This window comes from Asterias amurensis, chromosome 9, assembly GCF_032118995.1.
Source record: "Asterias amurensis chromosome 9, ASM3211899v1".
Classification (NCBI taxonomy): domain Eukaryota; kingdom Metazoa; phylum Echinodermata; class Asteroidea; order Forcipulatida; family Asteriidae; genus Asterias; species Asterias amurensis.
The window spans coordinates 4,785,468-5,903,043 of NC_092656.1; the positions used below are offsets into that span (position 1 = coordinate 4,785,468).

General features: G+C 38.4%; 48 protein-coding genes and 2 pseudogenes across 86 annotated transcripts; 28 read left to right on the plus strand and 22 right to left on the minus strand.

Annotated features, from left to right (window-relative positions):
* Positions 1-652: 652 nt before the first annotated feature.
* On the minus strand, positions 653-1,474 carry LOC139941787 (ryncolin-1-like). Its single transcript, XM_071938407.1, has one exon. It carries the CDS (start codon positions 1,472-1,474, stop codon positions 653-655), a length of 822 nt encoding a protein of 273 aa, XP_071794508.1.
* A 2,891-nt stretch (positions 1,475-4,365) lies between these two features.
* On the plus strand, positions 4,366-5,184 carry LOC139941789 (ficolin-2 pseudogene; annotated as a pseudogene).
* A 13,460-nt stretch (positions 5,185-18,644) lies between these two features.
* LOC139941790 (ryncolin-1-like) lies at positions 18,645-19,466 on the plus strand. The gene has a single exon (XM_071938411.1). The coding sequence runs from the start codon at positions 18,645-18,647 to the stop codon at positions 19,464-19,466; it is 822 nt and encodes a 273-aa protein (XP_071794512.1).
* A 7,022-nt stretch (positions 19,467-26,488) lies between these two features.
* On the plus strand, positions 26,489-27,358 carry LOC139941791 (ryncolin-1-like). The gene has a single exon (XM_071938412.1). It carries the CDS (start codon positions 26,489-26,491, stop codon positions 27,356-27,358), a length of 870 nt encoding a protein of 289 aa, XP_071794513.1.
* An 8,301-nt stretch (positions 27,359-35,659) lies between these two features.
* LOC139941792 (ficolin-2-like) lies at positions 35,660-36,646 on the plus strand. Its single transcript, XM_071938413.1, has one exon. The coding sequence runs from the start codon at positions 35,660-35,662 to the stop codon at positions 36,644-36,646; it is 987 nt and encodes a 328-aa protein (XP_071794514.1).
* A 5,823-nt stretch (positions 36,647-42,469) lies between these two features.
* Positions 42,470-44,325, plus strand: LOC139941793 (ryncolin-1-like). The gene is made up of 2 exons (XM_071938414.1): positions 42,470-42,478; positions 43,552-44,325. The coding sequence occupies exons 1-2, from the start codon at positions 42,470-42,472 to the stop codon at positions 44,323-44,325; spliced, it is 783 nt and encodes a 260-aa protein (XP_071794515.1).
* Positions 44,326-53,961: 9,636 nt separating this feature from the next.
* LOC139941351 (transient receptor potential cation channel subfamily M member 3-like) lies at positions 53,962-86,116 on the plus strand. 2 transcript variants are annotated; one of them, XM_071937804.1, is made up of 23 exons: positions 53,962-54,150; positions 57,455-57,534; positions 58,442-58,613; positions 59,101-59,314; positions 62,043-62,167; positions 62,573-62,744; positions 64,223-64,391; positions 65,359-65,482; positions 66,423-66,593; positions 70,505-70,639; positions 71,012-71,062; positions 72,152-72,280; positions 74,876-75,144; positions 75,963-76,191; positions 76,869-77,063; positions 77,785-77,943; positions 78,466-78,594; positions 79,595-79,843; positions 80,055-80,229; positions 80,769-80,895; positions 83,067-83,260; positions 83,656-83,788; positions 84,369-86,116. In XM_071937804.1, exons 1-23 carry the CDS (start codon positions 54,148-54,150, stop codon positions 85,588-85,590), a joined length of 4,626 nt encoding a protein of 1,541 aa, XP_071793905.1. In that variant the 5' UTR covers positions 53,962-54,147; the 3' UTR covers positions 85,591-86,116. The 2 variants fall into 2 exon arrangements, with proteins under 2 accessions (XP_071793905.1, XP_071793906.1); XM_071937805.1 differs by having other exon boundaries at positions 76,869-77,057.
* Positions 86,117-98,718: 12,602 nt separating this feature from the next.
* On the minus strand, positions 98,719-104,954 carry LOC139941741 (regulator of G-protein signaling 9-binding protein-like). The gene is made up of 7 exons (XM_071938356.1): positions 104,798-104,954; positions 103,868-104,053; positions 102,600-102,766; positions 101,906-102,036; positions 101,101-101,236; positions 100,597-100,744; positions 98,719-99,830 (listed from the first exon to the last, which is right to left on the minus strand). The coding sequence occupies exons 2-7, from the start codon at positions 103,991-103,993 to the stop codon at positions 99,708-99,710; spliced, it is 831 nt and encodes a 276-aa protein (XP_071794457.1). The 5' UTR covers positions 103,994-104,053; positions 104,798-104,954; the 3' UTR covers positions 98,719-99,707.
* A 1,174-nt stretch (positions 104,955-106,128) lies between these two features.
* LOC139941603 (ubiquilin-1-like) lies at positions 106,129-122,785 on the plus strand. Of its 2 annotated transcripts, none has more exons than XM_071938177.1 (13): positions 106,129-106,266; positions 107,305-107,407; positions 109,298-109,347; positions 110,289-110,504; positions 111,374-111,499; positions 112,235-112,363; positions 112,992-113,124; positions 113,794-113,931; positions 114,581-114,726; positions 115,865-115,948; positions 116,361-116,476; positions 117,076-117,376; positions 117,739-122,785. In XM_071938177.1, the coding sequence occupies exons 1-13, from the start codon at positions 106,159-106,161 to the stop codon at positions 117,877-117,879; spliced, it is 1,791 nt and encodes a 596-aa protein (XP_071794278.1). In that variant the 5' UTR covers positions 106,129-106,158; the 3' UTR covers positions 117,880-122,785. The 2 variants fall into 2 exon arrangements, with proteins under 2 accessions (XP_071794278.1, XP_071794279.1); XM_071938178.1 differs by having other exon boundaries at positions 117,742-122,785.
* A 679-nt stretch (positions 122,786-123,464) lies between these two features.
* On the plus strand, positions 123,465-149,420 carry LOC139942025 (anoctamin-8-like). 2 transcript variants are annotated; one of them, XM_071938692.1, is made up of 17 exons: positions 123,465-123,656; positions 129,920-130,329; positions 133,155-133,398; positions 134,064-134,202; positions 134,923-135,019; positions 135,409-135,525; positions 136,670-136,797; positions 137,820-137,981; positions 138,886-139,079; positions 139,812-139,962; positions 140,251-140,325; positions 140,667-140,883; positions 141,551-141,651; positions 142,194-142,385; positions 143,002-143,133; positions 143,937-144,047; positions 144,558-149,420. In XM_071938692.1, exons 2-17 carry the CDS (start codon positions 130,308-130,310, stop codon positions 144,924-144,926), a joined length of 2,451 nt encoding a protein of 816 aa, XP_071794793.1. In that variant the 5' UTR covers positions 123,465-123,656; positions 129,920-130,307; the 3' UTR covers positions 144,927-149,420. The 2 variants fall into 2 exon arrangements, with proteins under 2 accessions (XP_071794793.1, XP_071794794.1); XM_071938693.1 differs by lacking the exon at positions 129,920-130,329.
* Positions 149,421-153,594: 4,174 nt separating this feature from the next.
* LOC139941876 (glycine receptor subunit alpha-4-like) lies at positions 153,595-167,651 on the minus strand. Its single transcript, XM_071938515.1, has 10 exons — positions 167,457-167,651; positions 163,367-163,494; positions 161,420-161,490; positions 160,134-160,351; positions 159,625-159,707; positions 157,480-157,617; positions 156,692-156,921; positions 154,854-154,985; positions 154,236-154,508; positions 153,595-153,933 (listed from the first exon to the last, which is right to left on the minus strand). Exons 1-10 carry the CDS (start codon positions 167,507-167,509, stop codon positions 153,697-153,699), a joined length of 1,563 nt encoding a protein of 520 aa, XP_071794616.1. The 5' UTR covers positions 167,510-167,651; the 3' UTR covers positions 153,595-153,696.
* Positions 167,652-187,493: 19,842 nt separating this feature from the next.
* Positions 187,494-196,048, minus strand: LOC139941794 (metabotropic glutamate receptor 4-like). Its single transcript, XM_071938415.1, has 2 exons — positions 194,030-196,048; positions 187,494-188,060 (listed from the first exon to the last, which is right to left on the minus strand). Exons 1-2 carry the CDS (start codon positions 196,046-196,048, stop codon positions 187,494-187,496), a joined length of 2,586 nt encoding a protein of 861 aa, XP_071794516.1.
* Positions 196,049-201,185: 5,137 nt separating this feature from the next.
* LOC139941341 (large ribosomal subunit protein uL22-like) lies at positions 201,186-205,639 on the plus strand. Its single transcript, XM_071937783.1, has 6 exons — positions 201,186-201,262; positions 201,562-201,602; positions 202,163-202,297; positions 203,284-203,382; positions 204,173-204,269; positions 205,371-205,639. Exons 1-6 carry the CDS (start codon positions 201,223-201,225, stop codon positions 205,511-205,513), a joined length of 555 nt encoding a protein of 184 aa, XP_071793884.1. The 5' UTR covers positions 201,186-201,222; the 3' UTR covers positions 205,514-205,639.
* Positions 205,640-205,790: 151 nt separating this feature from the next.
* On the plus strand, positions 205,791-215,677 carry LOC139941340 (tRNA-uridine aminocarboxypropyltransferase 2-like). The gene is made up of 5 exons (XM_071937782.1): positions 205,791-207,394; positions 209,363-209,548; positions 210,073-210,271; positions 211,215-211,343; positions 211,996-215,677. The coding sequence occupies exons 1-5, from the start codon at positions 207,162-207,164 to the stop codon at positions 212,125-212,127; spliced, it is 879 nt and encodes a 292-aa protein (XP_071793883.1). The 5' UTR covers positions 205,791-207,161; the 3' UTR covers positions 212,128-215,677.
* A 1,818-nt stretch (positions 215,678-217,495) lies between these two features.
* Positions 217,496-238,049, plus strand: LOC139941342 (uncharacterized). Its single transcript, XM_071937785.1, has 12 exons — positions 217,496-217,955; positions 226,030-226,081; positions 227,335-227,472; positions 227,905-228,447; positions 228,826-229,083; positions 229,402-229,479; positions 232,815-233,513; positions 234,429-234,521; positions 235,222-235,263; positions 235,720-235,791; positions 236,220-236,366; positions 236,980-238,049. Exons 1-12 carry the CDS (start codon positions 217,500-217,502, stop codon positions 237,600-237,602), a joined length of 3,201 nt encoding a protein of 1,066 aa, XP_071793886.1. The 5' UTR covers positions 217,496-217,499; the 3' UTR covers positions 237,603-238,049.
* A 4,198-nt stretch (positions 238,050-242,247) lies between these two features.
* On the plus strand, positions 242,248-265,072 carry LOC139941544 (uncharacterized). Its single transcript, XM_071938095.1, has 2 exons — positions 242,248-243,401; positions 260,144-265,072. Exons 1-2 carry the CDS (start codon positions 243,015-243,017, stop codon positions 260,252-260,254), a joined length of 498 nt encoding a protein of 165 aa, XP_071794196.1. The 5' UTR covers positions 242,248-243,014; the 3' UTR covers positions 260,255-265,072.
* Positions 265,073-268,006: 2,934 nt separating this feature from the next.
* LOC139941514 (uncharacterized) lies at positions 268,007-278,886 on the plus strand. The gene is made up of 10 exons (XM_071938049.1): positions 268,007-268,090; positions 268,844-269,193; positions 269,981-270,141; positions 270,413-270,605; positions 271,395-271,673; positions 273,148-273,378; positions 274,312-274,743; positions 275,496-275,638; positions 276,311-276,497; positions 277,368-278,886. Exons 2-10 carry the CDS (start codon positions 268,848-268,850, stop codon positions 277,880-277,882), a joined length of 2,487 nt encoding a protein of 828 aa, XP_071794150.1. The 5' UTR covers positions 268,007-268,090; positions 268,844-268,847; the 3' UTR covers positions 277,883-278,886.
* A 57-nt stretch (positions 278,887-278,943) lies between these two features.
* Positions 278,944-284,368, plus strand: LOC139941795 (uncharacterized; annotated as a pseudogene).
* Positions 284,369-284,640: 272 nt separating this feature from the next.
* On the minus strand, positions 284,641-290,704 carry LOC139941515 (N6-Methyl-AMP deaminase-like). The gene is made up of 9 exons (XM_071938050.1): positions 290,581-290,704; positions 290,003-290,157; positions 289,282-289,430; positions 288,658-288,739; positions 287,818-287,944; positions 287,257-287,337; positions 286,742-286,877; positions 286,228-286,328; positions 284,641-285,087 (listed from the first exon to the last, which is right to left on the minus strand). Exons 1-9 carry the CDS (start codon positions 290,617-290,619, stop codon positions 284,893-284,895), a joined length of 1,065 nt encoding a protein of 354 aa, XP_071794151.1. The 5' UTR covers positions 290,620-290,704; the 3' UTR covers positions 284,641-284,892.
* Positions 290,705-291,548: 844 nt separating this feature from the next.
* On the minus strand, positions 291,549-297,205 carry LOC139942125 (DET1 homolog). 2 transcript variants are annotated; one of them, XM_071938844.1, is made up of 3 exons: positions 297,138-297,205; positions 294,912-296,505; positions 291,549-294,521 (listed from the first exon to the last, which is right to left on the minus strand). In XM_071938844.1, the coding sequence occupies exons 2-3, from the start codon at positions 296,456-296,458 to the stop codon at positions 294,329-294,331; spliced, it is 1,740 nt and encodes a 579-aa protein (XP_071794945.1). In that variant the 5' UTR covers positions 296,459-296,505; positions 297,138-297,205; the 3' UTR covers positions 291,549-294,328. The 2 variants fall into 2 exon arrangements, with proteins under 2 accessions (XP_071794945.1, XP_071794946.1); XM_071938845.1 differs by having other exon boundaries at positions 297,003-297,192.
* Positions 297,206-297,480: 275 nt separating this feature from the next.
* On the plus strand, positions 297,481-392,496 carry LOC139941477 (heterogeneous nuclear ribonucleoprotein K-like). The gene is made up of 15 exons (XM_071937998.1): positions 297,481-297,567; positions 315,525-315,563; positions 350,702-350,907; positions 372,171-372,280; positions 379,574-379,630; positions 380,730-380,773; positions 383,131-383,203; positions 383,529-383,618; positions 385,351-385,479; positions 385,926-386,341; positions 386,804-386,855; positions 387,213-387,243; positions 387,715-387,773; positions 389,258-389,427; positions 390,912-392,496. The coding sequence occupies exons 3-15, from the start codon at positions 350,865-350,867 to the stop codon at positions 390,940-390,942; spliced, it is 1,305 nt and encodes a 434-aa protein (XP_071794099.1). The 5' UTR covers positions 297,481-297,567; positions 315,525-315,563; positions 350,702-350,864; the 3' UTR covers positions 390,943-392,496.
* On the minus strand, positions 391,646-397,949 carry LOC139941479 (alpha-methylacyl-CoA racemase-like). 5 transcript variants are annotated; one of them, XM_071937999.1, is made up of 6 exons: positions 397,843-397,949; positions 396,952-397,218; positions 396,222-396,365; positions 395,842-396,002; positions 393,598-393,784; positions 391,646-393,297 (listed from the first exon to the last, which is right to left on the minus strand). In XM_071937999.1, exons 2-6 carry the CDS (start codon positions 397,193-397,195, stop codon positions 392,888-392,890), a joined length of 1,146 nt encoding a protein of 381 aa, XP_071794100.1. In that variant the 5' UTR covers positions 397,196-397,218; positions 397,843-397,949; the 3' UTR covers positions 391,646-392,887. The 5 variants fall into 5 exon arrangements, with proteins under 5 accessions (XP_071794100.1, XP_071794103.1, XP_071794102.1 ...); XM_071938002.1 differs by having other exon boundaries at positions 397,836-397,943; XM_071938001.1 differs by having other exon boundaries at positions 397,770-397,913.
* A 171-nt stretch (positions 397,950-398,120) lies between these two features.
* Positions 398,121-405,958, plus strand: LOC139941527 (mortality factor 4-like protein 1). Its single transcript, XM_071938067.1, has 11 exons — positions 398,121-398,182; positions 399,880-399,926; positions 400,142-400,209; positions 401,052-401,141; positions 402,129-402,262; positions 402,628-402,713; positions 403,529-403,630; positions 403,831-403,922; positions 404,080-404,182; positions 404,344-404,413; positions 404,704-405,958. Exons 1-11 carry the CDS (start codon positions 398,152-398,154, stop codon positions 404,871-404,873), a joined length of 993 nt encoding a protein of 330 aa, XP_071794168.1. The 5' UTR covers positions 398,121-398,151; the 3' UTR covers positions 404,874-405,958.
* Positions 405,959-406,090: 132 nt separating this feature from the next.
* LOC139941703 (snRNA-activating protein complex subunit 3-like) lies at positions 406,091-415,432 on the minus strand. Its single transcript, XM_071938311.1, has 9 exons — positions 415,289-415,432; positions 414,185-414,442; positions 413,667-413,774; positions 412,946-413,006; positions 412,122-412,223; positions 409,562-409,806; positions 408,633-408,785; positions 407,300-407,407; positions 406,091-406,927 (listed from the first exon to the last, which is right to left on the minus strand). Exons 2-9 carry the CDS (start codon positions 414,403-414,405, stop codon positions 406,780-406,782), a joined length of 1,146 nt encoding a protein of 381 aa, XP_071794412.1. The 5' UTR covers positions 414,406-414,442; positions 415,289-415,432; the 3' UTR covers positions 406,091-406,779.
* A 368-nt stretch (positions 415,433-415,800) lies between these two features.
* LOC139941847 (spatacsin-like) lies at positions 415,801-451,216 on the plus strand. Of its 2 annotated transcripts, none has more exons than XM_071938475.1 (43): positions 415,801-416,004; positions 417,113-417,303; positions 417,868-418,086; positions 418,511-419,312; positions 419,803-419,923; positions 421,206-421,356; positions 421,631-422,029; positions 422,612-422,703; positions 423,190-423,375; positions 424,116-424,187; positions 424,700-424,836; positions 425,531-425,742; positions 426,401-426,629; positions 427,142-427,339; positions 427,731-427,828; positions 428,171-428,316; positions 429,101-429,265; positions 429,954-430,023; positions 430,599-430,764; positions 431,685-431,905; positions 433,115-433,220; positions 434,089-434,444; positions 434,947-435,042; positions 436,043-436,185; positions 436,313-436,513; positions 437,314-437,421; positions 438,284-438,488; positions 439,259-439,473; positions 439,587-439,724; positions 440,552-440,722; positions 441,101-441,268; positions 441,905-442,202; positions 442,668-442,816; positions 443,077-443,214; positions 443,573-443,639; positions 444,097-444,282; positions 444,779-444,921; positions 445,846-445,950; positions 446,849-447,017; positions 447,355-447,431; positions 448,141-448,290; positions 449,030-449,184; positions 449,817-451,216. In XM_071938475.1, the coding sequence occupies exons 1-43, from the start codon at positions 415,802-415,804 to the stop codon at positions 449,989-449,991; spliced, it is 7,797 nt and encodes a 2,598-aa protein (XP_071794576.1). In that variant the 5' UTR covers position 415,801; the 3' UTR covers positions 449,992-451,216. The 2 variants fall into 2 exon arrangements, with proteins under 2 accessions (XP_071794576.1, XP_071794578.1); XM_071938477.1 differs by having other exon boundaries at positions 441,101-441,229.
* A 1,246-nt stretch (positions 451,217-452,462) lies between these two features.
* On the plus strand, positions 452,463-518,195 carry LOC139941766 (unconventional myosin-IXb-like). 2 transcript variants are annotated; one of them, XM_071938379.1, is made up of 33 exons: positions 452,463-452,786; positions 456,518-457,378; positions 473,972-474,066; positions 482,288-482,450; positions 484,100-484,200; positions 484,898-485,114; positions 487,279-487,395; positions 489,853-489,987; positions 491,296-491,417; positions 492,285-492,432; positions 493,395-493,584; positions 494,054-494,132; positions 496,324-496,536; positions 498,572-498,614; positions 499,471-499,578; positions 500,240-500,431; positions 501,267-501,389; positions 502,056-502,205; positions 502,844-503,031; positions 503,592-503,831; positions 504,917-505,096; positions 505,825-506,080; positions 506,858-507,337; positions 507,680-507,796; positions 508,430-508,600; positions 509,120-509,276; positions 509,742-509,881; positions 510,300-510,420; positions 511,195-511,429; positions 511,719-511,850; positions 512,632-512,752; positions 516,400-516,599; positions 517,313-518,195. In XM_071938379.1, the coding sequence occupies exons 2-33, from the start codon at positions 456,539-456,541 to the stop codon at positions 517,692-517,694; spliced, it is 6,156 nt and encodes a 2,051-aa protein (XP_071794480.1). In that variant the 5' UTR covers positions 452,463-452,786; positions 456,518-456,538; the 3' UTR covers positions 517,695-518,195. The 2 variants fall into 2 exon arrangements, with proteins under 2 accessions (XP_071794480.1, XP_071794481.1); XM_071938380.1 differs by lacking the exon at positions 496,324-496,536.
* A 2,355-nt stretch (positions 518,196-520,550) lies between these two features.
* Positions 520,551-536,980, minus strand: LOC139941656 (small RNA 2'-O-methyltransferase-like). Its single transcript, XM_071938251.1, has 8 exons — positions 536,741-536,980; positions 535,750-535,831; positions 534,973-535,085; positions 533,859-533,993; positions 532,915-533,097; positions 531,971-532,142; positions 530,944-531,209; positions 520,551-523,648 (listed from the first exon to the last, which is right to left on the minus strand). Exons 1-8 carry the CDS (start codon positions 536,809-536,811, stop codon positions 523,447-523,449), a joined length of 1,224 nt encoding a protein of 407 aa, XP_071794352.1. The 5' UTR covers positions 536,812-536,980; the 3' UTR covers positions 520,551-523,446.
* A 272-nt stretch (positions 536,981-537,252) lies between these two features.
* On the minus strand, positions 537,253-570,098 carry LOC139942297 (uncharacterized). Its single transcript, XM_071939112.1, has 26 exons — positions 569,968-570,098; positions 565,476-566,447; positions 564,421-564,910; positions 563,939-564,117; positions 563,198-563,320; positions 562,541-562,728; positions 562,267-562,442; positions 558,696-559,021; positions 557,948-558,220; positions 557,388-557,589; positions 556,658-557,164; positions 556,047-556,224; positions 555,592-555,727; positions 553,303-553,425; positions 552,303-552,432; positions 551,557-551,669; positions 550,828-550,987; positions 550,064-550,294; positions 549,593-549,808; positions 548,671-548,861; positions 546,686-546,887; positions 546,118-546,272; positions 543,544-545,425; positions 543,005-543,148; positions 542,144-542,398; positions 537,253-541,652 (listed from the first exon to the last, which is right to left on the minus strand). Exons 2-26 carry the CDS (start codon positions 566,397-566,399, stop codon positions 540,814-540,816), a joined length of 8,343 nt encoding a protein of 2,780 aa, XP_071795213.1. The 5' UTR covers positions 566,400-566,447; positions 569,968-570,098; the 3' UTR covers positions 537,253-540,813.
* An 8-nt stretch (positions 570,099-570,106) lies between these two features.
* On the minus strand, positions 570,107-573,052 carry LOC139942299 (small RNA 2'-O-methyltransferase-like). The gene is made up of 4 exons (XM_071939114.1): positions 572,882-573,052; positions 571,465-571,647; positions 570,697-570,867; positions 570,107-570,242 (listed from the first exon to the last, which is right to left on the minus strand). Exons 1-4 carry the CDS (start codon positions 572,941-572,943, stop codon positions 570,206-570,208), a joined length of 453 nt encoding a protein of 150 aa, XP_071795215.1. The 5' UTR covers positions 572,944-573,052; the 3' UTR covers positions 570,107-570,205.
* Positions 573,053-573,374: 322 nt separating this feature from the next.
* Positions 573,375-602,505, minus strand: LOC139942296 (uncharacterized). 3 transcript variants are annotated; one of them, XM_071939111.1, is made up of 27 exons: positions 602,375-602,451; positions 601,949-602,077; positions 596,677-599,545; positions 595,743-596,232; positions 595,342-595,520; positions 594,972-595,094; positions 594,383-594,570; positions 594,106-594,281; positions 593,181-593,500; positions 592,224-592,499; positions 591,643-591,892; positions 590,927-591,433; positions 590,023-590,200; positions 589,683-589,818; positions 589,121-589,240; positions 587,842-587,971; positions 587,159-587,271; positions 586,430-586,589; positions 585,591-585,821; positions 584,957-585,172; positions 584,403-584,593; positions 583,243-583,444; positions 582,248-582,408; positions 579,659-581,540; positions 579,083-579,226; positions 578,027-578,281; positions 573,375-577,534 (listed from the first exon to the last, which is right to left on the minus strand). In XM_071939111.1, the coding sequence occupies exons 3-27, from the start codon at positions 599,491-599,493 to the stop codon at positions 576,699-576,701; spliced, it is 10,281 nt and encodes a 3,426-aa protein (XP_071795212.1). In that variant the 5' UTR covers positions 599,494-599,545; positions 601,949-602,077; positions 602,375-602,451; the 3' UTR covers positions 573,375-576,698. The 3 variants fall into 3 exon arrangements, with proteins under 3 accessions (XP_071795212.1, XP_071795210.1, XP_071795211.1); XM_071939109.1 differs by having other exon boundaries at positions 591,643-591,895; XM_071939110.1 differs by lacking the exon at positions 601,949-602,077 and having other exon boundaries at positions 591,643-591,895; positions 602,375-602,505.
* Positions 602,506-610,482: 7,977 nt separating this feature from the next.
* Positions 610,483-663,007, minus strand: LOC139942298 (tumor necrosis factor alpha-induced protein 8-like protein 1). The gene is made up of 2 exons (XM_071939113.1): positions 662,423-663,007; positions 610,483-616,007 (listed from the first exon to the last, which is right to left on the minus strand). Coding segments are annotated over exons 1-2 (573 nt in total). The 5' UTR covers positions 662,424-663,007; the 3' UTR covers positions 610,483-615,435.
* A 624-nt stretch (positions 663,008-663,631) lies between these two features.
* Positions 663,632-672,606, minus strand: LOC139942302 (sorbitol dehydrogenase-like). 2 transcript variants are annotated; one of them, XM_071939120.1, is made up of 9 exons: positions 672,564-672,606; positions 668,827-668,860; positions 668,430-668,594; positions 667,477-667,636; positions 666,802-666,920; positions 666,081-666,146; positions 665,577-665,752; positions 665,043-665,164; positions 663,632-664,429 (listed from the first exon to the last, which is right to left on the minus strand). In XM_071939120.1, the coding sequence occupies exons 1-9, from the start codon at positions 672,564-672,566 to the stop codon at positions 664,273-664,275; spliced, it is 1,002 nt and encodes a 333-aa protein (XP_071795221.1). In that variant the 5' UTR covers positions 672,567-672,606; the 3' UTR covers positions 663,632-664,272. The 2 variants fall into 2 exon arrangements, with proteins under 2 accessions (XP_071795221.1, XP_071795220.1); XM_071939119.1 differs by lacking the exon at positions 672,564-672,606 and adding an exon at positions 669,321-669,481.
* LOC139942303 (sorbitol dehydrogenase-like) lies at positions 670,508-676,737 on the plus strand. The gene is made up of 9 exons (XM_071939121.1): positions 670,508-670,661; positions 670,812-670,845; positions 671,986-672,150; positions 672,613-672,772; positions 673,109-673,227; positions 673,367-673,432; positions 673,864-674,039; positions 674,865-674,986; positions 675,496-676,737. The coding sequence occupies exons 1-9, from the start codon at positions 670,605-670,607 to the stop codon at positions 675,650-675,652; spliced, it is 1,056 nt and encodes a 351-aa protein (XP_071795222.1). The 5' UTR covers positions 670,508-670,604; the 3' UTR covers positions 675,653-676,737.
* A 4,066-nt stretch (positions 676,738-680,803) lies between these two features.
* On the plus strand, positions 680,804-687,356 carry LOC139942301 (sorbitol dehydrogenase-like). Its single transcript, XM_071939118.1, has 9 exons — positions 680,804-681,082; positions 681,232-681,265; positions 682,079-682,243; positions 682,785-682,944; positions 683,474-683,592; positions 683,742-683,807; positions 684,389-684,564; positions 685,185-685,306; positions 685,883-687,356. Exons 1-9 carry the CDS (start codon positions 681,026-681,028, stop codon positions 686,037-686,039), a joined length of 1,056 nt encoding a protein of 351 aa, XP_071795219.1. The 5' UTR covers positions 680,804-681,025; the 3' UTR covers positions 686,040-687,356.
* Positions 687,357-688,235: 879 nt separating this feature from the next.
* LOC139942300 (3-hydroxy-3-methylglutaryl-coenzyme A reductase-like) lies at positions 688,236-719,327 on the minus strand. 2 transcript variants are annotated; one of them, XM_071939116.1, is made up of 20 exons: positions 719,194-719,327; positions 704,485-704,659; positions 703,619-703,730; positions 701,454-701,541; positions 701,102-701,186; positions 699,377-699,482; positions 698,124-698,230; positions 697,626-697,748; positions 697,164-697,312; positions 696,452-696,618; positions 695,640-695,878; positions 695,157-695,348; positions 694,660-694,818; positions 694,107-694,192; positions 693,651-693,828; positions 692,745-692,915; positions 692,475-692,615; positions 691,897-692,055; positions 691,515-691,669; positions 688,236-691,144 (listed from the first exon to the last, which is right to left on the minus strand). In XM_071939116.1, exons 2-20 carry the CDS (start codon positions 704,644-704,646, stop codon positions 691,003-691,005), a joined length of 2,721 nt encoding a protein of 906 aa, XP_071795217.1. In that variant the 5' UTR covers positions 704,647-704,659; positions 719,194-719,327; the 3' UTR covers positions 688,236-691,002. The 2 variants fall into 2 exon arrangements, with proteins under 2 accessions (XP_071795217.1, XP_071795216.1); XM_071939115.1 differs by lacking the exon at positions 719,194-719,327 and adding an exon at positions 709,548-709,693.
* Positions 719,328-721,872: 2,545 nt separating this feature from the next.
* On the minus strand, positions 721,873-740,819 carry LOC139942129 (nucleolar protein 6-like). The gene is made up of 24 exons (XM_071938849.1): positions 740,681-740,819; positions 739,344-739,509; positions 738,321-738,437; positions 737,519-737,701; positions 736,812-736,980; positions 736,086-736,217; positions 735,297-735,457; positions 734,916-735,036; positions 734,101-734,264; positions 733,424-733,539; positions 732,653-732,833; positions 732,373-732,495; positions 731,459-731,607; positions 730,553-730,829; positions 729,825-729,942; positions 729,356-729,510; positions 728,452-728,615; positions 728,128-728,280; positions 727,377-727,474; positions 726,946-727,070; positions 726,614-726,703; positions 726,004-726,204; positions 725,353-725,454; positions 721,873-724,961 (listed from the first exon to the last, which is right to left on the minus strand). The coding sequence occupies exons 2-24, from the start codon at positions 739,497-739,499 to the stop codon at positions 724,800-724,802; spliced, it is 3,417 nt and encodes a 1,138-aa protein (XP_071794950.1). The 5' UTR covers positions 739,500-739,509; positions 740,681-740,819; the 3' UTR covers positions 721,873-724,799.
* A 407-nt stretch (positions 740,820-741,226) lies between these two features.
* Positions 741,227-808,204, minus strand: LOC139941367 (C-myc promoter-binding protein-like). 3 transcript variants are annotated; one of them, XM_071937826.1, is made up of 30 exons: positions 807,966-808,204; positions 784,204-784,391; positions 780,556-780,692; positions 779,134-779,332; positions 778,263-778,392; positions 774,512-774,681; positions 773,654-773,892; positions 769,186-769,252; positions 765,164-765,364; positions 763,230-763,405; positions 761,299-761,341; positions 760,633-760,773; positions 760,192-760,333; positions 759,569-759,714; positions 759,328-759,446; positions 757,573-757,782; positions 756,907-757,051; positions 756,160-756,288; positions 755,415-755,688; positions 754,274-754,507; positions 752,736-752,945; positions 750,845-752,041; positions 750,405-750,579; positions 749,676-749,929; positions 749,044-749,260; positions 748,504-748,777; positions 748,014-748,097; positions 747,098-747,267; positions 746,124-746,296; positions 741,227-745,638 (listed from the first exon to the last, which is right to left on the minus strand). In XM_071937826.1, the coding sequence occupies exons 2-30, from the start codon at positions 784,366-784,368 to the stop codon at positions 745,493-745,495; spliced, it is 5,967 nt and encodes a 1,988-aa protein (XP_071793927.1). In that variant the 5' UTR covers positions 784,369-784,391; positions 807,966-808,204; the 3' UTR covers positions 741,227-745,492. The 3 variants fall into 3 exon arrangements, with proteins under 3 accessions (XP_071793927.1, XP_071793926.1, XP_071793928.1); XM_071937825.1 differs by having other exon boundaries at positions 750,755-752,041; XM_071937827.1 differs by lacking the exon at positions 754,274-754,507 and having other exon boundaries at positions 750,755-752,041.
* Positions 808,205-809,060: 856 nt separating this feature from the next.
* Positions 809,061-823,036, plus strand: LOC139941584 (small ribosomal subunit protein uS19-like). Its single transcript, XM_071938152.1, has 4 exons — positions 809,061-809,159; positions 810,636-810,730; positions 822,140-822,374; positions 822,772-823,036. Exons 1-4 carry the CDS (start codon positions 809,157-809,159, stop codon positions 822,883-822,885), a joined length of 447 nt encoding a protein of 148 aa, XP_071794253.1. The 5' UTR covers positions 809,061-809,156; the 3' UTR covers positions 822,886-823,036.
* Positions 811,790-822,131, plus strand: LOC139941583 (E3 SUMO-protein ligase ZBED1-like). 2 transcript variants are annotated; one of them, XM_071938150.1, is made up of 8 exons: positions 811,790-812,819; positions 813,532-813,828; positions 814,149-814,520; positions 814,824-815,201; positions 815,530-815,892; positions 816,583-816,948; positions 817,322-817,684; positions 818,208-822,131. In XM_071938150.1, exons 1-8 carry the CDS (start codon positions 812,568-812,570, stop codon positions 819,774-819,776), a joined length of 3,960 nt encoding a protein of 1,319 aa, XP_071794251.1. In that variant the 5' UTR covers positions 811,790-812,567; the 3' UTR covers positions 819,777-822,131. The 2 variants fall into 2 exon arrangements, with proteins under 2 accessions (XP_071794251.1, XP_071794252.1); XM_071938151.1 differs by lacking the exon at positions 811,790-812,819 and having other exon boundaries at positions 813,714-813,828; positions 814,153-814,520.
* A 1,225-nt stretch (positions 823,037-824,261) lies between the features above and the next one.
* LOC139942153 (NADH-quinone oxidoreductase subunit B-like) lies at positions 824,262-829,922 on the minus strand. The gene is made up of 6 exons (XM_071938884.1): positions 829,886-829,922; positions 829,199-829,355; positions 828,270-828,384; positions 827,656-827,882; positions 826,795-826,883; positions 824,262-825,647 (listed from the first exon to the last, which is right to left on the minus strand). The coding sequence occupies exons 1-6, from the start codon at positions 829,896-829,898 to the stop codon at positions 825,550-825,552; spliced, it is 699 nt and encodes a 232-aa protein (XP_071794985.1). The 5' UTR covers positions 829,899-829,922; the 3' UTR covers positions 824,262-825,549.
* Positions 829,923-832,862: 2,940 nt separating this feature from the next.
* LOC139941918 (zinc metalloproteinase-disintegrin-like atrase-A) lies at positions 832,863-842,849 on the minus strand. Its single transcript, XM_071938562.1, has 10 exons — positions 842,780-842,849; positions 842,574-842,637; positions 841,782-842,071; positions 840,635-840,782; positions 840,195-840,349; positions 839,009-839,098; positions 838,663-838,784; positions 835,422-835,550; positions 834,337-834,471; positions 832,863-833,953 (listed from the first exon to the last, which is right to left on the minus strand). Exons 1-10 carry the CDS (start codon positions 842,834-842,836, stop codon positions 833,926-833,928), a joined length of 1,218 nt encoding a protein of 405 aa, XP_071794663.1. The 5' UTR covers positions 842,837-842,849; the 3' UTR covers positions 832,863-833,925.
* Positions 842,850-847,271: 4,422 nt separating this feature from the next.
* On the minus strand, positions 847,272-863,521 carry LOC139941870 (zinc metalloproteinase/disintegrin-like). Of its 2 annotated transcripts, none has more exons than XM_071938508.1 (10): positions 863,499-863,521; positions 856,880-856,943; positions 855,630-855,919; positions 854,365-854,512; positions 853,928-854,082; positions 853,208-853,297; positions 852,493-852,614; positions 851,139-851,270; positions 849,944-850,078; positions 847,272-847,954 (listed from the first exon to the last, which is right to left on the minus strand). In XM_071938508.1, exons 1-10 carry the CDS (start codon positions 863,502-863,504, stop codon positions 847,927-847,929), a joined length of 1,170 nt encoding a protein of 389 aa, XP_071794609.1. In that variant the 5' UTR covers positions 863,505-863,521; the 3' UTR covers positions 847,272-847,926. The 2 variants fall into 2 exon arrangements, with proteins under 2 accessions (XP_071794609.1, XP_071794608.1); XM_071938507.1 differs by lacking the exon at positions 863,499-863,521 and adding an exon at positions 857,096-857,169.
* Positions 863,522-865,309: 1,788 nt separating this feature from the next.
* LOC139941643 (arrestin domain-containing protein 3-like) lies at positions 865,310-881,837 on the plus strand. The gene is made up of 7 exons (XM_071938230.1): positions 865,310-865,672; positions 866,558-866,680; positions 867,060-867,295; positions 869,056-869,238; positions 870,190-870,375; positions 871,016-871,151; positions 873,890-881,837. The coding sequence occupies exons 1-7, from the start codon at positions 865,552-865,554 to the stop codon at positions 874,282-874,284; spliced, it is 1,380 nt and encodes a 459-aa protein (XP_071794331.1). The 5' UTR covers positions 865,310-865,551; the 3' UTR covers positions 874,285-881,837.
* Positions 881,838-882,765: 928 nt separating this feature from the next.
* Positions 882,766-899,842, plus strand: LOC139942009 (arrestin domain-containing protein 3-like). Of its 2 annotated transcripts, none has more exons than XM_071938668.1 (8): positions 882,766-882,858; positions 883,261-883,417; positions 885,622-885,744; positions 888,971-889,206; positions 890,192-890,374; positions 890,690-890,875; positions 891,058-891,190; positions 892,540-899,842. In XM_071938668.1, exons 2-8 carry the CDS (start codon positions 883,297-883,299, stop codon positions 892,845-892,847), a joined length of 1,290 nt encoding a protein of 429 aa, XP_071794769.1. In that variant the 5' UTR covers positions 882,766-882,858; positions 883,261-883,296; the 3' UTR covers positions 892,848-899,842. The 2 variants fall into 2 exon arrangements, with proteins under 2 accessions (XP_071794769.1, XP_071794770.1); XM_071938669.1 differs by having other exon boundaries at positions 882,830-882,858; positions 883,264-883,417.
* A 3,365-nt stretch (positions 899,843-903,207) lies between these two features.
* Positions 903,208-907,732, plus strand: LOC139942010 (uncharacterized). The gene has a single exon (XM_071938670.1). It carries the CDS (start codon positions 903,679-903,681, stop codon positions 905,683-905,685), a length of 2,007 nt encoding a protein of 668 aa, XP_071794771.1. The 5' UTR covers positions 903,208-903,678; the 3' UTR covers positions 905,686-907,732.
* Positions 907,733-910,603: 2,871 nt separating this feature from the next.
* LOC139942011 (myocyte-specific enhancer factor 2C-like) lies at positions 910,604-1,002,663 on the plus strand. Of its 4 annotated transcripts, XM_071938672.1 has the most exons (12): positions 910,604-910,690; positions 929,867-929,928; positions 952,681-952,751; positions 974,029-974,209; positions 977,635-977,838; positions 993,845-993,991; positions 994,399-994,771; positions 996,322-996,399; positions 998,556-998,725; positions 999,340-999,460; positions 1,000,721-1,000,874; positions 1,001,962-1,002,663. In XM_071938672.1, exons 4-12 carry the CDS (start codon positions 974,156-974,158, stop codon positions 1,002,215-1,002,217), a joined length of 1,557 nt encoding a protein of 518 aa, XP_071794773.1. In that variant the 5' UTR covers positions 910,604-910,690; positions 929,867-929,928; positions 952,681-952,751; positions 974,029-974,155; the 3' UTR covers positions 1,002,218-1,002,663. The 4 variants fall into 4 exon arrangements, with proteins under 4 accessions (XP_071794773.1, XP_071794776.1, XP_071794775.1 ...); XM_071938675.1 differs by lacking the exon at positions 996,322-996,399; XM_071938674.1 differs by lacking the exons at positions 910,604-910,690; positions 929,867-929,928; positions 952,681-952,751 and adding an exon at positions 961,549-961,979.
* Positions 1,002,664-1,011,536: 8,873 nt separating this feature from the next.
* Positions 1,011,537-1,053,318, plus strand: LOC139942181 (signal-transducing adaptor protein 1-like). Of its 16 annotated transcripts, none has more exons than XM_071938934.1 (18): positions 1,011,537-1,011,725; positions 1,014,692-1,014,891; positions 1,019,719-1,019,808; positions 1,027,832-1,027,936; positions 1,028,773-1,028,829; positions 1,028,950-1,029,174; positions 1,030,444-1,030,548; positions 1,031,178-1,031,357; positions 1,032,113-1,032,245; positions 1,033,046-1,033,117; positions 1,033,568-1,033,638; positions 1,034,385-1,034,433; positions 1,035,203-1,035,307; positions 1,039,100-1,039,171; positions 1,041,817-1,041,885; positions 1,043,202-1,043,345; positions 1,044,212-1,044,556; positions 1,048,264-1,053,318. In XM_071938934.1, the coding sequence occupies exons 2-18, from the start codon at positions 1,014,799-1,014,801 to the stop codon at positions 1,048,329-1,048,331; spliced, it is 1,983 nt and encodes a 660-aa protein (XP_071795035.1). In that variant the 5' UTR covers positions 1,011,537-1,011,725; positions 1,014,692-1,014,798; the 3' UTR covers positions 1,048,332-1,053,318. The 16 variants fall into 16 exon arrangements, with proteins under 16 accessions (XP_071795035.1, XP_071795034.1, XP_071795036.1 ...); XM_071938933.1 differs by having other exon boundaries at positions 1,014,695-1,014,891; XM_071938935.1 differs by having other exon boundaries at positions 1,014,695-1,014,891; positions 1,043,205-1,043,345.
* Positions 1,052,664-1,076,002, minus strand: LOC139942180 (ubiquitin-like modifier-activating enzyme 6). 2 transcript variants are annotated; one of them, XM_071938931.1, is made up of 27 exons: positions 1,075,912-1,076,002; positions 1,074,942-1,075,052; positions 1,074,251-1,074,345; positions 1,073,538-1,073,566; positions 1,073,321-1,073,415; positions 1,072,415-1,072,607; positions 1,071,388-1,071,510; positions 1,070,580-1,070,703; positions 1,070,062-1,070,171; positions 1,069,603-1,069,736; positions 1,068,809-1,069,022; positions 1,068,495-1,068,562; positions 1,067,556-1,067,712; positions 1,066,777-1,066,854; positions 1,066,561-1,066,639; positions 1,065,832-1,065,937; positions 1,064,756-1,064,951; positions 1,064,558-1,064,638; positions 1,063,955-1,064,083; positions 1,063,313-1,063,364; positions 1,062,858-1,062,921; positions 1,062,244-1,062,385; positions 1,061,788-1,061,917; positions 1,060,876-1,061,069; positions 1,060,199-1,060,414; positions 1,059,802-1,059,896; positions 1,052,664-1,059,006 (listed from the first exon to the last, which is right to left on the minus strand). In XM_071938931.1, the coding sequence occupies exons 2-27, from the start codon at positions 1,074,977-1,074,979 to the stop codon at positions 1,058,877-1,058,879; spliced, it is 3,072 nt and encodes a 1,023-aa protein (XP_071795032.1). In that variant the 5' UTR covers positions 1,074,980-1,075,052; positions 1,075,912-1,076,002; the 3' UTR covers positions 1,052,664-1,058,876. The 2 variants fall into 2 exon arrangements, with proteins under 2 accessions (XP_071795032.1, XP_071795033.1); XM_071938932.1 differs by having other exon boundaries at positions 1,074,942-1,075,047; positions 1,075,912-1,075,991.
* Positions 1,076,003-1,076,366: 364 nt separating this feature from the next.
* Positions 1,076,367-1,087,570, plus strand: LOC139941419 (uncharacterized). Its single transcript, XM_071937899.1, has 13 exons — positions 1,076,367-1,076,473; positions 1,077,027-1,077,076; positions 1,077,252-1,077,351; positions 1,078,381-1,078,469; positions 1,079,103-1,079,217; positions 1,079,866-1,080,000; positions 1,080,461-1,080,691; positions 1,081,370-1,081,459; positions 1,081,956-1,082,021; positions 1,082,656-1,082,744; positions 1,083,235-1,083,293; positions 1,084,043-1,084,134; positions 1,084,406-1,087,570. The coding sequence occupies exons 1-13, from the start codon at positions 1,076,423-1,076,425 to the stop codon at positions 1,085,252-1,085,254; spliced, it is 2,016 nt and encodes a 671-aa protein (XP_071794000.1). The 5' UTR covers positions 1,076,367-1,076,422; the 3' UTR covers positions 1,085,255-1,087,570.
* Positions 1,085,292-1,115,999, minus strand: LOC139941420 (dual specificity mitogen-activated protein kinase kinase 1-like). The gene is made up of 11 exons (XM_071937900.1): positions 1,115,602-1,115,999; positions 1,114,512-1,114,749; positions 1,113,449-1,113,595; positions 1,106,756-1,106,839; positions 1,106,455-1,106,506; positions 1,093,992-1,094,116; positions 1,093,235-1,093,430; positions 1,092,912-1,092,973; positions 1,092,409-1,092,470; positions 1,091,453-1,091,498; positions 1,085,292-1,090,914 (listed from the first exon to the last, which is right to left on the minus strand). The coding sequence occupies exons 1-11, from the start codon at positions 1,115,676-1,115,678 to the stop codon at positions 1,090,795-1,090,797; spliced, it is 1,209 nt and encodes a 402-aa protein (XP_071794001.1). The 5' UTR covers positions 1,115,679-1,115,999; the 3' UTR covers positions 1,085,292-1,090,794.
* Between the last annotated feature and the right edge of the window lie 1,577 nt (positions 1,116,000-1,117,576).

Here is a 1,117,576-nt window from a genome sequence, read left to right on the forward strand (position 1 = left end):
TCATGCAAAATCAATAGGCCCCCTCCCGCCTATAACGCAGACAATTCTGAAGCTGTACTATCAACACAAGAATTTAGTGCATCAACTTATAATGCAACATCTGTATGCATTGTTGATAGTCTGAGGGGGGGGGGGGGTCATTTCATTGTACATTATACCATATATTTTTTATATGTGTCTGGATACCAGCCAATGGTGTGGTACCAGCTAACAAACAACTTTGTGGATTTTTGTCCACAGGTCTGTTGCTGCTAATACGCCTCTCTTAATATTTATGCATGAGGTACGTCACAATGCTAACTCAAAACGAGGCGATGGGCGCAGCCACTGCAAGTGATGGGGAACGTGCGCCCATAGCCTCTTTTTGGGTAAGATTTATGACGTCATGCTAAGAGAGGCGTATAGAATCGACTCCTTGCAATGACAGAGTCGCTGCATTTGTTGTTACAAGATTGTCTACGATTCACGTTTCCGATCCCAAGAAGTATTTCCCGCACTATTCACAGTTAAGATTTTACTGATGAATGAGTCCTACCTTAAATATATGGTTCCACTTGGTAGAGCCATCCACAGAAGCGATATCAACATCTGAGAGCGCTTAAGGATTCAAACCAAAACAGTTGTTGTTATTCAAGTTACATAGTCACAGTCTTTAGTTCATTTCTCGTATCTTCATGCTGCATTTCTTCAGTGAATAGTAGTCTCCTTTCCAGGTTTCCCATTGCAGGCCTTGGTTGTGCTCAACATTTTGATTATTGTAGTACTGACCGTTGAGGTTTGATTTCTGGCAACCGTAGTACCACCAGGCACCTACGCTCACCTGTGCACAGTGTCTGCTGCTACTATCATCATTGTCGTTGTCCTTGGTTGAAAAGGGTTCCCCGAAGTGTTTATAAAAGGAATCGCCCGCTATTGCTTCACTGATTGATTTGTACGCGGCGTTTAGGGTATACTTGTCACCAGTTATTTTAAAGTCAGAATAATCGACCCAAACAGCTTCCCCTTCCCAATCTTCAATGTTGATCCTGAGCTCCCATGTTCCTTGGGGAGAGGCTTCGGTCAGAGCGCGCAGGTTATCATTCCCCAGCCAGAACTCACCCTTCAGGTCTCCAAACCCTCTCCGATAGTCGGCCCAATTAAGATAGAAATCAACGCTTCCGTCCTGCCGCCTCTGAAACACGATCCAGCCTCCGTCGTTTCCCTCCATGTCGCAGTAGACCTCTAAGCCCTCAGTCAGACTAGTAGGAAAGATGGTGTAGACACCACTGGAAAGAGTGAATCCAGCAGCTTGCAGAAGTTCCTTACAAGAAGCAAACTCTGATATTAAGAGAGTTGTGTCTCTGTCTTCGTCATAGTAGAAGCTTCGTTGGTTGTAAGTGAAGCTTCCAGGGAACTGGGTCTTTGTAGCAGAATTCAACTCACACCGTTTCTCGCTGTCAAAGTAGTTGATAGAGACACAGCGAGGATCTATCATACAGTCTCTCACACATGTTACAGATGACACGGCCTTTGTGCTCTTGAGAACGAAACCTTGCAGAGCCCAGTTTTTTGCACCCCAAAAATCAGATCTCGCTGGAAAGGAGCAAGAATGTCGGCTCAATACCCCCAGAGTTGAGAAAGCAAGACAAACTAAACTTGCACAGAATGGGAAGAAAGTTTTGCTCTCCATGTTGCCTTATTGCTCCCATTACCCGATTCAAGTTGTGTTTGCGCCAGTTGAATATTTAACGTGAGTCGATCAAAGAAAGAGCTATTTAAACTGCTCAATAACCTACCCCAAAACTTGCGATTTTAAGGGAACAAAAAACTTCATTGCTTCACCTGATCGCACTTCAGTGAATACGCCTCGAAATAAACGATAAAGATCCAGACTGACAAATATTTACCAACAAACCCCAGCCAATCAGTTAGGGACATGAAATATGGGGTGCATTTTATTCATACGAATAATAACATACCAATCACTCGTTGAAAAATATGGACAGTTCCATTTTACTCGGTTTTGCCTCGTAATGGAACAGTCCAGACTTAAACCCGTGATCTTTCGCCTGGTGTACATATATTCACAAAAATTGTGTACTAATTTTCAAGTAATTGGTCAAAATATAAGTTAGTTTACGGTCAAGGCCGCGTATAACGTTAACTTTTATGATAAATTGTTTTCCCTGCAATTTAAACCACCCTGACTGCATAATTTGTGAACCGCTTTTCGTGGAACGTGGCTATTTTAGGCCAATCAAACACGTTTATTTGTTTGCCGATCCTTGAAATATAAATGGGACGCCGTTTGTGACTTAATTACAAAACTCTTACAATACAGAACAAAAAAGATGTAGAGAGAACGAAATAAATATACAAAGAACGAAGCAAGTAATTATGTGAAGCACGAAAGTAGAACTTAACATAGAACGAAAACAAAAAAACTATACTGTCAAAACCAAAACAACATATGAACAGAAAAAATATACAGAACAAAACGAAAATGTAAAGAACTCGCCACCTACGACGATTCAGGGCAAGGGCGCAATACTGAAAGAACGAAAAGCAAAACATTATAAGAACTAAAACTAAAATATTTATTTAGAACGAAGCGCCGCTTACGTCGACAAAGGGCCAGCACTCTAGACTTGAAATCTGGGCCCAGTTTCATATCAGCTTACCGCCTAAAGTTATTCGCTTGCGATCACCATTCTAGTATCATTCGAGTACGTACGGACACAAGCCAAATTGCACTGCTGTTCTGTGACGTAAGCACAGTTCCCCCTACTTCCGCAAACTCCGACTCTTTCGATAAAGCAGAGTCATGAAAATGAGCCCTCCGACTGTATAAACCACGACGGGGGTTTGCTGCGGCCTCGTTGTAACCTCGTTGATACCTCGAAAAGCCATGCTTCGACCCCACGGTATCAAGTACTGTTATGCTGTTTAGACACTTTCCTACTGTTATGTACCGTGTGGTATAGTATTATATTATGCAGTTCGTGAATTCAGAGCGGGCCGGTGCTTGCGTAAAGAGCCTTGGACAAAGCTATACGTGGACACAGCTTGCAGCAGACGACCGAAAGAAAGCTTTCCATATCTGTGTTTTGATTGGTCGTCCGAGGTGACCTCAGACCAATCAAAACAAACCCTGGTACGGTAGCTTTATAGTCACTGCATTTATCCAATGATACCATTGTATCCAATGGAGTCACTGGATCTGATTAGCAGGTACATGTCTAATACGGATAAAGACGGGGGCCCAGTCTACATCAAGATACGAGAAGTTTTGATGGTGGCGTGGCCCCTGGTCGTCGAAAGCGACGCTTCATGTTCGTTATAGTGTTGTTTCGTTCTGTATTAAAATAATTCGTAATTACGTCACAAACGTCACCCCGTTTGTAGTTCAAGGAGCGGTAAAAATAAACGTGCTTGATTGGCTTAATATAGCCACGTCCCACGAGAAGGTTCACAAATTATGCAGTCAGTGTGGTTTAATTCGCAGGGAAAACAAGTAATCACAAAAAATTTAACGCTATACGCGACCCTGACCGCAAAGATAAATTATATTTTGATAAATCTTAAGAAATTGGTTGTTACAAATTTTGGATGAATATGGGTACAATATACCAGGGCCCAATTTCATGGAGCTGCTTAACAGATAGGCAGGATACCAGTCACAGATTGTAAACGTGACATGGTTGTTTGGTTGGTAACCATATTCTGGTAAGCATATTTTTGTTGTGCTTAAGCAGTGCATGAAGTTGGGTCAAGCTGGCCGAACTATTATTACGGGGTTCAATCTGGGCTGTTCCATTTCACGAGCCGAAGCCGTGTTAATGGAACTGTCCATATTCCAACAAGTGATCGGTAAGATATTATTATGAAGAAAATGCATCCCCCAAAATATTTAATATCCAAAGGTATATATACGTACTACATGTCCCTAACTGATTGGCTGAGGTTTGCTGGTATAATATTTGTCAGTCTGGATCTTTATCGTTTAGTTACAAAGTGTATTCACTGAGTGCGATCATGTGAAGCAGTGAGGCTATATATTCCCCTTAAAATCGCAAGTTTTTTGGTCAGTTGAAGAGCAGTTTGCAAAATCTATTTATTTGATTGACTCACTTTGAATATTCAACTGGCCCAAACACAACTTGAATTGGGTATTGGGAGCACTAAGGCAACATGGAGAGCAAAGCTTTCTTCTCATTCTGTGCAAGTTTAGTTTTTCTTGCTTTCTCAACTCTGGAAGTTTTGTGCCAGAATTCTTGCCCCTTTCTACCAACAAGTGATTTTTGGGGTGCAAAAAATTGGGCTCTGCAAGGTTTCGTTTTCAACAGCACAAAGGCCGTGTCATCTGTGACATGTGTTAGAGATTGTATGATAGATCCTCGCTGTGTCTCTATCAACTATGTTGACATCGAGAAACGGTGCGAGTTGAATTCCGCTACAAAGACCCAGTTCCCTGGAAGCTTCACTTACAACCAAGGAAGCTTTTACTTTGACGAAGACAGAGGCACAAATCTGTTATCAGAGTTTGCTTCTTGTAAGGAGCTTCTGCACGCTAATGGAGGCAATATTTCCAGCGGTGTCTACACTATCTTTCCTAGCAGTCTGAGTGAGGGCTTGGAAGTCTACTGCGACATGGAGGGAAACGACGGAGGCTGGATCGTGTTTCAGAGGCGGCAGGACGGAAGCGTGGATTTCTATCTTAATTGGGCCGACTATCAGAGAGGGTTTGGAGACCTGAAGGGCGAGTTCTGGCTGGGGAATGATAACCTGCGCGCTCTGACCGAAGCCTCTCCCCAAGGAACATGGGAGCTCATGATCAACATGGAAGATTGGGAAGGGGAAGCTGTTTGGGTCGTATATTCTGACTTCAAAATAACAGGTGAAAAGTTTACCCTGAACGCCGCGTACAAATCAAACAGTGAAACAGCAGTTGGCGACTCCCTTGATGTACACATTGGGAAAACCTTTTCAACCAAGGACCGTGACAATGATATTAGTGAAAGCACTAACTGTGCACTGGAATGCGTTGGCGCCTGGTGGTACGGAGCGTGCCATACATCAAACCTCAACGGTGAGTACTACAATAATCCAACTGTTGAGCACAACCAAGGCCTGCAATGGGAAACATGGAAAGGAGATAACTATTCACTGAAGAATTGCAGCATGAAGATACGAGAAATAAAATAAGACAATGCGATTATGTATCGTGAATAACACTACACAATCTTTGTTGGTTTAAATCCTGGCGCGCTCTCAGATGTTGATATCGCTTTGTGTGGATGGCTCTGCCCAACTGAATCCCTACATAAAGGCAGTGGACACTATAATTGGTAATTACTCAAAATAGTTATTAGCATAAACCTTACTTGGTAATGAGTAATCGGGAAAATATTGTCAGAAACGGCTCCCTCTGAAGTGACGTAGTTTCTGGGAAAGAATTAATTTTTCACGAATTTGATTTCGAGACCTCAAGTTTAGAATTTGAGGTCTCGAAATGAAGCATCTGAAAGCACACTCTTACGTGTAACAAGGGTGTTTTTTCTTTCATTATTATCTCGCAACTTCGAAGTCCAATTGAGCTCAAATTTTAACAGGTTTGTTATTTTATGCATAGGTTGAGATACACCAAGTGAGAAGACTTGTCTTTGACAATTACCAATAGTGTCCAGTGTCTTTTGAAGGTAGGACTCCTTCGTCAGTAGAAATGACACGCCTATAGGAAACTTACTAAAAATACTGCAAATTATTTTATGTCAAGTTACTGCACATACGAGCGCGATCCACAGGGCCCAATTTCAAGGCTCTGCTTATACCGTAAGTAAAGAATCGGCGCTTACGGAAGCAGGAAAGTATGCGCTTACGTCATGCATATTTAACAGCTTAACATTTTTGAGTGTGTTTGCTTGGGTGTGTGCTTTTAATTGGCATTCTTCGCTACACATAAAATTCGGCGCGTGCATCGAAAGCGGCGAATGGAAACGCAGAATTCGGCGGTAAGCAGAGCCATGAAGATGGTCCAAATTTCATGGAGCTGCTTAAACGGCCGAATTTGTGCTAAAGATTTCCATTTCATAGCGCTGCTAACCACAATGACACGACGAAAAGGCATGCTAACCTTCCGGTGCTTATATACTGCATGGAAAATGAAAGATGTCATAATGCAAATCCATGGTGAACGGTCTTGCTAACATGCGTTAACACCGTTTTTCTGTCACAATAAGCACTAAAATTTGAAGGTTAGGGGACCTACAATAACGGATACAATACCTAGATCGTTTCCGACATTTCAGAAACAACCCCGAGTGTGCAGATTTCGTTTTATTTTTTTCTGTGATATATGGACTTACATACATGACGTCATTGGCCACCATCTTTCAGCGAGATGGGTGAGCGACTAGATTTGACCAGAACCGTGACGTAGCTCTCGAATGGTGAGTCGATCATGCTCCAGAGCATGGATCGATGTCAAACTCCCTTTGCCCTATTGTTTCTGGTTAGTCTATACTCAGTCTAATCAAGTCTAATCGCCACCCGAACTTGCTGATGAAAAACACTGGGTGCGTGCGATTAGCTTCCGAATTCCCTGTGTCGACCTCGCGGTGCTCATTCGGGTGAACCCCTGACAAGAGCTCTATCGAACGATCACTCACCCTCTCGTGGTCATGCACCTCGGGCCAGCCCCAAGTGACCCGTTCCACAAGCAGGGCACGTGGGACTGTACCGGGTGAGCCCGGAATGACATACAAGCTATTCGAACGTACCGGGTATAGCAGATCGGGGTCGACCATCATAAACATGCAACTCTTAGCCAATGAAAGCCTCTCACGCGAAAACACGTTTCAACACCAATGGCGGCCAATGCATGGGGTCTTTTAGTTCCATAGGTTGTGTAACTCTTAAGGTTCAAGGTTTAAAGTTCATTTATTTCCACAGTATCAAAAGGTAAAATGTATAATAGATTATATTTATAAAATTTCCCCCTTGCACAACGATATTGTTTAATGAACCTTATCACAGCGTGTCACATGTAGAGAAAAAGGCGCGTGGTTCCCTCATTTCGCCAACCAGTGGTTTTGTGTGCACGCGCAATGTGCAGTTAGCGTAAATAATTGATTTTTTTTCTTCTTAGCCTCCTTTGAGTTCAAGTTTCCATTGGCAACCATATGCGGTCCGTGGTTAATATACTATTTTTACCTCAAGTTTTATCGAGCGGGTTGTGGTCGCCATTACTTGTGGTTTATTCTTCTGTACAAGGAGTCTGTTTGCTGGGTGGAACCTCTATGTTTTTCAGTTGTGTAAAACATTTTTTTTAAAGAATTCATGCAGTAAGGTCTCATCAGCAATGATTTACTTGGCCAGTTCCCAAAATGAGTTAAGGGGACATTAGGGAATTGGTTTTGCCAACAAAACAGTTGCTGAAAGTGTAAGCACCATACACATAAACTGACAAACCTGAAGAAGTTTGAGAACGATCGGCCATCTGGGTCACGAGATAGTGAAAAACCGATTACACATTTTGCATGACATTGATGCAAAAACAAAAATTAATAAAACGCTCCCTGAGCGATGAACTCCAAATGCGAATTTAGAAAATTTATTTCGCATCAAATATGACATTTCAGACAGATATAATTCAAGGGATGTTTTCTACCATCATCATATACCGTGTAAGTTTTATGTAAATCTGTGATCGTCACGAATGTTTCTTCTTACCAATTCTGTAACGTTCCTAAATGCCTATCCGTAAAGCGCTTATGTACAGTGCGTTTAAGGTATACGTGACTTTTTATTCTAAAGTTGGGTTTTATTGTGCGCAATTTTGGGGAGAAAAAGTCGGTCAAATTTATTTGCGTCAAGGGATGGTTATATCATTGTATGTCCTTTTTTGAAAGGAGATTATTTCAAAAGGCTTGTGAAATCATCACGGCCCAATTTTATAGAGCTGCTTAATCACAAAAGGTACTAAGCACAACCAAATTATCAGAGAAAGGTGCAGCGAAAGTATACTATTTCAAATGTAAAATCCATGACTGGTATCCTGCGTGGTTTTGCTTCAGTAGAAAGTTAATGTTTACCATAATTTGGTCCATGAAATTGGACACTGGCTACAGTTTCAAAGCATTTACGAGGGTGCATTGCTTTCATCCTAAAAATAATCAAAAATCAAATTTGAATCACATAATAATATGTGACTTTTTTCATATTGGGCATTGATGATGCCGCCATTTATTGTCGTGTTCCCTTGCTGTTAAAGGATATGGATTCCCATGATACCAAATACAGTCCGCTTTCTAGCCTCGATCACACTTCAACACAGAGAGAACTATAATTTGAAAGATACAGACTCGATTTTGTTTGTGGAAACCAGGATCAAACAAAAACTCCGCACCCACCCCAACCCCTGGTGAATTATGCAACAACAAATTTGAAAGATACAGACTCGATTTTATTTGTGGAAACCAGGATCAAACAAAATCTCCGCACCCACCCCAACCCCTGGTGAAACACATTAATGCACATCGCAGCTGCATTCAAAATTCACCGGTTTTGTTTTTCGTTAGAGTAGCATTTTCTTTAGCAAAATTGATTGAAAATTAGCAACTGTATTTAGTTATTACACATTTTGGATGCATAATATTGAGTAGGTGTACAATAAACCAGAATTTATCCACGGGGTGAAATCTGGACTGTCCCATTTCACAAGACGAAACCGGAAAAAATGGAACTGCCCTTAAAATAAAATGCATCCCATATTCATTTTAGAAGGTATGCACTACGTTTTACATGTCCCTAACTGATTGGCTGAGGTTTGTTGGTATAGGCCTACATGTATATTTTTCTGTTTCGATCTTTGTCGTGTAGTTCGAGGCTATAGGCGTAATATACTTAGGTGCGTTCATCACGCAGTGAAGCCTTTTCCCCATTAGTGTTTCGCAAGCTTTTTGTTGGTTGTTGAGCAGTTTGCAAAAGCTATTTCTTTGATTGGCTTAATTTGATGCAAAACTGGGGGCAGACCCAGAAAAAAAAAGAAGAAAAAAAAGAGTAATAAACAACACGACATGAAGAGCAAATCCGTTTTCCCATTATGTGCAAGTTTAGTTTTCCTTGCTTTCTCAACTGTGGAAGTTTTGAGCCTGAATTCTTGCTCCTTTCTAGCGACAACTGATTTTGTTGTTGCAAAACGATGGGTTCTGCAAGGTTTCGTTTTCAACAGCACAAAGGCCGTGTCATCTGTGACATGTGTGAGAGATTGTATGATAGATCCTCGTTGTGTCTCTATCAACTACTTTGACAGCGAGAAACGGTGTGAGTTGAATTCCGCTACAAAGACCCAGTTCCCTGGAAGCTTCACTTACAACCAAAGAAGCTTCTACTATGACGAAGACAGAGACACAACTCTCTTATCAGAGTTTGCTTCTTGTAAGGAGCTTCTGCAAGCTGCTGGAGGCAATATTTCTAGTGGTGTCTACACCATCTTTCCTAGCAATCTGACTGAGGGCTTAGAAGTCTACTGCGACATGGAGGGAAACGACGGAGGCTGGATCGTGTTTCAGAGGCGGCAGGACGGAAGCGTGGATTTCTATCTTAATTGGGCTGACTATCAGAGAGGGTTTGGAGACCTGAAGGGCGAGTTCTGGCTGGGGAATGATAACCTGCGCGCTCTGACCGAAGCCTCTCCCCAAGGAACATGGGAGCTCAGGATCAAAATTGAAGATTGGGATGGGGAAGCTGTTTGGGTCGTATATTCTGACTTCAAAATAACAGATGAAAAGTATATCCTGAACGCCGCGTTCAAATCGATCAGTGGAACAAAAGTGGGTAATTCCCTTGATGAACACGTTGGGAAACCCTTTTCAACCAAGGACAGCGACAATGATGTTAGTAGCAGCCGACACTGTGCACAGGAGAGCGTAGGTGCCTGGTGGTACGACGCGTGCCATACATCAAACCTCAACGGTAAGTACTACAATAATCCAACTGTTGAGCACAACCAAGGCTTGCAATGGGAAACCTGGAAAGGAAATTATTATTCACTAAAGAAATGCAGCATGAAGATACGACCAATTTACTAAGACTGCTGTCGCGATAACAACAAAATTATAACTGTTGGTTTGAATCCTTGAGCGATCTCAGATGTTGATATCGCTTCTGTGGACTGGCCCCCTCTGCCCATCCCAACTGAAGGCCTATCTAAGGTAGGACTCCTTCATCAGTAAAATGGTATGTGTAAATAATGCGGGAAATACTTCAGGGGAACTTGAATCGTATGAACAATCTTTAATTTTTTAAACCTTTAATCAAAACAAATATAATCACAACATAGTTTTGCATAATATACGACATGTTGTATATTATTTCAATTAAACTTTTCTTGTAAAAGTCTAGTGTTAAAGAGGCTGTGTCGTCGTGGTGAAAGCTGGCTTGTGGTTGCACATATAGTGCGCGCGCGTATACAGTATAGTTCATATTGACCCCATGTCAATACACCACCCCCCCCCCCCTCTTCATAGTGCTTTTTGATAGTGTGACGTCATTGCAAGGAATCATTCTATTAGCAGCAACAGACCTGTGGAGAAAAATGATTCCACAGAGTTTTTGTTGGTTTAATAGCTGGTACTACCACATCATTCATTGGCTTGTATCCAGACTCACATAAAACATCCAGTATCGTGTATGTACAATGAAACAAAACACACACATATCATCCACAATGCGTATGGGTGTTGCATTATTCATATTGTTTATGCATTTAATTATTGTGTTGTAAGTAAAGTTCGGAATTTTCTGCGTATTAGGCGGCCATTATAGGACCTGTTGATTTTTAAAGGAACACGTTGCCTTGGATCGGACGAGTTGGTCTATAAAAAAAGCGTTTGAAACCGTTTGTTATGAAATGTATATGGTTGGAAAGATGTTTTAAAAGTAGAATATAATGATCCACACAAGTATCACTCAAAACTGCAAGGTTTTCATTTTACGTCGCGAATTTACACGGTCGACCATTTATGGGAGTCAACTTTTTGACTCCCATAAATGGCCGACCGTGTTAGTCGACGAGGTAAAACGAAAACCACGCAATTTTGAGGCATATTTGTGTAGATCATTGTATTCTACTTTTACAACATCTTTCTAACCATATCAATTTGATAACAAACGGTTACAAACGCTTTTCAAAGACCAACTCGACCGATCCAAGGCAACGTGTTCCTTTAATAGCATGAGGTTTCATTGCGTTCGTCCTCGTTATTTTCTTATAGAAAACAATCATCCAAAGAAAGTTATTGTAGACAGTTTTTCTTTGTTAACCAATGACCAGAAAAGTTCACGACACCCCTATGGCAAAAGTGGATCATCCTCCAATTGTTATTGCTCATTGCGCCATTTTGGACTGAAGCTCTTGAGTCTAGTTACCATTAGCAACCAGATGCGTGGTTTGGTCATAATATCATTGAGCAAAGTGAAATTGGATTTTCTCTATACAAAAAGTTATTGCGCATTTTTTTTAGAATGAGAGTTTAAAAAAGAGGTTTCACACAATTTATGAAATCATCATCCACAGCTATGTGCCTCAAGGTACACAGGTTAGGCCCACTGGTTACATTGCAATAAGGATCCTTTTTGGGTTCCTTTGTTTCAGTACCAAGAAAAAAACAAAAATGTTCAATAATAAGTTCTTGGATGAGCATACGAATTTCAAAACACAATGACTTTACGTACTTGGGAATGAGGTATTAGTATCAATACTACTGTGAATAAATTATGTTTAGCCTTAGGACTCTTTGTGAAGTTGGTGTGATTTTAGCATTATACCTTAATGGTACCAAAGTTTAGAATTTAGTTTTGTCCTCGATTATTTCGAAATTTAGGACAAATATTATTCTTCATATTTTGTGGTGTGTTTTTTGTGGGTTTTGTGTTGGCCGGTTTTTGTTGGTTGTTTTGCTTTAAAAAAAAAAAAAAAAAAAAGTATAAAAATGAAAAGGAAAAACAAATAAAATAATATTATAATACTGTTATTAGGCCTACTTATAATGTAAATGTTCCCAGCCATGTGTAAGTGAGTTTACCAAGTCAATTAATTGCGAAAAACAGGTAATAGTCGAGTAAATTTCTATTATAGTCTTTCTTTAAAACAATCACTTGGTAATTAATTTATAAATTAGTTTGGAATAGTCTTAATTTACATGCAAATATTACGACATGTGGGGGCTTGAAATAGTCGCTTTCCTCCCCGCCCCGCCCCTATCGCGGCGGTGCAAGGTTTTCACGTTGCAATTTTGGCCCTTTTCGAATTAACGGCTTCGGCTTTTGATTCGGCTTCAGGCTTCTTTCTCTCGTCTAAAGCCCTGAGCACGCACGCGAAGCACACGCAATAATTGTCAATTCAACCGCGGGGCCAAGCTAGCCAGAGCCGAATATGGAGCCGAAGCCGCGGTTTCGAACCTTATTTGAAATTATCCGATTCCCCCAGCTCGTTACGACGCAACAAAAATCTATGCGTGGAACCAGACTATACTTAATACACTCGCGGTTAATTCCCCCATATAACACGCACTGCGCGTATAGCTCTATGGCTCTTGGCGTTGTCCAATGCTGTTCCTGCTTTATAATATTACGGAGGAACATCCAATGATTAAATATAACACATCATGCAAAAATTGTGGCAAAGCGGTTTGTTGGAATTTTGTGCCACTTTTTATGACGACAGACTTTTGTTTGATTATTTGCCCTTAATGGTTTTGATTTTTTCAATAACTGATGTGTATGTAATTTTGATCAGCCTTTTTTGTAATGTGTTTGCTTCGTAATGAAGATTATATATTTTGCGTTCTTGTGATGTGTGGCAAAAAATATCTGCTAAGTGCAGGTAAATCTTGGTTTTTTTATTAAAAAGGAAAGAAACAAATATATTCAAAATGGGGAAAAAATCGAGTTGTAGGCCTATACTGTTTTAAAGTGACGCGTTTTTTATGTAAATTCATTACAGATATCACAATTATTGATTTGATGGTGACATTATTGTTAAATTACTTTGAATGTTCCCAGCCATGTGTAGGCCTAAGTGAGTTTACTAAGACTTTTACGAACAACAGATAATACGAGAAAAACTTTCCAAAGAAAGTCTTTCTTTAAAAACAATCACTTGGTAATTAATTTATAGATACGTTTGAAGTAACGTTGGTTTACATCGAAATATCACGACATTATAGGGGCTGGAAATAATAAAGAGGGCTGCCAAGAATAATATCTGCTTAGCGCAGAATAAACCAGATAAATTTTGCTTTTACAAACATGCTACCGACTAAAATGCCGCGTGATACCAATTAGCATATGTAAGATTTCTCGCTAATTTGAAGTATACATAGTATAAATAGCATGGAATTCCGTTGACTGCAACTCTAGAGTAATTTTGGTCCAAGTTGTTCGGTAGTAAATTGTTTACTGCTTATTTATTTAGATGTTACAGTCGCACGGTATAGTCAAATACACAGGATTGGAAAGCTTACTTATTGTGATGTACATACTAGAACCATTTTTGTGAACAAGGTATCTCCATCTGAATTGAAGTTAACTATTCATGAGACTGTTTCTAAAACCTTACAAAACCAACAGCTGGTTCACTGTAAAAACTCCAGGTTCAGAGTGTTTTTAAACCAGTATCTAGGTCAGCCAGTGTGGCCATTGCCTGTGACCCGGAAGTTTTTAGTATTGTATACGGTGGCGTCATTTTTATTCTCATGTTAATTATTGCTAAAATCACATGTAAAACTCGTTTTGTGTTTTGATGATGTAATCACCATTGTGAAAATGTGGTAAACGTGCTCAGGCACAACCCTTGACGTTACATGATAAACAACAGATACATATCTATGGGGGACATTTTCCGCATATTTTTCTTTTATCTCTTGACCAAAAATTAATACTTTTGATTGAAACTTAATTAATATGAATTACTATAACAATACATTATGCTTTCAGTTGTTCATAATTGATACCAAGGTTTGTGGCTCCGCACATTATAAATGTTAAAATTAAATTATGTACTTTTGTTGCATTTAGGCCTAATCCAAAATGGCGGCTATGTTGCTAAGGAAGTCCTATACTTCAACGCATAATGGCTTAGCGATCCAACCGTAGCCGAAGCCGTCGCCGCAAGTTTGGACTCGGCCCTCAATTCGTATCTTAGATAAAAATGCATTGATGTTGAACATGTAAACGAGCTGGTAGTATAATAATGATGTGTGAACGTGTATACTCGGTAGTGTTCTTTTTAAACTAAAAGATAAGAAAACTGTCCTCGCAGCACAAAGTCTGAATTACAACAATTTTACTTTAATTTACAAAAAGAAAAGAAAAAAAAAGGTGGAATATTAAAGCCACTCCCCTAAATTAAAAATTTTGCACATTGAGATTTAATTAATTTGACTCAAATATGGTGTGGCAATAAAACACAAATCAGACAAGAATGGAAAATGTTATAATCAAGAAAAACAAGCCCAATAACAATCTGAACAACAATGGGATAACAGCGCTCCATTGTGTGCCCTGATAGGAGAAAACAAAACAAAAGTTCGATAACCACCTCGGTTTGTAATTGTTCAAGTGTATTATAACGTGGTTTAGAGTTGCTGACAGTGTTTAGGAAGTTTGTTTATAATTGCAATTGGATTAACAATGTTTTAAACCTCGCACTTTTAAAAGAAAAAAAACAGCACTCCATGGTATTACAGATGTGTAGAAAAGTAAAGTTCATAAATGTTTAAAATTCGAAATCAATAAAAACTTATTCCGTCTCTCTAAAAACTCAGGGTCAGATATCCGGGTCAAAAGTAGTGACCCTTTCTGGGTCAGTATGACCGGAGTATGTGTCAAAATTATCAAATCTTTCAAACTGACGCAGAATTCGAGTCCACTTTTTTAAAACCAGTTTCCGGGGTCAGCGAATGGGCCATGCCCTGTGACCCGGACTTCCGGTTAATTCTGACCTGGGAGTTTTTATTAAGTTTTAAATTCCACTGGTTTTACAGTGACGACGTGATTTTGCTCTCATGTAAATTTATTGCTAAAATCACATGTAGTTTTCGTTTATTGTTTTGATGATGTAATCACAATACACAATGTGAAAAGGTAGTTGACATGCTCAGGCACAACCCGTCATGTTACATTATGAACAACAGATAAATAAGTAGCAAAAGGAGTAAATTTGTCACAATTTGTGTATTTTTTAACGAAAAAGGAACGCTTTTGAATTATACTGAATCTTTGAAACACCATGTTATTACACTATGGTTTTAGTTGTTCATAATTAATATCAAGGCTTGTGGCTCCGCACATTATGCATGTAAACAGTGGGTTGTAATTCTGTACTTTATAGAATTTGCATTAGGCTTTATGTATAAACTGGCGGCTACAGCTTTACCTACGAATTTTGCTAAGGATATTGTTAAGGATATCCTTCACTTCAACGCATAATGGCTTGGCGAACCAGCCGTAGCCGTAAGTCGTAGCCGAAGCCGAAGCCGTATCCGCAAGTTAGGACACGGGCTCAATGGGTTTTATTAGATAATACATACGCTGTTGAACAACAAAGCTTGTATAAGTAAACATTTTGGTGTGGCACGTACTGTGTTATTTTAAAGTTGAAAAAATTGGTTGCCCTGATACACCAAAAATTGTACAAACAACAACAACAACAACAGCAGCAACAACAACAACAACAACAACAACAACAAACATTAAAGCCATTGGACCCTTTCGGTACAGAAAAAAAAAAAGTTCACAGATTTACAAATAATTTACAGGGTTTACAGAAGGTATTGGTGAAAGACTTCTCTTGAAATATTAGTCCATGAAATGCTTTACTTTTTGAGAAAACGGTGAAACAATATAAATTCTCGTTAACGAGAATTACGGATTTGTTATAAACACATGTTACGACACGGCGAAACGCGCGAAAACAGGAGTAGGTTTTCCCGTTATTTTTTCCCGGCTCCGATGTCCGATTGAGCCTAAATTTCCACAGGATTGTTATTTTATATATAAGTTGTGATACACGAAGTGTGGGACTTGGACAATACTGTTTACCGAAAGTGTATAATGGCTTTAACAACAAACATCAACATAAAAAACAACAACAATAACACTAACAACAACAACAACAACAACAACAACAACATTGACAACAACAGCAGCAACAACAATAACACCAACAACATAAAAACAACAACAACAACATCAACAACAACAACAACAACGACAGCAACAACATCAGCAGCAACAACAGCAATACCAACAACAGCAACCAACAACAACAACAGCAAATAATTAAAAAAGAGGAAAACAAAACCAGGAAAACTCAACAGTTTCGTGACCGTCTGGATCACACTTTGCGACTCACTTTGTTCTAGGAGTTTTGCTTTCTTTTATTTGGCAAACAACTTAATCACAAGTTAATTTGTGTTGGTTTAATCCTGCAAGTTTTTAAAACAAACATGATACTGTTGAATACGGAAAATCACCAAATAAATAGCAAATTGCTTACAGTATGAATAATTTACATGTGCGGTTAATTTATATCGAAAATCGTAACCTTTGACATGATCATTTCGTTTCAAAAACATAAATTTCCTTGGAATTATTAAAAAATAAATGAGTCAATTGATCAGGAAACCTAAACATCTGTGTATCCTTTGTTTTCTTTATTCCACAAGACTGCATATAATATAGCATAATGCCCATTCTGACTGTGTGCCAAATTCCACGCCGGTAAGTTTATCGCACGATTCCCTCATCCCTTTCTGTTCCACTACTGGACCCAATTTCATGGAGCTGCTTATAAAAGCACTACAGGAAGCTAAGCACAACGTAATTATGCTTACCAGAATTTGGTTACAGCAGCCAAACAGCCATGTCACGTGTACAATCTGTGACTGGTATCCAACTCATATCTGCTAAGCAGAAATTTGTTATTTCGTGCTGAAGCAGCAGGGCTTAATTTCATTAAGCTAATGAGCAGAAAAAAACGCTTCGCAGCCCCCAAAAGTATTGGGGTACCAGTTGCAACAATGTAAAAATGTTGGCTGGTAACCAGTTTATGCTAAGCAACAATGATGTTGTGCTTAGCACGTTTATATGCTTACAGGCTTTATGAAATTGGGCCCCGGTCGTTTCCAATCAGACAGCTCACAGCCGCTTCCGCATTTGTGGCTGTGACTCTGGCTAAATCACCACGTTATGCGTTGAGTATAGGCTGACCTTAGCAACAGCCACATCCGCCATTGAGTCAGGGCTTTTACTTTTGAAACGTTTGATTTTATTCAAACTGGGGTTCAAATAAAGCAGCGTCATAATGTGCGCAGAGTGATGATGAGCCGAAGCCTGATTCCTGGTTGATGAGGCCATAAGTTCGAAAAGACAATAATCTCGTTTTATAGACGTTGGCGGCAGTATTTGGTGTTTAAAGACACTGGACAGTGGACACTATTGTCAAAGACCAGTCTACTCACTCGGTGTATCTCAACATTATTATGCATAAAATATCAAACCTGTGAAATTTTGAGCTCAATTGGTCGTCGAAGTTGCGAGATAATAATAAAAGACAAAAATACCCTTGTCACACGAAGTTATGTGCTTTCAGATGCTTGATTTTGAGACCTCAAAATCTAACTCTGAGGTATCGAAATCAAATTCGTGGAAAATTACTTCTTTCTCGAAAACTACGTTACTTTTCAGAGGGAGCCGTTTCTCACAATGTTTTATACTATCAACAGCTCCCCATTACTCGTTACCAAATAATTTTGTGTGCCAACAATTATTTTGAGTAATTATCAATAGTGTCCACTGCCTTTAACAGAGATACATTTACTAGCTTTCACTCCACGTAGGCCTATAGGCCTACTTGACTCGTTGTCATGGGGGTTCGAATCCAATCATGACCTGAGTGTTCTTGTACACTGGTACTCTAGTGATTCTAATGGGAACAAACCTGCAGCAGCAGTGATGGGTCTTGTGACTGTTGACGTGCGTTCAGGTTGGTTTGCAATGAATAAAATTAATGGGCCATTTACTGGGGGAAATAATCATCAAGTGCACCGAGCGTAAAATGGGTTGATTACCAAAGCGCCATAAAACGATACCAAGTGAAAGTAGTTTTATTAGGAAAAAAGCTGTCATGGGATTTACACAATGGCAACTTAATTACAATAATCTCAAAGCCCATGCTTACAAAGGGTCAGTAGCTCGACAGGTTTAATTGGCCGAGTTTAATTGGTTTCTATTTGAATCAGCTTTTGGGTTTTGGCTTTTGGGTTTTTGCAGTTCCATCATCATGACACTTCGTTTCCACACGACAGTGGCTGGTTTAAGCGGTTTACAACACATCTGTCTTTTACCCCGACTAAATGCGCAAAAATCTTACATCCAAACACGATTGGAATTCGAAGCAAAGCGAGATGGAGAGCAAATCTGCTTTCTCATTCTGCGCAAGTTTAGTTTGTATTGCTTTCTCAACTCTAGAAGTTTTGAGCCAAACTTCTTGCTCCTTTCAACCAACAACTGAATTTGTTGGTGCAAAATATTGGGCTCTGCAAGGTTTCGTTCTCAACAGCACAAAGGCCGTGTCATCTGTGACATGTGTGAGAGACTGTATGATAGATCCTCGCTGTGTCTCTATCAACTACTTTGACAGCGAGAAACGGTGTGAGTTGAATTCCGCTACAAAGACCCAGTTTCCTGGAAGCTTCACTTACAACCAACGAAGCTTCTACTATGACAAAGACAGAGGCACAACTCTCTTAAGCTCAGAGTTTGCTTCTTGTAAGGAGCTTCTGCAAGCTGCTGGAGGCAATATTTCCAGCGGTGTCTACACCATCTTTCCTAGCAATCTGACTGAGGGCTTGGAAGTCTACTGCGACATGGAGGGAAACGATGGAGGCTGGATCGTGTTTCAGAGGCGGCAGGACGGAAGCGTTGATTTCTATCTTAATTGGGCTGACTATCAGAGAAGGTTTGGAGACCTGAAGGGCGAGTTCTGGCTGGGGAATGATAACCTGCGCGCTCTGACCGAAGCCTCTCCCCAAGGAACATGGGAGCTCAGGATCAATATGGAAGATTGGGAAGGGGAAGCTGTTTGGGTCGATTATTCTGACTTCAAAATAACAGGTGAAAAGTATACCCTGAACGCCAAGTACGACAAAACCAGCAAAACAATAGTGGGTGATTCCCTGGAGGAACATATTGGGAAACCCTTTACAACAGAAGACCGTGACAATGATAATAATGGAGACCGAAACTGCGCTGAAAGGACCGTAGGTGCCTGGTGGTACGACCACTGCCATACATCAAACCTCAACGGTGAGTACTACAATAATCCAACTGTTAAGCACAACCAAGGCTTGCAGTGGGAAACCTGGAAAGGAAATAACTATTCACTGAAGAAATGCAGCATGAAGATACGAGAAATAAACTAAGACCATGCGATAATGTATCGTGAACAACAACAAAATCGCAACCCTGCGATGGTTTGAATCCTTGAGGCGCTCTCAGATGTTGATCGCTTCTGTGGATGGCTCTGCCCAACTGAAACCCTATTTGAGGTAGGACCCCTTCACTAGTTATATAAAGCTGACAAGCCTAGGACACGCCTTTATACTGCTAATTACTTTATATCTAGTATTCTCGGTATATTTGAATAGTGTGGGAAATACGTCAGGAGAACCTGAGCTGAGTCATGTAAACAATATTTTATTCTATACATCAAATAAATAAAAATAATATAAAACAGGCCCTAAGAAATTTTTTTGAAACCTTTTACCTTTAACTGAAAACAAATGCTTTGAACCTTTTAAAGCATTACACACCGGGACAAAAGATATTTTACAAAACTAAACAGCTACTGCGTCACGCACACTCAACACGGATCGAAAATGAACCAACAACCGAAATTATTGTTGTAGTAAGGCTTTGATTGGCTCTCATAATATACGCGCAAAATTTGAAACACCATGAGTTTTCACAAATTTCTTTACGCTGATTTCGATCGTAGATACAATTTTCTATATCTATGATTGTGATACGGAGTAAAGGCGCACGCGTACAGTAAGCATTCATAATTCAATTATAGCTTTGATTATGCCAGCACTGTTTAAACGTTTGGGTCAGACGTCTAATTTAGTTCAGTTGTAATCTCACTGTAACTAAAAACGTTTATTTAAGTATAGTGGAAGTCAACACTTTTGATCTTGACTTTGTGTTACGGTCAGTTATTATTTTATTTATTTACTTTTGTTTGTTATTAAAGGAACACGTTGCCTTGGATCGGACGAGTTGGTCTATGAAAAGCGTTTGAAACCGTTTGTTATGAAATGCATAAATGGTTAGAAAGATGTTTTAAAAGTAGAATATAATGATCCACACAAGTATCACTCAAAATTGCACAAATCGGCCTCGAAATTGCGAGGTTTTCACTTAACGTCGCGATTTAACACGGTCGGCCATTTATGGGAGTCAAAAACTTTGACTCCCATAAACTAATGGCCGACTTGACTCCCATAAATGGCTGACCGTGTCTGTCAACGAGGTAAAACGAAAACCACGCAATTTCGAGGCTGATTTATTTAGATCATTGTATTCTACTTTTACAATAACTTTCTAACCATATCAATCTTATAACAAACGGTTACAGGACGCTTTTCAAAGACCAACTTGACCGATCCAAGGCAACGTGTTCCTTTAATGTTATTTATTTATTTATGGAGGTAGGTCGCGCGTGTTGAGATACAGATCTCAGACCAGTTGTAGTTTAAGCTTTAATGAGGGACTTCTGGCTCGAACTTGACCCCCAAAGTAATGTTAAAATCTCAAAGTTCAATGAAAATCATCATGACGCAATTTAAAAGCCTCAAATTCAATAATGTATGTACCCTAAACTGTACAACCCTTTATTGCAAGTACCCTTTATCGTCGTAACTTAATATCTTTAAAAACAGTTATGTGACCCCTTGTATATAGATACAGTATAATATTCTTTATCTATTTATTATGGGTCCATCATTTATAATTATTTCCTCTATATCTACAGGGTCTATTGATTTATATTGATTCCCCTCATGCGCACTTTCCCAAGGAGAGCGCGTGCATGTCATGCGCAGTAACTGGGTAAGACTTCACGTGCCTGCTTTGATCATGACGTCACAGACCCTCTAATTAGTGATTGCAAAATCCGTTCATATAAATGGCATTGTAAATTTCAGATTAATTTGTCCTCACGAGGCTTCAAGGATTACCCTTGAAGCCTCTGCCATCCATGGTCGAAACGTTTACAGGCCGTTTACCATTCTTCGCATTCATACCACACACGCTACGGCAAAGCAGTTTCATACAGCTCTGTCTTTTTCGTCTAAACACGCAAAGCCCAAAAACTGTTCAATTCTGGGTGTGTTCGCTGAGGCGTTTTCACGTGAAGCCATTGTTCTTATTAATTTAGGCCGCAATTTACTTTGATTTTGATTGTTGCACAGCTGTTTCTTTCATTGCTTCATTTGAACACACAACTGGCCGAAGTATAACTTAAATTCGGAATTGGTATAGCGAGGCGAGATGGACAGCAAATCTGTTTTCTCATTCTGTGTAAGTCTAGTATTTATTGCTTACGCCAGCAACCTGAAAGTTTTTAGCCAGACTACTTGCTTCTTTCAACCAACAAGTGAATTTGTTGGTGCAAAATATTGGGTTCTGCAAGGTTTCGTTCTCAACAGCACAAAGGCCGTGTCATCTGTGACATGTGTGAGAGACTGTATGATAGATCCTCGCTGTGTCTCTATCAACTACTTTGACAGCGAGAAACGGTGTGAGTTGAATTCCGCTACAAAGACCCAGTTCCCTGGAAGCTTCACTTACAACCAAGGAAGCTTCTACTATGACGAAGACAGAGGCACGAGTCTCTTAATATCAGAGTTTGCTTCTTGTAAGGAGCTTCTGCAAGCTGCTGGAGGCAATATTTCCAGCGGTGTCTACACCATCTTTCCTAGCAATCTGACTGCGGGCTTAGAAGTCTACTGCGACATGGAGGGAAACGACGGAGGCTGGATCGTGTTTCAGAGGCGGCAGGACGGAAGCGTGGATTTCTATCTTAATTGGGCTGACTATCAGAGAGGGTTTGGAGACCTGAAGGGTGAGTTCTGGCTGGGGAATGATAACCTGCGCGCTCTGACCGAAGCCTCTCCCCAAGGAACATGGGAGCTCAGGATCAAAATTGAAGATTGGGAAGGGGAAGCTGTTTGGGTCGATTATTCTGACTTCAAAATAACAGGTGATAAGTATACTTTGAACGCCGCGTACAAATCAATCAGTGAAACAAAAGTTGGCGACTCCCTTGATGTACACATTGGGAAACCCTTTTCAACCAAGGACCGTGACAATGATATTATTGAAAGCACTAACTGTGCACTGAAATACGTTGGCGCCTGGTGGTACGGAGCGTGCCATACATCAAACCTCAACGGTGAGTACTACATTAATCCAACTGTTGAGCACAACCAAGGCCTGCAATGGGAAACATGGAAAGGAGATAACTATTCACTGAAGAATTGCAGCATGAAGATACGAGAAATAAACTAAGACCATGCGATTATGTATCGTGAGAAACACTACACAATCTTTGTTGGTTTAAATCCTGGCGCACTCTCAGATGTTGATATCGCTTCTGTGGATGGCTCTGCCAACTGAATCCCTACATAAAGGCAGTGGACACTATAATCGGTAATTACTCAAAATAATTATTAGCATAAAACCTTACTTGGTAATGAGTAATCGGGAAAATATTGTCAGAAACGGCTCCCTCTGAAGTGACGTAGTTTTCGAGAAAGAATTAATTTTTCACGAATTTGATTTCGAGACCTCAAGTTTAGAATTTGAGGTCTCGAAATGAAGCATCTGAAAGCACACTCTTACGTGTAACAAGGGTGTTTTTCTTTCATTATTATCTCGCAACTTCGATGTCCAATTGAGCTCAAATTTTAACAGGTTTGTTATTTTATGCATAGGTTGAGATACAGTTGAGAAGACTTGTCTTTGACAATTACCAATAGTGTCCAGTGTCTTTTGAAGGTAGGACTCCTTCGTCAGTAGAAATGACACGCCTATAGGAAACTTACTAAAAATACTGCAAATTATTTTATGTCAAGTTACTGCACACAAGAGCGCGATCCACATGGCCCAATTTCAAGGCTCTGCTTATACCCTAAGCAAAGAATCGGCGCTTACGGAAACAGGAAAGTATGCGCTTACGTCATGCATTATTTAACAGCTTAACATTTTTGAGTGTGTTTGCTTGGGTGTGTGCGTACTCCACTTTTATTCGGCATTCTTCGCTACACATAAAATTCGGCGCGTGCATCGAAAGCGGCGAATGGAAACGCAGAATTCGGCGGTAAGCAGAGCCATGAAGATGGTCCAAATTTCATGGAGCTGCTTAAACGGCCGAATTTGTGCTAAAGATTTCCATTTCATAGCGCTGCTAACCACAATGACACGACGAAAAGGCATGCTAACTTTCCGGTGCTTATATACTGCATGGAAAATGAAAGATGTCATAATGCAAATCCATGGTGAACGGTCTTGCTAACATGCGTTAACACCGTTTTTCTGTCACAATAAGCACTAAAATTTGAAGGTTAGGGGACCTACAATAACGGATACAATACCTAGATCGTTTCCGAAATTTCAGAAACAACCCCGAGTGTGCAGATTTCGTTTTATTTTTTTCTGTGATATATGGACTTACATACATGACGTCATTGGCCACCATCTTTCAGCGAGATGGGTGAGCGACTAGATTTGACCAGAACCGTGACGTAGCTCTCGAATGGTGAGTCGATCATGCTCCAGAGCATGGATCGATGTCAAACTCCCTTTGCCCTATTGTTTCTGGTTAGTCTATACTCAGTCTAATCAAGTCTAATCGCCACCCGAACTTGCTGATGAAAAACACTGGGTGCGTGCGATTAGCTTCCGAATTCCCTGTGTCGACCTCGCGGTGCTCGTTCGGGTGAACCCCTGACAAGAGCTCTATCGAACGATCACTCACCCTCTCGTGGTCATGCACCTCGGGCCAGCCCCAAGTGACCCGTTCCACAAGCAGGGCACGTGGGACTGTACCGGGTGAGCCCGGAATGACATACAAGCTATTCGAACGTACCGGGTATAGCAGATCGGGGTCGACCATCATAAACATGCAACTCTCAGCCAATGAAAGCCTCTCACGCGAAAACACGTTTCAACACCAATGGCGGCCAATGCATGGGGTCTTTTAGTTCCATAGGTTGTGTAACTCTTAAGGTTCAAGGTTTAAAGTTAATTTATTTCCACAGTATCAAAAGGTAAAATGTATAATAGATTATATTTATAAAATTTCCCCCTTGCACAACGATATTGTTTAATGAACCTTATCACAGCGTGTCACATGTAGAGAAAAAGGCGCGTGGTTCCCTCATTTCGCCAACCAGTGGTTTTGTGTGCACGCGCAATGTGCAGTTAGCGTAAATAATTGATTTTTTTTCTTCTTAGCCTCCTTTGAGTTCAAGTTTCCATTGGCAACCATATGCGGTCCGTGGTTAATATACTATTTTTACCTCAAGTTTTATCGAGCGGGTTGTGGTCGCCAGTACTTGTGGTTTATTCTTCTGTACAAGGAGTCTGTTTGCTGGGTGGAACCTCTATGTTTTTCAGTTGTGTAAAACATTTTTATTAAAGAATTCATGCAGTAAGGTCTCATCAGCAATGATTTACTTAGCCAGTTCCCAAAATGAGTTAAGGGGACATTAGGGAATTGGTTTTGCCAACAAAACAGTTGCTGAAAGTGTAAGCACCATACACATAAACTGACAAACCTGAAGAAGTTTGAGAACGATCGGCCATCTGGGTCACGAGATAGTGAAAAACTGATTACACGTTTTGCATGACATTGATGCAAAAACAAAAATTAATAAAACGCTCCCTGAGCGTTGAACTCCAAATGCGAATTTAGAAAATTTATTTCGCATCAAATAATATGACATTTCAGACAGAAATAATTCAAGGGATGTTTTCTACCATCATCATCATTATACCGTGTAAGTTTTATGTAAATCTGTGATCGTCACGAATGTTTCTTCTTACCAATTCTGTAACGTTCCTAAATGCCTACCCGTAAAGCGCTTATGTACAGTGCGTTTAAGATATACATGACTTTTTATTCTAAAGTTGGGTTTTATTGTGCGCAATATTGGGGAGAAAAAGTCGGTCAAATTTATTTGCGTCAAGGGATGGTTATATCATTTTATGTCCTTTTTTGAAAGGAGATTATTTCAAAAGGCTTGTGAAATCATCACGGCCCAATTTCATAGAGCTGCTTAATCACAAAAGGTACTAAGCACAACCAAATTATCAGAGAAAGGTGCAGCGAAAGTATACTATTTCAAATGTAAAATGCATGACTGGTATCCTGCGTGGTTTTGCTTCAGTAGAAAGTTAATGTTTACCATAATTTTGTCCATGAAATTGGACACTTGCTACAGTTCAAAGCACTACCGAGGGTGCATTGCTTTCATTCCTTAAAAAAAAATTGAATCACATAATAATATGTGACTTTTTTCATATTGGGCATTGATGATGCCGCCATTTATTGTCGTGTTCCCTTGCTGTTAAAGGATATGGATTCCCATGATACCAAATACAGTCCGCTTTCTAGCCTCGATCACACTTCAACACAGAGAGAACTATAATTTGAAAGATACAGACTCGATTTTGTTTGTGGAAACCAGGATCAAACAAAAACTCCGCACCCACCCCAACCCCTGGTGAATTATGCAACAACAAATTTGAAAGATACAGACTCGATTTTGTTTGTGGAAACCAGGATCAAACAAAATCTCCGCACCCACCCCAACCCCTGGTGAAACACATTAATGCACATCGCAGCTACATTCAAAATTCACCGGTTTTGTTTTTCGTTAGAGTAGCATTTTCTTTAGCAAAATTGATTGAAAATTAGCAACTGTATTTAGTTATTACACATTTTGGATGCATAATATTGAGTAGGTGTACAATAAACCAGAATTTATCCACGGGGTGAAATCTGGACTGTCCCATTTCACAAGACGAAACCGGAAAAAATGGAACTGCCCTTAAAATAAAATGCATCCCATATTCATTTTAGAAGGTATGCACTACGTTTTATATGTCCCTAACTGATTGGCTGAGGTTTGTTGGTATAGGCCAACATGTATATTTTTCTGTTTCGATCTTTGTCATGTAGTTCGAGGCTATAGGCGTAATATACTTAGGTGCGTTCATCATGCAGTGAAGCCTTTTCCCCATTAGTGTATCGCAAGCTTTTTGTTGGTTGTTGAGCAGTTTGCAAAAGCTATTTCTTTGATTGGCTTAATTTGATGCACAACTGGGGGGAGACCCAGAAAAAAAGAAGAAGAAAAAAAAGAGTAATAAACAACACGACATGAAGAGCAAATCCGTTTTCCCATTATGTGCAAGTTTAGTTTTCCTTGCTTTCTCAACTGTGGAAGTTTTGAGCCTGAATTCTTGCTCCTTTCTAGCGACAACTGATTTTGTTGTTGCAAAACGATGGGTTCTGCAAGGTTACGTTTTCAACAGCACAAAGGCCGTGTCATCTGTGACATGTGTGAGAGACTGTATGATAGATCCTCGCTGTGTCTCCATCAACTACTTTGACAGCGAGAAACGGTGTGAGTTGAATTCCGCTACAAAGACCCAGTTCCCTGGAAGCTTCACTTACAACCAACGAAGCTTCTACTGTGACGAAGACAGAGGCACAACTCTCTTAAGATCAGAGTTCGCTTGTTGTAAGGAGCTTCTGCAAGCTGCTGGAGGCAATATTTCCAGCGGTGTCTACACCATCTTTCCTAGCAGTCTGAGTGAGGGCTTGGAAGTCTACTGCGACATGGAGGGAAACGACGGAGGCTGGATCGTGTTTCAGAGGCGGCAGGACGGAAGCGTGGATTTCTATCTTAATTGGGCCGACTATCAGAGAGGGTTTGGAGACCTGAAGGGCGAGTTCTGGCTGGGGAATGATAACCTGCGCGCTCTGACCGAAGCCTCTCCCCAAGGAACATGGGAGCTCATGATCAAAATTGAAGATTGGGAAGGGGAAGCTGTTTGGGTCGTATATTCTGACTTCAAAATAACAGGTGAAAAGTATACTTTGCACGCTGCGTACAAATCAATCAGTGAAGCAATAGTTGGTGATTCCCTTCGTAGACATACTGGGAAACCCTTTACAACAAAGGACCGTGACAATGATAATAAGGATGACCTTAACTGTGCACAGAAGAACAAAGGTGCCTGGTGATACGACACGTGTCATGATTCAAACCTCAACGGTTACTACTACGATAACCAGCGTGTTGATTTTAACCAAGGCCTGCAATGGGTAACCTGGAAAGGAAATAACTTTTCACTGAAGAAATGCAGCATGAAGATACGAGAAATAAACTAAGACTGTGACTATGTATCTTGAATAACAATAAAATCAAACTGTTTTGGTTTGAATCCTTGAGCGCTCTCAGATGTTGATATCGCTTCTGTGGATGGCTCTGCCCAGTGAAACCCTATTCAAGGTAGGATTCCTTCATATGTAAAAATCGTATCTGTGAATAGTGCGGGAAATACTTCAAGCGAACGTGAATCATGTGAACTATATTTTATGTAATATCAAAAATAAAAATAACTTGCTGACCTTTAAATCAAAACAAATCCAACGAATCTGTTAAGACCAACCACACAAGTTTTACAGAGTTTAATTGACATAATAATAAATTTGAGCGTATATAACGTTATAAGCTTTTGTTGTCACGCTAAAAGCTGGCTTGTGGTTGCACAAATGCGCGTGTATACAGTATAGAGTTCACAACATACCCCCTTCATAATGCTTTTTGAGAGTGTGACGTCATTGTAAGGAGTCTGTTTCATTACCTGTGGAGAAAAATTGTTCCAAAAAGAGCCAGTTCGATCAACGACCATAGTGAACCATAGTTCGAATTACTCTGATCGAACCCGCGTTAGTCAACGATAGTTGGACCAGTCTAGTCGACTATTCGCGACCATCCACTCGAGGCTGGTCGAGGTTGGTCGCATCGTTGGTTACCAATAGCAATTTGTCATATCACAGTGTGCTGCAGACAGAGAGGTCCAGTTATTCTTAAATTGATATCTGAAAAGAAGTGAGTATGGACTTTTTATGTGTTCACGGCATGAAGCTCTGGTTCACGGCGATCTTTTTCACAAACGGTCGCTATAGAAAACGACTAGAGTCGTTCGCACTTTTATTTCAGCGCGAATGCGCTTCGTACGTCACGAACTAACCTGGGCCCAATTTCATGGCTCTGCTTACCGTAAGCATAAAATCGGCGCTTACGAAAGCAGGGAATTTTGTGCTTACGGCAAGCGTATTTTACGGGTTAGCGGCGAATTTTGACTTCTGCGCGTGCGTACTCCGCGTTACTAGGCATTCTAAGCTTACACGGCTAGCACAGAAATTCGGCGAGATCACCCACAATGCGTATGGGTGTTGCATTATTAGTTGATGCATTTAATTATTGTGTTGTAAGTACAGTTCAGAATTGTCTGCGTTTTAGGCAGCCTTAGGGCTTATTGATTTTTAATAGCATGAGGTTTCATTGCGTTCGTCCTCGTTATTTTCTTATAGAAAACAATCATCCAAAGAAAGTTATTGTAGACAGTTTTTCTTTGTTAACCAATGACCAGAATAGTTCACCACACCCCTATGGCAAAAATGGATCATCCTCCAATTGTTATTGCTCATTGCGCCATTTTGGACTGAAGCTCTTGAGTCTAGTTACCATTAGCAACCAGATGCGTGGTTTGGTCATAATATCATTGAGCAAAGTGAAATTGGATTTTCTCTATACAAATGTTATTGCGCATTTATTTTTAGAATGAGAGTTTAAAAAAGAGGTTTCACACAATTTATGAAATCATCATCCACAGCTATGTGCCTCAAGGTACACAGGTTAGGCCCACTGGTTACATTGCAATAAGGATCCTTTTTGGGTTCCTTTGTTTCATTACCAAGAAAAAACCCAAAAATGTTCAATAATAAGTTTTGGATGAGCATACGAATTTCAAAACACAATGACTTTACGTACTTGGGAATGAGGTATTTGTATCAATACTACTGTGAATAAATTATGTTTAGCCTTAGGGCTCTTTGTGAAGTTGTTGTGATTTTAGCATTATACCTTTATGGTACCAAAGTTTTGAATTTAGTTTTGTCCTCGATCATTTCGAAATTTAGAACAAATATTTGTATTCATACTTTGTGGTGTGTTTTTTGTGGGTTTTGTGTTGGCCGGGTTTTGTTGGTTGTTTTGCTTTAAAAAAGAAAAGAAAAGAAAAAAAAGTATAACAATGAAAAGGAAAAAAAATATATATATATTATAATACTGTCATAATGATTATGTCATTAGGCCTACTTATAATGTAAATGTTCCCAGCCATGTGTAAGTGAGTTTACCAAGTCAATTAATTGCGACAAACAGATAATAGTAGAGTAAATTTCTATTATAGTCTTTCTTTAAAACAATCACTTGGTAATTAATTTATAAATTAGTTTGAAATAGTGTTGATTTACATGCAAATATCACGACATTTGGGGGCTTGAAATAGTCGCTTTCCTCCCCGCCCCTATCGCGGCGGTGCAAGGTTTTCACGTTGCAATTTTGGCCCTTTTCGAATCAACGGCTTTGGTCTTGGATTCGGCTTCAGGCTTCTTTCTCTCGTCTAAAGCCCTGAGCACGCACGCAAAGCACACGCAATAATTGTCATTTCAACCGCGGGGCCAAGCTAGCCAGAGCCGAATCTGGAGCCGAAGCCGCGGTTTCGAACCTTATTTGAAATGATCCGATTCCCATCTCGTTACTACAAAGACGCAACGAAAATCTATGCGTGGAACCAGACTATACTTAATACACTCGCGGTCAATTCCCCCATCAACACACACTGCGCGTATAGCTCTATGGCTCTTGACGTTGTCCACTGCTGTTCCTGCGTTATAATATTACGGAGGAACATCCAATGATTAAATACAACACATCTTGAAAAATAGCGGAAAGCGGTTTGTTGGAATTTTGTGTCACTTTTTATGACGACAGACTTTTGTTTGATTATTTGCCCTTAATGGTTTTGATTTTTTCAACAACTGATGTGTATGTAATTTTGATCAGCCTTGTTTGTAATGTGTTTGCTTTGTAATGAAGATTATATATTTTGCGTTCTTGTGATGTGTGGCAATTTTAAGGAGAGGTGCCTAGAAAAATATCTGCTAAGTGCAGGTAAATCTTGGTTTTTTTATTAAAAAGGAAAGAAAAAAATATATATTAAAAATTGGGGAAAAAATCGAGTTGTATGCCTACTGTTGTAGAGTGACGCGTTTTTTATGTAAATTCATTACAGATATCACAATTATTGATTTGATGGTGACATTATTGTTAAATTACATTAAATGTTCCCAGCCATGTGTAGGCCTAAGTGAGTTTACTAAGGTTTTTACGAACAACAGATAATACGAGACAAACTTTCTAAAGTTTCTCTTTAAAAACATTCACTTGGTAATAATTAATGTTTAAATAAGTTTGAAGTAACGTTGGTTTACATCAAAATATCACGACATTATAGGGGCCGGAAATAGTATTTTTTGAGGGCTGCCAAGAATAATATCTGCTCAGCGCAGAATAAATGCTACTGGCTAAAATGCCGCGTGATACCTATTAGCATAATGTCAGATTTCTCGCTAATTTGAAGTATACTTGGCATGGATTTCCGTTGACTGCAACTCTAGAGTAATTTTGGCCCAAGTTGTTCGGTAGTAAATTGTTTACTGCTTATTGATTTAGATGTTACATTCGCACGGTATAGTCAAATACACAGGATTGGAAAGCTTTCTTATTGTGATGTACATACTAGAACCATTTTTGTGAACAAGATATCTCCCTCTGAATTGAAGTTAACTATTCATGAGACTGTTTCTAAAACCTTACAAAACCAACAGCTGGTTCACTCTAAAAACTCCCTGTTCAGAGTGTTGATTTACAACAATTTTGCATTTCATTTACAACACAAAAATTGTTGTAACAAAATAGGTGGAATGGTAAAAAGTTACTCCCCTAAATTTAAAAATGTTGCACATTGAAATTAAATTTATTTGACTTAAATTTGGTTTGGCAATAAAAAATCATCAGACAAGAATGGAAAATTGTATAATCAAGAAAACCAAGCGAAAGACCAATAATAAAACAATCTGAACAACAATGAGATTAAAGCAGACCATTGTCATTGTGTGCCCTGATAGGAGAAAACATAAGTTCGAAAACGACTCGGTTTGTAATTGTTTAACTTTATTATAACGTGGTTTGGAGTTGCTGACAGTGTTTAGGAAGTTTGTTTATAGTTTTAATTGGATTAACAATGTTTTAAACCTCGCACTTTTAAAAGAAAAAAACAACACTCCATGGTATTACAGATGTGTAGAAAAGTAAAGTTCATAAATGTTTAAAATTCGAAATCAATAAAAACTTATTCCGTCTCTCTAAAAACTCAGGGTCAGATATCCGGGTCAAAAGTAGTGACCCTTTCTAGGTCAGTATGACCGGAGTATGTGTCAAAATTATCAAATCTTTCAAACTGACGCAGAATTCGAGTCCACTTTTTTTAAACCAGTTTCCGGGGTCAGCGAATGGGCCATGCCCTGTGACCCGGACTTCCGGTTAATTCTGACCTGGGAGTTTTTATTAAGTTATAAATTCCACTGGTTTTACAGTGACGACGTGATTTTGTTCTCATGTAAATTTATTGCTAAAATCACATGTAGTTTTCGTTTATTGTTTTGATGATGTAATCACAATACACAATGTGAAAAGGTAGTTGACATGCTCAAGCACAACCCGTCATGTTACATTATGAACAACAGATACATAATTAGCAAAAGGAGTAAATTTGTCACAATTTGTGTATTTTTTAACGAAAAAGGAACGCTTTTGATTTAAACTGAATCTTTGAAACACCATGTTATTACACTATGGTTTTAGTTGTTCATAATTAACATCAAGGCTTGTGGCTCCGCACATTATGCATGTAAACAGTGGGTTGTAATTCTGTACTTTATAGAATTTGCATTAGGCTTTATTGTATAAACTGGCGGCTACAGCTTTAGCTACGACTTTACTTATGGTATTGTTATTGATAACCTTCACTTTAACGCATAATGGCTTGGCGAACCAGCCGTAGCCGTAAGTCGTAGCCGAAGCCGTATCCGCAAGTTAAAACACGGGCTCAATGTGTTTTATTAGATAATACATACGCTGTTGAACAACAAAGCTTGTATAAGTAAATATTTTGGTGTGGCGCGTACTGTGTTATTTTAAAGTTGAAAAAATTGGTTGCCCTGATACACCAAAAATTGTACAAACAACAACAGCAGCAACAACAACAACAACAACAACAACAACAACAACAACAACAACAACAAACATTAACAACAAACGTCAACATCAAAAACAACAACAATAACACTAACAACAACAACAACAACAACATCAAAAACATCAACAACAGCAACAACAACAACGTCAGCAGCAACAACAACAATACCAACAACAGCAACCAACAACAACAGCAGCAAATAATTAAAAAAGAGGAAAACAAAACCAGGAATACTCAACAGTTTCGTGACCGTCTGGATCACACTTTGCGACTCACTTTGTTCTAGGAGTTTTGCTTTCTTTTATTTGGCAAACAACTTAATCACAAATGTATTTGTGTTGGTTTAATCCTGCAAATTTTAAAAACAAACACAATACTGTTGAATACGGAAAATCACTAAATAAATAGCAAATTGCTTACAGTATGAATAATTTACATGTGCGGTTAATTTATATCGAAAATCGTAACCTTTGACATGATCATTTCGTTTCAAAAACATAAATTTCCTTGAAATTATTAAAAAATAAATGAGTCAGTTGATCAGGAAACCTAAACATCTGTGTATCCTTTGTTTTCTTTATTCCACAAGACTGCATATATAGCAAAATGCCCATTCTGACTGTGTGCCAAATTCCACGCCTGTAAGTTTATCGCACGATTCCCTCATCCCTTTCTGTTCCACTACTGGACCCAATTTCATGGAGCTGCTTATAAAAGCACAACAGGAAGCTAAGCACAACGTAATTATGCTTACCAGAATTTGGTTACAGCAGCCAAACAGCCATGTCACGTGTACAATCTGTGACTGGTATCCAACTTTATCTGCTAAGCAGAAATTTGTTATTTCGTGCTGAAGCAGCAGGGTTTAATTTCATAAAGCTAATGAGCAGAAAAAACGCTTAGCATTTCTTCGCAGCCCCCAAAATTATTGGGGCACCAGTTGCAACAATGTAAAAATGTTGGCTGGTAACCAGTTTATGCTAAGCAACAATGATGTTGTGCTAAGCACGTTTATATGCTTACAGGCTTTATGAAATTGGGCCCCGGTCGTTTCCAATCAGACAGCTCACAGCCGCTTCCGCATTTGTGGCTGTGACTCTGGCTAAATCACCACGTTATGCGTTGAGTATAGGCTGACCTTAGCAACAGCCACATCCGCCATTGAGTCAGGGCTTTTACTTTTGAAACGTTTGATTTTATTCAAACTGGGGTTCAAATAAAGCAGCTTCATAATGTGCGCAGAGTGATGATGAGCCGATGCCTGAATCCTGGTTGATAAGGCCATTAGTTCGAAAAGACAATAATCTCGTTTTATAGACGTTGGCGGCAGTATTTGGTGTTTAAAGACACAGGACAGTGGACACTATTGTCAAAGACCAGTCTACTCACTTGGTGTATCTCAACATTATTATGCATAAAATATCAAACCTGTGAAAATTTGAGCTCAATTGGTCGTCAAAGTTGCGAGATAATAATTAAAGAAAAAAATACTCTTGTCACACGAAGTAATGTGCTTTCAGATGCTTGATTTTGAGACCTCAAAATCTAACTCTGAGGTCTCGAAATCAAATTCGTGGAAAATTACTTCTTTTTCGAAAACTACGTTACTTAAGAGGGAGCCGTTTCTCACAATGTTTATACTATCAACAGCTCTCCATTACTCGTTACCAAATAATTTTTTATGCCAACAATTATTTTGAGTAATTATCAACAGTGTCCACTGCCTTTAACAGAGATACATTTACTAGCTTTCACTTCACGTAGGCCTATACTTGACTCGTTGCCATAGGGTGGGGGTATGATCCAATCATGACCTGAGTGTTCTTGTACACTGGTACTCTAGTGCTTCTAATGGGAACAAACCTGCAGCAGCAGAGATAGACTTGATTCAAGTCACATTCTCGTGTGAGAGGTCCCTAGCTATTACCTCAACTTACTATGAAACAACCCCGTAACAGTACAGTGCGCGCTCGCCGTCAAAATGTGGTCCCAAGAATGGGACTTGCGAAGTCGTTTCTTACTCTGCACGTTGTTGTTGGAAAATCTCCCCAAATGGGGAGATGTACAAAACCAATGGGAGCGTGGAAGCGCTGCCCTGCCGGTAAAATATTCATTATACTCTGTGACATCACAGTAGTAGACGTTGTAGTAAGCATAGATATAGAATAGAATAATTCTTTATCTATGGTTGTAAGGCACGCGTCTATACGCGGCACGCACGTGGGGCGGGTAAACTCATTAGCAGGCAAGGGGTGTCGGTGTCATAAGTCATTTTATTGCACTTCCCAAAATTCAAATTAATTTGCAAACAATACCGACCCCAATGTATGTTACAACGTATTACTTAAATTCAAATGAACATTTAGTGCCTTCTTTTTTATAATTAATTAGTTATTAAAAAATGTATTTCAATCATCAACTAAGTACTTAACCAACAAGTGACAAATGAACTAGTCTTCTTTTTGGGTGCGTTTGATTGGTCAAAACGTACACATAACAATGATACATATTCATAAGTGAATACATTTACATACCAGGCGACTGCGACATCGTCAAGTCCCTGTCCCGCATGCGGAACAGGTTTTGGAATGCAGAGCATCACAGAACAGTAGTTTTCTGGGGATGGCACGGGATTAGGACTTGAGTCAAGTCTACAGCAGAGATGGGTCTTGTGACTACTGACTTAGCTTGGTGCGTTCAGGTTGGTTTGCAATGAATGAAATAAATGGGCCATTTACTGGGGGAAATAATCATCATGTGCACCGAGCGTAAAATGGGTTGATTACCAACGCGCCATAAAACGATACCAAGTGAAATTAGTTTTTTATAAGGAACAAAGCTGTCGTGGGATTTTAACAATGGCAACTTAATTACAATAATCTCAAAGCCAATGCCTAAAAAAGAGTCTGTAGTTCGACAGGTTTAATTGGCCGAGTTTAATTGGTTTCTAATTTTATCAGCTTTGGGTTTTTTTGCAGCTTCATCACAAAGCTTAGAAGCCTGCGTGCCGTGGACGAAACGTGTCGGTAATTTTAACCGCTCTTCGTATTCACACGTTAGTGGATGGTATAATAAGCAGTTTACAACTTACATCTCCCTATAATACGCAAAGGAACTTAAATCCAAACACTATTTGAATTGGAAGAAAGACGAGATGGATAGCAAAGCTTTGTTCTCATTCTGTGTAGTGTTTATTACTTTATCCAATCAGAATTTTTGCTCCTTTCAACCAACAACTGATTTTTTTGGTGCAAAATATCGGGCTCTGCAAGGTTTTGTTCTCAGCAGCACAAAGGCCGTGTCATCTGTGACATGTGTGAGAGACTGTATGATAGATCCTCGTTGTGTCTCTATCAACTACTTTGACAGCGAGAAACGGTGTGAGTTGAATTCTGCTACAAAGACCCAGTTCCCTGGAAGCTTCACTTACAACCAACGAAGCTTCTACTATGACGAAGACAGAGGCACAACTCTCTTACCAGAGTTTGCTTCTTGTAAGGAGCTTCTGCATGCTGCTGGAGGCAATATTTCCAGCGGTGTCTACACCATCTTTCCTAGCAATCTGACTGAGGGCTTAGAAGTCTACTGCGACATGGAGGGAAACGACGGAGGCTGGATCGTGTTTCAGAGGCGGCAGGACGGAAGCGTGGATTTCTATCTTAATTGGGCTGACTATCAGAGAGGGTTTGGAGACCTGAAGGGCGAGTTCTGGCTTGGGAATGATAACCTGCGCGCTCTGACCGAAGCCTCTCCCCAAGGAACATGGGAGCTCAGGATCAATATGGAAGATTGGGATGGGGAAGCTGTTTGGGTCGATTATTCTGACTTCAAAATAACAGGTGATAAGTATACCCTGAACGCCGCGTACAAATCAACAGGTAAAACAGATATTGGTGATTCCCTTGATGAACACATTGGACAACCCTATACAACAAAGGATTGCAACAATGGGGGCAGTATGAACTGTGCACAGCAGACCGTATGCGCCTGGTGGTATGAAATGTGCCATACATCAAACCTCACCGGTGAGTACTACAATAATCCAACTGTTGAGCACAACCAAGGCCTGCAATGGGAAACATGGAAAGGAGATAACTATTCACTGAAGAATTGCAGCATGAAGATACGAGAAATAAACTAAGACTATATACAAATGTATCGTGAATAACACTACAAAACATGTGTTGGTTTGAATTCTGGCGCGCTCTCAGGTATATCGCTTCACCCTACTTTAAAGGCAGTGTACACTTTGTTAGTTACTCAAAATAATTATTAGCATAAAACCTTACTTGGTAATGAGTAATGGGGAGAGGTTGATAGTATAAAACATTGTGAGAAAGTTCTACAATAATCAAGATGTCCATAGCAACCAAGGCCTGCAATGGGAATTCTGGAAAGGAAATTACTATTCACTGAAGAAATGCAGCATGAAGATACGAGAAATGAACTAAATACTGTGACTATGTATCTTGAATAACAACAAAATCACAACTGTATTGGTGTGAATCCTTGAGCGCTCTCAGATGTTGATATCGCTTCTGTGGATGGCTCTGCCCAGTGGAACCCTATTCAAGGTAGGATTCCTTCATATGTAAAAATCGTATCTGTGAATAGTGCGGGAAATACTTCAAGGGCACGTGAATCGTGTGAACTATATTTTATGTAATATCAAAAATAAAAATAACTTGCTGACCTTTAAAGCCATTGGACACTTTCGGTAAACAGTATTGCCAAAGGCCCACACTTCGTGTATCACAACTTATAAACAAAAATAACAAACCTGTGAAAATTTAGGCTCAATCGGTCATCGGAGTCGGAATAAAATAACGGGGAAAACCCACCCTTGTTTCCGCACGTTTCGCCGTTTCGTGACATGTGTTTAAAATAAATATGTAATTCTCGACAACGAGAATTGATAATTGTTTTAAAGTCACCTGGAAATAGATTTTTTTTTCTTTCAAACATAAGAGTATATGCTTACGAACAATAAAACAATTTTTTTTAGTAATTGTTTGTCACGATTTATATGTTTAAATATATATAAAGTTGTTTGGGGGCTGACTCCGCCTACCCCTTTTGTGACGTCAATCGAGGCAGACTTTGCCTGCAATGCGTATAGTAAACACACGTGCAAAGAACATGTACGTCCAAGTCGTGAGTTGGTACATTTCAAAAAGTGTTTTTCTGCATTCAGCAGCAATACACCTGGTCGGCATTGCCGGAAAAAAACATTTTTTATTTTTTTTTGAAACGTACAAACTCACGACTTGGTCCGTACATGTACTTTGCAATTGTGTTTACTCTACGCATTACAGGCAAAGTCTGCCTCAATTGACGTCACGAACAGCGCCCTCTCGGGTCGGGGTCTACTCTTAAATTTGTAAATAACATAAGAACTGATTTTTTAAAACCTTAGTTAACTGTTTATTCACATTCCACCCATCAAAACACATCTATTAGTGACAAAAGCTTTATTTTGAAAAAATACCACTTCCAGGTGACTTTAAAAAGTGCTCTAAAAAAAAAAAACGGCATAGTTTGTTAATGGCTGGCATCCATGCTAGATGTATGGATCATTGGCTCGGGAAGACGATTAGGGTGGATGCCCAGGCTGATTTTGAATTTTAAGGACATTTTGGGGTCAAAAAGTCAAAAAAAGGTCAAAAATCAATATTTTCAAAATTTGTGTCAAATTTAATCACATTTGATAGATCTATCCATAAAATGTATTTTTAACATTATGTTGATACTACAAATCTATGTAATTAACGTATTAACTTTGACCTTGTACACAAATGTATAGCAAAACGAAGTGTAAAAGTGTGATTATCTTGAAAAGGGTACATTGTGAGTACACCAATTGTTTTTGCACTCCCCATCCTCATTGGTGCATATATTAGTTTCAAACAACTTTTTTTTGGAAAGGCAAATACACCCAGGCAGTTTTTGAGAAAAAAAATTCAAATACCACCTTCACATGGGGTCTTAACGACTCATTTTAAGGTCAAAATTTCAAATAAGGCAAACATTTTGCATTTTTGAAATTTTCACAAAGTTTGACCCCAAGTGATAGATCTATCCATAAAATGTATTTATAAGTTAATGGGAATATGACAAACGTATGTAATTAACGTATAAACTTTGACCTTGTACACAAACGTATAGCAAAGCAAAACGTAAAAGCGTGACTATCTTGAAAAGTGTACATTTTGAGTATACCAGCATTTTTTGCACTCCCCATCTCAATGGTGCATATATATGTTTCAAACAAATTTTTTTTGAAAGGTGAATATACTCAGGCAGTTTTTGAAAAAAAAAATTCACATACCACCTTCATGTAAGGTCATATAGAGGTCAAAAAGAGCCAAAAATGTCAAAAAAATTTGTTTTTTTTATCTTTTCGCCAAATTTTACCCCAGGCGGCAGATCTATCAAAAAAATATAGTTTTATCATCAAATTCACATGCCAAGTCTGTGAAATTATGAGTTAATCCTTTGTTTTGTACACAAACGTATAGAAAAATTTAATCTTAACCATTTAGCCACTGGACCGCCCAGCCGCCTATCGATATACTGTATGTGGTAGGAGGAAACCTTGCTAGCTTGTGTTTGTAGAAAAAAAGGAACGTCAAAAGAATCCTCGATAGTCATTATTAAGCTAATGAAGCTAATGATGATGACATAATTTAGCTCTTACCCCAACAAAACACTCATTAGTAAACACAAAGGAAACTGTATTTATTCATCATTCATGATAATATTGTCGAAAACTCACGCCTTCGCATTTAATCAGTATAATAATTGAGTCAGATAAAAGCCTTGAAAAGCTATTGTGTCCATTTTATCCTTACAAACGAATATTCGCCATAAAAATTACCGTAGCCGTTTAACGAGAGACATTTATTGTTCTCATGCGAACTTGTACTTTTATACAAATATCAAGGTTCCAATTGTGCATAAAAGGTAAGCTGTGGCTATCTTTTAAAATTTGAACTACGATTCCAGTAATTAACTGCAAGAATCTTGAAATAGAAGTTTTCAGCAAACTCGGGCGGTGCAGGGACTACAGGGTTAAATTGCAATTTTCTCAAAAAGTGCGTATCTTGAGCATTATACAGTGTTTTGCACTTCCTATCCCAGCAATGCATATAATTGTTTGAAAACTTATTTTTGAAAGGTCAATATACCAAGGCATTAAAAAAAATCGTGTCAAACTTTCTTATGTGGTAAAATGAAACAAAAGGTACTTTCCATGTGTTGGCAATCCTTCAGAAAGTTGAAGTAGACGTAGTCCTTCCCTTGAAAAAAATTCAAATCTCAAACTTTGGACTTGCCCGTTTAACTTCATTTCTTCCTGCTGTGTATAGTGGCCGGGCAACTGTGATGATGGTATGTTTCTGACCTGTGTTATGTCCACAAAGTGATTGATCAAAGTGATGGGAGGGTCATTGCTGTCTGCTACTGCCTGAAGAGTAGTGAGAATTCTTTCATCAACGAAACTTGACATAAAAGTATGTCAAGCTGTAGTGGTTTTGGTGTGCCTGGTTACATGTAGCTCTGGAGTTAGTTTTGAATAATGACACTCCAGATAAGAAAGTATACAATGTATCACTGCACGATACCCCATACCCCCATCGTAGCTACAATGTATAGGCCTAACTAGGATAAAACAACATTTTACTGCAAAAAGAATGTTCAACTTTGTTGAGTATTTAACTGCGTACATGTACTTGGAAAGATTGGGAGTAAAAATAACTTTGATATCAGACATGCTGTTGTTGAGCACGTCAAACTATCAACTACTATATCAAACTAATTGCATGAATCAGCATACGCATTTCTTGTTCCAATTTACCAATGCGGAAGGTGTAAAATGAATTTTTTAAACTAAAAACTGCCTTGGTATATTTACCTTTCAAAAAAGGTTTGTTAAGACTGTTATTATGCAGTGCTGGGATCTATAGGGTGTGCAAACAAACATTTTGGTATGCTCAGGATATGAACTTTAAGAGAAAATCGCCCCTTAAGATTTAATTTTCCTACAAGTTTGTGTACAAAACAAAATATTAACCCTTAATTTCACAGACTTGGAGTGTCACTATGATGATGAAAATAAGTTTGAAGGATAGATCTGCCGCCTAGGGTAAAATTTGGCGAAAAAATAAAATAAAATAAAATAAAATTTTGACATTTTTGGCAGTTTTTGACCTCAATATGACCTTACATGAAGGTGGTATTTGAATTTCTTTTTTCAAAAACTGCCTGGGCACATTTACCTTTCCAAAAAAAGTTGTTTGAAACATATATATGCACCATTGAGATGGGGAGTGCAAAAAATGCTGGTATACTCAAAATGTACACTTTTCCAGATAATCACACTTTTACGTTATGCTTTGCTATGCGTTTGTGTACAAGGTCAAAGTTTATTCGTTAATTACATACGTTTGTCATATCAACATTAACTTATAAATACATTTTATGGATAGATCTATCACTTGGGGTCAAACTTTGTGAAAATTTCAAAAATGCAATTTTGTTGCCTTACTTGAAATTTTGACCTTAAAATTAGTCGTTAAGACCCCACATGATATGAAGGTGGTATTTGAATCGTTTTTTTTCTCAAAAACTGCCTGGGTATATTTACCTTTCAAAAAAAGTTGTTTGAAACCAATATATGCACCAATGAGGATGGGAAGTGCAGAAACAATTGGTGTACTCAAAATGTACCCTTTTCAAGATAATTACACTTTTACACTCCGTTTTGCTATACATTTGTGTACATGGTCAAAGTTTATACGTTAATTACATAGGTTTGTAGTATCAACATAAAGTTAAAAATACATTTTATGGATAGATCTATCAAATGTGATTAAATTTGACACAAATTTTGAAAATACTTATTTTTGACCTTTTTTGACCTTTTGACCCCAAAATGGCCTTAAAATTCAAAATCAAGCTGGGCATCCACCCTAATCGTCTTCCCGAGCCCATGGTTCATACATCTAGCATGGATGCCAGCCATTAACAAACTATGCCGTCCAAAGTGTAATTTCACACCTTGGCTGGCCTACTATAAAGTAGAACACAATGATCCACACACATTTGCCTCGAAATTGCGTGGTTTTCTTTTTACCTTGCGAACTAACACGGTCGGTCATTTATGGGTGTCAAAAATTTGACTCCCATAAATGGCCGACCATGTTTGTCGACGAGGTAAAAGAAAACCACGCAATTTCGAGTGATACCTGTGTGGATCATTATATTCCACTTTTAAAATATCTTTCTAATCATATGCATTTTATAACAAACGAATACAAACGCTTTTCAAAGACCAACTCTACCGATCCAAGGCAACGTGTTCCTTTAATCAGTAAACACGTTCGAAAACTAATGTTGAATTCTGAGTTTTGTTCATTTCTGAAATATTCGTTTATTTCAGAGTTGTTTGATTATTTAAAGTCAGTGGACACTATTGGTTATTGTCAAAGACTACTCTTCATAGTTGGTTTATCTCAACATATGCATAAAATAACAAACTTGTGAAAGTTTGAGCTCAGTTGGTCGTCGAAGTTGCGAGATAAAAATGACAGAAAAACACCCTTGTCACACGCAGTTTGTGCTTTAATATGCTTGATTTCGAGACCTCAAATTCTAAATCTGAGGTCTCGAAATCAAATTTGTGGAAAATTACTTCTTTCTCGAAAACTACATTACTTCAGAGGGAGCCGTTTCTCGCAATGTTTTATACTACAAACCTCTCCCCATTACTAGTAATCATGTAAGGTTTTATGATAATAATTATTTTGAGTAATTACCAATAGTGTCCACTGCCTTTAAGAGTTTCTCGTTTAATTAAAAAAAAAAAACTTTGTTGTACGGCGCGCGCAGTGTGTTCCTCACTCATGGTGCTTTCCATTACCACTAAAGTGCCGTCGAATATGATTTAAAAAAAAACCACTATACCATGTTAGACGTAATAATATACATTGTTAACCTTTTCAAAGATTTCCGTTCATGAAACATATACTTACTAAAAGTAGGGGTCACTTTCGCTTTAGTCGAGTCCTGTCCGAATCCGAAGCCTCTTCGGTCCGAGTCCGAGTCCGAGTCCGCAAAAAAATGGAGGGGAGACCGGGCTCGAGTCCCTCCGGGTGCTTTACTATATTCAAGCAACCCCATCCAAAATGTTGGGGGGCTGCAGCACCCACAGCACCCCCCCCCCCCCCCCCCTCTCTCTCTCTCTCCCTCTCGCGGGCCTGCAAGGGTAACCTGTCTTTAGCAATTGATTGCAAATTCGCAATTTTATTTTTATTTTTTAATTAATACTTAGATGATGAATAGTTTTATAAAATAAACCAGAATATAGTCACGGGTTAAATCTGGACTGTTCCATTTCAAGAGGCGAAGCCGGGGAAAATGGAACTGCCCATATTTCAACGAGTGCATAAACATTATGCATAAGAGCTATAGATTTATATATCTCTTTGGCATTATGACATTATGATACATCGTTTGAATAAAATGCATCCCATATTAATTTTAAAACAGGAGGTATTACATGTCCCTCACTGATTGGCTAAAGGGTTTGTTGGTATATATATATTTCTTTTAGCTTTTGAAACTGAATCGTTTAGTTCGAGGTGTATTCACTGATATGTATTCATATGAAGCCATTTCGACATAAAATCGGAAGCTTTTTGGTTGGTTGATGAGCACTGAGTTTGAACAGCTCTTTCTTTGATTGACTCACTTTGAATACACAACTGGTCCAAACACAACTTGAATTGGATATTGCGAGTAATAAGGCGACATGGAGAGTAAATCTTGCTTCTCATTCTGTGCAAGTTTAGTTGTTCTAGCTTTCTCAACTTTAGAAGTTTTGAGCCAGAATTCTTGCTCCTTTCTACCAACAACTGATTTTTGGGGTGCACAATTTTGGGCTCTGCATGGTTTCGTTCTCAACAGCACAAAGGCCGTGTCATCTGTGACATGTGTGAGAGACTGTATGATAGATCCTCGCTGTGTCTCTATCAACTACTTTGACAGCGAGAAACCCAGTTCCCTGGAAGCTTCACTTACAACCAAGGAAGCTTTTACTTTGACGAAGACAGAGACACAACTCTCTTACCAGAGTTTGCTTCTTGTAAGGAACTTCTGCAAGCTGCTGGAGGCAATATTTCCAGCGGTGTCTACATCATCTTTCCTAGCAATCTGAGTGAGGGCTTAGAAGTCTACTGCGACATGGAGGGAAACGACGGAGGCTGGATCGTGTTTCAGAGGCGGCAGGACGGAAGCGTGGATTTCTATCTTAATTGGACCGACTATCAGACAGGGTTTGGAGACCTGAAGGGCGAGTTCTGGCTGGGGAATGATAACCTGCGCGCTCTGACCGAAGCCTCTCCCCAAGGAACATGGGAGCTCATGATCAATATGGAAGATTGGGAAGGGGAAGCTGTTTGGGTCGATTATTCTGACTTCAAAATAACAGGTGAAAAGTATATCCTGAACGCCGCGTACAAATCAATCAGTGAAACAAAAGTTGGCGACTCCCTTGATGTACACATTGGGAAACACTTTACAACAAAGGACCGTGACAATGATTATTATTATTATTATTATTATTATTATTATGGAGACAGAAACTGTGCACAGGAGAGCGTAGGCGCCTGGTGGTACGACGCGTGCCACAAGTCAAACCTCAACGGCCACTACTACAATAATCCAACTGTTGAGCACAACCAAGGCCTGCAATGGGAAACCTGGAAAGGAAATAACTATTCACTGAAGAAATGCAGCATGAAGATACGAGAAATTGACTAAAATAACGGCGGTTATGTTTGATCGTATAATAACAACAAAATCGCAACTGTGTTGGTTTGAATCCTTACGCGCTCTCAGATGTTGATATCGCATCTGTGGATGGCTCTGCCCAGTGGAACCCTATTCAAGGTAGGATTCCTTCATCAGTAAAATGGTATCTGTGAATAGTGCGGGAAAAACTTCAGGGAGACCGTAGGTGCCTGGTGGTACGACCACTGCCATACATCAAACCTCAACGGTAAGTACTACAATAATCCAACTGTTGAGCACAACCAAGGCTTGCAATGGGAAACCTGGAAAGGAGATAACTATTCACTGAAGAAATGCAGCATGATGATACGAGAAATAAACTAAGACTGCGATTATGTATCGTGAACAACAACAAAATCGCAACCCTGCGATGGTTTGAATCCTTGAGGCGCTCTCAGATGTTGATATCGCTTCTGTGGATGGGTCTGCCCAACTGAAACAATATTTAAGGTAGGACTCCTTCATTGGTAAAAAATCGTAGATCTGAATAGTGTGGGAATACTTCAAGGGAACGTGGGTTGTTGCTCACAAAAACAATTGTTTTTACGGAGTTTTACAAGTGAAATATTATGTAAATATATACAACATATTAAGCTTTTCTTGTAAAAGTTTAAAGTTAAAGGGGCTGCGCCGTCATGATAAAAGCAGGCTTTGGGTTGCACGCTAATACAATATTCAGAGTTCGTACCCCTTCATAATGTTTTTGAGAGTGTGACGTCATTGCAAGGATTCTATTCCATTAGCAACCACAAACCTGTGGAGAAAAATTATTCCACAATATTTTTTTGTTGCTTAGCTGGTATCTTTAGCTTTAGCTGGTATCCAGACTCACATAAAACATCTAGTATCGTGTACAATGAAACAAAACACACATCACCCACAATGCGTATGGGTGTTGCATTATTAGTTGATGCATTTAATTATAGTGTTGTAAGTACAGTTCAGAATTGTCTGCGTTTAAAGGCAGTGGACACTATTGGTAAATTGTCAAAGACTAGCCTTCACAGTTGGTGTATCTCAACATAAGCATAAAATAACAAACCTGTGAAAATTTGAGCTCAATCGGTCATCGAACTTGCGAGATAATAATGAAAGAAAAAACACCCTTTTCACACGAAGTTGTGTGCGTTTAGATGGTTGATTTCGAGACCTCAAGTTCTAAATCTGAGGTCTCGAAATCAAATTCGTGGAAAATTACGTCTTTCTCTAAAACTATGGCACTTCAGAGGGAGCTGTTTCTCACAATGTTTTATACCATCAACCTCTCCCCATTACTCGTCACCAAGTAAGGTTTTAAGCCAATAATTATTTTGAGTAATTACCAATAGTGTCCACTGCCTTTAAGGCGGCCATAGGGCTTATCGATTTTTAATAGCATGAGGTTTCATTGCGTTCGTCCTCGTTATTTTCTTATAGAAAACAATCATCCAAAGAAAGTTATTGTAGACAGTTTTTCTTTGTTAACCAATGACCAGAATAGTTCACGACACCCCTATGGCAAAAGTGGATCATCCTCCAATTGTTATTGCTCATTGCGCCATTTTGGACTGAAGCTCTTGAGTCTAGTTACCATTAGCAACCAGATGCGTGGTTTGGTCATAATATCATTGAGCAGAGTGAAATTGGATTTTCTCTATGCAAAATGTTATTGCGCATTTTTTTAGAATGAGAGTTTAATTAAGAGGTTTCACACAATTTATGAAATCATCATCCACAGCTATGTGTCTCAAGGTACACAGGTTAGGCCCACTGGTTACACTGCAATAAGGATCCTTTTAGGGTGCCTTTGTTTCATTACCAAGAAAAAAACAAAAATGTTCAATAATAAGTTTTGGATGAGCATACGAATTTCAAAACACAATGACTTTACGTACTCGGGAATGAGGTATTTGTATCAGTACTACTGTGAATAAATTATGTTTAGCCTTAGGACTCTTTGTGAAGTTGTTGTGATTTTAGCATTATACCTTAATGGTACCAAAGTTTAGAATTTAGTTTTGTTCTCGATCATTTCTAAATTTAGAACAAATATTAATCTTCATACTTTATGGTGTGTTTTTTGTGGGTTTTGTGTTGGCCGGGTTTTGTTGATTGTTTTGCTTTAAAAAAAAAATAATAATAATAACAAATAAAAAAAGTATAAAAATGAAGAAAAAAACTAAAATAATAATATTATAAAACTACAATTGATTTGATAATGTCATTAGGCCTACTTATAATGTAAATGTTCCCAGCCATGTGTAAGTGAGTTTACCAAGGCAATTAATTGCGAACAACAGATAATAGTCGAGTAAATTTCTATTATAGTCTTTTTTTAAAGCAATCACTTGGTAATTAATTTATAAATTAGTTTGAAATAGTGTTGATTTACATGCAAATATTACGACATGTGGGGGCTTGAATTAGTCGCTTTCCTCCCCGCCCCCGCCCCCTCGCAGCGGTGCAAGGTTTCCACGTTGCAATTTTGGCCCTTTTCGAATCAACGGCTTCAGCTTTGGATTCGGCTTCAGGCTTCTTTATCTCGTCTAAAGCCCTGAGCACGCACGCAAAGCACACGCAATAATTGTAAATTCAACCGCGGGGCCAAGCTAGCCAGAGCCGAATCTAGAGCCGAAGCCGCGGTTTCGAACCTTATTTGAAATTATCCGATTCCCAGCTCGTTACTACAAAGACGCAACAAAAATCTATGCGTGGAACCAGACTATACTTAATACACTCGCGGTTAATTCCCCCATCAACACACACTGCGCGTATAGCTCCATGGCTCTTGACGTTGTCCAATGCTGTTCCTGCGTTATAATATTACGGAGCAACATCCAATGATTAAATATAACACATCATGCAAAAATTGCGGCAAAGCGGTTTGTTGGAATTTTGTGCCACTTTTTATGACGACTGACTTTTGTTTGATTATTTGCCCTTAATGGTTTTGATTTTTTCAATAACTGATGTGTATGTAATTTTGCTCAGCCTTTTTTGTTATGGGTTTGCTTTGTAATAAAGATTATATATTTTGCGTTCTTGTGATGTGTGGCAATTTCAAAGAGAGGTGCCTAGAAAAATATCTGCTAAGTGCAGGTGAATCTTGGTGTTTTTTTATTAAAAAGGAAAGAAAAAAATATATATAGGTTTTCTCGGCCAATTTCGGAAAAAGAGCAGCCAATTTAACCATCAAGCTATTCTATTTCGCGCGAAATCGATTGCTACTGAAAAGGGTCATTCGATTTCGTTTTATGATTAGTCAAATGTAATGTTGCGTCATTCGATTTAACTTCAATTTAACAATTCATCAAAGCAGCATTCAAATTCGCAGTCGCTTCTTGAGGCGTGTGTGTCTCGAAAAAGAATGACGATACACTAAATTGAACATAGTGCTAAAGGAATTTGACTCGACTCAAAACGAAACTGAATGGCCGAATTCTGAATTTGAAACGCAGTAACAACTAGAGAGGCAAAACAGCTTTAAATCGAACGCATGAATGAAATTGGCTGCTCATTTGCCGAATTTGACCGAGAAAACCTATGTTAAAAATGGGGGGAAAATCGAGTTGTAGGCCTACTGTTTTAAAGTGACGCGTTTTTTATGTAAATTCATTACAGATATCACAATTATTGATTTGATGGTGACATTATTGTTAAATTACAAATGTTCCCAGCCATGTGTAGGCCTAAGGCTTTTACGAACAACAGATAATACGAGACAAACTTTCTAAAGTCTTTCTTTAAAAACAATCACTTGGTAATTAATTTATAAATAAGTTTGAAGTAACGTTGGTTTACATCCAAATATCACGACATTATAGGGGCTTGAAATAGTCTTTTTTGTAAAGAGGGCTGCCAAGAATAATATCTGCTTAGCGCAGAATAAACCAGCACGAACATGCTACCGACTAAAATGCCGCGTGATGCCAATTGGCATTATGTAAGATTTCTCGCTAATTTGAAGCATACACGGCAAGGATTTCCGTTGACTGCAACTCTAGTAATTTTTGCCCAAGTTGTTCGGTAGTAAACTGTTTACTGCTTATTGATTTAGATGTTACAGTCTCACGGTATAGTCAAATACACATGATTGGGAAGCTTACTTATTGTGAAGTACATACTAGAACCTTTTTTGTGAACAAGATATCTCCCACTGAATTGAAGTTAACTATTCATGAGACTGTTTCTAAAACCTTACAAAACCAACAGCTGGATAGCCAGTGCGGCCATTGCCTGTGACCCGAACTTCCTGTCAATTCTGACCCGGAAGTTTTTAGTATTGTACGGTGACGTCATTTTTATTGCTAAAATCACATGTAATACTCGTTTTGTGTTTTTGATGATGTAATCACCATTGTGAAAATGTAGTAAACGTGCTCAGGCACAACCCTTGACGTTACATTATGAACAACAGATAAATATTTATGGAGGACATTTTCCGCATATTTTTCTATTATCTCTTTAAAAAAAAAAAAAAACTTTTGATTGAAAATGAATTAATATGAATTACTATAACAATACAATATGCTTTCAGTTGTGCATAATTGATATCAAGGCTTGTGGCTCTGCACATTATGAATGTTAAAGTTAAATTATGTACTTTTGTTGCATTTAGGCCTAATCCAAAATGGCGGCTATGTTGCTTAGGAAGTCCTTTTACTTCAACGCATAATGGTTTTACCGTAGCCGTCGCCGCAAGTTTGGACTCAGCCCTCAATTCGTGTCTTAGATAAAAATGCATTGATGTTGAACATGTAAACGAGCTGGTAGTATAAATATGATGTGTGAACGTGCTCGGTAGTGTTATTTTTAAACTAAAAACAACAAACTGAAAGATAGATAGATACAAATGGTTTATAAAAAACTGTCCTCGCAGCACAAAGGCTGATTTACAACAATTTTGCATTTCATTTACAACACAAAAATTGTTGTAACAAAATAGGTGAAATAGTAAAAAGTTACTCCCCTAAACTTAAAAATGTTGCACATTGAAATTAAAATTAATTTGACTTAAATTTGGTTTGCCAATAAAAAATCATCAGACAAGAATGGAAAATTGTATAGTCGATAAAACCAAGCGAAAGACCAATAATAAAACAATCTGAACAACAATGAGATTAAAGCAGACCATTGTCATTGTGTGCCCTGATAGGAGAAAACATAAGTTCGAAAACGACTCGGTGACCCTGACTTCCGGTCATTGACTTGGGAGTTTTTAGTAAGTTATAAATTCCACTGGTTTTACAGTGACGACGTGATTTTATTCTCATGTAAATTTATTGCTAAAATCACATGTAGTATTCGTTTATTGTTTTGATGTTGTTATCACCATTGTAAAATAATGAAGTAAACATGCACAGGCACAACCCATCATGTTACATTATGAACAATAGCCAAATGATTAGCCAAAAGAGTACAATTTGTCACAATTAATTTGTGTAATTTTTAACAAAATATGAACGCTTTTGAATTTACTGACTCAATTTGAAACATTTTGTTATGGTTTCAGTTGTTCTTAATGGATATCAAGGTTTGTGGCTCTGCACATTATGAATGTTAAAGTAATTAATCAAAATAGTGGGTTATAATTATAATACTTGATATAATTTACATTAGGCTTTATTGTAACTGGCGGCTACAGCTATAGCTACGACTTTCCCTAAGGATATTGTTAAGGATATCCTTTACTTCAATTACGCAGAATGGATTGGCGACCCAGCCGTAGCCGTAAGTGTAGCCAAAAACGTATCCGCAAGTTAAAACACGGGCTCCATGTGTTTTATTATATAATACATACGCTGTTGAACAACTGTGTGCACGTACTGTGTTATTTTAAAGTTGAAAAAATTGGTTGCCCTGATTCACCAAAAATTGTACAAACAACGGCAGCAGCAGCAGCAGCAGCAACAGCAACAGCAACAACAACAACAATAACAACAACAGCAACAACAACAGCAGCAACAACAACAACAACAACAACAACAGCAACAACAACAACAACAACAACAACAACAACAACAACAACAACAACAACAGCAACAGCAACAACAACAACAACAACAACAACAACAACAACAACAACAACAACAACAACAACAACAACAACAACAACAGAACATAACAACAAAAACGCCAAATGAATAGCAAATTGCTTACAGTATAAATAATTTACATGTACAGGCCTACGGTTATTTATATCGAAAATCGTAAAATTTTGACATGATCATTCGTTTCAAAAACATAAATTTCCTTGGATTTATTAAAACAATAAATGAGTCAGTTGATCAGGAAACCGAAACATCTGTGTATCCTTTGTTTTCTTTATTCCTCTCAAGACTGACATAATTGTTAAATGGCATAATGCCATTCTTATATATGTGTGCCAAATTCCACGCCTGTAATTTTATCTATCAAAACGCATGATTTCCCTTACCCTTTCTGTTCCACTAATGGACCCAATTTATTGGAGCTGCTTAAACACAAAAAGGAAGCTAAGCACAACGAAATTATGCTTTATTTTACATCCATGTCACGTGCACAATCTGTGACTGGTATTCTACTCATTCTGCTAAGCAGAAATCTGTTAAGTGATATTTTGTGCTGAAACAGCTCTATGCAGGTCCCGATTTCATGAAGCTATTATGCAGAAAATACCGCTTAGCAAATTTCTCTTTGCTGGTTTGTCAATATTGGTACTAATTACCTTTCAATTCGCCTTTTTGCATCTGTCTTTAGATTTTTTTTTAAGGAGCCATTTTTTGTCTTAGTGAATCTCGAGGCTGGATGTATTTTTTCCCAACCACAGCATTATTTGTTCGTTAAATGTTTGTGCTATTCCGAAAACGGCAAGGGGGTATGGGTACGTATTTGAAGTCATGGTTAGCAAGTAGAAATATCGGACGTGTAATCGGTTTTTTTTTTGCAAACTACTTAACCGCCATGACTTCAACTACGTTCCCAAAATACCCCCTTGCGAGATTTCTGTAGGGAATTACAAGTAAAATAGTGGAAACATAAAATATAACATACATCCAGCCCCGGGGCCGCAAAGCACAAAATGGTTCCCTAAACTAAAGAATTTAAAGGCAGATCAACGACGTTTTACTATTGGAACTTTGAACTTCAGTTCAATTGCTGCCAAACTATTGCACATGTACAATATGGCTTCACCAACTACACGACCAAAAAGGCTGCACCAACTACACGTTAAATAATTGAAATTTTTGAACGTGTAATTGCCATATTTGAACGTGTAGTTGGTGCAGTCATTTTTTAACGAGTAGTTGGTGGGGCCATTATTAAACCTGTAGTTGGGGAAGCCGTTATTGAAAGACTTCGCTTCCACACTTGCACGCTCCCTCTTTAATAAATTTGCCCCCCCCCCCTAAAACTTACTGTCTGGATGCTGGTGGTGATAGGTATGAAACACCGTCTGATGAGGCCATACGCCTCTCTTAAAGGCAGTGTACACTATTGGTAATTGTCAAAAACTAGCCTTCACAGTTGGTGTTTCCCAACATATGCATAAAATAACAAACCTGTGAAAAATTGAGCTCAATCGGTCATCGAACTTGTGAGATAAGAACGAAAGAAAAAACACCCTTGTCACACAAAGTTGTGTGCGTTTAGATGGTTGATTTCGAGACCTCAAGTTCTAAACTTGAGGTCTTGAAATCAAATTCGTGGAAAATTACTTCTTTCTCGAAAACTATGGCACTTCAGAGGGAGCCGTTTCTCACAATGTTTTATACCATCAACCTCTCCCCATTACTCGTCACCAAGTAAGGTTTTATGCCAATAGTTATTTTGAGTAATTACCAATAGTGTCCACTGCCTTTAATATTTATGCATGAGGTACGTCACAAAACGAGGCGATGGGCGCAGCCACTGCAAGTGATGGGGAACGTGCGCCCATAGCCTCATTTTGGGTAAGATTTATGACGTCATGCATAAGAATTGAGAGAGGCGTATTGGTTTCGAACCCGAGACGTTGGTGGCAGTGTTACAATTTAGTGTGCCCTGTGGAGCGCTTGACCGGTGCCAGAGAGAGTTATAGGGCGGGGGTGGGGGGGGGGGCTAAGGATGTATTCCTTCAAAATGATGGTGGTATAAGAAACATCAATGCCGGTGTGGCGGTTTCAGTCTTCCGCCGTGTTCAGTTTTCCGGGTGACGTAGCCAGACATTTCAGTACGTTGTTCGAACGGTTTTAGCTTTCCGGCGTGTTCAGTTTTCCGGGTGATGTAGTCAGACAAAAATACCGCCGCGAGCACCCTGGCGTGTTTGTAGTTCTCTCAGTGACCCCAAATTGTTTCTATTACGATTCTTTTCTGTTAAGTCACATATTCTTTTGCCCCATCTTTACACGTATTCGATCATGCGTACAACTTTAAAGTCACCTGGAAATAGATTTTTTTTTTCTTTCAAACATAAGAGTATATGCTTACGAACAATAAAACAATTTTTTAGAAATTGTTTGTCACGATTTATATGTTTAAAAAATATATAAATTTGTTTGGGGGGGCTGACTCCGCCTACCCCTTTTGTGACGTCAATCGAGGCAGACTTTGCCTGCAATGCGTATAGTAAACACACGTGCAAAGTACATGTATGTCCAAGTCGTGAGTTGGTACATTTCAAAAAGTGTTTTTCTGCATTCAGCAGCAATACACCTGGCCGGCATTGCCGGAAAAAAAAACAATTTTTTTTGGAAACGTACAAACTCACGATTTGGTCCGTACATGTACTTTTCAATTGTGTTTACTCTACACATTACAGGCAAAGTCTGCCTCGATTGACGTCACGAACAGCGCCCTCTCGGGTCGGGGTCTACTCTTAAATTTGTAAATAACATAAGAACTGATTTTTTAAAACCTTAGCTAACTGTTTATTCACATTCCACTCATCAAAACGTATATATTAGTGACAATGGCTTTATTTTGAAAAAATACCACTTCCAGGTGACTTTAAGCTGGTCACACTCTGCTTGTATAAACAAAAAACAATTAAAAAAAACATAAATTCTCTTATACGATCCATGCGTTTGCCGCTCGTTGTACTCGACTCGTGGACGCCGCCATGACAGCTACGGGAGGGTATATAACGGATGACTCAATACGGCACTAAAAATGGACTACTTTCGCTTGCTGTGCGCAGGCATCGCATGACGTAATGTTACCGTATTTGGTCATTCGGAAAACTGAACACGGCGGAAAGTTGAAACCGCCACACCTGGTCATACCATGGAGGAAGAAATATGCATCAAGTGTGTCCTCTAAACCTTGGAGCAAATGACAAAAGTTTAAAATTATATTATATTTTAATTTTTTTAATTAAAGCCATCTTCTTGGCAGCCACCAAAGTGAAAATACAGATAAATGCAGTATATGTTGTAGAGGGGTTGGGTGTGTGTGGGGGGGGGGGGGGGGTGGGGGTCAGTGAAGTAATATTTGCAGGTACTTTCCTTGACAATCTGCAAGACTTTCAGTCTAATGAAAAACACCAAGCCCGTTTTTGGTGAGAAAAATAATGGAGCGCGGACAACAACAACATTGACACGTTCACGACAAGAGAGGGCGCTCTTCATCAGTATCTCTCTCTCTACGTACTCTCGTCACCATCTCGTGTGTGTCTTGTGCTAAAAATACCGGTAGTTCACAGTCGCAGTCTCAAAAGAGTTGATTTTGGTGACAAAATTCCTTTACACAGGACGAACTGTGTAGTGTGGCTGTATAAGAAAAATCATTCCGGATGGCAGATTCTTTTGGTGGTATTGCAGTTGATGTTGTTCCCGGATAATTTGTGGATTCATCATGGTAAGTTTCACGGTTTTGTAACTTCGGTGAAAAAAGTCATGAAATTCTGATCGTGGTCAAATCAATGATCAAACAAAGTGTAGCCTAAATATAATAAAATTAATAGTAATAATACTTAATAGTTATTCAATGTAATAATAATATTGTAATGAATAATATTTAACTTTAGATTAAGACAGTTCTTACTAAAATTATAGTATCATATTTCTATCTTGATCTGGGTATAGGAAGTGGATATTAAGTATTCTCAATGCTCTAATTAGGCAGTTTCATCAAGTTGATTTCGCGTGTACCAAAACACACACACACACAGCCCCGAAAAAAAAGAACGAAATATATTAAATCATAACTCACATTTTGTATAACTCACAACTATGAGACTGTACAGCAGGCAGGAGCATTCTCTCCTCGTGCTTACATTTCAAAAAATTTTGAAATCGGATGAATAGTTTCGGAGATATTGTAAAAAATAGAGAGCAACGACAGAAACCGGATGCTTGGCCTCGCGTGCAGCGCCCATTCGTTTGTGCATGACGTCACCTTTGAACCCCGTGGACAACGGATTTCGGAAATCTTTGGAAAGCGCCGAAGAAGCCCAAAGACGTTTTTTTGCTATGAGGGAGCACATGTTTACACAAAATGAGATAACGATTACACCATCGTGTAGCCGATAAAATTCCGCACATGGTACATCTAGTCGCATAGCTTTTACCATGAAAACCTATTTTGTCGGCGTTTTCCGTTTTTTGAATCGAGATTTCTTCCAGAGATAATTATCAAAATTGAATGCGACTTTGTCAGTGCTAATTCCCATTCTTTTAAGATTAACTTGTGAAAATTTGATGTAATTTGATTATGTATTCTTCTACCTCCGAGAGGTTTTGTTCAAAAATTTCTTGCAAAGTTGTCCTAAATACGCACGAATGTACATGTACGTCCCACAGTCTGCAAACCTCCCCATTGGTAGAGGGCGCTCGTCATAAAGTGCGCCCTCTTTTGCCATAGGCTGTGTGTTAAACTTGGCCGTGGCCGATATGAACAAAAACATAACAATTGAACTTGAACACAGGTACGTTTTTTGCACGATCCACGCTCATTAAAAACGGTATATCTCTGCAACCAAACATCCGATTTCAAAATTTTAAATTGATTTTTACTCCTTATAATACTACACCTTAACAGACCACATCTTGTCAGAGAAAAAATCACCTGCATTTAATTTCGCTGAAACTGCCTACTCTAATCTAAGTAAGAGTCAAATGTAAACTAAATGAGAAGAAAAGTAGATGAAAACAATTCCATAAGGTTTATCGCGAATAGCAAAATATCAAGAGAGGACGCTGTTGAAGCCACACAAAGGTATAGGGTCATTCCGTGTCAAATCACCCAAAAAAAAGGCAATTTTAAACCCTACCCTCTTCAAATTTGCTCATATTTGGTTTATAGGGTAATCGTGGCTCAACAAGCTCAAATTTTAAATTTCAGCTCCATCCAATAAACGGTTTTCGCGCTACGGCATGCTCTTTCTTGTTGATTTCGGTCAAAATGCGCCTGACCTCTGACATTCAACTGACCATAAATCGGTAACCTTTGGGTCAAATTGGTTAAAATTGGTGTCTTTGGAAAGGAAATTGTGTAAGCTTTCTAAATATGTCTTTATTTCTTTTGTTGAAACATGTTTAGGTATGATAACCTTTTGACCTCTACTTTGACCTTGAATTTGACCTTGTGGATCATGTGACCCGGCAACGAACTTCGGTGAAAATTTACCCTTATATGTTTTCTCCACAATATCAAAAATTTAGAGATATAATATTTTTGGCTTGCTTTCAAGCTCCACTCAAAGTTGTCCTACTTCACTTTTCCTGTGCAATGTACATGTACATTTGATACCATGTCCATATGTATGTATGTCATGATTTTGCTTGGGGACCATAGCCGTGCTTGATATACATGCGTATGAACAGGTATGTATATGTACATGTACTTTGCATAGGAATAGGCAAGTAGGGCAATTTTGAGTGAAGCCTGAAGGCAAGTCAAAACTATTGTATTTCTAATTTTTCTATATTGTGGAGAAAATGTATAAGGGTAAATTTTCACCGAAGTTCGTTGTCGGGTCACATGATCCACAAGGTCAAATCCAAGGTCAAAGTAGAGGTCAAAAGGTTATCATACCTAAACATGTTCCTACAAAAAAGAAGAAGACATATTTGGAAAGCTTACACAATTTCCTTTCCAAAGATACCAATTTCAACCAATTTGACCCAAAGGTTACCGATTTATGGTCGTTTTAATGTCAGAGGTCAGGCGCATTTTGACCTAAATCAACAAGAAAGAGCATGCCGTAGAGCAAAAACCGTTTATCTGATGGAGCTGAAATTTGAAATTTGAGCTTGTTGAGCCACGATTACCCCATAAACCAAATTTGAGCAAATTTGAAGAAGGTAGGGTTTAACCCATTGGGTGATTTGACACGGAATGACCCTATAGGCCTCGCGTGCGCGAGTTGTAGAAACTGCGTAGAAATCGCCCCATATTCCTTCCCACAATGCATTGGGTTTCTGAATCGCGATAAACCTTATTTTCAGTTAAATTAGACTTTATCTATATTGGAGGAAAAACCCCAGAGAATAGACCAATTCATTAAGCTCCGCCCCTGTACGCATTTACCAGTCACAACCCATTGCACAACCAAAATTTAGGATTGGAACCGGTGTCCGAAAGCCTGGTGGAAGGCGAGACGAGACACCACTACACCATCTTGACCACCCTTTATTTAGTATCGTTATATTTTAGATTACTACAAGTACAATATTTTCCTCATGCTTAGAATTATTCATTAACCCAAACAAATAAATGCAGGGACAGTAAAAAGTAGGAGCATGGAGGTAGAACGGTAAGAGTAGGACAATCAAATCATCTGGGTTTTTTTTACCTTTTTAACAATTTCCGCATCTGGCCACCATTTTTTAATGGATTCATTTTATGTTTGGACTTTTTCCGGGGGGTTAGCTGAAATACTTATTATTTTTGACCTTAATTAAAAGGAAAATTCAAGCATACACTTAATTTCTCAAAAGAACTACTCATGTAAACATGAAATGTAGCAAGCAGCATTGTCATGATTTCGGCACTTAAAGATAATGATTCTGGACAGGTTGGTATAGGATAAAATTTGACCTTAATAAAGGGATATAAAGTGTTGGCCAGATCATGATGCAAAACTTTAGACGTCTATTTTTTTTTCAGGTATTAAAATAGCTCACTGCATTCATGGACCTTTTCTCCACTTTCTTTGTAGGCCCACAAAGCGTGGATCGAAAAGAACATCAAGAAAAAGGAGTGTGCCAAATTTATAAGTGATCCGAGGGACTTGCAGAGGTAATCATATATTTAAAGATGCTATGTCAGATTTTTGGCCGATTTGACCCAACAATTTTGATTTAAAAATCACTAGGTATTTTGATGGGGGTCGAGAAAGTTACAAGCTTTCATTTGAGCCATTGCTCGAAAAAGACTTTTTGAAAAGATAACTTCAACATTAAAAATGCTTCTGTAGGATCATACTCCAAGACTCAGAAACTCTGTACACGCCAGGTAATTGTCAAAGGCCAGTATTCACAGTTGTTGTATCCCAACAATATGCATAAAATAACAAACCTGTGAAAATTTGGGCTCAATTGGTCTTCAAATTTGCAAGAGAATGAAAGAAAAAACACCCGTGTTGCATTAACTCGTGTGCTTTCAGATGCATAATAAAAGGCTTCAGCTGAAGTCTTTAACTATTTGAATGAGAAATTACCTCTTTCTCAAAATCTACTTCAGAGGGAGCCGTTTCTCACAATGTTTGATACTATCAACAGCCCTCCATTGCGCGTTACCAAGTAAGTTTTTATGCTAACAATAGTGTCCAGTGCCTTTATAAACCAGAGAAGTATGTGGAAAGAAGAAGACAACACGTGATTAAGGAAGGGTCGATATGGTCGTGACACTTGTGTCCCTGAGCAAGACACTTAGCTACGATTGCTTCTCTCCACCCAGAGGTAAATGGGTGCCTGTGAGGGCAGAGTTGGTTCTTGTAGTTGATAGCTTTGTGCGCGACATATTTGGTGGCACAGGCTGTACATTGTATACTCCCCAGGAAGCTTAAGGAATGATTTAAGGCCCAGTGACCAGGGGTAATAATGTTGAAGCGCCATAAGCGTCACTGCATGCTGGACCTGATTGGTACATAAGAAGCCACTATTATTATTATTATGCGGTTTTTGGGTGTTTTTTTTTTGTGAAGGTGCGGTTGTGGTGGTAAGGTAGTCCAGCATTCTCAGCTGACTCAGACGTCCCATGTGAGATCCTCATCAATAAGTAGGGTCTGGGATAGCAACAAGCACACACAGCAGCTACCAACCGATGCTTATGGCATTGTGGAATTCCAAGGGGCAGGCCATGGCAACAAGGCAAATGTAAGCAACTTGAAACATAATCTGTAAACAAATTTGTGTTAAAAAAAATATTTGGTTTGTTATTGTTGATCTAGTCATTATTAAGGGTTTGCATACATTATGTGCGACACAAAACACAAACAGCCACAGAGTTACATGGTTTAAAGATAATGATATTAATACATGTAGAAAGCTTCCCTTTAAATATTGCTTGCTGAGGGGCTGTAGTTTATAGAGAAATTAATAAAACAAATTTCACAAAACCTAATTTTTTTCACAGTGAGACAAAACATTTGTTATCATGTACAACGGGTTTACCCGACCCTCTTGAAACAATTGCTCTGTGATTTTTCACCTTTTTTTTCTCAAAACTTGATGAGTAATGAAGCTGTAACTTCTACAGGTATTAAATTGCATACATCTTTATACACTCTAATGTGAACCAATTAATGTTTTACCGTTAACCTTTGACCTGTCTTGTTTCTGTCTCCCCAATCCAACTCTGTAGTACATCCGACTGAGTGACACCACGGAGCCAGACACCATTCTGCAGCTCCTTCAGGGGTGTTGGAACCTAGATCTTCCCAACCTTGTCATCTCCATTCGAGGCGGGCTTCAGAATTTCCAGCTCCAGCCCAAACTTAAACGGGTTCTGTGCAAAGGTCTGAACAAGGCAGCGAGAACAACAGGTGCATGGATCCTGACTGGGGGTACAAACACTGGTAAGGACGTTGAGCTCATCTACTAGATAATATGCACTGGAGAACACGTCTGGTAACTTATAGAAAGGTTTGCGGTAACACCATGTTATGACTATCTCTAATGAGTTGGGGTGGTTCTGAAAAGAACCGTTGGTTTCAACTCGTCGTTTCGATCAGTATGCTCTGATCGTCTGTCATGCACCCGTCTGGTAATTGTTAAAGACCAGTATTCTCACTTGGTGTATCCCAACATACAGAGTGCATAAAATAACAAACCTGTGAAAATTTGGGCTCAATTGGTCATTGAATTTGATATAGAATAATGAAAGAAACACCTTTGTTGCATTACCTTAAGTGCTTTCAAATGCATAATAAAAGGCTTTAGCTAAAGTCTTTTATTATTTGAGTGAGAAATTACATCTTTCTCAAAAACTACGCTACTTCAGAGAGAGCCATTTCTCACAATGGTTTATACTATCAACAGCTCTCCATTGCTTGTTACCAAGTAAAATTTTATACTAACCATTATTTTTTAGTAATTACCAAAAGTGTCCAGTGCCTGAAAAGGTTTTTATGCAAGATGGTTGCAGATTTCTTTAGGGCCTTGTCAAACAAGGCAACTTTAATAGGCAACTTGAAGGTAACCAACTGCAGTGCATACTACTGGACCACTTTTAAGTAGCACATGAGTGTTACAATCCCCAAGAAAAAAATGTGAACATTCAAACCTGGATCCTCTTCTTGGAGTTTCTTCTTGGAGCCTGCAACTAGTCAATGTAAACTGCCCTGTGTGACGTAAAATCAAATGTATATTTTATAAAAGACTTGTTTAACAAAGCAAAAGACTTGTTTAACAAAGCAAAGCTTAAAGGTCAATCCACCAAGCCACTGGGCTTGAAGACAATACACCAAGCCGCATGGCTTGAAGACAATCCACCCAGCCACATGACTTGAAGTCAATCCACCAAAACACAAGACTTGAAGACAGTCCATCAAGCCACACGGCTTGAAAACAATCTGCCAAGCAGCATGGCTTAGAGACAATCCACCAAGCCACACAAGGCTTAAAGACAATCCACCAAGCAGCATGGCTTGAAGACAATCCACAAAGCCACAAGGCTTGAACATAATCCACCAAAACACAAGGCTTGAAGACGATCCACCAAGCCACATGGCTTGTAGTCAACCCACCAAGCCACTCGGCTTCCAAGCCACATGGCTTAAAGACCATTCACCAAGCCACATGGCTTGAAGACAATCCACCAAGCCAATTTACCTAGCAACATGGCTTGAAGACAATCCACCACGCCACATGGCTTGAAGTCAATCCATCGAGCCACAGAGCTTGAGCACAATCCACCAATCCACAAGGCTTGAAGACAATCCACCTAAACACAAAGCTTGAAGACAATCCACCAAGCCCAACTGACCAAGCCACAAGGAGTGAAGACAATCCACCTAGCCATATGGCAGGAAGTGAATCTACTAAGCCCCATGGCTTGAGCACAATCCACCAAGCCACAAGGCTTGAGCACAATCCACCAAGCCACATAGCTTGAAGACAATCCACCTAAACACAAGGCTTAAAGACAATTCGCCAAGCCAAAAGGAGTGAAGACAATCCACCTAGCCATATGGCTTAAAGTCATTCCTTTAAAACACATGGCTTGAAGTCAATCCACCAAGCCACATGGCTTGAAGTCAATCCACCTGGCCACATGGCTTGAAGTCAATCCACTAAAACACATGGCTTAAAGTCAATCCACCTAGCCACATGGCTTGAAGTCAATCCACCAAGCCACATGGCTTGAAGTCAATCCACCTAGCCACATGGCTTGAAGTCAATCCACTAAAACACATGGCTTAAAGTCAATCCACCTAGCCACATGGCTTGAAGTCAATCCACCAAGCCACATGGCTTGAAGTCAATCCACCAAAACACATGGCTTGAAGTCAATCCACCAAGCCACAACAGCTTGAAGACAATCCAGCAAGCCTTGTGGCTGTGTCTTCAAGCTATGCTGCTTAGTGGATTGTCCTCAAGCCATATGGCTTGGTGGATTGTCTTAGTGGATTGTCTTCAAGCCATGTGGCTTGGTGAATGATCTTTAAGCCATGTGGTTTGGTGAATTGTCTTCAAGCTGTTGTGGCTTTGTGGGTTGTCTTCAAGCCTTGTATCTTGGTGGATTGTCTTCAAGCCATGTGGCTTGGTGAATGGTCTTTAAGCCATGTGGCTTGGTGAATTGTCTTCAAGCCATGTGGCTTGATGGATTGTCTTCAAGCCACAAGGCTTTGTGGATTGACTTCAAGCCATGTGGCTTGGTGGATTGTCTTCAAGCCTTGTGGTTTGATGGATTGTCTTCAAGCCTTGGGGCTTGATGGATTGACTTCAAGCCTTGTGGCTTGATGGATTCTCTTCAAGCCATGTGGCTTGGTGGATTGTCTTCAAGCCATGTGGCTTGGTGGATTGACTTCAAGCCACAAGGCTTTGTGGATTGACTTCAAGCCTTGGGGCTTGATGGATTGTCTTCAAGCCATGTGGCTTGGTTGATTGACTTCAAGCCAAATGGCTAGGTGGATTGACTTCACTTCTTGTGGCTTGGAGGATTGTCTTTAAGACATGTGGCTTGGTGGATTGTTTTAAAGCCATGTGCCTCTGTGGATTGTCTTCAATTGTTGCTGAATTGTCACTAAGCAATGTTGCTCCATGTAATTTCTTCTAAATCAAGAACCAATGCTCTTTTTATAGGTGTGACATTACATGTCGGAGATGCTCTCAACAATCACTCGGTTAAGATGCGAGGTCGAATCGTCACCATCGGCATTGCACCCTGGGGTGTCCTCAACAACAAAGAAAGCCTCATCGGCAAAGATGTGAGTCTGTTAAAAGTTGTTTGCATTTAGGCCAAAAAAATTTTTTAAACTTGTTTAGCGTCCCGCCCGCTTCTTTTTTAGAGGCGTCCTCGGTTTTTTTCCTTTTTTTTTTTTAAACAGAATTATTATTATTTTTTAAATAGCCCAGCCGATTGTTTTGAAGAATGAGTCAGGAGGTGATAAAGCCACTAGAACTTGGTTCCGGTGCACTAGATCAATCGGCCAGGACAGGCCACTACCGACAGCAATAATCTATCTAGTTATTTAATAATCTATCCGTCTCATTTGTTGTCAACCTGGTCTTCTTCTTTTTCCTCTTCTTTGTCACCACTCCGTTCACGCCTGGAGTTTTCCCTCCACAGTCTATTATCTATTATTCGTGGACTTATTTTCTACATGTTTCAGACCACCCAACCTTACCACTCGGTGTCCTGTCCCATCTCGAAAGGCTTCAAGTTGAACAGTCACCATACGCATTTCTTATTGGTCGATAACGGCACGGTCAACCAGTATGGGTGTGAGCTGATCCTCAGACGGAGACTAGAAAAATACATTTCTCAACATGGACACGTAAATCGTAAGTTATTTTTTATTTTATTTTTTTAATTACTTTTTGTCTTTGGCTTCTATTTTCTCCACAAATGTCCCTTGTATAAGTCTGTCTCATTCACCACTTAATTACTCTTTCTCACTCTCTCTACATGTGATTTTGGCTTTTGTGTGTCGCCCTCTTGTGGTTAAACCAGTCCCTTCCCTCACCTTCCTTTCACAAGTTTGTTATTTTGTGCATACGTTGAGATACACCAAAAAGACTGGTCTTTGACAAGTACCAAAATTGTCTTAATAGGGTCATTCCGTGTCAAATCACCCAATGGGTTAAACCCTACCGTCTTCAAATTTGCTCAAATTTTTTTTATGGGGTAATAATGGCTCAACAAGCTCAAATTTCAATTTTCAGCTCTATCCGATAAACGGTTTTCGTGCTACAACATGCTCTTTCTCGTTGATTTCGGTCAAAATGTGCCTGACCTCTGACATTCAAATGACCATAAATCGGTAATCTTTGGGTCAAATTGGTTGAAATTGGTGTCTTTGAAAAGGAAATTGTGTAAGCTTTCCAAATCTGCCATTACTTTTTTTGTAGGAACATGTTTAGGTATGATAACCTTTTGACCTCTACTTTGACCTTGAATTTGACCTTGTGGATCACGTGATCTGGAGATGAACTTCGGTGAAAATTTACCCCCATATGTTTTCTCCACAATATCAAAAAATTAGAGTTATAATATTTTTGGCTTGCCTTCAAGCTCCATTCAAAGTTGCCCTACTGGCCTATTCCTACGCAAAGTACATGTACATAACATACATGTCAATACGTATGTATATCAAGTGAGACTAGTGAACCTCTAGCAACATCATGGTATACATATGTATGTACATGTACTTTGAATAGGAATAGGCAAGTAGGGCAACTTTGAGCGGAGCCAGAAAGCAAGCCAAAATTATTACATATCTCTAATTTTTTTATATTGTTGAGAAAACATATGGGAGTAAATTTTCACCGAAGTTCATCTCCAGATCATGTGATCCACAAGGTCAAATCCAAGGTCGAAGTAAAGGTCTAAGGGTTACTAAACCTAAACATGTTCCTACAAAAAAAGTAATGGCAGATTTGGAAAGCTTATGCAATTTCCTTTCAAAAGACACCAATTTCAACAAATTTGACGCAATGGTTACCCATTTATGGTTGTTTGAATGTCAGAGGTCAGGCGCATTTTGACCGAAATCAACGCGAAAGTGCATGCCGTAGCACGAAAACCGTTAATCGGATAGAGCTGAAAATTGAAATTTGAGCTTGTTGAGCCATTATTACCCCATAAAAATTTGAGCAAATTTAAAGAGGGTAGGGTTTAAAATTGTCTTTTTTTTTGGGTGATTTGACACGGAATGACCCAATAACAACATTGAATAATCCACAAGTAAAGTTGGTATATTAGTATTCTTAGTGGACAGACAAGGACCCTAACTCAAACCTTACTTTCCCCCCTTTTATAGATCGTAGGGTACCGCTTGTGAGTGTCGTCATCGAAGGTGGAGCCTCCACAATCCGCAACATCTTGAATAATGTGACCAGCCGACCTCCAATCCCCGTTGTGGTCTTTGATGGCACAGGAAGAGCGGCCGATATTATTGCGTTCACTCACAAATATGCCTCAGAAGAAGGGTATGTACTTCATTTTTTCCGCCCATCCCCCTCCCCCTAAACGGCATCTGTCAAAGTTTGTTCAAAAGGAAAAAGTTTTGAAAGGTTTGAAAAGTCTGAAAAATCAGACAATGGTGGAACCTACTTTAAAGGTACTAGCTATTGGATTTTTTTTGTATGAATTAAGTTATCCAGGTCATGTGATTATTTTGGGGAAAAGTTTCTGGGAATACTACAAGGCTTTAAATCAGCCACAACAGTCTTTAGTCTTGAGATTTATTACCATTACCAGGGGCCAATTTCATAGAAATTCATAAAATGCTTGCACGAAAACAGCTCGCTTATTTTACACATGTTGCTGGCCAAAATGTTATGCCATATACATTGATTGTGACTGGTAATTAGCTGTTGTTCACTTAGCATAACAATTGAGTGGAGCCTTGGCCGGTAATCTGATTTTACTAAGCAAGGATTTTTTTAATTGGGCTTTTTAAGATTTAGAAGTTGTGCCCGATTGATTGGTAAATGGGGTTGTTCAAAATTAGCATTTTCATCCCAAGTGTTAATTTTGTCCCAAGTTAACCATTTGTTTTGCATAATTGACATTTTATTCACAACAAATTGATGGTGTTATTTTTTTCATGAATTCCGCTAACAATCAATTTAAAAAGATTTGGTTTCATAGAGTTGTTTTCTTGTTTTCGATACATGTGAGGCTTTCATGGTCTTTTGTGATTGAGAATCTAACACCCGCTTCAGACAGGTGCAACAGAGTCGCACCGAACCATTTTCTGAATTAAGTGCATTAAAAGTTGACGTCTGAAACAGTTAGGAGCAACTACACGTGCTAGAAGTCGAATGCTTGACTGTTACAGTTGTTCAGAACCACCCTAGAGTTCCTTGCTTTCAGGCGTTGATCCTATCATGAATCGAACCTAACGTAAATATTCGCCTGTCTGAAACCAAAATAATACCATCTGGTCCACAGTAAGATGGATCCGTCGCTGAGGGAGCAACTTCTTGAGACCATGAAGCACACCTTCCATCTGCGCCAGGAGCAAGTGGAGAAACTCTTTATTGAACTCATGCTGTGCATGAAGAAGAAAGAACTGGTATGTACGTCATTGAAGCTTGGTATTGTCTCTAGTCAGAACTAGGCGAGCAGTCTGTGTTGTGATTCCCATTTGTTTAAAAACAATTATGTTAGAACAAGGAAACATTTACTGGAGGGGGACTTGAAAGTAAGACCTCCAGAACAACAAACCAGCGCTCTACCAACTGAGCTATCTAGCCCTATGTCGGCAGTCTCCCTGTTAGTCAATGTCTAATTAACCTTAGCTGCCGTTGGACCTCATTGTGGTGTATTACTTGATGAACGAATTGATGAAAAAAAAAACGCCAAACACATTGTCCAACACTTGACCCTTATTGCATTGCCCTGGATGGAACATAGGTCATAGATTCCATGCACTTAAATGCATGTAAAAGAACCCAGCGCAATTATTGCTTCGAGGTTTGCTTCTGGGTTTTCTGGTATGGTTGCTATGTATGGGTTTTGTGATGTGAAAAAACCTTGGCATACCTATTAAAGCCATGGGACACTTTCGGTAAACAGTAATGTCCAAGGCCCACACTTCGTGTATCACAACTTCTATATAAAATAACAAACCTGTGAAAATTTAGGCTCAATTGGTCATCGGAGTCAGGAGAAAATAATGGGAAAACCCACCCTTTTTTCCGCACTTTTCGCCGTGTCATGACATGTGTTTAAAATAAATCCGTAATTCTTGATACCAAGAAGTGATATTGTTTTTAATGTTTTCTCAAAAAGTAAAGCATTTCATGGAATAATATTTCAAGAGAAGTCTTTCACCATTACCTTCTGTAAACCCTGTAAGTTATTTGTAAATCTGTGACCTTTTAAATTTTTGTTCTGTACCGAAAGTGTCCAATGGCTTTAATGAGCCCTTTGAGTAAATAACAAATGTAGTACGATACTAACACATAACCATTGTTTGGTTCTTTGACTTAATTGTCAACACATTTCTACAGATAACATTGTTTTGTTTGAGTGAGGACGATATTGACATCGATGTGGCCATCTTGACTGCTCTACTGAAGGCTCAAAAACGTTCTTACATTGATCAGCTCAGTCTGTGTCTTGCATGGAACAGAGCGGACATCGCCAAGTCCCTCATCTTTGTGCATGGACGAGACTGGCCGGTGAGTAACTCATAAACTGTACTACTATCTGGGCCCAATTTTAGAAAGGTGTTTAAAGGCACCGGACACTTTTGGTAATTGCTCTAAATAATTGTTAGCATAAAAACTTACTTGGTATTAAGCAAAGGAGAGCTGTTGATAGAAAACATTGTGAGAAATGGCTCCCTCTGAAGTAACAGAGTTTTTTGCGAAAGATATAATTTCTCACTCAAATATTAAAAGACTTCAGGCCTGAAGCCTTTTTAGGCATCTGAAAGCACACAAATTTGTGCAACAAGCGTGTTTTTCTTTCATTATTCTCTTGCAACTTCGATGACCAATTGAGTCAAATTTTTTCAAGATTTGTTATTTTATGCATATATGTTGGGATACATCAAGTGAGAATACTGGTCTTCGACAATTACCAATAGTGTCCAGTCTCTTTAAAAGTAGGGTCCTTGATTGGTAACTACTCCTAAAATTAATGACTAATGTTCACTTCCTGTGTAGTTGAATCATTCCAAACGGTTGGTCATTTTACTAATGTTGTGATTATTGTTATTTATCTATTGTCACTGTTGATTGAGCAATGAACCAGTCGGGCGTGACCGGTGGCTAGGCAGCATCCTGTGGCCTGGCCATGCGGCAGTCCAATGTCCACTAGTCCTCTGCGTAGTTGCCTATATATTTTAGCTCTCCAGTAACGATAGGTCCAATGGGACTCAGCCTTAGATTTAAGTAAGAACCAATATTATCGACCTCACAACACTAAAAACTGTATGATGATTCACATAGTGAAGGTTTTTCCCTGTCATTTCTGGCAAACAAGCAGCCAATTTAAATGTCATGTTATTCTATTTCGCAGTTAATTTGAAGCTCCTCAAAATAGTCATTAAATTTCACATAATTGAATTGAACTGAAGTAAAATGGTTTACTTATCAAAAATGTCAGCACAGCCAGAGGCCGAAAGGGTGTATGTACTTTTTGCAGGACAAAAAACATAATGTCCATAGATTTACACTAAATTTACACAGTTTGAAGATAATGATAGTAGAAAGCTTCCCTGAAAATATTACGTGCTGAAGTGCTGTAGTTTGGGGAAATGAGTAAAACAATGTCATGAAAATAATTTTCGTCTCATGAGACGAAAATTATTTTAGGCATTTACAAACGTATCTTTAAGAGATTGTTTTACTCATTTCTCAAAAACTTCAGCACCTCAGTAAGTAATATTTGAAGGGAAGCTTTCCACTATCATTATCTTCAAACCCTGTAAGTTTAATGTAAATCTATGGAATCTAATGTAATGTAAATCTATGGAATCTATTTTTACAGAAAACAAATACTTACATTAAGAAAATATAAAATTTACAATTAAATTACAATTAATGGATGATATTTAATGGACATATAAGATTGAAAGAATGTTTAAGCAATTGTTGTGCGATTACAAAAATACAACGATCCAATTAAACAATCCACGAACAGCATTCAAACAGCATTCAAAATTGCAGCAGCTTTCCACAGAAATCTCTGGTTGCGACTACTCTGCTAAAATTGAATGCCAGTTTCACATATTTAAAACTTAGTTTAATATCATGCTCCAAATAATGGCACGCGTCAACGTGAAAAATTGAAAGACAGTTTTAAAGGATTTGGGCTCTTTTTGTAACAAAAAACACAATGTCCACAGATTTACATTAAACTTACACCGTTTGAAGATAATGATGGTAGAAAGCGTACCTTAAAATATAAGTTGCTGAGATGCTGTAGTTTTTGAGAAATGAGTAAAACAATGTAATGAAAATATGTTTTTACATGCTAAAATAATTTTTGTCTCATGATCACTGAGACGTAAATCATTTTCATGATAATGTAAATCTGTGGACATTGTGTTTTTTGTCCTAGAAAAAGTACATGGACCCTTTAAGAGGCAAAATTGCTTTAATTCGGAAGTGATGATATGTTGTATTTTTTTCACGATAAATTTTGCTATTTATTTTAATTGTATAGTTACCAGTTTTTATTAAATATTGCTTTTCGTACAGAAATGTTTCTTCATATTTATGTGTACCCAAACCAAGGCTATTATTTTATCTGAAATGTTCTATAGTTAAAATTCCTTGTGCAAATCTGGAACAAAATCAGTTTATTTTTAAGCTCCGCCACAGTATTAAAAATCCTTTAAAAAAACAACTAACAGGATATATTTCCATTATGGATCAACCCAGGAGGAAATGTACGAAGGGGAAAAGAAAGAAAGTCGATAATGAATAATTTTCCTACCTCCGTAGTGACTTTACCCACCTGGTCTCCTCCAGGAATTCCAAGCTTATTGAATGTTTCTTCTAGCGTATTGATCCATCGCGGAGAGTGGGATTGAAGTTTATTCCGGGCTGACTCGAGTGTTGTGATTGCGCTGCACCGAGGCCACTTTCTGTGCGATGTTGCATAAAAAAAAAAAGGGAGAAAATTTGCTCTGTATTTGAATTCACTTCTTGTAGGTGATGTTTGGTCTACCCCTAGCCCAACTCACATTGCAACCACTTGTCCAAGCATTTTAATAAATACAAAATAGTCCTTGAACTCTAAAGTACGCGGCAATCATGTCTTGCACAGTAAAAAAAAATTGTGTGTGTGTGCTGTGTAAAATTCTTCTAATGAAAACATGTGTTGAACCCTAAATGTATCCTGCGATGTCATGCACAATGTTATTTAGAATTTGTGTACCGTCAGAAATTCTGCAAATGCAATTATTTCGCTCCACTTACTACTGGCTATGTCTGTCCCAGATTTTTGCTTTCTACCCCCCCCCCCCCTTTTTTTTTTAAAGTATGTTTTTACAGATCAATGTAAATTGTAAAATAATAAATTGTCACCCCCGAACAAAGATATAGACAAAATAGGGACACCGCCAATATAGGGCTACATGTAGATAGCTCAGTTGGTAGAGCGCCGGCACGTTAATCCGGAGGTCGTTGGTTCGAATCCCACTCTAGTCAATTCTTTGTTCAACCCCCAAAAATCAATAAGAAATTGTATTAGGGTTTTTTGGCACAGCATGGTTAAGGTATCAATGTATTTTCAGTCTGCGGTAAAACCATGTGTTACTTTGCTAATTAGATTTGTTAAAACCCCATCTTGATTCAAAGGTTTGGAAAGTAGAAACATTTAGAAATGCGACAGAAAAAAAAACTAAGAATAGTCGGGGATTAAAATCTAGTTGTTTATTGAAAATACACTGCCACATGTTAGATGAAAATGCTGAATGAAAACAAGTGTTGAGCAAGTGTCCAATGCTAATTTTAGCCCCTTTTTAATGTTATTTATTAGGAAGTTGACAAGATAAAATAAATTAAGAAATACAAAATTTACAACACCATCATTTTCTTAAACTTCACCCCCGTTGGCCTGTTTTGGCTTGTTTCTCCATACTGATATTTCCGACAAACGACTCATTAAGCTGGATTGAATCACATAATTTATCTGCACTTTGCATTGTGTATGGAAAAAATCTGGTTTTTTTTCTTGTGTTTACACTTTAAAGGATTTGGGTACCTTTTCAAAATGTCCATAGATTTACATTAAACTTACAGGGTTTGAAGATAATGATAGTGGAAAGCTTCCCTTCAAATATTTCTTACTGAGGTGCTGTAGTTTTTGAGATATGAGTAAAACAGTGTCATGAAAATATGTTTGTAAATGCTTAAAATAATTTTTGTCTCATGAGACAAAAATTATTTTCATGACATTGTTTTTACTCATTTCCCCAAAACTAAAGCACCTCAGCATGTAATATTTCCAGGGAAGCTTTCTACTATCATTATCTTCAAACTGTGTAAGGACACTGTGTTTTTTGTCCTACAAAAGTAACATACACCCTTTAACCGTTTATATCGTAAAATAAAATGTGTAACTTTTGTGCTGACAGGAAAACGTGCTTGAGAATATCATGATGGAAGCTCTGATCCAAGACAAGGTCGGCTTTGTGAAATTACTGAAAGATAATGGCGTCAACATGCACCATTTCCTCACCATCGCTAGACTAGAAGAGCTGTATAACACGGTGAGTCATGACTGTTGAGCAAGATGATTTGTTACCAGAATTGCTTCTCTTCACCCAGAGGTATAAATGGGTACCTGCGAGGGTAGAGGTTGGTATTGTGTTTGAAAAAGCTACTGGAGTGTTATGGTAGCTGGGGTGTGGGTTCGACTCCCAGTCATGACTGTTGTATCTTTGAGCAAGATGATTGGTTACTATAATTGCTTCTCTTCACCCAGGGGTATAAATGGGTACTTGCGAGTGTAGAAGTTGGTATTGTGTTTGAAAAAGCCACTGGAGTGACATGGTAGCTGGAGTGTGGGTTCGACTCACATATGTCTCTCATAAAGAAAGAAATAATAATAATATTTCATTTTTGTTGTTTGTCATTTTCAGAGGCCAGGTCCGACAACCCTTTTACATCAACTTATCCGGGATATTAAACAGGTGAGTACACAGATTGACAGATATAGTTTATTTGTTTGCATCCTCAAAAAATTACAGACATGTTGCTTTTATTGTCAGAAAATACATGCAAATGTTAAAACTATGTAGACAAGATTACATTTAAAGATTTAATTGATATTCTTCCTACTCTAGTCTGATTTCTGATTTTTGGCCCACAGAAAATTCAGAAAATTTGTTATTAGATAACCTTAAAAGTCTATTTAAGCCTAAACCATAATTATGTTTATGAAGTTCCGCTGTTGTGCTAAAACAAAATTGTCCAACTTGCTTTTCAAGGGCCAAATTACAAGTACTAAGGATTAATCTTAGTACTTAGGACGAGTCCCAACCCTGCACTGTAGCATGCAGACCTTAAGATTAATCCTAAGTTAAGACGAGTTACCTGTCCTAACTCTTTGTGAAATCGACGGCTGTTTCTATAGAAACACAACCATTCGACAACAACAAAAACTCAGCAGAAACAGCAACTTCAAAATAACAATTAAAAATATAAATGTATATCAATATAAACCATATTGCCACCCCCGAAGAAAGACATTGAAAAAATAGGGACACCGCCAATATAGGGCTAGACAGCTCAGTTGGTAGATCGCCGGCCCATTAATCCTGAGGTCGTTGGTTCGAATCCCACTCTAGTCAATTCTTTGTTCAACCCCAAAAATCAAGCCCCAAAAAATATATATAATGTGAAGTAAGCAAGTGTTGATAAAAATTACTGACATTAATAACGCCTCTCAGGTTCAAATTTTGGAGGATTAAAACTGATCTCTTTTACATAACCACAACACTTCGAAGTGAAATGTTTCTCAAAATGTTTTGTTTTACCAAAAGCTGATTTAGGCTTCAAACCAAACGTTTTTATTAATAATTTATTTGATTTAAATTACCGTTCTCTCCAGGACCAGCCCTTCAAGGGCGCATAGCAGTAAAAATGCCATTTGAAAATTACGCAGAAAAAGTTTAAGAAAAAGTACACCAGAAAAAGAAATAAGTGTACAAAGAGATCACAGCCTTCTTGACAACAAAGGTGCATGAACACCATAATATACTTTCCCTTTACAATAACAGGTGCAATACATTCAGAGATACACGTTATATGACGTTGGATTAGCAATGGAGAGTCTGATGGGAGGGACGTACCAGTCGTCCTTCAAAGATCGCAGATTCAAGGCCCTTTATCAGAACACCATCAGAAGGGTAATTAGTATTATTTTTATTAGTATTTAAAGGCAGTGGACACTATTGGTAATTACTCAAACAATTATTATCATAAAACTAATTGGGAGAGGTTGATAGTATAAAACATTGTGATAAATAGCTCCCTCTGAAGTGACATAGTTTTTGAGAAAGAAGTAATTTTCCATATATTTGATTTCAAGACTTTAGATTTAGAATTTGAGGTCTCGAAATCAAGCGTCTGAAAGGGTGTTTTTTTATTTCATACATTTCTCACAACACCAATGACCAATGAGCTCAAATTTTCACAGGTTTGTTATCTTATGCATATTGTTGAGATACACCAAGTGAGAAGACTGGTCTTTGACAATTACCAATAGTGTCCACAGCCTTTTATAGATGTTTAATTGCATCAGGGATAAAGAATATTCAATTTTGGTTTGACCCATATACACCGATGTGTGTTAGCACTGTATACTCAGTACTTTCCCGAGTCCTGTGAAGAAAATCACAGGCATATTACTCAGGTGAGATTCGAGCCCATGACCTTTTCAGTTCTAGAGCAGTGTCTTACCAACTAGACCACCGAGTTTGCCCGGTAGCTAGAGACAGTTTGAATCCTATATTTTAGCATGGGGTAGCGCAATGATTTAATAGATGGAAATTTGCATAAGGGATAAATTATATTATATTAAAGCCATTGGACACTTTCGGAACTGAAAAAAAATTAAAAGTACACAGGTTTACAAATAACTTACTGGGTTTACAGAAGGTAATGTTGAAAAACTTCTCTTGAAATAGTATTCCATGAAATGGTTTTCTTTTTGAGAAAACATTAAAACAATATCAATTCGCGATATCAACGGCGAAATGTGCCGAAACAAGAATGGGTTTCCCGTTGTTTTCTCCCGACTTTGATGACCAATTGAGCCTAAATTTTCACAGGTTTGTCATTTTATATGTAGGTTGTGAAACACAAAGTGTGGGCCTTGGACAATACTGTTTACCGAAAGTGTCGAATGGCTTTAATCATTTTTTCACAAAACTCGGGGAAGTACTGAGTATACAGTGCTAACACATCGGTGTTAGGGTAAAACAAAAATTAATATTATTAAGTATTATTGTTCTGATTATTGGCTCATCGTCGTCTTTGAAGAAATTACCAAAAGTAGATGTTTCTGTGGGCTTTCATTCCATTAACCCTGTGCCTGAGGTCAAAACTCTTGGTGTAACATTTGACAAACAAATGGATATGCAATCTCACATCAAGTCTGTCTCCTGTATTGCCACGTATCACTTGTACAATATTAGTAAGATTAAGAGGTTTATAGGTCGTCGTAGTACAGAGCAAATAATTCATATGTTAGTCACATCCCGGATTGATTATTGCAATGCTATCCTAGCTGGTCTCCCTGCCATCCACTCTTGACCCTTTACAGAGAGTTCAGAACTCTGCTGCGAGGCTACTTACTTGTACCAAAAAGTACGAGCATATCACCCCAGTTCTAATGCAGTTACACTGGCTTCCTGTCAGGTATCGGATTATGGTGTGTTTGTTAATTTTTAAATGCTTAAATGGTCTTTGCCCTTTGTATCTGTATGATCTTGTTGCTACTAGACCTGTTGTTAGATCTACTCGTTCTGCTAGTGATGTTACTCTGTTGATCCGCCCCAGAGCGAAGCTGGTTTCTGCAGGTGATAGGATGTTCTCTGTAATTGGCCCTGAACTGTGGAACCAGCTTCCTAAGCAACTTAGGGAAGCCAGTAATGTTGATAAATTCAAGGCTGGCCTTAAGACAAATCTTTTTAAGCATGCTTTTTTAAACAACTAAGTACAAGTACATGTACATATATTTTTGTATTCTCTGTAGCAATTCCAGTTTTTTAACTAGGGTTTATTCTCTGTGTTTTTTAATCATTGATTGTTGTGTACAAATTCTGCATTTATTACATGTTAACTGTATTATTTCTAATGGGTGTTTTAATTGTATGGATTTTAATATGTTTTCTTTTAATTGTTCAGCGCCCAGGAGCATGTTTACATGGATAGGCGCTATATAAATTTCCATTATTATTTATTATTATTATTAAGAATTATTTGTAAAGGGTAGCCCCATTAGTGTGAAAACACTCTTCTCCCTTGGGGCCCAAGGAAAAAAAGGCAATACAAAAGAAAATGGAGAAGAAAAAATATTAAAGAACAAACCCCATATAAAGCAACCACTTCTGAACAAAAGCAGAGAAATCAAAGCAAAAAAATAAAAAATAACAGCAATAACTATTCAATGACATGGTAAATGCCAGTTCATAGAAGTGAAAGAAATGAAGGTGGGTTCATTACACAATATTTCAGGCAAACCATTCCACAAAAGAAGATTGAAGAAGACTACCTTTAAGCTCGTCAAATACCTACAAATTATATTCAAGAGGGATCCTTTGTCCACTTATGAGCACTTATGTCCCTGCAGAAAGGATAATCTTTTTCCATAAGCGAAGTATTTCGAAAGGAAGAGTGTCAAGATTTATAATACTATCAAAAGCTGTTGTACTTCTCACCAGAGTTATTAAATGTATACAGAACCTTTTAGATGTCAATTTTCCATCTATCCTATCTAGGGAATCTCCTTCAACTTCATCACAGATAATATACAGAATGCCGACAACATCGACAAATTCACCGAGACCTTCAACTACCCCTTTAACGAGCTGTTTGTCTGGGCAGTGTTAATGGGTCGTCACAAGATGGCGCTGTTCATGTGGCGGCAAGACGAGGAGGCGATGGCTAAAGCGTTGGTAGCGTGTAAGTTATACAAGGAGCTCGCCAAGACGTCTGACATCATCAATATGGAGATGGAGATCGGGGATAAACTACGCAAATACTCAGAGTAAGTTGGTAAACTACACTTGGGGAAACTGACTGGGATAAATTTCATTTGATTTTTTGGGTGATCAAAATAATTCCATGCAGGAAAACTAATCTGTAGCTGGAATACGCAATCTGTGCAATGTATCCGACACAATGTTTCTCAGATTCAGATTTAGGGGTATAAAAAGTAATATCTTTTACCACATTTCTTCAAAGTGAAATGATTCTCAAAATGACTTATATCAACAATGGCTGTTGTACTTTCAACCAGGAGGCTTTATTGCCATAAATTTCACAAGTGATTACCAAACATCCCTTTCAGGACGCTATAAATAAAAGATGTTTATTATTATTTGTGCTTAAAGCCATTGGACCCTTTCGGTTCAGAAAAAAAAATAAAAGTTCATAGATTTACAAATAACTTACAGGGTTTACAGAAGGCAATGGTGAAAGACTTCTCTTGAAATATTATTCCATGAAATGCTTTACTTTTCGAGAAAACATTAAAACAATTATCAATTCTTGTCGAGAATTACGGATTTATTTTAAACACATGTCATGACACGGCGAAACATGAGGAAACAAGTGTGGGTTTTCCCCATTATTTTCTCCCGACTCCGATTACCGATTGAGCCTAAATTTTCACAGGTTTGTTATATTTTATATAAGTTATGATACAGGAAGTGTGGGCCTTTGGACAATACTGTTTACCGAAAGTGTCCAACGGTTTTAAAGGATCTGGCAGGATTTTGTATAGATGGTGTTTTTTGTTTTAAAACAAGTTTTGCCTCCCCCTAAAGTAGACTCCTCTTCTCTCTTTCTCGTCCACCCCACCAGGGAGTTCCAGCGACTGTCGGTAGATCTCCTAGACCGCTGTTACCATGAGGATGATGACATCACTATACAGCTGATCACCATACAGCTAGACAACTGGAGTAAACACACGTCGTTGAGTCTGGCCAGAGCGGGTCACCACCGAGAGTTTCTGGCCCATCCATGCTGCCAGAGATTACTGAGTGATTTGTGGCTCGGTGGTATGATCACCACAAAATACATTAATCTCAGGGTGAGTTGACTTTTTCATATTTGTCTTATTCTTTTTTTATCAAATAATAAACATTGCCCCAATTTCATAGAGCTGCTCATTCATTAAAAGTAGCTAAGCATAACTAAATACGCTTAACAGAATGAGGTTACCAGCCAAACTAACATGTCACAAATACAAATTGTGACTAGTATCCTGCTCAATTTCGCTTAGCAGAAAAAATTGTTAAGCAATATCTTCTACTTGAAGGCTCACAAAGGAAACTAACTGGGTAAATTGTTTAAATGATTTGGAGTTGAACAAAGAAACAACCTCCGGACAACGTGCCGCATTCTATGTTGGCTGTCTCCCTTTTTTGTCAATTATCTTTGTTCATCATCAAAGGTTTTGTCTTTGTACCACAAATTTCAAATCTCTTCTCCAAATTATCTTATGTTACATGTTTTATGTACAATGCATGGAGGGACTCATTAGACACTGTTACTTGTGTGCTGGTCTGTAGAGGACTGCTTTATTAATCACTGATCATCTTCCAGGAGGCAAGCTTCCTGGGTGGACATTCCATTGTCTCATATTACATCTTACACAACTATGTCTACAACAGGTGTCTTATGACACAGCTTGTTACATTACAGGTTTGAAAGTCTTTAATATTTCTATTAATGTGGATTTATGTAATCTTTGTTACCAACCTGCAGGTGATCCTAGCGCTGCTCTGCCCTCTGGCCATCTTCTGTGTAGTCGGCTTCAAGACCAAGGAGGAGTTGCAGCTCATGCCCCAGACACTGGAGGAGCACATGCACAACCTGGCGGACCCGGACTCAGAAGGTGATATCAAAGGATCTCAAGACTCATTCCGTCACCTACACGAAGATGAGGAGGAAATGGTAGGGGTGAGCAAAGAGATTTTTTTTGGATGTCATGGCTGAGAGTTTTGTGAGCGTTGGCTGGAAGAAGACGGGCGGCCATCACTGCAAAAACTGGTTATCATCGAACACATTATATGCTATCTGTGTCTCAAATTATAGTGCCGCTTAAGCACAGAATTATATTCAATTTATATGTTGAGTCACAAAAAGTGCGGGTACTGGTCTTTCACAGTTAACAATTTTGGCTGGGTGCTTGAAGGCCTTGTCCCAAAATCATAGAGCTGATTAAGCACAAAAAGTAGCTAAGCAAAAAAAGGTTAACAGCCAAACCAACATGTCACTAGTACAATTTGTGACTAGTATCCTGCTCATTTTTGCTTAGCAGAACATTGCTGAGCAACATTTTCTGCTTAAAAACAGCTCTGTGAAATTGGGCCCTAGGCGCTGGGCCATTTATTGTATTCCTTTAACCATCTCAAACTGGGGAACAAGTATACAGGCAAGTACGTAGCGCACTAAGCTAAATCAATCACAAGAACCATCACTGCCCTCACAGGTGCCCATTTACCCCTTGGTGAAGAGAAGCAATTAAACTGTATTGCTCAAGCACACAAGTGTCATGACCGTGATTCAAACCCACACTCCTATAAGTTGGCCACCAGCTCTTGACTCTGATATTCTAGACCGCTCGCCCATGACACAGCACGACCATTACAGTGTTCTTTTCTGATAACTCTCCTTTCAGATGCAATCCATTGACGGAAAAACCATGCGACCCATCAAGGATGATTCACCCATTGTGATTCCTGACCCCACCATCATACCACGTAAAAAGCAACTCTCGCCGGGCAAGAAGTTGTACGAGTTCTACAGAGCACCAATGACAAAGTTTTGGGCTCATACAGTAAGTACCAGATTTTTCTTTTCTCTTTTTTTCTTCATGTAATGTACATACTTTTAAGTGATGTTTGAAGCTTTGCATGGTGTGATAAATAAGCTAGATACATCCATGTTTAACATCTCTGTTGGAGGAGTGTTGGCTCTTAAAAGAGCTGTTGTGGTCAAACATTATGCTCTGCTCGAATTCAAGAGGGAATAAAAGATGAGCAGAGTATACTGTGTGAATTGTCGATACCGCATCGGCTCTTTTCATAGCCAACACTCCTCAAAAAGAGTTTTTGCACATGGTTGTAACCGCAAGTTTACTGGTTATAATTAAGTCTTCTTTTCACCTCTATTGAATTGTTTGCAGTACTCTCTGCTAATTACCGGACTTGAACTGACCTCATCTCTGAATTTTGCAATGAATTTTTGTAGTCAAATGGAAAAATGCCCTCACCTAGGTAACCTAAGAGGGTGCTATTTTTTGTTAAATTGCCCGTATTTATTGTACATTAACATTGTTCTTGAATCTTTGATCTTTCAGATATTTTTCTTTGGTTTTATGGTGCTGTATAACTACCTTGTACTGGTTAAGTTACCTGTGGTCCCACCGGTTTATGAGTTAGTTGTCATCGCTTACATCGTCACCTCAGGCATGGAACACGTCAGAGAGGTAACTTTGAACAATCGAAAAAACAACCACAGGAATTAGCTGTTGTTATTTAGTTTTTGATGAACACTCTGCCAGCACTCTAACCCTAACCCTATCTCTAGCACTAACTATTCACAATGTTTCCGTAAGAAAACAAAATAGTAATATTAGTGTAAAATTTAAAGCTTTTTATGGTAAGACACTAGTAAATAAGACAGTGAGGTCCACAGTTCACAAGCCATGGGGTTTCCTAATAGTACAAGCTGTACAAAGAAGAAACAATAGGCATTATTTATACCATGCCATTTATACCATGCCACTATTGCAATTGCCAATCTCCTTCATTCTTATTTAAATTTTATGCTGGTTTAATGTTTTGTATATTTCCCTTCAATTTATGTAATCTTGATGTTTTTTACCTTGTCAATTCAATTGTAATTTAGCCTTTGGCTACAAATATTTGAATAAAACACCTTGAATTGAAATGAAAAAAAAGAATAAAAATGCACCTGATGCTAGTTGGTAAAGTGTGGTTCTTTGTGGCAGTCTGTGGTACCACTGCTAGCTGTACGAAACAGAAGAAGCACACACATGCAGCAATTGCTAGCCAAGAAGGTAACAGTTGTCTCAACTCTAGCAGAGTCGTTCTCAAAGGCTAAATGTTGTGTTGTCATTTAGCTCGTGAGAAAAAAAACTCTGCCAGTAGACCACAAACAATTTTTCCTTTCAAATTATATCGTTGCGGTACCCGCTGCCAAAACATAGCATTCAAACTGCCTCTAGCTACCGGGCAATCTCGGTAGTCTAGTTGGTAGGACACTGCTCTAGAATTGCAAGGGTCGTGGGTTCGAATCCCACCCGAGTAATAGGCTTGGTAACATACATCCGTGTATGGGTAAAAACCAAAATTAATATTTCAAACTGACCCAGTCACTTCCCCTTGTGGTTAATTACTTGATATTTAAAGCTTTGCATGGTAAGCTTCCATCAGACATAACAGTTTAATTTTTCTCAATGTCAGATCCTTGCCTCGGAACCAATCAAGCTTTCCCTGAAGCTGCGAGTCTTCTATTCCTCCTACTGGCACCTCCACGAAGCCCTGGCCATCCTCTTCTTCCTCATCGGGATGGGCTTTAGGTTTGCCTCGTACACTAAGTCAGCCGGGCGGGTCATCTACTGTGTCGTCATCGTCATGTGGTATCTCAAAGTGCTGGAGATATTGAGTGTTAACATCTACCTCGGACCGTTTGTCAACATGATCGGGAAAATGGTGAGCTTCCTTTTTTTGTTTTGCGTTGTCCCAAAAAAATGGGTTTGGGTACTTTTTGTAGAACACAAAACTCATTGTCCACAGATTTCAATTATACTTACACGGTTTGAAGATAATGGTTGTAGAATGTATGCAGTACACTGTGTATGGGTTAAACGTAAATAATACTCTTGAAATATCTGAAATATCTTCTTGAATACCTGCTGTCCAGATGAGAGACATGTGTTACTTCATCATCCTCCTGATCATATTCCTGATGGGGTTTGGCGTTCTCAGGCAATCCGTTCTTCATCCTAATGAGGACTTCTCCTGGATACTACTCAGGGAGGTCTTCAAGGAGCCATACTTCATGATCTACGGAGAGGTCTACGCTGGGAAGATCAACCGTAAGTCTTCCAATACATGTTTTCAAATACTTCTACTATAGCTTGTTGCGCATAGTTAGGTTTTGGATACTTAGGACATTCGAGACTGCTCTTTGGTGGAGGTTACGCTTTAAACGTGTTTGGTAGAGCTTTTTAGCAGACTTGAGTTATACTTGGTAGAGTTAACTTGCCAGCCAAGCTGACTTGGTGCATATTGCAGGTGTCCAGTTATAGACTCATTCTTCAGGAACCCTAAACAAGAGCCCAATTTCATAAATCTGTTAAGCAGAAAATGGTGCTTGGCAAATTTTTCTTTTAAGCTGTAAGTAGCCGGGAACTAGCCAAGGACAATATATTTCATATGAAATTTTGGCTGGTAACAAGTTTCTGCTTAGCAAGATTTTTCTGTGCTAAGCAATTTTTGTATGCTTAATAGCTTCATGAAATAACCTCTGGCTCTTTTTGTCAGAGCCACCACTTTTTCTTAAAACACTATATGTACAACCTAGCATGTTGAGTACAAATGGCATTAGTTTATATTAATCTGTTGTGTTTTACAGCGGAGTGCGGGGATGGCGATGGCATGACGCCATGCGTGCCGGGTCATTGGACCGTACCTGTTGCCATGGCGATATATCTAGTGGTATCCATTATTCTCCTCGTTAGTCTCCTCATAGCAGTATTCAAGTAAGTTAAAACACTCTCTTGCTCTCTATGTGTCGCATTTAAAACATCAATGTGCAATAGTTCTCTACTTCCAGCCCCACAGATTTGCATTTAAAAGAGGACATCCAGGTTGGCTCAGTGGTTTCTGTCCCTGCCTTTCACCTCATTCTCAGCCTATGGACGCCGGTTTGCATTGTGGATTGGGGTTTTAAGTCCCTACCTGACTGCGTGGGTTTTCCCTAAAGGGCGTTTCCTCCTACATCTGAAACTGAAATGTCTTCTTTGCCTTCTTCACAACAACTTAAGTTGGTTCGAGTGTTTCCATTGGGATGTTTTGCGGCCGACTATATATTTCATATTCAGCGGTGTATAATATTTTTCTCGTCCTCTTTCAGTTGGATTATTCATTTTATGTTTGTCAGTTTTATTTTTTTTTTGCTGTCATTTCTTCTGTTTTGTATTTGTCAGGCATTTTAAAACAAGCCTTTCTGGCACATGTTAAATGCCCCCATATTGGTTTTGTTTCTTGTCCGTTTCGGTTTTGTCATCTTATTTTCGGTTTTATTTTTCTTGACCTGTTCTTGACTGTTTTTGACTTACATTATTGTACTTAATTTGTTTATTATTCTCTTTTTGTTCACCAAATGGAAATATATGTTGATTGAATTGAATTTATGTGTAATTTCTAACCCCATTTCTTGCTTCAAAAGTAGTTTTTAGGACAGAAGGATATTTTTTTTAACCTCGAGTTTGGGGCAACTGAAAGAGAAGGCCGTGGAATGTCGTCATGGCTTATTAGCGGTCCAGTGCACATGTTTTAACAAAGAATATACAGAGCTTTCTCTGTTGCAGCTCCTAAATTATGGAACACTCTCCGCTCCCAAAATTCAAAATGCTTCTTCCTCACAAACATTTGAAGACTCAATTATTCAAATCTATGTAGTAAACCCATTCTGGAGCTTGTCAATTTATATTCTTTGTTTAACTTTCTCATGTTTAATTCTGTTGTTATTGCATATTTTTTGTCAATTTGTAAATCTCTGTATTTTGGTGCTGTTGCCCTGGTTTTACTACTACTACTTCTTATAATAATACTAATTAGAATAATAATAATAATAATATCAAAGTCTTAAATAGCGCATGTATCTACCAAACAAGGTACTCAAGGCACTGAGTATACACAAACTTTCCGAAAGATAGGTTATTGCAGTGATGAATTCTGACACCCAATTATGTAGCACCTTATAAGGGTTATTATAACACCCCTTGCAAGTAATCTGCCTGCTCATTTGTTTAGAGCGCGTCACGTGACATGTCTTAGTTTTGCTAGACGGCGGCCGTGTGATAGTGCGTCGGTTTGCCATGCGCTAGTCTGAAGACTAGCACACGGCGCCGTGCGCTAGTCCGACAGACTAGCACACGGCGTGCAGTACCCAGACGTCCGTTGCGTGTACGAGGATGATAAATTAATAGTCTGTAACCATTTCGGCTGCACGACACTACATGCAACACAGTAAGTAAAAGTGTTTGCAATCTGTATTCGCGTCATCCGTGGATTGTAGCATTCAGGTCTGTAACCTAATAATAATAGTACAGTATTTAGAAATGTTTGGGGTGTTATAAAACAAATATTGACTGCTTTTACTCGTGCAATGGTTAAAAACTATGACTCCCTCGGTGATTCCCGGAGCGTTCTAATTTCCCTCGGCTTCGCCTCGGGAAAATAGAACGCTCCGGGGATCACCTCGGGAGTCATAGTTTTAACCATAGCACTCGAAGCAGTCAATATTTGTATACTGTAGTCATCAAGGACACCAGCACCAAAGCACTTAGAAACCAGGCCACAACACCCTGTGCATTGTTATAGTGCCTCTTAATGGTTTACCAATTTTGTATTTCTATTTTTTGTCATCTTTGTTTTAATTTACCTATGTACCCCTGTACTGCGGTGGGCAGATTTATGTATTTTTTTCTGTTACAATACTTTAACCTTTTTATGCAACATAGTTCAGCTTTGTGCTGCCACTTGGTTTTTTAATTCAAAAATTAATGAATGAAAAAAATACTATTAAGCGAGGTATATATATATATATATATATAAATGTTATTTAGTAAACCACTGGTAAATTTTAAACGATGTGTTTTATAACTTGATATTTGACATTTGAAAACTGCTCTTTTTCCACACCTAGCAATACCTTCAACGCTGTTAATTCCATCGCACGTCAGCTGTGGCAGTTCCAGCGCTACAACGTAACGATGAACTATGAACAGAAGCCATTTCTAGCTCCACCAATCATCATCTTCAACCACATGTACCAGCTCATTACTTTTGTATTGTGCCGGTGCAAGAGACCTGGGACCAGTAGCAATGATCAGGGACTCAGTAAGTTGAATAAAATTAATCATAATAGTAATAATAATAGTAATACATGTATTAATAATGATCAGCGAGGATCCTCAGAAAGACCATGTATGTCTAAGGCAACATGGGACGTAGCCTGACTTGAGGAGTTGCGTTGCCTGGGTTTTTACTATTAAGGGTTTTCCTCCCACATCAAAAACTGATATTTTTTCGCACTTCTCTACACAGATATAAGGCCGACAGGTTACAGGGCTAGTCACTTTCGAGGGTCCCTTTGTTTTTCAGAACAAACAAGATTTAAACAAAGTTATTAAAGAAAAAAGATACCCAAACATAGCTCAAATTGATCATATTGGAATCATTAAACAGCTTTGAAGTAACTTCCTAAACAACTTGTGTTTTCTTATTTTTTTAAGAACTTTTCCTTCCCCCGGAGGATGTGCAAAAATTGAGAGATTTTGAGGAGGCGTGTTTGGAATTGTACTTCCGAGAAACAAACGACAAAGCACAATCATCAAATGATGAGAGGCTGAAGGTAGTTTCTCAAAGGTAAAGCTTTTATTTTTAATTTTTTCATTGTAGATTATTAGTTATGACATCATTGTCGATGCCTTAGCTAGTTTTTTTAAAGTTTTTTAAAATAATAAATAATAATAAAGAACATTTAATAGAGCGTCGGTATCCGCCTAAAGAAGGCGCTCATGGCGCTTGAGGAGAGAAAGAAAAATAAGGATGAGGATTGTGTGAGTATGCTTGTTTGAACAGGTGAAATTACACAGGAAACTGACAGGGTAAATTTTAAATGATTTGGGATTGAACAAAGAAAAATTTACTAGAGCTGGATTAGAACTAGCGACCTGTGGACTAACGTGCCGGCGCTCTACCAACTGTGCTATGTTGGCTGTCTCCCTATTTTGTCTGTATATCGTTGTTCGGGATGCCTGTCAGAAGTCATACAACTGTTAACTGCTGTGTAGCCAGGGATAACACCCAAGTTTACAGTACAAACTTGGAAGTGGCAGCCAACTGAGCTATCTAGCTCAACAACCCCCCCCCCCCACCCCCCAAAAATTGTTCATTTTTTAAATGAATAAATACTACTTCATTTACCCGTCTGTCATTTCTGCAGAATGGAAGACAATTCACTCCGTCTTGAGGAGATTGTAGAGAAGGAAAACCACACCAAGTTGAGTTTAAGAGCCTTCGATCGTCGCCTGAAGCACGTCGAAGAGATGTCCTTCCACACAAGCAGGGCAATCCAAAACATCCAGCAGATGTTGAGCCTTGTCCTGACACAGATGGTGGGTAGTGACACGGAGAGCAGCCCCGAGGCCACCCCAAAGGGGCCTACGACTCAACGGGTCAGACACCTAGCGTTTATTCAGGACAGGGAAGAGACCGCAAAAATCCCCCTTGAAGCGGGATTGACGCCGGATGAGCAGAACAAACCTCTGCCGACGTTCCACACCAGTCAGAAATTCGATCGCTTCAGGTCCTTTTCATTGGATCGGACTGCAGGGGCTGAGGAGAAAAGTTCAATATTGAAAAGGTCTGGGTCGGTTGCTGAACAGAGTTTCGCGAAGACTCAGGTTGAGCGATTGAAACGACCCGCAGTGCTTGAGCAGCTGCAAGGCAACGGCGGCAAAGAAGCGCAGCTTCTAAGTGCCAAGTCTAAGAAATCAACAGACCCTAAAGCGGAGGGCCTGGCTAAGTCGAAGAGCCCCAAGAAATCTAGACTAAGTACATTTGAGCGATATGCCTCAATGGTTGAGCAACAGTCCCCCGTCAGATCGGATGCAGAGCCTATGCCCATCAAGAGACAGGTTGGATTTGAACCATTGCATGACTCAGATAGCAATCTCTCCACGTACAGCTTCACAAGTATGAAGAACTCCCACCGTGACTCCATGCCCCGATCCACCCCGTACATGAGCGCGCCTGTCTACTCCACCATCACCGACCACATCGAGGTTTCCAACTCGCAGCTCATTAATCGCTGGTCACACCTCGCCAGCGTTGGATACCTCAACCTAGACGACAATATCACCAGTTTTGACGGCGAAGTTCCGATGTCTCCGCTGGTGTTAGCTCAAGGAGCGAACCGTGTGTCCCCGATCTCGGAAGCGTCGAGCCACGGGGGTCTCCAGCAGGCTGAGCGTCATTGCTTTGAGATGATGGAAGATGTGATGGGATATGAGACGGAGACACAGTATATCATGGAGGACAATGAGGACATCGATGCGGAGGATGGGGACGCTGGCGGAGGAATTGAATTTACTGTCCAGAGTGAAGGTGAAGTGAATATCCTGACCAACAGAATCGGAAACTCCATAGCAGAAACAGCATTTTAAACATTCATATGCGGATGATAGATCAGCTGGGGCCAATCTCAAAATTTCTTTCAAAACGGGGAGAATCTTACTTGGAACAAATTTTCAAGTGAACAATTTATAAGCAATGTACATGTCTATTACAGGATTTAATGGCTGGTAACTTGTAACTGCTATGCAAGGCTCATCCAGCGGAGAGATAAAATTCATATATAGGGGGCACAAGGGGGTACAGTTTTTTCTAAGAGGGCTCTTATTCTTTGTGTATAAAGGTCTCGGGAGTTTACTAACTTTAAGAAGCATATCATCACTAGTCTGTCTTCCCTAGAAGGTTGCATTGTGATGGTATCTTTATTTTATTTCCTGAGTTGGGGTTGGTTTAAAGACATTGACAATTAAAGATTTTTGTTCTAAAAATCTTGGTTGTTTAGGAATTTATAAAAAGTAGGTATGCCATAATGATTACCAGGCTTTATCTTCTGATCTGCTTTTGTATTCGATTGGCAACTTTTCAGCGGAGCAGCTTAAGATTTTAGGAGCGGGGGGGGGGGGGGGGGGGGGGGTATGTCATGTGGTGAGGAAACTCACGAACCCCACATCATTCACAAAAGCTATAATGGTCTTTACTATGTTCAACTTGCAAGTATATTCTTGTATGAATTAATGCTGCTTTATATCGGAGATGTCAGGGCAGATATTCATAGTCCTGTCAACTGCACAAATGTTTTGGTTGTACTTTTTGAAAGTTTTGCCCAGTCAAGTATTAATTTTAAGTACAACTGTTTGGGTTGGAATATGCCTCTACAGTGTCGGCAAATGAATTTGTTCAATTTTTCTTATTTTTATTTTATTTTTTGCTCTATGTAATCCGGCACTGTACCATTTCTGGGGAACATATAAAAATTGACCTTAAGTTTGGAATACACAATATTTTCCTCTTAACATAAATATTTAATAATACTTAACATAAAACACCACTGCAGCTTCAGTAGTATGGTATTTTAGCCACACTATTCTTTCTGTCAAGCTTGAAGCAATACACAGTCACTTGCTCTTTATTTTATACATCTATTTTAAAATAACACTTGTGGAAATTTAGAGAGTTTATTCACCGACAACATTTGATAAACAATCGCCCTGTGTGTGTTAAACTCCTGTGTGACGTAAATTATTTTATAATGAAAATCCTCAAACTACGGACAAATCAGTGTCCGATTTTGGTGTTATGACAGCACCAAGAAGTCTTCCCAAGATTTTGTCCAATCAATTTTTGGTCTGGAAACTTTTCTGTAAAAATCCTCTTCAAAGAATCGAGCAATTTTATCAGACAATTGTGTCGAGGAGACTGGATCTCCCAAACATTTTGAATTGTACATGATGAAAAAAAATTACCTTTTTTTTTCTTGTAGACATTTGATGGAAAATAACCAGGGTTCTTAATTGGCACTTACTAATCGGGTGTGAACGTGATGCATGGAAGTGACTTCCAGTTGTTTTAGCTCTTAATACAGAGAAAAACAATGTTTAAATTTAACTTGTGATGCCTTCCACTGGTTAAGATTAGGCAGAAAAAGAACTTCTTAAAAAGTTTTTTTAAATTGACAAGCATGCAGGTAAAACATTTGTTTTGCTTGTTTGGAAAGATTCAAGAATACCACGATGCCAACACCAAAGTTCACAAAGTTGGGCTGCTTTCAGAAATTGTCAGATTTTGAGATTGGGAATGTGCCCTTTGTCTTGCTCTGTCAAAAGTAACAGCCATTGATCTTGTGTTTTTGACTTTGATTTGTAAAGCATTACATATAATGTGTGTGATACAATCTATATAGTAGATCAAACGGGTAATACACTTATGTGGCATCGTACTCATAATATTGTAGATGTTAAATTTGTGTCGGGGATAAACAATATTAATTTTGGTTTGACCCATATACACCAATGTGTGTAGCACTGTATACTCAATACTTTCCCCCGAGTCCTGTGAAGAAAAACAATTGTTTGCAGTACCCACTGCTAAAAAACATGGGATTCGAACTGCCTGTAGCTACCGGGCAAGTTGGTATTTTTATTATTATGACATTGCTGTAGAATTGCAAAGGTTGTGGGTTCGAATCCCACCTGAGTAATATGCCTGTGATTTTCTTCACGGGACTTGGGAAAGTACTGAGTATACAGTGCTACACACATCGGTGTATATGTGTAAAACCAAAATTAATATTCATAACATTGTACTTGTGAAACAGAAGTGAAATCAGGCTTCTTCCCTGAGTGTGAGATATGTCATAAATCTTATTTTTCGCTTCCTGAAGATATGCTTGTAAAATGTGAGGTTGCCATCATAGTGAAGAGAGAAATCCCTTAGAATTACCAAAGGATGTAGAGAGTCTGTAAATCTTGATAAAATGTAACAGCAATCAGGAGTTTCATGACTGTAAAGTAGCATGGGTAGGAACTAAGTGGGCTTCTGCTGTGGTGCATTATGTGTATGTTTTCTTGTATAGACTAGTGCAGAATGTACTGTTATTATTAAGTAAACATCTTAAGAGCCGATATAACTGACTTTGTAAAAGTTAATAGTAAGGGGTACTTTTTACAATTCTTGCTTTTCTTGGCATGATCTTCAATATCAATGTTGAACTTTTCAAATAATTTAATTTGTTTGTAACAATTGTACATATCCATCTTTCTTTTCGGTTAATAATGAGCAATTCCCTGCACAGCTATGTGGAGAATTTTCTTTTGTCCAATGCCGCTTTTTTCTACTCACTGAAGAAATGTTGCCAACAATATTTTGCCAATAAGTGGGAACGAGCATGCTGGTTGTAAGTTGGCTTTAGTATTATAGCGTGGTTAATGTCAAAGTCTTCATTTAAATCCGCTGGAAGGTGTGTGAGGAAATAAAATTATATATTTATTCAAAGTGTAAATATAACATTTGTGGGTTTTAATTTTATGGATGTAATTCTCACACAAATGGACGAACATTCCGTATTCATAAGTTTTACATTTTCAAATCTTCATCTTTAGTTTTTCACCCCCTTTTCACTCGTGTATACCTCAAGTTCAAAGTTAAAATTATTTTCAACCTATATGTGTTATGTTGGGGCCATTTAGAAATTTGTATTTTAATATTTATAGTATCTATAAGTTTTATTCTAATAGTGCACATGAGAAAGCGTGGACAGAAACTCTAACATTGAGTGGAATATTATTTACACATTTATTTGGGTCTTTGCTGAAAGGCTCTTAAAGGACCTGGGTACTTTTTGTAACACAAAACACAATGTCCACAGTTTACATTAAACTTACACAGTTTGAAGATAAATGATGCTGTAGTTTTTGAGAAACGAGTAAAACAGTGTGTTTACTCTTTTCTCAAAAACTACAGCACATCAGCAAGCAATAGCATAGGGAAGCCTTCTAATATCATTATCTTCAAACTGTGTAAGTTTAATCTTAATCTGTGGACATTGTGTTTTGTGTCCTACAAAAGTATCCAGACCCTTTAATGTTAACTCAGTAGTCGGTGGCATTTAGCTGGTAAGCAGAAAGTATTATATATTTCTCTGCTAACAAATACTGGAACCAGTCAATGTGGTACGGTATTTTGAGTAGTTTTCAAGGCATCTAATTGTATCTGTTTGGTTTAAGTTATGGCATTAGCAATATTTTTGTACATGTGGCATTTATAACATCATTCAAGTATAACTTTATGATGGTTGATGCTTTCTTATTATTTTTACTTTCAATTTTGAATTCAGGAGGATGATTACTTGAACTTCAAGTAGTACCGTAAACTAAACAGTTATCTTTCTTTGTAGTTATTTTCATTTTGTGAATATTTTCCATGGAGATTTATAATACCTTTAGAAGTGGCTACAGCTGGATCAACGACAGCCCATAGCAACAGCCGCAGCCGCCAATTCACACACAGCTTGTCTGTCCTTTCCCCCATCTCTTGTATAAAAAGTTAGCATGCAATTATTGCCAAATGTTCTTGTTATTTGCTTTTAAAAGGATTGAATGAAATTGCCAAATTTATATCGCCTTCCGATTTAAATGGCTGGAAGTCAGTATGTATGTGTACATTGTTTATTGTGAATTGTATTGGTGAGACAATGCTGAGTTTAGTGAGTTACTGGGTGCATGCGTTGACCGACTTTGTAGTTAGTAATACCTGTTCTGTTATTGGAACCAGTGTACTTCATTATGTAGGTAGTGTGAGAACGATTCTCTTGAGATGATGTTTGAGTGAAACTAAGAAGAAATGGATCTTGAAATATATCTGTGCAATAAGGTACAAATGGTTAAAAATACTACAATGTTATCTATAGTTTAAACGGAGTTTAAAAGTTAGTTAAGATTCATTTGTTACAGAATATTGTAGAAGAAATGTTGCCAACAATATTTTGCCAATAAGTTGGAACAAGCATGCTGGTCGTGTATGGGCTTCAGTATTATAGCGTGGTTAATGTCAAAGTCTTCATTTAAATCCGCTGGAATGTGTGTGAGGAAATAAAATTATATATTTATTCAAAGTGTAAATATAACATTTGTGGGTTTTAATTTTATGGATGTAATTCTCACACAAATGGACGAACATTCCGTATTCATAAGTTTTACATTTTCAAATCTTCATCTTTAGTTTTTCACCCCCTTTTCACTCTTGTATACCTCAAGTTCAAAGTTATAATTATTTTCAACCTATATGTGTTATGTTGGGGCCATTTAGAAATTTTTATTTTAATATTTATAGTATCTATAAGTTTTATTCTAATAGTGCACATGAGAAAGCGTGGACAGAAACTTAGCATTGAGTGGAATATTATTTACACATTTATTTGGGTCTTTGCTGAAAGGCTCTTAAAGGACCTGGGTACTTTTTGTAACACAAAACACAATGTCCACAGTTTACATTAAACTTACACAGTTTGAAGATAAATGATGCTGTAGTTTTTGAGAAACGAGTAAAACAATGTGTTTACTCTTTTTTCTCAAAAACTATAGCCTTGCTCAAGGCAGTCGCATTATTCACTCCGAATTTTGTGAATATTTTCCATGGAGATTTATAATACCTTTAGAAGTGGCTACGGCTGGATCAACGACAGCTCATAGCAACAGCCGCAGCCGCCAATTCACACACAGCTTGTCTGTCCTTACCCCCATCTCTTGTATAAAAAGTTAGCATGCAATTATTGCCAAGTATTCTTGTTATTTGTTTTTAAAGTGATTGAATGAAATTGCCAAATTTATATCGCCTTCCGGTTTAAATGGCTGGAAGTCAGTATGTATGTGTACATTGTTTATTGTGAATTGTATTGGTGAGACAATGCTGAGTTTAGTGAGTTACTGGGTGCATGCGTTGACCGACTTTGTAGTTAGTAATACCTGTTCTGTTATTGGAACCAGTGTACTTCATTATGTAGGTAGTGTGAGAACGATTCTCTTGAGATGATGTTAGAGTGAAACTAAGAAGAAATGGATCTTAAAATATGTCTGTGCAATAAGGTACAAATGGTTAAAAATACTACAATGTTATCTATAGTTTAAACAGAGTTTAAAAGTTAGTTTAGATTCATTTGCTACAAGATATTGTATAAGCGCAGCTCGTAGTGTTTGATCATTCTTTTAACGAACAAGAAACAATGGTCCCATATTAAGCGATTTGTGATTGTGAGTTGGATTTGAATAAAGTTTTGTACAATGACTTTCTTGGTCATAATCTGAGTTCCTCAGACTACAGATCGGACAGTTACTTTGTCAAATGGTTTGTAAGCTTTTGTATAGCAAAATCCATAGAGCAAACCCTGGTACCATTGTGCCGTCTGCATTCATTCAGAATTATGTATGGGTGTTTGTCATCTCTTATGTAAAAATGCAAAAGCTTGCCCCACTGTCTCTCTGTATGTAGTCTGAGAAATTTGAATTCTAGTGGTTATTTATGATCAATCACATCATTGTACAAAACAATATCAAATCTACGCAGCATTTGGCTTATTTGGAGACCCTGTTGATTTGTCCAATTAGGAAACCTTTACCCGGATAGGAATTGTGAATATCAACTGTCTCGCATGAAGGAAACTCTGTGTCTAGGTCACACTGTCTAGTTCTGTGTCCAATTAGGAAACCTTTACCCGAATAGGAACTGTGGGCTAAGTTCTACAGGAAACTTTTCAAAAGTTTGTTTCTAGTACACAGTTAATTTTTACCACATGTTAGCGGCCATAGTTTTACTATATGTTCTCTCAATTAAACTATCAATTATGCTATTAAAATTGCCTGATTCTACAATGGTTATGTAATAACAGTGTGTGTCTTGAATGGAAGTGTGAGTTTGTGTACAAGTGCATTAAGGCCAGTTTGTGCTTGTGATAAGCCGTCGTGCCAGTAGCACCAGTTGTTGTGTTCACCGTTGGCCTAGTATGCTAGACCACACACATTGGGACTTTCTTTATAATTAGAATTCATAAGTTATAATAATAATAATATGAGTAAAGGGTTCTTATATCGCACACATCATAGATAGACCAGGAGCTTTGATTAGAGAAGCAATAATGGTTTAGGTGACTTTCAAAGGACAATGTCCAGGGCTCAGTTTCATAAAGTATGTTAACGAACACGTTGCCTTGGATCGTTCGAGTTGGTCTATAAAAAGCCTTTAAAACCATTTGTTATGAAATCGATATGGTTAGAAAGATGTTTCACAAATATGCCTCAACCTTTTACTTTGCTAACTAATTCAGTTGGCCATTCTATAGAGTAAAGAACTTGACTCCACAAAACGGCGTGCTGTGTTACTTCACGGCGTATAAGGAAAACCATGCAGTTTCAAGGCATATTTAGATGGATCATTATATTTAAATTTTAGATTATTTTTCTAACCATATGTATTTTATGACAAAACGATTTTAAACCCTTTTCATAGACCATGCTTTGAAGCAGAATTTGGTGCCCCACTTTCTTTCTTTTTTGCTTTGTAATGAAATTTTCCAAGCAGTATTTTCTGCTTTAAAGGCAGTGTACACTATTGGTAATTGTCAAAGACTAGCCTTCACAGTTGGTGTATCTCAACATATGCATTAAATAACAAACCTGTGAAAATTTGAGCTCAATCAGTCATCGAAGTTGCGAGATAATAATAATGAAAAAAAAATAACCCTTCTCACACGAAGTTGTGTGTGTGTTTAGATGGTTGATTTCGAGACCTCAAGTTCTAAACTTGAGGTCTCAAAATTAAATTCGTGGAAAATTACTTCTTTCTCAAAAACTATGGCACTTCAGAGGGAGCTGTTTCTCACAATGTTTCATACTATCAACCTCTCCCCATTACTTGTAATCAAGAAAGGTTTTATGCTAATAATTATTTTCAGAAATTACCAATAGTGTCCACTGCCTTTAAGCAGCTTTATAAAATTTGGCTCTGTATAACTCAGTGGGAAAATTGTTGTGCTTTCTATGGACTGAAAAAAAAAATACATAAAAGCAAAAATATATTTTATAAACGAGATATCAGGGTTGAGAAAAAACTCCTAATGATTGTTCCTTAAGCATTAAAGACACTGGACACTATTTGTTATTGTCAAAGACCAGTCTTCTCACTCGGTGTATCTCGAACATATGTATAAAATAACAAACTTGTGAAAATTTGAGCTCAATTGGTTGTCACAGTTGCAATATAATAATGAAAGAAAAAACACCCTTGTCACAGAAAGTTGTTTGTTTTCAGATGTTTGATTTCGAGACCTCGAAATCTAAATCTGAGGTTTCAAAATCAAATTCGTGGAAAATTACTTCTTTCTTGAAAACTACATTACTTCAGAGGGAGCCATTTCTCACAATGTTTTATACTATCAACCTCTCCCCGTTACTCGGTTACCAAGTAAGGTTTTATGCTATATATTTATTTTGAGTAATTACCAATAGTGTCCACTGCCATTAAGACATCTGCTGATGAGCTTTATGAAATTGGGCTAAGGTAATCAGAAACTTAAGTCCAATGCACTGGATGGACAACTCAGCTAAAATAAGTAAAACACTGTTTAGTACATTACTACGATAGAATGCAGATATCTTTAAGACATTTCTATAAACTATTTCCGGTCGCACCAAAATGGATATTTTCCACCTGAAATACTATGGATAGTAGTATTAGTACCACAACGAAAAGTATTGATAAATGTCAATGAAAAATGCTGTTAGAATTGCGAAAGGAATTAACAGTTTGCATTTTTCCACCAGAAACTTGACTGATTGCAACATGTGTGTGCTATACATGCATTGCTGTGCTAGACATGTATTATAATGTATTCAACATATGTATTGATATTGGTTGTAATGAAATATTTTATAGTGTGTTGCTTAACAACCACTCAACGAAATACTTTCAACAAAGTATGTAAATAGAGTAATTTTTAGAGTTGTTACTTTTGTTAATAATGGTACGTATTGCATGATCCAGTTGTAAAGAAATTGCCAAAATAATGTCTCGGTGAGTTATTAGGTTTAATTTTGCTATCAGGGTCTTTGTCATCCAAACTACCTCGATTGGGATATTCTTCTTCCCTGATTGTAATTTTGTTCTTCCAATGAAGAAATGTCCCCATTCACCGCAAACATTATGTATGTGACAACCAAAGTAGCCCTACCCTAAATTGGAACCTTCTTCTCTCCACTGAGAATATCAATGTCCCGAAACACTTATGGATAGACCTTATGCTTTGACGTCATCCATGCATCTGCCATCAAAGAGGTAAAAGGGTGATGAAACAATCGAAACGCACAGATTTCTACGTGTGACGCACGGTATTGACCAATGAACTACCTCATCTCTTGGTGAGGGCGCCCTACCGAAATGACATCATGTGCATAAGGTCTATTCTTGACTAGATTCTTCAAGAATGTCCACTAAAACCTCAATAAAGATGTTAATTTTACCCATTCCAATATATGGATAACAATTTTGTATGGATGTTTTCATCCATATGTTATTGGAATTGGTAAACGTCTACCCTGATTCAACAATCTGCTCACAATGAGAATATCAATGGTCCTCAATCGGGGGTTTATGGGTGACAATGACACTGATTTTAATTACTTACAAATCTCACCGTCAATAATCAGGTAGTAGTGTATAAACAGATTATAAAGCGGTAAATTTGTATTTGTATGCAATCATCAGAAGACTGCACGCTTCGCTTATAAATAAAATTTTATTGAGATGACTATTATATACCCTGTGGCGTTGTGGACATTTTTCTTCTTCAGATCTATATTTTCTTCAATCCTGATTGTCTGATATCTTTGACAAATTAACAGGTAACCATTTGATTTACATATTTGGTAGCTACTTTCTTTTTTTGTGAAGGATTTTCATTTTAGATACTGAGCGAACAATTCATCATCAACAAGTACTTATTGTTAGTTAAAGTGAGTTATTGCTGGTACCTGACATCAACCATGTACATGTACAAACAAGTTGCATATTTTCTTTCTTTTTTTCTGCCAATGCTCTGAATGAATAAACCTGTTGTTTGTGTCAGGATTTTAAAATTTGTAGTTGGTGCATTTTTTTTGACACCAAAGACACGTCTGAAAATAGGCCTATAAAGGGAAGCTTTCTACTATCATTCTCTTCAAACTGTTTGAGTTGATCCAAATCTGTGTAAGTTGACAGATTGATAACTAAGAGCAGTTTATTTTTTAAATATGTGTGATCAAAATATTGTCGTGTCAAAAAACATCTTACATGTATGTCACATGAAAATGCTCCGTGGAAAAATGTGGCATCTCTGTGTATACTTGTTTAGTGTCCACATACGTTTTTTTGACAAATTACAAACTCGCGCACATTAGAAATTATATTTTAGGAGAAACAACCTTTTTAATTTTAGAGTGATGGTATGTTTAATTTAGGAATCAAAAACTACAAGTCCTGCTCGTGCACCAATAAGTCTACATTTTTTTTATATATTAAATAAATAAATAATCTACTAAATACAAATATCACAGGCACATAGGTTTTTTTAAATATCACATAGCATTGACAGTACTGGAATGAGAACGGAGTTTAAACTAATGGCAATAATTTGTTATAACTGCAACCGAGTTTTGTAATTGATTAAAATACTTGCCCCCCCCAAAAAAAAAAAATGCTGTGAAAATGATTTGTTCGACTCATTAAAGGGAAGGTACACGTTTGGTAGTTACTCAAACAAATATTAACTTAAAAACTGACTTGGTAACAAGCATTGGAGAGCTGTTGATAGTATAAGACATTGTGGGAAACGACTCCCTCTGAAGTAACGTAGTTTTTGAGAAAGAGGTAATTTCTCACTAAAATAATAAATGACTTCTAGCTAGAAGTCTTTTATTCCTATATGAAAGCACACAAATTCGTCCAACAAGGGTAGTTTTTCTTTCATCATTTTCTCGCAGCTTCGATGACCGGTTTAGCCCAAATTTTCACAGGCTTGTTATTTTATGCTTATGATGGGATACACTAAGTGAGAAGACTGGTCTTTGACAATTACCAAACGTGTCCCTTCCCTTTTTAAACTTTGTTCACTGTGTAGTCTTGGTTCAAGACTCTCCTGGATTTGTAACAAGAGAGCGCGCTATCACCCCCAACGCGCTATCAACCACGAACCGCTATCACAGGAGAACCACTATCACAGGAGAGTCTTGGCACATTCGTTAAATCTCCCCCCAAAAAAAAGGGGCGGGCTCTGCGGGAAACCTACGCACGCGCATTATGTTTCCCCCCGATTTTGGGGGGAGATTTAACGAATGTGCCAAGACTCTCCTGTGATAGCGATTTGATTCTCGGGTGATAGCAGTTCGTGGTTGATAGCGCGTTGGCGGTGATAGTGCGCCCTGTTGTGACAAATCCAGGAGAGTCTTGAACCAAGACTATTCACTGTGTTGCATCGTGGTTGCATAGAGCAGCAAGTGCTGTCATTATTGTCTCCATCAGCACAACAAACTTGTCTTGATTCAAGTAATCCATTCACCTCAACAACTCTTGTTTCCATGCAAAGTAAATAGGCCCTCTATTGACAGCTCGAAACACAACCAACACCGTCGGAAGGCAAGCTTTGACGACATGGTGGAACATATTATTTGGTTTTTCGCTTCTGAAGAAAAGCTTAAAAATTCTGTTTAAAATGCTGAGACTGTTTTTCAAATCAGGTTTTTCTAAAAACCACTTCTTGAATAAAAGTTATTTTACCCACACAGTTGTTACCCGCAAGCTAATTTCTTACTGCTGTGGTTTCGATTTTTTTTTCCAAGTTTAGTTGACAGTTTAGGCTGATTCATTATGGGTTATTGCTAATAGTTTAAATTCCTTCAAAAAACGTAATTTGTATAAACTAACAATTTATAGACATACCAAGGTATTTCCCACTGGATTTACCAGTCAAATATGCTGCCCTTAAGTGTTTCTGTAGTCTCATACTGTATGTATGTGGTACAGCATTGTTTTAGGCAAGGCGAACCTTTCAAGTAAAAACTTCCATCAAAACGGGTTCTCAAATTTCTGAGAAATTATACAGAAATTCCCTTTTTCATAAATAAATAGATTGATAAATTGAGTTGCTTTATTTCAATGTGAATCATATACGTCTCCATAAAAAAAACGTTGGCTTCTGATTATAACTGGCATTACATTATAAATGGAATTTCCTTTTTCATAAATAAACAGACTGATAAATTGAGTTGCTTAAAGGCAGTAGACACTACTGGTAATTGTCAAAGAATAGCCTTCACAGTTGGTGTATCTCAACATATGCATAAAATAACACACCTCTGAAAATTTGAGCTCAATCGGTCATCAAACTTGCGAGATAATAATGAAAGAAAAAAACACCCTTGTTTCACGAAGTTGTGTGCGTTTAGATGGTTGATTTCGAGACCTCAAGTTCTAAATCTGAGGTCTCAAAATCAAATTCATGAAAAATTACTTCTTTCTCGAAAACTATGGCACTTCAGAGAGAGCCGTTTCTCACAATGTTTTATACCATCAACCTCTCCCCATTACTCGTCACAAAGAGATGTTTTATGCTAATAAATATTTTGAGAAATTACCAATAGTGTCCATTGACTTTGATTTCAATGTGAATTATATCGTCTCCATAAAATAAACTTTGGCTTCTAATTTAAACTGGCACCTCTGAACATAGATACTGACAAAATAGGGATGGACCACGGACATTTAAAGCAAGATAGCTAAATTGGTACAGCACCGGCACATTCATCCGGAGGTCACAGGTTCAAATCCCACTCTAGTAATTTTTGTTTTGTTTAAAACCCTAAATTCCTCAAAAGAAGTGGTACAGCATTGTTTCAAATGAAGACATCTCAATCAAAACCTCAAGGCTCAGTTTCTAAACCTCACCAGTGAAATATTTGTGCCAACTTCTGTGGAAAATTTGCTTTTTGATGAAAAAAGGCTTTTAAATCTTGTCTTTTAGGAGAATAATATACATTGTGTGTACACTAATTCTTAATTTTCATCCAGCTGATGAAACACTATTCAAATTATCGATAAAATTGTTTTAGGTCGGTAGGTTTATGAACTGTCAGTGGTTACAAGAAACATAAATATTTTTATATCAGGCCTTGCTACCAATGCTAAGAAGTAACTATTGCAATTTCTTTCATATTTTTGATCAAGGTGTTTCATTAACACTTAAAAGTACTATATACTTTACTCTAAATCATGTAATTTTCTCAGTAACCCCAAATAGCACTCAGTAAAAGAAGGTCAGTACCCAGATCTCAGACGTGTCAAATGTCTTGAATCTACGCCCGTCTTAAAGGAACACGTTGCCTTGGATCGATCGAGTTGGTCTTTGAAAAGCGTTTGTAACCGTTTTTTATAAAATGCATCTGGGTAGAAAGATGTTGTAAAAGTAGAATACAATGATCCACACAAACATGCCTCGAAATTGCGTGGTTTTCCTTTTAACTTGTCGACTAACACGTTGGCCATTTATGGGGGTCAAAATTTTGACTCCCATAAATGGCCGACCATGTTAGTTCGCACAGTAGAAGGAAAACCACGCAATTTCGAGGCAAACTTGTGTGGATCATTGTATTCTACTTTTAAAATATCTTTCCAACCATATGCATTTTATAAAAAAACGGTTACAAACGCTTTTGTTTTGACCAACTCGTCCAATCCAAGGCAACGTGTTCCTTTAAGTCCAAGCTTTATGTCTTTGCGTGTACTTACTGTACTACTGGTTACTCCTATTACGGCAGACTGTACAGTCTGCCGCGCAATGATGCCTGGAGAATGTTTGTCTGAAATCTGGGTATCCTGAGCAAAAGTGACGTATAGATGGATTGCACATGACGTCATCGACTGCCATCTTTGATGAAACGTGCACGCGTAAAAGGCCACATTGGCTGAGAGTTGTACACAGCGCATACATTGCGTGCCCTTTTCCATTGTTTATCGTCAAAATATGGCGGTCGATGATGCTTTGTGCAATCCATCTATTAGTGCAAAGTGCTATTTGAAACAAACAAACAACCCTTTCTAGAGTTGCATTGGCACTTGAAGATGCTAAATTGAATACTTAAAACAAAAATATACTATCCTATACTTGTTAAATAAATTTTACTACAATTTTACATTTAGTAAAATGTCATGATGATTAGCTTTTCACATGTGACCATTAAATGTATTGCACGTAGTCAAGAAATCTATACAATATTTAACAATTGTGTGACAAGATCAAGTACTGATGTATTCCTTTATGTAATTCCACAAACTTGGCCAAGCAGGTTTTTTTTAAATTAATGATAACCATTGCCTACAAAGATGGCTGGCTTTACACTGCAGCCATTTTCACACTGTATCCCTGTTGAATACAGTCCTGGAGAGGCCCTTGGATTTTTATTCCCCGAGTGTAACCCGGGGAATAGTAATGTGAAAAGGGCTTAAGTGGCTTTTAGTGAGAACTATTGTATAAAATGCACTTACAATATTCCATAGTGATCAAAACACAAAGTTGAGAGCCCAAAAGGCTTGCATTATGTAAAAAGACTGAAAATTAAAACACTTTTTTTAAGTGTTTATACTTGCCTTCTAGTTGACGGTGAAAAACCAACAATGGCTCAAGAAAATAATTTTAAGGCTTGTCAAACTTGACAAGGCAGACCACCAGAACGATGGTGAAGGCAACCAGGGAAAGGAGAGCGACGGATACCAGGCAGACGCACTTCCGTCTCTGCTGTGGGTCGTACGTCGTCTCCTGTAAGTCGAGTAATGATAAAGAAATAGTACATCCCTTAAAAACTAAACGTCAAGTAGTAAATCACAAGGAAAATTGACTGAGTAGATTTATTTTTTTTTGTGGGGGGGGGGGTGTTGAACAAAGAACACTTAACTGGCGCAAGACTTAAACTTAAACCGTTGTAATTGAATCAATGTTTTCGAAAATTTCTATTGAATAAAGAAACATTTTCTGAATTTTATTCTCAGCTTGGTATTCTTCAGTTTTCTTCTCAAGAGGTTCAAAGGGTATTGGTTAAAAACATGCAAAGTTTCAAATCACACTTGACTTGGTAAGTTGAGATTTATCATCCAAATTAAATCTCACCTATCGGTTGTTGTTGTTGGATTTTTTTTTTTGAGGTATCGTCCAACTCACACGGCCGGTCGGCCACTACAAGGTGAGGATTACACTTTACTGATTTGGGCTGTTCACAAGGGGCAAGTTGCCACCTTCTCCAGGGGCAGTGAAACAGGGCTATCCCCTTCGCAGTCCGTAAGGACATAGGCATGGTCATCCACTACGAGCCCGGTTGGTGGAGCAGATCGCACTACCTTCCCAACACTTAATCATGAACAAGCAGATACACATCTCAAAACATATCTATTTCGGAAACCATAGCCTTAAAACTTTTGGTTGTCTTCTGCATAAGCAGAAATCTTGTTTTTTTGCGCCAGGAGTGTCACCATTGACAGACATGGTGCACTAGAAATGTTCAATATTGTTATTTTCATTATGAACTTACAGTGCCATTAGATGAAGCAATATCACTCAATGATGTCTGTGACTTCTCGTAGTCCAGCTTGTAGTCTAATAAAGGCTCGATCATCCAGGGCTTGATGTCTACACGACGATGCATCTCAGAGATCAGGTTGCGCAGCTGCAAGATGTCTCTAGAAATGCAACCAAACTCACTTTTTGATAAACATTGTCACAGAAACTTAGCTCACCCCATATACATTTTGGGGTTTTGTACACCCCTCGGCGGAGGGTGCCATTTTCCCCCTTGGTGCACATGAACCCCGTCGCAATGTGCAACAATTGCATAATGTACCATCGCAAGCAGACTACAGGCTGCTCCAAGGCCGGGTTCACACGCGCTGCGTTTCCACTGCGAACGCAGTGGGCGGAGCCAAAGCCAGAGATGGAGCCCAAGCCAAGGTTTAAGAAAGGCCCCTAGTCACACAAAAAACTTACAGAAATACCAAAATTCTGATAAAACTCAAACCAGCCAATGATTTCCTCTTACCTCTCGAGGTGTCGTAAGTCCTCTCTCTCCAACACCATTCTATCCACAGAGGGTATATCAAGATTCTCTACATTGACTGGGATGTTATCCAGCCCAATGGGTTCCATTACACCAGTGTTGATCAGAATATGGGGACCTGCAAAAGGAACATTGAAAGAAAAAGATTTCTTAAGATTTACACCACAACATTTTGCTTCTATCAGTGAAGTTTTTTATGAGAGATCGCCTAACATCACATCGTCAAGGTGGACTACACTTATTTTATTTAGGCTGTCGACCCAAATCAATTGTAGCCAGAGGCACGTTGGCACCTACTCCTGGGGGCTGAAGCGTGGTCACCCCCTTCACAGTCATTAAGGATCTAAGCATGGGTTTCATCCACAGAATACAGAATACAGAGCAGAATACACTACCTTCCCAATTTGTAACGAAGCACTTATGGTTAAACGCCTTGCTCTAAGGGCACAAGTGTCATGACCAGGATTTAAACCCTCAATCAACTGCTGACACCAGAGCTTTGGTTTGGTAAACCAGAACACTCAGCCATGACACGCCACAAATGTGTACAGCAACAAGGGTTAAAAACAAAAAGACCCAATGGTTACAAAGACCAACAACCAATGTTCAAGATATTATTAAAAAAACTGCATACATGTATTCTTCATTGTCGTCATTTAATTGGAAACACTTTTGAACTCATTCTCCACAGAATTACTTCAAATTGTCACGATCGAGATTCAAACCCACGACTGTCGGAATATGAGTTTGGTGCTCAGCTGCGACACACTATAAATGCACTATATACCTGCATGAATTGGAAATGCCTTCTCCAGCTCCAAGGCCTTCCGCATGTGACTTTCAAAAAGCTCTGCACAGGATAGAAACATATTCCACAGTCTCTCGTAGTCCCCACGCTCCGACTTGAAATCAAAATCTCTGCAATTGAAAAGATCGAGTGAAACAGACGTCCATGTTAACGAGACTGAGAAACACTGCAGGAGATTTTAATCAAAATTACTCTAGAAATTACATTTAAATCTACTATCACAATCTGCTTCATCATTACATTCACACTGACAATTCATCTGGGAGATTTTGTCACAGGCATCCACAACCCAGTCTGTACCTTCCAATGGTATCAGAGGGGCCACTTATGGAAGTGAACAGCTAGCTAATAAGATACTTTCCATGTTCCCTGCATTATTTGGAGCTGTCAGGTTGGCATGTAGCGGTATTTTTCTACACCTTCCACCTATAGGGCCCCGTTTCGAATCCCATCGGTGGCACTATGTGGATTGGGTTTTCAGTCCCTACCTGACTGCATAAGTTTTCACTGAACAACTCTCTGGAGTTTTTCCCCCACATTTGAAACTGAAATTTCCTTCATTGTCTTATCTCCAAGAGGTTCTTGGCTAGTACAGTAATTAGGCTAGCTTTTGTAAGAGTCCTTGGCTTCACAGCCAGAATTAATAAATGAAATGAAATTTAAGCTAACTCACGCCTTGAGGTGTGGGATGAGTGTTTGCTTGCTGCGTCTTGCCAACTCGCCGGCTTTGTGTCTGGTCTTCTTTAGTTCATCGCGAAGGTACTCCGAGTCGCTCGAGCCACCGAGGGCTAAGACTAAGTCATGGTATCGAGCCGTCTCTGTGTTGAACTCCTTGACAAGCTGGTATATAAAGCATACACAACAGGAGTTGTTAGGAGGTATTTGTAATGGCAGTTATATGCCATTATCAACAACACAGAAACCATGTCTTATAGTAGTAAAACATCCAATGAAATTTGTCGCAATACTGCACGGCCAAACCAAATCTATTTTGTTGCAGTAAAAGGTTTGATCATCACCTTAAAGGTATGGTCATAGATTGGCTTTTGTCAACATAATGCTCATTTATAGGTTGAATTTCCAATATATATACAATGAAGATACAACAAAATTCACCTTTGAACGTTTCAGCTGAATACAGTAGAAGAAACTGAAATAAAATGCCACTCAGTATTTTTATCAACTAAGAATGTCAAAAATCCATTGCACTTTAAGCGAGGGGTTATTTAAGGGTATCAACAACAACCAGGGATCATCATCCAAAACTGACCTTAAGGTAAGTTTTGGAGATTCAAATTTCTCAACATATATCTTTTTTTATTTCTAATTAACGGGGGGCACTTCAGACAAAATAATTTCACAGGCTGCTTACTACCATTACAATCTTCATAAAAAGTAAGTTTTTGGATAGAAATCGCACAATTTTTTGATGCTCATAACCAAAATATGACCCTACGGCCGAGTCCGAAATGGCGACTTCGGCTCCAGCTACGGCTAGATTGTGCGCCTCTGCCTATTCTTCAAGACAAAACCCTGCTGAGAAGTCGTCTTCGTTTGATTTGCCATGCTCTTCAGAGATCTGAGGTGCCTCTTGCTACCTTTTTAAATCCACAAAACCAGCCATCTGAACCCTTTCGACAGGGTTGAATCCTCCGCTGCACCTACATATCACAGCTTATAGACGACCTCAACGCCATCGGCCAACAACACGATCAAGCTGTTCAAGCTGCCCTGGATAGGCCTGGATGGCACAGACGAATTTCTAACATTGGACAAACCCGTGGTCACAACGTCTGGAGCCGAGTTCGGCCCGAGTAGCATCAACTATATATATATTCAACACTGTAAACATGGTAAAAGGCAATGATCTAACTGTAGCTGTAGCTGAAGTCGCCAATTCGGACACGGCCTACCTTCAACTAAAAAACCTAAAACACTCACATTTTGACACTCATCTGTTCCACACAGCTCTATGTCTTCATCGTTGTTCTCTGTGTGCATAGTTGACTGCACTGGTGTACTGCTATGACGGCGTATAACAGTGTCCTCAATGTGTGCATGGACCATTCTGATGAGGACTTCTGAATGTAATCTGAATGGCAGTAAATGTGGACTGAAGGACTGTAGCTGTTGTGTAGAAAGTAATGAGCTAAAATATTATATTTTGTAATCTGTATTGATAAGGGAAATGGTGGTCAGATGGTCAGATACAGCACTTGTATTGTAACCCACAATACCGCTTCATCACACTCTAACACAGCAGGAGCCTATTGTAGTTTTACACACGTTTTAATTTTTCGAAAGTGTCGACCAATGTCATTGGTCGACACTTTCAAAAAATTAAAACGGGATGTTGGATCAACTTTTTTATTCACTTTTTTGGAGCTTTTTGAATAATTTTCCGTATGGCGCCACCACTTTTTCACTAATTTTTACAAAAAGGGATATCTCAATCATTGATTGAGGTTAATTAGATACTATATAATTATTTTATATCGAATGAAAAAGTGGTGGCGCCATACGGAAACTTTTCCACCTTTTTGGCAAGATATTCACTTCCTGCTGCCAGCCAGTGCCAGTACCACGTTCCCACCAACAACCAAACAAACATACAAATAGCAACATTCCACATTTTATTTCAAACCATTTCATTGTCAAATTTTACAAAAACATTTTGTAGTCATGTCATCACAACACCCATTAACAATACATACATACAAGTACAATCAAAACAACTACACAGTGCACAATACATGCCATTGCCAGAACCACAAAACAGTCAACACACCACACCACACACAAACCATCCGAGCACTCATCATCTCTCATTCATCATGATGGAATAAACGCAATGCTTTTTCATATTTTTACCTTTTCTCAGCGGCTGAAAATCATCTCACATGACCCTTAACTGCTTAACTTTCACATGGATTTTTGTGATCGTTGAATAAGTCTACACATCCATCGTTGTAAAATATTACATGCACATGATTATTCAATATTCACAGTGAGTGAAAATATTGTGTAGATGTTGTGTACATGTTGCTGTAACAGTAATGCCATGCACATGCGCGTTGTGTGGTGTGACTGCTAGTCTTGGTGCCATAGCCATCCGTTGTTACTACTCAACAGTGAAAAGGAGGGCGCTATTACAGAACACCGTTCGCCGTAGCGCGTTTGGGTAATCTTCGTTCGTGAGAGAGGGGCGTGTCTCAGTCTAAACTAGGAGTTGCGGTGCAGCAAGAACTCAGGTGTCCATTTGCAATAATTGTTACTGTGTAAAACCATGGAGGTAGAATTAGGTTAGCATGGAGGGATGGTAACCCCCCCCCAAAAAAAAAAAATAAATAAATAAATAAATAAATAAGTAAAAAATACTTGGTGGAAAAAAATAGTAGTCAAACTTTTAACTGTCCAGCGGGCCGGGCAGTTTTCACAAAAATAACTGATTATTTGTCTCAATTTGTATTCTCTACTCATCTGATATTTTTTTTTTATGTAAAAATAAATAAAACGGCGAGAAACCAGAGACCAGAAAGAAGAGGTCCGGTGGTCGAGAAAGAGGTTGTGAGATTTGTTTAGTTGGAAAATCCTGATGGGAGCACACTATTGCCTGGATTTCAGTCTTGCTATGAGAGGCGGCCCCATTTTTCATCTTCAGTGATTTTTATCTATATTGAAATTCTTGAAAATACACTTGAAGTTGAAGCCGTCAAGTGATGTTCTCTGCCAAACAAAAAGAGCTGCATGCACAGAAACATCTAAAGCCAGCACAACATAAATATCATTTACTCTCCCAAGCTTAACCCGACCGAAATAATGTCACATGTACCATTCGTGAGCGTGACTGTTGCTCTAGCTCTATGGGTTTAACGTGACTATCTTGCTTATTTCTGCTGTTCATTGTGTACAGTTAGTGTAAGGAGGGGGGATCGAATTACTCGCCCACCCCCCCCCCCCCCCCTCCCCCCCAAACAAAAAACACTCTTGTAAGTTATATTGGCTTCTCCCCGTTTTTATCTTCAGTTTGCATACTCCTCAAAATGTGTAGTTTGTGATCATAACTGATTCTAACTTGATAAGTTTTACTTTCTCCATGGTTTTACCATGGCGCAATAACTCCATTAATGGTTTTACCAAAGAAAAATCTGCCGCAACTTTTACGATGTAAAATGAATATTACCCAGAGTGCAGTGCGCTTTGTACAATGATGTCAGCATGCAACGTTCAAGATGGCGGAAGAAATAGCCATTGAAAGTACAAACCTGATAAATATTATTGTGAAAACAGCTAAAGATAAAGAGACAATCTCCGTGGAAGCAACAGCCACGATAAAAGAGGTAATAATTAACACTATGTGCTTTTTTAAAGAATAAATTATGTTCATGAAAGTATGTTATTTTACTGGAAAGTTTACCGTTGACACAAATTTTGCCTCTGTTGCCCAAATTACGGACAGTTCAGTAAAGTTACGCAAATTCATTTTATGTTTGCTTACTGCGTTATGATCAGTTGTGTAGCACATTTGTGTATGCATGCAATTTTAGTGACAAACAATCAAATCACATATTGCCAGTCATGCCTGTCTACCTCTGTCTGTCTAGTCTGTTGTTGTGGCCCGGTTGGATGTCAGCAGCCAGGGTGCCTGGTTTTTTGCACAGTCATTCATGATCACCAGGCCTGATAACTTTAAATTAAAAGCTGACAGTTAACTAAGCCAACAACCGATGATGCTGGATAACAACTGATGACACAACATGGTTGTAATGTGATGAAAAAACCTCGTTTTTAAAGATAAATAAAGCCCTAAAATATATGTAAACAGAGTTATAAATATCCAATTTATTTTTCAATCTGTTGAAAAGAGGACAATGTAATGTGCGAAAACTATTTTTTACCTGGAAGTTTTAAAAATCCTAATTTGTCTTTGGTTCGTAATTTTGACAACCAAATGCCATGAGTAACTATTTAAAGTGTTGTTTTTTTGTTATCAACGTGAATCCAATGCAGTAATATGTAAAGAGGGGCACATAACCTGTAGCTTCAAGCCTCAATCACCAAAGTAAAACCAAAGTAAAGTAAAGCTTTAAAGTAACTGGAAAAAAATGGTACTGCCCAGGAGATAAGTTCCAACAAGTCAATAGACAACATGACAGACATACAACCAAAAATCTTTTCTTATAGTATGTTATTCACTACTTTACTTAAAACCGATTTTAATCGGTCATTATTCAGGAAGAAAAAGCAATAGTGAAATTCAGCACATTTTATTTGTAGAAAGTTGTTAACTTGTTTTTGAACAACTTGAGAACTTTAGCTTGGAAGTTGGAGTTTAACAATATATAATATACATGTATTGTCTTTCTTTTTTACAAAAGTTTAAGGAGGAGATCTCAAAGAAGTTCAAGTCACCACCGGAGCAACTCTGCTGTATATTTGCCGGGAAAATTCTTAAAGATGGCGACACCTTAGAAACACACTGTAAGAAGATTTTCTCTCAGTCATCTTTTTTGTTCTTTTCATTGCACTTTTATTAAGATGGGGATAGCGTAATCAGTATTAATACAACTGGTGACCATGAGTTCCCTGTGTGCACAGTTATCAAACAGTAAAAAGCAAACATAGTAAAATACAGAGCAATAAAGACTAGTATAAATAGGGGAAAAAAGGCTCAGTGAACCTTCATCAAGGTGATGCTATGTTGTGTTTAATCAATTCAGCAGGCCTAGGATTCTTTGTGAGGTGATCTTAAAGTAACACGTTGCCTTGGATCGGACGAGTTGGTCTATAAAAAAAGCGTTTTGTATTCGTTTGTTACAAAATGCATATGGTTGGAAAGATGTTTTAAAAGTGTAATACAATGATCCACACAAATTTGCCTCAAAATTGCGTGGTTTTCCATTTACTTTGCGAACTAACATGGTCGGCCATTTATGGGAGGCTGACTCCCATAAATGGCCGACCGTGTTAGTCGACGAGGTAAAAGGAAAACCGTGCAATTTCGAGGCATGTTTGTGTGGATCATTGTATTCTACTTTTACAACATCTTTCTACCCATATGCATTTTATAACAAACGGTTACAAACACTTTTCAAAGACCAACTCGACCGATATAAGGCAACGTGTTCCTTTTAGTGTAAAAACTAGCAACCTTTTAATGTACCTTCTTTGAGAAAGTATTCACATATGTTAATTAGCACACTATCTCATGCCTACATTATGTACATTGACAGAGTAATAATATTACATGTAGCTGTATAAGTTTGTAAAGACCTATACGTGCAAGTTGTACCAGCATAAAATTTTTACACTGCAATTAGACAAGTAAAGCTAGTATACATGTACATGTACATACATTGTACGTACTTTACTGTATGACTTGCAGTAAACGATTTATCTTGTATCTAGCATCCAGCAAAATGCTACGTAAAATTGCTTCTCAAAGAAGTTGCTTCTCAAAAATCAGCATTTGCATCTCAGTGCATTCATTAGCATACAGTGTGTACAAACAAACGTGCAGTCTACATGTAAATGTTTCGCTGTCCGCAATTGCTGGCAGAAATAATTTCCTGGACTTGAGGATCTAAGGAAAATTTAAGGGAATTCCAAACCCAAATGGTTTTAAATAGCAGTCAGGTAGTGGTTACCGTTTTTTTTTTTTTAGGTATTCTTCTTTTTAAGATGTACATTGGGCAACGTTTTGAAGTGAATCATCTCCATTTAAAAAAAAAAAAATGTGTTACTCAAAATTATTATCATCATAAAACCTTAATTGGTGACGAGTAATGGAGAGAGGTTGATGGTATAAAACATTGTGAGAAACCGCTCCCTCTGAAGTGACATAGTTTTCGAGAAAGAAGTAATTTTCCACGAATTTGATTTCGAGACCTCAAGTTTAGAATTTGAGGTCTCGAAATCAAGCATCTGAAAGCATAAAACTACGTGTGACAATGGTGTTTTTTCTTTCATTATTATCTCGCAACTTTGATGACCGATTAAGCTCAAATTTTCACATGTTTGTTATTTTATGCATATGTTGAGATACACCAAGTGAGAAGACTGGTCTTTGACCAGTGTCTTTAAGCTTATTGTACATCAAAACTAGAATTCCAAGCCAATTATAATGGTTGGTTTTCATCGGCCATGTAGCATTTATTTGAGGTACTGTACTCTTTGGCAATTTAATGTTTAGATGTAATAATTCTAAACTTTATTTCATATAATCGGGGCAACATATAGTACCATCCAAGTGAATTATCTCCATTTTTAAAATCTACAGTACATGTTGTAGAATAAATCTAGCCTTCAGGGCAATGTTTAGTTGATGTGTATAATATTTAGAATGTTTACGATTGTTTGATACTTTTTCAGCAATTAAGGATGGGTTGACTGTGCATCTTGTGATACGGTCTGCAAACAAGGTACGTTGCTAAATTTCCTGTGTTTCCAAATTCTTCAATACAATCTCAATAGATTTCTTTCTTCAAGCGTTTTAGAATTGTTTTTTTAGCTTGCACTAATTAAATTTGCATATTCAGGGAGAATGCAATAAATGGAAGTGACAACAACCTCCTGGCAAAATTTTGTTTTTGAATGTAGCTTTCTTAATACAAATTAATGAGATTAATAAATCTTATAAAGTGCCAACTCACGCAAGTGTGTAAACACCTGGGGCCAATTTCATAGAGCTGCTTATATAAAAAATTTGCTTAAGCACGAAAATAGCACGCTTATTTTACACATGTTACTGGCCAAAAATGTCATGTCATATACATTGCTTATGACTAGTATTTAGCTGTTGTTTACTTAGCATAACAATTGAGTGGAGTCTTGGCCGGTAATCTGATTTTACTAAGCAATGTCTATGAAATTGGGCCCTGCAATCAGGGACCCTCCTTTAGCAATCGTGGACCCCATTGTATTCATTTGTGATAGCAACCGTGGACCCATTGTCCCTTTTGCTATAGGTCCCTGGTTTGAATTTGGATACAAACCCCATGCCACTCGAGGTTTTTCACTGTATAAAATTAACAAACAACCCCACCTACAAATCAAACTACACAAAAAAAGGAATCTGGAAAGAAAAGTCTTCTGCACTTTCCGTTCTCAAAATTTAAATAATAGAAGCAATTCAGTTAAAATTCCAGCCCTTAAATTTTGATCTTGAAGGGGCACAGCAATTTTCCTCTGGTAAGGGACACATCAATGAGGGAAAAGGTAAATTTGTATTGGAAGGGTACTACAGCAAAAGCACAGAGCACCATGGCAATTGCTGTGGGTACCGTAAAGCACATGGCACCAAGGCGGGTGATGTGGGTTATTTCAAGGCCTGAAATTCCTTCTTCTTTTTTTGGGGGGCCAGGCACAGGAGCAAGCGGCCAGTGCAGGTACTGCACTCCCACCATCAACAGCCACCAGTACACCTTCAAGCAATGAGCCCACTAGTGGCTCTAACCCAGCTCCCCCAGGTGGCCAGAGTAACCCCTTCCTGTCTGGGCTAGGTGGGTTGAGCGGTCTCAACAATCTTGGGTTTGGCTCGGCTAACTTCATGGAGACTCAGCAACAGATGCAGCAGCAGGTACGAAACTATTTACAATATGTTTCTGGGGCTGATTTCACAAAGATCTAAGATTGATCATAACTGCAAATCAATCGTAGTTGCTATGGAAATGGTGATGTCACAATACGAATTACTATGGTGATACTGAAAAATTGTCGTGCGATGAATTTATTGTATGTGAAATCGGCCCCAGGGTTCCATTTCACAAACCGTCTAGATTGACCTTAAGATTTCCTGACATCTCCCCCGCATCAACTAGCATATCGGGCTAATATTGCTGAATTGCATGCTGATACGCGCACATTTTGGCCGATACACAAAAAAAAAACATTACTTTTTTTCAATTTACCCCCTTCCCCCCCCCCCCCAAAAAAAAAATACAACTTTTTTTTTTAGGAAGTCGAACCTGAAAATATCTTTTTGAAATCTGTTTCTTTCTCCTGAAGACAAAAAGACAACTTATTACATCTGCGGTTCTTTTCAGAACCACAACAACTCAAAGTTATTTCATATTCAGGGTGTTACCGCACTCCTTACAAGATAGGAACAAGATCTTCTTAAACATTGACTCCGGGAAATATGGGATCTGAAAAATAGTATCTATATGTACTTCAAATTGTGAAAGTTTTTTGCCAACCTCAAAACTCCAATAGAAACGACGGACTCTCATCAACTCTTTCGGGGAAAAAGTTGATGGACCCTTTTGCTATCAAAATAACAATTGATTGTCTTTGGAACAGGCATTCCAACCTTATTTAAGTCCAGACATTTTGATGTGGAATTACATACGGAGAGGAGGATTTTAGAGGATTGAGGTCACCTGTAGGCAAAAATGCATATGGAGTAAAAAATTATAATTGAAATCGTTGATTTTGTTATTAATGCAGCTACTGAGCAACCCTGAAATGATGCAACAAGTACTGAACAATCCCCTGATCCAGAACCTAATGCAGAACCCCGAACTGATGAGACAGATGATAATGGGAAATCCAGAGATGCAGAATCTCATTGAGGTAGGGTACCAGACTGTTCTGAATTAGCGGCTGCGGCTGTTGCTAAGGCTGTTTCTAAAGTGAGCCTATGCTTCAATGCATGGTTATAAAGACGCAGTCGTAGCCGCCATAATGTACTTGGCTGCTATGCATACAGGCAAGGTGTCTTTTAAGAATCATTACTGTACACAGTTATTTACCATTCATACCACAGTAGTAAATGGTTTTGAACGATGTATCAACTTATTTTGAAAAAGGTACCAAAAGTGGGAGGGTTACAAACTTCATTTAAACAACAGTTACTCTTAAAGGGTTTTGCTACCTTTTGCAGGTAAATTTGTTGGCAATGTTATGATCCCTACTCACTGTGAATGAAGATGGTAGGAGTTTCAGCTTCATAAGTCGTCTTTTTTTTTGAAAAAAAAGGGAAAATCACGTAACGTTATACATGCTTAAAAATTTGTTCTGAAATTGTTTTACTGGTTCTAAAAATTACAACACCTTAGCAATAAAATTTTTTTTGAAGCTTTCTACCATAAAAATCTTAAAACTGTGTAAGTTTAGTGTAAATGTGTGGAGGTTTGTATTTTGTGTCGTAAAAAAAGTACCCGAACCCTTTAAGTGTGTGCAACAAGTACATGTAACTGTTGACATATTCTGAAGACTGACCTAACAGTTTTTTTTTGTCTTCAGAAAGACTCTGCTAGGGTCGAAACGTCAAGCCATTAACTTTTGTTTGCATTGTCTCCTATACAGCGCAACCCAGAGATCAGTCATGTGTTGAATAATCCAGACTTATTGAGACAGACAATGGACATGGCAAGGAATCCAGCCATGATGCAAGAGATGATGCGCACACAGGACAGAGCACTCAGTAACCTAGAGGTAGGCATACTTAATTTTCTCCCTAAGATTTCTAAAAAATGGGGGGGGGGGGCATTTTGGACCCAAATTTGGGATGTTTGGACAAAGCATGCTGAGTTGAAATGACAGGAGGTCTTCAAAACGTTTTCTACTTGGTGTTTATCTTGTGTGGTTTTGTTAATTACTGTGCAATCTGGAGCATTCTAAATGGTTTTATCTTTGTTGTAAAAAATTAAGTATAAGAAGTTGTGCCTATCAACCGTAATGTGAGATGGCACAATGTCTGTTGCTTATCACTGCTCCAAGCATACCGATCTTATCCAAGTCAAAACACCTTGGTGTTGAGTTACTATAGACTGCAGGCCTGGAATTTCATCTTTAAACATGGTGAAAGGTCGTGGCCATTCTCATTTTGCAAAGGGCATTTTCATTGGGAAAACCTGAAAGTCAATGGGGAACTTTTGAAGGGCACCAAGGCCAAGATCAGGGGCAACGGCCATTGGGCAGTGTGTAATTCCAGGCCTGAGTGTGGAGGATAGTGGAGAAATGTAGAAGATCTCTAAGTACCAAAGATACTAGGAGATAGTTAAAGGGAACTATATGTACCTTCTGTGTAATTATGCATAATTTGTTTTCTTGCCCATAATAGAGTATTCCTGGCGGTTACAATGCCCTAAGGCGTATGTACACTGATATACAAGAGCCCATGTTGAATGCAGCTCAAGAGCAACTCGGTGGAAATCCCTTCGCTGCTTTATTCAACAATCCTGACAATTCAACAGGTAAGCCTCAATAGATCAAAATATAGGAGTCGTTATCCACTGGTTCTATTCAGAACCAACACTACCCAAAAGAGATATTCACATGGTGTTACTGCAAACCTCTCTTTTAGTAAAAGGCAAAAAGGCCTTCTAAATGAGCACTTGTGTTACAGGCGAGTTTGAATTTAAAAAACTAAATCATATCTAGCTTAAAATAGCCCAAATGTACACAGAAAACTAGTACCCGCCAAGATGCAATGTTTTTGCATGGAGCGTTTTCGTGCCAGATTTACTGATATTGCCTTACATGGGGACCAGGTATACGACTTTTATCAGATTCCAACAGTTTGGTTGTTGAGTTAATGAATGGTTTTGTGCACTAGTAGACATCTCATGTTTAGGTTCAGGCACATCGTAGAATTCAGGAGGCAAACAGTTTTAGGGTTGATTTTTTGGGGGCTGGCTGCTAACAACTAACTGAGTGAAATTTGGGTACATGACACAAGAACTATGTTTTAAATTTCACTGTGTAAAATTTAACCTTGTTTGTGACCTAGATGCCCCCTTTTAACCATGCCAAAAAATATGAGAGCATCACACACACCATGATCTCAAACTGTGAACATCTGTTCTAGATCAGTCAGTCTAGAAGTTCTAATGTTTTATCATTACTCTCTTTTCACACCTCAGGCCAGCAGGGGCGTGAGAACACACAACCCCTCCCCAATCCCTGGGCGCCCGCCTCCTCAAGACCTGCCGGAACCCCAACCACAGGGTCCACCACAACCCCAACCTCAACAGGTACCACTCCAGGTGTATCAAATCCAGGTATGTATATATTGTATAGCACTGTCCGACGTCGTAGCTTTGTTTGTGTTATTTAAGAACCTGGAATATCCTGAAAAAGCACCAAATCCCATTTTCCTCCCTAAAAATCGGACACTCTCGATCATATATGGTCAATGTTGCTTGCTGCCAAAAGATGCCCTTAGTCTGCAACTGGAGCTTATTTTAGTCCCATTCTTGGCAATTGACCTTATGCACATGACGTCATTTCATTAGGGCGCCCTCACCTAGAGGTCAAACGGATGTTGTTCATTGGCCAATCCTGTGCGCTGCGCGTACAAATCTGTGCGTTTTGATTGTTTCGTCACTGTTTTACCTCTAAGATGGCAGCTGGATTACGTCATTGCAAAAGGTCTATTCAGCTTCTCCGCTGTGAGTAAGATGCTAACTTCCCAAATGATTACCAATACTTTGAGGTTTACCATTAGCATGGTATTTGTAAATTGAACTGATACGTAAAGTGGTTTCAGTGCAGCGACGTAACTTCCCCAATAACTAGCCAGCCAGAAAACTCTGACTGGTCCACAGGTGTTTTAATTGCCATTTGGCCAGAGGACTACGGTTCCCAACGTAAACATAACTGTTAGAATCACACCTTAAAAATAAATATTTGTTCATTCTGTCTCTCCAGCCAACGGTATTTTCAACACACCCGGCATGCAAAGCATGATGCAGCAGGTGTCCAGCAACCCGCAGTTAGTGCAGAACATGCTTCAGGCACCTTACATGCAATCCATGTTGCAATCTATGGCTCGCAATCCAGAAATGGCAGAACAGGTGGGTAATAATACTTATTCATAAATACCTAAGACAGTTTATCCATTCTGATTGGTCGAGAAGGCATCACGAGGGGTTGTTTGAATGGATGATATAACACCAGTAAAAAGTGTTGAAACATGGGCGTGACACGCGAGCTTGCACCTGTGCATATAAGACAGTTTCTTCATTCCTATTGGTCGAGAGCAACAGCCGGGACAGTTGTGCCACATCATTCGATACGCGCGACGCGCACAGCATCTCCTTATAATGAGTTGTTTACCAGCAGGGCCTTACCATTTCATAGCTGGAGGGTGTTGTGTAAAAAAGAAATCATTGAACAATTAAAAATTTTGCATTTATTTTACTTTTTGACCTAAAAGTGTTTATGTTTTTTGACCGGAAAGGTATTTATGAGTGGGAACCAAAGTGTGTTGAATCGGTTTTCAACTAGTGGTTTAAACCTGCCAAGGCCTGGTTCTTGATAATTTACCTCGACTTCGTCTCGGTAAAATTATCAAGAACCAAGCCTCGGCGGGTTTAAACCACTAGTTGAAAACCTCTTCACCACACATTGATTCCCTTAATAATAATCAGGTTTTAAACTTCGCTCTTGAAGGGGCTCAGCCTTTTTCTCTCTGGTAAGGGGTACTTCTATAAGGAAAAAAGGGAAGTTGGCATTGGAGCTTTGCAGAGCAAAAGCACAGGGCACCACGGCAATTGCTGTTGGTGCTGTGAGTTGTTTCGTGGCCTGTATAATAATGGAAATTTATCAGAAAGACACTCCTGGTACATGACAGGATTGTCCCTTTGGATATTGATTTGGTTCGCTTTTGGGCAATCCCTAGGTTTCTGTTTGCTTTTTCTGTTTGGTTTGTTATGTCTCTCATTGTTTTCCTAATGTTTTTAAATCCTACATTTTCTGTTATTGTTGCTGTATGTTTTTGATGTTTTTAAGCCTGAAAGAATAAATATTTAAAAAAAATTAATAAATAAATAAAGCCAAGCCAAGCTGGAGAGAGTGTCTAGTAGTCTGAGGTTCAATGGAAGAGCATTCCAAAGAGATGTTCCATATGAAAAATCATCTTTCAAAACATTTTTTAAGCACAAAAATAATTGAACACACCAACTAAACAAAAAAACTCTTTGTTGTGAACAGGCCTTGAGAGCAAGTCCGATGTATGCTGGAAATCCTGAGTTACTGCGACAGATGACCACAATGCTACCGAATTTCCTTCAACAGGTATTTCTTTCAACCTTTAAATAAAATTAAAATCTAAAATCTAAAATAACAACTTCAGGAACTTGTTTCATAGCACTGCTAACTGCAGAGTTCTGTGCTAGCAGCCCGCAGAATCTTTCTTTTTGCAAGATGTTGTAAGTGCAGAGTTCTGTGGTAAGCAGTGCCAAGAAGTAAGACCCTGGGTAAGCATGATATTTTTGTGCTAAGCTACTATAAAATTGGGCCCAGGTGTCACATTTTGAGTCTGATACCGCTGTTAGTTTCCACACTGAGTTTTCACACGATTATAGCAACCATACGTGTTCTTCTCTTATATTAAAACATATGGCAGTGTGGCTATTTTTGTTGTGGTAAATTGTGGTGTATATCAGAACATGTTAATCAATATGGGTTTTTTATTTGTGTGTTATAGATGGAGAATCCTGAGGTGCGCAATGTAATGACCAATCCAAGGGCCATTCAAGCCATCATGCAGATACAACAAGGCATGCAGGAACTGCAGTCTGTGGCACCAGGCATTGTACCAGGGTAGGTCTGTCTCTAAATTAGTGGCTGTGGCTACCTCTACAGCTCTGGCTGTGGCTGCGGCTGTTGCTAAGGGTTTTACTTAGGGCGTCCCATAGATGCTGTAATCATGTGACAACCGAGCTGCAGCAGAAGCCATAACCACTACCTCTGAAAAAATAGTTTCACTATTCGTCTTTTCAAACTTTTTTGTCTTAGGGAAAATAGAATTTGTATCGCTTACCTGGTTATGAAAAAAAATAGCAGTAAAATGTGTGGGTGTATTTATTTGTTTTTAGATTTAGTTACGATCTTGTTGCAGCAGTGACATAATTATTTATTGAAGAACATGCTAAGAGCGTCTTTTTAGGCAAGTTTGTGTGCATTTTGTCAGCAAAAAATAGTGGAATAATTCATGTTTTGAGGTATGATGGACACAATACTATGACACTATTAGGTTTGGGTGAATTTGTCTGTATACACCCAAACCAAGCAGTGCACTCCTATTGTGGCCACCATACCTCAAAAAAGGCTAATAGAGACAACTTTATGGAGTTATTTTTGCTCATATCTGTTGTAGTTATTTGAAGAGATACTTAATTTTTGTTTTTCACCCTGTACAGACTGAGTGGTGGACTCGGCGCTGGCGGTGTAGGTGCACCTGGCGCAACCACCCCCACGCCCCAAGGAACCACACCCACCGCAGCTCCGACAGACTCAACGAGTAGCACCACTACTACAACGGCTACGGCCAGCACCACGCCCCCTAGCACCACACCCAGCACCACCTCATCGACGACTACTACCCCATCCCAAGGCCCAATGGGAGCACTGGACAGTAACCAGTGGAGTCAGATCATGACGCAGATGCTGGCTAATTTAGGAGGTGGTGGAACCACGCCACAGGGATCCATGGCAGCGCAGGTGAGGACAGAGTTTGATGATTTGCTAGGTTTGAAATCTAAAAGATTACTCTTCGTACTATGTATTGGACACTAGAGGATGGGAACATGTCCTTTCACCTCTGTGGACCCCGGCTCGAATCCCACCTCAGACCAGAGCTTTACATGTGGATTGGGTTTATAAATAAATAAATAAATAAATAAATAAACAGAAATCTGTGTTGGGCAGCACAATGTATTTTGCTCAGAGTGCTAGGCGAAATTTTCTAGTTCTTGGCAGGCCCGCCCGGCACTACCCACCATTGCTACAACACTGTACACACGGATACCGCAAATCAAATATACACCTTAAGTTTACTGTGTCTTTATTCTGTTCCTATGCAGCAGCCTCCAGAGGTACGTTTCCGCCTACAGCTTGAGCAGCTTTCCAACATGGGCTTCGTCGACAGGGCTCGGAATATACAAGCGCTGATTTCAACTGGTGGAGATGTTAATGCAGCCATTGAACGTCTACTGGGATCCTGATTGATAGCATATAGTGTATTAAAGCCAGTGGTCAAAGCCAGGTGACTTTGGCCTTTGACCTTGGTATTGACCTTAACCTGGAGTGACCTTCAAGAGAAGTCGGAGCAAGATCTTGATGTAAGCAAGTTCAGGGCTTGACTAAAGTTCTTTCAAATATATAAACACAAAGGTGATTACACTTGTATTACACTTGTATTACACTTGTATTACACTTGTATTACACTTGTATTACACTTGTATTACACTTGTATTACACTTGTATTACACTTGTATTACACTTGTATTACACTTGTATTTGACTTGTATTACACTTGTATTACACTTGTATTACACTTGTATTACACTTGTACTACACTTGTATTACATGACCAAGAAATCATTTACTGGATAATTTGTATTGATTGACGATGTTGAGGTATGTTACTAAACAAATTAGCACTTCCACTAAGCAATTTGAGAAAGTAGTTATACTAATTCTCGCTTATCGGTCTGTGCGGTCAGAGTCATGCGATAAGAATTATCCCTGAGGTCATAAAGGTCAATTCTGGATAAAGGTCAATACCAAAGGTCAAATGATTGTAACATAATATAAGTGAACGCCTTGTTGGCTTGCATTTTCAAAAAACAATTACCTGCAAGTGTGTGGGATCACTTGTTTTATGGGGCAATAGATCTTATCTTTAAAAATTCTATAATAAATCATTCTTACCGAGGAAAACGGAAAATGTGGAAAGTATGTATACATGCACCAAACGTCACCAATGGACAGTGAGCTCATTGCAGCCATCTTGGTCATACTCCTGATAGCCTCTGATTACAAATACATGGAAGTCTCTTAAGGGACCAGGCGTTTTTTTCCTGAAGTAGTGGCTATGGCTACAACTGTTGCTAATGGTGTTGCTATAGGACATGTTATACATGAAAATGCGAAGATCACGACGTAGCCAGAGCCATGGCCGCCATTTCGGACACAGCCTTGCATTGAAGTGTATATGAGAAATACAAGATGGTCGCACTGTGGTCAAGATCTATTGTGTGTCGTGATAAAACCTCGCTCAAATTATTACCTTTTTGAAAGCGTATTGTAAAGCTTCATGTACATGTGTAAGAGAGTGCTAATACAAAAAGTTTAAAATGTTAATGTATGTATCTATTGAAACATGTATTAAGTTATGCCTTGCATAGTTAATTAAGTTCACACGTATGCAAGTGCATCCGTGACACCAATCCGTAGTTTGTACAACGTACACCATACTCGTGAATCACACATTGGCAAGTTTTGGGTTGATTGTGTAAAGTAGGGGAAAATTACGAGATCGGTATTATTTAATTTTAAGTACGTTTTACATAACGCTCTTCAAAAATATATTTCAACTGTTAATCAAAATGGGTTTCTGTAACTTGTATTAGTGTAGGTTTTAGTGTATTAGGGTAGAGTAGTTGTAAACTGTAACCACTTCACATAATACGGACTGAATACAAGTTTTTATTTTCAATGGTTGATCATGAAATGGTTTATATACAAATGGATCTTCCCCCTTTGTAATTTGACAGCAATATTCTGTCCTTATGGCCCACAGAATTAGGCAATTTATAGGGTCCTGTGAATTTGGGCTATGGGCCCAATTTCATAAAGCCTGTAAGCACAAAAACCTGCTAAGCAAAGAAAAGTATTGCTGAACAGAAACAGGTTACCAGCCAAAATTACATTAAGTTTACATTGTTGTGACTGGTGCCCTACTCAATTTTTGCTTAGCAGAGAAATTTGTCAAGCAGTATTTTCTGCTAAACAGCTATATGAAATTGGGCTCTGATCAAGGGGTATCGATATAGGCAGCAATTGATACAGAAGCAATTACTGTCATACAGTCACAAGTCTTAAAGTGGCTGTGTCGTCATGATCAAAGTAAGCCTGTGGCTGTAAGAGAGAAAGAGAGCACCCTCGTGCAGTCTCTGGGTAAAAGTTCATAATCCCATGTTGAGCCTGCTTTGATCACGATGACAAAGCCCCTTTATGATAAAGGGGCATGGCATTTTTCACGGGTAAAGAGCATTTGATAAGAGTCCTAAAACTTTGAATTTGATGAAAGTTATTCTGTAAAAATACTTCAAGGTGAGTTGAAAGCTTTACGCTTCAAAATCACTTGACTTTAAATAAGTGTTAACCATTGGTTATTACCAGATATGACATAACAAATTATTGTATCTTTAAGAAAGAATAGATGATTATCAATTGATCTAATAACAAACTTGAGACATGATTCTTTCAATGGGATTTCGTGGCTGAGTGGTCTAGGGTGGTGGACTAAAGTCCTCTAACTTACAGACATGGGTTCAAATCCTGGCCTGGTCACTTGTCTCCCTTGAGCAAGGCTCTCTATCATAATTTCTTCGCTCCACCCACTAGTACAAATGGGTATAAACCAGATATGAACATCGCCCTGATGAGCCATATTGGCTTGGGACAGACTTTACTTTACTTACACAGGCTCAGTTTATGTCCTATCTGATGTTATGTACTCTTTCCCTAGTTTTATGTGATTTTGCTAGTTTTACCGTCTGTTGTTCGCACTAAGTTGTTATTGTGATGCAATGCAATGAACATTATTGGTCTGATGGTCTACAAGTGCAAATTTTTGTAATCATTGTTTTTTTCTGGGGCGAGGAAGGGGGTTGAAATTAAAATAATCTTAAGAACTTATCAAAAATTGCATAGTCGTCTGCGTTGTATTTTATAAATTCTCTGCTCATATAATCATAATGTGTTATACTTCTCTCTGCTTAGTCGTACCTGGGTTTGTGTTTTTTCTGGAAACTTGCACAAAAACGCTTGATTGTGTTTGCTTTTCAGCACCAAAAAATAAATGGATACCTGCGAAGGCTGAGATAGTCTATGCGCATGATAAGTAGCAACTTGTTGGCCCATTGGTTGCTAGTGCTGCAAACTTAGACCTCAAGAGTGGGCCCAATCAACAGGGATATTATTCTGTAGTGCAAGGTGGTTTGATTGTATAAAAAAAAACAATAAATTGCCCATGATAAACTTGTAAGAAATGCTCTTATTACAATGCCGTTTCTAAATGCCCTGCAATGCATTCTCAGATTTTAAAATCTTAAAATTTTAAAATCTTAATCAGTCATTTGATTTCAATCATGACTTTGAAATTCAAAATCATAATTGGATACTCGCAGCCTACTGTTGTGTGAGATACTCCAAGTCGAGCATGAAAATAGTTCATATATGAAGTATATAGATTGGTATAAGCTACTACCAAAACTTGTGAAAAACATGTTGTCTTTGCTCTTGTACAATTTGGGTAACTGCAACAATTGCTCTTATGTAGCCTTAATATTTCCTTTTGCCCTCTTATGATTGTGTAGGCTCTAATACAACTTAGTGAACTCCAAATCAAACGGATTGATTTTACCTTTCTTTTTTCTGTAAAATATGGCTGACAAAAACACAATATGCATCGTCATAAATCAAACCGTGTTTTACCTTGTGGCATAGAATACTTGGTGATCAGTCTATCAAGCTGAGATGGGGAGAATAATGTTAATATCCAAACGTTTGTTGTGTGACTTCACTTAGATATAATGTAAAAACAAATAAATGGTAACAATAAAAAAGCAAGAAGTAGTGTACTTGTCATTTTTCTAAAATATCAATGCTTTTAAAAATATTGAATCTTACATGAGTTTTCACTAAATGTTTGCTGATTTGTCATTTCATGTTTACTGATTTGTTAGAACTTTGTCATTCTACCATGTTCCCTTTATGCACGACTGACATAGATTGTCTTAATACTTAAAAGGCCCAGACTATTATCAATCCATTTTGTTTCCATCCCCTATTCAAAACAAAGCATCTAAACCAAAACCTGAGTTGCATGGTGCCATTTGAGTAAGCAAATGTTCTGTGATAGCAATACTCATTTTCTGCACTTGTGTATTGTTGCATCAAAATATCTGCTTACTAAAATGGCGTACAGTGCATGCTTCACATTTCTGCCGAAGTGGTACGTCTTGGGCCTGTGGCGCTATTATACAATTTCTTTTTCCAAAGTGAGACTAACTGTAGCCTGTCACCCTTTGCATATAACATCACAGGCCCCAAAACAGCGCCCTCGTTGAGGTCAATGAATACCATTGGCTGAAACTTTTGCTTATAATAGCTCATACATTTGGCACCTCTCTATTGTTTGACCCAAGCGGTGGCAGCCATTGCAAGGTGTATTTTGCTTCTGCCTATGGAAACACAGAATGTAGTGGTAGCACTTAAAAGCTAACTAATTACAAAAAAAACAGCATGAGCTTACTTACCTAGCAACAACTACGATGTCATAGCTGTTGCTACGAAACCTCATCAGAAGTTGTTGCTACGAAACCTCATCAGTAGTTGTTGCTACGAAACCTCATGCAGTTTTTTTATGGTAGTTAGTCAGTCAGTCTACCTTCCTTGTTTTTTACGAATCAGACAAATGCAGCTATTTTTGCTCTTTGAAAACATGACAACTGGAAAGGATATTTCTTCCTGAACCAAATGAAGTTTAATCTTGTGCGATACAATCTTTCTCCAGGATTAGGATTAATTTAAGTTTGTTATAACAAGGGTGCTGTGTCACTGGAAGTCAGGAAGGCAAATATATCACCACTTATTAATTAATAGTCTCTCATAGTTTCTTGGTTTTAAAAGTTGATTTGTGAGGCACAAATTGTGAGGCACAAACTAAAAAGTAAACAAGACAAATGAAACTTAAAAGTTTGAGACTATCGCAAACTTTCCATTAGGTCTGCAGCCTGCGATGCACACAGTTGTTGGTAATACCTAGAGAATATGAATGTTTTCGCACTTTATTTAAACTAAATTGTAAAATGGTAATAAAAATGTGTTCAGTGCTCACTACATAGGTCAACTTGAATTTATTTAAATAAAATGGCTGTCATAAACAAAAATACATACAGGTATTATTTTTGTAGAGATTTGGTGTGTTTTATTTGAATAGAGTTCTATTTATCACACAAAAAAGGGAGTTATGATTTGTTCCGTTTTGTAAAGTGTATTTTTTTATTGTGTAGTTTTATGTTCAAAGTAAAGACACTTTACCAGAGAATAAAGTATTATTTGAAGGCACATTCCTCTGGTGATAAAAAAGTAGATTTGGTGTGAACAGTTGGTGAAGGATACAAAAGAATGGGATTTATCACGAACCATGCAGGGAGGAAAACATTGAACCATTTTACCCCCCCCCCCCGCCCCTTCCCCAGCCCCATCCCACCCCTTCCCCAGCCCCACCCCAACACCTATTTAAAAATAATAAAAAATAAAAAGATTTAACTCTATAAAAAAAAGGGCACTGTGTAAAATAAATTTTGGTGTTTAACAGAATACAATTGCAATTTCTGTGTGCAAAACAAAAATTGTACACGGTAGTTGGTGATCGTACCTGGGCCCTTTAACTTTTTTTAAGTGATCATGCCTACCCATTATCTATAATTTTATGCGCAATGTGCGCACAGTAGAGACGCACGCGAAAAGCCAAGGGCCTCGTACGTAGAGTGACCTTTAACACCATGATGGCCATACGGTTTTAGAGAAATGACACTTTGTCAACATTCCCGTTTTTCCATGATATTTCAGTATTTTAGTGCGACCTGCAATGTCTATGTGAGGGGTGTTTTAAGCACCATGTCGAGAACATAGTGGGGGCATGGTGAGCCAGAAAATTTGAGTTTTGACCTCGAAAAGGGACTAGAAATGAAAGAAGGAATACTCGGTAAGTAGAAATTCCGTTACTTTCTGATTCTGAAGACAACTCGACTTGTTATGTACAGCGCCTGCCACCGCTGCGGCCTGACATTTCAAGGTGCTGTGCACACAATTTCAAGTGGACCTTTTATGAAAAATACTTTTGTACCTTTAATTTGACAATACTACAAGTAATGTAGGACAGGTTTTTTTTCGGTTTAGAATAGCAGCTCAGCTGTCCCCAAATTTTATTTTGAAATTTTTTAAAGTAAACAATATCATAAAATATGGCCCCATATTATTATTGTTTATTTAACAACATGATGATTATATTTTTATAAATAATAGTATTAATAATTTAATAATAATAATATTAAAATTTTATACCAATTTGCCATTGCTTGTATTATTCACATGATATTCACTACCTTGCTTTCAGAAATTGTTACACATAAATAAAAAAGCTTCTCTTTTGTTTTGTTTCTTGACCTTGTATTTTTCAATGAGGGTTATCGCGATTCAGAACCAATGCATTATGTGGGTAGGCAGATGGGGCATTTGCTTCTGCGGTGTATATTGTCATGCGCGCGATTTGCCTATATCTTTGTGATGGTTGGTTCAACAGCGTCCTCTCTTGATATTTTGCTATTTGCGATAAACTTTATGGCCTAAAATTGCATTAAGCAACAATGTTGATTCATCTCCGGATGATGACATCCGGATTTAAGATGTAATTTTTCCAATATACTTCATCTTGCGATTAACTTAGGTTGGTGACATCCTTAAATAAATGTTGGATGGCGTCTTCCTACACGACATCATGGCCTAGCTGTTACGCAGGTTCAATTTCATAGAGTCCTATACACCTGTGCATGTCATTGCGATAATGTCAATCCTCCTCTTGACGGCCGGCATTAGGTAGGGAGGAGGGTTACCCAATCACAACTAAGAGTCCTACTGCTCAATACTTTTCTATTACATGTATAGCAAAACTTAGCAGGAAACCAGTCAAATGCAGAATGGTGTTTTGGCTGATTACCTTATAAATTCTATTTTTTCTGCTTTAAAAAACAAATCTATGAAAATGCGCCCTAGTCTTTCCATGGTCAAAATTACCAACAGACTACAAGGTATTCTGATGGACTTGTGCTCTTTGCAAAATGAACAGTATAGACCGGCAGCCCAGAGCACTTTGGTTAAAGGAACGAGGTACCAATATTTGAGTACAGGAACATTTAGTGGATAACCTGACATAGTCAGATATGGATGTCTGCCGGGGACCCCCCGCTGCGTGTGGCGCATGGACCCCCAACAAAGAGGCAAAATAATGGGCTGGATCAAACATTCTAGGTACCACATGAAACCAAGTGGAAATGGTCATTACCATGATACTAAGTAAAAAATATCAACCGCCAGACAAATTTTCTGCTGCATTAGGCCTGCCAGACACCCCCTCCCCCAAATATTTAGTGCACAAACCTATGGGTTGAAATTAACCAGTTGTCAAATTAGCTCAGATTTACATGAAACTTTGTCTAACTGTTCCACTATGGCTAAAATGAACACAAACCAAAAATTAAATCCATACTCCGTACCGTTTCCGAGATACAGCCTCTTAAAATATGCTAAATCTCCCCCTTTTGGAGCTCCGCCCCCGGCCGACACCGCGCGTCGTGGTGGTATTCTTTCAAACGTTTCAAGTTGAAATAAAGTTGAAATGAACAATTTACAATATTCTTAGTACAAGTATCACATGCCAGACAAAAAATTGCTGCATTGGGCCGGCACGCCAGACACCCCACCCCCTGGGTTTAAGAATATTGTTATTGGTCATTTCAACTTGGTTTCAGGTGGTTCTTTTGAAACCCGGGGGAGGGGAGGTGTCTGCCGAGCCCAATGCAGCAAAACCTTTGTTTGACGGTTGATACATGTATTAAGAATATTGTTAATATTGGTCATTTCAACTTGGTTTAATGTGGTTCCTCTGATGTTTAACCCGGGGGAGGGGAGGTGTCTGCCGGGCCCAATGCAGCAAAACTTTTGTCTGGCAGATGATACTTGTACTAAGAATATTGTAAATTGTTCATTTCAACTTGATTTCAGGGGGTTCCTCTGTTGTTTAACCCGGGAGAGGGGATGTGTCTGCCGGGCCTCAACTTTCGTCTGGCAGTTGAAGAATAGTGTTGTTGGTCATTTCAACTTGGTTCCAGGTGGTTCCTCTGTGTTTAACCCCGGGGCCATGGGGGGGGGGGGGAACTGGTGTCTGCCGGGCCCAATGCAGCAAAACTTGTGTCTATCTAGCGGCTGATCTGGTATAAAGGATAGTGTATTATAAGCATTTTGGCCATTTCAACTTGGTTTTAGGTCTTTCATACGAAGTTTAACCCCGGGGTTGGGGAGGTGTCTGCCGGGCCCAATGCAGCAAAACTTTTGTCTGGCGGTTGGTACTGGTATTACGAATAGTGTTATTGGTCATTTCAACTTGGTTTCAGGTGGTTCCTCTGATGTTTAACCCGAGAGGGAGGGGAGGTGTCTGTCGGGCCCAATGCAGCAAAATTTTTTTTTGGCAGTTGATACTGGTATTAAGAATAGTGTTATTGGTCATTTCAACTTGGTTTCAGGTGGTTCCTTTGATGTTTAACCCGGGGAGGGATGGTGTCTGTCAGGCCGCGCCCAATGAAGCAAATTCATATATGAATGATATTGTCTTGTGTTAAGAATAGTGCATTAGGCCTATTGGTAATTTCAACTTGGTTTTAGGTCGTTCCTCCGATGTTTAACCCCGGGGTGGGGGTGTCTGGCAGGCACAGTGCAGCCAAATTATGAATCAAGGGCCACATCTGAAATAGCATACACCTTTCAGCCAAACAGCTGGGGTCGTTATTAAATTACGGGCTCTTGGAATTGTTTGAAAGAATACCACCACGACGCGCGGTGTCGGCCGGGGGCGGAGCTCCAAAAGGGGGAGATTTAGCATATTTTAAGAGGCTGTATCTCGGAATCGGTACGGAGTATGGATTTAATTTTTGGTTTGTGTTCATTTTAGCCATAGTGGAACAGTTAGACAAAGTTTCATGTAAATCTGAGCTAATTTGACAACTGGTTAATTTCAACCCATAGGTTTGTGCACTAAATATTTGGGGGAGGGGGTGTCTGGCAGGCCTAATGCAGCAGAAAATTTGTCTGGCGGTTGATATTTTTTACTTAGTATCATGGTAATGACCATTTCCACTTGGTTTCATGTGGTACCTAGAATGTTTGATCCAGCCCATTATTTTGCCTCTTTGTTGGGGGTCCATGCGCCACACGCAGCGGGGGGTCCCCGGCAGACATCCATATCTGACTATGTCAGGTTATCCACTAAATGTTCCTGTACTCAAATATTGGTACCTTGTTCCTTTAACCAAAGTGCTCTGGGCTGCCGGTCTAGTAGGCCTATAGAATTGCCCTTTCGAAGGGAATTACAGGTCTGTTACATGCAAAAAAAGCCTAGTGACTTAGAATATTAATGACATGCATGTATTGTAAATCATGATTGTTTCTGTCCTGCAGGGTCGCATTAAAGGTACTTGTAAAGCCAGGTTCATACTTCCTGCGAATGCGAATGCGAAAAGAATGTTGACGTCCCAAATTCGCAGTCGACTAACTCGCAGCAGTTCAACTCCACTCAACTCGCTTGTGAATATCAGTCCGAAAGGAGGGTTGAAATGTCAAATTCGCTTTGCATTCGCATTCGCAGGAAGTATTAACCGGGCTTAAGGGTTAGATTAGTAAAGACCCCAAATTTGTTTTGTAATTTTATTTCTATCCAAAAGCAAACTTGTTTGGCATATTGTACCCTGCCAAATTATTTTGTGGAAATAATTATCCCTGTTGATAGAAATAAACACATTTCAATTGAAGAAATGATTCATACCAAACAAAATCATTATTTCTGAGAATCAGTGTCCATTCTCAAATGCTGCAGTCAGAGATGCGATTGTTACCTTACTGTCCCCTTGCAAAGTGTGAATGGGCTCAACATTCATGCGAAAATACATGGCAATTTTGTTTTTCAGCAATTAGACCCTGTTTTCATTATGTTGGCCTATTCAACTAAAACTAACTACAGTTTTATTGTACATTGATAGGCCAACACCTTTCTTTATTGAGTTGCCCATTATTATGGTTTTTTTTTTATTATAAGCATTATGTTATAAAAATCAAACAATGACTTAATCTGTAAGCCATCATGCAGAATAAAATCACACCTGTGAGTCTGTATTTTTTTCAATGCTATTGATTTTCCTCCTAGTTTTATTCCAACAGCCACATTTAAAATCCTGCATGAAATGAAAATGTAGGTCCCTGGATAAAAAAAAATTAAAATTTTCAGGGCAATGCAATGTTGCAATTAACAGCCACATTTAAAATCCTGCATGAAATGAAAATGTAGGTCCCTGGATAAAAAAAAATTAAAATTTTCAGGGCAATGCAATGTTGCAATTTCCACTGGCGACAGCAGTACTTGATCTTTGTTGAGTATTTTCTGCGAGGAATTTGCTGGTAGGATTTAAGTAAATGTACAAGGGCTCTATATGGTTTAGGCATAACTAATTTGCCTTTATTTTATTGCTTGTCTACTGTGGTCTGACATACAATAAAACTGTCAGATGCTGCTGTAGAACAGGTGTTTCATTCCCTTCATGTTGTGTTGCAGAGCACTATTGATACTGTAAGTTACATAGTATTTTAGTATCTCTATCTGAATCATTCAACTAACAAAACAACTAGCTGGAACACTGAAAGACCATGGTAAGCTTTTCGTGGCAGTTTGGCAGTTGCTTGCAGGGATAAGAAATTTCAAACTTTTGTTTGAATTCAGACTCTTTTATATCTGTCTGAGAAAAATGAAAAGCTTCTCCATAATTTATGGGAAAAAAAGCAAATGTTTTTCGCTATCACTTACATGTAGGATACTGTTCCTAAAAGCTTGTTAGAAATCTACCAGAGGTTATGAAAAGACGGAAAAGTCATCACTGTTGATCTGCTCAAACTTCGATCAGAGTGTCAGACCTTTTTGTCCGCAATGACGTAGCCTTGCAGTACCTTCTGAAACATCATTAATTTTACATTGTATTTCTTATGTAAGGTATAACAGGTCCTAGCAGGCCTCAATTAACCCAAGGCATTCCAAATATTTGCCATGGTGCCCTGTGCTTTTGTTGTGGTGCCATTTGAAAAGTTCCAATACAAATTTAACCTTTTGCTCATAGTGGAAGTGCCCCGTTCTAGAGGAAAACAGCAGTGCTCATTCAAGTGCTTGTTCAAGGCCTGTACTATATGTCTCTTTTTTAACTCCATTAGAAGCCTGTTTCCAGCAAAAAATGTACACTTAGGGCCTAACAAGTTTTGTACACTGTTTCAACAAATCACGCCACTTTTTAAATTTTATTTCAAGACCGTACAATATATTGAGTAAACTTTCAATGGTAATTGTCATTTGTTGTAAAAGTTCAGTGTATAAAACTATTCCCTGAGATTTTTTTGCCTAAAAAATTGTCACTCCTAAAACTTGATTCCTTAAGTTATGTGTACGGTTCAACAATTTAGTAATGCCTACTCCAATGCACTGACCATAAATATTTATAAGGTGTTAGTTGAAAACTGCTGTTGATTTTATTGTCAAGTTTCAAAACAGTTAACAATCGATGTCTCTCTTTTTTTGCTAATTTAATTTGTGTTTTTGTTCTTTTTCTCTTTTTCTTTCCCTCCTCATGTCACTGTGATTCTGATTATTCAATTCTAATCTATGCTACCCCTCTTTGCACTCTCTCCATCTTTCTCTCTCACACATCTTTCTCCAACTTTTCCTCTCTTAAATTACACCCAAATCCCTGTTCACTATTTTTACCATTTCTTGCGTTTTTCTCCCATCTCATGGTATTTTCAAACCCTATTTATTTAACCTCTTTCATATTAACATTTTGTTTTGTTGATTTACTTTCATAACATTCCACCCAATTTGTGTCAATACCGTTCTGTGTACATCTCACATTTCATCATGTTATTGTGTGTGCACTTCATGATCGTCACGCCTCATTTAAAAAATGGTTAAGTTCATTGTACACCGCCATTATGTATTATTTACATCTTTCTGGGCGTCTATTACCGTGGGACTTCATTGCTTTACCCTGGTCATCTCAAATAAACATTGGCACATTGCTTCTCTCTCAAACCCCCCTCTGAAAACCTCATCAATTCCCCGCCCCCCTCATCATCACCTTGACCCCTGACCTCTTCTATATATAGGTTGCTGATGAGTACGGCCTTAATTGCCCGGTCATTGTACAACGATCCCGTCAGCACTGACGTCATCGACTCATTGTCAAGACTCGCGACACGAGCCGATATTATTCATACCACTCGCGAGTGACGTGTCCGTGTTTGTGTGTGTGTGTTTGCCTACCAGACTGACACCAGACTTTCCTTCTTGTGCTTGGCTGCCCACCGCTGTTTCACCAGACAGTATTGTGTATACTGCTGTTTCAAGTTCGTTGCTCTCTAATGTGTTGGCACAGTTAGTTTCTGCATGAAATAGTTACTGACAATCGGTAGTGTCACCAAGCATCTATACAATTCTGGCCTTGTGGCTGCAAGCAGAGAATATTTTAATGAAGCATTGTTGTTGGTAACCAGCATGGAGGCCAGAGTTGAACAGGGTACTGTCATTTATTATTTCAACACTGAGTACACACTTTGACATTGCATGTTATTACAACACTTAACTCACATACCGTACATTACTAATGCATGTTTGTACAAACTTTAAGTAGGTGGGAGTGACTGATTACATATTTACATATCACTTCATGCAAAGCTATTAATAAGCACTACTAATGTTTACATTTATCATTAAACGTGAATAATATTGTCAGTAGGAAATTGAGCTCTTTAATTAAAACCTTTCAAAACTGCAGTATACAAAAATATGCAACCAGCAATCTCCCATAACAGTGGTCTGAAGGCCACCTGCCGGTTCAAATACATGAGGTCCAGTAAAAATTGTTATTTATTTATTTGATGGTTTTCTCGTGGGTTTTTTTTTGGGGGGGGGGGACACACAAAACTGCAGGGCTTGTAGTTCACAATTTTTACTGGACCAGAAAATTCTTATTAAAGGGAAGGTACACGTTTGGTAATTACTCAAAACAAATATTAACTTAAAAACTGAGTTGGTAACAAGCATTGGAGAGCTGTTGATAGTATAAAACATTGTGAGAAACGGCTCCCTCTGAAGTAGCATAGATTTTGAGAAAGAGGTAATTTCTCACTTAAATAATAAAAGACTTTTACCCAGAAGTCTTTTATTCCTATCTGAAAGCACACAAATTCATCCAACAAGGGCGTTTTTTCTCTCATCATTTTCTCGCAACTTCGATTACCAATTTAGCTCAAATTTTCACAGGCTTGTTATTTTATGCTTATGTTGGGATATACCAAGTTAGAAGATTGGTCTTTGACAATTACCAAACGTGTACCTTTCCTTTAAAAGACTAGAATCAAAATGAGAAAAAGAAAACACTATCCAAACTCTGCGTTTATCATCACCATTCTCCGCTTAGCTTTTTTTTATTTATTTATTTTTTTTTTACTTCACTTCAGTCTAATACATCATTTATTGAAATTGCATGTGCACAATAAAAGTGCAAAGCCATACAAGTGCAAGAAAAAACAAAACAGACAGACCTTGAGCGTCATAGATACGCATTAGAATCTGAATGTCACTGTGGCATGCCCTTGATCTTTACCAAAGAGAAACTGCCTGTAAGAAGGAGATCATAATTAAAGTAATTACTTTGATGGCGAGTCTGTGACGCACAACACAATAATTTGGTCAAACAATTCCACTTTAAATTTTGTAATTTATTTTATCTGACAGCTCATTTGATGAGAAGACAACAATTTGCCCAGAATTTGTTTTTTTACGATATCGATAGTTGTTAGGAAGCTACATTGTATCTCCAAGGTCCCCCCTTGGGTGGATAGCTTCAAAGGCACTGGACACCTTTAGCAATTTTCAAAGAGTCTTTGAAGACCAGTAGTCTCACTTGGTGTATCCAAACATAGTTGCATAAAATAACAAACCTGTGAACATTTTGACTCAATTGGTCTTCAAAGTTGCAAGAGAGTAATGAACTAAAAAACACCCTTGATGCACAAATTTGTGTGCTTTCAGATGCATAATAAAAGGCTTCAGGCCTGGAGTCTTTTATTATTTGAGTGAGAAATTACCTTTTTCTCAAAAACTACATTACTTCAGAGGGAATGGTTTCTCACAAATGTTGTATACTATCTATAGCTCTCCATTGCTCGTTACCAAGTAAGTTTTTATGCTCACAATTGTTTTGAGTAATTACCAATCGTGTCCAGTCCCTTTAAGTCAAGTCAATCTATCTTGCCCTCCATTTGATTTTAAATGGACAAGAAAATTTCACTTCCGAAAAAAGAGAGCATCTTTTTTTTGCTCTGAAAAAACACATAATATGTGGGTTTTTTTAGAGCCAACACTTCTCTCAAAAGAGATTTAAGGCCGAGTCACACTGCAGCAATAACGAAAAACGGTAAAGGTCACGACGCAAACAGAATGCATTCTATTGGTTGAATTGCTCCACGCAGAATTCGCACATGCTCATTTAACCAATAGAATGCGTTCTCGTTGCCTCGTGATCGTTATGGTTTTCGCTATCGCTGCAGTGTGACTGGGCCTTTACAGCTCGCTTTACCCCAAACTTAACCAATCATAGTGTCTTCCTATCATCCACACCAAGCATAGCTTCAAACAGCTCTCATGATTAGTCAAATGAAGTGGATTTGATGTTGCATTATGATATTCTTCTAATCGTAAAATTGTTCATTAATAATCTAGTCATTGACTTATTATCATCAGCAATCAACTCAATAAATTTCCCACACAAATATTTTATAACAAAATTACAAATAAATCATTGAGATAAACACATGCTTCCCATCAAATGCACATATACACAAATTTCTATTGTACTTTTTTCAAACATTTTGAACTCTTGGGCCCGACTTAACAGAATCACAAGTTTGATTTGCTTTCTTACAGGGCTAGCTTCAGGCATTTTCTGTACTAAATTTATATGTATCGGTAGTAAAGCACAAGTTTTATTACACAACAGCAATGTTATCTGGGCCCAACTTTATAGAGCTGCTTAAACAGAAAGTAGTGCTTACACAATTTCTGCTAAGCAAAAACAAGCAGGATACCAGTCACATATTGTACATGTGCAAGCTGTTTGGGCTGGTAACCTTATTCTGGTAAGCATTGTTTTTTCGCGCTTTCTTAGTTACATTTTGTGCTTTTAAAAAGCAGCTCTATGAAATTGGGACCAGTTTGCAATGATTCTAAATACACAATGGGCACATTTTGACAATTGACTGTGTGCAAGGGTTCTTTCAGCCAAAATGAACATGGTTTTTTACCACTATCGCCCCTTTTTCTACCTCCTAACACCAACAGCTAAGATCTTTGGGAAGAAATTTGCCCGCACCAACAAGTTCATCCACACTAACAAGCTATGGATGCAGACGATCCCAACGCGAGACTGCGACGTCCTGATGACCTTCCCAGCCAAGACGGACGATGACACCCTCATGTGGCTGCTTTCTCGATTCCGAGCGAGGACTCCACAGCTTGGGGTTCATGTGAGGCACCATGGACACACGGGGGTGTATGGGTTCTACTTGACTGCCACGTATTCACAGTAAGCCATACTTCAAAGCCCAATTTCCTAAAGCCCACAAGCATGGAAACTTGCTTAGCGCAACAAACTTGCTTAGCACAAAAAAATGTTTGCTTAGCGAAAATAGCTTACCAGCCAGAATATCATACAGTTACCATAGCTGTGTCTGGTGCCCTGGTCATTTCTTTGTCAAGCAATTTGCTAAGCAAAATGTTCGGCTTGGCATCTTTAAGAAATTGGGCCGTGGTGGCAGCAGATGTACAGTACCAGACTTTTTCAAATCCTAACATCAGGATCCAATCGAACTGTTTTTCTATTACAGGAAAAATAAAATGAGGACCTTCACTTTTTAACACCAAAAATATTAGAAGATAATGACATTTATGCACCTCCAAAACAAGGGCAGCACTCGACAAGCTTCATCCTGCGTAATGCCTTTTTTTTTTATCAATATAAACCACAAGGGAAACTGACTGGCACCCCCGAACAAAGATATTGACAAAATAGGGACACTGCCAATATAGGGCTAGATAGCTCAGTTGGTAGAGCGCCGGCACGTTAATCCGGAGGTCGTTGGTTCGAATCCCACTCTAGTCAATTCTTTGTTCAACCCCAAAAAGCCTCTTTTTTTTAATTCACTACTTGTGTTTATCTGACAACCTGTACCATCTTCTATTTGTTTCAAGTTTACTGAAAGGAGGGGAAGAGCTTGGACTAAGAAAACCTTTGAAGGAGGAGTATGGAGGAGGGCTGAAGGAGTTCACATGCGCTGAAGAGAGCATCTTTGAAGGTGTCGACAATGAGAAAGAATTCTTCTCCTCACAGGTATGGTGTAAATTACTACAGATGGTGTCCAGAGTGGCTTGATTTCACAAGAGATTGAGCTCTTAAAGCCATTGGACCCTTTCGGTCCAGAAAAAAAATAAAAGTTCACAGATTTACAAATAACTTACAGGGTTTACAGAAGGCAATGGTGAAAGACTTCCCTTGAAATATTATTCCATGAAATGCTTTACTTTTTGAGAAAACAGCAAAACAATATAAATTCTCGTTACCGAGAATTACGGATTTATTCTAAACACATGTCATGACAGGGCGAAACGCGCGTTGTTTTGTCCCGACTCCGATGACCGATTGAGCCTAAATTTTCACAGGTTTGTTTATTTGATATCGAAGTTGTGATACACAAAGTGTGGGCCTTGGACAACACTGTTTACTGAAAGGGTCCAATGGCTTTAAAATAGCTAAGCAAGGTGTGATGACACAATACAAATTACAATGGCAATTTATCTGGCAATCTCTGTGGTCTTACAGGTTTGTTATGTTATGCATACTGTACGTTGAGGTACACCAAGTGAGAATACTGGTCTTTGACAAATTACCAAAATGATCTAGTGCTTGTATCATAAAAGGCACCATTCCATCACCTACCTGCCGTACACCTGTTATAACTGGTGCTGAAAACTAATAATTGTTGTTGGGTACTATCAAAATTAGTTTGCAAGTAAATGATATTTGTGTCACTTTGTGTGTGTAATATTTCAGCAACGCCAGGCCATCGTGAATCACATGCTGTTGAATCTGCGAGCTGTGAACGGGGACAAGATTGGGAAGGTCATATTCCATGAAGGACAGGCTATCGGTGAGTCTTGTTGGAAGTTATGAAAATTGTTTGAAGTTATTAACTTTGTTGGAAGTTATGGACATTTCTTAATGTTTTTACTATTTATTGCTATTTAATTATTGTAAATTACGTCCAATTTGGCTTGTGGGCCACGAAATGTGATTCTAATGAAATGTTATGAAATGAAATAGCTAGTGATGGAGTAAGTTTTATATGGTTTAATCAGTTAAATTCTTTTTTTATTATTTTTTATTATTATGTAAGAAAGAGTGCATACAATTGGTTGTACATAGGTCTAACACTGATAAACTCTACAGAACTCCAGCAGGTTCTTATGTTAACTAATCTGTTTCATGTGATTTAAGGATTATCTTATCATGAAAAGCTTATTTCTGTTTGTCTTCCAGTTCCTAAGCTGCTTTCCAGGGGGATTGTCTCTCAAGTTCTACCATTGCATAATAGTGATACCCTGAAGAGTCTAAAATCTACTTGGGTCCAAGCGTTTTTTCGTAATCAGCCACTAGGTAATCATATCTCTAATGTATAAATTTGGTTTGCGGTAACACCATATCATTAAGTCTGTTGAAACTTGAATGAAAGATAGGATCATTGATAGGTAACTACCCCAAAAATTATTTACTCGGTCTTTGTCAGGCCTGGAATTTCATCTCTGAAAGGGCAAGGTCATTTTTATTTTGCAAAGGGCACTTCAATTGGACAATCTTTAAGTCAATAGGAAACATCTGAAGGGACACCAAGGCCAAGATCAGAGGCATCGGAGGCTATGGTCTCTACGGCTGTGTGTAATTCCAGGCCTGTTTTGTTTATTAGCCATTGGACCCTTTCGGTTCAGAACAAAAAATAAAAAGTCACAGATTTACAAACAACTTACAGGGTTTACAGAAGGCAATGGTGAAAGACTTCTCTTGAAATATTAGTCCATGAAATGCTTTACTTTTTGAGAAAACAGCAAAACAATATTCTCGTTAAAGAGAATTACGGATTTATTTTTAACACATGTCATGACACGGCAAAACGCGCGGAAACAAGGGTGGGGTTTTTCGTTGTTTTCTCCCGACTCCGATGACCGATTGAGCCTAAATTTTCACAGGTTTGTTATTTGATATAGAAGTTGTGGTACACAAAGTGTGGGCCTTGGACAACACTGTTTACCGAAAGGGTCCAATGGCTTTAATAGGGCTTTGTAGAATATATCACATGAAAGACATGTCTTATCTGTTTTCATACATCGAGTTTGGATTAGCAAGATCAAAACAGATTGTTTAACTCATTTCTCAAAAACTATAACGTTTCAGGCACAAATATGTACATGATGTAGCAGAAGTTCCCTCCATGACTGTCTATCTTCATACCACATGTATGTTACTTGTAAACCAGAGAACTTTATTTTTTGAACCTACATGTATAGCCAATGTTGTGCACACCTAAAGCCCAGATCATACTTCTTATGGATGCGAAGCTAACTATGACGTCACATGGGTGTTTTCACAGTGAATATTTTGCAGGGATTGAACACAGTTCAACTGTTGCAAAATATTTGTTGCGAATTTGTGATGTAAAAATTTGTTTGCCATTCGCAGGAAGTATGAATTGGGCTTTAGTCATGGTGTTACACCTTAAGTATTAATATTGTTTGTTTACTTGTAGATGATATCTGTGAGTATTTTGGAGTGAAGATTGCAATGTACTTTGCCTGGTTGGGACAATACACCAAGGCACTCTTCTTCCCTGCTCTCTTGGGTGCCATTCTGACATTCTACACTACTAGTGATCAGGTAATTCACTTTAATATCACATCTTCTCATATCTCCCCAAACCTACAATATGTACACTGGCTACCCTTAAATGCCTTGCAGAACACCTAATAATGCTGGATTGCTGAGGTTGGCACACGTTTTTGCGCATAAAAACACAGCCCAATTTTTATGGCTCTGCTTACCGCTGAAAAATGTCTGGTTATGTGGAGTATGCACACACACAAGCAAAAATGCTTGGTCAGTGAAAAATGCTTGGTCAGCGCAGAATTGCCTGCTTCCGTAAGCGCTTATTCTTTGCTTACTTTAAGCAGTGCCATGAAATTCGGCCCTGCTGGCATTAAATGATCTGCCACCTTTTGCCTGAGTGAGGGGCTGTTTTTTGGCTGAACTCACCTAGCCACTTATGGTGATGGGGCCTTTTTTGTCAAAGTTGTTTGACAACCACAACTCTGCTGGACTAAATGGGAGCTGCACACATACAAAAATAGGGAGATCAATTTTCTCTCACCTTGTTCCATTTTGGAAGCCAAAACCTACACCAAGGAATTGACTCCCCACATAGTGGAAAGAGTAGACACAAGTACTCGCATCATCGGAGTGGCACACTGTAGCGTGTCATGGCTGAGTGGTTAAGAGCATCAAATTCAAGTTCTGGTGCTAAGTCACCGGAGTGTGGGTTCAAATCACGATCGTGACACTTGTGTCTTTGAGCAAGATACTTCACTATAATTGCTTCCCTCGACCCAGGGGTATACATGGGTACCTATGAGGGTAGAGGCTGATATTGTGAATGAAAAAGCCTTTGGAGCGATATAAACTGTTGCCCAGGTTGTATACTCCCAAGGGAGCTGAGAAATATTAAAATGGATGTTATTGGCCCTATGACCAGGGCACTAATGTAAAGCGCACTGATATGGTTATTGTGAAATGCACTATATAAGAGTTTTATTATTACTTTATTTTTTTTATTATTTTTTTATAAATAAAAACGGTGAATAATGCTTTCTCTTTATTCTTCCATAACATCTCTCTGCATCTAGGCAAGTGAAGATTTCAACTTTGTGATCTTCACGATATTCAACATCATCTGGGCAACGTTGTACCTTGAATCATGGAAGAGGAGAGGGGCGGAGCTAGCTTATCATTGGGGGACGATAGACTCCAAGCATGAGCTCATTGAGGATCCAAGACCACTCTATACAGTAAGTCAACTATTGCTCTATACTCAGTAGTTGATTAACAATATAATTTTTTTTTTTTTTTTTTGTTTTTTTTTTTGGGGGGGGGGGTTTACCCATACACCGATGTGTGTTAGCACTGTATACTCGGTACTTTCCCGAGTCCTGTGAAAAAATATCACAGGCATGTTACTCCGTTGGGATGCGAACCCACGACCCTTGCAATTCTAGAGCAGTGTCTTACCAACTAGACTACCGAGGTTGCCCGGCAGCTAGAGGCAGTTCGAATCCTATGTTTTGGCAGCGTGTACCGCTAGTTGATTAACCACTTAATTTTTACAGAATTTTTTGCCCCAATGAAACCGTCAGGAGGTCATTGGCTACTCTATACAGTAGGTCAGCTCTAGCTTTGTGCTCAGTAGGTGATAAACCACTCATTGTCAAGGTGTCTGAAATATTTCTGTGCTTACCCGCAGGGATTAAGTTTGGGATTTCTTCTTTCAGAATGTTTTTGACGCAATGAAACCATGACTGAGACAACAAACACAATGGTGATAGGCTTTCAATCTCTTGTAATCCCAGTGTGTCCAACAAAAGGACGAAGGTCTGGGATTGTTGACGAAGGTTCCTTGGAGAAAAGGGAAAATATGTGCAGAGACTCCCAGTACCCTTTGTACCTATTTGTTTTGGAAATAGGAACCTCAATTAATTCTTTTTTTCTTCAATAATTCCCATCCAGGGTGACCATCAAGATCAGTCCAGTCTCAGGCTATAACATGGAACCACACTACCCGGCATGAGAAGCAATTATAGTTACACATCTTGCTGAAGGACACAAGTGTCATGACCGAGTTTCAAACCCAACTCTGATGACTATAACCACCCGAACTTGAATGAATACTAATATTTTTCAATAATTTCCATCCAGGGTGATCCTCAGATAAGTCCAGTCTCAGGCTGTATGGAACCCCACTACCCAGCGTGGAAGCGGAACCTATTCCGTTACTTTGTGACCCTTCCCATCATCCTCCTGTGCCTCATCGTGACCTTTGGCATCATGCTTTCCATCTTTGAACTCCAGGAATTCATCAATGGTCAGATAGAGAAGGAAAGATTTACCGGGTACATTTTATTTTTTTATTTTATTTTACCTACCAGGCAAGGGTGAACAACTCCTACAGCAAACAATGGCAAATGCTAAACATTCAAAAATACTCAAAAAATATTTAGAAGTCTCTCAGCCTCTTGAAAGTTAAATCAGATACATTGTCATACAACTAAACTTCAGATTTCTTCTCATTTGCTGTAGGTCAGCATTTTGGCATTTTTGCTAATTACCCTAGAAGAATCACTCCCAAAACCTCATGCACAGCGCTTGTTATCATAGGGGAACTCGTGTCCAGTATGTCCTGTTCCAGAACAGTTTGGTTTGCAATGTGTTATGAAAAACAAATTACAGAGTTGGGCTAAATCTAAAATACAAACTTAAAAACACGCAAAACACAAAGTATTTGCTGTCAGTGACCGTCACTCATGCTTCTCCTATTCCTAAGTTGTTGACATTACCTGGTGGAGAGCACCCTCTCTTGGTGATTGGCAGATAGTCTAAAGTTTCCCATTTCATAAAGCTTTTAGCAGAAATTGCTGCTAGCAATTTTCTCACATTGTGACATTTTGGCTGGTAACCAGTGTATGATAAGCCTGATTTTGCTGTGCTGAGCAAGTTATTTGCTTACCGGCTTAATGAAATTGACATTCATACATGTATCCCCTTTTGGTAGCTTTACCGAGGTCCCCTGTCAGGATGATCATCTAAGCAAACAAAACAAACAAATTTGTTTTCCCTTGATGCAGTTGGGTAGGTGTCCTCCCCAAGATTCTCCTGGCTTTAGTTATCAACGTCTTGGAAGAGATCTATAAGAAGATTGCTCACTGGCTGAACGACAAAGAAAACTACAGGCTACAAGCCACATACGAGAATCATCTCATTATCAAACTAGTTGTGGTATGTACATTGATTTTTTCAGGACAGTGGCTCAAGTTTTAAAGATATGCCTTGAGTTGCCAAGTGTGTCTTTTTTAATAGACTATTAAATTTGTACAACATTGCAAAACCGTTGGATCGGAATTTTGCGAAACCGTCGTATTGTTAGTGCTAAATTTTGATTCGCTTTTGCACTTGGATGACAAATCATCCTTGCATAATTACTGTTACTGGTGAACGTATTTGCTTTCCCTTGTCTTTCACTTTGCTCTACATTTTGAATTTTTGTTTTAATATCTTTTCTTCCAGGTGCAGTTTATCAATAATTTCCTGGCCTTATTCTACATTGCATTTTATCTAAAAGACATGAAGAGGCTTAAACAGGTAAATCTGTTTGTTTTTTTCATTTTAAGAGTGATTTTTTGACAAGCATGAACTAGTAAACACCAGTATCTAATTTTATAAAGCAGAAATGAGTACGGGACCAGTCACAAACAATACATATTACATGATATTTTACATCGAGATTTGAACCAACGACCTCAGGATTAGCGTGCCAGCGCTCTACCAACTGCGCTATCTGACCCTATTTTTGCCATCTCCCTATTTATACTCTAGCTGCTGTGGCTATGGCTTGATCGCCACATTAACATGAGCTGCCAACTTGGATATGGCTTGCAAAAAAGTCAAGTTATATATGATTTGTTTTATTTTTATTTGTTTAGACGCTTGCAACAACCATTATAACCAAACAGTTGATCGGTAATCTGAAGGAGTCCATCTTGCCTTATGTCTTGGAGAAACTGAAGGTGTATCAGATGACTTACAAGCTTGTGGAGGAGACTGTGAACATGGATGACGGCACGGAGGAGGTAGCCAAGGTGGTGAAGGCTGAACCCGCAGAGGAAGAAGAACCAGTATCGGAAATGGATGACAATCCAGGTGGGAAGGCTGCTAAAAACTTGCTTAAACTTTGACAGTAGTTCAAGGCAGTTTGAAACTGTGTTGTAAATCAATCTTTATTGAACAAATCAATTTATACAAAATATCAATAGACAAAGGATAAAGAAAGCACACTTAAGCCAAGGTCATTGATCATGGTATATACTTAAAAACTGTTGTTTTATTGTTACATGTGACTGTACATATAAATATATTAAAAATATAACATTTAGACAAAATTAGCAAAACAACAACTAAAACAAAAACACTATTTATTTAAAATGTTAATAAAATAAGGGACCGGACTGTTTTTAAAACGAGATGTAAAGAAGGATTTCTACAGATTAAAATTGTCAAAGATGGAGCACATGAAAAGCCCCCAGGCAGCCGGATGAACAGCGCCCTCTGTTGTTCTTTGTGAAGACCAGTTGATGAGGAGAGCCCCTAGCTTTGATTCGTTTCAGCAAACTTCGGGCTCCAGCTGGTTCTCTCTCTCTCTCTCTCTCCTTCCTCTGCATTTTAATTGCTCTTCTTGTTTTTTATAATGTTTTTGCCAATGTGCATGATTGTACTTTTTATCTGCCCGAGAAATAACCTCCTCCTTTGTGTAGCCATCTCTCATTTTGGGTATTACTGAAGTTTTTCTTTATAATTGATTGATCCACAGATGCATCCCCTGAGCAAAGGGAGTTATACCACAGTAAGGAGTCAAATGAAAAGTTCACTCTTACTCAGGCAGAGGTAGAAAGCTCCATGAAGACCTATGAGGTGAGCATTGTCTTTGATAAAGTCGAGTGGGTGTGGCTCCATTTAAGAAGTGTATGCTTAGCTTGAGGGCCATGGCAACATGCAGTCGTTTCATCAGATAACTAAGGGTGTACTGGTGTACCTACCATCTCTATGACTCATGAAGGGGAACTTTGCCATTTGGGTTTTCAGTCCCTACCCGACTGCTTGGGGTTTTCACCAGAATACATCCCTGGGGTTTTCCTCCCACATCTAAAACTGAAACTTCCTTCCCTGTCGTTCTCTCCACTGGGTTCTTGGCTGGTATAGTGATTAAAGTTCACTTTTCTGACACCCCTTGAACAAATGAAATGCCCATCAGAACAAATGAAATGAAAAACAACAAAAAATATTCCGGAGAAGTGGCGTTTGAAGCTTTGCATAGAATGAGTAGTGGAGAATAAATGTGCAGGTATAACCATTTGTAAATCTCTTTTGAGTAGTGCTGGTTCTGAAAAGGTGGTTGAAAACTCAATGTTTCGATCATTATTCCCTGATCGTCTTCACTTCAATTCTTATTTCAGGACACATTTGAGGACTACCTTGAGATGTTTATCCAATTTGGTTACGTCATCCTCTTCTCATCGGCATTCCCCCTGGCCGCCGTCTGTGCCCTGGTCAACAATGTCGTTGAGATACGCAGCGATGCCTTCAAGTTATGCTCCAGTATGCAGAGACCGTTCAGCCAAAGGGTGGAGAACATTGGCACATGGCAGGTTTGTTTACGTTCCTTTTTTGTTGCCATGTCGTGGCCGAATGGTCAAGCACACTTGACTTAAGCCCTGGTGTTTCTGATCAGCAGAGTGTGGGTTTGAGTCACTGTCTTGACCTTAATTATGTTGCCCAGTTGAGTATGTCTCTACCCATTATTACAAAGCATTAGCTTGATGATTACTGTGCAACGGAGCATGAGTGAGTGCCTTTATAGTCAAAAGGTAAACAAAAGACCTCCTATTTGTTCAAACAAATAAATATTTGATTCGCTTGGACCATTCATTAAACTTTTGCAACTCTCTGGGCAGCATGCTACTCCAAGGCCTGTCAAGGGAATATTCCAACACAATAGCGTATTAGCCCTCTCAGGTTCCCATTAACGTACCTGGATTTAAAAAGAGCAATGATGGTTAAGTGCCTTGCTGAAGGACACACATGACGTGACCAGGAATCAAACCCGCTCTTCAATGATTCAGCCATCAAGATTCAGCCATCAGAGCTGAAGTCCCATTCCCGAGGCCGCACGGCTTTGACGCACCACAAGTGTTTTTTAGTGACATTTCTTATTTAAACGAAAGGATAACTTTACTTTTTCTTTTCCTTTTTTTTTTTAAATAGGATGCGATGGAAGTAATGGGAGTCATAGGAGTTCTAGTCAACTGTGCCTTGCTGGGTACAACGGGGCAAGTTGGAAGGGCCTTCCCTTGGTTATCCACAGCTGGTGTTATTCTTGTCGTAGTGTTTTTGGAGGTATGTTAATTGACAAGTCCATTAATTAATTAATCCATGTTCATTATAGCGATTTTTGGTTGAACAAAGAAAACTTAATTAGAGTGGGACTTGAACCTTGGACCATCTGATTAACATGCCAGGGCTCTACTATATTAACTGACCTTAGCGCAAATGTTTTCAGTTGCACTATTTTGATGGGGGGTGCCATTCAGAAACCATACAACCTGTCACTGCTGCCTAGCTAACTCAGTTAGCGATGCGCCTGCACGTAAATCCGGAGTTGCAGGTTCAAGTCCCACTCTAGTTAATTTTCTTTGTTCAACCCAAAGTTATTTGAAATTTACCCACTCAGTTACCTTATCGAATCGGCCTCCATTCTGTCTCTGATGGTCTGTTCGTCTTGTCTCTGTCTGTCCACAGGCTGATTACTTCCAGCCTCAGCTTATGAAATGATAGTCCCTTTGTCTAGTCTTTTTCAACCCCAAATTGTTTGAAATTTACCCACTCAGTTTCCCTTTTCAAATTGGCCTCAATACTGCCTCTGTTTGTCTCTTGGTCTTGGCTCTGTCTGTCCTTTTGTCTTTTATCTGCCTGTCCACTGGCTGATTACTATAACCTTAGCTGTTTGTCTTTTCTCTCTCTGTCCACAGGCTGATTACTACAAGCCTCAGCTTATCAAATCAGCCTTCATACTGTTGTCTTTTTTTTGCCTTTTTCAAGTCTGTATTAAATCAAGCTTTTCTATTCATCATGACCACTTTATTTACGACATTATGGAAATAAATGTACTTTTAACTTGACCAATTTCATTCCATTTGTAGCACATCATTATTGCTGTAAAGTTTGCTATAGCGTACGCTATTCCTGACATTCCACACTGGGTCTCCATGGAGATGGCTAAACTAGAATTCAACCGCAGAGAAGCTCTCAAGGTTAGTTCGAGATTCATCCACGAGTCACGTCCCCTTTGTGCCAATAGCAACAATGAATGCTAATTACATAAAGGAAGCAGACTATTCTTCTATGCTGGCCTTATTTATGTTTAGCCATTGCAAACTGCTTACCAACCAAAAAATACTTATGGGATGGCCTGATGTTTTGACCCTAGCAGATTTTTTCTTGAAGGCTAAATGACAACACAAGACACATGTAGAGGTATAAAGTGAAACATAAGCAGTTGAGTTGAAAAACATGAATAGAGAGAGAGTTAGAATGCAACTTATGTTGGAGTCTAATTAATGTTACATCGATTTAAATTAAACAAACACAATGGTAAAGGTTTAATGGATTGAGCCTGGCTCATACTTCCTGTAGAACCGAAGCGAATTTGACAAAGCAAAAGGTAACTGCATACAAAAGCCTTTAAAGGGGGCCTCTGAAAGTCAGGGAATTTACCTAGATGTTTACATCTTTCTTCCTCTGTTATGTTTTCTTTTCTATAGAAACTTGAGCAGGCCACAATGCAGACACACAAAGAAAACCTGTCCAGAGAGTCGACCATACCAACCACGTCAACTACCGAAACCACGAGGGAGCCCTCTCAAAAGGTGATTGAAAAACCCAATAATCTGCCCACCCCGGCTACATCTAAACCGTCGGTTAAGAAGCAAGATCCAAGCAGAGTGTGGCCCCCGGCGATGGCGGACGTAGCTGCAAATTTCAATGTGTTCTCGAATTTAGAGAAGATACGTAGCCCTCCAACATCACCCTCAGAGCCCGAGACACCCATTTCACCCGCAACGCCCATTTCGCCCTCGGCGCCCATTTCGCCCACGACTCCAAAGTCAGAGGATGAGAAGAAGAAGGATTGATCCAAAGGTCGCTTTTCATACATTTTGGTTTTCTTTGATGGCTTGGTGCATAATTTTTTTGAATTGTCTATATTTTTGTGGTGGAAGACAAAGTTTTGGTGTAGGAAGCATAGGCTGCAAAGGTTTTGTATTTATGTGTGGATCAGATTTTGTTTTATATTTGAAACTTGAGGCCAGTTTCATAAAGCCTGTAATTTTGCCTACTGAGCCTTTATACTTCTTTCTAACTGTAACTGTAATCAAATCAAAAACGTAACCTGAGCTTATGGTTCTTGCTAGCAGATAAGTGACACAACAATGCAAATCCACTGCCTGCATGTGTCGTCAAATTTGGTTGTATATGGAGTTTAGCCTCTCTAGTCAGCATATTTGTAGGCACCTGTCTATTTGTAAACTATCCGCTATGGAGGGTTGTTTCTGAACCTAGGCTCAGGCTGTTGTTTCTGCTTGGGCGCGCTCCTTCATCAATTTTTGAAGCAGTTTGCATTCTGCATGGTGCTTGATTGCTAGAGCCAAAGCCTAAGTGGATGTTTGGAAGAAGCTCTTAGTAAAACCGTTTTAGCTATCATGTTTAATGGACAGTCCATTATCACTAGCTGTACGTTGCAGTCACTTGTCTGTTCACGGCCGTCTAGCTTTACCACCCCTGAAATTCACCCACTCTTCGGCCTTCTGTCCACACTTTCAACCCGTCCATTATGATCACTCTGTCCATTTTATCTCTCTTTTTCTATGACTCCATTTATCCAATTTGAGATGAGATAATTAGAAATGTATCTTGTGTAGTTTAGTGTGGTGAAAAAAATAGGAAGATCCAAAGTGTAAGTGAACACATCAAAGTGCAATTTTCTGCTCCCTGAGGTTTTGCGGAAGACGCTCGCTCCCTAGGGTATAACGGAAGACATTTTATATATTATTCATAAATACTGTGGAGGGTTTAGATATTCTGATTGGTCCAAACTGGATCACATGGTAATGTTTCACCAGTCTTCACATATGGTAACATAGTAGGTTTTTTAGACCATTTAGACAACACGTTGGGTTCGATGCTCATAGCCATACACGTGTTTACACATGGATACTAATCTGCGTATGGCCATACTTGAGTGTCTTATTGGGAACAGATCTTGCGGAATTGACAGGAATTGCAAACTTACAAAACTGACAAGTTTTACAGATAGTATTTTCACAAGAAGGGTATTGTAAAAGATAAGCAATTTGTTCTTTTACAGATGTTTTAGACTTGCAGGGTTATGGCCATGGGATAAAAAGGATTATCAAATTACACAGCCATGAGCTTGCGTCGCTCTGTATTCCCATAGTAGAAAATAATTGTGCTCTAGCTGCATGTGTTTCTTAGGCTAAAGGATCTATTTATCAAGAAATTTATAGAAACTCTTTGGTCAATTCTGAAAATGTAACGTTCCTGTTATTTTGTTATTTTTGCACCCTGGCCGCACCCCTGGCAAAGGGATAGGTTTGGGAGATGGAACGTTATTGTTTTGTGAAGATTTTGAAGGTCTACCAGGAAAACCTCGGAAGGGATATTTTTGGGAAGGAACTTCTAAATTAATTACAAAATCATGTTATAGATGTTAATTCATGTAACTCTGTACCACATAATAGTCAATGTTTGCAAAAGCTAATTCTTCTTCACATTTTCTTGAAAGTTTGTAATGCCTTTTTAACCAAAGTGGATGGTATTGTGGTTGGCATTATTGTCAATTGTCAATTTTGAGGGTGCCTTTAATATGAAATTTGAAATTGGATCTGAATTAAGCACAGTAAAGAAATAATGGCGTCATACATTATATAAGTTGGAAAAGTATTTATGAATTTTTGGGTTTTTAAATGTAATGCCATTTGATGTATAAATCATTGTATGAAGATTTATCACTTTTTCTAACAACACTTGTCTCTAACTTTTGAAAAATTCAATTCTCATGCTCTTTATTTGAGGAAAGACTAAAATATTTTATAAAAGTAAAGAATATTTGGTGCAATTTAGACGTGCTTGCTGCATTTTCATACTTTCTAATCATTCATAGCCTTTGTATTTATCATTAATTAGCGATTTCGATTTTATAATGATAATAAGTCTGAAATTTTAGCTTAAGAAACTTAATTTTTTTGACAAAATTAAATGTCGTGCAATAGTTAGTAGCCATTTTTCTGTATTAATTTGTTCAATATTGTTATGTTTGGAATGTCTAAATTTGCAAGTATTGATAGTATTGATAGAATTGATAGTAGTTTTTTTACTTTGTTTAATTGTGTATTAATTTAAAGATATATGTGGTAGTAAAGGTAGTTTTATGAGAATTGTTGATTTTCTCACAATTTACCTTTTTTATTTTGAGAAACTAAAGAACCCTGGAAATACACGAACCTCCGTGGAGTGGAATTTTAAATATTTGATAGTTTTAAAGTTCAGTTTCTGATATTCTTCTGTGAGATTGAGTGCAATTTGTATATAAAATCTTTAAGGATAGACCATATTGGACCTCAAAACCAGTACTGCACAGATCTAAGTACATATATTGGACATCTTGGTTTTTATTTACTGTACACCAAACTTTATTATAGATGTACCTGTGGGTCACTATTTTTATTTGCACAGAAGTAGATATTGAACAGTTGAATCATTCGTTATCTTATTGAACTAGAACAAAAGTATTAGACCTGTGTGTCACTGTATTCATATAGTACAGTAAGTAATATATACATATCTAAATATTGGACTGTTGAGTCAGTCGCTAATGTGGACAATTTATAGACTTGTATTTATATTTCAAAGATCTAAATATTGCACTGCTGAGTCAGTTACTGTCTTTATATTGGGCAGAACTATAGGACCACTTGGTTCTTTTCTTTTTACTTATCACAAAATTAAGTATTAGACCTGTGAGTCAATATATTCATATTATACACATTTAAATATTGGACCGCTGAATCAGTCTATCTTTGTATTGGGTAAAACTGTAGGACCACTTGGTTCTTATTTACTTATCAAAAAAAAATAGGTATTAGACCGATGAGTCACTATATATTTCAAAGATTTAAATATTGGACTTCTAAGTCAATACTATCTTTATATTGCACGAAACTAAAACCTTATAGGACTTCAGACTCATAATTTTAATTTATATAGTAAGTATAGGATCTCTTAGCCACTATTTTGATATCTCTTAGGTAGGATGCTGCTATTTTTTAGTGCATTATTATTTTCACTCAAATGATGCACCGTTTTCAACAGGGTAAAGAATATATTACTTTGTCACAAAAACAAGTACTATTTCAAGCCAAATATTGATTGAAAGTAAAAGTATTTTTATTGGTTCCTTGACAATCAACTTTTGTTTTACTCTATTTAGAATAAGAGATTTTGTTCTGTTTTGTGTTGTATTTTTTGTAGGTTGAGTTTTAATAGGGTATTTTTAATCGATGTTTTGTTCTAGCATTTTATTTACCTATGAATTGTCATAATGCTGTTTTCCAAATGGGGTTTAACGCATTAAGTTTGTCTATGCTACCCAAACTACGCGTTAAATCACTTTGTTTGTAAATTAATTAATTTGTTTAAGTGGAAGCACCTTTTAATACTCATGATAACCATTCCCCAATTTCACAAAGCCTGTAAGCAAAAAAATATTGCTAATCACAGAGCTATATCTGGATAACCTTCCATATGGCGCCACCATTTGTTCACTCATTTTTACAATAAGGGATATCTCATTGAGGTAAATGAGATACTATATTATTTCATATCGAGTGAAAAAGTAGTGGCGCCATACGGAAACTTTTCCCTGTATCTCCCATAAAGTTCACACTGTTGCAACTGGTTCCCAAGTTGGCCCAATTTTTTCTTTTTATCTCTTCGACCTTTCAGACCCAAACTCGGTGCTGAATACTGGTGAGTGTTACATTTTGAGTAGTTGCTTCTTTACTCATGGTATAAACTCGTACTCGTATAACGTACATCATCTGGGCCAATACCATAAAGCTGTTTAAGCTGAAAATACTGCTTGGCAAATTTTGAGTGGGGTACCAGTGAAAACAAAAGTAAACTGAATGTAATTTTGGCCGGTTGTCCGTTTTGTGCGTAGCAAGTGTTCGTGCTTACAGGCTTTATTAAATCTGGCCCTGCTGTGTGAGCATAAACACGATACAGGGGCCCAATTTCATAGAGCTGCTTAAGCATGTCAAGTTACTAAGCACTAGAAATGATGCTTACCAGAATTAGGTTCCAAGCTAAATTGACGGAGTGTAACTGATATTCTGCTTTAGTTTTTCTATGAGTTTTAGATGGCATATTGGTGTTACTTTGACTGGAGAAATATTCATTGCAAAATGTTTTATTATATTAGCCAATTTAGGGCATAGAAAAATGGATTCCGAGTATTCAGTTGTGTCTATGATTCATTTAAATATATGGGGTAACTGGATCTCATTCATTATATTTGGCGATTGTTTTAAATAAACATTACGATATTTTGACAGTTTCAGTAACATTTGTTCCCTTTATTTTGTTCTTTCTGTTTGAAAAGTACATTCAAGACTAGAGCCGTATCCGAATTAACAGCTACGGCTACGACTGTCGCTAAGTGGGTTGCCAAGAATGTCCTTTACTTCAACGCATGTTGGCGCGGAAATCTAGCCGTAGCCAAAGCTGTGGCCGTAATTTGGAAACGGCCATAGGTGCACACCGACGATACTTTAGACCAATGACATCAAGACTCGATCTGTATATAAACAGCTACGGCTACGGCTGTTGCTCAGTGGGTTGCCAAGGATGTCCTGTACTTCAACGCATGGTTACGTGGAAATCTAGCCAAAGCTGTAGCCATAATTCGGACACGGCAGAAGTGCACAACCGACGATACTTTAGACCAATGACATCAAGACTCGAATTAACAGCTGCGGCTACGGCTGTTGCCGAGTGTTTGCCAAGGATGTCCTATACTTCAACGCATGGTTACGTGGAAATCTAGCCGTAGCCAAAGATGTAGTCATAGTTCGGACGCGGCCATAAGTGCACAACCGACGATACTTTAGCCCAATTAAATCAAAACTCGAGCCGTATCCGAATTAACAGCTATGGTTACGACTGGTCCTAAGTGTTTGCCGAGGATGTCCTATACTACAACGTATGATGATGTCTAGCCGTAGCCAAAGCTGTAGCCATAAGTCGGACACGGCCATAAGTGCACACTGACGATACTTTAGACCAATGACACTCGCCTGCTACGTCACACATTCGCAGTGCGCTTTCTTCGCTTTCCACAAAATAGTGCATTGCTCATATAAGACGTACACTCATTATTTCCATTAAAATAAACACATCCATAAATCGTTGATCAGTGATATTAAAGCAGTCTTTCTGACTGATTTAGCTTCAAGACATTGAATTAAATAACTCCAGAAACAGTAATCCTAATGTACCGTGGCGGATGACCACGTTATAATTTGGCTATTTGACCTAGTCACAAGAAGTTAAATCACTCCGCTGTATTGATCGTCTGCTGCATAATCACTCCATGTTGTCCAAGTTAAGAAATCTAAAATTCTTCACATTTTTGGGTAGCATTCAAAGTTGAATGGGCATCAAAAGACCGGATTGTTACCAACTCAGGATAGAATTAACAAAATGCTGATATTTTGTGGGATGTTTCTGGCACCTCGAGCGGCGTTTTGTGGGAGAACTTGGCGTAAAACTCGACTACACGAACTTTGGAGTGCAGAGTGGACACACGTTAAATTTCAAACAACTCATAACTGATGTTGTCTGCACTGAATTATCACCACATTAGCCATTAGCCTTTGATTAACATACCGGTAAGTACTGAACAAAAAATTGTCCAGCTGGTGAAATTTGGAACGGAAGCAAAATGAAAATCAGGTTGTCAAAACACTGAAGTGTCACTATGTAAACAAACCACAACTTGCAGTCTTATCATGTAGGCCTACACTACCCTGTAGTACTCAACGATAAACCTGATATAGGCCTAACTGTTGAATATTGAATGTAAAACTCAAAACTTTGTTTCTTTTACTCATAAAACCATTAACAATATCCTATGGAACAATGAGCCCAAACCATTTTGATGTACTAATTTGACCCAACAGATGTTTCAATACTCTTGTTGACATTGACAATACGGAGCCATAGCTAGCATTACCTGATAGTTGGTAGATGACTGCCATAATTGGAAAGATTACATTCATTCATTAACAGCAAGACCGTAATTCAGTGGTGAGTGCAGATTTATATTTTTTCCAGAAATCGTTTGGCCCCATACCTGGCAAATAATTCAGACCAAAATACTACATTATGCAGTCGTGGCTAAATTAAATAAAACATGTATGCCTATACTGAGTCTTTGGTCATGTTTGTACTCATCTTTTGTTGTGATATTTGAAGAATTTGACAAAAATAATGACAATGTACGAATTTTAATTCTGTCTTGCTAGGCCTTATGGTTGATCAGCCCGTCGTGTTAGGTTGGTCTACTAGAACTCGTACGCCAATCCTCATCCAGCAATTCCTGCGTATTTCATTCACTGGTATGCCAATCACCTGTTCTTTTGAATGCCCTTTTCAACGCACATTTCCTTTGGAAGCCCTCAATAATAGTGAGCATCCTGATCACTTCGAGTCAGTATCTTTAGTGATGAGGGTTGAAAGGTTGTCTACATGTTGTGATTTGTGTTGAACAATGTAGGGGCCTACTTGTACAATGAATGGCTACGTCTTTTGTGTTTGTGTTACAATCATTTGGCTGATGTAATATGATGTAATCCTTGACAGTGTTTTAATGGCGCTGGAGACGTAGGCTACTCAAAATAATTGTTAGCATAAAAACTTACTTGGTAACAAGCAATGGAGAGCTGTTGATTAAACATTCTGAGAAACGGCTCCCTCCGAATTAACGTATAGTTTTCGAGAAAGAAGTATTCCACTAAAATATTTTAGTTTGATTTCGAGACCTCAGAATTAGATTTTGAGGTTTCGAAATCAAGCATCTGAAAGCACACAACCTTGTGTGACAATGGTGTTTTTGTCTTCATTATTATCTCGCAACTTTCGACGACCAATTGAGTACAAATTTTTACAGGTTTGTTATTTAATGCATAGAGGCGAGAAGACTGGTATTTGACAATAATACCACAGGTGTCAAATGTCTTTAAACAAGATTAACCGTGTTGGTTGACCTTTTGTTTTGTGCGTGCTGTGTCTAAACATACCATGTATTATAGAGAGTAAACGACGTTTGAATTATTACCATATACTTGAAAAGTGAACACCCGTTTTATTTTGCCGGAAAACTGAAAACATGTACAAAGCTGCATTATTTAAGTGAATATTTAATAAAACGCTGAATAAATTAAATGAGTTACAGCGTTCTGAGCATGGTTATCATCATTAATCTTGTGTTTAAAATATGCTTTTAACCACTAGCCTAATTTAATCCATATTAATGTTGTGCCTATTCTAACAACATTGTTTTTTAGCATAAAAAAAAAACATTTACTTTTTCTCATTATTTAGGCCTAATGTTCAACCACAAACCTGACTGTGTTATAGTTCCTGAAAATCATAAAGTGTAGGCCTAAAAAAGAATATTTTGTCAGCAACGCATAATGACGTCCTTGTCTTTTGGAGTCATAAGAAGTTAAAGTGTTCTAAATCACTGTTTTCTGTGGTTTCTCTCATTAGTATTTAAAATGTATGATATTTGTGAAAATGACAAGTGTTATGTTGCAGTTGCAGCTGTTAATATAAATATTAAGGTAAATTCTAAAGGAGAGCACATAGTTCAAAATTAAGTATCCCCCCCCCCCACCAAAAAAAAACCCAAACAAATCATGGTCCGACTCATTCTACTTAATCGGTGCAAGCGGCTTCAAACTATCCAACATTTTACTGCTTAACCCCGGAATCTGATATTAAACCGTTGCTTTGAAAATGGATTTAGTGTTCATACTTGAAAAGTGAACGCCCGTTATATTTTTCCAGAAAATCTGAAAACATTTACAAAGCTGCATTTAATGTTTAAGTGGGGGAGCGAATATATATATATATATATTTTTGTTGGCAATTAAAGCCCGGTTACGGGAAACTATTGTCAGATAAGGGGCCTACGTCTATTTCATGTTCAAATATGATTTTGAACAGAGCTACGCACTCAATATTGTGATATCCAAAATCCATTAATTTAATGTTTTAGGTTCATGTAATTAGGCCCATTTATTAACCTCAACTATTACGCTCTTCATCTGCGATATCTAATAACAAAATACTCTGACTATAAAAAACTAAAATGTTAAAGGAACACGTTGCCTTGGATCGGTCGAGTTGGTCTTTGAAAAGTGTTCTGTAACCGTTTGTTATAAAATCGATATGGTTAGAAAGATGTTGTAAAAGTAGAATACAATGACATACACAAATATGCCTTGAAATTGCGTGGTTTTCTTTTTACCTCGTCGACTAACACGGTCGGCCATTTATGGGAGTCAAGTTTTTGACTCCCACTTTTAAAACATCTTTCCAACCATATGCATTTCATAACAAACGGTTGTAAACGCTTTTTATTGACCAACTCGTCCGATCCAAGGCAACGTGTTCCTTTAAGCTCTCTCTCTTTAAGCTAGCCGTTGACTCCACAAACTGTACAAATTGTATAATTTCCTGGTAATTAAAAGAGTTAATAATCAGTTTCACATAGAAACATTGCTTAATGTATTGGCCTCGAAAACTGTTCTTACAGGTTTAGAATTCGTCGTTGTCATGTGGAGGGTAGTCAGGTATTGTTATTTCTTGAGAGTAGCCAATCCAGTACCCAAAATTGAAAATAACAAAGGCGAGCGGGAATGCCCACCTACAGAATTTGTCAATCTTGCGGCCAATCTCCCCGTAAGGCTTCAAGTTCCTGGTATCCGCGGTGCAATTACCGCTTACACTAAAAACCCGTGATGCACCACCAAGAGGCTCGCCGTTAACTGTGACCTGATGGGGGAGACAATACAATACAGAAAATTTGTAGTAAGCACAGAAAGTTACTTAGCACAAAAAAACTTTGCTTTTAGTAAGAATATGTTACCAGCCAGAAAACATACAAATACCATTGCTGTGACTGGTACCCCGGTTGTTTCTTGCTTTAGTTAAGCATAACAACTTGCTTAGCAAAAATAGATTACTGAGCCAGAATAGCATACAGTTCCGTTGCTGCAACTGGTACAAGGTTTGACTACCGAGAATGGAAATTAAAGGAATAGTTGTCAAACCACAACTTTTATTAAAACCCTTACCTGGCGCTGATCGCCCATTGAATCCATCTCAAAAAGGGCGTGGTTCACATACGCTCCTTTGTCTTCATCTTCTTCTCCTCTCTGTGCACCTGTCTTTGCATCCGCCATAATGACGTCATTATGTCCGTCATGTGACGTCATTCCATTGAGGGTTCGTTTGCCATGGGTTACTTTTTCCTCTATGGTAAGGACTACACAGCTCTTCTTTTTATGTGTTGAATTTGGTTGTGCATCTTGAGGTGGTGGTGGAACAACATCTTTTGTCTGTCTTCGCTGTTGAATTAATTACACATTCGTTATTTCGGTCTGGTGCCCTACTCAATTTTTCTAAGCAAAGAAATGAGTCATGCAGTATTTTCTGATTTTAAAACAGCTTTATAAAAGGGGGCTCCGGTCGCCTTCAAAAAGACAAGACCGAACTATCGTGATGCAAGTTTTGTACGCCGGACGTATTGTTTGTGTAGGCCTATGCGCCAGATACCTCATAAGAGGAAAACCTTTACGTTACACCACAATAACAGAAAAGGAAGTAGGCTACTGCTTCAAAGCTTGGAAACCTAATAAATCCATAAAAAATCCCCTCAATTGCATACACAAAATATAATCAACAACACTTACCTTATATGAACTGAGTCTTTGTTTGATGTTGTATTTGATTGGTTTATGGCTGACGATGTAGTGAACTAAGGCGAACTCTAGCAGGGCTCCTATGACGAACATGAGACAGACGGAGAACCATACATCGATTGCCTATTGATAAACAAACAAATGATTGATCAATCAACCTATCATCCAATCGATCAACCTGCTATATCTATTAATGTTATTTGTTTATGTTTTTGTACATTTTGTATATTTTGTGAATGAATAAAGTGTTTGTTTTGAAACATAAGTCAATCATCCAATCAATCAATCAATCAATCAATCAATCAATCAATCAATACCAATCAATAATCGTAACATTTATAAGGTACCAATCCAACCGTCGTATATTGCAGTTTTGACATTGGCAATTGAAGGAGATTGTTGGAGATTCTGAGAAAGATGATATCACATTCCTCAATGTACAACAAAATGTTTGAGCGAAAATACGATTTAAAATCACCCATCACTTTTTAACTCCTGAGAAAAAAAAATTCGTTTGTTTTTGTGTTTTTTGCTTTGTTTTTTGGTGTTTGGAGGCGTTATTTTTTTCTAAAGCACTGATGAGAGAGAAGTAACTTTTTCGATGATTGGTCACTCTGTACTCACAATCGTAAACTTGATTGCAACAATTATGGAAAATATCGTATTCCAGCAGACCGTTAATGTCATTTGAATATATGTAGTTGCTGTGCACCTCTTTCTGAGATGTTTCCCCAGGGTAAAACATAAATAAATAAATAAATAAATTTGATGCTGTGACGTTTCAGTAGTGCTATTTTAAAGTAAGATGCTTTGAACCTGCCACACACACTACGCCATAATGTTCAGCATTACCTATTGTCAATTAGTCATGTGAGACACAATGTTCCCTAATTGGTATACTCAACAATAGCGGTTCAATTAAATTTATGTAATGTTTATCTAACTGGTACACATAATCAAAAGGTGTCCCGTCTGCCGTTAGTGTACCTATAGGCTAATCAATAACAGAATAATCTTGTCCCTTAATATAGTATACACTGTGTTATTGGAAATATTGATACATCCCCATGTTGTTGTTTCATCTATAAATAACTGCATACATCACATACACTGCGAGGGCTTTTATGTCTAGGGCCATTCCACTTGACAAGAACCCTTTGGCAGAATTACAAAAAGCAACTATAGGGGAAAATGTTCTTTTTGTCTGTGCTTTGGGTTCGAAATAAACAAATAAATAAAATATGACAAACATATAATTTTAAAATGATGCTACAAATGCACTCTGGGCCAAATTGCATAGAGCTGCTTAAGAACAAAGGGGCTAAGGATAACAAAATTGTGCTTACCAGTTTGAGGTTACCAGCTAAACCACCATTTTATTGTGTACCATTTGTGACTGGTATCGTCATTATTTCTGCTTAGCAGACCATTTTGAAGCAATGCTTAAGCAGCTCTCATGAAATTGGGTCCAGGGCCCAATTTCCGCGATAGAGCTGTTTAAGCAGAAATTATTGCTTTACAAATTTTCGCTAAGCTGAAATGAAGAGGATACCAGTCAAAAATTGTACATATAGTTTGGCTAGTAACCTTATTCTGTTAAACACAACTTTGTTGTGCTAAGCTGTTTTTGTGCGTAAGCAGGGGTGGATTTCACAAAGAGTTAGGACCAGTCTTATCTTGAGTTAGGACCAGTTTTTCGTCCTAACTTAGGACTAACCATGCAATTTGTATATCTCCTAGGACTAGTCCTAAGTTAGGACTAGTCCTAACTCTTTGTGAAATCGACCCCAGCTCTCTATATGTGAGGCCCAGGTGTAATGGATGTTTACCTTGACGTAAGAAACTGGGGGTAGATTTTGCCGAGCTCCATTGGTTGTGGTAATCATGGTGAGCACAGTTGTCACGCCCAAAGCCACTCGAGCTGGGGACCCCTTAATCTCAATCCAGAAGGATACCCATGACATAACAACCATCAGAATACTCGGAATGTAAGTCTGCAGGATGTAGTAGCCAATTTTACGTCCGAAGATTAGTTTAATGCCGATACAAGAGAAATTTCCTGAAGATAGAGAAAACATAGTTCGTTTAGAAACCTCGAATCACATTGTAGCGCTGTTGCCTCATGTCTAAAAAGAAAACAAACAATGGTTCTTATCGAGCTAAGCGGCCAACGTTGCCTTTTCAAAAAAAATTGTTAAATTTAATGGCAATTCGTTTGTTGTGAGTTCAAAATCTGTTCGGGTTCAAAATATATTATTACGGATCTGCAATCCTTTTTTGAAGATTTGCAATATTTTATTACGGATATTATGCAATCCGTTAGAGACTTGCAATCCGTTATTACGGACTCACAATTTGGTACTACTTATTCGCAATTCGTTATTACGGACTTGGAATTCGTTGTTACGGACTCGCAGATTGTTATTAAGGACTCGCAATTCATTATTACGGACTCGCAATTCGTTATTTACTGATTCGCGATTGTGAATTCGCATCGACGGAAATTGTGAATCCGTAATAACAGACTGATCCATAAAAAAAACATAATAGACGGGAGAGGAGGCGGACATTATTTCATGTAAGTGGCGTGATTCCGGGCGATATCTTTAGTACCAACCTGTACGGAGTGTCCTTGAGCAGTTGTGTATGTTGCCTCCTTTGAGATCGTACTGCGGTAGTTTCAAATGGTTTGCGTGGTACTCAATCGGCATCTGCATGTCCCATCGGTAGGTCAGATCAGAGTCTGTGTATTCAACTATTGAACACATACATTAACATTGAAATACAAACTTTGATTGTCTGTTTTCCAGAGTTTATTTGTGTTTCTTTCTTATTTAGTATTATATTATACAGTAACTATTCACGCGGTTAATTTATTTGTTTAAAAAAAGACAAATCGAAAAAAAAAAGTTTCACTTTGATGTTATAAAATCATATTGCACAAAAATCATGGGCATGTGTGGATTTGAGCGTTTAACCTTTTTAGACGAACTGTGAGCCTTAACACAAAATAAGTCAATGACGTAAATTATTTTATAGGGAATTTAAACACTGTGTGAATCATAACAAACGGTTTCAAACGCTTTTCTAATACCAACTTGTCCGATCCAAGGCAACATGTTCCTTTAACTTCTATGTTTTCCACTGTCTTACCAGACGACGACACATCATAATTAAGAAATTTGCAATTAGAAGCCAGACATGACCTTGTCTTGAACAAGGAAGGTATGCCTAATGTCACTTATGGACTGTAAATTACATAGTGGTAGCACTTAAAGACTATGTAATTAGTCTTTAAGTGCTACTCTTCCTTCCTTGTTTATCTAACTAACTCGGCTAATTTGTAGTTTTTTGTATGACATTGTCTGACAACCGAACTTGATAGACAACATAGACACCATTTTGCAACGATCGTTTGTACAGTTAGATGAGTGGCGTTGTTTTATTTTGTCACAACTCATGCACAAGCTAATCGATGAGATGTAAGGCATTCTTATGTAGGACACGGTTTAATTGTACACCAAATATCGGCTCTTCAATAAACAGTGACATTTATTCTTCGAGACTTGATGCATTTTGTCGATGACTTAAATGGAAGGCATACGTTTGGTAATGACTTTTTAAAAATTAATGGCAATACCCATGGTTACATGAAGTCCACATCAGCTTTTGATAATAGTATAAATAAGAGACATTTTGAGAGACATTTCATATGTAATGTAATGTGGTTATGTATATCAGTTTGTATTCCCTTTAAAGGCAGTGGACACTATTGGTAATTGTCAAAGACTAGCCTTCACAGTTGGTGTATCTCAACATATGCATAAAATAACAAACCTGTGAAAATTTGAGCTCAATCGGTCTTCGAACTTGCGAGTTAATAATAAAAGAAAAAAAACACCCTTGTCACACGAAGTTGTGTGCGTTTAGATGGTTGATTTCGAGACCATAAGTTCTAAACCTGTGGTCTCGAAATCAAATTCGTGGAAAATTACTTCTTTCTCAAAAACTATGGCACTTCAGAGGGAGCTGTTTCTCACAATGTTTTGTACCATTAACCTCTCCCCATTACTCGTCCCCAAGAAAGGTTTTATGCTAATAAATATTTTGAGTAATTACCAATAGTGTCCACTGCCTTTAATTTAAATCTGACGAACGTTACTGCAGAAACGCTTCTCAGATTGTGTGTTTCTATAATAGGACTAATAGTCGTCCTGCATTGACATCGATCGATCCGGATTTTCGGCGATAAGGCGACCACCCTTTGAAATGAAATGTCCATATGTTGGTGTTTTTGTATACATCTACATGTGTGATTAAAACAATCGGACGGTTCCAAAGTTCTTCATCCTATTTCCAAAGGTTCTTCTCCAAACGATTTTTGATGCATACACACTATTCCATTGGGCGTATTGTTTTGTTTAATCATTTCTTGTTCGTGTATTCAATACCCATAAGAAAATTTAAAAAAATATATCAAATTAAAACATAGCATCTTTAAGGTCGTATAAACACGCAACTCAATAAACAATAGGACGCAACCTCCTTGATTGTATCTCGTGAAAACAAAGGGACTACAACAAATGTTTTATCAAGACCTGGATGCGAGAGGCTTTTATAGTATACGAGGACATAACAGCAGATGATATTTTTACACAAGATCTAAAACGGAATTGCATCGGGAGTAAGGAATATTACTTTTGAGTTAAAACAAATTAATAATCTCTGAAATCTTGAACGTAAAACAATAAAATGAACTCACAGCTCTCCATTTCTATCTCACACGCTTGGCCATCTAATGGAAAGCGATGGAAGTCCATGGAACACGACAGCTGCAAACCAATTCTATACAAAGCACGGATAAAACAAAATATGCCAAATGTAATTAATTAGTATTGCAGTGATTTACCCGAATCGACTAGACCGTCTCTGCTTTATAGGCGTTTTCGAAAACACGGCTAGGGCTTGGGCATTGGCTATAGGGCTAGTTGAAACCCATGTTTAAAGCGCACATTATTCTGACGGAGCCTGTAAGCCCAAGTTTCGATAAGGCTGTCAAGCATCACCACCGCGTAACAGAATTTACGCTCATGGCACCGTTCTAAATAACCCGTTCTAAATCCGCCATGCATAATCACAAAATTCTCGGAAATTATTTTGATTGGTTGATTTTACATCAGGAATTTGTACTTCTCTAATACCGTTACGTGGCGCAAAGGGTTCGCATAATTTGTCCTTAATTTCGGGAAGATTTTAAAAACATTATCTGACCTAGAGACATAGAGCACAGTCCCATCGTGGTCTATATCTACGATTCGATTCATAAATGTCACATCTTTGAATTCGGCAATCTTGGCGTTACTGATGATCAGGTCCGGCAGCCATAGATGAGAAACGTAATGTGACGTAGGTGGTAGAGGGATATCTTTAGAGTGGCGCAGGCGCGGATCACACCAACGCTGCCGAAGGTAGATCGTGACACCGTATTCCTGGAAAAGAAAACAACAGCTGTAAAACGTTTCAAAAAACACCGACTTGTAGACAGCAAAACATGGTGTCTATAAAGTAAAACGAAGCTGTGTAGGGAGAAGCAAACTTAAAGCAAATCAAGACGCAATCATTGAAAGCAGACAAATCACAAAGTTCACATTACTCGCTTAACGTGGTGCTTAACCATCTAAAGCCAGTACTTGCCATTAGCTCTGTCTTTATATCATTCGGTGCAATCGGGCCCTTGAAGATAAAACAATAGTTAGGACCCAATGATTTAGTAGGAGGTACAATAAATATCAGGAAGATGCAAGAATGAATTGGGGGACCACCCATAACAAAGTGGGGTTTTAGTGGAACTACGTCCTCCCTTTCCTAAAACGACGCGAGTACAGACATTCAACAATGTTAAATGAGAGAAATGCTACTTGCACTATTGTTACAAATTAATCTAAATAAACATTTTCATCATAAACATGCTTCAGCGAATAGCTTTATTCTCGATATATTGCGTGTTGAAACAAACCTTTTAAAATGAAACACTTCCTCCTTCATAATCAAAATCTGAACAATGCTACGATGCAACTAATGTTTTTGTTTCCATTGGTGTATGTATTTAGGTTAGAAACTTCACTTTTATATGTAAAGTGCGTATTTAGAAAAGATGTGAACTCAGTAACAGGCTTGTGTTTATATAGCTATAAACTTACAGGCTTCGAAGAATGGAATGGAAATTACAAATTACAAAATAAGAATTACAAATTAAAACTACTTTAAACAATATGATGAATTCGCATCGGGTTAAATAATATTATTTAGATTAATTTTACTCTTATACACATCGGTCTAGTGTCATTGTAAGACTGCTCTAGAATTACAAAGGTCGTGGGTTCGAATCCCATCGAGTAATGATGTTTTCATAGGACTCGAGAAAGTATTATGTGGAGTGCTTTACACACATTGGTAAAGGTATATAAGTAAGACCAATTAATATAACTTTGAATTTACTATAACACTGAATTTGTTTTTCTCATTTATTCATTTTCTCATTTATTTTTTATACCGACCATTAGTTCTTCATGTATGTTGTCGAAACTTGCCAGATAAATGTCTATAGTCACGTTGACGGGACGACCAGCTGTTTGGGGGAATAAAACAATTAATATAACATCATTACTAGATCCTTCTAAATTATAATGGATCTTCAATAATTTCAGCAATAGAGAAATGTCGTTTAGTGTGGCGATATTGATTGATGGAAGTTGCAAAGTTAATATCAGAGGGATTATAATTAAATTAAATTAAATTAAAGACGTTAGGTCCGGTTTTATAGCTATTTATTTAATAGATTTTCGATATAGTTATAAACCTTTATTTAATTGCTTGTCAAGCTTTGCTTTAGGTAGCCCTTTACATAGCCTTTTGATGCATCTCTGAAAACACACAATTTTGTGTGTGCAACAAGTGTGTTTTTCTTTATATTTCTCTTGCAAATTCGATGAGCAATTTTCACAGATTTATTATTCTGTGTGTGCATATGTGGGAACATACCAAGTGAGAATACTGGGGTGGATTTCACAAAGGTAGTCCTAACTTTGGACTAGTCCTATGCAATGCTAAGGGACCTTGTCAAAACTCATCCTGGACAGCCATCGGACGGCGCCCGTCCAGGACCAGGTTTCTCGTCCCATCTTGAATTCCCTAGTAGTGATTACTTTATCGGATGGGCTATAGGACAAGCTCACAGTGACTGGCCTTCACCAGAGATCATTTGTGTACAAAACCCAAGAGTGTCTAAGATTGCTATGTACTGGAAACAACAGGGGGTCTATGGCCCGTCCGACAAAAAATTGACATCGGATGAGCCTCGTCCGGTGGTCTGTCCAGGATGAGTTTTGACAAGACCCCTAAGAGATAGGACCAGTCCTAAGTTAGGACCAGTAACTCATCCTAACTTAGGACTGGTCCTATCTCTTAGCATTGCCTAGGACTAGTCCTATAGACTACCTTTGTGAAATCCACCCCGTCTTTAATAATTGACAGAAGGTGTCCAGTGCATTTAACCCTTGTTGAAATAATGTCTTTTGTTTTAAATAGTACAACTTGCACACAAATGTAGACACATGCAATCTCCCATTAACCCTCTTTTGTTTGTTGGCACTATATATAGCTCCCTTTGATTTTGCACGGACTTTCCAATCGGGGACCTTCACCCAAACGGGGACCTTCACCCAAACGGGGACCTTCACCCAAACGGGGACCTTCACCCAAACGGGGACCATTGTTCTCTTGTGTTCGTAGGGCCCTTCATTACGCTGGTGAGTTGCCGTATACGTAATGTTAATTGCCCAACTATGGCAAAATATTGTAAACGGAATCATTTCGTTGACATTATAAAATAGCAAAATAAATTGTGTTTTACAAATACACCGTTGAGTATTGACCACTGTATTTAAGCTCTGTGTATTTTCCCCGAGTCCTGTACGAAAACAGTGCTCAACACACATTGGTGAATCTGTAAAATACAATATTACTTTTCTCTGATGCAAATTCTAATTAACATATTATTCAATCGATGGGGAACCTGCTGCTAAAAATAATACTCGAAATGTTTCTATAGTGCAAACTCAATTATTGTAAATAAGTCATCTGCTCTATTGCTAAAGGTCGTGGGCAGTGACGTAATACTAAAGGGCCACGGGGTATGCCCATTAATGCTCCCCCCCCCCCGTGTTTGAATCTGGACTTTTAAGGTAATTTCTCATTCAACTTCAGCGCATACATTTTGTATGGACAATTAATGGTGTTTGTTTCTTTCATTATTCTTTTGCAACTTCGACGACCAATACAAAATTGAGTCAAAATGTTCACGATAATTTTGTTTTTTTGCATGTCGGGATACACCAAGTGAGAATACTGGTTTTTTTTTTGACAATTACCAAAGGTGTCCAGTGCCTTTAACGACTTCTTTGTAACAATTTTGAGGTAGACTGAAATAATAAAGTTGTACTTACTGCCAAAGAAAGGCCGTATTTTACGGTCGTATCCTTCCAAAAGATGGTTAAACAATTCCCTCGTCTTATTCTCAAGTTCTATGTTTCGTTCAGGGATAGTACTGTCGAACTCACCCGAACTTGTCCTCCTACAAATAAGACACATGGATCTTATTAAAAACAATAATTTATTTTCCCTTTACGTTATTCTTACATTTTGGAAAAGGCATCCTTTGGCGGGGCAAGACCATCCATATCCATTTTGCAAAGAGGGAACTCAATGGGAAAACCTTTGTAGTCTGGGTGAGACTTTTGATTGGAAACGAAAGCCAAGACCAAGGCAAAAGTGGTCATGGCCTCTCCCCTTCAGCCATCACCTTCATATGGCACTTTTGGGTTTGGGTAAATTAATCTGTAGACACAAAAACCAAACAGTGCAATACTGTAGTGTCCACCATACCTCAAAAAGGCTAATGTCTTCCGTGTATAAATCAAGGCCTGGTTAATGTACCTGTGATAAAATTGCAGTAAAAACTTTAAATTGTTTTTCTAGTCGATAAAATTATTGCAAATAACAAAACTGTGTACAGAAAATCACTCAAGTTTGACTGACATTACACAAGTTTACCGAGAAATTCGTTTGTTAAGTTTGGTCTGTAGCATAGGCTAAAGACTAAACTTCACAAACAAATTTGTCGGTAAACTTGTGTAATGTCAGTCAAACTTGAGTGATTTTTTGTACGCAGTTTTGTTATTCGAATCAGGTCGAGCCTAACATTGCAAGCACATTATCATAATTGAAATTCAAATTCGAATATCCAAAATGTTTGTACTGAGGTGAAAAAAGAGATTGAATCATTTTACCGACAAATTTGTAATTTCAATTGTGATACAAAAAATAGTTAATGGCCTGACGTTTCGACCCTAGCAGAGTCTTTCTCGGAGGCTAAATGACAACACAACAAAAATGAACCAATTATGATAAGAAGAAATTCAATTATGATAATGTGATTGTAATGTTAGGCTCGACCTGATTCGATATTGTTGTTTGGGGAAATAAAGCAATGCAATGCCAGCTATTCTTTGAAGCTGAAAGATGAACAATTGAAAAATATGGAAGCCTTGACGTGCTTTCAAGAAAGCTTTTAAACACTCATCAAGATCACGTTGTGTACAAAATTCATATTCCACCGGCAATCTTCTTTGTATTCATTCTTTCAGTAAATCACCAATGCAATTTGAACTGGGGCTCTAGAAAACATAAGGCTGGCTGAATGCAATTCTATACGACTACCTCTGGGGAGAAGGTCAAATTTTAAAGACATGATCTTTGATTGGCTCCAGTTTGGAACTGCGGACAACATAAACTTCATCTTCAAATAGTACCACTCGCGTGCATAATCTTAAAATGCCATTGAATTGATTTTTAAAACATGCCTCTCCATTCGTTGCAATTCTATGGCTGGAGAAAGCTTTTAAAAACTCCTTTGCAGAGAAAAGGCAAATAAATGAGACAATAATAAATAAATTCATAATAATCATAGCCGTATCAATTAAACTTTTAAAATTGTTTTACTCATCATAATATCGCATGGCGACACCACACTATGGCAAACGTTGTGTTCTTTAAAATTGTTGTATTCTGCCTATTGGTACGAGGTACAAACAAATGGATAGCCTCTTTTATAACATGTATATATGCTGTTTTAATAGATCTGCAGGGGATGGTATATAAAGGATCTTTGGTCTTTTGTTTCACCCACGCACCAATAAGAGAACAAACGAACAGGTGACAATGTCTTTTAAACTGCAGTTTAAATTAACACGTTGCCTTGGATCGGTCGAGTTGGTCCTTGAAAAACATTTGAAACTGTTTGTTATGAAATGCAAATGGTTAGATAGATAATTTTAAAGTAGAATATAATGATCCACACAAACATGCTCGAAATTACACGGTTTTCTTTTTCAGTCTCGAAGCAAACACGGTCGGCCATTTTGTGGAGTCAAAATGTTGACTCAATAATATGGCCGACCGTGTTAGCTCGCGACGTAAAAGAAACACCGTGCAATTTCGAGGCGATTTAAGGTCAAATGACCGACTCCTTTTTCCATTTATAAAGACCTTCTTTATTTAGCACATCCCGAACTCTTCAAATTTTGAGATGTGACAGCTCGCTTCAGTAGCTGAGGATCACCCGTTGTTTGAAGAATTTTTTTAATGGGCCTTGAGTGGCTACTACTGTCTTTTGATCACCATGTCTGGGGAAAAATACCTTTTTGGGAAACACCATGATGACCTGCAGCCGATTTCACGAAACGCTGGGATCAATCCTATCTTAAGTTAGGATGAGTAACCCGTCTTAACAAAGAATGTGTTCAATGCGTTCTAACGTCTTCGGATGCGGAAACATTATTTTGAGTAATTACCAATAGTGTCAACTGCCTTTAAAAGGCAGTGGACACTATTGGTAATTACTCAAACTAATTATTAGCTTAAAACCTGACTTGGTAACGAGCAATGGGGAGACGACGATGGTACACAACATTGTGAGAAACGGCTCCCTCTGAAGTAATGTAGTTTTTTTTCGAGAAAGAAGTAATTTTCCACGAATTTGATTTCGGGATTTAGAATTGAGGTCTCGAAATCAAGCATCTAAAAGCACACAACTACGTGTGATAAGGGTGTTTTTTTCTTTCATTAATATCTCGCAACTTCGTTGAGATACACCAACTGTGAAGACTAGTCTTAGACAATAGTGTCCAATGTCTTTAAGTCCTTGGGGTGGATTTCACAAAGAGTTAGGACTAGTCTTATCTCGAGTTAGGACCAGTTACTCGTCCTAACTTAGGACTATCCATGCAATTTGTATATCTCCTAGGACTAGTCCTAACTCTTTGTGAAATCGACCCCAGGTTAACCCTAAGATAGGAAGAGCATTCCTTTACCGTCATCGTGTTATCTAGTCATTTGCATCCTCTTCCACTGTTATCCATACAGTAGAATAAGTCGTCCCTCAGTTAAGTCGTTATCCATTAAATATTTAGAAATACATTCTGTTATATTAGTCGTTATCCACTTTTATCCACGATCGGTGTCATTATGAAAGTTTTTCAATTGAGTTAAGAATGATTTTCTGATTTTAATTATGATATAACCCTTTCACGAATCTGGTTCGTGTTTGGTTTTATGTTTTGGTTTGGTCTTTTTGTTTTGTTCTATGACGTGGAACTGTATATACAAGGAGAAAGACCACACGCGTTAAATGGAGTCACTATTGTAAAGGGATTTGTATTTGTTCTACGAAGTGGTTTATCCTTGGAGTATTTTGTGATTAAAAATCCATCCAAAATGAAGCCCTTTGTTTTACTTTGCTATTAATCATATCTAGTAGTACGGGTACGATGGGGAAATTCAATTGATAATGAAAACCGTTATTAGCTGTTGTCATTTAAGCCTATAACCAAAGATGTCTTCCTACAATGTAACTGCTATTGTAGTTTAATTAGTATCAATACCATTGTTTAGTAACCCACGCACAAATCCGGCTTGCATTGAAATGTTGGTATGGTAATAATAATAACACTTTATTGATCAATAATGCTCTCATTCCATAAAATGTACACAGGCTATATATGTAACAAAATATTCAATAAATAATAGCATGATAAAAAGGGACATTGATTAGAAAGCTTTAAATAAGTAAATCTCAAAAGAGCGCATTGGTTAAAATGTATTACCAGGATCCACTGATAATACAAGACCGTTTAATACAGGAATAGACTCCCTGTACAAATAAAGTTAACAATGTAAAACAACACGGTAAAAAGGCATGAACATTATAGAATAAGACAGTGGAAGTATGAAATTATTATAGAAGAGCAACAATAATAGCAAACTGTTAGTAGAAAGCTTGTTTACAATCAGATATAATAATAAAATAACAAAATGAAATCTTTACCGCGCTTTTCAAAACTAAAAATTATCAAAAGTGCCTTATAATAAAAATTATAACGATGAACCATAAAATATAATAGTAAACAACCCAATAATGAAAAAAAGAATGAATTTTTCATAAAAATGATGAAAGATAAAATCACAAGCTGTGCTTACCCTATAATACAATAGCAAATGATAGCTATCAATACCACATCTTTAACATTCATGGTGCCAGCGTTACTCAACTTGTTTTGATACGTGGTGATGTAGCAACAGCACGCTTAAAAGCCCCACCACATGATCGTTCCAATCAGCTCTACTCTCCCATCACTGTAACAATCCAACATCCAAATTGACTGAAAATCTTGGTTTCTTGTTAATGCCTAAGCCAATCCACATTCAATGAGAAGCGGAAAGTGAAACCTATATGTAATCATGCTACCTCCATGATGTAATCAAGGCAAATTGTGCTTCCCATTGTCAACTTAAGTTCGTCATCACCTCGCGTATGACGTCACTTTGTCATTTTGGTCAGCAGCTGGGGCGCCAGCTTGTGATAGCGAATTTTGGCCCTTTTCGAATCCACGGCTTAGGCTCCAGGCTAGCTTGGCCCCGCGGTTGTTTTGCCAACAGTACGTGCTTTGCGTACGTCAGGGCTTCAGACGAGAGGACGGAGCCCGAAGCCGAATCCAAAGCCAGTGCCGTGGTTTCGAGAAGGGCCGTTATATTATAGTTTCGTACAATTTGCTTGTATGTGCCCTTCGCACGTGTGGATTGCTTGTTTAATTTTCCTGAGGATCGCACTAATTAAAAAGCGGACAAAACGAGACTTATGAGGTGCCACTGTTGTTTGCTCTAACTACATTATGGTTAATTAACCTGGTTTGGTTGGAACTTGAATTTGGGGCTTGGTGAAAACAGATGAGCCCGAGAAAGAATAAAAAAGGGCACTCGGGGTCGATAATTTTTGTTGTGGTCGTGTACTAAAGGCAAAATACACTCATGTGCATTTTGCTATCGCTTTGCTTTGGAGAGCGCAGTGGTATTTTATGTGCAATTAAAATTAGGCTGCTTCATGGCCAACAGCTGTCCAAACTATCGCCCTCTTGTGTTGTAACCTTCATTGAGTTTATGGTTGTGATAGTCATAACTCCAATGGTGTTTTGCGTAGCTGATAATAATCTTGAAATCAGACTTGAAATCAATTAATCATATTCGCAGGAGTCAGGGAAATCTTTCCCTACAATATTCTGTCCCCCATATTAACATGGGCTGGAGGAGGAGAATTCACAAGAGGGCGCAATCAGAAGAAGTTTGAAAACAGTTCGCCGTATGGGGAACATAAGCTCCGATTGTGGAGCAGAATTTCCTTTCACAACAGTAAGACCATGGAGAAAGGAAATACACGAGCTTGGCTCCAAGTCTATTGTAGTGGTTTTTTTTTAGCGATACCTGTAGCCACCGGTATAATTCAAGCTAGCGCCCTCTTTTGTAAAACATTCAATGGGTTTAGGGCTGTGATAGCCAATAATGCTCCAATGACGTTTTGCGTATGTGCCAGTGTCATAGGGAAACCAAATGGTTTTGTCCCCCATATGGGAAATTACAGGGGCTGGAGAATATGGATTCAAAAGAGGGCGCTATCAGAAGAAGCTTATCAGAGTTTGACATTCGGGGAGGGGGCAGAATCTCCTGCCACACGTACTCTGGATCCGGTTTAAAAACCGACCGGGAAACTCATACAGCTCATTAATGGTTAGACTTGCAGTGTAAATACCGCAATTAATTAGGGACCGTTGCTAGTTACGTCACTGATGTGTAATGTAGCTCTATCTCTCTTTCAAGAAGAAGGGGTAATCGTCGTTACTATTTTTAAAAAAAAACCGTTCGAATGAATGGGGGAGATTTTGGTACTCTATAGTTGGCAGCAGACTTACCAGGTAAATTACTATTGTTTGCATAGTTCTGAGCAATCGCACAACTCTTAGAAATGACACTGATTACATGGTTAGTTTGCTGCCACCTAGTGTCACCAAAAGTTTCCCATTAGCCAAGGCACAATAAGGGCCACTGTACGCATGCGTGCGATCCAACCAAAAAGATAAGCTAACAAAGTCTCACAAGTTTTCATATCATACTGTAGGTAAGTCTACGAATATTACAATTCATGATAATGGTAAAAATCAACGTCCTTGTAAATCTACCATTGACGATTGACATACCGATTTTACACAAGGATACTGGAGAGTTGTGTCCTGCCCTCTCCTCACCAAATCGCTGACCCCATTGACTGACACCCCTCTAACATAATGGTATGGTCCAGTTGAGGATATCATTGCGTATGGGATTACTACGGTTGTACGACGTGGTATAAATAAGACAATGGAAATATCAACGCTTGCTGAAAGCGGCCTTCATTGCAGGGTACAATCATCTTTCTTTTATTCCTATAGTTTTATATGGTCTGATATGGATCTACAGAAAAGTTTAGCAAAGCTTGATGACAGAAATGCAGTACGGCAGAAATATCAAAGAAACAATCATTATTTTTTGTAAGGAAACCCTTCAGATGTAATCAAGAAAATTCAGTTTAGCATTTGGATTTTGCTTCGGTCCAGTAAGGGAGATACCGGTTTGATTATTATATACCAAAGCTCGATGACAACCTTGCAGTATACGTCGCAGACTTAGCTGATAAATAAGTACGATTTGTAAGGAAACGCTATAGGTTTAATCAACAGAATTCAATTAAGCCTTTGTAGTTTGCTTCTATCAAGTGCAGGAGATATACCGGTTTGCTTTATTATAGCCCACTTACAGTCAGAATGCCCAAATTGCTGCTATACAAACCCCTCGCTGCGTGACTTTCCTGTGATTTATCGAAGGCCGCAACTATTTGCGAAACATCCCTCACGTTCTGGTTCGGGTAAAACGTGCCTTTGTGGGGGGTTTTCGTGTTTTATTACCAGCCTAAGTTAAGATGGACAGAATAATAATTAAGTAACTTTCACGTATCGGTTTTTGTAGGATATTGAATTCATGCGTGCGTTAAAAACAAATTTGGCAATTATGAATTACTCAAACCGGACATCTCATTGTGCTTGTTATACCAGAACAAACTTTATTTATAAAAATCAAATATTTAACAAGGAATTAAGATTCACTGCAAAACTTCAATTAATCTTTTTTTCCCCTGATCTAACCGGTGATTAAAGGTAGGGCCAAGACTTGCATATGTCTGTTACAGAATCATCAGACTACTTCAAAGCACATGCTGGTAAACACACTTAATCATTATCAATGCTAAATTGACAATGATTGATTTGTGGTTTGACACAATATCCACCCAAACCTTTGGTTGAAAAAATAGCCAATATCTTGGTTAAACAATCTGTTTCAACTGAAGGTATCCACTTTGTCTCCAAGCAGTCGGATCCTATTTTCTATAAGCAAACAAGTAAAAATAAGCAGGACACCCGTCTCAGAGTTTACAGCGACATGCTATTTTGGCTGGTGACAACATAGGTAGGCATCATGCTTCGCTACGTTTTGTGCTTCAGCAGCTCTATGAAATTGGGTCAATGTTGAGCGCCTAAATTTTGGCCGACTTCCAGTCTGGCACTTAAACAATCAAGTCTTTTATCCGAAATGTCAGAATAAAAGTCTCTACCTTCGAACATAGAAACCCCCATTGAAGCAAGTTGAGAACAATTGAAGCACTCCCTCTTTTAAACGATATGAGTGGAATGGTCAGTGAATTGAAAATGTCCTTGCGTCGCTAATTAATGATTTCGTTGAGACTCGGCCTACCCTGCGCAGTTTGTAACTCCATTGAGGAAATGTCGACAACAAAATTACTCACATATGTTTCGCATTTAAAGACAGGGCCGAGGTTAAATGCCGCTTTTTATAGCAATTATTTTGTAAAAGATATATCTGTCCTTGTAAAAATAGAAACAAAATCGACGTTTCCGGTTAAGTTTGTTACATGGTTTTTAATACCTTTCCAGGAATTTAGTTAACATCCAATGACGTTACAATTTGCATATAAGTTTAAACGCCATACAGAACCTGTCACACTGCTTGCTGAATTATAAGCAAATAGTCGCCAATCACTTTGTAGGGTTTCCATCCCTTTAACTTAGCAGCCAAAATGTCAAGAGAGGTGTGATTGAAAATCAAATTGAACTATAATTTCATTTTATCAATAAAAAGGATATATTAGGTTGTTTTTCCTGTGCGCGCTAACATCCAAATTCAATACTAAATACAAACACAATTTTTTTTTTAAGAACATAAAATAGCAGGAAAACAATAGCCCAATATTAAGCCCAACCTAAATTTTGCCCCGAACGTGTAACTAAATGTCGCCTCGACCTATGCGGCCGCATTCTTGGATCAACATTGAGCATCGTTAGAAATCTAACTCAAAACTTGTACCCAAACGTAGCCCGACCTATATCCCAAAACGTGTACCTGTTAATGCTGTCCCAAACTTTCAAAAAAGTAAATTGCCTTGAACTTATTGTAGCTCCATGATTGCAACTCTATGTAGCCCGACCTAAACGTATCCGCGCCCTAAATGTAGCCCAACCTATTAATGTAGCCTGACCTAAATGTAAACGTAACCCCGACCTAAATATATCCCAAACTTGTACCTATTAATGTAGCCCGACCTAATTGGACCCCACAACTTTCAAAAAAAGTTGTCCGGAACTCATGTTAGCTCCAAAATTAAAACTTATTGTAGCCCCGCCCCACCCTAAATGTAGCCCGATCTAAATGTAGCCCAAACTTGTAATGCGGTCCAGACATTAATTCTCATACTTTAGGTGGATAAATGAAACCGAACGTTATTGCAGCCAAAAACCCAATAAAATGTACATCTGAAGTTGAGATTGTTGACAATTTAAACCATAACAACGCAAAACAATGGCACTATTGGTAATCACTCATACTAATTGTTGGCATAAAAACTTAACACGCAATGGAGAGCTGATGATAGTATAGAACATTAGGAGAAACGGCTTCCTCTGAAGTAACGATGTTTTCGAGAAAGAAGTAATTTTCCACTAAAATATTTGAATTTGATTTCGTGGCCTCAGAACTAGATTGTGTGGTCCCGAAATCAAGCATCTGGAAGCACATTTCTTGTGGCAAGGGTTGTTTCTTCCATTCTTATCTCGCAACTTCGACGACCAATTGAGATCAATTATTTTGTGCATATGTTGAGATACACAAAAATGAGAAGACTGGTCTTGACAACATAATTATTAAAGGTGCCCATGTCTTTAACATGCATGTCACATATGGTAAGCAAGTTTTTAGCGGTAAGAGTGAAATCACACATGCTATCAGTGTGCAAGCAATTCGTGAGACAAGACACGAGACCACGAAAGTCATGTTTGGGTCAAGTACTAAAAGACAGGCCTTAAGCAAACCTCTGAGGTTCCATTTATAGTAAAAAGGGAGAATTGGAAAAGACATGATAGAATTGGCAGGGAAGAGAGGTGGTATTGGAGATGTTATTATTTAATCTAAAGAAGAGGGTGAAAGAAACTTGAGGTGAGAGTCAAATATTGCACTCACTACTTGATGGAAAGCTTATTTATCAAGTAAATTATAACGTTTGACCTTAAAGGAACACGTTGCCTTGGATCGGACGAGTTGGTCTTTGAAAAGCATTTGTAACTGTTTTTTATAAAATGCACATGGGTAGAAAGATGTTGTAAAAGTAGAATACAATGATCCACACAAACATGCCATCCTTTTACCTCGTCGACTAACACGGGCGGCCATTTATGGGAGTCAAATTTTTGACCCCCATAAATGGCCGAACGTGTAAGTTCGCGCTGTAAAAGGAAAACCACGCAATTTCGAGACAAACTTGTGTGGATAATTGTATTCTACTTTTAAAACATCTATCCAACCATATGCATTTTATAAAAAACGGTTCCATCGCTCAGTTATCGACCAACTCGTCCAATTCAAGGCAACGTGTTCCTTTAATATCTGGCGAGATTGCATGCAAGTTTGCCATTCAATTTAGTTGGACAACCCTCTGGGAAAATGACCTATATGATGTGATGCGACCTTATTTTGCAGTCTTAAGGCACTTTTTAACAAAAAAGAGACCCCTTTGCTGTCTCCTAATTCAATGGACTAATCCAATAGAAACAATATTCTTTGGAGAGAGGAACAGGCCTACTATATTAAATGCCGTGCGTAACCTGTTTAACACAAGTAATAACTTTAACAAACTGAAGAAAGTGTCTCCCGGGTGCTTGAATTTGAACGGAATGCAGTTAAAGAATTCAGCAAAATCTTCGTGGCTTTGACCCGTTTTTAACACAGAAACTGTTGCAATGCACTTTTTGTAAAGCGTTTGATGTAAAGTTTCAACGGAAACGTATTGGTAAAAGATACCAATTAAAGCCAGATACTTCCTGCGAATTCGCGTCATTTGATTTTTGTTCTGCTCCTGCAAAACATTCCAAGCGAAAACAGACCTGTGACGCTGTCACGTCCAATCTCGTACAACATTTGCATTTTCGCATGAAGTATGAAACGGGCTTGAGGCTGGCAGTAAACCCTCTTGAACTCGTTGCAAACACAACGACACCAAGTTAACACAGTTACTTAACAGTAATCACTGAAAAGGGCCCTTGAAATAAGTGGATTTGGGGGTTTTTGTGTGGTGGGATGGGATTGTGTTTTTTTGTCTTTGTGTTCAAAATTCCGAACGGCTTAAATGGAATGGAACCAAACTGTGTTTTCGTCCAAAGCTGAGAGGAGATCCAATAAAATACAGACACAGTCGGCAAATTGTATGTATAGCCTACATGCCACTTTCGGGGAAAATACACCGCCGACACAGTTTTTCAAGCTCTTCAACTGAAGTAAATCCAAATTATCCTTAAAACGGGAACTGATGGGAGAACCGACTTGGCATGCCCTGAATTTCCAAGTATGCAAGGTTAAATAACAATGTTCCGGAGGAGAATATGGGGAGTGAAATTGTCAGCAACTTAATGAAGTTACAAGCAATGTACTGACGCCTGTAAGAAGTTCCGACACCACTTAATGCACATTTCTTTTTCTATGTGATATCTGCCGCCTCTTGTATAATTTCTTTCCACTTGGCTGCTTCAGGGACTGCTTCTATTACATCAGTGGCTGCTTCGGTGAAACAAAACAGAACTATAGAGGCGTTGTCATTGGGTTTTTGTTTTGTCCCTAAAGACTTATCAAACCTCCTGCTCGAGAGAGTATTTTAAGCATTATTTGTTTATCAAGGACTCATCGCATACGTCAAAATTAGAGTGTTGTTTAAAATAAAATACCATGGTCCTTTTATACCCCGCCAACCCTTAAAGACGGCCATTCCCCCTTAAGACCTCTCCTTCCGTTAAGACCTTCTTAGTTTCACCAAGAGAACATTTCCTACTTGGTGTTTTTCTCATAATGGGCATATCCGTTATAGTCGATAAAAAACATGCATCTTTTATGAAACCACAAAGGCAAAAACACACATGGGTATTCCGCGCACTGACCTAGTTTTTGAACCGTCTTTGTAAGGATATACAATAAAACGTTCCAAAAACTAGGTCAGGGGTATAGTTTTTTAAAAGCTACCATTCCGTATCAAACAAAGACACCTACATCGAACAATGCCGTATGGATATGCCTGCTGTGGTTTTTCCACCAAACGTCTCTTTTTACAGAGCAGTGTTTAGTTAGTTGTGCGCCATCCATACGTCACAGACCTTTTTTATGAAACTTTAATTCGTAAAAACTGGAACTGAATTCACATAGTAAAGATATGAAGTTTTTGTTGTATATTTGACGGTTTTCTAAGATGCTGTTGTCAAAGGCACATTGGTAAATTTTCAAAATAATTGTTAGCATAAAAACATATTAGAGCTGTTGACAGTTTAAACCATTATGAGAAACGGCTCCGTAGTTGTTTAGGCCTGAAGCTTTTGAGTATGCATCTGAAAGCGCACAAATTTGTGCGACATGGGTGTTTTTTCTTTCATTATTCTCTTGCAACTTTGATTTCCTATTGAGTCCAAACTATTTACAGATTTTGTTATTTTATGCGTATGTTGGTAGCCTATACACTAAGTAAGAATACTAGTCTTTCCAAAGGTGGCCAGTACGAAAAAGCTGTGGGCAACAGATAACAGTTTCCCAACGAAGTGCGGGTTTTATGTGTGTGCAGAATTTAGTGTTCTTATAATATTAATAATTATCTAATAGACTTTACTATGTCAATTTTAACAATACTTTTTAAAGAGTTAGCGTACATTTCCAATCTAAATGTCTTGCAAACCCGGCCTTTAAAGAATTTTGTTCGGGAGTGATTTCACGTCTCAATGCAGTCATTCCTTTTAGAAGGGTTTATAAAAAAAATTGGGGGTTGAACAAAGAATTGACTACAGTGGGATTCGATGCAACGACCTCCGGATTAACGTGCCGGTGTCGCATGCAATTATTATGTCCTCTATGCAATAATGTCCGCCGTTGCATATGCAGTTGTGTCCGCCCCCGTGCAAAACCGTCCTTGCTGTAAATTAAACGCCCTTGGTCGACGGAACACGTTCGCCATTTTTTTACAAGCTAAGTGTATGTCATGAATGACAAGGGAAATGTTCGGCCGTTGGGTATTCGCTTCAATCGTAAAATACGTAGGTTCAGTGCATGTACGCTCGCGTTCGCGCTCACATAGTATGTACAGTCTGGAACAGGTCCACCGGGCGGACGGGATTTGCATAGCCCCGAACACGATTGCATATGCAAAAGTGTCGGAGCGGACATTATTGCATGGCGGACACAATTGCATCGACACCGGCGCTTTACCAACTGAGCTATCTAATATTTTGTCAATATCTTTGTTCGGTGGTGCCAGTCAGAAGCCATACAACCTTTAACTGCCGTGTAGCCAGGGATCACACCCAAATTACGATACAACCTGGGAAGCGGCAGCCAGGGGATCACCTTAAGGGGATGCGACTTTTTTGTTTCAGATATCAATATAAACCACAACACTCGGGTTTATAAAGGAAAACAGAGAGAGAGAGAGAAGAATTCCAATTAAAAGAAGTATTCCTCATGCTGCACGCGACCGAATCAACATAGAATACTCGATCGTGATTCTCACTCGACAATCTTAAGACTCTGGAGAAATTTACTGAAGGTCACAATAACAAAATTCTGCTTTTGCAAGACTTCTGAGCTCAGAATTGTGTTTGATTTCCCCTTTTATGAAACTGGGGTGACTCGGGGAGGATAAGTTAACTCGCGTAATACAGCTTTAAAGGAACACGTTGCCTTGGATCGGTCGAGTTGGTCTATAAAAAGTGTTTTAACTGTTTGTTATAAAATGCATGGTTAGAAAGATGTTGTAAAAGTAGAATACAATGATCAACACAAACTTGCCCCGAAATTGCACGGTTTTCCTTTTACCTCGTCGACTAACACGGTCGGCCTGGGAGTCAAATTTTTGACTCCCATAAATGTCCGACCATGTTAGTTCGCAAAGTAAAAGGCAAATCTGTGTGGATCATTGTATTCTACTTTAAAAACATCTTTCCAATCATATGCTTTTTATAACAAACGGTTACAAACGCTTTGTATAGACCAACTCGTCCTATCCAAGGCAACGTGTTCCTTTAAGAAACGGTTGTTGTGAGAAACTTTCAAGTTTGTGGGTCAACGTTTTATGTTTATTTATTGAACAGAAAACTAAAATCCGTACGCTTATAAAATCTGACGTAGCCTTGCTCAAGGCAGTCGAGTTATTCACTCCGAAAAAAGACCGCCGCTGTATAAAAACCCACCCGTATTCACTGTGCGTAAAACCCACCCGTATTCACTGTGCGTAACATCGCACGACACGATGCCCTCGTACACTATCCGCATGCGGAGGCCGTCAAGCCGACAGCCTTGTAGGATCTGTGTTGAAGCCACTGACCTCATTACTATAATAAGCGAAGAGTTCCCACGGTCAGCTCATTACCATAATGCCCGCGAAAGACGAGTCATGTTTACCTCACACACCACCACCACGGACGCATGATAGGGTCCAAAGGTCGTGATAAGGGAAGTGCGTGATTGGACGTCAAAATGAATAATTCATTTGCCTTGCACCCTGTGTTGTCTGATAGGTCTGACGAACGATATACATATTCATGAGCTGCATACTAGCATATCCTCGAGCCCCCCCCCCCCCAATTTCGTCCACTATTGGAATTTTTTCAATACAACACATTAAAACGGGAAGATACAGATCCGACAAGGCTGTCGGCCTGACGGCCTCCGCATGCGGTTAGTGGTGTACGAGTGCGATGACTTGTGTGAACAGTATTCGTGCGACGTGACAGTGTGTATACGGGTTGGTCATTCGGTGTGATCGCACACACCATGCACAGGGTATACGGCGGGTGGGTTTACAGCTGCGTCTTTTCGGAGCGAATAATGCGACTGCCTTGAGCAAGGCTATATCTGACGAGTAAATTAATTTGACATTGAAGCAGTTGCTCAATACTGTGGATGCCAAAGACGTAATTCATTTAGCCATTGTTAGTTAGGGTGGACACGATAGCTCCATATGGTTGCGAATATCTATACATCAACTTCCAGTAGACTCCTTTTCATCGTTTATACTAAAAACAAATATATAAAAAACTATAATTTAAAATTTCACCACATTTATTTTAAAAGGCCTATACAAAATAATATAGAAGCAATTGGAACTTCTTACAATTGGTTGTGCGACTGCATTAAATGCACTGGAGACGACTTTTGGTAAATGTCAAATTAATCAGACCAGTATTCTCACTGGGTGTATCCCAAAATTTTATGCATGGAATAATATTATGCACGTTTTTGTTTTTTTTCATCAACAGATCTCCATTGCACGTTTTCATGCTTACAATTATTTGGAGCAGTTACGAATAGTGTCCATTGCCTTAATAACCAATCTTGTTCCGTCTATTCGTTTAACTCTGTCAAGGTCTAAAGTAATTCAATTCTTTCAATTTAATGGTTAACCATCATTTGACAACATACACCTGTGCCATGCTTGTCTCTGAATGAATGATGATTAACATAACTGACAGACAATACTCTCCAAAGACATAGTCATTTTCACACTATTAAAAAGGAACATTACAGAACCATCATTTGACAACATGCACCTGTGCCCTGCTTGTCTCTGAATGAATGATGATTAACATAATTGACAGACAATACTCTCCAAAGACATAGTCATTTTCATACTAAAGGAACATTACAGAATTGGTAAGAAAAAAATCGTGAAGATCACAGATGTACATAAAACTTACACGGTCTAATTATGATGATGTAGAAAACATCACTTTAAATATCTCTGTCTAAAATGTTGATGGGAATTAAATAAAACTGAACAGGACAGATGGGAAGAGTCCTATGTAGGGCTAGGGCTGAGCGTGGTTGAACTTTCTTCCTCCATGGTTGAACAGACGTCTTGAGATGCAAACTTTCAACAAATAAACCGAAATGAAGACGTAGGCCTTGTTCATATATTGATAACTTTTAATTATCTTTCATTGTTAACTTTAAACAACTTATTTAAATATAAATCTTAATTTTAAATACAAATCTTAATTCTAACAAATTTCTGTGGGTATTTTAGGTTTTTTTTGAGAAGATTTTATTTCATAGAAAAAAAATGATCTTTGTTCCAATCGGAGACTTTGGAACACTCGTTGGCAGCAGACTTAAAAATCAAAGATATAGAATTCTATATATAGCAGACTTATCAGATAAATTTCAAAAAAACATATTTCCACTTCCATGCATAACTTCCGCAGAGATAGACATACAAATTATTAAATAAATATAGAAACCTCTGTGTTACGATGGCCCTGTACACCAACAACCTTTAATGAATCATGAACTTTAATGAAAATGTAGTTTGTGTAATAGACTGTGCAAGCATATTGAAATATCGGACGAAGACTTTATTTTTCCAGTAAATCAAACCTTCTTTTTTTTCTATAAAAAAATTCTCGAAAAAAACAACAACAACAAAACGAAGCACTTGCTACAAATACAATTTCGATATAAACCAAGTTCATCAATTTGATCCTTCTGAAACACAATCAAGAATTGGGACGAGGCAACTTATGTTTAGAAACCCCTTGCAGTTGCCAATAATTATCCGAATTTGTGCAATCATTAATAACATGAATGTTATTTTTAGAAACCCCAGTTGCCAATTATATCCGAATTTGAGCGACCATTAAAAACAGGAATGTTATTTTTTAGAAACCCCACTTAAGTTGCCAATTACATCCGAATTTGTGCGACCATTTAAGACATGAATGTCAGTTGGGAAGGTCTGATTTATTTACAGAAAACGGAGGTAAAGTCTTGTTCTCAGGTTTTCTGTAATGATTTGTTCAATGTATTTAACTTTCATTCATAAATACCCCAGACAGTTTCTCTACTCCTATTGGTGGAGAGCGCGTCATGTGGGTGTGCATAAACCTTTTGTTTATGACCGGTAACAAATGTTAATTCATGGGCGTGACACGCGACCTTGCACCTGTTCTTATAAGACAGTTTCTTCATTCTTATTGGTCGAGAGCAACGGCTGAAACAGTTGCGCCACATCACGCGATACGCGCGACGCCCACAGCATTCCCTTACAAGGAGTTGTTTACGCGAGGGCAGCGGAGGGCTCTACCATTTCATAGCTGGAGGGGTGTTGTGTTGAAAGAAATCATTTAACAATTATAATGTTTGCATTTATTTTACTTTTTGACCAAAAAGTGATGATGTTTTTGAACGCAAAGGTATTTATGAATGGGAATCAAAGTGTGTTGAATCGGTTTTCAACTAGTGGTTTAAACCCGCCGAAGCCTGGTTCTTTATAATTTACCTCGACTTCGTCTCGGTAAATTATCTGAAGTATTTGAAGAAACAGAATCGAACTTGGTCCCAGAAGTTCGAGTACGCGCGAGATGCGCACAGTCTATGTTTGGTTTGTTTTCTATGGTTCATTTTCTTGTAATGAAACGCAAGTGGGTTTAGTCACTGTAAATCGCAGGTAGGTGAATAAGAAACGAAAGGGTTAACACCTATAATATTATACTCTTCTACAATTTGGGTTCTTTTACGTGCACAGCCAACCTACACTGCAAAAACTGGGGAGTTAAAATGTACACACCATGTGTGTTGTAACATCTGAAGAGCGAATCAAAATTAACATCTTATTACATGAAAACCACACCGGTTTTTTTTATTTAAAAAAAAAAATTTTTAAATAAAAAAATAAAAATAAAAACAAACCCCATTTTCTGCAAACGACAAATTATTGGTGTAACGTTAACACTCTATTATGTTAATTTCGATTCTTTTTTTCGGTATTTACATATGAAAAGACCCACTGTGTCAGATTTACGCCCCGGTTTTTGCAGAAGTGTACATTTTTAAACATTAAAATTGTAGTATAAATAAGACTAAATGTAGACCTTAAACAATAGCAATGGATCAATTGCAAATACTAGGTATATTATAGTGAAACAAATATATTACTGACAATAAGCACGTTTACACCCGGGAAAAAAAATTGCTAAGATTTAAAATATTGAAAAATTAAGGAATTATTATAACTATTTTTAAATACTAGTCATACACTTAAAGGAAGTGGACACTATTGGTAATTGTCAAAGACTGGCCTTCACAGTTGGTGTATCTCAACCCGGCATAAAATAATAAACCTGTGAAAATTTGAGCTCAATCGGTCGTCGAAGTTGCGAGATGATAATGAAAGAAAAATAACCCTTGTCACACGAGGTTGCGTGCGTTTAGATGGTTGATTTCGAGACCTCAAGTTCTAAATCTGAGGTCTCGAAATTAAATTCGTGAAAAACTATGGCACTTCGGAGGGAGCCGTTTCTCACAATGTTTTATACCATCAACCTCTCCCCATTAATCGTCACTAAGAAAGGTTTTATGCTAATAATTATTTTGAGTAATTACCAATAGTGTCCACTGCCTTTAACATGTCACTCAGTGACGCTCAAGGCGCTTCACTATTCAGTATTTCATTGTGGAGTTACGTGTTTTGTTTTGGGGTTTTTTGATGCCTATTTTATGATGCCTATTTTCCTATTTGGCACCATGTTATGGTTCACACGGTGCTGTGGCGCAAATACTGGCAAACAAAACCAGGAACACCGTCTCTTTTACGACGGTGCGCGGGGTTCCCACGTGCATTACACAACACACGGCACCAACAGTATTCGTCCCATCCAAAGGACGTTTCAGTTATAGTCAAGTGTATTGCTTAAGGACACAAGTGTCACGACTGAGACTCAAACAAACCCAGTATTTGCTGACCAGAAACACCGAGCTTGAATCCGGTGCTCTTATCCGCTCGGCCACGACAGTACGACACACGCCACTAATGTTTATAAATGGCGTCACGTTTAAAACGTCACTCTTAGAATATCAAAGAAATGACACTTGACACCACCACGAGGTAATTGTTTCTTCTTCTTTTTTGTATAAGGACTCTTTAAATTGAAACTATTTGTGCATCACAAAACTGATTACGACCTCAGATCCCACACTTAAGTGCGTCCTTCATCCATCCATTTCCTCGGCTCTAAGACAAGTGCAGATGTGCCGAATGAAATCTATTGGCGCTTATCATCCTTACTCCTCAGGTACTTTAAGAAATCTTATGTTGTAATTTGTTTGTATATTTTCAGGAAAAAAATTTTGCCTTGAAAAATAATTATTTCGTTCCTGGCACTCAGCGAAAATCTCAAAACCAAATAATCTGCACGTTTTGGGGAGACAAAAACATAGTATCTTGGAATGTCTTTGTATTGAAACAATGTCCATTTCATGACTTCTTATCTCCTATCAAAGCTTTTCAATTTAAGACGACATTTATTTTTTTGATTTGTTTTCCCCTCTGGATGATAAAAACCATTTCCAATTTTGTACAACATAATCTCTAAAAGTAGGCTACTTACATTTTCCATACTAAAATGAAAATCGTACAAATTGTGGATTTGCGGGGTAGGATTTAAAGGAACACGTTGCCTTGGATCGGTCGAGTTGGTCTTTGAAAAGCGTTCTATAACGGTTTGTTATAAAATCGGTATGGTTAGAAAGATGTTGTAAAAGTAGAATACAATGATCTACACAAATATGCCTAGAAATTGCATGGTTTTCGTGTTACCTCGTCGACAAACACGTTCGGCCATTTATGGGGGTCAAAAACTTGACTCCCATAAATGGCCGACCGTGTTAGTCCGCGACGTAAAATGAAAACCGTACAATGTTGAGTGCTACTTGTGTGGATCATTGTATTCTACTTTTAAAACATCTTTCTAACCATATGCATTTCATAACAAACGGTTTCAAATGCTTTTCATAGACCAACTCGTCCGATCCAAGGCAACGTGTTCCTTTAACGTAAAACATCGTTCCGCGGACCTTTTTACATTTGTGCGTGACTCCGTGACTGTTGAGGAAAACGAGAGCAAAAGGGGATTGACTTAAAGCCGTCTGATTGTGTGGTATTGTATATCATACGTTCAAAAACGATGGTTGACCGACCATCGCTTCAAAATCATACAAAATTTCATTTTCTTTAAAGGCATTAGTTGACATTATTGGTAATTACTTGAAATAATTGTTAGCTAACAAGCTTACATGAAAACGGGCAACGGAGAGCTGTTGATAGTTTAAAACATTGTGAGAAACAACTCCCTCTGAGGTCATTTCTCATTCAAGTATTAAAATACTTCAGGTCCGAAGCCTTTTTTATAGCAGCTGAAAGCACACACTTTTTAGGACCAATTAAATCCAAATTTTCACAGTTGTTATTGTATATATATGTTGGGACACACCAAGTGAGAATACTGGTCTTTGACAATATTACCAAAGGTGTCCAGTGCCTATAAAATGAAATAACACCTAATATAGCGAAACAGTTTCACTGAATAATTTGTTGCCACATCTTCAAGTGAAGTATAATCTATTAAATTATCTACAGTAACCATTCAAATTACCTCTTTCTCCAATAGTAACTAAAAAACAGTTATAAACATGTACATGAAAAAGTACCTGAACAATGTACAGTCTATAACATGATATAATTACCCATAATAAAAACACGGCATTGTACTTGTATCTCTCTTAGTGGACACTATTGGTAATTACTCAAAATAATTATCAGCATAAAACCTCACTTGGTAACGAGTATGGCCTAATGGGGAGAGGTTGATAGTATAAAACATTGTGAGAAACGGCTCTCTCTGAAGTGACATAGTTTTCGAGAAAGAAGTAATTTTCCACGAATTTGATTTCAAGACCTCAAGTTTAGAATTTGAGGTCTCGAAATCAAGCATCTGAAAGCACACAACTTCGTGTGACTAAGGGTGTTTTTTATTTCATTCATATCTCGCAACTTCAACGACCAATTGAGCTCAAATTTTCACAGGTTTGTTATTTTATGCATATGTTAGAGATATATAAAGTGAGAATACTGGTCTTTGACAATTACCAATAGTGTCAACTGTCTTTAATGTAAAAGAGTGAAAACCACTCGTTTTGTCCGCCATATACTACTCTGAGTGTCTGTAAGCCAGAGGCTTTTTTCAGCCTCTATAAGCATCCTGCAAATTCATTTCGTCTGAAAAAGGATATAATACAGCAAAAAATATATATTTATGACAAATAGTGCAAGCTCCTGTGTACATTATTACTAAACGGTGGTTAGAATAAACACGTGTCTCAATACGTACGTGCAGTTTAAAGTGTGTGCGACATAAGTGGTAAACTGACTTAAACGTTACACATAGGCCAAATCATATATTTTCGATTTACCTCCACCCCAAAGCACATACGTTCGTTCAACACAGTCGAAAAGGATTTTACACATAGAGCAAGATCGATGAAACCTTTTTCTCTTCAAAATGTATGTAAATCGACGCATTTTTCAACGTCACCTTCATAAGTGCGTTTCTCAAAGACTACATAACTTTACAGTCCAAAAACTAGTTTAGTATTCGTGTCAAAATTGCCGAATGTATCAAGAACAAAACTAAACGAATTACAAGGCGTGTCATAGCAACGGTTAACAACGAAGCGACCGTGACTACTGTTAGCTAAAGTAAACGTGTGTCAAATGCTGCCCTAATTTCACCTTGCACCAATTTATACAATACTCTCATTAAATCAACCTTGCAAATTATACATCGCTACAAATCTTAATAAATCAAAGGTTTGCTAAATAACGGTTACCAACAAAGCAACCACAATAAGTCTTTGTCAAACACTGGCTTATAATTTAACACCTTCCAGCATTCAATGCTTTAACTATTAAAATCAACCCAGTTGTACCGAGGCTCTAGAAATTATACCGATCTAATAAATAAAAAATCAGTTCTCCATTCAGTTGTCCATCACAGGAATGTTACAATGACTAAATGTCACTAAAAGTACGGCTTGCTTTAAAAATTGAATTTGAGTTTTAAAATAGTCCTACATACTGTTGCCAATATTACATAGGCCCTTTACGAACCTGCGGCTTCAGCTTTTGACTCGGCTCCAGGCTCCGTTCTCTCGTCTGAAGCCATGAGCACGGACGCAAAGCACGCGCAATTGCCACAACAGTGCGAGGGCAAGGGTAGCCTGAGCTGAATCTAGAGCCGAAGCCGTGGTTTTGTAATAAGGCCGTGTCCGAATTGGTGGCTACGGCTGCGGCTACGACCGTTGTCAGGGGTGTTGCTATACTTCCTATACTTCAATGCATGACGACGCGGCGATCCGGCCGTGGCCGTAGCCGTAGCCGCCAATTCGGATACGGCCTAAGGCTTGATTATGTAAAACATCTTACTCTAAGCCGTCTGTACAAGCTTGCTGTTGTGCGGCCTTTCAGTTGTTTTTGAATTATCTCTCACTGTGCGCATTTTCAATGTCAAGACAGCGGCATCATGGTCATTCATGCTTCCCCATTATATTTAAATCTCAAATAGGCGACAGAAAGTCTTTCACGTAGAGGATGACTATATCTCCTCTCGTACAGGCCTGATTGTCAATTTTCTTTTCTCCTGGAAAATGTCATAATGTGTTTTACCAGTCTTTCACAATATTGTGATACAGTCTACCCATATTTAATTAAATATGGCATTCTGCACATTCCAATAAAATCAATGACCAATCGACAGAATTACATCCCTACCCACAACATTAATAACATTTGTATCTTCTTCTTTGGGGGGTGTTAGCAATGTCCCGATTGGTTTTATTCATGAAAGCAAAGCGAGGGCGCGACATTTTGTCAATGGTCTACGAAAATAAATCGAGTATCAAGAAGCACAATAAAGAAAGTACAATAGCACAACAAACACACGCGCGCAACCTTAGCGATCTGATTTGTGGTGCCTTAAGGCCCGGTCACACAGGCCCCGATAACGAGAACGAAAACGATAACGATAAAAATGCACGCCCTCGATTGGTTGAATGAGCGTGGGCGTAGCCTGCGTGGAGCAATTCAACCAATCGCGAGCGTGCATTTTTATCGTTATCGTTTTCGTTCTCGTTATCGGGGCCTGTGTGACCGGGCCTTTACTATTGTTGTTCTGTTATTCCTCTTTCTCAATCATTTCTCTGTGGGGTCCAAATTGAACAAAGGACATACATTGTGGTGTCCATTGTTCGGTTGTGTAAAAGACCCCACAAAGGGCTCTCACATAAAGCCCGCAGCTCCGTGTTGCATACACAATGTGGACATTCCTTTGTTCTACACAGAAGTCAAATCATATTCTTCAACAATTAAAAAAATAAAATCGTTTAGACTTCTTTCAAGTCCCTGCATTGTGTGAACCTATTTTGTTCTCAGGTCTACTCTTCGTATATGGAACACTTCAGCACACACTTAAAGGCAGTGGTCACTATTGGTAATTGTCGAAGACTAGACTTCACAGTTGGTGTATCTCAACATATGCATAAAGTAATAAACCTGTGAAAATTTGAGCTCAATCGGTCATCGAACTTGCGAGATAATAATGAAAGAAAAAAACACCCTAGTCACACGAAGTTGTGTGCGTTTAGATGGTTGATTTCAAGACCTCAAATTCTAAACTTGAGGTCTCGAAATCAAATTCGTGGAAAATTACTTCTTTCTCGAACTCACAATGTTTTATACTATCAACCTCTCCCCATTACTCGTTAGCAAGAAAGGTTTTATGCTAATAATTATTTTGAGTAATTACCAATAGTGTCCACTGCCTTTAAGTATGTAAGGACCGGCAACTTTTGTTCTCAGATTTGGAGAATCCCTACAAAAGCTTATACTGCAAACCTCATGAGCTCAGTGTGTAATACATTTGAATATATGTTTTCTCGGTCAAATTCGGTAAATGAGCAGCCAATTTCATTTTCATGCGTTCGAATTAAAGCTGTTTTGCCTCTCCAGTTGTTACTGCGTTTCAATTTCAGAATTCGGCCATTCAATTTCGTTTTGAGTCGAGTCAAATTCCTTTAACATTCTGTTCAATTTGGCGTTTTGACATTCTTTTTCGTGATACACACGCCTCAAGAAGCGTCTGCGAATTTGAATGCTGCTTTGATGAATTGTTAAATTGAACGATCATTTTGTTAAATCGAATGACGCAGCATTACATTTGACTAATCATAAAACGAAATCGAACTACCCTTTGGAGTAGCATTCGATTTCGCGCGAAATAGAATAGCTTGGTGGTTAAATTGGCTGCTCATTTGCCGAAACTGACCGAGAAAACCTATAGCATCCATCGTTTGAAGGGAATGTATACGTTTGGTATTTATTGGCAGCACAAACTTGGTTAGAAGTACAGCAGTCTGTGATTAATTCGAATCACATTGTTTATTTGAATCTGAGAAACGTTTCTGTCTGATTGTGTCTTCAAATTATGGGCTATTCTTCTTGCGATGTTTTTGGCGATATATTATAAACGCTTGCATCTTTTGAAATGAAACGTTCACAGATTATTTGCATGGTGTATTATTATCTACATATGGATTGAAACAATCGAACGGTTCCAAAAACCAGATGTATATACATTCCCTTGAAATGCGTTATGAAATTTACCCTGGACATGTGTACGGAACATTTTATCCTGGTAATGGGTTATCTCGTATGCGAATCGTTCCCGCAATTTAAGTTTGTTCTTTGGCGTCTTCCATTTGGCTTGAGCCAGCACCCATAGTTTCAGACGTCGACGGGTGAACTTTACCCTTCCCGCCCATTATAAACTGGCTCTGCAAAGCGTTTCTTCCAACGCGATTTTGATCCGCAGTATTATTATTTGGCTGCTCCTGGTAACCGCGGACAACCGCGAACAGCTTGGATAGATAGACAAAAATAAGAGTGACATAGCCGTTGATGACGGGAACGAGACCGATCGAGAAAGCTGAAATAATTGCCTTGTCAGCGGTAATGTACATCGGCAGGGCAGCCACGATCGGAACCAATGTGGTGTAGACGCAGGCTGCGTAAAACCGCGCCTCGTTGAAGTTGCCAGGAACGTTGCGAGCCTTGTAGGCGTAGAAACAACACACTAAGAGAAGGGTCAAGTTGTAGCTCATCGACGCCAGGAACCCACTGCCAATGTTGCAGAAGATCTCCAGGGTCCTGGGTTCGTTTTCAGCCTGGGTGGGGTATAGCTCTATTGTGGTGATCCAAGTGCCTGGTGAGACCAGGGCAGATACTATGATGACCACGACCTGCAAAATATAAAGAATGAACCAAATTTACAAACCAAAAGAAGTATTGGGGTCGATTTTACTTACTTTGGTTTGTTTGCAAATAATTCGCGATGGAATTCCAAAGAGGTTTGTAACAGTTAAGATCAAATAAGCTTCCTTGTCCCACAATTTTTAACTTTTTCATTAAGTTTCAACCAATATATTTATTGAAAAAAAGGCTAAACTAGTTAATTTTTATACACTAGACGCAAGAACCTTTGCTTCGCACGAAGTCTTCATAGGAAGTATTTACCGGGCTGAATAGCCTTCATGGGAAGTATTTACCGGGCTGAATGGCTGAAGGAGGTATCCTTGTGGATCCATAGTTATAGGACTCGGTAAAATACTGCCGACCATTGTTAGGAAACACGAAACATCAACCCAATACTCATCATCCCAGATGTAAGCACCTTCTTATTAAGCGCCCCCCCCCCCCTCCACCCAGCCAGCGCCACAACAACTTTTGGGTGCGTTCGTTTAGCTTCCCCGGTGTGTGTGTGGGGTTTTTTTTATGGACAAACGTGGGTAATTATCTGCACACGTTCGTCAGGGGAAAAAAAACCGCCACACACCCGGGTCGACCCAGGGAAGCTAAACGAACGCACCCAATATAGGGCGTGTAAACAATAAAAAGGGAGGTTTACCAAACCTTGAAATTGGAAATAGATTGCTATCCAGGCAGTCGGCAATTTGTATTGTTTTCTCCGGCCCAGAATTGTTGCCTTTATAAATAGAGATTGTACGGAAAAACATCATCAGGATATAACTGCTTGTAAATTAAAAATGTAGTCAAAGGTACGCTTTAATTTTCTACTAGGTAAAACATATACCGATCGGTTTTCAGGGGGACAGAAGAGGGTTCAATGTTGTGTTTTTCCCAACCGTTACTTAAGCGTTAGATCTTTTTCTAAAAAAAAGAACTGCCTCCGATAAGCCCACCTGGTATTCATTGCCCGCTTTTATATCAATTCCACCCTGTATGTTCTTCCAGACCAGTTTTTCTGGTTCCAGGCCAGTATAAAGTTATTGAATCACTGAGCCATCTCCCTGATCGTGCTTCCAGGGGAGTATAATGGGCGATTGTTATAGGATCAATTACTCTAGGGGATTAATCACAGCTTAAGGTTGTGTCTATTTAGAAAGGTTTGCGGTTGTGTCTATTGTTTGGTTCCAGGATGGGAGCGCGTGGACTCGACAACAATGGCACAAAGGGGCCAGTACAACCAGTTGCTCACCTGGTTTTAGGACACTGGTTGGGATACCAAGGGCGTTTTTTACAGCGGAAGAAAAGATCTCGCGCCTTACAATGAATGTATTCACGTCTGTTTGTTAAAGACACTGGACACCTTTGAGAATTGCTAAAGACCAGTCTTCTCACTTGGTGTGTGCACAAAATAACAATCCTGTGTGTGCTTTCAGATGTTTGATTTCGGAACCTCACATTCTAATTCTGAAGTGGCTATGGCTGCGGCTTATGACTACGGCTCATGGCTACGGCTCATGGCTACGGCTTATGGCTACGGCTTATGGCTACGGCTTATGGCTACGGCTTATGGCTACGGCTTATGGCTACGGCTTATGGCTACGGCTTATGGCTACGGCTTATGGCTACGGCTTATGGCTACGGCTTATGGCTACGGCTTATGGCTACGGCTTATGGCTACGGCTTATGGCTACGGCTTATGGCTACGGCTTATGGCTACGGCTTATGGCTACGGCTTATGGCTACGGCTTATGGCTACGGCTCATGGCTACGGCTTTTGGCTAATATCGTCGTGACTATCGAGTTACAGAGTTTGAACTGGGTGGATTCTGGTTCGGGTTTGAGTCCGTTCTCGTGCGAGGGATCCCTATAAGCATATTGTGGCCGGATTCGGCCTAACACTCTAAAGGGTTTCCATTAAAGGAACACGTTGCCTTGGATCGGTCGAGTTGGTCTTTGAAAAGCGTTTGTAACCGTTTTTTATAAAATGCATATGGGTAGAAAGATGTTGTAAAAGTAGAATACAATGATCCACACAAACATGCCTCGAAATTGCGTGGTTTTCCTTTTACCTCGTCGACTAACACGTCGGCCATTTATAGGGGTCAAAATTTTGACTCCCATACATGGCCGACCATGTTAATTCGCACAGTAGAAGGAAAACCACGCAATTTCGAGGCAAACTTGTGTGGATCATTGTATTCTACTTTTAAAACATCTTTCCAACCATATGCATTTTATAAAAAACGGTTACAAACGCTTTTGTTTTGACCAACTCGTCCGATCCAAGGCAACGTGTTCCTTTAAAGATCATTGATACCCAAGGTGGAATGGTACAAGCTGTTTTATCTTCTGACATACTTGCGCCGATATTATCCGAACATAAGGTTAACAGAACATTGGAAACCTCCACATCCGTAATTTACACGCGTGTTACAATATGACATTCCTAACATGGGTTCTGTGTTGATCTCAACTCATGATGTGGTTAAAAAAAATAAGGAAATGTCTGCTGGCAAAGCTGCCGGCCCAGATGGGGTCACTGTTAAAATGTTGAAATTGTGTGTGATGGCGATTGCTCCCATTCTGACAAAGTTTTTCAATTTTTCTCTTGAGCATGGCATTGTGCCGAGTGCTTGGAAAGTTGCCAATGTTGTCCCTATTCACAAACAGGCTGACAGGAGCGACATTGGCAACTATCGTCCCATTGCCCTCACCTCCGTTTTTTCTAAGCTTCTTGAGAGTATTGTTTCTGATAATCTCCGTTCCCATCTGGAATTGAATGGTCTGATGTATGATTTTCAGCATGGTTTCAGGCCAGGCCGTTCTTGTGCAACACTCCTTGCTGACACAATAACGGAGTGGTCTGAAACACTGGATCAAGTCAAGTCATGTGTGCATGTTTTATCTCTTGATTATAGTAAAGCGTTTGATTGTATTTCTCATAACATTCTTGTAAACAAACTCAGATATTCCTATGGGATCCACGATTCCTTACTTTGCTGGATCAATTCATTCCTTACAGGTAGAAAACAAAGGGTAGTTTTTCACGGATCTGAATCAGTCTGGTCTAATGTCACATCTGGTGTACCACAGGGGTCTGTCTTAGGGCCTTTGCTTTTTAACATTTATATAAATGACTTACATATGCAGCTGTCTAACTCCCCACGCCACTATGCTGATGACACTTTTTTGTATAGACAAATTCAGGGAGAAAATGATACTTTGTCCCTCCAGAGAGATCTTGACAAAATAAGTGCCTGGGGTCGATTTCACAAAGAGTTAGGACTAGTCCTAACTTAGGACTAGTCCTAAGAGATATCAAAAACGTACAGCTAGTCCTAAGTTAGGACTATTAACTCGTCCTAACTCGAGATAAGACTAGTCCTAACTCTTTGTGAAATCCACCCCTGGTCAAATAGAAATTTACTCCTTTTGAATCCAGGTAAATGCAAGTTTCTTTCCATCTCTAGAATGCGTCGCTGGTCATACCAGGCTTCATATTCCATAAATAATATGCTTATTCAAGAGGTCACTAAGCTTAAACTACTAGGTGTACTTGTTCAAACAATCTCTCCTGGGATGCGCATGTTAATTTTGTCACAGCTAGATCCTATAGACTTTTGGGTTTTATTCGTCATGTTGTGGGCGACTGTAATTCTAAAACACTGCTCACTTTGTACAAGTCTATTGTTTTACCTCTATTAGATTAATGTTCTCCTGTTTGGCATATTTATCGAGTTAAAAATGAGACTCAACTAGACAAGGTGCAGAGGTATGCCACAAGGCTAACGCTTCATCAAAGGAGACAGGAACAACCCTACAATAGCAGGCTTATAGAAACAGGGCTTCCATCCTAAGTAATAGAAGGGAATACTTGTTCTTTGCTTTTGTATGTAAACAATTGGTTGCTCACAATCATACAGGTGCCTTGATACCCTTTTTATGCAAAATATTGGTTAATGCTAGACACAAAGATAAACTTGTTTTTCATCATTTATCAGCCCGTATACCGATTTGTTTAAATTTTCCATTCCCTGCCGTTTTGCTCGTAGCTGGAGTAATCTGCCTACTGACCTTGTTTGCCTTTTTTAGTTGTTCCATAATTTGTATCATGTTCTGTCCTTTTTAATATTGTTTGGTAACTGTTTCAATTTTCCATCCCCTGCCGTTTTACTCATAGCTGGGGTAACTTGCCAACAGACCTGTTAATAGACTTGTGGACGGGTCGTTAGGTCGGCCCTGCGCGCTGGGATGGTGCTCTCGCGGGATCGCTGCTCTCGTGCGGGCTGGTGGCTCCCCGATTTCGACTCCTCATTAATGAGGGGTCGGGGCCATTGGTTCGCGCGGGAGCGGTGGTCTCCCGGGAGCGCTGTCTCGGCGCATGGGGCGGATTTGACGACTTGTCCACCAGTCTAACCTGTTAACAATGTCATTTCAATTGTATCCCCTTACCGGAGTTTTTATGTATTGCTCTAAACCATTTTGATGTATTGTCCTGCTTTTTAACAAATATCCTTTTTGGATTGTGTGTATTATTGTGTATATCTCTGCTTGTTTGCCTTTTTTAGTCGTTCAGTGATTGTTATTATCTTCTGTGCTTTTTTATATGCCCTCTCTTGCCTTAATGTATTTTTGGGGATTTAGGAGACATACGCCTTTTGGCGATAGTTATTTTTTTAACTTTTATGCTCTCCTGGGCACCCCACTGTTGTTTTACTTTATTTTCTTAAATATGTTTAATGTATGTACATGTGCTTGTAAATGTCATTGCCCGAATAAATATTATTATTATTCTTATTATTATTATTATTATTAGGGTCAGTCGTAGGGTAAGGGTGGGTTGAACCAAGGTGGGTTAGTGACAGTGTAAGGGTTTGTGATATTAGAGGATAGTTTTAGGTGTGGTCCTATAGTTATAGAGTGTCAGGGGTATCCTATTATAGGGTCGGGGCTTGTGTTAGGGTCGGTCCCAGTGTTTGTGTTGGTGTTTAAGGGTTCGGGTAATGGTGTTTGTATGGTTTATCTATACACAGATACAGAGTATATACGAAAGTGTAAGGCCGCCAGGGATGACCGTGTTAGGGTTTGGTCCACGGTTGATCTAGGGCTAGGGTAATTGTTAGGGTTTGGGTCAGGGCTATTGGGCTATCGTACGATTATGAACATTTAGGGATGTCGGAACATAACTCATTCCATACACACTACGTGTTCTATACTAGTCTACTAACCTGGGTTGTGACAAGCATTGCTACGATCGCCAACTGCATTGTTGATAGAATAACTGTATTACATACACTTTACGAGGTCTGCGTCTACTAACCATGGGTTCTACTAGTCTACTAACCTGGATTCAACTACTCTACTAACCTGGGTTATGACAAGCATTGCTACGATCGCCAACTGCATTGTTGATGGAATAACTCTATTACATATTGGGTGCGTTCGTTTTGCTTCCCTGGGTCGACCCCGTCGAGTGGCGTTTTTTCTTTCCAGGACGAACGTGTGCAGATAATTACCCACGTTCGTCCTGGAAAACAAAACAGCAACACACAGGGGTAGACCCAGGGCAGCTAAACGAACGCACCCACACTTTACGAGGTCTACGTCTACTAACCGTGGGTTCTACTAGTCTACTAACATGGGTTCTACTACTCTACTAACCTGGGTTATGACAAGCATTGCTACGATCGTCAACTGCGCTGTTGATGGAATAACTCTATTACATACACTCTACGAGGTCTACGTCTACTAACCATGGGTTATACTAGTCTACTAACCTGGGTTCTACTACTCTACTAACCTGGGTTATGACAAGCACTGCTACGATCGCCAACTGCATTGTTGATGGAATAACTCTATTACATACACTCTACGAGGTCTACGTCTACTAACCATGGGTTCTACTAGTCTACTAACCTGGGTTCTACTACTCTACTTACCTGGGTTCTACTACTCTACTAACCTGTGTTATGACAAGCAGTGCTACGATCGTCAACTGCGCTGTTGATCCGGTAAACCGAGGACGTCTTACGGTCTTTGTGCTACTCTCGAAGATCCTGTAGATGCGGTTCACCTTCAGGAGTAGAGGAGCATACATCATTGTAAAGGACAAGACGTAGAGACTCTCCCCCAAACCACAGACGACAGCACTGGGCGAGCTGAGGAAGGGGACGATGGCAACGAGGGAGAGTAATATTCCAACGATATTGACGGCACTGAGTTCTCGGCTGCTTGCCTTAATCAGGGCATGTTGACGATGTCTGATCATGCCACACGTTGTAAGTCCACAAAGTAGCAGAGCGATACCTATCATTGCAACTAGAACAGCGATTATCGGCTCGTCCAGAGTCACAGTCTTTCCGATTAGTTTGTCACAAACGCTGTAGTCTTTATTTGGCCATTCGTTCTGTGCACACTGGACGCATTTAGTACCGCTGACGATATCGCCCATTCTGCATTCACGGCACCCCCAGCAGCAAGATTTGACCTGGTCTTTCTCGACGACGAACCCGGGTCCACATGCTTCTCGACATTCAGACTTTGGAGTCATATCATGGTCGACGTTCCACTGGATCAAATTTTCGTTGATGTGCAGTCGTTCTTCACCTAAACCAAAATCCCAAACACCAACGTCAACCAGTTTGACCACACCGTTAATGTTTTGTACATTCCATACAGTAAACCTGCCTGGAACGTAGCTATTCTCAAAGTTGAATTCGCCTCTCGTCCCCTGAAATGAGATGTTACTAAGCTGGTCCACAAAAGTTTCCCTAATATGATTTTCAACTAAGCATTCTGTGAATGAGGTATTGCAGAAATCACGAAATGTTTTATCGAGGGAATGTGCAAGCGAAAAAACAGCGTCCATTACAGGAGCAAGCATTGGGTTAAACTCACTGAAACCGTCTTCGCTTGAGGTTTGGCAAATGTCAGTTCCTTGACAAAACTCATCGTACCAAGGGTTGGCATTCGAGCCGTTCAGCGCCAGAGAACGAAAGTGTTCTTCGAACCTCACCAGTTTAGGTTTAAAATATTCAATGAAGAGTGTTCCCTGCGGAAATGTATTGGGTTTAATCTGGTTTCCGAACGAATCTCCCGCCAACCAGGTCCGTATGAGCGGTGGTTGTGCCGACCGAACAGCAGATATTACGGCACGAGTAGTGTCGGCCGATTCGGTTAGCAGCACCACGACATGAGCACTGGGGTTGTCTCTGAGGGTCTGTACCAAATCGTTCAATTCAGTATCAGTGGGATCCCTACTCACCTCCGTCCTGACCAACTTGCACAACTCACTTCGTTCTGACGCCTCATCATAAACCTCACGCTCGATGTCTAGTATGCTCTGATCGGACGAGTATATCAGCGCTACATATTCCCATCTGAAGTGAGCCAAGACGTCTACGATACCCTCAGCCCTGTAGGTATCGGGGGATATTGTGGCGAAGAAGTATGGGTTTTGGTGTTCTTCGAAGAGCTCCGAACCCGTAGCACCGTAAGTTACATGAGGCGTCTTGAACAGGCCGGCCGTGCTGACGACGACCTCGCAGCTTGAAGTTTCTTCCGTGCCTAAAACACCCATGGCTATTTCAGTCCTGTCTCTGATCCTAGGACCAGGGACAATGCAGTACTTTCCTTCTACGGTTGGTTCCGCACCCATGGCAAGAGCGAGCGAACCCCACAGTGCGTACTCGGCCCGAGAGCAGTCATCGTGAATCATGAACCCCAATGTAATGTTGGGTAAAACGGTGTCGTCATCGTTAATGGTTTTCACAGCAAAGGCCATGGCTTCAGTCAGCTGTAGGGCAGATACTGGGCCTAGTTCCCCGCAGTTTTCATCCCCCGGACCGTCTTTATGGAGGGAGAATATACCCCCAATGTAAACATCACCAGAACTGTTATAAACCTTACATACTATTTTTGGTAAACGCGCCGTGTTTGCAACGTTCAGGACGAGCAACGCGACAAGAAAGTGACAAAACATGATCGTCTTTGCGTTCCGGAAAGTCCGATACCTCCAACCCCAAGTATAGCGGCCTATACAATACCGCAAAAGTGATCACTGACTGCCAGTAAGTATTCACTTCATGAAATTCAATTTCCAAATCGTGGTTGGTGACAATGACGGTCCAGCGCTCCTGCGCTCGACGCATGTCAAATCAAGTGTTCAGTAACACACACAGCGTGCATAATATAATGGTACGTGATAGAGGTTTTTCCGCGACATCTCAAAATAACTTCCGTTTGGACACAATTTATATACTTAAAAGCATATGACGCAATTGGCAACTGCCCAAAATAAGCATATAAACTTACTTGGCAACGAGCAATGGAGAGCTGTTGATAAATGACAAAAGCATCGTGAGAAATGGTTCCATCTAATGTAGTTGTTGAGAAAGAGATAATTTCCCACTCGAATAAAATAAAAACATTCAGCTGAAGCCTTTTTTGTGCATATGAAAGCGCACAAAGTACTGCATCGAGTGTGTTTTTCTTTCATTCTTCTCTTGCAAGTTTGATTACCCAAATTTTGACATGTTAGTTATTTTATACTTATTTTGCAGTGAAAATACTGGTCTTTGACAGCTACCAGTGCCTTGAAACGTTTACACAAAATGAAGTATACACTGTTAAAAAAGGATATTCCAGATCGGCTGATCAAATAATACATTATTACAATCAAAGGTGATAAATGTAATGGATCTATTTCGAAAGCGGTCATTCAACAGTAACAAGCTTGCTTTTATTAATGCGGCCGTTTTCACTTGTTTGGAATCGCTGTCATTGTGAGCAGTCTAATGACAAGTCGACGGCATAATAATAAATGCTTCATCTTGCTGTATGACGGTAATTATCTTTCCCCTCGTAAAACCCTCGTTTCATAACATAGGCCTACCGCAAATGACATTATCTATTCTTTCTGAACATCAAACGACAGGCTCGACTCAAATGTAATTAAATACGGCATTTCTGCAAAACACAGACAATGACCATTTGGCAAAATATTATTTTACTCTATCCAACATTACTAAACTGGGCCCAATTTTATGGCTATCTCCGCTTGCGAAGCTGACGTATGACCTTTTACGAAACCACGGCTTCGGCTCCAGATTCGGCTAATGCAGCTAGCCTGGTGCTCGCAGTTGTTATTGCAATTGTGCGTGCTTTGTGTACACGTGCTCAGGGCTTCCGACCAGAGAACGAAGCCTGGAGCCGAATCCAAAGCCAGTTCTTTGCTTGCGGTAAGCAGAGGCGTGAAATTTTGCCCAGGTGATGACGGCGACATCAGGAATGCGCCCATTGCAATTTGAGGATGAGGCGGCCACGGACGCAAGTATTTTATATATCCGATGATGATGATGATGACGGGTGTTGTCACAATAGATACATAATCAACATTAGAAGTACATGTACATGCAGTCAAGTCACCTGATTTCCTGTTTATTATGCTTAAAAAAACAAAAATTTCCCTGATATGCTTTTGTCTTGATATATGGGTTGAAGTTTTCTCAATTAACCACAAAAAGTCACTGCGTTCAAACCATAAAACATCAAGAGCTAAAGCCAAGCTCAACATAATGAATGAAGAAGTTAACCCTCTAGTCCCTGCACCGCCCGAGTTTCTGAAAACCAATTTTTCAAGATTCTTGCAGTAAACAACTGGAATCGTAGTTCAATTTTTAAAAGATAGCTTAATATTTATGCACAATTTTTTACCCTTTCGGTAATGTTTGTATAAAAGTACAAGCTCCCATATGGAACAATAAACGGCTCTCGAATATTTTATTGTAAGGATAAAATGGATACAATAGCTTTTCAAGGCTTTTATCTGGCTCAATGCTCATACAATTAAATACGAAGGCGTTAGTTTTCGACAATATCATTATTAATGATGAATAAATACAGTTTCCTTTGCGTTTACTAATTGGTAAGAGCTAAATTACTTCATCGTCGGTAGCTTCGACAAGTCAACTGTGAAAGGAGAATTAATAATGATTTATAAACAACTGGATGGATTAACAAAATGCGTAGACCTACTAATGACTATCGAGTTTTCTTTTGATGTTCCCTTTTTTCTACAAACACAAGCTAGCGAGGTTTCCTCCTACCGCATACAGTGTATCGCTAGGCGGCTGGGCGGTCCAGTGGCTAAATAGTTAAGGAGGGGCCGCGGGGGGCGTTGCCTTTAAGTGGGATGGAAGTGATGGACCGTAATAATTCTTTCAGTTTAGTTTGGAAAGAAAGACGCTGCAAGGGAGCCTCCTTTTCCGCCTTTTTCTTTTCTTTTACCTTTTTGTGAGCTCTATCGCGATTTATTTTTCGCTGTTACTGTTTCGCCTGGGTGAAAAAGTAATCCGACCCGGCGAAAAAGTAATCCGCCACGGTCTCGAAAAAGTAATCCGCTAGGGCTAAAACGTACTACCGCCCAGGCGAAACAGTTTTATCAGTAATCCACCCGGCCGAGCGAAATGGCTTCGTTTTTCCCCTCCTCACCATGTCCTTTATACTCTTCCGTATAGGCCTGCTTAACACTAATCTTTAACATAAAACATATGAGATAGGCCTACTTCTAACCAAGAGCCACCATTGGCCAATGTCGGAAACAAACAAAAACGTCATCGCCGATGTCAAAAGCTGACACAACACAAACCATTGTTGGTCCGATGTATGAATGTTATATGGAGTTATTCGCCTTATTTTTCTTGTAAGGATACAACGATAGGCTTTCTTGGCGACGACGAGGGTTAAAAAGTAAAAACCTTTGTGTTTTCAAAGTGATTTGGTTGGGCCTATACCTAAAATTAGACTTATTTTTGAACGCTTTTGAAATCATGGCAAGTTTCTACTTTTTGAAAGATTGTAACGGCAATAATTCTTTCCTCTGCACAAAAAAGAGTTCGGCGAAGTAGCAGATTGACATTCCGTGTACACTGCAAAAACTGAGGTGCCATTAAGGTTCACATTAGAGATACCCTAAAAGGGAGGAAAAATGATAAATTTATGGTTTTTGCTATTAATTCAGGGTCAGACTACTTTTGTCCCAACTTTAATGGTCTAACCACGCAGCGTGCATAATGTTTTTATTGGCGACATTTCACACGATTATCAAGTCTTCCGCTGCGCCTGTCATATCACTCACGTGAGGCCTAACGAGGCCTAATGCAACGACTATACCTTCTAATAAAAGGAAGTCTTCCAAATTGTCATTATTAAATTCTGAAGTGCCCCGGTTATCATTTTGTCATAAAATAATAAGCAGGGTTTGAAACTTTACCTCAGATAATAAATTAAATTGTAGGAATCAATTGTGTGCTCCTTTTTACAAAAATTGCCTTGGTCCGGTTCTGGGGGTTTTGTGTGTCCTTTGATTTCGGGTTTTGTTTTTTTGGGGGGGCCTCAAAATGTTCTTCTCAAAATTTGCGTTCATTTATTGAGTTTGGTTTATTGGGCACTCATATTGAATAACTAGGGTAAAGATTTGTCCTTTTTTTACAAACAAACAAACGAACAAACAAACAAACAATAATAATTCCTTCATGAACTACTTGTGCAACTTTTGCCTTGTATTATACACTGGATTTGATCAGTCATAGGTAATTTGATATTATTGTAAGAACTTAAGTATTTTTTGGCAAATAATATTGGTACAAATTTTCATTGACCAAGAAATGTACATGAGCAAAGTGCGCCCTCAGTTCCTTTTTTCGAGTGCGCCCCCTATTGATGGTGGAAAGCTAAAAGATAAACTTGTACTTGTACCCAAATAAATACACGCGATGGCTCACACGTTCAGTAGGCGGGGATGAACGAAATATCGTGACTCAACCTATAAACGAGGTTGATCGGTCTCTTACACAGTGTCTACCTGTAAAGGTACGGAAACGTTGACATCTAGTAAATTAAAATCCATTTCATCCAATAAATTCTGAACCCCTAATCTATTTTCTTTGAATGTGAATGTACAATCAATGTTCACTAGTTAGTTTGATACAAATTTTTCCGTAGAATATTTGGGTTGTGTTAGTTATTTTGACTGTTGAACATTGTCACTATTTTAACGTTAGCGTATTCAACGTTGGCCTACGTCAACATGCATAATATAGGGCGAGTTAGTGTAAGATTGTTGTTAAACAATATGGAATGTTAGATGCATGAAGCATTATCAGTCACTACTCCCAATATTTCACTATTTTGTTGTTTCCTTTCATCTTTTTTTCATTGTGCCTTCCCTCTGTGCAATTCGCCCTTAAAAAAACATGTCGTGGGATTGAGGATGGAGGGTCGACTTGAATTGATCTTGCTCGTGATCATTTTTGTCTGCACAAAATTCAATAATCAATTGTGAATTGATACACCTCATTTCAGTTCGGTCATGTCGATCATTAATAGTTCATGTAGTCACAATAATCGTAATCTTCTATCCCCCAACACTCAGTCGCACGAATGTATGAATGTCAATCAGTTAAGAAAATGAAAAATATCAGGAAAATATTATGGAGAAGAGAGTGACAAAAACTTGCCAAAGCTGAGACTGACCGTAGTTTCCTTGAAAACCATGTGGATTGGAACACCCCTCGTGTACATCTTGACCAATAGGCGTAAGCCCAAATGCTTGCAGACTCAACATGCTCAATGCTATGTTAATGTTCGTTGAGGGCATTTTATTGATTTGCATAATCACAGGATGAGGACAAATTTACAGAATGATAGACCTGTGCATTCTGGACTGGAATGTCGATTCTACAGTACAAACAAGCAACGCAACTTGTGATTGTGCAAATCTGTTCAAAATACATTGACGACTCTATTGCTTGACTTGTTCAAAATGCTTGTGAAAAAAACTTCCATGTTGTTGATTTGGAAAATCTTCACTCTCCTCTCCTGCTGCTTTATTAGCAAGTCTCAAAATGAATTTGAAAGTCAGCTTTTTCAGGTACATGTTCCATGCACCAGAAAAAAAATACACTAATTTAGAGGTGTTTGTTGTCAATCATTGATTTTTGTTTTATTATGTCGTGAAGAGTGCAGCCAATTAGCTCTTCAGCCAATGAGGAATTCTCTTCTAATAACGTCACGTTTGCTTCGGTATCTAATAATAAATTGCGAAATTTCTCAATAATTATATTTGGGGTTTTTTCTTGAACAGGTGCTGACAATATGACGCGTTACTCGCAGGAGCCTGATAATGCCACAAAGTGTAAGTTTTATTCAAGTACTTCGGCATTCCCCCCCCCCCCTAAAAAAGTGGTCCTCTAGCCAAACAAAAGCCAGTTAATTTTTTGGGGAAATACCATTGGCTTGATCTAGGGGCTTGTTACTCAAATTTTTACTGGGCCATAAATGCTCATATTTCCAGTCCAAGAAGTTTCAATTTGGGTTTTTTTGTCCTCTGACTCTCTGAGACAGATTTGCTCCAGGAATGATTTTAATTAGGATCTTACAAATTACCTCAAAAAGGATATAATAATTGTGATATCTCTCCTCCTTTTTTTCCAGCATGCAAGGCACGTGGCTCCTACCTTCGTGTTCACTTCAAGGTATGTAAACAGAACAGTAAGATCCAAAGAGGGACCTTCTCATTTTACAGGGTTATCCCCTGTGATTCTGGTTCACATAGCAAGCACCCTATTGTTAAAGACACTGGACACTATTGGTAATTGTCAAAGACCAGTCTTCTCATTTGCTGTATCTCAACATATGCATAAAATAACAAACCTGTGAAAATTTGAGCTCAATTGGTCGTCGAAGTTGCGAGATAACTATGAAAGAAAAAACACCCTTGTCACGCAAAATTGTGTGCTTTCAGGTGCTTGATTTCGAGACCTCAAGTTCTAAATATGAGGTCTTGAAATCAAATTCGTGGAAAATTACTTCTTTCTTAAAGACTACATCACTAATTATTGTGAGTATTTACCAATAGTGTCCACTGCCTTTAACTGAACTCCTCAGGGTTGCCAGCTACTGTGATTAAGTTCGCTCATGAGGCATAATATTGTTATTGTCCACATTGCTGTCCATAATGGTGTCATTTTTGGGTTCCAAGCTGAAATCAGTTAGTCGTTAAAGCTTCTAATGTATTATCTTATTTGCATTTTAGAACACGCGGGAGACAGCTGCAGTCATTAAGCACATGCATCTGCGCAAAGCAACACGCTTCCTGAATGACGTGATCAAGAAGAAGCAGTGTGTACCCTTCAGGAGGTTCAATGGTGGAGTCGGCCGCAAGGCACAGGTACGGTGACCACCAAAGCATGATTGTATCTTGACCTTTGCCTAGGATCGGGCGAGTCGGTCCATGAACAGCATTTGAAACCTTTCCTTGTAAAATGCATATTGTTAGAAAGATGTTTAAAAGAAGAATATAATGATCCACACAAGCATGCCTCAAAATTGCATGAAGTTTTAAACTTACACAGCACACCATTTAAAAATGGCTGACTGTTAGTTCGCAAAATAAATGGAAAAGCATGCAACTTCAAGGCATGTTTGTGTGGATCATTATATTCTACTTTGAAAACATCTTTCTGAACCATATTGATTTCTTAAAAAACTGTTCAAATGCTTTTCATTGACCAACTCGACCGATCCAAGGCAACTTGTCCCTTTAAACATCACCCACCCTTATTGATAAAAAGCTATGAGCTTGTGAAGAGACTAGCTATCTGGTGGCTGATGGCTAGTCATCGAAACAGTTAAGAGGAAGGTACATGTTTGGTATTCACTCCTTAAAATTAATAACAATAAAAACTTGCTTGGTTAGAGGTAATTTTGAGAATCGGTTCACTTCCAAGTAACATTGTTGTGGTTTTGGAAAAAGATTCAAGTTTTTATCCCCCAAAATATGAGCATGATAAACGTTCACCGTCAGAATTGTTTCTTGGATTGTGAATTCCAGTTACTTTATAATAGCTCTCTTTATAACGGGGTTGACTATCTTGTTTCCCTATACCCTTTCTTTGCTTTCCTTGTAGTACTCATCTCCCTATACCCTTTCTTTGCTTTCCTTGTAGTACTCATCTTGAGTGACCTTCTGTTCTTGTGTTTGGCAATTTCTTGAAATAAAAAAATATAAATAAACAGACTGTAGGCAAAAGTATAGTAAATGTTAAAGCCAAAAGTTGTTTTCACTTAACAATGTACCAGGTTTATGACAGTATGTTCTCTATGTAAATATTATGTTCGTGAATGATTACATTGGTCTTTATTTTCCATGGATAGGCAAAGGCATGGAACCACACCCAGGGACGTTGGCCCAAGAAGAGCGCTGACTTCCTCCTGCAGCTTCTCAAGAACGCTGAGAGCAATGCGGAGTTCAAGGTAAGATTCTTAAGTTTGCATGCCCAAATGTTCTTACATTTGACTTAAATCGCTGGGACTGGCCAGATTACCTCTTTATGACAGGAACTCTATTGTAAGAAGACAGCAAAACAGAGCAGAAATAAGAGTCCGGATTTAAGAATGTACTCTTTGTGAAGCAGTTCCTCTTTATAAGAGTTGTCTTTATAATGGGGATTGACTATTTTTTACTAGGCAGTGTTGTAGTTGCTAGGTCTCTCACCTTTTTGATAGCTTAAGGTATAAACTAGTTGATTGGATACAATCTTGCAAGACTCTTGAAGAAAATGGTCATCTGAGAAGAACCAGAATCTATGTGTTGCAACTGTGTGTTCAGTTTGTTTTTGAGGAGATTACAAAGACAAACAGTATGCTGTTCACCTCTGCTTTGAAAAAAATATTATTACTTGTAAACTAGTTTAATTCTCACTTTCAACACATTGGAATCTGCAAATATAACGTAAAGTAATGAAAAGTTCACTTAAATGTGAAGATGGGATGTCGATATCCACATCATTTTTTTGAAACTATAGCTATCAGAAATCACCCTATCCTGGTGCAATGGTAGTGTATTGTTCCTGCAAAAAAAACTACATTGTCGGGTTCAGATATTACTAATGGGTACATACATCTGTTCCTAAAGATTTGCGCGTCGAATAGTTGATGGCATAACGATTTGACCATCTGAGTTGCTCTCTATAACTAAATGAACTAAAAGATTTGTTTAAATTTTGATGAAACTATTGTACCATTTCTCACTGTTTGCCTTCAGGGTCTTGATGTGGACTCGTTGGTGATTGACCACATTCAGGTCAATGCTGCCCCTAAGATGAGACGTCGGACCTACCGTGCTCACGGTCGCATCAATCGTAAGTTGAGCCTTTTGTAAATTGTGGTTTCAAATTTATGAACTCAAATCTGGAGTGAAGTTCCATTATGTTTTAATAGATGTTAAATTTGCATCGAGGATAAAGAATATTAATTTTTGGTTTTTACCCATATACACCGATGTGTGTAGCACTGTATACTCAGTACTTTCCCGAGTCCTGTGAAAAAAAAATCACAGGCATTTTACTCGGGTGGGATTCGAACCCACGACCTTTGCAATTCTAGAGCAGTGTCATACCAACTAGACCACCGAGATTGCCCGGTAGCTAGAGGCAGTTTGATTTTTTTCACAGGACTCGGGGGGGGGGGGGGGGGGGGGGGAAGTACCGAGTATACAGTGCTACACACATCGGTGTATATGGGTAAAAACCAAAAATTAATATTCCATTATGTTGATAGTGCACTGACGCCATTGTGCTCAAATGTACGGACTATGGACTGGCGTGAAGTTGTTAATAATAACTTGAAGAAGGGTGTTTGCCAACAAATATCTACTCTTGCAAAACTAGTATTGGGAAACTGAGGCTTCAAACTTTTTAAGTAAGGTCAGCTTTACTTGGTATTGTTGATGTGACAATTTTTTTTGGGGGGGGGGGAATGTCTTCGCTCCTCTTGGCCTCAAGTAGTGTTAATATAACAAATAATAACCCCTTCCCCCAATACAAACATAGTTATTGACAATTAGGGAGACCACCAGTAGTAGGGATAGATTGCTCAATTGGTAGCATTTAAACTGTAAGCAGGGATGAGATTGTTCAGACATTTGGCTGAATCCAGTCCTTTTATGTCGGCCTGGTGAAGAAAAGCAGAAACAGATTTTTTCCCACAAATAAAGAAATCTTGCTCATTGGTCTACTTCTCTAGTGATTTGGATACTGTTTCCAAAAGCTCCTTGAAATCTATAACCCGAGATGAATACCAAACAGTAGAAATGGCATCATTTCAACATTTTTGTATCCAAGTTTTTTCCTTAGTAATGACTCTCACCCCTGTGTGAGTCAAAGGTTCAAACCCTCTCCAGTCAATCTGTCTTTGTCCACCCCAAAATGAAATAATTTTATTATCAATGTTCTTCTCTCTAGCGTACATGAGCTCCCCCTGCCACGTTGAGGTCATCCTGTCCGAGCGTGAGCAGATTGTCCCCAAGCCCGACGAGGTCGAGAAGAAGACCAAGAAAGTCTCCAAGAAGAAGATGGCTCGCCAGAAGATGATGGGTCGGGAATAGATCCATCAATCATGGGGGAGGGGAAACAAACAGACAGATAAGGGAATCTCTAACAGAGGAATGCAACGGTCAGTCGGGAAACGTGTTGTTAATAAAAGATCATAAGCTAAATTACAGATGAGCAAATATGTGTGCAGACTTTGTGTTATTTATCCAGTGTTAGTGTTGCAAGATTTTAATTAACCTAATAACTAGTTAAACAATACAGTAAATGTTTGTGACCTGTTAAGCTAAATTCAGACCTCAAATCTGTGACTCATAGTGCATTTCACGGTCATATACAGCACTGAAACAACTCCCGTAATAACGCCTCATGAACGCAAGCCTTGACTAATTCAGAAAATGATTTCATGCACTTTGTGTGATGCAGTATCAGATTATTATCAGGCCTTGAATTTCGTTCTTGAAGGGGCACAGCAATTTTCCTTTTAACTTGTATAATGTTGACCGCAAGCATAATTTGCTAGTAAATGGCCTAAATCTTGGCATATTGTTTAAGTTATGCTCTTCCAACACTTTATATGAAGGATGAGGCACAATTTTTGTTGAATTCCTTCAAAAGATGCCTCTTGTCAAAAGCTATGGTGCAAAAAGATAGCATCTTTATTGACCACTGAATGATACTGACAGATATGGGTGTCTGAATGAAGTATTTTTCTCCAGTTTCCCCTTTTCAAAGTTGTGAAAAGCAACCCTTTAACGAATTGCCAAAAATGGTACGTCTTGAAAGAAAAGTACTAAGTGGATTTTTTTTCACATTCAAACTTTTTATTTAAATGGTTCGAGTATCATGCTATACAGGGTTCAGGAGGGATTGGTTTTGACTACAGTTAAGCCTGTAGGCACAAAAACTTGCCAAGAACAGACAAAATATTGCTTGGCAGAAACTGGTAACCATTAAATTGTCACTGAATGCAACTAGTTGTCAAATGCATGTATGGCTGAAATTTATAATTATATGCCCTTGATAGAATACAAACTGTTCAATATTTAATTTCCCGGGTCGAAATAGGTATTGGGATAGTTCACCCAGTTTCCAAAATCCACTGGTCCAAATTACCGGCTATGGCTATGGCTAGTTATCAGCGTCACTCATTATGCATTGAAGTATAGGAGTACTTAGCAACACAGTTAGCAACAGTCGAAGCTGTAACAATTTGCGACTACCGCTAGCTACGGCTATGTCCATTGTTAAAGGTATTGGGATATTTCAGCCAGTTTCCAAAATCCACTGGTCCAAATTACCGGCTATGGCTAGGGCTAGTTATCAGGATCATTATGCATTGAAGTATAGGACGTACTTAGACAGTTCAACTGAGTTAGCAACAGTCGTAGCCATAACAATTTTCGGCTACAGCTAGCTACGGCTACGACCATTGTTAACTGTTTAAGTACTTCTGCCTTAATTAACGGCTATGGCTAGATTTCCGGGTCATCATGCGTACGTTGAGGTACAGGACGTTCTTAACAACAGCCGTAGCCGTATCTGCCAATTCGGATACGACCTTACCAACTCTTGAGGGCGGTAGATTATAAAGATTTTTTAGTAGTCTGTGCCCTTTACGTGTGGACTCTTTTTAACTTGTACAACATTTGAGAAGTCTAGAAGAAAAACAATATTTTTGTTAAAACAAATTCAGAGAAATCCATGTGTCGGCTACATTTATTTGTTAATCGTTTGACTCTTTTGCGGTATTTTGGAAATAAAATGGACAAGATACATGCGTCAACAATTCATGGGAAATGTCCAACAAACCATTCAGTTGAGGTGTTGCCTGAAAATGCAGAAGAAAGTTTGGAAAATAATATTTTTAGCAGTGATTTCATGACGGCAACTCCAGCCGATCCACCCAGTAAACGAAAGATGTGCGAACGGTGTGGGTAAGTATCTTGTCCCTTCTTAATTATTTCTCTAAGATAAGACATGGAATGAGGAGGATTCAGAAGAAGTTTGTACACAGTTGTCGTATGGGGGGAGACCGGTTCAAATCTCCGGGGGTACATAATCTCCTGCCACTGTCCCCATTTTGATCAGATCAGAGAACTGTGTGTGTTCAAACTGTATCGGTGATAGCACCCTCTTTTGAAACATCCTCCTTCTGGAGTCAATGTTAATTATCCATAGGCAAAGGGGGGTGGGCGGGGTAGGAGGACAGAATCTCTGAAACGCAGTGGCTGTTTGTTTTACGAGCAATTTTTAGGGGACTTCTATGGTGGCCCTGAAGGGACATCGCATATCGCAAACGTGTGCGCATACGTATGCAATGTCGTGAAACAATTCGCAAATATGTGCGCACACGAATGCAATGTCGTGAAACAATTCGCGAATATGTGCGCACACGTATGTAATGTCGTGAAACAATTCGCGAATATGTGCGCACACGTATGCAATGTCGTGAAACAATTCGCGAATATGTGCGCATACGTCTGCGAATATTATTTGCGATGTCGTGAATTTTATTGCATACCATGTTGCATACCTTTGAATAAAATGTCTAATGATCTGGGGGGTTTCTTTCCAACAGTGAGATAAGCGGTAGTCATTGCAGCAGTAGTCTTTGTTGTGAGGCAAGCGAGGCGTGTGGTCGTCCTTGGCCTGGTGCCAAGTTCCTGGGTATACACATGCTTTACAGAGGGAGCCTGCTGTAGCGCCACAGTACTCCCTAGATCGGTAACAAATTATCCACAACTATGACATCATCCTAATGGTATGCAACATGGTATGCAATAAAATTCACGACATTGCAAAACAAATCGCACTCGTGTGCGCACATATTCACGATTTGGTTCACGAAATTGCTTACGTGTGCGCACATATTCGCGATTTGTTTCACGACATTGTATACGTGTGCGCACATATTTGCGAATTGTTTCACGACATTGCATACGTGTGCGCAGATATTCGCGAATTAATTCACGATATTGTATACATGTGCGCATATATTCGCGATTTGTTTCACGACATTGCATACGTGTGCGCACACGTTTGCGTTATGCGATGTCCCTTCGGGGCCACCATAGACTTCACTGTGGTGGCAAGTACCATATGACAATGTTACACTTACACTTTAAATCACAGAGTAAATGGTGACTTCTTTTCACTGGGCCAATCAGCAGTGGTTATTAATATAAATATTATTACTCCAAATAGTTATTAGCTTAAAACTTTTCTTGGTGACGAGTAATGGGGAGAGGTTGATGGTATAAAACATTGTGAGAAACGGCTCCCTCTGAAGTGCCATAGTTTTCGAGAAAGAAGTAATTTTCCACGAATTTGATTTCAAGACCTCAGATTTAGAACTTGAGGTCTCGAAATCAACCATCTAAACACACACAAATTCATGTGACAAGGGTGTTTTTTTCATTATTATCTCACAACTTAGATGACCGATTGAGCTCAAATTTTCACAGGTTTGTTATTTTATGCATATGTTGAGATACACCAACTGTGAAGGCTAGTCTTTAACAAATTACCAATAGTGTCCACTGCCTTTAATTAACACATAATAATTAACCCTGCAACTATATTAGACTTTAATTACATACAATACATCGGTGTAACACTTATTAGACCAAGAAACTCAGAGCTCTGAGTCTGAGTCTGAACTCATTTTTTAAAAAAATTACATTGCATTTTCATACAATAATTATCACAAATGTCCGAAAGTGAAAGATTGTACATGGTTCTTGGAATCTTAATTGATGTAGGCCTAATAACTCCTACAGCTGGTTTTTTGTGTTTTTTTACCATTTATTGATCCTTGTAGATTCAGCATATCTAGCACTTCATTTCTTATTAAAGGTGTACAGTGATAATTCTAAAATTGTTTTGATTGACTTTCTTCTCAGTCGTCCAGCTACAGTGTGCCTTTGTCCGTACTTCCCCAGCACCAAGCTGAAAGTCTCCACATCAGTCTATGTGATTCAACACCCAAATGAAGAGAATCGGTCTTTGCGGACTGTACCCATACTCTTCAACTGTTTGCAGGATGGAAAGTGCTGTGTCATTCGTGGTCGACGCTTTTCAGAAACCAGGTACAGGTTTGTTTTACAGACGGTTCGTCAAACCAGCTCTTGTTCACTTTGTAAGATCTGTCTTCACTCTCCCAAAAACCAACAAGTTCATCTCAAAATCCAGGCTTATAAATTCTGATTATGATAGTGGTAGGTAGGTCAATGCCTAATAGCCGCATGTACAATTCCAGTTGTTCATTATTATAACTGCAATACTTGATCTAACAGAATGAATTTGTGTTTTTTCATGTTTGCTGGCAAATAAAATGAAATGAAATGAAATGAAATGAAAAGAAATAAGATGTAGACCTTATGCATTGACGTCATCCAGCAGCCATCTTAGTGGAAAAACGGTGATGAAACAATCGAAACGCACAGATTTGTACGTGCGGCGCACAGGATTGGCCAATGAACAACCTCCTTTTGACCTCTAGGTGAGGGCGCCCTACTGAAATGACGTCATGTGCATAAGGTCTATTTGATGAGTTTGTGTTTGAGGAACTGATTTTGGATCTTCCCTTTGCACTTATTCTGTTTATCCTCAGTCATCCAGATCTATCTGAAGTATGCAAAGACCCCAACACCCTGGTCTTATTCCCGGGACCAGAGGCAGTGGACGTCTCTGAAGTCCCGCCCCTTCCTCCCGACAGCCAATCATATTACAATCTGGTTGTGATTGATGGGACTTGGCATCAGGCCAAGAGTATGTACAAAAGCAATGTCATCTTTCATCGACCAAGGCAGGTAAGAATTTCAGATCAAAACTCAGATCAGTTTTGCTTTTAAAAATATTAGTGGCTTTGTATACAGCGATCAAATCCATTACTCGTTGTCGTTCAAGACAATCAATCATCATATCTAGCAACAGAAACCAGCCCTCTTCAAAGACAATCAGAGCATACTGATCGAAACGTTGAGTTGTCAACCCCCGGTACTTTTTTGGAACCACCACTACTCAAAAGAGATTAACAAATGGTGCTACTTAGTAACTTTTTAGACTACAGCTATGCAAAGTTTCAAATCCTAGTTATCATTTTTACCCCCTAGAGCGTCACTGGGCCATTAATTAATTTCCCTAAACCATCTCAACTGTCAGCTCCCTGGGGAGTATACAGCCTGTGCTGCCAAATTTGTAGACACAAACCCAAGAACCATCTCTGCCCTCACAGGTAACCATTTACCCCTGGCAAGTATTTACTGTAGTTGATTTTTTTGTCACTGGATTCAAACAAACACACTGATGACAAGAACTTGAGTGTGGTGCATTAGACCGTTTGGTCATGACACGCCACAATAGTCTACATGTATCTATTTGAGGTTTTGTTTTTATCATTGAGAGGTCTAGTGCAACCCAGATATCACAAACTATGGGTCAATTACCAAAAGTAGGTTGCAAAATATGTCTGTCAGGTTGCCTAACAATAAATATTTTGTATAAACACTTTTGATCATTCTGTGAGCAACAAAGATGGCCTCACCATCAAAACATGGAGCCTGTTCTTAACTGTGATACTTGGGTACTTTGTAAGTTAACCTCCTGAAACTTTGGCGAGGGAACTTGACAATGACGCCAGGATCCAATCCACTTGTCTTTGTAATTTGTTAAATATATACCAAGTCTCACTAATGTCAAAAAAGGGAAAAACTTGGCTTGAAGTCGTATTTGTCTCTCTTTTTTCAACCACAGGTGCAACTATCTAACAGCAATTTGAGTGAGTATGTCATTCGAACACAGCCTACCAATGCATCTCTATCCACAGTGGAATCAGTCGCCATTTCTGTCTCCATCCTGGACAAAAATCCTGAAATACAAGAGGTAAGCTTCCCTGAACCAATTAGTTATTTATCGATGTTAGAATACACCTTTGTAAATAGCTGGGTCGGTTTATCCATTCTGATTGAACAAGAGGTAATCACATGGCCATGTTTAAAGGCACGGGACACTATTGGTAATTACTCAAATAATTGTAAGCATAAAAACTTACTTGGTAACAAGCAAAGGAGAGCTGTTGATAGTATAAAACATTGTGAGGAACGGCTCCCTTTGAAGTAACGTAGTTTTCAAGAAGTAATTTTCCATTCAAATATTGGAATTTGATTTTAAGACCTCAGAATTAGATTTCAAGGTCCCGAAATCAAGCATCTGAAAGCACACAACTTTATGTGACAAGGGTGTTTTTTCTTCCATTATTATCTCGCAACTTCGACAACCAATTGAATACAAATTTTCACAGGTTTGTTATTTCATGTATATATTGAGATACACATAATGAGAATACTCGTCTTTGACAAGAACAAAAAGTGTCCAGTGTGTCTAAACGTGCGATATAAGCGCAGTAAGGAATTAAACATGACCTGACCTTATTTAGTTAAAAGAGGGCGCTATCTGGTGATTGCGAAGATGCTTGATTCTAGTGTCCTATTTCTCATTTATGCAAGTGTGGTTTGATTTTGTGACATTCTTTTAGACTCTGCTCCGACCCCTGAGGGCGCTGTGTAAATTTCAGCTGGACCATGGTGCCGCTGTTCACCATAGCAAGGAGCATCTAAGAGAGAATGGCTTAGAGTACCTTCCTAAGAGTAAACCAGAGAAAAGTTGATGTTTGCTCCATACTACAAAATTATCAGTCTATTAAATCTCGTGGCTATGGCTTGATGGCTATGGCTTTTGGCTTTGGCTTTTGGCTATGGTTATGGGTTTGGCTCCAGAAGCAGCATGTATGAATGAGCCATAAGCAAGTTAAATTTGAATAAGGTCTGGTAAATTGCTTGATCTCATTCACAATCTACCGCTTCAATTTTGAGCAAGTTCGAGTGTGCACAATGGTTAACTAAAGGTTGATCATTTTGACTCGAACACAGGCTGGTCGACCATTGGTTGACTACTGTGGTCGACCATTTGGAACCAGCCTCGAGACCATGGTTTCTTCACTGGTCCCAACAGCATGTTCCATTCTAACATGTGTTAAGCGCAGAGGGGAACCAGTGACACTTTAGAGAAAAGGTGGAATGTTGACTAGACTTGCTTCGAGTCGTTCGGGTGAGTACGTCATTGCGCATGTACGTTGCTAGTCTGTGGTCAACCACTGGTGGACTAAATGTGCGCACTTGAACTTGCTCTTAAATTCCTGAGACTATTGAGAAATTTGCTACATCACACAAGTCGGAGTCAGCTTCTGCATAGTTAGGAACACCGATAAAAAACATTTAATGGATGTGTGTGGCACAATGGTTCCAGGGTCAAGGATTTGCTGATCTGGAGGTTGCCCCCCAATATGAGTTCCTCGGACTCTTGAAACATTCGGTAAACAACTCTTCTGATAAAATAATAGATCAGTGCAGACATATGACGATTGTTATCAATGACATCAAACATTTGCTTACCAAAATGATGACTGTTCAGCAGCAACAGCCATATCCGCGTATTTGGACATGCCAAGTACAAACTCAATCAACTGCTTGAAGCTGTAGCCGAAGCTAAATGTAAAATCAGTTGGTTCAAAAATAGTGTCTCTCAACTCAAACTAAGATTGTTGATATTTGCTTTAAGCAAAAACTGTTGGTTGTTTCTTAATGTTTTTAAGAATGTTTTTACTCCTAATGTTATAATTCTGTTTCTTATTTTTTGATTTGTCCTTTACTATTGCCAAGTTCAGCACCCAAGAGCATGTCAACATGTCGACCTAATTCACCTCAGGCCCAATTTCCTAAAGCTGTTGAGCAGAAAATTCTGCTGAAAGAATTTCTTTTCTAAGCACAATTTTGAGTGGGGCACCAGTCACAAAAATGTAAACTTAATTAATGTAAATTTGGCTGGTAACATTTTCTGTCAAGCAATAATTTTCTGTGCTTAGCACATTTTTGTGTTTACCTGGGTTCAGGTGACGTGATCAAAATAAATTTTGGTTGCATATTTTAGGTATCGGTGTCACCTTTTTTAGGCGACGTGGCATTAACACGCTTGCCTTATTTTTTTGTGCTATTTGAATTTCAAAATTCAGTGGCTGCGTGCAAGGATGGTGCATGGAAGTAACAAATAAATAACGAATTTTTATACATTTATGAAATCATTTGTAAAATGTGGGCTATTTAATTTTCCAGGGCGCAAGTAATAAAACACACAGTTTACTATAGCCCAGTGTGCTCCCTGACAAAAAGCTTAGGCGCATTTACTAAAAGCAGCCATCACAGGACCTTCTGAAAACACTCAAAAATAAAGACCTTGAACGTGTAGCAGTGACACATTGTGAACCGATGAGGATTATTAATGTCATGAAATGTCACTGTGATTGGTAAATAGTGTCATGAAATGTCACTGTGATTGGTAAACAGTGTCGTGATTAAAATGTGACTGTAATTGGTAAATAATGTCAAGAAATGTCACTGCAATTGGTAAAGTGGTCCACGATAGATCTTTTGTAAAGATGTATTGAATTGGAAAAGCTTTTCTCCAAAAGTAAAGATTTCTTAAACCACAGCTGTGGTTGCCAACATAGTGCAGAGTTCCTCCGTGCCCTCATATTGCATTCAGGGTTTTTAGGAGACATGTTAACAAAACTTTGACAATACCTGAAAGGAGAAAGATAACTTTCCTGGAGCCAAAACCTGGCCCACAAATCAGGAACGGCTCTCATGCTGATTTTGTTGAACCAATAAAAAAGTTTTTATTTGTCTTGCCTGTCAACTTCTCAATGCCCGGTCCCTCTGAGTGACACACAGGACCCTGCTATTTGTTTGAATCTCTAGCTCCCCTCATGTGAGAATTGTACTGAAGCAATTTTTCGCCACCCATTTTGGTTCCTGTGTACACGTACAATAGTATTTGTTTGATCAGTCGCAGTGAGCTGATGGGATTAAACAGTTAAATGAATTTAGTGTACTTTTCCTCTTTAGGGGGTACTGTTTAGCTTGAAACGGCCTCAGGGAATTCTTTCTATCTAAATAAAGGGTTTTTCATTGTGAATCTTGAGAGGTTAGAAAGTTCAGATGGGGACGTATCTTTTTGATGCAGAGTTCAGAAGCTAATGGTTTGCAGTAGTTGGCCCTTAGGATGGTCAGGTTCTATAAATTGCTTGACACTACCTAGGTCCAACCGTCCTTTCTCTATGGTCCAACCTTATTTTAGGACAATTAATTTGTTTGAATAAGTTGCCACTGAATTTGATTGGTTCTATCAGGTTTTATCCAAAACTTTCACAAGTGGTGGGTAGCCTTATTAGTCGGATAATAGCAGAAAGGAAAAAAAATTGTAGCACTTAAAGCCAGTAAAAAAAATATAACTGCAATGTGCTTTTCTATCAACAACTACTCCATTAGATGCAATGAAGAAAACAAACTTGTGAAATCTTACAAAAACTACAAAATAAAAGCTTAAGAAGATATGTCTCACTAGTATAGTCATTGAAGTGCTACAACTTATTTTCCTATCTGCAAAACTTTCACATTCAAGAAATTGTTGTCGTTAATGAGAAAAATGCAGACAATTACCAGTACCGGTATTTCCCCTGGCAACTTTCAATCTTGATCATTTTCCAAGCCTTGGCTTTGGCTACGGCTATAGCTACGGCTATAGCTCTGTCATAATTTGGAGCAGTGTGCAATAAGCCATTTGCGAGTTAGATTTGAATAATGTCTGGTGCAATGAATTGCTTAATTACAATGCACCACTTACAATTGAATTCCTCAGACTATCGAGACAGTTGCTACGCCACATGATTAGGGGCAATCATTTGTATAGCAACCTCCATAATGAGCAAACCCTGGGGTCGATTTCACAAAGAGTTAGGACCCCGTCTTATCTCGAGTTAGGACGAGTAACTCGTCTTAACTTAGGATTAATCTTAAGGTCTGCATGCTACAGTGCAGGGGTGGGACTCGTCCTAAGTCCTAAGATTAGTCTTAAGTTAGGAAGAGTTTTGTGAAATCGACGGCAGGTACTATTGTGCCATACACATCCGACTCTTATGTAACTACGCAAAATGAAAACATGAAGTTTTGTTGTAAAATTTGTTTTTTAATTTGTGATCTTGTATCCCAAAACAGTGGTTGATGCACTCAAGGAAATAGAACAGTGTTTTTAACAATACTATATTGTGTATATGTAGAAAAGTGATAAGAATTCAAGCCAAAAGATAAAATAAAAATTTAAAAACTGACAATAATTATACTTTGCAGAGGTGTATTTTTTTTTCAACCCAGGGCCCAGTTTAAAAAAATGCACAAAAGAGAGGTTCAATTTATTAAGATAGTTTAAAATAGTTACCACCAGCCCGAACCCCGACCCCCCCCCCCCCCCCCCCCCCCATGAAAAAGGTCTTTGCACTCGCTTGCCCTCCTAGAAGAAAATTTCTGGGGCCCAATATTATAAAGCCTGTAGTGTGAGCACAAAAACTTGCTTAGCAAAGAAAAAGCTTGTTTAGCAGCTGGAATTCCATGAAGTTTATATTGGTGTGACTAGTGGCCCACTAATTGTTTGCTTTCCAAAGAAATTTGCTTAACAGTTTTTTTCTGCTTATAACAGCTTTCTCAAAATGGAACCTGGTTGCGCCACATTTTAATAATGTAATGTAAACACATAAAACAAAAAGTGAGTGTAGGGGGAAAAGGGTGGCAATTTTACAAGGATACAATTTTGTTTAATTGTTGAAAACATGAACGAGACTGGCAGAAGATGGAGAGGTACAAGGAATATTAATGACGATCAGAGCATACTGATCGAAATGCGAGTCAATCCAACGGTTCTTTTCAGAACCACCCCAACTCATTTAGAGATAGTTATTACATGGTGTTACCGCAAACTCTTCTATATCTTATTTCCACCTTGCAAAGTTTCAAATCCTACTTAATATTAATAGGGTTTACCCAAATGAAAACAACCTGACGATGGTTGAGACATATTTACAAGGGTGCCTTTTTAAGAGGTTGAAACACTACCAAGTTCAAGTTTAAGCCAACTTGTTCCGGTCGTGAGCACTTTCACACCCCAAGTACAGTATGGTTTAAATTCCCATTGTGTATACGTTACGCTTAGTCGAACTAAGCCGCCTTTACCACTGCGCACAAAGTGAACCAGCTTTGAGCTCCCTACACTACGGGTCAGAAAGTTCTCCCTTTAAGGCCATTGTTGGGGGATAAAAGTGTCTGAAATCAAGGCTTGCCCAGCGTCATGCAAGGACCACATGTTGTGCTCGCGGAAGTTGGGTCTGGGGGGAATAAATGGCACTCAAATACACTCAAATAGTTTGCACAAATAAAAAGTTTTCTTCGTAAAAGGCTCGCGTTTCTTCCGAATGGTTTGGTATCTGGATTAACAAAATCACATGCTGTGTATCCAGTTTCTCTCAATTCCAATGTATTCGAGATTTTGATGAAAAGTAATTTGTTTAATATCTTGGTATTCAGCATACTCGTCTGCAAAAATGCCAATCAATCTAAATAAATGTATTTTAACACAGTTTAACAAAATCTACGGTGTTCATAAGTAGCTGTAGTTTTTAAAATAGATTTATTAGCTATTCTGTGTGCAGAAACTACACACATCCGCTTTGCATGTCTTGCGTTTGCCACCGTGTTGTGTGTGAAAATCATCTTGCTGCTATTTTATGCACTGGCTCCAATTTCTGGGTTACGCTGTCATTACTGTCCATCTTAAAACTACCATTGAACATAATAAGTTCTCTGTGAACAGTTCACATTTCGAGAGCCAATTATCTCAGAGTTTGGGGGCCAGAAAGCTATTTCCTGGTGGCGAAACAAAGCAGACAAGTGTACTGCACTTGTTTCTCGCGACATAATTAATTGGGTCATTTTCTCCCATTGGTCTAAAGTTTACCCGAGGTCACGCACTGCTGGCAGTAACACGTGCTCGTGTGTGTGTCGTTGACACATTGCATCGAGGGGTTGGTTTGAGGACAAAACCCGTCCGACGTCCCTGCATGTTGATGCATTACAATCAGAGAGTGCATAACATAACATGGCGCGAGAGAAGGATCTTGTTTGCACCCATAGGCACCACATAAAAATCCTTTATTTCACTTGTGCCATCCTTGCTGTGTTCTCCATCAGTTGCTTCGTGGCCACTTTTATCTTTTTGGCACAGCTCAGAGACGATCTGAGCCAAAAATGTTCCTGTCCGGACGGAGAAATGCTCTTTGCGATCACAGTTTCCCCACCGAGTTCCGAAGACGACGAAGACCCCTCTGGTAGCCTCAGGGCCAGCCGTGCATCGGGGCACAGGAACGCGGCCAACACCACCAGCAACGGAGGAGTACGGGCGGAGTTGGGTTTGACGGCACGAAATGATAATCAGAACGGACCCGATGATTTGCCGGGATTTAGCAGGGTGCGCAAGGACAGCCCCGGGGGAAAAGACTTCAATTTTCAGGGCGGCTCCATCGAGGCCTACGCAAGACTTCCCATCACTATATCGGTGAGTGAAAGGAATTATTCAATTCTCTTTTTATTTAAGTTCGATACAACGTGACAAGAACACATGTTTCAATTTAGCATCAGCAGTCCCATGTTGATTGAGAAGTTTATCCCGTATCAAAGAGTAATTTGTCCTTTTCAAATTATCTCTGGATTCGCTTTTAATGCAGTTGGAAATTAGATTTTTGAAATAAATTGAAGTTCTTTGCCGTTATTTGTTCAAGATTCAATAAGTTTTGAAAATCTTAGTTCTTAGATCTCTAGCTTCAGGCAGGGCTTTTTGCTTCATCATGCTGTTGTCGACAGCGTCTCTGCTCAATATAGTCTTGTAATATCCTTTCCAAATTACACAGAACAGGGGACGTGAGTGGGGCACCACTTGCAAAAGTGTTTGAAAACTTTGTGGAATTTTGGCTGGTACCCAGTTTTGCTAAGCAAGATGTTTCTAAGACTATTGTTAGCTCATCTTTCTTTGTGTGCATACAGGCTTTAAAAATTGGGCCATGGGGTAAATTTCACAAAGGTATATAGTCCTAACTTGGGGCTATGTGAGTCCTAGAACTCTTTAATAGTACGAAGTTATTACAAAAAAATAAGGCATAGTCCTAAGTTAAACTTGAGATAAGACTATGCCATAACTCTTTGTGGAATCCATCCTCCCCCCCCCCCCCCCGATCATTTTTACCTTCCAGCCTCGATTTGAGTACATCGACATGAATGGGAGAAAAATTTATGCATGATGAGCAAAAAGTGAGTGGGGCACCACTTGCAAAAGTGTTTGAAAACTTTGTGGAATTTTGGCTGGTACCCAGTTTTGCTAAGCAAGATATTTCTATTGTTAGCACGTCTTTCTTTGTGTGCTTACAGGCTTTTAAAATTGGGAACTGGGGTAAATTTCACAAAGGTATATAGTGCTAACTTGGGGCTATGTGAGTCCTAGAACTCTTTAATAGTACGTAGTTATTTAAAAAAATTAAGGCATAGTCCTAAGTTAAACTTGAGATAAGACTATGTCTTAACTCTTTGTGAAATCCATCCACCCCCGATCATTTTTACCTTCCAGCCTCGATTTGAGTACATCGACATAAATGGGAGAAAAATGGATGCATGATGGTTAAAAGCTATATCATAGGTATTGGCTGCTAAAGTCACACATTACTACAGGGTTCGAGGATTTAAAATGTACCATAAGAAGGAAATTTTTTAGATCTGTCAAACCATAATATTTACGAGTCCTGACTGGTACTTGGATCTTAAATTGGGCTAGTCAGGTAGCATCTGGAAACAATTATAGCAGCTGGGAATCTTTGATTTTTTTTACTTCTAAAAACAGATTTAAAGAGATGATACAAGGTAAAAGTATTGGACTTTTACAATTACCTTGAATAATTCTTTAAAGGACTTCTAATGCCTCTGGCTAATGTGAGTGATATAGCTGATGTCTTTTGGACACTATTGGTAATTTCTTAAAATAATTGTTAGCAGTGACAAAAAATTACTTGGTATCGAGCAATGGAGAGCTGTATATTCATAGTGTTAAAGGCAGTGGACACTATTGGTAACTGTCAAAGACTAGCCTTCACAGTTGGTGTATCTCAACATATGCATCAAATAACAAACCTGTGAAAATTGCGAGATAATAATAAAAGAAAAAAAACACCCTTATCACACGAAGTTGTGTGCGTTTGGATGGTTGATTTCGAGACCTCAGGTTCTAAACCTGAGGTCTCAAAATCAAATTCGTGGAAAATTACTTCTTTCTCAAAAACTATGGCCCTTCAGAGGGAGCTGTTTCTCACAATGTTTTGTACCATCAACCTCTCGCCATTACTCGTTACCAAGTAAGGTTTTATGCCAATAATTATTTTGAGTAATTACCAATAGTGTCCACTGCCTTTAAAGCCATTGGACCCTTTCGGTTCAGAAAAAAAAATAAAAGTTCACAGATTTACAAATAACTTACAGGGTTTACAGAAGGCAATGGTGAAAGACTTCTCTTGAAATATTATTCCATGAAATGCTTTACTTTTTGAGAAAACAGCAAATCAATATAAATTCTCGTTAACGAGAATTACTGATTTATTTTAAACACATGTCATGACACGGCGAAACGTGCGGAAACAAGGGTGGGTTTTTCCGTTGTTTTCTCCCGACTCCGATAACCGATTGAGCCTAAATTTTCACAGGTTTGTTATTTGATATAGAAGTTGTGGTACACAAAGTGTGGGCCTTGGACAACACTGTTTACCGAAAGGGTCCAATGGCTTTAAAGGACTTCTAATGCCTCTGGCTAATGTGTGTGACTTCTGCTAATGGCTATATATAGCTGATGTCTTTTGGACACTATTGGTAACTTCTTAAAATAATTGTTAGCAGTGACAAAAACTTAACAAGCAATGGAGAGCTGTATATAGTATAAAACATTTTGAGAAACAGCTTCCTCTGAAGTCGGTATATTTAGCACTCAATATTAAATGCCTTCAGGCCTGCAGCCTTTTATTAGGCATCTGAAAGCACACAACATTTGTGCAATGTGGGTGTTTTTTTCTTTCATTATTCTCTTGTAACCTCGATTACCAATTGAGCCCAAATTTTCACAGATTTGTTATTTTATGCATATGTTGGGGATACTCATAGTGGGGATACTGGTCTTTGACAATTACCAAAGGTATATATATTGCCTTTAACAGCACACTGTCGTATGGAAGTGGCAATGTAGCTGCAGCCACAGCCAAATCATTTTTTTTTTGACACACTGATGTTCCTTTCTTTAACAACACTTTGCACTTTGCCTTAATGCAGCTAGGTATATTCAGTTAAAGGGGAGGTGAAGCAGCTCCACCCCCGGCAATGCTTCTCAAACTTTTCCCAAATTGTTTATGCTTCAGTTATTTGTGAACAAAAGTAGAGGGACCCTACAGTATGTTTTATTAAAGCAGCCCCTTTTTAAGATGTTATTTTTATATTTCTAAGCCAACTCTGGGGGAAACAAAAATATACTCCCTTTGCAGGGTCTAAAGTTAGATTAGGCTAACTTTAGACCAGAAGCATTTTAACCCAGTGTTTGAAAAATGAAAATCAGGTTTTTTACTTTAGGTGACTTTGACCAGCATTACCCCCTCAAGTCTTCCAAGAGTCTAAAAGGATTTTTTATTATTTTTATTTTTTGAGGAAGTATACATATCCCAAGAGTGGCAGTATAAATATCAACTATAAACATCGGCAGTTTGTTTCAAAGAAAACCCCTCAAAAAACCACAAGGGGGGAAACAAACCCACAGGGCTTTTCCCACTGCAGCGCTAAAGTCGACATTGAGGATTGTGTTTTTTTATGCACAGGATGATTCTGCATGAGTTAACCTACATTGATGCTTCCATATTTGCCTGACCGGACTAATATAGAATTTTCATTGATCACATATGCAGGTGTTTTGCCGGACTTTAACCAGTATGAAAAACTTTCCTCTGATTTGCCAAAATGTTGTACGTGCAGAGAGACTGGAGTTTTAAAACTGCATTCATAAATACCTCAGACAGTTTCGGTACTCCTATTGGTGGGAGCGCGTCACATGGGGGTGTTTTAACCTTTGATAATGACCAGTGTTTATAACCGGTTGTGAGCGGAGACTTCGCGTTAGTCTTGGTGCAAGACATTTCTTGTTACGGGCGATGCGGGTACTGTCGGTGAGTTGTCCGTGCTGTGTGTGAAAGGAAAACAAGAACGTGTTGCACCAAGACTATACGCGCATGCGCACGAATGGAGCCGGAAACTGTCGAAAGTAGAGACATCTCAGTCATAAAAATGCAACACACGTACAGAGCTCAAGGACGTCAGTTTTTTTCGGCTCGGGCCTTTATCACATGGCAAGACCCTGCCGGTTCTAAACCGGCGGTGAAAGAAAGAGTCGCTACCCTTTTATTCCCTTATTCCTATTATGATGTAGTTGTGTCCTGTATTAAAACCACGGACAATCTTAATATTTTCCGCTTGATTGTGTGGATAGTGGATATAATTTTGGTTACTGTTAATGCATGACTTGATTGATTTCCCATGTAATGTCAAAGTGCAAAAGGTTTTTCATGACATCAGGATATCAACAAATCTGACCTTTTTTACCGTGATACCTTTCTGGTATAATGAAACCAAGGATGCCTCCATAAAAGTGAACTTAATCACAGTAGCTCGCAAGCCTGAGGAAACTAGGAATAATGGGTGCTTGCTGGTGAAACAGAAATATCGGGTTGTCCCCTTCTCATCCACAATAAGTATTCTGGGCTTGTGTACTACTAATCCCAGTACACAGCAGTTATGGCTTATTGTCCCATCTGAAGGACAAATCAATTATCGTTTTTTCCTCAATTTTTAATTACATCCAAGGAAGAAATGTCTCTTTAAAAGTGTCCTCTTCTAGTTGTTGCTGATGGTGCATATACCCCTTTACTGTCTCTTCCGTCGTAAATTCAAAATTCTTCTAGAAGAGCAACTGTCCAATTACTGACACTTGATAAGCCTAATGAGTAGTGTTATTTTTGGCATGGCATCAGGTCATCGCTCTGACATTAAGGTAGTGATAATTGAAAACTTTATTTTAAGCCATTGGACCCTTTCGGTAAAAAAAAAAAAAAAAAGTTCACAGATTTACAAATAACTTACAGGGTTTACAGAAGGTAGTGGTGAAATACTTCTCTTGAAATATTATTCCATGAAATGCTTTACTTTTTGAGAAAACAGTAAAACAATATCAATTCTCGTTAACGAGAATTATGGATTTATTTTAAACACATGTCATGACACGGCGAAACGCGCGGATACAAGGATGGGTTTTCCCGTTATATTCTCCCGACTCCGTTGACCGATTAAGCCCAAATTTTCACAGGTTTGTTATTTGATATAGAAGTTGTGATACAGGAAGTGTGGGCCTTGGACAATACTGTTTACCGAAAGGGTCCAATGGCTTTAAACTTGATACCAGTATATTTATGTCATGATCGCCAAAGACGCAAGATGGGTTACTGGTAGCTCTATCTATAGATGGAATGCACATGGCGTAAATTTGCGCCATCTTTGATGACAAACAGTGACAAATATTTGTGTACGTGATACGCACGACTCTCGGCCAATGGTAGCCTTTCATGCGAGCATGTTTCATCAGTGATGGGGGCCAAATGGGGTTTGTTGTTGGAATGTGACACGCATTTCAGAAAACGAATTCTTTATCCTTGATGCAGATTTTACATCTGTTGATACCAGCACCAATCATCATTGAGAAATGTTTCCTTCTGAAATACTGTGAGAAAATCTACACCAACTCAAATACTAATTTTTTTATTTATTTTTTTGCAACTTTCAAATACATATAAAGACAAGTGTGGCAAGAATTCATCCATAAACCTCTTCTTTTTTTTTTTCTCTCTTTTTAAACTTGCCTGCAAGGAAATGTTTACAAAATTTCATTGTGCAAGTAGGGGAAATTATACCTCACCTTTCAACCTCAGTGCAGGTTGCGTTTGAGTCTTACTCAAATGCTAAAAAAGGCCCTGCTAGAAGCGAAACGTGAGGCCATTAAACCTCTTTTGCATCTATTTCTTAGGTCAAGTTGGTTGAAAGTGGTCTAAGCATTGTTGGTTTTTCATTTTGAAACTATTGGACAGGAATGTACTATTCCTTCAAATAATGGCATTTCCTATCAAAGAATTACAATCAAAAAGAAATGCGAGAAAATTCCAGACTGAACCATTGCTATTTATTACAAGGTTTTTATAAAGTCTGCAATTTATCAATCATGTTTTGATGCTATCTATAGGCACGTATTGTTTGGGTGAGGATGGAGTTTGTACACACGCCTACACACTCCAGGACCACACAAAAGGAATATTTTGAGCCTGGATTTGTAAACATTGTGTGGTTCTATGTATTTTCATTGACGTTTGGTGTTGATCTTTAGATGACTGATGACATCATCATACAGTTTATCATGTCCCAATCGGTCTGTCAGAACAAAGACATTTTTGTCTTGTCAAAACAAGAATAAATGTATGTAGAACTAGGGACAAATTTATAATAACAAAGTTCTTTCTTACTTTTTGAGATTGTTTTGTTGAGTGTGTTAGTGGGACTCTGTTTTGCAAAGCAGAAAACTAAGCAGATATTCAATTGAGTGGTAATGGTTTTAATTTTTGACAGATAGGATTTGAAACTTTATAAGGCAGAGATTCAATCTAGTATAGTACTAGTAAGGTTTGCAGTAACACCAGGATTTGAAACTGTTTATGGTAGAGATACAATTTAGTAAGGTGTGTGGTAACACCATGTAGGCTACATGAGTAGGATTTGAAACTTTGCAAGGTGGAGAATACAACAGACTGTGTGGTAACTTATCACTATCAAACCTTTTAAAAAAAACTGTATTTAAAAAAATGTTGCACTGGTCTCACCATTAGGCCGAGTCTTTCTCAAAAGCATGTAAGAAAGACTCTGATAGGGTCAGAATGCAAGGCCTTGTGCATTTATGCCACAGGTCATTTCAGTTGGTAGCAGTTTGCAACAACTTTTTCAAAAAGAAGGAACTTCAATAGTGTTCGGCAATAAACACAATTTAAAGTCACTTGAAGCAGATATACACACGACTTAATTGAATGAACTACAATTGGAGCAAGGATAAATTGAACGAGCAGTAGACAGCTCTCAGCTCTCTGAGCAGACAACTCATGCCCTCCTACAATTCCAAGGGTTACACAACTTCAACCTTGTACCCATTGATAGCCCTATTTACATTCACTCGACATGTTTGGCTCCACAATAAGCACATGTAAATCTGGCGATTTATTCCAAACTCCACAAAGGCTTTAACTAGACTAAAGTGAAGAAATGTCAACACCGTATGGACAATTCAAAGAATGAAATGGAAGGCAACCTTTTCTACAAATGAACTGTGAATTCTTGACCCGTTGTCTGTTTTGACCTCGCCAAACAGAGTCTAAGCAATTTATGAAGAGTTGTTGTTATCATTAGTGGAATATTTATTGACCTGAAAAATTTCTACACTCCTGAAAATTATGTTCCTATTTTGTGATTGAAGGGAAATGGTTTAAACTTTTTTTCAATTGATTGTGCATCTATCATTGCATGTTTTTTTTAGAACAGGGTAAAAAAAGCATTATGAGCAAACGTGACCAAGGAACATGAACAGTACACATTGGAGGAGTGGCAGTTAAATTTCTGTATTTTTGAACTGACCAGCCTGTAGAAGTTTGAGATTGATCGGCCATTTGGGTCATGAGAGAATAGTAATAAAAAAAAGATAAAAAAATTTTGCATTGCGTCAATGCCAAAATAAAAATGAATAAAATGCTCACTGAGCGATAAACTCCAAATGTGAAGTTAGATTATATATTTCTCATCAAATATGAAATTTCAGACAGAAATATTTTAAGGGATGGTTTCAACTATCATCATCATTAGACCGTGTTAGTTTTATGTAAATCTGTGATCTTCACGATTTTTGTTTCATACCAATTCTGTAACATTCCTTTAAATAATGTGGAGGGGGGGGGGTTCCTCACTGATGTGTGATATGTTCGTCGACTCATTGCTTTCTGAATACTGCAGGTGAAACCACAACCTGCACATTGTAGAACAGATGTCTTAAAGCCATAGGACACTTTCGGTACAGAAAAAAAAAAAGGTTCACAGATTTACAAATAACTTACAGGGTTTACAAAAGGTAATGGTGAAAGACTTTTCTTGAAATATTATTCCATTAAATGCTTTACTTTTTGAGAAAACATTAAAACAGTATCAATTTTCGATATTGAGAATTACAGATTTATTTTAAACACATGTCATGACACGGCGAAACGTGCAGAAACAAGGGTGGGTTTTCCCGTTATTTTCTCCCGACTCCAAAGACCGATTGAGCCTACATTTTCACAGGTTTGTCATTCTATATAGAAGTTGTGATACATGAAGTGTGATGGGCCTTGGACAATACTGTTTACCGAAAGTGTCAAAAAGCTTTAAAAGCCCACTAGATGAAAATGTTCTTTTGATTTTACTAACTTTTTGTATTCCCACAGCTCGACTCTGTGATAGCATTTTGTAACAACACATCAAGCAAATGTCCTGCAGGTAAATACTTTAAATTATCTTTGTATCTGGGATGGATTTTTCAAAAAGCACTAAGATTTCATCTTAAGATTGTATTGCGACATCATACTTTGCTTCTTACCATATTATTTGAAGGGAATTCTTTCCCAAACTAGTACATGCTATCAGCAGATGCAGTGCTTCTCACAAAGTAAGTTTTTACGGTTGCTTATTGTTGGAGAAGTTACCAATCTATAACCCTTTCTTTGAAATCTCTCCTCCTCGCACGTACACTAAATACACAGCAAGTGACATTTACATTCATGACACCAAAACTAAATTTACTACCTTTTGTCATTTCCTGTGACATTTCCCCTGTGAAAAAAAACCCCAATGTCTTCATGTTGACAGGATATTTGTTGTTAGAAGATGATATATTAAGGTTTGAGTTACAAGGGTATAAATTCAAAACGTTGAAAATGTAGGCCACTGATCTACATTCAAGCGGGTATAGAATCTTCTTATTTGAAGGAGGAAACAAATTTGGTGATGTTTTGGAGTGGGAGTTAGTCTTGGTTCCAAGACCATTGGTGTTGCGCGGTCACACACAATCAACGTTCCGATCTATGCACGGCAAAACCTGTACACGCTTTGTAATGACCGAACGCTAGCGGGCGCTCTGTTTCTCTGATTTTTCGGATCTCTCTCACCATGATCTCACCATGGTGAGATCATAATCAGAGAAACAGAGCGCCCGCTAGCGTTCGGTTATTACAAAGCGTGTACAGTTTTTGCCGTGCAGAGATCGGAACGTTGATTGTGTGTGACCGCGCAACACCAATGGTCTTGGAACCAAGACTAAGTGGGAGTCTGAACTGTGCCCTTTTTCATCAACCTGCCTCAAACTGCCTGACTAACCAACCGACCTCTCTGGCAATATTTCACCATTGTTTGAATTCAGGGATGCTTTGGATTGGCTCACCTTATTTTTATGTAAAAACAACTGGATCCAATTTCATAAAGCTGTTAAGCAGAAAATGCTGCTGAGCATATTTCTTTGCTAAGCTAAATATGAGTGTATGTAAACTTAATGGAATATTGACAGGTAGCCAGTTTCTGTCAAGCAAGATGTGTCTGTGCTTGGCAAGTTTTTATGAAATTTAACCCATGTGACTTGGTTGGAACTCAGACCAACATCATGGAGGTAAGAGGGGCTTAAATTGAAGAGCAACAACTTAATGAAGTATTCAAAAAATTACTTTAGATTTTTAATCTTGTGGTTTCAAACCTCACAGGTCCACCTGGTCCACCTGGTCCACAAGGGGCTGCTGGAAGACCCGGTAAAATCGGACCCTCGGGTCCAAATGGGAAACGTGGTCCTGCCGGAACAGCGAGTAATGATGACGGAAAAAACTGCACGTGTGTGGATAAGGGTGAGTAAAATAGAAATGGGACTTATGACTGCAACTTACCAGGGCCTGATTTATTCTACGCTAAGCTGGAAAATAAATGGTGGAAAAATCACTTAGCCCTTTTGGCTGGTAATCTCTACCTTATAAGCCTTATTCTAACCAACTATTTTTTGTTCGGTTTTTTTTCTTCTTCTTTTTTTCTTGCATTTTTTGCGCTGCATAACCCTTCGCATGTTGAGTCACTTTTTGGATAGTTTAAGGTATTTACAAATACAACTATAAAACTGCTGGACTGATGGTAGCAAAGTGGTACAGTTGTGTTTCTTTTCTTAACCCGTTCAAGGTGTATGGTGCAGACAGGAGATCTAATGGAAAGGAGATCTAACAGTTGAAACAGACAAACTTGCTCTTAATAATTTTTTATTTTTTTTCTTTCATTATTTCTTTACTCAGATTTGGAGAGTCAGATAGAAATGCTTCTGGTCAGTACAGCTAAGCTATCTGCCCAGAGTGGTCCTCCAGGCCTGCCAGGCCTGCCAGGCCCCAAAGGTCAGTCTGGTGACCCTGGCCTTCAAGGGGAATCTGGTGAACCAGGTCAGGATGGTGAACCGGGAGCTAAGGGTCAGAGTGGTGATCCAGGACCAGAGGGTCCACCGGGAGAAAAGGGTGACACAGGAGATGTCGGTCCAGAGGGTCAGCAGGGTGAAACTGGACCAGTGGGTCAGAAGGGTGACGATGGTGATATGGGTCCTCAAGGAATCCAGGGATCGTTTGGCCCAAAAGGTCAGAAGGGTGACCTTGGTGAGACTGGACCTGAGGGCCAGCATGGTCGGCACGGCAAGGCCGGGACAAAGGGAGATAAAGGTCAGAGAGGTGAAGTAGGCTCATGGAGTCCAACAAGGGTCAGAGGCGACATGGGAAATGTAGGAGGTTTCGATGAAGTTGGATCGGGTCAGCAGATTGGAAACGGGAATGGTTGCCTCTGTGTCAAACAAGGTAAATCTTCTAAATTCCGTATTTTCTTGATTATGTTTGGGTAACTTGTCTTATAAAATCTTTTTTTTTTTCTTTTTCTTTTTTTTCCCCATTTATTTTGTTGTTATCTTTCAGTTAAAGCCTGTATGCTTTGTTTTTGAAAGGACAATGGCACAAGGCACTTGGTGAAGGGCACCATGAGAAAAATTGTAAATTTTTACTGCAGCATTTAAAGGGCACAAAGTCAATGACGAAGAGGCATGGAGACACTCAGAACGCCTTTGTTGCCTTAGTGAAGTATCAGGCCTGACAGTTATTCATTAATTAGTTTCATGTGGAGGAGTAACATCCTGGGATATACAAAAAAATCAACAATGTTGTGTTTACTTTGATTTGTAGGCGATATTCAGACAGAAGAAGATTTGCGCCAAGCTAACGGCACTGCTTCTCAGAGGCAGGTGGTCTTTATTGGACAACCTGGACCCCCAGGTCCAGTAGGTCCCAAGGGTCAAGATGGGGAGATAGGGCCGAAGGGTGATGATGGCCTCCAAGGGCCTCCAGGAGTAAATGGCACTGGTATGAAAGGTCAGAAGGGTGAGAGGGGTCGCAGGGGTGACTTGGGCCCACAGGGACCACCAGGTGCTGATGGCGAACTGGGTGAGTTAGAGCTGATAATAATTGTCTTTAAGTTCTATGATTTGTCAGGCAGTGAACCCTGGTCTACCAGCCAGATGATACCCATGCCTACATCTTTAAGGACTGTGAAGGTTGCAACCTTATTTCAGCTCCCAGGAGTAGGTGGCAACATGCCACTGGTGGCAGTTGATTCGGGTGGGCAGCACAAATCAATTAAGTGTAGCCCTCACCCTGAATTAGCCATCTCAGTGGTCTTGTGGTGTAGGCAAATAATTTAAAAAACCCATAGAGTGAACACCTTTAATGTGTGTCTTTGACCTATGATCATTAATCTTGAAGGTGTTGAAGGAGACAGTGAGCTACCCATCCTCGTCCGACTTCCGGGATTAAAAGGTGACATGGGGCCGTCTTGTAATGGTAAGTGTTAAACAAATTCCTAATTAACGGGGCCCAGTTTCATGATGAAGCTGTTAAGCAGAAAATGCTGCTCAGCAAATTTGTTGGCTAAGTAATAAATTACCGAGGGTACCAGTTGCAGCAATGGTAACTGTATGGTATTTTGGCTAAACAAAATTTTATTGTGCTAAGCAGAAGTTTTGTGCTTACAAGCTTTAGGAAATTGGGCCCTGATCTCGTGGGTTTTTCTTTCATTGTTTTCTTGCATTTTGGATGACCAATTGTGTTTATAAATGTTCACAGTTTTTTTAAGCCTATTTCATGCATAGGTTGGGATACAGTGAGGATAATGGTCTTTGTCAATTACCAGTATACCCTGACTTTAAATAGCCTGAAAAGTCTGAAAAGCCTTTTTCAAATCCACATGTACATGTAGGTCAGCTCTTGTACTCAATACAATTTTCCTACTTTTTCCATAGGCCAACATTTCATACCTGAATTAGATTTCAAGACAACTTATAGAAAATAATTGTTGTTTTTTAAACACTTTTAGCCAATGATGTACCACAGTTTGAAGTAACTTTCACCTTCTTAGATATACCCAAATAGCATTTAGTGATAGCCAGAGGGGTGTCTGTGTGTCTTTTGGACACCCTGTTCTATCTGTGTTTTTTGTACATGTAAATGTATTGAAAGTGAACAATGTGGACACCCAGTTTTGAAATTTCTAGCAATTTTTGACACCCTTACCGAATCCTGGCTGAAACCTTGCCAAGAATAGAATCAAATGTAGAAAGTCTACATCACTTTCAAAACTACTCAATCTTTATTTAAGTAGCACTATACCCCAAGGCACATTCAACATTAAATGTCTACGATGATTTGGAGCGAGTAAACATTCCTTTTGAAACCTCTCCATGAATCTTAGACTATTATTTGCACTTGGACTAAGCTCAATTGTGAAAGGGGTTTAAGAGATTTTGCAAAGAGAATTTATTTTGATACGGCACAAGGAAGCTCAGACGTAGGGACTTATGCAATTGAGATTTAAGAAGCAACGCTTAAAGCCATTGGACCCTTTCGGTAAACACTATTGTCCAAGGCCCACACTTCGTGTATCACTACTTCTATATCAAATAACAAACCTGTGAAAATTTAGGCTCAATCGGTCATCGGAGTCTGGAGAAAACAACGGGAAACCCACCCGTGTATCCGCGCGTTTCGCCGTGTCATGACATGTGTTTAAAATAAATCCGTAATTCTCGTTAACGAGAATTGATATTGTTTTACTGTTTTCTCAAAAAGTAAAGCATTTCATGGAATAATATTTCAAGGGAAGTCTTTCACCACTACCTTCTGTAAACCCTGTAAGTTGTTTGCAAATCTGTAAACTTTCGTTTTTTTTCTGTACCGAAAGGGTCCAATGGCTTTAAAGGAACATGTTGCCTTGGATCGAACGAGTTGGTCTATAAAAAGCGCTTGTAACCGTTTGATATAAAATGTATATGGTTAGAAAGATGTTGTTAAAGTAGAATGCGATGATCTACACAAACATGCCTCGAAATTGCGTGGTTTTCCTTTCACCTTGTCGACTAACACGGTCATCCACTTATGGGAGTCAAATTTTTGACTCTCATAGATGGCCAACCATGTTATTTCGCAAAGTAAAAGGAAAACCATGCAATTTCGAGGCAAATTTGTGTGGATCATTATATTCTACTTTTGAATTATCTATCTAACCTTATGCATTTTATAACAAATGGTTTCAAATGCTTTTCAATGACCAACTCGTCCAATCCAAGGCAACGTGTTCCTTTAAGTTGAAAAGCATGATTGTGTAAAGGCAATTGTGTACAAGCAATATTTTTTTAAGGGAGCTTGCAATGTAGTTCACAGAAGTCAATTCAGCCATTTAGGGTTTTAATTTGTGTTTGAAAAAAATATAGATGTATTTATATTTTGTTTTACCCATTATATTCCTGCCATTGGGGCATGCAATCATATACTGCAAATTAATTTAATATTCACTATTTTATTTTGTGTTTATATAAAGTCATAGAATTTCCCTGTTAAAACAGACTTTATTATCTATTACTTTCTTTAGAAAAAAAGTGTTAATTTCTTTTTCAAGTGATAAACCACAAAGAAAACTAAGTGGGTACATTTTAAACTAGTTTTGGATCCTTACACATTTTACTCAAGTCAAAATTTCTATATAAAACAATTCTGGCAACTTGTTATTTTCAAACCAATAAAGTAATTTCACTTTGATTGTTAGCAATAAAATTATTACACACTTGAAATAATTTTCCCCTTCAAAACAGATTGACAGCATTGATTTCATTGACACTTTCCATAAAAACAGTGCTAAAACAGTGCTAAAATTTTTACAGCCAACATTTTCCCGACAGCGAAACTAAGTTTTACAACAAAAAAAACACTTGAGTCTGGATATTCCATTTGGTACATTCCACAGACAACTCACTGGATAAAGTCTTTTTGCAGACATAGTATGTTTTGTATTTTATTAGAGTAATGTGTACATTTACTTGACAGAGCACTCCAAGGGTAAGAGATAGGGTGACGCATGTGTGGGCAATGCCTTGATCTTGAACTTCTGTAATGGTAGGGCAGGGACTTTGTAAATATTACGGACTTAGTGGTACACATCATTCTGTAATCTACTCTGTGGTAGTAATCTATACTCCAGCAGGCAGGAGGTCCTACTTTCTACCAGAACAATCAACACAGCGAAGTAGACAATAGTGTAGTGTAACACGTTATGACGATTGAACATTTAAAATTTTAAGGTGTATCGTGGTTTTTTAAATACAACTTTGATTGGCTATAATTTTCTCACTTTGCTGGACAACTTCATCTTTTGCTCTTCTTTTTGCCAGAGATGGATATGTTTGTTGTTTGTACTGGTGTATGTCTTTTTAACAACGACTACATTCCATGAATTATATTTTCCTTTTTCTTGTCTTTTTGCCTTTTGCCTAGTGAGCTAAAATCTTACAACTTTAAATAAAATCAGCTACCATTACATTACATAATTTATGTTAAGACAAAGCTTGTCAGGCAGTGCCTAATTATGATTAAGTAAATTAAAAAAAATAAGTTCATTAACTAAGACATACAATCAAATTGCCCAAGACCAAAAAACAAATGAAGAAGGAACACTATCTATGCAAACTATTTTTAAATACTATTATAGTCAAAATGTCTGTTTATATAAAAGTATTCTTAACTTCAATCTTCTTTTGGGTGTTCTTTTTTAAAAGAGGCAGGCACCAAACTAACCCCCTTTTTAAAGAAATGTAAACAAATTAGTTTGTTTATTTATTTGTTTTCAGCAAGTGAAATGCTGAAGGAAATCCTGCAGTTGGATAACAAGACGCTACAGTCTCTCCATGGACCTCCTGGGCCTCGAGGGTACCAAGGGATAAGGGGACCTGAGGGCAAGCCGGGCATAGATGGTGCCCCAGGGGCACCTGGTGAAAAGGGTGACCCTGGGGAGCATGGAAGTGATGGATCACCTGGTCCAGTTGGGCCTACTGGTCCCAGGGGAACCCCAGGTTCCAAGGGTCTAGCGGGCTCTTTAGGGTATCCAGGGGAGAACGGGAGCAATGGTACAGTTGGACCGCCAGGTCTGCCTGGGAATCCAGGGTCACCAGGTCCATCGGGCATTGATGGGTTACCAGGGGGACCGGGGGACAGGGGTGAGGACGGGCTACCCGGGGAACAGGGTAAAAGGGGTGAGAAGGGTGAAAGGGGTATGGATGGGTTACCAGGTCCAGTTGGTCCACCTGGCTCGAATGGTACCACTATAAATGGGAGTCCAGCAGGGGCCCCAGGGCCACCAGGCATTGATGGGTTACCGGGTGGGAAGGGAGAGCAGGGTGATAAGGGTCTGGATGGGGTACAAGGGTTAAAAGGAGAAAAGGGTGAGAGGGGTGGGGATGGGTTACCTGGTGAACGGGGACTTCAAGGAGAGCCTGGAGCGGATGGGAACCAGGGACCTGCTGGAGCAAAGGGCGACAAGGGAGATATGGGTGAGTTTAAAGCAAGTTTCTTTCAGATAATGGTACAGAATTTTATCACTGAATATAGAAGAGATGGTATTCTCAGGATGATTAAAAAAAAATTGAGTTGTATCCTGTTACAGATTTTGGCTCGGAAAATTGATAATGAAACAGAAATATACGGGTTTGTTTTAGAATTGCAGATTCTTTGTGAACTAAAAGACATTGGATAATGTCAATTGGGTACATTATCTTTTCTTTGACCTTTTGCTAAAGTAAAGGTCAAATCTTGTGACTGTTTTTGGCCTCTGGCCCACTATGGGTATTTTGGGGCAGGCCACTTGCTAGCGACTGCTGTGGTCTTCAAATGGCATAGGCAAAAAGTGGAGAAAAAAAATCAAAAATGTTGGAAACTTTGTTTTTGACGTGCCCTTCTCTTCCTGGATTTGTGGTAATTTTGAGGGTAAAAAAAAGGTAAATACATTCATCTGTTTAAAAGGTAAGACAGCAAGCTATTTTCTTGATTTTTTTATGTTCTTTTAAACATTCTATCAAATGGCTTAGGCAAGAAGTGGGGGAATCAAAATTATTGAAACTTTGTTTTTGACATGCCCTTTTTTCCCTTAAATTTGTGAAAATTTTTAGGGTAAAAAAAGGTAAATACATTTATCTGTTTGAAAGGTAAGACAGCAAACTATTTTCTTGATTTTTTGATGTTCTTTCAAACATTCTATCTTCTGCCTTCTAATAATATGATTTTTGTAGAAGATGTATCCACACTATCTTGGCAGTTTGTACTGAATTTTTCTCAGTCTATTTTTGATCTTCAGCAACTCAGAAAATCTTCTACCTCATAGTGAAAAGAAGTTCCAAAGGAAGAGGACAATTTTCTTTTTAAGGAAGAATCGGCAAGCAAAAAAAAAATTTGTTTTCTTTTCTCTTTAGGTAAAATGGGCCCCGTTGGCCCACCAGGAAGGGACGGGTCCAGGGGTCATTCAGGAACCAAGGGGGAGAAGGGTAACCAAGGAATCGCTTCGGGTAAGTGGAAAGTTTAAAGAATGTAAACATCTTATGTACTGCAGCTGCTTCAGTTTTGTGTATCAGAAACTGAAAATGTTTGAACATTGTCTGATGTTAAACTGGATTATTGGACGAGTTAATCAACTTTTAATGTGTTGTGTTTATCTTGTAAACAACACAACAAAAGGACACAACATAACTGTAGAAATTTGAGAATGACTCCGCTATTGTAAGGTCCCATTGTCAGGCCATTAACAACTTATTGGTTGGTGATTAGTCTGAAACGGTAATCTTGTTTTCTCACCAGTAAAAAAGTCAAAAGAAGTTGGATCTGAATCTCTTGATAGTATGATTTCAAAAATAGAGATAAGTTCTACTTCTAAAATAAAGCAAGTTAAAATATAATTGATTAATTTGATTGTCTTCTACATATATAATTTCTCAAATTTAATTAAGGTTTAACTGTTAAACATAAAATGGAGCTGTGCTGAATTACTAAGTTGGTTGATTTTAAAACAAAATTCATGATTTCTCTTATATAGAAATCTTGAATTTTGCTTGTTTCCCTTTTTATTGTAAATTATTGTTGTTCGGCATGTGGCTGTTAAAGACAATTTTGTTAATACAGTGGTTCCGTTTACATTTGTTAAAAGGACCAAAATAATTGTTTGATCTTGTTAGAAAACTCAAGTGATTTGTTTGTCTTCTGTTTCTCAAGGCATGATTCAACTTGGAAATGATGGAGAGCTTGAAAAACAAGGTTAGAATTGAAAACGTATTTTGAAAAGAGAGTATTTCAAGTTAGGATACCATAAAATTTGATTGAATCCCATTCAAATATTTTCTTCAGGTTACGGAAAACTACATTTGTGTTCACATTTAAGTCTTTCTAACCAATGATTAATAGAGTTTTTCTTTAACATTGTAATTATAAAATTGATTTTGACTTTTTTTGACTCATTTGCCTTTTTAGCTAACCTTCTTAAATTTGGCTTGTCCTGACGCGTAGTTTTTGTAATCATGTTACTCTCTTTGATTGCAATTTATTTTGTTTAATCTAGTTTATATCCAGCTTACTAACCATCAAAAACCACAAGAGTTATGTCTTTAAAGGCTTTAAAAATTTAAGGACTAATAAAACCAGAAGATCTTTAAAATATACTAAACATTAATGGTTTTTTTTTTTTTTTTTACAAACTCGTGTTTGCTTTTACAGTAAAGGTGACCGCTCCACCTCCCGTTCACACACCCAAAACACCACCTCCTCTCAGAAAAACACCAATGTCTGGTAAGCTATGTAATAACTAATCCAGATGTCAGATTTGTATAGATTGGACCTGAAATGTGAGATTTAGATTTTATAAATTATAGCATTTTAATAAATTATTATTTTTAAAGATTTGAGAAAGTTACAAGCTTTCAATTAAAGGTATTGCACAAAACAGTACACCCTTGAATGTTTATAGTCAAGTAAAAGAGTCGCAATCACCGATTCTTTCAGAACCATAACTACTCATTAGAGATTTACTAGGCTAATGGTGCTGCATGCCGCGAACCTCACATAATTAAACTCCCATCATGCAAAGTTTAAAACCCTACTTATAGTAAAATAATATTGTAAATCTTTATTCCAATGTCGCTCTAACCGAAATGCTGTGACTTGAAAGAGTGCTACAATATTAATTCTCAGATTTTTTAAATATATTTTGTTGATAGAGTGTTCACTCATGAGCATAGGAGATCCTGTTGACCATCACTATGGCAACACATTCTGGGGATCGTGGATGCAGGATACAGCTCCAGACCCACCGAACCCTGACATGATATGGGTCACTAAACACATAGTTGGAGACGTGGTTTACGGTAAGCATTATCACAAGACACCATTCTGTTTCTTTACATCTCATGGTATTTTTCCCCTTTTTTCATTTACTTATTTTAGTTTTGGGAAGGTTCCACACTAATTACATCAACTTTGTTCAAAACATCCGGCTGTCAGACAAACATTTCACCACTTCATGCTATCACTGCATCATCAAAGTGCCAAACAGCACTAGTAGTGACATCATCCCCCAAAAATAGCAAATATTTTTGTTAAGGGAATAATTTTGTACGTCTTCCACATTCATCAGCTCGTTTCTGGTTTTTTTTTCTGGTGGCTTCTGTTCCCTGGGAGGAGGCTCATGGCTGAGGCACTCAATCTTAAAGGGTTTGGGTACTTTTTGTAACACAAAACATATTGTCCACAGATTTATATTAAACTTGCACGGTTTGAAGATAACGGTGGTAGAAAGCTTCCCTTCAAATATTACTTGCTGAGGTGCTGTAGTTTTTAAGTGAAACAATTCCACAGGAATAATTTTCGTCGCAGGAGACAAAACTTATTTTAGCGTGTACAATGTATTTACCAGTTCTGAAAGTTCTTTTTAAAGCTAAATTAATTTCAAATCCATATATCTCTTTTGTTTTTACACAGAGTACAGTAACATGGGTTCCATGAAGTCAAATAGATACTCAAGGTACTATCGGCTTTCCTACTTTTGGGCTGGCACCGGCCACGTCGTCTACAACCACGCCCTATACTTCCACACTGGCGGCTCAGCGGAAATCGTACGCTTTGATTTCACCACCGAGACCATCACAGCGCGTAACTCCATCCCAGCCGCCGTTTACCAGCCGCAGAACGGGGTCGGATACCTGTACGACTCGGACTACACCTATCTGGACCTCGCCATCGACGACAATGGATTGTGGGTAATATACAAGACAGTTGAGCATAATGAGAATCTTGTCGTGTCCAGACTCAATCTTGAGAATCTTTCGGTTTTTGAAACGATCGTTTCCGAGCATCCTCAAAGCTCGGCAGGGGACGCCTTCATTATATGCGGGATACTCTACACCACGAAAAGCTCCAAGAACCGGCACTCCACTGTGGACTTTGCAGTGAATTTATTCACAGGGGAAGTTTTGCTTGATACGGATATTCCCTACCAGAACTCACAGTCACAATCCACTATGATGTCATTCAATCCACGGAAACAGTCGATTTATGCTTGGGATAAGGGGAAAATGATCACTTATAGTATCAGTGTTAACTGAAGAGGAGATTCACATTCAGGAAAATGATATTTAGCTTAAATTTTCTTGATTTAGAACAAACCTTATCGGGAGATGAGGGCTCCAATTAGAGAATAATTATATCCCAATTAGGGTAGTTTTGATAGCAGACAAAGATCTATTTTCGAGATAGTTCCAAAATCCAAAGTCGTCTCTTGTGAAAAATTACATCCCACCGGTTCGTGCCAAAAATGTATTTTTAACTGCTTTTTAAGTGTATAGGCTGTGATGTAGTGTAGGAAAATGAAAAAGCAAAATATCTAACAAATTTAGAAAAAGGCGAAAGAAATCTTTTGCTCAGCAAAAATTGTGAATGGCCATATTTTGCTAATAAAGGTTTTTACTTTGGGAAAGATTGCAAAACCTTTCTCAAAGGCTTAAACTGCCACTACATGTTATCTGACAAGCTATCTTTGCTTTAATGACAAAGTCAAAGTTTATCATCGGAATGTGGCACTTTTCTCAAATTTCACTCAACTTTGGAGATATTTGCATCCTTGGGTATTGGGCTCCACCGAATAGATCAAGTTACGGTCCTATAAGAATTAACAAATGCAATAATGTTTACCCTCTTTTTATTGGAGCAGGTCTCAACGGTTTTAAAAGATGTAACCCCACTTAGCTTTTTCTCACCCCAAAAGTTGTACTTTAAAAAAAAAGACATGTTACAGAGTTGTATTAAAAATACTCATCAGAATTTAATTTTTAGTTATGATCAATACCTATTAAGGGCAGTGGACACTATTGGTAGTTACTCAAAATAATTATTAGCATAAAACCTCACTTGGTAAAGATAATCGGGGAGAGGTTGATAGTTTAAAACATTGTGAGAAACGGCTCCCTCTGAAATGAAGTAGTTTTCGAGAAAGAAGTAATTTATCACGAATTTGATTTCGAGACCTCAGATTTAGAATTTGAGGTCTCAAAATCAAGCATCTGAAAGCACACAATTTCGTTTGACAAGGGTGTTTTTTCTTTCATAGTTATCTCGCAATTCCGACGACCAATCAAGCTCAAATTTTCACAGGCTTGTTATTATATGCATATGTTGAGATACAGCAAGTGAGAAGACTGGTCTTTGACAATTATCAATAGTGTACAGTGTCTTTAAACTATATTGTACAGATGTTTGAAATGTAGCAAGCATGTGTATTTACGTACACAATTTAGAGGGAGAAATTACCCTGGGTAATTATAACTCCCCCCAAAAATAAGCATAAAAATCTACTTGGTTAAGAAGCACTGCAGCTGTTGATGTGTTACATTTTTAGAAGCAATTCCCTTAAATGGAATGTCATATGTGGGGGATTCAAAATAATTTCTATCTAAGAAAGGTTTCATGCACGAATTGTTTATCAGATATAACCGTTCCAGTTTGAAAAAAAATTCATGTATAAAAATATGCTTCCACCTTTAAAATGGTCTGGGTACTTTTGTAGGACACAAAACACGTTGTCCACAGTTTTACATTAACATCACACAATTTGACAATAATGATGGTAGAAATCTTCCCTTAAAATATTAGGCCTACTGTAGTTTTTGAAAAATGAGTAAGTCACAAAAATTAATTTTGTCTCTAAATGAAATTTACATAGGTTAGTTTTATTGTATATTATCTACATTTTTATAGAATTAAAACAATTTAACAGTTCAAAAACTAAATGTGTACTTTGACTTAAAAGGGTGTACATGAGATATGTAAGATTGAAAGTACAACTGTTAACAGATATACACATACCTAACATGATTTAAAGATGATCATTGTAGAAACAATTTCCTAAAAATATTTATGACTGAAATGCTATGAAACCCACCCTTGTTTCCGCACGTTTCGCCGTGTCATGACATGTGTTTAAAATAAATCTGTTATTTTCGATATTGAGAATTGATAATTGTTTTAAAGTTTTCTCAAAAAGTAAAGCATTTCATGGAATATTATTTCAAGAGAAGCCTTTCACCGTTACCATCTGTGTGAACCTTTAATTTTTGTTCTGTTCAGAAAGTTTCCAATGGCTTTAACCTTCTGATGGCCCACTGGTACTGCAGCGAAGTTAGTTTGTTAAAATAATTAAAAGATTTATTTATTTAGAAAATAGTTTATCCCCTTTAAAACCCACCATATATTTTTTTAACTTAAAATGCAGGGTTTGTACAATTGTTTTTGTTTATGCTTAAAAATGTATGACAGTTTACGATAGTTTTTGCCTTTCCCCAAGTTTTTGAGACGATTTAGTTATTTTATTTTGGGTTTAAAACTTGAAAATTTGACAGACCAACGATTCATGGTGCTACTGTAAATTTAGACATTTAAAAAAAAACTTCCTCCACAGTACATTGAATTCAATATCAAATCGTGTTTAAAAGTTGTTTTCATTCCTTATAGGCACTGAACACTATTGGTAGTTACTCAAAATAATTTTTAGCATAAAAACTTACTTGGTAATGAAGAGCTGTTGATAATATAAAACATTGTGATAAACGGCTCCTTCTGAAGTAACAAAGTTTTTGAGAAGAAGTAATTTTCCACAAATTTAATTTTAAGACCTCGGAAATCAAGCATCTGAAAGCCATAACTTCGTATGACAAAGGTGTTTTTTCTTCCATTATTATCTTGCAACTTTGACGACCAATTGAGCTCAAATTTTCACAGGTTTGTTATTTTGTGCATATCTTGAGATTCGCCAAGTGGAAAGACTGGTCTTTGACAATTTACCAAAGGTGTCCAGTGCCTTTAAAGGAAACCAACATTTAGATTCTACCTTCCCCAGAAGTAAACACCATTCAATGCTTTTGAGTGTAAGTTCTACTTAAAACCCACCCCTAAGAACAGAGGGCTTCCAAGTAACCAAATTTAATTTCCTAAATGTGCTCTAAATTTCCTGACGTTTCTGTCGTAGAACTTTGTTATGAGACTTTACAAGTTCCCCAAATGCTTTAAGTTAAAGGCAACTAATAGTGAAATATATATTTTGTATAAAATTATAGGGGATTATAGTTATTGGTTTTCAGCCACCAAAATGAACGAGTATTGAGATTATTGTAAAATGTAGAAATAATTGTTTTCCTAGAAGTGTTAATTTTCCCCTAACTATGTGCCTCTGATTAAAATGAGTTTTATTCAAGAAACAAAAGTTTAAGGTTAAAAAGACTAAAATTTTCAGGGATGGATTTCATGTTGACTTTTTCAATGATATTATGCAGTTTATAACAAATCCAACTGTCATATTTTATAAATAATTTGTTTTAGTTAAAATGAACTTGTCTTCCTATAGATTTAACGATACTTTATAGTATATAGTAGACCATCAGTAATAGTTTTAAGATAATGTATAGTTTAGTTTCTACTGAATATATATAAACGCATAGATTTGTATTAATCATTATAGTTTTGTAGATAAAATACAAGATATTTTAAATAAATATAATAGTTACACACATGTTCATATAATTCTTCTGTTCATTGGTCTCTAAAAGTGTGTTGGTGTTTGTGTTTCTCATACTCACAATGCATTATGCAAAGGAAGGGTTCGAATCCTACCCAAAGTTTGGTTGTGAAATTAATTACCCTTCCTAGGTTTGGTGAAAATGTAACACAGTGCCCATCATCACACACATTGGTGTAGGGTTAAATTTGTTTACTGCAACTGAAACAAATTAAACAGTTTTCAGAGTACAACATTACTTAAATTTATTGAGATCTCATTTTATGAAAATTGAATTGTTATCAACAATTATAGTCAACAGAACTATTATAATAATTCTTTGAGCTGTTTGAACCCCATGGAGCAACAAAACACCAAGCTGCCAATGGGCAAGAAAATATATTTATGATAAATTTATTATTAAAACAGTTCAGCAATGAAACAATTTTCCCAACCCATTGAATTGCCCTACTCAATCACAAACCCAATGATTTTGTACACTGCCCTCTATTGGTCCATTTTGTGAATAGCTGAAACACTCTTTTAAAGAAAACTTCTTCCTTGCTAAGTTTCATAAAGCACGTCAAGGTCCTTTTGATTGGTAAGTATTTTGCTACAGATTTTTATCATATAAAGGACACAAAAGGATTCGTTCTTGTATTTTTTATTCTTACCAATGTTTATAAAATTGGCAAAATAATAACTTTATCCTTGCCAACAAAACAAAGCTTCAAACAATTATATAATGTTGAATTTAGAAGATGACATTTTAAAAATGAGGTGTCTAATTGTGCAGGGAAAAGTTAAGTAGAGCCGATAAATTTGTATTTGTTTAGTGCATAGAGTTTGTGCTATGTTTCAGAGACAGGATCAACCACTTTAACTGGTGCCTGGGAGAACGCACTTAGTTTTAGGGTGGCTTGGATTTATCTTTAAGCCGTGTCCAAATTAGCGGCTACATCTACGGCTACGGCTAGATTTCTGGGTCGTCGGGCTTTAGAGTATAGGACGTCCTTGACAACACATTTAGCAACAGCCGTAGCCATAGCTGTAGCCACAAATCTGGATACGGTCCATAGTATATGCTGGCTACGGCTGGTGAGAACGTCTAGCGGACTGTGTCATTTTGGTACAAGGGGTGTTCCTTACATAGTACGTGTGTTACATTACTGTGTTTACGCACTGCATGCACTGTGCGACTAAAACTGTTGGTGGTGCTCACACTGTGTGTAGTAGTTGTGTTGTGTTTCGTTTCGATTTGTAGGTAGACAGGCAGTCATTTTCATGCATGCAGCTCTATAAATCGAGGTGAGTTTCCCACGATCTCAGGTTAGTGATTTACGGCAATATTGTTCATTCCAGCATTTTTCCATCGCTTCATAATTTAACCACTTGTTGGGATATTCAACGAACATCCATCAGTAGTTTCTTTTTGGAGTCCGCAAATGCAAGAGTGGATTGACACCAACGACCTCCGCCGTACAATGCGCCCTGTGTACCGTTGAATGTTTGGCCGCGTAAAAACCACGGCACTCCGAGATTGACACGTACACCGGTGTCAAGGTTTCAAACAGTCTCTACACTGGCTCTACACTGACAGTACTCGCATGTAAAAACCACTTGTTTGTGACATGTGCTGATGTGTGCGTCTGGCCTTGATTAACGTTGATGAAGGGTTGGGCTGTTGAAGCAATTTATAACTACATGAACTAAATAAAACCATCCTGCATATTTCACATTCCATCCACGCCCTGTCCAAGTAAAAGCAGGACGAGCAAATTAAGGTTAGTCATTTTACAGCAGCATAGAAATTAACAGACCACATTATTTTTATGGATTGTGAATGTCACCTCTAATCTACCCTTTACTGAATTGAGGTAGTTCGTTTTGTACAAAGTTCTCTGCAAATGGTCTGACATTTTTTGGAAATTAAAGCCACTACACTCACTAGTGTTGGTGAAATCAATTGTTGATGTATATCACCATAACAACGACACCACCATCCCAAGCTGAAATAATGACGACCTCCGGCCCACCCACCCTCGAGGCCCTGGAGCGTTCCATGGAGCAATCAGGTCTTATCCTCACCAAGAAGAACATTGCAGAGGAAGAGTCCTTCGTCGTTGAGCTCCAGGAAGTCTTCAACGTGGGTTACCTGACCCTACACCCCTTGCTCGCACTCCCAGTGAGTTGGGCTGCAGCGAAGCTACACCCAGCGCCCAACAGACCTCTGAACACTGACCTGTTTGACGAACCGGATGAGGTGCTTGATATCGCTGCTGTTGTGGCTTTCCCCAAGGCAGTGGAGAAACTGCAGATTCCCGCTCAGTTGGAAGTGTTCAGATGCAGTAGAATATCGGTAAGATTTTACAAAAACATCAGGACAAATTCCCGTATCCTGCCACCACTCATTCGTTATGAAATAAATTAGTAATACTCAAATGAGATATTCCTTTTGGTAAAAACAAGTGAAAAGTGCTGGCAGGATACGGAAATTGTTACAAATATTGTCACAATCAGCGTTCTTCTAACACGGGTCCTCTTGCCAAATTGACTATCCTCAGGTTAAAACACCCGAGGATAGTCAAAATTCACTCCAAGTGGTCCAGGTAGCTGGTCCAGACATGAAAAATATTCTATTTATTTTGAAGTATGGACAGGTGAAAAAGCTAGGGGCTAGTGAAATGACAATTTAGCTACTGGTTTTGCTGGCTAGTACTCAATGGAAAAGGTAAGGAAAAGATCTGAAATGATGTAAACATTCAAAGGACAATTATGTGTTTCTTTTATGATTTTCCATAAACTATACAAGGCCTTTATCTGTAGGAATTCTTATCTTTCTTTTCAAAAAGTCTGGCTATAAATTGCACAATTTAATCATAGTGTTTTAACCTTGTAGAAGTTTATAATAGGCCTATAGTGAATAGAAGTGTAGAACATTTTTTGTGAAGTACTACACAATGCGATACTATGGCCTACAGTACAGTGAACATCTTTTTGTATGATAAAAACTCCTATTCAAAAACACACAGATAAAAAATATGCTTGAGAAAATCATCCTCACTTGTTCACAGCATGTCCTATATAAAGCATGGATATTTTCTATCAACTCCATGATGATATTAAACTCTCACTTGCCACGCCCCTCACCCCAAATCACCCCATTCTACCCAACCTCACTGTCTCACACCACTGACACCACCCCCCCCCCAAAAAAAACAAACAAAAAAAAACAAATGACCAGACATTTTGTGCGTACGTACATTGTGTTCCTTGCTGCTTGAAGAGGTACAGCATGGAGGAAGGAATTACAGGGACTTTCAGCAGGAAGATGCCTGAATTGAAGTGGGCGTGGCATGAAACCTAATCAGGGCGTAATTAAATCACATTCAACAAATAACCAACATGGCCAGTGCATTTCATTAATTACATTATTGACTGAGTGACTACATTGAAGTTGGTCTGTCTGTTTAATTGCTTCAGGGAGTTCTACTGATCTTTTTTCTTTAGTTTGAATTTTTTCTTTCATCTATATTACATTAAACAATTCAACAGGGCTGAATTTCATAGAGCTGCTTTTTAAAACTGAAAATATTGCTTAAGAATTTTCTGCTTAGCAGAAATAAGCAGGATACCATTAACAAATTGTACCAGCAGTTTGGCTGGTAACCTCTTGTTGGGTAAGCACAATTTTGTTATAATCAGCAGCTACTTTTCTGTGCTACTTTCTGTTCAATTATTCCAGCTCTGTAAAATTGGGCCCAGGTCTGAACTTGGCTCTTGATGGGGGAAACAGTAATTTGCTCTGGTAAGGGGCACTTGGTAACTACTTTTAAGGACAATTTAAATTGTATTGTAATTTTGCAAAGGGCACTACAGCAAAAGCACGTGGCACCACACCATCAGTGGTTTATTTCAAGACCTGATCAGCAGCATTACTACTCAACCAATCAGCCATTTAACCAGATGCACTGCATAGTGTAAGCATGGAGTAGAATTAAGCTACTGTTATATCCGATAGATACTATGAATGGAGTAAACAAATTATTATCAATAACCAATTGGACTATTCATAATAACATGGTTCATTAATAATTCACTTCCCCTCTTAACAAATCACTGAATACACAAAAACTTACAGTTATTTAAGTTCCTTCCAACAACTGTACATCTTTATGCAAGTCCAACCACCCAGAATGGAATTCCAACCATTGTTATCTTTACAATAGTTTAAATCCAATCCATAGCTATCTGGTCAAGAGCTGCATTGTCAATAAGAACAATCAATGAATGACCCTATTGACCTCATGTCTTTCTTAAAAAGTGCAGTGCAAGCATGGCACTAATCAGGTTGTTTGTCAGCAGATTTCATCCGAGTGTTAGAGTTTGTGGATTTATAGGGGTGGGTGGGGGATTTTTCTTTCCGTCCGTCCGTAGCTTTTTCTAAGGTCAGATACCTTTGATTTCCATTAGTAAATTGCACACAACCTCACCCGAGTCTTTGTAGAGTACATTCAGTGCAAGTATGGCTCTAATCATGGTAGTTTGTGGATTATGAAGTGGTGGGTGGGGGATTTTTCTTTCTGTTCGTAGCTTTTTCTGAGGTCAGATACCTTTGATTTCCATAGTAAATTGTACACAACAGTAAATTGTTGACCTCACCAGAGTCTTTCTAAGTACAGTGCAAGCATGGCTCTAATCAAGTAGTTTGTAAGCAGATTCCATGGGAGTGTTTGTGGATTTATAAAGTGGTGGGTGGGGGATTTTTCTAAGGTCATAGCTTTTGTCTAAGGTCAGATATATTTGATTTCCATATATTGTATAGTTTGAAGAGACTTACATGTATTGTAAGCCATTCAGCTTGTTGTGGAAGACTAAAAGGATATTTTGTGAAATCTCGTTGTTTAAAAAACTTCGTGTGGAGAGTGTTGACCAGTCCTCGGCTGTTTGTCCTCTATGTTTGAATAGGGAAGATTGTAGGATCACTGGCTTTAGAAATCCACTGTGCCAACTCCATTCAAATAGATGGCATGCACCCTTGACTCAAAGGAATGATGGAGAGCATCTGTGTATTTCCAAATTGCTGAACATTTCATGAATCATGATGATCATGTGTTTGAGTACATGCGCAATAGTTCCATCCACCAATTCTAAATTTTAGTTATTGATGAGAGGTCAAGACAAGAGCTCATAAGTTTATAAAATAATTATTTTGGATTAGTATTTTCTTTATCATGATTATATAACTCTTCACAGTGGGATGGCAAAACTGGCAAAAAAATGAGTAAGGTGGTTACTAAAGGTAGCGAGACAGGCTGCCTTGCATTCGGATGGGCAGGCAAAGCCCTGCTGTACGCCCTACACCATCCAACTCCTTTGGAGGAGTATAGCTGCGCTGGCAGCTACAATTCACTTCAGTATAAAACAGTAACTATATAAAAATCTTCATGGATCAGTTTACAGTGACCTGGGGTCGATTTCACAAAGAGTATTAGGACTAGTCCTAACTTAGGACTAGTCCTAGGAGATATACAAATTGCAAGACGAGTCCTAACTCTTTGTGAAATCGACGGCAGGCCTCAAACAGCCAGCCCCTCTTACCAAACACAACTGTAAATCCTAGATATGCTAATCTCTTTAAAATGATCCCCATGGTATGTGGATTAGGTTTCAGTAAGTCCCTGATTGCTTGGGTTTTACCTGGAGTAAGTTCAGGGTTTTTCCTCCCACTTCTAGATGTAAATCTAAAACTTCCTGCCTTGTCTTCTCTCCATGGGTTCTTTAGCTTTAGTTTGCTTATTCCGTGATTCCTTGGAATCACAACCGTAATAATAAATGGAATTAGACTATGAAATGAAACTAAAGTGAGTACTCACTACTTACTACCCATAATCCAAAAATAGTTTAAATTTAATGGTATAGACCCCACATTTCTAGAAAACCTCCTTTACAAAATGTTCTACCACCCCTTTAAGATTTCCATCCAGCACTTTCATGCTTTCTGAATATCCTGCTCATTGTGACGCCCCTTGGAAGGCAAAGTCCTTTCAGTCACCGGGCGGATTTACCTTCTTACAATTCTAGACGGTCCACGAACAGTCCACGAACCACCCTGTTTGTGTCAGCAAGGCCCTGGGCATTTAACTGCATTAAAGGATAACTGGATGTTGGAAGGTTTTTACTATTTGATCTGAAAGGGGAGGGCGCAATGTCAATACTCAAAGGGTCACTGTCATCAGAACTATCCCACAGTTAAATCCATTTTTCCCCGATGAGGATATCAATGTCCCTATAAATCAGGAAACCTTTTGGATCAGAACTACCCCAATCGGGATATACCTCCACCAAGGTTGGAACCTTCTTCTCCCAATGAGGAATCAAGTCCTTGAGAGTTTAACACCCTGTAATAGTTACAGTTACATACACCAGGCCTGAACTAGTTGCCCCCTGGACGTTGCCTTGGTGCCCTTGAAATACTGACAGTAGAAATTTACATTTTTCTCATAGGGTGTCCTTTATCAAGGAGAAAATGGCTTGGTGCCCTTGCCCTTTCAAATACGAAGCATACAGGCCTGCATATAAATACAGCTACAAAATTATGACACATAATGTTTTCAACCAAATCCAGTTACTGTCCTTCCCCTCCGCACCACCAGCCAGTCACCCTCCTGGCCTCACTCCTCCCACCCACAACTCAATTTCATATTTCCCCCACCAGGATGTTTGATTCATTTGGAGAAATTAGATGGGTAGCCTACATTTGAATGTGACTATTAATTGATATGTACGTGTACCAGCATATTTAGCACATTGTGTAATGTTATATGGGCCTAAGGACTTTAGTACTTTTAATGTTGTATTAATTTATCTAAACTACAAATCTCGAAGGGAAAATTTTTATCAAAGTCCATTATGTTAAGAATCTAATGTTTTATCTACATGCACATTTTTAGCTTATCAATATCAGAGCTCTGTGTTTCTTCAAGTTTGGTTTATCCAAATTTGAAATTAAACAGTACAAAGTCTTGTTAAGGTGGAGGGGGAGGGGGGGTACAAACTGCAGTTGAATATATTTTAACTGTAGTTTTAAAAGAATAAAATATTTCTGTTTGGCCTACCAAAAAAGAAACAATTTTGTTGTGAATTGAATCTGACTTTTAAATACAATAAGTTAACTAGCCGTTAAACAGATTATGTGCACATTATGTGGCTACAAAATTTTACACAAGGCCATTTCTTTCACACACGTCTGAAATTACCTAGTCAATGACAGCGTCAAATCCATATTTCTTTCCTGTGGTGTAATCGTTCAATACAGTCATGGTCAAAGTTCAAGATTGCATATCATGATCAATTAAGTATTGTTTGTTAAAGGTTTATCACTGGTTTTCGGAAGAGTAAATTATTGTTGACCATCAACTAGTGTAAATATTCATCCCATAATAGTATTAATAATAACATCTATTAAAATCATTGTAATACCTGCTGCTAACTTAAAAAGAGTCAGTTCAAGTATTGTTTGTTTTAAGGTTTAGCTGTGGTTTTAGGAGTAAAGCATAAATTCATTCCCATTCTCTGTGTCAATAAGCATTCCATAATAGCCATGTTTTTAGTATGAATATTATCTACTAAAATCATTGCGGTATCCGATGCTAACACACATTTAAAGAGAGTCAGTTCTAGTCCTACATTATAGGACTTGAAGCTAGCTACATGTGGTCCAGTGGTGAGACCTTTGCTCTAGACTGGCAAAGGTCGTGGGTTTTGAATCCCACCTGAGTAATGGCTGTGGATTCTTTCCACATAACCCGGAGGAAAGTATTAATTAGTAATTACAGTGCCTACATATTTAAAACACACAGTGTATGTTAATCAAAGGAGCTTTTTCTTGCACTTAAGCTTCCTTTTTTTTAATGATAAAAATATTTAAATTGTGAAATATTACATTTGTACTAAGTACCATTGTATAAAAGAGTAACTGTTCAAACTACAAATCATTGTTGACTTTATTCGATCATAATCAATCACGAATATTGCTACCAGGGCCCAATTTTATAGAGATGCTAAGCACAGAAATTTGCTTAGCATGAAATTTTTGCCTTGACAAAAACAAGATTACCAACCAAATTTCCACGTGATTTTCAGGATAAGCAACAACAGCTGAATATCAGTAGCAAGCAATATGTAACAAATGAAAATTTGAATGTAAAACCTGTTTTTATCAAGGCAGACATTTCATGCTAAGCAAATTTTTGTGCTTAGCAGCTCTATGAATGGGCCCAGTTTGTCTGCATGGTTAGTAACCTTTGCTTTCAAACTGAACGCTTGTCATGATGGGCAGGATGAGGAGATGGATTATGAAATGTAGCGTTTGAAACCAAAGACTGAAGGGAGAAGCTTGTGCTGGCGGCTGTTTAGTCACAAGATCTGCAGTCATTGATGATCTGATGTGTGTCCTGTCCAGGTCCTGTCAGGCCCTCAGGTATAGCTCTGGGCAAACTGATATCTTTTAACAGTTGAAATGTTACCATCAAATTAGTTGAGAGCCTAGAACAGGAGAAGGTGTGAATTGCTGTTAAAAAAAAACAAAAAAACATTAATTTTATCCAGCATTTTTAGATTTTGAAAAAAATTGAACTTGTATCGAAAACAGTTGGCATTTTAAACTCTCTGGAACCACAATTTTACACATAATAGCTGCTTTACGTCCTTCTGCCAACCAGGCATAATACGAATGCCTGAGATGTAATACAACCATGGAGGTGGAACCTCCATGATACAACATAACAAAGGCTGTACATGTGATAATTACTTCAATAGAAAAAAGAGCAATATCGTACCAACAACGAAAAAATCCTCTCATAAATAATTCTGCACGACATTCGCTGCATTACCAATTACTTGTTTTCCCCTAACCTTAACCTAAATACAGCCTAGGAATTTGATATTCAACTGTATCACGGCCTTGAGGTACTAATATTAATTTGTATGTCATTCCATGCATCTTGAGTACTTGGTACACTTAATCAATGTTACATCAAGGTCTTCTGTATATATACCGACTTGAAACATTATGTAAATATCCGCCTTGTAATCATGGATACATTCTACACATTCACTAAGTGGATAGAAGAAATGGACAAAACTCAAATTACTCAAGCTCAATTAGCATTTGAGAGCGAGGCGGTGCAACAGTGGTTTCTGTTTGAAGAGTTTATGTTGTTAGGTTTTTATCTTTTTTTTGAGAAACACTTGACCAGGGCCCAATTTCTTGTTCTTGACCTCAGCAATCTGTGTGTTATTCTTATGCAAGCGCAGAGTTCTAAGTTGAGCAGAGTCAAGAAATTGGGCCCTGTTCTCAGAAAACAAATGTGTTTTTTTTAAGGACAAAGTTAATGGGGTAAATTAATTGTAAAGGGAAATTAAAACAATGAAATTCTGGGGTGAACTTTGAAAAGTGACTGTTGCAGGATTTGAACCTGCAACCTCTGGTGTTATACTATTGCTCAACCAAGGCAGTCACCTTGTTCTATGTTGATTTTCTTTCTGTTTCGTCTTTGTCTCCACCGAAAAAAAATTACGACTGATATTCAAATGCCCACGCAGACATTGAAATTAAATACTTATTGGAAAAAAATCCTATTTTCTCTGCCAAATGAGCATCTAGACAATAATTTCCCATGGGTAAGGATTTTGCACACAAAAAAAATCTTGATTGGAATGGATGTGCGCAGTTCAAAAAGTAAGAAAGGAAAGAAAAAACGGAACAGTGCAAACCTTTACTTAAGTTCACCTGTGCAAGCAAATCAGATGCATGGACTTTCAAATCAGGGTCCAGCTTACAGTATATCCCTCGGATGCCAGATCTAATAAAGTCATCGTCGTCAGTAGACAGGGGGTTTGAATTTCATGGTAAGCACTCTGGCAAAATTGGATGCCTATATCTATTGCCACGTTGCCCCCTTGTAATTTTCCTAGATAATTTTGATTTTTCTAATGGAAGTGCCCTTTATAATACTGTAGGAAGTATTGCAACTCTCTTGCATGAGTAGATCTTGGGAGTGTAGGCAATGCAGTTAAATTGATTTGTGCACTGGGTAATTATTTTGATTTTGTGTGGATGAATTTACTACAATGATAATTTGAGTAAACAAGTTTTCTTTTGCTTTAGTGAGTCTTTATATGGAGGATAAATATTGACAATGTCTAGAATGTATAGGTAAAATCATGGAGGAAGAAAAAAAACAAACATTGGTTTTGTTTCAGGTCTGATATTCATGTCTTGGGCTTTAGCAATCTGTAAAGTAGCCCACCAGGCTAGTGAACTGTGCATTTTTACTTGCCCTATGGAGTTTTAGTAGTCTTTCTGATGTGTAATTGGTATTAGCAATCACAGCCAAATAAATGAGCAAATAAAGTTACATTCACACACTCAAAAATTAAACCTAAAATAATGTGTTGTATAGGGCCTACAGTGCTTGTTTCTTCAAACTCTACTTCTAGGAGTGCAGTGTCAGTAGCTCAACCAAAAGATGATGAGGCTGATGAAATAATTTCCTGATTTAGAGGGTGCACGAGGACTTCCAATAGCTTAGATATCTCTTTCTTTCAGAACAGAATATTCAATAAATATTTGGTATTCAGGAAAAGGAAACCAAAATAACTAAAGGTGGTGTAATCATGGAGGTAGAAATCTACAAGTTTATCTCTTCCTGTTAATTTTTCATGAAATCCTCTTCAGCAGGAAACACAGTTTGCCAAAGATTGCACCACAATACTGAATTCACAGAACTTCCTGTATGATATAACACTCGACCAAACCAAAGTTCCTGTTTGACACAAGGCCTGAATTTACAAGGAGGCTACGGCCTCTGTTGCCCGCTGGTCTTGGCCTTGGTGCCCCTTCAGAAGTTTCCCACTTCATGATTTTCGAATGGAGGTGCCCTCAGAAAAATGAAACATGGCCTTGCCCTCTCAAAGATGACATTCCATCCCTGTGACACATGCCATACCCTCAGAAATTTCTGGAACTTTAATTGAAATCATGACACAACAAAGTAAAGTTTCCAAGCACGTATCACAACCTTTATCATAATGACATTAAGCAAATACATTTGTCTGCGCAAGATCCCCTTGATTTGTGTACATGACCTATTTGTGCTGCAGGCAGCATTGACAACATTTACATCACACTCGAGGCAGTACCTGTAGCCTGTAGCCTCAATACTCTTTGGTTATTTGTACAGCTTTAGAGAAAATCCTGCATTTATGTGGATATTTTGTTATCCACCTTTGTCCTAGATGTAGATTTGCACACAATTGGTTTTTACTCTGACTTGGGAATTTGTGGTATTTATGTATTGAGCATTTTGAAAATTAGCTGGTTACAAGTTCTCCATAACTATAAAGTATTGTGACATTATTGATACATTTCTCAACATTTATAGTACTGAAATTTACCTTTTTGAAAAAAAAAAAAAAAAAAAGTTATCTTGAGTATTAAAATTTTTTATTAGGTATTTACATTTTTTTGTTAATTAACAAAGAGCAAAATTATTAGTTATGCTCATTACAACCTTCAAAACTACCATGTCTGCGAAAAAAAGATCAGACAAACTCGTAAAGCGTTGTACTCATTCACTGTGATAGAAAAGCCATTGCGTGTAGTTATTAATGATGCATGTAGCGTGTTATTTTTCCGCAATTTGACCACGACAGACAGCATGACCCCTGCTAACATCTACAGAGTACACGCTACGCCCAGACGCCGTAACGTTGACAATAATGATCGCATGCTTGATTGGAATCTGGACAGGAACACTCCAACGTGTAGTGACATAATGCCATCTTTGATCAAAGCAGTCGATGCAAATTTTAGAATATGGACATTCATCTTGGGTAGATTTTCTTTTAACTTGGTATGAGCTGGACAAGGTGTAAAGAAATATAACTGCTGCATTTATGAGCCTTGTCAAATACCAGTTTAAAGGGTGTATGTACTTTTCCTAACAAAAAACACAATGTCCACAGATTAACATTAAACTTACACAGTTTGAAGATTATGATAGTAGAAAGCTTCCCTTGAAATTTTACTTACTGAGGTGCTGTAGTTTTTGAGAAATTAGTAAAAGTAATAATTTTCGTCTCAGTTTTAGCATGTAAAAATGTATTTACCAGTTATGCTATGGTTTTGGTATAATATCATAACTGGTTAAGAGCCTAAGGGGATTTGACATGCTAAAATAATTTTGGTCTCATGAGACCAAAATTATTTTGTGACTTGTTTTACTCATTTCTCAAAAACTACACAACCTTAGTTAGTAATATTTGAAGGGAAGCTTTCCACTATCATTATCTTCAAACCCTGTAAGTTTAATGTAAATCTGTGGACCTTTTTGAAAAAGTACCCGAGAAGGGGGTAATATGTGTGTAATTCTGCTGACCACCCTAAAGGACCTACATCATGTAGGCCTATGGAGTCTTTCTGGGGTGTTTTATAAGAAAAAAACATGTGGAAAAGAATTCCTTTTTTGGCAATACTTTGCAAAGTATATCTTTTTACCTACATGGTTTTTTGTGTGTTATTGTTGTGCTGTCAACAGAATATTGTATTCAATGATTTTTTACAAAATACAATAGTCAGTGGATGAGATTATTATACGAGGCCTACATAATATATAAATGTATGGCTTTATTCAGCCATTCGTCCTTTATGCATAGCTCTGCCTAGCTCCAGGTACAAAACCTCTTCATGCGCTTATTCAGACCTTGAGGCTGAGGTCAAAGGTCATAGTTATGTGGCAGGTACCCTTCAGGAGGGAGCGACTTAGTCTCCGCAATCAAACATGTGTCAAAATGTTGTTTATGCTTTTCCGATTTCAATTCATACTTTTTAAAGGGAAGGTATACAATCGGTAATTACTCTTAAAATAAATGACAATAAAACACTGTTGTTTTGAAGCCTGCAGTAGTTTTGATAAGCATTTTGAGAAACATTTCACAGTGAAGTAATGTGGTTATGCAAATAGATACCATTTCCCCCCTCCCCCCCAAAAAAATAAAAAAATAAATAAAAAATATGAAATTAAGAAGTGTGTATTCCTATTAGGAATTATTCTTTCTGTGTGGACATTATTTACTCTGGATTTTCGGTGATATCTCAGAAATACACCACCTTTTGAAACGAAATTAAACAATCAACTGGTTCAAAAAATGCCAAAAGTAACTTTACCTTTAACTAAGTTTGTAACCTTCTCAAACCCATTGGAGGTCAAATCAAGGTGTAACAGTCAATCAGGATTACAAAGTGAACAAAAGAACCCGTTAGAAAAACAGAAAATATTTGAGAGCAGAAGTTGCTCTAAATCATACAGTTTGGATCCAACAATGTTGTGCCAGGGGAAATTTAAGACATAATTCTGGTAGTTGTTTGAACACTTCTCGGTGGTTTCTTTGTAATACCTTTCTGGTTATTAAATCTAGGAACATTCAAAAGCATTTACTGTAGAGAATAAGATGATGAAATGTTTAGTTTGAGATGTGGGAGGAAAACTCAAACCATTAGGTTGGATCAAAGCTTGAACGGGGTTCCACATTTTTGAAAAAAAATAAAAAAAATCAGGAGGTAAGTAAGACAATTTATTTTAGGAATTTCAACAAAATAATTACACACACCAACAAAATATTGGTGAGCAACAAGCAAGATGGATATAAATGAATTCTTACATTTTAATGCAAGCAGAATTGATCAAATATTAAAATATGTTATCTTGTTTTGAGACATATTATTACATATTTCATATCTTACATGCAGTCAGTCAGGAAACTTTTCAAATTATTTACAAAATTGTTTACAGTTGGCAGATTTGGATACAGTCTGACATTTAGATACTGCAAGCCTCTTGTAAATTATGATCGCAGTGAGTATACTCGTTTGGAAATCCAAATTGGATTTGTCCCGCCCCCCTTTAACAAAATAATCAACACAAAATCAAGTTAACTCCGCATTTAAACGGCAAATGTTAATTTGAAGTACAGTAGCCAAAGTCGCGAGGTTCTCCAGGATTTTTTTAACACAGATGTTGTCACTAGGCGATAAACGGATCAATATTTCTGTCATTGCTTTATTATTGGATCTGCTCCCCGCTTGAAATTTTTGACTCTCCTCAAAGCTTCCCTCAATGCCCTTTTCATACCGTGGATTCATCCTACAAAAGAGGGAGAGAAAAGAGAGAATTCGTAGCAGCTGCTGCACTCGAATTGGGCAATAATATTGCATCTGTGATTTCAGCCATGCATAAACTCTGAAAAGTCCCACGAGTCGTCCGCATTGTAAAGGGTTGTTGATTTTTTCAATATTTGGATTGAGGTAATTATAAACTCAAATGAGATTCAGTGGAGGAGGAGGCTTATTTTTATGAGCAGTGGATGTGAGAATTAGGAAGGGTTGACAGAGATTATTATAATTAGTTACTTTTAATACAGTCAAAATTAAGCAAGCAATTTATATTCTGGAATAATTTTATCGGGATTGTGGAGACAGCATCAACATTAAACTTTGCCTCTGGTGGTTCTGGTTATGAATTGTGATGGTTTTGAGTTGGGTGGTTCTGTTTTCGATATGGTTCTTAGTTGTGGTGGTTCTGTGTTGGTTCTGAGTTGGGTGGTTCTGTGTTGATTCTGGTTCTGAGTTGGGTGGTTCTGTGTTGGTTCTGAGTTGGGTGGTTCTTTGTTGATTCTGGTTCTGAGTTGGGTGGTTCTGTGTTGATTCTGGTTCTGAGTTGGGTGGTTCTGTGTTGATTCTGGTTCTGAGTTGGGTGGTTCTGTGTTGATTCTGGTTCTGAGTTGGGTGGTTCTGTGTTGATTCTGGTTCTAAGTTGTGGTGGTTCTGGTGATTCGCATAACGGGGACAAATTTAATCAGTGTAAGTGGGGAAAGGAGCGATTGCACTGATATTCCTTAACAATGAAGTTCAGGAGTTAACAATGTGTAGTATTTGGATATTAGCATGTCAGGAATCTGTAGTATCAGAAGTATCTAAGGCTGTTTTTTTCTCGTGGAAAATATTACTAAAAAGGTTTGCATAACTCAAATACTCAAAGTATTTCTGGGAGTTAATTTTGAAGATGTATTACTTGCCATGTCTGCTGTCAGCGTTTTGCTGTTTGACATGTTCCATCAATCTGTCCAGTGCGCTGTGGTTTAATCATGGAGCAAAGGAGCAGTGGTGTTATGGATGCCAAGACATATGAGAAGGCCCTGGGCCTGATCTTAGAGAAGACACTGAATTCAGATTTGTCGGTACCGAGATCTTCCATTTTTCTTAGCGGCGAAGATGGAGAACATTCAAGGTGAACCAGAGCGTCAAGTCGGGATTTCACCAAACTCATCTGATTAAAACTTCTCACGTTTTTTCATCATTGCAAAGCTCATTATCATCTGAACTTAAGCATAATTCCAAGTCATGGCCGAAATTAAACGACATTGGCTACAGCAGTGTCCAACGGCCACAGTGGCAATAGGCTTTTTCTGAGCCCAATTTCATAGTGATGCAAAAAGTTGCAAAGCACATCAAAAGTATGCTAACCAGAGTAAGGTTACGAGCCAACTACATGTACCATTTCACATGTACTGGTAAAGGGTAGGCCCCTAATTAGCAAATTAATATTACCAATAAAACATTTAACATGATGTATGCTGTCACAGAAAAATGCAAATGCCCGGATGTGTTATGAATATTCACTCCTTTCCTTCAGAGATACTGCATAAATTAAAGTTATTTTTAACTTTGTGTAATTATTCATGAAAGGCTTGGTAGCAGGACCCAATTGGCCATGGTTGCGGTTGGCCATGGTAAATGCGCAAGTGTACATATAGATTGATTGGTGATGGATTTGTTTTTTTTAATGATAAATTAGTACCAATGCAAGAAGCTGTCATCCAAGCATTATTTGTTGTCGTTTGAATTCAGGAAGCGGATCGGTTAACCCTTTGTTCTGATAATTTTATATGCAAAGGTGTTTTTCTTGTCATGAAATAGTGAGACAATGGCTGGTAAAACATTGCGTCAGTGCCGTGGTGTAACTCTTCTCAGCAGCCCTTACAGCTTGTCCATAGCTGTACAGCTGTTACATTCAGCCTCCGGCAACTCGCATGTAATTGAACCAAACAGAATGACAAAGTTTGTTTTCACTTGTGGCCACATTGGGAACTGTCTACTGTACTTTGCACTTTTTTAACGCTGCATATTTGTTTAAAGGTAGGTAATACATAGATACTAAACTAAAACAAATTGTGGCTGTGATCATTTACTTGTTAAAAATTGGCACTGCAGCTGTTAATAGTATAAAATATTTTGAGAAATGATTTTCTTCAAGAAAATTTAATTTTGATAATTTTTTAACCCCAATAAATTTAAATCTGCAAATTTATTTATCCATGAATTGTTAGTCAGATTTCGGGGTTTTGACTGAAAATTTGAGTTTCTGTGGTGTTCATTTGTGAATGGCAACTGTGGAGAGGGGATAATTTATTGATGCTGGTAAAATACTGAAATATAAAATGATAATCTAGTACCTCTCATCACTTGCATAAAAAATAACTGCGTCGAACCAAGGTCATTGTCATCAGCCTTCTGTTGCAGCAGCTAATTATACATGAACTAATTATGCATCACTCATACACAAAAAATTGCATCATAAACTGGTCTTACCTCTGGTTGAACACTTCATTGCATCAACCCCTTTGTTTGTAACGTTAACTTACACCTACATTTATTTTGTACTTATACACCTGACTTTTACAAAGACCAAAACTTATATTTGAATTCTTTCTAAACACAAAATGTTGAGAGATGATGTTTCAGAATTAAGAAATATGAAGGATTTTGTGTTTTTACATAACGTATATTGCTTGATCAGACAGAAGCAGAACACAGCATATAAAAATTGAGGTCAAACATGACTTTTACAATCAAAAACAGAGCTACATTTCATCGGGTAGGATTGCATGCAATCATAAGACAGTCCTTTTGCAGACTTTTAGGTAGCTTCTCCCTTTGACTTGTTTGGCGCCAGGGTTTTCCAAAGCAGCCAAACCCAACGAAGGTCTTTACATTTGAACTGTAGAAGAACATTTGAACTGACAATAATTTGTTGCAAAATGTTGAAATATCAACAATTTATCTGACTGAGATGTACCCGGTACTTGTACTTTACCACTAGAGTCATTCAAGAGTGGCTTACTTCTTCAACAAAAGGACTCGGCAACAACAACAAAAATTGCTCTAAAAATCGACCCCCACTCAACTCTCCACACAGGTTTTTTCTCTTCTGATTTTCTATTACCTCCAAACCAAGCAGAGGTGAATTTATGGGGGGAAAAAAGCAATCACCGCCCTAGACGGAATGTCAGGTTGGCTAATTCACCAACACCTCCATACCACCTGGTGGCTAGCCCACCATCCCAGTTTTCTCTCCTGTTCCTTTGAGATTCATCCGCAATACACGTATTGCATTATATTGACAGTCTGAATATAGATCACACTCTGTATTTCAAAAAGGGCCTATGGTTATTTATGAGTCTCTATGCACCTGTCTGTATACATGGAGTCAACCCAATAAATCAACAAAAGCTTTCCGTCGTTTTTTTTTCTTCTTGTGAGAAATACAAGAAATTTATTAGATGCTTGGAGGAGGTTGGGTCTTGAATTAAAGAGAACAACATTTTTTCTTTTATTCTGTGCATATGAGGCAGGGCTTGAAATTAGCACTGGACTGCAGGCCTGTGTGGCAGGAGAGTCTGTGTCCTTTTGACTGCCATAGAAAACCATTGTTAAATGTTTTATATCCAAACCAGTTGCCTCTATATGTACAGTACCAAAGTTGCACATCTGCAGATAAAACATTTCTAAATGATAATCATCCAAACCAAATATACAATTTGGCCGGCAGGTGTCGACTATTAAAATCGTATTATGAGGTTTTGGCCGAATGGTGTAATAATAACACACAGAGAGGGGTTCATGTGGTAATTCTAATTCTCTATGGGTGTTTGTCCCCGTTCTCCTATACTTGAACTGCGAATTGAATTTCACAGGTTCGTGTCAATTGTAATCTTTAACCCATAGGTGGAATTCTTTGTGTTGAGTTCAGACTGACACAGACAACTTGACAATATTTAACAGAGTAGTCATTTCATCGCAGTGGGATTGTGGGTTACAATCCGAGACGCCAGCTGGAGCTGTGAAGTGGGTTACCAACTATAACTGGTTGTCTGCTTCTCTTTATCTGTCATGCAGGCTGACTGAACCACTGCCAGTCAGAATCTAGTCTTTTAAACACTGGGTCGGTAATAAATTTAAAAAAAGGGCACGTCTTCAGTCTAAAAAAATTTTCCCCAAGCACAAAACTTTCAGACCCAATTTCACAAAGCTTGCCAGCACCACCAATTTACTAAACACATACAAAAGTTGCTTAGCAGAAACTTGTTAGTAACCAGCCAAAATGCAACCAAGTTTATGATGTTTCCACTGGTGCTGCATTCATTTTCTTTTTTGCTTAGCAAAGAAATGTGCTGAGCAGTATTTCCTGCTGAACAGCTTAATGATTGGGTCCTGGACTGACTGTCCACAGTAGCAACATGGAGACTGTATATTACCGTGGTGTTCCTTAAAATGTTCCTAAAGAAATACACAATTCTAGCATTTCAGTCCTTACCAGGGCCCAATTTCATGGCTCTGCTTACCGCCGAATTCTGCGCTTACGATCACGATTCCCTGCTTATGTGCAAGCGCCGAATTTCTGCGCTAGCCTTGTAAGCGTAGAATGCTTAGTGACGTGGAGTACGCATGCGAAGAAGCCAAAATTCGCTGCTAACCCGTGAAGTACGCTTGCCGTAAGCACAGAATTCCCTGCTTCCGTAAGCGCCGATTCTGTGCTTACGGTAAGCAGAGCCATGAAATTGGGCCCTGATTGCTTGTGTTTTCCCTGGAATACTTCTCATGGGTTTTCCTAAAACTGAACTTTCCTAGCTTGAAAAGATTGCATTTTTAGATAAAATGTAAAAATCTCATTTTTGTATGTGCTTTTCATGTATTTTCAGCTTCCACCAAAGAAAGAAGGCGGACCCACAGAAGATGCACTCCTCATCTACTCGTACAAAAGTCAGGAAAACAACAATGAAACAGCAATCAACGATGCAGACCAGCAGTAGATGGAGCTACACAAGTAGACATTAGAGCAGTTCAGATGAGCCAGTTCAGTCAAGATTTTTTCAAGATTTTGTCAATATCCATCTTGTATCATTGTATGGGCATGCTTATTTATTATGCATGTAGTTTAGTTCATGTAGAATGGTACAGTATGAAGTTTGTTCTGAAGAAACACATTTACACAAGGTTTGTACTGTTTTTCTCTTCATCCATTTGTGAGAAATCACTGTTTTTACCAATAAACAAAATTTACAGTTATCTAAAAAGTTGCATTCTACTTGCTCTAGCACAATGCAGCATTCTCTCGAAGACGATCAAAACGTTGAGTCGTTAACCATCGGTTATTTTCAGAACCAAAACTTTTTACACGGCGTTACCACAAACCTCTTAGTTATTCTTCCAAGTATCATGCACAGTTTAAAATCCTACTCACAATGAAGAAGGTGTACTTGCTGATTTATTTCTACATTGTACAAACCTACCTGAACACTGCCTTGGATATTAATAAAAAACAAATGTCAAAAGCAATCCACCACAATATAATTTGATGGTGCATTAGCAAAAAAATGCATTTTTAAATGAAAAATAAAAACCTTTTGTAAATAAGTAGAAACGGCAACATATTTTTAAAAGAGATGTTTGAGAAACAATACAAAGCTGTGCAAACTTTAAATGTTTTGTTGTTTAGGAAGCAATTGGGAGGAAAGGACAGATAACATTTAGTTCAAAGTTATTAATGAAAGCATGAACAGGAAACTGCATTAGGTTGTCATTTACAAGATCTTGTGAACCTTGTCTATGTCACAGTTTACTCATGACTGAGGCAATGCACATAATTTGCGGACATACCTTCCTTCAAAGACCAGGGGTGGATTTCACAAAGAGTTAAGACTAGTCTTATCTCGAGTCCTAACTTAGGACTAGCTATATAATACGTTTTTGATATCTCTTAGGACTAGTCCTAAGTTAGGACCTGTCCTAACTCTTTGTGAAATCGACCCCTGGGCTCAATTTATAATCCTTAAGCAGAAAATTCTGCTTAGCAAATTTTTTGATTAGCAAGAAATGACCATGGTACAAGTCACAGCAATGGTAGCTGTAAGGTATTCTGACTGGTAAACCTTCATATTTTTTTATAAGCATTGGTTGTTGTGCTTAGCAATTTTTTTGGTGCTTACAGGCTTAATGAAGGTTGCCCTAAGCACACAAGGTAGCTAAGCACAACAACATCATACTTACCTGAATATGGTTACTAGCCACACAAATATCTCTCATGTACAATTTGCGACTGGTATCCGAACCTGCTCATTCCTGCTTAGCAGACAATTGTCAAGCAACATTTTCTATGAAATTTGGTCCAGTTGGTACTGACAGTATCGTTCAGGACTTTGACCCAGACATTTTACCTTAAGCCTAGCTACTGGAAGTGATTTGTTCCACCCTTATTTCACCCACACCCAGCAGCTCCTGTAATTGATACCATCAAGTGATTTCTGTTAAAGGGAAGGTATGCTTGGCAATCACTCTGGAAATTAATAGCAATAAAAAAAGTTTCTTGGTTAGATCTACAGCAGCTGTTGATTGTATAAAGTGTGTTGAGAATAATCTCACTTTAAAGTAATGTGGATAAAGGCAGTGGACACTATTGGTAATTACTCAAAACAATTATTAGCATAAAACCTTTTTTGGTGCCGAGTAATGGGGAGAGGTTGATGGTATAAAACATTGTAATTTTCCATGAATTTGATTTCGAGACCTCAGATTTAGAACTTGAGGTCTCCAAATCAACCATCTAAACACGCACAACCCGTGACAGGGTGTTTTTTTCTTTCATTATTATCTCGCAAGTTCGATGACCGATTGAGCTCAAACTTTCACAGGTTTGTTATTTTATGCATATGTTGAGATTCACCAACTGTGAAGGCTAGTCTTTGACAATTACTAATAGTGTCCACTGCCTTTAAGGAGAAATATATCAGTTTATGCCCCAAAATTTGAGTCAGAGAAGCGTTACCGACAGTAAATTCTCTCGGATTGTTCATTCCAATTGTGGATTATTCTTCCTGCTCCGGCTTTGAGGTGATATCTCAAAAATGCGGCCACCTTTTGAAATGAGCTTTTCACAGGTTAGATTCATTATCTAAGAGATTAAAACAATCAAACAGTTCCAAAAACCAAAGAAATACTTTCCCTTTAAAAACTGTACATACCATAGGTTTAGTTGAGTGACCTTTTATGTATTTCTAACTTCAGTAAAGAATGTGAAACGGCTACATGTATGTAACTATTATTATGCACTGTTAAAGGACAGACAAGTTCTCTTATTTCAGCCTCTGTCATGCAGTGTATGTTTTATGTAAATAACTGTCTGGAACGACTAAAAAAAGAGCTTGAAGGTCAAATTAACTTTTGTGATGCATCCATTTTCCATGGATAGATTCCTCATAAAAGTGTTTCCGAAAAAGTTACAAGTCTCTAACCTAATGTTAAAATTATGTAACTTATCATTTTATGTGAAATTTTGATAATGATGTGATCGAAGATCAACACCAAATGGGTCTTAACATTCTGAGGAGGATTTTTTGCACCAAGTCAAAGATCAAATTCAATGCCATTTTGATTGAATATCATTGAAAATCAGGAATAAACCAACAATTTTCTGTGCAAAAATGTACAGAGTAGAGCCCACGTTTTGAATTTTGGATTTTGACAACAATTGCAATTGAAGGGTATAAAAAATAGTGACATTTTACACTGTGGGGTCAGAGACTTGTGGTTTTCCCCCATTTTCATAAGGACTCTATCTATTGGAAATGAGTGGATCACAAGACTCAATTTGAAGTTCTTTAAACTATTGGACCAGTTTATTAAACCACTGACCAATATAACTATTGTCTCTGCTCTGTGAAGCAGCTCTGTAAAGCAGCATTGTGTAACTCGCCAAATTACAACCCAACAATTGTAAGAGTGGCAGCTTGTTTACAATATAGGATTTGAATGTGTCAGACTTCTGTTTGACTTTGAGGCTCGCATTCATGGCTGTGAGTGGTGAATTCATTGGTATGATTTAAATGGATTGGTCTTTTAGCACAGTGCAGACATTTAATAATCTAACCTTTTTTTGTGTCAAGTGTGACTAACTATGCTGTTTATCTTTATTTTTCTTTCCAAGTATTTTCTGAAATTACTAACAAGACATTTTGTAAATAGTACATGTATAGACTAGATTATACAACAGCTTGTGTGTACATTGTGCGTGCATACATTCAGAAGAATGTATGAAGTTATTTCGAAGTATATTAAAATTAATTTTCTTTCCTTCTGCTAAAAGGCACCCTATCAAAGTTACAAGTTTACCTCCTTTTTTGGAAATCTTACAGAGAAAACTCATAGCCGTGATCATGCACATATTAAGTTTAATTCAGAATAATATTCAGAATCATTATTATACAATTTGTTTACATTATACACACCTTTGTTTATTTTCTACAATTTTATTCTATATGTGGCATCCAGTACAAACATGTTTTGTCAACTCTTGTTGTTTTGGGGTGTTTTTTTCCATGCTTGATGTTATGCCACCCAAACCTTGGCTTAAAGGCAGTGGACACTATTGGTAATTACTGAAAATAATTATCATCACAAAACCTTTCTTGATTACGAGTAATGGGAGATGTTGAAAAACCTTTCTTGATTACGAGTAATGGGAGAGGTTGATAGTATAAAACATTGTGAGAAACAGCTCCCTCTGAAGTGACTTTGTTTTCGAGAAAGAAGTAATTTTCAACGAATTTGATTTCGAGACCTCAAGTTTAGGATTTGAGGTCACGGAATCAAGCATCAGAAAGCGCACAACTTCGTGTGACAAGGGTGTTTTGTTTTCTTTCATTATTATTTTGCAACTTCGACGACTGGTTGAGCTGAAATTTTCACAGGTTTGTTATTTTATGCGTATGTTGAGATACGCCAACTGTGAAGACTCAACTTTGACAATTACCAATTGTGTGCGCTGTCTTTAAGACTAAAATTAAACACTGCTGATTATAATCTAATCCAACCTTTAAAACACTTTGCCTTCAAATGTGAGAGCTTTTCAAGACAAAATATATTAGTTAAAATAAACCTTGTTCTATTTTACGTTGTGAATATTTTTCCATTGGCAGCCATTTTGAATTGCACCTTGAGTTGATGAAGTAGAAAGATTGCAAATTCCACCTTTTGAAATCAAGATATTTATCTTGTTATGTTTTGTCATTTATTTGATTAAAAACCTAAATAAAAAAGAAACCTCTGGAAATTTCATGCCTATTTTATGAAAGAAATGTGACATACTGCAAAACTTATTGAATGGCGCTAAAAATGCTTTTGTTGGAATTTTATAATTAAATTTGCAATTGGGTCCAGCCTTCGCTTAAATGATATAACAAGTCGGTATAGTTCCTTATGCAAAGCCATTTGAATGGGTATTCAGTTGAAGAGTGGCCTTTTCACAGAACTTGAGAAAGTACTGAGTAAACAGTTCTTTAATTGCAAAACGAATTTCAAGAAACATTCACTGCAATCAAGGCAAACACAAGTTCAAAACCGACTTGCCAAACTGTTATTTTTGACTAAGGTCGGTACAAATGCAGTATAACTGGGTCTAATGTAATCAGAACTGCCAATGCACAGTACACAAATTTGGCCGCTGGACACTGCTAGGATTCATCTGTACATTTGTGTGGACAATTTTCAATTACTTTTAATAGGGGATGCCATTTCTTCCGAAAGCTTCTACTAAGAAGTTGATCAGAATAGTTACTCATGTTGGACTCTTTTTTTTAAACAACTTTTATTTTATTAAGTAATTAGGTCTTAGTTAATTAATTAGATAATAGAACTGTAATTACACAAACTGAACAGTAGATTGTTGTTGCACCGCATTTAATGCATTCCTTTTGTTTTAGTGTTCCCAAATTATACCCAAAATGTTTGGAATTTACAAATACTAATATGCAAAGCATTATGAAAATTAACAATTATATTTGTGTCTATTATATACTTTTTATACGCAACCATTCCTTTGTTGTGATGCTCTTTATATATTTATTACTTTCTATCAAGGCATGGCTAAATATATTCTGGTGTATGGGCTTTCATTTAAAGGTGTACTGTACTTGATCATTTGAAAATTGTACCCATGTATGAGTGTGCAAATTTAACAATTTTAACTTTTATCTTTTAAGGTTAAAACCATTTAAAGATATTAATCTTTTTGGAAAAATAATAACAAATTGCTGAGTAGTTTATTATTATAATGTAGAAATTATTATGAAGCTGTATTTGTGTGAATTTTTTTCTTGACATTTCTAACCCTTTCCTTAAATTTATTTTTCCCGTTTTACTTTGCAATGTTTAAATGTTTATGACATCTTTTTTTGTTTTGTGAAGAGTAAAGTAAATTACATTCTCTATTTTTTAATAAGTACATCAACCAGCCTAGTTGGTTGATCCAGTTTTAGTGCAAACATCGCAAAAGCTATGTGTTTGGTCATGCAGTTCCCAAACCATCAAAATCAGGCATAACCTTCTGTGTGATTCTAACGGGTTTGTGATTGTAGATTTAAGATCAAAAATATAATTCTTTACAAGTGGTTTGTAATGTTAATTTGTTCTAATTTCTCTTAAAGAAATCAGTGAGTGGTTGGTCAATTTGAAGCAAATGTTATGTTAACTAGAATGGTTCAAACGAAATTCTACTCCAAAATCTACAATCATTGCATAAACTCTTTAAGAACCGGGAACCGAGTCTATCTCTTCCAAAGCCCAGACTGTGGAAATAGCATTTTGTGTTTGGTTAAGCTAATAAGTTTATCGGATGCTTGTTGGGTTGATTCGCATCATTGCCCCATGGCATTTCAATAGAGAGGAATGGAGTGGAGAGCTTTGAAGGGTGTATGTTCAACACTCATGCCATCCCTAGAGTCATTTCATATGCAGATTTTGAGATCTTAGCTGCTTACAGATCTTTCAGAGCATGGAGGTAGCTAATTCTACCTCCCTGTTCAGAGGGAGTGTTTTATATGTTGTCGGCTCAGAGCTTAGTCAGGGTTTTCTGTAGTAGGTAAACAGTCTTGTAAAAATTTCACTGGGGTTTTTGATACATCAAACTCTTCAAGGCAGTGGACACTTTTGGGAATTACTCAAAATAATCATTAGCATAAACTCTTTCTTGGTAAAGAGTAATGGGGAGCTGTTGATAGTATAAAACACTGAGAAACGGCTCTCTCTGAAGTAGCATAGTTTTTGGGAAGAAGTAATTTTCCACAAATTTGATTTTGAGGCCTCAGATTTAGAATTAGAGGTCTGGAAGTCAAGCATATGAAAGCACACATTATCTCGCAACTTTGACGACCGATTGAGCTCAAATGTTCACAGGTTTGTTATTATATGCAGATGTGGAGATACACTAAGTAAGAAGACTGGTCTTTGACAATTATCAATAGTGTCCAGTGTAGAAATATTTCAAGGGATGTTTTCTACTATTACCATCATTAGAAGGTTTAGGTTTTATACAAACCTGTGATCATCATTGACAAGTTTTTGTCTTACCAATTCTGTAATGTTCCTTTAAAAACCTGTGTAGCTCTGAGCTAGTGCGAAGGTGTTACTTATGAACTGCGAAGGTTTTTACTTCTGAGCCAGATGGTTTTACTTTACTCTGTTTTTTCATAAAATAGTCGTCTTCTGTTTTGCCTAACTCATGTTTTTTCATGAAAAAAATAACTTAAACAAATAAATATTTCTTTTGCAGTACTGATTATCCAAAATTGTGTCTGAATGTTTTTGTTATTTTGGATATGTCAACCATTTTGTTCCTGGCCTTTGTGTTCTGGTTAATAAGTAGACAAGTTTCTCAACAGTTCGTTCACATCATTATTTATTTACTTGTTTTATTTCAAGTATGCTATGATGTCTCACCCCAGCATTGCTTTCTTTTAAGTATTTGTATGTCCATCTCTGTGTTCTTTCTGTCAACCCTTCTGGACAAGTTAGGATAAATAAAGAGGTGGCATGAATGAGCCAGACCTATTTCCATTGTTTGATCATCTAAAAACAAAACAATGGGTGCATTCAAAACCACAAAGGAAATTTGTGAAGGACCAGAGCAAAAACAAAACAAAAAACAAACAAACAAACAAACAAACAAACAAACAGTAGGGCAATATTACAGGATCAGGGAATATAAAAAGCAGTCTATAACAGGTCAAGAAATAAAGGCCTGAGAACCTACAGACTTAAAAGAACCTATAGACTTAAAATAAAAATACAGAAAAGGAAACAAATGAAAAAGCAAATTAATTTAGTTGGAGTGATATGTCAGCCTTAGTAGAGTCTTACTCGAAGAAGGCACAACACACATAATAAACAGGTATCCAATGTACCTGTGTAATGTTTGTTGGCATTTATGCTTCAAGGAAGACTTGGCCTGCTAGGGTGAACCGCCCACCACGCCAATAAAGGCTTATTAATTATTTTGTCCAATCTTCATAGTTCCTTTTGTTGGTTGAAGCAGTTTGCTACAGCCAATTATATTTTCTCAAGTAGTTAAAAGCGATAATATATTCATGTACATGGATGAAAAAAAACCCGTGCCATTTAAAAAGTTAAGTTTTTATGTACTTGCAAAAAAAGACCTCGTCCCCAGCTGCCCCGCCCCCTTTCACCACACACTTGAGGGCGCTATAAACACACAGCTCTGAGCTCTCGTAAACAGCATGTGGACCATCACGACCTGCAAATGAGCAAGTTCCGGGGAAAGTTCACTTTATTGTAACTTTTGTGGTAGCCAGGGTACGGTAAGTTGTAAATTCATTTCCCCAGTCACCTGCTCCCAATCATTAGGTCTTAGTCAACAGCATTAACATAAAGTAGGGCTGGGGTACAAACGAGTAGCTTAAGTAAGATAGTGCGGTGCAGTCCCGTGGTGGAGAGAGAAGGGGGTCCGTACTCCTAGAACTATTTCGGTTTCGTCCGGCTATCGTCTCCCGTTACGGGAGACGATAGCCGGACGAAACCGAAATAGTTCTAGTAGTAGGGGGACCTTAGACCCACTTGTGTGGCCAAGGATAGCTGAATCCTTATCCTTGGCCACACAAGTGGGGCTAGGGGCAGGGGGACCACAGCATAGTGTTTGTTTTGCTTTTGCTTTGGTGGAGCTTTCGGCAGCACTCTACCAGGCCTATCCGTATTTTATAAATCAAGCACTCCGGGAAACTATGTTTTCAAAACCTCGTTTCAGACCGTCATTTATAAAGATTTTAAGATACTACTAGTACGTAGTACTCTATATGGTATACTAGTATTTTATGAGTATGAGGTTCGTTCCACTATCAACTCCATGAACGATAGTGGAGAGGAACCTCATAATAATAATAGTTCTAATCTAGGAGTACACAGTGAGTTGTGTGATATAGTGTCAACTACTCAGGAACACGTCATATGATAAAACATGTTTGCTGGTGCCGGCAAGGTATCCACTTCACACTACCATATTTATATATTATAAGTGTAGATCTAATTAATTTGATCCTCTTTTTATACTCAAATAGAAATATGGCAGATCAAACTTCAGATGACCGACCCCCAATTTATGCAGCCTGCTTGGACTGCGACGGAGCAAGAGCTCTGTTCACAAAACTCTACGGCTGGACCATTGATGTCATCAAGGAACTACAAGGATACGATGACCGCAACTTCTACATCAAGAGTTCAAACGAGCCGTCGGAAAACAATGAATTTGTACTGAAAATTGTCAACTCACGTGACTCAAGCAACTTTGACCTGATGCAAGCACAAACCAACGTCCTGCTTTATCTCTCCAAATGTGGCATTGTTTGCCCAACTCCAGTTAAAAATCTCAGTGGCAAGTACTGTTGCCTGGAGGAAATTTTGGACAAAAGTAAGTAACCTCAGAACTAATACTTCACAGGGGCAACAAAGGAGATTGCCTATGTGCCCCCTGGCCAATGCCTACTTGCCCTTAAAATGCCCCAGTAGAAATTCACAATTTCCTCATAGGGTGCTCTTTACCAAAAAGAAAATGCCTTGCTGCCTTAGTTTGTCCTTTTAAAAACAAAGCATACAGGCCTGTTACCTACTTTTCGTAGTAAGATCGTTTACAATCAAAGTGCTTTCAGATTGAAACCAATCTATCCGTTGTAACTTACCAATCCTGTCGGTGCCGGTTGGTTGGCGGTGGACTCAAGTTTTGCAATTAACTGACTGTGGGTTTGAATCCTTGCCTGATCAGGGCCCAGTTTCATAAAGCCTGTAAGCACAAAAACCTGCGTAGCACAGGAAAATCTTGCTTAGCAAAAGCAGGTATCTGCCAACACTTTTTGTTGGTGCTCCACTCATTTTGTGCATCGCAGAGAAATTTGTCAAGTTGTATTTTCTGCTAAACAGCTTTATGAAATAAGGCCCAGTTTAAACATTTTTGTCCTTGAGCAAGGCACTTTATCATAATTGCTTCTCTCCTTCCATGAGTACAAATAGGTACCAGCGAGAGCTGGGGAGTAACCTGCGAGCAATTGAACAGCATCCTGTCCGGTTGGGGGAATAGAAATATTTTCAGTCGTTTAATGCCAAGGAAACCAGAATATAAACACTGGCCTGATGAGCCATATTGGCTTGGGACAGACTTTGCTTTACTACTTTACTTATTAATCCTGTATTTCAATTTTAAGCTGGTAAACAGCCCGCAGGTCTCAAGTTTATGGTGAGGTTGATGGTCTTCATTCCAGGCAAGTTAGTCAGGGACCATTATCAGCCAAACACACCCGGTGTTCCTGATAAATGGTTTTATGCCTTGGGGAGGAGACTAGCCACTATCAACATGGCGTTACTTGTGAGTAATTCATCCTGTTTGTGACTATTATTGATAATTGATGCAGTGTCTTACTCCATTTCTTTTCATTTTTTTTTTAAATTAAATTATTCCATCATTTCCATATTTTGTACAATTCGGTGTTCATACAAGAAATGCCCTTGTTTTTGTTCCATTCAATTTTGTGTGTAGTGAATAAAAAAAGGTTGCACCATCCCTGTGGTAAAACCCCAAGAAGTAGTGACTTATTCTTAAAAATAACTTGTAGTACTTAAATTTTTGCCCATTCTAGGATTTCCAGAATTCTTTAGCAATAGCCAGTCTGAAAAAGCAGGCCGATGATTTCATCTGGTCACCTAGTTGTTGCCTGATGGTCAGAAAGATTTGCTGGGCGGTTAAAGATGAGGAGAAACGGAAGCTAGCTGAAGCCATCTTGGGGGCATTTGAATCGGATATTGTGCCGAGGATGGCCAAGGAACGAAAATGTGAGAAAGTCAAGAGTGAATTTAAATTTTAACCCATCAGCATCCATTATTAATCCTTCTTGCAGGCGGAAATTTAACTCTGACCTTAAGTATGTAAACTGCGTCAACCATGGTATTTGTGATAGTGTAAAAACAGTTTTGTTTCGTAATCAGTTTCTTGAATATGATGACCTTGATACTCTGGGTCGGCTACTCAGATCGTTCTGACAATCCTTTTGTGTCATACTTTGTCAAGATGGTCTGGGGGTCGTCCAAGAGTGTCAGGGTTATCCTGTTTTATTTATTTATAATTGCTTCTCTCCTATTTATGTAATATCCCTTATACTGTATATTTGATGTAATTTTAGAAATCTTTTTATCGTCTCCATTTTTGGAAGTTTTGAATAAATAAATAAATAAATAAATAAATAAATAAATAAATAAATAAATAAATAAATAAATAAATGAATATACGATATTATGCATCATTTGAGCAGGGCTCGACTTTTGCTCTAGACCACCGGCCAGTGATTTGAGTGTCGGGTGGTTTTGGGTATCTTTTTTTTTCTTCAATTCAACAGAATGATGTTCAATTGTTGAGTTTGAGTCTCACAAATATCTTTCAATCCTGTTGATGTTCACGTTTTAGTTGTACGGTTTTTGATCATCACTTAAAAATGAAATATTTAGTAATTTTATTGTATGTAAAATTCTTAACAGGTGTAAATTTGAATTTGTTTCGGCCTTTTTTCGAATTTTGTTTTTCAATAAACCATATTATATGTATTTTATTTCATTTATTTTTTCCAGGTATAATTCACACAGACTACAATGACATGAACATCATCAGTCGCATTGAACAATCCCCTCCTGACGACAACACCACCCGGCACCAGACTGACTGGCACACAGCTGGTGGAGTGGACATCTCTGCGAGTCAAGACACTAGACTTGAGGTGGTCGGCTTGATTGATTTCTCGGACATTGTTTACACTAATCTGATGTTTGACGTCGGTAACTCAATGGCCTACATGATGATGAGCCAAACCTTGGGGGACCCCTTGGTCTCTGGAGGACACTTTTTAGCAGGTAAGATGGTAGTATCATGGCGTGTCATGGCTTAGCGGCTAGGAGCACGGGATTCAAACAGAGTGGGTTCGATTCCCAGTCATGACACTTGTGTCCTGCTTAAAGCCATTATACACTTTCGGTAAACAGTATTGTCCAAGTCCCATACTTCGTGTATCACAACTTATATATAAAATAACAATCCTGTGGAAATTTAGGCTCAATCGGACATCGGAGTCGGGAGAAAATAACGGGAAAACCCACTCCTGTTTTCGCGCGTTTCGCCGTGTCATGACATGTGTTTATAACAAATCCGTAATTCTCGTTAACGAGAATTTATATTGTTTTACCGTTTTCTCAAAAAGTAAAGCATTTCATGGACTAATATTTCAAGAGAAGTCTTTCACCATTACCTTCTGTAAACCCTGTAAATTATTTGTAAATCTGTGAACTTTTTTTTTTTTTGCTGTACCGAAAGGGTCCAATGGCTTTAAAGACAGTGGACACTGTTGGTAATTGTCAAATACTAGTCTTCTCACTTGGTGTATCTCAACGTATGCATAAAATAACAAACCTGTGAAAATGTGAGCTCAATTAGTCGCCGAAGTTGCGAGATAATAATGAAAGGAAAAAAAGCCTTGTCACATGAAGTTGTGTTTAGATGGTTGATTTCGAGACCTCAAATTCTAAATCTGAGGTCTCAAAATCAAATTCGTGGAAAATTACCTCTTTCTCGAAAACTATGGCACTTCAGAGGGAGCCGTTTCTCACAATGTTTTATACTATCAACCTCTCCCCATAACTCGTCACCAAGAAAGGTTCTATGCTAATAATTATTTTGAGTATTTACCGATAGTGTCCACTGCCATTTAAACCATGATGCTTCGTCCTTCGGATGGGACATACAGCCATTGGTCCCATGTTTTGTGTCGCGCACGTAAATGAACCCAGTGCACTTATCGAAAAGAGAAGTGGTTCGCCCCGGTGTTCCTGGTTTGACTGGCAGCATTTAGCGCTACAGCACCTTGTAAACCATTACATGGTGCTATCTAAAAGGAATAGGTCTCAAAATTCAAACGTAGTCCCTCATACGTTCCAGGAAAATACTGAGCGCCTTGAGCATCACTGAGTGACGGATGTGCGCACTATATAAAATGCCACTATTTTCATTGAATAGTCAATGTTTCTAAAGCAAAGCAAACATAAGTGAAACACAGATTAGATTGCCAACAGAATTTTTCTGCATAACCCTAAAACCAAATCTTGGAACTCTTTCTGACATGCCTGGTTTTGCATTGCAGTGCTGGGTCTATCGAGTTGAATCATCAAAACCATGATTTATGTTATGGGAGTTCTAGTTAAATTTAGCTTATGTTAATTTCCATAACCCTCACACTCGTTACTCTTCAAATAAACAATAGCATCAGACAAATTTTAGATTTGGACTTGTGTCTGCAAATAAATTCTCATCAAATTCTTTTTTAAACTTTCGCAGGTTACAACTCGGTGCTACCACTGACGCCTACCGAGATGAACCTCATCCGTGTCTGTACTTGTTCCCGATTGGTCCAGAGTCTCGTTAATGGCCTCCACGCATTCACCCTTGACCCCAGCAATGAGTATGTGCTGGACACGCAGAAGACCGGATGGAGCGTGCTGAACCAACTGTGGCGTAAACCCAACGAAGAGTTGATCGCAATGTGGGGAGATATTGACAAGCTGTACTGTAAATAGCCCTTGTGTTTTATTGTAACAGAAAAATATTCTTTTGATAATAATCACTGCATTACGGAAAAGGAAAGGTGTCTTTTGAAGTGTAAAGAATAAAACATTTTGTTTTGAAGGGAGGTTAAATACATGTTTGAGGAATAACAAAAATTGATTAATATTGGGCCTTTGCCTCGAATTAAAAATGCTAATCATGTTTAAGGCTGGATACTCCCCAGGGAGCTGAGATGGTTTAAAAAATGAATTAAATGGCTAAGTGACAAATGGTTACAATGTTGGAAGCACTTTGAGACGCCTTTCGGGTGTGTAAAGTGCTATATACATAAAAGGCATTGGAATTCAATGTTTGGACAAATCAGGGAACCTGTATTTAAAATATTTTTGTATTTCATGCAGCTGATTTGAATCATTTATATATTTTGTCAAAGGATTAAGATAAATTTAAGATTAAATATATTAAAGTTTTAAATAATTTATGAAATTGTAAAAAAAAGATCAGAAAATAAACATTTAGGAATGAATGGTACTTCATCAAAGAGTTTTTATGCCTAAATGAGTAATTTATCTTAATTTTTTGTTAAATGTCTTTGTTATTTGAGAGTGGAAACAAAAATATTGTGTTCCTCTGTGCTATCCTTGGATAGATGTTATATAACTTCTTTTTGGGGGGGTTTTTGTGGGGGTTTCCCACTTTTTTATTGAGTGGGAAGGAGGACTTATGTACAAGGAGAGGCAATGAATGTTTTAGGCTGTAGCCAAATTTATGGCAATAGCTATGGGAATTGCTAATAATGTCCTTACGCCTGAAGACATGAAAATCAAGCCATATTCAATAGTTTGAAACAACCTTAGAGTACTATCCTTCCATGTTGAGTTTGTAAACCTGCAACAATTCCTTTTGCATTTACCATTTATCGTGTTGTTATTTCAGGTTCGCCCATAAACAAGTTTTCATCATCACCAAAACCCAATCATCTTGAAATCACTGCTTCACCAAACTCACCTTGCATCATACAAAAGCCATTCCTCAAATCAAAGACTGCTGTAATGCTTCTCGAGAAACTATACGGTTTCAGACCGAGTGATATAAAGAACATCAAGGAACTACTAAGCTATTCTGATCAGAACTTCTATGTTAGAGTGAGACGCGATGGGGAGACGGAAACTGAAAAGGATCAGGAATTTGTTCTGAAATTAATCAACTCAAATGATTCAAAAGAAAGAGGCTCATTTGAGATGCAAATCTCTACGCTGCAGTTCTTGAGGGTCAAAGGGTTTTCTTGCGCAAGTCCAGTACAGAATGTAAAAGGAAAATACCTGAGCTTGGAGAAGATATTGAAAGCCGATGTAGATGAAAGTGTAGGTAAGTTTGTATTCTGATATCGCACATTTCATTTCATAATTTTGGTTGTGAAACCAAGGACTCTCGGAAAAGCGAACTTAATCACTGTATTAGTTAGCCAAGAACCCAAAGGAGAGGAGGCGATGAAGAAGATCAATTTTTTTCGATGCGGGAGGAAAACCCCAGATAATTAGTTCAGGGAAAACCCACGTAGTCGGGTAGGGACTGAACACCTAATCCAGATAGTGCCCCGGTGGGATTTCAACTGGGTTCCAAGAGGTGGAAGGCGAGGCAAGACGCCACTACGCAAACCTGACAGCCCACATACTGACATTGGCTGCTCCGGGTCGAGAACCACTAATATCCCAAAAGGGAACAAAAGGCTCCAATCAGAGTGAGAGTATACCCCAGTTGGGATAGTTTAGGTGATAATCAAGGTACATTCCTATGTGTATGTGTAGTATTATACATGACAATCACATAAGCAAGTGTTTAGGCTGCAGGAATTGCAATCACAAGGTTATGGGTTCGAATCCGGCCAAGCTAATCGATGATTTCACAATTGCTAGAATAACTGTTGTCGTCTAGTTACTGAGTCACAATTTTTTTGGTTATATTTGTGGAAATCATTAATCATAGATGTTAAACCAAAGTTTGTATGAGAGAGATTGGCTGTTGCCAGCTTGGCGTTAATATCCCTTTGTGGGAGTTTTGCAGAGTCCCCCTTTTGTTTAAAAATCATCATTTACGTTCTTTATGATTTTCACTTCTAGGTGACGGGAATGGTTACGGGTTATTCCTGACCTTCCTCTTGACCTTTGTGCCAGGTCAAATGATGAGTAACGTTGACCCTGTGTCTGATCAACTCCACTTCAATGCAGGGGTCTATCTTGCTAAATTGGACCAATTGTTGTTGGTAAGAATTTTAATTTGTAAATGGACCGTTTTACCCTCACAAGTTTTTTAACTTTTCGACCATTGTATTGACCCCTTGCACGTGCAGCACACTTTTTCGCACCTATTTCTGTCCGTCGTTTTGTGAGTCAAAATATCAACAAAAGAATTTACTCCTAAGATGGTGGAAATCAGAGCTCAAATTTTATACTGGACAATTTGCCCCTTTTTGTCAACAAATACTTTTTGTATTAGTGCATAACTCTACGGTGTTTGCTAGCCAAGAGTGTATGTACGCATGCACAAAATGTAATTAGCATATTTCATGGGAAGGGTCTATTCAGCAGTTAAGGCAACATTTTAATAGCAAGTGGTCTGATTGCAGCCTTCGATTTCACAAAACTCTTCCTAACTAAGGATTAATCTTAGGATGAGTCCTAGCCCAACTGCCACATGCAAACCTCAAGATTAATTCCAAGATTAGGACTAGTTACTCGTCCTTTTTAAGCGTTTCGAGAAATCTGCTGCTGTACCCATTAACACATAATTCATTGGGCCTGCTGTTCACACACACACGTTGTTGGAATTGGTATAAGGTAGACACCATGAAACTGCAATCTTTTGCCTATAGGAGGTTAAGTTAAACTTATTAAGAGCATTAAATTGTTATTTTTTTCATGGTCTGATTGGACAGGACTTCCCAGGTATTCCAGAGAGCTTCAAGAGCCGGGCCAGTAATTTAGAGTGGTCAATAGAATGCTTGTCATGGATCCGACCTTTTATGGTTGAGATTGAAGACCCAGACAGGAGACAACTTGTTGAGAGCATCCTGGATACGTTTGATAAGGAGGTCGTGCCCAAGATTAAAACATTGAGAAAATGTAAGTTTGCCCTCACATTTCTAGCTACCATAGTCTTTGACTTATAAGCCCCCAACTTTTTCCCACATCATCCCATTATAATACCAATTGAGATATAATCTATCAATTTTTCCCCACAAATTGCAATGTAGTATATTTTGTATTTTACAATCTCACATGGCCACACAGTTTATCTCCGGTCAAAGTGAAACAAAAATATTTTTACATTAGATTGTTAAAATTGTGCCTTTTTATTCCAGACTGCAGGTTTTTTAGTGCTACTTATGTGTGATTTGTACTATTATGCTTGCCTTTATCTGTGTATACGTGACCGATCTATGTTCCTGCAACCCTATGCTCCGATAACAAAGATCTTGTGATCCTTAAGCAAGGGTTTTGAAAAATCCATAAGGGGTATCTGAACGTAGACTTTAAACTGTTTGAACGCTTTCTTATCGATTACTTTTATTGGCTGACTAAATATTTTGGTTTACAGGAAAATTATTTTTTCTCTTTGGTCTAGCGTTCTCCACATTGTCGTATTTTTGTACAATTTGAATTTGTTTTTGATGCGATGCAATGCTTTTTTTTTTCTGTGTGTCCTGCTTTTCTTTGTGTCCTGCTCTGTGCATGCTCTGTGCATTTGACTGTGTGTTGTGAAGAAAAATAAATATAATATTATTGGCAAGGGAAGAATAGATTCTAAAATAACACATTTGAATTTTGTATTGAACATGTTGTTTTTAATTGTGCATTGATCTTTGCTATAGAAGTAATTTCTTAAAAACTTGGGTCTTCATTTTATAAAAAACTTAAAAGTTCTTTTGGTTGATTTTCTCTTTTATTTCCAAGATTTACATGTTGATGCAATGAATTTATATTAACTTTCAGGTATAATTCACAACGACTTCAACGATTACAATATCCTAGTGATGGAAAAAACACCACCGTCCAAGTTAGACAAAAACTGCACCTCCTCCTCACCAACAGCTGCCAAAAAGATGAAGCCCCACCCCGAGTATGACATAACAGGGGTCATTGACTTCTCAGATATGATATACACTTGTCTTCTGTTTGAAGTCTGTACTTCTTTGTCCTTTATGATGTACACCAACACGGATAATCCCACCGCTGCCACCGCTTACTTCCTGGCAGGGTTCCAATCAATCATACCTCTCACGGCAGAAGAAATGAGTCTACTGTACCTCTGTATGGTAGCCAGGATGTCACAGGAGCTGGTGCTGGGGCTTCGCAACTATCGTTTACAACCGGGCAACGAGTACATCTTGATCACGCAAGAGAAGGGGTGGAAGTTTCTACAGGAGCTGTGGGGCGACCCTGGTGCCCAAGGTAGGGTGGAGAAATTATGGAAGACAATTGCTGACACGTGCAAGGACAGACTGTAGGCTTAAACTGTGCAGTCAACACATCATTGTACAGTTAAGGATATTTGTGATTCGATGAAGCTAAATGAGTCGTTTGTCGAAAAATTACCAGTATGGAGAAGGGGTGAAAATTGTTATTGAAATAAAATGTCTGATATATTTTCAATTAACAACTCGACTTTAAACCCCTTTTCTCAGGTTTATTCTCTCACACTTCGTGTTTCTACGTTCACAATTTCTGAACCAAGGGTGGTATCAACATGGGGTTGTAACAGAACACTTTAGATTTTGCTCTTTTTAAACGTAACAAAAAGTGAAAAATTACCTGGGTCGACAAACGACTCATTTTTTTATCACATTTATGCTAAACAACCAGCAACTTTCATGTAGAAAAATCTTCTTTTTTTTTTACATTGATTTGTCAAAATTTTTAGATTTTCTTCGTGTTCCAGATTTTGGGGCTGTTCGTTGCATGATTTTGTACTACTTATTATTGCGTTTCTGTGTATACATGTATGATTGGCGACTGGTCTATGTTTCGACAACCCCAAGTTCCAAAAACCTCTTGTTATCTACAAGCTATAGGCTCAAGGTTTAAAGGGTTATAGGGTCAGGGAAGAAATCCATAAGAGGTATCGGAACACAGATGTGTAAATGAAACATCCTCCCAGGTATATTTAATAATTTCCTTCCAGTTTATAGTCTCAATTGTCCCTCTACTAGCTTCCAGTTATTGCTGCACCCTGTTTAATTTCAATTTCACTTTGCAATGTTTCTAAATGTAAAATTGTAGCTTGATTAATTGTGGCCCATTCGAACTCTTTATTCAACTTCAATTTGTATTATTTTTCCAAAGTAAAATTGTTATAATTCAGGCCTTATACTGCAAGGACAGTTTTTTGATAAAGTAAAATAAAGTAATTTAATTGAAGGGGTATATAATTTTTTGAACAAATTTAACGTTCTTTAAAAATGTATAGATACATGTTTAAATGTATATAGATTTTAGTCAACTCGATCATGGAGCTATCAATACATTATTGCCTGAAATATCGACCTCTTGTGGATTTAACTCCGTCATTAGCCTACGATTGCGAGTTTGGGTGTTTCAAAAATGTGTGGGATTGTGGTTTGCGTGACTGACGCTGATAAATAACCATAGTCTCAGACTTGAAATCAAGTATAACCAGTTTAGGATGCTGTAACAATGGAGAAAGGAAGAGAAGGAGCTCGAATGACCTGCAAAACCGCTTAGTAACAAAACAATACTCTGACAATGGACCCGTCTGGCCAGTGGAAAAAGATAGGGGACCTCCAGCTGGACGGCCGAATACGTTCACAGTTTTCGCATGCGCTGTGTGTTTTCTTTGTCTTTTATGGACGCGCACATGGTACACTACCGATTGCGGGCGGGCTATCCGGTTCTTTTGCTTTGTTTACACACGAAACTCGGAGTTGTAGAAGGTGAGTTGTGGTTGACTTCTTCATTTACTATTTGTGGTGTTTTCATGGAAATATCATAGCATATGTTTACATTTTTTGCGACTTTCCGGTCACTATCGGTGATATAGCCCAAAGATCGTCCAATCCACTCCGTATCTTATCGAGAATACGGAGTGGATTGGACGATTTATGGGGCTAAAAGCGGTGAACAAAAATGTGGGTATAACTTATTAACTTGGAATTCAATTGTGTTTTTCGTTTTGGTGGGCAATTGTGTACACAAATTTTATGAGGTCTCAAAAAAAACTTGTTTTTCTCATCCGCAGAATTTAAACTTGGTTCATATTGCCCACGTACTGTATATAAACACTATATTTGTGATTTCCTCAATTGTCCAAGCATGGAGAAAATAAAAAGTAATTTTAATTACTTTTCCAGGGGGACTGTACATGGCCATGTTAAGAAATAAGATTTGGGCGGGGTGGGGGGCTAACCCACCTTGTTGAGCTGTTAATATGGCTCCGCTTTTTTTAACATCGGTTAATGGCGACAGTGATGAGACCGATGTTAAAAGCGGAGCCATTATTAACAGCTCAACAAGGTGGGTTAGCCCCCCACCCCGCCCAAATCTTAAGATTTAGGTCATCATTAGCCCACCTTGTTGAGCTGTAAATGGCTCCACTTTTAATATCGGTCTCATCACTGCGACAGTGATGAGACCGATGTTAAAAGCGGAGCCACCACTGTTAGGCCTAATTCCAACCGAAATGACAATATTCTGAGACCCCTGATCTAGAACAAAATAAATTTTGAGGGCCATAAATATGGTAAAATTGTGGATTTAGCCAGTTCTACAAATAATTATACTCTAATGCCATTCTAGAAATAGCACAAGGGTAAAATTTATAGTACTAATGCTTGGCTCAAGTAAAGCCAAGAATGATACTTTGTAGTGATTAAAAAGGTTTTATGAAATATTTTTGGTTTTTGTGGCACGGAGTTACAAATATTAACTTAAAATAAGTTTTTCAGACCCCAAAATTGACCTTAAGTGGCAAAAAAAAACACCACACACGCACACAAAACGAGCCATAACCATGGTAACAGGCTATATATAGAATAAACATGCAATGTTGTTTACTTGCACCCCAGGCCCTTCCACCCACAATGTTATAAAAAATAAATACAATAAATTACAGTTTAAACAAGTGTAGCCTATAGTGACAATTTATTGTTATGTGTGTTCAAATTGTTATTCTTCTCACTTCTTATTTCTTTCTACAGTCTTTGAAATACATTTAGGCGTTATGATGTCTACAAGTCGGCATTTGGAGTGCCTCCAAGAGGTTTGCAGGCTTTGCGGGAACGACAGGGCCGATCAACATTCGTGTCGACGACCCTTTAAGAAAGAGAGGCTATCTCTTCAGATTAGGGTACTTTTTGGTTTTGATGTCAATGATGATCTTCCAGATATACACCCCTTATTTGTGTGTAAGTTGTGTGAGCTCAAGATTAAGAGATGGTGGATCAAACACAATAAGAAGATGAAATCCTCCTGTAGTATTCAGTTGGCAACCTTCTCCGAGGCAAAATGCAGGCGATGTGAGATGAGTTTTGTTTTGTGTTTGGCAAGTCAGGCTGAAGCATTCAAAGCAGAGGGGCTAAAATGTGGCCTCGTCAGTTGGGAAGGGCCTACAAAACTACAATTCATGAGGATGGATTTAGAGGGCCGGCCAGTTGTTTTGTTTGTGATTTTCGCCGACCTGACATGGCAGGTGGTAGTAGCAGATATCCGGATGAAGGAGAGTAACCAGGTAATCGCTGATGTGCCATCAACACTGGGTTCACTAGATGATGCTAAACGAGTTATGCAGAGAATTACATCGTTAGAAGTGTGTAAAGGCAATGATGATTTTACAGAGTTAATTGAGCTACTGAAAGGTGAAGACGAGCAAATTCCAACTAGAATCACCGCCAATGATGCCATCATCGGTTGTACGATCCGCCACCACCATTGCAAACTGATGAGCAGCGAGGCTAGATGTAATGTTTGCCAGATGTACCGCAGCGAGCTTTCAAAGGTGTTTTCTCGACAGAAGGTGAAAGCATCAAGAAAATGCCAGTCCTCATCATCAATCACACACAAATCCATGACAAAACATCAGCTGAAACAAAAGGCTTCTATATTACAAGCAGAGCGGCAAAGTTTGAAGAGGAAATGTACCTCCTTGCAGGAAAAAATTTCCCGTATTATTGGTGACGAGAGCGTTCCGCTGGAGTATATTCAAGACAATAATTTGCGTTCCCTCATCGCAGATGACACTGTGCAGTTACCAGATGTTTTGGGGAAGGGTACTCCTGCCGGTCTGTTGTTGACTCAGCAAAAAGAGTCTGCTGTGAAGGGCAAGCAGATGCAGTGGCATCCTGCCATCATTCGCTGGTGCGTAGCCCTTCACAGCAAATCTACATCGGGATACAATGTTCTTCGGGAAACTGGTTTTCTCGTGCTACCACACCCAGACACGCTGCACAGCTACTCACACTTCGCGGATGCCACAACTGGTTTAAAGCCATTGGACACTTCCGGTATTTAGTATTGTCCAAAGGCCCACACTTCATGTATTACAACTGATATAAAAAAAATAACAAACCCGTGAAAATTTAGGCTGAATCGGTCATCGGAGTCGGGAGAAAATAACGGGGAAAACCCACCCTTGTGTCCGCACGTTTCGCTGTGTCATGACATGTGTTTAAAATAAATCTGTAATTCTGGACAACGAGAATTGACAGTTGTTTTAATGTTTTCTCGAAAAGTAAAGCATTTCATGGAAATATATTTCAAGAGAAGTCTTTCACCATTACCTTCTGAAAACCCTGTAAGTTGTTTGTAAATCTGTGATTTTTTTTTTTTTTTTCTGTACCGAAAGTGTATAATGGCTTTAATACAGCCTTGCTAATGCGAATCATTGAAGACCATCCTGTAAAAGAAGATTATGAAAAGAATGTCTTCCTACTCTTCCACAAGTGAAGGTCAAAGCTGGGTTGTGTTTTTCTGTGTGCCCAGGAAAGGTTGGGAATACTGATGTCAGTAGCATGGCCCATGAAGTTGTTGAGTTTGAAAAAAGGTGTCGGGGGAGACGCTGAACCCTCTATTTCCTCGCATGTTTTGGTGCTGATGGTACGTGGATTTTTCTCGTCTCTTCATGCCCCAGTTGGATACTATCCAAGTGTCGGAGTGACAAGCAACCAGTTGTATCCCTGCATTTATGAGGCCATCCTCCGTTTGGAAACGGCTGGTTTCAACGTCTACGCCCTCATTTCAGATGGAGCGTCACCTGATCGAAAATTCTACCACGACCATGCTGATGACACCTCTGATGGCATCACTTTCTGTACTCCAACCCATTTGATCCAACACGCCGCATCTATTTTATATGTGATGTGCCCCACCTCATCAAAGCTACTCGCAACAACTGGGAGAACTCTGGCTACCATAATAAGAGGAAGCATCTGCATGTAAGAATGATTATTTCTTCATTTTACTCTTATGAAGACATGCTTATAAGGAAACTTCGTTTATGCTTTATTTTTCATACAGAGACCATTCAATGTTTGAAAAGCTAATAAAAAAGCATCAATATATGATCATTGAAGTTTTCAGTATGCGTCAATAACAAATCCTCGTAAATATTCTTAAACACTTTTATGTTAAATAATTCATTTTTTTCTCATTGGATTAACAGCTCAATAAACAAGATGTGACATGGACCCAGCTGTTGCAGTTTTACGAGTGGGATGTTGGTCTGGAGCGATCGTGTCCAGGCTCCATTAAATCTGCCACGAACATCTCCATCTGACGCCTTCATTGAGAATGCGAGTGTACTTGGCTACACAGGTAAGTCATTCAAAATTCGGCAGACGTACAAGAGCGAACAGGGATTTTTATTTTGCAAGTTAGTTGTGAATTTAATGCCCATGCTCCATTGACATTTAAAAGAACATGATTTGTTTGTAAGATACTTAGGTGGGTCAAGTAGCTATTTGCAATTTTCATTAGTGAAGAGATATTCTTTCATTTTCCTCCATGGGAAATCCAAACAACCAGTCCACTGTGTGGTTTATCACTATGTTCGATCAGTTTTTTGACTGCTTCAACATTTCAAGTACCCAGAAAGGCTTGCACTCCCGTAAACCAGCCCTGGAGCCCTACAGAAGCCCAAATGACTGGGGATTTGAAGCAAGTGTGACTTTGGAAGGACAATTTTTTGAGTTACAGACCCACCCTTCCTCTGACCCCACCCCCCGAATAAAAGAACCAAATTAAGCAGGGGGTATTATTACACATAAAACACATTTTAAGGGTTTAGAAGAGTGTGCGACTTATGTAAACTATTGTAAGCGCGTTTGCATTTGTATTTATTTTGAGTCAAATTTACACTAACAAACATGGATTTTCTAGGTAAAATCGTTTGATGTTTCACGTGGTTTAGATTGTTTAAAGACCAGGAGCAAATAATTAACAATTATATTTGTTAAATACATTTTGAGTTGAACACATAATTGCTGTTAATATTAATTTAAGTGTCCCCACCCTTCAAAATTACTGTTTCTTGTGTTTCAAATCTTGAATTTGTTTTAATTTTTGTTTTCACATAGCGGCTGATTGAGTTCCTTGGATTTCTGAACGAGTGGGATCAAGAGTTTCGGTCTCTGAAGAACGTGGACTTATCCGTCAGGAAGGAGATGATCATTAGCAAAGAGAAATGAAGGCATGAACTCTTGTTTTTAAGGGCCCCGGAAAATAATGGATTCTAGTTTCTCAGTGCTGCGATTACAGGCTATATCTGACCATTTCAACGCATTTTGATTTAACCCTAAAATTGTAATAAAATTCCTTAAAAGGTGGGCATCCCCCCCTCCCTGAAACAGGTACAGTTAACTGGAGAAAAGGAAGGAATACTCTGTTTTGTAATACACGAGTATGTATTTAATTTTAATATGACACTTATACTTCAAATATTTAACAAATTGCGAGGATTAAATGGAACATAATGAATTTCTCAAGTGAATGCTATACTATCACATTTTCTGTAGTATTTTGCAATGCTCTGTAAGGGGAATCGTTCACTAATGTACCTCTATTGATAATCTGTAACTGTAAGTCCTTACAAAGAGCCTTCTCTACTTTCTTACTTGCGGCATTTTTACAGGATGCCTTTTTTAGATTTAAATAAACACTTAAAAATGCCTTACTTCTTATTTTTATCGACTTTTGAATGACTATGTCCAGGAGTTTCTTGGAAGCAAGACCTTGAATTTTACTTTGTGTGAGACTGCACCAGTATGTTTGCACACGTTTGCTAGCTTGTATTTTATCAGTTAACTCAGTTTGGATATCTACACCGTGAAATGTACCCAAATTTCCAACTGTCAAAAATTGTTTTGTTTTCATTTTCATTGTTCGAAATAACAAACACCATCGGAAACTCTTAACAATCCACCTCTATTTTGTGAACAAATCCACTGATTTGTGTATAAAACCATGTTATTCTCTTTTAATCCTCTGCACTTAAAACAACTTGAATACTTCACGTAAACTCCAATTTAGACTTTTCGTTGGCCCAAAGATTCCTGAGTTTATCTTTCATCACATCATCTGCAAATATTGCCTCGATGCTTTTGAGCGAGAGTTCCCACACCTGGTCTCGGGTCAAGTTGAACGTTGAGGCAGTGATCTGGTACTCCTGGGAAAGGCTGGTGGCGAATATTCCCTTATCATCCGTCTAGAAAACAAAAACATGAGAAGGAAAAGTTTGACTTGCTCTTTTAAAGACAGTGGACACTATTGGTATTTGTCAAAGACCAGTTTTCTCACTTGGTGTATCTCAACATATGCATAAAATAACAAACCTGTGACAATTTGAGCTCAATCAGTCGTTGAAGTTGGGAGATAATAATGACAAAAAAACACCCTTGTGACACGAAGTTGTGTTGATTTTGAGACCTCAAATTCTAAATCTGGGGTCTCGAAATCAAATTTGTGGAAATTTACTTCTTTCTCGAAAACTTCAGAGGGAGCCATTTCTCACAATGTTTTATGCCATCAACCTCTCCCCATTACTTGTTAAAGGAACACGTTGCCTTGGATCGGACGAGTTGGTCAAAACAAAAGCGTTTGTAACCGTTTTTTATAAAATGCATATGGTTGGAAAGATGTTTTAAAAGTAGAATACAATGATCCACACAAGTTTGTCTCGAAATTGCGTGGTTTTCCTTCTACTGTGCGAACTAACATGGTCGGCCATTTATGGGAGTCAAAATTTTGACCCCCATAAATGGCCGACGTGTTAGTCGACGAGGTAAAAGGAAAACCACGCAATTTCGAGGCATGTTTGTGTGGATCATTGTATTCTACTTTTACAACATCTTTCTACCCATATGCATTTTATAAAAAACGGTTACAAACGCTTTTCAAAGACCAACTCGACCGATCCAAGGCAACGTGTTCCTTTAACAAGAAAGGTTTTATGTTAATAATTATTTGGAGTAATTACCAAGTGTCCACTGCCTTTAAATATCATCGGATTGTTTCTTTTTTTTAGTAGACCCTATATAATCCCCCTGCCCCTATGTGTCTACCATATTTAGTTATAATAATTGCCTCCATTTGTTGCAAATTTTTGTTAAGGCTCATATACAAATATTATATACATTTCCCAATGCAAGTTTGGCTTTGCATCAATATTACAAATTGATAATATGAGAATCTTTATAGAAATAAAATTTCACATGACACCAAGGAATGTGAGATTGTGCTATGTTACCATGCAAGCACAAACTACCCTGGTAAGAAGAGCCATGAAAGGTGCGGATCGCTGTCACCAAAACGAGCCCTCATCTCAATGACGACTTCATATACTTACACAAATAACACATGGATGGCCTCCGTCATACCAGAATTTGAAATGATGATTGTCAAAACTTGTTACAGTTTGACCGATAATGTTTGAAGAAAGACAAAGCTCTGTTGACAAAAGAACAAGATAAATTCATCAAAAATTATAAACACACTTGTATGGCTTTCCCTTTGGTGTAAACTGATTTTGCAAAGCAGATGTGCCTGGAAGAAAGGAAATGGTTCTTAATTGAGCAACTTGCGAATGGCTTTTTTATACATTTTAAAGATCCTAAAGGGAAACTTTGAATAGATCTAACTTGACAAAGAGGAACACTAGCACAAAGGGAAATCTAAGCAGAATTGAGGGAGTATTAAAACATTCAGAATGCCTTTGTCACAAGATGGGAAATCAAGCTTAAATGCACACTGGATGCCCTTTCAGCAAAAACTCTGTTGACCTAGTGGTGAAAAGTCTCCCAATGGGCCAAGGGGGTAGATACTTGAGCATTTGAGGTCGGTTTGTCTCCTATTGTAATTACCTAATGGAGTTTTATATTTGATTACTGTGTTGACTATCTCTTGTGATCCACCGTCTCCAGGCTGCAAGAACGTCCCATGTCCAATTCTATCTGGAGGAAGCTGGACTAGTGCTAGACTCTCTGTGACATTGGGAATCTAGAGGTACAAAAACAAAATACTTCTCATTTATTGATTCTGGTTGTGAAGCAAATAGGCTCTCGGAAAAGCGAACTTTATCACTTTACTAGCCAATAAGTCAATGGAGAGAAGATTATGAAGGAAGTGTCAGTTTTAGATGTGGGAGGAAAACCCCATGGCAATGTTTCTGGAGAAACCCACACAATCACTTCGGCCAGGAACCGAAAACCCAATCCACATATTGCCCTAGTGGGATTCGAACCAGGGTCCTAGAGGTGGAAAGCGATGCAAGATACCATCAAGCCAACCTGTTTGCCCTTGCAATCAGTTTGTGTGAATGAGTGGTTTTTATTGACTAGTGGAAAACTTGGGTGTACAATAACAGGGTTTTACTCACCTCTGCAGTGTGGATTGCCAATTTCAAACCACTCTCTCTTGCTTCTTTTAGAAAAGGTATGTAATCTCTGACATCATTCTTCTGTAACAGACAAACAAATGGTGGTTACAATTATGGACACTATCATCAGGTTTTAATGTACAGGTTGGAATGGTAGTGTAAGCCAATATTCTGGCTTGATTTTGGTTTTATATGCAGATCTCCATACAGGTTCCAAGTTAAAACACAATTCTGCAACCATTCCCTCATAGATCCCATAACACTTAATTTGATTGCCTAGTCACACGAGGCAACTTGGAGGCAACCAACTGCAGTGCATTCTGCAGTGCCACTTCAGTAGCAAATGAGCAATTTACCAAACAATGTCTTTGATCCCCTAGAAAAATATGTAAACGACCATTAGAATGTCGGACAGGTTAACAATGATTGCCCCATATCTAGACATGAACAATTCCATGAAACGCTCGCCCTTGGTGGACTAAATTTCCATTGGACTTTTAGCCCACCACTAAAACTGGTCTGATAGCTATAAATGTACAACACTGGTCTCAACACACGTACATTTGGGTCGCCACTTAAGTCAAGTCCAACCACAACCCCACCACTGGAGGCGTAGAACTCCTTGGCAAGTTTAACAGTCTCCTGTGCAGTCTTGAGATCTCTTCCCCTGTCGATGGCTATCATAAACCTGCAGGGAAAAGTATGAGACTGCTCTAGAATTGCAAAGGTCATGGGTTCGAATCCCACTCGAGTAATAATAAATTACAGTGATTTTTTTTCCCCACGGAACTCTGGAAAGTACTGAGTATACAGTGCTAAACACACATTGGTGTGTATACGAGTAAAACCAAAATGAATTTCTTTATCCCAGATGCAAATTTAACATCTGTTAAAGCAATGAATGTTTTATGCAATTTGTGATTAACAAGTAAAATATAGTGCACAAAAGGTGAGGGAAAGCTTATTTGTTGATCACCGAGATTTAAAGCAGTTTATGGTGTGTGAGGTTTTTGATTCATCCAAACATCAAACAAATCAAATCTGGTATTTGCATTACCAATTTTAACCAATGAAATCCAGCCACAGCCCCGTCCATATAATATTGTAGGATTCTATAGACCAATCCGACAAAACAAAATTGGTAGCGCCCTCTATTGAAAAATTACCAACTGCGGTGTCTTTTTGTGCACAAACGAGGCATTGAAGACATCGCAGCAGTGGGGCGCAGTGCTAAATACCTGGGCGTCCGGTGCGTGCCTGGATTTGTCTATACAGCGTTCATATACCTCACTCGGTGACGCTCAATGCTACTCCTTTTTACAAAGCACCATGTAATGATTTACATGGTGCTGATGGCGCAATATGCAGCCAATCAACCCACTTCCTCGTGAATGAACTAACCTCACTATAATATCAAGTCCAGCATCTTTACTCTCATGTATCGCAGATAGTACACTTTCCACGTAACTTCTCTTGGTCATTCCTGACAAAACAACAATTGTGATAAATTAAAGCAGGGTATAATTTTAGCCATCTGTCCTCAAACAACAAATTTGACCATTTGTCAAAAGGCTCACTTTACCTTGATTATATGGTAAACAAACCCACTGAAATTTTGATGTGCTAACAAATTCAGATGTATCTGAATGCATGTGGTGTGTATGTTCCGTATCAAGTTGGGACGGAACAGGTATACCTCTGTTCTTTCCTTTGTTCTTTCAATTATCTGCTTAGCAAAAATTAGCAGGATACCAGTCACAGATGATGTGAGATGGTATTTTGACTGGAAACAATATTCTAATAAGCATAATGTTGTTGTGGTTAGCAACCTTTTGTCCCTAAGCATGTAAGCACAAAATCTTGCTTTGCACAGAACTACCCTGCTTAGTAGGAACAAGTTACCAGCCAACATGAAGTATAAACTGCTGCCATCAGTAACCCACTCATTTCTTGCTCAGCAAAGAAGTTTGCTGAGCAGTATTTTCTGCTAAACAGCTTTCTGAAATTGACCCCTGGTCTCCTTACCCGTCTCCGGTACATCTCTCGGGGTGCTCCTCAACTCAAGATATCTGACACCATCCTCCGCAAACTCCCTGATAACATTGCGAGTTACTATGGCAACTGCCTCGCAGTTGTCCACCAACTGGTGGATGAGCCTGAACATATCAAAGCACCTGATGCAAGATTAAAGAAAGATAGGCTTGTAATTGTTTCATTTGTAACCACGTCAATTTTATAACTAATTGTAACAGGGCTTGAAATTTTACACCAGACGGCAGGGTTGAGGTCAGTTAAGCCAATAGCTGTAGCCAATAGCAGTAGCCAATAGCTGTAACCAGTAGCCGTTGCCAATAGCTGTAGCCAATAGATGTAGCCTATAGCTGAATCCAATAGCTGTAACCAATAGCCATATTTTTTTATACAAAAGTTGTAGTCATTAGCTGTAGCCAACTGTATCCAATAGCTGTATTTGTATAGCCCAAGAGCCAATAGCTGTAGCCAAAAGCAATAGCTATAGCCAATAGCTGTTGCCAATAGCTGTAGCCAAGTAGCCTATAAAAAATGTAGCCAATAGCTGTAGCCATATACATAGTTGTAGTCATTAGCCGAGCCAACTGTAGCCAGCAATAGCTGTAGCAATAGCTGTATTTGTATATTATAGCCCTCAGCCAATAGCTGTAGCCAAAAGCAATAGCTGTAGCCGCCAATAGCCAAAATGCCTTTTGGCCTTCTTAGTTTATTTTACCCATCAAAAGTCATTGACTCTCCTTTCTCCAAGCCAGCCTTCCATCTTTGTAATGCTGTTATGTCTAGTTGCTGCTTTCCTTCTTGCTGATTCTTCGCCAAAAGTTCATCGATCGTCTCAGTGCTAATAGAACCATTGATGTGTGCATGTAATTCCTGCAGGGAGAGAGGCAAACAACAGGGAAGACAATTTAAAAGTAAGCATTTCTTTTAGTATCTAATAGAATCTATCTAGTTCAAGTTTGTCGTAAAATCAGAGGATAAATAAAGGAATATGATTTAAACTATCTGATAAAATCCTAATAAAAAGATAAGAGAAAAGAAAGTAACATTGCTTAGGGTTGAATGGAAAGCATCAGCTAAGTGAGTAAAAAGGTTTATTCCCAAATTCTGGAGGGGTGCAGAAGGGGACCCCCCCCCCCCCCCATAAAAAAAACCTAGAACAAAAGTTTTGTTTAAATCTCTGCATGGTCGCCAACAATACGTGCACAAAAATTAATTGTTCAGCAAATGTCAGAATGCCATTGCCAAACAGGCTCGCCGTCTTCAACAAATAACCGGATATCAGGGCATACTTACGATTTTAGGCAAGTTCCTGTAGAAAGGGTCAACCTCCATCGTGAACTTGACTGAATGACACTGCCTCTGACGCCGAGAGTCGAGCCGCGCGAGAGACACACACTCCAATGCAGAAAAGAGACAGCATTTTATCCAACACGTTCTGTTTGTTTACGGTTGGGCGCCACCTCGCGCTCGCTTCTCGTTAGTATTTTAAAGTAACCAATGTTATTGGAATACTGAACTCCACAGTGGTTCGGCCCATCGGAGAATACCCGTGCAAGAATGACCTTATGACGTCATTTTGCATATGCTTGCATCTTTTAGACATGAAAATATTATACAACCAGGTCCTAGTGGTTAGTCCACTGTTATGTAACAACTCCCCAAACCTGCTGCTACAAATGTACTTGAATAAAGAGGTCTGATGGAGTACTTGTATCTTTTAGACATGTAATCATTAACAACCAGGTGGATTTCACAAAGGTAGTCCTAACTTAGGACTAGTCCTAGGCAATGCTAAGAGATAGGACTGGTCCTAAGTTAGGACCAGTAACTCATCCTAACTTAGGTCTGGTCCTATCTCTTAGCATTGCCTAGGACTAGTCCCAAGTTAGGACTACCTTTGTGAAATCCACCCCTGGTCCTAGTGGTTAGTCCACTCTTATGTAACAACTCCCCAAACCTGCTGCGTGGGGGATCGTCGCGAACCATGCCGGAATGTTCCGAGAGCGCACGAAAAGTTCCGAACAGCTGTAGAGATTAGTTTTTAGTGCCTTCCAATGTTATTGCTTGGAGGAAGGGCACTTCATTCTCAAATCTGTTCCAACTCAAAGTTGGGCCCTAACCACAGAGCTTGTATTACTATACCAGTTTTTTGCATGCCAACCCACTCATCTGAAAACAAACACACTGACAAGAAAATATCACACCCCAATAAATAGATCAAGCTTTCCAATTCATTCTCAACAAAGTGAGGAAACTTTATTTTGTTTATTCACAATCCAATTTCTTGATCCGTAAGAAACAATAACAATACACGCGAGCAGCCAGTGTTCAGAAATTGTTGAAAAGACAGTTAAAACATTTAAATTAACATGTAAAGCAACAACGAAACAGCACAAAAGTTTACAGCGTTAAGAAAAGTATTTTTGTTTTGATAGTTGTGACAGTATTCCAGCTAGCCAAGGTTGCACAAGCACAGGGCCAAATTTCACAAAGCTGCTAAAGCACAAAAACTAGCTACAGGATCAACAAAATTCTGCTTACCAGAATAAGGTTATCGGCCAAACTACCATCTCACATACTTGTGATATTGTGTCTGCTCATTTCTGCTTAGTAGAAAAATTTTAAGCGAAAGGAAGATACTGACAAAATAGGGAGACCACCATTATTTAGGGCTTGATAACTCGGTTGGTAGGTCATGGTTCAAATAATGATCTAGTAAATATATATTTTTGTTCACCACCATTCAATTGATCAAAAATTTACCCTTGTGGTTTATTTACTTATTACCTGGAACAAAATTTCTGTACTGCCGCTTTCCAGGTTGTATCATTCACTTGGGTGTGATCCCTGGCACTGCGGTAACAGTTTACATGTATATGGCTTCTGATGGTACACCTCTGAACAAAGATATTGACAAAGAAGGGGGACCACCAACATTAGGACTTGTCAGTTGGTAAAAAACACAAACTTGTTAATCTTGAGGTCGCAGGTTCTAACCTCGCTCTAGTTAATGTTTCTTTGTTCACTCCAAAATTGAAAAAAGAAGACATCAGCCAAAATGTTGAGAATGTGTGTACCTTAACAACACTGGACTTTCGACCCTTACAATACTTATTTAAAGATGGTATGTCAGATTTTTGGCCCCAAACATTAAAAAATTGATTTTTGTTTTGTAGTAAAATGGTATTTCAAAGAGTATCACCCGCTCTAAAGAAAACAAGTTTAACTTTTACTTTTAATGGTCAGGAACCATATCAAAAATTTCAAACGTTTCTTATAAAACACTCAAGAATTGGTCCTGTGATATATTGTCGGGATCCCAACAAAAATTAATTTTGAGCACTCTATTTCACTGCTACTAATAATTGGCAGATTTTTCGAGCAATGGCTCAAATGAAAGCTTGTAACTTACTCGACCCCCATCAAAATACCTATTGAATTTTAAATCAAAATTTTTGGGTCCAATCGACCAAAAATCTGACATAGCATCTTTAACATTAGAATGATTAAGACTTGCCTTGCACAACTATTTTGTTAAAAGACCCAAAACCCTACATCAAAGCTAATTTCAGTGTTGCTTTTGTAAACATAAAAATCTAGAAATTGAGAATGGATTAATGCCCAAATCTATGTTTCTTCATGCAACCAATATATTTGATCCAGCAATATTTGATCCGCTGTTTTGGCTTTTTATATGATAATACATTGTGCCAATGTTAAAACCATTACTGTTAGAATACATTATCAATGTTAATAAAAATGTTGTAATAATTCCTATATGAATGGATGGATGAGAAAAATTCATCAAAGTTAATGAAGGGACCATCCCAATGAAATAATTTCTGATATCTTCTTTACTTTTAAGTAGAAAGACATAATACTTAGATAAACATTTATACTATTTCAGATTAAATCTGAAAGAAAACCCAAGTCAACAAATATTGCAAAAATTGTTATACATGTATAACTCTTACTATTTTTTATGTTCTTTTAGCTTTGTGACCCTACACATAAACAAGTTAAACAAAGAGTAGGATAAACTTTTTACAACATTCTAGAAAATTGTTGCTCTGGCAAAATCCCCAAAGGATTTGGCAACAAAATAATGTCCCAAATATCAGGACGATCTGAAACTTTGCATGGTGGGAGTATAATTAGGAGAGGTTTGCGGTAGCACCATTAGTAAATCCCTCTTTAAAGGCAGTGGACACTATTGGTAACTACTCAAAATAATTATTAGCATAAAACCTTTCTTGGTGACAAGTAATGGGGAGAGGTTGATGGTATAAAACATCGTGAGAAACAGCTCCCTCTGAAGTGCCATACTTTTCGAGAAAGAAGTAGTTTTCCACGAATTTGATTTCAAGACCTCAGGTTTAGAACTTGAGGTCACGAAATCAACCATCTAAACGCACACAACTTCGTGTGACAAGGGTGTTTTTTTCTTTCATTATTAATTCGCAAGTTCAATGACCGATTGAGCTCAAATTTTCACAGGTTTGTTATTTTGTGCATATGTTGAGATACACCAACTGTGGAGGCTAGTCTTTGACTGTTACCAATAGTGTCCACTGCCTTTAAAGTAGTGTTGGTTCTAAAAAAAAAATTTTGTTGGTTCTGAAAAGAAGTGGTGGTTGACAACACAATGTTTTGATCAGTTTGCCCTGATCGTCTTTTGATCAGTATGCTCTGGTCGTCTTTTGATCAGTATGCTCTGGTCGTCTTTTGATCAGTAATGCTCTGATCGTCTTCCTTAAGGCAATCAGAGCATACTGATCAAAATGTTGAGTTGTCAACCAACGTTTGATCAGTAAGTATGCTCTGATTGTCTTCCTTAAGACGATCAGAGCATACTGATAAAAGCGTTGAGTTGTTAACCAGATGATCAGAGCATATTGATCAAAGTCTAGTTGTCAACTACTGGTTATTTCAAGAACCAACACTAGACAATTCAACATATTTTTAAATGGTGCTACTGCAAACCTCACCTAGTCCATATCATTTTTTTGTAATTATTCATTAATTGAAGTCGGGCATCTTCTTAGTCCATAGGTTGGTGCCTGACATGGAAGTTGACCACATACTCGGTGTTGGTCCGCTGAACAGATATTGCAAAAGGCTCGTAGGGATGGAAGGTGAAGGCAACCAGTCGGCGAGCTGAGGGCGGGGATGGACGGCCCAACATCCCTGCATGGATCTTGAACTTCAAGATGCCAGAATCACGCGAGTAAAACCTTCAACACGGGAGACAAACAATACAAACATAAATTTATAAAAATCAAAATACAATCTAACTAATGCTCTACAAAAAAGGGCTTAAATTTTACTAAATTCTTTGTTGGTGTCGATATTCAAATAATGTTACTATTTATTTGGATGAAAGTTTATAAAAATAATTCTTGCTTTTACACTTCCATGAAATAGTTTTGAGGAGTACAGGCCTTTGACTTCGCTCTGGGGCACAGCAATTTTTCTCCGATAAGAAGCTATGTATCTATGGGGGAAACTTTACATCTGTGTTGACACCTAGCAGAGGTTCCACAGCAAAAGCACAGGGCACCGGGAAATTGCTATGGGTTATTTTGAGGCCTTGAAATGTAATTCCGACTTGATACAAAACATACCTTATAGGATGGTCTCCACAGGCTTTGGGCCTCTCCATCACAGACACTCCCTTGTCATCGTAGCTAAAAAGAGACAGGTCTAGGTAAGGGCTGCTACTATAAGATTGTGAGCTAATCGGTAGCTGAGCTAACAGCCTCTTGACTGCCTCCGTATGTCCACCATATCTCGCATTGATAATGGTGTGTTTAAACCGCCTCTGGATCTGTCGTGCGTAGATATTGCTGGAAGCTGAGCAGGTAAACTGTGCATGAGCGTGAAGGGTAGCATTGCGGAACAGATCACAGAAGTTCTCGAAAAGTTCCAGGAGCTCTTCCGACGTATTCTCAAAAACGGCCACCACCTCTGTCGTCAGCATGTTGTAAACCACAAAGAAGGATGGTTGTGAGTTGGGATCTTGCGTTCTGAGCGTCACCACATCTTCACTGGCGTATTTGATCAGGAGGTGATTCTCATCCAGAAGTTGAATCTTCCACATGCGAAGCCCTCGGAAATAATCAAAGTATTGGAAGAATCGCCTCATTGCACCTGGTGTTCCGATGTGGTTGGCACGCCTCCATAGATAGGCAAGGAGTCTGTGTTTCAAGGAGTTGATACAAGTGTCCCTGTAGGGTCTTGAGGTCGATGGATGAGGGGGTTGCTGCCCATCCTGACCAGCAGCCAGAACTAGACCATCATCCTCATAACAGAATCTACCGATAGTTCGGACGTCAATAAAATTTCCATCAGGTGTCACCTGGAAGATGTGAATTGTCTGTTGTTGAACAGACAAAACGGCTAAGATATTCTTATAGAGGTAGAGCCCTTGGTTGTGTGACAAGAAGATTTTGTCGCATTTGAAAGTTCTAGAGTCGCAAAGGATCCCCAACTGCAGGTCAACCAGGTGTAGGGAATAATCCTCGAGCGGTGAGCGGGGGTTGGGCGAGACAGACTCGTTGTTGCGGTAAACATCGTAGAAATGTGGGTAGGGTTCATCAGGCACATAGGCTGCAGATCCTACAATGACATAGCGCCCATCGTCCGTAAAAAGGCTGCACTCTCGGTTGAGATGTTCTCCGTTTGGTGTGACACTAACAACATGACGTAAGGCAAAGAATCTCTGAAAAAGCTGTCCACGGATCCCTTGAGCTTCCACAACATCTACAGGAGCCTTCTTACTGATCTTTTGAAGCAAATCACAAGCCGCAGCCGGTCCTTGAAATCTGTAAATTTCCAGGGAGGTCTGATCGGAGGAGAAGGCAATGAAGTATTGTCCGTCTGGGGAGAACTTTCTGAGAAAACATGGTGGCTTCTCAACGTTTACAACAGTGAATCCTGGAAAAACGTTCTGGTGAAAGTATCTTGCGATGTGGAATTGTGTTCCTGGTTTGCATCGGTGAGTCTGCCGATGAAAGAGGCGATGTACAATGTTTTGGTGGGGAATCTTGCGAGGTCGGATGAACTCTTCTTCAGGCAAATCATTTTGTTGATTGTTGGTCTTCCCACTGAAATGTCCATGGCCAATGTTTGGTAACACTCCATTTTGTGAGATTTCTGCTGGCGTTGTCATATCTCATCAAAGTAAAACTTCATTCTCTTCTTCAAGTTCAGGGTAAACTATATTGGAAATGAGAGACCAGGAAATTTATCATTTAAAAAAAACATTTGCATAAAAAGCATTGTCAAATCATTTGCTACTAATATGTATTTTATAACATTGACCAGAAAAGCCTCCCGGACAAGAAAACAAAATTAAGGAATGATAAAAATTGTTAAAAATAATTACTTGATAAATTCAATCACTTCAAATTCAATCAATTTCATTTCAACCAATGATGTCCAATCACTAAATAATTAATCACTGAAATAGTTTGTTAATAAAACTAAATGAATAAATCAAGTTCTGAAGAATGGAGTTTTGAAATAATGCTACTTAAAAATGCACACACACAAATATGGACAGTTCGCATTTAAATTTGTTTTTGTTATTTTAAAAATATTGTCCAATGTTATTATAAATTGTTTGTTGTCATTGTCGATAGAGGGCAGTATAATTTATAAAACAATTCATTGACATTAATCTCACTCATAACTGTCGCTGAAAAACCGTTTACCTTCGCTTTGCATCGGCTGTACCGCACAGGCCAGACAGTTTTTGTTATTGTAAAACAATAGTTCAAACACTACGACTATCACCAGTCTATTTTTAATAAGAGGAAAACACGTAGAGGGTCACAAACAAGACATACCGCAATAATTTAGATCGTTCCACATAAACAACCGCTCGATGGTGCATGAACATGGAGGCGGCCATTTTAACTGCTGTTTTACCATAGTTTCCACTTGTCCTTAATTATGTCTAATTCAAGAAAGTGTTTCAAACTATACAGGTTATATAAATGAAATTATAAAATAAATAGCATAAAAATACTTCCAAATCATAAAAATAGTTATTCGTATATATTTTACATTCTTTTTTGATAATATTTTATCACGTTTGGGTTCAGTTAAACAAACGACAATGGGCAACTAGGGTAAAGCACGCGCACGCGGGCTAGTTCTTTCATATTTTTATCACCCAGTGCATAACGTATTGCGCATGTACAATCGACGGCGCCTATTTGTGTACCAATCTCTTTGTGCATGTTTTTTCCGGGTACCACTGCATTTCAACGTGAAGTAAGTAAATATTTCTTTGAAAATTTCGTTTTCTGTCCTTTACGCGCTGTAAAAATTGACATGTTTTTGATGCTGTTACAATTATATGTTAAATATAACGTCAGGATGATATAAAAAATAACAGGTTTACGATAAATGTATTATTTTGAGGAAATGTACGGTGTTTTTTTTGTGGGGTACGACGGTCGAGTTGTCGCAACGCGTTGGTGGCGCTGCAGCTAGCGTGTGTGGCCGAACCACAGCAGAAGTGGTGGGAGAGATTTTTATATTAGGTACAATTTTCAAGTGTATTTAGTATGATTTTCTTCATCCATAGTACTAGATGTAGTACAGAGTAGTACTTCTTCGTACCACCCCATCTTTCAATAACAATGTGTGTGTAATTTGTCACTTTGTGGGTTAATTTTTAATGAAATTATTATTAATTAATAAAATGTTGTTTTTTTCTCTTAGCCGTTAGGTAGAAAGGGTTAGTATATAGACTATAGTTCGCAGCTTAGTAAGTTTGATTAAGATGAATAACTTAAATTAAAACTGAACTGAACTGATGATAGTGATTATTGAATGATCTAGTTTATTAATAATTTTACAGCATTTTACCTACATCATGTCGACATTGGTAGGAAATTCTCAACATCTTGAACATGCATAAAATAACAAACCTGTGAAGATTTGAACTCAATTAGTCGTCAAGTTGCGAGGGAATAATGGAAGAAAAAACTTGTTGACAAGTTGTGTGCTTTCAGATGAATTTGATTCAAATTGAGACCACGCTCGACTAAGATCTCAAATTCAATTCAAATATTTTAGTGAGAAATGACGTCTTTCTCAAAAAGAACTGCAGAGCGAGGGAGCTGTTTCTCACAATTTTTTTTTTGCTATCAACAGCTCTCGATTGCTCTTAGCAAGTAAGTTTTTACACACTATATATTTGTGTAGAACTGGGGTGTCTACATTTCATAACATTTAAAGAAAACCCTTTCCTATCAGTACAATAATATGGAACCCTCTTCAGATTTTGCGCCATGTTTTCAGAGACAAAGTGGACAATTTTAATGAAATAATTGAGGGAATTTGTTATGGTCTTATGCCAAATAAAAAAAAAAACCAGTTGATCGTCCCCATCCTTTCAAAAGGACTGACCTAGGGGCCGGGCTTTTCCCGAATCTAATGTGATGCTCTCGAACATGTGTAACCGTTTGTTTCATAAAACAAAATTAGTGAATGCCTTTTTTAACAAATCTTGCTAGTATAATAATCCATCCTTGTTAACCTGGGTCCTCATGCAACAAATCGGTATAAATTATGCTTGCGGTGGGTTCGAACTGAAGAATTGGTGGCCTGTTTGATTTGAGATACTAAGCGGCCATCTTGGAAAAAAATAACAAACAGTAAATAATAAGGCCCTGATCCTCCTCTTTTTTGAAAAATCCGGACGATCAACTGTTTTTTTTTTTATTTGGCCTAAATGGAAAATAAAACTCAAAAACAATACTAATTCGACAATATCACAAAATTTGGTGAACATTTTGATATTGTGATCAAGAAATGTGTATAGCGGATAGTAAGGCTGGCTGGACTATAAATCCGGATGAGCGCCCTCTGTTGTCAGTACACAAATAGTGATTCCAGCAGTCTTCAGTTGTTTTGATTGGTCATTATTCAGTGCTCATAGAGGGATGTTAAAACAAAATTGTGAATTAGTGTATCCCTGTTCATCCGTCTCCAATTTTTGTTTCAAAGACCGAAGTATTTACTATTCAAAGTTCTGCAACATGGCATGTTGATTTGATGATTTAAAAACATTTTTTATTGTGATCAAGAAGAAATGTGTGCTGTGTCAATAGGAGATTGTGATGAGCGCCCTCTGTTGGTTGCATTGGTAACATCATTCATCTTTAGACCTCAACAACCCATATTTTATTTTAAAAGCCATTTTGTGCCACCAGGAGCATTTTAAATGGATTTACTTGATAAATTTTGTGAAATTCATTTAGAAGAAGCTGCGCATCGGCTTGATTTACTAGCTTTTGCATGGTGAAAACCCTGTTGTCCTTAGCAATGGCTCACATGCTTTGGGAAAGAGAGAAAAATGTAAAACATCCAATAAAATTTACACGTATTTAATCATATCATTTTTTAGTCACTACAGATCTTTTGTGTTGCATAAATTAATTGACCTAAGATAGCAGACCCCATAACATGTAACAAATTGAGTAATATGATACTTGCATCTTGATGTTTATGTATGGTATAGCGCCCTCTTTTGTTCAAAAAAATATGTATAGGATCAGGAGGTCTGTGGTTTCCATAACAACTCTCTGATTGGAGAAACTGTTCTCATTGAGAAATACAATACTTGCATCTTGATGTTTATAAATATATGGCATAGCGCCCTCTTTTGTTAAAAAAATCTAGTATTAGTAGGTCTGTGGTTTCCATGGAAATAAGCTTGGGCGATATCGATTTATTTTATTCACGATATATCGCTGACAATATATCGCGATATTCGATATAATCGCGATTAATTAAATTTGACATCTCAGGGTTCGAAATTAGCGGTCGCCCGATTGCCAAATGCGAGTGAAAATAGCGGCGGGCGACTGAAAACCATTTCTCACTAGCCCGCCGGGCGAGTCAAATAATTATTCCTTTTCACATATAAATGAGGGTTCAGTGGCAAAATCCCACCGAAAACTTCTACTAAAGCTTTTAAATTAGTAAGTTTGACAATTCTAGAAACTTGCTAGATTTAATTTTGTCGTGATCGGGACCGGAATTGCTGTCGTTCGTATCAGAAAACACGTACAATCAATTGAAAACACGATGCACAAACCACATGGTGCCGAGTATCCTCACAGTACACGGTCGCCCACTGGTGGTACATCCATGCAGTATGCACAGCACATACACAACGCACACAGTCGTCCAAAGTCCATTCTGACCAAATCTCTGCACGCTGTGATTAGCCGTTGATGGCTGTTAATAAATTCCATATTCATTATGTTCAGGACTAGACTTCAATGCAGTACATGTTCATGAACGGAGTAAAGAATTGCCGAACGTTGTGCATAATGACTGCAGACTGTGCACAATGTACAGCCTTGGACAACCAATAACATGGACAACTTTTGCCAACAGAGGGCGTTACGGGGCAATTCATTAATTATTTCTCGATGTGCGTTGTTGACTGATCGTTGATTCATGAAGATTTTGTTGCAAACGGAGTTCAAAACATGTTCAAATCAACCGACCCCCTAACCACGAAGTCATTAAAGTTGTTGTTGATGGAAAAGGGATAGTTTGAGGTAAAAATTCAGATATAAAATCCTCAAAAAAAGCAATTTTAAGGGCTTCACTTTCGTGGTTTTTTTTTTTTTTTTTTTTTTTTTTTTTTTGAAAATTTTGTGTATAATTACATGTGGGCTAGTGAAAAAAACCTGCGGGCGATCGAGAATTTTGGTTGACTCGCCCGGCGGGCGATTGAAAAAAAAAGTTAAGGGAAACCCCTGATCATCAGTCTTCAAACTCCAAGTGAAAGTTGTAGAAGAGACAGTCATAGCATAAGAGAGGTGTTCTAATGACCTATTCTTCTGGTTTTACTCCAAACCTATGGGGTGCAAGATGTCTCAGCTAGCAAATACATCGCGATATTTAATCGATATCGCGATATATCGATATTTCGATTAAAACCAAATCCATCCGATATCGAAATCGTTTCCAAATTAATATCGCGATATTCGATAATATCGTGATATCGCCCAAGCTTACATAGAAACTCTTTGATTTGAGAAATTTTTCTTATTGAGAAATATGATGCTTGCATTTTGGTGTTTATATGCAGCATAGCGCCCTCTTATGTTTAAAAATATCTAGTTACAGGAGGTCTGTGGTTTCCATAGCAACTCTCTGATTGCAAATTTTTTGAGAGAAATGGAAGATTTTTCCTGGTTGACTTGCGCCCTCTATTGAAATCTGATATGCAAACCCAGACATAATGCTGGTCAATTTTGTTTGTGCCTACTACATTAAAAGGGACATTTTATTCCCTGTGCGTAAAATAATATAACACTGTGAATAAACTTGCTGATATTAAATTATATTACATTTTCAAAACATACAGTGTAAGCTTGGGATATCATTAAAAAAAGTGTATGAATTGCTAATGTGTCTTATTCAGATATGGTTTGAAATGACTCTGCATTTTGTTACCAAATCACACAGCGACCAAAACAACATAAATGCACATAACTCAAGGAAGACAAGCCAAAATGACATTATGAGCGAGGCATTTCATTTGTCATGCTTAAATTTCACTATCCTTGGAATCAAATAAGCGTCCTGCACGTTTTCTACTTGACGGTCAACAATGATTGTAGCCAGACTAAAGTGAAACCTACAATGCACAAATCAAAAATGCATTTTCCCCCTCGTGGACGATTGATGACAAATATTTTTGTGCAGTCACGCATTTATCTCCCAGAGTGAAGAAAAGGGTGCCACAAAATTAAATTGCTTCTTGCCAATTCATTTCCGATCTTGTGTCAACGGATTGAATGGGAGAAGCAGTCGTGGTGGCCCTTGCTGAAAATATCAAATTTGATTTACCCCATCCATAATCAAAATAAGAAAAGAAATTGATGCAGTCAGGTCAAAATTATGTATTCTTGCGTATCCCATCATAGTTGTAGGTTGAAGACAAACAATGTAAAGAATATGAAAAAAAAGCAATCTTGAACAAAATGAATGCTAATAAATTTGTAACTACATAAAAATTGTGAAAACATTGTACAAATTGATGCAGTCGTGTCAAAAATTTTCAGGTTTGCGCATCCCAACATGGAATGTTGAAGAGAAACAGTGTGACAAATACGAAAAACAGCAATGCAATGGCAGTCTATTAAACAAACAAATTTTAATAAATAAATAAACAAATAAAAATTGTGAGAACATTTTAATATCCCATCATAGTAATGTTAAGGACAAACAATGTAAACAAAATGAAAAAAAAAACAGAAAGGCATTTGCCATCTTTAAAAATTGAAACATATTTTTTGAAAACTTTGAAGCTTTTGAAAAAAGCCAAACAATCAATGTGGGAAGCAGGAAGGGTTTTGGACTTGGCTCCAGAAGTACTGATTGACATTTGCATCATTTCCACTTCCAATTTTATGAGTTTTCTGAATGTATGCATATATTACTTGACTTAAAGGAACACGTTGCCTTGAATCGGTCGAGTTGGTCTTTGAAAAGCGTTTGTAACCGTTTTTTATAAAATGCAATGGGTAGAAAGATGTTGTAAAAGTAGAATACAATGATCCACACAAACATGCCTCGAAATTGCGTGGTTTTCCTTTTACCTTGTCGACTAACACGTCGGTCATTTATGGGGGTCAAAATTTTGACTCCCATAAATGGCCGACCATGTTAGTTCGCACAGTAGAAGGAAAACTACGCAATTTCGAGGCAAACTTGTGTGGATCATTGTATTCTACTTTTAAAACATCTTTCCAACCATATGCATTTTATAAAAAACGGTTACACACGCTTTTGTTTTGACCAACTCGTCCGATCCAAGGCAACGTGTTCCTTTAAACTGATTATACTGTGGATAAGACTCAAGAGTATGCAACATTTTCTTTTGAAAAGAGAAGAGCTTTCACTAGTTCAAAATGTATTTTGCTAAAATGTTTGTTACAAAATCTGGTTTGTCTTGATCTATGTGATACAGGCCCCCTAGTAATTATTTCTTGGCTAAAACTGACCCACAATAATATGATGGAGATTTCAAAATTATTTTTTTGTATGTCCCAAATTTCAAATTGTAATTCATTTTGCAAAGGGGGGGGGGTCCTTCGCTTAGAAGACCTGTATATCGAAAGAAAACATTTAGAGGGGCACACGAAGGCCAACCCAAACTGAGACAATGCCGTCATCTTCATGACATGTGAAATTTGAAGCCTGACAGTCCCGATTTGGGAGTATAATTCAATGCTTTTGTGGCGTTTTCGATTTGCATTTTGCATTTGCACTGAGTGCAACTCGCCTTTACAAAGGTAGATTATTATGTACCTACAGAAACAAGAGCCCATGATTTCACATAGTGTTTTCTTTCTGTGGCCATATTTTGGAATTCTATACGCATGTTTCTCCAGGCAGTTGTCATCTTTCCCTTACATACACATTTGAAGTTCACACTGGATGTGGCAGAAATGTTAATGAACTACTATTTTTTCCTGCAACTATTGATTTTTTAGAATCAAGTATGTTTTCAAATACTGTGTGTTCTTTTTTTGGAAAACCTCTCACCTAATGCACCAAGAATCTCTGAAAATGTACCACAAAAAAATGTTTAACTTGTTTCTTTGTTGTGTTAATGCTTTAAAACTTTGTTGTTGGGTAGTGATGTGAAAGTTTAATTAACAAAAAATATAAAGGGCTTGATATATGATATATCCCTCTTGGGATTATTTCAGAAAGTTTTGGTGCCAAACATCAAAATCACCAAAATCATGAAGATAAAACTATGTACAATGTCCCTGATTGCATAGTACTTCAAGGCTTTTAGTGTGCTAGGTCAAACTTCCAAATATTGGTCAAGAATGCCCAACAGTTCTATATATTCATCCTGGGAGAACCCTGACAATGTAGCAGCTTTTCATTGAAGAAATTCTTGATTGTGCTGATAAATCATACATGCATCTGATAAGATTTTAGCTAACTCTAGTCCAAAGTGGCATGTATGTAATAGTTGTGTGTGACATGTTAAAACATCTCTCTATTTGTTATCAAAAAATAACTGTTAACACAGAAATTGATATTATAGATACAGACTTTGGGTTTTTGAAAAAACATGTGAAAGTTGAGCCTAGAGCCTTACAGATTCTTCAGAATAGCAGGAATATTTTTTGTTGATGCGTTTTTAGAGCTTCTGTCACGTTCATACGCTGTTCACAGCTTAGGGGCTAAGAAGTTAATACTAAAAAAAATGTCGTAGCTTTACTACCGGCAAAATTCTTTGAAAGGATGTCAATTTTAGAAGCATAATTTGTCTTCCATTTAAATCCTTACCTTTGATCTATTTCTTTTCAGACATTCTTAGAAGGAAAACAAAAATGTCCACAGTAAAAAAAATCGTCACTGCTTTCATAGAAAAGAAAAATTGGAATGCTCTTAAAATTTGCTTTGAGATTTTAGAGAAATCATTCAGTCTGACAAATTGCGTTCGCTAAAAGCTTTCCATCACACTCTTCTTTCTTGTTGCTTTTCTTGTAATGCATGTAATGGTTTGAAGCAATTTATTGCAAGGTGTGTGTTGCGGAGCAATTTTTACTCGACAACATTCATAGTTCGCTTGTTTCATGTAAACCAGTGAAAGGTTTTCTTTCTTTCCCGGTGACGTTTTAGTCAATCTATCACTTGTCGGCCCGTAAATCTTAAACGGGTGCTAAAAGGTACCTCATAGGTAACCCCAAGAGAATCCTGGTCAGTTTCTTTCAGTCGTTGTAGAGGAAATGTTTAGAATTCCTTTTAAAATTAAAGATATAAAACATGTTCAGTACAGTATAACCATTTTTTACACAATGGCTTCGCTTTAAAACTAGACAACCCCACATGTTTGTTTTTGATGTGTACCAGTTGTGAGATGTCCATTGTTTCCATCTGTCAAAAACAACCATTTGCTTTCAGAATAAGCAATGGTTAAAAACAAAATTTGAAACTGTTTTGACCCACCAACAATCTCAAATTTCAATTTTTAATATAATCTATACTCTGAAGAAAACGTAATGTCCCAAGTGAACCAGATATTATTGTTCAAAAATCTCCAACATCAGTAGTTTTCAATGGGTTTTCCTGGCTTGGATAACTAACTTTGTAGTTAAATCAAGAAGGAAATCAATGATCTTGGCCAGCTTGTCTTCTTTTTTGTTTGTTATAAATTTAAGCGTATATATAGAAAATAGAATTTGGATTTTCAGTTATTTCTTTAATTTGAGCCACCCATAATTTGTTTAACATTGACTATTCTGAATGGCCCCTTGGCTGTTATCTTCTCGTTTATATTGTTTATGTGGCTTTGGCCATTTGCCCCAGTAGCATTATTGAAGAATAGGTAATAAAGCCAAAGCTATAAATTCAAACATCGCCTGAATGCATGGTAAATCGATCATCCCTTGTTCTCATTATTTTATCTTAATATAATAGTCATCAATAAAAAATAAAATATAAAAAAAATAAAAAGTTACTCTACAGTTTTGCTATTGTCGTTCAGAACAAATATTTAAAAAATTGATTGTAGGCTGCGTGCATTGTTTAGATTCGGTTGCCATTTCAAACATGTTACGCTAAATCATCATCCGATGAAGTCGTACTTTGGGTTTAATGGGTTTGCCGTACATGAAATATTGGTTTGATTTAATGAAGAGACGAAGATTGGATGCATAATGACAGCGGGAAATTTACCAACTAATGGAAATGGGGGCGTAGGCTGTGTGCGTCGCTTTGAAAAAAGGGGTTGGGTTATAGATAATGCAGACGTTGTATTCAGGAAAAGTAGTTCACCGAAAATACAAACTAGCAATGCTTCAAGGAATTTATTACTTACACTACAGTAGATTCTTCAAAATCTAGGATTGTGTCCATCACTGTCAAGATATGTATTGAAAAATGGGGCTGTTTTTATGCAGGTGATTTTGCAAGCCTCTGAGCATGCAGTGCACAGGAAATAATATTGATACAATTTTGTTTGATTGGTATGGGCTCATGAGAATTTTGTTTTACCAAACCAACATTTATGGTCGGAAAGTAGGGCTAGCTTAAGCATAATATCCAATCAAGTTTATGCTATTGATGGTTAATGCATTGTAATGCACAGGGAACAATTTTGATACAATTTATTTGACATCGGTAATTTTATTGGATCACGAAGAAAAAAAATGACCAAACCAATATAACATTTATGGTGGGAAAGTAGGGCTAGCTTAAAGCGTATTATCACAATAAAGTTTATATAAAAACAAATATGCTATTGATGGTTATTCATACGGCAATTTCATGTAAAAAGATCGTCAGTTGCTTGTACTTTGCACACCCTCCCGGAACTGCCTCCAGCTAATGCAGTCATACATGATTTAAGTGACTCCTGTTTTTCCACGCATTTTATATTCTTTGAGTGACAGTTGTACATGTAGCTTAGAATGCCTTATTCAGAGTTTCTATGTTGGATCTAATTACCTAGAGTTCGATTCAAACGGTGAAGCAATCTGTACGAGCTAATTTGGTGGATTAGATTTTTTAATTGACTTTCATAAAAACGAGCGCGAACAAGTAAATCCATTTTAAACTCTTCATCCACTGAACATTTATTTATATGTTTGTTTTCCACAAGAAAAACATCTTCACCTCATGATTTGTGGGGGGACTGTCAATGACACAGTTTTTCTCCCTTAGCAGCTGGTCCACTGGACAAATGCCAGTCAAGCAGTCAAACTTTAACAGCCCTGTCGTATGAACAAAAAATGCTAAAGGACACGTGAAATGAAAACCTAAACTGGTCTGTGGCTTGTCACTGAAAAAGTTATGGGCATTAACCCTGTGTTGAATGCACAAGTTGGATCGAATAAATGGGCGAAAACCAATCAAGCTTTCACACTCAGTTGTCTTAAAACAAAACTGCACATTAATTCCTTTTTAATTGCCCTTTCTCCAGTAACTGTTCATTACATCCTTCTTTCACTAAGGATTTGGAGCCCAAATTACAAGGTTTTCACAAGATGCAAATTTTCTGCCAAGTACATGACCCCCAAAACAACAGCCAGAAGATTCTAAACAGGAAATAGCTTTACAGGGGGCTGTAAGACTGTACATTGATTACCATTGTAAGTGCAAATTTGATTTGATCCAAAACAGTACAACCACAAAAAAATGGTTCATACATTATCCTCTCGGAGTATGGTATTGTATCAGAGACCATAAGAAGCTTTGGAACACAAAAGATGCTGTACAAGAAAAAGAAAAGGAGCTTCATTTGGTTATGAGAAGATGCATTATGCCTAGACAACGGACGTCAAGTTTCCCCTCGCTCTCTAATAAATCTCCTCCCATTGTCTTCTTCATTTTCTTCTGAGCATACATGCAGTTTGTATTTTATTAAATCAATGCCGGTTGGTTCTTTTCTCCTCGCCATCTTCTTTGACCTAATTCATCGAGGCGACCCAGAATTGTCGGATAAACTTTTATCAGACCTCAAACCCCTTTTTCGCTCTCGCAGTTGTATTGAGATAAGAAGATAGGCTTATTATGGGGAGAGCCTTGTATTCAAGTTGAATTTGTCTTTTGTGTGGGGATTTTATTCATGGGAGGTTTTTATTAATTGCCTTGCACCAGTAAAGGACTTTTAGAAATAGTTCCATCTAAAATCAATGATGAACTTTGCCTTTTTAGATTATAAGTTTCGTTCAAAAGTTTGACTGAGATCATACAGTTGGTGCAGCATGAATATTTTTTAGACTTAAGTTCTGAGCAATGCAAAGAGCTCCGCTCAATAATTTACGATTCAAAGCTTTCCTCATATTTCTTAAAAAAACAAGGGCCTGGCAATTGAAATATGAATAGATGGTGTTGTTTTATCTGTCAATCTAATGCATTCTTTTGTGAATGTATTGAAAATTATTTAAGAGGGAAAAAAAGCACCTTAAGTAAGGTATCCATAAATTGCTGCTCATGTTTTGCATTTAAGACCTTCAGCAAACAGCACTTTGTTTAATTTCATTATGAAAACCTGGTTTTTCTTTTTTGTCTTTTTAGGTTTTGGGGGTAATTTTTATTAGCTCCCAATGGCGACGCATGCAAATTATAACCAAGCTTTGAAAGCATTGTAGTAAAAAGTATCGGTATGAGATCTAACACTCAAAGTATAAAAAAAGTCTACCTTTTGAAATTAAACTTTCAAAGGTTATTTTTATTGTTCAATATCAAAATTTGTATACATGATTAAAACAAAGTCTGTTTCAACAACCAATATTTTACCTTTAAATATTACATACCGAGTATTATTAAGTTATTACAAATTCTAGAATCTGAAATGTCTCAGGTTTCACTCTGCTTTCACTTTGGCACTTTAAAAAAAAAACTCAAGTTGTCTCGGATTATAGAGTAGAACAGGACCCCACTTTGTAAAGTGTCCCCACCCCTTAGCAAAGCATACAAACTTTCCACTCAAACACTTTTAGCCAGAAAAGTCTAATTTGGACAGGCAGTGGAAAAACCCTTGTCCAGTTTGGACAAGCAGTTTTCAAAACGCATTTCAGTTTGGACAGGCAGGTTTTTGACGCTTTAATGCAGTAGAGATTGAATTCAGAGGATCTTATAGTCGTTTTTGTTAAATCCTAACAATCATAGGTGTTTAATAATTGGAAAAATGAAATTTGATCTGTTGCTTTAGATGTCCGGGGCACACTGACATCTTTTTAGAAAATCAATTTTCAATGTGCGTTGGGGAGATGACCAATCGTTCACTGTGAAGTCATGACGGGGGTTGTGTGAATAACAATTTCCACAATTCATAAAATATGATGATTGATGGGCTTGTCTTTGGTGTAGAAGCTACTGTTAAAGAGCGCTGCTTGAGCAGAAAATTTGAAAACAATACTTGAAATATGGTGATATGGTGTTTATGCTGGAGACCTTACTCTAACAGGCAAAATTGTTTTGTGATTGAGTTATTTTTGTTATAAGAGAGCTACTTAAAGCCATTATACCCTTTCGGTACAGGCACAACAAAAAAGTTCACAGATTAAAAAATAATTTACAGGGTTTACAGAAGGTAATGGTGAAAGACTTCTCTTGAAATATTGTTCCATGAAATGCTTTACTTTTTGAGAAAACATTAAAACAATATAAATGGATTTATTTTAAACACATGTCATGACACAGCAAAACGCGCGGAAACAAGAATGGGTTTTCCCGTTATTTTCTCCCGACTCCGATGACCGATTGAGCCTAAATTCTCACAGGTTTGTTATTTTATATATTAGTTGTGATACACGAAGTGTGGGACTTGGACAATACTGTTTACCGAAAGTGTATAATGGCTTTAAGCAGAAAATTTGATGCTGAGCAAAACTAAGCAGAAAAGAACTCAAAAACAACTCTTGTGTGCTGAGTTTTGAAATTGGTCTCTGAAATTAAATAAAATGCTTTGCCCACCAATTTTGATATGGACATGTGCTAAATTTTTGCATTTTCTGTCAAAAAAACTTGTCTAAGACTGATGAGTGCCAGCAGAAAAACTTTGGTATAAAAAAAATTGTCAAATAAATACTCAATTTGAAATCAAATGTACAAGAATTGTTCACAGAATCCTCCTTAGTATTTGATTATTCTTATATAAAAATGGCATCTTGAAGTCATTTGGACTGAGTCTGAAAGCAAACCTTTGAAGTGGCCCTTTGCTATCTATTTTTCATAAAGTTCTGATAAGACTCGGGACTAGAGTCTACACAATAGCTTAATATTTCACTTCCTCTCCTGTCTATCTATTTTTTTGTATACCCCCTTGCTCGGAATTTAGCTATCGCTTCTCATCAGTTGGCCAAGCATGGTAGTTTGAAGTCTGATGGATCAATAGAAAGAGAGCCGTCTTCCTGTTGTTGTCCTTTATCCTTTATTGTTGTCAACCGTCAACTTGACATTTGAAATGAAACCGACTGTGTGTCGTCTGTTTACCTACTTCCCCTTTCAGGCTCTTCTTGTAGAGGTGGAGATAATTAGAAGACAATGGGAGAAGAACTCTGTCCCACTATTTGGGTTTGGAGAAATAATTTCTCTCTGTCGTGAAAAAAAAACCACCTTATTTTTTTTTATGGGTATTTACCCTTTAAAATTTAAACCATCCAGTGCTTATTTTCTTTTAAACTGACCATGGAACTGGCTGATAATATCTTTAATTTAAAGATGATTGTAATTTTTTAAATATTTTTGCTTGTATACGAGGCTTGTGAATTCATCTCAAAGACTAGGTTCTTGGTGTCTGCCATTTTTAGTTCGGAAAAAAGTGTACTATTTGCTTGGGGAAAGGGATTTGTTTTTGATAAATTTAGCTACAGATTTATATATAAAAAGTTTTGGTCGGAGTAATTATCACTCTTGCTTTGGAAGCCTGTGTTTTGGGTAAGCGTGGTTTGAATTCCAGCAACATTATTTGTTGTTTTTCCATTTCTGTTTGTAAAAAAAAAAAAAAATTCTCAGATGTGCCTGGTTTAAACTAAGCTTCATGATCTCCGTCTCTGGCCTCGGTATTTTATTTCAAAGGATTTTTTTTCCACATACTTGTATTCTATTGTGAATATGTTTTTTGGGGTAGATATGCCTGTTTTGATTTTAAACCTCAAGCTTGTTGTTATCTTTCTTGGGAGGCCGTTTCCAAGGTGCAGTGAAATAAGATGCAATATGCCACGGTGATGGCTTTGTATCATGATTGAGCTTTGCTTTTCAGGTATATGATATTAAATTGTATGTCCTTGGTGCATCGATTCATATACGATGGGTGCACGGCTCTCTATTGTGGACGCTCATCCGTGGCACGTCAATATTTCATCGCTGACCAAGCAAGAGCAAATTTGAGAAGCTATATTCATGGCCATTATTAATGAGGATGTAAGCATGAGTGCCTGGTGGTGGATAGGTACCCCTGCTGCGGCGGGCAGCCAATGGGGAGCCCCCACATCATTGGGTGGTTAACCAATGGCGCCCCGCCGTACGTTGAGGGATGTTAATTGACGTTGGATTTCATTCATAAGACTCTCCCCCTTCTCTCCGTGTGTGCAGTCATTGTGCCGTTATCAACTCTAGCTAGTGACTTGCTCAAGTGGTTAATAGAGAAAAGCTGGGTATGACACAACCAATCAGGTGGTGACATGTCACCAGGGCCCCACAGCCCGTGTAATTTCCTTGTAAATGCTAAGTGGAACATGCCCCGCTCTCTCTCTCTCTCTCTCAGTCTCATCCCTGTGTCAATGCGAAATTTGAAATAAGTAATTGTAGGATTTCGGAAGTCAATGACGGCAGAAAATGATACGAGGGTCTAAGCTATTAGAAATGAGTTTGATTTTGTTTTTGAGATCTTCCAATCAATGGTTATGCTATTGATTTATATCCCGTTTAAGTTAGGGGGAGAAAAAAATCTGCTTTTGTTTGTCAGTGTGCAAGGAGAGACATAATACAGAGGATACAGAAGTTAATGAAGGAGAATCTTGTCAGGGTCTGAGGGTATTACAATATTTGATAAGCATATTTTGAGTTGTATGATATGTTTAGCACACAATTTTGAGTTGAGATTCAGAATTTACCTGTGTCAATGATACAGATTATAAAATGTGTGAAAACAAAAACAAAAAGAAGAAATCTTTCTTTTATTGATTTTTTAATTTTTAACACAATCATTGCTTGATGCCCGCTTTTTCTCTTGTATTGGAAAATCTCAAGTCTACATGTTTTTTTTTAATTTAAGGGTCAAAGTGGAAATAAATGAAAGGAACTGCAATATTCTTAGACCAATAATTGCAAAACCTTTTAGTTTTTAAATTTCAAATTTGTATTTTTAAGTGAGTCATTTGCATGTCATTTTTATTGCCTTGAAAAGAAAATATCTCAATTCCATCGTACCATTCTTGATATGTAACGAAACTGAAACTCAAGAAAATGGAATCGGCTGTTTTAAATTGCTTACCAAACAAAAGGACCTGAGGTATAAATTGAAAAAAATATTTAATGGCCTGACATTTAGACCCTTTCTCGAGAAGTTAAACTCGGTAAAATTTGGTAAAATGATTCTGCTTTCCATGTCGACTGTATAGTTGTATCACACAACACACTTTGGTTTGAATTTAGACAGAACTTAACGCTTCGATTGATACAGTGAGTGTTGAGGTTAAAGTTTCTTCTGTCCATTTATTTTTTTATATGTGTGGTACTCTCTCCAAGTTGAATGAAAGGACTCTATAGACCTTTATGACGCTGTCAGCAACTTAGTCATGTTCCCTGTTTCCAATAACAGCATTCATTGCGCAAACATGGCGCCAGACTATTATTTGGTCCACCCTCAGTTTGTATACAACGAGTTGGAATGGAGTAAAATCAAGATGGCCGTTATAAAGGTCTATTGTGCACAGACACAGACATGCATTGTAGGGTGTCATGTAAAGAAATATATACTTCCCTCTTGAAAGTGGATTAGTATAATAAGTAACACATTAAAAATCTGATGCCTTTTAACAAATCACTTTTTTTTTCTTTTCTTTTTATATAATAAAAAAGTAGGTCCATGTCTGTCCATTTTGACAGCACTCTACAATGTGTGGTAGACTTTGATCTTGTAAACTGGAGTGCCGAGGGATTTGTGTGTGTAGTGATATATTGCTTCAGACATCATCTGTCTCAGAAGGATGGTTGTTGCCTGGATTAAACATCATAAATATTTGATTGATTTTGTACATTTTATTATATGTTATAATTTGTTATTTGTGTTCAACTTTTTTTTGGGTACTTGGTTGATATTAGCAACTTGATTTAATATCTTTTTTATGTATATTAAAAACGAAATACTCTACTGTATTGTGCAATAAATTCACTGAAATGTTATCCAACAGTCATGCACCACAGTATGTTTCTACTATAACTTCACAACGTTGGGTCAGTGCTATAATAAGGTCTTTAATTGCAATTTAATATCATTGTAATGATCATAAGGGGCCAAGTGAAAACGCGTTTAATTTTAACAAAACAAATAAAAGTCTTTAAAATTAATATTTAAAAAAATCCTTAGAAAATAAATGTTTCTGTGGGAGTCTATGCTACATGTAGATCAATAAACTCCAATTAACAGGAGCACCAAAATCAGTTTTATGAAATCCATACAAGTTGCACTGTGAACTTAATCAGTCTTGAGCCGATTACATGTACATGTAACAACATCCTGCAATATGCAAATTTAGTTCAACTGACCAAATCACTGGAAAACGTGTTCGCTCTCAAATTGTCAAACCAATGCCAAGTTGTCCGTGATAGTTCTTTAAGATGTCCATGAGACAAAGATGGAGAGATGTTTCTTGTGGGGAGGATCGTTGACATGACATGATTAGGACAAGGAGCATTGACCAGATGAAGGCCAGACGACTCAAGGGTCCCACTAGGTGCTGAAGAGACCTTAAAAACCAACAGTAAATCCTTCAGAATCTGCAATGCATCCGGTAACATGGCCATTAGGGTTGTATCTTCAAAGAGATTCGTTTTGCTCAAGTTACCTTTGGTGGACGAAGCGAGAGATGGTCAAGTCAAAGAAATGATTTCTGCTACTTCAAAGAAATATTACAACGTGTGTAGCCCTTGATAGACCACGTTTAGAGGTTGAGCTCTTGGTGCAGTGGTCATAGAAAATGTCATACAAAACACAATGTGAATACTTATCAATTATGCTCTCTTGGTGGCAGTCTACAGTGAAGCAATACAAATAAGATGCAGGCCCGATACTTCACGGAGGCAACTAATGTGATTGCCTCCATGCCCCCTTGTCCTTGCTTTGGTGCCCTGGAAGAGCTCCAGTAGAAATTAACAATTTTCTTAAAAGGTGCCCTTTACAAAGGAAAAATTGCCTTAGTGCACTTGCCATTTCAAAAGCCAAGCATACAGGCCTGTTAAAGTGAGATAGGACAAAAAAAGTGAGACGCCTTTTAAAAGAGGCATCAGACATTCTGATCTGCTGTGTATTTCATAAGTTCATAAGAAAAGAAAAAAAATAGAAATAGCTGTTGCCTGCGGTTTCAACCCTACCAGAGCTCTTTCACGCAAGCTAAAAATCCTTTGTCAGGTCTTTAATTAATTTTGTGTACATTTAACAGATTAAAATGAGAGCTGTTTTGTAAAGGTCATTGATTCTTTCATTGTGCAAAATGTCTTTCATTGAAGTCTTTATATAATCGTAGAAGGAAACTGTATGGAGTGTGACTTTGACGTTAAGAGAGATTCATGAATGTAAATTGCGGATTACGCTGCAAGATTATAAGTTCCCAAGTCCATGAGGATTAGATAATGAAATATTCAAAGCCTCTGATTTGTCATGGGGGTATTCATACAAAGATGTAATTTTCCAAACTGCAGTGATGCTCCTCGTGGCAAATTTATGTACTGGAAAGAATTTTTTCATCACAGTCTTAAAAGCAAAGGATACAGGCTTTGGTTTTGGGAATCTTTTGAATGTTTTAATCTTATAAAAAGTAGAGATACATTGTTGTAATACAACAAAACTAACCTTTGAATTTTTTTTAAAAAGGTGGTAGCATTTTTGAGATTTTTCCGAAAAATGATTCTGTGAAAGGACGCCCTTTCCATGTGAAAATGTCCTTGCATATATCTCATCACCCCCACACCCAGTTTTGTTGCTGAATGCTGCACACCTTCCCGTGTGTTTAGGTTCAACTCTTTCGGCACAAAATATGCTGAATGCAAAGTTAGCAAATAAGGGTTACCATCCAAAAATTATTATAAAACTGGCTCTCACCACCACTGAGCAAATAAACTTTGATAACAAATATCGTCTGCTTAAAAACATCTTACTGAAATTGGGCCAAGATGGTTGAAGTACAGTTCCAGTTGAACCTTTGGAAAGAAGATGCAAGAAAGAAACCCACATGAGGCAAGATGGGGGAATAATGCCCTGTCATGATGCCACAGGAGATTGATGCAAATTGAAATGATGAGAGAACATCAAGCCATCTGAACATCAATTGATGAGGACATTATTTGATGACAGCACTTAAATTAATAGCATTTTATTTCCTTTCCTCCTTCAAACCCTCCCGTCCCTGTCAGATTGCTGTAAATGCAACTTTTATTTTTAACCCCTTTGTGATTTAATCTACCATTCATTTAATATATTTTTTTCTTTTATTTTTTATTTCCAGGCAACACATAAATCGTACAGGAACTAGGAAGAGCAAGGGGTGAGTTTTATTGAATAACAGTGAATTGAATCCATTTTTCTATCGGTTGGGTGTGGCCCTTGTTTTTTCCTAATTAAAAACTAATTAAAAAACAACATTGGCAAACCTTTTTGTCTACAACCTTATTCATTGCAGAACATTCAGTTGGCAAGTTATGAAACGAAATGGAACTGTACAAAGTTTAAAGCCAGAATTCAAACATTACTCCTAAAAAATGTGTTTCCTTCATGAACAAAAACAACAACAACCTGGCAAATAAATGTTATTATTATGGAAAGGCTTGGAGTAACACCATGTAATGACTATTTTTTAAATGAGTTTCGGGTGGTTCTGAAAAGAACCGTTGGTTTCAACTTGATGTTTGGATCAGTATGCTCTGATCGTCTTCTGGAGAAAGTGTTATTGGAAGTGTAAGTGTTAATTATACATAGAATTGTAAAACATAAATTGCCCTTTTTTCTTCCTGTGCACTTTTTTTTCTCCAAACCTACCCTGTCGATTATATGTGAACAGTCCGTTTTCAGTTACAAACCCTTTTTGAACCCAGGGTGTACAAAAGTGTGCTTCAAGATGCCAATATTGACGTAAACATTGTGTTGAGTGTGTTGAAGACGTGAGATGTGTTGTGTGTCAATACACTTAATCAAATGCTCCTAGGCGTAGTGGAGCACTTGTTGTTTGTTTTAGATCGGGCTAGTCATGTGATGTGTGTTATGACCTTTGATTGATGAGGCGTCTGTTGTCACGGTGAAGTCCGGTGAACTTTTGACGGTGAACAGCGTGAATTATAATTACTGTTAAAAAAAAGGCATACGTTTGAGAAGTGATGTGGGACACAGCATGCAAATTGAGTTATAAATACAGTTTCATTTTCATCAAACTTCGAGAATGTTTTATTCTTTTATTATGTTAAGGTTTATTTAAACAAACTCTCATTGCAGCTGAGCCTGCCGGCTGAATGACAAACCAGTTTACGATAAGAAAGTAAGGAACGTCATTTAGATTTTCAACAACAACAAAACAGTATGAACCAAACGGAGAATTAATCTAAAAGAGAAGCATTTAGGTAGCCGACAAACATTCAAGGCACATACAATATTGCACAGCAAAAAACTGTCATCAAGGGTGAAATTAGAAACCATATAAACATTTTTTACACAATTATGGTTTTACCATTATTAAGGGCTGAATTTGATATGATTTACATCTAAAAATTTAACCGCAAAACAAGTGGTTGGGATGCTGCATACTTCTCAGGAGTTCAGGGCCAGTTTCGTGGTTCTGCTTACCACAATTTTCTGCTTTTATGGCCCGTAGAATCACACATTTTGCAGGGCGACGTAAGCGAAAAATTTCACGATAAGCAGTGCCATGAAATTTGGAGCCAGATGGATTTGGTTAGTAATCATATAAAGCACTATCATACTCAATCCTCCGGTTTTAAGTGGCCAATAAAATAATGACTACTTTTGCTAATTTGTATGGAATGGCTCCGATAAAACATTCACCTTATATTATCCCAGGTAAAAAAAGACAAACACCTTAAAGGAACACGTTGCCTTGGATCGGACGAGTTGGTCAAAACAAAAGCGTTTGTAACCGTTTTTTATAAAATGCATATGGTTGGAAAGATGTTTTAAAAGTAGAATTCAATGATCCACACAAGTTTGCCTCGAAATTACGTGGTTTTCCTTCTACTGTGCGAACTAACATGGTCGGCCATTTATGGGAGTCAAAATTTTGACCCCCATAAATGGCCGACGTGTTAGTCGACGAGGTAAAAGGAAAACCATGCAATTTCGAGGCATGTTTGTGTGGATCATTGTTTTCTACTTTTACAACATCTTTCTACCCATATGCATTTTATAAAAAACAGTAACAAACGCTTTTCAAAGACCAACTTGACCGATCCAAGGCAACGTGTTCCTTTAAGTTCCCCAAAAAAGAAATTAGACAGGGGTTTGTTAAAATTGTGTGCGTCCAATTTAAGGAAGAATCGGGTGTAAATAGCTTTGTCTCACATTAATGAGGTAATTAGTAAGAAATGACAATCATTTCCCATCAAGGTCAAATGTCTCCATTGGTTTAAGTGCATCATTATTATCTCCTAGTTGGCAGTGGGGGGTTCTTTTTGTCTACCAAAATTTGCCATGCATGAAGTGAATCATGAGTTATTAATTTGAGAGATAATCTTTAATTTGCCCATTTGCAAGCTGTTCTACTGATGATAATTTAGCTTGTAGGGAGTGTAGTAACCCCTGCCCAATTGCATCGAGCTGCTTATAAATACAGAAAGTTGTTCTTCCAAGCAAGAATGAGCAGGGCTACAAGTCTCACAGTATATGTTGTTTTAGTCGGTAACCTTATTTTTGTTAGTGAACTTTTGTTCCATGCTTATTTACATGAAGTTAATTTTTGTGCTTTCTGTTGCTCTTTGAAATGGGGCCCCTGGACCCTACGTGAATTTCATTGAGCCTTTAAGCAGAAAAAAAAAAAACTGCTCAGCAAATTTCTTTGCTGAGCAACAAATGTATTTAGCACCAGTCGCAACGGTGTAAAGTGTATGGAACTTTGGCTGGTTGTCCATTGCTACTAAGCAAGGTTTTCTGTACTTAGCAAATCGGAACATCAAGAACTAGAATTTGGCTAAAAACCTCTTCTTTGCTATAAAGTGTTTCAGGCCATTTCCGAATTGGGCAGCTACAGCTAAGGCTACGACTACGACTGTTGCCATGGGTGTTGCTAAGGAAGGCTACCTCAATGCATGATAACACGAAAATCTAGCCGTAGTCGTACAGTAGCTGTAGCCACCCATTTGGACACAGCCTTGGCAATCGACTCACTGATCTTTGGCCTGGTTTTACATGTTTTAGTAGTATGTCCATTACTGTCATGTATTATTGAGGGATAAGTGTGCAGGCCTAATGGACCACACTGTTATGCCATGGACGTGACCTTGCTATCCCCTTCTTCAAGAGGTTGCCATTCGCTGTTTTTAGATTAATTGCTCGCAAATTAATGAAGCTTTGAAGTAGGAAGAAGCCGCTTGAAACTGTGCATGCAAACAGTGCAGATTGCCTGTGAAGAAATTACTTTCCAACAAGATTTTTATATATATTTTTTTTATTTGTATAAATTTATAGGGTTTTATTTATTTTTCACTGCTGAGCTAGTGAGCTGGTGTGTTTGAAACAAGGCAGGGCTGGATTTGTACACTGGACTGCAGGCTTGAGACCATTCTTTTAAGGGTCGATTTCACAAACAGTGCTTAGTCCTAGAAGATATAAAAAACATATGGCTAGTCCTAAATAAGTTAGGAAGATTAACTTGTCCTAACTTGAGATTTCTCTCTTTGTGAAATCCACCCCTACCCTGGCCGGTTAACTCATGATCGAACAAGTCCAGCAGTGTTGTGTTTTTGTTCAATTGTTGACTTTCAGTCCGATAAATATAATCATGTTGATTGTTGAAGAATACTTACCCATGACAAAAATTACATCAAATTTGCCTTGTACATAGTACTTTTTCAAATTCAAACTGTGATGGGCTTTTTTTGTCAATTAAATTCTGGTTCTTTTTTGTTTGTAAAAACTTCCTAAATTAAAATTGAGTTTTACTTTTTTTTTTTCTTTTTTTCATTCAAATGAATAGGCCTAGCAAGGCCTAGACCTAAACTTCAAAAATACATATTTTTTTAAAGTAATGAAATTTGTGACTTTACTAAACTACCAATGAGCATGAAGCTTCTCAGCTTATCAGACATCAGACAATTTCTTTTCATCGTCGTTAAAGAAAAACTGAAGAAAAAAACTCTGTACTCAGTTTATTGTGTTTGAACATGTCCCCTCTTTTTTTCTGCAATTACATGTACATGAAAGAAAGTGGCAAACAACTCGTTTCTTTATCCTCCAGAGATTTACATGAAATGTATAATGAATATCTTTGTCAAGATGCATTCACAGTTTGACCCTTGAAGCAGTTGGGAGTAAATAATGCACGATGGGGGCTGGCATGGCTGCGGAAAAGATTTAACGGCAAATTACATTTACATTATAGGTGGTCCAACTCATTCATTCTGTTTTCCACCTCGGCTCTTGATTTTTCATCCATGGCATAGCTTTCCTTTAGTAGGTCAAAAGAGATGCTGTAAATTGCGTCACATTACAAAAACTACCACAACAAAAGCTTGTGTAAAGTGTTTGTTTGAGTAATTAAATTTTGTTCACTTTTATTTGTAGGTGTGATGATTGGTTATGAAATTTTGCCAACTGGATTTTATGGACATTTGTAAATTCTGTTATTGTATTATCAGTGTTCTCCATTGGATTTTTCAGAACTGTGGGTGGGGGCTTCTTGAAGCAAATTTTGGGAAGGTTAGCCTAAGCATGTGAATTGAAACGAGGTCCTCGGAGTGTTATTTTACTAGGGTTTAAAGGCCCTGCTGTGAAATCTGGGTCATTCTAAAAGGTTTCTTTATTTTTTGATTATCTAGATATAAATTTGATCTAAAATCTAAAGAATTTTTTTATTTTCGTGCAATGGACTCAGTTTTTATGTTTCGGAGAGCACTTTGCATGTATCAGCCTGATATGCTAGCTTCAGCACACTCGTCTCATTTAGCCTTCATTCTTAACTTTGTGTCTCCTTTAAGTTTTAGTGTATACCATGTGCTATGTTCAGTGATACTACCTAACTATCACAGTTATCATGAAAGTAGATGTACTGCTGGGGTATTTGAAAGACTCACTGTATCCCAACAAAAAAAGTCATCAATTGTCTTGGGATATTTTCTTCTCATGTTTTAGCATGCAAAGAAACCTGTCATTCATTGAAGTTTTACTCTTCCGGTTGGAAAATACCATGGGTGAATTCATGTGGATGTCTGGCTGCAAATGAGTGTATTGTTGACTCTCAAGAGAGACCATTGTTAACATCTAATAAGATTCCACTTCTTCCCATGTCTATCCCTCGCCCACTCTCTGAGAAAAAAAATCCCCCCTTTATCAAGCCTACCTGATTCACGCAAGACGTAAAAGTTCGTGTAACGACAACATCCTTTTTCTTCTCCATGGCTTTTCTACATTCCATTGCCTTGTTTTTAAATATATTATTTTAATAATAGGGTAATTGCTTGTACTAAAGTGCATTGATCGTGTAGATTGTTAACAACTGTGTGGGTAAATGTACTTTCAAAATTAAACTCTGCTGCAGTGAAGTCAGTGTTTTTTCCTCCGTTTTTTTTTTCCACTACTCGATGCTTGATGGTACTTTCAGATGAATGAAAATGAAGAGCCGTTGGAGTTCAATACACTGTGTGTATAATACACAAGTCATCTTACTGTTCGAAAATCTACAGAATCAAAATAATTGCGGCTACTTGTGAATAGCGTTGTGCCTTGCCTACTGAGGTACATAATGTATTGTAAGCATACTAATGAAAGAATTGTTTGGAAATGAAGAAACAAATAAACAGAGACGTGTGTAGTTGACATTGGCTACAGTCTTTGTGTGCAGTGATGCGTGAATCCCATCACTGGATGCAAATTACAGCACCTGCCACTATCCATGGATTGAGACGGCCAATCAGCAATGTAATGAGCAAGATGCTTGAGTGGGTTCAAATGCTTAAAGGCAGCCTACTGCAATGTTCATGTAGTCCTGCAAAGTATTTGTACACATATGTACTGGGAACAATTTTGTAAAGCGATTTTGTCTAGCACTTTTCCTTTAAGACTGAACAAGTTTTGTTGACACTGAATGCAAATTATTGCAAAATTGTGACTTTTTGAGAAGTAACTGATGTATTTTTCTGCAACATTTTGCATCAAAATACAAAGGTAATTGTTCACTGATTTACAGTATGCGTTTGTTTTTTGGCAAACTTCTCTGTAATGATAAATTCACAGAATACATTTTTTTTGGGGGGGGGGTCAAATGAAGAACTACAAGGGAAACGGACTGGGTAAATTTTAAAATAATTTCGGGTTGAGCAAATAAAATTGAAAACAGCTGGATTTGAACCTACGACCTCCGGTTCAACGTTAAAGAAAATCTACCTCCAAAATAACTTATTTGACTGAAAATAGATTTTATTTTTAAATCGTCCTGCCAGGTGTTGTTTTTGCAATTGTATCATTTTGAAGCGATGGTCACCTATCGATAGCTGAACGTGGGAGTTTAATACAACAAGATCTGTCTGACAATTTGCAAAATCACCAGTTGCTCTTGTTTTCTCGTTTTCTCGGCGGTCACAGGACTGTCAAATGTAAACAGGTCGGTGGAGCGAATTTTGATATTAAATCCTACCACCACAAATTCACCTGTTCTCAAAAACTATAGCAACTACAAATGATGTTATTTCCCTTCAAACTCAAGAACCTAAACTTGTTCAACTCCGAAAGAAAGCCATCGAAGCATGCTTATCAAAACTGAATCCACCAAACGCACAAAGAACACTGGAGGGAAACTTATTAGGCAGTTGAAGTAAGCAAGAATAACTTGACGTTTTGAACTGTACACTGGGTTGTCATGGTTGTTGGTGGGACACGTATACTGCCAGAAACGGTAGTAAATTTCCAAAGACAGCTTTGATGGTTTTCAAAGTGAATTTTACCGAGTGCCAAATTGCCGAGGGACACTTGAAGGTGCTATTATAGACGGACATAAATGTACACGAGAAAGGTGTTTGACATGTGTCTGCCGAGTTTTTTTATTTTTTATGAACTAAACACTACTTGAGTTTCCCCGTCGTGGTTGGTTGGCAAATCCGTTGGGGTGGTTGGGAAGTCATTTCAGTGCTATCGCCAAAGAATGGTTTGCCGCATCTTTTTAAAACGCTAAATACTGCGGGAGAAAAATGACGGCGAGAAAAGGATTAAAATACCTTCCTCTCATCAACCAAAACTACAGTATCTTGAGATACTTGCTTCAAAAATATCATCAAGCCGAAGTGATTAGAGTATTGATCTTATTTGATCTTCTTTAACCGTCTTGATTAACAGGGAAGCCTCCCATTGAATGTCTGTAGTGTTGTATACAATTTCTTGTGACAGTATCGGGTTAATGTCAGCGCAGGTCACCCACCAACATGCAATGACCACTGAGGCTGGTGGTGTGTGGATATGTACACTTTCCTGATACTTCAAGGAGGCAACAAAGGGGATCGCCTCCATGCCTTCTGGTCATTGCCTTGAAATGCTCCGGAAGTTATGTACAATTTCCTCCGAAGGTGCCCTTTACCATGAAGAAATTGCAGCGGTGCCCTCTTTCAAAAAACATGAAGCAGATCCTTTCATTCGTGGGTGACTTTGTTGAAATCCTGCATTTCAATGAATGATCGTGATGATTTATTTATAGCTTTAGCGGGACGGTTTGGAAGGAGATTCAGGGTGAACTCTGCCAATAAGAATAACAAGTGCGGCTGGGGGAGAGATTGTTTTTTAATCAATTCACTGGTAAAATGATATCATGAGGGGGACAACTTTGAAATGGTAGCATAAACAGATTTTGGTGCATTCCGAATACTCTAAACATACAGAAACATGTGTAGGTTAACCGTGGTTGGGGTAAAGATGTACTGTCGGAGGGGGGGGGGGTGTTTCTAGGAAAGAAAAAAACAAATGTGATTTCGGAGGGTTACTAAGGAAAAAATGCTGCTCCCAGTTTTAACAATATTTTTAAGTCACTATGCATAGTGTGTAGTTATTTATTTCTAGATCATGTCTTTCATTACAGACAGCAAAATTACAGTTGTGAGGTCCTTGTTTTGTAAAAAAAAAAAAAAAAAAAGAGAACATCCTGTTTGTTATTTGTGACTTGTACCTGGTAAATATTTGCATCTCTTGCAATTTGACATTGCAGTAAGCAATATTTTCCTGCCTGGTGGCTCTATAAAAAAAATTCAGAAAAATCTCAGTTTTGAAGCATAAACAGGTTATCAGTTTTGTTAGATACTGCATACTTTGTGTGATGCTGTGTGATGTAAGTGACAGGTCCCATAAAAAAAGGCTTTGTTTTGGATTTGTTGAGCAGTGGTTCTATTTCTAAAATTGTTTGTTTGCGTCAAATTTTTTTCCAGAATCTAAAAGATATGGTGGTTGTGTATGTCTGCTGAAGAAACAAAAGTTGTACCATTTGACAAGTTGAGAATTATTCAGTTTCAACTGAGCATCATTAAATAGGGCAATACCCCCGTTGCAAATGATTCACGTACAGGTATCGACACGTACCGCGTCCACCATTTTTGTGTCGTATTACACAATAGATAGCTATACTTCCCATCATGCTCACATTGATTGAGGCACATACACCGGCCAGTCTCCGTAATATGACTCTTAAATAGTACATCAGCACATGTAGGTAGGCGATGACGTCACTTACGAGGGTCCATAGTTCCACTTCGAGTGTCTTTGAAGAAAAAAAGATGGGAGCTGTGTGAAGATGTTTGTTTGAACATTAGCAAGTATGCAGAGGTGCCTTTTACTAAGTAAAATTACCTTGCTCTTCACTGAAGTATTAGGCCTGCAATGTCTGTCATAATGCTCTGCCCTGGCTTTTTTCATTCTGGACCCAAGTTTGGCTATTAGGCACGTTGAATTGAAACAAGGTCCTTGGAATGTTTTTCTACCTTGTTTTTATCTTGGTTTTTAAAGCCTGACTGCAATCTGGAGCATTTTTAATGGTTTATATCTTTTTGTTTTTGTGTGAATTTGATCTGACCCCCCCCCCCCCACCTCGGTGAGGGCACTGTCTGAGCTTTTGACATCATATGCAAGGGGTCTCTTGAAAGGGCCAGAGAGTTTTTCCTTAATGGGCACCTGAAAATTAGGGCATTTGAGATTTCTACTGAAACATTCAAGGGGCACCAAGGCAATCATGAAGGGGCATTACTAGACAGTCACTTCTGATGCTTCAAGGTTAGTTTATATTCAATCGTATGATGATAATTACAAACTCTGAGGATTTTCAGCGACCATGGCAACTAGTCACTGATGCCTCAGTGTTCTACGAATCAGCTATGTTTTTTATGATCACATTATTAAGTTGTCAGACTGACTCTAAACTGCCCTGCAGTGAAACATCAGGCATGCGTACATAGGGGACTTCTTCGTAAAAACAATAATGCACAGTATGACAAAATCAATCTTATTAGTAAATGTACCCTAATTTTGCTTTCAGAAGAATCTTCGTCCTTCGCACTTGTGATACTTGACCCAGTTTCCCCCTCTCTGTTTCCCCCTCCCCAATGAATCCAGCTGCACTAAAGTATGGGTGTGTACAAAATGAAATGAGTCAAGTTGATCTAAATGTATACCCTGAGACCAATTTCCAAAAGAAACATGACTGAGTCTCGCTCTTCAATGTTTTCATGGAATGTAAATTAGCGTAGGTTTATACAGCGTCATTTAAGGCTAGCTTCAATGTAGGTACTGGGCCAAATTTCATAGCGCTGTTAGCGCAGAAGAATTTGCTTAACAATTGTGCGCTTAGCCGAAATGAGTTGGTATTCTTGTCAAACATTGTAGACACAACATGGTAGTTTGGCTGGTAACCTTACTCTGGCAAGCATAATGTTATTGTGCTTAGCTACTTTCTGTGCTTAAGCAGCTAAGAAATGGGCCCTGGTAGACTCAACATGCAAGTTGTCAAGCTGTATTTTAGGTACTTAATTTGATGATTGCAGTTTTGGGCAGTGTTTTTGTTGTTGACATTGTAGCACATTCAGTAAACAGTGTGCATTCCTTTCACCATGCAAAAGCTGTCAAGCTGTATTTTACGTACTTTAAAGTGAATGATTTTTCAGGCTGTGTCTTTTTTGACATTTTTGCATAACATTCAACAGTGTACCTTTTGTAACATAAATATCGATCAGACAATAAGTAACACTTTTATTACATGTGCAATTCCAGAGCTAATTTAATAAGTGCAGATCAGCGTAATAAGTACATTGCAACTATAATTCTTCAGACGAAGTGTAGCAGTCCCATTCCAACGCCATGAAATATTCATCACTGTTATATCAAACAGCATACACATATGACTGTAAATTCCATGAAGAAATAATTAAGTTCCCGTACGACGGAAAATTCTAATGTATCTATGTCTAGACGAGTAAACAAGGGAAGGCGAAGGGCTCGCTACACGTCTTTAACAAACTGCACAATTTTCATGGTATAACATTGTTAGTCTTCAATATCTATCTTATCGACCCAGAGTGACACAGAGGAGTGGGTTCCCACGTTTCATCAGCTCATACTGCCAGTCCTCATGCTCATAATAATTCCACATGTCTGCTGCGGCCTGCATGAGGCGGCCGTTGCTGGCCTCCAAACTGAGCCACAAGTCGTGCCCCCCCCCCCCCTCATAACCCCCCGCCTGGGTTGTGTGTGCCAACTGGGGCTATGTGCCAGCCTGTGCTTGTCATAGTATTGACATAGTGCACCGAGTCTAGGTTCTAGGTATTGATTATCTGTTTTGCTCTAGGCTGCCACAGGAGTATTTCTCTCTCTCTGAACCATCTACCTTCATACACCATCAGAGAAAAGGGTGTTCCTTACCCCCCCCCCCCCCCTTCAATGCCAATCAACGCTAAAACCATCATACGCAAGTATTAGCATTCGAACACGCTAGTTTCAGCCTGACCCAGTTTGCGTTTTATATCGTCAAATTAAACTCATATTTTTTATTTTTTATTTATGATTGCCCACAAGCAATCAGCTCTCTTCATCTTGCCCTGTTTCCAGCCAACCATTTTATTGGTTTCCTTTAAAAGTTCATGTAGAAATATAGCGCCTGACGTGTGTACTTCCGGTTCAAATGTGCAAATGAAGTTGTTGTTTTTTCCAGAGAATTTTTTACAACTTTGAACTGTGTACCTTTGACTATATGTTCAGGACAGCCATTGTTTTTGTTTTTTCAACCCTCCACCCCCCCCCCCCCCCCAAATTCAAAGTTACTGTCATCAAACTGAGGCTGCAAGGCAAAATAAGCAGATACCTTATTCCAAGCAGGAAAACTCACTATGGATGACTATTGATTAGACACGGGGGACATGACAGAAGTGTTGACAGTATGAACAACTCAAGTTCTTGTCACACACATCAGTCCAGGGCATTGTCGCTGATGCCCACAATTATTGCAGGTTTTTAATAAAAGCATCAGTGTTGATAGTTTCAACATGATGTGTGCACATTTGGGGCTATGGATGTCCTATGCTTCCAACACATGCCAATGTGCTGACCAAGCCACAGCCGCTTATTCTTACATAGCCAATTCAGAAAGCACAAGAACAGTTAGGCCATGTGTAAATTGGGGGCTATGGCTGTTGCGAAGGGTGTTGCTATGGGCATACTATCCTTCAACACATGCCAATGTACTTACCAAGCCAAAGCCGCTTATTCTGACATAGCCAATTCAGAAAGCACAAGGACAGGTAGGCTATGTGTAAATTGACGGCTATGGCTGTTGCAAAGGGTTTTGCTATGGGTTTCCTATGCTTCAACACATGCCAATGTACTTACCAAGCCACAGCCGCTTATTCTGACCTAGCCAATTTAGAAAGCACAAGAACAGTTAGGCCATGTGTAAATTGACAGCTATGGCTGTTGCTAAGGGTGTTGCTATGGGTTTCCTATGCTGAAACACATGCCAATGTACTTACCAAGTCACAGCCACTTATTCTGACATAGCCTATTCAGAAAGCACAAGAACAGTAAGAACATGTGTAAATTTGATGGCTATGGCTGTTGCTAAGGGTGTTGCTATGGGCTTCATATGCTTCAACAATTCCATTGTGCCAGCCAAGCCAAAGCAGCTAATTCTGACATGGCTTGTTTGGAAAGCACTTACATACAGGCAATAGTTTTAAAAACAGTGAGGCCATGTGTAAATTGGGGGCTATGGCTGTTGCTAAGGGTGTTGCTATGGGCATCCTATACTTCAATGCACCCCATTGTGACAGGGCTTATTTGGAAAGCACTCTTGGCAAGCCAGCTATCCCATGATTCAGTGAAGAATGAAAGGGGTTTTTTTTTGGGGGGGGGGTGATAATGATTGTCATTTTCTGAGCAATGTCTTATTTGACAGACGTACTATATTCATGTTATAAAAAAAGAATAATTTAATACTCATTCATGTACAATATGAACAATGGATAACTTTTGTGCAGATTATGTATTGTAATCCATTTTATAATAGATGTTAAATTTGCATCGGGGATAAAGAATATTAATTTTGGTTTTTACCCATACACCGACGTGTGTTAGCACTGTATACTCAGTACTTTCCCGAGTCCTGTGAAAAAATATCACAGGCATGTTACTCGGGTGGGATTCGAACCCACGACCCTTGCAATTCTAGAGCAGTGTCTTACCAACTAGACTACCGAGGTTGTTTTGCAGCGTTCAATTGTCATGCTGTTATTTTCTGAGCAATGTCTTATTTGACAGATGTACTATATTCATATTAATTTTCTTTAATATTCTTTATCCCCGATGCAAATTTAACATCTATTAAATACTATATTCATGTTATAAAAAATGAATAATTTAGTACTCATTCATGTACAATAATATGAACAATGGATATACACCTTTGTGCACATTATGTATTGTAATCCATTTTTTTGCAGTGTTCAAATCTCATGATGTTATTATAGCCTTCATAATGACTTTATTTCTTGGCTTGCTGCATTGCATTGCATGTTTTAATTTTTGTTCAACAACAATTTGGTTTTCTGAGAATACATGTATCGTTAGATCAGAATTTTTGTGTGTGTTCCAATGATGAACGACAGCTTGAAAAAGAAAGAAAAAATAATCATCCTTCCATCCAGGATTTCACGTTTGTCATTTGGACACTTTGTTTAGAATTTACACTTGAGGTGCTTCATCATAAATTTTACTTAAAAATACAAAAAAGAATAATTTTTCAGTGAGCAATTCAGATGCTCTATATTTACGTAATTTTCAGGAATGTTGGCAAGTTCCCTGCTTTCATCACTTCATTATTTAAAGGAACATGTTGCCTTGGATCGGTCGAGTTGGTCTTTGAAAATCATTCTGTAACCGTTTGTTGTAAAATTTATATGGTTAGAAAGATATTGTAAAAGTAGAATACAATGATCTACACATATATGCCTCGAAATTGCGTGGTTTTCTTTTTACCCTGTCGACTAACACGGTCGGCCATTTATGGGAGTCAAAATTTTGACTCCCATAAATGGCCGACCGTGATAGTTCGCGACGTAAAAGGAAAACTGTGCAGTTTCGAGTGGTACTTGTGTGGATCATTATATTCTACTTTTAAAACATCTTTCTAACCATATGCATTTCATAACAAACGGTTTCAAACGCTTTTAATAGACCAACTCGACCGATCCAAGGCAACGTGTTCCTTTAACCAAAGTTCTGCATTTAGAATTGAAAATGCTAATGTGATTGGGTTTGTGTAGAGAATGAAAATCCCCCCCAACCCCCCCCCCCCCCCCCCAAAAAAAAAAAACCAAAACAAACAAACAAACACCCCAACCCCCCTAGCTAGCAAACATATTTTGTTACTGGCCCCCATGAACCATAAAAACCAAACTGGTTTTAAAAGAGAATTATTTAAAAGAACCAGTTTATAAGAATCGCACACACATTTAAATCAAGGGGCCTGTTTTTCAGGCATGATGTTTTTTATCTTCAGGTGTCCATCGTAAGGGATTTTTATCTGAAATCCTCTCTCAACCTGCGAGACGAAGATTGGGGGGGGGGGAGGGCGGGGGGCATCTGTGGAGAAGTAAAGCAAATTGGTCAAAGGCCTCATTGACGTCATTCATGGTTTTTCATTCCCCTGGTGAGTCCCCGGGGTGGAGGGCAGATGATTTCCCCAGGAATACGACAGACTAATATACAGAGAGGGTTAAAAAGCAACAGATTCACTGCTCGAATCTCACCTGATATTTGTTGGGAATGATGACTTTGTTGAACTGTAAATTTGCTGGGTTTTATGGTCGGTGTTTTCTATGCATTCATTGTGTGCAGCATTGTGTGACTGGCTTCTTCAGATGAATCGAAGAAGAAACAACAAAAATGAGTTTCTTGTGAGAGAAATTGTCATCATGCACACAGTAGGACAGAATCTTTAGTTTTGAGAAAAGGAAAATGACCGACCCGCCGACGAAATTCCAAACAGCTGGTTATGGGGAATTATTGTTTACCCAAATAACAGCGAACAAATTTCAGGGGAACCAATCACGACAATGTATGTACTATACAAATATTGGATTAATATGAGTGCATTGTCGTAGAATGTAATCATGAGGTGAATCTGGACTATTCCATTTTACGAGGAAGGGAAAGCGAGGGAAACGGCACGGCTATATTACAACAAATGATTCTGTTTTGCGACATTTTTTTAATGAAGTGCAATCATTATTTTTTCTATACCTGCTCAAAACTCCATATTTTAAAAAATGTTTTCACAATGAACACAAAATTGACACGAAAACCTGTCCACCCCAAACTCTAACTATTTTAAAAACTCCCTCTTCAATGCAAACAAAATGGTTGACTGCATGGAGACACAAACCTTGTCTGTCGTGACATGACACTGCCTCGTTCAGACAAACAGACAGGAATGATGTGGAAATAACACTGAAGCATCCAATGATAATTCATATTGGACGGGCAGCCTATGCAAGATTAGTTTTGGGATTGTCGTGGCAGTAAATACATCCATGGCAACCCACCTTATTTTGTTTCTCCCCTATGGGCAAAATTGATTTTAACCTCAAACCATTAAACCCACATTTCACATCAATAAGTGTCCATCAACTCGAACATCAAAATATTTCAGAGGAAGTTTTCCACCATGTTGAGTTGTGCAAGTCTGGAATTACACAAAGGCAAAACAACTTTCCCTTAGATTTAAAGATTTCCCTATAGAAGTGCCCTTTGCAAAATAAAAATGGCCTTGTCTTCTGAAAGATGAAAATCCAGGCCTTTGTAAATCGATGAACATGTATTCTTTCAATCTTACCACCCTGTATTATGCAAATGTCATAGGGGTGTGGCAAGCTGTTTTAGATATTTAGAAATTCAAAAACCATGTGTACAATGTGTGCCAAGGATTACAAATCAAGGCATTCAAATACATGTATGCTATAGTTTGAAGAAAAAAGGGCTATATAGCACAAGATTACTAGTGTAATTTTCTATGTTAATAATAATACACGACAAATTAAGACTATACAAGCCCTAAACTATGCAGAATTTCAAACTCATTGGCTGGAAAATTGAAAACTACTTAGTATTGCTTTCAAATGTTTGTTTTTCTTGGGGGAGGGGTTATCGGTGTAAAATGCGATGCTATAGTCTACTTTTTTTCTCCTCACGAGTTTTGTCACAATTTATATCAACAGACCGATTTCTTATATTTCCCGACAGCGCCTTTAAAGTTGTCACGACAGAGTATCACTCTCGCCAAATGCAACCTCGGTAAATGCTGCTCGAGTGTTTGGTTGGACGCTAAAACCGTCACTTATCGCATTTTAACCCATAAACCCAATCCACCTCAGCATGGTTCAGTAACAACCGAGCTCGGAAATTTGAAACACAACGCTGGAAACCTGGCATTATACCGTGCTTGGATTTCACCTGTCAAGTGCGCTGCATTTTAAGCAGGAAATTTCTTGACCATTTCTCCTTCCCTTTCATATTATTGCATTGATTAAAAATGCCCATTGAAAGTGGGTCGAACGGATGAGATGGGAGTTAAGTTTTTGTAAAATTTTGTGTGGGTATTTGGAACGGGTGAAGTAACGCACCTGGGTTCCTAGTGCTCATGAAAAGGGTGTAGGGTGTTCTGGGAGGGGCAGCTGAAAAATGCATTTCCGCTAAATATCCAGGAGAAGTCGCTATAGTTCGGTTGATTGTAAGAAGAAGGAAAAACAAAAAAATCATTCCAGAAAAACTATTTACATAACTTGGGCACAACGTCTGAAATGTTGTCATCTCAGGTGTATGTACTGAACGTGTGCTTGCATAAAAAATTAAAAGATGTAATTGTTGAGTTTTTTTTTTTTTTTTTTTTGAGAACATTTTATCATGTTGCACATTTGACTTTTGATTATAGATAGAGTTGTTGGTTTAAAGGTACACAGGATAATCATTTGGTTTTTGTCATCGTTACAGCGATTTGCAGACAAATTCTCCAGAAAGATATGACTTTGAAAGTTCATGTGAAAGTTTCAGTTGAATACAGTGTCTTCTTGTTGAGAAAACAGCAAAAATGTCACAAAGCAACCACTATTTAAAATTTGGGCCTTACTCCCTGCTTGTAACACTGTAGATATGGATACAGGAACTGATATGATTCTAATGAGAAAAATTTCATGAAATTATTTAGAAAATTCCTTTTTAAAAAGGGCGTGGAATTCAGCGGAGTGATAGTGTGCATTAATAAATGATTACTTTTTGACCAAGGTTTCATTGTGGATTGACATCATTATTCATCTTATTGTCAATCCTTGACTTGCACTGCACAGTGAAATTATTTATTTGCGTGCCAATGTTTCTTTCGTATATGGTCATCAAACTGAAAAATTTATCACTCACTTTAAACTAAACAGTTCCACAAAACTCAAAATGTATTGTGTCATTTATTATGTTCTGTTTGAAAATTAATGCAATAGTTACCATGACGATATAACAAAAGTGGAAATACTATACATATAGTAAAAACAAAGCATTGAGAAAGAGAGAACGCAGCCAGAATATTCTGATGTCTGCGTTAAGCCGTAAACATTCTCCTTGATCCTGACGACAGAAACAAATTAGCCTGTTAACGACAAGAGTGACTGTGGAACGCGGTGTAATAACGCTAATTGCCACCAGTCCACCATTAGCATAATCATCCCCCCACAGTAATGTGTGCCCGAGAAGCATCAGGTGGTAGTCGGAGGGAGAGAGGAGGAGGTGGGGGGGGGGGGGCTCGTCGGTTATTAATGCCCTCTCCTCTTCATTCAGACATAACGAAAATGTCAGCGGTTTAGTGAGACTGATGATTATCTGTGGCATACATCTGTGACGTTACTTTTGAAAACCATTTTTTTTTTCAAATTTTTTGATACGTCCCCTGGGAGTCTTAAGGGGGCGTTTTGTGGTAATACTCATTGTACATTGTAGTTTAAAATAAAAGGCAATGTGATTGTTGACCATTTCTCATTTGTGTGATTGCTATCAGGGGCACTGTACTTTTTCTGTTTTAAAGCGATTGTAGTTTTGCCCTTTGCAGAAATGATGGCTTAAATTACCATGACGAATAGAAACATAAAGGTTTTAATTTGTACAGATAATTTTGTTCAAGTGAAGCTTCACAATTGTATACATGGTTCACAAGTCAACCCTAAAATTTTATAACTTTATATGCAATACAAAGTTTTTAAAGGAACACGTTGCCTTGGATCGGTCGAGTTGGTCTTTGAAAAGCGTTCTGTAACCGTTTGTTGTAAAATGTATACGGTTAGAAAGATATTGTAAAAGTAGAATACAATGATCTACACAAATATGCCTCGAAATTGCGTGGTTTTCTTTTTACCCTGTCAACTAACACGGTCGGCCATTTATGGGAGTCAAAATTTTGACTCCCATAAATGGCCGACCGTGATAGTTCGCGACGTATAAGGAAAACCGTGCAATCTCGAGTCATACTTGTGTGGATCATTATATTCTACTTTTAAAACATCTTTCTAACCATATGCGTTTCATAACAAACGGTTTCAAACGCTTTTAATAGACCAACTCGTCCGATCCAAGGCAACGTGTTCCTTTAACTTCCAATTTTATTTTTGTGTTCATAGGTGAGTTTGTACAATACATGTAGTGCTCAGTATAATCAGTGAAACCTTGGAGCAATATGTGAAACAACTACTGTACTGCTGTGAGAAGTTTTTGGTCTAGAATATCATTACACCTGTATGCTTTGTTTTTGAAAGGGCAAGGGCACCAAGGCATGTTCTTTTTGGTAAAAGGTGCCTCTATGAAGTATCATGCCTGCTACTACATAGAAGGTTCGATTCCTGTTCTGGCCCTAGTGAAACTTGTGCTGGATCAAGACCTCTCACCATAACTGCTTTGTCTGCAGTTTGTCCTGTGTGTAGCATGTCCTGCACATTATGAAAATGACAGTAGTCTAAAAACCTTGAATATTCTAACTGCATTTGAAGTACATTTAAGACTGTCTAGTGCTGGTTCATCACGTAAAAGTGAACGTGAATGCAAAGTGAATTCTATGACGTAAACAATCGGGTACGCACTGTTTTCCAATTGTGTCTAAGGAAATTTGATTTGCTTTTTGCAATTTGTGTGAAGTACATGTTTGAACGAGGTTTGGAGTATGTCCCATTGTTTGGTCTTCACATAATATTTGCAAGAATCGTCAGTAGGTTTCCAGAGACTCTCAGTAATGATTGGTACACACGTTAAGTAAGGCATCCTTGGTTTTATCACTTGGTAAGACACATGGAGAATATGAAAATGAACATATCCCTTCAGACTCTCATGCTAAATGTTGTTTTTCCCCTTTAGATCATGTTTTTACAGTATATAATTTTTATTTTTTTTAATTTTTTTTAATAATAAATATCATTTGACATGCCTTCAAACTTTCATGCTATTTGTTTTTACATTGTTTTTGTTTGGTGCATTAACTTGTTAAAAAAAAAAAAAAACTTCAATTGAAATACCTTCAATCTCTTCTAAATTTGTTTTACTTTTTCTGAAAAATATTTGTGTACAGTACATAAACTTGTTTAAAAAAAAACCAAAAAAAAAACCCAACATAATTGGGACAGTATGCACGGTATTGACATCTGAGGTGTGTTTTATGTATGCATAAAACCCTGTACATTGTATGTACAGGTAAAATTTTTATATAAAAAAACCCATCATTAAGACATGCCTCTAATGCTAAATTTGTAAGTTTTTAAAAATATTTGTGTACAGTACACTGTACATAAACTTGTTTTAAAAAAAAACCCGTCATTGTACAGTATGCACCTTTACATCTCAGGTGCGTTTTAATGTATGCATAAAAACCCTGTACATTGCATGTTCAAGTCAATTTGGTTTAAAGATCCCAACGGTTGTCTGTCGTTTATAATCAATCTACGGAGGGAGTCCAATACCGACAGAGCCGACCTGTTGGATCCCAAACCGAAATCAGGTCATCAGTGCTACATTTCTAGTGACGTCTTAAGTGCTGTTTTGCCGCAACGGTTTGGGACTGGGGTTATCATTAGGGTTTGGTGATACAAGGTTGTCATTTAGATGGAGCTGTCACAATGTGTTTCTGGTTGATTATAGCGACGATTTCTAAATGGAGCCCCGAGATAAATACATGAATTATGCCCGGTGAAAGTTTGTATGTCCGTTTCGCTTTCTTGAGAAATCCCCTGCTGTTTTTTGTTTTAGATTTGGAGTTGTTTCTTGACCAGCCAACGTTTTTATGTTAAAGAGTGAGGTATGGAATTGCACACACCAAAATTCCATTCAGAGTTTATATGAAAATATTAAAGATTTTTGTTATGAAAGTGTTATTATGCCCTTTTGTTAACTGTATCATGTATAGGAACCATGCCCAATGCACTGTTCTTTTTGTTTACAATAAGGACACGCATAGCATGTGCATAGGGGCCAATCAAAAAATACTGTGCTTGAATAGCCATCTTCTTTGACATGACTGAATGTGCTATGAAGTATAAAAACCAAAATCAGAGATAAAAACACTGCCTGACTGGTCTTACAACCATTAACACTGTTTTGCCTTGAAGCATTGTAGCACTTATTCCTACATTACAATAAAATTATTATTATTTGTTGCCTTGCCCCAGAAAACACGCCCCCAAAAAACTGTATAATGTTGGAATAGCGCACAATTCTTTTTAATTAGACACATTTTGCCATATTTTCCATTTCATATCACTTATGATCATATGAGAGAGAAACATTAACAAAGACACTCATTCTCCGTGTGTGTGTTTATTTTACAGTAATTCCTGTAGTTAGGCAGATATCACTTAGAGGATACCAAAAAGATGTATTTAATTTCGTAGATAATTAAGAATCATTTCACAGAACTTTTTGTTGAACAAAAAGTAAGGATATTTTGTACGATGTGAAGTAAAATCAAAAACATGAAGGAAAAAATGAGAAAAAAAAACTTTGATACTTTTCCCCTATTTTGAGTGACATTAGCTTTGCATAAGTTCACAACAGAAAAGTTTCCAGTTTGTGCATCGACTTGTTTTTAATTGTGTCGCTACTGCCACGTTTGCTAAATTACGAGACCTTCAGAATATCAGTACCGAAGCAAAGCAACAGGTTTGTTAGATTGTATAGCATCATGAAGGGGTAGCTATCAAGAAAAAAAAAAAAAATCATTAAACGTTAATTTGTGCTAGACACGTGTGTCTAAATCATATCTTCCACTTGGGGAGTTTTCCTCTAAAGAGGCATTGAAAACCAAGGACCTTCGTCGGCTACCGGCTAATTTTCATGCTGGAACTGCAGACATTGTCGTGTTTATGCTGCAATTGTTTCATCAATGGCGGCACGTTTTAGGAATTTTTTTCTCTTTTCTTGAATGGCAACCGAGATAGAAAGAGGCGGTGCCTGCACGAATTCAATGGTTATGAACTCCCTGTGTCTTTTCACTTGCCACGGACGGCTTTATTAGCTCATTAAGGTCTACTTGTCAAATAGGTAAATTTGGTGGTTAATTGGAGACAATTTGTGCTGACAGTGGAGGCTCACAGATCCTTTTGTTGTGGGTTTTCATTATTGACATTTTGGTCTTATTTTGATTAAGCTCTGCGGTGACTTTGAACAAGATGCTGTTGTTGTTGCAGTGTCAAGGACTCTCCTGTTTGTAGTTTCTGGAACAGTTTTCTTCTTCTTGAATGACAAGAAATTTGAAGCTTCTAGAAACATGTAGGTTTTAAATGTTTCCTTTTAAAAAAGAATATGTGCAAGTCTCATCCATTAGTTATGGAACCACTTTGCAATACATGCTTTAGAGTGAGACAATATAGTTAGCAAAAACAAATGGATGGCACCAGGCTGTATTTTTCAAGTTAAAAGAAATTCATGAACACTTTTGGTAATTACTTAAAATAATAGTACTTAGTAACAAGGAACAAAGAGCTGTTGATAGTATAAAACATTGTGAGAAACGCCTCCCTCTGAAGTAACGTAGTTTTTTATAAAGAGGTAATATCTCACTCAATTGTTATTTTAAGCATACTTTGGGATACACCAATAGACCCTTCCCATGAAATATGTAAATTGCACATAGCGCATGCGCACTAACGTTTTGATTGGCAAAATGAGGGAACATCGCGCTGTTTTGTACACGGCTAATGGGTGCGTGACGCAGACGCGATTGAGCGTCTGCTTAGTGCACAACTCTATGGCGTTTGCCAACCAACAGGGTCTGTACGCATGCGTGAATGTAATTAGCATATTTCATGCGAAGGGTCCATTGAGAATACTGATCCTTGACAATTAACAAAGGTGTCCAGTGCCTTTAAAGAAAGAAGTTTTAAGTTCACCAGAATCCTTCAGCAGATGGTAACTGTTGACTTACATGTATGATTATATTCTGATGTAGTTTTAGGGAAAGAATGACCTTTGGTCTTAGTTAGCAGCCTGGCTCAAGAGTACACTAGACATCAGACCTGAAACTTCACGGAGGCAACAAAGGCGATTGCCTTGGTCATTGGTCAAAGGTCATTGCCTTGGTGCCCTAGAAATGCTGCAGTACAAATTTACAATTTCCTTACTGTTGGATGCCCTTTAATAGTAGAAAATGCCGTTGTGCCCTTGGCCTTTAAAAAACTAACCATACTGGCTCGAGACATGATTTAACTGTGCAGAACAGTATCCATAAAATTCAAGCAAACCGGGGCAGTGTTTTAAAGCAATATTTATCTGATATCATTTTAAACAAAAGGAATGCACAAAGATGTAGACGGCCATTGTTGACTTTTTATTCTAGGACTGAGGACTAGAAAAAATACTGCCCAGAGCCATCAGTTTGTTTTAGCTATCGTCTAATTTTAAAGCTTATAAAGTGGTTCTAGCACTAATGGGTTGTACTAGCATACAAACAGACTACCGCATTCAGAATGTTCATTAATTTTAATATATTTTAAGTAGCTCGCCCCCTCCCCCATACAAAAGAAAGATGCCCTATTTCTCTTTGTGTACCCAGCTAGGTTTATTGTTTTAATAGGCTGGTTCCATAATGGGGTATTGTACATGTATTATTTACCTGTTGCTTTAGATGCATTGATCGTACATAAATGATGTATGAGGGAAAATTCTATGGGAGCATTACAACCTTGGGCACCAAGGCAACTGCCTTTGATGCCTCCGTGAAGTATCACTATCGCTTTGAAATTTTTCCTTCTTCACATCACTAAAACAAACTGTGAAAGATTGGGTGTTTTGTGTTGGTACAAATATTTACTAGTTATTTTTTTTTTTTCGGAAATTGGACGGGGAGAGAAATACTGTACATGTACAGAGCAGAGTCATACACAGCTTATATGGGTACAGTCCAACATTAGTTATTTGGAACATTTAAAGTAAGCTTGGGCGATATCACGATATTATCGAATATCGCGATATTAACTTGGAAACGATTTCGATACCGGATGGATTTGGTTTTAATCGAAATATCGATATGTCGCGATATATCGCGATAATCGCGATACATCGATATATCGATTAAATATCGTGATGTATTTGCTAGCTGAGACATCTTGCACCCCATAGGTTTGGAGTAAAACCAGAAGAATAGGTCATTAGAACATCTCTCTTATGCTATGACTGTCTTTCTACAACTTTCACTTGGAGTTTTAAGACTGATTATGTCAAATTTCATTAATTGCGATTATATCGAATATCGCGATATATTGTCGGCGATGTATCGTGAATAAAATAAATCGATATCGCCCAAGCTTAATTTAAAGAGAGGGTATACCTTTGGTAATTACTCCAAATATTAATGACCATACTGCTTTGGTAAAGGACACAAGAGAGCTGTTGATATTATTATAGAACATTGTTAGAAACAACACCTCTTAAAAAGGAAGATTTTAATGTGTAAAATGAAACAAAATTTCTCGACACCTGTGTCAGCCTGATGTACTACTACATTACGCACATTAATCAAGCGAAATGCGGAAGATAATTACAACCACTAGCTAACATTGTATCAGGTACACACGACTCAAATACGCACTGGTGATCACCAAAAAGACCGCACTGGTCGATGACGCCATCACAAAGTCTATGTGTGTAAAGCAGGTATCTCATAAGTCAGGTTTCTGATGATTGTCCATCCTTCTCTCACTCTCTCTCACTGTTTGGCCTGTGCCATCAGAATCTGAAAAACACTATTTTCATATGTGTGTTACCTAATGCCTTGCAGTAAGACATGAAAGGCATTTCAGATAGGAAGAATATTTCAGGGGTGATTTGGACTGCATGTATATTACCAACTTACAAATGGCCCATTTCATTGTTCAAAGGCATTTCTTAAGTAAGAAAACTTGAGAAGAGTAATGTAAAAACAACCTTGTCCAGATAATAAACTCTTCTAGCATGAATCATCAATGATATAGAAGTTGAAACGTCAAGATCACTCCGGTTCTTCTCAGAGCCAACACTCCTCCCAAATAAGTTCAATACCTGATTATACCCACAAGTTTTACTAAGCATTTTCCCCCTGTCAACAATATCAAGTTTGTCCAGAATTTCTTGTACATGTACATGTAGGTTGTTCTTAAATCCTTGAAACTTTAGTTATGAACTTGTAAGCATTGTGGTTCTGAATATAGATACAGTATGCCCACGTGGCTGCGTTGTATCTTCTCCACGGAGTATACGTGCGTAATTACAAGGCATGGTTTAATGAGAGCACGCCTCATTGATCGCGTCACTTGTTGCTTCCGGAGAATGGGAACCTTGGAGTCTCCCTTCTCCTGGTGTTTGGTGTTGAGTCTCTCCATCGACCTTCATCAGCAGGCAGAGAGAAGCCGTGGTGCTTGCTGATTGGACTCGCTCTCTGGTATTTACTGTGGCGTTGCTTCATTGGCTGATGAGGGGTATGGGTGGGTGTGTAGACATTTTTGTTACCTGTTGATATGCTGTACCTGGTTGTATGCTTACCTGGTTGAGAAACCCTTTTACGATAATGATGTCGAATTGTACACGGTGGATGGCGCACTATACCTAATGCATGGTGGTTTGATTTTTGATTTTTTTTTTAACAGCGCCTTATTTTAACACCTTCGAGTCTGATGTGTTTTACTGTCAACCAAATAATTAACTTATTGTTACCTGTTGATATGCTGTACCTGGTTGTATGCTTACCTGGTTAAGAAACCCTTTATACGACAATGATGTCGAATTGTACAGGGTGGATGGTGCACTAGACCTAATGCATGGTGGTTTGATTTTTTGACTTTTTTTTTAACAGCGCCTTATTTTAACACTTTTGAGTCTGATGCGTTTTACTGTCAACCAAATAATTAACTTATTGTTACCTGTTGATATGCTGTACCTGGTTGTATGCTTACCTGGTTAAGAAACCCATACGATAATGATGTCGAATTGTACACGGTGGATGGTGCACTAGACCTAATGCATGGTGGTTTGATTTTTTTAAATTTTTTTTTAACAACGCCTTATTTCAACACTTTCGAGTCTGATGTGTTTTACTGTCAACCAGAGAATTTTATTTATTTATTTATTCATTTACTTATTAGAGCATCTTTGCACAAAACTGATATTACTACTACGTGTATGAGATTGAGCGCTATTGGCAAGACTGGGTATTGGGTAATGATTATGACTGGTCTTTAGTTTCATTTATGAAGGGGTACAGCAATTTTCCTCTTGTAAGGGGCACATCTAAGAGGAATATTAAAATTTGTATTGGAACTTTGTAAAGGGCACCACACCAAAAGCACAGGGCACCCTGGGAAATGCTGTGAGTGCCATGGGGCAAGTTTGACAAATATTTGATTGCGTTTTTGTAAAATGCTCACAAACGCAGGTTAATTTTTGCTGAATAGTTAAATCAAGTATTGGTGTATCTTCAACAGAGCTATTCAAATGATAATCATACTATCGATTTAATTTTCTCCGCCCAAAGTCAATAATTATTTTCTCTTATGAGGGCCACACTGCAGTAAAGACCCTCATCTCAAAACAGAACAAAAAAGAAGAAGAAAATTATTAATTTGACAAGCCCATCCTGATGATTACACCACACAGACAGTTTCATTATATTTTCATTAAGCACGTTTTGAGCAAACTTTTATTACATTAGATGCTTGATAGACAATGATTATTTCATGCAGTGGATGCACACATCATACTCTCCCCTACACCCCCCCCCCATCATCATCTTCTCAACAAATAATCAATAAGCATAATTGACAGCCTTGGAGTCACGTGCTTGGGATCTGTCGAAGGTGTGGTTTGTTTTTTATCATGGCAGATCCTAAACCTTACATGTAATTTGTCTTTGAGGTTTTTCCTCAGGTCCTGGGTTCTAATTTCATAGTTCTGTGTTTTTGTGATGTTATCAAATTTATTTTGTTGGGATGGAACCAGGTTTGCCCATCATTGCACAGTGTGTGGGAAGTGGACTGGTTCCCTGTTTCTTTTGAGAATTTTTTTCCATCTGAACCATCACACCTGCAGCAACAGAACACTTTAAAATGCTGGGGGGAACCGATACATCACTTTCAATGGGCCATATTTTTGACCGTGTGAGGGCGCTTTCAATCAGTTACGGGGGTATATTCATTTATACCCAAAACAGTTATTAAAGATTGGAACACATTGCCACCACAGACATCTAATCCATCACGGACAATAAGACTTTTAAAAGGAGGCATTACAACCCACCTCTAAAGCAAATTGAAACTACGGCGCAACAAAAGTGACAGAACGCCTATCAAGGCGAATCGCGTATACCCCCGGTAGTGATAAAAATACTATTTATAGCGCCCTTGCGCAGTAAAAAATAAGGCGCATTTAAATGTCCCCCAAAAATGACACCCTCCAGCCCCTTGTATGGCTTTGTAGAAAGTTGGAATGGGGGCCCAAAATAGCTACCACTTAGGGGTTGGGGCTGGGGCACCAGGCCCCTGGTTCCCATGCTGACCAATTGCGACTTTTCCGACGAACGAATTGGGTGAGCATGATGACAGACCACCTTGCCACTCATAATTTCACCTCGTATTGGTACTAATGACTTTCCAATGTAAATTGAAGTGGTTGGAGATAGGGAACCATGCTTAAACGGGAAACGTCACAACTGCCATTACTTGACGGATCCACACAATGGTAATTGCCCTGTTACTTCTTTTGATGCCTAAATAGCTCCCTAATGGATCAATTTGTAGATGCTGATGTCTTCATGCATTGGTCCTTGCTGCAATTAATAAACAAGCAACAAATTCTGGTGGAGTGTTCTGTTGTAAAGATGTTCTCATTTTTTGAATTTTGGTCCATCCAACTGTCGTAAAGATATGTTCGTTTTTTGAATTTTTCGGTCCATCCAACGTTTATGTATAAGGTCCAATTCAGAGGTCTTGGTTATTGAGAGGGCGGGATCATTTTGCTAGAGATGTTGTGTGTGTTAATATCTGGCTTACTTTGAACTCTGCAATAAAATTCAAAAATCATCTCTTACTGTTTTTGTCATTACGGGTTTAACAAATAAAAACACCAATTTGTTAGATTTTTGGCATGAAGGGTTCAAGGAAAATTATGATTCTTTATCAGAAATATTGGAGTTTGGCTGTGTGCGCTAAACATTTTGAAACCCTCTCTGAATGTTCTTTACTGGTGGATACCTTTGGTTTTAAAAGACCTGTGCAATCTGGGACATGCTAAATGGTTTGACCTGACAAGTTTTGGTGAATTTCTTTTGTTGTGGTGTACCGTGGCTTACAATTTGCTTGTATTTCCTTAAAACGCTAGTTTAGTGCAAGAAGAGAAATCTGATACATGTATTGCTACTTAACCAGCTCAATGAAAATCTCGCATAATGAAAATGTGATTTTGAAGGTCTTTTTTCTCTCCACTTTGACAGTACACAAATCTGAAATATATCTCTTGAGAATAATGAGTGAGCTTCATGATTAAAACTAATCAATTTCGTCCCTTGTTATTAGCTAATTCTATCTAGACCATGTGACTTGTGACATCACCACGTATAATTTACAAAAGATCCACAGAGCCTGGACTTTCTGCCATGCCTGCAGGCACGATTTGTACACAGCTCAGAAAACATAACATTTTAAGTGAAAGCAACGCACAATTTGGATGTATGAAATAGAGAAAGGGGGCACATCTCAAAACTGGTAAAGCTGTTGTTTGTTTATTTCTTGAAGATGTGTGGAAATTATGATACGTCTTTGGAAATTCACCATATATATGGCCAGTGTGGTAGTATCTTGCCTGCCAGAAAAAGCCTAGGAATGTACAAAGTCAATCTTTTTGTGGTCTTTAGTCTCGGGTGTATGTATCAAGAAAACAACTCAGGTGAAGACTGTATTTTTCTATGAAATCAAACCTATTTTAATTCTTTTCTTAATAGGTCCTTTTAAAATGAAATAGCCCATAGCAATCGCTTCAATTTTGATAATATAGTTTGTCAAGATGAACAAAATTAAAATAGTTGGACGAAGATGCTTATGTTTTGGACAACCCATTTGTCAATCACGCTTGTATTTATGCAACTCTTACATAGGTTTAACAGTCAAAATATTTTTAAAAGTAAACCATGTAAGATATTGTGGTATGTATGCAAATTCTCAAAGCAAATTCTCTAAATAAATTACAAGCTTGCAGTTGGCATCCTGTTTTAATAAAGGTTACAAATTTTTATATGTCATCACTTCTTACGTGACAAGGTTTGTTTGAAAATCACAAGTTCTAAGTACAATTTTGTCTTATAAATCAATCCATGCTTGAATAACTACAATAGTTGTTAGCACCTTGTCTACTATACTAGAGGTGCAGCTCTGTGACACCCTCCGTGACATTGTCCCTCCCCCTCCCTCGATCCCTAATAACAGCTCATTTACATGCAGTTAATATATCCCCTAGTTACAACTTTCTTTACAAATATTCTGATTTTGCAACTATCTTAAAAACTAACTAATAAATAAATAATTCCCTTAGCAATCAGCAATAAAATAAACATAATTGTCTACAAATAAATATTCAAAGCGAATATAAAACTCGCTCAATATACAAAAAACACTTGACATAGAATACTAATGGTATAATTTTTTAATGATTTTAAAGCATATTTGAACCGCTAACAGTAACATTTGTTCTTAGAATTTTCCTCTTTTTTAAAATACTTTTCTTCTATACCTGAAGGTTTCTGCACTGTACATATGGTACATGTCCACATTGTATCGACAGGGCGTTCAGCCTTCTTGCATTCTCTCTGCCCGATCTCCATTATCTTGTTAATATTTCAATGTTAATTTCCCTAGTGAAGGATCATTTGCATTTGTTTGCAAATTGACAATGATGAATATATTCATCTTTTTTTTTTCTGGGTGTCCTCGGCTCTTTCTTCATCTGGTGCATGCATCTACATGAATGGCAATCCCTGTGGATGGTTATATCGTCTAAATCTACTATAGCTGCATTTGCAGCTTGGATATTAGCCCAACTTGTTTTTTTGCTCTGAAGATGTTACAGCAAGAAATATTTCATGATTTTTATCTCGTTTTTGTATTTAAATATATAACACAATATCGGATCTTGTGTTATTTTTGTGAAAATTTTAGTTCAGATTTTGATGTGGAAAACATACATGTACGTATATAATACAGATTGTAAAGCCAAGTTTTTGTGAAGTGGAAAACATACATGTACGTATATAATACAGATTGTAAAGCCAAGTTTTTACAAAAAATTCCAATACATATCGTCCTGGTTTTTTTTTCTTTTCAAAAAGAGGAGGATGAGGGCATTTTTAATTCTTGAAAACACGATTTTAAAACTTCAAGCAGCAGGACCAGACTATGTATTTGCTGTTTTTGTAGATTTTGAGAAATGGAAAAAATTAGATTGTGAATCAAATATTTAAAAAAAATTGTGCTAATATGAAGCAAGAACACATGAAGAGTTTAGTCTTTTTGATGAAAAACTTGTAAAATAATGAGGTTTCAAAAAAGGATGGGGGCGGAAACAATCAGCTGGTTTTGGTTGAATTTTTCTTTCTTTTAAATTTGCCCTTCGACATATTTTCATGTGTAAGCGTTTCCTTACTCAACTGGTTGTATTTTCAGTGCTTTTTCATTGAGTAGTTATATATTTTAGAATGGCACAAACATGTTTGTAACAGCCTGGAAAATAGCTGTGCCTGACGCCACGATAAGCTACTTGCACACAAAGATTGACCCCCCAAGAGCAAATGATGTGCATCCAGCCATTTTCTAAGGGAAAGTTTGCATCACGCTCTCCCTGTTTACACCGCCTTCAAAACTTGTGGAAGATGCTTCAAGTAGATTTGCTTCTGAGCTGTTGTGTAATGAATGCACACATGTACGCCAACTTAAAAGCGCGTAGTTGACACTCGTTGATAACTGCAAAGTCCTGCCGGTGCGTTAATTACGTGCAAAAACTTGCATTCCCCAATGACGTCATTGCACGGATGTTTAAAGCGGACTTTTGTAAAAGAAAATTGAAGGGAGAAGGGGTGCTGGAAATGATGACACACTCCTTAAAATAGTCACCTGTTTCTCATAAAGTTTATATATAGTGTTCTACCTGTAATCATCAGACGCAATGGCCTCCAAAATGACTTCTCAGCCCCTGTTCAAGCATGTAATGATAGCCTAAGGGTGTCTAGTCAGGTAAAGATATTAAGAAAGAAGAAAAAGAAAAACACAATGTCGGAAATAAATTACAATTTTTTTTCTCTTTGCGAGTGGCTAGTACTGTTGTGGATTATGAGTAATTCCCCGCCCCGTAGAATCTTCTTTTAAATGTGCAACGGAGATGGAGGACTTTGAAGATCGGATTTGCGGTAACTATGTTATTGATTTGATACATGTACACGTAGGGTTGTAGTTACAGGTGTAGCCTCGCTGAATTGGAATTGGGTATTTATATAAATTTTATACCTTGTAAAAAGATACCTTTTTGAAATTGATTTTTGTCACAAACAGACGGGTGTTTATGAAGGAATCAGATCCAGTCGTCTTGACGCATAGATCTATAATTTTCATGCGCATATGTTTGCAAATTTATTTGTCTAAAAGGCATTTTTATATCGCTTGTAAGAATTTTATTGATACGTATGTGTACATCTAAATGGTTTAGAAGTCTTACAGACGTATACATCTTGGCAGAATGGTTTTAGATGAAGCAATCCAACGAGAAAATAGCTTGCCTTTTAGATTCTTAACATTTCTTTGGATTCAAAAAGTTTTATTAAACAAAATTAAGCAGGAATTTAAACAAAATTATAAATTGTTCAATAGTTGGATTTTATTGATAAAAGCAATTACTATTTACATGCGCTCTTTGATAAGGGTTGGGTGGGAAAAAAAATCAACTTTAAGACTCTGCCGAAATGACCTTGGAATATGCATCATTTCTGCAAGAAAATGCTATGAATTTATTTCTCCACAATAAAAAAAAATCCAACAAATGAAATAATTGCATTCACTTTGGCAAAGGAAAAACAGATCGCGGGGTTTGGTCGGTCTTCACAGAGTCTGTTGCCACGGCAACTTATCTGGTTGGCAAACCAGTGAGCAGGCCTTGTGTCGTCATCAGGAAATCCAGGGGAATATTCAAAATGGGAATATGCCCCATTACTCCCATCAGTGAAGAGATCTTTTCAGAAAGAGAAAATAAATTTCATTTGTTGTGTTTCGTTCCCCAAGAACTGCTTTACGGGAGTACTCTGATTTAAAAAAAATCTTGTCCCTACGCGACCCTTGACAATAGTCAAGGTGAAGACCCTTGAGTTATGAATTGACTGCCAGCGATGAGGGAGACGATGACGGGCAGAGAGAGCCTTCATAGGCCGATCAAAGCACCCCTTGTTTACACGATCCAAAATACATTTGGAAATTATCAATGGGGATCTGTTCGTCAAAGCCCTCCAAAGTCCTGGGTTCGGCGTAAGTGGACGTTTGAGGGTCTGCTTTAATCAGGCTTTCCATTACGTGGACTGACTGACCTTCCAATGTCTAGCTTACTATACACTGAGAAATGATGAACCTATTGACTTGCGATTCCTTAATGAATTTCCCCCTCTTTTTTTTGTTTCCCTAATTTGATTGCTGATTTCAATTAGTCATTCATGTTTGATGCCTTCCATTTTTTCTCTCTTTTTTTTTTTTTTTACGAGTCAAGACGAAATTTTGCAGCTCGTAAAAAAACTGCGCGATAACATTACGTGGTTGTTTCTGAGTCGTTCAATCATTTGTTGAATTTTGAGTGTTACAATTCAATTATTTTGTTGAATGGAGCTGTAAATTGCCCCAGAGATGACATTAATGGGACCTGGGTACTTGTTTGATGTTTTCCAGTCAGTTGATAGCTTTGCGATTTTTGTTCTCAACAATAGCACTACATGTATTGGCAAATAATAAGAGTGGCATAAGTCTACTGTATGTACTTGAACATTTAACTGTGTGTTACTACAAGCTCTCCCACAAATGTACATGATTTGCAATTTGGTTAAAGAACTTTACGTGAAAAGATGGGTCGGGATGAAACGTGCCAAATGTACTTCATGGAGTTAAATGAAGTCTAAAAAATTATTTTACAAAAATTTGTTTTCTCAGTTTGGGCGTGGCAAGAGGGTTAAATGCAGGTTGTTCTTTTGCTACTCCACAGTGAAAACTATCATAAAAAACGACTTGGTAAAAAGCACTGGAGAGCTGTTGACATTGTAAAACTTTGTGAAAAACAACCACCTTTGAAGTGATGCCCCCTTTGAAGTGATTAAGTTTTAGAGAGAGATGAAATATTTTAAAACAAAACTTTGAATCTGAGAAAAGCTTCAGGAATGAAACTTTTCTCAGGCATCTGAAAGCATAGAAAGGGTGTAGGCATATCCTTGAATTTTTTCTTGCAACTTTTAATTTGATGACTAATTGAGCCTAAATTTCCACAGGTTTGTTATTTTATGTACACAGTGGGATACACACATTGAGGTCTCGTGGCTTTTGTGGCTAGTATCCTGCTCATTTCTGCCGAGTAGAAAATTGTTAGGCAATATTTTTTGCTTAAAGGCAGTGGACACTATTGGTAATTGTCAAAGACTAGCCTTCATAGTTGGTGTATCTCAACACAACATATACATATAATAACAAACCTGTGAAAATTTGAGCTCAATCGGTCATCGAACTTGCGAGATATGAATGAAAGAAAAAACACCCTTGTCATTTGAAGGTGTGTGCATTTAGATGGTTGATTTCGAGACCTCAAGTTCTAAATTTGAGGTCTCGAAATCAAATTCGTGGAAAATTACTTCTTTCTCGGAAACTATGGCACTTCAGAGGGTGCCGTTTCTCACAATGATTTATACCATCAACCTCTCCCTATTACTTGTCACCAAGAAAGGTTTTATGCTAATAATTATTTTGAGTGATTACCAATAGTGTCCAGCAGCTCTATGAAATTGGTGCACTGGACTGTACCACGCATAACAAATACCTGTAGTTCACCTGTAAAAGGTGATTTTGGGGGGGTGGAGGGGGGGGGGGGGTTGTGAGGCAATCACAATGCTGTTGAATTGACTGGTAGTGGTGGATTTAGGGGTTAGGTGGATAAGAGATGTGGGGCAGCTGCAATAACCGGAATTCGTTGCAGGAAGTCTCCCGTCTGATCAACTCTCACTGCCATAGGTATACGTCGTACATGTAATTCATTAAACCCAACCACTCCATCATTGTTGGCATTAGGGATTGTCCTTAAATGAGATGTCGGCTTCACTTTCTCAATTATGCGGATGTTATTTCTTTTTAGGAATATGCTTTGCTGGTTTGAAACCAGCGTACCTGTGTAACTCAATCTTTCAGGTCCTTAAGTATTGTATCAGTTGCCACCGAGTGAAGGAAAATGAGGCCAAAACTGCAGGATGTCTGAAAATAAAGAGAGTCTATGAATGTGAATAGAGTTTTAGGGTTCGTTATCATACAAAACCTTCCACATTTATTTTAAGGATGTTATGTTTAGATAACATTTAAGATTGAGGAATTGTTTTGACTAGGATTAGAATAGGGTTAGATATTTAGGTCTGATGTTGGTGATCTCCGTTTTTGTCAATCTCTGTTAGCGGCTGCTAGTCGGGAGCCATTCAATCCGTAACTGCTGTATAGCAAGGGATCACACTCAAACTTTATGATACAACTTGGACAACATTCTTGTTTTTTTTACAACCATGGTTTTAAATGAAACCTCCACGAGTTTGTTTTATTTTATAATCCACATTTACATACTTATAGTATTAAAACAATTAACAATTCTGAAAAAAAAAAAAACAGTTAAGATGTTGCACTTATTGTATCCTGTTCAATGCAGTCTTTCATTCCTGAAGTGAAGTGCGTCCTACAGCCACATAAAGGACTGTTTAGAATCGACTAATCCAAATATATCTATTTAATAATAATTTTCATTCAATCAAGCAACCCACACATCCATCTACACATTGTGGTGATCTTCTAACAACAAAACTGTGTATAGAGACCCCAAGATGTATTTTGTTATTGGGAATTTGAGGTGTGTGTTTTCTTTTTCTTTTCCCGGGGAAAAAATATTTCTGTGTTTCTGTCAGTAGGCCCCCGTGGCAGTAAAAAAAATATCCATATGAGATTGAAATAGGCTGATGACGGGGCACGTGCAGCAAGAAAATATACACCCTACTGTCACACTGTTCACATGCCCACCTCAAATTTACGCACTCTGCTTCCCTGCCGAAATGCATGCGGATAAATATTTTGTCCTCGACTAGTCATGCGCTAAGTGAATGGGGCTGTGTGAATGCTGTGGGCATTCCAAATTGGTATGCATAAAATTTTGCTTCCCCAGAAATGCTGTCCTGTCTTGTTGTAAATGCATTATTTTTGGAGTTAGATACAGAATATTTTTTTACAAACTTGCTTCCTTGCTTCTGTGCTTGTTTTTGTGCAAGTTATATTTTAAATTGATTTTGCAAATTGATATGACAAATATGCAAATCTTAGTAGACAGTTATTTTCACCTGGTGTGCTTGAGATGTTTTTTTTGTTCTTCATTTCTTAAAATAAAATAAAATCTTGTTTTAGCTTCTTTTCGATGATATGCCCCCCCCCCCCCACTTCTATATCATTAATCCTGATCCATGATAGTCAAACATTTATAGAAAAAGAGGAAGAAAAACAAATGCAGAAAAAAGGTTGTGAGGGAAAAGGTGTTAGCATTGCACAATCCAACATTTTTGGGTTTTTTTCCTCATTTTTTTTTCATGGCAGATATTTTGTTGCTCTAAAGTCGGGGAGGGAGCCGGATCAATTGCATCTTGTTTTTCTCTCTAGTCATCTGCAAGTAATAGGGGTCCTGGTAAACGATGCCTTCTCTAAAGGCCATCGTCACTCACTCGAACACCGACGCTTGGTTTCTGTCTGCTACACGTATTTTTGCCATCAGAGAGAATAATTTGTTACTGGAAAAAAAGACAGGAGGCAAACGAGGGGTATGGGAGTCAATGAGCCCCCAACAGAAAAAAAAAATAATATAAATAAATAACGTGCATTGGGTTAATAAGGCTCCATTGTGTGTTCTTCTTAATTGTACTGTTTAGTGTGCTCAGTGGAGCCTGACCATACCACCTTCAAATAATAATGACAGCAGTTTTATTACATGGCTTGTATGGTACAACATCTATACACCATGCACAGGACGCACACACACACTCACTCCCCGCACACACAAAACACTGAGCCTCATTTGAATTGCTAATGAGACGGAGCCCGTCGGTGGCCAGGAGGCCTTGCCCCATTCTACTCCGTGTGTCTCATCTCTTAATGGCTTCATTTGTCATTCTAGAACCCACCTGCTCTGTAAGACGGCGTCGCCTGATTGGTCGAGCCGACATCCATAAAAAGCAACCCCGTGCCTGTCACTCGGCAGTCTGTCAACAGCTAGCGACGAAGAGGATTTACAGCGTGCCAAAGAGCAACTCTTCTCTCCTGCTTTGCAGCAGCAAGTGATGAGCATTGAGAACAAGCTTCTAAGCATGGCCGATGGAGAAGGTGAGTGTTCCAGGCTTTCTTATTAACCCCCCTGGTTAGCTGCATTTATTCATATTGCTACCCCCGTTCAAATCAAGTTGCCTGTGCTTCCATTCATTAACCTCCCCTCGCCCCCACACCCTCCTTGATGCACCCTTGCGTTGAAACAGTTGCTGACAAATCAAAATATCACGCTCGTTTTTGTCCCTCCCTCAACTCTGAATTGCAGAGCGGCCGGCATAGATTCGCTAAAAAAATCTTTGTATCCTAAAAACAGACTTGCGGAGAGGATAATTGTAGGCTCTTCAGTTACCACCGGGGTAAATAAAACCGGCTATAGTATCTCTCTGTCAATGGCTAAAGTGAGACAGCTGTGTCTTTTCTTTTGATGAGTGGGAAGGAAAATTGGTCGAGGGTGCCAACAGCTTTCCAGAGAGGCAAAACATTCCCGCCAGCATATTTTTTCCCCTTCTTCTTCCCTTCGTCAGCCTTTGCCCCCCTAGCTTTGTTAATTAAGCTTGGGGGGAAAAAACACGCCAGACTTTGGCATAATGAGGTATTAGGCTAGGGTGTATATACTACAGGCCTTCATAAACAGATTGTGTGCTGAAAGATTAGATCGAGATGAGTGGAAAAAGAGGATAGTTGGGATGGGGGGATGCATAGGTGTTGGTGAGATGTAATAAGGAATAATTTCATGGCATTGGAAGGCGTGGGCTGTGAAGGTGCTTTATTGGCTTTCTTTGGATGTAGACATTTTCTTTCAGATGGATGTTGATTTGTAAAACTGCAAGTCACTGTAAACTCATCTTTTAACCCTACAGTGTTTAATGAGTGAATATTCTACATTGTAACTAACCACCATAGCAAATGTGTATGTATAATTTCTAGTATTCTGAAGTATTTGAGATTGTGTTGAAGACAATTTGAAATTGTTCTGACATTGTGGATATTTCACTTTATCCCAACCACATGCCTTAAAATGAAAATGAGGAAAAGTCTGCTTTTGCTCTCAAACTCTTTGCATCAAAATTTGTCGTACTTTGTATTACTCTGCATTTTTTATATTTTGTCAAGAAAGAAAAAATCCATTTCCTGTACAAAACAACAATATCCTAAAAAAAACGACAGACTGCAAAATGTATATTTGCGTAAGCCTGACTGCTCAGCGCTAGAATAGCCTAAGAGTATCTTTGCTCCCTTGTTGAAAGTAATGCTCAAATGGCATTTGCAATAAATGTCACTTAGTGGAGGATTGCCCCGTTGCTAGGGCAAACAAACAACCTCATTTGCATAATGCATTCATAAAGCATGACTCGTGCGTGCGTAGAGTCGGAGGGGGGGGGGGATGACACACACATACAGGCTCTATGCTTTGCATGACAATTACTCTACTGAATAATTGAATCTCTTTGCATTTAGCGAGCTTCATGAAATATTGAGTTGAGCCTTTTGATCATACAAAAAAAGAAATCATCTGCGGTATAATTTTTTTTCTCTCTCTCTCACTCGTTCTGTTCCCCGCGCTGCATTAATTTAGTCGGTCACGCAGTGCGTGTTGGAAATTTGGGTGTGGTTTTTGTTTTTTGTTGCATAGTCTTTTTTCCCTTTTTTTTCTTTTTTTTTCTTTTCGCGAGATGGTTTTCCTGACTGGGCATTAATGGCCTGATGCCAGGTAAACAAACAAATTGATGCAAGGCTTTGATTAGCGGGGCGGCATCTGTGTTTGCTAGGTACTCTAGTCATGGATGAGTGCAGATGCTTATCGGATGACTTCCATCACTGTCATCTTTATTAATGCGGCTCATCGGCTCTCACTTTTTCCCTGATTCAGAGAAAAAAAAATTGAAACGAAGAAAGAAAAAGGAGAAGTGAAAATACATGATAGATGATTCTTGGTTTCAAGAAAAGAATCAATTTCAAAAAGATCAGAAATATCCTGTGGCAAAAGCACCACAAAAAAAGAACTAAAGTTGACTTTAATTTGGTTAAATCGACTTAAGGTGTCATTTTTTTATTCAGTCACTTGTTTTTACTGATTGTGTTCAAGGGAGGGGCCGTCATACTTTGGTAAATGACCCCCTAAAAAATTTCTATCTGAAAACTTTCTTATAAAGACGGTAATGGTGGTAAGCATCCTGCGAAATCACTTTGTCTGAAACGGCCCGCTATGATTCCAAATCAATAAAAGTATGTCAAAAACATTTTAGTCTTCAAATTCGCCTCGGGGATAGTTTTGGAGATTCAAATATCCGTTGTGTCAGCTTTCAAATAATGCTGCTGGTACCCTCTGTCACTTCGCGTAACCCTGTGGGGTTGATGTTCTCGATGAAAATATTGTTTTTCAACTTTTTTGCAATAAGTAGACACTGTGTTCGGCTAATACTTGTTTGTATCTTTAAGACTAACAGATTACAAACTAACAAAACACCATGTTTGAAAAAAAAAACGTTTTCAAAAATATCAAAACGTTTATAAATGCTGATTATTTAACATGGTGTTTACAGTAAACCCCTTGTAAAACCATTATTACTTTTAACGTCCTGTCAGTGTTTGGCAGGATTACAGTACTTATTTAAAATGATTACTAAATGTTAATGCGTCTCTCCCCCTGAGTGTAGCTTTCCGGTCACCATTTACGAGACAAAATGGAAGGATTGGTCATAAAATTGACTGAGAGGAGTAAGTCCGACCCTCCCGATCTCATACTCTAACAATCCTTCATTTTGCTTTGTCATCATCGTCGTTTGGTACAATTACCATCTCCATCTGTCATTCAAAGTACAGCTTTTTGTGAACCATTTACGAGGGGGGAAAAATTGCAAGTAATTACCATGTGTAGAATCTTCCCCTTTGAAATGGGTTGACAGCGGCCATGTGGAACCCCCCTCCGATTCCATTCCCCAACAATCCTTCATTTTTGCTGGTCGTGCAATTTCGCCAGTCGTTTTGTTCAATTACCACAGCCATCTTTCATCCACGGCCGGCGTAGTTTGCTGGAAAACTATTAAGAGACAAAACTACTAGTAATTGCCGGGTATGCACTCCCTTTAAAATTAGCGGACGGAGGAGTCGGCACAGGGCCCCCCTTTATTAATACATGATTCCACTCCCTAACAATCCTTCATTTTGCTTGACGTGCAATTTCAGCATCCCCCCTCCCCTGTCTTCACAACCCGCACATGCTGGCTGTGCGTTACTTTACGATGATTCCGCAATCAGCTCCGGGGGGGGGGGGGGGGGGGTTGTTAAGCGTGAGCTGTTGTTGCGTTGTAGCTCGCCCGGGAGGGAGGTTCTTCGCTCGCAGATATTATTGTGGGTGAATGGTTGGGGCAGGCAATGGGAAAAAATGAATTGCACGACACTGCAGGATTGACAGCACTGGGTAGGGCAAATGGAAGTAATTTCAACTGGCAATCTACTTGTTTTGACACCCCGTCATAAAGAACCGCTGTTTCCTACGTGAACTCACATTTGTTTTTTAGCTGCCCAGTTTTCCCCAAGGTATGAAAACTGTAATTTTTTTATTTTTTATTGCCGTGAAACTTGTCGCCATGATTCTAAATAAATAGTGATATCATTCACTTGTCAGATAAATGTACTGGGGCTCTTTGAACTTAACAACTTCTGCTGATGTGATGCATATTTGCCTAGCGAAATCCGGTTATTTTTTACTTGATTGATAGAATTGTGTGAATGAAATAGAACTTCCGGGTAAAATGATAGTCTTTCATCAAGGAACATCTTTTTGGGGACAGTTTTCAAATGGGATGGTTAAAAAACCAAAATAAATTTCATGTATGGTTTGATCACCCAAAACATGAACACTGCCTGCGACTCTTTTGTCAGCTCCACCAACTCTGTATAAAATAAATAAATTGAAATATTCTCAAGATGATCCAAATCAACATCATGATTCAGTGATTCAGTGATTTGACATCAAATTGTTACAGTCTCTTCCAAGATCTAAACATGTTTGAACCAACACTCAAGTTAATTTCTTAGCTACATTGTAGTGTGCACTTAACTCCCCTAACCCTACAGTGCCCCACAGGGGCCCAATAGGCAGCTACTGTGCAAGACAGGGACAAGATTATTCCACAATGCTGTCTTAAAGGAATAATGATTCTTGTAGAGTTCAGGAACAGAATCACTTCTTATGTCCCCCCTCCTCTTGCCACCTTCTCACCAACGAAGGGGGTGAAAACATCAGATTTCCCTCCCCTCCCTGTGGAGAGAGCTTTCCGGTACTAGAAGTTCTCATCCTCTTGATGTTTAAGCCCTTCCTCCTTGGATTTGGAAACCCGATACACCAGGGTGAACAAGATTCTGAATGGCCATACACACCTAAAAGAGTGCTTTCTAAATGTCAGTGTCCTACTTGGGACAGGACTGGTCCCCGTTCCTCAATGCCCATGCCCAAGATCAAGTCAAAACCCCCTACCTTCTCATCTCGTCTGGGACATCAAGAAAACTGCCAGATTTTTAATTTTATTTTTTTATATATTTTTTTTTTACAGGAGTGTCAGGTTACTCTTTACCCCCATATGCGGACTGCGGGAATTGTTTTTGAATCGTGTGATGAATATTACTTTAGTTTTTGAAATCCCTGGGGTGGCGGATCGTCTTTCTGTTATTTGCGGGTTTAGTCAAGTCGATTCAGGGGTTATATTTTCTCTGGTTTGAACAACAAAATATAGCTCAAATTTGTCCTTACAACAATTTAGCAGCTACTTGATACGCTGTGTGTGACTAGCGCGTGTGTATATAATCCCCTTCCCTGGAGTCATGAGCGTGAATATTCATTATACGGACCCTGGAGCACTGAAATAATTAAACAATATGGTATTTTTAACCAAACTATTTGTGATACATATTCATAGTATGCAAAAGAGAGTGTCAAGGCCTCAAATATAAGAAGGATGGGGGATACAATATGTTGGAAGTTTTTCCTTTCTGGATCTGGGGTTTGTCTAGATTTTCTTGTCATTTTTTGAAGGTGAATCTTAAACTGAAAAATCTGTTATTAATTTTGAATTTTTTACATGCAAGCTCGCCAGACAGGGGCTTGTTAATGTTATCATTTATCAATCACACTTTTCCATACTGTTAGGCCTACTGTATCAAGATTAATGTAATCCTAGATGTAGGACACCTTACTTGAGAGCTATGTGATAACAGTTTTAACGAGTATCTATAGAACAATATTTGGAATCTTCATTCCTTTAATGTTGCAGTATCCATATCGGCCGCTTTAGTTTGTCCCGCTCAGGCTAGTTTGAACATGTACGTGTTCCCGATCAATTTTTAACAGCCCTAGTTGATTACGGTTACAGTGACAGGGTTTGAGTTGGGGCTGACATTGATGCCCCATCCACTCCCTTCCCTCATGCCCCCCCCCCCCCCCCCCCCCCAAATAAAAAAAAATCTATATCAATCTCATGAAATTTATCAAGCAATAAGGGTATGTAGCCCCGTACACATCTGCAGCTGTGCCCTCGCTTGGCTCAAGGAAAAACAAGTGCTAGTGTTTCGATGCTTGGTTGTGAAATTGCAACGTCGCGAGCCTCAACTTGGGGGGAAACCTGTAATATGGGAGATTGATTTTACTCGTAGAGTGGGGGGTTGTTGAATCTCATCGGGTAGGGATGTGAATTTTATATGTGCATGGGTTTTTAATAAAGTCTAGTGGCGGATTGGCTCAGGTCTACTGCTAATTAATGGATGATGGTTTGTAGTATCCCTGAAGTCAGATGTACATATAATTCCTTTGGATGGAGGGGGGGGGGGGGGGGGCTGAAGTTGGTTGATGCAGTAATGAGGATGAAACTTGTTTGTGTTTGTTTGTTTATCTCTATTCATACATTAATTTACTGGTTGGTGAAACCCAAACTTATTATGGAGACACGGCAGTAACAGATGAAAGCACATTCAAATTTTTATTTTATTTGTTTGGGGTCGTCTTCCTGAGGACTGGCCTCATCTTAAGAGAAAGAATTATTGGCAAGTTTAAGTTTAAAAGAATAACCTCCACAGGGCGAGGGTATCACATGCAGCTGAAAGGTAGAGGGAAGGTTTGCTAAAAAAACAAATAGCTGTTTGGAGAACAATGTTTTGGGCGTGGTATGGTGGGTGAAACAAACATCAATGAGGGAATTTTAGGACACTAGGTGGCAGCAGACTCACCAGGTGAATCCATTTTTCTTGAAAGTGCATGCTTGCTCATAACTTTCGCTGTCCCGTAGCATGTTCGGTGTCACTGCTGTCACCTAGTGTCCCAAAATCCTCCATTGCATGAAAAATGGCTTGATGCGTTTACAAAATCTTCCCTTTCACATCCCTGCCTCCACTACACTGGACTCGTTTAAAACCGCTCTCAAAACACACTTATTTAAATCCGTCTAAGCTGTTCAGTTTCTGCTATTTCATCCCACTTTTTATTGTAATTTTGTTGTATCATTCATTTACTTCTTGTTTAGCGCTTAGAAACCTGGTATTATGCGCTATATAAATGCATGTTATTATTATTATTATTAAATACACAAGGGGGAGTTGTTGTATTACATTGTAAATTATAAACGTTATCTTCATGTGCTTCCTATGCATTCATGAAATGTATCCTGATCCATTACTCTGTTTACACACTCTCTTGACATATTAATGTACTCATAGTTAATGTTTGCTTGCTAATTAAAGAAAAACAAATGCTGTGGACTTACTTTTAGTTGATTATGGAACACATGCAAAGTTTCTTTCGACAAACCCAGAGTCAATATTGACAAAAGCCATTCATTCGCCACAGAATCCTTTGTCACTTTCTGAGTGCTGACCTAAAATAATTCTGTTTGCTCAAAACATTCAGTCCCCTTTCGATTGAAAGCTTTCTCTCTCTAAAAAAAAAAAGAAGAAAAAAAAAGAAGTCATATGCCAGAGAGACTGGAATTTAATTTGAAACAGAAAAGCAAGCGCAAACACATAAATTAATTAACCAAGCACGACGGAGAGATGCATTTATAAGTGTGCAGCGTGCGGGGGTGATACGAGTTTCATTGTCGACACGGTTTTCTCTTTTATATAGTTTGAGTTCCAACCGTGGTTTAATTGCAACCCGCTGTGCTCAGCTTGGGCATCCATTTGTGCTTAAAGAAATAAATTTGTATACATTTATAGCCACAATATGGTTCAACCAAGAAATGTTGGATCTTTTGTTGTCTTGAATTTCTTCAAATGACCCAAATTCATGAGGGGAAAAAAATGCTTATAAAGGAAGGAATTTGCTCAGGTGAAACCTGGTTACCGACAACAAACCATGTAAAATTGAATGCTTGTGACAACTATGTTTGAACACATTAAAACAAAACAAAAGTTCTGGTTAACACAGCTTACAGCCTCTCAGTTTTGGCTGCCAGTGCCATGTGGAAAATAATTGCGTTTTCTTTGTTGTATCGGACCTCTGTTTACCCCCCCTTGCCTTTTTATGTTTCTGCTTGATTTGCTCTGTGTGATTTGACATCCTGTCCACATAATCCTGAACATTGAGGCTGAAACATGCACATGTACGTTGGACATCATTGACCAACAGTCAGACTGCTCTAAATATATGTCCTTGTTTATGTTAGCCTAATGGGCAGGCATGACATTCTTCCTTACTTTGGTCTAATTTCCGATTTGTTTTACCCTTGGAAAACACAGAAAAGTTCTGATTAAACAGCCTGACAAGTTCATTAAAACATACACCATGTAGGTAAGCCCCTGAACACCAGTAAAATGTTCCACTTTTTCCCAAGAAACAAATATCACGCCTGCTGATGAGCTAACAAATACATAAAGCTCTGGTCCCTGAAACACAGAGAAACACAGAGAGCAGAATAATCTTTTGATTTCACCCTACGACTGAAGAATAAATGTGTTCTCTGTAGTTTTCTATTCTTGTCTGGAAAATAGCCTGTTTTGTTGTTGTTGATTTTTCCTCCAATTAGAGTATTCTTTCTTTTTTTGCGATTCGTTACGATAATAGACAAACACACGTGTCCAGACCATCAGTATTCCGTCTGCGATTACAGCCTGCAGGCAAAGACCCGGTGTCAATAGGATGGAGTATTTTCTCATTTAAGTTTATAGCCACAAGGTTCCCCCATCTAGTCACACCTTTTATATGTACAATGTATGTACACTGACTGCGTATCTCTCTCCAAGCTTCGAAAATGAAGCTTGAAAAAAATTCCCTGCGGATTACTTGTAAAGAACTCACATCCGCTGTAATGAGCTAGTTTGAAGAATTACTTTCATTAAAAAGGCAAAGTCCAAATGAATGCCTTAGTAGTAAGTAGCCGAGCTTTTTTCCCTTTTGTTTTCTCTTCTTTTTTTTTCTTTATTTGTTGATAGTGGCTGTGGCTAACTCATCATGCATGTGGCTGTGGCTAACTCATCGTGCGTGCTGCTACCATCCACAGCCAAAAACACCAGTCAGCATTGCTTAGTTTGAAATCTAGAGGCCATTGCCTTGATCTTTTTTTTTTTTTTTTTTTTTTTATAAAGTAAAGGCAAATTAGTTTTGTGGGCGATTTTGTTGGATCTCAAGCACTCATTAATAATGGTTTAAATTCTGAATGGTTTGGGTTGGGGGGTAATAAATGGTTCGGAGAGCTCGTCTAAATGTCTCACAGCATGCCACCTGATCCCCCTTCTGCGTGCAGGATCCCACAAGTCTTTGCCATGCAATTATAGCCGGGTTGAGGAGAGCTAAATGAAATGGGGCTTTTCCCAGAGTAAAGATAGAATTGGTTGTCTGGGGGGAAGAGCATGTGCAATCCTATCACTAAATAGTTGTAGGGTAAGCACCTGCCATTTAGCATGCAATAGCCCCTCATTGGTCTCTAAAATACATGGCCCCAAAAAGAAAAAAAAACGCTATGGCTTTTCAGTCAACAAAATCAATTTGAGAGTGGCATTACACCGTAATGCCCCTACACCGTAATGCCCCTACATGGAGCATTAAGTTGGAAACCTCTCCACATAGCGAGTCCTGCATATCATGTGTAGATATTGGCTCTAATCAGATGGGCTACCTTCTAGGTTCCCTGTTCTCTCTGCTCCCTTCAGTGCGTGAGAGACGTAGGGGGAATTGGGTGACACGAGCGCCCTGCCAGAATGTAGATGAATATTAATGCTCCCTCATACTCCAACTCTGATAGCATCAGTAATGCTGTGGATTCTTATCCCTCTTTTTTTTTTTTTTTTTTACTCAGCTGCTGCGATGCTATCAAACCTTCACTGGTTTGAGACTGTTTCTAAATTGCATTTGACAGGAATATATTAACCAGAGATCCGTGGCAGCCAAGGCCGATCCCCAGGTCTGACAATTTCCTTGACGCGGATTCGGGGAAGGGAGAGGGAGAGAGAGTAGGGCCGCTGCCATTCACAGCGGATGAATAATGAAAGGATTGGAGAGTGAACGTACACTCCTGGTTATTTGAAATAATTCTCTTGGGGGTACGGCATGCTAAATAAAAAATCTTGTTTGTTATGTGGAGCTGCAAACCAATCTCATCATATTTCCCATGTTACAACTCAAATAAAAGAACAGAATGATGACGTTAAGAAATATGGTGTGATATGATGGTCTCAGGGTTGAAGGTGGCAAGCTATAAAATAAAAATAAACTTGTTTGTTGTAGAGGCGACAACCTGTCTCATATATCACACGTCAAAACCCATTTGCCAGAGACAGGTTAAGTCAACTAAAGTTATTGGAAAAGTCATATCCATAGAGATATAGTGGTTGCACATGACCTGAGGTATGTTCAATATGAAAAAAAAACTGCTAACAAATCATACAAGAGAAAGCTCCTCCAAAAAAAAACACGGAAAATCCGTAGCTGTTTGGGGCGTGGCTTATACAGACAAGCGGTGTGATATTGGAGCAGGCGTCCTCCAGCAGCGAAACACCCAAATCAAATTTAATTCTCATCAACCTAGAACGTTCAAGTTGGCTGATATCGGAGTGTTATGATTAAAGGACACCCATATCCCCCGAGACGATGCGAGCAGGCCCTTATTTTATCGCCAATTGAGCACTGTGTAAGGCAGGGATAATGGCAATATCCATCCCATCTACCATTTTCCCTGTCATCGCGTGCCGGTCAGCAATTTAGTAGCCGACTCAGAAGAGCTTGAGAGAGCTTGTCATATTTTTTACCGACATCCGATCAAACGACTGTGAACAATCCTACCTAAAAGATTCCCAAAGTACATGTGCATGCACGTGTGACACGTCACTCTTAGTTTCGGTTGAAAAGCAGAAAATTAATTTTTTCTTTCTGGAAAATTTGTTTGCACTTTGAGAGACACGAGAGGCGTTCCTTTCGGTGTTAAGAATTTCTTGGTGTATCAATAGAAGTTGTTGAAAAAGATGTCCGGAAGAAAAACAAAGATATGAGGGGAAATGTCTGACAGAAAAAATTATATGAAGTTTGGTTTGCATTTATAGTGTTTGAAATACAAAGAATATTTGTGCCTGGGGGATTTTTTTTTAAAGAAATATTACCCCAAAACTCATTAGCTCATGCCAGGAGAATCCAATTCAATTCTGTTCAGTTAATTGAACCTAACATGGAGGAAAATATCCTTGCATACATGCAATACACAATATGAATTCCGTTTTAATATACTGAATATAAATTAGAGCACTAAAACAACACATCAAATAATAAACCACAAGGGAATGTGTTTCATATGCACAGTAGATGAGCAAGAAAATTACAACCTGTACATAATACAATTTAAATATTGTAAAAAAACAATTATAAAGAAGAGGTTGTTTCTGAATATAAGAGAGTTGTTTTTGTCAGCCTTGGATGGCAATCCATGTTTGCTTTAGAACGAGTCCAAACCTTCAAGAGCTATCACCAGATATTATTGCTTCTAAACCGTCTCCCACCCACAACCCTCCATCTCAAAGTCTGACCAACCAGCCAGCGCTAAGAGCCGAAACGAAACAAAGATGGACTCGCATCTTCTTGTTGCTAGCCAGCGTGCAGTTCATTTTGGAGTGTTGTTAACACTACACTGCATTCACTTTGCGCTAAGTACTAACATGCCAGGTCGGAGTTGGCTGCAATGACGTGTCTGTTTCGCATTGCCTTAAAGAGCAGTCCACCCATGGAGCTTGTAATTAGAGTGAGGGGAAAAGAGAAGAATGTAAAGTCACTTTTGAAGATAGAATGTTGTACTTGCTGTCACATTATTCAACATGATTAGATGGTTAATTATTTGTAAAGTGTACAGTGTCTGAATGATTCGTAATCTTTAAAAAGCAAGGCTCACCTCAAATCGAAAGTTTCCAATGTAGCTGTTTGCAGACTAGAGAGAGTTTGCATGATGCATGTGTTTTTCCTTCTGCTCACGTACACAGTCTTTTGCATTTAGATGAGAGCTTTGCACCATGCAGTAATAACCCGATTTAGGTTTGTTTTCCCTTGAATAGAGAACGAAAACATCTCCATCTTTTTAAAGGCAACAGATTGTGTTTACCCTCCAGCCTCCCCTTCCCTCGCCCGGGCTCTGCGTGCTTGTTTGCCAGCACCAGCCCACCCTTATTTTCATTTTGCTCACTGTTAAAACAGAAAATGGGGGGGATGGAACGTGTCCAAACGACCGGCAAGGATCAGAGGAAATACAGGTGAGGAAGGGACACACTGAGGTGTTACAACAGGTGATGCTGACCTCTTCCCTGCACCCTTACACATTTTTCATTTTTTTTTATGCTGACCTCTTCCCTGCACCCTTACACATTTTTCATTTTTTTTTATGCTGACCTCTTCCCTGCACCCTTACACATTTTTCATTTTTTTTTAGTACAAAGCAGTAACAGGCTTAGGTTAGACTATTTTCTATTCACCACGACGACAGGCAAATTTGCCATCAATTTCCACCCTCAGTCTCCGCTGACCTGAATTCCCATCTCCCCCCCCCCCCCCCCCCCCCCCCCCCCCCCCCCCCCCCCGTCTAAATAATTCATGGCGCACTTTAGGGGGATTCTGTTACAATGCTGTGCTATAATTCCAGGATTCTTGTATTTAAGTGATGCCGGTAATCCTCTTCGCCCTGACTCCTTGCAGCTGCCCAGCCAGCAATGCCCAAATTGCATTTGCCTCTGGTGACTGCCCTCCGGTCCGGCGTTGCATGAATTTTTATTTCCGGTGCCTCGCGGCAAAGAACATAGAGAAGAGTTTTGGGAAGACGCTGCCTATGTTTTATCTATTTCTGAGAAGTGATACCTGTGCGATCGGTTAAATGCATACTATTTGCTGTGTATCTTGGTGCATGAGTAAGCCGGTGGTAAAACAGTAGCGATAGGCCTACTACATGTCTGATACAATCAGGCCTTAAAAAGGGGGGAATAAAATTTCAATTTAGAAGAAGTATCAACATTATAAAAGTTATTGCTCAGGTACAGCATCAGAGGTGGGGGAATCAAGTTGTCACACTGCTTATAAAGCCCTCTACCTATTAGTTCTAATACCCTGGTTGCAATCTGTTTCCATCTCATGTACACACACAAGGGTATTAGAACGTGCCATTTCTATGAATGAGTACCGAGAGAAGGAAAAAAGCACCAGCTCTGTTAAAACCGATTTCATTGATGTCGAAAGATGTATCAGGAAAAAAAGAAAAGAAAAAAAACGTCACACAGATAGCAAATGTAAACTACACTGGGGACGATTCAAAATATTATTCAGTGCCGCCAGCCCCCTCTGCAATTGAGCCAAGATTGTATGACCGAGCACACACACACTAGGAAAGAGGAGCCCTCTCCACAAACCCCTTGGGCTGTGTAAGATTGCTCCACAAATGAAACAAATTTCCTCGCCCTTCCTTTAGTGTCCCACTGCCGAGACCTCTCGGTTCAACTAGCGCCCCTCTCTAGTAGTAGAGAGAGGGGGAGAGTCTGCATTGCAGGCTGGGTCCCAGGCCCTATGGAAGATTGTCTAATCAAATTGAGGAGATTGCTGGCTAAAATTTTCTTTTTGCAGCTGCAATTTGTGTTTTTGCCAAGGTCTGGGGAGCAAAGAAGGATTGAACATGTTTGTATAGGAAGGTCCTGATTGTCCTAGAGATAAGACAAGTTTTTCTGGATGACATTTCCTGCATTGTATAATAAGGTTAAATATTTTTTTTTTTTTTCAGTGCCATTTGATGAATGTACCCTGCATTAAATCGCACATTAATCATGGCTGAATTCGTTCAGAGAAAATGAGTTTGTTCGTTTTGACTTTGGTAGGGAGGGACTCGGTGAGGGTTTTGATGAGAAGGCAACCATCTTAATTTTTCCTGCATCCCAAGTATTATGTGACCATACGGCCTTAAAAGAAAAAAATAGTTTTGCTTTGACATCAACATCCACTACTGGTAATGAGTAATGGGGAAAAGTGGTCAAAATATCGTTACATATGTTGGTCTGATTTATGTAGTTCCTCTCATATCATGAAACAGTCCCAGACTATTTTCCTCTGTAAACTCAGTTTGGTAAAGCAGTGTCCAAATTGGCGGCTATGGCTACAACGGTTGCTAAGGGTGTTGCTAAGGGCAGACTATACTTTAGCACATGACAATGCGGAACTCTAGCCGTAGCTGTAGCCGCCAAATCGGACATCGCCTCATGTTGATTTGAGCGGAGTGAACAAAAAAAAAGATGCAAGATGGCGGCACCATTATGAGGGTGCAGTAATTCTGTCCATGCATAATGTAATGCTGTCTGTCTTATTCACAACTCTCCTGAGACAAGGCAGGTAGCGCTTGACTTGAGCCAAACCAGGGAGCGCATGCATGAAATATACATGCATTTTATGCATGGTGAAGCGCACACTGCTCTGATGTCACCACTTGTAGGTGTTGGTGGGATCTTAGTGCAATTTATGCAGCATGTGTTTTGTATTATTTTGCGGGCGGCCACTTGGATTGAGAAGCGACTGTTTGCTACAAAAATGACTACATGTAAATGAACATAAATGCACAATGTCAATATGATTATTGCTTTAGAGCGCAAACATTTGTAATGGGGGCGGCCATCTTGTTTTTTCTCACGCTAATATTGATGGAGTCAAAGAAAGGCTAGAATGAAATTAGTCTGGCCCCTCCATAATTTGAATTGTTTCATAAGGGAAACATAAAAAATAAAAATAAAAATATCATCAGCACGGTGAAGGGGCACCATGGCCAAGACCAGGGCAACAGCAGAGGCCATTGCCTCTGTGTAAATCCAGACCTGTATTTACTCCACCCCTAGAGCATGAAACTGGATAAGAATTTTTAGACTTTTATCTGAATTCAGACTCTCTTATGTCTGCCTGGTGACAAAAGTAGCTGGCTATTTCTCTTCAGATCTGAAGAAATACTGCTTTTTGATCTACTTCTCTAGTACTGTTCCCAGAAGCTCCTTGAAAATCTATAAACCAATGGGTTACCAAAAGGTATACAAATCATTTTATAACCTCCTGAAATTTTGATCTTATTTGTTAGCAACGACTATCCCCCTGGTATAAATTTACCCAATAATAAATATCGGAGGTGGTTTGGAGAAATGACTTGACACAAGCATAGATTTTCTTGACCTAATTATTGAAGTTATATTACAATCTCAAAGTCTTGTTTGCTCAGCAGTATTGGGTCATGAATATTACAGATCCCTATGCGCTAAATCCAACATTAAAACTAGGGTGCGCCTCATTTTTACCATTGTTCCCTCCAGTTCCCTCGTTCCTCCCGCTGCTCATAAATTCTTGATATCACAAGTGGCGGTCCTGGTTTTTATATGAAAAATATTTCCCACACACCAGCGGCTCAAGCATGTGTGCACATGGGGAGGCTTTGAAACGCAAGCTTGCCAGCCGACCATTCTCAGCTCTTTTTTTTTGAGTGCTCTAATGTACTCCACCGAAGTGGCCTGGTGTTTTTTTTTTTTATTTTTTATTTTTTTATAGAGCGTTCTCTTCTCTTTGTGAGCATTCACGAACCCTAGCATGAGGTATGTACAACCCCAACCACATCACTTTACTACTGAAGGCCCTGTGGTACCCAAGTGGTTGGCGACATTAATGACAGACGTGAACATTTGCCAGATGTACGGTTTAAACGTTGACAAGAATTGGGGAATTGGGAAGGAGAGATCACTCTAAGGGAATGCGGGTACACTTAGCGTACCTTGGTGTGAGCCCATGGTATGTTACTGTGGTTTTGAGCAGCCCCTTCTTCTAATCCATAAGCCTTAATTTTCTGACCCAGTTTTCCATAAGAAAAACATGGATGACCGATGGTCTTGCCATGGTGCTTTTGTTGAAAGTTCAAATCAATGATGAAATTTTTGTTCTGGAAGTGCCTTTTACAAGGGGAACTGACCCCTACTTCACACCCCAAGGAATGAAGTTTAAAGGTCTTTTTTGAATTCATTTTGTAAGGCTCTCAGTAATTTCCATCTTTAGTTTCAATAAAGAATTTTGAAAGATTTTGGACTTGACAAGTCAGTCGTCCTCAAATTGAAATCACACTTTCTCAAGTACTTTGTTCAATATTTGACTTTTGAGTTCAAGCATCTGCCTCTCTCCGAAGCCTTGTGGTCATCTTTGGCGCAAGTTGTACTATGCTGTCAGGAGACTGTTTTCAGGGCACTCTAGACCTCATCCGTCAAGTCAAGAAATAAAAGCTTTGCAAACGTCGTGTGTTATATTATCGGCGAACTCATCAGCCAAAATGCCTAACGAGAATGGAGCGCAATTCATGCATATAACCCTATATACATGTTTGTGAAGACGCACAGAGCAAGGCCTGTTGACACTGGCGCTCCATGCACCTGCAACTAACTGCGCAATCAATATATAAGTGAGAGAACACTCCCTAGGATCTAGGAGGGGGGGGGGGGTTAGAGGGTAGGAAAGAGATTCTCACATGCCATTAGCAAAGGGCAAAGTTCCTGCCTGTAAATGACTCGAGCTGCGCCCAATTTCATAGCCCCATTGCTTAATGGGTTTTTTCTTAGCAAAAAAGGGACATGATACCAGCCACAGATGGTACGTGTGAAATGGTTCTTTGGCTGGTAATCTTATTCTGGTAAAAAGCATACTTTGTTGTGCTAGCAGCTCTATGAAATTTAGCCCAGATGTTGAAATGGGTAGGCACCTTAAACACCATACATGTAGAGACATTTCATTTGAGGAGGTACAAAACCAAACCGATACCTAAACGGAGATCCTGCTTTAATGTATAGTGCTAGGCAGATGTGATGATTGGTTCAGTCTAGCAAGAGGTTTTTTAGTTGGCCTTTCCAAACAAATGATTAGCAAAATACATTTTAGTGAGGCGTGGCTTTACTTTCAGGTGGGACGGTGGACTCTAAGTTGTGACTTGCAAGCTATGTTCAGCATTATACTCTTGTTGAGACAGCTAAAATCGTGGGGACTGTGTGTGGTCACTGTAATATAGAGCTGTAGATTGTGGGGTAACTACGATACGGACTGTTTACCGGTGCCAGTGTCGTGGGGGGACTTGTCTACCAACAGAAGGATGTGGGTACACAGTGTGCACGCTCTGTGTGTGTTGATTAAGTAGACGTTTTCGTAGTGAAGCGTTTGTTTGAGAATGGCTGCAAAGTTTCGTCTACAGAGATGGGTTTGTATGTAGTTGCAAGAACCAATATGTTGAGTTATACACATGAGGCTATGCTGTTCATATTTGTGCCTGTAGTAACAAGGTAACAGTGAAGCTGTTTGACAGATTTGATTTTGGTGGTTTTTATTGGAAATTGTGTCTCATTCTAGATGTCTCTTTCAAAATATCTAGTCATCTAACTAACTCAAGGAACCCAAAACAGTTGCCCTGTTGCCTGTGCTTTTGCTGAGGTGCCCTTTGCAAAAAGTTCCAATACAATTTTTGGTTTTAATTCTTATGGATTTGTTGCCCTTAACCAGAGGAAAATTTCTGTGTCCCTTCAACAAGAACACAATTCAAGGCATGATAAGGTATCATTTAGATACAGGTAATAATTTATGGGTTTATGAAAGATATGGTAGTTTTTTTTTAATCACAATTCTCCATCCTCAGTGCTGTAAATATGCTCACTTTGTAGATATTGAATTTAGACACCCATGTATGCGTCATATTAGGTTTTATATTTTTTACATCACGGGACTGTCCTTGGCGCCTCGCAGCCTAAGAATTTCATGTTTGCCATGGCAAGCAATTTGCTTTTGTTTGCGTGTATGACTAAGCCATGGGACCCTCCATCTTCTTCTTTGCCAGCACAAAAGACAAGAAGTCCCATGCCTCATTGTGTATGTTCTCCCGTGTATCTATACTTCTTTTCTCTTTATGTTTTTTTCCCCTCCATTACTGTTGGGGGTTTGACAATGGCCGCCGTTAGCTCGTAGAATCAACCCAAGGTCTCATACTGCTTAATGAGTCCTTTGTGTTGTTGGGGCGACTCCATTCAGTCTGTTTAGAATTTGCATATGGGCACGTCCTGTGAGAGAAATGACTTCTTGTTTTCTTTCAATTTCAACTTCCAACCTGCATCCAAGGACTCCCGTGGAGACTTTATTGCGGAGGAAGGAAATTACATTTAGATTCCTCTTCTCCCCCCCCCCCATCTCATTATTTTGTTAAATTTAAAAAGTTTTTTTTTTTTTTTAAGACTACCTTCAGTTTTTTGTTATCCTTTTCCTTGATGCTTGTTTTTTTACTTTTTTTTTCAATACCAAACAATAAAACAATGATTTTTAAAAATATTTTCATGCACTACATACTTCCTAATTGATGGTTCAAATCAAGTTATGAAATAAAGAGATGCAAAGAAAGGGAGCTGTGGTTTGGTTTGGGGAAAAGACAATAAGACAAAATTAAGAGAGATGTTATTACAAGGCATGCTTCAGCAGCAGTGGAGGAATTGAAATAAATTGAATTTTTTTAAGTGGTTACCTTTCAATCCCTTAGGATTGGACAGACTATTCCAGAAGAAATTAGCAATGCACCTTTCTGTCAGTATTTAATCAGGAGGAATTGTTAATTTTACTGCCTTGAGTAATGGGTTTTGTTATGTGTATCATTAAAAAGGTTGATTATTCTGGGAAGGATGTCCAAAAATATGCCTTCCACATGAGTTTTTCCGAAGATGCTACTTCCTTTCCCACATCAAAATATCATTTTATTGGTCGTTGCTGGTCATTGATGGGCCCCTTGATATGTTACTCAAGCCATCTTCCTATAAATGACCAAGAAGGCTCAGCTGTGATTTATGGCTGCTTCCTTCAGAGTTATTGGTACACAAACACTGTAGAAAGATCGTGATGTAATATGGAGTAAATCTTGCGGGGGCGGATTTTCAGGATTGCATGTCCCGAAGTCTTAGGATGGGAAAAATCTCTGAGGTATTGTTGAGAATCGTTGAGGATGTTGTGGGTGGACAACATCCAGGAATACAGGATGTAATTCACCTTTTAATCATGGTGACGCCATCTTGCTCTTTCTGTTGCACCCAATGTAACCAACCAATGTATACCAAACTGAGACTGGGAGGGAGTGTCAGTCTGGTTCCCTTTCATGATTTGAGAATTGGATGTGTATCTGTCAATATTGTAGGCAGGGTACCTGACACAGATGACCACAGCTTGATAAGGTCTATTTGATCAGTGAACAGAAACATGTTTTACTTTATCTGAAATGAGATGCAATCTTTGTCCAGTTGATCAGAAGTCCAAGTCTCAAAAGTGGCCTGTGCTTTTTAGACCTTTTCCTAAAAATTCAAACCTAAATGGATGCTTCGAAACAGAAACTTTTTTCCAAAATACAATTGCATTCTGCAGCTTTAATCTGTCAACTTTCTGAAGTCCTTATATTACATAGCTGTATCTTTGCTTACAAAGTATGATTCATACACAACCCCACACTCACCTTGCGTTTTCCGGTGAAAAGAAACTGTTATTTGCTCAATCAGTGTGCTCCGGCACCCGCAAGGGGACCCCCACATCGCAGCATGGAATCTAGCTTAAAACCTGATACCTATCAATATTAATGCTAGGCTTTGCCTAGTGTTCTGTCAGCGTTAGGAGGGGGGGGGGGCTGTCTAGCTGCGGCTGCATTAGATAGCCCCAGTGCACCTGATCTCCACATAGTGAGATTATATTACACACCCTTCCTTTAGGAGTCAGTGTCGTAGCCCTTTTAAATCATTAATAATTAGCTGGCCTAGTACTGTGTGTGTGTGGTGTGGAGGGATCTATACACAACAGACCCTGCTTTGGATCTACCGGTGCTAGCAGTAGCAAGCCATTTATGATTCATAGCGGACTTGTTTATGAAGCGAGAAATCGGTTTCAAAAGGTTTCCATTTTTTTTCCCTTCCCATTATTGAATTTACTTTCTCTGAGAGGAAAAAAAAAAAAAGGAGAGATTCTCCATTTTGACATTTAAAACTAAATATCCTTCATAAGAATGGGGAATATTTATTGGATACTGTATTTGATAGTGACTAGGTGGTGCAAACATTTAAAAAGGTGTTCGCAATGGACTGGAGCATAGGTATAATATTGAGTGCATTTGCAATCAATTTTGCAGACTACATGTTAAAACCTAATTGTACATGTATGGTGCACATTTGCAACAAAATTGTGCCCCATTTGTGATTCAACTGTGCCTTTGTATATTACATGTAGTTTGAAAGGAATACAAAATTAAAGAGTGGAGTTTGAATTGACCCATTTGATGAGAGCACACAACAAAAGGTTAACTGAAGCTTCCCAGTGTCTTTATACTTCTTCTAGAACGAACTTGTGGTTTTTACCGCCAGCTTATTGTGAGAATACTGAGTCATCTCCCGTCTGTACCTACCGCATTGTACAACTACACACACCATGTATATTTTCTGCGGTTTCTGTGGAGAATTTTAACTACTTAAATCAGATTTGACGTTGTATATTGAATCTGCAATCACCCAACCGTCCAGTGATTGATCATTCCTTGCAAGTTCGTTCACTCTACCTCCTGGTGTGCACTTTGGCAGGAATAATTCGACGGCGGGAAAATGCCTTGTTGAGAAAGGAAAAAAGATGGATGCAGAAACACATTTTTTAAAGGTGCAAGGAGAATGCCTAATTTGTACCTGATTGTGTCACTATTACGTGATGAGCAATGGCCCCCGCAATACCACCTGCGATAAATTTGCCACTATCGCCCCCCAAAAACCAAGCCAGGTCCTGACACCAGCAGCGGCAAGTGGGGAGTGTTTTCTATGATCTCTCTCTCCTCACCACTCCCCCCAAATCACCTGTAGCAGGTGCTATACAATGCACCCCACTTGGAATGGCCGGCAGATCGTGTCAACCTTTATTGCATTTTTCACAGGGTGCAAACCTCTCACATTGCTGCCGCGCTGCGCCCAAATTGAAAAGCGGAATGGAGCCTCGTCGACACATTAAAATTCAAAGCCTGGCAATTTGCCCTCAAGTCCATGAGTGTCCCAACAATTTAGGCACATGTACGTTTATCTTTTTTTTCTTCCTCCCCCCCCCCCCCCCCCTCTTCCTTTTCTGTTCTGTGAAAAACTGGCCAGGTGATCAGTCATCCGGATGTGGAAATTGTGTATAGGAGGGGAGGAGATTAAAAGGGGGAAAAAAGCAATCAGGTATTCTTAAGATGGAGGTTTGATTTGAATCATGGTAATGTTGCAACATTTACTTGCACCTCAATGCCTTTTCCTTCATTCCAAAACAGTTTACATGTATATCCCTTGTAAGTTTACGCCACTTGTGCACGGTTCACGCACAGTACAGCACAGTACAGCAGAAGTTCGGGATGGTCAAATAAGTGTAACCCCTCTCTGCAAAAGTGTACTCTCACATTGGTGATAAGCAATGGCTTGAAACAGTCGACGTGTAGTAGTTTGTACAAAACATTGGGCAATATTAGGAGGAATGTTTCTAAGACTCTATATGTGTCAAGTCCTGATAACTTTACACTTTTTGAATGTTTAATTTCAATACTGAGTCGGACGACTGAAAACAAAATTTGTTTTTGGAATTTGAAGAAATTCTGAAGAAACTGTTTCCTTGTGAATTTAGCTCAAGATATTTCAGTTATTTGCGTTCCAGTCAGATTTGTTCAATTTTTCCCCCTAAAGATGATCAGAGGACATGAAATCGTATGAGATAAGGCCATAGCAACTTGATGGAAGCTTTCCAAAGTCAACTTGTTTTCAATGTTACTAAATTTGAATTCTTTATTTCTGTTTTGTTTCTCCAGCACCCAAACGCTCCGCTGAAGACGGTGGCAGCCAACACTACAAGCGAGCTCGCGGTGGCTCAGGCTCCGATGCCAACCGCATTGAACTCCGCGTCTTGATCCACAGCAAGGTCAGTAGTCGCATCCAGTTGTGTCTTTATGTATCACCACGAGGCATGGTGGAGTTTGGTTACCAGATCAATGCTATAGAATGAGTAATTGTGTTTAATACAGTCCTGGGAGGTTGCATAATTACCCCCTCATCTATTTCCAAAGGCTTCACCTAAATTTGATCAATCTTTTTTGCATTTAAAAGTATTTAAACAGGCGGGGAGAAGACAAAATGTAGTTTGAATCCCGCCCAAATGGATCTTGGAAAGAATTTGTTTTGAGAAATACTACAAAAATCATGTTCAAAAGAAACATATTTGGAAGCAGTTGTTTGCACTACAATTTTGGCTGTCTTTACTCTCAAATTAATGTTAAATGCTGGGATGGGCAAATTAAAGAGTTTGTAATAAAGCTCTCTCTCTGTCTTTGCCTGAGGAACAAAAATTACTTAGGGAAGTTATTTCGCCCTAAAGGGGTAGAGAATAAATCAGAAAGGGAGTCCTCTTACGTGCGATCGCGCTCATCAGCGCGATGATGATGCCGTGTAAAGTTAGACAAACCATCCATTGCCGTTTCCCCGTCTCCGTGATGACAGTGAATCTTTTAAGCTGTCAACAATTTATCTTCTTGGATAGCCTCTCTCTCTCTATCTGCAACTCTTTTTCTCTCATCTTGCTCTTGGACATGCTCGTCCACCTCTAGCACCCTTCAGAGAGGTCCTCTGCAACTCTGACAGAGGGTCTTGTGGAAAGGGGGGGGGGTCCCCTGTTGGCTTGAGTTCTCAAACGACCAGGGGCCATAAAGAGGAGATGACACTCGGATGGTTCTGGAGAGGATCTGTTGACTTTCTTTTTTCGCAAAAGCCCAGAGGGGGGTAGGGGGATAATTCTTGCAATCCTTGTCTTAGGCCAGGAGTTGTTAGACTTCTTCCCAAGGGGTGCTCTAACGTTGACTTCCCGTCTCCTTAAGATGGCAAGATGAGACCCACTCTGGACGAGCACTGGGCCGGATTACTGCTGTGAAAACCACCTCTTTGAAAAGACAAACAATTACCTCTGTTGGAATTTACGGCATGTTTGATATTTTCAAATTGCCTAAGCCCTTTGTTTTTTTAAGGGGGGAAACTTTTAAACTATGTATGAATATGGCAGGTGTGATACTTCACACAATGCCGTCTGGTCTTTGCCTTGGTGCCATTGCAACACTCGGTAGGAACTTACAATTTCCCCATAGGGTGCCTTTTACCAGAAGAAAATGCAATGGTGCCCTTGCCCTTTCAAAAACAAAGCTTACAGGCCTGTCAAGGGATCAGCAGCCGATTTCACGAAACGCTAGGATTAATCCTCCTAACTTAGGATCAATCTTAAGGTCTGCATGATACAGTGCAGGGGTGGGACTCGTCCTAAGACTAATCATAAGTTAGGAAGAGTTTGGTGAAATAGACGGCTGTGCACTTTGTTGTGTGGGAATGTTTTTTGGGTTAATACTTGGCCCATCATTTTAATTTTGACACCTGGTTAACTGTGTGTTGAATTGAAACAGGGTTTGGTCTTAAAAAAGGCTCGGCAGCAAGAATTCTGGGTTAAATTATTATATTGTCAGGGATCGTTTCCTGCTGACTCTCAAAAATTGCCGCGAGAAAAATATCCTGGAGCTGTTTTTTTTTCATTGAGTTGGCCAACAAATGTGATCAAGTTTAAATTGAATTGTAATGTTTGATTGTGGGACCCCTGAGAAAACATTGTTGGAATTGTACCAGTGCTTTGGGCTTCAACCTCTTCTTATGACTGCGGGAAACGATACGAAAAGCTTTGTCCTAATACAAAGTTTTAGAATTTTTTTGAAATTCCTTTGGGTGACTAATCTGCTATGAATTATAGTAGTAGACAATAGACCATACATTTGCAGATATCAAAAATAGTTCTTGATTGTAAAAAAGCAATTCAATAGATGGGTTTGAATTATTTGATGTGCCTAAAAGAGATACGGTTGTATTCCCTTACAAAGCATGCAGAAGAAAAAGTAGAGTGGAATTTTTGGAGTATTTATAGATTGAAGTATCTTATGTAAGGGTTCAATTGAATGAAAATATATTTCTGATGACAATTGTCAAGGGAAATATTTCCATCAGTAAAATGTACTTCTCAAAAAAGGTTGTATAATTCCAGTCATAATGCCATACAAAAATCTTTCAGAAATGACAAAGATACAAAATAGTGGCGACAATCCTTTTTTAAAAGAAGATGAATGTCGAGTTTTGGAATGATACATCTGTTGTTCTGTGTGAAGTACATTATCAAACTTAACATCCCCACAGGCTTAATATACTCTTGCCTGCAAAAAAAAGGGGAGAAAGAAGAAGACAAAAGAAAAAAAAGATGTTCAAGAAATTTCTTAAAATTTCTAAACAAGCTGGTGTTTATACTTGAAACGCAAGAAGATTCTATTCCAAGAGAAGAAGCTTGGGATGTCACTGGAGTACATAGAGTTGCCTTTCACCCCCAGAGCTCTATTTTAATGGTTTTTAATTGACTATCCGATGAAATTGCAGCCTCAAGGAATTGTACTGCGATTGAAAAAAAGTTCATGCACTTTGGAGGCTCACGAAAAAATATAGTACTTTTTTTTCCTTCTCTCTCTTTTTTTTTTTTATTTCTTTTAAATTACACTGTTCAGCAATTGAGCAATTTCATCTTGTTGCAGTTTAGTTTGGTAGTTATCATAAAAATAGTTTAGTACTTGTAACCACATTCAATTTGAAATGAAATTGGTTTTAAACTGTCCCGAGAATTGTTCCCACATAAAACGCTGTAAAACTGCTTCCATTCTCTCAACTATTCATGAGATGAAAGGGGGGACCTTTATACATGTAAGGGATTACATGTTTTTTAGAACAGACTGTTGATACAAAACATGCATAACAATTATGATAGATAATCAGTGAGATGGATAATTGCTCTGCGTACTTTTTTTGTTACATGGGAGCTCATTCTCTCTGGCCTAATTGTCTTCCCCTACACTGTATGCCTAGGCAGTCTCTTTTGTTTGCTCATCCGCCCGCGTAATGAGGTTTAATTATAATAGCATGTCTAGTAAAAACCTACAACAGTATTAACATCGGGCAGTCGTTATATTGGGCCCCCGTGTGCATGACGTGACTTCAACCATGGAGGCAGGATCTATGCTCCTGTGCTGTAACAAAGAAGCGTTGGGAAGAAATTGGGCGTGTTGACTTTTGCCAATTATAAAAACCATTTCTAGTGCTTTGTTCTACCAGAGGTAGTGGGTGATGGGAGAACACATTGTCTGTTTGTTTTTTAAAGTGCACATCTTAAAGGGAAGGTACACTTTAGGTAATTACTCAAGCAACTAATGAGCATACAAACTTACTTGGTCAAGAGCACTGGAGAGCTGTTGATATTGTAAAACAGTGTTAGAAATAGCCCCTCTATGAAAAAGCTTGAGAGAAAGAGGTTATTTGCGCACACATTCATTCATTTTTTCCATTCAATCCTACACATATGGAATTCAGAAAATAGGGTCTAATTATTTAAATCCATAACCAAGTTGAAGTAAGATTTCATACTGAAATGAATAACCTTTCTACAATAACATCTCAAAGTAACTCATGGCCCAATTTCTACAGGTCTTTTTTTTTAATCCCAAAAAGTAGTGAAGTACAATAAAAATATGCTTACCAGCATACTGTCACCAGCTTAAAGCCATTGGACCCTTTCGGTACAGAAAAAAAAAAAAAAAGTTCACAGATTTAAAAATAATTTACAGGGTTTACAGAAGGTAAAGGTGAAAGACTTCTCTTGAAATATTAGTCCATGAAATGCTTTACTTTTTGAGAAAACAGTAAAACAATATAAATTCTCGTTAGCGAGAATTACGGATTTATTTTAAACACACGGCGAAACGTACGAAAACAGGAGTGGGTTTTCCCGTTATTTTCTCCCGACTCCGATGACCGATTGAGCCTAAATTTTCACAGGTTTGTTGTTTTATATATAAGTTGTGATACACAAAGTGTGGGACTTGGACAATACTGTTTACCGCAAGTGTATAATGGCTTTAAACAAGTTTTTACATGTGCCATCTAGCCCGTGCCTGGTATCCTGTTCATTGTTTGGCAGAGTTTTTCAAGCAATATTTTCTGCTGAAGAAGTTTTAAGAAATAAGCCTCAATCTTGACTACTTAAAAATGCCCCCCAAAAAGAATTTAAAAATGCAAAGGCAGGCTAAGCCACAGAATAGCAACAACAGCACTCCTGTTCAACAATTAAACAAACAAGACGTGACTCACTAGATGGAAATTTAGTGATTTTTTTTTTTTGGGGGGGGGGGGGGGGGTTGTCGCCTGGAAGTAACGATGTAGCAAGTTGTCCCAAGCCTTGTTAGCATGACAATAACATGCAGGGATGATTTCCCATGGTGGCTCTACCCAGCGAAAACCATTAGTAGTTGACTGTCGATACACGCACAAAAGCTTGGGGGCACTCTCTACCGATCTTATACCCATTTCTCTTCTCTCTTCTTCTTTTCTCACTTTGCTGTGTTGCCGCTTTTTTTCTTTCTCGAGGACGGTCTCTCGTCTTGGGAGTTTGAGGATGTTGTCGGGTTTAGAATCGTCTTCCTGTTTGACGATAACTCCGCGCAAGATGGACCCTCCACTTAACCCTTCAGAATAATTACAACTATTTAAAGAGAGATTGTGCAACATTTTTGACTTGTGAATCAACAGTTTTGGACAAAATTATATTAACGTTTTTGCTTCCAGCAGTTCGCATAATGTGGTGTATTGTTTTGTCGCACAATTCCCTGTGCACATAAGGTGGTAATTGCGTTTTGGACATCTGAGACCTGTCCGTCATGCGCTGCGGCTTCTGCCATTAAGCACAGGGCTGCGTTATAAATGAATACCAAATACAATTTTGACTTTCATAGATTCTTGATGAGCTCAGGTCTGGGAAAACAAACGTCAAATGTGAATTTTAAGACCTGTTTTTGAATGCCACTCACTGAAGATTATATTCCCCCATAATAAGATAAAATAAAATAAGTCATGGAAGATTCGACGATGGAGCGAATAAATGCATTATGGATGGCTTTTAAAAAATTATGTGTGTTTTTCTGGGAATAGAAAGTACTTTCCTTTTCACAACTGTTTTTGTAGGGGATTTATTCCTTGAGTATTTGTTGAAGCTGAAACTAGATACTCTTGTGTTTTTTCTCTCTTTATATTCGGACCAGGTAGTTTCAGTTACTTTTTGTTGAATTTGGGGTTTACTTTTGCACATTCTTTTTCAAGGTGCTGTGGCGCAATATGCAGCCAATTATAACCGTTAACACTGTTAGGATGTGGGGCTTAAGAAGAGCTGCCAATTCTCCCTGCTTCTGCAGAAAGTTCCCTGAAATAAACCCATCTTTCCATGTTCTGATGAATAAAATTTGACAATCTCCCCTATTACGTTGAATGTAACTCTAAATATCTCCCTGATTTTTGTACATTACCTCGCTAATTGCAAGACGAAAATATTGGCAGGGTATACTTTATGTTTGGTGCTGGGGTTTTTTTAGGGGGGGGGGGCTCAAAAGTGGTGTCAGTAGTGAAACTAGACAAATGCAATGAGCTGGAATAATTGCGAGAGTATAATTGAATTGTGTTCATGTCACAATCACTAGCCAAGGACATTGAGCGTTACGTTGATGTCAATATAATAAAGCAGCTGGACCCAATTTCATTAGAGCTGCTTAAGCACAAACTTTAGGAGCAAAACAAAATTAAGCTTAGCAGAATAATGTTACCAGCCAAAATACCATGTCACGTGTACAATTTTCGACTGCTATCCTGCTCATTATTCCTGAAGAGATATTTTTTAAAGCAGATTGTCTGCTTATAAAAGCAGTTCCATGAATGGTGGCCCTTATCTTTGTACAGGTGCTAGGGAGAAAAGCAGTTTTATTTCTATGAAGAATTCTTTGGCTTCAGTCAGGGCCCAATTACATCAAATCTGTTAGTGCAAAAAAACTTGCTAAGCACAGAAACATATTTGCTTCAAGCAAAAATAGTTTACTAGCCAGAATATCATACCAGAATATCACCATTGCTGCGGATGCAGTAAAGCTGTACATGGACTACTGTAAAAATAAAAAATTACACAGCGACATACATGTACTGTACATGTCCTAATTTTGTATTTCTCTCCACCCTAGAAACTGACAGCAAACCACTTTTTTTTTTCCCGTAATTCTTTTCTGAGAAACCAATATAGAAAGAACCCTTAGTCTGCATTCTGTTTTCTTTTGGAAACGTCTGTTGGGGCGTGGAGAATCCATAGATAAAGATCAGAGATGAAAGAAGAGGAAGGAAAAAAAAGAAAAAAAAAGAAGCAAAACGACAAACACAAAGCGTGCGTTATGTATCAAATGTGGCGAGGCCGTTTCTGCATGCATGAACCTATACAGTGATCAGACGACGTCGTTCCTGCCTAAAGGTTAAACGAGACACACGGAGACGGAGTCGGCCTCTCCCAGGATATTATTAAGAAATCGTCAGCTTAAAAAAAAAAAGGGAGGCATGCATGCCCGAACAACAAAAAACGGCTGGGTTCAACGTTGTATCTATCCCGCACACAGTCAGACAGTCACACGCTTTGCACAGCATTGGCCTTTGTGTGGAATCACAAAGCCAACGGCATCTTGCCATTTTATAGAGGAAGCCTCTAGCGTGGCCTGCATTGTTTGTGTTCAGATCTCTCCACTGTTAAGTGCTGTGCCTTGTGGTCTGCAGTCAACCACATGCTGTTTCTAAAATAAAATTAAAGTATTTTTGATCTGTGTGTGGGTTTCTTTCTTCGTGTAAACCCACCAAAGCTTTCTTGTTTCATCAAAACAAAGATGGATATCATTAATGTTGTTGAAATAAAGCCAAATCATCCTGTGTATGTAAATCAATTGAAGCTAAATTCCCAAGATAATACTCCAAATATTTAATAAAAAGAACACAGCTGGGTGCACCTTTAGAAGTATTCTATGTATGGATGAATTTTTCAGCTGCGAAAATAATCCACTGCAAGATCCTCAATGATATGACAAAAGGGTCACTACTTTCCAAGCTCCTTCACTCTCCACTACTCCACATAAAGTAGATTTCTCATCAGTCATTATCTATAATAAAAAAAAAAGTGGAAATAAATCAATTAAATAAGCAAACAAACAAGTTGCTTTCCCTAACTTTGAAATAGTGGTTTTAATGAAATTAGAGATATTCATTTGTGGTTTTGTTGTTTCTGTTTTTGTTTATGCAGAATGCTGGAGGTGTCATCGGCAAGGGTGGTGAGACCATAAAGAGGCTCCGTGTTGAGGTTAGTACCAGGCGATTTTACAATTGCCTTTTTATTTTTGGATGGGGAAAGAAGGGGGGGGTGTGTTAGTTCCAATGGCTGAATCCCACTTTCTGATAAAAGGAAATTGCCGTAAAAACCTTTGTACATTTGTTCCGACCCACATTAACCATTGAGCCAAAGGGGAAGGTCCTTGTGTCCACTTTGGGAAAACCTGTAAGCAATTTGGTCAGCAGTTTACAGACGAAAAATCAGAGAGCCTTCCGTGGAGCTAAGTATGGAATACTTTCAGTGGTTAGAATTGCATTTTAGCTCCGATGTGCATGGTATGATCGTCGGAGCTTCCTGATTTTGCGGAAAGTTCTTTGAAACTAAACCAATCTTTCCAGAATTCCAATAAACAAACTGGGAAATCTCGCCCTGATTACGGTAACTTTGTCCGCTATCATGTTAAATGCAATTCTAACTGACTCCCTGATTGTTGTGCACAATCTCCCTGATTGCAAGAGGCAAATGTTGGCAGCTCTAGATAGTGTTGTAGTACTCTCTGTCCAACTTGACTGTTCAATCAGGGGGACAGATCTTTGATTGCGTAACAAGGAATTCTAGCATGCCTAGGAATAGATTGAACCAAAAAGTAATCCGTAGTTATGCACATTAAAAGTTAAATTCACATTTGTACCTTGCAAAAGTAGTTGACAATTTTTGTGAGTTACCTTGATGACCTGGTATATAATATATATCAATGAATTTCAAAGGAGATGAAGAAAGAAAAAAAACTTTTAAAAAACAAATCTACTCTTGTAAAAATGTGCTTCTTTGATTAACGGGTTCCCATGCCCATTTCCCATGATGCCCTTCTCTCTTCTCCCCCCTTCACGCTGGCCACACATGACCGCCACTGACTGCCCCGATTCTCCGGCCCTGATTTTGATCGATGGCCTCTCTCTGGGTTGTGCGATCGCTGCGTCCGATTTCTGCCCACTTTGTCCCCGGTCCGGCCCCTCGAATCACATGGATATCCCGACTACTCATCAACCACCAACCAACCAACCAACACCACGGCCCGCCTGAACCCCATGTTGTCCGTATCCACGTGGTCCAACTTCCACTGTTCCAGTACAGTGCCAATGTAGGCGTGCCCGATTGCCATGGGCCCGAGCGGTATGTCCAACCCTGAGTACTTTAATATTAAAGTGCTCTCCCCAATTCTTCACCATAATGTATGTGGTGTTTTTTTGCTTTTTTGTTTTTGTTTAATCAAATCTTTAAACAAAATATGCATTAGGCCTTCTTTTTTTATGTTATATGGAAAAGAAGGATGGGAGAAATACGATAACTTGGGTTTGATTTCCATTTGTTGAGTGTGTGAGAATTTGAGATTTAACTGACGTAAGAGGGGTGCAAGGGGCACAGAACATTTGAGCTAAATTTAGGCACTTCTGTGCGTCAAGGACAGCGATAAAAAAAACAAAAAACAAGATTGTTCAAAGTACTTGGTGTGAAGCCGGAGATGTGAGACTGGATTAAAGGCAGCGATTTCCCTCTCGCTGTGTTTTTCTATCTGTTCGAAGGAAGGATGTCGTTTCGTATGGTGCGTGTGTGTGTTTCGTGTGTTTGTAGAAGATTTTGTTTCTTCTTTTTTTTGGTTTGGAGGGCTTTTCAGTTTAACTGGAGAAGGCTTCTTATCATTTCATGCTTTCTTTTTACAATAACATGTTTTTGCACTCAAATCGCCATTACTAAAGAATTATATTACACGTTTAAACCAAGTCGGGTACTGTTGCTATCTTTTCTTACATGTTTTTCTTCCTTCTTTTATTGGGGTGGGGCGAGGGGGTTGTGTTTGACAAGTTCCATGGTCTTTATCCACAAGGGTCCTAGTTAATAAAGATGATAATCAGAAAATGTGCCTTGATTTCCTAAAGCTCAGGTCTTGGAGGTTACCAAGACACTAAGCACACATTTTGACTAGTGAACTGAGTCTACTAAGCCATATTTTGTTGTGCTTAGCAAGTCTTTGCTTGCAGTGGCTTTATAAGGGGCCTCCTCTTTTTCTTAGAGCCATTTTCAGTATTGCAAACCCATCTGGCTGTTCATCATACTTAATTATCCATCTATGAACAAAACTATTGATAAAACTTTGCAGATGTTTTATCATCTGCGACCATTTTCATCGAGCTGTTTCGCAGTAAGCTAAGCACAAGAAAACTATGCTTACTTAAATGATGTAACCAGTCAAAATACCATGTAGCCTGTACCATTTTGTGACTGGTACCCTGCCCATTTCTGCTAAACAGGAAATTGTTCAATATATCTACTTGGGCAGCTCTATGAAATTGGACCCAGTTTTCTGATTCTTGTGCAAAGGGGCGGGGATTAAATCAGTGGAGAAAAAAACATTGTAGTTGTTTATTGTTTACATAAGTGTTTGTTTGTGTTGTTTTGAGGTTTCTGTGGAGTATTTTACTTATACCTACACATGTATGTAGATGGAAGTTCTTTTCTCCATTTTGTCAACCTGTTCCATATTGCAAAATTTAATAAACCAGAGGTTTAATGACCCCCAAATAAAAATTGTAAAAAGGTTTTTCCATGGTTGTACATTGAATGTTTTTTTGGCCCTAAAATTTAGATTTTGTCTTAATTGCTTGCTCCGAGTTTATTTCTCTGATTTGCAAGACAAAATTATCAAGCAAAAATGCTGTTCATGCTTTCTGACCCGAAGCAAATTTTAATCAAACCACTAATTCAAAGTAAATTTCTCAAAAAGAAATCAGTTTTGGTTCAGCTCCTTTCATTTCGTCCTTGTTTGTTTATTTTATTTGTGTTTGTTTCTTGTTCCTTGTTTTTTTTTGCACAATTCATTACTGAGTGTAGAAAAACCTTGAATGACTGTCTTGCTTATCAACATCTGCAGGGACATGTGTACACGTTTAATCTTGGTGTCTGTCTCTAACTTCACCATTAATAATAAAATCAATTTCATATGTGTGTATCTCACTCATTTCTTTCCTGACCCGCCTCTTGTTTCCAACCATCAAATCTAAAACAAGCATACGTACGTAGATGAGACTTAGGTAGAGGTTCAAGCCTTCTTCTTAGATTAGGGGCATTACCTTTTCTGGCCAAGATGGTTGCCTGTGCTGTGTTTCTTAAAATGTGTACACAAGCTCTTTGTTTGTTTTTGTTTTGTTAACGCAGAAAAAAGCAGTTTATTTCACTTTGCCTTTAATTGATGCACGAATCAATGTGCAGAGCAAATTGATAAAACTTAAAACAGGGTTTTCTATGAATGCAGTTTTCCTCTGCTAGTATCTGCTCAAATTTAGTTCCCCCCGGCCATGTACATGTACAGGCAACATTTGTAGAACTGCTATTTCATACTGCTATTTACAGAAATAGAAAAAACTTGGGAAGAATAAACTAGAAACAGGGTGTCGTGACTGTTACATAATAATACTGCTAGGGACTTACGTATGCTTTTCTTTGTTGTTTTCCCTCCTTGGTGCGCCGTGTAGCATTTTGACCATCAAGTCAGAAATGGACAACGTCATCGCCTGCTTGATGGAGTGTATCCCTCTGATCTCTGAGGTAAGAAAGTCAAACTTTTGTCGTCTTTATTCTTGTCAGGTTTTTCTTCAGGCGTACAGTTTTTAAGACACTCTCAAATAATCTTCTGTTGTTTTCTCAAATTGTTCCACTATAGAGCTGTAGAAGCACAAAAAGTAGCCCAGCACAACATAATTATGCTAAACGGAATGTGGTTACCAGCCAAAACACCATGTCACGTGTACCATCTCTGACTGGTAGTCTGCTTATTTTTGCAGCTCTATTGAATTGGGTCATGTTGTAAGAACGTTGCCATCTTACTTTCCATTTATCGATGCCGTGTTTGTTTTTGTGTTTGTGTTTGCAGCCGGATTCTGGAGTTCGTCTTATAGTACATCAGAGTCATGCTGGAGCCATCATCGGACGTGCTGGATACAAGATCAAAGACCTCCGTCAGGTAATTCTTTTGCTGTAGCCTCAAAAATTTCTGTACATGTGAATTTCTAAAAGTCATTATACTCTCCATTTTTTAAGCTTGTGTAATTTTTGTGGTGATTCTTTTTATTCAAATAAAATTTGAGGCGGAAAAAAACATATACTATACTACAAAGGCATTTATAAAGTGCTCTTACAAAAAATGTATCACAGTGCTTTACACAGAAAGAAAAATAGCAAAAACAAGATAAACATACAACAAGATTAAGAGTCATATAAATAGGTTTTGAGAGCTTTTCTGAAGGCTGCTAATGAACTGTGCATACATTATATTGCAGTGTTGGAAAGTCAGGTTACCACAGTGGATAAGGTTTCTTAATAAGGGTGTACATGTACGTAGCCAGCTATCCGGTCAAAATTTGACCCCCCTCTGGCAATTGAACAAAATGAAAATGAAGACAGAAATGAGAAAGAAGAAGAAAGACAAAATAAGCTGTCAAAATGTTATTTTCCTCTTAATGAAGTCTCCCGCATATCGAGTGCAGCTCCCATTCAACCCCAATGATAAATCAGACTTTTTCTAATATCTCAGGTTTTGTATTTTTTTTTGTAAATGGGGCATGACATCCGCAATACCTGCAGGCGACATATCTATCATTTGATAATGCTCTTCGTATTTGATATCGCCCAAGCGTAATCCGATCGGACTTCCTGTTTTTTTTCTTCTTCTTTTTTCCCCCATATATAAAAGAAGGACGGGCGGAGAAGAGGCAGTTGCCCTAGAATTGAGTTTTCGTTTTTAAGGGTTTGTTTCTTGTTGGGTTTCTGTGTGCGTTAAATTTAAGTGACAACCCACCACCTGTCTGTCTTGTGAACAGCTGTTATCGAATAAATAGGGTCTCATCATATTTTTTTTTTTTTTTTACCGGATGCGTAGATGGGTGAGGAATGTTGCCGTGCCCGCATTGATTCCTCTTGTCTTGTCACCCCTCTCTCCCTCTCCACCCTCCACCCTGCCGTCAATGCTGGGCTTGTAATTGTATCTCAGATGGACACCTGCGTTGGGAGGGTGCCCAGGTGTTAACTTGTAATGATATGAAAAATATTGATTACGCCCGGGGGGAAGGAAAATTACAGTGTTGGGGGGGGGGGGGGGGGGGGTAAGTCGGGGATGACGGTATGAGATATACAAGTGAAGGTTGGCGGACCATGTTGTCTTTGCAAATCAATGTGGATGTTACATGAACAAGCAGAGAGAGACCTTCAGGAGTCTCCGAAGGCTCCAGCCGGCTCATCTCCCCAATCATTTGCCATGCAGGAGTTATCATGAGAGCTACATGTACTAGTGCTAAGCAGCTCCCGGGAACAATACAGTGTGTCAGAATTCTCATCCTCTGGTTATATGAAGTGTAGCACCGGACTATTTTTTGTTTACCCTCCTACCTTGGTTCGGTTTACATGATGGTTACTCAAGGAGTAAATCAAGATGGCAAGGTCTCTTTAGCCCGGTTCATACTTCCTGCGAATGCGAAGCGAATTTTGGTGACGCAATTATCGGTACATGCTCCCCTTGCAATTGTGACGCAAGAAAGTTTGCTTGCACTCTCCCCTTGCAATAGTGACGCAAGAAAATTTGCTTTGCATAAAGCATTTGCAAGAAGTATGAACTGGGCTTTAGTCTGTACTTCAACCAGCAGTATTTATTTATCTTAGTATTTCAAAACAATTGTGTTGATCTACTCCCTCCTATGCAGAAAACCACAGCCAACATTAAGGTGTACACAGAGCTCTGCCCCAACTCTAGCGATCGTATCGTCCAGGTCAACGGGAGCCCTGATGTCATCTCCAATGCTGTCAGATCCATCCTGGAGCTGATTGATGAGGTGAGTTGAGAGAGACGTCTCAAACCCTAGATCTAGAGAAACTTTTTGGTGTTGAAGAACTTTCAGGAAGATTTTTCCACCTTTTTTCCCAAGTCTGAAACCCTCTGAACTAATGGATTTCTAGATTCTGCAGGCTCTAGACCAACATTCAAGAACATTTTTCCCAATTCTAAAACCCCGACTAGTAGATCTCAGAAAATACAGTAAAATTTTGTGAATTTCCAAAACTCTTTTTTCAATTAAGCAGCCAACTTTCTTTTCTTTTTTTTTCTTTTTTTTTTAATACATATTAGTTCCTACAAAAAAATAAAACAGAAAATACATACAAAATACAAAAAAACAAAACAAGAAAGACCCCAAAAAGTCCCTGACAATGAAAAACTCCAGTACTCCACAATCAAGTACGATTCAACAACTTAAGTTCCACCGAATTTGTGCTCTTGCAGGTTCCGATAAAAGGCCTCTCCCAGAAGTACGACCCCTTCTGTTTCGATGAGTTTATCAGTCACATGTACGGTGGCTTCACCTACGAGAATAGATTCGAGGGCAACCGTGGAGGTCCCCGGCGTGGAGGCGGTGGTGGGGGCGGATTCCGTCAAGGCGGGGGCGGCCGAGGAGGAGGAGGTAGAGGCGGAGGAGAAAGCGGCGGGATGAGGGACAACTTCGGACAGAGAGGCAACAGAGACTTTGGTCGCGGTGGTGGCGGCGGTGGTGGTGGTGGGGGCGGTGGCTTCTACCAGGACGAAGGAGGCTTCGGCAATAGGCGAGGTGGTGGAGGAGGAGGCTTTGGAGGGAACAGAGTCAGAGGCGGCGATCGGGGAAACAGAGGAGGTGGTGGTGGCGGTGGACGTCGTAACTTCGGGTGAGAGTCCACACTTTTTCTCTTCGATAGCCGAGGGTCCAGCGCACTGTGCAAAGTAGCAGACCCAAAGTCATATACCTGCTTAGCGGATCAATTTTGCTTAGAATGAGTGACTTCAATAGATGGAAATTTATGTTAATTTTGGTTTTACCCATATACACTGATGTGTGTTAGCACTTTACACTCCCAAGTTCATGAAAAACAAAAATCACAGGCCTTTTCTCAGTGGGATTCAACCCATAGAAAAATGTTACTGGTTAATTCTTACTGCTTAGCTCAGTATTAATCACAGTGAGAAGTGTTTGTGACTCCACAATTTGTTGAGCAATTATGATTGATTTGCACTTAAGATCAATCCCCTAATCCTGTCAACCCCTAGAATTCACCATAATTGTAGAATAATGAATACTAAAGTAATATGATTATTTCATTTGGGTTTTTTGTATTTATTTTATATTTCAGTGAAGACAGCTTTGGGTATACCGGTGGATTCTCACAGACTCAGCAAGCAGAGGTGAGTAAACAAATCGTTCCTTTTGGGACGCTGTGAGGATTTGATAAAACTACATTCTCATTTTGCGTTTTCCTTGACTCGAACTCCTAAGCTATTTGTATCATGGAACGGAACCACACATGGTTCTACTGCAAAAACCTTGTCTTAAGATGAATCTTATTGCTCTTTGAAATCCAGCCATTTCGTTTCACCAACCTCGTCTTATCTTAAGACACACCTTAACTCCTGGACAATGAAACAAAGAGGTAGTCTTCCTTAGTCCGAAAAGACTGCTTTTCTGACCTTGGTGAAACTGCCAACAGGCTAAGGATTGATTTCAAACGAATAATTGTTTTCTTCTTGTCTTCTTCTTCACAGCCTAACAGCCACCAGGGCGGTCATTTTGATGGTAAGTAAAGGGGAACTTTTAAGTAAATAACTGTTGAACCTCACTTTACAAAAACAATCTCGCTGTATGTGTGGTAAAGCTTATTGGAATAGCCTGCATATGGATTTGAGGCAAACTCAAAGAGTTGCAACTTTTTCTGAAAACCTTTTTAACATTTTCTTTGACACCCCATGTTTAATAAATGTACCCATAAGCCTATTTTCATATGTATTGCTTCATTGTATATTTGAGTTTTGGCTGTACGTGAATGTGAATATGGCATTTTTTGTCAGTTATCTATGTAGCAAAGTTTTGTCCCTTAACAAAACAATTAAATTGGTTTCTTTCTCTTAAATGTGAACAAAATAAATGGTTAAAAATCCTTTTAAAAATGAATTGTTACAATATGCAGGGTTGATTCAAACTGTTTTAATTTTTAATTTTCAAAATACAGATTATATTCATGTTTTTATTATATATTTTTTTTTCCAGGGCCAGGAGGTCATGACTCTGGTGAAATCACCACAAGCCAAGTGACAATTCCTAAAGATGTAAGTATGGCACTTATAACCATAATACGTCAAAGCTCCACTCTCTGACACTGCAGACATAGGGCTCTGACTAATTTAATGTTATCCGATTAAGTCAAGTTTTTTTTACACCTTTTTCATGTCTTTGTCAGTGTACCTCATCCATCATTGAATGGCTTTCCCTTCTTTATTTAGTGACATCGTCGGGCAATTCATTCACTTTAAAACGAACACCAGATAAGTAGATTCCACAGAGAGAATCTGTGGCCTGATCCCGTGTTTTTGTTCTCCAACAAGTAACCGGTAATCGCCGTCCACCTGCCCCTCAAAGACCAGGTGCTTCAGCAGAGCCACTGTTTGTCAAGAGATAAAAAATGGAGAAGAAGAGGGGACAAAACACGTCGTAATTAATATCCGACTTGCCCGCCGATTGTGCTTTGGATGCGTTTTTTCTTGTTCCAATTTGCCTGCTAGGGCTATTGATGTAACGCGGCACCGAAAGTAATTTACTTATTATAGGGAGAGAAAATAAGGTCGTGTTGGTAACTCTCTTTCGATTGCAGTTCTTGATCGAATAAAAAAAAAAAAAACACGATACAGGCTTATCTGTGTCCGAGGTTGTACGTTTATCTGTTAACTGATTGTGTTATAATGTAGTCGGATGTAAATCATTATCGGAGTAGTGACATGATTGCGACTATCTAGGCATTATCCAGTTCAACTAATTGAACTGTAAATCTGTTAATGTTGATAGAAGCTGATCTTATAGTACAGAACTGATAAGTTTGCTTGATGTCTTGAGACAATTTACAACCGTCTGCTTTTTTATGGTTACTATAAATTGTTATGTCTGTGAAGACCTTGTATTTCAGCTTTTGCTTCTTCTTATCTTGAACCCTTTAGAGAGTATTATTTATCTGTTTAATCATCACCACTATGCACCACATGTATTTCATGTTAATACCTTATTGTAGGCTTACAAATAGCCTCATTTTTATACTACCATTTTACAATTATGTTTGTGAGTGAGATACTGACTTAGGTGAAACAGGCATAATATTCCTCCTCTTTTAGTCAGATTTTCTATTCTTTGGGGCCGTTAGAAAAATCAGAACACCATGTGTACATAAAGGTATCGCTTAAATGGTCCTACTTTTTTTCCAAGTTCCAAATAACATGCTGGTGAAAGTCCAAAAAGGCCAGACTGACAATTTCCTTCATGTTTGAAGTGGTAAAATGTTTGATGTTTGATGTTCACACTTTCCCGTCTCGTTTGACGCTCTCTCTCTGTTTAATCATCACCATATGTTATTTCATGTTAATACCTTAGTACAGGATTACAAATAATCTAATTTGTTTAGTACTATTTCCAATTATGTTTGTCGATCAAGGAGAGTGGTACTGGCCTAGGCGAAAGTCCAAAAAGGCAGAGTGAACAATATCCTACACGTCTGAAGTTGTGAAATGTTTGATGTTGACGTTTTCCCCGTCTCTTGTTTCCGCAGCTGGCTGGTTCCATCATCGGTACTGGTGGGGAGAGAATCCGCACCATCCGTAACAACTCTGAGGCAAAGATCAAGATCGAGGAAGAAGTGGAAGGGAGCAAGGATCGTATCATCACCATCACTGGCACCTACGAGCAGATCGAGAACGCACAGTTCATGCTTCAAAACAGGTTGGTTAACAAACAACAAAATAAAACGCCAAATCAGCTTCGGTTTTGGGCCCAGTTTTATAGAGCCGCTTAAGCAGAAATTACTGCTTACAAGTGTCTGCTTGGCGAAAACAAGCAGGGAACCAGCCACAAACTGTGCACATAAGACGATACTTAAGCTGGTAACCCTTTTCAGTAAACAAAAATTGTATGATTTAGTAAATTGTGCAAGCATCAATTTTTCTTCCCGAAAAAAAGGGGGATCACCAGCCAAAATACCACATTATGTGCACAGATTGCGACTGGTCTCCTGCTTATTTTTTGCTAAGCAGCTAAGCAGAAATTTTTTGCGCAGTATTTTCTGCTTGAGCAGCTCTGAAAACTTGTGCCCTAGTGGAGTGTTGGGAATAGTATGAAAGATTTTTTGCCGAAGCTGTTAATACGAACACCACCTTCGATAAGTCACCTGGTCATGTCTGCTGCCACCTAGAGGTTCTCCCGTTGTGGGATGCGTCTTCTCGTCATGGACTCTCTGAAGCTGCTTCTGCTCGCCACCCCATGGAAGACTAGTGATTTTGTTGTTGTAACGAAAGGAAACATAAAATCACTGTCTGCCATTGGGGTGACTGGTCATTCACAACATTCTCAAACGGCTGGGCGGACTCCTCAAAGCTCAAAAGGATGAAGTTTTAATCAGGCACCTCTGCATTTTTTTATGAATTCAGGATTTCTTATTTAAAAACCTCTTTAAGCCTTTGAATATTCTTGTTGAAAGAAAAGTCACCCAAGAGAGAAACATATAGTTCACTTTCCCTGACAAAGTTCTTTATTTCCATCTTAACACGATCTTAATTTCTATACAGAGACAATTTTGTGGTTCATATATCATTTTCTGATATTTGTAGAGGTTCCCTTTTATGATTAAAAATTTCAGCCATTATCTACTGTCATGACAGCCTTTTCAAAGAACAAGTGACCAATAAAGATTTATGAGTGTAATGAAGAAAGTATTTTTGTTCTTTGAAAACTGGAATGTTCCATTCAAGGAGGCAAAGCCGAGTTGTATGGAACATTCCATCTTTCAAAGAATTAAAAATGTTCTTTCCATTGCAGGAATGCAAAACATTCATTATTTGTTTGATATACCATCCAAGTGGATCTTTTCATTTGGAGGAAAAAACAATCAACGATGGTACAATATTGTATTCTAGCATCCAAAATGAGGGTGTTTTGTACTGCTGTATATAAGGACTTCATGCGCATTGTGTGGTCTAGCATGCAATAGTCAAAAAGGATTTTGATGAAAATGCATTGTTGAAAGTGCCAAAATGCATGGTTTACAACATAGGCCATGTAATGGTTTTATTACATGAATGCTGAGTGACCTACAATCTTCCATAACAAGAACCAACTTGGATGTTAAATTTTGAAGAAGAAAAAAATGTTTAGCACGACTGTGTTTTGTAATGCCTTTTGTTTCTTCTCATCTGTTTTTTTCTGTGCAGTGTAAGGCAGTATTCCGGTCAGCTGTTTTAGGAGTTTCGGCGAGAAATCCACCAAGCTTTCGACGTCACAAGCCGTGACCGTGTTCCCCCTAAAACAGACTCGTTACCGCGTTGAACAAAGCCGCAGTGAACAGTTTTGATTTTTTTTAAAAGCACCCTTAAAGTCTGTCTTGTACATTTTTTCTAAATATATCCAAGATTGCACGTCACCATTTTATGAAAGCAGTTGATTTTGAATTAAAAAAACAAGTTGAAACCTTGTAGTGTAGAATTTTCAGTTTACCATGTCTACCTGGCTAGGAAATCTGAGAAGTGTGATTTTTTCTAGTCAAAAATTTTGAAATGTATCATTTGTGTTTTCCGCTCCTTGATCAACATTCTGCTTTTTATTGGATGAAATTGAATGAATTAAAAACTGAAAAATAATAAGAAACTACAATTTTGGCTTTCTTGTTCTTTCATGGTTAAGATTCCACAATTTTTAAAATGGAACTTTGTCTTCGGCCAATTAAAAAGCCCAGTTTCTACCAGTTAAAAGCAAACAAAGGAGAAAATACATTTGACTTTTTCAAATCTTTATTTTGTAAGAATTTTGTTAGCTTTTAATTAGTTACATTCCCATCTTAGTTGTTCATAAAATCTTGTCTTTAATTTTCCATAAACAGAGAAATTGCTGCACAGAAACAAGCTGGTGGTCACTTGATAGTCACTTAATCAATTTAGTGAATTGACTCTTTATAATTACTTCTTTCAGAAACTTTAAGGATTTAGCCTGCACTGTAGTTCACAATTATTTTTTAAACAGGGCAAAATTTCTTAAAAGCTGGCGAGCATGAGCAGTTTGCTAAGTCTAGAAAAATCTTGCTTATTAGCAGATATGGGTTACCAGCGAGGAAACCATTTCATGTACATTACTTCCGACTCGTGTGGTGCTACTTTATTCTCAGCAAATCTATTGGTTGTTAGCGATATTGTATGCTCACCAGCTTTTATGAAATTGGACCTAGGAGTTGGTACTTCTTTGTGTTACTTTTCGTAAAAGTTGTATTCAATTTAATCAGATTATTTTGGCTATCGGTTCATGGCTTTGGCTCTGGCTAGATCACCGATTTTGCCATTACGTTAATGCAACCATTGTCAGCCATAGCCGAAATCATTCAATTTGCTATAATCTTAAGGTTTTTATTTTAAGTGAATTAAGTCACTGTTTAGTACTCTCTCGTCTTTTATCAACCCAATTTTATGCTATCATTTGTGTATCAGATGCTTCTGATACTTCAAGAACAACTAATTGGGTAAGGTCCGGTTTGTTAAAGGCGAAATTGAGAGACAAAATGTAAATCTTAAAAAGCACAAATTCCCTTCTTGTATATTAATGCCACCATTAAAGTCCAACTTGTAAAATCTACCCTTTTTGTAGTTGCTTTTATTCTTTTAATGATGATATCTAAAAAGGCTAAATGAATGATAGGGAAATGTGTAAATGGTTTGAGAGAATTGCTAAGAATGTGCCACCCGTGATTGATTTTTTTAAGTAAACTGGAATTTTGAATGGAAATAAAACCACTGATGCCTTTTCATGGAAGAGATATGGTTGTGTTGAAGTTATTTCAATATTTTATTCATTATTTACATTGTCAAGTATAATCTCCAGCACTAATGATCTCCATCCCCACCCCTCTAAATAATTTATCTTTCTGATGATCGTAACAACCAGTTTAATGATCAAGTGAAGTCATATTCACACACTCAAAAATAAATTAACATATTTTTAGAGTTTACTATTCATATCGGAAAGTATAAATCATGACCATTTTATACATTATAGGTTGCACAGTTTTAGTAGCCCACAGGGCGAGTTGAGATGTGGTGTTTACAAGCCGTCAGCAATTTTTACTAGCAATTTATCAGGGTATACTGGGCAAGCCCTTTCCTTCATTTCTTGTATTCAAATCTTGCCCTACCCATGAAAAGCCTCATAGCTTCGACGTTTGCCCTTTATCCTCCACTACACCCTTCTCTTTGAGCACTTCAATTTCTTTTTGGCTGTAACCAGCTTCGAGCAACACAGCCGTTGTGTCATTCCCGATGTTGGTCTGTTTGCTGGTCCTTAAAGTAGCAGGTGTTCTTGAGAGTACGGGCGCTGGGCTGGGTTGCGTACTTCCATCCTCCGCCTCAAAGAATGTCCCCACCTTCTTATTGTGTGGATGTTGCGCGGCGCCCTCTGGAGTTAGAACCGGTGTTACACAGGCGTCGGTATCGTCAAACACGCAGCACCACTCCTCTTGAGTTTTACTGGCGAAGATTTTGGTGAAGATTTTCTTTGAGGAAGACCAGTTTTCACGATCCAATTGGGGTGGGAGATCGGAATCTGATAATCCCAAACCTGTGAATAAAAAACAAGAAATGACTCAAAATAAACATGTAAAGTGACTGAAATCACAGAAAGCTTCAAGCTGGAAAAGATTTAAATATTTTAATTTTTAAAAAGACTTCAGGCCTGAGGGTTTTTTCAGGCATCTGAAAGCACACAAATGTATACAACAAGGGTATTTTCTTGCAACTTTGATGACCAAATGAGACTACTGGTCTTTGACATTTTACCAATTGTGTCCCGTGCCTTTAAAATCGACCCTTTTCATGAAAATCTGGTAGTTGCCTTGAATATACAAAACAGTTGGCCTACCTTCAAGCAACTGCTGATAAAACTGAGGTTCCAAGGCTCCTACTGCCATGTACTTCCCATCTGATGTCTTGTAGGTGTCGTAGAAATGTGCCCCGGTATCCAGCAAGTTGGTACCCCGCTCGTTACCAGCTAAACCCAAGTTATGTGTTGCCCATAGAAATGAACTAACATAGGCAGAACCTTGGACCTGTGGACAACAAAGTTTATTAAAAATCATTCTTCACATTACAAGAATCTTCCTTCGTAAACATTCTATACCTGAAGTTCTGGTTTTAAAAATCAAGTTGTCACTTTGAAATCTTCTTTTGTGAAGACTTGTATTAATTTTCATGAGTGCAAAAACCTATCTAATTTTTGCAAAAAAACTGTCTCTCTCAAGAAATAATGTCTCTGCAAAAACGTTGTACCTCGATACATACTTGTTTTGTGTGTACATCCTGGCTATTTTAAATGAGACAAAACATTTTGACATTTTCAAACTCGCCAAAACGGCTGTGGATACATCGTTTTTGCACACAAAATTTGTCCCAATATAATTCTGAAATACTGCTATGTTTAATCAAATTCCCACCTCCTCCCAAAGACTGGCTTTTATTTAATCCACAAAAATTAGTCTGCAAAAATTCATTGAAATTTTTGTTCACCATTCATCAAAAAACAAGACAACCTAACTTGATTAAAAAGAGGATTTTAATGAATTTAATCTTCCAAAAAACTAAAAATTTTAGGTCTTGGGTTTTGAATCATTTTAATTTAATAAAAAACAGGCCTTGAATTACACTGAGGCAATGACCCTTGCTGCCCTCGGTGTGGCCTTGGTGCCCCTTCAAAAGTCTCCCATAGACTGTAAGATTCTCAAATGGAAGTGCCCTATAAAAAAAAGTGCCCTACGTTCCGAGCCCATAAACGTAGATGACTATTCTCCCAATGCAATACACTGCAATTATAAAAATGTTAATGAAATGCTCTCATACATAAATTTGTATTCACATCTACACTCTGAAGTAAGAAGATCCGTACAAAATTGAGCAGAGATCCTCTGAAAAAGATAGATTGGCCTATTGCATGGATCATGAATTCAGCCGTTCGGCCAATTAAAGGATTTGTGACTCGGAGACAACAAAGTCCCACTAATGCATCATGACATTTTCAGAAGCTCAACTCAAGTGAAAGTTAATTGCTTTACGGAACACACAAACACATCAAGCATGATGCAGCAGCATGAGAATTAACTGTCCACTACATCAAGTGAGGTACTGTCAGGGTGTTGGTTTAAATGTTGAACCTTTGACCTCTGTTCATGAAAGAAGCTATCCCATCATACTTTTCAATGAACATCCAGAGGCCTTCAGTCACAAGATGGCAGCAGACACACCTGAACCCTATTTCATAGAACTGCTGGAGCACATTTTAGAATAACCTTGCTCTGGTAAGCAAAATTTGTTTGTGCTTAAAGGCAGTGGACACTATTGGTTATTACTCCAAATAATGATTAGCTTAAAACCTTTCTTGGTGACAAGTAATGGGGAGAGGTTGATAGTATAAAACATTGTGAGAAACGGCTCCTGCTGAAGTGGAGTAGTTTTTGAGAAAGAAGAAATTTTCCACAAATTTGATTTCGAGACCTCAGATTTAATGTAGAACTTGAGGTCTCGAAATCAAACATCTAAACGCACACAACTTCGTGTGACAAGGGTGTTTTTTTCTTTCATTATTATCTCGCAACTTAGATGACCGATTGAGCTCAAATTTTCACAGGTTTGTTATTTTATGCATATGTTGAGATACACCAACTGTGAAGGCTAGTCTTTGACAATTATCAATAGTGTCCAGTGTCTTTAAAGCAGCTCTATGAAAACGGTTTTGTGTTTCTATGAAGTGCTTTACAGTTTGCTGCTACTAAGCAAAATGCCATGTCTCATGTACAACTTGCCTGCTCATTTGTGCATCAGTAAGTTGTTTTAAAGCATTTAATATTTCACATTTTGAGTAGTGCCAAAGGCCCTTTACAAAACCATGGCTTGGGCTACGGCTTAGGACCCATCATTCATTTTTTTTAAGGAGCGCTTCCAGTACAAGGCTTCCAACAGAGGGCCCAATTTCATAAAACTGTTAAGCAGAAAATACTGCTTGACAAAGTTCTCTGCTTAGCAAAAAAGTGTCAAAAAGGGATTTATGGTAAGTCTGCTGCCAAAGTTACATAAAAAGCGTCTACCCCCTCCCTCCCACTGACAGAATACTTACCATATTAGCATCTATAACTTGACCTTTGCCCGATCTAGTTCTCTCCAGCAGAGCAATCAGAACCCCCATGGCACAAGGCATGCCACCCCCAGCAAAGTCCCCCACAATGTTAACAGGTGGAACTGGGCTCTCGCCTTTTCTTCCGAAGTACGACAGGACACCTGAACAAAGTAAATTCAAAGGTTTTCTTTAATTCTTTGACGTCTCGTAAAATAGATGAATTTCTGGAATAAACATGTCAACTTGGATAAAGGTCTCCGATAGGCTAATAAATTGATTTCTAGACCAGCCCTCTTCATGGAGTGCCCCGATTTGCCACACCCATCCATTCTTGCATAAATTAATTTAGTATAATGCATAATGCATTTGGATAAAGGTACCTGATAGGCTGATGTAATTGATGTCATGACCAGCCCTCTTCATGAAGGGCCCTAATTGGCCAAACCCAGTCATTCTTGCATAAATTAATTTAGGGTTTTCTTTGAGTAGTATCTCTGGTCCCAGACCCATTCTTTCCATAACACCTGTAAACAATAATGAAAATTAAGAGAGTGAATTAATCATGTTTTATCGATTTGGTGATTTTTGTCGATGAAGGCAACTTAGAAATATTTGGTTAGTGGCATCTTTCACGGTAGTTTTTTTATTATTTATTTTTTTACAAGTCGCCAGACACACAAGGCCTAACGACCATTTCAAGGTGTGAGCTACAATAATTTTTTCCAGAGGCCATTGTCACCTACTCCTAGGGCTGAAACAGGGTTACCCCTTTTACAGTCCATATGGATGTAGGCTTGGGTATCATTAATCTGAAGCCTGGCTGGTAGAGCAGAAAGCAAGATTTGATATCTTCAATATTAGTCAATCTCGTTAATGCTGATGGGTGTGGGGTGAGGGTGTGGCAGCTCATCATCACCGTCATCGATTGGTGAGTATAAGCCTCTAAGAGGCTGATGCTTCCAAGGATTGTCAGACTGTTGCTCATAAGCAACATTCATTCTGTAATTGGCTGTTCAAAGACCAACTCGACCGTCCAAGGCAACGTGTTCCTTTAAGGATTAGTTTTCCCCCATCACGTCCCCCCCAACACTTTCTTTCTCTCACTAGTACCTGGCCTGTAAGGCTCGATCAAAACATCAGCTGCTAGACTCATTTTCTTAAACACTTTGACTCCCTCTGCGGACTTCAAATTCAAAGTGATGGACTGTTTTCCTCTAGAGAGTTGGTCAGCGACGAATTGACCTACTCGGTCAATACGAGTAACCTTTGCCCCGAAATCGGCCAGGATCATTCCAGCAAATGGAGCGGGGGCTAGCCCGCTTAGCTCTAAGACCCTTATCCCGGCTAACGCCATCGCTGATGATTCAAGCGCGAACTCTGCAAAAAAATGACAATTTTTTGTAAAATTAATAAGTGGCTTGTGTGGAGATGTAGGGCATCAATACTCCTGGATATGAGGTTGTTAACACAGTTCTAACGCTTCATTTTCTGTGCTCAAAAGTAACATTTTCTAGAGATCCAGCTCCCCATTTTGTCCTGTGTTCAGAGCTCTGTCCACGTTAGACCCAGAACAGGGGCGCTGTAGTAGTCCTTTATTCGAAACTTTGATATTATCAGTCAAACTAGCCAAAAATGTCAAAAAAAAGGGGAAAAAAAAGGAATACACTTGAGCGCCCGCCCCAGTTACTTCCACGTAGTACCCAGTGTTGAAGGTCAATAATTTGCACTTTAGTAAACAAACTCCCCTAGCTAGAAATTTTTGTAAAGGAGCATAAACTAATCCATTCAAACAAATCTTTTAATATAAGATATCATATTCATACTATAGTATTTAGATCATGTAGACAGGATTAGTAATAGTAGTAGTTTACTTAAACTTAATTGTTCAATCAATCGCGGTCTCTAAATTATGCCATTATTGAGGATACCATGGACGTCAATGATTTTGACCGCAGTGTCACTGAATCTAGTGGCCAACAACAACAATGGATAACCTTTCACCTTGTCCGGTTCCTTTGTTTACAATTTTCTATCACGTTGTGTACGTGACAGTGTGACAGTTTATGCCCATCATCACCTCTCGATCCCGAACCAAAACTTGGGTACCCTGATTAAAAGTCAAAAACTTTGTTTTAGTGCAATACATCTACAAAATATAACAAAAGTATTTTCTTACTAAGAAAATAAATGGATCATTTTTATGGTAGTTGAATATTTTTTTATGTTTTTTTTTATAAATTTTAATTGTTTTTAGTTGCATTGTTTGTTTGACATATTTTATTAGTTTGGAGTGAGACCGATATTTCCAATATGGCGCCTCCCAAGACGAAATTCAGCGAAGGTTTGTTTGGCTTTTTACAATGGCTTATTGGTGTTTGTTTGCCTTTAAAATAATTATACCTTGTTAACAGCGGTAACATCATGAAGATAAATGCAATTTGTGTCATTAGTGTGATTTTCAAGTTTCAGAAACTCTGCTTCTGTGAATTAACGTTAACGTACACGTGACTTCGTAAAGACGTACACGAAAGGACAACGGACAATGCAATGCAACATGTACAAAATGTCATGTTTACAAGTCATGACTCATGTACGTAGGACCGGTGGTTGTGCGTCTAATTCCGACACTCTACAAACCTTTGACATGCGACTTCCACTTTATTTTTGATAACTTTATGTATGGCGCCACCACTTTTTCACTAATTTTTACCAAAAAAAGGGATAATCTCACTGAGGTAAATTAAATACTATTGTACTATATGTATTGTATCTATATGCGATCGGTCAGTCTGCGCGATCAACCGATCGCACTGCGCTATTAAACAATCAAATTAAGATCAATCGGTCGCGTAGCAATCGGTCGATCGCGCAACAATCGGTCGATCGCGCAATGACATCTTTGCGCGATTGACCGATTGCGCTACAAGTATTTTTTCCCATTATCAGCGGATCGCGCAGGAAAGGCCTTGCACGATCTAGGGATCGTGCAGGAATGGGTTTGCGCGATCGACCGATAGTGCAGGAAAAGTTTTGCGCGATCAACCGATCGTGCAGGAAAAGTTTTGCGCCATCTACCGATCGTGCAGGAATAGGTTTGCGCGTTCGACCGATCGTAGATCGTGCAGGTAAACTATTCCTTGAGGCGATTTCTCAAAGCAATAAAATTCACAGCAGATCAAATTTTCAGTGTCGCCCTAGTGATTTATATAGTGACGTCACACTACGATTGATTTTCAGCTACAATCATGTTACATCTTTGTGAATTCGGCCCCTGAACATCAGCCGATCGCGCTAAATAATTCCTGCACAATCGGCCGATCACGCAAAAACATTCCTGCACAATCGGCCGATCACTCATAACCATTCCTGCACAATCAGCCGATCGCGCAAAATCATTCCTGCACAATCGGCTGATCGCGCGGAGCCATCCCGCACGATCGGTTGATCCAGATATTCGTTGCCGAATGTTGCGCGATCGACCCATTGTTGCGCGATCGACCGATTGCTGCGCGACCAATAGATATTTCAATAGCGCAGCGTGATCGGTCGATAGCGCAGCGCGATCGGTTGATCGCGCAGATTGACCGATTGCGCCCAACATTTATATTATTAAATTATTTTTTCATATTGAATACAAAAATGGTGGCGCCATGCAGAAACTTTTCTGCTTTTTCATGCTTTTGAGTCCATTGTTGTACTTTTGTAAGTGGTACTTTTTTTTGTAAGCTGTGTACCACTTTTTAATTGTCAGCAGTAACGGACATGCGCAGCTGCAATAGCGAATAGGCTTATTGTAGGGCCAAGAATTAGCCCTGGTAGGTCGTCAGTCAGTGCCACTGCACTGATGTCCTGGGTTTAAAGGTTCTTTACAATGCAAACACAAATTTGAGTACAATTTTCTTTATTTTTACCTGATTTGAGAAGTTGAAATTCCACTCATATAAAAAATGCCTGTCACAGATTTTTTCTAACGTTTTTTTTAAACTTCAAAAGTATGTGACGTCTGCGAGTTTTTAAAAGTTTATTCATTAATTTCAGGTGAAAGAGTTCTTTGCTTCCATGGCCCTCTACTGTATGAAGCTAAAGTAAGTGCATCAGGAGTTGTTCACATAAGTTACGTTAATCTTTTTCCAAGTCCCAATAGCTTTTATTTTAAATAATAATATTGATTTATAATGCGCACTTCTGCACTTCTACAGAAAACAAATTCCATTCCAAACAACATATTATTGTGCTATTTGGTTTGGATGTTTGTGTTATCATTATTGACTATTATATTTGTTTCTTATACTTATTTCAGTGTGTAAAGTCAGTTATTAAAGATAAGGCAGTCAGGTACTTCATTCACTACAACGGTTGGAACAAAAAGTGAGTATTGTTGAAAATGTTGTAATTCCCTTTTCAGGACGAATCACCAGTTACACCTAGCCTTTTCCAAACGATAGCTATCGGCTTGGGATTCCCACTAAGGCTCTGCCGAACCATTTAAAGCTCTGCATCGAAAAGCACCTATTTTGACTGTCAAAAGCCTAAGCCAGAACCTAAGCGAAAGCTATGGTTTTGAAAAGGCCCTAGTCTCTGTACATTTGTCTCCATTATTTAAACAAGACATTATAACAAATTTGTCCTACCTTTATCAGATTTAAAAATTATTCCAGGCGTGTGATTTGTCAGGACTTTTCTGATTGCAGGGTTTTTTAATCTCCTAGAGCCTTCAAACTTTCTTAGGTGACTTAAAGGAACACGTTGCCTTGGATCTGACGAGTTGGTCTATAAAAAGCGTTTGTAACCCTTTTTTATAAAATGCATATGGTTGGAAAGATGTTTTAAAAGTAGAATACAATGATCCACACAAGTTTGCCTCAAATTTGCGTGGTTTTCCTTTTACTGTGCAAACTAACACGGTCGGCCATTTATGGGAGTCAAAAATTTGACTCCCATAAATGGCCGACCGTGTTAGTCGACAAGGTAAAAGGAAAACGGTGTAATTTGGAGTCATGTTTGTGTGGATCATTGTGTTCTACTTTTACAACATCTTTCTACCCATATGCATTTTATAAAAAAAATGGTTACAAACGCTTTTCAAAGACCAACTCGACCGATCCAAGGCAACGTGTTCTTTAAAAGCAGTCCCCAACGGGAGAAAGAATCGCGCTTCGCAAAACACTGAAAACTAAAACATGTTTTTTCTTTCTTTTGCCGTTCTGCAGTTGGGATGAATGGGTGCCGGAGAGCAGAGCGCTGAAGTTTAACGAAGCAAATATACAGAAACAGAAGGAACTTTTCAAGGCCCAACAAGTGTGAGTACTTTATTTCGTAATTTATGTTATTTGTGCACATAGACTTGTCTTGGTGCTGGTCTAGGACCTGTAGGTTTGGTCTCATTTTGACTTTATGTAATTATTTTTACTCGCTATGTAGTATTATTAAAATCAATATTATAGAGTTACAGTTTGATAACATCTATTATTTGTGACTTGTTTAACTTTTATGAAAATTTGTGATTATTCTGTATTTCTTTGATCTCCTCTTTAAGATTTGTGTATGCATTATGTCCTTGTCTCGCATAAATCTGTAAAAATATATCTGTGACAATACTGATCTGTACAATTGACAACTCAGTGGCTCTATGTTTCAGTTTGTACACAATGAATTACCTAAATTTCTTACCTCAATGTTTACTGGTAAATTAAACTGTATTTTTATGGGTAACAAGCGGTTAAGAGCACCAAACTCAAGCTCTGGTGTTTCTGATCAGCAGAGTGTGGGTTCAAGTCCCGGTCATGACACTTGCATCCTTGAGCATGAATACTTTTATAACTGCTTTAGGATTGCGTTCCTTACAAGTAAATTAACTATATCTTGTATCCTGCTTATTCTTGCTTAGCAGATTATTTGTAAGCAGTTGTTTCTGCTAGAGCAGCTATATAAACTTGAGCCCATAAATACCGTTGATTATCCGAGGACTGATTGATTTATTAATTTTGGTTTTTACCCATATACCGATGTGTGTTAGCACTGTATACTCAGTACTTTCCCAAGTCCTGTGAAAAAATATCACAGGCATGTTACTCGGGTGGGATTCGAACCCACGACCCTTGCAACTCCAGAGCTGTGTCTTACTAGCTAGACTACCGAGGTTGCCCGGCAGCTAGAGGCAGTTCGAATCCTATGTTTTGGCAGCGGGTACCGCAACGATATAATAGATGTTAAATTTGCATCGGGGATAAAGAATATTAATTTTGGTTTAACATCTATTATAGACTGATTGATTTTTTTTGTTTCAGTAACGCCAAACGAGCCCGGGCTCAGAAACAGAAACTTGACAAGGTAAAAGAAGGAGACAAGGAGAAGGAACGAGAAAGAGCACCGACACCGTCTGTCGAGAAAAACACAGTCAAAAAGACGAAACCAGAACCACGTATGTAAATGATATGTTCACCCTCTCTGGAATTTGAAGTCCATTAAAGTTCTATTTCATTTTAACATACATAGGATTCTTCGTCAGATTTTTGGCAGTTAAAACAAAAAATTTAGATAAGAGAAAACTAATTTAGTTTAAGGTATTATTAATTTATTTCTGTTTTCCAAAATTTTTCATAGGCCCTTTTCAAAACCATGGTTTTGGTTCCGGCTTAAGCTCTGTCAATTGTTTTGAAAATGTGTGCACTTGACACAGGGCTCAAAAAGGCTGACAGAGCCCTCTAGCTGTAACCGTAGATTACAAAAATGCCATGGGGATGAATGTTTACCTTGGCGATAATTGACTTTTCAATATATTTTCAGAGGTTGCTCCGGAGCCTGTCAGCACACCAACACCTGTAGAGCCACCAAGGAAAAAGAGGGCACGGGCTGATGCTACTGTGGAAAATGTAAGATATGAAGCTCCGCGGTTCTTGTTATATTCTCAAAAAAATGTATCTAAAGGAAATTCCAAGCATTCTCTACTCTGTCAGAAATCAAAGTGTCTTCTTCCGTTAGAATGCACCCTTAAAATAAGTGAGAAAAAAACATACTGCCAGACACACTGGGGCGAACCCCTTCTTTTAGTAATAAGTCTGTACTGGGGTGTTTTGTGTGTGTTGGTAGTTTTTATAACAACATACAGGACATCAGTCTCCTGACGATGACTAGATCAAGCTAGTCGAAACGTTGAGACCAATTCAAAATTGACTCTGCGGCAGTACAGTTAATTACGATCCTAAAAGCTGAAGCAGTAGTCCAGTCTATTTTCTATACCATCCGCCATGGTAATAGTTAAAAAGCAGGACAGTTTTTTTCAGAACTGAGAAGTCTCCCGAACCTCCGATTATCTACTCCGCGTCAGTAAAATAAAGCAAGACAGTTCTCTAAGAACAAACTCTACCTGGCAAGTAGATACACACATGTGTTACCGCAAACCAAATATACAACATACAGGACCTACGGCTTTACCTCCCAACTGAAGATCGAAGCAATAGTGGTTTTAAAAGTGTCTTGTTCAGCATGTTCAGGGCAAAAGTGTCAAGACCAGGACTCAAACCCACATTCTGCTGATCAGAAACACCAGAGCTTGAGTCTGGATTAGCTGCCTGTGACCACTATGGTTTCTAAAGAGTTAAACTTCCCAAGTATTTTCAAATTTGGTCATTTTAGGCTTCTGTACAACTAAAAACTTAACTTTTTTTTTCTTTTTGTCTGTTTGCAGGAGGAATCTTTTGTGAACAAGGTTGAGATTAAGGTCAAAGTTCATGATGAGCTCAAACCAATCTTGGTGGATGACTGGGACCTCATTACAAGACAGAAGATGGTGAGAAATTCATAGGAATGATTTGAGTTATTTTGTTTCTTTATAAATATTTTCCTCATGCTTTTATATTGACCAGATAATTACTACAATTAGCCTTATTAGATAAAAAGGTGTACACAAGCAAATCTTTCAAAGACACAATGTATGTATAATAACTTTTTGCCTGTAAAGTTTGATATTCTTCTATTTTTTGTGGGTAGCTGTTGCATCTACCAGCCAAGAACACAGTGGACTCCATCCTGAATGATTATGTCAAACACAAGAAGTTAAAGAAAGACATCACCCCGGCAAAGTGAGTACAAACAAATTAAGGCAATGAGTTGCCCCTTCCTATGTGGGAAAGAAAACGTCACTATTTATTTAGGTTTTTATAACTCTGCTGCTTTAATCAATCGTCAGTGTCTTGGTTTATTTATTTATTTTGAATTATATTGAATGTTGAATTACAGAGAGAGTGGTATTGTCGAGGTCACACAGGGACTGAAGGAGTATTTCAATGTCATGCTTGGAACACAACTTCTTTACAAGTTTGAGAGACCACAGTATGCCGATGTAAGTATGTAATTACTGTAATAGGTCTGATACTTCAGCGTTGTAAGGACCGGGCAGTTGTTGTATTTTAAATTGCTATTTAAAGTGGTTATGTGAAACCACTGATCAAGAAAAGCAATTTTGTTCAAACAATTAAAATTATTCTTCACCTTTTTTTTCAGATCCTTGCGAGTCATCCCGACGAACCCTTGTCAAGAATCTATGGCGCTCATCATCTCCTAAGACTCTTTGGTAAGTTTTTATAGAATGGTCATATCCCCTAAATGCACAAGTGTTCATTAGTAGTGATTCATATTAAACAAACAGGGGCCAGTTGTTTTTTTTTTCTCCTGGCATCATTTTTTTAATTCCATTAAAATAACTAGTGACCCAATTTACATGACTTCAATAAATCCTGGTTGCCCCAATTTGGGGGTAAATAAGAAACAAGTAAACATATTGTAGCCACATCCTTCATAACTCAGCTTCTCAGCTGCTAGTTGGACTGATTAGCCTCCCCAATTGTCATTATTTTATTTCAGTGAAGCTAGGGAGTCTCCTGGCCTACACCCCACTGGACGAGAAGAGCGTCCAGCTCCTCTTGACCCACCTCCAAGACTTCATGAAATACCTTCACAAGAACTCCTCCACGCTGTTCAGCACCGGCGACTACGATACGGCACCGCCAGAGTACCACCGCAAAGCAGTCTGAAGAAGAAGACTGCCGGAGGCGAGTGTTGTAACAATTAGAGTAGCCAAAAAGAATGTATTGCTCCTTCCAAAAAAAATTTGAATGCTTTTGATCTCTGACTCCATGGTCATATCGATGTGCCTGGCTGCCAAAAGTGCCGCACCCAGGCAGTTTAGGAACATGAGTAGATGTTTTCCCGTTGAAAATCTGTCGTAAACTACGCCCACTTTACACAGGCTGCCTCCCAAGAACTACCAGAGGCACGTAGGGAAGTCGATGAGCTTGATTTTTGTTCAGAATTAACGCAGCATGAAGCTATAAAGCTGTGGTAGACTTTGAAACATTTTTTAGCAATGGCCTCACAGTTTGTATTATTTCTGTCCTTAACAACTTGTCTTCGAGTGGTAAAATGAGGGAAGTTAGGCTGAATTACAGACATTGTGTGCTAGTATTGGAGTTGCAAGTTATTCGGCCCTCTGTCACCCTTACTGTGAATTGTGTACAAATTGTGTAAAATAGCGCCCTCTTCTGACCAACTTCCTTTAACCCATGTTAACTTATTGTATAATGGGGACACACACACCCGAAAGCAAACAAACTGTGTTTGCGAGTTATCAATTACTTCAATACTAACGGGACTCTCCTTACTGAGGTTGTAAAGTTTAAATTTTTGTTTTATAGCAAAAGAAAGGGTTTTCAATCTAAAAAGCTTACTTGCTGTAGAGTTGGTACTGGCAAACATTTGGTAATTTGTTTGTTCACCCGTAACTACAAAGCCAAATTGTATTAATCATGTACATAAACAAGTAATAACTCAAATAAAAATAAAAAACTCTTGTCAACTAGTGAGTAATTTTATAAGCATTTTCACAGATTGGTTGTCTATGTATTCAACAAAAACAAGGGGATCGGAAGTAATTCTTTCAAAACCAATGATGATACATTTCGTAATTGTATGGCCTAATAACGTCAGCTCATTGCTATAAGGTTGATGATTACAAGTTCATGTTAAAAGCCTTAAATCCCAACTTAGCCCATGTTGAACCTAAATGTCATTTCTGCTGTATATATACATGTAACTAATAAATGTCTGTCGTTTAATAAAACATTTTAGACCTTACAGATGCACTTCATTTCATTTGACAAACTTCACTCCGAGAGTTAGTCCCCCCCTCCCCCCTCCCTCCCCCCCCTCCCCACCAAAAAAACAAAGAACAAAACCTATTACTGCTGGACAACATATGATAAACACAACATTTGCAGTGAACTCGATAGACTTGTTCAACCATATAAATATTCTTTAATTTAAAACAACAAAAACATGCAACAGTTGATGTGCTTTCATCACCAAAGAAACCATCGTTTTCAGTGAAATTTGTCACAAGTTCATCCCCTTTCAGGCGTTGCTAAGATTTGAAATTCAAGTTTTGATCGTTGTTTATTTCTCCATCTCAGATTGACACAGCACTCTTAACAGAGTAAACGTTCCATGTGAAGTTTGAAATGTATTTTAAAAAAATAACAAGATACTTCTTCAAGTCTGGTACAGGAGGCGACCTTTTTTGCAAGATAACACAGAGATTGGTTCCTCAAAAAACAAGAAGACAAAGTAAGAAAATATCAATTCAGCACATTTTTCTGTTTGGAAGCTTTCTAATGATAGGTTTGCACTAATCATCTCATTAAAGCACAGGTTAACAAAAAATTAAAAACAACTGCAGGCCTTGAAGCAGCAATTTAAAACCTTGCAAAGGGCACTATAGCAATTGCTATAGTTGTCGTGGATAAATATGCTTTTGCGACTTTGCCTTAGTTTTGTTAGAGAAGGTCAAATGTGCTTTGTCAAACTTAAATAACAACAAAACGACAACTAAATAAACATACACACACTAGGAGCTGCTGCGGAGTTGACTGTTGTCACTGCCTGTTAGCTAAAGATCCCAGGATCTACGTAGGGGTACGCTTGGAACAGGCCCAACTTCTTTCCATTCTTATCATAGTGTAGCATTCTGAAGCATTTCTCACAGAAGAAACTTGGATCTGTCGTTGAGAAACTGTCTTCCAAGGTCACCCATCTGGAGTAAATCAAGAAGAGATGGACAATAAAATGAAGTTAGGAAAAGGAAGCGTATACCTTTGGTTGTTGGAACCGTTCCTTTGTTTTAACTTCCCTGTTTGCAAAATGCAAATGTTGGCAGCTATGTACTACTGTACGAAAGGTTTTATCCTGAAGACGAACAGAGTTAACTTCGAAACCAAACCGACTCTTTTCAGAGCCAACACTCCCTCAAAAGAGAATGATTACATGGTTGTACCCGCAAGTTTCCTATTACCTATAGTTTTTATTTTTATCCGTCTAACCATGCAAAACGTTCATACATCACAAGTATTGGTTCAAATATTGATACTGAAAATCAAGAATAACGATTCCATTCTGGTCAACCTACCTGGCAGTGTAGATGCCACAGCATAAGCAGATATTACGTCTCCAGTAAGGCTTGTGTGTTAGGACGGGATACCTGCTCAGGTCTTGGCAATCAGTGTTTGTAAGCAATCTGAAAAACATTTTTACATTATCAAATACTATCAAAATATAACAAGCAAAGCTAGCAATTGACTTGTAAATACTTGAACATGCTCCCCTAAACAAAGATTTGTAAAAATTTATTTTAAATATTTCTTAAAAATCAACTTGCTTTTCCCACTAATGTATTGTAGACAATCTCATAATACTAGCATCACTTTATTTAAGCTCATGACAGAAGCAAAAAGTAGTCTGGCTTCTTTATTTTTGAATAATCACAATAATGCTCAATATGGCACACGGGAAACCAGATGAAAACAGCTACCTGAAAAAAAATGGCTTAATTGGTGGCTTTGGCTGTTGCTAAGGAAAGTGTTCACTTCAACACAGGTTGACTGGTGATTAATCCATAGCCATAGCTGTCTAATCTGACACAGGTGTGTCACCCATGCTACAGATCTGTGGCTTTGAAAGCAAATAATAGTCTGGCTCCTCTTGTCTGAACAAAAGTCGGTGCTACATTTAATATGGCACACAGGCAACCAGATGAAAATGGCTACCTGACAAAAAGTGGCTAAATTTGTGGCTACGACTGTTGCCAAGGAAAGTGTATTCTTTATCACAAGTTGACATTGGGATCAAGCCATAGCCATCTATTCTGACACAGGTGTGTGTCACCAATGCTACAGATCCGTGGCTTTGAAAGCAAATAATAGTCTGGCTCCTCATGTTTTAATGAAAGTCAGTGCAACATTTAATATGGCAGACAGGGAGCTAGACAAAGGATTGCCACTAAATTGGTGTCTATGGCTAATGCTAAGGAAAGTAAAGGCATCAACAGACGTTGACATGGTGGTCCAGCCATAGCCATCTACACGTATTCTGATATAGGTGTGTCAATAATGGCTTTGAAAGCAAATAATAGTCTGGGGTCTCATAGGTATGAATGAAAGTCAGTGCTACATTTCATATGGCATACACGGAGCTAGACAGAGGATGGCCACTAAACTGGTGGCTACGGCTGTTGCTAAGGAAGGTAAATGCTTTTACACACGTTGACGTGGTGGTTCAGCCATAGCCATAGCAGTCTATACGGTGTCAGTAATGGCTTTGAAACCAAATCGTAGTCTGGCTCTTCATAGGTCCGAAAGAAAGTCAGTGCTACATTCCATATGGCATACAGGGAGCCAGACATAACACACAGTGACTATGGGAGTAGCTATGACTTCATTAGCCAGAGTTAGCCAGAGCCTTACCTGAGATCAGTAAACACCATGATGTGTTGACAATTTCCAAGATGGCAGTATAAGTACGGATAGCCAAGTCGGATGTTTAGATCGTTGAATGTTACATCCTCCATGGATTTGGAAGTCATGGTCTTGCGTGGTTTCATCCAGTCAACAACACACCTGGAAAAACAAGTTAAGACCTCAGTAGGAAAAATAGCACAATGGGACTCTGCACGACACAATGGGTTCTGCGGCATTGCATGGTGAGGGATCAATGTATATTTGGTTTGCGGTAACACTGTGTGTATCTACTTGCTGGACAGATTATGTTCTTTTGAGATCTTTTCTTACTCTTGCTACATTTATGTATTCTACACAAACGCGGAACAGATTTTCAGAATTCAGTAGACTTCCAGACAAGCACGTCAAAATTTCACTTGCATAATTGAATGTACCATTGTCAAAGTTTGATTTTCACTTGCGTTTACAGACAAAAGTACATTACACTTTTAAGTGCATTTTGGTACATCAATGGCGTGGTGATAATGTTAAAATGGTAGAATGTGTGTCTGACAGCCAGGTATTTTGAGCAAAAAATGACATTAGCGCAGAGGTGCCCAGGCAGAAAAGAATTCTTAAAGTTTTCTGTGTGGAATAAAACCACGCATGGCACCAGTCACTGATTGTACACAAATTGGAACATCTGGATAACTTTCTGTATGGTGCCACCACTTTTTCACTAATTTTTACAAAAAGGAATATCTATCTCATTAGGGTAAATTTGATACTTGATTATTTCATATCGAACGAAAAAGTGGTGGCGCCACGCAGAAAGTTTTCCAAACGATCGTGTTGTGCTTGTCTAATTTGTTGTGCTTGAGCAGCTCTAACAAAATTATGGGTGATGGATTTCCCCAGGATTTTTGTTTTCCCAATTTGTTAAACATGACTCGTACTTGCTCAAATCTTTGCTGTCAGAATCTCTGAAGTCGTTATAGAAATCGTCTTCAATCAGAAAGTACGAGGATTTATAAATGTCCTGCGCTCGCTCCTTTGTCGCATCCGGACACTCGCTGTACTCGTCATGAGGTATAAACAGGTCCGCAGCACAGACTATCTTGTCTCGTAGCTCTGTCAACTTCTGGTCTGCAAGGACTAGAAGCTCTCTGTCTATGTAGAAAGACCGGTACACATTCCTTGACTGGAGATAAACAAAATAATAATATGGCTTCTTTTAAAGGGTCTGTATAAGTTTGGTTGGCACTTTGAAAATCAATGGCAACAACAAAATATGTTAATTTTGGTTTTTACCCATACACCGATGTGTGTTAGCACTGTATACTCAGTACTTCCCGAGTCCTGTCCGAGTAACATGCCTGTGATATTTTTTTCACAGGACTCGGGAAGTACTGAGTATACAGTGCTAACACACATCGGTGTATGGGTAAAAACCAAAATTAATATTCTTTATCCCCAATGCAAATTTAACATCTATTATATCGTTGCGGTACCCGCTGCCAAAACATAGGATTCGAACTGCCTCTAGCTGCCGGGCAACCTCGGTAGTCTAGTTGGTAAGACACTGCTCTAGAATTGCAAGGGTCGTGGGTTCGGATCCCACCCGAGTAACATGCCTGTGATATTTTTTCACAGGACTCGGGAAGTACTGAGTATACAGTGCTAACACACATCGGTGTATGGGTAAAAACCAAAATTAATATTCTTTATCCCCGATGCAAATTTAACATCTATTATAAAAAAATATGTGATAAGAAATCAACAGCTTTGAATAGTGTAATGCCACCAGCAGTAAGGCTAGGATTCAAAGCCACATTTTGGCTCCTTAAAAGTTGTTGACACTTTTGTATATCGAGATTTTGGCTAAAACATGAATTCCTACTCACTGTGAACGAAGATGAATGTAATATAGTTTAGTAGGATTTGAAACTTTGCATGGTGGAGATAAGATATAGAAGAGTTTGCGGTAACACCATGTAATAACAATCTCTAAATGAGTTGGGGTGGTTCTGAAAAGAACCGTTGGGTTAACTCGATGTTTCGATCAGTATGCTCTGATCGTCTTCTGGAGAATTCTCCAGAAGAACCACCCCAACTCATTTAGAGATTGTTATTACATGGTGTTACCGCAAACTCTTCTATATAATATAGTTTACCTTTAGAAGTTTCAGTTTCGGAATATACAGAATTGGTACGAAAGAAAATTGATCACAGATCAGTGATGATCACAGATGTCCATAAAACTTACACGGTCTTCTAATGATGATGATAGTAGAAAACATCCCATAAAATATTTATGTCTGAAATGTCATATTTGATGAGAAATAAATAATCTAATTTCGCATTGGAGTTTATCGCTCAGTGATCATTTTATTCATTTTTGTTTGGGCATCAATGCAATGCAAAATTTGTAATCAGGTTTTTCACTTTTCTCTCGTGACTCAGATGGCCAATCGATCTCGAACTTCGACAGGTTTATCAGGTAATGTAAAGGTTGGATTACACAAAGTGCTTACACTTCCAGCAACTGTTTTGTCAGCAAAAACCAATTCTGTAATATTCCTTTAATCATCAAGTTTTCGAGGAAAAAAAGAGAAATTTACAGCAGAGCAATGTTTTCAGAGAGTCGCGTATATTCATTGTACATGCTAAAATAATTCAGGGAAATTGTTTTAATAATTTCTTAAAGACTAGAGCACTTCAGCTGGGCCCAACTTCATAGAGCTGCTAAGCACACAAATTTGCTTAGCATGAAATTCCTTCCTTGATAATAACAGGATTACCAACAAAATTTCCCATTTGTTGCATATTTCTTGTAACTGGTATTCAGCTGTTGTTTGCTTATCCTGAGAATCAAGGGGAAATTTGGTTGGTAATCCTGTTATTATCAAGGAAGAAATTTCATGCTAAGAAAATTCTTGTGCTTAGTAGCTCTATGAAATTGGGCCCAGGTAATAATTCAAGGGAAGCTTGCTACAATCATTGTCTTTAAACCCGGTAAGTTTCATTTAAGTCTGCGCATGATTGTGTTTTGTGCAGTAAAAAGTACCCAAACCCCTTAAAGGAACACATTGCCGTGGATAGGTCGAGTTGGTCTTAGAAAAGCATTTGTAACCATTTTTTATAAAATGCATATAGGTAGAAAGACATTGTAAAAGTAGAATACAATAATCCACACAAACGCCTCAGAATTGCACGGTTTTCCCTTTACCTCGTCGACTAACACAGTCAGCCATTTATGGGAGTATGGCTGACCGTTGACTCCCATAAATGGCCGACCGTGTAAGTTCGCACAGTAAAAGGAAAACCAAGCAATTTCGAGGCAAACTTGTGTGGATCATTGTATTCTACTTTTAAAACATCTTTCCAACCATATGCATTTTATAAAAAAGAAGGGTTAAAAAATGCTTTTTATAGACCAACTCGTCCGATCCAAGGCAATGTGTTCCTTTAAGACCGCTTGGTCACAACACTCTCCCCACAGCTGCCATTACTTACTGAAATAGCTTCCGAGGGTCTAAAGAATGTGACGTCTAAGATGGCTGTGGTTCTCTCAACACAATCCTCTTCCTCATCGTCTGCATATGTCGCAAAACAATCCTTAAAAAAAATTACAAGATATTTGAAATGAATTCATTAGCCTTTGTGAGATGTGCCCAATTGCATAGAGCTGCTAAGCACAAAAAATTGCTTAGCATGAAATTTCTTCCGTGATTAAAAAACATGATTTCCAACCAAGTTTACATTTGTTTCACATTGCTTGTAACTGGTCTTCAGCTGTTGTTTGCTAATCGTGAAAAATCGTGTGGAAATTTTGTTGGTTTTTATCAAGGCAACATTTTTGTGCTAAGCAAATTTTTGTGCCTAGCTCAATGAAATTGGACCATGGTGAAAACCATAGGAATACAGTGTTTGGATTGGGTGCATACAGACAGATTTACCCAAAACTAAACAGTGCAAATATAATGTGTCCACCATTTTTCAAAATGATTTATTGAAATGCTTTCAAGAACTTTTCTTTGCCTTTTATTTTCAGGTTGATGCCAGCTTGAAATTTTCATGTTTATTGCAAACAATTCTAAATTCATTCCCACTAGGACAAATTGATTTTTTTTTTCTAAAGGGAAAAAAAGTAAACATTTGTACATAAACAAAACTAATTATACATTTTTTTATCTTGCAAAATTGAGAAACCGACATGAATGTGACAGATAAAACAAAACTGACAGGTATTTTGTATGCCTAGAATTCAAAAGGTGATTTAATTACCTTCAAATTTGTAACTGGAAAATGTATGGAAAAGTGCTAGATTATGTTCTCACCATGTGTTCTTCAGATTTTCTGTATTTTCTCTCATATCTTGCGTACTTCCTGTGTCGCAATCTTTGAAGGAAAAGTAGTATAAAGATGCAAGTTAAAATACAAAAGAGTGCGGAAAACAACATGTTTAACTTGGGGGGTACGAGACCAAGCCTGTAAGCGCAAAAACTTGCTTAGCATAAAACAACATAGGCTACCAACCAGAACACTATAAAGACCATTACTGTGACTGGTTCCCTTCTGTTTTTTTCTTGCTAAGCCAAGAAATTAGCTAAGCAGAATTTTCTGCTAAACAATTTTCTGAAATTGGACCCTTTGAGTAAACCAGGCGTGCTTACCTGGCTGATCAGGGCCTACACGTAGTTTCATGGCTCTGCTTACCATAAGCAGAGACTCTGCACTAATACAGGGGCAGGAAATTCCTCAGTTACATTAAAAGCATATTTCACAAGTTAGCAGGGATTTTTTGCTTGTTACTAGGCATTCTTTGCTTACACAGCTAGTGCAGAAATTTGGCGCTTGCTTAGTAGGCAGAGAATGGTGATTGTAAGTGCAGAATTCTATTTAAGTAGGACTTGAGTGCGAGTACCTAGTAAGAGTACTGCAGCACCGATGTTTGTCTTCAAAAAATCTCACTGATTTTATTCTGCTCTTTGAAAATCTTTGAAAAAAAAATAAACAAACAAGGATTTTCTCCTTGTGCTTTCATGAGTTGTATCTTACTGTACTGTCTTGAGTTGTTCAGCTCCAGCTGGGATGCCTTTTTCAGTGCCCAGGCAACCTTCATCAAGTGGAGTTACATCTTCGGCTGGACACTTTAACGATTCTGGACTGTCAGAACCAATCACAAAGAAATATCAATTAAACTACAGAGATGTCATATAGCAAACAGAGACAACATATTCAGATGGTATGCAACTTTCTACTGCAAAAGAAAAGATGAAATGACCGATCACACTTAAATTTTGTACAGTATTTTTCAGTTTTCTATGGCACTGTTTTGAAAAGAATCCAATTTAAATCCAATTTTATAGTCCACCAATGGTGAGCGGTTCAACAAAATGGTTTACTTTTTAACATGTTAGACACATGTAAACATCATTGCTGAAGTGCAATCTGGGGCAAATCTGTGCTGGGTGGCACAACGTATTTTGCTCAGAGTGATGGGTGAAATTTGTTAGTCCCTGGGCAGGTCCGCCCGACACTGCCCACTGTAGCTACAACATTAAATACTAACTAACCCACAGACATTCCCCAGCTCATGAACAATTTCCACCGTTGTCCCCATCGCCTCAGCCAGTTCTTGGTCTGATTTTAACATCTTAGTAGGCAGTCTCTCATCCTCATTTTCGACGGCTTCCTCACACTGTCCTAAGAAACTTCCCACATGCATCATTGGAGACACCACAAAGCCGTGGCCATCCCACCGAGAGCCTGGTGGTGGTGTTGAGTCCTCAGTCATCTTGTGACGTTACAGCGGCGGCAATAGTTAGTGCCCACTGAAATTTAAAAAAAAAAATCTTTACTGCAAAGAAAGGGTAGAAACATGGAGTGAAACAAATTATTACAAATCTTATGATAAACTGTATGGAGTGAGACTTGAACTAACGAGGACCAAAGGTTATGAGGTTCATTCCGCCATCATTTCACAAACCTCATATAAATTATATTATATTATAATAATAGTTCTAGCTGAGACTCACACAGACTAGAATTTTTTAGAAAGTAGAACAAGATTCCAGGAGACTGCTGCAGCTTGCAAGTTTACCCAGTCAGTTTCCCTTGTGGTTTATATTGATATCTGAAACAAAAAGTCGCATCCCCTTAAGGTGATCCCCTGGCTGCCGCTTCCCAGGTTGTATCGTAATTTGGGTGTGATCCCTGGCTACACGGTAGTTAATGGTTGTATGGCTTCTGATTGGCACCCCGAACAAAGATATTGACAAAATAGGGACGCCGCCAAAATAGGGCTAGATAGATCAGTTGGTAGAGCGCCGGCACGTTAATCCGGAGGTCGTTGGTTCGAATCCCACTCTAGTCAATTCTTTGTTCAACCCCAAAAATCAAGTCAGTTTTGTATATAATAATAGTAACGTTTAAGATCCCGTACACTGCAGTTCATGCAATATGACTTGACAGACTACAGCCAGTGCATGCCAGTAATGACAGATGCCAGTGCATGCAGTGCATGCAGCATGCATGACTAGCTAGAAAATGGAACAAATTGTTTATCAAAATAAATCAGAGACAGAGTTTGACAGATTGGACATTCACATTGGTAAAACAAAAAACACATTGTTTTGCCACTGTAAGATCTAATCTTTAAGAATTCATCATGTCCTCACCTTGAAGAAGTCAATCAATGAACCAATTCTGCTGTAAACATCAGTTACGTTTGACCTTCGTTCTCTCGCATGTGCTGTTCAGGAAAGGTAAACATTCACTTCAGTTCATATGCAGTCGGTTGCGCATGCTGCAGTGTGATGGTCACTGATGGGCGCAATCTTTGAATTACCTTTTCTTAATTCGCGCGGCATGCCATTTATTATATGGCGCAAAATTGATTGGCTTCTACAGCAGCTACGGCTACGGCTGGTGCAAAGGACGTCTTTTTATATCTCAACGCATAAAGGCGGGGAAGTCTGGCCGTAGTCGAAGCCATCAACTCTGAAACGGCCTACCTCTAAGAATTTGGAATTTGCGCAAAAATTGCGCAAAGCCAAATATGTGCAAGTTGTTTTTTTAGTTTGTGAAACAACACGGTGAAAAGACGTCAGGGTTGCAGTTCACTTTCTAGGTTAGCAAGCCGTGTGCTTTCGACTGGTCCCACACCACACTTGTTTTAGTACACCCAAAAGATGGCTGTTTCCGCCCACAGCTTCCCAGTTTCGCTGCACAAATTGACAATTTCTGTCGAGCCAGAAGAAATTCTGAGTTTACACTACATTGCACATGGCAGCGCTTTAATCGTACATTATGTAAATGGAAATGTTGAAGTCCTGACTGTCGAAGAAGAAGGAGAAAACAGCACCGTGATTGATCAAAACATTCTGCAAATTCGGTAAGTTGAGATTATGAACACCAGTTACCCCAAATAAGGGGAGGGGCTGGGTGGTGTGGCTATGGTTGGTGGTGTGACTGTTGGGAGGGAGGGGGTTATGGCCAAGGGGTGAGGGCGAAAATTTCATATGAAATTAAGTCCAATGTCCTTTCTTTAAAGCCATTGGACCCTTTCGGTAAACAGTGTTGTCCAAGGCCCACACTTTGTGTACCACAACTTCTACATCAAATAACAAACCTGTGAAAGTTTAGGCTCAATCGGTCATCGGAGTCGGGAGAAAACAACGGAAAAACCCAACCTTGTTTCTGCGTGTTTTGCCGTGTCATGACATGTGTTTAAAATAAATCCGTAATTCTCGTTAACGAGAATTTACATTGTTTTGCTGTTTTCTCAAAAAGTAAAGCATTTCATGTTATAATAATATTTCAAGAGAAGTCTTTCACCATTGCCTTCTGTAAACCCTGTAAGTTATGTGTAAATCTGTGAACTTTTTTTTTTTTTTTCTGAACCGAAAGGGTCCAATGGCTTTAAACAAAGTTTAAAAGAAAGTATGTGTGGGTGGGTGACTTACAAAATATATCTGGGGTGCTAGTTAATAAGACCAAAGGATGAGGCTGGCTGACTGCACTACACACTGTATCTGCCATCCAGAGCTAGCTGTGGGCCCCTAGTTCTCAATCTTTGGGAACCCATCGATATAGAAACAGGAGCAACCCAAGGGAAGGAGGAGATTATAAATGTAGATCAGCTGACGAAGTATGCAACACATCAAGAAACAACTGAGGTTAGGACTTGATGTTGGACCAGGGATGCGTGGAAGGCGATCATCAGAAGACAACCTAGCTCAACTGAAGACCGAAAATTACAAATTTTGAAAAAAAGGAGTACATCACCCCATTAGTGGGTATTAGGGGGAGGGGGTTAGGCCAAGGGGTGAAGGTGAGAAGGTAGAGGGAAGTTGAGTCTAACATCCTTCAAGAATTGTAAATCCCTTACTAAGGCCTTAGTGGCAGGTTGATATGGCATCATCAAGCATTTTGATGAAATAAATAAATATTTGCCTTTCTGTTTTTAAAAATATTTGACAAGGGTTTTGTTTTCTTCACAGGGTTCAACGCAGTGAAGCAACCGTAGAGTCTAAAACCTGTGAAGCTTCTCTCCTTGTCCTTAGTAACGACTACAGTCTAACTGTACATCATTTATCCATCAATTCCGATCAACTCAAAGTGACTGTGTCTCACTCGGTAAAATGCGCCAAACAACAATTACAACAGATTCTATGCAACGACACAAAGGAAGGCAAGTGTGCAGGTTGCTCTCTAAGAGATTTAGATTTTTGTTTTCAAATACCTGAATACTAAATTGTAAGAACTCAAAATTAGAAAATTTTTCAATCACAATATTTCTCTCCCACCAGGTTGTGGCATAAATTGGCTATTTGACAATAACAGGTTGTATGGCTTCTGACTGGCACCCCTGAACAAAGATATTGACAAAATAGGGAAACTGCAAACATAGGGCTAAACAGCTCAGTTGGTAGAGCGCTGGTAAGCAGGAGATTCTGTCCCCCATAAGGCAAACTGTGTGCAAACTTCTTCTGATCACGCCCTCTTTTGAATCATCCTGAATACGGAATACCAGCCAAAACCGCATAAAGCTTACATTGTTGCAATGGGTGCCCCACTCAGTTTATGCTTGGCAAAGAAAACTGCTAAGCAGCTTTATGAAATTAGGCCCATATCTTAATATATCAAGCTCTAAAACATTACAAAAACTAAATTTCTGAGATACTGTAAATGCAGTGTGACTAGGATTGTCCTCTTGTAGTAAGTTTATTATTGTTCATTGTTTTTTGGTTCTCAGGTCTCCCGGATCCATCCTGCATCAATGTCTTGGCCTTTGAATCCTCTTCTTCAACTCTCCTCTTTGATCACTCCGTCTTGAAATTATCCTTCAACCCGGATATAAGACCTGAGCTCAAGGAACATATCGAGTTGGTCTGGGACCCCAAAGAAGGCAGTGTAATCGATAGCAAACTCCTACATGGACTGGTGTTTCTATTGCACCAGTCTGGTGTTATCTGTATCCTTTCTTTCTACTGGATAATAATCTGATCTTAGCAGATCTCTAAAGTCGGCATAGTAATAATAACAATAATAATAATAACAAACGGCTTTTATATAGCGCCCTTAACCCCAAAAGGGTCCAGAGATGCTTCACAGAGGTTAAATATATTAAGCAAGTTAAGAAAATATGCAGACCAATTTAAGAAAATCAGATTAAAAATGCTTAAGAAAAATACATACAACCAAAGACAGTTATTAAAAAGTTAAGCAAGTAGTTATTTAGTTTGAGTTCTCTTGAAAGTCTTGTTTTAATTTTTATTTTATTTTTTATTTTTTTATATTTTTTTTTTTTTTTGGGGGGGGGGGGGGGGGGCTGGGGCTGGGCGGTTAATATGAACAAACTTGGAAAAATACAATATTTTTCTTGACTAATATCACAGCTGTACATTCCCTGAGTAGGAGGCTGCTGGTCGCCACAGTCCACTTCCAGAAGTTCCTCCGTCATTTATACCCGAGTGCTAATCCGGAGACCCTGAAGCCCCTCCATCCAGACAGCCTAGATGTCAGCCCCGACCTACAGTACCTCATCCTGACCCAACAGCAAGCAAAGTACAACATCTACAAGCTCAACCTCACCGAGTACTTCAACGCATACCCTTACCATGTCAAAGTTCAGAGGTCATTTCAGTTCACCTCTTCATCCGGCGACGGGAGAGAGGTCGCAGACGAGGATGAGATGGTATATATGCATGGGAGGGTCAAAGTTCAGGTGGTTGGAACGCCGGGGAATCGAACCTGGTTGAGTATGCTGTCGACGGCTTCCAAGAAGTTATCAGGAGATCGTGGGTCAGATGGAGGTCAGGCAGAGGTCAACTGGCTTGAGAGGGTCGGTGTGACTGAGTTGACTCACTCAAAGTTACATCTCACATCGAGTGTCGTCAACTCTAAGAAGCTTCCTGGTAGGATTTCAGGTTTCCAGAAGCCGCAAACTAGACACGACTCCATGTCATTCTACCGACCCAAGATCTACATCCAGACGAACCAGGAGGATGAGGCTTGCAGGCCCTCGGCTGCGGTCAGAGCTTCCAAAGCCTTCAGGGACCTAAAGGTGACTGGAATGCTCATCACAAAGAACTGTGCCGCTTTGTGGTATCGGGGTAATACTAAGCTCGATGTCGGTAGGGGACGGTACGGTGGAGTATGCCTGCTGGATCTGGCAACCAGTGACATTGATTACCATAGGTGAGAGGGTTTAATATTGCTTAAATTCATATCTGGATTGCCATATGATTCGGTCGGTGGCGTGCTTTTATAACTATTCCAATAAGCTGAACACAATCAGGGCTCACACTTGGAACTAGCCTTGTCCAAAGCTCTTTACGCAAGCACCAGCCCGCTCTGAATTCACCACGTAACATTGGCAACGGACTGCATAGATAGATGCGTCTTCGTTTTCGGCTTCGATGTACGAGGTTAAAAAACATAAAAAAACCATGCTTCGACCCCACAGTATCCAGTACTGTTATGTACCGTGCAGTACATGTATCTATGCAGTTCGTCGTCCAACACTACGTGGTGAAAAACTGTACCCTACTTGCTAAAACTGCTTGTTTCTATTGTGTACATTGTATATTTAGCACTATTGTGTTTTATTAGCATTCATTATCCATTGGACATACTCATAATTTTTTTCCTGGACTATATTGAGAATCTCTCACTGTTTTTGTTGTAGCTTTACAGAGCCTGTCGTCGTTACCTTCTCCCAAGATTCCAGCCATCAATATCTCATACTGTCTAGAACTGGTATAGAAGCACTCGCTTATGGAGTTGATCAGGAAACTCTTGTCAATAAGGTTTGAGAAGCTTTAAGAGTATTCATAGTACTCAAACCATCAAGTCTTTGCTTTGTGCTCGCATGTACGTTTTATTAACTTCCAAAATATTGGTTATTGGTTTCACATGTCGACCCTTGAAAAAGACTCCGCTAGGAGTCGAACTGCCTCTAGCTACCGGGCAATGTCAGTAGTCTAGATGGTAAGACACTGCTCTAGAATTGTAAGGGTCGTGGGTTTGAATCCCACCCGAGTAATATGCCTGTAAGGACTCGCCGGGGGGGGGGGGGGAAGTACTGAGTATACAGTGCTAACACACATCAGTGCATGGGTAAAAACCAGAATTAATATTCTTCATTCTGCAAATTTAACATCTATTAGATTCTTCTAGGGTCGAAATATAAGGTCATTAACAATTTTTTGGCAAGTTCATAAATTTTCCAAGTGGAAGAATATTATTAACTCTGGTTTTACCCATATACACCGATCGTGTAAGCACCCAAGCTCTGTGAAAAAAAACTAATTTTGTACTTAACCTGTAGCTGCTGTGTAAATAAAATGTCACATCCCCTTAAGATGTTTGCTCTCCTGCTGCTTCCCATGTATCGTTCACTTGGGTTTGATCCATGGTTATACAATAGTTACAGGTTTAAAGGAACACGTTGCCTTGGATCGGACGAGTTGGTCAAAACAAAAGCGTTTGTAACCGTTTTTTATATAATGCATATGGTTGGAAAGATGTTTTAAAAGTAGAATACAATGATCCACACAAGTTTGCTTCGAAATTGCGTGGTTTTCCTTCTACTGTGCGAACTAACACGGTCGGCCATTTATGGGAGTCAAAATTTTGACCCCCATAAATGGCCGACGTGGAAAACCACGCAATTTCGAGTCATGTTTGTGTGGATCTTTGTATTCTACTTTTACAACATCTTTCTACCCATATGCATTTTATAAAAAACGGTTACAAACGCTTTTCAAAGACCAACTCGACCGATCCAAGGCAACGTGTTCCTTTAAATGGCTTTTGACAAAATAGGATAGTTACAGGTTAAATGGCTTTTGACAAAATAGGGAGACCACCCACATAAGGACTAGAAAGCTCCGTCTGTAGAGCACCGGCACGTTAATCCAGAGGTTCAAATTCCGCTTTCGTAAATTTTCTTTGTTCAACTCAAATTGAGTATACAGTTTGCACACAGAGTCACACCCTGAGTTACCGCTTGTTAAACTTTGCATTACTCTGTTGCGTTAAAGTTTCTCTCGTCTCCTGAATTTTCTGGCATGTGTCTTTGTGTTGCAGTTGATGATCTACAGCAGTGCTAGTCTAGCTGAGACTGTTTGTCATTTAAACCACTGGGATCATTACTCTATACCTATACATGCTCTGGAGGTCGGTTTAAAACAACGCCAGCTGGACACCGTGGCATTCTTCCTCAAGAGTAGAGAAAATGGTACGGTTGAATCAAGTTTTGGAACAAAAACTAAGAATTTTGAAAAACTTATGTTGTGTTCTTTTACACCCTTACAGAGAGAGGCGCAGAAATAAATTCCGACATCAAATTTCGTGAACAAATTTTGAAAGTTCCATAAAATGCATACGATTTTTATGTTTTGTTCCACGGAGCTGTGTACAACTCATGACTGCGGTAAATCCAGGCTCTGTGGATTTTGTTGTTATTGGTCTATATAAATTAATATTCTATTTTGTATATGTCTTCTGCGTAGTGTTCAAGTATAGTCCTACACCTAGCTCCCCCACCTATGGGGCTCCACGCTCTCCCTCCCCACTGACCGCCGATCAAACCCAACTCTGGTCGGCCATTGACCTCCTCATCACCTCAATCCGCGACCATATCCAGGCGCACCAGTCTCGCCAGTACGCCATGCAGCTCTTGAACCTAACCCTGGCCTACGTCAACAAGCTGATCGAGAACGCTACGGAGACGCTGAAGGCGGTGCAGCAGGGGGAGGGGCTTGAGGTCTTGGGCGGCTTCAATCTGACTGGAACGGTTCTCAAGGAGGCGTTGGTAAAGCTGATGGGGTACGTGAAAGAGCTGTGGGTGTACCTCAAAGGGTGTCCAAAATGGATTGGGGCGCAGGCTAAGGACGAAGCCAAGAGTGAAGGTAATGAAAAAAAGTTTCAATTTTCCTAGTGGTCTAGATTGGCAATTTAATTCTCACCCCGAGTAATATGCCTGTGATTTTGGTTCACAGAGCTTTGGGAAACTACTAAGTATATAGTGCTTACACACATCGGTGTGAGAGTAAAACCAAATAATATTTTAGTGGTTTAGTTCACTGGACTCAAATTCTGGACCCAATTTCAATGGAACTGCTTAAGCACGAAACTTGTTGTGCTAAGCAAAAATAAAGCAGGAGAACGGTCAAAGATGCTACATGCAACAAGGTATTTTGGCTGGTAACCTTATTATGGTAAGCATAATTTTGTTGTGCTAAGCAACTTTTTCTGCTTAATTAGCTCTATGAGTTTGAACTTGCCAGTGCTCTACCAACTGTACCCAGTCAGTTTCCCTTGTGGTCAAATCACTTGACAAACACAATCTGAAACACACAGTACATGTAGTTTTAGTGAATGTTAATGGTCATGACTAATTGTCTATCATACCTTTAAGCATTCAAATATCCATAATCAATGGTTGAAACCAAATATTTATTTTTACATTGACCTTCCTGGTTTGGTTTCAGACGAAGTAGATTCAGTTTCACCAAACTACTTTGAGCCCGATGGGAAGACAGCCCAGAAATACACCAAGAAGTGGAAGAAAATGTCACAAGAGGTAAGAAATAATTCTTTGTACTTTTTCTTTTGCCAAATCGAGCAGAAATTTCGAAGGGTTCGATCACTGTGTCAGGCTTTCCAATTTTATCTAAGTCAAAGAAATTTTGTGTTGAGGTTCCCTGTCCCAACTTAAGAATTGTCCAACTTAAGACGGGACCGGTCCCAACTGTAGCTGGTATCCAGAGATCTGTCAGCAAGCAGGGAACCAGTGGCTGTTATACATTGCATGCATTTGGTCGTCGTAACTATTAAGACTCCTTGGGCCAATTTCATAGAGCTGCTTAACTGTAAGCAAATATTTGTGCTTACTGTAGCAGATTTCATAGCGCTGCTTAACTGTAAGCAAATATTTGTGCTAACTGTAGCAGATAAGTTTGCTTTAAAAGCATGAACATATTTCACAGGTTGTCCAGAAAATTAGGCAGGCAGCTTGTGCATTCATGGATTTGCATTGTTATGTTATATGTTTTCAACCCCATTTCAGGAAGTAATTAAAGATGCCATCCTTGGACGCTGCCTACCTCTAGCCCTAGCCCATCTACGCAGTTCCTACGGTGGGTCAGAGGTTAAAGTTCAGATGTCTGACCTGGCTGACAAGGGACTCCACCTTATGCTGGGTTCACTGCTACAGAGTGACCTTCAAACTGCAACCAAATTGCTCCAAAACATGGTAAGAATCTTCTCGAGTTTGGGTTACACAGTGATCTAGTGGTTAGACTGCAGGGCTTGCAATCGCAAGATTGTAGATTCCAATCCCCTGAGCTAACCGCTAATTTCACAGTAACTAGAATAATAATTGGCGTCTAGTTACTGAATTTGTGCAAGGATTTGTCAATTCATAATCATATTAAAAGTGTATATTTGGTTTGCGGTAACACCATGTGTGTATCTACTTGCCAGGTAGAGTTGTTCTTAGGGAACTGTCTTGTGGTGTTACCGCAAACCAAATATACATTGATACCTCACCATGCAATGCCTCAAATCCTACATATTAAAAGTATTTTAAAAACTACACAATAACGCAGGGAGTATATAATAAACAGAATGTTTGTTTTTTGCCCGTTCATGTTTTTGCTTTATTTCCCCCCAAAAAATCTGCAGAACTTCCAAGGCCTGAAATTTCATGTTTGAAAGGGCTAGGCCATGTTGTTTCATTTTACAAGGAGTGCTTACATTGGAAAACCATAAAATCTTTGGAAATTTTTTGAAGGTACACCATGGCCAAGACTAGGGCAACAGAGGCCATAGCCTTGTTGGCTTCCATGTAATTCATTCTATAAGGGTGTATTTAAGCAGAGAGCCTCAACATATTTTGTAAATAGACAACAAGATTTTGACAATTTGTTAGGCAACTTTCTGATAACAAGAACCACTTTGAAGAGACATTATTTACACTTACATTTGTTTCAGGGCTATAATGTGCAGACGCAGCTCAAGAAAATGTGCCTGTACACTGTCAACAGCAACCTCAGAGATTTCCTTGTAAGTATTGGTCAAGACAATCAAAGTTATCTCCCGCATCCACCCCCTTGTCGCATTCAATGATTATCCCTTGCTTTTTCTGTGTGCTTTCTGCCTCTCTCTCTCTCTCTCTTTCTCTTCATCTCCTTCCACTGTTTCCAGTATACCTGTTTATTTGTGTGGTTAATTTCATTGAGCCTTTGAGAAAGACCCTACTAGAGTTGGAGCATCAGACCACTAACTATTTTTTGCATTTATACCATGGGTCCTTCCAAAATGAAGACAAGAAGAATTAACAACTTTTTTTTTTTTTTTTTTAAATCGTTTGAAAATATAATATTAGCTATTGCAAAGTGCTTACCAACCAAAAGGACCTATGGTTTAAATGCAAAAAAAAGTTAGTGGCCTGGCGTTTCGACCCCGAGTCTTTCTCGAAGGCTTTAACAGATTTTAACAACTCGTAACAAATCTGTAAAAGCTGCTAATTGATAAATACAGATGATGATTGATAAATCTATGCATATTCATTCCAGATTGACCATCTCCGCCAATCAGGATCATTTACTACTGAGGAAGAGGGTATGATTACCTTCATCCACCAATTGGAACGCTTGTACACCTGTCAATCATTTGATAAAGCTAAAGCATTGGCTCTGGAGAGTGGGAAAAGGTAATACTAGTTGTGTTTTTAAAACACTTAATTTACATAAACAAGGATAGATAATTTAACCTTAAGAAGCCCTTGTATCCTATTAAAAGGCATTAGAAATAGTATATTAGAATACAATTTTCCTTAAGTGAACAGAAACGTCAGGGAGTGTATGGAACACAAAGCTGTGTGTGTCAACATTTATTATTACTTTGTAGTGAGAATCTTAGGCAAAGAGTGTGCATTTACACACTCACCATATCTTGAACTACATTCAGAATCCCAACATAGCAGAATGGGGTAGACAATAACTGGGGGTAGACAAAAACTGGGTGCATTGGGTCTTTTTATTCTATTATTCTATTAGTCTATTCTATTTTTTTCAGACCCCCCCCCCTATCTCCTCATTTTGCCCATCTGCTGTACTGCCTTCCAAAAGAAAATAATATCACAGTCCAAGTTGGTAGGTCCAATAGTTTGGAACTTAAACGCACAAGTTCTTAACTTGTAAGAGGAGCTACTTACTCCCTCAAATATGGGTAGAAGTTTAACGTAGAGTAGAGATGACCTAAGGCCAAACTATCAGATTTCTTTCAAACTTTTAAAGGCTTTTGGATGTTTATAACAGGCGACCACAACCCTGCTGGTTTTAAACCACCGTTTAAGACCTCACCGTCTACTGATTTCTACTTATTTTAACATTGCACGTACTCAGGAAATGGGCCGGTATGGTCACCCCAAGGCACTCCCTGAATGCATGGGCGCAAAACCTCCTTGAGACAAGACTACAGCGAGGGGAACTGGTCATGTGTGAGACGCCAAACTGCGAGAACTTCCACTACGCTCACATCCCCCTTGAGTGGGTTCGAACCTGGGACCATGAGATCAGAGAGAGGGTGTTACTTGATGTGCTTATTAAATCTAAGGGTAAGAGTTGGTTTTATTAAGAAATGTTGCCAGTTATTGAGGCATAGAGTTATGTTTAACAGCTTATCCTCAGTCAGGTTAAAAAACTTACTGTACCTGCATTATATTATTTACTATATTACTATTCAGACCTTTCAAAGTAGTTTTTTATTATTTTTTAATATCATTGTCATAATGAAACGCTGACTAAACAAAGTAAAGACAGCAAGCGATCTCAGGATTTTTTTTTTTGTTTCTTTTTTGAGAAGTTATGGAATGTCTTACAGTGAAGTGAATAGGCCTGAACCTTTGCCATAAGCCACAGCCGATTTGTACAACAAAAGGATGAGTTGGGGATTACATATTAGCCTCCGTAAAGGGAGATTTTGAGCATGAATTCCAGCACCCTTTTCTCTCTTTGTATAGGGGAAACAAAGAATAGCATGGTAGGTACATGGTAGGTTATTAACGGGTTATTACATGCCTTGTCAACTGACCGCAACCAATAGAAGACCCACACACTCGGGAAAACGTTGGTGTCAAACATCAGTATCAATCATCAGTATAGTGTAACAAGCAGCTCAATAATCTGTATCCTTGATGCAAAAATTACATGCTCTTCGTTTAAACTAATCACAGCTTAAATTTCATTAAGAATATCTTAACCACCCCTCTACAGATACATCGTTGCGACCTTCTCTGGATGCTAAGTCTATTTGGAGTTACTTGACAAGCCACTGTGACTGGAAACACTTGTCTGATTGGATAGCAGCTAGCGCCCCGGGCAGCTCTAGTAAGCCTGAATATCTCAATCCAGTACTAACACAGGCATTATATGCACACGGTGCTGATGAACTAGAGGCTTGCCCAGGCTATCTGAGAGAGAAAATACTGGATGCATTGGCAAGGTAGGGTTAATTAGTAATTCCTCAGTATTTGTTACTCAAAACAATGAACAATGTAATCCAGACCTTAAAGTTGTGTCGCACATTTTTTGCCTAAACCGTGCAAAAGAAAGTTCTATGAAACTGATCCTCAGAGCACAAATCAATTAAAATAGTTGCTGATGAAAATACTATTAAGCCCGTAAGCGATAAACATGCAAACTTCTCTATATTTCCGTGTTTGTTTGTTTTTTGGTTTTTTATGCTCCTTCTAGTTGGTTTGTGGGAGTAAAATGTTCTTTGAGACCATTGATGTTAGAGAAATATCTCCGTTAAAACTATAATATTAATATGGATCAAATGTGCTTAAAATCTGTTTCTATTTTTAGATGTACTGGGACTTCATTGTTCACCCAAAAAACGCCAAAAACTCAGAGTTTCCTTAATTTGGTCCCTATTTGGCCTAGGTGTTTTTATTGATATTTTTACTCTTTAAAATACCTAAAAAAGTTAACTGCTTTTCTTTTGTCTTCCAGTCGTAACATCTTCTCGTCGTTGGAGTTGGAAAAGTTTAATCTACTCCTGACGAGGCTCAGTCGTACTCTGCAGTTATTCTCAGACACTCCATTCCAAGACAACAGAGACCTGAGAGAGAAGTTCAGTCAATGGTTCATCAATCTGTGTCTTAAGGAGCAGCTGACTAGCGTCTTGTATCTCTTCTTGGACTTCTACAGGTAAAGGCTTCAAACCAATAGCAGACCTTTGGGGACACTGGGAGGCAGTAGACTTACAAGGAGTCGATTTCACAAAGATAGTCCTAACTTAAGACTAGTACTAGGAGTTTTTGAAAACTTAAGGCTAGTCCTAAGGTAGGACGAGTAACTCGTCCTAATTTGAGATAAGACTAGTCTTAACTCTTTATGAAATCCACTCCAGGGTCCAATTTCATAAAGCTGTTCATCAGAACATTCTGCTTAGACATTTTTTCGCCGAGCAAGAAATGAGTGGGGTACCAATTTCAGCAATTATAAATGTATGCTATTCTAGCTGGTAAGAGGACATCACAGTTCAGAATGATAGAGCTGCAGAGAAACGTTCTACAAAGACACATTTTTTTTTTTTTAGATTGTACTTGTCAGAGAATGAGGTTGTGTCACAAGTGAGTGACAACAGATGGCTGGAGATGCTTCTACACTTCAGATGGGTTGGAAGACAGACCACTGGTAAAATGTAGTTTTGTACTATTTTAAAGGAAACTTTAGACTTGTTTTGATCTTAAATATTGTCATCAAATGTCAAACATGAGCTAAAAAGGTAGTCCTGGCTGATTTTCTACCTTCCGCCCAGGTAGTAGTTAAAAAGCTAGACAGTTCCTTTCAGATCCTCCGCAGTAGTAGAATATAAATCAAGACAGATCTCTAAAAAGAACGTATTCTAGTGAACACACACATGGTGTTACCGCAAACCAAATATATATTGATACCTCACCATGCATTGCCTCAAATCCCATACACAGTTTCTTACTTTATTTTAGATGTCCTTTATTTTATTGTTTCCCCGTTAAGATCCTTCTCTGATGTTCCAGGCCAGTCTGTCAAATTCTCATCTACTGCTCGGAGACGTCCAACCAACCATATCTCAACTCTTTGAGGCAGGACATCCAGTAGTTGCCTTGGCAACGCTCATCTATGCACCGGGGACGTTCTCAGAGGTATTATAATGATAATAATAGTAGACGGTTTTTATATAGCGCTTTTCACGCCCGAGGGGTGTCTCAAAGCGCTTCACATTATTGCCCCTGGTCACTGGGCCTTAAATCATTCCTTAAACCATCTCAGCTCCCTGGGGGGTATACAGCCTGTGCGCATTATATGCGCTACTCGGCTAAACCAATCACAAGACCCATCTCTGCCCTCACAGAGAGTTTCCACCTGAAATGTGAATGGGTTTCTTATTGGAGATTGCCTGGAGTTGGTTGCCTGTAAACGGCCTTCTGTGACGTATCCCCTATACCCCAATCACACCGAACTCGTTCTCACTGCGTACTGAAAAATTTACTCACATTCTCACTCAACTATCGTGATCCCCCCACTCCCCTCATTGCCGGCACCACCCACATTACTATCGTCTTGCACCAAGACTACATTTTTCAGAACGTAGTAAGAACGAGTTTGGTGTGATGGGGGTACATGTGGAAGCAAAATTTGTATACAGATATGGGCCACTGAGCAAGCTTCTGCATTGGGCTGGAAAGACATTTCATAATTTCTCGCAAGAGAACGAAAACGTCTTGGTGCCTTTTATGAGAATACTTGTTGCATTTACTTTATTAATAGTCAGAGTTTCACTCTATTCATTATTTTCTCAACAACAACAACAAAATCACTTCGGAAGCTCAAAAAAATTCAAAAAGAAAAATACTGCGCAGAGGTGCGGTAAGTTATTCTAAATACCTACACGGAGTGTTAAACACAATCTTTAAATATTGGTTTTAGGCAATGATCCCAGCATTGTCAGTAGAAGAGAAGATTTGGAAGGTTGATGGTGAGGTGATGAAGGAGGCCCTCAAGCAGTACCCTAAGCTACAAGCAGCTGTGTTTCCACCGATAGATGTAGATGGAGTCAGTAAACAGGATATCACAGTCTACCAACTATTGCAGGTATTAGCTCAATCTTTTTTTGTTCATCCCGTTATTGTTTTAATAGTTAAACTTAAGGAAGAATTGCTCAACACTCCTTGTTATGTTCACAGTTGGAGTAAACCTGAGTAGGTTTGTGAGTATGAATGCTTTTAAACAGCAGATGAGACCTACGGCTTTACATCCTTTCCAAAGGTCGGAGCAATAATTTTTAAAGTTTCTTGTTTAAAGACACCTGTGTTGATTTTATAAAGGACTTTTAGGCTGTGTCCGAATTGGTGGCTACGGCTGCGGCTACGATCGTTGCCAGGGGTGTTGCTAAGGGCGTCCTATACTTCAATGCATGATGACGCGGCGATCCGGCTGTAGCCGTAGCCGTAGCCGCCAATTCGGATCCGGCCTAAGATTCATTTTAAGTTGCCTCAGTTTGCCATTGTGATTTGTATTGAGTCATCACAATTTGATCTGCAATTAAGATTAATTAATGCTTTTTTAGATCAATCTTGGCTCTTTGTGAAATGGAACCCAGGACTCAAACCCACACTCGGCTGATTAGAAATACCAGAGCTTATCTGTGCTAGACTGATCAACCACAACACAACCCAAAGTATTCCAGTATCATTACGGAAAATTCAAAAGTTGAAATAGTATTCAGAATTACAGGCCTGTATAAATACTTGGAAATTGATGATGTATTCTTTTGTTCCAGGGGAACTGTCCATACGATCCAGCTAAACTCTTCAAATGGCAGACAACTAACCCAATGGGCAACAAGCAGAGTAAGTTGAGGCTTTAAGATTGACTTAGTTCTTGTGGCCATTCAGTGTTATGAAAAGATCTGGTGTCTGACCCAATTTATTTTTTTAAGTTAGGGTTGGTTTGAGGTAGCACCATGTGTAAATCTTCTTTGAGTAGTGTTGGTTCTTAAAAGAACCAGTAGTTGACAACTCAACGTTTCGATCAGTATGTTCAGTGTGCTAAGAGTAAAGTGATTGAAAGGTTAAGTTGTCAACCCATGGTTCTTTTTAGAACCGAAACTATTAAAAAAAGATTAACACATGGTGCTACCGCAAACCTCACCTAATTATACTTCCACTAAGTGTTTGCTTAAGAACACAAGTGTCAAGACAGGGACTCAAACCCACTTTGTACTAACTTATTATTTATAACTTTATTTCTTTACTGGTTACCATTTTTCCTGTAATTTATATTCCTGTTGTTGTACAAATGGAAATAAAACAAACAAACAAGCTCTCTGCTAATAAGAAATACCAGAGCTTGAGTTTGATGTTCTTATCTGCTCAGCCACGACATGAGTCGTAATTCAATTGAGTTTTTCTTGACCTCATTTCAGATGGAACTGAGATGCCGCATTTCTCACAGGCTCATCTCGTCAGTCAGTACGCTTACACTGAAGCCTTTCGCTTCACCTACTACCTCTATCAAGGTAGACCCTCCTTTGCCTACTTGGCCTTCGTTACGAGTCAACTGCAGGATGGAGGCACGCTGACAAAGAAGAGGTAAAATAATTTGAAAGATTTTTTTTCTGATTATAACTTCTGAAATTGACTGAAATAAAAATGACTCTCCAAAGCAAAAGGTCAACTTATACTAAATGAACACAGGTTTAATGTTTTACTACAAAGGGCAAATTATTGCTGTGCCAGTTTCTACATTTTATGCTATCAAGGCCTTCCATGTGACCGGATAAAGAACTTTGAAAGAGTTGACGTGTTCAAAACACAGCTGCTCGCCTTTTCTCATGCACACCTTATTCTCAATATTCTCAACATATAACACACATCTTTGAACCTCACTGGCCCCCGATTAAAAGTAAAATCTCCTCACATTCTCCTCAAGTGGACTTATGGACTTATTTCCAGACGATATATCTGATGTATATCTGATGTTCTGCATCCTGTTCGTCTTCTTTGTTCTGCTGGCCAATCCCTACTGATGCAAACTACTGTTTTCACAAAATTCTACGGTCAAAGAGACTTTGACTTCATTGCACTTTCCTTATGGAATATCTTACCAGTTCATATCCGCCAAGCTGACTATATTCTGATTTTCAAGGGAGTTTTAAAGACTCACTTGTTTGAATCTACATTTTTGCAACAAATTGCTTAATATATTTCATATTGTGTAGCACATAGAGGCTATCTGCGTTAATCAGAGCTGCCAACTATCACAGATTCTGCAGAAAGTTCCTTGAAAATAAACCACTTTTTCCATGTTCTGATCAACAAATTTTAAGGTCTTCCTGATTATTGAAACATTTTCCCTGCTATGTTGAATGTAATTTTAAACATCTCCCTGATTAATGTTCAAAATCTCCCTGATTGCAAGATGCAAATGTTGACAGCTCTGCATTAATGCGCTATATAAATTTCTCGTAGTATTATTTTATTAACCTTTTCAATATTCTCCATATATCCAGGGTGCTGCAGGCCTACCTCAAGGCTTACAGCATTGCCATCAGGCACTTGTCAGACCGAACCATCGCCTCTGCTTGTGTCGCATTCGTTGAGATGCTCGGTCAGGACAGTATGTCCATTCGGATTGACCTCCAAGCTGCCTCGGCTGTCCTAGAGAAGAAATCCACCCACGGGGATAGCGGAGGAAAGGCCAGGAAAGACCAAGAACTGGAACAAAATCTGGGTACACGTTATGAATAATTTTTAATTTAAATCCTAAGTTTTGCCCTTCTGTTAATAATGTTGGCTACTGTTTATCACTGACACTGTTAATATTATGAAACACCAATGATGTATTATAACATGTGTGGGCAATACCAAAAGAAATATTTATTGAATTGAATTGAAATTGAGTTGGAAATAGTGTTCTCAACAGCTATTAAAGGTAGGGTCAGAGATTGGTAAATAATCTAAAAGTGAATGACCATAAAAACTTGATGAGAAGCACTGCAGCTGTTAATGATATAAAATATTTTGAGAGAGGATTTTCTTAAAAGTAATATGGCTTTAATTATTTTCACCCAAAAACGTTGAATCAATTTATCCAGACTTGCTGAGTATTTGAGTTGTGAGTTTCATTTATATAGCACCATGCAAGGGCTTACTCGATGGTGTGGGACTATCTGCATTTAACCGTGTAAGAAGCACAAGGACAAACCTCTTCTCTTTGTAATAACTGTACTGGGTTATTTTGCATGCATTACACAATACACAGGACCAACGGCTTTACGTCCCATCTGAAGCCAAAGCATCATGGGTAAATGTCTTGCTAAAGGACACAAGTGTCATGACCAGGGGTGCGTTCCACTCACGCAAACGTTGCCATCAGTTGCGCACGTTCGCCAACAATTTCAAGTGGAACGAGTTGTTCGCCGTCACTGTTGGCGACCGTTGGCAACTTTAGGCGAACATACTTCTGAGGTGTTGGGGAGTGGTTTTTAAAATGGCGGACAAGCATACGGTGTTATTTCTTTGTCACAAACATAATTACATTGTATTTTCGGTGGATGATAATGCAGATTTGGAATAACAAAGTTAATTAGTTGATGTAATGTCAAAAAGAGGACTATTATAGCAAAAACAAAGTTAAAAAAAAACTACATATGGTGCGCGCCATCTTCATTTCAGGGCGCCGCCATACTGACATCGCGTATACGCACCAATCGTTCAAAAGATAAAAAAACGTTTGTGCGAACAGTTGCGAGTCGTTTGCGCGAACAGTTGCGAGTCGTTTGCGCGAGTGGAACGCACCCCAGGACTGAAATCCACACTCTGCTGATCAAACACCAGAATTTGATTTCGGTGCTCTTAACCGTAAAGCCACGACACTTCCACAAGAGCATCTCGCATATGTAAGATCTCTCATCTCTGGAAATGTTTGTTTCATTTGCAGTGAGGATGCTCCTGGCGTGTCTTCAAGGAAGTGGAAATGCCAAAGAGTTATTGCAGTTGTTAGAGGATGCTATCACGTACAAACTCAACCTTGCCAAAACTAAACTGTAAGTTTACATACATGGATTTTTGTATTAATATTTTAATTTTTTGGATAGTTTGATAAGGCTGAGGGAAAAAAGAAACATGTTTAGCATCCCCGCCTGCTTCCTTTTTAGAGGCCGCCTCCTTTTTAAATTTTTTTTTTTTTTAAATTTGTTTTATGCACATTTTTCCTTTTTTTATGATGATTTTTTTTTAAACGATCTCAGCTAAAACAATCTGAATGTCTTATCTGAATGTCTTGACCAAATTGTTTCATTTATGTATGGTGTGTTTGAGCAGTAGTAAAAAACAATGGATATTTGACATTTTAAAAAGAATGGCAGCCATCTTGAAAAAAAAGAAAAAGAAAAAAAAGCCCCTCCTCCTTCCTTTTTTGAGAAACCTTGACGCTAAACATGTTTTTTATTTTACTCGGCCTAAACACTGTTTGCTGAGTGCTGAACCGAGTCCTGAAGAAAATTACTCCACAGAAATTGTACTGCAATCCAACCCTGTGGTGAACCTCCTGCAAGCAAAGCTACACATAAATAATTTCAACGATCATTCGTAGAAGCAGACACAGTTGTCGCGGCACCCAGTATATGGAACGATCTTTCTTACAACATCAGGCAATCAACTACAGTACAGACTTTTACAAAGTCTCTCAAATCTCACCTGTTTACAGCGCCATGGGCAATAACCATTATGCCCAGTTATACTTCCTGCGAATGCGTCGGGCGAAGCGAGTATCTCTGCGTCATAAAGGGATATGGAGCGCCTCCCGATTGATGCATCACCAAAATTCGCTCCGCATTCGCAGGAAGTATGAACCGGGCTTAAGATTATGGCGCCATTTTTAATGTTACGATTGATTGATTTGCTTTTACTCAGGACATCATGGGAGGCTTCAGAGGAATGGACGTTGGCAATTCTCTTCTGTCGTCGACATCAGCTACCTCTAAGTGAGGTCTACCCGAGTCAGTGTGCTTCAGACAACCAGTGGCTACACTTCACCTGCTTTGTACAGGCACATCAGTACCCTAAAGAGCAGGTCTTGGATCTTCTGAAGAAATTCAGCTCCACCACAGTGAGGGAGCACCTCCATGATGCATTCCGCAACCTGCACTTTGGCCCGGCTCTCATCAGAGACGATCTGCAGGGGGTTAGACAGCGCCCTCTATCTTCCCAACGAGTACGCGATGTTAAAGCGCACTACTATCATCGAGTTGGATTCCTACGAAGGAGAAGTGAGTCCAGAAATGTTGCATGAAAAAATATCAAATTTTTTTGTTGTTGTTTTTTTGTTAAGGGTTGCTTTTTTAGTAGTCTGTTCTGCATCGTTTGAAACCATAAAATCACTAAACATCTTTTGACCCAAAATCTGAAAATTATGTGTTGACCTTTGGACCAAAACTCAAAATTTTGCGTATTTACCCATTTCACATATATAAAATGTCTTTAGTAGTCTGTTCTGTATCATATAAAATAATAAAATCACCCCAAAAAATTTGACCTGAAATCTGACAATTTTGTGATTTTTTTGTGATCACAGATTTTTTTCTATTTTGGACCGAAAACTCTAACTAGAAAAATTCTCAATAAATCTAAAAATTTGGCTTATTTACCCATTCCATGCAGATAAAATGTCTTCAGTAGTCTGTTACTATGTATCATTTGAAACTATAAAATCACCGAGCATTTTTTGACCCGAAATCTGAAAATACTGGGGTTCTTTTTTTGTTAATACAGCTGCTGATATGAGCTCTGAGGATGATACTACATGTGGAAGTGACGATGCATTATCAACTGATGATAGTACAACGCAACCTAGTACTGCCCCACTGGGTATGTCTCTTATTAAAGTACTTTGATGTGCCAAGAGCAAACCACATCATTTTTGCTTATAGCGCCTTCTCAGTATATTGACCCAATTCTCTCTCTACTCGAGAGTAGTGTTCTCTCTCTACTCGCACAAGCTGGTTCAGACTATCTTTTTTACCCAGAGCTATTCATCTTTTTAACTCACTTTTAATAAGGTAACTTAGTTGTTGTTTTTCCATTTTAATCAGTGATGGTGAGATTTTGATACTGTTTCTCTCTTTTTCAAATTTGAACTAGCCTATTTATTGCTTATACTAAATTTTTGTAATTAAATTTGCGCTTTTAAAATGTAATGTTTTTTTGTTTTTCTATAAGTATCAAATTTGTATCTTTTTAGTCCCCACAGGGAAAACAATTTTCACTTTTTACTTGTAATCTGTGATGAAATAAATAAATTGAATTGAATTGAAATTGAATTGAATTCACCTGACGTCGTAATCAGAATAATCTTGGATGCGCCATACTGGTGGGCAATGTCACTCTGCGTTATTCAGTTAAGTGCGCATTGTAGCAATGCGCGATTACACGTAAACCTATTGCCCACCAACATGGTGACAGTCGTCGCGTGTGACGTGCGCGCAAGGGGTCAATGGACCAAAACTCAAGAATAAACTTCCAAATCCCATCAGCCTGAGACAGATCAAAACCCTTTATTTTTAGCAACAGTTAACATAACAATAGGACATAAGATTCATACTGCCTCTAGCGTTTAGACATCTGCTCTAGAATTGCAAAGGTCGTGGGTTCGAATCCTACCCGAGTAATATGCCTGTGTTTGCTTTCCACAGAACTCTGGAAAGTACTGAGTATATAGTGCTAACACACATCGCTGTATAAGGGTAAAACCAAAATGAATAAACTAAAGTTCTTATGATCAATTCAGAATTTAAAATTAAACTTTCCCAATGTATTCTTTGTTTTTATTCAATCTGTTTTCTTTCTTACCACGACGGATCATTTTCAGAGCTAAACATCAGCAGAGTTCCTAAGGATCTCTTCAGTGTTCTATTTGAATGTAATACTTCACCGGTGCCATGGAAGTCTCTACTAGCCCATGCAGTGATACTCGGGGAACCAGTGCTTGCCATCATAGCGTCATGCTATAAGGTGCGTTTAAGTTTAGTCCTTTATTCTAAGATGAACAAACAACAGACAAATGTTCATATAGCTGCATTTTTTTGCTAAAACAATTGGTTATGTCTTTTGAATTTGTTGTTGTTCTTACTCACCAAAGGACTGCGTTCCTTTAGACTGTCTCTGCACGTGGCTGTTGAGCTCTCTGGATGACCCGACCTCTACAAATAAGGTCACTGGGTCAATGACCTCGGTCCAGTGGCACAGCTGGACGCTGGAAGAGCTGACGTTGATCGTTGAGGTTGCCATGACAGCCGGTCTGGTGACACTCTTGGCCAAAGGGTTCTACATATTTGATAAGGTGAATGCGTAGTCTGAAAGAAGAAAATATATATTTTGTTACATGTAGTATTGTTTGAAGCTTTGTTTGGTATGGCTAAATACTTGTAGGAAGAAACTTTAAGTAGTAAACTTGCGGGTACAATTATGTGTGAATCTGTTTTGTAGGAAAATGTGAACTCAATCAGTCGTTGAAGTTGCGAGATTACAACAAAAGAAAAAAACACCCTTGTCACACGAAGTTGTGTGCTTTCAGATGCTTGATTTCGAGACCTCAAGTTCTAAATCTGAGGTCTCGAAAATTACTTCTTTCTCAAAAACTACATTACTTCTGAGGGATCCGTTGCTCACAATGTTTTATACTATCAACCGCTCCCCATTACTCGTAATTAAGAAAGGTTTAATGATAATATTTATTTCGAGTAATTACCAATAGTGTCCACTGCCTTTAAATTAGCCCTAAGGGGTAAGTCCAACAAAATACCAGGTCAGTGCAAACGTGCGTGTTTGAAAGTGTCAAAACATTGTATCCAAGATGTACACACTAAACCAATAGGTATCAGGACACAACATTTTTCACACAGCGTTTTCTTGCGAGATCTGATGCTGTTGTCAAATCTAGATGCAACATTTTTGCACTGAGGTGACGATAATACTGTCTCGGCCCGAGCAGGTTCCATTTACATAAATTTCAACAATTTTGAAATCCTCTTGTTACAAAATCTTTACACCATCCCTCCAAGATGAGGATAAGACTTTCCTTTCTTGCAAACTAGCAAATTATTTTTTATGTTTCTATGTGTGTGGTGAATTTTTTTCCAGGACTGCGCCTTGAATTCGTTTCTGAATTTCTGCGAGGCAATGTTGGTGAAATGTGACACATCTCGAGCTAAGATCTTCCTGCAGGACTTCAAGGCTGCTATTCTTAAGGTAAGAAGCAGCATTTATTCTCTGCACAACGACACACAAATTTTGTGCACAAGGAGATGTGGGGATTTTTTTTATTTTTTTTAATTTTTTTTTTAATGCAAGTCGCCAGACACACAAGGCCTGAAGGCCACTTCAAGGTGTGGGCTAGAATTATTTTTTTCCAGAGGCCATTGCCACCTACTCCTAGGGCTGAAACAGGGTTACCCCTTTTACAGTCCATATGGATGTAGGCTTGGATATAATAATAATATAATAATAAAAAAAAGATATTTATAAAGCGCCAAATTGCCAAATAAGGCCTCAAAGCGCTAGATACAAAGGTAAAAAAAAAACAATTTACAAAATACAACATTACAATACAGAGGGTTTCTGAAGAAAACGGTTTAAAAAGACAATTACAAAAAAGCTAAAAGGCAAATCTGGACCAGCCAGTGAAAAAGTTGAAACAACTCTACAAAAACAATTATTTAAAATAATATTGCCTAAAAAGGTATATCATCAGCCGAAGCATGGTCGGTAGAGCAGAAAGCACTACCTCCCCACCAATTTTATTTAGCAAGTGTCACGACGGAGATTCAAAGTTTTTGATAAAGAAGAAATTTTGCACAAATTTGATTTCGAGACCTTAGATTTAGAATTTGAGGTCTTGAAATCAAGCATCTGAAAGCACACAACTTCGTGTTTTTTCTTTCATTATTATCTCGCAACTTCAACGAATGATTGAGCTCAAATTTTCACAGGTTTGTTATTTTATGCATATGTTGAGATACACCAAGTGAGAAGACTGGTCTTTGACAATTACCAATAGTGTCCACTGTCTTTAAATGAAGATGCTTTTCTTTTGTCTTGTTGTTTTTCACAGTGTCGCAGAAAGGGTATCTCAGGATCAGGGTCTCAGAGTCCACGAACCTCAGCGGATTTCAAGATTGGAAATCTCAAGTGGTTTGAGGAGACGGCGAGCGCTGTGGTTCTATCCATGGTGGTGACTAGTACCACCTACTGGGATACCTGCTCTCTGCTTGAGGTCTTAGCTCATGCAAACTTCTCTAGGATCGTGTCGAGACAAGGTATGATAATGTCGTGGCCGAGTGGTTAAGAGCATCGGGGTTTATTTCGCAAAGAGTTAAGGCTAGTCTTATCTCGAGTTAGGACGAGTTACTCATTCTAACTTAGGACTAGCCTTAAGTTATTAATATCTCCTAGGACTAGTCCTAACTCTTTGTGAAATCGACGCTCGGACTCGGCTTAAAAGTTTAAGGTGGTCGGGTTGGCAGGTGATATCTTTCCTCACCTTCCACCTCCAGAATCCCTGTTCAAATCACGCCAGGGGCACAATGTGCATCACGTTTTCAGTCCCTACTTGACTGCGTGGGTTTTGCCAGGATTAATTCTCTGAGGTTTTCCTCCAACTATAAAAACAGAAACTTCCTTGTCCTCTCTCCATTGGGTTCTTGGCTAGTACAGTGATTTAAGTCCCTTTTCTGAGAGTCATCGGCTTCACAACCAGAATAAATGAAATTAAATGATACTACTTTCCAATAATCGCTTCAAATGATCTTTAATTTTTGGTCTACCCTTACATCAATGTGTGTAAGCACTGTTTACTCAATACTTGCCTGAGTTCTGTAAAAAAATCACAGGCATATTACTCGAGCAATCTTGGTGGTCTAGTTGGTAAGACATTTGCTCTAGAATTTTACATGTTGTGTGTTCGAATCTGATCCTGAGTATACAGTGCTAACACACATCACTGTTAGGGTAAAACAAAAAGTATATTTTCTTCATCCAGATGCAAATTTAACACCTATAAAATTGTTTTTCCGCTTTGTTTTTCCAGCCCCTGACTTCAACAAGCTACACAAGGTAACGCAAGCCCTGACAGACACCCCGATACAAGCCCAGATAACTCGTCTTGTTAGTGTCAATGAGACAGAGTACACAGCAGAGTGTAACAGAGTCTTACAATGCTTGAAGGAGACAAAGTCGTTCAAGAAGGCTAAAGAGTTCGCAAGCGTGGCCGGACTTCCTGTAGATCAAGTCATCGTTGAGCAGGTATTGAAAATTAGTTTTTCATTTTGAAACTGTTTACATAATATTTTTGTTTGTGGGATTTGTGACATTGCCTTGTGATAAATGTGTATATCTTTATTTCTACTTTTCCACAGTTGCTCTTTGACCTGAATGACCTCCAGAGGTCAAAGGTCTGGAATGCTGAATCAGGCAGGATGATATTCTGGAAAACGTGTCACAATACATTCAAGGCTAACCGTGTTTCAGGGAGTACAGCATCAACATTCTTCCAAGTAAGTTCTGGATTCTATCTGCTGAAAAACGCATCAAAACCCAGCAGTAAGATTCGCTTGATCTTAGTTTCGAATCCATCAAACTATTTCTAAAAAGCTATGGATGATAATAAGTTGACTTGGTTGAAGGCTGTATTGGTTAAAACACACCACATGGCCTTTAAATAAAAGTCAAAGATTTGACCAAAATCAAATTTAGGAAGTTATTGACTATAGTCATTGTTTCTAGATTTGAATTGTCTATGAAAAAAGTTGAAACTATACATGTAGTATTTTTAACAGAAAAATGTATTGCAGTTGCTTTGCTCTCAGTATATTAAAGGGTCTATGTAACTTTTGTAGGACAAAAAACACAATGTCCACAGATTTACACTAAACTTACACAGTTTGAAGATAATGATGGTAGAAAGCTTACCTGAAAATACTACGTGCTGAGGTGCTGTAGTTTTGGGGAAATGAGTAAAACAATGTCATGAAAATAATTTTCGTCTCATGAGACAAAAGTTATTTCAATCATTTACAAACAAATTTTCATGACATTGTTTTACTCATTTCTCAAAAACTACAGCACCTCAGTAAGTAATATTATCTTCAAACCCTGTAAGTTTAATGTTAATCTATGGACATTTTGAAAAAGTACCCAAATCCTTTAAATAAAAAATTAATGGTCGAAATTGCAAAAAAAAAATCAAAAAACAACATGACGATGTCATCATGACATCACTACAAATTTAAGTAGTTGATGAACTTTACTACCAACACACCAAGTTTCAACCCAGTCAGAGTGGCACTGTTTATTGAGTTAATTTATGTTTTTCCCTTTGTAGAATCAGGTGAATGAGCAGAAAGACTTGCACGCCAGAGAGAAAGCCACTTTGCTTAGTCTTGCTCAAAGGTGGTTATCTAATGAGACCAGCACAACTTCACAAGTAAAAGCGGCTGCTGAGAGGCTACAGCAAGAAGCCTGGAGCTGGAGACTAAGAGCTGAGGTGGAGAAGGTGAAAATCCTTTCCTGTATTTCCTCAATTTAAAAAAAAACTTCTCAAAATCCTCTGTCTTAATAAGTCAAACCCTTTTGTGTTAAAGGAAACCTGAAATTGTAAACGTGGTTGTTGGAGAAAAATCTGGATGGGAAAAATCTGTCTCATCAAGTAAAGCTTGGTAACCCAATCCCCCAAATCTCCGTCCCTACACCCCAAGGAACCCTTAGCCTATCAGAGAGTGTGGCTTACACAGCTGGGGCAGAAATTCAGTGCTTGCACAGTAAGCGGAAAATGCTGCTTGTAAGCGCAAAATTCGGCGGTAAGCAGAGTCATCAAATTGGGCCCTGTGTCTTTGACATCCAGATCCATCTTATGCTGTGTTTTAATTCTCAGGTGGAAACCAGCTCCGTCCCTCCTTCGCTGATAGAGGGCGCTTTCACTACTGGCCCCGATGATAGGTTCGGTGATGTGGACTGTAAGTGTCTCATATCAGAAGAGTTGCTGTACGTTGCTGATGTCAAGGTGAATCCTTACTCACCTCCAATCCTTAAAGATGAAAAGGTAACAAAATTTGCCAATTTAGCTGAGCGAAAATGACTTGCCTTAAAGAAATATTGCATTGTTTGTGACTTGATTAATATGTTGACTTTTGCTCAGCAAACATGTGTAGCAGTTATGTCTAATTGAAAGCTACAGTATTCTTTAATCTCGTAGCAGAAAATGCAAGTTAGTGTGAACATTATTGTTTAAAGATGATCTGATATAAAAGTTGTGTGTTTTCCTTCAATTACATCACAATGAAAGCATCAATAATCAATATAGTGCTCTTTTCAGTGTACATCCAATATTTTTTTAAAAATCAGATTTTTTTTGTAAACAAAGGGAAACTTACTTTAGCAGGATTTTATCCTGCAACTTCTGGGTTTACTTGTTGGTGCCCTACCATTTGAGCTAACTAGTCCTGTGTTTACGGTGTCCCTATTTTGTCAATATTTTTTTTATATTTTTATGCAAGTCACAAGACACACAAGGCCTGAAGGCCACTTCAAGGTGTGGGCTACAATTATTTTTGTCCAGAGGCCGTTGCCACCTACTCCTAGGGCTGAAACAGGGTTAGCCTATTTACAGTCCATACGGATGTAGGCTTGGGTGTTTCAGGGCAATTCTTATTCTACTCTATTGTTATCTAATTCTCAGGAGGTAGCAGCGTTGAATTTAATCTTAGGCAACCTTCTTGACAAGTGCTGCATCAAGAAGGCCTATCAACTAGCTAAACAGTTCAATCATTATCACGAGGACCTCTCAATCATACTGACCAGCATCCAGTTAGCTATGGGCCTCATTGCAGCCAATCAGATGAAGCCTGACATGAAGAGAATGGTGGCAGAGGTGGGATCCCGAAGTCTAGGAGGTGGTGGAGGAAGGCGAAGTAGAAAGATGAGCGATGCTTGGAAGGGTATGATGTCTAGAGGGATGCTCACTCGATCTGCAAGTAGTAAGTTTTCTTTTTTACGGGTTTGAAGAAGTGAAGATGATTGGTTTAAGAGATTTTATGTTGGGAAATAGAGTAGCCATCTGGTCACAAGTCCGTTTCTTTTAGATAATCTTTCCGTCGAAGGAACTTGTAGTTAACTCACACAGGGGGATATAAACACCCAGCTGGCAACAGCAAATCTCTTTTATACAAACATTGGTTTAACTTCTATGATTATGAATTGCACTAACCAAGAAATTGTGATTCATAATTAGCCAACAATACTTATTCTATTTATTGTGAAGTGAACAGTTAGCTTGGCCAGATTCGAACCCACAACCTTGTGATTGCCAGTCCTGCACTCTAACCACTGGACTTGGTCAAATGCATCAACTCTGAATTAAGCTTGACTCTGACTGAAGCTTCATAAATATATGAGAATATCAGATAGAAACTAATGGCTTCTCTTTGTTATGTCTTTTACAGCTGTGAGTATGACCAGCATGGCTAGCCTGGACCAGTATGAGGAGGAGTTAGATGAGACACTGAACACTATGGAATCACTCTCAGCTAACTGCTCATCCCAGGCTAAGCAGTGCTGTAATAGAGTCATCAATGCATACAGAATAGGCCAGGTAAAGATCACACTCATTGAACTCATTCCAACTGTTAAAGTTGCCTTGCCAGATTTTCTCTGAAATTATTAGTTTTAGAAAAAAAATTGACTGACAATGGTGTTTTGTCTACATCCTTACGGACAGTGAAGGGGGTAACCCTGTTTTAGCCCCAGGAGAAGGTTGCAACGTGTCCCTGGTGACAGTTAATTTGGGTCGTTATCCAAAATAATTTTGTCATTCTTATGTATTTTTGTTTTTTTTATTTTATTTGTGTGTAGATTCTTGGCAGCAGTTACAAGTCAGTTGTGGTTCAAGCTCCATTTGATAGCCTGAGATCCATATTACGATGCAGTCACCCACAACGCTTTGCCATCTCCAAGACATTCATCCTGGCCAATGAAATGACTGACATACAGGCAAGGCATATACTGCTATTTTGTTAATATGAGTGATGTAATCTTTGCTGCAAGAACATAAAAATATTTTTGTAATTACCTACATTTGTACAGCACCATAGGCTGAAAACTGCGTGAGCTTTCGTAGCAACAACTACTTCATTGGATGAGGTAATTGTTGCTTTCATCGGATGAAGTAAGTGTTGCTTTGAAAGCTCATGCAGTTTTTTTATATAATTAGTTAGTCTTCAAGTGCTACATGTACCACAACCGTACTTGTTTTCTCTTTTTTAAGATTCGGGCATACAAAAGCCATTGTTTCAATCAGCCAAAAACAAATTTATTGGGTTAAACATTCTTTTGCTTGGTCTAACCTTAGGTGGCAGGGTTTTTATGTGAAGCAGTTGTCACAAGCTTGAAGGCACGCCATCCAAAACGCAGGGAGGGTAAGATTATCTACATATATATTTGAGCACAATGTTTACTTGGTTTGCAGTGACACAATTTTTATATCTACTTCGCGTTTCAAGTCCCACTCTTGTCCATGTATTTTTGTTCAACCTCAATTTATTTATTCAGCCATCACAACAATTTTGTTCCATTCTCCTTTGTATTGTTTATTGTTGATTGTTTTTATATTCTTGTTGTAAAACGTTGTGGCACCTTTTCTGTGTAAGAATGCTGTATGAATGCTTAGATTATTCAGTTTGTTTTTTACCCATTTACATTGATGTTTGTTAGCACTGTATACACAGTATTTTCCAGAGTTCTGTGAAAAAAAATCACAGGTATATTACTCGGCTGGGATTCGAACCCATGACCTTTGCAATTATAGAACATCTATTTAGAAATGCTAATATTATTATTATTTGTTCCTAATTGTGATTTTGTGTTTGACTTCAGGGCTAGGTGCCACGTCGAGGTTTCCATCTTCACCATCGCTAGGCTCCTACATCAGCCAAGATCTGAGTGAGAAGGAAGAGTTCAGTCAGTTGATACAGCTGTGTAGAAACCCGGCCATCCTTGGGAATAGACTACTACAGGAAGCGACGTCATTGGTCAGCTCAGATGCTGGCAACAGCAAATCAGGTCAGTCATTGGCTGTCAGTCGGTTATGCAGATGCGGTTAATTGTTTTCTTGGCAAAGCAAGAAATGGAATGTTTGTTAATAGTTGTAAATGAAAATAACTTTAATGATCGGCCCCTAGGAAACCTTGTCATCACTTCAATGGGGGATGCTTGATGGCAGCAGACTTACCAGGTAAACTCCATTGTTCTCGGTTATGTGCGCATGCTCAGAACTACGTCAACAATGGAAATTTACCTGGTAAGTCTGCTGCCACCTAGCACCTCAAAGTCTCCCATTGCCTTCATGCATTTTTTGCTATAGTGTCACTGGTTCCCTTCTGCGCTTTACACACGTTAGCATGAATCGGGCTATAAGGACCACAGAAGAAACCATGGTCCTAAGACTGGTTCCAGCCTAGGTTCAAGTTAATATAGTCGACCTTTAGTTAACCATGATACGCACTCAAACTTACTCTTAATTGAAATAATTTATTTAAACATTGGATTGATTTGACAGTTCTGACCATGGAGGTTGAGCTAATCATCAGAGCCCATGATTGTCACACTGTTTGCTGTAACATGGAAGGGATCTCAAACGTACTCAGGAAGTGTCGAGAGTGCAGCGATGCCCTCACCCAGTCAGAAGAATTCACCCTGCTGGTGAGTAAAAATTAAACACTAAGTACACCTTTGGTTTTTGGAACCGTTCGGTTTGTCATAAGCCTTTTTGAGGTATGGCGGACGTGATATGCGCGCGTCACACGCCGCGACTGATACCACGCTCACCATGTTGGTGGCCATTAGGTTTACGTGTAAACGCAGCGTCGCCCAAAAATGCGCACTTCACTGAATAACGTATGTTCTATTTCTATGGTCAATACGCACAAATTTACCACAACTTTACAGTGTTGTAGCATTGTGTCCGCCATACCTCAAAAAGGCTTATTGCTATCTAAATGTAGAAGTGTACAATAAAACTAGCATGTGTAAATTTCATTTCAAAAGGTGGTAGTGTTTTTGAGTTATCGCCAAAAATTGAGAGGTTTTATGTCCACGTAGGCAGAATAATCCATAACTGGAATACACAATCTGAACAGAAAAAAAATAAAAGTTCACAGATTTACAAATAACTTACAGGGTTTACAGAAGGTAATGGTAAAAGACTATTATTCCATGAAATGCTTTACTTTTTGAGAAAACATTAAAACAATCATCCATTCTCGACATTGAGAATTGTGGATTATAGTAAACACATGTCATGACACGGCGAAACATGTGGAAACAAGGGTGGGTTTTCCCGTTATTTTCTCCCGACTCCGATGACCGATTGAGCCTAAATTTTCACAGGTTTTTTATTTTATATATAAGTTGTGACACACGAAGTGTGTGCCTTTGGACAATACTGTTTACTGCAAGTGTCCAATGGCTTTAAAGCTTCTTCCAAAAGTGAAACTTCTCTCTTCGGCTTCTCTCCATTGGGTTATTGGCTTGTACAGTGTTAAATTCGCTGTTTAAATCCTCGGCTTCACAACCAGAAATGAAGAAATTTTTAAATATATAAATATAAACTCTTGCAACCAACAGGTGCGGTTATTGACGGGTGTAGGGAGATATTGTGAGATGTCTTATGTCTTTGATGTACTCCGAGCTAACCAACAGTTTGAGCTTCTCTTTAAGCGAGGAGGAAAGGTGAGATTGTCATATTTATAATTTATTTGTTTTGTCTTATTTACCACGAGTGGCCCCATCAGTTTTCAAAGAATCGTTCTCTCTGTGGGCACTGGTTCACATAAACAAACAGTAATTACAAAAAAGACACCAAACATTCAAATATAACCAAATCCATTAAAATCAACATTTAAAAGTTAAAATACACCACAACGACCTGGACAAAACAGACCTATGCGACACTAGACTTTATTGATGGTTCAACCATGTTGCTTTTTCTACAATTTATTTAGCCAGACTTTGGCTGGGAGGAATAACATCTTTTTACAAGAACTTTTTGTTCATAAGGGGAACTCTCACAGGTTTGTGTTATAAAGTAATTTTAAACCTTGCAATTTTGGGTTAATTGTACTTTTCAAAGAACTAAAATGTTTTGCTCCTTAAAGGATTTGGGTACCTTTTCAAAATGTCCATAGATTTACATAAAACTTACAGGGTTTGAAGATAATGATAGTGGAAAGCTTCCCTTCAAATTTTACTTACTGAGGTGCTGAAGTTTTTGAGAAATGAGTAAAACAATTTCATGAAAATACGTTTGTAAATGATTAAAATAATTTTCGTCTCATGAGACGAAAATTATTTTCATGACATTGTTTTACTCATTTCCCAAAATCTACAGCACCTCAGCACATAATATTTTCAGGGAAGCTTTCTACTATCGTTATCTTCAAACTGTGTTAGTTTAGTGTAAATCTGTGGACATTGTGTTTTTTGTCCTACAAAAGTTATATAGACCCTTTAATCTCTTTACATTTATCTGCACCTCATTTTATGGCTAATGCATGCATAACATACATACTGCGAAGTAGTCCATTGTCTATGCAATGTTTAAATCTTGTTGTACTTGAACAATCACCAGGACACCAAGCTGAAGGTTGCGCTACTGGACTACCTGAAACGCTGTGACCCTCCAGACACTGAGGCATATAACTTTGTAGCCGTCAAGTTTGAGATGAATCGGGAGATTGCCGAGCTGCTTATGAGAGATGCTCAGGAGCAGCTGCAGAGCTTTAATAAGAAGGCTATGGGTGAATAAGAATTCTCGATCATTTAGGGCAAATGAACGGCCAGTTAAAACATTGTGATATCCCAATTTATGCAAACTTAAAGTACCTCAAAACTGTTTTTGATATTACTTAAACCAATTTTATTCGTATCATACGATTAAACAGAAATCTGTGGCGAAATCGCTTTAATACTAATGCATGAAAGTGAAATCGGCTGAACAGGCTGCTTTTTTGCTGAAAATTACAGAAAACTGTTTGTGTATCACTTGTGGGCTAAACCATATTTGTTTAAAATTAGAACTAAGGGTTTTGATTAATTAGTATGAACTATTTTAATGTCTGTATAATTTTTCCATAGGTGCAAATATAGAATTGCAGAACAGTCTTCAAAATGTCTTACAGGATTTTACAAAAGCTGCACAGAGCTACGCGAAGGTCAGTCACAACTTCATTGCGTTTTAAGAATATGCAAATTTCCCCAGAAAAAAGCTATTACCAGTATGCTCTAAGGTAGAGGCAAATCACCCCTGTTCTGCTTTTTTTTATCTCCTTTTCCAAACAGTGGACTTAATTGGATCATAAACAAACCAGGGCCCAATTTCATAGAGCTGCTAAGCACAAAAATTTGCTTAGCATGAAATTTCGTACTTGATAAAAGCAGTTGTTTTCAGGATAAGCAAACAACAGCTGAATACTAGTGACAAGCAATATGCAACAAATGGAAATTTGGTTGGTAATCCTGTTTTTATCAAGGAAGAAATTTCATGCTAAGCAAATTTTTGTGCTCAGCAGCTCTATGATATTGGGCCTAGTAGGGCTCACTGCCCCAGGCAGATAAACTGCCAATCCATTAAGCGAATTAGTTCAATGTAAACACTCAGTGAAAAAGACTGTTTCAAGTTTTTGTAACCAAACTCGGAAATTCTTTAATGGAGATTTCCTGTAACAAAAATCTCCTTGAATCTTAAATATTTTGTACATAGTACATAATAAAAATAGCTACTGCAAGTGTTGCATGTGTAAAAACATTTCCCACATACATTGCGTACGAAGGAAGGAGACAAAATCGTGCAAGACTTTCTCAATCTACTTTACAGGTTTGTTTGCCTTCCCTTTTAAAATAAATCTTCTTATTCCTAAACAGGACAACTGTCTGAGACACGCTGAGCAGTGTGTGAAGCAGGCCCGCTTAGTGGCATTACAACTTCATCTACTTCCAACTAAGCAACATGTCATCAATCTAGACTCCAAAGCTCTGACATCTTTCATGAATAAACACACAAAGTTCCATGAGGTATGTTGGAACCTAGTAAATCTCTTTTGAATGCTGTGTATACCTTCACTTTGTTGAAAGCTAAAATACAAATTTTAGAAACAACTGTAGTGATTAGCTTAATATTGCTTCTTGCGTCACATGCCAGCTAATTAACAGGTTGGGCCATTCAGAATCAGGCTTGTTGACAACTATCCAGGAAAAAAGAAAACTGGACAAGAAAAAAAGAGGAAAAGATACATTTTCTATACTTTTGTACACAGAAAGAGAAGAAAAAAAGAGGAAAGTCAAAACCAAAAAAGAGGAAATCAGCTGAAAAGAGGAAGTCTCACATGCCTGCAGAATGGTCAATGTCTGAAAATTACCCTTTTTTTTCTTTTTTTTCCCGTCTTTTTCTCACCCAACACTTTGTTGACACAATGACATCATGTGCACAAGGTCTTTATTAATTCATTATAAGCTCTGTATACTCGGTGCTTGCCCGAGCTCTGCTAGAAAAAAAAACAACCACATGCGTACTACGCATGGGTGATAAGATCCATGACCCCTGCCATTCTAGAGCTGATGTCTCAACCTTACTTTGTTTTTAAAACAATGTGTAGAAGTAAGAAGTCTCCAAAATTCAAAAAGAATCCTGCTTCGCGATAGAAGAATTTATAGCAAGACAGGTTCTCAAAAGAGCACAATCTACCCATCAAGTAGATATACACATGGCGTTACCTCAAACCAAATATACATAAAAACAATGCTTTTTTTCCAGGCACTGATCGTAGCCGATGCCTATGGGATGATGCAATCTTTATGGTCCGATGCTATCTATTACGTCGTCGTCATGCAAGGAGATTTCCAATACCTGGAGGACTATAGCGTCTGTAAACCTCTTGATGGATCCCTCTTCAGGGATGTTGCTAACAAGTAAGAACAGAAGAAATACTAAGTATGTGATGCGATCAGGCAAAATGAGTGGTTTTCAACCCCGGCAGCAGGCCTGTATGTATTCTTCATTTTTAAAATGGCAAAGGCATCAAGGGATTCTCTCCTTGGTAAAAGGCACCCTATGAGGAAGTTGTTAATTTCTACTGGAGCATTTTAAGGGCACCAAGGCAATTACCAGGGTCATGGAGGCAATCGCCTTCAATGCCTCTGTGAAATATCTGGTAATTTTTTTATTTTTTTTATGTACATTTGAAGAGAGCCTTATTTATGGTTTAATGCTGTCAAAACCCCATGCTGATACCACCTTTGGTTGTGAAAGCAGAAACACAAACAAAATTGAGAGAACAAAACTGAGAAAAAGGGGTTTAAAGTCAAGTTGTTTATTGAAGATATACTGCCACATTTTATTTCAATGCTAACTTTAACCCATTTTGATAATATTTATAAAAAGAAAGTTAAGATAAAATAAAATATATAAGATAAAATAAAATAGATTTTGGAATATAAATTTTAAACAAACCGATGGGCTCTGTTTATGATAATTTTTTTCTCCATACTGATACTTCTGCGATTTCAGAAATGGCCTTTTTAAACACTCCTACTCATTCTAGGTATCGTCAAGAAAGCAGCCGACTGTTTCAGGCCTCGACCAACATGAAGAAGTTTTTGAGTTACTGTAGTGAAGTGTTGACAGCCTACAAGATTGCCACCGAGCTGGGTTTCCAGGACCTGGCCGTGAGTCTACTGGAGGGTGAAGCAGGGTCGTACCTCAAGGATGTAGCATGATCTGATGACGGGACTGAAGGACATCACCAAAGCAACCTTTGCTTCTCAACAAAGTTATAAGGCCCAATTTCAAAGTAGCTGTTGCACAAAGTAGCTAAGCACAAAGCAATCATGCTAAGCTACAAATACCATGTTATATGCTTCATTAATTATTAGTATGATTATTATTATTCAAAATTTATATTGCACCTCTCCAACATGTCCAAAGGATCAAAGCGCTTTACATTAAACCAAAATTACAAAAGAAAATTATTTAAAACTGAATAAAAATACACTGCACAATAGCAAAGACTTTAAAAATATGAAATATAACATAAAAGACCTGACTGATATCCTGCTAATTTTGTTAAGCATTAATTTTGTGTATACAAGATTGTGTGCTCAAGCTTCTCTGTGAAATTGGGCCCTATTGTCATAATTATGTGCATTCTAAGCATAAGGTAAATATTTATCTATATCTGTAATTCTTCATAAGATGAGTAAATATTAGCTCCCTTCTGCCTTCTGGCTTCTAACTGGCACCCCCAAACACAGATATTGACAAAATAGGGACACTGCCAACATAGGGCTAGATAGCTCAGTTGGTAGACCGCCGGCACGTTAATCCGGAGGTCGTTGGTTCGAATCCCACTCATAGTCAATTCTTTGTTCAATGAGTTAAAACTTTGAATCAATGTTTATTATAAAAAACATTGTTTTAGAGGTAAAATACAATGCGAGAAAGTACCCAATGGAATTTGTTATGAATGTGCCAAATTTCAACTCTAAGTGTTTAATATTGTAAAGCAACTGCAGGGCCAAATCTTACCTGCTCCCACAAATTGAGAGCAAAATTATTCTAGCGTTAATGTATAATTTCTGAGCACCAAAGGCTTAAGCGGTAAGCCGTGTCAGAATTATTGGCTATGGCTTCATCTATCAACATGCACTGAAGTATAAAACGTTCTTAGCAACACACTTAGCAACAGTTGCACTGGTAGTTGTAGATGTAGCCACTCATTCAGAAACAACCTTTTTGTTTTTTAGTTGCAAATTGCTAGGTTGTTTTGGGTTTTTTTTAGTCTGTGGGAGCAGCCATATTATATACTTTGAGATAAAAATAATATTTCCACTAAATTAAATCTATATTAAATCTTCTGCAAGATAATACTTTATACAATTGTGTCACTATAAGTGCAATTATGTAAATAAATAAAAAGCCAATTTATGATATAAATTTTTTTCTTCGTACATTTGATGACGTTTACTTTTCTACTAAATATTAATAAACAAAATCAAAGACTCTGTAAATTTTTGATTCTTTCAGTTATATAGCCCCCCCCCCCCCCACCCCCTACTCAAAGGAAAAATCCATGGCAATCGGCCTAGTCCCCAGAATGGCTTTAACACACTGATCATCTCAAAATTTGCCTTAAATTCGATGTTGGCTGGATGCAGAAAGCGACCGTTCAGATCTACTTCCACAACCCAAAGTTGGCTAACAAGATATCAGATAGACCGCTTAAGATCTCGGGGCACTGTCTACAATCACACAGAGTTGCCTACGAGCCAAATCATCATGTTTACCAAGGATACTCTTCAACCCTCAGATTAATGTGTTTATCAGAGAGTAGAGCCACAAACCCAGAAATCTGTGGTAAACTGAACCATGAAATAAGACATTGTTTTGTAAAACTTTGTGAATGACTTCTGACATAGGCCTACTGACAAAATACAGAACTGCTCAAATTAAGGCTAGATGGCTCAGTTGATAGTGCCAAGTCAAAGGTTCAAATCAAGAAATCATAATCTGGTAAGCACAAAAACTTGCTAAGCATAGAAAAGTTTTGCTTAACAGAGATAAGTTACCAGCCAAAATAACATTAAGTTGACATTGTTGTGACTGGTGCCCCGCTAATTTGTTGTTTACCAAATAAATTCGTCAGCTTTATGAAGTTGGGCCCCAATGATCCCATATAGCGTGCCCAGCAGAAAGTTGTGCTTGGCAATTATTTTGTTTCTGACAGTAAATGTTACCAAGGAACCAGTCGAAAACACTTTACATCTAAGCATTTTGGCTGATAACCTGTTTCTGCTAAGCAATGTTTTTTTTCTTGACAGATTTATGAAATGGGCCCATGGCTTGATGCTCATTTGGGAAAATCTGTCAGTTTTTATTATCAGACTAAAATATGGTTATGTTAGCATTGATGGTTTCTTTACAAATTTGTAGCATTTTTTACAGATTTTATTTCATCAACATTTTTGAAGCTGTGTGGAAAAATTACTGACTAAATTGTCCCCTTTCATTTTTCTTTGATAACAAACAAACCAAACAAGACGCTTGAGGGCGGAAACTGACATCACCACCGGCGATTCGACGAGAGAAACGAGAAAATTGTCATCCCTGGTAGTTTGCCAACTTTGACTGCATTTAATTAGACAGAGGAACCAATGAAAACTCCCCTTGTTCACTGCATGCATTGCCGTACACACACAGTGCACCGGCCGTCCGTGTGTACGTTTGGCAATGCGCTTTTAGGCTCACTTCCGGACTAAACCGCTTTGGAAAACATAGTGAAACAACACATTATTTACTGGAAAGTTTTAATGAAACTTCGCCTGTGAAAATGCTGTTTTCATACTGGATATAATAGGTACAAACGTTTGAGGTTTATCCGTGTGGCTGTTACTGTTCTTCAGGACTGCAGGACTCGTTTTCTATAATAAAAAAAAGAAGGCGGCGTTTGAGTCGAACTTCGACGACCGATGCCAAATGGCCATGGACTGCCTGATTTTCACTCCCGTTTGGCCCGGTAAGAATTGTTCTGGGGTTGTGCGGACGGTGTGGTTTGCGGTGGTTTGTGATGGGTGCAGTGTAGTCGTATTTAATGACCGTGCCTGTGGAATTTTTGTGCACAATGTAGTTTTAAAGATGTTACTTTAGTTTTTAGTGGAGGAATAATCTGAATAAACAGTGTGAGCGTAATTTTGTTTCATTGTCATTCCAATTGTGTCTATTCATAAAATGAATTTAATTTAATTTTAAATCTTACTTTTTGCAATTCTTGTTGTTTGCTTTGGGTTTGGCTGTTGGGAAAAGTTTCCGTATGGCGCCACCACTTTTTCATTCGATATGAAATAACAAAGTATCTAATTTACCTCAATGAGATATCCTTTTTTGTAAAAATTAGTGAAAAAGTGGTGGCGCCATACGGAATCTTATCCGGCTGTTGTTTGTATTCTTCTGGGCATGGCTAAAGTTTGCCAAAGAAATCAAATAAATTAAAATCAAATAAAGTACATGCATGGCTGTTGTAATTGTATTTACTATTATAAATTTGATCGCAAATTGTCCCAGGAAATATTTTTGTTTTAAAAATCAAATTCTCCTACATGTCAAATAAAATTGTTAGTAGATAAGTAGGCCTATAAATTAACAATGATTAGGGATAATTTTCCATATGGCGCCACCACCTTTTCACTCATTGTTACAAAAAAGGATATCTCATTGTGAGGTAAAGTAGATACTATATTATTTCATATCGAATTAAGTGGTAGCGCCATACGGAAACTTTCCCTTTTTAGTTAAACTTGTGAAATGTGCAAAAATCACTGATAAAAAATAGAAAAACGAATTCTGAATTCCATATCACACTGCCACCTTGTCAAAGTCATTGTTACCAAAAGCAATATCACATGAGAAAATACTATTTTATTTCATGATGAATTTAAAAAGTTGCAGGCAGACACTAGACCAATTGCTTAATATATTAAATCTAGGAATTTCTGTTATTGAAGTATAATGTACCTGGGCTAGCTAACCTTGTGAATGATTTCCCTTGTTTCGTATAGCAAAATTTCACCAGAACATTTCATTTGCTTATATATAATAGTATTAGTACTCCGTTGTGCACAATACGTTGTTCCCTGCCCTACTACCTCCTTTATATTAGCTATTAACAAATAGAATACACTTTTAGTGTTAGTTTAGTTACGCGTACAAAATGCCAGATTCAATGTTAACACTCTAAAATTTGTACTTTTTGTAGAATAATTATTTTTGGTTAATTAATGTTGGGCCAGGGTGGTGACGTTTGGCTGTTTCTTGCGATAGAGACATGAGCAAGAGTGTTGGCGTAATTAATGACAGCGCCAAAACTGATGAAAAAATGCGGAGACAAAGAAAATGTGATCCATGTCTAGTGACTCCAGATCACTTCACAGTCAGCTGGCTGTGATGATTCACGCTAACTCATGGTTTCTCAGCTTATCTTTCTGAGCTGTCAAACAATCGCAGCCAACTGATAACATCTTACTGTTAAAGACCTCTTGTTCCAGCAGTACAAGTACATCAATATTTAAGGAATAATTCACCTATTGTGAGATTGCTGAAACAACCATACAACCTTGTCAGAGTACTTCCAAGATATTTAAACATTCTGATTGCATTTTTAGTTTCTAAAAAAGAAGAAGAAAAAAAAGGTTCTTATAAACCAAAATACTTAATTTCTGGGGTGGATTTCACAAAGAGTTAGGACTAGTCTTATCTCAAGTTAGGACCAGTTACTCGTCCTAACTTAGGACTATCCATGCAATTTGTAATCTCCTAGGACCTAACTCTTTGTGAAATCGACCCCTGGTCAGTTTAGCAAGTTTACACACCCATGGCACTGCATAGCACAATTTAAATTTTCTTTGTAAAAATGTTTTCAAATTCATAGCTTTACTGTGTTAACAAGCAAACAGTGTACAAAATCCAATCTGGTTTACAAAGTTAAAATCATTCGCATTTCCTGAAAGTTGATACAGTGTACACACTAGTTCTACATAAACACGTACCTCCATCATGTAGGTCACGATCCAATTTGATCCATGTCCGTGGATTAAAAAAGACACAGAGAAGAAAACTGAGGCCAACTGTCTATTGAATTTGATAAATCGTACGACATAAATTATACAGGGAAGTGAGGTCAAATTTTACAGTAATGGAATTTATCTTGAAGTTGCCATTAGTGTGAGTATGATGTTAAAGGGACAGTTTGATTTGTTTAGCAGGGCTCAAAATTGGAGAGAAAATCCACAAGACCACAGGGCATGTTCTAAAATGTTTGTTGTCCCAAAATTGTTGTAACAAGATCAGAACATTGTTTTTAATGAAAACAATTTTCATTTGAAAAAAGTAAGCACTCGGATGCTATTTGAGAAAATAATATATCATTCGTCTTTTTTGGTAGAATTGAAAGGTGTGTATCAGACCCAAAGTCAAACATCGCTTGTTTTTGTTAAAAATATTACACTACGGGTGTTGTTGTTTTTTATTCAATTGAAAAGCACAAGACTGTCGGACTCCTCCGAGTTTACAGGCCCAACTTTAAATTCACTGGTCTTGGACCTTTAGTCCAGTCCAGTCCAGTGTACAATTCGAGGCCTGTTCTGGGGAGAGCGTTATTTTAAAATAATATTCAGAAAATACATGGACACACTTGTATAATGTGTGATTATAAGTAAACAACACTTGATAAGTCACCACTCACCGCTGACTTAAATTTGCACATTGCAGCTACCTTACTGTACTTGTACTTGAAATGCCAGATGTCAAATTTTATTTGACACATTGATCAGACATGTATGTAGAACTGTTTTCCTGGATATCCTAGTGAACTACATGAATACATTAACTTTGTTTACCCCATATACACAGCATTGGATTACTTAACCTTTTGTCATTTTTGTTGTGATAACAGGTTTTCATGTGGCTCTGTTGACATACATGTAATCAACATACTCTATTTTGACAAAACTCACAGTATGATTGCCAGATTTCCTCTTGGCATTGGTCATTCGGTTGACATTTTATGTGAACTGTTCTGAATAAATTCCTGTACCGGACACAGTCATGCAGATCATCATTTGTGAAAGTTATGGTTCTTGTAAAACACCTACATGTAGAAGCGTGCTGTGTGAAGTGGGAGTCGCAGATGGTGAATTTCCTGACAACACTCCTTGAACACCTTGGTGGATTTAGTGGCAATTTCCTGTGGACTACAAAGTGTTGTGTATTTTTATGTTTTGCCAGTAGCCCTTGATGCAGAATTACTGTCCAGGCTCTGAGTTACTTATGTCTCATCAAGGTCCTCAATGCATGGTTTATTGTTCAAGAACTTGGCCCATTGTGCTTGAAGGGACACACTCAATGGGCGATGTGTTAATGGCTTTAAGTACATGCCTGAATAATCTACCTGGAAGGTCCAGTCTAGGAGGTCTGGTTGTGCTATTAACATGTCTAGTCTGCTCATTTACTGTGACTTCATTGTCACTGTTTTGGGGTTTAAAAAGGAAACAAAGAAGTAGGCACAATAGCCAGTAGCCACAACCACAAGTCCTACCCTGTGGTTTTCAATTTACTCTAACAAAAGTGTTTGAGGAACATAGTTATAGTGACTGTGTTTCTGAAACTCATTCTAAATACAAACACTTCTGTGTTAATCTAGTTTTCTTGCAAAGAGACTAATCTGGTTGAAATGTTTTCCTTGTGTTTACTCAGGTATTGTAGCTGTATGTTAAAATGAGTCTTGACTGTGACATCGACAACACAGTGTACCGAGTGCGTGTACACCCAGGATCAGTGGTCCCTGAACGTGGCTGGGTGTCCGTTGAGGCTACCAAGCAGACCACAACAGCTGAGATCCTGCAGACTGTCTTGACCAAGCTCAACCTCAACCAGCATCAGGACAGGTACAACCTCGCAGAAGTCTGCGAGGAGTCCGGCCAAAGTTGCAAAGAGCGCCAGCTCGACCCCGAAGAGTGTCCTGTGAAGCTGCAGCTGCTGTGGCCGAAGGTGCTCTCGGACGACGAGTCAGAGTCGCCGTACTTCTACACAAACTTCCGCTTCTTCTTAAGAAGCATGCACGACAACCTCTCAAGTCGGGTTTCCAACTCCGCGGACTACAACACCATCGACTCCTTTGTGAGTAACTTCTTTCCGCATCCGTCGTCGGACAAGGAATACCATGACCTGTGCAACCTTCCGGACCTCAACGAGAAAACGCTTCTCGGGAATCTCGCCGCTCGCTTCCGCCAGGGGAAGATCTACACGTACGTTGGATCAATACTTATCGCCGTGAACCCTTTTAAGTTCTTCCCGATCTACAATCCAAAGTATGTCAACCTTTATCAGAACCACAGTCTTGGGGAGCTTCCCCCTCACATCTTTGCCATCGCGGATTCGGCGTTCCATACAATGCTGCAGGAGAAGCGTAATCAGTGCATTGTTATATCGGGCGAGAGCGGATCTGGGAAGACGGAAAGTACCAACTTATTAATACATCATCTGACGGCACTGAGTCGTAAGGGGCATGCTAGCGGGGTGGAACAGACGCTGCTGGGAGCTGGACCAGTACTGGAGGTAAGACATAATATCAGAAAATTAATTTGTTTTTATTTTATTTCCATTTTTTATCGGGTAAAGATATGAAATTTCTTGAGAAAAATCAAAGCTATTGCTCTCAATGTCCTTTTTATATATAGCAAGTTTATTAAAACTTTGGGACACTGTTGGGATGTGAGCAATTTTGTTACCTTTACTTGTTAGTTAAGCAACGTACTTGGGAACATGGTCCTCAAAAAGGTTTCAATTTGTAATGTAATATTTGAATGTGCCTTGGGAGTGAGGTACAATACACAATTTTATTTTAGTCATGCAGTTATGTTTTTTTATTTTTTATTTGTTTATATTTTTATTTGAATTTATCAATTATTATTATTATTTTTTGTTTTTTGGGGGGGCTGTTAATTTACCAATAATTTGAATATGTAGACTGTATGATTGTTGTTACATACATGAAAGATCAAAGATTGGGACTCAATTTCACATTATAAGCACTAAGGTTCATCTAAAGATGAGTTGTCAGTGTCACTAGTAATTTGTATTGTGACATCAGACTTTGCTTAGCAGACGATTACAAAGGTTAGAATCAATCTTATCTCTCTGTGAAATTAATTCAATGTAAAAAAAAATAAACATAAAAAAACTGCTTGGAGTAAAATTTTGTCGATGGACCCTTGTCTGGTATTTACATTATTACAATTTAAATTTGCACTACGTGTACTGTACACTCAACCAAGCACAATTACACAATATTTGCACACAGACTTGTACAGTGTATATTTTTACAGTACATGTTTCTTGTTCTTTTTGCCAATATTATTGTTCATTAAGATATTAAAATGTGCTGGTGGTAATAATGGTAAAGCGTACTTGGGTTTTAACTGGTACCATAGGGGAATTCTTCTCACATGCTGGTACGTATATCGGATACGTTTGTTACTTATTCATAGATTAAAGAAAATACAATTAGCTGAATTGCAAACTGCTTAGTGCTTATCATACATGTAGATAGTTTGGGTTATTGTTTTTACACTGGTGGCCAATGGCCAAATTACAGTAAAAATTACAATTATACAAAGATAGTTCACATAAAAATTTTTTTTTTACATTTATCAAAAAAAAAAAGTTTTATTAAAAATACATATAGCCATTGAAAGCTACATAAAAAACTCAAAGAGACACAAATAAACCACCAACAAAACACACAAACGAAAGTAACTCTCTACCAACCAAAAGGACTGAAACTAGATGGTATAAACGGGGAAAAATACCTAATGGCCTGACATTTTGACCCTAGCAGAGTCTTTCTTGAAGGCTAAAAATGAAATAATAATTAAATATACTGAGTTAAGTGCTCCATACGTCATGAAATATTAATTCACGCTTTCTACTGAATGCACACACCGCTTGCTCTCCCACAGGACCCAGTTTCCACCAGCCTCTCAATTTAATAAAAACCTGACCAACGTCTGACCTTGACCCCAACAGGGTTTCAATCTTTAAAGGAAGTTATTGTCTGATACAGCAATAAAATACACACTGTGTTGCTACTAGCAGTGGTCATGAGTTTCATCATTATAACATCCCAATCATGAGCTCCCAGGGCCGTGGGCGAAACCTCCCTTTGTCGCCCATCAACTCAAGCACGAAGCCAGTAGAAACAATCAATGCTGTTTTTAGACTGCTGCGATAAAGTCTCACTGTTTCTTTGTAGTGTGCTGTTTTTCAATGGGCCTTTGTGTTGGGAGAGCTCTCAGTTCAGTCATTGCTCCATGGTTCAGTGTATGAATCTATGAGACCATGGGACAAAGGTGGAAGATAAAAGTAGTTAACATTATCTGTACTGTGTGTTTCGATGACACAAAAGATAAAATATTTTGCAAAATTTAGGGTTCTTGTCTGCAATCTCGTATAAATCTCATAGCTGCATGGCTGACGACTGTTTAGACAGGATTTGTAAAACAAAACACCTCCAAGTTTGCTTTTTTCACTTTACAGAGAAATTTTTTATTCCTACAGTTGAAAATATAAGTTTTAACCCAACCAGTTTTGTGAATGGTCCTCGTGTTCTTAGCAACGTTTGAAATTTATCCACTCCTTGCATTATCTCCTTCCATAATAAATAATACCCCGGAGGCATTTGCCCTTTGTAAATCAATACATTGGCAATGTCAAGTCTTTCTGATGACACTGTTTATCTTTTGGAAGGTTACCGTGTACTGTTGGGGTGTCCTAGCATAGCTTGAGTATTATATCTGGAGCATGTGTAGTGGGGGACAAGCACACGTAACACAACCTGAGCTATCAATCTTGCTTGTTCAAAAACAAATAGAGCGGAGTTTTGAATGGACTGATGTTTATAAAGTACACTTTGTATTTTGCCATTGGGTTTTTATTTGAGTGGATGAACCCAACTGCTTCAAATCTTTTGATGCACTTGTTAAAATAAAAAGACTTGGCGGTACAGCTAGATAATGTGTAATGTGGCTGTACGACATGTAGAGGCAACTAGCCTTCAATATAGGCTTAAAGGGAAGCTACACGTTTGTTTTTCTGTCAAAGACCAGTCTTCTCACTTGGTGTATCCCATCACAACCATGAAATAACAAGCCTGTGAAAATTTGGGCTTAATTGGTCATCAAAGTTGCAAGAAAATGATGAAAGAAAAACACCCTTGTTTGGCAAAGTTGTGTGCTTTCAGAGGGAGTCGTTTCCCACAATGTTTTATACTATCAACAGCTCTCTAATGCTTGTTACAAAGTCAGTTTTTAAGTTGAGTAATTACCAAACGTGTACCTTCTCTTTAACCCTTTTCGCGTGGTAGATTTGAATAAAAGGTGGTACAATGACTTGCCTAGTCACAAATGTTACCACTCAAAATTTGAATTCCTCGGACCGGATCCTTCCTCCATGCTCAGACTAAGGAGGCAGTTGCTATAGTTGTCAAATGAACCAGGGCAAGTTTTGTATCACAACCTCCAGATGAACAAAGCCTAGCCTGACACCATTTTGTACACAAGTTACACTCATTCAAAAATTGTGAATAGTTGTTTGTCATCTCTTATGCAACTAGCAAAAGCTTGTCCCTAATCATCTGACATTATTCAACTGTCTCTTTAGTCTGAGGAATTAAAATTTAGGCGGGAACTTGTGTCAAGTCATTGCACTAGATCAAATCTAAATTTACTCGCTCTGGCTTAATGGTCAACTAACGATCTACAATGTTTTTTTTTGTTTTTTTGGGGGAGGGGGGGCACTTTTTACATTGATATTGAAAACTTGCAATTTAAAGTTTGTGAAAAACTTATTTCCCAGCACTCGGTTGTTATTTGATTTGTCACATGAAAAGAAATATAAGCAAGTCCTGGACGTGTACAATCAAATGTCTTCTCACCAAGACCATCAGAGCAGAAAAATTAAACCTGTTATTCTGCGTTCTTTCTCATTAAGCAAGACTAATTTGATGGCCGTAAAAGATTATGCAAGCTTTTGTTGTAAAGATTAACTAATATTTAAGACCCTTTCAAGGCTATTTTAGAGCTGCAATCTGTGTTTGCTGCACATCCAATTAATATCAGTGTTTTAACATTGATTAGAAATAGAATCATGCAAATCTCTCTCCATGGTTCCAGCGATCCTCCTTCCCCCAAAGACCCCCCCCCCTACTCCTTGATGAAAGCATATCTTTTCCGCCAGCTTGTTGCCAATCAACCGTAGGGACGAGCGCGGCTGTCTTCCACAATGAGAAATCTCAAGGGTTAATCCCTGATGGGACTGTAGAATCAACCCCAAGACAACACGCTGAGCTGTTCGTCTTAAGTCTTGAGATCCACGCCTCTTGGCCCAGACGATATGAATCCCAACTATCTGGTCTAATGAATGGGGTGTTGTATGACAGCATGTAGGCCCTTCGAACTTGGAACAGTCTTTTTAGACTTTGCGTGGTTAATTTAAAGGATTAAAGGGAAGGTATACATATCACTCTTAAAATTAATTACGACATTACAAAAAAATTGGTTCAGAAGCCTAAAGCAGCTTTCTGTAGTGGTAATAAAATATCTTGAGGAACATTTCACTGTGAGGTGGATGTAGAAAGATATCAGTGATTATATGTCTCAAAATTTGAATCTGAGAAGTGTTTACTCAAATTGTATGTTGTATATTTCCCCAATGGACATTTAAGGGCTTAGGAGTTTTTTTACCGAGATATCTTTAAAAAAACGTGACAGGATTAAAACAATCAAATAGTTCCAAAAAAAACAAAGGTAAACTTTGGTTTAATGATCCAGCGTGTATTCCAAAATGGATCTTTAGGCCTAATCCTTTGATTAATTTTGAAAGAATTTATTTTTAAATGTGATTAAGTACCAGTAAAATAGAACTACATTGCAATTAATTAGTATAGTTTACTCAACCATGAAGATGGTCTCTATTTAATGCAATAAAAATGCTGGTATAAAAACAATAATGATAAACCGTATTCATGTAAGATGCTCAAGGCACTTAAAAGACACTCAAGGTGCTCAAATATTTAATGCATTTAATCTTCCTGAGTATAAAGACACAGCTTATCTGACTTTAAACTTTCACAGGTGACTTATCCTTCGTGATAGTTTTGCCTATAAATCAGCATTACATTGACAAAGACCAAACAATGACCTTACCTTTATTTGAATTAGTATTTGTATGGATAGCTTTACTAAGAAAAACCATCAAATATATTTTGGTCCTGTGAATTAATACCCGCCTCTATTACCAATTGGTAGTCTCGCCTAGTTTTTTTCAGTCTTTGCATTTAGAGATGAATATTTTGAGTTTCGCTTCACAGGGCTACTCATTTAGATACTTGATCCCCTACCAGTGTGCATCTAAACCACAGACAAGACCCATTATTAATACATTACTGTCTGGCTCTCGCATACAGCCCCAGTTTGTGGTCTGGGCTCTCAGCAGTTCACTTGTGACTCATTGCGCTAGTAGAATGCAGGAGCAGACCTGAGGGAAACTGGATTCTTGTGGTACAGGAGAATTTTTTTTTGCCATTTATGTGAACTCCGGACTCAGACCACATATTTTTTTTAATTGTTGTTCATAAAACCATGCATGCTCAACACTTCAAATATGTGACTATTCCACCGACAGAGGGCATTCTCTGGAAGCAACAACAACGCTTGTACCAAGACTACATTCACCTTTATGGGAGGGAGATAAAAATCAGGCCTGATACTTCGCGGAGGCAAATTGCCAGGTAGAATTCTCTCACAATTACTAAAGGAAGACTGCCTTGCCCTTACAAGATTTCAATAAAAAACTTTGTATAAAAAGTGAACAGCAGTGTAAATACCACTGACCTAACCTGTGACATCATATGTTTACAAAAGAGCCACAGAACCTGAACTTCCAAATGAAGGACCATATAAAATCTTAAGGTTTTTTGGAGATTGCACTGTCGGATTTTCATCAGCTTTTGATATGAAGAAAGCGGGCACATCTCAAAACTTGTTTACAGGTGAAGCTGTTATTTTTACTACATACTCTTGAATTGAAATTCCCCATATGAGCAGTGTAGTATCTTGCTTGTCTGGTAATGCCCTGAATTGTAAAGGTCACTGTTTTTTTTAAACAAATGTTACATCCTATTCCCATACATGGTCTATTGTCTTGGGATGTAGCCAGTTTTATTGCATCAGTGTAGCCTTGCTGAGATTTTATTATTGACATAAAAATATTCTACAAAAATGATACTCCCACGTATGGTTTAAAGGTATTGTATAGGATTAGTAAGGATAAAAGTTTAATTTCAGTCTGAAAGCTTGCTGGTTATTAAGTCCATTACCAATTTGAGACATAATTCCCTCTGAAATGAAGTCATTCAAGAAAACTGTCTGAAAACCTTTAAAAATAACAGCGGTTTTTGTTGTATAATTAAAGGTATTGGGTACTTGTTGCAACACAAAACACACTTTCCACAGTTTTACATTAAAAACTTACACCGTTTAAAGATAATAATAGTAAGTAGAAAGAGTACCTTAAAATATTAGTTGCTGAGGTGCTGCAGTTTTTGAGAAATGAGTAAACGATGTAATGAAAATACATTTTTACATGCTAAAATAATTTTTGTCTCATGATCACTGAGATGAACATTATTTTCATCACTTTGTTTTACTCATTTCTCAAAAACTACAGCACCTCAGCAAGTAAAATTTTCAGGGAAGTTTGCTACTATCATTATCTTCAAACTGTGTAAGTTAGTGTAAATCTGTGGATTACTTGTAAGTGTTGTTTTGTCATACAAAAAGTACTAGACCCTTTAAGGACACATGAATGTGATTTCAGGCAGAAAATTACATTGTGTATTCAGAAAATTGTGTGTGTGCTCACTTGTGACTCACACAAGGGAATAAACCCAAATTTTCACAGGTTTATTTCATGAAGGTTGATCACACAGACCATAACATTGTCTGTGACTATTTTGTCACCTCTATCATAACTGTTTTACACCTTTTAACTCTGTTCACATGTGTAGTGAACTTCTGCTGATAAATATTATACATGTCTGATTTGTTACAATTATAATGTGCAAGACACATGTCTTGGACCTGAATTTATTATTCTTTACATGATTAAGAGTATGGCTACCATCCATCACTGAAGGGTAAACAAATAATAAAAAATGAAAACATAAAAACCTGGAATGACTAAGGCTCATGAATATTTGTAAAAGGCCACAATGGCCAAGACTTTAGAAAGGCAAAGCCTTCTGTCAGTTTCCTTGTCATGTGTTGGTGAATGCCGTCACAAATCGTAATGAAATAAAATGGTATGATAAATATTCAGTTATTTTGCCAATAGTAGGCCTATACATGTACGTTGGTTAGTACGCTGCTGGCTTATGCATGAAATAACAAACGTGTGAAAATTTGAACTTAATTGGTCATTGAGGTTGCGCGAGAATAATGGAAGAAAAAACACCCTTGTCGCACAAGTTATGTGCTTTGAGTTTCAGATGCTTGAATTCTACATACTGTAGACCTCAGCTGAGGTCTCAAGTTCAATTCTAAAATATTATAGGAAGAAATAACTTTGTTCTCACCCAAAATGTTAATACTATCAACAGCTCTCCATTGCTCTTTACCAAGTAATTTTTTATGCCAACACTTATTTTGAGAAATTACCAATAGTGTCCAAGCCCTTTAACAAAGACTAAGAGGTTCCACTTTTAAAAGAGTACATTCTGAAGTCTTCAATCTCACTTCTGCTTTGTGGTTACCGTCCTCTGTTAACAACATTCCCCTTACAAAGAGGTCATTTGGCGAGTCCAAGTGATCTTGTGATAGTGAGAGTTGACTGTACTTTCAAATTTTTTGGAAAGATATCAAAATATCCAATTACATTTGTATGTCCCTTCTGAATTGGATGTACTTCCCAGAGATAAATTAAACCATTCATGCGTGCATTTGACAATGGTACATTGTACATATCTCGGCCATTTTTTGTCTACATTGTCTGATCAATACAACAAAATGTGCACACGCTCATTTTGTCAATGCGTACCGAGACACAGTGTATGGCCATGTAAGGGTTTACCCCATGTGTATCTCTGTCCTTTCTCTATCAATAGAGAGGTTTCGCAGAGTCGCGGATACAAATACGCATACAGATATTGAACCATACGCGTTCGCGTCAAGTGAGCTGTATAGTTTTTGTTTCGCAAAATTCTAACGGATACCCTCAACTTGAGGCTCAAGAGGGCGCTTTTAACCAAATGGCTGCACCCATGGATAATCGCCATTTTCTCTTTTTCTGAAGCATGGTGGTTAACAAATGTCCAACTACATCCATGTATGATGCCTCTAATAGACATGGTGAAAACCCGGTACATTAAAAAATAACAATCCGCTACAAAAACATGAACAAAATATATTTTTTGTTTACTTATGTGTATGGCGACAGATTCCAGTTTTGAGCGACTATTCTAACTTGTGTACAGCGGTTATACGTCACATAGACCTCAAAAAGTGATGACGTATTATGACGTATCCGTTCACGTAACAGTATCGGTGACTCTGCGAAACCTCTCTTATCAACAATCAACAACATTTATTTCCATACATAACATACATCAACATAAACAATTTGATTTTATAGAGACTGAAACTGTATAGAGGCCATGACCCATTAAAAGCAAAATCTTGTAGGCTGGGATGCCTTGTATAGGCTGGGATGATCAAACAAACGCAAGAAAAAAATGCCAGAGTGGAAGTTTACTGAGACATTAGTGTTCAAAATAGATCTTGTTTTAAACCAACTTTTAAGGTGATTTTAATTTTAATAAAGCTGCAATAAATAAACAAAAACTATCAAAAGACAACTGTAAATCTTTGATTTTACATCATTGAACATAGTTTTTTTTTTTTACTCGCATGCTCCTAATGATGTACATTTATTTTACGTATCTTGGAATATTAAAAGTTACAAAGTTGTAATTTCTTTTTGTTCAAGTAACCTCACCTTTCTCTAGGCACCCTGCTAAATGCAGCAAAACATTATACAACTATATAGGATTTGAGGCATTGCATGATGAGGTATCAATGTATATTTGGTTTGCGGTAACACCATGTGTGTATCTACTTGCCAGGTAGAGTCGTTCTTAGGGAACTGTCTTGCTTATTCTACTGCCGTGGAGTAGATAATCGGAGGTTCGGGAGACTTCTCAGTTCTGAAAAGAACTGTCCTGCTTGTCTCCTGACGATGACTAGAGCAAGCTAGTCGAAACGTTGAGACCAATTTCAGAACTGACTCCGCGGCAGTACAGTTATTACGATCCTATAAGCTAAAGTAGTAGTCCAGTCTAATTTCTATACCATCCGTCCTGATAATTATAAAACTAGTCATATAGAAGTCATGTACATGTACAGTATATTCTACACTTCTCAATTAACGATTTTAAGAATTCTTTATGAATTACCAATTCAGAAGCTAGCCTTCTAACTATCTGCCTTGTAAAACCAGAAGAATTCCCAAGCTTGTCAGCCGCAATGGTCGTTAACCCTTCAACAACCCGGCTTCATCATAGACTCTCCCATGGGTTGATATTGCAAGAATCAAGGGTCTTGATCTAGTAGTTTCTAAATATTCTGGTTGTACTTGTGGGAATGTTGTAATGATGACAATGACAGCTGATGAAACATTGGTGGTCATAACCCAATATTCTGATGGTATAATTCATGACGGGAAAGTGTGCAGGAGGTTTTGAGCCTGAGGGCTGCATCATTCAAAGTGTTTATGGAAACAGTTCTTTTTTATTTTTTATTTTTATATACCTTTGGTAATATTAGTCCATAGAAATGATCATAACATTGACTTAGTACCATTAGCACTGGAGAGCTGTTGATATTAGAAATCACATCCAATGTGGTATTTCAGAGAAAGGGGTAATTTTTCAGTCCACAAATTTGAACCTGAGATAGGCTTCAGCTGAGGCATGTAGCCTTTTACTGACATTGCATCTGAAAGCACTGAATTCTTTGCAAGAAGGCTTTTTTTCACCACCATCTTCTGCAATTACAATGATCAATTGAGTCCAAAATGTTAACTTGATATTTATAATTGGTTTTATAAGCTCTTCTGTCTGTACCATCTGGAGTATCTGAAATGGTTTTATTTCATGATTATTTTGTGAAGTCCTCATTAATTGTTGACTAAAAATTTATGTTTCCCCTAAAGTAAAGGTAGTGTAAGTTTGTTGCAAATTTATGTAAAATGAAAAAGAAAACAGAAATTGCAAATCATCTTTACTTATAACGGGTAAACCCTGCAATGATCTAAATTGCAAGTTCCAGTTGCTTTGAAAAAGAGCAAGATGTTCAGCTGAGAAAAAAGATAATCTTTGATACAAATCCATTATCTTCGTTGAACCAGCTGGTCCAATGGCCAGGTGCCAATGAAAACAGCTGGCAACCAATCAAATCTCTCTCTAAGTGGTCAGCAGTTAATTGCTTTCAAAAATACTTGTTGCAGAGCCATTTTCCATGAAAAAAAGAACTGTGTGCACTGTGCACAAATTGCAGCTTATGGTCATAAAGTTCACACTTTAAAAATGATGTTTCATGCCAAAGAAAATTTATTCTAATTAAGATAATGAGCTAGAATTCATTGTATTGTTCAGTGATAAACAAGGTAAAAGATTAATTGTTATTAAAAAAAGGTATCAAGCGAAAAAGATTTATAAAGCTTAAAGGGGGTATTTTTAATAATAAATATTTAAAATGTTTTGAGCAGTGGTCAATGTGAGTGGGCCGATTAAAATAACTCACAAATTGACTGTAGTGGTATTGGAACCAACTTCTTACTGTTTAATGTGACAGTGTTCTAACAACTGAGCTATCTAGCCCTATAAGATTGCGGTCTCCCTATGTTGTCATTATTTTTGTTCAGGGATGCCAGTCAGAAGTCAAAATGTTTTAACTTTATAACAGCCTGAACCATATCATACTAGGTGACCTTGTGTTCTCACTCATTGTAATGCTTCACCTACAAGTAGGCCTACAATGTTAATGCGTGCCCTTAATGAAGCTTCCTACGCCTATTGTTATTCATGAGTCAGTGTGTATGTAGGCTAAAGGTGTGGATGCCTAGCTGGATAAAGCCCAACCTTCGTCCTTATAGTCTATAAAGATATTAATTTTGTAAATGGATAAGGATTACACACAGTTTTGCTGATAGTTGTGGTTATTAGCCACTAACCACTAGCCACTGGCTGCTACTGACCACTACTGAGTATAAAAGTTAAAGCGAGGGTATGACACCTTTGGTATTTATAAGTTTTAATGACTATAAAAACTTACTTGGTAAGAAGCACTGCAGCTTTAATAACGTAGTTCTAACATTTGAGAAATGGTTCCCTCATTGGGGATGAAAACAAATTGTCAATCTGAGAAATTTTTCTGCATGAAACGGGTTTCAGATTGTGTAATCCTTTTATGTATTTTTCTTTTTGATTGGACACGTTCACTCCAGATTTTTGGCAAAATCTCAAAAACAATTTCAGAAATAAAACTTTGACAGTTTAGTTGTATTTTATCCATGTATGAGTGATTTCAATAACCAAATGTATACTTTGCCTTTAAAGATGAACTGAGGTACACTGTAGGCTTTGAAGTGGTTTGGGTTTTACATGCACAGCACACCTAAGTGTTAACCTTTTTTGGTGAACAATGGGGGTATTTGTAATGTAAGCACTTAACTGTTAACTTCCTCTGTTCCTGGAATTGTGGGTAAAATATTAATTATTGGGTGAAAGAACCAAAGGTAAATGATCAACTTATTACAGTCCACAATGTGTTTGCATTACTATTATGCATTGTCTGCATTTTCCATACACAGGACTCCCCATAACAAGTGTCGCGGAGTATCATTTATAGCTGTCTCGGGCCTGATACTTCACAAAGGCAATGAAGGCGTTTGCCTCTTTGCCCCCAGGACATTGCCTTGGTGCCCTTGAAATGCTCTCAACATAGTTCACAATTTCTTCATCATGTGTCCTCTGCCAAGCAGAAAATTACTTGGTCTTTCAAAAATAAAGCACACAGGCCTGAACTGACAGTAATAAGATGAAAAGTTAAAAAGTTAAAATTGTTGTATTTTTTTATTTTTTTATTATTTATTTATTGATATCCAACAGCGGATAGCCGCCACTTACAGGAATCATTAAAAAAACTATGTATAAATATAAATATAAGTATAAATATAACAATATATAACACTAAAAATTCAGTAATTTTGATAAAAACATTGTACATTGAGTCTAATTGGAAAGATCAACACTACAACTAGGATCACGGAGTCCTTCCTACAAACAGTAGGCCTGTATGCTTCATTTTTATAAAGGGCACCAAGGCATTTTCTCCTCGGTAAAGGGCACCCTATGAGGAAATTGTAAATTTCTACTGCATAGCATTTCAAAGGCACCAATGCAATGACCAGGGGGCATGCAGGCAATTGCCTTTGTTGCTGCCATGAAGTAGCGGGCCTGCTCTAGTCTAGCTGAAACCATCTGAAACAGACACAAGTGTGTCCGTGGACTGAAAACAATGTTTTGAACACAATCCAGCCAGCAGTCGCCCATAAGTTCTTCCTTTTTCCCAGAAATTAATTACCAGGGTAGCAGTGGAGAAGAGATGTATTTAACGTTGTTTACATCATTCTCAGATGTTTAGGGGCAATTCCATGAAGAAGTGGACATGACCTCAAAATTTAGAATTGTGTTTTTTAAGTAAAAATTAGGCTTATATTGTAACATATACATCAAATATTCAGGAAAAAATGGTTTCAATGTCATGTCTTTGCAAGAAAGTTACAAAAAAATAATTTTTGTGCCAACAATGTTTTATCATGAAATTATGTGTAAAAAAGTTGTGCAACTTCAATTTACTACTGAAGGGGGAAGATAACAAGGTATCAAATCAATCTAGTCATATTTATTCATTGATTGGACCTACACATTGGCTGCAATCGTCAAAATTTGTGTTTGTGATAGATTCAGACCATCAATCTGTGAAGCTTGTACCCCCATTAAACCTTATGTAACGTAACTAACCAAAACTTCCAATTGTTTCTGCCTGTAGAGAAGGCAATCAATTAAAATGTTTATATCTTGAATTTTCCTACTTGGTGCAATCCTTAATTAAAATAAGGAAGGAAAAATCATAAAAATTGTACCATGTGGAAAATAGAAGCAGTCAAAAACTGTAACGTAACTAACTATGTAACGTAACTAACCGGACCGTAACGTAACTAACCGACATAAAGACTATTAAGATGCTGCTAAGTTGACACAAGCATAAGTTTTCAGCCATGTTGTAGAGTTTAAACAGGTTAGGGAAGTGTGATACTGTTCTTTGACCCACAATTCAACTTCTAGCAATGTTTTGTTTGCCATGTGGCTCATTTTGTCTGTATGCATATTATGCATGCAAGATCCATGCGCAACACCCCTGTCCTACAAGTTCATCTTCTTCAACTTTTGTGGTGAACTTTTTGGGGTAAGTTTGATGACAATAAAGTTACATGGTGTAATCCACATGAATTTTATTTTAAAGGGTTATCTTAAAGTTGTATTTCTCTTCTATATACTAAATTAATGAGAGTTTGTGTACAAGTGCTGCATGTGTATAATTCTAACATTGTTCATCAGGTACATACATATGTGTAGTTATAAAAATTGCAATTTTCAAAAAAGTTGATTGACTTTGTTCCTTATTTTTATGTCCATAGATCAAACTGGCCATTTTCAAACAAGGAAAAGCAATTAGCAACACTAAGAAAACATAAAGGCAGCTAGTCACTACAAAAAAATACAACTAGGAGAAAAAGGCAGTGGCCGTCCAGACATTTTGTGACATAAGAAACAGCGAGAGATTTTGCTGTCTAATCGTCAACAATATCAGCTTGTATGTAAGGGGGAAGCAAACTCATTATAAGCTTGTTGCCCTGTGCAAACAGACCATGGGATGCGATTAGTGTGAAAAAAACAAAAACATCAAATTTTTTTTAGGACAAAGCACAAAAAACAGTAGGACCGGAACGTGTTCAAAAGGTTTAATATTATAATAAGTCTTCCTTTGTACATGGATAATCAAAGGCTTTAGTTATTAATTAGGGAGGGGGTACATGTATGTAGTAGAAGGGCAAAGAGGAACTGGTGTTGGTAGGTCAGGGTGGGGTTAGGAAAGGAGGGAGGGTGTGATGAAGAGAGAGAGACTGCCCATTTAAGCATTAAGCTGAAAAGCATTGTGGAGCGTGACAGCTGTACTTCAAGAGCAGCACAAGATTGAAATTCGCTGGACTTTCTTCTGCACCCCCCATGGCAAAGGTCATGTGGATGGCATGGGAGGGGCAGTGAAGCATCTTCTGTAAAATGGCCCACTCAAAATGTTTGTATCTTCTATACGAGGGACAAAATGATTTTCAAGCTAGATGTGCCAGAAAATGTCAACAATCGCGAGCATTTCAAAATTTCTGTTTAACTGTAAGATTAGTGTCCATGACCAAGAGTCAAGACAAGCGACTCATTTAACATCCTTTCTATTGTTTTGTTTTCTTTGGTATCTATGTAAGAGAGAAATTCACTTGGTTTATTGTGACTTTAAAATACTGCATGGCTTATGAATGTAAAGGAACAAGTTTATATGTTACAGATATAAACATTTTGTAATATATGTGACCTGGGTTAATGATATGGCGAGGTAATGGCTTTTTATACCTTTTTTGCAATTTTGTTACCAAATATTACTTTACTCCATTGTTTTTTGCTTAATTGATTTGTATATAGTGTAGTATTGCATACTAGTTACTTATATAGACCAGATTAGAGCTGTGAGTGAAGTACAAAGGGTGTATCACAAATAATATTAGTCACGGACAAAGTGTAACGTAACTAACTGTAACGTAACTAACCATGATTTTGGGGCAATGCCTGGAACTGATAAGAGTTATTTTATTTTTTCCCCTACCAAAACACTTGCTAGTACCCTTGTAGTTATAGAAATAGTAAAGTTTGTTTCAGCTGTACCCTGTTTGAGGAAACTTTTTGTTCAAAGACATGCATTTTTTTTCCATGTCCCTTTTTTGTAACGTAACTAACCAAAATTAAACTGATCATAACAACGGAATAAATGTGTATAGAAGTTTGTAATTTTGTTGTATATTAGGTCTAACCAAGATGTAGCCATGGTACAAAAATGGAGACTTGATAGGCTTTCATGTTAATATTGGAGATCACAGAGCTGTGCTAAGCAGCTAAAAGTGTAACGAAACTAACCGTGGAATTGCCCTTAGGTAACATGAGTCATACATCAAACATGCAGCATATTCCTTAGGCATTTTCCATTACTGCTGGGGGAGATGACTATACAAAATACATGTAGATAAGATTCTCCTATGTCTTATGGTCTTATTCAGTCTCTCATTGTATTGATACCAGGAGAAGTTTTGCAATTTATTTGTTTCCCCGATTGTACACAGTCTCCCCCGACAGATGCGCCGTCTTGCCTTGCATGCAGAGACATCTATAGACGCACCCTAAGGGTTTCTAGTCCAGTTTTAAAGGGACACATTGCCTTGTTTGCTCGGACAAGTTGGTCTATGAAAAGCATTTCGAACAATTTGAATGAAATGCATAGGATTGGAAACATGTTTTAAAAGTAGAATCACAATGATCCACACAAAAATGCCTTAAAATTCCTTACATCTTGAACTAACACGCCACTTCAATTTGTGGAGTCAAACTTTTTACTCCACAAAATGACCGACCCTGTTAGTTGGTAAAGTAAAATGAAAACCACGCACTTTCAAGGCATGTTTGTGTGGATCATTATACTCTACTCAAGTTTTAAAACATCTTTCTAAGTATATTTCATAACAAAGACATTTCAAACGCTTTGCATAGACCAACTCGCCCGATCCAAGTCAACGTGTCCCTTTAATATCAGCCAGCAGCTCACCCGGATCCATTATTTTCAGTCCAGTGTCTGATACGAAAAAGCCAATCACGCTGCATGCCCGAGCGACTAGCCAGGGCTTAATATGTTTTCATCATCATGCAAAAAAAAAGAAAGAAGAAAACTCATCTACGACTTTCTCTCCTTAGGGATGGGATTTTGGATTCAAATGAATGTGAATTGTTGTTATTCAGAAGTGGGCTCCAGTCCACAATTACGCCATCAATACACCTCCGGGGTATTTTATATCGGGATGCTTTGCTGGTGAAGGAGACATTATGCCTACTTATGTTTCACAGAATGTTGAGTTTGAAATTGAAATGATAATACCAGAAAAGTTGATTTTTTTAAGGATTGGATAGGCCTGTGTGCTGCTAGAATAAAACATTATTACTAGTGTGTCTGACTCATTTAAAAAACAAAGAGTAAATTCCCCGCCTCATTTTCCAAACAATGGGTCTTCTACCGAATTTAACTTTTCTATGTCTGAGTCATGTAATGTAAAAGTAGAGCTTTGTCATGTCGAGTTAAACATTTTTAGGGTTTCTTATTCTGCTTCTTCTTTTGAATAAATAATTTTGAAGGATTCCTTCAAAAACATGAACTGAAACACATACAGTTCGTGTCATGTGGTGTGGCATCGCTTGCCTATATGCAACATTATGTATCGCAGATAAAGTTCAAATTCAAAAGGATGTTCATTGATGAATGTTATGTAATGTTCATCTCAGAGAGTTTATTATCTGAGAGAAGGTAAGGCCACTTTCTGTGAGAACATTGCTCTAATCCTTTAGCCTTCATAATGGTAAAACATTTTTACCAGGTACCACATCCATGACCATGGCAACAGAAGAAATGCCCTTGTGAAATTCTGATTTCATAATGGGCTTTAACAAATTACATTTCCAATCAATGTACATGTAGGTGTTGCCAACTCATCTTCAAATGAATCTTCATTGAATATTTGAAGGTTTGGGAAATCATATAACAACAATGTGTGTGATATTGGGAATGTTTGTCATGATATTCGCATACACTATTCTCATGTGAAAGGGGCTAATGATAGCATCTTGTAATACTTGTCTCTTTTTGCATATTTTTCATTTTTTAGGCTTTTGGGAACGCCAAGACAGTTGTGAACAATAATAGCAGCCGCTTCGGAAAGTTCATCCAGATCAACTACAGGGAAAATGGGACCGTTCATGGGTAAGTTGGGTGCTTACATGTAAATATCCCTAAAGTTATGCTCCCTCTGTTATCAACTACAGGGAAAATGGGACCGTTCATGGGTAAGTTGGGTGCTTACATGTAAATATCCCTAAAGTTATGCTCCCTCTGTTATCAACTACAGGGAAAATGGGACCGTTCATGGGTAAGTTGGGTGCTTACATGTAAATATCCCTAAAGTTATGCTCCCTCTGTTATCAACTACAGGGAAAATGGGACCGTTCATGGGTAAGTTGGGTGCTTACATGTAAATATCCCTAAAGTTATGCTCCCTCTGTTATCAACTACAGGGAAAATGGGACCGTTCATGGGTAAGTTGGGTACTTACATGTAAATATCCCTAAAGTTATGCTCCCTCTGTTATAATCATAAACGGGACATTTGTAAAGCGCCAGGATATTTAATATATGATTTGGGGTTGAACAAAGAAAATCTGACTAGAGCGGGATTGGAACCAACAACCTACGGTTAAACAGGCCGGTGCTTTACCAACTGAGCTATCTACATGCAGCACTATGTTGGCGGTCTCTTGTTATGTCAATATGTTTGCTCTGGGGTGCCAGTCACTGGTCAGAAGCCATACCCGCTAGATGTTGTGTTTTTTTAAAAGAATGTTGGATATTTATAAAAGAGGACAAAAGCAGAAAAAAATGGTAGAAGCAGACAGGAGAAATCCAGATTACATGCAGCATTCTCCCTATTGCACAAGCTAGCACAGCTGGCCGATACATGCGAATTGCATGCCGATTATAATGCAAATTCCGACTGAGACAGTAGAAGAAAAGAAGTATAATAATTACTTCTCAAAATTAATCAAGATAAAACAATATAATACTCCAGATTGCACAGTAGGACTTTTAAAATCAAGATAAACACAGAGTAAAAACATTCCAAAGAAACTTGTTTCAATTCAGCGTGCTTCGGCCAAATATCCAAAACTTTGGTCCAGAATGACCACACATCCAAAAACTTTGGTCCAGAATGACCACACATCCAAAAACTTTGGTCCAGAATGCCCCACAGTTTTGAAAAATCCTTGTGCCAAACCCTGACATACCAACAGAAAAAAAGGTGGGTCTTGAAAAAAGCAGTGAGACCATTTGAATTTCTAAAACAGGAGTAGGAAGTTTGCTCAATAGCCGATGGGCAAAGGTGGAAAAAGCCAGACCACCAGCCTGAAAGAGAATGCCAACGTGTGAGAGGTATTCTTGATTGTCAAAGGCAGTCATGCGTGTCTTTTCAAAGCTTTTTTCCCTTAAAATGGTTCTCTTAGTACTGGGCCCATTTTCATAGCTCTGCTTACCGCCTAATTCTGCACTTATAATCACCATTCTCCACTAGCTGTGTAAGCGTAGAATGCTTAGTAATGTGGAGTATGCAGGTGCATAGGTTTGACAGCGTTTTTTAAAAGCACAAAATTCCGTGCTTCCGCAAGCGCAGATTTTTTTGCTTACGGTTACGGTAAGCCGAGCCATGAAATTTTGCCCTGATGATAGCAATATCATGTTATTGTTGACATGATAAATGTTTATTACAAACATGTACTCATTTTACAAATGAACAGTGATGCAAAGTCTTGTATGTTAAGCTTGCATGCACAGGAAAATGGGGAACAGTCATAACATCCTAGAGTAAACATAAAAACAAAACTTCCCGAATTGATACGAAATATTCTGAACAAGTTTCCGGTGTACATGTACTACACGTACGTTTATGCAAAAATAGTGGTAGTACCATTTGTTACTTGTATCCTACTTTTTTCTGCTTAGAAGAAAAATAAATATCGCTAAATTATTGTTCATAAAAGCAAAAATGAGCAGAGTACCAGGCACAATCTGTACTTGTTTCATGGTAATTTGACTGGTAACCTTATTCTGCTAAGCATAACTTTTTGTGCTTAGCTACTTTGTTTCTGGTCCCGGGTCCAATAGCAATGCCCATTTTGACCCAGAGGTCAGATTTGGTGGAAAACTCTAAGCTGACCTTGGTCAAGTCATTAACTCCATAATACCTGAACCAGATTCCTATCACATCCAACATCTAGCTCCACTTTGTCTGGTTTTCAGTACATGTAACTCTGCATGACCTGTGTGACTGTGGTTCATAGACAGTTTATAATATACTGTAGTTCTACATGTATATACTGTGTACATTGTGGTGTTTTCCACAGAAGACAAATTATGCATGATAAATAAATATTGACAGTATTATAGGAAAACAAGATGACAATGGTAACTTGTAGGGCAGATTTTTAGCAAAATAAACAGCCACAGACAGGCATAACAATAGGATATGGGAGGGCGGAAAGGCCTTTTATTTTTTTTTATTTTTTATTCTTTTAATTTTATTATATTTTTTAACAAATAATACCAGCGTTTGGTCAACAGTCTGCAACAGTGCAATTTATTATGGTTTGGCGACCAAACAGTATAGTACATTTAGTATGATATAGGCGTGCTGGCACAGAACTGAACTGCACAGTATTCAATTCCATTCAACATGATGTTTATTTCAATGCAGTATAAATATCTGAAGTAGGAAGTGAATGTAGTTCCAAAAGGCTACGCTGTTGTGGTAGCAGTCCCTCCATGGTTACATGTTTGGACAATGGATAGGCAAATAAATGTACTTTTACAGTTTTATGATGATCACAAGGTCTTTTTGTAGGGATTTTTACAAATTTCATTTCAATCATCATGTTACATGTATAGGCCAATGTGTATTGTGACTGGTTCCCATTGTACATGTACATGTACGCCTGTTTTTTTATTGAAACATGTCACAAGCTGCTCTTTGAAATCTCATCATTTTTAAATTTGTTGGTCTGATGTAACTCAAAAGTAGGAATTTGGCCCCCCAAAATCAGCAAGCCGTGAAAAGAGCTCTTACCATAAAAATAGTTCACACATTCACTGTGCAGAACAACAGATTGTGGTTTTCTCTGCATTGGCAATTGTTGGACAAGCCTCTCAAATATTAACCCAAATTATTGCCACTCTCTGTTTACCCCGCCGAGGTTCGTTTTTTTCCTTTTTTTCTTTTTCGTTTGCAAAGAACCGCAGCCCACATGTTGTGTGTTGATCCTCGGATAGGGTTTGTTTTCATGTTTTATACTTTGCCATTGCCTGAGTCATTGAACAAATTTGCAGAGGTGGGAGAAGGTTAAAAAGGGGTTGGGACGGCTCAGGTGGTTTTGTTCTATTCTTATTTTAGTATTTCACACAATTGTCCATCAAGCCAAAGGTACATGTAGAGGCCATAGATGTACATTGTGTACTGCCACATGAATATGTACTGGCTGAAGGTCATTTTCATTTTACACTCTCTACTACTAGCTTCCAATAGACGTGCTACAAAGTCCACATGGATATATATTTTGAAGGGATCACCAACGTCAAGACCAAGGCAAAACATGCCTGGATTGTCCTTTCTGAAGGGGCAAGGCGTGATTTCAATTTACAAAATGGTGCTTTTAAGAATCTTAAAATCTGGGCCCAATTTCATAGAGCTGGTTGTAGTACATCAAGTAGCTAGGCATAACACAACTATGCCGAGAAGAATCAGCCAAACTACCAGGTCACAATTTGTGACTGGTATCCTGCTCATTTCTGCTTCGCAGAAAATTGTAAGCACTATTATTCTCTGCTTGAACAACTCTATGAAATTGGGCCCCGATCTTTTGACAAAAGATCTTTTGACAAAACACTGAGACTGACACAGTATTATTTCAATTCAGTTATACCACATTTATTTCACTTTTCATTGCTGGATTAACAGTGAAAAAGGAAGTGACTGTCATCATGTCATGACAGAGGCCTTTCTCAAACCTCGGCTTAGGCTCCGGCTCAGGCTCTGCGTGCTGGTACACTCAGCAATACGCGCTGAAAATGCATGTTAAAGGCCGAGCTGCGTACACAGCGCGCGGAGCCTAAGCCTGAGCCGGAGCCCAAGCCGTGGTTTGAGAAAGGCCCCTTGTTGAGCTACATGAATAACCTCCATGGTTGGACATGCAAATAAACAAATATATTTACTTCCACACAGTTTTGTTACCATTAAAATGGTGTTTTTATAGGGATTTGAAACCTCTTTTACATAGCTCATGTGAAAGAAGAAAGGAAAATGAAAGGAAAGAAAATAACCAGCATCTCAAATTAAAGGGAATGTACACGTTTGGTAATTACTCAAAACAAATATTAACTTAAAAAGTGATTTGGAAACAAGCATGGAGAGCTGTTGATAGTATAAAACAGTGTGGGAAACGACTCCCTCTGAAGTAATGTAGTTTTTGAGAAAGAGGTAATTTCTCACAAAAATAGTAAAAGACTTCTAGCTAGAAGTCTGGTAAATGGCAGTCTGGTACGTTTGGTAATTGGCAAACACCAGTCTTCTCACTTGATGTATCCCATCCATAAAATAAGCTAGCTAGAAGTCTTTTACTCCTATCTGAAACCACACACATTCGTCCAACAAGGGTGTTTTTTCTTTCATCATTTTCTCGCAACTTCAATGACCGATTGAGCCCCAATTTTCACAGGCTTATTTTATGGATGGGATACATCAAGTGAGAAGACTGGTGTTTGCCAATTACCAAACGTATACCTTCCCTTTAAAGACAAATGGCAAATTGTTCAATAAATCCATGAACCTAAATCATGTTCATCATACATCATATAATCCTTTTCCCATATTATATGTACTGCAACCCTGTCATGTATATCACATTTGAAATACATATTTCATCAGAACGCTACGGTTATGCACACTGTGTGTATTTTAATCATAGCCTTTATCCTTTTACAAGATCAGCTCAATTATAAAAGCCAATCTAGCGTGTCTAATACGCCATGGCCATGAATTATGTTCAAGCGACAGCGCCAGGGAGAAAATATTGACCAAACAATATTACATGGTTAAGAGGACTGTCTTACTGTTCAATGATTAAGTTTTGGCCGAATTCATCGTAGGTGTCTGTAAATGTAGTTAATGCTGGAAGCAAACAACTCAAAGGAGCTTTGACACCCGAGTTAAAACCCTTGTTGGAGAATTCTAATTGACATTTTAAATTTACTGCAGAGCGTCATGTTTGTGGTGGCAATTATAACGTAATACATGTACACTGGGTTACGAAAGGAGTGGTCTAGAATTGATGATGGTACATGTATTTATCTGAGCAGAACAGTGTCTTTGCATTGGAATTTAAAACAAATATTTCTTCGAAGGTCGAATCAATAACTTTAGTAGAGGGCTCAATTTGTTGGGTACAGTCTTTGCGGAAGGAATGGTACAGCTACAAACATGAACAAATCTCTGGGGCCAATTTCATAGAGTTGCTTAAATGCAAAAAGTTCAATGAGTTAAGCACAATGCAATATTGTGCTTACCAGAACAAGGGTACCAGTCAAAATACCATGTGAAATAGACCACCTGTGACTGGTATCCTGCTCATTTATGCTAAAGAATAACATGTCAGTAAGCAGCTCTTTGAAATGTGGCCTACTTAAATGTGGGTCCTTTCAGAGGTCTGAGCTGAGATCTGGGGTTGTAGTACATGACAGAAATTTAAAAATAAAAAAAATTTGAGGCCAGTCATCCACCATGTATATGTATTGAGATTTCTTGCTTAATACAAATGAGCAGGATACCAATCATAGATGGTATATATTGACATTGGATTTTGGCTGGTTACCATAATCTGGTAACCATATTCACTGTATTCATGTAGAACTCTTTGAAGTGCATTGCCCTTTTCTCTATTGCAGTGGCCGCCGCTTTTTGTTGTGAGTTATTTTTATTTTTTTTTGGCTGGGGTTCTTGATGTTTCTAAGTCATGTGTTGTCATGGATATGATTCACATCTTTCCGATGAAAAGACACAAAATGCACCTGTCATTTTTGGCCGGAATCCATCTAAAGATCACTCATCTTGTAAATTTAGTGTACAAGAATGACACTGACTTTTTTTTTTTTTTTGGGGGGGGGGGTTTAAGTGCACCCTGTATAGATCAAATCTGTTTAATATGTAATATTTATTTTTCTTTATAATAATAAGCTGGCATTTATAGAGCGCCCAAAGGCTTTGCAACCTCGGCAAACTCCCGGTCGATCAGCACCGACCGGCGTAGTGACAATGCTGTAAAGTGCTTTCACAGATCAAACATCAAAATCAAAGATGGGCTAATAATAAAAATCACTTTCGATGAAACAAGTGGGTCTTCAGCAGTTTCTTGAATGATCAAGTGAGCATTTATAAGGTTTATTTTGGGGGGTTTTCCCCCGTATATTTGGCATACTACTTTTTATATTGGAGCCTTGTAAAGCGCCCGTATCCAACAATCAAAAAGACAAGTTTGAAGTTTATAAATTATAAGGCTTGCTATTTACAAATGTACTTGTAGCACCTTTTTATAAGGGTTTAGAATGTGCCGTGGCCTACTTTGGTAGCCACTGTCACTGTTGAAGGTTATTTTTCCCCCAGTTGGGTAACTTAGCATGGTTTCTCATGTTGCATCGATCTTAATGTGCAGACGGTTTGTGAACATTATAAAATGTTCACCACATATCCCATCACCGCCCACGCATTGCATTCTGAACATGACACAAACTATTAACTCGTGACATTTTCAAGGTAAAATTTCTCACCAGTCAAAACGTACTGAAACGCATCTAAAATGTAAAATGTAAAATTTGAGCATTTAGAATACATTTTGTTTAGTTAAAAAAGATTTGTTTATTATTTGTTTAGACAAATTTGATAACCTTCAAAAGCTGGGTATTTTACTTGTATAGTAGGTAAAAAAAACACTGAAAGATTCAACTGAACTGTTGAGTTGTTTTTCAAATGTTGTGGCAATTTGTACCAAGCCAGGGGCACGTCTGACGTCCGAAGATCTACTGTTCTAGGGAAGGACCACGCTATCAACAGTGCTAAATTCCTAGTACGATGCCAGTATGTTGCATCAAATATACATGTATATTGTTAACATTTTATGTACAGTACCCTGATATTGAAGTTTGATAAACTTTCAGAGACCCACAAACTGGTGAAAATAAACGATCTTATCATTTATTTTGGCCTTTTTTGGCGAAGTTAATTTCTTTTTTTTTTAGATGATCCCTTTTTGTAAGTACCAACGCTGTCCGAGTTCTATGGTGTAAATAAACACTCTATCTTTTATTTTCCCCTTTTTCTGATGAAGTTCAATTTTGTAAGATGATCCCTTCTTTTGTAAGATCAAAGAGCAACACTGATTATGGCATTAAACGGCCAATTATTAGACTATGATGTGTTTGTAGGAAAATAATCCTGTTATAAAGAAATTAAATACGCGAGAAACGAAGTGTTTCTAGAGAGTCGCACTGCGTTTTTTCTCTCATCCATACCATCAATCACTGAGAACGAGCTAAGGAGAAGAGGGGGGGGGGGGATGGAAAGCGCCAGTAGTAACAGCCAGAGCTGTCTGGGTGATCATTATCTGATTATGTCATTAAGCTGTGTATCATGCTCTTCAAAGTGTTGAGTGATAGTCAAGGGTTGCATTTGCTTATTACTGTCTGCTCAGTGCATGAAAGCTTCTTATTTGTGATATCCTTATTTGGCATCGTCCGTAGGGCCTTGAGTCTGAGATGGCTCTAAATTGTTGGGGGGGGGGATATAGTCAAACACTGTAGATTGTTCTCTCTGAACTGAATTGAACAGCAAAGTGTGGCTTTGGTTTGTTAGAATCATGCAATGGTTTTAATAAAAGGGTAGCTTCTAGTTCTTTCACTAAAAGAACACACAGCAATTCGACCCTGCAAGGTTTTAAACGGCCGTGGGTTGTGTATATGTGCGCGCGCTTAGATTATGCGCTGTTACTATACCTATGAATTGCATTCCGCGTGATAATCTTGCGCGCCCGACACGCGGCCAGCTTGTTATAAACACTGGTCATTATCAAAGATTTATACACCCTCACGTGACACGCTCTCCACCAATAGGAATAGCGAAACTGTCTGAGGTGTTTATGAATTCTATATAAATGTAATATATACAATAGAACTAACCTGTGAAAATTTCATTTCAAAAAGTGGTAGTGTTTTTGCGATATCACCGAAAATCTGAAGCAATAATCTGAAGCGATAATTTGAAGCGATTTTCTTTTGTGTACATGTGCGTACATGTTAATTTATTTTGTGTTTTTGTGTCTCCATCCTATCCTCAGTGCCATTGTGGAGCAGTACTTACTGGAGAAGTCTCGCATTGTGTCGCAAGCCCCCAACGAGCGCAACTACCATGTATTCTATTACTTACTACAAGGTGCCGAGGACAAGGAGAGAGAAAATCTGTGGCTGGAACAGTCCAAAGACTACTTCTACTTGAATCAGGTAAAAAACACTGAAATGGGCAGCAGAAGTTTTCCTTTTAAACCAGTTACTTACAATTCAATATTATCTACTGTGGATTTAAACATTCCTGTACGCTGATGCCACAGACAGCTACAGAGTACCATACCTTCTAGTCTAGATGATCGGGTGCATGGGTTACTTCTGTGGATTCAGCCGGCAGTCCGGCACTGTTTGCCTCAGCTTACAACAAGACCTTAATATTGTTGCTGAAAATAGACAAATCTTTCCATGTTTTGATAAACAAATTTGAAAAACTCCCTGATTGTGGATGCTTTTTCACTATTATGTTGAATGCAAAGCATCTTCTTTATTGTTGCACAAAAATCTCCCCGATTGCAAGATGCAAATGTTGGCAACTCTGCATGCTAAAATATGGGCATAATATTCTGCTAAGCGTGAACAATTATATATGCTAAGTTTCTGCTGCAACCCTCGTCAGTCTAATGGCCTTTGTTATTGAAGGGCTTTTGCATGATTAATGAGAGAACCAGTGTTCATATCATTCTTTAGAGATTTCTTGGGCATGGATGATTGCCTTCACGCATCTGTTCGGGAATTTCATTGTGAAACATCTTGAACCCTCTTTCAAATCCCTGAATGATAATAATTATTTTTAAATCTAAACTTTAGATTATTTTATTTAAAAATCTTAGAACAGTAGGTGGCTTTTGTTGACACGGATGACATGAATCCCACATCTGGAGTGAAATTAAATTTATCCGAGTCCCCACTGACCTTAAAGGCTGTGTCACATGAGGCAATTTACAGGCAACCAGTGCCCATTTTCATAAAGCTGCTTAAGCACAAAAAGTAGCTAAGCACAACAAAATTATGCTTAACAGAATAAGGTGACCAGCCTAACTACCATATCACATATAAAATTTGTGACTTCCACCTGCTCATTTCTGCTTAGCGTAAATTGGTTCAGCAATATTTTACGCTTTTAAAGCAGCTCTATGAAATTGGGCCTAGTTCAAGGCAATCTCCACCAAGAACACTCATTCATACTTCATGTTTCTCATTATTTTACTGGGGACAGTAAGTTACAGTTAAAATATATTTGATGTTTTTTTTTTATAAATCTTGTTATCTTCTCCATTTTTTGAGGTTTTGAGGAAATAAATAAAAATAAATAAATAAAATAGCGTCTCACAAGTGTTCCTAGTGCAGTTGGTTGCCTCCAAGTTGCCTGGGATGACTGCCCTGTCTGACATGGCCTTGAGACTCTTTTATCCTTGACTCCTGCTCCTTTTAAGAAAACCCAGCGTTAAGATCAAGTTACAGCAAACAAGGAAATAACTATACATTTTCACGACATGGATGAGTAAATTTCTCATCTGTGTCTGAAACATCAAGTTACAGAAGACAAGGACAGACCCAAAAATGTCACGACATGGATGAGTAAATTACCACATCTGTGTCTGAAACGTCAAGTTAGAGCAGAAAAGGAAAAAAGTAAAAGATTTCTTGACATGGATGAGTAAATTTCCACATCTGTGACTGAAATGTCAGTCTCAGTGTATCCCCAAATGACCCGTCCATCTCTTGATGAATGATAAGAATCCCTGACTGATGATGACACCCCTCTCATTATGACTGTCACTCGCTTTCTTTCCTCTTGTTGACAGAGTAACTGCTACACACTGGCTGGTGTTGATGAGAAGTATGAATACACAAGGCTCAAGCAGTCCATGGAGATGGTTGGCTTCTCCAGGGAGACAATGAAGAGGTGACGCATATAGGATATAGGATGACCTGGGATGGGGGGGGGGGGGTTGAGAAGTTTGAATACACAATGCCCAGAGATGGCTGGCTTCTTCAATGAAGAGAAGACACACAGAGAATAATCTGGGATGGGGCGGGGAGGGGATGGGAATGGGGGACGGGGTTGTTGATGAGAAGTACGAGTACACAAGGCTCAAGCAGTCCATGGAGGGAGACAATGAAGAGGTAAAGCACATTGACCCATTTCACCTGACGGCATCATCAGAAAAATCTTGAATGCCAGATACTGGTGGGCCATTTCACTGTGCGTTTTTATATACAACTCTATGCTGTGCGTTATGCAGTGAAGTGTGCATTTTAGGCGACGTGGCGTTAATACACGTAAACCTAACTTGCCCACCAACATGGTGAGCGTGGCATTGGTCGCCGCGTGTGACGCATGTGCAAGGGGTCAATGAGGATGACCTGTGATGTGAGTGTGGGTGGAAGGGGGGTTGACAGGGTGATGGAGAGGGCCAGAGAGAGATTATTTGAGTGGGTCTGGAGAGGGGATACAACAGGGCAGTGCAGGGGTGGGGGAGGGAGGTCGAGGTGGAATAGAACGGGTACTCACACCAGCTAGCAAATTTCAGTAGAGGGGATTTTAGATGTAAACAAAGGGTCTGTTGTTTACTTGTTTACAATGATTTATCTCTTTACAGGATATTCTCGGTGCTCTCGGCTGTCCTACACATCGGCAACATCACATTCCGCAAACGCCACGAGCACGAGGAGTATGTGACCATCAAGAACATCGCCACCGTCAAGGTGGTGTCGGACCTGCTGAAGGTCAAACAGGAGACGCTGGTCTCTGTGTTGACCAAGCGGAAGTCGATGGCCAGCGGTGATCAATTTGTAGTGCAATACAGGATGTCGGAGGTTAGTACTCTTAACGGCCATTGAAAGGGAACTTCCTGTTTGGGGGGTTAACCCGAGGTACTTGGGCTAGATAAAAGATTGCCTTTGTCATACCTAATTGGTGGTTTTGTTTTGGCGCAATTACACTGATGCACGTAATTCACAGAAATGTCTCTTACAATTAGCATGATAAGAATGCGTACATAGCATCAGGAGAACTGTTTTCACTTAAACGTGGAGTGTTGTCTTCGAGCAGTCTAGTCTATCCAGACTCGAGTTATGATTGGTGAATCAACTGAGTGTGGGGTCATTCCCGATCATGACACTTGTGGTCCTTGAGTCATTTAACCATAATTGCTCCTGTTAATCCAGGTGTACAATGGAAACCTGAGGGGGCTGAGATCGTAGTATGTTGGATAAACTGCTTATAATTTAAGCAGCTTTATATATATATATATAGAAAGGTTTGCTGTAACACCATGTAATGACTATCTCTAATGAGTTGGGGTGGTTCTGAAAAGAACCGTTGGTTTCAACTCTCTTAAAAGCAGCTTGGGGTTGTTCGCTCCTGAGGGAGTTAAGTAAGGTTATTGAATGTTCTATGCCTGATGAACAGGGTTATTGTTCTAAAGTGTCTTGATCTAGATGTGGCAGGATGTGCACTATTTAAGAACCAAATTTTATTGTTAATATTTCAGAACAACCACTAAAGTGGACGGTTGTATATTGTGTTTTCTTCATTTCATTTAATTGATTAATTATGGTTGTGAAGCCAAGGACTCTCAGAAAAGCGAACTAAATCACTATACCAGCCAAGAACCCAATGGAGAAAAGAAAAGGAAGGAAGTTTTATTTTTTGGAATTGGGAGGGAAACCCAAAGAATTGTTCAAGGGAAAACTTGCCACAAATTAGGCAGGGACTGAAAACCCAATCCACACAGTGCCTCAGCAGAATAGAAACCAGGGTCCTAAAGGTGGCAGACGAGGCAAAATACTATTACGCCAACCCGACGGCCAAACTTCCCAACAGAGAAAAGGAATAACTCGGCTCTTTCAATAACCACTAATTATAAAAGGATGAGAAATTTTCAGAACTTTATCTGAATTCAGATTGTTTAAGTCATCCTGTTGAAGAAAATCACCCATTGTTTTTCCCACACTTAATAACTCCTGCTCTTTGATCTACCTTCTAGCGCTGAGGACACTGTTCCTTAAAAGCTCTGTGAAATATAAATCCTAGGGGTTATCAAAAGAAGGAAATGCCTCCTAAAATTTGGATCCTAGTTTCAGATTTCTTTGTCAGCAATGACTCTTGCCCAAGATTATAGCTTTAAAATTTAGAGTGATTTTGATCTTGGGGTCCACTTCCTCTGGTGTTGAATGTGCTCGATACCAAAACATGGCAGCAGGAAATGTCATCAGAAGAGAGGATATCCTGATGCGCGTTGCCATTGACTGTGATGCTGGTTTGTCAGTCCAACGAGGGCGTAGTCACGTAAACAAGTGATGTCATGATGCGCAACATCTTCAACATCTTAAACGCTTAGATAAAGAAAAGTTACAGATAGGCCTGGAATTTCACCTTTGAGAGGGCAAGGCCAGTTTGTAATGGGCACTACCATTGGGAAAAAGTCTTTGGGAAACTTTTGAAGGGGCACCAAGACCAGGGCCCAATTTGATAGCGCTGCTTTAATAACGGTAAGCAAATTTGCATGCTTACTGTAGCAGAAAAATTTGCTTAAGCCTTAGCGTATTTCACAGGTTAGCAGAAAAATTGGGCGGCCATATTGCGTGTTTACCTCGGATTTGCATTGTGACGTCATTTATTTTCGTGCGGTAAGCACCGGAAGGGTAGCATGCCTTTTCGTGTGCTTACTGTTAGCAGCGCTATTAAATAGAAATTGCAAAGTAAGCACAAAATCGGCCGCTAAGCAGCGCTATGAAATTGGGCCCAGAGGACACAGTCTTTATGGCCTTTGTGCAATTCCAGGTCTCTACAGATGACCTAATAGTGTTTATAGTAGTATACCTTTGGTTTAAAAAATTGTAGTTCCAATGAGATTCGTAGTAGCACCATGTGTAAAACTCTTTTGATTAGTGTTGGTTCTGAAAAGATCTGGTGGTTGACAATTCAACATTTTGATCAGTATGTTCTGATCGTCTTCTTTTTTCTGTGTTCTTGCAGGCTTTAGCAACAAGAGACGCATTGGCCAAAGGTTTATACAGTGGGCTTTTTGAGTGGATCGTGCTTCAAGTAAATCATGCTCTTCTATCACGCTATGAGAAGACGGGTGAACATCAGGTAGGTGATTAGAGCAAATGAACGGAAGAAATCAAATGTGGATAAAATAAAGGATTTGTTATGGCCACCTCCGTCAATTTTGTGTGAAGTGACAAGTATTTAACAAGAGAATTGATACTCATAACTGTTGACATTACAGGGAAATTTATGAAACAAAAATTGCCTTATGAACAGTGCAGTATCTGGCCTGCCAGAAAAGTCCTGGAATTTATTTTATTTTTTTTTTTAAATTATTTTTATATTATAAATAAATAAATTGCATGGTTCTACAACATAAACACTCCATATTTTTGGCGATATCTCAAACGCTACCACCTTTTGAAAGTTTAGTCATACATGTATAGGATTAAAACAATTGAGCCGTTCCATAAACCCAAGGTATACGTTCCCTGTAATGCTTTGTTCTTGAAACAATGCTTACCATTGCAGTGCACTTTTCACAGCCTTGTTTTCTTTAGATTATTGAAAACAAGACGACTGGATTATGTACACATACTCTTACATGAAGGACTAAATCTACGTTATGAAAATGCAACCAAAACTACAACTGTGCTATGTTGACGACATTTGACGAATGTGTTTCTGTTTCTTTGGCCGTTTGGATGTCACAGGATAACGTCTTAAGATTCAATAGCTTTCGGTTTGGAAAGGTTATATTTTAGTAATCGATGATTTTCTTTTAAGTGATAAAACCGAAGACAGTCTTTTGTCTGGGGCTAGTTGGCAATTGTTTGTGAGGGCCAGGTTTTGTTTGGCTGTAATTAAACGCCATCCGCACACTGTTAACTGGTCAAGTGCAAATAAGGCCACCACCCTGTAGATTTTCCATGAGCAATTTTTCTAGTTCTTTGAAATTCAGCTGAGAACTATTTTAATGGTAGGTTTTTGTCCTTAAATGCTCAATATAAAGTCAAAATTAAAGTGTCAACAAAACTGTTCTTAGTGACCATCATTTGACAAAACCAGCATGATTGTATTGATCTTGATTTTTTTCATTTTCGTGTTTGCATTTCAAAATCGGCAAAAGCAGTTAAGATGTATAGTAGGGTCAATGATCAGTATTTGTAACATAATGCTGATATACATGTACAGTTTAGGCAACACGTGGGGTGTCGTGGCCGAGTGGATAAGAGCACCAAACTCAAGCTCTGGTGCTTCTGTTCAGCTGAGTGTGGGTTCGAATCCCGGTCGAGACACTTGTGTCCGTGAGCAAGACACTTCACTATAATTGTTTCTCTCCACCCAGGGGTAAATGGGTACCTGTGAGGGCAGAGATGGTTCTTGTGATTGGTTTAGCCGAGTAGCGCATATATTGTGCACAGGCTGTATACTCCCCAGGGAGCTGAGCTGGTTTAAGGAATGATTTAAGGCCCAGTGACCAGGGGTAATAATGTCAGAAGCGCTTTGAGACACCCCTCGGGCGTGAAAAGCGCTACATAAAAACGATTATTATAACAATGTTGAGAAATATACAATAAAAGTCACATGTGCTCACTGATTGTTCACATGCAGCTATATGAAAAAGCCTTCCTTGTAGCTGTGTAAGCAAAGAGTGCATATTAATTACATGAAGTAAACACATTCAAATACTCTCCCATAGTCTGTGTAAGACAATACACTAAAGTCAGTTGGAAGATGAATTTGAGTTTATTGATGATCAATTTCTTGACACATCCTTTAAAGGCCATTTGAGCATCTGAGGGGATTCCCCAAGATTTCTGTAATTGAAATACTAACTGCCAAACTGTAATGTGGTATGGAGTCTCAAGAGATGAGTTTCTATTTTTAGCATTAGTACTGTGTGCCATCAGCCATGCATCACTTTTTTGTGAAAAAAAGAAGGTGTTTATGATGTCTGGGGAAGTTTGTGGTTCGATTCCCACCAAAGTCTCACAACAGTGTGTGTTTTGTCATCAGAATGCAGAAAACACTCAGTATAAATGTATGTGCTTTACAAGTACATGCAAATCTGTGAAGCCAAAACTACAATAATTCTTTGAATGCGTTTAGTTTAAAGGCAGTGGACATGAATGGTAACTACTCAAAATAATTACTTGGTAACGAGTAATGGGGTGAGGTTGATAGTATAAAACATTGTGAGAAACAGCTCCCTCTGAAGTGAAGTAGTTGTCGAGAAAGAAGTATTTACCACGAATGTGATTTCTTGACCTCAGAATTAGAATTTGAAGTCTTGAAATCAAGCATCTAAAAGCACACAACTTTGTGTGTCATAGTTATCTCGCAACTTCAATGACCAATTGAGCTAAAATTTTCACAGGTTTGTTATTTTAAGCATGTGTTGAGATACACCAAGTGAGAAGACTGGTCTTTGACAATTACCAATAGTGTCTAGTGCTTTTAAGCTTCTGTTTGTAATAAATTATAATTTTGAGGTTAGTTTTATAGCTAACCAAACAAGTAATGATTTTTGTTGTATTGCTTTGTTTTTCTACACAGGGCAACTCCATCGGTGTGCTAGACATTTTCGGATTTGAAGACTTTGTGCTGAACAGCTTTGAGCAGTTTTGCATCAACTACGCAAATGAACACCTTCAATATTACTTCAACCAACATGTCTTCAAACTTGAACAGGTAAAAAAAATCCCTTCGGTCCGGGAAAGAGTTATAATGGAAGTTATGTGTTATCATATTATCTTATATTCCTTGTAATAAAACTGGGATGCCTCATAAGTGAACTTAATCACTGTAGCTTGCAAGCCTGTGGAAACCTGTGAACAAGGGTGCTTGCTACTTGAACCAGAAACAGAAACACCAGGGATAACCCCTACTCCTCCACTGGATTCTTTTATGTGCACCACTACTTTTGATTATTTTGAAAGATAATTATCCTCATTCGGTGTACCCCAACATGTGCATAAAACCATACCTGGGCTCAGTTGGTCATCGAAGTTGCAAGAAAATTATAAAAGAAAAGAAAAACTTGTTGCAAAGAATTTTGTGTTTTTAGATGCCTGAGAAAGTCTTCATGCCTGAAGCTTTTCTCAGATTTAAATTGTGAGGGAAAACAATCACCTCTTTCTCTAAAACTACATTACTTTGTGTAAGTAGGATTTGAAACTTTGCATGGTGGAGATAAGATATAGAAGAGTTTGCGGTAACACCATGTAATAACAATCTCTAAATGAGTTGGGGTGGTTCTGAAAAGAACCGTTGGGTTAACTCGACGTTTCGATCAGTATGCTCTGATCGTCTTCTGGAGAATGCTGGATTCTCCAGAAGACGATCAGAGCATACTGATCGAAACGTCGAGTTAACCCAACGGTTCTTTTCAGAACCACCCCAACTCATTTAGAGATTGTTATTACATGGTGTTACCGCAAACTCTTCTATATCTTACTTTGTGTAGTTTTTAACAACGTTTTCAATTATAAAAGCTTTCCAGTTCCCTTTACCAAGTAGTTTTTTTATGGTCAATACTTTTGGGAGTAATTACTAAAAGTAAACCCTCCCTTTTAAAGGAACACGTTGCCTTGGATTGGTCGAGTTGGTCTTTAAAAAGTGTCCTGTAAACCGTTTGTTATAAAATGCAAATGGGTAGAAAGATGTTGTAAAAGTAAAATCAGTGATCTACACAAATATGCCTCGAAATTGCGTGGTTTTCTTTTTACCTATTATGAGAGTCAAATTTTTCACTCCCATAAATGGCCGACCGTGTTAGTTCACGACGTAAAAGGAAAACCGTGCAACTTAGAGTGATACTTGTGTGGATGATTATATTCTACTTTTAAAACATCTTTCTAATCGTATGCATTCTATAACAAACGGTTACAAACTCTTGTTATAGACCAACTCGTCCGGTCCTAGGCAACTTGTTCCTTTAACTAGAGAGTTGTAAATTTATCTTATGTACAATGTTTTCCCTTGTTTTCCTTTTTGCAGGAGGAGTACAGAAGAGAAGGAATAATGTGGAAGAATATTGAGTTTATTGATAACACTGGTTGTCTGTTACTCATCGAGAAGAGACCCACCGGGTTACTTCATATTCTTAACGACGATTGCAAGTAAGACTTAGTATTATTGTAATTAATTTAATTACTGAGAAAATAAAATAAGCTGTCGCAAACAACTTACCAACCAAATGGACCGATGGTATAAATGCAAAAAATAGTTAATGGCCTGACGTTTCGACCCTAGCGGGACCCTTGAAGGGTGATACTTGTGCTAGGGTCGGAACGTCAGGCCATTAACAAATTTTTTTCAAATTTTATAACTTTTAAATATTTCTTGTAGTGAAACCAAGGATGCCTCATAAGTGAACTTGGTCACTGTAGCTTGCAAGCCTGAGGAACCTAAACAAGGGTGCTTGCTATGTGAACCCATAACATTGGGGTTAAAGGGAAGGTACTTGTTTGGTAATTGTCAAAGACCAGTCGTCTCACTTGGTGTATCCCAACATAAGCATAAAATAACAAGCCTGTGAAAATTTGAGCTCAATTGGTCATCAAAGTTGTGAGAAAATGATGAGAGAAAAAACACCCTTGTTGGACGAATTTGTGTGCTTTCAGATAAGAATAGCTAGAAGTCTTTTATTATTTTAGTGAGAAATTACATCTTTCTCAAAATCTATACTACTTCAGAGGGAGCTGTTTCTCACAATGTTTTATACTATCAACAGCTCTCCAATGCACGTTACCAAGTCAGTTTTTAAGTTGATGTTTGTTTTGAGTATTTACCAAACGTGTACCTTCCCTTTAACCCCTACTCTTCCAGGCTCTGGTCTAAGGTTGGATTTGAACCAGAGTCCACAGAAGTGAAAGGCGGGAAAATAAACTGTATGTAACAACATAACTACCACTACTTTTTTTAAACCTCACTTTTTCCTTGTTTTTTTCTCGGTATTTTAAAACATGTTTTTTTTGTCTTGCCAGCTTTCCGGCTAAAGACACCAATGGTGAGAATCTCCTGCAGAAGTTCACCACTCAACACAAGAACAGCAACTACTACCAGACTGTGCAGTTTGAGCAGGCCTCATTCATCATTCTGCACTATGCTGGCAAAGTCAGCTACAAAGTCAAGGTAAGAGACCGAGCCAGTAGCCCCAAAACATTCTTAAGACCCCCCTCCTAAATAATATGGAAGACTCCGTGTAGACACTAACCCTGTTCTCTGTGACAGGACCCTGTTACGTTGACGACAGGAGTTGTTGTTTTGGAAATGACGCTAGGAAGTGTGACACTTAATGCGTGTTCCACCAAACATATGCCAAGTATCTATGTGTGCAATATAACACTATATACAGTCTTATACATAAGTGAGCGGTTGAAGCTAAAATCACAGTTTTTCTGAGCTACAATCATCATCTTTTAAAAGTTAAAATCACTATTTTTCCTGAAGCTAAAACCATCATTTTAAAAGTTAAAATCATCATTTTTCTGAAGCTTAAGCCATCATTTTTAAAGTTAAAATCACTATTTTTCCTGAAGCTAAAATCATAATTTTTTCTGAAGCTTCATAATTTTTCTGAAGTTAAAATCATAATTTTTCCTGCAGCTGAAAACCTTGTTTTTTTCTGAAGTTAAAATCATCATTTTTCTGAAGCTTCATAATTTTTCTGAAGCTAAAACCATCATTTTTAAAGTTAAAATCATCATTTTTCTGAAGCTAAAATCATCATTTTTCTGAAGCTTCATAATTTTTCTGAAGTTAAAATCATCATTTTTCCTACAGCTGAAAACCTTGTTTTTCTGAAGCTAAAATCATAATTTTTTTGAAGTTAAAATCATCATTTTTCTGAAGCTTCATAATTTTTCTGAAGCTAAAATTATAATTTTCCTGAAGCTAAAATCCTTGTTTTTCTTAAGTTAAAACATAATTTATTTGAAACAAAAATCCTCATTTCTCTAAAGCTAAAAATTACCCTTTGTTTGCTGAAGCTTCATAATTTTTCTGTAAAAGCTAAAATCACATTTTTCTTGAGCTTATAATCACCATTTTCCCCAAGCTAAAATCATAATTTTTACTCCAACCAAATGTTTCAGGATTTCCGGGAGAAGAACACTGATCTCTTAAGACCAGAAATCACGTCGGTGCTTAAGAACAGTAGTCTGTCCTTTGTCCGTGAGCTCGTTGGTATAGATCCACTAGCGGTGTTTCGTTGGGCCATCGTCAGGGCCTTCTTCAGAGGGGTTAGTGGCTTCTTGGCTGCCGGGAGGAGACATAAAAATGGAGGTAAGATGCTTCCCCTCAAGATAACAACTTGAAGTAGTGCACAGCCATAATCATGGGTATGCTTTTTGCTACAGAGACAACAACTAATAAATATTGAGTAACTCTTTGCAGATCTTGTCTTCGACAAACTCAAGCACTCATCATTGAAGCAGCGATTGTTAATATGTATAATAACATTGCGATAACTGCAACATCAGTGGTTTTCAAACTGGTCATAAAATGGAAAACAAAAAAGTTTGTACTCATGACTCAGACTGGGTATATTTGAAATAATTTGGGGGTAGAACAAAGATAAATTGACAATTTAACAACTACTAAAATGCTTTGATGTTTTGTACTATTTTATCGATAAATGACAACTTTTACAAAGATGACAATTACTTGGAAGGCTTGATTTCTGCTTCAAGTTGTCAGTGGAATTTGCCCGGCCGTCGATTTTAAATTTTTTTTTTTTTTTTTTAAAATGCAGGTGAGCGATCAAAAAAGGTAGTGAAGAAGCCTGAACAGCTGACCATCAATATACAGTCGCCAGAGGAAGACGTCTTCAGGTATTTAAATCTTTAAAATGTTTTTAAATTTTATTTCTAGGTCTTTAAGTTGAACTATTGTTATCGCACCAAGGAATACTTACTGCTATGTTCAACTTAGGGGCAGTTGGGTTGGTGTACAATACTAGTATCTGTCCTTGCCTTCAAGCTCAGAGACCCTGTTCGAATCCCACCAGAAAACTCACTCGTTTGTGGTTTACCACGTGAAAATTCACTGGTTTGTAGTTTACCATGTGAAAACTCACTTGTTTGTGGTTTACCATGTAAAGGTTCACTGGTTTGCGGTTTACCATGTGAAAGCTCAATACTGGTTTGTGGTTTACTATGTGAATACTCACTGGTTTGTAGTTTACCATGTAACAACCGACTAGTTTGCGTTTTACCATGTGAAAACTCACTCTTTTGCGGTTTATCGTGATGTGAAAACTCACTGGTCTGCTGTTTACCATGTGAAAACTTACTCTTTTGTGGTTTACCATGTGAAACCTCACCAGTTTGCAGGGAACCATGTGGGTTATTTTACTATCCTTTATTGTAATTGAATGATTATGGTCCATACAGACACTCTATTAGTCTTTGCAGCCATGCATTTCCCCCCAGTTGTTTGTATATGTACATGTTGCTGATTGTCCGAGCCCATCTATCCTATCTTAGAAATATGTATTACGCAGCCAAAACGTATCGGCTCATGCGCCAGATAAAGTAAGTTCCTATCGACTGGCTTGACAAGTTTTTGAAACCAAACCCCTCACCCACGTTTGTGTTTGCATCCGGAGCTGTGAGTTTGGATTGGTTTGGGGGTTTCGTTTTTTTAATTTGAGGCAACTTGTCTGCATTTAACTGTGCATGACTATAGAGACATGCTCAGGGTTTTGTTGTTCTTTAATTTGGATGGTTTTATTGCAGTGACAGATAATCTTACTTGGCCTCATTTGATACTTTCGTTTCACTAATTGCTTGCTTACGATAAGGTAGATAAAATTGGCTTTAATAGACTGTGCAATTCTCGTATGTTTTGAACTTCTGGGACCAAGTTGAGCTTTAGGTGTGATTGACTCTTTTTAAATAATTCTCGTATGTTTTGAACTTCTGGGACCAAGTTGAGCTTTAGGTGTGAGTGACTCTTTCAAATAACTTCAACAGCGAAAAAAAAAATGAAACATTGTAGCCATTTCTTTCTGACAGTACACTGTTAGTGTCAAAAATATATTTTAAAAAGTTTGAATAACCAAATGGTTAAGAAATATATTCATTTTGATTGATCTTTCTTTTAAAGCATTGGCTTGCCCAACAACTTTTATAATCAGTCAACGACATAGTTTTTACATTAAAAGCATAACCGCCTATTGTGATGAAAGTATCACATATAGTTTCAATGTTGTAGTTGTTTGTGACCAACAGCGCCGCAGTGAGTGATTTTTAAGGAAATACTACATTTGTGTCGTGTGCATTGGTGACTTGATATGACATAACATGAGTAGACACTAGGAATGATGATTTGTTTTGGCACGCCCTTCGGGCTGTGGTAAAGCGCTATATAAAAATTGGTTAGTATTATTATTTGTAGCAGTGATTACAAATGTTGGTAACAGTGCACCAATGTAATTCCATCTCAAATTTTTTTTTGAGGTCTGTGTAAACCTGTTTGACCAAAACTCATTTTTTCGCCAGATCTTTGCTTATTGGGAGCAGAGCCTTGATATTGGGCCCTGATGTTTTGGGAAACAGCGTCTACCATTAGTTAGATACATTTTATTTTGTATGTTGTTTTGTTGTATGAATACTAACTAGTTTTGTTGAACAGAAAGTTTTTACACTGAGTTAAAATGTTTTGTTGTTGATGCAGTTGGAGGACTACCAAGTGTATTATTGCTAACTAACTGATGTTTTTGTGAATTGAACTAATTGTGTTTTCTTTTATATATTAGTCATACCTAATGTTTATTAAGAAAAAGGTCATCCTAAACTTCAAAACAGATTTGTAAAAGTCGAAGCAAATGTACATGTAGAGCGTTTTGTTTTGAGAAATTGCTATTTATGCATTCAGGCCTGTCACAAATTTGTTGTGTATACATCTCATTGAGGTACCCCATTCATAACAACAGCATCCCCCCATAACATTAACATTGACTGCATGAAAAAGCTTGTTATACATTGCATGTGTTTGTTTTGCTTCGTACCAAACCCACAGGCGTCAAAACCGCCGAGCTATGCATGGTCGGAAGCATAATCCCCAAGTGACTGTCCAGGGGGACCCTGCTGAGTCAACCACCACGGAAGAGAACAAGGATGACCAGCTATCCCCCTTACTAACTGAGGGGCAACCTTTACTCGGTCCCGGCAATTCCCTCAAACCCAGCCTGTTGTATGATGACTCGTATTGGAAAGCTACTCGTGTTATGAAGTATGTATCTCATTGCAGCATGTTGATTTTATTTTACCCACGCATCATGCTACTACTAACACTCGTCTAAAGTTTGTTTTAACAGTTGACTGAAATGTTTGTTTACGTGCTTGCTTTAACCTGCTAGTCCTTGTTCGTAACATTAAATTCACAAATAACATTATAAATATTTCATTCCCCAAATACTCAAGTTGGAATGTTCATTATGTGTGATATTGGAATTGTGAGGTTCATTCATCAAAATACCACTTATTTCGTGTAGAATCATTACACCAAGTTCGCACTGACTTTGTAAGTTTTCCCGCAAAAATGTGCGGACACATATTTGACTTTTTTTTTTAATAGAAATTGTAGACAGCACACTAACATGTTAAAATAAGTGCAAGTTGTCAGTTTAGGTCACTGTTTTTTTAGGTCAGTGTTTTTGGTTTTGGTTGCATTTGACAGGTTTCAAGCTGCATCTGTTAGTAGCCATTAGCCACTAACGTAACAGCAACGATTGTAGCCATTAGCCATTAGCCACTAACGTAACAGCAACATTTGTACACAGCTTAAGGGATACTACATCAAATCTCATATTTTATTTAGATTGCACAATTTTTGATATTAGATTTTGATATAAAAATGTGTAGAGTATTACTTTTATAACTCTTTGATTTATGTAGAAATTATGACACAAAATGTAAACTTTAACACCAGTGCAGTACATGTATTTTGCCTGGTAGAAAAAGGCGACTGAATGTATGAGGTCACACTTATTGTAAGTGGTCTATACATGGTCTATCATACTTGTAGAGTGGAAAGCTAAGGCCATCTACCCTACCCTACTCATCATACTCATAGAGTTATATAAGACAGGCATGCAACTCTTGCGCGGAATTCTGCGTTGTTTTTTGGGGTTTTTTTACGTGAAAAAAAAAATAATAATCTGGATTCTTTTTTAAAGCCTAATAATATTTGCTTGGCATTAACAGTATACAACTACAATCATGTAAAATAAGCCTAGTACATGTTAAAAATGCACCTAAGAGCATAATAAACCTCATCATTTTCTAGGGTACCATTGTGGGTATCATGTCCTGTGGCGTTTCGGCTGCCTCGCTCCGCACTTGGGTTGAGCCTAGTTACGAGGCACGGCGCCTGACCATTTATGTAAGTTTCTTTTTAGACCGCAAAGGGTGTATTTATCCGAAACACACTGATATGTACTTCAAATTTAATGTGCAGCATCCATCATACAAACATGGTGTGCATGTCACCTTGCGGTCTCCCGTTGTGTTTGTGCACGCAGCATCACCCGAGGCGCCCCCTAGTTCTTATATACAACTCTATGATCGTAACTACAGAAACTAGTGTTTGTTTTGTGTATTTTTAGCTTTGATTGAAACACAATATCTTGCATTTTCTGATTGCTGTGGGGAAAAAAAACTCTTCTTTTACCAAAGGATTTCATTTAGGAAGTGAAACTTATATTTTAAAAATAAAAAAGAATTGGTAGCTTTGTGTTGTTTTATTTGTGTAAGTTAACACTTTTTAATAATTTAGGTTTGGTTTGTATGATTGAATGAATCACAATTTGTAATTATTAAAGTTACAATGTTAATAAACCACAATGGAAACTGACCGGATAGATTTTAATCAATTTAGATTTCAACAAAGAAATGGGAATTTCAGTTCAACTTATCCATAAGTTCCAGAGTTGATCTCACTGAAAACAAATTTTATTTGTTTTTTATTCTAAAGGAAGTCTTTCCGATAATTTGAACGCATTGTAAATGTCTAAAATTTACATATCTAGGAAAATGTTCAATCTACATTGTACATGTTTCAAGTTAACAACAAAGAAGTGGTAATTTTAGTTCAACTTATCCAAAAGTTCTGAGTTGATCAAGTAATAAATCAAGGGAAACATGACTGGGTAAATAAAATATAAAAAATAGATTTGAACAAAGATATGGTGGTTTTAGTGCAACTTATCCACAAATTCCCGAGTTTACCTCACTGAAAATAAATTTGATTTTTTTTGATTCTCAAGGAAGAACAAGTCTTTCCGAGGAGCCCAGGCTGCACCAGTCAAGGTAATGTAATAGCAGCTAGAGTGTTACAAGATCTGTAATTCATTTTACTGGCTGTAATTGCCTTTGGTACCTTTGAAAACACCTGCAACCTTACAGCGTGGCACTCTAATCAGATTAAAATACTTCTCTGATCTTTGAAGTCGATGTAAACAAGAAAGTGCAGTCACCTTTGGCATTTCTGTATCTTTGGTCGAGACGGAACACTATTAATTGCTATGTTTGTTATAATGTAATTATTCATTTTATTTTTGCTGTTGTGAGGGTTTGGCATATTTTTGGGGGGTAAAATGTAATTCAACTTCTTTTTATGGCAAAACAGCTTTCAGATTGTTGAGGGAGCTTTTTTGGAACGTGATTTATGTTTGATTATGTGCCATATAAAGCTAAAACAAGAAATGTTAGTCAGTTGTTTTAATCTCATCAAATTTTTCACACACACACACACACACATTGTGGTTGTCTCTGAAACAAAATATGTTCAAGAAAATTTGTTTATTTTTCATATTTGATTGTTTGTCGGGGTGTTTGTTTGTTGTTTGTTTTGTTGTTTGTTTTTACTTCTCACCACAGAAGGTAGAAGTGGAAACCAAGATTCCATGAATGTGATTTGTCAGGATCTTTCACCCCATTCCTTCAGATTTTCTTGAAAGAGGCAAATTTGTCATCACACACAGAGATGAAAAGAATTTACCATCGTTATGTCCAGACCTTCAGATCTATTTAAAATGATGGAGAGAGTCTGTACCTCTAACATGAAAAAAAGTTTTGCAGCATTTTTAACTCAACACAATCACTCCCTTAATCGTTTTTTCCTTTGACAAAAATTAATGGAACTGCATTTGTTTTTATATTCCAGGGTTTGAGAGATTTAAAGTCTATGAAGAAATTGATGAGCAGGAAGATGGTTGGTTTCCGTCGGTCCTCAACCAAGAAACTTCCACCAACTGTCAGTGCACAGTTCCAGGTTAGTGTCTAGCATTCAGGGCTGGAATGTTACGTTTGACTGCAGGCCCGAGGCCAGTGGTTTTAGGGCCGGAAATGATTTTCAAACCTAGGTCCAATTTCATAGTGCTGCTAAGCACACAAATTTGCTTAGCATTAAATTTCTTCCTCGATAAAAACAGAATTACCAGCCAAATTTCCATTTGTTGAATATTGCTTGTATTTGGAATTCAGCTGCTGTTTGCTTGTCCTAAAAATCACGTGGGAATTTGGTTGACATTCCTGTTTTTATAAAGGGAGAAATTTCAGGCTAAGCAAATTCTTGTGCTTAGCAGCTTTATGAAATTGGACCCTGATCTTTGAAACTAGTGAAAATATATCACAGGGTTTTTTACCATTTTCTGATTCTTGTTTTTGATGATAGACATTTGGCACTGATTTCATCATGCTTCCGTTTTGGAGGTAAAATAATGATGCACCAATGAAAAACGCACATCTATGCATATGCAGCAAACATGATAAGCAACCTTCTTTTGACCTCTAGCTTAGGGCGCCCCAAATGACACCATGTTCATAAGGTTTATTACCAAAGTGGGAAGCAGCATTTTAAAAATGCCATAGAATAAAACAAATTGTTTTGTATCCTGTTGGTCAATTAAATTTCTTTCCGTGTCTTTTTCTAGTTGTCCTTGAGTAAGTTGATGGAGACACTTAACCAAGCCAACCCGTTCTTCGTCCGCTGCATCAAGTCTAATTCCAATAAGGAACCTTGCCGTCTTGATGAGGCTCTGATGATGAGACAATTACACTACACCGGGATGCTGGAGACTGTCAGGATCAGGCAGTCTGGGTACAATGTACGACTCACATTTGAGGTAAGAGTCTCGGGAAATGGCGGTTTGTTTTAAAAGTTAAAATCAAAAGAATAGTTAGTGGCCTGGGCCAAATGTCATAGATCTGTTTATGCTTAATACCTTCCTGCTAAGGAAAAATTGGCAGGGTACCAGTCACAATTTGTACTTGTAACATGGCACATTGGCTGTTAACTTTATTCTGGTAAGCACAATATTGTTGTGCTTAGCTATATTTTGTGCTTAAGTAGCTCTATCAAATTGGGCCCTGGGCCCAATTTCATAGAGCTGCTAAGCACAAAAATTTGCTCAGCATGAAATTCTGCCCCGATTAAAACAGGAATACCAGCCAAATTTCCATTTGTTGCATAGTGCTTGTTACTGATGTTCAGCTTTTGTTTGCTTATCCTGAAAATCACATGGAAATTTGGTTGGTAAACCTGTTTTTATCAAGGAAGAAATTTTATGCTAAGCAAATGTTTGTGCTTAGCAGCTCTATGAAATTGGGCCCTGATGTTTAGATCCAATATTTAAGCAGAGTCTTTCTAGAGGGCAACACAACACACACAAACAGGTATACTGGTGTAGCAAAAGCAGTCAAGTGGAAATACATGAATAGAGAGAGAAAGAGAGGCAGAAAGCACACAGAAAAAAAAACATGGGATTAACATTGAAAAATGTGTGCCTTCTGCCTCTCTCTGACTAAAGCAGCAAAAACAATAAACAAACTTTTCAAAAGAAGCTACTACAGCTATTATAATGATTCGTCTAACAACTTGTGCAACAACTGAGAGTCTTCATCAACTGTCTTGCTGATTACATGTTTTGCCATCTTTCTTTTTTTGAATTGTTTTTGTAGGAGTTTTGTCATCGATTTCATTTGCTGCTACCCAACGGCAGGGCATCAAACCTTGAAAGCATCCAACGATTCCTGCAGAACATGGAGTTGGATCCTAAACACTATCAACTTGGCAAAAGCAAGGTGAGATTTGGATTTGTGACTCCAGAGAGGTCTATTAACCTGGGCCCAATTCATGGCATTTCTTACCCCAAAATTCTGCTCTTATGACCCATAGAAATATTGTGCTTTATAGGGTGCTTTAAGCGCAGAACTCCATGTTATAGGAACACATTGCCTTGGATCAGTCGAGTTGGTCCATGAAAAGCATTTGAAACCATTTGTTATGAAGATGTTTTAAAAGTAGAATATAATGATCCACAAAAGGATGCCTCAAAATTGCGTGGGTTTTCCTTTACTTTACCAACAATCTCGGCCATTTTATGGAGTCAAAAACCCTGCAATTTCGAGGCATGTTTGTGTGGATCATCATATTCTACTTTTAAAACATCTCTCTAACCAGTCAGTTTCAAACGCTTTTCATGGACCAACTCAACCGATCCAATTCAACGTGTCCCTGAAAATGGACCCTGTTCAGCAAAGGAGTAACTTTGTAATTCTAGCTTTTTACAAACATTTCCAAACAGATATTGCATATGACAGTTTTTCAGGCTTATTTGTTGTCAACCACCGGTTCTTTTCTGAACCAACACTACTCAATAGAGATATTCACATGGTGTTACCGCAAACCTCTCTTAGTTATACTTCCACCATGCAAAGTTTCAGATCCTACTCATTATATTTCTACAGGTGTTTTTGAGAGAGAGTGAACGTCTTAAGCTACAGGAAGCATTACACAATCATGTCTTGAAGAGGATCGTGACTGTACAGAGATGGATGAGGGGAATCCTACAGAGGCAAAGATACCTGCAAATAAAATACTCTACTATCGTTATACAGGTAGGATTGTCGGAACTGTCGGCTTGAGCCCTTTTCACATTACTCTATTCCCTGAGGTTTCCCCGTGGAATAACGGATGTCCTGTTCACACTATAATTTCTTTACCTACAACCCCCCACCCCCACCCCACCCCCTCGGTTTTCCCCCAGCAAATGGGTTTACCCCAAGGAATAGCCCCACCCCCTGCTCTGGAGTAAGCAGCAAAACCCTGGCTTATTCCTGAAACATGCAACCCGAACCCCTGAATTGGGACACAGTGTGAAAGTTCGCGGGGGTAACTTTTGGGGTAAACTGCTCACCAAGTAAGCTGTTATGGCCATTAGTATTTTGGAGCATTTACCAATCTATGACCCTACCTAATAAGGCCATGTCACACAGGGCAGCTTTACAGGCAACTCTGAGGCAACCAACTGCACTGCATGCAAAAGGAACACTTCTGTAGCACAAGAAAAGAAATTCGGTAGTGCAGCAGACATTTTTCTAAAAGTTTCTTCATCTGTCCCCAAGAAAATGCTGTGGATTTCTTTTTTTCCCTTCTTTTTTTTTGGGGGGGGGGGGGTAATACAACAGACATTTAAAAAATATTATCTTCAACTTTCCGCAAGTAAATTAAGTGTATTTCTTTTTTTCTTTTTTAGTCTGGTGTACGAGGGATGTTCAGCAGAAGGCTACTCCGGCAACTGCAGAACGAGAGAGAACGCAAGCTGGCGGCCATCTTTATTCAGAGCTGTTGGCGTGGTTACCATCATCGGAGTCTACTGGAGAAACTTCACCGGGGTACTCTATGGCTCCAGTGCTACATCAGAGGAAACGCAGCCCGAAGACTGTGAGTTGTCCTGAATGCTTACTTTAAAATTTATTATCTGTAGGGCCCCAGTCTATTTTGCACACCAGCCCTCATTTTGAATATTACGCTAAATTTGTCTCAAAGCCAAAGTGCTGATAAATTTTGAAAATTTTTTTGAATGTTTTTTTCTATAGCTGTAGATAAATAATAATGATAATGATAGTAATAATAATGATCAATTTATATAGTTAATTAAAATTATTATAATCAGAGATTGGAAACTTCAATTTTTATCTGAGTTCATAATTAGCCTGGTGAAGTATAATAAATAAACGGTCAAATTTCCATCTGCTCTTTGATCTACTTCTCAGATAATGAGAACAGAGTTCCTAAAACTCTGTCAAATCTAGACCCCAGGGATCTAACAAAAGGTTGAAATGCCATCATGACCCTCTCAAAGATGAAAATCCAGGCTTGTGTAGATGACATGTACATAAACATAACAAAACAAGTAATATGGATAGTTAAGTTTTCTTAAAAATTTGAGCACTAAGATACTTCCAAGAAGTCTAGTGAAGAACAATTATTCATCTCAACAGATTTGAGAAGTTATTGGATGAGAGGCAGGAGCAAGAGCGCCTCCTTCTTGAGGAGGAAGAGAGGCAGCGTCTTGAGCATGAAGAGCAGATGAAGCTACAGGAAGAGCTTCTACGAGCGTCTACCGCCAAACAACGAGACGAGGCTCATTCCTCTATGAGCGACGAAGGCATCCTGACTCCCGATGATCTGGAAGAGTTTGAGATGGACAGGAAGAGGACGAGGACGATGGAATCGGAGGAGTGAGTATATTTTGTCTGGTTCCCTGTGTGTGTGTTTGGAATGATGAGTGCTGGTTATTATCACTACTAAAGGGAGCCAGACTATTTTGTCTGAAAAAGTCAAGCTGTTTTATTATTAATATTTGTTTGTTGTTTAAATCCATACTTAATGAGTTTCACCCATCCAGCACAGCTAATCGTCTGGGGGCCTCACATACATTATATAGACATTAACAGTGATAAAATACTTTGGCAGAAAGCATACAAATTATTTGAAACATATTTATTAACTTTTTACTAAAGATGAGCAACTACACTCTTGGGACAAATGAATGAAACTACGCATCCTATCAGCCAACCACAAAATTGAAAAAATGCAGATAACAATTTTAACAAAAACAATAATAATATAAATTTGGTTTTGATATGATGCATACCTGCCAACTGTCCCGATTTTCCCGGGACAGTCCCGGTTTCTGAGTTTCAAAGACGCCTAAAATCGGGACTGTCCCGGTTTCTCAGATTTCACGATTGTATTATTAAAAAGTAAGAAAATTGATGATGAACGGCTGAGAACAAGACTAGATGTATTTTAGACTTGCTGAGCGAACGTGCATTTCATCCCAAAGTAGCCGTGTGAGTGAACAAGTACGCACGTGTAGAGGGAGATTCGTGTGGAGGACTTGTATCAAGTTTATTAAATCATTTGTCAAGCATGTGGTGTGTGCGTGTGTGTGTGTATATCAATAAAAACTAAAACAAGCAAAACAATCCACATACAAAGGTCTACACCAATAGAAAGGTGGTGAAAAGCTGTGTTATCAAATAATAATGAACTAATGTATTGTTTTTATGGAGTAGTTCCACATTCAAAGTTAATTTACTTTATGTTAATGTTTAGCCCCCAAATGACTCTGGAAGCTGTGTAGTTCTGTTAGCTTCCAGTGGGCACTGTCCCCTGCAATGCAGAGCCCCCTGGAAGAAAACACTCATTCACAGTACCCCGCCTTGGTGACCCCTGGACCCCGGCCAGGCTTGTCCCTATTTCTGGGTTTCGAATGTTGGCAGGTATGTATGATGCCTTATAAGAGTATCTTGTATCTTAGGAGCAGTGGTATCCTGGATGGGTCTGTTGGCTCCGATGAGCTGCTCTTAGATGATGAAGCACCTCATAAGACTCCTCATGTTATACCAGACCACCACCATGAGGAGAAGGAGGAGGAAGAGGAGGAGGAACATCCTGAGACACCGCCGATGTTGACTGGAGTCCAGCGCTCCGGATCAAGGTAAACATCAGTGGACACTTCACTAAAATGTTTGCATTGTGATGGAGCGGTTAAGAGCTCCAGCGGCTATGAGCACTGGACTCGAGCTCTGGGCCCAATTTCATAGCGCTGCTTAGCGGCCCATTTTGTGCTTACTATGCGATTTTCTATTTCATAGCGCTGCGAACCGTAAGCACACGAAAAGGCATGCTAACCTTCCGGTGCTTACTGCACAAAAATAAATGACGTCACAATGCAATCCATGGTAAATACGCTATATTGTCGCCCAATTTTTCTGCTAACCTATGAAATACGCTTGCTCCTGAGCAATTTTTCTCCTACAGTAAGCACGAAAATTTGCTTATGGTTTAGCAGCGCTATGAATTTGGGCCCTGGTGTTCCTGAACAGCAGAGTGTGGGGGTCGACCACTAAGTTATCGACCACCCAGTCATGACACTTGTGTCTTCAAGCAAGACACTTGACCATTAGTGTCTTATCATTTGGATAGACAGTTAAGCATGTTCCCATGTGTTGTGTAATGCATCTAAAAGAACCAAGTTTGTTTTACACTTATAGCTAAGCGAAGGGGTTTGCCGTGGTGTTTCTGGCAGTAGCTGCTGAATGCGCTGCAGCACCTTGTAAACCCTTACGAGGTGCTAAATAAATTGTTCTCATAATAAAAAAAAATTATATCATAAGTCTCGTAATATAAAAATAAAATCATCAATTGTCTTTTCAACTCCATCAGGGTCAAGGATCTTGCTTTTGCCTACCAAGAGCATCATAGGAGGAACGCCATCCATAGAGAGCACGACCATTCTGGAGATGACTCCGGAAGAGATTCCCAAGACATCCTCTATCCTCTAGAAGAAGGCGATGTGGTGGAAGGTCAGAGGTTAACAGATACTGAAGGTCAAAGGTTAACGGACGCTGATGGTCAGGTTACATCATCGATCAAGGAGAGCGAGAGTTCAGATGATATGGTGCAAGCCTTGAGAATAAAGGTGAGTTTTGTCTGAATTGATTTCATTTCGCTTCATTTATTCTAGTTATGAAGGCAAGGAGTCTCAGTAAAGTGAGCTTAATCACCTGTACTAGCCAAGAACCCAATGGAGAGGAGACAAGGAAGTTTCATTTTTAGATGTGGGAGGAAAACCTTCCAGGGAAGACCTAGGCAGTGAGGTAGGGACTGAAAACCCAATCCACGTAGTGCCCCCGGCGTGATTTGTAATGGGGGTCCTAGAGGTGTAAGGCGGGGATATATACCACCATGCAACCCAAACACCCATTGATGGCTGTGGCTGTGGCTGCGGCTGTCTTTGTGGCTGCAGCTGTCCCTCCTGGCATCCTGTGTTTCAATGTTAGCCATAGCTGCTAATTTTATAATGATCTTAAATTGAGAAAACCCGTATTTTTTGTTTGAGCCCTGAATGTTGTGATACATTGCACCTCACACAATCTCATGGCGATATGGTTTGTGTGTTTATCCATGATACTGGTGCCAAATTTCATAGAGCATGCCTTAAACACACAAAAGTACTTGAAGATTGTCTGCTAAGCAAAAATAAGCAGGATACCAATCACATAGTGTTTTGACTGGTGACCTTCTTGTAAGTATAATTTGGTTGTGCTTAGCTACTTTTTTTGCTTAAGCAGCTCTATAAAGTTGGTCCCTGTTCTGATGATACATGTATGTTAACAACACTTTTCCTTATTGTACATTTATACAGAGCGTGAGGTAAAGATATTTACAGATTTGTTTTCTCCATTTTATTTCCAAGACTAACATGCCTCCTGTGAGTGCTCTACAGCTCGATTCTCCCATCGAAGACGATGCCTTCATCAGTCAGACCCCCTCTCCACGTTCCCCATTTCCATCTGAGCAAGACTCACTTCCCTCCATGCCCGAGTCACCAGTATCCAAGGACAGCGCCCTCAAGAAAGCCAAGAAACACTTCAAGCGTCGCTTCATGCGGAAACCTTCTGATCCCCAAGCAGCCGAAGCTCTCGGTCAAGAGAAGCCGTCCAAGCTGGTCACCCTCCAGCCTAAAGTCAACTCCATCAAAGCAGAGAGAAAGTTCCAGGAGGATCCAGCTAGCGCGGCTGCTGCTGCTGCTGCGGCCAGCGCAGCCGCCAAGAAGAACCGTGGGGGTTCAAGCAACATGAGCATCCACGGGATGTCCCAGTGGAGGTACCCTCCTAATAAAGTGGTGTCGGATGCAAGGGAGCTGCAGCAGATGGATATGTTCTTGTACTCTAAGGTAAGCTTCGAAAGCTTAAATCAACTACAGTCTGACATCAGACATTTCTCAGGATCCTCCCCGTTTGCCAAAAGTGCCTCCTTCTGCAGAGCATCTACCCCTTTTTTCCCTACCTTTTTCCTCTAGATGTTTCCTCAGTGCTTTCGGAATATTGCTATGCACTCCAACCACCACAGGGACTACTCTCACTTTTATTATTACTATTAGAAATCATTTTTGGGAGGAGTGTTTGTTCCGAAATCTCAACATTTCAAACAGTCTACAGTGAACCCTCGCTAGAAAATGCGCTTTTGTAACAACCAAAGTTGCTTGATTTGCTCAAAATGTTTTTTTCTTGTTTAGATTCATGAGATGAAGAAAGCCGGAGGGAGTGACACGGCTGTGGATCTTGTCTTCAAGAAGTCTCTCAATGACTTCAGAGTCAATCTCATGACCACGTACTCGGTTGCCATGCAGCAGGTATGCTATTCCACACCAAATACTCCCTCAGCTGTGACACAGAATACAATACTTAATATGTAGACTTTATTTTCCCATAAAAAAAACCCCCAAAATTAATACTCTTTATCCCCGATGCAAATTTAACATCTCTCATAAAAACTCTGCTTCATTGGCTGACTGCTGTGGTCGAACCATTTCGAACCAGCCTTTAAACCATGGTGTCTTCGATGGTACTGAAAGCTAACATGTGTAAAGCGCAGGAGGGAACCATTGACACTATAGCGAAAAAGGTGGAAGGAAATGGAGTGTTGTATATCGTGGTACCGATGGTTGACTAGTCTTTCAAACGAGTCGTTCGAGTGAGTTTGTCATTGCACATGTACTTTGCTGGTCGGTGGTCAATCACGGGACAACTTGGGTGTGATCCCTGGCTACACAGCAGTTACAAGTTGATTGGTTTAAGACTGGCACCCCCAAACAAAGACCACCAAAGTAGGGCTGGATTGCAAGCACTTCAATCAGAAGGTCGCAGGTTTAAGTCCCGCTTTTAACAATTTGTTGTTGTTCAATCCAAACTTGCTGAAACTTAATCCTTTATATGCCATCCCTAAATTGTCACTCTAAAGCATGTCTGGACATTTTTCATCACAGGAGGGCAGCACAACTCTTTTGTACAAGGACCTGATGTCTAACTTTGAGACGTCGCTGGCCAATCATGTGAAGAACTCAAACAGTAAAACCCAATTTCCAATCACGATGGGCATCAACGCCTTCAGGGGATTCTTGGATGAGTTCACACAGCAGTACAAGCCAGACAAGAAGGTGAGTTGAGAAATAATGTAAAAAGGGACTCGGTAAGAAATAAAGGAACTAGTTTGTCAACTTACAATACAGAGGGAAGCTTATATCGACTGTTCACCCGAAATAAACCATGATATATTTTATATACTTTACTCGATACATATTTAGGTACCGGAACAATATGATAATGAGCAAGGGGGGAATGACAACTGTGAAATAAAATGCAATCAGTTTTTTTCATGGCCTTTTTTTTTTTATAAAAACAATAACTGACTGAGCGCATGCATGCAACACCCGGTGAATAGTTCCACGACCCTAAAACGCATGATAAGTAGAGTGTTGCCTGGTCTGCCAGGTCTGCCCCGGCAACAGTCTACTTGTCATTCGTATTGACCATGTGCGTGAACACCTGCGTGCATGCGAAGTAAATGGCAACGATAGCATCTGGCACAGGATGTTGAATGGACCAGTGAGAATTCTTCTCTCGGTCATGAATATGTATGAGGTATAGTAGTATTTACTAAATTTGTTTGATTTCAGTCCAAGGAGCAGAGGAAGAAGAAGAAGGAAAAGGAGAAGGAGGAAGTCTTTGAGTATCTCGGCCATCGATTCATTGCCGTCCAGTTTAGCATTCCTACAGCCTGTGAGGTGTGCTCAGCGTTCCTATGGCTCATGGAGAAGGGACAAGTGTGTCAAAGTAGGTCTTAGTTATCCTCGTTGATGTGGGTGGATTTTATATCAATTTTAGATTTATTGGAGTCGAGCCGTGCAATGCATTGTTTGAAGTAAGTTTTGGAAAGATTTATAAGCCTTGGTGTGTACAAAGTCTATGGAGAAATGATCTGACGATTGCCAATTTTGTTTTAGCTTTTGCTTTTTTTAAAGATTTTTTAGCTTTCTTAGCTTTTGTCTGTCTGTTTTGTTCATCATCCAACCAATTTCTTTTAAAAAAAATATTAAAAAAAATAAATAGTACCAAATTATTAATTGTTTTCTGCTGGTAGCTTGTAAAAAATAAACCACAGACCCTATCACAAAGTTGGATGTTTCCAAACCATCATTTTAATGTCATGTTGCCTAGCAATACTGTACAATCTCTTGTAAGTTGACCTATATTTCTTCCTTGTGCATTTCTGATTTTTCATTTTATTTTCTCGTGCAGTTTGCAAGTTTACTTGCCACAAGAAATGCTGCACCAAGACCAGTGGTATATGCAAGGGCAAACCGCAGGCTCGTGTGACAGGGAAGGTGATTGGGGCAAGTCTACTCTCGCTCATATCACCTGAGAGTAACATACCAAAGGTGAGCAAATCTTAGACAAACTTCTTTAAATGTTCTTAATTTCATGTAGCTGTACAAGGAAGATGTACATCAGTTGCAATAAAAGCTTTTAGATTAGAGGCCCTACGGTAGCTTAAATAAGAGAAACATTTCACTTTGAAGAAATCATACTGTCTAGAACCACTACTGTCTGTAATTCCTCAGTTTGTTTTCCTAAAAGGGATTATTTTCCTGCATTGAGATATTTACTACGGATATCCAATGATATCCTGACTCCGATGACCAATTGAGCCTAAATTTTCTCAGGTTTGTTATTTTAAAGTTTTGATACACGAAGTGTTGGCCTTGGACAATACTGTTTACCGAAAGTGTCCAATGGCTTTAAGTGGTCAACATGTGTATCGTTCATGATGCCCTTTTGATGTTTTCTCAATGATAGGTTATAGAGCGATGTCTTAGTTTAGTTGAGCTGAATGGTCTATTCACTGAGGGTATCTATCGAAGACCTGGACCCGAGGCTAAAGTGAAAGAACTCAAACATCTCATCAACACAGAACCAGGTAAGAAAACACTTATAAGAGGTCATTCTAAGATCACTTTGTCTTGATTTCACAAAACTTTGCGCAACTGCATAAGTCCACTTGCACAACGTTCGCAAGTGGACTTAAGCAGTTGCGTAAAGTTTTGTGAAATCGGCTGCAGTTTTAACGAAAACGGTAATAAGTGATCTTCACTGAAATTCGCCTCATATGTTTCCATTCAGTAAGGAAATTAAATTCACCTTTTAATCGTAAAAAAAAAACAATCATTTGTTGAACACCTTCTTCGCACTTTTTAAAGAGGTTTGCAAAAAGCCCTGTTAATGCCATCACTCATGTGAGATCTGTTATCAAAGAAAAAATTGTGATTTTTTTCCCACTTTGTCTTGAAAGACATATAAAAGTATAATTTTCCTTGAATAGAGGTTAATTATTTTTTTCTTAAAATAAAAACAGTTTATCCAATATCTGGGTCTTAAACCACAGTTTGCTGGTGTACATGTAATCACATTTTGGACCCAAGGTCTGTTTTGTTGTCAGTGACCCAAGTTCTGTTTATTGTCAGTGTTTGGGTTTGCAGAAATGTATCTGCAACGGCTCTTTATTCATACATTTCTTGCATCTTGGATGATACCCAAGCCAAGGTAGTCTTGATTCAGCCCCAGGAGTAGGTGGCAACGGCCCCTGGAAAAAATAGTTGATTGTAGCCCACACCTTGAAATGGCCATCAGGCCTTGTGTGTCTGGCGACTTGCATAAAAAAAAAAAAATTAAAAATGTTGCTTCCTTTTTGCAGATTTTGACCAGATTGAGTTGGACACCTACAACATGCTGGTCATAGCCCAGGTTATCAAGTCCTTCTTCCGTGAGATGCCCGAACCTCTCCTGACCTTTGAACTCTACGAGGAGTTCCTGCGCGCTGTGGAGATGCCAGAGCATCGAGATCGAATGGTCATGCTTCAGGACTCTCTGAATAAACTACCCTCTCCGAACTTTGACCTGTTTGAGAGACTTGTGTTTCATTTAGCAAGGTGGGTTGGTGGGTTAAATCGTAAGGTTTACATTGTTGCAACTGATACCACACTCAATTTTTTGCTTAGCAAACTGTTTGCTTAGCAAAAATAAATTGCTAAGCAGTATTTCTGCTTCAAAACAGCTTGATGAAATTGGGCCCAGATGCTTAGCAGTTATGTAGTATGCTCATCCAGCTTTGAACGCAGAACCTTGTGAGGTTGAACTTGTTTCAAATCAAATGACGTCCATTTAAAAAAATATTTTGTCCACTTATTTGAAACACCTATTATTGTTATTTTGATACAGGGTATCACTGCACGAGAACTACAACCGGATGTCCCCCAATAGTTTATCCATAGTGTATGCACCGTGTCTACTGAAGAGTCCCAAGCAGATGTCACCATGGGAGTCTCTTCAAGATGTCTCCAAACAAGCTCAGTAAGCCAACTTCTTAAGTTGTTTTCTTTCTTTTCGTACCAAAATGTGTGTTGATTGTATCCCCTTAAGGGAAGGTGTGTGTTTGGTAATAACTCTTAAATGAATGGCAATAAAAACTTGCTTGGTTTAGAAGTACAGCAGCTTTCGATAGTATAAAGCATTATGAGAATCGTTGTGCTCTGAAGTAATGTGGTTATGGAAGAAGATATCACTTTTTAAGTAAGTAGGATTTGAAACTTTGCATGGTGGAGATAAGATAAAGAAGAGTTTGCGGTAACACCATGTAATAATCTCTAAATGAGTTGAGGTGGTTCTAAAAAGAACCGTTGGTTAACTTGGCGTTTCGATCAGTATGCTCTGATCGTCTTCTGGAGAATGATCGTCTTCTCCAGAAGACGATCAGAGCATTCTGATCGAAACGTTGAGTTAAACCAACAGTTCTTTTCTGAACCACCTCAACTCACAGAGATTATTACATGGTGTTACCGAAAACTCTTCTCTATATCCCTTTTTTATTCCCTCAAATTTGTAGCTTAGAATGTTACTGTCACAAACGCTTCTCAGAATGTGTTTTCCAATAACGGATTATTCTTCCTGCTTGGACATAACCGTTGGACATAAATCATGGGATTTTATCAGTATTAAAGCATAGATTATGGTTGTTTCAAATGTGCAAAAAATAAAAATAAAAAATTACTTAGGTCGACAAATGACTCATTTTTCTCGATCAAATCTTAATTGGTGTTAATGTTCTTGTTATTTTTCTTTTCTTTCTAACCAGATGTCTTGAGGTGATCATCAAAGAGAAACTGTTGAAGTTGAAGAGCACACTACGAGACATTAACACATTAGAACGAGCCAGCAAGTCGGCATCACTCAAACTCTCCGATCTACGCAAGAGGGTAAGTCTGTGGCTGGTGCGCGGCCCTCTATTGACAATTCAAGAAATCATATTTTTCTAGAGACTGATCTTTTGCAGGCCTGTGATTTCCTCAGGAGTATTTTTTTTTCTGATTTGGAGAAAAAAGGTTCCAATCGGGGTAGTAACCCAACTGGGGTTGTTTGCTTGTCATACACAAAAGATCCCGATGGTAAACCATTGATATTCCCATTTGGGAAAGAGGGTTCCAATCAGGGTAGAAATGGTTACCATTGGGGTCCCAATCGGGGTAGTTTGACTCACAATCATGATGGCGGTGAAATGATGCTATTCTTGTTGTACATGCATGGTCATCAACACTGCTATTGTCTCCCATCCTGCTGCAGGTTACATTATTGCTATTTAGGCCACATAAAAAAAAAATTGTTGATCATCCCAGCCCGACCGTTCAATACCCCCCGACCCCCCCCCCCTTTTTTTTTTTTTTTTTTTTTTCCCTTTTCCTTTTCCCCATGTCTGGATATCTCTTTATACTTTTACCGCCCAGATTTTTCAGCTGATATTTTTTTCAAAATGTACTGGTTTGAAAAGATGTTCAAAAAAGGTTTTTATTCATGTTGGCAAAGCAAGAACAATTCTTCAAATATTTACTTTGGCTACACTGTGCTTAGTTGTTTGAAAAAGTTTACAGAAAATGTCATCTAGGAGTTCAATTTGTTTGACAAAACTATTGAAAACATCAAAAACACACAAACCCTCTGTTTTATAGTGATTGTGATGATTTCTTTATTCTTGATTTCATGGCATGTCAAAACAAAAACCTCCCTCCGCCATCCGCAAAAAAAAAAGGACGATCAACAACTCTTTTTTTTATGTGGCCTTATGGCTTTGGTTTGCTTATCATTGAGTCATATGACATTTAAAAGTACTTTCATTTTCTTTGGTCAACACAATATCTTTTAGATCAAGGTGAAAGATTTGTGTTATCAGAGTGGGAATATTTTGTAGGTGATACAAATTTTTATGAAAAAAAAACAATACAAAAAATTATGAAACCTGTTAGTTTTTTTTTACTGTAGACTGGAAAATAAAAACAATAGATTTGAAAATTGAAATGAATCTCCTTTTCCAGAAAAATAGCATTGTCATTCATTCATGTAATTGATATAGACTATGCAAGTCTTGCCAAATCAAAAGTATTTTTATGAAATCAATCTAGTTGTTAAATTCTATTTATACAAAATTCTATAAAAAAACACTAAAAAAACATAACTAAAGCTGTTGGTTATAGTATACAATATCAATGTTGATATAAAACAAATAATTTGTTAACATAAACATTGAAACAAAATTAAAACTCGAAGGGGGAGGGGAGAATTATCAAATTTGCCAAACCATCAGGTGGTTTTGGGAAGCCATAAAAGGTTAAGTTCCAAGAAAACCCAAACTATTTATAAAGATATGAATGAAGCGATGAATGACTAGAATGGGTTTTTTGATGACGTAACTTGCATCAAACAATGACCTAGGAAAGTAGGTGTTTAATTACAGCTTCTTTGTCATGCACTGGAAAGGAAACTTCCTGTTTGTCCTTATACTCGATGCATATCCTGTTGTCTCTTGGTTTTCCCTCCCGCTGTCCCTTGTCGTCTCCTTTTGTTTCTGTGGTGTTGAAAAGTTCAAGTGTAGACACACTTTTTGTTAACAAAGGTCACATGGTCACATGGCCATGTGACTTTTGTTAACAATAAGTGAGACCTGTACAAGTGTGACTGTTTTTATAATGTTTAATATTAATATTTTTATCAATCCTGTAATTGGCGCTTGCGCTGTTGGATGTTGTATAAAATAAAATAAAATAATATAAAAAATAAAAAAAATAAAAAATTCTTAGGCTTTCTCTACCAGGCAAGATACTGCACTGGTCATATGGGAAAGTTTACATTTTGTGTCATAATTTCCAGATAAATAGAAGAGTTATAAAAGTAATAGTTACCAAGTTTTCAGATGTGCCCCCTTTCATCATATCAAAAGTTGATAAAAATTAGAAAGTGCAATCTCCATAAATATAACAGTTTATGTTTCCTTCCGTTTAGCTGTGTACAAATTATACACTTTACCTGTTTTGGTTGAATTGGCTATTGATTAATCACTGACCAATGACCCAAACTGTTATTGGTTACAACCGGCAAAACCCACTTTAGAGTTGAATGATCTGATGAGAGTCTAACTTGTGGGAGGGAAGTTACAAATTTAGAAAGTGGTGAACAACCACATATTAAACCACATTTCACACACAAAAAAAAAAACATCAAGCAGGATAGGTTTTACTGATCAAGAATAAAATATGGGATGTTAAAATTTGTGTGATGTGCCTTTTGTATTGTTTATTTTTTCAAAAATTTTCAATAGTTGGTTGATTTTTTTTATTTTTTTTATAATTTACAAAATGATTATTATAATTTGTTTTTGTTTTCAAGCACAAAATTTGTTATTTATATAGCAAGGCATCAGGTATCACACAAATTTGCGCACAAAGGGCGGTCTTTCTTTCATTTTTTATTCACCCTTTAGATGTGTAAAGAGCGATTTAAAAATCCATTATTTTGATTATTACCCTGATCAAGACCTTCTCATTCCAATTGAAGGTAGTTATTATCCCTCTTATCTGGAAACCCTTGGATGAAAGTTCATCTTGTGTGACAGTCATGTCACGTCATAGGGTCACTGCTACAGGGTCATTGTCACTCAAAAATCTCTGAATCACATTCAGTACTAATGGACTGCGGTCGCAAGTTGAGAAACCCTTTTGGGGTTACAATGTCATCAAACCACACTACGTCACATCACTTTGTCATTGACGGTCAGTCGGGGAATCACAGCCAGAATTTCAAAAATAACAATCGTAGAGAGTTTTATTGGTTTTGTTTGAGACTGTTATCTGGATCATATCCGTGTCTCTGTTGTATTCAGGAAACAAACATATAGAGGAAGGAAATGTACCGTGTGTGTGTGTGTGTGTGTGAACAGTGTCACATAATCAATGCTATAGTTTATACGACAATCCCATCCAATGGGAAATCACTACAGATGAATTTGTTAGTTTGGTTTTGACATCACCATTCTTAAAAATTTACTTTCATGTTCACATATAAGGCCATGTGTGGTGTTTGTGTGTGTGACGTGTTCGTGTGAGACAGCGAGTCTTTGAAGTTGTAATTTGGCTGGGTTGCCAGTAGTTGTTGGCGTCGGGACTGGAGTCAGTGGTTGGGTTTCTACAAGCTTTGGGATTGTTTCTATACAGTTTGTCTGCTTTGTTGGTTACCAGATACAGTTTTGGTTTCACACTAAGCAATCCTCTGTGATTTGGAAATTCTTTGTCTATCGAAGCGTTGACATTGCATGGATACAAGCCATTGTGGAAGCCGTGAGGAACACTAGGGATATGTTCGTATCACAAAAAGTGAAATATAATTTTAGGGGACCAGCAATGCATCTGTGACGTCATTTTAAAACAGTTGGAATCTGTATTTCGAAACTTGACTTGGAATAAGTTTGGATCAGCGATAACATTGTTTTTTTTAATAAAAAGTAGGTGTGATTAGTTGTGAACGTTGAACAATGGGGCTTAACCTGAGCTCTTGTTTCTGCCCGTCTCATCCCAAACAGAAGGACACGGCGAGTCAGCAAGATCTGAGAAAGATCAAACAGGTCAGGGAGGAGCAAGAGTTGGATGAGAGACCGAACGGCGAGGCGGCGGCTGCAGCAGGCAAGGGAGGAGGAGAGGTAGACGCAACAACGGTGACCGACGGACAGAACGAGCTTGAGAAGGTGCTGAAGATAAGGATTCAGACGTTGGAGAGAGAGAGGTAAGTTTTTAAAGGAGAAACTTGAAGGCCTCTAGAATCGGGGTTTCATGGCTGAGCAGTCACCTTGGTCCAGAGATCAAACGAAAGAAAAAGAAGTCAAGCACATCGGACTGAGGTGTCAAGACCGGGACTTAAAACCCATAGTTTGCTGATTAGAATACTCAGTAAAGTTTGGGTTTGAGTCCTGGTCTTGACATTTGGGTCGTTAAGCGAGACACTTAACCATTATTATTTCGTCCTTCGTATTGAATGGGACATAAAAGTGGCTGGTCCTGTGTTGTTGCTTAATGCACGAAAAAGAATTTACCGTAGAGAAAGAGGTTACCTTGGTGTCTTCTGCCATTATCTGGCAGTAATATGTGCCCCCTCACTTTATTCATGGTTGCTTCACTTCACAACATCATTAACAACAAGGTCCACTCGATTTGATCATTGAGCAACTAGAGTGTTATATATGACGGGCATGGTTCATTGTAAATATACACGTTATGCACTCAAAAGGATCACTTTGGTTACAAGCACCTATATTGCTGAAACTGAAGATATACCCTGTGGCTGTGGAAAGACACAATTTTTAAAAAGAAGATATAATTTTTCTAAACCATTGTCTCCAATTCAAAAATATTTATTATTGGTACGCTTTCAGATTGGCACTAAAAAATATAACATTTTGTTTATACCAATCCTGTACTTTGACTGATTTCTCTTCACAGGCAAGATCTAACGGTCAACTTAGTGAACCTCGACCTCGAACCATCGGCCAGTGACGACGAGAACTACAGCACCGACGGTCTGGACCTCAGCAGCTGCGATGAACTCGACCAAGAAAGCGTGTCCTTCGATGGACACCCCTCCCCGTCCAAACTCACCCACTTGAACAAGAACAGAGCCCCCAAACAGGAGAAACGGAAACCAAGGAAAGGACACAAGACCCCGGGATCGGACGGCTTGGCGCAAACTCAAACGCCTCCGCCGGTCTCCAAGAAACACAGGAGGAGCAGTCGGAAGGGCTCCAAGAAGGAGAAGAAACAACTGGAGGAGTCGAAGGAAAGACGGAAGAGGGCAGATTCAGCCGATGCCGTCGTCATGCTATGATGACGAAACAGCTCGGGACAAATGGTGTCTCTCAAAGCATGGTACTACTGGATTGTGACATCGCGTGTTATGTGGTTGTGTTTTGGCAGGATAGATCTTTGGAGCACTTCTTATTTACTTATTTATATTTTGTTGGCGATCAGTAGAACATTTTAACAGTTTCTTCCATTAAGACGTGTACAACTCTTGCCTGCATGAAGTCCATGCTCTGTGGCTTTTTTGTAAACATGTGATGTCACACGGTCTATTATTGTTCTAAATATTGTGCAATTTTCGTAGGCTTGCACTTCATTGCATCAATGCACCTTTACTTATGTGAACATTTTGTGTACCACATGTTTGTTTTTGCCATAGCAGATCCATCACTCTGGTTGCAATTGGAGGCAATTATTACACACAAAGTGTCATCCAAAGTAGCAATTTAAAGGAACACGTTGCCTTGGATCGGACGAGTTGGTCAAAACAAAAGCGTTTGTAACCGTTTTTTATAAAATGCATATGGTTGGAAAGATGTTTTAAAAGTAGAATACAATGATCCACACAAGTTTGCCTCGAAATTGCGTGGTTTTCCTTCTACTGTGCGAACTAACATGGTCGGCCATTTATGGGAGTCAAAATTTTGACCCCCATAAATGGCCGACGTGTTAGTCGACGAGGTAAAAGGAAAACCACGCAATTTCGAGGCATGTTTGTGTGGATCATTGTATTCTACTTTTACAACATCTTTCTACCCATATGCATGTTATAAAAAACGGTTACAAACGCTTTTCAAAGACTAACTCGACCGATCCAAGGCAACGTGTTCCTTTAAACGTCAACCTCTCCCCTCCACTACCACATCCATATCACAAATTAACGTGTTGTCATTTTTTAGCAGATGACTTTAAAGTTTGTAACCCAAAACATGAAAGCAGTGCCAATGTTAGATTTGTAAAAAGGTTTACAAAGAAACAAACAAAACATTTTGACAGCGATGGAGGTGTAAGGAAAATAAAGACTGGTCCCTGTTTTTAGTATGATGAGAATTGCTACCACCCACAGGGGACTAGACAAGATGGCAGCCATCATGGTACAAATTTAGTCTGGTCCCAGTGATGAATGTGCTTCCCAAGGATGTTGTACATGTACATGTACTACGCCCAAGCAAAAAGCACTACTTGTTTGTCTGTCCATCCTGTCTATATTGTACAGTATGTACATATTGAAAAACTTTAATATTTTTGCTTACTTCGAAAAATCCGCTTCTGTCGCGTGTTCACGAGCGGTCGTTGGAAACAAGCGCTGGAGGTTTAACCAGTGGGTTTAACACTGAATAGAGGAAACTGTTTGTTACCTGTGCCTGTCTGTAGAGTAATCAACAAGAATATCTGGTAAAAACGATATTTTCTAGTTCTACTCTATTATGCAATATTTCTATCATATGCAATATATTTGTAAGAATTATAACAACAAGTGTTTATAGATTACGTGTACTCAACACTTTGGCTGATTGTAGTAAAGTTTTTAAAAAGGTGGTTATAAACAGCTGGATGATTTTTAACAGCAAAACATTTGTGCTTAAAATATTAGCAGTCAATATTAAGAAGCCATGGTTTGACTTGTATTTTTCTTGCATGAAATTCCAAAGTGCTTTAAAAGAAAAGTTTGAGAAGCTATTTTCTAATCTGTAAAGTAATTTATGCTGAAGTAATATTTGCAAAAAAAAAGGGTAAGGTGCGCGGCCGCATAGTGAAAATGTTTTCAGGGAAATATATTTGTTAACCAAAAAGTTGATTTAATTTGAAATTTCATATTATAGAGTGGCGGCCCCCTAAAAAATCGTAGGGGCGGCCATTGCAAGAAAATCTGCGACAATAGACTTATCCAGAGAAAATAAATATGATTGGTCGGTCTGGACATTTCCCATTATTGTTGCATCAGCCTTGTGGTGTGTTGACCGAGCGGTCTATTACATTGGGCTCGAGCTCTGATGGTTGAATCATCAGAGTGTGGGTTTGAATCCCGGTCATGACACTAGTGTTCTTGAGCAAGGCACTTAACCATAATTGCTTCTCTTCACCCAGGTGTATAACTAGGAACCTGAGAGGGCCGAGACAACGTTGTGTTGGATTAACCCATTAGTGTTAATATTATATAATCAGCTTGGGATTGTATGCTTCACAGGGAGTTGAGAAAGTTAGAGGAATGGTCTAAATAGTGATAATAAGGTGGTAAAGTGCTTGATTTAGCTACTAGGATATGCGCGTTATGTAAGAACCCATTATAATGTTTAACAAGGCTTGTATGACACAATTTAGTTTAGTTTAAAGACAGTGGACACTATTGGTAATTGTCACAGACTAGTCTTCACAGTAGGTGTGTCACGACATATGCATGAAATAACAAACTTGTGAAAATTTGAGCTCAATCGGTCGTCGAATTTGCGAGATAATAATGAAAGAAAAAAAACCTTGTCACACGAAGTTGTGTGCTTTCTGATGCTTTCTGAGGTCTCGAAATCAAATTCGTGGAAATTTACTTCTTTCTCAAAAACTACGTCACTTCAGAGGGAGCTGTTTCTCACAATGTTTTATACCATCCATATCTCCCCATTACTCATAATCAAGAAAGGTTTTATGATGATAAATATTTTGAGTAATTACCAATAGTGTCCACTGCCTTTAAGAGTACATGGGAAACCCCTTTTTGATATGTGATGAGAACAAAAGTTACTAATAAACTGACATGATGAGGGAAAAAAACCTTATTAAGTTACTACTAAAAAAGAACACCACCAAATAAATATTGTTAAACTCTTGTTTACATGTATATTTCCACAGATTAGAGGAACCCATACAGCTCATTTACATGGTCTGGTTTTTCGTAACGTAATCAGTTTGAACTTTAAATGGATGTTAAATTTGTACTTAACAGTTGGCAGTCTGAAATCATTGATAATGCACATCATTTAGGCACGGAAGTTGTACTTAAAAATTGCTCTGAAAGTGATGAATAAACATTTTTAGAATTGCTGTATTTAATAGAAAGAAGTGAACAAGAGTAGACTTGAAAACCTTGTTTGTGATTTTTTATGCAAGTGTTTCTTTAAATGATTGTGATGTGGTCGCTCTCGACCCAAATTCATGGATCTGCTCACCACAGAATTCTGCGCTTAAGGTACCCTCGTAAGCGCGTGATTGTGGACCACAAGTGTATAATTCCGCAGTAGGCAATGCCATAAAATATAGCCTTGTTGTGTTTTAACTTGAAGTGCAAGTTTTTTATTGTACGCTGCAGATTATTACCAAGCAAACACAGGCTGGTTATTTTATTTGAATATTTACCCATCAGGGAAACAGAAGTTTTAGTTTGCCACATGATAAAGGAGAAGAAATTGATAACCATTTTCAAGGCTCATTCAAGAAATAACTTTACAGAAGTAGTTTATGTCAACCCAGTTTAGTTGTATGAATAAAGGTTTTAATTATACAGTGGAAGTATGAGGTACATTTAAGGATACTACATATATAGCCCTTTTCACACTGGATTATAGCCCTGGGGAGACCCCTGAAGTTTGTATCACCCCTTGGTGACCCCGGCACACTTTTACACTGTCCTTATACCCAAGCCTACATCCATATGGACTGTAAAAGTGGTAACCCTGTTTCAGCCCTAGTAGTAGGTGGCAACGGCCTCTGGAAAAAAACAAAATTGTAACCTACACCTTGAAGTGGCCTTTTGGCCTTGTGTGTCTAGCGACTTGCATAAAAAAAAAAATAGTAATAACAATAATAAAAAAACTACATATGGGTCCCTATTCCACAGGGTTCCAGTTGTACGTTTCAAGAACACCCCAGGGTTTTGTCGCTTACCTCTACTCCAGGGCAGGGGTGGCTATACCCCAGGGTTATGCCCATTTGCCGGGGTACATCAGGGGTAAAGCCATCCAAGTGTGAAAGGGCTGTTATATTGCCCCTGGGGAATAGAGTAGTGTGAACAGGGCTATGGAGTAGTTGAACTAATGGACCCTTCCCATGAAATATGCTTATTACATTCACGCATGCATACAGACCCTGTTGGTTGGCAAACGCCGTAGAGTTGTGCAATAAGCAGACGCGCAATCGCGTCTGCGTGACGCACCCATTACCCGTGTTCAAAACAGCGCAATGGTCCCTCAATTTGCCAACCAAAACGTTAGTGCGCATGCGCTATGTGCAATTTACATATTTCATGGGAAGGGTCTATTCTCCTAGCCACCATGGTTTCTAAGCAAGCGACAACTTATCTCTGGTTAATTTACTTCTATTTAATGAGGGGTCAAGGCTGGCCTTGAACTACTTCTTGAGAGTCAAAAGGTGTGAATATCAATGTATTAAAGTGACGCGGATTGATCAGTTACGGCATTAACAAATGTTTGCTATGAAATTAATATGGTTGAAAAGATGTTTTAAAAGTAGAATATAATGATCTACACAAATATGTGCCGAAGTTGCGTGTTTTTTGTTTTACTTTGTGAACTAACACCCTCAGCCATTTTATAGAACTGAATTTTTTACTCTACAAACTGGCCGATCGTGGTATTTCACAAAGTAAAAGGAAAACCACACAATTTCAAGGCACAACGCATGGTGAAAACCCTGATTTCCAGCCCAAGAGATATTTCTTCTCCAATTTCCAGGATTCATTTGCATAGAGTCTCACCAATGCTACTTCACTGAATGTTGCTATAAACTAAATGTTGCTTTACAATTGATGTATCTTTTATTAATTCCTAACTTTTAAACTAGGCTTGAAGCAAGGTTTCCTTTCTCGATATATGTTTGTTGTCATACTGTATTATTGTTGGTTCAAGTTTAGTTTTTTGCTAAATGTACATGCGTTCTTTATACTCAGTCATACTTCGTTATAAACCAACTCAGTTATAGAACAGATTTGTAAGGAAAAAACACTGTTTCATGGGTATGATTTTGATGCTTTGTGTAATTATTTGTTCGTGATATATAAAGTACTCGGGCCAGCTCCGGTACAAAGTTATGTACATGGGTTATATTAGCGGTACTTGGCCAGTTTAGAGTGTAAATACCATTTAATGAAATTATTGAATAAAAACAATTGTTATATGAACAAAAAGTTAAGTTTTGGGTTTTTTTGAAAATAGATGTAAACTTTGGTCATGAATGTAAAAGTTTCAATAGCAGAAAAAAAGGATTGCATAAACATCAATAAGGGAACTTTGATTTTAAAATGATAAAAAACAAACAGTGTTTCATTAACAGATATATCTTACATCTTATAACAAGAAAGGCAAGATGTCTCATCAACGATGGACGGAGGCGCTTAAGGGCAACTGTTTCTTTCATCACAAAAACCTCTGCATCGGTAAACAATGTTTATGGCCAGTAATGCGTCCGCATTGGTAGCCAGGGTTTGCGTCTTTGGCTTGATGTCATCAGGTGTTAAAGTGTAGGTTGTCCTTAGCAACAGCCATAGCCATTATCACAGCCGCTAATTCAGATATGGCTTAAGTTATCCTGAGAGGTCTTCGGTTTTCACTCACTGGAAATTTGGAGTTAGGAAACCTTTGTCATTTTGGATGTTACAGTTGCTGAGTACCGACCGCCTGTTCAGGTAGCTCATCTGTTTCATCCACGTACACCAGTCGAATGGTCGAATTGGAGCCAACAGCTATGACGGCGCATGTTGCTAAAGGGTGTTGCTTAGGTCATACTGTACAAAATCTAGCCGTAGTCGTAGCCAGAGTTGCCAATTGGCCTCAGTCCCATGATTCCTCCTGTTGCCATGACACCCTGGCATCTTGATGTAAGGAGGTCTCTTCAACAGTCTGAGGTTCATCAGAGTCGTTCTCGTCTTCTGCAGCGAAGTCGCTGTCTGAGCTGTCCTCTTCTTGAATGGAGTAAATCACTGAGGATCCATCTGGACTAAAAGTCACAGCCTCCATCGAAGAAAGAACCTCCCTGAGATAATATAAGACCAAGGAGAAATCTTCAGGGGAAGTTTGACTACACGTTTCAGTCTAATTTCAACATAATGCAAGGTTTACCCCCTTTGGATTTTATTAATTTGTTGTAAATTTTGTACAAAATTGCAAGGCTTACGTAAACCTTATGATTTAATCAAATTTTTGTAATTTTTTTACCGAAATACACTCCTTGTGATTTTAATCTGATTTCTGCCCAAGTTTTTTTTTCTTCTTCTTTTTTTTAACAAAAATGTAAGGTTACCATTGTGATTTTAACAAAAATGCAAGGGTTACCCCTCATGATTTTATCAATTTTGTAAAATTTTATTTACAAAAATGCATGGCTTACCCCTTTTCATTTAATTTCAGCCTAAATTCAACCAAAATTCTAGACCCCTTGTGATTTTATCAAATTGTCATAATTTTTAAAGAAAAAAGCTAGGCTTACCCCTTGTGATTTTATTTAATTTCAGCCCAAATTCAACCGAAATACAAGGCCCTTGTGATTTCAATAAAATTGTATAATTTGTTTACAAAAATGCAAGTTTTACCCCTTGTAATTTCATTTAATTTCAGCCCAAATTCAACCAAAATGCAAGACTTGCCCCTTGTGATTTTATCAAATTTTCATAATTTTTTATAATGTTTTATGAAAAATGCAAGGCTTACCCCCTTGTGATTTTATTTTATTTCAGCCCAAATTCAACCAAAATGCAAGACTTACCCCTTGTGATTTTATATATTTTTCATAATTTTTCATTATTTTTTAAGAAAAATGCAAGGCTTACCCTTTGTGATTTCATTTAATTTCAGCCCAAAGTCAACCAAAATGCAAGACTTACCCCTTGTGATTTTATCAAATTTTCCTAAGTTTTAAAAGAAAAATGCAAGGCTTACCCCTTCGGAATTTATTTAATTTCAGCCCAAATTCAACCAAAATGCAAGACTACCCCTTGTGATTTTATCAAATTTTTATAATTTGAGTAAAAAAATGCAAGTCTTACCCTTTGTGATTTCATTTAATTTTAGCCCAAATTCAACCAAAATGCAAGATTTTACCCCTTGTGATTTTATCAAATTTTCATAATTTTTTATAATGTTTTATGAAAAATGCAAGGCTTACCCCCTTGTGATTTTATTTAATTTCAGCCCAAATTCAACCAAAATGCAAGACTCCCTTGTGATTTTATCAAATTTTCATAATTTTTTACAAAAGTGCAAGGCTTACCCCTTGTGATTTTATTTTATTTCAGCCCAAATTCAATCAAAATGCAAGACTTACCCCTTGTGATTTTATATATTTTTCATAATTTTTCATTATTTTTTAAGAAAAATGCAAGGCTTACCCCTTGTGATTTTATTTAATTTCAGCCCAAATTCAACCAAAATGCAAGACTTACCCCTTGTGATTTTATTGAATTTTCATACTTTTTTACAAAAATGCAAGGCTTACCCCTTGTGATTTCATTTAATTTCAGCCCAAAGTCAACCAAAATACAAGACTTACCCCTTGTGATTTTATCAAATTTTCTTAATTTTTTAAAGAAAAATGCAAGGCTTACCCCTTCGGAATTTATTTAATTTCAGCCCAAATTCAACCAAAATGCAAGACTACCCCTTGTGATTTTATCAAATTTTTATAATTTGAGTAAAAAAATGCAAGTCTTACCCTTTGTGATTTCATTTAATTTTAGCCCAAATTCAACCAAAATGCAAGATTTTACCCCTTGTGATTTTATCAAATTTTCATAATTTTTTATAATGTTTTATGAAAAATGCAAGGCTTACCCCCTTGTGATTTTATTTAATTTCAGCCCAAATTCAACCAAAATGCAAGACTCCCTTGTGATTTTATCAAATTTTCATAATTTTTTACAAAAGTGCAAGGCTTACCCCTTGTGATTTTATTTTATTTCAGCCCAAATTCAATCAAAATGCAAGACTTACCCCTTGTGATTTTATATATTTTTCATAATTTTTCATTATTTTTTAAGAAAAATGCAAGGCTTACCCCTTGTGATTTTATTTAATTTCAGCCCAAATTCAACCAAAATGCAAGACTTACCCCTTGTGATTTTATTGAATTTTCATACTTTTTTACAAAAATGCAAGGCTTACCCCTTGTGATTTCATTTAATTTCAGCCCAAAGTCAACCAAAATACAAGACTTACCCCTTGTGATTTTATCAAATTTTCTTAATTTTTTAAAGAAAAATGGAAGGCTTACCCCTTCGGAATTTATTTAATTTCAGCCCAATTTCAACCAAAATGCAAGACTTACCCCTTGTGATTTTATTGAATTTTCATACTTTTTTACAAAAATGCAAGGCTTACCCCTTGTGATTTCATTTAATTTCAGCCCAAATTCAACCAAAATGCAAGACTAACCCTTGTGATTTTTATCAAATTTTTATAATTTGAGTAAAAAAATGCAAGTCTTACCCTTTGTGATTTCATTCAATTTTAGCCCAAATTCAACCAAAATGCAAGATTTTACCCCTTGTGATTTTATCAAATTTCAGCCCAAATTCAACCAAAATGCAAGACTTACCCCTTGTGATTTTATTTAATTTCAGCCCAAATTCAACCAAAATGCAAGACTTACCCCTTGTGATTTTATCAAAATTTTGTAATTTGTCATAATTTTTAAAGAAAAATGCAAGGTTTTACCCCTTGTGATTTTATTTAATTTCAGCCCAAATTCAACAAAATTGCAAGACTTACCCATTGTGATTTTTTTTTAATTTCAGCCCAAATTCAACCGAAATACAAGGCCCTTGTGATTTTATCAAATTTATATAATTTTTACAGGAAAAAGCTAGGCTTACCCCTTCGGAATTTATTTAATTTCAGCCCAAATTCAACCAAAATGCAAGACTAACCCTTGTGATTTTATCAAATTTTTATAATTTGAGTAAAAAAATGCAAGTCTTACCCTTTGTGATTTCATTAAATTTTAGCCCAAATTCAACCAAAATGCAAGATTTTACCCCTTGTGATTTTATAAAACTTTCATAATTTTTAAAGAAAAATGCAAGGCTTACCCCTTGTGATTTTATTTAATTTCAGCCCAAATTCAACCAAAATGCATGACTTACCCCTTGTGATTTTATCAAATTTTCATAATTTTTTAAAGAAAATTGCAAGGCTTACCCCTTGTGATTTTATTTAATTTCAGCCCAAATTCAACCAAAATGCATGACTTACCCCTTGTGATTTTATCAAATTTTCATAATTTTTTTAAGAAAAATGCAAGGCTTACCCCTTGTGATTTTATTTAATTTCAGCCCAAATTCAACCAAAATGCATGACTTACCCCTTGTGATTTTATCAAATTGTCATAATTTTTTTAAGAAAAATTCAAGGCTTACCCCTTGTGATTTTATTTAATTTCAGCCCAAATTCAACCTTGTGATTTTATTTAATTTCAGCCCAAATTCAACCAAAATGCAAGACTTACCCCTTGTGATTTTATTGAATTTTCATACTTTTTTACAAAAATGCAAGGCTTACCCCTTGTGATTTCATTTAATTTCAGCCCAAATTCAACCAAAATGCATGACTTACCCCTTGTGATTTTATCAAATTGTCATAATTTTTTTAAGAAAAATTCAAGGCTTACCCCTTGTGATTTTATTTAATTTCAGCCCAAATTCAACCTTGTGATTTTATTTAATTTCAGCCCAAATTCAACCAAAATGCAAGACTTACCCCTTGTGATTTTATTGAATTTTCATACTTTTTTACAAAAATGCAAGGCTTACCCCTTGTGATTTCATTTAATTTCAGCCCAAAGTCAACCAAAATACAAGACTTACCCCTTGTGATTTTATCAAATTTTCTTAATTTTTAAAAGAAAAATGCAAGGCTTACCCCTTCGGAATTTATTTAATTTCAGCCCAAATTCAACCAAAATGCAAGACTAACCCTTGTGATTTTATCAAATTTTTATAATTTGAGTAAAAAAATGCAAGTCTTACCCTTTGTGATTTCATTAAATTTTAGCCCAAATTCAACCAAAATGCAAGATTTTACCCCTTGTGATTTTATCAAATTTTCATAATTTTTAAAGAAAAATGCAAGGCTTACCCCTTGTGATTTTATTTAATTTCAGCCCAAATTCAACCAAAATGCATGACTTACCCCTTGTGATTTTATCAAATTTTCATAATTTTTTTAAGAAAAATGCAAGGCTTACCCCTTGTGATTTTATTTAATTTCAGCCCAAATTCAACCAAAATGCATGACTTACCCGTTGTGATTTTATCAAATTTTCATAATTCTTTTAAGAAAAATGCAAGGCTTACCCCTTGTGATTTTATTTAATTTCAGCCCAAATTCAACCAAAATGCATGACTTACCCCTTGTGATTTTATCAAATTGTCATAATTTTTTTAAGAAAAATTCAAGGCTTACCCCTTGTGATTTTATTTAATTTCAGCCCAAATTCAACCTTGTGATTTTATTTAATTTCAGCCCAAATTCAACCAAAATGCAAGACTTACCCCTTGTGATTTTATTGAATTTTCATACTTTTTTACAAAAATGCAAGGCTTACCCCTTGTGATTTCATTTAATTTCAGCCCAAAGTCAACCAAAATACAAGACTTACCCCTTGTGATTTTATCAAATTTTCTTATTTTTTAAAAGAAAAATGCAAGGCTTACCCCTTCGGAATTTATTTAATTTCAGCCCAAATTCAACCAAAATGCAAGACTACCCCTTGTGATTTTATCAAATTTTTATAATTTGAGTAAAAAAATGCAAGTCTTACCCTTTGTGATTTCATTTAATTTTAGCCCAAATTCAACCAAAATGCAAGATTTTACCCCTTGTGATTTTATCAAATTTTCATAATTTTTAAAGAAAAATGCAAGGCTTACCCCTTGAGATTTTGTTTAATTTCAGCCCAAATTCAACCAAAATGCAAGACTTACCCCTTGTGATTTTATCAAAATGTTGCAATTTGTCATAATTTTTAAAGAAAAATGCAAGGTTTTACCCCTTGTGATTTTATTTAATTTCAGCCAAAATTCAACCAAAATGCAAGACTTTTGATTTTATCAAATTTTCATAACTTTTTTTTACAAAAAAGCAAGTCTTACCCTCTGTGATTTCATTTAATTTTAGCCAAAATTAAACTAAAATGCAAGACTTACCTCTTGTGATTTTATCAAATTTTCTTATTTTTTAAAAGAAAAATGCAAGGCTTACCCCTTCGGAATTTATTTAATTTCAGCCCAAATTCAACCAAAATGCAAGACTACCCCTTGTGATTTTATCAAATTTTTATAATTTGAGTAAAAAAATGCAAGTCTTACCCTTTGTGATTTCATTTAATTTTAGCCCAAATTCAACCAAAATGCAAGATTTTACCCCTTGTGATTTTATCAAATTTTCATAATTTTTAAAGAAAAATGCAAGGCTTACCCCTTGAGATTTTGTTTAATTTCAGCCCAAATTCAACCAAAATGCAAGACTTACCCCTTGTGATTTTATCAAAATGTTGCAATTTGTCATAATTTTTAAAGAAAAATGCAAGGTTTTACCCCTTGTGATTTTATTTAATTTCAGCCAAAATTCAACCAAAATGCAAGACTTTTGATTTTATCAAATTTTCATAACTTTTTTTTACAAAAAAGCAAGTCTTACCCTCTGTGATTTCATTTAATTTTAGCCAAAATTAAACCAAAATGCAAGACTTACCTCTTGTGATTTTATCTCTTTTTCATAATTTTTAAAGAAAACTGCAAGGCTTACCCCTTTGGATTTTGTTTAATTTCAGCCCAAATTCAACCAAATGCAAGACTTACCCCTTGTGATTTTATCAAATTTTTGTTTATTTTTTACAACATTTAATTTTACTTGATTTCTGCCTCAATTCAACAAAAATGTAAGACTTGCCCCTTAAGATTTTATACGATTTTAGCCAAATTTCACAAAAAACAGCAACACTAACCTCCTTAACAAAAATATGATTTTATCAAATTTAAGTCAATTTTACAAAAATGCAAGGCTGAACCTTTACTCATTGTGATTTTATCCGATTTTTGATTTTATTAAAGCCATTGGACACTTTCGGTACAGAAAAAAAAAATTGTTTTTGCAGATTTACAAATAATTTACAGGGTTTACAGAAGGTAATGGTGAAAGACTTCTCTTGAAATATTATTCCATGAATGCTTTACTTTTTGAGGAAACATTAAAACAATATCAATTCTCGATAGTGAGAATTACGGATTTATTTTAAACACATATCATGACACGGCGAATCGTGCAGAAAACAAGGGTGGGTTTTCCCGTTATTTTCTCCCGACTCCGATGATTAAAGGACATAGCTCTACACACAGGAAGTATTCTAGCTAAATAAAGTTTGTTGTTACACAACAGGCACTGGTTGTAAGCAACAGGCACTGCTTGTCAAAAATCAAAAGTTTCTGTGCAAGAAAAGGATTCCAAGGACTTCCTCTTAAAAACAATTTTAAAAAAACGGGGATTTTTTTAGTTGACGTGATCCCAACAAATACTTGAGACTTAGTTTGGGTTTTACCTTGCATGGATACTTAAGGTATTAAGGCCAGTGTTGTAGGTCTCGGGTCAATCTCAAAATTATCGAGAAGGCTTGAGATTTTATTTTTGTAGGTCTCGGCTGTTTCCATGTTACAATTTTGAAGACTTGGTCTCAGGAAAAAGGTCACAGGGTCTGGTGTCGGGAGACCTTTTGAAACCTCAGTTTCATAGTCAACCAAAAACGTATAAAAAAACAAACCATCAAAAGCGTAATTTTAAAGCTAACCCTGCGGTATGTTTTTTATTAGGGCGGTGCAGCACGGTCTCATTTTTTCCCGTACTACATAGTGGCTATGTGACACCCACAGTTTCACAGTGAAGGCTTAGCAAAGCCGTCATGGGTACAAAAAAAGCTTTGGTTTAACAATAAATAAAAGAAAGCTGGCTTTGAAAATGTTATTGTTTACAGCAGGATTAGTCCAAGATCTCAGGCTCTGTCTCGGTGGCGAGGTCTTGGTTTTGGTCTTGGACATTGAGGTTTCAGTCTTGGAGGGGAGATCCAAGTCTCAATCTGTGACTTTGTGGTCGCTACTACAACAATGAACTTGCCTTCCATGACTTGGTCTTGGCCTTAGTGCCCCGTCAAAATTATATTCCCATAGACTTTCTGGGGTTCTACTAGTAGTACCCCCCCCCCCCTAGTACAAAGCCTTGCCCATTTAGGAATAACATTTCAAGTGGGCCAGATAATTTGACTTTCAGCTCAGCCTAGAGATGTACCTGAGTTTCTCCACACTTGGGCACACTCTCCTCAAACAGGAAAACTTCATCATTGTCTCCAGCGAGATGGAGAATTCTCTCTTTTCATCAGCATCTTTTTCAGTTTCTAAGACGTCAGAACCATCTTCCGTTGGTGCGTCCTCTTCTTCCGCCTCACTCAGCCTCAGACTACGGGACAACCGCTGTAAGTAGTAGGTAGCTTCTGTCAAAATCTGCTCCTCTGTTGTCATGGTTTCTGTTTGATGTGGGTGATTAACTTCACAAATCTGGAATAGAGCAGCAGTTAAAAACCAAACACAGTTTACTTTTTACTCTTAATATTTAAAAAACAATAAGTTGAGCTTTTTGGAAAATACTTTCGGCTTTATAGGTTTTTTTTTTTTTTTTTCCTAAAACAGATCCCATACATTTGATTAATCTGTGAATATATTACAGCTGGAAAAAAAAAAAAAAAAAAATCAGGCCTGAGAATTATTAGGATTGTTTTCCCAGGTTATTTCACAAGCATCTTTAAGGGAGCAAGGCCATTTTCATTATGCAAAGGGCACTTCAACTGGAAATCCTTATATTAAAGTCTATGGCAGACTTTTATAGTGGCACCAAGGCCAAGATCAGGGGCAACATGCCTCCATGGCCTTCAAGTAATTCCAGGCATGATTTCACTTTTTTTCTTTCATAAGTTTTGGTTGAACAGGGAAAAATTGACTTAGAGCAGCACTTGGAAACTGCGAACCCCTGATTGTTATCACTTTTATGTGTACTCTACCTATTGGAAAACGAGTGCATCACAAAACTCAACTATGACCTTGGAGCCCCTATATAAACAATATTTTTTCAAATCCTTTTTTTTATTTTATTCTATAGCCAAATTGGCGAGGTGCCGTAACCATAAAATCATTCCCAATAGTCTAAACAAAAAATAGACTAGAATTTTTTGCAAGGTCAAACAGAAACTTTAACATTGTTTCAGCGATAAAAACCTAGTCCAACATTAACCTTATCTTTCATTTTCTCTTTAAAAACTCACAAGGTTGTAGGGATTTCTGTCATCACTGTGTGTGCTGCCCTCTTGTGGTGGAAGTAAGCAAGTGAATACAGCCATTTGTGTGCAGCATCCGAGGTGCTCCGTGCCAGGGGGTCCAGGTCCTATACCATCATAGCTCACACTGTAGCTAAAGTCCTTGGCTACTTTATCACACCTAGTGAATAAAAATATTACAGACGGAGCATATCTCAAAATTAATAGAAAAAGACAAAGACTGTGCATAGGGCAAAAAAAATCAAATTCCTTTAAAAACTTTATTTATACAAAGTGTGTTTGTTGGCAGTCTCCCTATTTTGTCATTTTCTTCATTCGCGGTGCCAGTCAGAAACCATACGACACAATACTCAAAAGCCAGAGATCACACCCAGGTTTACAATACAACCTGGGAAGCGGCTGCAGAGAGATCACCTTAGCACCCGAACAAAGATTTTTCGCCTCCTCTGCTTTAAAGGAACTGGACACGTTTGGTAATTATCAAAGTCCTGTATATTCTCACTTCGTGTATCCCTATATAATGCATAAAATAACAAATCTGGGGAAATGTTTGCTCAATAGGTCATCAAAGTTGCAAGAAAATAATTAAAGAAAAAAAACGCCTTGTTGCACATTTGTGTGTGCTTTCAGATTCAAATTACTAAGTGAGAAATTACTTCTTTCATAAAAAAAACCTATGTTACCGGTACTTCAGAGGGAGCTATTTCTCACAATGTTTTATACTATCAACAGCTCTCCATTGCTTGTTACCAAGTAGGTTTTTATGCTAACAATTATTTTGAGCAATTACTAACTAATAGTGTCCAGAGCCTTTTTGACATGTTACCATGACATTTGAGCCATAGCCGCAGCCACCAATTCGGACATAGCCTTTATAATCCATAGCCAAAAAGGAAAGTCTGGTGCCACTAAGAATTAAAAAAACTCCTTACCAGCATTGAAACTCTTCCCTGCTCCACTCAAACTTATGATCCCAATGTCTGAATCCAGTGAAGTCTGGAAACAAGACATTGAAGTCTGTATTGGGAGTAGTGAAGACAACCACCCTAGGCTGCATGTAACCAAAGACAACATCCGGGATTGCTGCGAGGGTGTCTGGATACAGATGCTCTATACTGAGACGGTCAAAGGTCAACAAGTACTTATTTATTATTACTATTATTTATTTATTTTTTTATTTTTTTTTCACCCAGACAGGTCATATAAATATTAAGTAATATAAACAAGTAAACCATAAAATAAATAAGTAAACAAATAAGTTGATCAATGAAATTCAGCAACAAACCACAAGGGAAACTGATTTTACTACATATATACTTTGGGCTTGTCTTGTTGAACAGACAAATATACAAAGAGAGGACTTGATCCTGTGAACTCTGGATTGGCACTCTACTAACTGAGAGGTACATATCATCTTAGCAAACATCAGTCCATTATCTATTTTTTAACATTAGGGCTGAACAGCTCATTTATTAGAACCCTGGGGTCGATTTCACAAAGAGTTAGGCTAACTTAAAACTAGTCCTAGGAGATATACAAATTGCATCGATAGTCCTAAATTAGGACGAGTAACTGGTCCTTAGTCAAGATAAGACTAGTCCTAACTCTTTGTGAAATCCACCACACATACAATAATCCAAACTAGGATTGTTAATAGTGCACATCAAGTAACCCAGATCACTTATTGTGGAAGAATAGGGTTTAACACCAGTGTTTCAGCTTCAAATAGCAAGCACCTGTGTTTGAAGGTTTCCTCAGGCTTGCAAGCTCAATGATTAAGTTCGCTTATGAGGAAATACCAGAAATATATATTCATACCTATACTTTCACTCAAAGTAAAACTATTTCAAAGTCTTGAGAGCTATTTGCCACTTACATTTCTACGCAGAGCACTAAGTCATACCCAAGCATCCGTGCATCCTTTTCACCAATGGATCCTTCGTACAGACTCACTGTGAAGGGCTTTGAGCGTGGGATGAGATACTCACAGAGAAGGGGCTTGGCTAAATATCTGAATAAAAACAATCATTAAGATGTTGTGTCAGTGCTGTTAAGGTAAACAGGATTAGAACGGATTTGAACTTTACTTGAACAAGAACATTTAATATAGTTTTCCTGGCCAATTTTAGTTAAAAATCATTCAATTTCATTAGTACACATTCAAATTCAAACATCCCCCTCCCCCAACCACTTAAACAAGGATATTTTTTCAGCTATTAATCGCACTCAATTTTGTTTTAGTGCACACATGATTTTCGTTTGTTCTCAATCAGATTCATATTAGTCATTCTATTTGATTTATCGGCATTCAAGACTATTCAATCAAAACAATTAAGGGAATCAATGTGTGGTGAAGAGGTTTTCAACTAGTGGTTTAAACCCGACGAGGCCTGGTTCTTGATAATTTTTCCGAGACAAAGTCGAGGTAAGTTATCAAGAACCAGGCCTCGGCGGGTTTAAACCACTAGTTGAAAACCGACTCAACACACTTTGATTTCCATTCATAATTACCTTTTTTGGTTAAAAGGCGTAATAAAGTATAAAACTCTGTAAAACTTATCCGTTTCCGAGTGCTTGAGCTCTGTATGTTTCCACCTCCATGGAATGTTCAGTATACACATGTTACATGCAATGTACGACGTCCGTACGCGTGTGTTTTCCAATTCCGTTCGTGTGCATGCGCGTATAGTCTTGGTGCATATGGGCTGGTTTTCCTTTCACACACAGCGCGGCCAACTTGCCGAAAGCGGCTGCATCCCCCGTTACAAGAAACGTCTTGCATCAAGACTAGCGCAGAGTCTCCGCTCACAATCAGTTATAAACACTGGCCATTATCAACGGTTTAAACACCCCCACGTCACGTGCTCTCCACCAATAGGAATAGCCAAACTGTCTGAGGTATTTATGAATATTGGTTAAAACGACCAGAGAGCACCTCTGTCTTTCTCCTTGCGGATAAAGACAGACCTGGGACCAATCTTACATAATACCTGCTTGACTGTAATAAGTCCCCATCTTGATCCACTCCAGTCAGTTGTTCAATGCACTCTTTACGTTTCAGTAATCTAAGAAGACTGCATTCTCCACATCCCATATCAAGCACCTGCTGGTGAGAAACATTGTGTTAGCAAGAAGGGTGTATGGGTGTCTTTTGGACCACCTGCTTCTTCTGTCATAAATAGGCCTGCGGACACCTTTGATAATAGTCAAAGACCAGTCTTCTCACATGGTGTATCTCTAAGGTTTGCGGATCACATGTAAAAAATATCTTTTGTCGGAAGTGGTAGCTCTGAGAAGAGCCTGTATTGCTCGACATTTTGATCAGTGTGCTCTGATTCTTATGGAAAATAATGTTGTTTTTATTGGATGGAATTAGCTTCAAACACAGTGTTTTTCTGCGCGGGGGAAAGTTGCTATCTACTGCTGTTGCTGAAACAGGGTTACCCTAACCCCCCCCCCCCCCACAGAGTACGTAAGGATGTTGGCATGGGTATTTTTCACTATTGACCCATTTCACCTGACGTCATCATCAGCAAAATCTTGAATGCGCCATACTGGTGGGCAATTTTACTGTGCGTTTTCATATATAACTCTAATGCTGTGCGTTATATGCAGTGAAATGCGCATTTTAGGCGACGCTGCGTTAATACTTGTAAACCTAACTGCCCAACAACATGGTGAGCGTGGCATCAGTCTCCGCGTGTGACGCGCGTGCAAGGGGTCAATAGGCGCCTGGTTGGTATATCTTGACACAATATTAGACGTACCTTTTTAGCTTGGTACTTCTGGACTAAATTGACCATTGTCTGATACCGTTGTTGAGAAACTGGAGGGTTGAACTTCATAATGCTAATGGGACAAAATAAAAACGGAATTGAATTTTCGGGTGACAATTTTTTTTCATCTAAATAAGTTATAGATTACATGATTAATAAATAACCAACATAGTATTTCTATTAATGATGCTGAATTTTTTTGTTCAAACTCATGGTATAGTCGGTTGCCAGTCAATTCCTCCTAGAATGGAAAAGTTTCCGTATGGCACTGCCACTTTTTCATCAGACATGAAATAGTATAGTATTTAATTTACCTCATTGAGAATGGTATTTGTATTGGTATCCCTTTTTGTAAAAATGAGTGAAAAGGTGGTGGCGCTATACGGAAGGAGGACAAATTTAGTGGTTTTGGAGTTAATTAACGGCGGATTAATTGGTGGCGAAGTGCGGAAAATTAACCCGGAAGGATATCTATTTATATTACCACAGTACATTGGTCATGTGGTCCTCATAATCATAATAGTTAAGAAAGATTTCGCTGAAGTTATGGTTTTAATTTAAAGGGAAGGTACACAATTGGTAATTGTCAAAGACCAGTCTTCTCACTTGGTGTATCTAAACATATGCATAAAATAACAAGCCTGAGAAAATTTGAGCTAATATAGTAATCAAAGTTGCGAGAAAATGATGAGAGAAAAAACACCCTTGTTGACGAATTTTTGTGTTTTCAGATAGGAATAAAAGACTTCAGGCTATTAGAAGTAGAAGTATTTTATTTTATTTAGTGAGAAATTACCCCTTTCTCGAAATCTATGCTACTTCAGAGGGAGCCGTTTCTCACAATGTGTTATATACTATCAACAGCTCTCCAATGCTCGTTACCAAGTCAGTTTTTATTTTTTAAGTTACCAAATGTGTACTTTCCCTTTAAATAGCAGCCTGGTGTTGTCATATACAATTTATAGAGGAATACGAAACTTACTGCGGCAATGTGTCCTCTCTGTCGAGTCTGTCTTCATGATGTTGTGACGACATGGCAGCACCCTTTTCCATTTTAAACAAACCCCGTAAAGCTAGCCCACCACCATTTGTCCTAGCCCCATATAGGGTCAATCAGCTTACGTTTACGAAGTGAAGAAGGAACTGCCTGACGCTAGCCAGCAGCGACTCGTCTGTTTTCCTCTCGAAATTACGTCTTTCGGAATACACCTCCATATCTAAAAGCGAGCGTGTTTACATTTGTAGCGCCCTCTGTTGACAGTTCTGACCAAAGATTATTGCGCCCGCCGTTTGTTCGAGAGATACAGAGCCCACGTGCTTCCAAATTGAGAAACGAAATTATTGGCAAACAAATTAGAAAGAATTTCTAAGAAGACGAGAGAGAAAAAAAAAATCCGGAAGCGGTGAGTTTTAATCACATTGATTAGTCTATACAAACAGGGTCCATTTAAAAAAAAAAATACGCCATAGAAAGAAACAACAAGAGATCTACCTGAAATTTTATTAACAAAGAATGTTACCAAACATTGATTAACTTTAGCCGTACCCTATTTATTCCTTATTCCCACAAAGCCAGGTGTACAAATAAACATAATGGTAAAACACAACAAACATCCTAGCTACTACATTCCTCTCATAAAATAAGCACCGTGTCTAACTGGGGTAAAGAGATTGGTTTACAAACCCACAGTCCTTTCTTTTTTCTCTCAACAATATTGGTTCATTTATGTATACAATATTCAGACTACAGCTGCAGTGGTTTTTGAACGGCTATATGCACATCACTGTTTTTACTTATCAGAAGGTAAACTAAACAATTGTATCCAAATCCCACTAAAGACATTTTCTGCTTAAATAATTCAAGTAAAAAAGTATACAACCTATAAACGTAATAAATTTATAAAAGAAATTATGTAAATGATATATTATAAAATATAAAATATAAAATTATTACTGTTTTATACTGGCGTTTTGTTTGATTTGTTATTATCGTGTATTAAGAGATATATCCACTGGACAAGTTAAATTTTATGGAGAACTGCATCTCCAGACTTTCAATTGTGCAGCGAATTATTTGGTACATTCCGCTGTTTTTAGTGTAAGTGTGATGTAAAAACAGAATTAGAAGAATAAATTGTTAGCTAAAATGCACAGAATCAGAAAAATAATGCATAATTAACAGAAGCAGAGAACTAAAGCACAAATTAATTACATGGTTTTTTGGGGGGAGGTTGCCACACACCAAAGAATGGTTCTCCCCACATCCCTTGCTTTGAATCACTGAAAACGTGGTGTGTGTTTTGTATCACTGAGGACTAATGTGTGTTTAAACTTTTTAAGTAGACAAAACTAAACTCAAATATAAAAGAAATATTAAACTCTCCATTTTGGCAAAACTATTTATAGAAAAACTACTTCTCAGATTGAAAAAATAACTTCTTTCCAAAATATGATTTAAACTTTCAATCTTATGTGTTTTTGTGGGTATTTTCCTAAATAAACTATGGCTACCAAATGTGCATTTAACTAACATTGCAAATGATCCCTTCAATAACTCTACATATAGAAAAAGTCAAATCTTGATTTATACAAAAGTGATAAATCACACAAGTCACCACACTGAAACAAAAAACACATTAAATAGGCCTACAGGAAATAGTAACCTGATGCAAATAAAATGTTGTACCAATTTATAAAATGCGAACATATTGACAAAATAGGGACACCGCCCATATAGGGCTAGATAGCTCAGTTGGTAGAGCGCTGGCCATTAATCCGGAGGTCGTTGGTTCGAATCCCACTCTAGTCAATTCTTTGTTCAACCCCAAAAATCAACTTGAATGCGAGTCAGGAAAATAATCAGGACCATAATTAATGACTCCTGTACTCAACTATACACAACCAGGGCCCAATGTAGGCACTGCACTTTTGGTAATTACGCAAAATAATTATTAGTATAAAACCTTACTCGGTATAAATAAGTACAGTATAAAACACTGTGAGAAACGACTCCCTCTTAAGTAACGTAGTTTTTGAGAAAGAAGTAATTTTCCACGAATTTGATTTTGAGACCTCAGAATTAGATTTTGAAGTCACAAAATCGAGAATCTGCAAGCACACAACTTTGTGTGACAAGGGTGTTTTTTTTCTTTCATTATTATCTCACAACTTCGACGACCAATAAATTGTGCTCAAATTTTCACATTTTATGCAAAATGTTGAGATACACCAAGTGAGAAGACTAGTCTTTGACAATTACCAATAGTGTCCAGTGTCTTTAAACAGGAAATATATTTACAGATTTACAGATTTCTGATTCAAAGCCAAAATAAGTAGGAATGTGGTAAGTATAACTATGTTTTGCTTAGTTACTTTTTGTGCTTCAGCAAGTCTGTAAAATTAGGCCCAGTGATCAGATTCAATGTGATTTACACAGATTGATAGCTTTTAAAATATGCATCAAACTCTTGCTCTAAGAACAACTATAGGTACATACACAACACATACATGTACAACTTTGACAAGTGAAATGTACATATTTTTAGCTAAATATATTTTGGAGTCAATATTATAATGCAATGTGTTAGTCGAACATACAATTGTCCAAATTCTAAACTACTACTTCATATTAGTATGATTGTTATTAATAATTAATCAGCCTTATTCATAACTGATCGGAAAAAAAGGAATATACAGGTTGTCAACAATTTAGTATACTAATAACCGAAACCAAAATTAATATGTTACTTCTATAAAAAACAAGTGTAAGTAGGATTTCAAACTTTGCATGGTGGAAATACGATGTGGAAAGGTTTACGGTAACACCATGTAATGACCATCTCTAAAAGTTGGGGTGGTTCTGAAAAGAACCGTTGGTTTAACTCGACGTTTTAATCAGTATGCTCTGATCGCCTTCTGGAGGAAGCTGGACTCTGATTAGCTTGGTGATGCACGAAGGCCGGAAATAGAGGCGGGAAACAAGTGTAGTATGATAATTCCTCAAAATGTGCATTTATAAAATGTCTGCCTCAGTTGCACATTTGTCTAGCCAGGTAATGCTTTAAGAAGACTTCCCACAGCTACAGATACAAACCTTTAAAAAAATGTACTAGTTTGTTAAAAAAGCATCAAATTTAACATTATCGTTGCGGTACCCGCTGCCAAAACATAGGATTCGAACTGCCTCTAGCTACCGGGCAACCTCGGTAGTCTAGTTGGTAAGACACTGCTCTAGAATTGCAAGGGTCGTGGGTTCGAATCCCACCCGAGTAACATGCCTGTGATATTTTTTTCACAGGACTCGGGAAAGTACTGAGTATACAGTGCTAACACACATCAGTGTATGGGTAAAAACCAAAATTAATAAAAAAGCATCAGGTAAAATAATGTTTAACCCATACACTGATGTATGGAAGTCACTATACACTCATGACTTTCTCAGGGAGTCCTGTGAAAAAACAAAACCACAGACCCAAGTTATTATTTTTCACCAGACTCAGGGAAAGTATACAGTGTGAATGGGAACCATGAAGGACAAGACCAGAGGCAACAGAAGCCATGCACCGTCTCTGTGGCCTCCAGGTAATTCCAGACCAGTATTATCTCTATTTTATTTACGCATTATTGTTAACAACCCTCTTGCTTAAATGTTGGATGTACAAGGATTACCCAGCAGACCTTAGTACGAGACCAGGCGCCAATTTCACAAAGAGCTAAGATTGATCTTAAATGGTGTTTGAAGCTTTGCATGGTGTGGAGAATAAGAGTAACTATACAAAAATAATAATAATATGAATAGTAAACTTGCGCATACAATCATGAGTAAAATCTCTTTTGAAGGAGTGGTGGCTCTGTAGAGAGCTGGTTTGGTCTCAACGTTTCGAGCAGTATACTCTGCTCGTGAAGACGATTGATCTTAACTGCAAATCAATCAAAGTTGTTAAGTAAAGTGTGATGTCACAATGCAAATCACTATGGCAATATACTGACAATTTGTCTTGCGATGAATGTTATTGCTTTGTGAAATCAGCCCCTGTATCCCCTTCTCTGGTTTTCTCACAGGAGCATGAACAGTTTGACTTCTTTCTTGTCCAATCTATCAGCCAGATTGCGTACTCGACACAATCTTACCGCTGAGGTCTTCCCCACATTGTACACTCTGTACAGATGGAAATACTTCTGATGCTCTTGCGCAAAGACAACCTCCCTTGAGGAGATCTCAAACAACTCTTTCTGATCCCTTAGGGTCGACTTGACCTCTATGTAGACGACACTGTCGCCATCATGGTTAAGGATGATGTCATAGGGCTCTCCACTCTCTTGATACTCGTTGATCCAGTTAACACTGACTGAAGGATCGTCTTTCGCCTTCTCAATCAGGTACTTGTAGACGAGCTTCTCTCCCCTACGCCCGACGTCGCTCATGTCTCTATCGTCTCCGAGGTGAAGGTCCACATCTGGAAGACTGTGCTGGAGTGCTGTGCCGTACGGGATGTCTTCAAACTCAACGGTGACGGCTTCTCCATCTATGAGCTGAGGCAGAAAGAACTTCTTAGGGGTGCCGGAGGATTGAGGCGTTGTGAAGTGGATCCGTGGAGGGCTGCTAAACTGGGCGTTCTCTGTTGGTGATTGCTCGTCTTCAGAGGTGTCACTCTCATCTGTACCTTCTACACTAAATTCCCCCACTTCACCATCTTCATCTACATCGTTGTCTTTAGAAACACTAGAGGTACGGCTGTATCTTTCCTCATCATCCTTTACCACTCCTGATTTGTCTACACTCTGTACTTGTTGAGGGGCGTCAGACTGGTAAAACTCTGTAGCTCGTGGAAGTCGAGTATCTCCGCCTGATGGTTGATGCTGCTGGGACGCTGGCAAACCATCTCTCGTCACACCTTTAAAATACACAAATATACATATTTCAAAAGTCTGAACGCTAAGGGAATTAATGAAAACTCTGAACAAATCAAAGACATTCAGCAGAATAGTGTAACGACAAGCAACCAATCCGGCTCACAAACTGCTGTTAAAGTGTTGGCAAACCCCAACTTTGTATTTTTTTGTTTTGTTCTAGAACCGAATGGTCAGCCATTTTGATAGTGAATTTCTGCCACTATTGGCTTTCCCTGCTAGGGTTGTTTCACTTCTATTCATTTCAGCCAAGTTCTGAGGGACATGACGGAAACAACCTCAAGTGGGGTGTTTTTCAGTTTCTGCGTTATTCTTAAAACTATTATACTGTTTGTTCTATAAGATCCTTTGACTTGCCATTTTTCAATGTTTTGTTATATTAATGTTTGTTTGCAAATCAAATGAAATGAAACTCTTTCGCCTCGAAAGAATGACTTGAAAGAATGTCTATCATTATTGTTAAAAGTGAATTTACCTCGTCCAACTCCCTGTCCGCCTTCCCTGGACCCCGATCGCATCAGCATACCACCCTCTTGGCTTCCTTGACGTGGGAGCATCCTCACACTTGCTGCCATGCCTTCTTGGGGCATTCCATCGGCAGGTTGCTGTTGCTCATCTGTGAACTGATGGTCCCCTTGTGGATGGAGTGACGGCAAAGTTTCCACTGGCCGCTGAGGAGGAGGAGGCCATGATCTTAGCACAGAGTCCTCTTTCGGAGGTTGTTGTGCACCTTTAAAATTAAATAACAAAATTCAAAAAAATTGCTTCATCAATTTAATTCAACATTTTAAGGCTGACAAAAAAGTCTGAAACTGGGATCTAGACCTTCCTCCTAAGGTCACCTTAGGAGGTACATTGAAATGGCTACTAAAAATACCTACTGGTAATCAAAATAATAAACACTGACGATGAAGGGGAAAGAGTCAATCATTGTAGACCAAAATAGAAGAGGGTAAAGGCCCCGTCACACAGGCCCTGATAACGAGAATGAAAACGATAACGATAAAAATGCACGCCCTCGATTGTTTGAATGAAAGTGGGCGTGTTCTACGTGGAGCAATTCAACCAATAGAATGCATTCTGTTTGCATCGTGATCGTTCTCGTTTTCGTTATTGCTGCAGTGTGACTTGGCATTGTGAGGCCGTCAGATTAAAACAAGGCTTGCAGAAGACAGCCTTGACAGACAACCTTATCTTCTTGAGCATTTATGAAATACACTTTCGCCTACACTTTCTTTCTTCAAATGTGAGCAACAAATTTTGTTTACTGGTATACAACAGCTTTATATAATGGGTTTATTTTTATAAATATATGTTGATGTACAATGCTACATACCTTTGCTTATTTTATTAGTTGGGCCGAAGGCACCAGACTTGGGCGGCCAGCTATAAATGGCCGTCTCATCTTCATCACCTTCTAGTGCAGCAGCGGCTCCTGGCTTGACTTCTGGCTCTGGCTTCACTTGAAGTGGCTTCACCACTGAAAGTTTCAGTTGAAACAAGAAGTAATTATTAAGAGGAATTATTTGATTGAAATTAAAATCTTGGTGGAAGCGCACGTCAACAAGATCGCAATGTTCAGTTCTTCTCAGAACCACCACAACTCGAAAAGAGAGCTGTATGTACATGTGTCACGGCAAACATCGTGATTGTACCCCCATGCAACTTTTTAAATCTTACAATCCCCAAGTTGCAAATGGTCATAGGGATCAATAAGGGCCCAATTTCTACGATCACCATTGTCCGCTTGCATTGTCCACAAAACTGACACTTCGTTCTTGGTCTTCTCTCCATTGGGTTCTTGGCTAGAACAGTGATTAAGTTCACTTTTGTGAGAGTCCTAAATGAAATGACATAAAAAAGCTATCAACTTACCCATTTTAGGTGGCTCTACTGGAATGACAGGTTTGGGTACCTCCCATGGCTCAGCATCTTCACCCAACGGGAAGTTCAGGTTTAAAGCCCGACAGATGCTCTCTTCAATCCCATTGACTGCTTTCTTCTTACTTCCAAGCTCAAGACGAAGACTTCCTAGGAAGTTAAACAACTCATTCTGCACCTCGATACTCCCAACGCTGAAGAGCTTGGCTACTTCACGGCGAACGTCGCTGTTATTCTGAAGACTTTTTGAGATGGATATGGCCACGTAAAACTCCATTAGATCTTGGAGTCCACAGTTGACAGTCTGCTTGGCAAACACATCCAGGTCGTGTTGGTAGCGGTAGACCTTCTCAATTTTCTTTGCCTCTAGGAAGCGCATAATTTTCAACTTGGCAGCGATCTTAACCTCGGAGGTCAGCTTCTCGTAAGCCGACTGAACGTCTTTTGTGGAGCTCTGACTCATGTAGAGCTGAACGTAGGGGCAGATTTCATAGAGGAAGAGTTGCAGCGGAATGGAGGGTTTGGTCAGCTCGGTGATAAACTCTTCTTTGATACAATCTTCCAGCTTCCCAACTTCACAAGCCTCCAAGAAAACCTGGACATGCTGTCTGTTCATTGTGCCAGGTTTATAAACACCATCTACAACACGACCCAGACGATCCCGATCGCCAAAATTCAGCAAGTGCACCTCCCTCCGGTCTTCAAAGAGCTTCTGGAGGTCACTGGACGAACTGTCGCAGATGAGAGGTTTCTGAGCCAAAGTCACCCACTTGTTGCTGGTTGTAGGAAATACAGACTGATCTTCCAAGACTCTCTTAATGAACTGAGTAGAGGCTGTGTTGGTCTGAATCTGCTGTCTAGCAAACATGCCATGTTGCTGATTGTATCTATCTCCACTTGGCGAAGCCAAACACTTCTGCCCGAGCATTTTGTACAAGACCAGGATCTCTTCCTTGATTCTTCCATTATCTGGTAGGGTGATGTCACTTGCACACTGAACCAAAAGCTCTGCGTACTCTTTGATGGTTGGTAAAGCATCAACATTGATGCTCAATCCACAAAAGAACCCTTCAAGATTAGGGTGATGGGAATAAAAGCCACCGAGCTCGATACGATTGTTCAACCCTTTGTATTTCTGTTGGAGTCCCGATGGATCTTTCCAATAAACCAGGTTTTTGTGGACAAACAGGCCTTGAATGGGGGCTCCAGCATCTTGAATGGACCTAGCCTCAGAGGTAAATACAACCTTATGATCATCAAAGAGGTCTCTGATCTCATTGGGGCGGCAGTTTTCGTGAAGGTACTGATACACCGATGTGATATGTCGAAGAGAGGTGCAGAAAGAGGTCCGGTCTGAAGCCGGCTCATCACCAGACCAAGTCATGAGCTTCGACATGATGAAGTTTGGATCAATCACTTCGGCTGTTTTCACTCCGATGAACTGCAGCAATGAGGCATCCCCTTTGGGCTCAGTCACCATGTACGGCACATGGTTACTCAGCAGTTGCTTCAGTCTATCCTGTGGAACAAAGACCTCACCGGGTCGTCTGAATACCGTCCCAGCCTTCTCCCCACTGACAGGGGTCGAAGGAAGCCACGAGGACGTACGGAGCTGGATACTGAAGCTGGACTGAGTATCGGTGATCTTCACCCCTGACTGGTCGAAAACAACAGCGTCAGTGTAGGCTGCGTAGTTACTGCTCCATTCCTGCTGAAGCAATCCGAATAGATTCTTGCGCTGGGCTTGTTTGGTCGATGCTTCAAGATCAGCCTGGAATAAGTCTTCTAACTCTTGGCAGACACTGTCATGGATCATGTAGACGCCACCCGGAGGTTTACACCAGAGTTTACCGAGGTCTGCCCAGGGTGTCACTTCCTGAAACCAAGTAATTATTCAGTCACTATTCAACTGCCCTGGAGCCGAATACACAAAGAGCTAAGACTGCAAACTAATCGTAGTTGCTCAGTAAAGTGTGATGTCACAAAACAAATCACATTGGTAATACAGAGAATTTGTCTTACGATTGATTTTAATGCTTTGTGAAACCTAGCCCAGGTATTATCCACACTAGCATTTTAAAACAGATTTGTGTTCACAAAAAGTAGCTTTGGAATGTGCATGTTCTTGCCAATACTTGGAACAATAAAAACTTTTATATCTTAATTTTCATTAGCAGCAACACTTTGCATTGGCCAAATGACTGAAGGATAAATCTGCCCCAAGCACTTCATAATTGAAACAAAACCTAACTTTGTGGAACGCCAAGAAATAATGCCCAACTTTGAGAAGCCATTTGATTGGTATATACGTAGAATAAAAAACGGATCCTGCAAACATTTGAGAGCTGGGCCCAATTTCACAGGGATGCATACTCTGTAAAATTTGTTAAAAATATTCTGCTAAGCAAAAATAAGCAGGATACCAGTCATAAATTGCACATGTGACATGGTGTTTTTGCATGTTAACCTTATTGTGGTAAGCATAAACTTGTTGTGCTGAGCTAAATCGGGCCCTGGATTTCTAAAAAAAATGTAACTCCCCCCCCCCCCCCCCCGAGCGATACTAACCAGTTCATCTTCCTTTACCGTGATCACCTTTTTCTCGATAGCTAGGTGGTTGAGGACCCCTAGCTTACTGAAAAATGAATGCCATTGCCTGTTGTTTGTCACTTGCCGACCACTATGGAAAATGTAGCGACTGTCTAACAAGACCCAGTCACACCCTAGTCATTCATAAATAAATAATAAATTGTTTATCAAAACATTTGTGTGATGGTTATTCAGAAAGTGTTTCAGAAACAGGATTTGAAACGATGGGACTGTTTCTCAAAAGTAAGGTTAAATAAAAAGTAAATAGAAATGTAACAAAATCAAAAGGGCATAAAAACGTACAATAATATTATAATGTTAAAGCAAATAATAACTGTAAAAAGCATGAGGCTGTTAGATTAAGTCAAGGTTTGTAGACAACAACTTTTATACAGAAAAAAAAAACAGCAAGGAAGAAACAAGGACAAGACAGCCAAACGAACAATGACACTACAAAATGCTGACGGCAAAAAACAAAGAATATAATATAATGTGGTGTCTTACTACCCCCCCCCCCCACACACACCGTCTTTGTACCCTGTCTCACCTGGTAAGTGTTTGTTCAAATCGATCTTGTTGCCGTACGTGACAGTAAAATGAACCGGTCTATCTCTGGGTTTGATCAATCCATGATTGGTTACTACGTGCAGGCATTCTGCAATCTCATCTATGTCACATACACTGGGTTGCTTCTCAAGATGTTCCTTGATGAAGACTGCATAACCGACCATAACATCATGTGACTTCTCCTAGATTAAGCAAATCAGTCAAACAGGACGCTGATAAGTTATTTAGAAGTTTGGTGAAGTACCCCTGAACAAAGATATTGAGAAAATAGGGACACCACCAATATAGGGCTGAATAGCTCATGTTAATCCGGAGGTCGTTGATTTGAATCCCACTCTAGTCAAATAATAATAATAATAAACGGCTTTTATATAGCGCCCTTAACCCCAAAGGGTCCCGAGGCGCTTCACAGAGGTTAAAAATATTAAGCAAATACAGACCAATTTAGGGAAAAACCAAATAAAGAAAAAAAAGGTTAAAGATGCTTAAGCAAATTACAAACGACCAAAGACAATTATTGAAAAGTTAAGCAAGTAAGTAAGAACAATGCTGGACGATTTAAGATAAACAGATTAAAAATGCTTACGAAAATTACAACAACAGTGTTAAAAATATAAATGGACAGTCTCAAAATTGATGAAACAGGCAGGCAGATTGAGAAACATTAAAATCAGCAATGGCTCAAAAATCATTAGTCCCATGGTTTCATAATTATACAAAACCCAATTAATGATTAAAAAGGAAAGTTTTGAGTTTGGATTTAAAAATGTTCACAGATGATGCAAGCCTGATATGTTGAGGCAGTTTGTTCCATTCTGTATGAGCAGCTTCCATAAATGAACGTTGCCCATACGCAGTACGCGGTCGGCGAGTTGGTGGCTTAACTAAGTTCTGAGTTGATGAACGAAGCGACCGACAAGGAGAGTATGGCGTAATGAGTTCTCTTATGTAAGAAGGGGTGCGTCCATTTAGTGTCTTGAATGTCAGCAGATTGATCTTAAGTATGATTCTCTGGCGGATAGGAAGCCAATGAAGCTGTCTCATTACATCCGATATACTGTCGTACTTGTGTTTACGAGTTACCAGTCTGGCAGCGGTATTCTGGACTCTTTGGAGTTTTGTGATCTGGGAGTCAGGTAACCCGTAGCGAAGTGAATTACACTGATCCAAACGCGAGGTGACATATGCGTGGACAAGTTTTTCTGTTGTGTCTTGATCAAGATAATGTTTAATTCTTCCTATATTTCTAATTGCATATGATGCGTTGCGACAGATGATGTTAACATGCTCTGACATACACAGCTGGTAATCTAAGACTACTCCGAGGTTACGAGATTTTGTTTTAACTGTGGGGCATTGTGGAGCTATCTAGTTCTCACCTAATTATAAGGTCATTACGCTTTCCAACTCACTGCACCTGAACTATGGAATAACCTTTCTACACCACATCAAAAACTGCCCCACGCTGGAAAATTTTTTAGTTGCAACTTAAAACACACCTGTTAATTTCCCCACCCAAACGCATAGAGACTTCATTGTAATGTGCTTTATAAGAACTTTTTATTATTTTCATTATGGGAGTTTCACGTAATGTGGATCTCAAAGTGCAATGGGTGACTTTTGAGTATGCTGGCACCTCATGTTCCAAAGTCTCCTATTGACCCAATTCACCTGACGTCATCATCAGAATAATCTTGGATGCGCCATACTGGTGGGCAATGTCACTATGGCAATGGCAATATTCAGTGTAGTGCGCATTTTAACTTTTTTTAAATATTGCATCATAGTTGCAATTCAGTTTTTATGATGTGATGGCTATTGTCAATAAACCTTTTATCTATCTATCTATATATTTTAGGTGACGCAGTGTTTACACATAAACCTTTTGCCCACCAACATGGTGAGCGAAGACAGTCGCCGCGTATGACGTGCGTGCAAGGGGTCAATTGAAACATTCACACTGACCTTCCACTGATCTGACTTGATGACAGGCAGTATATGGTGCTGGATCACCTCCCCAGGGCTGATGTGACGTACACCCAGCTCTTCCAACATCTGCACAATCTGAGGATTGGAAACTTTATCCAGACTGTTGAGAAGTCTACTGTCCAACATTGACATGTCTTCCTCTAATGCCATCAGGGGCTTGCTGGAACCTGGGAAACAAAAGTTAAGGACAGGATTCAGTGAAAATAAATTTTAATAGATGTTAAATAGATGATAATAAATTTTTGTATAATTCATTTTAAGTAACATGAATTCAGTTTTCTGACGATGACTAGAGCAAGCTAGTCGAAACGTTGAGACCAATTTGAGAGCTCAGTCCGTGGTAGTGCAGTTAATTACTATACTATAAGCTAAAGTAGTAGTCCCAGGCTATTTTCCATACTTTCCGCCCAGGTAGTGGTTACAAAGCAGGACAGTTCTTTTCAGAACTAAGACGTCTCCCGAACATTCCGATAAACCTACTCTGTGGTAGTAGAACATAGAATGACAGTTCTCTAAAGAACAAACTCTACCTGGCAAGTAGAAACACACTTGGTGTTACCGCCAACCAAATATTTATTATCATGAATTCAATGTATATTTGGTTTACAGTAACACCATGTGTATATCAACCAACAGAAATTCACTTGAGCCACCAGCGCAATCCTGATCATTACTTCCCAAATTTCTAATTAGATCTGGTCACTTGTACTGGCTTGGACACTCAAAGCGGTGACATATTGCCCGATTTATACTTCAAGTGAATTTCGAAAGCGATGCTAATTTCCCTGCGTCACAATTGGAAAAACAGCACTTAAGGTGTTGTTTGCGTCACGTAATTCACTTCCCATTTGCTTTTGTGTGAACTATGAACCTCTAAAGGTTAAATATAGAAAGTCACCTGACTGAATCTGGCCTTGTGATTGGTCATCCTCCTCACTGATTGGGAAGAACACAGAGGCCTTTTCCATGGCAACGACTTGACCACATGACAACGGGATCATGGAGATGGCGCGGAGGCGCTGAAGTGTTTCTTCTGAGATGTCATACTCTCGCTTACGACTTAAATAGACACAAGTCAGCCATTGAGCGATGCTCTTGGGCTGAAGCACTTCTCCTGTGAACGTCAATTCAAGGGTGGTAATTAAACTTACTTCCAGAAATGCTCACGACAAATATGAAACATTGTCTACTTTGAGCATCGTCACTTGAACACAAAATTCTATGATTTCTCAGGTAAATACAACATTTATTTATTTGCGACATTATTGCGATTGGTCAGCAAGTTTTTGTAGTTGATTATTTGTTTAAGTATAAAGTTTTTTAGGAAATACAAAAAAATTACACTGTATGTTAAATTGATCTTGTTTACCTGCCTGTCTGGACGTTAGCACCACACTACTCAAGATGTCCAACAGCTCCGATGTCTGCAGCACCTTCACTCCGAGTCTCTTCAAGAGGACAGGCTCGATGGAGCTCATCACTTGAGGATGCAGATAGGAGCAGTTAAGATGAGCCTTCAAGACGCTGCTCGAGACTACCTCAAGGACGAGACGATCTGACACCATGATGGTCTCTGAGGGTAGATGCCATGTGACTTCATCTACAAAGATAAACAACGTCAAAACGTCAAACAACAATGTAATTTTTTCTTTTTGGAGAGAATGAAAGTTTCTTAGGGTATACCTTTGGTTTTTGGTTTTGACCCTACCTGAGCCTTTCTCAAAGGCTAAAGATATTACTTCACATAAAAAAATGTAAAATATAGTATCCAAGCAAGAAAACATTAATAGAGAAAGGTGAAAACATCGAGAAAGTAGTTGACTTGGACCATCACTATTAGAGAGTAGCTGTCTGCTTTAAATGTAACAAAATTGGGCTGCAAAATCACTGTAGATTTGAAAGAATTGTGACAGAGAAAGATAAAGTTGTCAACCACGGGTTGTTTTCAGAACCAACACTATACTCAAAAGAGATTTACACTTGGAGCTACTGCAAACCTCACCTAATCATACTCCCACCATTCAAAGTTTCAGATCCTACAAAGAAAGATGTTGTATTTTTTGTTGGGCAGTGATGTAGGAGAACAACAAGCAGGACACAATGACTTGATATTTGTGTGTATTATAAACTTGCCTCCATCTTCACTCAGTACTGGCATACAAGGAGTCTTTTTGAGCAAGATGTGGATGTCGGAAGCAACCTTCTTGAAGAAGTTCGTCAGGATCTGGTCCTCCAGCGGAACAAACTTGAGGAATTGACAGATTGCCTTGATCGGGTCGCTGTGATAGTGTGTCTGATAATGAAATGAAAAGAACAAATCAGTACAGGTATATTCTGTATTAAAAGCACTGGATACTATTGTTAATTACTCAACAAAATTGCTAGCATAAAAACTTACTTAGTAATGAGCAATGGGAGAGCTGTTGACAGTATAAAACGTGAGGAACAGCTCCCTCAAAAATAGCGTACATTGTGTAGGTTTTGAGAAAGAGTCAAATAAAAAAAAGACTTTAGCTGAATCCTTTTACTATATCAGATTGTACACAATATGTGCAACAAGGATGTTTTTTCTTTCATTATTCTACTGCAACTTCGATGACCAATTGAGCCCAAATTTTCACAGGTTTGTTATTTTATACATATGTCGGGATACACCAAGTGAGAATACTGGTCTTTGACAATTACCAAAGGTGTCCAGTGCCTTAAACAGATATGTGTAAGCACTGTAAACTTTCCTGAGTTCTATGAAAACAATCACAGGTACATCATCAGGTGGGAATTGAACCCACAACCTTTGCCAATTCAAATAAATATTTCAAGAATTACTGCGGCGATTGACACAATTTCTCACATAAATCTCACCTTGAAAGTGTCAAGTGCCTCCGTAAAGAGCAGCGGAATCTCCTCAAGAAGCCACTGATTCCAAGCTGAATCGGCGTCGACGTCCTCACGAGATGATGGGATATCAAAGTCACCTGTGTCAAAGGTCATGGGTAGTAATACCAAAAACAAGTTATTTACTTTTTGCAAAGTGCAGGTTTATGGTTCGGTATGTTTTCAGAAAGAGGGAAAGTTTCACAAACTCTGAGAATGCTCCAATTGAAAAAGGTTTTGCACAATCCCGTTTAGGAAAGGAACGCCCTCACCAGATGATGGGATATCAAAATCACCTGTGTCAAAGGTCATGGGTAGTGATACAAATAAAAGAAACTTTTGCAGTGTAGGTAGATACGCCATGAATTCAAATAGAGGCAAAACTTCAAAAACTCTGGGGATGCTCTTTGTGGAGAGGTTCGAACCCTGGCCAATCCTGAAGTTTCTTTTAGGAGACAAGAGGGATTTTTACTAGATGTTTATTTTGCATCGGGGATAGAGAATACATATATTCTACATTGTTACCTTACCCAAACACTAATGTGTATTAATTATTAGCAATGTATACTAAGTACTTCCCCCGCCCCCCTCCGAGTTCCACGGGCTCATCACTCGCATGGGATTCAAACACTACTTGCACACAGTGCGTTTACCAAGAGTTTAAAATTGTTTCTACAGAAATTACTAAAAGATGGAGAGAAGTTTGTTTTGAGATTCAGATTGAATTTCTTGACCTTGGATGATGAAGTGGAAGCCATAGCTTCTGAGAGGAAGAAATGCAAAGACGCTCTGCTCAGATGACATTCCTTCCGATAACGGGAAGGCAAGACCCAACTCTGTCGATTCTATCTGTGTGCGCTGAAGCTGTAAATTAACACACATTTTTACATAATAACTTTTTTTTATTCAAGGCAGAGGACACTATTGGCAATTACTCAAAATAATTATTAGTATAAAATCTTACTTGGTAACGAGTAGAGAGGTTGAAAGTATAAAAAAGAGAAACGGCTCCCTCTAAAGTGACGTAGTTTTCGAGAAAGAAGTAATTTTCCACGAATTTGATTTTGAGACCTCAGATTTAGAATTTGAGGTCTTGAAATCAAGCATCTGAAAGCACACATGTTCGTGTGACAAGGGTGTTTTTGTTCTTTCATAGTTATCTTGCAACTCTGACAACCAATTGAGCTCAAATTTTCACAGGTTTGTTGTTTTATGCATATGTTGAGCTGACAATTACCAAAAGTACTTGCTACTATATTTTAATAGATTTCATTGGAAAAATATCAATTTAGTAAATGACCTTTACTTTGGCATTTTTGGTCAAATCTTCCCGTTGCTATGCGAATGTGGTACAAGCGACTTGTGGCTGTACATCCACTTGTTCAATTCAATTCAATAGGACATTTATATCACATTGACATCCTCAGTGACAATTAATACACATTGTATAAGGACAAATTTAAACAATACTTTGCAGCAAAATCAATATAACATGTTTACAGTAAGTAAGCTTATAATTAATTTCACTTGAATGGCACACTTGATTGTAAACAGAAAACACTTCACGATGTCAAGAAAACACGGTAAAGCATATAGTTTTTGTACCTTTCCCTAGAAAACTGGATAACACTTCCAAGCAACAACAAACGAACAAGGACAGGACACTAGTCTCTGAAGACTTGTGGCCACTAGTCTCTGAAGGGTTAAGTATCAGTTAGCTATAAAGAATCTTACTTTGGAAGCATCCAAACGTTTCTTGCTAAGCAGCCACCTGTCACTGCGTTTAGCATGACGGATATCAATCACATTGTCTCCGATATCCTTTCTGCTCATATTATGGCTGGAGCTTTTGTCATCCTGTGTAACAAATAATGGATTATGATATTATTAAAAATTCATATTGCACCCCTTACATACAACTGATCAAAAGCACTTAGAGGCACTGAAAAACTAACTTGGTAATGAGCAATGGAAAACTGTTGATAGAATAAAACATTGTGAGAAACTGCTCCCTCTGAAACAACGTAGAAGTAATTTCTCACTTAAATATTTGAACTGATTTCGAGACCTTAGCAGAGGTCTCGAAATCAAGCATCTGCAAGCACACAACTTGCGACAAGATTGTTTTTTCTGCCATTAGGTATTAAAAAAAACCTTTTTATTGCCCTTTTCCGACCGACCGAAAAAGTCTGAAATCCACGGTCACGGTTTTTTTTCAAAATGGTGTTTTTTAATTAGTTTTTACAGTATTTTATACTTTGAATGCCCAATAAACGACAACAAACCCTTTTTTCAAAGCTCAAATATTATTTTTGAGTGCTTTCAGAAATCAGAATGAACAATGAAGTGTCTGATATTGTCTGTGTCCGTGCAGGTGTTCTTCACACATAGTACATGTAGTTGGGAGGGCGGGCCGACCTCCTAAAATTTGGGCCGCCCTGCCTAACAATAGACAAATAGACTATTTTTAGACTGCATTTAATACGATAATAAACGAGTACCTGACAAGCCAAAACCAACTTCAAAACTACAGCATCGGAAATGCGATCGTAAACAAAAATATTAAAACACGACGATGCACTCGGCCACATGGTTCGATCTGTCGCCCACACCATGGAAATACCCACTGCATGCAAAGTGCATAAACTGTCCGCACGCTGTGATTGGCCGTTGATAGACACCAACACAATACGCACATACACGAACTGAGAAAGAATTACCATGCAGTGTGCCGCACGCCTGAAGAATGGTGCAATGTACAGCCTTGAAGCATATTCAAACATGTATAACTTTCGCCGATTGAGGGCGTGCGCAATGCGGGGCAAAGTTCATTGATAAATAATTGTTCTTTGCGTTGTTACCATAGAGCTATTATATTGACTAGAGCGCTAACACCCCATAATACACGCACTAAGGTTTTGAAGCCGTGTGGGCGCATCCATGTTTTTGTACAAACCAATACAAAAGCTTGAAATTTTGTACCGCAATTGTACGGCTATTTGCATGATAGTGCGTTTGTTCTTTTTTATTTGTCATCGAAGCAAAAAATGCAGCAAATGTGAATGCACAATCTGCTGATCAGCATCACAAACTGCGAGCGCCACATGCGTCATGTTTACAAGGCGCGTATATTTTTGTTAGTATGTCAATCAAGTCGAGGTTACGGTTTTCGTAGCGCGGACGTACGCGATTGGGCAGTCGCGTTCGTTAAGCGCACACGCCAAATATTAAAAAAATCGCTGCAAAGTGTGTTCTCTTAAAATTAAAATCGTTCCGAATTCACGCAACACATCAAACATGTCTGCGCCAAGGGTGGCTTCAAAACGCAGAGCAAGTTAGCGCTCTAGTCAATATATAAAGCTCTATGGTTGTTACCGATTGTTGAATCTCGATGATTTTTTTGCAAACGAAGATCTGTAACGCCGGAACTGCTAATCACTAATTCATGAAAATAGTTTTATTGGAAAAAGCTTTATTTAGGGCCAACATTTGGGGATAAGATCGTCCAAAAATGTGTGGATCTTTTTTCTTCTCCTACGACGTAGGCCCTATTGAAAAAAAAAAATGGAAAAAAATGAGCGACCGACCCTCCCAATTTTTTTGCCATAAGGCCAATAATTTTTTTTTTTTAATGCCTTATTCTCTCGCAGCTTCGACGACCAATTGAGTCCAACTTTTCACAGGTTTGTTATTTTATGCATATATTGAGATACACCAAGTCATAAGACTGGTCTTTGACAATTACCAAAGGCGTCCAGTACCTTTGATACATGTCAAAATGCACAGAAGATCAAGACAAAAAGATGGATCACCAGGCCAGTGCCAAAACCACAGTATATGGGAATACATCTGCTCGCCAACAGAGAACTAAAAGTTGCTGCTTTAAAGCCAAAATTGAACTTTTTTCCCCAAACAATTTGGCAAGATTTTAATTAACTACCAATTCTGTCCAACATTCTCACGAAAAGTCAAAGAGCCTAGATGCTCATTGTTTTCTTTTAAATAGAAACAGTGGACTCTAACCTTGTACACAATCGTAACAGAGCGCAATCGGTTGAGAAATAGAAGTAGCGAGGGCTGGATGTCTGCAAACTTATTAACCAGACTCGTAGTTTGCTGCACATCTCCTTTGAGTGGAAGCTTAATCTGGGTTGTCCACCTGTTGAATATTCATAAGCATTCATAAATATGCAAAACATAGCTTGAATATTCATCAAATAAGTTGAAGCTTGATCTTGGTTGTCCACCTGTTGAATATTCCTAAGAATTCTTAAATATGCAAAACATAGCTTGAATATTCATCAAATAAGTTGAAGCTTGATCTGGGTTTCCCACCTGTTGAATACTCATAAGAGTTAATAAATATGCCAAAACATACCTGGAATACTCATCAAATAAGTGGAAGCTTGATCACACTTGTACAAACGATTACCTAGAATAGTTGAAAAGCACAAGGAAAGATAAAACTAGACTCTTACACTTGGGACGGCTCATCCATCTGAGCGATTTCCTCGATATCGCCAGGTCCCACCCACGTTGGTAAGATGTAACCCATCGGATCACTGCTATGGTCAAAGCATACATGGTAACCCTTGGAGATTATCTCTGGTCTGTCCGTCACTCGGAACACAGACTTGAACCCGATGCCTTTATGACCTGCAAGCCAAAATAAAAAATAATTCAGGAAACAGCTTAAACACAATTTTACGGAAGAGCTTTTATTTATTTTGTTTCTCGGGCAGATAAAAAGTACAGTAATGCACATTGGTAAAAATTACATCAAAAGATGCACAAAGGGTTATTTAAAAAACAGAAAAAAAGAGAACCAGCTGATGGAGCCTGAAGAATTGCGTTAGACTTTGGACCATCTTCCATCATTTTGGTAAAAGTGGAGTGTGTTTTCGCGGTCGTAACCAATAATCATTTCGTTTGACTTGGTCATTGATTAATCACTGGCCAAAGACCAAAACAATTATCGGTTAAAGCTGCGAAAACGCACCCATGATGACTTCCCTTTGGAAAATACTCATAGAGAATCTATTACGGCACAATAATTTTATTTTAATAATAAAAATAATTAGCTTCTTACCAATGTATCCACTCTTGTGTTTTCCTTTTGTGCTCCTCCCGACATCACACAAGGCACGGATGTTACTCTCCGAGAATCCACACTCATTATTCATAGCCTTGACCTCTGACCTGTCCACCACAAACACCAAAGATGGTTCCACACCCTCCAAATAGTTGTTATCGTCGGCGTTTTGGATCAGCTCCAGAACGAAATGCGTGTCTTTGCTGTAGAGTTCTTCGGAGAGGCGTTTCAAGCTGCGACCGATGCGCTCTTGGTGACGCATCATAAGACCTTGGGCTTTTTCCTCCAGCTCCATGCCGATGCCAAATTCCTCCTTGCGGATGCTGTCCACAATCTTCTTACAGTCCAATACGGAATCTTGAAATGGAGTCAAATCCACAGGAGGAATAACATCTTCGGGAAGTTCAGTCTCACTCTTCAAGGAATCTGACGAGGCGTCCAACAAGTCGTCCGACTCCAAAGTGACTTTCTCAGAGGTTGTTGAGGACGTTTCAGGACACTCGTCTATTAGAAAAGATTTAATATGATCAATAAATTGGTGGGAAAAAAATAATAAAACTCAACAGTTCCTTCCCTGAAAAACAAAAATTGTTTCTAGAGACCACAAACTATTTAAACAACTTCACTTCAGCGTCTTGATTTGATGCTGGACAATTTAAAACATCGGTGCAGGCCTTTTTTCACTTTCAACGAATTCAATATTACAAGAATCAAATTTTAAATTGACCTTCCAATTCTTCTCTCGAGCCAGTCGTTTCTTCCTCCTCGTTGTCGTCCGTAATCTCGGCATCTTCATCTTCGTTGACATCTTTCTCAGGTTCTTCATCTTGTACAACCATGGCGGAGTCTTGGTCTCCTGGCTCATCACCTGAAGGCGTTGTTTCCACATCATTATCATCTACAGGAGTAAAGACGTTCTCACTTATCTGCTGGCAGGAGAAATTAGTCAAATCAGGGTTGTGATTTCGCGGAAGTGCAATAAAGCAAGAAAAACTCTCTCTCAAAAAAAAAACACACCATAATCTAACCAATTAGTAGATTACACATGGCGTTGCCGCAAACCAAATATACCCCACCATGCAATGCCTCAAAATCACACACAGTGTTGCGATTGGCACTTATACATGATCTTTTTTCCACACCATGCAAAGCTTCAAACTTTTGACACCATGCAAAAAGCTTCAAACTGTTCACACCATGCAAAGCTTCAAACATTCTTTAAAATCATTTGTATTTGCATAAAGCATTTTTTTTTTAAATAGACAAGATTTCCAGCAAGTAATTCACCTTTGGAGGTCTTTCTTCAGCTTGATTAGATTTCTTTAACGTCAAGAAATTACTGACGTCAAACTCCTCCTCATCTCCTGAGAAGTCCTGCTGGTTATCCATGTTCCGGGGCATTCTCTGCTCCAGAAAGCTGTCTTTCCATTGGCTGATACCCAGTAGGAGCCCCAGACTCTGGATTCTGCTCTTCTGTCGTGTTGTTTTGCAGGCAGCGAGAATCAACTGCCTTGATTTGACCTCTGACCCAAGAACATTCACAAGTGGATTTAGGAAGACCTTGAGAAGAGAAAAACATCCCCCATGAATATTAATAATAGCTGCCATTTATAATGCACAATGTCTGTCTAAAAGACACTCCTGGCACAGGAGACATGCAGAAGCAAGGGGCCTATCATAAAGATACATGTAGATGACACTTTAAGCATATAACAATAGGTTTTTAAATGAGTTTTTAAGTATGTATATATGTAGTAACTTGTCAAAGACTTGGGGAGCGGGTCATTCCATAGAGATAGGCCTGAGTGTGAGAAGGATCCGGTTCCCCATGCGTGGCGTGTACATGGAATGTGAAGAAACTTAGCTGCCTGGGTGGTGCATGAAGATGTATCAGGCTCTCAAAGTATATTGGAGAGAGGTCAAGTCCAAAATCTGATTGATGTCAAATTGGTCAATATTAACACTTAAACAACAAGAAAGAGAGTTTACAAAAGTAACAATGGCTGCTAGAAACAATGAATCACTTTTTACTTACCTGTCTTACTACAGCCTGACTAATTTGCAAGGGTACAGCTTCGAGGCATTCCAAAATGAATCCAACCACATCTCCGTGATCCGAGGCCACGCCCACGCCCATCACATTCAGAGCCGACTCCATGTGGTTGCTTAGCAATGCCAAAGGTACTTTACGAGGACCATCCTTCACTACCAGAGAGACAAGATGGCCGACGGTGTTGACACTGTCACCGCTCTTTGCAGCAGCGGCGAACAAATCATTGGACGTTTCAGTGGCCAATCGAAGCAGGACTCCTGGTCTCACTTCCAAGGCATTGATCTTGATTGGTGGAGACAGAGTCAAACCTGCAAGAAATCAAAAACATAAGAAAAAAAGCTATGCTCGAAATATAACATCAGTTAAAGGGACACACCGGCCGAATTGGGCTATTTGGGCTACAAAATAGACTAAAATATGACTTCAACTGTCTTCCGGGAATGAAGAAGAACAGTCCTTAAAGCCATTATACACTTTCGGTAAACAGTATTGTCCAAGTCCCACACTTCGTGTATCACAACTTATATATAAAACAACAAACGTGTAAAAATTTAGGCTCGAGCGGTCATCGGAGTCGGGAGAAAATAACGGGAAAACCCACTCTTGTTTCCGCGCGTTTCACCGTGTCATGACATGTGTTTAAAATAAATCCGTAATTCTCGCTATCGAGAATTTATATTGTTTTACTGTTTTCTCAAAAAGTAAAGCATTTCATGGACTAATATTTCAAGAGAAGTCTTTCACCATTACCTTCTGTAAACCCTGTAAATTATTTGTAAATCTGTGAACTTTTATTTTTTTTTTCTGAACCAAAAGGGTCCATGGCTTTAAAAAAAAAATCATCAAATTTAGCCGTTTTTGAGCATTATAAGACAAAAACGCAGGTCGCGTGATTGTTCTAACCAAAAAGTGATACAAACAATCACCTGACCTTCCGGGCTAGTTTTACTATCCAAGATATGTTTAGGTTCCAGTTACGCTGTAATCAAAAGGTACGCTTTCAATCCCGAGTCAAGCTAGGCTTTCGTTTCAATATTTGCAGCTACGCTTACGTTTCAAAATACATTCTCACAAGGACGCTTTTGAATCCCTCAAGATGCACTCCCCCCCCCCCCCCCGAGATAAAAAAATCTTTCACTGTGAACAGGGCCCATTGATCAGTTTCATCTGGGAGCCAGACATCAAAGTACTTGTTTGTCATCGTGGGTTTGTCAGTAGGTTACCTCGTGTCGATTCAGTTATTTCTTATGATCGCATAATGCTCTGTTTTGTTTCATGGCTCCTAGTTTCTTTTTGTTAGGAGTTTTCAGGTAATTAAAAAAGATTGATTAAGTCAAAACGTAGGAATACCGAATTTTGATTGACAGTGTTAGTGTGTGAGTAGCTTAAAAAATGTTTTACAAAGAAGAAAAAAAGGATAAAAAAAAACGGAGCCCCGATCGTAAAAAAGGACAAGTGAATAAGAATTTTGTAAAAGGTTGAAACAAAAAGATAAAACAAAATTCCATCAAAGCATTATTTTGTCAAAAAATAGAATTTTTTAATTCTGTGAATGAAGTGTTATTTTTGAGATTGTTCAGGTATTATTTGGTTCTGTTCCAAGCTACGCAGATACTCAGCTACGCTTACGTTCCTTCAAGTTACGCTATAATATCAACAGGTATGTTTTCAAGCCCGAGTCAAACTACACTTACGGTCCATACGCAGCTACGTTAACGTTCCAAGATACCCAGCTACGCTTACGTTCCAAGATATGCTTACATTCCAATAGATCAGGTTATGTTCTAAGCTACACAGCTACTCACCTACGCTTACATTCCAAGTTTTGCTCACGTTCCTTCAAGTTACGCTATAATAACAAAAGGTACGCTTTCAATCCTAAGTCAAGTTACGCTTACGTTCCATACGCAGCTACGTTTACATTCCAAAATACCCAGCTACGCTTACGTTCCAAGATATGCTTACGTTCCGAAAAATATGGTTACGTTCCAATAGATTTGGTTACGTTCCAAGCTACACAGCTTCTCAGCTACACTTAATCCAAGATACAATTTGGTTCCAATTACGCTATAATCAAAAGGTACCCGTTCAATCCCCAGTCAAGCTAGGCTTACGTTTCATACGCAGCTACTTTTACGTTCCAAAATACCCAGCTATGCTTACATACCAAGATATGCTTACGCTAAAAAAAAAATGCTTACGTTCCGAAAGAAATGGTTACGTTTCAAACTACGCAGCTACTCAGCTACTGGTTACATTTCAAGCTACGCAGCTACTCAGCTACACTTAAACAATCCAAGATATGTTTAGGTTCCAGTTACGCTGTAATCAAAAGGTACGCTTTCAATCCCGAGTCAAGCTAGGCTTTCGTTTCAATATTTGCAGCTACGCTTACGTTTCAAAATACATTCTCACAAGGACGCTTTTGAATCCCTCAAGATGCACTCCCCCCCCCCCCCCCCGAGATAAAAAAATCTTTCACTGTGAACAGGGCCCATTGATCAGTTTCATCTGTTTAGCAGAAAATACTGCTTACAAGTTTTCTTTACTGTTTACAAATTTAGTCGGGCACCAGCCAAATTTTTTAAAATTTAATTAAAATTTGGCTGGTAATACGTTTCAGCTTTGCAATACTATTTTGTGCTAAGCAAATTTTGAGCCACTATGCAGGCATTATGAAATTGGGTCCTGGCACGTCGGGAGCACATAACGCCATGATCGATCGCATTCCAAACTGCATCATGGCTGTGCGGTAGTAGGCCTAGTTTATTGGGGCCAGTAAAGCTTTATTTACTTGTCACTGTCCCATCATATTCTGGGTTAGTTTCTTTGTGTTCTTCGTGATTATCTTTGGATGTACGTCGAAGCACGAAGGTCTATGTCCATCGTCGAAGGATTTGCCTGATCCGTTTATGCTGGTTGTATGGATAGACTGGATCCTTATGCTGCGTCATAGTAAAACGTTGCTATAAACAAAGCACCAGTCTACTTACAACATTGTGCGACAATGTCACGAAGATTTGACAGTTGCGACGGCTGGAAACACGTATACGCTGGCCTTTTACCACTTTGGGTTTCTTTAATCATTTTTCGCTAAATACGTGACATTTTGATGCAACCATCTATAAAAACATTATTTATGATTCTACACCCCTAAATTGCGTAAACGGTGAGCCGGTGTGTCCCTTTAACCCTTTCATGCACCATTTATTTTATTGACAAATTGAACATAAGGACATTAATTTTTTTACATTTTTTGTGTGCAAATGGCGACCCCCCCCCACCAGAAAACAAAAAAGCAAGAAAAAAAGGTGACAATAGCACAGAGTCCTCTTCCCCATTCTGAAAACTGTGTGGTTGTGCAATCTTAATTTTTCGTTTTGCAACTCTTTTTCTGAATGAAACGTATGATAGAAATGAACACATGAAATAACCATCCACCGATCCACTAAAAATACCAGAAGCTGAACATGTATTGCCCTCTGCAAATAGTCATCTCTTTTGCACAATACACCAACAAGAAATCCTCAAATCTAAAACCATAATCACATACCCAGGTTTCTCTCAAGAAATGCTTTCAGGTCACCGTGTTCCGGCTCAAAGACCATCGTCCAATGAGACCACTCGGCTAGGTCCTCCAGTAGAGGGGCAGACTGCAAACACAAGAGGGCGCCCTCCACTTGCTGCGACCCAAACAACCCGACCTCCTTGTTCTTGCTTTCGTTCCTCCTGAAACATCACAAAAGGAAATTATATTAGGATTTCTGGTTAAAAACAGAGAAATTACATCCCTGAGTTCTGGGATGCTTTATTGAGATCAACTTTACCTATTAGCAGCACACAAGGCCGTCTCATAGATGACTGCATTAGAGTCTTGTTGATAATGCCCGCCTAATGTAGCGGGCATCTTGATAAGCGGTTGACTCAAACGATTGACGGGTCCATGACCAAGTTCCTCCACAGTGCCAACCTGGTAATGAGCACGCAGGCAGCAATCTAGAGTGTCTTGAGACTCCTGAAAGATGAGAGAAATTTAAAAAGTTCCATTTAACAAAATTATAAAATAGGCATTTATTATATGCTTTTTAACCAAAGTATCTTGTACACCATTACTACCCATGTTCAATTCAATTAAATTAAATTAAGATTATTTTTCACAAATTACAGAACTTTATTGTTATACATTTATAAAAGACAGAATAAGAATAAACTAGCGGGAAAGCGCGTGGAGGCAAGGTCCAAAATAAAAGCCAGGTAGGTTGTAGCGGCTTACCTTATAGGTTACCAATCTAACCACCATGTCACATGTGTAATTTATGACTGGTATCCTGCTCATTTCTGCTCAGTAAACGTATGTTATACTATATTTTCTGCTTAAGCAGCTCTATGAAATAGCCCAGGCTGCAATTGGTGTTTCTGGTATCAACGGACAGCTCAGGCTGAGATCTCACCAATGTCACCCATGCGTCATCCTGGATACTAACCTTGTGTGGGTCACACTGTCGGATGAATTCTACCAGGTCCAAGCGGGAGGGTCGATAGACGGAGCCCTGGCTGGGTTTCCCTGATGCCAGACCCATCAGGGTACCGCCTACGCTTTCGAGTATCTAGTCAATGGAAAGAAAAAATATGGAAAACTTCAAATTAGCCTGTGGTGAGTTCACTTATAAAATTAATAATAATAAAAATTAGTTTTTACATAGCGCTTTTCACGCCCGAAGGGTGGCTTATAAAACTTGACTCACATTAAAGGGAAGGTACACGTTTGGTAATTACTCAAAACAATAATCAACTTAAAAACTGACTTGGTAATGAGCATTGGAGAGCTGTTGATAGTATGAAACATTGTGGGAAACGACTCCCTCTGAAGTAACATGGTTTTTGAGAAAGAGGTAATTTCTCACCAAAATTATAAAAGACTTCTAGCCAGAAGTCTTTTATTCCTAGCAGAAAACACAAAAATTTGTCCCACAAGGGTGTTTTTTTCTCTCATCAATTTCTCCCAACTTCGATGACCAATTGAGCCCAAATTTTCACAGGTTTGTTATTTCATGCATATGTTTAGATACACCAACTGTGAAGGCTAGTCTTTGACAATTACCAATAGTGTACCTTCCCTTTAAAGGGCTTCATATCAACATGCCAAATGTGACCGATGTGTATGAAATACTCCAAAATATTACACAAATTAAAACATATTTTTGATAATTAAGTAATTTTCTTACCCCCGGGTGATCAATTGAGAGAAACTCCAAGAACGTCTTTTTGGCTCGACTGAGGGTTAGGAAGTTCTGGAAGCCAAAATGCTGACAGACTTTAGTCTCAATGCGTGCAAGGTCCTTGAGGTTAGGAATGCCATGCTGCAGGCGATCAAAATAACACAGTAGCTCTTGCTTCACTTGATCTAAAGTAGAAACAAAATTCATGAGACTTGAAATGTCACAGCAGGGCTCACTTTCATAAAGCCTGAATGAAGCACAGAACATAATTGTTCAGCAGAAACGGTTACCAGCCCAAATAAATTAAGTTTTCATTGTTGTGGCTGGTTCCTGACTCAATTTTTGCTTAGCATGCACAGTCTATTCTAGCCTCGGTTTGATACATTGATGAGAAAAAAACAAGATGGCTGCCAGTGATGTAATAATTCTATGGACTTTGAAATGCAAGCAACTAGGCTTCAGAGATGAAGAAGACCTTAAAAAATTACCTTCAGTTGGTTGAGTTTTTGAGGTGATCCTGTCGCCATCAGGTCCTTTGTCCTCTTCATCATAGTCATCATCGTCATCATCATATTCTTCTTCGAAATCAGAATCCAGCAAGCCCTTTGGGAGGTCGTCAGGCTCCTTGAGGTCTCCAGTGCACAGCGCCAGCTGAAACAGAGAGCAGCTCAGCGGTTTTGACACCACCTTAATCAGCGCCAGACAGAAGTGATGTAAATCTCGGTCGTACTCCACTAGCTTGATGGCTTTGTCGAAGACGGAGTTGATGGCTTCCGCAGCCGACATGTTGACGTAGCGATGGCGCAGCTCAAGCTGGGGCCCGGGGGTGAACTCGTGACCGGTGATGTCCGCTGGTGACATCACAGCCTTGCGTATTCGTTCCATGGCCTCTTCTGCATCATCTTTCATGCGTGTCTTCATTTCCTTGCGAGCTTGATCCATGACGTTCTTCTGCTCTCGTTGAGCCGTCTTAATAGCCTGGTAATTTAAAATTAATCAAAACAAAAAATACAATTAAAAAACTTAGTACAGAGCTTACCATTCGACTTTGATTTCTGTAAAATCTTCCCATATAGACATTGTAGTACATTATCTTGCCTGCCTGCATTCTCTGAATGCTTTGAGACAAAAGCGGGGAATTATGGCTCACGCATGCAAACTCTATAGTTAAGGCATCTTTAACACAAGGCTAGCGCAGAAATTTGGCGCTTGCCGTCCTAGTGGAGAATGGTGATCGTGCAGAGCAGAGCCATGAAACTGGGCCCAGATAAGTTTGTCTCCAAGAGAAAAGGGAACACCTTCTAGACCAAATGTCTCAACTTTTGAAGTTCTGTTTTAGGTAACTGTTTCTTTTGGTGGTTATGGTGAAGTGTTGGTTAGTCAAGTGTCAGACTAGGAGATAGTGACCATTGAATCAACAACCTATACAGAGCCCGGGCCCATAAAGTGTGGGTGACTGGCACGCCTATAGTCAGACATTAAACGCACTATTATCGCAAGAACTTATCACCTTTCAAGTTTTTCAAAATAACTGACTACTCACCGCAATGCCAAGACCGAGACTGTTTATCTTGACTCCCAAGTCCCAAGGTCCTTCCACGTTATACTCTTTGATAAGGTACTCCATGAAGTGTTCCAGCTTGACCTTTGACCTCCACATATTGTTAACTTGCAGGTAGACCCTCAGGTTCTCCAGGATGTCCAAAGTTGTGATTTTAGGGATATCAGAATCATCTTTGGTTGGTGGAAACTTGAAGAAGTCCCAGACGAGTGGCTGCTTGACCAACGGTCCAAGCTCGAGGGAAGAATAGTCAAGCTTGTCAGTACAGTCAAATGGGGCCTCTACCATGGCCAGACATTCCTTGAGCTCATAGAGAGTGCAAATAGCCCGGACTTTGACAAACGCCTGAATAAAGGCATTGACTTTTGCCTGGAGCCTCACCAACTGATTAATTGAAGGGATGTCCGTCTCTCTGTTAACTCGAAGCCCTCTCAGATTTGTGACTTGGAACTGCTGCTTTAGAAGTTCCACGACACGACTGACAGTCACAAGTTCGTTTGCTTCCGCTAGGTTAGTAATAATGTTCTCGGCTGCAGCATCTTCCCTGCTCTGCTTTGGATCCTGCTGCTTGGCGATCTTTTGTCTCGGAGCTGCCTTAAGTTGGCGTACAGGTTGTTGCTGTTGTTGCCTCTGTTTTGGTATGACAGATTGCTGCTCAACTTGCTGTATTATTTGTATCTTCTGCCACTTTTCAGCTGGTTGTTTTTGCTTGGAATGTTCCTCTTTCCGTTTAACGGCAGCATTATCTTTGTAACTCTGTAACCGAAATCTCGCTTTATTCACAGTCAAACCTGAATCCCTAAGTGCAGGCCAGGAATCTCCATCCAAGAAGTTGTTCTCAACGGTCCTCCCTAATACGTGGGAAGCCCCTTTCTGCTGCTTCTCAGGTTGTTTAGATGACGCCATGTTTTCACCTAGATGCTTCTCCGGTTGACTTGAATACAGTTTTACTTACTATAAAGAAAAGAACCGCAAAAAATAATACAAAGTCAAAATCAAACCTGCATTCCCTACATTAACATTATTTAGCGGCCATGTTTTGCCTTTATGTCATTATTCTGATGGATCACACTGAAACTGGAAGGGAAATAGGTCTGGTCCCTGAATAAGTATAGGATAGATGATCATTTTGGTTTTACACTTACACTGATCTGTGTTAGTGCTTGTATACTCAGTTCTTTCCCGAATTCCGTCTTTACTTACCTGAGTCAAAACCTGAACAACAGTGATTCTGTGTCTAAATGTGAACCAACTATCATCGGTGAAGGAAGTTCATGCACAAAGCACATATTAAACTTATTCTTGGAATTGAATAAAACTGCGACTTCCCAACTTAGGCCACATAAATAAAAAAATTGTTGATCAACCTTTTTTTTTTTGCTGAGGGGGGAGGGAGGGAGGTGTTTTTACTTTTTATTTTTTTGACATGCCAAACATGAAATCAAGAATAAATAAATCATCAAAATCACTATAAAACAGAGGGTTTGTGTGTTTTTGGTGTTTTCAATAGTTTTGTCAAACAAATTTAACTCCTAGATGACATTTTCTGTAAACTTTTTCAAACAACTAAGCACAGTGTAGCCCAAGTAAATATTTGAAAAATTGTTCTTGCTTTGCCAACATGAATAAAAACCTTCTTTAATCATCTTTTCAACCGTTGTATTTTAGATGTTACTGTGTGTGCGGTGCAGTGTGGAGCCAAATTTGACCAAAATATCATTGAAAAGGTTGTTTTTATGATTAAAAAAAAAAAAGTAAAAAAAAAAAAAATAATGAGGTCGGGGGGTTTTGAACGGTCGGGCGGGGACGATCAACAATTTTTTTTGATGTGGCCTTATCTGCAATAATTGTAAGACCTCATGTGACAAGGTACAAGTATCTGCTTTGTGATTTGTTTGTTAGTGCAGCCTGATACATATTCATGAGAAATTTCTCACTTTTGGAAAAACCCCTGCTGTGTAACATTGGGGATTTCCCCATTTATTCTTCTTAGGATCTATGTCATGAAATTTGGCATTGATTTCACATTGACCAGACTACGTAACAAACTACCCATGTGAAGAGTTACCAACATGAATGTCCCTTTTTGTCAATGAATTGAAATAATGAATGCCATTTTGCACACACGACCTTTGATCTAATGGTAATTAGACTAGCGCTGTGAGTCGCTCATAAACACAACATCCGTCCCTTTTTAGACAAAGTCTCAACTTTTGTAAACAATGGGAAACAAATGGAGATAGCCTAAAATGCTTTCACAGTAGCCTATTTTCTGACTTACTACATGTCAGGTATGTTTCTGACTAGGCAATTTCTACAACTTGTTTAAAGACTCGATTGGATGCAAATAAAGTTGTTCTATCAGTAACCTATGCGTACAATATAAACCACTTTTTTTTTTACTTTTAACTTAGCAATATTGAAAACCGGTCCTGCATGAACTTTTAAACAAACTTCAATAAACAAAGAACAATGCTTTCATGTTTTCAATGTAACTCCTTCGAGTTCAAAGTTCTGTCCAGTTCATTCAATTTAGAGCAAAGTCTTTGTATTTCAGATGCATGCCACACTGTCTTTTGGGTCTGGCACTGTGTGGGCGAAGATTGTTTGTCCGCTAATAATAATAATAATAAGACTTGTAATGCGCACATATCCACCCTGCTGGGGTGTTCAAGGCGCAGTAAAACCAAAAAAACAAAAACAAAAACAAAACAAAGAAAAACAGACACAACAAAATTAGTCCTTGAAAACCTGTGACATAAGATAAGTTTTGAGAAGAGACTTGAGTTTTGCGGTACAAAGACAAGATCGAAGATTAAGCGGTAGAGAGTTCCAGATGCGTGGCGCAGCTGAAGAAAAAGACATGTCACCCCATGAGTGTTGAGACTTGGGTTCAATGAGGAGAAGCATGGAACTTGATCGAAGATTCCTTGATAAAGTGTAAACTTGAAGCAGTTCAGAAATATAGTGGGGAGCCTTGCCATCAAGAGCTTTGTGGACAATGAGCATCAGCTTGAAGATGATTCGTTGAGAGATAGGGAGCCAGTGTAGTTGTTTTGTTTCAGAATGGGGGTGATAGAACAGGATTTTCTAGACAGTGTCACAATGCGGGCAGCGGTATTTTGGAGACGTTGAAGTTGGGAAATCTGGTTGTTATAAAGACTGTAGAGAAGAGCATTGCCGTTGTCAAGACGAGAAGTAACAAATGCATGAATGACCTTTTCAGTTGCACTTTTGTCCAAGTACTTGCGAATCTTACCTATATTCCTGATATGATGGCAGACGAACAATGTTGTTGATGTGTGGCTGAAGTGTCATCTATGAATCAAAAATAACCCCTAAGTTCCGAGCTTTCAGCGAGGGAGCTATCCGAGCATCATCAATGGAAATGTATGGCACTGAAACAAATTTTACTCCTTGTGATTTTATCCGGCTTTTGATTTTATTGAGTTGCAATCAACAGTAAAGGTCATACCTCTACATCACACAGGAAGTATTCTAGCTAAATTAAGTTTGTTGTTACATAACAGGCACTGATTGTACGCAACAGGCACTGCTTGTCAAAAATCAAAAGTTTCTGTGCAGGAAAAGGATTCCAAGGACTTATTTTAAAAAAACAGGGATTTTTTTAGTTGACGTGATCGCAACAAATAATATTGTATAATGACACTTGGGACTTGGTTTGGGTTTTATCGAGCATGGATACTTAAGGTATCAAGGCCAGTTTTGTAGGTCTCAAGACAGTTTCAAAATTATTGAGATGTCTTGAGAACCTAATTTTTGTAGGTCTTGGATTATTCGAGGTCTCAATTTTGAAGACTTGGTCTCGGAGCAAATGTCACAGAATCTTGTCAAGACCTTTCGAAACCTTAATTTCATAGTCGACCAAAAAACATGTAAAAACAGAAAAAGCAACCCCCCAAAACGGCAAATAATTGAAAGCCCAAATTTAAAGCTAACCCTGCGGTATGTTTGTTTTTTCATGGAGGGCGGTGCAGCATGGTCTCACTTTTTTTCCCTGAACTACATAGTGGCTATGTGACAGCCACAGTCCCACAGTGAAGGCTTAGCAAAGCCATCATTTGGGTAAAAGGCTTTGGTTTAGCAATAATTAAAAGAAAGTTGGCTTTAAAAATGTTATTATTTACAGCAAGATTAGTATAAGATCTCAGTGTCTGTCTCGATGGTGAGGTCTTGGTTTTTGGTCTTGGACATCGAGGTTTCAGTCTTGGAAGGATAATCCATGTCTCAATCTATGACTTTGTGGTCTCTACTACAACAATGAACTTGCCTTCCATGACTTGGTCTTGGCCTTAGTGCACTGCCGAAATTATATTCCCATAGACTTTCTGGGGTTCTACTAGCAGACCCCTCCCCCCCCCCTAGTACAAAGCCTTGCCCATTTAGGAATAACATTTCAAGTTGGCCACGTAGGTAATTTGACTTTCAGCTCAGCCTAGAGATGTATATGTACCTGAGTTTCTCCACACTTGGGCACACTCTCCTCAAACAGGAAAACTTCATCATTGTCTCCAACGAGATGGAGAATTCTCTCTTTTCATCGGCATCTTTTTCAGTTTCTAAGACTTCAGAACCGTCTCCCGTTGGTGCGTCCTCTTCTTCCGCCTCACTCTGCCTCAGACTACGTGACATCCTCTGTAAGTAGTACATGTAGGTAGCTTCTGTCAAAATCTGCTCCTCTGTTGTCATGGTTACCGTTCTTCTATGTGGGTGATTAACTTCACAAACCTGGAATAGAGCAGCAGTTAAAAACCAAACAAAGTTAACTTTTTACTCTTATTTAAAATCATACCATAACACAAATGAGCTTTTTGGAATACTTTTGGCTTTATATGTTTTTTGTTTTGTTTTTTTCCTAAAACAGATCCCATACATCTTATCTGTAAATATTATCAGGACTGTTTTCCCAGATTGAAATTTTGTCATCAAGGGAGCAAGACCATTTTACATTATGCAAAGGGCACTTCCATTGGAAATTCTTAAAGTCTATGGGAGACTTTTAAAGGGGCACCAAGGCCAATATCAGGGACAGCAGAGACCATTGCCTCCGTGGCCTTCAAGTAATTCCAGGCATGATTTCACATTTTTCAAAGGTCAAACAGAAACTTTAACATTATTTCAGCGATTAAAACCCAACCCTACATTAACTTTATATTATTTCACTTTCTCTTTAAAAACTCACAAGGTTATAAGGATTTCTGTCATCACTGTGTGTGCTGCCCTCGTGTGGTGGAAGTAAGCAAGTGAATACAGCCATTGTGTGCAGCATCCGAGGTGCTCCGTGCCAGGGGGTCCAGGTCCTATACCATCATAGCTCACACTGTAGCTAAAGTCCTTGGCTACTTTATCATACCTAGTGAATAAAAATATTACAGAAGGAGCATATCTCGAAAATTAATAGAAAAAGACTCAAACAAAGACTGTACAAAGGGGGAAAAAATCAAATTCCTTTAAAAACTTTATTTATAGAAAGTGTGTTTGTTGGCAGTCTCCCTATTTTGTAATTTTCTTCGTTCGTGGTACCAGTCAGAAACCATACAGCAAAATTAATGCTCAAAAGCCAGAGATCACACCCAGGTTTAAAATACATTCTTAGCACCCGAACAAAGATATTTGGCCTCCTCGTTGCACATTTGTGTGTGCTTTCAGATTCAAATTACTAAGTGAGAAATTACTTCTTTCTAAAAAAAACTACGTTACTGGTACTTCAGAGGGAGCTGTTTCTCACAATGTTTTATACTATCAACAGCTCTCCATTGCTCGTTACCAAGTAAGTTTTTATGCTAACAATTATTTTGAGCAATTACTAACTAATAGTGTCCAGAGCCTTTTTGACATGTTAACATGACATTTGAGCCAAAGCCACAGCCATCAATTCGGACATGGCCTTTATAATCCATAGCCAAAAAATCAAGTCTGGTGCCACTAAGAATTTAAAAAGACTCCTTACCAGCATTGAAACTCTTCCCTGCTCCACTCAAACTTATGATCCCAATGTCTGAATCCAGTGAAGTCTGGAAACAAGACATTGAAGTCTGCATTGGGAGTAGTGAAGACAACCACCCTAGGCTGCATGTAACCAACGACAAAATCTGGGATTGCTGCAAGGGTGTCTGGATACAGATGCTCTTTACTGAGAAGGTCAAAGGTCAACAAGTACTTATTTATTTTTATTATTTGTTTTGACAAAGACAAATAACACAAAAATAACTGAAAACAGAAGTTGTTGGAAACTGCTTACCAACCAAAAAGAACCTATGGTATAATTAAATACAAAAAATTACTAATGGCCTGATGTTTTAACACTAGCAGAGTCTTCAAGAAAGACTCTGCTTTGGTCGAAATGTCAAGACATTAAAATAAATTTCAAATAAACTTTTCAAAAACAAAGGCAAAGGAAACTGATTTTGTTATAATATTATTTTGGGTTGTCTCTTTGAAGAAACAAAATCACCTGAGGACCTCCAGGGACCTCCAAATTAACATGCCGGCACAGTACGTGTCAACTGAGCTATCTAGCCCTATGTTGGAAGTCTTAATGTATTGTCAATATCTTTGTTAATTGCATAGCCACGGATCACACCCAACTTTTTTACAATACAACCTGGGAAATGGCAGCAGAGAGATCACCTGAGCACCCCAAACAAAAATATTTACAAAACAGGGAGTCCGCCAACATAAGGGCTATGATAGCTCAGTTAGTAGAGCCCTTGCACGCCAATTGGCCAGTTGGTAATGCACAACAAGCTATTATGGTTTAAATTTAAATAGCAGCCTGGTGTGGCCAAAAGGCTAGCTGAATCAGCGGGGGCTGGTCATCTCGCCACCTAGCAAGCTCGCCACCAACAAAGTCGCCCCCTGCAAAGTCACCCCGCCCCGAGTTGTTACAAAGTTGCCCCCTGACAATGTCGCCCCCAAACAATGTCGCCCCCTAGCAAAGTCGCCCCCTGACAATGTCGCCCCCAGCCAATGTTGCCCCCTGCCTAGCAAAGTCGCCCCCAGAAAATAGTTAGGATTAGGGTTAGGGTTAGGGTTTTAACTATATTTTTTTACCATAACTATTGTAGCCTTGATTATTTTCCGAACAACATTCTGGGGGCGACTTTGCTAGGGGGCGACATTGGCTGGGGGCAACATTGTCAAGGGGTGACTTTGCTAGGGGGGCGACATTGTTTGGGGGCGACACTGTCAGGGGGGCGACTTTGTTTCAACCAGGGGCGAGCCGGGTAGGGGGCGATTATGCAGGGGGCGACTATGTTGGTGGCGAGCTTGTCAGGTGGCGAGATGACCAGCATTCGAATCAGATAGCCTTGGCCACACCAAGTGGGGCTAAAGTGTTGAACCATAGTGTTGAATAAGAAACTTACTGCGGCAATGTGTTCTCTCTGTCTTCATGATGTTGTGACGACATGGCAGCACCCTTTTCCATTTCAAACTAACCTCGTACAGCTAGCCCACAACCATTCGTCCTAGGAGGGTCCTGGGTCAATCAGCTTACGTTACGAAGTGAAGAACGAACTGCCCGCTGTGCATGCCGATACACTCTCTCGTATGTTTTTCCTCTCCAAATTAAGCCAGCGAACGTGTTTACGTGTATTTATAGCGCCCTCCATTGACAGTTCTGACTAAAGATTATTGCGCCCGCCGTTCGTTCGAGAGATACAGAGCCCACGTGCTTCAAAATTGAGAAACGAAACTATTAATTTACAAAAAATAAGGAAGAATGAATTCTAAAGACCCGAGAAAGAAAAAAAAAAAAAACAGAAGCGGAGATTTAACTACATTGATTAGTCTATACAAACAAGAGTCCATCTCAAAAAAATACGCCATAGAAAGAAACAAAAAGTGATCTACCTGAAATTTTATTAACAAAATGTTACCAAACATCGATTAACTTTTCTCGTACACTATTTATCTTTCCCTATTCACACGTGTACAAATAAACAAAATGGTAAATTACAACAAACATCCTAACTACTACATTCCTCTCACAAAATAAGCACACACTAACTGGGGTAAATAGATTGGTTTATTTTTGTTCTCAACAATATTGGCTCATTTATGACTACAGCTGCGGTGGTTTTTACAAGGCTATGTGCACATCACTGTTTTTACTTATCAAAAGGTAAACTCAAAAATGGTATCCAAATCCCACTAAAGACGTTTCCCGCTTACAAATTAATTCAAATAAAAAAGTATACAAACTAAACGTAATAAATTAACAAAAGCAATTATGTAAATGAGTTACATTATGAAGTATACAATGTTAAAGTATTACTGTTTAATATTGATGTTTTGGTTGATTTGTTATTATCGTGTATCAAGAGATGTACGTGTATCCACTGGACAAGTTAAACTTTTTTGGGAAACTGCATCCAGACTTTCATAAGTGAATTGTTTGGTATTTCCACTGTTTTTGGTGCAAGTGTCATGTAAAAATAGAATTAGCTGCACAGAATCAGAAAAATATTGCATGATTCAAAAACAGAGAGAACTATAGCAAACAAACAAAATAATTACGAGTTTGTTTTTTGGAGGTTGCCATCCACACACCAAAGAATTCTCCCCACATCCCTAGCTTTGAATAACTAATCACTTTGTGTGTGTTTTGTATCACTGAGGACTATGTGTGTGTTAGTAGACAAAACTAAACTCAAATATAAAAGAAATATTGAACTCTCCATTTTGGCAAAACTATTTATAGAAAAACTACTTCTCAGATTGTAAAAATAACTTCTTTCCAAAATACGATTTAAACTTTCAATCTTATGCGTTATTTTTTTCTTTTTTCTAAATAAATTAATTTAAATACCCTTTTTTCTGCAAATTAACTTCAAGGATTGATTGAAGCACATGCCTGCAAAAATGTACATTTAACTAACATTGCAAATGATCCCTTCAATAACTCTACATAGCTGGTCAAATTACAAAGTTCAAAGTCAACTCTTGATTTATACAAAAGTGATAAATCACACAAGTCACAACACTGAAACAAAAAAACACGTTAGTTAGGCCTACAGGAAATAGTAAACTGATGCAAGTAAAAGGTTGTACCAATTGAATGCGAGTCAGGAAAAAACTCAGAACCATAATTGCTGATTCCTGTACTCAACGATACACAACCAGGGCCCATTTTCACCAGAGCTGCTTAAAGGCAGTGAACACTTTTGGTAATTACTCAAAATAACTATTAGCATAGAACCTTACTTGGTAATGAGTAATGGGGAGCTACAGTATAAAACACAGTGAGAAACGGCTCCCTCTGAAGTAACGTAGTTTTCGAGAAACAAGTAATTTTCCACGAATTTGATTTTGAGACCTCAGAATTAGATTTTGAGGTCTCGAAATCTAGCATCTGCAAGCACACGACTTCGTGTGACAAGAGTGTTTATTCTTTCATTGTTATCTCACAACTTCGACGACCAATAAATTGTGCTCAAATTTTCTCATTTTATGCATAAGTTGAGATACACCAAGTGAGAAGACTAGTCTTTGACAATTACAAATAGTGTCCAGTATCTTTAAACAGGAAATTAATTTGTTTAAAGATTTTGATTCAAACCAAAATAAATAGGAATGTGGTAAGTATAATTATGTTTTGCTTAGTTTCTTTTTGTGCTTCATCAGCAAGTCTGTAAAATTAGGCCCAGTGATCATATTCATTATGATTTACACATATTTGATACCTTATAAAATATGCATAAAACTCTTGCTAAGAACTACTATAGGTACATACACATACATGTACAACTTAAGACAACAATTGAAATGTACATATTTTTAGCTAAATATATTTGTTAAAGCCATTGGACCCTTTCGGTAAACAGTATTGTCCAAGGCCCACACTTCGTGTATCGCAACTTCTATATCAAATAACAAACCTGTGAAAATTTGGGTTTAATCGGTCATAGGAGTCGGGAGAAAATAAAGGGAAAACCCACCCTTGTATCCGTGCGTTTCGCCGTGTCATGACATGTGTTTAAAATAAATCCGTAATTCTCGTTAACGAGAATTGATATTGATTTACTGTTTTCTCAAAAAGTAAAGCATTTCATGGAATAATATTTCAAGAGAAGTATTTCACCACTACCTTCTGTAAACCCTGTAAGTTATTTGTAAATCTGTGAACTTTTTTATTTATTTTTCTGTGCCGAAAGGGTCCAATGGCTTTAAGCCAATATTATAATGCAACGTGTTAGTTGAACATACAATTGTACAAACTCTAAACAACTACTTCATATTAGTATGATTGTCATTAATATTTAATAACTCTTAATCATAACTGGCCGGAAAAAAAGGAATATAAAGGTTGTCAACAATTTAGTATACTATAGCGTAACTAACATTTATATCTTACTTTTATAATAAGCGTAAGTATGATAATTCCTCAAATGTGCATTTATAAAATGTCTGCCTCAGTTGCATATTTGTCGAGCCAGGTAATGATTTTAGAAGACTTCCCGCAGCTACAGATACAAACATTTACAAAAATGTACTAGTTTGTTAAAAATGCATCAGGGCAAATAATGAACCCATACACTGATGTGTGGAAGTCACTATACACTCATGCTTTTCTCAGGGGGTCCTGTGAAAAAACAAAACCACAGACCCAAGTTATTATTTTTCACCAGACTCAAGGAAAGTATACAGTGTGTGAACGGGAACCATAAAGGACAAGACCAGAGGCAACAGTGGCAACACGGTCTCTGTGGCCTCCAGGTAATTCCAGACCAGTATTATCTCTATTTTATTTACGCATTATTGTTAACAACCCTCTTGCTTAAATATTGGATGTACAAGGATTACCCAGCAGACCTTAGTACCAGACCAGGCGCCAATTTCACAAAGAGCCAAGATTGATCTTAAATGGTGTTTGAAGCTTTGCATGGTGTGGAGAATAAGAGTGACTATAAATATAAATATGAATCGTAAACTTGCGGGTACAACCATGGGTAAAATCTCTTTTGAAAGAGTGGTGGCTCTGTAGAGAGCCGGTTTGGTCTCAACGTTTCGAGCAGTATACTCTGCTCGTGAAGACGATTGATCTTAACTGCAAATCAATCAAAGTTGCTAAGTAAAGTGTGATGTCACAATGCAAATCACTATGGTAATACTGACAATTTGTCTTGCAATGAATGTTATTGCGTTGTGAAATCGGCCCCTGTATCCTCTTCTCTGGTTTTCTTACAGGAGCATGAACAGTTTGACTTCTTTCTTGTCCAATCTATCAGCCAGATTGCATACTCGACACAATCTTACCGCCGAGGTCTTCCCCACATTGTACACTCTGTACAGATGGAAATACTTCTGATGTGCTTGCGCAAAGACAACCTCCCTCGAGGAGATCTCAAACAACTCCTTCTGATCCCTTAGGGTCGACTTGACCTCTATGTAGACGACACTGTCGCCATGGTTAAGGATGATGTCATAGGGCTCTCCACTCTCTTGATACTCGTTGATCCAGTTGACAGTGACTGAAGGATCGCCTTTCGCCATCTCAATCAGGTACTTGTAGACGAGCTTCTCTCCCCAACGCCCGACGTCGCTCATGTCTCTATCGTCTCCGAGGTGAAGGTCCACATCTGCAAGACTGTGCTGGAGTGCTGTGCCGTATGGGATGTCTTCAAACTCAACGGTGACGGCTTCTCCATCCATGAGCTGAGGCAGACAGAACTTCTTAGGGGTGCCGGAGGATTGAGGCGTTGTGAAGTGGATCCGGGGAGGGCTGCTAAACTGGGCGTTCTCTGTTGGTGATTGCTCGTCTTCAGAGGTGTCACTCTCATCTGTACCTTCTACACTAAATTCCCCCACTTCATCATCATTATCTACATCGTTTTCTTCAGAAACACTAGAGGTACGGCTGTATCTTTCCTCATCATCCTTTACCACTCCTGATTTGTCTACACTCTGTACTTGTTGAGGGGCGTCAGACTGGTAAAACTCTGGAGCTCGTGGAAGTCGAGTATCTCCGCCTGATGGTTGATGCTGCTGGGACGCTGGCAAACCATCTCTCGTCACACCTTTAAAATACACAAATATACATATTTCAAAAGTCTGAACGCTAAGGGAATTAATGAAAACACTGAACAAATCAAAGACATTCAGCAGAATAGTGTAACAACAAGCAACCAATCCGGCTCACAAACTGCTGTTAAAGTGTTGGCAAACCCCATCTTTGTATTTTTTTGTTTTGTTCTAGGACCGAATGGTCAGCCATTTTGAAAGTGAATTTCTGCCACTATTGGCTTTCCCTGCTAGGGTTGTTTCACTTCTATTCATTTTAGCCAAGTTCTGAGGGACATGACGGAAACAACCTCAAGTGGGGGTGTTTTTCAGTTTCTGCGTTATTCTTAAAACTAGTGTACTGTTTGTTCTATAAGATCCTTTAACTTGCCATTTTTCAATGTTTTGTTATATTAATGTTTGTTTGCAAATCAAATGAAATGAAACTCTTTCGCCTCGAAAGAATGACTTGAAAGAATGTATATCATTATTGTTAAAAGTGAATTTACCTCGTCCAACTCCCTGTCCGCCTTCCCTGGACCCCAATTGCATCAGCATACCACCCTCTTGGCTTCCTTGACGTGGGAGCATCCTCACACTTGCTGCAATGCCTTCTTGGGGCGTTCCATCGGCAGGTTGCTGTTGCTCATCTGTGAACTGATGGTCCCCTTGTGGATGGAGTGACGGCAAAGTTTCCACTGGCCGCTGAGGAGGAGGAGGCCACGATCTTACCACAGAGTCCTCTTTCGGAGGTTGTTGTGCACCTTTAAAATTAAAAAAAAAAATTAAAAAATTGCTTCATCAATTTAATTCAAGTCAACATTTTAAGGCTGACAAAAAAGTCTGATACTGGGATCTAGACCTTAGGAGGTATATTGAAATGACAGCATTTCTACCTTTTGATCACGATGTAGTTCTAGATTCCAATGAGCGCTTTTGGAAACAGTATTTTCAGTACTAGAGTTGTTGGTCACAAAGCCTGACTTATATTTTAATTTGAGAAAAAGTTTAACTGACAGACCTTCAAAAGTCTGAATACAGAAAAACGTCTGAAACTTCTTTTCCCTGAACTTTTGTCATACTACTCTACTAAAAATACCTACTGGTAATCAAAATAATAGACACTGAAGATGAAGGGGAAAGAGTCTATCAATGTAGACCAAAATAGAAGAGGGTAAAGGCCCCCGTCACACAGGCCCTGATAATGAGAACGAAAACGATAACAATAAAAAATACACGTCCTCGATTGGTTGAATGAAAGTGGGCGTGTTCTGCGTGGAGAAATTCAACCAATAGAATGCGTTCTCTTTGCATTGTGATCGTTATCGTTTTCGTTATTGCTGCAGTGTGACTTGGCATTGTGAGGCCGTCAGATTAAAACAAGGCTTGCAGAAGACAGCCTTGACAGACAACCTACAAATCTTCTTGAGCATTTATGAAATACACTTTAGCCTACACACTTTCTTTCTTCAAATGTGAGCAACAAATTTTGTTTACTGGTATAAAACAGCTTTATATAATGGGTTTATTTTTATAAATATATGTTGATGTACAATGCTACATACCTTTGCTTATTTTATTAGTTGGGCCGAAGGCACCAGACTTGGGCGGCCAGCTATAAATGGCCGCCTCATCTTCATCACCTTCTAGTGCAGCAGCGGCTACTGGCTTGACCTCTGGCTCTGGCTTCACTTGAAGTGGCTTCACCACTGAAAGTTTCAGTTGAAACAAGAAATAATTATTAAGAAGAGGAATTATTTGTTTGAAATTAAAATCTTGGTGGAAGCGCAAGTCCACAAGATCGAAATGTTGAGTTCTTCTCAGAACCACCACAACTCGAAAAGAGAGCTGTATGTACATGTGTCACGGCAAACATCGTGATTGTACCCCCATGCAACTTTTAAAATCCTACAATCCCCAAGTTGCAAATGGTCATAGGGATCAATCAGGGCCCAATTTCATGGCTCTGCTTAGCGCAGAATTCTGCGCTTACGATCGCCAGTGTCCGCTTGCATTGTCCACAAAACTAACACTTCGTTCTTAGTCTTCTATCCATTGGGTTCTTGGCTAACTAGTACAGTAATGAAGTTCACTTTTGTGAGAGTCCTAAATGAAATTAAATAAAAAAGCTATCAACTTACCCATTTTAGGCGGCTCTACAGGAATGACAGGTTTGGGTACCTCCCATGGCTCTGCATCTTCATCAAGCGGGAAGTTCAGGTTTAAAGCTCGACAGATGCTCTCTTCAATCCCATTGACCGCTTTCTTCTTACTTCCAAGTTCAAGACGAAGATTTCCTAGGAAGTTAAACAATGCATTCTGCACCTCGATACTCCCAACGCTGAAGAGCTTCGCCACTTCACGGCGGACTTCGCTGTTATTCTGAAGACTTTTTGAGATGGATATGGCGACGTAAAACTCCATTAGATCTTGGAGTCCACAGTTGACAGTCTGCTTGGCAAACACATCCAGGTCGTGTTGGTAGCGGTAGACCTTCTCAATTTTCTTCGCTTCTAGGAAGCGCATAATTTTCAACTTGGCAGCGATCTTAACCTCGGAGGTCAGTTTCTCGTAAGCCGACTGTACGTCTTTTGTGGAGCTCTGGCTCATGTAGAGCTGAACGTAGGGGCAGATTTCATAAAGGAAGAGTTGCAGCGGAATGGAGGGTTTGGTCAGCTCGGTGATAAACTCTTCTTTGATACAATCTTCCAGCTTCCCAACTTCACAAGCCTCCAAGAAAACCTGGACAAGCCGTCTGTTCATTGTGCCAGGTTTATAAACACCATCTACAACACGACCCAGACGATCCCGATCGCCAAAATTCAGCAAGTGCACCTCCCTCCGGTCTTCAAAGAGCTTCTGGAGGTCACTGGACGAACTGTCGCAGATGAGAGGTCTCTGGGCCAAAGTCACCCACTTGTTGCTGGTTGTAGGAAATACAGACTGATCTTCCAAGACTCTCTTAATGAACTGAGTAGAGGCTGTGTTGGTCTGAAGCTGCTGTCCAGCAAACATGTCATGTTGCTGAGTGTATCTATCTCCACTTGGCGATGCCAGACACTTCTGCCCGAGCATTTTGTACAAGACCAGGATCTCTTCCTTGATTCTTCCATTATCTGGTAGGGTGATGTCACTCGCACACTGAACCAAAAGTTCTGCGTACTCTTTGATGGTTGGTAAAGCATCAACATTGATGCTCAATCCACAAAAGAACCCTTCAAGATTAGGGTGATGGGAATAAAAGCCACCGAGCTCAATACGATTGTTCAACCCTTTGTATTTCTGTTGGAGTCCAGACGGATCTTTCCAATAAACCAAGTTTTTATGGACAAACAGGCCTTGAATGGGGGCTCTAGGGTCTTGAGTGGACCTAGCCTCAGAGGTAAATACAACCTTGTGATCATCAAAGAGGTCTCTGATCTCATTGGGGCGGCAGTTTTTGTGAAGGTACTGATACACCGATGTGATATGTTGCAGAGAGGTGCAGAAAGAGGTCCGGTCTGAAGATGGCTCATCATGACACCAAGTCTTGAGTTTCGTCATGATAAAGTTGGGATCAATCACTCCAGCTGTTTTCACTCCGATGAACTGCAGCAACGAGGCTTCTACTTGTGGCTCAGTCACCATGTACGGCACATGGTTACTCAGCAGTTGCTTCAGTCTATCCTGTGGAACAAAGACCTCACCGGGTCGTCTGAATACCGTCCCAGCCTTCTCCCCACTGACAGGGGTGGAAGGAAGCCAGGAGGACGTACGGAGCTGGATACTGAAGCTGGACTGAGTATCGGTGATCTTCAGCCCTGACTGGTCGAACACAACAGCGTCGGTGTAGCCTGCGTAGCTACTGCTCCATTCCTGCTGAAGCAATCCGAATAGATTCTTACGCTGGGTCTGTTTGGTCGATGCTTCAAGATCAGCCTGGAATAAGTCTTCTAACTCTTGGCAGACACTGTCATGGATCATGTAGACGCCACCCGGAGGTTTAGACCAGAATTTACCGAGGTCTGCCCAGGGTGTCACTTCCTGAAACCAAATAATCATTTAATTACTATTCAACTGCCCTGGGGCCAGTTACACAAAAAGCTAAGATTTGTATTAAACTGCATATACAATCCTAGTTGCTCAGTAAAGTGTGATGTCACATAACAAATCACATCGGTAATACCAAGAATTTGTCTTACGATGGATTTTAATGCTTTGTGAAACCTAGCCCAGGTATCATGCACACTAACATTTGAAAACAGATTTTTGTTCACAAAAAGTAACTTGGAATGTGCAGGTTCTAGCCAATATTTGGAAAAACAAAAGCTGTTAGATCTTAATTTTCATTAGCAGCAACACTTTGCATTGGCCAAATGACTAAAGGATAAATCTGCCCCCAAGCACTTCAGAATTGAAACAAAACCTTTTTATGTCGAACAGAAAAAAATAATGCCCAACATTAAGAAGGCATGATTGGATTAGTTCATAGAACATAGAATGAAAAACGGATCCTGCAAACATTTGAGAGCTGTGCCCAATTTCACAGAGATGTACAGTTGTATACTCGGACAAAGTTGCTTAAAAATATTCTGCTAGGCAAAAAAAAAAGCAGGATACCAGTCATAGATTGTACATGTGACATGGTATTTTGGTATGGTAACCTTATTGTGGTAAGCATAAACTTGTTGTGCTGAGCTAAATTGGGCCCTGAATTGCAAAAAATCTTGTTACTCCTGAGAAAAACTCACCAGTTCATTTTCCTTCACCGTGATCACTTTTTTTTCGATAGCTAGGTGGTTGAGGACCCCTAGCTTACTGAAAAATGAATGCCATTGCCTGATGTCAGTGTTTGTCACTTGCCGACCACTATGGAAAATGTAGCGACTGTCTAACAAGACCCAGTCACACCCTAGTCATTCATAAATAAATAATAAAAAAACAATTAGCCAAATATTTGTGTGATGGTTGATAAGAATTCGTTTCAGAAACAAGGATTTGAAACAATGGAAATAATTCTCAAAACTAAGGTTTGCAGTAACACTATAAGATATACCACATACATGTACATGTATGCAGGTCCCAATGCACAATACCAGAAACCACAAGTGCCTAATTTCATGGCTCTGCTTATCAGCCAATACCTCCATAACCAATAACCTGACAAAATATGCTGTAAATACTTGTCAGCAACATGTATGTTGCTTGAATGAAAACAAATCTATAATAATAATAATAAATAAATAATAAAAATACAAAAAAATTATATAGCGGCAAATCCATCAAAAAAAAAAGACAATGCTCCATGGCGCAAACATTTTAAAAATCCCTTCAAACACAAAGTCATTGTCAGAATTAACAAGAAAGGAATAAAAATCATTTTAAAATCAGCAAAAACTTACAAACTAAAAATGACAGAAAATATAGAAATATCCAATATTTAAAAATTTAAAGGCAATATAAATGGCAATGTAATAATATCATCTATTGACCCCTTGCATGACAGGGAACTTATCCAAGTGGTGCCCCGTGCAAGGTTCTTATACAAATTAACATTTTCATCATAGAAGTGCCGCTTACCAGTGGAAAATTGCCCCATCAAAAATGAAGTTCAAGGCATGCAGTCGGTTTTGGTTATATATTTCTAAGATGGCCCTTGTGGATATACACATGTATGGGTGTATATTGGTGTCTTTAATGCACCCCCCTCCTCCCCCACACACACCCTCTTTGTACCCTGTCTCACCTGGTAAGTGTTCACTCAGATCAGTCTTGTTGCCGTACGTGACAGTAAAATGAACCGGCTTATCTCTGGGTTTGAAAAATCCATGATTGGTTACTACGTGCAGCCATTCTGCAATCTCATCTATGTCACATACACTGGGTTGCTTCTCGAGATGTTCCTTGATGAAGACTGCATAGCCGACCATCACATCATGCGACTTCTCCTAGATTGAGCAAATCAGTCAAACAGGGCGTTGATATATGATTTACAAATTTGTGAAGTAAAATTCCATTACAACTTCCACAAGATAATGGTCTCGAAATGTGTTTTAACAGTCTATTACCGTAATTTCCTGCGGATAAAACGCTCGGCAGACAAGACGCAGTACCCCAAATCTTAGAAACAATATTTTATGTCAAACGTATAAGGCGCACTGCCTTAAAGAGGCAAAATGATAACCATAATGCAGGCTTGCCAGATCCCATTCACTGCTTGTACATCATTACATAAAGGGGTCACCGTGATGATCTGATAAGAACACTTACCATAATGTAAAGGGATTATAACTTTGTTATCGCGGTGATAAATAAAACATTGCTTCAATTTTGTATCTTACATTTTTTTTCTTTTCGCGCAGATACATACGTTTTCCCAACATTTCCCAATGAATGGACTGCAAGTCTTTGTTATCTCATTTTTTTTTGCAAGCTACAATATACACTGCAAAAGACAGTGAAGGCTTTCTAGAACAAACTCCTTCTGTTGGCAGAACAAAGTTTGGGCTGTAAAAAAAATGCCAGCTTGCACGAATTTCAAAAAAGTCCATGTTCCAAGATTGCGCCCAACATTATTATTATTGCAGGCAGCAAGCAGCATGGTACGTTTGTCAAAGCTTGTTAAAACTACACAACATGAACAAGGCAGGTTTTGAAGAAGACCTCACCGGGGCGTCTGAAACAAAGGTTTTATTTTACAGTATAAATGTAAGATTCCACACACAAGATTCGAGTGATCGTCACAATGAACTCAATCGATATCAGACAAGGCACATCAGAAGATAGGACGCAGTGACTGTTCTGGACCTTTGAAAGCCGGATAAGCCACAGGAAATTACTGTAGTAATTCTGCTCTTAAATGAAAAAAATACAAAGTACTTAAACTTGAACTTGCCCGCTACTGACCTTCCACTGATCCGACTTGATGACAGGCAGTATATGGTGCTGGATCACCTCCCCAGGGCTGATGTGACGCACACCCAGCTCTTCCAACATCTGCACAATCTGAGAATTGGAAACTTTATCTAGACTGTTGAGAAGTCTACTGTCCAACATTGACATGTCTTCCTCTAATGCCTTCAGGGGCTTGCTGGAACCTGGGAAAAGATTATAACAGGTTCATTGAAAAAAAAAAATTAATAGATGTTAAATAGATGATAATAAATTATTGTTTAAGTAACATGAACTCAGTCTCCTGACGATGACTAGAGCAAGCTAGTCGAAACATTGAGACCAGTTTGAGAGCTCACTCCGTGGTAGTGCAGTTTTAATTACTACCCTATAAGCTAAAGTAGTAGTCCCAGCCTATTTTCGGCCCAGGTAGTGGTTACAAAGCAGGACAGTTCCCTGCGTCACAACTGGAAAAACAACACTTAAGGTGTTGTTTGCATCACGTAATTCACTTCCCATTTGCTTTTGCGTGAATTATTAACCTCTAAAAGTTAAATATAGAAAGTCACCTGACTGAATCTGGCCTTGTGATTGGTCATCCTCCTCGCTGATAGGGAAGAACACAGAGGCCTTCTCCATGGCAACGATTTGACCACATGACAACGGGATCATGGAGATGGCGCGGAGGCGCTGAAGTGTTTCTTCTGAGATGTCATACTCTCGCTTACGACTTAAATAGACACAAGTCAGCCATTGAGCGATGCTCTTGGGCTGAAGCACTTCTCCTGTGAACGTCAATTCAAGGGTGGTAATTAAACTTACTTCCAGAAATGCTCACGACAAATATGAAACATTGTCTACTTTGAGCATCGTCACTTGAACACAAAATTCTATGATTTCTCAGGTAAATACAGCATTTATTTATTTGAGACATTAAAAAGAAGCTCCAGAATGTAATATGGCAGATGTTGCGACTGTATGACGAGTTGGTCAAATGCATTATTTAATAATTTTTTACTCTGTATACACACCAAGCTGGCGTCATTCTGCAAGACCAGTTGGCGTACGGCCAAAATAAGCAGGGTGTGCGATTGGACAGCAAATTGTTTTGTTGGTTATTTGTTCAAGGTATAAAGTTTTTTATGAAATACAAAAAGTTACACTGTGTGTTAAATTTAGTCATCAGCGCTTCAAGTTCCTAACCTGACTGTCTGGACGTTAGCACCACACTACTCAAGATGTCCAACAGCTCCGATGTCTGCAGCACCTTCACTCCGAGTCTCTTCAAGAGGACCGGCTCGATGGAGCTCATCACTTGAGGATGCAGATAGGAGCAGTTGAGATGAGCCTTCAAGACGCTGCTCGAGACTACCTCAAGGACAAGACGATCTGACACCATGATGGTCTCTGAGGGTAGATGCCATGTGACTTCATCTACAGAGATAAACAAAGTACTTTGATTGAGTGAGGTCACACCATCAAACCACAATGTAATTGTTCCTTTTTGGAGAGAAACAAAGTTTCTTGGAGTATGTCTTATGTTATTATAACAGACTTAAATGCAAAGCATACCTTTGGTTTTTGGTTTCGACCCTACCTGAGCCTTTCTCAAAGGCTAAATATATTACTTCACATCCCCCCCAAAAAATATGTAAAATTTAGTATCTCAACAAGACAACGTTAATAGAAAAAGGTGAAACATCGAGAAAGTAGTTGACTTGGACCATCACTAAATTAGAGAATAGCTGTCTGCTTTAAATTTACAAAAATCGGGCTGCAAAATCACTATAGATTTTAAAGAATTGTGACACAGAGAAAGAAAAAGTTGTCAACCACCGTTTCTTTTCAGAACCAACACTATACTCAAAAGAGATTTACACTTGGAGCTACTGCAAAGCTCACCTAATCATACTCCCACCAACAGAGAAAGATATTGTATTTTTTGTTGCGCAGTGATGTAGGGGGCACAACATTTTTAGACAGATTTTCTAGTAGACAAGCAGGACACAATGACTCAATATTTGTGTTTATTACAAACTTGCCTTCATCTGCAGTCAGTACTGGCATACAAGGAGTCTTTTTGAGCAAGATGTGGATGTCGGAAGCAACCTTCTTGAAGAAGTTCGTCAGGATCTGGTCCTCCAGCGGAACAAACTTGAGGAATTGACAGATTGCCTTGATCGGGTCGCTGTGATAGTGTGTCTGATTAATGAAATGAAAAGAACAAATCAGTACAGGTATATTCTGTATTAAAAGCACTGGATACTATTGGTAATTACTCAACAAAATTGCTAGCATAAAAACTTACTTAGTAATGAGCAATGGGAGACCTGTTGATAGTATAAAACATTGTAGCATAGTTTTTGAGAAAGAAGTAATTTCTCACTCAAATTATAAAAGACTTCAGCTGAATCCTTTTATTATGCATCTGATTGTACACACAATAATGCCAACACTGGTGTTTTTTCTTTCATTATTCTCTTGCAACTTTGATGACCAATTGAGCCCAAATGTTCACAGGTTCGATATTTTATGCATATGTTGGGATACACCAAGTGAGAATACTGGTCTTTGACAATAAATTAAGGTGTCCGGTGCCTTTAAACAGATGTGTGTAAACACACCAAACTCTGTAAACTTTCCTGAGTTCTATGAATAAAAATCACAGGCATATTACTCGGGTGGGAATTGAACCCACAACCTTTGCCAATCTAAATAAATATTTAAAGAATTACTGCGGCGATTTACACAGTTTCTCACATGAATCTCACCTTGAAAGTGTCAAGTGCCTGCGTAAAGAGTGGCGGAATCTCCTCAAGAAGCCACTGATTCCAAGCTGAATCGGCGTCGACGTCCTCGCGGGATGATGGGATATCAAAGTCACCTGTGTCAAAGATCATGGGTAGTGATACAAATAAAGTTATTTACTTTAACAAAGTGCAGGTTTAGGTCCGGCATGTTTTCAGAGAGAGGGAAAGTTTCACAAACTCTGAGAATGCTCCAATTGGAAAAGGCTTCGCACAATCCCGTTTAGGAAAGGAACCCCTCACGAGATGATGGGATATCAAAATCACCTGTGTCAAAGGTCATGGGTAGTGATACAAATAAAAGTAGCTTTTGCAAAGCAGGTAGATATGCAATGAATTAAAAAATACGAAAATTTCATAAACTCTGGGGATGCTCTATTTGGAGAGGCTCAAACCCTAGCCAATCTCGATACTTCTTTTAGTTGACAAGAGGGACTTTTCAAAGATGTTTATTTTGCATCAGGGGTAGAGAACATATTTAAAGTTTGCACCCATACAAGTGTATTAACTTTATAAGCAATTTCCCCCCCCCATTCAAACACAACTTGCACACAGTGCATTTACCTAGAGTTTAAAATTTTCTTCTACAAAAATTGCTAAAAGATGGAAAGAATTTTTTTGCTAAGATTATGAATTAATTTCTTGACCTTGGATAATGAAGTGGAAGCCATAGCTTCTTAGAGGAAGAAACGCAAAGACGTTCTGCTCAGATGACATTCCTTCCGATAACGGGAAGGCAAGACCCAACTCTGTCGATTCTATCTGTGTGCGCTGAAGCTGTAAATAAAGACATGTTTTTTTTAAATAAATTTTTAATTAAAGGGAAAGTATACATGTTTGGTATTCACTCCTTAAAATTAATGAAAATAAAAACTTCCTAGGTGGGAAATACAGCAGCTTTAGATAGTACAAAGCATTTTGGACTCATTACACTTTTAAGTGATGTGGTTATCAACAATATCTACCCTCGTAAAACCCACGAAGAGGGCTGCTGACGTTTTCCCATCACAAATTTCTCAGTAAAAAATGTCTGAAAACATCATAGGAAACATGAAGCTGATTTTGCTTTAAAAATGTCAACAGTTTTCATGGAAAATAAGTTCAGTAAATGGCCTTTAAAAAACCTTTTTTTTTGGTAAAATCTTGCAGTCGCTATGGGAATGTGGTACAAGTGGCTTAAGTGGCAGTTGCAGCTACTTGTTCAATTCAATTCATACGGCATATATTTTACATTGACATCCTCAGTGACAGTAAATACAATTTGTATAAGGAAACATTTAAAGATGCTATGTCAGATTTTTGGCCCCAAACATTAAAAAATAGATTTTTTTTAGTGAATGGTATTTCAAAGAGTATCGCCCGCTCTAACGAAAAAAAGTTTAACTTTTACTTTTAATGGTCAGGAACCATGACAAAAATTTAAAACGTTTCTTATAAAACACATAAGAATTGATAACGTGATATATTGTCGGGATCCCGACAAAAACTAATTTTGAGCACTTTATTTCCCTGCTACTAATAATTGGCGGACTTTTTCGAGCAATGGCTCAAATGAAAGCTTGTAACTTTCTCGACCCCCATCAAAATACCTTGAATTTTAAATCAAAATTTTGGGGTCAAATCGGCCAAAAATCGGACATAGCATCTTTAAACAATACTTTTGCAGCAAAATCAATGACACATGCTTACAGTAAGTAAGCTTATAACTTATTTCCCTTGAATGGCACACTTGATTGTAAACAGAAAACACTTTACGATGTAAAGTAAACACTGGGTGAAGCACACAGCTTTTGTACATTTCCATAAAAAAACTGGATAACACTTCCAAGCAACAACAAACGAGCAAGGACAGGACACTAGTCCCTGAAGACTTGTGGCCACTAGTCTCTGAAGGGTTAAGTATCAGTTAGCTATAAAGAACCTTACTTTAGAAGCATCCAAACGTTTCTTGGTAAGCAGCCACCTGTCACTGCGTTTAGCATGACGAATCTCAATCACATTCTCTCCGATATCCTTTCTGCTCATATGACTAGAGCTATTGTCATCCTGTGTAGCAAATAGTAGGGATGTGAAAAAAAAACTGAATCTGAAAACTTGAAAATCTGAGCTTGAAAACTTGCGTTCATGAAGCCCAGTTATGTATAAACATCAAGTTTATACCACATCGTTAAGTGAGTAAAATTTAGCCATGAGATGTATGAACGTTAAATACATAACAAACAAAACCTGAGATACAGGTAAGACTTGATCTCTGTAAACAATAAAAGAATTGTGCAAACTGACGTTTGTTTTATCATTAAACCTATGTACATTATACTGAGAAAATCGTTGTCCTTATCACCTTCATAAAATCATTCTGATACTTACTGAAGACAATTTTTAAGCAAAAATTTGTCATTCAACTACAAGTTCTGTCCAACATTTCTCGCGAAAATTCTTAGAGCTTATTGCCAACTGTTTTTGTTTTATTGAAATAGTGGATTCTCACCGTGTTCACAATCGTAACAGAGCGCAATCGGTTGAGAAATAGAAGTAGCGAGGGCTGGATGTCCGCAAACTTATTAACCAGACTCGTAGTTCTCTGCACGTCTCCCTTGAGTGGCAGCTTGATCTGGGTTGTCCACCTGTTGAATATTCATAAGAATTCATAAATATGCAAGACATAGCTTGAATATTCATCAACAAGTTGAAGCTTGATCTGGGTTTTCCACCTGTTGAATACTCAAAAGAATTCATAAATATGCAAAAACACTTGCTTGATAACACTCCTATAAACAATTACCTAGAATAGTTGAAAAGCACAAGGAAAGATAAAACTAGACTCTTACACTTGGGACGGCTCATCCATCTGAGCGATTTCCTCGATATCGCCAGGTCCCACCCACGTAGGTAAGATGTAACCCATCGGATCACTGCTATGGTCAAAGCATACATGGTAACCCTTGGAGATTATCTCTGGTCTGTCCGTCACTCGGAACACAGACTTGAACCCGATGCCTTTGTGACCTGCAAGCCAAAATGGAAAAGCTCCTGATGAAACAACTAAAAAAACAATTTAAAAAGCCTATAAGAATCTTATAGGAACCGTATATGATTCAAAGAAAGAAAACAAATCTATAAGAATCCTATAGGAATCTATAGGCGTTTCTCTTATAGATGGGACTTTTTTGTAAGGGTGCATTTATTTTATTTATTGGGTAGATAAAAAGTACAATAATGCACATTGGTCAAAACGTTAAAAGAGGAATTAAAATATGGAGGAAGGAAAGAGAACCAGCTGGATTGCCTTAAAAAAAGTTCATGTCTACAGGTTCTCAACTCCAGCTGGTCTCAACAAAAAACAAAAATAATTTGGACAAAATATATATATTAAAATTTATTTTTGTTTACAAATACGCTTTTAAATAAACACAAAAGTTCATACAAAATTGGTTAAAAAATTAATGATCAAAACCTCAAAAAGATTTGTTTAGGTACATTGACCAAAGCATAAAAGATAGGTTGTTTGACCATCTACCATCGTTTGGGTAGAAATGGAATGTGTTCGCGGTCGTAAACAATAATCATTTCGTTTGACTTGGTCATTGGTTAATCACTGGCCAAAGACCAAAACAATTATCGGTTAAAGCTGCGAAAACGCACCCATGATCACTTCCCTTTGGAAAACACTCATAGAGAATCTATTACGGCACAATAATTTTATTTTAATAATAAAAATAATTAATTTCTTACCAATGTATCCACTCTTGTGTTTTCCTTTTGTGCTCCTCCCGACATCACACAAGGCGCGGATGTTACTCTCCGAAAATCCACACTCATTATTCAAAGCCTTGACCTCTGACCTGTCCACCACAAACACCAAAGATGGTTCCACACCCTCCAAGTAGTCGTTATCGTCGGCGTTCTGGATCAGCTCCAGAACGAAATGCGTGTCTTTGCTGTAGAGTTCCTCGGAGAGGCGTTTCAAGCTGCGACCGATGCGCTCTTGGTGGCGGATCATGAGACCTTGGGCTTCTTCCTCCAGCTCCATGCCGATGCCAAATTCCTCCTTGCGGATGCTGTCCACAATCTCCTTACAGTCCAAGACGGATTCTTGAAATGGAGTCAACTCTACAGGAGGAATAACATCTTCGGGAAGCTCAGTCTCACTCTTCAAGGAATCTGACAAGGCGTCCAACGAGTCGTCAGACTCCAAAGTGATTTTCTCAGAGGTTGTTGAGGACGTTTCAGGACACTCGTCTATTAGAAAAGATTTAGTATGATCAATAAATTTGTGGGAAAAAAATAAACTAAACAGTTCCTTCCCTGAAAAACATCAATTGTTTATAGAGACTGCAAACTATTTACTTCAGCGTCTTGATTTGATGCTGGACAATTTAAAACATCCGTGCAGGCCTTTTTTCACTTACAACAAATTCAACTTTACAAGAATCAAATTTTAAATTGACCTTCCAATTCTTCTCTCGAGCCCGTCGTTTCTTCCTCCTCGTTGTCATCCGTAATCTCTGCATCTTTCTCCTCCTTATCCTCCTCTTGGATCTCTGCCTCCACCATCTCAGTATCTTCATCTTCGTTGACATCTTTCTCAGGTTCTTCATCTTGTACAACCATGGCGGAGTCTTGGTCTCCTGGCTCATCACCTGAAGGAGTTGTTTCCACGTCATCATCAACTATAGGAGTAGAGACGTTCTCACTTATCTGCTGGCAGGAGATATTAGTCAAAACAGGGTTGTGATTCCGTGGTAGTGCAATATATAGCAAGAAAAGAAAACAAATTGCATAGACCACACAAACTACTACAAGCTTCTAAATTTTGCTTTAATCTGCAATTTAGGGAATTTGAAACATAGTCTTCTGTAAGATAAGAATTAACACTTAATAGTAAACTTGCGGGTACAACCATGTGTATTATCTTTTGCGGGAGTGTTTGCTCACCTTTTAACTCACCCATGCGCATAGCGACTATGCGGTTTATAAGAACTATTTATTATTTTATTATTATAGATAAGATTTTCAGCCAGAAATTCACCTTTGAAGGTCTTTCTTCAGCTTGATGAGATTTCTTTAATGACAAGAAATTATTGACGTCAAACTCCTCCTCCTCATCTCCTGAGAAGTCCTGCTGGTTATCTATGTTCCGGGGCATTCTCTGCTCCAGAAAGCTGTCTTTCCATTGGCTGATACCCAGCAGGAGCCCCAGACTCTGGATTCTGCTCTTCTGTCTTGTGGTTTTGCAGGCAGCGAGAATCAACTGCCTTGATTTGACCTCTGACCCAAGAACATTCACAAGTGGATTTAGGAAGACCTTGAGAAGAGAAAACCATTCCCCATGAGTATTAATAATAACAATAATAATAAAAGGGGCCTTTACAATGTGCCATGTCTGTCTAGAAGACACTACTGGCACAGGAGAGATGCAAAAGTGGGCATACAAATGTACATTGAGATAAAAAGAAGACATTTTAAGCACAAAAATAGGTTTCAAAAGAGTTTAAAAGTTGGTTTAGTGACTTGTTGGAGATTGGAAGGGAGTTCAGTCCATAAGAGATGGGCCAGAGTGTGAGAAGGATCGAGTTCCCCATGAGTGGTGTGTACGTGGATTTTGAAGAAATTTGGTGTCAGTGATCTGACCTGCCTGGGTTGTGCATGACGATGTTTCAGCTCTCAAAGTATATTGGAGAGAGCTCTAAGTCCAAAATCTGATTGATGTCAAATTGATCAATATTCAAAAACTTTAACAACAAGAAAGTTTACAGAAGTAGAAATGGTTGTTATTGACCCCTTGTACACAGGTCACCTACGGAGACTGTGCCAAGCTCACCATTTTGATGGTCAATAGGTGTAAATGCTGCATCGCCTAAAATGCGCACTTCACTGAATAACGCACAGTGACATTGACCACCAAAATGGCGCAACCAAGTATATCCTAATGATGACGTCAGGTGAATTGGGTCAGTAGAAACAATAAGTCTTTTTTTGTACTGACCTGTCTTACTACAGCCTGACCAATTTGCAAGGGTACAGCTTCGAGGCATTCCAAGATGAATCCTATGACATCTCCGTGATCCGAGGCCACACCCATCACATTCAGAGCCGTCTCCATGTGGTTGCTAAGCAATGCCAAGGGAATGTTACGAGGACCATCCTTCACTACCAGAGAGACAAGATGGCCGACAGTGTTGACACTGTCACCGCTCTTTGCAGCAGCGGCGAACAAATCATTGGACGTTTCCGTGGCCAATCGAAGCAGGACTCCTGGTCTCACTTCCAAAGCATTGATTTTGATTGGTGGAGACAGAGTCAGACCTGCAAGAGATCACAAAATTAAGAAAAAAAACTATGCTCAAAATGTAATATCAGTTAACCCTTTCATGTACCATTTATTTTAGTGAAAAATTGATCATATGGCGACCACCCCCACCCCCCCCAAAAAAAAAGAAATAATAGGTATAATAATAACACTAATTAGGCCACAATAGCACAGAGTCCTCTTCCCTATTCTGAAAACTGTGTGGTTGTGCAATCTTAATTTTTTGTTTTAAAAACATTTTTTTTTTTAATGGATTCAGGTCAGCGTATGATAAAAATGAACACACAAAATAACCATCCACCGACCAACCAAAAATACAAGTAAACAAACATGTATTGCCCTCTTTCACTAATAGACCCATTGCATATGTCGTCACACTCTCAAAAAGGAGGCAGATCATTGGACAATAGCTGTTCTCTGTGCATAAACGTGTGCGTGACCTTAGCATACCTGTAGCGTTTTGCGTTATGCAAGGGGGAGCTATTGATTTCTTACACAATACAGAACGCGCTTCCGAACAATGCGCATAATTTTAGTCATCACTTTTGCACATTAGCACACCAATAAGAAATCTATCAAACCTAAAACCATAATCACATACCCAGGTTACTCTCAAGAAATGCTTTCAGGTCTCCGTGTTCCGGCTCAAAGACCATCGTCCAATGAGACCACTCGGCTAGGTCCTCCAGCAGAGGGGCAGACTGTAAACACAGGAGGGCGTTCTCCACTCGCTGCGAACCAAACAACCCGACCTCCTTGTTCTTGCTTTCATTCCTCCTGAAACATCACAAATGAGAAGGAAATTATATTAGGATTTCTGGTTAACAGAGAAAACAACCGTGAGTTCTGGGATGCTTTATTAATGAGATAAACCTTACCTATTAGCAGCACACAAGGCCGTCTCATAGATGACTGCATTAGAGTCTTGTTGATAATGCCGGCCTAATGTAGCGGCCATCTTAATAAGCGGTTGACTCAAACGATTGACGGGTCCATGACCAAGTTCCTCCACAGTGCCAACCTGGTAATGAGCACGCAGGCAGCAATCTACAGTGTCTTGAGACTCCTGAAAGACGAGAGAAATTTAAAAAGTTCCATCATTTATTTCCACCAACACATTTCCCCAAATTACAGAACTACATTGTAATGCATTTATATAAAATACAGAATACGAATAAACTAGCAGGAAAGCACGTGGAGGCAAGTTCCAAAATAAGCCAGGCAGCTTGTAGCGGCTTGCCTAACCACCATGTCACATGTATAATTTATGACTGATATCCTGCTCATTTCTGCTCAGTAAACGTATGTTACACTATCTTTTCTGCTTAAGCAGCTCTATGAAATAGCCCAGGCTGCAATTGGTGTTTCTGGTAAACCAACAACTTCGCAACTAAGGCCTAGTCATCAACTGACAGCTCAGGCTGACATTTCACCAACACCACCCCATGCGTCATCCGGGATACTGACCTTATGCGGGTCGCACTGTCGGATGAATTCTACCAGGTCCAAGCGGGAGGGTCGATAGACAGAGCCCTGGCTGGGTTTCCCTGATGCCAGACCCATCAGGGTACCACCTACGCTTTCGAGTATCTAGTCAATGGAAAGAAAAAATATGGAAAACTTCAAATTAGCCTGTGGCGAGTTCACTTTAAAAAATAATAATAATAAAAATTTGTTTTTATATAGCGCTTTTCACGCCCGAAGGGTGGCTTATAAAACTTAACTCACATTAAAGGGCTTCATATCAACATGCCAAATGTGACCGATGTGTATGAAATACTCCAAATATATTACACAAATTAAAACGTAGTTTTAAAAAATTAAGTAATTTTCTTACCCCCGGGTGATCAATTGAGAGAAACTCCAAGAATGTCTTTTTGGCTCGACTGAGGGTTAGGAAGTTCTGGAAGCCAAAATGCTGACAGACTTTAGTCTCAATGCGTGCAAGGTCTTTGAGGTTAGGAATGCCATGCTGCAGGCGATCAAAGTAACACACTAGCTCTTGCTTCACTTGATCTAAAATAGAAAAAAAACGGTTACCAGCCCAATTACATTAAGTTTTCATTGTTGTGGCTGGTCCCCGACTCAATTTTTGCTTAGCATGCACAGTCTATTCTAGCCTTGGTTTGATACATTGATGAGAAAAAAATAAGATGGCCACCAGTGACGTAATCATTCTGTTAGACTTTGAAATGCAAGCAACTAGGCTTCACAGATGAAGAAGACCTTAAAAATTACCTTCAGTTGGTTGAGTTTTTGAGGTGATCCTGTCGCCATCAGGTCCTGTGTCCTCTTCATCATAGTCATCATCATCAACATCATATTCTTCTTCGGAATCAGAATCCAGAAAGCCCTTTGGGAGGTCGTCAGGCTCCTTGAGGTCTCCAGTGCACAGCGCCAGCTGAAACAGAGAGCAGCTCAGCGGTTTTGACACCACCTTACTCAGCGACAGACAGAAGTGATGTAAATCTCGGTCGTACTCCACCAGCTCGATGGCTTTGGTGAAGACGGAGTTGATGGCCTCCGCAGCCGACATGTTGACGTAGCGATGGCGCAGCTCAAGCTGGGGCCCGGGGGTGAACTCGTGACCGGTGATGTCCGCTGGTGACATCACAGCCTTGCGTATTCGTTCCATGGCCTCTTCTGCATCATCTTTCATGCGTGTCTTTATTTCCTTGCGAGCTTGATCCATGACGTTCTTCTGCTCTCGTTGAGCTGTCTTAATAGCCTGGTAATTTAAAATTAATCAAAACAAAAAATACAATTAAAAAACTTACAGAGCTTATCATTTAGACTTTGATTTCCCAAATGACTGAAAATCTTCCAAAATTGTAGTATCTTTCCTGCCACGAAATTCTCTGAAATGCCTTGAGGGCTCAATTTCATGACTCTGCTTAATGTAAGCAAAGATTGGCGCTTACGGAAGCAGGAAAATCTTTGCTTACATCAAGCATCTTCAAGGGTTGGCAGGAAATTTTGGCTTGCGAGTGTACATACTCCACGTTATTAGGCATCCCAGGCTTTAATAAAAGGCTAGCGAAGAAATTCAGTGCATGCCGTGCAAGAGGAGAATGGTGATCGTAAGTGCAGATTTCAGTGGTTAGTAGAGCAATGAAATTGGGCCCAGATGTGTTTTTGTCTTTCAAGTTTTTAAAACTAACTGACTACTCACCGCAATGCCAAGACCGAGGCTGTTTATCTTGACTCCCAAGTCCCAAGGTCCTTCCACGTTATACTCTTTGATAAGGTACTCCATGAAGTGTTCCAGCTTGACCTTTGACCTCCACATATTGTTAACTTGCAGGTAGACCCTCAGGTTCTCCAGGATGTCCAAAGTTGTGATTTTAGGGATATCAGAATCATCTTTGGTTGGTGGAAACTTGAAGAAGTCCCAGACGAGTTGCTGCTTGACCAACGGTCCAAGTTCGAGGGAAGAATAGTCGAGCTTGTCAGTACAGTCAAATGGGGCCTCAACCATTGCCAAACATTCCTTGAGCTCATAGAGGGTGCAAATAGCCCGGACTTTGACAAACGCCTGAATAAAGGCATTGACTTTTGCCTGGAGCCTTACCAACTGATTAATTGAAGGGATGTCCGTCTCTCTTTTAACTCGAAGCCCTCTCAAATTTGTGACTTGGAACTGCTGCTTTAGAAGTTCCACGACACGACTGACCGTCACAAGTTCGTTTGCTTCCGCTAGGTTAGTAATAATGTTCTCGGCTGCAGCATCTTCCCTGCTCTGGTTTGGATCCTGCTGCTTGGCGATCTTTTGTCTCGGAGCTGCCTTAAGTTGGCGTACAGGTTGTTGCTGTTGTTGCTTCTGTTTTGGTATGACAGATTGCTGCTCGACTTGCTGTTTTGGCTGTATCTTCTGCCGCTTTTCAGCTGGTTGTTTTTGCTTGGAATGTTCCTCTTTCCGTTTCATAGCAGCATTATCTTTGTAAAGGTTTGCAAGTGCATCCTGTACCCCAGATCTGGCTTTATTCACAGTCAAACCTGAACTCCCAGCTACAGGCCAGGAATCTCCATCCAAGTTACTGTTCTCAATGGTCCTCCCTAATACGAAGGCAGCCTCTTGCTGCTGCTTCTCAAGTTGTTTAGATGATGCTGCTGGTCTTTTTGGCAAACACCGCTCAGTTTCAAGATGTGGGTCACCAGACCAGGAAGTAGGCATTCCACTGTACTCATGTTGTGGAGCGACTTTGACTCTGTGTGGATTTCTCTGCAGCTCATATGGTTCAACATATGGTACATGGAGCAGGGGTGAGCCCATTAGAGGAGGTGGATAGCCACCCAACACCCCTGGTCTACCAGAATAGTTTTCATTTACATGTACCTGTGCAACATTTTCAGAAACTTGGCCATATTGCTGATTCTGGCTAAAGTAGCTCAGTGGAGGCCTGGCAGTGACAGCCTGGAGAGGGCCCGTGCTGGGGGCAGCACTGTAATTAGGTTGCGCTTTAGCCTTGGAGGAGGTTCCAGTCAGAGACCAATTTGGCTTCAGCTTTAAGAACTGATGCCCTTCTGTGTTGCACTTGCTGAAGAAAACAAAGTCATTCTTGTAGGTCTCCATGATGACTTTATTTTTGGGTGCACTTTGATGATATTGCTTAGAGTACTTATGGGAAAGAATTGAGAAAGCGATACCAGCTGGGTAAGGCTTGAGCAGCTCTTCAATATTCTTTCTAATTTGTTCAGACTTTTTTCCTTTCTTTAGGCCTGACGCAGTGTTGACATCTGATGATTGTCTGATGCGGACAAACTTGTGTTTCAGCTCATCGCACTGGCTGACTACAACAAAGACATCACTAAATTCCACAGCCAGGGAAGCAACGCTGTCAATACCGCTACCTTCAAGTGTAAAAGGCCTCAGGTATCTCTGTTCGTAAGCCCGATGAAGGCAATGTAGGCCAATTCCTTCTGGAAAAATCTGCAATAGGCCGATTAGTTCCTTCTTCAATTCATCTCGTTTGGCGTTAACATTCACCTTTAGAGTTGGGGAGCTCATTAAAGACCTCTGATGTACTGCATTCTTGTCGGCTTTGACAACCATGGGTAGCGATGAATTGGACATCAAATCTGAACTCTCTGAATCATCACTGTCGTCGCCATCATCTGAGGATCCCGAATTCTCAAATCTCTCCGCATCTTTCAGGTAAATTTTTTTCTTTCTTTTGGTTTTTGGGACAGCGTGGACCTCAAATTCATCAGAAAACATTTTTGCAACTTGGCCACCGTTATTTAACCCATAACTGTTTAGAGAGCAGTTGAAACTTTTTTTGTATTTCTTAGAGACCATGTTCAAACGGATGCCTGTCTTTTTCCTCTTGATGAGCTTTTGTATGTTTTCAAATACCTTGTCTAGCTGTTGCTTATCTGCACCTACTGGATACCGTCGAGACGGCTTTTCAGATGCCCCTACCGAGTCCTGTTTCAGCTGTAACCAATCCGTGTACGTTATCTTCTCCTTTGTATGGACAGAAAGACTCCCAAAAGCAGTGGCGAGGGCGTCAGCGGTCCGAGCTATTCCACAGGACTTCAAGGCACTCCTTATATCCTTACCAAACATCAGCCGGTACTTACTTGTGAGTTGCCCGATAGTAACTCCTTTGGGATTTTGCTGGAGTAGTCTCACGACTTCACCCAGTAAGTTCTGTCTCATCACATCCTGTTCTGACAAACCTCTCGGCTCCACGGCACGGACAGATTCATTACTTGAAAACATTTCGGACTCTGGCAGCTTCAGCAGCCTCAAAAACTGTCTGTTACCGTCGATGACAACTCCCATAAGATCTCCAAACAATGTCTCGATATGCTTGATCGACGAAATGCCATACTGCTTCACGGAGATGTTTTTTTGGAACTTTTTACAATAGCTTGCCTGCAGGGTCGCAAGGTCCAGGGAAGAATCGTTTGCTTGTAAAAGCTCCAATAATTCTCTTTTAAAGACTGCAAGTTGTTCCGAGCTCACTGCCGATGATAACGCCATGTTACTTTTCACCGAGATGCTTCTCCGGTTGACTTGAATACAGTTTTACTTACTATAAAGAAAAGAAGCGCAAAAAATAATACAAAATCAAAATCAAATTCCTGCATTTCCTAAACTAACATTATTTAGTCCCCATGTTTTACCTTTGTGTCATTGTAGAACCACACTGAAGTTGGAAGGGAAATTGGTTTGGTCCCTAAATAAAAAAAGGAAAGATGTGCATCTTGGTTTTACACTTTAAAGCCATTGGACCCTTTCGGGAAACAGTGTTTTCCACTTTGTGTGCCACAACTTCTATCAAATAACAAACCTGTGAAAATTTAGGCTTAAACGGTCATCGGAGTCAGGAGAAAACAACGGAAAAAACCCACCCTTGTTTTCCGCGCGTTTCGCCGTGTTATGACATGTGTTTAAAATAATTCCGTAATTCTCGTTAACGAGAATTTATATTGTTTTGCTGTTTTCTCAAAAAGTAAAGCAATTCATGGAATAATATTTCAAGAGAAGTCTTTCACCATTGCCTTCTGTAAACCGTGTAAGTTATTTGTAAATCTGTGAACTTTTTTGTTTTTTTCTGAACCGAAAGGGTTCAATTGCTTTACATCAAAGTGTGTTAGCACTGTATACTCAGTACTTTTGTTCCATGAACAAAAATCAAAGACAAATTACTCGAGTGGGATTCGAACCCACGACCTTTGCAATTCTAGAGCAGTGTCATACATTACCAACTACATGTAGGATAGATACGTATGTACCACCAACCCTTAGAACAGTGGCCTGTTCTACTATGGTAAAATTTTCACAGCTAAGTCATTATTAAGGGAATCAATGTGTGGTGAAGAGGTTTTCAAGTAGTGGTTTAAACCTAACGAGGGCTGGTTCTTGATAATTTGACCAAGACGAAGTCGAGGTAAATTGTCAAGAACCAGGCCTCGATTCAACACAGTTCAATGATTCCCATTCATAATTAACTTTTTTCAGTCAAAAAAATCAACACTTTTTGGTCAAAAAGTAAAATAAATGCAAAAATTATAATTGTTCAATGATTTCTTTCAACACAACACCCCTCCAGCTATGAAATGGTAAGGCCCTTTGGGTAAACAACTCCTTATAAGGGAATAATGTGCGCGTCAAGCGTATCATGTGATGTGGCAAAACTGTTCCTGCCGTTGCTCTCGACCAATAGGAATGAAGAAACTGTCTAATAAGCACAGGTGCAAGCTCGCGTGTCACGCCCATGTTTCAACACTTTTTACTGGTCATAAACAAAGGTTTATACACACCCATGTAACGTGCTCTTCACCAATACTCCCAATAGGAATAGCAAAACTGTCTGAGGCATTTATGAATGTGTTTATTATAAACTGCTCAAAAGGCAATGTTGATTAATGCTTCTATGGTTATAGAATAATATATAAAAAAATTGAGGCAGGTGCTGGAACTGAACATGTGTGGTAGGCCTGGGCGAATTATTCGAATATCCGGTCAATGGCGAATAGGTTTTCCTATCCGTAACCGCGAATGCCTTTTTTTTCTTAACCGGATATCCGCAATGGGCGCAAATACCTATTTATAAACCGGATAGTTCTGTAATTACAACCAAGTAACCGGATATTCTTTAATATCCGAATATCCGCGGACGTCGGGCGACAACTGATAGGAATGTTTTGTCTGAATCCTTATTTTAACTTCTATTAAGACAGCATAAAACAGCATAAATTAAGTATTTGACTATGCTCACCTCCGTGAAGAGTTAAAACAATGACATTTCTGACGTAATTTGTTCAAAGATTACGAAAGTTTTCCTTCACGTAGAGTCAATCACGATCAAAAGAAAAAGCAAATCGCCATCTTTAAATTAGATCCAGTTATTTTTATGAATGAACTGAGTGACACTGTCTAAGACTAATATCAATCCGCCCATAAGATCTCATTCACAAATGAACAACGTCCTCTAGCGGCGAAAAAACTATTTGAATATCCGGTTAATTTCGGATAGTTGGCCAGCGGTATCCGAATACCAAAATTTCACTATTCGCCCAGCACTAATGTGTGGTGACTGTTTCAGGGGCAATGGACTGTTTATAAATTTCATACTTTATTTACTTTAAAAAATCTCCGCAGCTAAAGTTTAAAAAAATAAAAAGGTTGAACAATTTAATTAATAATATTTGGGGATTTGAAAAGTAAAACAAGGTCCTAAAGGGAATTCAAATGTGGTAGAGTGTCTTTAGGTGTGATCAGGCATTCCACTGAATTGCACAGTGGTTGGCACATCACAACGTTGGCTGCGTGTACCAGATTTCTTGGCCTAATTATAGCACTTCCAATACCAGCACCTACCTACTACTCTTAGTCGTAGTCTAAGAGTCTTAATTTGTCCACACTATGAAAAAAAACCCTACACTTATACACAAGTTTACAAAAACAAAGAAGAACAAGATGTCTTACTTACCCGAGTATAAACCTGAACAACGGTGATTCTGTGTCTAAATGTGAACCAACATCATCGGTAAACTAAGCTTCAAAGCAAATATTTCAACAAATTATTGGAACTGAATAATACTGCGACTTCCCGACTTATCTGCAATAAATTATAAGACCTCATGTGACAAGATATCTGTTTTGTGATTCGTCTGTTGGTGCAGCCTTATAATTAAAGGCTTAACATAGATAATCATGAGAAATTTCTCACTGTTGGAAAAACCCCTGCTGTGTAACATTGGGGATTTCCCTATGTCATGAACTTTGGCAATGATTTCACAATAGGTTTATTGCAAATAGCAAAATGTTGAACCCACAAAAAGAGATAGGCGAAGAAATCCCAGCCAGTGGAGTGCAGGCGGAACAAAACTGGAATAATCATGCAACGGATACTCACCATCAAACTACGACGACCGTCTGCGGGAAGATTGTGGTTGAACAAATTAAAATCACAACCTCGGAGTAGTTTTTAGATCCTACTGCATGCTCTCGTCCTTGATGTGGCTTTGGCATTGAGCGTTGCTTGCTCAAGTGGGGGGATTCCCCTTTCCAGCAATAATCACGAACAACTGCCGAACGATTCCGAACTTGGTTGGAGCATGGAGGTAGGTAGAATTAGACAAGGTGACAAACGAATGAATAACTACTACTCTTTCAAAGTGCTACATGTGATAACAATAAGGTTAAGAGCTTTCTTCTGTTTACTCTCTGCTCTTTCTTTGAAGGGCTTTTTTCTACCGAAAGCTCGTTTGTTTCAACACTTTTAGTTTTATCATACATTGTGCGTTTTATCATACATTGTGCGTTTAAGCCTTAACGCAATGTAAACAGCGCCCTCTATAGCCTGGTTATTTCTTTTCCCCGTCAATGGTTCGGTGGTTCAATCCCGCTGGCAATTAATTTTATTTTCTGTACAATTTGTCATCCTCAAAAATTGTCCAGATGTTTTTTTTTTTTGTATTGTCCAGAGTACAACCATGAGGAAGAAAATTTCTTCCTGCATGGTACAACTAACTTAACTATGCCTTTTAATTGGTTAAAAAGATCTGGGGCGTGGCTCTTTATATGGATAGGTTTCGGGTGCAAAGGGTTTCCCAAAGAGGTCCTGTCAGAATTTGAAGTAGCTCGTTTGACATTTAGAGTCTGCCCATTTTCTTGTTCGTTTTCGTTTACATGGGGGTGGGGGGTTGCCTCCACTGGGATTCAGTGTCCTTAAAACCAAGTGTTTCCCATGAAAATTATACGTTTCGTTGGAAAAATTGCTTGCACACTTTATGAACATAATTCCAGGCCTGATTTCACAGAGAGTTGGGACTAGTCCTACTAGGAGATCTTAGAAACGTATGGCTAGTCCTAAGTTAGGACGGGTAACTCCTCGAGATAAGACTAGATTTGACTCTTTGTGAAATCCACCCGATACTTAAAGGCACTAGTGTTCATTTCACAAAGAGTTATGACTAGACTTAGGACGAGTTACTCAGTTACTCGTCCTAAATTAGAACTAGCTATACATTTTTAATATCTCCTAAGACTAGTCCTAAGTTAGGACTAGTCCTAACTCTTTGTGAAATCCACCCCTGGACACGTTTGGAAGACTACTGTTCTCACTTGGTGTATCCCAACATAAAAATTATGCATAAAATAACAAACCTGTGGAAATTTGGGCTCAACTGGTCATCGAATTTGCAAGAGAATAATGGGAAAAAAACACCCTTGTTGCATTACTTTGTTCAGATGAAAAATATAACGCTTCAGTTGGATTCTTTGATTATTTGAGAGAGAAACTGAGAAATTACCTCTTTCTCACTTCATGAGGGAGCCGTTTCTCTGTTTTATACTATCAACAGCTATTTAATGCTCACAAGTAAGTTTGTATGCTAACAATTATTTTGTTGTAGCAATTACCAATTGTGTCCAGAGAAATTTAATTAAAAACAAAAATCAAACTTCTGAAAGATCGTTATTAAATTAAAACATCAACAGACAGATATTATGTACTTTTATAAAATTTATTCGATGGATTTCTATCTTGTAATAACAATAGCTTGTCATCACAGTTAATTATGTATAACATTTTTAATTGTAATTTTGTTTATTTTTACAATAACAAATCGATTATAATTATTTAGTACAATGATTTTAGAGTGATCCTTAAAAAACAATTTATTCCACCAATTGTGGAAGAAGGATCGTTGCTTGTTGAGTTACCTGTAATTAAAACATTCCACAACTAACAGATTATGAGCTTATACAAAAGAAAAGACATGAATTTAAATGAATCTAAGGAAAAAAAAAACATTTGGTCTGTCTTCGTGGATGTTGTAGGCTACTATTGGTATACAATGAGCACTCATTTTATTCAAAACCTGACGTTATTGACAAATAGCTTTATTTGTTTTTGGTGAAACAAAGAAAACCCCAGTTCCCCTTGTGGTTTATTACTTGATATATGAAAAGTAGCATATATGCATACAAGTGTTCATATGATGCACATATAATATTATGTTATTTTCCATCTCAACGGTTTTTGGTTATTGTGTGGTCGTAATGTTCTCATCTCCGGGTCTGTTTACACAAGGCTACTACATGTATGATTTAATTTTTCCCCTAAACACAAAAACTCAAAATGATCACAACTTTATCTACTTTGCTGTATAGATTTGTTCCATAGAACTTTGCCTTGCCATTCATTTTACTGCCACTGGGTTTATTTCAGAATTCAGGAGACTATAGGCCTACTTATTTCTGAAAAGAACTGCCATTACCCGGGGAGTAAGGGAATCAGCCTGGACAACTAGTTCGCTCATTGGATTGAGGGGATCTTTCCTTATTAACTCCACTACGTACTGTGGAGTGAATTCTTAATTGGCCTCAACGTTTCCACTAGCCTGCTCTAGTCATTGTCAGGAGACTGAAGAGTGTTTGAGTTTTGAGAAGGTGTTTTTTTTTTCTTCTGACTTTGAGTCCAATTTCACAAGCAGAATAAAAGCAGCATGCAAAACAATTCTGCTTTTGACAAACAAATTAAGAAGAAAATTAGTAGAAAACAGTAGGCCTACATATGAAACAGTACTTTGGCTGGTAACATTTATTTTGGTTTATGGCTGGTTGTGTAAGCAGCTCTTTGAATCTAGGCATAGGGCAAGCAGGACAAAATACACAACAAACTCAACAAGTTTAATGAAAAATAGAAGCTTTCTAAAGGAGATAGTTATCAGCACCAAGTGAAGCATTTAGCTTAATAATCGTTTGTATATTATCGGTTTATTTTTATGATTGCTATGCCAGTGTCTCTGACACAATGCCCTCAAACCGTACTCCTGATGGATCTTATTACATGTGTCACCACGGTAACAAATCAAGGAAACTAAAAGACAAATTCTCTCAAGTAAGGCATAAACCATTTTGTGATGGATTTGGAACAGTTAGAGGTAAAATCAGCATCCATTTTCAACCAAATGTCACAATTAATCAGTTTTCCCCTTGAAAACGTGACAATTTTCATTTGAAAGTGAAGAGTAGACCCCTTGCATAAGATGTCATACGCCCATAACAGTCCCCTCACTGAGGTCAACAAACTATTATGGGGGGAGTTTTTCACATTGTTTCATCAAAGATGGCGACCAATGCAATATAATGTTCTGCATATAAAATGAAAATGATCATCTTAGTTTTTGAAAACACACTTCAATTCAAGGTTGCTGTTAATGGTAAATAACAATTGGGCCTTAACACAAGATGGATATTTACAGGGAAACATTTCATACATCCTATGACTTTTTATTTGTTATTTCTTAGTTTACTCAGGTATAAATCACACTACAGCAGTGTTAGGCCGAATCCGAATTGGCAGGTACGGCTACGGCTGTTGCTAAGGACATCCTATACCTCGACGCATGGTGACGAGGAAATCTAGCCCTAGCTGTAGCCGCTAATTCGGATTCGGCCTTAATCTAGCACCCAGGTTCATACATTGGTTTATACATTGGTTTGATGGTTAATTTTACTTCTAGATCTATTAACTTCATAGGGTCGTTGCTGTAATTTTGTTACAAACAGCACAAAATACAAAAACAAATATTATATTCTTCCCCACATAATTCTACATACAAAAAATACAAAACCTTGCACCTTAAATGTTAATAAGTTTATATATAGTTATTTATAGTATATATTACAGTTCTACATACACTGGGGAAAACTTAAAAGGCAAGAGAGGACTTGAAGCAAATCTAATTTTACCCGGCATATACATGGTATACAAATTAAACAAGACACCCCAAGATGAAAAAAAAAGAAAGCAAAGGCACTCTACAACTACCACTATGATAAAAAATAATAATAATTGCATTGCGCCAATAACAATTAAATTACTGAAACAGTTTTTTTTTCTTTTCAAAAGCACCGGACAAGAACTAAAAATAAACCTTAAGTGGATTTCTGAATTTGGGTGTATAATCTAAGATTTGATGAAATATATTTTTGTATGTTTCTGCTAGGCGAGGTAATTTGTTATGGGATTGTGAAGTCATACGGCTCTGTGCAATTGTCAAACAAAATCTTGGAGTTTGAGTAAAAAAAAGAAAAATTGTAAGCCTTCTTTTAAAGCCATTATACACTTTCGGTAAACAGTATTGTCCAAGTCCACACTTCGTGTATCACAACTTATATATAAAATAACAATCCTGTGGAAATTTAGGCTCAATCGGACATCGGAGTCGGGAGAAAATAATGGGAAAACCCACTCCTGTTTTCGCGCGTTTCGCCGTGTCATGACATGTGTTTATAACAAATCCGTTATTCTCGTTAATTTATATTGTTTTACCGTTTTCTCAAAAAGTAAAGCATTTCATGGATTAATATTTCAAGAGAAGTCTTTCACCATTACCTTCTGTAAACCCTGTAAATTATTTGTAAATCTGTGAACTTTTTTTTTGTTTTCTGTACCGAAAGGGTCCATTGGCTTTAAATAGCTTTATGAAACTGAGTGAGAGCTCAAAACAAGCATTTTTCAGGAAGCCAATTATGAGATAAAAATACAGTTAAACTGTAAACCTGTCTTTAAGGTATTTCCACGTCATATTCATCCTTAGTATTCACTCAAGAAGGTAGTTAATCAATTGTTCAGACCCTAGCACAACAAATTCTACAAGTTCACATCACAACAAATTAGGAATACTACAGTTGTAGCGTGAGCACCACAAAAACAGAACTACTTCTTCATAAATGTACAACTCTCTCAAAAAATACCACCACTGCCATCTCCAACCAAAGCTCTATAACCAGGTCCTTGAAAAAGTAGTTACATAACTACAAGGGAGGATACAACATTGGTTACAACATTGGTTTCATGAGGATAACATTCTGGCCCATTTAGATAATGTAACAGGTCAATTTAAAGTTGAGACTTGAAACAAAACAATTCTTTCCCAATATTGGTAACTGAACCAGAACAAGGTTTAAATAAAACAAGTACCATGTCTACACTGCGACTTCTACAGATCATTATAAACTTAAATAAGGGAATTTTTCTCAAACCTCGACTTGAACTCTGACCCAGCCAGTGCTCCGTCATAAGCTGCAGTTTGGACAAAGCCCTAAGTACATATCAACCGAGTCTAAGGTCGTGTCCGAATTGGCGCCCTCACCTACAACTATGGCTAGATCAGCGCCTCTGCCAGTGTTGAAAATAGACAAGACCCGCGCAATCTAGCTGTCGCTGTAGCCGAAGCAAACATTTCAGACACAGCCTAAGCTGAGGTTTAGACAATATATCAGCAGTATATGTAGTAGAGTTCAAGTCACTGATTGTTATTAGCAGACACAAAAACAAGTTATACAACATTTAATTAAAAACCTACTCCCACGTTTAAAAAAACACTTTACACAATTAGTCTGCCTGCTGCATCTTCCCCAAGACACAAAATGGCCTTAGAAATGATTGCCTCATTTATACTAAATAATACAATTGTTGTAGAATGTTGTTTTTGTCATTAGTACAGGAAGCCCTTGTTAGTATTGTCTTTCTATATACACCCAGCAGTTTTTATAAAAAAATCTTCAAACTAGTCCTTATACATGACTCAATTAGCCACACAATACAATAGTCTCATACTTAATGATTCTCGTTTTATTGAGATGTTTTGACCACAATATTGTGCTTCTGAGTTTATAGTTTGCATGCTAGAATATTGTGCCACCATTTTGTTCTCATGTTATGGGAACATTTTACTCTCGATCTTTTAAGGTTCGAAAAATGATATTCAAAACTAACCTCTGAAAGTTATTGTAAAGGTTTGTGGTAACACCATGTAATGATAATCTCTAAATGAATTGGGGTAAAAGTTACATATAAATTTAAACAAACAATCATTTACTTTTCATATGATTTGTGTTTAACAAACTGAATTTTATTTTGTGAGTAAAATTCATGAATATTTCAAAAATGATGGGTGTTTTAATAAATCGTAACAGCAACCAATATTTCAACTAGCCTGGTCCAACTTTCCTCTCAAACTGTCCACAACACAGAAAATCGCTTACTCATTCCGCGTAAACAAATGCATTACAAAACTGTATACTTTGCACATGTTATCAAACTTTACACCAAATTAAAAACTACTATTTCAAAATAAAAATAATGTCTTTATGTAACTTTTTTATATATAAATTATAGCAGCATACAAGATGAGGTCAACCACCACCAAGATCCCAAAATATCAATAAAACATAAATAGTTATCCAAAAAAAATTAACAGCTAAAATTTACAAAAAAAAAAGAAAAATTGGAGTTACACATCTGAAGGTGTTATTTTTGTGGGAAAATTGTATTTTTAAAGAGGCACCAAGTCTAGACCAAGACCAGGGCCCGATTTCATAGAGCTGCAAAGCACAAAAATGTGCTTAGCATGAAATTTCTTCTTTGATAAAAACAGGATTACCAACCAAATTTCCATTTGTTGCATATTGTTTGTTACTGGTATTCAGCTGTTGTTTGCTTATCCTGAAAATCACGTGGAAATTTGGTTGGTAATCCTGTTTTTATCAAGGCCAAAAATTTGCTGCTAAGCTGCTAAGCAAATTTTTGTGCTTGCAGCTCTATGAAATTGGGCCCTTGGCAACAGAGGCAACAGACTGTGCATGTCTTGCACACATTCAATAACAATGCATTATCAATGTTCATTCACATGTTAAAGCAATGCTTGATAGAAACAAAGGTTTTTATTAATAAATTAAATTTGGAGACATCTGAATTAGCGGCTTTAGCTATACGACTATGTCATGACTGTTGTTCAGAATGTCTTTGAGCTGGGCTTCACTAATTTAAAGGCACTATACAATGTTGGTAATTAATCAAAATAATTGCTAGCATAAAAACCGATTGGTAATGAGCAATGGAGAGCTGTTGGTAGTACAAAACACTGTGATGACTAGCTTCCTTTGCAGTAACATAGTTTTTGAGAAAGAGGTAATTTCTTACTCAAATAATAAAAGACCATGTGAGAATACTAGCCTTTGACAAAATATGTCCAGGGGTCGATTTCACAAAGAGTTAGGACTAGTCCTAAGATATACAAATTGCATGGATAGTCCTAACTCTTTGTGAAATCCACCCCAGTGCCTATCAAACCGACTTTGATACTTGAGTTAATAATTCAAGGAAGTATCTGAAGATGCAAAGACAGTGAACTTGTCAATTTTGTTTCCCCATCTACCTTCGAAGTATTCTTCACAAACGACAGGTTACTCTCAGAAAACCCAACAAAACAGCTTTTTGCCCCTAGGTCAAATGGAAGCATACAAAATAAAGTCCTTCAATTTTTCTAATCTGTATCTTCAAGTTTTGTGTTTATCTACCACTTTAAGGGAAGGAAAACAAAATCTCTTTCCCTCCAGGGAAGTTTTTTTTTGTTGATTTAGGAATTTGAAAAAAAAAAACGTCTGGAGAAACAAATATATTATTTAGGATTCTTAGGATGATCTCTGTGTCGGGTTCATCATATGAAGATGTACCTGTAACTACTTAAGACTTCAAGGGTGGAGAAAGCTTCAGGCCGGGGGGGGGGGGGGATAGTTTCTGTCCATCATCAAGGATTGTTGTTGCCATCCGAGGTCCAATTGTGGTATCTTTCCTCTTTTGAAAACGCAGATAGAGTAAAACTTTGAAATCTAATGGAAGCAATAAATTATTATGGGAGGCACAATCCAGTATGCTTTCAGATAATAATGACAACTTTTTCTCGGTAATAATGAAAGAAAATTGTTTAACATATTAATTGCAATTTTGTATGAGCAGTGCGAAGCATAATTTGAAATATGTTTTGCATCATCATGATTCACAGTTTAAGTTACCTTTTTATAGGCAATTGTCTGTTCATTGACCCTGAAGTCAACTTGAATGTGACACGAAGCAAACGACGACAAGAATATGAGAAGTGTTTTTTCATAGAGTACCGGACAGCATGAGTGTTGAGGTATCCTTTTTTTTCTTCTATTTCGTACAACCACAAGGCCCTTGAGAGTCTTTATACTGAAGCCAATGAACTCCTCCAATATGAATTCATGTATTTTAAATTCTGCTAGAAAGCCAGGAAAAGCACAAACTGTTGAGATCTACTGTTAAAGAAAGACTAAAGAACCTTGGGTTACATATCTAACTAGTGACTTAATTCCATTAATTGGTCCTTCCAATGTTGGTGTGGTTTGTTTGTTTATTTGTTTGTTTGCTCTGGTCTACCCTGTGCAGAGAGTACCTCATCAATGCCTTTTTTATTTTGGTTAAACTGTAGTTGATATTCCGTTTTCGCTTGAAAACAAATTAATGTTCAACAACAAAAATTATGTTAATTTTGATTTTGTCTAATTTAGTCTCCTAGATAGTATATTGATTTACCTTTTCTTTAATTTCTTTATATTTTGAATTGAATTTTATTATGTTTTCTTTATTTATTTCTACAGGTAGTACGTTTTGACTCTGAGGTAAGCCATAATTGGCTTCCCTTCACCCAGGTGTGTGAACTTGAACCTTTAAGGAATCTGTTTGTTTAGATGAATCACTCCTATCACTGGATTCATTGACCAGCATATTTGAATGCTTCTTGACCTAACAAATATTACTAACATGATACTGGTGGTGACTAAAATTACCCTATTGTTAACTGACATCATCGTACATGCCATCGTCATCTGAGGGGGAAATATGATGATTTTGACCTGTACTGCAAGGGGCGCTTCTTATACAATAACAGTACATCATATGCTTTCTGCTCCTTCCAGGGACAATTTGATAGAGCTGTTTAAGCACCAAAAGTAGCTTAGCACAAAACTCAGTTGCCACAGGTTACCAGTCATAATACCATGTCACATGTTTAATTTGTGACTGGTATCCTGTTCGTTATTGCTAAGCAGGGATCTTTTTACGCAGTTTTTTGTTCTGCTCAAGCAGCTATATAAAAAAGGGCCCCGCAGATCTGAATTTCATTAAGCTATTCTGCAGAATATCAGTGATAGAAGACACAAATACTGTACATTGAACGTTTTGACCAGTAACCTGCTTTTGCTAAGCAAAATTTGCCTGTGTTAAGCAAGTTTGGACACTTGACAGCTCAATGAAAATGGGCTATCCTTTGAAGCTGGCATGTACATGTGTCTAATTCGCCCAACTTTACTATTTAAAATCAAATACTGTTCGAAACAATAGTTAGTCCCTATATTAAATAACATGTTTCTATAAATATCACCCTTTGTTTTAACTATAACCCATACTGAAAGTTGTATAAAATTAAACAATAAAAAATATTTTTGAAACAACTTTACATTTTGTATATATACCACTGACGCTAATGCCATGAACTTCAATATCCTTCGTCAATAGACCTCACACATTGACGCCATTTCCCACCATCTTGGAGGTATGCCGATGATAAAACAATAGAAACACACATCTTTGTACTCGTGCCACACAGAATGGGCCAATGAGCAACCTTCTTTTGACCTCTACCGAGGGCACCCTATACAATGACAACAGGTTCATAAGGTCTACATGTATAGCAGCTAAGACAAACAAAATACATTTCCCGAGAAACCTGATTTCACATCAACAGACTTGTTGAAACGCTCTGATTTGATGCAAAAAGTAAAGGTCAGATTGACTTACGTGGATAATAAAGATACCGACACAGTCAAGTACCAGCAACTTCTATCAAAAAAATATATCAAATAAAATAAATGAGCAATTGAGAGTGGTATACGGACAGTCATGTAGAGATGAAAGTTAATAATCAACTTTAATTGCATAGTATAAAAAAAGGGGGAAATAAGGGATAATTTAGTTTAACAAATAAAGACACCAAGTAAGCCATATAAAGTTGTGTTTTTAAAAGTTAATGCAATATTTTTTACCTGAATTGCCAAACAGCTTATATTAATCAAAGTTCATCATCATTTTAGGATCAGACTAACAGTAAGCATACGTTTGCAACTAGCTTTGAACTCAACAACCAAACTTCCCCAATTGGGATATACTTCTACCTGGTTTCTCTGAATGAGGACATCAATGCACCAATCAGGAGACCTTTACTTGTATAAACAAAACTGTCCTAATTGGGGTATACATCTACCCAGATTTAACCCGTCTTCCAGTCTGCCGTCTTTTTCCAATAGAGGATAGTAATGTCCTCAATCAGAAAACCATGTATGTAGGATAACAACCAAACTACCCCTATTGGGGATATACTTCTCCCCTGATTGGAACACTCTTCCCAAATGAGGATGTTAATGCCCCCATTTTATAGAAAACCAGTGTATTTCATTTTTCTCTTTAGTTGTATATGTGTTGTTGTTTTTTCTGCACCTCGGAATAGGGTCTTGTACACTAGATAGATGGCGCATTATAAATGCATTATTATTGTTATTATTATTAAAAACCAAACCACCCTCACTGAGACATAAATCTACCCTGATTGAAATCTTCCCAAATGAGAATATCATCGTACCCCATTCAGGAAACCCTTGAGTGTCAACAGCATATCTCCTCCTATCAACATGAGAATTACTTCTCTGTTGTTCTTTTTCTTCCAGTAGCTGAGCTTCACCTTTCCACAAATCTGGCAAGAAACTGATGAATGGTGAACCGGGTAGCAACTGCATCTTGCATCACAGCATTTCTTCTAGACTATGTTTTAAGATCTTGTGACGACATCAAGACTAGGATGAATACTAACTCACACAACCTTACATCGCGCAATTTCATAGAGCTGCTTAAGCAGAAAAAGTGGCTCAGCACAACAAAATTGTGCTTATAAGATTGAGGTTACCAGCTAAACGATCATTCCACAATCTGTGGCTGCATGGTATCCTGCTCATTTCTGCCTAGCAGACAATTGTAAAGCATTTTTCCTCCTTAAGCAGCTCTGTGAAATTGGACCCTGGGTATCATCCAATTCTCTAAATTGCACCTCCCATAAAACATTGATTGATAAAATCATGAAAGATGAAACCATCTCTTGCCTACTGGGGCCACTTTTGTTTGGCTCATTGTATTCACAACGAATGAAAGATCCAATTTCTATCTGTTATAGAAGAGACCTGACTATGTTGTCATCCCAGCCTCATTAAGGCCCGGTCCCACTGCAGCGATAACGAGAACGATAACGATAACGATGCAAAGAGAACGCGTTCCATTGGTTGAATGAGCGTGTGCGTATTCTGCGTGGAGCAATTCAACCAACAGAATGCGTTCTCTCTGTGTCGTTCTCATTATCGTTATCGTTATATCGCTGCAGTGGGACCGGGCCTTTATGGTTCCATACAGTAAAACAGATAAAAACCAAGATGGCCGCCACATTAGCGAATCTATTTCTGAAAGGCAAACCCTGTTATCAATGATACCGTCCCATCACATAATATAATGCACATTTATGGTATTGCAGTCTCAACACAACTCATGCATAGACCATATCACCTTGCGCTACAAAAATAAATTACTGCGCAAATTCCACTGCACTCCACGGCAAGATGTGTCGTTGTTCGAATGGGAAGAAACTCCACATTAAACCAAGTGTTGTAAAATAAAAAAATTATAATTATGACATCTGAATAACTGATAAAATGTGCCTTACTTCTTTACATCAGAAGTTGATACAAATACTATTTCTCCATCTGCATAAAAATTTAAGGTTTATGCTTTCCTCTCTTCAGCTGTGTGCACTTTGACCCCTATATGAAGTCCAGGTTATGCGACTCTTTTTGTAAATACACATCACAAATCACACGGCTACCATCAATCAGTTTTTGGTTAGTGATCAGCAACACCTAGTTCATGTCCGCCACTGGTCCAGTTTCTGCGTGAACAGTTCCTCACATGACCTTTATCCCTTTTTTTTTTTTACGATACACAGCTTTGAATAAAATCCTTTCGACAGGTATGTGGCATTTCAACTAACAGTTTTAGAGTGGGGTTTTTTGTGGCTTTTAAACTCCCGATATTTTTTCCTGCATATTTGGAAGACATGCTTGGATATATAAATTAAACAATACATTTAGGTCAGGTCAAATGGTGTCTCATAATGAACTCGCTTCATTGGTTCCCCTATATGTACGTATACAAAACACAGGGCCGATACTTGATGCATAAAAAGGCTTCTAATTTTGATGCATGGCAATTCAGATTCTGTTGTGTGGTTTGCCGTGGTGTCTTGTGTTAAGTTCAAAATCAAATTTTCGTTTTCCTCTTGAGTTGTCTTATATCACGGTGGAAAATTGCTGCATACCTTTAAAAAGCTTAAGGTCTGAGGTACTAGTCTATTTTATCTGGCAACCCCATTCACACGTCAATGGACTTGTCTGAAAATGGCGAGGGAAAAAACGTCTAATATCTTTTATCAGAAACACATAGATTCATGGAGCTAAACGAAGTACGGAGTAACCAGTGGTAATTTAAAAAAGGTCGGTCTCATAAACCACCTCACACGCCGCAACCAACCCAGTATGCAACAGAACCTGTTCCTTGCATCGCCTGTACTCTCGTGAATATGATGACCCCAGAAGTATACTTCTTTAAGTAGTATACTTCTGGAAGTTGTGATGACCAGCCAGGATCTCTCTTTTACTTGAACACGATGGGTTTCTCCAGTCAAAGGTCGAGGGGGGAGAAACACTATATATATGTCCATATGCTGCATCCTCTGAATGTTTTTTGCTTTCCCAATCAATTTTCAGTATAGGTGGATGTGCATGTATTCGTCCAGACTTAGTCAGTCTGTGCCAGTTGGCCATTTCCTTAGTCAATCAAGAGGCAGTATGTATGTTACAATTCCACAAGACTATTCTGTTCGAAGATTCAAACAATAAAAAAACCACCTTTGAGAAATTCTTGAGTGGGGGAGAAAGGAATGGTTAAGGTAACAGTTGCATCAAGTTTCTTTTGATTAAAAAAACCACAAAATTCAAAAAGTTTTTTTAAATGTGGCCCCCTTCGATAAGTTTATTGAGTCCCACCATGATCTTGTCCAGGTGGGGTTTCAGAGGAGTGTCCGACGTAAAGACGGTCTCCATGAAGGCACTGTTCGTAAAGAACTTAAAGACGTGGTCAATTCGACCGATTGACTTATCCCTCAGGTGTCTCTGTACAAGCTGCGTCAACATGTCCGCACAGCCGTCCAGAAGTCTCGTCAGATAGTCCCTGTCATAACTAAACTCCACCTCGTAGAAACTGACAAACGTCATGATGAGGGTGCGGAATTTCTTCCGGAAGTTCTCCGCCAGGGCAAGTTCTTCTTGGTTGAACTGATCGTTGCGGTACAGGATACCGATCTTGATGGTGACCTTGATGATGTTCTTGATGATCTTCTCGGCGTCTTTCTTGCTACCTGTATACTGCTTGACCATGCTGGACAGGTTGTCCAGGACGTCCCCCATGGTGTCGTCGATAAAGAAGTTGGCCACACGCTTAGTAGACATCTTGCTGGCAATTTTCTTCTCAAAGCGTAGCGCCAGGTTTTTGGAGTCAACGTGGGTCCCTGCCTCAGCCACTGTAAGGAAATTGAGAGAAATTGAGATCAAATCAGTATAAACCTCTTGTATTTGCCACAATCACTATGAGTTTAAACACTGGAAATGGGCACGCATGTATGCACCACGCACAACTCACAGCTAATAAAGTGCAAATTTTCGTGGTAAGTAATGCTATGAAATTGGGCACCAGCTAGGAACGGTCCTAGTTCATCAGAGTCCTCCAGTTCATAGCAAATCAACACACAAGAATGTTCTCAAACACAAAATGTTTCTGAAATATTTGGGGTGGTTGGGGCAACGACGATATTACCAACGTAAATAAAATTAAATCTTCACACTATCCGAGTGCAAGGTGGTACTTCATTGGGAGTCTATGTTTAAAGGCGGTGGACACTATTGGTAATTACTCAAAATAATTATTAGCATAAAAACTTTCTTGGTAACGAGTAATGCGGAGAGGTTGATAGTATAAAACATTGTTAGAAACGGCTACCTCTGAAGTAACGTAGTTTTTGAGAAAGAAGTAATTTTCCACGCCGCGAATTTGATTTCGAGACCTCAGATTTAGAATTTGAGGTCTCAAAATCAAGCATCTGGCAGCACACAACCTTGTGTGACAAGGCTGTTTTTTTCTTTCATTCGACGACCAATTGAGCTCAAATTTTAACAAGTTTGTTATTTTATGCATATATTGACATACACCATCTGTGAAGGCAAGTCTTTAAAAATTACCAATAGTGTCCAGTGTCTTTAATGATTGATAGAGGCTATGGCACATATTAAACCGACTTACAACATACAAAGCCTCCTATATTTTAAGACCAAAATACAGATTCAGAAACAGATTATGACGCACAGCACACACCCAACCTGGCGGCCCGCGGCCACCTGAAAAGTGTCACCAATCTCCCTGGGTATTGTGACCAGGCTTCAGGCCAATGGGAGATCGGATTAACAAACCGTAGAAATGATGAACTACAAAAAAAGAAAGACAAATCCCAGAAGTATGGCTTTTTATGTCAAGAGGGTTGGTAAATGTCATCACGTTCATCATGATGTCAGCACTTGTCTAGCTTTTCACATGAGGCAGGAAAAAGGCCGATGGAGTGTGTCTTAAAGGTACGCAGCATTTGGAATCAACATGTGTTTGTTGAAACTATGGGAACGACTCTTTTCCAACAACCAACGATGATAGCTTGGTGGATAGACATTTATCATGTTGCCACCATCTTGGTCATGTTCCTTGAATCCAATACCAGCAATGGATAATAACATTCATTGTACAAATAGGAACCAATATTATTATTTCTCCTTCCAGCCTCGGTTTGAATCTTTTAAAATGGTTGTTTAACTTTTTAACTTGTTGACAGCTTTATGTATCTAGATTCCTTAAATTATTTTACTGTGTATTACTTTGATTTGTACAAATTTTGTCTGGTCCAGACTTTTGTTGTTCTTTTCCAGCGCCTTGAGGCAGACTCTTTCTGATATTGTTTTTGCGCTTTATAAATTGCTCTTTATTATTATTATTATTATTTTTATTATTATTTCAATTGGGAGAATAACATTTGTCTCATCATTAAGGACATTTACGACAAGTTTTTGTGTCTATTTAGTTTGTAAAAAGATTCAACAGGACAAGGACAAAGGTGTGTGTTATTCAGAACAAACTTTGGATTAATTTCATTTCGGAAACTAGTTTATGAAATCAGTTTCCTGTTTCACTGGTTGAGGTTTCCATATATCCTGGTTACATGCAGTAAAGAATTTCATACTCATCAATGCTTCTCTTGGATGGACACTTTCTCTTGTACATCTGTGTGATAATTATGCAAACAATATTGATAGAGCTATTGACAACACAAAGGTGCTTTGGATCGAGTGCACTCTTTCTCACTATATTTAAAGGGGGCCCTAAGGTCAATATCATGAAGAAAACGCTTTTGATGTGTACACATATGGGCTGTTGTTAGCAGCACGTGTGGTAAACAAACAATACTTTGGGAGTTAAATATGTATTGTGTGATGAGGAAAATCAGTCCAGCCCCCCCCCCGTGTGCGACATTTGCATGTCAGAAATTGACCTATCTGGAAACGTAGTAATTTTCACGAAGTGACCTATCTCTAAAGGGTGTCTATTATAAATTAGTTTGTACACCGTGCTCTGCGGGCAAAACCTGTTTGTTCATTTAAATAAAGTGACTTATGTGTTTAAAAATTAATTACTTATTAAAATATTTGCAGGATATAAGAACACAAGTTGACTTTTCTGTATGATAAAATCAGCCAGCTTTATTTTTGTCTAAAAACAAAATAAATGATAGCAAGCACACCCCGATACAGCAATTTGAAAAAAAGTACAACTTTAAAACGAGATTTTCTCTACATTATTTACTGTGGTAGTGATCCATTTTGTAGGTCTATTCATGGTCAAGCGAAAATAAATAAGGGCACATCAAAACATAAGGGCTCGAAATAACCCTTGGCGCCCATCACAGCAATTGCTGTGGTGCCCTGTGCTTTTGCTGTGGTGCCCTCTGGAAGGTTCCAATAACACTTACATTTCCCCAATAGAAGTACCCTTACTAGAGAAATGCTGTGCCCCTTCAGAGCGAAGTTCATGGTCTACAAAAAAAAACCCAGCTTCAACCATAGTGCCCTTCTTCCGAGTCCACCCCTTTTTCCCAACCACTCCTTTCCATCCCCTTCTCCCTTCCCCTTCAAACCTGGGCCCAATTTCAAAGAGCTGGTTAAGCAAAAAAAATTACTTAGTTGTCCGTTCAGCAGAAATACGCAGGATACCGGTCATAAATTGTACATGTAACATGGTAGTTAAACAGCCAATAAAGGATGATCTCTAATATATAGATATTACCGTTTTCTAACAGCTGCAGTCCATCCAGGAAACATAAAAAATATAACGAGTCTCTTACCTCACGTTAAAACATGGTAAAAATGGGTTTTCTCCAGAATGCTCCAAGCCAAGTTTCTGAAAAACGTGGGGTCAAACAAATCCGCGCGACAAAGGAATCGTGACGTCAGTGGCGGCTATTTGGTGTGGAAATGCCAAAGCTGGAGAACTGTGTTCAAAACCAATAGGGGAAATTCGTCACTGGCGTCCAGGGTCATTGTAATAGATAAGCCGTTTTTGACTCTCAGCTGAAAAAGCCGCGCGGCCGGGTGCATTTTTGACTCGAGATATTTATTACTAAATGCAAATTTTGAGAGTAAAATGGTTATTAACCGGTATCTGCGATGTCTATTTGGCCATAAAAAGGTAATAGTTGACATATTGAGATCATCCTTTATTGGCTCTTTAAGCTTATAACCTCATTCTGGTTAGCTACTTTTTGTGCTTAAAAACAGCTCTATGAAATTGGGCCCTGAGCTAGTATAAGCTCCAATGCAGCACATCATGTCCCTTAAGGCAAGCCTAAAGTCTTCTCATTCCGCAGGGCCCCCACATATGATTTCAAAGTCCATTGGGCTTCAATGATTTGTAAATAAGCAGAAAATTTCAGAAGGAGATTTTGAGATTTGATTCTCCTCCAGGCAGTGATTTTCTGCATTATTTGATCTGCCGGTTGACAGAGCTTCTAACGATCTTAAATTTCAGGGCAGTTCAGCTTGAAATGTCTTCAAGGAGACTGATGGTGTTAACCATTAATTCTAGCAGATTAGTTTGAGCAGTATCAAGAACTTTGCCAGGCCTGAGAATTGTTATTATCAAATTATTCAGTTATGAAATCTTGACAGGGATTATTTTTTTTCCTCTATGATATGAACAAATGACCTACCACTGAAAACAAAACAGCTGCTATTTTTTCAGACACTATAGGGAACAATTATTTTTTTTTTTTAAATAGCCAAGTAATCAAATATAAAAATTAAACAAATTAAACTCATTAAAATTTCCTTTTATAAATTTAAAAGTATGGTTATTTTTCCATTGTCCATTTTGTTCCATAACAAGTTTTCCTTTGAGGAATTATTTGTGTTTAAGTAAAAGACAATCAGTTTGGAAAATGAGATAACAATTTTTTAACAAAATTTCATGTGTGATTTCTAGAATACTGTTATTTTCCTTAATAACTGGTAGAAATGGCTTCAAAATTGTGATTTTTTTCCCCCATATCAATTTGCTTGTAAGAGCAAGGAAGTTTTTAGAAAAGAAGGACAAGACAAATTGAGGCAATTATCTACATACGTCATGGCATTACAAACTTGTCATTCCAACAACTTCAGCAGAAGTATCAAGCCAATTTATTTTGTCGTCCGTTAATTGACATACACTAGAGTCTTGTTAGTGGTCAGCAATTTCTGGAGTCAGAACACCTACGCTTAAAGCTAATCCAGGCCTGAGACACTTTTTTCTTGTAAGGGCAAGGTATAGTTTTACTCTAAGGGCAAGGAAGTTTTACTCTATGGGTAGGGTATAATCTTACCATAAGGGCAAGGAAGTTTTACTCTAAAGGCAAGGTAGTTTTACTCTAACTTTTTGAAGGGCAAGATAGTTTTACTCAAAGGGCAAGGTAGTTTTACTCTAACTTATCTAAGGGCAAGATAGTTTTACTCCAAGGGCAAGGTAGTTTTACTCTAAGGGCAAGGTAGTTTTACTCTAACTTTTTTAAGGGCAAGATAGTTTTAATCTAACTTTTTGAAGGGCAAGATAGTTTTACTCAAAGGGCAAGGTAGTTTTACTCTAACTTATCTAAGGGCAAGATAGTTTTACTCCAAGGGCAAGGTAGTTTTACTCTAAGTGCAAGGTAGTTTTACTCTAACTTTTTTAAGGGCAAGATAGTTTTACTCTAACGGCAAGGTAGTTTTACTCTAAGGGCACAGTCTCTTTTGCACTTGATAATTAAAAACGCACTCAAGTTCAAGTAACATTTATTCTTGCAATCATTACAAAATGCCCAGACATTGCTATTAAATATTGTTCATCTCTTTAAAATAAACTTTTGTCAGTAAACATGTCAACAGAAATACCATGAAACAAAAAATGTAGGCATTTTAAATTTGTGAAATCAGAAAAAATCCTGTCAAATCACGTGCCTCGATCTGTATGATTTATGAAACTAAAATCAATTTAGAAGTACGCAGTAGTCAGGACTCTCTATGTATACAAAAAGCAGCTGGGTTCAGCCATAGTATACTAATGTTTGTAAACAATCCTGCACTCTAATAACACCACCACAATGACAAACCAAACCAAATATTGTCTAATTGATTCCTAGGGATAATGTAATCCAGAGCCATTACCATGTTTGTTTTGTGGAGTTGATTCAACACAGAATTGCTTTGAATTCACAACCTCCACGTACTGCACTGTCAATAAACAAATGGCTAAAGGGGTACTGTACCATCAGCGGCCAATCCGCTGTGTAATTCAACATAATAACGTTTAATTACTTATATCGTTGTGGTACTCGCTGCTAACACATAGGATTCGAACTGCATCTAGCCACTGTGCTTGTTCGGTGGTCAAGTGGAAAGACATCCAACTCTAGCAATAAAAACATTGTGGGTTCGAATCACACCTCGAGTGAATTGCCTGTAGATTTTTATTCAACAGGACTCGGGAAAGTACTGATTTTAAAGTGCTTAAATCTGTGTCAGGGTAAAAACAATATTCTTTATCCCCAATGGAAAAAAAGAAAGAAGGAAAAAAATCCCAATATATTTATTATACAATGTCTCCCTAGACCCCAATGGTCGTTGAATCAATTGGTAACCCCAAGTGATCCCATTATCTTGCAGAACAATAGGTCAAAGTGTTTTCCATGTATCTGGGGGTGATAGAAACTAGGATTCCTGATTGAACACAAACTGATGACAGACCATAGAGCGAGGAACCAGACAAACATGGTATCCACAAAGTAGGGCTTAATAAACCACTATTAACATGCATCGATATTTTATTTTATTAAAAAATGCAACATAAAAACAAAATTGAATATTAAAGACTCTGGACACTATTGGTAATTGTCAAAGACCAAGTCTTCTCACTTGGTGTATCTCAACATATGCATAAAATAACAAACCTGTGAAAATCTGAGCTCAATTTGTCGTCGAAATTGTGAGATAACAATAAAAGAAAAAACACCCTTGTCACCACATGTTATGCTTTCAGATGCTTGATTTCGAGACCTCAAACTCTAAATCCGAGGTCTCAAAATCAAAATCTTTGAAAATTACTTCTTTCTCAAAAACTACATTACTTCAGAGGGAGCCGTTTATAACAATGTTTTATACTATCAACAGCTCCCCATTACTCGTTACCAAGTAAGGTTTTAAGCTAATAATTATTTTGAGTGATTACCATTAGTGTCCAGTACCTTTAATACACCTGTCAATTTCAAAACAAATGTGAACAGCAGGGGCGGATTGCACCAAGCGGTCTTAAGCCGGTCTATGCGCTATAGCCGGCTAACTTGAAACGCGCTTAGACAGTCTTTAACTATAGACCGATTGCAATAACGCGGTCTATAATTATAGCCAGTCTTAAATCTTAAGCCTGCTCTGAGCTGGCTATAATCGGTCTTTGTTTTGGTTTTTAAAGATGGCGCTGCATTTGTGAGTTGTGGATGATTTGATACAAAGAGCTCTACGATGAGATTTTATTTTAGAAATAGATAACACCCATTAGAGGCATAATGGTGGTGATACTTTGTATCGTAAATGTAAAAACTATGTTCCCAAGAGTAAAAATGATACAACTCACAGATTGGATATCCGATGATTCAAACCAAAACAACAATTGTTCGTATCGCATTACTTTTCACCGACTTATCTAAGACCGGCTTATTGCAACAGGCTTAATGACTGACTAAGCCAAGACCCTCTAAGGCAGATAGCCGGCTATAACTGACTGGTCTTAGACTGCTGACTAAGACCGTTTTATTGCAATCCGCCCCAGGGCTCCATTTTTAACACTGGACTTAGAGGACCATAAGCCCCAGGCCAGTAGTTTTGACATTGGGCCAGTAAACTTTTGACTGGACAGGGAATTGTTCTTTAATAGATTGTTATTTAGTTCACTTTCAAACCCTATAGTAGGCTGCTGTTCGATTTTCATATTTTCAATATATCCTTTTTGTTTTGGTAAATTTTAGTCCAATTATAATTTCAGTCTTCTAAAAGTTAAATGATTTTTTTAAAAGCCTGAAGAATGAAGAAGTGAATAAATAAACATTCCTACTGGAATCAAATGTAAAAGGTAGATCCAAAGATCATCATAACTTACAAAATAGCCCACAGTTTTTACTGCATCCATCCTTTGTTTAAATTTGCCTCTGCTCTCAACTGGAACCATCCTCATTTAACATTTTTATTTCTTTTACCCGCAAGTATAAATCAATCATGTCATCCTCTACTGAATCGCGTCTGAATTTTTGGTATATAATTTTTTTTTGCACTCCATTTCTTTTTCTTTTCCAGATTATAATACTGAAACACTCCACAAGGTGTAAATAAAAACAAACATCGTTTGAGTATTCGTGACAACATGGTATTCAACGTGATAAATTAATCGCAACCCGTGATCAAGGAACAGGGAGGGCTTCAAGGTAAATGCATCCTTAGGGAGGAAGAAGTATCGGATCAACATTCGGACAAATAATTACTCGCGATTTAAAAATGCTAATAATGACTCCCAAGCGTTTTACATTACTCCAACAAAGGAAATGGGTTGATTTAGAAACAGGTTATTTTGAGGAGTGGTCTCTGAAATGTGAAAACAGATTCATGCGTCAGTGTTTAGCTTCCTGTAAACATGGGGCGAAACAACAACAAAGGCCAAAACAAAAACATATTGTATGTTGTTGAAGTGTATCGTAAATCATAAAATAGTCTATGCATGACATCTATTTTATTGGGGGATTACTGGATTTGAGAGTTGAAATACTGCAGGGTCTTGTAAAGTGGTGGGCTGCAAAGCAAAAATAAACCAAAGGTTGAAACCATTTTGTTTTAAACAAGCTACTTATACATGCATCAATGACGACTATACATTCCATTGTGGCTGGGGGGGGGGGGTTTACTAGAGATCAGAATTCTGAGGCGTAACACACGTTCAAATAAATTTTTACAAATTGTAATTGTGAATGGTAAAATGGTGTCTGTAGACCATCATCATTGGGCAGCCATCTTGTTTTTCTCCCATTCAAATCAATGTGATCAAAACGAGGCTGGAAGAAGAAATAGTCTGGTTCCTTTTTGTACAATGAATACTTGGCATATATTACTGTTGTTGATTACAAGGAGTATGACCAAGTTGGTGGAATCAAGACAATGATTTATATGAATTCAAAATTAATTTGATTTTTATTAGTGTGCACTGTGCTGACAAATACTTTAAAAAAAACAAATTATTTTTAACTTGGTTGAACTCAGCTATTTAAATACCACATATTCTCTTTGATCCACATATTCTGGATAACATAGGTTTTTTTTCAACCTGTATCAATTCAGTTAAACAAATTCAAAGGGTTGAACAATAAAAATCATAAATGCGCGCACAATACATTCCTGTATGCATGCTAGTAAAGAAAAATATCAGTTTTTCATTAGTCGAAGGGCGCTAATTTATAACGAGTAACACTGCTTGTTAGTAAGTTATAATAATAATAAAAATTAAAAAAATATAAAAAAAGCAAGCTAATTGGAAAAGGAATGACTTGCAATCATGACCATTAGAATGAGCATTGGATCTGTATTTTCATTCAATGAGGCAATACAAACGGAACATATCTGGTTTAGTGGAGCAACTCATGTACATTTGTTTGACTTGTGCTTCTCGCAACTTTTTGTACACATTTTTGTTTCTACCATCCCTTTTTATCTGTAAAGACTCGGCTGGAAAAAGTACATTTCTATTTACATTAGATCCGTGATATATATTTAACTTTGACAGATAAATTTTCTTTAAAAAAAAAGAAAAGAAAAAAGAAACATAAACCGAAACAAAAAAAGTTCGCTAAGAATGATGACGCTATACTAATCGTTAACCCAGTAGGAAAAACAAACACAGCGACAGCGTGGATTTATTACAAAAACACTCGTGGATTCTTCCAATATCCCGCCAAAGATAAAAAGAAGACAGTTGGGGAAGATTGATATCGTAAAACTTCTGATTACAAATTGAAGGATCGACCAGAAATAGGTTTCTTTCCGAGTTTAACGACGTACTCCAGAATCCTTTTCTCCCCGATACGAGGACTACGGAACACCTTCAGACAAGTCTGTCTTTACAATTCATTTATAACAATTTAGTCAGTACTGCGTGAAGTATCAGTGAAAACTTAAGGCAGGTTATTGATGCGAACCGGGGAGAGAAGATCCCTTATTCATTTACCCTTTGGTGCACAAGGCAGTCGCTAGCAACCACCAAAAATATGAAAAATTTGACTTTTATAAACAGTCGTAACTTATTCAATTGTCTAGAGTGAGTGTTGAGCTTTTGTTTTGTGTGATGTGTTTTTTGCTCTTTTTTTTAAATTAATCTGTGTACCAAACGGTTAAATGTGGTCAAAACAAAAATCTGATTTTTTTTTTTCTACAATTTTTAGGTGGTATGGATAGGAGAGCCAACGGTCAAATAAGGATTTGGATAGTTTTTGTACATGCTAAAAGAATGTTCATCTCCTGAGACGGAAGTTATTGTTAAATCATTTCTCAAAAGCTACAGCACATCATCAAGTGATATTTCAAGGGAAGCTTTCTACCAACATTATCTTCAAACCGTATTAACCGGCTAAAATATTGCCCTGAACACTGGTATAAACTAAATTCCAACAATTTGTGAGCCTCCATGCTATAAAATTGATCAGTAATTTTTTCCATTTGGATGGCAGGTTTAAAGACAGTGTACACTATTGGTAATTGTCAAAGACCAGTCTTCTCACTTGGTGTATCTCAACATATACATAAAATAACAAACCTGTGAAAATTTGAGCTCAACTGGTCGTTGAAGTTGCGAGATAATAAAGAAAGAAAAGACAACCTTGTCACACGAAGTTGTGTGCTTTCAGATGCAAGTTGATTTCGAAACCTCATCTAAATTTGAGGTCTCTAAATCAAATTCGTTGAAAATTACTTCTTTCTCGAAAACTACGTTACTTCAGAGGGAGCCGTTTCTCACAGTGTTTTATACTACCAACCTTTCCCCATTACTCGTAATCAAGAAAGGTTTGATGATAATAATTATTTTGAGTAATTACCAATAGTGTCCACTGCCTTTAAAGCCATTGTACCCTTTCGGTAAACAGTGTTGTCCAAGGCCCACACTTTGTGTACCACAACTTCTATATCAAATAACAAACCTGTGCAAGTTTAGGCTCAATCGGTAATCGGAGTCGGGAGAAAACAACGGAAAAACCCACCCTTGTTTCCGCGCGTTTCTCCGTGTCATGACATGTGTTTAAAATAAATCCGTAATTCTCGTTAACGAGAATTTATATTGTTTTGCTGTTTTCTCAAAAAGTAAAGCATTTCATGGAATAATATTTCAAGAGAAGTCTTTCAACATTGCCTTCTGTAAACACTGTAAGTTATTTGTAAATCTGTGAACTTTTTTTTTTTTTTTCTGAACCGAAAGGGTCCAATGGCTTTAAAGCAGGTTCCCCCAGCCCAATGATGATTTCTTGCTATGTACAGTTTGTTGGATTATGGCACAAGCTTGCTCTATAGTTGGATGGTGGATTGATTAGGTAGGATGTGGTTGGATGTCAAAGAGACATGTGTAGGAGTAAAGGATGACAAGGGGTCATGCTGGGTGGGGAAGGATCATACGGGGTCAACAACCATCATAACTGCTTATGTGAATGGGATTAACAGGGTTTGTATAGGATGAATGAGGGATCGATCAAATGGAATCTGGGTGAGTGGAAAGGGTATGTACTTTCTAGTAGGTATAAATGAGATGAAATGGGTTTGTATAGGATGAATGAGGGATCGATCAAATGGAATCTGGGTGAGTGGAAAGGGTATGTACTTTCTAGTAGGTATAAATGAGATGAAATGGGTTTGTATAGGATGAATGAGGGATCGATCAAATGGAATCTGGATGCGTGGCAAGAATATCCTAGTAGGTATACATGGGATGAAATGGGTTTGTATAAGATGAATGGGATAGATCGAATGGAGTATGGTTGAGTGTCAAGAATATGATTATCCTAGTCGATATAAATGGGTTTGTATAGGATGAATGGGATAGATCAGATGGAATCTGGGTGAGTGGCAAGAATATCCTAATCGATATAAATGGGATGAAATGGGTTTGTATTTTGATGAATGGGATAGATCGAATGGAGTATGGTTGAATGTCAAGAATATCCTAGTAGGTATACATGGGATGAAATGGGTTTGTATAAGATGAATGGGATAAATCGAATGGAGTATGGTTGAGTGTCAAGAATATGATTATCCTAGTCGATATAAATGGGTTTGTATAGGATGAATGGGATAGATCAGATGGAATCTGGGTGAGTGGCAAGAATATCCTAATCGATATAAATGGGATGAAATGGGTTTGTATTTTGATGAATGGGATAGATCGAATGGAGTATGGTTGAGTGTCAAGAATATCCTAGTAGGTATACTTGGGATGAAATGGGTTTGTATAAGATGAATGGGATAGATCGAATGGAGTGTGGTCGAGTGTCCATTAATGTGTACATTATATGGAATATAATTTTTAAACCATCAAAATATTATTGTTAAGGTTTCTCTTCCCAGATGTCATTTCAAATTTGTAACTTAAATTATAGTTTATTAACAGCTGCATCTGTCATATGGGCATGATTCTTGGCCCTAGGAAAATAACAATTCTGTTGGTACATTTAGGTTTTTGGTGACTTTTGTTCAGGCTACTAAGTATACATTTGAAATTTACTTTAAAAAAAAGAAAAAATTACCATAACAGCTTAAAATTTTGCAAAAATAAATCTATTCAAAAGAATGTGGACTTTTAGAGAGAGGGATTAAGAGGGAAAAAAATTCTGAGATTGTGTATTCCAATTATGAATGATTCTTTCAGCAAGGACAAAAGTGCTTAAAATCTAAAAAAATTCTACCAACTTTAGAAATTAAGTGTTCACAAGTTAGTTTTGTTGTATACATGTTTATCTACATTTCAATAGAACCCAAAAATCAAAGGTATAACAGTTTTGATGATTTTTCTTATGGCAAAATAAATAAATCAGAAATCAGATGGAAGTACCTTAACATGAAGATAATCAAGCCTGACTAATGCAAAATTGCACAAACTTCAAAGTGGTTGAGTTGAGTGAACCTTTTCAAAAGATATGTAACATTTGCTTCTTTATTTTCTAAAAATGTTCCAATTATAAAAAGTGATAAAAACCTCATTATTGTACCACCAGATAATGAGCCTGGTCGTTCATGATTGGCATCACTAATTGGGACTGACAATGTGTTGTGTCATTTAACAAAGGGATAAATTGTATTCCTTGTAGAATATCTCTCCCCAGAGACCACAATGAATCACTCAATTATTGTCTCCACATGAGCACCCAATTAGTAGAAGCCTTCAGATAAAACAGACCATGTGCAGGTCGATTCTTCACTGATGGATGACATCGCTGAACACTATATAACCACGGATTGTCTGGTGATTAGTGTTAAGTAAAATGACATTTATTGCTGGATTCTAATAAAAAAGTAAAAGCTTTGTTTAAGATAAACTTAAAAGGCAGTGGACACTATTGGTAATAACTCAAAATAACTATTATTACAAAAACTTTCTTGATTACAAGTAATGGGGAGAGGTTGATAATATAAAACAATGTGAGAAATGGCTCCTTCTGAAGTAGAGTTAACATTTCTGATAGTAAATTGAAGGAAAAACAAGATGAAAAACCTGGCAGACTTTTAGAAAGCTAGCAATGAAATGAAAACCAGCAATAAACAAAATAAATGTAAGAAAAGAAAAAAATCCAGTCCAGTAAAAACTGTTTCATCTCAAACTGAAGCCAAACATAAAAGAAAAAAAACTTTATCTATTTCAACAACTAGGATTTATTCTGGTAACAAAGGCTCAAAAGAATACTTCTGAAGGTATAAAGGAATATGAAATAATTTCAAGTGTTGACGACAAAGAAGTTTTATAAATCTAATGGTGAATTTAATGATCAGATTGGAAAACATAAAACAAATGTTTCAGTGGGTTACAGTTCCTAATAACAAGTTCCCTTGTTGATTGCGTTTTCCTCCCACATCTAAAAATTTACCATTTCTCCAAACATCTTCAGGGATTACAGAGCAAGGCACTTTTGGGAGTTCCTTGGTGTCATTAAAGGGAAGGTACATGTTTGGGAATTGTCAAGGACCAGCCTTCTCACTTGGTGTATCCCATCATAAGCATAAAATAACAAGCCTGTGAAAATTTGGGCTTAATCGGTCATCGAAGTTGCGAGAAAATGATGAAAGAAAACACACCCTTGTTTGACGAATTTGTGTGCTTTCAGATAGGAATAAAAGACTTACTATTTTAGTTAGAAATTACCTCTTTCTCAAAAACTACATTACTCCAGAGGGAGCCGTTTCTCACAATGTTTTATACTATCAACAGCTCTCCAATGCTCGTTACCAAGTAAGTTTTTAAGTTAATATTTGTTTTGAGTAACTACCAAATGTGTACCTTCCCTTTAAGGATATTTTAATGAGTGCATGGAGAGAAACTCTGAAAGTAACTGACATAAGCTCTGAAACAAACTCTGTATTTTAATTGCAGCAATGACAATACAGATGTTACAAACAGAGAAAAAACCTTGACATAACCATGGAGCAATTTGCTCCATGACATAACCTACTTCTGTTTCTGTTTTTGTTGTATCCCATTAAACACGACCTAATTAGATGGAATTTTTACTGGTTGGTTATGGAGGTATGTTGTGGACGAATGGTCTTGTGCAACAGATTCAAGTTTGGTGTTTACACTGATCAGCAGAGTATGGTTTCGAGTAGCGCCATGACATCACAGTGACCAGAAGAAGGAGGTAGCAAAAGACTAAAAGGGTGTATGCAATTAATGCGCAAAATAAAACGTGTTTCAAGAAACTGAATGTGAAAGTTTGAGGAGCTTTTATAAGCTTTTAAAGGAAGGTTAAATTTTGCAACAAAACAAACAGGAATAGAAAGTGACTCTTTCTGAAATTGCTGTCAGAAACCTTGCTTGGTCGTGGCCTTCGGCCAGGTCTTCATCACACAGCCTTCGGCTCGGTCCTTTATCACACGGCCACGACCCTGAAGGTTTTAAATGGCCATTTAAGAACTCATCGCCTACTCTTTTATTCCCTTTGTGAATGCAGGAGATGCCCAATGATAAAGTGCTGAAAAGAACCGATTATCATTCACTGACAACTAGAGGATAGTGGATGAATCTACTCCTCTAAAACGGGACAGTGTATTGTACTTTTAAAGGGATTGTTTATGTTTGGTAGTTAAAACCCATTGTTTGTTTCGATCTAATAGTTGTCCATAAAACTAACATGTGCAATTTTCATACCAAATGATGGTAGTGCTATTGAGATATTGCCGTAATGTCCGTGCAGGAAGAAGAATCTGCTATTAGGAATGCATTATCTGAGAAGCGTTACTGCAGCACTCTTCTCAGATTCAACTTGGGAGGGGGGGGGGGGGGTGGGTGAAAGGTGATATATATTTCCATAACTGCAGTTCTTCGAAGTGAAAAGTTTCTCGCAATGCACTATAATACCCAAAGCTGCTGCACTTCTTTCCAGGTTGCCACATGGTAGGGTCCAGGTATCATGTTTAACAACTCCACCCAAATCCTGTTCAGGAAGTTGTCTGTTTTTGTAGAATGGTCTAAATAACAAGATGCTTATCATTTGTACTGTTTCACGGCTCAAACGTTTGGATGTAGAGTTACAATAAAAGTGAAGCAACGACACCATAAAGCCAATAAGCCATTTCCAATTAAGATCTGTACAATGACTTGCATAGTCACAAGTTATCACTTCACTTTCATTTGAATTCCTCAGACTGTAGCGACAGTTGATTATGTCAAATGGTTTGGGGCAAGCTTTTGTATAGCAACCTCCGGATGAGCAGACCCATGGTACCATCGTGCCATACACATTTAATCAAAATTGTGTATGGGTGTTCAGTAATTCTAAGGTAACTGTGCAAAACGGTTACCATTCATTTTCAACGTCACTACCAAATTGTCATTTAATATTGTAGTTTGTCCATCTTTGTCCAATCTGTCTGTCCGTTGAATTTGTTCTTGTTTTATTTGTCCTTGTAAGGCACTTCACTACAAGCCTCAGCTTCTAGAAGACGTCTACTTATTTTGTCTGCTATCTTCAACACTTACTACAGTTACTACACTTACTACTTGTTTACATCAAATTCCCACATTTGCATTGTTCAAGTTTTTCTTCTTCAAGAAAGTCTGGAAATAAATGTGAGTTTGAATTGACTCATTCCTGTACAGAGTACAGCCTACTTTCAAAGCTATAATACAGTAACACAGTATCGAGAGTGACTGACTCTGTCCCGACAGAACTAAAAGAGAGGATATCCTGTAAAACCAAACCTTAAAGTACAAAGTATCTGTGTGGTTTGACAAAGAATAAAACCTGAAACAGGAAACTTGGTAGATTGTCAACATGTATGGAGCCATGCCTCTCTATTTGGGCACATCTTTTCAATTAAAGGGTTTTGATACCTTTTGTAGATAAAGTTTTTGGCCATGACACGAATCCTACTCAACGAAATATAAATGTATGTAATATAATTTATCTGTATAAGTTTCAGCTTCATTAGTCGTCAAGTTTTTGAGAGAAAAAAGAGGTTAAAATCACAGAGCAATGTTTTAAGGACAGTTGCCTAAATACGTTGTATCATGCTAAAATAATTTTTGTCTCCGGAGACAAACAAATATTGTAGTGACATTGTTTTTACTCATTTCTCAAAAACTACAGCACCTCGGCAAGTATTATGTTTTAAGGGAAGCCTTCTACTATCATTATCTTCAAACCACGTAAGTTTAATGTAAATCTGTGGATACGGTGTTTTGTGTCAAACAAAAAGTACCTAAACCCTTTAAGCAGTTTTTATCTTAAACATACCCTGTGGGAAAAATGATAATCCAGCCAATATTTACAAATCTATTTGAAATGTTGCAATAGAAAGTCTAATTTTCCATACGGAAGTTCCCCTTTTTTCAAGCAGACTTCACTTTGAGTTCAATATGTATTGAATGTGACACACATTATTAGCAACCACAAAAGCTTGCTTGCCAAACCACTTTGGCCAACCGGTCTTAAACATCTCCAGCTTCAGCTACAATAATTTCTGCTAAAGCAGCTCTAATGAAACTGGGCCCAGAGAATTCAGACAGGGTATCTAACAATACAGTCTCATCTGAACCCTGGAAATATTAAATTAAAAAACAGTTGTGAGATTTCAATGTCACTTTCAATTGTGCACAATGAATTCAATCCAGCATTAATGTTTAGAGCTAGACACTATGCTTAAAGGTACAATAATGGGTGGATTGCAGGCTATTACAAATATTTACAAATATTATTTTTAAACAAATGATCATTATCCCCAAAACACTGTGAACCAGTTCCTCATTTTAAAAACATTACTTGAAGTTAAATTTCAATTCTCATCCTAGTTTGATACACTAAGTGAGGATACTGGTTGTTGAGAATTACAAAACGTGTTCAATGCCTTTAACAAGGAATCATCGGTAAATTTCTGCAAGCATTCAATAATTTTTATTTAGAAACCCTCACTTGCTCAAGGCTGGCATGACGAAACAGAGAAATTACAACAGCTGAATAGCTCTTAGACGTGCATCTCAAATTTACACTGAATATATATACATATGAAATTGCCTGTGACAACTTTGAAGTTATCAACTTCAAGTACAAAGCTATCACTGCAGTCCTTGAAACAACCCTCATCGTGACCCGCTCGAATTAATGAAATCTAAGAGAAATTTTCACACACATCGTCATGCAGTTTTGTAATAAACGAGCGGGGTAAACCTACAGACTCCGGGACGAAGGTTAAATTGATCCAATTCAACGGGAATAATGCAGTGGAAAAAGAAAAAAAGGGAATAGAAGGCACACTTCAGGAAGTTGAGCGAGTTTATTTTTTCGTCTTTGGATTGGCATTGATAAGAATCTTAGCAACCGGGGCCCTGCAGCGTCCGTTTCTTTAATAAGCACGGTATATGCAGGGTTGCATGTTGATCAGCCCAAATGGTTGCCTAAGTTACAGCAAAGAGGAAGGCAGAGGGAGCACCGAACCAACAGCAAATCCCGCTGCAGAACTCTTGATTAAATCGCAGCCAATATGGGGGACAATGAAATAAAGCTTGATTTGGTGTGAATTTCAGCAGTCCAAATGTTGAACTTGAGGTTTGAGTTTGAGGAAGGGGAGTGATTCGTTCTGTAACAACAAAGTACAGAATTTTTATTAATCGGCTAAAAACTGATCAGTATATTGCGCCACAGCACCTTGCGCCACAGCACCTTGTTGTAAACGATTACATGGTGCTATGTAAAGGATTAGGTCTCATATGTCAAAAACAAAGCTCCACGTGCAACACCTTGCAGATCAAAATCCTTGACAAAACATAGACTGTACATCTCATTGTGTTCATTGTTTAAAGGGAAGGTACACGTTTGGTTATTACTCAAAACAAATATTAACTTTTTAACTGACTTGGTAACAAGCATTGGAGAGCTGTTGGTAGTATAAAACATTGTGGGAAACGACTCCCTCTGAAGTAATGTAGTTTAAGAGAAAGAGGGAATTTCTCACTAAAATAATAAAAGACTTCTAGCTAGAAGTCTTTTATTCCTTTCTGAAGCACACAAATTCGCCCAACAAGGGTGTTTTTTCTGTCATCATTTTCTCACAACTTTGATGACCGATTGAGCCCAAATTTTCACAGGCCTGTTATTTTATGCATTCAATGGGATACATCAAGTGGGAAGACTAGTCTTTGACAATTACCAAACGTGTACCTTCCCTTTAAAACAGAGTCACCAAATTTAATGCAATCCTGACAAACTGAACATTGCAAATATGACAAAATGACAACAAGCTACAGTGCAAATCTGACATACTGACGAATAAGCTACAGTATGAATTGTATTTGAGGTGTATTTAAAACTCTTTTGCTGACTCTTTCATGTACCATTATGGCTGTAGTTTTCTCCGTTTCGTACTCTAGTACACGTACAAGTACGATACATATATTTTGCAGTTTTCTGTGATATGCTAGCCTTTTTTAACTAAGTTTCTTTAATTCTCTTAAGAAGTTTTATTGTTGTAAAGCGCCTTGGGGTTGGGTCAGCATGAGGCACTCAATAAATCTAATTATTATTTTCTAAAGCTTATTCATCGATTTGTCAGATTTGTAACTAGCTTCTTTCTTCATGATTTTCACAAAGAGCAACAAACTTTTAAATGACATTTATTGATGTATACAGAGAGAGGAGCCTATATCTCATTTTATGTTTTTCACAACCCTAAAGATGCATGATAGCAACAGAAGAGCGGAAATGTAGGCTAAATCATTTTGGGGTTTCATGAAGAGCCACTCATGTCAGTGTAGGCGTGATTACGTAACAGACATATCCATTTTCGATATGAAAACATGTTATTCAGATGGGTGTTAGAAATAGGTTATCTCACTTTTGAGGTTTCGCAAAGACCTTTGACTAACTACTATGCCAATTAGCCAAATAGGTCGCTCATTGGAAAGGTCAAACTTTCACAGAATCATAATTATGAGAAGTCTTTAACCACAAACCAAGGTTTGCAGTTCTATTTCTAAGCACCGTGTAAAATCTAAATCCCAATCATGCCTTTTAACATAAATTATGTGGCTCTTCATGAAAATGGTGATGATTTGTCGGTTCGTCAAATTTGCAATTAACTGGGTTGGGTGGTGTGTTTATTGAAAAACTAGACGCTGGAAATGAACTTCCCCCTTCAAAAGAAATAACCAATGATGTGTTCATCCCTTAGGCCTAAAGGTATTACTTTATACAGGGATAGTAGAGCTGACAAAACAGTCGCAGACAGTGTTCATGTTTTGTGTGTTAAACCATGGAGGAAGAAAATCTTCCTCTATGGTTCAACCACATAGGTCTACTTGAAATAGCGAGTCTGTGAAAATCTGGGCCCAATTTCATAGAGCTGCTTAACATTTTGCTTAAGCAAAAAATGCATTGCTTAGTAAAATCAGATTACCAGCCAAGACTCCACTCAATTGTTATGCTAAGTAAACAACAGCTAAATACTAGTCATAAGCAATGTATATGGCATGAAATTTTTGCCAGTAACATGTGTAAAATAAGCGAGATATTTTCGTGCTTAAACAAATTTTTTGCTTAAGCAGCTCTATGAAATTGGCCCCTGGGCTTGCATGAGTCAGGAGAACAAAACCATACAATTCTCAGCAGATAAACACATCGTTTTTAATATTTGTTGTAACAACCAAAATCAGCTTAATTGCAATTTTTTTTGGAAGGTTTCAGATAAAGTTTTCTCAAAAACGACGCTCATATTAGAGGAAACTATTTCAAAGAAAACAAAATGGCTCTAGCATAAATTTAATTTTTTTCCTCCGTCCGCTTCCTATGCATGGTGGTCTTACATTGCTTTTCAGAGACCTACGTGCAATCAAATCATTTAAAGATACAGGATTGGTAGAAATTATGAAAAAGCCACGAACAAATTTACATTTTGTGTGATCAGTCCTACACATGAAATAACAAACCTGTAAAATGTTGCCGTAATTTGTTGTGGAACAGTGAGTCAGGAGAACAAATGTGAGAAAAAAAATTAAGCATGTAAACACATTGTCCTTAATTTAAGTTGTAAACAACCGAAATCTGATAGTTTTTTTTGTGGTTTTATTTCTTTCTTTATTTCAGAGGGGAAACAAACTCACAGAATTTTTTTAGTATGACTTTCATAATCAGTAAGCTTTCAGACTAAACTAAATTATATAATTTTCATCCTGACCAGCAGCCGATATCACAAAACTTTACCCAACTGCGCAAGTTTATGGTGCTAGTTATGCCATAAACGTTGGGCAAGTGGACTACACAGTTGCGTAAAGTTTTGTGAAATCGGCTGCAGTCCTGCAACACCTTTAATAGGGTAAGCCTACTGACTAAATTTCACTGGGCTATCATCATGATCATATTGTTTGCAAGAGACAAAGTGTCAATCAAACCCAGAGACTGTCACATGATCATGTTCTCAATGTGTCCCAGGTTCTAAATGTGTCCTAATTGAATTTCCATGGGATGAGTTGTCAACCATCCAGCAACCAACCCATCTCTCTTGTAATTCAATTCCCCCTCCCCTCCTGTGTTTCTGATACATAACTCTTAGGTAATTATAGCCTTACACAAGCATTATGCATGTCAGTTACTAATGCAAACTGAAAGACACACGAGTAGCCAACTTCACTGCTAGCTAACACAGCGAAAATGTTTATGTATGTCAGTTACTAATGCAAACTTAAAGACACACGAGTAGCCAACTTCACTGCTAGCTAACACAGCGAAACATTTTGTTGACCGTGTGAGCACAACAATAGCTAACTTCGCTGCTTTAATAATACTGCGCTGCTAACTCCGCTGCTAACAAGTGAACATGCCGAACTATTCCTAGTGCCCAAAACACCTACAGGCAAAACAAAACAAAAGAAGGGGGTCTGCTTGTATACAAATACATGCGTATAAACACTAGAATACAATGTACTTTTACAGGGGGCGGGGGAGGGTAGCAAAGACTCTATATATTAGGATGGAACAATTGGGATGTCAGTTTGGATATTAAGGCATTCACTTCAAATCAAATGTACTCTGTCTGAGAGATGTTACCCCAGGTGGTCTTCAGACATCTGTTCTTCTACATTGCCTTGATTTTATCAAATACTACGTACTCCCTAATGAAATATTTAAAGGTACACTGTACCTCTTGATCATTTGATAAATAATCAGTCCATGTTGTCACAAAGATGCTATTTTCTCAACAAGTAGACATTGCATTTCAGCTAAAACTTTCATAGGTGACTTTTATTATATCTTTCTTGATGGTTTTGCTTCGATTTGGGGTTGAACAAAGAAACATTGATGAGAGCAGGATTTGAACCAACAACCTCCGATTTAATGTGCCGGTGCTCTACCAACTGAGCTATCTAGCCCCATGTTGCCGGTCTCCCTATTTTGTCATTACCTTTGTTCATAACCAGGGATTTCACCCATGGGATACAACCTGGGAAGCAGCAGCCACATCAGCCAGGGGATCAGCTTAAGGGGATGCAACTTTTAATATCTGATATCAAATAATAAACCACAGGGGCAACTGCCTGAACAAAGTTGAAATTATATAGGGTTTTAACAATAAAAAATATTAAAAAAACAATCTATGACTCTTTAACAGGTATGATAATTTGTACTTGGGAAAAACAAAGGAACATTTTAAATCAAGTACAAGGGCTGAACTATGTATCTGAATGGTGTAGGCTTCCTTAGACTTTTTAGGCTTTTTAATCACTATTTAAAGGTTATTCAAAGCTAGAGCCAAATAATCGGAAATCAGACTAAAGTAGGAAGAGTATCATGCCTGCTTTAATTTCATTTTAAGTGTACAATCCCTTCAGCAGTAATTTTCTTTGAGCACATCTGTCTATGATAAAGCCAAGAGCGCGCTCCATTTCCCACTGAACTGACCCTCTGTTATTAAATCATCATCAATTCATCTGCCTGGCTTCAATCCCCACCAAACTCTTACAAGAAGAAGACAATTATTAACAAAAGCCATTAAGATTGCCTGGCTCCTGAAGAATTCACCATTAAAACAAGTTTAAGCCTTGGCTATTGCATTCCTTACCCTAAAAATGTAATAATGTTCAAACTCGTGCATGCACTATCGTTGCCGATTGTACTTTGAAGAGTTTCCAAGCTGGTTGTCAGTAGGAAGTGGCCAGGTGCGTGAAGCAATTACAAGGGGCACACCAAAGGCAAACACCAGGGGTACAGAGGCAATGACCAGGGGCACAGAGGAAATGACCAGGGGCACCAAGGTAATGATTAGGGTCATCGAGGCAATTACCTACATGTTGTATGTACAAAGAATTCCTGATTTTTACTTTGCAGGACCTGGGGTGGATTTCACAAAGGTAGTCCTAACTTAGGACTAGTCCTAGGCAATGCTAAGAGATAGGACTGGTCCTAAGTTAGGACCAGTAACTCATCCTAACTTAGGACTGGTCCTATCTCTTAGCATTGCCTAGGACTAGTCCTAAGTTAGGACTACCTTTGTGAAATCCACCCCTGGACCATATCAAATTGTTTTATACAGTCTAAGACATAATGAAATGACTTCTTGAGTGGCGAGTGGTTGGTCACTGGCAAAAAAAAATCCCTTCATGTGTAGGCCTACTTTAAAAAACATTTCTAAATTCCCAACTTAAGTTTGTATCAAAACCACAGCAGCATGTAATTTCCATCAGTGTTACCTTACACCTACTTAAAAAAAGCATTAAAATGTCACATTTTGACAACTAAATTACATATGTGTCAAGGTTTCCAGCCTACATCTGAGCACTCAGGGGAACCAACTTTGTGTTTTACAATTAACTTTACTTCCTGACTCTTTCCTTCCAATCTGCCAATCTGAATTTTATCACAGGTTCTAGTCAACGTCAAAAAACACTGGCGACACTTTCATGTGTGGTTGAAACCTAGCAACCATGGGAGGATGAGAGAGGGAGCATGAACCTTTGCTTCATCAGAGAGCAAATTTATGTAGAGCAAGCCGGTGGAACGACTTGGAATGTTCTCTGCTTCTTCTACTAAACAGCGACTTAAAGGTGTACCCATACTGCTTTCAGTTCATTTTGTACACAGTTGTATCAGCATCAGGGCTCAAATTTGACACTTGACTACTGACCCGAGGCCAGTAGTTTTAGTGTTGTGCCAGTAAACTCATGTGTCTTTGCTTACAAGCAACTTATGTCTTTGCTTGTTTGCCTTTTTAAATTGTTTAGTGATTTGTATTATCTTCTGTGCTTTTTGATATGCCCCCTCTTGCCTTTATGTATTTTTAGGGTTTTAGGAGACATACGCCTTTTGGTGACAGTTATTTTTTTAACTTTTATGCTCTCCTGGGCACCCCACTGTTGTTTTACTTTGTTTTCTTAAATATTTTTAATGTATGTATATGTGCTTGTAAATGTGATTGCCCGAATAAATATTATTATTATTATAAACTCATGACCAGATAGGTCCAGTAATCTTGTGTTTTCCATTGAATAAGAGAACCTCACTGTGGTGTCTTAAACAAATGTTGACTTTGAGTCTGAAAAATACCTTCTCTAGTCTATTGAGTAATGAAGTATGTATGCCGATAAAGACAAAAGAGATAACTCTTCTCTCATAACATAATGTCTTAGTGCTTGTTCAAATAAAAACGGTATGCATATTAAACTGTTTTGGTATTGTAAGAACACAGGGCCAGTAAACATTTTGAGCAACAAGCTCATTGATCTTGTTGACTTTCCTCTCAAATTCGAGCCCTGACCATACACAATCTGTGCATTTGAATAGAACATGTATCAATATTGACTGCTTCCAGTGCTTTGGTCTAAACTATGACTCCCAAGATGATCCCCCAGTGCGTTCTATTTTCCCCCGGAGGCGAAGCTGAGAGAAATTAGAACTTTACGGGATCACTGAGGGAGAAGTAGCTTTTAATGAGTAAAGGCAGTTGATGATATTTGTTTTATAACACCCCCTGCCTTTACGTCTAGGTACCAAGAAGCTGTCATTGCTATGCGGGTAACGGTACATTACAAAATAAGGAGAGCAAACATAGGGCTAGAAAGCTCAGTTGGTAGAGCGCTGGCTCTCTAATCTGGAGGTCGATGGTTCAAACTCCCCTTGAGTCAATTTTTCTTTCTTCAACCAAATGTTAAAAAACTGTTTCTACTTAAAAATAAATCATTACTTCAACAAGATTAAGGGATGAAGTCTCCTATTCAATTTCAACCCAGCTTTAAACCATCAAGAAGAAAGGGGTCCTCCTATAACAAGGTGAAAGTACCTTTCTATTAGGAATTTGAAAAGGGAACCATGGCAATTGCTGTAGATGCAATAGATTACATTGGGGCCGGTTGAAGTACCCAGAGGCATGCATCTGCTCAAATGGAGACCTACACATGGTGAACATATGCAGGTCATGAATTCTAAGGAGACCTGCCTCTTCTGCGTCATGATCTATTCACTATAAAAATGAGCAGGATACCAGACATGTAGATTGCCAAGTGACATTTTTTACCTGGTAACCTCATACAAATATTGTTGTGCTTTTCAGCTAATATGTATGCTTAAAGGTTTTGGGTACTTTTTCAAAATGTCCATAGATTTACATTAAACTTACAGGGTTTGAAGATAGTGATAGTATCAAATATTACTTTAGGTGCTGTAGTTTTTGAGAAATGAGTAAAAAAAATGTAATGAAAATACGCTTGTAAGTGATTAAAATAAGTTTCGTCTCATGAGACGAAAATTATTTTCATGAAATTGTTTTACTCATTTCCCCAAAACTACAGCACCTCAGCACGTAACATTTTCAGGGAAGCTTTCTACTATCATTATCTTCGAACTGTGTAAGTTTAGTGTAAATCTGTCGACATTGTGTTTTTTGTCCTACAAAAGTTACATAGACCCTTTAAGCAGCTCAAAAACCACAACTAGTAACTGAACACAAAACAATTTTGCTTAAAACAATTTTGACTGGTAACCTGTTTGTCACTAAGCAATACTTTTCTGTGCTTGGCACATTTTTGTGCTAACACGCTTTAAGAAATTAGGCCAATGTCTTTTCATTGTGCTCCCTTAAACTATTCGCATCAACTATAAGATTTTCTCACAGATGAACCCTTAGTCAAGCAAATAAAAATGTTCTGACGACTCTTAGATGACACTCCAAGTATAGTAACTGAATGAGTACATACTGAACACATTTCATTGGTTCACACCATCTCAGACTGTTATCAATAAACCCAACATTGTCTCGAACCAAAGACCCGGACCCAAACAAAGAAACAACCCCGAACTACCACATACTTAGGCCTTCACAGAGAGCCATTTCTAAATATCCATATTTTCTGTTGATTCCACAGGTGGAAATCCCATTATTGTTTGACGAGATGTAATAATCGCAGACGAAAATCATTTCCCTGATCAAAAGGTCATGGCAACAGAGTTTTGGGATACACAGGAACAAACAAATTAAATAATTGCCAGCCTGGGCTAGTTTGCAGAGTTGGTTTGTACTAGTGATTGGGTAACTTTGCCGCCACTCAAAATCACAAGTCATGTTCATTTATACATCTGTTCAAGCTGCCTCTAAGACGTTGGCCTATTTTTTTTATATTATTAATTTCCTACTTCACTTAAAGAACAAGGCAGGGATGTGATGCAAAGCAAACAGGTACCTCAACTCCTTCATACCATACTCTGTCAATCTACTCAACCTCAGTGTTTAACTACTTTGTTTACTTTCTGCTTAGCTGTTGTTTTCAGTTTGATTCCAATGTGGTTTATTATGTAGTTTTCTGATTAATTAATATTATGTATTTCCAGTAGTTTATTTTTTATTGTGCCTTATTAATTTTGTCTGTATTGCATGTATTCAAAATGAATTTTCTCCATGGTAGGACCAATAAAAATTGAATTGAATGGGAGACTTTGGAACGCTAGGTGGCAGCAGACTTACCAGGTAACCTTATGTTGCTTACGTAGTTCTGAGCTGTGCGCACATGACCGAGAACAATGGATTTTACCTGGTAAGTCTGCTGCCATCAAGAGTCCCAAAAGTCTCCCATTGAATCAAATTGAAAGCTTACGAGCTTCAAAGCCTCCTTATACACACTGCTCTTGAATGCAAAGGTCGTGGGTTTGAATCCTACCCGAGTAATACGCCTGTGATTTGTTCGCAAAACTCGGGAAAGCACCGAGTATACAGTGCTTACACACATCGGGTGTAAGGGTAAAACAAAAATTAATAAAGTCATGGAGGGTTACGATGGATCCCCTGCCATTTTTAATGTGTCTGGAATTTAGCAGTGAGATCTTTGGGTACCAGTTCTACCATGACTGTGTAGTTGTAGCTTCGCAATACCAAATTGGCCACGACAGATACACAGATATGTAATTATATTAGAATGGCACCAGGAGGTTTTGACAGCATAGGACCACACAGCACTGCTCAATCTTACATCAACAGGCCTCAGGTGGTGCATAGTTTGCCAATCTTGTAACGCACATGATTGGTGATAACCTGATGACAGTTACCAGAGAGTATGTTATCAGCAAGATGTACAGTATCTGAAACTTTCCGTGAGGCAGGGGAGGAGAATAAAACACTTTGTGCCCCTCAATGTAGCATCTTGTCCTCTGTGCATGAATAATACATGTAAACTGTGGGTCTATACAGCTTGGCTCTGCTTACCATATTCAGCAAAGAATCGGTGCTTACGGAAGCAGAGAATTTCGTGCTCACGTCAAGTGTATTTCCCAGGATAGCAGGAAATTTTTGCTTGCAAGTGCACGTGCGAAGTCCACGTTACTAGGCATTCTTTGCTTACACAGCTAGCGCAGACCATATAAGGATGTTGACATGGGTGTCATCCACTAGAAGCCTGGCTGGTATCTTCCCAACTTTTACGAAGCAATTATGGTCAAGTGCTCCAAGGCACAAGGGTAATGACCGGGTATCGAACCCACACTCTGCTGCTGACAACACCGCTTGGGTCTGAAGAACTAGACTGCTCGGCCACGACATGCTTGGCACTTTTTACAATCTTTTTTTCTTTATTCATTTTAAAAATCTATTAGGACAAGATGTGAGCCTCAAATCCAGTGGTCAAATTTTATTTGATCACGAGTGACATATAATTTGTGAACTAACAGAAATTGAAAGCAAAACTTGTGGCCATAAAAGTGCACCTGGGGCCTCATTAAAACGGGGGTTCTTATCATGAAATGTAGTATCACTTCTGTTTTCCAATTCAGATAAGGTTTCGTAAACACACGCCTTGGTTCATTTCATGGGAAAACTACAGCTACATACATAAAGTATTCAATTACATGGAAAAAGAAGATCTATACAATAAAAGTCACTGTCATGTAACTGAAAGATTTGAGTTTAAAACAGTGTCTGGTTGTTGAGAAAACAGCAAAAAACTGTTGCAGTATTTTCACAAGAACATCAAGCCATCCTTGTTTAGCGTGGTGGCAACAGGTACCAACACCCACATCTCGAGCAGCGGCATTCACAAACAGACACCAATCCTCAGAAATCTGAGATTCAAATGTTTTTCTAAATATATTATTTTAGCAGAACGCTTACTACATGCCATTACCAACTTTATAACAAGGAAGCTTTCAGATAGAAATAACAAACATTTGATTTTGGGTCGATCATTTCAAACAAGGTTTGAGCCAGGATTTGGTAAAAGGTTGTCATAATGTCGTGAAAATAAAGAAATGAAAATTGTCCCAATTGTTTGCTTACAATACAGTAACATTGTCATGTATTGAAACGGCAGATGAACAGGGTGTCAAAGTTTTTAAAAAGGTGTCAAAAGGACACCCAGACACCCCTTTGGCTAACACTACAAAAGTATGACACTACCCTCCTGACCTTTAAACCATGATTAAATGTAAATAAACTATGTATCTGATCAGTAAGAATACAGATGTTAACAGTTATTTAGGAATATTTAAAAATTCAAAAAGTGCCCTCACTGTGGTAAAAAAGCGCCCCCTCACTGTGGTAAAAAAGCGCCCCCTCACTGGGGTCAAAAAGCGCCCCCTCACTGGGGTCAAAAAGCGCCCCCTCACTGGGGTCAAAAAGCGCCCCCTCACTGGGGTCAAAAAGCGCCCCCTCACTGGGGTCAAAAAGCGCCCCCTCACTGGGGTCAAAAAGCGCCCCCTCACTGGGGTCAAAAAATGCCCTCACTGAGGTCAAAGGAGGCAAATGATTGGGCGATAGCTGTTTGTTGTGCGTGAAAACGCGCGCATCAGTGTAGCGTTTCGCGATATATGCAAGAGGTCTATACAATTTACTAGACTTGATTCAAGTCTTAGATCGCAGTTATTCTTCTGCATCTCCGCCACAAACACGCCCCCACATATTAGCTATCACGCGCCCTAACTCGCAATCTAATCTTTGATCGAAGGCTAAATGACGAAGGTTGATCACAAGAGGGCGCTGTTTTTAGCGGCTTTCAGGACGACTAAAATACAATGGTCAAAGACTTGGAACCAAGTCTATACATTGACTGTATGATGAGATTACGTGTCCCTCATGTTATGATCTGGAAATCATTTCGACATGGATTTCTGCAGGGTATGCCAAAATGAGGATAGAATTGATGTTGGTGATTGCATGGTTTTATTGAAAACTACAGGACGGGAATGAAATAAATACTTTCTAATTTATCGTTGTAAAAGTTAATACGGCGTGTCTAGCATCAACAGATGTGTAGTCCATCAAGCATACCGTGGGCTCGGACCATACTGACTGTTGGTTTTAGATTACAACCTTTCTTTCGTCTCCTGCCTCCTCCCCTACATTTCATTAAACCATTGATGAAATAGGCCTACTTTTTTTTCCTACAGTGGGGTATAATTTTATTACATTGGAAATAAAGGACTGGCATGAAAAAATGGAGTTCCGCTTTTACCGAATGACAAAGTGATTTGTCATGTGGTGATTTCTTTGCTTTTTTTTCTGGAGGAGGAATTTTATGTGGTGATTTATGGCAAAACATGGCCATGCCACACACTTCCTGCCAAAACTCAAAATCAAGTTTATTTGTTCATCAAATAGATTTATATTTTTAAGACGACTCAAATGGTTTTACTGTCTGTAGCTGGTGAGGGTTTCTTTAGAAGGTCTGAGACTAACACTATCACATCACACTGACACCATGTCTGAAATTTCAGATTTCTTCAATTTCATTTAATACCATTGCACTTTTTCCGAGAACAGCACCAAGAAGTTAATGCACAATGGTAAATTACTAGAAAAGGAAATGCATCGTTACCATACAAATAAGGCTCAAATATTTTGAACATTTTACTCAACGTTACTGGGCGTTCTTCACTTACACAGCTAGTGCTGAAGTTTTGCGCTTACACTGCAAGCAGAGAATGGTGATCGTAAGCGCAGAATTCAGCGGTAAGCAGAGCTTGAAATTGTGCCCAGCTGTGCAAGCGCAATATAGAATCTATAGATTGGGGCTTCTTTCGGTGGAGATAAGACTCTCATACCAGAGCCCAATTTCATAGAGCTGCTAAGCACAAAAATTTGCTTAGCATGAAATTTTTGCCTTGATAAAAACAGGATTACCAACCAAATTTCCACGTGTTTTTAAGGATAAGCAAACAATAGCTGAATACCAGTAATAAGCAATATGCAACAAATGGATATTTGGTTGGTAATCCTGTTTTTATCAAGGAAGAAATTTGTTGTGCTTAGCGGCTCTATGACATTGGGCCCTGGTCAATATTAGCAGCGACACTCAATGGCACTGATTAATCACTATACAATACAAATATAATGACAGGAAAGTACGCCGTAGATTAATTAACTGTTGTGTGCATAGCATAGAGGAAGGATTCTGATGCATCTAAGAGTACATAGGAGGACCCTCCATGGTAGGAGCATGGAGGAAGACAATCTCCGTGGTAGGAGTGTCCTAACATCTTTCTACAGTTAGGTACGTCTCATTCCTCTGGGTCTGATTTCACCAGACAGTATAGCATAATGAACATGTTGGAAACATGTGAATAAAACTTAAAGGGACACGTCGCTTTGGATCGGGAGTTGGTCTATGTATAGAGGTCTATGAAAGGCATTTTAAATCATTTGTGATGAAATGCATTATAGGGTTAGAAAGAAGTTTAAAAAGTAGAATATAATAACCCACACAATTAATGTGCCTCGAAATTGCACAGTTTTCCTGTCATGAACTAACACGACATTCTAATTTACGGAATGGCTGACCTTGTTCGTTTGTAAATTAAAAGGAAACCTCGCAATTTCAAGGTAATACTTGTTAATGTGTGAATCGTTGTCTACTTTTAAACATCTTTCTTACCACATGCATTTTATAACAAATAGCTTTTCATAGACCAACTTGCCCAATACAATCCAAGGCAACATGTCCCTTTAACATCATAATGGCAGACCCATGGGTGTGGACGAGCCCCCCAAGCCCCCCCCCCCCCTGCCCACATTAATCCATCCCTGTTTACATGACAGCACATTGGATTAGCGAGAAGCCAATCCCTTCCGGCAAATGACTCTCAACCTCAGCAATGTGAACTCTTTGGACCCTCCCCTACATCAGCATTTCTTTGTGTGTATTGCAGGCAGATATTGAGGCTGTTTTCTACAAGCCTCGGCTTACTATAACAACCCCTCTTGCACTCCTCTATTGTACATAGTTATTTCCTAGTTACTTATTTATTAATTGCTTCGACAATATATCAATTATGTATACTTACTTGGGCTTGTGATTTTGCTACCTTTCTATGTACTGTTAAATTCTCATATTATTAAACTATTTCCCAAGCAAAGAAGAGTGTGGAATTTATGTCATATTGAATTGAATTGAACCAGGCATGATTTTGGGTCCTTTGGAAAAAAGTAGGAATATTTTATTGAGTACAAGAGCTGACCTATGTTCACATGGTGTAGGCTCTAATATACATTTCAGGCTATTTAATCACAAACAAGTTGGGAAAATTTTGTTCCTATTGAACTAAAAATTCCTAAATAGACTGAGCATATCAAAAACGAGAAACCAATTCGAGTGAAGAATATATTTTTTTCAATGAAATCCAGTCTTCTTTTAAAATTCTATTTAGGTTAATAACAGGGGAAACTGGCCCAGTAAATTATAATTGATTTAGTCCCGACATTTAAATGAACGCGACACATGAAGATGTCAACTTCATGTGTAACATTTAATTGATTTGGTCCCGACATTTAAATGAACGCGACACATGAAGATGTCAACTTCACGTGTAATATTTTAGATGAGTAAAGTTCAAATTCCATTCACTGAAAACTAGAACTCTTTTATTTGTAGGTTATGTTGACACCATGTGAAACATTATCTGTGGTAGCCTTGATTACATTGATAACATTGATTATATAATTGATTATAGATGATCGTTACACATGATGAAGGCCGTTTCATCAACATCATGGCATTGAGAAATGGGTTAATTATGAGTAAGTTCACAAGCGCACCATGGCTAACTACGGGGCCCAATTCCATGGAGCTGCTTTTAAAAGCAGGAAATATTGCTTAACAATTTTCTGCTCAGAAGAAATGAGCAGGATACCAGTCACAAATTGTACATGTGACGTGGTATTTTGGCTGGTAACTGTTTTCTGGTAAGCATTATTATTTAGTGCTTAGCTGCACTTTAGGCTTTAAAGCAGCTCTATGAAATTGGGTACTGGTGGACTTTTTTACTCGAACCCAGACTGGTCGACCATTTGGTTGACTCATGTGTTCGACCATTACGAGACCAGCCTCGGGACCATCATTTCTTCCCTGGTCCAGGTACCGGTAGCCTTGTTTGATGATAACATGTGTAAAGCGCAGAAGGGAAACAAATGATGAAACCAGCGAATACTGTACCAACAGCAGTTGACTTAACTTTTAAACGAGATGTTTGAGTACATACTGCACTGCGCATGTATGCTGATAGTCAGTACTCAACCATGGGTTGACTAAATGTATGCACTTAAACTTTACTCTATGTTGAATGAAGACGATGCTTAAAGACGCTGGACAGTGGACACTACTTGTACTTGTCAAAGACCAGTCTTCTCACTTGGTGTATCTAAACATACTTTATGCATAAAGTAACAAACCTGTGAAAATTTGAGCTCAATTGGTCTTCGAAGTTGCGAGATATTAATGAAAGAAAAAACACCCTTGTCACAAGAAGTTGTGTGCTTTCAGATGCCTGATTTCGATACCTCAAAATCTAATTCTGAGGTCTCAAAATCATATTCGTGGAAAATTATTTCTTTCTCGAAAACTACATTACTTCAGAGGGAGACGTTCCCAATGTTTTATACTATCACCAGCTCCCCCCTGCTCGTTACCAAGTAAGTTTTTATGCTAATAATTATTTTGACTTATTACCAATAGTATCCACTGTCTTTAAGATTGAACACACCCAACCCACACAATGCACTCTCCTTTAGCGTTTTAAAACACATTTCCAAAGGGCTTAATAAGTATCAATGTATCATACGCAACCAACTTTATGATGATTCGGTTTCTATTAGCAAAATATGTCTACAACAAGTAAAAAAGGCAATCGCGTTGTCGTGACTGCCGAAAAACAAGTGAAATTAACACCTTCATTGATTTCCAATTGATTTCTGTCAAAACACTCTCATGTAAAACCACGCAAAACAGGTCAATATCTCCTCACATTGCCAAGTGCAAAACACTCAAACTGTCAACTTGACTCCGATGACGCACATGATGCGCAAACTCTACACACTGAATGCAGAAACACTGGGTTCATTCATTCATAAATTTATACATGTACATTAGTACAGACAGGTAGTAAAGGGACTGTGTCTAATTGAAGGCCTTAGGGCAAGATTTAAGGTAAACTATGCCTATGGCTTCTAAAAAAAAAATATTTTTAGTACCAACTCTCTGTGGATGGACGGAGTTTGTTTTGTGTTTTTAATGCCGAATAAACAATATTCTAAGAAATAAACCACAGAGGCACTGACTAAAATTAAAGATAAATTGACTGGAACAGGACTTGAATAAACCCTACAACCTCCGGATAAACGTACAAGCACTCTACCAACTGAGCTATCTAGCCTCAGCCCTAAGGAGACTACCCTAAGGAAACTCTCAGACCAACATAGGGCTGGGCCCAATTTCATAGCGCTGCTAAGCAAAAATTTGCTTAGCATGACATTTCTCCCTTGATAAAAACAGGATTACCAACCAATTTTCCACATGAATTTTAAGATATAAAAACAACAGCTGAAAATTTCATGCTAAGCAATTTTTTTTGCTTAGCAGCTCAATTAAACTTGGCCCTGGATAGCTGGTAGAGTACTGGCAGGCTAATCCAGAGATTACAGGTTCATGTCCTGCTCCACTCAAGTTTTCTCAGTTCAACCCAAAATCAAATTTCTACTGGTATAGATTAAGCATTTGTGTAATACTTTGATTTGTATAAATTTTGTCTGGTGCAGACTTTTACTGTTCTTTTCCAGCGCCTTGAGACGAATTCTTTCTGCTATTGTTTTTGCGCTTTATAAATTGCTCTTTATTATTATTATTATTTGTTGTTATTTATCTTAAAGCCATTGGACCCTTTCGGTAAACAGTATTGTCCAAGGCCCACACTTCGTGTATCACAACTTCTACATCAAATAACAAACCTGTGAAAATTTGGGCTTAATCGGTCATCGGAGTTGGGAGAAAACAACGGGAAAACCCACCCTTGTATCCGCGCATTTCGCCGTGTCATGACATGTGTTTAAAATAAATCCGTTATTCTCGTTAACGAGAATTGATATTGTTTTACTGTTTTCTCAAAAAGTAAAGCATTTCATGGAATAATATTACAAGAGAAGTATTTCACCACTACCTTCTGTAAACCCTGTAAGTTATTTGTAAATCTGTAATTTTTTTTTTTTTTTCTGTACCAAAAGGGTCCAATGGCTTTAAATCTTCGGACATTAAATTACAAATATATTTTAAAATGTCCAAGTCCTGACAAAATTTAGTTTAAACTACAGTGAGTGTAAATTGCTCTTTATTATTATTATTATTATTATTATTATTATTATTATTATTATTATTATTATTATTATTATTATTATTATTATTATTATTATTTGTTGTTATTTATCTTAAATCTTCGGACATTAAATTACAAATACATTTTAAACTGTCCAAGTCAGGATAAAGTTTAAATTTAAACTACAGTGAGTGTTTTATTTTAAAAATAATTTGTTAGTGAAGCTTCCATGGCATGATGAAGCATGCAAAGTAGAACCTTGCTACATGTGTGTCGCTCATGCCTGTATGCTTTGTTTTTAAAAAAGGGCAAGGGCACCAAGGCATTTATCCTTGGTTAAGGGCACCCTATGGGGATTTTCAAACTTCTACTGGAGCATCTTAAGGGCACCAAGGCAATGACCAGGGGAATGGAGGCAATTGCCTTTGTTGCCTTTGTGGAAAATGCCACATTCCGATTCACTCTACCGTTCCATATTTAATTGCGTTAAGTTTATCATCAGTCCTTGTGTCTAGCTTATAATGCTGGTATGCAATGGCTCTAGATTTTAATTGATTTCTTTGTCTGATAGTAGATAGTAATCAGGGATGGATTGTTAATTAATGTGGCTAGATTTTGTTTGACAGGTCAATGGCTTGCATACATGTGGTGTGATTCAGTAATTCAAAGATAATGGATACATGTGCAGGGCTTGAGTTTGGGGGAAAATCTACCTTTAATACAGAGAAAACAAATTTATGTAACTTTTAATGCCCCCCCCCCCCAACCATAAAAAGTATTATAACATGGTATACTGTTACAACTAATGCATGAAATCTATTTCAAGTCGATGTTCCTAGGTTTCGGAGGCAATTACTATCCACCATTACCATGATGAATTTGCGTTTTCTCTCAGAAAAAAAAGTGGTCACAGTCGATAGTTTTTCCTATGTCCGCAGTCACCATGCTAGCACCTCCATGAAGATGTTAGGCTTGGTTCCAAGTCTGTGATCGTGGCTTTTAGCCGCCCTGATAGCCGAAACAATATTGGCTGAAACAGCGCCCTCTTGTAATAACCCTCCGTCATAAGCCTCTGATCACATAGATTTGCGAGTAAGAGCGTGCGGTAGCAACTCTGCGGGGAATTCTGTGTGGCTAATGCAGAGAAATAGGCCTAATCGCAGTCTCAGACTTGAAATCAAGTCTATGAGGACGTATAGAGAACGCACCAGTCTTATTAGCATTGAACATGCCACTGACAGGATGGGAGGAAATGGATCTGTGTGAATGTAATCTGCTGATTGGATAATCTGTGTCAATACACATAGAGGGTCTGTCATTTGTACCCACATCCGCAACTTGTTTGCTTGGTCTGTCTTGTCCCCCCAGCCCCCCCCCCCCCCCAATCCCACATGCTATTACACTATGTCCATGGACACTACATAAATTACATGAATCTGATGAAGTTGTTGTCGTTGCAACGAAAAATAATGCAGTTCTTGTTTTGTTTTTTTACCATATCGGCACACAATTCATGCATAGTGGCTCGATATACTAGCTTGGTATGGGCAAAACCTTGATCAAACTCATTTCCTGAAGGAAAAAAATCCCCAAAATCAGATTTTAAAATGATCTTGAATTTCAATTTCACTCAATCACTGAAATGAGTTTCTACCCATTGGACCACATACCGGCCTGCATGTAATTAGCATGCGAGTATACACCACCGCTAAACACACATCGATGCATCAAAGGCAAACACAAGTACTTTTTATCCCCGGTGCAAATTTAATATTAAAATCATTGTGATACCCGCTGCTTAAATGAAGAAATCCTACTGCCAAAGCAACCGGGCAAACTCAGTGGTCTAGCCGATAGAGACAAAGGTCAGGTGTTCGAGTCCCAACCGAGTAATATCAGTGCATTGTAATAATCTGTATAGTTAGGCTACTTTGTATTTTGTGTAAAAAAAAAGGGCTAAACTAACAACACAACAGTGAATCATACAGAACTTCTTTCATGTGAACACAGGAAGTTTCATGTCAATACAGAAAGTTTCATGTGAATACAGTATGGTCAATAACATTTATATTTTTGTCACTTCTGGTCAATGCCACGATGCCACCGACACGCCCTACTATAACCAGAGAGGGTAAGAGGACTCTGTTTAAACAGCCAGGTCAATTGGCCCTTTTATTATCCCTAGTGCTATGTTCCCTGTTCCCTATTCTCCAAACTTCAAACCAGTGGCATTGTGTTTGTTCATTGATGAGTCAATGGAGTGTGAAGAGCTTCTGTATAGATTGTTGTGTTAGCTCAGTGAAAGTTTGACGAGACTGTAAACATTTGCATGGGGGTCTCCAGGGTCTACCATTGCTATACTGTTATAAAAGCAACCCCCCCTCGCATAATACAAGGAAAGTCGACTTCAGCTTTGTAAAATGTGTTCTGCCACTGTGGTATCAGAAACATCCTACAGTTGCAATCAGGGCCCAATTTCATAGAGCTGCTAAACACAACAATTTACCAACTGAATTTCCACGTGATTTAAGCAAACAACAGTTGCATCTTAGTAACAAGCAACATGCAACAAATGGAAATTCGGCTGGTAGGCTAATCCTGTGTTAATCAAAGAAGAAATTTCATGCTAAGCAAATTTGTATGCTTAGCAGGTCTATGAAATTGGGCCCAGTTCTTTGTCACTTTTACCCCCTGCTTCTTGTCCTCAGCGAGCATCCTTCAGGATTGTATGCCTCGTTTTTGTATGCCTCTTTTTTGAAAGGCAAGGGCACCACGGTAGGGCACATTAGTAAAGGGCACCCAATGAGGATCCTTCGTGTACACATCATTGCTCCATCCCAACTTGACACCAACCCCAACCCCTTATTTTGATTTGAGTAACCAAGTGTTGAGGGGTTTTCTTGTACAGAAATTGTTCCCCCCCAAACTTGACAGTAGCAAATGGTGCCAACTTGAGTTGGTGTGCTATAATAGTTGAGATTGCAGCGTCGCAGTAATTACAGGGTAATTACAGGAGAAGGAGAGGACATTAAGAAATGGACCTGACAGGGAATGGCAGCTACAGCAACATGAGCAGCAGATCAAGATGGCGTCAGTGTTGTAGCCACAATGGACGGTGCCGTGAGGGCCTGCCCAGGACTCACAAATTTCGCACAACACTCAGAGCAAAATACTAGCATTTTGCCCGAATTGCACTTCAGTTATGATGGCCCCATATCTAAACATGAATAGTTTTCGCCCTTGGTTGGTGGACTAAATTGGATTTAGAGCCCACCTCTAAAGTTTGGATAGCTACATGTTGTACAACACTGGTTTGCGTGAACTTGTGATGACCACCAAAGCGCAGAATTAGAGATTCCAAAGAAACCCTTGAACGTTGTGTAAATAAGCACTCACTTCAAACCCGCTGACATTATCTTTAATTTATTCTGATTACACCTGTCACAGAGATATATTTGAAGATAAACAACATACGATCCAACGCTGATCACGTACATTCTACTGCAATAAAACAGCGTATTGATTTACACAGTCTGCACTTCAGTGATCAAAGACAGGCAATAATTTAATGACAAGATTTTTTGCAATCTAAATTAAGGGGAAAGGAAAGTTGTGCAAGACAATTTGTGGAGGCTAATTTCTACATACATGTAAATGGTCCACTGCATTTGGTCATTTGCAATTTATGTTTTTGCTTGTACAGTGTAAGTGCCAATATTTAGGCATGGTTAACCAACCAGCAATGTCATGTCGGCAACTTGATAACGGTTATTAATGTTTCAATTATAATAATATGTCACCCCTTTCCTCTTTGGCAATAAGTACATTTATTTATACTGCAAATTTAATTGAAAATACTGAATTGAAAAAGCCTCTTTATTTTTATTGCAATAAAAAGATGGTGGTTTTTTGTTCTCATTGGATAGCAAATTTCTTAGTTTAGCAAAAAAAAAGAATGGGCAGCAATCACAACAGTGTCAACTTTACAGAATTTTGTTTTTTCTGCTAAGCAAGCTGTTCTTGCGCCGAGCAAATTTTTGTGCTTATTAGTACTGGGGTGGATTTCACAAAGGTAGTCCTAACTTAGGACTAGTCCTAGGCAATGCTAAGAGATAGGACCAGTCCTAAGTTAGGACGAGTTACTGGTCCTAACTTAGGACCAGTCCTATCTCTATTAGCATTGCCTAGGAGCAGTCCTAAGTTAGGACTACCTTTGTGAAATCCACCCCAGGCTGTATGAAATGGGGCCATGGCGCTAACAAATGATGCATGTTTCTGTTTCTGTTTCTGTTATTGTTCACCATGTTTCTATTAACACATGATCTAACAAACCAACATGGTACCGTTGTCAGAACAGAGAGTCATTGTTGAAGAAGTGTGGAATGATTTAACTTTCAAGGTTTTGGTAGATACAGGCTGCTGGTTGTTAAATGCCCCCTCCAGGGATCTATGGGATTGGGATGAAGGTATTAAATGAACTATAAAATCCTAGATAAAACATATTGTTGGAGAGTTGTTGACTTCAAAGGGTGGGATTTTGTCCATTTAAAAGACACTGGACACTATTGGTAAGTGTCCAAGACCAGTCTTCTCACTTGGTGAGTCTCAACATGAGCATAAAATAACAAACCTTGGCAGCGAAGTTGCGTAATAACAATACAAAGTTGTGTGGTTTCAAATGCTTGATTTCGAGACCAGTCAAAATCTCATTCCGAGGTATCAAAATCAAATTCGTGGAAAATTACTTCTTTCTTGAAAACTACGTTACTTCAGAGGGAGCCGTTTCTCACAATGTTTTATGCTATCAACAGCTCCCCATTGCTCGTTACCAATTTATACTAATAACTATTTTGAGTAATTACCAATAGTGTCAACTACCTTTATAATACAAAGTCTGAATTAGCTGCTTCGGCTGTGGCTTGATTGTCACAGGAACCTGCATTGATGCATTGAGGCTCCCTTAGTAACAGCAGTAGCCATAGCTACAGACAGGGGCTGAGCTAATCTGAACATGACCTTTGACCTATGTATAAATGACGAATAGACACAATTGATTTCTTCTAGTTAATGTTGTCTATTCAATTTGACACAATAAAAATATTAGGCCTATAAAAGGTAAAAATACAAGATTGATAAGAAAAAAAAACAACATTGGTAAATTTTAGTCTGACTATGATGTTCATACAATTTAAAAGAATAAGTTATTTATTTGGAATATTTCCCTCTGAAATAAAGTCATATTCGGGAAATCTGTGAGTGAAAAAAACCAAAAACAAAACAAATGGTTTACTTTTAAAATGAAAAATGTGCATGGTTTTTCACAAATTTTCTCTTAAACAAATTTTCACATGTTTGTTAATCAGAATTTGCATGGTATATGTAAAATTATTAGACTAAGAATGTCTAAGTTTGTTATTTCATAAAATATGATTGATCAAACAAAACGTCCTGTCTGCGACTATTTTGTAATATATTTAACTAATAGAAGAAACATGCTGAATTAGTAGATGCCACTGCACAATGATAATGTTGCAAGGACAATCTGTACATATGACCTGCTCCCGCTTTAAACTGGTTATTATTAAAGTACTGTAGTAATTGACAGACAAACTTGTTAATTAAAACACAGGTGCCCGCTGCCCTCTTCCTGCAATCTAATCCAAGGCCAACTTAAATGAATTGCACAGGACCTAAAAGAATCAAATCCAGATCTTGTTTATTGAATTATTTTAAAGCAAAATATCTACCATTGCACAGTAGTTTTCACAGAGGGTTCTCCCAATAATAATAAATAAATAAATAAATAATAACCAGATTTGTATAGCGCCATTCCATTTAGATCATGGCGCTCAGCACAACGGGCAATGAATAACAAAAAAATGAACAGTTTTTAGCGTATTGAGCTGATACTATGTGTGATTTAATACTAATAATTAAAAGGCATGTATTTATAAAGCGCCTTAACAAAGAAGATCAAAGCGCTGATAAGAAAAAAGATGAGAATCAAGAAGACAAAGACAGATTTGCGAGCCGATATGAGAAAATGTTGGCCAATACGGAAAACAAAATAATCAACATATTTTTAACCCCACAAGATACAAAGAAATCCTAAAGTTACGGTACCCACTGCTAAAATATAGGATTCGAACTGTCTCTATCTACTGGGCAAACTCGGTGGTCTAGTAAGACATCTGGGCCCAATTTCATGGCTCTGCTTACCGCCGAAATCTGTGCTTACGATCACGATTCACCGCTTACTTGCAAGCGCCGAATTTCTGTGCTAGCCTTGTAAGCGTAGAATGCCTAGTAACGTGGAGTACACACACAAGCCAAAATTCGCCGCTAACCCGTGAAATAAGGTTGCCGTAACCACAGTATTCCCTGCTTCCGTAAGCGCCGATTCTGTGCTTACGGTAAACAGAGCCATGAAATTGGGCCTTGCTCTAGAATGGCATAGGTCGTGGGTTCGATTCCCACCAAAGTAATTATGCCTGTGGATTCTCTTTACAGGACTCGAAGAAAGTACTGAGTACACTGTGCTTCACACACATTGGTGTAAAACCAAATAAAGAGACGTATGTAATAATGCTATAAAAATAATGTACTCTCCTCAGAGTGAATTGCCACTGGCAAAAAAATATGTTTTCATAATTTCAGTTTTACAACGGTTAAATGCTCTTTTTCAAAATAGAAAGGGACTTTCCCTCTGACAAAAGCCTGTCACGCCTTCCACCAATTCTAGGAATTGTGGTATTGTAGTATGTTGAAGATGGTGATAAAACACTCTCTGGCTGTATTGCATCAATAATATTTTCCTGCTTATTTCTAACTGTATTTTTTATTGAGGAGGGCTTGATATTAAACCAGCTGTCAAAATAACATGCCTTCTAGGCAATCAAATTTAAATTATTGGTTGTGCTTTCAGGCAAATGTGTTTATAACGTGTTAGTTTCCAATGTGCATGAACAATTTAAAAGCAGTGGACACTATTGGTAATTACTCAAAATAATTATTATGATAAAACCTTTCTTGATTACGAGTAATAGGGAGAGGTTGATAGTATAAAACATTGTGAAAAACAGCTCCCTCTGAAGTGACGTAGTTTTCGAGAAAGAAGTAATTTTCCACAAATTTGATTTCGAGACCTCAGATTTAGAATTTGAGGTCTCGAAATCAAGCATCTGAACGCACACAGTGACCATGGTGCCACAAGGGTGTTTTTTTTTCATTACTATCTCGCAACTTGGACGACCGGTTAAGCTCAAATTTTCACAGGTTGTTTTTATTCATATGTTGAGATACACCAAGTGAGAAGACTGGTCTTTGACAATTACCAATAGTGTCCAGGGTCTTTAATGTGCACAGTTAAATGCTGTGGTTGATTTCCACAGGATTCAGGTACTCCATCCCACATGAAATAAATCTTTTCGTTGCGAGTTAATTAGGTGAGGTTTGCGGTGGCACCAAGTCTAAATCTCAATTGAGTAGATTTGGTTTTGAAATGAACCAGTGGTTGACAACTCAATGTTTTGATCAGTATGCTTCCAGTCTGATCGGGTGGTTCAGAGTTTTTTTTTCTTCTTTTTTCTGTCTTCTTGGTTCTAGGGTTATATATCACGCGTACAGATTTGTTGTCATTTGAATGGTGGAACAAGTGCCTTGGAAGTGTCATCAATTTTTTTGCCATGTATCTGCTTGTATGCTACAAAAGTTAATATTGGATAGACACTCATCCAATATGGATAGTTAGTGGACACTTCAAATCGTTGTTTCCAAAATTGTTCCTACAGCTGTTTGTGGGTTATACAATACAAATATTGAATGCATTTTTTCATCGTGGTTAAATCTGGCTTTAAAAATGGAGTAGTCCGGATTTTCTGTGTTTCACCTTGTGATTATAGTCTGCAACAATGCATACAATAGTTTGTAACATAGGCCTAATAAAACAATTTCTCCCAGGAATGCCATTACAATTGAAACCCAAGGTTGCCCTCAAGTATTTGTACAGATCCCCCAATTTATACCAATCAGTTTTTTATTATTGAAAGTGTAAGTCAAATTTAGTGAGCTATAAAAATGTTCATTCTACAATAAAAAGCGTAATGAAACGACCCCTTGCTTTTTCTGTGTACTTTCTGCACTCTCTTTCTCTATCATTCCACATTGTGAGTGCTTAAAATGTTGTAAATATGTCGTTCATGTGTGTTCTGTTGTCATTATCCTTTGAGAAAGATTTTGCTACTATGGTGGAAACATCGAGCCATTAGGCCTAACTATTTCTTTTTCAATATATCTTTTCCTGCGTAATTTCCTTTGGACTCCCTCGATCGGTCCATAAAAACATTTGGCTCTATACTAAAATAGTGCATCATAATTAACACTACCCGGTAACTGCTTCCCTGGTTTGAAATAATAAATGTGTCACGGATTCATTTGTATTTCACCATTTATGACCCCAGCTCCTTTAGCAGTACGTGTACTGAATCTTGCTCCACACTGGAATAAGGGCCAGGTGTTTCTATTTAAAGCAGTCCTTTCAATCCAACCTATTGATTTTCAGCATCGGAAATGTACCGCCAATTCTGATCTGAAGGCAAGAACCGATGCTGGATGAGAAATCAAAGACTTGCATACCCATAGTGACATTGTACGCATACACCTTAAAGGGAAAGTTTAGGCATACCTCTGGTTTTTGGAAAAATTTGATTTTTAAAATCCTATTAGCCTTTCTAAGATCGTAGCCACTATAGTAGTGCACTCTGTGGTTTGGATGTATACAGGGGTCGATTTCACAAAGGTAGTCCTAACTTAGGACTAGTCCTAAGCAATGCTAAGAGATAGGACTGGTCCTAAGTTAGGACCAGTAACTCATCCTAACTTAGGACTGGTCCTATCTCTTAGCATTACCTAGGACTAGTCCTAAATTAGGACTACCTTTGTGAAATCCACCCCAGACAAATTAACCCAAACCCTACAGTGTATAAAATAGTATTGTGTTCACCATATTTCCAAATGGCTTTAAAAATACAAATTATGTAATTAATCAAACTAACCTGTGAAAATTTCATTTCAAAAGGTACTTGCGTTTTTGAGATATCGCCGATAAAATACGCTAAATAGCCATGTTCTCTATGCCCACCCAAATACCAAGAAGTTTGAGGGAGTGACACTGACATACAATGTATCATAAAAAAGGACCACGGATCTCTATGCCTACAATAGGCTGATGATAGGTGAACACTATACAGCAATAGTATGCAATGAAGAACAGTTCTCTACTTTTCCAAATGATGTTTGATCTACAGCATTGGAATACAAATATTCAAATTTAAAACCACTTTTATAATGTATGATACACGCACAGTTACAGCTGTCTCAATTCTCGCGTGTTTAATGAGTGAGATTACGAGTGAGCAACCACACATGACATAAATTGGCACAATTGGGTACATTAAATTGTTAATAACTCGTACAGTATCAAGGCTCACCAATATAGCATATTACTGGTTTTCATTTATGAACCACTCGGGCATTCTCATCTCAAGGACAAAATATTATTAGTTTGAGTTAATACTGGGGCTAGCACTGTTTCTCACTGCATGGTAATTGATGAGCGTCTGTCATTGCTATCACAACAAGTGCATTGTTTGTGATGGCTTGCACTGCTAATCTAGGGCTATTGTAGGCAGTTTTCAGTAAAAATGGCAATTTGAATAATATTTTGGTTCACTGTTATATCCACAAATATTTTCTAAACCACACTAGTTGAATCCTAGGACTAAAAGAAACAAATCTTACACAGAAATTTTGTGAATTAAGCAATACAGCCAACTGTTTGTGTGTACTTTCTGTTTAGACAAACATTTGCACAAGATTTTGCATTTTCACAAACAGCTTTCTTTTTTTCACTTCAGTAAGTCCAATGTGATCTTTTCACAAGCAGGCTTAAATTATTTCATTGTTGTAATTTTGATTATGTTTAACTGGTAAGGTTATACTTTGGTAATGACCTCGAAAAAAAAACGTGTTATTTATATTGGAAAGCTACTTCCTTGTTATAAATGGTAATGGTAGTAAGCATCCTGCATTAAATTGTTTATTTCAGCTGAACTGCGCTGTTGATTAGAAATTTATAAAAAGTAGGTCAACAAATTTGAATCTCAAAAGATCGCCTGCAGGCGACTTTTGGAAATGTCTGTGGTGTCCGTTTGAATGCTGCCCTCAATACAACCAGAGATATGGTTGGTACTCGCTGTCACCTCACTTTTTAAATGTGAATGGATCAATGATCTTGACGAAAATTCTGTGACAGTTTTTCGCTGTTTTCTCAACCGAATGTTCAATGTTTTTAGCTGAAATTACATGTGTGGCTTTTAACTGTATCTTTTTTGAAATGTTCGCTTATAAAACGTTCAAAAAAACCAAATGATACTTACTTTTAAGAAGTGCAAAATTTATGTGCAACTGCAGACAGTTTGAAATATTTAAAACCACAATTGGTTTTAAATTTACAGACAAATTGTTTCTTTTACTTTTTAACACACTGTCGAATACAGTGCAGGACTTGTGTTTTATTTCCTCGTTTCATTTTGTAATCTCATTTAGTTTCGACCAGGTCTCTTTTCCTGTTGTAGGGTGTTTTTGTCAACCAGGTAACACATCCTTTTTATTTAACCAAGTTTCCAGACCACTCTAGGTATCTAGTCCTTCGAAACCAAGCAGCAGGGTCAAATCAACTTCCTTCTAAAATGGTCTGATGAAACTAAAACCTTGGCGATACCAGTCTGGGTTTCCATCTGATAGAAATGACATGTCAATGTAAAAACTACAGTAGAGAGCAAGCTGAAGAGCCGTTTACAAAAATAATACTACAATGATGATGCAGTGATGGTGCTTTGCATTGTTGAGCAGAGTGTAAAACTAAAAACCTGCAAAAATTTGACTGTGGTCACAGAGCTCACCGAGTATCAATTTCAGCATTCACACATTCACACCCATGGAAGCCACAGTTTTTGATACACACTTCATCCTGACAGCACACCAAGTTTGATTATTTTTCAAATTGGAATTGTTTTTATAACTTAAACAGAAACAAACCCAGTCCATGTAAAACTGCACTTAGCAGTAAAGCCCCAACAGTCAAAGTTCCTTACAAATGCCTAAGTGAAAGAGTCAGAAGGGTGGGGACAGGTTGGCCCAAATAAAAACTGCTTTCACAGGCAGGGTCAGTTATTCCTATGACATCCAAGTCCGATATATAAAATTGGTTTGGAGTGACAAACATGTTTACACAGAGGCTAACTAGCAAGATTGAGGGATGTGTTGATGTACAGTACTCTGTTGAAAACAAAATTAATTTCTCTGTATCACTTTGTCAGTATCAACAAAATAGCAAAGTAGTAAAAATTATTAATTTTGTGTATCCCAACATATTCTACACAAGATAAACAACAAACCTGTAAAATTTTGGCTCAATGGAATGGGTCATAAAAGTTGCAAGAATAGGCCTATAATTTAACAAAAAGCACCAATTATTGTATGGTCATAAATTGTTTCAGCGACTTTTTTAAAGTCATTTGTGTGATTATAGTTATTTTCTTCTATTTTCAAGGTAAAAATGCAAGTTTTCCAGATCTTTAATAGTCATTAAATTGTAGAATACCCTAGTCATCATGCTGCTGGTGGTGGCTGCCGCTTGATCGCTTAACCTTCACTGGGCCTCTTTCAAGTTGCGAGGTATTTTGCAATTGTTCACTGAATTTCCATTACCAGTAATTAATATTTAACTAGCCAAGGCTACTTTCCACTCAAGTGCTACACTGCTAGGCAGTGTGGTAGTATTCATTGTACGAGAATTCTGAAGAGAGTCACCAGTTTGTGGAATTTTGAAGAGGCATCAAGTCCAAGGACACAGCCAATTGAGTGACTTGTCTTTTTGGATAACTTTCCGTATCCTGACTCCGCTTTTTCACTATTTTTTTACAAAAAAAAGATCTCATTGAGGTTAATTAGATTGTTTTATTTTATATCGAATGAAAAAGTGGTGGCGTGATACAGAAACTTTTCTGTACCTTAACTCTGAGTATAGGAAACAAAGGGATCTCATTGAGGTTAATTAGAGGTTAATTAGATTGAGGTTAATTAGAGGCATTATTTTAAAAAAGTGGTGACGTAATAGGGAAACTTTTTTGTACCTTCTCAGAGCAAGGAAAAATTGTATAAAAATTTACAAGCTCATGTTGCAGTACATGTACTCCCCTAGAACTATATGACGTTCGTTCCGCTAATGAGTATATGTGTTAACTTACGGGAGATGAAAATTGATAGCCGAACGAATCTCATCATAGTTCTAGGATTAATGTTTAATGGTTTTGTTACTATAGAGATGTAACGCTCGGTGACATTTCCATTTATATTTATGTACATAAATCAGATCAGATACCCATGGAGGTTAATAGATACCCAAAAGAAGACAGAGCAGAACTGAACAAACTTTCACAATAGCAAAAACTTACTTTTGTTACGTTGTCTCCACGTTCGACCCTCGTCGTAATAAGCGTCTTCCACGGCATAAACCAGGCCGAATAAAACACTCTCACACCGGCAACATGCAAAGGCGAAGGGGGAGTAACCAACCAAAAGCACAGAAAATACCGAGGAAAACAAACGGATGTATTGTCCCTCCTCTGACACCACACGAACGAAGTTCTTCCACGTAGTTTTTGAGAGAGACGGTCACAAACAGTAACACCGCACGTTCCTCGATCGTGCAGTTACAATGCAATCAGCAGTATGAGTACACTTTCACTCGCGAGGCTCCGCCCAGCCAAAATGGCAAAAAACGGTCGATAGTCGACTGCCAAACCGCTGCCCAAAATTCAGTCAGTCCGAAGCCACAAATTACGGTGCAGTTGATAAAATAACATCACCTTAACACTGTTACCATACCATTTCCTCTCTGTTGTTGCTGTCAACTTCCGTTTGAAGGAGGAACGACTTGAGCCTGGTCTGTGTCCTTCTGACTCGGTTGATTGTTGGGAAGAGCATTCTGTAATCTCAGCTTGTTTTGCTCCATGGACGTATGGTATGGATCATTTCATTTTACACGGCACACATGCAGACTGTAGTACTAGACGAGAACCCGGAAAAGTTAGTGCATGTTGAACAGCGCCACCTGTTGGTTGGATCTTGCCACTTAACACAGTGTTTTTTGATCCCCTGGCTTCCCCCCCCCCTTCCCAGGGACCAATGATTTCATGCACAAAAAGTAGCTAAGCCCGACAAAACTATGCTTACCAGAATAAGGTTACCAGTTAGATTAACATTCGACATGTACAATTTGTGGTTGGTATCTTGCTATTGCTTGGCAGGGCAATGCAATCGGGCCCAGGTTGCAGCTTTAGCTACATAAGTTGGTAGAGGGCCTGCACATTAATCTAGAAGTTGGTTTAAATCTGGCTCTAGATAATCATGTTTTTGTTCCTTCTAAATCAACAAACTTGCTTCACTTTTCTAAGGCAATCCTTTGTTTTTTGGTTGAGGCTCTAGCTTTCAAGTAAAATAGATTCTCCTTACAACCATGGAGAAATAAAATTGAATTATGAGCAAGGATAAAATAATTTATAGTCATGAAAGGTAACATGACTATAACAATTCAGAGTGAACTACTAAACACAAAATTAATTTTAAATTCTCAGACATTATCATTCAGTTGACACTTTCTTTTGATTTCTTTATTTAGATTTTTAATTATAACAACATATTCACATCAAAACAGATCATTGCATAAGTAGCGCGCCGAAACACACACACACTTTCACACATTATATGCAAATTAAGCCAGGGACAATGCACAAAATACATTTGACATGCAAAATTGCTGATGAACGTAAGAAAAAGTCAACATCCCTGCAAAAATTCATTCAAATCCAAGTTTTTAATCAACTACTACTTCACAGTGGCAGATGATTTCCCATGCAATACCTTAAATGAAAGCTTATAACTTTCTTGAATCTATAAAAAATAGTTATTCAAAATTCAAGTATCAAAATTATTCACAAAAGCAACCTCTCATCATTTTCCTGACCAAAGTCCCTTTTTCCCGCTGCATCTCGCAAAACTCAATGCTGTCATCAATTACCCACACATTCTCCTTTGTGTTGCCATAGTAACCCATTTTAATAACCTTACACTTTGCCTTCCCTAATCTCACTTATCATTATGTAATCATAGTTATCTACACCGATCTCTTTGAGTTGCCATAGTAACCCACCATCTTACTCATCAAAGTTTCTTATTTCCGCCTCATCTTACAATCTTTAATGTTATCATCTATTTTATTATGTTGCCATAATAACCCCTCATCTCACTGATCACAGTGTATCATGACTTTGATAGCCCCTCCTGCTCCTGTTCTAGACGTCTCAAAGGCGTCCAGCGTCTTCTCCAGAGGGAAGTGATGAGTAATGAGTGGTTTGGCATCCACCTTACCAGACGCAATCATCTCAAGGGCTAGAGGGTAGCTGCAACACAAAAAGGCGACACTCAAAATTCAAATACCATGAAATTAACCAATCAAAATTTCAATGAAGCTGGAACTTTTGTGGATGCTTCTTTATAAGTAGGATTTGAAACTTTGCAGGAGTATAATTTGAGTGAGGTTTGCTTTATCACCATGTGATATTCTATCTTTTGAGAAGTGACGGTTCTCAAAAGAACCCGCTTTTTATAGTTTTATGCATTTTTACTTTATTTTGCCTAGAATGTAGGCAAATTTAATATGCTTCACTTAGGAATACACCAGGCTTACAAAAACTTTCTGTAAAACAGGTACTTCAATTATTCAAGCTTATAAGACCAAAACTTTTTTTTTTTTCCTGAAAACAATAGTTTTTTTAGTTTTTTATTTAGCCACTTCTCTATCAAGCATTTCCTTCCACATTGTGCCTTTACATTTGATGTCAAAATTGTACCCAACAAAGCGTCACAGAAGTTCTTCAAACTTGATTTCTAAAAAAAACTTCATCCAGTCTCAGCATGAACAAGTTACTGTGTGTAAACAAAATGTGTATAGTCTCAAAACTTCCAATTTAAAAAAAAGCACAACAAGGATGAAAAAAAATGAGGATTACGAACCAATTGGCGTATCTGAAAACGCCTCGTATATCCACTTCTCGGACTGCAGCATTGACAATGGGTAGATCCATGGAATAGGGCCCTCTACCGACGAGAACAAGAGCACCCCCTGATTTAGTTGCCTGCAAAAAAAAAAGGTAATAAAACCTAGTTTGAGAGGAAGGATCCCTGGTAGACCTGCTCTAACGTACACTGACATTCTTAAAATGGACACAAGTCAGCCATGGGGAACAGAAAGGCATGGGGAACCATCGTGATTCGAGGACATCACTCGACTTAAGCAAGTAAATAAGCAAACCGAAAGTTAACTCCTTAAAGCACTTTTTCCTTTTCACACCTTCTCATATATCGGTTTGTGGGGCAAACTGAGAGGGCACTAAGGCCCCAATATAGTGCCCAGTGAAGGTGCTCACTTGAATAGGGTACTGTTGTCTCTGCCCCTTGATCAAGCCGCCAAAATGACAACACAGCAAGACTGAATGGCAAACAGATTTGAGATTTACTTTGAGGTTGTTTGACTTTTGTCATACTCACATAAATACCAGTCTGTACACTGGGTGCTGCCCCACTACACTCCACGCTGACGTCCGGCTTACATCCCAACGCTTCTTCAATTCTACGTGCCATCTCCTCAGGATCTCGAGTATCCACGCGCAATGCATGATGGGCACCGAGGTTCAACGCCATGTCCAGACGACCTTGGTCTAAATCTAAAAATTAAAACAGAAGTTGTTGTTCAGTAAAGGCTTCATACAGAGAAGTCCTCTATCCTCTTTACTTTGTTCCAAGACGCAAACACCAAGACAACACTTCCATTGATGAAAATCTCAGATTTCCATCATTGTGATTCCCAAAGTGACCGACCCCTCATTGTTTATCAACATTAAATTAGTCTTTATCCTTGTTTATTACACCTGTTTATACACCCCCAAACTTCAATGTTCAACTCAAACAAAATGTCCCTGTAGGACAACTACAGAAAATATATTTTAAAAAAATAAGTTGTATGCGGAGTATCTTTCCAACAGTTTTATTTACCTGTGACAATGATCTGAGCTGCTCCCATAGCTTTAGCACTTAACAGAGACAACAGCCCGATAGGACCTGAAGTAAAGAAAGCAAACAGAGGTTTGTTACACAATAAAAAACAATGCCAGGTGTGTCTTTTTTCTTCCTCCATGATTCAGTGTATACAAAAGTTGGCTGCACCATTTTCTTCCTCCATGGCTGCACACACACTCTCTCTCTCATTTTAATCTTTTTGACTCCTGGATGAAGCCGCAGTTACAGCCAGCACCAGAGTGTACGTATACGACAGGACAATTTGTCCCTTTTTATTAATTCATTTACGACTCTTGTTGCTGTAGTATGCTGTTTGGCAGTAGTATACAGGCGCACTGCTGTAACAAGTTCACTCATTTGACAAAAACAACAGAGCATTATATTTTCTTTCTTAAGTATTCTTCACTTGCAAAAAGGCAAGGTAGCCAAATTTCCATTGAGTTTTTATTGTGTTCATTTCATCAAGAGCAAAGAACACACTACTTTATTAGCCCATTTCATACTTCCTGTGAATGCCAATTTTGATTCCACAGTATTGTTTTCGCAGTGAATGTTTCGCAGGAGCGGAGCACTAAGTCAACTGACGCAAATTATTTGTTGCGAATTTGTGACGTAATCTCACATTCGCATTGGCAGGAAGTATGAACCAGGCTTAACACAGATATTTTGTGATGAAATTCCAAGGTGTACTATTTACCTGAGCCAAGAACCAGAACATTACTTCCAAGTTGCACGCCTCCTCTACGACACGCATAGACTCCTACAGCCAGAGGCTCCAACAGGGCTCCCTCATCCAACGTCACATGATCTGGTAGCCTAAAGTTAAAAAAACAAAATTGCTAAACATAATCAGTTTATAGTGAATACCTGAACTAGCCGTTTGAAGATATCTGATTTCAACACTATCAGGGAAGGTATTTATACGGTAACCACTCCTTAAGTTAATGGCACAAAAAATTGCTAGGTTTAGGCCGGATCCGAATTGGCGGCTACGGCCACCGCTACGGCCGTATCGCTGCGTCATCATGCATTGAAGTATAGGACGCCCTTAGCCCTTACTGTCAGAAACGGTTTACAGATTGTGTACTCGATTTACAAAGTATTGTTCGTGCATGGACTAACCCGTTCCGGACTTTCAGCGATATCTCATTGACCTCTGAATTAATATGTCGGTGCTCTACCACCTGAGCTAGTTTGCCCTTTGTTAGCAGTCTCCCTATTTTTTCAATATATTTCTTTGGGGGTGCCAGTCAACTTCATAGTTAAATGCCAGAACGATGACATTGTTCTATTGCAAAGGTTTTCTCAGATGCCAACAGACAAGAAAAAAATGCTTAAAATTTAGAGTGGTTCCTTTTAATACCAAACCTACTTATAACAGAAGTCAGCAGCATGGCAGTAGAACCGACGCAGGGAACCGTCCACTGGAGGAGTAGCACAGAAGACGATGTCTGGACAGAGATTGTAACGTCCTCCCTTACAGAAAGAACACATCCTACATGGAACACCCGGCTCTATAGCCACACGATCACCTAGAAATTTAAGTAAAAAGTACACTCTAAAAAGTATAACAGTATTATGAAAGTACTGAAGCCACTTGTATAAATTATCACAGTGACTTATAGTTTTTTGAAGAAAAGTCAAGGAAGCACTTCAGAGTTCTCCGTTACACTGGTCCAACTGGCCAAATGCCAGTTAAAAGGCAAAAGGACCAGTCAGAATTCTCACCAAGTGGGCCGGCTGGCTAGTTCAGTGTTGAAAAGCATCCCAATTGATAGTTGTTATATTTCTAGCAGTCGGGGGGATTAGATGGAGTGTTAAGATTATCGCCTACATATTCCTGAATGCTCTGGTCTTCGTTCTTCTGACACTCATAACAGGCTCTCTGAGACCAGATTGCGACGGTCATGGGGAAAGATCACTCTGCGAGACTTCTCCACGACTTCTGGAACACTCTCACAAGAGATCTTTGTACATCATCTACATCCCTTCAGTGCTTCAAGTCCAGTTTAAAGACATATTTGTTCAAATATTCTTTCTAAATCAGTATCAAGTTGTTTGTTATACATGTTCCATTAATTTTCTCTTTGTGCGCCTTGAGTGTCTTCATTGGCAGATATGTACGCGGTAAAAATATATTATTATTATTATTATTATTATTATTAATATTATTATTATTATTATTATACTACTACCCTATTGAGAATGAAATATGGACTAGTGAAAAAGCTGAAGGACCGTTGAAATAACCAGCTAAAACTGATCCTTCTGGCTCGTCACTGGAAAAGTTGAGGGCAGAACCCTGCAGTGGAAATTCATTCTTACCCACTTTAAGGCTGGTCACACCATCCCCAAGTGCAGACACAACACCCGAAGATTCATGGCCAAGAATCATGGGGGCATTGACCACAAACCGGCCGATCTTTCCATGGACAAAGTAGTGGACATCGGAACCACAAATCCCCACCGACTGCACGCGGATCTGCACCTCTGGAAATCAGGAAAGACAGAAAGTTTTAATATTTACAATCAAAAATTCTTCATGTAGATCTACTGGGCTGATCCCGACTATAATTGGGCTAATTCTACAGTTGGGGCAGAGCAATACGTTATAAGTTTGGCGCCATTCAAGAAAGTTTGAAGGTCAAAGGAAATCTACGCCCTGGTTGTGGAATGGATGTTTTAACAAATACCAATCCAATCACCTGCCATTAAAACTTACCATTTCGCCCTGGCTGTGGAATGGGCGTTTCTTCCTGAAAAACAAAAATTATGATGGAAAATGTTATTATTGCAGAATTTATAAGCTTTTGTATGTTACTGTCATATTCGGGATCGTTTCCTGAGACAACCAGAGCATACTGATTGAATTGTTACACCACCTTTCAGGACCACAACTCAGAGAGAGTTTTATGTATTAAGTGTCTCACCAAACCTCACTAGCATGTTATCCTACCAAGCAAAGTTTCAAATCCCTAGACGAAAGTTAACACAAACTTTACTAGATTGTATCTCCAGTATGCAAAGTTTCAAAGCCTTCTCCTGTACATGGTGCTACTTCAAACCTATATAGATTGTATCTCCACCATACAAAGTTTCAAATCCTACTCCAGTACATGTGTTACTGGAAACCCTTCTAATAGACTGTATTCCCACCCAGCAAAGAATCAAAATATAGAATTCTCAAACTTTTAGCTGACTATTATGAAGTCTCACCAGTACAAGCTCTCCTTTCTTCTTCAACACGGCAGTTAAGTTTTTCTCTTTCATTTTATTTAAATAAAATTTCAAACATACTAAACTAAAATTGCACAATTCTCTAGGTCGCGATTAATACAGCACACAGCAGGCTTACATTCTCTGATAACGAATGCAGTGTTTACCTCCCTGCACACAGTTCTTGCAATGAACATCAGTTCATCATAATCAAAGATAAATCAAAGATTAAATCTGATAAGTAAACACAGAGTCCTAGGCTTTAAAAAGGGACATGGCTCACATCACACACCATATCTAATGTATTGATCATTGTTGATCAGCAGAGTAAGTTGCAAAGATCAGGGCCCAATTTCATAAAGCTGTTTTATTTTGCTAAGCAAAAACACGAGTCGGGCACCATGTGTGCCACAACAATGCAAACTTAATTTAATTTGAGCTGGTAACCTATTTCTGCTAAGCAAATAAATTGGCCCCTGGCTGGGCCCAAAAGTTTTGCTAAGCACAACAAAATGTTGCTTAGCAAAAATATATTGTGAGTAAGCAAACAGCGAAGAGCTGGTTTCAAAAAAATGCTTGAAAAAAACCTTAAAATCCCTACTACCGAGGTTTTGTGTCCGCCGTGGTGAGCAAGATGCCATGTCTTCGTTCGCGATAGGATGATGTAGACTTTATTTCAAGTCTGAGATCGCACAGATTAAACTATCGCATTCTGAACACCCGATCACACTTTTGAGGCTCGTGAATTCCTTGCGGTTATGGCTAGATATCCGCTTCATTCTACATTGAAGTATGTGACATTCTGACACACAGTGACACACTTAGCAACAGCTGTAGCCATAACTGTAGCCACGCTACTTCAGCAAGACCAAAAATCACCATCACAGACTTGAAACCAAGTCTATTTTGCTGCTGCCTAAAGGGGGTCCCCAAGACTTGAGATAAAGTAACCTTGGGTAGATTTCACAAAGAGATAGGCTTAGTCCTAACTTTTTAGCACTAGTCCTAGGAGACATACAAATTGCATGGATAGTCCTAGGTTATGACAAGTAACTGGTCCTAACTTGAGATAAGACTAGTCCTAACTCTTTGTGAAATCCATTCAGTGTGTTATTTTTAAGGCAACCAGCCTAATGAGAAAGTAAACAGACAAAGTCTGCTCTGTGTTGTTGTATGTAGGCGGATCCCTTTGCGTGTAAAATCTCAGCTCAAAAGAGTTGCAGGATTGTTGAAAAGCTTTTTGGAATTTCAACCAAAGAAGCTTCCATTAAAACTACAAGAGGTATGGCTGGAACAGGAAATCTGTCGGCTGTGCTAAAAAAGAAGGGAGAGCTTGTATTGGTAAGTACAACCTCTTTACAAACAACTGTAGTGTAAATATTATTGGATTTGGAAATTATTGGCAAATTTAAAGGTAACCTTGACAAGTCAATGGTCAATGTCAAGTGGATTTCAATAATTGAGAAGTTAATTTTATTTTACCCAACACAGGAGGATACCGCAACACCCCTACCAGAGAAAAATGGTTTGTTTAATCCTTTTTGACACTATTTTAAATTTTAGTTACTTAAAGCCATTATACACTTCTGGAACAGAAAAATAAAATAAAAGTTCACAGATTTACAACTAACTTACAGGGTTTACAGAAGGTAATGGTAAAAGACTTCTCTTGAAATATTATTCCATGAAATGCTTTACTTTTTGAGAAAACATTAAAACAATATTATCAATTCTCATTAGCGAGAATTACGGATTTATAGTAAACACATGTCATGTCACGGCGAAACGTGAGATCACAAGGATGGGTTTTCCTGTTATTTTCTCCCGACTCCGATGACCGATTGAGCCTAAATTTTCACAGGTTTGTTATTTTATATATAAGTTGTGATACACGAAGTGTGGGCCTTGGCCAATACTGTTCACCAAAAGTGTCCACTGGCTTTAACCATTTTATTTTTATTGTAAATCATAGATGCTATTGTTTGAATGAGGGAGATTTTGCAATACCGGGTACCTAGAAATATAGTATTACTTGGGCGCTGCACTCAAAACTTTTCTCGAATTTCGTCATAAGGCCTATCATTTGATAATGACAAATTTTGATTGATAACGACAAATTTTGACAAAAAGGAGTACAGCGCCCAAGTTACTGGGTCTAAGCTGTTATTGGCATGTATCATCCCTTGTGGCAGTGGGATGTCGAAGATGGTCCAAGTTTCCTTAATGTGAAGATCACCAAAACAAATAAACAAACATCGCAACACCCCAACAAACAAATATACAGAACACCTAGACCCAGTAACTGAAGCGCTGTACTCCTTTTTTCGAATTTTTTACACAGTACGACCGAGAATGTCAAAAAAGTTTGAAAGGGAGTACAGCGCCCCAGTTACTGGGTCTACAGAACACCATTTAGTTCTACTTGACATCAATCTTGCTTCATTTCATATTGATAAATTTTAGAAGTAAAATTAAAATAGCACCAAACAAACAAGAGTAGGAATATTCAAAGAGCATAAATATTAAAAAGATTTCTTAAAATAAACACCACAACAATTTACTAGCCAATAATTAAAACTACACACCACGAAAGTTAAAAGTTATGAAATTTTCTTTCGTGTTCCACAAAACAATAAATAATGATTGTTTTGTTTCTTTCCCACAGAGGTCCAAATCAAAATGCACGTAGTTGGTATTTGTGGCTCAGATATCCACTATTGGCTCAATGGCGGTATCGGTGATTTTATCGTCAACGCCCCAATGATTCTCGGCCATGAGGCAGCGGGTGTGGTCTCAGCTCTTGGAGAGGGAGTGACTACTCTGAAAGTTGGTAAGAGTATACAGGCAGGCTAATTTTCAGCTGATCAGCTGATTTCCTCTTTTTCTTTTTCATAACAGTGCTATAAAAAACTGGGAAAAAGGTTAGGTGTAATCGACCGTTTCCTCTTTTTTTTTGCAACTAGAAAGTTGCATGTCTGAGTATAAAAGGAAAACGTTAAAAAGAATTGAACTCGAATCAAGGGACTCTTGCCTAATGCAATTTTTGATGGAAAATGGATAAACCTTCTAATAGTATTATGTAACACTATGCAGATCAAATGCCACTTAAGTATATGTAAACCATGCCACCTGTAACTGCCGTTTAGCAAGAGGTCAAACCTAGGTATACAACCTGGGAATTGGAAGCAGAGGGATCATCTTTTAGAATATGATAAGGCTATGGAACTAAGTCATAAATAGCACCATTAATAGAATGTTAAATTTGAAGTAAGACTTGATTTATATTTCTCAGGTGACCGTGTGGCTATAGAGCCAGGTGTTCCATGTAGAATGTGTTCTTTCTGTAAGGAAGGACGTTACAATCTCTGTCCGGACATCATCTTCTGTGCTAATCCTCCAGTGAACGGTTCCCTGCGTAGCTTCTACTGCCATGATGCAGACTACTGTTACAAGTAGGTTTGTGCATTGAAGGGAACCACTCTAAATTACTGGGACCTTGAAAATAATTGTATTTCTTAAGGCCGTGTCCGAAACCTCGACTTCGGCTACAGCTACAGCTAGATTGCATGCCTCTCCCTATTCTTCAACCTCGGCAGACACGCTGATCTAGTCGCAGCTGTAGCCGAAGTTGCTGTTCCACAAATAGCCTTAGGTGGGCAATCCTGTTTTGAAGTTACTTGTTGATCTACGTCTTTGAATTATTTCTACTTCTGACTTCTCTTGAAGTCAAGGCACTGTCCTCTTTCGGCTTTGCAAACCTGTTGCGCAAATTTTTACTTATTTTGTAGGCTGCCTGATCACGTATCCCTGGAAGAGGGCGCCCTCTTGGAACCTCTTTCTGTCGGTGTTCACGCATGTCGTAGAGCAGGCATCAGACTTGGACACAATGTTCTTATCCTTGGGTCTGGTAAGTCAGTTCTTGAGACCTAAGCTCCGCAACGCACCTGTTTTTAGTTCAAACATCATAACTTGTTCTTAACTTTTGTTGTTTGTTTTGAATGACAGCAGGGATGTGACTATAATGCATTTCATGATTTGTTTTTAAGGACCTATTGGATTGTTGTCGTTGCTTAGTGCTAAGGCAATGGGAGCCACTCGAATTATCATCACCGGTAAGCACAAAACATTCTTGCTAAGCACAAAACTTCCTGAAATACAAAATGAGCTTTAGTCCAAGGAGGCTGTAACAAATTAAAATTCCTCAATGAATGTTGCGTCTTTGGAACAAAGCAAAAAAAGGGCAGTCAGTTTGGCACAGTGGTATATTTCTCCTCACCACCTCTGGGACCCCGGTTCAAATCCCACTGGGGGCCCTATGCGGATAGGGTTGTCAGTCCCTACCCCTGGAATAATTCTCTCCTACATCTAAAACTGAAACTGTCTTCTTTGACTTCTCTCCTTTAGGTTCTTAGGTAGCACAGTGACTAAGTTTGCTTTTCTAAGAGTCCTTGGCTTCACGACCAAAATTAAAAAGTGAAATGAAATGAGACAGAACTTGAGTATGAAGCCTTCACCCAAAACAAATTTATGTTTAAATTTTCAGATTTGGACCAAGGTCGTCTTGACATGGCGTTGAAGCTTGGTGCCCATCATGCATTGCGTGTGGATACTCGAGATCCTGAGGAGATGGCACGTAGAGTTGAAGAAGCGCTGGGATGTAAGCCGGACATCAGCGTGGAGTGTAGTGGGGCAGAACCAAGCATACAGACTGGTATCTATGTAAGTATGCAGTGTTGTGTACTCTGTTTGTGGCACAGTCTGCTGACTCGTTCAAGGGGTTGAAGGAACACGTTGCCTTGTGTTGGTCGTATTGGTCTTTAAAAAGCGTTTGTAACCGTTTATTTTACAAAATGCATATGATTAGAAAGATATTTTAAAGTAGAATATAATAACCCACACAAGTATCACTTGAAATTACATAGTTTTACTCTTACCTCGTCGACTAACATGGTCGATCATTTATGGGAGTCAAATTTTTGACTCCCATAAATGGCCGACCATGTTAGTTCGCAAAAAAAGAGGAAAACCATGCAATTTCGAGGAAAATTTGTGTGGATCATTGAGTTCTACTTTGTAATAATCTTTCTAACCATGCATTTTATAGCGAACGGTTAAAGACGCTTTTCAAAGACCAACCTGACAAATCCAAGGCAACGTGTACCTTTAAGATCAACTCAATTTCCCATTTAAGTGAGCACATTTTCTTTTCTCACTATCCTGTCTTGTCCATTTGGAAGTCATCTGAAGTCTCTCTCTCAGACAATTCATTGGAACCAACCTGAGGCTTGGAGGAAAACTAGTTACAATGGCAACGGTTCAAATCCCACCGCTGCCCCCATGAAGAATGAGTATGAATGTACTCAAATAGATATGTGGAATACGTCAACTGCTGACAAAAACAAGGCTTCTTATATTTATCACATCAGCACTCAAGCAAGAGTGGAGGTTAACAATTAAACGCCTACACACACACAAAGTATAACATTAGTTCCCTTGTGGTAAAATGACACTCTACTGAATGCGTTCCTGTTTTCTTTCATATAGGCCACAAAATCCGGTGGTGTTTTGGTTCTCGTTGGATTAGGCCCACCTACTGTTAACATTCCCATCGTAAACGCAGCAGTTAGAGAGGTGGACATTCGTGGCATTTTCAGATATGCTAACTGGTGAGTAAATAATGACAGTATCTGAATATATAAAAGAATAAAAATAACTAATAATGATAGTTTGGAAGGTTTATCATCCTTCCCCTGGCAGCTGAGAAAGCTGAACTGTGAAGGAAAGTTACAACACATTTGAGCTGCAGACTTGAAAAACCACCTTTGGCAACCAGCCACATTGACCCAATGAGACCACAGAGATTGAAAGTGAAAGAATATTGAAAGAAAGAGATTGAAAGTGAAAGATTTTTCTAGGGATGAAAACCAGAGAGCTCAGAGAAAAAACCCATATAACCCATGTGTGTTAGCACTGTATACCCGGTACTTTCCCAAATTCTGTGAAGAAAAACGACCTTTGTAATTCTAGAGCAGTGTCATACTAACTAGACCACTCGGATTGAAGAATTTGTTGAATTGATTCACCATTTTCCATGTGTTGATAATGACAGTTTCCACAATGTATGGATTGTACATTGGTTCGTAATTTACTAAGTTGTGTTGTTTATGTGTTGCAGCTACCCTCGAGCCCTTGAGATGATTGCGTCTGGTAAGGTGGATGCCAAACCACTCATCACTCATCACTTCCCTCTGGAGAAGACGCTGGACGCCTTTGAGACGTCTAGAACAGGAGCAGGAGGGGCTATCAAAGTCATGATACACTGTGATCAGTGAGATGAGGGGTTACTATGGCAGCATAATCACATAGATGATAACATTAAAGATGAGTGTAAGATGAGGCGGAAATAAGAAACTTTGATCAGTAAGATGAGGGGTTTCTATGGCAACTCAAAGAGAACCATGTTGATCTTCTTCTTAACATCCTGTCCACACACTGTTCAGCCAGAACTGAACACAGCTCCTAGCAATATCATTGTACTCTGCAAGGTCCTCAGTTCTGCATTGCACCAGTAGGGGGCATCTCAGGAGGTGTTCCATAGTTTGTGGCTCTGTCCCACATGCAGGTCACGTCTTCAGAGTCCAGATATCCCCACTTCTTGAGAGACACCCAGCACTGGCCAGTTGTTGTTCCAAGTGTGTTGAGGCACCTCTATTCAGCCCAACCTGATTCAGCACCGGGGGGGGGGGGAACTCTTCTGAAGCACTCATGTCCATGGATGTTCTAGGTGGAAGTTTACCAAGTCCCTCATCTCACATGGCAGTTCGATAGCCCTGGCTTCTGCACTTGAATTGACTTTGTTGAGGAAGCTTTTCCTGGACTTGAGTAGATTTTATAGCAGGCTCATGGCTGAATAGAGGGTTTTGCTTACATCGGTAGTCTCGAACATCATGTGGCGCTATACCAGAAAGTATGTACAGGATACTCTAAAGTATGTTGATAATCATGATTAGATAATGATGAATTTAGGATAAGGCTAAGTTTAAGGTTAGTGAGATGGGTTACCATGGCAACACAAAGGACTGTGGGTAATTAGTGGAGATTAGGTCCAAAAGATACTGTGGGGCTTGTCCATGCAGAACTTTGACCAAGGAGATAAAATTATAGGTCTGAAATATAAAGAGTTGCTACTGCATGCTGGAATATTTTTGTTTGATCATTCAAAGTGAACTTTTTACTGAAATTTACAGGTATCTTTCTTGCCAATTTGTTGTATTAAGATCGTGATGTTTGTTGTATTAAGAATGTGAGTGATTTAACCAGTGGATTTGTTTTCACCGAACTCAGGAAAGCGATGAGTATACAATGCCTAATACACGTTAAAATTATAAACTTACAAATTACTATGCTTTTTATGTTTTTTTTTGGGGGGGGGGTGGGTGGGGGGGGGCAAGAACAGCTACTTGCAAGAATTGCACAATGATTTGGGTTTGTTTTTCACTTGAGAAATTTTGATACTAAACTTGATATTATATACATGATAAAAATTATATTTTACAACAGTAACGCAAGTAGACATTAATAAAATGATTTCGATCGGTATGATAGTATTTTTGAAAAATTGTAAAAGGAGCATTACAGAAATGGTATAAAAAAAATTCACTTGAGAAATTTTGATACTAAACTCAATTAGTACAGATTTAAACAAAACTTACTTGTTCTAATGATGATGATAGTAGAAAACATCCCTCCTTTGTAATATTTCCTGTCTGAAATATTGTAGCCTATTTGATGAGAAATAAATAATAGTAATAATAATATTAATAACAGTTCTCATAATTATAGCACATTCACAATAATTTTCTCAATATATGCTTTGTTAGTGCCCTATAGTCATTGGGCCAATAACATCCCTTTAATCTTTCTCATCTCCCTGGGGAGTACGCAACCTGTTATGGCAACCGTAGCGCTACACAATATCAACCTCTACCCTCGCAGGTGCACATTTATACTCCTGGGTGAAGAGAAGCAATAATAGTAAAGTGCCATGACCGGGAGTTTGAACACTATCACCCTTGCTGTAATATAAACACCTTTAATAGAGGTCAAAGGTTAGAGTCCGATAAACCAAACTGTCAACCAGCAACCACACAAGAGAGCTTAATTTATTAAGTGCATTTTTAAAAAAAAAACTAAAAAAGAACGAATTAAACCGGTACAGTCTGGCTTATATTTCCTGGGAAAGCAAATGTGAATTTTGACGTCACAAATTCGCAACATTAACAATGCGCATCAGTTGAAATGTGCTCAACTCCTGATAACATTTGTGGCAAAAACAGGGCTGCGACAACAAAATGAGGTATTATAGACTAGCAAACAAGCTGACGGACCTAAGAATTATCAAGCTTACTGGTCCTGCTGGCTAGTCACTGGAAAAACGTTGAGGGCTCCTGAAAACGGCCAATTGAAACCAATTCATTTTTCAATTGGTCTGAATTGGTTGGTTTGTGATGAGTTGGTTTCTTATGGTTTGGGTCATGGTTTTGAAATGGTTTTAGTTGGTTTCTAGTTTTAATGCTGAAATATGGAAACCAGTTGGTTTCAATTGGAAATGAATTGGTCCAATTCATTAAAGGTCCGAAATGCAAAACAACAAATTCAAACCAATTCAAATCATTTGGTAATGGGGGACGCGAGGTGGCAGCAGACTTACCAGGTAAATCTATTGTTCTCTGTAATGTGAGCATGCTCAGAAATGCGTAAACAATGAAAATTTACCTGGTAGGTCTGCTGCCACCTAGGGTTTCAAAGACTCCTATTGAATATTTCCAATTGGTCCCAATTCAATGTCTTAAATGTGGTTTTATGTGGGTTTCAAGTTGGTTGTAATTGGTTGCCGGTTGGACCTCAATGGGATATTTGAAATGGTTTCAACTGGATTTGATGAGTAGGTCATTTTAAGTGGCATTCATTCTTACCCACTTTGAGGCTGGTCACACCATCCCCAAGTGCAGACACAACACCTGAAGATTCATGGCCAAGAATCATGGGGGCATTGACCACAAACCATCCGATCTTTCCATGGACAAAGTAGTGGACATCGGAACCACAAATCCCACCGACTGCACGCGGATCTGCACCTCTGGAAATCAGAAATGACAGAATTGTTTTTAATGTTTGCATGGAATATGTTTTTATTTACTTTGCCTGGGGTCTGGTTAGAAAAGGGGTCTGGTTAGAAAAGGGGTTTTATTGTATGGGGCGAGAGTTATTGCTGACAGAAAGGTCTGAAGCTAGAATTTAAAAGTTAAGAAATTATGGCACTTCCACCTTTTCTACAGATCTGGAGAAGTATATCAAACAGTAGGACTGTTCACCAAGCAGATATAAACAAGTCTAATCAGAGACAAAAGTCTAAAATTGCTCATTGTGTTGTTAACAAAACACTTAGAATTAAAAAACATTGAACTTCCAGAAACCTCAAAAAGGTCAGTGTAAAATTAGTCATTTCAGTGGACCATATGGACCAGACTGGGGTGTTCTTCCCTTAATCGTGTACTTTGTTGCTATCAAACTTTAGAATTTGCCTACGGGTACCGGACCTCCATGAATTGACCAACTGTTTGAAATCGTGGCTTTGGCTAATCCTGCTTGGGCTATCAGCCAATCAAAAATGAAAATGTGATTTAGGGTATAGCAGAATTAAAAAAAACACCAAACTGGAACTCTGCCAAAGTTTGGAATAGGGCCTACTTTGGTCGATCCAAATTGTGGTTGGGCTAATTCAACAGTTTTTTCAGTCGTTCCCTGAAGACAAGATTTCAAACAGTCGGTCAAATTCGAAAGTATGAGAGCAACACCATATACCCGTTCTGGTCCAAATGGTCCACAGAAATGGACAAAATGACTATTTAATTACACCATGTTTTTGATTTTTCTGGAAGTTTTTCTGGAAGTTGTTTTTTAAGTGTTCCCAGCATACAATTAAATACAACAACCATATACATCCTCTGGTAGTGATTTAAACCAAAAAAAGCACAGCGTTTACCTGTTCTTACAACATCAATTCATATATTATCGAAGACAAATCAAAGATAAATTCTGCTAAGTAAACTTGTAGCGTTAATTATTCTATGTATTCAGTGCATAAAGTCTCAAAGTCCTAGGGTTTTTCCTTTTGAGGACATGATGGTCACATGTGGCTCACAGATTACACGGAGAGGTAGAAATAAATCCAGATTCCATGGTGTAAAGTTTCAGCACTCGGGTACACTTTGAGTACCATGAGAGTACAGAGCACACTTTTCTTAAAACTGTTTTAACTTTTAACAGCAAACAATTTATTTGCTAAGCAACAAAAAATGAATCGAGCACCACCCAGGTCAAATTTGCAGTTGAACCCAGTTAACTGGGGTCAACTGGTTCAGCTGGATAGTGACCAAACTCGTCCATTTTACATATTAACCAACTGGTTTGGACTAGGTTTAACTGTGTTCAACTAGGTTTAAATTATAAACCAGTTGGTGTCTGACAGTCCATTTTCCATACTAAACCAACTGGTTTTAACTGTATTTAACTAGTTTTAATATCAACTGGTTTTCAACTAGTTCCAGTTAACCACAGTTTAACTAGGTTCAACTAGAATTTTGACCTGGGCAACCACAACAATGCAAACTTAATGTAATTTGGGCTGGTAACTTGTTTCTGCTAAGCAAACTATTCTACCTCCATAAGGTTTATCGCGAATAGCAAAATATCAAGAGAGGGCGCTGTTGAACCCACACAAAGGTATTGGCGTTGCGTGCGCGAGTCGTACAAACTGCATAGTAACCGCCCCATACTCCTTCCCACAATGCAGTGCGTTTCTGAATCGCTAAACCTTATAGATGTACTAGCTATAACTAAGCACAGCCATTGCAGTTGCTTTAAGGTAAGCAACTGCAATGGCTGTGCTTAGCAAGGTTTTGTGTTTAAAAAATTAGGCCAACACTATACAGTCTACACAATCTGACAATCACATCAATCCAGGCCAAACAATTTTGCTAAGCACAAACAACTTTTGTTAAGCAAAAAAGAGTAAGATATATGAATGTAGCGTAGAGTGGTGTCCAAACAAATGTTTGCAAGAAAACTTAAAACCCCTACTTTCCGCGTTCTGGAGTCCGCCGCAAGATGCCTATACTTCTCTCTCATTACATCTCATAAAGCATATCGTTTCTCGCCAGATCCAGAAAGTATAGCCTTGATTTCAAGTCTGAGATAGCACAAACAACCGACGTCACACTTCGAGGCTCGTGAATTCCTTGCTTGCGGATAAAGATATAGCGACTACGGCTAGTGTTCGGCTTCATCATACATTGACGTATGGGATATCCTTAGCGACACACTTAATAGCAACAGCCGTAGCCATATATTGTAGCCGCTGTTTCAGCAAGACCAAAAACCACAATCACAGACTTGGAACCAAGTCTTATTTGCAGCTGGCTATAAATATGGTATAGTCCCCAAGCCCAAAAATGTAGTAACTCGTGCGTTACTTTTAAGGCAACCAGCCTAATGAGATGTAAACATTAAAAGGTGGTAGGCGGAACCCGTTACGTGTAAAAAGAGATTCTGATCATTTTCATCTGAGCCCAGAAGAGTTGCAAGATTGTTTTAAAAGCTTTGAAATTACAATCAAAGCTTGCATTTAAAAACTAACAAGAGGTATGGCTGGAACAGGAAATCTTTCGGCTGTGTTAAAAAAGAAGGGAGAGCTTGTGTTGGTAAGTACAACAATGCCCAACAAGAGTAGAACTTGAAGTTGAAATCAATTGAAAATTTAAAGGAAAAGCTAGGCAAGTCAATGGCCAATGTAAATTCAAGTGGATTTTCAATAATAATAGAAGTTTTTTTTATTTTTTACCCAACACAGGAGGATACGGCAACACCCCTACCAGAGAAAAATGGTTTGTTTCATCATTTTTGACACTCTTCTCTTACTAATTACTATTAAAACATATTTTCTCTCTTTTTTTAATTGAAGCATTGTCGGCCACTAGTACTTAGTAGTTACTGAGTCGTATTTTCTTTTATAAATTTGTAAAGTTAATAATCATAGATGCTAAACAAATGTTTGAAGTTGAATGAGAAAGATTAGCTGTTGCTAGCTTGGCATTTATATTTCCTTGGGCTGTGGGATATCTAGTTGCGTAACCCTCCTGCCGACGGCGGAGCCGAAGGTACGCCGTCGGCAGGAGGGTTACGTTATCGCAACTATGGGATATCCAATTTCCCTTAATGTGAAGATCACCCAAACTATATTATCAACAAACAATCCAACAAACAAACACCCCAACAAACAAACACCCCAACAAACAAACAAACAAAGATACCGAACACCATTTTTTTCTACTAGACCTTAATCTTATTAAAATTACCAAACAAGAGGAAGACATAATCAAAGAGCATTTAACAAGATTTCTTAAAATTTAGACCACAAAAATCAGAACTTTAGGACTCTATGGAACTACACACCACGAAAAGTAAAGTTAAATAGGAACAATTTGAAATTTTCTTTCATGAAGCAATAACTATTGATTGCCTTTGTCTTTCTCACAGAAAGAGCATTTTAACAAGATTTCTTAAAAGTAATCCACAAAAATCAGAACTAATTAGGACTCTTTATGGAACTACACACCACGAAAAGTAAAGAAATAGGAACAGTTTGAAATTTTCTTTCATGAAGCAGTAACTATCGATTGCCGTTGTCTTTCTCACAGAGATCCAAATCAAAATGCATGCAGTGGGTATCTGTGGCTCGGACGTCCACTACTTGGTCAATGGCCGTATTGGTGATTTTATCGTCAACGCCCCAATGATTCTTGGTCATGAGGCAGCGGGTGTGGTCTCAGCTCTCGGAGAGGGAGTGACTACTCTGAAAGTTGGTAAGAACAGTATAAAAAGAAAACAATTCAAAGGGAATTGCATGAACTCGAATGAAGGGGCTCTTCTAGCATGTTTGGAATTTGATGGAATTGGATTATTTAACCCTCTTACTATTTGACCAACTCAAACCTATTTTTGGGGGTGAACTGATAATGTTAAATTATGTAAGGACAAATCTGAGTCCTTCTTTTTAGCAGATGGATAAGGATTTGAGACTGTAAAGGTTTTGAAATGATTTAGGGTTGACTAAAGATAAAATGACTATAGCCTGATTTAAAACCTGTGACCTCCGATAAAACGTGCCGGCACTCTACCAACTGAGCTATCTAGCCCTATGATTTGTAAATATCTCTGTTTGAGGATGCCATTCAGAAGCAATTTCACCTGTAACTGATGTATAGTCAGGGATCACACCCAGGGATACAACCTGGTAAGTGGGAAAAGAGGGATCACCTTTAAAAGAGGTTGTGTGTGATGATTAGGCTATGAAAAATGAAAGAAATAAGTAAGATTTGAAGTAAGATTTTGTACTCTTTTTAGGTGATCGTGTGGCTATAGAGCCGGGTGTTCCATGTAGGATGTGTTCTTTCTGTAAGGAAGGACGCTACAATCTCTGTCCAGACATCGTCTTCTGTGCTACTCCTCCAGTGGACGGTTCCCTGCGTCGCTTCTACTGCCATGCTGCTGACTTCTGTTACAAGTAGGTCACATTCAAGGACCAGGAACCACTCTAATAAATCTTCTGTTTTAAACATTTATTCTTGTCGGTTAGCATCTGAGAAAACCTTTGCGATTGAACAATGTCATCGTTTTGGCGGGTTTTCTATAGAGTTGCAGGCCTGTATGCTTCATTTTTTAAAGGGCAAGGGCACCAAGGCACTGACCAGGGGCAACGGAGGCAATCGCCTTCGTTGCCTCCGTGAAGTATCAGGCCTGGAGTTGACTGGCTCAACCAAATACTTGATTGTAGCCCACACCTTGAAGTGGCATTCAGACCTTGTGTGTCTGGAGATTTGCATACAAAAATATATTAAAAAAACATTCAAGGGAACCACTCTAAATTACTAAGACATTAAAAGTATGGTACTTATTGAGACAAACTTGTTCTGAACTTTCTTGTTGATCTATGATGTCTTTCCCTTATTTCTACTTCTGAGTTCTCTTGAAGTCAAGGCACTGTTCTCTTTTGGCTTTAAAGACCTGTTGTCAAAATTCTTTTTTATTTGTAGGCTACCTGATCATGTATCCCTGGAAGAGGGTGCTCTCTTGGAACCTCTTTCTGTCGGTGTTCACGCATGTCGTAGAGCAGGCGTCAGACTCGGACACAACGTTCTTATCCTTGGGTCTGGTAAGTCACTTCTGGAGCCCTAAAGTCCATAACGCTCCTATCCTTAGTTCAAACAGATTAACATCGTACTTGATATTAACCTTAGTATAGTTTGTTTTGAATGATGACAGGGATGTTACTGTGATGCATTTCATGATCTGTTTTTCAAGGACCTATTGGATTGATGTCTTTGCTGAGTGCTAAGGCAATGGGAGCCACTCGTATTGTCATCACTGGTAAGCACAAAACATTCCTGAAATACAAAATGAATCTGTAGGCAAATTCTTCTCCTTCCAAAAATCCAATGAGGCTGTAAAAAATTAAGATTACTCAATGAATGTTGTGTCTTTGGAGCAAAGAAAAATGACAAATTGGTATCTTGGGCCCAATTTCATAGAGCTGCTTAAGCACAAATTTTGCCTAAGCAAAAAATTCATTGCTTAGTAAAATCAGATTACCGGCCAAGACTCCACTCAATTGTTATGCTAAGTAAACAACAGCTCAATACTAGTCATAAGCAATGTATATGGCATGACATTTTGCTTAAGCCTCTCTATGAAATTGGCCCCAACTGGACTGTCTGGGTTTCCCCTGGAAAAATTCTCGGGGGGGGGGGGGGGGTTTCCCTCCCACATTTAAAACTGAAATTTCCTTCCTTGTCTTCTCTTCATTGGGTTCTTGGCTATAGTATAATGATCAAGTTCGCTTTTCTGAAAGTCCTTGGCTTCACAACCAAAATTAATAAGTGAAATGAAATGAGACAGAACTTTACTATATGAAGCCCTCACCGAAAACAAATTTCTGTTTCCATTGTCAGATTTGGACCAAGGCCGTCTGGACATGGCGTCGAAGCTCGGTGCCCATCATGCATTGCGCGTGGATACGCGTGATCCTGAGGAGATGGCACGTAGAGTGGAAGAAGCGTTGGGATGTAAGCCGGACGTCAGTGTGGAGTGTAGTGGAGCAGAACCAAGCATACAGACTGGTATCTATGTAAGTAGGCAGTGTTGTGTACTCTGTGTGTGGCACAGCCTGCCGACTCGCTCAAGGGGTGGGGACTCGAATAACATCAATAGGACTAGCGGCTCATATCCATCACTCAGTGACGCTCGAGGCAATTTAACATACAGTATATTCCTGCAAGATATGAGGGACTACGTTTGAACTGAGACCTACTCCTTTCACTTAGCACCATGCAATGGTTTACATATTGCTGTAGCGCAGTATGCTGCCAATCAAACCAGGAACACCTGTGTGAACCCCTTTGTTCCCATTTAAGGGAGCACCTTTACTTTTCTCACTATCCTCTCTTTTCCATTTGGAAGTCATCTGGACTCTCTCTCTCTCAGACAATTCATTAGAACCAACCTGAGGCTTGGAGGAAAACTAGTTACAATGGCATGGGTTTGAATCCCACCACTGCCGTCATGAAGTATGAGTACGAATGTACTCGAATAGAGTAGCTGCTTTTATTTATCACATCAGCCTTGAATCCAGAGTGGAGGTTAACAATCATACACCTATACACACACAAAGTAGACCCATGTATAACACTAGTTCCCTTGTGGTAAAATGACACTCAACTAAATGCTTTCCACTTATCTTTCATATAGGCCACAAAATCCGGTGGTGTTTTGGTTCTCGTTGGATTGGGCCCACCTACTGTTAATGTTCCCATCGTCAACGCAGCAGTTAGAGAGGTGGACATTCGTGGCATTTTCAGATATGCCAACTGGTGAGTAAATAATGACGATATCTGAATTTCTAATTATAATGAAAGTTATAAGTAATAATTAGGGAGGCTCATCATCCTTTCCCTGGCAGCTGAGGAAGCTGAACTGCGAAGGAAACAGCTACAACGTGTTTGAGCTGCCGGCTTGAAAGGGCACTGCTGGCAGCTAGCCACATTTACCCATACAACCACAAAGCACGGCCTGAGATTGAAAGTGTATGAGGTGGAAAACCATAGGGCCCAGAGGAAAACCTATGTAGCATAAAGATATAGATGACAGTTTAAGAAGGTGTGGATTTTTTTTTGACATTTGCCATATGCTGAAAAAAAACCAGTTTTCACAATGTATGGATTGTTAATTGATTCAGTCGCAAAATGCAAAAAATAGTTAAAGGCCTGATGTTTCGACCCAAAACTTCAGGTTACTAAATTTAATGTTGTGTTGCTATTTAGCCTTTGAGAGAAAGACTCTGATAGGGGGAAGGGTCGAAATGTCAGGCCATTTACTATTTTTTGCATCTATACTGAAGTGCTTTTGGTTGATTCATAATTGACGTTTTGTTATTATTTATGTTGCAGCTACCCTCTGGCCCTTGAGATGATTGCGTCTGGTAAGGTGGATGCCAAACCACTCATTACTCATCACTTCCCTCTGGAGAAGACGCTGGACGCCTTTGAGACGTCTAGAACAGGAGCAGGAGGGGCTATCAAAGTTATGATACACTGTGATCAGTGAGATGAGGGGCTTCTATGACAATATAATCACATAGATACAATAACATTAAGATAAGTGAGATGTGGCAGAAATAAGAAACTTTGATGCAGATAACCATGATTACATAATGATAAATCAGTTTAGGGAAGGAGACATAATGTAAGGTGAGTAAGATGGGAACTATGGCAACATGAAGGACTGTGGGTAATCAAATTGATGATTCAATAAGATTTATGTCATGAGGCGGGAAATAATGAACTTTGATCAAGGAAGATAAGAGGTTGCTATGGAAAAACAAAGACAACAGTTTAAGATTTTTATGACAATATATATAGTAAAAGAAACATGTACAAGGGGTAGATTAAGGAGAAACAGATATCTGAAAGATAAGGGGCTACAACTGCAACACCGAGTAGATGAGCGCTTGTATCAAAATAGTTATCTTCAAGCAAACTTGACTCCTTGATTCTGGTTGGTCAATCCATAGCAACAAGAATGTTATACTAACCTATGATGCATGGCCAGTTTGCATCAAACCTTGTTCTTTTGAGCCGTTTTAAATCCGCGCATTTCGGTATTTTTAAGATATGCATCAAGTTTTCTTTTCAGATAAATTCAGATAAAACTGCTTTCAGTAAAACATAAGACCAATCTTAGTATGTATCTAACATTGTACCTTTTTAAATTAGTGTTTTTCTTGCCAATTTATTGTATAAGAATCGGATGCTTAAGAATGAGGGAAGGTCATGGGTACGAACCCTACCCGAGTATTTACCAGTGGATTTGTTTTCACAGAACTCGGGAAACCACCGAGTATACAGTGCTTAATACACATCGGTGTAAGATGTAAAAACCAAATTATAAACTTGGTGCGCTTTTTAGGGACACGCTTTTCAAAGACCAACTCGGCAGAGTTAATGATTTGGTTTTGTTTTTACAAAATTTGACATTAAATTTGAAATTATATATGCACATAAACAGTTATATTTCGATACAGTAAAAGTAAGACATTATAAAGATTCGGATCAGTACGATAGTATTTTTTTTAAATTGTTCAAGTATGAAATGGTAGGGATTTTTTTTCCTTCTGAAATCTCAGATTTAAATAAAACTTGCATGATAATAAATAATAATTATAATAATAATGGCCTCTCATAGAGTACTAAAATCTGTCAGGCATGTAGCTCATGGCACTGTACAAGCAAAATTTATAAAAATACATTAGAAAGTACAATGTATCTGTACAATATTGTATCTGTACAATATTGTCTCTATATAAGACTAACACAGGTAGAGATGCAGGGTAATCAGTTCAATGAAACAGAATTACGAAGTGAACAGATCGAGTTTTGAGTAGTTGCTTGAAAGAACTAGCGGATGAGGTTTGGCGAAGAAGAAGTAGATTGTTCCAGAGAGATAGGCCTGCGTGGGAAAAGCTGTGGTCACCTCAAGTGTGCCTTGATCGGGGAAAACCTGAAGATGATGATGATGATAGTAAAATACATCCCATGGAATATTTCTGTCTTTAATGTCATATTTGATGAGAACATAAATAAAACTAATTTCGTATGCTTTCTTCACACAAAAAACAACAAGAAATATAACAATCAAGCAAAGCATTCAAACTTTTGTTGAAACATTTATTTATAGGATTTAATTTGAATATTCTTGTAATAAAATATGAAGGTGTACAAACACCCAATCCTCCATCCCAGCTGCTATAACACAATGTCGTCCAATTATTACTTTCAGAAACATTTTCAACCGATTTGGCAAATTCAAAAATTTTCTTAAAACAACATTCAATTCTCATGCTTCAAATTAAATAGTAATAATAACAAATTCTTATATAGCGCTTTTTTTAAAAATCGTCTCAATGTGCTTTACATTAGTGCCCTGGTCATTTGGCCAATAACATCCCTTTAATCTTTCTCAGCTCCCTGGGGAGTACACAACCTGTTATGGGCAACCGCAGTGCTCCAAAGGCTTCTTTGTACACAATATCAACCTCTACCCTTGCAGGTACCCATTTATACCCCTGGATAAAGAGAAGCAATCTTACTAAAGGACACAAGTGCCATGACCGGGATTCGAACCCACACTCTGTACCCTTGTTATGTAAATACCTTTAATAGAGGTCATAGGTTAGAATCCAAACTATCAACCTGAAGCCGCAAGAAGGGAGTCTATTTAATTAAGTGCATTTAATAAAAACTAAAATGAACAAACTAAATCAGTCAAGCCAGGCTTATACTTCCAGTGAATGCAAATGCACATTTTTGGACGACACAAGTGCACAACAAATAATTTGCATCAGTCAAGTTGTGCTCGACTCCTGCGAAACATTAGCAGCGGAAAAAGGCTCTGATATCAAAACTCATATCGCATTCGCAAGAAGTACGAACAGGGCTTTAATTGGTCTTCACAAAGTAACAACATTGCTTTCCATCATTAACAAATAAAATAAAAATACTAGTTTTAACACAAAATATATATTTTAAACGCTAACGTAAAATACAAGGCTTGTCCAATGAAAGCGTAAAACACAAATCTATCGCTCTCTTTTTGTTAAACAACTAGCCATGCAGTTACATCTCACACACAAGCATGCAAACCTAAGGTTTCTGTTTCCTTTCTTTACATGACTCGGAAGAACAGGGTATTTTCTGTATCAGCACGATTACTACAAGTGAATTTTAACAACCTCAGGCTGTGCCTGAATTCTGCAGTAAGCAGCGTCATGACATTGGACCCGCTTGCCAATTTCATAAAGCTGTTTAGTAGAAAGTATTGCTAAATACTATTGATAGGGACACCAGTCACAATGCAAACCTCACTTAATTTTGGCTGGTAACCTGGGTGTAACCTGTTTCTGCTAAGCGAGTCTTTTCTGTGCTTAGCAAGTTTAAGTGCTTACAGACTTCATGAAATTGGGCTCCGATGCTTTGTCCTTGTCAGGACATAGTCTTGATTAACGATGCTCATTTTGATAACATAGGCACCAATAACGCAGCACAAATTGCTGGTGAAGAGATCTGTATCAAACTAACATCTGGATCAGATTCTTAAACTTGTCCAGTCCCTACCGAGCAAGTGGATATTGCGCCCTCTATTGGTGGCTAATACAAAAACTAGCGCCACAAATCAAGACTAGTCGGGACAAGGCAGTTCTTCCTAAGAAACGCACCTCTACGAGGAAAGTTACAATATATACAGAAACATTTCATGGGGCTTTAAGGCAATCACAAGAGCGCACAGAGGCCATAATTCGACTCCACAATTCAAATAAGAACTACCTTTTTCACAATGTACAAAACATAAACAAACAAAATAATACTTTTATGTTATTAAACATATTATACTAATGCCTATGCAATGCGAGTGTGTTTAAAGTAAACAAGCAATCAATAATATAGCTGTTTCTTATATCAAGCTTCAAGTAAAGGTGACAAATAAAAGGAAAATATTTTCAGTTTCAGCTCAATGGAATACGCGTCTTTGGTCAATTTTCTAAACCGTGGGTCGTTTCACTCTGGCAAACCACAACAACACTGGCAAACCACAACAACACTGGCAAACCACAACAACACTACCAAACTTAGTGATCAAATCAAAGCACGTTGGGTAAAAAAAAGGCATTTGCCGAGATGGCGTATGGTCAAACGAAGATGATAGCAAATTTAATTAAAATGGGAAAACAGTGACAAAGTTCATGAAATTTAGACTAATCTGACCAAAACCTTACTTCAAACAAATCCGCTTGTTTATTGTTAGGTTTTTAAAATGTGTTATGTTAAATTGTACTAAGTGTTGATCCTGGTTGAACAAGTTTAGTTTATTAAAACACTAGACAATAAAACATTGCCCAGCACCCCAAAAATCTTTGATACTGCAAAATGATTGGTTTTGATAGCTTTTGTAGATCAAGTTTTTGACCATGACATGAATCCCTACTCACTGTGAATGAAGATGTATGTAATATCATTTACCTATAGAAGTTTTAGGTTCATAAGTTGTCAAGTTTTTGAGGAAAAAAAAGTGAACAATCACAGAGCAACGTTTTCAGGAATGTGTCGCTTAAATACATTATTTTTACTAATTTCTCAAAAAACTACAGCACCTCAACAAGTAATATTTGAAGGGAAGCTTTCTATCATCATTATCTTCAAACCGTGTAAGTTTACATAAATATGTGGACATTGTGCTTTGGGTTGTCAAAAAATAGCCAAATCCTTTAATACAGTTTATCTTTACAGACCGACGTGCAGTTATTTGCCCAAGTGAAATGCACCCCTGGCCTGGGTACATTGAATATTCAAATAAGTATGTTATATATTTCCACAAATTAAACTCAATTTGTGATAATGGACATTCAAAAAAATACTGCTGGGTATATAGACTGTGCAAGTCTCACAATTTACTTCAAGGACCAAACCATTGAGTTTAGTACACAAATTAAGTTTACTACCCAAGTTCAGGCGTGACTCCCAAATAGGATTTCATTCCTTTTAAACACTGGTACAATCCTCGTCCCAGTTAGAATTTTTTTTTTCAATGTTAATTTTTACAGAATTATTTTGTATTAGATAATTAAAAAAAAATTGTATTTATGAAAAAAATGCTACGAGCATCGTTATTTTTCTAAGAATGTTGTATAAATAAAATTTAAAAAGAAGATTTGATAAACGAGCCTTCCTTGACTTGTTAATCGATACAAACAAGACTTGCACAGCCTATTACACAAAGTTCCAAGCTAAGCTCGAAACTTACTGGGAACCAGTTACAGATGTTCGAATCACATGCCATTTCGGCTGATAACCAATGTCTCATTTCATAAAGCTGGTTATGGTTAGCACACACAAATTGTAAAACAAACAAATCCACTTCAGGAAATCTAATTCTATACGACCAACAAAAAGACTGATTTGTAGCTCGGATACACACATGAAAGCTATCAGATCTGATGATCTTTAGGATTACGATGTCATGATGCGTTGCTGGTGCATGTTCCCTGTCGTTCAAACAAACGTTGGTTCTTGGAGCTCATTTTGGACGACATGTCAAGAGATTTACTGCGCTTGTGTTCGTGGATTGTTGGGAGGCTGTTTGTCACACACTGAGATGACCTGCAATGAAATCATACCAACATATAAATATAAGAATTTCTTTCATACATGACATATTTGTGAAAAAATTCCAACACTTCAGAATGTCACATTTCAAAGAACGAGAACCACAGTTAAACAAAAATTAAGGTACATGCTTTGATTTGACAAATTGAAACAAGAACCAAACTTCTTACACAAGAAATGTTTACACAGTGCAGTATTTCAGACAGACATGTCATTTAGAAAATTTGTACTGGAGTTCAGTTTCTAGACTGTAAATTACCAACTATTACTAATTAACACTAAACAATAACACTAAAGAGAGGGCGCTATACAGAAAAGAGACTTTGGAGGTTACTACAGTTTCGGCCCCTTGATTGTTTCTTACCTGTTGTGTTTAAGATGACTTTTCACCAAATGTCCAGCAGCCAGAGCCGACATGAGAGAGAGCTCACCAGCCAGGACGGATGAGCTGATGATACGAGCTAACGTACGAGCATTGCGGCCTGGTTCCTCTGGACACGCACCACGTACGCCAAGCATCTAAGATATAAAACAAAATATAAATCATCACGGTTGAAAAAGAGAAGAAACAAAATTTACTCGCATAAACTGCTTACCCACCAAATGTACCATAAATTAATAAGATATAAAACAAAATATAAATCGTCACGGTTGAAAACGAGAAGAAAAATTTACTCGCATAAACTGCTTACCAACCAAAAGCACTATAAATTAATAACTGGTTCATTCGTTAGTGTTGCACTCACCTCTAAGCAGGCAGCTTGTGGTGGCAGTATCGTCCCGCCTCCGACGGTACCAACCTCGATCGATGGCATAGTCACACTGATATAAAGATCCTCACCCAGGGGGCCTGAAGGTTCCATCAACGTCATGCAGTTGGAACTGGAAATATTCTGCGCCACATCCTACACAAATTTCACAAGATTAGGAAAAGGTAAAATTAGCATCCAAGTGCAAAATGATGTTACGTTAAACACTGTGATTTTCATACAAATTAATTTCAAGGGTGGATTAATTTAAATTTTTGGATTCCAATGTACATTGCTTTAAAATGAAAAAGAAACAAATCATTGATCTCTATTTTATTGTTTTATACGTTTGCATTGCGTACAGAATGGCGTGACGACTCTGCGATATTTTTAAAAACGTCTTTGTAAACACGTCTACATAGTAGACACATCTGGGCTGGCTTGTTTTATTCAGATTATATAAAGAGATAAATGAATGAAAACCATTCACTTTCATGGGTCCCTATAAACACTAGATTTGCACATTCTATTAAAGCTTTACTACAAAGATAGAATCCCTCTGTAAATGAACATACCTGGCCAGTGGCTATGTAGATTGCAGTGACGATGTTAGATGCGTGAGCGTTGAAGCCCCCTATGCTACCAGCCATAGCAGAACCAACAAGATTCTTACTGATATTCAACTCAACCAGGGCTGGGACGGATGTCTTTAAAACCTGAGGGTTCAACAGAAGATATTTATTAGCATTAATATTTTTCAGGATTATTACAAAGGAACTGTACTTGAACTCTTAGCAATATTTTCTATGTCCTAATCCCACAAGAATCAAGAGAATCTTGCCTACCTTTTCAATGACGTGGGCAGGGATTGTGCACTCACTGACGACAGACTTGCCCCGTCCGCTGATCCAGTTCACTGCCGCAGGCTTCTTGTCTGTGCAGAAGTTTCCGCTCAGACTCAAGATCTCAAATTTGGGGAAGTTGTCGTGAATCTTCTGCAAAGCCTTCTCTGTACCCTAAGAAAACAAATATCAGAACAAATGCTGATTATAATTGAACGCACATGAGAACACGGAGCCTGGAGCCTGAGCTGGAGCCTAAGCCGAGGTTTGACAAAGGCCCAATGTAACCAAGCAAAGGCTGGAAGAGCAAATAGTCTGGTTCTTTTTGTTGTACCATGTAAATTTGCAATCATTATTGCTATTTGATACAGGGAACATGACCGTGACAGAGGCAGCAGGGTAAAGGTATATCAGGCCGTGTCCGAATTTTGGCTACGGCTGCAGCTATGACAGTTGCCAGGATTGTTGCTAAGGGTGTCTTATACTTCAATGCATGATGTCACGGCGATCCGGCCGTAGCCGTAGCCGCCAATTCGGATCCGGCCTAAGGCTGTGTCCGAATTAGTGGCTACGGCTACAACTTCACTAGATTTCTGCGTCATCATGCATTGAAGTATAGGATGCCCTTGGGAACACCCTTAGCAACAGCCTTAGCCATAGCCGCCCAATCGGATATGGCCTAAGGCTCGCTGGTTAACAACTCAACCTTTTTAACAGATTTTTGTGTCTTCTGTTTTTTCCCTATCTATGTAGCAGGAACAAACCAAAGAGTTGGATACAGGGAACATAATAAAGATGGTGGCAGCATGATAATGGTATGTAGGTCTCACTGATTAACAACACAACTTTTCTACTAGACTTTTCTTTTTCTCCTAATCATGTAGCAGGAAAAAACCAAAAGACACTCACCTTGGACAGCATGTTCATGCCCATAGCATCTCCAGTCTTAGCCTGGAATCTCAGAAACATGTGTCTGCCGGCCAGGCTACTCTGGATTCCAGTCAGACGAGCGAAGCGACTCGTAGAATCAAAGGCCTCCTTCACGGCGGCAAAGTTGTCTTTATCCTCAAGCCACAGTTTGACCTCACTGGGTGGAAACAAAGAAAGATGGAGAGAGGTCAAGTTTATTCACAAAACGAGGGTCAAGTTTTAGTGCAGCGCCAGAAACTTCAGCTGGACCACAATTTCATAGAGATGCTTAAGCAGAAAATATTACTTAATAGTTTCCTGCTTACTCTTCAGCAGATTAGTCTTAACTCTTTGTGATATCCAAACGGATCCTAATTATAATGTTTAGTACTTTAAGGAATCTGAAGAAGTTGCTTATCTCATCAAATTGAGGGATTGAGAAACTGTTCGGCTTACCTAGCTTCCTTTGCAGATGGCATTCTTGCAACTGGTCCTCTTGTCATGCCATCAGCAACCACTGTACTAGTCACTCCACCAGCAGCCTGGTTCAAACAAAATACAACATACATTACAACATCAAATTAAATTTCTGGTGGTTAGGTCATCGGAGTGTGGGTACACTTGTGTCCTCGAACAAGATGCTTTAATATAATTGCATCTCTTCACCCAGGGGTAAAAACTGGTACCTGTGAAGGGTAAGAGGTTGAAAAAGCCTTCTGAGCGCCACATTATTTTTAATTTTTAAGTGACATGCTGTAAACTGGCCAACCATCATCAATAAGATTTTTAACATTGCTTACATGCTATATGCAATATCCAAAATGCAAAATGACAACATTAAAGGCACTATATCATTTATCAATGTGTAAGGTATATAACAATGTCACTGAACAATCAGTACAAGAATTTGTTTTCACGTTTTTAAGGAAGATGCCACATTCATGACATCTCGAGGAAACCAATACTACAAAAAAATGTACTAAATGACCTTTAACCCCTGACCCCTTACCATTATAGCTCTACATCCTCTGTTGGTACTAGCGACCAGACATCCTTCTGTTGTTCCCATGGGAACCATGTACTCTTCGCCGTTCATCAGGAGGGGTCCAGCCACACCCACAGGCAGGGGCATGTATCCGATAACGTTCTCACAACAGGCTCCCATGACCTGAATAAAAAGGTGGGGAAATAAAATAAAAAATAGGAAATGCTAACCTTCTCTAATGTAACAAAACAAAATAAATTGCTTTGGGGTTGAAACAAAGAAAATTTACAAGAGCGGAATTTGAACCAACAACCTAATTTCTAACAATGTTTCATAGTGTCAACAGCTCTCCAGTGCTCTTTTCTAAGAAAGTTTTGTATGGTCATTCATTTGTTGAGTAATTACTAAAGTGATACCCTCCCTTTAAAAAGGGGAAAAAACTGGTGTCCCCTCAACGTTAATTGCTTCAAATAATTCTCAATCATTTCATTCAAAATGAACGGCTAAATTTATGAACTTACGTATGAATACTGGTAGTTTGTGTAAGGTAGATCGCTCAAGGCCCACGCCTTAGGAAGCATGGGACTGTAGATTTGTCTTCGGATGGCCACGCCCCTCTCCGGGTCTTGGAGGATGTCCTCCAGCTTGTAAGATGGAATGTGTTTACTGGCTACCAGAATCCTGACCTCTTCGTCCGTCAGATCGGTCATTTCCTAAAGGAATATTGAAGGAAAATTGTTTAAAAATCAAAGTGTTTTTGAAGAGTCGGCTGAAACTAGGATCGACATTTTAGAAAGGTATATTGGAAAGTTGGTATTTCTCCCTGTTGGAACAGACAGGGTTTGGATTTCAAATAGCTTTTAAAAACAGTGTCAACAGCACTATCATCAGCTCTCCACTGCTCATACTACCATGTTGGTTTTTATGTTTACAACTATGTTGATTTTTTTAGCAATAGTGACCAGTATCTTTAACAATCAAGATGATGTCTTAAGTAACCTCACCCCTGAATTCAGTATGGTCACACACTCTGGCAGCGATCTTGGTGCTCTGGGCATAACTGGTGAGCTGCAGCGAGACCCCTCCTCACGAGGACTCTCATTGTCGTCTGCAACGCTCTCCGAGTCTGAGTCTTTCTCACCGACAGTGAAGAGTGCTTTGGTAGCGAATCGTACAGGGTCTGTCTGCACGCTAATGGTGGCAAACTTCTTCATTGGGGGGACTTCCTCAACTCTTGGCTCTTCTGTAAGAAAAAAGCAGGGGTAAAAGTCATTGCTAATTGCTGACAAGAAAGACCAAAAGTAGAGTCTAATTTTGAGGAGGTATGGTAAAATGGTGGGCATTTCTGGCATTTGGTAACCTCTATTCGTAAGATTTTACAGAGTCTTACCAACAGTGTACCCAGCTCTAGAGAAGAAGATCAAAGAGAACGATTTGTATATGCAGAATATATTACAACTAATTTTCTTCAACGGCAAACTTTAAAAGTCTGAAGTGTCATAGGTTTTTTGTAAGACTCTGTGAATCAACAGAAATACAAAACTACAGGTTTGGACACATTGTTGAATACTTGCTTTTCCCGTTGGTAAATGCTTTACTTCTTTCAAGAAGCATCAAGGCTCACAGGAGATTTTGAGAAAATCATGAAATCAGGAAAAAACCTGAGCAAGAAGTCACACTCCTGAGAAATATTAATCACAGAAGTGCTTTGGGCAAACTGAAAAAAAAAAAAAAAAAACAAGAAAAAAAAAAAGAGGGGGAAAAAATCACAAGCTTCAAACCAACATTGCTATAAAATCTTGAATAAATCACACACCTTCTTTGGTTTTTGGCTCTTTTGTTACAACAGCTGCTTTGGTTTCTTTCTCAGTTGTTTCTACTTCAGTCATTTCACTTTCCACTCTGTCAATAAAGATGTACTTGATGGCAAGAATTGCTGCCAGCACCAACACTCCAATCTGGTCCAATCCAAGGCTTCCGAACCTAGGAGAACGAAACAATTCAATGAATACCGGAAGATTAAAAATTTAGAATTTTTTTTTTGTTAAAGAGTTTCAAATATTTTGAAATAATCCGTATTGCTGGTTGGTCTATTAGTACAATTGTCAGCAGTTGACAAAAAAATCATATTCTAAAGGGGAAAATTTGTTTGTTGGAACGGTAAAAACCTACAAATGAATTCACAAAAACTTTACACAACTGCTGCGTAAGTCCACTTGCGCAACATCATTTATTGTGTACCACTGAAACACAAGAAATCTTGCACAAGTGGACTTCATGCAGTTGTGTAAATAACTTGGTGATTAGCTTTACCAAGGAATGTTATAGGCTGCTGAAAAAAACTAAAAAACACCTGAACTGTGAGCGCAAAGCGCCAAAGCTTGCGAGCAAAACGCGCAAAGATTTCTACACATTAATCTGTGGCTTTAAAAGCCCTACTCTGCAACCTTGGGTGTTCTGTATAGTATGATTTTTTTGCAAGAATGCGGCAAAAAAAAAATTAGGGTGAAAACGTAAAAATTTCTTACCTCGTCAGGTTGAACTGCCAGAGCGGCATCTCAGGTTCAATCTTCCTTGAGAATTGAGACATCGTAGAGAGATGACTGATCCCAGTCTTAGTGGATTCCTCTGCCTTCATCAGATGGCTGTGCACATGAACCAACAACAACCCCACGGACTGGAACAGAAATCACATCAAAGAGTGATTAAGTCCACTTTTAAGGCATCTTTACCTTTCATCACAAGATTTGCCCTATTGGCAGCCATCGCAACAATGTTAACTAAGTACAATTTTAGCTGGTAATAACTGTGTCCGCTAAACAAGATTTCTCTGTGCTTAGCAAGTATTTGTGCTTACTGGCTTTGTGTAATTAGGACAATGATTTAGAAAGCTTTGAGTATACCAAGTTTAACCCACTGGATAACCAAAAAACCATAACCATCTATCAAATCAATATTATCTATCCCTATTGCATAAAAACACCACTCACCATGATGACCTTTACCCTCTGCACCACCGGGTTAGGTTTCTTGTCTTCCTCTTCCTGTAGCACCTCAGTGAACTGACCCAACTGCCAGACTGGACGGCCAACAGGGTTGTTGTTATTGGAAAGCTGCATTGAGGAAACACACATTTGTAATGTCTTCAGAAAATATAGACTACCTTCTGTTGATTCCTTCTTAAGAACCAAACACAACTTTATATTTGTATGGCCTTAATGTTTTGCTGTTAACGGATGTTTCAGAGTATGTTTAATCAAAGTAATGTTTGGTTTTTCACATCATTATTTGGATACCTTGAAAACTAGCGGTACAGCATTTCTTCTGCCTGACAAGTAAAAAAATTGACTGGACAAACATTTCAAAAAGATTTCTTCTGATGTACCTACTCACAAACATCACTGATAAATTTCCACACAATCAGACTTTGAGTAAAAGTAAATGTAAAATTATGACATTTCGTACAACAAAATAAAAAATTTGTTTACCTCAAGGACAAGTGAAAGGCATGCTGGGAAGAAGGTCATGAAGACGACAAAATTAGCGATCACAGAGAGACATCCAAAGCAGCACATCTCCTCCAATTTGGGGATTCCTAAAAGAAAAAGGAAAAATCGCATTAATTACCTTCATCAAATTTTAAACATGAACGTTTTATCACAGGGTTATATCCAGTGAGTGAGTGAAGTCTTAAAACACAGCTCAAGATAGTAGCACATGGTGACATTTTATTTGCTTAATCCAGCCATTTTGTTTTTGCTTGTACTGTTTTTTGTACCTATGTCATTGCATTGTTTGTTTGTATGTAAGTTGCTCCGATCTTTGTGGGGCGCTATATAAATGCTTACATTAATACTATTACTATTATTGTTATTAATCAAACTGAAGCTCTTATGGCTGAATCAATGGTGCATTGGTTCAACTTCCTTGCGTAACATTTAAGTCCTTAGGAAAGAATTAAAGGCACTGGACACTATTGGTAATTACTCAAAATATATATTAGCATAAAAACTTATTTGGTAACGAATAACAGAAAGCTGTTGATAGTATAAAAGATTGTGAGAAACGACTCCCTCTGAAGTAATGTAGTTTTTGAGAAAGAGGTCCTTTCTCACTGAAATACTTGAATCTGAGGAAGACATCATGCCTGAAACTTTTTCTAAGGCATCTGAAAGCACACAAATTTGTGCGACAAGGGTGTGTTTTCATTCATTAGTTTCTTGCAAATTTTTACACACTTGTTATTTTGTGCTTTAGGTTGGGGTACACCAAGTGAGAACACTAGTCTTTGATGAAAGGTGTTGAGTGCCTTAAAAGGCAGTGGACACTATTGGTAATTACTCAAAATAGTTATTAATATAAAACCTTACTTGGTAATGAGTAATGGGGATAGGTTGATAGCATAAAACATTGTGAGAAACGGCTCCCTCTGCAGTGGCGTAGTTTTCGAGAAAGAAGTAATTTTCCACGAATTTGATTTCGAGACCTCAAGTTTAAAATTTGAGGTCACGAAATCAAGCATCTGAAAGCACACAACTTCGTGTGACAAGGGTGTTTTTTTCTATCATAGTTATCTCGCAACTCCGACGACCAATCGAGCTCAGATTTTCACAGGTTTGTTATTTTATGCATATGTTGAGATACACTAAGTGAGAAGACTGGTCTTTGACAATTACCATTAGTGTCCACTGTCCTTAAAGAGACATGTTGCCTTGGATTAGGATAAGTTTGAAAAGCTTACCTGATAGTGTCCCCACACCTATGACTAGACTCATAACCAAGGCATCCAGGGAGATATTAGGACCAAGTACTGCCATACCCTGAGCTATGTTCTCTGGAACCTCTCGCTGTGAAAAAAAATAATCAGAGACTAAATTAACTAACAAGAAAATGAAGCCAATTATGTCACAAGGGACAGCACAGGCCTTATACTTCACGGAAGAAACAAAGGCAATTGTCCCCCTGCCCCCGATTATTGCCTTGGTGCCCTTGAAATGCTCCAGTAGGAATTTACAACTTCCTCATAGGGTGCCCTTTAAGAGAAAATGACTTGGTGCCCTTGCCCTTTCAAAAACGAACGATACAGGCCTGAAAGCATATGGTCCAGTTAACCACACTTCACCCAAGGCCTAAGTTCAACAACAAAAAGTAGGCACAACAAAATTCTTTTTACCATACACAAGATTTCCAACTAAAGTAATATTATACCTTTTCCCAAATTTATTGTTTGCTGTTTGTATATATTTTCATATTAATAATTAATTTGTATTGCTCTTGCTTAGAGTGTATCTTTACAAGCCGCTGAGATCTTGATGGAATGGAGGTATAAAAGTATGTTGTATGTAATGTCATGTGTTTAAGGTTTATCACTGGTATCCTGCTAATCCTAGCAAAATGTTCCTCTCTCCACTTGACTGCTTCTTGTACACCAGTGTATCTGTTTGTGTTGCATTGTCATTTAGCCTTTGAGAAATGGTCTGCCACATCAAATGCCATGCCTGAAACTTTTTTTGTGGCAGAAAATAGACACGCAATATGTTCTGCTTAAGCAGCTCTTTGAAACTGACCCCAGGTATTTGTCTTTTAAATTAACAAATTTAAGTCGTATACTTGGCACAGATATTTTCATGGAGTCTTAAATACGAGGTCAAATGTTTATATAATAAAACTGAATATATGCTGGCACTGCTGGTATCCTGCAAAATACACCCACGTAAAAGCATCCTTGGCTGTTCAGCAGAAAATACTTTTGAGGGTACCAGTCACAATAATCCAAATATAATGTATTTTTTGGCTGGTTTTTCTGCTAAGCAATAATTTGTCCGTACTTAGCAAGTTTTTGTGCTTACACATGCGTTCATGAAACTAGGCCCTGCTTGAGGCAAGGGTTTCTTGGACTGAATTTAAGTGGTGCATCTCAGCTATTTTTCCTCATAGTTAAATTGTTCAATTTGTTACTGTAACTTTTTGATACATTGTGGTGCTTTTAAACTTGTGCAAGCAATGTAGCTTCTTCTTTTTGGAGATTAATAATAATAACCGTATTTATAACGCGCCTTTTGCCAAAGGATGCAAAGCGCCAGGTATTATTACTGCAAGGAGTGGGGCGAATTTTGAGATATAAGATCTAATCCTTAAGCACCATGTAATGGTTTACAAGGTGCTGTGGCGCAATATGCTGCCAATCCAGCCAGGAACACCGGGGCGAACCCCTTCTCTTGTCGATAAGTGCACTGGGTTCTTTTACATGCGTTTACACAACACATGGGACCAACGGCTTTACGTCCCATCCGAAGGACGAAGCAATGGTTATGTGTCTTGCTTAAGGACAAGTGTCACGGCTTGGGATTCGAACCCACACTCTGCTGATCAGAAACACCAGAGTTGGAATTTGGTGCTCTTAACCGCTCGGCCACGACACTCCCACGATTAATAAAGTTCCTTATGTCTTATTCATCACACTCACCTGTGAATCACTGCTCAATGCAAACTTGGTCAAGGCACTGGCTTTAGTCAGGTCAATCAGAAGAAAGAAAAATGGTAGCGCTTCACTGAGGAGACAAAGAGAAAAACCAGTGTTAATGTTCCATCCTGAAGCTCTTTATACAATCTGGCTCAGAACACGCAGGAAAACTCCCTGTTTATCAGCTTATAAATGATCAGTTAAACAGTTTTAGGTAAAAAAAAAGGGACTTCACTATTTTATTGTTATCAAGTGCCATGTTTCCCCCCTGAATTAGTGATTTAGTCTGGCCCCATTTTGTTGGAACAAGATTTCATATGCTATTGCACATACATGTACAGGGTACTTGACTTACTTGAGTCCAGTTAGTTCTACACCAAACAGATGAATGACGGCACTGCTGAATACAAAGCTGGAGAAGATGGTGAAGAGACCAGCAATCCCTGCAACACGCCAATAACCCAAAAAGGAATAAAATTTAAACTCAAATCTCACACTTACTTCCATACTTCATGAACATTTCAAAATAGTATAGCCAACACAATAATTATTATAAAGAAGATAAACAATGTATCCTGAGCCCAATATTCCATACAATTTTTCTGTTAAGCATGTCTAAGCAAGACACCAGTTATAATTGGTGTCCAATAAGTGTTTCAGCCAGTAACCTTATTCTGGTAAGCATAACTTTGTTGTGCTTAGCAACCTTTTTGTTCTTAATAAGCAACTCTATGAAATTCCACATCGACCTGAGATTGGAATCACAGTACTCTTTTCATAATAGCAAACCGTACCAATGGTGTCACTCTTGCTCGGAAGACCCCCCCCCCCCCGGAAAATAAATAAATAAATAAATAAAATTTAAAAAAACAAGGGATTAAGATTCACCATGCCACTTATTGAACACAGTGCAGTGGGCTAAAGTTGCCTATTGTTAAGGAAAAAGGGTTTTAACAAAACAGGCTGAATTCTCTCGATTTACTATTTTTACTTACAATTTAAAAAAAGGATGGGCTGAGTTCTCTTGATTAACTATTTTTACTTAAAACTAAAAACCAGGGGTGGGCTGAGTTCTCTTGATCTACTATTTTTACTTTAAACAAACAAACAGGGGTGGGTCGAGTTCTCTTGATCTACTATTTTTACTTTAAACAAACAAACAGGGTGGGCTGAATTCTCTTGATTCAGATTAATTTTGCTGAACCATCCTCAGTCCATCCATGAACCAAATTAAATCTATTTTAACGCATTCTTGAAAACAAAGAGTCACTTTAACAAAAGATAAAATCAACAATCAGATGCTTCAAGTCTTATCTTGCAAAATATAAGTAGTTGATATCATTTTGACCTTATATACAAATATAGAACATTTCAAACGCTATATTCTACTTTGTTCCATTTATATAACCTTCGCTATTTTAAAAAGATTGTTGAACATTTTCGCAATGTTATCGATAGAGCTATTCTTATTCAGTGTTGCTTATCAGCGAAGCTCAAAAGTCAAGTCCAACAAACAAAAGGAGTCTGTAATAATTGAACGAGCCATTTAAAGCAAATAGCGTCAATGCAGATGTTTTAAAAGATATGATACTTTCAGGCCTGTATGCTTCTTTTTGTAAAGAGCAAGGGCGCCAAGGCATTTTCTCCTTAGTTAAGGGCACCCTTATAAGGAAATTGTGAATTTCTACAAGAACATTTCAAGGGCACCAAGGCAATGACCAGGGGGCATCATTGCCTCCGTAAAGTATCGGTCTCATACTTTTAAATATCAACCTGTCTGTAGTAAGAAAAAATAACAAACAAAAAATAGTCTGTAATAGTTGTATCATGGGCTTTTACGAAAATAGCAACAAGTCAGGTGTTTTAAGAAATGATACTTTAACACAAATACAATTTCTAAAATAGAAACATTTACTGATAATTTGTGAACAGATAAAAGTAAATATCAAAATATTAATAGCTTATCAGGCCTGAAAAGTAGGAACCAATTTACAAACAAAAAGGGACTGTTATAGTCGTATGAGCAACCCGCAAATAGAAACAAGGCGGGTGTTCTTAAAGAATGATACTTAAAAGAAAATAAACATCTCTAAAGTATAAATTTGGGGTAAAACCAAAATTCATATTTTTTATCCCTGATGTAAATTTCCATGAATTAAATCTCTAAAATAGAATTTTTTTCTGATAACTTGTGAACAGATAAACAAAATATTCCTAGCTATCCTACACTTTGAAGAGGAACCAAGGCCAAGACCAACAGAGGCCATGGCCTTTGTGGCCTTCATGCCCTCCCTGAAATCCAGGCCAGGGGTGGGTTTCACAAAGGTAGTCCTAACTTAGGACTAGTCCTAGGCAATGCTAAGAGATAGGACCAGTCCTAAGCTAGGATGAGTTACTGGTCCTAACTTGGGACCAGTCCTATCTCTTAGCATTGCCTAGGACTAGTCCTAAGTTAGGACTACCTTGGTGAAATCCACCCCAGGACTACTTAAAATTTACAACCAAAACGCAATAACTTACCGAGGATATATTTTGATCCGACCATCCTAAGCTTGTGGAATTGCATGTAAATATAGAAGACAGCCATTGCATTGGCTAACGTTACAACAAGCACATCTGATGACAGCATATCCTGAATAGTAATGGTTGAAAACATTAGAAATTTGTTAAATTACAACAAAACAAGGCGATTGTGATCGATGTCACCATTTTAGCAATTGATGACATTTTTACAGCGTTTGCATCTTGCAATCTCAGGGAGATTTTGTACAACAATCAGGGAGATTTTTCGAGTAACATTCAACATAATAGGGACAAAGGTTTTCATATTCCGGGAGGTTGGTCAAATTTGTTCCTTGGAACATGGAAAGATTGGTTTATATTCAGGGAACTTAGTTGGCAGCTCTGCATTTTACCATTCAACTTGAAATATAAATGGCTTTTGTATCTAGTTGGAATAACATTTTGAGTGACATCAATTCATTCTGAGGATGTATAGATTGTACAAAAAGTGGTTCATTCATCGTCGTTTTCTTTTTTTCTTTGAATGATCAACTTTGATGTTTATATAGTTTGACACTTGATGACATCATCGTGACATCATGTAAACTCTGACCCCTTTTGAAGTTTTCAACCCTTCAGTTTCAATCTTGAGTTAATGTCTATTGGAAACATTTGAAGGAGCATCAAGGCCACAAACCAGGGCAATAGAGGGCATGGCCTGTTCCCCCCCCCCCCAAAAAAAAAAAAAAATGGTTTAAGAAACTCTTTTCACTTAATCACCCAGATGGGGCAGGACAAATTGCAGGAATCCAAGCATGAAGCAGTTAGGTTTATGGCTTTTTGAAAACACACTACACACTGCATTAATAATGATCCATGTATACCTGTGTCTCTGTGCAGTGATAGTTCCATCCGCACACCTTCGGTAGACTGGTGAAGTAGTCCATTGACAGCAAACAGATAGTAAAAGTCAGGGTACCGACAATCACCTCCCACGGGTGGGCGGAGCAAAAGTGCCCGTAGGCACGGAAGACATGACCCAGCATCTTCTTAACACTCCTGGAAAAGTCAATAAATTTTATGTTCAGTTCAGTTTAATAGATTTTGATGCTTCAATTTTCATGGTTTGTAAACCATGATTTTCATGCTTCAATTTTCAGGGTTAATAAACCATGTTTTAAAGATGCCTCAATTTTCATGGTTTATACATGAACCATGATTTGCAAATGTTTATTGCATGTTCTTGGTTTGTAAACCATAAACTTCAAATGTAAACCATAAAAAGGATTTGGCAACACTTTTTATGGTTTACATCTATTGCAATAAACCATGGTGAAAACTGTCCATACATATTAAAATTGCTAGACAACTAATTGCAGAGATGCAACCAGGGGTTGAAAAAAAAAATCTGAAAAATTTTGTGGTGACGTTTTGGACACTTAATGCAGTAAACCACCCCAACCTCGCAGCCAGAAATAGGGACAAACCTTGACTGATTTGTTGCGGTCGCCGTAGGTGAACATACGGAATCTGTATATTTGACTAGTTTTGGGGTCAAACAAACTTTGGGTCGCACAAGCCCAATTGTAACATTAATGCAAAAAAAACTCAAAACGTAAAAAAAAAAAATTAAACAATTTTTTTTTTTTTGTGGACAATCTTACCCGCTAATGTCTGCCCTTAAAAAAACTTTTTTTCGTCAACAGCCATTTTCATGGGTTTATGATTTGAAGATCGGTTGTGTAAAAAACTTATTTTGTGATAAAAATGTTCGGTCAGCAACGCACACTTGGAAATAGCGCGGAGGTAGAAATACATGTACAGATATAGGCTGATTTAAATCGGAAAAGTTGCATCTCTGTAATTGACAAACGACGTCCCATACATCTCTGCCCAGTTTCATCAAACCGAGTAAGCAGAAAATGCTGCTTAGCAAAAAATGAGCAGGACACCAGTCACAATTGGTGTAACATGCTCGCTACCCATGGTGGTGAGGCTGCAACCAACCATGTCATCAGCAAATCTCCATAAATGCTGCAAGGAACAATAGACTCCCACACAGACAAAATCATCCCCTGCCCCTTATGCAACCTTCTCTCTTTCAATATATCTACAGTGTACTTGTACTACTTTGGAATGAATCAAAACAACTGTTATTTTTATAACAACTTGCTGGTTGATTAAAACAACGGTTAAGGTAAATACCGGAATAGGCGACGACCAGTAAATCTGGTCGAGTCGTAACATTTTTATGGTTTCCGGGTTAGGGTGAAGGAGTGCTACATTATTAGCCTGTCAAAAAAAGGTACCAGCAAGAATACAGAGACAGAGGAACCTTTCTATATTCTGCAGTTTGACGGTCAATGATTCATGGACTTTTCTGCCCGGATGGGGGCGTCAAAGTCCTTCACGATGACTTGGGCCAGGAAGGCCCCATCTAGCGATTTCTGTTACAGCGCCCTCTCTACAAGACTGCAGGGCTTGTAACAGAAGGCTGGTTCATACTTCCTGCCAATACGAGTGCAACGCGAATTTGATATGAATTTGACGTCACAACTCTGTTTTAGCTGCGATATTCGCAAGAGAGCTTTGCACAACTCAACCCACTGCAAATTTCGTTGAGAATTTGTCAACATTTCTATTGTCACAACTTTGTTTTAGTTGCGATATTCGCAAGAAAGCTTTGCACAACTCAACCCACTGCTAATTTCGTTGCGAATTTGTCAACATTTGTATTGCATTCGCATGAAGAATGAACCGGGCTTAACTCAACATTTTTACTGCACCAGAATTTATTTTACGAGACCAGATTCAAATTGAACAAGCATTTAACCTCATTTGTTGAGCTACATTTGAAATTTTCGAAACCATGGCTTCGGCTCCAGTTTCGTTTCAGGCTAGCTTGGCCCAGCCAGTATTTTGACATTTGCGCGTACTTGTGCGTTAACATGCTCAGGGCTTCAGTGAAGAGAGAAAAGAGACAGAAGCCGAAATCAAAGCCGAAGTCGTGGTTTCAAAAAGGGCCTTTGATTTGTGACAAAACTGAAATACATTCAGATTTTTTTTAACATTTTTCACAGAGATACTACACAATGAGGTGATACTGTCGTTAGTTAAGTGAAAAACACAAGACAACCTGGCTTGTCTGGTAAAGATTTTACTGGCCCAAAGCTAAATGTCCAGTGTTAATTTCGAGCCCTGTAAAGAGGCAAGCCAGAGGGACGTCTTTTGGACTTGTTTTAAACTTGGACACCCTGTTTTATCTGTCATTACAAATATATATTTATTTAAGTGAAAATATTGAATCCCCTAGTTTTTAAATTTCCAGCAAATTTAGATACCCTTATTACCAAATCCTTGCTAAAACCTCAGCCCTACTTAATGTGACCAATGAACAGCAATTTAAAAAACGTATATCTTGAGAAACTAAAAGCAATCATTGAGTTGTTAAAATGCTTAGTTATTTAAAGCCATTGGACACTTTCGGTACAGAAACAAAATGAAAGATTTACAAATAACTTACAGGGTTTACATAAGGTAATGGTGGAAGACTTCTCTTGAAATATTGATCCATGAAATGCTTTACTTTTTGAGATAACAGTCAAACAATATAAATTCTCCATATCGAGAATTACGGATTTATTTTAAACACATGTCATGACACGGCGAAACGTGCGGAATCAAGAGTGGGTTTTCCATGTAATTTTCTCCCGACTCCGATGACCGATTGAGCCTAAATTTTCACAGGTTTGTTATTTTATATATAAGTTGTGGTACACGAAGTGTGGGCCCTGGACAATATTGTTTACCGAAAGTGTCCAATGGCTTTAAAGACAGTGGACACTATTGGTAATTGTCAAAGACCAGTCTTCTCACTTGGTGTATCTCAACATAAGCATAAAATAACAAACCTGTGAAAATTTGAGCTCAATTGGTAGTCAAAGTTACAAGATGAAAGAAAAAACACCATTGTCTCACGAAGTTGTGTGCTTTCAGATGCTTGATTTTGAGACCTTAAAATCTAACCCCAAGGTCTCGAAATCAAATTCAAATATTTTAGTGGAAAATTACGTCTTTCTTGAAACTACATTACTTCAGGTGGAGTTGTTTCTCACATTGTTGTATACCATCAACCTCTCCCCATTACTTGTTACCAAGTAAGGTTTCATGCTATAACTATTTTGAGTAATTATCAATAGTGTCCACTGCCTTTAAATGCTCATGATTTAAATATTGAACTAGTTCAGTTGTAAAACTTGGGAAAGTGTCTTTTTCTGATTTCAGATTTTTGACCATGGTATTGGTAATATTAAACTCCATATTATTTGATGTTTTATTAGTCATGCCTTTTGAAAATTTGGTCCGTCTTCTACAATTACAAATTGGTCCGTCTTCTAAAATTACAAATTAATTTTTTTATTTGCCAACATTTCACCTGAACATTGTGTAATGCCCAGATTAGAAGCTACATTGTGTTTGAGAAGACTAAAGATTACAATTTATCAGTTCGATCAAACTTTTTAATACAATGTTATCAATATTCTCAAATCTACACGTACCATAGACGTGAATGATAATCTCCACATTACGATGTATCAAGAAAAAGCAATTGATCTGATTTATAACATGATATCACGAACTATTACACTCATTGTTTGCCCAGCAACAGAGTTTCAAAAGCATTGTTCGATTGAATAACATATTGTGTCATAAATACTTGCGCATACAATGTTTATCCCACACATCAGCACAGGGCAGAATATATTCATACTGTTTTTAATGATAAGACTTAATTCTTTTCTCTTTTCTCTAAAAAGATTTAAAGGTGGAGAATAAATAATCGGTTTACATTTCTCTGTAACTGCAGGGCAACTGATCGTAAGATGGTGGGAAAAAAGCCATCAAACAAGATAGGACTAGACACATGGCACTTGATTTATAAAACTGTGTCTGAATGCTAAAAAACTTCCATGCGATTGAGTGCAAAAGTTTTAAAACTCAAAATTTGAAACCACCCGAGTGGAGGGTCCAGAAACCGATCGAGTTAAACCACATCGGTTTTTAAAGATGAAACGCTGTCTGGACAGAATTAAATTCACACATCCGGTTTTAAACAGCGCAGTTGACCCACGGCTTCATTATTTATGTAGTTGTAATTTTGATTAGCTTAATTTTATGAGTATTTTAAAATTGCCTTTCATAATTTCTATTGAGTTTTTATTGAAAGAATATTTTCTCAAATTGAATTTTGACAGCTGATGCCATTTCAAAATTACACAGACTTCCATAGACAATTCACCAAATGTATGTCAAATTGTTTGTGAATGGCCAATTACAGATCATGATCGGATGTGATAATAAGTTAGAATCCCGACAATAATTTATTTTAATTTCAATTCTACTGTCTTTGGCAGATTTTCTTTTTAAATGACGGCAAATTAACTTCCTTGAATCTATAATAACAGCATTCCAAATTTAAATCTACAAGCAGTTCAAATCTGTCATTAATTGGACAGGCTAAAATCTTTGATCATCTGTATTTTAAAGGAACACGTTGCCTTGGATCGGACGAGTTGGTCTATAAAAAGCGTTTGTAACCGTTTGTTATAAAATGCATATCGCTGGAAAGATGTTTTTTAAGTAGAATACAATGATCCACACAAATTTGCCTCAAAATTGCACGGGTTCCTTTACTTTGCGAACTAACACGGTCGGCCATTTATATCCATAAATGGCCGACTGTGTTAGTCGACGAGGTAAAAGGAAAACAGTGCACTTTCCAGGCATGTTTGTGTGGATCGTTGTATCCTACTTTTACAAAATTTCTACCCACATATGCATTATATAATAAACGATTACAAACGCTTTTCAAAGACCAACTCGACCGATCCAAGGCACCGTGTTCCTTTAAGAGAGAAAAATTGTACACAAATAGACAAACACTCACCTTACTTGACTAGTGTTACTAATCATAATGCTTTGTTCCCTACAGTTACTATGAATATCAAGTGCCCACTGAAACATCATGGAAGGCGAGTCAGTAAACCCACAGCTGAGAAAAATTCCACTTTCCACACTTACATTAAGAGTGAAAGGGTCTTTAAATAACAGAGATTTATATTGTCCAAAATGCACTCCAGTCGGAATCAAAATGAAATCATCATATTCACACAAAAATTCGGAATAGTCTACTCCACAGGGGAGGCTAGGGGTTGAAGCTATTTCAGGCTTTCAAGTCAGATTGAGACTTTTGATACCATCTTTTTTAGTATCAATGCTGAGATTTAAAACACACCTGTGCCAGAAATGGAACAGGCCATGGGTGACAAAAAATACATCAGACTCGTCTATGATTGGTCGAAAGTTGTCCATCAGCTGATTGGGCATAGGGACTGACCATGCACTGGGTGCATGCACAGAAATCTTGCTGGTATGAGAGTGGGGTGATGTACGTAGTTGGCTGAGCATTTGGCGCCTACATGTACACGACCTACTTTGCCTAGCATTAAATTTGTTACAGCATCATATTACACATTACCTGTCGAAAGCATTATTAACATTACTGCTGGTGAAGGTGACCAATGAAACCAAAAACAAATTCTCCGCTAAGCAGTTAGCACAAGTTTTCAGCGTGAATTTCCCAACTTAAGTTATGCAACTCTTACTTCCATTTTGGAATACAATGAATGTGACTGATTGTTGAAAATGATAAAACCATTCATTCAATTAACTAAGTAATCAAATATTCAAACTTTAAATCAACTAGGGCCGAATGGCATGTTCGCCACGGTCTTCTGTGCCTACTTGACTTAGGCCAAACAAAATAAATGTTGTGTTTACGGTAACCCGACCGACCTGAATTTTTTGCGGCCGAATTGCCGACCTCAAAACATTTTTCTAAATATTTTGTGAGTTGGTAAAATTTAAAATGAGAATTTTAACATGTTGCCTCACTTTAAAACTGTTTATTACGACTTACCAGTGTAATAATGCATTTTTGCAAAAATCATGGCGATATCAAAACTTGTGCACCCGGCCCACGCCTAGCCTAGCTTACTGTACTGCCACAATTTTTTCTGTGAAAGGTGCACGCGCCACCCGATGCCCGGCCCCGACGCACCCGCTGTGTTCACAGCGTACTTCGGGGCGATCCAATGTCACACGAAACGAAATTGGGCCCCTGGCAGCCGGCCGCATATTGGACACCACAACAAAACACGGTACAACAGTACAGTACAACTAGCTGTCAGTGGTACAGCACGAAACGAAATTGGGCCCCTGGCAGCCGGCCGCATATTGGACACCACAACAAAACATGGTGTAGCTGTCAGTGGTGTACAGCACGTGGGTGACCGGCCGCGTACGTTTACAACACGTTTTACACTACGGACAGACTGCGAATGAAAACTGCATCAAAACATGGCGTCGACGTCAGGCAGTTCTTCGTGCGGTAACATGAACAAATTGTTTAGCTTGAAAACAGAAAAGTGCCTCCATCAGTCAGCCAAGTTGAAGCTAGTAAACATCGATGTCAGCAAGACATTTCTCAATATTTTCGAAGATCACCATGGGCCAAACTTTTATCACGTTTGTGCTCACAACACACATTCAGATCAGATCAGGCTGACATTCAAAATAATAAGTTTGACCCTCAAAAGTGTTTATTCATTTTGCTATATTATTTTGGGGAAAATGTGAGTTGTGAGTTTCGGCTCTGTTGTTAATGTTATGGTACACCTTGCACCACTGAGCCTACTGAGTGACATCATTTTCACCCAGCAACCCGGAGGTTCGTCAGTCTGGGTAAAGTGCAAGTAAGTGTACAACAATGGAATGAAAAATGTGAACAAAATAACCACACCTCAAATTGAAAGTTGGTAAAACTGATGTCAGCATTTAAAACATGGCCCTGATTTAATGGTAAGATAAAAAGTTTCCTTGTAACTTCTAAAGCGCTTGCAACTTTACCTATGTTATGTTTTTTCTAAAACAACTTATAAACGTTTATATTTTACCACTTTCCAACATGAGGGTTTATAACTTGATGAGTCGAACAAGGTTAGTATAATTCATGGTAACGGGTTTAAAATATTAACAAATAACTCAAAATTCAAGAACTTAAAAATAAAAATAAAATTACAAAATAAAATTATTTTCCTACCTACCTACCTGGAATTTTTTAGGGCCGTTACCGTAAACACAACATTTATTTTGTTTGGCCTTAAGCCCTACATCTCACCTAATCTGAAAAAAATATGCAGCACGGCTGTATGCTTCGGTTTTGAAAGGGCAAGGGCACCAAGGCATTTTCTCTTTGGCAAAGGGCAACCTATGAGGAAATTGTAAATTTCTACTGGAGCATTTCAAGGGCACCAAGGCAATGGCAAGGGGCAACGGAGGCAATCGCCTCTGTTGCCTCTGTGAAGTATCAGGCCTGTATGGGACAACATAATGTAAGTGCTGCCGTCGATTCCACAAAACTCTACCTAACTTAAGACTTATCTTAGGACTTAGGACGAGTCCCATCCCTGCACTGTAGCATGCAGACCTTAAGATTAATCCTAAGTTAAGACGAGTTACTCGTCCTAACCTCGAGATAAGACGAGTCCTAACTCTTTGTGAAATCGACCCCTGGACCAGTAAGCTTGTCATTTCACTAGTCTACCAGCTTTTTCTCTGGTCCATATTTTACACTTAGAAAAGGATTGTTTTTTAACACTAAACTAGCCAGCTGTAGACCACTTTGAGCAACAATTTTGACTAGTTTTTTTCTGAGTGCGTTTTAACTGGCATTCGTCCACCAGTTAAAAGACAGTGGACACTATTGGTAATTCTCAAAGACTAGTCTTCACGGTTGGTGTATCTCAACATGCATAAAATAACAAACCCGTGAAAATTTGAGCTCAACTGGTCATCGAAGTTGCGAGATAGTAATGAAAGAAAAAAACACCCTCCGTCACACCAAGTTGTGTGCTTTCTGATGCTTGATTCCGAGACCTCAAATTCTAAACTTGAGGTCTCAAAATCAAATTCGTGGAAATTTACTGATTTCTCGAAAACTACGTCACTTAAGAGGTTGATAATAATTATTTTGAGTGATTACCAATAGTGTCCACTGCCTTTAAGGGTAAACGCTAAGATATAAGTATAGTATCAAGGCACTTTATAGTCTGGAACTGGTGTCATGGTCCCAGCTATCCGTCCGGGTTCAGCTATCCGGAAGACCAAAGAGGGTTAAATAACATCATGCCATGTCTGCGAACAGGGGAAATTATAGTTCAGTTTCAGTACCCTGCTGAGTCGATACAGTGAAAAGAAAATGATCCGTCGACTCCTAAACTTTTTTTTTAACAACGCCTCACTCCATTTTAAATATAAACTGATAACTACATAAAACTGTCAATTCCATTGAATATTGAAGTATTGCCCATACAAAAATAAGATTATAAATGTATCTTCTTTTGGTGCCTGTTCCCCACAAAAAACTGAATAGATAGTGTTCTTCTCAATTAGATTCCGATCTTGTAACAAACTTTCCGGTTCAATAAAAGTTTTGAGCTACACAAGCCTTGCAGTCTTGTTGTTTTTGTCCCCCATATTCAAGACCTGGATCGTGACAACGGCATTATAGCAAAAGTGCATGACAGCAAGTGTCATTTTGTTACTGTGCTGAAAACAATCTAAGCAAAAGTCATTCAGAAGAGATGTTTAATAAATGTATCGATCGTCATTATTGGTTTACAATCAATTCTGGGACTGACAAAGCTGCTATTTACTGTCAGTTGAAAGGATTGGAAGCTTTGTACAGGCAGATTTTTCCGTTGTATGGTCACGGTGGGTTATTTTGTTGCTATTTATTAATTCAATATAGTTTGAAGGCAATACGGGATAACAAACTCCCTACAAAGAAAATTATAAAAGGACATTCAATTTGTGACTCAAGATCTCGTGCTTCTGATCAGCAGAGTGTGGATTTGAGTCTTCACACAATGTGTCCTTGAGCAAGACACAAACCATGATGAGACATAAAGCTGTACTATTATGTGTAGGTCCTGCGTATTGTGAAAAAAATAATGCACTGGGGGAAAACCCAGCAGTCGGGTAGGATCTTAAAATCTAATCCACGTGCAATTCTGCAAGGCTCTGAGCCCAATTTCATGGCGCTGCTTAACGGTGCTTACTGTAGCAGAAAAATTTGCTTTTAAAGCCTTAGCGTATTTCACAGGTTGGCAGAAAAATTGGGCGGCCACATTGCGTGTTTACCGTGGATTTGCACTGTGACATCATTTATTTTCGTGTGGTCAGCACCGGAAGGTTAGCATGCATTTTCGTGTGCTTACGGTTAGCAGTGCTATGAAATAGAAATTGCACAGTAAGCACAAAATCCGCCGCTAAGCAGCTCTATGAAATTGGGCCAAGGTTTGAGGTGGGATTTGAACCAGGGTACAGGGGTGAAAGGCAGAAAAAGAAACCACTAAGCCAATCTGATTACATCACGTTATTTCCACCTTTTGGTAAACATTGGAGTTGCAACGAGCTTATTGGATTCTAATCTAAAGAAAACAACAGGTTTACAAATGCTTTTTCTCGGGACCGACCTCAAAATCTAATTCCAACGTCTCGAAATCAAATTCGTGGAAAAACACTTCTTTCTCAAAAACTACGTTACTTCAGAGGGAGCCGTTTCTCACAATGTTTTATACTATCAACAGCTCTCCACTACTCGCTACCAAGTAAGACTTTTATGCTAACGATTATTTAGAGTAACTACCAATAGTGTCCACTGTCCACTGCCTTTAGAATATAATCCAAGTTGTAGGCCTATGACACGTATGATGATCTAATTTAAATTAACTCTATAGTGTTTCATAAACAGCAATACCACTCTTAACTTTGCTCACCAGCAGTACCACCCCAATGGACCAATGTTAAATTAAAGTTATGAGGCTAGTAAAATGAATGTGAGAACTTACCTTAAAAACCTGGAAGCTCAAGTATACAACTGACTACAAGACAATATATTTTACAACTGTCTTCAAGACTGAACAGAAAATTGCACTCCAATAGATATGACTGCTTGTTGCGACAAAACAATAAAATCTACATTTATTGTCTAAAAAAAAAAACCCTAGCCCAGGTTGGACTCCTCTGTTTGATCCAAAGTCTATGCAGTGCAATGTACGTATACTGACATCCAGGGGGAATAACAAAACCCTTGCCTTAACAAGGGAGGAAGGCCCTAATCACCGACTCGTTTTGTTTGTACAGTACATAGTGTACACACTACATAGTGTACAAACGAAAGGAGTCCGTTGTTAGGGCTTACACCACGTACGTTCCAGCCCCATTCAACGTGCAGTCACTTTGTTTTCCAACTTTGCGCATGCGCGAGTTTGTTACCGCTGCGAGTGACGACTGTTTGATCTTGACAACCCAAGCCACGCACGTATAAACCATTACTTTCAGTCCATTTTTAACACTGTTTTTCAAAAGTGTCACGCATTCTTGTAAATTTATTTTGTTTAAAATTATATTTAAATACTGCTAAAAAAGTAAATTGAGGATAAATCTGTTGTGCTGAATAAAATCTCACGACATTACGGTTGCTATGCTGTGCTAAATCATACGTAATTTAGGACGACAAAATGTCAACATTTGCAGATGTATAACTTTATTTCTAAAGTTTTCATGTCGGAACTTTATAGCACAATATAAGAACAAACACTTTTACCTTATTGTATCGATTGTTCCTTTTACTCAAATTATTGTTAACATTTTTATGACGATTTTTGGAGCAGACAATAATTAGCACACAAAACGGATTGGGAAATTATGTCAAACTTCGAGAGCACGCAACTCGAAAAAAAATATTTCGAGCAATACTTGTTGTACATGAAATAGTCGTTGAATAGCCTCTGCAACAAATTAGAAATACATTTTTGGTCGAGAAAACTTCCAATTTGTAAATATATGTCTCAGTAATCCTATATTTAGCGTATTTGTGTATTGGGGTGTACCGTATGGGTTTTTTGTAACTATGAAATTTCCACTAACATATTAATATTTTTAAGTTTAAATAAGATTTATAACAAGTGAAAGAGGTCAAAAGTATGTATCAATCATCCTAACTGATGTACATAGGTCACAACACCGATACATGATTGGCTTTAGAAGAGCAAGGTTCTTGCATATTCATGACGGTTTGTTGACCTTTTTCAATGCAACAAAGTTCGCACATGCGCAAAACTAATATGGACTTGTGAAACGTACGTGACACAACCCCAACTTACAGGACTTACACATTATTCATTTCACAATGTTGCAGTGCTACAGCGCGTGCGCGACATGCCATGATGAGTGAACGGCCGACGGGCAATGTAAACGGACAGCGCGCACGCACTGCCTTGTATTGTAACACCCCTTTCACAGAATGGTTTAGTCCAACAACAAAATAAAGCGTTTGAAAAGCGATGCGGCAAGTTCAAAATATAAACCTGGGAATTCGCTCCGGGATCTGGTAAGTTTTTGTCCTTTTTCTTCAAAAAATATTTTCTCAATGGTGTTTTGAGTAGGGAGTCCGGCACTTTTGAGGTTTTTCCAGAGCACCTACACAAAATTGGTATCAATGGAAAGCTTGTCCCATGAGTAATGTGATAGTAAAAAAATTATTGCCATAGGTTCATTATTCACAAAGTTATGCTTGTTTAAACGTTGCTTTTTGGGGGGAGGGTGTCTGTCATATATTTGAATCAATTTTTCTTTAGCGCACATACACACAATTGGTATCAATGGAAAGCTTGTCCTATTTGTAAGTTGATAGTAAAAAAAAATACTGCCATAGGTTCATTATTCACAAAGTAATGCTCGTTTAAAGTTTTTTTTTTTTTTTTTGGGGGGGGGGTCTTCATGTAATTCAAATTTATTAATTTCAACATTTGTTAAAACCAGGGACAAGGCACTTGACAACAAAATTGGTCGATCCATTCCTGCACGATAAGTTTCAAAATAAATAAATAAATAAATTTTAAACATGAGTCATGAGTGTTAATCTGATGTCACTTTTGAGTAATTTTGTTTGTTTTGTGTCCTTTGTTGTTCCCTTGATAATAAAACCATGATAAAACACTATAAAAAAATTAAAAAATAATAGTTGACGATGTGCTTCAAGTTTAATTACTGTTTCTCCGTTGAGGATGTTCTGTGGGACCAGCAACAAAATTTAATTTTAAAGTTTAACCACGTAACCATGGCGTAATCGCTAACACGCAGTTCAAAATGGAGGGGCTGTAATACTTGCCGTCAACCTGCCGTCAATTCGCTTGGTGCTGTCAACTAAGCCCTTACTGTCAACTTGCCGTTTACTCCTCCAATATTAATTTAAAATCCACAAAAGAGGCAGAGAACTGAAAATATTTGCTAAAGAGAATTTTCATAAGTTTGAGGTTACATTTCAGTTCTATAATTGAGTTTTTCCCTCGCAAAAAATCTCAATCAGCAAAGCCGTCGGCCGACATCTTGTTTTTCACTTAACTTGCACAAGATGGACAACAGAGGGAGCTTTCCTGCACATGGAATAGTCTTAGCTCAAGACGTTAATGATCGTTACCGTGAATATCAACCTCGTCATCATAGTTTACTTTTTAAACCATCTTGACAAGCACCCTTCTAGCAACTGCTCGACACATCCCGGGGACGAGGTTGTGTTAATCATATAGTCGGTCGCGCGATGGTCACGCAAGGGAAATCTTGCGCGCGATCCTAAGACTGAGGCCTAAAAACTGTGTCTTTTTATGATTGCGCGTCAAGATTTCCATCGTGCGACCGACTATAAACCGACACTTATGTACATCGCTTCCTGTAATTTGCTCACTGACGTCTTCTGCCAAGACTAATCAAATACTGCCATCTGCGTAGTGGTTGTGTTGACGGCGGCTTGACGACAAATAGTAGAACAGAAAATGGAAAACTCAAAATGATAAAAATGGAGTCTGGACCTGCCTCCAAAAGATGGGCTTGCGCTAAAATGCGCCAGCGTTTACAACAAAACTTATGGATTCATTTTGTAGCGGTGACCCTAACACATATGATGATACCCCTATTGGACTTTATTTGGTTTCAGATTTTCAGTAATCAACGAAATGAAATGAACCTGACACCAATCTGGAACAAATTTTACAAACAATACAAAGTTTGAGGCAAATTTTCTTACCTTTTGAAAGCCTAAATGTTTACAACTTTCTCACGATCGGGAACGCTTATTTCTCTACAACATTTGTGTGAAATATAAATATTGTGTCACCATCCTCTCACGAGATATTAAGGCGAAAACGAGAACACATCGTCACGTGAAAAAAATACAAAATGGATGCGCCCACGTCAGCGGTGGTTGTCTGAAAGGTGACAGTTAATCGCAAATTTTCTCATCTTAGTGCACGTAAGTTGAAAAACAAAACAATAAATGATCACAACTCATGATCCTGAACAACATAAGGTAATTTGGAGCAACTAAAGCGCCGTATATGTAGCACTTTTTCATCGATGAAGTTTGCCCTTTTTTACGTGTGACAGATACAAATACCCAAAAGGGGCGGATCGGTGGACTCGCTATTTTGAGTATTCATTAGACATTGAGGATTAAGAACATACCCTCAGAATTTGTGTCATGATTCTTAAAAGTGGTTAAAAATGGGCAAAATCTGGTGACTAGCTGTCGAAATTAGTCGTGTTGGACCAGATTGTCATTTGCCGATCAAAAGAATCTCGTAACCCTCCGGCCTGGCGGCCGTTGGGAGGAGGGAGGGTTACGTTATCGCAATTAAGTAGGCCTATAATTATAAATGCATTTTTGTTTTTTTAAGTTGTATCCTCCAATCAAAATGACAAAGATCTATTTAAATTGGACGTTATAACATGGAGCAATAAAATAAATGTTATCCATTCGTGCAATGAGTGCGAATATTTTCATTCTTTGAAAGATGGAATGTTCCAACCAACTCAGCTCTGCCTCCATTGAATAGAACCGTGGAGGTAGAATTAGATTCTACCTCCATGATAGAACATTCCATCTTTCAACTCATGAACATATTATTCACACCATGTTCACACCACCATTGCACTCAGTCACATTTTCATAAACATTCATAATGTTTAATAATATTATTTTGTTATTTATTGAGGCTAGCTAGAGTTTCTTTAAAAACTTGATTGACTGTCTCCCAAACTAAAGCTTGCTCCTTACACAATTCAACTTCAAGAGCCCCCTGACCTCACCCACCAGTCGCCTGACACTCTCAGCTCTGGGTGGATGGGGTTAAACCAATCACCCGCTCAGTCTGTCGCGATCGAACCATACCCAACAACCAATACGGCCTACCACGTACTTATCACGAACCCACGCCGTGCACTTGCACTCAAAGACGGGTGTGTTCTTGTGTACACACTGCTGCACGTCTCGCACGTAGTAGTGCAGTGTCCCATTGCGTTATTGCTATGGTTCATTCCTCCAAGTAAAATATCATTTTTGGTGGGTTCAGTTATGTTTCTTATTTACAAATGTACTACCAATAAAGCATGGAAAATAAGGCATTACTCACTTATCTCCTCTGAGGTTAATCGGCGTTCTTAGAGCAAATTTCTTCTCATTTATATCGAATCGTACGAGCTATTTCGGTCGCCATGACTTATTCCGTTGATGGTACGATGATGTCATCATCATCGGACGATTCGATTTTTGCACGTTAGGTGTTTACGCCCTCATGGTTCGCTATCTTTAAAGGCCCTTTTCGAAACCACGGCTTCGGCTCGGACTACGCTCTGCTAATTGCTTATAGCATGAATTTTCTTCCCTAATATTGCTTGTTCATTCAACTGATGTTTGCTTAAATTTGCTAAGCATGAATTTTCTTCCTTGATATTGCTTGTAAATTCAGCTGTTGTTTGCTAAATTAATTTGCTTAGCAATAGTATGAATTTTCTTCCTTGATATTGCTTGTTACGGATGGTATTCAACTGTTGTTTGCTTATCCTGAAAATCACGTGGAAATTTGGTTGGAAATCCTATAAAGGGAGACATTTCATGCTAAGCAATTTTGTTTGTGCTTAGCAGCTCTGGGTGCTTAGCAGCGCAATGAAATTGGACCCTGGTGTTTTTGTGAAAACACTGCAACGTCATATCCCGATCTATTTATCGGGAAGAGCGATTTGAATACCAGCCTATACAATCTCCAGGGCACAACAAACCTGCTAATTAATATGAAGCGTTGTGTTATTGTGTTCTCAAAGATCCAACTATGGGGAAATTCCACGAATCGCTAAATCCATTCGACAACAAAATAATCCCTTTGAGTGGCATTCCGGCGTACAAAGAGGAACTCCCTGGATGGAGATGTTCTACTTAAACCAACCATGGCTGACAAACAACAGGACGCCCACACAGAGGTCTACTTTGACCACTGAAGGACACCGCATGCATGCAGGTTCGAAAAATGCAAAAGACGACCGGCGCGTGTCAAAGAAGAAAGCCGAGTTCGCTCGACCCGATGATGATGATGATGATTGTTTTGCTCTCTGCAAATTCTACTGTCATATAGACCATTAGAATCTTCACCATATTTATCGATTTCTGCAGTGCAATAAGGCCCCCTTTACACCACCAATCTTCTATAATAACTTTGAAAACCTCTTTCAATAGTTCACACCATGGAGAATTTTCTTCCTCCATGTTCACACGAAGATACATATCATTCAATAAAGACTGTGTACAGGCATTCACTATACCGTTGAACAAGACATCTTTTCAGTGTGTGGGTATTGTAACAAAATTGGTGTAGTTTGTATCTCTTTATGGCAGTAAATTGGATGCGCTCAACTTTAAAAAAAAGAAAGTATAAACTATTTAAAACTCCGGTGAAAATGATATATAAAGGCCGTAAATTGGGGGTAGTATGGACTACTCCATGAATGGACAGACCGACAATGGACCATTGTTAGGTTCTTTTTGCATATTACATTTTGGGAAGTACGATTTGAATAAACTATAGTCTTCATGAGCAATAACTTCACTGATTGGCTGGAGTTTTGTGTTTTTCTAATGCTGAAACTTGTATTTATCTCTCATGTTTGAAAATGCAATACTTGAGATCCATCATCGACCAAAATAAACCAAGTATTCCAATTGACATGACACAAAGTACGCCATTCAACTTAAAAAAAATCACCTGTTGGTGTTTTGTAAAAAACATGAAGTTGTTGTCTCTTTATTGTTCGGGATCTATCTCGGTAAATTTGATGCATTGTTTTAGTGGTTTCTCAAAAGATTTCATGGAACTATATTTCAATAGAAGTCTTTCACCATTACCTTCTGTAAACCCTGTAAATTATTTGTAAATCTGTGAACTTTTTTTCTGTACCGAAAGTGTCCAATGGCTTTAATAAAAAAAACTAAATCAAAATCTCGGAGAACAATATTTTTGAACAAAGGCCTTTATAATGTCCTTGGTGGACAGTACAATATTGGTCATTGTTAAGTTACTACCACTGATATTTTTTTGGAAAGGACGATTTCGATTTGTATAATCTATGATCTTCAAGAGCGTAACAACTTTACTGATTGGCTGGAGTATTGTGTTGTTCTGATGCTGCCATGGTAACTGTTTTAGATCATTTGAAATAATCTAATCTATTTTGTTGAGAAAATGAAAGATTCACCATCTACCCATAAAATGTGTGACACTTGCAATAAATGGCACCAAGCGCGTCATTCAATAATCCTTGTTGCCCCCCATACTACCTGAAAACATTCTGTTGGCGCTTTGTCAAAAAATATTAAGTTTATCTCTTTATTGTTCGGGACATTAACTCAAGCTCGGTATCTTACAGTAAATTTGATGAGCTTACTTTAACAAATAATTATAAATAACCAAAGAGTCGATGTAAACATCTGATTTTTTTTGTCGATCAAAACCGTTATCACTATAGTACAACGGACAATTGTCAAGTTCTATTTGCGTATAACTACTACTTAGGAAAGGACGATTTAAATAAATCTAATCTTCCATTCCTTTCACTGATTGGGTAGAATACTCTGTATTCTGATGCTGAAGGTTTGCTAAAAGATCCACGCGTGTCACCTTCCCAATTTGGGTAGTTCAGACAGTTTGAAACCCGTCTGTCGGGTGGTTTGGGTTTGGAGACAGCGGTGGTCGCAAAGATGTTCGGGAAAATATTCTTTACGTTTTTCGCAACTCTTACAGTTTCTTACTGCATAGGAAGTGCTCAGAACATAAAGGACGCTTCTTTCCTCCGCGCTCAGAACCACGAGTCGTGCAGCCGTCTGCAGAAGGTACCTCTGCAGAATGCTTTCTACGGGGCCACAGGTGGAATGTTGCGTGGTTTCGCCTACCAAATCCGTAGAGCACTGTCGACTGTATCATGCGTGAGGGACTGCATGCTAGATCCTAGCTGTGTTTCAATCAATTACTACTACTTCTTGGGCAGCGAGAATCGGTGGAGTTGAACAACGCCACCAAGTCGCAGTACCCGGGAAACTTCAGCAAGCTCCAGTTGGGAAGTGTCTATTTCGATAACAATAGCAGCACGATGTTCTCCTCCTCGGCTTCTGTCCCGTGTAGATAGCTTTTGAAAGGTTATTACTACGAGAGCAAAATCCGGTACCAGTATAACCCTTTAGGCCTTGAGCTGTACACTCCCTTGAAAGGTTGGTGCGACACGGAGGGTACCATGTTTGAAGAAGGTGTGTTTCAGAGGCAGGATGATGGAAGCGTGTATTTTAAACTAAACTAACTAAAGCAGGTCGGAGCAGGAGGCAGCGAGCCCGTGTGAGTGGCCGCTCTGGCCAAAGCCTAAGGAACACGGGAACCAAGATGGAAGAGTGGGAAGGAGGACACTGGGCAAATTAATTATCCTCACTTTAAGTTCACGGGGATAACTAAACAAAGTCTAAATTCATCTCGGCGATGAAAGAACACTTAGATAAAAGAACACTTAGGTTGCACAACGGACATTCATTCCCAACGCAAGACCTTGACCAAGATGTTGTTTACAACAAAAATTGCCAAACAAAATTTTGCGGAGAATGGTGATGTGGTTCAACAGCTGTTTTATCTGAATAGCGATTACTTCATTAAGCCTATTGGCTGTAAAAGGCAGGACTGGAAGTTGGACGTTATTTAAAGAAATGCAACATGAAGAGATATCCAAAGCATACAATTACAAAGTTTTTAGTCGAGCATTTTTATCAACTTTGGGCCAAAAATCCCGAGGGAAAAGTTAAGCATTTTCATCAAATCTGGGTCAAAAATTCCAAAAGTCACCAGGATTGGGTAAGTAAGCTCAGCATTTTTATCCATCTTGGGCAAAAAATTGTTTAAAAAAGGGTTATTTTTATCTAGTTTGTGGCCAAAATTTGAAGAAAAACAAATCATAAGGGGTAATGTGCAGTATTACTGTTTATACAATGCGGGCAGAATTGAAAAATTCACAGGGGCAAGTCCAGCATTTTTTTTCGCAATTTGGGCCAAAAACTGAAAAAAAAACATGAGGGGTCAGTTCAGCATTTTTATGCAATTTATGCTAACCCTAACCCAATCAATTTCTTACCCTATTTTTTTGGGCATTTAAGCGAAAATTGTCATCAGTAATCTCTGTTTTTGGAATTGGTGGGTAACTAATCGAACCCCCCCCCCTCAAAAAAGAAGAAAAAAGATGATATATATAATAAACAAAATGAAATAAAATATTTCCCCTATATGAGGCAAGTCTTGGTGTGTTCAAAAAGGAAAAGTGAAATACAAAATGGTTTCGGATCTTAAATATTAATTAATATTTTTATTTAAGTTAAAAAGTACACAAAAATAAGGTTAACATTATACCTGTGGTGTCTGCAATGTGAATTCTGTGAGCTTGATATAAGCTATAAGCTTCTTATTTTAACTCTTAAGGCTGGTTTATAGTCGGTCGCGCGATGGTCGCGCGACGGAAATCTTGCGCGCAATCCTAAGACTGAGGCCTATAAACCGTGTCTTTTTATGATCGCGCGTCTAGATTTCCGACGCCCGACCATCGCGTGACCGACTATAACTCGGCCTTAAAGATGCTGATTTTAAATGAAATAAAACAAAGTTATGTAAAGTTACATAATGTATTTATAAGCATCAATTATTAAGGGAATCAATGTGTGGTGAAGAGGTTTTCAACTAGTGGTTTAATCCCAACAAGGCCTGGTTCTTGATAATTTTACCGAGACAAAGTTGAGGTAAATTATCAAGAACCAGGCCTCGGCGGGTTTAAACCACTAGTTGAAAACCGATTCAACACACTTTGATTCCCATTCATAAATACATTTTCGGTAAAAAAACATAAACACTTATGGTCAAAAAGTAAAATAAATGCAAAAATTATAATTTGTCAATGATTTCTTTCAACACAACACCCCTCCAGCTATGAAATGGTAAGGCCCAGTCAAGGCCCTCGGGTAAACAACTCCTTATAAGGGAATGCTGTGCGGGTCGCGCGTATCGAGTGATGTGGCACAACTGTCTCCGCCGTTGCTCTTGACTAATAGGAATGAAGAAACTGTCTTATAAGCACCGGTGCAAACTCGTGTGTCACGCCCATGTTTCAACACTTTTTACTGGTCATAAACAAAGGTTTATACACATCCACGTGACGCGCTCTCCACCAACAGGAATAACGAAACTGTCTGAAGTATTTATGAATGATGTTTTGATCATTCTCCAAGTATGTTTATAACACATCTATTGCCGTTTCTTTATCCTGATTCGCTAAAGCAGTCATGTCAGGTTGATCAGTATTTAGGCTGCTACATGAAACTTGCAAGAAATCTGCTTACCAGATTTTTGGAAATCTGCTTAGCTAATTTGAGAAATCTGCTTAGTTTTAAAGCATATTTTTTTTTGGGGGGGGGCAGATATCTTCTTAGCCAGGGAGGGGGGTTTGACGGGGTTGAAGGGTAGCACTTCTAGTTAATTCCTTTCAGTGCAGAGTGAGGGACAAGATCAGAAACAGCTGCAGTGTATAGATGGATTGCACATGTCGTCATTGACCACCATCTTTGATGAAAAGTGCAAGCGTGAATTGGCTGAGAGTTGTTCCATTGTTTATCATCAAATATGGCGGTCGATGACGCTTTGTGCAATCCATCTATTGGTACACCATCTCTTTATATAACCCATTTCTCAGTGCGTACTTCCACGGATTGAACCAGGCCCTGCCCTAGAGTCTGAAAGTCTTCAATGATGGCTTCTACATTAGGGACCATTAGGGGCTCCTTGGTTCCCGATGCAGCCCCTTGCTGGGGCATCTTAGCTTTCGCCTGAAGAACCTGAGGTCACAAAGAAACAAAACCTCTTAAGTCAATAGACTCCTTGCATACAACATTAAAAGCTCAAATAGCATAGTGATTAAGCTCACTTTTCGAAGAGGCTTCACAGTCAGAATAAACTACATGAATTATTAAAGGCACTGGACACTATTTGTAATTGCTCGTTAGCATAAAAACTTACTTGGTAACGAGCAATGGAGAGCTGTTGTTAATATGTTTTTTCTTCAGCTATTCTCTTGCAACTTCGACAACCAATTGAGTTCAAATTTTCACAGGTTTGTCATTTTATGCATTTTTTGAGATACACCAAAGCAAGTGAGAAGACTGGTCTTTGACAATTACCAAAGGTGTCTAGACTCTTTAAGGATATATTGACAATATGTGGATTTACCTTGAAAGCTTGAGGTTTGAAGGCCGTAGGGTTCCATAAAACAGTGATGTAATCGCCGCCATGGTGATCGTAGAAAAACAAAGCTGTGTCGCCGTAAGCAATCTAATCACAAATCAGAATTTGAACAAATAAGAGAGTTAATTGGATTTGTGGAAAAAACATTATGCAAAATGGGGAAAATTGTCTGACGTTTTGACCCATGCAGAGTTTTTCTCTCAATGGCTAAATGACAACACATCTGAAGGATGCAGAAATAATGGTTAAGTGCCTTGCTTAATAACACAAGTGTCAAGACCAGGATGCAAACCCACACAATGCGAATCAGAGACACCAGAGCTTGAGTCTGGTGTGCTTGTCTACAACTAGCACACTCCACGAAAAGATGACGCACGTAAAAGAACCCAGTGCACTTATTGAAAAGAGGACAGGGTTCGCCCCGGTGTTCTTGGATGTGGCTGCTGCAAGCACCGTAGCACCTTGTAAACCATTACATGGTTCTAAGGATTAGGTCTTATAGTTCAAAAACTTTGTCCCACTCACCTTGCAGTAAAAACACTTGGCGCTTTGTATCCTTTGGAAAAGGGGCATTATAAATACCGTTATTTTTATTATTATTATTATTAAAAACAAATCAGTCATAAAAATACTTACCTCCAACTCCTGAAGATACAACGTAACAGGATCAAAATCTACAACAGGAAGCTGCTTGACCTCTTGGGTGACCTTCTTCTCAGTTGCTGACTTCTGACCTTGTGTTTTCATCCCATCAATGCTCTCCCCTCGTCTGGGAACCAGTTTGGGTCGGAGATGAATAACAACGTCGTAGAGGTCAATGGGTGGCCGGAAGATTTGCTAAAATAATGAGAGAACATTTAAGTGTGGAAACAGAATTAGCTGTTGTAAACTGTTGACCCCCCATGAAGATGGAATACATGCACAAAAATAGGCCTGTGTTTCGACTCGAGCAGAGTCTTTCCTGAAAGGTTAATGACAACACAACACACATGAACAGGTTGGTACTAGTTTGTGTGTATTGTCAGGCCATATGATAACACAACTCACATCCCATTTGTTTTCTATTGCCTATTGTTAAGTTTTGTCTTTTTGTTTGCCTATCAGTATACTAATTTGTTGCTCTTTGCTTTTTTGTGAAGCACATTGATATTTCTTTCAGTTAGGAAATGTGCTATATAAGAATTAGCTATGTTTCTTCCTTGAAGCGGAGCTACTGTAGCTGCATTGTCATGGTTTATGGTCTTACCTTAAAGTCCGCTGTTGCATCCGTCACCATCATCTGAGACATGAGAAGTTTCAGAGACTCTTTGGCTAAAACAAGTAACCTCTGTAAGATCTGAAATGTAAAAAAACAATAACAATGGTTTAAAAAAAAAGGTTTTACTGGGGCAAAGCAACATGATGATACCAAAACCTACATCCGTATGCATTGTAAACGGGGTAACCCTGTTTCAACCAAGGAGCAGGTGGCAACGGCCCCTGGAAAAATAGTTTGTAGCTCACACCATGTTCTCAAGCAGTTGGACTCAATAAAAAAATAAATAAATAAATAAATACAAATACAAAAATAGTTCTAACCTGAGCTGTTGGTTGTTTCTGTGTCCATACAGAGTTGAGCCTATCAGTCGGTGTGGATAGGAAGACATCCGGAAGTTCACTTCTGTGCTCAATGAAATGCTGTCGTATTTCTTCATAGTCGGAACCTGTGGAACAATTGTTTTTTTAAGTGGCAATTAACTTCTAAGATTTCCTTAATGCACTTTAAGAAACAACCCGTCTTCACATGAACTTTGAAAATCCAACAAGGTCCAAAAAGCTTTTTTTACTTGTGTGAGAAATTACCTTAAAAAAAACCTGTTACTTCAGAGGGAGCCATTTCTCACAATGTTTTATACCATCAACAGCTCTCCATTGCTCGTTACCAAGTAAGTTTTTTCCCCTACAGTTATTTTGAGTAACTACCAACAGTGTCCAGTGGCTTTAAGTCTTATCAGACTTTAATTGCTTACCTTTCATCTCACCATTGAGATTGATAATCAGCGGAGATTCTTTCCAATCTTGACGGACCAAGAGATGAAGAAATCTTACTAATCCAACCGAGGGTGAACTGAAAGAAAAAGACATGCAATAATTCATCTAGTGTTTTTGCAGATGGTAACATATAACATGCAATGCAATCATCGTGATCTTTGCACCGCTGGAGGAAAACCAAGAGGGAACTTTTCTATTGAAGCAAGCGCCATTAGCATTTTTTTGTGGTTCCCAGAGCTATATAAGACGTTAATATTATTATCTGTAAGTTTAAAAGTTTTTCTCAAAAATGTATACATGTAAGTCAATGTAAGAAATTTGTATCTACCACAGAAATGGAAGATTTTTGTTTTTAAGTACCTGAGACAGCCCAAATTGTGAATGGACATGCATGCTGATGCTGAAATTAGTTGAGTTGATTAATCAGCTTTTTAATTTTTCTTTTGTTTAAAGCAAGTTTGCCTGAAACAAGGCTAATGATAGCCACTCTTGGTATGGGGCTGCAACAAGAAAATATTTTTTAAAGTGGGAAGAACTCAGGGGAGCTGGAGGTAGTAATTGATATTCCTTGTAAAACAGTCTAGGATGGAGGGAAACATGCACCACGCAGGGAGTTCCAAAGAAATGTAGTTAGTGGTTTAAGCATCATTTTGTTGTGCTTGGCTACTTTTTGTGCGCTAAAGCAGCGCTATGAACCTCAATGATTGAAATGACTGACATTTTACTCACCAAGGTACAGTGTATGGAGCCGGCTGGATGAATAGATAAGCCACTAAGAGGTCAATGCACTCTTCAGGGATATGGTTGGAAAGGAGATGAGCACAGACCCAACGCTTGGCTAGACGGACGGCTCCACTAAAGGCTGGATGCTGCTGATGAATTCTGAAATACAATCATTTCCATGTTCAGAGCTAAAACACCATTGACCTACTTTAGAAATGGACATTATTTGTTCAAGATTTTTCTTGTCTTTAAAATATAGCTCCAATCCAATGATTGCCTTTTCTTTTTAACACTCGGTATAAGAACTCAGTATTATTTTTATTATCTCACCCGTGTAGTGTACTTGTGAGTCTGGGTAGCATTACAGTTCGCTTCTCCAGTTCGACAGACTGCGGGTTATCACGTAGTATCTTCATTCCATCAGGGGCAATGGTCTCCTTCAGTAAACCGACTTCTCGCCTGTGAGCAACCTCTACTCGGAAGACGTAACCGCCCTGGGGCACAAAGACAAGATAACATCCATAGGGTCAGATCATTCAGAATTGGGCCCAATTTCTTATATCCTGTAAGCACAAAATCTTGCTTAGCAGAAACAAGAAACCAGCAACAATTCTTAAAGTGTACATTGTTGCAATTAGTGCCCCAATCATTTTTTGCTAGCTAATAAATTTGACAAGCAGTATATTCTGCTTAAAACAGCTTTATGAAATTGGGCAAAATAGCAGAAATGAGCAGGATCTCAGTCACAAATTGTAAACACCATGGTAGTTTGGCTAGTAACCTTAACCTGGTAAGCAAAATTATTGTTTCTGTGCCTAAACAGCTCTAGTAAATTGGGTCCTCTAAATCTTCATGGACGATAGTTCACAATCCTGTCCATGCAGTGAGTAGTACTAGACAAGTTATGCACTACTGTCTAAGTTTCTTCATTAACTTGGGCGGTCGGATTGGCTTAGTGTACCTTTCCTCGCCTCCCACCTCTCGAACCATGGTTCAAATCATCCACCGTGGCACTATGTGGACCGGGTTTTCAGTCCATGCCTGATGAATGGGTTGTCCCCTGCAATAATTCTCTGGGATTTGCCTCCCACATCTAAAATTGAAACATCCTTCTTTGTCTTCTCTCCAATGGGTTCTTGGCTAGTCTGGTGATTAATTTCGCTTTTCTGAGAGTCCTTTGCTCGACAACCAGAATAAATAAATGAAATGAAATGAAATTTAGAATGATTTTCACCTTCAGAGCATCCAGGTATTTGGGTGTCGCCGAGGTGACTAGTTCATGTTGTTTATGAAGCATCTCAGCTAACCTAATGTGAAACGCTGCTTTGATCCTCTGTATGGCTTCAAGACCGTCTGGCCACTTCCCACTTCCTTCCAGATGACAGATTACTGTAAGATGGAGACAGGAAACAACAAAATTAAAAGCTGGTCGACGGAATTCTCCATTTCTTTGAAATCTGCTTAACAGATTTCAAAAAAAAAAAATCATTAACAATCTGCTAAGCAGATACCTCAAATCTGCTAAGCAGATTTCTCAAATCTGCTAAGCAGATTTGAAATTTGCTAATGTAAATTAGCTTTTGTATGGATTGAAAAAATGGAATTCTGTTTAAAATCAGAGAAATCACATCCCTGATAAAATTTGTAAGACTAGAAAAAAAAAATGAACACAACCTTTTCTGTGGGACATGCAGTGTACTAACCTTTAATGGCAGGGACCCACTCAGGGCATGGCTGATTGAAGACTGGCACCTGTACGTAACCATTGACTCTAGTAAGAGGGGAAGTCCTCTTCACATTAACTGGACCAGCTGGAAACACCTGAAATGTCCAATAAAAAGAAAGGCTAAATAGAGAGTTGGCCATACATTCATACACACAAGCAGGGAAGGTTTTACCGATTTTAATGCTCATTAACAATAAAACAAATTCCCAGTGAACTTCCCAGAGGGGTTCCCACTGTTATTCCCAGTGTTAATCCTAGTGAAATTTCCAGGGAGATCACAACTGAAATCGCAACAAAAAAAAAAATCCAAGGGAAAATCACAGTGAAATTCCCAGATAGTTTTCCACTGCTATTCCCAGTGTTATTCCAAGAAAATTTTCCTGATAAATTCCCAGAGAGATTCTCAGTGAAGTTCCCAGTGAGATAAATTTGACCTTTTCATATTTTTTGAGTTGGAGATGTCTGTACCCAAAGTGGTGAATACAGCTATGGCTAGCCATAGCCATAGCCATTGCCTTAGCCATAACAAACGATTCAGAGACAGCCGAAACCAAAGGAAACTCCAGGGAAGTGACTTTCCCCAAGAAAAAAAAAGAGCTGCTTGGAAATGGTATAAGATGGGAAACCCAGTGTCCTCCAGGAACTTCCAGGCCAGTACCACTGGTTCTGCAGTGTGAAAAGGGTTCAATTCAAGTGAGCACTAACCTCTGTGTATCTAAGTGCAGGGGAAATCCCTTGAATTGATGTCATCACTAAGGGGAAGTCCTTTAGACTCCTTAGGTCCTTGGTGAAGTCATTATAGCTCTGTATCAATGCTACGTTATCCTCCTCGCCAGTGCTACCAACCCCTGGGTGGGGATCCTGTCTGTCCTTGGGTGTGCTCTGGGTTGTGGCGTGGGGTTTGCTTGTTGCAGATTGTTGAAGGATAGGGTTCAACTGTCCGCCAATGTAGATTAAAGTATCTGGTGATATGCCAGCGTGACTAGAGGGTGGAATAGGACCAGAACATTAAAAACAACTTCAGAGGACTAGCCAAGTTTAAAAAAATTCAAATCACAACCTTTTTAGCTCACACTACTCCTGGTTTAGGAGAATTTGTCATAACTTGTGAATATACATGTAAATTTCTTGGAAACCAACAAAAATGCCAAAAGTTAATTATCTAACTTCAGTAACCTTGAGTAATGTAGAGCAATTTGAAGTAATCTGGTGTTATTTTGAGTAATTCATTTGAGTAAAAGGCAGTAATTTTGAATAAAATGGGGGAAATTCGGAGTACACAATAGTTAACTGAAGTATTGTTGAGTAATCTAGAGGAAACAGGAGTAAACTGGAATAATCTGGAGTAAACCGGAGTAAACTCGTGTAAACTAGGGTAATCTGGAGTAAATGGAGTAAACTGGTGTAAACTGGGGCAAAAACAGAGTAAACTTGAGTAATTTGGAGTAAATGGAGTCAAATTTGAGTAAATCTGTGTAAACTGGGGTAATTTGGAGTAAACTGGAGTAAACTGGAACGACTTAATTTACACTGTATGTACAACTGAAATGACCAGTATGACTCAAACCAGAAAAAAAGGTTCCAATGATAAGGAAAGAGAAGTAGTCTTACGTGCTGAGTAGATGTTTGATGACATGACAACAGATTAAACGTTTCTCAGCCATTGTTTGACCTGGCCATACGACTGCCTCACAGATTGACCCATCCTGGAATCGACGCAACTCAGAAAGCTTCCCCCAAAACTTCTGAAACTCCTCCGCCTTAAAAGTAAACAACAAAAACAGCACAAGTAAACCATTTGTTTCCTCGTTTTCATTACCAGAAACAAATAACTATATTAAAATAGATTCTTAGAACAAGAACTAAGCATATATAAACATTTGATATCATTCATCAGCTGCATTTATTAACTATAACTGCTTTTTATTAGGTTGGTTGTATGTTTTTTTGCCTAGTTTACATTGACGCCTTTGACATTGGTCACCAGATTGTTGAAAAGAAAGGCTTGTTCTTCAAGGCAGCCGCTACCGTCAATAGCTATAACCATAGCCAAATTCAACATCACTTGATTCCGATATGGCCTGACAGAGTGCGACTAAGTTTAAAGGGTTTGGTTACTTTGTGAACAACACAAAACACAGTGTCCACAGATTTACAATTAACTTTCAAACACGATTTGAAGATAATGATGGCAGAAAGCTTCACTTAAAATATTACTTGTTGAGGTGCTGAATTTTTTTTTAGAAATGAGTAAAGCAATGCCACGAAAATAATTTTCGTCTCAGGAGAATTTTTTTGTTTTATCATGAACAATGTATTTACCAGTACTGGTATTTACCTGTCTCACTTGAAAACACCGCTCTGTGATTTTCACGATTTTATCTCAACAACATGACGCGTAGTTCAAGCTAAAACTTCTACAGGTGAATCATATTACATACATCTTCATTCACACTGAGTAGCGATTTATGTCACGGCCAAAAAACTTGACCTACAAAAGGTATCAAAACCCTTTAAAGACCGACCTCTGGTGTGTTAGCCTCTGGTCCTCTCTCCAGCACACTGTTTGCATACTCCATGTTTAGTAGTAGACCAAAGGTCAAAGGTCCCGAGTCCTCAGGCTTTGGAGGTGGACTTGATGTACTCCACTAGTAAACAAACAAAAGGTTATGTTAAACAATGGATATTCAGTTTCGGTTTGCGGTAGTACCATGATAGGCTTTTGAGAGAGAAAAAATGTGCGAAAGCATGCAAGCTTGATAATTTGGGAGCATGAAGCCAAATTATTAACATTTATCTTCTCACCTGTTGGTCTGGCTGGAGTTTGACTGCCACTAAATCCACTCTGCTTCCAAGACCTCGCTGCAGCAGGGCGAGAAGTTTCGGTAAGCATGTCGTCACGTAGTTCTCTCCTCGATCCATCAAGGCATCATCCAGCTCCTTGAAACACCGGCAAGACGTCTTGAATTGGCTCAGATCCTTCAAGCTGGAAGGATAAACATTGTTAATGTGAAGCCTAGGACTCTCAGAAAAGTAAACTTGACCACTTTACTAGCCAAAAACCCAATGTAGAGAAAACAAAAAGAAGATTCAGTTTAGATTATTATTATTATAATTGGTTTATTAGAAATGCAAACATGGCGGCCAAAAAGCCGAATTGCGGATGCATATATACAAAGAGAAAAAACACAATAATTATTACTATAAATCTATTAAAATTTGAGAAAAAAGCATTAAAGTTAAACAAACTCATATTACACAAGGGAGCAGGATGTCGTAAATGTACAAAACAACTAAATATTTATAGATTGTTCCTTTGGTGTCTTTGTAACAAAGTAGTACCTATTTTTGTCTATGGGAGAACGCCTAACATCACAAGGCCAGACAGCCACTTCAAGGCGAGGGCTACACTTAACCAATTTGGGCTATCGAACAACCACCTACTCCCAGGGCTGAAACAGGGTTAGTACCCCCTCATGACCGGGTAGTGAACCAACTCTCTGCTGCGAACACCAGAGCTAAAAGGTCAGGTGAACTAGACCGCCAGGCCACGACACGTAAACAATAGTAACTTACTGGAAGAGATGATCAAACGTCCTGACAAAGGGCACCTCCATCATGAAGAGACAGTCAAAGCTATTAATAGCCTTTGTATTCAGGTAGCGCTCAGCTAGCTTAGCTTCATGATGTACCTAGAAGACACAGATACGATATAACAACTAATAATAATAACAACAACAATAACACAGCATTTGTAAAGGCGCACTACTGTATATCTTATATAAAACCATTCAAAGGCGCCAGTCAAAATGGAAAACCGGGAATTCTCAAGTGGTAGGGAAAGCAAGTGTGAACAGGTGCGTCTTCACTTGCCCAGGCAAGTGGAGATTTTGTGTTAGTAATCACAAATCGATACAAATTATTCATTAGATAGGCCTAGTCATTGGATAAATGTACAGCGTTTTACATCTGTGTTTTGAATGGTCCGAATGGATGTTTGTCAGCTGCACATTTGCTCGTCTGCATGGGATTTGCACTATGTTTGTATTACCATGTACATGTATTGCATGTAATGTTGTTTGATATGTATACATGCAAGTAGGATTTGACTGCGAATCTCCATGTGTGAAATGAGTGTGTATGAGGTCAAAAGGTGCATTTGGAAGGATACTGACATAGACTCAAGGCAGGTTTCTGGCGTCAGACATTCAGGCTACTGGTTTTGAAGCGGATCCTTAGGGGAATCTGTTTACCTGTTTGAAAGTTGCCTTGTTCATGTTTGCACAGAGATTGAGGGAGCCCGATGGATCCAAGAATACGACATCAAAACACTGATGGAAGTCTGCAATACTGGGTAGTTCTTCAGTGGCTGGGTCCGCATTCAGAGAGATCCCCTTTGTTGTCCAATCACTGTGGGCTATAAACCATCAGAAACAAAATTAATCAATCAATTTTGTTGAGTTAATTAGGAGCCATTCCAACAGTTTTCGAACTCATAGTGCTGTATAGTAAGCTCTCCAGGGGAGCTAAGGCAATGATCAGGGGCATCAAGGCAATTTCCAGGGGCACCTGGGCAATGACCAGGGGCACCAAGGCAATGATCAGGGGCAGCAAGGCAAACACAAGGGGCATCTAGGCAAACACAAGGGGGTATCAAGGGATTAACCAAGGGGCACCAATGCAATGCAATTACCAGGGGCAACAATGCAATGACCAGGGGCATTAAGGCAATGACAGAGGCACCATTAATGACCAGGGGCATATAGGCAAGTCCATGAAGTATCACACAAAATTGACTCAATATTGTATTTTGTTTGCATAGTACTGCTACTGGCTTCCTAAATACTCTGTTTTTGGTTTAAGTTTACTCAATATTGTACTTTGTTCGCTTAGATCTGCTTCTGGCTTTTTTTAATTTCTTAGGTTTGTTAATACTTAATTACTTAGATTAGTGTTTTTTAGCCTTTGCTTATTAAATTGTTTCTCTGTGAAGCGCCTCGAGCGCTTTTTAGGCAGACTTTGGCGCAATATAAGTTTTCGTTATTATTAAAATGGGTTTGTTACTCACCTATGAATTGAACAGTGTTCCTAAATACTTGGTAGCCACTCATTAGCTTGTTGACAGTACGTTTAGACACCAGGTAGGCAACTAGCATTGACGCAATGAAGCCACTGAATGCTCCACCACCCTGAATACCAAATAACCACCAAACGAAAAGGTGAGAATAATTCAAAAAATCAATCAAAGCGCCGACGCAACATTAAATACAAATTAAATAAAAACCATTAAATACAAATTACTTGATGAAAGCCAAACACTTTCTTAATTTTGTTGAAAAGCAGGCCAAGAAAAAGTTTTTTTTTTTTCAATTCAGTAGGTGGTGTTTTCCTGCCGGGGGTTAGGGGATAGAGGTTTTTCGGTATGCACCCGTAGTGGGAACAAGGTTACCTTATCAAGTTGTCTCTGATGGAGCCAGACCTTGAGGAGTAGTATGCCATCCTTGAACCCAGGGAAGTCCAGGGCGGTATTGTACAGACAGTGTAGATGTTTCTCCATGTACATGTCGGCCAAGATGGCGTTGTTGTATGCTGGGTTGGCTGGGAAAGTCTCTGTGGTAAAAAACATTTGAAAACAACGTTTGAAAAAAACCTAGTCCCTACTTGACATCTTATAGTGTATAGTGGGGTTGGGGGGGGGGCCTAGTAGTACCTTTCTTTGCCTTTCACATCTAGGAACACAGTTTGAACCACACTGAGAGTACTAGTTCAACCTCAAAAAGTTTTTGACTTTCTGCTTCTTCTCAAACATTTATACATGAGTTAAATGCCAATCCAATATTTTACTTTAAAGGCACTGGACACTATTGGTAATTACTCAAAATAATTGTGAGCATAAAAACTTCCTTGGTACGGGCAATGGAGAGCTGTTAATGGTATAAAACCAAGTGAGAAACGGCTCCCTCTACAGGAACGTAGTCTTTGAGGAACAAGTAATTCTTTCTCAAAGAGGTCTCAAATTCAAGGCATTTGAAAGCACACAACTTGTGCGACAAGGGTGTTTTTTCTTCCATTATTCTCTCAGACCTTTGACGACCAATTGAGTTCAAACTTTCCCAGGTTTGTTGTTTATGAATGTGTTGAGATACACCAAGTGACAATTACCCAGTGTCTTTAAATACTCCCTTTATGCTAAACCTTGGATACTGTTATTGACACAATTTTTTTCCTCCAGCCTCACCTTCTGTGTCTTCATCCCCGGAGTACCATTGCTTACGGATGTTACTCTTAGTGGGAAATAAACGAGACATCTTAAAGCTATCGTCTGGGAGGCATGGGTGAAGCTTCACATGGATGTTTCCGCTGCTCTTCCCTTTAAACATCACAACCGGAAAAAAAAATTAGGAAATGTTTTGTTTATGTTTGTATTTTATACAATGCTAACACACATCGGTATATGGGTACAAAATAATAGTAATGATATATGCAACTTTAACATCTCTAATTTTTGTTTGTGTTTTTATGCTGAATAAATAATAATAATAATAATAATAATGATAATAATAAACAGTTCTAATAAAGCGCATAATAAAATAATGTCTCTACGCGCTTAGGTTGAGTTTTAAGTTTCAACTTAGTTTGCCCCAGGTTGGAACAGTTTTTAATGTGGTGTGGAAGATGGTTCCACAGTTCAGGTGCAGTGAATTGGAAGGCTGCGTTGTCCATATGATTTGATGAAAACTGGATGCGAAGTGGGAAGATCTTTTTTGCTGGAGCGAAGAGTCCTTCAGGGACGATATTTGCTGATAAATTCTTGAAAGTAAACCAGGGCCATTTATAATTATTTTAAGTAATAAACCACATGGGAATCGGACTGGGTAAGTTTATAAATAGTTTGGGGTTTATAATAATAACACATAGGCTTCAAAAACAACAAAAACAACAACAAAAACAAACAGATCCCTACCGGCAAGTTTCAGTAAAACTATCGGCCTCATCTGATCACCATCCTTCCAGCAATAGCTGACCTCTTCCACCAAAGCTTGACCTCTCAGCTGATTGGCTAGGTAAGCACAGTAGAGTGCTCTCTTGTGGTGGTACCGGAAATTCAGGTAGTCTTTGGGCTGTCTGCAAGACTGATCAGTTGAAAAAAAAAATATATATAATACTTAAGAAGTATGAAAGACAAAAAGATGCTTTACAAAAGATGAATTGCACATGACGTCATTGACCACTATCGTTTATGAAACGTGCACAGGGGAATATCGTTGGCTGAGGGTTGTGCGCAGTGCGCACACACGTGTTTTTTCCTATTGTTTATCATCAAATATGGCGGTTGATGACAACCCATCCATCAATATACATAACTTGGTTGAAAGTGACAGCCAGGGTAATAACGACATAATGTTCACACTATAAACAAACAAACAAACACACAAACAAACCTGGATATATTAGAAGAAACAAACATGTCAAAATCTTTGTGGTAGTAATAAATATACATTGTCAAACTAACTAAAATTTTAAGAGTTGGTTAAAAGATATTTAACTAAAAGAGATTTGGCGTAACACCATGTGAACATTTAAAACAAAAGTAGTGTTGGTTCTGAAAAGCAGCTGTGTACTCAACGGTTTGAAACTAACAAGATTACGGATTTCGCAGGCTATACTCACCTGTGGCATTTCCAAGGCTAGGTCAATGTTGAGGTCAGGTCGGGTCAGCGTGTCTAACAAGAAACTTCCTACTACTTTCACCGAGGCTGGCTTTTGGAAAGACATACGACCCTTGACCTGTGTTCTCTCCCAAGTGATTGGCGTTTGAAGGTCTTTTGGGAGCCAACTCCGTAAATCTGAAATCTGTTTGAAAGGAAAAGTTTATATCACATAGATTAGAAAGACTGAGTTTTTTTTACAAACCTTGGATATGGATAGTTTCTTATAGAAGCTATCTTTATTGGCAACCTGGGTTTTGATCAGGAGCACAAAATGTAGCTAAGCACAACATAATTATGCTTACCAGAATAAGGTTACCAGCCAAACTGCTTTGTCACATACAATTTCTTACTGGTATCCTGCTCATTTGTGCTAAGCAGAACATTCTTAAGCAATATTGTCTGCTTAAGCAGCTCTATGAAATTGGGCCCAGTTATTATTAAGCAGTTCTATACAGACAAGTGCTTCACAGGCCAATCATGCAAGGAATAGACCCTTCCCATGAAATATGCTTATTACATTCATGCATGCATACAGACACTTTTGGTTTGCAAACGTCTTAGAGATGTGCACTAAACAGATGCCGATCTAGGTCACGCAGCCATTAGCCGCATACAAAACAGCGCAATGATCCTTCATTTTGCCACTGATGGCTTGTTTATCATGAAAATATCTGTACGAAGACAAGAGGCTGGCTACACACCTACTACGTTGGGAAAGAGGTGCAATGTTGATCCCAACTCTTCACCAAAACTGTACTTACCTCAGCTACTTCTTGCGACGGCAGACTTGTAAGAATGTTATTGAGCTCCTGAAGTGTCTTCGTAATGAGTTTCTTGCGCTTTTCCTTCAGTTGGATCTCACCAATCAGCTCTCCCATCTGAGAAATTAACATAACAGTTTGCAACGTAAGAAATGGAACACTCGCTGTGGTTTTAAACCAAACTTGTGTCCTTGAGCAAGATACATTCCCAAAATGCTCTGTCCTTCGAATGGGACATTTAACCATAGGATTAGTAGTGCAAGTACAAGAACCCGGAACACTTATCCTTGAAGAGTAAGGGGTTAACCAAAGTGTTTCTATGTCACATAGCATGCATCCTTGTTTACAGGTTTCCTAAGGCTTGCGAGCTACATGTACAGTGATTAAGTTCACCTGTGAGGCATACTTTGGTTTCATTACCAGATATCAAAATGATAATAACTTCATAACCAGAATACACTCATCCCATCTGGTTCCTTACTAATACTAGCCTGTACATCTGATGTCACTCACTTCGAGGCTCGTGAATTACACCAGAGATCTGCTGTTGAGCCCACATACATAACCACCCTTGACCTTGCATCATTTCACATGGCATGCATGGTTCTGGAGATTCCCAGTAAAATTTGACGTATATGTTGCGGCAACTAAGGACAAGGGACAAGTCTTAAAGCCATTGGACACTATTGGTAATTACTCAAAATAATTATTAGCACAAAACCTTACTTGGTAACGAGTAATATGAGAAACAGCTCCCTCCGATGTATCATACTTTTCGAGACAGAAGCAATTTTCCATGAATTTGATTTCGAGACCTCAGAATTAAATTTTGAGGTCTCGAAATCAAGCATCTGAAAGCACACAACTTCGTGTGACAAGGGTGTTTTTTCTTTCATTATTATCTCGCAACTTCGACGACCAATTGAGGGCAAATTATTACAGGTTTGTATTTTATGCATATGTTGAGACACACCAAGTGAGAAGACTGGTCTTTGACAACAACCAGTGTCTTTGAATCCTTACCTGCAAACGGAAGAGATTGGACTGGTAGAGATTCTCTGTTTCCTTCAAGCTATTCAGTTCCTCGTTAGTCGGTGGTTTGTACAACTGACCTTTACTCAATTTAGCTTTCTTGAGAGGAGGGGTCCAAGCTGACTCGGCAGACGCCATCTTGGCCATCCTTGCCTGTCTGTACAATAAAAATACAGGGATTACATAAAATGTAATACTGGAAACTGTGATTGAGGGGGTAGACGGAAAAGGAGACCCAGTAGAGGACGTACGTCATGGACTTTGGTTGTGTGAATAAAACATTGTATGCATAATTCATGTTTGATGTCGGGTCAGATGACAAATGGAAATCGAGGCAAAGCGGGTTAGGATTAGGGTTAGGGTTAGGGAATGACCTGACCTAAATGTTTTATTCATATCACGGTGATGACGTAGGGTCCTCTACTGGGTCTCCTTTTCCGTCTACCGATTGGGGGAGGCAGGCATGATACAATTCAAGGAGGCAACGGAGGCGATTACAGGCGATTGCCTCCATGCCCCCCTGTCATTGCCTTGTTTCCCTAGCCTTGTCTAAGGCTCTTTACGCAAGCACCGACCCGCTCTGAATTCACGAACTGCATAGATAGATACTATACTATAGTTAGCAATTGATAGTAATTGACACCGTAGGGTCGAAGTATGGTTTTTCAAGGTTTCTGAACCTCGTACAATAACAAATGAAGTCACAACAGATTGAAACCTTAAAAATCGACCAGGCAGAAGAGCTCGCGTGTTTGTTGTCTTTTGGAAGGCATAACTTATTAACGAAAGCACCTACCTAGTACTGTAGTAGGGACACAGTTGCGTTTTCACCATTGAATTTCGGAAAAGTTTCCGTATGGCGCCACCACTTTTTCATTCGATATGAAATGATTTAGTATCTAATTTACCTCAATGAGATATCCTTTTTTGTAAAAATGAGTGAAAAAGTGGTGGCGCCATAGGGAAAGTTATCCTGAATTTCTCCTGTTGAGGAGATCTGTCACCTTTAATAATTAAGTTTAATTTGATGTCTAATTTTAATTTATTTGGGAAAAAGAAATCTTTGCTATAACAACGGTACACGGAGGTAGTGTAAGCCTCCATGATCATTGTACCCTGGGGCGCTGTACTCCTGTTTTCCCGACATTTGTCATTATCGGTCGCAGCGCCCCAAAATTTTATTAATTTTAGTGAGTAGCCTAATAAATATTGCAAAAATGCAATCCAGATGACAGATTGACGACGATACACAATTGACAATAAATACGCTGTAACAAATCGTTACACTCTTTTTGTTTTCAAGTACTATTATAAGATCTTAAACTTACCTTGCTGGTCTGCAGTATCAGGAATTTACACAACAATTTATACCGACTTCTGATTCAGATTGTCGAAGTTCTACATGTGGTAAACAAATCTCAACCACATGTGCAGTGACTACCGCCCTCTATCGGTAGAGTACGGAGTTAGAACGTGGCCCTTTTCGAAACCACGGCTGCGGATCCTCAAGCACTCGGCTAAGGCCGAGTCTGAAATAGCGGCTACAGCTACGGCTAAGGCTAGATTTCCGCATCATCATCAGTGGATAGGCCTTAAGCTGTGACTTTTTGGCTTACAAATTGGATAAAATTGCTAGACTTGCCCCTTGCAAATATTTCAGTGGCTGAAATTTTTCCAATATTTTACAAAATATATTTCCAATCTCGGCCTTTGGGAAAACTAGGTTCCTCTTCTGGCTGGTCGCTCACGGTTCCTAAGGGGCTCTAGTGACCTCAATGCCAGTCCATACGTGTATAATGTGTAACCACAATACACAATTCAACTTGATTATCATTTTGTGTACAAACAAACAATGACCAAACGCAACAAAGTTCTTACTAGTTTGTAATGATTGTTAAACCTTTATTTCATTTTTACCACCTCTCAAAAGTCGTTCAACATTCATTTCCGTATGTATTCACATTTTGCAGTTACAAGATCGACCACTTGATCAATATTTTTGTAATTCCCAAGTAACATCGGGCAAATTGATGAACACAAAACACATTTTGTCTTCACTATAATGCCGTAATCCTGCAACCCAAGATTATTAAGAGCCCAATTCCAAAAAGCTGCACATATGCACACATAGCTAAGCGCAACAAATTATGCTTACAAGAATAAGGTTACCGACCAAACTACCATGTCACATGTGTAACTTGTGACTGGTATCCTACTCATTGCTGCTTAGCAGATATAGTTAAGCAACTCTATGAAATGGTCCGAAATCATCGAGCTGCAATATTGAAAAAAAAAATTCTGCTAAGCAAAAATTATCAGGATACCAGTCACAGATCATACAGGCGACATAGTGTTTTGACTGGTAATCTTATTCTGGTAAGCAAAGTTGTTTTGTGCTTAAGCAGCTCCATGAAATTAGGCCCCCATAGTGGTTTGCACTTAGCACTATATTGAACAACGAACAGATCAGATGGTATGTACTACACGTCATTTTGTAATGAGCAATTATTTACTCAAAATATTGGTAATAAGAATAACCTTGTTATACTGAACATCACAACCACGACCCAATCTTATAAAAATTCACTGGGCAGATAAATGCTAAGCATAAAAGCATCACGGTCTTCAGCCAGATTGTCACAAAAACTACACAAAAAAACAGCCTTGGTTTCTCTGCCAACCTTTGCTAAAGGTGACTTCCTTCTGTCTTTATAAAATTAGGTCGCGGATAAAAAAGCCTCCCATACAACACAGAAATACTGAATAAGAAAAGACAATCCCTGTACAAGATACGTTTCCATGGTTCCTACTGTACACAGACGCTAAGTTGATATGATACAAAGGGTAATAACTCCAGAAGGTGTCCATCCAATATATACACAAGGAGACTTTTTTCAACAAAGAATTATGTTCATCTTAAGTTTACATTAATCATTTTGTTTGTTTCTTCTTCAAAAAATTACTTAGAAGTTATTAAACTGATCGCTAAATCATACACAGCATGGCAGTGGTCCTGAAACAAAGATGTATAAGTATTTTACAAATTAATTCTTTTACAACGAATTCAGAAATTATAGCATTTTTATAACCTCATTACTTTTATTTTTTTTAAGTTTCCGTTTTTGGAAACCCGGCAAGAACAAAACCAAACAAAATTAAAACCCTGATTACTTTCAGACTTCCCAGTAATGTACAAAAATTAACCCATAATAACATAACAAATTATATTCACATTATTAAACTCATTATAGAAATTATCCTTCCATCATGGCTAAAGCGTTGTCCTATAAATGAAGAATTCGGAAGATCCATGGTTTTTAATACTGATGATAAATCAGTGTTTGATCAGTACATGGGTATTTTCCCCTTGCACCAACGTCACAAATTGCTACTTGTTCCTTGCTCACAATTGTAGGAGTCAACTTTAAAGGATTGGGGTACTTTTTTTAAAACAAAACACAATGACCACATATTTACACTAAACGTACAGTTTGAAGATAATGATATTAGAAGGCTTCCCTTAAAATATTACTTACTGAGGTGCTGTAGTTTTTGAAAAATGAGTAACACAATATCACGAAAATACGTTTTACATGCTAAAATAATTTTCATCTCACTGAGACTAAGATTATGTTTGTGACTTGTTTTACCTGTTTCTCAAAAACTTCAGCACCTCAGTAAGTAATATTTTAAGGTAAGCTTGCTACCATCAAACCGTGTAAGTTTAATGCAAATCTGTGGACATTGCGTTTTGTGTCCTGCAAAAAAGTATCCAGACCCTTTAAAATGCGTAAACGTTGGTCGTCTGAACTGCGTACAACACATGGAGATATTGACTCCCAAAATGGCGCAACCAAGATTATTGTGATGATGATGCAAGTATCGGGGTATATAAAAGCAAATAGGGCTTAGGAGTTAACCTTTATCATTGTTCTACCATCCTTGTCATGTTACTTGTGCTAAATAGCGAAAAAAGGGGTTTGTAAGCACATAGTAGTAAAACACTGGTTTGTTTCAGACCCATGCTAGTGTCTATCGACTCACGTCACTAAGCTCAGGTTCATCTAGAAATGTAGTGCAGACAAAACAGTCTAAAATAAACCTGTTCTGTAAAACAAAGGCGTGAGTTGTCATTTTACAACTCACACCACAACTGACGTGTTTTTCATAACAAGGCACAAAAGAAGAAAAGAAAATACACCAAAATTAAAAAACTATGAAATAAAACACGTATAATCTAGAATTGTCAGAGGAGAGATTTTAAGTATGAACTGGAAATACTGGTGACGTTTCAGGAAAGTGGAGAGCGGTGGAGTTAAACTAAAAAGCAGCACGTACATATTTTGTTTTTGTTCCTAAATTTTAACTGTTATAACAAAAGGCAGGTGATAAGTCAATCAATTAACTAAAAATATAGATCTGCGTCAGATAAGTATCAGATTTTGATGAAAAAAACCCCCGTCTTTCAAGACATGATACAAATTCAAAATCATTTGGCACAGCGATTAATGGAAGCATTTTGAACCCGGCTAAAATGACATCTTACATTCGCATGTAACTCAGGTCTGTTACTTATTCTACTCGAAAGTAACTGTCATTATTAATCTCTTCAAGCTGAGTTGATGGTGAAACTTTCAACCAACAGTTCTTCCAATACACTTCTAAAGAAAATCTAAATCATGATTATTCTGATATTATTTGAGGTTGGATTTGACGATGAATGATAACAAAATGAATACCAGTAAATAAAAGAGTGACGTTGATAAAGAGTTTATATAAATTAATTTCCAGCAAAATATTTAGATTCCAAACTACATGCACCAATGCTAGATTGCCAAACTGATATGTCAGGGGTATTCAATGGACCAGATGAAACCCTTGCAATAGCAAAAAAAGGTTACCGGCCAAATTACTGGACATTTACCATTGCTGTGACTGGTACTCCACTAATTTCTTGCTTGGCAAAAGAATTTGCTTAGCAAAATTTTCTGCTAAATAGCTTCATGAATATGGCCCAGGAAGATTCTTATGCTGACTGCTCGACGCAACCTGATCTAGTAACTTGATATATTTGTTGGATCTTGTAGCATCTTCAGCTTGGTTTCTCTATTCCTTCCAGGAGATGCAACATAATCCAACTAAAAGTGACATTTATTGGATCCTGTTGGATCTGTCAATCTATAGACCAGCATTCACGGAGCCACTTCCGCAAAATGCCTGGCTACCATATTGCCATTTTGGGAGGCAATTCCTATGTGTTCAGAAACCCAAATTGGGGGACAGAACAGGTGTGTGCAAGTGCACTGTGTTGGGCCAATACTTTTACTCATGTGGTTTCTTGCTGGAATGCCATTTTTCTAGGGTTGTCTAAAATACATGCATGATATACATCAGTCATAAATGCTGACATGTCACAAATACATAATAAAATGATTTACATTTCACGTGAAGCCCTAAGGTGAAGTTTGACATCATCAACCCCTTGTGGATTGACTTAAGTCGAAAATGTTTTCACACATTTCGGCAAAATCTTGATTCTCATTTATAGTGAACCGGGGTGGCTTTCACAAAGAGTTAAGACTAGTGTTATCTCGAGTAAGGACAAGAGTTACTCGTCCTAACTTAGGACTAGCCTTGCGCTAAGAGAGGACTAGTCTCAACTCTTTGTGAAATCGACCCCAGGGCCCAATTTCATCATGCTGCTTAAGCTCAAAAAGTAGGTAAGCACAGCAACATTATGCTTACCAGATTAAGATTACCAGCCCAAATACCATATCACACGTACGCTTTGTGACTGGTATCCTGCTCATTTCTGCTAAGCAGGAATTTTCTGCCTAAGCAGCTCCATAAAAACTGAGCCTGTGTAAGCACCTAGCTATTTGTACCCTATTAGACTTCATCTTACTTCCAGCAACTTACAAAGTGATGAAGTATTAATCATTATCCATTAGAGTGCACTAAGCAAATCATCTCCTAACATTTTCCTGATCGATTCTGAAGGATCATTGTAGAGTAATAAATGTGCTTGAATAAACAGGTGAAGACGTCGAGAGAAACTCATTAAGGGCTCCCTCTACCAGGCATTGCTGAATCACTACAACCGAGTCACGCTTTATGAAGTGGGTTGGACAGGCTAACCACTACAGGAGGAGGTCCCCGAAGGCTTTCCGACACATGTTGACAGCGAGTTGGGGTGGCTTGTCGTCAGTTTGCAGCAACTTGCCGAACGGTCCGTTCTCTTTCTCCAGTTTGTAGAAGGCCTCACGGTACTGCTGGTCGAATGCGTCTGAGGGATAAGCAAAACATGAATCTTAAAGAAAGTTGTAAAATATCATGTGGTTTCAGTCTAGACCTAGTGTTAAAGGTTTGCTACATCGGAAAATATTTCTTTTGAAACAATTTCATGGCTTTGCTCTCACTGCACCTTTAGTTTAAAACTTGTGAAAGCAGAAACACATAATGATGCGAGAAAATGAAACTGAGAAAAAGGGGTTTAAAGTCGAGTTGTTTATTGAAAAAAGAATTGACACATTTTCTTTTCATGATAGTTTAAACCTTTTTTGATGTTCTTTGTCATGAAGGAAGCTGCCAATTAATATAATGTATATTTTGCCAGTTAAATTTAGAATAAAGGTATCTTCGAAAAATCACCCGTTGGCCTTTGTGGCTTGTTTTGCCACTGATACTTTTGACAAACGGCTCATAGAGCTTAATCGCATCACATATGTATTCTCAAAACATTTATTCTCAGAGACGACGATCCAAACCTACCATGATCGATATTCTCTCTGCCCATGGCTACGAAGGACAGGAACAGTAGCTCTCTGTAGATGCTGCGTCGACCTGATTGGTCCTCCCCTAGTTTCTTCAGCTCTTCTAATAGGAGCACTATTGGTTGGTACACATTGTTGTAGCGGATGTACTTAACTAGCTGCACCATAAATCTATTAAAGAGAATGTATACATTTGGTTATTGCTCTTAAAATTATCGGCACGCAAACTATTGGCTAGAAGCCTACAGTTGTATTCGATAGTATCAAGCATTTTGAGAATGTTTCACTTGGAAGTGATGTGGTTATGTCAAGACATATCAGTTTGTATCTGTTTACCAACAACAAGGACCTATAGTATAAATGCCAAAAATTAGTTAATGACCCGGTGTGGCGGTTTCAGTCTTCCGCCGTGTTTCAGTTTTCCGGGTGACGTAGTCGGACATATCATCACGTTGTTCGAACGGTTTTAGCTTTCCGGCGTGTTCAGTTTTCCGGGTGACCTGTCAGACACCGCCGCGAGTACCCTGGCGAGTACTGTAGTTCTCTCAGCAGTGACCCCAAATTGTTTATTATTACGATTATTTTCTGTGTAGTCACATAATCTCTTGCCCCATCTTTACATGTATTCATGGGTACAACTTTAGGCAGGTCACACTCTGCTTACATAAAAAACAACCCATACGATCCACGCGTTTGCCGCTAGTTGTACTCGACTCGTGGACGCCGCCATGACAGCTACCAGAGGGTAACGGATGACTCAATACGGCACTAACAATGGACTACTTTCGCTTGCTGTGCGCAGGCATCGCATGACGTAATGCTACCGTATTTGGTCATTCGGAAAACTGAACACAGCGGAAAGTTGAAACCGCCACACCGGGCCCAATTTCATAGAGCTGCTTAAGGATAAAGTGTTGCTAAGCACAACAACACTAATCAGAATACAATCAGACACCAATAAATAAAACTTACGGTTTGGAGAAAATCTGTTGATCTTTGACTAACGGAGCGAGGGATGCATTTCCCTGGGCGCCCCATAGTATATACATTGGAAGCACGTTCTCATCGTACAGTTTGACATTGTCCCATAGCACGCTGATCTTTACGTAGCGGGAATCGGTTGATAACCACTGGACACTCTCCTGGTTTGAAGGGAAAATAAAGTCGACTTAATAGCTTTCTCTCGATCATTGTAAAAATCTCATCCCAATCCCATGAAGTTGTGTAGCAGAAGAAAACAAAATTGCTTATTGAATTTCTGTACAACAGTATGAACTGGTAACATGACTGGTAACAATTTCTGCTAAGCATGGCATTCATATGCTAAGTAAATATTTTGCATAAATAAGACTTGTAAAGCGCACAGTATCTGAAGAAATAAAAATCCATTAACGGGCGCTGATTCGCAAAGAGGATTTCAAATGCTCTTTTGAAGAGATGAGTCCTGAACTGCCCTTTTTGTCATGTCAATTTTTAAAACAACAGTTTTGAAAACAACTCATGTACACATAGCAACTATCTTAATATAACTTAACTATCAATTTACAATCGCTGTATCAATGATTGAATAAAAAGAGCTTGAGTTTGTGGAACACAAGATCTGCAAAGAGTTCCTCATAATGTATCTGTTGTTCATTTGGTATTTTTTCAACAAAACGTTAACCCATGATTGTGGCTATGCACAATTGTAAACGAATCTTAGACATTTGACCAACTGATTTAATACAACTTTTTCAGGGGCATTCTCCAAACCACGAATCTGGCTTCAGGCTCTGATTGATGTTTCAACCACCATGCAAAAATCTAGTTAAAAACGATGATTACAGAGCACAACCTGGAGCCCAAGCCTAGGTTTGTAAAATGCCTCATGTCATTGGGAGGTACTTACGCCATTATCTCTGTTCTCACTGTAAGCTGCCAGTAGCACCCCTTGCAGGTAGTTAGGGAAGTTAAGTCTCTGGAAGTACCACACCTAAGTAACACAAAGAAAAACAACAAATCAAAAATAAAATGCACGCAGTTTGTTCTTCTGGTCATCGACTGCAAGTTGACAGTTCATTATTAACAAATAAATTTATCGGACAAGAGTGTCATAGCCTAGCCCGTGTAGCAGTCGAGCTTTATCTGACACATCTTCTATTTGCTAGTTACCAGAGTGTGGGGGATCCTGGTCAAGGCAGGATTCCCCTTTTACACATTTGTGACAATACAGATTTAAAATCTGGGTTACTACTAAAACCTTCTGAGCCCATTGGGCTATTTTACAACAGCTTAAGAGCGCAAGGCCTGCAGTACACAATAGTTTCAGTAATTGCTCTTGCCAAACTCTCGACACTTGATTCCCAAAGCCTTTATCTTTCATTCTTAAAGCAACTCACCAAGTTCCAAAAGATAATAGGATGTTGCACTACGAAGCTCGGTGCTCGTAGACAAGCCTCCCCTTCATTCTCAATCACATTCTCCACCTCCTTACGAAGCACCAGAGGGCTGAGGTATGGCACGGAGATCGGTCCAACCTTGCAGTCCTTACTGGGTGGCGGTAAGAACTCCCTGGAGCTGCGGACGCTGGAGGGTATGCTGCCGGGGTTGCTGCTGTGGAAGTCCTTGAATTCCTCGATGGGTCTGCAGCGGGGTAGGGTCATGGCGCGTCCTCTGGTACAGAAGAAATAAATTTGTCTTGTTTAGTTATTTTGCTGTTATCTTTTTCATCGATAAGTTTTTATTCTGTTTTATTAATTTATTCAGGAAGGGACCACAATCCACATGTCAGGCTCCGGTCTGGATGGGATTTACAGAGGGTGAAAAGTAGCGAAAGAATCTGAGCAGCATTACCGTTTTTCTGTAATGGTGGGTTTTATTTAATAAAACGCGTAGAGTTGCATGGCTATAAATGGTAGTCACAATGTGTATGTACTTACCCATTGATTTGACCTTTGAGGGAGAGGTCAGTTGAGGTCATACACTCACTAGACGACCGCCTTCTAGTGGACATTGGTGATAGCCTAGGTGACCTTAGTTCACCTCTAAGCGTTGCTTCTCCGGCTGATAGACTAGCCTTGACTGGCTGCTTAGGTGTAGGGGCCTTCTTGGCTGGTTGCTCACGGGAAGGAAGGTTGCCATCTTTTTCATCTACATCTACAAAAGAGAGACAATTTTGAAATCAATATTTATATTACAAGTATTTTATTACTTTTTTCATTTTATGCAAGTTCTTCCTCAAGCAAGGTTAAAAGAAAAATGAAAATAAATTAAATCTGAAGGTAGTAATTGATATTCCTCTTAAAACAGTCTAGATTGCAGGATGGAGGGAAACATGTACCAAGCAGGGAGTTCATAAGAAATGCAGTACGTGGTATCAAGCTGTGGAATGGTAGAAAGGCTGAAATGAATTTCCAATCGGGGATAATAATGTGAAATCTAATTGAAACGAATGGCCCTAGGTCCTATGTTCTAAAACTAAGCAAATCAAGAGTGTACGAGTGAGAAGAAGCAGAAAGTCTGAATTCATGTTCAAACATTCCTAGGAGTAGACTATAATTAGACAGCGTACCTTCCTCTTGCTCCTCTTCTAGTGACAGATTATCCACACTCGGGATGGACTCTGATTTCTTCTTTGATGCACTCAGCTCCTCCTCGGTCTGGTTACTATCCTTTCTCTTCATTAGCGATGCGGAGTGGAGGCTCTGCATGCTCTCCGACGATGGGCTCGGGGTGATGGTGCAGACCGGCATGGTGGCCTCGTTACGGAAGTCTCGCATGGCGATGTTGAGAAAGGGCACTAACTGAGCGTGGCAGAAACAGCAACTGTGGGAAACAGGGGGCAGGGTACCACACTCGGTTAGTATTGGTTGTAAGGACGTATCCAAATTAGCGTCTACAGCTACGGCTACGGCTGTTACTAAGGGTGTTGCTAATGAGGTCCTATTCCTCAGCGCATGAGGTCCTATTCCTTAGCTATAGCCACTAATTGGGACACGGCCTAAGTCTCATTTATTCTCATGTCTAACAAATTCTCTACCTTGACAACTGAATGTGACAATTTGTCCACAATGAGTTTTTATTTAAAAGCCCTACTCTGCAAACTGGGGCGTTTGCAATTTTTTAAGAATTTAATCTCAATTAAAAAATGTAACTAAATAATTTTTTTATTTGTATGTGTTTCTTTTAAGAATACATATATATATATATATATATATATATATATATAAAAAATTCAAAGGGGGTTAAAAAAAACCTTGATTTCCGGTTAAAAATGGAGAAATTGAATCCCTGACAATACCTTGTCTTAAGATTGGACTCGTCAGCCGACCATCCAGCCATAACGGCCTCATCATACAGCATGGCTTGGCATTTGAAGCATTGATAACAGCTAGTGATGTGAACCTCGATGGCGTGTCGACGTGTTGCGCAGTCCTCCTGGTCTTGACCTGGTTGGTTTAGTGACTGGCAACTTCCTGTGAACACGAATCAATTATAAATGATGAAACTTAAAAAATCGTTAGATCTTCACAAAGGGTGAACAAAGAAAAATAAAGTAAATTTGTCTGTTTAACCCCAAATCATTTATAATAAACCTCTATTAAAGGTACCAAAGGAATAAAACTACAAAAGATAAATGACGAGTCTCACCTTCTAATGACGAGCCATGCAGATGAATTCCCATATTACCCAGTGAGATATTATCCATGAACGAATCGTTCCATGAATGAGCCATCTCACCTGTATCCTCTTTCTGCGACACACCTTCCAAGTTGTTCAGACTCCCAGCAGTGGATGCCCTCATCGGGATAGGCTTGGGGGCCGCTGGGGACGAAAACGACCGGGTGTACTCCCCGATCTTCGAGGCAAACCCTATTGTCTTGGCCCTGAACGCTGTGCTGAACGTCTCCATTTGGTTGGAGGCGTTGCTGAGGGTCTTGGTCAGGGATTGACGGTTGATCCGAGGAGTGAATCCACTGATTCCGGAGAAGAGACTTCCCTTACGGGGAGTGGTCCTGTCCCTATTGGAATCCAGACTGTCTCTGGAGCCCGATCGAGAGCTATTGGAGTCCAGATTGTCAGCAGAGCCTCCCGAGTAGATGGGAGATGACGGGGCTTCTTCAAGAGGGACATCGTCTTTCTCGGTTGCTTCGTCCTCGGCTGCAACTTCCTCACTGTTCTCCTCCTCGATCGTGTCATTCCAATCAGTTCTTAAATCCACTAGGTCCTTCTCTTTCTTGCCTACAGTACATTCCCCGTTAGTCAGGGGTTCTAGTCCTAAACCAAGAAGATCTGGAATGCCTTGGTTCTCCGTTCCTGCCCTATCTTTGTCCGTCTTGACTTCATTGTTTACTTCAACCGTGTTTTCCTCCTCGAACGATATCAAGAGATCCTTCTTGCAATCCTGTGCTGAAGTAGTCAGAACTGTCCTGTCACTATTAGTTTGCTCGGAAAGATTATTTTCATTGTTTGAGATGCTTCCGTTTGGAGTCCTGTGACTTAAAAATTCTGGCCGACTCCCAACGGAGTACGATCGTGGTGCTTTTATGACCTCGGCGAGGTTCGGCGAGGGGCGACAGTGAATACTATTAGTTCTTCCTCCGAGAGGAGAGGTGGCAATTGCCGACTCGTCGTCCGTGATGCCCTCCAGGATTTTGGCGTCACTTCCAAACAACTCCATTGAGACACTGGAATCTCTGTCGATGCTCCCATGGCTAGAGAGGCTAAGTCCAAACGGAGAGCTGGCATCACCGCTTTTGTTGCGCTTGTGCAGTGAGCCCTGCATTGGAAAGGTGAAAGAATGGTCGGCACTACGATGGCGCCGTCTTTCGCTGGTTTCAGTGTTCGGTTCCTTGGTGTCAACTCCTTCGAATACACTTTCTTCAACGGAATTCTCCAAGGATATTTGGTTGTTGAGTACCATACCAGTTGAGCTCCCTGATAATTACACATTACAAAGTTGGATTAAAATATACACAAAATCAGCAGAGCATAAAGAAATGACTTTGATCTTTAAAGAATTACCTAAAGAAATAACAAACAACTCTGACACTGTATTCAAATAAAGGCAGCTATTCTCCAGAAGTGTACTGATTCTACTTGGTCCAATTTCATGGGCTCTGGCTACTGCAGAACTAAGCGTTCCCCATAGAGCACAAATTCTGCGGGAAGCAGATCTATGACATTGGGCCCAGATAGGTTGGTGATTCATGCAGTTTTTAATTATTCATGCCTATTTTACATGCACAAGGTGACAATTTGCTACCAACCACTAAGAGCACAACGCTGAGCCCACTTACACCCACTTATCCTGTTCACTATTTGGTAGTCAAAATGTACACAAAGAAATAGACTCCCAAAATAGTGGACGTGCATTTTGTGGAGGTGCGTTCCATGTTGTGCAAGGGGTCAATAGACCAAGCAAGTCTCACGCTTTTCAAACATTTTTTGAGGGCCACTACGGTCCCATGTAAATCTGTTTAACACATGAAGAGCACAAACCATGCGTACTTTAACGAGTCCGAATATTCAAATATGCGCAAGCCTCGCACAGACTGTTCCGTTTAAAGTAAACATTCATAAATGAAGTGGTTTTTGTGAAATGATAGCCGACATGAACACACAGACTAACCCGTGCTGCCTTGTAATGTACCCATGCTCCCAGTGCTCCCTAAGCTACTCCGGCCGTGTCTGACTATGCAGGTACCAGAATCATTGGCCAGCTTGCTCTCAGACTGCTCCGTGGGTTCACTCAGCACTTTACCCACGTCAACGGAGATTGCCACAGGCTGGGAAACCGGGGTTGATGCAGCACTGCTAGCACCCACTGAATCTGTTGCATCTGTAATAAAAAAAATATAAAAAATAGAACAGGCTAGTAAGACATTTGATGCAGATATACCTCACTTTAAGTGAGTCTCAATTCCATATTCAGGACACCACACAAAAGGCCTTTTATCACAAAGCTTGTAAGCATAAACACTTGCAAAATACAGACAAATCTTGCTGAACAGAAACTGGTTAGCAGCCAAATTTTTACATTGCTGCAACTTGTGACCCACTCATTTCGTGCTTAGCAACAATTTTCTAAGCAGTATTTTCTGCTTAGAAGCTTTGTGAAATTTGGCCCTGTTCTTTTCAGAGCCAAAAGAGCTGTATACATACATGTAGTTGTACCCACAAGTTAACTTTTTTCCAGATGTGAACTTTTCATGGAAACTGAACAGTTTTTAGAAAGCATACTTTGCCAAACTTATAACCCAAAATTAAACTGAAAGTATGGAAGTGTTGATGAACTTTCATAACTTGAGGGAGGATTATATCAGTAATGTTGAGGGAGGATTATATCAGTAATGGCTATGGGTGCATGTTTTTTTGTAATGAAGATGTCCATTGGAAGATTAGTCAAATGTATATTTGAAATGCGATGGTAATATGAAAGAAATAAAGAAATGAAGATTGACGTCAACTATTTACAAACTGTATTCACCGTCAATTACACAAAGTAAACATAAACATAAACAAAAACAACACCTCATAGACTATTGAGCATGGCGAAACAGCAAAAAAACAAACATAATTGCTTTGAAAGCAGCAAAGCAAAAGCATAACCCATACAAAATAAAAGCAAAGACAAATAAATGGCTCAAAGTTCAACACCTCAAATACAACAGTTCTGTAAGAATACTTTCTACATATTTCTCTTTGCAGTAAGACTATGTAGTTAATCTAATTGTTCAGTTTTGGTGGTTTTAAAACGAACCAGTAGAATACAAATTCTATATTCAGTTTTCACTTTTTTTCTGGGAACCACCAAAGAATAGTTTGCCATGGAGTAAGTGTTTTTATCAAGTGCGTAAGTAAATGATTTTTCTCCGACAAGAAACACTATTTTAAGGGGCCCTTTTCCCCCTAATTTAGGTTTCTGGAAGACAACTGCTTTGGGATTTTTTTTCTAAGAGAGGTTTGCGGTAACACCATGTGAATATCTCTTTTTGAGTATTGTTGGTTCTGAAAAGAACCGTTGGTTTAAAGTCTCGACTTTTCGATCAGTATGCTCTGATTGTCTTCAGGTTTTCTTTTGCCAGTTTTGGATTACATTGTCTTCAGGTTTTCTTCTGCCAATTTGGGATTAAATTGGGTGCAAATTGGATGCAAAAAGAGGCTGACCATGTTTCATCAGATCGACATCAACACTTTCTTGTCTCTTTGCGAACTCCTCAGCTTGACCTCCGACCTCGCCTTCCTCTTCCTCCTCCTCCTTGATCTCATCCCTGGATTCACTGTCACTGCTGGAGCTCTTCTCCGTCCCATAGCGGATCGGGGACAGTTCAGGCGAGGCCAGGACCTCGTTGGGTGCGGATTCATCCATGATCATGGAGCTATACCCCATATCCGAATTGCCTGTAAAGCGTAGTAGGGCAAGATGCCAGTAATATATATGCAAGCTTTGTTTTTATCAATTTGTGTATAAGGGTAGCAGGAAATCTTCTAAGATTAACTTGGCAACAAAAAAATGCGAGGGTAAATTAGCTTCAGAGTAACAGAGGCCTGAATGAGTTAGCAACCGATGGGTGTTAATAACAGGTTGTATCATATTTCAAATTAATTTAAAAACGAACCTAGGCTGGAAGGAAAACATTTATATGATATGAGAATTAAGGGGGTGTTTGAATTGGTGGCTGCGGCTGCAACCAAGGCTATGGTAGTTGCTTAGGAAGTTTGTAAGTGTTATAAGAGCAGAGGATGCTTCAACAAGCGCGGTGGTCCTGCCACAGCCGTAGCCTTTATTTCATGCCCAAAGCCGTAGCCATGGTTGAAGTTAGAGCCGCAGCAGCCACAGACTGAAGTATGATATGAATTTTAAGTATCATGTACATGTATAGTTAAACTGTGAATGTTTACCAATGAATTAAAAAAATATTTTGCTGAGCAAATAAGATAAATTTTTTAGTAAAGATATGATTGATTCTTATGAGTGCTGATGACATTTTGCAAAACCTACTAACTCTTTAATATCTAAGAATTTTGTTATATCCTTAAAGGATTCTGTAGCATCTATTCTGTATCATATATTCTGCAGCTTATAAGGGATTGAAAATGCTTGATAAAGATAAGGGCACCAGCTTAACAAAAATCTTTGCAAAATGATTTTTTTTTTAAATACAAATATCAGAAGTGCTGCTGTTTTTTCACCATCTAGCATCTATTCAGTAGCATGTAAGAGATTGCATGTCTAGGACTAAAGGTCACTGATTTTAAGAAGACATTTTTGGGGGATAAAATAATCTACAAATACTTGAGATCTTACCAGTGCTGCTCTTTTCCTCTCGAGTCAAGTTAGTCGGCTGCGATATCAGCTGGATGAGGTCATCACCCCGGCCGTCAGGTAAGGGGTCAGAGGACCCACTGTCCCCACTGGTACCACTCCCTACGTCTACCTCACTGCTGGTGTCCGAGTAGATGCTACGTCGGTGGTTCAGACCGCGCCGGAGGAGGGTGACCGCTCGGAGGGTGTTGCGTAGTTTGACCCACTGCTGGTAGCCGCTGAACCCGGAGGCGGGCCATGTGCTCTCAAGTACAGCCTGCATGAACACCAGTTAAACGATGGGTTAGAAACTATCGAGTGGCCATGTTGGGTTTATGGATTGGTCCAGTATCAAAGAACTATTTTGCATGGAATAACACTTAGCAAATTTATCCGCTAAGCAAAATTATATTAGGAGCCACTTTTAAATTCTGAAGTTAAATAACAATTTTACTAGTGCCTGATTTCAGCTAAGTGTTTTTTTTGTAGTTCACCACTGACTCACTCAAAGAGTTTTGGGTTCTATTTCTATGGTCTTAATGAACACCTTCCAGTAAGGCCTTGGTTCATACGCCCTGCGAATGCGAGTATGAAACAAATCTGAAGCCGTCACAGGGCTGTTTTCGCTGCCAATGTTTCGCAGGAGTTGCCCTCATCTCTACTGTTCCGAATTATTCGTTGCGAAATTTGTGACCTCATCATTCGCATCGCAGGACATATGAACCAGGCTTTAGTCACACCACTTTACCATGTTGTAGAAGCCATAGGTGATAGCATTGGGTTCGATTCCACGTCGCTTCATTTCCATATAGACCTGGACTGCCAATACAGGCTGGCTGTACTGACCACATAGCTGCATCAGAATACGATAGCAAACCTACAAATACACAACAACATTGAGGATTGAATAACCACATTGTATTCAACTTTGGGGTGAAAAAAAAAGAAAAAAGTGACTAGAGCAAGATCCTGACCTGCAAACTCAGGGTTTACATATTGACACATACAACATTATTGATTCAAAATTTTAGTGCATAAAATTCTTACATAGAGGCTGGTATTGTGCAGTTAATTACATTGAATGTTTTGGTAGAAGAGATTATTTTCAAGTAGCAAACAATACATTTTGTGTAACATTTTGCTCTGCCCTTTGACAAACTCACTTACAGAAGCTTAAGTTGCACAAAATAGTTAATGGCCTGATGTTTCGATCCTAGCAGAGTCTTTCTCAAAGGCCAAATGAGAAAGACTCTCAATACTGGCAACACGATAAAATGTTTCAAATTTTCAAATGTGGCTGGATATTTTTTTATAAAAAATACCATTGAGAAGACGGACACAATACTGGGGAACCTCTTTGGGTTGAGATTGAGAGGCAAGGGGTGAGGGATGAGGGATGTGGGGGTGAGGGATGAGGGATGTGGGGGTGGGGGATGTGGGTGTGGGGGTGTGAAGGGGTGAGGGTGCGGGGTAAGGGGTGTGGGGTACAACTCACCTCATCAGCCAGCTGTAGCTCCTGAGCCTGCATTCTCTTCAAGACCTCAAAGGCCGTTCTCAGAGCTCTAGTCTTGGAATGCGTTGCTTTGACATAGGAAGGTAGATGAAGGAACCAAAGAGCATAGCACTGACCCAGCAGGAAACTAGGAATAACGCAAAATCAATGTAAAACTATTTTAGCCATTCATAAATGAAAAATATTTTTGAAAAGAACTCTTCCTGCAAATTAGCCCGTTTGCCTGTCTGTCAAGTATTCAAGAAATGAGCGCCATACAAATGTACATCGCTTTTACTTGTGAATCTCCAGAACCATGAATGCCATACTTATGTGTAAATGATGCCAGGTCAAAGGTGATTATGTACGTGGGCTCATCGGCAGATCTCTGGCATAATGCACAAGCCTCCAAGTATCATATCAGGGCTGCTTAAGCAAAAAAGTAGCTAAGCATAACAAAATCATGCTTACCAGAATAAGGTTACCAGGTAAAATACCATGTGAAATGCACCATTTCTGACTGGTATTATGCTCATTTTTGCAAAGCAGACAATTCATTAGCAAAATTGTCTGTTTAAGCAGCTCTGTGAATATGGCCCCAATGTTCAGGCTATGTTTTATACTGATTATTTGTCACCACCGAGAGCGTCTTCTAAGACAACCACTCACCTTGCCCATTGATCGGGTGATGCGGCCTGCTGCTTGGCCATCTTCTGAGACTGTTTGATCTCATGCTTGGTCCTCCTTGGGAAGGGGCTACTCTGCTGCCCGCTGCCACGTAGACTCCTACTACTCATTGGCGTCTTGTTGGGGATCTGGGGCCTGTTGTGGTTGAAGGGATGGAAGAGCCTCTTCTGAAGGACTGGGAACTTATCGTAGCTAATTTATAAAATATAAAATAAAAAAATTAATAAAATAAATGTTTGAAATTTGTTAGAATGCTAGCTGATATAAAAATTTAAAAAAAATTGTTGATGAAATTTACTTATTTGTTGGAATGAAACCACTGGATCTTTCAAACTGCAATCCAAAGATATTTTCAGTTAGAAATCGATGAAGATAAGTTCAGAGATGCCAACATTGAACTTTAAAAAAGAGTAGCATCTCCCAAAAGTTAAGGGCGAGCGTGGCTACGGCTCCCTAAACCGATCTTTCTATTACTCTCTACAATGCTAATTAGCTCATTTTCAGGCATTGTCGTGTAATAACAATAACCTCTGTATGCACCACCAGAACAGCTACAAATGTTTATAATGGCCAGTGAAAAAAAAAAAAAATCCCTCATCTTCTGACTTTGTTTAAAAAAAAAAAAACATAACAAAGGGTGGCCTTACTTAAATGTTTTTGTTTTAATGGTCAGAAATGCAACAACAAGCTATTGGGAGAGAGAGAAAAAAAAAAAAAGAAAAAAAAACGTGTCCGGTTTTTGGGCAAAAAATACGTGTCCGTATTTTGGGCATTGTCTGGACATCGGCGCTACAATTACTAGTAAGAAAACATGGAAACTGTCTAGCTTAGATCTCACAGGCCACTCAGTTGAAGGTATTTTTGTTCAGAAGGTCTCCTTTTTTGTCGCCATTATTTCTTACTTTTTGTGCCAAGCTTCGATGAAGTACATGTACAGACAGCGTGGGCACAATAATAGTAGATACATGAGGAATGAGGTTACTGTGACACGTTAGCTCACACACAACCTCATTCCCCACGCACGTGTGCACTATTCCCCATGGTGTAATAGAGATCAATGGGTACGATCTTGCAGCAATGCACTAGCGTAAAAATACTCGTCCGGCCAGCCAGCGGGGGATCAGAGGGCACGCAACAATCATTACGTCGAGACACGTATATTGTTCGAGTGAATTCGCCGCTATTATTCAACACTGCGTTCTAAAATTAAAAGTGTTTTTTTCTTTTCTGTTACAATTATTTTGATATTTTTCTTAATTTTTATTTCCACTTAATAGTTCATTCGTTGTTTGCATGTATCGTACGATTTAATAAAATTATATTGGGCGGCTTGTTTAGCGTGTTTTATTGAGTATTATCGTAGCCACGGCTCGAAATCGTATTTGCTACGCCCAAATCGTGTATGTTGGTATCTCTGTAAATTTTAACTTTAGATGCGGAGGAAATATCCGAACAAGGAAACACGACCATCCCCTACAGGAACTAAACCCAATCCACATGGGTGGTTCCAATCAAGGTTGGATTCGAACCTAATGAGACCAAATTCCATAACATTTGATGAGAGCTGTTGGCTTCTCCAGTTTAACCACTCTCATTGAAGCACATTGGGCAATGAATCTACTCTCTACATCAGCATCAGCATGTGTGCACCTCAAAATGCCACTGATGAGATTGGTGGACTTGAGAAACACACCAATAGTAGGAGGGTTAAATGCGATAGAAGTATAGCAAGCCTACCCGTATTCTTCTCCCCCGAAGCCATTAGAGTCTGGAGGAGTGACAAACACTGTATGTTCACTTCCTTGTTGATCCTCCACATCAATCAACTGGGCCTCCTCACGTCCATCTCCTTCAATCTGGAAATAGTCAGAGCAAAAATTATTATTATTACTTCTTTATTCTCCACATGTCTAAAATTATTTAAAGCTGCACACATGTATGGTATTAGGTCAAGAAAGCCATTGTTCTATAAACCTACCTTATCTACACATTCATCAAAGAAGGCAAATTTCTCATCGTTTCCAGATACAAACGACCGTTCCTCGATGAACTTGATAAACATTTGCGTCTTGAGAAACTGCTTGAAGAAGGGATGAGATGTTTTCTCTCTTGTCTTCATGAAACCTGCAAATCAATATTTGTAAGAACAGTTAGGTGGAATCTATGTGAAAAACGGGTGTAAACAGTATTCATTATTATTATTTGTATATATTTCTGACTAAGAGAGGTTTGCAGTAACACCATGTGATTATCTTTTTTCGAGTAGTGGTGGTTCTGCAAAGAACTGGGGCCAATTTCTTAGAGCTGCTTAAGCAAAAATCTTGCTTAAGCACGATCATCTTCAGGATCATCTTCAGGAGCATACTGATTGAAACGATGAGTGGTTAACCACTGGTTCTTCTTAGAACCAACACTACTCCAAAAACGGGATATTCACATGGTGTTACTGCAAACCTTTCTTAGTTATACTTCCACCATGCAAAGTTTCAAATCCTACTTATATATTTCGGTTAATGTAACCAACGATGCCTCATAGGTGAACTTAATCACTGTAGCACACTGTTTGCTGACTTTACTTCCAATTTACTCCGGATGGCTTACCTGGGTAGTCAAAGCGTGCACTGGCGTCAGTAACTCTGTGGTTGGGTTGTTGAGTGATGGGAAGGAGGTTGTGACTGTAGCCCTTCAGCATGGATGCCATGAACGTCAGGAATGCTTCCTGGATTCTGTGCTCCATTTGCCACTGTATTAAAAAAAAATCCAAAAAAAATCTAATTTTTATGAAATTATATCCCAAATTTTCAACCACAGAAGGGTGAGTATATTCACACTTTTAGATTTTGTTGATTATACAAAACTGAAAAATACTGATAAATGGAGACCTTAGGAACAAATCCTGAAATCTGGGCCCCAATTTCACAGAGCGGCTATAACAGAGAAGGTTGCTTAACAATATTCTGCTAACCAGAAATGAGCAGGATACCAGTGCTAAGCAAGTTTGTCTGTGCTTAGCAAGTTTAAGAAATTTGGGGTCCTGCTTACCTGTTTCTTCTTGCGGCTGAAGTCATCATCTAGAGGTGCCACCTCCACAGCCTGGTCATCAGATACACCATCTCCGATACCAGACTCACACAGCTCAAAGTACAGCTTGTTTAGATTGCTGTGAAGACGCTTAGCTGGTTTCTGAGCATAGGAAAAAAAATAAAACAAATAGTAAATCAAAATGCAAATTATACAGATTTATGGACACCCCATGTAGTTAACAAAACACCTCATTGGCCCTTTTCAAAACCACTGTTTAGGCTTCGGCTTCAAGCTCCATCCTCGCGTCTGAAGCCCTGAGCAAGTACGCAAAACACACGCAATTGTCACAACAACCGCGGGGCCAAGCTACCCTGAGCCAAATCCAAAGCCGAAGACATGGTTTTGAAAAGGACTCTAATCAGTTTCAAACTTAACTTACAGACATAATATGTGGTCCTTGGAAAATAGTACGAATATTTTTTTCGAGTACAAGGGCGCACAACAGCTGACCTATGTACATGTTATTAAATTACAAGTTTATCTAGGGCAAAAAGAAAAAGAAAAGGAAATCATACTAAAGTAGGAAGAATATTATGCCTGAACTTATATCTGCTGAAGTAAACTTAACTACCCGTAATTTGTTTATTTGTAGATAATTTCTTTAAAATATAAAGCTTTCCCTACCTTTGGCAAGATTTTCCACGTAATTGGCTTTCTCTCATCGGACCTATAAGAAGAAAAAATAAAAAAAATCAAATAAAAAAAAATCCTGTTCAGTACTTGACAAATTAAAAAAAAAAGCGGGAAAAAAACCCACACACCACCAAATGTACCCAAAGTACCCACATGGCAGTCACCATGATCCCCAATGAATAGCATTAAACAAGGAAATGAAAGTCATGAGAGATGGACCATGTCACCAGTGCAACCCTCTACCATAAAGTAACCATTTTCTAACACCCTAAAACACCTGAGCTAAATGACCAATAAACCACAAGAAGAAGACACATGTCAACATCATTTAAATCACTGCGGTACCCTTGCTTAAATATAGGGTCTGACTGCCTGCCTCTAGCTATCGGGCAATCTCCGTGGTCTAGTTGGTAAGACACTGCTCTAGAATTGCAAATGTTGTGTATTCGAATCCCACCAGAGTAATAAGCCTGTGATTTTTTAACACAGAGCTCGAGAAAGTATTGAGTACAGTGCTAACAAACATTGGTGTTCTTATGAGTAAAACCAAAATGAATGTTTTCTTTATCCCGATGTAAATTTCCATCTAGTAACATCACAAATCTTAATAGAAAAGGGTCCAGCAGAAGTAATTTTTAAAAAATTCATTTGCCTATTCAATTTACAAAGACTTTGCTGAAATGAATGTGTAATTGGAATCAAAAACCAAGTAATAAAACCAAAAGAGAAACTGACTGGGAAATCTAAATTGTTTTTGGGTTGAACTCTTAGTTGAACTAGAGCGGGATTTGACTAACTGATGGGTGTATCATTAACCAAAGATCAACAAGAACGAACCAATGCCATCTCATTGTAAACATCTATCTGGAACAGCAAATAATCTGCCTACATGAACATGCATGTCATTCAATCAAACAGAAACAAGTCTGTATGCAGAATGACTCAAACTGTAAATGAATAAAAAGCCTTTTGAGAAACACTCTTCTAGAGACCATTAACCAGTTTAGAATAAACAATAACACATTCAAATGCAATGTCACCCAAGAGACTAAGGCTGTGTTCGACTTAGCGGCTATGGCTATGGCTTGATGGTCCAATGAATTTTGATGCATATGATGTCCATAGCAACAGCACTTAGCAACAGCCGTAGCCATAGCCGCCAATTCTGACGCGGCCTGAACAGAGAAGAAGCCAAGGTTAGTTGATACATACACTGATGAATCCATGTTGAGTTTACAACTTGATAAGGAGACAAGGGGCAAGATTCAATGATTCAACAAAAAAATAAATGAGAATGAGATGAATGTGATGGTCCTGCAGGGCCCAATTTCATAAAGCCTGTAGGCACAAAAAAACTTGCTAAGCACAGAAAAGTATTGCTTAACAGTAAGTAAGTTTACACTGTTGTGACTATTGCCCCACTATTGTTCTGGTTAACAGCTTTATGACATTGGACCCCGGTGGTATCTACCATGCAGTTACCACAGTCACAAGGAAGAATGTATTTGCTGTGCACAACTCTCAGCCAATGATAGATTAGGGTATTATTATTATTTTGACCTCAACACCACAAAAACTTTAAAAAGCAGGTGCATCACACGCTCCGACTGATTCCACGCTCACCATGTTGGTGGTCAAAAGGTTTAGGTGCAAACGCCGCGTCACCTAAAATGCGCACTTCACTGAACAACACACATTGACATTGACAACCAAAATGGCGCATCCAAGATTATTCAGATGACGACGTCAGGTGAATTGGGTCAATACTAAGCAATTTTGCAGAACAATGAAACCAAAACTAAACAGCGAGGGAGCTGTTTATGGCTTGTGGAATCATATATGCAAGAGGTATATTTTTTTTTACTTGTGTCACATAAGTCTCTTGTAGCTCTGTTATACAACCCTATGGGTTCTTAACTTACTGCAGTATGCTGTTGGTGTCGATATCCAGACAGGTTGCGTCCGTGGCTGGTTCGTACATATCAAAATAGCGTGAATCTACTCCAACGATGACCGGTAACGGGGCACTGATCACGGTGGATAGGCTTAGTGGACACAGGGGGATGTATGGACATTCCCATACAAAGGGGAAGATCATCTACAAGAAAGAAAACAAAACATGCTAACAGTTATGAACATTATAAACATATTTCTCGTGATGAAACCAAGGGTGCCTCATAATTTATCTCAATCTATGCAGCTCACTTTTGACAAACAATTACTACTATTATAACTTTCTGACAACGAAACCAAGGATGCCTGACTCACGAGTGAACTTAATCACTGTAACTCACAAGCCTGAAGAAACCTTTAAACAAAGGTGCTTATTATGTGAGGAACTTGCTGAGAACTTGTCTTGCTTAATATTCTACTACAGCAACGTAGATTTCTTTTGGATTTTGGGAGACTTCTCTACTACTGTGGAGTAGACTTATGGAAATTTAGAGACTTCTCAGTTATAAAAAGAACTGTCAGCTGCTTATTAACTTTTACCTTGAAGGTATGAAATGGGACGGGACTACTATATTCGCTTAGTAATCAAGGGGACTTGCAGGTATGTATGCTTCATTTTTTAAATGGCAAGGGCACCAAGGCATTTTCTCTTTGATAAAGGAAACCCTATGAGGAAATTGTAAACTTCTACTGGATCATTTCAAGGGCACCAAGGCAATGACCAGGTGGCATGGAGGCAATTGCCTTTGTTGCCGCTGTGAAGTATCAGGTCTTGACATCTTTTTTGCAGAAATTTTCAGGCTAATCATATTCCAGACTCACCTTTTCTGTATAAACACTGCCTCTTTCACGAGGGGCTGCGCACACACACTTAGTACCTTCAAGCACAAACCGCACATTAGCCCCATTACACCGACGCGATTGAACCTGACTTACAGATGCTCTTAACATACACTCCACACTGCCTTCCTCTGGCAACCCTTAGATTGACACAGTCTCAAGGTGGCTACCCTTTCTAGTCTGTCATTCACCTTCCCTGTTCTTTAAAGGGACGGTGCATAATGTTTGCAAATCCTATTTCTTCTTCTACTTTTCCACGAATCATATTAAAATACAGGAAATGGCTGTGATACATGTGTCTGCTTTTATTTGCCAAGCTTTCAGATTGCAACCAAAGTGACTGAAATATTTGACATACGCACTTAAAATCGTCAAGAATAAACAAAAGAGAATCTTTTTCCAAACATCAGTTACTATTAATTAAATGCAAAAAAATAAATAACAGCCCGACAATTCTACCCTTGCAGAGTCCTTCTCAAAAGCTAAATGACAACACAACAAACATGAACAAAAACAATGCAATGGCTGTCATTTGAATGAACTCTCCCTAACCCACCCCCTCGTTTTGCGTTGTTTAACACTATAAAGTCAAGTCTACAACATGACTAGATAGAAACAGCCACCCCCGCAATGCTCCGGTAAACCACATTAGGCTAACTGGTGCTTCTCTGAGCATTAACTTGCTCAGCAGAGAGAGGTTTAGGCTAACTGTAGAGACAGGTTACCAACCACTGGCATCCCGCTCACTTTTGCTTAGCAAATTTTGCTCAGCAACTTTTGCTAAGCAATTTTTTGCTCAGCAACTTTTGCTCAGCAACTTTTGCTAAGCAATTTTTGCTAAGCAACTTTTGCTCAGCATTTTTTGCTAAGCAACTTTTGCTCAGCATTTTTTGATACGCAAGCTTTGCTAAGCATTTTTTGCTAAGCAACTTTGCTAAGCATTTTTTTGCTAAGCAACTTTTGCTAAGCATTTTTTGCTAAGCAACTTTTGCAAAGCAACTTTTGCTAAGCAACATTTACTAAGCTACTTATGCTAAGCAATATTTCAAGAATAGCAACATACCGTAGATACAGCTTCTGCCACGCCTGTAAGCAATGCTGGTCTGAGGGAGTGTAACAACAGCTTGTGCTCCAATAGAACGAATGCCAGCATGTTCATGCTGTTGTCAGGCGCTAGATTACGCAGCATGGCACAGAAAGATGCTCCACTAAGTGGCATGGGGGACGTCTGTGGCTGAGCTAGGACCAGAGAGTCATGACCAAGCTGGGGAAATAATAACAAATATTTGTATTACTACTAATAATATGTTTAATCGTTTTAAGGCTTATCATGTAACTGTACATTTCAAAAGTACATTATTGGCCTTCAGAGAAGTAAATTCGTTCATGTAACCGACTTGTGAGATATTTTTGTTGAAATGTTTTGGGGAAAAAATTTGATCCCTGTTTTTCCCTGGGATTTATTTATCACTTTAGGTACCATGAACTAAATAAATTGCAGTGGTTTGAGTTTAATTTCAAGTAGAATCTGTCAATTCATCACAAATTTCTCATTTTTATGGCATTTTTTTTTTTACTGTGGTCTTTCCTTCATCATACTAAACATCAGGCTTTATGTTTTCTCTTCAAATATTATTAGCTTTTGTGAAACCATTTTTTCCCTGCCAATAATATGTACTCAATCATCATTCCTTAACAAAACAAGGTGATTGAAAATAAATGAAATTGGAGTACAACTATAATATATGCATTAAAACAAATTCTGGGGGGAAAATGCTGCTGGGAAAAAAGAAAAGAAAAAAATGCATTTAGAGGAAACCAATCCATCATGTTTCCATGAGTATTTTCAATGACTTTTTTTTTTGCTTTCCCAGACAGTGTTCCATGAAATCCAGGGCAGCCTACAGAAATCCTTCAATTCCTCTTGATGTCTTTACAGTAGTAATACTATTAGGCAGGTGAGCTATTCAAGTATTTGAACAAATTCTACACATATTAAATTTCCCCTATAGGTACATAAACAGATAATGCACCCCATGTTATTCAGATCCACATTTATCAAATAGAAGAAGAAAAAGAAGAAGGGTAAAAAAAAAAACCTTAAAACTCAAGACCCTTGCATTAAAGCTACAACAATTATGGGTCTACCGGTACTTAAAAATGCACTTTTTGAGATATCATGGAAAATCTGGAGCAGATTAGTCCATGAAGGAAGAATTATCCCACAACCTGAGAAACATATCTGACACTACATGTAGTGACAGTGCTGTAACACTTCTCAGATTCAAATTATGGGGCATAAAAACTAATATCTTTTTGCACTATAACCACTTTACTTCGAAGTGAACTGTGTCTCAAAATGCTTTATACTTATCAAAAGCTGTTGTAGGCTTCTAACTAATAAGTTTTTATTGCCATTCATTTTAAGAGTGATTACCAAACATATACCGTCCCTTTAAATCTCAAAATGTTGTCCAAATCTCTACTCCACTTTCAGTTAATATACTTTGTTTTGCTTCTTACAGAACTAGATATTAACAATCAAATTGAAACTCAATTGTCCTTAATTGCATCCCGACTTTACAGGATTTAGTAAAGTGGTTAGAGGGCAGCTGGAATTCTGAAATCTAACAAGCCTGTCATCAAAGTATGACCCGGGTGGATAAGGGGGTCGAGACACCTGTTGGGAATGTAGGTCATGGGTTGTGTTCTCACTGCAAGGTACCTTTGCATGTTTTTCTTCTTGAATTGCATTTAAGTGATGCATTATAATCACATATATCAAAACATGTCTATTTCTGAATCTATAGCTTTTTAACTTTTGGTTGTCTTGTGTATAATTTTAGCAGAGTTCTTGTTCTTTTTTGGCGCCAGGAGTGTCATTATTGACCATGTTCCAATTCTGCTTTAGTAAGTTATTCTTTGTCCATTGTCAAGTCTGACAGAAATGGTGTGTTACAAATGTTCAGTGTTTTTAATAAGAGATGTGGTACCTACTGCTACAATATAGGATTTGAGCTGCCTCTAGCTACCGGGCAATCTCGGTGGTCTAGTTGGTAAGACACTGCTCTAGAATTGCAAAGGTCATAGGTTTGAATCCCACCCAAGTAATATGCCTGTGATTTTTTCCACAGAAATCAGAAAAGTGCTGAGTATACAGTGCTAACAAACATCAGTGTAAGGGTAAAACCAAAAAACTACTATTATTATCAGTGTAGCAATTACTACCAAAAATATATTTCAAATAGACAAGTTTTTAGAACTTGGTTTTTAACAATGCTGTACCGCATCTTTAACCCTGTGTGCAGGTGGATGCTTCTCCAATTTGATGTGATAAATCTCTTCAGCTCTTTTAGTATTTTGTTTCAATGATGTCAGTCCGGTTGACAGGTAATAACGCTAAGCAAATAAGGGTCGGCATCGTCAACAAACAGCCTCCCCTCATAACAGGGAATAATTAGGGGCCGTTAAAATCTGGGTTGAGCAAACGATGCAAACTGTTCTGCCCGATTCTTATACTAATGGCAACACTCAGCAGCAAATTTTCCTCTTTTTTTTGTGTGCAGTGCAGCTGTTCTTTTTATTTCATAACAATCAGCAGCAAATTTAAAGGTATGGTGTTTTGCACTATTTTTATATTTTTAAGAACTGCCAGGCAGAAAACATTTCCTACAAAATAGATCTAGAATGTTAGTTGCATTGTGAGTCTCATAAAACAGCTAAAAGTAAATTTATGTGCTTAGCAGGACCCAGTTTCATAAAGCCTGTAAGCACAAAAACTTGCTAAGCACAGACAAGTATTGCTTAACAGAAACAGGTTACCAGCCAAAATTACATGAAGTTTACATTGATGTGACTTGGTGCCCCACTAAATGTTTGCTTTAACAAAGAAGTTTGTCAAGCAGTATCACCCCAAACACCTGTAGGCCTATGATCAGACATGCCAACCTCTGGGATCACAAAACTGTATTCTGAAACCCCAAAACCTGTATTTTGCATCAAAAACCTGTATTTTTTTTTAAACACGCGTAAACGTAGTTTTAAGCCCCGAGACAGGCAAAATAGAGAAGGTGTGAAGGCCATTAAGTTATCAAACAGTCTAATTAAACCAGTAAATTAAAACTTGAAGAAAAAAAATAATTAAAAAAAATAAATAAAATAAATAAAAAATAAATAAAATAAATACAAAATAAATAAAAAAAATTAAAAATTGGGCAGAGGTTTCCCTACGGGTGGTTAACCCAATGGAACAGGTTTTGTATGAAAAAAAAGATATGATAAATCATATTTTAAAGACATTGATTAATCATATCCTATTCATATAAAAACCCTTGTCAATTAATTAAATATCATTTTCTTTGTCAAAAGAAGACAAGTACAAAACAAAACTAATTTAATTTCAATGAAGAAGACAAAAAATAATAACAAATCATCCCAAAAAGTTTCGTTTGTTGCATTTGGGGGCATAGTTTTTAAATTTATCTTATAAAAATCTCGCTTCAGGTGCTCTATATCTTTTGCGTCTTTATTTTGGCAAAAAATTCTTTTGCAAACTCGATTCGTCCGATCACAAAACGACCGATACCATATAAGGGCATTTGACAACAGCACCCTCTGTTGTTCAATGAATTGTGTTAGACTGGTTCCCTGTGAAATCGGGACGTCAGATAAACTGGCGTGTAGTATGCAATGCAGGTTTGTGCTACTAGCGTGCGTGCAATGATGGATGCGAGGGAATCTCCGTTGCGCTCGATGTGTGGTGAAAGTTGAATAAGGAATACCCCCATGGAATAGAGTTCACTGGATAATCATTATCGGCCGTAAGTAGTCGGCTGAAAACTTATTTGTGTCAATAAAAAAATATTGAACTTGAGTTAAAAAAGGGCACGACGGCCAACTAGGATAAAATTGTATTTTTGCGGTGGCGATGCTCAAAACCGTATTTTTTTTGCAAAACCCGTACACCCGTATTTTTTACAAAAACCCGTACGAAATACGGGAAAAAAGTACTAGTTGGCATGTCTGTATGATTCCTAATGTAGGAGAAAGATAAGAATTGCAACAAATAATATCGGACAGACTTACCTCCATTAGTATTCTTGGCCTCTGAGGTGTGGGGAAAATGACTTCATTCATGAAGTGGGAGATATGCCTGCAGCATAAAAGAAAAAAAAAACATGGTAAGTTTTTGTTTTTCATTGATATCTTTATTGATATTGAAACCGAGGAATCAGAAAGCCTGGAGCTGTAGTCAGTAGTCCTGAAAAAAAAAAAAATGTGAAGAGAAAATAAAACACAAAATGGCAAATCTTTGAAACAAATATCTGTCAGAGAAAAAACCCACACAAAATAGTTAGTGGCCTTATGTTTCGACCCTAGCAGAGTCTTCCTCAAAGGCTAAAAAACCTGACAGCCAAAAACTGCTGAGAATTGTTGCGTTGTGCAATCTTAGCACACACCCGTAAATCTTAAGAGAATTTCATCCGGGACAATTCATCGACCTCTGAAAAAAGCCTGGGAGTATTTTTCTAGCCTTGCCAAAAAACAGGTGTTTGAAGAAAGTTCAAGTGAAGACTTGTTCATACATGTTTTCTTCGTAAAAGAAAACACGTAGAAAAGGGGACTTTGATTCTTTAAAGCGTAAATGTGTACACATTATAAATGACAGAATACACAAATTAGCTCTTAGAATATAAAAATTGTTTTAAAATCTGATACCTTATAATATCTGAAAACTTGCAAACTTTCAAAGATAATTAATGTTGGGACAGGACAAGAACATTGCGAAGCAGGATCATCCACCCCTGCAAACAAGGTGTTGTAGAGCACAGCTCGAAGAAACTACCAGGCAAATTTCTTGTATTCTGAGGAATAAACCCCCATCCCCCCCCCCCCCCCCCAAAAGAAAAAAAAAAAAAATTAATTTCCATAATAACCAGCATTAGTATAGGTCATGTGGGTGTACAATCATGCACGTAATGTGATTTAGGTACATTCAGCCACTGCTGCGATTAAGTTCATCCCATTAATTCTGATTCTGATTGTAATTTTTCTTCTTCTAAGAATTCTGTTTTTCACATTGGCAGCTCTGCTGAAGGTAGAAAGTTGTTGTGAAATAAGAATCTGTGCCTAGAATAAGAGAGCTGCCTCATCAGCAGAACCCGTCTCCTTACAGGCTTCATGAAGTTTAGCCTCCGTACTTCACCTGTCTAACTACAAGAGATTCAGGATCTAATACACGTTCACCGAACAGCCAAATGTACATGCGCTGCATAAATAAGGTCAATTAAATTAAGATCCTCTGGATGGTGTTTCAATTACGCACAATGCAGGTTCAGTCAATGCGCTGATTCGAGAGAAAAGCAAAAGTACAAAACTCTCCTGATGTGTCTTGAGTCTGGAGTGTCCCTTAATGTCGCCCTGTTTGATGTAATTTATTCAAGTCAAGCTGAGATGCCCCGAGGCATCCACCTTGAGATAACGGATTAGCCTCCCTAGAAATCTGGCATGATGCCGAATGCATGCAGTGAGAGGTTCTACGCATCTGTTGCGCTAGAAAATACCGTAACATTCGCATGCATTGTACGTTGATCCATTATACGTAAAACAACCTGATCAAGATTGTCAAGTAAGATTTGTTAGATTAACACGTATGTAGGTTAGCCATGGGGGCGTCTACTACCTAGAGGGGGGCCCAATTTCTAAAAGCATGTGAGCTTACAAAATTGCTTAGCACAGAAATAAATTGCTTAGCAGAAAAAGGTTACCAGCGGAAAAATCATACAGTTTACATTGCTGTGAATGGAACTCCACTCAATTCTTGCTTAGCAAAGATACTTTTAGCAAAGATAGTTCACATTCTATTCTTAATAACAAACAGCTGGACCATTGACTTTTGAAATAACGTTTAAATCTTTGGTTCCCAATCTGTTTGTCAAGATTTGTATTCATTCCTCAATGAATTTTACGCTCACGCATTTTTAGACCTGCATACAATAATCTTTTCTAGCAATTAAAAAAAATCATTAAAAAACAAATATTTACAATCTTCTCTAGACCATTGAATAGACATTGCTGTAGCCGAGTCAGGGTTTAAAGCCATTGGACCCTTTCGGTAAACAGTGATGTCCAAGGCCCACACTTTGTGTACCACAACTTCTATATCAAATAACAAACCAGTGAAAATTTAGGCTCAATCGGTTATCGGAGTCGGGAGAAAACAATGAAAAAACCCACCCTTGTTTCCGCCGCCTTTCGCCGTGTCATGACATGTGTTTAAAATAAATCTGTAATTCTCGTTAATGAGAATTTGTATTGTTTTGCTGTTTTCTCAAAAAGTAAAGCATTTCATGGAATCATATTTCAAGAGAAGTCTTTCACCATTGCCTTCTGTAAACCCTGTAAGTTATTTGTAAATCTGTGAACTTTTTTCTTTTTTTCTGAACCGAAAGGGTCTAATGGCTTTTAAGTGGAGCCTTGCATTTATGAACAAGCAAAGCAAGCAAAAAAAACAACAAACCAAAACCCCAGTTTTATAGAGCTTGTTTTAAAAGCAGAAACTATTGCTTTAAAATTGTCTGCAGCAATTAGCAGGATACCAGCCACAAATTGCACATGTGACATGGTGGTTTAGCTGGTAAACCTTATATTCTGGTAAGCATGATTTTGTTATGCTTAGCTACTTCGAAAATGGGCCATGGTGTGATCATATAGAACTCTAGGGTGTGATCATGTGTATACAATGGGCATAATTAATGAGATCTTGAACACAGTGACTCCTCCACAATGCTTTGAACACATGAAAGGGAAGACACCATCTGATGTACTAGACATTGACACATATACAACATGATTACCTTGAGGGGTAGTCACATGAGTCTAAACTCACACAGTGGCAGAAAACACCCCTCATTTTACCCTTGGGGTTTGAATTGATTTTCTTTTTTTTAGTTGATGTATTTAACATATGATGAAGTACATGCTTTCTGGAAATGGAGCTGCACTCACACCGTGTCCCTATAGAGAGGCATGCACAAACACACTCTTGCATTTTAGTCTACATGCACATAATTATGTACATAAAATGGATACACATTTTAGTCTCCAAGGATATGGAAAGGTTTGCAGTAACATCATGTAATGACTATCTCTAATGAGTTGGGGTGGTACTCTGAAAAGAACTGTTGGTTTCAACTCTCAAAAACCACCCCAACTCATTAGAGATAGCCATTACATGTTGTTACCGCAAACCTTTCCATATCGTATATCCACCATGCAAAGTTTCAAATCCTCCTTGTCTTCAAGGATGTTTGTTTAATAATATTTTGTTTCGTAGAGCTGCTTTAGAAGGTGATCAAGAAATCTCTGCTAAGCAACAATAAGCAGGAAACCAGTCACAGATGGTCCATGTGGCATGGATTTTCGGCAGGTAACCTGATTCTGTTCCGCAAAATTGTGTTTGCATAAAGCAGCTCTCTATGAAAAAATTAGGACCAGCTCATTTCGAAAGAGATGAGATTGAGGGCACCCATCAGAGGCAGCAACATGGTATTTTAAAAGGCTCTGTTAAATATTAGTAGTTTTCACCAATTTGTCTTGTTTTTATCTGGATGTCTGTCTTCTAATACATATCTAGGTCTGTTGTTCCAAGTGTTTTAAATTTGTGTCTATTTTTGTTTGCATTGTTGAATTTTTTTATTTAATGTTAGGCGCATTGAGGAATCTGTGACTCATAACGTGTTTTATAAATGCTGTTTATTATTATTATTATTTACTATGTTTTCTACATCTTTTTTAAATCCTTCAGTCTACATGCAGGTACATGTACTTGAACAGTTTCCAGGAAATTCTTCGCAACAGATGGTTGACAAAACAATGCATACCCAATGTCTATTAATACATGTGCTGTCAAATTTCTCAACATCAATGTTTCATGAAAAAAACGATTGTTTAATTTGTATATGTTGTTCTGCTGTACTAAGCCCCAAAATGAGCGCACCGTTGAAGCGCTTTATGATCTGATCTTATCTTCATGTAACATTCGTGTATCCAAAAAATTAATAATGAGGGCATTAATAATGACAAGACTCGGGCCTAGATTCTTCATTGTTTATCCTTGGCTCTTTCTGTGTGCTTTCTGCTGCTCTCTTTTAATTTTTGTTCACAAGACTGCTGCTGTTACACTAGTATACCTGGGCCCAATTCATAAAGCATGTAACCACAACAACTTGCTAAGCACACAAAATCTTGCTTAACAAAGACAGGTAACCAGCCAATATTCCTTGAAGTCAACATTGTTGCAACTGGTGCCACACCCACCATTTGCTTAGTCAATTTCTAAGCAGTATTTCCTGCTGAACGGGTTTATGAAATTGGGTCTTGTTTATCTGTGTTGTGATGTTGCTTAACCTCAGAGAAAGACTCTGCATGGGTCGAAAAGTCGGGCCATCAACTATTTTTTGCGTATTGCGTATACCATAGTAGCTCCTTTTGGTTGGTAAGCAGTTTGCAACAGCTAATTCTACTTTCTCAAGATTTAGGCCTGTTAACTCACCTTTCAATTGGTATCGTGTGAGGCCCCGATATTGATAACCTATAGATGAATGTGAGAAACTTCTTGAAGGCATCAAAGAATGGCCATCTTGACAGCAGGCACACACACTTGTTGGTGTGTACACTGTAGTTTAATGTTACGTTCTTCTTCTCCGGTTTGATGCCGAGATCTTTGCGTTGCTGTGGTGTTAGTTTCTCTTCTGGGTAGCCTTCGTAGAATGTGACGGCCGCACCGTACACCTGCATGAATCCAATCAAATGTAATTAGTTTGGGGTTGAACAACGAAAATTTAACAAAGACTGGATTTGAACCTATGATCTCAAAATTAACATGCTGGTATCTACAAACTGAACTGCGCTATCTAGCCCTATTTTGGCAGTCTCTCTATTTTGTCAATATAATTATTTACTTTAACTCATCTCAATGACTTTATGTCTTCAGCCAAATTTATCTCATAAGGACAGAAAAAGTAGAGAAGTAAATAGTTTGAGATTTAAAAAAAAATATGTCTTGCCTATCAGCTTTCAACTGTTGGTCTTGCAGATTGGTGCCCTGCACCAAAACAATAACCTAGTAGGTTATTAAAAAATTATTGTTTGATCATTTTAGAAAATGCTACACTATACATATGTACAACTGCTGAAAGTTCTCTGGCCATTTAAAAAAAAAGATTCCAGGCTCCAGCCAAAATTTACTTAAACTTCGCCTACAAAATTATTGGAGAGACCTTCATGCAAAAAATAAATAAATTACTCTAGTCTAGGGAGTATTGTATCATCTCCCAGACACGTAAACAAAGTTCTCTAGTATAGACTATACATAGGAAAAACCCCTTAGGAAGCTGGATATTTAGCGCACCTTCTTCCCAGCACTATCGGTCAAGACAAATGTAGAGAAGACGGGCAGTGGATGGTGGCGTGCTGTGGACCAGCATTCTATGGTTGCACCGAGGGGCATGCAAAACCTTGACACTGAGTCTGGTAGCGGGAATTCCTCATCATCTTCAAGTGGGTATCTACTTAAAATTCCTGAAAAGGGTAATTAAAAAAAAGAGAACAAAAACTTCCATGAAACAGGATCCAGAATGTTGAACAAAACCCTTGTTTTGCAAATCAAAGTACTTGCGTTTTCTGTGTGATGCGCTATATAAGTCTAGTGCTATTATTATTTTTATGAGGAGCAAAACTCTAGTTTTAATAACCACAGTTGCTTCTCTTCATCCGGATGTATAAATGGTGGCATGCTGTGATGTTCTCTATGTTTACCTCAATACTTTACGAGTGTCTGTACATTTTGTCTGAGTGTAGTAATAAAGTTGAAGTCCAAGTTTGACTGCCCTCAACTTAATTTAATTGCTTCCTGAAAAGCGGGAAAAAAATGGTTGCGGTACATCGTTTGATCTCAAATGAACCAATTTGTACATGTACATTCCCTCCCACACATGATTTACTACAGAAAGGTCAAGTATGTTGTTCCTTCCATATGTTTCCCAAACGGATGGTTGCTACAAATTTCAAACCAAATCAACACTTTAAAGCTAGTATATTTTTTCATGTTTTTTTTTGGTCACCTTTCGCCCTACAGTTCGTATTTTTCTTAGGGTGGTACATCATTGGTAACCAAAAATATCAAATACAAGTAACTTGTACTCAAATATGTACACAATGTTACATGTATAATGAGGATTTGAAACAAGCAATAATTCACTCTGAAAAGTTCTGTCTGCGTGTTTGCGAGAAACATAATAATCTAAAAAGTTGACTGCTGTATATGCAAATTTAAGTACCCTACCACAAATACAAGACAATGTACAGGTAGATGAAGATGAGGATGATGCATAAACATCCACACAAACAAAATTATATAAGGATTGTACAGCCCAACTTGTTTTTAGTGATCGATTTAGTCATGTTTCAAACTTCGCTAGTTTTAACGTAAGTTTATACTAGAGACATGTAATTTTCCCCCGACTTTCATGGGGACTCTATGCAGTAGAAAATAAGTGCATAACAAAACTTAAATTTAACTTCAAGCCCCCCTTTAAAGCAGACTCAATCATGAGAATACGTTTCACAGGAAGCTTCAGGATTGCTGAAAAGTGAAACATGTACCAGCAAAATAACATAGTGGCCTACAAATAGAGGATTGTTTTCAAAGGAAACTCTATCAGATGATCAATCAAAATTGATGTGAAACAGAAACTGAAAAAAAAGAGTCCTGATACGAGGTCGAAGTGCCAAGGCTATTGATAAATAATGGAACTATCTAACATTTTCATTGCCAAATAGGAGACTGTCGGGACACTAGGTGGCAGCAGACTCACCAGGTAAATCCACTGTTCTCAGAATTGTGCGCATACGCATAAGCATGTAAACAATGGAAATTTACTTGGTAATTCTGCTGCCGCCTAGCGATCCAAAGTCTTCTAACACTCCACCCACTGTTTGTTTGTGTGTTTTTTTTGGGGGGACACAATATGAGATCTTGACTGATCAAATCAGTGAACATAAAATTGCTTGGCCTCTTTCTTTGTTTCATAAGCCTCATATTTCACTATTGCTATTCAATTCAGGGAACATGACCTAGATGATAGTGATGACTGTCAATTAACATCCAGCATTAATCAACACATATTGTACCAAGTACATTTTGTAAGTGTAATTAATCTCTAAAGGCCCGGTCCCACTGCAGCGATAACGAGAACGATAGCGAAAATGACGCAAAGAGAACGCATTCCATTGGTTGAGAGATCGTGTGCGTATTCTGCATGGAGCAGTTCAACCAATAGAATGCGTTCTCTTTGCGTTGTGATTGTTATAGTTTTCGTTATCGCTGCAGTGTGACTCGGCTTCATGCAATTAGCTTTTGTTAAAGTTTCCTCCACCCGCATGAAGCCCAGGGCCCAATCTCACAGAGCTGCTTAAGCAGAAAATATTGATCAAAAATTTTCTGCTCAGCAAATCTGAGCAAGATGTGACATTGTACATGTAGTTTGGCTGGTGACCTTTAATATTTTTTATATTAAAAGAATAATTTGATTGTGCTTAGCTATTTGTTGTGCTTAAGCAGGTCTATGAAGTTTACCAAGGACCTAAAGTGATTGTTTCCAAAAGATCTGATGAGAACTGATGGAGCCTCAGCAGAGCCCAAGCTGAAGCCACAGCCGTACTTTTAAAATGGGCCATAGAATTATTCTGTTGAATACGTCAATTTTTGTTTAACTTGAAATACAATATAATCTAAACTTATCCACAATAAATAATAATTCAAACAAGTTGTGGTGGTTATAATACAGTGTTGCCAGATTAAAATATTTCAATTCCTCCCCTTATAAAAAAAAAAATTGTCACCATAATTTTGAAGAGAATTTATAAGCTTTAAGTACATTACACTACCACCAGGTTGTGCCTTTTGAAACAAAATAATTCCATCCTTAATTCAACAGCTTATGCATGTAATTATCTTATAATCTTCTATGCAGCTTTAACAAAGCTTTTAACACTTACAGGAAAAGCTAGGAGAAACCCAGTCTTATACATTAGCTCTTGAGGGTGTACAAAACCAAGGGGTGCGGCACAAAAATTTGCCCCTTGAGAAAATGGTGCTGCCCCATCATACTACACTTGTCACTCATCAATTTACACAGCAGACATTTTCCAAGTGGACATTTGTATGTAATTGACCCATAGGGATTCCTACCATGGCAGGTCAGCAGATGGTGAGCGATTGATCTATCATGTTCTTCGACTGAGAAACAAGACTTTTAAATGCAATGGCCTTATCAGTGAAAGCAATTGATCCTACAGTTAGCTCAGCAATCAGTTAGGCATTACTGATATGATGATATTGTCATATTTTCTGGAGAAATCGCTCGCCCCGGGGCCGTCTTTAAGAAGATAACATCCTGGCCGCCTGCCAGCAAAATTCATGCCTGGATCGGCCATCCAAGAAATGCTCCAAGACGTCAATGTTTACTTTTAGTTTTGGGTCAACATTTGAAAGTAAAAGTGAATAGATGTTGCTGCTGTTCTCATGTGTACATGTGAAATGGCCTGTGGAAAAACCACTGTAACTACCAGTATATGTATTTGTTTAAATCAAACAAGCAGAACCATAACCAAACACAGTGAACTGGTTGTTGATTTTACTACACATCATCTCCTAAGGGCCCACTTCCATAAAACATATTAGTGCTCAAAATAATGTTTATTTAGTAAGTAATTATTAGCCGGCACAAATTTAAAGAAATGTACCTCAAGGCAATTTGGTGGGTGATCTTTAATAATAGTGACTTTTTTTTTTCTTTTTTTTTTCTGTTACACTGTAAGCATCATAAACTAGCTCATATTATGGCCACAGCAGAGCATTATATCACAATAAAATGGTTAGTGATTACGTCGACTGTGTACACATACAGGGGTCGATTTCACAAAGAGTTAGGACTCGTCTTATCTCGAGTTAGGACGAGTAATTCGTCCTAACTTAGGATTAATCATAAGGTCTGCATGCTACAGTGCAGGGTTGGGACTCTACCTAAGTCCTAAGATTAGTCTTAAGTTAGAAAGAGTTTTATGAAACCGACGACAGCAGTTCCAACGAGTGTATTTACCTGACTGGTAGGGTAATGAGTTGCCCCTAACTGCAGACTTCTTGTAGCACAGGTAGACATCGGATCCAACCATACTTCCTTTGTTTAAGTTCTTATTGATCAGGCAGAATGCATGTGGTGGCGTTTCTCCCTGAAGAAATTAAAGGAACGGTGAAACATCGTTCAAAAGAAATCACTGATTAATAATAATAATTTGGGGGCTAATCATCCTTACTCGCAGCTAAGAGCTGAATTGCGAAGGATGCGGCTACAACGTGTTTGAGAAGCAGGCACGCAAGGGCGCCTTTGGCTGCCAGCCACATCAATTATGACCACAGCTCACAGCCAAGATCAAAAGTGTTTGATTTTTCCCGAGGGAGGAAAACCGGATAGTCTGGAAAACCCTCAGGGCACAGCAGAGAACCAACGCACAACTCAACTCACATATATGGCCCTGGCCGGGAATCAAACCAGGGTCACCTTGGTGAGAGGCGAGCGCTTTACGCACAAGCCAACCATCAACCATGCCAGATTTCGATTTGATTCAAGTTTCACAAATGTTGCGAGTAGACAGGAAGTTTTGCAATAGAGGATTCTGACAAAGGCAGTATTTAAATACAAAGAGAAACATAGATGATCGTTTTATTTCTAAAGCTTACTTAGTACTCATACTGAGGTTAGGGTTAGGGTTAGATTTAGCAAATGTCATCACCAGGCTGCCTGGTACACTTAGTGCACCATTAAATTGTCACTGAATCTCGACCTTACGGGTCATGAAAAATGGTTCCGGATAACAATTTCAAGTTGAATCTCTCCACAGGATGAGCATATCAACACAATGCCATGAAAGCTTTAAGAAAAAAAGATGAAACATCTCTACATTTCTTCTTACCTTATTAGTAAAAATAACACAAATATCTATAACAGCCAATGAGTTATGAGGAGAGGTTTCCGATGCTCTTCTGTAGGTCAGGTAGGCTCTCTGACTACCCACGCCTATTCTGGTGTTCACATTAGCAGGGTTACCGTTAGGGGTGGTGCTCACAATCTCACAGCCGGCCATCACTCGCTCTTTCCCTTCATGAAGAATTCTATATTGATAGGAAAAAAGAAATATGGAATAATTGAGCAATTAGAAAAATATATCAATGAACGAAGTAATACAAATTATTGTAGTAAATTTGTGGGTACAACTATATGTGAAATTCTTTTGGGAGAGGTGTTGGCTCTGAGAAGAACTGGTACTTCTTAAGCAGCATCACCAACGTCATTCAAGCTTCCTCCTGAAGCAAGCAGAGTATACTGTTCGAAACGTTGAGACCAATCCGGCTCTTTCCAGAACCAATACTCCCTCAAAAGAGACTTGTTGGTTGTAACCGCAAACTTGACTATTACATATTTATAATTTATTCTTATTCTTCACACCATGCAAAGCTTCAAACATCACTTTCAGCTTAAACTAAATTATATACCCCTCCCTCAGTTGTGATTCTGATTCATTTAAAAAAAACAATGTCAAAGTCTGGAAATCAAGACTAATTCTAATTGCATAATGTGAACATGAAAGGTCATGCGAAAAAAAATAAAACACTAAAACAACATTACATCATTAACCCTTACATCAAGCCTTCTCTCACAAGCCCTCGATGTTCATAAAACATCCCACCAGCAGAAAACAAAGGTCATGAATCCAAGATCAAATCACGTGGCCCTTTAAACAACACTATTTATTAGTTTGACAAAACAGCATGGGATTTGTTTTCAATCATGTACAAGTATCAACATGATCCTCCGGTCTGGACGGTCTGTTGACTACCATTGGGAGGTAATCAATTACCTTGGATCCAATAGAAGAATGATGGATCATCCACAAGCAAAGGGACTCCTCTTTTAATTACGCCCTTTTATTCTCCAGCGAGTAGCTGTCACAAGTTGTTATTTATTGGAATTCAGACAGGGAAGGCCACGATACAAATGATTGTATGTTGTAATGATTTGAGTGGTAAAATGCCCACACATGTCTTGCAATGTAGTTTTATTTTATTGTTTACAAAGGAAGGAGGGGACTTTTTTTATAATTCTAATTGGCCAGCTGACACATTTTAAAAGACAACCGGCGGGGCTTTCTCAAAATTAATATTTTTGTCTGAGAATGTAAAAATACTTCCCTTTTTTTAAAGGGTTAAGTTCATTGAAACAAAAAAATTGTAAAAAAAGGAGGCGACCTCTAAAAAGGAAGCTAGAGGAGCCGCTTACATGTTGCTGATTTTATTTGGCCTAAAACCTACTTCAAGATCTTGACAATTAACCTTACCCAATATCAGTGAGAGGTAGCTTATCAAACCCTCTCTTAAAGCAGAGGAAGATGGAGGAGCTGCCAATACTTCCATGGTTGAGGTCTGCTACCAAGCCGGACGGTGTGGTCTCAATAACTGTAAAACCTGCAGGAGGCTGTTGGAACATTCACACAAAAAAGAGAATTACATAATATCAAGAGCCATGGGATGCTGAACAGAATCTAAGGGTGTGTTCGATTAGCTTCCCTAAGTCAACCCGGGTCTGCCCCAGGTACGTTCAAATAGCTTTGACGTCATTCCAGGGGCTCACCTGGGTCAGCACCAAGTGCCCTGCTTGTGGAATGGGTCACTTGGGGCTTGCTCGAGGTGCTTGACATCACCACGAGAGGGCGAGTGTGATTGTTCGGTTAGTTCTTGTCAGGGGCTCACCTGGATGAGCACTGCAGGGTCGACCTGGAGAAGCTAATCGAACGCACCCTAAGGATGTGCCCACATTATTGGCTAAGGCTAACATGCCTTTAAAGGAACACATTGCCTTGGATCGGTCGAGTTGGTCTTTGAAAAGCGTTTGTAACCGTTTTTTATAAGTAGAATACAATGATCCACACAAACATGCCTCAAAATTGCGTGGTTTTCCTTTTACCTCGTCGACTAACATGTCGGCCATTTATGGGGGTCAAAAATTTGACTCCTATAAATGGCCGACCGTGTTAGTTCGCATAGTAGAAGGAAAACCACGAAATTTCGAGGATTGCGCAATGTGTGGATCATTGTATTCTACTTTTAAAACATCTTTCCAACCATATCAGCCATTCCATGGTATTTGCGCTTCATAGTAAAAAAATTAAAATGGTTATCAGTGAAGTTTTTACATTTATTTTGAAACAAGAACACCTAGTGCTTCTATTTCTAAAAAGACTTTATAAAAATATTCTTTATTGTTTTTGTGACAGCCTTGGGAGTAAAGGGTAAAAAGTGTACACTGAAGTCTGAAAAATCCTTAAAATTCAGGTTTTGAAAAAAAAATCATGAAACAATAGGTGTTCAGATTTAATCATTATGTATAAACAACAAAGAGTCATTAGTAAGGACAGCCAAAATTAAATATACCTTATTGAACTATTGACTTTTGAAAAATTTGAGTTAATTTTTACCCTCGTTTTACTGTCACGCGAGTCACAAAAAAAATGATTATAGTATTTTTTCTGTTATAGACCCTCAACATTTTTTTTCTTCTCTCTCATAATAGTGGTCTTTTCAAAGGGTCTTTCAAGAATTTATTAGGTTTTTTTTACCTAGGCATTCTACTTTTTAAAAAAAACACCCTCGAGTTTGTCACGCGAGTCACGGCAAATGCACTTAATGCACATGGTTGGCAAAAGCTACCAAAGTATTCTGGGGATGATGTCTACATGGAATGTTAAAAAAGCACCCCAGCCCACTGGAACATACTACTATGCCCCTGAATTTATAAATTGATGTTAGAAAAAGGAATTATTACAGTGTACAATTATGACTTGGCACACTGTCAGCAGATCATGTTGAACTACATGTACCATGTGTACACTGCATACTGCACTGTACAATGTATTCACATCTGCATAATTTATTAATACAAGGAATGATAAACTTAAAACAAGAACGAACAAAAATATTTGATGAAACTGGGTATTTTAAGACAGTATTCTTAAGTTAGATTTGGAGAGGGGCATCAATAAAGAAATTACTTAACAGATGTACATGTACTCAGCCTAACACAGTCTAATGCCATTAGAACTTGACACCAAAATTGGTTGTTTCTTATCAACCTACTCTGCCAAGCGTAGTGAGAAAAAAGTCCTTCCCCCAATCACAAAACAATATAATAATTTCTAGTTAAGGGTTCTCTCTATGAGTTTGAGTGGTTCTGAAAAGAACTGGTGGTTTCACAACTCAACGTTTTGACCAGACAGTGTTGTTGAACCACCAATTCTTTTCAGAACCGTCCCAACATTACCATGTTTAAGTCAAAGCCTCTTCAGATTCTTAATTTTCCTTTAAATGTTGCTTCAGGTGTTTCTTCCTTTGATGAAAAGATTCAATTTCAAGTTCTAAGTGTTCTGAATGAAATAAATTGTTCTTGTTATGCAGTATCCTGTTTAGCTATTGTATATTTTCTCACTTGTCACGCGAGTCACAAACTTCTGTCACGCGAGTCACATTGCATTTAACAAATTTTCAATTTTTAAAAAAATTTTTATTTTGTACTTTTTATTGTAAAGTATAGTGCTTCTCTTGTACTTAAAAAAAAAGTGACCCAGGACTAAAAAGTTTCTCTGAGTTCTCACGAATGGGCAACGGCATACAGGGATACAAGACCTTTCATTTTTTGGCAGTCACGCGAGTCACATTTTTGGAACACCTATAAAAACATGATACCCACACAATTTGTGTTCGTTTTTTGTTTTTTATTATAGGGCTCTTTACTAAGTTTATATAAATTGAGTTACATGAGAGCCACGTTTTATATTTTGGAGTATAGATCTTTCAAAAGTTGAAAAACCAGTGAGATTGTCACGCGAGTCACAATGGAATGGCTGATATGCATTATATAAAAAACAGTTACAAACGCTTTTGTTTTGACCAACTCGTCTGATCCAAGGCAACGTGTTCCTTTAAGTGAAGCCCAAAGCAGCTGTATTACTTGTAGCAACAGCTAGCTGCAGCCACCTAATTTTGACATGGCTTGGTCAAAGGTACATGAAGGGTTAAAGATTGGGTGTTATCAACATTATACTGTTTGTAGGAAAAAGAAAGGGAAACAAGTTTTTAAATTTGCATTGGGGAAAAAAAGTTGTTTTAACTTTTTCTGCTGTTACATTATTCGGGAAGTTGCTTGTTAAAAATCTACAGAGTTTTAGAAAACTGAAATAACACTTTGATTTGAGGTTGAAACAAATTAAATAACGTCTGTAGTATTTCCGCATGATTTTTTTTACAGATTGGCATCTTGATATTCTTGGTTCCTTTTTGTACACTTGAACATCTCTCTTCCTCATCATCAAGCCAACTTTTTTCATCCGTAACCAAATATAAACCCAAGGTCTCTATTTCCTAAATCACTTTCAGGAATGAGGTTCAGATGTTCAGATGACAAATCCAGGCAATTTCCCAATATAAACATTTGCCATGTGTTTTTAGCATGAGATATTGCAATTCTAAAGGACAATCAATAATCGCCAAGGTTTTTTTTCGCTCATCAATCATTTTGTTAAATGGTAAACAAAGTGAAAATGACAGTTGGTCCAGCAAAGAATACAATAGACAAATAACAAAAATTGTCTGGTTTTGCATACTGATGCAATGTATGTGGGTAAATTGAAGGTTTTTTTTTCAGGGGCATTTTCAATTATGGACAAGGATATAAATTCAAGGAAAAAAAACTACTTTCCATCATTTCACCTCCCTAGCTAAATTAATATTAATTGCCTGTAAAAAGATCAGCCGGATTAATATAAAATAACTGACAACTTTCAGCCGTCAAATTTAATCTATTCAAAGTGTGCGAGACAAATCCACGCCGTCATTTACTGGCATTAATTTAGGGCAAAGGAGATTACGTTAAAAAAAAAAAAAATATATAGTGACCTCGTTTCCTCATCAGGGAGAGAGAGGAAAACACTTACCTTTTCCCCTTGGCCACGAATGATGATTGCAACGTCGGTGATCGGGGCGACGGAGCGCTGCGGACGTAAGCCCTCACTCTGGATCTCCTCTTCGAGTGGCCTGGAATTCTCTGTCAAGCCAGCCACCACAAAGTAGTTGGCCACTCGCGGACCTTGGTCCTCCATGACTGGCTACTACTCAAAGTATTCTGTGGCAACAGGAGATTAAAAAAATATAATAATGAAAGTAAATTTGTCAATTGTCTTGTTTTATTGATGGTGCAAGTCTTGCACTGATTCAAACAATTTGAGGAAGTACCATACTTTGTGGGCCTGTATGTATGCTTTGATGTTGAAGGGGCAAGGGCACCAAGGCATTTTCTCCTTGGTATAGGGCATCCTATCTACTGGGGCATTTTAAGGACACCAAGGCTGACCAAGGGGGCAAGGAGGCAATCACCTCTGTTGGCTCTGTGAAGTATCAGGCCTGACTTTGGTCCCCCATGCATTTCTTTAAAAGCGTAAAGGGCTTTAACAGGTCCAGATGTTAGAATAAGGGTGGGACTAAGCACAGTCTACTGTGTACCAGACGCTACGAGTAGTACAAGTTTTTTACAGCTGAAATGTAATTAACATATATAACAAGTAAATAAAACAAAGAAAGATCAAACAAAAACAACAGATCTCTAAACTGCATCTGTCGCTCTTTTTTTTTTTTTAATTCAGTTTCACAGTACAAATAAAACATTGTAAACCACTAAGGATTTCATACATTGTTTGTTAACTAAATAATGTTCACATGACCTAGTTTACTCAACATATTGGCATACTTGAATATTTCCCAGAGGTCATCAGGCTACCTCAACAACATCCTACACAACATGTTTTCCAGGAACACATCAACCACTCTACATGTACAGCACTATTTACAGTCAGTCTGCTTTAAAAAAAACCTGATGCAACACAGGCTCACAGCCTCTGAAACCTGACGTAATTTCTTCCGGAAGAAGCAATGATAGGAAAACAACATAAAAAGAACAGCTGCTTATGAATAAAATGCTGAATTCAAGTGCAGTGTATCATCTGCATTCTGCTACTACATGTGCTATGGGAAAACCCGTCTCCTCCACTGACAGATCCATGGACTGTGTGCCTTTATAAGGAACTATCAACGGACTTCAGAAATCACGGTACGAAATACAAGTCTGGGCTTGCTCCGTCGACACATGCCAAGATGGACAAGGGGAAATTATCCTCACAGTGTAATGTAAATCCTTTTTGAGATGAACGTTGAGAAGTTCACTTGGCTAATTGGCATGTTTAATGTTTGATATGATTATGGATGTGGACAGATTTATCACTCAAGTTATACACAAGTCTGGGATTTCTTTAAATGACTTTCCTAAAAATTTGATAGGTGATAAAAATTTGATACAAAGGATTTCATCCGGAAAGATGTACTGAAAGATGTAATATTTTTTGAGGGTGGGGAAAAAAAGCTAGAGAACAGCTGCTTATGTTTAGCAATGAAAAGGTCATGAGTTCGAATCCCACGCAAGCGATTTGCATGCATTTTCCCCCATAGAACTCAGGAAAGTTGAGATACATTTACAATGCTTGATACACATCAGTATTCTTAAAATTTGTCAAATTCAAAGGTATTTTGTTTTCTACAGGTTTAGTACAGATTTTGTAAGATGTACACATGTGCATGTAATTTGGCTGAACATATTTTGGCTGAATATACAATGTACACTCACCAACCAAACACCTTTCTAAACCGGTGAAAAAAATGTGCATGAAAGAACACTTGTACTTGGTGATACCATAAGTACTATTCCCATAACACATTAAGATCTATGTACACAAAGGTAAATGTAGGAATATCAAGGATCAATTACACTACAAAGTGATATAGAGCTGTATGTCTCATTGTTTGCTGATGGGTTAATATTAACATGTAGGTGCTTTCCATCAATGAGTAAATAAGTCACACAAGAAAAAAAATATGTTTCTCTATCGCACCACAATGCACTGTTGATTAAGGATGAGAGAGGTCTAGGCCTAATCCTTAATTATGATGAATTATTTAAGATAATGCAATATTAAAGAGTTTAAACAGCCAAATAATAATGCCTCTTTGTATGCTCTGATAAAAAAGCAACTCGGGAATGATTTCGGCCATCAATTTTGCATGGCAAATATTTCAACTGAACTTGTTTAATGCACCCCTTTTTAGGAATCTGAAAGCACATACATTTCCTAAAACTCTTCCTAACTTAGGACTAATCTTAGGACTTAGGACGAGTTCTGTCTGTATCCAAAGACATTAGGACGCATTGAACCCATCCTACGTTAGGACGGGTTACTCGTCTTAACCCGAGATAGGATTAATCCTAGCATTTTGTGAAATTGGCTGCAGTGCCTTTAAGAGCCCATCTGAAGGACGAAGCAAAGATGATTTTGATCTCAACAGAAGTGAACACTAGCGCAACCACCTCTCAGACACGACTCTAAGCCAGTAAACAAGTTATATAATCTCACAGTTTAACATTTTAAAGTGTTAGACAATGTAACTGAGAAACACAGAAATGTTGATTAGGGCTACTTTGAACTCCATTGTACTTTATCTTAAAAATTATGCCATTAGTGTGTCATGAACACCCAGCAGGGTGGATATGTGCACACATACACTTAGTCTTTTATTATTATTATTACTATTAGCAAATTGCTCGCATGAGATAATTCACTAAATAAAGCCATTACAGATATATGGTTGTCTTGTTGCTCATATTATTATTAATTTATATTATTTGAGTATTGAAACCGAAGAAACTTACAAAGTGCATTGCACTGAAAGCCTTAGACTTGGACTGATAGAGGAGACGATGTTCAAGAAAAGGGGACTTTGACACATAATCACGTTCAGTTAAGTTGTAACTGACGTAGCTCCGCATTCACACATATTATTCAAAGCCCAAGCATGGGACTAAAGAGGAATGCTTGAAGAACCCCAGCCAACGTGGAGCCAAAACAAACTATAAATCGGGTGAACGTTAAAAAGTGCCTTGCACTGTAACCCATGCCTGAAGATAGGCCTACATTTTGTACTATTTAAAAAAGGCGATGTTGAAAAAGAAAACTAGTTTTCGATGTGAGCAGAAGAAAAACCGGTGGAAGAAAACCCTTACTAGGGAACTCCTACCTAATCAGGCCTAGAGTTTCATCTTTGAGCAGGCAAGGTCATTTTCATTTTGCAAAGGGCACTTCCCAATTGGAAAACCTCCCAAGCCTATGGGAGACTTTTGAAGGGGCACAAAGGCCAAGATCAAGGGCAGCAAAGGGAGAGCCTCAATGGCCTCAGCTTAAATCCAGGCCTGTCACTTCATAGAATTTTCAATCCTACCATAACTAATCTAAGATTTGGTTTTAGGATCATGGGTCTTGATTAAAAACTAATCTTCACCCCCCACTCGTTTCAAAGCCAAGGTAAAAAAAAAATAGTCTCAATGATAAACCATTGGACCATAAAGAAAAGCCTTCAATTTAATCATGCGCTAGATGGCATCTGCACTTTTCAGCAAGTGAACGCTGTTACACAGCAGCGACACTTATGAGCAGGCAGCTGCAGTTTAGTGTGCCTGCAAAACAGAACAGGCTAGTGGGGGTTGATCAGGGAGTAAGCCCCCAAGGCAAGTGCATAGAAATGAGAAAATTACTCCAATGTGGTCCTTGCGGAACAAGGTTCGCCGTGTTCCCCTCGGTAAGGTTGGCCATGTTCCCTCTCGGTGATCACATGATGCAGAAAACTGTAAGGGTTAAGTGTGACACTCTATGCTTACGTGTTCTGTTTACATGTTATCCCTGACCTACATACATCACTGAGAAAACATTAGTTTGAAAACAAAAGTTCATGTGGTACACACCATTCTGTTGCTCTATGGTGATAGTACAATGTTTTTTAACGATTAAATCGAATGGATTGGAAGTACATGTAGAGGAGGATTTGCAAAGAGCGAGTTCTTCAATCAGAAGTTAATTAATGTAAATGTATACACATTTACATGTACAGCAGAACATCCAAACAGATTACCTATAACAGCTTGTAAAACATGTATGTAGGACTAATGTTGATAAATGTTAATTATTACAAACTAAATAATACAATACGAACGTCCTTGTATTCTAGTAAATTCTAAGGACATACGTTTACAAAAACAAAAATAACACGTATGGTACAAATTATATTTGCCAGCCTTCATACATAAAATGTCAGTGCAATTCACTGCTTTCAGTGCAAGCCATTACATGAAATGTTCTCACAGGATCAATCCAACCCAAGTGCCATAGAAAAAATTATGCAAATGTAGGAACAAATTTGACATACATTGTACCCATGAATTTAATTTATATCACAGTGCCCCTCTGTCGATCAATCTCCCTACACTGACCTGGGGCAACACTGGGTAGGAGCTCATGGGTCCGTTGAGTAATTATCCCCCATCAGCTCACATCTCCTAATTTTTTTGGACATCACAGAGGCCTTGTATCGAAATTCTATTTTTATTGGGCTTGCGAGAGGACTTTTGTTTTAATCAAGACCGGTGTTCCCTTTTGCAAACTGCGTGCACTATTACTGTCACTTGTGAGAGGGGCCAACTTTCTTTCTGCTCAATCTATAAATAGATTCACCTGAACAGGTTGTTAGATTGTGCACTGCACTTCGAGGGTCAATAATTGAGAAGTGTGATGAAGTGAAAAAGCTGATGGCATCTTCTTTGAAATATGGACAATTTTTCAACCTCAAATGTCATTTTTCAAAAAATTATTTTTGACCTTTTCAGATATTTCAAATAATTGTATACATTAAGGTTTATTAAAATGTTCATATAAGGATAGTTCAGTTCATTTTAATTGTGTGGTGATCATTTTAAAAGTGTAGAGTCTGCAGCAGTGAAACCTGTGGTTATATTTATTTAATTCAAAACTAGCTTTAAAAGTAAATCACAAGGAACATTCATTGTTTACTATAATGAGGTCCAACAGATGTACTTTCAAATAAAATCAGTAAACAATCAACAAAACACCAAACACAGAAAATATAAGCCTGACAGAGGAGGGCATAAGGTTCACAGAAAAACAAAGCAAATATTGTCTGTAATTATTTTTTTCCTGGCACAAGACTACTGTAATTTCGCTGATTATTGAAGCCTCTCATACCTCATATCTATCAAAATAAAAACTTTGCCAAGCTTTCCCTTTTTCTTTTTTTAGGTAAAAAACGTCAGTTTCGAACGTTATTTTTGACAGATTTGCATGACGTTCCAGAAAATAGACGGACTTAATTGCAAAATGACGTTCCAGACTTTATTACTTTCGCGCAATCCACATCAAACGTACCTGAACGGAAGTTGATTTAGTTTCCAAAAACTAGCGTTCTGAAGAAAGTATTTCCGTTGTAAATCATCTGAAAGACGTTTTGGTTTTTCGTCTGGAGCTGTCCGATGGATTGTCGAACGGCAGTAAATGCCGACATCATTTTCTTGACAGAATTATTTTGCCCGAGTATAAGATCGCACAGAAAAACATGTGCTGATCGCGCGTTCCGTAAAAACACTGAGTGTGCCTGACTACAAGCAGACGTTTGAGGGGGTACGTCTCGTGTCAAAGGTCAACTTACAGGGCGATCAGAAAATTCATGAACGTCGCGCGGAAGTAAATGACAGACAAGGAAAAATTACATCGCTGGAGATTTGAAAAACTGATTACTGTGATAGGTGACCAGGTATCGCAGCAATCATTATCACAAAATAACTATTATTTAAATGTGTTTTCTTTGTATTTTTTTCGAACTTATTGAATGTCTTAAAAATTGGTTAACTCAAGTGTTTCTTATTGTTGATATTTTTGACGGAAAAAAAAGCCGCACGGAAAATTACAGATTTTTTTTTGGGGGGGGGGGGGTTAATTGTCGGACTTTGATTGTCTTTTGCTGTTAAATTATTTGTCAACATCCCCCACCACCTGCGCATTCAAAAGTTAAATAAATGCCCCGCAAATATGAAGTTTTTATCATTTTAAATACCTCAATTATCTAACAGGTTGTTGAGGTCTGTCAAAAATGCTGATGTCAGGGACTCAAAATCTTCTACCTTGATTTATTTGAAAGGCCTGGGCTGTCAAAATTGTGTATAATATCTTGCTAGGTACCTCTTAGTTTATTACAATGTATAAATAAACAAAACAGCTTTCACTTATGAAAATATCAGGGTCCGAATTTCAGACTTACAAATGGTCCACATAATAAAGAAGATGCCTGAAGGAAAAGGCTTTTCGATTTGAAACACATGGCATACGTGCATTTGTTAGTGGAAAACTTTGTCGTAACTCTAGACCTCCAACAACATATAGCAATGTTTGAGAAGATTTCACTAGGGACCTAGAACACACCAAACATGTACATTAATTCCCTATTCACACAAAGTCCAATTTGTTAAATATTCCAACGGAGCTGAAATAAAGCAAGAGACACCTGCTAAATTGTTCTCCTGTGAAATAGGCTTTACAATTGCAGCAATCACAGGTGGAGGTTGTAATAGTATTTTCTCTAAGTAAATACTATCAGAAATAACTCACTAGGAAACAATTTGTCACAGAGGTACACTATACAAAGATTACTGCATTTTAACATTGCACTGTGCACTTCAAACATTGCATACAGTACGTGTGATGACACTGAATTATGGGTTTATGAAGATGTACATCATTACAATAGGCCTACATGGGGAAAGAGGTTTGTCACGATCCTATCGGCAAAAATGCCTACAGATGATTTATTCCCTCCATGTCCAACAAAATAATTTTCTTGTAAATTCAGATCAATGGTACATGCACTGACAATAGAAAAGAGCCCGCCAAAATAACACTTGTACATGAACATTGAATTAAAAAAAAAATGAAACGGGGTTAGGGAATTGACCTTCTGATTATGTTGAACAGTTCAAGGACTCACGTGGGTAGTGTTTAGTGTGAACAACCCACCACGCTAGACTACAGCTCCACAGTGTTAAAATGAAGGGCGCATGGGTTGGGTTTTGTTAAAGACCTTTTTATTGTAATTCGTTAAAAGTGTATTATGTTTCAGCACCAGGCATTCACCCCCTTAGTGCATGCAGAACAGACGTTGAATTGGATTAAATTTGGAACAAAATTTGTATTGGGTTCGGTAATTCAATGGTTTCAGTTTTGAATGGAAAACCCCAAAGAGATATTCCAGAGTTATGCAGGTTGTTACCTTAGGTCCCTACTCAAAGTGTTTGAAGTGCCATTGCTTTTAACAGCTTGAAACTGAAAGGCAATCCAGAGTTGGAAATTTAAAAAAAAATGGTGGTGTACACTTAAAACGAAACAAGAGCTAGACCAAACTCACTTTACAATTACATAGTGTACAATCATTTTTTTTTATATGCAAGTTCGCCCAAAAAACAAGACTAAAAGCCACATGGAGCAAGGACCAAGCTCTATGGTCCGTATAAATACATGTACATGCTAATCTAGGTAATGATTTAGTGATTATGGGTCCCATTATTTTTAATAGGAAGGAAGACACCTACTACAAAGTACATCCACACATTAAAATGGTCAAACATGAAGGCTGCCACCGACAATCAAGGCTTTGTCTGCAGAACTTTTGTTTGTCCTAAATTCCCAGAACACTTAAATATTTAATGGGGGTGTAAGTAAAGGGATGGCTTGTGTACCAACAATAGTAAGGGGTCTATAGACTCACTGGCCTGTGTAGTAAATTAGTCACGAAGTGATTTCAACCCACATTCAATCGGGCCTACCTTGTAAATAGTGCAAAACCTTGACACTTCAGTAGTACCCGAACCAATAGTTTTCTCTGAAGCCATCACACCCACAAGTGGCCCCTGAATAGCCAAGGAGAAATTCACCCTCAGCCTCAGTGACTAAAGTTTACCTTCAAGCCCTTCACAAAGGTTTGAACAGGTTGAATAGGTGGGTCCTTGCCCACCCCAAATCCAACAGGGACCCAATTTCTGTATGGGGTAAGAAAGGACCTACTTCCGATAGGGAGCAATAGGATCCCTACATGATACCCCAAAGGTGTGAATTCAATCAAGCTGATTATTATTGTAGTATTGCACTCTTTAAATTGGCTCCCACTTCATAAAGTTCTCAGATTACTGTATTGTTGTCATGAACCCTATGCATTGATGACATTCTGTTGCCATCTAAGAGGTAAAAGGATTAATAACTCGCCTGTGGCAGAGGATGTCCCTCACCCCCTTAAATGCTCCCATACTTAAACAGAAACTTTTCCTCTAGTACAGAAGCAGCCCCTCCCCCAAAAGTTTGTACTGTATTTCATGTTGCCATATTCTTTTACCCAACCTAAATTAATGTTACATGGGTGTTGTGGACGCACGCTTATTTTAAGCTTTGCTTCTTAGTGAGCAAAATCGTAAGAACAATTTTTACTTCAACATATAAGTATAAATTCTACCTTTCTATTTAGCCAGGCTTGCTTGTAGCTGAACCCCACACAGGTTTGTTTTCATAGATTCCAAGGAAGTATGACTGACTGCATAATTTCTAGACATTTTTAACCAAAGGGTTGCCCCTCCTTTAAGTCTGTTTTCCTGCTTCACAAAAGACCACTCAAGTTACTGTATTGTTGTGGTATTTCCTACAAGTTCAATATTAAGCCTTTAAATGTGATACACACAGGTGGTTGTTGGGTCACTTAAGTAAACACTACAGGTGATAGGGTTAACCATGTGTGAGTAACTCTTCCGAAAGTTCATGACAGCGTAAAATACTGATGGGATTTTAAGGTGAACTTGAGGAAAGTGTTGGAGTGAAACTAATGAAACTCCAGTCAGTATTTATGACCATTTGGTCAGCACTGTTTCCCCCCGAGCAGCGTCCTCTCTTTTCTGCTGGGCAAATGCAAGATAAAATACCCGCAAACCAATCAAACTTCGATAAGTTGTCCAGCTGGCAAATTCAGTGTTGAAAAGCACCCTAAAGGACTTGTGAAAAATGCTGGCGGACTTGTGAAACGACAAGCTAACTGCTTCTGCTGTCTAGTCAAGGGAACAGTCAATAGCAAACTTAAAAGTACATGTAGTTTTCAATAATCAATACTGTGTCTGCATTGAATTTTTCCGAGTCCTACAAAAATGTATTGTATTAGGATACAATAACCTTTAAAAAAATCATAAACAAGTCTAAAGGAACATTGAAGTATACATGTACTACAACTTTATACAATGTAAACTGACTGATACTTTCTGCTTTAAAAATGCTTGCAAAACTTGCAAATCTTGTTCTCAATTATGGTTGTACCATTGAGGGTTTCTACATGTACGGGCATGGTGCACCGGCCTACTTTTTAAACGTTTACCTCTGCATGTGGCCCCCTGCCTTCAAACCATGGGGACTCAGTCAACAACCCCGTACCCCAGCCCCCTCCTGTTACACACAACCACTCAATCAGCGTTATTGATCAATATGTAAATTACTATTTTTTTAACAAGTCATACCTAACTATGCCTTGGAGCAAAATTCCTCTAACAATTACATGTGTAAACCAGGAACCTCTTCTCACACAAAACACTATTCAGATGCAGTCATAGCTAGCATTCCATGCAGCCTCAGTCTGGGCGTTCTTGTTTCTTTCTACCCAAGTCCAACAAACAGAAAGAAAACCTTTGGTTTCAAATAGAGTTGAAAGTTGTTGTTTCCATCTTACAAATCTAAGTTAAAACTGAATGCATACTGTGTATTTGATTTTGACAAGCAATTACATGAATGGTACACAATACAAAAAAATACTTTAAAAATGAATGGCACAGCAATTACATTATCAATCGCACAGCAATTACATTACCAATCTAGTGTCATGAACGATGTTCTACAATAATGTGAACAATATGGAGAATAACATGCATTGTTTTAGTGAAAGTCGCATGAAAGTCATTTACATCTAGTACACAATCACATTGATCAATAGATGCATTCAGTATACAAATTAGGCCTAATGTATACATGTGTACCAGTGAGAATTAAGTAATAACTCCCACACCTTTGCCTTAATGTCATTAATTCCTCAAGGGAAATCCTTGACCTCTTTACTTCACTGGAAACTCAAACTCATCATTTTCTTTTAATTTGATACTCATAGCTGCCATCATTTCCTTCTTGCAGACTGGGAGAGTTCGTCTAATAAGGGAAAACACCAGCATGATCATGGATATTTTCAAATGTGTTCATTAGACAAGGATCTCAGATTGGTTTATTTTCAGGGACTTTTTCCAGCAGAGTCATTAGAGTCAGCAGCTCTGTCGTGGGTGAAATACGTTAGGCAATGATGTACAATGTACACATCAATACACACAGCCATGGTTTTCGGAGACTGATACAGAAGCAAAAGTTAGCAAAAGTTTCATTTGCCAGAACAATGTTGCAACAATCTGCAATTTGGCCGCATCAACAGCAGTTATCCTGTGAAACTGCCTTACATGTGCAGTGTCAAAGCCCCCAAAGTGGATGTCGCATGGAAAACTCTTGATAAATTTAGATTTATAGTGGAAAAGAGGATGTCGACTCACAGACAAATTGTTTCCAACAGGAAGTGAGTTGGATGGTATCCTGATAAACAGCTGAACGCTAGATCATTATACTTGGGATTGTGATTTCCTTAGTTGATTTTTCTCTAAACTTTGCATCAAATTTTTAGCAGGCAGACTGGATTTTTTTTTTTTTGAGGAAGCATAATTGAAATATTTCCCCTCTAGAGGTTGCATTACTTTATGAACTACTATACTGGACATCTGTTATGTGGTGACAATCAAAACATATGGCAAACAGTCAGATCTATCTTCCTTGCAAGTATAAAATACGAATACAGAATGTAACCAATGATCTGTACTCAGTGTCTAACAGGGTCTCTAGAAATGGCCAAATTACCTCACAAGGACAGCAAAACAAAGGAACACAATGCAGAAATCAGATTGCAGACTTTGGAATGTATTCATTATAAGCCAAACCTTTTTATAAAGAGTGTTGACGAGTGAAAGGTGTACAATTTAAAATACTCGTACGCAAGCAAAAACACAAATTTATATTGGATTTAACCCATTCTCATGCTCATAGCTGCCTGAGCCCAATTTCATAAAGAGTGTAAGCCTAACAAACTTGCTAAGCACAAAAAATTATTCCTTAACAGAAACAGCTTACCAGCCAAGATAACATCCAGTTTAAATTGTTGTGACTGGTGCACCACTAAATGTTTGCTAAGCAAAGAAATGCGTCAAGCATTATTTTCTGCGTTTAGGCCCTGAGCGTAACATAAGGTACTGATATGTATGTATTCCCCTCATTGGGCCTCAAACAGTTTTATAAAATTCATGGTGTTAACAGCGCTGTTCCTCAAAGAAAACACAACTCCAAATGTTCAAATCTCAGATTACAACTAGCCTATCTCAAAAAAGTCCTCATCTCCTCTCTAAATAACTGTTCCCTGATGGACTTCTGACGAAGGAGATATCAAGAACTATTGAGTGGTTGATGGAGGCTAATGGAGGAGCGCCCCAGACAGATCTGAACAACTGTCGCCTTGGAAAGCCAAGTGAAAACAAAACAAATATACTAATAAAATTCTGCATGGATATTAAACGACATTTGAGATACGTACATAGTCTGATACAGTCTAGTCATATTTGTTTTCTTTTTTGAGAACTTCTCGTTTTTTGTTTGAGTGGAATATTGTTATGTTGATATGTTCATTCAACCTTGTGTTCAGGGACATACATTTAGGCTATACAGGATGTAAGAGCACCAGTCTACATAATGTGTATGTAAACTCTAATTTGAAGAACATGCACAATGACGAGGACATTTTCCAATCATGTTATTTGATTGGATTTCTTCTCACTTAATTATCATTGAATACCTGACTGAAAACAGAGGGATATCTCATCAGTGACAGAAATGTAGAGGACCTTCCAGTAAAACATTAAATGTACATGGTACTGTAGGTATTTATAAACAAATTGAACAGCCAGGTACAATGGTACATTCTACATGTACTGATCAAGCGTATACTCAACAAAAATGTTCTTGTTGTTGACCCCAGTGTATGCATGTCACACGCCGCCAATGCATGGCACTTGCCATCTGGGAGTCAACAGGTATGCATTTCATGCTGCATCACCTAAAATGTGCACTATTCTGTACTGTATTTACCATAGAGCAATAGTAAACACAAGGACAATGACTCAAAAAATGGTGCAACCAAGGTTATTTCGATAATGACCACTTGTGACTTGGGTATGCCAGTGGTTTCATTGGCTTGTCAACATGGTCAAATATGTTCATCCACACAAGTAATGTGGATACCTTTGTCATGGCGAGGCCATCTTGATTTTCTCTATTAAATCTAATGTATAACCAAAGTGAGGCCAGAAGAGAAAATAGTCTGGTTCCCTTTTCAGTGCAATGAATACTAGCATTCATTACTGCTATTAGATAAAGGGAACATGACCAACATGGTGGTAGCATCATTGATAAAGGTCTATTGTACTGAAGGTATGCACTCCTTTAGTACCAATACAGACCCATGCTGAGCAAACCTGTGTGTAAATACTGGCTGGGGAAAACAGCCTACCCTGGTAATGGGCTAGACACGCAGGTCAAAGGCATACAGCCCAGGGTTAAGACAGATGGTAGGATACAAATACTCCAGGCTCACATGACTTCCCATTGGTTTGAGCACTGTCAATACCTCAAGGACAAATGCATCTATTTTTGACTGGTTTGTTTTTCCTGTCAAAGTATGGCCATGTATGGCACTGAATTGAAGAGGTTTCTTCAGGCAGGGTTTAAGTTCCATCTTTATTTGATCCTCCTCTGCCTCACCACATCCACTGTTGATGAAGCTCTCCTCAAGATTCCTCTATTCACCGTCTATTGATGTTCTCATCTCTTTTATTTCATTTCTCATGAGATATTTGCCTGTGTCTGAATTGATGGTGTAAAAATATAACAAATGTATGAACAGTAATTTGGCATTTGGAATTTTGATTACTGCAGGTCAATTGAAACTACATTCGAATTTCAAGCAAATGTAATCAATTTATTTCAAGTCCGCACCATGAATTTCACAGAGTACGTATTTCCACAACGAATAAAAGTGATACATTGTCTTTTTAAAAGAACTGCCACAATCAAACAAAAACCAAAACAACTGTTTACATAGTGGACAGATTGTACACGTAGTGATTCATGTGGCACGCCGACCTTCACTCGTCTGAATTTCATGAATCACAATCTTATAACAATGCACAAAACATAACAAAATATATCTACGTGTACAAAAGATTGCGGTCTGTATGTCCTTGTTGTGTTAATAGCCATTTATTTATTGCCTGCATGTACAAAGTACATGATCATGTGTACAGTCCACTAATTGTTCTAATGAAAAGTGCAGTTTCACCGTTCAGTTCAAGATCAGCGCTTCTGATGTTGTCTGGGATATTCATCAGCTATTGAAGTAGCTGATGCAATAATGATAATGGATGTCAAAGTCAACTGACAGTGCCCCGTACACACAGTCTGGACCCACACATTCAGCCAGACTCCACATTATGCATGATGCTACATGATTGATCTGATCTTTTCTACAATAGTCAGCAAGGTGTGCAGCGTACCATTGTCTGGCATTGCTTCTGCCCCAAAACGTCATGTCTCAAACATCATGCAGGGTTTCTTAGTTAAATTGGTTAAATTCAGAACGATCACAGACCAAGCACGATAATGGCGACGCACTGTGTACATGTGCATTGTACCATAATGCAAAACCATACAACGGTTTAAACTTGTAGCATGAAATCCATTGCAGGGCTAGCTACAACAGTTTTCGGGGCTATTTACCAAAACTTGTTTTGTTTTTACTAAAAGATTAGCTGTGCTCAGTCCTGTAACTGTTTATTCAATGGGCATCAATCCTCTCGTAAAAATGAATATTTCACGATTTATAGTATAGGCCTTCAGTGCACTCCAACGATACAAAGTACATACACAATAGGATTGTACGTATACGTCAGAGTTTTACACCGTGACATCACTTGTACTTTTTATTTTGACTCAATTTATACCTACGTATAAAATCATCACCCACAATAAATCCTGGTTGCGCCATTTAGGGATTCCGTATGTTTGTCGGTTTAGATGATCTTCCCGTCTAGGGAATTCTGCAAAGCCCCCACAGGGGATATTTAATGCAACAGCCAATCTCTTAAACACAGACATTGGTTTAAGGTCTATGATTACGAATTGCACAAATCAATAAATTGTGATTCAGTAGCTAGACAACAATAGTAATTGTGAAGGATTTAAACCCATAACCTTGTGATTGCGAGACCTGCAGTATAACCATTTGAAGATGGTGTGTCACAATGCAGTCTGTATTTTAAGCATTGCACATGTAGCTAGACTGTTGTTATGCCTGTGCCATTCTTTACAATGTAATTTAACTCACAAAATGGCAGACACATAAAGCAGTCGACGTGATATCAGTAGTGCAAGGGGGATATGATTTATGGAGCAAGGATGAACCAAGATTGAAGAAAAAAAAGAAAAAATTGGGGTTAAACGAAGAACTGACTAGAGTGGGATTCGAACCAACGACCTCAAGGTGTTCTTCCAACTGAGCTTTCTAGCCTTATGTTGGCGATATCCCTATTTTGCAATACATGTATCTTTGTTCGGGAAATTCTAAAAACACACAGGGCTTTCCACTGGTTCTATATCAACTAGAGTTAACAGTGGTTCGCTAACCAAATGCCAGTGAAACACATGAGGACCAGTCCAACTGGTCTGTCAATGTCTGGCTATTTAAAAAGCAACCCAATTTCATTATAAATACAATGTGTACATGTCTGGTTGACTGCAGTGAGAAGACTGGACTAAGAAAATTACTAATGGGGCTAACCCTGGATAAGTATTGGGCCAAAGGTCCTGACATGGTACATATGACAACGTGTACCAGTGCAATATTTCCTTTTAACTGCTTCACATTTTTTCTTAGAAAGGTGACTCATCGGGAATTACCAGCTGGGTAGCAATGCTATTGTACTCCACTCCATGTGTGTCATCTATGGTCATACCAACCACACAATAGACACTGCCTATAAATTATGAAGTCAACATTGTATTGTACTATGCCAGTGCTATACACATTTTGTACACATCACAGCAAGCAGTCAAGTCAGCATTTCGGAATTGCATAAAGGGTGCTAAATTCATTGTAAGATTATTCAAATGCAATTATGAAAAAAATATAGTCTTAACTTTAGTGTACCAACAGGTCACATGTATGCACGGTGCAAGGTTTTGAATTTTGTTTAAACTACAATTCTGACTACAGCCCATAAAATTACATGATGCTTTATAAATAGGGTAATGTAAGCACAGAAATTTGAGGTAAACAAAGCCATGATATTTGGCCAAGTTAGGGTGTAACAAAAACAAAGAGTGTCCAATTGACTGTAATACTTCATGTCAACAATTGAACATGCTCCACAGAAAACTCTGTACTGAATTAAATGGATTAAGAAAAAAATGTATACAAAGTGTGTACCAAAAAATTGAAAGAAAACATATACACCAAGGTACAAAAAATTGAAAGAAAACAAACACCGGAATTGTACATGTAAGCCTTAGAAGTGCCCATATTTAACTTACGCCTTAAACATGCGATAACAAACCGTATAGCCTCAACACCTGCAGTGAATGCTCCACATATTACAACGGTATGTTTGTGTATGTTTATGGCCAAATAAAGAATACTAATGAGAATGCATTGAAAGCAGTAAAGTACCTTTGAACACAGCAACAAATCCTTCACAGTAACTTCTCACTTTTCCAACTGCATGATCCACACTTGAACACACTCAGAAAAAAATGATATACATTACAACATAACAAGTATAACCAACTTAGGTTTCATCCAGAGAGTGTCCTTAACACCAAATGCCTTTTGCTGATGAAATCCTGCAGGGTTAATTTCCCAGAGTCGAGAGTCCGACCAAGGGAAGATTGACCCCAGATGACCCCCGCAGCAGGTTGTTTTCTCTGTATTTGCCATCCTTTCTCGCTAGAATCCAATCATTGTGTTTGTGTGTTCTTCGCTTTAATCAACTGGCAATGAAGGGGCTTACTGAGCTACAGATTACGATAACCCTATCTGATCATTACCTTCATAGACCTACATTGTGCACTTCGACAACTAGTCTCTTTGTCCATGCTCAACAAGGATCACAACTTCAGGGACAAAAATTATGTACCTCATTTGGAGTGGAAAGGATTTTGTGACGCGCTCATTACCAGGGCCCAATTCCAAGGCACTGCTTACCGCACACTTCCGCGCTTACAGTACAGCCCATAAAACTATATACTGTACAGGGTGACGTAAGCACAGAATTCTGCGGTGAGCAATTTTGACGTAAGCACAGAATTCTGCGGTGAGCAATTTTATATAAAATTGGACCCCAAAGAAAAGACGTTGTTTTGAGGCAAACATTATGTTAGTAAATACATTTCATGGTTAAAAAAGAAACATGTTTAGCGCTCTGCCTTTTTGAAAACAGGAAGGAGAAGGGCCTTTGGAGATTGTTTCATAATGTAAAAAGGTACACTGAAACACAATACTAAAGAATAAGAAGAGTACAGCGCTGAAGAAGTTGAATCTTTCCAAAAGATAAGCCATGACCTGTCCATGAAGAGACCACATGTTTATTTATGTATATTTGTATCTTGCAAATTACATGTGATTTACAAGCCTTGAACTTCCTTCATGAAGGGGTAAGTACTTATTACATGCAAAAGGAAAACGTAAATAACTTGTGGGAACTTCCTTCAAAACCACCAAAGCAAAAACACTGGCACCCACGACACATGTGGGCCAAGGCTACTTATGTAGCTAGATAAGACCAATGTCAGAGCTTAGACCTTCAGCTTAGAATAGAACCCATAAAAGTTCCTTAAAAGAACAATTTAACCTCCGAACGTTTCATACAGTCTGGTGATTATTTCAAATGACAAATGGTAGGAATCCATGCAAGTTCCTGCATTGATCTGTGAAGATGTGAAGAGGGACCTTTAAAACAAACACTCAACAACTGAACAACAACAAAATACTTGGGCTGTACGTACGTCATGAGGTCAATGACATAGCACTTAAATAACTATCCCAATGGGTATTTCCATTGATTGGTTTATTATTGAGGTTACTAATGGTCCCCAATGAGAAACCTATAGAGTATTTAAGCATCTTCCGACTAATCAAATACACCCATTTACCATTTTTTTTAAAAGTACATTCTGAGGTCATTTGCAAATCCTAGTACATGTTCTACTGGTCACTAATTTTATGTAAGTTTACTTCTCAAATTTGAAGGCGCGTATAAATGCTTTTCTCATGAGGATAAAATTATCAATTTCAATAAAGCTCTTGAGTGACTGACGTACAGCACTCGCTGCCAAATTAAACCACTAGCAGCAGAAAGTGCATGACAGTACCCATGCACCCTATCTAACACTATAAAAGAGGGTCCTTCTATGGAATTATTCCTAAGTTATGGATCACAGCAAGGCCATGTATATAATGCAGGCCCCAGTTGCTCATTTGAGAACAACCCTAACAGTCCGGAGTAAAAAAAATGAATGCATAATTTACACTCTGCACGTGTTAGGAGCGCAATGTAAACATGCACCCAGGGTACATGGCCGGCGCCACTTCAACAACACATAGAGTCACCATTACAGGTATAGGTTCCTCCAGGGATTGCCTCTATGCATTTAATGCAAGGCTCCATCTCCGTTAAGATCCAAGAAGGACAAGATCTTGGCTGGAGTTTTAACCTCCAGGGTAAGGAAGCAGTGGGGGTACCTGTCAAGACGTGTTGTCTAGGAGCAGCCCCCTCGCATGACGCTGTTTAAAGGCACTGGACTTTATTGGAAATTACACAAAATAACAGTTATCATAAAAACATACTCGGAAACAAGTGTTAAATGGAGAGCTGTTGCTAGTATAAAACATTTTGAGAAACTACTCCCTCTGAGTCGGAAGTACCGTATAGCTTTTGAGAAAGAGGGAATTTATCACTCAAATAGTAAAAGAATTCAGGCCTGAAGCCTTTTTTATGCATCTGAAAGCTCATAAATTTGTGCAACAAGGGTGTTTTTTCTTTCAATATTTTCTTGCAACTTCGATGACCAATTGAGTCCAACTTATTTGTTATTTTACACACATATGTTGGAATATAATACCAAGTGAGAATACTGGGTCTTTGACAAATACCAATGGTGTCCATGCCTTTAAATGTTTCACTGTTTTCTTTACGTGACAACATACTTCAGAATGCAGTCTTATTCAATGCACACTACATATCACACAATCATGCATGAGTTTGATCTATGTGCGTATGAACACGTCTGGCAATAACTTAATGCTTGAGTGGTGATTTAAAAGTGACCTAAAGTAAATGTCATCCATCTTTTATTTTCAATAAAGTCAAACATTATTGACGATCGTGTAAGTACTCAAATCAAGGTGTGCCTTGAACAATTCATACATGTGTAGGTGCAGTAAAGATAAGATTAAATAAACAAAACTTACAACTTGTAATAATTTTAAACAACCAATTATGCTGCTGTGTGTTTGCACACTAGAAAGGAAAATTATAACACCACCTTTGTCAAGAAATTATGTGTTGTATATCATGCATGCAAGCTAATGGGCCCCTTTTATACAACAAAAGTACCTGCACATTTTTGCAATTGAAGTGTTAGATTTATAAGGTACGTCTAGATGTAACTTGTTCATCGAAAAATCGTGCATGATTTATGAACCATTGGTGGCCATTTGCAATTAAACGGATGATAAATGAAATACCACTGGGGCCAACAAGTGCCAGGTTGATCTGCAAAGCTGAGGCCAGATACTTCATTCTTGAATGGGGAAAGGCAATTGTTCAATGTTTCAGTGAGTGAGGAAAGTGTGTATTTGTACTGGACAGTTGGAAAACCAAGGCAAAAACTATGCAAGGACAACCGTATGGATTGCTTCTATGCATCAGTCCAAGCTCTATGGGTCTTTTGTAAACTTTTCACAGGCTAGATGGTATAGTTCACCGACTGTAACACAACTTAAACCTTTTAAATGCATTACACACCAGCAAGTGTTCAAGAGCTTTCCCCACTTCCTCTGGCTACAAACTCCAGAATAAAAGAATATTGAAATGTATAACAGACGGGAAGAAAGGAAGTAGGTCTGGTCGGGTCAGGAAGGAGGGAAACAAGATGGGTTGATGAATGACTAGGCTCAGAATTGTAAGTCATAAGGCTTCCTTTGTGCTCCGGAAATTTATCAGCCTGGGAATTTCATTTTTGATCATCAAAAAAAAATTATATTTCAATAAGACACTTCTGTTGGAAAATTTCCAGGTCTACAAATAAATTTTGAAGGAGCACCGTGCTACATGTACAAGCAGGCCAGTACAAGATGCAAAAGAGGCCATGCCTACGTGATTCCAAGCCTACATGTGTACATCATCATCTCATGAATAAAAAGTGAAACCCGATCATTAAATGTACTCAATGGTGTGCAATAACAACGACATGAATGTGATAGTGTGATCATAGAGCAGAAACAGATTGAACCCAAGTTACAGTGTGTGAAATACATTTTCTTCCCTCAATCTTTTAGAATCTATCCTCATGGCTTTGCTGACTTTCATGAAACTCAGCAAAGTTAACCCCAGCGCACCACAGCCAAAAATGTCTGGTTGGTGACTTTGATACATTCTTTAGGGCTAGGATGAAAATGGTAGTACAGTGCGCTAACAAATTGAGATACATTGTAGAATCAGGTGGAAGTACATGTTTCGCTCCACTCACAAATTTGCAGTATTTTTAACCTTGTGAGGGTGTGTGAAAAAGTTTACATAAATGCAAAACACATAAAGCTTACTAGCTTTTGTTTATGTTGTTTTAATCATAAACGCAAGTCTCGTCTTCAACAGAATTGTTCACATACGCAGCTCCCGATGTATTCATTACACAGTGTGACTGATGTATTTTGATTCCAAGACATACACATAAATTGTAATTGAATTTTTGAGTGAAGTGATTTTGATGGCAGCTTCCAGGTGTCAATTTCATACAAAGACAGCCCAGCAAAGAATCTTAAAGGCTTACTCCTGAAGGGACTCTCTTCAGTGTATGGTCAAAACATAAAGCAAAACAATTGTGATGCGATCAAGCGCAATGAGTCGAATGTGTGTTTATTTACTATTATTTTTTTTATAAATTAGATATTCTTGGTACTATTGACAAACAGGTTATTTATCATCATCAAATCCTTGAAACAAAAAAAACACACATGAAAAGTTCAGGGCCACACGTCACAATGACAAAACACCTGCTAGCATTTGTAGATAATTTTCCCCCAAACACCACTGATGACACACAGGTCAGTCACTAAACACACGTGGTAGATGGTGGGCCTTGGAAAAATTGTTCCCATGGACATCCCAATGGTAGGATAGAAAATGTGAGGGATACATTATTATCAATCATATAAGCAGGTACTGTTTACATACAATACTGAGAAACTATCACCTGTGTACAATATCAACCTTTCATGCATAGCTAGTTGGCCTCCAACAACGAGGTTAGTTCAGTGACTGTAGAAATTAATTTCATAATTTTGATGGCTATCTACATTGGTACGTGTACCAATGGTCTACCAATGATAAAGGTCTCACCATACTGTGTAACTGATCAGTTTACAGGTACTAGTTAGACATTGTTAATAGTTCTGAACAGTGAACCCTATACAGACGTGTTACAATTGCTCAACGCTTTTAAATCACCATACTACACTTGTATTTTTACGAAAAAATTGTACATGTACCAGTTTGTAAAAACTTAAAGAGTTTGTACAGTTAAGAGTTTGTACAGTAAAGTAATTTGTTAAAGCTATTTTTAAAGAATGCCTCAAACTTCTGAAACTGTTTTGTTCAGAAGAAAGGCCATGCATTTTTTATGCCCAGGTGATTTTAAAGCTTGTAAAGTCCATGCCTGTGCGATCAAGGGAATAGACAGAACTAGAAAATATTGTTTCGAAAGTTGGAGAGATCCATCATGACCACATGCCAAGTCAACTCACTGCCACATCAAATAAAATGCTAATATCTATGTTTGTTGTAGGAAAGCATACAGGTGCACCATTTAAGGGCCAATCAGTATTATTTCTAAGTCTTTGTCCCCCATTCAAACATCTGTCTGTGTTGACACTACACTTCTCCACATGTATTGTTACTTTAGTGTTTAACTGCAGCCACTATGGTCAAAATACATTCAACTGCACCAGAACACGTGAATTAAATCCACCTTTGTTGGTTTAATTGATTAAAAAAGCTTTCAATCATCACCATCCCATCATGATTCAATACATTGGCTTGCTTGATGAATGGCTTAAGGCTACAATTGATGATTTTTCTCCTGCTTTAAATGTTTACATGGAAGCCACGACCAAGCCTAATTTTTCATTCTTGTTGGCAAGGAAAGTCTTGTAAAGAAAAGGCACCTCTTTTTATGTAATGATTTAATATTATTTTAGTTTTAGTTTTTTTGGGGGGAAGGGCTTAGAAAGAAGACTCACTCCCAAATTGAAATAATGATAGTTGAATGTTTAAACATAAATCTAAAGTGTATTTTATCTGATGCACTATAGTATGCACTAATAACAAGTTTTTACTGTTCAAACTGAGGTTTAAAACTACACATGTATACCATAGATGTTCACACGTCTGCAAAAAACATGTCCTCAGGCCGACATTCTGATCTTAATTAAATTTCATTTCTTTTTACATATCACCACAACCGTGATTAATTCCTTCCCCACTTAAACGTGCACGTAGTTTTACATTTGAAATTATCCTCAATTTATACCGTTTAACATTTAAAAGCTGAGGACACGCAGCAGTGGGAAAAAAATGCCTCCAGCAGCAGGGGGATCTCCTGGAATCTGATATAATATAAGATAAAACGTGCAATGAGATTCTTAGCTATCAAAATACCAGCCTCAAAAACTGGGCTAGTAGTAGTATTTTGAATAAAGCCGCACCACTAGCCCTGCAAATCTTAAAATCCCAGGGTAGCTGCAGAGTGTAAATTCAGCTCATATAGAGTTTTATATAAAAGAACTAGAGGGCGCACTAGTTATGCTTCTTGCACAAACGCGACGGGATCACAAGGAGACACAGTCACAAGCGCGCGCCATTCTGTATGCGCATTGAATATATGAAACACACGTTGGAGTTTTTGTTTATTGAATGCTACGTGATGCTGTTTTGTCAACTTACAAAATGGCTGCACAAACACACGCTGTGCGATGCCAGTTTTGTCAACTTAGAAAATGGCCGCCTGCGCGCATGCTCAGGTCGCGTATATAGGCCAGTGCGCCCTCTAGTTCTTTTATATAACTCTATGATTCAGCTAGGCATAATATGACCATGTACACTGTACTGTAGACTACATTTATAAGGACATTCATCAAACTTGTACAATAAAATATATTGAAAACAACATGACTCGGGAAAGTACTGAGTATACAGTGCTACATATATCGGTGTATATGGGTAAAAAACCAAAAATTAATATTCTTTATCCCTGATGCAAATTTAACATCTATTAAAACATGTTTTTTTTTGTCAAACAAAACATTTCTTCCGTACTTTACAAAATACAAGACCGAGCTGCGCTTGCTATTCTTGATACGCGATATTGATGTATGAGCAATTTATCAATTTGTTGATAGCAATATGTCGCCAATACTGGGATGTTTACATTCCTATACCTTGTGGACATCCGGCCGAAGTGGCACAAACTTTAAGCGAGAAATGTCAAGAAAACAAACACTCATACAGTTTGAATCTCTAGTTCAGGTGTCATGATAATCAAAATGTCATGACCTTTACAGTTGGTGTGAATTTGGAGGAAGGTACTGTACTTGTGTAGGGGTGAGCCAACAAGCCACGAAATTAATTATCAAACAAACTCAGCACAAAAATGAAATACACTGGAACACCACCAGTAAACATTACTTACACTCCAGTTACACTTCAAGTCCACTATAATCTATGGGAACATTATTATTTACATCCCCATATTTTCACCAAATACTTAACAATTTGTACATCACACTCACAGACTATCCTATTTATAGACCAAATAAAAGTTGAAGTAGTAATAGTAGCTAGTAGGCCTAAATAAAAATTGCGTCATGATGTAGTGTCGACTACACTTCATGGTCACTGATGGTGGGAATGCAAACAATACACAGCTTTCATTCATCTACATTTATATATCAATCATGTCCATGTCCATTGCCACAAAATTGTGGCTGAATTTACACACAGCAAGCTTGAAAAATATATCCTCCACTAAAACGAAAAACTGCAGTTTATAAACCAGGTGTAAACATCACACAGACGACCATTATTTGTATTTATAGGGTCCTTCTCCAAGACCAAGTGGGGGCCAACCCTTAATAAAAACCAAATGGAGGCGGAGCGGCCCAACCAACGAACATGACCAACCAAGTCACGTTTTCAACCCTTCCGGGTTAACAAAACATTGCTTTCCCAACTAAAATTTACCACATAAAATCACGTTTTTACGGGACTTACGTTCAAACTTTACTGCTAAGTTATGTCGTCTGTCCGTTGCTCTGTATAAAACTCAGGAACTCACTAGTGAAACATGTTTTGTCAACGCTATGTTTATCCACTGTCGCAACGTTAGTCCTCCATACTGCTTGTGTCTTGTGACTGTGTTTTTGTGTGATGTGTTCAGTGCGAAAAATGCATGCACAAAACACACGACACAATTTAGCAGACGTTCCGTCCGTCCGTATTGATTATGCATACAACACAGTTGCATTGGAAATCAACGGGGCGCATCACACACACAAAACACGCCCAACATCAAAAGCCAACTTCAACGATTCAGCTAAATATTTGCATTTAAATTGAAGACAAAAAACAACATGTATAAATATTTCTGTAAATCTATTCATCCTTGAGAACATTTGAAGGAGAAAACAATTTAAAACAGTAGATTTAATGTTTAATTCTAAAAGTGATATCAATCCGCATTCTAACTGGTTATCGATTATCAATAGAGGTCGCTGTTCAGAGTTAACGGTAATGTCGTGCGTTTGTTATCTGTGGGATCATTGATGGTCGTCTGCTAGTCAGTGTTTCAGAATCTTGTAACAATAAATAATTTTAACCTAAAGAAAGTATACTTATTTTGCTTTATACCCCACAATTCATAATTTTTTCCCCAATGTAATGTTTTTGACAGGTAATGCTGTATTAAAAATAGGCGGAAAAAAACATACCACACACAAATATACATCATGATTCAATTATTACACTTTTGTAACAAATGAAATAAGTATACACTTATTTTATATAACTCTCTTGACTTAATTATTGCACAATCGGGCAATCTTCTTTGAATTTAAACCTGAAATCTGAAAAATAGTTGTGACCATCCCATGTGCCTCTCTGCTCTTGTTTTTGAGGAGGGATGATGGCGCGCGGCGCTCGCTCCTCTCTCATCTCTATTCGAAACGACTGGATTTGGCTTTGGATTTGGCTAAGGCTAGCTAAGCTTGGCCCCACGGCTGTTTTGACACGTGCTTTGCATACACGCTCAGGGAGTAAGACGAGAGGACGGAGCCTGAAGCCAAATCCAAAGCCGAAACCGTGGTTTCGAAAAGGGCCAAAGGCCTCAAAACCCGAAGTCACGTTTAGGTTTCGAGAGGGCGCCCTTCAAATTGTCCTTTCGCTTTACACTGTTCATAATCCAAAATGGTAGGAAAAAGTGACTCTTAAAATCTCTTTAAATCTCAATGTCTTGTTTACCATCTCAATTTAAAATGTATCACAATTTTACCAACAATTGTTGATCTGTATGATCTGATAACTATTTTTAATTCGTATTGTTAAAGAAGAACGATATTTTACGTTGAATCTTGGTCACGAACGTTCATTTCTAACGTTTTGCGTTATTGTGTTCGATGTAATGTACTGTGTACATGGTGGTGGACATTTTTTAAGTCACGATGATGTTTTTTAATTTTTATGTATCGGCGCTGCCAACATAATTCCTCGTCAAATATGTCTACTGACGTTAGTAAAAAGAGAATTGTGAAATAACTTATTTTTGTTTTTTGGTCATTCAATGCGAGTTGACCACCATGCACCACACAGTTGAGTTAGGCTTGGTTATTGGTTGTGAATGTTCAGTTTTTAATTTTAGTTAATCCAGGCCTAGCCCCATGCATTTAGGGCCCAGTCCACTCGCTCAGTACCCTTTTGCCACGGTCGGAACTGTTGTAAACACAGTGTTGTGCCCTCTTGTCTAGGATTTATCTTCTGTAAGTGTAGTGTAAATAAAGATCTGCATCTTAAATTAAAACTTGGACTTATATTTTGGAGATCGAAGCCAAGAAGACTGAAACAACAAAAAATAGCTGGACTGCCAGATTTGTTTTTTTTAGACACACGTTTCGGGTGAAAATCAAGTGTTTTTCAAGAGTGAACTTTTTATTTTTATTTATTTGAAAATAAAATTTTATTTTAAAATAAAAATTAGGGCCTATCCTTATGATCTTAATTTAAACAACTTGCTAGTTGTCACATTGAATAACAAGGTTTTGTTAGCTCCATTAACAAATGGGACAACAACTCAACATGATCAATCAGTTGTAGTTGACATGATCATAACCCTCTGTCCTCGCAACGCTCTGTCTGAAGGGTGGAGGGCTACCTTTGATCTTAATGAAATGATTGCTACAATTGAGATGGTTCCAGACTGATTTAATCAAAGGAGGTGCCATACACTGCATGTCTATAGTCAACCATTAAAGACACTGAACACTATTGCTAAAACTTCTCACTTGGTGTATCTCAACATGTACATAAAATAACAAACCTGTGAAAATTTGAGCTCAATTGGTAGTCGAAGTTGCGAGTTAATAATGGAAGAAAAAACACCCTTGTCATACGAAGTTGTGTGCTTTCAGATGTTTGATTTCAAGACCACAAATTCTTAATTTTAAGTCTCGAAATCAAATTTGTGGAAAATTACTTCTTTCTCGAAGACTACATCACTTCAGAGGGAGCCTTTTCTCACAATGTTTTATACTAACAACAGCTCCCCATTTTTAAAAACATTTTTGCTAATAGTTATTTTGAGTGATTACCAATATTGTCCACTGCCTTTAAGGGATAGAGATGTTAAGTGAATTTTGATGATGGAGATTGACTCATTTGTCATGTTTTTAGGCTGACGCTGCATCAGGAGAGGTTAAGAAGAAGCGTACCTTCAGGAAGTACACCTACAGAGGTGTGGACTTGGAGCAGCTTCTGGACATGTCCAAGTAAGTTTACAAATTTGCTTCCAAGGACTACTCCCTCCCCTCCCCCCCCCCAATTTTTCCATTCGATATGAAATGATATATTATCTAATTTACCTCAATGAGATATCCCTTTTTGTATAAAAAAAAGTGGTGTAAAAAGTGAGTAAAAAAATGGTGGCGAGATACGGCAGGTTAAACAAAAAAAAAACCCAAAAAACCAAAACCCCAAAACCATGCATTACTCCTATGCAACTCAGTAATTTATGGAAGACTAGTGGGACAAGTTTATAAATTTTGACTGTTGACTACAATGACTAGCTGTGAGCGCCGCGTGACAACTACGCGAGCAGTCGGGTCACCCCAACTACTTCAAATTTGTGAATAGTTGCCCCTTTACACTGATTTGTCATTCACGGCTGATAAATCAACACACACTTTGCTGTAAGTGTACACAACAGCGCAAGATGACACACATGTCTTTCACTGTGTGATCGCGCTGTAAGTGTACACAACAGCGCAAGATGACACACATGTCTTTCACTGTGTGATCGCCATCACACCATAGCACACAGTCCACGGAACGTAGCTTGAAAGGGGTGGACTCTGTACTCGGGCGACCTTTTTTTTCGCAGGCTCATCTGTATTCACAAGTTATATTATGTATGGCTTTTGATTGGTCTTGAATTGTTGTGTAGTACGAACACATTGTCAACGTGTTGCAGCTAAATTAGAGGTGCCGTACATGTGTTACACATGTGTACAGTGTAGCTCAGTATTGTTTGTACATCACACATGTACATGTTCACTAACATTTGACACTTAATTTATAATAAAATCTCTATTATGAAAAGGTGTTGTGTTCTTTCTTTCTCGGCCCACTTTGGCTTGCCAAATGCCTGCTTGCTGTGTTTTTTTTTTACGTATCTATTATTAACTATACTTCACCAACTCATCAGTGATCATCACAATCACATTTTTTTTTCTTTGCTAGAAACAAAATTAAAAAGGAAATAAAAGTTAAGATAGTATAAAATATTTGCATAAATTTGAAGAGTATCCCCCAAAGTTTTAGTGCATTTATTGCTACCTGCTTTCTTTGTTTCTCATCGTATAGTAAATGGTCTTATAGCTTGGTCAGGGAGCATCGTGTACATGTATTCAGGCCTTAAATTTTGTTTCTGAAGAGGCACAGTAATTTACCTCTGATAAGGGGCACTTCTATGATGAAAATTAAAAATTTGTAATGGAACTTTGCAAAGGGCATGCATGCTTACCCATACACTTTTGAAAGCGACAGAATTTTGCGAGTTGGTGTAAGAAGGTTGAAAGTCGGGAGACTAAGCTTATCGGAGACTGGACTGTTAAACAACTCGTTCTTAATAACTTTTTAGGGGCTTTGAGCACAGAGCTTAGAGAAGTTTGGAGGCTTTTTCAAGCCAAAATACTGTTGGATTACCTTGACCGTCAAATCAATGAGGTGTTAACAAGAAAAGGGTAGGATTTGGGATTGTCAGTCCATATTCTCCTCTGATGGTGGTCGCTTTCATCACATCAGAACTAGTGCGAAAAGCATCGTTTGGCTTTTCGACGATGGCCTAGATTACTGTGGGGAAAAGAAAGGGGCCGGTCCTCTTCATTGTGGAGTGTTGAGGTTTGATAACTTAGACGAGCAAAGAACGATGATAGCTTAGACAGTGATTGCTTGCCCGGAGATCATGCAGTCTGGTGATTTGGGAACTTTGATTGTCATTTGGGATATAGGAATGTGGAAAAGACTCCTCTTGAGCTCCTGAGGAGTAAGCGTTTACTGCCGAAGGAAGATGCAAGGAGTGACGTCTGGAACTTCTTTGGGTTCAAAATGGACCCAGACGACGAGTCAAAAATTTTGAACCACTCCGAGGTTATGTGTGCTTTGTGTGAGACGCTGCTTACATATAACGGTAGTACAACCAGCTTAAGATGTCATCTTCGTGCGAGTCATCCTGGTGATTACCGCAAGGTCGAAGAAACTTCTTCCAATGCTCAATCCACACCCTCCCGGTCAGATGTTGGCGCTCGTCCATCCAGATTGAGAAAAAGGGAAACACCATCTAATCAGTTTGAAACAAATGTGAGTATTTTTATATTAAGTCTGTGTCTGTGTGTGTGTGTGTGTGTAGGCAAGCATTGTCTGGTCATTCAAGAAAGATTTGGCCAGACTCGGCATATTAACTCCAACTGGGTTTGTAAACTTGTCTTGAGATCCCCTGGCAGCCTATTGTTTTGAATGACCCTAGATCAAATGTAAAGGTCATTGTGGCTAAAACTAAAGAAATGTATGATGATTGTCAGCTTGATTATTCAGGATCATCCAGGCATTTGTGTTTGTCAATACACCTTAGTTGTTTGTATATTTATTTTTTATATTTTGAATTTGGTTTGTGTTAAAGGAAGTTACATAATTGGTAACAAAACAAAATCGTGAAGGTGACAGACTTACATCAAAATTACACGGTCTAATAATGATAGTAGAAATATTTCTGCCTGAAATGTCATATTTGATGAAAAATAAATAATTTAATGTTGCGTTTTGAGTTTATCGGTCAGTGAGCGTTTTATCCATATATATTTTTGTTCATCATTGTCATCCAAAATGTGTAATCGTTTTTTCACTATTTTCTTGTGACCCTGATGGCCGATCGATCTCAAATTTCTACAGGTTTGTCAGTTAATGTATATAGTGGACTACATGAAGTGCATTCACTGCCAGCAACTGATTAGTTAGAAAAACCAATATCTGTAGTTTTCTTTAATTGTTAAAAACAAAATCTTAATTTATTCAGTCAGATTTGTCTGAGGTGTTGGTAAAGATGGATGCTTTGGAGCTCCTGTTGAGTAAGCAATTAATGCCGAAGAAAGATGCAAAGAGTGACGTCTGGAACTTCTTTGGGTTCAAAACGGACCCAGATGACGAGTCAAAAATTCTGGACCACTCCAAAGTTATGGGTGCTTTGTGTGAGACACTGCTTCCATTTAGCGGTAATACAACCAACTTAAGATGTCATCTTCAGACCAGACATGGCACTGGTCCATCAAAGCTGAGAAAAAGGAAAACACCATCAAGTCGGTCTAAAACGGAAGTGAGTATTTTGTATTAAGTCTGTGTGTGTGTGTGTGTCCGATAACTCATGAAAGACTTGGACGGATTTGGCATATCAACTCCAAACTTGGTTTGTGAACTGGTCTTGGTATCCCCGGTCAGCCTATAGGTTTGCATGGCCCCGAAATAACACGGTCATTGCGGTTAAATCTAAAGAAAAGTTGTCTGATTGTATATTTGAGAGATCACTTTGACCCAGTCACTTTTGTTTGTTAAGACATCATACTTGTTAATACATATCTTAACATGTTTTGAGGTAGTTTTTATTAGTTTTTCAAAACAAAATTTACATTTATTCAGTCAGATTTGTCTGAGGTGTCAGTAAAGATGGATGCTTTTCCAGTATCAGAGCTCCTAAGGAGTAAGCATTTACTGTCGAAGAAAAAGCCGAAGAGTGACGTCTGGAACTTCTTCGGGTTCAAAACAGACCCAGATGACGAGTCAACAATTCTTGACCAATCCAAAGTTGTGTGTGCTTTGTGTGAGATACTGCTTCCATATAGTGGTAATACAACCAACTTAAGATGTCATCTTAAAACAAGACATCCTGGTGAATACTCTGAGGTCCAAGGCACTGTTTCCAATGCTCCATCAACGCCCTGCTCAGATGCTGGCGCTGGTCCATCAAAGTTGAGAGAAAGGAAACCACTATCAAGTCAGTCTAAAACAGATGTGAGTATTTTTATATTAATTCCGTGTGTGTGTGTGTGTGCAGGCAAGCACTGTCCGACAACTCAAGAAAGACTTGGTATATCAAATGTTTTAGAACTGGTCTTTGGATCCCTGGCATCCTACTGGTTTGTAAGGCCCCTTCATGAAATGACACACAGATTGTGACTAAAACCAAAGAAAAGTTGTTGTGATTGATTAAAGATCAATTTCATCCAGGCACTTATGTTTGTTTATACACCACATTTTTACCAGTTTTGAATTTGTTTTTCAGTAATTTTCAACTCAAAATCTACATTTATTTAGTCAGATTTGTGTGAGGTTTCGGTAAAGTTGGATGCTTTTCCAGTATCAGAGCTCCTGAGGAGTAAGCAATTGTTGCAGAGGAAAGGTGCAAAGAGTGACGTCTGGAACTTCTTTGGGTTCAAAGCGGATCCAGATGACGAGTCGGAAATTCTGGACCACTCCAAAGTTATATGTGCTTTGTGTGAGAGACAACTTAGTTATAATGGTGTCAGTACAACCATGTTAAGAAACCATCTTAGGGTGAGACATCCTGGTGATTTCCTGAAGGTCCAAGACACTCCTTCCAATGCTCCATCTACGCACTCCAACTTGGATGTTGACGCTTGCCCATCCAGGTTGAAAACAAAGAAAACACCATCAAGTCAGTTGAAAACAGATGTGAGTATTTTCATTATAAGTCTGTGTGTGTGTGTGTGTGTGCATGCAAGCATTGCCTGATAACTCAAAGACTTGGTCTGACCTGGCATCAATACCAAACTTGGTTAAAGACTTGTCTTGGGATCCCCTGGCAGCCTTTTGTTTACAGACCCCTAGGTCAAATGTAAAGCTCAATGTGACTGAAACTAAAGAAATGTAGGATGACCAAATTAATGTCGTCCAGGCACTTGTGTTTGATAATACACCATACTTGTTAACATATTTATATTGTATCTTTTGAAAAATTGTTTTTGTTAATTTACCAAGACAACCACTTTTGTTTTTCCAGTCAGATTTATCTGAGGTGTCGGTAAAGGTGGATGCTTTTGAGCTCATGAGGAGTAAGCATTTACTGCTAAAGAAAAAGTCAAAGAGTGATGTCTGGAAATTCTTTGGGTTCAAAACAGACCCAGAAGACGAGACGAAAGTTCTGGACCACTCCAAAGTTATGTGTGCTTTGTGTGAGACACTGCTTCCATTTAGCGGTAATACAACCAACTTAAGATGTCATCTTCAGGCGAGACATCCTAGTGATTACCGTGAGGTCCAAGACGCTTCTTCTAATGCTCCATCAACGCCCTGCTCAGATGTTGGCGCTGGTCCATCAAAGATGGGAAAAAGGGAAACACCATCAAGTCGGTCTAAAACAGATGTGAGTATTTTAACAGTAAGTCTGTGTGTGTGTGTGAATCCAAGCGTTGTCCGATAACTCAAGAACGATTCGTCCACTCAGCATATCAATTCCAAACATGGTTTGTGAACTTGACTATAGATTGTGCATGTCTCGCGCGTATCGGAACATAAAAGCATCTCGAATGAAGAATTTTATTTTTCATGAAATTATTTTTAAGGACAAATCTGAACAACAAAAACACTTCTTACAGCTGGTATAAATTTGTATAAGTTTTTAAATCGAATACAAATGTAATTCGTCAATATCATGTGTAAACAAAGGTTAAACTCTGGGATAAGGATTTTTTTTTTGAACCCCTTATTCCAAATCTACACATGAATGTGAAACTGCTAAAATCGGGTTTATACATGGACACGCAACGGTCGACAGGGTCTACTCTTAGGTTAACGCGTGATGCAGTTTAAAGAAGAAGCTTGCCATCTCTAGTCCAAACAATAATATTTTCAGCCTGCGAGACCAAAACAAGCATTTGCATAAGTTTCTTGACCGGAGGTGGGCACAAATTCTAAATTTTTTGCAAGTAACCAGAAGCTGAGGTCGTGTTTAATTATCAGTTTTTCATCATACTTGTTTTTGTTTATATATATTTTTTATGTTTTGAATTTCATTTGTTTGAACTTCCCTCCCAAAAAATCTTTATTTTTTCAGTCCGATTTGCCTGAGGTGTCGGTAGAGATGGATGCTTTGGAGTTCTTGAGGAGTAAGCGTTTACTGCCTGACAAAGATGAAAAAAGTGACATCAGGAACTTCTTCTGGTTCAAAACAGACCCAGACGATGAGTCAAAAATTCTGAACCACTCCAAAGTTATGTGTGCATTATGTGAGAAACTGGTTCCATTTAGCGGTAGTACAACCGACTTAAAAGGCCATCTTCAGTCGAGACACCCTGGCGATTACCGTAGCATCAAAGACACTTCTTCTATTGCTCAATCCACGCCCTCTCGCCCAGATGTTGGCGCGCATCCATCAAAGATGAGGAAAAGGAAATTGCCATCAAGTCGGTCTAAAACAGATGTGAGTATTTAAATATTAAGTCCGTGTGTGCGTGCATGCAAACATTGTCAAATAACTCCAAGACTTGGCCGGACCTGGCATTTCAATTCCAAACTTGGTTAAAGACTTGTATTTGGATTCCTGGCAGCCTGTTGTTTCTAGGCCCACCCCCTCCCCCTAGGTCAAATGTAAATGTCTTTGTGGCTTAAACTAAAGAACTGTTGGATGAATCAAGATGTGTTTGTTAATACGCCGTACGTGTTTATGGTTTTATTTTTTCGAGTTCGGGTTTTGTTAATTTCCCAAAACAATTGTGGGTTTTTTTTCAGTCAGATTTGTCTGAGGTGTTCGGGTTTTGTTAATTTCCCAAAACAATTTTGGGTTTTTTTTCCAGTCAGATTTGTCTGAGGTGTCGGTGAACATGGATGCTTTGGAGCTCCTGAGGAGTAAGCAATTACTGCCGAAGAAAAAACCAAAGAGTGACGTCTGGAACTTCTTCGGGTTCAAAACAGACCCAGATGACGAGTCAACAATTCTTGACCAATCCAAAGTTGTGTGTGCTTTGTGTGAGATACTGCTTCCATATAGTGGTAATACAACCAACTTAAGATGTCATCTTAAAACAAGACATCCTGGTGAATACTCTGAGGTCCAAGGCACTGTTTCCAATGCTCCATCAACGCCCTGCTCAGATGTTGGCGCTGGTCCATCAAAGTTGAGAGAAAGGAAACCACCATCAAGTCAGTCTAAAACAGATGTGAGTATTATTTTATTAAGTCTGTGTGTGTGGGTGTGTATGCCAGCAGTGTTCGATAATTCAAGAAAGACTGGGCCAAAGTTGGCATACCAACTCCCAACTTGGTTGTGAACTGGTCTTTGGATCCCCTGGCAGTCCTTTTTTAGAACCCCCCCCCCCCACAGGTCAAATGTAAAAATCTTTTTGGTTATAAGCTAAAGAGATTCAGGATGACTAGGATCAATATAATCCAGGCATTAACCATACTTCATGTATATATATTTTTATGGTTGAATTAGGTTTTTGTTAATTTCCCAAAATTTCTGAAGAGGAAAAAACAACGCGTACGACTATTACGTCACCAAATTCGCAGGTTTTTGGTGTTATACTACATTTGCATGATAATTTCCATTTTGATTAATGATTACCTTCGGTTGTGACATGGGCTATTAAATTAAAAGGAATAATTAATAAGTATTACATTACTGTTGATAATTTCCTTTTTTTCTTTTTTAATTCCATTGATTTTTTTTATCTTTGACAGAGTTTTGTCATTGAAGAAGATCAATATGAGGCAGGCAGCACCCAAGCTAAAGAGCTTACCAAGGCAGTGGCTTACCACTTGGCACGGGATATGAAGCCAATATACACTGTCATGGAGTCGGGCTTTGTACAAATGCTTAAGACATTTGACAGTCGGTACGTCTTGCCATCTCGGAAAACATTCTCTACAACAATCATTCCAGATATGTACAAGGAGCTGCGTTCCACCACCGTCCGCCCATTCACAGAGTCTGCCAAGGCGTATGCAATGACGACAGATTTGTGGATGGCTCGGAACATGACAAAGTTTCTTGGCATCACTTTCCATGCTATAGATGATGACTGGGATTTAAAAACCTACACCATCAGAAACATGGAGTGCCCCCCTCCCCACAGTGCTGACCAGATTGCTTCAAGCCTGAAGAGCATCCTCAAAGAATGGAACCTGACAGAATCCCGCTTGTCGACGGTTACAACAGACAAAACGCCCAGTATGGTAAAAGCTGTCAATGATCTTGGATGGGGACATCTTCCTTGCTTTGGGCATTTCCTTAATTCTGTAGTAAAAGCTGGACTCGAAACCAACCAGGTGTATACCACATTGACCAGATGCTCGAAGTTGGTGGATATGGTACGCAAGAGTTCCAAGGCCAGCCTGCTACTAACTAAAAAGCAGAAGATGCTTGATCTGCCTCAGAACGAGCTTATCCAAGCTGTCGAGACGAGATGGAATTCAACCCTGAATATGCTCACCCGCTTTGTAGAGCAACAGCAGGCCATATGTGCCGTGCTCCTTGAACTCGAGCATCATGAACTCATGCCATCCTCTGTGGAACTCAAAACTGTCGAGCAACTTGTCACTCTTCTAAAGCCGATGAAAGATATGATTGAATTCTTGAGTGGATCAGATGTCACCATTTCTGGGTTGTTTCCCTGTCTATATTGCCTAGAGAAAAATCTCTTGAAGAATGAGGCTGACACATGGGCATTAGGTTTTGTGAAGCGGGCAATGGCTGAAAAACTGGGCGAGGTCTACAAGGATCGGTACGTGGAGGAAAGACTACATCTTTGCAGCTTCCTTGACCCCCGGCTCAAGACGATGCCATTTGTTGAAGATCGCAGCATTGTTGAAGGGGTGCACGAGTTGGTGTCACTAACCTTAACGAAGATGGCAGAAGCATTGCCCTTTGACTCCCCAGACCAGCAGGGGGATGATGATGTCTCGGAACCCCCATCAAAGACATCTAGAATCACGTCTTTATTCGGTGACATGTACAGCAGCACAGTGACACAGATGAACCCGGAGGCTATGGCTAAGGACGAGGTGTTGCGGTACATCAGAGAGCCATCGCTAACCCTTGAAGAGGACCCGTTAAAATGGTGGAAGATGAATGAACACAGGTTCAAATTACTGGCAAGGGCAGCCCGGGAATATCTCTGCATCCCTGTCACGAGCGTGCCGACTGAGAGGCTGTTCAGCACTGCTGGAGATATTGTTAGTTCAAAGCGGGCTTGCCTGAAACCCAGCCATGTCGACCACCTCACCTTCCTCCATGATAACTTGGAGTGAAAATTGCAGCATGCAGGGACACAGTCGGCTCTTGTTGGCAAGATCGCTGGGACTGGCAAAATTGTCTCTTGAAAGTAGGAACGTTGTTTTGAGAGGACTGCAAGCCAAAGAAACACAAAGTTCCATGGGATTCGGGACTTCAGAATATGAACACTTTATAAGAAGAATAACTCTATATAACAGTGCTCTTTATAACAAGGGTTTTAGTATATAGGACCAATAATTCACACAAAAAAACCTTGTAAATAAAACACGAAAAAGGATGATTTACAGTTCTCGACTACAGATTTTAGAATCGGGGAGAAATTGTGGAGTTTGAAATGTAAATTTTAATGCATTTCAAAAAAACTTCCCTTGGTAGTTTTTTTTTGATCTGCCGAATCCTAATAGCAAACACAAACTGAGGGAACAATATTATTAACTAACATCATTAAAATATAACATCATTAGAACTGTCTGGAACTGTGTTGGATGTTAACAGATTTCATTAAATCCCTTGCATGACCGTTGTCTATCAGTTGACCTACTTTGTACTATAAGCTTACTGCGTGCCGATCATTTTATCTCTGCTTTCACTTGTATACATGTAGTTAAATTGTGACAAGTTATAAAAGAGTGTTCATTAAATATAGTTGTTGAGTTCAGATTTTCTTTTGTCAAATTGAATTTGCGTAATGTTTTGTTAGATGCATGTTACTTTCAGTTACACCCCCCTATCTGTTGTACAGACAACAGTTAATTCTGAAGCTTCTTAAATTTTAGTATTGTTGTCATACATGTATATTGCTGATAGTGAAACCAAGGATGCCTCATAAGTGAACTTCATCACTGTATCTCGCAAGCCTGAGTAAACCGCGAAACAGGGTACTTGCCAGTGTTGTAGCTAGGACATTTTTAGTGGTGGGCGTAGCTGATTTTAAACTTGGTCAGGAATTGCGAGCAGTGCGCACGTACTTTGTTGTAAGGATAGTTTTCAGGGCTAAATATTAACATTCCAATCGTGCCAAATGCACATTATGTAAGATTCAAGAATCACAATTTTTAAGTATAATGACAATTGTTACATTTTTTTTTTGTAAATGTGTTAATACAAAATAATTCTGATGCATTTTTTGTGGACAGACTGTTTTTGAAATAGTTTCTGCTGTTTGCTTGTTGTAATCCCGCCGCGATGAAGTTGAACTTGAACTTTGAAGGTGGAGTAACTGTCTCGATAGTCTCAGGTACAGTTTCATTATCAGCACTAACTGAAGCTGTACGAGATACTTTTATATCATCTTCCAATCTTTTCCCGTTTTCCAAAAAAGTCGTCCAGCTTACCGTAGGTTGCGAGGCCATCTAAAAATTTACACAGAGCGCGCTGTCACACGTGTGGACGAAGCGAACGTGTTTACACGCCTACATCCGGGACACGCGAACTCGCACACTAGACTTTACACAGCCCTTGTACTGTTGTTGTGTGGCGATACTGTTTGTGTGTACATGGAATGCGTGAAATCCCCGCGAAAACCTCACGACTAGACTTGTAGTGCACTCTAGGGTCTACCACAGCGCGCAATGGTGTACACCTCATGTACATACATACATCGTGTACATGTGCACGGTACCAGCACTGCTGTCAGCCTGTATAGACGGTACGCCTTCTACACCGTACTATAGTTCGTTCAATAAAAACGCCAGGGCACATTTCACGAAGAAAACTTCACAAGATGGCAAGAGGCGCAAGTTACGTGGGAAAACACGTTTGAGATTGTTATTGCTCGTAATTCTGGCTCAAAAAAATTACAAACTGCATTTGAAATGACAAAACACGAAAAAACATGACATTTTAGTCTTGCAATGTGATCAGTATCAGTAGAACTTTTACTTTTTTATTAATTTTTGGGGGGAACATTGACGGCACAGGATAAAGAATAAACCTGGTTTGACATGCGCATTGATTGGTCAAAGACAACACCAAGGTTCCTTGTTGTTGAAGCCTGAAGAATTACTTCAAAGTTGTGTTCTTGAGCAAGATACGTTACTAAAATTGCTTCTCTTCACCGAGGGGTATAAATGGGTACATGCAAGGGTAGAGGTTGATATTGTGTATGAAAAAGCCACAAGCGCCTTGCAGGCAGCTCAGGGCAGTATACTCCCAATGGAGCTGAGAAACATTAAAGGGATGTTATTGGCCCTATGACTATGACCAGGGCACTAATTTAAAACGCATTGATACGATTATTGTGAAATGCGCTATATAAGAATCTGTTATTTGCAAACCAATAGCATTCTCAGAGTTTTTAAAAGACTGGTTAAGGGTCATATCATCAATTTAGCTTTAAGTTTACACACTTTTTTTTTTTTCTCGCCCCATTGCATAGTGAGCAGCTGATGGAACTTCTGTGCTGCCGTCCACGCCGTAAGTTCAACCGCGGCCTGAAACGCAAGCCCATGGCTTTGATCAAGAAGCTGCGCAAGGCCAAGAAGGAGGCTCCCCCCATGGAGAAGCCCGAGGTGGTCAAGACTCACTTGAGGAACATGATCATTGTTCCCGAGATGGTCGGCAGCATCGTTGGTGTTTACCAAGGAAAGACCTTCAACCAGGTTGAGGTCAAGGTAAGATGATCTGTGGTTTATTTTGTTGTGAAACAACCGGGCTCAAAACTCAGTTTCGCTGAGTGTTTACTCAGTCTACACTAAGCCTGGAAGGTATGACGATACAATATTGAAGACATCGTTGCAGTATCGATGTTGGTTTTGAAAAAAAATCGTCATATTGATGATATTTACTCGACGTTCTATCACCAGTCGAGAAACATCTTAAAACATTTTGGTTCTTGTAACCCCAGTCTTTGTCTTCTTGTCTTTTTCTGTGAAGTGCTTTGATCTCTTTGTTATGGCGCTATATAAATTACCTTGTGTCAGCCTTCAAGCTGTTTTTATCGATTTTGATTCTAAAAAACACTATTTCAATCAATTATTTCGCGAATTTTTGTTTTTCTCCCTCTCACAGCCCGACATGATTGGCCACTACCTGGGCGAGTTTAGTATCACCTACAAGCCAGTCAAGCACGGTCGCCCCGGTATCGGTGCTACCCACTCCTCAAGATTCATCCCTCTCAAATAGATCGTCCATAGACCACTGGCAGAGACCATGGGAAGGGCAGAGGGTGTTTTAGTGTGGGACCTTGTGTAATTAATGATGATGATGATGATGATGATGGGAGGAAAAAAAGTTAAATAAAACTAGGCTGGGGATGCCTTAAAGTGAGAAGTAATTGTGTTCTTGGATAGTTTATTTCTGTGTCTTTTTTGTGTGTAGTTATAAAATAAGATCGAAGTGTAGAACTATTTCTTCAGCGGTAATATTTATCGGTTGCGCCATGAACTGATGTATGGGTTGAAAATCACACGAATTTGTGTTTTCACAAAGTGATGTATCACATTGAAATACATAATGCTAAAAATATGTTAACTAGACTTACTGTTGACCCTTGGCAAACAAACACAATACCGGTACACAAATTGTTCAATCTGTTAATGTTTTGTCTCTTTAAAGGAACACGTTGCCTTGAATCGGTCGAGTTGGTCTTTGAAAAGCGTTTGTAACAGTTTTTTATAAAATGCATATGGGTAGAAAGATGTTGTAAAAGTAGAATACAATAATCCACACAAACATGCCTCGAAATTGCGTGGTTTTCCTTTTACCTCGTCGACTAACACGTCGGCCATTTATGGGGGTCAAAATTTTGACTCCCATAAATGGCCGACCGTGTTAGTTCTCACAGTAGAAGGAAAACCACGCAATTTCGAGGCAAACTTGTGTGGATCATTGTATTCTACTTTTAAAACATCTTTCCAACCATATGCATTATATACAAAACGGTTACAAACGCTTTTGTTTTGACCAACTCGTCCGATCCAAGGCAACGTGTTCCTTTAATACTCAACATATCACACAGTTTATTCAGTAAAAATGTAGTTATTGCAAGAATTACTTAGTAAATGATCTAATGAACAAGCTCTGAAATGTATCCTTCCTTTTGAAAGTACATGTAATAAGACCAAGGCCCAATTTCATACAGCATTAAAAGTAGCTAAGCGCAACATAATTTTGCTTACCAGACTAAGGTTACCAGCCAAAATTCATGCCAATTGTACTCCCTTTTACTGGTAGCCTGCTTATTTTCACTTAAAAAAATGTATGAAACTTGGCCAATGAAATGGTGATGAGGGATGTATTTCAGAACAAAATTCATGCCATTTTCTGTAGCATGCTGGACTCGTGGAAACAAGACATAAAGAATACTTAATCCCGAATTAAGTGAAATCAAACAAATTATATAGTTTTCATGCAAACACCTCCCCCCCCCCACAAATGTTAAATTTGCACTTATTTTACAGTTCAGAAATTAAATCTATTTACAAAACACACCGCAAAACTTGACAAAAATGCAAGTTTCACTCTTTCCATAACCAACAGTAAAACCTTTCAATGATGGGTTACACTGTGGAAGGTATATTTTATTACCCAATGGCCTTAACAGACAATGATGAATTGTGTTCAACAAAAGCATTAACAATTTCTGTGAAAATCTTTCACAAGTAAAGTTAAACACATTCCAAGACCCCGAAAGTAACAGACCTGCAAATATATTTCTCGAACAAAACATCTCTCTAAAACAAAGTTTACTTATAATGTGGAAGTGCTTTGAGACTTGGTGTATAAAGCTCTATAAAAACCGACAATTATAATTTAATGGTCGGTTGTGTTTGCCACAATTTGAAGGATTTACTACTGCTTGACCCATGTGTTTTCCTACAATAAATAGCTTTGCAGACATCTATGTTTTACAACTCGAGGCTCTTTTTAAACCACGGCTTTGGTTTGGCCATTGGCTTAGGCTTCGTCCACCTTTCAAATCGCATACTGAAAGCACATGATTTGCAAAGCAATTCTTGTAGCCATAGCCGGGGCCAAGCAAGAGCAATAGCCGAAGTGTGGTTAAAGGGGCACCAAGTGTTCAAACTGAAGCTTGATTGAAAATAGTCTGGTCCTGTCTCTACAAGGGGCTGATTTCACAAAGAGCTAAGATCTATCTTTAACTGTGTATCGATTTAAATTGCTCTACTGACCACCATCTTTAATGAGAAACAATTAGCCTTTTTGAGGTATGGTTGCCACTGTAGGAGTGCCCTGTGTGGATTGGTTGTATACCATAGAGTTATATATAAGAACTAAAGGGGCGCACTGGCCTATGTACGCGGCCCATCGTGCGCGCATGCGGCCATTTTCTAAGTTGCCAACAGCATTACACAGCGTGTATTTGTGCGGCCATTTCGTAAGTTGACAAAACGGCATCGTGTAGCGTTCAATAAACACAAACTCTGTGTACTTCATTTTCAACGCGTGTGTACAAAACAGCGTGCGTGTCTCCGTGCGGTCCCGTCGCATTTATGCAAGCAGCATCACCAGTGCGCCCTCTAATTCTTATAATATAACTATGTATGTTGTAAACAGACAGATGTACCCAAACCCTTCAGTGTTATAGTGTTGTTTCCACCATATCTCAAAATAGCTTATGGAATTGTGCTTGTGCTAAGCAGGACTCGGATAATGATGGCCTTTCATTTGTGCACAACTCATTTATGATGTGGCCAATGCAAGAGGTCTGACTATGACAACTCATCTCATGACAAATCTAAGCGCTTTAAGAAATCAACTCCAATATTTATTACTAAAAAAACAGAAGAATCATGACCAAGATGTCTGCTCGATGACATTTGTAGCTTATCTGCGGTACCACATTGTGATGTTCTGAGCTCGCCTGATCTTCTTCTGTAGCTGAAGAACGCCATAGAGAAGTGCCTCGGCAGTGGGTGGACATCCTGAATAAAAAAAAATACATAATATTAGGAAAAATTAATTCACTACTCGTACCTTATATTCTTTTTTTTTGGGGGGGGGGGATGCTAGTTCGCCCATACAAGGCTTAAAGCCACTCTTGGTAAGGGGATACAAGGAAAACAATTTATGAAACAAGAAAAATATTCCTCTAGATAATAGGATGGAGGAAAACATGTACCAGGCATGGAGGTCCATCCAAAATTAATGAACAAATATACACAACAAATCATCAACGCAATGTCTCTCTTTAATCAAATAGTTTTTGCAAATCAATGAGTCCCTGGTCAAGGAGTCCATTTGCTACTCAGAACAAAGCAGATATCTGGCTATTATGGAGTAGACGTCCAGCCACCACATGCAGCCAGTTTGCCTACAGTGCACATAATAGCGTGTGGAGCTTCATATCTCTCCAATCGGTGCCCCTGCGATCTCATCATTGCAGCAAATGCATCCCTTGAACCCTCCCATCACAACTGTCTACTAAATATCAAATGAGCATTCTGCTATCCCTGATTTGGGGCCTGATTTATGGCTATGCTTACTGCGGAATTCTGTGCTTATGTAATCTTCATTACCTGGGCCCAATTTCACGGCTCTGCTTACCACTGAATTCTGCGCTTACGATCACGATTCCCCGCTTACCGTGCAAGCGCCGAATTTCTGTGCTAGCCTTGTGAGCGTAGAATGCCTAGTTACATGAAGTACGCACGCGCAGAAGCCGAAGTTCGCCGCTATCCCGTGAAATACGCTTGCCATAAGCACACAGAACTCCATAAGCTTCCATAAGCGCTGATTCTGTGCTTACGGTAAGCAGAGCCATGAAATTGGGCCCAGCTTTACAGGGCTTCGTAAGCACAGAATTATGTGGGAAGCAGACCCATCAAATTAGTCCTTGGTTTTTTTTTTTTTTTACAACGAATAAATCTGTATATTTAATTTTGTAGCGTTTAAGGCACTGGACACCTGAGCTTTGGTAATTGTCAAAGACCAGTATTTTCACTTGATTTATCCCAACATATGCATAAAATAGCAAAGCTGTGAAAATATTGACCCAATTAGTCATCAAAGTTGCAAGAGAATAATGAAAGAAAAAATACCCTTGCTGCAAATTTTTTTTAAGTTTTATACCTGGCACATATATATCCACAGGAACAATCCTATCGCATCCTCTGACCACAGCGTACGAATAATGATAGTAACCTCCTCCATTTGCACAGCTGTCAAAAAATAAAACATTTTTGTTTAGAAATGAACATGGTTACCACAAAACCTACATAAGTTTTTATTATTTCCTGGAACATTTCTAGTGGTTGGGTTATTGGTTGGAATAAATTATCAATGAAATGATGCTTTCAAAGGCAAACTTATCAAGAACTATACGAAAAAAGTGACGTGTGAAAGTTGAATTTGAATACAGGATATTATTATCAGGGAAGCAGCTAAACACTGGAAAGGTATTTTCTCCAAGAATGTCCAATCCATCTCCATTAAGTAGACCATATTACCATTAAAATACCTGACCACAACATGGCGTGTGTGAGCGTGTGCCTGTACGTAAAGTGTGCCATAAAATCAAACGCAGCGTGCTTCATTGACCGCCAGCCCTACAATATGGCCACTTACAAAGCAACAAAGGGGTTATTCTGAATCTTATAGACCATATGAAGTATGGCATACTTCATATGGTCTATTATAAGATTTAACGGTGGGTACCAACAGCATCTCTGGCCATATTGAGAGCAACACTCAAATGGACACCACTGAAATTTCCATAAAGTCACCTTTATAGAGCGATCTTTTGAGATACAAATATTTAATTCCTGTGGAATAGGGAACCAGTGTGAAAGTGCACTGGGGTAACCGTGCAGGATAAAAAAAACTTCCGGGGCCTCCCCTGGGCTGTATTCCACGGGGATAAGAGATCAAGTGTGAAAAGGGCTTTAACTTATAGACCAAGAATAGTTCTTTGATAATCATTGTCTGATTCACCTTCCCATTGAAATCACCCATCTTGGCTCCGGCATCTGATCATAAACCTTCCTCAGAGCAGGCGCCATCTTGTTTGTCAGCGTCCCGGCAACAATCATGACATCAGCCTGGCGGGGACTCGCACGAAACACCACGCCGAAGCGATCCATGTCGTAGCGTGGTGCCGCCATGTGCATCATCTCTACAGCGCAGCAGGCTAACCCAAACAACATCGGCCATAGGGAACTCTGGAGAATGTCAAATAAGGAAAACACCCATAATGATAAATTTGTCCTACTTGTCTAATTAATCTGAATGTTCTCATTGATCTGAATGATCACATTGCTACGAATGATCTCATTGATACGAATGAACTCACTATTATGAATGATTCAAATAAATGTAACCAAATCGAGGCTGGAGGGCAGCAAACATGGCCTGAAACCTTTTGTGTGAAGCTGGAATTTGTATTTATCATTACTTTTGACTACAGTGCACATGCCATTCCAAAGACTGCAGCAGCATCTAGCCTTAAAGCACTCCATCCTTCTGGATCCTCCATTTCAGCAAAGAGCATCTAGAAGGATTTGGGAAGGTAAAGTTGAGAAGCTATTTTAGCGAGAGATAGTACATACCCGTCTTGCCCAGTTAATAAGGTCATCCATTCTGGCAACGACAAACTCAGCTTTACTGTCCTTAGGGGCAGCAACTGGGACTGGGGCCGAGCTCTTCTGCCGATATGGCACCAAGCTGTTGGTAAAATCAAATTAGTTGCACCAATAGTTAACAAAATTAATACAAACTAGAAATTTTTCTCCTTATTATAAGCAGACGATACTGTTTAGACCAGGCAACTTTCAGTTGGCCTTTGAAAGTTTCTTTGGTTTTCCAGTTGCCACTCAGATCAATGCAGATATCTGACTATTACGGAGTAGACAACCAGCCGCCACATGCAGCCAGTTTGCCTACAGTGCACATAATAGCGTGTGGAGCTTCATATCTCTCCAATCAGTGCCCCTGCGATCTCATCATTGCAGCAAATGTATCCCCTGACCCTTCCCTCGCAACTTTTTTCGAAACCTTTCACTCTGCCCCTACATTCTTTTGAAATAAACAACCACCGTTATTTGAACACTTTAGGGCACTTGACACCTTTTGTATTCGCTAAGTTGTTGGTAAAAGGCAGTGGACACTATTGGTAATTATAAAATAATTATTAGCATAAAACCTTTGTTGATTACGAATAATGGGGAGAGGTTGATGGTATAAAACATTGTGAGAAACAGCTCCCTCAGAAGGGACGTAGTTTTAGAGAAAGAAGTAATTTTCCACGAATTTGATTTAGAGACCTCAGATTTAGAATTTGAGGTCTCTAAATCAAGCATCTGAAAGCACACAACTTCGTTTGACCATGGTCCGTTCCCCCTGCCTGGTCATTGCCTTGGTGCTCGTGAAATGCTCCAGTAGAAGTATAAAATTTCCTCATAGGGTGCCATTAAGCAAGGAGAAAATGCCTTGGTGCCCTTGCCCTTTCCCAAATGCGCATACAGGCCTGGAGGTGTACCTTAGGTTCGTGTTGGGTGTGACTTGGTTGGACTGTGCCATTGTGGTTAACGTCTGTTCGTGTAGGGTTCTCGTACATGTTGAAGCTGCAGGTAAATGCCGCATAGGGAGCAACCCAAGGCGGCCCATCTTCAGCATGTTGATACACACCTGTCCAGCTGTGAAATAAGTTTCAGTTTGTACAAATTTGTCAAAGGAACGTTACAGAATTGGTAAGAGAAAAAAATAAAATAAAAATATTTTCGGATAACTTTCCGTATGGCGCCACCACTTTTTCACTCATTTTTACAAAAAGGGATATATCAATCAGGTAAATTAGATACTATATTATTTTATTTCGAATGAAAAAGTGGTGGCGCCATACGGAAACTTTTCCATATTTTCCTACAGCCCAACAAACTACAAAGACTTATGCGTATGGTTAATCAGAATTATGATTTAAATGAATCACGAGAAATAACTTCAGAGGGCACAAAAAAATGAGATTGTGTTGACGCCGTTTTGTGTTGGCCAAGCAAGAGGGGAATTTGCCCCGTTGTATTTAACGGGGTGCGATAAACAAAACAATATACCGTGCCCTCTACTATGGAACTCGTAAGTATTCTGTGGGGGAACTCAGCAATATGAACATGGCACTTATTTATTGAGAAAAATAACGCAGAACACCCCTTATGCTCGCTTGACTTACCGAACAACGCCATTTTGTCGAGGTTAATTATAAAACAGTGTAAGAGTCAATGGAGGGCGGGCTTCAGGGGGGGGGGGGGGCAGAGCCGTATAGTGGGACGGCTCGGGGGGGGGGGGGGGTCGCGGTGGCGTCTCGCTCGTTCCTTGCCTATAGGCGCTCTTAGTATCCGGCGCCATATGGAAATATGTCCCCGGAGATACTGTCAAAAGTGGATATTTAACCCGAAGGAAAACTGAACAAAAACTGAAATAAAACCGGAATAAAAGTGACTTGAATAACACGAAAACCTGCAATTCCACAAATCTGAATGTAAAACATGCCAAACACCTGGTATGCTCGTCCCCTCACGAAAGAACTTGGCCTTAGCTAAGAATTAAGTATAATCATATTATTTTCACGAGTGAAGCCCGGTTGAAACTTCCTATGCGGCGAGAATTTGACGTGAATGTGACGTCACAACCCTTCTTTCGCAGCGATATATTCGCAAGTGAGTTGAGCAAAGTTGCGAATTAATTTGTGACGTCAACATTCGTATCGGTTCGCATTCGCAGGAAGTATGAACCGGGCTTATCAAAGAACTTGGCATTTGAAATTGGCTTGTACAGTGTGAATGCCAAAGCATTATCCATATGGCCGATAGTTTGCGATGTAACAAAAAAACGTGCAATTTTAAATGATACTTGTGTGGATCATTATATTCTACTTCTAAAACATCTTTCTAACCATATACATTTCATAACAAACGGTTTCAAACGCTTTTTATAGACCAACTCGTCCGATCCAAGGCAACGTGTTCCTTTAATGTGCACAATGACTTGACTTGTAGGTTGTACTATTTTAAAACCAATTTACGATATCAAAAGCAATTGGCAGATCTGATAATTACATGTGCATGAGAGTGCCCGGTGTTGTTAAATAAGAAATTAAAGTTTGAACAAACTAAAATGCCAAGTTTAAGTACGAATGTATCAAGGTTATCGGTAAGTATGATGAGCTTACGAAGGCCGAAGTGCTTCTAGTCTTGGTTCCAAGACCTTCGTAAAGTTCGTACCGAAATGGATCAATTCGCACAACGCACCGAAATGGATCAATTCCAACAACAGAGGGCGTCACTATCCATGGTTCGATTTAGCTTCCACGAAGTCACTACAGCCAGTCGTCAAACCGCGATGAATTCGGGAAGAAAAGCGCGCCCTCTGTCGGGTTATAACGAGTATGAAATATCACGAGTATGAGATAGTGGCGTCTTGGACCAAGACTAAAGTGCTTCAAGCCATCTGTCGTCACACTTCGAGGCACGTGAATAATGCCAGATACCGGCCAATCTACCACTCACAAAGGGTATCAAGGAGAGTGACTTGGTATTTTGGTAATACCCAGGCATGCATCCAATCAAACTAAGCACAACAACTTGCTTAGCATGAATTGCCTTGGTAGATAAAAGGGATTAGCAACCAAATTGCCACGTGATTTTCAGGATAAGCAAACAACAGCTGAATACCAGTAACAAAAATTATGCAACAAATGGAAAGTTGGTTGGTTATCCTGTTTTTATCAACGAAGACAGTTAAATGTTAAGCAAATTGTTGTGCTTAGAAGCTGCGCCCAATTACAAAAGAGCAATAGCAAAAACTACTAATGCATTTGCTAAGTAAAACACATTTGAGCAGGGCATCAGTCGCACCAGGCTGACCTGTTTCTGTTAAGCAAGAGTTTTCTGTGCTTAGAAACTTGGGCATACAACAAGCTTTACGAAATTGGGCCCATAGATTGTACACATTTTTGCACGATCTCAATAATGCTCAGACTATGGTTGTATTTTGTTTCCGGCAATTATTCAAGAAAATGAGGTATGACATTCACTCTGACTCAGTGTCTTAATTTTTTATTTTTTTCTTGTCTAAAGAATTACACTATTTTTAACTACTCAAAATAGTTGTTAGCGTAAAAACTAATTGTAACGAGCAATGGAAAGCTGTTGATCGTAAAACCATTGTGAGAAACGGCTTCCTCTGAAGTAAACGTAGCTTTTGTGTATCATCTATCACTCAAAATATTAAAAGGCCTAAGGCGTGAAATCTTGTAGTGTTTTTTGTATGCATCTGAAAGCTGACATATTTATGCAACAATGGTGTTTTTTCTTTAATTTCTCTCTAGCAATTTCGATGACCAATTAACATTGAGACCAAATTTCCACAGATTTTGTTTTGTTATGCATATATGTTGGGAAAGACCATACACCAACTAGAGGATACTGGTCTTTGACAATAAAAACCGTTTATGTCTTGCCAAAAAAATAACACAATGATTGGGAGAATATTTCAAAAGAGGTCCTTGGCTGTAGGCTAAAAGGTAATTAATGTCAGCATTGATAATCGCATAGAAGTTGACATTGACAAAGGATATCAAGGTATTACTGCAGGTCTTCGCTTCTCTGGTTGTGCATGATGTAAGGAAGCTCAAAATATGGTTCTCCGAACTGACTTGACTTGAAAGGTCATTTAAAATTTGGCAGTTCTGATAGTGTAATTTTTATGACTGAGATTGCCCGTACAATTATCGCTAAGGTGTTCTCCAGGCTGTCGCTTCCCGGGTTATATCATAAACTTTCACGTGATCTCTGTATACCCAGCACTTTTTACAGTTAATCCGGCAAGAGGTTGGAGGTTTAAGTCCCGCTATATAGTCAATGGGTGTTTTTTTTTGTTTTTACATTGAATCAATATGTATATTTAAAACAGTTATACATTGAATCAATGTTGAAAATCCTGATTCATAAGTTGTTGAAAAAATGGACAGAACATTGATGGTCTGTTGTGAGCGATTGTTGATTAAATTTCGGAGGAGGCACTTGAATAATGTGTACTGTCTTAAAGTGGAACAATGCTCGCGAAAAGTTATTGAACTTAGATAACCAAACAAGAACACACAATCAAACCATTCTTATTTCCACTTACAACTTTATTATTTCCCTTTTACCAAAATCAAATCACAATTATGTACAAATATGTAAAACTTTATTGTCCGTACTAATGGTAAACAAAAGTGGCATTGGCTGTTGTTTCAATGGTTGATCGTGGGAAGCTGTTTGTAAAAACGACTGATGTTGTAGAACGGTGGAAATCAATGAAAACTGGTATCGTGTCTTTCATCTGCGAGAATGAAGACCTGTATTGGTTTTACATAACCAGTGATGTCAGCGGATACAATGATCTCATTGGATAAACGTGCAGTGACGTATCAGCTTTCTATATCGGTGTTTTGATTGGTCTGAGGTAATGTCTGCATGCACTTTCGGTCGTCTGCATGCAACACTCGTTCATTTGATTTATATTACTTTGACGTAGGATTTGATTGCGAATTATTGTGAAAAGAATGCGAGGTCAAAAAGTGATCATGGAATTCAGGAGTGTGTAGGCTCTTGCTTAATTCACGAGCCTCAATGTGTAACGTCAGATGCTCATCAGGTTAACATCAATGCTGCGTTAAGCCTAAATAGCTGACGTCACACTTCGAGGCTCGTGAATTACGTCAGAGGGTGGACTCGCGCCGACGTCAGCCATGTTGACGGTCAGGTCCGACGGGTTGATAGTACCATAGATCTCGCATTTATTTGCAGCCAAATTTTACGTACACACGTTTACATAAAATCATAATTATATTGATGTTCATGTACTGTAATACGTGTACGCTGTATCCAATGATATCACCGGTTCTGTATAAAACCAATAATCTGTCCTTAAACAGGAGACCAGTCCCAGCTGCGTATAGATCATGACAATCATCAGCCAAAAGAGGGAGCTATCGGACGAAATTTTCACGCGATTCGCCGCATTGCGGACATAATCTTCCACCACACCGATTAAAACATAATAACCATCTAAATTAAACACAAACCATGCACAACTTTAAAACACTATTATTAAACAATGATGACCTTAAGTGTTTTTTTCATTCACATCAAATCGACTGCAACTCATGGTTTTATACAGTAGCCCTTGCAATGATGCTCGCTGACTGTAGCCTTCCCGCCAGGTGAATCAAGAATCGTTGTAGCAAGTTTGACTCCTACGAAATGGAGGGGGGGGGATAAACATTTCTCATCAAAACAATATTCATACCAGCAGTGTGACTCTCTTTTAGAAAACATACTTCTGCCAATGCGCTATTTTTCATCCCCTTGTTAGCACGCGAAGTCATAATGGTGGGGACAGCAGAACTACGAAATTAGTGCGAGGCGTTAAAAAGCTTAGTTGCAGCATACACAGGTACATATTGTAATTGTTCAGGTAGCAATGCGCATGTGCACAATACTTACCTGGTAAGTCTGCTGCCACCTAGTGTCCCAAAAGTCTCCTATTGAACATGAGCAGTTAATTTATTTTTTAATGATAACCAGCGTTGACAATCACATTCTTTGTATTCTGCCTAAACAATACTGCCTTACTTACCCAACGAAGCTGTCGTAGTAGCTCTTACTGCACGTTGACCAGCTTGGTTCATCACGGTGGTCATTAACGTAAGCTCCCATAACGTATCCACTGGATGAACAACCATTTCCGTCACTATCGTGTCGCATGTTTAAACTAAGGGAATGAAAGAAAGAGTAAAAAAGCTTAACTATCACAGAATCTACTTTGTATATTCGAGCGGGCACTTAAAAAATTATTTAACTAACACTTTGATTGAAAGGGATTGGGTTAGGTTTGTCAGATGTTTCCCAGTGATCTTTGGTATCACACAAAACTTCTTTTTTCAACTCCAAATCATTTGAAACTTATGACCCCGTCAGTTTCCCTTGTGGTTTAATGTTTCAATCTAAAATATAAAGTCACAACCCTTTTAAAGACCCTGGACACTATTGGTTATTGTCAAATACCAGTCTTCTCACTTGGTGTATCTCAACATATGCATAAAATAACAAACCTGTGAAAAATTGAGCTCAGTTGGTCGTCGAAGTTGCGAGATAATAATGAAAGAAAAAACACCTGGTCACAGTCATGAAGTTATGTGCTTTCAGATGCTTGATTTCGAAAGCGCACGTTAAAGCCATTATACACTTTCGGTAAACAGTATTGTCCAAGTCCCACACTTCGTGTGTCACAACTTATATATAAAATAACAATCCTGTGGAAATTTAGGCTCAGTCGGACATCGGAGTCGGGAGAAAATAACGGGAAAACCCACTCCTGTCATGACATGTGTTTATAACAAATCCGTAATTCTCGTTAACGAGAATTTATATTGTTTTACCGTTTTCTCAAAAAGTAAAGCATTTCATGGACTAATATTTCAAGAGAAGTCTTTCACCATTACCTTCTGTAAACCCTGAAAATTATTTGTAAATTTGTGAACTTTTTTTTTTTTTCTGTACCGAAAGGGTCCAATGGCTTTAAAAAAAATCATCAGAGCTACTGTTTCTATAGCCGTAAATAAAAAATGGTCTCGATTAGCACGAGACCTGACTTGTCTAGTCTAGTCCAGTGTAAAGAACTCCTTCTGTAGATTTTGTTTTTCCCTCTCTGGTTATACTTACTTATGCCCAATCTCATGGGCTAGCACGTCGGTAGCAGCCAGAGTGCGCATGGAGGTGACCGATGCCGAATAGTAGCCGCCACATGAACCTACATATGCTATTCCAAGCGTTGATCCGTCGAGGTCATATCTGTCAGGGTACATTACAAATTGTGAAAAAGGGATTCATGTTTTCCACCCTTAAAGGCACCTGGAAATAGGATTTTTTTTCTTTTAAACATAAGAGTATATGTTTATTAACAATAAAACAATTTTTTGAGTAATTGTTTGTCACGATTTATATGTTTAAAAAAATAATTAAGCGCTTGGGGGGTTGACTCCGCCTACCCCTTTTGTGACGTAGGAAAAGGAAGACTTTGCCTCGATCAAACATAGACCCCCCTCGATGCGTAGATAAACACACGTGCAAAAGTACATGTAATTCTAAGACGTGAGTTTGTACGCTGCGAAAAAGGTTTTTTTCTGGCATTTTTCCGGCAATGCCAACCAGGTGTACTGCTGCTGGATGCAGCAAAACAACTAAAGATGGGTCAGTCTTCATCTGTTTCCTGCGGATCCCAAGTATAGGCGGTTGTGGGCTGCGAAAGTCCGATTAACTAGAGCAAAGTGGTCCGGTCCGACGTCTTTTTCAGCGCTGCAGCGAACACTTAGAGCCGTCGTGCTTCGAATCCGGGATACACAACTCATTTGACATGACGAGAAGAGCCATTCTTAAACACGACGCCGTCCCAACAATTTTTCTAGCTAGTGGAAGGTCGAAGAAGGTATCTGAAAGACGTGACGAACTCAGAGGAGCATTTGCTAAACGTGAAAAAATTTGGGTAAGTTTGAACTTTGAGGGTATGTTTTTAGCTTTTGCCAAGTGACACGATTTTTGGTTGGTACCGCATGCGATTCACCGTGCGTGCAGGTCCTATGTGACCGTCCGCCCATTATACAGCAGCCATAGTGCGTGCGTGCAGTCTGCTCCGTGGCCGTATTTCTATAATAATACGTAACCCACATCTTACAACCAATTTGGTCACTAAAAAGTCGCATAGTTAAATAAAAATAGCAGCAATAGCTTTTGTAAAAACCACTAGGCGTTCAACATGTTCAAGTTTCAATGTACGTATGTGTGTAAAACCCTGTCTAAATTTGTTTTGATGTGCCATGTTCCCAGACGTAATGTACGGGGGCCCGACTACAAATTTTCTCTCCAAATATCGCGCCTTGAAATACGTCACGAACAGCGCCCTCTCGGGTCGGGGCCTACTCGTAAATTTGTAAATACAATCAAAACTATGATTTTTAAACCTTAATTATCTTTTTATTCACATTCCTCTCATAAAAACACATATTTTAGTGACAAAAGCTTTATTTTAAAAAATACCACTTCCAGGTGACTTTAATAGTTGCGTTCGATTAGCTTCCCCCACTGGCGACCCCGCAGTGCTCACTCGGGTGAGCCCCAGACTAGAGCTTATCGAACGATCAGTCACCCTCTCGTGGTGACGTCATGTGCCTGGGGCCAGCCCCAAAGTGACCCTCTCCACAAGCAGGGCATTTGGACCTGACCCGGGTGAGCCCCTGGAATGACGTCAACGCTCAGTATCCGAACGTACCGGGGGCAGAGTCGGCCGGGGTCGACCCAGGGATGCTAAATCAAACAACGCACACAATGTGCTAGCTTTTTGTTCCACAGTGCCCGTCTGACTGACTGCCTGTTATCTCAAAAGCATGTTAGTTCATTTATATGAGTTTATTTATAATCACATTTGCAATTCTGAAGCTGAATAAAGCCATTGGACCCTTTCGGTAAACACTATTGTCCAAGGCCCACACTTCGTGTATCACAACTTCTATATCAAATAACAAACCTGTGAAAATTTAGGCTCAATCGGTCATCGGAGTCTGGAGAAAATAACGGGAAAACCCACCCGTGTATCCGCGCGTTTCGCCGTGTCGTGACATGTGTTTAAAATAAATCCGTAATGCTCGCTAACGAGAATTGATATTGTTTTCCTGTTTTATCAAAAAGTAAAGCATTTCATGGATTCATATTTCAAGGGAGGTCTTTCACCACTACGTTCTGTAAACCCTGTAAGTTATTTGTAAATCTGTGAACTTTTTTTTTTCTGTACGGAAAGGGTCCAATGGCTTTAAGTGAACGAACGAAATCACACGAGGCATTGAAATCCATCATATTTGTTTGTCAAGTTATGGGTGAATTTCAATTAATATTTAAAACGAAATTCGTAAGGGGAAAACACACGGGTATTGGGGACTAATCGAACAGAAGTTGAATTAACCTTGATGACTGGCTTCCAATATAGAAACTGGAAATGAAGAAATATTTATGAGCCTCAATTTTAGGTTCAGGTATATGGCCAGGAAAGGGAATTGTGACAATGCTGTTGTGTATAAGAAGTGATTGTTACACAATATTACCTTATTCTGGGAAACATGAAGTGTTTAGAATTAGAGAGCAATTAGTTGCATATTGACTAGGATGTCACCCTGGTTTTACGGGGGGCGGGGGGGGGGGGGTGCAACCATTGGGGACCTCAGGGATTGCTGAGTGTAACCTGTTCGAGAAGTGAAGGATATATATAACATGGGTGTTATTGAGGATTGAGGAAAGTTTAGGTAGTTTTGGGGTAGAAGGTGGTGACCAGGGCAACTCTATTGCGTTTTTGAGATAATGGTGGCTACTATATAATATGAGTGCAATGTGTGGTTTGGGTGTGTATTGACAGATTTACTTAAACCTTGCAGTGATCGGTATCCACCATATCTCTAAATGGCTTATCGGTCGGAACTTGTTTAGCCTCGGGTGTTGGTCAGCAGAGTATACAAATTATATTTGAAGTCATCACGTTTCACAGCGCCCTTATTTTGCTAAAAACACGCTTCTAGGTTAAAATCATTTGATCTGACCAATCCAATATTAAGCCAATATTAAGGACAGGCAAGAATTATGTACGTAAATTTTTACATTTTTGTAATAAAAAATGGGGACAAGGCCACAGTTAATTCCTTCTAAGAAATATATTTAAAACAAATAAATAAACGGGCACTGTTCTAGAGTTGCAAGAGTCGTGGGTTCGAATCCCAACAGATATGCCTGTGGTTTGTTTTCACATTACTCTGTAGTAAGTACTGAGACAGTGCTAACAGACATCGGTGTAGGCCTGTATGGGTACAAACCAAAATGAATGAATTAAAAAGAATTACAACAAATTTACCTTCCAAATGCTTACCCTGTTATGATAGCTGCGTTATCCCAGTGATCTGCTGAGGATGACGACGGGTTGTTGGCACTTTGCCAAGCAGCTGCAGTTTTCAAGCAGTTGCTTGGATTTGGACAGGTCACCAAACCAGACTATATCCAGAATAATAACAAAACATAAACAGTTATATTAACGTTTTGAGATACACCAACTGTGAAGACAGGTCTTTGACAGTTAACAATAGTAGTTGTCCAGTGTCTTTAAGGCAATGATTGATTGGCAACCAGTTCATTGGTTTCCACTTGAAACATAAACCAGTAGTTTGTTTTTTTTCCTTGCCTTTTACGAATTACGTGGTGATGAACAGTTGGATTACCTGACTATCCGTAAAGACTTTCAGATTCACCAGCTTGGGTACCATGGTATTGGATGCATCCAGTGAATTAAGTTGCAACACGTTCTTTGCCTGTTGATACCGACAAAATGTATTATGATTATCAAAGCGAAAAGTAAAATAGAAGTTACCTTTTAATGACTTGAATCACGGCATGTTATTACCGGTACACCATTCAAAGCAACCTGTTTATCAACTGAGTGTCTGATCATGGAGGAAGGAAGAGAAGGAGGCCGAACTAAGGGACTTCAAAAGTCGAACCCGTGGTACCGCGGTCGTTTAACGACACCTCGTAATTACCCACATACCTTATACAGACAATGGGCGACCTGGCGTATGTGAGTTTGCGCGTGCGCACTTGGTTCACCGTTCTTCGCTCAACTATGGTTTCGTATGTCGTATGGATATAATACAGAAAAACAACTTTTTTGAGACCTGATAAAATTTGTGCCGACTAGTGGCCACCAAAACGAAAAACACAATTGAATACCAAACACCCTCGTGTGCTCATACCCAAATTTTGAACCACCGCTAGTGCCCGCAAGTCTCAAAAAATGTGAAAATATGCTATGATTTTTTCATGTAAACACTACAAACGGTAATGAAGAAGTGTATAATTATTCGCAATTCTTGTCTCCAATGATTCAACTTTACACGAAGGCAACAGTGCAGAGGGGCGGTACCTAGCCTTCTGTACAAAGATATTTAATGGCGGCTCACTATTCGGCCGTCCTGCAGGAGGTCTCCTATCTTTTTCCACTGGTCAGACAGGAACCATTTCCCGGGTTTTCTTTTGTCACTCTGCGGTTTGGCGGGCCGTTCATACTACCTTCTCTTCCTTCCTCCATGGTCTGATTACGGGTTGATATGTAAACATCTCAACTATTACATCTCAACTATTGTAATTGAATCACAATAAACACACACAAAAGACATGGAAAGTTGCAACCCCGTAATATACGAAATCCTACTGGGAAAAAAAAACACTTTCTAAACAAAGTGGACGACATCACTATACACTAGCCATGTACATGACTCTTCCTCTATGGTGTCGATGAAGAGTCGTAGATTTGAGGGTCAGTCTCTTATTACGGTGGTCACAGGTGCAAGTCCCGCTATAGTCAACTTGTCTTTGTTCAACCAACATAAAGTGAGAAAAATCACTTACTGCATTGAAAAGTGCCGTCAGACAATTGGCGGTATTTCCGCCTCGAATTGAATACAACTCAGCATCGCCGATGACACCAAGTTCCAGATATCTGGTTGACTTTGTATTGATGCCGTTAGTCTTGTCGTCATCATCATCATCGAGTAAAAAATCAGCTGAAAACAAAATATTCGTAAAATATGAATGGCTCACTTGAACTGATGACAAAGAAAAGAAAAAGGTAGTTTATACCTTTTTAGTTTACCATTTTTGCCTAGGAGAGAGATTTGTTAGGCGGTATTTTCTGCTTAACAAATTAAGTTTAACAAATTTGTAATAGCAACCCCATTTTGAAGAGTCGGGCATTATTTAGAATATTAATGTGAGAAAGATCTCAATCAGATTACTTGACAAAGCTTTTGTTTCTTTCCATTGTACCGTAGTCTTGGTTTGTTTCTTACCTCCTGTGACAGGGCATGAAGCGCCTGTGTCCGGCATTCGTTTGTAAGCGATATGTGGAAGACCACGCCCTACGTCTCTTTTGATGGCATGTTCTTCATCAAGTGGTTCGATGAATGTTGGTCCATCGGCGTGATTAATCATCGCAATCTGAGGAAACGAAGGTATACACAAACGAATGATGATATTCGGCCCAATTATCTTGCTATTAATTCACAGGGGCTTAGGCCTTAAAAATTACTAATATTGGCCTCTGAATAGTGACTTCGTCTACTACGACCATAGACCTTTATCATGCCGGTCACCATCTTGGTCATGTTCTCTGTATCCAACAACATTAACTATAGGGTCTAATATTCATGCGAAAAGGAACCAGACTATTTCCCCTTCCAACCCCGGTTTGGTAACATTTATTTGAATGGGGAAAAATCAAGATGGCCGCACCACGATAAAGGTCTAATGGCTTCTGCTGAGCAACTGTGAATGTTAATTATAAGGACCAGGAGGTGAAAATGAGGAACGGACTGTTCATTATATACCGATCATTAGTTTGTTGATAGAACCAATTGACTCATCGAGGACTTAGTTCATTGGACAAGAGTAAGCGGTATTAATACACACGCATAACCGATCCGGGCTCGGAGCGGGTGGTTTGCGGTGAATTGGGGAGTTACTTAGACCTATATAAAAATTCAGACTTCTGTGAAAGAATTCTGTAAACAAACGGTTTTCAAAGAAAGCATTGTTAAATTTAAAAGGTTGTGTGTTATTAAATACATGTTGTGAGAACGTACACGAGGAACCATGCATCATGTTTACCCCCTACCCCCACGTATCGGCCTTTCAGGCCTCCTGAACACTGCCATGGGCCAAACCCCTCGACACTGCGTGGCTCGCCCTTATTGCATTAGTCCACTTCCGCCATGGTCGGCATACCCAGCCTTCTAAGCGCAATATCGCTTGCCCTACCGGAAATGAGGTGTGCGTTCCTCCATCTATACTACTGTTGTGTTGCCTTTGTGTTAGAACGCAAAATGTGAAATTGGACTGTACAAAAGAAGATAGCGGGTGCCATAATTGTTTTAAAATGTCGAGATACTGAATCAGAATTACTTGACAGGACCCATCCGTAATAAAACCTTTACTTACCATACCGCCACACGCGCTAACAGATGCGAGTGACGTAGATTCTCCTTTGACTTTCCCGGTGTACAGACAGTCAGATCGGACGGGTACAGTGATGGTCCCTTCCTCACTTATGTATTCAGCCACGAGACCTGGTCTGATGAAGCTGCCATCTTGGTCTAATGTCAATTCCAATGTCTGCCCAAACGCACCAATTTGGAGCTCCAACGATGAGGTGGCGATTGCACTACGACCGACATTACGCTTGCTATCAGTGGTTAGAAATTCAGGATACACAATCTCGTACTCAGGGGCTAAAGTTTCAGTGGAAAAAAGAGAAACAATTTCAAAAGAATGAATACGAGTTTCTCAGTATTGGATGATGATTAAAGCTTTGCAAGTTGACATTTTTAATAAAGTTAATCACACGCGATTGTTTGGGCCGCCATTGCCACTGGTGTGTGGTAGTCGCTTGGTACCATTTGTTTCATTGGTGTTAGGTAATGCTCATCACGGAGCACTGTGAAAAAGTACCAAGACTGAATATACTGCGGCAACATAGTAATTTTTACATGGCTAAACTGCAGGGAATAACTTAACCTAGACTTGTCAGTAACTTGAGACGGTTTGCTAGCATTTGAATTACAATTTTTGGGATCTATTAAATATTAATTTGGTTGAATTGGTTTGAATTGGTTTGAACTGACTGTTCATGCAATAGTTATAGATGAAGATTTGGTTGTTCAATAAGTTAAACGGCTTGTATCCCGAGCTGCAAGGGCACTAGAAGGCAATAACACAGTCTGCTACACATACCCTTCTCATGACTGTTCACGCCAAAGTAACGTTGCAGTTCGTCTGTAGATAAACTGAGATCCACCTGGATCAAAACGAAATATTCTTCTTTTAAAACAACCATGTTTAGTGTAGTTTAGTTTGTGTAAAGATTCACAAACAATGGATACTTATTTGGTTAAAGTTCGACCGAGATGCTTTAGATATCAATCTATTTTATATCTTACCCCTGGACTTGCAAACGCTGTTGCAGTCAGGAAAACACACAAAGCAATTCCCTTCATCGTTTTAGTCTGGTTGAAGCCCGCTTCTTCGAAGAGTGCGGAACCTAAAGATATAGAGTCACTTTTATACGTGTCGCAAGATCTCAACTACACGCCCAAACGTAGTAAGTCTTCACTGAATGACCTTAATTATAAACATTTAACTATTGGTCTAAATTTTGTTTATATAACTAACCACTTAAACCCCCAAAAAACATTTGTTCGTGTGGAAGATGAGTACCCGCAAAAAAACCAAAAATGAATGGTCAGAAAATAATATAACTATTCTTATGTTCTTAACCAATCAACGTTACAAAAAAGTGCTTGAGATAACCGTTAACACTGACGAAACACGGAAAAATAAGGGCTACACTTTGATGGCTTGAAGCACTTCGGCCTTATAGCTCTTCAAACGTTACCCGCATAGGCCGACGTGTACGTTCATACTCACGAAAATGACTTGGCCTTAATAAGGTGCAAACTTAACTGTACGGGCACACTTCAAATGTAATTTTCAGACCTGCATATTGTTTTCAATTAAGTTGACCCACTGATATCAAGTTAATGAAAAATACACCCTATAAATTAAGTAGGTTCGTACATTATTTTTCAGGCCATTGCGCTAATTGTTTTTAATAAGAGCTTTGTCCTTCCTGAGATTATTTTGACTGACGTCTCGGTGCAAATTTAGAGGCGGGCAAACACCCCACAACCTTGCCGATTTAAACAAGAATATGAAAAAAAATAAAATTGAACTGTCAACTAAAAGCAATTCCCGATTCCAAGATTCAGGTGAAACAGTACACTCTAAAAACTCCCGGGTCGTATCTGACCCGGATTTGGGTACCGGGGGGCCAGACCCATTTCTGGGTCTGTTTGACCCGGAATCCGTGTCAATAGTGTACTTAGGTTTTGGAGGTACGTCGGCCGGTCGACCACGTCAGAGCCAATGAACAGCTCTCCCGAGGTAGCTACACCCACAATTAACATACACGATGAACGTTGCACAGGTTTCCTTTATTCTGATTCATTACAGCGGGGTGAATATTCACGTATCGGCCTCTGCGATGACTAAACCCCCGGTATGCTAATCGCGCTATTCAAAGGCGAATGAATAGACTGTGTTTCACACGATCAAACCCCTGTAGTAAATACTTATGGTGTGAAAAGGGCTTTAGTAGTTTGAAAAGATCGACCAAAAGTTCCCGGGAATTTCGCGGGAATAACTATAGTGTGAAAAGGGCTTTAAATTCATGAGATTCCACACTGCACTCAATTCAATTTGGCGGGTTGAACGAACAACATACTGTCTAACATGCCGGGCTTCTAAGCTGTATTGCACTTCCATCTCTTATGAAAGGTATGCCTAATCTTTGTGTGCCGACATTTAGTGTACAATGGGGCTGTAAGTGCCTCTCAGTGAACATGGGCATGGTCGTTGTGCGCCCATCCAACCCCCCTCTCACCTCAAACAATGAAGATTTGCATACGTTCCAGTAATGAGGGGACAGGCAATGCTCCTGGTGTAAGAATATCGGGTGACCAATCAAAATTCATGTTACATTGCCCGAACGTTGCAATACGTAAATTTTTGGGTATTGTTTAGGTTTTCGTTTACGTTCTGGTACAGACCTACTGCGACCAGAAATGGTTAAAAAGTGCGATTTTGACTCGGATTCCGGGACACATTGACACGGATTCCTGGTCAAACTGACCCAGAATTGGGTCTGGCCCCTGGGACCCAAGTCCGGTCAGTTATGACCTGGGAGTTTTTAGAGTGTATAGTAAAACGCCCCCTAGATTGGTCTATAATGTTTAATTCTACCTGGGTTCTGCACATAGTTGACGTAAACTCCTTATTTAAATAATGATAATTTGGACGACAATGCAACAATGGTAGGACTCAAATTCAAAGTGAATGAAGTCGTCCTTCAAGGCAAAATACACAATCCTATGATAAAAACAAAATCAACATGCAGACATTTCATTTCAAAGGATGGAAACGGTTTTGAGATGTCGCCGTAAATCCGTAGCGGTTTACAATCTGAGAAATGTTATAGGCATATTGTTCAACATTATCGTTTCTCAGACTCAAAATTTGAGGGATAAACTTATTTCCATTTTCTATACTGCTTTATTTCGAGGTGAAATGATTTTCAAAATACTTTATGTTATGCAAAGCTGCTGTACTTCAAGCCAAGTACGTTATTATTGCCATTCATTTTATGAGCGACAGGCCTTCTTCTGAAAAGATCATAGAGTTATATATAAGAACTAGAGGGCGCACTGTATATACGCGCTCCGGCATGCGCGCAGGCGGCTATTTTCTATGTTGACAAAACGGGCATCTCACAGCGTGTGTTTGTGCGGCCATTTTGTAAGTTGAACAAACAGCATCGCGTGAGCGTTCAATAAACAAAAATCAAACGTGTATTTCATATTCAACACGCGTGCAGAATGACGCGCTTGTCATCTTGCGGTCCCGTGGCGTTTGTGCACGAAGCATCACTCGTGCGCCCTCTAGTTCTTATATATAGACCTTTCTTTTGCAACGTCACAGCCCGAATTTTTGCCAACCCAGATTGGAAAACTATGGAAAGCCATAAGTGCAAATTAAGAAAAGATCGCTATTTTTGGTAACAATGTAACCAAATTTGTTGATTTTGTTAAAAACAAAACAAATAATTATGAGAGGTATTTTATTTAATTGAATGTTTGCAGAAAATGCTGAATTTGGTTAAAACATCTGTTTTTAAGATTTAATGTTTTTACTAACATTCGGCCGACCATGCCAACCAAGGCGGTTTGTTTATCAACAAAAGAAAGGTCTATAACTAGCTGGTATCCAAATTTGATCCATATCTATCCCACAATGCACCTCATTCAACAGTCTGCGCTTGCGCAATGGTATTTGCGAAAAGGTCTATGGAAAAGATACAAAATAAAAAGCGCCCCAAGTAACCAATCGTGTCGTGCACTAACTGACTGGAGATACCACCAGAGAGTGGACGGTCTCTAGCGTAGGTCAATTCTCGTCCATCTTCACCTTTCACCTACATTCATACGCAGACGACCCGCAAACACAGCTGCACCTCGGACCAATCAAAACACAGATACAAAATGTTTACGTTACGTCACTGCACGTTTGTCTAATGAAATCGCTAGTTCTAGAAAGCAGACGTTCTAAACACTGATAATTACCAATAGTGGTGTCCAGTGCATTTAATAAAGAAAACCCACTCATGGGGAAGTAAGAAAACCCAATCCTGGGGAAGTTTATGACTTGCCAAACAAAAACACCATGATTCGGGAAACTATTTCCACAGAAGTCCTTGACTGTAGGCTAAAACGTCATAATGTCAGCATTGATAATGGCATGAATAGCATGGTCGAAATTGACAAAGGATATCCAGGTATCTCTACCGGTCTTCGCCTGTCTAGTTGTGAATGACGAAGCTCAACTGGCTCTCCATACTGACTTGGCTTGAAGGGTAATTTAAAATTGGGCAGTTCTGATAATTTCATTTGTATGCCTGAGATTGCCCGTACATTATCGTTAAGGTGACCCCCTGGCTGTAGCTTCCAAGGTTGAATCATAAACTTGGATGTGATCCCTGTGGCTATCCAGTACTTTCTTTATACAACAGGGCTAGCGCACCGGCACGTTAAGCCGGCATTGGGCGAAGGTTCAAGTCCCGCTATATAGTAATAGTTTCTTACCAACTATAGACTACCGAGACAGTCTAGTTGGTAAGACTCTGCTCTAGAGTTGCAAGGGTCGTGGGTTCGAATCCCACCCGAGTAATATGCCTGTGATATTTTTTCGCAGGACTCGGGAAAGTACTTAGTACAATGCTAACATAAGTTGTTTAGAAAAAAATTACAGAACATGGTCTGTTAAAAGCGGCTGTATTGAACTTAGATAACCAAACAAGATCATGAACACAATCAATCCATTCCAGTTTCCACTTATAACTTTATTATTTCCCTTTACCAAAATTAAAATTATGTACAATTTGTAAAACTTTATTGTCCGTATACTAAATGGTAAACAAAAGTGGCATGGGCTGTGGTTTCAATGGTTGATCGTGGGAAGCTGTTTGTAAAAACGACCGATGTGGTACAATGGTGGAAATAAATAAAGACTGGTATCCTGTCTTTCATCCGCGAGAATAAAGACATACATGTATTGGTTTTACAAACCTAGTGATATCATTGGATAAAATGATCTCATTGGATAAACGTGCAGTGACGTATCAGCTTTCTATATCGGTGTTTGGATTGGTCTGAGGTAATGTCTGGAAGCTGCATGCACGTGACTGTCGGTCGTCTGCATGCAACACTCGTTCATTTGATTTATATTACTTTGACGTAGGATTTGATTACGAATTATTGTGAAAAGAATGCGAGGCCAAAAAGTGATCATGGACCGGGAATGTGTAGGCTCTTGCTTAATTCACGAGCCTCAATGTGTAACGTCAGATGCTCATCAGGCTAACATCAATGCTGCGTAAAGCTCCAATACCTGACGTCACACTTCGAGGCTCGTGAATTACATCAGAGAGTGGCCTCTAGCCGACGTCAATAATATTGACGGTCAGGTCGTACGGGTGTGCCATTGATAGGACCATTGATAGTACCATAGATCTCGCATTTATTTGCCGTCAAATTTTACGTACACACGTTTACAAACATTATTATGTGGATGTTCATGTACTATAATACATGTCCGTTGTATCCAATGATATCGCTGGTTCTTTACAAAACCAATACTTGTCCTTAAAATAGGGGACCAGTCCAAGCTGCGTATAGATCATGACATTCATTACAGTGTCATACACACGAGCTGAAAGAAGTTAAGCCAAAAGAGGGCGCTATCGGACGAAATTTCCACACGATTCGCCGCATTGGGGACATAATCTTCTACCACACCGATTCAAACATAATAACCAACTAAATTAAACACAAACCATGCACAACTTTAAAACATTATTATTAAACAACGATGACCTTAAGTGTTTTTTTCATTCACATCAAATCGACTGCAACTCTTGGTTTTACAGTAGCACTTGCAATGATGCTCGCTGACTGTAGCCTTCACGCCAGGTGAATCAAGAATCGTTGTAGCAACTTCGACTCCTACAAAATGGAGGGGGATAAACCTTTCTCATCAAAACAATATTCGTACCAGCAGTGTGACTCTCTTTTAGAAAACTACGGTGGCTGATCTCCGCCAACAAATAAACACCTTTTCAGTAGGGCATAAATTCGTCGGTCGCACCACGAACTGACCTAACTCGTTCACTGTTTTAAAAAACGTGTTCAGAGAAAATCACGATTGAAGTTGCACTACTTTTGAAACTGCTGTTTCGGAGTCTGCTTACCAACTTTATTGTATTATTTTATGACGAAAACAAAGCTGAATACTTTATTCATACAGAACTATCAATGCGTTTTAATCCCTAAAACTATTTTAATAAGTAATTAATTCCTAAACAGATAGGTCACTTTGTGAAATTGAAAATTTCATTTTTGCCTGCAGCGCGCTGTGTACAAACCAATGCGTAATAGAGACCTATCGAGATAGGTCACTTTGTGAAATTACTACGCTCCCCAGTTAGGTCACTTCGTGGTGCGAAAATTTGCACGCGCGCCATAATCGCGCGCGCTGTAGCGCATAGCTTAACCATAGACCTTTTCGCAAATACTGGGGCGCGCGCGTAAAGCTTGGAATTAGGTGCATTGTGGTCTAGCTGGTAGCAAAATTTGATTCGTATCTATCCCACAATGCACCTCATTCAACAGTCTGCGCTTGCGCATTGGTATTTGCGATAAGGTCTATTGGTAAAGCGACGTATCTAGATAGGTCACTTTGTGAAATGACAAAATGGCAAGTCCAGCGATGCGTCGTTTATACTAATTAGTGTAATTACCAAACTATTACATATTAGGCACTGAAACTTGCTGATAATGTTAACAGCATTGACTTTGTCAATAATTTGTTTTAAAACAAATTTGCGAAAATGTGTGATTTTGTGTCAGTTAGGTCAGTTCGTGGTGCGACCGACGAGTTAACGCTCTATATTAGGGCATTATAACGCCCTATTTTACGGCGTTATAACGCCCTGTTAGGGCGTAATAACGCCCTATACGGCATTATAACGCCCTAAGTTACGGCGTTATTATAACGCCCTAATTGAGAAATAGGGCATTATAATGCCCTAATTTTACGGCGTTGCCCTAATTTTACGGCGTTATAACACCCTATTAGGGCGTAATAACGCCCTATACGGCGTTATAACGCCCTAATTTTACGTCGTTATAACGCCCTATTAGGGCGTAATAACGCCCTATACGCCCTATAAAAATAAATAAAAATAGCTAGCCTCCCTTGATTAAGGGATTTTTTCCCCAAAATTTTGTTTTTTAAATAATGTTTAGACATTTTCATGATTGTCATCCGCTGCCCCCCCCCCCCTGGAGAAAATACTACAAGTTTCAAAACTCACATTAAAACGATATCAAATGCCGTATTGCCATTGTATTAAGTACACTACTTCCGATTGGAATTTTGTCGAAATCTCAAATCTTCTAATTTTATTACATGATTATATTGGTCTGTAGATTTTTTGGGGACAGGAATTAGGTTTCGGTTAATTCCTGATTTTCGGTGACATTCAGTCAACCCCAAAAGTAAGTTACCCTTCTGACTGAGCAGCACATTTCTATTTGGAATGTACAGACCATTAATCCCATCACGTTATAACGCCCTAATTTAGGGCGTTATAACGCCGTATAGGGCGTTATAACGCCCTAGTGAAAAAGTGTTTATTTGTTGGCGGAGATCAGCCACCGTAGAAAACAGACTTCTCTCTATGCGCTTATTTTCATCCCCTTGTTACGCAAAGTCATAATGGCGGGGATACAGCAGGCGTTAAAAAGCTTCGTGTTTTAGTAGCACTGCGCATGCGCACAATACTTACCTGTTAAGTTTACTGCCACCCGAGCGTCCCCAAAATCTCCAAACTTGAACAGTTAATACAATGAGAACCTGCGTTTACAATCCCATTCTTTGTATTCTCGTCGTCCAGCTCCCTTTTTTTAATAAACAAATACTGCTTTACTTACCCAACGAAGCTGTCGTAGTAGCTCTTACTGCACGTTGACCAGCTTGGTTCATCACGGTGGTCATTAACGTAAGCTCCCATAACGTATCCACTGGATGAACATCCATTTCCGTCACTGTCGTGTTGCATGTTTAAACTATGACAATGAACGAATTTGCGAAAGAGAAAAAGGATCACAGAATCTACTTCATATATTCGAGCGGACACTCAAACATGGTTCAACTGACAGCTTGATTGAAAGGGATTGGGTTGGGTTTGCCAGATGTTTCCCAGTGGTCGTTGGTGCCAGACAAATTTTCTTTGACAAAGTTTGTTCAACTACAAATCATTTAAAATCTTAATAGCCCACCAGTTTCCCTTGTGGTGTAATGTTTCAATCTGAAATAAAAAGTCACATTAAGGTGATTCCGTTCTAGTCAGTTTGTTTCCAGTCAGTTTCCCTTGTGGTTTATGACATGTTATATTCTGGTAATGCTTTTATAGTTTTCGGTAACACTGTGTGTATAATACTTTGCTGTCTCTGTAAATTTTGTTCTTTGGGACTGCCCAGATAATTAACACACAACTCGGTTGGCTAAATCAGACGGGACTATAAATGTTTCGCTTTTGGTGAATTGAGGGGACTTCTCGTTATTAACTTCACTGGCGGTCGCAACCATTTGACTAGCTTGGTCTAGTCGTCTCCGGGGGTGGGGGCCTGAGAGATTGTGAGACATTATATTGGCCAATATAAGGATTCAGAGTTTTCAAAGTGGATCCAGTCAGTGAGACTAGTCACTGTTTTTATCCGCAATGATAAATCGAGCCCTGTCGTACAGGTCCAATGGTATCGAAGGTGAACTTGCAGTGAATTTTTTAGTTCTAGTTTGCCAAATACACCAGCAGCTAATTGATTCGATCGTCTGCTGCTGCTGCGTGGAATTTGCACCGATAAATGAAGTATTAACTGCTGGTTTATGTAGCTGACAATCTGCCAATCACAACGCAGAACTGGAAAGCTTTACATCACTGCAGATTTCCTTTTCTTTGTGGGTAAATAAAGGGACCAGTTTTAAGCTTTCTTCTTTACTGTTTTATAGTGCTAATCAACTCTGTTGGATTGGGAACCATTTGACACTAAAGAAAGCGCACGTTAAAACACAATTATCTGAAGAACTCCTTTTGTAGAAGTTGTTTTCCTCCATGGTTATACTTACTTATGCCCAATCTCATGGGCTAGCACGTCGGTAGCAGCCAGAGTGCGCAGGGAGGTGACCGATGCCGAATAGCGGCCGCCACATGAGCCTACATATGCTATTCCAAGCGTTGATCCAGAATTGAGTTCCCATCTGTCAAGGCACATTAGAAATTGTGTAAAAGGTATTCATGTTTTCAACCCTGAATGTTTGTTACCTTTCCAGAGTGCCCGTCTGACTAAATGCCTGTTGTCTCTAAAGCATGTTAGTTCATTCATTCCTTTATTCATACATATCCATCCGTTATTTAGGTTTATTCGTAATCACATTGCAATTAAAAAGCTGAATTGAGTGAACAAACGAAATCACATAAGTCATTAAAATCCATCATATTTATTCGACAAGTTATGGGTGAACTTTAATGAGTATTTAAAACAAAATACAGAAGGGAGAAAACACACGGGTAAAGGGGACTAATCGAACAGACGTTGAATTGACTTTGATGACTGGCTTCCGATAGAATCTGAAAATAAACAAATATTAATGAGCCTCAATTTCAGCCAAGAGAGGGAACTGTGTCAATGCTGTTGTGTAAGAAATTATTGTAACACAAATAACCTTTCAACAAAAAAGTATGTAATGTGAAGGATGTTAAATTCACATCACCAGAAGTTCAGCATAATTGACGCTATGATTGGGGCTGTTGAGGTGGATAGAGACAGGGTACTGTTCCTTGGTCTTTATGGAAGAGACAATGGTTCGCAAAGCGAATACTGAGTTTGGTGTCTTCCACGTATTGTAGGCCACATCTCTTACATGATATGACATAAAAACAGCAAAAAATGTAACTCGGCTGTTGTAAAAGCACCTATAATTTTAAAATTGTTACTCGTATTCTAAAAATGAAAATACCAGGAGACGGACAATTTAATTACGGTGATTTTGACACCTTGTTTATAACAATCAGTCGAGTATTGTTGTCGCGATATGTGCTTACAGGTGAAAAGTGCCCATTTCCATTGTTGCAGTAATTCCTATTGACAAGAGCAGCTTTTCAAAGTTCCCGCTGTTAGATTCACGCTGAATCAGAGGAGAGATCAATCATGTCAATAGGAGTTATAACTGCAACAATGGAAATGGGCACTTTTCACCTGTAAGCACGCACATACCGCGACAACAACACTCGACCGATTGTTACAAACAAGGTGTCAAAATCACAGTAATTAACTTGTCCGTCTCCTGGTATTTTCATTTTAAGAATATGAGTAACAATTTTAAAATTATAGGTGCTTTTACAACAGCCGAGTTACATTTTTCGCTGTTTTTATGTCATATCATGTAAGAGATGTGATTTTTGAAATAATGGTGGCCTTACCCAGTTACGATAGCCGCGTTATCCCAATGTCCTGCTGATGATGATGACGGGTTGTTGTTATGTTGCCAATCTCGTGCAGCTTGTAAGGATTTGCTTGCATCTGGACAGGTCACCAAACCAGCCTACACATTCAGAATAATAACAAAACATGAAAATTTATGTTTAAAGGCAGTGGACACTATTGGTATTTGTCAAAGACTAGCCTTCACAGTTGGTGTATCTCAATATATGCATAAAATAACAAACCTGTGAAAATTTTAGTTCAATCGGTCATCGAACTTGCGAGATAATAATGAAAAAAAACCACACTTGTCACACTAAGTTGTGTGCGTTTAGATGGTTGATTTCGAGACCTCAAGTTCTAAATCTAAGGTCTCGAAATAAAATTCGTGGAAAATTACTTCTTTCTCGAAAACTATGGAACTTCAGAGGGAGCCGTTTCTCACATAGTTTTATATCATCAACCTCACCCCACTACTCGTCACCAAGAAAGGTTTTAGGCTGATAATTATTTTGAGTAATTACCAATAGTGTCTACTGCCTTTAGTATCTTGTCATGCCCAATAGCTCCCTTCACATTAAAACAAAAGTGAAAGGGATTGATTGGAAACCAGTTCATTGGTTTCCACTTGAAACATAAACCAGTAGGTTTTTTTCTGTTAATTTGTTTTCCTTTGCCTTTTACGAATTACGTGATGATGAACTGTTGGATTACCTCATCACTCGTAAAGACCCTCAGAGTCACCAGCTTGGGTTCCATGGTATTAGATGCATCCAGTGAACTGAGTTGCAACACGTTCTTCGCCTGTTGAAATCGACAAAATGTATGATGATTATCAAAGCGAAAAGTAGAATAGAAGTTACCTTTTAATGACTTGAATCACGCATGTATAACCGGTACACCATTTACTTTTGAACTGTTGTAATATACTCACAATAAACACACACAAAAAACATGGAAAGTTGCAACCCCGTAATTATACAAAATTTTACTGAAAAAAACCCTGTCTAAACAAAGTGGACGACTTCACTATACACTAGCCATTTACATGACTTTTCCTCTGTGCTGGGCCCTATTTCATAGAGCTGCTTAGCACCAAAAATTGCTTATCATGAAATTTCTGCTTTGGTACAAACAGGATTACCAGCCAAATTTTCACATGATTTTCACGATTAGCAAACAACAGCTGAATACCAGTAACAAGCACTATGCATCAAATGGAAATTTTGCTTGGTAATCCTGTTTTTATCAAGGAAGAAATGTCATGCTTAGTAAATTTTGTGCTTAGCAGCTTTATGAAACTGGGCCCTGTTGACGAAGAGTCGAGATATGAGGGTCAGTCTCTGTGACATTTGTACAGTGGTCACATGTGCAAGTCCCGCATAGTCAACTTGTCTTCGTTCACCCCCACATAAATTGAGATAGATCACTTACTGCATTGAAAAGTGCCGTCAGACAATTGTGGGTGTTTCCGCCTCGAAGTGAATACAACTCAGAGTCGCCGATGACACCAAGTTCCAGATATTTAGTTGACTTTGTACTGATATCATCAATCTTGTCGTCATCATCATCTTCGACGGAAAAATCAGCTGAAAACAAATTATTCGTAAAATATAAATTGCTCGCTTGCTCTGATGACAAAGAGAAAAAAAGGTAGTTACCTTTTTAGTTACAAATTTTTGCTTAGCAAAGAGATTTGTGCAGCAGTATTTTCTGCTTATTATTAACAAATTTCTGAAATTGGGTATAGCGTCCCCATTTTAAAGAGTCGGGCATTATTTAGAATATTAATGTGAGAAAGATCTCAATCAGATTACTTGACAAAGCTTTTGTTTTCTTCCATTGTACCGTAGTCTTGGTTTGTTTCTTACCTCCTGTGACAGGGCATGAAGCGCCTGTGTCCGGCATTCGTTTGTAAGCGATATGGGGAAGACCACGACCTACGTCTCTTTTGATGGCATGTTCTTCATCAAGTGGTTCGATGTATGTGGGTCCATCAGCGTGATTAATCATCGCAATCTGAAAAAACAAAGGTAAACAAAAAAAGGAATGTTGATATTCGGCTCAATTCTCTTGTTGTTACTTCAGGTGCTTTCCCTTTAATAAAATGACTAATTGGTGGCCTCTGAATAGTGCTTCATCCACTACGACTACAGACATTTATCATGCCGCCGCCATGTCATGGTCATGTTCTCTGTATCTAACAACAGTAACTATGGCCTAATATTTATGCGAAAAGGAACCAGACTATTTTCCCCTTCCAACCTCGGTTTGATAGCATTGATTTGAATGGGGAAAAATCAAGATGGCCGCACCACGATAAAGGTCTAATGGCTTCTGCTGAACAACATTGTGTAATTTGTTAATTATTATAAGGACTAGGAGGAGAAAATGAAGAACGAACTGTTCGTTACGTACCGACCATTTTGGACAACAAGGGCAACCCACGAGTTTGTTGAACTAGAACCACTGACTCAATCGAGGACTAAACTCGTTGAACAACTCTCTAAATGTAAAAGAGTGAAAAACACCACTCTTTACATTTCGAGTTGTCCTTTAAATGGCTCTTTAAACAGAGTGGTGGTTATTACACTCTTTTAGATGGGTTTACTCTTTTAGAGGGGTTTCACTCCAGCACAGAGTGGAAAATCACTCAAAAGGATGCAAACTTCAATCTTAAAGAGTGGACGACCACTCGAAAAAGAGTTGTCCCTGATATGGCTCTTCAAAGGGTGCTTTTTCACTCTTTTGCATAGAGAGAAGAGTAAGCCGTATAAATACACACACACACACCCGATCCGGGCTCGGAGCGGGTGGTTTGCGGTGATTGTGAGAGTAATTAAGACCTTTATAAACAATTCAAACTTGAAAGATCGTTTGTTAGTCGATAATGTGAAAGAATTCTGAGAACAAACGGTTTTCAAAGAAAGCATTGTTAACTTTAAAAGCTTTAAAAGTGTTATTAAATACATGTTGTCAGAACGTGCACGAGGAAACGTTGTGTTGCCTTTGTGCAAGATCGCAAAATGTGAAATTGGACTGTGAAAAAAGAAGACAGGGTGCCAGACTTGTTTTTAAATGTCGAGATACTGAATCAGAGGTACTGGACCCATCCATTATAAAAAATGTAACTTACCAAACCTTCACACGCGCTAACAGATGCGAGTGACGTAGATTCTCCTTTGACTTTCCCGGTATACAGACAGTCAGATCGGACGGGGACAGTGATGGTCCCTTCCTCGCTTATGTATTCAGCCACGAGACCTGGTCTGATGAAGCTGCCATCTTGTTCCAATGTCAATTCCAATGTCTGCCCAAACGCACCAATTTGGAGCTCCAACGATGAGGTGGCGATTGCACTACGGCCGACATTACGCTTGCTATCAGTGGTTAGAAATTCAGGATACACAATCTCGTACTCGGGGGCTAAAAAATTTCAAAAGAATGAATACAAGTTTCTCAATATCAGCTGATGATTAAAGCTTTGCAAGTTGACTTTTTAGATAAAATCACACACGATTGTTTGGGCTGCCATTGCACTGGTGTGTGGAAGCCGCTTGGGGTTACCATTGGTTTCATTGATTGTTTGATGGGGAATGCTCATCACAATCACTGCGAAAATTAACCAAGACTGAACTTAGTGTGGCAAAATAGTAAATTTGTACAGGGGGCTAAACTGCTGAGAATAACTTGACCTAGACTTGTCAGTATAAGTTAAGGCGGTATGCGAGCATTTGAATTACCATTTTGGGGATCTAATTTGATGGAATTGAATCGAATTGAATTGAATTGAATTGAATAGAATAGACTTGAATTTAATTGAACTGAATTGAACTGACTGTTAATAATGCACTAGTATATAATTATGAAGATTTGGTTGTTTAATAAGTTGCGTCCCTGTCAAGTTACACCAACCAAATTTTAAGAATAATGAGGACGGCTTGTATCCCGAGCTGCAAATGCATTAAAGGAACACGTTGCCTTGGATCGGACGAGTTGGTCATAACAAAAGCGTTTGTAACCATTTTTTATAAAATGCAAATGGTTGGAAAGATGTTTTAAAAGTAGAATACAATGATCCACACAAGTTTGCCTCGAAATGGCGTGGTTTTCCTTCTACTGTGCGAACTAACATGGTCGGCCATTTATGGGAGTCAAAATTTTGACCCCCATAAATGGCCGACGTGTTAGTCGACAAGGTAAAAGGAAAACCACGCAATTTCGAGGCATGTTTGTGTGGATCATTGTATTCTACTTTTACAACATCTTTCTACCCATATGCATTTTACAAAAAACGGTTACAAACGCTTTTCAAAGACCAACTCGACCGATCCAAGGCAACGTGTTCCTTTAATAGAAGGCAATAACACAGTCTGCTTTACATACCCTTTTCATGACTGTTCACGCCAAAGTAGCGTTGCAGTTCGTCTGTAGATAAACTGTGATCCACCTGAAACAAACACAATTAAATTATGAAAACAGGTTTTTAAACCATGTTTAGTGCGGTTTAGTTTGTGTAAAGATTCACAAACAATGGATATATATAATATTGGTAACAGTTCGACCAAGATGCTTTAGATATCAAACTATTTTCTATCTTACCCCTGGTTTTGCAAAAGCTGTTGCAGTCAGGAAAATACACAAAGCAATTCCCTTCATCGTTTTAGTTTGTTTGAAGCCGGCTTCGTCGAAAAGTGCGGAACCTAAAGAAATATGGTCACTTTTATACATTTCGTAAGATCTCAATTCATGCCTAAGTCTTCACAGAATGACCTTAATTATACAAATTTAATTATTGGACTCAATTTTGTTTATTTTCAAGTGTTTAGTTTGTGGTTAACACACATTTTGGGAAGATGATTACCCGCAACAAAATAATATATTCTTAGTATACTGTTCCCAACCAATCAACGTTACGAAAAAGTGCTTGAGTTAACCGTTAACATTGACGAAACAATAAAGGGCTAAACTTTGATGGCTTGAAGCATTTCGGCCTTATGGCTCATCAAACGTTACCGACGTGTATACGTTCATGGTTCATACTCGTGAACACGACTTGGCCTTAAGGTGCAAACTTAACTGTACGGCCACACTTCAAATGTAATTTTTCAGACCTGCAAATTGTTTTCAACTAACTTCAATTGCTAATGTCAAGTTAATGAATAATTATACAACCTATAAATTAAGTTATTTTGTAGATTTCTGAGGCCATTGCGGTAATTGTTTTTTAATTGGAGCTTCGTCCTTCCTGAGATTATTTTGACTGACGTCTCGGTGCAAATTTAGAGGCAGGCACACACCCCACGTTCGTGCCGACTTAAAGCCATTGGACACTTTCGGAACAGAAAAAAAATAAAATGTTCACAGATTTACAAATAACTCAACAGGGTTTTCAGAAGGTAATGGTGAAAGACTTCTCTTGAAATATTGTTCCATGAACTGCTTTACTTTTTGAGGAAACATTAAAACAATAATAAGTCTCGATATCGAGAATGACGGATTTGTTTTAAACACACGTCATGACACGGCGAAACGTGCGGAAACAAGGGTGGGCTTTCCCGTTATTTTCTCCCGACTTCGATGACTGATTGAGCCTAAATTTTCACAGGTTTGTTGTTTTATATTATAGAAGTTGTGGTACACCAAGTGTGGGCCTTGAACAATACCTGTTTACCGAAAGTGTCCAATGGCTTTAAACAAGAATGTGAACAAAAACAAATTGAAATGCCAATTAAACGGTACCGCCAGAGGGGAGTAGCCTCTTAGCGTGTCAATCCTCGTCCCTCTTCACACCCGTGCAGCTCCACAACGTTTACCCAATGCAATTATTGTATCTATTTATGAGATAGGTAGTACTAGAAAACAAGTTCATGGCTTCTTCCTTAGGGGACCAGCAATCTACCGAAGACAGAGCCCTCATTTTATGTTGGAAACAACAAATAGTTATGAGACCTAAAAAGCTTTAAACCGCAAGACTCATTAAACAAAGAAAATTGAATCATTGTCACTCCCAATTTTTCATTTGTGCAGCAACAATTTTAATGAAATTTACCCACTCGGATTCCCTTGTGGTTCGTCGCTCGATATTGTTGTCGGCTGTTTTTCATGAAGTTGGCATTATTTTTCTGTGCACCTAATCAACACCTAAATCCATTCAGCCTACACTTTGTGTCAGCCAAAATCAGTATACACTCACAGTGTATGTAAATATATAGGTTTAACCAATCTATACAAAGATTTTTTTTTGTCCAAACTATTGTTGGTTTCTTTGTAATAATTGTCATGACTTGCTTAACACCTCGATCTTTGCTTTTTCTGTTAATTCCAATCTTGCTTTTGTATCTAAAGGTTTCAAATGTGTACATGTAGGCCTACATGTACAAATCATATTTCGGCCTCTGGCCGCGAATGACTTTTTCTATATAGTGAAACAAACCTTTTCAAAACAAATAAAATCTATGCCCATATGCGCATTGCCAATGATACTTGTTTTTAAGTGAATCGCCGCCTCTGCAGATAGTTGAATCTAAAATATGCCAGGTGCCGATGATGGCCAGCCAAATACCATTGCCGAATACAAGTCATCAATTTTGTTTAAACCACAGTTCCGATTTTAGGACAAAACATTATTTGTTTTTTGCATTGGTGGTATATTACCGTCGTTAATCGATATGGTAGTTGGTGGCCATGTCACCGGTCCCTTTATCAAATAAATAAAGGGTTGTTTACTTTCATGAGCAGATTTTCCTCGACCCTTTACATCCCGCACCCACTCCAATTAATTGATTATAGGGCCCAGTTTGCATATGGTACTTAAATGCTCCTAAATTGCTCTAAACAGTGTATGCACTAATAACTAAGAGTAAGTAATTAATAATATATGGGTACGACACTTAAACTTTTCTGTTTTGAGACCAGTCGGCAGGTTTGAATTCATGCAGTGGACACTATTGGTAATTACTAAAAATCATTATTACCGGTAGCATAAAACCTTACTTGGTGATGAGTAATGGGGAGAGGTTGATGGTATAAAACATTGTGAAAAACGGCTCTCTCTGAAGTGGTAGTTTCGAGAAAGAAGTAATTTTCCACGAATTTGATTTAGACCTCAGATTTTGAACTATAGGTCTCGAAATCAACCATCTAAACGCACACAACTTAGTGTGACAAGGGTGTTTTTTCTTTCATTATTATCCCGCAACTTCGACGGCCGATTGAGCTCAAATTTTCGCAGGTTTGTTATTTTATGTATATTATGAGATACACCAAGTGAGACTGATCTTTGACATTTATACCAACAGTCTCCACTGTCTTTGTTGTTTTAGAACGAATTCTCAATCTGCGTTGACTTTATCCTGAGTTATCCGGAGTTATGTGCTTGATGTTCTTCATTGTATGTTCTATGAAACATATCAATATTGAAGAGAAAACCTTCACCATTGTCCGTCGGAGAAAAGCAAACCAATTCTCGGTTACCACATGGTTACCATGACTCGCGCCTTTGCGAGCAGACGACGCGTTTAAGCAACCGAAGTATAGTACTCAACCATATGTATAGAATATAGAATACAGATATAGAATGGAATATTTATTTTAATTCTATATCTATGTACTCAACACATAGAATAGAATAATAATTCTATATCGATGACTCAACATGGCCGACGGCGCGCATAACGAACTTCTTGCGGCCCTTTTCGAAACCACGGCTTCGGCTTTGGATTCAGCTTCAGGCTCCATTCTCTCGTCTGAAGCCCTAAACGTGTACACGAAAAGCACGAGCAAATTGTCAAAACAACCGCGGGGCCAAGCTAGTATTGAGCCGAATCCAAAGCCGAAGCTGTGGTTTCGCGAAAAGGGCCATCATCCTCATGCCTGACCCGACCTCGCAAGGGTGTGGTACCCATAGAGCTACTAGAGTAGTCTTGGTTCCAAACCCATTGGTGTTGCGCGGTCACACACAACCAACGTTCCGATCATGCACTGCAAAAACTGTACACGCTTGTAATGAACAAACGCTAGCGGGCGCTCCGTTTCTCTGATTTCCGGATCTCACCATGTCTGTGCTCACCAAGTCTTGGCTATTTGCAAATTGAAGGCGTGGCCAGACTATGAAAATGACTTTTAATGCATGCAATATTCATATCACGTGACGACTTGGAGATGACTATCCAAACTAGATCGAGTCAAAGGTCAATATGACCGGCGCTCTATTTTTTAATAATCTTTGCCTCAAAGTGATTCCGTGGTCTTAAAAGGAAAACAGTGAAATTTCAGGTATAGACTACCTATTCAGATTATGGATATGTGACGATTTGAAATCGTAAATAATGGTCAAAAATCGAACGTAAGATTAGCATTCAGAGAGTCCGTGTAACGGACGCTTGTATGGCCCCACGGCGTGGAGCAATCGGAACGTAAGCCTTGTGGAATATCACGTACCGCCCATGCCGTGTCTCGTGGGGGTTGGAGGTGTTAAATCCCGGGCACTATGAACTCCCAACTTGCGTGTGTCGAATGCGTTGTTTCTTATGATCGTAACGTTCCAATATGCTCCATTTTGTTTCATGGCCCCCTAATTTCTTTTTGTGATGAGTTTTCAGGTAATGTTGATGATGTCAAAACGTCATTTTTGTTATATTGACAGTGTTATTGTGGGAGTAGCTTAAAAAAATTATGAGAATTTTTTATAAAAGGTTGAAATAAAAATAATGATAAAACAAAATTCCCTCAAAGCATAATTTTGTCAAACAAAGTATTATTTTTCAATTCTGTGAATGAAGAGTTATTTTTGAGGTAATTATTAAATTGGGCAACTAGCGGAATTTATGACCCGACTATAGTCGCTTCAAATAACTGCGACTTCAATTTTAGTCGCTAAACTAACTCCCGTTGCCCCAGATGCATCGTCACGTATTGTTTGCCGAAGGGGCATCTGAAATGATTGAAAGACTAGATTGTGTCACTGACGTCTGCATGGTTGTGTTTTGTAAAAGGTTTTTGTGAATAGTCATGAGCGCCAAAAGTGGTTATACCAAGCAGGAATTTGATCACGACTACTTTTATAGTACGTAGTCTTAGCCGCACGATTAACCAAGTGAGTTGAATAGCAGTAGTCGCCACTCGACAAGCAATCAAAATTCACAATTTCTCATGAGTTGTTCCAAAAGATATGGTTACGACTTCATTCCAAAAGATATTATATGGTTACGTTCCAAGCTACGCAGCTACTCGGCTACGTTTACGTTCCAAGATACGCTTAAGTCTACGTTCCTTCAAGTTACACTATAATATCAAAAGGTACTTTTTCAAGCCCGAGTCAAGCTACGCTTACATTCCAAGATATGCAGCTACGTTTACGTTCCAAGATGCTACGCTTACGTTCAAAGATATGCTTACGTTCCAAAAGATATGTCAACGTTCCAAGCTACGCAGCTACTCAGCTGTGCTTACATTCCTAGATCTGCTTACGTTCCTTCAAGTTACGCTGTAGTATCAAAAGGTACGCTTTCAATCCCATGTGAGGTTACGCTTACGTTTCAAGATAGTAGCTACGTTTATGTTCCAAGATATGCTTACGCTCCAAAAGATATTTTGTTCCAAGCTACGCAGCTACTCAGCTCTGCTTATACACTCCAAGATACGTTTAGGTTACGCTATAATATCAAAAGGTACGCTTTTAATCCCGAGTCAAGCTATGCTTACATTTCAAGATCTGCAGCTATGCTTACGTTTCAAAGTACGTTCTCAAAAGGATGCTTTTGAATCCCTCAAGATTTCCTTCCCCCAAGATTAAACAACTTTCACTGTGAATAACACTACAGGGCCCACCAGTTATCTGTTTGGCAGAAAATACTGCACACAATTTCTTTACTATCCAATAATTTAGTTGGGCACTAGCCACAAGTCTACAAAATTTCAAATTTAATTAAAAATTGGTTCAGTAACCAGTTTCTGCTAAGCAATACTATTTTTTGCTAAGCAAATTGTTGTGCCAATAAAGGCTTCATGAAATTGGGCCCTGTCACGTCGGGAGCATAACCCCACGATCGCATTTCAAACTGCATGCATCATGGCAATGCAGAAGTCTGTATCTGGATATTAATAGAAAGGTTTGTGGTGTTACCGCAAACCTTAATTCTATATCGTATTTCCACCACGCAAAGTTTCAAATCCTACTGATCTGGATATTAAAGGAACACGTTGCCTTGGATCGGACGGGTTGGTCTATAAAAAAGCGTTTGTAACCGTTTTTTATAAAATGCATATGGTTTGAAAGATAATTTAAAAGTAGAATACAATGATCCACACAAGTTTGCCTCGAAATTGCGTGGTTTTCCTTTTACTGTGCGAACTAACACGGTCGGCCATTTATGGGAGTCAAAAGTTTGACTCCCATAAATGACCGACCGTGTTAGTTGACGAGGTAAAAGGAAAACCGTGCAATTTCGAGGTATGTTTGTGTGGATCATTGTATTCTACTTTTACAGCATCTTTCTACCCAAATGCATATTATAACAAACGCTTTTCAAAGACCAACTCGACCGATCCAAGGCAACGTGTTCCTTTAAAGGAACACGTTGCCTTGGATCGGACGAGTTGGTCAAAACAAAAGCATTTGTAACCGTTTTTTATAAAATGCATATGGTTGGAAAGATGTTTTAAAAGTAGAATACAATGATCCACACAAGTTTGCCTCCAAATTGCGTGTTTTTCCTTCTACTGTGCGAACTAACATGGTCGGCCATTTATGGGAGTCAAAATTTTGACCCCCATAAATGGCCGACGTATCAGTCGACGAGGTGAAAGGAAAACCACGCAATTTCGAGGCATGTTTGTGTGGATCATTGTATTCTACTTTTACAACATCTTTCTACCCATATGCATTTTATAAAAAACGGTTACAAACGCTTTTCAAAGACCAACTCGACCGATCCAAGGCAACGTGTTCCTTTAAGTTTCCTTTTGAATAAGTCCATTCACAAAATTGGTTAGAGCATCCTACCTCCATGGTTAGAGCAGTGTGTCGGTCAGGTCTCAGAATGTACATTTTGTATGGTGGCCCTGAAGGGACACAGCCAGGAGGTTTGTTCCTAGAGCAGCGTGAACATGAACGCGGTCAGAAATTGTGTCGTTTGTCGTTCAAATTTCGCGAGATGCAATAAGCCCAAAGTGACAATAAAACAAAACCAGACCTGCCAAGTCTCACGCATTAGGCGTGAGACTCACGCATTTGGGCTCTGTCTCACGCTCACACGCACATCAACCATTATTGGGGCGAGATCGGGAAAAAAAATTAACGACATTTTTTGTACAAAATTTTGAACAAACAGAGCGCAAATTTGCAGATTGCGCACGCTTTTGCTCATCCAGTAGGTTCAGCTCAAATTCGGCAGAGCGCAAAACGCTTATTGCGCACAAGTTTGTTCCGATTCTTTTAGCAAAGTCGTTGAAATGCGCTCCACTAGCGAAGACACAACAGGCAGAAGAAGTGAGCGATTGATTTTGGACATCATTTTTAGTCTATTTTTTTCAAGTTTGGAAGGATATAATCTGACACAATCGAACCTCCACATTAACCATCAACATCTCCTGTGTACCTCAAGTGAGTTTTAATTATTCTGAGGAGGCTTTTGATGCATTTTGAAACACTTTTTGTCCACAATTAAATTTCACATTGTTTTATTTATTTATAAAAAAAAAAAAAAAAAGGTTGAGCGGCAATTTAAAAAGGCCTTCTTAAACTGGCAATTTTTTTTCCAGGGGGATGGGGGTTGAGCTTTGAAAAATCTCACACATAGCTAGCCTCTGGACTTGGCATCTCTGCCTGCAAAACACTTTGTTGACGTTCACGTTAAGTGCTCCCGTTATACATGCAGCCTATTGACCAGAAAGTTTACAAGACCAATTCAGATGAGAGTAAACTAAAAAGAGGCCTACGCTCTTACCACCCCCGCCCCCCCCCCCGAAAAAAAAATACAGTAGATAAATTAGATTTGTGGCACACAGCATGTTCCAAAAACTCGCTTTACTTATAGTGCTGTAGCAACGCTATGTATCGTGGGACGTAAAAATGTCATTTTTGACGATGTTTTTTAAAAAGGAAATGCAAGCATTATGAATGTATATTGAGTGTGTGGAGAAAGTTTTGGTAGTGTAGTACAAAAGAAACTTTAGTTATTGCTGGCTAACGGTCAGTTTCACCTATCAACGCTGATTTGAAAAACGTGTAACGTTAGGGAGGCCCAACATATTAGACCCCTATAAGGATCACGGGGGAGCCTTATAGTTTCTAGATGCATAAGGTACGTTGTCTAACCCAAAACGAGGTGGGTACAGCCACTGCAAGTAGTGGTGGACGTGCGAAATAGCTTCATTTTGGGTTAGAATTATGACGCCATGCATAAATATTGAGAGAGGCGTATAACACCCTCACCCACATTTCGAAATATTTGTGTAAAGGATTTTTATATCCTAGCGGGGTGCCGCGCGAAGCGCGGCATCCCGCTAGTTTAAGATTAAGGCCGTGTCCGAAACGACGACTTCGGCTACAGCTACGTCTAGATCAGCGCGTCTACCAGTGTTGAAGAATAGGCAGACGCGCGCGATCTAGCCGTAGCTGTAGCCGAAGTCGTAGTCTTGGTTCCAAGACCATTGGTGTTGCGCGGTCACACACAACAAACGTTCCGATTATGCACGGCAAAAGCTGTCCACGCTTGTAATGAACGAACGCTAGCGGGCGCTCTGTTTATCGGTTGATAAACTAAGTTTATCTCGATAAACTCTGTTTATCGGCGAAAAACAGTGTTTATCGAGATAAACTAAGTTTATCAAGTGATAAACAGAGTTTTTCTCGAAAAACAATGTTTATCGGTCGATAAACAGAATTATTGGGCATATGGCTTGCCATAGACGCCCGAACTTGAACTTTGAGTCCCTTCTATAGTTGGCGCGGTTGGCAAGTTGGGGCGGAACACAAGCAAAGGCTGACAAGCCATTTAACATTTCTTGTATTACTGCAGCAGTCGAATGTGTGTTGAAACCAGATACAGCACACCATGCCTAACTTACAACACTTTGAAGTGATTTTTGATGGAGATGTGTCAATCTTTAAGCCAGGAGACTACGTTCGTGGTTTTATAAGAATCGTTCTCGGAGCACAAAAGAACGATGTCAGAGGTGAGTGAACACAATACAAGGGTGTGCGCAACACTCATTGGTAAGATGTGCACATAAGAGTGATAACAAATCGAAGTCTTTTATCACACCTCCTACTGAGTAATATAATAGGGGGCTGGTCATCTCGCCACCTAGCAAGCTCGCCACCAACAAAGTCGCCCCCTGCAAAGTCACCCACTAACCGGCTCGCCCGAGTTGTTACAAAGTCACCCCCTGACAATGTCGCCCCCAAACAAAGTCGCCCCCTAGCAAAGGTGCCCCCTGACAATGTCGCCCCCAGCCAATGTCGCTCTAACGAAAAAACATTTAACTTTTACTTTTAATGGTCAGGAAGTATGACAAAAATTTAAAACGTTTCTTATAAAACAAATAAGAATGGTCACATGATATATTGTCAGGATCCCGACAAAAAATTTTGAGCACTTTATTTCACTGCTACTATTAATTGAGCAATGGCTCGAATGAAAGCTTGTAACTTTGTCGACCCCCATCAAAATACCTAAACACTTTGGGTCAAATCGGCCAAAAATCTGACATAGGGTTAGTATCTTTAACTATTGAAAAAAAAATTCTCCAAAACTTTGTAAAGAATCTGTTCGATGGCCGTGGTTTGTGTGTACGCGCGCATGCTTAGATTACTAAAGCGTGATATTCTTGTGTGCCCGACGTGACGCGCTCTCCACCAGTGGGAGTAGAGAAACTGGGGTATTTTCAAATTTTTGTTTAATTGATGTCATGCAAAATAGTAGGTTTTCACTATTTACTCGTGACCCAGATGGTTGATTAATGTTAAAATGTATATGATGGATTACGATGAAATGCTTACACTGCCAGCAACTGTTTTATGTTTTTGAACTAAATTGACATTCACTTTACTGTTTTTAGGTATTCAAATCAAGATTCAAGGCAAAGCAAACACACATTGGACCGAGCGGCATAATAAAAATACCAGACACTATTCAGCCAAAGAAATATACTTCAAAGAAAGAGTAATATGCTTTGGAAAAGGTAAGACTGTTTATGTTGTTTTGATACACTATCATCAGTAGTTAATTAGATTTCATAGCATAACAACAACAAATTTTGCATAAAACAGTTCGGTTCGGGATTCAAAAAACTTCTTTCTTGTTACCGATACAGTGTTATTTTCAGTTAATAGAATTTAACATACAAAATAACTGGTCAGCTTTCTCCATAAAGACGATCAGAGCATACTGATCGAAATGCTGAGTTGAAACCATCGGAACTTTTCAGAACCACCCCAGCTCATTTAGAGATAGTCATTACATAGTGTTACCCCAAACCTTTCCAAATTGTATTTCCGCCATGCAAAGTTTCAAATCCTACTCATGCTTTATTTAGTGAAGTTTCTTGTCCAACTTGGCAGATAAGAGAGACCCAGGAGCGTCGAAGGTTTGCATGGAAGCTGGCGAGCATCACTTTCCTTTTACCTTCCAGATCCCCTACGTCCCTCTACCCTACCCGTTCGAAGGCTGCTCTGGCTGGATTCGTTACAAGCTCAAGTGTAAAATCGACCGCCCCTGGAAGTTTAATCACACAGTTGAGAGGCTGTTTTCTGTGATTGGGCAGCCCATTGATCTCAACCTGATGCAGATTGCAAGGGTTAGGGAGTTGTCTTTGTTTAAAGGGTCTTGGTACTTTTTGTAACACAAGATGTCCACAGATTTAGATTAAACATACACAGTTGGACGATAATAATAGTAGAAAGCTTCCCTTATAATATTACTTGCTGAGATGTTTTCATATCAGTTTTAGTATGTAAATTGTATTTACCGTAACTTGTAACAATGTCTCAAAAACTACAGTACCTCGGCAGGTGATCAATTAAGGGAAGCTTTCTACCATCATTATCTTCAAACTGTGTAAAGGCCCTGTCACCTTGACGTTTAAGCCAGCGTATGCCAATGTATGCAAATTTGGCCGAATATGCTGGCGTACGTCGAATAAGTTATGGGTAAGTTTTGTATAGGTTAAGAGCACGCTGAAACACGCTGATATACGTCGTTGTAAGAAGAGGTCGTCAAGAAATAATGTGCATGCACAAAATTTTTAAAACAGTTTAATGTAAATCTGTGGACATTGTGTTTTGTGTCCTCTTGAGAGTACCCAATTCCTTTAATATTAATTTTGGCCTTACCCTTGAACCAATGTGGGTGAAACCCAAATTAATATTCTTTATCTGAATCCGTGCGGTACCCGCTGTTATAAAATAGGATTCGACCTGCCTCTGGCTATTGGGCAATCTCTATGGTCTAGTTTGTAAGACACTGCTCAAGAGTTGCAAAGGTACCAGCGGAGTATAATATGCCTGTTATTTGTTCACAGAATTCGGGAAGTACTTGGCCCAATTTCATAGCGCTGCTTAGCGGCCGATTTTGTGCTTACTGTGCAATTTCTATTTCATAGCGCTGCTAACCGTAAGCACACGAAAAGGCATGCTTACCTTCCGGTGCTTACCACACGGAAATAAATGACGTCACAATAATGCAAATCCACGGTAAACACGCAATATGGCCGCCCAATTTTTCTGATAACCTCTGCAATACGCTAAGGCTTAAGCAAATTTTTCTGCCACAGTAAGCACGCTAATTTGCTTACTGTTAAGCAGCATTATGAAATTGTGCCCTGAGTGCTAATCACACATCGATGTTAGGGTAAAAACTAAAATCAATAATAATTCAGATTTTTGACACTTTTAAAGATGGCCGTGCTCTGTGTTCTTTCATCCCTTGGAAGTATGAGGCAAAATGACCGTGGGGATAGTTGATTTGGGTCGATAACATGAATTAGTTAGGCCAAGTAAAAAAAAAACATGTTTAGCGTCCGCGCCCGCTTTTTCATTTTACTTTTTATTCTATTTTTTTATGCACATTTTGTTTTAATGATTTTTTGTTTTTGAAAAATGGTTTTTAAACGATCTCAGCTAAAACAATCAGAATGTCTTGTCTAAATGTCTTGACCAAAATGTTTCATTTATGTATTGTGTGTTTCAGCAGTGGAAAAAACAATGGATATTTGACATTTTAACAAAGAATGGCGGCCATCTGGAAATAAAAAATAAAAGGCCCCTCCTCCTTCCTTTTTTTGAGAAACCCGGACGCTAAACATATTTCTTTTTTTACTCGGCCTTAAGTGTAACCCTCAACTTGAAGTGGTCATCTGGCCTTGTGATGTCCGGTGATATCTCATTCAAAAACAAATTTTATTCAAGTAAATTGTTAACAAAATGTTTTTTTAAATTTTTTTTCTACTTTCCATACCAACAACGGGGGGATTAATCACAGACGATGTGATGTCTGGTTTGTCTCATTAAAACAAAACGTAAAAAATATGATTTTTTTAATTTTGTATTAATTTTTCAGTACCCACTACAAGGGAATGATTCAAAGACTGTCTGCCTCTGGTGCTGTGCCTCTGGTCCCATATTAACCACAGCGTTGACTGATAAGGCTGCATATGTAGCTGGAGAGCCCATCTTTGTGTCTTGCAATATAGAAAACAACAGCAACAGAAACATTATCGATATCACTGTCAAACTCATTCAGGTAAGCTGTCTCCAAGGCCTCAACCAAGATGGCGGCTACAACTACGGCTATAGCCATAGAAATAGAACACGGAGAGCGCTGAGCTCGGCCACTCTTTGTGTCGTCTCTGGACGCAGCGTATCGATATCGCGCAATACTCGTGTTATGGCAAAATGATCATCGCGTGAGATGCGCGTATGGCAAAATGGCAAGAAGTCAGCGCACATAAAGACCGTTACTAGTGTGTTCATTGTATGGCAAATATTTTGACATCAAAATACTTTGCCATACGTGCATAACAAAAATGGCGTATGCGCGTCCATAAAAATAGTCTCACAATGAAACCACATGCACAATGAGACACTCGGCGTTCTCCGGGTTCTATTTCTTTGGGCTATGGCTAGGGTTTCTGCTCCGGTATTGACACAAAGAAGATACTAGCGCATGCGTTGTAGACTGTCGCATCGGTAACGGTCATTCATAGGGTAAATACGCATATAGAGGAACATTTCACATGTTTAACAGTCTACTACGCGTCCACTTTACGAAGCAGTAGTTTAACTGACGCTCGCATGGTCGTGTATTATATTAACACACTCGTGAACATTGCTTTGCTACATGCACATGAAAAGAAGGTGGCATGTGTGTAAATGACAAGGTTTTCCAGAAGGTGACAAACTTGTTCCCTCAGAAAAATCTTTAAACCCTGTAAGATGTAAAACGGTGGACTTTATGTTTTGTGTTGTATTTTAGAAATGAGTGAAGTAATTTCACACAAAATATTGAAGCATGTACAACAAATATACGCAACTCTCCTGAAAACATTGGTCTGTGATTTTCACTTTTTTTCTTCTCAAAAACATGACAACTTATATGAAGCTGAAACTTCTACAGGTGTCAAAACTTTTAATATTTACAACAACCAACACTTAAATTGTCAAGTCTGGGTCATTCTTTGCTTTGTCTCAACAGAGGGTTTCTTTCCACTCAACTGTGGGAAAAACCAAGGAAGTAATTAAACTTTTGGTCCAAATAAACGGGTCTGGATGCGGGGCTGGAGAGACGGCATCGATGGTCTGGAGCCCTCTATTGATACCAGCCGTCCCCCCATCAGGACCGCTGGGTTGCCTTATCATGAAGATTGAATATGAAGTAGAGGTAAGGTCAATTCTGTTGGTATTATAGTCAGGTTGGTGTGGCGATATCTTGCCTTGCTTTCCACGTCTAAGACCCCAGTTCAAATCCCACCGTAGGCGCAGGGCTGGAATATCATCATGATTGAGTATAAAGTAGAGGTAAGGTCAATCCTGTTGGTATAATAATCAGGTTCAGGGTTCTCCACAGGGTTAAATTTTGTCCGGGCGTTAAACCAATCCTGCCCTATCGCCAAATTGCGCAAACCATTTCTGCACTGTTTTCAAGTTGCGCAAATAATTCAAGCATGATCTTCAAATTGCGCAAATTGTTCCATATGTATTGGCATTATTGCGCACACTACTCCTATACTATCAGCAAATTGCGCAAACTATTCATGCTCAAATAGATAAGCCAATTGCACAAACCACAAACCATTCCTGCACGACTGGCAGTTGCACAAACCATTCCTGCACGATCAGCAGTTGCATGTTTGTTCGGGCGCGGCATTTTTTGTCCGGGCGCATTTGGTATTTTGAGAATTTTGTCCGGGCGCAGCGCCTGAACAAAACAGCATGTGGAGAACCCTGAGGTTGGTGTATCGATATCTTGCCTTGCTTTCCACTTCAAGAATGTCTGAAATTGTTTTGATTTGTCTGTTTAGATTGTGGTTCATGTTTCACACACTCCATTTGATACTTCTGTGATACTGCCAGTTATCATAGGAACAGTGCCTTTGCATCAGCCTTGCTCACCACAAGCTACTAATTGTGTCATCACACAGCAACCCTCGGCCAATGGTAAGGCAATACTATATGTTCATCTGATTGTGGCAGGAGATTCTGTCCCCCTGGAGACTGGTCTCCTCATAATTTGGTGAACTGTGTTACACTCTGATAGCGCCCTCTTTTGAACCATTCACCTTATTCAGCCCACGTTAAAGGAACACGTTGCCTTGGATCGGTCGAGTTGGTCTTTGAAAAGCGTTTGTAACCAATTTTGTTTTTAATAAAAAGCATATGGGTAGAGAGATGTTGTAAAAGTAGAATATAATGATCCACACCAACATGCCTCTAAATTGCACGGTTTTCCTTTTACCTTGTCGACTAACACGGTCGGCCATTTATGGGGGTCAAATTTTTGACTCCCATGACCGACCGTGTTCGCACAGTTAAAGGAAAACCACACAATTTTGAGGCAAATTTGTGTGGATCATTGTATTCTACTTTTAAAACATCCTTACGAACCATGCATTTTATAAAAAATGGTTACAAACGCTTTTTATAAACCAACTCGTCGGATCCAAGGCAACGTGTTCCTTTCAATCTAGTTAAAATGAAAACATTCTTTTTCAATCAGTAAATCTCCCCTTGCTGGGCCTGCAGTTCTAGTCAAAGAGAGACCAGCTTTTTACTAGCCTTGCTCAAGGCAGTCGAATTATTCACTCCGAAAAAAGACCGCCGCTGTATAAAAACCCACCCGAATTCACTGTGCGTAAAACCCACCCGTATTCACTGTGCGTAACATCGCACGACACGATGCCCCCGTACACTATCCGCATGCGGAGGCCGTCAGGCCGACAGCCTTGTAGGATCTGTGTTGAAGCCACTGACCTCATTACTATAATAAGCGAAGAGTTCCCACGGTCAGCTCATTACCATAATGCCCGCGAAAGACGAGACATGTTTACCTCACACACCACCACCACGGACGCATGATAGGGTCCAAAGGTCGTGATAAGGGAAGTGCGTGATTGGACGTCAGAATGAATAATTCATTTGCCTCACATCCTGTGTTGTCTGATAGGTCTGACGAACGATGTACATATTCATGAGCTGCATACTAGCATATCCTCGAGCCCCCCCAATTTCGTCCACTATTGGATTTTTTTCAATACAACACATTACAACGGGAAGATACAGATCCGACAAGGCTGTCGGCCTGACGGCCTCCGCATGCGGTTAGTGGTGTACGAGTGCGATGACTTGTGTGAACAGTACTCGTGCGATGTGACAGTGTGTATACGGGTTGGTCATTCGGTGTGATCGCACACACCATGCACAGGGTATACGGCGGGTGGGTTTACAGCTGCGTCTTTTCGGAGCGAATAATGCGACTGCCTTGAGCAAGGCTAGCTTTTTACAGGACTTTCTTGACTAAATGCTGTGGTTTTCCTCCTGGTTTTTTTTATTGCATTCCCATTGATGTTTTTTCCTGTCATTCTCTGAGCGCTTTGCAACCTTAAGAAAAGGCGCTCTATAAATGGTGTTACATGTACATGTTTTATTTATTATTATTATTATTATTATTATTATTGTTATTGTTATTGTTATTGTTATTGTTTTTGTTATTGTTATGGTTATTGTTATTGTTATTGTTATTGTTATTGTTATTGTTATTGTTATTATTTCTCAGGATCCTCGCTGTTCCCAAAAGCGCTGCCTTCTGTAACAGATCTACCCTCACATTTGTCCCTATTTCATCTAGATGTTTCCCCAGTGCTTTGGGAATGGTGCCAAGTGCTTCAACCACCACGGGGACTACTTTTACCTTTACCTGCCAAATCTTACGAAGTTCCCTGGCCAGGTCCTGGTACTTCTCGATCTTTTCCATCTCCTTCGAGGCTACCCTTATATCACCTGGCACAGCTATGTTTATTATTATTATTATTGTTATTATTATTATTGTTATTATTGTCCCGTGTGGAGGACATGTCAGACTCGGGTGGACAGAATCCCCTTGGGGCATCGACATCATCACTTACACACTTGCACTTCAAGTGTGATGAGTAGTAGTTACGCCTCAGGTTTTGTTAAACCCCCATATCTTTGCAATGCCTGTCTAGATGAGGGCGGTGTCGTGGCCGAGTGGACCATTAAACTCAAGTTCTGGTGGTTAAAGGCAGTGGACACTTTTGGTAATTGCTCAAAATAATTATCCTCATAAAACCTCATTTGGTAGCGAGTAATGGGGAGAGGTTGATGGTATAAAACATTGTGAGAAACGGCTCCCTCTGAAGAGATGTAGTTTTCGAGAAAGAAGTGATTTTCCATGAATTTGGTTTTGAGACCTCAAGTTTAGAATTTGAGGCCTCGAAATCAAGCATCTGAAAGCACACAACTTTGTGTGACAAGGGTGTTTTTTCTTTCATAATTATCTCACAACTCCAACGACCAATCGAGCTCAAATTTTCACAGGCTTATTATTTTGTACATATGTTGAGACACTCCTAGAGAGAAGACTGGTCTTTCACAATTACCAATAGTGTCCACTGTCTTTAATTCAACGGGATGTGCGTTCAAATCCTGGTCGTGACACTTGTGTCCTTAAACAAGAGGCTTACCATTGCTTCTCTCCAACCGGGGGTAAAATGGGTACTTGTGAGGGCAGTTGAGTGCAAGTTGACACTACATCACCTCGGACCAATCTTCACACAGATATGGAAAGCATACCTCTCATCACATGAAACCAATAAACAAACTGTATCCAATGAAATCATTAGAGCCTATAAGACCAGTGCCTGTCTTTATCCTTGCAGATGGGGTACAGTCTATAGATGTAGCACACAACAGTAACTTTGGACAGTCTACGCCTCCTCCGAGCTACGAGCTGGCCATGGATGGACTCCAGGAGATCCCAAGCAAGAGTGGCCACGACTACACATTCGGTAAACTCATGTACGCCCCTCAGTACCCAACCTACAGCATGCCAACCAATCAACCTACATGGGATCCTATGAATCCCCCTCAGGGCCCTGGCCCTGTTTTACCAGGATTTTCACATGGGTTACCACCCCCTGGTGTTTTGATGCACCCGTCTGTGGACCCCCCACCTCCGGGTGGGTCTGGGGCCCCCCCACCTCCGGGCGGGTCTGGGGCCCCCCCACCTCCAGGCGGGTCTGGGTATCCACCCCAAGATAAACCAAAATATTAAAAGAGTTCCAAATAACTCTCTTGGAAATCCAAAGACTGAAATAGAATGTAACGTGTGGGGTGGAGGATTTTCTGTATCTAGTTTGTGTTAAATTTCAACTCATAATAATCTGTTTTAAAAAAACAACAACTCAGCGAAATCACGTGTTTCCATTTAATGGAACAATTCAGATTTCAACCGTTCATATTTGTATATTATGTAGAATTCTTATTCAATGAAACCTTAATAATTATAATAAAAATATATATTTGGTTTGCAGTGGCACCAAGTGTGTATTAACTTGCTAGGTAGAGTTTGTTCTTTAGAGAACTGTCATGCTATACATTCTACTCCTGACGATGACTAGAGCAAGCTAGTCGAAACGTTGAGACCAATTTAAGAACTCACTCCGCAGTTAACAATGATCTTATAAGCTAAAGTGGTAGTCCGACCAACTTTCTTTACCCAGGTAGTAAACAAATATTGACTGCTTCGAGTGGCATAGTAGCAAGTAAGCCAGTAAGATGTCACTGACTGTACTCTCATATTGGCTGACATAGGAATCCAAGCAGTCGTGATCAACTTCTAGATTTGCTAAATGAGTGCCTATGTTGCGGAACACTTCGGGAGGATTCACATGTTTCCATTGTCTGCTCTTTATAGTAACGGTTGGTACTTTGGGCTAGCTTTTTGCACAGACTCAAGTTACACATGACTGCATAATGGTCTGATAATCCAGGTAGAATAACAAAGTTTGAGACAATTGGTGGGGTGATTTCACGAGTTATGACAAGGTCGAGGCAATGACCGAGACGATGAGATGGCTCCTTGATATTGCTGGGTAAGGCCAAAAGCCTGAAGTAGATGCTTAAACTGGTTTGCATTGGCGTTGTGGATGTCATCAACATGAATGTTAAAGTCACCGGTGATGATGATTCCCGATGGATGAAGGAGATATTCCAAAATCAAGTTCTCAAAGTCCCTAAGAAAACTTGAGAAAGTCACATGTTGGCCGTTTGAATCTCTTTCAGGTCTGTATACAATGACAAGGCGAACAGATTTAGAGATTCCGGAAACTTCAGCAAGAAGAGATTCAAAAGTTGTGTACTGGACGTCATTATTTTTCACAGAGACAGATACAGTATCTGTACAGTATTGCAACTCCTCCACGGGTCTTGTGAGGTCTTTGGATGTGATGAAAGTAGTAGCCTGCAGGGGTACACTGACGACATGTTAAGTTGTCGTCTGGTCTCAGCCATGTTTCTGAAACGGCAACAAGGTCCAGATCTTTGTGCAGAACAAAATCAGCAAAATCGTCTCGTTTGTTACAGATGGAATGTGGGTTCAGAATACAAAGGCTGAGTTGCAATTTGGCTGGAGTCACTGACTGGAACAGATGGGAGTGTAACTTCGGGTATAGGGGTTTTATGAGCAGTTCTCCGGCGACCAGCTTTTTTACCACGATGTGTAGGTCGGTAAACAGTGCTGGGATTTACAAAAAGGCCAAGGTTCTGCAATGTTAGTATACAGGAAAGCAGCAGAGTTGTAGCACGTGTGGATGGGGGCATATTGGAGACTGAGAAGCTTGTTTCGTGAGTAGGAGTTTGCAGAGTTTGGACTAGCTTTTGCTGAGTTTGACTTATTGACACCTTCAGGGCCGGGATTTGTAGCAATGTCACCAAAGATCACAATTTCCAAATGAAAAGTGGCTGGGGAGTTGTCATAGTAAGAAATATAGGGCATTTCAGTTATTTACAATGCTGGATGAGTCCTAGATATGTCTTTGGCAGAATGCAAGCACCAAGCTCAACTGATGCTGATGGAACAAAGCTGACCACAGATGAGTCAGTACAGTACAATGGTCTAGCAAGCAGGGAGTGAATGAAAAGGATTCTTTATTACCTCCATTGTGCCCAGATGGGAGAACAGTGTCCATGGACTAAGTGGATGACTGCACACAGAAACTAGGATGCAGCCACCTAAGTGTGTGTTGGCTTTCTACACCAGAATCTTCAGCTGAGACAGTGAAAAATTTCCACCAGAAAATCACTATTTTCACAATTCAGATGACTCCAGGATACACAGAAAAAATCCTGTAGATTACAGGTGTAGTAACAAATCCAATTGTATAAGAGTAAGAACACAAATTGAGCAATATACTAAGAAATTAGCAAACAAACACAGAACTGATTTGAGTGGCCGCTGTTAGGCGCTCAGTCAATTACATAGTATTATTATGGTAATCTAATTTTACTAAGTAAGGAATTTTTTGCAAGCAAAAATTTGTGTTAAAGCAGCCCTATGAAATTTGGCCCAGGACCGTTCTTACAGAACTGGGAAGTCTTGCGAAAAACCCAATGAATCTACTCCATGGTAGAATATATAGCAAGACAACCTCAAGAACAACCTCTGCCTGGCAAGAAGATACACACATGGTGTTACCGCAATAAAAAATAATCATGATAATAATAATAAAGACTTGTTGTTGGCACATATCCGCCCTGCTGGAAGCTCTAGATATTTTCATATGTATATAAGTGATGGGGGTTTGTTGAGGAGGACGGTGCGAATGAAGTCACCTTTTTATCATGCACATGACATGGCTTAACGCCCCATTCAGTATCATACACATGACATGGCTTTATGCCCCATTCAGAAGGCGTGAAAGCGAACAAATTTGTGATGTGGTAAAGTGCCTTGATCATTGACACATGTTACCCTACCAGGCATGAAATGCTGCAATACATTATTTTTATTTGGAGAGTTGTATCTTTTTTCTTTCTTTTTTTGCGAAGCAGAATGATCCTTTTTTATAATGATTCCCAATCGTCAATTCCCCAGTTGGGTTGGACCCCATTGCCAGCGGTCAGTCAATTAATAATAATAATAATAATAGTGGCTTCTTATATAGCGCGCATATCCGTCACTCAATGACGCTCCTGGTGCTGTAACATACTGGGTGAGTTCGTTTAGCTTCCCTGGGTTGACCCCGATGTGGGGCGTTTTTTTTTTTCCAAAACGAACGTGGGAAATTATCTGCACACATTCGTCCTGGAAAAATAAACCTGCCACACACCGGGGTATTTCCTGTAGGGTATGTTGGACTTTGTTAGAGTTAAGAGCCCTTAACACAAGTTACAGTTGAATGAGCGGAACAGTTTAAACCTTGGATGGTCCTAACTCATTTTTGCTACAAAGTATCAACTTGAAACTTGTATCAAATGTTGCCACTAAGAATGTAAGTCATGATTGTGACACCAGTTCCAGTTGAATGAGCTAAAACAAAACAAATTAAAGACACTGGACACTATTGGTAATTGTCAAAGACCAGTCTTCTCACTTGGTGTATCTCAACATATGCATAACATAACAAACCTGTGAAAATTTGAGCTTGATTGGTCATCGGAGTTGCGAGACAACTATGAACGAAAAAAACACCCTTGTCACACGAAGTTGTGTGCTTTCAGATGCTTGTTTTCGAGACCTCAAATTCTAAACTTGAGGTCTCGAAATCAAATTCGTGGAAAATAACTTCTAACGTCACTTCAGAGGGAGCCGTTTCTCACAAGGTTTTGTACATCAACCTCTCCCCATTACTCGTTACCAAGTGAGGTTTTATGATGATGATTATTTTAAGTAATTACCAAGAGTGTCCATTGCCTTTAATAATAAAGAGGTTTTACAAGACGAATGGTATCGAAAGTGCTATTTTTAAACATTAATAATTATCTCAACCATAGATGTAAAAAGTATAAAGGGACAAAAATAGAAGTAACATATATTTTCTTGTTTTGGTAAAAATATATATATTAAAGTTCAGTGCCAGTCTCTTTCACTGTAGGCCTACTGTGTATATATACACAGTATAGTGCACACCCTTTTGTTTGTGTTTGAGATATATATATATATAAAAGAGTTTGATTACTTTGATTGGCTGTTATTTTCCCGCTTCTTTCTGGATCCTTTCCTTAATCCCTTTCCCCCTCTCTTTTTCTATAAATGGATATGTATTTGTTTGTACTTGTTTTATGCCTCTGAAGAAGGTCCGGATTGGATCGAAAGCTAAGGCCATCTACCCTATTCATTATATATATAAAAGAGTAATATTAATAGCTTGGTGCCATTGTTTAAGTAAGAGGAAAATTCATAGCTAGATTTATCAATGTTAAAGTGCAGCCTACATTTTTTTAGTCGAGCATCCACCGCCGATTACTAAGGTGGTCAAATAGTACTCAGTTTATGTTTTGTAATTGCTCTTAGAATTAAAGAATCGGGGTACTTTTTGTAAACCAAAACACAATGTCCACAGATTTACATTAAACTTACACAGTTTGAAGATGGTGTCCGTAGAAAGCTCACCTAAAAATATTACACGTCGAGGTGCTGTAATTTTGGAGAAATTAATAAAACAATGTCACGGAGATGTTTTACATGCTAAACTGATTCTTGTGTCACTAAGACAAAAAATATGTTAGTGACTTATTGTTTTACTCATTTCTCGAAAACTACATCACCTCAGCAAGTGATTTTTTTAAGGGTAGCTTTCTACGTTTTATCGTTTCATCGTTTTAATATATTTAAACTGTGTGAGTTAAATGTTAATCTGTGGACATTGTGTTTTGTGTCCTACAAAAAGTACCCAGACCCTTTAATGGCAATAAAAACTTACTTGGTTAGAAGAACAGCAGCTTTTAATATTTCAAAGTATTTTTAACAATATTTATATTATGGGATGGGCAAAGCTTAACATGATTCTGACCTCGGTCGACTAGAGAGAGAGATATGTAATGTTGTTATGGCGAATAGTTTAATCTGAGAAACTTACTGTCAGAAACGTTTCTCAGATTTGTTTTATTCCAGTTCAAATATTCTTCATGTGAGTATAAGTTGTATAACTGCTTAAGATTTTCAGCGACATCTCAAAAATGCTATACTATTTTGAGGGAAATGTGTACAGTAACCAAAACCAAGTATGTATGTTCACTTTAAGGCATCAAATATTCTGATATCCAAGTTTCTAAAAAGATCATGGCAAACAAATGTTTAAAATACCCTCCTTGCTGCAGTTCAGTAGAAAAAATTAGCATCATATTAAGTAGGGCCTATGGGTCACTACATCTTAAACTTAAAGTCACCTGGAAATATAATTTTTTTTTCTTTCAAACATAAGAGTATATGCTTACGAACAATAAAACAATTTTTTTAGTAATTGTTTGTCACGATTTATATGTTGAAAAAATATATAAAGTTGTTTGGGGGGGCTGACTCCGCCTACCCCTTTTGTAACGTCAATCGAGGCAGACTTTGCCTGCAACACGTGCAAAGTACATGTACCTCCAAGTCGTGAGTTGGTACATTTCAAAAAGTGTTTTTCTGCATTCAACAGCAATACACCTGGTCGGCATTGCCGGAAAAAAACAAAAAACAAAAATTTTGAAACGTACAAACTCACGATTTTGTCCGTACATGTACTTTGCAATTGTGTTTACTCTACGCATTACAGGCAAAGTCTGCCTCGATTGACGTCACGAACAGCGCCCTCGCGGGTCGGGGTCTACACTTAAATTTGTAAATAACATAAGAACTGATTTTTTAAAACCTTAGCTAACTGTTTATTCACATTCCACTCATCAAAACACATATATTAGTGACAAAAGCTTTATTTTGAAAAAATACCACTTCCAGGTGACTTACTGTTTTTTCAGTGATTACTATACCATGCAGCTATCCTGTATATTTTGCCAAACTTTACTTTTTTTAAAGCCAACTTCAAGACTTGGAGAGTGGAGTCACTCAGTTTCTGTTCAGATTTTTTGTTAAACATTTACAAGGTCTATGTTATCTGAAATAAAATCCTTTTTAATTTTCTTTTTCTTAATTTTATTTTTAAAACTACTTTTTTTATGCCCATTTGGCAAAGCTGGAGGGTCATAGTGTTGCCAATTGTCTTTCCTTGTGTGTATTTATTTTATCTGTCCGTCTGTGTGTGCAATTATTATCCAAGCGATAACTCAGGAAAGACTCGTCATTATCAAAACTCCAAAACTTGGTGTGTCAGTTGGTCTTGGGATCCCCCATAGGCCTGTTATTGTTTGACAATCCCTTGATCAAGTGTCAAGTTCGATGTGGCTAAAACAAAATAAGTAGGATTTGAAACTTTGCATGGTGTAAATACGATATAGAAAGGTTTGCGGTATCACCATTTTTCTGGAGAAAAAAGAAAAAAGAAAAAAAGACGATCAGAGCATACTGATCGAAACGTTGAGTTGAAACCAATGGTTCTTTTCAAAACCACCCCAACTCATTAGAGATAGTCATTACATGGTGTTACCGCAAACCTTTCTATAAAACAAAATAATTACTGTCCAATTGATAACTCAGGAAGGACTTTGCATCATCAACTCCAAACTTGGTCTGTAAACTTGTCTTGGTATCCCCCAGAGGCCTATTGTTTTGGGGGACCCCCCCCCCCCCCCAGATCAATGTCAAGTCCATTGTGGCTAAAACCAAAAGTAATAACTCGAGAAGAATGAGATTCAATTTGTGTTTGTGTTTGTAAGCACGATTAATATTTTAATGCACAGATGGACATTTCAATAATATTCTTGTTTATAGATTTACAGATAAATACTTTTGCTTTTTCCAATCACCTATGGTACTATACCTTAGTAGCTTTAACATACAGCTTTTGTTTTTGTTTAAAAGATCTCCAGAAGATGATCAGAGCATACTGATCGAAATGTCGAGTTGAAACCAACGGTTCTTTTCAGAACACCCCCAACTCGTTTAGAAATAGTCATTGTTACCGCAAATCTTTCCATATGGTATTTCCACCATGCAAAGTTCCAAATCCTACTGACTTAATTTAGGTAACTATCTATGAAATCACTTTTTTTTATTATAACTCTGAAATAGTTATTGTACTTTGCATAACAGTTTTTATTGATAATTTTTTTGTGTAGTTCTTCCTTGTTTTTTAGAACCTGCAACTCCTAGCATTATCACAGTGTGTTAAATTTAATATTGAAAAGACTAGAAAGACCAAACAAATGAAGAAGGATTTTAAATTATTTTTTTGTAGTTTTGTTTTATTTTTTTCTATCCAAAGTAAAATTAAATATGATGGCCATGATACAAAGCCTTTAAAAGTCATTAACCTTGTGTTGCATCTTTTTCAACAGAGATTGGGGGAAACCTATAAATATACCTTATTATGGCAGCCATCTTGTCTACTTCCAGTCATAATGATTGTAACACAACCGAGGCTTTGGGACAAAAAATTCATGATACCATTGCAGACAACATAGAACTTAACCAAATTGTACCATTCTGAAAAATAATTATCCCAAACATCTTTCTTGAGTTTGTTGTTTCGAAGTAATGTTGTTTTGGTTGTTATTTGGGTGGGTGTTTTTAAATGGTATTCATTTCTGTGCTCAGGTTTTGATGTTAGTGCTTTGGTTAAGAGGCTATTTAATATATATTTTGAAACTATTATGTGCCAAAGCATGCTGTGTAGTTTGTTCACAGATGTGAATTAATCATTGAATAAAGGTACTCCATGACAACCCAAAGATTTGCTACCAATTTCGAGTATAAGCTTTTGAATGCATTGTGATTGTCAAGAAAGGTGTAAAATCAACCCCTGCCAGACACTTTCCACTATTGGTAATTACTCAAAATAATTGTTAGCATAAAAACCTACTTGCATGGAATATCAAGCATTGAGGGTTGTTGATTGTGTGACCGGCACTCCCTGTGAAGTAATGTAGTTTTTGTGAGAGAGGTAATTTCTCACTCTTATAATAAATGACTTCGGCTGAAGCCTTTTTTATGCATCTGAGAATACACACCAAACAAAATGTGCAACAGGTTTTTTTCTTTCATTATTCTCCTACATTCACAGTTCAATGACAGTTTTGAGCTTAAATGTTCACAGATTTGTTGTTTTTGCACAATGTTGGGTACAACAAGTGAGAATACTGGTCTTTGACAATACCAAATGTGTCTAGTGCCTTTAATTAATTTATCAAATTAAATTTATCAAAACAAAATGCTGAACTTTAAAAAGAGTAAACCCACATAAATCAATCTAATCCTTAGCAAGCACACAGCACTGCAATTGTGTGTGTGTTTTTCTTGTGTCTTTGTTCATATTTAAATTTCTCATTGGTTAAAGCATCAAGATAGAAGTATTTCTATATCCGTGGTTAAAGGCACTGGACACGTGACTATCGGTAATTACTTGAAACATTTTTGTAAGCATAAAAACTTGATCGCAACAATTAACTTCACCGCCCCCCCCCCCCAGTGGTGATTAGTCTTGTTTCAAGACTGTCCTGCCTCGCGAGGTGATAGTGGTTCGTGGTTGATAGCGCGTCGGGTAATAGCGCGCCTTCTTGGAACAAATCCAGGAAAGTTTTGAACAGAGACTAGTGATGATCTGCATCACAATGTAGTAGTAGGCAACGTAAAAAGTCAACGGAGGGCGCTTTTTCATGGCCGCCGGCCGGGTGTGTTACGTGGTGACGTTACGTTGTGTGCACTCACTGTTGACAAAATTCCATGCAGCAGCACAGTGCGGTGGAGGCTTTGGTGAGTATCATGAGTATTTATCATAATTTTCGTAACGTCATACGTTATCGACCCTCATATGTTTTCGGTCCCCAACTTTGATTCCCGTTCACCGCGAAATAATTGTGCAAGCTGCACCGGTGACAGAAGCTATGCAGTTTACTCACGGTCTGTATTTTCATCAGGCCTAATCATGCTGAGAATTTTTCAGCATGATTAATTAAGCCTGATGAAAATACAGACTGTGAGTAAACTGCATAGCTTCTGTCACCGGTGCAGCTTGCACAATCTCGCGGTTAACGGGAATCAAAGTTGGGGACCGAAAACATATGAGGGTCGATAACGTATGATGCTACAATACTGTACCAGCATAAAGATTTTAACTAAGCCTAACAAGCCATAACATTACTTGTTTTACTGCAGCAGTCGAGTGTGTGTTGAAACCAGATACAGCACACCATGGCTAAACTACAAAACTTTGAAGTGATTTTTGATGGAGATGTATCCATCTTCAGGTCAGGAGACTACGTTCGTGGTTTTATAAGAATCGTTCTTGGAGCACAAAAGCAAGATATCAGAGGTGAGTGAATACATTCCGAGGTGTCTGCAAAATTCATTGGTAAGACTGATAAATGACATTCACAGATTTGCACATAACTTAGATGATCTTCACATCTAGGGAACTCGGCAGACTCCCACAGGGGGATAACAGCAAGGTGGCAACAGCCAATCTCTAGTATACAAACATTGGTTTTTAAATGTCTAGATGATTATGAACTGCACGAATCACCAGAGGAGTTCACCTCAACTTAGCAACATCTACATATAGTATTTTTCAATTACACTCAGACAACACAAAATTGTAATATTAGCCAGATATGTGATTTATGCCACAGCTTGACACTGCAATTTATTTCAGTCAGTTAATAATAATACCTGCCATTAAATGCAAATAGTAACACTATGCAGAACAACAATTTGTAAAATTAGCAAAGAGCGGGATACGGAACATAGGGCAAACCGACTTATATATACCTACGAACAAAGCAACATGTACCTACAATCAATGGACAACCATCCATGCAACACTAGCGGCCACACCAAGGACTACCACGCCCTTACCAAACTGGCCACAACAATTACTTCGCATAAAAAGTAACCACACAAAGGACTACCACGCCCTCATACCAATGAGGCCACACCCAGGACTTCCCATACCAAATAACCAGGATTACCACGCCCTTACCAAAGTGACCACACCAACATAAACACCGAGGACAACCACCCACAGGTGTATTCACACATGAACACTGTGGGGGGTCCAATGACCCAAATAAAGTCCTACCCAAAATGCTTTTCCCCAAGTTGGAAAAACGAGGGTGAAGAATAGCCCCGACGAAACCGCCAGGCACACTAAATCTAACTTACCCATTAATTATACCCGATAAAAATAGATAAGTGTATCCTAGTCCTAGTAACCCATCGGAAATTCCCCAAGTCGGAGAACGAGGGGGACAGGTAAGATAGCCCTACCGAAACACGGATGGCACTATCGTAAGAAAAATTTACATGACCTTGGCCATTACCACTAGAAATTACGTGATCCAATTAAACCTACAAATGAAATTTTAAGACCTTTAATATTTTACTGTCATTTTCTGCACAAAACTGCCCTGTACCAGGTGGAGTTAAAGGGGAAGGTGGCGGGCAAAACGGTTTGACTTAGTCAAGAAGCTGTGACAAAGTGACGCTAAGCAAGCGAACTCCCTCCAAAATGTAACCAGTTACCTACCAAGCATGACATCGATTAAAGGAACATTATAGAATTAGTTTTGCTAGCAAAAAAGTTGCTGGCAGTATAATAAGCACATTATGTAATCCACCATATACATCAACTGACAAACCTGTAGAAGTTTGAGATCGATCAGCCATCTGGGTCACAAGAGAATAGTGAATAACCAATTACAAATTTTGCATTGCAACGCTGCCAAAGCAGAAAAGAATAAAACGCTCACTGAGCGATAAACTCAAAATTTATTTATCATCAAATATGACATTTCAGACAGAAATATTTCAAGGGATGTTTCTACTATCATCATCATTAGACCGTGTAAGTTTTATGTAAATCTGTGATCTGATCTTCACGATTTTTGTTTCTTACCAATTCTGTAACGCTCCTTTAATAAGCGATGTCATGCCAAATTTTTAATCGTTTTTTTACTATATACATGTGACCCAGATGGTAGATCAATCTCAAACGCTACAGGTTTATAAGTTTATGTATGGTGGATTACAAAAAGTGCTTACACTGCAAGCTACTGTTTTGTCAGCAAACATTTATTATGTAATGATCCTTGAAAGACACCTTTGGTAATTGTCAATAGCAAGTCTTCTCACTTGGTGTATCTCAAGATACGCACAAAATAACAAACCTGTGAAAATTTGAGCCTCAGTGGTCGTTGAAGATGCGATAATAAAATAATGGAAGAAAAAAACACCCTTGTCACACAAAACTGTGTTGTTTCATGCTTAATTTCAAGACCTCACACGTGAAATACTGAAATAAATTACTTCTTTCTAAAAAACTACGTTTCTTCAGAGGGAGCTGTTTCTCACAATGTAATTATACATATGTACTATCAACAGCTCTCCAATGTCCGTTACCAAGTAAGTTTTTACGCTAGCAACTCTTTTGAGTAACTACCAGTAAACAGTGTCCAGTGCTTTTAAAGTAGGACCTCTAATGTGTTTGAACTAAATTGACATTCACTTTACTGTTTTTAGGTATTAAAATCAAGATCGAAGGCAAAGCAAACACAAGGTGGTCTGAGGGGAGCGGAGATCATAGAAGACACTATTCAGCCAAAGAAATATACTTCAAGGAACAAGTAATATGCTTTGGAAAAGGTAAGACTATTTATGTTGTTTTGATACACTATCATTTGTAGTTAATTAGATTGCATAGCAAAACTAAAAAGAAATTGCATGACCAGTTTGCTTTGGGATTAAAATCTTTTCAAATTGGCATTGATTTGACCGCAAGTAGTTGGACCCATATTTTCAGTGCGTATGAGAGGGAATCGTGAGGGATTCAAAAGCGTCCTTGTGAGAATGTATTTTGAAACGTAAGCCTAGCTTGACTCGGGATTGAAAGCGTAATTTTTGATTTTAGCGTAACAAACCTAAATGATGTATATGGATTGTATGGAGATGGAGTAGCTGCGTAGCTTGGAACGTAAGCATATCTTGGAACGTAAGCATAGTTGGGTATCTTGGAGTGTAAACGTAGTAGTCTTGGTGCAAGACGTTTCTCGTTTCCCTTTCACACACACCGCGACCAGTTCACCGACAGCGCGCGCACACCGACTCCCCACTCACTGCCCCGGAGAAACGTCTTGGTCCGTTTGCTGATCGCTCGGGAAATTCCGAGCACATTCCAATCATGCCGTGCTGCGCTAGGCCTGCATAACTCTCAGCATAATTTCCCACAGTCTGGTATATGTACGTCTTCGGTGCAACGCAACCAGAAACAGCCAGGCTTCCTCGTATGTTAGTTGGTGTGTATGGCTTGTATATTTACGTTCGTCTATATTTAATTTTTGTAAACATGATTGTTGCTGAACGATGTGTGAATTTTAGTTTGCCCTAAAATACGTTTTTTGGGAAGATTTTGAGAATTTTTGTAAGTGCAATTAATTGAGGGGAATGGAATCTAAAAATGTTATGAACGAGGATGTTTAGCAACAGAGCTAACAAAAATAGATCGATGTACACGAACATGGGATTTTCTGGCATCTTTAGTCTTAGTCCAAAGGGTAACTTTGTAGGTAAAAATAATTATAGGGTCACAGTGCCTGAAAGTACTTATTATGCAGAAACAACTAACACAATGTACATACGAAACTTCCTGTATCATACTCACACAGCTCGGTCAAAATCAACCTGGGGTCGACCACCATTAAATATCTAAGCCTATGAGTAATTTGACACGTCTTCGCGAAGATAAGAAACCCAGCCACTACCACGTTGTCATTCTGTTGTGTACTGTTCATGTGTACATGAAGGTACATGTACTGTACATGTCAGACATCCTTTGGCCACGCACTTGGCCACAATTAGACGTGACATTGTTCACAAGGTATTCATGGAGGACAACTTTGGCGAACGATTGTGATCTCTTCGCCCAAATGCAGGATATCTTTCTTTATTTTCGAAATAATGTGCAATAAATCTGCAAATAAAACACTCGACTCCTCGAGTCTTACCGATGCGGTCAGCAATATTGTTATAGTATTTTTTCATTGACTGACAATTTCTTCCCTCTAACAATCGATCGCAACCGCTGATCTCTAATTAATAATAACATAAAGATCAGGTGATCGCCTTTGCATGCGCAACAAAACGCACATGGTGTGTATTTCCCCGGGTTCCTGCCGTAGCATGATGCAGCGAGGCTTTTACTCAACACGAGTGCATGCAAGTTACCAGGCTGGCCCGCTTGTCTGTTTCCAGTTGTGCGCGTGCGTAGTATTTTGTTGACCCACACGTTGAATATGTATGTGAGGTCACATAACTCAAACATGCAAATGGACCAAGACGTTTCTCCGGGGCGGTGAGTGGTATAAATCAGGTGAGTCGGTGCGCGCGCTGTCGGTGAATTGGCCGCGGTGTGCGTGAAAGGGAAACGAGAAACGTCTTGCACCATGACTATAAACGTAGCTGCGTATGGATCGTAAGCATAGCTGAGAAGCTGTGTAGCTTAGAACGTAATCTTATCTTTTGGAACGTAAGCATATCTTGGAACGTAAGCATAGCTGGGTATCTTGGAATGTAAACGTAGCTGCGTATGGAACGTAAGCGTAACATGACTCAGGATTGAAAGTGTACCTTTTGTATATATAGCGTAACTTGAGAAGGAACGTAAGCAAAACTTGGAATGTAAGCGTAGCTTGGAACGTCATATTTTGGAAGGTATAAGCGTAGCTAGATATCTTGGAACGTAAACGTAGCTGCATATGGAATGTAAGCGTAGCTTGACTCGGGCTTGAAAAACGTACCTTTTTATATTATAGCGTAACTTGAAGGAACGTAAGCGTAGCTGAGTAGCTGCGTAGCTTGGAACGTAACCAAATAATACCTCAACAATTTCAAAAATAACACTTCATTCACAGAATTAAAAAATTATTTTTTAACAAAATTATGCTTTGAGGGAATTTTTTTTATCATATTTTTTTCAACCTTTTATACAAAATTATTTTTCACCTGTTCTTTTTTCGATCAGGGCGCCGGTTTTTTTAAGCTAATCACACAATAACACTGTCAATATAACAAAATGCGGTATTCCTACATTTTGACATCATCAATCTTTTTTTATTGTTTCCTGAAAACTCCTAGCAAAAACAAATTAGGAGCCATGAAACAAAACAGAGTATAATATTGGAACGTTGCGATCATAAGAAATAATGGATTTGACACGAGGTGTACCGACTGACAAACCCACGATGACAAACATGTACTCTGATGTCTGGCTCCCAACCCCTCCCAAGCTCACGGCCAGACCCGCAAGCTGGGAGTTCATAGCGCACGGGATTACACCTCCAGCCCCTCACGAGACACGGCATGTGCGGTACGTGATATGCCCCGAGGCTTACGTTCCGATTGCTCCACGCTGTGGGGCCATATAACAAGCTTCCGTTATACGGACTCTTTGAATGCGAATCTTACGTTAGATTTTTCACCATTATTTACATTTTGTAGCGATAATTTGAATACATGATCTTTTTCGTCAATTACTCGTTAATAATTTTGTAAAAAAAAGATTTAAATTTGGTTTGGTAAGTCACTTTTAGACGGCTGGAAGTAAAACTAGCCCGGAAGGTCACATGATTGTTTGCACCACTTTTTGGTTAGAACAATCAGGCGACCTTCGTTTTTGTTTTAAAATGCACAAAAACGGCCAAATTTGATGATTATTTTTTAAGGACTGTTCTTCTTCATTCCTGGAAACCCGTTGAATACATTTCTTAGTCTATTTTGTAGCCCAAATAGCCCAATTCGGCTGGTGTGTCCCTTTAAAACATAAACAAATAACTGGCCATGCTTATTTAGTGAAGTTTCTTGTCCAACTTGGCAGATAAGAGAGACCCAGGAGCGTCGAAGGTTTGCATGGAAGCTGGCGAGCATCACTTTCCTTTCACCTTCCAGATCCCCAACGTCCCCCTACCCTACCCGTTCGAAGGCTGCTCTGGCTGGATTCGTTACAAGCTCAAGTGTAAAATCGACCGCCCCTGGAAGTTTGATCACACAGTCGAGAGGCTGTTTTCTGTGATAGGGCAGCCCATTGATCTCAACCTGATACAGATTGCAAGGGTTAGTGAATCGTCTTTGTTTAAAGGGTCTGCTTTCAATTTCACAAGATGCTAGGATTATCCTATTTCAAGTTAGGACGAGTAACCCGTCCTAACTTAGGATGGGTTCAGTGCGTCCTACGTCTTCGGATAGGGAACTTTACTCATCCTAAGTTCTAAGTTTGGTGATATCGACAGTCGGGTACTTTTTGTCACACAAAACACATTGTCTACACATTGACATTAAACATACACAGTTTGAAGATAATGATAGTAGAAAGCTTCCCTAAATATACTTGCTGAGGTGCTGTAGTTTTTGAGAAAATAAATGAGGAAAACAATATCACAAAAAAAAATGTTGTTTCAGTTTTAGCATGTAAAACATGTTTACCATAACTCGGGTTAATACATTTTACAAGCTAAAATAATTTTCGACTCACTGAGACTAAAATTATTTTTGTGTCTCGTTATACCCATTTCTTAAAAACTATGGCACCTCAGTAAGTGATATTTTAAGGGAAGCTTTCTACTATCATTGTCTTCAAATCTGTGGACATTGTGTTTTGTGTTCTACAAAAAGTACCCAAATCCTTGAATAGATGTTAAATTTGCATCGCGGATGAAGAATATTAATTTTGGTCTTGCCCTTGAACCGATGTGTGTTAGCACTGAATACTCATCGGTGTAGGGGTGAAGCCCAAATTAATATTCTTTATCCACGATGCTAATTTAACATCTAATAAAACATTGCGGTACCTGCTGCTAAAACAAAGGATGCGAACTGACTATTAGCTACTGGGCAATCTCGATGGTCTAGTTGGTAAGACACTACTCAAGAGTTGTAACCCCCCCCCCCCCACACGACGCGCTCTCCACCAGTTGGAATATCGAAACTGTCTGGATATTTATTAATGATATGTTTTCAGACAATTAAAACAAAATGTATTCATGTAAATCGTAAAATTAATTATTATTATTTTATTTTATTTTATTTTGTTTTATTTCAGTACCCACTACAAGGGAATGATTCAAAGACTGTCTGCTGCTGGTGCTGTGCCTCTGGTCCCATTTTAACTCAAGCATCTACTGATAAGGGTGCATATGTACCTGGAGAGACGATCTTTGTGTCTTGCAATATAGAAAACAACAGCAACAGAAACATTGTTGATCTTAATGCTAAACTCATTCAGGTAAGCTGTCTCGACGGCCTTGACCAAAATGGCGGCTAAATTACGGCTATTGCTAGATTTCTACACAAATGTACGTGACTCCTGAAAAGGTTGCTCTGTGATCTTAATTTTTGTTTCTTTTCAAAAACTTGACAACTAATGAAGCTGAAACTTCTAAAGGTAAATTTAATTACAAACATCTTCATTCACAGTGAGTAGGGATACATGTCCCGGCCCAAAACTTGATCTACAAAAGGTATCAAACCCCTTTACGATTTACAACAACCGACACTTAAATTTTCAAGTTCTGAGTCATTATTTGCTTTGTCTCAACAGAGGGTGACTTTTCACTCAAGTGGAGGACACACTCGGAAAAGAAGTAAAACAATGGTCCATATAAAGGGGCCTGGATGCGGGCCAGGAGAAACGGCAACAATGGCCTGGAGCCCACTAGTGATACCGGCCATACCTCCGACAGGACCACAGGGTTGCAACATCATCACGATTCAGTATGAAGTAGAGGTAAGGTCAATGTTGTTGGTGATATAGTCAGGTTGGTGTAGCTACATGTAGCCATTATTATTTTCTATTTTGAAATATTTTAAAACCTTATGTATGGTGTCATGGCTGTGTTAACTCCTGTGTTGTTGTACAAATGGAGGTAAAACAATTCAGTCCCAACTTGTTTTGATTTGTGTGTTTAGGTTGAGGGTGATGTTTCAGACACTCCATTTGATGCTACTGTGAAGCTGCCAGTTACCATAGGAACAGTGCCTTTGTATCAGTATTACTCGCCACAACCTAATGATGTTGTCACACAACAACCCTCGGCCAATGGTAAGGCAAACGTTTTTTGTTGATCCGATTGTGGCAGGTAATTCTGTCGCCTAGAGACTTTGTCCACCATTATGGCAAACTGTGTACAAACTTTTTCTGATAGCGCTCTCTTTTGAACCACTTTCATTTAGCCCATGTTAATGTCCTGTGTGGAGGAGAGATTCAGGCGGACAGAGTTCCCTGGGGCATCGACATCATTGCTTACAAACTTGTTTTTCACTTTGCACCCCCATATCTTGGCAGAGCCTGTCTAGCTTAACTGCTTGGTGTCGTGGCCGAGTGGAGAAGAGCATGGGGTTGTGGGTTCGAATCTCGGTCGTGACACTTGTGTCCTTGAGCAAGACACTTAACCATTGCTTTTCTCAAAATAGGTACCTGTGAGGGCAGAGATGATTTATGTGAATGTTTTAGCTTGGAGCGCGGTAACACCCAGCACCGGCTGTATACTCCCCAGGGAGCTGAGATGGTTGAAGGAGAGAAACAATGGCTCAGTTACCTGCAGCCGATTTTCTATGCTAAATTAATCCTATATACATGTGTAGGATACGTTTAATGCTTCCAAACATCTTCGGATATGGAATTTAACTCGTCCCAAGTGATAGGATTAGTCCCAAAGTAGGAAGAGTTTGGTGAAACGGACGGCAGGGGTTGTAATACCAAATGCGCTTTGATAGCGATAACGATAACGATAACGACGCAAAGAGAATGCATTCCATTGGTTGGATGAACATGTGCGTATTCTTCGTGGAGCAATTCGACCAATAGAATGCGTTTTCTTTGCGTCGTGATCATTATCGTTATCGCTATCAAAGCGCATTTGACATCACAACCCCTGCCGTCCGTTTCACCAAACTCTTCCTACTTTGGGACTAATCCTTATCGCTGCAGTGGGACCGGGCCTTAACTGCCTGACTGCATGTAGGAATCCTTACAAATGTAACTTTGACCTTGGTTTTGTTTCACCTGGAAATTTGCAGTCAAATCACATGTACATGTAAGTGTTGTACATACAAGTTTAAAATAATGAATAAAACAATGCTATATGATGCACCAGTACACAATATTATGCACAGGTACGCTGCATGCCTCAGGTCAAAAGTGCAAGCTGACACTACATCACCTCAAATCAATCTTCACACAGCTATGGAAAGCTAACCTCAAATCACGTATATCCAAAGAACAAATTGTGTATCCAATGAAATCATTGTGCCTAGCCTATAAGACCAATGCTATTTGTATCATTGCTGATGGGGAACAGTCTATAGATGTACATAGTACACAAAAGTAACTTTGGAGAGTCCATGCTGTGTTTGATCCTTATTTGATATCCTTATTTTTCACCCACTCAGAACCGCCTCCTCCGAGCTACGAGCTGGCCGTGGATGGACTCCAGGAGATCCCAAGCAAGAGCGGCTACGACTACACATTCGGTAAACTCATGTACGCCCCTCAATACCCAACCTACAGCATGCCCGCCCATCAACCTACATGGGATCCAATGCATCCCCCTCAGGGTGACCCTGCTTCGTACCCAGGAGTTTCACCCGGGTACCCACCCCCTGGTGCCTCTGGGTATCCCCCACCTCCGGGTGGGTCTGGGTACCCCCCACCTCCGGGTGGGTCTGGGTATCCACCCCAAGATGAACCAAAATATTAATAGAGTTCCAAATAACTCTCTTGAAAATCCATCGACTGTGAATTTTTATTATAAGCGTGTGGGGTGGTGGACTTTCTCTATCTCTTTTGTGTTAAATTTCAAACCACAATAATCTGTGTGTGAGTTTTGTAAAACTACTCGGAGAAATCTGATTGTTTCCATTTTACGAAAGACACATTCTCGTAAAGTGAAACAATTCTGATTTCACCTTTTCATATTAGTATGTAGTATTCTTACTCTCCTATTCCCATTTTAAGATTGGATTGATAGGCTTCAAGTCACAGTGGTTAAGTTCGCTTTGATTAATCCTGGCCATCTTAGAATGGGCTGGTCCTGTCTGTTTTATAATTGTCTTGCTTGATTTGCCAGTGCTGTGTTCAATTCCATCATTGGTTTGCAAGTTCTAGGTGTCTCATGTTTGTGTTTTTTTTTGTTTTTTTTTAGTTTACATTTTTTTTTTCGTATAATGTTATATTTTTGCGGTAAAATTGTATCTTGTACTGTTTGTTGAAATCCTGGCAGAAAAAAAAAGAAGAAAACAAAATTTATAATAACTAGAGATTGAGAGTTTGTGAACAAACTCAAGGTGTTCGGTTTCCGGGAGTAAAAGCCTGGGTTAAAAAACAAATATTACACCTTGCTTTGTTCTCAAGATTTGTAATAAATGATTCAAATTACAAAAACTGTCAAAACTACATGATTACGTCATCTAGTAAAAGTGTATGTTTGGTGACGTCATCGATAATATTTGTTTTAAACCAGACCTTTGCCAGACTTGTATGGTGTGATGGTAAAGCATCAAAGGATGTTTATTTCGACCTAAAAGACAATAAACCACGCCCTTTCAAATCATTTCACAGTCACATTTCAAAAGGTCAACGAAAGTTCACCAACATATCCATTTCTGTCAAGTACGTAAAGCCCTTTCATATGATGTACAGATTGTCGAAATAGCTTATGTAGTTTAGGAAATATGAACTTAGGAAATATTGACTGACGACTGAAGAAAAGACTGTAAGGGGCATGTATGTTTAACCGCCTTGAACGAAGACTATTCTTCATGAAGCTTTTTTGCGCTCTATTGATAATATTTTAAAAAAGAAGTTAAAAAAAAACGTGGATCATAAATAATGATTTTTTGAAATAATAATTTGAATTTTTATTACTCAAGAATGGATGACGTCATCATGACCTAACTAACACATTATTCCACTCCTAATGCATATCTAACTATGTGCGAAGTTTGAAGTTCATACGAGTTTGGGAAGTGTGCTTTTGTTCGAGGACAAGGGACGAAGAGAAGAAGATGAAAATCTGGATTGTTTTATTGATTTGTTTGTACTAAAGTTTTATTTAATCCGGCAGTTTATTTTAGCAAGACCACTCCTAATTGCTTGGGCCTTATGCTTTAACCATTCTGTTTTCTTTGAATGTTTTGTATTGTAACATCCATGTCTGTGCATGGAGGTAGAAATAGATTAGTTTACGTAACGTCCTTTCCTACTAGAGAAAGTTTGAAAGGGCTTATGTTATTTCAGAGATTTTTTTTCTTCAAAATATTTAACTCAAAATAACTTGGATAGTTGTTTTAACAAGTAATCAAAACAATTGATGATTATGCTAAGTTCAAGAAGTAATAGATTTCGTAATACTGACGTGAATTCCGTGGGCCCAAAACGCCCTTCACCCGGGGGAGTGGTCGATCGATGTAACGTCTCTATTCTTCTCGGTGTTTAACCAAAACATGACCAATGTTCGTCATTTTGTACTGTTGTTTTCTCACATAATTAAAAGTCCCATGAATCACTGAAGTAGGTGGCCATCTCAGCGAAACTCCGTCTTCAATTCCACATTGACCACTAAGCCATCAGAAGGGTAACATTTGAACAATTTGACGCTGAAGATTGAATGAAATCGTTTTCGCAGCGTTCTGCATAGCCTTGCTCAAGGCAGTCGCATTATTCGCTCCGAAAAGACGCAGCTGTAAACCCACCCGCCGTATACCCTGTGCATGGTGTGTGCGATCACACCGAATGACCCACCCGTATACACACTGTCACATCGCACGAATACTGTTCACACAAGTCAACACTCGTACACCACTAACCGCATGCGGAGGCCGTCAGGCCGACAGCCTTGTCGGATCTGTATCTTCCCGTTTTAATGTGTTGTATTGAAAAAATTCAAATAGTGGACGAAATTGGGGGGGGGGGGCTCTAGGATATGCTAGTATGCAGCTCATGAATATGTATATCGTTCGTCAGACCTATCAGACAACACAGGATGTGAGGCAAATGAATTATTCATTTTGACGTCCAATCACACACTCACACACGCCTATCATGCTATCTGAGCGTCCGTGGTGGTGGTGTGTGATGATGTAGACATGTCTCATCTTTCGCGGGCATTATGGTAATGAGCTGACCGTGGGAACTCTTCGCTTATTATAGTAATGAGGTCAGTGGCTTCAACACATATCCTACAAGGCTGTCGGCCTGACGGCCTCCGCATGCGGATAGTGTACGGGGGCATCGTGTCGTGCGATGTTACGCACAGTGAATACGGGTGGGTTTTACACACAGTGAATACGGGTGGGTTTTTATACAGCGGCGGTCTTTTTTCGGAGTGAATAATTCGACTGCCTTGAGCAAGGCTACGTTCTGCATAGCTATATAGCTCTATGCATATCACGCTATGGCACAGAGTACAACAAACTTGGCAGCATGCCACCAAATAAATTATGCCCAATACACTACACGTGTACGCCACAAGTGTTACGCACAACCAATGGGGAAATTTCGTAGTTCTTTATACAAGAAATTGTGAACTTTCAAACTCGATTTTGAACCAGAAGACGAGCTCAAAATGGGATCACGTCTGCGAGGCATTTACGGAGTTTTTAACGAACTTTCCGATGATGTGTCGATTGTAACAACCCATCATGTAGATCAAAAGTTATGATTTTTTGAAATAATAAACTTTGAAAATTCATAACTCAAGAATTGATGACGTCATCGTGACATAACTCAAACGGTTTCTTCTCCTTATACATATCTAACTATGTGTGAAGTTTCAACTTTATATGTGCTTGGGAAGTGTGATTTTTTTAGCGGACAATCGCCGCTAATAAGCAGAATGGATGATCACTGGAGCGTGCTCTGCTGCACCGCTAATACACTACACGTTGTATGTATGCCTACGTGCAATGTTTATGCACATACCAATGGGGATTTACGTTGTTCTTTAGACGTGAATTTTGAAATGTTCAACCTCTCTTTTGAGCCGGAAGACAACATCAAAATGGGGTCATGTCTGTGGGGCGTTTACGGAGTTTTCAATGACGATTCCGATGATGTTTCGATTGTAAGAATCCCTCATGTAGATCAAAAGTTATGATTTTTTGAATTAATAAACTTTGAATATTCATAACTCAAGAATTGATGACGTCATCATGACGTAACTCACACGGTTTCTTCTCCTAAGAAATCGCTAACTATGTGTGAAGTTTCAAGTTCATACGAATTTGGGAAAGGCGCTTTTGTTAGCGGACAAGGGACGTAGAGAAGAAGAAGAAGAAGTATCAATAAAAACAAAAAAAAACGAACAAAAATAAGAGGTGTTCCGGGCTGTTGGCCCGAACACCTAATAATAAATCCTAATAATGAAATTAATAATGTATATTTTTTGCGGTAACACCATGTGTGTATCTACTTGCCAGGTAGAGTTGTTCGTTTGTTCTTTTAGTAGGCTGAATTGAGTTTTAAAAATGTATATATTTTAAAAATTGACTGACTACTTCTACCAAATATTCCTTACAACAGTCAGGTTTAGAAAAAATAAATATACTATATGACATATAAATAAATTGTAACACAAGGCACAGTTGAATGAGCTTAAACAGTTAACACTTGGAATGGTCCTACCTCCTTTTTGCTATGAAGTATCAATTGAAACTTGTATATCAAATATTTCCACTGACATGCAGATTCATGTAAAAGGAATTTAACTCATGATTGTGACACCAGTTCCAGTTGAATGAGCTGAAACAAATCAAAATAATAAAGAGGTTTTACAAGACAAATGGTACCCAAAGCACTTATTGTATACATTTATAAATTATCCCAACCAAAGATGTAAAAAGTAGAAAAGGAAAGAAGTAGTAGTTAACAATGTTTGCTTGTTTTGGTGAACAAACAATTCAAAGTTTAGTGACAGTATATACACAGTATAGTGAACGTCTCTTTGTGTTTAAGAGTAATATATTAATAGCTAGGTACCAATGTTAAAGTAAGAGGAAAAAGTATAGCAAGATCTATCAATGTTAAAGGCAGTGGACACTATTGGTAATTACTCAAAATAATTATTAGCATAAAACTTTACTTGGTAATGAGTAATGGGGAGAGGTTGATGGTATAAAACATTGTGAGAAACTGCTCCCTCTGAAGTGACATAGTTTTCGAGAAAGAAGTATTTTTCCACGAATTTGATTTCGAGACCTCAAGTTTAGAATTTGAGGTCTCGAAATCAACCATCTAAAAGCACACAAATCATGTGACAAGGGTGTTTTTTTCTTTCATTATTATCTCGCAACTTCGACGACCGATTGAGCTCAAATTTTCACAGGTGTATTATTTTATGTATATGTTGAGATACACCAAGTGATAAGACTGGTCTTTGACAATTACCAATAGTGTACACTGTCTTTAAAGTGCAGTACTTTTCAGTCGAGTATACTGCCGATTATTAGGGTGATCAAATAGTACTCAGGATAGTACTTAAAGGCACAGGATACTATTGGTAAAAAGGTAGAAAGGGACCAAGCAAGTTTTTATGCTTACAATTATTTTGAGTAATTACCAATAGTGTCCAGTGCCTTTGCCTTGGATCGGTCGAGTTGGTCTTTGAAAAGCATTTGTAACCGTTTGTTATAAAATGCATATGGGTGGAAAGATGTTTTAAAAGTAGAATACAATGATCCACACAACATTGCCTCGAAATTGCGTGGTTTTCTTTTTACTTTGCGAACTAACACGGTCGGCCATTTATGGGAGTCAAAAAGTTGACTCCCATAAATGGCTGACTGTGTTAGTCGACGAGGTAATAGGAAAACCACGCAATTTCGAGGCATGTTTGTGTGGATCATTGTACATGTATTCTACTTCTACAACATCTTTCCACCCATATGCATTTCATAACAAACGGTTACAAATGCTTTTCAAAGACCAACTCGTCTGATCCAAGGCAACGTGTTCCTTTAAGTACTGTCCTGGGTACTGTTTGATGACCCTAATTACTGGCAGTACTGGATAATCGACTGAAAAGTCCACTGCTTTTAAAATTCTTACTGCGTTTCAGTTGGTAACAAAATTAGCATCATAAAAATGTATAGGTCATTAGATTTAAAACTTGTAAATATTTTTTAGCATTTATTATACCAATGCAGCTTTTCTGTGTATTTTGCAATACTCTATTTTGTTAAGCCTACTTCTTGGCTTGGAAAGCGGAGTCACTCAGTTTCTGTTCAGATTTTAAAACAACTTTTACAAAGTCTATGTTTTCTGTACTAAAATATGTACTCTTTTTATTTTCATTTTCTGAATTATATTTTTTTAAAGCCATTATACACTTTCGGGACATAATTTTTTTTTAAAGTTCACAGATTTACAAATAACTTACAGGGTTTACAGAAGGTAATGGTGAAAGACTTATCTTGAAGTATTATTCCATGAAATGCTTTACTTTTTGAGAAAACATTAAAACAATAGCAGTTCTCGATAGCGAGAAGTACTGATTTATTTTAAACACATGTCATGACACGGCGAAACGTGGGGAAACAACGGTGGGTTTTCCCGTTATTTTCTCCCGACTCCGATGACCGATTGAGCCTAAATTTTCACAGGTTTGTTATTTTATATATAAGTTGTGGTACACGAAGTGTGGGCCTTTGACAATACTGTTTACAGAAAGTGTCCAATGACTTTTTATGCCCATTTTGGCAACGCTGAAGGGTCATGGTGTTGCCAATTGTCTTTCCTTGTGTGTTTTTAATCCGTCAGTCTGTGTGTGCAATTATTATCCGAGCGATAACTCGGGAAGGACTTTTCATTATCCAAACTTCAAAATTTGTTCTTTGGATCCCCTCAGGTCTGTTAACTCGTGATGCATCTTTTTCAACAGAGATTTGGGGAAACCTATAAATAGATATTATTATAGCAGCCATCTTGTCTACTTTGAGTCATAATGAATGTAACCAAACCGAGGCTAAAGGGAAAGACTAGTCTGGTACCTTGTATGAGTATATAAGTATTATCAGTTTTGTTTAAATTCATGATATTATTGGAGACAATATGGAACCTAACCAAATTGTACCATTCTGAAAAATAATTATATCAAATACCTGTCCTAAGCTTTTTATGACAACGTAAATGGTGTTTTGTATGTATACAAATAGGGTGTGGCGTTTTTATTTGTCTTCACATGCTTCACATGCACGTTTTCATTATTTTATTAACAATATAATATTCTCAGTCATTAACTTAGTTATTTTTAAATTTTTATCAAACGTGTTTTTTCTAGCAAAATGTGTTATTGGTTCAGACGTGAATTTTATCGTTGAATAAAGGACCTCTACGTATTTAAAGATTTGTTACCAAGTTGGATTAAGCTTTTGAATACATTGTGGTTGTCAAGAAACGTGTAAAACCAACCCCTGTTAAAGGTACTGCCGTCGATTTCACAAAACTCTTCCTAACTTAAGACTAATTTTAGGACTTAGGACGAGTCCAAACCGTGCACTGTAGCATGCAGACCTTAAGATTAATCTTAAGCTAGGACGAGTTACTCGTCCGAACTCGAGATAAGACGAGTCCTAACTCTGTGAAACTCGAACCCAGGTCACTATTGTAATGACTCAAATATGTGTTAGCATAAAAACTTACTTGGTAATGAGTAATGGAGAGCTGTTTATGGTATTGTGAGAAACGGCTCCCTCTGGAGTAAAGCAGCTATTGAGAAAAAAAGTAATTTCTCACTCAAATAAAAAATGACTTCGGCTGAAGCTTTTTATTATGCATCTGAAAGCAACAAGTTTTTTCCCTTTTTTTTGTTTTATTCTCTTGTAACTTCATGACCAACTGAGCCAATTGAAAATGTTCACAGATTTGTTATTTTTGCACAATATTGAGGTACAACAAGTGAGAATACTGGCCTTTGACAATTACCAAACGTGTCTAGTATTAACTAAATTTATCATTTGCAAAATCCTGCACTTCAGAGTAAACATATGACCACACAAATCAATCTAATCTTCAGCAAGCACGCACTGAGCACACACCAGTCCACAAACTGCAATTTTGCGTTTTGTCTCGTGCCTGTGTTCATATTTGAATTTCGCAATTTGTTAATCGTTCGGTTGATACCAGCCATTATGCCGATTTGTAGAAAACAGTTTTATAAAGGATACGAAGAAAACAAAACTCGCCAGTGAAAGCTTTAGAATTGTTGCTTTCCAAATTGATGAGAAAACGGCATAAATATGTCACTGTATTTACATCATATAAATACATACACTTAGTAAGAGAGGTGACAGTTTGGCCTAGCCTTTAGTCAAGGCGCACGCGGCAGATAGACATGGGTTTAAAATAAACTTACACACCAGACACTTGATCGGCATTAATTTACAAAAAGTGTGTACACCTTTCTCCTGAAGACGATCAGAGTATATACTGATTAAAACTTTCACTTATCAACCACCTGTTCTGTTCAGAATCAACACATACCAAAAATAGATATTTACATGGGCGGATTGCACCAAGCGGTCTTAAACCAGTCTATGCGCTATAGCCGGCTAACTTGAGACGCGCTTAGACAGTCTTTAATTATAGACCGATTGCAATAGCGCGGTCTATAATTATAGCCAGTCTTAAATCTTAAGCCTGCTTTGAGCTGGCTATAATCGGTCTTTGTTTTGGTTTTTAAAGATGGTGCTGCATTTGTTGGTTGTAGATGATTTGATACAAAGAGCTCTAGGATTATATTTTATTTTAGAAATAGATTACACCCATGGGAGGCATTATGATGATGATCAAGGTGATTGTATCGTAAATGTATGTTCCCCAAAGTAAAAATGATACAACTCACAGATTTGATATTCGATGATTTAAACCAAAGCAATAAGAACAATGCCGTACCACCAGTGCCTGCAAAGTGCTAAGTATTATGGGACATTTGTTCGTATTTCATTACTTTTCACCGACTTATCTAAGACCGGCTTATTGCAACAGGCTTAATGACTGACTAAGCTAAGACCGTCTAAGGCAGATAGCCGGCTATAACTGACTGGTCTTAGACGGCTGACTAAGACCGTTTTATTGCAATCCGCCCATGGTGTTACCGCAAACCTCACCTACTTATATAACATGCCTACTCCCACCATAGAGTAGCAAGGACCACCATGTAAAAGCTTCAAATTGAGTATTTTTATTTGTCTTATCATTAATCATAGCAAAACCTGATCATCCTGAAGATTTTATATCCTAGATTATAGCCTACATGTAATTTGTTTACATTATTTATGTTTTTGTATCCTAGATTACAATAGCCTACAAGCCTACATGTACTTGTTTACATTTTATGTAACAACATGCAATGCCCTAGCAGTGGGTATTCCACGTTTTACATAGCGGCTTGTCAACATTCAACAGTCGAGGAAGCATGCTTTAAAGGAACACGTTGCCTTGGATCGGTCGAGTTGGTCTTAGAAAAGCGTTTGTAACCGTTTGTTATAAAATGCATATGGTTGGAAAGATGTTTTAAAAGTAGAATATAATGATCCACACAAGTGTGCCTCGAAATTGCAAGGTTTCCTTTTTACTGTGCGAACTAACACGGTCTTCCATTTATGGGAGTCAACTTTTTGACTCCCATAAATGGCTGACCGTGTTAGTTCGCGACGTAAAAGTTAAACCGTACAATTTTGAGTGATACTTGTGTGGATCATTGTATTCTACTTTTACAACATCTTTCCAACCATATGCATTTTTTACAAACGGTTTTTATAGACCAACTCGTCCGATCCAAGGCAACGTGTTCCTTCAACCTGCACGGGGTGATACGGGTCACATTCCTGCCGCGCTTCAGCGATGAATCGGGAAAATAATCCGGCAATAACCAAATATAATTTGTTTTGCACCACGCGATTCTTGTTATACAGTCATGTACATATGTACATTTTGTTGTAGTATAAAGCTGGTTTGATATGGACATTGGACATTCATGTAGGTTTGTATTTCACCTTCATATGGTTTGTGCTTTCTTGTTTTGATAATTATGACGTTCGCATAGGTTAGTACACTGAATGTTCAAATGTCCAATATCAAACCATGTAGGTTGATCGTTCAAACCAACTTTACTGTCATGTTTTATTACTGCACATGTAGTTATTATCTGTACTAATAAATATGTTCGCTGTCCTTGGGCGGCTGAAGTAATCCTATCATGTGAATACTAACAAAAAAATGTTTAAGGAAGATAGTTTTTCGGCGCGCGACTGCAGTAATCAAAGTCAGCAACATTTGAAATCCAAGGTTTTTTTTTCTTTTTAAACCGTCATCATAATTTGTCCCAAATCATATATGCATGTATATAAGAGTGGATTACAAAAAAAAAAACAGAAGTCGGCGTTATAAATCTGTCTCAAAACAAAAAGGCAGGGCTGCATTCAAATCGGTCAATCATAGGTCAATCGCCATTTTCTTTATTCGTGGTGGAAGGTTTTACAAGTCTCACATTTATATGCAAAAGCGAATTTTATTTGTTTCTCTCTCTCTCTTACTTCGTTTTCTTTTGTCAGCATTTGAAAAAAAAGGATGTCAACAAAAATCCGCTTAAAATTAAATTTTGTGAAGCAGTAATACAATCGTAGTTTTTCTTTCAAATGGCCTCGAATACAATATTGTCCACCCTTGGTATGTTTACTTGGTTCCTCGAATCGGTGTCAATTATGTCGTCAGCTTTAGTCGCCCTTCCCCTGCAGAAAGCCTCATGAAACCATGCTTGAAACCAAATTAAGTTCGCACAGTTTTTAATAAAATATTTAATGGACAGATGGACTCCTGTTGCTAAACTTATTGAAGCTTGTATAATGATGTCTCGTCTTGTACACAAACCAAGTTAGCGATTGTCAACACAAGCTTTACACGGTCCATTCACACAACCGCCCACATACCAGAGGCTTTGTATGTTGTCTATTTATTGTGTTTATTGGTTCCCCAATGCTGTAATGAATCAGCCGTGACTGAGTCACAATAAGAGCAGTATTTTTCACTCTTGTTGTTTTGTCAAAAAACGATTCCCCCCTCAGTTCATCACTCATGAAAACACCAACTTTAAAGCCCAGCCGGATACACTGTAGTGAGAAAATTTGTTTTGGTGTAAGTTGAGAATTGGATATTCGGATTGCACGCTGTGTGGAGGCTGAGAACTGAAAGTGCCCTGAGAATTTCCACAGGGTTAAATGGAAACTGTGTGTTGGTGTTGCGTGTACTTTTACGGATGGGGTTATGTTACCAACTGTGAGGCATAAACCTGTGGAATAAAAAGACCTGTCTTCACGCTGGGACGTAAAGAACAAAAACGTATTGATGTCTTGACTGAACACGCATCTTTTCACGTAGTCTTGCGAACCAGTGGCGGAAATAGATTGGTGAGTCATTGGAATCACTATTGATTGTTATAGCTTTCTAGTGTTTATCACAACTCAGTTGTGCTCTGCTCCCTTAGCGTGTGACAGATTTGACTGCTCTCTTGGAAGTTTGACAGGCTAGACAACATCATGATGAAATTATTGCCAGTTTCGGTTGTCGTCGTCGTCGCTGTCATTGTCACCAGTCAAGCTGCCACTGTCCTCGTACACCAGGATGTAACACTGACTTGCAGCATCGGCCCGACTGCCCCGAGATCGTCAGCAGTGTTTTGGTATTCAAATGGGATCCATGAATACCTCACCAGTGACTTTACCACGATCAATGAGCTTAACAACACCGCTCGATCGGTTTATAGCCGTCTGTCCGCGGTTGGTTCTGGGATTAGAGGAAAGTACAATCTTAAAATCACTGATGTAAGACCAGAGGATGAGGGGGTTTACGTTTGTGGCTATTACCAGCCGAACGGTACGTGGTTTACAGTGAAGACAGAGAAGCTAGATGTTCTCGTCCCACCTGCCCGGGAGTTCCCCGCATGTTCTGTTCAGACGACCAGTGATGCTCTCCTCGCCCCGGGGATGTTGGTGAATCTCACCTGCATCTCTTACGGTGGTAACCCACCGGCAACTTTGGAGTGGTACAGGGCAGGGGTACGTATGGAGGGTGTCACAGCACACGGCGGGTTGTGGGTTTATCTTCAGCATCGTATACTTGACAGCGACAGTGGGGTTGAGTTTACATGTCAAGCGAGCAGCCCAGCACTATCAGAGCCGAAAAGCTGCAGTATAACACCCTATCGGAGAGCTTCACAGCTGTACATTGAACACGAACACGGAGGACTTGTTGCTATGGGAGAATCGGCAACATTTACATGCGCCAACAGAGACATTCTCTTGCACGATGATGAGGTTTATTACCGATGGTACATCAATGGTGCATTGGTGGAGGAGAGAGAAACCAAAACAATGATAATAGATGATGGAAGGAGCCTTACTCTTCTCAACATCACCACTGAGTATAATAAATCAACTGTTTCTTGTGAGAGAGTTGAGGAGCTCGCTGCAAGAAGCTCAGCATCTATGTCAATTCTGGTCGTGTCTCCATCATCACTGAACCACCCACCGGTGCTTTATCAACCGGAGCAACCTGACTATTCCACAAAAGATCCACCCCTCGGCCCCACTGCAATTGGACTAACTATCGGTGCCTTCTTCTGTGGTATGTTTCTGATGCTCTTCTTGATTTTTGTCTTGTGGCTCGCTGCAAACGCTCGCCGACGCGGACGTTTCGACGTCAGTCATAAATCTAGCAATGGCCGACATTTCGTCGGGTGGCAAAAGATTGCCCCTAAAACAACCGACGTAGAGAAACTCGACCGTTGTGACATTCACCTTGAGAAATCCTCCCCGGTGCGCACCTTCAAGAAACCCATCAGTGGACAACCCGCCACCGGCATCTCTGAGTCAGTGAAAGGTGCGACCGTTCACCGAGATGACCCTTCCGGTGGTTGCAATGGCGTGGGTGTGATGACACCGCCCCCTATGACTATGAGTCAGAAAGCGAAGCTCGCTGCCTCTCACGACCCTCTCCCAACGTACAAGAAACCTTCCCCGCTGAGACTGATGAGCGAATCGGGGAGACCTTTACTCCCCTCCTCGTCGCCCCGGAGTCGTGGTTACTCCGTGGATAGGGACTACACTGCATCAATGCCGGACCTTGCCCTACGATACTTCGGCGAGCCAGTACTGTCGGCACTCGATCACGACTACGTCAATCTCCCCGCCTTAACGTCTTCGTCCCCGAAAGATGGCTCTGGCAGCTCTACTCCCTCGTACGTAAACTGTGAATTCGCGAGCACCATGTCACCACCAAAAAGTCCGAGGTTGTCACTACCAAAATCAAATCCACAAAAGAAATCTTTGTCTTATGCCGAACTTGACTTGCCGTGTGCCGGTGATAGATCTCCAACGCCCGTGTCGCCGAAGAGCCCGGCCGAACACAAGTCAAGAGCCGGTAGTGTATCCGTTGGGCGCACTAATTACGCTGAGATTGCTTACGTTTTTAAAGACAGAAGGCAGCAGAGTTTGCCATCAGTTAAGCTGGTTGGACTCAGTGAAGGGTTTGGCGTGAAAGTCTAAAAGGCCTTGTCATAAGGGCCATGTTTTTTATTTGGGCAACTTGGGGTCAACCGACTGCACTTGTGAGTGCAACAAGGAGAACTTCGGCAGCGCAAGAGGCATTCTTCTGTGGATCCCCAAGAAATTAGAAAACTTAAATGGGAATGGAGTTTCTTCTTTGAGATTGACTTGGACTATAGTTGCATGTAAATTGCCCCGTGTGACGTGGCCTTCAGCATATAACGACAAAAACTTTAGCTGCATAATTACCCGGGACACAATTTTCTAAGCATAATTGACAGTTAACCTATTATGAGTGACATCAGTTTGCTTCTTTAATTGTGGGCCTACATGTGACCTATTCTGATTTCAGTAAACAACAATGGCGGTGTTGAGAAGGGACCAATTTCATAGAGCTGCACACAAAATTATGCTTACAAGAATAAGGTTGTCAGCCAAACTACCCTGCCACAGTGTACATATTACAATTGGTATCCTGCCCATTTCTGCTCAGCAGACAATAGACCTTATCGCAAATACCGGGGCGCGCGCGTAAAGCTTGGAATTAGGTGCATTGTGGTCTAGCTGGTAGCAAAGTTTGATGCATATCTATCCCACAATGCACCTCATTCAACAGTCTGCGCTTGCGCATTGGTATTTGCGCTTGCGCATTGGTATTTGCGATAAGGTCTATATTAAACGCAATATTTCTGCTCAAGCAGCTCTATGGAATCGGGCACTGAAAAACAGCGTTTCAGGCAAAACTATTTCGAGGGAGGTTTGCCACCTTGATCATCAATTTAATATGCTTTGGAAGTTAGCATGGAACAATGGGGGAAAATATCAAATCTTCTATGCCGTGTCTATTGTGAAAGCTCGATATACTTAGACTCTTGTCTAAATTTGGTCATTTGGATAAAATCTCACGTTTAACGTTGTAAAAAATGCTCTTGTTCCTTGTTAAATAATGGCATTTAAAAAAACTTTTCTCCGAAATTTGACAAGTTCAAAAATCGTGTACCAATAATTTTGACAAACAAACTTTACAGGTTTTCACATTGTCACAGGTATGCAGAGTACTTTCAATAGATCTTGTGATTGTGCGTTCAATTCGCTTGACTGAAGTCAAGGCTGAGTGACAATAATTGGTAATTCCTATACATTGTAGCCACTTTCAATAGAGCATTATTTTTATAGTTTTGTCAGAATTCAAAATTTCCTTGAACTTAACGAGGTCGTCCAAACCGCGGTTTTATAGTTTACCGAGGCATTTGAAGGTATATAGGAATGTGAAATATGATAATGGGTGAAAATTGTTGAAAAGAAACTTTAGTAAGCCTCTGTCGGCTTTTTATAAAAGGATGGTAGGCCTTCAAAAGCCCTACCTGAGTATGTTGCTTGACGTGAGCCATAAAAACAAGCATTTTTATAGGACTATGTTAACTTGCTTCATGAAATGCCATTAGTATATATATATATTGTGTATTTGCTGATTTATAATAATATCTGATTTGACAGCCACATTTTGGCATATAGAGGGCAAAATCTTTATGGCCGCGCCTATCACCACATAGACCTTTTCGCAAATACTGGGGCGCGCGCGTAAAGCTTGGAATTAGGTGCATTGTGGTCTAGCTGATTACAAATTTGATTCATATATATCCCACAATGCACCTCATTCAACAGTCTGCGCTTGCGCATTGGTATTTGCGATAAGGTCTATGTGAGGTCTTTTAGTCTAAAGTCTAAAACCTTTGAAGCAAAAACTTGTAGGAACATTACTGTAATGAGTCACATGATCTTCATAGATATTGCGCAGTCTATAGACTCATCAACGTTTTATCTCTTGTTTAGGTCCATGAAATTCTTTTGTGTCCATCATACTCTTCATCAATATTTAATAATCCGGGTGTAATGATGTATATTATTGTAAAAAGAGTTCGGTAACGTGTTGTGTGAGAAGTTGTAAATAATATTGTAAATAATTGACTACACTGTAACGATGTTGTTTTTGTATTTAAATACCAACATTGTAAAAGAAAATTCGCTTGATTTTTGTATGAGAAGTTGTAAATAATGTAAATAAATTTTCTATACTGCAACATCATTGTTTTGTATTTACCATGGTTTTGTATAATGAGAAGGTTACATCGAAAAACGTATTACTCTCTTAATGTAGTAGCCATGGTGGACAACTGTTTTCAGAGTGAAAGACGGTACTTTTTAACTCGATTAAGAGTGAAGTTCGTTCCAATTTCTCTCAAAAAGACAGTGATACAAAATAGACCTACACTGACTTTCACTCTCAAAAAAGGAAACTGACACCACTCGGACACTGGAGAGTGACAATTTCACTCTCCATTGGTTTTCAATGTTGTTGATGTTTGTGACGGTGGTGTTGATTTTCCTTCCTCCTCCCCAGCAGCATGTCTGTCAGGTCCTAACTGGCGTTATAAATTTGCCCCGTTTTACGTTATAACCGTTTCCGTGGTCAAGGGATGTTGTGACTGCAATCACACGGTCGTGGGTTCGAATCCGGCCAAAAGGTAACTGCTGATTTCACACTGGATTACAAGTCAAAAATGGTTAAGTGATTTGCACTATAATTCAAAATCATAGACGCTAAACCGATGTTTCCCTGAGAGAGATTGGGTCAGCAGCTTTACTTTGCCCTACATTCCCCTGTTGAGGAAATTACTGAACACACTTACAACAAATGCACTACAAAACAGATCTTCGGGGTGGGGGTGGGGGTGGGGGGTGGGGGCTGGGGGGTAACCCTTCAGTTAGCAATAAAGGAGGTGGGTCCATTTTATACCCTTTCGGAACAAAGGCTTGGGCTCTTGTAGCTCCGTAAATTATTTTGAAAAGGTGTGTATTTTCTTCGATCAGGGCTTCTAAACTGGCGGATGATGAGTTCGAAGCCCAACCCATGGTTTCAGCTGTTAAAGACACTGGGCACTATTGGTAATTGTCAAAGACCAGTCTTCTCACTTAGTGTATCTAAACATATACATAAAATAACACACTTGTGAAAATTTGAGCTCAATCGGTTGTCGAAGTTGCAAGATAATAATGAAAGAAAAACACCCTTGTCACACGAATTGTTGTGTGCTTTTAGATGCTTGATTTCGAGACCTCAAATTCTAAATCTGAGGTCTCGAAACCAAAATCGTGGAAAAATACATCTTTCTCAAAAACTACGTTATTTCAGAAAGAGCCGCTTCTCACAATGTTTTACATTATCAACCTCTCCCCATTACTCGTTACCAAGTAAGGTTTCATGCTTATAACTATTTTGAGTAATTACCAATAGTGTCCACTGCCTTTAAGAAACCAGTTTGTACATTTTTTGAACCACAGAGGGCGGTCGGCAGCTTTTGTTATTCTGTTGAAGCCGGCCGCCAGAGCCGATATCGTCGGGGCGATGCAAAGCATCCTTGTATCAAGAGCGACCTCTGTTGGTACATCAATTATTTTATTGTTATCCACAGGTCCGCTGGGTCGGGCTGCCGTGCGGGCACACATTCGTGGATCATTTCCCGTAACCCTTGTATTGCACACGGTCACTTCTTCCTGTGTTTACGAAAAATCCGATTATAAAAAATGCAAAAATACTGCTTTTTTGTAAGTCCATTGCAAAAGAACATAGTTATTATTTGCATTTTAATATAATAATAATGGGGCTCGATCGCAACATTATTTATTCGGCAGGTTCAAGTCCCGCTCAGGGTCTATTTTTTTTGGGTTCAACCCCGGATTATTTAAAATAATTCCCGCGTGGTTAATCCTTGATAGTTTTGGGGGTTACAAAGTCGCGGACCGGCTCCTTACGTTGATCCCTCGGCTGCCTCTTCTTTGCATCTTAAACTGGGCATGGAGGTAGACCGTAATTACACGACAGTGATAGTTACAGATTGAATGGCAGACTAGCCCCGCCCCCCTGAACATTGAGGAAATAGGGACCAACAGCCAACACAATAAATAGTTCAGTTGATAGAGCACTTTAATCAATAGGTCGTTGGTTCAAGTCCTGCTCATAATATTAATAGGTATCTTTGTTCACCACCCACATATTTTTTTAGCCGCTATTCTTAGAAATAGCAAACAAATTTGACAAAGACAAGCTAAAAATACTTTACTTTACCTGGATTTATAATTGGCTTCGTTGGAAAGGATTAACGGATTAGTCAAAACATTTGGTTTTCTTCTCAAAAAAATAAATTAATTTCTAAGTATTTAGACCTTACGGTCGCTCTCAGCCATGTCCGTGTGTTGGACATGCTGCACCGCGATCTTTTACATAACAGTTTCTGCAAGGCGGGTCCTCCCAAATATGGTGCGAGCTACGTCATCTCCGTAGCTATGACGTCAATCGGTTGCTAACTGCCCAGATGCCGTGGAGGCCCACCCCCTAAATTGCAGTGTTCCTGGATTTTCTCCCTCATTTTTTTTTACTGACGACGGCTAACTTAACTGAGCAAGAACTTTAAGGATATCGAGTATTGCTGTGAATCAGAAATATCAGGTAAGGAAAGGTAAGTTGAAAGTAAAGTTTGATGAAAAGTATTTCTCATGCATCATGCTACTGATTTGTAATGCAATCACAAATGGGAATCTACCCCTTTCTCAAAATAACATCGTGATCTGTTCATTAGCATAATTGAGTGAAAATTAGTCCGCGGGTGAACGACATAAACAAACTAATCCCTTGTTATGTTGAAAGATTATTTCTTTGAACAATCACCTACAAACAAAATCGTATCGTTCAGAGAAACAAATCATAAACTTAGAGAAGCTTTTATACCTTAAAAGGGACAATTTCTTTCATAAAGATTTATTTCGAGGTTTGTTTTTAATTTGTGGCGAATTGATATGTTGCGTCATCGGTAATGTGATGAGGCGCCATGATATGGGCATTCCAAAACAAGATTGCAATATTTTGGAGTCTGGCGTTTGTGTGCAGGCGGTGTTTTCTCGTTCATCTAAAAATAGGTTCACGGAGTTTCAACGTTTATATTACTGGGTAAGTAAAAATAGCAACAGATTGTGCGGTACACGCTGGTCGGTGTTTATGGTCGGTGGTATGGGACTTGGGTATATTTTGGGGGCTAAACTGTCTTCGAAGTGTTGGCCTAAACAGATTTTTGGATACGTGTTCAGTGCTTGTACTCATAAATCAAGAACACACAATTCGCGATGATCGTAACGAACGGTAAAAGTTCATGCATTGCAGACGGTAAACTGGGGGAACAGGCAGCATTTGGATTCTTGACATTGTATTTTGTATGATCTATGTTATTACCATGTGCAGTATTTATGTTAATTTCTGCCCATTTGTATTGTTTTCAATGTGTGCAAAAACTACAGTGTAGTTCATTCTATTTTCATGTAGGATTGCCTACTGTCATGTGTGTGTGTATGTGCGAATGCATGTGGGGCAGACACTGACAGTGTCTGTACTGCGTTGCATTATTGTGCATGTTGTACCCTGTGTTGTGCTCTTTACTGTTTTTCAAAATGCAATGTCGGGTAAAGGAAGCATGTACTTCCTCCATATTTCCAAATGAAAGGTCGTGGGTGGGTTGTCGCAGTTGACAATGGCTCAATAACAAGCAAGGATGGGGGTATTACCCAAATAATTTGAATCAGGAAGAGTGCTTTTTTACTTTATTAATATTAGTTTAATGATTCATTGGATAACTTTCCGTATGGCGCCACCACTTTTTCACTCATTTTTACAAAAAGGGATATATCAGTCAGGTAAATTAGATACTATATTATTTTATTTCGAATGAAAAAGTGGTGGCGCCATACGGAAACTTTTCCGATTCATTCAACAATGTCAACACTCACAGTTGCAATTTAAATTTTAAGTAGGCCTATAGTGATACAAACCATAAATCTTAAAATTGATTGTTGAGTAAATTAATAACACTAGTGGTGTAGTCGTCGTACTTACTTTGGTCATAAATAATGAATGCAAAAATGATGGTTGTGTTCAGCATCCTTCTTGTCCTTCGGCAGCTTTTTCCACTAACCATTTATCACCATAGTCTTAAATATAGCTCACAAACAATTTAGAAGTTGTAATAAACAGATCCTATTCATCTCAATTCATTTCAATTCATCTCAATTCATATTTTTATTTATATATTTTTTAGGCCATGATGCCGTCCCTTCACCAATTCCTCCATCCTAATTTTGTTGTCAAGACAACTTTCAAAGCTTATCGAAGAAACTCCAGATCACTTGCAAATTTTACAATTCATGTAAAACTGTTGTGTTGAGAACACGACCAATCACATGCAGACTCAACCCGGTTCATACTTCCTGCAAATGCAAAGGCGATATGAATTTTGACATAACATATCCGCAATGAATAATTCGCAAAAGTTGAGTAAAAACTGTGTTCAGCTCCTGCTAATCATTTGACATTAAATTTGTTATGCATTCGCAGGAAGTATGAACTTGGCTTTAGAGCTAAAACTAGCTAGTACTGCTCAATACGCGCTGCAATTTTTGTCTGCTTGGATTTTCCTTTTCTTTCTGTTAGGTAGTCTGAAAAGGACAGAAGTTTTTCATGGGCGCTTCATGACTTGTGACTGCTTGATGAATTGATGGTGTGTTGTATTTAAAACTGATTGAACAGGGAGAAAAAAAGAGGGAACAACTCAACCCAGACTTGAATAAAATTAAAATGGTAGGCGTTAAAGCCATTATACACTTTCGGAACAGAAAAAGAAAAAAAAGGCCACAGATTTACAAATAACTCACAGGGTTTACAAAAGGTAATGGTGAAAGACTTCTCTTGAAATATTATTCCATGAAATGCTTTACTTTTTGAGAAAACATTAAAACAATTATCAATTCTCTATATCGAGAATTACGGATTTATTTTAAACACATGTCATGACACGGCGAAACGTGCGGCAACACAAGTAGGTTTTCCCGTTATTTTCTCCCGACTCCGATGGCCGATTGAGCCTAAATTTTCACAGGTTTGTTATTTTATAAATAAGTTGTGATACACGAAGTGTGGGCCATTGGACAATACTGTTTACCGAAAGTGTCCGTGGTAATTGTCAAAGACTTCACAGTTGGTGTTCTTCTACCGTATGCATAAAATAACAAATGTGAAAATTTGAGCTCAACCGGTTGTCGAAGTTGCTAGGAAAGTAAAAAACACCATTGTCGCATCATGGTCACACGAAGTTGTGTGTTTCAGATGCTTGATTTTGAGACCTCAAATTCTAAATCCGAGGTCTCGAAATCAAATTCGTGGAAAATAACTCTTTCTCAAAAACTACATCACTTCAGAGGGAGGTATTTTTCATAATGTTTTATACCATCAACCTCTCCCCACTACTCGTAATCAAGAAAGTTTTATTTTTTATTTTGAGTGATTACGAATAGTGTCCACTGCCTTTAAACCAGAACTTCATTTTATTTGTAAAAAAAAAGATTTGAAAGAACCAAACTGAAATGTAGTGTAAATTACATTAAAGCCATTGGACCCTTTCAGTAAACAGTGTTGTCCAAGGCCCACACTTCGTGTACCACAACTTCTATATCAAATAACAAACCTGTGAAAATTTAGGCTCAATCGGTCATCGGAGTCGGGAGAAAACAACGGAAAAACCCACACTTGTTTCCGCGCGTTTCTCCATGTCATGACATGTGTTTAAAATAAATCCGTAATTCTCGTTAACGAGAATTTATATTGTTTTGGTGTTTTCTTAAAAAGTAAAGCATTTCATGGAATAATATTTCAAGAGAAGTCTTTCACCATTGCCTTCTGTAAACCCTGTAAGTTACTTGTAAATCTGTGAACTATTATTTTTTTTTTCTGAACCGAAAGGGTCCAATGGCTTTAAGAGATTAAAAGCAGCACAGTTTCTGATTCCCCATATTTAATGAAAGAGGATGTTGTTACTGTGTTACGGTATTGTGTTGCTTGGTAGCTCAATTTAGAAGCATATACATATTAAAAGTGATGTTAGTTCGGGAAGAGGAAATAATTGAATGAAATTACAAAAATTACGTCATATCCACGGTAACCTTAAATTATTTTTCAAGCAGTAGGGGCCTTTGGAATTTGTATTTTCTTCGCCAAACTGTAATGAAAAGTTATGACATTTTGTTGTTGTTGGATTGTTCAGTATGTAAAGATACTTAAAATAGATTTTAAATAATTTTCTTGGGGTTTGCCCCAAAAAATTCAGCTCAAACCTTTGCTGCATTGGTCTGGGACACTACATTGCAAGGAGTTGAATCGTTAGGTTTCCAAATAGGAAGACAAGATATGCTGATAAAAAAAGTCAATTAGGCCTACATCTTACTATTTTCATATTTGGACTTCAAAATCTGAAGAACTTTCCAATGAAATTTTGCTTAGTATTGTGGTTTAGAGCACGTTTGATTTTGATGTATAGTTGCGGTCATGTGGTTCAGTTAATAAACCTTTTTTCATTACAAAGAGTGGAAATTGAGTTGTCCTCAGCTTTTTTTTTTCTTCAAATATTCATCTAAAACAGTATGAAATGAAGGTTCTTGTTACTAAGGCCTACATAATAAAAAGTCCTTCTTCCCAGGTCAAATTCCAGGAATATTGAAACACATCCCCTCATAACCATTTGTTTGGTCATGGTAATGTTCGTAAAGTAGGGTTCTTACACAGTAAAGTACATTGTGCATCAAACATGCTTTTCAAAGATTGAGCTTGGGTCTGGTTTTATTATAATCTGTTGCAGATTTTTCTGAAAGAGAGGGACACCTTTGGTAATTACTAAAAAAAACTTAGGCATAAAAACTTACATGCACTTGGTAAGAAGCACTGCAACTGTTGATAAATGTATTTACATGTTGAGAAGCGATTCCCTTCGCATGAATGTGGTTTAAGAGAGAGGGATTCCACCATTTTAAAACATTTCAATCTTAGAAATGTTTCTTTATGAATTGTGTATGCCATTTACAGATTATTTTTATTTTTCCTGATTCAGGACTCTGTGATTTGTTTATAGTGTGGAATTTAACTTATTGGTTTTACATAACATGCAATGATGTAGAAACTACCTTTTTGTACGTATAACAAAATGTTGTATAATATATAATTAGTCAATAGTCAGCAATAATTGGTCTAGTAAAAAAGTTGCGTTGTCATTGGAATAACTACAATTTTTTTGTAACCATACACACAGTGAAGACATACAGGGATACTTAATTATTCATCAGAGACTGACTGTGTATTGTAAAGAATGACTCTTGTTTTATACCCCATCTTAGCAGTAAAGAGCAGCAGGCGTTTATTCAACCTCCCCCCTTCACATGATGACGATGACGGTGCGTTAGTGGCAACAGGCCAAGAATTAGTGGTGTCATTACCGGGTAAAGGTGCTCGTCTGTTGAGCTTCCTGCCTCCAGTTTACAGCACCTGCTGGCATTTTTAAGTTGCGCTGAGCTGAGATTCCACCTGCCGAACAGTTTCACTACTTCATGGCTTTCCCACACCTTTCACCGTACCCAATTTATTACAATAAAGTAATCATCTTTGAATCATGCAGACAGAATGAAACATTCTGATTTGCCCCCTCCTCTTGTTCCACAGAATTCATACATCTTTTGTGTCACCTGTACATTTTTAGGCCTGATACTTATTATGTCTGAAGTTCCTAAAAAATTTGGGACTATGTTGCTTTTTCTCTTTGAAACTCTGTACAAGGTCCTTCCACTATGCTCAAAGACCAACCCCTGCTGATTGTGGTCAGTGGTCTGCACTGCTGACAAATTTATTTCTAGTCTACACCGTACACAAAATGACTATACAAAAGCTACACTACAAAAATGTAAATATTTTATATTTTTTTTGGTGTGTACAAAATTACACACCCACACTGTACACCCACACTGTACATACCCATTAGGATATGTTACATGTTATATAAAAGAAAAATTGATTGAAATTGTACGTAACACAGCGTCAAGCTGTCAGCAATAAAGGGGTTATTCATAGTTGATCATCCCTAGATTTTGATTTGATCACTAATAACTTCCTTCCCAAGTATCAATCACTAATTAGAACTACTGATACTCCCCACAACTTGATGCACTGTTGCAGTTGACTTGCTCACAGGCTTGTACCTCACTGCTCTCAGCTTGCGTACATTAGTTGCGTCCATCAGTGCCACTGTGCGTGCAGACTTGGCCAGCGTTATAGAAAACAGTTTTGGCACAAAACCAAGAATTTAAATGTGTTAGACGGATAGCGAACTTGATCTTTGTAGACCCGTTCTTAAAGGACATAAATCACATTGGTGAGGTTGCGTCGAAAATGACGACCTTTTATGTAGTCATGAATATCTACCCCCCCCCCACCCCGAAAGCTTATACGGCACCCGTGCCCGAATGACTCCCATAGCAACCGGCCTCTTGACACTTAAACCAAAAAATAACATTTATGCTCTTAACAACAAATCAAAGCTTTTCAAAACTTCACTCTACACTTCTTCTTGTACGAAAAAACGTAAATGTTTTGTGCATTAGTGAGAGTTTCAGACGGCACATAATTTGAGAGTTGTACAGTTCCTAAGTCTTTTTAGAAAAAGGTTATAACAAACAGACGGAGCACCACCAGACTTTCTCAGCTTGTCAACTTTTTCAGTTATAATTGTGCAGCCCTGATACTTCGGCTTTTAAGGGGCACGGCAGTTTTGCCTTGACTTTTTGTAAAAATTTGGGGCACCAAGGCAATTTTCAAAAATTTGGAAGGGCATCACGGCAATCATAAAAAGTTGCGATGGGCACGACGGCAGTTTGAAAAAAAAAACTCTGAGTAAGAGTTGCCTGTAAAAAATAGTTCTTCAAATTTTTCCATTTTCTAACTGTTACCCAATGAAAAAAGAAAGCATTCATCTAACTCAACCAAATAAAGAACAACTACTTACAATACACAATAAATAATTTTGGTTCATACGTAATCCTACTACTGGTCATGCACGTTGTGTAGTTTTTCGTAGAGACTCTAAAATTCCCACGTAACTGCTCCATTTTGACACGATGTTGACAGAATAAATGCATGCGGTGCGCTACGACTATGCTATACATGATGGTACATCACATGTACCAAGCATGGGGGAAACCACTATCCCAGCATGCACAGCACGTCGAGTCTTTGTCTCAAGGCGCTTAGCGTTGGTGTGCGTAATTTTACCACTAGAGGGCGTTTAATCTCACGCTATCTCTTTGTTCGGAAACGCCCTCTAGCGTTCGATGTTGCGAGTATTTTTTTGTCGCACGCAAAGAACAACAACTAACCGGCCTGAAATCTGCTGCTGTGCCTTACGTGCGTGAAATTGGGGCCTATTTCGCTGCGTGAAATTTACACAGACATCGGGACTTTTTAGCTTATTTTCGAACTTTGACAACGTTGAATATAATTTGTTTTTCAGAGGAAGGGCACGGCGGCAATGATGAGAAAAGGGCACGGCAATCATTGCCGTGAAAAATTGGGTTTTTGAAGGGCATTGCGGCAATCGGTAGGGGCAACGACGGCAATTGCCGTCGTTGCCGTCGTGAAGTATCAGGGCTGATTGTGTCTCAAAGTGGTTTTCTATTGAGATTTAGAATGGTTGTAATAACTTTTGACAAGTGCCAATTTACAAAACTGTTGATTTTACCAACAAAATAGTTAGTGTAACAAACTTCTGTCAACACTGTGTACGGTCACTCAACACTGTGTACGGTTGACTCTCTCACTGTAAAGTGGGTTAACTTTTGCAGATTACGACAGCCTCGATGTCAACTATCCGTTTTATATTAAGATGCAGTCGTTTGACCTTTGTATTTTAGGTGTTGCCTGTATCCTGGCTAATGTAAAAATAGCTTCCAGGGACCCCTTTTAATAGCAAGGGGGGGCAGGTTTGACAAAAATCTTGTCTTAAGGTCTTGTTTACTACACCTGCTGTGCAAACGTTGCCTTTAATGTGAACTGACAGGAGGTTTGTCACTTCCTACCTACTACATCTTTGTAGAAAAGCCCTAAGTATTAAGGGCACTAACATGCTCCGTTCACACTCTTGATACAAAGAAGATAACAAGAAGTTGCTTTCTACCACACCACATCCAGCTGTCATCAGCTTCAGAAACATGTAGCGCAGTCTTCGGGGGATGAATTCTCCCAACTTGTTTGCATTGATTGGACTGCAAGCATCTTAGAATATTAGTTGTTTATCAATGAAGGGCATCAGCTTCAACAGGGGGTTGGGACGTGACGTGAGTCCAACGAAAAACAAGATTTGGAGGATGGGAAGCCAGGATGCATGTGCGAACTCGAATGCCTGTGCCAAGTTGAAGGCCTGGTAATTTTGGATTCTGAACACTCATATCCTTAGTGCGCAGTTAGTGAACTTAACCCTCCGCTAATAGATTTTAAGGGCTGATTAATGAAGGTCAAAGCAATATGCCTTTTTTTTTGGCCTTGGTGCATCTTTAAAATGTTTCCAAAATATTATGGTTTCTAGTGAAAGTGTCAATTTCTTAGAAGGTATGAGACTCCAGTGCTGAGGGTGACTTTGGTAGGAATAGCTTTGCCGCCTTAGTACTTACTAGACCAGTTACATGTAACTTGACTCTGTACAAGAGGCCTACTTGTTTCTTTGGATGTTCAGAGTGAGTGCTGTTAGACTGTATTATGTTCATACTTACCACACTTATAATTATGTTATATGTATGTTGACACTATTTGGTTTTCTTTTCAACTAACTGAACTCCCAACATCCATTTGTTGGACTCCTTCAATTAAAACACCAGACTTCAACATGTTGTTGACTGAACTTACGTTCCAAGAGATTTTTAACAGAACCTTTATACCAGATTGTCGGTTGAAATGCAGTCAAGCTAGAACAAGTTATCAGTGTTGCCTTAAAAAAATGTTTGTTTGTTGAATGGAACCTCCTGGTTTAGATGCAATAAAGCTGGAAAAAGTTATCAACTTTGCCTTAAAATATTTCTTTGTTAAAAGGAACCTCTTGATACTTGGTTGAATATTCAGGTCACAAACTTAAAGTTTGTCTGTAGATTGACTGCTTGAAAAGAGATTCATGTTTTAATTTTTTTTTAATGTTTTACTATTGTGGCATATACATGTATGTTGATCCTACACCAGTGTGCCAACTATTCAAGTTTGTAGATGTACACATTTGAAATGTTGGTTAAACAAAACTCTTGTTTGTTTGCTTTATTTTTTAGTAATTAGCTTCAGGAATCTTTGATTTTAAAAGAAATGGGAAGGAGAGGAACTTGCAATTGGTTTTTCCACTGAATGACGCCCATGATATTAGTTGATTTTAAACATTTAGGCACAGGCGCCATAGATGCTCCATCAGACTAACCATATGTCTGATCACCTGCCACTATAACATTTGTGTTTACCATCATTCACCCGTCATGCCATGCACAAACCATGGGGCCGTATCTTGTTGTAATGTTTCCACCCAGGTGAAACTGAATGCGCAACCAAAGCCATGACATCATCAGCTGCTCTATGATGTAACTTGCTGATGTTAGTGTGGAACCCTGACGCTGCTTTTGTACTCGCACAAATTTACCCAGATCTGTCTTGTGAAGTTGTCTATGAAAGAAATACAATAATGTAATGTTTTGAGGTATTAATACTCTCTGACTATCTCTCTGTGGTGTGCTTTATATGGTGCTGACTCTTGGTTTGTTTTACATTATGTCCTCAACTTACCCAGATTACAGTATGTTTTAATTATGGTACATTGTATCTGGTTTGTGTAACACCATGTGTGTGTCTACTTGCCAGATAGATTTTGTGAGAACTGTCTTGCTATATACTCTACTAGCGCAGAGTAGATTTAGTGATATTTTAAATCTACACCTGGGTGGTAGAATATAGAGCAAGACAGTTCTCTAAAAACCAAAATTTATCTGGCAAGTAGACATGTACATTGTGTTACTGCAAACCAAATATAAATTGATACCTCACCATGCAATGCCTCAAATCCCATATTGTATGTACATCAAATGCAAGGTGCTATTTGAAGGATGTTGGACCGATGTTGCAACGTCATTGCAATTTCTTTTAACATGCAGTTCAAGCACCATAGTCTAGTCTGACCCTTTACCTTCCATGCTGTGATGTGTGTAAAACAGGTGTCATTACCCAATTAAAAAAGGTGACTTTATTGGAGGTGCACAGAACATTTTTGCCAGTGAAGGTGTTTGGTCATTATGGTCTTTGTGCTGATTTTCGTGGATGGTTGAATGTCAAGTCAATGGCCCAGTCTTGTATGAAAGTCTCAAGTGTGAGAGAATTCTGGTGTGGGTAGTCTGAGACTGTTTAAACTGAAGGTGCTTCTCGCTAAGGACGGCATGTTGACATCTTTATCGAAAGAGCTGTATTGGCCTAAAGGCACACTTAAATGTCCAGAGATATACGCAATTACTGTCGGTTCTGCTTTTTACCATTAATTTTTAGACTTGAGATTTAATGATCTGATTTTCAGGGCTGCCCCAAATCACTAAATCCCATCTGTTCCTACACATTATCAAAATGGATGATTTTATTCAAACTGTGACACCATATACAATGATTAAGCCCAACCTGTTATCTAGCTTTTGAGGGTTGGGATTTGGGAGGCTCATGAATTCTCTTGCAGTTGTTCTAAGGGCAAGGCAATGTTTCCATGGTAAATAGCACCTAAATGAGATAATTTGTATTTGTAATTTGATCATTTCAAAGGGCATCAAGGCAATGACTAGGGGCATGGAGACATTGGACATTGCCTGAGCCGTGAAGTAATTAGTATGTGTATCAGACGGTCAGACCTGCTTTTGATTATTTGAACCCCTTGGTAATGAAAGTTTTTATTTAAGTCGAAACAAACATTAGGGTTATAGGCCTACTTGATAAATGATGTATTGCCAATGATTGGGAAAAATCATATGTTTTGGGGTGTCATAGTTACATTTGTCATGGATATCCACAGTGTGATAATTTTTTGAATAATTGATAAGTTTACAGTGCGCCCAATCATTCGCTCACCTTATTGTACATGCCATTTATGGCTTAAGTCGGCTACTCTCTCCTAAACCATACATGTTTGATAACAAAAAACTAACCAGGGGGCCCTTCTAGGTGTCTGAGGTGGCTCATGGGGCACAAAGCAAAAGCAGGGACTACTTTACCCTTTGACCCTGATAAGAATGCTAGGATTTATAAGGAATCTGTTGACGTCAAGAAAATATTCTGTTTTACCAGGTAAAAGCTTGTTAAAGGAACACGTTGCCTGGGATCGGACGAGTTGGTCTATAAAAAAGCGTTTGTAACCGTTTGTTATAAAATGCATATGCTTGGAAAGATGTTTTAAAAGTAGAATACAATGATCCACACAAGTTTGCCTCGAAACTGCGTGGTTTTCCTTTTACTGTGCGAACTAACACGGTCGGCCGTTAATGGGAGTCAAAAATTTGACTCCCATAAATGGCCGACTGTGTTAGTCGACGAGGTAAAAGGAAAACCGTACAATTTCGAGGCATGTTTGTGCGGATCATTGTGTTCTACTTTTAAAACATCTTTCTACCCATTAGGCCTGGGCGAATAATTCGAATATCCGGTTAATGGCGAATAGGTTTTCCTATCCGTAACCGCGAATGCCTTTTTTTTCTTAACCGGATATCCGCATAGGGCGCGAATAGCTATTTATAAACCGGATAGTTCTGTAATTACAACCAAGTAACCGGATATTCTTTAATATCCGAATATCCGCGGACGTCGGGCGACAACTGACATGAATGTTTTGTCTGAATCCTAATGAAACTTCTATTAAGACAGCATAAAACAGCATAAATTAAGTATTTAACTATGCTCACCTCCGTGAAGAGTCAAAACAATGACATTTCTGACGTAATTTGTTCAAAGATTACAAAAGTTTTCCTTCACGTAGAGTCATCCACGATCAAAAGAAAAAGCAAATCGCCATCTTTAAATTAGATCCGGTCATTTTTATGAATGAACCGAGTGACACTGTCTAAAACTAATATCAATCCGCCCAGAAGATCTCATTCACGAACGAACAGCGCCCTCTAGCGACAAAAAAAAAATTTTTTCTAAATATTTTTTTATTTTTATTTTTTTTATAGCGCCCTCTAGCGGCGAAAAAAACTATTCGAATATCCGGTTAATTTCGGATAGTTGGCCAGCGGTATCCGAATAACAAAATTTCACTATTCGCCCAGCACTACTACCCATATACATTTTATAACAAACGCTTTTCAAAGACCAACTCGACCGATCCAAGGCAACGTGTTCCTTTAAAGCTTGTAAATTAGGAGAAAACAGATTTTAAAAAAAGTAATACTGAAAGTTACATGGAAATCCTCTTTGTTTACGTTTAATTCACAGAGAGTAAAAAAACCTTTAAAAAACCCAATAGTAATAATAATACAAAACGAACAACAATGATTTGTATTATTGATCCGATAATTGATTTGTTCCTATTAAGCTGTGATGATTTTGCAGACTTGTTTGTACACACTCTCTCTCTCTCTCTTTAGACTGTTATTTAGAGCTACCATGGAGTATATATTTAGGCTTCACACCGTGATGCTTTAAAGAGTATTCATATCTTGGTGACTATTTTAGGAAAGATATCAAACATTTTTTCAACAATGCACTCTTGAACTTACTCAAAATTTACTACTGATTGATAAGTTCTTGTATTAACAACAACATCAACAACAACTACTTTACAATTTTACTTACCACCCACGCACAACATTTTGAAAGGAAAAATAATTTCTTGCAAGATCAGTTTTTCTATCAGCCATCAAACCTCAACTTCAAGTGAACCTTCAAAGATCTCGTAAATACATTTTCAAAACTACGAAGACTATAAAGTTTCAACAAAAACTTCAACTTGTGAAAGTGATACATGTACATGTAAATAAGTGACAAATAAGCCCTTTGGTTTGTGTTGGGACAAGAGGGTTGGGAAACCCGCATTTTAAAGAGGAAACTGAGGGTGTGGTCATGCTAATTCACTGGGCTGGTCAGTGGTGTGAACTAGTATAATTACCAATTTTCCCTTTAACATAATTTGAATAGATTGACTAGACTTGTGAAACTACAGTGACACATGGGGTAGTTTCCCATTAAGTTCACCTTGCAGGAATGTTGTCAATATTTCACTTTGTTCAAAAGAAGGCCACATATGGGACCAGCTGTAAACAAGTAAATAATACAAATCATAATAATGCCTGGTGTTTTAGAATTAAAATGGTCTAATCTACAGTATGCCAATTGTTTTGGGGAATACAACTAGATTAAGCAAGGTTATTTCCTTTGTCTGTGATCCATTTTTGTGTTGAAATGTTTCATGTTTTTGGGTCAGGGTTATGAAGTAAATGTGCACATTCAATTACATGTATGTCAAACACTTCTTTTTAAAGGGAGGGCAATAGATTGTACGCTAAAAAGGTTAATGACCATAACAACTTTTGTTTAATGGTTGATAGTATATACTTTATTTGAGAAAGGATTCATTTCGCAGTAATATGGTTTGGATTGTTCTTTCAACAATTCTGAAACATTTCTCAGATTTCTGAGTTCGCGGCTGCTGCAGCCAGAGATGCAGTTCCTACTCATTGTCACATCCCTTAAAGGCAGTGGACACTTGGTAATTACTCATAATAATTATCATCATAAAACCTTTCTTGATTACGAGTAATGGGGAGAGGTTTATAGTATAAAACATTGTGAGAAACAGCTCCCTCTGAAGTGACGTAGTTTTCGAGAAAGAAGTAACTGCATTCAGTTGAAACTTTCACAAGTGACTTTAAATGTATCTTTCATTAAAATGTTAACTATAAACAATCATAAATGTTGACAAAAAAAGTCCAACTATTTGTTTGAGTGGTCTGGGGAAGATATTCCTCTATAACTTCGGAATTTGATGCAGATATTTAATGCAAATGTATACCTTGACATGTGGTGATTGTCAAATAAAGTACATTGTATTTTAACAACATGAATCAGGGTATGGTAAAGATGATGAAAGGTCATCCAATTTACTATATCGTTTTTCACATAATACATTAAAAATACCAAAACTATGTGTAAAATGTCTTTTCCTTAATTTCCACAATGAGAACAATAGAAGTGTATCATCCAATGCTGAAACTTTGTCAGAAAAATTTCACTAACTAAAAGTTAATCCAAGACGTTTGAAGAAGCAAATCCAATATGTGAAATGTATCTTTATGTAAGACGGGGTCAGAATTATTTGTTGTGGCTTTTTCAGAGGCCTAGTGAACAAGCCATGAAACATATAGGATGCCCATAACAACACCAATTACAGACCTTAAAGTAAGCCTTGCATTAATTTTATTGTAGTTAAATAACAATTCAGATCCCCCCAGGCATATATCTTATTTTAAGACATTGTTGACACAATTATTATTAAAAAATAACCCTGTAAAACAAGCATGTGGTAACCCATCTGTAAAGGGTGGTGATTTAATATTTACAATTATGTATTTTTCCCCCTTGCAATATTTTTTCATTTTAAGATATTGTTGGTACATGTACTTTTCTTTTTTTAAATAACCCTGGAAAACAAACATGTGGTAACTGATCCGTAAAGCAAGGTTGCATTGATAGTTTTTCGAGGTGTGAACACAAACGACACTATTAAAACTTCAGCTGTGCTGTTCATTGAAAAACTTTCTATAAATCATTTGAAGCTTGCCTTCAATAGTACAGTTTAAATGTTTGTAATAATAATTGAGGAGATGTTTGTATATGGATGAGTCAATTGTATCTAAGTTATAGGGGCAAGCAACTTCTTGAAGAAAAATGACATTTGAGAGCGGTTGAAAGGGGCAACAAGGCTAACCCCAGGTCATGGAGGCATTGACCTTAGTGAAATTTCAAGGAGATCTTACATGAAAAGGCTTATTCTTGTTATTAATTACTTGTTCAGTTAAATTATTTTGACGTTGTCCCACAATTCCCATAATATCTCCCAGCTCTCAATTAAGTACATGAGCCGCGCTTATTTATATCGTAATAATAACTAAAACTAAACCGGATATTTGAGTGATAGACAACACTAAATCCTATTATAAAATGGGTTTTTGTTGTTTCCCATGTGCTTAGGCAAACTAAATTGAGATCCATATGCTAGACAATTCTCTGGGTTCGACTGGAAACCACAGGCTGTAGAGTCTCAGCTGGAATTAACTCAGTAGTCCCTATCAACACGTATTGGTCCGCTGCCAGGGAGGAGGGAGATTGCATGAAATTCAGCAAAACAGTGTAATCCCCCGGATGTACACTGGATTTAGATGCTGAGATAAATCAAACATCTTCGGAGATGTCAGTCATTCAACTTTTGGGCGGCCAATTTGCAATTCGAGACAACAAACAAACAAAAAATAATTATAGCTTAATACTAAATATAGTGCCAATCCATAGTAAAAATGCTCAGCAGGTCTTTACATACATGTAACATTAAATTTAAGACGAAACCCTAAAAAGAGATACAAATAATACAAGCAGAGGCTCTAAACTGATCCCACACACTTTAAATAGAAACTATTGGGAAGGTTTACACTAAAGCTTTCAATTCCATCTTTACCTTCTTAAAGGCAGTGGACACTATTGGTAATTGTCAAAGACCAGTACTCTCACTTGGTGTATCTCAACATATGCATAAAATAACAAACCTGTGGAAATTTGAGCTCAATTGGTCATCGACTTTGCAAGATAATAATGAAAGAAAAAACACCCTTGTCACACGAAGTCCCGAAATAAAAATCGCGGAAAATTACTTCTTTCTCCAAAACTACGTCACTTCAGAGGGAGCCGTTTCACACAATGTTTTATACTATCAACCTCTCCCCATTACTCTTTACCAAGTAAGGTTTTATGCCAATAATTATTTTGAGTAATTACCATTAGTGTCCACTGCTTTTAAAAGGTGAAGTATAAGAAAAAATTTTCACTAGATTGTCCTTATAACAGATGTTAAAATTGCATTGGGGATAAAGAATATTAATTTTTGTTTTTACCCATACACGGATGTATGTAAGCACTGTATACTCGGTACTCTCCCAATTCCTGTGAAAAAATATCATAGGCATTTTACTGGGGTGGGATTCGAACCCATCTCTTATATAGTTGCGGTATCCGCTGCCAAGACATAGGATTCAAACTGCCTCTAGCTACCGGGCAACCTCAGTAGTCTAGTTGGTAAGACACTGCTCCAGAATGGCAAGGGTCGTGGGTTCGAAAAAGGAAAGTACTGAGTACACAGTGCTAACACACATCAGTGGATGGGTAAAACCTAAAATTAAGATTGTCCTTGCAATTCAGAATTGAATAAAAACTGGGGATAAGTTGCATAATGAGTTGTGTATCTTGCATTCTATTTGACAATGCCCCCAAAAATTGTTTAAGCTGTCAATAAATAGATTTTCTGCTGTTTTACATTTAGAAATAATACAATTTCTTTTAGAGAGATTGACAGTTTTAATTATTTTGGCTGTCTTTATGATCATATCTAAGGCTCAACTTGGGGAAAGAATTCAAAAGACTGCAGGAACTTTTGATGGACAAATTTTGTTTTACCAAAACAAGAATCGTTTATTTAAAGGTAGGCTATATGTATAACTTTCATAAATACTCACCAGAATTCAAAGGTATTTGTCTTAAATAATACTGAAAGTCAACATTTTGATACATTTAAAAATAAAGTTAGATGAGAACACTAGACTTCTCCAGTCGTAAATTTACTGGCTCGCTAAGAAAAAGACTGGCCTTGGGCATGCGGTCCAGTGTTACTTTCTAACTCTGATGTTACTTTAATTTTACGCACTCCACATGTTATCTAGACGCAAGTTGGTTTAAACTTCTTTGTGGTTCTACTTCACGTATCATGGTACATTGTTCATTCAATTGGAGCTCCGGATCAACAATGAAAGCCATTCACTGATGTTGACTTCTTGAACTGTGTAGCCCCTCCCTCTTAGGAAGTTTTAGAGAGCTCCACGATAATTTAAAGAAATCTACAATTGGAACTTATCCAACAGTATAACAACTCAAGTTTCCGATGAACATTATTTTCAAAATCTTCTTTGGGTGCAGACAGCTCTACACCTGCTCCAGATCAGCCAAAGCCTTTGCGGAGTCTGCACCCCTGATAAGAGAGCTGCTGCAGTACCTACACGACGTGGTACCAGTAGCCGCAGGTGGCTGGCAGGCACAGCATCATCGTGTTTTTCAACTTGGCTCATGAGCTTGCCTTTTGCGGGTGACTCACATGTCCGTGTGTTTCCTGGAGATAATTTGTTGCAAATGTGCCCCCTTGATGCTCCAGTTTACCATGGAGATCATTCAGATTATACGGTGTTGTGGCTCATCGAGGGTTGTTGTTGTGTTCGTGTACGTTCATTGTGATCTGCAGAGAAAAATCTGTAGTACGTGTCGTCAGGCAATAGGCCCTAAGTGTCTGATTTACTTCTAGGCATTCATTCAAATAATAACATCTCCATTTAATTGATGTTAGTTTCCTTTATATTTAATCAATTCAAATTAACTATCTGGAGGGAAAACCACCTTATTTAAATAGCATAGTTTGAAATGCAATCATGTTCTCAGTGAATGTGGGCCTAGAGTTCTAATTTTGCTGAGAGACTACAATTTATAACTTCAGTTGTCTGAGTAATACAGGAATTACTGTGTCAGGAATGTGTGTTGATCAGCAACAGACTAGAGCTCTTAACGAATGTTAATTAATAAATTAATGTTCTGAATCCGTATTTATATTTTTAGAAAGAAAAGTGTTACAGCAAAGATGACATTCAAAGTGATTTTTTGATAGGTACTTTAACGGAGGCAACAGCGACTTTTTCAGTCTCAAACGAATGTTCAAAACAGAATTCCCCAGACTTCATACAGTGCTGCTATAGTTAGGGGCAAGCTTGTTCCTTTAGAGATGACAAACACCTGCACACAATTCTCAATTAAAGGCACTAGTCACTATTGGTAATCACTCAAAATAATTGTTAGCATCAAACATTGTGAGAAACGACTCCCTCTGAAGTAACGTAGTTTTTGAGAAAAAAGGTAATTTCTCACGCAATTATTAAAAGACTTCAGACCTGAAGCTTTTTTTAAGCATCTAAAAACACAATTTTGTGCAACAAGGGTGCTTTTTCTTTCATTTTTCTTTGACAATTACCAAAGGTGTCCAGTGCCTTAAATGTATGATACCACGATACCAGTCTTTACGGACCTAGAGATTGCAATGCAAAATTTTACCCGTGAATGATGTGTCACGTAGCAACACTGAGGAACTGAAATTAAGCATTCACCTGTGACTGAAAAAGGCATTAGACCAGAAATCATTCAGTTGTTGCCAAAATGACTTCTTGCCTCCACGCTTCATATGTGGGGCTTTTATTAGGGGGGAAACAGCCTTGCCCTTAATGAAATATCAGCTCTTAAAGGGAAGGTACACGTTTGGGAATGGACCCTTCCCATGAAATATGCTAATTACCTTCACGCATGCGTACAGACCCTGTTGGTTGGCAAACGCCATAGAGTTGTGCACTAAGCAGACGCGCAATCGCGTCTGCGTCACGCAGCCATAAGCCCTGTACAAAACAGCGTGATATTCCCTCAGTTTTGCCAACCAAAATGTTAGTGCGCACGCGCTAAGTGCAATTTAAATATTTCATGGGAAGGGTCTATTGTCAAAGACCAGTCTTCTCACTTGGTGTATCCCATCATAAGCATAAAATAACAAGCCTGTGAAAATTTGGGCTCAATCGGTCATCGAAGTTGCGAGAAAATAATGAAAGAAAAAACACCATTGTTGGACGAATTTGTGTGCTTTCAAATAGGAATAAAAGACTTCTAGCTTGAAGTCTTTTATTATTTTAGTGAGAAATTACTTCTTTCTCAAAAACGTTGTTACTTCAGAGGGAGTTGTTTCCCTCAGTGTTTTATACTATCAACAGCTCTTCAATGCTCGTTACCAAGTCAGTTTTTAAGTTAATATTTGTTTTGAGAAACTACCAAACATGTACCTTCCCTTTAAAGGCACTGGACACTATTGGTAAAAACACAATCAAGTAATTGTAAGCATAAAAATGTGTGTGGTAACAAGCAATGGGGAGCTGTTCATAGTATAAAACATTGTGAAAAACGGCTCCCTATGAAGTAATGTAGTTTGTGAGAAAGAGGTATTTTTCACATAATATGTAAAGATTTCAGGGCTTGAAGCCTTTTATTAGGCATCTGAAAGCTTGCAAATTTGTACACTTTGTTTCTATCATTCTCTTGCAACTTACCAATCAAGTCCAAGTTATTACAGATTTGTTGATTTATGCACTATATTTTTTTTAAATTACTGGTCTTCGACAATTACCAAAGGTGTCCAGTGCCTTTAAGGGAAAACAGCATTGCAACAGCCTTACAACTGAAATATCAGGTCTGCTTTGAAAGGCATTTTGCCACCCCCATCCCCCCCTTCTCAGTCTGATTTTTCCTGAGCTTACACAGATTTATGATGTCATGCTTGGAGGTTTCCATTCTTCTCATCCCACTATACTATCCAGCTGAAATAAATAACAACTGGAATCTAATCTCTCACCTTGAACAATCACAAATTAGTTCCTGTTTGATAAACATGTTTTCTGGGGAGGAGGAAAAAAACATGTGTGCGTTGATGGGTTTGATCCAAAAAGCAGACAAACTTGCTAAGCACAGAACAGTGCTTAGCAGACAATGGTTACAAGCCCAAGTTGTTAGCAAAGAAATTTGTCAAGCAGTATTTTCTGCTTAAAAACAGCTTTATGAAAGTGGGCCCTGATTTAAAACAGTCTGTATATGGGTACATGTTTACAAGCAAACAGAGCACAGATTCAACAAATTCACATGTCCGAGAATCAGAGGGAAAATTTCTAAAAATTTGAGTTGTTTGTTTATGGTTTTACTGAACTGAAGCAAAGTTTCAATTTCATAGTCACATACATGTAGTAGCAGACTTGACCATGACTGACTGGGATCTCAAACCCTTGGGGTTGAAGGCCAGGGTCAGGACTACCACAATGTCTCCAGACAGACTCAATGTTCTCAATCGTTATAACTTTCTCTCTCTCTCTTTCTTTCTCTTAGGATCACTGATGGTGCTCTTACTTGTAGAAAGTTCTAGTGAAGTCACAACACGTGTGTAGAAGGTAAGATTTTCAATTTTGTTTCATTTTATGGTTTTTGGTGCATCTTCAAGTATGCCATTGGAAAGCGTTTGCTGCAAAGAATTCAGAGGCACTTTAATGTTTGCTGTTCATCCGAGCACGTCATGATAAATTCCTACTTGTTTATTTCACATCTTTGAAGGTATGTTATTTCAGTGTGAAAGAATGGTGCCCAAACCACAACATTGATAAAGGAATAAACTCCGTAAGTGTACTAGTTCTGTTCAAATAATGTTGATTCACTATAGTAAACTAGAGGCAGGGCTAGGGGAAGGATTGGGGGCACATTCTGTGTAATGCTATGCCTCAGTGCAATGCCAGATGGTCTTTTTGTTGTAAACGATTCCGTGAATTTTCTCTCTATCCTTAAAAGACAGTTAGCAAGAAAAGCAAACCTTGGTATCTGTTTTGAGATTGTAAGTTGATTTGGGCAGTTCAAATTGACTTCAGCTTTCAGATATAACAGTATTTCCAGTTTTTTTAGCATTCCAGATTTATAAGAAATGTTTCATTTATTTATTTATTTGTTTTAAAGGCAGTGGACACTATTGGTAATTACTCAAAACAATTATTTGCATAAAACCTTTCTTGTTGACAAGTAATGGGGAGAGGTTGGTGGTATAAAACATTGTGAGAAACAGCTCCCTCTGAAGTGCCATAGTTTTGGAGAAAGAAGTAATTTTCCACGAATTTGATTTCGAGACCTCAAGTTTAGAACTTGAGGTCTCGAAATCAACCATCTAAACGCACACAACTTCGTGTGACAAGGGTGTTTTCTTCTTTCATTATTTTCTCGCAACTTTGATGACGGATTGAGCTCAAATTTTCACAGGTTTGTTGTTTTATGCATATGTTGAGATACACCAACTGTGAAGGCTAGTCTTTGACAATTACCAATAGTGTCCACTGCCTTTAATTCTTCGGACAAACTATAAAACTAGCACATGCTGCCCAGGGAAGGGCAAAAGTTAAAAAAACTGTCATCAAAAAAGATGTGCCCTCCCAGAAAACAACTTATCGCGGGTGGTGATCGTTTAAATGTTTGAACAGTTTTTTATTAGTGAGCATTTTTTTTTCCACTGAAGTTTCGGTTTTCGGAACCGAAACAAGATTGTACTGTGTAATGACGTCAGCTCACGTCAGCTCACGGGTACCCTGATGCCATGATAAACAACAGAGCACAGCCTCAGAGATGCAGCTAACGCAATGCATATAAAGAACCCTGGTGAAAAAAGGTTCAAGGTTTTTGATTCATAGACCTTGCTCACCCTCGACCCTTCCTGTATCAGCCAATAGATCCATAAGGTCTATAGATCACAAGACAATGTCTCAGCCAATTTTGTGTACTATAATCCCTGACGCATCTCTGGCAGGAGCAGCTACATGTATGCAGCGAAGATACTCATCAGTCGGAGTCTTCTGAATGCAAAGTATGAAAGTTATCAAACGTGTCAAAACGTAAAGCAGTATTATGACATCGCCAAGCAGCTGAGACTGAGAGAGTCAACGAACAACTGGCTGGGGTCATTAAAATGACGCCCCTAAACAATCCCATTTTTTTTTTACTTTTTTTTGTTCCCGGTGGTTAAAAATAGTCCACACTATCACTTGACTTTTCACTATTCAAGGTCGTGTGTGATCAATTGGCTGGGGGCAGGTGATCAGTTCCTGGGCTCGAACTTCCAATATTCCTGGAATATTAATTTATTTGTCTTTAATAGCGAGACCTCCCATGAATTTCTTTTGGGGGTCAAGCTTTGCACCTTACACTTGACATAGCCGGGGATATATATTATTTTGCTTCATCATTGCCCTATATTACACAACCTCTGCTGATATCCTAATTATTAATTGCAGTCTGTGGAATCCCACGTTATCTCGTAAAAAAAATTGAGCTGATCTTGGCCGTGGACAAAAGGCGGAGATATTGTTATCACTTTGACAGTACAAAGCCCCTAGAAGGCAGAGCCTGACTAAAATAGCTCATTGGTTCTTATTTATAGGAATCATTGAAGCAGTGGATGCTATAAATAGATGCATCCACTTATTTTAGCTATATATGGTAAGCAGACTGTCTCGGCAGGAATCAGTTGATTACGCATGTCACTGTAGGCAAACATAAGGAAATAGAGCACCTCAGATTGAGCGCAGTACGCACGTCACTAGGCCGGCTGTTGGGACACACGATGTGTTCAGCACACATGCATTACTGTAGTTCAATGGCTTGGGAGCTTGGGGGAAAGCCTCTTGAACTTGCTATTCAGTGTTGCACTTCTATAGCAACGGTACACGTAATACCCTGGTCACATTGTTAATGTCTTCGTAGCTCCTGTGAACGATACGGCCAATTGAAAAGAAGTCTGTGTGAAAAATATTTTTTCTGCAAAGACTTTTAGTATTGGAGGGTTCTCACATTGGATAACAGATATACCAAATAGCATAATGACAAGTTCCTAAAATTTGTTTTCTTTTTAAATGACGTACATGGTTACTGCTTTTTTAAAAACATATCAAGTAATTTATATTGGATTACAAGATATGTTTTTGTTTTTGTTTTGGCGGTGGTGGCAATTATCAACTTTAAGTGTTTTGGAGTTTGATGACATGTTTTTCATTGGTTGTTTGTATTTTTGGTCATTTTAGTGTACACAATCTAGAGAGCTTTTGAGGAGTCTCTTTATGTGTATCGTGAAGATTCTGCATGGAGGGAGTAGGACCAGGAGAGATCAAAACTGATTTATGGTACATTTCAAAGTCAAAGTCACTGCACATATTCCTATTGTAAAAGATGCTACATGATATATTCTGTATTGACCGAGATGAACCGCTTTGGAATTCCATCCTGCTGGTCCTGGCATTCAAACAAACAGGCTCCAGGGAAGCCGTTACATGCTGCCACGCAGCGCAACTCAACGCAATCCAAGCCGTGTAGTCGTGCCTGGAATGTCCCACCATTTAACGTTGTTTTAGATTCTCCCCATGCCGTGGGCCTCAGGAATGTGCCTTGACCCTATACTGTCTCCGTTTTTTTCAACTTTGCATGGGGACTTTTTGGAAAACTAGTACAGGTATTTTTTTTCCTGTCTTTCCCTTTTTTGTTTTACGTCAGAATGAAATGCATGGAATTTTTCTGTGTGGTGTGCTCTCATAAGTTTTGTGTGTACGGTGTGTGTGAAGACATGTAGTCATGTATGGTATGTGTACATGGCAACCCGTACTCAATATTGCAAGGCGCTTTTAAAAAGTAGCTTTTAGGGGGTGGTCAGGAAGTACTTTGTTTAAAATATTCTCTAAATCATTATCGATTTCCAGTAGTAGTTTCTTGGTGTCTTGTACACTTAAACATATATTTTCTTTAGGTGCCCAAGTTTATGTTGGTTAGATAGAATTTGACGCAATCACCAGCATCATCATTCACCATGTTTATGGGGACTTTGGGGTTTGGGGTTACCTGGCTCTGACAGGCGAGGAACTACATGCAGCAGTACGACATGTACATTACCATGGAACCTTGCCCTTAGTACTGTGGCAAAAGGTATCGTGTACACGTACACCAGACCATGAACTTCCCTCAGAACATAATTGTTGATGTCCACCTTAATGACATGCAGGCAGTCATGCATGCTCACAAGCAGGTGCTGGCATTCAGTATAAAAATAAATGGCCAGATGGCTTTGAATGAAGGCCTATGTTTGTAAAATGCCTGTTTATGTAGTGACACCTTCTGTGTACACATAATTTAAGACGAGGTTACAACTGGTATCAGCAACATCATGTTGGGATGGGTTAACAAAATTGCTCTCCCAAGGATAGATCAATTACAACTTACGACCAAGCAACAACAAAAGTGCAGTATTTTAAGAAATTTTTTATAACCTTGAAATGGTTTTGTTAGTTTTGAAGTTTTTGCATTTTGTTTTGTTTTTTTGCCAAGTGATTATTTTTTTGTAGATAAACTATAACTATGCAATCTGGTGATATACAGTAGAAAACAGTCAAGTTAAAAGGGTATACGTACATAAAATAGGTTTTCCTGAATAGTGAGATAAATAGTTTATGCAGTTGATTTTGAATTAACAGGGAAAATCGTTGCAGGTTAAGTAGTGAAAAACGGAAGTTGAATTATGCATTGTGATATTGAATGTAAATCTATAGTCATTATTTGTTAGTATTCTCCCAATTACACACTAGCACTCCATTTCCCACAGCGACACTGCGTTAATCCCCTTGGTTTTTTTTCTTTCTGTGAATCGTTACTTTTCATTAAGCACATTTGCTTACTGAATAACCAAGGAAAAGTCGAAATAAGAAACAATTAATAGAAATGATAGTTCATTCAGTGGGGAAATGATAGTTCATTCATTGGGGAAATGAATGAAGAGCCTTGTCGTGTTGCGTCTGTTTACAAGGCTCCTCGTACTATGTCCCATATGAGAAAGGCATGACGTCGGCATTGAACTATAGCCATGTTTGGAAACCTTGTTGTCATGTGGCTGCTGTACATAAAGTCAAAACACATGTAAAGTGAAAGCGTTGTGTTTGTAAAAAGGTCTTGTTTGATTGTTTTGGTTGAACTATCGTTTGTTGTTTGTTGTGAGTGTAGCAGATGGATTGAAGCAAAAGTAAGGAAGGACATGTCATCACCGTAAACTTAACATTGCTCATTTCTAAGATTGCATTGGATTTTTTTCCCCGATTTAATTAAAAATCTGGCAATATTTTTAGTGAAGATGAAAAAATTTATTTCAAAGAAGTTATTAGTTGTTGAAGTTCAACCCACTTCTGGTAAAAGGGCTACAAGAATAAATGACAAAGAAAATGTATAAACTCATGAAACTGGAAGCTGAAGGTAGGAGCTGATTTCCTTTCAAACGAGCGAGATTGTATGATAGCCAATTTCTCACTTTGCGTGTTTCCCCCCCCCTCCCCCGAATAATGAAAAGACGATTTGGCTTGATTTGTTTGACATTTCAGGGACACCTTATTTTACAATAGTAAAAACTCTCAAATTTTTTCCTACCTAGTTAAATCTGTGTATTTTTAGGTCACTCCTTTCAGGACAAAAACTCGTTATGTCCAACTTGAATAAAATGTTCTGATTGTAGGCCATATAATTATACTGCCCGCAGTGGCTGTGGCTGACCACACACAGCTCCCGTGGTGGATGACCTCAAATCGCGCACAAGTTGTGGACTCTATTTTGACGGGCTTTGCTTTTAAATGAAATGTGAAATACTGACACTAGCCAAAGTTTGTGGTGAAATACTTTTTTTGTTTAACTTGTAGAATGATCAATTTGTGAGGAAACTTGTTCATAGTTCTTGAAAGTATACTAAAAAATACCTATGCTACTTGGTATTTTTTAAAGGCAGTGGACACTATTGGTAATTACTCAAAATAATTAGGAGCACAAAACCTTATTTGGTAACAAGTAATGGGGAGCTAGTATAAAACATCGTGAGAAATGGCTCCCGCTGAAGTAACACAGTTTTCAAAGTAATTTTCCATGAATTTGATTTCGAGACCTCAGGTTTAGAATTTGAGGTCTCAAAATCAAGCATCTGAAAGCTCATAACTTCGTGTGAGAAGGGTGTTTTTTCTTTCATTAATATCTCGCCACTTCGATGACAAATTGAGCTCAAATTTTCACAGGTTTGTTATTTTATGCATATGTTGAGATACACCAAGTGAGAAGACTGGTCTTTGACAGTTACCAATAGTGCCCAAGTTCTTTAAAGGTAGATTTTTTAATTGTAATTATTGTTAGGATTTTTACAAAACTTGGGGTATTCTGACCAAGAGCCATGCAATCTGGAGTGTTAAGCTACTGTTTTGATTGCTTTTTTTTTATGACTTTGTGTAAGTTAATCTCAATTGAAAAAGGGGGGAATTTCTATTTGTTGCTGTATTGCCTACACTGTTAGAGTATTGGTCCTAAATGTCGGCTTGTGCGTTGGAGAACCCTGATTTTGATGACTTTTATTTTTTGTATTTGTACATGCATATAATTTTACCCTAAAAAACTCATCTAAACTTTAAGCTTATTTCGAACTGCTTAATAACTATAAAAAAAATATTTGTCTAAATTTTTTAAAATTTGAATTTTGTTTTGCACCTTTCGCCAAGATTTTTCCAAATATGGAAAGAAAGGTTAAAAAGTTTAAAAGTTTTATTTTCATTTATATGTAAATCAGTCAAACTGCATGGTATAGGGAATAAATTTACAGGCAATCGATTGATTGTTGTGTGCACATGTCGATATTGATTTTTGGTCTCCAATTCTCCAAACAGACACCTGTAAAATCTGAACCACATGTAAGTTAATGTATATTTGTCTCAATTTCATGTAATTTCTGCCTGCTGTCCTTCATTAAAATGCACATCGTCAGTCACGCAATTTGGGCAAACACATGTTTTTGGAGAAAAGTCAAGTGATTAATGAGATTTTAAATTGAGCTCATTTTGCTGACGACCAATAAATTAACAAACCTTAGAAATAAACATCTGCCCATTTCCAGTTCAGCATGCTCTGTAAAAACTTATGCGTATCACAAATTGCTCATAAATAAACATTTGTTAATACAATTGATCGTCTGGTGTAAATTGTTTGCTTTTGTTTCCAAAATAGACATACAATACTGATTTGGAGTTGTGTGTTCGCTTCTCATGTTCCTGACCCTTTTCATACAGTTGAATTATTTTAGTTTAGTATTGGGAAGCTACAATGTATAAGTGTACCTGATCCCAGTACAATGTACAGACCTTGAGTTTCATCTTTGGCAAGGGCACTTAGAACATCTTAAAGTCTATGTGAAACTATTGAAGGGGCACCAAAAGGCCAAGACCAGGACAACGAAGGCATTGGTCTCTAAGGCCTCTGTGTAATAGACCGATCCATTAAGCTCCCCCCTATTGCATATTGACCAATCACAAAGCAACTAAGGTCCGACAAATAAGGTCCGACATGCGTGCGGGTATCTTAGCGCGCGCGGCAGAGTTGTGCAGAAAGGCATTGGAGAGCCCGACGTGTTCTTGCTCACACGTGTGTCGTGGGCGGAGCCTACTGAATCGGTCTATTCCAGGCCTGAAAGTACATAGTGAATTGTAGTCTGTCTCACCATAGAAGAGGCTCTCTCGTTGAATGCTTTCACATTATCAGTATTACAGAAGTTGTGATAGAAAACCTTTCTGTGGATATGACCATTAGAGGGCACAGTTGTATGCTAATCTTATGAGAAAATTACAGCAAATAATGTGGCCACCAGCAGTCCAGCACAGGCCTGATACTTCACGGAGGCAACGGAGGCGATTGCCTCCGTTGCCCCTTGCCATTGCCTTGGTGCCCTTGAAATGCTGCAGTAGAAATTTACAATTTCCTCATAGGGTGCCCTTTGCCTAAGAGAAAATGCCTTGGTGCCCTTGCCTTTTCAAAAACGAAGCATACAGGCCTAGCAGCATTCTCCTGAAGATGAGCAGAGTATCTGTTTGAAATGTCGAGACCAAACCGGCTCTTCTCAAAGCCAACACTCCCACATGCACAAAAGAGATTTACACATGGTCGTAACCGCAAGTTTCATTCATTGCAGCAAATTTTAAGACTTTTCTTACACGCGACTTCTGCAACCCCAAAACACTATTTGCTGTAGAAAGAAACTATAAAGTAAAAAATGTTGGACCACCTGGGGCTTTTAACCACTGTCTGGCTTTTAAGTCACCAATTGGTGATGTTGAACTGAGGTTTTTTTTCTTCATCTACTTGCCTGTGTCTAATCTGCTTGTTGGTTTCTCTGAATGAAAATAATAGTTGCCCGAATTTGAAACTTTACTCTTGTAAACCTTAAATATATTTGTCACTAGGAAATGGGTTACACAGCTCAGAATCTCTTTAAAAGTAGATGGATAGATCGAAATAGCTGATCAAAATTAAGTTCAAAGATTTGTTATTTGATGCATATTTTGGGATACACCAAGTGGGAATACTGGTCTTTACAGTTACCAAAGGTGTCCAGTGCCTTTTTAATTATGTTCAAGAGCAAATATTTTTGGAACAGCTGATATTGTGGAAAATAACACACCATGTACACAAACATGGTTGTACAGTCAGGTATTTTTTCACACTACGCAACAATACAGTACAATTAAGCACAATGGATGTGGTTTTCGGGGGCCGAACTGCTGTTTGGGTACAGATTGCTTGTGTTTTTGTCGGAAAGTGTTTGCGGTTAGATTCCTGTATGCAGAAAAATTCTTACTCTGAGGTTGCCAATAAATGGATTTTCATCGATAAATGTAGATGCTGTATGTGGGCCTATACTTTCAGCTTGTTTCGAAGTGTCGACCTGTACTGTACATTAGTGCTGGGCGATAAGTGACATTTTGTTATTCGGATACCGCTGGCCAACTATCCGAAATTAACCGGATATTCGAATAGCTTTTTCGCCGCAAGAGGGCGCTATTAAAAAAAAAAAAAAAATTAAAAAATCTTTTTTTTTTGTTTTTTTTTTGGCCCTTAGAGGGCGCTGTTCGTTTGTGAATGAGATCTTATGGGCGGATTGATATTAGTTTTAGACAGTGTCACTCGGTTCATTCATAAAAATGACCGGATCTAATTTAAAGATGGCGATTTGCTTTTTGTTTTGATCGTGATTGACTCTACGTGAAGGAAAACTTTTGTAATCTTTGAACAAATTACGTGTGAAATGTCATTGTTTTAACTCTTCACGGAGGTGAGCATAGTTAAATACTTAATTTATGCTGTTTTATGCTGTCTTTTAATAGAAGTCTCATAAGAATTCAGACAAAACATTCATATCAGTTGACGCCCGACGTCCGCGGATATTCGGATATTAAAGAATATCCGGTTACTCGGTTGTAATTACAGAATTATCCGGTTTGTAAATAGGTATTCGCGCCCTATGCGGATATCCGGTTAAGAAAAAAAAGGCATTCGCGGTTACGGATAGGAAAACCTATTCGCCATTAACCGGATATTCGAATAATTCGTCCAGGCCTACTGTACATTAGTGTTTGACCATTATATGTTGCATCAATTTCTCACTTCATTCACCTATAAAGTCAATGAAAAACTACTGATTTTCTTACATTGCTATTGCTATTCCTGTGCGATTCATGTACAATTTTGTTTTATAAGACCTCAACTTTATTGATACTGTCATGGTCAAAAGGGTCATGGTAGGTAGCAACGATGATAGTATATTACTCAACCTTTAGCATCAAGTTGGATTTGGTAATTAGGGTTCATTGTTAGATTATGGGTCAGATATGTTTATACCATGGATCTTGGTCAGTAGACCAATAATATTGGACTGTAGACCAATTATATTGGACTGTAGACCAATAATATTGGACTGTGTTGGACCCTGGATGTAAACATTTAGTGACCCTCGAAAGGCCATCTAGTGATTGGGCCTCAATAGTTCATCATGCAATTGAAGTGAACTTGTTCCACTTGTTGCTCTATTAATAGAACTGGCCTGTAAATTGAGACATGACCTGTGACCCTGACTCTACAGTGTAATTGAAGCTCAAGTGTGGTTGGGTGATGTGAAGACTGTATAAACTCACAGCTAGGGCTAGAATGGTAAACAGGTAGTTCCTACATAAATCATTCATCTTGTACTTAATTTTAAGGTGACAGTGAATGCCATAGACTGATTATATGTTCAAGGCATTACTAGTACTGTAGGTACATGTATATGATGTAAAGAACATATTTATGATGACTCATTGGTGACAAAACATTCTTGAACTTTGAAGACGTTGCTTTTTGACTATGTAATGCTTGTTTAGGCAAAATTGTAAAGGAAGATGTATAACAAAAGGCATGAGCAAGAAGTTTCAGCAGAATACAGTTTCTTCTTGCTGAGTGCTTCTCCCTAAGTAACTTTGTATGGTCATTAATTGTTTGAGTATTTACCAGTCTATGACCTTTTGTGCAAGGGATTTTAAATTGTTATCAATGTTTAAAGCCATTGGACCCTTTCGGTAAACAGTATTGTCCAAGGCCCACACTTCGTGTATCACAACTTCTCTATCAAATAACAAACCTGTGAAAATTTAGGCTCAATCGGTCATCGGAGTCGAGAGAAAATAACGGGAAAACCCACCCTTGTATCCGCGCATTTCGCCGTGTCATGACATATGTGTTTAAAATAAATCCCTAATTCTCGCTATCAAGAATTGATATTGCTTTACTGTTTTCTCAAAAAGTAAAGCGTTTCATGAAATAATATTTCAAGAGAAGTCTTTCACCACTACCTTCTGTAAATCCTGTAAGTTATTTGTAAATCTGTGAAATTTTAATTTGTTTTCTGTACCGAAGGGGTCCAATGTCTTTAAACAAAAACAATTTCAAGGAGTTCACATAATACATTGTAATTGTATTAATGAATTTTTCAGTGTGTAAATTTAAACCTCAAGGGTCCTATCTGCTTAATGCCAACCTTGTTGTTTCCTTATTGGATGGAGCTAATTAGCCCCACTCCACTTCATAAGCCTCATCTTTTCTGAACTGTGATAATTCCATACATTGGTATTGTTACATCACATTGGCAATTAAGATCTCATTAATTTGTAGAGACATGACTTCAGGCAAGTACCACACCTACATTGTAACAAAAAAACTAATCAGACTGAAGCTTAGTTCCCATTGGACTTTTTGTTCCGCCGTCATGCAGAAAGTTTCCTTTGACTTCCTGTGGTGTAGTTTGACCGTGCGTTTCTATCTGGACTTAAATTCCGTGAAGGAACAGTTATTTGGCATGTTTGCAGTAGCGTTTTACAGTGTGGTCGCGGTTGGTTTACAGTGCCGAGCTGTTTCCATTGGACTTTTTAGCGGCCATGTTAAGTTATTTGAAATCAAATTCAAATATTTTAGTGGAAAATTACTTCTTTCTCAAAAACTACGTTACTTCAGAGGGAGCCGTTTCTCACATTGTTTTTACTATAAAAACCTCTCAAAATTCTTGTTGCTTTCATATGCATTTAATAAAAGGCCTCAGCCGAAGTCATTTGAGTGAGAAATAACATCTTTCTCAAAACCTACATTACTTCACAGGGAGCTGTTACTCACAATCAACAAACCTCCATTGCTTGATAGTACTATAGTAAGTTTTTATGCTAACAATTATTTTGAGTAATTACCAAGAGTGTCCAGTGCCTTTAAATTGGGTAAACTTGTCTGCTTTTTTATACACCCAAACCAAACAGTGTCCACCATACCTCAAAAAGGCTAGTAATAGCTGTAGTGGGAAAAATATTGTGTGAAGATGTTGATGAGTTTAATTAAATTTCAAGTTTGTCTCTTTCCTAGCAATTCGACTCAGTTAGGATGGCATCTATCAATAGTTTCAATCTGGACCGATGACGGTGGGTCCAACTCCCAAAGTTGTATCGTCATGACTGGACCATTATTCATAGTCAGGGGACATCTGATGTGGAGGGGGGGGGGGGGGGGGGAGTGTATTTCAGGGGGTATGCTTGGATCCCCTCTCATCTAACTTGGGACCTGTTGAAAACAAGGCATCTTTACTGTAAAACAAAAGTGTCTATGACCCAAAAAGGGCAAAGTGGCAAATGTGGTAATACTACAGCTGTTTAACTTGCCTGTTTTTTGTTTAGTTAACTAGAATTAATCTGCAGCAATTAGGCAACAATACAATTCACCAGGCCATTTTGGCTTGGGGCTACTGGTCTTTTTTACTCAGAGATCATCCAAGCAGGAAATTAGTTAGATAGATAAATATAGATAGATAGATGCAAATTGTATTATCCCAGTCTGGGAAAATTTTAACTGCCCTTGTTTGAAACAGCACAGACAAGACAAACACATTGATATATTATTAAACCAGCTGACATATGAGACTGAACCAATTAAAGGAAGGAATAACAAATAAGTTAATAATTTTGTAAAGGTATTCAATACTGATACTTCATGAAACTCCAACTGAATCGATTCCCCCTTCAAGTCTGGCTTTTTTTTTTCACTATTACATGTAGAAAAGTGTTTTTTATTGAGATAAAGAAAACTCAACTGTAGCTTTATTCTGCAAAAAAAATATAGGCTGGAAAATATGGGTGTTAAGATTGAGAAGTCCAGTCGTAATGGTGTACAAAATAGAATTGCCAATTAAGCTTGTTGGTTTAAATGTGATTTTAATGTTGTTGTTAATGAAGCTTGGGGCTCATTTGCTTTGTATGCCTCAATGACCATACACGTAGCCTACATGTAGCCTACACTTAGTGGTCTAGGGTATTTTTTTATTCCCCTGCGGTTGTAGTGGAAGGAAAACAGGAAATGTGGTTAATTTAGTGGAATTTCAAGAGCCCTTCCTTTCTTAAATGTCAATAATGTTCAAAATACAATGTGCATTTTATTGCAGATTTATTTCAACACGGATTTATTCGTATTTTTCTAACATCCGTCATTTAATATTTTTTTATATAAAAGACCCCCCCACCATTTGTATCGAAGCAGAAGCACCAGTTTCAGAGTGTCAATGGGACCAGTTTCATGGTTAAAAAAAGATTGGCAATGAAAATTCTTGCTAAGCAGAAACTGTTATCCATCAAAAATACCATTTACGTGCACTGCTTGTGACCAACTCCCTGCTTATGTTTGCTCAGTAGCCGATTTGCTAAGCACCATTTCCTGCTAAACAGATTGGGTCCTGGCTTGTATCCTATTCTACTAGGCAGGATATCTTTTCTAATCCAATTTGTTTTTGCTTACCAGCTTTACGAAACTGGGCTGCTGAGAAAATGAGCCCCGTTACTCTAAAGTGTCTGGATAACAAGCTGTTTGCGTCCTCTTGACCACCTTGGCTCAGGATCACCTGCCTCCACTGGCCTCAAACTCTAAATACATAATTTCCTTCTGAGGAAATCAGTAGAAATTTAAAGGGGGCTGTGTACCACTGTCAGCTACCCTAACAAGAATTCAGTTATTAAACCATGGAAGAAGTAATCCATTATGCTTGTCAAATAAACAAAGTCATTGGCGCTTTACTTTTTAAGCATTCAGTGTGTGAAATCTTGACAGTTGAGAAGTTGGCATGAGAGCAGCAACCCAACTCTAATAATGGCACATCAAATGAATACATACTGATGGTACTCTTAATCCATGCGCAGTCATGGTTTGATATTATTGTACATTAGAAAAGACACATGGGTCATTGCAGGGGCGGCTAACATTACACCAGTGTCAGCCAAATAAGTTGAATATTCCAACCTTACCCAACATTCAAATTCAACTGAAATTGTTCAAATTTGTTATATGTTTGTCTGTATCCTCTAGTGGGGTGTGCTTAAATGTGTTATAAATAACATTGGTGTCGGCTGTCTTGCATGTACATGTGTACATTGTAATTTTCTATTGGAGCACATGGCACCAAGGCAATGACCAGGGGCAAATGAGGCAATTGTCCTCAGTGAATTATCAGGCCTAAGATAACTTAGATAGTTCACTTGTTTTAAAGGTTGCTTATCAGTAAATGACACACTGTCAACTTTCCGTTCGTTGTGATGTTTCCTTGCTCTGTGATACAGCTAGAAAAAATGTGACAATGTTAGTCATTATATGGAACTTTATTTGTGAGACAATGAATCATCCATCATATGTAGACTAGACTGTGAACTCCAGAAATTCATACAAGTATTCTTCAAAACCGCGAGGTGTCTCGCTTATTGAGAATAAAAAAGTGGCTGAACTAAATCAAACAAATGAAATCTAAAACACAATTCGTTTTGAAGGATTTGTGAAGGCTTAATTCAAAATTAACAAGTTCATGGCTAAGGTCACCGCAAGTAACCTTCCATCTTCAAGTCCATTCTTGTTTTAACAACCCCTTTAGTTTTAAACCCTACCACAGATTGTGACCTAAATTTTATCTCTAGATCGTAGATTCATCTGACAATTGGAATGGTCAGTTTTATGATTAACTAATGGACTTCAGTATTAAGCCTCGTTATCAAAAAATAATAATAAAAAAAATCATCATTTTGATTTTTATCTTAAAAGGCAAGATAACTTTTTTCCCACCCAAGAAGTGATCACTTACATGTATGTGAACCCTGGGCTGTTCACAGTGGACTGATATGGATGATGGACTTTGGCAAAATTTTATCGGGAATTTTTTGTTTTATCCACAAAGGAAATGGTTACAAATTTCTATTTTGGGTTTATTATGAATTATTTTATATGACGGCATGCGTTTTGTTTTGGGGGCTAAGTCATGGCATTTATTACCACATGAAGAAATCGCAATTTTGCAACCCTTCTAAAAAATCAATACTTCTGCCCAAATGAAGAAGTCATGTTTTTGGTAAATGTCACACATGTTAAAATAAATAATTGGGCTACAAACTTTTTATTAGTTTTGGATTGACCCAATCAGTTATACACTGATTTTTGTTAGCACTGTATACTCAGTACTTTCCCTGGCTCTGTTAGAAAAATCACAGACATTATTCGGTGTAAAATTAATATTCTTAATCCCTGATGCATAATTCCATCTACATACTTCTTGTTTGGAAGAATAACTTTTAAAACAACAACCATAGAAATGGTTTACAAATCACATGATCCTCTTATGATATCATTCCGATTGAAACATTTTGTTATTATTTTATTACAATGTAAAAAACTAGTTATTCTCAGCTGCTTTTGTGCAGAAAGGGGGTAAAATAGTAGTGCTTTGTTAATCAAAATGATTAAAAATTGTGGCTCCTTGCTTATGTTCTTTGTCAACAGAGGGCCTGCTTCTTAAGTCATCTGCAAATCAGTGTATTGATCTAAACAATTAAGTGTACAATAATTTGTTGTTCGTGCACAGAAGCCTTATCAAACACTCTAGCATAAACCAAAGTTGAGCTCAAATTAATATTATTCTGAAATTAAAGGCAACATAAAAAATGTTTGAAAGAAAGTTATTACTTTTGAACCAAAGATTTCTTTTCGTGTTGTTATGTATGACTTAAAATCAGATAAAAATGTTTCAACATTGTTGTTTTTACTGATAGAGGAGGAAGCAGGGTGTGTTATAGGTGTGAACAGATTCCGTTCTGTTTGGCCCTTAACGCTGTTAGTTCTTGTTTTACTCAGCACACTGGCGTCCTCCAGCTAGCTCCACTCCCTTTTCTCTCTACCCAGTCTAATTTGTTGCAAAACAAACCTGCACAAAACGCATGAGTCAGGATGAGATGGCTGGACTTGGCTGGCAGGAAAGGCTCCATTAGCCTATAGGAAGATCAAGTCAAGGGGGTGCTGGGGCACAGACGTGGGGGTAGCTTCCTGGAGACCAGGCGAGTGGTTAAACTGCCCCAGTTGTGAGGAAATTCTCTCCACGTATGTCCTGTCGCTAGCTGGCATAGAGGCCTTGCCTTGCAATGGCCTTGCCTTGCACCGATGCCATGGTTTTTAAATTACAAGCGAATACTGGATAATATTAAGCTTTCTTGTTCATCTACAAAGAAGATTTGTTTGTGTCCTCTATAAAGAATTACAACATTCCCCGGAGATTCTTAAATAAAACAAAACGCCATTTTTTAAGTTGTTAATGTTTCCATAAAAATATTTCGCATATCATTTGCTGTGCAATAAATCTTAAGCTGTTGTCTTTTAACAATATTTAATTTCCTCTTAAATTAATTTAGATAGAAAATTGCAGCTGTAAACCCACCTCGTAAGAAGACTTGTGGTTTACTAATTGTGAGATCAATGCTAAAATGTACATGCATGGACTATTATCGCGATATCTGCTAATGAAACCAAGGGTGCCTTGTAAGTGAACTTAATCACTGTAGCCTGCAAGCCTGAGGAAGTCTGTAAACAAGGGTGCTTGCTTCAAGAACCAGAAAAACCTGGGTTAACCCCTGCTCTTCCATGATATTCTGTCCGAAGGACAAAGTAATTATGGTAAAAGTGTTTTTCCTCAAGGACGCAAGTGCCATGACTGGGATTTGAACCCAGACTCTATAATCAGAAAAACACCGGAGCTTGAGTCTGGTGCTCTTCACCGCTTGCAATGACACACCCATGATAAAACATCCTTTTATTGGCTAATTTTGCTTTTTTATATGAACTTAAAAGCCTTAAGAGTTTGTAACACCCCCCAAAAAGAGCTAAGAAACATTTATACTTTTCTTTGTTTTTGACAATTAAATTGGCTTGCTTAAATGACATAGGAGCCACAGAGAAACTGGCATGTAATAAAATATATGTTTTGTTGGCAGCAAGTGAAACCAATGGTTATGAGACAAAATTATAAATTCTTCATAGTTTCAGTCTAACCTTTGTAATAAAGTCCTTCAAATAAAAGATTTTCTCTTCATGTCCTTCAAATTGAAATTTTTGTTAAAAATTCAACCCAATGATTGAGACCACAGAGGAAGAATTTTTTAATTATAAAGGAGCATCCTTAATGGTTTTAGAAGCAACAAAGTACTAATTTGTTTTTGTATGCGTTGATGCAACGATGGAACACAATACAAGATGTGATGACATTTGAGATGGAATGAATTGACAAGACATTGAAACTGTATGAATTCTACAACTACAGCAACAAAGGCAATTATTTGCCTCCATGCCCCTGGTCAATGTCTTTGTGCCCTTGAAATGCTTCAGTCAAAAATATACAATTTCCTCATAGGGTTCATAGCTTGGCGTCCTTTCCCTTTACAAAAAAGTAGACGTTGACCAAAAGGGGTTATGCCATGTCCACTTTTAGGAACCTTCATTCCGAGTTGACTTGAAGTTGGTTTTGAACTTGCTCATACACAAACAGATGATTATTTAAAAGGAATTTCAGGCAAATCTGAGAGGTGGTTCATTCCAATTTTCAGAACATTGGTTGATTTTATACGGAATGACCCAATTGAAATTATGTATTCAAGAGAAAAGTCCTTGAGGAGTACAATATGAGAAGTCTGTGATGCTCAAAAAGAAACCTTATTTATTATAATTGGGAACAGGGAGGAGGTGCTCTAGACATTTCGTTTGGCAATCTCAAGAAAAAAAAAAACATAAATGTTCAGACATAAAGCTTTGCATTCAATTGTAAAACCTGTAATCAACCTAAGGATTATTTGAGAAATTGTTGTTAGATAAAAAGGCTGTTTTGTTACTCTTTCTGCTAAATAAACATCCTTTTGGTTCTGTCATAAAAACTGTCTATTTCCCACCGGATTTATCATATCTTTTAATCCAACTGATTTTGTTTTCGGAGTTTTAATATATATAAAAAAATATACATGTGAACCAAATGTGTATTTAAACATCAACCATTCTATGGCTGAGTAATCTTTGAAAAGAATCCCTTTCTTTTGCTTTTCCATCGCCAAAGCCACTGGGAAATCAAGAGTCTTTGTAGCAAGTTAAACCTTACAACCATTTTGTATTTAATCACTAAATGTTTCAACAATTTGTGCACTTATCAAATGAAAAAAGGGAAAGAAATGTGGGGAGACGTTGTTGGCAGTTCAATTAATTATCAATATTTCTTGAATAAAGAAAACCCACTAGGGAGGTAGTAAGAAGATTTTTTACCGCAGGAAAAAAGTTAGTCGTGGATGTATGATTAAAACTTGATCTGAAGTTACACAAAGGAGATGTTGTTTTGTAACTTCTTCTGAAGATAGATGCACTTTCTGTAAATTCTTTTGCAGGTAAACAGGTGTGTTTTCTATTGTGCAAAATCTGCTATGTTAGCTACAGACCAAGTTTTACTGTGTAAAAGATTGGAACATCGTTTTTGTTTTTGTTAATGTAATGCTGAATTATTTACAAAATATCAAGAAACACGTTTACAATAAAATTCACTGAAATATTCAGTTGAATATGTTGTCTACTTATTGGAAAAGCAAGAAAAAAGCAGTCAGTGTATTTCACAAGAATGTTGAATCAATCAATGTTAAGCGAGGTGACAGCGAGCTTAACTGTATCTCTGGCCATAGCATTTGTGAACGGACATGACCCCTCAAAGAGTAGAGAAACGTTTTCAGATACAGATATTTTTTATTTTATTTCTATTCGAAGGGTATATTTCAGACAAAATATTTGTTCATCCCTTTGTCATTATTATCTGCAACATTCATACATGATGAGCTTTGTAAACCATGATGTAACATGATGTAAGACTGTCATTAGGAAAACATCTATTAAAAGAACATTCATATATTTGGAACAATTTATCCAATGTGATTTGTCGAGAGGAGATCACGTGGACATGTTTAAACATGCGTCATAAACACAGTTAAAGTTGATCAAATAATGACCTGACCTTATCGAGTCAAAAGAGGGTGCTATCAGATGATTGTGTGGAGTGCACCCATTTCATGGCCCAATAATATAAGGTCACATATTTGGCTCCTGTAAGATTGAAACTTGTGTGCAATAGTTTTAAACTTAGGCATGCAAGTTCGATATTCAACTCAGAGATGAGGTGAGGCCTTACTATCAGATCTGTACTAAACTTTTACAGGCTTTTTTTAACAGAAGGTATTTATAGGAATCAACAGTTTTAAACTAGTTGTTTAAACATGGTGAGGCCTGCATGGTTCTTGATAATTCTGTCTCATGAGAGAAGTCTTATGCTGCCATAAGAAAAGTGTCCCAGTGCAGATAATGCTTTGATAGAAACCAATAGTAATCAAAACTCCTGCCAAAACATGAACAGTTTAAAAAAGAATTACAGTTAGAGTTGAATACTGTATCATTTTACAGGAATTCTACTCGATTTGAATACAGAGTATGCAAATACTCAAAGTCATAGCGCATACAGAGCTTGTGTTTCAATTAAGATTCAAAATGTTATTAAGAAGTCTTGCGGCACCAGCAAATATTTTTCTAAAAACCAGAGGCAATATAAACAAAACACCAAAATGGTTTTAAAAAGAGTTTCACTTGTTGAACTGAAAATGGTTGAGAAAAAGAACAATGATATCTGGTGGAGAAAAAAGATTGTCGGACTAGTGTGGTCAGAACTTTTCTGACAACAAGCTTAAATCTCCCATAAAGTGCTAGGAATAGATCAGTAGATATTTCATGCATGTCTGGTCCTGTAACTTTATGTTTATTTTACAGTAAACATCAGGATAAAGTAATTTGAAAAATTAGTAGCTATATACATCCTTTGCGAACATGCATTTACAAAATCAATTTTTTTCCCAAGGATCCCTTAAGTATCTGCCTTTAAAAAAATCCTCAATTGACTCTTTCACCGTTCCATTACTCTAAATCTGCTATGAAAACATTCTGTGGATCTCAGCTCTTTGAATGTGCATCCCTGGGCATAAAATGCATGGCTAGATGTATCAACCCAACTGCCCTTGTGTCATTCACAGTACAAACAACATACAGTTATTTCAAATCCAAGAATGCCACTTTAGGCAAGACTGAAATGGCTCTGAGAAAATATCTCGAAGGCCTGATGGGCCGTTTTAATTTTTTGAGATGAAAGACTGGAGAGGGAGATGAAGGAAATAATTGGGGATGACTTTAAAGGCACTGGACACTATTGGTAATTACTCAAAATAATTATTATTGGTGTTGAGCAATGGGGAGCTTTTGATAGAATAAAACATTGTGAAAAACAGCTCGGCCAATTTCTCATTCAAATATTAAAAGACTTCAGGCCTGAAGCCTTTTATTGGACATCTGAAAGCACACAATTTTGTCCAACAAGGGTGTTTTTTTGCCCGTTCATTATTCTCTTGCAACTTTCAACAACCAATTGAGCCAAAATTTTCACAGATTTAATATTTTATACATGTTGGGATAAGTGAGAGTACTGGTCTTTGTATAATAATTACTAAAGGTGTGCAGTGCCTTTAAGCGTCATGTGTATTGGCTCAACATATGGGTAAGGTCTGTAATATGAGGCTGGGGGATGATGCTGTAGAGTATGGGGCCAAATAATTCTGACTACCATTATGGATAACTGTACAGGCCTGATACTCCATGGAGGCAACAAAGGCGATTGCCTCCATGTCCCCTGGTCATTGCCTTGGTGCCCTTGAATAGCTCTAGTACAAATTTGCAATTTCATCATAGGGTGCCCTTTACCAAGAAGAAAATGCCTTGGTGCTCTTGCCTTTTCAAAAACGAAGCATACAGGCCTGACTGAATGTTGGTTTTAAAGGTTGGCTCTTTAGAGTTAAAAACAGTTCGGCCAATTTATATCAGAAATCTGATCAGGTGCTCAGAAACAAACTGATTATCAGATTTACCATGAAATTACTCTGTAATGTTGTCATTTAGCCATTTGAGAAAGACTCTGCTAGGGACGAAGTCATGCCATCAACTATTTTTTTTGCATTTATACCATTATGTCCTTTTGGTTGGTAAGCAGTTTGCAACAGTTTTATTTTCTCTCAAGTAACACTCGATACTTTTTGGTATATTGTGAAAGTCATGTGTGTAGTTGAACTTTCAGCTTACCAAATTGGTCCCAACCATTGTTCTATGTGTGCACGATTCTGTTTCTTCACATATTTAAGTTTTACGTAGTTTATGGTTACGAAAATTATACAAGATTGTTGGGAAAGTGAAATTTAGACAGTCATGGTATAAATGAGATTAAAATAAATTTAACAAATCAACAAAGGACCTGAGTTTTCCATGTTTACTTGTATTCAGTTTTGCCGTACTGATGATCATGTTAGTCATCAAACATGAAATGGTCACACAAATTCTGGCCATTTTGTGAAGAATTTTGTTTAAAAAGACTTTAGGAAGAAGATTTGATTGAATAAAAAAAAAAGTAGTCGTTGGTTTCTCGTTTCTGAAATGCTCGAAACTCGCAGCACAGTCTTTTGGTACATCTATTATGGATAGTCGTGGGTGAATGCGAAACTCATGAATCTGTCAAAAATGCTGACATAACTTTTGTTAAAACTAAATTTCTAAAAATAACCTCCAGTTCCTGTATGACGCTCATTGTTTTTTGTCTACAGGTATGTAGAGCTGTTTTTGGAAGTAATAACCCTTTAATATAAACGGCATCATGCAATAGTTAAAAGTGTATCGTGGGTATAAGCTCTGTGTACCAGCATGACCGTCTTACAGAAGAACTAGTCCTATAAATTTTGATCGTAGGTCGTAAATAACGTAAATTCTCAGGGTACCCTCCTTAAAGACACTAGACACTATTAGTAATTGTCAAAGACCAGTCTTCTCACTTTGTGTATCTCAACATATGCATAAATTAACAAACCTGTGAAAATTTGAACAAACCTGTGAAAATTTGAGCTCGAGTTGACCACGAGATGCGAGATAACTATGAAAGAAAAAAGCACCCTTGTCACACGAAGTTGTGTGCTTTCAGATGCTTGATTTCGAGACCTCAAATTCTAAACTTGAGGTCTCGAAAATCTAATTCGTGGAAAATTTCTTCCTTCTCAAAAATTATGTCACTTCAGAGGGAGTCGTTTCTCACAATGTTTTATACTACCAACCTCTTCCCATTACTCGTTACCATGAGAGGTTTCATGCTGATTAATATTTTGAGTAATTACCAATGGTGTCCACTGCCTTTAAAGCCATTGGACACTTTCTGAACAGAACAAAAATGAAAAGTTCACAGATTTACAAATGACTTACAGGTTTTACAGAAGGTAATGGTGAAAGACTTCCCTTCAAATATTATTCCATGAAATGCTTTACTTTTTGATAAAACATTAAAACAATTATTAGTTCTCATGGAAAAATCATTAAAAAATTGATAAAACATTAAAACAATTATTAGTTCTCGATAGTTCTCGATATCGAGAATAACAAATTTGTTTTAAACACATGTCATGACATGGCGAAACGTGCGTAAACAAGGGTGGGTTTTCTCTTTATTTTCTCCCAACTCCGATGACTTCGTCTCGGTAAAATTATCAAGAACAAGGCCTTGTTGGGATTAAACCACTTGTTGAAAACCTGTTCACCACACATTCACTCCCTTTGTATTATTAGATGGGTGCTATTTCAAGGCATTGTATATGTTGAATCATTTTTTGTATCTTTTACTTTGGCACGCTTAATGATAATTTTACAGGCAAATCTTTGAGTTGTGATTCTAAATGATGACTTCATGATGGAATAGACAAGATGGTCGATTCCTTTTTCCTCTCCCTTTTTTCACAATACTTGCTGATGTCTACCTTTTGTATTTTGGTACACCCAATAATTGATGGATATCAGCTGCATCATACATCTTCAGCAGACCTCAAAATGTAATTACTTTTCCGAAGTGAACACAATAATTGTAATAGCCTGGACAGTTTATCATAAGAAAGAAACAAAAGTTTTCTTTCAACGCTAAAAGCTTAGAAATTTGTATCTGAGAATGACGCAATTCCCGGGAAGTAACTTCATCAGAGAGGAATCCCCGGGCACTTTAGTTTTCTAAAATCACCTTGACTTGTGATTACTGATAGAGGGGAGAGGTTTGGACTCGGGGACATTGTTGATCTTTTCCTTCTCTAACTAAGTAAGAATAATCACAATGGAGTGTGCAATCTCTGACATGATAGGATCTGACGTATGTATTTCGTTTTCATTGTCGCTATTATCAGATTTATACATTTCTTTTTGTTCAGTCTGTGTATTGAATTCAGTCCTGTGAGTATTAGGGAGTTTCCCTGATTTGAGAAATGATTATATTAACAAATTGTTATTAATACTTGAATGATCAATTTTTTTTTGTGGCCATTTTGTTGTTTGTTCCACAGATTCTTGATAGGAGATACCAGCACATACACAAGATAGAGGGGAAGTCTTAAGGATTACTCCAGTTAAACAGGTAAAACATCTTTGATTTGCTGTGTGTGTTTGAGTGAGCATTGTACTTTCTAAAAAAGGACGGGCGTCTGTTGTTCACAGTTGCTGTATATCGTGCTGGGCTAAAGCAGGGCAAACATAATTCAATATTTCCTACAAATTACGCTGCGGCCGAGCCTCTTTTCCTGATTTGCTGACGTCACAGCATTCTCTGGGAAATCGTTGAGACACACTGTTTTGTGAGGTGGGGGAGAACCATTGATCCCTCTCTTCATTTTGGGGAGACTTCCGGATAAATTACGAAAACCTTGCCCTGGCTTGGGTTACATGGCCATTAAATCATCACCCATGCTCGGGGATTTGTACTGCGTAATGAAATTCCTATAGATCGGATAGAGAATTCCTCGACTGCTCCGCGGCCGGATAATCTTTCATGCTCTCCGGTTTGCACGTCCGGGAATCCGCCCCTGTGAAATCTCCAATTTGTACCCCGGGTTTGCTCATTCTGTAGGCAATTTGGCCAGGGGATCATTGGTGGATTGTCATCGTACAGCTGTAGCCCCCCTTTGCCGGAACGTGATAGCACGGATTGAAGACGGAAATTTAGTTATTGCACCCTTTTTATGCTGATAAAAGGCAAAGCAAATACTCAGAAAAGGTCACAAGCAATTGCAGCACATGTTTGAAGAATTTGCCATGTATAAAGCTTTTTGAGTGTCTTACTTACTGTACATATTGGACGTGGTTCAGAGTTATCTCTGAATGCAGCTTTTGTTGAGGCACATCTGAAATGTCAAAATTTGCTCAGCATTTACCAATTCTTATCGGCCCATGTGTGGTTCCTGGTAAACCATAGACATGCCATGGGAATTGCAACTTTACTTCTAATTGGAGTTTTGTCGTTCACTGCTTCAACAAGATACCAGCAACAAGGGCACTGAACAGTGCAATTGAACTTTCAAAATGGACTTTCTGTATATTTAGATACTACAATTGAGGTATGTTCAGCGTTTGTTCATAATTTACTAAAGCGTATTTAACCTAGGGTAGAAAATGTGCAAAAGTTTAACTTCCTCCTCGTTCAGTGTGGTATTTCTGGCCACATGCGTAGATGCAGATTGGGGGCTTCTTGGCTGGGGCATGACCCTGTACTCAGAGGAGATGTATTTTACTTGGAAATGCACTCTCGCGCTGCCATTAGCAGTGCCTAGACCGCGGGAATCACCGCACGCACAATTTGCTCGCTTCCCCTGACCAGAACGCGTTGGAGAAGCCTCCCCCCTCGTTGAACAGCTCGAGTCGAGAGGCTTTGCGTGCAGATAAATATTGCACCACTGCGTCACAAACCATTACAGATGCAAGTCACCTACGGCAGGCAGTGTCCGAGTAGACATCAAACATCCGTGTCTGAAAAGAGACTGGCGACTGATTTTTATCCACTGTAAAGATCAGGGTTCACGTTGTTTGTTTATCGGAAATTGTTTTGTTCTTAACAAAACAATAATAACAAACCATCAGTTGCAACACATAAAAATAATGAAGTCAAATACAAACAATTGCTTCAAAAATTGTCTGCTCAACAAATTTTTATCTTTTCAAAATGTTTTTGAAATTCTTCATAGAGTATTAAGAAGGTTAGTCTTTGCAAATTGATTGCCAACCAAAAGGACTTTTTATAAAATGCAAACATGGATATTGGCTCCTATGTTTGGACCCCAGCAGAGTCTTTCTCAATTATTAGGATATTCTTCAACAGAAAATGTACAAGTTTGGTTTTGTTCACTTAGTCATCCATGCCTAAGTGAACTTAGGTACTGGTACATAAGTTATTGAACTAATAATAATAAGAAGAAACAGACTACTTATGCGCTGGTATCCATCACAAGTGATGCTCATGGCGCAAGGAAGAAAACACGTAATGAACTCAGCCCACAGTTAGGGAATGAGAGGGATTATGGTTATCTTAAATTCTGTACTGAATATGGTACTAATATTATGCGTTATAGTTTGACTCATTTGGAAAATTTTTTATTGATTCAAAGTATATGGAGCACTGTTCTGTCTCATTTTGAGAGCAGGGAATTCTTCAAATAACAGGTCTCCGAGTATCGTTAAAACTTGCACCTTTGCATGAAATGCACCAGTAGGTTCGGTTCGTGTATGCATAGTGCAGAAAATCCATAGCCATAAGCAGTAGAGCTGACAATGTTCAAATATTTGTACTCTGCAAAGTGCATTGAAAAATTCTTTGAAATTTTGTGGCTACAGAGAAGTCATGCACATGATAAAATTAGGGGATCTGACCACTAATAAATCACAGTGGTGTTATAGTATTTAAATATTCAAGTTTTAATTTTTAAATCTGATACTTCCAAATCCAATGGAGAGCACAAATTTTGGTTTCCTGAATGTAGAGAGGAATGTGGTTCACATTTTTACTGGTTTTTTTTTCAAAGGCTGCTTGGATGATTTATGTTCTTAAACATTGCCAGGATTGGAATGAATGAACAATACATATCGGAGCACATCTTTAAAGGCACTGAACACTATTGGTGATATTTTAAAATAACTGTTAGCATTTAATAACTTGCCTTAACAAGCAATGGGAAGCTGTCAATAGTACAGAACATTGTGATAAGTGGCGCCCTCTGAAGTAACATAGTTTTTGAGAAAGAGGTAATTTCTCACTCAAATGCTAGAAGACTTCAGGCCTGAAGCCTTTTATTCGGCACCTGAAAGCATGGTTTGTGCAACAAGGGTGTTTTTTTGTCACATTATTCTCTTGCAACTTTGATGACCAATTGAGTAAAAGTTTTCACCGATTTTCTATTTTATGCTTATAAATGTTGGGATACACTAAGCATGGAGGTGCACAAAGTGAGAATACTAGTCTTTATCTATTACCAATGGTGTAGTGCCTTTTGAGAGGATTGGAATGAATGACAATCAGTTTCGGAGAACAGAGTACATCTTTAAGAAAAAGCAAGTCGGGAGCATTGTGCAAGTGATGGAAAGTACAAGCACCTAGGGGCTGTAACCTCCCATGGATGTGGGCAGTGGTTATACATGTATAAGGCCAATTAAACCAGGACAATCAGCCTGGTTTTTTGTTTTTCCAAGCACAAGTAATTGGCCGTATCAGTTAACTGTGAACTGTTATTCGCCTGCTGTGCAGTTCTATTTGTTTAATATCTGATTAGGTGTGTAAGCCTGACTGCCCATTGGCCTCAAGCCCCTTGGAAAAGTAACTGTCCACTGTTGTAGTGTAATTTAGGATTAGGCTGTGGCAGGGAGGGTAAGCCTTTGTATAAATTGGATTAGGGGTTGGTTGACTGAGAATGGCAAAAGCTCAGGTACAAAACCTTGTATACTGTGAAACTGCTCGCTGCTGTAAAAAAAAAAAAATTGTGTGTACACTGTACATGTAATTTGGTTAGCGAACATAAATGTGCGCGTAAAGACTGCTGTAAGTAAATAGGTTGTAGAATGTGGATTAAAAGAGAAGCATTCAATACCCTCATTAATACTGTTTGCTGTTCAAAGTCCTATAATTATTATTAAAAACACTGAACTGATATAAAATGTGTGCGTCCAACTCCAAGAATGTAGTTTAGTACTGTTTGTTTATCCTTTTATAACAAACAAATACTACTAATAATAATGAACAATTATAATGACGATGTTATTTTTGACACTAGCCGATGTTGTTCTGGTACTTTTAAGAAAGTTTTGGAATTCTGAAAATGATAATTCTTTGAAGAATCACTTTGTGGTTTTGGATGCAGTTTTATAAACACATTTTTTTATGATGATTTTCTGCATAAAATTTAATGAGTACCAGTCAATCTTCCTTGAGACCAAGATCTTAGATCATTTACCTTGTAGACATTCTAGGAACCCATTAAACATGGTAGTAAAAACATCTCATGGTTAGGCCTTAAGAAAGAATATTCGTTCAAACCATGGTGGGGGTTATATCTTTCAAAGCGTCATGGGTGCATTTCCAGTTGCGCAAATGTTTGTGCAACTGTTTTTTAAAATGTGCGTCACGCTAACCATTTTGTATCGAAAACGTAGTTAAAAACATGAATGCGTGTTTGCTTCAATCTTTTGGACCAATCATGCTGCAGTATCATCTTTGAGTATCATCTTTGAAAATGCATCAAATATGTATTAAGTTGCACTTCTTGTCGTTGACCCTGTCAAATTTGTAAACAGGACAAACCACAGAAACTCATTGAGAGTTTTCTTTTGACTCCGAGTTTTGGCAAAAGTAATGATGTTTACCTAGCTTGCTTGGGAAGGGCAAGGAACATCTTTTAAATTAAATTCATGTAAATTCATTCAAAGGTGAAAAAATACATTAAATTATTAAAATTAGTTAACTGGTACAAGTGTGACATAACAATTATTAATTTATGTCATTCTGTAACAGCAACTGAATGGAAATTATATTCAACTAATTGTTGTAACCCAAAAACTTCTATTGAAAAATTCTCAGATATGAAATATATACAGTATACAAATAAAACTCATTATCTTCAAGTACGCGCTAATCCTCCAATCAGATTGGCAGAATGGAGTGGTGATAAAAACCTATATTGCACGGCTAATATCTCTACCATGCGTCTTGTGTGCTCTATGTCACGCGCCAAGTTTGCTTGAAGATAAATACGTTATCACACGCGCGCTCGTGGAAATACGGAAAATATAGCGCGTCTGCGTCCCATATCCAACTCGGCCTTCGGCCTCGATGGATATGGGACGCAGAAGCGCTATATTTTTCCGTATTCCACTCGCGCTTGTGTGATAACTTATGATATTACTAACCAGTCAGCACAATAAAGGAACTACTTGTGATTTTTGTGGTTACCCTATAATTATAGTCATTGCTGCATTAAACTGACGAGTTAAAGGAATTGATGATATCCTTATGTATGGAAAGTAAATCAAGGTTTTGTTTGAATTATTAAAAGGTTAACCTTTCGATAGGTTTTCCCACTTTGAGGAATAAAACTTGAAAAATAAGCATTTTGAGCCGAGATTTTTAAAGGATAGTTGTTTACTTTACATCTTGATTTTAAAATGGGAGTATGCAAATTTTGGCCTCATGCAACGGTTGCTATTTAATGCATTGCAAGCCCTTGTTTTAAATAAATGAACTTGCACAAACTCTCTGACAAAATAGGAATAACAGGTTTCAGCATTTTCACTAAAAAAAAACAGGACCAAAATTTCAGGCCTGGACTTTCATCTTGAATAAGGAAGGCCGTTTTTCATTTTGCAAAGGGCATTTTTTCCAGATATTTTATTGAAAATTGTTGAAGTGGCACCATGGCCAAAACCAGGGCATCAGAGGCCATTGCCTCCATGACCTTGTCTAGACCCGAAGTTTAATGAGATTAAGTTTGACGGTGAATTTATTGAAATCTAGAGGATGGGAATGAATTGACTCGTCCAAAAAACCACTAATAAAAAGTAATATATTAATATCCCTCCTATTAATCATACTTGTAACAAACCTTGCTCTATGAACCAACAAAGACTTAATTGTTTATCAGATAGTGTAAAGCCAAAGAAGTGCAATGAAATTCTTCGTTCTCTCGTCAAGACACTTGGGTTTTAGTTTCCCCTCTTTCTTCTGGAGGTCTTTTCACTCACTAGTTTAATTGGAAATCCATAACCCCAGAGGGCAGTAACTGTATAGCGTTGCCGGGTGAATTCATACTATGATGTTAACCTCCCACAACGGTCATTAGGTTAGAACTTCAAAAACTTGTGCACAATTAATTGACTCATTGGTGTATTTTACTGCTTTTTTCCCTTCCTGTCCAACCCACCATTTCCTCTCAGAGTCAACACTTTTTTTATTTTAAGGAACGTTACAGAATTTGGTAAGAAAAGATTTTGTCTAAGATCACAGATTTACATATGATGATAGTAGAAAACATCCCTGTCTGAAATGTCATAATTGATGAGAAATAAATAAATCTAATTTCCCGCTTGGAGTTTACCGCTCTGCAGTGAGAGATTTATTAATTTATTATTTGGTTTTTCACTATTTTCTCGGGGTGGGGGAGTTGTGAACATGATTACATTACTCTGCTTTAGTTGAAATTGCCTGGTCATCCAGTATACTTTTTCTTGAAAATTACAGCATTTCAGATAGATTTCAGAGTGATAAAAAAATTGGGGCTAGTGGCACATAACACAGTTTAGTAAGTAAGCTTTTGTATAAAAAAAAAAGCAACTTTGTAGTCCATTGTCAATCCTACATAAAGTACTTTTCCATTTAGTGGACCCCCTGGACCTATTTTCATAGTTTGTCTTAGTACAAAAAAGAGTATACGCAAAGCAAGTGTGTGGTAAAAAAGAAAACGCCATGTCGAATTTACCATTTGCAACTGTGTCCTGTGTTCGCGTAGCAGAAAATTGTTTTGCATTGTTGTCTGTTTAAGCAGCTGTATAAAATTTGGCCTGGATCCTCCATTTGTAAGTTATTGCAACTCTCTTTTTGAGCCATGGAGTTTCAGGTGTAATGTTAGTTTAAGTAAAAACTACAAAGAGATATTGTCATGTATGTATACAGGTGTTTGGTTTTTAGTTCTCAGTGGAATTCTCTCCTTTTATAATTTGTCTCAACTTTTCTACAGTTTGAAATATCTGCGGGGGAAAGTTTATTTTTGCGGGACTAATTGCCGTAGCTTTCATGCTGGGTTTTACTGATATCATATGCCTGCGGTCGGGGTCGGAGGCCTACCCCTGCTGGGGTCCGATCGGTAACCTCCACCTGGGAAACTCCCTGGTCGTTCCATCAGCACCGGGGCCTGCTCTGACTGGGCTGCTAAAGGGAACATCGCCATGGGAGAAATGAAACTCTTTCTTTTATATGTTCATATCCTGTGGTTTGGGAACCCGTCGTTATGGGAATACCGATCCGGTTACTCAGTTGTGACTCTGAATATTCATATGTGGTACCCTCTTTTTTTTTGATGTTCTCTTTCTCATGGTTTGGGGGTTGGAAATGCCATCATTTTCAACATGCCTCTAATTTGGATGCTGGTTTTAGAACCTTTTATTAGCAGTGACACTTGTCCAAAATGAAGACTCAATATTTCAAAAACATTTTAGTAGACTTTAGATTTTTTAATTTTTCTTGATTTTGCATCGCAGGAGGACAAGCAAGATGGAACTTTTTGTTTTTGAAGCAAGCGCCATGAGCACTTTTGTGGATACGAGGGATATGGCAGACGTAATTATTGTTGTTATTTTATAGTGTTTAATTACATGGTGTTGAGGACTCCTTGGCATCGTTCTGACATTCCTAGTCATTGGGACTACCTCAGTCAGTGATCACCCTTTCAATACGAGGGAAGCATACAACTTCAAGTTCAAGCAGCTATCGATTGCTGAGGGGTTTACCCAAAATACACTATCAGGGCTGGCCTTAACTTGTTCAGTGACTGGCCAGCAGGACCAGTTAACTTTTCATTTCACTGGTCTGGAAGCTCTTTGCTGTTGTCCGTATTTCATATTCAATAGGGATACTCTTTAACACTGAACTAGCCAGCCTGACCACTTGGTCTATGTGACTGGTCCTTGCATTTTTTGGCTATTGGACTACTGTTAAGGGAGAACACTGACTATCAGCTCAGCCCAGATGCTCATTTGCTCTCGGTACACCTGGGCGAATGGAAGCATTTAGTAATTGCTAATGGACTTGCTCAAGGCACAATGATTCATTCTTGTGACTTGATCATCTGATCATGAGCACCTGACCACTTGACCAGCCACATGACTCCACTAATCACTGGACGACCTCCCTGAAGTTGAGAGTTTCCAACATCTTTGACAACTTATAAATATAAATATGAACACAATGATAACTCCCAGGCCCTCCCCCCAAAAATAAGTTCTAAAAACTTCCCTATAAGGCAGGCAATAATTTTAAAATTAGATATTGATCCGGGTGGGTTGGGCTTGATCTAAAAATAACACATGGAAGATAGATAGAAAGAAGACCTCCCTTGGTTTTTTGATATAAATATGGATATAAATTGGGACTTGATGATAACTCCAAGGCCCTCCCCCAAAAAGAAGATTAAAAAACTTCCCAATAAGGCAATGATTTTTAATTTTTGATATGAATCTGGGTGGGTTGGGCCTTAATCTAAAAATAACACCTGGGAGATAGAAAGAAGACCTCCGTGGGTTTATCGATAAAGTAACTATTTTTAGGTACAGTAGAGTCCCTCCCACTTTTGTTGTCCGACTGATAATAAAAATGTTATCTTCTAAAAAAAAAAATTATATATCTAGGAAAATTCTGGTGTTATTAGTTAAGGGTCCATGGTACAGATTTGTGATTGTAGACTGGCTTACAACTTGTTAACATGTGGCAATGCTATACAATAGTGTATGGTCCAAGTCCACATTGTGTTCCATATCATTAGGCAAGTTGTGTTTTCGATTGTTCCATTTCAAAGAGGGGCAGTTGTAGTGGGAGATACAGCTGGAGTCATGACCATTTTATATTGTAATCCCCAGGCCAGTACACATGTGATTTAAAATAAACTGTTGTGACGTGTACATGTACATGTAATTTGTCACGGTGTGTCACACACATCTTTTCATATTGTGGTTACCCTTTTGACGTGTTCATCTCCAAGTCAAAAGATCAAGGCTCCATCCTCACCCTGTTGACATTTACAGCGTCCCCTCCCGAGATGAATAGTACAGCCTCATGTATAATTCATGATGTCGTCGTCCCAGTGTTTGACATCATCACTGTGTGGTGAGAGAGTTTAGCACACAGGATTAAACTGTACACACCAAGCGAAGTATACACACACACACAGTAGTAGTAGTAGGGCTATGACAGTGTGCATGTATGATACAGGTACTCAATGCATTAAACACGCAGTATCAGGAACTCCGTACCAATCACACTTCTATCTACAGACAGCACTCTTCCAATCTGAGACTGATACTGTTGGTTTTTGAGGACTCGTCACAGCCCCACAGATATTGACAGCAATCGACATCCTTTGAAAGAGAGGTGATCTGGCCGTTCGTCGCCTTCCTTCGATAACCTGCTGCAACCGCTTGGAGTTAAATATATTTTTAGCAGAGAAGCTTATTTCTGTACATGTAGCTATGTGTACGATGAACCATTGACTGACACACACACTGGGTGATGTGAACAAGTGTACTACTGCATGCAGCTAGGATAGGACAGCCATTTTGAAAGGTCAGTTCTTTGCTGGAGATTAACTGAAGTACAAGTGTTTGTACAAGACCTGTAAAATTTATTGCTATAAAAGTAACTGATTTCGGTCAATTTTTTAAACAACTTCGGTAGCACAATTTATGTTCACCTAGGTAGGTGTAATACTGAGTACACACAAACTTAATCTCAGTCACAATGTCATGTGATTCTGAAATAGAAGTGTAACACAACAAGACAGCTTGTGTGTACACTAAGTTTCATGAACCCGAACTTCTACCCCTACTTCCATGCATATACATGTACTTGCACGGCTCTACAGTTTAGTGACAGTTTGCTCAATGTTGCTACTGTTATTCTGCTTCTTGTGTTGAGTATTTTGAAGAAGTGTACAACAATGCAGGCAGCATGTTGTGTTCTCTGTGCATTCTCATCTGATTTTTTTTCCAGGAAATGAAGCACCTGATATTTAGTTCAGCGTGTTTGTGGTTTTCCTGTAAACAACTTTGGAAATGCAACTTAGAAATCTTAGGGTCAGTCTGTATGCCTGAGTATCGACTTGTACGCGAGAACTAGTAAAACATTTCCTAGAGTTTATTACAAAAAACTTGGCATCAAGTGCTGTACTTAATAGTGTCTACATGGATATGGCCTGTCTGGTACACACTATACATAATGTAAAACGGCTATTAAAGTCGGCGATAATGATCCCAAGAGAAATGTGTTTTAAAATGAAGTACTGTGTTATTTTTGAACTTTAAAACTCTAGTCGGACTTTACATAAATACATGTACATGTAAATGTTAATAGAAAACACTTGTGACATGATAAAAAGTCACAACCTTTTGAGAGTGCCTGAACAGTAGTAACCTTTTGGCAACTTAGTCACTTTTGTTCATGTTCAATGTACTGGCTTTAAGGTACAGAGTGTGTGTGCGTAGAATACATGTTTTTTCTATGCGGCAATGTTTTTGCCACAGTTCCTGAAGGAAGTGACCCTGTGCAGTTTTTTGCTGTTCAGTGCCAGACAAGCCGGAGGGACTCTGATTTCCCTGAATCCAGAGGTCATGGCCCCTGACTCCTTTCTGGATGGAGTAGATAACTGGGTATCATATGCAAAGCAGAAGGAAGCCTGTGAAAGACTCCTGTCTAATGACTTACATACAAAAATGTCCTACTTCTTACCTTGGCCCAGATTGAGAGTTGACTTTAAGCAGTCAGTATTGCTTCTAAAACAGTTTTTGGCTTAGCAATAATGAGCAGCGTAACATTTGCAAATGGTACATAAAACATGATTGTTCTGCCGATAAACTTTTTCTGGTAAAAACAATTGTTTTGCACTTCTTACGCAAATTTGTTTGGGGCCTAATGTCCAAGAGCTGCTTTTAAAGCACAACAAGTAGCTAAGCACAACATAATTTTGCTTAGTAGGAATAAGGTTACCGGCCAAAAACGCATTTAATGTGTAACATTTTGATTGTTTTCCTGCTCATTTAGTTTCATTACCTGAGTTAAAGGTAATGTACAATGTTGCTTTTGTGTTAGGGAAAACTTGTTACATGTTGTTGAATTTTAAGGGAAACAAATAATATTGGAGTGTACATATTCATTCAGTCTTCTTGTTCTCAAAACTGTAGGATTATCCAAAACAATCCATGTAACTGTGATTTGGGATTTGGTATCCATTTCATTCTGCTCTTTTGTCAAATGTGGAATAATTTTTGTTTGTTGTGTCGCGAATATTTTTTATATTAAAAAAAGGAATGCTGGTTGGCCACTACCCATTTAAAAATTTGCTTTTTATTATCAACCACAAACCTATGCATTCTGATTTGATGGTGGTGCAAATAGGTCTAATGGTCGCAGTCCATATTTCTTATGTGTAATGAGTATTCTGGAAGTAATTCGTTAGCTAATTGAATAATTAGTTTCCACTGAAACGCGTTTAGCAAACTGTTGTTGCTGTTCAAAGGGAGATTGGTTAAGAGAAAGAGAAATCGACAAGCTACTATCAAACAGGGTTAGAATACGGGTAATTTACAATATAGTGCGCCCTCTACAGTTCAAAATGGAGAAGCCTAGTGTTCTCCAAAAAGTGGTCGACTAAAAACAATCACACTTGCAACTCACATCACATGGCAGTTTGGGACTTGTTAATGGTTACAAGGCATGAATGTGAAAACACTCACCAACCTCGAAAAAAATATTATCTTTTGCTGTAAACATGATAAACATGAATTTCCAATCTCGGTTCACGCAGTGGGTGCTGCATAACGAGTAGAACTTGTGACCTTTTCCAATGATGCTATGTGAAGATGGCCTCTTTAAAGCAAAATTTAGAAGGTGCCCTTTTATTGCGAATATTGTCCGTTGTAAAACATGCCTGAGCTACTCTATAAAGCATTTCTTTCTTGTCAAACTTGTCATGGGTTTCCTGATCAAGTTTTGTTTTTGTTTCAAATAAGTAACTGATAATGTAATGCTGATCTATGAATGAAATTCTTTGACCTTTCAAGCCATTCATGTTCTTTAGCTTGAAGTATGTATGTATCATGGTACTTCTTGAGTGTACTTCAAAGGGGAAAATGTCAAGCCCTTTGAACACTGTCCTTCTGTTGCTACACCAGAACTTTTGTGCTTTAAAGCCTTGGATCGAACGAGTTGGTCTATAAAAAGCGTTTGTAACCATTTGTTTTAAAATGCATATGGTTGGAAAGATGTTTTAAAAGTAGAATACAATGATCCAATATTTGCCTCGATATTGCGTGGTTTTCCTTTTACTTTGCGAACTAACACGGTCGGCCATAGTCAAAAATTTGACTCCCATAAATGGCCGACCGTGTTTGTCGACGAGGTAAGAGGAAAACCACGCAAATTGAAGTGATTCTTGTGTGGATCATTATATTCTACTTTTAAAATGTCTGTCTAATCATATGCATTTTATAACAAACGGTTACAAACGCTTTTCAAAGACCAACTCGACTGATCCAAAGGCAACGTGCTCCTTTAACCAGGTGCAATTATTCATGCATGGCAAGGCTTTCTCTATGTTTGTGTGTGAGTGGGTTTGTTATCAACACAGAGCAAGGACTCTCCAGTATAAAGAACTTGACCAGCTTTTGGTTCTAAACACAGTAGTCTGTCTGCCAAGGGCTCCCACAGGGTGGTTACAGGGTGGGATGGTATTTCAAGGGGAAACCGTTGAGGTATTTGTATGTTGTGGAGAATGCATGACAAATTTTCATTTCATTGTAAAAACAATATGGCAATTTTTGTTTTCATCTTGCGAGGCCACTGGTGACGTGGTGGTGTGGGTAACTACTGACAAATCAAGGGAAAACTGCCCTATGAAACTCAAGTACCAATTTAAACTGCCAATACATATTGTCACAGAGTTCACTTGTACTTCTTATGGTTGTGAAATTCCCCATACAGTGGCGTCTAAAAACTTGGTGTACTTGAACAGACCTAAATTGCGTATCAAATCCATGGACTAATGAAAGGAAACTTGCGTACGGGATTATGTAACACTATATTATTATCAATAACAAAAAATGTCAGTGTATCAAGTCACAGACATCATTCAGAAAAGCAGAATTCTGATATGTGGTCACTGTAACATAAGTACCCATTGGAATTGCCCTTTGGGTATTTTATAGATGAGTATTGTGGTTTTAGCTGGGTTCATTTACAAAGTTCATCTGTGTTGTGGGGAACCAGAATGCCCTGACGATAAGACGTGGGAAAGTCACAAGAAAGAGGTGTCCCCCCCCCTCAACCCTTCTCGATTTCTTGCATGCTGAAGACCCACTACGGTACTGTTAAGCAGAATGCTTGGGATGTAATGCAGGTTTCCGTACTCCATGGGCGTGTTCCGAATTGAAATTATCCATTCACACAGAGGTGACTTTACTGAATGGAACATGCCACAAAATGAAATCGCATTTGTTTACAAAACAGCCCCCAAGGCCATTGCTGTTTTGTGAAGTGGAGGAGGGCATGCTGGGGCACAACTGGATCCCATATGTAGACATTAATCCTAGTCCTCTTGTCTATTTGCCTAGAAACTGTGAATAAGACTCCCATCAACATTCTTTGGTATTCATACTTTTTTCAATTGTATCATATGCACCTACCTGTGCAGACAAGGTTAAGGCCAACTGCATGTAAAATAGGGCAAACATTATTTTCAATTTTAAGGAAAAGCTTAGCAGCTTAGCCATAATTATCCCAAACAGTCATGTTTTGGTGTATTTTGGCATGCATGGGGCAGACAGGGAGGGCTTACTCAGGCCTGGTCCGCTCTTGTAAGGGCAAGGCAGTTTTTGCTTAAGGGCATTTCTACTTTGGTGAATTGAAATTTGTACTAGAACACTTCAAGGGGCACCAAGGCCAATTACCTCTGTAAAAGTACTTTGACAGCATAATAATAAGGTTTATAAATAATATAATCAATGTTTCCGAAAGCAATCGTAAGAAATTCAGTGGGATTTGGTTTTTTGTTGCCCATGAAATTCCTCCGTCATAGCTTGCAAAATTAATCTGGTTTTTGATCATGATATAATCGCGCCTGTCAAGCACTTCCTGCAATATTCAACAATTTGTTTGGGCTTATAAATATCCATGTCTCAGATTAATTGTCACGCTCACACAAACTCGTGGGTGTAATGCTGTCAATTTCTCATATATCATAATTTATTTTGAAGAAAGAAATTGAATAAAATCATCATTTACTTTGTGAAGTTCCTCCACAAATACGCAACATGGGAAAATGTTTTGTTGTATTTCTGACACGATTGACATTCAGGAAATGGAAAGAGAAACCAAAGGAAACGGCTTGGATGTGGCTAAAGAGCAGAAGTTTACTCTGTGGTTAAAAGTTTAAGGTATATTTATATAGTACTACAGAAGAGGTAAACGGAAGCACGCAGTTCATACTAAAAGCAAAGTGGTTGATAACATAGATTAACCTGCAGTTGCAAAGACAGAAACGCAGCAAAACTACCAAACCCTATCCTTGCCCTAGTTACATCATGCATGGAATTACACAACGGCCATTGAGGCCGTGGCTTCTGTTGCCCCGGGTTTGGCCTCAGTGCCCCTTCAAGTGTTTCCCATATACTTAACAAGTTTTCCAATGGATGGGCCTTTTGCAAGGTGAACATGGCCTTGCCCTCTCAAAGATGAAATTCCAGGCCTGAATGTATGTCGGAGAGTTTGATGAATACAATTTAACCGTTTTTATTTTATTTAGGGCAATGTGTTAAGCGTAAGGGTAGGGCTATGGGAAGAGACCTGGGCCCAGTTTCATGGCTCTGCTTACCGTAAGCACAGAATCGGCGCTTACGGAAGCAGGGAATTCTGTGCTTACGGCAAGCGTATTTCACGGGTTAGCAGCGAATTTTGCCTTCAGCGCGTGCGTACTTCATGTTACCAAGCATTATACGCTTACAAGGCTAGCGCAGAAATTCGGCGCTTGCATGTAAGCGGGGAATCGTGGTCATGCGGATGTCGGCGGTAAGCAGAGCCATGAAATTGGGCCCTGGAGCTTGCTGACAGTTTCATTTATCAAGTGGTATACAAAAGCCTGTGCATTTAATTGTACCACGGAGGAAGGAAAATAATTGTACCTGTACATGACCTATAAATTATTGAGGTTAGTCACCTTGTAACCCAACAATTTGAATTAACTTCTCAACCACAGATGCTAAGGGTATAACTGTCTTAAAAACCATGGCCTAACCTGGCCAAGAATCTCCCTCAATCTCTCAATTAGTTCTCCACTGTCCATTGTTAAGTCCTATGCTCCACTGGCCAGTCCAGTCCAAGCTTCATTGATTCCATTGTGGACAAGTGTATTGTTAAGTGGATAAAATTGGTCCAAGTCCCCTGTGGAAACAATGGGTAAGGCCTTGGGTGGAAGAAATCGATGGCTGGTCAATACTGCTCTATAGTCAGTAAGTGATTAATGGTGTAAGTTGCTGTAGTCACACATTTTATATTGGTGTGAACGATGTACAGCAACTGCTTACTGGTACTCTGGAGAATTTTACATTGCTCTTTTATTTACATTTTGGTAGGACGTAATTGTGGCACTGGTGCCCATTTTCTCCTCGATTTTGCCCTTGGGCCGGATACAATTGGTGCACATTTTCTCATCTATTGCTCTTTATTTACGTTTGGTCAGGACACAGTTGGTGCCCATTTTCCCCCTTAAATGAGGACAAGCTGAAAATGAACAACGTGGATTTTTCATTAATTAATTTATTGTAGAGTGGGTTTGGGATGTGCGGCACATTGAATATTGTATCAAAGAGGGAAGAGGGGTTTTCGTTTATAAGTTGTTGGTTTCCCACATTAACATTGAACGATGTTCAGCAACTAGTATTGTGGAGAACTTACGTGATCGATATCTATTGCTTATTTATTTACAGTTGGGAAGGACACAATTGGTGCCCATTTTCCCCCTAAAAAGAGGACAAACAGAAAATGGATTTAACAAGTATTTTCCATAAGAAGAAACTATAAATAAAAAGTAAACTGAAGTATTTTCCGTGACTTAATTTATTATAGGGTTGGAGATGTGGGGCACATTGAATATTATATCAAACAAATAGGAAGAAGATGTTTTTTGTTTTGGTTTCATACATTAACTTGTATCTTCATTTGACAACAGTGTGTGGGTTGTGCACATCCTATATAAACACTCTGTTTGTTTATTCAAAGCTGATGTAATTTGGGAGGAAATCCTTCTGGATTATATCTTGCAAAACAACTAAGTTTAGTAAGGTTTCAACTGAAAATGAACATTGTTATACTGGTACAAATTTGTAAAGGGTATTTGTAAACAAGCAGCCAATTAAAATTTAAAAATCAAGGGATTTGTATAGCTGTGAATATTTGTATTAACAAAATAAACAAAATAGATTCATATAAGTTTGAATCACTTTTGATAAAATAAGCAAGAAAAAAAATCAACAAAACCAATCTTTACCTTTTCAGGGGTGTTTTCACTAAAACATGATCACTTAATTTGTTTTGTTGAAATAAAAATTCTTTGAGAAGTTTATTAAAGCCTATACCATGTGTACATAGGCCAGCCCTTGTGGTCAATAAAATGTTCCTACATTTTTTTCCAAGGACCGAGTATCATGTCTGAAACGAGGAGAATGGGAAAGAATGTAACTCTTCTTTTGTTGTATAGTTAGAGGATTTGGCTTCCTCATTTGTACCTTGGTTTGTTTGTCCACGGTTTGTCTGTCTGTGTACGTCGGCCAACATTTTAACAGAGCACTTCCCCTTGGGGTTAGTCACTGGTGGTGTGGTCCATACGGAAGCTGTTGATTGCATGGGACTTAATAATTGCATTGAAATGGCTATCGCTTTGCGTCAAACCTACGGGTGCTGGTTGCGTATGTGGATTGGCATGTAGCCATATTCAGCATTCAATGGATTCCTGTGTGGGCTATATTATAAAATATTCTTTCACATTTACATTCCCACTCTTTTTTTCTGTGATAACTAAACATCCTGCTAGACAATGTTTCGAAATTCTAATCAAAAGAAGCAATTGATGAACAGTTTGTTCAATTAATTATTTGAGAAAATTCACATTATACTATTGCATTTCTCACGAGGTGTGTATTTAACTGTTCTCTACAAACAAATCTAGATATTATTCAGATTTACATGTTTTGTTCTATCTGAAAAGAAACCCTATAGGGTTTTAGTTTTTGAAAAAAAACATACAAAACCCTCATGAAACCAAATCATTTTTTAACAGGCACAAACAAATCTAGATATTATTTACATTTACATGTTTTGTTCTATCTGAAAAGAAAAGCCTGAAGGTTTTGAGTTTTGGAAAAAAACATACAAAACCAAATGAAACCTGGTCATTTGTTGAAAGGCTTTCAGATTAAATGATGTTTTAAACAATGTTTTTAAGCATTCATTTACGCGAGCCATTTCCCATGTCAATTTTGAAAGAGTGAAGTCTGTTGGAAGTTCCTTATTCATAATGCTAGTTCATAGTGCATAATGTCAACACCGTGTCTGATTCAGTTTCAGTTGAGTAGGAACCATTTATCATTTTATGACATCAGATTTATTTCCTTCCCATCCTAAGTAAGAAAAGAAATTAAACCAAAAGAAGAAAAAAAAACTCCTACTCTCATTAGAAACTTCATAGCCACAGTTTTATTTCCTGCACGTGCCATCTTTCCAAGAATGGATGCACTTTCTCCCTCTCTAACTAAAGCCAACCAACCAGGCCACCACTTCAAGGGAACCCCCTTCTAATTTTAGAAGTCTATTTTAATTACAGCCATTGGGCCACCGTTTTTTTCCCTCTCTCCTCCTAGTATAGATAATGTGTGTACTAATGTTCAGGCACTTGTGTATTTTTAGAGCATCCTGAAGTGAGTGATTGTAAGGCAATATTTATAGAACTGTGAAGAGGTTAGTGATATGTGATGAGCTGTTCTAAACGTTAACCCAGTGCATTATAAAATGCTGTATAGCGCATTTCTGTGTTGACAGTCGGAGAGCGGACAGTGTTCGGTAACTGTTCACTATTAAGAAAGCTGACCGGATAGGTGTCACCACTGTAATAGATAATGATGATAACTGGCATCGTTTGGATTTGGAAGCTCTTGTGTGTACTACCTAGGAATACTGAACAACAAAGTGGTGACTGCATGTAGACCATCTTTGTCCTGCAAGCTTCTCTTTTGATGTACATTGTATTCGAATGAAATATGATATTTTTGGTTGACCTTCATCAATTTCATGGAGTAGCCGTTTATGTGTTTTTAATCCATTCAAATTAATGGAATCAAATCGAGGCTTAATGGACACAAATAGTCTGATCCCATGTTGGTTTATTGAGAATCTGTATCTTATTGAACAAAAGAAAACAGGCCAAAACAGTCATAAACACAAATAATCAAAACATTACTTTATCTGTGAAACTGCATGTGGAATTTTTTGTTTCATCACACTATGTTCAGTATTGTTCTCATTGGCTGTTCCTGCCTCAAAAGCAGCAGTCATTACCTATAAAAAAAAAGCATAACACAGTAGCATCAACTGCACAAAATAAGTAAGTAGTTTTGGATTGATGGAGTCCAGTGAAAACTATGCCAGCTGTTGAAAATTCACAACATAATGGTTGGTTCGCCACCACCTGCAAAACTTCAGTAAACGCCTCATCTCCAAATTATGCTCGTCGGCACAGGGATTCAGTTTCCCTTCAACTATCTCAATTTGAATATACCTAGAAGAGTGTCCAGTAGTTAGTTGCCAATCGGGTTCGTCTTTGTTGACAGTCATGCCTCTAAAGTACTAAGTACATCTTGTCTAATTTATGACCCCATATCAAAACATATTTACACACTTTTTCTCATTTGACTTTGGATTTTTGTAAAAAATTCTAACCCTGTAGCAATTTTCTTCCTACTGTGTACCTGAACATTGCACTGTGTAGCTTTTCCCCAGACATTGGCATGGGCTTATTGTTGTAATGGGAATAACAGGTTGTTTACCATACATTTATTTCTTGCAACTCCAGACTTTAACTTCCTGAAAAAATAGTGACTAGTCGGTACCCCCCCCCCCCCATATCTCCTCCAGCAATGTTTCTCCTGAATGTAGAAAAAAACAATGCAATGATACTGAGTGCACACCGCTTGATTCGTAATGATAGAGGGAAGTTACTACAGTCCATACCCTACAGCTTGTACTAATTCCCAGTGTGACAGGTCGGTCAGGAGAAAGGGGGTTAGAAAATTGCCAAAACATGTCTCTGCGAGATTTATCCGAGTACATGCATGTGATTTTCGGGTCTGATACTTGATGGAGGCAATTGCCTTGATGCCCCTTGGTCATTGCCTTGATGCCCGGCCCTCTAGCAGATATTTACGTTTTCCCTCTACTCTTAGGGCCATGTCACACGAGGCAATTTATGGGCAACCAGTTCCAGGCAATCTCCATGAAGAAAAGGCATTCACATTTGAATGTTCACCTATTTCTCTTGTGGATCGTAAGACAATGTTTGAAAATTGACCCGTGTGCTACCAAAGTGGTCTTGTAGCATGCACTGCAGTTGGTTGCCTCCAAGTTGCCTGCAAAAGTTGCCTTGTGTGACAAGGCCCTTAGATGCCCTTTACATGAAGGGAAGGGTGCCTTGTCCTCTAAATGAACTAAAAAGCTGGCCTTGTTTTTTTAGTTTGAAGGTGTACGTACATGTACGTACATGTTGTTTTCCCTGTCAACAAATGCTGAAAATACCCAAGCACCTTTCACCACTGTGGACCTCACTTAAAATCCCACCTCACTTTTCAGTCCCTACTGTACCTGATTGCGTGGGTTTTCTTCATCTGGGGTTTTCCTCTCATATCTTAAACATGAGCATTTCTTCTTCAGTATCTGTATTGTTGAGCCGGCAAAAAAATGTCTAAAGACACATCACACCAGCTTGTTCTTCTTTTTTTATTCATCCTACTATTGGAACTAACTGTGCTGTAATAAATAAAATAAATAAAAAAATTACTTTTTCGTTTTATATTTCAATATATAAACAATCATCTGCAATTCACTTAATTTATCTCTAACCAATTAACATTAATTACAACAAACAAATGTTTTGATTTCAAATGCATAGAGAAAAGTACGGATCAAGAGCCAATTTCACAGGGGCAGATGAATATAAACAAGCACCGCCGGGTTTGCCTTGGATGCATCTCATTTTGATCAGTAGGTTTTTTTTTTTCATTGAATAATTTTTACATAGAAATACAAAAACCACAAACCCACTTGTTTGTATAGATTGCTTTGAGTTGAAAGTAAATGTTACCTGTTTGGGGTTGGGGGGTCTACAGCAAAAGCAACAACACAAATGGCCTATGGCCTGCGTGCATATACTTTTGACTTTGTATGTAGACTGTTGAAGGGGAAGGTCACTGAATTTGTTATCTAAATTTGTTATTCTAGTTTTTGCAAATGTCAGGTAAAGGTATTGTGCAGGATTGGAATGGTAGAGCTGACAAAATAAACACGGGCAGTGTTCATGTTTTGGAAAAACTGGGCTTAGTTCGCAGAGAAAATGGTGGCAAACCGTGCAAAACTATAGTAGTGTGTGTGTACAGATTGTCCTTAATTTTTGTTCAGCCATGTATATTTCAAAGTTTTCAGATACAGTTTTCCCGAATATGACTTCCCTTTTAGAGGGAAATATTTCACAGAAAGAAAAAAAAGTTCAAGTACGAATTTCATAGTCAGCTCATCTACCTCCATAAGGAGCAATGGATACGTTTGTTGATCAGTCCAGTTGACTTTGTACTATAACCTACCCTAATGTTCTATCTCTGGTACTTGATCCATTTCAGTTCAATTTTACAGCACTGCTTTAATAATGGTAAGCAAAATTTGTCTTGCTAACAACAGCAGAAGAAATGCAATGAGCGTAAATTGTTTTTCACAGGTTAGCAAGAAAAATAGACGCTCAGCTTGGGTTATGTTATTCATTTTCATACAGTAAGCATCTTGGGTGTTTTATGCCCATTTGTTCGCTTATGGTTTGCAGCAGTATGAAATGGAATTGCGCGCCATGCGCATAAATTCAGCAGCTCTTTATTAACTTGGTCACAAGTTCATCATTACTGGGACTCGCTTACACTCGTGTATGCATTAGGCACAGTCTTTAACTCATTCAATCTTGGTGTTTCTTACAATTGTGTCAACATCGTTGGTTGGAGATGTCCGTGGTGTGTAAAAATACGCCGACGCCAAGATATTTGTTTCCCAGTGATGACGGAAAACACTGATGTCAGGAGATCTCAAATGGATTTGTTTGTAGGCAAGAACAACAAATCACAACTTGATAGTTTGACGAGAGCTAGTCAGGTACAAAAGTGACAGCATTGGCGAGACACGGTGTTACGGCGATCCTCTCTTAGGCATTGGTGTTGATCAGACTAGAACTACTCTCCAGTCATTATTTGTTGAATTTCAACCTATTCTTATTAATCTTACTATTTTTGATGTCATGTATTTTATTCTGTTCCCTCTCCAGATTGTGATATTTAAATACAACCAGTACTTGGTAAGTGTGAGTGGAACCCTGACGGACACACCACACCCCTTCGCTTAACCCCACCTGCATAGTGAGAGCCTTTGTTTGATACGCACTCACAGACAAGATGGGGCGCAAAAAGATACAGATATCCAGAATAAATGATGAGAGGAATAGACAGGTAAGTGTTTGATAAGACAGTATAATGTTTGCGCTTAGTTCTTTCCAGACATGTGTCGAGTCTGAGTCAACAGAGTGTGGTGAGTTCGATTCCTGGTCATGGCACACGTCCTGACTTATAAGTGCTTTTTATCGTATCAGAGTAAACAGGTTCTTTTCAAAGGGGTTAAGATGTTGATGTGTGTAAATGATTAGAAACTTTCAAGGTTGGGGGAAAAACGTTTCTTAAAAAGGAAAGAATTTTTTAACCTGTTTTATTTAAACAGTTTTTAAACAACTTAGACATGAAAGATTGAGGAATTGCTGTATGAAAAAGTCACCAATGAAGTGCACAAAGATTTGTCTGAGAAATCAAGACCTGCATTTGTAGACGGTCTATATGGGTTGTTTGAAACAAAAATCGTGTACAAGTTGTGGCTTTGCACGGAAGCATCATGCCATACATGTACCTGCCATGACTGAAATGCAGGTTAGTAGTTGTAGGGCAACAACAGTAATTGAATCATCTGAGTTTAGTTATAGATGACATTGAGCGTGTAACTTCTTACACCCTTGGTGAAGTTTTAATTGTACACAAGAGGCTCTGTTTAGAACGAAAAGTGTCCGTGTTTAAACCAATCGCTGCGGAGAGTGACACTATCGTCACCGCTTGATTGTTACTTTTAAGAAACAAGATTTGATTGACCATGAGAAAGGCTTTATTTCCCAGCTCAATATCTCCTCCTTCCCCCTTTGTGTATTCCGCATTCTTGTCTCCATTGTGAAATGGTGTCTCACGAGACAACAGGCCTTGGTCATTTACAACAAAATTAAACCGTCGTGATTGAATCTTGGCATTTTTATTTTTGCCGCGGCATGTTCAGTAATTTGCTCCTAAATTAATCAAGTCAAGTCTCTCACCCGACCGGATGACAACTATATGATAAAAAAAGACAAGATACCCAGAAAAAAACGACGACAAGGGAAAACGCAAGTAATGGAAAGGAAAATCACTGGAGAAAGGGACTCAAATGGGAGGCCTTTCAAGAACAATAACGCAGCGCCGCATTTTTCAATCAAGTTGGTATCCTTCATTCATTCCATTCACTGCAATATTTCCGGTGTCCCCCCCCCCCCCTCCTCCTCCCCTGGAGAGTAAATAATGTAACGGAGCTGACAAATGGAGCGGGGACACCATTGATTTCTTTCCCCGTCTCTCGATCGCTTTTTTCCCCCCCCATGAGCAAAGCCAGGAGATACCTCTGTACAACATCAATATTAGCCATACTGTGTGAATACCCTTCCCCTCCATAAAAACCACACGTTTTTTCAATTGCGCACGTTCGCCCCCTCCAGTAGAAACTACATGTATACGTTCTGTATGCGTTTGACCTTAGGAAATGGATCTTGTAGTGGTTTAGGGGAAGGGGGGAGATAATGCACTGCTCGGGATATACAAGTACAGCTGATGACCTACACGTGTAATTTGCACCCCAGATGGCTTTGGGGAGTTTGGACGAGCTAAGTTTTGTTGAAAAGTGGGTGTGCAGTGTAATGAGATAGGAACTTGAAGGTGTCTTCAAACTTTGCTTTCAGGCTACGGGTTTGAGTAAACCAACATCGGGATGGGTTGTACTGCTTGAATTACCGGTCTTTACAGGAATCTTGGAAAAGAATGCAATTGGTGCTTAAACTGCTGAACTGTGTATTAAACTCTATTCATAAATACCTCAGACAGTTTCGCTATTCCTATTGGTGGAGAGCGCGTCCTGTGGGTGTGTATAAACCTTTGTTTATGACCAGTAAAAAGTGTTGAAACATGGGCGTGACATGCGAGCTTGCACCTGTTCTTATAAGACTGTTTCTTTATTCCTATTGGTCGAGAGCAACGGCTGAAACAGTTGTGCCACATCACGCGATACGCGCAACACGCACAGCATTCTCTTGAAAGGAGTTGTTTACCCGAGGGCGGCGGAGGCCTTTACCATTTCATAGCTGGAAGGGTGTTGTGTTGAAAGAAATCATTGAACATTTATAATTTTTGCATTTATTTTACTTTTTGACCAAAAAGTGTTGATGTTTTTGACCGAAAAGGTATTTATGAATGGGAATCAAAGTGTGTTGAGTCGGTTTTCAACTAGTGTTTTAAACCCGCCGAGGCCTGGTTCTTGATAATTTACCTCGACTTTGTCTCGGTAAAATTATCAAGAACCAGGCTTCGTGGGATTAAACCACTAGTTGAAAACCTCTTCACCACACATTGATTCCCTTATTTTGACGAAGCATGTTTTCAGGCTAAACATCTGATTATCGGAAAGATGGTTAGCTGATTCAGCTGATTCTGACAGCAATTTTATTAAGGAAAAGAGTATAAAATTTTGAAATGTTGTGTTGGTTTTTTGGCCTTTCAAACATGTAACCTACACTTAAATCTGAATCTTGTGTACAAATATTGCATGATATCTTAATCTATAGCAAACAATCACATGGTGCTTCTTTTGTAGAGGCTTGAGTGGGCTGAGGTTGGGGGTTGAGTTGGTAGTGGGGGTAGTTTGGACAAAATTGTGTACATCCGAAATTCACTACACCGTGTAAAATCCTCCGACCCTTTATTCAGATACTTTCAAGTTTACTTCATGCCTTGAGATTCCAAATGCTTTTAAACATTATTCAGACCTGACAGATCAATATTTCCCAAACAGCTAAAAAGACACCAGTAGCGGCACTTTGGTCATGGTCTTGCACGCTTCTAAGAGCTTTTGCACTACCCCCCTCAGGACCAAAAGACCCCACTGATCTAGAATATAGGGGTTGAAGGGGGTTCTTGAGGGTTCTGTTTGCAAGGGGCTGGTTGGAGTACCTTCCCTGGGCTATTTTCAGGGGGGGGGGACTCTTTGATGGGTGAGGTGCAGCTGTGTCTTTGGAGTTACCGGAATAAGGTCTGGGGGCAACTGCGTTCATTGTAAGGACATGTTCAGCTGCCTTGTTACTGTGCATATGAGCTTTTGATTTGCCTGCACTTTTCAGAGTTATTTTGTTTTGTCATTACCTTCCTTCGCCTGAGTTCTTTTTGGCAAGGAATGAAAGAGCATCAAGAGAATGAACTAAGTGTGTGTGTGTGGAGAAAAGTTGCACATTGTGTAGCTAAACTTCTTATTGGTATCTTTTATATTGGTTTTTCTGATAATCCACTGAAGTTCAACACCTGATACATAGGTTCAAAGGGGTGGGGGCACAAAATCAGATTGGAACTGAAATCCTAATCCAAATCCACAATTCACAATCTGAGGTGGGATTCAAACCTGAGGTCCACAGAGGTCAATCCGATCCCCTACATGTACTTTGCAGTACCTTGTTTATGGTATTAATGCCCTGACAGAGTAACAAACATTTGTAACATGTGGAATATGTGTCTGACATTTTGACTTACTCTTCCAATATCCGCAGGTCACCTTCACAAAGCGGAAATTTGGCCTTATGAAGAAAGCGTACGAGCTGAGCGTCCTGTGCGACTGCGAGATTGCGCTAATTATCTTCAACAGTAGTAACAAACTGTTCCAGTACGCCAGCACGGACATGGACAAAGTGCTACTGAAATACACAGAGTACAACGAGCCACATGAAAGTAGGACCAACCAAGACATTATCGAGGTGAGTTTTGTTTTTCACTGCAAATGGATTATAAAATTTGCAAACAAAAAATGTTTTGGGCTTCAAAAATTTCAGGTTTTCAGATGATATAAGAGTTAATTTAATGTGATTTTTTTAAGGAAATGTAATGGACGTACTGGTAAGGAATTCTTCATCAGGAAACATTGTAGAAGAAGTTTTTCCTGTTCTACAGGCATGTGAAAAAACACTGTTGAATGTTTTGTGTGCATGGCAGTTTCCTCTGGGCTACAAAAAAACAAAGTTGAGTGTCTGAGTAACTAGGTCGATAGCTACAGTAGAACAGGGTCAGTGTCCGCTTCACTATCCCAATTATGGTTTGTTTCTACCTTGATTGGATGAACTTTCTCCCAATGAGGATATCAATGTCCCCAATCTTGAAACCTTTTTGTATTATAACAAAACTACCCCAATTGAAACCTTCTGACCCGATTGAGGGTGTTGATAGGAGTCTGTTATTATTACAAGCAAACTGTCTCGATTGGGGTTACTCCTACTTCTCCCGATGAGGAATCAATGTCCAAAATCAGGAAACCCTTATGTTTAACAATCAAACTACTCCAATTGGGCTATACTTCTAGTCTTTTCCGAATGGAACCCTCCTTTCAAATGAGGATATCAAAGTCCTCAATCAGAACCTTTTTGATGATACACCAACCAAACTACCCAAATTGGGGTTTACTTTTACATTGATAGTATGAACCCTCTTTCCCCAAATGAGGGTATCAATGCCTCTGCCGTTGAGAGTCCCAAAGTGACAAATGATACCTTGTTGCTGGAGTAAGGGACACTGTAGAGAATGGGTACTGTATAGGAATGGGATCCAATGACACGTTCACTATTGACTTGAAAAATGTGCGCTAACGTCATTCAAGTCTGGGAGAAACGAAAAAAAAAATCGAATAAAGCCAACAAGATTCATGACATTTGATAGTTGGCTGAATAACTTGTTGGATTTTTTTTTGTCTTTGATTTTAACACATTCATGAAATTCATGGTTTGAAGAAAGTTGTGTTTGCAAGCAGAATTCATGCTTGTACAGAATATACACTTTTATATCACTCTCTTGACAAGTTGTGTGAACAATATACATGTCTTGTTACATTTCTCATCGAAATTAGGAAAATATAGTCAAGCTCTCTACATTTTAAAGCACACAAATACTAAACACTCTGCTGTGCATGTATCTATCGAATCCTCCCCCCAAAACGAAAGTAGACCGCGTACAATAGACCTCATGATTTCTGATAACGCCGTCAGTGTAACTCTGTCTTGCCGGTAATACCCGGAGTTCAGTCCCTCGGTTGTGAATCCAGAACATATATCTTCTTTCTCCGCTGTCCACAATGGACGTTAAGAGCCACCGGGGGAAGCTGCATTGAGCAAGGAGAAAAAGATAGTTGAACGCCATCGGCTTCACTCTTGGGAAACCGCTGGCAAGTGTCTTTCAAGGACTATAATGCAATCGTATTGACGTCATCCCAGTGAGGCTCATATATAGTCAGTTACTTTCACAATCTTTTTTTTTTTTTTTCTTCTCTCTCTCTCTCCGTCGTCTTTGCTTTCTCATGTAATGTTTTATGACTTACATCAGTTTTGGAACCTTTCTTTTTTTCAAGTTTCATATCAGATTCTGTGAAGGATTATTTTCTTCTCTTTTCTTAGATTGATGTTAAGCTTTTTTTAGAAGGCTTAAGCACAGTGAAATAATTTTTATTTTTTATTTTACGGATTTGAGTACATTCAAAATAACGAGGGATTATTTCAAAGAAAGAAACCTGATTTTGTAACGTTGTTCTTTTTATAAGTATTTCCAAACCATAGATTTGTGCCCTTGGTGGTATTTAAATATTTTGATAATCTTTTAAGACCCAAACAAATCATTTTCTTTAAAGAGATAATAGTGGATATTTCAAAGCAACAGCCTACAGCAGAGAGCATTTATATACACTGTTAACGCTCTTTTAGTAGGTTTTTATTTGGAATTAATCTTATCGGATCTTCCTCACATTTTGAAAAATACCTGGTAAATTGGCTAGTAAGGGAAACATTTCCCCAGATATATGTAAGACACATGTAGAAACCGTGCATTCTAACAAGTGTATGAGATAACAGGTTTAGATTTTTTCAAAGGTTTGAAATTTGACTCAAAGTGAGTTTTGTTTTTGGTGTGTTGTGAATTGAAAAGAATGTGTTCAGTGGTAATATTGGGACGTTCCCCTTTAAGGGAGCAGGCACTCAGCTGCAGAATTCCTTAGAGCGTTGTGTCTGGTATGCGTTGTACACATGTGATCCATCCTGTAGGCTATCCAATAAGACTCTTCCTGTTTGTGAGCTTAATCCCCTGGCGGAAGTTGCCGGTCAGTAAGTATTCTGTTCGATCAGTGTCCATCTCGAAACAGACGTACCCCCTCCCCCTCCTCCCCCAGACACTGTCACAACCCCGTGGCCTCTCGCTGCCACTTTGAACCAATCAGATTAGCAGAAGGCCAACTGTAGGGCGATCACTCACGGGAAGGAGGGTGTCAAAGCTTGGCTCTTGTTCAAAAAAATAAAAGAGAGAAAAAACACCCAGTGACTGTTCCTGCCTGGTACGTAAATGTTGTCGTCACTCAGGCTGACCCATTGACGCTCGTAAACACAGTAAGGCCATGGTGTGGTATTTGTTTGTTTGCCAAATGCGTTGGTCTTTCAGGAGATGCGTGGGGTAGCGCTTTTAAGTTTTACTTGCATCTACGGTGGAGTTGGCATGGTGTTTCGGTGTGCGCATTTGGATAATTGTTAGTCACAGGAAGGGGTGATTGGCATGTGAACAACTGACGTCATGAGTGTATGATTGAATTAACAATTGTCACCTGAGCTTTTGGGGGAGGAACAGTGGGACCAGATGACAAAGCGTGTTTGTTGAATCACATGGATGATATATCTTTGTAACCCCCACAGAAAAGTTCTTTACGTTCCTCGTTTTGTTCAGAAAATTTGTCATGGTTATCGGGCCCATGGTCCTTGTTACCGGCCCCAACGCTCTGGTTATTTTCTCCAAAGTGTTTTCAACAGAACTCTTTGTTTTGCAATTAATTTATTGACTATTCTAGATCATGCGCTGTACCTATGGCTGTTTGATTCATGTTAATGGCGCATCTAAAACTCAAAATACAACTTTGAGGGCGGTTTGCGAAGCAATAGGCAGGGGTGGCTGTGCGGGATGAGTGTTAAGGACTAGTGGTGGTTCAAAAGTAAAAACCTCACCTAATTGTACTCCCACCATGCACAGTTTGAAGTTCTACTGGATGAATAACCCTGAGTACCCATATGTTTGCAGGGACGACTGTGCAGTGCTGTGCACCATTAAAAATCATTTTGAAACTGACCAAAACACAATATTCCTATGAAATTGTGATATTTTTCAAAGGAGAAGATTCCATACTGAAAACCTCATTGTCTCAGCATTGACGTAAGCCAATTATTTTGTGGAAAAAAGAGTGTTCAATTGTGTGCACATGTTAAGAAACGTGAACATATTATGTAAATAATACTTCCTGTTGGCAGTCTGTATCAGGCTTTGCACAAAATAGTGTCATCCACAGTATGATATGGAAGTCAACTTTTGATAATTTAGAATTTTTCAATAATATATAATATTGGAATGCAAGTATAGGAGTATAATTTTTTTACCATTATGTATATCAAGTGTCATGCAATTATTGTAATAATGAACTTGCGGAAAAGTTACTTCGAAAAAATCTTCTGTAAAAAATTGCACTGTGTTTAGATAATTCTTGTTCTCATGGTCACTTGGGAGCAAAGTAATTCATTTAGAGTGTGTCAATGAAATTCATTTGTGGTAGATATAGCAATTGTATAGTCGGGGGTGGGCAGGGGTGCTTCATCACGAACAATGTCTAAGGCCATCGTTTGCCTCCTTTTGTGGTATCCCCTCTTGTTCCATTGCTAGACTGTTTGTTGTGTCAAGCGTTCACATTACACTGATTTCCTCACCCCCCCCCCCTCCTTCATTGGGGGAGTGACTTGATGTCGTTTAATTTGTGGCATGAGTTGAACCAATTATCCGTAATCAAATCATTTGCCCATTGGAGGAACCACCAAGACCCTGCCATAACGAAGCCAGCCACCGTTGCGCAAATTGATTTATCGTTGCCAGCCTGTAACTGTGCTTGGCGCAGAAATAAATAAATATAGAAGACGAAGAAACAATCTAATGCGGCGCACAATTGTCCAAGTTATCTTGCCTTGTGCGGAGGTATTTACTCTCGTCGTTGTAGGATTGTGTGGCAGCCTTTGTGGTGTAATTTCCAGCAATTTTCTTGTTATTCTGTGCACTTGTGTTCACTTTGATGAATCTGGCCAGGACTAATGTACCCGTTCTGTCGACTTGATTAGATTTCCGAAACAAAGTGTAACAATTGAAGTGTAACTCCTTCTCGCTTTTATTGATCTTTAGTACCTTCAAATTGCTGTAATTCAGTCCCTCCGATGTGAAATACAACCCTCCAAACTGGCACAAGGTTGTCTCTTTTTTCCTGTGTGTTTTTTCTTTCTTCTTCTTCTCTCTCGGTGTGTAATAACAATGATGCTTCTGCCTAGTGTTTTCCCCACCTAGTAATGATGTTAATGTGGAGCAATTCAATTTGAATCATGAAACAGCTACATAGTGGTGTCCAATGGACATATACAGTCTCTTGTTGTTTCTTTCTTCCTTAGGTGTCTTGAACAAACTGTTCAAATTAATTCCTTAGAACTGTTTACTGTGCATGACTTTTGTTGAGGACAAACAAAATCACACAAGTCCATATATTGTTTTTCTAATCCGTAGTAGGCCTATGTGGCAAACATTTAAAAATAAAAAAAATTAGCTGCTGCAAAGTGCTTACCAACTAATGGTATGAATGCAAACAAATGGTAAGTATAGCTTAGTATTTCGACCCTAGCAGAGTCTTTCTCAAAGGCTTCGACAGACACATTTTTAAAAAGTAACACGTCAGTTAAACATATGAGTTAACCCTGGGTAAAAAAAAGAAACAAGTATGGTGTAAAAATGTTGTTAATTTGCAGGCAGATGCATTGCTTAATACCGTCATGTCTGTTTGACAGCAGCAAAGGCTGTAAAGTATATCAAATGAAAAATCCCTAGTGGTTTATTACTTGATAAGTAATGATTCCATTCACACTGTTTTTTGTTGTAGAATTTAGTCTGCAAAGTTATATGAAAGATCTCCCGTGTTTTAAGAAGTTGATGTAGGTATTATAAATGGCATGAATGCAGTGTAAACCACAATCCTGTTAGATGTGTGATATCAGTGTATGGATAAGCTTTCATACATGACAGTTAATACAACTTTCTGAGGGCCTTAAATTAAATCATGCCAAATACTTTAAGTATTAGCTGCTTTTCAAAGAGTGTTCGTTTTAAGGGGTATTATAAGGGGGTTTTCAGCCAACTTTCAAAAAACACAATTTTTTTTTTTTTTTTTTTTTTTTTTGAAAGCTAAATTATTTGCAGTTCTTGTTTCTCAAAAGTATAGCCAAAAGCCAATATTAGCAAATAAAGTAAGATGTGACATGTTAAATTGTTTGGTTTTGTTTTGTTGGGTTTTTAAATTTTTGGGGTGGGGAGGGCGCTCTGCCATAACGGGCAAGTTGTGCATCCCCCACACACAAACATTTTTTTTTGTTGGTACGTAAGCAAAAAAGTGCTCATATTACATTTCTTGACCTGTGATACGCAATAGCAATGTTTACTTGCTGAGACCTATCCGACATGGGTTTGCAAACCTGAAGCCTCAGCTCCCATGCTAAAAGTGAAAATACTTGAACTTAAAAAATATGAAAAAGATCAAACCCAAAACTGGTCATCTTGCTTCTGATTAATTGTATGACATTAATCGAACAGAAAATAATTTGCAGGTTATTAAAAATTTGTCCATTCAAAAAGAGCAGTTTGATCAAATGATTATAGTTTAAATATTTCCAGACATTCAAGTAAATCAAATCAGGACCCACAATTGTAGACCGGTGGTGATTAATATTTTATTAAAAGAATTCTGCGCCTGATATCTAGATGGTCTCATAGATCTCCCTTTTGCATTTGAAATTTCTTGAAAGACCTCCAAAAAAACATTGCATAAAACCTCTTGTTTGACAATGATTGGGATGTAGAAAGTTCAACGTGGTCTAGAGGTTATAGACTGAAGGACTTGTAATCACATGGTTGTTGGTTTTAAATCTACTGAGCTAACTTCTGATTTCACAATGCCTAGAATAGGCATTGTTGTCAAAATGTAGTTATTTCATCAAATGTCTTGATTTGCGCAATTCATGTTAAACAAATGTTTGTATAAAAAAAAAGAGGAGAGATAAGCTGTTGCCAGTGTGGTTTTTATATCCCTTTGTGGGAGTTTGCCGGGTCCCCTTGAGTGGAAGATCATCTGAACAAAGTTGTGGAACATCTAACATGTAGAAACTGTTGAAAATTGAGTGTGTTTCATCCAATCTTAGATAAGAAATGGCCCCGATTTTCCAGGTTTTCCCCCTTACATGTTGCTCGACCGTTGAGTACAATTAGTTTTTTTCAGACAGTAGGCCTTGGACTAAACAGACTTAATGTTTTTACACGAGGGGTTTGCCAGGATGACAGGTTTAATGATACTAATTTTCCCTTTGGATGCAACGCCATGGGAAATTACATGTATGACAACTTGTCATCTTTTTCCCTCAGATTACTAGCCTGGATTTTACAATCCCCATGGGAGGAAATGTAGATTGTTTTTTGAGGATTTGACGTCCAATTTGCTACGACTGGAAGCTTCTGAGGATATATTAATTTGCTTTTATTCTAAATATAGAAGGTAAACAACGTTTATGTAAATCTGTAGGGTTGGTTATGTAAGTAGAGTGTCTGTGTGTAAGGTTGCACCTTAGTTTGATAAATTGCACCTTAGTTTGAAAGAAGACTAGAGCCAAGTTTTGAAAGCTAGGAAAATGAGAAGCTGAAAAGAACACGTTCAGAAAATGTTGTTTCTCTTACTCTTCTTTTATGTAAGAGGACATCTAGGATTTGAAACTTTGCATGGTGGAAACACGATAAAGAAAGGTTTACAGCAACACCATGAAATGATAATCTATAAATGAGTAGTGGTGGTTCTGAAAAGAACTGTTTGAAACTCAACGAAAGAAGACATGTTGTCAGATCTTCCATTTGCAGCAAAACTGTGCTTGGTAAAATGTTCTTTTAAAGGATGGTGTATGTGTTGCAAACTTGTTTGGATTAATAATTTTGATTGGGGGGAATCTGTGTAAGAATGTGATAATGAGCCAGAACCGGAAAAACAACAACAACAACATAACAAGGTAACAACCTGTAAATAGCACATAGATGTACTTCCGTGATATCACATAATCAGTAGATTTCACTGCAAAGTTTCACTCGTAATGAATTGTAAGGTTTCACTCTCATGTGTTGTTTAAAGAAAAGAAGAAAAACTTGTGTCAGTTAAGAAAGTAGTCCGTGCATCAGCATCTGTTGCCATGGAAACACCCAATCCTCAAAGGTCCGAAGCCCCCCAAGTCCCCCCAACTGACTCTAAAATTAGCTCTGCCTTGCCAAAAGCATGATCAACGTTCTCATTTTACTCACCGAGCTTGTATGGGTGCCTAATATAGTATTCCATGGGCTATAAATAGCGCAGAATTAGAGAGCCCACGTCAGCCGGCAGAGGCCGAGGCCTGTTGCCAGGCAACAAGCTGGTTTCCTGTTAGCGAGTAGCATTCTGGACATGCCTGTCTGCCTGTTGCACATGAGTCCCAGTGATTCCCACACTCGGCTGTGGACAAGCTCGGGCAATACAGGAAATCTGTTTTTAAGATGATGAGCAGATGAGGTTAAGAGTCCACAAGCAGGAGGAGGGAGAAAAAAACACTACACTTTTGAGTCAATGAAGCATTACTTCAGAAGCCCTTGCTGACGTAATGCCATTAGCATGTATGAGAAAATGAGAAAATAACGATAAACTACTGGAATATGAGTCATTTTTCTGATCGGAGAGGAGAAACAGAACGAGATCAGAACAATACGAGTTGTATCTAAACTTGTGTCATCTTTACAGATTTGATTTGTTGTTTAAAGGGAGGGTATACCTTTGATAGTAACTTTATAAAGAGTTACTTGGTCAAGAGCACTGGAGAGCTGTTGATGCTATTAACAATATGTTGTTAAAAACAACATTCGATAAGTGTAGTTTTAAAAAATGAGCTTAACTTTCACCAACAATTTGAAAGCTTCAGGAATAAAGCCTTTCTCAGGCATCTGCAAGCACACAATTCTTTAAGGGGGTTCGTTTGTTTCATTAATTTCATGCAACTTTGATGACCAATTAAGCCAAACTTTTCTCAGATTTGTTACTGTATGCTTATGTAGGGTTGGGGCACACAGAGTGAGGATAATGGTCTCTGACAATTACCAAAAGTGTATCCTGACTTTAAATCGAATTGTTATTTCATGTTTTACTTGCTTTACATCAGATCAAATTGTTAGTGTTCTGTTACTTATTTTTTAAAGTTTACTTGTTACACACCATTAACAACAACATCAACAACAACAACAAAAGCAAAATTAACAACAAACTACGGGAGGACCCTTGTCCTCATCACCTGTCTCCTCAAAGCATGATCTTAATTCAGCCTTAAGGTTACCAAGATGTTTACTCCCTTATCAAAGAGCTGGCAGATTAGATCGGAAGAGGCTAAATAGTATCAGACTCTCTACATGATAAAAACCCTAGTATCATACAGGGTTATCAGAGTGCAGGTAGTTTCAGATTTCACTGTTCGCTTGGGCATGGATTTGCTGATGGTTAAAGACACTGGACACTATGGGTAATTGTCGAAGACCAGTCTTTTCACTTGGTGTGTCTCAACATAGTAAATATGCAAAAAATAACAAACCTGTGAAAATTTGAGCTAAATTGGTCGTCTAAGCTGCGAGATAATAAAGAAAGAAGAAAAAAACACCCTTGTCACACGAAGTTGTGTGCTTTCATATGCTTGATTTCGAGACCTCAAAATCTAATTCTGAGGTCTCATAATCAAATTCATGGAAAATTACTTTTTTTTCTTGAAAACTACGTCACTTCAGAGGGAGCCATTTCTCACAATGTTTTATAATATCAGCCTCTCCCCATTATTCATTTCCAAGTAAGGTTTTAAGCTAATAACTATTTTGAGTAATTACCAACAGTGTCCACTGCCTTTAAAGTAATTGGGTCTAAAGTTTTGATTCAACCGGCTGATCATTATTAGTAAATGTGTCGTTTGTAACTAATGTTGCATCTTGTTTGAACATGTGTAAAAGAGAACATTCATTCAGTTACTGCATCAATACAACAAGAGAAGCGAAGACAAGAGTATAAACAAATGTTTTCTAAATAAATAGTAAACTTCCGGGTGTATCCATGTGTAAATCTTTTAGGGTGAGTGTTGGCTCTGAAAAGAGCCGGTTGGTCTCAATGTTTCGAACAATATACTCTGCTCGTCTTCAGAAAAATAATTATATTTTGATAAAACCTGGTCAAAAAATGAAAAACATACTGGGGTTATTTGAATAGAAAACATGATATATATAAACACAGCAAATAAATAATGCAAACGGAATCTCTAAATTTGTTTACATTTTTAGCGAACACATACATCTCCATTCATTGTTATAAAACAGTGGTCAGAATGACTTGAGAGTTAAGTGTGTGAAGAAACCTAAAAATCAAAACATTTATGCAAACCAAACAGCAACAACAACAACAACAACAACATCACACAGGTACATTTGAACCGTTTCCAACTATTTCGTGCAACTTTTTAATTTTATGGTAAGTGGACAACAGATAGACTGCATTAGGCCTAATTCTTAGAAAAGTATCACTAGACAATAAATATGTCAATTTAGTAGGTAGTCCATTTCCGGTTTATTTATCAGCGCTGCATATGATTATTATCCAGTCAGTCAGTCAATACCTCTTTGTTTCCAGGACATGACAATGACACAGGTGCGTTTTTTTGGCGGTGTTGCTCACTGCCGTAGCCTCTAGGGTCAGCAGGTGCATTGACTCCTGGAGATGATGCAAACTCGCCTCAAGGGGGGAATGAGGAAAAATAATCTTGTGTTGGGTCATCTTTCTACACTCCGGCTTGTGTTGATGATGAAAGACAATTTTGTTTTTGCATCTTTAGGCCGCCGTTTTTTTTTTTGTGTTGGATCACTAGTGCTATTTTTGAAAGAATTTGTTTTCAATATTAGCTGCTGAATAGCATAACATGTGTTGTATAAGTTAAGTTTCTTGTTGGGTTTAAATATTTGCAAAGCCAAAGTATCTTGCTGCATTTGGAGACTTTTGAACACTAAGTGGCAGCAGACTTACCAGTTAAATTTCCATTTTTAAAAGCATTTTGAGCATGCTCGCAATTCCGAGAATAATGGATTTACCTGGAAAGTTTGCTGCCATCTAGTGATCCCAAAAGCCTCCCACTGTAATATTTGCTTTAAAAAATAAAAAAGGGGAAAAAAAAAAAAAAAAAATTAAAGCTTTTTATTTTCCTTTAAGTATAGGCCTTCCATTTTTTTCTGCAGATTATTTTTTTTTTAGTTACTTTAAATGAGAGCTTGCAACTTTTTTTACTCTAAAAAAAAAAAGTTGCAATTAAGTATTATTTATTTAACCTTTGGGTTAAATTGGGCAAAAGTTGGACCTAGCATATGAAGGAAAATCAACCCTGATATAAAATAACAATAATATTGAACTTTCAAATTAAGGTCTATGGTAATAATGCTTTGGATTGAACCTGGCTTGGAGAATTTTTCATTTTTGTGTGAATTTCTCTTTTCAATTTATTTCTTAGTCATACTTGTTAGTACAGGGAGGTTTATTATTCATCTAGCGAACTGACATTAACAAGAGTTTTGTTACGCAAACAAAACAATTAGAAACCGGTACCCCACATTGATCCAAAGTAATCTGTGGTTTCCTGACCCCACATGTGTTGGTCTAGAAAAAAACAATTTCCCACTAAAGAAAACTCCTTTATATCTTGGAGGGATATCGATGACGATTTCGTACCAAACCAGCAGGGTGGAAAAACCAAGACAAGTAAAGCTGTGTCCAAACTGGCAGTGCCTTCGTTTTTGGGGGTCAGTGGTACAAGTTTAGAAAAACCTCTGATAATAGAATAATACACAAATAAGAGTTCAAAAACAAACTGTTAAAAGGTTTTTTTAACAATGTTTTGGGTGTTAAATTGTTGGTCCTACATTTTGTAATATTCAACCATATCCACTTCTCAATTCTTTTTTTTTTTTTTTTTATTTTTTTTTTATACATTTACAGGCTTCTGCTTATCACAACAGCACCATACTCTGTTTATTACATTCATCATACTTAATGCTATTTTTGCTTTACTCCATAGTTTCATGTTCTTTTCAATATTTTTCATGGAACAGGAAGTATGGAAATAAGTGTGTATCTGAGTTGAAATGGGTCTAAAACATAAAAACTGTATAAAGACAGACTATTGGTTGTATCCTAGTGTAGCTTTTTCATTCAGAGAAGCATTTCCAGTAGAGGGCCCTGTAGGCACCCGTGGGCGGTGAGCATGACCATGCTGAGCCAGTTCTGATTCATCCAAGTTTCACACTGAGCAGGACCTACAGCTAAAAAAGCTGCCTTAAAACCCCTTTGGCTGCCTACCTGCTGATGAACTGAAATAACCCACACACTATTCTTGGGTTCCTCTCACACTATTTTCATATTGGTGGTGGGGGCTATTTGTGGCAACTAGGGCATTGGGTGGTCTTATACATGGTTCAGTGTGAATGAGCAATCTGCATGCTTCTGTCTAGCCGAGGTAGGGGGAGGGTATTCCCAAACGGGTTCTTGGCTAGGACAGGAGCAATTTTTATAATGCACTTCAGTTGTTCAGTTGCCCGTGTCTCGTACTTACCTACCTTAATCCTTATCATTCATAAGGGGATTAGTACATCATTGACTTCTGAAGACTTCTGATTAACTTCCATATTGTGTTTTCAGCAACCACAACCACGCAACCAATCTAGTGCAAATCTGTATGCAAATTTGGTGGTCATGTAGTCAATATGCTGCTGACAAATTGTTTGTGGTATTTCAGAGGTTGTGGTACACACTCATATCTACCTGTTGATTTTTAATTACTGTGGCAACTTCAAACAGATATGACTTGCTTGGTTTTACCAGTTTCTCAACAGGCTTGGTATTCTTCCCTACTCAAGTCTGAAATTTTTTGGTTAAACAGCTTGAAATGTATATTAAAGCCTACACCATGTGTACATGTGGGTCAGCCCTGTATACTAAAAAAACCCACCTTTTTTCCCAAGGACCAAATATCATGCCTATAGCATGAACACTTCTGTGGAGAATTGGTACTGGTAGAGTTTCTTTTTTACTATCAATCTTTTACTTTGTCTTCTAGTCGACAGGTGAGAGATAAGAGTTCACTTCTTGAGGAAAATAGTTGTATCATGTTTTACACTTGTACAATGGACTTTCTGGTTGCTTGTTGGTTTGTCATAGTAGTGATCACTTTGGAAGCTACATACAGTTTACGTTGACATTTTTGTTTCCCCCTTTAAACTCCTTTAGATTTTTTACCTTTTGAGGAACTGCAATTCAGTATTTGCAAATTGGTGTTTTAAAAACAGTCGCCCCAAAATGAACACAAATATATTCCTTTTACATGTAGTAAATCAAGTATTAAATTGTTTTTGTTTCCCCCTTTAAACTCCTTTAGATTTTTTACCTTTTGAGGAACTGCAATTCAGTATTTGCAAATTGGTGTTTTAAAAACAGTCGCCCCAAAATGAACACAAATATATATCCTTTTACATGTAGTAAATCAAGTATTAAATTGTTAAAAAGGAAGGCTCTGTCTTGCAGGTTACCTTATTTTAATTCAAACTGTGAGCTGCTTTAAGTTTGAACTTTTTCATAAAGAACCCATGAGTTGAATTTCACGGGCGTAGTGTCTTTTTCACCACGACCAGTATCCAGCAAATTAATTATTGGATTAGCTTTCCCTCTTTCAGAATCTATCGGGGCTTCAAGGTTTCAAGTCGCTGTCCCAGATTACCGTAAACCCTAAAAAGCCCAAATCAATTTTCACAGAGAGAGAGAGAGAGAGGAACCACTAACTGGATCCAGTTTCATGCCCCAACCTGCCCCGGGGCAAGATACGTACACAATGAGTGTCACTGGAACGCATCTCCCCTATGGTTGGTGAATAAAAAACCCTTAGGTTAATAGACGTTAAGGTAGACAACTTTCAGGTAGTCTCTGGCGATCTGTCCGTCTCTCTTTGTCGACGGCAAATGTATCCATCATCCATGTCTCGTCGTTTTTGTATCTTCGAGATGATCGGGGGTGGGTTTCATCTTTCAGGATAAGACAATAATTATATTTAAAGGTGACAACAATACGGCAAGTCAATCACTGGTTTGCTGGTTAAGAGAGGCAATGAGTACAACCGAAGTCCTTTGATCCCACAGCGGTTTCCCTCAAACACGGGGAAGTCACAAGGGGATTTGCGTCCAACAAAAGAAAAATGTTGGATAGAATTTTTTATTTTTTTGACACGGCTTTCTTTGCTTGGGACCTTTCTTTTGATTAATCGTAGGGTATTCATTTATTTCAGTTTTTTTTTAATGAGTTTAGGTTGATGGCGCTTCTATGTCTTTGATAGGTGAGCGCGGTCAACGACCGTTCGAGCAGACACTGTTGAGAGATATCGAGGGATATAATAGCTGCTTTCAAAATCCGTTTGGAATTGTTCGTGTTCTTATGAAGGTCTGGAGATGTAATGAATTGTTTAGTAGTCTAAACTAAACTGATCTTGCCTCTGGTGTCCTTGTGTCTTGTAGATGTTGTGATATTCCAAGAGGGAGGTTCTCTGTATGAGGGAGAGTTGATGCATTTTAGGAACAAGGTTCTTGTAAATCTGTTCGTCGATAATGTCTTATGATGGTTTTGTTCAATCTGACCTTATTTGTGGTATAAATTAGGCACACGGTCTATTTAGGGCCGGTTCGGCAACCATCACACGATTGTCAAACGATTACAGTAGCAAACGATTCAGCAGCGATTGTGAGACGATTGGGGGATAGCTTCTTCAAACGCTTCAGTGCGCTGAGCTTGTCTGGTCGTCCGGAGTCCGAACAAAGGGGCTATAATCTGATTACTGTCCATTGTGTTGGGATTATAGCTTTGACTGTTTGGTTGTGGACTATGAATATGAGTCTAAAATACTCGTCAAAAGAAACCACACATACTTTTTTTAATCGTGGAAAACGATGAAGTATAACCTAACATTTTCCTTTACCTCTTTTTGTCATGTATTTGCTGGTGGGCTTCGCCTAGCGCTGGCAACGTCAATGTACCTCACATGGGTACATCATGTACATGTATACTCGATTTGAGCGTTCGAGACGAACTAATTTTTTGGTTGGTTGTGACCAACTAAGAATGTTTCCCAACTAATGTGTATGTTTTTGCTAAACGTATAGCCACGGTGGGCGACGGTGGGCGGCCCGCCCAGCACTGACAATTTCCGCCCGGAATTTTTTGAGCCAGAATTACGAGCAATAAAATAAAAACCTAAAGGTGTTTCCCTATGTAATTTGCCTCTTGCCATCTTCTGAAGTTTTCTTCGTGAAATGTGCCCTGACGTTTTTATAGAACGAACTATAGTACAGTGTAGAAGGCGTACCGTCTATACAAGGCTGACAGCAGTGCTGGTATCGTGCACATGTACACGATGTGTGTGTGTACATGAGGTGTACACCAGCGCGCGCTGTGGTAGACCCTAGAGTGCACTACAAGTCTAGTCGTGAGGTTTTCGCGGGGATTTCACGCATTCCACATTCATACACACAAACAGTATCGCCACACAACAGTACAAGGGCTGTGTAAAGTCTAGTGTACGAGTTCGCGTGTCCCGGATGTAGGCATGTAAACACGTTCGCTTCGCCCACACGTGTGACAGCGCGCTGGGTTTTTAACTTGAATGAGATTTGTGTAAATTTTAAGATGGCCTCGCAACATACGGTAATTAGCTGGACGACTTTTTTCGAAAACGCAAAAAGATTGGAAGATAATATAAAAGTATCTCGTGCAGCTTCAGTTAGTTTATTTAGAAAATATTTTTATGATTTCCGTTCGGGTCTACCTCTCAAAATCAAGAATCCAGATTTTTTTTCGACTTGCACAACACGATGTTCAAAGCCGTGTTTTGCCCCCCAAAATACGTTCATTCATGATGCTAAGAAAAAGCTACTACCTGGGCGTACACACCACACCGAGCCAAAACCAAACCATTGTTACCAGTACTCCTGGCTGCGGAGGATTAGTTGGGATTAGCGAGGGATTAGTGGTGGAAGTGTCAGTGATAGCCTGGTGTGGGCGAACTCTTTTGTTAGTTGTAAACCACAGTCAAGTGCCAACTCTTTTGTGTTTCACCTCAATAAGGCTTTCTATAATCTCTGGAAACGATTGCGTCTCGAAACTCAACCGATTGACCCTCTGTAAAATAATCGTTTGCGGCAAGCGGGTGATGGTTGCCGAACCGGCCCTAAATGGACCGCACGCCTTAGAACATAAAACAAAGATGCCTTCTAAAACAACCGAATTGCTATATATTATTTTGTTGTTTTATCTTCATGAGATTTTGTAGTTTGTTTACCACATTGCAACAAGAGAACAAAATCTTTACAACGGTTAAGAACACTTATCTCTCATTACATGTAGGGTACCAGAGAGTAACAGATTTCAGGGGAAAGTACCACAATTTGATGTTCCAGTCCAATATCTAGTTTTTTCCATCAATGTTGTCACATTTTATTGAAAGAAAGGGAATTTTAAAAGGATTTTTCCCCCATGTCTTTTTCTTTTCCCACTTACAGTTGTTAAACAAGAAAGAAAACAAAGGCTGCGAAAGTCCAGAACAAGACGTTGAGGCGTACAACTGTACACTGACACCACGCACAGAAGCCAAATACAGTAAAATCAATGAGGAGTTTGACAGAATGATGAACGGTAGTTTGCCGAGGGTAAGTCAACAGATTTCTGGGTTCAGATATAAATCAACTTCTTGAAAGATTAAGCACAGAAAATCTTCGGCTTCTGAAGCTTAACTACTGATGTATGAAACTTATGCCAATTAGATACATGTACTGATTTGTCCCTTTTATAAACTGATTTATGATACTTAGAATGCCAATTCATAAATATCCCAGACAGTTTCTCTACTCATATTGGTGGAGAGTGCGTCACGTGGGGGTGTTTAAACGGTTGATAATGACCAGCTGGAGCTGTTTTGATGAGGGAGGTAGTTCCAAAGATACAAGCAGAGCATGAGCGTAAAACGTGTGATTGCCAGCATCGAAAAACAAGTACTTTGTAAACCCATGAGGGTCACTCCAATTTTGCAATTTATTTTTTATTTTATTTGTTTCAGGGACAGGCTATGTCCAGCAACTACCCCACCTCCATGCCTGTGGCCATTCCCATCCAACAACAACAACAACAACAACAACAACAACAACAACAACAACAACAACAACATCAACAACAACAACAGACCCAACAACAGATGCCCACACACATATACAACAACAGTCCCCCCAGCCAGCCCTCGATCAGCAGCCCACAGCTGATGCAGCCCCCAGCCTCGGCGCCTCGACAGAGTCTCAGTCCCCAGCCGCCGATGTCTAGGATCAGTCTCAGCCCACAACCCCACCACAACCCACACATGAGGACCAGTCTAAGTCCACAGCCGAGTATGATGCGGAACACCATCTCACCACAGCCCCCTCGCCCAGCTAGCACAGGTTAGTTTTTTGCTTGTGACATAAAGCCAAAAAAAAAAAAAGTTATTACACACACATCAGGTTTAATTCTTAAAATCGGGGTCCAATTTCATAAAGCTGCTTATCACTTCAAACTTTGCTTAGCAGAAATGTGTTGCCATCAACTTCCACACATATTTCGTGTCGCCTGTGATTGGTCGCCCACTAGCCTCTGCTGCTAAGCAGATGATATGAATTAGGTAACTTTTACTGCTTGATGAAATCGGACCTCAAGTCCTTCAGGTTTTTATCTGCAAATTGGCTATTGAGCACGATTAGTGAGGACTGAAAATGTTCAAGAAGGTGGGGATTCTTGGGCGTGTTTTCTTTAAGGGAACTTGTCAAGTAACTGATTGAAGAAGAAAAAGTTTGCAGAAAGAATGATAAAACAAAAGTTTCTAACAAAAATGCTTGCCTTCTTTCTGTTTGATATTGCAAACGGTATGTGTTATTACTCTCAGTGCATTGTAGATCTTGGCCTGTCGCTATGGGCAAGGCCAGTGGAGTGACGCTAACAAACAACTCAAATAATCTCTTTCTAAAGAAAAGAAGAAGACATAGATGAAAACAAAAGCCCTTACAGAGCATGCAAATTCTTTCTACCTCAGTTCAACTTCATGTTTTGTTTTGATGATATGTTACAGAGCAATATGAAAGGAAATTTAGATGCAAATGTGGGTTCTTCATTTTGTGTTTTTGGAGGGGGCGTTCAAATGGAAATTGTGTTTTAACTTGCAAATGAAACAGTCATGAAAGCCATGAATAAAGGGACTTTGATTACCAAAGATTAAGATTTGGGCAAAAGAGAGCAGCGGCCACCATGGTCTGCATACAATGCGAGGGATATTCATTATGTTTGAAGAAAAAAAAGGAAAAATATTTCACATTTTCAAATTTATGTGAAGCTTCAGTATTTATACTGATCGTTTATTCATCATGCTCGAAGCTTCATCAAAAGAGAATTAGTTACAGACCGTTCTGATACAAATTTATGGTGGGAATTACCTTTACTTTTTTTTATTAAGTGATCTTTATGTTGCTAAGAGAATAACAAAAGGATTTGGTGACTTAAGGCTTTGTAGAGCACATTTAAGAGATCAGGAGTAGAATTGAATTGAGCATGAACTATGCTTTGAAATGTTACCTACGTGCACACTATTTCCATTGAGGGATGGAAATACATGTCTGACAGAAATGTTGAAATCAATTGCACTTTGACCTCTGCTTATAAAGAAGTACCATTGTCACTGGCTTTAAATCACTCATGGTTCATGTTGGGATCAACAATTGATTGTGTTGCATTTTGGTATGGTAGTCATTTATCACTGTGTTTTGCATTGAAACAAACAAAAATGTCGCTTCAGCAGCACTTTGTGTGTGTTTTTCCATTTCCTCTCTCTCCACTCCATGCATGTCCTTCCTACCAACCAACCAACCAACCAACTGGGGGCCATGTGCGCGACCCCCCTATTCTTGCATTCACTCATTACACTGGCTGTCACTGGTGCTCCTCCGCATGTAATGGTATCCAGGCTGTTTGATCAGCGTCTCAGACGACCCAGACAAAGCCAACCTAGGTGACAAATCGGCCGAGTCAGAGCGCCAGTCAGGTAAGATAGGACATGGCTTGAACACATTGCGTCACTTCACTACACACACACACATACATCCGGTAAATCCAGGACTTATTTTTGTTAGCGATGTTTCTTTTAGCCTTTCATGAAACCGCATCGAGAGCGTCCTCACTCTGTGTGAACACCAGGAGGCCGTCTTTAAAAACCTCAGTTTCAACCGGTAGATACGCCCTTAAAGTCCTCGGTTGAAATCTGTAGGTACACCCTTAAAGTCCTTGGTTCAACCGCTAGGCATTCAAAATAATTATTAGCATGAAACCTTACTTGGTAACCAGTAATGGGGAGAGGTTGATAGTATAAAACATTGTGAGAAACGGCTCCCTCTGAAGTGACATAGTTTTCAAGAAAGAAGTAATTTTCCACGAAATTGATTTTGAGACCTCAGATTTAGAACTTGAGGTCTCGAAATCAAGCATCTGAAAGCACACAACTTTGTGTGTCAAGGGTGTTTTTTCTTTCAGTATTATATTTTCACAGGTTTGTTATTTTATGCATGTTATACATCAAGTGAGAAGACTGGTCTTTGACAATTATCAATAGTATCCAGTGTCTTTAAATGTCTTCCATTTTATAATGGTAGACACGCCCTTACAGTCCTCGGTTTGATGTGGTACACATTCCTTTACAGTCCTCGGTTTCAAGCCCTAGACACACGCCCACCAAAAACTTGGCCTCAATCATAGGAAAAAACTTTTAAAAAAATAGTAAACTTTCATTCTCCTGAAGACGAGCACAGTATACTGTTCGAAACGTCGTGACCACACCGGCTCTTTTAAGAGCCAACACACCCACAAAAGAGACTCACACATGGTTGTACCCGCAAGTTTACTATTTATTTATAGTTTCTTTCTATTTATCCACACCATGCAAAGCTTTAAACAATACTTGGTCTCAACTAGTAGACATGCCCTTCAAGTCCTCGGTTTCAACTGGTAGACGCGCCCTTACATACACTTCTTTCATTCTTGTTCATTGAGCTCTGTTGAGAAAGCTATAGCAAGTGGTTTTCTCATAAGCATCAATTGCAACCATTTCTCATAAAGCTGCTGAGCATATAACTGTCGCCTAACAAATTTGCTGTGTAGAAATTAGCAGGGAACTGGTCCCAGACAGTTCACATCACATTGCTTTGTGGCTGTTTATGCTTAGCAGTTCTATGAAACTGGCCCACACATTTGATAATTCATTTGAGTCGAATGCTTGCGATGCACCTTCTCTATCTACAATGTTTTATATCTCATCATATAGGCCTACTTGATGATTTCCTGCTTAATAAAACGATCATTATCCGTAGAGCAGATAACATACATGCTAAACAGCTACATGTACTTGAATTTGGGTACTTTCACATACTCAAAAATGCTGTCATAATTTTGCTGACAAAGTATCTTCCTTCAATCCAGCCAAACTTGCTCAAAATATATTCCAGCAAAATTAAGTTCTGAAGCTTAACTATGCAATTAATGTGCATGAAAATTTCTGTACACCTGCATTTTCTATCATTCTTACTGTTCCTTTTTTATAATTTTTTTTAAATGTATTTTTACTATGAAAAAAAATTGATAAAAATGGAATGCCGTCTAAAATCACACTGTGACTCAATGCACTTCAAAATGTACTGGAAAATGGGTACTTCACTGTATGCACCGCATGCCCTTTGTGTCATACACATAAACACAGAATTATGAAAGCTGTCTTTTTAACACATCCCAAGTTTACAAGTTTCCGATAAAGCGATGCTCTGACACGTGTATTCTTGCCTTTGAATCATGTATGACAGTCTGGTATTTGGTGGAAAGATTTGAAGATGGTTTTTGGGGGGCCGAGATCCCCTGTGTGAGAAGATATGATTGCATGTGATTGAGGCTGACACCCATCTATGCATCCATTGCCTTGTGCACGCTCTTGTTTTTAATCTTAGTTGTCTAAGGACGTTGAATTCAAGGTCCAGAGCAGCTGCCATTCCCTACAATGTCAAACATTGTGTTGATTTTTGGTACATTTTTTACTGGAAATTTGTGGATTTTGACAGCAACTTTGCGGCAAGAGGAACACTCCAGGATTGTTGTGACATTTTATTGACAAAGAAACAGAACTCTCAACAATTATATTTTGGTTATTATCTTTTGCAGGAAACACATATCTGGGCCCACCCATTACGTCATCAGGGGGTTTGAGTCCAGTATCGTCAAACAACGGTATAAACAACAACAACTTGCTGAAAACGTTGAACAAGCAGCAGGCAACGCATCGACTCGGTCTGAAGGTGGTCATACCAACATCAAGACCGACCATGCAAACTGTAAGAACCTTTCACCTACCCCCTCCAAAAAGACCATTTAGAGTCATTTATGAGCAAGTTTGGGCGACCATCTAGATTTGACCAGAAACTATGACATAGCTCTCAAATTGACCAAATCGACCCTGCTCCAGTGCATGCTTCGATGTAGTCAATCTCCCTTTGCTCTATGGTTTCTGGTTAGTCTAGTCAGTCTAGTCGCCACTCAACCTTGCTCAATGTCTGAAATGATTTTATTTTGTTACTTCTTCAAACTTTTGGGAGGGTGGGTCGAAAGAAGTAACTGAAAAATTGAAATTCAAGGAAAAATAGTAGGAGAATTTGTTTTGTATGTGTTTGGCAATTTCCTCTTCTGTTTTAACTACAAAGCCGTTGAAAAACTCCCTGAGTTGGGAGAACTTTTCTAAAACATCTGCTTTATTTGAAGTATCAGTTTGTTCTTCAGTGTATAGGGTATGTTGAACCGGTGGTAAAAGTAAAAAAAAAATATGGAATTTGAGATTGGGTGAATGAGTCAGTCGAAACAATTTTGAAATTTAAAGATGTATTTAAATCAGTTATTACAAATGATAAATATCTAGTATTTTAATCTTTTTTTTCCCCCTTTTTTCCCACAGAATAACGGAATCTCTGTCAACCAGTCGTTAGCCACGCCCACAGTATCATTAGCCACGCCTAGTAATCCGCACAACGTCATACCAAACTACCCTTCAGCCCTGCCTACAGGATATCACACAGGTAAGGTTAATGTCAAACTAGCCGGGCTTGAAGCCTGGCTTCTAAAGCCTGTCCTCTATAGCATCGCCTTGCTTTTACAGCCTGGCTTCTAGAGCCTGGCCTCTAAAGCTTGGCTTCCAAAGTCTGGCTTCCAAAGTCTGGCCTCTAGCCTGGCTTCTGAAGTCTTGACCTTTAGAGCCTGACCTCTAAAGCTTGGTTTCCAAAGTCTGGCCTCTAGCCTGGCTTGTGAAGTTTGCCTTTTAAACCCCTGACCGTTAGAGCCTGACCTCTAAAGCTGTGCTTCCAAAGTCTGGCCTCTAGCCTGGCTTGTGAAGTTTGGCTTTTAAACCCCTGACCTTAGAGCCTGACCTCTAAAGCTTGGCTTCCAAAGTCTGGCCTCTAGCCTGGCTTGTGAAGTTTGCCTTTTAAACCCCTGACCTTAGAGCCTGACCGCTAAAGCTTGGCTTCCCAAGTCTGGCCTCTAGCCTGGCTTGTGAAGCCTGGCTTTTAAACCCCTGACCTTAGAGCCTGACCTCTAAAGCTTGGCTTCCCAAGTCTGGGCTCTAGCCTGGCTTGTGAAGTTTGGCTTTTAAACCCCTGACCTTAGAGCCTGACCTCTAAAGCTTGGCTTCCCAAGTCTGGGCTCTAGCCTGGCTTGTGAAGTTTGGCTTTTAAACCCCTGATCGTTAGAGCCTGACCTCTAAAGCTTGGCTTCCAAAGTCTGGCCTCTAGCCTGGCTTGTGAAGTCTGGCTTTTAAACCCCTGACCTAAGAGCCTGACCTCTAAAGCTTGGCTTCCAAAGTCTGGCCTCTAAAGCATGGCCTCTAAGTCCTAGCCTTTAAAGCCAAATCAGTTCAAACATCATGGACCTTGGTCCGTTGCAACTCCCTGAGATACAGGTCAACATGCTATGCAACATTTCCTTTAACAAAAACCTTAATAGGGCGCTCTGTTGGGAAAAATACTTAAACAGACAACTTGGCAAGTCTTTTCTTTTTTTGCATAAAAACTGTATGAAACCATGCCAATTGCCCTGAATTCACAAAAAAATCTAAACTATAATGTCAAATGCTTTGAAACCTCATGTAAAACGGTACTCTGTAAATTAGAGTAGGGCGTAGTTTGGTTTTGGGCCAGACAAACTAACCTCATCAGATTCAGAATCTGAATGCATTATTAAGATGGTTGCAACACTGGCTTAAGAATTCCGCATGACTCATATTTAACGTACCCCTTTAGCGTCACCCCCTTTGATCACTGTTATTTTATCTGTTTGTACAGGAAGCGACATGCAGTTGACGAGTGCCGATCTCAATCAGTTCGCCAGCTTCAACTCACCAGGTTCACTATCGTTACACGGCTGGCATGGGCAGTCCAGTCAAGCAGGCCCCCTCACAGCGGCGATACAGGCCGCCGGCATCAGTGGACATCCTTTGTAAGTGTTCTAGATGTTGTACAGTGTTTCGTTGGTTCTAGGAAAAGAGGATTAGAAGATTTTTATCTTGGTGTCAAGGTGTGGTTATCATTTATTTCAATCCTTACAGTTACTGTATTTCTCATGCCTTGAGCTGAGACAAACCAAGATAACCTACTTTCCTTTTTCTTCTTTAAAACGAGAGTTTGAAGAAGAAAAAATGTACCCTTCCATTGACTGAAGTTCTTTAAGAAATGCATCCTTCTGGTTTAAAGGGGAGGTACACGTTAGGTAAACTTAATGTAACAAATTAAGGCAATAACAACTTACCTGAAGTAAAGGCTAGAAGTACAGCAGCTTTCAATAGTATAAACTATAACACACCTCTTGCTTGTTCCATATTCTGGTTGGCTGAAACACAGTCACGTGGGATGAACTAATATAGGCTAGTGATCGCGGGAAATAGGTCGCTCATCTGGTAACTCAAAATCCCTCGTGGGACTAGACCTATACCTCGTTGCCAGTCAATATATGTGTATAATATTTTGAGAATCATTCCACCTCAAATTAGTTTGGTTGTGTAAAAAGATATCAGTTTTTATGCCTCAAAATTTGAATCTGAGAAACTTTTCTGTCAGATACGTTTTCTTAAATTGTATATTCCAATTCTGGATTATTCTTCCTGCCTGGACATAACCACTCGGACTCTTGATGATATCTCAAAAATGTATATTTCTGCATTTAGATTGGATTAAATCAATCTAATGGTAAAACAACAGATTTTGATAAAGTTATTAGAACATAAATTATTCCCAAGCAAAGAAATTGTTTAAGTGCCGAACAAGCCACAAATTGATATCAATTGCACGTTGTTTGATTTCCATCTGTTACACCCCACCCTTAATTCCCAAAGTTTTTTTGGATTTTGTGGGAACTTCTTAGTGCTTTTGTCCCACTTTGTTTATTTTCTATCCTCCCTTGCACCTCATGGCTGTGACGCCATATTGAACCCATCCCAGTTTAGCCAAATTTGCACTACTCAAGACTCAAAACTCTGAGTCAGAAAATACCATTGTTAAAGTTTTGTCTTTCCCCCTTGTTTAAACAGGAGTATCAACACATCATCGATGCAGGGACAAAACACCTACACAGGTCAAACCTCAATCAAGTGTGAGCCCCTCTCGCCCCCGAAAGACCGAAAGTTCAACTCTCAGATGATGCTCCAACAACAGCCCAGTACCTCACCGGGACCAGCTGACCCCAACGGTTCCCCGCCTTACAATGACCACGGAGGTCGCGCGCTGGTTGACAAGGACCTTCCACCATCGAAAAGGCCACGAATGACCGAGGCATGGGTCCGGTGAATAAAAACCACCCCGCCCCTTGGGGCTGTAATAAACCTCCAAATCATCTGTTGCAGCTTCTTCTTCTTCATTTCCTTCAAGAAACAAAAACAAAAAGTTTTTTTTTTTTTTCAACAATACGGGGCTAATCCACCAAAATGGTCAGAAATTCAATGGTAGTTTTTAAAAGCAGTCGGTTTTTGAGTTCAGTTCCACTGAGTACATTGTACATAACCTTGTATATTCAGTGTGTGAGTGACATGTAGGGAGTGCCACTATTGGACTCTTGAGGGTGCCATTTTGGGACTCTTGAGGGCGCCAATTGGGGCTCTGTTTGATATCATAGGAAAACGTTGCTGCTTGTTAATTCGTAACTGAAGCAGGTTATCGGTAGAATTTCAATTACATCAAAAACCTACTGCTCTTTAACTGTCCAACCATGGGTCCTATATTTCTTCCATTGCGGTTTATTCATACATTTGGGTGGGAGGGAGGGAGAGAATTATCATCATCCGTCAGTGAATTTTGTGTAACTGGGTGGAATTTCATGGCTCTGCTTATCGCTGAATCTGCTTAAGGTCACCATTCTACGCTTACTGTGCAAGTGCCAAATGTCTGTGCTAGGTGTGTTGGCGTAGAATGCCTAGTAATGTGGAGTATGCATACACACAAGCAAAATTCTCTGCTAACAGTAAGCGCATAATTCCCTACTTCCGTTAGGGCTGACTCTTTGCTTTCGGTAAGCAGAGCCATGAAATAGGGCCCTGATGGAGAGATCACTCACTTCAACAAAGTGCAAGATGGCATCAGGATTGAATGTCTTAAATTTGACACACTGTAATGTTCAGTTTGAACTATGTTGAAGCCAATATTTGAAAGCAAAGTTTGCTCGAAGGGAATTGGGTTCAGGCTGATGTTTTATCCACCGTGTAAATTTTGCACTGTTCAAAAGTCGATGATGGAGCTCAAATCCAAGACACGGGTTGGAAAAGGCCCAGCTGTACTTTCCACCCTATGAGGTGATCGGGCAACATGTGTCAAGTCTGAGGCATTGCAGTCAAAATGTACACTTGCCCTGACATAAGTCAGTGTGCCAGACATAAACACAAGATGTGTTGAATCAGCGACTTTGGATCTGGCTATGGCTGCTGCTGTAATAGCCAATAGCTTCAGCCAAATCCAAAGTACAATCAATTCATACATATAGGGTCTCAAGAAATGTTTTTTTTTTGATGAATTGGGTGTGGGTTTTTTGTTTTTGTAAACTGCCCAGATTTCTTCCAAAAGGCTGAAGCTGACGTGAACCATTTGTTAGTATGTTTTTGTACAAAATATTCAGTCATCTGCTGTATACTTAAATGTACATGTAATAATGGTGCGGGTAATATGGTGTTTTGTCTTTTTATTATGCACGGCCAGTGTGTTGCAGTTGTTCATTGTCTAATTGGGTTGCAATTGAATTATTTAAAAGTCTGCACTAAGTCACCTGCGCACATGTCACACCCATGTTTTTTTTTTGGTGCCTCCATCACCCCATTGCAAACAGTTTACAAAATTAGTTTGGCTAAAATTGACTTGGAAGTGGGGTTTTTTTCTCTCTCTTTTTTTTTATATATTTTTTTTTTTACATTTTACAATTTTTGTTTTGGAGTTGAAAGATTTGGTAGCTTTGTTCTTGTATATTAAAAATTTGTAGAGTGGCTGTGCCATTGTTATTATTATCATTATTCTTTTTTTTTCCTTGTGCGTTGATTCAGATTTTTATTGACTTTAAATATTGATAAACTTTTAGAGACGATTATATATGAATGGTTTATACACAAACTATTTGGGGGCTGTGCCCCAGAAATTATCCAGAGCTTTTGTATAGACTAGAGTATATTCTTCACAAGCAGAATGTTATATTTTTGTTTGAAATGTGTGATGCTGTATAGTTAAGCATGTTTGTTTTTGATTTGATAAAATGCTAATCTCTAAGACGCTTTGGGACCTTCCTAACCGTTCGTTTCACTTCTCTACAAAAAGAAGTCCTCTTGGATAATTTGGGATAAAAGAAAAAAACCTTGTACATTTTTGAATTGTAACTATGCGGAAACGTTAGTTCTTAAATTTTTCCCAACTTCATTGATATTTTTTCTCAGATAGTTCTCATGATGGAATATTGAATTTCAAGTGTCAAAACCAATACATCACTAATGCAAGCTATGAAAAACATCCCTTGCAATGGACGAAATGCTTTAGAGATTTTCTTTTTTGAGACTTATGTTTGGATGTTTTTCATTTTGTTAAAACAAAATATATATATATGCTGAATGCTCTAATTTGCATTTAGTAAAATTTTCTGTACAGCAATTTTTCTCCTTTTTTTCTGTTGGGAAAACATTTTATGATATGCTTTGAAACACTTATAGATCTCCAGATTTACTTACACGTTTTGTGTTTTAAACAAGACAAACGATTGATGTATATTAATTTGAAGTTAACAACTTAAAAGTTATTTTAGATTTATATCTCCAACAAAACTTCTGCTATATAAATTTGTATGTACATAGCATTCAAGTAATTTAAACTGGCTAGGATGCTGTTTTGTATTAAAACAAATTTTTAACAATCAAAATAGCAAACTAGTTAAATAACTTTCTATAAAAAAAAATTATAAAAAAAACTTTAATTGAGCTACAATGAAATATTTTTTTTAATGTGAACTGGAATACTTTTTTTTCTCTTTTTGATCAGGGAAGAATGTCTTGCAGCTGTAGAAAAACGTTTGAGGAGAATTTTTTTCAGAATGTCGGGACAAATTCAACACCAATTTAAGACAAAAAAAAGAAGCATTTTCAGCATAAAGTAAGGCATGACACCACTTATTTCTATAATCTAGACCCCTATTTTTTGCATTCCTTAATATTTGAGGTGTGTATCATTAGCATCACTACTGACTATGTTTCTACACTCTGACCAATCATTATAAAGTGCTAAAACAAAATAATGTTTCTCTATAAAATGTTTTTGTTTTTAAGCACGTGTTTGTTTTTTAGACTTAGTGTCATCAAGTCGTTTTTGCTTAACCATTTTCCACTGAGAAAAAAAGAAGCAGGATACCAGTCACAGATGCTACATGTGGGAATGGTATTTTGGCTGGTAACCTTATTCTGGTAAGCATCATTTTGTTGTGCTTAAGCAGCGCTGTGAAATTGGGCACAGGTCTTTACCCCTTACACTTATTGCCATGCAAAACATTGCATAGACCCCTTGTGTTAACTACCATTACGAAGGCCAAACAACGGAAACATGCATGCGTGTACGCACAATGCACCTGGCCAATTGGTAGGTCTTCCTTTCACCTCAGTGGGAGCCCTGTTTGTGACATCATATGTAGGGGTCAACTTTTTTGTTAACCTCATTTGTCACAAAAAGTTAAATTCTTAGAAGAAGCTAACTCAAAATACATACGGATACAAATAGTGTGCAAAATAAATCAAGTTGCTATTTTCTTACTAGAAACATAAATCTAAATTAATACTTTACTGATCTTGTATGTAAATATATAGGAGGGCCCAATTCCATTCTGCTTAGCAAAATTTATCTGTAAAGCAATGGGATCCAGTTAAGAACAGTGTACATTAAATAATTTAGCTGGTAACCTATTCCTGCTAAGCATATTTGTTGTGCTTAGCAGGTTGCTTCCATGGAAGCTCTATGGAATTGTGCCCCAGATGGGAGTGGCTCTCTAGTGCCAAAAGAATACCTTTCAAATTATAAACAAATATATATAAACAGATCTTCTGTAAAAACAAAAAGTACTCAAGTATTTTTCTGACAAAGGTGGCATGAAATCTTGCTGTAAATAGTGTTTGTTTTCTGTTTATAAATCACTGGAGGTGTTGCTAATTAACAGGTGATAAATTAAATCTTTGTATTTCTTGAGACGAGTTGTTGTGAAAGAAAGGAACTGTTCCCATTTTGTTGTTAATAATTTTAAGACCAAACTTGTTGGCGGTGACTTTATTTCTCATGCGATTGTTAATCAACTACAGTTAATTTCAGTTTTGTTGTTTATCAGTGTATGACTTCAAATCGCTAAATTGTGGTCGTTTTGGGGGCTCGTCTGACGAATCATTAAAAAAACACCAAATAACCAAGGGAACAGTTTGTGTCTTCCATCGTCACGACGACATTGTAGTGTCACATACTGCGAATGTTACTACTGTGTTATGTTTTTTACATGCAGCTGCTTATTGGTGGTATAATTTGTCAGAGACTCGACCTCCGGTCCCTCCGTCGAAACTTCTCCTTTCTCTCAAAACTTGTCAGCAAATGCCGAGCACAGAAATATCTTTTAAGGCAAAGTATACATTTGGTTTTTGTAACCGGTCGATGGTTTTAATCCTATATAAATGTTGATGTATACAAAGAAACTGACGTGTGAAAAAAAATCAACAGGTGGTTGCGCTTTTTGTATGTGCACGCAGGAAGAATAATCCCTGATAGGAAAACACATTCTGATAAGTGTTCCTGCAGTAACGCTTATAAGATTCAAATACTATGAAAAACTGTTTTATGCTTAGCAATTTCATGAGTGATTACAGAACTGATACTTTCCCTTTAAACTGCAATTCACATTGTTTTGACTGGTAATTGTTTTTTTCTTTCTACGTAACCCCTTCATGGGCGTAGACCGTGGTTCCTTGTGTTTTTGATTCTTATCTGCTTATAATCCCTCTTTCAACATCTCATATAAGAAACCTTTATGATGTTGCAGCCATAGAGGTATACTTCAATACAGATCCATGTATTGAAAGCGAGGCTAGAAAGGAAAATAGTCTGGTGCCTTGTTTTGTCGGAGTTCTGTATTTATCGTTGATAATACACAGGGATCAAGATGGTGGCAACATCACAAAGTTATTTTGGTTTCTGTCTCCATACTGTCAGCTAGTCTGGTTTCAAAGGCATCTTTATTGTGTATTAAACAAACTATGTTGTTGTACATTCAACATTTATTCTGTATTATTTTATTTACAGAGCTTACTGTTATCAATGTGTTTCTTTCTCAATTCATGGACCACTTAAATGTTTTGTTTATCCCATTAACATAAAGTATTTTGCTCTTTGACCAACATAAAAAATAATAAAAATCATTTTGTAAATACTGTTTTAAAAAGTTTTGTATCATCATGCACATTATTAAAGACAAATTGTTTGAAGACAAAAGAATGAAAACACTGTGTTCGGTTAGAATACTCTTAGCATAAAATATCCAAAGTTCCTTAGGATGGTTTATCCATTCCTTTTAACTAAAAACACTTATGTGAGAGTTTCTTTTTTTTTTGTGGTTATGCAGAAAAATATTCTGTTCAAACTCGACCCATGTCATGCATAGTAACCCTTGGCAACTATTTTTTGTTAAATCCTTAAATTGCACATGTTTATTTTTACGTCATATCTGTGAACTAAAAAATGTGTATTGATTATATTTAAAATGGCATAATTTGTCCGATTAGTGTGTTGATATTATTTTTTCTGTTTCGTGGAATTTGCATTTGTAAACAGTTCAAGCCAAAGTTTGTCAAGAAAAAAAAGAAGACAAAGTTATATCCATTGATAAAAATGGCATTCACATTGTCTGTGGTCATTTTGTTGAATGATAAACTTATAGTCCAATTTTATCACCTTTTTGTTAAAAATATGAGACCAAATTTATTATTTTTATTGTGCTCAATTTTTTTAATCACCGAAACAAAATCTGTACATTGCTGTTCCAAACCACTAAAAATTTGCTTTTGTTGTTGAATTTGTTTGTAAATATGGTATTACTATTTGTGTAACGCCGTTATTTCAGTCCTGGGCTGTCTTCTATCTTTGTTGGAGCTGATAAAATGTTAAAGGAACACGTTGCCTTGGATCGGTCGAGTTGGTCTTTGAAAAGCGTCTGTAACCGTTTGTTATAAAATGCATATGACTAGAAAGATATTTTAACAGTAGAATATAATGATCCACACAAGTATCACTCGAAATTGCGTGGTTTTCCTTTTACCTCGTCAACTAACACGGTCGGCCATTTATGGGAGTCAAATTTTTGACTCCCATAAATGGCCGACCTTGCTAGTTTGCAAAGTAAAAGGAAAACCCTGCAATTTCGAGGCAAATTTGTGTGGATCATTGTATCCTACTTATGAATCATCTTTCTAACCATATGCATTTGATAACAAACGGTTACAAACGCTTTTCAAAGACCAACTCGACCGATCCAAGGCAACGTGTTCCTTTAAATTGATTTATTTGGGAGGGGAGGGGTGGTTTGAATTATTTGATTTTTTCTCCTTTACAATGCTTGTATAAATCAGAGCAAAAATATATTACAAGTGTGTATGTACGATATGCATTTGGGATGTAATGCCTTTGTCACAAAGTGAGACAAAAACAAAATAATACGTGAAATCTTCTATTATATGGATTAGACAACGATTCTTCATATTATTCAGGGAATTTTCTATTTGGTTTGAGGTTTTTTAACTAATGTGATTTGTAATTAGGAAATTTCGTACGGTCCTTTTCACATCAGCGGACAATGCTAACAAAATCAATTATGGGGAAAAATATCCTTCGGTAACAAAAAAAATGGTTGAGGTCTCAGAAATAACTTCTGAAACTGGAGACAGCATGTCTTAACCTTTTGTACATGAAGAACTTATCCTTCAAGTGTAATGTTTAAGCACAAAAAGTAGTCGACAACAACAAAATTATGCTTACCAGAACACGATTACCAGCCAACATACAATGTCACATTTACAAGTTTTGACTGGTATCCTTCTCATTTCTGCTAAGCAGAACATTGTTAGGCAATATTTTCTGCTTAAGCAGGTCTATGAAATTGGGCCCTAGGTGAGGTGGTCACATACGTTATGTCTTATTACTGTATTTGTTCTCACTGGAAGATCGGCTTGACTAGATTTTTTTCTCCTGGACAAAAAACCTGTAAACTTATAGGACAAATTTGCATATTAAAAAATAAAAAATGCAACATAAACATGTTTCAAACCTTGCTGAAAAGGCATCGGCTTTTTTCATCCTTGACTTTAACGTACTACCCCGACACTGGGTTACAATATTTCGAAAAAAAGGTTGGACTTAAAGGGTTTGATTGACAAAGTTTTTTACAATCATGAATCTCTGGGACAAGGGTTGGAGAATGCTAAATTTTTGTACTGCATTCAGTGTAAACAGTGTTAACAACAACGGTGTGAATCACATTGCTAAACAAATAAAGAATTATTTATTAAGCTTGTATTGTAATGTAAGCTACAAGTATTGATGTTAAATAAATATATATTTAAGAAAAACGAAAAAACTTATACATGTAGCAACAATAAAGAAAGAAAAAGTATAAGAAATAATGGACAATTGGGAAGAAAAATGTTTATCAAAAGTAAATACAACTTTTTTGTCAAAATACTTCCCAGTATTAAATATGGAGATATATATTTTTGTTGGATGTTGTCGAGAAGGAGGGGACTGACTGCAAATCAGTGAATTTTGACTAGAATTTCTGCTTTGAATGTTGACGTTTTCTGGTGGTCCGGCTTGACAACCACTTGTTTGCCTACTTTGTACCATATTGATCACTTTGTGGAGTTATTGAAGAAAAAAAATATACAAAGTTTACCTCAAAATTGTTCGTCTGCTGTCACTTTCTTTGTGTCATTATTTGTAGTTTATTTGTTTTTGCTGCTTGATTTGGAATTGGAGTATCTTAAATGTGGATAAATTTACATGCAAGTTCTTTTCTAATTTGGGGTTGAATAAAACAAAATTACTAGTGTTGGATTTGAACCAATGTCCTCCAGATTACTGTGTCGGCGCGCTACCAACTGAGCTATTAGGTTCTCCCTAAATTTATGTATTCATCTTTTAATTGGAAAGAACCACCCCCCCCCCCTCCCCGTTTTTATCCCATGTTTTATTTTCTGACTGCCCAAGGACTCAACTGTTTTCTTTGTTAATTTTTCGAGTCCCTTGGTCTTTAGGGAATAATTCAAACAAAATGTATCTGTTAGGGTTCTTTTTAAATAAAATTGCAGAACTTTATTGGTCCCTCTTGAGAAACTTATAGGAACACTATCGTCAAGATCAAGCCATTACCCAATTTCATAGAGCTGCAAAAAAAAAATTGCTTGACAATTTTATGCCAAGTAGAAATGAGCAGGATACCAGTCACAAATTCAACATGTGACATGGTAGTTTGGCTGGTAAACTTTTTCTGGTAAGCATATTGTGCTTAAGCAGCTCTATGAAATTCGGCCCATGGCTAGCCTGTGGCTGTGTGCGTAGTAGTAGAATGAGCAAAGTTTGCACAAACTCATAGTTCAAAACAACCGTAAATTTTCAGCACTGGTGGCGCCCTTCAACGGGTCCGTAAAATTCTTCGGCTCCGCCCCACGGTCGGTCGACTTTGAATGGAATCGCCCGCGGGACTGTTGAGGGGGTTTCCCCGTAAATAACTTATTTGTATAACAATTGCCTTGCGTAATTATGATGTTATCATTGTGTGAACTAATGCTGCAAACAAGTCGGAGGGGGGGGGGGGGGTGGGGAGGACTAATTGGTACGATTTCATTGTTTTTGGTCATTTGTTTTTACTTTAATTGTTTTACTGTAATTGTTTTACTGTAATTATCATGTTGCATATTATTTACAACAAAATATATATTGTAAAACTTTTCCCAACTTGAAAAAATAAAATATCGTTTGCTCAATTGTTTTGGGCATAAGGGTAGAAATTTCTACCCCCCCCCCCCCTCCCGGTTTAGGTTATTTGTCCTCCATGGAATTGGGGCATAGCTAGAGTATCGAGTGGAGCTAAGTTACGACACATACACACGAACAGAATTGTCCTACCTACCGTACCTACCGGGGATGTTGAAAAATCAATAAACAACCCAGCTGTTCATGTTAATGACGTCTAAATTTAGCCCCCCCCCCCCCAAAAAAAACCCCAAAACAACAATGATATATTGGAAAATTTGGTATTACAACATCACAATTTTCTCCATGTCTAGTTTACTTTGCCACGACCTTTTGACTTTTTGAAGTGGTTCTAGTGCACAACAAAGCAAAAAAAAAAACATCAAACATAAACTTTTAAGTTGAAAGACTACAACAAAAGTACTCAAATATTAACAATACATCTGTTTAAAAAAAATAAACGCCGTTTTTAAGGTTACACTTTGTTTTTTATTATTGGGAAATAAAGAATAAAAATAAACGCACCCCTTTATCTATTTGGTACAGTCCTGGTCAGACTGGATTTGCATTGCTGACTTCCGGGTATGACCAAAAAACTAAAACCCGCTCGTTGTGTCGGACCTTGTTGGTTTCGCTCAGTGATTATCAATTTTCCCAGTCGATTTTTGTGGTTCGAGAAAGAAGATCTTCATGAATCTTGGATATTAGCTGACGACCCTGGCATTCAAAGGACTTTATTGTTGAAAAAAACAATGAAATAAATTGACAACGTTTGGTCAAATTTCTGGTGAGTGAACATGGATGGTAAATTGTGTGATGAGGGGGTGTATAATTTTTTTGCAGTTTTAATCGGTGTTTTGTCCAGGGCAGGGTTCTCTGATGGTTTTGATCGACCAGTGCAGCATGGACGCGATGGACAGAGAGCAAGCCCATGCCGTACTGTGGTAATTTAGTTAATTTATACAGAGAATTATGGATTTTGTGATTTTTATGAAAGTTCTGAACAATATCATCTGACTCTTGCTCTTCTGATCTTGCTGGTAATTTGTCATATTCATTATTATGACCAATGTATGTAATGAGAAGTAAGGGAAAACTTTCCATATCCTTTATACTTTTACTCACTCTCATTTTTACAAAAAGGAGTGTTTCGTTTAGGTATATATATTTTTTTAATAACAAATGAAAAAGTGGTGGCTGGATACAGAAACTTTTACAAAGTAAGTACATGTAAGTACATGTTGAACTAGTTGCGATAACGTAACCCTCCTCCCGACCTCCGGCTCCGCTGTCGGGAGGAGGGTTACGTTATCCCTGCAACTAATGTTGAACTACATGTACGTAGCTCGACATTTTGAGTTGCAATAAATGATTGAAATGAAGGCGTGCCCCAAATGCCTCTTGTGATGCCAAGGGCTTCTCTTTCTTCAGTCAGGCATGCCAGGCCTTCCTAGGCTGTCGGACGCCTCTCTTCCTTTTTTATGCACAAGTACATCACAATTCTGCTCAAAATGAGGCTATAGACACAGCCACTGCACATGCACGTGGCGGACATGCGCCTATAGCCTCATTTTGGGTAAGAATTATGACATTTTGCCATTTTGTGAGGTGCTATATTTTTGAGAGATGAGGAAAACTATGTTATTATACCAAAAAAGCTTCATGTATCGTCAAGTTTTTGAGAGAAAAAAAAGTGAAAATCACAGAGCAAGAATGTTTTAAAGGAGGGGTGCAATTATCCTTTGTACAAAACTAAGATTGTTTTCTCAAAAACTACAGCACCGTGTAAATTTTTATGCAAAACTGTCGACGTTTCAGGTTTGTGTCAGACAGAAAGTACTCAAACCCTTTAAGGTGTCTGATAGTGATAATAAAAGTTTTGTTCCTGTTATAAAACTGTTTTTATCAAGAGCACTACATGTACTTTGTGTGTGCAATGCAAGGTAGTTTCTATGGTGGCCCTGAAGGGACATCGCATATCGTAAACGTGTGCGCACACGTATGCAATGTCGTGAAACAATTCGCATATATGTGCCCACACGTATGCAATGTCGTGAAACAATTCGCGAATATGTGCGCACACGTATGCAATGTCGTGAAACAATTCGCGAGTATGTGCGCACACGTATGCAATATCGTGAAACAATTCACATATATGTGCACACACGTATGCAATGTCGTGAAAAAATTCGCGAATATGTGCGCACACGTATGCAATGTCGTGAAACAATTCGCGAATATGTGCGCACACGTATGCAATATCGTGAAACAATTTGCGAATATGTGCGCATACGTATGCAATGTCGTGAAACAATTCGTGAATATGTGCGCAGACGTATGCAATGTCGTGAAACAAATCGCGAATATGTGCGCACACGTATGCAATATCGTGAAACAATTCGCAAATATGTGCGCAGACGTATGCAATGTCGTGAAACAATTCACGAATATGTGCGCATACGTATGCAAATTTATTTGCAATGACGTGAATTTTATTGCATACCTTGTCGCATACCTTTCAATTAAATTCCTAATTAACTGGGGAGTTGTAGCAGCTAGTCTGGAATCTAGACGTACAGATGGATATTAATATGATCTGACTAATTTTCCTTCGTGCGCACTGTTCACTGTTGATTTTTGACTGTAGTAAGCATATCTTTGATATTTGTAACTGTCCGTCGGGGAAAATGTACCTGCATGGTACCCAAGCTCCTGCCTTGATGAAGTATATTTGGTATACAAAATGGGACCAGTGCCAATTGCGTACTCCCTAGATCACTAACAAATTGACCGCAACTATGACATCATCCCAAAGGTATGCGACAAGGTATTCAATAAAATTCACGACATTGCAAACAAATTTGCATACGTCTGCGCACATATTCGCGAATTGTTTCAAGACATTGCATTCATGTGCGCACATATATTCGCGAATTGTTTCACGACATTGCATACGTGTGCGCACATATTCGCAAATTGTTTCACGACATTGCATACGTGTGCGCACATATTCGCGAATTGGTTCACGACATTGCATACGTATGCGCATACGTTTGCGATATGCGATGTCACTTCAGGGCCACCATAAGTTTCCTCTTTCTCCAGAAGACGATCGGATCAGAGCATACTGATCGAAACGTCTAGTTGAAACCAACGATTCTTTTCAGAACCAACCAACTCATTAGAGATAGTCATTACATGGTGTTACCGCAAACCTTTCTACATTGTATTTCCACCATGCAAAGTTTCAAATCCTACTTAGTTACCTCTTCCTTCAATGACAAATTTGCATTTTCTTGAAGTAAACTTTTAAAAAACTGCAATGACAGACATGTTTAGTGAAAGGCCAGTCACTGAAAGAACAGGATGTTTCAAAATCAAAACGGTCATTTCAAATTCCAAAAGGGCGAATTGGTTTTGCAAGTCTGGAACATCGGTACACGGAGACCATGTAGGCCTTGATGTTTGTTTTAACAGAAAAGTTAAGAATTGTTCCTGACTTTTTAACGGAACTCTCAGCCAATGATAGATCTTCATTGACCTCACTGAGGGTGATGTTTAGGCTTGTAACGTCATACATCGCCAGTACTCTGTACCACACGGTAGGCGTGAGAATGAGGTGCATGCTGGTTTAGCTAGTGGACCAGCATGCAATTTATTTTAAAAACAGTTAGCGCTTACGAAAAGGTCTATGCAAGAGTCTATAAAAAGATTTTAAAAATCTTTTTTGAAACTTTTCTTTTTTATCTCCAGCAGATGAGACGCCTTCGAGAGAGAAGGTAACATAAATCACGTAAAAAGACCGATAGAAAACTGCACCTCACTCAGACTCGATTCTCACCACTCACCCACTTACCACTATGGACGCTGAAGTACCACCAGATTCACCTTTGACCCCAGGACTCACTAAGCACTACGAAGGATTTTTGGAGAAGAAAGGACCCAGGGACAAGGTACATTAGATTTAATCAGTTCTTTTAAAATTGTTGTTTCTCTTTAAAGACAGCTGGACACTGGATACTTCTCACTTCATGTATCTCAACATTATGCATAAAATAAAAAACCTGTGAAAATTTGAGCTCAATTGGTCGTCGAAGTTGCGAGATAACAACGAAAGAAAAAACAACCTTGTCACACGAAATTGTGTGCTTTCATATTCATGATTTCGAGACCTCAAATTCTAAGTCTGAGGTCTCGATATCAAATTCATGGAAAATTACTTCTTTCTCGAAAACTACATTACTTTAAAGGGAGCCATTTCTCACACTATTTTATACTATCAACAGCTCTCCATTACTCATTACCTAGAAAGGTTTTAGGCTTATAATTATTTTGAGTATTTACCAATAGTGTCCACTGCCTTTAATTTCATTTGTTAAATTTTTAATTTTTTTTTTAGAAAGACTTCAATTGTGTCGAAAAATACAAGGCCTATTCCCACATTGAGCACCAAACAACAGCTCTTGTTGGTGGGTTAGTTGTTTACCACAGCTTATCTTTTTTTCAACTGAAAAAAACCCCAGAAAAACAGAACGGACCTTTTGTATAATGTTATTGTTGACCACCATCCTGTAAAAAAAGTGTTATACAAGGCAAGAGAGGTCAGCATAAAACAGTGCCAAACAGTCTTAGTTTTCATCTGAGCTAGATTCAAGCAGGGATCTTCATGCTGATTTATTAGCTTCATTTTAAACAAAACTTACAACTCTGTCAAAAGCTCACATTACTTGTACAGAACAAAGTGAACTTGTTTGTATTTTTGAGTATTAAAAACACACGAAAATTAAGTTTTTACTAATCCTTCACACAAAAATCCTGACCAGGTTAGTCACTCAGATCTATTGTAGTACAATAATAGTTTCTGGTTTCTTAGGTCCTGAATCCTTGGTTCCAGCCTGGTTCTTTGAAACCCTTAGACTAGTATAGACACTCGCTCCAGCTGCACAATTTAACTTGAAATATCGTGCTTGTTCAGTGTTGGCTTTAAAGGAACACGTTGCCTTGGATCGGTCGAGTTGGTCTTTGAAAAGCGTTTGTAACCGTTTGTTATAAAATGCATGGTTAGAAAGATGTTTTAAAAGTAGAATGCAATAATCCACGCAAATTCTGATCGTCATGGCGCACTATAAATATCCACTTTTATTATTAGTATTGTTAAATTTATCAGAGTCAGACAAAACAGGGAAATGAATTTTGGAGGATGAAAGAAAAAAAACCTGTTTACACATAGACATGGCGCACTATAAATATAAAATTTTGTTATTAGTATTATTAAATTTATCAAAGTCAGACAAAGAGGGAAATTAATTTTGGAGGATGAAAAAAACAAATTGTTTACACATTATGTTTTGAGACTAGTAAAAAATAAAACCAGTAGTTGTGTTTAAAGACGAAGCTTGATTTTACTTATTTACTTAAATCTTGAGACATGTCTATTGATCCCCATGAATATATTATCATTTGAACTGTTGACCCGAGGAAGGGAAAGCCCCTGGATTTTCCAAACTTTGTGCAGTGGGAAAAAATAGACAATCACATCTTTTGTCGTGGCTGGCTGGCGAGTGCTTTGCTAAACCCCTCACTGTAATCTGAAGGTTCTTCTTCATGCAGATGATAACAAATGAATGAACCTTAGACTTTGTATGTGTTCCCAGGTGTTCCAGGTTGGTTGTTGTAGACCAAACCTTTTACAAAAGAGCTACAGAGCCTGCAGTTGATTTCACAAAACGCTTAGATTAATCCTATCTTGAGTTTTAGGACGAGCGCCGATGGATATGGAACTTCAACTCGTCCTAAGTTCTATTAAGTTTGGTGGAATCGACGGCTGGACCGCCCCCCCCCCCCCATATGATATTTTTGGGATATTGCACTCTATCAACTTTTGATGTGAAGAAATGATGCACATCTCAAAAACAGCCAAATTTAATACTGTACACTTGAATTTACTTGGAAATTAAAGCCTGTTGGGAAATTTCCATTTGCAGTTAGGCATAGAAAAAAAATGTTATGTTGGCGTAACCCAACCTACCCTAAAAATACGGTCGACCCTGGGTATTATTTTTTTTAAAGGGAAGAAATTTAATGATAAAAATTTAATAAAAAAAACATAAAAATAACATAAATGTCATCAAGAGTTTAAAAATATATTATTTGTTGTGTGTAGCCTTGTTTTCTTTTGTTATCGTGTAAACAATTGAAACAAATGTAATTTTCGGAAAGGAAAGAAAAGGAAAAAAAATCCCTACCTATACCTTCCCTATTGTTTTGGGCCTGTTAAGCCAACATAACATTTTTTGTTTATGCCTTACTGTCATGCATGCTGTAGGCTAATACCCTGCTTTGTGTTGACTATATTTACCCGGTAGGGCAGTTTTATTTAAATTTTTCTATAAATTTTAGTTGGTACATTTAGCTGAACCCACTTCAAGGGTCAGTACCGCTGAAACACCCCTTTTATTTGCATTTTATTGACAATTTCTAATCGACCAATACTTCAGTGGGCAACCAGTGTGGGTTTCAGATTGTGCTTCTTGAAGTAAAGTTCTGGCATTAAGTAGGTACTTTGTAGGATGTTGGTGCAATTCAAACATGCCACTAACTGATGAGTACAGACATGCCGGACAATGTTTGAACAGACGTTTCCTTGTACAGAAGTATTTTTTATTTATATGAAACCAAGGATGCCTTATACTGCACAGTAAGTGAACTTAATCATTGTAGCTTTCAGGCCCGAGTAAACCTACAATTAAAAGGGTGCTTGCTATGTGAACAACCAAAAACACAAGGGTAAACTACTGCTCTTCCATTAAAAGTGTTTTGGGTTCTGGTTCTTGCGCAGCCAACACAAGACCTACTGCCTCATGTCCAATTCAAAGGACAAAGCATATTAACGGTATATATTGCTCGAAAGGACACAAGTGCCACAACTGGGACTCGAATCCACATTCTGCTGATCAGAAACACGAGAGCTTGAGTCTGGTGCTCATAACTGCTCGCCCATAACACACACTATGACATTCGTTAAGAATAAAACAACAAGTAGCTCGATTCATATTTACATGTAGGAACCATTTAATATGAACATTTTATTTTTATTATTTATTTTACAAATCGCAAACCTAGTTTTTCTTTTTTAATGAAATAATAAAAATGTGAATGCCATCAGTTGTTAATTTCCCCAAATCTAATCTTCAGGGCGAAACAAAAACTTGATCTTCAAAAGAAACCATCCTTGTTGTAACTTGTAGGAAGTTGGAGTACTTTTAAATAGTAACTTCCTGGTTGTTGAAAGACACACTGAATCTGATTCAAACATAATTCCTGGTTTGAAGCACATTTACTTAGAAGCCAAAGCAAATAGCAAGTAACAACAAACTTCGGTCTACAGAGAAGGAAGTGGTGAAATGGAAAATAACAGATATCACTGCTTTGTAATGAATCATGGTTTAAAGGCAGACTTGGACACTATTGGTAATTACTCAAAATAATTATTAGAATAAAACCTTTCTTGGTGACGAGTGATGGGGAGAGGTTGATGGTATAAAACATTGTGAGAAACGGCTTCCTCTGAAGTAACATAGTTTTCAAGAAAGAAGTAATTTTCCACGAATTTGATTTCGAGACCTCAGATTTAGAATTTGAGGTCTCGAAATGAAGCATTTGAAAGCACACAATATTGTGTGACAAGGGTGTTTTTTCTTCCATTATTAACTCGCAACTTCGACGACCGGTTGAGCTCAGATTTTCACAGGTTTGTTATTTTATGCATATGTTGAGATACAGCAAGTGAGAAGACTGGTCTTTGACAATTACCAATAGTGTTCAGTGTCTTTAATACTGGATGAAAGCTTCCAAAGACATATTTGCATTTAGTTGAGTTTTGAGCCAGAGCTGTTCCTCTCTCACTCTGGTGAGAAAAACACAAAATTGTTCTTTTTAGTTTATTTCACATTTCATGTAAATAAAATAAGGATGCTTTGAGTGAAAACAAAATCAGTTCAGCTACATGGGATGGTTGAGTGAGTCTCGATCCTAAAATTGTTTGTTTTTAAAACTTGAGACTGAGCAAGTTATAATACAAAGTATTATTTAAAACGAATAATCTTTTAGTAAGCTATAGCACTCATCACTAATGCTTAAAATAGGAGCCTTAAAGGAAATGGACACTACTTATTACTCAAATTAATTGTTAACTTATAAACTTATTTGTTAATGAGCAATGGAGCGCTTGTGAGATTAAAAAACATTGTGAGAAACGGCTTCCTCTGAAGTAACATAATTTTTGAAAAAGAGGTAACTTCTCACTCAAATATTAAAAGGCTTCAAGCCGGAGGCTTTTTAGTCATCATCTGAATGCACACAAATTGTGCAACAAGGGTGTTTTTTCTTCCATTATTCTCTTGCAACTTTGATATTGACCAATTGAGTCTAAATTTTCACAGGTTTGTTATTATGTTGGGATACACCAAGTGTGAATACTGGTCTTTGACAATTACCAAAGTTGTCCAGTGGCTTTAGGTACCCAGATCTTGGACCATCGTTTCAAATATTTTTCTTAACACACACGCAAAAATCCAAGTTTTATTGTTACTCTAATGTCCTGAGCTGACAACTTACTACATGTACTGGTATGTACATGTAGATGAAAGTGGTGTAATGTTTGTCTGACAGCCGGGTATTTTTAGCAAAAGTGGCGTCATTCGTGAGGAGTGCTTTTCAAATATGGACCCTCAGAAGTTTTTTCAAAAATCTGGTTTTTTTTTAAAACATTTTCTTTCTAGGACTATGAGAAGCAGTGGATAATACTTCTTGGAGACAGAATGCTGGCTTATCCACAGAGACTGGCACAGCGAGAAATCAACACAACCAAAGTACGTATACCCGTTCAATGCATCTCACCCTTAGGCAACATCTGAATCCAGCGGCTACGGCTATGGCTATCGGCTGCTGTAGCAGCAATCTAGCTGTAGCCACTGCTGAAGCCTGTTAACTTGGACTTGAATGTTGGGCTACTCTTTTGACTCAAGTTAATGCCCCAAAACACATGCAAACTGCTCTTGGTTGAACGAAACAACTTGGTGTTACCGCAAACCTTTCCATATCGTACTTCTACCATGCAAAGTTTCAAATCTTACTTTAAAACGATGTTGCTTTATCGCATAATTCTACACTTACGGTGCTTTGTACATGGTTGGAAGCAGTCAATGTCGCATACTAGTATAGCACATGACTGAGACTCAGCAACTCAGTTTGTACTCTAAAAAGTCAAGAGCCAAATAATAATACTCAAAAAGTTTGTCTAGTAAATTATCATTTAGCATGGCTCATTCATTAGAAAGTCAAATGCTGTCGGTGTTTCACTTTTGTGTTTTGTGTTGTTTTTCTAGAAACAATAACAGATCTTTCAGATGATTAACAAAAGTGTTTTGTACTGTACTGTCGCTACACATGATGTTGTTCGTTTCTGGAGGTACCTGGCTAGATTTTATAAAATGCATTGATCAACTTTTTTACCATTTTATAACTAATGCTCAGTAAACCATTTTGTTGTGCCTTTTAGTATTTGGTTGCTATTTTATTAGACATTTGAATACATAACATGTACATATACAAATACATGTAGCTCTGCAAATGGCCGGTGAACTGCAGTATTTATAGTACATTGTGTGCTGCCTTTACAAGTTCATACCTGAGGGCTGAATAAACAATGGTAACATTTTGTTTGTTATGTTAAGGGATCGTCTGAAATGCTTAAAAATAAATCCACGGGCAAGGACGAGCGCTGCATGCACACTTCACTCACGATTGATTTCGAGAAAAGTTGTCAATACATTTTTAAAGTTCATGGGAAGAAAATTCGCTAGATCTTTTTTTAATTGGTGTGGCGACCAGACTTGGGACAGACATGTGTAGAGAGGTCACTGGGGAGCATTAGTCTGGGCCTTATTTTCATAGCGCTGCTTAATGGTAAGCAAAGTTTCATGCTTACTGTAGCAGACAAAATTGCTAAGGTGCGACAGTACCTCACAGGTTTGCAAGAAAATTAGGCAGCCAGCTTGCGCGTTCTCTCTAGATTTACATCGAGACATCATTCATTTTCAAACAATAAGCACCAAAACTATAGCATGCCTTTGTGTACTTTCGGTTAACAGCGCTATGAAATGGAAACCGTACTACGTAAGCACTTTCGGCTGTTAAGCAGCTCTATGAAATTGGGCCCTGGTTGCACGTGCAGAGACATCACTGGGGAGAATTTGTCTGGCCTTTTATGATCTCTGTTCCTATTTAATACTAGTTTTCTCCTTTGTTTCCAACTCTGTTGTTTTCACATCTTCACCTTCTTTCAGAACAAAAAAATTGTGGTACTTTCCCTTTTGGAACCAGTGTGACCTTCTTAACAGGACACGTAATATGTTCATCATGTTTCGCTTTTGATATTTAAGACCAATAAACAACACCTGCAGACCTGATACTTCACAGAGGCAACAAAGGCGATTGCCTCCATGCCCCCTGGTCGTTCAATTGTGCCCTTGAACTGCTCCAATAGAAATTGACAATTTGCCTCATGGTGTGCTCTTTACCAAGGGGAAAATGCCTTGGTGCCCTTGCCCTTTCAAAAACGAAGCATACAGGCCTGCAACACTTGTTAGTATATGAGAATGTGCACAGTAACCAAAGCCTACAACATGGTTTCAACAGCCTGTTGTGAAACAAAGATTCACTTTGATCAGACTTTTCTAAGAAACTGCCTTCTGGACGAAGAATTCAGTATCATCCCTGAATCATATTTCAACCAAGCAGAGCTCATTTTCAAATTGTTTTTTGAATTAAATGGTGCAACAGATGGCCATGGTGGAAAACTTCTCTTGCACTGGTTTGCCTGAAATGCTGTAGCTTTTAAAATGTTTTAGTAAAGGTTAGGCCCCTACAGTTATTATGTAAAAGACAAGTTTTGTTCATGCATCAATGCACTTGGATGGCAAATAGTTTTTAAAGTAATAGGTACACCTACGATTTTGCAGGAAAAATTCTGGTTTATTATCAACTTTTACATAACTTAAATACAAAAAAAAATACTTGTTGAATTTGTATTTTTTCATTTGCTTGGGTTTTGAAGGAAATATTGATAAGGTTTTTTGTATGCTGCATAGTGTGTTTTCCCTGAAGTTAATCAGACTCAAATTCATTGTTCTTAAAGAAATCGTCCTTTGAAACAAAACTTTATAGAGTTAGAATTGCGAGTTTATACCTGGACACTTTTTAAAAAGCAGTCAAACTTGCAGTTTACAGTGCTTTTTTCCTGACACTCACCGAAACTAACACCACAGGCTTTTAAAGTTAGAGACTTTTATAATGGACCAAACGGGTGTATAAATAGACTGTATGATGCACCATGGAGGTCTACCTCTATGATTGCACGTAGACTTGGTACTTTTAGGTACAAAAACTGTACTTGCAGTTAAGGGATCTTTGTGCAGTGTGGACCATGTTCATGTAGTTTTCAATATACCTGGCAGACAATAGGTATAGTAAGGCATACCAGCTGTGTATAAAAACCAATCCCAAGTCTTTAAAACCAGTGAACTGTACACTTTGTTCAGGGTTTGTTTGTGTGACCATAGAGCAAGGGTGTGACCAAACCATTCATTAATAAGCCATTTGCGAATTAGATTTGTATAAATGATTTCTGGTGATAACAAGTTCAGACATGCCAACTAGTACGTTTTTCCCGTATTTCGTACGGGTTTTTGTAAAAAGTACGGGTGTACGGGTTTTGCAAAAAAAAATACGGTTTGAGCATCGCCACCACAAAAATACAATTTTATCCTAGTTGGCCGTCATGCCCTTTTTTAACTAAAGTTCAATATTTTTTTATTGACACAAATAAGTTTTCGGCCGACTACTTACGGCCGATAATGACTATCCAGTGAACTCTATTGTTCCACGGGGGTATTCCTTATTCAACTTTCACCACACATCGAGCGAGCGCAACGGAGATTCCCTCGCATCCATCATCGCACGCACGCTAGTAGCACAAACCTGCATTGCATACTACACACCAGTTTATCTGACGTCCCGATTTCACAGGGAACCAGTCTAACACAATTCATTGCACAACAGAGGGCGCTGTTGTCAAATGCCCTTATATGGTATCGGTCGTTTTGTGAACGGACGAATCGAGTTTGCAAAAGAATTTTTTGCCAAAATAAAGACACAAAAGATAAAGAGCGCATGAAGCAAGATTTTTAAATGATAAATTTAAGAACTATGCCCCCAAATACAACAAACAAAACTTTTTGGGATGATTTTTTTTTTTGTCTTCTTCATTGAAATTAAATTGGTTTTGTTTTGTACTTGTATTCTTTTGACAAAGAAAATGATATTTAATTAATTGACACGGGTTTCTATATGAAATAGGATATGATTAATTAATGTCTTTAAGATATGATTTATCAATATCTTTTTTTCATACAAAACCTTTTCCATTTGGTTAACCACCCGTAGGGAAACCTCTGCCCAATTTAAACAAAATCAAGTTCTTCAAGTTTTAATTAACTGGTTTAATTAGGCTGTTTGATAACTTAATGGCCTTCACACCTTCTCTATTTTGCCTGTCTCGGGGCTTAAAACTACGTTTACGCGTGTTTAAAAAAAAAATACAGGTTTTTGATGCAAAATACAGGTTTTGGGGTTTCAGAATACAGTTTTGTGATCCCAGAGGTTGGCATGTCGGCAAGTTGTTTGGTCACTAGTGAATGCTCAGTTTGACCTTGGTGTTTCCGAAAGACTTTGAAGGGTTACAATGGAAAGTTCTGCTTTTCCAAAATGAAAATGGCCTTGCCCTCTTAAATGTTAAATTCCAGGCCTGTTGCGTGTTGCTGTACCACATTGTTAAGGGCAAGCTTAGAGATGACAAGACCCACATAAACCCAGACTTCAATGAAATGTGTGGTCATCTAGTTTTGAAATGCAGTATCTGAACATCGGACGTCGCAATAACAGTAGATACCTGCCTATTAGAACCGGATTTTGCCAGATGTACCTTTGACCTTACAATTCATTTCACACGGAGATTCACAGTCAGTTCACACCTGCATGTTCACATATAAAGTGAATAAAACATTATTATAAGATGTACAAACATTATGCACAGGCTGCATGCAGACAATTGAAAATGCAAGATAACAAAATAATAACATCACCTCGGACCAATCAGAACACGGATATATGGGAAGTTAACGTCACTGCAAATTTATCCAATGAAATCGTTGAATCCAAGCAAGCTTAAATCATTTGGCCTGTGAGAGCAGTGCATGTGTCCCAGGGAAATCTGTCTGCTGCCACATAGTGTCCAAAAAGTCCCTGTTTACTTTTCACGACCTTAAAATTTTCTGTTGAAAAAAACCCCACAATTATAATTTTTTATATAACACCCAAGCAGATCCTTGCCATTTGATTGGAGGATTGTCTGTCACGTGATAGCAAATAAAAGTACCATTGCACGCTGAGTCACTCGCTGTGCTTTTTCGTTCCATCCGAAAAGTACCATTGCACGCTGCCAGTGTGTAATGGTACTTTTCGGATGGAACGAAAAAGCTTAGTAAAAACATCACTGCGTGCGCGTGTCTTTGGTAACGCAGCAGGTGTTACTGCAAGGCATACAAATTAGTAAAATTACTAGCATTCGGCTTCTACAAAAATTGTAGGCCTACGCTTTGTTTGTTTTGAAAGTTGTATCTTTCAATCAAAATGACAAAGATCTACTTGGATGTTATAAAACAAATAATGAATGTTTTTCATTCGTGCAATGGTGCGAATATGTTCATTCGTTGAAAGCTGGAATGTTCCATTCAACTTGGCTCCGCCTCGTTGAATAGATCATTCCATCTTTCAACTCATGAAAATATTCGCACCATTGCACTCATAAACATTCATTATGTGTATAACAATCAGAGCATACTGATCGATACGTCGAGTTAATCCAACAGTTCTTTTCAGAACCACCCCAACTCATTTAGAGATAGTCATTACATGGTGTTACCGCAAACTCTTCTATAACTTATTTCCACCATGCAAAGTTTCAAGTCCTACTTAAAATTTTACAGCAATTTTTATATAGTTTTGATGGTTCGAAACAATTTGTTTCTCACAGCTAACACAACCCACTCACCCAAACTCACACAGCTCTGTTTTGCAGCCACTGTGTGGATATTTTGGAAAATCCTATTCTTCAGCACTGTAAATAACACCGTGTGGATTTGTGTCTGTCCACATAGTGTTTCAAGTCCCTACATTATGTGGAATTCTTCTGTTCTCTGGTCCAGACTTTCAGGTGTCAGGTTTTTTTTTCATACAATAAGGTCGTAATATACTGAACTAAGCAATAGCATGGGGAGGTCGCAGACAAGAAGCCAGAAGCTTGTACAAGGTCTGGCGTCTTCAAAAAAAATACATGTATAAAGTTACAGTTATGAGTTTTCAAAATAAATATGAAAGCAATAGTCATTATATGCTATTATTTGGGGTTTTTTAAATAAATAAATCAATTCATAAACTGATAACGTCAATAAACAGAAGAAGAAAAAAATCATCTTTCGGTACAGCAAAAGAAAAAAAAGTTCACAGATTTACAAATAGTTTACAGGGTTTACAGAAGGTATGGTGAAGACTTCTCTTAAACTGGTGGGTTTTCACGTTATTTTCTCCCGACTCCGATGACCGATTGAGCCTAACTTTTCACAGGTTGGTTTTTTTTATATATAAGTTGTGATACACGAAGTGTGGGCCTTTGGAAAATACTGTTTACTGAAAGTGTCCAATGGCTTTAAACAGAAACACAATGAGATCATACGATGAAACACAAAACTCGGTTCATGGTCTTTAGGATCACACTTCCTAATAATCAGAGTACTATCGTCCTTTGTGATATCAAACCACTTGGAATCGAGGAAGGTGCACATCCGGTGTTCATACTCATTTGAACTTCCTTTTTAGAAGTTTTCTTGTCTGTTGCGTGAATGTGTTGTTTGAAAACGAGTTAAAAATAGAGACGGACAAACCCTTGGAAATACTTATTTGACATTTGCAAAATTATCAAACAATCTGTAAATCGGTAGTGCAGTCAAGGATGGAGGGTACCATGAGAGCAAGTTCGCCAGCTGGTGTATCGTTATAGCTTGTATTGAAGCCAGCTTGCGGACTATCCATATCACTCATTATAACACCCCTTGCAAGTATTCTGCCTGCTCATTGGTTTAGAGCGCGTCACATGACATGTCTTAGTTTTGCTAGACGACGGCCGTGTGATAGTGCATCGGTTTGCCATGCGCTAGTCCAAAGACTAGCACACAGCGCCGTGCGCTAGTCCGACAGACTAGCACACGGCGTGCAGTACCCGGACGTCCGTTGCGTGTACGAGGATTCTAAATTAATAGTCTGTAACCGTTTCGGATTGCACGACACTACATGCAACACAGTAAGTAAATGTGTTTGCAATCTGTATTCGCGTCGCCCGTGGATTGTAGCATTCAGGTCTGTAACTTAATAATAGTACAGTATTTAGAAATGTTTGGGGTGTTATAAAACAAATATTGACTGCTTTTACTCGTGCAATGGTTAAAAACTATGACTCCCTCGGTGATCCCCGGAGCGTTCTATTTTCCCCGAGGCGAAGCCTCGGGAAAATAGAACGCTCCGGGGATCACCTCGGGAGTCATAGTTTTAACCATAGCACTCGAAGCAGTCAATATTTGTATACTAGTAACGGGGCTTGAAGTTCAGCGAAAAAAAATCACAAGACTCCAAGGGCTTACGGCTCAAAATAATTACTGGACTGGACATTTTTTGAACAAGACCAGAATCAAAGTGAAAAAAATCTACCAATATTACTCATTAGTTGGACTCAAAGTTCGGTACCGCTCAAAATACTCACTGGACTGGATGTTTTTGGACGAGCCAAGGATCAAAATGAGAAAAACTTCCAGAATCCTGACACAAATTAACATGCACAAAGATCATTTTCTGTTTGAATAATTAAGCACTAAGACATTGAAAAGATTGATGTACTTTATCTGTAGTTTGGAGTATTAAGTGTAGCCCACTTCATTGTTATACTCGACAGAATTGAAAGGTATTTTCCAGACTGCATATTTTTGTTCAAAACACAAGACTGAATGATTTGTCAGGTCATAAGTGTACTGGCCCGACACTAAAGCCACTGCCCTCGGGCCTCGGGCCTGCACTCAAGTGTAAAATTAAAGTCCTGACCGGTCCAGTTCAAAACAGTTTTGTGAAATAAGTCAAAACATTTGCTAGGGCTTAATTTCATAAAGCTTGCAAGAACTTGCTAGGCACAGAAAAGTATTGCTTAGCAGAAACAGATTACCAGCACAAAATTACATTAAGTTTGCATTGCTGTTGCTGGTGCCAGACTCAAGGTTTGCTAAGCAAAGACATTTTTTCAAGCAGCATTTTCTGCTTAACAGCTTTTTGAAAATGGGCCCAGGTTACCAAATACCTGTTTCAGTTTAGACAGCTTCTGCTTTGGCTACAATCAGTCCCCGAAAGAATGCTTTGTGCAATACTGCTGCTGTACAATCAGTCCCCGAAAGAATGCTTTATGCAATACTACTGCTGTAGCCAAATGCCACAGTGAAATAAGTCAATAGTTGAAAAACAACCCAATTTTCTCTGCACATTTGTTTTGCCTTATTTACTAACACTATAATTTTCTGGTGTTTGATTTGGATTGCGTGAATGAGTGTTACTTCTTTCTATGATAGGTTAGTGCAGGAACGTGGATAGTCTCTTAAAGCGTAGACACTACATTTTTATTGACTCTGATGACGATTCATTAATTGTTTTTCTCCTGTTTTGTATGTTTTATTTCTTCAGCCTATCGACTCTTTTGTAATCAATAGGACTACAGAGATTAAGCCTGATTCGAAGGAGAAGACAAAACTCGCCATCAAATGTAAAGAAGGTCACTATAAATTCAAGGTTTGTTGGTATTTTAACGATAATAGATTTAACATGCTAAGCAAAAAAATACTCTAGGGCACCAGTCAAGGCAATGTAAAGAAATACCGTTTTGGCTGGTAAAACTTATCTGCTTAGCAAGAATGATTTTCTTTGCTATGCAATTATTTGTGCATACCAGCTTCAATATTGTTGGCTCTGGCTTTGGCTATGGCCGGAATACCACATTATGCTAGATACTTACTGGGAATGTGAATGCGAATGCGAAGCGAATGTTGAGGTCACCAGTTGGACCCAAATAATTAGCAGCAGTTGAGCTGTGCTCAACTCTTGCGAATATTCGCAACGAGAACAGAGTTGTGACGTCAAATTCATGTCAAATTCACTTCGCATTACTATCCGCAGGAAGTATGAACAGGTCTTGAGGCTGGCCTTAGCAACACGCTTAGCAATAGCTGGAACATCTGACGTTGTACTTCAAGGCTATTGAATAATGCCAGATACTAGCCTTAAGAACCTGGACCAAATTCCATGGAGCTGCTTCAAGGCACAAAAAGTAGCTTAGCACAACATATTGATGCTTACCAGAATAAGGTTACCAGCCCAACTACTATTTTGAAAGTCCGGAGCGAATATGTCCAAGCAGGAAGAATAATCCCTAACAGGAGTACACAGTCTGAGGAGTGTTACTGTGGTAACGCTCTTCATAAATTATTCAAATTGTTTGGGAAAAAAATTTCTAAAGCTGCTGTACTTCTTACCACGTAAGTTTTCATTGGCATTCATTTTAAGAGTCATTACCAAAAGTGCATGTATACAGACCCTTTAATTCTTATTATTTTATCTTTTGGTTCCAGATGAGTACACCGGACGAAAGAGACAACTGGTGGATAAGATTCCATGCTTTAGCCAAGGTAAGAAAGACAGAAAGAAAGACATGATTGCTATTATTGTGAAAACTCGCATTCATTGTCTTAAGCTGTTTTATCATTGCCTTAAATTCTATTTGTTTTGTGTCTTCTTTTTTTCCCCAGATGGAAATTCCCAAAGTTCATCTGTTACCTGGACAGATTATCGCTCTACAAGAAATCATAGAAAAAACTCAAATGAATTACCCGACACCCAGCTCAAATCCTACATCTCCTAATCAAATTAAAATACATTCCACCACAACAAAGCTACCAGCAGTGTCGAGGTCGCCCACGACGAAGACGTTTGTCAAACGACAATCCCAAGAGGATATGGACGCAGGTTTAAATGTAAGTCTCTCTCCAGCAAACACAAAATGGACCTTTGGGAAATGTTATGAAGTTGAAAATGCTTATAGTGACTCCCAAAACTACTTTGTATTTGTTTTAATGTGAAAAATCGCCAAACACAAAGCGAGAGGAGCATTCCGGGTGATGGCGACAAAGGAAAATGAAAATCAAAAGTGGGCGATTATAGAAGATATTTATTGAAATTTCTCTTGAACGGAAATTGATCGTAAGATGGTGGGGGGCAAGATACAGCAGCGAGAGGGTTTAAAGACAGTGGACACTATTGGTAATTGTCAAAGACCAGTCTTCTCAATTGGTGTATCTCTACATGTGCATAAAATAACAAACCTGTGAAAATTTTAGCTCAATTGGTGGTCGAGGTTGTGAGATAATAATGGAAGAAAAAACACCCTTGCCACACGAAGTTGTGTGCGGTTAGATGATTGATTTCGAGACCTCAAATTCTAAATCTGAGGTCTCTAAATCAAATTCGTGGAAAATTACTTCTTTCTCCAAAACTATGGCACTTCAGAGGGAGCTGTTTCTCACAATGTTTTATACCATCAACCTCTCCCCATTACTCGTTACCAAGTAAGGTTTTATGCTAAGAATTATTTTGAGTAATTACCAATAGTGTCCACTGCCTTTAAGCCAAGATGAAGCAGTCTATAGTCTTGAGTTGAATAATCCCTATAGGCCTTCAGCTCACATAGTAATAATAACAAGAATAATGGAAACTTTTATCGTAAGTGTGCTCATGGCACTGCTCCACAAAAAACAGTCAACAAGCAATAAAAGTAGCTTAACATAATTAGAAAAAACGTCTGTTAACAAAATGCTTCTTTATGTAGATGAGTTTTTAAACTGTTCTTGGCTATGCCAAGTGAGTTTGAAAGTTTCACAGTTTCAAGTAGGGAATTCCCAAGCCTTGGTGCTGCACTCTGAAAACTTGTTTCCCCCCATCGATGATTTGTCGGTTTGTGTTTTGAAGAATTTAAGCCACGATATTCTGGGGTATTTAGCTGAACAAGATCACTCAACATATACTGGGGCATCACCTTGTAAGATCTTGAAAATAATGAGGCACAGTTTATATTTAACTCTTTGTTGGATGGGGAACCAGTGCAAGTCAGTTAATCAGCTAGCATGTAGGAGTCAAGTAATTCGTCAGGATATCTTTTAGAAGCATGTTCTTTTTGCATTAGATGAAAATGATAACACTCTATGTGGGTCTCTAACATATCAAGGCCTCCATATCCCCCCTACCAGAGTCAATACCACTTCTACCCAGAGAAACATCTGATGGACTTTAAGGACGACTGTCCCATTCCACCGACGTGGTTCTTTCAAGTTACAAGGTTGCAAGCAGAGGAGGTAAGCAGGAATGGAATCAGAGGTTTTGATTGTATTGAAGAGTTTGCGGTAACACCATGTAATAACAATCTCTAAATGAGTTGGGGTGGTTCTGAAAAGAACCGTTGGAGTAACTCGACGTTTCGATCAGTATGCTCTGATCATCTTCTGGAGGTTGTGATTGTGTTACTTATTAACAGTAGTAGAACATTCCTCCCACTATTTTTATGATAATGATGTGACCAAGGCCCAATTTTACAACAAGATGCTAAGCACAGGCAAATTTTGCTTACCATAATAAAGGTTACCAGCCAAATTAATATGTCACTTGTACCATTTCTGGCTGGTGTCCTGCCAATTTCTGCTTCGCAGAAAAATTGTTGAGCAATATATGTTTTCATATTATCAACAGCTCTCCCCGTTGCTCACTACCCCAAAATTTGATACTCCAATTTATGTATTTCGAGTAATTACCAGTCATGTCCAGTGCCTTTACTGTATGTTTTTGTTTATTTCCAATCATCAGGCCTTTCACTATTTTTTTGGCATTTATACTATCAGTCCTTCTGCAACAGCTAATTGTATTTTATTATTTTTTATTGTTTCATAAGATATGAATAACAAAAAAATTGTTTTTTCTTTTGCCGCAGTTGCTTCTTAACAATCGGGAGAGTGGTGCGATTCTCATTCGTGAAGGAGAGGCCCACTCAGGATTCTCACTCAGTATGAGGCAAGATCCACCCAAAGGCAACCCCCTAGCCCACCCTACCATTAAGCACTTCCGCTTTGTCTGGGAAAAGTTCACCTTTAAACTGCTCATTGAGGAACCGGTAATACTAATGATAGTTTTGGATCTGGGTACTTTTTGTAGGACACAAAACACAATGTCCACAGATTTACATTAAACTTACACAGTTTGAAGATGGTGATAGTAGAAAGCTTCCCTTAAAATATTACCTGCTGAGGTGCTGTAAAAAAAAAACAAGTCACAAAAATGTTCTCAAAAAGTTTCTCAAAGATTACTTTTACCCATAGTTGTTGAACAAATGTTAGAGGTCATTGGTTAAAACTACGCTCTATTAAAGGAACATTACGGAATTGGTTTAATGTGATTCACCATATACACAAAATGACAAACCTGTAGAAGTTCGAGATTGATTGGCCATCTGGGTCACGAGAGAATAGTAAAACACTGTTTACAAATTTTGCATTGCATCAACACCAAAACAAAAATGAATAAAACGCTCACCGAGCGATTAACTCTAAACGCGAAATTCGATTGTTTATTTCTCATCAAATTTGAAATTTCAGACAGAAATATTTCAAGGGATGTTTTCTACTTTCATCATGATTTGACTGATGAACATGTGAATCTGTGATCTTCATGACTTTGGTTTTTTACTAATTCTGCAAGGTTCTTTTAAGTTTGTCTTTGTTGAATCGGATGAAACTACTACGTTGCTTTAGTGGATCGGGGGGACTTCTCTTTGTTAATTTCACTACGGAGGAGTGAGTGGTCTCAACATCTCGAGTAGCTTGGTCTCGTCATCGTCAGGAGACTGATTTACTTTGTCATTTATTTCAGCAACCAATGATGCCAACCATGTATGACCTTCTGGCTTTCTTCATCGAAAAACATGGAGGTGATATCAAACCTATGCAGACGAGAGATCCATCCGCCTTGAAGCAGTCGCAACATCCGTATGAATGTGGACTCAGTAAGTTCGTTTGAGTTTTACTCCTACCAACTTTCACAGCAACTCAAACCACTTCCGTGGTTGTTGCCTAACCTACTCAATCTTTTAAATCTACTTTTTACAAAATGAGATTAATAAGTTGAATTACTTGCTTGTGCTCCTAAGTTACAAAGAAACTATAACAAATAGTTTTAAAAACACTCCTTTCTAGAATTTGTTTGAATTCAAGAACAAAACTAATTTCCTCAGATTCTACAAGTACATATTAAGCAAGTAGTGTGTTTTCTTTTCAATGGGTATGTGTATTGCTTTGTTTACTTTGTCTCTGCGACTTGAACATCTCTTAAGATTAATTTGGCACATGACCAAAGCCTGTTATTAAACGGTCTATGTTCTTTTTCGTAGCACAATACACAGATTTACATTAAACTTACACAGTTTAAAGATCATGATAGTAGAAAGCTTCCCCTGAAACTGTACCTGTAGTTTTTGAGAATTGAGTAAAACAAAAAACTATAGTCTCAGTTTTAGCATGTAAAAACGTATTAACCAGTTATGCTATGTTTATGGTAAAAAAAACGTAACTGGTTAATAGGATTTTACATGCTAAAATAATTATTTTATGTCTTGCTTTACTCATTTCTCAAAAACTACAGTCCCTTTGTAGGGTAATATTTGAAGGGAAGCTTTCTTCTATCATTATCTTCAAACCTGGTAAGTTTAATATAAATCTGTGAACATTTTGAAAAAGTACCTGAATCCTTAATGAGGAAATTTGCTTGCAAAGTCTAAACTTTTTCTTAAAATGTTTGTTTCTTCAGAGGGAACCAGGAAAGATCCAGAAAATGGTGAGCCCCGTCACGGTCATGAAACCTATCTGGAACCAACGAGAGGTAACACATGTTAATCTGAACATCATAACCGTCATTCAAACATAGCTGATTGGTTATTGGGTGAGATCAATGAAGCTGATTGGCCAGCTCTATATTTTCTGGTCAATGCGTTCCACTTTCTTACAAATTTACTATGGTATGGTTCTTTGGTCAACCAACGAATGTAATGGGTCAAATTTTGTTGGTAAAACGCCTCTTTCCGGCAAGCTAGGAAGTGATGTTCAGTTTAGCTAGTTGATTACATTGTGTCTTATAAAACCAGTTGACATGTTGCATCAATGGAGACTTTGGAACACTTGGTGGCAGTAGACTTACCAGGTTTATTTCCAATTGTTTACGTAGTTCTGAGCATGCATAATTTACCGGGATCAATAGATTTACCGGGTAAGTCTGAAAATGTTAGACTTAAGCTATTTTGACTGGGCTTTTTTATTTTTATTTTTTTTTCAGCACCACCAATGCCACCAACTAGGCCTGGTCGGCAGTCCTTACCAGCATCATTTAATGAGTCATATAAACGGGTAAGACTCCAACTTCTTCCTTTTACTTAAAGCTTTAACGTAACCCGGAAGTGGAAGATAAATAACCAACATTTTTATGATGATCTTTTTGAGTTATTCACAAAAGTTAGATAGCGCAGGCTACATGCAGCAGCAGTCCACTACTGCGGCTGCTGTTGATAAGGCCTCATGTGCTTCAATGCATCCCCATTGCGGCTGCGGCTGTTGCTAAGGCCTCATGTGCTTCAATGCATCGCCATTGCGGCTGCGGCTGTTGCTAAGGCCTCATGTGCTTCAAGGCATCGCCATTGCGGCTGCGGCTGTTGCTAAGGCCTCCTGTGCTTCAATGCCTTCATGCAGGTTTTTTTATAATTGTTTTATTTTATATGCTAGTTGCGCAACGCGAGGCTAAAAGCCACTCTAGGTAAAGGGCTACAAAGAAGAAAACATACAGAAACCTCAGTGGAGCTGAAGGTAGGAATTGATATTCCTCTTAGAAGATGGCAGATCATAGGATGAAGGGAAACATGCACCAGGCAGGGAGTTCCAAAGACATGCAGTACGAGGGAAAAAGCTACTGGAGTAGCTCTTTGTTCTACATCTCGGCAGAGCCACAATATAAGGATGAGAACAAACTGAAAGCCTGGTCTCACCCTTATGTGGCTGAAAAAACACAGTTGCTTATTCCAACACCCTACTTATCATGGAAGGAAAATAAATATTTTTGAGGTGGGAAATGTATTTGTTTATCTTTTATTTGTTTACAGGGAGAGGCTATGGGACCAGGAAATCGGTTGCATCTACAGACGTCTGAACGTGAGTACAAGAAAATCAAATTGTTTTGAATATTTTACAAACGGAGTTTGAGGAAATTTTTTCTCCTATTCTGTTATGCAATTTTATAATGCTGTTTCTATTCTAAGTGTATTTATTAATTTAATTTTTTACCGTAACCCAGCACTGTATACTTTACCCAGTTCCATCGGCTATTTTGGGATTCAAAGTTTGCACAAAAAGAGAGGACTCCCCCCAAAAAGGCAGAAATAGAAGACGCACATTGTTTTCGGGTGCATAAACACATGTACCATCCTTTTGTGCGAGTTTTTGACACCCAAAATGGCGGACAGCCGAGGCGCTTCCAGTTGCGCTCATAGAGTTGTATATAAGAACTAGAGGGCGCACAAGTGATGCTGCGTGCACAAACGCCACGGGACCGCAAGATGACAAGTCGCGTCATTCTGCACGCGCGATGAATATGAAATACACAGTTGAGTCGCGCGATGAATATGAAATACCTGTTTGAGTTTTTTGTTATTGAACGCTAACGCGATGCTGTTTGTTCAACTTACAAAATGGCCGCACAAACACACGCTGTGAGATAGCTGTTTTGTCAACTTAGAAAATGGCTGCCTGCTCGCATACCGGGGCGGCCATATAGGCCAGTGCGCCCTCTAGTTCTTATATATAACTCTATGGTTGCACTGCAGGTTTTGCAAATTGTTCTTTTGGAATAAAACACACTTTCGTTTTGATGACTTGGTTCCCAGAGTCAACTTTCTATTGTTATGTATTTGTTTCTGTACAGAAACTAGAAATACTTCCACATACATGGTACCTGAATCTTCGGTACCAACGTATGTTAATGTGGGACGAGATACACTCAGAACGATACAAGAGGGCAAGAAGGACAGTGAGTAGCATCAGTGTGATGGACACCAGTGTCGGCCATTTTGGATCACATCTTGGCATTGTCTATACAAAAGAAGAAAAAAGAGTAACAAAAGAAAATCAATTTAAACTTTGACATTAAAACAATCGATTCAGTGTGAATTTGGGCAGTCCATCTCCAAAACAGTTTTTAAAATCCTTGCAAATTGTCAAATATTACTTTCAAAAGTTTGTTGATTCTAAGGACATACATACAGCCTGGATAAGAGCATTGTGTCCTAAAGCAGGACAATTAATTAGGCCTAATTGGGGCCTACTTTCATGGCTCTGCTTTTTATAAAAATCTGGACTTACAGAAGCAGGTGAATTCTGAGCTTACATCAAGCATATTTCACAGGTTAACAGATAATTTGTTCTTGTGCACATGGGTGCTCTGTTCACATTACTAGGCTTTCTTTGCTTACACATCTAGCACAGAAATACCTTATTGTCCCAGTTCTTTTTTTAGCAAGCAATGCACTACCTTTGTTAAGCTCCAAATGTATGAAAATGACAAATCTTATCCATGTCATATCATTCTTTTAAAAGAAAACGACTCCAGCCATTTTTGGCTCCTCAATCACTTTCCAGTTTGCTCTAAAAAAAAAAACATAAAAAAAAACCAACACTGACAAATAGTCCTATTTTTCTGGAAGAACGAGATCAAGTAAACTGATTTTACATTACGTTAACAAGGTTTTCTTGTCCAGAGCTTTCAAGACAATGCCAGCATGTGATCTGAAAGCCTGACGCATCATCCCTCCCATGACATCACCGTTACTATGACAACTTCACTGCATGTGCAATTAATTTTGTTTGTTTCCGTAGTAACATCTACTTTCCTAACGTTTGATTTTTTTCTTTCAGTTTTTGTTTTCACTCACCAGTTTGATTTTGGTCACCTCTCACCTTCATAATTTTCTGTGAACGTTTAAGTTGTTGTCGTTTTTATTTCACTTTGGGAAATTCTTGTTGAAGCCTTGGTGCAAGATTCTTTATTTTAGGGGAATTTTATGTAGTTTTGCAAAAGTTAATGTCGTTATGTTTGTTCGGAAGTTTTTACCTCAGCTAATTTAATTATTATTTTTTCTTTCCACTTAATATTCAGTTTAGTAACTTCTAAGATAAATTTTGTGATTTCTGTCGTTTACAAAAATCACTAAAACATTTTCTGAAGTGGGCAAATTGTATTTTGGCCAAATTAAAAAAAAAATTTCCAGTCCTGAAGAATAATTTGATAAAGTAGAAATGAAGAAAACAAAAATGCTACAAAAAAAACCAGAATTAGCTGTTGCAAACTGCTTACCAACCGAACAGACCAATAAGGTGTATGACCTGATGATTTTACCCAAGCACAGTCTTTCTAAAAGGCTGAAAAGAACCTTTGAGAAAAGGGCAGCAATTTTCCTGCCAAAATCGCTGCCCAGGTCAAAACTTGAGGTTTAGTGGGACAGATTAATGGGAATTGTACCTTTGATCCTTGGTTGGCAAACAGATCATGAGATGGATTATGTCATGATATTATATATTTTTCCATATTGCCATCGTAGATTAAAAAAAAATAATAATAATAAAATAAAATAAAAAGTAGAATAACAACAGAAATTGTCAAAATGGTTTCCATTCCATCTATTATTACAAAAGACAAATAGCTTTCGTCTGACATACTCTTTGTTCGTGCCAAAACAATGCTCATTTCATCAAAGGAATAATCCCACCACCAACATTCTGTACTCAACATTCTTGTTTGTGCACATATCAATCAAAACTAGTGTTTATTTTAACGATTGTGTCATTGCTATCAGTTTGATCAGTTATCGGAACAAAGTCCAACATTGTTGAATGTCTCATCGGATCAATTTTATCTTTCATCGTGAAATACTTTGTCAGATATTTCACAATGATATTTATTAATAAGCTTCTCCCAAAATCACCTGATTTAGTGTCAAGGAAGTTCCTTGTCGAAAACAACATCATGTTTGAGGAAGTATCAGAGTTTTTTTTTTAAGGTTTGATTTGACCAAAATCACATGCTCATTCCAATTTTTATTTTTTTGGAGGTAATATTAGATTATGATTGTCGTGGAATTCTGTAGCTTGTTTCCTCCAAAACATTGGTGCTTATTTGTTTATTTATTCTTTTAAACTTCTGAAAATGGACAAACAGTAATTATGAGAATCAAAACCGTTGGTTTGTTCTGGTTTTCTTTGACAATTTGAGATATGGAGGACACATTGTCATAACATTCTCAGGTAGTCGTTTCAAAGCAGGACAGTTCTTTTCAGAACTGAGAAGTCTCCCGAATTCTGAAAATCCACTCTGCAGTATACAGTAGAATATAAAGCAAGACAATTCTCTTAAGAACAAAAGCTACCCGAAAAGAAGATACACACAAAGTTTTACCGCAAACAAATTATACCATTAGGTTAGGGTAAATTTGTCTGTATACACCAATGCACTCCTATAGTGTCCACCATTATTTCAAACAGCCTAATAAATCCTGGCTCGTACTTCCTGCGAAGGCGATACAAGTTTTGACGTCACAAATATTCGCACGAATAGTTCACATCAGGTGAAATGTGCTCAACTCCTGCGAAAAATTTGCAGCGAAAACAGCCTTGTGACGACAAAATTCGCTTAGCATTCACAGGAAGTATGAACCAGCGCCCATTTTCATAGAGCTGCTTAAGCACAAATTTTGCCTAAGCAAAAAATTCATTGCTTAGTAAAATCAGATTACCGGCCAAGAAGAAATGTATATGGCATGAAATTTTGGCCAGTGACATGTCTAAAATAAGCGAGCTATTTTTCATGCTTAGGCAACATTTTTGCTTAAGCAGCTCTATGAAATTGGCCCCATGATACAACTGGCTTCGGATTGTTTTATTCCTAGTTTCTGGAAGATTGGCAATTCTCAGTACTGATTAACCTCTACAGTGCAAGTCTCATGTAGACCCAGTGCCAGTAATATAACAATGGATCATCTTTAAAACAGTAACAACCCAAAACAATGCTTTTTGTTTCACTTTTGTTTGTCTTTGAGGCTAACAGTATAATAATAATACCATTATGTGCATGCGGCATGTTTTGATAAAATAACGACAGGAAATAAAACCATTGGCTCGGGACTAAGGCAATTTGTATGGATTTCATAAAATTGCTTTTGTATTTTTTTTAGCTACTTGCAAACTTGTGAACTCTAAAATAGTTGTTGGCAAAAAGAAACATCTTTTACGAAGGAAGATATACGTACGGATTTCTGTTTATTTTTATTTTCTTCAAATTTCTTGCACACTTGTCCTTTTACCCTTTTTTGATAATTTTGGATATGGAATTGCACCTAATACCACCTATTAATTTCTTTATGTTTATAGCTCTTGGATGGTTTCAGTGACTAATTTGATATTAACTTTGATTTTCAGATTCAACATCATAGTGGTGTGGATTATCGTCTTGTTGCTAACCTCATGAATATTCAGTTTTTGAAATAATATGTTAATTTGAATATTTATTCAGATACCGCTTAAATATCCTTTTGTTTACATATGACTTTTAATACTTGTATGATTCATTATTCATTCTTTGTTATTTTATTCATAATGCATTATTCATATTGCTTTCAAAAAGTTCATAATGCACTATCCATGTTTTATCATTTTCTTAATAATGCATTGCTCATTTTGAGAATGCATTATTCATTATTATTTTGTAATTTTTTTTCCTTCATTATAATGCATTGTTCATATTTTGCACCATCTCATTAACATAATTCAGTACACTCTCGAAGAGCTGAACGCTATTCTACAACCGACGCCCCATCTCCCCATTCATTCAATTTAGATCAACGTGAGTCGCAACATTTTGAGCAAACTCCAAGCAAGCCCTAGTTCCCCTTAAAGGGTCTGGGTACTTTTTTTAGGACAAAAAACACAGTGTCCACTGATTTACACTAAACTTACACAGTTTGAAGATACTGTTGATGGAAAGCTTCCCTGAAAATATGACTTGCTGAGGTACTGTAGTTTTTGAGAAATGGGTTAATCAAAGTCATTAAAACAATTTTTGTCTCAGTGATCATAAGACAAAAATTATTTTACATGTAGCATGTGAAAAGACGTTTTTTCATGACATTGTTTTATTAATTTCTCAAAAACTACAGCACCTCAGCAAGCAATATTTTAAGGTACATTTTCTAATATCTTTATCTTCAAACGCTGTAAGTTTAAAGTAATTCTGTTGGAGAATTGTGTTTTTGTTAGAAAACGCATCCCTTAAAGGGGAGGGTATACCTTTTAGTAATTTATGGAACACTAAAACTTGACTAAGCAATAAGAACTGCAGCTTTTGATAATGTATTAACATTTTGGGAAATAATTCTCTACAAATGAATAAGGTTTTAGGGAGAGGGATTCAAAAAACATGGCAATCTTAGAAACATTTCTGCATGAAACGTTTCTCAGAATGTTGAATCCAACGATGGACATAACCACTCATAGAATTTTTGGCAATATCTCAAAAACGCTTTATATCTACTTTTGAAATGAAGTTTTGTCTTGTTGTACATATCTACATTTATCGAGGAACGAACCGAGACATTTGGCAGTCTTTTTAAAGGCAGTGGACACTATTGGTAACTACTCAAAATAATTACTAGCATAAAAACTTACTTGGTGGCGAGTAATGGGGAGAGGTTGATGATAAAAAACATTGTGAGAACCGGCTCCACCTGAAGTGACATAGTTTTCAAGAAAGAAGTAACTCTCCATGAATTTGATTTCGAGATCTCAGATTTAGGAAATTGAGGTCTCGAAATCAACCATCTAAATGCACACAACTTCGTGTGACAAGGGTGTTTTTTCCTTTAATTATTATCTCACACCCTCGACCACCAATTGAGCTCAAATTTTCACAGGTTTGGTATTTTATACATATGTTGGGATACACTAAGTGAGAAGACTTGTCTTCGACAATTACCAATAGTGTCCAGTGTCTTTGAGTTCTCACTAGTGGTGCGCTTTTTCAGAGCTAAGCACTTAGCATGTGCATGCATGCTCAGACCGTCAAAAAAAAGAACCTGTATTCTATCACCAGCGTCTCAAAAGTCTCCCATCGAACAGTTCCAAAAGCCAAAGGTATACTTTTCCTTTTATATAGAATAACCCTAGAAATAGAGTAGTTTCCCTGCTAGCATTCTACCTGGTAGTGGCCATTTTAGAGACCATGTCGCAATGTTTACAAAAAGAGAGACCTCGTTCATTTCTGGGCCTTCCTGGCAGGCAAGATACTACGCATAAAGTATCAGCTGAAATTTTTCCGCACGTGCCACCAGAAAAAGATGCAAATTGCAAACTCTATCAAACAATACTAACTGTGCCTGCAGGAAGTCTAGATACGGTCTGTTTTGTAAACTAGTGATGTCGCTACTTTGATGGCGTATTTATAGCATTGATGAACTAACATTAACATTCTTCTTATAATCCATGTCAAAATTAATTGTTGTTGTTTGGATTGAAAGGGAGTGTTTACCAAATGTTTGCATAATCAATAAAAGATCATTCCTTTTCTATTAAGTAAACGGAGTGTAGAACAGTATAGACGATGTGACCATGACGTCACCTGAAAACCATAACATGATTCGTGCGCATACCGCCGGGCAAAACCTTTGTGTTTTGGCAGCCAGCTAGAAAGCGTACGCAATCTTACTGTGACTGCGCAATTCAGTGCCCGGCGAATCATGAGGTATAGAGTGTTTTGTCAACAGAGGGCGGTTTGAATGTAAACATAGGTCACATCGTCTATAGAAATTGCAACGTATAGAGTTCGCAAGTCACAAGATGCTTTAAAGGAAAAAAAATGTCAAACAAATATTGAGGAATGGTTGGAAAAAAAAGGGATACTCTTCTTTTTGTGGAAACTGCTTGTGCATCGTGATTGGTCAATTTAAGTCATAGAAGTTTTCCGGGGTTATTCTTCTCGCATGGTTCCAAAAAACCAAAGGTAATACTTTGCCTTTGAGTAGTGTAAAGGGTCTATGTACTTTTTTCTAACACAAAACAGAATGTCCACATATTTATATTAAACTTACACAGTTTGAAGATAATGATAGTAGAAAGCTTTCCTAATAATATTACCTCCTGAGGTGCGATTAGTTTTTGAGAAATGAGTAAAACAATGTCACACAAAAAACAATTCAGCCCAGTTTTAGCATGCAAAAACGTATTAACCAGTTGTGGTATGTTATGGTATAATATTATAAGTGTTTAATACGCTTTTACATGCTAAAATAATGTTTGTCTCACTGAGACAAAATATATTTTGTGACTTGTTCAACTCATTTTTTAAAAACTACAGCACCTCAGTAAGTAATAATTTAAGGGAAGCTTTCTACTATTACTATCTTTAAACCCTGTAAGTTTTATGTAAACCTGTGGAAAGTTTGAAAAAGTACCCAAATCCTTTAATAGATTCTTCTGTTCTGTATAAATGTTCAGGTCCTCCCCAGCTTCCACCTCCTCGGCAACGGTGTGTCTCCTCCGCTGATATGGAGAGTCCGAACCTAAGTGAGTCTTATTAGATGGAAATATACACCAGGGATAAAGAACATAAGTATTACGTTTTTACCCATATACAGTACCATGTATACACCGATGTGTGTTAGCACTTTATACACAGTTCTTTCCAGAGCTCTAACAAAAAGCATATTACACAGGTGGGATTCAAACCCACAACTTTTGCAATTCTGGAGCAGTGGCTTACCAACTAAACTACCGAGATTGCCCGGTAGGTAGCGGCAGTTCGAATCTTATATTAAAGCAGTGAGTACCTCAGCAATTTAGTAGATGAAAAATGTTTTGGAAAATCGAGATATTTTTGTACAAAGTTATGATCATTTGAATGTGTTCAATGGGGAAGGTGGGAGAATGTCTACCATTTTGTGACTTTGCTAAGCAATGCTTGGGTGATGGTTGCTTAAAAATTCTATTCAGGTATTGATAGTTCTCGCTTGCTTTATGTGTGAAGTTTTTTCTTGCAACAAATGCAGAAAGGATCTGTTATTTTAAAACAGAGGTTTTTCTCCTTAGCCTGCGGAGGATGGAGATTGCTTGGCCCAATTTCATAGAGCTGCACAAAAAGTAGCTATGCACAACAAATCATGCTTACCAGAATAAGGTTGCGAGCCAAACTACCATGCCACATGTACAATTTTTGAATGGTATACTGCTTCTTTCTGCTAAGCAGCTCTATGAAATTGGGCCATGCTTACGAGATTAGACTGTGGAACTATGTCTGTTCTTATGCTGTTGAGAGCATTGTCATAGAATGCCATATTTTATACTTTAGGTACGAGTCGGAAACAAGTTCTCTCCTACAAAAAGAAACCGCGCTCTCAGAGCTTCAATTCAGGGACTCGTTGATAGAGTGTGGTAAAAAACAACAACAATATTTCCAATGCATGGTCAAACGATTTGTTTTTAAACCACCTTTATTGTTTTTGGTTTCGATTATTTTCAAGAAGAGTTGATGCTAAAAACAGTGGCTGCCAAAATATGAAATAAATACTTGATTGGTTTTGTTGTTTTAGCTTGCATAAAAATCGGCACAGCTGTTGTGGTAGAAAACAAAACCTTGTAAGCTCTCGTAAGTGGTTGTTTTGTTGCTTTATTTATTTTCCCTTCCTAGTGTTAACGGTGACTTCTTTGATTGGTGCATTTGTTTTTATTTACTCTACTGTTTCTTCAGTGTATGCTATATATGTTGTCTGTTTAGTTGTTGTTTATTCTCCTATGATTTGTTTCTTATCGTTTTCACTAAATGGGTATGTTCTATTTCTTTCTTATTAATTTGCCTCCTCCCTTTCCGTATCGTACTTAACCAGCAGCTAACAAGGAAAGTGAATATAGCGCCCCAGACGGAACAAACTTTGTTTTGTCGAAACGGCACAGTGCAGAATTAAAGGTGGCAGTCCAAACAGCTCGTAACAAGCAAGATGCAAACAGACACAGATCGTTCACCTCACCAGGTCTGAACTTCCAAACAGTAAAATTCAAACATCAAATTTCACTCATGGTTGTGTGGGGGAGGGGGGGGGGGAATGTTTAACCATAAATGTCCAATCATCGATCATAAATAGTTATTTAATCGAGAAAGGAAGCAGAATGCATTGTAGGGTTATCCCCCATGTTTCATAAGCTTGCGTACATCGTGCAGATACGTGCGATCTGCATGCTGATTTGTGCACATTTTGAACGTTAGCAGAAACACACACATGCAGTCGTGTTTGACCATTACATTAGAGGACACCTATTGTTCTTTCTGTTGTTTCTGTATTGAAGCAATCCCTATTGGTGTTGTACACAAATGACTAGTGAGGACCCATAAAAACAAAGAACCGACTAGTGAGGACCCTTGGCCCTATTGAAAAATGTCTTTGGAGGATAGGCATTACAACCCCCCTCCAAAAAAAAAAAAATAATAATAATAATAATAATAATAATAATAATAATAATAATAATAATAATAATAATAAAATAATAATAATAACATTTTTGAAAATTATCTGGGGAGAACCCTGTAATGTTTGCTTTTAAAAAAATATCTTTCGCTATACATTTGTTTTACACTCTAAGAAAAATTGTTTTTGTTTAAATTAGACAATTTTTGTCTTTCTCCACTGTCTTCAAACATTTATTCATACTGGTTATGGGTTTCATTACATGAATTCATAAATTCCATAATAATATGATCTTTCTCAAGTTCCCTTTCTTAGTTTCACCTTTTTCCTTTTGTGTGAGTCCAGTTGCAGTCAAACAATTGTTTAGTAGAAATTGTATTCTTGCACCGCGTGTCTCATTTTGTGACTGTCTTGTTTTTATCTTCGTCTTCAAGCGATCGATGACAATTACATGTTTCCAACCAGCACAAAGTGTTTGCCGGATCACGCTGAAGGCAACCTATCATTGCCCTTTGCGACTAAAGAACCAGTCCATGAGAAACTGACCAGACGACATTCAGGTCCAGTACAACACATTAAGGACCCCTTGAGTGGTCAAGTAGTGCCTCGTGCACCACCACGTGCAGCCCCACGTGTAGCACCTCATGCAGCGCCACGTGTAGCACCTCATGCAGCGCCACGTGTAGCACCTCATGCAGCGCCACGTTTAGTGCCGCAACATGACCTTCAACCCAGAGGTCATCAAAGACCCAGAAGGATGAGTGAGCCTGTTATCCAAGGTTACAGAAGTTCGATTTATCACATCAAACAAATTTCATTCACCAGTGCTGCCAACTCTCCCTGACGCCGCGGAAAGTTCCTGCCGATGAAAAACATTTGAAAATCTCCCTGATTATTGGATTTGGAATTTATATTTTTATTTAAAATGACAAACTTTGTGACCCGAGGGTATAATTACAGAGTCATTTGTGGACATGGATGCTGTTTCCCTGTTACAATGAATGTTATTCGAAACGTCTCTCTAAATGTTGTACAAAATCTCCCTGACTTTTGCAATAAGTCTCCCTGATTGCAAGATGCGAAAATGTTGGCAGTTCTGCATCCACGAGCTTCATATTTTGATTTGCATCAAAACTAATCATGTTTGAAAAAAAAAAAAAATCTGTCTTGAAATTCATTTCACTGCAGACCACAAGAGCAAACATTGCACGTTGCTAAGTATTCAATTTCCCCTCTGGTTTATCTACAGTTTATTTTTTATTTTTTACTAAGCTCATTGTTTTCTGACTTGGAAATATCTTTCCCAGTGACATACTGTGTTTTCTTTGCATACAGAATGTCATTAGATTAGTGCACAAGATGTGTAAAGGAAGAAATCTAAAGCAAAGTACTTTGACAGTTAGAGCAGGACTTGAACCTCCAACCTCTGGATTATAACGTGCCGGCGCTCTACTAACTAAGCTATACGCCTCTCTTAATACTTCTGCATGATGCATAATTCTTACCCAAAATGAGGCTATGGGCGCATGTTCCCCATCACTTGCAGTGGCTGCGCCCATCGCCTCGTTTTGAGTTAGCATTGTGACGTACCTCATGCATAAATATTAAGAGAGGCGTATAGCCTAATGTTCGCGGTCTCCCTATTTTGTCAATATCTTTGTTCGGGTGCCAGACATAAGCCATTCATCCTGTAATTGCCCTATAACCAGGGACCACACCCAAGTTTAAAGGAACCCGTTGCCTTGGATCGGACGAGTTGGTCTATAAAAAGCGTTTGTAACCCTTTTTTATAAAATGCATATTGTTGGAAAGATCTTTTAAAAGTAGAATACAATGATTCACACAAGTTTGCCTCGAAACTGCGTGGTTTTCCTTTTACTTTGGGAACTAACACGGTTGGCCATTTATGGGAGTCAAAAATTTGACTCCCATAAATGGCCGACCGTGTTGGTAGTCAAGGTAAAAGGAAAACCATGCAATTTGGAGGCATGTTTGTGTGGATCATTGTATTCTACTTTTACAACATCTTTCTACCCATATGCATTTTATGAAAAACGGTTAAAACGCTTTTCAAAGACCAACTCGACCGATCCAAGGCAACGTGTTCCTTTAAGATATAACCTGTGAAGTGGTAAGAGAGGGGTCACCTTTGTAGGCGTAAATTTGAAATATTGACCCACCAGGCCTCCTCAAAGTCGCAAAATAACGACGCCATGCCGACCCCTGAAGCTGGAGGTCAAAGATTTGTTGTTGTAGCGAAGTCGTAACAACGTTCCTTTTTCATAATTTGGTGAAGCCTTTCCCTTTAAAGTTGTAAAACTGCATTTAAATCAGCTCTTTTAAAGGGACACGTTGCCTTGATTCGGGCGAGTTGGTCTAAGAAAAGCGTTTGCAACCGTTTGTTAAAAAAACAATGTACCACACAAATATGCCTCGAAATTGCACGGTTTTCCTTTTACTTTTGGTCATTTTCTGGGTTTAAAAATTTGACTCCACAAAAGAGCGTGCCGTGTTAGTTGAGTTCATGACGTAAAAAGAAAAACGTGCATCGAGGCATATTTGTGTGGATCATTATAAATTCTACTTTTTAAACATCTTTCTAACCATATGCATTATAAAACATTTATGAATGTCGGTACTATTTATGAAACACCGATGATGTATTATATCAATTATATCATCTGAGGGCATTGACAAATGTTTATTGAATTGAAATAACAAACGGTTTTAATCGCTTTTCATCGACCCACTCGCCCGATCCGAGGCAACGTGTCCCTTTTAATCATTCCACTGCTTCCTTCCTATCTTCCATTGTGTGCTTAACAGATGCTAGTAAACACAGAGTAACTCTGTGGCTTGTGATTTATGGTTGAGTTGTTTTCATAGCTCATTGTTTTGCGTTTCATTTTACCGCACCCTATGTAACCTTCAACATCCATCGTGTTTATGTCAAAAGTCAACTTTTATTTTGTAATTAATGTTCAACCATTCAGTTAACAAACCAATGCTATTGAAAAACTAACTGGGCCTTTCACTTTAGATGTATAGAAAAAAAAAAAAAAAGGTTAACATGGGCTGGATTTTACACAGATTCATCTTAAGATTAGTTGGCAGTCTCACCATAGTGATTTGTATCATGACATCGCACAATGGTTAGCAATTAAGATTTATACAAATCTTAAGATAAGTTGTGTAGCTCTTTGTGAAATGGACCCAAGGGACTCAATTCACAAAGCTTTAAGATTCATCTTAAGATGAGTTGTCAATATCACCACAGTGATTTGTACTGTGACACCACACTTTGCTTAGCACTTAAAGGCAGTGGACACTATTGGTAAATTACTCAAAATAATCATTGGCATAAAACCTTTCTTAATGGGGAGTAATGGGGAGAGGTTGATAGTATAAAACATTGTGAGAAACGGCTCCCTCTGAAGTGCCATAGTTTTCGAGAAAAAAGTATTTTTCAATGAATTTGATTTGGAGACCTCAGATTTAGAACTTGAGGTCTCGAAATCAACCATCTAAGCGCACACAGCTTTGTGTGACAAGGGTTATTTTTCTTTAATTTTTATCTCGCAACTTCGATGACCGATTGAGCTCAAATTTTCACAGGTTTGTTATTTTATGCATATGTTGAGATACACCAAGTGAGAAGACTGGTCTTTGACAATTGCCAATAGTGTCCAGTGTCTTAAAATGGGAATATCAATCATCTTCCATTCAAACTTTCTTGTTAAAATATCACTTCTGTTTGAATTGCCACTATTTTTGATAATAAAAAAACCTTTATTTTCCATTAAAGTATAAAAAAGCAAAATTTAAAAGGTCAATGCTCCAAACTTTCTAAATTTTTTGTTTTTTTAATCCCCAGACCCCCAAAACATGTTTAGTGTCCCGCCTGCTCCCTTTTTAGAGGTCACCTCCTTTTTTTTGCTTTTTTCTTTTAATGTTTTTTTTTTTACTTTCGGTAGGCCCCCTAATTTTTTATTTATTTAAAAGAGAAAAAAGTTATTTTTATGATCTCAGCCAAAACAAAGTCATTTTGGGAAATAGCCCAGCCGTTTGTATAATAAAATGAGTCGGACGGCCATTTAAAAAAAGAAAAAAAAAAGGCCCTTCTTCCTTTTTTCAAAAAGGGAGGACGCTAAACATGGTTTTGTTTTGGCCTAATAGATTCTGATTGTTGAGTAGCAATCTCTGCCATGTTCCCTGTATACACATTATTGAATGACAGGCTGAATTCTCCTGCAATATAAAGGGACCAGATCATCATTTCAATCCAGCTTCATTTTGATTTCAATAGTAGAAAAGCAAATACGGCCGCACCATGCAAAAATTCAACAAAATTTTCCTACACATTTTTTCTAAAAATACATGTAAATTCATCGCATAAAAAAAGCATCATGTTCTAATTCTTTAACTCTAACCCAATAGTATCAACAGCAATTTAAATTGTTTGTTGATGTTTGTTTTATTTTTTCAGATAATAGCACTGCTCCAAGAGAGTTAGATAAGGTCTTCAAAAAGTTTGGAATTGTAACAGAGAAATAGAGGATGCTGTTTTACATCTTGCTCTGGCTGGACAAGGATCCCTTCTTTATAAACTTTGTAAAATGACGGGAATTAAAAGTGGATAAAACCTATTTGAACAAGAACCCAATACAAGATTGTTCAGATTACATTGGTCTGCACGGTAGTAGCTTTTAGTGTTACAAATTTTCACTGGCCAGTATTTCTGTTATCAATATTGAAACCCTACTGTAATTTACTTGATGCTGAGCTGCTCTGGATCACAATAATATACCATCAAATTTCCTGACCATTTAGATATCATCCACATGGTTTGGATTGATAGTAAACTATGCCAGCGAAGGGAGCTACACTTTACACAGTCAACCCTCCTACTGTTTGAACATTTAATACCATCCACATGGTTTTGATTGATAGTAAACTATGCCAGCCTGCAATATGAGATCATGTGATGAATGCATCTATGCCGTACACAGTCAACCCTCCTACTGTCTGACCATTCAATGACATCCACTGTAGTTTTGAATGATAGATGAACTGTACCAGCCTGCGATATGATATTACTTGGTGAATGCATCTATGCCATACACAGTCAACCCTCCTACTGTCTGACCATTCAATAGCGTCCACATAGTTTTGACTGAATGATGCACTATACCAGCCTGCAGTATAATATCATGCAGTACACAGTGAACCATTCTACTGTCTAAGCATTCATATCAACCACTTTGCTTTTGGATGAAAGATAACTTATGTCAGCTTGCAGTCAACTACCATATGTCAAATGATAACGCAGCAAAAAGTGTGGGGGTTGTCTTTCTACTTCCATCTTCTTCATCTTCGTGTATGCAACTGTGCTCCAAGTTATCAAGGAAAGAAAGGCGCTAGACCACTTCTTCCTCCAATCAAAGAGAAGGATGAAAAACAAGATGGCTGATTGGGATATTAATAGCATATTCAGACATTTATTTGAAAAAGGGTTTGAAAGTAGAAAATAATGTAAAGAGTATGTGCAACTTGTTTGTGTTCTAGGATTAAGTAACTGATTGAATGTTGCAGAATGCTCACATTTACTGAAACTAATGGCATAAAATTTGCTGTTTGTTAAACGCAATGGACACTATTGGTAATTGTCAAAGACTAGCCTTCACAGTTGTTGTATCTCAACATATGCATGAAATAACAAACCTGTGAAAGTTTGAGCTCAATCGGTCATCGAACTTGCGAGATAATAATGAAAGAAAAAAACACCCTTCTCACATGAAGTTGTGTTCGTTTAGATGGTTGAGTTCGAGACCTCAAGTTCTAAATCTGAGGTCTCGAAATCAAATTCGTGAAAAATTACTTCTTTCTCGGAAACTATGGCACTTCAGAGGGAGCCGTTTCTCACAATGTTTTATACCATCAACCTCTCCACATTACTCGTCACCAAGAAAGGTTTTATGGTAATAATTATTTTGAGTAATTACCAATAGTGTCCACTGCCTTTAATGTGATATTTTCCCTTTTTGTATTTTCATGAAGCAGCATAAAGCTTGTTGCTGTTTCATGTACTGTTTTCCTTTTCTTAATGGAACGGCATAGAGTTGGTTATGAAACAGCAACCAATTCTATGCCGTTTCATGAAAATACAAAAAGGGAAAACACTTGTATTTTATTGTTTAAACAAGGCACTTATTTAAGCCACTGCATCGTTTGACGAGAAATATGACTGGTTTCTTTTAATTATTATTCAGTACTAGAATTTTGCTATGCATTCCTTTTTTCCACGCGTTTGCGTCAGTTGCTTGAAAACATTTCTTCATTTCAGGCAAAGTGTCTTTTTTTTAAGTTGAATGACTTGATTTTAATCACCCGCTAGTCAGAATTTCATCACTGTAGGTTTTGCTAGATTTAAATGAACTCGGTGCTGTTAAGCAGGACAATTGAAAATTATAAGTAAACATTCCGGAGAGTTAAAGGGAGGGTACACCTTTGGTAATTACTCCAAAATTAATTTAAAAAATTACTTGGTAACGACGCTGGGGAACTGTTAGCATAGATGTGTGACTCCCTAAGCCATGGTTAACTATTAATTACTAGTAGCACTAGTAGCATAACTCTGGTTAATAGTGCTGATTGGTTTAACCATGGAGGAAGGAAGAGAAGAAGCTTGAACGACCCGCAAAACCCCAGAGTAACAAAAGAATACCCTGACAATGCCTCTGTCTGACCAGTGGAAAAAGATAGACCTCCAGCTGGATAGGATCTCTTTGTACAGAACGTGCGGTACCGCCGCTCTGCACTGTTGCCTTCGTGTAAAGTTGAATCATTGAAGACAAGAATTGTGAATAGACACGTTTTTATTTACCGTTTGTGGTGTTTCACTGAGACATCATGGCATATTTTTACATTTTTTGTGACTTTCCGGTCACTAGCGGTGGTTCAAAATTTGGGTATTAGCACACGAGGGTGGTTGGTATTCAATTGTGTTTTTCGATTTGGTGGGCACAAGTGTACACAATTTTTATCAGGTCTCAAAAAAGTTGTTTTTTCTGTACTATATCCATACGACATACCAAGTGCGCACGCGCAAACTCGCATACGCCAGGTCGCCCATTGTCTGTATAAGGTATGTGGGTGATTATGAGGTGTCGTTAAACGTCCGCGGTACCACGGGTTCTACTTTTGAAGTCCCTTCGTTCGAGCTCCTTCTCTTCCTTCCTCCATGGTTTAACTACAACTAATCCCGTAGGCTTTTGCAGGTGCTTGATCCCTGTATTCTTGTACATAGATACAAACAAGAGTGGGAACCAATGAACCAAACAAGAGTGGGAACCAATGAACCAAACAAGAGTGGGAACCAATGAACCAAACAAGAGTGGGAACCAATGAACCAAACAAGAGTGGGAACCAATGAACCAATCAAAAGTGGGATTGTATTTTCTGGTTTTGAGAATGTTAGTTTTGGTAAGTTATAAAGTCAAATCAAACTTGCCCTTAGATGACGATGTGGATGAAATCTTGCATGGTTGTTTGGTGGAAAAGTTAACATGTATTAATAAGGACAGTGTAAAAAAGAACTTTAGAAAAGACTTGCTTTGAAAGTTCAGTTTGTTGCAGTTTTGTTTTGTGTCAATTTGTTTTTTAAATGTAGAAAGTTGTAGACATGGAATGAAAAATGACAACTGTTAAAAACTGACTTTAGTGGCTCGGGGGGTGGAATGCTGATGCCAGGGTTTTACAAACTACACACTCAAATTGAGGTTTGCATGAAAACTGTACAAAATGGCGAAACAGTAGATTAAGTAAAACAAAATGCATTCCAAGGGAACTGGACACAATATCCTATTCAGCTATTGTCATGGAAAACCTTCTGTATCCTGCCACCATTTTTTGTAATACTCATTTTTACAAAAAGGAATTTTGAATTAAAGTAAATTTGATAGGCCTACTATTCTATTTCATGCTGGATGAATAAGTGGTTGCAGGATACGGAAACTTTTCCATTCCTATTGACCTTTTAAAGGTTTGGGGCTATTTTTAGTCATGATCTCAAAAGAGAATCATTTGTAGTTGTTGTTTTGTCAGTTTGGTGTGTACTTCTAGTAACTCCATATTAAATTCACTCCAGCTGTTGGTTTAAAAAAAAAAAATCCTTATAAAGGTCCACAAGTTTACTGTGGTAATCATTATTTCATGCAAAAGTCTCTTAAGACATTAAAATGTTTCACTTTTCTGTCTCTAAATGGAAAACAAGTTGTATGATTTTTTCTTACACATCTTATTTTTAGATGATGCAATGTGCACCAGTTTGAAGCAACCAATCAAAAAAGGAGTTCTGTTGGAAGATCACTTTGATTGGTGGAAACAAAATGTCATTCAATATTTGGGGAATATGTCAGTGTAAGAAATAATTTAATGGTGGAGTGATGATTGATTTTGATCTGTAAATAAAAAAACTTTGTGTAATTTTCTGTTAAATATTTTTTTTATACTCGGAGTTGGCCAAATAACAATGTATCCTACAAATTTTGTATGAAGCGTATTTTGTTGAGATATTTGAACTAAGCTTAATTTGTTTAAATAATTTTATAGAACTTTGTGAAGTATTTTTGTACATGTCTGCGGAGGTCATTTTAGATAATTGTGAACAAATATTTTGCAAATTTTAAAAAAGACTTTATTTTTTTAATTGACAGTTTTAGCTGGTTATGGAAAAATTTATTATGTGAATGTTTACTTACATGAATTGGTAAAAACCAAAAATGAGCCTTCTAAGAAATCCCTACAAATAATTCTGGAGATTTTTGTCTGGTTAAAAATTGCCTCAAGTTGCCCCAAATCCGTGCAAATGGAAGGTTCTTCATCGGGTTATTATTTTAATTGCTTGTTAGGTACACAGTACTGGAGTCACGTTTTTATTTTAAAGAACACCTTTTTCTCAAGAAGATGATCGGAGCATTCAGATCAAATTATCAAATTGAAACAAATATATCTTTTCAGCACCACCGCAACTCAATTAGAGACTATATTAAGATGGTGATACCCCAAGCCTTACTATATTGAACACTCTTAACCAAGAAATGTTGAGACCAAACGGCAAGACCAAACTGGCTCTTTTTCAGAGACAACACTCACCCTAAGAGATTTACATATGGTTGTACCAGCAAGTTTACTATTCATTTATAGTTTCTCCGTAAGAAATGTTGCGTTGCACAGCTGAATATTTTGTAAGTTAATTTGGTGCTTAACTTACAAAAGTTTTTTTTAAAGAAGAAGAAAAGGGGCTTAATGTAGAGATCTCGTTTGATCGTTTGATATTGGTAAATATGACAAGATCCCCCCTCGCCCCCCCCCCCCCCAAAAAAAAAGAGAAAAAAAAGCACACCTGACACAAAAGTTTGTTTGTATATTCCATTATATAAAATTATCATGACTTTTTAATTTTGTTTAAACTAAATAAATCTGAGCCATATATACCTTGGGGGAAAAAATAACCAATATTTATACATGTAAATAATAAAAATCGAAAGGCTCAACAATGAATATGCATAAAGTACTAATGGAATTTTTTTTAAATTATATATTTGTGGTAATGTATCAATTATGTATAATTTATTGTACTCCTATTCATTGTTCTATTGATACAATAAAGCTATGTAAATAAAGCAACAACAAAAAAACGGCGTTTCTTCGTCCTGAATACACCTGTGTCATATTTTCATCACTAATTTTCCTTTTAACTCTTTCAGTGCCTATGTTGTACATGTCAATCTATTTTATGTATTTGTGAAAGTGTCATTACTGGACATGTACAGTCCATTATTTATGTAGTCTTAAAAGTGTCATAAATAGTACATGTACAACCTATAAATTACATGTTATCGTTACCAAGGCAACATAAACTAGCAAGATTCATTTTGTTCGTGAGAGAATGACTTAAAAAGGGGGAAAAAAGAAATGAAAAGAGTCTCTGAAAGAGTTGAAGGGAGAATATACTTCTGGTAATAACTCCAAAAGTAAGTGACTGTCAAACCTTACCTGTACTTGTTTGGTTAAGTGCTCTAGAGAGCTGTTGATACTATAAAACATTGTTCAGGTCAGTTTAAAGTCGATCGCACCATGGTCGCGCGCTCATTAAAACACACTTTATAGGCGATGACTATAAACTGTGTTTTTATTGATTGCGCATCAAAGTTTCATCCCGCGACCGAAATGAAACTGGCCTTTAAGAACGACCCGCTTTGAAGTTATGTAGTTACACCCTTATGCTCCTACATCCCTAGTGTGTTTTCCGAACCCTTAAACCCTAGCCTAACCTTACTATAAGTGTGTAAACCAGGGCTGTTGTTTTCTTTCGGAAAAAAAACAAAACCGGGTTGTCGAAACATAGGTTTGTCAGAATAAAGAGCAGTCACAGCTGTGATACACCAAGGGCCAATTTCATAGAGCTGCTTAAGCAAAAATTTTGCTTAAGCACGAAAACAGCTCCCTTATTTTACACATGTTACTGGCCAACATGTTATGCCATATACATTGATTGTGACTGGTATTTAGCTGTTGTTCACTTAGCATAACAATTGAGTGGAGTCTTGGCCGGTAATCTGATTTTACTAAGCAAGGATTTTTTTGCTTAAGCAAAATTTTGTGCTTAAGCAGCTCTATGAAATTGGGCCCAAGTGAGGTCATTAGTCTCTGACAGTTACCAAATTATCCTGCTTTCATTACTTACCCTGGAAAATTTATATAAATCTTATACACGTAGTTTATAAAATTGCAGCAAAATTATCATAATTATTTTTTCTTAATGACTTTTGACAGGTGATTCTGTTTCAAAACAAAACAAAACCGCTGCAAAAAACTTTCACATTCGCCATAAAATACATGTAACATTATTTGTTATGGCTGATAGACTAGAGATAATATCATAATCCCGATAACAATAATAAATTTTTAGCTTTAAATTATTTACCACCTATCATTGGCAGTTTATTTTTCTTGCAATACCTTAAGTGAAAGCTGAACTTTCCAGAACTACAAAAATAGCTATTTAAATTTGTACTCTAAATTTTTCGCGTCAATCCTTACTGCAGAAATAAACCCTGTGGTATTTAATCCAAATGAGAACTCCGCTTTGAAAATAGTTTCTAAAGTCTGTAATCACAAAGACCTGTTAAAGCCATTGGACACTTTCGACACGGAAACAAAATTAAAAGTTCACAGATTTACAAATAACTTACAGGGTTTACAGAAGGTAATGGTAAAAGACTTCCCCTCATCATGAAATGCTTTACTTTTTGAGAAAACATTAAAACAACATCAATTCTCGATACCGAGAATTACGGATTTATTTTAAACACATGTCATGACACAGCGAAATGTGCGGAAACAAGGGTGGGTTTTCCCGTTATTTTCTCCCGACTCCGATGACCGATTGAGCCTAAATTGTTACAGGTTTGTTATTTTATATAGAAGTTGTGATACACGAAGTGTGGGCCTTGGACAATACTGTTTACCGAAAGTGTCCAATGGCTTTAAGCACAGGAAATCTTGCCTAGCAACAACAGCCAATATTCCATAAAATTTACGATGTTGCAACTGCTGCAACGAAATTCGTTACGCAGTATTTTCTGCTAATTAGCTTCATGAAATTTGGCACAGAACAGTTTTTATTTCAGCAGTCATTCGTTGTGGTAATAAAAAAAGTTCCCAGTATTTGTCTTAAGTGCTCTAATTTGTTTGGACCCACAAAGCTAGGTTTGAATAATGAGTCCCTTATATAACACCTTGTAAGAGATTACAAGGTAACGATGTGCAATCCGGTAGCCAACAATTCCAGAAACACTAGGGTAAACCCCTTCACTTTAACAGGAAGGTACACGTTTGGTAATTACTCAAAACAAATATTAACTTTAAAACTGACTTGGTAACGAGCATTGGAGAGCTGTTGATAGTATAAAACATTGTGGGAAATGACTCCCTCTGAAGTAGCATAGATTTTGAGAAAGAGGTAATTTCTCACTAAAATAACAAAAGACTTATTCCAATCTGAAAGCACACAAATTCGTCCAACAAGGGTGTTTTTCTATCATCATTTTCTCGCAACTACGATGACCAATTTAGCCCAAATTTTCACAGGCTTGTTATTTTATGCTTATGATGGGATACACCTAGTGAAAAGACTGGTCTTTTACAATTACCAATAGTGTCCAGTGTCTTTAAAGGGTGAGTATACCTTTGGTAATTACACCAAAAAAAAAAAACAATTTTGAGAAACAATTCCCCTGGAAGAAATTCAAATTTCAATCTGAGAAATGCTTCAGCGTGAAACAGTTCTAAGATTGTGTAGTCCAATAACGGATAATTCTTCATGCATGAACGTAACCGCTACAGTTTTTCAGCAATATCTCAAAAATGCTTCCACCTTTTGAAAGAAGACTAGGTTAGTTTTATTGTATGTCTACATTCAAACAGGATTTAAACAACCAAATGGATCCAAAAACCAAAGACTCTGGACAACTTTGGTAATTGTCAAAGACCAGTACTCTCACTTGGTTAATCCCAACATAAGCATAAAAATAACAAACCTGTGAATATTTTGCTCAATTGGTTGTCGAAGTTGCGAGAGAAAAATGAAACATAAAACCAACCTTTGTGTGCTTTCAGATGCATCATAAAAGGCTTCAGGCCTGAAGTCTTTTAACATTTGAGTGAGAAATAACCTCTTTCTCAAAAACTACCTTACTTCAGAGGAATCCGTTTCTCACAATGATTTATACTATCAACAGCTCTCCATTGCTTGTTACAAGGTAGTTTTTTATGTTAACAACTATTTTGAGTAATTACCAGTGCCTTTAATGGGAATTTGTGTTTGTTTTCTTTTTACACAACAGAATAAAAGGAGCTAGCAAACAGTCCATGGAAGGACAAATGCCTTAGTGTCTCCCTCAAGGACACAAGAGCCAACAGACTGGGATCAGGGGATGGTTTGACAAAGAGTTAAGATTTATGATCTTAACTGCAATTCAATCAAAGCTGCTAGGTGAGGTGTGATGTCACAACAAAAAATCACCATCACCCTGGCAGTCTTATTGACCCATTTTACCTGACGTCATCAGCAGAAAAATCTTGAATGCGCCATACTGGTGGGCAATTTCACTGTGCGTTTTTATATATAACTCTATGCTGTGAGTTGAATGCAGTGAAGTGCGCATTTTAGGCAATACGGCGTTAATACACGTAAACCTAACTTGCCCACCAAAGTGGCATCAGTCACCGCGTGTGACGCGCGTGCAAGGGGTCTTTAGGATGAATTTTATTGCTTTGTGAGATCCCGAGCCCTGGCCCCGAAGCACAAAAAGTAGCTGAGTGCAACAAAATTATGCTTACCAGAACAGAGTAACCAGCCAAATCACCATGTCAAACATGTACAATGTGTGACTGGTATCCTGCTCATTTCTGCTAAGCAGAAAAATGTAAAGCAATATTAGCTGCTGAAGCAGCTCTATGGAATTGGGCCCTAACCCAAGCAGGATACTCCAATATAATTGGACAAAGTTGAACTTTCTTTATAACGATACTTTACCATTCCTATTAAAAGCAAATCATCATTTTCATTTGATCTACAGTTTCTATTTTGTACACAATTTTTACAATAGTTGTATTTTTAATGTGATTCAGAATTGTTGTCTGTTTATTACTTTAATTGCAGCTAATTCAACATCAATATGCACATTAATGTAATTATGGATACATCAGGAATACATCAGAGCAAATTTGGAGGGAAGACTTGTATCTAACGTCAAGACAGAAGTTAAAATGTTTCGGTGGGGATCTTACATAATGGGCCCAATTTCACAGAGCTCCTTTAGCACAAAAAGTAGCTCAGCATACAAATATTATGCTTACCAGAATTAAGTAACCAGCCAAAATACAATGTCACGTGCACCATGTGTGACTGGTATCCTGATAATTTCTGCCTTGCAGAAATTGGTTAAGCAATACTTTAGCAGCTCTATAAAATTGAGCCCAGGTTCAAAGATGTTCATCATCAAAAGGTTCAGGGGTTGAAGGAAGAGGGGTCATTTTGTTTCATGAGAGGGTTTTACTTGAGACCAAAGTAGTACCTGACAGGAGGTGCTGGTAGATCTTCATCATCTTTAAGGGGCTTGATGCATCTAAGAGGCTATGGGTTGAAGGAAAAGTGAAGGCTGGGTGCCATCATGGTGTTTCATTGAGAGGGTTTTATTTCAGATCAAAGTAGTACCTGACAGGAGGTGCTGGTAGATCTTCATCATCTTTAAGGGGCTTGATGCATCTAAGAGGCTATGGGTTGAAGGAAAAGTGAAGGCTGGGTGCCATCATGGTGTTTCATTGAGAGGGTTTTATTTCAGATCAAAGTAGTACCTGACAGGAGGTGCTGGTAGATGTTCATCATCTTTAAGGAGTTTGATGCATCTAAGAGGCTATGGGTTGGAGGAAGAGTGAAGGCTGGGTGCCATCATGGTGTTTCATTGAGAGGGTTTTATTTCAGATCAAAGTAGTACCTGACAGGAGGTGCTGGTAGATCTTCATCATCTTTAAGGGGCTTGATGCATCTAAGAGGCTATGGGTTGAAGGAAAAGTGAAGGCTGGGTGCCATCTTGGTGTTTTATTGAGAGGGTTTTACTTCAGACCAAAGTAGTACCTGACAGGAGGTGCTGGTAGATCCTCATCATCTTTAAGGGGCTTGATGCATCTAAGAGGCTATGGGTTGAAGGAAAAGTGAAGGCTGGGTGCCATCATGGTGTTTCATTGAGAGGGTTTTATTTCAGATCAAAGTAGTACCTGACAGGAGGTGCTGGTAGATGTTCATCATCTTTAAGGAGTTTGATGCATCTAAGAGGCTATGGGTTGGAGGAAGAGTGAAGGCTGGGTGCCATCATGGTGTTTCATTGAGAGGGTTTTATTTCAGATCAAAGTAGTACCTGACAGGAGGTGCTGGTAGATCTTCATCATCTTTAAGGGGCTTGATGCATCTAAGAGGCTATGGGTTGAAGGAAAAGTGAAGGCTGGGTGCCATCTTGGTGTTTTATTGAGAGGGTTTTACTTCAGACCAAAGTAGTACCTGACAGGAGGTGCTGGTAGATCCTCATCATCCTCTCCAGGTGGTTCAATCCCTATCGTTAGATCCATGTATTCCACGCCATCAGCTGGCTTCAGAAGCTCCTTCATTCTGGTGAGAAATAATAAATAAACCTAGCGTTGGTCTCACAAATAAATAAATTAATCATGCTTGGCGGTGTCTCCAATCTTCCCTGTCCTTTATGCAGGCAGCCAATGGAAGTGTCGTGGCCGAGCACCAAATTCAAACTCTGGTGTTTCTGATCAGCAGAGTGTGGGTTCAAATCCCCAGCCGTGACACTGTGTCCTTAAGCAAGACACTTACCCTTGCTTCGTCCTTCGGATGGGACGTAAAGCCGTTGGTCCCATGTGTTGTGTAGCGCATGTAAAAGAACCCAAGTGCACTTATCGAAAAGAGAGGGGGGTTCGCCCCGGTGTTCCTGGCTGTGGCTGCTGTATGCGCCGTGGCACCTTCTCAGAATTCATCACTGCAATAACCTTTCTTTCTGAAAGTTTGTATATACTCAGCGCCTTGAGTACCTTGGTAGATACATGCGCTATATATGATTTTGATATTATTATTTTATATTATCTCTCCTCAGGACACCGATATACAGTGTAGCTCAACCTCCGTCTTCCCCTCAGCTTCACTCAATGAGTCGGTGCCCACAGCACCAGACGGCTTGCAGGCAGCTCTGGGTGCCTGCAGCAGTGCCCTACCATGCCAATCCGCCTGTGTGCGATCTTTTGTGAGATCTGAGGCAGCATGCCTTGAAGGGTCTTATTAAAACACCAGACATTATTGCCTTTACTTCTTCATCAAAGGTAACAATTCGACCCCCAAAAATGGTCAATACTGCTCTCCCCTCTCCCCAAGCTACACCCACAATAAGAATAAATAACTCACCTCTTGGGGAGTCTTTTCATATGTCCAGGCATCAACGGTACAAAGATCATTCTGACTCCCTGTACTACTAGAGAAACGTTGATGCTGTAGGTATCCTAGAAATATAAAGAAACGCAACACCAACTATGTTAAGAATCAAACCTTACATTCATAAATATCAAACACATTCACCTGGGCTGCATTTCATAGAGCTGCAACAAACTATAAATAATAGTAAACTTGCAGGTGCAACCATGTAATAAATCTCTGTTGAGGGAATGTTGGCTCTGAAGAGAGGCGGTTTGGTCTTGGCGTTTCAAACAGTATTCTCTGGTTGTCTTCAGGAAGACGAGCAGAGTATACTGTTCGAGACATTAAGTATAATGACAAAGTCCTGAAGTAAACTTTAGGACCTTACCTTTAGATGTTTGACAAAGTCCGTCAGTGTATATTTCTCTGTGCCGTGTACATGCCACATGTCCCACTGTGTGAAGGCCAAACCTGGTCTAATCGTTGTGACGGCGGCCGGCCCAGGCTCCGAGAACATGATCAAGGACAAGCCCAGATTAAGGAAGCAATTGCGGTAGTCCTCTAACGTCGAACGGAGGACGTATTTGATTAACTCTAACGTTGCCTGATTGGTAGAAATAGAGAACAAACGTTAAGAGAGTGGTTAAAAGCAATCAAATTCAATTTTTTTTGTGGTTAAGCCATCGTAGTGTGTGTTCGAATCCTGGTCATGACAGGTGTGTCTTTGAGTAAGACACTTCCCTGTAACTACTTCAGTTCACCCAGAGGTAAATGGGCACCTGTGTGCGCAGAAACGGTTTCTCGTTTTTGATTTAGCTTAGTGCACTACATACTTGGCAGGACAGGTTGCATATACTCCCCAAGGAGCTGAGATGGTATAATGATTGAAATAAATGTTCCAGTGACCAGGGGTAATAGTGTTCATGCGCAATGAGCCTCATAAAAGAAGCCACTACTATGTTATATTGTTATTATGAAAGAGAACTATCCCTTAGAACCACCACTGTGTATACAGGATACCAGACCAAGATGGCCGCAGATTTACTAGTATTTATTGATCCTCACCAGTCCAGCCACTGCAGCTGTTGTTGTAGCTATAGCAGGAACTATTTTTCCAGCGATGCGTTTCGTCTTGAAGCGGTCTGCTGGCTCAATGTGATACATCGCGGCTCGTAGGTTTGACGCAGACGTAATATAATCAATATGTCCGTTTGTATCATCATCCTTTTCGAACTCCGCAGGAGTCATGTGACATCGAGCTTTAACAAGGTAGAAATAAACAAAATAAAAATTAAAAATTAAAAGAAAGGACTACATTTTGTGTATCCCACTCGTCTTTATTTTTTACTCATACACTGATCACTTTCCTGAAAACTGTTTTAAAAAAAATACATCCACAGGCTTATTACCTAGTTGGGATGCAAACCTGTGACCCATGCATTCTATTGTAGCCCAGATGTCATTCTGGAATTTGTTTGGAGAAAATAGTAGAATACAAACCTGCCAAAATTTCATCACTGACACCATGAACTGACACACTGTGTAGAAAACAACTTTTTTATTCTCCTTCATTTTTGTGCAAGTTTAGACAATGTTATCCAAAGCCTACAATTTTATGAAGTTGTAAGGATTCAGAAGCTTTAATTTTTAAATTATGAGTGCAACTTTGCACTGAAACTGACAATTTTCGTTGCCATAAACTGACACTCTCCCAAATCACATCAAGGATGCAAACACTATTCACAATTTCAAAAATCTCCTCAAATGTTTTCTTTTCCAACAAGTGTATCATAATTAACTTCATCCACGTGTCTTGAGCGCCTTTGAACACCTTTGGTTGACTTTGGCGCAATATAAATTCCCTCTGATTGATTGATTGATTGATTGATTGATTGACACCAACCTCGAATGTGAAAACCACTCATGTGCAGTTGCGCATTTACCTACATTTCCACACACACACAACACAGAACTAACCTGGAATTGCTTTCCGTTCCATAATAAGATGAGATAACTCTTGTCTGCATTGTTCCATATCATCAGATGAGAAGGATTGTTCCGACGATTCAGGTTTCTCAGAAGATGCTGTTGCGTCTACCTCAATAACCTGAAATCAAGTCAATTCCATGAATGCACAAACTGAATGTGTGCAAGTCCCTCTGACAAAGCATTCAACAATTTTTGTGAGTTTTCATGAAAACATGAAAACAATTTTTTTTAAGGATTTGAAATGTTGCATGGTGGAGATACAAACTAGTAAGGTTTGTGGTAACACCATGTCCATGAGTAGGATTTAAAACTTTGCAGGATGTTTTTTATTTGATAATAGAGTATTGGACAGAATATTGGCTCTTCACGAAAAAACAGCAATGTTCCAAAGCATTTAATCTAAACATTTTAAGATCCGTTACCGAGACTGAAAAAACAACCAACCTTGCTTGAGCGTTTGAACTGGGGAACTTTGACTTTGGATAGAATCTGCAGTAATGTGTCCGTGCTGAGATCATGTTCCGATACTGAGATGTTACTGCAGGCTGCAATCAGCCTGGCAGTACTCACTACAAACAGCATGTGTCTAGACAAATAAAATAAACCATCATCAAAAGTTACAAAATTTTACTTAGAAAAAATAGTTAATGGCCTGACGTTTCGATCCTAGCAGTGTCTTTCTTGAAGGCTAATGACAAAACAACAAACATGAACAGGTAACTAAGTGTAACATAAGCAGTGAAGTGGAAATACAAGAATAAAGAGAGAGAGTCAGAAAGCACACTGAAAAAAGGCAAGGGGTAAACAATGAATAGGTAGGCCAAAATTACCAGTTTATCGTCTTCATCTAGGCCAAATTTCATGGTTCTAGTTACCGCCAAATTCTGCGCTTAAGATCAAAATTCTTTGTTTAAAGGGCAAGCGGCAAAATTCTGCACTAGCTGTGTATGTAGCAAAGTATGCCTAGTAATGTGGAGTAGGTGTGCGCAAAAGGAAAAATTTCAAGATGTCTTTGTTTCACAGTTGAATATTTTCAATAAAAGGAGAAAGAAACTTACAATTCGCTGGCAGAGTTAAACTCTACTGGGGCTGGTGGTCGTTTCGGAGATTGCCAAAATGGAGCTGAAATAAATAAAACACAGTGGTTATGTAAACCGATATGAATAAAGAATGAAATTTTATTTGGTTTAACTTTTATTAAGATGTACAACAATAAAGCAGAGCTTGTGATGCTTTGACGGACAGTCAAAATTCCACAGCCGTGTTTTGAGATGTTGCTAACAAACCATTACTGAACTAAACTGCACTGATTAAAATACAGCTGTGGTCTATGTTGTGTTCCCTGTTCACAAAAGAAGCCACAAATGACATTCCTGGTTATACAGATAAGGAGCCAGACTATTTTACCATCGAGTCTCATTATGGTTAAATTGGGTTGAATGACTATAAACAAGATGGCCACCATATTATGAAAATAAAATGTTTTGACTTGTGAGTATAGCATTTAACTTACTTCCATCGTTCATCATGTGATCAAGTGGGAATACAGACAATAACTGCTTCGCCTGTAAATGAAGGAAACAACAATTTTAAAAAACAAATTAAAAACAAAACACACAAATTAATATCAACTCAGTAAAACATTTATTGTTTTGGGATGTGTACTGTTGAAATTTTCACGAAGTATGGAAATAAATGTGAGTTTTGAATTGAATCTTCTACAAACTCTGTCATAAAACAATGATGACCCTTCACTATTCAAATGTTATTTCTTAAAAGGCACTGGACACTATTGGTAATTTCTCAAAATAATTGTTAGCATAAAAACTTACTTGTTAGCTATCAAAGTTGAGCTGTTGATGGTATGAAACATTTTGAGAAACGGCTCCCTCTGAAGTAAGGTAGTTTTCGACAAAGAAGTAATTTTCGATTTTGAGACCTCAGAATTAGATTTTGAGGTCTCGAAATCAAGCACCTGAAAGCACACAACTTTGTGTGACAAGGGTGTTTTTCTTCCATTATTCTCTCGCAACTTCAACGACCAATTGAGTCCCAATTTTCACAGGTTTGTTATTTTGTGCTTATGATGAGATTCCCTAAGTGAGAAGACAGGTCTCTGACAAATACCAAAGGTGTCCAGTGTCTTTAAACATACCCTGTGGTTGAAGTACTTCTCAAACTTGATCCTAGCCGAAGTGATACAGTCCGCCCAGTTTGTGGGTCTATTCCTCAGAATCTTGACTACAGCTAAAGAATTCTCCGGTTGTTGTGACTTGGACAGCTTCTGTTTAAAAACGGCAAGATTTGACAACAATAATCCATTTGTAACTATAGCGACATTGACAATGAAAAAAGTTTTTGTTGAAAATTTCTTCTTACATGTGGGAACTTCAAAGACAGAAAAACAAAATATTCCTGGCAAAATTTTCTCAATAATGTAAAATATTGAGCTTTGTATGAAAGGACAGCAATTTTGTACATATTCTTCATTTTCTTGTGAAATTTCTCAAACATTGTGAAGAACTAACCCTTTAAAAAAATTTATGTAAACAAAAAGCAGTTTTTTGTTTACAAGGAGCCTTGTCAGCCCTCGTGTGAAACAATCCGTTGTTTATACTGGGCTTCTTGCTCAGAGTAAATCTGATTGGTACGAACCCAGCTGTAGCAATTGAAAAGTAAACAATCTCCGCTGCTAAAGTTCATCCCAGTGAATCTAAGTTTTGGAAAGAATCGTGTGAAAGGGATCGTTAGGTCATACCTTGATGACGTCATTGGGTGTCCCGTTTGTAGCCCAGTACTTGTTGAACGTCGTTGGCTTCTGAGTGAAGGAACTCTCAAACTAATAACAAATCAAAGCATCAAAGCTTGTTAACGAATTATCAGGCAATCATTGTGAAGGTCAAATGAACCGTCAACGCCTAAAATCAGAGGTCGAAGGTTAAAGGTCAGTACCCACCTTATCCCTTGCCCATTGTATAGTGTGTTCGACCGTTGCAGGGAAGGACTTGAGGGTGCAGTATGGAACAGACTCATCAGGTGGGTCTCGTTGACTCCCGTACGTCTCCGTCATGTGAGGTATGATGACCTGAACGTGACCTTTGGCCCCCATGGTACCCGACTCAATCAGAGGTCGCTCGTTGGTGACACAACGGCTGATTGGAAAAAAAAAACAGGAAAACCAATACGTATGTTTATAAATATTGGAGTTTATCAATGTAACAACTAGTTCATAATAGTGCTTTTCACAATATTGTCTCATTGCTCTTTAACATTAGTAACTGGTCTTTGGGCCAATAACATTCCTTTATATTTTTATTTGCTCCCTTTACTCCCTAGGAGTACACAGTCATCGGAGTCATCGGAGTATGGGTTCGAATCCCAGTCAAGACACTTCACAAACATTACTTCTCTTCACCCGGGGTTTAAAAGGGTACATGTGAGGGTGGCAGAGATGGTTCTTGTGATTGATTTTGCTTGGCCACTACAGACAGCACAGGTTCCATACTCCCAAGGGAGCTGAGATGATTTCAGACATTTTATTGTTATTATTATTATTATTATTATTATTATTATTATTATATTTGCCATAACAGTACAAAACAAAATACATTGACAATATACCCGAGATGGGCAAGGGACAACAAAAGCAAATACATACTATGATCCGTAGATCTGTTGCCTCACATCTGGGGTACACAATAAAATTAATATAGATTTAACAAAATATAGTACACAAATCAATAATAAAAGCATATAATTATACAAACAATAGTAAATAATAAATAGTAAATAATAAATATCTGCGTGGAATCGGTAAATTAGGTAAAGTTTTAGATTTTTTGAGTTTTCAGCCCCAAAATTAAAACAAATCTGTGATCTGTAATAAAAACTTTAAAAAGGGGGGTTTGCACACAGTGTGTCCTTGACAAAGTCTTTGAGAGCAACTAGAGAGTAACTTGTAATAAATGTCGGAAGCGCTTTAAGACACCCCTCGGGCATGAAAAGTGCTATATAAAAACGAGTTATTATTACCTGTCCATATACTGCCTGGCAGCTACATTGTCCAATGCATTGACAACCACGTCCATCCCCTTGAAGAAATCATCATGAAAAATTGTCATCTCTGTGTCTGGACAAACTAAATAAAAATAAAAAGTAAGTCAGTAAATTGTTTAATAACTCCATTAATACATGAACCAAATAACCGATCATTCAATCAATCAATCAGTCAATGAGGCAACAAATAAAGAAATCAATCAATCAATCAATCAACCAATCAATTGAACAATGAATTCAACAATCAAACATGTGAATAAATCTATCAATCAGATCATCACTATTATGAACCAAACACATAATCAATCAGTATGGCAATCAAAAAAAAATAGTCAGAAATTCAATAAATAAATAAACCGATTGATTAATCAAGGGGCAATTGATCAATCAATCTTTGATTGATGAACATAACCAAGCATTAAACTAGTTTAACAAATGTGCCCTGAACTAGTGTTAACCAATAAAGCAACAGGTCTTAAACAAAGGAAAATAGACTTGAAACAAACAAAATTACAGGGAACTTTTATTCTAGGTCATTAGATTATCAGTTTCTTAACTTTCTTATCTTTGCCAAAAATAACAAAAGTTCACTTGTGGTCATGGCAGACCTGGGCAATTGACAAGCCCAGTACTTTGGGGGTACTTTTGTATATTGCCTGTGTTTAGGATGACATTGGCTTCATTAGGATGACATTGGCTTTATACCTTTGTGTTGCTGAGCATCTATGTGAAGGGAAGGGTTGATTTCCTGGGTTGATTGTGCAGCTGTAGTAGACTTTGGTTTCTAGAAGGGGAAAATAAAATTACATTCAAATGCTAACATCTCATTAAGCTTAGTGCTTTATTAAATCCACTTCTTTCTCTCAGAAAACGTCTAAAATACTATGAATTTGAAATTTTGATTTTAATCACAATCTTTACCTGTATATGATGTGGTCTGAAGAGGAACTGGCGATTCAAATTGGATTTCTCGATAATATCGTTGTCTGTTATTGTTATCTGAAAGAATGTAAGCAACAATAGTACGTTACTTTGGATTCAATTATCAAAGATTAAAACATGTCAGTGCAACAATGCAACATTACGTGTGAGTTCGACAGAGTCAAAATATTGAACTTGGCAAGGCAAGGATTCCATTGTTTATTACGAGAAAAGTCAGAGGTACAAGTCGATTCTGACAAAAGTTTTGGAACCAGGAACAAAATTTTATGAGGTATGTTATTTTCAGAATTTTCCGCAATTACAGATTTTAAGGAGGAAAATACCCCCAGGGATGTGATAGGCTGTTGAAAAAAACCCAAACTAAAAGGGCAAAAATATTTTACAAATTTTTTTATTTTTTTTATAAAGGGCAAAGTGTAAAACCTTGCGAGCGCAAAAGCTGGCTAGTATGAAGCCTGGATAAAAGCCCTACTCTACAATCTGGGGTGTTTCATATGGTTTTATCTTCATGTTTTTATGAATGTATAAATATTAAAAAAATTAATGTGTTCACAAAAATGTTTTTAAAAAGTCACATATGCTGATTTCTGGTTAGAAATCAAATACATGTTTCCAAAAGCTACAGAACTATTCCAGATTATAGTTTACTTACAACCGAAAAAATTGCTGCTTCTTTTTGTCAGCCAGACATTAATTGAAAAAAACCTGAATTCAGATGACAGTCCCTGAACAATGTACATAAATAGGTGAAAACCAACCTTGCCTGTGTCTGCAGCAGCTATTCCGATAAGAGCATAATTTTTTAGCATTTCACATCCTATAGCACCGCATCCGACCATAAAGAGATTCAGTTTATGAAGAGCAGTTAAAGTGTCCTCCCCAAGACAGATTCGAAGAGCATCGTAGCGATCATTCCTGAAAAATAAAAACATCATTGATCCACAGATGTAAGTTTTGCATCGGGTATAAAGAATAACATTTGTTTTTTACCTTACACAAATGTGTATTAAGCACTCTGTATTCAGTAATTTCCTTGATTTCTGTCAACAAAATACACAGGCCAATCACTTGAGTAGGATTCGAACCCCATTGCTAGAGCAAATGCCTTTAGCACTAGACCACCGAACTAGCCCGGTGGCCAGAACCAGTTTGAATTTTATATGTTATTAGCGGGTACCACACCCATTTGATGGATGTTAGTTTTCAGGGCTATCCACAGCTTGAATTTCAAGAAAATCTCTGCTAGACTACAGGTCCTATAGCTCAGAGCCTTCACTGGAGCTTCCACTGGAGGACAGGAAGTTTCACGGGACATTTCACTGGAGTAGAGGAACTTTCTACTAAGCTTTTGCTTGAGGAGGGGCATTTTTACTGGACATTTCACACCAGGAAAGAAAATTTTACTAAGAGGAGGGTGATTTATACAACAAGAGAGGACCATACACTGAAGGAGAGGAACTTTCACTGGAGATTAAATTAGATGAAAGGACCTTTCACTGGAGAAGGAACTTTCACTGTTGACCCTTTTTACTTAGTACCCTACCCAGACTGAGCCACTTGGCCCTTTCATGGGATCCACTCAAGTTCAACACCACGGGTTTCCTGCCTTCACAGCCCAATGCATCCAACAAGTACAGCTACCCGCACTCTCCCACTGGTGCCACAGCAAAACTATTTCTTATTAAATCTTTCCTCACCTTGGTTGGAATAAACTAGGCGGACTCTCCAGTAAGTTACTAATTACTTCTCTTGCATCCAGATGCAGCTGTTCAAGAAATGAAGAAAATTTTCAACTTATTTTGACTTCTTTTTCTATACTATACCAACATGATGTCGTTAGGTAGCTTTGACGAGTAAACTGAGTTTGACAGAATTCACTTCTTTTTCCTCCATTTTTGTTGTTGCTAAATTTTCTTAACCTCAAGAAATTCTTAAAGAAGATGATTTCTAAGAGTTTAAAATTATTTTCAAAACAAAATCAAAGAAAAACACACCCAAGTGTTGGACTTACCCATTGATTGATAGGGGTGAACTTTCCAGTCAGAGCTTTCAAGACTTCTTGAGCTATGATCCCTCCCATTGCAGCAGTGAGAGGGGCAAAACACCCCTCTGCAGAGAATGACATGGCCCGTAAACACTTTGCATCCAGTGGGTTACATGGACTGCCCATTGCATCGTTGAGCTTCGTTGCTATTTTTAGCAATGAATCACTGTCCGCTACAGACCTGTTAATTATCAGAAACCAAGGATCAAAACTGTGATAAGAGACCTGCAAAAATATTTGATAATTTGATTAAGGTTTCTTCAATATTACTTCATCATCTGAGACTTAAAAAAACAAAACCGCAGCAGAAGTCTCGTACCTAATTTCAAAGACAATGTTTCAACTTTCAATTTGTTTTGTATTATCTATCATTATGATTATTTTTTTGAAGTATAAGTATTCATAATCTGGCTTCAAACCAGTATAAAGCAGTTCTATCCAGTTCTAACCTGATCTGTCCTTACAGCTGGTAAGTCTACTGATTTCTTCTCTAAAGGATTGTATAGATTGGATGGCAACCCGTAAACACTTTGCAAAAATCTGGCTTCAAACCAGTATTACCCAGTTCTAATCAGTTCTGACAGTATAGCTGGTAGTCTATCAATTTCTTCTCTGGGTTGTATAGGTTGGATGGCAACACCCCATAAACCCTTCAAACCAGTATAAACCAGTTCTAACCAGTTGTTACCTGACAGCTAGTATTCTTAATCTGGCTTCAAACCAGTATAAACCAGTATAAACCAGTTCTAACCAGTACTGACCTGACAGCTGGTAGTCTACCAGTTTCTTCTCTGAAGGATTGTATAGATTGGATGGCTAAATGCGAGAAACTTGGATCTTTTAAAAAGTCGACAAACGAGGAGGAAGGTTTCGCTGTCTGTGTCTCTAAACTCTCCTAAGATCATGAAAAAAAGAAAACAATAAAATATACTTATAGAAAGCAAAGATGATATTATTCCCTTCACTTTTTAATAATAAGTATGATGTGAATCCATTTTAGCCATCTTAACCAAAAACAAGAAACAAATACCAAGAGGGAAAAGTATTCTTTTCAATTGAAAATTGAGAATTGTATTCTGGAATTTTCTGAAATTATTTAGGGGGAGGGGCATTACTTCTGTAAACAAAAGGGAGGGTGTGTTTACAAGAAAATTTCGGTGAGGGAATTCCTCTGCCACATATTATTTGCAGTATTAAAATTGGGGGAAAAAAATACTTACAAATGTTACAGTTTTCGGTGTCCTAACTTGTACTGCAATACCTCCATTCTTATATGGCTGGTACTCATCACCACTGGTGTCACATATACTGTAAGCATAGGGAGACAATACTGAAAGAAAAGATACAAATAATCAATAAATTAATTATTTTGATAATCATTCTTAAAACTAAATAATGGCTACAGCAGCGTTTGATAATATGAAGCATTTTGAGAAACTTTTCACTTCATGGTTAGTATGTACAAAGATAACAGTTTTTATACCCCCAAAATTGATTCAGAGAAACTCAGATTGTGTATTCCTGTATTGGATTATTCTTCCAGCGTGGACATATTCGCTCTGCATTTCAACTGAAATCTCAAAAACGTGACCACTTTTTGAAATTGTGTTAGATTTATTGTGTACATCTACATTTATAAAGGGTTAAAACAATGGAACGGTTTCAAAAGCCTAAAGTTAACGTTGCCCTTAAAGCTAAACATACTTTTTTATTTGATAATAAATCAATTCATAATTACCGGATATTTTATGAGTTGTTCCATTCAGGGCCGTCATTCCCTCTACTTCTTTGAATGTGATGTTGTCGCTGGATTCAAAGCCGTGCATTCGATTATCTAAAGAAGTAACCACTCCTGGATTGGCCTAAGGATGGCAAGGTGGGCGGTACAATAAGATTGAGATTGAATAGATGTTAAATTTGCATCCAGGATAAAGAATGTTCATTCTGGTTTTACCCTTATACACCGATGTATGTTAGCACTGTCCCAAGTTTTCCAAGTTTTTCCCAAGTTCTGTGAAAAAATCACAGGCACTATTACTCGAGTGGGATTCAAACCCTTGAAATTTACAATTCTAGAGCAGTGTCTTACCAACCAGACCACTGAGATTGCCCGGGTCCTATGTTTTAGCAGCGGGTACTGCAAAGATTGCGGTTATCACTATTATATGGGATTTGAGGCATTGCATGGTGAGGTTTCAATATATGTTCGGTTTGCGGTAACACCATATGTGCATCTACTTGTGGCCAGGTAGATTATTATATGTTCTTTTGAGAACTTGTCTTGCTTTATATTTCTAATATCACGGCGTTGATTTTTAGAATTCGGGAGCCTTCTCAGTTCTGAAAAGAACTGTCTTGCTTTTGAACTACTACCTGGACAGAATTTAGAAATTGACCTTAGAACTCACCTCCACTATGCTAGCAATAAGAAATATCAGAACCCACCTTTGTGATCCTAGTAAAACATTAGAACTTGCCTTTGTGATCATAGCAATACAACATCAAAACTTGCCTTTGTGGTCATAGAAAAGAAAATATTAGCTTGCCTTTGTTATGCTAGCAATAAAAGATTCCTTGGGATCTTCCCCAGTTGGGTCCATGATGGTGAACTGAGGTCCAAAGTCACAGAAGCAATAGCTGTACACGCCGAAAACATCACCAGCGATAAACTGTCAAAACAAAACAAACATGTCCATGGTTTTCAGTTTGCTGCACCTCATCTATGAAACAATCTCCCTCTACACATCAAACAAGCTGCCACTATCTCAAGTTTCAAGACTCTTCTCAAATCATTTCTGTTCAATTCATCGTAAACATTATATTTCTTTTGTTCCTCTGAGCACTTTTGAGACTTTCTTTTGGAGGTGATTATATCAATAACAAGTTGCAAGAAAATGATGAAAGAAAAAACACCCTTGTTGGACAAGTTTGTGTGCTTTCAGATAGGAATAAAAGACTTCTAGCTAGAAGTCTTTTATTATCTTAGTGAGAAATTACCTCTTTCTCAAAAACTACGCTACTTCAGAAGGAGTCGTTTGCCACAATGTTTTATACTACCAACAGCTCCCCAATGCTTGTTACCAAGTCAGTCTTAAAGTTAAAATATATTTTTTTCGAGTAATTACCAAACGTGTACCTTCCCTTTAACCCAAGTCTGACAGCCTCATACTCTCTTCATTTTTGTCTACATAGATTTAACTCTTTCCCTTCCATCTTCTGTGCCTATTACTTTGCTTATAAATCTATGCAATATTTTGTAGGTTTTCCCAGCATAGCACGCAGGCTCTGGAACTCACTTCCTGAAAACCTCAGGGAAATACACAACATCTCCTTCTTGTATCAGCAACTCAAGACACACCCGTTCACACTTGCTTTCCCTACCACTTGAGAATTCTCTTTTCCATTTTAACCTGCACCTTTGAATGGTTTTCTATCAGATTACAGTGCGCCTCCACGAATGATGTGTTTTTATTATTATGTATATTATATTCCGAGAAGAGTAGTATGAAATAAATGTTGACTCGAATTGAAATTGAATTGTTGAATTCACATGAGAAGAGAAGAGAGACATACCTTGATGGGCGGGGTCTGGGTTCGACAGAACTCATCCACCTTCATTTGGAGACTCTTTGTTCCCTCCGTGAGGACGACGCACTGGTACTCAGACAAGAAACTGAGATTGGAATCCGAGAAGACATCCTTGGATGAGGCTCGGAGGGAAACATGAGGGTTGAGCTCAGCGAGGCGTGCCTGACACGCTTCAGCCCTGTAAAGATTTAGTTTTTAAAGGGTCTATGTAACTTTTGTAGGACAAAAAACACAATGTCCACAGATTTACACTAAACTTACACAGTTTGAAGATAATGATAGTAGAAAGCTTCCCTGAAAATATTACGTGCTGAGGTGCTGTAGTTTTGGGGAAATGAGTAAAACAATGTCATGAAAATAATTTTCGTCTCATGAGACGAAAATTATTTTAATCATTTACAAACGTTTTTTCATGACATTGTTTTACTCATTTCTCAAAAACTACAGCACCTCAGTAAGTAAAATTTGAAGGGAAGCTTTCCACTATCATTATCTTCAAACCCTGTAAGTTTAATGTAAATCTGTGGACATTTTGAAAAGGTACCCGAATCCTTTAAAGGTCAGTCTGATAAAATAATATGTAGGTAAGTAAGGTTTGTGGTGACACCATGTAAAAATCATATAGTGGTGGCTCTGAGAAGAGGCAGTTTGTACTGCTTGATGCTTTGGTCAGTTTGATCCGACTGCCTTCTGGAGAAAACGGAGCTCTACTCCGCGCCACCACTACTCACAAAAGAGATTCTTGCATGGTGTCACCACAAACCTTACTTACTTAGTATTTCCTACCAATCTAAAGTAATATGTAAAATTAGTGGTTTGCTGACCCAGGTCAATTAAAAATTTTTGTATACATTTTGTTGTCTTAGATTTGCCAATTTGATTTGACTTTACCTGTTTCTTTTAAATTTCACATCATCTTCTCTGAGGAAGAACTGCGTTCCTAAATCCTTGTTAGTTGCCGTCTTCGTATCATGCACCATCAACGACTAGAAGACAAAAGAACATTTCAGTATAAATATTGAAAAAAAAAAAAAAATTACAAACGGTTTTTGAATAACTTTGAAACTGAAGAAAAACATCATCAGAATTGCAAGATAAATTTCCTTACCCTCACTCCAGCTAAAACAACATTCTTGGCTGAAAAATAAACAAAAAAAATACAGTAATCAGGGTCTCAATGGAACTGAATGGCTACTTTCATAGTAGGATCAACTTTAGTGTCAGTGTATTTCAGTGGTGAGTTGCAAAGTTCAAGAGGTAAAGAAAAAAAACTGTTGCAACTCTAAACACAAATGCAAACTTTGGCAACTCCAAATATGAATGCAAACTGTGGCAACTCTCTATAGAACAAAGGAACCATTTCTTATGTGGTTTGCTTAAAGGCAGTGGACACTATTGATAATTACTCAAAACAATTATTAGCATAAAACCTTTCTTGGTGACGTGTAATGTGGAAAAATAGTATAAAACATTGTGAGAAACGGCTCCCTCTAAAGTGCCATAGTTTTCGACAAACAAGTAATTTTCCACGAATTTGATTTCGAAACCTCAGATTTAGAATTTGAGGTCTTGAAATCAACCATCTAAATGCACACAACTTCGTATGACAAGAGTGTTTTGTTCTTTCATTATTATCTCGCAACTTCGATGACTGATTATTCTCAAATTTTCACAGGTTAGTTATTTTATGCATATGTTGAGATACACCAACTGTGAAGGCTATTAGTCTTTGACAATTACCAATAGTGTCCACTGCCTTTAACAACTTACACTGAATATAAGACAGGGACAGCGACCTCTATAGTTGGTTTCTAAACTCACCAATTTCGACTCCAAGACCGCCCAGCCCGCTGATGAATACGTTGGAGTGAGCCATTGCCTTCATTGCGCTATCACCAAGGACATAGCGCTGGCGACTAAAGCAAATACCAAAATTAAATCATTAGTTGAGAAAAATTGGTATTGACTAAAACAATTACTTTTGATGAAGGTTTTTTGGGTTTTTTTTTTTTCTGTGAATGTAAACAAACAGGGTTCAGGGTTCAAAGTATAGACGATGTGACCTGTGTCGTCACATGTTTACAAAAGAGCCACCAAGCCTGGACTTCCTGCAGGCATGATTTGTACACAGCCTAATGGAAGAAATCATAAAAATCTTATATTTTATGGAGATTGCAAAGTCAAATTCTTAATATCCACTTTTTGATATGATGAAAGGAGACACATCTCAAAACTTGTCCTGCTTTTACTTTCATAACTCTTGGATTTATGTGGAAATTAAGAAAGAAATGCCAAGTTTCCTGTATGACCAGTGCAGTATCTTGCCTGCCAGACTAACCAAAAAATGTACAAGGTCACACTTATTGTAAACAAAGTTCAAGTGGTCTATAAAAACTAAATTTACCAAAACTAAAATCAGAAATATAAATAAAGTAAGTAGAAGTAGAGTTTGCAGAGTTCCCTTGTTGATGGGAAAATCATTCAAACCAAAAAAATAATGTAAAATTGTTACCTGTAAAGCGAATCATCAATTTCCTCTTCCGTTGCCATAGTGACCAAGATTACTGATAACTAGGGATGTACCCACGTTGATGCAAATCTCTGAATGACAATTACTCCTATTCTATAAAACATCAAGGAATGTTTTGTTAGCCACGATTCCATGAATTGGTTTCAAAAAACATCCGTATCCTACAACCACTCTTTGAATCTAGACCATGTGACTGGGGCGCTGTATTCCTTTTTTTCCCCAAAATTTTGATGTTATCTGTGTGACAGATAGTGTCAACATTTCAAAAAGGAAATACAGATAATGTCAAAATTTCGAAAAAAGGAATACAGCGCCCCAGTTACTGGCTGGGTCTATCTTTGATCAGTCGAATAAATAAAATAAATTAGCATCTAATTAACTCAAATGGGTTAAGATTCCTTTTTGGTGAGAAAAAAAAGTGAAAAAAGGTCAGTGGTGCCAGGATAAGATAATCTTTCCTAGGTCTTTTTGACTTTTGTAATATTTATATTATTATTTAATTAACATTTAGGCTTATACAGACAAATAATATATCTTTCTATTAATTTGATGTATTGTCCTATTGATGATCTTGTCATCAAGACCAAACAAAATTACAAAGGCACAAAATAATTTCCCAAATATTTCTGGTGGATCTGCTAAATACAATAGTGCTATTGCTAAAGGGGAAAGCTGCTCAACACTAACCAAACACTATTTTAACAGACTTCGAACAAGTAGCTGAATTGAGTGCTGGGTTCGTGTGCTGGGCAGTCATGATGGTGCACTGGCGGGCATGCAGAGCAGGTTTTTCTTTTCAAGGAATCAAGGGGAAATGATAATTAATAAATAATTGATAGATGAAATACCCCTTGCCTTGATTTTTACATCTAATAATAATTATAAACATAGAAACCTTGCCAGAGAAGCTAGATATAACTTGTCAATTAAATAAAGGTCTTCAAAAGCTTACCAACAAATGTCGCCTACAACAACAAAAATAGAAAGGAAGATCGCAAAGTCAAAAGCACAGCCGGCCACTACAGCCTACAGGACTGTGGGTGTGTTACTGTTGTTAGCATGACCTCATCAGCCTGTATAAGAATGTGGCCCATTCTGGAATGGTCTTAGCTTTTTTTTCCGATATGGGCGGGGGATAACAGGAACTAGAGGCGGGCAAGGCAGCGATGGTGGCAATGGGAAGGTAGCCCCCCAATTGAGCACCTATAATATGCTGATATTTCCTCCAATAAAGTTATTTTTTTGATATAAATTTTGAAAACAGTTGCTTTGTTGTTTCCCAACCATTTTAAATTGGTCCAATTTGTAGTCGGGTAATTTATTTCTAGTTGGGGAGCAACAAAGCCTATGTGTAGTTGACTCATTAATATTAATGAGGTCAGTGGAGGTCAGTGGAGGTCATTGGGTTATCACCAGCTGTGTGTATGTGATCGTGAGAGCGCGAGAGGGGGAAATGAACCATCATGACAGATCAAGAAAAAGCCAGTGTTGTCAAAGCAGAAAGAGAGTTAAAGGTTTGTTTTCTTTGTTCGTTTACGTTGTCAGACGATCACCGATTACTCTGTTAATTCATTCATACCATGGAGAAAGGAAATTCTCAGTGATCACATTCACAATGCCGAGCGAGTGTTTGGAAATTGCATGTCATGCATCTTCATGGGATGGCAATGTGCATGTTGTTTTTGCATGTCATATCATGGAGGTAGGATTCTAATCCTACCTCCATGGTCATATGTTATCAGTCACTCAATGCTCATTCCAAAACAATTGTCGGAAAAGTTTCCGTATGGCGCCACCACTTTTTCATTTGATATGAAATAATATAGTATCTAATTTACCTCAATCAATGAGATACTCCTTTTTGTAAAAATAAGTGAAAAGGTGGTGGCGCCATATGGAAAGTTATCCTCTGAGCTGAGATAATAATCTCTAGTCTCTTAAAAATAATAGTTCTTACACCACAAATTACATTTTGATTTTTGTGTTCATCATCAGTATTCATAATCGAGCAAAGGTTCAAAGATTTTTAAAACGATATATCTGTATTCTGTTTCTTTCTTTTTTTAGGCACTGAGGGCGACAAATCTTCAGCTTTCAAAAGAACTTGAAGAGACTAGGCAAGTCTAAATCCATTGAAGTTGCATGTTTACATAATTTGCTAAAACTGAAGTGACTCCTGCATTGTAACGTGTCAACAGTTCATTTGTGTCCTGATAAAAAAATTCTCATAAATGAGGTTTTAAACTTCTCGTCATGTTCTAACTAATTCCTCTCCATTGTCTCATACTGTAGGGCACTCTATAAGCAACTTGTGGATGAAGGGCCTCACGAGAACTTCCATGAACGGAGAGTTCATCTTCTCAAATCACAAGTCCTCCAGTTAGAAAGACAGGTACGGGTCAGAGGTCATTGGGGTCTTCCATGAGATCATAGGGAGAGGCCTGCCGTCGATTTCACCAAACTCTTCCTAACTTAGGATCGATCTTAGGACTTAGGACGGGTTCAAGTATCAAAATACGTAGGACGCATCAAACCCATCTTAAAGGAACACGTTGCCTTGGATCGGACGAGTTGGTCAAAACAAAAGCGTTTGTAACCGTTTTTTATAAAATGCATATGGTTGGAAAGATGTTTTAAAAGTAGAATACAATGATCCACACAAGTTTGCCTCGAAATTGCGTGGTTTTCCTTCTACTGTGCAAACTAACATGGTCGGCCATTTATGGGAGTCAAAATTTTGACCCCCATAAATGGCCGACGTGTTAGTCGACAAGGTAAAAGGAAAACCACGCAATTTCGAGGCATGTTTGTGTGGATCATTGTATTCTACTTTTACAACATCTTTCTACCCATATGCATTTTATAAAAAACGGTTACAAACGCTTTTCAAAGACCAACTCGACCGATCCAAGGCAACGTGTTCCTTTAAGTTAGGACGGGTTACTCGTCCTAACTCGAGGTAGGATTAATCCTAGAGTTTCGTGAAATGGGCTGCAGGCATAATATTCTTTCTACTTGAGTCTGTTTTCCAATTTTTGTTGCTCTTATTCATGGAAAAATCGTAAATTGTGTATTAATGAGGCTGAAAAGTCTATGACAACATACACCATATACACCATGTCTACTTAGGTCAACCCATGTATTCAATAAAATGTTTCTACGTTTTTCGAAGTTCCAAGATCATGCCCTGGAAAGGCTATTATAAGTTTAAGTGTATTGTGTTTAAAAACAATTGTCCATCTCTTCATTTTCTTTCAGCCTGATGAGTGAAACATTGTGAAAGAGTTCAGTGATTTTGTTTAGTTGGTGCTCGTCGATATGGGACTCGTGGACTGCACGATAAAAGAAACAAGTTTAACAAGAATCCCTTTTCAAAAGTCTCAAATTTGTCTACAATTACATCTTTTTTTTATCTCTCAAGGTTTTACTGCATACAAATGCACTGAGCTCCCGGTCTGGAGTTTTGCTTCATGTGGAGAATGGTCTCCAATCGATAGCCGATCAGTTACGGTAAATATTTTTTAAATTTCAAGCTCAGGAAAGAAACCCCTTCTGGTGAATAGATTTGGAGCAGCTTTGATAGCAGTCTGATGATCTTTTCGTCAAGGAGACTCGGCAAAACCACAGGAGGGGATATGAACACCGAGCCTGCAACAGCCAATCTCTCTCATACCAACATTGGTTTAATGTCTGTGGTTATGAATTGTACAAATCAAGAAATTGTGATTCAGTAACTAGACGGAAGTACATATTCTAGTCATTGTGTAATCAGATGTTAGCTTGATAGGATTCGAACCCACAACCTTGTGATTGCAGGTCCTGCAGGCTTACCACTGGACCACGGTAACATCAAATTAGTATTTACAAACTCCCTTGGAGGGAACATATCTCTGTGCACTTCCTGACCAATTTGATGTGTCAAGTTACTGCCTTTGAGCCATTTGAATCCAGAGTTGGAAAAGGTCAAGATATGATTTATAGTTAAAGGTCATCCCTAGCTGGTTTTAAGGGGGCTAAAGGTTTGATGCGTCAAAATGCTTAGGGGAAAATTATGTTACATCTTTTATAACCTATACAAATATTGCTTGAAAAACTTGATTATTATAATAAATATGCATATATTTTTATGTATTATTTCTTCAGAGAATTACTAGCAAGTGACAACAAAGGCCCTACTGTTCCTGTCAAGCGAGCTCAGCTGACTGGTCTGATTGAGACAGCAGAGGGCGCCAGACTAAGGCTATACAAAAATGTTGAGGTAGGCAGTGTGTGAGTTGAGTCACTCTTGGCTATGGCTGTTGGCTGAAACGCCAATGTTTTTAAAAGCACTATCCATAGCCACATCCAATGCTATATTTTATGTTCATAATTGCACTGGTTAGTGTTTACTCTCCTCCCCCCCCCCCTCCTAGTCTTGGTTCAAGATGCTCCTGTTGTTTATTATCTTACTACTGCAGTTAATTTCAACCGCTGATAGAGTCGCCAATAGAGGGTGTTATCACCCATGAACTGCTATCACCTGGGAACGAAGGCTCCTGTAAAGGCATTTCTCAGGGGTGATAAAACTTCCATAGACCTTTTCGCAAACATCCATTGTGCAAGCGCTAACCGTTGAATGAGATGTAGCTGGTCTAGCTAGGGATCAAACTTGATTGATCGCTAGCTATACCAGCATGCACCTCATTCAAAGCCTTAGGCTTGCATACCAAGTATTTGCAATAAGGTCTTTGATAGCAGTCAATGGTGAGAGCCTCTATGGATCACGGGTAGATACTAATAACAGGAGAGCCTTGAGCCAAGACTACACCCCACCCCAACATTCTCTTGACCAATCCTTGACTCAACACTTTTATCTAGCTGATTATTTTTTTACATTTTTTGCAATTTCTTTTAACATCAATTAAAGGCTAACAATCCAGAGAGGCTATCTCGTCCAATCCTGTTTATGGGGTCGTTCCTCAAACCTAGCGCCGAGGAAGATGGAGTAACTCTTCTTGACGTCTGCAGTGGAAAGATAGACCACCTCAATCTCAAACAAGTGGTATGGTCAGAAATGTTTTGTTGCATTTTTAAAGGATTTTAGAAAGTGATTTATTTTAATTAGTGGATACTTTTTTTTAGGGGGGGAGGTGTTTCTGTTACACCGTTGTATGCAAGCACTGTCTACTAAGTAGTTTCCCCGAGCTCGGTGAAAAAAAACACTGGCATTTTACTTGGGCGGGATTCAAACTCACGACCTTTGCCATTCTAGAGCAGTGTCATACCAACCAGACCAACCAGATTGCCGAGTAGCTAGAGGCAGTTCAAATCCTAAATTTTAGCAGTGAGTATCGCAACGATTAAATATGTTAAATTGCCATCGGAGATAAGAATTTTGTTGTTTAACCTATAGTTATTGGCTATTGGATATTGATGATTGGTTATTGTATTGAATCAATCAGTCATTGACCAGTATTGTAAAAAGTTGATATTTACCAATAACTTATTGATTTTACTTTCAGGCAAAGTTGGAATCCAAGCTCTTCAGTCTGCACAGACAACTGCTTGGCCTCCACCAATCACTCACAGTTACGTGGTCACATGAGCATCAGCCAATGCAGATGACCAATCAGCACCAATCACTGGCTGCCAAGCAGAGGTTATCCGGCCTCTTGGCTCAGTGCCAGAAGTCAATTTCTGAGAGTTGCAGTGATTTGTTATCCCTGTCTATTCTAGTGCCAGCGGCTCCGTGGGTAAGAACTTCCTCATTGAGTTTTCAAAGGCAAAGTCTACCTCTTGTTTTTGGAAGTGTTTAACCAACATCTGAAAATTTCATTTCAAAAGGTGACCACTAGTGTTTTTGAGATTATCATCGAAACTTTGGGGCGAATAGACCCTTCCCATGAATATGTAAATTGCACATAGCGCGTGCGCACTAACTTTTTGGTTGGCAAATTGAGGGAACATCGCGCTGTTTTGTACACGGGTAATGGGTGCGTCACGCAGACGCGATTGCGCGTCTGCTTAGTGCACAAGTCTATGGCAGTTGCCAACCAACAGGGTCTGTACGCATGCGTGAATGTTATTAGCATATTTCATGGGAAAGGTCCATTAAGAATAATCCCGAAGGAATACATAATCTGAGAAATGCTACTGACAGTTACGCTTCTCAAGATTCAAATTTTGGGGGATGAAAACTGACATCTTTTTTCCCGTACCACATTTCTTTGAAGTGAAATGATTCTAAAACTGCTTTATACTATCCAAAGCCGCTGCACTTCCAACTAAGTAAGTTTTTATTGCCATAAATATTTTAGGAACAATTACCAAACAGGTACCGTCCCTTAAATTTTTGAATGTTGTTTCCTGTACACATCCAAAGTGAGGCTGGTAGGTCATTATTTGGAGTGTGTTTTTTCTTTTTCCGGCAGCCATTGATCACAAGGCCAGTGTGTGCTGAGTTAAGCTTGGACTCTGTCATGTCGGCTCTTCCTAATTTCCCAAAGAGTAAACAACAACAGGTTGGTAAATTTTTGTTTGGAGCTATTGAATATGACTCTGCTCCAGTCCCCCTCCTCCCCCTTCCCTTCCCTTTAGTAGCAGTTTTTATCAACATTTTGTGTTGAAACAGCAGTTTGAAAAATAGTTAAACTTCATCAGCGATTTTCTCCACACACATACAATACGCCTGCAACCTGCAATTGGACCTCCTATTGCCCCTCTTTTGTTTATCCCCTAACTATTGTGCTACAGATCCCTTTGGTTTTGTACACGTTTTTCAACTGTTGACCTTTCCCAAACCATGACTCTATTGACCTCTTTTTGTATAGGTCCCCGGTTTGAATGTGTTATACCTACTCACATGCACACACAAGAGTTTGGGCGGTAATGAACCACACGTCAGTTCATGGTGCGGCTGATAATATTGTTATTTCTTATTTTGCTTGGAAGGGAATTCTAGAAGAACCTTTGTGTAGATTAAGTTTCTTCAGAATTTCTTTTTTCCAAACTTTCCAGGGGAAGGCCTGCATAGAGGCTTTGCTGAAGGCGTGCAATTATTCCAGGAACGTGGCTAAATTGGAGGTGAGACAAAGTGGCCATTTTATATGGTTGATATTTTGCAAGAACTTGGCTCTAACATTCATCTTCATCAGGGGACTCTTTGGGACGCTAGGTGGCAGTAGACTTACCTGGTAAACACATTGTTCTCAGCAATCGTGCGGATACTCAGAACTACAAAAAAACAGTGGAATTTTGCCTGGTAAGTCTGCTGCCACCTAGCTTTCTAAAGTCTCTCATTACTTTTTATTTTTTATGGTTTATTGGATTTGTGTTTCTTTGCTCTTTCTCTATGTTTCCTTATCAATTTTGAATGCTTTGGAAATTCACAAATTAGTAAAGAAATTTCAAATTATTGTTTGGGTATATAGTTAGTTATCTCTTACGCTATGGATAACCCGATATCACTTTGGAAATACCCTCCCCCCTTCTTTCTCTGCACTCTTTTTTTTACTTTCAAATAAAAATCTTAAACTTTTCTGCAGGTTGAATGTTTCCTGTGGGATAGCAAGATTTTCTTGTAGATTTCTTTGTTCTTTTCTGGCTGCTTTTTTCCTTCTCTACTGCATGTATTGACTTGATGCTAGTTATTTTTGGTTAGCCTGGAAATGCCTTTTATACTTTATGTTTGCCTGCTGTATACCTTGCATGCATGTAGGCCAAGGCTAGTGCAGAAGAGCTACAATTTCACCAGAGTGTTTACGATGTGCAAATCAAGTACATGGAGTCTCTATTCACGGCTGTCAGGTAGGGATGAGTAGGGTCAGGTTTTTGTAGCAAACACAGAAAGTAAATTTACGTTTTGTCAGAGGTTTTTTGTGCACATACACAATGCACTTCTTTTAGTGTGGTAAATTATATTGAGAAATCTTGTGTTGGTGACATATTTCTTCTGACATTTTGTTGTGTCAATTTTGTAATCTGAAAAATAAGCCTACCAGAATACGGTTAAAGGATTTGGCTACTTTTTGTACAAAACAAAAAGGTTTTAAAATGATGATGGTAGAAAGCTTCCCTCAATATATTACTTGCCGAGGTGCTGTAGTTTTTGAGAAGTGAGTAAAATAGTTGCTTGAAAATAATTTTTGTCGGTTTTCCCTCCCACATCTAAAACTGAAACTTCTTTCCTTGTCTTCTCTCCATGGAGCTCTTGGCTAGTTTACTGGTAAGTTTGATTTTCTGAGAAACCTTGGCTTCAACCAGAATTGATTAAGAAATGTTATTTTTTCCTGTACAGAGAGGCATATGCTGAATTTGAGAAGAGCACACAGACGCTACTCTGTGACCCTCTAAAAAGTAAGACAAAGTCATGGTTATTCCTCAGAACAATTCCGGATTTATCTTTGGTGCTTTTCAGAATTGCCTTTCCTTCCTTAAGAAAAAATCAGTGCATAGCTGTCACCCACAAAGGACCTTGTGGTCCAGTGGTAAGACTGCAAGACTTGCAATTACAAGGCTGTGGGTTCGAATCCTACCAAGCTAACCGCTGATTTCACAATGACTAGAATATTTCTTGATTTGTGCACTCATAATTATAGACGTTGTTAAACCAATGTTTGTATTAGAGAGCTTGGCTGTTGCTAGCTTGGCGTTTTTATCCCCCTGTGGGAGTTTGTTAAGTTCCCTTGGCGGGAAGATCATCTAAATAAACGATCAAACAAACAAGGACTTTCTTCTACACATGAAACATTCCAATCTGGCTTACAGTAGTCTTTATATTGTATTTGTATTGTTTGTTTAATTGCTGTCCCTTAGTTTACTTCACATACATGTTCTGCTTCATAGTTATATTTTCATTGTTTAACCATGGTTAAACCTTTGTGTAGTTATCTACCGTAGTGGTTAGTATTTATTTATTTGTCTATTTAGTGCTGTTTTCCTGTTTTGTTCTGTAGTCTTGTAACGGGCACATCCACCACAAGCCTCGGCTTTTAGGATGATGCCTCCATGTGATGAGAATGTGGAAATAAATGTTTTATTGATTGATTGATTGATATTAAGGTTAGATGAGTACAAAATAATGAATATATTTGCATAAATTACAGATATCCTGGAGGAGTATTCCACTTTGAAGTCGTCTGCTTCAGAAGAAGCACTCAGGGAGTTCTTGACGGCTTTCAAAGCACATTCAGTTGAGGTAGGTTAACCAAGATGAAAGACCGCCTCAAAGAAATTTGTCAAGCAGTATTTTCTACTCAACAGCTTTATGAGATTGGGCCCTGATGGCATGGATTTTCCCTGCAATAATTCTCTAGGGTTTTTCTCCTACATCTAAAAACTTAAACATCATTACTTGTCTTCTCTCCATGGGCTTCTTGGATAGTACAGTGATTAAGTTTGCTTCCCATAAAAATTCTGCCTTCACAACCAGAATTAATAAATAAAATTGTTTTTGTTTTTTAATCCAGCTTGAAACAGTCGTTGACATCTTAACCATCAACAAAGAAGCACCTTCCACTGGCCAAGAGGCACTCTCTAGTTTCGGCATCGATTTCTTCGCCTCTGTAGACGCCCTCATTAAGAAATGTTCCACCGAGAGAGATCAACGTGCGGAGGAAATCGAAGAGGTGAAGAAGATGAAAGAAGATCATATGAAGAATGGCCTTAAGGTCTTCGAAAGGCCGAAGCCCAAGACAGGAGCAAAGAGTGCGAAGGAGGAGTACAACGAAGCAGTCGAAGGAGTGGAAAACGGTAACTCATCATCTGTGGCTCGGAGAGATAGTGTTACTGAAACAGATCGCAGCGCCAGACCACAAGCAGACACGTCGGTAAGAAAAGGAAGCTTATCATCGTCAAAGTCTGGCTCTGAAGACTCCGTCCAAGGAAAGAATCTCGCTGGTAAGGAGGATGCCGATGCCAAACCAAAGAAGGGACCGAGGGTCATAGCAAAGTTAAGCAGTTCCAAGGACCTAGAAACCGTCTTGAAGGAAACGGGTCGTACAAAACCGCCTCTAGCGTCCAAGAGCGTCCCCTCACCGGTTAGAAAAGTATCAGTGGGCGACAATGGCCCCTCGTCAGTACCTCAGTCCCGTATACCACGCTCAGGTAGCCTGCCCCGCCTTAAAACACCATCCCCGAGGCAAAGCCCTCTATCCAGTAAAACACTTGAGGGCAGCAGACAGACTGGTATTCCAAAAAGCAGAGAAGGTAGTTTATCACGCCAAAGTATCGGAGGAACGCCGAGATTTAGCGGGGATAAGAATAAGATAGGACGGAGGTCACCTGTGTCTAAACCAGGACCTGAGGGTGGCACTTGAAGGTGATGGCGATGCAATTTTTAGTCCAAAGAAAGTAGTGCCTTTTAAACAGCAATGAATCATTTTATAGCAATAAATAATGTATATGTAGAATGTATATCTTCCAATAATGTCTTATAAGTGTGATTCAAAATAAGACAAGGGCCATATTTCATAACGTTGTTGAATTTGACAAAATCATTTGTGTGACCAGTCATCAAAAAAGATAATATTTCCATACATCTGCTGTCATATGCAAAGTGCCCCTATTCAATTCAAATTTGTGCCTTAAACAGCATATGAAGTTCCAAAAGATGGGTTGTTCACACTAGAAACGTAGGCATATTTTGGTGATAACGATGTGAAAAGGTGGAAACGCCTTGCAATACTGACATGTATTCAAGACATAGTGAAAACAAATGGCTTGGAAACAACCAATAGCCTCATGGAATCATTTAGACTTGATTTCAAGTTGGTTAAATCAACGAGGAAGGTTAAATCGAGCCACAAGTAGGGACCTATAGCCATTTACAACCGAGCGCAGTTCACTATCGATCACTGATGTCTTGGGGCCAAGACAAGGTAGCACCATGTAGCACCAAGCCGAAGCAGTTAAGATATGAAGCCTGCCCTCTATGGACTTCTAGATTATCATTCACTAGTAGAGGCCATTTTCTAAACCAAGGCTTGGGTTGCGCCTGCCTGCTTGAAACAAGCAAGAACAGCACATGTTTTCTAAAAACTGACGGAGACCAAGCCGTGACAAAGAGGAACACAGCCACCATGAAAAGTGGGTAGCCGGGGTTTGAACCAATAATCATATAATTGCAGCAGACTTCATTCTTGTATTGTCAAAGGCCCATCTCAACACCTACCTGCCGTACTATTCCAGACAAAACTCAACTATGTGGAGAAAGAAAGCTCGCCTTTAACAATTCCACAATGACATAATTGTTTGCTTTAATCGTCTTCTGTTTCATGTTCTTGAAACAGATTTATTTTCAAAATGAGAATAATTACACTTTTACAGCATGATTAACTTTTGGCTAACATAAAATTTGTTTTTTTTTATAGTTCTTTTTTATTAATCTATATTTATTTTACGACTACTCTGTTTATTAAAAGAGATATGCATTAATTAATAATTATGCTGTAATATTTCTGATTGCAATTAAATAATAGAAAAATATGTCTTCTATTAGATAACTCTTTCAGTCATAAATCTCTTTCTTCCTGGAGTCCATCCACCATGTCCCTAAGACCAACTGATGTATAGACCTTTCTATCGCAATGTCACAGCCCAAGGTTTAGCCAACCGAGGTTGGGAAAACTATGGAAAGCCATTAAGCAAAACAAAGATGACCACAGTTTTAAAAATGTTGTACAACTATTCAAAAATAGTGTTGAATTGGTTGGAAACAAAGCAACCAATCACGGGAGGTATATTATTTAAATGACCGTAATAGCAGAAAATGATGAACTTGGTCACAACGTCTGTTAACATGATCGAGTGTTTTGCTTACATTTGCCCAACCAGCGCAGTTTGTTTGCTAAAAATGCAAAGGTCTTGTACTGTTAGGAAAAGTAGTCTGGCTCCTTTTCTGCAACACAAAAATCAACAGTTATGACTTTTACAGTATACTGGTGACATGACAAAGATGAAGAGAGCATTCAGTTGAAACCACAGTTACATAAATGTGTAGGATGCACAAGATTTCCTAAATTTTCCGCACATGGTTATGAATATTGTCAAAAGCAAACAACTTTCAACAAAATCTAGCTCCCTCTAGATGCAGACATTTTTCTTAAAACTCCAATTCAAGACTAGTTTGTTAGTCTGGTACCCTTTACTGTTAGGATTTGTAGTCATGATTTATATATTGTATACAGGGAGCAAAACATACAAGTTTAACAAAGTTCTTAAGCTTAAAATTTGAATTTGGTTATACCAGGATCTTAAGGAGAGTGGCAAAAGCAGAGCATACGGGCTTCAAAAATTTAAACATCTACAATTTTTTGATTCAAAGTTTTCTAACTCATACTGTGACGGACCACACGTTTATATTAATACTCCACTTTGGGGGGGGGGGAACAAAAGCAAAAAAAAACCAAAACACTGCAACAATAAATTATAATGTATAAATAAATCAAACAAAATGAGGATTTCTGTGGAGAATTTTCTCTCAAAATCCATGTGCAAATTGAAGGCCCATGTATTAGCAAGGGGAATAACCTGCAATCTTAACAGGTTTAAGTTTAACACACATCTTGCTGTCCCAATTTACAATTTAAAGGGTGAGCAATTGACAAAAAAATAAAAAATAAAACAACAAAAAAGTAGCAATATAACGGCAAGTTTGGTATTTACAAGTGGAACAAGTAGACGTGGTGTGAATAGCTTGGGTCGTGTAAATCTGGCGATAAATGTTGGTACTTTTTTTGTTCTGCATCAATGGTCTGCATGTGTAGCTCCCAGCAAACTTATAGGATTTTTCAAAAAGTCCATAGATTTACTTTAAACTTACAGGGTTTGAAGATAATGATAGTGTAAAGCTTCCCTTCAAATCTTACTTACCGAGGTGCTGTAGTTTTTGAGAAATGAGTAAAACAATGTCATGAAAAAACGTTTGTAAAATGATTAAAATAATTTTCGTCGCATGAGACGAAAATTATTTTCCTGACATTGTTTTACTCATTTCCCAAAAACACAGCACCTCAGCACGTAGTATTTTCAGGGAAGCTATCTACTATCATTATCTTCAAACTGTGTAAGTTTAGTGTAAATCTGTGGACATTGTGTTTTTTGTCCCACAAAAGTTACATAGACCCATTAAAACAACCAGTTTACAATTTCATAAAGTATGACAGCAGATGAAATTGCGCCCAGTTTTCATTGTCATTGATTCAATGACAATCGTGTCTCTGTGCGGGAATGTCCAAGCAATGCCCATATGTGATTATACAAAGCGATGAGCTTACTATGACCTGTTACGCCGACTTAGAAACGGAAAACTTCTACAACACGTCATCTGACAAACTTAGTAGGCATGCTGGATGTATGTCTCCAAAAAATAACAATACATTTACATCATACATGTACCTTAAATATTTACAGTAACGTAAACTATGTACTAAGAAGAAGTCATTTTTACTTTTTTACCGTACAAATACAAACATGGGAAGCACTGCTACATGTAAACACTGGATTATTATTATTATTCACAAAAAAATAATAAGGGTCACCTCTGAAATATCAGGAATGAAGATTAAAAATGAAGAGGAAATGAACGACCCTACAATTTGTTAAAGACACTGGACACCTTTGGTAACTGTCAAAAACCAGTATTCTCACTTGGTGTATCCCAACGTATGCATAGAATAATAATTCTGTGAAAACTTGGACTCAATAAGTGATCTAAGTTGCAAGAGAATAGTGAAAGAAAAAACAAACAATTTGTTTGCACAAATTTGTGTGCTTTCAGATGCCTTATAAAAGGCTTCAGGCTTGAACTCTTTTAATATTTGGGTGATAAATTACCTCTTTCTCAAAAACTATGTTAGTTCCGAGGGAGCCGTTACTCACAATGTTTTATACTATCGACAGCTCTCAGTTGCTCGTTACCAAGTTGGTTTTTATGCCAACAATTTATTTGGGAGTAATTACCAATAATGTCCAGTGCCTTTAAAATGTATTAAATACTACTGTAACATATTTAACTGTTTTGTACAAGTTACACCAGTATGTATTTATTTTACAGGTAAGGTTATAACCAGAAAAAAATGTGTTTTTATTAAAGGAAACGGTTCTTCTTCATGATTAGTTTGACTAAATGTTAAGAATTTGTAAATTTGAGGCAAAATTTTCCTAATTTTGAACAATTTTAGATGGGAACTAGTCCCAAGAGTTGAAGATATTTCTTTCTTCAGCATATACGTAATACATCCACAGATACGTCAACATACTGTGCCATACAAAAGTGGTGTTGAACTTAACAAATCCGATACTATTTATTTAAAATGGGAAGATTATTAATCTTATCAAAAAGACGAATGACAAAGCCTATAATTCACATAAGGGCATACATTAGTTCAGGCCCATCATATTTTCCCACACTGTATGCATTTGATAATACTGTAAAGACTTTACTAAACCACTAGACAGGGTAACTTGTTAGCTTTACACGGATATTCAAAAGGTCAGAAATTTCACTCTTTTAGGTGTAAAGCCACTTTTCATTGTCAGTTTTTCATTTTCCATAAGAATTAGGGATATTTTGTATGGAGTACAAAGGTCAGGAACAAAGCAATGGTTTTAGTCTTTGCCACAAGACACCTGCATTCATTGTGTACTTTTTACATGGACAATACCCAACTGTAGAGGGCACTGTGCATCTCCACAAGCATCCCTGAAAAGTCAAGTGAAGATGACCCAGTTTAAAGAAAGTAATGTCTTGTACCAAGACTCTAGGCAATGGCAGCCCCAGTGAAATTCCAGACCTTCAGTTGCGATGATTCAAATACTGGATATCAGGAACTTTTCAGCTGCATATTGTCAAGTATCTAATTGTATTTGTAAATAAATAAATGCAGTTCCCAATAACTTCTTTATAGATAAAGTTGACTAAGCTCAAAACCAACTTAATTAGCGCCGAGAGGTGTTGGGAGGTACGTACAGCTCTGAACCCATTTTCATAGAGCTGCTTAAAGCCATTGGACACTTTCGGTAAACAGTATTGTCCAAGGCCCACACTTCGTGTATCACAACTTCTATATAAAATAACAATCCTGCAAAAATTTAGGCTCAATCGGTCGTTGGAGTCGGGAGAAAATAACAGGAAAACCCTCCCTTTTTTCTGCACGTTTCGCCGTGTCATGACATGTGTTTAAAATAAATCCGTAATTCTCGCTATCGAGAATTGATATTGTTTTACTGTTTTCTCGAAAAGTAAAGCATTTTATGGAATAATATTTCAAGAGAAGTCTTTCACCATTACCTTCTGTAAACCCTGTAAGTTATTTGTAAATCTGTGAACTTTAAAAAAAAGTTTCTGTACCGAAAGTGTCCAATGGCTTTAAGCACGCAAAAGTAACTAAGCACAGCAAAATTATGCTTACCAGAGTAAGGTTACCAGCCCAACTACAATGTCCACGTGTACAATGTATGACTGGTACCCCGCTCATTTCTGCCTAGGTGAAATTTTGTTGAAGCGTTTTTTCTGCTACGCAGCTCTAAAAATAATTGGGCCCTAAGGCATAAACCCACTCTAGCAATAACTCTTGGGTGTCACTTAGGGAATTTGAATCCCAAGGCAGTATCCCAACGTCTCTCTGGGTGGTTACAGGTTACGTCAACATGTACAATTTGTGACTGGTACCCTGCTCATTTCTGCTTAATGGAAACAATTTCTAACTTGGAGACAGTATTTTCTGCTAAGCAGCTCTATGAAATTGGGCCCTGCGGAACAAACCCACTCTAGCAATAACCCAGTAGTATCACTTTGGGCAGTTGAATCCAAAGGCAGCATCCCAATGTCTCTCCGGGTGGGTTACAGGGCGAGGCTCTAGTGGGTGGAGTTCAGAGATTTACGGGTGGTGCCGAGCTTCCTGAGACCCATCGTCTTACACACCCAGCTGGCTATGTCCACCTCTTCCGTCTCAGATTTCTTGGTGAAGGGGTGAACCTAGGTTTAGGAATTGAAAGAGATAAAGATTTGAAGAGATGTCTGTATTTATGGGTAAAAAATAAGGGAAATAACTTTGGTTGATCATAAATTAAAAGGAAAACCATCCTGACCACTCCAAACTTTATCCCAGATGTAATTGAGTTAGTAGTTATCAAATATTTTAAACCACAAACGAAACTGACTGGGTAAATTTTAAATGATTTGGGCTTGAACAAAGAAAAAGAACAGTAGAACCCGAACCAACAATGTCCGGATTAATATGCCGCTCTTCTAGCAAATGAGCTTTCTAGCCCTACATGCACATTGGCGATCTTCCTATTTTGTCAATATCTTTGTTTTGGAGTGGAATTTCTTCTTCTTTTTTAGGGTAAAGAAAAACCAGCATTCTGGTAAAAATGGAGAAACCGGAGGCCACTAACTATTTTGTTTGCATTTTATCAGATGTCCCCAACATCGTGTACTGACTTGAGAGGAATGGTTAAGAAAAATTCTGCCTAAAAGTTTCTTAAAACCAAGAACTAAGAAATGAACTTACCAGAAGATTCTTGAGCTCTGCTCTTTCTTGTGGATTCTTAATTAAGCTGTTAAAGAAGAAAATATGAGAGGGGACAGGTTATGTTATTACATTTCCCAGGCCATTAACTATTTTTTGCATTAAAATTTCCCAGTGATAATTCTGCTGGTAAAGTATGAAATAATAATGGCCGGTTTATAGTCGGTCGCGCGATTGAAATCTTAACGCGCGATCAAAAAAGACAAAGTCTTTAGGCCTCAGCGATGACTATAAACTGTGTCGCGGGTCAAGATTTTAATATACCCCAGCCTTGAGGATAACTAGAATCTTGTCATTGGTCACAGTTCATCAGTCTGTCTGTCTGTCTGTCTGTCTGTCTGTTCCATCAAGGGAACTCGGCAAATTCCCACAAGGGGATATATATGCCAAGCTATCAACACACAATCTCTCTCATACAAATATTGGTTTAACCTCTTTGATTGTGAGTTGCACAAATCAAGAAATTATGATTCAGTAACTAGACAACAATATTTATTCTTCAGTCATTGTGATATTACAAAAGACACATAGTCACTGTTGCTTAGCCCTGCTGATGGACAGTTTATCACAGTGTTTTTGGTGGATTCTCGTCAACAGCCAAAGCTAATGCTTGCTAATTGCTTTGTATTGATCGTCGCAAACGATGGGTTTAAAGCAACAGCCTGGGTGATCTGTGAGCTCTGTCCTTGACTGTAATTGCTTTGTCCATTGGATTGGATGTTCCTGTGACCTTCAGTAGAGTAGTGAGGAACGTCTAATGACCTATGGACACTTGTCATTGAGTATCGTGCCACATACATTCACACAAACACACAACATTTCATAGGTTTGTGGATTTTTTTTTCCACAGAACTTGGGAAAGTACTTAGAAACCAGTTAAGTGTAAGGATAAAAACAAAATGTATTGTCCATGGATAAAAGAAATCACAAAGACTTACCATTTGTTTACAAAATCTACAAATTCCGGCGAAAACACTTTCGCGGGTAGTTTAGGTGGTGGCTGCAAGGAAGAGAGTGAATATAGAATGATGAGATTAATTTTCTTTTTAACTATACTGTCAGGTTATGAAACCTACATGTATGATTCTCAGAAAGAAACCTTAGTCACCATGCTTCCCAAGAACCCCAAGGAGGGTTCGGTCTTAGATGTGGGAAAAAAACACCAGAGAACTAATCAATGGAAAACCCACCGGGGTAGAGACTCCGGTAGGGACTGAACCCCCCCCCCAAAAAAAAAAACGGAATCCGCGTATAGTTTCAGGCATAATGCACACAATGAAAACAGTTCTGGTCGGCTGTCCCAAGATGCATTGGTGTCAATGCTTTTGATTAGCTCATGCCAGTGGCTCACCTAGATGAGTACACCAGGGTCGACCCCGGGTAAGCTACATGTAGTCGGACATGCTCCTAGTTTTAAATTCAGAGTAAAGTTTTCACTCACTTCATTTACAATGCACTCCAGAAGTTCAAAGATGGCCATGGATCGTGGAGCATCTCCAAAAGCTGCACAAAAGGAAAGACAATTATATAACCTATTTTACACTGCATTTTTCAATTTGTTTTTGCTCATAAAGGCCTAGCACAGTTCTATATATATCATAGATGCACACATTAAAAACTAATATCGTGCAAAATGGTATCCATTTGTAGACAAACGTGAATGAACTCCTGTATCTGTTATAAACATGCATGTAAAGAGGACGCCGCTGCATACATGTATTCATGGACATTTGCGAAACCTCTTTACTGACGATAAAAACTTACTGCTGATTGGCCTGCCCACAGGCTTGCTGCTGGACTTCTGCGCCGAACTGTCGTATGGCAGACCAAATATCTGACAAATCTCCTTATCGTCTGGTGGTGGGATCGGGTACCGTCCGATGGACATCTCAACGATGGACAAACCCATGCTCCAAATATCCGATTGCACTGAATAATGAATCCCTTGAAGTCTTTCCGGCTGTCGGGAAAACAATTTTCATACTTCATAAGAAAAATTCATGGAGCTATTGAAGCGTAGAGGATTCCCCCTACTAGTAAAAAACAAAACACAGGAGAAGCGTAGTACTGCTTCCCTACTTAATTTTTTATTATAAACTTGTTGAATTTTTAACAACATGTACGTTCAATGCTAGCATTCGGTTTATAAACTGGGCCCAATTTCGTGGCTCTGCTTACTGTAAGCATAGAATAGGCGCTATTTCACGGGTTTTGGATTATTATATTCGTGCGTACTCAACGTTACTAGAAATTCTAGGCTAACAAGGCTAGCGCAGAAATTGCAGGTCTGGATTTCATACGGTGTGGATTTTCCAGATTTTAGTTTTTGAGGGGCAACAAGGCCAAGACAAGGGCAAAAGAAGCCATGTCGCCCATGTACTCCCAGGCCTGTATTTAAATACATGAGTCCAGATTTTAGTGTAAATAACCAAAGAAATGCCTTCTCGATAAACCTTGATGAAACAGCCAAGTTAAGACCGTTTTGGGAACCATAAACAGCCCCTTGTGTAACTCAACTTACCGACATGTACGACCTAGTTCCCACGAATGAATTGGCCATCGAGTCAATCAGCTGACCACTCACTCCAAAGTCACACATCTTGATTTCTCCCCTTGAGTTCACCAGAATGTTGGAGGGTTTCACATCTGCATAGGGGGGAATAAATATGTTGAATGGATAGTTATTTAAGTGAAAGGGTTTGATACCTTTGTAGTTCAAGTTTATGGCCATGACATCGATCCGAACTCACTGTGAATGAGTTAAGTACATGTAATATAATTTACCCGTAGAAGTTTCAGCTTCATATGTTGTCAAGTTTTTGAGGGGAAAAAAGTGAAAATCACCCTTTGTCATTTTCCAGGTACATGTACTAAATCAGACTTGTTTTAATCTTTACTTTTGTAACTTCTGCTTTATAAATATAATAATTTATATATTTCATATGATTTACTTGTTTATGTTATGACTCGCGAATAGAGGCTCCTGCATTAGGCTAGGCTTATGCGCTATGTCCCCCGTATGACTACTATAAATCCTTGTGAAAGTATGAATAAATAACATAATAACCCCTCACTGTTTCTTAAATAATAAAAACTAACACTATAATTATATTAATTAACAGACATACATGAAGGCCTACTGATTAATACATGTATGTCGAACCCCAGTATGGCAAGAAGGACATTCAAGGTTGTGTAGCAGTACATGTGCTAATTAATGATGTGCGTACATTCATGAAATAACTGTTCCAGTTTTATAGAGCTGCTTCAGTAGGGGAACAAAATATTTTGAGCAAAACGGCCGAGTCACACTGCAGCGATAACGAAAACGATAACGATCACGACGCAAAGAGAACGCATTCTACTGGTTGAATGAGCGTGTGCGTATTCTGCGTGGAGCAATTCAACCAATAGAATGTGATCTCTTTGAATCGTGATCGTTTTAGTTATCGCTGCAGTGTGACTTGGCCTCTATAAACAAATGATATTATTTACATTCAAGCCCTATAACAAAAACTATGATGTAATAACTACATTAGTACAAACTAAATACACGTCACAAGCCAGGCAATCATGTACTGTTTCTCTATCACATGTATCACAGACTTATTGATCAGAATCACTAAGGCCAAGTAAAAAAACAAAAACATGTTTATCGTCCGGGTTTCTCAAAAAAGGGTAGGAGGGGCTTTTTATTTCTTATTTCAAGATGGCCGCTATTCTTCTTAAAATGTCAAGTATCCATTGTTTTATTCTACTACTCAAACACACAATACATGTTCATAAATGAAATATTAAGGTGAAGACATTCAGACAAGACATTCCGATTGTTTTAGTTGAGATCGTTTAAAATAACTTTTTTTTTTTTTAAGTGCATAAAAAAAGTGCATATAAACAATCAAATAAAAAAGGAGGCATCCTCTAAAAAGGAAGCGGGCGGGGATGCTAAACAAGTTTCTTTTTTTTACTCGGCCTAATGCATACGTACATGTAATACAAACAATGTAGGCCATATAGTGAGTGAGATTGGTGGACATGAAAATGAAAGTAACAGTACACACTTCCATATTACCCATGATTAAGAAAAACAAGAAACATTTGTGTGGCATGAGGCATAATTTACGTATCAACGTGTAGTGTAGTTAACTGTACAAATATCACAAGCAAATTATATTGTGGCGTTCGTTAATGTATTATCCCCTTAGCAAACACACTGTATCATTTAAAAATTAACAGGCACACTTTAAGAGTAATACATCCATGATTAAGAAAAACAAGAAACATTTGTGCAGCATGAGGCATAATATACATATCCACATGACATGATCCACATGGCATGCTAGTGTAGTGTAGTTAATGTACAAAATGTATGATTGCCGTTAATGTCATAATCCCCTAAGCAAACACACTGTATCATTTGAAAATGCAAATAAAAATTACAGAAACACTTTCAAAAGTATACACATGATTAAGAAAAACAAGAAACATTTGAGTGGCATGAGGCATAAATTACGTATCCCGCTGCTAGCGAGTAGTTAATGTACAAATATCATAGGCAAATTATGTTTAGCGTTAATGTTATAATCTCTAAAGCAAACACACTGTTTCATTTATTATGTTGCCAGGTTTCATCTGACAGCACTGTTGGGGGTTAGGTGTCATAAAATGCACAATATAATGCATGAACGAGTGCAGTGGCTATACAAATTGCATCCACACTCATCATAGTGCATACCATTAAGTATGGTAAGGCTTAAGTACATTATAAAAAGGGATGCTACATAAATGTACATGTCAGCAGCAAGACAGAGTTTTGAGCAAGTCTTAAAGCATGGAGCAGGCACTGGACACCTTTTGACATTGGTCAAAGACCATTTTTGTTCACTTGTACTATCCATATATCCCAACATAACAAATCTGTGAACATTTAGACTCAATTAGTCATCACAGTTGCAAGAGCATAATGAAAGAAGAAAAAAACACTCTCATCGCACACTTATTTGTGCGCTTTCAGATGCCTAAAAAAGTTTTAGTGTTTTATCAGATTTAAATCTTTTAGTTCCAAGTTACTTCAGGGGGAGCCGTAGTCTCTCACAACATTTTGCACTATCAACAGCTCTCCATTGCTCGTTACCAAAGATTGAGTCAGGCACCAGCAACAACAGTGCGAACTTAATGTAATTTGGGTTGGTAACCTGTTTCTGCTAAGCAATATTATTCTGTGCTTAGCAAGTTTTGGTTTACAAGCTTTATGAAATAGAGCCAATGACACAATATACACTCTTAGACTAATAGTGGTACACTGTTTTTCCCTCCTTGTTGATGCTTAGCAGAAGTTAGTTTAAGGCACTGGACACCCTTGGTAATTGTCAAAGACCAGTCTTCTCACTTGGTGTGATCTTCAACACATGCACAATAACAAACCTGTGAAAATTTGGACTCAATTGGTCGTCAAAGTTGCGAGAAAATAATGGAAGAAAAAACACCCTTGTCACATAAGTTGTGTGCTTTGGGATGCCTTGAATTCGAGGTTTCTTATTCAATTCAAATAAATTACTTCTTTCTAAAAAACTATACTTCAGAGGGAAATTTTTTCTCACAATGTTTTATACTACATGTTTTGATAGTCCATGTAAATGCTTATGCTAACAATTATTTTTAGAAACTACCAATAGCCTCCAGTGCCTTTAAAGGGTGTATGTACTTTTTGTAGGACAAAAAACACAATGTCCACAGATTTACACTAAACTTACACAGTTTGAAGATAATGATAGAAGAAAGCTTTCCTGAAAATATTACGTGCTGAGGTGCTGTAGTTTTTGGGAAATGAGTAAAACAATGTCATGAAAATAATTTTTGTCTCATGAGACGAAAATTATTTTAAGCATTTACAAACGTATTTTCATGACATTGTTTTACTCATTTCTCAAAAACTACAGCACCTCAGTAAGTAATATTTGAAGGGAAGCTTTCCACTATCATTATCTTTAAACCCTGTAAGTTTAAAGTAAATCTATGGACGTTTTGAAAAAGTACCCAAATCGTTTAAGAAAAGGGAATACCAGTACTGTCTCTAGGAGACACAATCTACGATGGTTTTTTCTTAAAGAATAATGAATACAGGTAGGGGGAGGGAACCAGGGCAACCACGGCAACCACATCCTGACTAAACCAAAAGAGCGTAACTCGATATGCACCATACAGCCTCTGTGTAGACGAGTAACTGATCCGGATGGGGCATGACTGAATAGTAAGTAAATCCACCGGCAGTGGCCAACCTTTTGCATTGAGGAACGGGGTAAACAGGAAGATACTACACAGTGCACAGAATGTGTCTTCATTATTAAATCCATGAATGGGCTAGGATGGTTTCTATATTAAATGTCCGGTGAACTAAAAAAAAAATCAAAAACATTCATGATACATTGTGTGTGTGTGCATGTAAATATAGATCATGTACGTGTACATACAATATGTACAATATGTACATGTACTGTACATGTGACTCTCCAAATGTGTTCATGTACACGTACATGTGAGGCTTTCATGTGATCCAGAAACAGGTTGTCCCATTTTGCTGTAAACTTTAAAGCAAAAAGTGTGTGCAAGAATTGCTCATTTTCAACTAAAATGAGAACTCCAGATAAAACAGACATGTTCAAAATTTGGACTTGGATTTTACGCAGCATCCTTTGAGCACTGATCATGCACATTGCATTTGGGGTGCGTTTTGGCTGTCGTAATTGTCATAACCAGTGATTAACCAATGGCCAACTCAACCCAAACCTGTAACTGCCTCCAGCTACCGGGCAACCTCGATAGTCCAGTTGGTAAGACACTGCTCTAGAATTGCAAGGGTCATGGGTTCGAATCCCACCTGAGTAACATGCCTGTGATATTTTTTCACAGGACTTGGGAAAGTACTGAGTATACAGTGCTAACACACATCGGTGTATGGGTAAAAACCCAAAATAATATTCTTTATCCCCGATGCACATCTCTTATATCAACCCAAACAGTTGTTAGTTACGACCGTGAAAATGCACAGATGGGCTATACAAGACAGCAAAACTGTCAGTGTTCAAAAAAGGAACTACACCATGTGCTTTACACGGAAAAGGAAGTCTAGGGCCTATTCTTCAAAATCAGTACTGTTTTTTAGTTCCCTCAAGCATTCATTAGTGTTTTCTAATCGGCAAGATGCACTTTTGTATTACTGGTTTGTACCATGGAGGTTGAATTCTACCTCCATGGTTGTACTGTGGATATGCATCAACAGTCTAATGTCTTAATCACTAGGTGTCTGTGGTGGCAGTAATTGAATTCTATGGCCCATTCTTCAAAATCAGTACTATTTTTTAGTTCCCTCAGAGCATTCATCAGTGTTTTCTAATCGCCTACATGTGTAGATGCACTTTTGTATTGCTGGGTTGTACTGTGGATATGCATCAACAGTCTAATGTCTCAATCACTAGGTGTCTGTGGTTGCAGTAATTGATAAATCATGCATGAAAGGCTAATTATCAAGTAACAACTCCTCGTTTATTTATAGAGGAACTTGTGATGCCACAAACTATGATTAATAATGGTGTTATTTAAAGGCAGTGGACACTATTGGTAATTACTCAAAATAGTTATTAGCATGAAATCTTACTTGGTAACGAGTAATGGGGAGAGGTTGATAGTATAAAACATTGTGAGAAACAGCTCCCTCTGAAGTAATGTAGTTTTCGAGAAAGAAGTAATTTTCCACGAATTTGATTTCAAGACCTCAAGTTTAGAATTTGAGGTCTCGAAATCAAGCATCTGAAAGCACACAACTTCGTGCGACAAGGGTGTTTTTTATTTCATTCATATCTCGCAACTTCGATGACCGATTGAGCTCAAATTTTCACAGGTTTGTTATTTTATTATGCATATGTTGAGATACAGCAAGTGAGAAGACTGGTCTTTGACAATTACCAATAGTGTCTAGTGTCTTTAAAGGTATCAATACGTAGATCTTGTGACCATAATAAGCTGAACAGACGGAATACCACATGCACCATCTTTGACTGGTATCCTGCTTGTTTTGCTTAGCAGAAAATTGTTAAGCAAAAATGTCTCCTTCAGCAGCACCATGAAACTGGGCTCAGGTTAAGGCATCTTCTTTATTATGTGGACCATTTGTAAGTCTGAAATTCGGACCCTGATATTTTCATAAGTGAAAGCTATTTTGTTTATTTATACATTGTAATAAACTAAGAGGTACCTAGCAAGATATTATACACAATTTTGACAGCCCAGGCCTTTCAAATAAATCAAGGTAGAAGATTTTGAGTCCCTGACATCAGCATTTTTGACAGACCTCAACAACCTGTTAGATAATTGAGGTATTTAAATGATAAAAACTTCATATTTGCAGGGCATTTATTTAACTTTTGAATGCGCAGGTGGTGGGGGGGAGTTGACAAATAATTTAACAGCAAAAGACAATCAAAGTCCGACAATTAAAAAAAAAAAAATCGGTAATTTTCCGTGCGTCTTTTTTTTCCGTCAAAAATATCAACAATAAGAAACACGTGAGTTAACAAATTTTTAAGACATTCAATAAGTTTGAAAAAAATACAAAAAAAACACATTTAAATAATAGTTATTTTGTGACAATGATTGTTGCGATACCTGGTCAACTATCAGAGTAATCAGTATTTCAAATCTCCAGCGATGTAATTTTTCCTTGTCTGTCATTGACTTCCGCGCGACGTTCATGAATTTTCTGATCGCCCTGTAAGTTGACCTTTGACACGAGACATACCCCCTCAAACGTCTGCTTGTAGTCAGGCACACTCAGTGTTTTTACGGAACGCGCGATCAGCACATGTTTTTCTGCGCGATCTTGTACTCGGGCAAAATAATTCTGTCAAGAAAATAACGTCAGCATTTACTGCCGTTCGACAATCCATCGGACAGCTCCAGACGAAAAACCAAAACGTCTTTCAGATGATTTACAACGGAAATACTTTCTTCAGAACGCTAGTTTTTGGAAACTAAATCAACTTCCATTCAGGTACGTTTGATGTGGATTGCGCGAAGGTAATAAAGTCTGGAACGTCATTTTGCAATTAAGTCCGTCTATTTTCTGGAACGTCATGCAAATCTGTCAATTTTTGGCGATCGTCAAAAATTACGTTCGAAACTGACGTTTTTACCTAAAAAAAAAATGTGGACGCTTGACAAAGTTTTTATTTTTGATAGATGTTAGGTATGAGAGGCTGCAATAATTAGCGAAATTACAGTAGTCTTGTGCCAGAAAAAAAATAATTACAGACAATATTTGCTTTGGTTTTCTGTCAACCTTATGCCCTCCTCTGTCAGGCTTATATTTTCTGTGTTTGATGTTTTGTTGATTTTTTACTGATTTTATTTGAAAGTACATCTGTTGGACCTCATTATAGTAAACAATGAATGTTCCTTGTGATTTACTTAAGCTAGTTTTGAATTAAATATATATAACCACAGGTTTCACTGCTGCAGACTCTACACTTTTAAAATGATCACCACACAATTAAAATGAACTGAACTATCCTTATATGAACATTTTAATAAACCTTAATATGTATACAATTATTTGAAATATCTGAAAAGGTCAAAAATAATTTTTTGAAAAATGACATTTGAGGTTGTAAAATGGTCCATATTTCAAAGAAGATGCCTTAACTGTTTAATTATCAGAATCTATGGCAACCTCGTTCCCAGGGGTGATTGATCTCACCACGCCATTTTTTCCCAGCATGCCTTGCTCGATCATAACCCCTGGAATTGTCAAATTTAAATGTGCTATATGCTAGCACATTTAAATGAGCCATAAATAACAGTCATTATTCAATGTTTTCTACGCACGCACGCATGTCTTTCGTCTTAATGAATGTTTTTATTTTTCAATTTTTTAAACGTGTTGTCCTTAAAAACGCGGGCGTGATCAACATACAAATATCTTTAAAACTATGCGCGCACGCACTTGACATCTAATGCATAACCAATTTTCTGAGCCAACCAGTGTTGTGTCCCGGTACATCCCTCACAGGGGTTAGTGACGAGAGGTATCGATACGGCGCGCTGCCCATGGTAGCGAGGCTGAATCTACGGCTTTGTCATAAAAAAATTAGTGACTTTCGATACAGTGCTTCAATCCTACGGACAGTTTCTATATAAAAAAAAGGCCCGACACGTATGTTCTATTCCTCAAATAAACTTCCACATTTCACACATTAGTCTTCAAAATGATATTTCAGATGGGAATACTCTCTTGGGGGTGTTCAATCAATTATCATTGCTGATTCCAAGAAGCCTTTCCCTAATAATTGGCATTACACATATTTACATTCACTGTAAACAGGATGGATCATCAAGGTACATCTATAGCTAGCCACTTTGCCTCCCATTCTGTTAAAGGCACTGGACACTATTGGTAATACTCATAATAATAAATAGCATAAAAACTAATTGGTAACAAGCAATGGAGAGCTGTTGACAGTATAAAACATTGGGAGCAACAGCCCCCTCTGAAGTAACATTGTTTTTGTGAAAGAGGTCAAATAATAAAAGACTTCAAACCTGAAGCCTTTTATAATGCATCTGAACGCACACAAACTTGTGCAACAAGGGTGTTTTTTCTTTCATTATTCTCTTGCAACTTCAATGACTAATTTAGAGCCCAAATTTTCACAGCTTTGTTATTTTATGCAACTTCATGGAAAGACCCATACATGTATGTGTACATATACATAATGTACAGTGTATGTTGGGATACACCAAGTGAGAATACTGGTCTTTGATAATTACCAAGCGTGTCCAGTGCCTTTCATGAAAGATTCAATAGCTTGATATCTTTTTTCTTTTCCATGACGACTGCTCTTTATGCAGCCGGCGACGCTAAATCATGCTAACTCTCTCAGGCACCAGTACTATAGTGTAACGACAGAATTCACTGACGTCAATGCAGAATGCAATTACACTCTGTTCAATTTAATACAGACATCGTGGCTGTCAGTACAGTGAAGAAATCAACAGCAAAGGACTGTACATTCGGGTTATTATAAGACACTTCAAAGAGGCCTTATTATTAGAAATTAAAAAAAATCAACAGAGATAGCGTTGATGAGTTTGTTTTGACATTTTGGGGAATTTAAGATTAACAACGATTCTAGAATCTAGAGAAGGGTGAAATTGGTGACGATGAATGACTTTTTCTGAAAAAAAATTGCCAGTGTGATTGTACCAAAATTAAAAGTCCTGACAAAATGGTGGTCATCTCCACTTAGTCTATGAAGGTAACTGAGATTCTTAAAGTCACTGCCGTTGATTTCACCAAACTCTTCCTAACTTAGCATAAATTTTAGGATTTAAGACTAATTCAGTTCCGTATCCATATCTGCAGGACGCATTAAACCCATCCATAGACATTGAGACACTTTGAACCCATCCTTCCTAGTGTTTCGTGAAATAGGTTCAGGACACACCTTTGGTAATTGTGAAAGACCAGTATTCTCACTTGGTGTATCCCAACATTTGTATGCAAAAAATAACAAATCTGACTCAATTGTTCATCAAAGTTGCTACATAGAGTATAATGAAAGTCAAAACACCTTTGTTGCACAAATTTGTGTGCTTTCATATGCCTAAAAAAGGCATTAGGCCTGAAGTCTTTTAACATTTGAGTGCAGGCCCGATACTTCACAGAGGCAACGAAGGCGATTGCCTCCGTGTCCCCAGGTAATTGCCTTGGTGCCTTTGAAATGCTACAGTAGAAATTTGCAATTTCATCATAGGGTGCCCTTTACCAAAAAGAGAATGCCTTGGTGCCCTTGCCCTTTTAAAACGAAGCATACAGCCCTGTGAGTGAGAATATACAAAACACTCCATGCTAACCTCAACACTTTCGGTCAATTGATGTCTATATTTTCAACTTCTCAGTGCATGTCTTACGTACAAATGTCAAACCAGGCCCTCGTCTGGAGAGTCTTCCTATCTCTCTGTGAACCGACTCAAGGAAAACTAAGTAATCAAGTCTCCTGGGCAAACCAGATTAGTGTTGGATTATCTACATGGGCTAGGGATTAGGGATGATCCCTGAAACACTTTGAGTTCAAAATGTTGACAGGAGGTTGAAAATGGTTGAGATGTGTTATTTGTTTGTGTGCAACAGAGAGTCAAGGTGAAGATAATATTGAGGTCTTTATGTACAACTGTAAGTTTCGCCAGACGTCCTACATGTACCTTATGGAATTAAAAAAGTCCACAAATCCACTAGTTAACTATTTGTTTTTTTGAAACCTGCAGAGTTTTTTAAGCAATTGAACTCTTCAAAAACAAAAATTTATCGTAACTCAATTGAGCGACTTTAAAAAAGCTGAACCTAAAAAAGTCTCAAAATTGAGTTATGATACTTGCCATAAGCCATTTTGAGATACGGTAGACATGCGACACTATTTGGTATGGGTAAACTTGACAAACCAAACAGTGCATTCCTACATAGTGGCCACCATATCTCAAAGAGGCTTAAGGGAAAGACACTGCATTATTTAAAATGATTTTTTATTATTTTTTATTTTTAAGTTTATGAAAATGGTTGAGATGTGTTATTTGTTTGTGTGCAACAGAGAGTCAAGGTGAAGATAATAGTGAGGTCTTTATGTACAACTGTAAGTTTCGCCAGACGTCCTACATGTACCTTACGGAATTAAAAAATTCCACAAATCCACTAGTTCTGCAGAGTTTTTAAGCAATTAACCTCTTCAAAAACAAACATTTATCGTAACTCAATTGAGCGACTTTAAAAAAGCTGAACCTAAAAAAGTCTCAAAATTGAGTTATGATACTTGCCATAAGCCATTTTGAGATACGGTAGACATGCGACACTATTTGGTATGGGTAAACTTGACAAACCAAACAGTGCATTCCTACATAGTGGCCACCATATCTCAAAGAGGCTTAAGGGAAAGACACTGCATTATTTAAAATGATTTTTTATTATTTTTTATTTTTAAGTTTATGAAAATGGTTGAGATGTGTTATTTGTTTGTGTGCAACAGAGAGTCAAGGTGAAGATAATAGTGAGGTCTTTATGTACAACTGTAAGTTTCGCCAGACGTCCTACATGTACCTTACGGAATTAAAAAATTCCACAAATCCACTAGTTCTGCAGAGTTTTTAAGCAATTAACCTCTTCAAAAACAAACATTTATCGTAACTCAATTGAGCAACTTTAAAAAAGCTGAATCTAAAAAAATCTCTAAATTGAGTTATGATACTTGCCATTTAAGCCATTTTGAGATACGGTAGACATGTGACACAATGTGGTTTGGGTAAACTTGACAAACCAAACAGTGCACCCCTACATAGTGGCCACCATATCTCAAAGAGGCTTATGGGAAAGACACTGCATTATTTAAAATTATTTTTTATTATTTTTTATTTTTAAGTTTATGATTATTTCCCCTATTAAATCAGCACAGCCAAATGGAGACCAAAAAAACACAGAAGAATACTAACTCGGTTGGGATTCGAACCATGACCCCTGTATTCTTGAGCAGATGTCTCACATATCTTAGCCACTAGCCAACCGAGCTAGCCCAGTGACAAGCAAGCGTGAATCAAGATGGTAAATTAAAACAGGACGCCTCAATTAGAACAAGATTGTTATGTACTGTGTGTGTTGGTACAGTAAACGTAGTTCATTAGAAAGACTGAACTAATTAAGGGAAAGTGCGTCATTAGTTTTTGTTAGAGTAAATTAAATCCTATCCTCTAAGTTTTCAATAAACACACTATACCTAACCAACCTGTATTAGACCCTGTTGTCTTGTCAAGGTTAAAAAATAATAAATTCCATGTATACTTTTTTCATAGAACTTGGGAAAGTACTGAATAAACCGTGCTTACTACACATGTGTAAGGGTAAAAACAACATTATATTCTTTATCCCTGGTGCAAACATTAAAAACAAAAAATTGTTGTTTTGTCAGGGAGTTACATTACACCTGGTTTATTTTGATTGATATTTGGCGCTGGAAAAAAAGAGGAACTTTCTGTCATGTACATTGTTTAAAGCCATTGGACACTTTTGGTAAACAGTATTGTCCGAGGCCCACACTTCGTGTATCACAACTTATATATAAAATAACAAACCTGTGAAAATTTAGGCTCAATCGGTCATCGGAGTCGGGAGAAAATAAAGGGAAAACCCACCCTTGTTTCCGCACGTTTCGCCGTGTCATGACATGTGTTTAAAATAAATCCGTAATTCTCGCTATCGAGAATTGATCTTGTTTTAATGTTTTCTCAAAAAGTAAAGCATTTCATGGAATAATATTTCAAGAGAAGTCTTTCACCATTACCTTCTGTAAACCCTGTAAGTTATTTGTAAATCTGTGAACTTTAAAAAAAAATTCTGTACCGAAAGTGTCCAATGGCTTTAAACTATGTACATATGTATCTAGCTGTTTTATACTTTTATTCAGGCTATCTTATTGGAATTTTGTAGATTTTTACGAGGAGAAAAACAAAATCGTATTTCAGAATTTGAAGTAAGAAGAATATTATACTTTTTTTTGTGTACACATAGCACAGCATAAATCATGTACATGCTTGTAAGACTGATACTTATTTTTAAAAATTATAAAAAGAACACTTGTTTCTGTTACGTAAGCAAAGATTTGGCACTTGCAAAAGCAAGGAATTACGCTCATGTCTCAGGGTATTTCACGGGTTAGCAGGTAATTTTGGCTTGTGCCCATGCGTACTCCACGTTACTTGGAATTCTACGCTTATACAGCTAGCGCAGAAATTTGGCGCTTGCACATAAAGCAGAGAACAGCGATTGTAAGAAGCGCAGAATTCGTTGGTAAGCTTAGCCTAGCCATGAAATTGGGCCCTGATCTGCGTACACTTGGGGAACCCTGAAAAGTAGAACAGCCACAATAAATAAAGGGATGAGAGCAGCTTACCTCTGTGCATGATTTCATGTGTTTCTCTTAGATAACTCAGCCCTCTCAGAACCTAAATGTGCATTAGAAGAAACAGAAAGACTACATTCATTCAATCATACATTTTTTACAAACACTGCGAAACGAAGGAACTTTGATGATTGATGGTTGCATGTCGCAGACGCATTTGTGCAGAGGCTTAGTGCACATCTCTACGGCGTATGCCAACCAGTGTCTGTACGCATGCCTTAATGTAACTGGCATATTCCATTGAAAAGAGTCTATTGAACCATGGAGGAACTGACTACAAAGTTTTACTTACTGCAACTGTGACTTTGCCCAGGATGTTTTCGGGTATTCTTCCTTTCTCAGCTCTTTTCATCACCAAATCCAATGAACCTCCATCCTGTAAAAATGAAAAGAAAACAAAAATTGTCAAGATTATAAGCATGGCCTGCAGTTTGGTACATGTAGTTAGCAAGTGCAGCTACGATGACATTTTGTAGAGGGGCACTAAAATGTATATTGGAATATTATGAATTGAAGGGGCATCAAGACCAAGACCAGGGTCCAATTTCATAGCGCTGCTTAGCGGCTGATTTTGTGCTTACTGTGCAATTTCTATTTCATAGCGCAATTTTTCTGCTAACCTGTGAAATAACGCTAAGGCTTAAGCAAATTTGTCGTCTGCTACAGTAAGCAAGCAAATTTGCTTACCATTAAGCAGCGCTATGAAATTGGGCCCTGGGTCCAATTTCATAGGGCTGCTTAAGCAGAAAATATCGTTGTTGTTTTGTTTAAACATATTGAGCAGGATACCAGTCACAAATTGTACATGTGATATTTGACTGGAAACCTTATTCTTGTAAGATTTTGTTGTGCTTAGCTACATTTGGTGCTTAAGCAGCCTATTAAGCAGCTCTATGAAAATGGACCCAGAGCACAGAAACCATCTATAGCCTTTTTGACAAAAATTTGTGGTGGGTTTTTTCATGGGGAAGTGTAGGCACCTAGAATGCTGCAGTCACAATCCCTGCGGAAAATACTAACAACAAATAATACAGGTTTTCCCTGGCTGTTATTTTCAGCATATTAATGGGTAACGGTCAATTTCAACTGAGTTGACAATAAATTTAAATCATTTTATTATTTTAATTAAACCTAAATAACGGTAACTAATAATTTTTTTACAAAAACCCACCCTTCTCAATTAAATGCTCAATTCCCATGGCTAAAATAACCCCCATAAGTTTTTACTTGAACAAATGTAAATTCACGTGCTGAAATGTAGTTATATTTTCAAACAAAGAGATAATAATCGCTTTCACGTGTGGTATGAATACATAAGTGAAATTGCTGCATTTTTGCAAAAGAAAAATGTCCAGAAAAACCTACCTAAATTCATAAACTTACTGATTTTTTTATCATCACCCACTTTCTACCAGGTCGTAATATGACACTGGTATGCAAAACAGCAACCTGGTAATCTAGCCCCATTAACAAAATCAAACCCTTGATTACCGCCAGGTCCCAAGAACTTCCCAGGTCCTATTTATTGTTTACAGTTAACGGGTAAATACAGGTGGAAATGAAAGCAACCAATTTATGCTGGCCTATGCAGTGTGAATAAAATACTACCAGTAGCTTAAAGAGCTACAGTACACATAGGGACTATCGTGTATTTTGTACATTTTCTTTTAAAAATATGTACACAATGCACCAGTTGTAAAATAGTAAACATCTTTGAAACGCAAATGAAAATAAAAGGTTGTAAAAGGTCTTTGGCATCAGCTACATGTCCATCCTGAGCAAATTAAATTTTCATTTAATCTTCCATGGAAAACAGTTATTTTTTGTTTAATCATTGGGCATCACTACAAGGTCATGTAATTGCCTGTCATGTAATTTTAGAGCATACGTACTGTACATGAAACGTGTCTGATAATTAATGCACTAACCATTAAAAAGCATCCAGATTATTTTTGTGCAATATGTGTGCACAATTAACTGTGATTTTGGGGTTGAACAAAGAATTGACTAGAGTGGGATTTGAACCAACGAACTCCGGATTAACGTGCCGGCGCTCTACCAACTGTGCTATCTAGCCCTATATTGGCGGTGTCCCTATTTTGTCAATATCTTTGTTCGGGGGTGCCAATTAATTGTCTGAAGGTTTAACAGTTTGTGGTTGTAATGCATGTCAGTGAATGATTTGCATACATGTAGCACTTGCCAATTGTTCCATTAGGTTGCTTGTAGCTACTAAAAACACATTGCTAACTTGCTACCAAAATTACAAGACTACCAAACTTGTTGTTGTAAGTTCTTTTGTCGGATGCTACAAAAACACTGGCCTCGAGTCTATACACAGTCCAGTGTCAATTTCAAGCCCTGCCAGTGCTTGGCATGTTTTATCGTTGCAGCATTTTACTTCAACTACTCCATCAGACAAAATTCGCAGGGCACCAGTCACAAACAGTCTACATTCCATGGTATAGACCTATGGTGTGGCCATCTTCATTTTACTCCATTCCAACTCATTGTAACCAAACTGAGGCTGGTAGTAACAATAGTCTGGTGCCATGCAATGTTTGCGCAATGAATGTTAGCATTCATTATTTTTACAGAAACAGGGAACATGCCCAAGATGGTGACAGCGTGATAAAGGTCTTTGTTGGCTTGTGACCTGCTAAGCAATATTTGTTGTGCTAATACAGGATTCACTGGTTCCACAACAAAATAACACTCAAAAGTTTGATAATCTCCATCGGCAATTACCTGATTCATTATTGTAACAGAAACAGGGAACATGCCCAAGATGGTGACAGCGTGATAAAGGTCTTTGTTGGCTTGTGACCTGCTAAGCAATATTTGTTGTGCTAATACAGGATTCACTGGTTCCACAACAAAATAACACTCAAAAGTTTGATAATCTCCATCGGCAATTACCTGATTCGTTATTGTAACAGAAACAGGGAACATGCCCAAGATGGTGACAGCGTGATAAAGGTCTTTGTTGGCTTGTGACCTGCTAAGCAATATTTGTTGTGCTAATACAGGATTCACTGGTTCCACAACAAAATAACACTCAAAAGTTTGATAATCTCCATCGGCAATTACTTGATGCCTATAACACTCATAAATCAAGCCTTGGGAAAAATTTCACAGCGCTGCTTTTATTTAAAAGCACAATCGTAACTTTAAAGCAAATTATAAACGATTTGTTCGCCCAAATAAGGTTACCGGCCAAACTGACATTCATATCAAATGCAACATTTTGGACTGGTAAACTGCTCATAATTGCTAAGCAGAAATTTGTTAAAGCAATATTCGCCATTTGCGCAGCTCTATGAAATTGGGCTCTGGTCACGAAGGCCATTGCGTAACATTACAAGTAACCCAACTCTCCACGAAGATGTACTGGTGGTACGTGTACATTGAACATTTGAAGCTACATGTACTGTTAAGTACCTGAACGCAACCTTTAAATCTCTAGAACAAAATGTGCTATAAACCCATTCAAGTTATCCTGACTGGCAACATACATGTTTCAGTGAATCAGGGTTTGAATCATACCATGATGTAGCCCTGGAGAAATGCTCTGCTACGGTTGAAACGTCAGGCCATCAATTTTTTCACTTCATTAAAAATAGTTGGGTGAGATAGCAAGGCATTTCACAAGTCATTTCCACTGGTCAATTAATTTTCATTGAGCCCTTTAACCTTCTCATATAAAGTCCATTAACCTTTTCACTTGTCCCTCAGCATTTTCACTAGTCCGTCAACAGTTTCAAGAGTCCATTGTTAACCTTGTGACTGGTCTGTTACATTTTTTACTCGTCCATGTCTTAAGATTTCTTTAAAACATTTTATTTTAAATTTAAATGCCTTGAATTTTGAAACAATATGAACGTTTTGGTGAAACAGAGGTTTGCACACTGACAAAGAATTCAGCTTCAGGGAGCAGTTAACTTTTACTGGTCGTCATTAGTTTTAAGTACATATTAGCCAGGGTTTGCCCTTAACCTTTCAGTGACCGGCCAGTAGGACTAATGACTAATTAGGCTGTAATTTTACTAGTCCATGTCAGCTCTTATTATTATTAGTCACTAGTTAGTCCGTCTAATCTTTGTTTAAAAGAATTAGGGAAGCTTTTCAACATCGTACCAGCCAACTGGACCACGAGGCCTGATAAAAGTACTTCAGAGCAACCTCCATGCCCTTTGGTCATTGCCCTCATGCCCATTTGACATTAGGGTGCCCTTTTTACCAAGGAGAAAATGCCTTGGTTCCCTTGCCCTTGCCCTTTCAAAAACAAAGCATACACACACGTACAGAACTGACTTGGGAGTAAATTTTGATGGGTCTTCTGGTGTTTTAAAGACCCTGGACACTATTGGTAATTGTCAAAGACCAGTCTTCTCACTTGGTGTATCTCAACATACATGCATAAAATAACAAATCTGTGAAAATTTGAGCTCAATTGGTCGTCAAAGAATGAAAGAAAAAAAGCACCCTGTCACACGAAGTTGTGTGCTTTCAGATGCTTGATTTCAAGACCTCAAATTCTAAATCTGAGAAAATTACTTCTTTCTCGAAAACCATGTCATTTCAGAGGGAGCCGTTTCTCACAATATTTTTTACTATCAACCTCTCCCCATTACTCGTTTACCAAGTAAGGTTTTGTGCTAATAATTGTTTTGGCCAATAGTGTCCACTGCCTTTAACTGGCATTGTCCAGCGAACCACTGTAATGCTGTCAGCGAACAACTGTGAAGGTGAAAACTCTATGCTTATTATCAGTTTTGTGTTTGAAGGTTTTAACATGGCACAGGTGTCACCCAATGCTCTGATCAATACAATATCAAGTGTACCTATACCACGGTCCGGTCCAATAGAAACAGATATTGATTGAACAGCAGTTGGAGACAGGAATAGACAGGGTGGTTCGTTTGCGGTTCAAGCTGTATGCTAATTAATATGCAAATTATTCTTGAGAGGCTACATGATGTCATTCACAGTGACAGGGTTTAATGGATTAGGTAGGAAAATTTGTGGTTTTTCACTCACTCAAGTCAACGAAAAGTTGTTTAATTTTCTTGCATTGTGAATGTCTAGTTACGAATGGAGTTTAAATAACAGCCTTTGTTTTAAGTACACAAGTAAAATTTGTGAATTTTGTTTTACATTGACAGCTGAACCTACAGAGAAGCACCCAAGCTTTTTAGGCACGATATTTGTTCTTTTGAAAAATTAGGAATATTGAAAGCACAGTGGACAATTGGTAATTACTCAAAATAATTATTAGCATACGTATCACCTTACTTGGTAACGAGTAATGGGGAGAGGTTGATAGAATCAAACATTATGAGAAACGGCTCCCTCTGAAGTAACTTTCTACGACTTTGATTTTGAGACCTCAGATTTAGATTTTTAGGTCTCGAAATCACGCATCTGAAAGCACAAAAATTTGAGTCAAAAGGGTGTTTTTTCTTTCATTATTATCTCGCCTTTTCAATGACCAATTGAGCTCAAATTTCACAGGTTTGTTATTTTATGCATAGGTTAAAATACACCAAGTGAGAAGGCTGGTCTTTGACAATAACCAATAGTGTCCAGTGTCTTTAACACCAGCTTTTGTTTTGTACAAAAGCAAAATTTGTGAATTTTGTTTGCACATGTTATGTACAGTGACCTTACAGGGAACCACCCCAGCTTGCCAGGCATGATATTTACAAGAGCTTACCTACATACATTATAGTGTACATGTGTACATGCTGTACTTTTCAGTCCTTATTAATAAAATAATTTCAGATTTTTTCACCAGGCCAAAAAATATGGAAAACAGACTTTAAGTAGTATGAATATCATTCCTGCTTTTCAAGCTGCAAGCAAAATGAGGGCATTAAACATTTCCTTTTAGCAAAATAATCCGAATAACACAAATTCCTAAAATCTGAGCAGACAATTTTTGTCAGAACACAAGCAGTAAACACCAGACCAAAACAAAAAGGTTAGAATACAAATACTTGTACATATTGACTACCTTTCAGAGCTCTAACATGTACAACAGAGCACTTTAGGTGAGTTGGGACGCCCTTAGAGAAAATGACAAAATTCAACTGCCATGATCGGAGCTTTTTGTACACTGGGGAAGCACCAAATCAATCAGAATTTCTATTCTATTTGTGTACCTAGTACCGTGCAACCATCAGAGACGCAATCGAAGCGAAGAACGGCAATCTGCTTTTTTTTGTTTCATCTTCGTATGATCTTTTGGAATTTTCAAAAACAGTTCCTGGGATGATGGGGTCACTTAAAGAAGTGGCTCTGGGGAGCCTGAAAGACTGAAGTGAGATTTACTATGGTTTCTCAAGGATGTTTATGAATTAATTCGAGACGGGTTATGGTAAAATATCCATAAAATGGAGTGTTTTATCAATTTAGATATTTTGATTTAGTTTGTTGTTGCAAACAAGAGAAAACTGCAACTTGTTCAAGGAACATGTACACACACCATTGAATAGTATTTTAAACTTTTTTATATATAAGACTAAAAGGAAGCATGTTTCATTATTAATACAAGAAACCTAAAATGAAGAAATGAAGTCGTTGAACCTTTGCATTGCAATTCATTGCGACTTCTATCAATTGCGACTGACAATCAATTGAATCGCTTGTTCAATGATGAATAGACAATACTTCCTTCTTATTTATGTCAATAGATGATAAATTTGTATCTGGGGATAAAGAATATTAATTTTGAATTTACCCTTACACCGATATAGCACTGAATACTCAGTAGTTTCCCCCCGAGTTCTGTGAGCAAATCACAGGCATATTGCTCTGGTGGGATGCGACACTGCTCTAAAATTGCAAGGGTTGCCTGTGATCTTTTCACAGAACTCTGGGAAAGTACCGAGTATTTGTTTGAAAATTTTGTTTATAACTGTCTGTACTCAAAAAGTATACCCAGTATCGTGGTAATTTTCAGAGACAAAGTTGAGAGCCTTACCATGTGCTCCATACAGATGTTGATTTCTCCATCGCTGTAGAAGGCCCCATAGAAGCCAACGATGTACGGAGAGTTGCAGTCATGTAACACCTTCAACTCTCTGATGATCTGGTTCCTAATGGCTGGTTTGATTTCCAGACGAATAAGCTGTGGATATCCAAGCAAGATATAACGGATTAAGCACCAGACTAATGGCTGTAACCCTGAACAAAAATCCTACCCTCCAACATGCAAGAACTGCCCATTACCTGCAAAAGTTGGAGATGTTGTATGCTTCGTTTTTGAAAGGGGAAGGGCCACAAGGCATTTTCTCTTCTGGTAAAGTGCACCCTAAGAGGAAATTTTAAATTTCTACTGCAGATCATTTCAAGGGCACGAAGGCAATGACTAGGGGGCATGGAGGCAGTCGCATTCATTGCCTCTGTGAAGTAACCGGCCTGGAGATGACAGAGTGCCCTGCTTCCTTCTGCAGATATCCAGACCTGGGCCTATAAGCATAAAAACTTGCTAAGCACAGAAACTGGCTACCAGCCAAAAAATCTATCAAGTTTACATTGTTGCAACTGGTGCCACCTTAGCAAAGAATTTCTATGCAGTATTTTCTGATCAATAGCTTTTTATGAAGATGGGCCCACACCATCCCCCACATCGTATGACTGTCCGTTTTAGGTATTTCTATAGTGTAAATGGATGCTACCCCCTGGGCTAGGTGTCTACCTTTGCAGTGATACCCTTTGCAAGGTTTTTCACAAATTTACATTTTCCTCATACTTAGTCATAGAAGTGCCCCTTACAATAGGAAAATAGATGTGCCCCTTCAAGAGCGACAAGGCCTGCAACCATGCAACCCTCAGGTCTTTTGTCTTTATGCTTCATTTTTGAAAGGACAAGGGCACCAAGGCATTTTTTTCTCTTGGTAAAGGGCACCCTTATGAGGAAATTGTAAGTTTCTACAAAAGCATTTCAAGGGCACCAAGGCTCCAGGGGGCATCGAATCAGCCGCCTTGTTCGTTGCCTCTGTGAAGTGTTAGGCCTGCACCCTAGATTCAAATCTCAGCCTCACCTTTCTTGCCATAGTAAGGTTACTAGGTTTGTGTAGCACCTTGGTGACCACGCCTCCGTTTCCTGCCCCTAGCTCCTCCAACTTCTCAAAGTCGTCCCCGTTGAGCTCTCCAATGGCCAGCACCTTCTCTTTCATTGTCAGGAACACCTTGAGACGTTCGAGCTGCGTCTTGTCTACGTGGAGCTGAACGTCTGCTAGTTTTTTGTTGATCGCCTCCATTGAGGCACTGGAATTGTTGCTATGGAAAAGAGAGGACTAATTTGATTAAAAAGACACAGTGTAGGAGGTGGAATGTGCATCTGTTTATTTATTATATTTATCAGGTGGCCAATCGACAACATTAAGAATGTTAAAATAATTTTAAAAATATCAAATATACACATGTATTGACCCCTTGCACAAAAAGGGATATCTCATTGAGGTAAATTAGATACTATATTAGGAAAAGTTTCCGTATGGCGCCACCACTTTTTCATTCGATATGAAATAATATAGTATCTAGTTTACCTCAATGAGATATCCCTTTTTGTAAAAAAGAGTGAAAAAGTGGTGGCGCCATACGGAAAGTTATCCCTATATTATTTCATACCGAATGAAAAAGTGGTGGCGCCATACAGAAACGTTTCCTTTAACTTTTTCACATTTTGTTTTAAGATAAACTGCAGAGTTCAAAGTAAAAAAGGAAAAGTTTCCATATGGCGCCACCACTTTTTCACTCGATATGAAATAATATAGTATCTAATTTACCTCAATGAGATATCCCTTTTTGTAAAAATTAGTGAAAAAGTGGTGGCGCCAATTGGAAAGTTATCCGTAAAAAATAACAGGAGAGTGTGGTTAAAATATGCAGACACCTCTCCTGCTGCTGATTATCTGACAAACACTGTCTGTAATTACTCAAGGACTTGGCGATGTTGCTTGATAATGCCATAGCCTTGTCAACACTCAGCAAGCCATTGAAATTAATGTTACTTTAAAAATTAAATTAAGATAATAATGCCAAAAACAAAAATGACATCTCATCTCTCAATAAGTTACAAATTAATAACACAATTGAAAATTAAGTACAATGAAATAATGTAATTCTTACACTGCATTTGCCGGAGCAGAGTCATCCGTTCTGACAGAAAGTGTCAGATTTTTAATGTTCTTTTTTGAGGCGGCCATTTTTGACAGTTATATTTTGATTATGGGTGTCCGTCAACAACACAAACTGAGCGTGCAGCCAGCCAGCCACAGTGGGGTAGCTATCCCGTGTGTTCGCTGGTCCAGTGGTCACTGCCTTTACGGTAAACTGAACTACCGGCTTTCCTTTCCAACAGTTTATTCTTCCAGTCGTTTCTCCCCCATTTAATTGTCAATTAATTGAAGCCTTGAGTTGCTGACTTTCGCTGTATTTACATGCAGCGTTCTCTTAGAAGTTCTGCTAGCAATAGGTCAACGAATCTAGCTCGACACCGAGCGAAAACAGCAGAAGCGAAAATTGGAAGTAAATGAAAACACAACTAAAAAAAAAACATAGCCCATAATAATTTTCTAACTGGTTCCCCGCATGCTAAATGCTAGTGAAGGCGATGCGTTACTTGGAAGCCTGCGGTTTTGTTTCGTTTTCTGACCGAGTTCGGCCGAGTGTTGATTAGTGCGCCCTCTACCCTTTACAATCTTCCACCTGCTTCACATAGGCCCTTTTCGAAACCACGGTTTCGGGCTTTGGATTCGGCTCGGGCTGGCTTGGCCTGCGGTTGTTTTGACAATATTGCGTGTGCTTTGCGTATACACGCTCAGGGCTACAGACAAGGGATAGGAGCGTGCTGCCGAATCCAAAGCCAAAGCCGTGGAGTATTCGTAAAAAGTCACCCCATCCCATACAAATTAACTCTCCTTACAAAAGTCACCCCCCTTACAAAGTCACACCCTTACAAAGTCACCCCTAGAAAGTCACCCCTTACAAACTCACCCCATAGTATAGTAATAACCCATGTCAAAGTCGCCCCCCCCTGACAGAGTCACCCCCCTTACGAAGTCACCCGTTTGCAAGGTCACCCCTTACAAACTCACCCCTTACATAGTTACCCCCTGACAAAGTCGCCCCCTGACAGAGTCAACCCCTTACAAAGTCACCCCTTTTATCCTACCTCCATGCCTTTACAAAGTCACCCATTACAAAGTCGCCCCTTACAAAGTTGCCCCTGGCACTGAGACACCCCCTTACAAACTCACCCCCTTACAAAGTCACCCCCTTACAAAGTTACCCCCTGAACAAAGTCGCCCCTTTTAAAAATTCAAACCCCTTACAAAGTCGCCCCCAATCGGCTCCCCTGGGTCGTTACAATGTCGCCCCAAACAATGTCACCCCCAAACAATGTCGCCCCCATCCCAGCCAATGTCGCCCCAGAAAATAATTTGTCTTGCGCTTTAAAAAAAAAGTTACATCTGTAATTCTGTAGTTGCTGGCTATTTTAGCCTGTTAAATTTATACCGTCTCGCGCATGCTCGTTGTCAGCCGTCACTGTTTGTTGTGGATTCATTATTTGTTCCTCCTGATAAATCAGTGAATATTTCTCACTTGACTCAAGTGTTACATGTGTAATTCATTAATTGCTATTTAACCTATTATATTTTGTAAAAGACAGGTCCAACGTGATCAAGTATTGTTTAGGTTATTCGCCGCCCGCCGCTCAGCTGAGCTGCTTATACTTTTCTTTTGTGGGCCGCTTTTTTACGGGACGTTTTTTGTTGTTTGAAGAAATCAACGGTTTTCTTTTCCAGGATTTACCACGCTATGGCAACAGAATAACATTATAACAACTCAAACTAACAAGAGCAAGGAATTCACGATATAGCTGACGAAGATTTATGATTTTTTACCGAAACTTGATACTTTTTTAAAAATAAAAACAATCTTTGTGGCCTTTAATATTAAAATAATAAAACTAAAAAACAATATTATACGTGGTGATTATCGGAATATATATATATATATATATTTTTTTTATTTATATATATATATTTTTTTTTGGGGGGGGGTACCACAGACTGCAATGAGAAAACTCAAATCTTTTGCA

What these genes read in the sequence shown, in the direction of transcription:
- LOC139941419 (XM_071937899.1), top strand. Translation starts at nt 1,076,423, where the DNA reads ATGACAGATCAAGAAAAAGCCAGTGTTGTCAAAGCAGAAAGAGAGTTA. An exon ending in GGAACGTGGCTAAATTGGAG is followed by an intron (nt 1,082,022 to 1,082,655) that starts GTGAGACAAAGT and finishes GCATGCATGTAG; the next exon opens with GCCAAGGCTAGTGCAGAAGA. An exon ending in TCTCTATTCACGGCTGTCAG is followed by an intron (nt 1,082,745 to 1,083,234) that starts GTAGGGATGAGT and finishes TTTCCTGTACAG; the next exon opens with AGAGGCATATGCTGAATTTG.
- LOC139942010 (XM_071938670.1), top strand. Translation starts at nt 903,679, where the DNA reads ATGATGAAATTATTGCCAGTTTCGGTTGTCGTCGTCGTCGCTGTCATT.
- LOC139942299 (XM_071939114.1), bottom strand. Translation starts at nt 572,943, where the DNA reads ATGGAAAAGGGTGCTGCCATGTCGTCACAACATCATGAAGACAGAGAG. An exon ending in AGAGAGAACACATTGCCGCA is followed by an intron (nt 571,648 to 572,881) that starts GTAAGTTTCTTA and finishes TGACCTTCTCAG; the next exon opens with TAAAGAGCATCTGTATCCAG. An exon ending in AGGGAAGAGTTTCAATGCTG is followed by an intron (nt 570,868 to 571,464) that starts GTAAGGAGTCTT and finishes TTTATTCACTAG; the next exon opens with GTATGATAAAGTAGCCAAGG.
- LOC139941741 (XM_071938356.1), bottom strand. Translation starts at nt 103,993, where the DNA reads ATGGTCCATGCACACATTGAGGACACTGTTATACGCCGTCATAGCAGT. An exon ending in GAACAGATGAGTGTCAAAAT is followed by an intron (nt 102,767 to 103,867) that starts GTGAGTGTTTTA and finishes TTTATATACCAG; the next exon opens with CTTGTCAAGGAGTTCAACAC. An exon ending in GACTTACGACACCTCGAGAG is followed by an intron (nt 100,745 to 101,100) that starts GTAAGAGGAAAT and finishes TTGCATTTCTAG; the next exon opens with AGACATCTTGCAGCTGCGCA.
- LOC139942025 (XM_071938692.1), top strand. Translation starts at nt 130,308, where the DNA reads ATGGAGGCCAGAGTTGAACAGG. An exon ending in ACATGAAGAGGCTTAAACAG is followed by an intron (nt 140,326 to 140,666) that starts GTAAATCTGTTT and finishes TTATTTGTTTAG; the next exon opens with ACGCTTGCAACAACCATTAT. An exon ending in AGAACATTGGCACATGGCAG is followed by an intron (nt 142,386 to 143,001) that starts GTTTGTTTACGT and finishes TTTTTTAAATAG; the next exon opens with GATGCGATGGAAGTAATGGG.
- LOC139942009 (XM_071938668.1), top strand. Translation starts at nt 883,297, where the DNA reads ATGGCTAAACTACAAAACTTTGAAGTGATTTTTGATGGAGATGTATCC. An exon ending in AGTAATATGCTTTGGAAAAG is followed by an intron (nt 885,745 to 888,970) that starts GTAAGACTATTT and finishes CCAACTTGGCAG; the next exon opens with ATAAGAGAGACCCAGGAGCG. An exon ending in CGATTCAGTATGAAGTAGAG is followed by an intron (nt 890,876 to 891,057) that starts GTAAGGTCAATG and finishes TTGTGTGTTTAG; the next exon opens with GTTGAGGGTGATGTTTCAGA.
- LOC139941787 (XM_071938407.1), bottom strand. Translation starts at nt 1,474, where the DNA reads ATGATAGATCCTCGCTGTGTCTCTATCAACTACTTTGACAGCGAGAAA.
- LOC139942125 (XM_071938844.1), bottom strand. Translation starts at nt 296,458, where the DNA reads ATGACAACGCCAGCAGAAATCTCACAAAATGGAGTGTTACCAAACATT. An exon ending in TGTGGAGACCATCCTATAAG is followed by an intron (nt 294,522 to 294,911) that starts GTATGTTTTGTA and finishes CCCGTGTTGAAG; the next exon opens with GTTTTACTCGCGTGATTCTG.
- LOC139941847 (XM_071938475.1), top strand. Translation starts at nt 415,802, where the DNA reads ATGGCTGTTTCCGCCCACAGCTTCCCAGTTTCGCTGCACAAATTGACA. An exon ending in CCCAATGGGCAACAAGCAGA is followed by an intron (nt 430,024 to 430,598) that starts GTAAGTTGAGGC and finishes ACCTCATTTCAG; the next exon opens with ATGGAACTGAGATGCCGCAT. An exon ending in TTCAGGGATGTTGCTAACAA is followed by an intron (nt 449,185 to 449,816) that starts GTAAGAACAGAA and finishes TACTCATTCTAG; the next exon opens with GTATCGTCAAGAAAGCAGCC.
- LOC139941367 (XM_071937825.1), bottom strand. Translation starts at nt 784,368, where the DNA reads ATGGAGGACCAAGGTCCGCGAGTGGCCAACTACTTTGTGGTGGCTGGC. An exon ending in CCTATGGCTTCTACAACATG is followed by an intron (nt 755,689 to 756,159) that starts GTAAAGTGGTGT and finishes GTGTTCATGCAG; the next exon opens with GCTGTACTTGAGAGCACATG. An exon ending in CAACAGATTTTCTCCAAACC is followed by an intron (nt 746,297 to 747,097) that starts GTAAGTTTTATT and finishes TCTCTTTAATAG; the next exon opens with ATTTATGGTGCAGCTAGTTA.
- LOC139941420 (XM_071937900.1), bottom strand. Translation starts at nt 1,115,678, where the DNA reads ATGGCCGCCTCAAAAAAGAACATTAAAAATCTGACACTTTCTGTCAGA. An exon ending in TCTGCTCCGGCAAATGCAGT is followed by an intron (nt 1,114,750 to 1,115,601) that starts GTAAGAATTACA and finishes TCTTTTCCATAG; the next exon opens with CAACAATTCCAGTGCCTCAA. An exon ending in CAGAGCTCAAGAATCTTCTG is followed by an intron (nt 1,090,915 to 1,091,452) that starts GTAAGTTCATTT and finishes TCCTAAACCTAG; the next exon opens with GTTCACCCCTTCACCAAGAA.
- LOC139941583 (XM_071938150.1), top strand. Translation starts at nt 812,568, where the DNA reads ATGGACCCAGACGACGAGTCAAAAATTTTGAACCACTCCGAGGTTATG. An exon ending in CAAGTCAGTCTAAAACAGAT is followed by an intron (nt 814,521 to 814,823) that starts GTGAGTATTTTT and finishes ACATTTATTTAG; the next exon opens with TCAGATTTGTGTGAGGTTTC. An exon ending in CAAGTCGGTCTAAAACAGAT is followed by an intron (nt 815,893 to 816,582) that starts GTGAGTATTTTA and finishes TTATTTTTTCAG; the next exon opens with TCCGATTTGCCTGAGGTGTC.
- LOC139942180 (XM_071938931.1), bottom strand. Translation starts at nt 1,074,979, where the DNA reads ATGGCAACGGAAGAGGAAATTGATGATTCGCTTTACAG. An exon ending in GTGAAATTTAAAAGAAACAG is followed by an intron (nt 1,072,608 to 1,073,320) that starts GTAAAGTCAAAT and finishes AAATCTTTACAG; the next exon opens with GGCTGAAGCGTGTCAGGCAC. An exon ending in ATGAAAAGACTCCCCAAGAG is followed by an intron (nt 1,059,007 to 1,059,801) that starts GTGAGTTATTTA and finishes ATTTCTCACCAG; the next exon opens with AATGAAGGAGCTTCTGAAGC.
- LOC139942297 (XM_071939112.1), bottom strand. Translation starts at nt 566,399, where the DNA reads ATGGCGTCATCTAAACAACCTGAGAAGCAGCAGAAAGGGGCTTCCCAC. An exon ending in ATTTCTTGAGAGAAACCTGG is followed by an intron (nt 559,022 to 562,266) that starts GTATGTGATTAT and finishes GATTTCTTGCAG; the next exon opens with GTTTGACTCTGTCTCCACCA. An exon ending in AGTACTGAGTGAAGATGGAG is followed by an intron (nt 550,295 to 550,827) that starts GCAAGTTTATAA and finishes TTATCTTTGTAG; the next exon opens with ATGAAGTCACATGGCATCTA.
- LOC139941514 (XM_071938049.1), top strand. Translation starts at nt 268,848, where the DNA reads ATGGCAGATCAAACTTCAGATGACCGACCCCCAATTTATGCAGCCTGC. An exon ending in AGATATTGACAAGCTGTACT is followed by an intron (nt 273,379 to 274,311) that starts GTAAATAGCCCT and finishes TTGTTATTTCAG; the next exon opens with GTTCGCCCATAAACAAGTTT. An exon ending in GATTAAAACATTGAGAAAAT is followed by an intron (nt 276,498 to 277,367) that starts GTAAGTTTGCCC and finishes ATTAACTTTCAG; the next exon opens with GTATAATTCACAACGACTTC.
- LOC139941527 (XM_071938067.1), top strand. Translation starts at nt 398,152, where the DNA reads ATGGCGCCTCCCAAGACGAAATTCAGCGAAG. An exon ending in CTCTACTGTATGAAGCTAAA is followed by an intron (nt 399,927 to 400,141) that starts GTAAGTGCATCA and finishes TACTTATTTCAG; the next exon opens with TGTGTAAAGTCAGTTATTAA. An exon ending in TCATTACAAGACAGAAGATG is followed by an intron (nt 403,631 to 403,830) that starts GTGAGAAATTCA and finishes TTTTGTGGGTAG; the next exon opens with CTGTTGCATCTACCAGCCAA.
- LOC139941766 (XM_071938379.1), top strand. Translation starts at nt 456,539, where the DNA reads ATGAGTCTTGACTGTGACATCGACAACACAGTGTACCGAGTGCGTGTA. An exon ending in ATTCTTAACGACGATTGCAA is followed by an intron (nt 491,418 to 492,284) that starts GTAAGACTTAGT and finishes TTGTCTTGCCAG; the next exon opens with CTTTCCGGCTAAAGACACCA. An exon ending in ATCAACTTGGCAAAAGCAAG is followed by an intron (nt 501,390 to 502,055) that starts GTGAGATTTGGA and finishes ATATTTCTACAG; the next exon opens with GTGTTTTTGAGAGAGAGTGA.
- LOC139941643 (XM_071938230.1), top strand. Translation starts at nt 865,552, where the DNA reads ATGCCTAACTTACAACACTTTGAAGTGATTTTTGATGGAGATGTGTCA. An exon ending in ACAAAAGAACGATGTCAGAG is followed by an intron (nt 865,673 to 866,557) that starts GTGAGTGAACAC and finishes TACTGTTTTTAG; the next exon opens with GTATTCAAATCAAGATTCAA. An exon ending in AGATTGAATATGAAGTAGAG is followed by an intron (nt 870,376 to 871,015) that starts GTAAGGTCAATT and finishes TTGTCTGTTTAG; the next exon opens with ATTGTGGTTCATGTTTCACA.
- LOC139941870 (XM_071938507.1), bottom strand. Translation starts at nt 857,152, where the DNA reads ATGAAGGGAATTGCTTTGTGTATTTTCCTGACTGCAACAGCTTTTGCA. An exon ending in AACGCGGCTATCGTAACTGG is followed by an intron (nt 851,271 to 852,492) that starts GTAAGGCCACCA and finishes GTGCCTTGACAG; the next exon opens with ATGGGAACTCAATTCTGGAT. An exon ending in TACTACGACAGCTTCGTTGG is followed by an intron (nt 847,955 to 849,943) that starts GTAAGTAAAGCA and finishes TCCATTTTGTAG; the next exon opens with GAGTCGAAGTTGCTACAACG.
- LOC139941918 (XM_071938562.1), bottom strand. Translation starts at nt 842,836, where the DNA reads ATGAAGGGAATTGCTTTGTGTGTTTTCCTGACTGCAACAGCGTTTGCA. An exon ending in AACGCAGCTATCATAACAGG is followed by an intron (nt 835,551 to 838,662) that starts GTAAGCATTTGG and finishes GTACCCTGACAG; the next exon opens with ATATGACCTCGACGGATCAA. An exon ending in GCCCATGAGATTGGGCATAA is followed by an intron (nt 834,472 to 835,421) that starts GTAAGTATAACC and finishes TCATTCCCTTAG; the next exon opens with TTTAAACATGCGACACGATA.
- LOC139941656 (XM_071938251.1), bottom strand. Translation starts at nt 536,811, where the DNA reads ATGGAAAAGGGTGCTGCCATGTCGTCACAACATCATGAAGACAGACTC. An exon ending in AGAGAGGACACATTGCCGCA is followed by an intron (nt 535,832 to 536,740) that starts GTAAGTTTCGTA and finishes TTGTCCCATTAG; the next exon opens with CATTATGAAGTTCAACCCTC. An exon ending in AGGGAAGAGTTTCAATGCTG is followed by an intron (nt 532,143 to 532,914) that starts GTAAGGAGTTTT and finishes TTTATTCACTAG; the next exon opens with GTGTGATAAAGTAGCCAAGG.
- LOC139941584 (XM_071938152.1), top strand. An exon ending in CAGCTTCTGGACATGTCCAA is followed by an intron (nt 810,731 to 822,139) that starts GTAAGTTTACAA and finishes CCCATTGCATAG; the next exon opens with TGAGCAGCTGATGGAACTTC. An exon ending in TCAACCAGGTTGAGGTCAAG is followed by an intron (nt 822,375 to 822,771) that starts GTAAGATGATCT and finishes TCCCTCTCACAG; the next exon opens with CCCGACATGATTGGCCACTA.
- LOC139942153 (XM_071938884.1), bottom strand. An exon ending in ACACCCAACACGAACCTAAG is followed by an intron (nt 828,385 to 829,198) that starts GTACACCTCCAG and finishes TTTTACCAACAG; the next exon opens with CTTGGTGCCATATCGGCAGA. An exon ending in TGGGTGATTTCAATGGGAAG is followed by an intron (nt 826,884 to 827,655) that starts GTGAATCAGACA and finishes ATTTTTTGACAG; the next exon opens with CTGTGCAAATGGAGGAGGTT.
- LOC139942011 (XM_071938672.1), top strand. Translation starts at nt 974,156, where the DNA reads ATGGGGCGCAAAAAGATACAGATATCCAGAATAAATGATGAGAGGAAT. An exon ending in ATGATGAGAGGAATAGACAG is followed by an intron (nt 974,210 to 977,634) that starts GTAAGTGTTTGA and finishes CAATATCCGCAG; the next exon opens with GTCACCTTCACAAAGCGGAA. An exon ending in TGAACGGTAGTTTGCCGAGG is followed by an intron (nt 993,992 to 994,398) that starts GTAAGTCAACAG and finishes TATTTGTTTCAG; the next exon opens with GGACAGGCTATGTCCAGCAA.
- LOC139942181 (XM_071938934.1), top strand. Translation starts at nt 1,014,799, where the DNA reads ATGGACGCTGAAGTACCACCAGATTCACCTTTGACCCCAGGACTCACT. An exon ending in ATATGGACGCAGGTTTAAAT is followed by an intron (nt 1,029,175 to 1,030,443) that starts GTAAGTCTCTCT and finishes CCCCCCTACCAG; the next exon opens with AGTCAATACCACTTCTACCC. An exon ending in AACTGCTCATTGAGGAACCG is followed by an intron (nt 1,031,358 to 1,032,112) that starts GTAATACTAATG and finishes CATTTATTTCAG; the next exon opens with CAACCAATGATGCCAACCAT.
- LOC139942302 (XM_071939119.1), bottom strand. Translation starts at nt 669,374, where the DNA reads ATGAAAGAGAAAAACTTAACTGCCGTGTTGAAGAAGAAAGGAGAGCTT. An exon ending in GTGTACAGACTGGTATTTAT is followed by an intron (nt 665,165 to 665,576) that starts GTGAGTATGACA and finishes TTTTTTTTGCAG; the next exon opens with GCAACTAAATCAGGGGGTGC. An exon ending in GTTTTCAGATACGCCAATTG is followed by an intron (nt 664,430 to 665,042) that starts GTTCGTAATCCT and finishes TTTGTGTTGCAG; the next exon opens with CTACCCTCTAGCCCTTGAGA.
- LOC139941515 (XM_071938050.1), bottom strand. Translation starts at nt 290,619, where the DNA reads ATGGAGGTTGACCCTTTCTACAGGAACTTGCCTAAAATC. An exon ending in ACTTAAGTGGCGACCCAAAT is followed by an intron (nt 287,338 to 287,817) that starts GTACGTGTGTTG and finishes TGTCTGTTACAG; the next exon opens with AAGAATGATGTCAGAGATTA. An exon ending in GCCATCCATGTGTTATTTGT is followed by an intron (nt 285,088 to 286,227) that starts GTAAGTATATGA and finishes TTTGTTTTCTAG; the next exon opens with ACGGATGATAAGGGAATATT.
- LOC139941703 (XM_071938311.1), bottom strand. Translation starts at nt 414,405, where the DNA reads ATGACTGAGGACTCAACACCACCACCAGGCTCTCGGTGGGATGGCCAC. An exon ending in GAACAACTCAAGACAGTACA is followed by an intron (nt 413,007 to 413,666) that starts GTAAGATACAAC and finishes TTTCCTTCAAAG; the next exon opens with ATTGCGACACAGGAAGTACG. An exon ending in ATGGTGTTTACTGATCTCAG is followed by an intron (nt 407,408 to 408,632) that starts GTAAGGCTCTGG and finishes AATGTTTTTCAG; the next exon opens with ATTGCTTACAAACACTGATT.
- LOC139941479 (XM_071937999.1), bottom strand. Translation starts at nt 397,195, where the DNA reads ATGGCGTTAGCCGGGATAAGGGTCTTAGAGCTAAGCGGGCTAGCCCCC. An exon ending in CAATTACATCAGCCTATCAG is followed by an intron (nt 396,003 to 396,221) that starts GTACCTTTATCC and finishes TACTTTGTTCAG; the next exon opens with GTGTCCTGTCGTACTTCGGA. An exon ending in AAGTTATAGATGCTAATATG is followed by an intron (nt 393,785 to 395,841) that starts GTAAGTATTCTG and finishes TGTTGTCCACAG; the next exon opens with GTCCAAGGTTCTGCCTATGT.
- LOC139941876 (XM_071938515.1), bottom strand. Translation starts at nt 167,509, where the DNA reads ATGAATGTTAAAGATGTGGTATTGATAGCTATCATTTGCTATTGTATT. An exon ending in ACATACATGAAGAACTAATG is followed by an intron (nt 160,352 to 161,419) that starts GTCGGTATAAAA and finishes TTTCTTTTCCAG; the next exon opens with GAATACGGTGTCACGATCTA. An exon ending in CTCAAGGACACTCCGTACAG is followed by an intron (nt 156,922 to 157,479) that starts GTTGGTACTAAA and finishes CTCTATCTTCAG; the next exon opens with GAAATTTCTCTTGTATCGGC.
- LOC139941477 (XM_071937998.1), top strand. Translation starts at nt 350,865, where the DNA reads ATGAGCATTGAGAACAAGCTTCTAAGCATGGCCGATGGAGAAG. An exon ending in GTATCCCTCTGATCTCTGAG is followed by an intron (nt 383,204 to 383,528) that starts GTAAGAAAGTCA and finishes TTGTGTTTGCAG; the next exon opens with CCGGATTCTGGAGTTCGTCT. An exon ending in AAGTGACAATTCCTAAAGAT is followed by an intron (nt 387,774 to 389,257) that starts GTAAGTATGGCA and finishes TTGTTTCCGCAG; the next exon opens with CTGGCTGGTTCCATCATCGG.
- LOC139942129 (XM_071938849.1), bottom strand. Translation starts at nt 739,499, where the DNA reads ATGGCCAAGATGGCGTCTGCCGAGTCAGCTTGGACCCCTCCTCTCAAG. An exon ending in GCTCCATACACTGTACCTTG is followed by an intron (nt 727,475 to 728,127) that starts GTGAGTAAAATG and finishes TTTTTCTTTCAG; the next exon opens with TTCACCCTCGGTTGGATTAG. An exon ending in TCAAACCTCAAGCTTTCAAG is followed by an intron (nt 724,962 to 725,352) that starts GTAAATCCACAT and finishes TTGTGACCTCAG; the next exon opens with GTTCTTCAGGCGAAAGCTAA.
- LOC139941794 (XM_071938415.1), bottom strand. Translation starts at nt 196,048, where the DNA reads ATGTTTTGTCACTTTCTTGTCGCGTTGCTCGTCCTGAACGTTGCAAAC. An exon ending in CACTGCTTGTCATAACACAG is followed by an intron (nt 188,061 to 194,029) that starts GTTAGTAGAGTA and finishes TATATTTTGCAG; the next exon opens with GTCGTGGTCATCATAGTATC.
- LOC139942296 (XM_071939110.1), bottom strand. Translation starts at nt 599,493, where the DNA reads ATGGCGTTATCATCGGCAGTGAGCTCGGAACAACTTGCAGTCTTTAAA. An exon ending in CTGTTACGATTGTGAACACG is followed by an intron (nt 589,241 to 589,682) that starts GTGAGAATCCAC and finishes TTTGCTACACAG; the next exon opens with GATGACAATAGCTCTAGTCA. An exon ending in AGGCACTTGACACTTTCAAG is followed by an intron (nt 586,590 to 587,158) that starts GTGAGATTCATG and finishes TTCATTAATCAG; the next exon opens with ACACACTATCACAGCGACCC.
- LOC139941790 (XM_071938411.1), top strand. Translation starts at nt 18,645, where the DNA reads ATGATAGATCCTCGCTGTGTCTCTATCAACTACTTTGACAGCGAGAAA.
- LOC139941791 (XM_071938412.1), top strand. Translation starts at nt 26,489, where the DNA reads ATGAAGAGCAAATCCGTTTTCCCATTATGTGCAAGTTTAGTTTTCCTT.
- LOC139942300 (XM_071939115.1), bottom strand. Translation starts at nt 709,627, where the DNA reads ATGATGTTTCAGTGGGCACTTGATATTCATAGTAACTGTAGGGAACAA. An exon ending in AGAGCCAAAAACCAAAGAAG is followed by an intron (nt 695,879 to 696,451) that starts GTGTGTGATTTA and finishes TTTTTCTTACAG; the next exon opens with AAGAGCCAAGAGTTGAGGAA. An exon ending in TCTACATAGCCACTGGCCAG is followed by an intron (nt 692,056 to 692,474) that starts GTATGTTCATTT and finishes AAATTTGTGTAG; the next exon opens with GATGTGGCGCAGAATATTTC.
- LOC139941792 (XM_071938413.1), top strand. Translation starts at nt 35,660, where the DNA reads ATGGATAGCAAAGCTTTGTTCTCATTCTGTGTAGTGTTTATTACTTTA.
- LOC139942303 (XM_071939121.1), top strand. Translation starts at nt 670,605, where the DNA reads ATGGCTGGAACAGGAAATCTGTCGGCTGTGCTAAAAAAGAAGGGAGAG. An exon ending in AGTGACTACTCTGAAAGTTG is followed by an intron (nt 672,151 to 672,612) that starts GTAAGAGTATAC and finishes TATATTTCTCAG; the next exon opens with GTGACCGTGTGGCTATAGAG. An exon ending in GATGCAGACTACTGTTACAA is followed by an intron (nt 672,773 to 673,108) that starts GTAGGTTTGTGC and finishes CTTATTTTGTAG; the next exon opens with GCTGCCTGATCACGTATCCC.
- LOC139941603 (XM_071938177.1), top strand. Translation starts at nt 106,159, where the DNA reads ATGGCGGAAGAAATAGCCATTGAAAGTACAAACCTGATAAATATTATT. An exon ending in TGATACGGTCTGCAAACAAG is followed by an intron (nt 109,348 to 110,288) that starts GTACGTTGCTAA and finishes TTGGGGGGCCAG; the next exon opens with GCACAGGAGCAAGCGGCCAG. An exon ending in AGGGATCCATGGCAGCGCAG is followed by an intron (nt 117,377 to 117,738) that starts GTGAGGACAGAG and finishes GTTCCTATGCAG; the next exon opens with CAGCCTCCAGAGGTACGTTT.
- LOC139941340 (XM_071937782.1), top strand. Translation starts at nt 207,162, where the DNA reads ATGTGTCGGCTACATTTATTTGTTAATCGTTTGACTCTTTTGCGGTAT. An exon ending in TCTTTCATCGACCAAGGCAG is followed by an intron (nt 210,272 to 211,214) that starts GTAAGAATTTCA and finishes TTTCAACCACAG; the next exon opens with GTGCAACTATCTAACAGCAA. An exon ending in AAAATCCTGAAATACAAGAG is followed by an intron (nt 211,344 to 211,995) that starts GTAAGCTTCCCT and finishes ACATTCTTTTAG; the next exon opens with ACTCTGCTCCGACCCCTGAG.
- LOC139941342 (XM_071937785.1), top strand. Translation starts at nt 217,500, where the DNA reads ATGGCGCGAGAGAAGGATCTTGTTTGCACCCATAGGCACCACATAAAA. An exon ending in ATCAAGCAAATGTCCTGCAG is followed by an intron (nt 226,082 to 227,334) that starts GTAAATACTTTA and finishes CAAACCTCACAG; the next exon opens with GTCCACCTGGTCCACCTGGT. An exon ending in GGGCGACAAGGGAGATATGG is followed by an intron (nt 233,514 to 234,428) that starts GTGAGTTTAAAG and finishes TTTTCTCTTTAG; the next exon opens with GTAAAATGGGCCCCGTTGGC.
- LOC139941351 (XM_071937804.1), top strand. An exon ending in GATCCGAGGGACTTGCAGAG is followed by an intron (nt 57,535 to 58,441) that starts GTAATCATATAT and finishes TTTTTTGTGAAG; the next exon opens with GTGCGGTTGTGGTGGTAAGG. An exon ending in AAATATGCCTCAGAAGAAGG is followed by an intron (nt 64,392 to 65,358) that starts GTATGTACTTCA and finishes TCTGGTCCACAG; the next exon opens with TAAGATGGATCCGTCGCTGA.
- LOC139942301 (XM_071939118.1), top strand. Translation starts at nt 681,026, where the DNA reads ATGGCTGGAACAGGAAATCTTTCGGCTGTGTTAAAAAAGAAGGGAGAG. An exon ending in AGTGACTACTCTGAAAGTTG is followed by an intron (nt 682,244 to 682,784) that starts GTAAGAACAGTA and finishes TACTCTTTTTAG; the next exon opens with GTGATCGTGTGGCTATAGAG. An exon ending in GCTGCTGACTTCTGTTACAA is followed by an intron (nt 682,945 to 683,473) that starts GTAGGTCACATT and finishes TTTTATTTGTAG; the next exon opens with GCTACCTGATCATGTATCCC.
- LOC139941341 (XM_071937783.1), top strand. Translation starts at nt 201,223, where the DNA reads ATGACGCGTTACTCGCAGGAGCCTGATAATGCCACAAAGT. An exon ending in ACCTTCGTGTTCACTTCAAG is followed by an intron (nt 201,603 to 202,162) that starts GTATGTAAACAG and finishes TTTGCATTTTAG; the next exon opens with AACACGCGGGAGACAGCTGC. An exon ending in GAGTCGGCCGCAAGGCACAG is followed by an intron (nt 202,298 to 203,283) that starts GTACGGTGACCA and finishes TTCCATGGATAG; the next exon opens with GCAAAGGCATGGAACCACAC.
- LOC139941544 (XM_071938095.1), top strand. Translation starts at nt 243,015, where the DNA reads ATGTATATCACCATAACAACGACACCACCATCCCAAGCTGAAATAATG. An exon ending in TCAGATGCAGTAGAATATCG is followed by an intron (nt 243,402 to 260,143) that starts GTAAGATTTTAC and finishes ATGTATTTTCAG; the next exon opens with CTTCCACCAAAGAAAGAAGG.